Raw genomic sequence first — 1,153,433 nt, 5'->3', positions numbered from 1 at the left:
GGGCCTGTTGCTAACGACACTGGGAGCACCGGGCGCTGCAAAGTTGGGTTGGGCCCCTGGAGGTAGCTACAGTGGCAAACCGGTGCGTAAGGGGCCCTCGGCCTACTAAATCTGATTACTCCTATTTTCCAATAGGAGAGGAACCGAGCATGTCGGCGGTGTCCATGATAGTAGTGTTATTTTGTTTAGGTTGATGAGTTCTGGAAGATCACAAGACACATGTGTTTCGTCATAGGTCGTCGGCTGAGTGCGGAGTGAGCTCCGGGCTGACCATTAGAGGCGATGAGGGGGAACCGCGCCGGCTCCCCGGCAAATCTGAGTCTGTGGCTCTGGTGTCAGTGTGGTGTTTGCATGGTCGAAAACATATTGACCTCCTTCAGGGTTTGCGCCTGCTCATCTGCCGCTTGTGTCCTGGTCGGTAATGTCGTTGTCCCGGTACCCCCCCTCTTCCTTCGCCATGAGCGCTGGGCGAGCCATTCCTTCTGTTCAGCATCTTCCTCGAGTGGGTCTGCCAGACCTTTTGCATGGAGCCACGTCCACACATCCTCCGAAGTAGGGAAGATGAGAGTCCTGTCCCCATCCACCACGTGTAGCCTGACTGGAAACATGAGGGAGTAAGCAATGTTTTTGTCCCGTAGGACCTGTTTCGCTTTGGTGAATGTGGCTCGTCTGCGTTGGACCTCCATTGTGTAGTCTGGGTAGGCCGTGATCTTTGCATTGTCCAGTTTCACACAGCCCAGCGTCCGGAAGGTCTGCAGGATCAAGTCTCTGTCGTGGTAGTTCAGGAGTCTCGCTATCAGAGGTCGAGGAGGAGCACCTGGGCGTGGGGGGCCGCCCGGGATCCGGTGTGCTCATTCTATTGTCAATGATGGTGATGCTCCCTGTTCCAGCACGGTGTCCTTCAGCCATTGTACGAGAAATAATTCTGCGTTATGTAGTTCTGTGCATTCCGGTATCCCTAGGAATCTGACATTGTTCTGGCGTGATCGGCCTTCCGCATCTTCAGCCCGCCTTTGCAACTGCGTGACCTCTGTTTCCAGGTGTCGGAGTTTTGTTTTCATGTCTGCTATATCGAGGTGGACTGATTCTAGTGCTGATTCGGTAGTTGTTACTCTTTCCACTTGTTTACAATGTTCAACGCGGAGGATATTGACCTCCGAAGCTACGGAGTCTATTTTTCCTTCTAAGGATGTCCTGGTTTCAAGTACTGCGTGCATTAGTTTTTCGAACTGCGCGGTATGATAGGCCAAAGTGTCAGACATTTTATGAAGGGTGCCCGTTTGAGTGTCTATGGTCATCTCCGAAGATGGTGTCTCGGTCCTGGTTTCGTGGTGACCTCGTGGGGGCTTCGATTTGACCATGTTTATTCGTGTTTGCGTCTGTTGATTATGGGCTGAGATGCAAATTCACTGTGGACAGTTCGTTTTTCAAAAGATTTATTAATAAACTCCAATCATCTTCTGTTCTCTTTGGTCGAGATTGGTTTGAGTGTGGTGGTGCGCCTTCTAGTTGGGGCCACGTGTAGTGTCTGTGGTCTGAGGGTGTTTTGCGTGGTGCTCAAGGAGGAGCGATCACCGCTGGGCACCTGCGGAGGTGACGGAGTCCCGAACATCAGTAGGTCAGTTTCCACTGTTCCGGGGGAATTGCACAGATTGTTGCGTGGTTCCTTTATTTTTGTCTGCCCTCTTTTATTCCTCCCAGTAGACCGGTTGCGGCCCCGGTCGGGCCCCTCATATAGCGGCGAGATGTGGGAGTTCAAATTGTGGGCCGTTGTCTACAGGTGCCCCCCGGTCGATGAGGACCGTCATAGCTCCAAGGTCCCTGATATCAGGGAGAGGGTCCTCATTTTTTCCTTGACGCCATTCGCGGTCGCCCAGTTTTTTGGTGGTCGCAGTGCGCTACTGTGTGTGGATCACGGCTCGGCAGGACCCCCCCGGGGCGCTCTCATGGTGATCCCAGACCGCGGCGGCCACCTCACACCTCTTCCCATCCGGTCCCTGCAGGGACTTCACTCAAGGTACAGCGCCGCGTCCGGGGTCTGCCCACGTACCTTCACCAGCAGTCCGGCTCAGCTCTCCTCCAGCAGGGTCGCAGAGGATGGGCGTGATCTGCCGGTAACGCCCCTGCACCGCCTGCTAGGCCTGGGGCCACGCTGCCCCCGCTCCGATTCTTTCTCTGGGGCCGGGTTCCGGCCTCCTCCACTGCGAGATCAGCGTTGGGAAACCGCGTCCTCTCTTTGCTCCGCCTGCGCCTCGGTTCCCCCAGGGGGCACACCCTCGTGTCTTGACCGGGCCCGGCGACCCTGCTACGCTCCCCCCCCAACGGGGCCGCAGTGTGCCAGCGTGCTCCGCTTGGGTCGCCCTCACGCCGTCCGATGGACCCTATTCTGCGCCGTCTTCCCCTCCGATTTGCTCCTGGGCCGAGTCCCGGGCTCCTCTGCTGCGAGGGCGGCACCAAGTCAACGCGCCCTCTCCGTATTGTGCCTTCACCTCGTCTCTGTCATACTGCTCGTGCCATGTCTGCGGCTGGGGCCGCGGCTCACAAGCTCACAGGAGCATTTGGATGGTAGCTGCAACTTGTGCAGTGCTTAGGGGGTCCGGGTGCGGATGATGGTCAGGATATAAGCGGATCATGAACGGAGCTTACTTTTAGGCGTCTGCTCCCGACGCCATCTTGGCCATGCCCCCTGGCACAGAGACCTAACTCCTGGATGTCAGACAGAGGCCTACATGACATATGGCGGTTACAGCACCCACAGGAGTGGGAATACTCCTTCTATTCCCAAGTACACAGACTGAACACTGGGATAGATTTAATTCTAGGTTTGACACGCTTGGCGTAGGATACCACACAGGTAGAATATTTAGCTGGGACATTATTCGATCATTGTCCGTTAAGGATTGAACTTCAACTGGGCAGATCGCTTACGAGCATACCAGTGTCACGAATGCCACCTGTTATACTTACTGACCCACCCTTCCGCCAGGAACTAGCTGATTGTATCATTAGATACTTTGAGAATAACAACGAAACAGCTTCATCGCGAGCTGTGGAATGGGACGAGGATACCGCCTCTCAGCCACAGGGGGAGTCCAGTGCGTCTTGACACACAAATTGACCACATTAGAGACTGACCTGCACGCCTTAGAATGTGAGGCGGCGCGAGGCACTGCAGACCCAACACACTTTTACCGTACATTATACGCAGAGGGGCCGGCGCCCACCTCGGCTCAATTAGAGAACTTCTTTACTAATCTTCCTTTGAACCAGCTTACCCCTCTACAAACGAAGCTCGATGAGCCCTTCAACAAAGAGGAGATCGGGACTGCACTGCACCAACTAGCCCACAATAAAGCACCTGTAACTGATGGAAGTCAGCTGAATACTACTCCTCCTTCACTGCTCTCCTAGCTGGACCACTCTTGGAAGTGTTACAAGAAGGGGAACAGCAGGGTAGCCTCACAGACTCTCAACACAAGGGGCTCAGAGTGGTTCTGCCTAACCCTTATCACTGCTTAACTTACTTGACAAAGTGCTGGCCAATCGCTTACTCCCCATGATTGGCCACTTGATTCATGAAGACAAGTCGGGCTTCACCTCGGGACACAACACCTTCCTGACTACCAGAAGGCTACTGCGCCTACTGAACGGGACCCCTCATGAGGAACACGACAAAGTGTCAGTGTCACTAGACATTGAAAAGGCCTTCAACACTCTAGGGTGGCTCTTCTTGAAGGAGACACTGCGATACATGGGTTTTGGCGACAACTTAATGGACTGTATCACTATCATGTATTCTAAGCCCAAAGCCTGAGTGAAAATGGGTTGAGTAATTTCTGAGAGTTTCCCAATCTGCCGCAGTACATGACAGGGATGTCCACATGTTGCCACTCTTATTCGCGATAGCAATAGAACCTCTGACAGACCACCTTTGGCTAAGCGCACAGCAGTGGGGGATCTTGGAACTAGGTATCCCACACATCATTTCCCTTTAAACCAATGACGCATTATTATACCTGCGTAAGTGTACGTTGTAGGAAGTTGGCTCTGTATGTACCATTTCAAAGTAAGAAATAGCATGCACAGAGTCCAGGGGTTCCCCTTAGAGGTAAGATAGTGGCAAAAAGAGATAATTCTAATGCTCTATTTTGTGGTAGTGTGGTCGAGCAGTAGGCTTATCAGAAGGTAGTGTTAAGCATTTGTTGTACACACACAGGCAATAAATGAGGAACACACACTCAAAGACAATTCCAGGCCAATAGGTTTTTATATAGAAAAATATATTTTCTTAGTTTATTTTAAGAACCACAGGTTCAAGATTTACAAACAATACTTTAAATGAAAGGTATTTCACTCAGGTATTCTAGGAACTTTTAATTATCACAATAGCATGTACAGTTTTGGCACAAATGGCAATAAGCTATTTTAAAAGTGGACACAGTGCAAAAATCAACAGTTCCTGGGGTGAGGAAGTAAATATTAAGTTCACAGGTAAGTAAAACACTTACAGGGTTCAAAGTTGGGTCCAAGGTAGCCCACCACTGGGGGTTCAAGGCAACCCCAAAGATACCACACCAGCAGCTCAGGGCCGGTCAGGTGCAGAGGTCAAAGTGGTGTCCAAAACACATGGGTTCATTGGAAATAGGGGGTGCCCTGGTTCCAGTCTACCAGCAGGTAAGTACACGCAACTTCGGATGGCATACCAGGGGGGTTTTGTAGGGCACTGGGGGGGACACAAGCAGGCACAGAAAGTACACCCTCAACGGCACTGGGGCGGCCGGGTGCAGAGTGCAAACAGGCGTCGGGTTTTCAATGGGAATCAATGGGGAGACCCGGGGGTCTCTTTAACGATGCAGGCAGGCACGGGGGGTTCATCGGGGTAGCCACCACCTGGGCTAGGCAGAGGGTCACCTGGGGGTCGCTCCTGCACTGGAGTTCGGTTCCTTCAGGTCCTAGGGGCTGCGGGTGCAGTGTTGTTTCCAGGTGTCGGGTTCCTTGAGGCAGGCATTCGCGGTCAGGGGAAGCCTCTGGATTTCCTCTGCAGGCGTCAATGTGGGGGCTCAGGGAGGGTCAACTCTGGCTACTCACGGGCTCGCAGTCGTCGGGGAGTCCTCCCTGTAGTGTTGATTTTCCACAGGTCGAGCCGGGGGTGTCGGGTGCAGAGTGGAAAGTCTCACGCTTCCGGCGGGAAACGTGTGGTCTTTAAAAGTTGCTTCTTTGTTGCAAAGTTGCAGTTTTGTTGAACAGGGCCGCTGTTCTAGGGAGCTTCTTGTTCCTTTTAGATGCAGGGCAGTCCTCTGAGGCTTCAGAGGTCGCTGGTCCCTGTTGGATGCGTCGCTGTTGCAGTTTTTCTTGAAGTGGGGAGAGAGGCCGGTAGGGCTGGGGCCAAAGCAGTTGTTGTCTCCGTCTTCTCTGCAGGGCTTCAGGTCAGCAGTCCTTCTTCGTCTTCAAGTTGCAGGAATCTAGTTTCCTAGGTTCTGGGGTGCCCCTAAATACTGAATTTAGGGGTGTGTTTAGGTCTGGGAGGGCAGTAGCCAATGGCTACTGTCCTTGAGGGTGGCTACACCCTCTTTGTGCCTCCTCCCTGTGGGGAGGGGGGCACATCCCTATTCCTATTGGGGGAATCCTCCAAAATCAAGATGGAGGATTTCTAAAGGCAGGGGTCACCTCAGCTCAGGACACCTTAAGGGCTGTCCTGACTGGTGGGTGACTCCTCCTTGTTTTTCTCATTATTTCCCCTGGACTTGCCGCCAAAAGTGGGGGCTGTGTCCAGGGGGCGGGCATATCCACTAGCTAGAGTGCCGTGGGGCATTGTAACACGAAGCCTGAGCCTTTGAGGCTCACTGCTAGGTGTTACAGTTCCTGTTTCTGTCCTCAGAGAGCACAAAGGCCCTCACCACATGGGGTCAGAAACTCGTCTCTCAGAAGCAGGCTGGCACAGACAAGTCAGTCCTGCACTGAACAATTGGGTAAAATACAGGGGGCATCTCTAAGACGCCCTCTGTGTGCATTTTTAAATAAATCTAACACTGGCATCAGTGTGGGTTTATTATTCTGAGAAGTTTGATACCAAACTTCCCAGTATTCAGTGTAGCCATTATGGAGCTGTGGAGTTCGTTTTTGAGAAACTCCCAGACCATATACTTAATATGGCCACAACTGTACTTATAATGTCTAAGAATAGACTTAGACACTGTAGGGGCATATTGCTCATGCAGCTATGCCCTCACCTGTGGTATAGTGCACCCTGCCTTAGGGCTGTAAGGCCTGCTAGAGGGGTGAATTGCCTATGCCACAGGCAGTATTTTGTGTGCATGGCATCCGGAGGCTGATGCCATGTCACCTTTGCCTTTTTCTCCCCATCAACACACACAATCTGCAATGGCAGTGTGCATGTGTTAGGTGAGGGGTCCCTTAGGGTGGCACAACATACGCTGCAGCCCTTAGGGACCTTCCCTGGTCACACGGCCCTTGGTACCACTGGTACCTTTTACAAGGGACTTATCTGTGTGCCAGGGTTGTGCCAATTGTGGAAACAATGGTACATTTTAGATGAAAGAACACTGGTGCTGGGGCCTGGTTAGCAGGGTCCCAGCACACTTCTCAGTCAAGTCAGCATCAGTATCAGGCAAAAAGTGGGGGGTAACTGCAACAGGGAGCCATTTCCTTACATACTTCCACACTACTGTACTGGGAGTCATGCAAATACTAGATTTATTTGGGGATCTATCCGGCCTAAAGGTGAACTGGGCAAAGTCATATCTGCTCCCACTGGCCCCAATTCCAGAGCAATTGAGGCCTGCTCTCCCAAAGTACTGATTTTCATGGTGCCATGTCAGCTTCAAGTACCTAGGCATTCAAATATATCACACCACAGAGGATCTCTGGGAAGGCAACCTAGGACGTGTGGTGATGCGCTTGATTCATGGATCACTACCATTCTGGGGATCACTACTACTATCTCCCTTAGGGCGAGTGGCAATCACAAATATGATAATACTCCCCAGAGTATTACTTCACAGAGCTCCCCCTAGTGCTGCCCTGTTCATTCTTCTGACTACTCAATGGCCTAATGCTTGTATTACTATGGGGGAACACAAGACGTAGGGTCGCCCTAACTACCACTCATAAACTGCTTGAGGAGGGGGGACTAGGCATGCCTAACTATGAGTTATACTACCAGCGATGCAGCTACAATAGGCGTTACTCTGGCTTCGTGCAATTCCTACAGAGGAGAAAACAATGATACAGGGCAGACTAGGTCAGACGGACGTGTCAGCACGGCCGACAGACTACACTTGCCTTCCCCTGCACAGCAACAACCTGATGGACACAGCCCAAGCATGCTGGCGCATATTTACATGTAAAGTAACCCAAACACCACCCTACTCTCCCAGGATCCTGCTGCTGGGCGTACAGGGCGCTATGGCCTAGAATACACACCACACATTGGGGCCGTGGGATGCGGCCAGTCTAATCATGGTTGGGGACTTTTTCGGAGATGGCACACTCACAACATATGTGGAAACTGAAAATACACATAATATGGGCCCAGGGCAGTTCCTAACATACTGCGCTATGAGACAGCTCATACACAACACATGGCGAAACGGCGACACAGAGCCCCCACCATCACCTATACTACACTAACTATTATCTAATCCAGGACAGGCAAGGGTGGTATCCCTGCTGTACAACACCCTTCTGGGAAGCAGTGACACAGGCCATACGGGAGCCAGATGGGAGGGGGCTATATCCCATTCACTTTCTCAACCCGATTGACCAAAGCACTCCAACAAGTAAAAAGTGTGTCCTGCAAGCCCAGATTCTGCTTTACTCAATTTAATTATTTACATCAAGCGTATCTGTCCCTCATCGACTCAGCCACATTTTCCCGCACTCCGCCCACGTGTGACCACGCTGTGGAGAACAAGAAGCCGCCTTCTACCATATGGTATGGATGTACCCGCCCATACAAAGGGGCTGTCACGAAATAGTCACACTAACAGAGGAACTGACAGGTCACCAGTTGCACCCCACTCCAGAATCCTGCCTATAAGGCATTCACACCAAAAAAGGGTAATAAACAATTACATAGATTAATAGACCTCACCATTGTCCTATTTAAACATCTAACAGCAATGCAGTGGAAAGTGCCAGCTACACCAGATGTTAAAAAATGGCTGAGAGATGTATTTCAGTGGGCTGGAGCCGAGGCACATTCCTTCGCCCACTCAGCGATAGCGGTGTGATAGTAACGGGACATAGGCACTGGTACACTTACTTGTCCAGAACCGAAGCAAAAAATTACTTACACCCCCCCTGAACAATGCAAGCCGTTAAAACAGAGAGCACCTGACACCTCGGCAATATACCACAGGAGCACACCCAACCGTAAGTCGCACACACACTAGTCATGCATACCCCCATTGCCCAAACTCAGAAAATCATATCACGCACAGGGGCACGACATATCATGCAATATAACAATGATCGGAGTCCAGGCGGAACAGTGGGTTCGGCACAACATCAATACCCAGGCACCAGGGCAGAGACTGAGCAGCAATACACCATTGAACCCACATACGAGACCGCCGATACAGAAGATGAATACTATACACATACCAACCAGACCACCAACACTACCTATAAACAATACTAAGATAGCGGCAGAATATAAGCCGGTATATGTTGCCACAGAATGTTGAAAAAGAAATAACAACTGTGTTAGAAATGGGGTTTCGGGTTAGCCAGGGTATGCACCTCAGCCAGGCAGAACCAACCCACTCTAGTCAGGGCAAGGGAGTTACACGTTCAAGATAACCCCTGCTCACCCCCTTGGTAGCTTGGCACAAGCAGTCAGACCTATCCCAGAGGCAATGTGTAAAGCGTTTGCACAACACACACAACAGACGTGACGCAAAATGTACACCACAAAGTAAGCACAACACTGAGCTATGTAAAAATAATCTGTATTGCACAAAACATAATTGACCAACATTACACGTAAGTAATACCCTGACACCTTAATAGTTGTCAGAATGTTACACAAGTTACTAATACTCTGCAAGAATATGCAGTTGTCGCATTAGAACACGTGAGTACTCAGGATTCTGCAACATAAGCAATAGTCAGGTATTAGCATAAGAATTATATGCACTTGTCATGAGCAATTCCTAAATACCCATAAAAGGAACATTAGAGAATTTCTCACAAGCCATACAAATACATATCAGGTAGACATGCCCATAAAAGAAACATCAGCACATATGTAAAAACTTCAAACCCAGGTAGGTAATATATGAATCAATAATAGTCGGTAGAAAGAACTTTGGATTGCAACTATATTGGTCCTTTAAACAGTACCTGGTTGGATGAAGGCACTTCTATTGCCTAGAAGGTGAACAATGGGGCCCCCGGCGCTTCTATGCGCAAAACGGGGGCCTCAGATTTCCTTTGGAGGAGAAGAGGGCGGCACGCACCTCCTCTATCCCGTTAACTGGCCCCTCTGGGGACCGAGATTACTGGGGGCCTCCCTAGGCCTCCACCTGCCCTCACGAGGGGGGCCCGAGTCGGGGAAATCCTTTGAGGAAGGAGGGGGGCGCCTTGCATCCCCTTCGGTTTGAAAACGGGCCCCTCCAGGGACCCGCAAACTCCTGGGGTCTCCCCGGGCCTCCGCCGGCCCTCACACGGGGGGAAGACCTCCGGAAAAGGACACTGGCCCATGAGGGGGACCACAAAAGAAGTTGGCGGTACGACCGAGCCTCCGGTGAGGCTACCACCTCGCTGCCAAACACAGGAGAGTCCTCCGGGACTCCCACAGGCGAGGGAGAGGCGTCCTCCTCTTCCTCGGACTCCCGATGATGTCCTGGCCCAAGGCCTGCCGGTGCCCCGGGGGTGCTCCACGGAGCGGTCCTCGCCCCGGGGGCACCAATAGGAGCACGCTTGCTCCAGATACAAACAAGAGTATTTTCTTCGTGCCCTGGGGGCACCCGTAAGCGCGCTACTCGCGCTTTAACAAAATAACTTCCCCGGGCTGCGGCGGTGATCCGGGCAAAAGAGAGGGCTTACAAAGCGCAAGGGCCCTTCCCCAAGCCCGAACTGCGGCGGTGATTCCTGCAGACAAAGAAGGTGCCTTGAAGTGCACCTGGGCATCAAAAGGGCGCTCTCTCACCACTAAGAATTATGCTGAAGGGATCGTTGCAGGTGTCAGGGGCCACAGCACCCTGCCCCTGGGAACAGCAAGGCAAGAAGAAGCACAGGACTGGTGAGCCCAGCTACAGGCCAGCACAAGGGGTGCAGATGGTAGCAGTTCCTCTTAGTGACCAGGCAGGTCATAGGTCAGCACAGCAGCAGCAGTCCAAGGTGGTTTCCTGGTGGGCCCGTTCATCAGCGTTCTGTGTCCAGTTTCAAGTTCCAAGAATGTTCAAATTGTGGTGAAAATTCCCCTGTACTTATACTGGGTTTACAGTATGTTTTGCAATGATAGGGAGAGTTACAACTGGTTCTGGGAGTGCCCCCTCTCTCCTTTCAGCACAGGCTCCAAACATCTGTGGGGGTTAACGACCCTATTGTGTGAGGCCAGGGCGCAGCCTTTACAAATGCAGGTGTGACCCGCCTCTCCCTTCTTTCAGCCCCGGAAGGCTTTACAATATGTAGATGCGCCTCTGTGTCACCTCCACCCTCCCTGTGTTCAGGCTGTCTGAGAAGTATGCACAAAGCCCCAACTGTCAGTCTACCCAGACGTGGATTGGAGACAAGCTGCAAAACCCCAAAGTCATAAGTACAGATAAATGCACACTTTCTAGACGTGGCATTTCTGTGATAGTAATAAAAAATACACCTACACCAGTAAGCAGCATTTCTCACCACTATCACAACCATACCAAACATGCCGACGCTACCCCTCATAAATCAGACAATACCCCTTACATATAAGGCAGGGCATTTCCAATGCAATCCTATGAGGAGGCAGCACTCAAAGCAGTGAGACACCAAGTTAGGCCGTTTGTCACTACCAGGACAGACCACGCAACATGGCACATGTCCTGCTTTCTACATATATGGCACCCTGCCCAAAGGGCCAGCTAGTGCGTACCTTAGGGGTGACTTACAAGTAGTAAAAGGGGAGTTCTGGGCCTGGCAAGTAAATTTAGATGCCAGGTCCTGTGGCAGGAAACTGCGCACACAGGCTCTGCGCTAGCAGGCCTTAGATAGGTTTGACAGGCTACTTCAGTGGGTGGCGCAAGCAGCGCTGCAGGCCCACTAGTAACATTTAATTTACAGGCCCTGGGTATAGGGATACCACTTTACAAGGGACTTATAGGTAAATTAAATATGCCAATTAGGTATAATCCAATCATACCAAGTTTGTAAGGAAGACCACATGCACTTTAGCACTGGTTAGCAGTGAAAAAGTGCTCAGAGTCAAAACGTCAGCCAACAAAAGTCAGAAAAATAAGGAGGCAAAAAGCAAAGAGTCTGGGGAATGACCCTGTAAAAGGGCCAGGTCCAACAACCTGTCTTTACTAGACCCCCTAGAAACCCAAATTTTTCCCCTTCCCCAAGAATCCTTGTCAATAAGCACTTATACGAATAATGCGCATCCAATGTACTGCATCAGTTCGAAATGTTGCAATTTAAATTAAATAGATTTTTTTTTTAATGTATACTTCCAGCCACCTACTGCATGGGTGGCTGGCGGCATACATAAAAAAAATAAAAGAAATGCCCACTGCCCATGCCCTGTGCGCAGCAGACTCTAAAATAAATAAATGCCCCGCCTGTGGGCATCTCTTGTTTCATTAGGGCCTGCTTCGCACAAGGCACGGGCGGAGAGCCTGGGGGCATTTCTGTACTTTTTATACAGCCAGCTGCCCATTGCATGGGCAGTGGGATGCATACACTAAAAAAATGTATTTTTAGGTCGAGCGTTAGTGTTTGACGTGGTGTATACTTTTAGTATACTTAAACCGTGGGTTAAAGCAATTTCATTTGTTGATTGCCATGTCCTTTAAAAATCCTTGCTCGCTAGTGGTCAGTTCTGCCTTTTCCTCCCTCCTTTTTCTGTCTTAGAGAAGTGACGTAGTACTGTATCTTTCCACATTGGTTTCTTTATCTTTTGCTGTGAGGGACTATTTTTTACATTTCTTTGGTGCTCCATTTTAGGCTGGTAGCTGCCTGTGTTTTATTGTAGCATTCCGTTCCTCCCACTTCCTCCCACCTCCTCCCTTGTCCCTGGCATTTGTTTTGGTTTTATTCCAGTGCAGTCCTCCACCCTGCTTTTAAAATAAGCTTATTTTACTAATAAGCTTCTTTTACTAAATAAACACTCCTAAAATAAGCTTATTTTACTAAACAAAAATAGCATATGTCCTTGCATCTCATCGATGACAGTCTCTAAGTCTCTCTCTCTCTCCAGGGCGACTCCCTGCCAGCACTGAGGACATGGCACACAGGGCATTGCTTATCTTTCTTGGGGGCCATAAATCTTTTTAATTCTGCTCTGCTTACTTCATTAGAACTTTTTTTGTTTTTGCTTGTGGGTGCTTTTGCCAAAAGATGACAATTAACTTGTTTGAAATGTGAGAAACCTTTTGCATTGCAAATGCATGTTTTACTTCATGCCACCGATTCCATGCACAGGACAACACAACACAAAGCTGTGCAGGACGGAAATCCGAGCACAGAGCAGAGCAGCGGTGTAGCTGGCATCTCCTTTTAATAGGGGGGAATTTTACTCAATTTCCTCCAACGAGTTAAACCGCCGCACATTTGTAGAAAGTAAACTCTTAAAAAATGCAGGGATTGATGTATAGAGAGTCTGTCCGCAGCAGCGCTGATGGAGATACTGTAATTACCACATTCCTGCAGTGTGATAGCACACATTTAACCCCCACCAGTCATCCTCCTATGGTTTAGGTGGAAAGGGAGAGAGAAAGGCAGAGAGTGCGGGAGGTAGAAGTGAGAGGAGAGAGAGTAGAAAGAGACTAGGAATGTGTCAGAGAGAGTGAAAGAGAAGGATGTAGAGAAAGGGAAATCAAAGGGAGCTGAAGGAAGTGAAAAAAGTAGAGAGAAAACGAAACAGAGTGACCAATGGGAAAGAGGTAGTAAATGTCAACACCAGGGCAGTGCGCGCTCTACGGGCGACTAGAATGCAAAAACCCAGCACTCTCAAGACAGTGTAATTTATGCATTGTGCTGATATGTTGTTGTTTAACCTTTTGCATTGCAGAGTTCAATCCTGAAGACTTATTTTTAAGGTGCTTATAAATACTGTTCCTTTGCAATGTATTGCTGCAGGCTTTCAAAGTGTGTCAGGGTGTGGTCCCTTTCCAGGGCCTTCTAGAAGCTTTCCCTGCAGCATGCCTGAGTGTGGTGGTGGGCTAGGCCAAGACTCTATAAAAGGGAGCCAGCACAGCTCCACGTGCTCACTATTCAGAGGTCCCGGTGCAGAGCAGCAGCAACTTCCTGAGCTCCTGTTCCGGTGGCCTACCTTGACCTTCCAGGCCTCTGCCCTTCTTACTACAGTGGTGATCCTTAGTCAGGGCGGTAAGACGGAGGTTGGACTGGGCCCCCGACCCCGTAATCAAGGACGCTCGTATTCTTGGGCCTAATCTTTCATGCTAAACAATTTGCTCTTGCACGTGTGAATGTGTGTTTGGATTTTTTCATGGCATTTGTGTGCTGGCTTTCGAATCGGCAAGACGAGCGATTCTTTCATTGTGTGAAATTCGTGATATTCATTGTGCGCTACCATTCCTTGACAGTTACATGGTGGCCTTCGAATCGGCAAGACGCGCGATTCGTTTCCTAGTGATTTAACTCTTGATGTTCATTGTACGCTACCATTTCCTTGGCAATTTCATGTTGGCATTCGAATCGGCAAAACGTGTGATTCTTTCCTTGTGCGTAATTCATGATATTCATTGTACGCTACCATTTCCTTGGCAATTTCATGGTGGCATTCGAATCAGCAAAGCGCGCAATTCTTTCCTTGTGCGTAATTCATGATATTCATTGTGCGCTACCATTTCCTTGGCAGTTTCACGGTGGCGTTCGAATCGGCAAGACGCACGATTCGTTTTCTAGTGCCTTAACCTATGATATTCATTGTGCGCTACCATTTCTTGGCAGTTACATGTGGCATCCGAATCGGCAAGACGCGCGATTCCTTCCTTGTGTTTTATTTCATGTTATTCACTGTGCGCTACCATTTTTTGGCAGTTATATGGGGGCACTCGAATCGGCAAGACGCGCAATTCTTTCCTCGTGTCTAATTAATGTTATTTACTGTGCGCTACCTTTTTAAGGCATTTACTTGGTAGTATTCGAGTTGACAAGTCGCGTGATTTATTCCCTGAATCTACGTTGTGTTATTCATGGTGCATAACCCTTCTATGGTGTTTAATACTTATATAAAAACTTGCAATGTGCGCAATTCACTTTCCAGTGTTTTGGGAGAACACAAGAAGACCAGAGTTCTGGATGTGATGCTGTGTGTTCCTGATATGTATTCTTAAGTTAAGATTCATATGTTGGTTCAGAAATTACTCAGATTGTTTTCCTGAATCTCATGCTAAAGAAAGTACTTGAATCTGAAAGTTTTATCTAACCTCTCTTGCTTCCCTCACAGGTATTCAGTCATCTAAAAGCCTAGTCATTTAAAGACTATTCTTAGGTTGTTCATGTTTACAGAATGATGATGCTTAGAGCCATAGCATAGTACTGATTTAATCCCCTTTTCCCCACTTGGACTCTCTTAGACTCTGTGACAAATCTAATCAGAGTATTGGAGCTGTCTTGTGGTGGAAGTGTTGGGAACGTGCACAGGCCCCGAGGATCTGGTGACTCTGACAGTAAAATGGATAAACATTGAGCATTTGAGGGAGAGAGTAGGTGCAGCAGGTTGGGAGGAGAAAGCCAGATGAGAGGGAAACAGGTCACTTCAAAGAGAGCAAGAGAGGGCGGGATGGAGGGCACTTGTTGTTGGTCCTTTCAAAATTCCTGTTGGTCGATGCCCAGCAGAACTGGATTTTTTACTGTCTCCACCTGCCAGGCTCCCAAAAATACACTTGCCCTAAATATATCTAAAATGAAGTTAGAATAGTCAATTATCCTTTACACAAATATATGGACACATTCCTGTTTCTTCTTTTTTCAGAGGAAACACAAAAACAGCACCACTTTTGGGCGGCACAGCTGATAGGGACCTTTGTAAATTGAAATTCTGGCTTTGCTAGAAGTTCTCACAGAGGCAGGAAGTATTGCCTCCTTACTGGGATGCTCACCACTGCTCAATGCCCCCCTCAGCCTCATCCTTCTGCACCCAAGCACTTCCTTTGGCCGTTGTTGGCAACTGGGGGGGTCATCTGTGGATTGATGCCCATTGCCACTCCTAGTGCTGTTATCAACCTCACAGAATTGTGGTAATTCATGGCAACCTGTCACCTCCTTGGGATTATACCCATAGACCACCCCTAGGAAAATGCTGGCCTACGCATAATATTGATCATTCTTGGCAAGTTGTGGCCATCCATGGGATGTTATCAACTGCCCACACTGGCTCAATGGTGCCCACCCATGTCATACTGGTGGGTCTGGAAGTACAGTTATAATTATTGGCATATTGTGGGCATCCACGGCATAATGGCATCAGTTTTTGCTATATTGACAGCATCCATTGCCCACTGATGGTAATTATTGGCATGTTATGCCAATCGTGGCACCCACACTTGCTACTCTACTTCCCCCTGCATTATGAAGGTAATTCAAGACATTCTGTGGGCATGCATGACATGATGGTGCCCACCCTTGCATAACGCTAGCTGCTGGTTTAAGGTGGCATTTCCTGGCATATTATGGGCAAGCCATGGTGTTATGGTGCTAATACACAAATGTAAATGATTTTGAATAAGCGAGTGACTATAGGGGCTGTTCTGATGTTCGTAGTTGCCCAATGAAGGAAGCAAAGTAGAAGGGCCATGTCACGTTCTTCCGCCACACCTGCACGTGGGTGTTGGGTAGACTTGACTTGTGCGTCCAGTATACCTCTCCAGGGTAGTACCCCAGATTCCCAACAGTCTTTGTGTGGTGTCAGTGAGGTCCCTCCAGAGGTGCATCAGGGTGGGCTTGAGCTGGGATTAATGTCTGCCATCTACATAGCCTCTTGGCTGCCTCTTCTTCCATTCCTAAGATGTCCATGGAAAGAACGCAGGGAGCCATGTAGGAGGCATGTAGGTCATTTAGGGTTTGACAGGGGTCGCAGTTGTGACCCGTAGCTTGCCCCTTGCAACTCCTGGCCCTGCCTTTGCGACCCCTGGCCTCAGAGGAGGAAAATTCAGTGCCAGGAACACAGGGGCAGCTCGTGCTTATGGAGATAAGTTGGGCCTCCACTCTCCTTGTTTTCTGTCCATTTTTATTACACGAATAGTGAACAATAACATATCATTTACTATTAGTCTAATAAAAATGGGGTACAATTAGCTGGAATATGCCTTTCTATGGCAGCTGAGGTAAGTAAAATGCATTTAAATGTATGTTGTGTGTATGCTTGTGGGTGAAGAGTGTGTTTACGTGTGTGTACGTGTGAATTTGTGTTTATGTGTAAGTATGTGTTTGTGACTAAAAGTGGAGGGTCAAAGGGTGCTTGATGTTACTTCTGCTATCCCTGGCATTTTGCTTAACTGATGTCCATGGTAGGAGGGACCCTTCCTATCACCCTCAAAGCAGAACCTCTGTTTCCTTTGTTTCCACGGGCGCTAATAGGTCTCTGTTTACTCTTTCAACAGATGTTTGAGAGGTTCACAGAAAGATAAATTAACTCATTACAACTACCCCTTTGAAGTGAGTTGGAGGAGTGGACAAACAGGTTCTGCCTGGGCAGCAACAACACCTGCTACCAAGTGCTCTGCCCCTCCTTCCAGTTTGCACCTTCTTTCATGAGACATGTGCAATGCATACTCATTAACTTACACTGTTTCTGAAGTAGCTTTCCAACTATAAGACTTTTTTTGTCCTATACTGTATGTTTCTTTATATTTTCTCTCTGATTTTTACCTCCTGTGCATGTCAGGAGTCATGCTGATATTCCTTTAAATTTAGTGGAATCTTAAATATTGGTACCTTGTAATGTTTCAAGGTAAAACTTCTTAGATACAGTCTTTAGGTCGAGTGCACAAGCGCTCTGACCTGTTATAATCTATCTGTGGGCTTTTAACCACGCTCACCACACACCCATCACTATCACTTGTTCATGGGCTTGACTTTCAAAAATCCTTTGTTATCATTGGTAAATGGTTTACGTTTGCGCCTTCTTGGGGCGGTTTCGTTCCCACCTTGGCAATGGACCATGTTACTTGGATAATTGCACATTTGCTGATGCATTTGACTGCGAGCGTACTTCTTTTTCCTTTTGTGTTTCTCCTTTGTGCTCAGCTCATGGCGGCAATGGCGCTTTGAATCGGCTCGCTTATGGTAACTGTTTTACTTTTCATGTTCAATTTATGTTACAAGAAAAGTGCAGTTAGGAATTTACAAAGCTAATAGCTCTAAGATGAGCAAACGCAAGACCTATTGCATTGCAAATGCTTGCTTTTTTTATTGTTAGGGCCCATTGCCCACTGGACATTGGTGACGGGGCCCTGAGGGGAGTGTATTTTTTTTTTATATTTATGGCCTGCTGCTCACTAGGCAAGAGTAGCAGAGCCCTGGGGGCATGGTATTTTTTGAGGAATGTTAGGGGTTGCCGCCCACTTGTCATGGGTGTGGGGGACTGAGGTGCATGTATTTTTTTTTTATGTTTATGGCCTGCTGCTCACTGGGCAAGGGTAGCAGAGTGCTGGGGGGCATGTTTTGTTCTTGTAATGTTAGGGCCCGCCGCCCACTGGGCATGGGTGGGAGGGGCCATGAGGGGCATGTATGTTTTTTTAATGTATAGGGCCTGTCACCCACTGGGCAAGGGTAGCAGGGTTCTGGGGGGCATGTATTTTTTTTATTGTTAGGGCCCATCACCCACTGGGCATGGGTGGCGGACCCTTAGGGGCATTTTTTTTTCTTTTAATGTTTAGGATCTCACTCTTTTTGTAATTTTGTAGAGTCTTGGAGGAGAGAATCTGCTGGTTCTAGAGGCATTGAGTAGTCCGATTACTACAATATACACTTGCTGCTGCACAGCACAGGTAAGTCTTAGTTTCTGCATACTTCTGAGAATATAAATAATGCATATGCTGAAGCAAAGAGCCTTGAAGTCTCCGCCCAGATTTATGAATCCCTACTTGCAATAGGTGGCAGGACGCATTTTGCATCATGTCTCTACCAGATAATCCTTACAAGTGCAGGTCCACTTTTCACAGGAGTAGTCCAATGTCAGCCCATAGTTTTGTTGTGGAACTCTGTGTATTCCTGTGTCTTTTTTAAAATTTGTATTCATGTATTAATTTATTTATCTATGTCTTACAAATCAATACACTCTCTGGGAGTTTTGGATACACACGATTAATGGCATTTGGCCAAAAGGCATCACATATACCCTTGTTTTTTTTTCAAATTGCTTTGTGTTGGGTGGTTTGGAACAACTTTTGGATTTTCCTTACACATCCTTTATGCAATGTTGGCTGCTCGTATTCTATTCCCACCCACCCGAGTGGAAAAAGCCCAAGTTTAACTCATTGTTTTCCTGAGGAATTCTGTGTATTCCTGTGTTTTTTAAAATTGTATTTATGTGTTTATGTATGTTTTACAAATTAATACACTATAACATTTGGCGTATCGCAGCGAGACGCTTTAGTTACTAGAAAAGGGCTTGGAGCCCTGTCGATGTCACGTGAGTGTGTTTCATTGGTTTGTGGGCTTGCCTAGTAAAATCTGCTTGCTTTAATTAGTGGAAGGCATGCGCACGTCATGCCTTTTCCGTTGGTTAGCCCTCCTCGAGCGCAGCGACCAAGTACAGAAAACATGCGAGGCTCGCTGTTTTCTGTCAGATCGTGGACTACTTTTTCTCTATTTTCCTAGCGCGATTTCGCTTGGCAGAAGTCGAGCGCTTTACACAGTTAATTTCACTTTTTCAGGTTACGTACATAAAAGCACTTTTGCTGATAGATGAAAAGTCGGGTTAGGAGTTTACAACGCGATCAGCTCTAACATGAGCAAACGCGAGACCCGTTGCATTGCAAATGCTTGTTAAATTTCTTTGTTTGGAGGAGGTGAGGGGAGGTTTGTTAGGGAAGTTTAGAACAACTTTTGGATTTTCCTTACACATCCTTTATGCCCTATTGGCTGCTCTTATTCTTGCCCCCCCAGTGCAAAAAGCCACACTTATGAGCCCCTATATTCAAAGTATGTGGGTACAAATTTGTTTTGCATGATTTGAGGTTTCCCTTTCTGAAAAAAAAGGGAAACCTAAAATTGTGCAAAACTCCCTTTTCGGTCCTTTGTCAGCATCCATCCAACCTCTTTTGAAAAAATGTGGAGTTTTCCATTGTGGTTCCATTTCAGTTTCCTTTGTCATTTAATTTGTTAGTTGCTTTCCTGTACATATTAAAACTCCATTTATGCAACTTCTCTACAAAACGGTGCACGTTTCTTCCTTTGCAACTGGCCATGCTGTTTTAACACTGTGTTTGCTCAACTCCATATTGGGGCTTCTGATTTCCAGAGGGGGTGTGTTTCCCCAAGTGTGCATGTTTTCCCCTTATTTGAAAGTGCATAAGAGTTAAGTGCATTGTTTAATCACTGCTTCCTTACATAAATGCAGATCTTTCGGATTCCTAGGGAGCAACAAACCACCACACCAAAAGCAGGATGGAGAAGTTTATGTGGCCTGTGAAGGCCGTGAGGCATCGATCACATCTGGCTACCCAGATAACAGCAGCAGACCGAGCCAGACAGTACAGCAACATAATGCATGCTGATGACGGAGTGCTGTTTTGCAGTGTGTGCAATGTGACAGTCAACCACATCCGAAAACACACAGTGTATTTGCATGTGTGGTTCCAAAAACACTTGAAGTGCGGCGCAGATACTACAGACCCTCATTCATCACTGAAACGTGCCAGTGCAGATAACTGTGATCTCACTTTTCACAAAGAGCACAGCTGCCAGTGCCTCAAGCCAGGAAATAATAAGTGAGTAGGTCAATGTCTGCAAAGCACTGAACATTCTTTTGAGCAAAACTGACCACCCTGTGTTGCACAACTTTCCACGAGCAAGTATGGAATTATGGCGCAATACCTGAAAGTCACCAGCTTCAAGAATGTTATCTACCAGAGAGATATGTAAAAGCTAAGGACGATCTGAAAAAAAAAATCAAAATCAGAAGATCAGTGTTATATTTGATGAAACACCTAATGTCGAAGGAAGATGAGTATTAAGTGTTTTATTTGCAGAGGTCTCTTCAATGGATGGCCATCAAATCCACACCCACCTGGCAGACACAGTGTTCCTCTCACAGTGCAACCATGGAACTGTAGTGCAAGCAGTTGTGAGGGTGCTCACAGAGTACAATATAGCCTTTCAGGATGGTATTACTTTTAATACAGACAATGCAGCAGACATGCTCAAGGCATACAACACTGTGTTGAGAAATCTTTATAAAAACTCCATTCATATCACCTGCTTAGCACATATAATGAACTTCGTTAGTGATTCATTCTGGAAGCTTTTTGTGGAGCTAACTGCCTTCCTTCTGTACTTCTCATGAATCTTTTACTAAGGGTGGGCGGTGAGCTCTGCTCCGCTGGCGGAACCAACTGAGTTTTTGCCACTCTGCTCTCCACTTGGAGTGCTGAGTTCGGGCAAAAACTCAACTAGCTCCGGAGCGGAGCAGAGCTCACCGCACTAGTGTTGTGGGCCACACAATGCAAGCGCAGATATCACAGACCCGTTGACCAGATCGTTAAGAACTTTATATTTACAAGTCATTTAAATTATCTCCCTGGGAAAGTTTTGGAATTGGATGTGCCCTGAGAAAGGTTGTTCCCTTGGAAGGAGAGACACCGAAACGAGCGTCGGCGTATCCAATCTGCATGGATATAAGATCATGCTTTATCGGGTCGATATTTAGTCTCAAGTCTACTAATTATTTATATGACGCAATGGACTATTAAACTAATGATAACTGATCTGATTTATCAGTATATGATTAAAGACTACTAGGAGATTAGTAGTTTGAAATCCATAAATCAAATATAGGATTTAAAGGAAAAAATATGAATTGATTATTACATTGTGGTTGTGATGTTTGTATATATATTAAAATTTTTTACTAAGAATTGATGTTAATTGCATGTGGATGCCTGGGTCTGAATGAGGTATAAATGGAGGTATGTTGTGGTATATTTGTGGTGTTTTTTATGTGGGGCGGGCTTGCTTTAGTTTCTATTTATGGAGTATGATTTTGCTATAATGTACAGAAGAAATTATTGTTATATATAAAAACAAATTAATTTTTGGGATATTTCGATAAAGACGATACTGTAATATATACATACAGGTTCAAGAGGTATCTAATCTTATTTAATATAAAATTATATTTATCTAGTGCTTGTTTTGATTTAAACAAGGTGGCCCATTGTTGTATTAATATTGTCTTTGTCCCTGGAGAGGCCACTAGAGTGGACCAGGGACCCTCGTGATTAAATGGCTTGCACTGTGTGGCCCATAACTAGGCTGCACGTTATTTTGCCCAGCTGCTGTGTCAACTGGAGCTGCTGCTGAGGGGCTGCACTGGTGCCAGCTCTGGATACAGGCCTCCCTCTATTTACTGTCCTCAGCAGCTCAGGGGCAGAGGGAGGCAGAGCCAGGCAGCTGGCAAGAGGGACCCCAGACAGCATTTGATTTGAGGCAGGTAAGACCGGTCTTGTTTCACTTTCTCTTCTGTGTGCATATTGGAGCCAGCATTGGGCATGGACAGTATTTGCATATTGGGGGGGGTGGTCTATGCTTGGAAAAAAACTGCCTCCCCAGAGTTCCTGGGAAAGGAAGTGGTGTTATGGATTGTGGTCCTGAGGCAAGAAGGGAGAGCTGGAGACTGTGGGAGCATCAGCTGCTGAATGGTAGTCCAGCAGCCCCCACCAGATGTGTGTGGCCTGAGAGAGTACCTTAGAGCCAACTGGCAAGCAAGGCTAGGCACTTTGTGAAAAAACAGGCTGCTGGTGGTGAGTTGGTTTGCTGCTGACTAGTGCTGGGCCCTCAAGAAAGGGTGGTCTGAGGCTAAGTGCAGAGGAAGTGATTGCAAGGCTGGTGCAAGACAGGGGGTGTGCTTGGCCCTCTGTAGCAAGTTTGTGAAGGAGGGCAGTTGGTGAAAGAAAGTGTGCAGTGGAGACTTGTGCCTGTTAAGCAGGGTGGGGTCGCACGACTCTGCTTAGCGCTTCCGAGATCATTTGCAAATGCCAGGGTGGTAGCCAGGTGGCACTACACTGCACGTGGAACTCCACGGAATTCCACGTAGTTTTTCACCAACTCCGCAGAATTTTACTGAGTAGAACTCCATGAGCTCTGCCCTGGCCTAGCTGTTGCATGACTGGTAGCAGAAAGCAAAAGTACCTGCAAAACTTTGCTGAGAACCATGCGATGAAACCACAGATGGCACCTGACCCTTGCAATACCCACTGGAATTCTTGGTTTGCTGCTGTCCAGTACCACTGTAAGCAATATGATGCCTTTGCTGGGTTTGTTGAGTCTCCCCCAAATTTCCTTGAAATCTACAGAGAAATCTGAACAGTGACCAGAAAATCTGTATTAAAGTTCAATTGTACAAAAAACAGAGAGAGAGAAGGAGGTTGTGGGGCTGGGTATGTCTTCCTTATAGTCTATATAACACTACAACATGGGCCCATCTAAAAGAACTACCACAGGATGGATAGAAAAAAGGATTTTCCTGTTAGAAAAACCCTCACCCACCAGGGTTACCCCTTGGAGGCATGCTTCATCATTGGGTTCCTTCCCATTCTGCTACAGAGCAGGGATGCTATGACCTACGGAATATGTGGGAGCACTGATGTACTTTCTTCAATGTGAATCACAGGAACGATAGGAGTGGTGGGGTCTTGGGTGAGTTAAAAATACCTGTCTCCTAGTAATTCCATTGATTTAATAGAGTTAGTATGATTAAAAAGAGGCTGTGGAAGTGGGGGATGTAATGTACCTGACTTCCTAGTCTACATGTTTCAGAGCCTTACCCCTAGACTCCTCTTCAGGACCAAGGTTGACTCCCTGGTGCCAGTCCTTGTTTGACTACCTCTAATGAACGCGTCAATAATACATGCTCTGTGATATGGTGCAATTCACCTAACTAATGTGGTGTCATAAGATGATACCTATCATTTATGGAATCCATCATTGATACCTGTGCAAATACAACAGAGGCATGCTTATCATAGCCCACTTTTTTTAATGGGTCCCTGTATCTGTTGTCTGTGGGTGTTTTGCCACCTATTTGCCAACTGCACCCCACTCGTGGGAAACGGCACTTGGGGATATCAGGAATGAGAAACACGCAAAACACACCAACAGCATGACACGTGGTGCATGCGTAACCTACTAGTCGGATACACATCTCCTAAAATGAATGTTACACCAAGGCAGCACAAAAGGTCCTATGTCCATTTCATTCCATTACATTCCATAGTGTCACAAAGAGCAAACCCTCATCAATAAGTATTAGCCACTCACATATACGTCACCATCACTATAAGGAGGGAACAAGTAACCCTTCATTAAACACAAGAAAGAAACTCCCAAATACTTATCAAAACAATAAGAGACTCCCCAGTTTTGCCTCTATAAGCCCATGAAGCCCCTATGACCTCTGTGCAATTACAAGCACTCACAAGGGATACCTACTCTTAGGGTCCTCGTGGACCCCCCTTCATTCCACGGAAGGCCACCATCTTGGGGAAGTTAGCAGTCTAGTGCTGCACGCTCTAGCATGCTGAGATGCAAGGGCTGCTGAACATTTAAACTCAGCTCCCATGTGAGCTTTCAAGATTCAGACCCCGGGGAGGTGAGCAATAGGTACAGAGTGGAAGTGTCTCTTTGAGGAAGTAAGTGCCTTTTTGAACACTGTTTACATCACGCTACAGATACGGTAAGACAAATCGATTCTAAAACTTTGCTAAATCTTTAGAGTGTGACTACACACACACACCCCTCCCGGAGGAGCTATGATATGAGAGTCCAAATATTATCGAGTAGGTTACCCATGCACCACGTGTTTGCTGTTGGTGTGTTTCACGTGCTTACACGTTTAAAGGTTTTAAATGTAGAAGTGGGGAAGAGAGGGTCTATTTTAAAAAGAACAAGAAAAGACTCTATTTGCTAACCTCTAGAGAACCATCAGACTCAAGTAAACAAGTACCTTGTAAGCCAATTGTCCATGAGACGTGTCCCTTGCTTTTACTGTTCTCCAGAAGAAAAGTGGTGGAACAGCCTCGGCCGAAGGCACCAGGTTCAGTATGTGATGTTAAATTCTCACAGACACTAGTGGGCAATATTATAGGGAGTAAGGAATCTGGGAGATGATCGAGATCTTATTGACAGATTAGAGGAACAAAATGGGCTTTGACAGAGTCAGACATTTTCAGGTCACTGGTGTGGCATCAATCCTATTGTTTTTTCAGAGGCACAGGTCTCCTGTGAAGTCCCCTCTTTTCCCTTTGCACCTATCAACTTCCGATTCCGCAAAATGTGAATGACATGCACTGCAGGTCACATTGTAAGTCTGGTTGGACACAATGAGAATATACTTTTATGGCATTCTGGCCAATGACATGCACACCCTGTACCCCTCTGCATCAATTACACTCTGTTGCCATGTAGAATACTCACGTGTCACCATAATGATTAACAGTCCCACTGATCACCAACACTCTCCCGTCACTGAGGCTGCCGGAAATAACTTGGGTGAAGGGCACCGACTGCCAACAAAAGGAAAGTCTTAATGTTTTAGAAAACAAAATCAAACTGCTCTGTTGTATTTTATTCATTTTATACTGTGTTATGTTGCAGTACTCAATCATATGATGAATCTGCCAATACTATCAAACAGAAACCTAAGGCTGTCCCTAAATCAGGTGAGATTATTCAACCAGTCATTCTAGTTTTGTTTTTCCCTCTATACTTAAATGAGTATTTGCCCCATCATGTAAGCAGAAGTCACTACAAGTGAACTACCTACTCCTGAAAAAGGGCAGCCTGGGATCACAAAAGTATGTCACTGTTTATAAAATCATTGCAGTGCTACCACTTCAAGCTAGTGGATAGTTACTCATGACTTGTCATCGAGCAGGGGCTGTTTCCCATGCCGGGGGGTCAATAATGTTGTAACAAACTGCTAAAGCCTTGAGTTATCTGTAGTCAATGAGAATTCAGTATTGACCAATAGCCCAGTTCTAGACTGTTGTGGTCACCTGATTTACATAATTAGTGTAGAGATCCCCTGGTGTCTTTCTTTGCTCTTTACTGTGAGAAGGGAAAGAGAAGAAAGACAGTGGCTGCTACAGGATATGAACTGACCTACAATGCCCTTCCTGACTAACTTAAGCAACCCTTCCATTTCACAGATGACCAGAAACAAATGACCCCCTTATGTTTTTTACTCCTGGAAATTATCATATTCCAATGTCTATTTCAATCTGTAGTCTACATCTCTGTTTGTTGATGTTCATTCTCTGTTTTACACAATAATAGATCTCACTATCAAACAGCAAAAGAAAATTGCTAACCTTAAGTATAATTTAATTGCTTGACTAACTGGTGTGTAATATAAAGGCATTTTATTGGTCTAAGCCAGTGGTTTTCAAACTTTGTGGAAATGAGGAAAAAAAAATCAAACGGCCTCCCTCTCAGAATTTTTCAGAATTATTCTATTAAGTTGGCAATGTTTGGCGTGGCCAAGATGGCGGCGAGTGCGGTCGCTTGAATCAGAGCTCCGCACGCGGCCTACAATTATCCTGCAATCCCTCTGTCCCCAGGCGATAAAAACCCCTGGACCCGCATGCCTTATGTTCAATAATATCCCAAGACCCCGAAAATTCGACCCGACCGATGCTGCGGCTCGTTCGGGGCCCGGACGGAGACGAAGACGCCGACCCAGCACGGAGCCGAGCGGTCGTGGCAGCTGATCCCTGCATGCAGGTATGGAGGGATACCACTGCAGTGGGCGGAGACGGCGGAGTGCTGCGGGTGCACCCCCGTAGGTGCCGACCCTCGTGAAGGTGCATGTTATAGGCGCCCAACCTGACGGATGGTTTAAGACTCCGAGCAGTAAAAGGGCCCGATTGCTGGGCGCGCGTCTAGCGGCGCGGCTTGATTGCGATCCAGCTGCGGATGAGGAAGGGGCCGCTGCATGGGACAGACGAGGACCGGACTTATTGTTTGGAACTGCTGCTCAACGACGCCGAACACCTGCGTGCTGAAGAAGGATCCGGCGGTGTGGGACGGGGCCCCCTGTCCCCGCTGGGGAGCGCGGCTGGGCCGTCGGGCCTGAGATGAGGTATGGGGCACTGCAAAAATGAGGAGCGCTAGCTATTTCATACACAAAACATACATCGGAGTTCAGAGGGGAACTCAAACTACGCTGTGCCCTTTTGATGGAGTGACTTGGGGGAGCCCCTGGGCCCAGAAATCAAACAATCTGTGAGTTAACCACCACAACCACCAACGAAATCAGGTTCAATGACATTTCTTAATTTTGTGTAATGCCCGGGAGCAATGACGATTCTTTCCTAACATAAAACGCACAGATACGTGCGCTGCAACTCGCAATCGTCAACTGCAAATATCCGGCACATATCTCTCGCAGAGCGTATCAAACTCCCACGCTCCTGCCGACGGGCACACAACACTTCCGCTCTCCAGTGCTCGCCTGGGCTGGGTGCTCCCTCAGGGTGCACTCTTCATGCTAGATGTTATAAAATTCACCATACGGATGTAACAACGCAGCAAGGGAAGACGGAGAGAAAAAAAAAAAAAAGCCTGGCCTAATTGTGATATATAAAGACCCTCCCCCGAAATCTTGAAATCAAAGCACAACACTAATGTCGGAACCGTATAAACTGGCCACCTAAACCACAACGTAATACGGGGAGAGCTCAGGGGAGGCACCACGATGGTGAAACCGAAACCGCCGAAGGGCCAATTAGAGGCCAGACTCGGGGACCCGCTACCGATGGAGGGCTCAGATCCACTGCACAAAGTGACTGAAACACTAGCTGCTCACTCTATACAAATCGACAAGGTACTGCAGGCGATATTAGAAACTAAAACATCCCTGGAAGGAAAAATAGACGCGATGACAGTGGAAGTCACTATACTGCGCACTGAACACCGAAAGCTAGCGGACAGAGTAACCACAGTTGAATCAACTCTAGAAATATCTCAACCAAATATTGAGGTCATGAAAACTCGAATACAACAACATGAATCTGAGATAATACAGCTCCAAAGATGAGCTGAGGAAGCGGAGGGCCGCTCACGCTGTAATAACATTAGATTCCTGGGATTCCCGGAGCGAATCGAGCACCCTAACGCAGAGTCATTTCTGGAGTGCTGGCTAAAAGATCACATACTGAAACAGGAGGCCTCCCCTTTCCTGACGGTGGAGCGGGCACATCTGATCCCGGGCGGACCCGCACGCCCAGGGGCCCCCCATCGCACATTAATAGCCAGGCTATTGAATTACCGTGACAGAGATAAAATCCTAAAGGGCTTTCGCGCGCTGGGTCACGTTGAAACTGAAAACGTAAAAGTCACGGCCTACCCGGACTATACAGCGGAGGTCCAACGCAAACGCGCCACTTTCACTAAAGCAAAACAGGTACTACGCGACAAGAACTTTTCATACTCCCTCATGTACCCTGCCAGACTATGCGTAGTAGATGGCGACAAAACCCACGACTTCCCGTCCTCAGAAGATGTCTGAAGTTGGATCTACGCCAAGGGCTTAGCAGACCCCGCAGATGAACACACGGAGCAAAAGGAATGGCTAACACAAAAGAAGCGTAAGAAAAGGAAATCGAAACCCAGAACCGAATCACGTCCTACTGAAAAACAAGCAGCGGACGGGCAAGCCCAAGCGCTAAAGGACGTCAATAGGTTCTCGAACATTCAAATACAGCACAACCGCGAATCTTGCACCATGGACTCAGACTCGATGGGGACCCTGCAGAGCCCACCCGCATCCCCTCTGATCTTGGGGCCGGCGTTCACACCGCGCACCGCGGACATCCTTTAAAAATGACACATAAATGCAGTGATCAACCTACTCCGTGCACTCTCCAGCCTATGTAGGCACTCCCTGTCAACACCTGGGCAGACCCCACATCCCGGAATCAATCATCTCCCCCTTAACCTGCCTATGGGTGAAAGATGCACTGCCCTAATTCGAATCACACCAAGCAAATTGGAATCCCTCCGGAGACCATGTTGTGCCTGAACGGGAGATGATGTCATCCGATTAGGCCAGACCTTGCGGCCACCTGGGACCATATACTACAGCAGCCCCCTAACCCAGATTGGTTTCCGTATGGACACGAATCGGCTCAAAGACACTCTTGCACCTGTTGTGCCTGGTTTTTCACACTTCTTCCTTTTTCTTCCTTTCTTCCATACTCCTCTCACTCTTAACTCCTCAATGGTCCGAATCGGGGGGGTGGGAGTTGATGGGCGGGGGGATGCGTCGAACTCTACCCAAAAACGCGCACCGCTTGCGCTGTGCACACAAAACGCTTCAATGACATACAATATTGTAACCTGGAACGTAAGGGGCCTGGCTAATCCTACTAAAAGACGCAGAGTACATGCCTATCTCAGACGCCACAAGGCGCATATAGCTATACTACAGGAGACCCATGCCACTACACAAGAACTAGGGGAAATTAATAAGAGATGTCCGGGCACTGTCTATGGCACTAAAGTATCAAAATATGCGAAGGGAGTACTGATTTGGATGCTTCAGGGGTCCCTTACGCGGTCCAAAACACATATATAGACACAGATGGCAGATATGTCTGCCTCAGTGGAGAGCTGGATGGTAGACAATTAACCATAGCTGGTATATATGCTCCAAATTCGGGACAAGGGGAATTCCTGCGGGCCACATCTGCACGGATTTCATAAGACCCGTCCATACCAATGATCTAGGGTGGAGATTTTAACAGCGTAATGGACATCTTTATGGACAGATCACACCCGCCAATGGCAAGCGCCCCTAGTAGGCGGGTATCTGAGATGCTAAGGTCCTGGATAACAGAACGGAGGCTACATGATGCATGGAGAAGTCTTCATCCCATTGACAAAGAATACTCCTTTTCTTCACCGGTACACAACCTCCACACACGGATTGATTTACTTTTATGCTCCGCCACGATAACAAACTTAATGCACAGCGCCAACTATTTGGCCACAACCCTATCAGATCACTGCCCCCTAATCGTCACACTGAGATGGGGCACTCAGCTATCACAAATACCTACTTGGCGCTTACAACCCACCTTGCTGTGCGACCCGCCCTTCCGGTAACAACTAGCGTCCTACTTCACAATCAATAACCAAACAGCCACAACACGCGCAATCGAGTGGGACGGAGACAAGGTGGTAATTAGGGGCATGTGTATCGGGGCTGCAGGAGGTATTCGACGCACTTTACTCTCAGAACTACATGACACCGAGGAGAAATTACGTAAGGTGGAATGTGAAGCAGCTTCAAACAGTACTGCTAACAATAACATGATCACACTCAAAAAGCAATGGGGTGACATTGAAACCCGTTTATGAAAATTTGACTATTGACACTAGACGGCGCGACTACACGCCGAGGGTGATCGATCAAGCCGCATGTTGGCCTGGTTAGCAAAAAGGACTCAGCAGCATACTCCTATAAACGCCATTCGCCTAGATACTGGTGTGATTGTGAATACACAATCAGAAATAAATGACGCAACACAATTAAAAGATTTTTTCAGGACCTCCCATGTAAATCATCTAACGACTGCACAAGCACTAGAGCTAGACAAACCCATAGAAAGTGACGAAATAAAGCAAGCATTACAACAACTAGCCCACAATAAAGCCCCAGGGGGAGATGGACTACCGATCGAGTACTACCAGATTTTCTCATCACAAACGCTCACTCCGTATCTGACTATGTTACAGGAGGCATATGAAACAGGTCGTCTCTCAGATTCACAACGTGAAGCAACGATTGTAGTCCTCCATAAAAAGGGTTGTGACCCACTAGACGTATGCTCTTACCGACCCAAGCACTATTAAACACCTTATTAGGTAAGGTACTGTCAAACCGACTTCTCCCAATAATCTCCTCCCTGATACACCCAGATCAATCCAGATTCATACCTGGACGCAGCACTTCTATTAACATCAGGAACCTATTGCGTTTGATAGCTGAAACTCCTGACACAGACTACTCCAGAGTGGCGGTCTCACTAGATGTCGAAAAAGCTTTCGACACATTGGGTTGGCCATACTTGATGGCAACTCTGCAGTTAATGGGATTTGGCAAAGCGTTCACACGTTGGATATCTATCCTATACTCAGACCCCATAGCACGAGTTAAAACGGGCACCATCACCTCGAAAGAATTCAAGATCGGTAGAGGCACACACCAGGGATGCCCCCTATCACCACTTTTGTTCGCACTAGCCATTGAACCCCTCGCGGCTAAATTGCGCAATGAAGCCACAAGATGGGGCATACCGGATGGCATGGAACACTGCATAGTCTCCTTACACGCAGACGATGCATTAATATACCTACGTAACTACTCCGAATCCCTGCCAAACCTGCTACAATTATTGAATTCTTTTGGAGACATATCCGGCTTGCGCGTCAGTTGGGCTAAATCATGTCTATTCCCCATGCGCCGACTACCCGACACACAGACCCACATATCCGCCGAGCATAACTTACAATGGACTTATAGCACTTTTAAATATTGTTAGAAATGGGGTTTTTGGTTGGCAGTCAGGTATATAGCACCACAAAAATACCTCATACAGTGTTTAGAAAAATATATAATATTTATCAGGATAATTGTAGGTCAAAACGAATAAAGTTGCAATGTGAATTTGTAGAGATATCACTGAAAAGTGATAATAAGTGTCTTAAGTCTTTAAAAAGCAAACAAAGGTGGTCATTCTGACCCCGGCGGTAAAATGCACTTACCGCCGGTCAGAAGACCGCCATAACACCGCCGCGGCCGCGGAAACCCGCCACGGTCATTCTGACCCGCAGAAGGCAAACCTCCGAAAATCCGACAGCCACAACCGACCGCCAGACCAGCGGTCGGCGGAAAGGTGGAGGTGACCAAACCTCCACCGCCACGCCAACAGAAATACGCCCATGCCATTACGACCCACGAATCCACGCGGCGGTCATTCAAACGCGGTATTCCATTGGCGGGACACACCGCCGCGGTCAGAATACACACAAACGAACAAAACTCAGCCACATTGGACGATTTGAATCCCACACACCTGATACACATACACACACCACTCCCACACACACAATACAATATAAAACACCCACCCACATCACCCACAAACCCCTACGCAAAAAAATTCTGAAAGAAGGCCAGAACGAGACACCAGCATCCACAAACTAACAGCCACAGCCACTCAACACCATCACCCACACACTATCCACACACAAAACAACACACACCACCACACTCAACACACTTAACTACACATACTCCACCCCACACATCATACACACCACCCCATGGCACCCCAAAGACAACCCCGCTTCACAGACGAAGAACTCAGGGTCATGGTGGAGGAAATCGTTCGGGTAGAGCCCCAGCTGTTCGGCACACAGATACAATACACCAGCATTGCCCGGAGGACGGAGCTATGGCAGAGGATTGTCGACAGGGTCAACGCTGTGGGACAGCACCCCAGAAATCGGGAAGACATCAGGAAGCGATGGAACGACCTACGGGGGAAGGTGCGTTCCATGGTATCCAGGCACAACATCGCCGTGCAGAAGACTGGCGGAGGACCCCCACCTCAACCCCCACAATTCACATCATGGGAGGAGGAAGTCTTGAACATCCTGCATCCTGACGGCCTCGCAGGAGTCGGCGGAGGAATGGATACTGGTAAGTTGAAGCTTCAATACTGCTTCCCCCCCACCTGCATGCCAAATCATACCCCAACCCTCACCCCCATCCTCGAACCCCACCCTCACCCCCACCCCCACCACCATCCTCACCCCCACCACCATCCTCACCCCCACCCCCAGCACACCTATTCCCCGCCAATGTCTCACCATCACAACCCACACATCCCAAAACCTAGGCCTGCATGCGTCCACTAAGCATGGACACCCATCACCAAAGCATGCCCAATGCATATACACATCCCCCCCACAAGCCACCCTCACCAAAGCCCCCACAAACGAATGCCAGCACTTGGGGACACGAGAACCCATAGATACACCCATATGCCACACATTGAAACTATAACCATACCTCTATACCCCTGCAGGACCCGACCGTCAACACACCGCGGCGGAGGGGCCAGAATTCTCCACACCCCCCACCCAAGAGGCCGTCAGCGATGACAGCAGCTCTGTCGACCTGGACACCGATGACCAGCCCGGACCATCGGGGACCTCTGGACAGTCGGTTCCCCTCACACAGGCCCAGGCCACTACAGACCCAAACCCCTCTGGGAACACCAGCACAGCTCCCACCCAGCGGGCCCATGCCTCTGTCTCCAGGGCGCGTCAATCTGCGGTGTGTCTACCACTACAGGGCACCCAGGATAACCCACCACCCCAACAACAACAGGGACCTGGGGGCAGTGGTAGTGGGCACACCGGCCAGGGGGCAGAGGCCCAGGGAAACAGGGCAACTCGGAGGGCAGCTGTGCGACAGGGGGGGGACGGGCCCAGGGAACCCACTCTCCACGAGGTCCTCACCACCATCATGGGAGCATACAACCGCTCCCAGGAGACGATGGCGACGGTACTGGCCCGGTTCCAGGAGATCCAGGTACTGCAGGAGGAACACTATCGGGGGTACAGGGAGGACATCAGAGCCATCAACACCACCCTGGTTACCATGGTAGGGCTGCTGCAGGACCTCGTCAACACCAGGGCGGACACTCAACAACACCCAAGGGCCCCTGCCACTAGCCTGGACCAAGAACAGCCAACCACCTCCGCCGGCGCTAGTGGACAGGAGGCCCCCGCACAGCAGCAGCCCACCAGACCCCCACCTCCTGCAGGAGAAGAACCACCCCGCAAGAGGGCCCTGAGATCTCGCAAGAAGACAGAGTAGGATGTCAAGACCCCCGCCAGCAATGGATACCACCTGATGTCATCCCACTGTCCCACATTGTCACCCTGTCCATCCTTGAACTGCCCATGCTCCATCTCTCCACAGGCCTCTGGACAATGCACCTGTGTGACTGTTACTCTGGACTCTGCCATGGACATTCCTTCACCATAGCCCCCACCCACTTGAAACCACCCATCCCATTTTGAGCACTTAAATAAACACCTATTTTGCACAAAACTATCTGGAGTCTGGCTGTGATTTCAATATATTGTAATTGACATGACAGTGCAAATATGTCCTTGTACATGGTGAAGTCAACAAACAGCTGCCACAAAGCTGTAGTCCATGGGGAAACGAAGCACAGGACTCGTAGTGGGGACCCCAGATCTGAAATAGGGAGGGAAAAGCCAAAACTCAGTCATCATACACTGGGGCAAATAGACAGGCAGCAGAGATGCAGAGATGCAGGAGAGTAGTTCACATTTACTAAATTATCTTTGAAATGTTACCTGTGTCCTATTGGAAGTACTGTTCAATGATTCTGTCCCTGTTGTCTGTTTCAGCCCCGTCGTCTTCCTCCTCGTCACTCTCCTCAGGTTCCACCGCTGCCACAACACCACTGTCTCGACCATCCTCCTGCAGGAAAGGCACCTGGCGGCGCAAAGCCAGGTTGTGAAGCATGCAGCAGGCCACGATGATGTGACACACCTTCTTAGGTGAGTACATTAGGGATCCACCTGTCATATGCAGGCACCTAAACCTGGCCTTTAGGAGGCCAAAGGTGCGTTCGATCACCCTCCTAGTACGCCCATGGGCCTCATTGAACCGTTCCTCTGCCCTGGTCCGGGGATTCCTTACTGGGGTCAGTACCCACGACAGGTTGGGGTACCCAGAGTCCCCCACTAGCCATACACGGTGTCTCTGTAGCTGTTCCATCACGTAAGGGATGCTGCTATTCCTTAGGATGTAGGCGTCATGCACTGACCCTGGGAATTTGGCATTTACATGCGAGATGTACTGGTCAGCCAAACACACCACCTGGATGTTCATTGAATGGTAACCTTTTGCTGTTCCTGTACACCTGCTCCCTGTCTCTTGGGGGAACCAAAGCTACATGGGTCCCATCAATGGCACCAATGACGTTGGGAATATGTCCAAGGGCGTAGAAATCACCATTCACTGTAGCCAATTCACCCACCTCAGGGAAAATGATGTAGCTCCTCACGGATTTCATCAGGGCAGACAACACTCTGGATAACACCTTCGAAAACATGGGCTGAGACATCCCAGAAGCAATTCCCACTGTTGTCTGAAATGACCCACTTGCCAAGAAATGGAGTACTGACATGACCTGCACCAGAGGGGGAATCCCTGTGGGTTGGCGGATGGGGGACATCAGGTCGGGCTCCAGCTGGGCACACAGTTCATGGATAGTTGCACGGTTAAGACGGTAGGTCAGGATAATGTGGCATTCTTCCATTGTCGACAGGTCCACCAGCGGTCGGTACACGGGAGGATTCATCCGTCTCCTCGCCCAACCCAGCGGACGGTGCCTAGGAAGGACAACATGGAGCACACAGTCAAGCAACCCACAGGTACGTACTCACAGCTAGCACAGTAAACGATTCTCTATGCAGTGAATGGCGTGTCTGAGTGGCTATGCAAGGCCTAGGCCTGTGTGACGCAGTTGAAATTGAGCCATGTGGGCCTTGGAAATGGCGGCTGCCTGACCTGTGAAGTGTGACAATGGGATGTGAGGTCAATGCGCTGGCGTGGCACACCGCGGCGGGCGGCGGGCGAAGACCGCGGCGCGAAGCCGCATTGGTTAACATTGAAGCCTATGGGTTTCAGGAGCCAATGGCGAAGGGCGCCGGCGGTGGTAGCGGGACGCACCGCCGCGGTACGCACCGCCGCGGACGTGACCGCCATTTTCTATCTACTTATCCACTTGCGACTTGAACTTTCACAGGAGAGGACCTATACTGCAAGTGTTGCTGTGACCTCGGTCTGGAAGGGACAATGGCTGCTGCGCCTGGGGAAAGGGCCCCTGCCTTCACTGGAGAGGAGTTGGAGAAACTTGTGGATGGGGTCCTCCCCCAGTATGCGCTACTCTACGGTCCTCCAGACCAACAAGTGAGTTTAATTCAATCTGGATTTGGGGCCACTGGCTGGCTTGGGGGCCTGGCGGGGGGCCTGGCGGGGATGGGGGGCATGTTGGGCCTGGCGGGGGGCATGGCGGGGGGCCTGGCGGGGATGGGGGGCATGTTGGGCCTGGCGGGGGGCCTGGCGGGGATGGGGGGCATGTTGGGCATGGCGGGGGGCCTGGCGGGATGGGGGGCATGTTGGGCCTGGCGGGGGGCATGGCGGGGGGCCTGGCGGGGATGGGGGGCATGTTGGGCCTGGCGGGGGGCCTGGCGGGGATGGGGGGCATGTTGGGCATGGCGGGGGGCCTGGCGGGGATGGGGGGCATGTTGGGCCTGGCGGGGGGCATGGCGGGGGCCTGGCGGGGATGGGGTGCATGTTGGGCCTGGCGGGGGGCCTGGCGGGGATGGGGGGCATGTTGGGCATGGCGGGGGGCCTGGCGGGGATGGGGGGCATGTTGGGCCTGGCGGGGGGCATGGCGGGGGGCCTGGCGGGGATGGGGGGCATGTTGGGCCTGGCGGGGGGCATGGCGGGGGCATGGCGGGGATGGGGGGCATGTTGGGCCTGGCGGGGGGCATGGCGGGGATGGGGGGCATGTTGGGCCTGGCGGGGGGCCTGGCGGGGATGGGGGGCATGTTGGGCCTGGCGGGGGGCCTGGTGGGGATGGGGGGCATGTTGGGCATGGCAGGGGGCCTGGCGGGGATGGGGGGCGTTGGGCCACTGGCAAGGAAAATGCTGACAAACTTGAACGTGGTATTTCTCCCTCCCTGTACGTGTCACATAGGTCCGCGCCCATGAGAAGATCGGGATTTGGCATGCCATCGCCAAGGAAGTCCGGACCCTGGGGGTCCACCATCGACGGGGCACCCACTGCCGCAAGAGGTGGGAGGACATCCGCCGCGGGACCAAGAAGACCGCCGAGTCTCTGCTGGGGATGGCCTCCCAACGTAGGCGGGGTGCCTGCCGTCAACTGAGCCCCCTGATGTTCCGGATCCTGGCGGTGGCCTACCCTGATTTGGATGGGCGCGTGAGGGCAGCACAGCAGACACAAGGGGGTGAGTACAAGCATTATCTACTCTGTTGTCGCGCAGTGGAGGTGTCTGGGTGGGGGAGGAGGGCTGGGGGTCCCCCTAGGCCTGGGCGATATCTGTAGGCTGGGCACCCCCGTAAGCCCCTGTGTCCCCAGCCACCACCCTCAGTAGTTTGTCAGTACAGCCATCCCTGGGCCGTGTCATCCATGGGTGCAGTTGTCAACTCTAGGCGTGTAGGGCATGTTCCACGGAATGCGTAGCGGACCCCAAGTGCGCAACTTAGTGCAGGGGGCATCTGTGTCTGTCATGTCCGCTAACTGTACCGGAGATCCATGTACTCAATATCCCTTTATTTCTCTCTCCCCCCCCCTTTTTGTTTGTCTTTCTGTGCTTGTGTGCATCAGCATCATCAGGCGGAGGAGAAGTGGCATCGGGGCAGGAGGGAGCTGCATCTCACATGGCCCAGGAGGGCCATGCCACAGAGTCAGACTGGACCAGTGAGACGGAGGGCGAGGGGAGCTCCACGACGGGGACGACTGGACCCTGCAGCGACACGGACACGTCTTCGGAAGGGGGCTCCCTTGCGGGGGTGGCACCATCCGTGCCCCCCGCTATTACAGGTACAGCCGCCACCCAGCGCACCATCTCCGCCCTCCCAGCAGCCCCTCAGCGTTCGCCCCGTGCCCGCTCTGCCAGGAAGCCGGGCATCTCCTTCGCCCCAGGCACCTCAGGCCCTGCCCCTGTTACCCCCGCTGCCCTCAGTGAGGAGGTCATTGACCTCCTCCGAACGCTCATTGTTGGGCAGACTACCCTTTTGAATGCCATCCAGGGGGTGGAGAGGGAGGTTCATCGCAGCAATGCGTACCTGGAGGGCATTCATTCGGGTCAGGCTGCCCATCAGCGATCGTTCCAGGCTCTGGCCTCAGCACTGACGGCAGCCATTGTCCCTGTCTCCTGCCTCCCTCTACTAACTCCCTCCTCCCAGTCTCCTGTTCCTCTGCCTGTCCCACCCACACCATCAGACCAGCCTGCACACACCTCAACATCCAAGAGAAGCTCATCCAAACATAAGCACCACAGATCACGCAGACATTCACACACGCAACATTCCGATGCAGACATGCCAACAGTCACTACCACCTCTGTGACCCCCACCTCCTCGTCTCCCTCCTCCCTCCCTGTGACGTCTACACTCACACCTCCATTCACCTCACCATCAGCCAGTGTTTCCATCACCAGCACACCCTCCACTCCAGTCCGCACACGTGCAGTCACCACCCCCTCTGCCATTTACACGTCCCCTGTGTCCTCTCCCACTGTGTCTGTCACCCCCTCTTCCACACCACACAAACGCAGCCACCCACCCACCCAACAGCCATCCACCTCACGACAGCCTATCCCTCCTGCACCTGCACCCAAAGACAGCAAACGTGACTCACCTACAACCACATCCTCTCCCTCCACTCCCATTCCCACTGTACCTACCACTCTCCATTGTCCCAAGAAACTCTTCCTCGCCACTACTAACTTCTTTCCTGACCCTGAGCCCCCCCCTCCTTCTCGTCGGGGTAAGAAGAGCACCTCAGCCACCACCAGCCCTGCAGCCCCCTTGACAAGGGTGCAGGGGTATTGGAGCCCGCCAGCCCGCATGTCTGGATCTTCGCCCAGCAGCAAGGGGACAGCCAGCCCACCCCCTGGGAAGAGGAGCAGAAGGCGGAAGGGGCGCTGCAGGAGCCCGCCTTCTACATCCCCCCCGGACACCACCCAGAGACAGTCACCAGCCACAGCTCCAAAGGGAGGAAAGGGCCACAGGCCCACGACTAAGGAGGGCAAGGGCAGCAAGTCGGAGAGGTCAGGCAGCAGGCCTGCTGCCCAGGAGGAGCCCACAACCCCCATAGCCGCTGCCCCGGGAGGAACCGGCACAGCTGCCCCGGGAGAGCCCACCACCCCCATAGCCGCTGCCCAGGGAGGACCCAGCCCAGCTGGCCAGGAGGGCCCCACCACCCACAGCCCAGGTGGGCATTGAAGGAGCACCATCCCCGCTGCCCAGGAGGGCACCACCAGGCAATGAGCAGTTGGCCATAGACCGGCCGCCGTCTCCAGAACCGCTGAACTGGGCCCCGCCGTCTCAAGCACCGCTCCGCTGGGCCCCGCCGTCTCAAGAACCGCTGAACTGGGCCCTTCAAGGCAAGGAGCGCTGGACTGGGCCCCGCCGTCTCAAGAACCGCTGAACTGGGCCCTTCAAGGCAAGGAGCGCTGAACTGGGCCCCGCCGTCTCCAGAACCGCTGAACTGGGCCCCGCCGTCTCAAGCACCGCTCCGCTGGGCCCCGCCGTCTCAAGAACCGCTGAACTGGGCCCTTTAAGGCAAGGAGCGCTGAACTGGGCCCCGCCGTCTCAAGAACCGCTGAACTGGGCCCCGCCGTCTCAAGAACCGCTCCGCTGGGCCCCGCCGTCTCAAGAACCGCTGAACTGGGCCCTTCAAGGCAAGGAGCGCTGAACTGGGCCCCGCCGTCTCAAGAACCGCTGAACTGGGCCCTTCAAGGCAAGGAGCGCTGAACTGGGCCCCGCCGTCTCAAGAACCGCTGAACTGGGCCCCGCCGTCTCAAGAACCGCTCCGCTGGACCCCACCGTCTCAAGAACCGCTGAACTGGGCCCTTCAAGGCAAGGAGCGCTGAACTGGGCCCCGCCGTCTTAAGAACCGCTCCGCTGGGCCCCGCCGTCTCAAGAACCGCTGAACTGGGCCCTTCAAGGCAAGGAGCGCTGAACTGGGCCCCGCCGTCTCAAGAACCGCTGAACTGGGCCCTTCAAGGCAAGGAGCGCTGAACTGGGCCCCGCCGTCTCAAGAACCGCTGAACTGGGCCCTTCAAGGCAAGGAGCGCTGAACTGGGCCCCGCCGTCTCAAGAACCGCTGAACTGGGCCCTTCAAGGCAAGGAGCGCTGAACTGGGCCCCGCCGTCTCAAGAACCGCTGAACTGGGCCCCGCCGTCTCAAGCACCGCTCCGCTGGGCCCCGCCGTCTCAAGAACCGCTGAACTGGGCCCTTCAAGGCAAGGAGCGCTGAACTGGGCCCCGCCGTCTCAAGAACCGCTGAACTGGGCCCCGCCGTCTCAAGCACCGCTCCGCTGGGCCCCGCCGTCTCAAGAACCGCTGAACTGGGCCCTTCAAGGCAAGAACCGCTGGCCCTTTGGCAGACGTGGCAGGGCAGGATCTATCTCGGGCAGGGCTGCAGGATGTCCTCTGGCCAACTTGCCTCCTCCAGTGGCAGTGGGGTCTGTTATGGACTGTATGGACCGTGGCTTTGCACTCCCCAGGATGGCCCAGTGGGCAGGCCACCCACTGTATGGACTGTATGGACTGTGGCTTTGCTCTCCCCAGGATGGCCCAGTGGGCAGGCCACCCACTGTATGGACTGTATGGACTGTGGCTTTGCTCTCCCCAGGATGGCCCAGTGGGCAGGCCACCCACTGTATGGACTGTTTGGACTGTGGCTTTGCTCTCCCCAGGATGGCCCAGTGGGCAGGCCACCCACTGTATGGACTGTATGGACAGTGGCTTTGCACTCCCCAGGATGGCCCAGTGGGCAGGCCACCCACTGTATGGACTGTATGGACAGTGGCTTTGCACTCCCCAGGATGGCCCAGTGGGCAGGCCACCCACTGTATGGACTGTGGCTTTGCACTCCCCAGAATGGCCCAGTGGGCAGGCCACCCACTGTATGGACTGTTTGGACTGTGGCTTTGCTCTCCCCAGGATGGCCCAGTGGGCAGGCCACCCACTGTATGGACTGTATGGACTGTGGCTTAGCACTCCCCAGGATGGCCCAGTGGTCATGGAGTCCCCTCGTGGATCTGGCGTCGTGTACTCAAGTGGCTGAGGTGCCCCCCCTTCCCTTCCCCCTGAGGTGCCTGTCCTATTTTCTTTCTGATGCCCCTGCAGTGTTCTCTCCGTGGAGTTCTTGTCGTGGGACTGGGCCTTGCCCCTTTGCACAGGACCCCTGTGATCCACGGACAGTGGTTGGACTACATTTAGTAGCTGTGTATATTTTGTACATAGTTTATTTATTTATTGGGATTACTGGTGTACATATTTCAATATATCTGCCCGTTTATGATCTCTTATTTTGGTCTTTGCATTATTTCGTGGGGGGTGGTTTGTGGGTTGTGACAGTGATCTGTGGGAATGCATTGATGTGTGTGTTGTAGTGGGTGTGGGTGGGTGGGTGTGTGCCGGTAATCTTTTCCCTCCCCTGTGTCGTACGTGCAGTACTCACCGATGTCTTCCGCGCCGCCGGGCGTGCTCCTGGTATATGAGCAGGTATAGGAGTGCGGGGATGACCTGCAACTCTGGTTCCATACTGCCGGAATCTCGCGTGGAGTGCGTAGAGGTGAGCGTTTTCCCGTTCGTAGTCTGTTTCCGCCGTGTTCTTATCGGCGGTGCTCCCGCCCCGGAAAAGGTGGCGGATTGGTGGGTCGTGATAGGGTGGGCGGTACATTGTCTGCCGCCTGGCTGTTGGCGGGGACCGCCGCGCTGTTTGTTTGTACCGCCGTGGCGGGCGGAGTGTTAATACGGCGGGCTGTGTTGGCGGTTCCCGCCAGGGTCAGAATTGCATATTTTAGACCGCCGGCCTGTTGGCGGCTTGGCCGCCGCTTTATCACCGCCCGCCAGGGTCAGAATGAGGGCCAAAGTCTCTTTCAAGCACAAAGTACCTGGTTTGGAGTGGAAAATCTCCTCAGAGGGCCAAAGAAGAAGAGATACGTGGAAAAATGGTGTGTGCGTCAATTTCTCCCCAGCACACACGGACTTGCGTCGTTATTTTCCACGCGGGGAAGCGTGCGTCGTTTTCCGGCACGCGGACAGTCTCTTTCTGTGGATCGCCGGGATTACCAGATGTCCCGGGTCTGTGCGTGTATTTTCCTGCTTGTTTTCCGGCTGCGTGTCGTTCTGCGGGGCTGCGTGCCAAAATTTCGATCTCACGGCAGGCGTCGTGTCGATTTCTCCTCTGGAGGTCGGGCGGCGTTGTCCTTGCGAAGCCGTGCGTCGAAGCTCCGATCGTCCCGAAGGCTTCGCGTCGATCAGCGTCGGTGTGCAGTGTTTTTCTCACAGCGGAACAAGCTGTGCGTCGAAAATTTAGGCGCACGGAGCGTCCAAGTGAAAAAGAGAAGTCTTTTTGTTCCTGAGACTTCAGGGAACAGGAGGCAAGCTCTATCCAAGCCCTTGGAGAGCAACAGCCAGACAAGAGTTCAGCAAGGCAGCAGGCCAACAGCAAGGCAGCAGTCCTTTGTAGAAAGCAGACAGGTGAGTCCTTTGAGCAGCCAGGCAGTTCTTCTTGGCAGGGTGTAGTTTCTGGTTCAGTTTTCTTCTCCAGCAAGTGTCTGATGAGGTAGGGCAGAGGCCCTGTTTTATACCCAAATGTGCCTTTGAAGTGGGGGAGACTTCAAAGAGTGGCTAAGAAGTGCACCAGGTCCCCTTTCAGTTCAATCCTGTCTGCCAGGGTCCCAGTAGGGGGTGTGGCAGTCCTTTGTGTGAGAGCAGGCCCTCCACCCTTCCAACCCAGGAAGACCCATTCAAAATGCAGATGTATGCAAGTGAGGCTGAGTACCCTGTGTTTGGGGTGTGTCTGAGTGAATGCACAAGGAGCTGTCAACTAAGCCCAGCCAGACGTGGATTGTAAGGCACAGAAGATTTAAGTGCAAAGAAATGCTCACGTTCTAAAAGTGGCATTTCTAGAATAGTAATATTAAATCCAACTTCACCGGTCAGCAGGATTTTATATTACCATTCTGGCCATACTAAATATGACCTTCCTACTCCTTTCAGATGAGCAGCTACCACTTCAATACTGTATGAGGGCAGCCCCAATGTTAGCCTATGAAGGGGCAGGCCTCACAGTAGTGCAAAAACGAATTTAGGAGGTACATGTCCTGCCTTTCACCAACACAGCACCCTGCTCTAGGGGTTACCTAGGGCACATCTTAGAGGTGACTTATATGTGGAGAAAGGGGAGGTTTAGGCTTGGCAAGTACTTTTAAATGCCAAGTCGAGGTGACAGTGAAACTGCACACACAGGCCTTGCAGTGGCAGGCCTGAGACAAGGAAAAAGGGGCTACTTAAGGGGTTGGCACAACTAGTGCTGCAGGCCCACTAGTAGCATTTAATCTACAGGCCCTAGGCACATAGAGTGCACATTACTAGGGACTTATAAGTAAATTAAATAGTCCAATCAGGTATGACTCAAGGTTACCAAGTTTTAAGGGAGAGAGCATATGCACTTTAGCACTGGTTAGCAGTCTAAAAGTCAGCAAAAACAGTGTCCAAAAAGTGGAGGGAGGCATGCAAAAAGTTAGGGGTGACCACCCTAAGGCTGTCAGGGCTTACATGTGTCCCCCCCAGCTGAAAGTGGGGAGACCTCCTGGGAGCTATCATCGTTAAGGCGGAAGTATCTGGAGAGACCATCAGCATTGGCGTGGTCAACCCCGGGGCGATGTTCCACCGTAAAGTCCATCCCCTGTAGGGAAATGGACCACCTCAAGAGTTTTGGATTCTCACCCCTCATCTGCATGAGCCATCTGAGGGGCCTGTGGTCTGTCTGAACCCGGAAGTGAGTCCCAAACAGGTAGGGTCTTAGCTTCTTCAGTGCCCAGACCACAGCAAAAGCTTCTCTTTCAATAGCACTCCACCTCTGTTCCCGTGGTAATAGCCTTCTGCTAATAAAGACTACTGGTTGGTCTAAGCCCTCCTGATTTAACTGCTAGGACCGCCCCTATGCCATGCTCTTAAGCGTCTGTCTGCACGATAAATTCCTGGGAGTAGTCAGGGGCCTTGAGCACGGGGGCCGTGCACATGGCTTCCTTCAGGGAGTCAAAGGCTTTCTGACAATCCTCTGTCCAATTCACCAACCTAGGTTGTTTCTTGGAAGTGAGTTCTGTCAAGGGTGACACAATGGTACCGTAGCCCTTGACAAATCTGCGGTAGTATCCTGTGAGGCCTAAAAAGGCTCTCACCTCAGTCTGAGTTCTAGGTGGTTGCCAGGCCTTGATAGTTTCAATCTTGGCCTGGAGTGGCTGCACCTTGCCACCACCCACTAGGTGTCCCAAGTACACCACGGAACCCTGCCCAATCTGGCACTTACTAGCCTTGATGGTCAGGCCTGCCTGTTGCAGGGCCTGAAGCACCTCCTTGAGGTGGAGCAGATGTTCCTCCCAGCTGGAACTGTAGACAGCTATGTCATCCAGGTAGGCTGCATAGAAGGCATCCTTGACAGCTAGGACCCCGTTAACCAACCGTTGGAAGGTAGCGGGGCATTTTTCAATCCAAATGGCATCACCCGGAACTGGTAATGGCCATCAGGGGTTGAAAATGCGGATCTCTCTTTAGCCCCCTCAGTCAGGGCGATCTGCCAGTACCCTGAAGTAAGATCAAACGTACTCAGGAACTTGGCAGTGCCCAGCCTGTCAACGAGCTCATCAGCTCGGGGGATGGGGTGAGCATCAGTCCGGGTGACTGAGTTGAGACCCCGGTAGTCCACACAGAACCGGAGTTCTGGCTTTGCACCTGGGGCAGTAGCCTTAGGGACCAACACCACTGGGCTGGCCCAGGGACTACTGGATTTCTCGATAACCCTTAAAGCTAACATCTTGGAGACCTCCTCCTTGATGCTGGCTTTCACCTTATCCGATAACCTGTAAATTTTGTTCTTCACAGGGAGACTGTCACCGGTGTCAATGTCATGAACACAGAGGTCGGTCAGTCCAGGAGTAAGGGAGAACAGGGGGGAGAACTGCTCCACCAGCTCATAGCAGTCTCCTTTCTGGTTTAGAGTCAGGAAGTCAGAGAGGATGACCCCTTTCACTGACCCATCACCTTCTTGGGCAGAGAGGAGGTCGAGGAGAGGTTCACTCTCCTCTTCCATTCCTTCATCTGTGACCAGAAGCATGTTGACCTCAGACCTCTCAAAATGAGCCTTTAGCCGGTTGACATGGAGCACCCTTAGGGGGTTCCTAGGGGTTTGGAGGTCCACTAGGTAAGTGGCCTCCCCTTTCAGCTCCTTGACTTCAAATGGGCCAGACCAGTGGTCCTGGAGAGCTCTAGGCTCTACTGGCTCCATTACCCACACTTTGTCTCCAGGTTGAAACTCTACCAGGGTGGCCTTCTGGTCATACCAGCGTTTCATTACCTCTTGACTGGCCTCAAGGTTACTTTGGGCCTCTTTCCAGAAGCGGGTCATCTGGTTGCGGAGGGCCAACATGTAGCTGACCACATCCTGAGGGGGTGCCTTTGGAGCTCTCTCCAACCCCTCCTTGACAATGCTTGAGGGTCCCCTGACAGGGTACCCATAGAGAAGCTCAAAGGGACTGAACCCCACAGCCCTCTAGGGGACCTCTCGGTAAGCAAAGAGAAGGCATGGTAAGAGGACGTCCCACTTATGCCTCATGGCCTCAGGGAGGCCACCAATCATGCCTTTCAAGGTCTTGTTGAATCTCTCCACAAGACCATTAGATTGGGGGTGATAGGGTGTGGTGAACTTGTAGGTTACACCACACGCATCCCACAGAGACTTCATGTATGCAGACATGAAGTTAGTGCCTCTGTCAGACACTATCTCCTTTGGGAATACCACACGGGTAAATATCCCCATCAGAGTTCTGGTCACCACCGGTGCAGTTACGGTCCTCAGAGGGATTGCCTCTTGGTAACGGGCGGCAAGGTCCACCAAAACCAGGATGAACCTGTTGCCTAAGGCAGTTTTGGGGTCCAATGGACCAACAATGTCGATGCCCACCCTTTCAAAGGGGGTGCCAATGACAGGAAGTGGAATCAGGGGGGTTTGAACCCTTTTCCCTGCTTTACCACTGGCCTGGCAGGTAGGACAAGATCTACAGAACTTATCTGAGTTTGTCCTCATTCTGGGCCAATAAAAGTGGGTGACAAGCCTGTCAAAGGTCTTGCCTTGCCCCAAATGTCCTGCCAGGGGAATGTCGTGAGCCAGACCCAGTAGGAAGGTTCGGTAACACTGGGGGACCACCAGCGTACGCGCTGCCCCAAAGGCCGGAACCTTAGGCTCACTGTAGAGGCGCTCATTCTCCCAATATATGTGGTGATCGCCAGAGGCTTCACCTGCTCCCTGGTCTGTGGCTTGCTTCCTCAGACCCTCTAGAGTGGGACAATCTTTCTGCGCCTTGCAGAATTCTTCCCGGGTGGGTCCACCCTCAACTTGCCAGCCAGCAAGCTCCGGTAGGTCACCTAGGGTGGCAATGTCTTCCCCAGTTGGCTCGGGAGCCTCCGCCTCAGGAGCCCCGTCAACCACTGCGGGAACTTCTGGGACCGGTTTCCCGCGCCCCTTGCCCCTCCTCTTGGCAGCTCTCTGGGCCATAGTTCCAGGCTCCTGACGCCCTTGACTTCCCTCTCAGTCAGCCATGGACTGTGTGGTCATGCAGACCCACTCAGGTAACCCTAACATCTCCAGGTGAGATCTGAGCTCCACTTCTTTCCAAGCAGTATGCTCAAGATCATTGCCTAACAGACAATCTACAGGCATGGCAGGACTCACAGCTAATTTCAGAGTACCAGAGACCCCCCCCCACTCAAAGGGAACCAGAGCCACCGGTAGGTGACTCTCACGATTGTCAGCGACTATGACCTGGTGGAATGTATTAGGGACTATCTGCTCTGTTGACACCAGCTGACTCTTGATAGTAGTCATACTGGCTCCTGTGTCACACAGAACCTCCACCTTCTGCCCATCAATGGTGACCCACTGCCTGTACTTGGAAGTATTTTGGGGCATGTGGGCTTTGGGCACCATTTCTCCTTCTCCCAGGGACACTAGGGAAATCTCTACCTGTTCCCCAAAGCTATCTGGGTCCATCTCCCCCCGAGCGCTACACTAGTCAACCCTGGTGTATGTCCAGTAGTGGACGGTGCTCTCTTGGAGCACTGGGGGTCGCCTTTATAGTGACCATACTGGTAACACTCCATGCATTTGGGGTTGGATTTCCCTGACCTATCATATGTCCCTGGCTTTTTCCCAAATCTGGAAAAGGAATGGTTGCCACCCCCTCCCTGGGAATTCTTTTGGGGGCCTTTGGAGAGTTCCTTATCTGTAAGTTTATCTCCCCCCTCTTTCTTCTGTTGGGAACCCTGACCACCTTTGTGGGTGTCCCCCCCAGGTACCTTCTTGGACACTCTGGTGCTAACCCAGAGGTCCGCCTCCTCAGCAAGCTTCCTGGGATCAGTCAGCTTACTATCCACTAAGTGCTGGCGCAACTCTGTAAAAGTAGTATTAAGAATATGCTCTCTCAGAATCAAGTCATATAACACTTTATAATCATCTACTTTGTTGCCCCTCACCCATCCATTCAGTGCCTTCCTGGAAGAGTCAAAGAAATCTACCCATGTTTGTGTGGTTTGTTTGGTGCTGTCCCTGAACCTCTGACGGTATCCCTCAGGGGTCAGCCCAAACTTGGAAAGTAAAGTGGCTTTCTGAAGTGGGTATGTGTTTTGATCAGGTTGATCCAATGTGAGAAGTGTGTCCCTCCCCAATGGCGGCACATAACCCCACATAGCTACCCCCCATTGCCCTTCAGGAACCTCATGAGCCCTTAGTGCAACTTCATAAGCAGCTAACCATTTATCTATGTCATCTCCCACCACAAAACTGGGCACCCCATTTTTGGGTATACGAACCTTCTTTTCTCCAGCAGGTCCTGTCTGTATGCTGCCACCATTATTGCTGGATTCAGACTGTCTCGCCTTGATCTCCAGCTCCTTGAGACTCAGTTCATGAGCCAACAATAGTTTCTTTTCAGCCAAAGCTCTCTCAGCTTCCACCTGTTTGGCTGCTCTTTCAGCTTCAGCTTGTTTGGCTTCTCTTTCAGCTTCAATTTGTTTGGCTGCTCTTTCAGCCTCAGCTTGCTTGGCTTCTCTCTCAGCCCTTCTTTCCTCCTGTTGAGCGTCAATTTTCAGTTTTGCCATTTGCAATTGGAACTCCCTTTCCTGTCTCCTTTCCTCTGCGGTCAGGCTCTGCACAGAGACACTGCTCCCTGGTCTGGAAGGGGGCACAATTGCAGTGGTAACATCATCCACAGATAGCAACAAATCCTCTGAGGGACCATTTTCTGGCTCCTCTTCCTCATCATCCTCTTCTAAATGGGCTTCTGCCCAGGCCCTCAGCGCCACTTGAAAGTCCTCCTTTTTGGAGGCCCTTTGGGTGGGTACCCTCATTGCCCTGCAGAACCCGCTTAGCTGTTTGACCGTATATTTATCCAACAGAACTAGGTCAAAGTCTCCCATTTGAGACCCAGTCAGAGACATGTTGAGAGAGGATTTCGATTTTGAAAATTGTCAGGCAAAAAAAAAAAAAACGAAATTTTGCAAAAACAGATAAAAATCAAGTTGACATTCAGCTGTGGGTAGGTAGTGAAATACTTAGCTACAGTATGTCACTGCACAAACACAAGTCCTATCCTCACCGCTGATCATCAATGTTAGAAATGGGGTTTTTGGTTGGCAGTCAGGTTACCCCCTGTCCAAGCAAAAGCCCTCACTCTAGTCAGGGTAAGTCACACACAATCCAAGATTATCCTGTGCCCACCCTCTGGTAGCTTGGCACGAGCAGTCAGGCTTAACTTAGAAGGCAATGTGTAAAGTATTTGTGCAATAAATCATACAATACCACCATATAGTACCACAAAAATACACCACACAGTGTTTAGAGAAATATATAATATTTATGAGGATAATTGTAGGTCAAAACGAATAAAGTTGCAATGTGAATTTGTAGAGATATCACTGAAAAGTGATATGAAGTGTCTTAAGTCTTTAAAAAGAAAACAAAGTCTCTTTCAAGCACAAAGTACCTGGTTTGGAGTGGAAAATCTCCTCAGAGGGCCACAGAAGAAGAGATACGTGGAAAAATGGTGTGTGCGTCGATTTCTCCCCAGCACACACGGACTTGCGCCGTTATTTTCCATGCGGGGAAGTCGTGTTTCGTTTTCCGGTGCGGACAGTCTCTTTCTGTGGATCGCGGGGATTACACGATGTCCCGGGTCTGTGCGTGGATTTTCCTGCTTGTTTTCCGGCTGCGTGTCGTTCTGCGGGGCTGCGCATCGAAATTTCGATCTCACGGCAGGCGTCGCATCGATTTCTCCTCTGGAGGTTGGGTGGCGTTGTCCTTGCGAAGCCGTGCGTCGAAGTTCCGGTCGTCCCAAAGGCGTTGCGTCGATCAGCGTCGGTGTGCGGTGTTTTTCTCGCCGCGGAACAAGCTGTGCGTTGAAAATTTCAGCGCACGGAGCGTCCAAGTGAAAAAGATAAGTCTTTTTGGTCCTGAGACTTCAGGGAACAGGAGGCAAGCTCTATCCAAGCCCTTGGAGAGCACTTTCACAGCCAGACAAGAGTTCAGCAAGGCAGCAGGCCAAAAGCAAGGCAGCAGTCCTTTGTAGAAAGCAGGCAGGTGAGTCCTTTGAGCAGCCAGGCAGTTCTTGGCAGGGTGTAGTTTCTGGTTCAGGTTTCTTCTCCAGCAAGTGTCTGATGAGGTAGGGCAGAGGCGCTGTTTTATACCCAAATGTGCCTTTGAAGTGGGGGAGACTTCAAAGAGTGGCTAAGAAGTGCACCAGGTTCCCTTTCAGTTCAATCCTGTCTACCAGGGTCCCAGTAGGGGGTGTGGCAGTCCTTTGTGTGAGAGCAGGCCCTCCACCCTCCCAGCCCAGGAAGACCCATTCAAAATGCAGATGTATGCAAGTGAGGCTGAGTACCCTGTGTTTGGTGTGTGTCTGAGTGAATGCACAAGGAGCTGTCAACTAAGCCCAGCCAGACGTGGATTGTAAGGCACAGAAAATTTAAGTGCAAAGAAATGCTCACTTTCTAAAAGTGGCATTTCTAGAATAGTAATATTCAATCCAACTTCACCAGTCAGCAGGATTTTATATTACCATTCTGGCCATACTAAAAATGACCTTCCTACTCCTTTCAGATCAGCAGCTACCACTTCAATACTGTATGAGGGCAGCCCCAATGTTAGCCTATGAAGGGAGCAGGACTCACAGTAGTGTAAAAACGAATTTAGGAGTTTTACACTACCAGGACATGTAAACTACACAGGTACATGTCCTGCCTTTCACCCACACAGCACCCTGCTCTAGGGGTTACCTAGGGCACATCTTAGAGGTGACTTATATGTGGAGAAAGGGGAAGTTTAGGCTTGGCAAGTACTTTTAAATGTCAAGTCGAGGTGACAGTGAAACTGCACACACAGGCCTTGCAGTGGCAGGCCTGAGACAAGGAAAAAGGGGCTACTTAAGGGGTTGGCACAACCAGTGCTGCAGGCCCACTAGTAGCATTTAATCTACATGTCCTTAGCACATAGAGTGCACATTACTAGGGACTTATAAGTAAATTAAATAGTCCAATCAGGTATGATTCAAGGTTACCATGTTTTAAGGGAGAGAGCATATGCACTTTAGCACTGGTTAGCAGTGGTAAAGTGCGCAGAGTCTAAAAGCCAGCAAAAACAGTGTCCAGAAAGTGGAGGGAGGCAGGCAAAAAGTTAGGGGTGACCACCCTAAGGCTGTCAGGTCTAACAAATATCTAGGTGTGCACATATATCATGACGAATCTGACCTTAAGGAGGGCAACTTAGACCGGACGATTAGATCAATAAAAGGATTGTTGCCCTTCTGGTGTGCACTACCACTATCACCTATGGGCAGAGTGGCATTAATCAAAATGATTGTACTCCCTCGGCTACTATATTTTTTCGCTGCCCTACCATTATGGCTCCCCAGCACTTTTTTCGCACAGCTGAACAAGCTATTGATAGATTTGATATGGAGTACCAGACGCAGTCGTGTGGCCTTGGCTAAGATCTGTCTACCACTGGACAGAGGCGGGATGGGAGTACCACAATTCGAACTTTACTACGCAACAGCTCAGCTGCACAGGATCCTAATTTGGCTACAAGACCCCACTCATTCTGAAAGCCACACTGTGGACGTACACCTGGGTGGCTTAAATACACTGGAATGGCTTATAGGGCGCGTGGCCCTTCCGCGTCATGGCAATATCCTGTTAAAAGTGGCTGACCGGGTGTGGCGGCGCTACGTGAACAGGGGGTCTGGAAAACCACCATACTCACCCAAGATCCCATTACTCGCCATCCCAGGTATACACAAACTACATGGCCGTGCGTGTCTTACTGATTGGGCCACCAAAGGTCTCCGGTTAGTGGGAGAATTATTCGCAGAGGGCCAATTTATCTCCTATGACGTACTTGCGATGACGTATACTGTTGGCTCTGTTTTTCATTTCATGCCGCGTACGCGACCCAGCTCCAGGCCGCGCTAGGACACACAACAAATTGGTACTAAGCAGGAGGGTCGTTCCCGCCCATGCACCCGATCTGGCCTTTCAGCTTCCACACCATATGCCGCCTCCTGCTGGCGCTTCATGCCGACTGCGGAGAGCCTTCTTGACTACTCTATGGTCCTGCCGCACACCAAGGTCTGCAGCTGCTCGGGCCAATTGAGGGGAGTTGCATTGACTGTTCTCCAGACCTGTGGTGGGTATTTCTCCTGCTCCTGGTTGGTCCCACCTGCAGCATTTTCTGTGCATCCATCAACTTTGTGTCTCAGAGCATGTTACTGTAGGAGGCTGGCTTGGTGTGTGGTGGGTACCTATGGTACTTACACCTTATACCAGGTATCCCTTATTAGTGTAGAGTAGGCAGTGTCTAGAAGCCAGGCTCTCTAGGGGTAGCTGTGGATGAGTAGCCAAGGCTTATCTAGGAGACATGTAAAGCTCACACAATACCACTGTAGTCACATAGTACTCACACACATGTAAGAAAACACTTGTGTTACAAAACTAAAGGTACTTTATTTTGGTGTCACAAATACGAAAAATACCACAGAGGCTATACTCCCTTAGAAGGTAAGTAATACACAAATTATATACACTAGTATGCAGAAATAAGCATTAAACAGTGAGAAAACAGTGCAATATAGTGAAATCGCAATAGAGAATAATGGTCCTAGAGGGAGCACAAACAATATACTAAAAAAAATGGTATGCAAAAGTCGGTCCCCCACCTAGGTAAGTGGAAGTGTGTAGAGGGGAGCTGGGAGTACTAGAAAAGCCCAAAGGTAAGTACCAAAACTCCCCCCAGCGACCAGGAAAGCAAGAGTAAATCACTGTAAATTCCCCCAGAACACCCACTTAAGAGAAATGAAGAATACTGCAAAACCCAGAAGAGAATGCAAGACACCAACAGTGGATTCCTGGACAAGAGGACCTGTGGAAGAATGGGACCAAGTCCAAGAAGCACAGCAGAGACCAGGAAGGGCAGGAGCCCCTACCCAACAGACTGAAGGTGCAAGGGATGAGTCGACGGTGATGAAGGCGAGTCAGGACTGCACCCTAGAAGACAGAGTTGAGTTTCTGGAGGATGCAGGTGATGTCCCACGCCGGACGGAGGATTCTAGTCGGGTTTGCATCTTTTGATTCCACCAACAAGCCTTGGCACATGCAAAACTCATGGTTGGCGGAAAGTGGTGCTGCCGAGGACCAGGAGGGACCAGGTGGACTCTACCCAGGAGGGGGAGTCAGAGGGGACCCTCGGCGACACAGAGAGCCCCAGAATCACAAGCAGCAGCCAAAGGAATCCCACAGGACGGGGACACAGAAGTCGAAGAAGGAGCCCACGCAGCACTACGAAAAGGAGTCCCACGCTGAGGAGACCCACTCAGGAAGCTATGCGTTGAAGGCTAGGGGCTTGAGCTTCAAGATTCCTGAAGATTCCTTGGAGAGGATCCCAACAAGCCTTGGCAGCTGCAAATGACGAGGTGCACGGGAGTACTGTCCTGTGAGAGAAGGCAAAGGCTTACCTCCACCCAAGTTGGACAGCTGGAAGAGAGGACCGTTGGGACCACTTCAGTCCACATCTGTGTTGCAGGATCCACGCAGCTCAGCAGGATAGGGGATCCACGCAGCCAGTCATCATTGCAGTTGGGGCCTTCAGATGCAGGGGAGTGATTCCTTCACCCCAAGGGAGATTCCTTCTCCTTTCTTGTACAGGCTGAAGACGGGCTGTCTTCAGAGGATGCACAACTGTCGCAGTTGCAGTTGCTGGAAGGAGACGTGGATACAATGTTGCATGCAGAGTCTTGCTTCTTTGTTGCAGCTTGTCGGGTCCTGGAGCCTCCAAATGCAGTTTCTTTAGTTCTTGCAAGCTAAATATGAGGAACCATCCAAAAGACAGACTCTAAATTGCCCTGAAATGGGGATTGGACACCTAGCTGGGGTACCACCTATCAGGAGGGGGCTCTGACATCACCTGCCTGCACTGGACACCCAGATGCTCCCAGAGTTCACTGCCAATCCTGGATCCAAGAGGAGGACCCTACCCTCATCAGGGATCATGCCCTGCCCAGGGCAAGAGATGTACCCTCTGGAATAAATGAAATCATTTTGCCAAGGTGCAACGCTCCTCGGCCCCTCAAAAGGTGTGTACACCTAAATCAATCAATGTCATGCAGACCCCTGAAGCCCCAGATGACGAAGAAGACATGGATGATGATGATTATAATGATGTGGAGGGGGTGGTTTATGTCATACATGCCATGAAACCAGAAGTGTACCCTCAATGGACATTCCAAAGTGCACAGTCCTCCTATCAGGTCATCAGGTACACGCCTTGATTGACCCAGGGTCTTCAATAAACATTCTTGCACAGTCTCTACTAAAAACTCTCCCTCTACAGCCTGTCCTGTGCTCTCATCCAGGTGTTTGCCTATGGATCCTCAATGCCAAGCCACTGGCAGGAGTTTTCACCACAGAAACTTCTCATGAGTCGCATTTCACATGTGCCAAGGTATGTGTCACCAATGTTACTAAGTTGTCACATGGCAGAACGTCTTCACCTAGTCATGTTTGCTCTAAGTGTACACCTGGGGAATGTAGACGATCTGCTGAGTTCTCCCAGCTATTCAAAGGCATTGGTTGTCTCATACATACAATATAGTTGAGTCAATCCAGCCTGTAGCACTGAGACATCGCTGGGTGGCTTTTCATCTGCGCCCAAAGATAGAGGACAACCTAAGAAAACTGGAACAGCCGGACATCACTGAGAAAGTAGAGGGGCCTACACCCTTGGTGTTCCCAAATGTAGTCACCTACAAGCCTAAACAGCCTGCTGAAGTTAGGATTTGCATTCACCTGGAACTACCCAATGTGGCCATGCAGCGTGAATGCCACCTGACGCTCACTGTGGATGATATTCTAGCAGAAGTGAGTGGTTTGAGATGGTCCTTAAAGAGAGATCTCCAAGCAGGATCCCATCAACTGCTGCTGGCTCCAGAGTCAAGAGCCATCACTACTTTTTCCACACGAGTGGGACTAAGGAGATATAAATGCCTCAGAGTTGGGGTGCCAAGTGCAGCTGATGTTTTTCAAGACAGCATCAAGGGTGTTCTGGCTGGTCTTGATGAGGTCATCAATGTCAGAGATGACATCCGAGTGCATGCCTGTTGGACATGGCTTTGTAGGGAATAATCCTGAAATTGTTAGCTTTTTCCTCCCACTCTATGCTGTCTCTCAATCACAGACTTTAGGACTCTGGACACATCCCCATTGCCTGGCAGCAAAGAAGCAAGCCCTGTCCCACCGAAGATAGGCTAAGGGGGGAAATACGTGGCTGGAGCATCATCCCCAGCTGGCCCTGTGTGATAGGTGTACTAGATACCTAGGGGGTGTATGGCCCTGGTTGCCAAGGGGAATTCTGGTACATGTGCTACCCCAATTGGCAACCTCGTGGGCCATGTCTGAGGCCTGATTGAGTAGGCCTGTTGGGCCTGCAGGCAACTGCGATCAGGATAGGACTCCTGTGAGAGGGACGCGACCTGAGTGGGCTCTCCACCGTCCCCAGAGGGCCCTAGTAGAGGGGTCCATGATCGCAGTGGAGCCAGAGAGGCACCTTGGAAGGACTTGCCCAGGTAGGGGGGAACTCCTACCAAAAGGGAACCGGCCAGATCCCATGGTAGGGAGCTGGTTACCTGATATGTGCCCAAGGTACACAGCCATTGCCCCCGTGTAGGTTGGGGCCACTAGAAGTTCACAGGCACCAGATAGGGCGTCTCCAATCCAAAGACACAGACCTGGTAACTTGTGTGCAATCTGAAGTGTTGAGGGTGGATCGAGTCAACATGCCCCAACGGCACCTCTTTATTCTGGAGGTGATCAATTTGGCTACTATTTGGTAACATTGGATTGTCTGGCAGGGGTGGGGACCGCCGAGTCTAATGGTTGGCCCCAGTGACCATCCCCTTGTGTTTTGCAGACCTCTGAATGAACCTTCTATTGGGAGCCTGAACATCCCCTCCTTAATTTTTTACTGGCTGTTGTCTCTCCAGTCCCTCACCTTGACCCCGACACCTGGGGAGTTGTGATCTAGCCGTGAGCGGCTGGGTGCCCAAGGGAAAGTTATTATAATCCTTGGGATCACAGAAGGGCGAGGTCAACCGGAGGCTGGTTGGGAGGTGGAGGGCAGGTTGGGACCCAGACGGTGTCCAAGCGTATGGACATCCACTTGCCAGTTATCAGGGCACTGCATTAGGGTGCGGAAGCGAGTGCGTGCAAGAGTGTGTGCATGAGTACCAGAAATGGCTGATACCTTGGCCCCATTTCTAGGTGTGGGGTGGATGTGAGGGCGTGAGTCTGAGAGAGAAAGAATGAATGCTGGGGCAGCAATGTGGTGTTGCTGGGTACTCAGGCTCTACCGGGGAGTTCATAAGGCTGACATCACATTTTACTAGCGTGGATAAGGCCATGGATCTAGGTAGGAGTATGGCTTACTGTGTTGTAATTTAACAGTGATTAGATTAAGCATTAGCAGAAGACATCTTGTATTTAGTAACTATTGTGAACATTTTGCGGAATCCATTTTGTATTCATGGCAGCCATTTTCTCTGCTACATGCTGCCATGTGCTCACCATGTGCTCTGTCCTACCTTTCTGTTAACTGCTCTTGAAATCTGCCTAGTGACAAGTTATATTTAGCATCTCTTACTTTCGCACATGCTCAGTAAGGTCTGCAGCTGTTAGTCCTTGGAAACTGTTAGCTCCTCTTACCTGTCGACTGTGCATTTTCCACATGACCTTACATGTATACAAGTCTTGTTTCCATAATTGTACCACCTCCTTTTAGCCCCTGCGTGGGTATAAAAGGACCATGCTCTCTCAGTTCAGTGTGCTACTTCAGACATTACCCAAGGGTGCTGTCTGAACTGTAGTACCACCTCGTGAGGTTAATAAACTTTTGTCTTTTATTCCAGTTTCTGGGCCAACTTCTTCCTACATGGTCTGAGGACTTTGTGCAGAGAAAGGTGAACCCCTTGCACTAGTAGGCCTTGCTGAGGCTTACTTCAACAAATGTGATATACATTGTGCTGCTACTGTGATTCCAGGGGTGCACACTTGATTGCATGTGTTATACTGATCGTGTGTACTGTAAGGGTGGGCCTAGTACTGACAGCGGGTGGGCACCCTATGGGGGTGCGGGTAGGAAATAAGTGATTTCCTCAAATGTATATACAGTGATCAATGTTTCTCATGGAGGGGCTTGGGTCATTGAGATTCAAGTCCAAGTATACATTGAATATTATTGTGTGTTGTGTGCTCATTAACATTTACGCTGAGATGACATTGTAATCAAACTGCGTTATTCACATGTTTGTGTGGAATACAATTTTTCTATACATACAACCTGTGTGAAGTCTTTTTTTGGGGTCGTTCATCCGGGGTCTTGTGGTAACGTGCTGTGCTGTTGCTTTATACATTGCCTCCTAGATAAGCCTGACTGCTCCAAGCCAAGCTACCCAAGGGTGAGCACAGGTTATCTAGCAGGTGTACTTGACCTTCTCGGACAGGTCAAGAGTCATCACTACTTTTTCCACACATGTGGGCCTAAGGAGATACAAATGCCTCAGATTCAGAGTGTCAAGTGCAGCTGATGTTTTTCAAGACAGCATCAAGGGCGTGCTGGCTGGTCTTGATGGGGTCATCCATGTCAGAGATGACATCCGAGTGCATGCCTGTTGGACATGCATGGCATGTTCCGCCTGGCTGAGCTTACGGTTTAGCCAACTGGACCGAGTTGCCTCCAACATTTGGCGGTCAAGCAGTGGCATAGGATTTGCAATTGCACAGCACTACACAATCACCAGGTGAACGCCATAACTTTGCGTAGTGAAAGTGTTCCTATTTTCCTAAAAGCTAATAACAGGGCAGATTGATCCTGGTGCTAGGGAAGGTTGTTCCCCATAGATCTCTATATTGACTCCTGCTGTTTGCTATCATGACTGAACACCTACCTAATGGGGGCTCCTTGGAATTGGCTGATCTGGACCGGTATACAATGATGCAGCTTGAGGAGTACTACCTGGAGAGTGGAGTGCTTGAGGGGAGGGGGCCATGAAAGCAGACCTTCAACAGATCCTGAGTGCAAGGGCGGAAGCTCACTCAGTCAGTGACCAGTGGGAGAGATCCTAAGTGTGGGGAGGGAACGGAGCTAGTGCTAGGGTTCTCAGAAGGACCAACAGTTGGGAGAGAGGTATCCTCCACTGCCGGTGGCAGTTTGCCCTCTGGGGACCTGTACATGGCAAAACTTGAAGACAGGAGGAAGGAAAGGACACTGGCTGCCTTTGTCCAATTGGAAAAGGGAATTGGTCCTGGACAAATTTGCAGGTGATCAGGTCCTATTTGAAAGGAGACTGGCCATGGGGGAGAAAAGAATGGTGCCTGAGCTGAGTCTCTGAGAATTGGAATTGAGGGCCTTACAAATAGGGGCCTCCAAAAATACTGGTGGCAGACTACCTGCTGGGTCTATCAGGGCATGGGGCGGTCATGTTCCCAAAAAATCAATAAGGAAATTCCTAATGGGGGGGGGGACACACCAGGAAGTGACTGGCCAAGTACAAGGTGACGTTAGCAGCACTCGGGGTAACAGAGGAAGTCTGGGGGGATAACCTGAGGCAGTACTTCCCTGAGGGGGGAAGGCGTGACCTAGCAGGTTACCGGGCTAAGAAAGTCTTAATAATTTGTATGTTTGGGGGAGGACCCAGACATCTGTCCCACACAGGAGGGATCCCCTATTGGATGCAGGACAGGCACTGCTGTGGGGCAACCCTCAGAAGGATGAGCTGGTGACTCCACCACCATGGGTGGGGGAGGCGCTTATGGCGTGGGTAATTCCCAGTGGATTTGGGTAGGAAATGGAACTCATGCACCTCCTCGCATGGAATGATGAGACGGAGATGGGCTAACTCCCACGAAGTCTCATGTTCCCCCACAGAATGTGAAGGACACCATAGATGGGACAATGCCCATGGGTTTTCATACCCTCCCTCCCAGTGAGAGGACCACGAGAGCAAGGCTAAAGCCTATAAGGCCTTAAGCTCCCTCTAAGGTAGAATTTATTGGGAACCATGGGTGTTGAAGTGGAGGGGGTACCGCAGCAGTAGTGGGCCATTATCCAAACCTTATGGCCCTGTGCCAGGTAGTAGATCTCGTGGGTGATCCCGACAATCCTGGCTGTTGGCTGGATGAGGGTCAAGTTGGACATAGCTCTCTGTAGGGAGAAGTCCAGAAATATTTACTTTTTCCTCCCGGCCTCTGCTGTCTCCCCCGTGCGGACCTTAGGACTCTGGACACTTCTCAGTTTTTTGACAGTGGGGAAGTGAGCCCCTCATCCTACCGAAGATAGGGTAAGGGGGGGAAGGACATGGCTGGAGCACCACCCCCGGCTAGCTCCGTACGATAGGTGTACTAGATGCCTGGGGGAGGGGGTTGTGGTCCTCATTGCCAAGGGAAATTCTGGTGCATGTGCTACCCCTGTGAACAACCCCATAGGCCATGTATGAAGACTGATTGAGTAGGCCTGCTGGGCATGTCGGCACCTCTGCTCAGGACAGTACTCCGATGAGGGGGACTAGATCTGAGTGGGCTTGACACCGTCCCCGGATGGGTCCCAGTAGAGGGGTCAGTGGTCAGCGTGGAGCCTGCCAGGCACCTCCCAAGGAACATGCCCATGTAGGGGGTTACCCCCAAGAGGGTAGAACCCCTATTACAATGGAACTGTCTGGATCCAAAGGTGGGAAGCTAGTTCCCTGATAAGTGGCTATGGGCTATGGGCATCAGCCCCTGTGTGGGCAGGGTGGAGATGCAGGTGCGGGTACTTCTTCAATGTCGAGACCATGCTGGCCAGCTTGTGTGGGATCAGCAGTGGTTGGACCCCGGAGGGTGACTCAGGTCTGTAGGGCCGGGTAAAGTATGGGCCCTGCACAGCCAGCTTGTACTAGGATACCCATGTGCTGGAGACCCCATGTGGTGTGCTGACACAATAGCCCAGAAGGCACCTAACCACAGCTGGGTACCATATGACTGAAGAGCCTAGGAGTTCAGAGTGAAAGTGCCCACGCCATCCATATGAGTTAGAAACTGCAACCCAGGGGTCCATGTCTACGACCGGGTGGGGTGGTTCCTACATGGATGCGCACATGGCCGAAGTGACAACAGTGCATGTACTTCCGCACGAGTATTCATGATAGGAACGAAGTGTGAGGGCTCAGGTTGACCGAGGTGCACAAGCACGTGATGGTAGCTGTAACCGAAGTGTCACCTGCCTTGGCGGGTTGGTGGGTGCGCTAGGGCACAAGTGCCGGGGAGTGCCAAACACCCACAGGTGTACGCACTGCTGCTGAGAGATGTTCTAACAATACAGTAATATGAGACACCAAGGCTTAAGTCAAGTAGCAATAACGGATTGCAGTGGAGCAGCCTCATACTCTTTGGTATTGTTGGACTCAGGGTGACAAACCCAAGCCACTGGTAAAAATAGCTGTGTCACCCCTGGCCAGGAAGTGCCACTTCTAGGAAGTGGGCATTTCTAAGTGTTGGGACTGGTTCTGGTGTCCCGTAAATTAGGCTTCATCCCAGAGGTCCCAGGGGAGAGAACATCTGCACATTCCCCAGATGACAGCTATAAAGCTCAGGCACCCAGAATGACAGATCCCTGACATTTGAGGCCTGGTGAGATAGATGCGGGAGAGGTTGTGACACTTTGTCTCCTAGAAGCAATAACAGAGAACCCATGAAGACTAATAAAGAACGCTTTCCAGAGAAAGAGAACAAAATGTATTACAACACACATTGCTCCTGCAATTAATTTACCAACAGGTACACACTCAAAAGAGATACAAAGTTCTCACAAAATGTTAGGGTTGGAGCCAAACAATACAGATGCTAAATTAATTTTATTATTCTCACTATTTGCATCTTACAAAATCATGTACATATAGATTTTCTTTCTTTTATCGATCCATTATAACAAGAGTTTCACACCACCATATTCAAGCTTTCAATGTCATTCAAACAAAACAATCAGCCCACTACACTCACATGAAGCATCCTACATTCAACTAACTAAAAATGAAGACCTTCATTGGACAGTAGTTTTTAACATGCACAACTGCTTATATCAATAATCATCCAATTATACTTTATATATTCATTATAATAATCAAATTATATGACCCTGCCATCCTGTTTTAACGGATTGCAGTGGCATAGTTTGTCAATAGACAAATTTACATAAGTGTCCTCATTAGTGAATTAATTAGTTAATAACAAAAATGACACGCCCCATGTTTGCAAATTGAGGCAGGTTTCAACTTGTAAAGACACGCTCTGCAAGTGTTTTGCAAGGAATGGTAGTGTGTATGAATTTGAGCTTACTGCAATCAATGCTTGTTGTCATAAAAGAGAAATCCACAGTGAACACCGGCCCAGCAGACCACAAATTAGGCAGAAAAATAGCACACACAAAAAACAGCGCACACAGTGACCTGGCCTAATTGCTCTATAAGCCAATCCAACCTTGGCTCAAACACTCGTTTCAACTCCACCTGCTGTTGTATACCATGCCCACCTTGCTTAGCCTGGAAAAGAACGCACAGCTCAAGTGGCGAAGCGCTGTCCTCCTCCAACCGCTCTCCTCACCTCCTATCTTCTCCTGTTGTGATTCACATGTTAGGGTCCCTGGCACCACAGTAGCGGCGTCCCCTGGCTAGCAGGCCACTCATGGGGACATCTGTTCCGTATTATTTTTAAATGGTGGGACCAACTACACCAGTCCCGCTCCCTCTCGGGGGCCTGCAAACTCTTGGGTACAGGCAAGGACGCAAGCCCAGGAAGCAAGTCAGACTCACCTCCATGCAGGACATCGAAGTGACAGGGGTGGCACAAGCACCCACCATCCACTGGGGATCTCCACCCAGGACCGGATGCCATGGCACAGGAACGGCGGGTGGTGCTGGACAAGTTGGCTGGAGCCTCAGAGGGTTTGGGCTGCACCTGAACAATCAGAAGCTTGGGCTGACTTAAGCAAAGGCAAAATATGGGCTACTGATCTGCTATGTGGGCGATGGGGCCCAGCGGGGAGACGAAAAGGAGGGACACACCAGCACACAACTCCAGACTTCACTTCTACACTGGAAGGTGGGGGGCAGGGATTCAACTCCCCCCACCCGGGACACTGTTATGTTGAAAGTTCTTGTTCATGTTAGGGGTTACAAGGTATAGACACTCAATCACACAGGCTGGACTACACATTGGGTACCTAACTTAGCTATGAAGTACAGGGAGGGAAGGAAGATAGCTAAGGGCTACCTGGGTAGAATGCAGACTGGGGCGCTACCATGCAAACATCTACACCAATGACTACACTGTGCATACTTATGCTTAACGTAAAAAGCTTGAATAGCCCTGTCAAACTCAAGAACATACCTAGAACAAACAAAAGCAGATATATGCCTCTTACAGGAGACACATCTTCATGCTAAGGACTGGCACCAACTGAAATCTCGTGCTGTCCCACAACAATTGCACTTATCAGGGTGGGCAAGTCAGCGGGGGTAGCAATTCTAATCTCGAAATCATTCGAAGAGAGGGTGGAGACAAAATAGCAGAGAAACAAGGAATGCTCCTAGCATATTATGTGAGGGTGAGAGAGAAAGTCCTGGCCATAGGCTCAATATATGTCCCAAATATCAACCAAGAAACCTTAATTCGTAAAGCAGTCACTGACATGTTGTGTTCCAAAGAGCAGTTGGTTCTACTGGGGGGGCTTAAACTGGTGTACAACAATAGCATGGATAGCTCTACCCAACATCATGGGATGTCGAGGGAGATCTCAAAGGGGGGGACTGATTGGCTACAGGAAATGTGACTCCAAGACCGACCCCAACTTCCAGGTCTTTACTTCTTATTCCCATGCACATAAAACATATGCTAGACTGGATCACTTCTTGGGGATGAGAGCACTACCCCATATGACCACTGCTGTTGAAATAGAACCTTGTTCATTATCTGATCACAGCAAGTCGTGATTGACCTCTCATTCCCCCCGATGGGCCAGGTTAACAGAGTTTTGAGACAGAGAGACACTCTCCTGCGTCGGCCTGCGGTAGTCTCACAGGTCGAGCAAGCTATTGATAACTATCTAGAGACCAATGATAAGGAAGACACCTCAGCCACAGTGTTATGGGACACACTAAAAGCAGTGGTCAGAGTGGAATTTCTGGCAATTTCTGTGGCGGAGAACAAACTCTGCTAGGAAATGAGGGAACAGCTAGAGAGACAAGTTAAAGAGCTAGAGCACATACACCACCGCACAAGGACAACCAGGGTATGGAGACAACTAGAAAAATGCCAGAAACGACTGGCACAAATAGACCTAGATGTGGCAGAATACTCCATACTTCAGCTGAAACACTTCCTATCTTGGGGGCAACAAACCTGGGCAACTATTAGCCAATAGACTCCACGCACAGTGCCAAGCAATGACAGTGAAGGCACTGGCTCAGCCAGACGGCGCCCTGCTCTGGATTGACCCACAGATTGCATCCAACTTTGGAGATTTTTATAGGGACCTCTATACAGCGCAACACATCCTACCCAGCACAATAGATAGCTATCTGTGATTGGCCGACATCATATCTTTGCCCCAGGAGTGTTTGGAGGAGATAGACCGAGCCATCAGGGTTGAGGAGGTAATCTCAGCAATTGCCCGCATACAATCCAACAAGTCACCGGGCCCAATGGCTACCTACTGAGGTTCTATAAGACCTTCTGTCAGCGGCTAGAACCCACTATGACCAGAGTCTTTAACTCTATAAAAGGCCTACATGATCTCCCCCGACTATATGGGATGCTTCCATCATTGTTATCCCTAAACCCGGGAAAGACAGAGGTGTGAGTCCTACCGCCCGATTTCTCTCCTCAAAGTAGACGGTAAACTCCTGACAGGTATATTAGTGACAAGACTGAACCCACTAGTGGCAGGCTTGATAAGCCCAGATAAATCCAAGTTCATCCCTCAGCGACAATGCAGTGACGACACCAAGAGGATTCTCCAAATCATAGACAAAGCTAAAAGATCGGGATGGGAAATTTTGCTGCTGGCAGTGGACCCTAAAAGGCATTTGACCAAGTCCACTAGCCATATTTATTAGAGACACACACCTGTTTCGGCATAGGACCATGTGTCCAAAATTGGATCCTAAGCACTTCCAGTCATCCGAGAGCAACCGCCAGGGTCAACGGGCATACATCTGCATTTTTTCCTATAGGCAGAGGCACACGCCAGGGGTGCCCATTGTCACCATTGTTCTTTGCACTGTATATGAAGGCCTTTGCCCAGCACGTTAGAGACCACCTGGGTATCACAGGGGTTCAGTTCGGATGAGAAGACCACACCATATGCCTATACGCAGACAACCTTATAATGGCCCTCGACAACCCCGGCATAGCCTTGCCTGCTTTCCTGGAGGAGAAGGAGGAATTTGGCATAGCAGCTGGATCCCATATCAATATCCAGAAATCACAGGTTCTAGACATCTCAGTCCCCCTGCAAACTGCGACACGGTTCTCGGGTTGTACCCCAGTCCAATAGACTAACAACACTATCCCCTACTTGGGTATTCAACTCCCACAACAGTATCTACCACCGCGCAAGTGAATTACAGAGCTCTCATGCAGCAGGTCAAGAGCGACCATACTAGATGGCGCCAATACTCCCTTTCGTGGCTAGGACGTATTGCAGCAGTCAAGATGAACACACTACCGAAAATCCTTTTTCTATTCCAGACCCTACCCGTTGCTCCCCCTCCCAGTAAAATTGAAAAGCTACAGAAATAGATAGATTGCTTCATCTCGGCAGATAAGCGTTCCTGGATGTCCCGGGCCCTGAGTCACCAACACACGAGGGAAGGTGGGTTGGCATCCCGAATCTCCACACATATTATCAGGCGGCACAGCTCCGCTATCTAATTGAGTGGTTGAGGGCAGAGTCTGAGAAGCCATGGCTCTTCATGGACTGGGCAATAGCAGGCTTACATCTATGGAAGGTGCCTTTCCTCGGGAAGCCGCAGCAACCTTGGGGTCTTTATTCATCCCCGGTCACGGAACCCACACTCAGAGCCTGGGACAGGACAGCCTTAGAAGGGGGCCTGACCACTTTCCCGTTCCCTATACCAGACAACTCACATTTTATGTCAGGCCTAAATTGTTGGTCATTCAGTTGCTGGTAGAATAGCGGTTGCAGGTTTACAGATCATCTGTATGATGCGGACAAAGTGAGTCCTTCAAACAACTAAAAGCGGAGTTTGGCTGCCAGAATCAGAGAGGCACAGGTATTTTTAGGTCCACATTGGGTCACACACCCTGCTCTCTGACCTGAGGCCCAGAGACCGTTGACAACCTTCGAACAATGGCTTCTCTGGAAGCTCACACATTAAGGGATGGTGCCCGACTTGTACGCCATTCTACTGCGGGATCCTCCGACCCAGTGACCCTCAGGACAACGTCGCTGGGAACAGGAAATGGGTAGAGCATGACACCCACACAATGGGGGTAGATTTACTATAAAGCCTATCACACAGCCCGCCATTCAAAAAGCATAGAAACAGCAGTCAAAATCACTACGTACTGTTATCAAACACCCCCATGATTCCAACAATGCTACTCCACTAGATCAGATGAGTGTTGGAGATTGTGTGAAGTACAAGGCACTCTGCTTCATATTCTGTGGAAATGCCCTGAGATCATTCAGTTCTGGACCCATGTCCTACAGGATATAGATACTCTCCACATCACCCAGATACCAAGGTTCCCGGCGTACACTACACTGGATCTCCCCAACCCACTCAAGATCCTACTCAAAATGCAAAGGGGCGCCTGATAGGCCTGGCGCTAGGGGTGGCCCACCAAACCATACTCGCACACTGGGGTACCACTATGCTTCCTAGTCATCAAGAATGGCTCCACAGGCTCTGGTTACGTAGGAATGGAGAAACTCTCCTTGACATTGGCATCCCAAGGAGAATCCTATAGAGACCTCTGGAGCTCCTTTATTAAGATATTATCCCACGAGTTCAGAGAGCTGGCATGCCCCAAATATCTAAAGTTGCTGCACCTGTTGGAGCGTTCCTAGCGTGTCCCACATTATAGACTGCAACACACTCACTGTCAGCTCATCCCTTTCTTAACACTCTGCTTGAATCTCCACCAGAAGAAGGGGCTCAGACCGGGAGTGGGTCTGGGGTCGGAAAACTCATCCTGGCACTGGGGTTCCAAGGCACGCTCAATGGCGACCTTCAGAGCTCATCTAGTAAGTAATTACCCTACAAACTCAGGGAATTGACACGTCCACATAATACATTATTGCAACCATACTGGGTACGCTCATAGACAGCTATATCGCTTAGCAAATACCACACGTGCTATTGGTCCATGCTACTTCTATGATTAAACTTGAGTGCCCACCAAGGAGGGCGGGACGGGGAGGTGGTGCAGGTTAACATTTGTGGGAATGCTTAAGGATGTTACCTTTCATGTCCATGTCCATCACTGTTTTCTGTTGATATGTGGCTGATGTTTTGTTTCGACCACGACATGATAATAAAAAGATATAAACCATAAGTGCACTGAAACCATGACAATGTCACTCAAGCTACCTGAAAATTTGGCAGTTATGTTTTTTGTGAACTTTTAATCCATTTGAATATGCAGCAGATGATAGATTATGTGGCAAATCAATAATAGTGTGGGGAAAGCAGCAGCCGCAGAATCGCATAATTCCAGTGGCCCTGCGTGTGACTCCATGCAACAATGAGAGACATGAGGTTTCAAATACGGGAGTTTCTTTGGGAAATCATTGCTCCAGGTATGAAAATTCAAATCAGTCCCATCACTCTTGGCCCTCCTCACCCCCACCACCCTCCACTCTTCAGCAAAACATAACAGCATAACAGGACAAGCCCCAGAATGCAGTGACGAGGTAAATTACGGCCTGGGACTGTAAATCAAGTGTGTCGGGACACAGGCTACCAGTTAAATTTAAGAACCATCATTTTTCAAACCTCGCAGACCCATATTTCCATATAATGATACAGCCCCCCCAGTCCCCCGTCTCCCCCGCCCCCCCCCCCTCCCCCCTCCCCCCTCTAACGCGAACCCGGAATGTCGCATGCCATTTACCGGTCTGTAGAACTGATTCTGGGGGTGTCCGACCTGCATCTTGATTCCTGGATGCTCGGTGAGGTGCTGGGATGAGGTCCCCGGGCGCAGCACTGGTTCCCTTTTGTACACGGCGCTGACACTTCTGCTTTGTTCGGCTCCACCTCTAAGGCGGGTCTGAGAGTGAAGAAGTGAAAGGGAAGCGGGGGCACGGCCTGCCAGGAGAGGCTATCACCATGTACTGGTAGAGTACGACAGGGTCACCGGGCAGCGACTTCTCTCAGGAGGGCACGTGGGCAGGACTTTGGGTCAGGACACCAAATAACAGCGGGGTCGGGAGCACACTTACTTGGAAGTTTCCAGGACCCAGTCAGGAAATTGGTTTGATTACAAAGAGTACTTTCTGCATTTCATGCTCAACATTTTAAACCTACAGGGTAGTCTGTTTTGATGATGTGCCTGCTGCCCTGCTCTGCGCGCATGCTGAAGCTTACAGGATGGAATCCCCACTTGCGGACTCAGCATTTCATCGCTCCGAGGGTAACATCATGAGTACTAAGTAAGTCTTCAGCGCAATTGTTCGACGTCAGGGGACTCTTTACACATCTGTATTAAAATACATAATTTACAATTGGAAGTCTATAAAAATAATAAACAGGAAATCATCCTCAGTGACATTTGAATAGCAGGCTTTTTCGCCTAGTTTCTTCGAATTGTTGATACCTACAGGATGAAAGCAGGATCAAAGGGTGTTTTTTGTGTTAATCTTTCATTATTAGTGAATTAGTTGATAATTTGACTGCTCGAGCTTGAACTCGAGTTGTTCCTCGCTGAATCAAGCTACCTGTTTGACAGGAATTCTATGTCAGAACCGGAGGCTTCGGATTGTACTTTCTCTTTCTTTACTGTCAACACATACAGCAGCCAATAAAACAAGCATTTGCAATGCAACGGGTCTCGAATTTCACCGAGTTAGAGCTATTAGCAGTTGTAAACTCCCAACCCGGTCTTTTCTTGCCTCATTAAATGGAAAAAAGCGCGATCGCGCTGCTACAGTTCACTTGTAGTGAAACCTGTCAGCAAAAGTGCAATTATCTACGTAACCGGCAAAAGTGCAATTAACTATGTAACATGGTCGATGTCATGCAAAGCGCTCGACTTCTGCCAAGTGAGATCGCGCTCGAAAAAAGAGAAAAAGTAGTCCACAAACCGGATGGAAAACAGCGAGCCTCGTATGTTTTCAGTACTTGGCTGCTGCGCTCAAGGAGGGCTAACCCCTGGAAAAGGCATGATGTATGCATGCCTTCCACTAATGAAAGCAATCAGATTTTAAAAGGCAAGGCCATGAACCAATGAAAGACACTGACGTGACATGGACGGGGCTCCAAGCCCTTTTCTAACTACTATAGTGTCTCGCAAGCGCATGCTAGCGCAGACTCAACCCTAAAAACAACACTACATTTCTCAAGAACTCTGCAGTCTTGCTATAACCCCCAATCAGGGCCCACCATTTAGTATATAGATCCTAAACACTAAAGTCCATCCTCTTTCTTTGCTGCTTCACGCAGAGATACATTTTCACCGGCAGCCAGAGGCTTCCCTTTTTGCTCCGTGCGCCCCCTGCTCTACGTCCGAAGGAGCTGTAATAAATCTGTAGAGCCTGGCTCTAGGGGACTTCTGGTGCTTCCTCCTCTGCATTTTATAAATAAAAATACCGGCTGGGCCGTTTTCAGCCCCCTTTTATCACCTGGGTGTCCCCCCCATTGATATTTTCAGTGCAATAAACTTGGGACCTCTGATATATTATATTGTATATTGCACTTTGAAACAATGGCCCAACAATATCCAGATGATGATCAGTATTGGGATTATGATGCTGGACAATATGACTAGCACATGGAAGAGCACCTTGTGGAAGCTTTGGACTTCCATGTTCCGGATTCAGTAAATAAGGCTTTAGTGAAAGCCTTGCACCCATTTGGCAACCTATTTTCAACTTTGGAGTTAGGCGCTTTGGCGATGGCTCGGGGAACCCTGCCCCAGTAGAGGTCAATATAAATGAGCCTGGCCTGTCAAATATTGACCCCTTCGAGCAGACCATTAATTTGGTCCTGAATGATCATGAATATGATGCCTTCAGGAGCCATAAAGCTACTCCTTTCTTTCAGGCTTCTCAAAATATGACAGATGAGTCCAATTCTTCTGATTCGTATGACAATTCGACTCCGGACAAACACAAGGGCAAACGCAAGTGTAATATTCATCATACTGAGGAGCCTTCTATTCCCCCCTAATAAGAACCTACAATTTGATCCTGATAGTATTATACATCCCAGGTCACGGAATGGACCTCATGTCAAAAGGTGGCAGGGTATGTTCAATCAAGACTCCGAAAAAGTTTTGAGAAAGACATTCGCAACATACTGCGGTCCCAGGATCATTCCCATAAATTCATTCCTTAAATCTCCAAACCAAGATTCTAGCCTTGAGAATTCTTCACATTTTGTCTCCCAAATATTTATCTGTTTAAGGTCATTAAAGTCATTTGTCAAGCTTGTCAAATTAGATATGTATCTCATTATCTCCTTACTGTTGTCAGATATGTAAGTACAACAATGTTGCACCTTCAAAACACAACAGACTCTGCCTTCCTTTGCTAAAAAGATGTCTAACGCATGGCGATTTTGCAAAACCATTGATCTTAACGCAACTATTTCCGTGTCCTTTAGGAGCATTGCTCCTGCAAAATCAGTTGACATTTTATCTACAATGGTTGATAACTTCCTTATTTTAACGTCATTCAAAATCACTCCCACTGAAGGAATAAAAGCTCCAAATATATCTCCGGTAATCTCTGAAATACTTGCTCCTCTCTTAGTTCTTCTCTTAGGTCCTTCATTCCATAGTGGGTTGTCAAAATTGTCTACTTGGTAAATTTTTTGCCACTAAGTAGCATGTGCCATACCAACCTTTTGGTAACCTATAATAAGCATTCTTCTCACAAATACAATATACAGCAGGCACAGCAGGATCTTGTTAATTTAACATACAATCCCACACACTCTTAAATCACAAAACATGTCTGAATTCACTAGTCCCTACAAACGTATTGCCAGTTTTTGACTGTGGCCTATATATACAAAGCTTCCCTACATGTTGCCAATCTAACGCTAAGCATCCTTGTGTATCAGGTGTGTTGTGAGTGGATTCCTTTTTGTAATCATTTGAAACTATGCCCTTTATGTCTTTTCATTTATTGTTTTTCTCCTGCCATCAGCTTGATTAATGAACTCCTTTTCCACTTGTGTGAAGATAGATGTCAGGTTGTTTTTGTGTGCTTATGCTGAACCAAACGTTAGTGTAGGTTCACAGAATCCTCCTACTATATCTATGTTCTTAGCCTTAGCAATGCTGCTCAAATGCTGGTTTATGGGCACAAAAGAGAAAACAAGATCATAGTTAGAGTAAAAATACTGCATGTATTCCTGATTATTCAAGCACATCAATAATAAACTGCAGATAATACCATACATTAGTGGTAACCTGTGGTATGTGATCCCTTTTGTACTGATGAAGAATTCTGGGTGCACATATAACAATCACACACATTCATTGTATCCACATAATCATACAGCAGACTCAAACAAATATTGGAAGAAAAGTCTCCCTTTGCATCATCTAATTGAAGCAATCTTGCATCCTCTTGAAACGTATTTAGTTTAGATAGTATTATTCTCTTCACCGGAGTTTTTGTGGTTTGCATATTTTCTCTCACCGAAACTCTCAAACCTATAATTAATATAATACTCACAATAACACATACTATTGCTAAACCAGTGCATACATAATTGCACTTGCTACGTTTACCCTGTTCTAGGTTCATGACTTCTGTAAAATCAGAGAGAATAAAAAGGAAAAATTTAAAGCAAGCAAACAAAATCCAAAAAGTTTAAACAGTTTTTTAAAAGTCTCTTTGCACTTCTAGAAAGTTCCTCCAGTTTCAACTAAAAGTTCCCAATGTTTTAAAGGTTTGTTTTTAGTACATCACAGTCTGATGATCACCTATTATCACTTCCAGAGTATAGTGTCACTGTTTATCAATTGGTAAAGGTTCTTTCAAAACTCAGTTCAAATGCGATTTCAAGTTCCAGAATGTTTAACTGAGTTCTCACGGTCAAAAACCAAATACCATAAACTTGTTCTCCCATTCATTTGCAATACGGTAAGTCCACTCAGGTGCTGAGTATTTGTGGCTTGGCACCCTTTTTCTTTTGATTGCCCTTACACCACAGATCTCGCCTTCACTTTAAATAGATTCTTCAGCTGCTTCTGTAATAGTTGGGAGCATATTAGCAACTGGGTCAGGTGTGGTTGTGGGCCATTGATCTCCTCTTACAGTTCTCTTTTCGGGTTCAACTGGATTCTCAACCTTTTCTGTGTTGGCAGAAGTCAGCTGATTTTGACTTGAATTTCCTGCACCTTTAACTGCATTTGGAACTCTTACATTTTCACCAATTTGCACAAGCTCAGCTTCAGCCACTTATCCATGCTCATCAAGACAAGTGGAAATGCATAAGCCCATTTGAACATTGTAGGGGCACAAAACTTTTCCAATCGAGCTTTCACTGTTCCATTCATTTGCTCCACCAATCCAGATGCCTCAGGTCTGTAACTGCAGTGCAATTTTTGCTCAATGTTCAGTGCTGCACAGAAGTTTATGATCTTGTTGTTAAAATGACATCCTCTGTCTGATTCCAAGGAGGAACCTAGGGATCAGTTTCTACAATAAGGCTGTCTTTCCTGCATTTTGGGTATGCTTCTATCCAATGTGAAAAAACACACACACAATCACCAACACATACTTCAGTCCATTGCAGGCAGGCATTTCAAATTGTATCCTGTTAAATGGACCTCCTGATCTGCCTATGTGGCTCAAAGTAACCACAGTGCATTTTCTCACATTAATTTGCTGACATGTTACACATGTCTGACACACTGCTTCTGCAAGTAACCTGAATCTGGGTTGTACCATGTCTGTTTGAATGTGCGAATCATTGCATCTCTGTCAAGATTAACTTGGCCATGGTAATATCTAGCTTTAACTGTCAAAAAACAATGCAGCAACACTATTTTCCCTTCATTTGAAATCCAGACTTCTTCTTCCTTTCTCTGTACACAATCTGCTCTACTGCAACTTCTGTGTTCTTCCTCTGTCGCCTGCAATCTCTTCACTTCTTCCCAGGTATCAAATACTGACATTAGAAAACGTTGACTTGTCTCACCGGTGTCACTTCCACCACCCCACTCTTCTTTGAAGGTCACGCAATGGAGCGCACAGTGTCTGGCAATCAGCATAGGCATTGCCCAACAACATATAGGCCCTCATTATGACCCTGGAGGTCCAAAGACTGCAGAGCCATGGTGTCTCACAGCCGACAGGCCAGCAGTGAAGTCCGCCACATCCCTGCCTGTACCGCCAGGGGGGTTGGACAGCCGGGCCGGAGATTAGCATCTCTGACCCGGCGGTCCACTGAAGACTACGAACACCCTGCCGAAAAGGCTACTGGTGAAAGGAAATTTCTTTCCTGTCACCGGCAGACGACTCCTCCAACCACCCCTGCAATCCCTTACCCCTCTACCCCCTCCATACCTGAACCTCCCACCACCTCTTCCGAGACCAGTACCCCCTCCTTCATTACAGCGCCCCTATCCCCCATACACACCCACCCACACGCAGGGTGCATACAGTTTTTCACCAACCCTTACATACACACATTCACTCACATGCATCCATACACGCACATGTTGATGCAGATATGCTAATTAGAAAATATGAATACATGCTTATATGTTATGATTTATGAAGGTTCATAGAGAAATTAATCGTAGAGAAAAATAAATTTGAATGTTTGAAAATGTGCCCACGGGGTATGTCAGACACTTTTACAAACTTTTACTAAAAGAACTAAAAATGTGTGAAATAATGAAAATGTATAAGAATAATGTAGTAATATGTCATATTGAGATGTATAACCTATGTTTTGCATTATATTGTAGAATTAACTTAGCCAAAGTTGTGGCCTAGTCTTTCCAGGCCTCATACAGAAGCTGAATTTCTAGCGCACTACAGAGAAGCTGTTGCATTGAACTGTCCCTGAACTGCATACATTAATAAAATCTGCTTAGCTAGAATTTTCTGCAATGTACCAAAGAACAGGAGATGAGGGACTAGGAATTGTAACAAGTTTGATGTAAGACAGATTCGATGTACTTTCCCAGGACTCGAACAATAGAAGCACTGACTGGAGAAGAAGATGCAACATTTTTGATACCTGATGAGCCGGATGATGAGGGCATCGTACAGCAAACCAATCAACTAATTGGGGTTGGAGAAATATTTGAACTCATAGATTTGTAAAATTAATATTATAGGTTAGAGTCACATCTTGACTGACCAGTAAGGAATTAGGGGGATGGACTAAAAAACTGAAAAACTCTATAAAAAGTGATGACAAAGGGCTAAAACTCCAGATGCAAAATGCGAGGGCAGATGCGAGATGCAAGGGGAGAAATGCTGATGCCAGAAGACGCGATTCGAGATTATGTCATTGGGCTCATGCTCTTGAGAGCCTGATGCATTGCTGATCGATTGATGACCAGAGGATGAAGACTGACTTTGTTGCTGTTCCAAATCGTGGATAGGTAGCTATGACAATGTGACTGATTAACTTTTATGCCTTTCTTTCTAGGTACCAACTGCGCTGTTTTATAGTTTTTCTCTTAGCTAGATGTTTTCCAAGTTCACGTTTTCTAAATTATTTTTGCATGAAGTCCCAGAAGCTAAATGCTAATCTGGGTTAGATAAGGGTCCTTTGGGTGACGTTGACAAGTGATTGACGGATTGATTGCTGAACTCTGCTATTAATGCCGTTATATTCATCTTTGTTGGCTTATGCTGAAGCATTCAAGCATATGTTTTCTCAAGTTCTGATTAGATGATGTTATTGGTGGTCATTGATGAACTAACTCTGAGTTGATTGAATAAAGTTTGATCTAACCTGATGACTTGATATTGTAACAAAGAGGGAAATACAATTGCAAAAACATATAACTGAGTTTTGATTATTCATGAAATGTGGATATATTGTCTCATGCTTGGTGATTCTCTTAGTGGTTGTTGATTGATTACATCGATAATTGATGTTCATCGATTACTACATAGCTAGGATACTGCATGCGATCCAAAAGGTTTATCAGCCTATACACGTCCCTTTGTAAGTTTACTTACTAAGGACCAGGCGCACTAGCAGTTTTTGGTAGCAGCTTGATGGTTAGTTTCCTAGGAGAACTAGTTATGTGGTGACCAATGGTTATGGTGGTAGTTTAAGTTAGGGTTAGTTGTTCATTTTTATGAAGTTTTAATTTTGTTTTTCTGAAATGACAATTGTGGCAAAGATGATGTCCCCTTAAGCCCAGAAATGACTTTCCCAGATCCTGGATCCCGCTAGTAAAGATGGGTGTGTTCTCAGCGTCCTTATGATAGTGTGAAAGTGGTAGGTTGCGCTTGCAAAGGCTTCTGCAAATCGCAAGTGAATTGTGATGTTTGTGAGGAAAGAAGGGAGTTTGCGTACTCCAGTTGAAGTTTAGTAGGAATGCGCGTACTCCGCAGTATGAGAGTAGGGAAGTCTTTGAACTTCATATGTGTGTGGCGCTTCGTGCTCAAAAATTGTCCATGTGGCTGTTGGTGATGGGCCCTGCATGGTCTAAGACTCCGGAATATGTTGACAAGTGTAGTAGACACTTGGTTATATGTTGTAATCTGTCTGGTTTAGTAGGTTGGTCAGGCGTGGTCAACAAATCAGTGTGTGGGTTAAAGCGAGTCAAATAGATTTTTCGACTGAGATTTGGCGAGTCCTATGTGCACCAGGACACACCCATTGATCAGTTGAGAGTGAAATTCGCGGGTTGAATTTTGCTTGCGAATGTGGAGACCGAGAAAGAGAAGTAGCTGCATGAGCGAAAGGGCCATCAGTGGAAATCCGTAAGGTCTCTGAAGCGATTGTGTACCTTCCTGTAGTAAACCAGCAGGTTTCTTTTGGTTATTGGTTTTTGGTTAGTGCTTGCAATAATTTTGTATTAGTTCTGTGTGAGTTGAAGTTTATGAGGACAAGCAGCAATACTTTGTCAGCTGCAGTGTGTGAGAGTGACGTCAGCGTGAGCCACGCTGGTATAGGTTGGTTAGTGAGAAGAGTCACAAGCGGATTGGCAGCCATTTGGAAGAGACAATTGGTTGAGTAAGAGGGTGAAAAGAATCTTGGGAGTAAAAGTAATTTCCTTCTTTGAATCGAAATAAATACATCAGAGAAAATTACGTTTTTCAAAGCGTTCAGAAGTGCCATGAAGGGTGATTCTTGCATTAAGGTGACCGTTGGGGAGCCTACCCCACAGTAAAATTCTCCGGCATTTATTGGGATGGAGGAGCGTGGTGTTGCTCCATGTCTTTGGTTAAAGCAGTGGTGCAAATTGACAGAAAAACAGGGAGCTTTAGCGTTTCCAGAGCTTGGAACGTTTAATTTGAGAATTTTGGATTAGTTGCAAATGACATCATATAAGACAAAGCCACTTCCGAGACCAGCACAGTTTGAGGCTTTAGCAGTTTGGGAACTCGTAGCCAGACAGCAGCAAGAGATGAAGTTCTAGAGGAGAGTAGGGAAAGTAGAAAAGTTCTTGGCAGAAGCAAGGTGGGATTGGGAACAGAAGAAGTGTAGAATGACAACATTACAGGGGGTTAGGTTGTTTCCTGCTATTGCAGTGGAAGATGAGTCAGATGACAAAGAGGATAACAAGAGTGAAAATGGCTCAAGAGATAAGAAGAAGAAAAAGACTTAGGTGGACGAAGAAGATTCAGATGTTGAGGATCTTATTACACAGATATTGAGGGATCGTCCTCTGCCATATACAGTGCAAGTACCAAGCACAAGTGACAGGAACAGTGGGACCAGTGCAGACAGATAATGGACAGATACAAAGGGTAGTGCAGAGGACTCCTAATGTAGTGACTACTTTGGTCCCTGACTTATTGGGTAAGAGCTTGTATGCTCGCTTTCGATTTGGGTGTTTACCACTAATGCCCTTAACCAGTAGCTGGAGACCACTATCGATCCCCGATTTGTGCCCTGGCTGTAATGATGTTTCAGAATCTGTTGAACATTTTGGGGGTTATTCTAACTTTGGAGGAGGTGTTAATCCGTCCCAAAAGTGACGGAAAAGTGACGGATTTACCACCAGCCGTATTACGAGTCCATTATATCCTATGGAACTCGTAATACGGCTGGTGGTATATCCGTCACTTTACCGTCACTTTTGGGACGGATTAACACTCCTCCAAAGTTAGAATAACCCCCTTTATTTTATTTTGCCCAGCGTATGCCCTTTCCTGGCATAAATGGATTCATCCAGTTTGCCGGTATATGGGCATAAGACAATGTAGTATCGCCCTTAGGATCTTGAAGAGCGATACCTCATTTGCCTTAATTAGTGCTATTAGCAAGTTCCTTGTGGCCGCATGGCATACACGCACTCGTCTTTTAAAATATAGTAATTTGTAAATGTGTATGCTGCAGGATATGGAATGAGAGTTTAATCTTATTATAATTGTTGATTGATGTTTTTTTAACTTTTCTTATTTTTTTAAATTTTTATCAAGTATGTAATTTTTGGATTGTCGTGGTTTTATGCTTTGATGGTTATCTATGACCGAATAAAGCTTGTGTTGATTGATTGACTACTTCGGTGGTCCAAGCACAGATGCATCCACCATTGATAGAGAGGATTTATCCAGATGTACCAGTTCTTGAGACAACTTCGAACGTAGTGGTGCCATCGGAGCAAGTGGTTCCAAGGCCAATGCTAGTCCAGACTGAGCCGACTCCAATGTTGTTGCCTAAGGCACAGACACAGGATTTGCTGAAATTCACACCAATGACAGGGACTCAGTCAGATGTGACACCAGTGATGAAACAGAATAGGGGAGTAGTCCTTCCACAAAATGCAAGTGTCAGAGCAGCGCCAGATGCAATATCACTGACGATTACTGTTAATCCAGCGGTACCATTGTTTGTGCAAAAGAAAATGATTGCAGGAGAACAGTTATTAATGGATCTTAGTCCACTTGTTGCTCTTCCAGATGCGGTAAATGGTCCGAGTGCAAGCCAGAGCCTGAAGCTTTTGACAACGCAGACTCCAGGTGCAGTGGTACATCAGGTGCCATTGCTAAATACAAGTAACATGTCATTACAGGGATTGACAGCACAGCAATTGAATGAGTGGTTGGATAGTTTGAATACTCCTAGATACACTTCCAAGGGTGAACAGCAGATAAACCGTGTAAGGCTGGCTATAGAAATAACTGAGCTAGTTGAAGGGACGATGGGAGTGAATAGGTTAGAATACTATACAGAAGAAGAGCTGAGGTATTTGTGTCCGAGGATTACGACAGAAGTGGGCAATATACACCAGAAATTGGCAGACCTAGCAGATAAAAATGACTTAGAAATTGGGAAAACAAAGCATTTGAAACAAAGCTACAGGTTAGACTTCGTAGCAAAGGATTTTGAGCATATGAGGTCAGCAGGAATGAAGGCACACCTTAAAGAATTATTTCAGAGTGCTCAGATTTGGGGAGCATTAGAAAAGTGGGAAGGAAGATGAGCAAAGAAGAAGGATATACGGAAATGAGATTTACAAGAAGGGTCTGAAGGTGCTCAGAAAGAAAAGGATCTAGTAAAAAGTTTACATATGAGGGAAAATCCAGGAGGGCAGTTTGTTCATGTTCCATGGTACAGGAATGATATTCTGTCATTCACAAATGATTATCCAAAACTGAGAGAGAAACCGTTTGAGTGGTACCAGCAGACAGATAGATTTGTGAAGCTTTCTAAATGTTTGTGGGAAGACCTGAATACCTTGTTGGAAATAGTGGTTCCAGCGGATTTGTGGGTTGAATGTAAGAGAGCAGTGGATTGGCCAAAGAGTGAACCGGAAAGGGATAGAGTTACAGGTGCACCATCACCTGAAGTGATGAAACATTACTATAAGGTGATTCAGTTCCAGAAGACGAGACTCTTGCCTAAAAATATTGACTGGCAGAGGATTGATAGGACAGTGCAGGAGGCGAAAGAGTCAACACATACCTATTATGAAAGATTGTTGAAAGCGTTCAAGGAGTACAGTGGTAAAGAAGCAAGTGAGCTTAAAGACATGTTGCACTTTGTGCTCAGGTTCGTCGAAGGATTGAGACCAGAAATAGGGCAGATGATTAAAAGTCATTTGATTTGCTGGCAAGCAAAGCCGATTGATGAGGTTTTGCAGTATGCAAAATACTGTAGTGATGAGATTGAGTTGAAGCAGAAAAAGCTGAAGGAGAAGGCGATGGTGATGCAAATTAAGGCAGCTGAGACAGGAGTGCAGGGAGCTTTAGTACAAGAGATACCGCAGCAGCAGGGAACTGTCATGTTTCAACCCCAGATGAGAGGTAGGGGTCGTTCAGTCAATATGAATCACGGTCCGGATTTGAGTACTGTAGTGGTTCAGAATGATGTGCAAGGGATGAAAAAGTTGTTACTGTGTCATCTGTGCGGAAACGTGGGACACTGGAAGCGGGAGTGTCCGTTGATGGTGCAGGATGGTGTTGTTCAGCAAAGTGATGATGTCAGTACACTTCAAACTGTGAAAGTCTTCAGAATGAGAGGACTTAATTCGAACTTGCAGAACCAAGTGCAGAATTTTCAACCCATGCAGCAGGTGCAAGTGCTGCATGCACAAGTAACACAGTTACAACCAATGCAGAAGCAGGTTCCTATGGTACGTAGACAGCAAATGCAGATACCTCAAGCCCTGATGGAACAACAACAGATGATGCTTACTTCGCAGGTCACAGGTCAGAGACAAGATAGAAGTAATGACACAGTGCACCAATTTCCGTTACATAGTGAGAATGAAATAAACGATGAATGGATAAGTATTAGTCCAGATGTAGAGCCATGTATGCTTGCAGCATCCTTAGAAGTAGACCAGAGCGGACCTTTTGTAAAGGGTCACAGGTTTTAATTTTTAGTGGACACAGGAGCTACACGCTCTACAGTGAGAAGTGCAGAAGTTCTGAACTTACCTCTTTCAGGCAGAACAATTCAGGTTGTGGGAGTAGCAAACAGACAGTTGACAAATCCAATCACATATCCACTACAGGTTGAGATTGGCAACTTCCAGGGACTGCATCAGTTTGTAGTATGTGACTCAAGTCCAGTATCTCTATTGGGAAGGGATTTGTTGTGCAAGACCAGATGTTCAATTAGTTGTTCGACTGCAGGAATAGAGGTTCAGACAAATAGCGATGATAAAGAAAAACAGGCACCTGAAACCGAGACTGAAAGCGTTAATGAAGACTATTCATTGATTGAGTTTCTCCCGATGTTTACTGTGAAAGAATTCCATGCAGACTTGCAGGGAACAGTACAGGAAAACGTGTGGGATCTGAGAGGTAAAGAAGTGGGTTTAATCAACGGAATGGAACCGATTGAGATTACTTTGAAGATGTATGTAGTGTTTCCGCAGCTTCCACAGTATAACATAGCACAGGATGTTCCGATGAAGGTTGCACAAATAATTAGAGATTTTCTAAAAAAAGGGGTTTTAAAAGAAGTGTTGAGCAGTCCATGTAATTCACCGATAATGTGCTTAAAGAAGTTGTGTGGGCAAGTGTGTATTGTGCAGGACTTGTGAAAAGTAAATGACTTGGTGGTCAAGTGTTGTCCTGTTGTGAAGAACCCAGCAGTGATACTGTTTCAGATTCCATGAGATGCTGAGTGGTTCATGGTGGTTGACTTGTCACAAGCTTTATTTTCTGTGCCTCTTCATGAGGATAGTCAGTTTCTTTTTAGTTTCAAATTCCTAGACAGAGTCTTCAGCTGGTGCAGGCTTCCACAAGGGTATACGGAGTCACCGTCTCTGTTTAATCAGATCCTGAAAAAGAATTTGCAGTCATTGGAACTACCTTTCCAATCAACTCTAGTGCAGTACATTGATGAGTTGCTGATTGCATCCACGACAAGGAAACAAGTGCAAGTATAACTTGATTGCCCTGTTGAATCATTTGGGAAAAGTTGGACATAAAGTGTCACCTTTAAAATTGCAGTAGTCTGAAGTCATTGAAATACCAGATTGAGAAAGGGTCAAGGAGAATCTCCAGAGAGAGGATTACAATGATACTGCAGACAAGTCGTCCTACTTCACAGAGAAATGTCAGAATGTTTCTGGGAATAGTAGGTTATTGTCGACAGTGGATTCCAAGTTTTGCTGAGATTGCCAAACCATTGCAGCAGCAGACACACAAAGATGTTACAGATCCCATAACTTTAGATGAAGATCAGATGAAAGGATTTACTGAATTGAGAGAGAGTTTGTGCAGAGCTCCAGTAAGGGAATGCCATTCACATTGTTTTGTCATGAACGTGATGCTTGTTTTTTGTCTGTCTGTTTTGACACAGGTCCATGGAGGTGCTTATCGCCCAGTAGCCTATTTTTCAGCTAACTTGGACCCAGTCGCAGCAGCTTTACCAGGCTGTTTGCGGGCAGTTGCCGCAGTTGTTCAAAGCCTTTCTCAATGTGAGGGAGTAGTGATGGGATACCCTTTGATGGTAATGGTTCCTCATTCTGTTGAGATTTTACTGACAGGGACGAAAACACAGTATTTGACTGGTGCAAGATTGACAAGGTATACGATGAGCATACTAGCTGCTCCAAATGTAACATTGAAAAGATGTACAGTGTTGAACCCGGCAACATTACTTCCAAGTGATACTGTTGAAAATGAAAAGGAGGAAGACATCGAGCATGATTGTCTTGAGGTAACTGAACTGTGTACAAAAGCAAGGCCTGATATCAGAGATACTCGATTGGATGAAAATTATCAAATTTTCTTTTTTGATGGCTCATGTCTCAGAGATGGTACAAGGACATTGAGAGCAGGATATGCTGTATGCACAATCACAGGTACATTAGAAGCTTCCTGGCTTCGCGGTGTATATTTTGCACAAGTAGCATAATTGGTAGCTCTTACTAGAGCATGCCATGTTTCTGCAAGACTGAGAGTCACAATCTATACTGACAGCCAATATGGATTTGGAACTGTTTATGATTTTGGTTGATTGTGGTCGGAAAGAGGTTTCCTGACATCTACTAGTACACCAGTAAGAAATGACGACAATATAAAGGAGCTGTTGTATGCGATACAGTTACCTGAAGAAATTGCAGTGGTAAAATGCAGTGCACATCAAAAGGCACAGGATTACATCTCACTGGGAAATGGATATGCAGATCAAGTCACAAGGTTTTGCACATTGAACTGTATATCGTTCAAAGACAAGTGGGAACTGATGTCAGAAGAAGACAACACATGTACAAGTTTTGCATTAAAAGTGATCGATACTCTGGAAGAGTTAAAAACATTGCAAAGTAATGTTGACAAGGAAGAAAAACGTGTGGCCTAAATTTAAATATTTTCAATGACCTGATGAAATTTGGGTTTCTGAGGACGGTCCGATGGTCCTGCCAAATAGTTTATTGTCCCAAATAGCCAGATATTATGATGGCCAGGCACATATTGGGAGAGATGCCATGGTTAAATTGTTCAAGATCGATTGGTTTATCCCTAAGTGCAGGCAGGCAGCAGAGGCAGTGTGTCATCGCTGTATAATTTGTCAGCAGCTAAATGTGGAAAAAGGGACAGGGGTGAATTTGAGCCACATTTGAAGAGCAGGAGGTCCATTCATCAGAATTCAATTGGATTTCATTGAGATGCCTGCATGTGGAAATTTGAAATATGTGTTGGTGATTGTGTGTGTTTTTAGTCACTGGATTGAAGCATACCCTACAAGAAGAAATTACAGTCTCACAGTAGCAAAGCTATTACTTAGAGAGTTGAGACCACGTTTCGGGTTTCCAATCTCTTTATAATCAGATAGGGGAACTCACTTCAATAACGAGGTGATTAAACTCTTATGTGCAGCACTAAACATCGAGAAAAATTTGCATTGTAGTTACCGCCCTGAAGCATCAGGACTGGTGGAACAGATGAATGGTACGTTGAAATCAAGAATTGCAAAGATGTGTGCAGCTATGAATCTGAAATGGCCAGATACATTGCCTTTGGTGTTGATGTCAATGAGAAACACACCTGGCAGGAAGACAGGGATGTCACCCCATGAGATCCTCATGGGCAGAGTAATGACGTTACCAGCAGTTCCAGCCAATGCACTTGTAAATATTACAGATGATATGGTGGTGGACTACTGCAAGGGTCTGGCTGATGTGGTTCACACTTTCTCTCAACAGGTGCAGGCCACCACCCTGCCACCCATCCACGATCCAGGGCACAACCTGAGAGCCGGTGACTGGGTCGTTGTCAGAAAGCATGTTCGCAAGACTTGTTTGGAACCGTGTTGGAGGGGTCCTTATCAGGTGGTGTTAACAACTACGACAGCTGTGAAGTGTGCAGGACTTCCAAACTGGATGCATGCAAGCCTTACAAAGAGAGTGGTATGTCCACCAGATTATGAAGAAGCGTTGTTGAAAGCACCAACAAGAGTAAAACAGGTAGCCGCACCTGACCCAGAAAAGGAGGCAATAGATCCTGAAGTTGAACCAGAGCTCGTGGAAGATGGTTTTATTACCCCTGTAAGAAGGTGAAGAATTACAGGAGGGTGCGCAAGAACAAATCTCAACGGATATAGCAGGAGAGCCTAGCTCAGCAGAGGTTCTCCCAGAAGCAGACAGTGCTGAAAAGCAGACAGAGCAAGCGCCAGACCAAGAGGGTGAAAGAGTTGAGACGGATCAAAGTCAAAGTGATCCGACTCCTCCTGAGCCCTTTGCAGGTCCATCAAGAGAAAACACCATAGAAAAAGAGAAAGAGAAAAGTCCAATCTTGAGAAGAATATTAACAGAAGGAACAAGAAAAGGAGATAATTGGCCTGAATTGCAGATAGGGAAGAAAAAGGAACTGGTCATAAATGATACAATAGAGGAAGAAGGAGATACTACGAGAAAAGAAAAATTTAGTGAAGGAGAATTAAGTGGTGATCGAAAGTTGAAAAGAAAGAGAATAGCAAGTCAACGTTACACAGGTCCTGAATGGGCGTATGCAACTACCAATGAATGGCAACACAAGTTTATGTCTTTTTGTTTTGATAGAGAAGTTCAAAATCAGTACTTTGATGTAACCTGAAGGTGATCAAGGAAGCTGAATTGTTGAGCTAATCTAAAAAACCTAAATGAGACTGTTGAAAATAAACTGGAAGAGACATTGAAAACCTGATTTGACATGAACCCGGATGTGACAAGCTGCTAATCGATTTTGACAAAGGAAAAGGGTTCCTGGATGTGAACTGAACTGTGAGAGAGAATTTTGATTTTTGATTTTTACTGCACTTTACATAAAAGTTACTTCTGCTTTCTGATTCTTTACAGATCATGGCTGAGCTAAATAATCAAGATAGAGTTGCTAGGAACTGTAGATACATGAGTGTTGGATTGGCAGTTATGTGTGGAATCTTGTTTATAATAATGATTGTGGGAATGTCTGTTCATGATATAAAAATACCTACTTTGACTTCTTCTCCTGAAACTACTACACTAACAGCTTTAGAGAGGTTTAAGTTAGATGAAAAATACTTGCATGATTATACTAATGCACAAGGAAAGCTTTCTTCTAACATTTTTTATCGCTTGTTGACTGAGTATGTTGAGACAATGGATGTGAGGAACTGTCTTGTGTGTACGCAAATTCCTTCTTCAGTAGAAGTAGGGGTTACACACCATAGTCTTCTGCTAACATATGGAATAAGCTGTAACTTGCTACAAGATTTTATAACCAAGAGTATATACAGTATTTTTATTCCAACTATGACCTGGTGTTTTCATTCGTTCCTGTTATTAGATATCTGAGTAGAGTAGCTGTCTTATCCAGGTGTCTGGTTGACACCTGTTCGGTATAAGTCAATAAGGACGCTCAATGAAGGACCACACGCCAATTATAAATACAATTTAGCTTTACTAGAATTGCAGGTAAAATTTAAGCATTTAGCACATTAACAATAGTAGAATAAAAATAGCAATGAAAAGCATCTATTTATATATATATATATAGGCAAAGATTTAATTGACAGATATGTTTTGATTAACTGTATACTAAAATGCATTGCTCTACGATATTCAGGAAGCAGAATATAAATGAGTTGAATACTTCAGATAAGCTTTGATTTACTGCACACCAAAATGCATGTTTCAATTACTGCAGCAGGCTCTCACTACGATGTTCAGGAGGCAATATATAAACGAACTAAATACTTCTGATAAGCTTTGATTTACTGCACACCTAAATGCATGTTTCAGTTATTGCAGCAGTTCACACTAATAGGTTTAGAAAGCAAAATAAAAATGAGCTGAATACTTCAGGTTATAAACACAGTGCAGGCATAAATAATCAGTCATAATAATAGAGCAGAGAAACAAAGGTGTTTTATCCCTGTGTGGAAACTTAACTTAATCCACGACATGCTGGGGAGCCCTCTACCGCCTGCTTGGACCTCTCTCCCCCTCAAGCACCACGAGCAAACAGGGAGGCAGCGCTGGGCCATGGCAGCTTCCACAATTCCATCTGCGAGCTTCCAAATCCCTCACCCACAGTTCAGTGCTTAAATAACTCGAAGCTTGGATTCTATCTCATTCTGGCATTTTCTAGCTATGTTATCAGTACTTGGCTGCTCTGCTCTGCTCCAGCCTTTGTTTTCATTCCATCTTCTCCCTGTACTCTCGTTCTCAAGGTTGAGACGGAGTCTTCTACACAAACAAGCGTGAAAATAATATCATTAACTTTTCCACGATGTTTGGGAGGGGGTTTCAACAGGCATCACGCTCATCTACACTGCTCAAGCTAATTAACCCTTCGTGTTACAATGTCTTCCGCATCTTTCCCTAATACTGAACAGTAGCTAAAGAGCATCAGAGGATTCTTTGAGCCTACATTACCATTTGGGACAGCCTATGCGCATCGTAATAACCTTACATGCTTGCTTACACCTTTAGAAAAGAGCTTCATAGGGCATACTGATGATAGGAGAAAAGCATTAAAAGAGAAATTAGAAAAAGGTTTAGAGAAAAGGCTTATAAAAATGATTATGCTTACACTGCAATTAAAACGCAAGGGAAATTAGCATTAGATGCATTACATGTAGGGAAGCTTTGTATATATAGGCCAAAATCACACACTGATTCTTTATTTGTGGGAACAAGTGAATGTAGGCATGTGTTTTTGTTTCAGAGTAAGTGGACGTTTAGATGAATGGTCAGGACCGTCTTCCAAGAGGATGGTATGGGACATGTTATTTGGGGATAGTTTTCCGTTAAATTTACCAGATAGATGACTTAAAGAAGTCTCTGAAATTGACTGAATTACATCATAAGGGACAGAGGAGGGAAACCTTTTCTGCAATTATGGGAGATATCTTTGATGCAGTGATTCTTTCACTGGGAGTCATTCTGAATTTGATCAAGATACGAAAATTGTCTACTATTGTGGATAACATGCTAACAAATTTTACAGGGGCAATACCCCTGATAGATACTGAATTAGCTGCGGATTGAGCTATGACGCTTCAAAATAGGCTTGCTTTAGACATTCTTTTAGCGAATGACGGCGGAGTTTGTAAGATAATTAATGCTGGGCATTGTGGTTACTATATCCCAGATAATGATAGGGAGATAAGAGACTTAGGCCCTCATTATGAACACGGCGGTAAACACTGAACCACCTCCAGCAGAGGAGTGCCGACAACGTAGGCAGAGCCCGCCCACAGCCCGATGGAAAAACCATAACCGCCCATCAAATAATGAAGCACTAGACCGCCATCAGTTCCGGGTAGCCAGAATCACCTGAGAAAGGGGGCAAAACAGGACTGTCAATGACAACTCTCGGTGGCAGACAGCCTGGCTGTCTGCTATGTGCCAACAAGTGTCAGACACACCTAACTATGATCCATCCTGCATCATAGGTTACGCAGAGCCAGACGGAAAAGAACCAAATAAAAGGAAACAGTCACCAGAGGCACACACAACACGCTGAAGCAGACATGGATAGAAAGTTGCAGATAATGCCAGCCCTGCTCCTTGCCATATACCTCCACGACCGAGACCGCCGACGAAGACGACGACGGTAAGTACCGCAACCTACTAAACAAGGGAAGAAAGGGCAAAGTCACATACCCTCCCACTCCACCCACCCCGCAACGCACCCACAACCCCTCACAACAGCACAAGCCATACACCCGACAGCAAGAGGTACTTACCCGACACAAGGCAAATCCACACTGCCCAAAGTACACACTTGTGCCCAACACCCCCAAACTAAGAAACGATGAAACACGGATCCTGAGTGTGCCATAAACAACACTGGCCACACGTGACTTTTAATTCAGCTCAATGAGCAACATAAGTGCAACATAAGGTCAATGGCCAGTCCAGAGTACGTAGTCGGATGGGCCAAATTGGCCCCAACTTGACTCCCACAAGTGCAAAGGTACTCCACCTCATAGGGGCAACAATGAGGCATCTAGGCACCTCAGGGAACAGGGGAAGGGCGGGTGAGCTGTGACGTGGGAGGAGTGGAGAAGGCAAGGAAGTGGGCACATTTAGGGACGAGAGGGGGTGGGCCAGTGGGTTCGAATAGGTCAACACGGGATAGGAAAAGTTTTTTAGGGGTGATTGGGGTGGACCTGGAGGAAGGGGTGGGAGTGAAGGTAGAGGGAGTGGTTGTGACAGGTGTAGGTGTGCGTGACGTGGTTGCAGGTGACTGGACAGTATGCTGAGGTGCGGTGGATGTGTGTTGGGTGGGTGTTTTGGTGCATTTGAGTGTCTTGGGAGGGGGGGCAGACACAGTAGGACAAGACAGGCTGCAAGTGTAAATGTATGTTGCCTGTGTGTCTGCAAGTTTGGTGAGTGTGCTGCACGTGTCAACTAAAGTCATTGTGATGAGTGCAGGTGTGGTGTGGCATGAATGGATGTCAGATTTTTTGGTGACTACAAGAATAGGGTCAGCAACATTGAATGAGGGTGCAGTGCCTGTGGGTGTGCGTGTAGAGGGGACAGACAGGGAGGCAGAAGATGCAGACACACTGGGGGAAGTGGATGTTGGTGTGTTCCTGTGTATGTTGGCTGTGTGTATGCCTGTGGTGGGAGGTGTGGTGCTTGTGTTTTGAAGTGTGCTTCTTGTGTGTTGAGGTGTGTGCCTGCATGTCAGAATGTATGCTTTGGACAGGTAAAGGGAGTGGAGTGCTGGAAGGGGTAGAGGTGGTTGGAGGGGGGGGCGGAATGACCAGGGACACTGGCTGCTGTCAAGATCTCTGTAGGGCAGACACAGCACCGTGAATGCCATGCAGATAGGCATTGGTCTGCTGCTCCTCTGATGCTAGCCCTTGGATGGCATTGACAATGGTTGTCTGCCGCACAGCGATGGTTCTCAGGAGGTCAATAGCCTCCTCCTTGAGGACAGCAGGGCTGACTGGGGCAGGGGAGGAGGTGCCTGGGGTGAAGGAGACGCCCACCCTTCTGGGTGAGCGGGCAACTTGGTGGAGAGCAAATGGGAGGGCGGTGATGGTATGGGGGTGGAGGAAGATGACACAGAATGGGTGGGCCCACTAGGGTCTGCCAGGTAGCTCCCATCGTAGTTGCCTCCCCCATGGTACTCCCCTCGCCCTCCAACCCACTGGTCCTTTTGGCGTCGGATGACTCTGCCTCTGTGGCACCATGGGCCGCTGCATCCCCACTCGCTGGTGCCTCAGCTCCCTCGCCAGATGATGCTGATGTACGCAAACAACACAAGAGAACAGGGATGGGGAGAGACATTTGTAAATAGCTGAATGGACATACACCCATCCTGCAACGTTTAGACCATAAAGCACCTGCCTCTATACACATGGCTATGCCCCTGACTAGTGGCCACCACCCTGCTCTACAGCCATCCCCCACAGCACTAAAGGGCCTGAAGTACTGCAGACCTGACCCTTACAACCCGACACCCCACAGGGGCTATTATGTAGATGGACATCAGTCAGACCCCCTGCCACTAGACAGCATACATACCACCGCACACTCACACATTCATCAAGGAGCCATACTATGGTTTCTGTACTCACCCCCTTGTGACTGCTGTGCAGCCTTCAAGCACCCATCCAGGTCCGGGTATGCCACCACCAGAATGCGTCGCATAAGGGGGGTCGGTGCTCTACGGACACCCCTTCCTCGTTGGGAGGACTTCCCCAGCTGGGCCTCGCAGATCTTACTCGCCCAGCGCCGCAGGTTCTTCAACCTCTTCCTGCAATAGGTGCTCCGCCGGTAGTAGACCCCCAGGGTCCGCACCTCCCTGGCGATGGCCTGCTATAGTCCCCTCTTCTGATGGGTGCTGACCTATATGGGACACACAGAAAAAGGAACACAGAGGTCAGACAATGGCCATTACATACAGCTGGCTATACGTCCACTATGGAACAGACATTTATAACAACATTACAGCAAACACACACATGCAGCATGTCAGGAACTCTGGACTATACAGTGTTAAAAGTGCACACATGTTTACAGAGATCTACCACCATTACACACATCCATGCCCCCCGATCCTCCTACTCACCTGTACCTCTGGTCGACCGTAGAACTTGGCGTACAAGGGCAGGACCCTGTACACAAGCTTCTCCAATTCCTCGTTGGTGAAGGCCGAGGCCCTTTCCCCTGCCACACGTGCCATTTCCATGACCAGAGGCAGGACACAGCAGCACACTCAGTGGAGTACCTGCATGCATGAGATCTGGAAGTCAAGTGAAGTTGGGGTGACAAGTTAGCGTACGCACCGCAGCGGTGTGCACCGTCACCGCCGGTGGCGATTATGATATGCTAATAATCCCCATTGACAACCATGTTAACCAATGAATTGGCACATGGTTGTAAACACCGCCTTACGCTTTTACGTCAACCGCTAGCGGTATGAGGTCACTTCCCCCACAACATTTCTGGATTACAGGGGGCAGACATTTTGGCCCTAACTACGCAGTTGTAAAATCCTTATCTGCCCCATGCAGGCCCTATTGTCCCCAAATACCCATAGACATGTACAAATATACATTTACTCACCTGAACAGTCCTGATGTATCATTGAGGACATCTTACTACAGTGTCACACCTACTATGCATATGTGTCATCGACAATCATGCCAGCTGTGCTGAATAGGAAACATTGTGAGCAGACATATGTGTGTTCTTCACATGTGTTCTATACTTCTCCTAGGTACAGACCCTTGTGGCGAGGGAGGCCCCATCGGTGTACAGACGACTTGTTGATTTGCGGACCATGGTGTAACGTCACATCATTATCAATCACAGACTCACTCTTGCTACTATTCATAAACTTTGTGCACATTACTGGGTCCAGCACTGAGACCGGCTAATCATAATCAGTTGGTCATCCCTACTAAAGTGTAGGTGCTCTCTGCACTCCATTTCCCGGCCACGGGCTCATTTCAAGTGACACTGGGCATGGGTGCAGGTTTTTCACAACATTTAACATTATACTGTCCAGATTCCTGAATGCATTTGTATGACAACTGCAGTCCTATGTGAAGTTTCCCCAAAGTGCTGACCTCCCTGCCATCAAGTCGGACTTCTATGCCTTTACCAACATACCCCATGTGAAAGGTGCCATCGATGGAACCCACATTGCTCTCATCCGCCCAAGAGTCAGTGAACAGGTATGCAGAAACAGGAAGAAATTTCACTCCATGAACATTCAATTGGAGTGTACTGCAGACCAGTACATCTCACATGTGAATGCCATGTTATCTGGATCAGTCCATGATTCCTTTGTGCTGAGGAACAGTAGTGTGCCACACAAGATGGAACAACTACAAGGGGACAGAGGATGGATCATAGGTAGGTGTGTCTGACACTTGTTGGCACATAGCAGACAGCCAGGCTGTCTGCCACTGTTTTGCCCCCTTTCTCTGGTGATTCTGGCTACCCCAACATGTGTTGGCTCCTGACACCAGTGAGGAATCCTAGGACAGAGGCAGAGAGGAATTACAATGAGGCCCATGGACTGACTAGGAGGGTGATAGAGTGCATAATAGACCTCCTGAAGGCTAGATTCCGTTGCCTACATATCTCTGGTGGATCCCTGGCCTATGAGCCTGAAAAGATGTGTAGAATAGTGATGGCCTCCTGCTGCATGCTGCACAACGTGGCTGTGAGGAATTCTATCCCCCTCTTGGAGGAGGAGGGTGCTGTATGTCCAGACCAGCTTCCTCAGAGAGGGGATGAGAGTGATTCCAGGAACCAACTGATACAACGCTACTTCCAGTAACTATGTGGGACTATTCCATTAAATTGCTGTATGTGCAGCATACTGTCAGTGTGCCTTTTCACCTAGGGGGGTGTTGGGTCTATAGACATGTTCACTGTGACCAGGTTTGCATAGGACATGTAACATTATGGTATAATTGTTTGACAAATCTGTTGGCACAACCACATGTTATGCGTGGGGTGCAATTCCTGCTACTCATATAAGAATAAATGATTTATAAGACAATTGCATCCATACTTCCATTTGTTTCGACATAATGACAGGGGACATTGTAATTGGTAAACTGGTGTTTTATTTGGTGCAGGGATTACATTGTGCAGTTTACGGTGATGGGAGTGGGCTACTGGTGCTTGTCCAATATGCCTAAATGGTAGCAGCATTTGTTGGCAGTAGTGGTATCTCCATCGATCATTTCCAGTTTTGAGGGTTGTTTTTACATGGTGTGGCCGTTGGTTCAGTGGCACACTTGGAGGACAGTTCTTGCCAGAGTCACTTCGTTGAGGAGGCCTTGGTCTTGGCTGGTTTTCCTGTCCCATATCAGGGCCTGAGGGACCGTTTGGGTGGCTGGTGTTGGCCTGTACTGGTTGAGATGCAGGTCTCCTGTGTGTCCTGAGATGGTGGCATAAGTCAAGTTGGTGCAGCTGATGTTGTTGCCCAGTCTGTATCTTGGCTTGTAACTAGGGCTTCCTGGTCTGTGGGGGCCTCAGGCTGTGTTGGGACAAGGTGCAGCAGCGCACCTGCTATGGTGGCCATGGTGGCATTTTACAGTTTTCACTGCTCCATGGCCTCTTGGTGGTGTGCTACCTGCATTCTTTGACTCTGCTCCAGGGTGGAAAAAATCTGGGCCAATCTGTCCTGGGTATGGTGGTATGCTCCCAGGACCTCAGAGATCACGTCCTGGGATGCAGCATCCATCCTGTGGCCTCCCCCTTGGGCCACTGATGCCCTCCCACTGAGCCTAGCCCCCTGTGCCTGTGTCCTCTGCACAGGTCTGGTGGTACCACTTGTACTGGGGCCATCGTCTTCCTCCCTGTTGGTAGGGGGTGACTTTGGCCTCTGTCCATATGTTCCACCAGTCTGTGGCCTGGATACACAGGTGTTGGGATGGTTGCCCTGGGCTAATGTTGTTTGCTGGGTGGTAGGGGTGTCAGTGGTGTCCTGGGTGGGGCTGCTGGATGGTGACAGTCCAGGACTCTGTGAGGAGCCAGGGTGTTTGTCAATGTCCAAGGTTCCCTCTCCAGTGTCCTGGGTGGTGCCTCTGTCTCCATGCAGGGCACTGCCACTCCTTATCAGGTCCATCAGGGTGGCATGGGTGGTGGTACCTGTTGGGGGGAATGGACATGTCTGTTACAATTGCATGATCGGATGGGGTGCACAGGTCTGGGCTGTCTTATGCAGGTTTTTCCACTTTTGGGCCATGCAGGGTGCCTTTGTGAGGTTGCCATTGCATTTTGCTTAGGATGTGGAGGTGCATTGTGGGTGGTGTAGTGCCTTTGTGATTCCTTGCAGGGCTAGGTGGCTGTGCACAGGGGGAGGGATGTGGGCCTGTTAGTGGGTTTGTGGGCATTCACTGTGACTGGATGTTGTGAATGTGGGCTGGGTGGGGTAGTTGTCCTGGTGGCTGTTGGAGGGGTGGGGCGGTGCATGCATTACAGGTGTGATGGATATGGGATAATTGTAGACAATTTACCCAAGTCCATTCCTTAAGTGAGTCCAGTGAGTCCCTCATGATGCAGGATGGCCAGTATCTTTTCCTCCCAGTCAGTGTAGTCGGGTGGTGTTGGTGGAGGTCCTCCCCCAGTCTTCTGGATTGCAATGTTGCACCAGGATGCCATGGACCTCAACTTCCCGCACAGGTTGTACCATCTGTTGTGGATGTCATCCCTCGTGCGTGGATGGTGTCCCACTGCATTGACCTTGTTCACTATTGTCTGCCATAGCTCCATCTTCCTGGCGATGGGTGTGTGCTGGACTGTGCCCCGAATAATTGTGGCTCGACCTTCAGTATCTCGTCCACCATGGTCCTTAGCTCCCTTTCTGTGAAGCGTGGGTGTTTGGGGGTGCCATGATGTGTGTTGTGTGTTGTGTGGATCTTGGTGAGGGTGCTTTTGAGTGGTTGGGTGTATATATAGGGTATTGTGGCATTTAGTGTCTGCTTCTGGGATTCTCTGTATCAGTTGTCCTAATGTCATTGCAAAGGATTGTGGGGTATGTCTGTGAGTGTTTTATAGTGTTGTGGATGTGTGTCAGGTGTGTGGGTTTCAGACTTGCCAATGTTGTGCATTTCTTACTGTTGGGTCCACTTACTGGCTGAGGCGGTCTGTATTGCCAATGGTCGTTCGGCTTCCACTGACCGCCGCAGTGATTTGTGCATCATTATTTGGAGGGCGGGGAGTTTGTGTACTCGGCGGTGGCAGGTTGGGAGGTCCTGCACTTCCACCGACAAGGTCCTGGGGGTGAATGGTGGCTGGGAGTTTTTGGGCAGATTCAGATTTTTGCATCTTTATATGGTAGGTTTCTGTTCACCGCCAATGGCGGTCTTCTGTTCACCGTCGCCACGGCGGTCGATGGTGTTTCCCGCTGTGTTCATAATGACCCCCTTAATCACTAATCTGACTAATTCAATTAAAGATTTAAAAGAATTGAAAGAACCAGGTGTTTGGGAGAAGGTTGGAAAAGGATGTGCTTCAGTGGGAAATTTGCTTAGTCAAATGTGGAATGGGGTATTATTAAAAATCATACAAGGGATATTAATTGTGATTGCTTGCATATTAGGATTATGGGGTTCATGTAAATTATGTCAAAAGATTAAAATTGAAAAGATCTAAAAATAATCAGAGGAGGGAAGAACAAAACAGGAAAATCTTTTATAGGAAACATTTGAGAAGGAGACAAATACAGCCGTAAAAGAATTGTGAAATGATGGGGAAAGAAAGGTGTGATGACATATTTAGTCATCAGAGGAGAGACTGTTGACGCAGATATGCTAATTAGAAAATATTAATAAATGCTTATATATTATGATTTATAAAAGTTCGTAGAGAAATTAATCATAGAGAAAAATATTTGTGCATGTTTACATGTTTGAAAATGTGCCCACAGGGTATGCCAGCCACTTATACATACTTGTACTAAAAGAACTAAAAATGTGTGAAATAATGAAAATATATAAGAATAATGTAGTTATATGTCATATTGAGATGTATAACCTATGTTTTACATTATATTGTAGAATTAACTTAGCCAAAGTTGTGGCCTTCTCTTTCCAGGTCTCATACAGAAGACGAATTTCTAGCGCACTGCAGAGAAACTGGTGCATTGAACTGTCCCTAAACTGCATATGTTAATAAAATCTGCTTAGCTAGAATTTTCTGCAATGTACGGACGAACAGGAGATGAGGGACTAGGAAATGTAACAGGTTTGATATAAGACAGACTCGATGTACTTTCCCAGGACTCGAACAATAGAAGCACTGACTGGAGAAGAAGATGCAACATTTTTGATACCTGATGAGCCGGATGATGAGGGCATCGTACATCGAACAAATCAACTAATTGGGGCTGAAGAAATATTAGAACTCATAGATTTGTAAAATTAATATTTTAGGGTAGAGTCATATCTGCCGTTTGACTGACAAATTAGGAATTAGAGGGATGGACTGAAAAACTCTAATAAAAAGTCATGACAAGGGGCTAAAACTTCAGATGCGAGATGCGAGGGCAGATGCGGGATTCGAGGAAAGAAATTCTGATGCCAGAAGACGCGATTCAAGATTATGCAATTGGGCTTATGCTCTTGAGAGACTGATGCGTTGCTGATCGATTGATGACCTGAGGATGAAGTCTGACTTTGTTGCTGATCCATTTCGTGAATAGGTAGCTATGACAATGTGACTGAATAACTTTTATGCCTTTCTTTCTAGCTACCAACTGTGCTGTTTTATAGTTTTTCTCTTAGCTAGATGTTTTCCAAATTCATATTTTCTAAATTGTTTTTGCATAAAGTCCCACATGCTAAATGCTAATCTGGGTTAGGTAAGGGTCCTTTGGGTGACGTTGACAGTGACAAATGATTGACGAATGGATTGCTGAACTCTGCTATTAATGCTGTTATATTCATCTTTGTTGGCTTATGCTGAAGCAGTCGAGCATATGTTTTCTCAAGTTCTGATTAGATTATGTTATTGGTGGTCATTAATGAATTAACTCTGAGTTGTTTGAATAAAGTTTGATCTAACCTAATGACTTAGTATTGTAACTAATAGGGAAATAAAATTGATAAAACATATAAATGAGTGGTGATTATTCATTAAATGTTGATATATTGTCTCATGCTTAGTGATTCTCTTAGTGGTTGTTGATTGATTACATCGATAATTGATGTTCCTCGATTTCTACATAGCTAGGATAGTTCATGCAATCCAAAAGGTTTATCGGCCTATACGCTTCCCTTTGTAAGTTTACTTACTAAGGACCACACGCACTAGCACATACACACATGCATTCAAACATGCATACACACATGCATACACACACGCATACACATACGCAAACACACTTACATTCAAACACGCAGACAACACTCACTCACACACGTGCACACAACACCCTCCTACCCCTGTCCGACGATCGACCTACCTTGTCCGGCAAGGAGGTCGTCTGGCAGGGAACGGGAATAGGCGCTTCTACCGCCCGCAGCCAGGCCGAATTACAGGTCGTAATATGGCTGGTGGAGTCCTTTTGGCGGGCCGGCGGTGGAACCGCCCCTGCGCCTCTGACCGACAGCACGACTACTGAAGGATTTCCACCCAAATTGTGGCAGAAATCCTTAAGTACATGTACTATGGTGGTCGGAAAACTGCCGGCACTGGTGGTCTTCTGGCACCCATGGCTTCTGTGGTCTTGTGAAAAGAACGCCAAAGTCATAATGAGGGCCACAATCATTTGATTTCTGGTGTGCTGCACATCACACCAGCCTGGACGATGAACTGCCCACCACCTCCGCCAGCGCTAGTGGACAGGAGGCACCGCCACAGGACCACAACACCAGCACCCCACCCCCTGCATATAGAGAACCACCCCGCAAGCGTTCCCTGAGATCCAGGACAAAGACAGAGAACAATGCCAAGAGCCCCGCCAAGAAATGAGACAACCCTGATTGTCATCCTTCTGCCCCACTTTGTCACCCTGTCCATCCTTAAACTGCCCCAGCTCCACTTCCTATGCCCATTTGGACACACACCTGTGAGACAAATAGACTGGACTCTGCCATGGACATTCCTCCACCATCACCCCTGACCACTTTAATACCACCTCCACCATTTTGCACTTAAATAAACACCCTTGGATCACAAAACAATCTGGAGTCAGTCTGTGCTTTCACAAATGTGTATTTGCAATAACTGAGGAAAATATCAATGTCCATTCAATTTGTCAACATACCTATGTCACACAGGTCTAGACCATGAGGTAACATACCAGAGGTCACACAGTGGGACCCACATCTGTGAAATGGAAAGGCAAAGTGACAAGTCAGGACCCATACACTGGGTGAAAGTGACAGACAGATGATAGGTCTTGCAATTTTATCAGATGTAGGAGGCGGTGATGTCTTCTTACCTGTGTTTCACTGGAAGTATTGCTGGATCACGGTGTTTCTGTTGTCTATGTCCTCCTCTTCTGCCTCCTCTTCTTCACTGTCCACAGGCTCCACAGCTGGACCATCCTCCTGCAGAAAAGGCACCTGTTGTCTCAAAGCCAAGTTGTGCAGCATACAGCAGGCCACGATGATCTGGCACACCTTCTTTGGTGAGTAGTAGAGGGAACCACCTGTCATATGGAGGCACCAGAACCTGGCCTCCAGGAGGCCAAAGGTCCTCTCTATGACTCTCCTAGTTCGCCCATGTGCCTCATTGTAGCATTCCTCTGCCCTTGTCCTGGGATTTCTCACTGGGGTCAGTAGCCATGACAGGTTGGGGTACCCAGAGTCACCTGCAAATGTCGAGGGACAACTGTTAGACACACACTAACCCTTAGGGACAACCCCAGACCCAGACAACTATTCACATGGTATAGGGTCCTTGTCCTCACCTATTAGCCACACACGGTGCCTCTGGAGTTGCCCCATCACATAAGGGATGCTGCTATTCCTCAGAATGTAAGCGTCATGCACTGAGCCAGGAAACTTGGCGTTCACATGGGAGATGTACTGGTCTGCCAAACACACCATCTGCACATTCATAGAATGGTAGCTTTTCCGGTTTCTGTACACCTGTTCACTCCTGCGTGGGGGGACCAAGGCCACATGTGTCCCATCAATGGCACCTATGATGTTGGGGATATGTCCCAGGGCATAGAAGTCACCTTTCATTGTAGGCAAATCCTCTACCTGAGGGAACACGATGTAGCTGCGCATGTGTTTCAGCAGGGCAGACAACACTCTGGACAACACGTTTGAGAACATTGGCTGAGACATCCCTGATGCTATGGCCACTGTAGTTTGAAAAGACCCACTGGCCAGGAAATGGAGTACTGACAGGACCTGCACTAGAGGGGGGATTCCTGTGGGATGGCAGATAGCTGACATCAGGTCTGGCTCCAACTGGGCACACAGTTCCTGGATTGTGGCACGATCAAGTTTGTAGGTGACTATTACATGTCTCTCTTCCATTGTAGACAGTTCCACCAGCGGTCTGTACACCGGAGGATGCCGCCATCTCATCACCTGCCCCAGCGGATGTGCCCTATGGACGAGAACAGCGAGCACAGAGTCAGCCAACACTGAGGTAGGAAAAATAAAATTTTATTTCACACATTTGTCAATCCGCTATGTGCCTGTCTCTGTGTGTATGCAAGGCCTAGATATGTGTGACGCATTTAAAATTAATGCCATGTGGCCCCCTGAAATGGCGGCTGCCTGACCTGTAATGTGGGACAAGGGGAATTGAGGTAACTGCACTGGTGTGGTACACGGTTGCGGTAGGTGGTCGATGACCGCGGTGCAATCCTGCATTGGTTAACATTGGACCCTATGGGTCCCAGGAGCCAATGATGATGTACGCCGGCGGTGCCCATACGCACCGCCGCTGACGTGACTGCCATTTCCTGTGTTTTGCAAGTGCTGCTGTGACCTCAGTCTGGAAGTGATGATGGCTCATGTGTCTGGGGAAAGGGCCCCTGCCTTCACATCGGAGGAGTTGGACAAACTAGTGGATGGGGTCCTCCCCCAGTACACGCTACTCTACGGTCCTCCAGACAAACAGGTGAGTACACTGTGAGCATGCTGTATGGGCAATGTCTGTTTTGGAGTGGTGTGGATGGAAGATACGGGGGAGGGGGGAATGAGGCCTGCATGATCAGACGGTGAGTGTATGTGTGTCTGGGCAAGGGTGAGAACGTGGGCCAATGACTGTGACGGTCCGGACGGTTACAGTTTTTCCTTTTGCCCTGTACTATTCCTCTAGGTCAGCGCCCACCAGAAGAAGGATATTTGGCGTGCCATCGCCAAGGACGTCCGGACCCTGGGGGTCCACCACAGACGGAGCACCCACTGCCAGAAAAGATGTGAGGACATTCGCCGCTGGAGCAAGAAGACGGCGGAGGCCCAGCTGGGGATGGCCTCCCAACGTGGGAGGGGTGCCCGTCGCACCATGACACCCCTGATGTTCCGGATCCTGGCAGTGGCGTATCCGGAGTTGGATGGGCACTTGAGGGCATCACAGCAGTCACAAGGGGGTGAGTACCGTCACATCCATCTGACTCTGCGTGCATTGGAGGTGTCTGGGTGGGGGGGCTGGGCAGTGGGTTCCCCTAGACTAGGTCGAGCTTTGTAGGCAAGGACCCTTTGTGAGGCAGGCTAAGTGGCACCCCAACCCCCACCAGTGGTAAGAGCCATCAACACCTAGTCAGGCTCCTGTGTCTTTAAGGTGTGCAGCAATCGGGCATAGGCCATTTACCCCATGTCCCTGTGATTAATTAGGGAACTCTAAGTGCATGGCGTAGTCCAGAGGGCTGCTGTGTCTGTAGTGTCCGCCAACTGTAGCGGTATTGCATGCACTGAACATGTCTTTCTTCTTCCTCCCCCCCCCCTTTTTGTGGTCTCCCTGTTCTTGTGTGTATTAGCATCATCAGGCGGAGGAGCTGTGCCACCGGAGCAGGAGGGAGCTGTATCCCACATGGCCCTGGAGGCCGAGACAATGGAGTCAGAAGTCACCAGTGGGACGGAAGGCCAGGGGAGCTCCACAGCAGGGACAGGAGCAGAGACCAGCGACACCGACTCCTCCTCTGATGGGAGCCCCCTTGCGGTGGCAGGCCTCTCTGTGCCCCCGCATCAACAGGTACAGACGCCACCCCCACTACCAGCACCGCCCTCCCAGCAGCCCCTCAGCATGTGTCCCGTGGCCGCTCACCCAGGAGGGTGGGCATCTCCTTTGCCCAAAGCACCTCAGGCCCTGCCCCACTCAGCCCTGCTGCCCTCATGAGGAGGCTATTGACCTCCTGAGATCCCTCACTGTTGGGCAGTCTACCATTCTGAATGCCATCCAGGGTGTAGAGAGGCAGTTGCAACAGACCAATGCATACCCGGAGGGCATTCATTCTGGCCAGGCAGCCCAACAGAGAGCATTTCAGGCTCTGGCCTCTGCACTGATGGCAGCCATTGTCCCTGTGTCCAGCCTTCCCCCTCCAACTTCCTCCATTCAGACCCAATCACCAGTACTTCAGCCTTTCCCAAGCACACCATCAGACCAGCATGCACAGATCTCAACACACAAGGGTGGCTCTGGCAAACATAAGCACCACACATTCCACAGGCAATCACACAAGCATCATACCCATGCAGACATGCCAACACCCACTGCCTCCACTGTGTCCCCCCTCCTCCACGTCTCCCTCCCTGTCACACCTGCATGCACTACATCTTCAGCCACTACCTCCATCACCAGCACACCCATCACCACACACCGCTCACGTGCAGTCACCACCCCCACTACCATTCACACATCCCCTGTGTCCTCTCCCAGTGTGTCTGTGAGCCCTCCTCCCAAACTACACAAACGCAGCCACACACCCACCCAACAGCCATCCCCCTCACAACACCCTCCAGTCCATGCACCTTCACACAAAGTCAGCATACGAACACCTCCTACAACCACTACCTCTTCCTCCACTCCCAAACCCCCTCCATCTACCCATCCCAGTGTGTCAAAAAAGGTTTTCCTCTCAAATGTTGACCTCTTCCCTACACCTCCCCCCGTCCGTCCCCTAGGGCCTGCCTTTCCAGGTCCCAACCCAGCACCTCAGCCACCACATCACCGGGCACAGTGGTGCAAGAAATATCTGGATTCTGGAGTGCGCTAAGCAACAGGGCTGCCAGTGTCCCAAGGAGCGAGTCCAAGGACATTCCCCCACCTCCAAAACAGAAGAAGTTGCCCACATCCCGGAGGGAGAAGGCCAAAACACCTGCCACCAAGGGCTCAGCCAAAACAACAGTTTGGAGTGGCAAGACAGCTGCACCACCATCCAAGGTGGGGAAGGGCCTGAAAAGAAAGGCAAGTCAACGTCGCCGCCAACCTGCAGGGCGGACAAGACCGCCACCGGCACGGCCACATGCACTGCTGCCACGGGCACCGCCGCCAGCACCCAAGAAACTGAGCCCTTCACCAGCACCGCAGACACTGTGCCCTTCAGCAGCACCACGGTCAGTGAGCCCGCCACCAGCACTGCTGCTCATGACACCGCCGCCGGCACCGAGGTCAGTGAGCCCGCCACCAGCACCGCTGCCCAATGACCGCCACAAGTACCGCCACATCCTGAGCCAGTGGGACCACCGCAGACATGGCTGCCATCCCCAGTGGTCATTCGTACGAGGCTGGTGGTCAGTTCCAGGGGCCTGGGCAGCTTCCATGTTGCCCCACCGTCAGTGGACTTCCACATCCAATACCTCAGTCCTTGGTAGGATGAAGCACCCTGCAAATTCCTCCATCTTGGTTTGGAGGACAGGCACCAATAGAGATAGAAGTTTGCCCCCTCGCCAAAGGGAGTGACATAAGGAGGGTGTAGCCACCCTCAAGTACAGTAGCAATTGGTTACTGCCCTCTGACCCCTACATCTCGGATTTAAGGGCCTCTCTGAAACTAGCTCACCAGATTCCTGGTGACCTACAAGAAGAAGAAGGACTGCTAAGCTGAAACCCCCAGCAGAGAAGAAGGAAGAATGCAAATGCTTTGGCCCCAGCCCTACCGGCCTGTCTCTTGCTTCAAAGAACCTGCAAAAAGACCAGCGACACATCCAGTGGGACTAGCAACTTCTGGCAACTTCAGAGGACTGCCCTGCACCCAAAAGGTCCAAGAACTCCACACAGGATCGTATACAACAACAACCATGTGGGCGATTGTGAGCACAAAGTACTACATTCACTTTGAGTGTAGCGACTCCCCAAACTTCTCACGCATCACACTTCACCACAATTTAGCAAAAGCATTGCAAGCGCAAACCCTATTCAAAACACATAACGTACACTTGTAACACAATGCTAGAATTTCATCCAGCCCTACACTTCACCATGAACAGCTTACTATGTGGGCAAAATCTGGTTCCCCTCATGAGGCAAAGCCGTCACTCTGCTACCAGAACTGCTGGCACATGATTTCCTCCCAATTGGGATTCGGAAACCGTGCTTGGGTGAGACGCAAAAACGTATCCCACCCAAACTAGAGGTCGAAAGGATATTTTGATACAGCGAAGAATGAGGTGCATTCAACAAAAACCAGTAACATGAGAGATCTAAACAAATTTAAAAACCATGGCCAATTTGGCCAAAGAAACAAAGGTCCAAACTGAATCTAGTTTCAAAGCTTTATCACAGCCATAGAGACAAATAATGCAAATGGTACACAAAACTGAATGATAAAAATACATGAAAACCATTAGCTGAAATATCTAAAGAAATATGTATGAAAAGTTTTTGCACTCGCAAACGGTGCGAATCGCAAAAATCGACCGTTTGCGAGTGCAAAAACGTGGTCTGCGATGCATGAAAGGAATTTGCAGACCAAAAACAAGAAATCGCAAATTTAGCGATTTCTTGCGTTGCGACCTGGTTTTGCGAGTCTCATTTTGCGATTTGGTATTTCCAGTAGGAAATTGCGAGGAGAAACATGCTAATCGCAAAATCCGAATCGCAAAGAGATGCATCAAAAAATCGCAATTAGCAAATTTTCGCAGAATGGCATTTTGCACATGCAAACTACCACTAAGGGAAAGCAGGTGGTAGCCAGGTGCAACCTATATGAAGTGGCCCAGAATGCCTCAGACTCCCCACCACAACGGCTGCACTCATGGCGAGGAGGATGAGGATCCTGGCAGGTTTGAGGAGAGGGAGAAGGAGACAGGAGCGCATTTTTAGAGTGCGCATTACACTATTTGACCTGACAGAGGAGGACATATTTGAGAGGTATAGGGTGAACTCAGCCATGATTCTTGATCTCATAGCTGAGCTACAACCCATACTGCAGCGCAGAACACTAAGGACACATAGCATACCCACCCATGTGCAGGTATCATGCACCCTCCACCTACTTACCTCAGGGAACTATCAAGAGGTTATAGCAGCAGCTGGGGGGTCACACAGAGCACCCTCTCCTGATTTGTCAATGCATTTATCAACGCCATGCTAAGCAAACTCCAAAAGTACATCCGATTCCCCCACACCCCACAGGAAATACAGCAGAAAAAAATTGACTTCTATCAAATAGCACAGTTCCCCCACGTCCTAGGTGCCATAGATGGCACACATGTGGCAATATGTCCACCTACTGTCACAGAGTATGTGTACCAAAACCGTAAACACCACATTCCATGAATAAACAGGAGATATGCAATGCCACCTACATCATAACTGATCTCGTGGCCAGGTACCCAGGGAGTACACATGATTCATACATCTTTCGTCACAATGGCATTCACACAAGACTGCTAGCTGGGGAGTTTGGTGAAGGATATCTACTAGGTGTTGTCACTTCTTACACTGGCGCATAGGTAACAAACCCATGTCAGATGGCTGAGGTACTCAACAAACCTTCTGTTCCTTTCAGAAGACAGTGCCTATGCAGTGAGCACCTACATGATGACACCCTACCTCAACCCGACCACACCGTCAGAACGGAGATACAATGCAGCACACAGGGCAACCAGCAACATGGTGGAGCGCACAAATTGGCCTCCTGAAGAGTTGCTTCCGTTGCCACCACAAGAGTGGAGGGGCACTACAGTACAGTCCAGAAAACACATGTAGAATAGTGGCTACTTGTGCAATCTTGCACAATATAGCTACAACCAGGGGCATACCTATAGAAATCAGTGACACTGAATCAGTTGAGGATGACGATCCCATACCACCTCTACATCCAGCAGACAGGACCAGTGCAGCAGAGGGACGGCAAAGGCCTGCTGACTTCACACACAACCATTTCAGACGTGAGTATGTACAATCAAACTCTACTGACTACTGTAGCTATAGTGAGAATTTTGTTTTTTATTCCTTTACGGCAGGTTCAGAATTGTGATGTGTAAAATAAAAGGGGGATTGTCAAAACGAAAATGAACAAATGAACAGAGTCCCACACTATTACTCCATAGTGGGGACACCAGAGTCAATGAGGCAGAAGTCACTTCCTCCTCCCTCGCACACCACTGGGGTTCCCAGCTGCATCACTGGTACCCTGAATGTCAGGCTCTGTGGCAGTGCTGCGCCTGGCACTGCGGCGTCTGTGGTCTGAAGCTGGTAAGTGCACACTGCTGAGGCTTGAGGTGTCCTCTGTGTCCCCCAAGGCAACCTCATTCGGAGTGGACGACCTCTGTCTCATTACCTGTTCGATCACAGTGGTGATCTGGACAAGGGCCTGGACCACATCCCTACTGGTGTGTGAAGCCTCTACCTGGGCCGCCACAGCACGACGGGCGATGAGGGCGGTGGAGTTGGCCATGCGATTGGAGGACCGGCAGTATGTCGCAAACATGGTGCGGAAACGGTGCTCATGTCTGCGTCTACTCAGGCGTTCTTGTCGCAGCTCCTCGCACAGGTCACGCACAGCAGTGGTCAACTCCCTAGTGTCCTGGGAGGCCTGTACCTGTCCCTCACGCAGCTGGTTGATGTTATCATTGAGGGTGTCCAGTCTCCGATGCAGTCCGACCGTGTTCCTATTGTGGACTCTGAGGCTCCTGTCCAAACTTTGGATCCTTCTATTTTGCTGCCGCTGTTGCTGCAACATTGCAGCCTCCAGTCCACCGAACAGGGATGTACCCTCAGCTGCCTCCTGCAATTGCTGTAGTGACACTGGGGCACGTGGACGACGCCCTGCAGGACCCCTGTCCTCCGGTACCTGGCTGTGCATCCCGGATGCAGATGGTGTGCCGGAACTCTCCTGCTGCACATCAGAGTCACCACTGAGGTCTGGTAGTGGTAACGGCCTAGGCCTGCGGCGCACAGTAGGAAGATTGCTGGACCCACTGGTGTTATTGTCTGAGGGCAGCTGCGTGTCCGTGTCCGCTACACCTGTCACTGCTGTGGCTGCTGTGCCAGGCCCACCTGCAACAACAATATGCAGCATGTCAGTTCTGTATGTTATATTATCTGTCCAGAAATGGCAATAATACTATACATACTGCTGTACATGGTGTAGTGTGTGTTGTGTTACCTTGGGTGTCCCTATGCTTGCTAACATTATCATGCCACTGTCTGTTCTAGTTTGTGTACCACGACTCCCATAATGCATGTTTTTGCTGCTAATGAGATGTGGAGTGGACTACTTCACACACTACTTCACATTACATGCTAATTCCTAAGGGGCTTTTATGCATGCACATACAGTGTTCACACAACAGAATTTGCACTTACCTTGGCTGGTACTTGGTTGGGCTGAGGTTTCTATGTCAGTGACCCCTGTCACTGCTTCTGGTAGGAGGGTTGATTCCACCAGGTCCTCCAGTGGTGTGGCAGGCGGCTCCGTTGGTGGTTCACCTCCTGTGCTCCTGGCCTCTGCAAGTCGCCTTGCCACCCTCTCCTTTGCCCGGGACCGCAGGTCATACCAGCGCTTCTTGATTTCATCTATGGAGCGCTGGGCCAATCCAATGGCGCAAATCGTGGTTTGGATATCCAGCCAGAGTCTCCTCTTCTCACTCTCTGGCACCTGGAGGGATGATTTGCCAAACAGGCAGTCATGGCTCCTCACCACCTCCTCTGTTAGGATCTCCAGCTCCTGCTCACTGAACTTGAGCTTGCGCTTCCTCTCCTGCTTCTCTGCTCCTGGACCTTGGGGCTCCATGGTGGCTCAGATGCTGCTGCTCCTTAACAGTCCTCCTCACAGTGGCTGGGCTGCTCTCACTCTGGCTGCTGGCTTGGGTGTGGCTTTTGTACCTGCCTGGGATGACTCATTTCCTGCTGATGAGTCATCAATCACCTCCAGGTGTGCATTTTCGAACTTTCTCGCATTTTTCGATTTTTTACCGATTCGCAAAAAAATCGCAAATTGCAAGAATGCAGATTGCGATTCGGAAAATGGGCCTGGCAAACCACATAGAGCGATTTTTAAGAAATCGCTAATTCCGAATCGCAATTTTGTTACATGGCCAATTGCAACTCGGAAATTGCGATTTCTTAAAACTCGCATTTTGCGATTCGCAGACCCCAGTTTTCATACGTCTGGCCCTAAGCCTACTAAACATCAATACTATTAAACGCTCCAATTAAATGACACAAATTTACAGAACTATAATTTGCACAACAGAAAACAATTTTAAAGCAATGGATGGTGACTTTAGTTAACATCAAAATTCAACTAGGAACAATCAGTTATCGGGCAGGGCCATCCCTACTCCTATTGTGAATTTGGACTTGCATGTTTGGGGACCGGCTAGAACATGCGGACAAAACAAAAGAAGGAGAAGACAAAAATAATACGACTAGTACGATGGGAGTCCCTTAAATATATCCTCAGCTCTGTGAACGCTCAGTCTTCTGAAGGCTCACATGTGAATGAAGATATGATCTAAATAGACAAGTAAAAGGAGTGAAGAAGTCTGAGGATATATTTAAGGGACTCCCATCGTACTAGTCCTGAAGAAGACCCATTGTGGAGCTGGGACTTGGCCCAAGGTATAGAGGGGTCGAAACGTTGACGGATATATCATAGTCTGGATTGGTTTCTGTAGAGGATCTTTGGAGGATTAAAGGAATTGATTTAGACTCTCTGAGGATTTGGAATGGAGTTAATGCAGCAAACAGAAAAGAACCAACCAACTGTTTTTAATGTTTTTTGTATAGGTTTTTGATTTATTGGAATATGTATTATTCTTCTTTCTATCTATCACGAGCACTTTTTCCCACACTATCTGTTCTTTGGTGTGTTGTTTTACTAGATGGGTTGTCCATATAGGATGAATATATTAAATTGATATGTATGTATAAGTAACTAAATGAATATATATATTTATATGAATAAATAGTTTTTTTGTTTTCACCTATGTTGTTTTATGATATATAAATAATTTGTCGATCTTTCCCCGTCAGGGCATTGTTGTATGTAATGATTTAATACAATAAGGCATTCTCTAACACATAAGCTACCCAAAAAAATAATCCAGGTCACAGGGAACATGATGAGTTAGCACTTATCGCTACTGCTGTGAAAATGAATCTTCAGGCCTAGTCTGGCTAAGAAAGCCTAAATGCCTTATTCTAATTACAAAACACTTATGCTAATGCGTACCGTTTAATGAACACATATGCAAAATAAAATCACTTAATTGCGGTCTTTATTAATGCATCCCGATAGGAATTATTGAGACATGCATTTATTTTTCTGGACACACAACTCCACATTAATAAATTCATATACATCAAGATAAGTACTGTTAAATCATATTTGTTTATTATTCAAAATATTTTTCATGTCTACTATATCTCTAGGAATAACATTATTAATAAGAATTTATGTCAGTAGTTTACTAAAATATCCGCCATGGCAAAATGCGATGCCCACACAAGTGGAGGGCACAATGTCCACCATATTTCAAAAATGCACATTTTGACATTTCTTCTTAATGTTCTCCGTTAGGCTTTTAAATGAAGATTTAGAAATGTCCATGTGCTGACTTCTGTGCCACTAATGTATTAGTAAAATGTGATCTCTATCAATGGTCAGCATGTTTCATCCATATATTAAGCCCACACGGTTTAGTGGCATTCTTCAGGATGGAAAATCCCTACTGCTATACCTATCTTAATTTTGTTAACTTGGAATAAGATATGGAGCGAGAGAAAGCATATCATCAATTATAGATATACTCACTGTTATTAGTGTTGCTCAAATATTAATGCCTATAAAAGTAAACAAAACTAAAGAACACACAAAGCTTCTTATGTATTCTTAAATGCGTAACAAACCAAAAGATAGAGCATATTGTTCATACCTATACTGTGTTGCACTGCAAAACACACAGGTACAAATCACAGCTATGGTGAAAAGAAATAGAAAGTAGAGTAGGAATTTCTAAGTGCTATAGTAAATGATACCTGGCCCCATGGAGGGCAGTCAGTAGTACCTCCCTGTAGTCATACACCAATATCACTAGAAAGTAATTGATTATGGCAGATTATTAGGATTTAAGGGCTACATATTACCTCAGTTGGTAGCGAAAACATTTTAAAAGAATGAATCAGGAGAAGCAGGATGTATGCACTGAGGTATTTAAAGAAGGTACTATTCTGTGTACCTTATGTCCGGCACATCTCTGAATATTAGGATAATTCACTCATTGTATCAAATAAATATTTATGAAATTCCACGAACCCCTTCAATTTAGCAAAGAAATCACGTCTAAAGTCAGCACCGGCCTGGCACTACATCCCAGCTATATGTGGCATCCATGGCGTACAGTCAGCATTCAATAATGGTTGTAGCCATTCAGCATTATTAATGAAAACAGCTTGAGTAACACTGTCAAAGACAGTAGAGCAATCTCATATTCGAATGAATGTACCATGTAATGCAGCCATAATAAGAGCGAAGCTCCAATCAGCGAAATGTTTTTTTTTACATTATAGACTTATAGAATAAACATAGATGTATGAAAGGATGGTACTGAAAAACAGGTCCAATCAAAAGTCGAACTCATCCATCAGTAGAATGTGGATAATATGCAACATAGTTTCATCTGGAATATGAATTAAACCTAGCACCCGTATTTAATATTAATTGAACCTAGAGCCTCTCAGTAATTCAGACAAATTCATGTTCAGCCGTTGTTTATATGTATTTATCCAATACTCATTTGAGCCCCCAATATCTCACTGTGTGTTTTCCCAATCCATTCCATATTACAATTGCTATGACATTTTTCAAGGTAATGACCAGTCAAACTAGTTGAACAAACATTTGCATCTGAATGCACTCTGATGTTCCTTGACACATGTGTGAATATTTCTGGTTGTCACCTGCCATATTTAAGTTTTCAGGGACAAGTATTTTAATGGATCACCTTTTCTGAATTACAGTTAGTGTGTTTAGTGAAATGCCATGGGCGCTGGAGTCCAAGCTCACTACTGGTTGCAGCTTTTGTTAGCTGGCAGACAAAACAGTTACCACATGGTTGGTGCCTGCTGGAAGACAGTATAAAGTATGTGCTACTAGTTTAGTTCTTCTTACTTTAAGACACGTGACAACCAACATATCACAGAGGTTCCTGCCAATTGTGAAACAAAAGAAACTTTTTTTTAAATGTCATGATCCCTGTGTTTAGTAACCACAAATTATCTTTTTGACCTCATCACATATGGGCACATAGGTCTCAAAACAGGCCAGTCTGTCATGTACAGTCTATGGGTAAGCCATAAGAAGGAATTCATCATTATAGTTGAGGACTTTCTTGGGCCATCTTTATTTGGATGTTGTCTGTTCTCTAGTTTCTCAGATAGTTGGACAGCCTGTGCATCAAAATCTGTACTTCCTGAGCAGTTGCACCTCAATCATAAAAAATGTCCATAAACAATTTTTTTCCAAGAGCTTGATAGTTGTAGCTGTCAAAGCATAAAATATTATTGTTAACATTCAGCTTATGGTATACATTAGTAGTCAACTGCTCATTTTGTAGTGTGTTCAAAAGGTCCAAAAATGTACGTTCAGCATTACTTTTAGTATGTATAAATCAGAAAAAAACATTGTTTTAATGTTAATCCATTCAATGAACTGGTATGCCTGTTCAAGTCTCATATTCCAGGTGATAAACAGATCAGTGATATAGCTGCACCATGTCTGTAATTTTCAAAATGATACAGGCTAGGCTAGGGGCAAAAGTGCTACCCATTGATGTACCATGGATCTGGTGATACAGTGTCCCTTCAGATTCAAAGAAATGTTTTGTCAATGCCAATTGGGCACACAAGTGGAAAGGTTATCGGTGTCATGTAATCCCATTGCGAATTGTTTTATATGTCTTCTATCACCTGTAAAGTTTTTTCCTCAACAATAATGCTATATCGAAACGCAATGTCAAGACTTACTAAAAGGTCATTCTCAGTGACAAAGGGAAAATCCTGAAGCAAATTAAGCATATTTTTAGTATCCTCCACATAGGAAGTTATCTTTATTTATTTCTTTCTTAAAACTTCATTTCTGCCTCCAGGGCCATACAAGTACGACATAGAAACACATACAATAGAAATAAATACATAGATAAAATAGTTTGCAAATACAAGGATAAAATTATGCAATAAGGGGGCAGTATCAGGATGAGTAGGTAACATTTTTGATTTTTGATCTAAGGATCCATTTAGCTCCGAGGAATTTAGCAACAGAAACAGCTAAAACCTGACGAGAGCCTGATTTAAGATTGCAAAAAGCAGTGGAATGCCTTCAAACACCTAATTACCTACAAGCGGGAGCATGCCAATTCCTGCGAGGCACTGTATAAGCAGGACAAACAAATAGGACATGAGGGAGATTTTCAGTGGGGGTGTTACATGCTGGACAAGTCAAAGCCCCACCGGACGACCACTTATATGTAAACGATCTTAGTGGAAGAGCCCCCACACGAAATTGAAAGTAGAGCTTCCTATCTTTAGGGACCAAAATCTCATCCCAATAAGCTTCATATTTGTACACATCTTTAAAATCGATAAAATCACGTATCAGCATAGAATGGCCCACACCACACAACTCACCAGAGTCTATCGCCCTCCTATAATGCTTCTTTAAATCTCCTTTAGAAGGGAAAAGGGCGACGCTGGGAAAATCCCATAGCTCGTACAGCCCAAGCCGGTACAATGCTTCTTTGATGTTTCTAAGCCAGGGTACAGTAAACGAATGATCAGCTTTCAACACAACCTGGAGGGCGGCCACCTAAGGGCCTAGCTCCAGAGTAGTCCAAAGCTGCCTCCAGTAAAGGAGTGGGCACATGCGAGCTTTATGCACGATTCCCCTGACACCCAAGTTCTTGAAAAGATTGAGCAGCGGAGTAATCTAAGGGAGAGACACAAGATTCCTCATAAAATTGTTTTAAATTGAGGATAAGTCCTGAACATTGGTAAAGCACCATAATTCTGCACCATAAAGGGCATAGCCCGTAGCTTTAGCTTCATAAACCTGAAGTGACCGGCAAATAGGTTCACTGTAAGAGAATGCATCCTTAATAAGAACACCTGTCACCTACTTATGTTTTAGTGCCGCCTTGGCAATGTGAGCCTTCCAAGACAAGTTCTCTGAAACAGATATAGCTAAAGGATTTCACCATCTCAAGTGGGGTGCCTTTGAGGACAATGTTCCCTTTAAATGATTTACGCGGGTTATATGACTTCAGTTTGGTTTTAGAAGAGTTGATCTCCAGGCCCCTGGTGGAACAGAACTCATCAAAGTGCAATAGACGTTTCTGCAACCCACTCGGGGTCTTGGAGATCAAAAGGGTATCATCCATAAATAACAGAACGGGAATATTGGCTGCCCCCAAAGAAGGTGCATCTGTCTCTACCTGAGCCAAGAAAGAGGCAATATCGTTGACAAATCATGAAAACAAGGTCAGAGCCAGAGGCAACCTTGCCGTACACCCCTTAACACTGGAATTTTATTGGTTAGCTGACCTTGATCGCTCGACTGATACAAGCATAGTTATCCTCAATAAGGCGTATAAGAAGAGAGAGAATATAGGGGGCATTGCCATATCTAGGAGGACCTTCCACAACTTAACATGGGGTACTAAATCAAAAGGTGACGTCAGGTCTACAAAAGCAACGTAGAGATTTCCTCCACCAATTAAAACTGTTTTCCAATAGAGGAGCAGGAACCTGAAGACTTGGTCTATAGTAAAGAATTTTTCTATAAAAACCCGCTTGAAGTGGGCTGAGAATATTAAGGTCAGACATCCAGTCTTGGATCTTGCCCAACAGACAGTGACAAAAACCTTTTGTAGACAATCTAGGAGACCTATAGTTGGGCAACGACCTATCACCCTTTTTGTGGATCAGAACAACAACTGCTCCTTTCCACGAGCCCGGAATAGAAGCCCTGGCAGCAATTGTGTTGGATACAAGAAGAATGTAGCCAAACCAAAGATCAAAATTGGTCAGAAATAAGTCAGCTGGAATGCCATCAGGGCCAGGTGCCCTGCTGCACTTGACCGCACCAAGAGAGTGCACAACATCAGAGAGTGTAAACAACTGAGTGGGGGCAGAACTTGGCTATTGACCTATAAGGACCGGATAAACCCAATGGTACTCTCCAACCGGAGTGGAGAGGTCAACATGATACAGTTGTCTAAAATGTTCATCCCAATCTGCTGCAGCAATATTTGTTACAATCACCAACGCACGTGTGTTGGAACCACATGCAACCAAGGACCAGAACTTTAAACAGTCTTTCTCTAGCGAGGCATCTTTTAATAGTACCCACCGCCGTTCATCTAGTTCCCGTTTGGCTTTGCAAATGGGTACCTTATAGGATTTCCTAATCAAGCAAATAGAGACAATGTTCCCTGATTTCATGGCTTTAACCAATGATCTACTTAAAGCCCGGCTTTCCTTTTTAAACCAAGGTTGCTTGCCTTTGGGTCTGCCACTACCAGATTTGATACCTACAAAGAAGTGTGCAGCAATCCTCTCAAAACAAGCGACGTGGGATGATACCAACTGGTTATTGTTAACTACAGCTCCCACCTTGATGTCAGATAGCAGAGAATTGGAAATAGTAAATGGCGCGGAAAATGTCTGGGCGAGCTACTATTTGGTGCCATTTCAGGTGGCGTTTGTCATTAGTCATAGTAAGGTCCACCTGCAGAGTGGTAAACTTACTGGTCACACGTGAGTAGTTGCAAAAAGCGAGCATTTGGACTGAGAGCTGGCTGTGGTCACTTTCTGTCCTCTAAAGGACCATCATATTAAGAGCAAGAGGCCACAATCTCACATCAACAAGACAATAGTAAATTCTGCTTGTGTGATTGACTCTATTATACGTATGATGCCCATCAACATCTGATCTAGTCCTTCCATTGAGGGTCCTTAGCCCGAATTCGATGGTCAAGGCTTTTAGATGGACAGCTGCCTGTGACCTCTTGCTAACAGGAGAAATATTCAGAGAGGGACCACACCTGGTCTTCCTCATGAGTGATGCAGATGTCATCCCAATCAAAAGGCTCAAAGGTGGTGTTAAAATCACCTGCTATGATAAGGTTGTAATGCTGAGGACACTGCCTAAGAAGTGTTTCCAGTGTGAGAGGAGTGCGATATGGCAAGCCACCCCTACTTCCTCTTACATAAACATTAATAATGACTATTCCCTGGTTTGAACCAAAACACAGCTGAATGCCTAGCATATAAGGAGAATCAATAGAAAGCTGTTGAATTCTATAAATTAGAGATAATTTGACCCAGATGGCTAAGCCCCCAGAGGGTGTGCCCCTCTTGCTAGGGAGTGCTGGAATAAAAAAGTTTGAATAGCCAAAGTAGAAAATTAGATTCAGAGCCCAAGTCTCCTGGAAGAGGCAGATGTCAAAGTCATCAAAAAATTGAGTACAGGCAGGAAGGGAGATCTTGGGCAACAAGACACACCCCCTCAGAATGATGTGCTGATGGCATAACAAATAAATAAAGGGCCGGGGTAGCTTGGACATTTTGAATTTCCTGCAAAAGGGGTCTTTGCTCGATATACCAGTAGCATCACTATAAATAATAGTTGCAACACTAGAGCAAGCAGAACCGCTAGTTGAGTATGGTACAAAAACCACACCAGAATGCAAGCTAGAGGCCGGCAAAGTGTTAATGACATGGATGCTAGAACGTGTAAAAGAGTAATCTTGTTGGCTCCAGCTGAAGGAAGACAAGCACATGACAACTACAAAGAGGAAATGGGGCCAAACCAGGATCAAGACACTCGCTGTGTCAATCAGTGTTATTTAAACCTAAGGAGCTGCTCCCCAGACGAGAAGCTAGTTGACCCCTGGGGCAAGAAAGAACCCTGGGATATTTAAACTGGATGTTAAAAAACCTTGGAGTGTAACTTCTTGCATCTAGGGCCACCAATTCATTCACCAAACTCTTGTCTCTGAGAGTCAATTAAATCATGTCATACTGAGCATCATGATCAGTCCTCCTGGCTGCCCTGATTATATCATCTCGAATCACAGAATGGCAACCTCTCAGATGTCCTATGTAATGAGTCACCTTATTTATAACAGATTCACTTCCTTCTCAGCGTGCAGCAGGGTGTATCTTGGGAACATTAACCATCATTACAGTATTAGCAGCTGTAAGCCTTCTATCAGCTGGGTATGCAAAACAATTGGATGTATAGCCCGCCAAGTGCCTAGGGGGTTGAAAATGAGAAAACTCAGGGGCTGAACTCTGGCTTCCTTCCCCACCCAGAATTCCCCAAACGGGCCACAGCTGGCCGCAAATCAGGGCAGGAGGCGGGATTAAAGTTAGCAGAAAAGCAAGTAGAAGGTGGGTTTTTATTAAGAGTTGGCAAGTGAGTTCTAGGCGGTGCAACAGGCAAACCAAAGGAGTGAAAATCCGGAATATGAGCACTCTCCGGTACGGTCTTCCCTTCAGAGGGTGACAACTGGTTAACCCCTTAGCTGCTGCCCCCCCCCCCCCCCCCCCCCCAGTGCTGAGCCCTTTTGTGGCTATTTGGGTAGTTCGCGCTTAGGCCTTCATAACTTTTTGTCCACATAAGCTATCCATGCCAAATTTGCGTCCTTTTTTTCAAACATCCTAGGGATTCTAATAGTACCCAGAGTTTGTGGTTTCCCCTGGAGGAGACCAAGAAATTAGCCAAAATACAGTGAAAATTTCGCTTTTTCCAAAAAAATGGAAAAAAGGGCTGCCGAAGAAGGCTTGTGTTTTTTTCCCTGAAAATGGCATCAACAAAGGGTTTCTGGTGCTAAAATCACCATCTTCCCACCTTTCAGGAACGGGAAGACTTGAATCAGAAAACCACATTTTTTAACACAAATTTGGCATTTTACTGGGACATACCCCATTTTTACTATTTTTGGTGCTTTCAGCCTCCTTCCAGTTAGTGACAGGAATGGGTGTGAAACCAATGCTGGATCCCGGAAAGCTAAACATTTGTGAAAAGTAGACAAAATTCTGAATTCAGCAAGGGGTCATTTGTGTAGATCCTACAAGGTTTTCCTACAGAAAATAACAGCTGAAATAAAAAGATATTGAAATTGAGCGGAAAACAACAGCCATTTTTCTTTATGTTTTACTCTGTAACTTTTTCCTGCGATGTCAGATTTTTTAAAGCAATATACCGTTATGTCTGCTGGACTCTTCTGGTTGCGGTGATATATAGGGCTTGCAGGTTCATCAAGAACCCTAGGTACCCAGAGCCAATAAATGAGCTGCATCCTGCAGTTGGTTTTCATTCTATACTGGGTATACAGCAATTCCTTTGCTGAAATATGAAGAGTGAAAAATAGGTATCAAGAAAACCTTTGCATTTCCAAAATGCGCTCAAGATAAGATTTTGAGGAGCAGTGGTTATTTGCACATCTCTGAATTCCGGGGTGCCCATACTAGCATGTGAATTGCAGGGCATTTCTCAAATAGACGTCTTTTTTACACACTCTCTTATATTTGGAAGGAAAAAATGTAGAAAAAGATAAGGGGCAATAACACTTGTTTTGCTATTCTATGTTCCCCCAAGTCTCCCGATAAAAATGATACCTCACTTGTGTGGGTAGGCCTAGCGCCCGCGACAGGAAATTCCCCAAAACGCAACGTGGACACATCCCATTTTTTGACAGAAAACAGAGCTGTTTTTTGCAAAGTGCCTACCTGTAGATTTTGGCCTCTAGCTCAGTTGGCAACTAGGGAAACCTACCAAACCTGTGCATTTTTAAAAACTAGAGACCTAGGGGAATCCAAGATGGGGTGACTTGTGGGCCTCTGACCAGGTTCTGTTACCCAGAATCCATTGCAAACCTCAAAATGTGGCTAAAAAAACACGTTTTCCTCACATTTCGGTGACAGAAAGTTCTGGAATCTGAGAGGAGTCACAAATGTCCTTCCACCCAGCGTTCCCCCAAGTCTCCCGATAAAAATGATACCTCACTTGTGTGGGTAGGCCTAGCGCCCGCGACAGGAAATGCCCCAAAACACACCATGGACAAATCACATTTTTTCATAGAAAACAGGGCCTACCTGTGGATTTTGGCCTCTAGCTCAGCCAGCACCTGGGGAAACCTAGCAAACCAGCGCATTTTTGAAAACTAGAAACCCAGGGGAATCCAAGATGGGGTGACTTGTGGGTCTCTGACCAGCTTCTGTTACCCAGAATCCTTTGCAAACATCAAAATGTGGCCCAAAAAACACTTTTTCCTCTCATTTCGGTGACAGAAAGTTCTGGAATCTGAGAGGAGCCACAAATTTCCTTCCACCCAGCGTTCCCCCAAGTCTCCCGATAAAAATGGCACCTCACTTGTGTGGGTAGCCTGGTGCCCGTGACAGGAATAGATCACACAACGGTCAATGTTGGTCCTTACATGAGGCAGCTGTTGACCCTGGGGTGATCCATTCCTGACACAGGCACTAGGTGTAGGCACTCAAGTGGGATAGTGTTTTTATCAGGACAGGTGAGGAATCACTGGGTGGTAGGAATTTTGTGGATCCCAGCATATTACTGTAGTTTGTGTGACAGAAATGCGAGAAAAATAGAGTTTTTATTCAACATTTCAGCTTTGCAGGGTATTCTGGGTAAGAAAGCTTTGGGGAATCCACACAAGTCACACCTCTGTGGACTCCCCCGAATGTCTAGTTTCCAGAAATGTTTGGGTTTAGTGTGTTTCTCTATATGGCCGCCGAACCCAGGACCAAAAACACAGGTGCCTGCCTTACAAAACCTGTTTGTTTTGCGATAGATCATTTTGATGTCTCCACAATACGATTTGGGCGGTGGAATTTGGGGTTGAACTAAATTGGGGAGCTCCCAAGAGAGCACTCTCTTTCTCTCTGCTTGCCGCCGCATTCACCTGCTCTCTGGGTTGGGCTAACCCACTATTACCCAGTTGCACAGACTGCTTGCGAAGGGACAGCAGGACTGTCCTCATCACCTCCCTCATAATGTACTGGAAGAGGAGTTATCGAATGGGACTCCTCCGACTGAAAAATCACTCCCAGAGTCTGCTCCATTGTCCTATCCCTCCGATGCTGTCTCAGTATCTGATGTCTTAGTCTCTGATCCTATGTCAGAGCTGTCCTCTATAACCAGAGTGATGGCAGCAGTCATCCATCAAGATGCCGTCTCTGCTATTGGCTAAACTGTTGCTCTAAAACACTAGCCTATGTAGACAGTCACAAAATCGATAGTGTGTGTGAGATACGTGCAACAGTAGAGGCCACCTTACCTGCTCTTCTTCCCTCAATCAGCACGTTCTTTCAAGACACTCAAAAAACACCTTGTCACATACCATTTGTCACAGTCTTTAGCACCTCCTGCCCTAGTCCAACAATCATTGTTGGTGCTCCCACTCCCTCCTCCTCGGATTCCCTCATTACCACCCAGCAAAAGAGCCCTTCATCTCTCCATAGCCGCCCTCCACCCCTCACATACATTTCATTTGTATTATAGCGCAGGTAATGGCTGACTTTACTAATGTACTAAGCTATTTACATAAAATACAGATTTGCTCTTTGCAGTAGGCATATAAACCTTCTGCACTTCTTTATGGTACTAAAACTGCCACTAGACAAGTCTGACCCTTTTGTAACAGAAACATAATCACAATACTTACTTGACTTTTTTATTGCTGCCTAAAAGCTACAGTTGAAAAGCGTCAGTTGAAGTATGTGCATTGCTTTGAAGACGCAAGCTGCAACTGCAAGACAGCTGGTGGCAAATCTCTCTCTCTCTCTCTCTCTCTATATATATATATATATATATATATATATATATATATATATATATATATATAGATATATCACTTTTATATGTGGGTCTGGTTTTCCTGGGGGCCGATCGCAGCCCCCAGGGAAACCACACACATATTGGCAAAAGTGATATATATACTGTGCTGCGATCGGGGGCCAGGAAACACTTTCAGGAAGGCCTCGTAAGAAAGGGGAGAGTCTCCCCTTCCTTACGAGGCCTTCCCGAACGTGGGGAAGGCCGTTTGTGGCCGTTTTCCCCATCGGAGAAGGAAGCGCCCGCAAGGCCGCTTCCTGCTCCGAAGGGAAATCCACATAGTAACGTCAGGGCGCCTCACGCCGACGCCCGCACTTAAGAGGTTAACAATAGAGAGTAGAGTATTGACCAAGGACTTGAGCTCCACCACCTCATTTTTTAGATCTTGGATATGGGAGACACACTGTGACTGGGTTAGATTACAAGCAGCAGTAGCACCAATGACCTTCAAGACCTCTGTTACACGGTCATCGTGCAGATGTAAGGAGGCACTTGAAGGGATATAACGATTGGTGCTAAGCACAGCGTCACTATCAGCAGATAGCATCATATCGGACTGAAGCGACGCAATGCAAGCAGATGCCAGGCCCACAACAGTCAGCCATTCGGGTGCCACACCCTGCAACTCCTGCTTTTTAAACATATTCAGAATTTTCCTGCAGGTTGCACTCGTGTTTGGAGGACATGCACTCTGTGCACGTGAGGCAACAATGTCTGGAGGAGAATTCAATGTTTCCTCACATTCAACCAAAAGGTTATCAATCCTGCCCAACACACAATTATCCCCTGCATTCTTCATGTTCTTACGAGTTTTCCTTTGCACTAGGCCTGGCCCACCCTCGACCACCTTCCTTTTCCCCATGGGCAAATCATATGTGAGTAAACCCAAATTATGTCATCTATCCAATAGTGCTACTCCCCGCTAAAATAAACTACCACCACCAATGCCTATGTATACTTTTAGATAAAAATTTAGAGGGGTGGCCCAGCCCAGCCTCTTCTGGGCTCTGATGGGCGCAGAAGGGCCTGCCATTGGCAAGGGCTTTGGCGGTGATCTTGCTAGCACTATATAGTGCTTGTTAGTGGCACAAGTGTGAGAAGCTGGTCTGGAATATGGGTGCCTCCAGGGGCCAAGAGCAGTCTGGGAAATGGAGTCTCCCAAACAAAGTTCAGTGCGTCCCACGCAGTGGTGATCTTGCTAGCGCTATATAGCGCTCGTTAGTGGCACAAGTGTGAGCAGCTGGTCTGGAAAATGGCCGTCTGGAGGGGCCGAGAGCAGTCTGGGAAATGGAGTCCCCCAAAAAAGTTCAGACCGGCATTCTCTGACCGGCAGGAACCGGCGTACTGGGTAGACAGAGAGGTAATAGGTCGTAGAGGATACGGGTCGATCCGCATTATTAGCGGGCTGTAGTTCGGGCATGGAGGGACACAATAGCTTACCTGGGATTGAATGGCAAACTGACCTCCATAATACCGCTATTGGACAGTGACTTGCTTCGGGAGGTGGGGAACCTAATTGGGTTTTCAAGGTGGGAACTTATAGGAATTGAGCAGCTGGGCAACGTGTAGCAGGGCCAGGAGTTAGTTACATACGAGGCTCTCCAACAAGATATTGACTGGGCACCAACTGAACACTACAGATACAATTTAGTCACACCCTCCACAAGTGTGTCCCAAGAAGAACACAACTCCCAGACATTGCACCCCCAGAAGATCAACTGTTAACAGAACCCATAGGAAGGAAAGGGGTCTCCATGATATACCACAAGCTAGTCAACAACTTTCCTGATCCAATGAGATCCCTGAGAGCCTCCTGGTCCTTGGACCTGGGAGACCTTGACGACGATGACTGGGCAGAAGCACTACAAAGCCCCCAAGAGATAGTAATCAGGGTCTGGTTCTGCCTGGTAGAGCTCAGGATTTACATAAAGCCTATCACTGTAGGTCCTTTTTGCACAGAATAGAAAGAACTGACTCTTTGCATTGCCTGGGGGTTGTGGACAGGAGGGCACTTTCTTGCACATCCTATGGGACTGCCCACATATTCAGAACTGCTGGAGGAAGGTCACAATGACCATGTCCCAAGTGCTTGCAGTAGAGGTACCCATGAGAGCGAAATTACTTCTGTTAATGATTACAGGGGACAGTGCTTGGACAAGCGTCACAATTGTTGGCTCGCGTTGGCAGATGGGGTGGCGAACCAAAATATCATTAGGGCATGGGGAAAGGCAACTCCCCAACCCCCCATTTGCTGAGTGGGAAGCAGACTTAGGGCCTGATTACAACTTTGGCCGAGGCGATTACTCTATCCTAAATGTGACTGATATCCCGCCTGCTGTATTACGAGTTCCATAGTTCCATAGGATATAATGGACTATTTCGGCGGGCGGGATATCCATCACATTTGGGACAAAGTAATCCCCTCCGCCAAAGTCATAATCAGGCCCTTAGACTGGTGTCAGAGAGCAGAGAAGGTGGCATACTTAAGCAGGGGATGTCAAAGAAAGTGGGAAAAAATATGAGGTGCATGGAATGCCTATAGAGGACTCTGATGGGGCAATGACTGGGCGCGGGAGGGAATGCCTCTCACAACACCTGGCATGGATACATGGGTTTGCTTGATCGAACCACTGTGGCTGTAAAAAGCACCGCGTCCCGTGGGGATCCTTTTGTGCTGTAGCTTGCAACATGCACTCTGTATGATCTAATCACAAATTGTTACATCAGCTTACATCATTGGTTCTTGTGGTATGATGAGTATGTTTAATAAAAAAGAGTTTAAAAAAAAAGAAATTGAGTTGAAAAAAAGCCTGTTGTGACTAAGGCTCTCATCATGACATTGGCAGTAAGTGATAAAGTGGCAGAAATACTGCCAACAGGCCGGCGGTAATTACCGCCAAATTATGACCATAGCGGTGAGAACTCCCATAGACAGGCAACGTACCACACCATCTGCCAGGGTGTTAACACCACGCACGCCGGCTTTTGCCATCAACAGCCAGGCAGAAGACAAAGTACCGCCCACCATATCATGATACGATTTCTGGGGCGGAACCAATGCCATCAATAGCCTGGTGGAAACAGAACACAGAAGACGAAAGACTCACCTACAGAGACACAGAGAAGACGAATGCCGCCATGGAACCAGATGCTCTTCTATGCCATGCTTCACCTGGAACACCAACACCGAAGACGACAGTGAGTACAGCTGCCTAGCACACACAGGAGGGAGGAAAACAAGAGTGACACACACACGCACAACACACACCAGACACACACACACCATACACACAACCAGCTGCAGACGAAAAACAATGGCACATGACACACAGCAAAATAATGCAAGGACAACAAGAAGGCAGTAATGAGAATGTATTGAATGTGAAGAGCCACCAAATGAACCAATTGGATAAAAAAGAGATATGTACAAATGTCCACAAAGTGGCAATGCCCTGTCCAAAGTACAAAGGGCCCACATGGCCACAGGGCACAGTCCAGGGCCCAACCTGTCTCCTGACATCATCTGCACAGAACATAGCAAGGGCATCATTTTGCAAGTGGGCAGGCACCTCAGGGGGATGGGGATTGGGGGGGGGCACCTTAGCCGAAGTCAGGAACTTGCCCACTGGATCTAGAGGGGGCTGCATGTCCATTTCTCTGTGATGGGTAGTGCAAGGTCACAGTCTCTCAGGTGGGTGACTTGCCCACTGCTTCTGGAGGGGGCACCATGCCAATTTCTCTATGCTGGGGAGTGCCCGGTCACAGTCTCTCAGGTGGGTGATTTGCTCACTGGTTCTGGAGGGGGCTCCATGCCCATTTCTCTGCGCTGGGGAGTGCAAGGTCACAGTCTCTCAGGTGGGTGACGTGCCCACTGCTTCTGGAGAGGGTTCCATGCCCATTTCTCTGTGCTGGGAAGTGCAAGGTCACAGTCTCTCAGTGGGTGACTTGCCCACTGGTTGTGGAGGAGGCACCATGCCCATTTCTCTGTGCCGGGGAGTGCAAGGTCACAGTCTCTCAGGTGGGTGACTTGCCCACTGCTGCTGGAGGGGGCTCCTTGCACAGCAGGCCCAGGAGGGTGGCCTACATGCCCTCTGCTAGAGGTGAGTGCTGCACTGCCTCATCTGGAGGTGAGCACTGCACCATTTCAGCAGGCGAAGGTGCCTCCTGGGCAGCCTCTGCTGGAGGTGAGGGCTGCACTGTCTCAGCAGGTGAAGGTGCAGCCTCTGCAGGTGGAGTGGGCTGCACTGCCTCAGCTGGGGGTGAGGGCTCCATGACCACTGGTGGTGGTGCCATCCTGCCAGCCTATGTTGGAGTCAAGGGGTTCTTCCCCCTCATGGCAGAAGTCAAGGGCTTCTTCCCCGTCATGGCAGGAGATGCGGCCTCCTTCCCCTCATGGCAGGAGTAGCGGCCTCCTTTATGACAGGAGGTGCTGCTTCCTTCCCCTTCATGGCAGGTGTCAAGGGATTCTTCTCCTTCATGGCAGTGGCTGTGGGATCCTTACCCTTCCTGGCTGGTGGAGTGGGATCCATCACTGTCTTGCCTCCACGACTAGGAGGTATCTCCACTGTCCACATGGACTGTTTGGCTGAGGTGCTGTTGGATGAGTGCTTGTGTTTGTGAGCTTTAGGAGGGGGGACAGACAAGGTTGGAGAGGATACAGGGGACAAGAGCATGGATGTTGTGAAGGTGCCTGCTAGTGAGGTGTGTGTGTTGCTTGGTGTGGTGATGCTGGTGGTGGATGTTGAAGCAGTGCATGCAGGTGTAAGTGTGGACGTGACTGTGAGGGAGATGGAGGAGGAGGAGACAGTGGAGGTAGTGGATGTGGTTGTGTCTGCAACTGTGTGTTGTTTGTGTGAGTGTTTATGTGTTGAAGTGTGGTGCCTGTGTTTGACTGGGCCACTCTTGTGTGTTGTCTTGTGTGCATGCTCATCTGTATTTGTGCATGGGATGGTTTGGGGTGAGGAGACTGGGACTTGGAAGTGCTAGTTGGAGGGGGGATGGTAGGGACAGGGACAATGGCTGCCATCAGAGAGGAGTCAAGAGCCTGAATCAATCTCTGTTGTGCCACCAATCCACCATGGATGCCCTCCAGGAATGCATTGCATTGCTGCATCTGGGAAGCCAGCCCCTGGATGGCATTCACAATGGTTGACTTCCCTACAGAGAAAGACATAGGAGATCCATAGCCTCCTCACTCAGGGCAGCAGGGCTCACTGGGGCAGGGCCTGTGGTGCCTGGGGCGAAGGAGATGCCCACCCTTCTGGGTGAGCGGGCTAGGGTAACTCACTGAGGGGCTACTGGGAGGGCGATGCTGGTACAGGGGCTGTAGCTGTACCTGCAGCTGGGGTGGTCACAGAGATCTCCGCCACCACCAGGGAGCTTCCATGGGAGGAGGTATCTGAGTCAGTGTTGTCACCTCCTGTCTTCCCCGTGGTGCTCCCCTCGCCCTCTGTCCCACTAGTTCCCTCGGCGTCGGTGTACTCTGCCTCCTGGGTCCTGTGGGATTCAGCTCCCTCTGTCGCCGGTGCCCCTGCTCCTCCGCCAGATGGTGCAAGTGCACACATGGACAGGATGACAGAAGATAAAAGGGGGGAGAGAGAGAAAGGGAACACTGGGTCAATTATTGCACCAACACCACAGTTGGCATACACAGCACTGTCACACACAGGGATGAGGATTGAGCACTATCCACTGATTTGAGTAGATACTACAGCAAGATGAGGCCAAACACTGCAAACTGCACACCTCCTGGGACCCACTAAGCCCTGTCTGACATGGAATGAAACCTAGATAGGTTACCTTGTTTTCCCTTTCAATCATTACCCTGGAGCTAGATCATGCTGCAATGTCTGGCCTGGCATTAAGGCGCACCCACTAACTTACACCTACCACCCGGATCCCATGCCACCTACAAATTATTGTTGTAACGGCCACTGTACTCACCCCCTTGTAGCTGCTGTGATGCCCTCAAGCACCCATCTACCTCTGAGTAGGCCAGCACTAGTATTCGGGCCTTCTGGGGGGTCAGGTTCCGACTGGCACCCCTTCCTCGTTCGGAGGCCATCCCCAGCTGGGCCTCCGCTGTCTTCCATGCCCAGCGCCTCAGTTCCAACAGTGGGTGCTCTGCCTGCCATAGACCCCCAGGGTCTGCACATCCTGGACAATGCCATGCCATAATCCCTTCTTTTGATGGGCGCTGAACTGCAGAGGCGATACAGATGGGAGGACACCATTACACATCCAATCCAGCCTGTCACACATATGTCCCACCAATCCTGTTTCCTTCAACATTGCCAGACACATTGTCCGGCGCACACCATGTGCACCACCACATGATATCGCCCCCGATGACACGATGCTTGCACACACATCTCCATGCATCCTTTCCACATGCATTGTGCCCAAGGTGTACTCACCTGTTGGTCTGGAGGCCCATACAGCAGTCCATACTGAGGTAGGACCCGATCCACCAATCGCTCCAACTCCTCCGAAGTGAAGGCAGTGGCCCTTTCCCTGGTCACACGGGCCATAGTAGGTTCCCGACATAGCTCACAGCAGCACACGCATTGTAGGTGATCTCCTGTTGAAGGTCAGGAAACAAGTGATGAATCAGATAGAAAATGGCGGTCACGTCCACGGCGGTGTACACCATCACCGCCGGCACAGATCCCCATTGGCCACTGTACTCCACAGAGCCCATATTATCCAATGAGGAATCGCACAGCGGTGCAAGACCACCTTCCGCCACATCACCCAACGTCCACGGAGTCACCTCACTTCCACCTGTCCCTACATACAGGACAGGCGGTCGCCATGTCATGGTGATGGAATATGATCAGATTAACCTTACCGCTTCACTGCCTAGATTAGCACATACCTTGCCATTCCCACTGTCCCATCACATAAATTCAACATGTACGCTGAGGTTGTGGTTCCATTGTTCAAATTGTGACAGCCTACTCACTCTTGTGTCCCTTAGATACCTACCGCTGCGGATGAATGGGAGGAGAAGATGAACCCCCCTTTACAGACCCCTTGTGGATTTGGCTACAAGGCACAGGCACATTATATTGACTTATAGACTGGACAGGGCCCCAATCACAGAACTGTGTGCCCAATTGGTACCTGACCTGATATCAGCTATACGTCATTCCTCTGGGATTCCCCCCTCTTGTGCAAGTGCTATCAATGCTCCATTTCCTGGCAAATGGTTCTTTCCAAGTGACAATGGGCATGGCAGCTGGAATGTCGCAGCCAATGTTTTCTATTCTGCCTTGGTGAAACACATGTGCAGCTGCATTGCTTTCCCCCAGGTGGAAGATTTGGCCACTGTGAAGGCAGGATTCTATGCAATGGGCCATATCCCCAATATTATTGGGGCGATTGACGGTACACATATTGCGTTAGTCCCCCCTCGCCAGAATGAACAGGTGTTCAGGAATCGTAAGATGTTCCACTCACTGAATGTGCAAATTGTGTGCCTGGCGGACTAGTACATCTCCCACGTCACTGCCAAGTATCCTGGGTCGGTGCATTATGCCTTCACCCTGAGGAATAGCAGCATCCCAAATGTGATGGCCCAACTACAGAGGCACAGGGTATGGCTAATAGGTGAGCCAGAGCCCCCACCCACTGTATGTCTGTGTATGCCTTCAGGTGTTCTGTCCATAGAATTGTGTAAGGCTAAATGTTGTCCCTCAATACTTGCAGGTGACTCTGGCTACTCAAACCTATTGTGGCTGCTGACCCCCTGTGAGGAATGCCAGGACAGGGGCTGAGGACTGTTTAAATGATGCACATGGGCGAACCAGAAGAATGATCGAGCGGGCACTTGGCCTCCTGAAGGACAGGTTCAGGTGCCTCCATCTGATAGGTGGATCCCTGTGCTACTCACCCGGAAAGGTCTGCCAGATAGTGGTGGCATGCTGCATGTTGCACAACATGGCCCTCAGATGACATGTGCCTTTTCTGCAGGAGGAGGGGACTGGAGATGACCCTGTGGCAGCAGTGGACCCTGAGGACAGTGAGAATGAGGTGGCAGAGGATGAGGATGAGGACAACAGAACTCCAGTTATGCGACAATACTTCCAATGACACACAAGTGAGACAGTGAAACTGACTGTTACTCTGAATATTGATTCATCTGTGTGGCTGTAGCATGATTGCATTCACTTCCTTTACATCTCAACTTACTGTCACCTATGGCTTCTCATTTTCCAGATGTTGGTGATATGACGACAATGTCCTGATGTGATCACCAGAAACCGTTACAGATCATCATTTGTATGTTATCACAGTGTTGAGATCATTTGCACTCGATGTGAGTGTTCCCACAAATGCACATTTAAAAAACATAAAACAGTGTTACTCAAATTGTGTTCAAGGGTGTTTATTGTAGTGCTATAAAATTGAGGGTAAAGTGCAATGGAATGGGGTGATGGTGGAGGAAAGTCCAGGGTATTGTTCCAGTCTGTTTGTAGCACAGGTCCTGTGTCCAAGAGGCCATAGGAAGGGGAGCAAAGACAATTCAAAGTGGACAAGGTGATAGGGTGGGACACAAGGGGGACAATCAGGAGAGTCTCATTTCCTGGCAGTGGCCTTGGTCTTGGCAAGTGCCTCTGGCTTCTGTCTGGTTCACCTTCTGCAGGGGGAGGGGTGCTGGTGGCCTGTGGGTCCTGTGGCGGGGCCTCCTGTCCACTAGCTGCAGCGGATGTGATGAGCTGGTCAATAGACTGGCTAGTGGTAGGGGCCCGCTGCTGTGCAGTCCATTCACTCATGATGTTGGCCATGTCTGCCAGCACCCCTGCTATGGAGATCATGATGATGTTGAGAGCCTGCAAGTTTTCCCTGATCTCCTGATGGTGTTCCTCCTGCAGCTGCTTGTTCTCCTGCAGGTTGTTTAGGATCTGGACCATTGTGTCCTGGGGTTGTTGGTAGGCACCCAGGACATTAGTGAGTGCCTCCTAGAGAGTCAGTTCCCTGGGCCTGTCCTCCCCCTGGAGCATGGCGGTCCTACCAGTGTCCCTGTTGCCTTGTGCCCCTGTCCCCTGAACGGTGTGCCCACTGACCCCAGGTCTCTGATTGTCTTGGGTATGAGGTGTGGACTGGGGTCCCTGTACAAGTGGGCACACTGCTGATTGAGGTGTCCTTGGAACAGAGGTGTGGGGACGCTGGGTGAGTGATGTGGTGTTGGTAACTGATGGGGGAGGCTCTGTGGTAGACTGTGTGTGGGCTGGGGTGACCGACTGACCAGTGGTCCCTGATGGGCCAGGTTGTTTATCCAGATCCTGAAGCCCAGCGTTACTGTCATCACTGGGGGCATCTTCTGTTGCGGGACTGGATAGTCGCAGGACCTCCTCTCCACTGAGATTGGCTGGGGCACCTGTGGGGATATAAGTGATGTATTATGCTTCATGCCTGTGACATATTGTACATCCCTATCTTCTCCTCTATCGTTGTTGTTGCCCTGCCACCTTTGTTTGTGTGTGATGTATTGTGTGATTGTTAGTTCTCCATGCTGTGCATTCTTTGGTGATGGGTGTCCATGCAGGACTAGGAGGACTATCCATGCATTAGTATGGCATGCAGGGCTTGACAATGGGGTTAGTCATATGTGTAGGTGCAGTGTGTGGGATGGAGTGGAGTGATGGGAGTGAGGGTGAGGGTGTGAGATGGCATGCAGGTATGGAGGGTGATAAGTGGTAAATGTTGACTTACGAGTGCCCAGTCTTCTGGCTACTCCAGTGAGTCCCTCAGTATGCAGTAATGTCAAGACTTGCTCCTCCCATGCTGTGATCTGTGGGGGAGGAGGTGGGGGTCCACCGCCAGTCCTCTGTATTGCAAGCTGGTGCCTTGCTGCCACAGAACATACCTTCCCCCCTAGGTTGTTCCACCTCTTCCGTAAGTCATCCCTTGTTCTTGGATGCTGTACCACGGTATTCACCCTGTCCATGATTCTCCGCCAAAGCTCCATCTTCTTTGCAATGGATATCTACTGTACCTGTGCTCCAAACAGCTGTGGCTCTACCCTGACTATTTCCTCTACCATGCCCCTCAACTCCTCATCTGTGAAATGGGGGTGCCTTTGTGGGGCCATGGATGTTGTGTGGTGTAAGTGTTTAGGTGCTGGGAAGTGTAATTGGGTCTGCGTAGTGGAGTGCGTGAGGGATGTATGGGTGTGTGTGTAGTTGTCGCAGTGGTCTTACTGTCTGTCTGGTGGCAATGATTTGTATTCGTAAGGGGTTGTGGGTAAAGTGGGAGTTTGTTTCATAGTGGTATGGGTGGGTGTGTGTGGTGTGTGTATGGGTGTCAGTTGTGGGTTTTTTGAATTGGCCAATGTTGTGTAGTTTAGTATTTTGGTGTCCATTCTGAGCGCGGCGGTGTGTATCGCCAATGGTTTACTGCCGTTGAATGTCCACTGTGATGATTTGTGGGTTATGATGTGGTGGGCGCTGTTCTGTTGGTGTAACGGTATGGGTGTTAGTGCTGACAGTTTACCACTGACCTTTGGGCTGCTGGATTTGTGTATGTGGCTGTATTCTGTCGGTTTGGTGTGTGTGTGTCATGATATGGTGAACAGATAATCGCCACCGTGGCGGTATGTTGGCGGCCATCAGCGTGGCAGTAAGCATTTTTTACCACCAATGTCGAAATGACCACCTAAGTTTTCAGCCATTAGTTCTTCTAAGTAAGTCAGATTTTCAAAAGCAATATAACGTTATGTCTGCTGGACCCTTCTGGTTGCGGAGATATATAGGGTTTGTAGGTTCAACAAGAACTCGAGGTACCCAGAGCGAAACGCTGAGCTGCACCTTGCAATTATTTTTCATGTGTATCGGGTATACAGTAATTCATTTGGTAAAATATCAAGAGAAAAAAATAGGTATCAAGAAAACCTCCATATTTCTATTATGGGCACAAGATATGGAGTTTAGAAGCAGTGGTTATTTGTACATCTCTGAATTTGAGGGTACCCATACTAGCATGTGAATTAGAGGGCATTTCTCAAAATTACTTCTTTCTTACACACTGTCTTACATTTGTAAGTTGCAAATCCAGAAAAAGACAATTGGTAATAACATTTGTTCTGCTATTCTGTTTTCCCCCAAGTCTCCCGATATAAATGATACATCACGTGTGTGGGTAGTCCTAGTGCCTGTGACAGGAAATGGCTCAAAATGCAAAATTGACACGTTTTTTACAATGTGCCTTGATGTGAATTTGGTGCCCTAACACAACTGGCACCTAGGGAAACCTAGCAAACCTGTATATTTCTGAAAACTAGATACCTAGAGGACTCCAGGATGGGGTGACTTGTGCGGCTTTCACCAATTTCTGTTACCCAGAATCCCTTGAAAACCTCAAAATTTGTCTAAAAAACACATTTTCTTTACATTTATGTAATGGGAAGTTCTGGAATCTCCATAGAGCCATAAACCTCCTTCCACCCAGCATTCCCCTAAGTCTTTTGATAAAAATGGTACCTGAATTGTGTGGGTAGGCCTAGTGCCCGTGACAGGAAATTGCCCAAAATTCAATGTGGAAACATCACATTTTTCCACTGAAAACTGGTGTTTTTTTGCAACGTGCCTAGGTGTGGATTTTGGGACTTAGCACAGCCGGTATCTAGAGTATGTTAGCAAACCTATACATTTTTTAAAACTAGACACCTAGGGGAATCCAGGATGGGGTGACTTGTGTGGCTCTTACCACATTTTCCTGCATAGAATCCCTTGGAAACCTCAAAACTTGTCTAAAAATTACATTTTCCTCACATTTCTGTGATGGAAAGTTGTGGAATCTGAGAGGTGCGACAATTTTCTTTCTACCTAGCATTCCCCAAGTCTCACAATAAAAATGGTACCTCACTTGTGATAGTCATCCTGGTGCCCACGACTGGAAGCGGCCAAAATCACAACTTTAAAAATCAAATTTTTCCACTGGAAACTGACTCATTTTTTGCAATGTGCCTAGCTGTGGATTTTGGGCCTTACCTCAGCCGGCAGCTAGGAAAACCTAGCAAACCTGTATATTTTTACAAACTTGATACCTAGGGAAATCAGGTTAGGGGCTGACATGTGTGGCTCTTACTACATTTTTCTATGCAGAATCCCTTGCAAACCTCAAAATCTGTCTAAAAAACACAATTTCCTCACATTTCTGTGAAGGAAAATTCTGGAATCCGAGGAAAGCAACAATTTTCTTTCTACCCTGCAGTCCCCCAAGTCTTGTGATAAAAATGGTACTTCACTTGTGTGGGTAGGCCTAGTGCCCACCACAGGAAACAACCCAAAATGCAACGTGAACACATCACATTTTTCCACTGAAAACTGACTAGTTTTTTGTAATGTGCCTAGCTGTGAATTTTGGGCTCTAGCTCAGACAGCAGCTAGGGAAACCTAGCAAACCTGTACATTTTTTAAACTTGACACCTAGGGGAATCCAGGATGGGGTGACTTGTGTGGCCCTTACCCCATTTTTCTATCCAGAATCCCTTTTGAACCTTACATTTTGCCTAAAAACACTTTTTCGTCACATTTCTGTGAAGGAAAGTTCTGGAATCTGAGGGAAGCAACAATTTTCTTTCCACCCAGCAGTCCCCTTAGTGGTATGATAAAAATGGTACTTCACTTGTGTGGGTAGGACTAGGGCCTGCAACAGGAAACAGCTAAAAATGCAACGTGGACACATCACATTTTTCTACTGAAAACTGACTCATTTTTTGCAATGTACCTAGCTGTGGATTTTGGGCTCTTGCTCAGCCGGTACCTAGGGAAACCTAGCATACCTGTAGATTTGTGAAAACTAGACAACTAGGGTAATCCAGGATAGGGTGACTTGTGTGGTTCTTACCACATCTTTCTACTCAGAATCCTTTGCAAAACTCTAAATTTGTCTAAAAACAAACATTTTACACACATTTCTCTGATGCAAAGTTCTGGTATCTGAGTAAAGCAAAAACCTTCCTTCCACCTAGTGTTCCCCCAAGTCTTCCAATAAAAATGGTACCTCACTTATGTGGGTAAGCCTAGTGCCGCAGCAGGAAAAGGCCTAAAGTGCAATGTGGACACATAACATTTTTTTCACTGAAAACTGACTTGTTTTTGCAGTGTGCCTAACTGTAGATTTAGGGCCCTAGCACAGCCAGCACCTAGGGAAAGCTAGCAAACCTGTACATTTTTTAAAACTAGATCCCGAGGGAAATCCAGGATGGGTTGACTTGTGTTGTTCCCAGCAGGTTCTGTTATCCAGAATCCCTTGTAAACCTCAACATTTGTCTAAAAAAGCAAATGTTCCTCACATTTCTGTGATGGAAAGTTCTGGGGACTCCACAGAGCCACAAACATCCTTCTGACCAGCATTCCCCTCAGTCTCCCAATAAAAATGGTACCTCACTTGTGTGGGTAGGCCTAATTCCCGCGACATGAATTGGCACAAAACACAACATGGACGCATCAGATTTTATCCACTGAAAAGGGACTCGGTTTTTGGAATATGCCTAGCTGTGGATTTTGATCTTTAGCACAGCTGGCACCTAGGGAAACCTAGAAATCTAGACACCAAGAGGAATTCACAATGGGTTGACTTGTGTGGCTTTCACCATGTTTTGTTATGAAGAATCCCTTGCTAACCTCCAAATTCATCTAAAAAACACATTTTCCTCATTTATTCTAACTTTAGCATCAAGTTTATTGTGAGATTGTGTAACTGACATTTACATTTATTTGAAATTAAAATATGCTTAAATAACATGAAATTAAATGTGCATTAGTGATTTATGCTCTAAGTGGACCAAAGAAGGCCTGTATTTCTTTCAATGTGAGAAACTGTTTCCCATTTCTGTTTGCATGACTTTTCTGTGCAAGTGCATTTACATGAAAATGTTAGTTTGCAAGTAGATGTACTATTGTGTTAGTAATAGAGAGTCTGGGAAAAAGACTTTGACGGAGGAACATAGAGAGACCGAAAGTGAGCTGACAGTCCCTTACTCCGAAATTGTTATCAGCGATGTCCAAAAGACCATGGTGGATGTCGTTCTCAGGACGTGTCTGGGAGAAGTCATAGATGTTGCAACTTGCAACGCGAGACTGGAAAAGAAAATGGAGCTCCTGAGGGTGTGATAATGTGTGTTACATAATAGAATTTTGTGGTATTAACTATTGTTCCCAAAGGTTGATTTTGGACACTATCCCTTTACATTTTGAAAGGTAGAGACCTCTAACTCTTTCCCTTGTCCCTATGATTTGCTGGGTGTGGCTTAGACTAACACTTAACTCTTTCCTATATGCATGATCTTTTTTTTGTTTTTTAATTCCTAGCTTTCCCAACTTTTTGAGATTTTCCTTTAACTTAGAAATCCTGGTTAATTTAGGTTCTGAGCTAGATGATTTTAGACATTACTCTTGTCAAGGACGGGGAATTGAAGATTGTTCTCTGAACACCAAATTGTATTGCTTTCATTATGAATTCCTGTAACTGAACTCTTGAATTGTCTTATGCTAACTCACTAAAACTTCTTCAGGGGATTTGGTTATCCTGTTGTTATTCTGTATCTCTACAGCATGTGTTTGAGACTTGTTTATTTTAACCTGACAGTTAACTTAGTTGTAATAAAAAGCCCTAACTTTATTTCCGATTTGGGTCCTTGTTGTGTGGCTGTATTGGTTACACTGTAAATTAACATTTATCTGATTGAGAGCTAGCTCCTTACATCTTTCCCTTCGATGGTACAAGACCCACCTCTTAAAGATTTATGGAAGACGGGCCTAAACGCTCCATCAAACACATTGGCTATAAACATCTGAGCAGAGGAAAACATTGGGCACCTGCACTTATTCATTTACAAATTAAGCACTGACATTGATTCCTTTCACAGATAACAGTTCAGTATCAGGAGAGCAAACAAACAATTGACCTTTTAAAGAAACACAGAAGTCAGTTTGAATAGTTTTGTTGTGGTTTATGTTTGGACATTTTAAAGTGCCAACTCTCCTCTCAGAATAATACATTCTCAGTGATAGTCAGATGACTCTGGCTTTAACGTTTTTCTACTGATGCCTCACTCAAATCCTCAAACTGAAGCCTTTTCACATTTGGGCATTTCTGGATTAAAATCTTAACTTCTTTTTATAAAGCATAACTGCACACATTTAATTTAGTTTATTGGCATACTTTTTGTTGAACGGTAAAAATAATTTATTATGAAAACCTGTAAAAGCATATGTTAAAAATAGATATGGGTGATTTTAAGGTTTTCAGGTGGGTAGTGGTAAAGGGAGGTTTGGGTAAATAAAAACGTGATGTCGTTTCCCCTCCCCAAAATATGAACTGAATTAAAAAATAAATGAATAAATCTATATATATATATACATATTTACCTTACATGTACTTATCATGTGTCGTAATGTCATGTATGATAAAGTCATGCATTTGCCTCCCTTAGTATGTTCTAACAATTGGATTTTTTTAATGAATGCATCAGACAATGCATACACATTCATACTGTATATCCACAAACATCTCAAGAGAGTCAAGGTGAGTCATGGCCCATTCTAGCCTCAGAAACACCACAGTCAGGAAGCATATCCTAGAGATTCATAATAACCAGCTTTCTTCAAGGCCATAAAGGTTGGGGTTAAAATTAATGAACAAACTCTCACAATTTGCATTTTTGCTACAATGGCATTGAATGGCAAACAAGATGAAGATCCACTGCCAAGATTGATTTCCAACACATGAGATAATCCAAGAAAATCAGAATTTGAAACTTCTTCTCCGAGAAAGCATTGAAGCCATCATAGAATGTGAACCTGCGGCCAAGTGTGTTATGATGGGCCTTACATCTTGGGAATAGCTTTCAGGGAGAAACAGAGGTGGGAGTCGTGGATTTTGTACTTTTTTGTTTCAGAATCTTATGCCAGAAACTACAGAATTTTAACCAGTGCTCATTTTTGTGTAGAGGCCTAATTCTAATTCCACTTTGCATGATTAATCAGCTCCAGTTCATTCATCTCTTACAATATCTTGTACATGGATGATTAATGATGTTAGTTTTCTACCCTGTTAATTTAGCACCTCCTTGAGTTATACGCCTCTCCTCCTCCAGTCTTTTTTTGACAGTTCTTATTACACCCTGTATAATTGATGATATTTTTGCCAGGAAAGGTCAACAGCCACATCTTTAGCTAATGAGTTCAAACTCCTTTAAATTCTTATTCAGAAATAAGTCTTGTAGTGATAACATCCATCCATTCTAGGCCATGAAGCACTAAGTCCCACAAAGGTCTAGATTCAGATAGCTGAAGGATACAACTTTCCTTTATTAATTGCACGCCCGTTGCTTTTGAGGTCTGGCCTAAAGACAGCTTAAGCTACACTGCGACCCTCATGTTTTCAGAAACAGTGTTAATAAAAGTACATCAATCTTCTTTATAAATTGGCCTACTCAAATGTCTCTCATATTATGTTCCCACTCACCACAGCACACAGCATAGGACACTGGGTCTGCCCATGTCAGCAACTGAATACCTTCATTTTGATTAATTGCATTTTGCTTGTGCACATTTATACATCCACCTAAAAATAGTGCCCCAGTATAAGAAATTTGAAAGCACTTGTATTTATCTGTGACTGCTAGAATCTATGTATTGTAATCGGTCATAACGCCAGTAAAAATCAAGAAATTCATTTAAATCTGCAATATTTACTCATTGCCATAAACCATCCGATGTAAAGTCCCTAAGGTCTGACTCCATCTTATGTAGGCCCTATTTTAGTTGATGGAGGCAGCCATCTTCCTTAACTTAGATAATGAAAGTTGCCATATTCTCTAATTTATGCAGAATCATTGTCATGTCTGCCTTTAAACTTGACCCTTGACCCTGCTTTATGCAGGTCACTCTCCTGCACCGCATGCCCGTGCTGCCTCTGCTCCAGGTGCCCGTGATTTTGGATTTTTTTTCCCCGCTCCCCTCGGCCCCTGCTGCTGCGTCCCCGCATCCCTGCCCCCTCCCTCCACTTCAGGTTCTCTTTTCCCGCCACTGCGTCCCTTCGGTCCCGCCCCCTGCTCTCCTATTCGCAGTTCCCCTCCCTCCTCCCTGCTGCCACTCCCTCCCATCTCCCCTCATATGGCAGCCGCGGCGCGGTGAGGAGAGTGACCCTTGACCCTGCTTCAGGCAGGTCGCTCCCCTGCACCGCGTGCCGTTGCTGCCTCTGCTCCAGGTGCCCATGATTTTTTAATTTTTTTTCCCGCTCCCCTCGGCCCCGCCGCTGCGTCCGCGCAGCCCCACCCCCCTCCCTCCACTTCAGTTTCTCTTTTCCCGCCGCTGCGTCCCTGGGGTCCTGCCCCCCTGCTCTCCCATTCGCTGTTCCCCTCCCTCCTCCCTGCTGCCACTCCCGCCCACCTCCCCTCATATGACAGCCGCGGCGCGCCTAAGGCAAGCCCATCTGCGCCCATCCGTGGCCAGACCGCGCCCAGCGCCAGGACCCCTGGTCCCCAAGACCAGCACGGCCAGCAATGCCGTTACACTGCCAGCACCCTCCGCGCACTTAACACCGAACGAGCACACACCGGCTTCCTGGTCTCCCCTAAACACACCCAGGGACCCTTCACATGCCGGAACTGCAGCCTCACCAGCCTCAAAATCAACAAACCTCCTGCCGAGCCTGACAGCAACTACCTCCAATGCATCCTACTTAACACCCGCTCCGCACGCAAACACGCCGTTGAACTCTGGGACATGCTTGACACCTCCACCCCAGATTTCGCCTTCCTGACGGAGACCTGGATGAACGCCTCCTCGGCCCCAACATCACCATAGCCATTCCGGATGGCTACAAGATCACACCAACGGAGTCGGAGGCGGAATTGCCATCGTCCACAAGAACACCATCAGGGTCACGACCTATGCCAACGACACCCTCAGCGCCGCCGAACACCTGCACTTCCAGATCCACACCAACCCCAACACCACCCTCAGGGGAACCCTCATCTACAGACCCCCCCGGACCTCGGCCTCAGCTCTGCGACTCCATCGCTGACCTTGTCAGCAGGCACGCCCTAGCCTCCTCCGACTACGTCCTCCTCAGCGACCTGAACTTTCACCTGGAGAATAACAACGATCCCAACACCACCACCCTAATCGCCAACCTCGCCACTCTTGGACTCAGACAACTCGTCACTACCCCAACACACTCCGCTGGCCACACGCTGGACCCCGTCTTGTCCGCTAGCCCCCACGTCACCTTCAGCCACACCACTGAACTCCCATGGACTGACCACCGCTGCATCCATTTCACCTTCCAGAAACCCACCACGCACCACCGCACCCAACAGATCCCCCGCTGCCACTGGAGCAGAATCAGCCAAGACCAGCTGTTAGAAATGGGGTCTTTGGTTGGCAGTCAGCCCAAGCAAGGACCCTCACTCTAGTCAGGGTAAGGCACACACAATTCAAATTGTCCTGTGCCCACCCTCTGGCAGCTTGACACTGAGCAGTCAGGCTTAACTTAGAAGGCAATGTGTAAAGTATTTGTGCAATAAATCATACAATAACACAATACAGCACCACAAAAATATACCACACAGTGTTTATAAAAATATATAATATCTATCTGGATATTTGCAGGTGAAAACGATCAAAGATGCAATAAGTAAATGTAGAGATATCACTGAAAAGTGATATAAAGGCGGTCATTCTGACCCTGGCGGTTAAAACAGGCTGGCGGTGCTTCCGGGGGCATTCTGACCGCGGCGGTAAAGCCGCGGTCAGAAAAGGGAAGCCGGCGGTTTCCTGTCGGCTTCCCGCTGCCCCAGGGAATCCTCCACGACGGCGCTGCAAGCAGCGCCGCCATGGGGATTCCGACCCCCTTCCCGCCAGCCTGGTTCTGGCGGTTCTCACCGCCAGAACGTGGCTGGCGGGAACGGGTGTCGTGGGGCCCCCTAACAGGGCCCAACATTGATTTTCAGTGTCTGCGTGGCAGACACTGAAAATCGCGACGGGTGCAACTGCACCCGTCGCACACCAGCAACTCCGCCGGCTCCATTCGGAGCCGGCTTCCTCGTTGCTGGTGTTTTCCCACTGGGCGGGCGGGCGGCCTTTTGTCGGTCGCCCGCCAGCCCAGCGGGAAAGTCAGAATGACCGCCGCGGTCTTTTGACCGCAGTACGGTCTTCTGGCAGTTCCCGCCAGGCTGGCGGCTTCCGCCGCCGGGGGGGGTCAGAATGACCCCCAAAGTGTCTTAAGTCTTTTAAAAGCAAACAAAGTCTCTTTTTATCACAAAGTACCTGGTTCGCATGAAAAATCTCCGCAATGGGCCGCAGAGGAGAAGCGTGGAAACAAAGGGGGTGTGCGTCGATTTCTCGGGCTGCACACGGTGATGCGTTGTTTAGTTTCCACGCAGGGACGGCTGTGCGTCAATTTCTGGCGCTCGGTTGTGGATCCTCTTTGGGTTGCGGGGTTTTCAGACACCCCGGGGTCTGTGCGTGGAATACTGGGCTTGTGGAGCGGAGTCACAAGTGCTGCATCGTTCCGATGGGTGTTGCGTGGAAATTTCTTCCGCACGGCAGGCGCTGCGTCGATTTCTCCTCTGGAAGTCGGGCCGCGTCATCCCAGGTCGTCTGTGCGTCGATCCGGTGGGCCGTGCGTCAAAGTTCCGGTCACAATGCAGGCACTGCGTCGATCTTCTCCTTGCGAAGTCGGGCTGCGTCATTCCGGTTTGGCATGCAGTGAATTTCTCACCGCGGGGCAGGCTGTGTGTCGTTTTTAGCAAGCTGTGCGTTTAATTTTCGCCGTACAAGGAGTCCAGTTGCAAGAGAGAAGTCTTTTTGGTCCTGAGACTTCAGAGACCAGGAGGCAAGCTCTATCCAAGCCCTTGGAGAGCACTTCTTCACCACAGCCAGGGAGCAGCAAGGCAGCAGGGCAACAACAAGGCAGCAGTCCTTCACAGAAAGCAGTCAGGTGAGCCCTTTGGGCAGCCAGGCAGTTCTTCTTGGCAGGATGCAGGTTCTGGTTACAAGTTTCTTCTCCAGGAAGTGTCTGAGTTGAAAGGGGCAGAGGTCCTGTTTATATACCCAAAGGTGCGTTTGATGTGGGAGAGACTTCAAAGAGTGGTCCCCTTTCAGTTCAATCCTGTCTGCCAGGGTCCCAGTAGGGGGTGTGGCAGTCCTTTGTGTGAGAGCAGACCCTCCATCCTCCCAGCCCAGGAAGACCCGTTCAAAATGCAGATGTATGCAAGTGAAGCTGAGTATCCTGTGTTTGGGGTGTGTCTGAGTGAATGCACAAGGACCTGTCAACTAAACCCAGACAGACTTGGATTGTAAGGCACAGAAAGATTTAATTGCAGAGAAATGCTCACTTTCTAAAAGTGATATTTCTAAGATAGTAATATTAAATCCAACTTCACTAGTCAGCAGGATTTTATATCACCATTCTGGCCATACTAAATAGGACCTTCCTACTCCTTTCAGATCAGCAGCTACCACTCAAACACTATATGAGGACAGCCCCAATGTTAGCCTATGAAGGGAGCAGGCCTCACAACAGTGTAAAAACGGATTGGGGAGTTTTACACTACCAGGACATGTAAACTACATAGGTACATGTCCTGCCTTTTGCCTACACAGCACCCTGCCCTATGGGGTACCTAAGGCATACCTTAGGGGTGTCTTATATGTAGGAAAAGGGGAGTTTTTAGGCTTGGCAAGTACTTTTAAATGCCAAGTCGAAATGGCAGCGGAACTGCACACACAGGCCTTGCAATGGCAGACCTGAGACAAGGTTAAGGGGCTACTTAAGTGGGTGGCACAACCAGTGCTGCAGGCCCACTAGTAGCATTTAATCTACATGCTCTGGGCACATATGGTGCACAGTACTAGGGACCTATGAGTAAATTAAATAGTCCAATTGGGTATGATCCAATGTTACCATGTTTAAAGGGAGAGAGCATATGTACTTTAGAACTGGTTAGTAGTGGTAAAGTGAGCAGAGTCTAAGAACCAGTAAAAACAGTGTCCAAAACGTTGAGGGAGGCAGGCAAAATGTTAGGGGTGACCACCATAAGGCTGTCAGGTCTAACACCAGCTGAACACCAGCCTTGCCCAAAAACCACCCACCGAATCCACCAATCCCAACCTCGCCAGCTGCAACCTATGGCACTGGATCGACGACTGTGCCAACACCCTCACCACACTCAATAATCCTTCCAACAGAGGTGCCAACAAGAGAGCCAGCTGGTTCACCTCAGACCTTCAAGTCTCCAAGCAAACCTGATGGAAACTGGAGAGAAAGTGGCTCCTCGAACAGACTCCAGACAACCATGCCGCCTTCAAGAATCCCAATCCGCAATCACCATCACCTCATCAGATCTGCCAAGAAAACCTCCTTCAAAGACCGCCTGGAGAACAACGCACACAACAGCAGGGAACTCTTCAACATCGTGAATGACCTCTCCAACCCCAGCTCCAGCACAAACGACATCCCACTGTCACAAGACCTGTGCAACTCCCTCGCCACCTTCCCCCACCACAAGATCACAGACATCCATGACAGCTTCAACAGCCAGACCACCCCGCCAATCACCGACTCCTCAGACTCTCCTCCCACCTTCAACTACGACCCCCTGCTCCTCTGGGCCAACGTGAACGAAGACTACACAATCAAAACAATGGGCTCCATCCACTCTGGATCTCCGTCAGACCCATGCCCGCACCAGATCTTTAACAAAGCAAGCGCCACCATTGCACCCCACCTCCGCAAAGTCATCAACATCTCCTTCGAGACCGCGACCTACCCCGAGAGCTGGAAGCATGCTGAGATCAAACCCTACTCAAGAAACCCACGGCGGACCCGAGAGACATCAAGAATTTCCGCCCCATCTCCCTGCTCCCATTCCCGGCCAAGGTCATCGAGAAGATCGTCAACAGACAACTGACCCACTACCTCGAAGAAAACAACATCCTGGACCCATCCCAGTCAGGGTCCCGCAGCAACTACAGTGCGGAACCACCCTCATCGCCGCCACCGACAACATCAAGGGCCTGCTTGACAACGGCGAAAACGCGGCCCTCATCCTCCTGGACCTCTCGGCTGCCTTCAACACAACTGCCACCGCATCCTACGCAAAAGCCTTTGCAATGCAGGGATCGGGGACAAAGCTCTGGAGTGGACCACCTCCTTCCTCTCTGGCAGAAGCCAGAGCATCCGCCTCCCCCTTTCCGCTCCGAAGCCTCCAAGATCATCTGTGGCGTTCCCCAAGGTTCGTCCCTCAGCCCTACCCTTTTCAACATCTACATAGCCCCGCTCGCCCACGTCGCCCGACTGCACAACCTCAACATCATCTCCTGATCCTCTTCCTCACCATGGGCCCCCTCACCGCCAAATCCAACCTCAACGAAGGAATGAAGGCCGTCGCCGAATGGATGAGGAACAGCAAACTGAAGTTGAACTCAGATAAGATGGAGGTCCTCATCTTCGGCGCCAACCCCTCAGCCTGGGACGACTGCTGGTGGCCGACCGCTCTGGGAGCAACCCCAACACCCACCAACCACGCACACAACTTGGGCATCATGCTCGACTCAACACTCTCCATGACCAAGCAAGTCAGCGCTATCTCCTCAACCTGCTTCAACACCCTCTGCATGCTCCGCAAGATCTACAGATGGATCCCCACAGATACAAGAAGAACAGTCACCCAGGCCCTCGTCAGCAGCAAACTTGACTACGGAAACACCCTCTATGCAGGAGCCCCGGCCAAACTCCTCAAATGACTGCAACGCATACAAAACGCCTCCTAACGCCTGACCCTCGATGCCCACCGCCACAGCCACATCAGTCCCCTTCTGAGAGACCCACACTGGCTCCCCGTCAACAAAAGGATAACCTTCAAGCTCCTCACCCACGCACACAAGGCACTCCACAACACTAGCTCAGCCTACCTCAACAGACGACTCACCTTCTACACCCTGCATCCGAATAGCGACTACCGGAGGCAGATCCTTCTCCCACCTCGCCGCCAAGACCTGGAACACCCTTCCCGTGCCCCACGACAGACTGAAGACCTGCTGACTTTCAGGAAGTGGCTCACAACCTGGCTATTTGAGCAGTAGCAGCACCCTCCCCCCCTCAGCGCCTTGAGACCCTCACGGGTGGTAGTGTGCTCTACAAATACACAGATTGATTGATTAAACTGAGATGTCACCAGACGTTATCTTTCTCGGAACTGTGATACTGTCAAGTTCTTTGTTTAATGACATAGACATAACATCTAATGCAACATTTGTCTGGATCAAATGTCTACTCCTCACCATGTCAAGGTCAAATAAGAACACATACAGACATATTATCAAAATAATGTAGTCTGAATTGACATTGTTTTGACTTATATGTTCATAAGGAAACGTCTGAGACGCATACCTTGATGCACATAATCTATGTCAGACATTCTTAAACTTATGTCAGAAATTTCAATTTCTGATAAGAATGAGTATATTAGGACTGCCACTTGACCACTTGGCAGGAGAGGTAATTTGGCCAGATTATCACCTGAGATTCTGTCAGAGATGGTCTCACCTGCTGCCAGCACACTTCACACTTGACATATGATACATCTCGCCTGAAGACTGAAGCTGATAAAGCCAAGTTCCAGAGGAAGACCAACTGACAGCTTCTGTAGTGGGCATTTCCCCTTTGTGGTGGTCCCTGTTTTTGCACCGCTGCTGATAAAGACAACCTTTGTTGTCAATTAGGCATGTAGTTCATCTCTTCTCCCTAAGAAACTCTAGACTGCAAGTTGCTCTGCTTTCCAGGCTCTCATATTATAGCACATAGAAGTAGACATTAGGGTGTTAGGTTTTAGACTATCTTTTAAATGACATTTTAACAAAGCTGGTAACATTTTATTCTTGTTATGTATAAAATGTTTGTTTCTGTTTTTATAATATTCTGGGTAGTTGCTTTAGATATACTGAGAAACAGATTGTTCCTGAAGTAATAAATACTTTTAACTTAAAAGTGTTCATTCTTCTTAGTGTAGAGTGTGAGATAATGTGAGTAATGAAAAAGGTTTGTTGCTGTTTCCACAGTGCCCCTGATCCCTTCATGGGATTATTAGTAAGCCAAAAGCAATACTTCTATATCAATTACACATTGAATAGTGTCTTGCAGGGCTACAGTAACTTGCCTTTCACATTCATCACTGCTGCATTGAACAAAGTTCACCCATGTCACCCATGGTTGAGAAAACACACCTTGTAAAGTTACATCAAAGTTGTAACTTTCACAACACACCTTGCCATATTTATTTACCCTACTCATTTATTTATTTGTCCTGTGGAAAACAAGTGCAAGTCATGAAAATAGTAAAAGTGTGTATGCAAAATTATATTCTGAAGTCACATACCCTCAGCTCTGGGAGTGTCATTTGAAGCACTTTCATCTGACTCAAGATGGACACCTAGTAACCACTTGAGATACTGTGGGCCTACAGGAAGAAGTTCTATTTAACAGTGTCAAAAGTCTTGTCTATGTCAATGGAGACTACTGCTAATTCCTCCTCTCTACCTTCCACCTCATGTAAGACATGGCTTTGGCAAAGCAGGTTCATAGAGGTACTATGTCCAGGAATGAAAACTGCATTAGTCATCATGGATCAATTGTGTAATTACTGGTCCCAAACAAATGGCAGTCACTTTGCAGAGTACTTTAGTGCCCATATTAATCATTGTGAACAGTCTATAGGCAGATGGATCCGAGTCTGGCTTCATCATCACAGAAATGCAGCCCTCCCTCATAGACAGAGTAAGAATTCCACACTCCCTGGCCTCCAAGTAAACCTCCAGTAAATGTTGGGTAAGAATGGGAGCAAAAGTCTGGTGAAACTCAGCAGGAAAGCCATTGCAACCCAGAGCCTTGCCACCAGGTAACTGCCCCAGGGGTGCCTGGATCTCCTCCAGGGTGAGGTCAACATCCAGTTCACACACAGCTACTGCCCCCAGCCATGGGAGAAGTGAAGAGGTCAGAAAGGAATCAGTGTGCACCCATGCAGTGGGCCGGGTCCCTAAACACCTACTCCAGATGTGATTTAAAGGGTAACATATGTTAAAGAATGACCATTGCTTACACAGATTTATAGAAAAGTGACAGCAATTAATTCAGTACTGCTTGCAAATAGTGGCGGTCCTAAGGCATTAAAATGGAGTATTCCATACAGCCAACGAAGAGACTTAAGCATTTGCTCAGTTGAAAATAATTTTGAAAGTGAAGCAACATCAATGATTACTAGCTTTGCTGTGAGAGGTTATCCCTAAAAAAGTATTGCAAGATTTAAATCAAAGAGTAAAAGCAAACCAAAGGGAATATTAACTTGATACAACTGAGATGGGAAAGCAAAATATGCAAAAATGAAATAAGCAAGATGGTAAGAAAGAATCACAAACAAGGCTCTTTAAAGAATTTAGCAATGAACAACATGTTCAAATTGGATCATTGTGCAACATGATGCACACTTAAAAGGTTGGGTGGCCGCTCCATAATGTCACTTATCAAAAAAACAAGATCATTGAGAGATTTACTAGCTAGTAGCTGTTTACAACCAATTGAGTATATTACTAATTGGCTACCAAAGAACCCTTTGTTTTTGGAAATGTGGAACATGTATGGCTTGTGTGTACGGAATGAACAAAAAGTAATTTATATCATTTGAAGGGAAAACACAGATTATCAAAGAGAGGCATGCAATATGGAATGTATATATTTGGAAAGTACTTGTAACAAGAAATATATTGGCAGTACCACAAAAAATACATTAAGAAATTTGCAGCACCTGAGAGCAATCAGACATGAAACAAGAGTTACCCCATGACAAAACATTTTTTGAACCAACATAATGGAGAGAACAGTGGCTTCAAGTATTACAAAATCAAACCTATAAGATCATATGCTAATTGAAACTAAGGAGGAGTGAATCTTCCTTATACCTATAGTACTTTGCAGAGTAGAGTATTTTTAACACATGAACTTCACAACGGTTTCACTTTTTCACTTGCAGACAGGGAGTTTTCTCGGAATTAACAACTATGATGTTATTCTTATGCATACAACATTTTACCAACAAGAATTGTTTCTCTTCTTTTTGGTAGAATATATGTTATTTTTCTCATTTTCCTACAATGTACATTATATCTCTCACCCCATATGTGCAGTGACCAATAACCATGACATCACCATCACTTCACCCTTTCGCACAACACTTTAGCTATGAAAATTATTTCCTTCCTATCTGTTTGTTAGTTATTAATTCTGATATCTGTATTCAACTACAATGTCGCTTATGACCAGAAGTGTAATTATAATTTAAGAATAAGTTCACAGCTCTTTGTGCAGGTCACTTTAAAATTCAAAGATGTATGTGCCATGTTATTTATCTTCATCACACCGCTTTGCATTGGGCACCTCAGTTACAAATAGCATTTTGAACATGACACTTTAGTTGCCGAAATTCCCTTTTATTCACACATTTGTTGGACAAAGTCTATGATGCTTTTCTTTTTCATATCACATTGAACCCAAAAATATCAGCAACATTTTTGTTTAAAGCCACAGTCTAATTATAACTTAAAAATAAAGTTTTCAACTTTATGCGAAGGTCACCCTATTAATGATAGGATGTATGTTCCATTTTGATAGTCGTTCATTACATCCTTTTTGATACGGAGAGAAAAAGAAGAAGCTTAACAATTTATACCTCTGAGTTGATGTTTAAAATAGCATATGTTTTTGCCTTCTGGAAATTAAAATGTTACTGTCTAGTTTCTTTCATGAAGAGAGTAAAGAGTTGTATATAGAGAACTGTGTTATTAATGATTGTTAGCCCAGTGGAAGGTGTTGTGCTGAAATGCTTTGCCATTACTTTTTTTATCCATTATGTCAAAGCAGAATAACATATTTTTTAAATAACTGAACAAACTTGAATCTCTGCATCTGCTTTGAAGTTTTGTTGAGTTCTTGTTAAAATGAGCAAACATTTGCTAAATATATATATGAAAAAAGAACCAAGAACCTTTCAGCGAATATCTTTATGTATTGTTTTGCTCCACTGACATTGATATTTTGCTTCTTCAACCACAGCACAAACCACATGACCATGGGTGATATTATATGTAGTTGCTATTATTTGCACACACATATAGTGGCACTCTAAAACCAGTTTGCTAATAATAAGGTTGAAGGCATTTGAAATTATAAGTGACTGCTTATATGTATGTACCCTAGGATATCATCACAAGCATTCAATAGTAACAAAAAACTACTGAATGTTGCCAGGCTTATCTTTTATATAATACCTAACAGGTACCTGTGCAAGATAGTCCTCCTCTGCCATTGATGGGCTCTGGTGAAATCATAAACCAGAAGGCCAAAAGCTGAGTGCTTTCTTAATGTCATCAGAACCCTGAGATTGGAAGATAGGACCATAATATACATGGTGCACATTATGCATGTTTATATTATAAATTTATTTTGGGGTAGCTAGTTTGAAAAGCTGTTTCTTTCATAATGCACCTAACAATGGACACTGATTGTACTTAGAATGTTTAGGTTTAATTTACCTTTCTCAAATAAAATTATCATAAAACAATAGGCAATGGTGTTAAATTGGCTGTAGCGTATACTGCATAATTATGGCTTTACTAATTTTGCCACATCATATGTCACATAATTTGCAATATTTGAAGATTTCACGAAGATTGTTTCTAGCACAGAAATAATAGGGAATGAACAGCAGTGTATTTGGAGAGGCACAAGTTATAGTTAGCTAAGTAGACAATAGCTGATGAATTCCAGTGTTCATTTAGTTTAAAATTTTACCTTTTAACTGACATTTTCACATAAGTATAACATAATTTTAACCTTTTGTTTTTTCAGTGAATTTCTGTCTACTTTAATGTAAAGTTAAATATTACTACTGTATCCAACTGTAACATAACTTTAACCTTTAGTTTCTTTAGTGAGTTTCTAGGGCTTGATATAAAGTAAGATTTTAGTGGCATTCCTAACTATGTCAACCTCCCCTGCGCATAACTTTCAGCCATGCGCAGCATGCGCAGCACAGGGTTGGTGAGAGGGCCTCGGCCACAGCCCAAATCCACATTTGGGAGGAAAACCCTTGATAATATGATCAATTGAAAATAAAGGTCCAACAATCAAATATTGAAAAATACAGTAATCTCCCTGTATTTATATTCAGTGTTACAACAAAACAACTAATTTGTTTTGTTCCTTTTAACTATATAATTTCTTCAGGGCGAGAGAACTTATTGATACACCACATTCCATTAAACTGCTCATACAGTGAGTTTCTCGTCCAATTTCATTTTATATGGAGTCACATGGTGTTGAAGCTGCAACTGGTGATGTCCCAGTCCTTGCACTACATCTTTCTTCCCTACAGCCAGGCCCTGTGCCCAGTCACTCCCAGGCGGCCAACCCCAACGGACACCCACCCCACTTGTTTTAGTTGCTTTTCCAATCAAGCTGCAGTTGTTGTTCAGTCACTGCTCTTGCTTGTAGAAAAGAAAAGTACACTTATTACACACACAACTAAATACTACACATTAAATTGCACTTATGTACACCTGTGTTCGAAATTGGGTTACTGGTTGGCTAGGGTGTGGGACCTGGTCAAGCAGCAACCACAGTCCTAATCAGGGTTAGGCACAAGGCACATCTCAAATTAACCTGTGCTTACCGCCTGGTAGCTTTGCACATAGCAGCACTTCAAACAGTACAAACTGTTGTGCCCTCGTTACCAGCACGTTGGACTATGGGAACACACTTTACGCTGGGATCACCAAGCAGCTCACAAGAAAACCACAAACCATCCAGAACTTGACAGCCAGACCCATCCTCAACCTCTCACACAGAACTCACATCACAACACACTTCAGGAAACTACACTTGCTCCCTGTACACAAACTTCTCACACATGCATTCAAGGCACTACACAACTCAAGCCCCACCTACCTGAACAGTTGCATCACCTTCCACCCAGACACCTCCAGTCCATAGGACTCTTACTCGCACACATCCCACCCATAACCAGAACCAGATCAGGAGGATAGGCATTCTCTTTCACTGCTCCTAAAGTGGGAAACAACCTCCCACTCCACATCAAAGGCTACTCCTTGCTTCTTGATTTCCGCAAGAAGCTGAAGACCTGACTTTTCAATGAACCAGCCTACTATATGCAGGGATTGGCACACACATCTCCTCAGCATCGGTATACCCTCATGGGCTATTGTGTGCTTTACAGATACACATAACGTAACAAAGTCAAGCATCTCCAATATTCATGTATAAAAGTGAAGAGACAAGGTACCTGACATGTGTTCCGGTTTAGGATTCAGGGTTGCCTGCTACTTCGAACAGTGGATACCTTATGATTTGTGTCATAGTTATACCAGATCAATGGCTCCAAATCAACTTCTCTGCACAGATGGGGCGCAGACAGTGGTCTTACCTTCAGGCAAAATTATGTGTAATCACACAGAGACACCATTGGACCACACAGGTAATCCACAAGCTTTCTTGTTCTGACTAGTCAAAATGCTAGTTGGGTGATGGACCTCTAGTTAACAAGACATGGCCAGAGTACCACCTGGTGTGGTCAAGGGGTAGTTCCTAGGCTAGTGATGGGCCAATGCACACTCCTGTGCTCTTGCACAGGATATTGAGACCCAGAAAAAGGTCAATGTGTGGTTCCCCAAAGGTAAATTAAAAACAACCAAATATTGGAGCATGAAAGTAAGATGGATAGTCATTTCATTTGTAGTTTTTGTTGGCTAGTTATTGGACAGCCATTCTCTGGTGAAGATGTTTTTTGGTCTTCTGTGTCAGAGTATCTGGATTCCTTGAGGTGGCTGGAGCCTTTCATGCAGTCAAGGTCAGATGAAGGGCAGTACGTCACAGCTTAAGCAGGCAATTAGACTTAGGCCCTCATTACAACCCTGGTGGTAAATGGCACCAACCGCTGTGCCGACTGCCGCAAACATACCGTGACCGCAGCGGTATTCCGCTACGGGTATTATGACCCACACTAAAAAATCTGCCACTATACAGACACCCACACAAGTCCGCCAGACCAAAGGTCAGTGACAAACTGGCGGTACCAAAACCCACACAGTTACGCCAACAGGAATACGGCCACAGTATCACGACCCACGAATCAAAGCAGCGGTCTTTCAATCGCAGTAAACCACACCGCCCGCACTCAAAATACACACACACTTACAAGACACCACCACATTGGACAATTCAAAGTACACACACCTGACACACATACTCACACCACACCCACACACCCACATCGCTATAAAACACACACCCACATTACCTACAACCCCTTACAGCGAACAAAAAGATTGCAAGCAGAGAGAGACAAGCCAGGAGCACCCACTCAATAAGAGGCACAATACATCATCACCCATACACCATCCATGCACCTCACAACACAACACCCCACACATCACCCCACACATCCTCACACATACCAATCAGCCCACATCCATGACACCCCAAAGACACCCCAGGTTTTCAGAGGAGGAGCTAAGGGTCATGGTGGAGGAAATCATCCGGGTAGAGCCACAGCTATTCGGATCAAAGGTGCAGCACACGTCCATTGAAAGGAAGATGGAGCTGTGGCGGAGAATCGTGGACAGGGTCAACGCCTTGGGACAGCACTCCAGAACTAGTGATGACATCAGGAAGAGGTGGAACGACCTACGGAGGAAGGTACTTTCCGTGGTTGCAAGACACCAGGTTGCCGTACAGAGGACTGGTGGTGGACCCCAACCTCCTCCCCCACAACTAACAAAATGGAAGGAGCAAGTCTTGGTCATAATGCATCCTGACGGCCTCGCAGGAGTAGCAGGAGGACTGGACTCTGGTAAGTCAAATGTTTACTACTATATCCCCCTCACCCTACCTGCATGCCATCACAAACTCCTACCCCTACCCTCTATCACAACCCACCCATCCGAATACCAAGCCCTGCATCTAACACCAATGCATGGACCCCCATCACAGACCTGCATGGACACCCATCACCACAGCATGCCCAGTAAAGAGACTCACCCAGCCGACAAAATCACCACGCACACAAGGCAAGGCTGACAGTGAAATCACAATCATACAGGGAAACACACCCATACGCAAGATGGCACACGCAGATACAATAACACTGCTTTTGCATGCCCACAGGATCCTACTCAACGTCACCGGAGAGGATGTGCCAGCTACATCCTGTCCCCCCGCAGAAGAGGCTCACAGTGACGACAGCAGCTCCGCATGCCTGGATCAGGATGAGCATCCTGGCCCATCAGGGACCCCTGGACAGTCGGTTACCCTGCCACAGTCCCAACCCACCACAGAGCCTCCCCCCTCAGGAAACACCAGCACAGCACCCACCCAGCGGGCCCATGCCACTGTCCCCAGGACACGTCAATCAGCAGGGTGTCCACCGCTACAGGGACCCCAGGCAACCCCACTAACCCAGGAAGATCAGGGACCTGGGGTCAGTGGCAGTGGGCACACGGTTCAGGGGACAGAGGCACAGGACAACAGGGAAGCTGGGAGGACTGCTGTGCGACAGGTGGAGGACAGGCCCAGGGAACCCACTCTCCAGGAGACTCTCTCTAACATCATGGGAGCATACCACCATTCCCAGGAGACCATGGGCCAGATACTGTACAAGTTGCAGGAGACCCAGCGGCTGCAGGAGGGACAGTATCAGGGGATCAGGGAGGACCTCAAAAACATCTACTCCATCCTGTCACCATTGCAGGGGTGCTGGCTGACATGGGCAACACCATGAGGGAGGCAGTGGCACAACAACGTGCCCCTGACACTAGCCACACCGAAGAACAGCCCTACACCTCTGCCGGCGCTAGTGGACAGGAGGCCCCACCACAGGACCAACAGGCCACCAGCACTTCACCCCCTGCAGAAGGAGAACCACCCCGCAAATGGTTCCTGCGATCCAGGCAGAAGCCAGAGAACATTGCCAAGACCCCCGCAAGGAAATAAGACTCTATTGATTGTCACCCTTCTGTCCCATTCTGTCACCCTGTCCACCTTGAACTGCCATTACTCCCCTTCCTGTGCCCCATTGGACAATGCACCTGTGATACCAAGAGACTGGACTCTACCCTTGGCTTTCCTCCATTATCACCCCAGCCCATTGCACATCCCCCTCTACTTATGAGCACTTAAATAAACACCCTGGGAACAAATAAAAATTTGGAGTCTGTCAAATGATTGAAATATGTATTAGTTCAACATTATCAAAGCATTGCAAGTCATATGTACAGTTAAATATACTTTGGAATTACCTTTGGTGAGCAGCAGTGCACATAGAAGGAGCCAGAGTGGGACACAGAGATCTGAAAATAGAGATGCCAAAAGGTACAGTAAGTGGCCATACAATATGGAAAATCAGGCTGCCATGTACAATGTCCAACATAAAGCTGCAATGGAAAGTGAAGTTACAGTGTCTTACCTGTGTGTCACTGGAAGTACTGTTGTATGAGTGATCTTCTGTTGTCCACATCTTCTTCCTCTGCCTCCTCTTCCTCACTGTCCACAGGCTCCACCGCTGCCACAAGACCATCTCCAGGATCACCTTCCTGCAGAAAAGGCACCTAGCGTCTCAAGGCCAGGTTGTGCAACATGCAACATGCAAAGATGATCTGGCACACCTTCTTGGGTGAGTAGTACAGGGATCCACCTGTCAGATGGAGGCACCGGAACCTGGCCTTTAGGAGGCTGAAGGTCCTTTAAATAATCCTCCTTGTATGCCCATGTGCCTCATTGTAACGTTCCTCTGCTCTTGTCCTGGCATTCCTCACTAGGGTCAGTAGCCATGACAGGTTGGGGTAACCAGAGTCACCTGCAAATATCGAGGGATACCTGTTAGACACACACTAATCCTTAGGGACAACCCCATACCCAGACACCTACTTATACTGTGTGGGGACCTTGGGCTCACCAATTAGCCACACCCAGTGCCTCTGGAGTTGGCCCATCACATATGGGATGCTGCTATTCCTCAAGATAAAGGCATCATGCACAGAGCCAGGATATTTGGCATTCACATGGGAGATGTACTGGTCTGCCAAACACACCATCTGCACATTTATAGAGTGCTAGCTTTTTATATTCCTGTAAACTTGTTCATTTCTCCGGGGGGGGGGACAAATGCCACATGTGTACCATTGATGGCACCAATGATGTTGGGGATATGTCCCAGGGCATAAAAGTCAGCTTTCACTGTGGCCAAATCATCCACCTGGGGGAATACGATGTAGCTGTGCATGTGTTTCAGCAGGGCTGACAACACTCTGGTCAACACGTTGGAGAACATTGGCTGAGACATCCCTGATGCCGTGGCCTCTGTTGTTTGGATGGAATGACTTGCCAGGAAATAGAGCACTGACAGGACCTGCACTAGAGGGGTATACCTGTGGGCTGGTGGATAGCTGACATCAGGTCTGGCTCCAATTGGGCACAAGTTCTTGGATTGTGGCCCGATCAAGTCTGTAGGTTAGGATAATGTGTCTGTCCTCCATTGTCACAAGGTCCAGCAGTGGTCTGTATACCGTGGGATGTCGCCATCTCATATTCAGCCTCAGCGGTTGAAGTCTGTGGAAGAAAACGGTGAGCAGAGGGTTATATTCGCACATCTATTGCACTAATGATGATTTTTTTCCTTTACAGAACCAGTATGTGAATCCGACAGTCAGTTGCTGTGTCAGTGTCTGCTGTGACCCAGTTAGGTGCCATGCCTTGTGCTGACATGTGAGGAGGGGCAAGTGGAAATAAGGTAATTTCGCTGGCGTTGTGCGCCGTTGCAGTAGACGGTCAAAGACCGCCGCACAACTTCGCATTGGTTATCTCTAGGCCCTATGAGTTCCAGGAGCCAATGGCGATGTACGCCGGCAGTGTCGGTACGCAACACCGCAGACGTGACCGCCTTTTTCCATCTGTTCACTCACTTGCTACCTGACCTTCAACAGGAGAGGACTTACACTGCAAGTGCTGCTGTGACCTGTGTCTGGCAGCAACAATGGCTCATGTGTCTGGGGAAAGGGCTCCTGCCTTCACTGCAGAGGAGTTGAAGAAAGTGGTGGATGGGGTCCTACCCCAATACACGTTACTCTACTGTCCTCCAGAAAAACAGGTGAGTACACTGTGAGCATGATGCGTGGGCCATGAATGTATAGAGTGATGTATGTGTAAGCCACATGTGGGGGGGGGCTGAGGGGTCCCGGGCAGAGTGGAGCATGTATGATGGTTAATGTATGTGCGTAAGGGGATGGGAGGGATATGGTGGACCATGAGGATGACAGTCTAGACGGTGTGACTAATCCTTTTTCTGCTGTCTTTTCCCTGCAGGTGAGCGCCCACCAGAAAAAGGGTATTTGGCGTGCCATCACCAAGGAGGTGCGGACCCTGGGGGTCTTTAACAGGCAGAGCACCCACTGCCGTAAAAGGTGGGAGGATCTGCGCTGCTGGGCAAAGAAGACGGCGGAGGCCCAACTGGGGCTGGCCTCCCAACGAGGAAGGGGTGCTCATCACACCATGACCCCCCTGATGTTCCGCATCCTGGCGGTGGCCTATCCGGAGTTGGATGGGCGCATGAAGGCATCACAGCAGCCACAAGGGGGTGAGTACAGATTATGAATCATGACTTTACGCGTGTTAATAGTTACCTGGGTGGGGGATGTAGGCTAAGGGTGCCCCTAGGCCAGAGCGAAGATGGCAGGGTAGGTCTCTTGTTGGGCAGGCTCTGAAGTACTCCTACCCCAATAGTGTTAGTGGGCATCTACTATTGGGCAGGGTCCTGTGGGTTTCAGGTGTGCAGCTAATGGCGGTAGACATTGTACCCCATGGGCTGGTGACTATCTTAGTAACTGGTAGTGTACGGCCTAGTGCATAGCGCTGCTCCCTGTAGTTGTGTATGCCAATGGTATTGGTGTTGCTGGCATTGACCAAGTGTATCCTCTGTCTCTCCCCCCCTTTTTGTTCTGTCACCCTGTCCTTGTGTGCATTAGCATCATCTGGTGGAGGAGCAGTGGCACCAGTGACGGAGGGAGCTGCATCCCACATGGGCCCGGAGGCCGAATCCACCGAGGTTGAGGGCACCAGTGGGACGGAGGGAGAGGGAAGCACTATGACGGGGAAAGGAGGGGAGACCACAGGCAGCGACTCCTCCTCCGATGGAAGCTCCTTGGCGGTGGCGGACACCTCTGTGCCCACCCCAACAACAGGTACAGCCACCACCCCCCACCAGCACCGCCCTCCCAGCAGCCTCCCATCGTGTTTCCCGTGCCCGCTCACCCATGAGGGTGGGCATCTCCTTTGCCCCAGGCACCTCAGGCCCTGCCCCAGTCAGCCCTGCTGCTCTAAGTGAGGAGGCTATGGACCTCCTGCAATCCTTCAGTTTTGGGCAGTCAACCATACTGAATGCCATCCCGGGTGTCGAGAGGCATTTGCAACAAACAAATGCATACCTGGAGGGCATTCACTCTCGCGTGGCGGACCAACAGAGAGCATTTCTGGCTCTGGCCTCACCACTGATGGCAGCCCTTGTACCTGTCTCTAGCCTCCCCCCTCCAACTTCCTCTACCCAGACCCAATCCCCTCAACCCCAGCCTATCCCAAGCACACCTTCAGACCAACATTCACCCAAATCAACAAACAGATGTGGCTCAGGCAAACACAAGCACCACACTTCATCTCATAGACACTCACACAAGCACCATCCCCATGCAGACACACCAACATCCACTGCCTCTACTGTGTCCTCCTCCTCCTCATCGTCCACCTCCCTCCCAGTAGTGTCTCCACTCACACCTGCATGCACTACTTCCTCATCCACTACCTCCATCACCAGCACGCCCATCACAACACACCCCTTCACGGGCATTCACCACCCCCAAATCCATGCACACATCCCCTATGTCCTCTCCCAGTGTGTCTGTGACCCCTCCGACCAAAGTACACAAATGCAAGCACCCACCCACCCAACAGCCATCCACCTCACAACAGCATCCAGCCCATGCACTTGCACCCAAACTCAACAGACAGACACCTCGTACAACTACTCCCTCTTCCTCCACTCCCAAACCCTCTCCCTCTTCCCACCCCAGTGTCTCTAAGAAGCTTTTTCTGGCAAACATTTACCTCTTCCCTACCTCTCCCCACCCTGTCCTTCCCCTCGGGCCAGGGTGCCCAGAACCCAGGCCAGCACCTCAGCCACCAATTCGACGTCTGCTGTGGTACCTGCAACTCACAGAGGCTCAAGATAGGCACCAGTCAGCCCAGCCAGTGTGCCACCAACCCCTGCAAAGGACAAAACCATTCCACCACCTGCCAAGGTGAAGAGGGGGACAGCATGCAGCAAGGGCAAGAAGCACGAACCTCCCAGCAAGGCCTCCTCAAAAACTCCAGCTGTCACACCCAAGGACATACCACCATCTGCCAAGGTGAGGAAAGGGCCGAAAACACCAGGGAAGGCACTTCAGCCGTCGGAAGCTGCAGGTGAAGGCCTGGTGGCTAACAGCACAACCGCCAGCCCCGCCACCTGCACCATGGCCAGCACCGGCAGCAGCCCCGCCGCTAGCACCGCTACCTGCACCACCACCTGCACTGCCGCTATCACCACTACTGTCAGCAGCAGCAGTCCCAGTGGGCAGCCGTCTGAGGCTGCAGGAGAAGGGCTGGAGCCTCCCTCCACCACTGGCAGCACTGGCACCTGCACCACGGCCAGCACTGCCACCTGCACTGCCGCTAGCACTGCCACAGGCCCCGCCGCAAGCACCGTCACCTGCACCACTGACAGTAGGACCACTACCAGCAGCAGCAGCGCCATTGGGCAGCCGTCCGAGGCTGCTGGAGAAGGGCTGGAGCCTCCCACCACCACTGGCAGCACCCCCACCAGCACCGGCACTACAACCAGTTTGCAGCCTTAGCCGCCGCAGGATGGAGTCTTGCCCTGCCTGTATGGACTATCATGCAACCTGTTCCCTGCAAATCTCGTGCCTCAGACACCCAGGTGAGAGACTGTGACCTTGCACCATCCAGGATGAAGCACACTGGGCACAAAGACCACTCCAGAACCAGTGGATGAAGGCATCCACTCCCCCCCTTCTTGGCAGGATGAAGCACACTGGGCACAAAGCCCCTCCAGAACCAGTGGAGATATGCATCCACTCACCCTATCCTTGGCAGGATGAAGCACACTGGGCACAAAGCCCCCTCTAGAACCAGTGGAGATATGCATCCACTCACCCTATCCTTGGCAGGATGAAGCACTCTGGGCACAAAGCCCCCTCCAGAACCAGTGGAAGAAGGCATCCACTCACCTTCTCCTTGGCAGGATGAAGCACACTGGGCACAAGGCTCACTCCAAGACCAGTGGAAGAAGCCATCCACTTGGAAAACTGTGGCCTTGCACTCCCCAGGAGCAAGCAGTGGGCAAACCACCCACTTGAGAGACTTGTGAGACTGTGGCTTTGCATTCCCCAGGACCAGGCAGTGGGTAAACCACCCACTTGAGAGACTTGTGAGACTGTGGATGTGCACTCCCCATGACCAAGCAGTGGGCAAACCACCCACTTGAGAGACTGTGGCCTTGCACTCCCCAGGACCAAGCAGTGGGAAAACCACCCACTAGAGAGACTGTGGCCTTGCACTCCCCAGGACCAAGCAGTGGGCATGGAGCCCCCTCGAGGAGCAGTGGTGTTATTCCATCTTCCGGCTGAGGTGTCCCCCCTTCCACTTCCCCCTGGGGTGCCTGTGTGTTTTCGACCTGATGCCCCTGCAGTGTTCTCTCCATATTGAGGCAGGAGTCAAGTGTGGGTATGGCCCATGATATTTGGCCCAGTGGCCCACGGACATTTTGAATGGACAATGTACAGTCTTATGTACATATTGTATATTTTTGTAAATACTGTTTTTCTGTTTATTACATATATCTGCCTATTTCTAAAATATCACTGTTTAACTCAATTCCTTTTGTCCTTGCGTTCTTCCAGGGGGTTGCAGGGTGTAAATGTAATGTTGATGCATGTGTTTGTGTGTATGGTGTTGTGGGTGAGGGTCGGGATGGGGGTGTTGCGTGCGTGTGTCACTCTCTTTTTCTTCCCCTTATCCCCTGTGTACTAGGTGCAGTACTCACCGTGGTCGTCGCCGCCGCCTTTCGTATTCCTGGTAGATGAGGAGGTAGACCAGCATGGGCAGTGTAGGAAAGTACCATCTTGCCTGGCATGTTACCCCCATTTTACACTTATATGTATGTTTGTTTTTGCCTATGTCACTGGAATCCTGCTAGCCAGGACCCCAGTGCTCATATGTTGTGCTCTGTATGTGTTCCCTGTGTGGTGCCTAACTGTATCATTGAGGCTCTGCTAACCACAACCTTGGTGTTTATGCTCTCTCTGCTTTTAAAATTGTCACTTCAGGCTAGTGACTAAATTTACCAATTCTGATTGGCACACTGGAACACCCTTATAATCCCCTAGTATATGGTACCTAGGTACCCAGGGTATTGGGGTTCCAGGAGATCCCTATGGGTTGCAGCATTTCTGTTGCCACCATAGGGAGTTCAAACAATTCTTACACAGGACTGCGTACCTTTATTTTTATTTACTCTGAGTATTGTGTTTCTTATGATATGGTGCTATATGATATAAGTGGTATAGTAGGAGCTTTGCATGTCTCCTAGTTCAGCCTGAGCTGCTCTGCTATAGCAACCTCTATCAGCCTAAGCTGCTAGAACACTACTAATCTACTAATAAGGGATAACTGGACCTGGCACAAGGTGTAAGTTCCACAAGGTACCCACTATAAGCCAGGCCAGCCTCCTACAGGCAGGACCTGCAGCACGGGCTCCATGACGTCCTGGTTCTTCATTGAGTGTCGAGAGGTGAGTGGTTTCCCTTCCAAGTCCTGTTTTTGCCATGCTTTTGATGGCCTTGGTACCGCCCCGGAACAGCTGGCTGATGGGCGGTTTGTGATGGGGTGGGCGGTAGATTGTCTTCCACCTGGCTGTTGGCGGTTACTGCTGTGGTGTTTGTTGCTACTGCCGTGGCGGTCGGAGTGTTAAACTGGCTGGCTGTGTTGGCGGTTTCCACCGTGGTTGTGATCCCATTTCTTTTACCGCCGGCCTGTTGGCGGTATTACCGCCGCTTTAACACCGACCGCCAGGGTTGTAATGAGGGCCTTAGTCCTAGCTTTAAAAGTAACAAAGCTGAATCCACGCAGATCTGAGTCAATGTATGTTTCAAGACATATAGCTTTACCAGGGATCTATTTGATTTGCTCAGTTTTTGGAAGTGTTGCAGCAGCCCATGAATTCAATATAGTAAATTATTTTTTTGGGCCACATTAAAAATCTGTTCTGGACTTGGCACTCCTTGTCCTGCTTGTGACACTCCTAATATACACTGTCCTAGCACTGATGACGCAGAAAAGGAAGGTCCGACATATATTCATGTATACCGTGCAATCAATACATATAATGAAGTGTGATTTTAGTAAAGAAATAATGTACGAGGGAAATTGTGCCCTCGGGGTAGTTCGCCATCATTGTAAACAAGCTTTATTAATCATGAAGTATTGAAAATGTAGTAATCCGTCATAATCGCAAATGTATGCCATGATTTCTTGTTTGAAAAATGTTTTGCTTAGCTTAAATTTAGTACAGGCTTTGGCCTAGTTGCTTGGTTTCAAATTCTAACTGCGTGATTTTTTTTTTCCTTGAACTAATGAAACATATATTCTTGCTTGAAGTTGTATTTTTCCAGTGGAAACTGGCTGGTACACTTATCTCCAAGGTTTCGTGCTAGGCCGGTTACATCCCCTTTGATACAAGGTCAGTCTCTGCAGGTGCGGACAATGAAGGTACAGATACCAAAAATAATTGGCAAACCATGATACAACTTGTGTTCCAAGGCTCCAAGGCTAATGTATGCACAAATAAGTTCTAGTAAAAGACAATTTTTCATTGGACAATTTGAAGCCAACCTATGAACCCTCCAATGGAGGACCCTGCAGAATTTGGAATGTTTCTTACTTAAACCCACCGGACAAAGAGAAGTCAGCCATTTTCCTCGATGCCAGTTTGAAGCCTGAAGCCAGACTCCATTTTGGACGACACCCTGATGCCCTTTTCTCTATTCGAGAGAAAGAGACTTTGAGAATTCTCACCCTAGAGACTTTAACTTTGATTTGCCCCCGTCTTGCCCATGCAGTAACTTTGCCCCATTCTCCTTGCCGTTGCAAGGAAGTTTGCCCTTAACTTTTCCCCTTTGAAACTTGCCCCATGCTGATCGAACCGGTACCTGAAGGACGAAGACTTTTCTTGAATGCTGATTGTATTTGGTAAATATGAAAGGATAAATGTATTATGCATTGTGTTTTTCCTTTTAGGTACCAACTGCTATTTTGACAGGGCCCTAGCTAGAAGTTTTTTCCAAATTTGTGTCGACTAAATTTGTTTTGCATGAAGTCCCACATGCCGATGCTAATTAGAGGTTAGTCGAGGTATAAATCCAATGTACCACGCCGAATTGAAATCTTGTTATGCTGACCGAATGTATGCAATTAGTCAAATACAGTTAGTCACATTGGTGATTTGCATTGCTATAACCGAGTGTATCATCATTCAGATTTTGCGTAGATTGCGCTTCTTCCGCCGTTATGGACAGCTAGTAATGTTCATATACATATATCAATTGGTTTTGAGACATATATATATCGTGCTAGCTTTGTTAATATAGGGAAATAAATTCACTAACTTTTAATAAACTGGTGTGGTTATTCATGACTGAAAGGTCATGGTGCGCCGAAATACCAACTGTTATTGATTTCCGGTGTGTTATATTGATCTATCAATCGAGTACTAATTATTGATTACAACAGTTATTGATTATTGATCTGAGTGACTCGACTATTGAGGATGAGGAGAGCCCGACTCGGTTAAAAGATTCACCGACCTCCAACGTGTCCAAATACAGGTAATTTTATAAGGGCTGGACGCGTTATCAGTAGATGGTAGCAGAGATTGATGGTTTAGCCCTTTGGGACCCCATCCGAACAATAGACAGAGTCAGGTTAGAATTTTCTTTGATAAAACAAGTCGGAGAGATGATGATGCCCTAAGTCCCCAATGACTTTCCCGGGATCTCGGAGCTTGCGAATGGAGGACATGGAGGTGTGAGAATGGTCTCGGCGTTTCTAGTGACGGTATGAGTGAAGTTAGGGTTTTTGCGCTTGCATAGCTTATCGCCGCAGATTAATTGAGAAGTTTGTGAGGATTTTAGGGGGGTTAAAAGATATTAGAGGAGTGTTACTCCAAAGGTGTGAGAGTAGGGAAGTCGTCGAACTTCATGTGTGTGTAGCGCTTTGAGCAGAAAAAAATTGTCCACGTGGTTGTTGATGTTGAGACGGGCCCTGCGAGGTCAAGAGACTCCGGAGTATGTTGAAAAGTGTATGTGACACTTGTTTGATGTTGTGATCTGGTCAGGTTTAATAGGTTGATCGGGCGTGGTCAACAAGTCGGTATGAATGCTGCGGAGTGAAAGAAAACTTCGACTTTGAGATTTGACGAATTCTAAAGTGCACTAGAATAGTTCATTGATCAGTTGAGAGTAAAGTTTGCGGGTCAAATTTTGCTTGCGAAAGGGGGAAACCGAGAAAGATGGAATAACTGCTGAGGCTAGTGAAAAATCCCTAAGGTTTCTGAAGCGATTGTATTACCTTTCCTGTAGTAAACCGACAGATCTGTTTTATTCTTTTGGTTAAGTGCTCGCGTTATAGTGCAGAAATTAGTTTATGAGTGAAGCCGAATGAAAAAGAGGACAAGCCGCGGGACTTTGTCAGCCACAGTGTGTGAGTGTGACGTCACTAGGAGCCGCGCTGGGATAGGTCGGTTGGTGAGAAGGGTCGCTCACGGATTGGACGCCGTCCGTGAAGCGCCATTGAAAGGGGAAAGGCAAGCGAAGAGTATTCCGGGAATTAAAGTCACTTATTGATTACATATTTTAGAAAAAAAAAACAAAAGACGGAAAGATTACATTTTTTAAAGCATTTAAGAGTGCCATGAGGGGAGATGTTTATATTAAAGCAAATGTAGGAGAAGAAACACCGCCTGAGGGTACACCAGCTTACATCGTCATTGAAGAAAAGGGTGTAGCGCCATGTCTTTGGCTAAAGCAATGGTACAAATTAACAGAAAAACATGGAAGTGTAGCGTTCCCTATCCATGGGTCGTTTAACCTAAGGGTTTTAGAAAATCTGAGATTTGCGCTATACGACATGAAAGTACCTCCAAGGCCAGCACAGTTTGAGGCATTAGCGATTTGGGAGCTAATAGCTAGAAACCAACAACAAAAGAAATTTGAGACAAGAATAAGGAAAGTAGAAAAGACACTAGCGGATGCTAGATGGGACAGTACACAAAAGGTTTGGAGATCAGACGTATTGCAGGGAATTAAATTGTTTCCAGCGATTACTGATGAAGCGGAGACGGAAGGAAGGAAAGCCACCTGTAAGACAAACAGGAGTCAGTCCAGAGAGGGAGAGAGCAATAGAAACTCGAAAAGGGGAGACGAGTCAGATGATGAAGAGTTTATCATACAATTGCTGAGTGATCGCCCACCACCATACGTGGAAAGCGAAAAAGGCTCAAGCATTAGTACTGCTCCTCCAGAACCAATACAGGGTAATGTAACACCAAATTTGAGAATGTCTCAGAGTCCGAGCAGCTCTGACATGCCTTTCTCACCACGAATACCACGGATTCAGAGAATGTACCCAGACGTGCCAACATTGAAACCTGCTGATAACTATCAGCCACAGGTTCAAAGGCACTGTTGCGATGAGCATAATGTGGGAATGACTTCCGATTCAATGGCGCAGGGAGGACAAAACTATCAGAGATTGACATTGATTCAAGCTGAATCAACACAGTTTTCGATGCCCCAAAAGCAGACACAAGAAGTGCGAGTAGTAGAAAGCCAGTTAGGTACGTCAGCAATGATGAACCACAATGTGGGGATTAACATGCCACAGAATTCGGGGAACAGACAGAATCCAGACGCAATATCTCTACCTATCACTGTAGGTCCACCAGTACCATTGTATATACAGTCAAATTCAAGCACCAGCGACCAAGGATTAATGATACAAAATGGGACAGGGAGAAGGTGCATAGAAACCACTCCAGAGACAACTCCGATAGCGGCAATGCCAAATGGATCTGGGTCCTTGTCGGAATTTAGTCCAATTCCAATTTGCGTCAACCGTGGTAAGGTCACATCCACCACTATTAGTACCGCTAACTTCACAGACTGAAACATTACAGAAACCGTCAATGGCAGTTGATGTAACTGCTACATTGATGGGACTGAACGCGCAACAGTTAACACAATGGTTCAACAGCCTGAACTCCCCGCAGAGTACATCAAGCGGGAAGGGAGAAGAATACCTGAATAAAATAAGGTTGGGCATGGAGGCAGATGAACTGGTAGAGGGAACAATGGGTTTGAACAGATTAGAATCATATACAGAGGAAGAACTAAGATACATGTGCCCTAGGATTACAAGAGAAGTGAGCAACATACATAAGAAGTTACAAGAAATTGCAGACAGAAACGAGATTGATATAGGTAAGACTAAACACCTGAGCAGAAGTTACAGATTAGACTTTGAGACAAAAGATTTCGAACACATGAGATCCGCAGGGATGAAAACACACCTTAAAGAGATAGTGCAGAGTGCACAGGTCTGGAGATGTTTAGACAAGTGGGAAAGCAGGTGGGTTAAGAAAAAGGATAAAAAGAAGGAAAATACTTCGGAACGAAGTGAGAAAAAACAACAGAATGACGATCTGATAACCAAGTTACCAATGAGAGAGACAGCAGGGGGAAAACTTGTGCATGTACCATGGCACAGGTGCGATATTCAATCCTTTACGGATGACTTTCCCAAATTAAGAGAGAAACCGATTGAGTGGTATCAACAAACGGATAGATTTGTGAAACTCGCGAAGTGTCTCTGGGAAGACCTGAATACCTTATTTGAGATTGTGGTTCCGGCTGATTTGTGGGAAGATTGTAAGAGGGCTGTAGGTTGGCCGACGAGTGAACCAGAGAGAGATAGGGACACAGGTGCGCCATCACCTATGGTAATGAGTTTATACCATAAGGTGATCGAGCACTTGAAAACCAAGGTTGCGTCGAAAAATGTGGGTTGGCAAAGGATTGACAGGACTGCTCAAGAGGTTAAAGAATCTATACACGCGTATTATGAGAGGTTGTTGAAAGCGTTTAAAAATTACAGTGGCACGGAAACGATTGAGCCAAAAGACATGCTTCATTTTGTGTTCAGGTTTGTGGAAGGGCTGAGACCCGAAATTAGCCAGATGATTAAATCGCATTTGATTTGTTGGCAGTCAAAGTTGATCGATGAAGTGTTGAACTATGCAAAATACTGCAGTGATGAGATTGAGACTAAACAGAAAAGATTGAAGGAAAAGGTGATGGTGATGCAGCTCAGGGCAGCTCAGACAGGTTTACAAGGTTTGCAAGGTTTCCAACAACAGATGCCGCAGCAGCAGCAACAGGGAAATGCTATGTTTCAGCCCGCAGATGAGAGGCAGAGGCCGAGGAGGTTTTGTGAATAATGGTCCTGATTTGAATACCGTTATGATTCCAAATGGTATACAGGCAATGAAGAAGGTGATGCCATGTCACACGTGCGGAATCGTCGGGCATTGGAAACGGGAGTGCCCAATGATGGTGCAGGAAGGTGTAGGTCAGCAAAACAATGATGTCAATGCATTTCAGACTATGAGAGGACCGAAACTGAGAGGTCCGAACCCAAATTTTCAAAACAATATAAACCAGATGCAGGGTCTACAACCCATGCAACCACAACAGGTGAAAATGCCTCGTGTGTAAATGACACAATTGCAGCCAATGCAACAGCAGTTTCCTATGGTACCTAATCAGCAAATGCAAATACCCTTAGCACCAATGAATCAGCAGCAAGCAATGCTTCCTCGACAGGTCACGGGTCAGGGAATGAGTCAAAATGACACAGTACACCAATTCCCACTACACAGCAAGAACGGAATAAACGATGTATGGGAGAGTGGAAGTTCAGATGAGGAGGGAAATTGTGTGCTTGCAGCGTCTTTGGAAGTTGATCAAAAGGGTCCGTATGTGGAGGGAAGAGTTATGGGTCATCGCGTTTCATTCTTGGTTGACACAGGAGCCACACGTTCCACCGTTAGGAGCATTGAAGTGCCAAATTTGCCACTTTCAGGGAGAACAGTTCAAGTAGTGGGAGTAGCAAACAGGTACCTGACAAACCCAATCACAGATCCAGTACAAGTAAGAATTGGTAACTATCAAGGGTCACATAATTTTGTGGTATGTGACTCGAGCCCGATATCACTGTTAGGGAGAGACCTATTGTGCAAATTGGGATGTTCGATTATGTGTTCGAACGATGGAATTAGAATTCAGACGAGCAGTGATGGGGAAGAAGAGGACAGTGTAGAAGGGGATGAGATGGAGACTGTCGATGAAGAGTATCCTCTGATTACCCTTTTTCCGATGATCACTGAAGCAGATATTCCAGCTGAGTTACAGGAAACAGTCGGAAAAGAAGTGTGGGATATGACAGGAAAAGAGGTAGGATTGGTGAAAGGAGTGGAACCAGTGAAAGTGACTGTAAAACCTAATGTAACCTTTCCCCAGACCCCACAGTACCATATGGCACAAGACACCCTCATGAAAGTCGCCCAACTCATTGATGAGTTTGTAAAACAGGGAGTACTGAAAGAAGTGTTAAGCAGTCCATGTAATTCACCAATCACGGGACTAATAAAGCCAAGTGGAAAGGTCCGAATTGTGCAGGACTTGAGGAAAATAAATAACATAATAATAAAATGTTGCCCTGTAGTACCAAATCCAGCTGTGATAATGTTTCAAGTCCCTTGCGATGCCGAGTGGTTCTCAGTCATCGACTTGTCACAAGCATTCTTTTCGGTGCCTCTTCATGAGGACAGCCAATTTCTCTTTTGTTTCAAATTCTTAGACAGAGTTTACAGTTGGTGTCGAATTCCTCAAGGGTTTTCGGAGTCACCGTCAATTTTCAATCAGATTTTAAAGAAAGATTTGGAAGTGTTGGAATTGCCATTTGGGTCAACCCTAGTACAGTACATTGACGACTTACTGATTGCATCCAAGACAGAAAGTGACTGCACAGCCGACACCATTGCCCTATTGAACCATTTGGGAAGGAATGGACACAAGGTGTCTCCTTCAAAATTACAATTCTGCCAGAAGAAAGTGAAATATTTGGGTCACCAAATAGAGAAAGGGTCACGGAGAATAATGAAAGAAAGAATAACAAGTGTACTCCAAATGAGTCCCCCAAAGACGAGGAGGGAGGTGAGGAAGTTTTTGGGAATGGTGAGTTATTGTCGCCAATGGATTCCCAACTTCTCAACCCTAGCAAAACCTTTACTGAAACTGACCCAGAAGGATGCATTGGATGAAATTGAACTGAAAGGAGAGGAGATGGATGCTTTTATTGAATTGAAAGAATGCATGTGCAGGGCTCCAGCTTTAGGTATGCCTGACTACACAAAGCCTTTCACATTGTTTTGTCATGAACGTGATGCATGTTCCTTGTCTGTCTTGACCCAAGCCCATGGTGGCGTAAACAGACCAGTAGCATATTTTTCAGCTACTTTGGATCCGGTCGCAGCGGCACTGCCAGGGTGCTTGCGCGCCGTAGCCGCAGTTGGCATCAGCCTCACTCAGAGTGAGGGAATAGTGATGGGACACCCTTTAACAGTCATGGTCCCTCACTCAGTTGAGATACTTTTGACACGTTCCCGAACACAGCACATGACTGGTGCTAGACTCACAAGGTACGAAACAATAATTCTGGGATCACCTAATGTGCAGCTGAAAAGGTGCACTACGTTGAATCCAGCAACCTTGTTTCCCAGTGAAAATGCTGAAATTGAGAACGCTGAAGACATCGAGCACGACTGTCTTCAGGTGACTGAATTTTGCACCAAACCAAGACCTGATATCAAAGACACCCGATTGGAAGAGAATGATCAAATTATTTTGGTTGATGGTTCATGTTTAAGAGATGCACTGGGTGTATTGAAAGCAGGGTACGCTGTATGTACGGTAACAGGTGTCTTGGAAGCATCTTGGCTTCAAGGGGTTTACTCTGCACAGGTAGCAGAATTGGTAGCCCTTACTAGAGCTTGCCAACTTTCTGCATTAATGAAAGTTACCATTTACACTGACAGCCAGTACGGATTCGGAATAGTGCATGATTTTGGACAATTGTGGTCACAGAGAGGCTTTATGACCTCTTCAGGATCACCAGTGAAAAATGGTGAAAGAATAAGAGAATTGTTACATGCCATTCAGTTACCAGGGGAAGTAGCAGTGGTGAAATGCAGTGCACACTCGAAGGGACAAGACTATCGGGGTCATTCTGAGTCTGGCGGGCGGTGGAGGCCGCCCGCCAGACTTCCCCCCTCCAAAATACCGCTCCGCGGTCGAAAGACCGCTGAGGGTATTTTGGCTTTTGCACTGGGCTGGCGGGCGACCATCAAAAGGCCGCCCGCCAGCCCAGTGCAAAAGACCCTTCCCACGAGTACGCCGGCTCAGAATTGAGCCGGCGGAGTGGGAAGGTGCGACGGGTGCAGTGGCACCCGTCGCGTATTTCAGTGTCTGCAATGCAGACACTGAAATACAAAGTGGGGCCCTCTTACGGGGGCCCCTGCAGTGCCCATGCCATTGGCATGGGCACTGCAGGGGCCCCCAGGGGCCCCACGACAACCCATACCGCCATCCTGTTCCTGGCGGGAGAACCACCAGGAACAGGATGGCGGTATGGGCTGTCAGAATCCCCCATGGTGGCGCAGCAAGCTGCGCCGCCATGGGGGATTCCTAGGGCAGCGGAAAACCGGCGGGAGACCGCCGGTTTTCCACTTCTGACTGCGGCAAAACCACTGCGGTCAGAATGCCCTGCGGGGCACCGCCAGCCTGTTGGCGGTGCTCCCACCGACCCTGGCCCCGGCGGTAAGGAACCGCCGGGGTCAGAATCAGGCCCTATGTTTCCCTAGGAAATGGATATGCGGATCAAGTCGCAAAGTTTTGCGCATTGAACTGTATATTGCTCAGGGATGAATGGAATTTGATAAGTGAACCAGAACTTGAACAAAGCGAAATATTTGCTCTAAAGGTTATAGATACAATGCACGAATTGAAATCCCTACAGAATGGTTTCAGTGAGGACGAAAAACTCTCGTGGACTAAATCACAATGTGTAAAGAGACTAGATGAATTATGGGTTTCAAGTGAAGGGAAATTCGTTCTTCCAAATAGCCTTTTGACACAGATAGCCAGATTTTACCATGGACAAGCTCATCTTGGGAGGGATGCCATGATTAGGTTATTTAAAACTGATTGGTTTAACCCCAAATTCCGTCAAGTTGCTGAAGCAGTTTGTCACCGTTGCGTCATTTGCCAACAGATGAACGCAGGGAAGGGAACCGTAGTAAATTTGAGCCACATTGGAAGAGCAGGGGGTCCATTCAGCAGGATGCAAATGGATTTCATTGAGATGCCTGTGCATGGAGGCTTGAAGTATGTGTTGGTGGTTGTGTGCATTTTTAGTCACTGGATTGAAGCATACCCTACACGCAGAAATGACAGACTCACAGTTGCAAAACTACTCTTGAGAGAGTTAATACCACGCTTCGGATTCCCGATCTCTTTAGAATCAGATAGGGGAAGTCACTTCAATAACGAAGTAATAAAATTGCTTTGTTCAGCACTGAACATTGAGCAAAAGCTGCATTGTAGCTACCGCCCTGAAGCATCAGGTTTAGTGGAGCAAATGAATGGCACATTGAAATCAAGAATGGCGAAAATATGCGCATCAACAAACTTGAAATGGCCCGACGCATTGCCTTTGGTGCTAATGTCAATGAGAAACACCCCTGACCGAAAGACTGGACTGTCTCCATACGAGATTCTCATGGGCAGAGCTATGAGACTTCCAGCAGTTCCTGCAAATGCACTTTTGAATATTACAGATGATATGGTGTTAGACTACTGCAAAGGTCTAGCTGATGTGGTTCGCTCTTTCTCTCACCAGGTGGAGGCAACCACCTTGCCACCGATCCAAGGTCCAGGACACACCCTGAAAGCAGGTGACTGGGTCGTGATAAAGAAGCACGTGAGGAAGTCGTGTTTGGAACCCCGTTGGAAAGGACCTTTTCAAGTGATTTTGACGACTACCACCGCTGTGAAGTGTGCGGGAGTTCCCAATTGGATTCACGCCAGTCACACAAAGAGGGTATTGTGTCCCACAGACGAGGAAGTTGAAGCGCTGAAATTACCGGTACCTGATAACAAAGTGCCAAGCGCTGAGACAGAGCGAAAAAGAACTAGAAGCGAACAGGCAGAAATAGAGGAGGGAGAAATATTCTCTGAGGACGAAGCAACTGATTCACTTGGGGAAGACCAAGGAGGAGCCTCAGACAGCGACGAAGCAGCTGAAGGTAACAAAGAGCCTGAAGCAGCTGAAAGTGACAAAGAGCCTGAAGAGAGTAACGGTGACAAAGGGCTCGAAACAGGCGAAGAAGCAGGAAAGTCTGATCAGAGGAGGGCTTTCCCAGAAGCAGACGATACAGGAAGGGAACAGGAAAACCTGATTGATTTCCCAGAAGGAGAAGACGAAACCAGACAGAGTGAAACTGTCCAAACTCCTTCGGAAGAGGTTGCAGGTCCGTCAAGTGGACCCAATGCAAAACGTAGACAAAGCATATCACCAGTAAAACTAAGAACTAGAGAAACGTTGAATGACAGTGAAGGGCCAAGAGTGAAAGAGAAACGAAAGGAAGTGTCTGTTGTAGTACCAACACCAAGTGAAGAAAAGGACTTGGGCAAAGAGGAAAGTACCAGTGAGAAAGAATCAAAGAGAGATGCAAAATTGAAAAGAAAAAGGATACCGAGCAGGAGGTATTCTGGTCCGGAGTGGCCGTACGTAGCCAATAACGATTGGTCAGACAAATTCGTATCCCTCAGTCTTGAGAACGAAGAGACAGAACTTCATTTTGGAAATAAAAACTTTATGGACTCTGTTGATTGAAACCATTGATCGCCTGATTGACTTTTCAACCGGCTAAGACATTGCTAACTTGATTGACTTTGAAACCGATTTTGAGACAACGCTGCTAACCGATAAGAGACTAAGCTGCTAAAGAAAACTGTGTGAACATTGAACTCGTTCAGCTTTGTAAATATCTGCAAAACCGCTTTGATAGAGTGCCTTCAACTCTCTGATTCTATACAGATCATGACTAGTTTCACTACACAGGGGCGTAAAATGAAGTATTGTAAATACATGTGTATAGGCTTAATAACCGCATGCGTACTAATAATTGTAGCAATAGTTCTTGGAATGCATGGTAAAAGTGAGAGTGAGAAGAATGATGCTTCTACTTCTAAACCTATTATTGTTACTGAACTAACAGCTCTCAAGAGACTTGAGCAAGACGAGAGACACTTGCATGATAAGAAGGAACTTTCATCTAACGTTTTCTATCGCTTACTGAGTGAGTATGTTGAGACCATGGATGCGAAAGATTGTTATGTATGTACACAAATACCTACCTCAGTAGTGGAAGGGGTAACGTATCACAGCATGCCTCTTACGTATGGAATTACATGTAGTATAGTAGCTTCCAGATTTTATGCTCAAAAAGACATTCATTATTTCTATACTAATTACGATGTTACTTTTGCATATGTCCCCATAATAGGGCATTTAAGTAAGATAGCTCGAGATTATTATGCCAAATTGATGAGGGAATTCTTCGAACCGATGTCACCTTTTCACACAGCTCACGCACATAGAGAGAACCTTACATGCTTGCTTTCGCCAGTAGAAATAGAATTTTTAGACCGCACTGATGATAGGAAGAATGAAATGAAGGAGAAATTAGAGAGAGAATTACACGAAAGGACGTCTGTAGATAATTATGCTTTTGCTGCAATAAAGACACAAGGGAAAATAGCCTTAGATACATTGCATGTAGGAAGATTTTGTATACATAGATTTCCATCATATTATGACACAGTTTTTGTGGGAACGAGTGAATGTAAACATACGTATGCATTTCAGTCTAAGTGGACGTTCATGCTGAATGGACAAGACCCAGTTATTCCTGGAGTATATTATATTTGTGGACTCAACGCCTATTATCGTCTTCCTAAAGGATGGTATGGGAGGTGTTATTTGGGAATAGTGTTCCCAAAGGTTTACCAACTAGATGACTTAAAGAAATTTCCAAAGCTGTCTGAATCACATCGTGTTCAGAAAAGGGAGACAGCTTCTGGTGTGGTAGGAGACATATTTGGAGCATTGATTCCTTCAGTAGGAGTCATATTGAATTCAATCAAAATACGAAAGTTGTCTACTATTGTGGATAACATGCTGACAACGTTTTCAGGAGCTATAATACTGATGGATGCTGAACTTGCTGCAGAAAGAGCTATGACTCTTCAAAATCGGCCTGCCTTAGACATTCTTTTAGCAAAGGATGGCGGCGTTTGCAAAATGTTTGGTACACGTCACTGCTGTACCTATATACCAGACAGTAGTGGAAAAATTAGAACAATGCTTACGAACTTAACCAAAGAAAGCGTAGATTTGAAGGAATTGAAAGAGCCCGGAGTTTGGGAAAAGGTTGGAAAGGGATTTGCTTCTGTGGGAAATTGGCTCAGCAACGTTTGGAACGGATTGTTATTAAAGATAGTAAAGGGAATATTAATAGTATTAATTTGTTTATTAGGTCCTTGGGGAATATGGAAAGTTATTAAAATATTAAAAGCAAGGAACAAAAGGAAAAGAGAGGAGAAAATTGAGAACAAAATGGTGGAAATTTATAGAGAAAAATCAAAAGGGACTAAAAGAAAAAGGGAATTGACTGAAGTGCCAAATTACTATACAGAATTTTAATGGAATAAAATTTGTGGGTGGATTTGATGTGATGACATAATTAGTCATCAGAGGAGGGATTGATGACGCAGAAAAGGAAGGTCCGACATATATTCATGTATACCGTGTAATCAATACATATAATGAAGTGTGATTTTAGTAAAGAAATAATGTACGAGGGAAATTGTGCCCTCTGGGTAGTTCGCCATCATTGTAAACGAGCTTTATTAATCATGAAGTATTGAAAATGTAGTAATCCGTCATAATCGCAAATGTATGCCATGATTTCTTGTTTGAAAAATGTTTTGCTTAGCTTAAATTTAGTACAGGCTTTGGCCTAGTTGCTTGGTTTCAAATTCTAACTGCGTAATTTTTTTTTCCTTGAACTAATGAAACATATATTCTTGCTTGAAGTTGTATTTTTCCAGTAGAAACTGGCTGGTACACTTATCTCCAAGGTTTCGTTCTAGGCCGGTTACATCCCCTTTGATACAAGGTCAGTCTCTGCAGGTGCGGACAATGAAGGTACAGATACCAAAAATAATTGGCAAACCATGATACAACTTGTGTTCCAAGGCTCCAAGGCTAATGTATGCACAAATAAGTTCTAGTAAAAGACAATTTTTCATTGGACAATTTGAAGCCAACCTATGAACCCTCCAATGGAGGACCCTGCAGAATTTGGAATGTTTCTTACTTAAACCCACCGGACAAAGAGAAGTCAGCCATTTTCCTCGATGCCAGTTTGAAGCCCGATGCCAGACTCCATTTTGGACGACACCCTGATGCCCTTTTCTCTATTCGAGAGAAAGAGACTTTGAGAATTCTCACCCTAGAGACTTTAACTTTGATTTGCCCCCGTCTTGCCCATGCAGTAACATTGCCCCATTCTCCTTGCCGTTGCAAGGAAGCTTGCCCTTAACTTTTCCCCTTTGAAACTTGCCCCATGCTGATCGAACCGGTACCTGAAGGACGAAGACTTTTCTTGAAAGCTGATTGCATTTGGTAAATATGAAAGGATAAATGTATTATGCATTGTGTTTTTCCTTTTAGGTACCAACTGCTATTTTGACAGGGCCCTAGCTAGAAGTTTTTTCCAAATTTGTGTCGACTAAATTTGTTTTGCATGAAGTCCCACATGCCGATGCTAATTAGAGGTTAGTCGAGGTATACATCCAATGTACTATGCCGAATTGAAATCTTGTTATGCTGACCGAATGTATGCAATTAGTCAAATACAGTTAGTCACACTGGTGATTTGCATTGCTATAACCGAGTGTATCATCATTCAGATTTTGCGTAGATTGCGCTTCTTCCGCCGTTATGGACAGCTAGTAATGTTCATATACATATATCAATTGGTTTTGAGACCTATATATATCATGCTAGCTTTGTTAATATAGGGAAATAAATTCACTAACTTTTAATAAACTGGTGTGGTTATTCATGACTGAAAGGTCATGGTGCACTGAAATACCAACTGTTATTGATTTCCGGTGTGTTATATTGATCTATCAATCGAGTACTAATTATTGATTACAACAGTTATTGATTATTGATCTGAGTGACTCGACTATTGAGGATGAGGAGAGCCCGACTCGGTTAAAAGATTCACCGACCTCCAACGTGTCCAAATACAGGTAATTTTATAAGGGCTGGACGCGTTATCAGCACATTGTAATTGGATTTGTACCCAGCAATAACACAAGGCTGCACTCAGGGATCATAAAACATAACAGGTCAATGTGACACGACAAGCAATCCTATAATTGCATGATTAATGGCTAATGCACGGCTCTGTAAACTCTGTGGAAGCTGGTTTCCGACAGTTCAGCCCTATGTGCATCTGGCAGAGACATCTACATTTCCTCCATCCATCTGCCCTCACTCACGGCAAAAATGTTTTAACAAACTTGGGCCACTTTCAGCACTGTCTTGACCTAGCATCTAGGCTCTTGAGCGATGATACCATACTCGGTGGTAAAAACAGCCCCGTCTATGTCTAAAAACCCAATACTTGATCAGTTTGGTCAGAAGTCCGTGCATATGCCAGTTGCTCCTGCCACATATGGTGCTTCCTGCTTCGAGTTGAATTCCTAATGCATCGGGTGTCTGCTTTGCGACCTGGCAACACTGCGGGATTGTCGAAAGAAGCACTACATAGCTGACCAGTCCTGTGTGGTCCGGGGTCCACTTGCCCGTTCCAGTGTCACTGAAAACCCCTTCATTAAGTTGCTAAAGCACGAGAAAGGTATCATACAGAGGCAGCGTGGCAGGCAACCACACTCCAGACGTCTGAGGCTAAGCAGATACAAATGTGCCTAAGAACCCTCACACAAAACCAGGATTAAGACGTACATAACGAACCCCTACAAAAATCCAGGATTGAAACACACAAGGAACCCTCAAAATAATCGTAGATTGAGACATACCCAAGGGGTGATTTCATTGCTGTAGAAGAAACAAACACTCACCTCTTGCCAGCCATTCACAAGTTAAAATATTCGTGTACATTCCTACAACAAAATACAAATTATTCCTAGAAAGGCATTCAAACAATGTAACTTCTCCTGTAGACGTGGCTTTTCTGGTTGCCTTCTAATTATGCTGATCAGTGATCTGACAGGCCTCCGGCAGCGGGGGAGTGCACACATCAAGTAAGGGCAAAGTAGGCCCAAGGGCAAATACTGCTGAAGAGCGTTGCACTGGCGCAGCCTTTCATCCACCCTCTCAGGACATACACTTGAATTCAAGGGATTCCTCAAAGCAAAATCTGGTGCCAAGAAATGCACGGATGACTGACTGGCGGGGCCGATCATGCCAGCACGACCTGCTCACCCTCTCCCTGCGGACGCCTGAGCCGCCTCACCAGGAAGCACCACACCCGGGCAGAGCTGTTCGATTTCTATAATGAATATGAAACCGCTCGAGTTGTTGTGGTCCAGTAAGATGCTGGGCATATCTTTCTGCCTATTCCAGCTGCTCATTGTTGCCTACTTCGTGGGATATGTAAGTGTCAGCGTGCTCTAGCGTGAGAATGAGCTGCCTGCAGTCCTAGCAGACTCGGCATATGAGGAGGAGCTGAGGAGGGCGTTAATAGAGAGTTTATATTCTTGCTACCTCAAACCTCTCAGGGTTTGTATGCAGAATATAAATACCTGTTGATGATGTGACTAAAGCCACAAAGGTTTGATATGGAAAAATAATTTGCCACAGATTTATTGGAACGCCAGTTGGGTTTTTATGGCTATGCTGGGTGGTCATCAATGAGTTAACATTTTAGCCGACACTCATCCCGGGATAGTAAAATTAACCAGAAATTATTTTCATCCAGTTAGCTTCTACTGTTTGTTGTTGTGCTTATAACCGAGGAAGATACCACCATGTGGCTGGATTATAAAAGAATCACAGCCTTTCCCCACCTGTGATGTGATCCAGTCACAAGGGAAAAGGTAAGGAGTGAATACAACCCGGTAAAAGGGGTCGATGGACTCAAGTACCCTTCGCCGGGGAGCAGCACTTGGTGGCTCTCTCTTCCAGTCAGGCCTTATTCTAATCCGGTGCTTGCAGTTGGGGCCCAATGGCCCTCTTGTTTAGGGACGAGGACTTTTTTTCAACCATAATTCTTTGACCAACCTTCTCCATCTGGTCATCATTCCCAAGAACTCCTGCACCTAGTCATTTAAGTCCTGGGTATCCTGATTCAGACCCCTGATACTGGACCTTTTCATCCCCTAGCCATAATTGTCATCTAACAGTACTCCTGGCCCTGCTCCCCTGGTTTCTCCAGTCCCCTGGTGTGTCAGTTACTTCTGCTTCTAGTTCTCTTCGGCCATGTAGTTCTGGTCTTAGTTCTGATACTCCTGTGTCTTGGCCTCGTGTATCAGGTCTTCTGATGCCGGCCCCACTGGCCTTCATTTCCCAGCCCTTCTAGCCACGTGGTCCACCTGCTTCCTCCTAGTCTAACTAGTCCTCCTAGTCCCCTGATTTGCCTGTTCCACTTGTTCTTGTCTATCTGGGGCCACTCACAACATGGGACCAATATGCATCTATGCCTGAAATCCACTCTGCTGAGTGAATAGTACAAAAAGTTTGTTTATCATAGGCAGCTGAGGGAACTCTTCTTGTGAATTACCCAGAGGCATTATTTACGTGTCTTCTGCTTTCACACCCCCTTTCCACAGAAGCCTCATTACTGTGTTTCACCCAATTTACCACCTGCAAGTGTCTCAAAGCACTGTGCCCTCAAGCACCAGTTACCTGTTGTACGTGTCCCTCCCTCTTTGATGCAGATACAACCTGTCTCTCTGCATTCCCTGTTTGCTGCTGCTTGTTTGCTGCTGATGTGTTGCCAGGTCTGAAACACTAACTAAGCAAGCACAACCATACACAAATAGAAGCCTAAACTAGCACAAGGCCTCCCATAAGAAACCAAAAAATACCTCTGCCCTAAAAAATCATCAAAAGGAGGATCAGGAACATCAAAAGACACAAAGTATTCTCATGAGTATAACGCTTTTAAACCATAGTCATTAATTTTTGCAGACAACCAAATATTCCATGACTGCAATGCAAGGTATCTGTGCTATAGCTGATGCTCCCGAAGCAGAAGTTTGGTTCCTACATTCATTTGAATATTAAAATAACATACGTGTTTTTATTCAAAATAGTTTTTACTCTCTTTTAATCTTTTAATAGCTTAGCTTAATGTACACACTATTGTAGATTTGTATATGCAGTTACTTTCAAACGCTTCACACATGCTGTCACGTGCCAACACCATACCGTTGTCTGGAGTTCCTTTTTTCTTTATGGCTGGCTATATAAAGACCTCCTTCACACTATTTATCCATTTGCCAGTCAAAGTGTATGTAATCGTTACTATTTAGCCTGTGGCTGGCTAAACAGTCGAAATGATATACTATTTTGCGGCCATTTGGTAAATAGCAGACATAGGCCCTCATTCTGACCTTGGCGGGCGGCGGAGGCCGCCCGCCAAAGTCCCGCCGTCAGGTTACCGTTCCGCGGTCGAAAGACCGCAGCGGTAATTCTGACTTTCCCGCTGGGCTGGCGGGCGGTCTCCTTCAGACCGCCAGCCAGCCCAGCGGGAAAGAGGCTTCCACGATGAAGCCGGCTCGGAATCGAGCCGGCGGAGTGGAAGCTGTGCGACGGGTGCAGTTGCACCCGTCGCGTATTTCACTGTCTGCGCAGCAGACAGTGAAATACATTTAGGGGCCCTCTTACGGGGGCCCCTGCAATGCCCATGCCAGTGGCATGGGCACTGCAGGGGCCCCCAGGGGCCCCGCGACCCCCCCTACCGCCATCCGGATCTCGGCGGTCCGACCGCCGGGATCTGGATGGCGGTAGGGGGGGTCAGAATCCCCGCGGCGGTGCAGCAAGCTGCGCCGCCGCGGAGGATTCAATGGGGCCGCGGTACACTGGCGGGACCCCGCCAGTGGTGCCGGTCCGACCGCGGCTTTACCGCCGCGGTCGGAATCCCCATTGAAGCACCGCCGGCTTGTCGGCGGTGCTCCCGCGGTCCTCCGCCCTGGCGGTCAAAGACCGCCAGGGTCAGAATGAGGGCCATTATGTACTATTTCGCCGTCGGCTCTGTAAGTAGCTACTTCCTATTTATTCAGTCACAGACATAGCAGTATGGTCATTCATTTTGGCAGCCACAGAGCGCTTTTAGACACTACAATTGTCATGAAATACAGAAGGAACAGCAGAGCTCAATAAACTGGGTGCGCAGTACAGCGTTTGGCTACACTCCTTAAAAATGCACAGGTGTAAAGGGGAAGACTCATGCAGTGAGTGAAGCATTGTCAAGGTGTACACGTATTCAAGTGAAAATGAGTGATTAAGCAAAGCAAATGTGTAAGAGCATATGACACCTTATTTGTGGTAGTGCATGATTGTGAATATGTGATGGTGATTATTCTGAAAGAGCTGGCTTTGGTCCATAAAATCAGAGTGGGGCCATCCAAGAAGTTGGTGAAATCGGGCTCCACAAAATATTCTGACGCATGATTATGCATTGAGGAGTATTTGTGACATCTGGGTGTATGTTAGTATGGCAGTAAAGTTTGTAGTATAACGAATTCTCTGTTCAGAGAACGTGTGTGTGTGCACGCGCATATGCATGCATCCGTAGACGTGTATACTTATGTTAAAACAGTATGTGTAGAAATGCAAGCGAGAATATGTAAGAGGATAATCACGTCTGTAAAACTAAGGAGCAGATTTAAGGAAAGTGGGGCTGCACCCAGTGCAGTGCCAATTTCTTTGTACCCCTTAGTGCCCTCCTACCGCCACAATGTGTGCGCTGTAAATCTTTGGCACTAACCCTGAACAGTACATAGGGTTCCATTGTAAGCAATGGTTCACCCCCTTTTAATGCCTGCTCGGATCAGGCGTTAAAAGTGCTGAAAAAAAGGACGCAAAGAAACCTCTTAGATTTCTTTGCAACATTTTTCGACCCACCTAAAGTGGGAGCACTGCCTTTGCATACATTATGCATGGCGCATACATAATGTTTCTCAAAGGGTTGCAAAGTGGCACAATGCATGCATTGCACCACTTTGCAAATTTGCCATGGAGAAAAGGCCACTTTAGCGCTGCCTTATCGTAAAAAAAATGACGCTAAGACAGCGCTAAAGAAGCGCCAGGCCCTCTTAAACCTGTGCCTAAGTTTATGTCACATGGTGTGAATAATGGGATGGTATTGAAGAGCTTCTCAACCTTTACATTTGCATGACCCCTTTTATCTTCAGAAACCCGGGTTTGAGGGTGCCATAACCCCTTAGTCTTCATTTTGATATTATAACAATAATTACAGTTTCTTACAATTGACTAACGTGGTCGCTCCAGTTTAATTGCCTTTTGTCCATCCCAACTGGGGTCCTAAGCCTCACAGGCTTGGGAAACAATGTCTTACAAGAGGTAAAACTATGAGCTCAATTTAGACTCTCAGACAACTCTGCGGGTCTGAGTCAGAGGCGTTTTGTGCACTTAAATTCAGCTTTGGGTGTATTAAAATCAATTAGAAAGGATTAATTCACAATGGTTATTATCAAAATCAGGACTGTAGCATTATTCTCCTTGCCAACCTCAATTGTGATTGGATCATCTCCAAAGGGATTTTCCGGAATACCTATCATAAAATATCAGTCATGACAGAACACATATCTTCCGACCATCTCACAACCATAGAAGTGATGCCCAGGTGGGGCCAAAGGGTAAGGTACTAAAAGCGGCAGTGCTTAATTTGTGTCAGTGGTTGCAGGTAATGGGCACTGCCACTTATTTTGGGGACTAGGACAATTTTTTGATCATCAGACTTTTACCCCATAGGATCCCTGATGAACACAGAAATCAATATTAGGGAAAATTCTAGCGACCAGACTATTGCAGGTAATTGGGCACATGGTATAACACAATCAAAACGGGTTTATTCCTGGACAGAATACCCACATGAACCCTAGAAGTCTTTTCTATGTCACGAAATGTCACAGTCAGTTGTGGTCACCTCGTTCGTTTTTTAAAAGGCGTTCAGCACCATGCCCTGGCCCTACCTGTTGGCAATTTTTAGAAAAATGGTATTCGAAGACGAATTATTAGATGGATACAACTGCTGTATTCTCAGCCTCTGCCAAGGATGCGCCCGGGCAGAACAGTTTCAAAGAAATGGTCCATCTGCATGGGTACTAGGCAATGGCACCCCCCCCTTCTCCGATTTTGTTTTCACTAACCATAGAACCCTTGGCATGCCTATTATGAGACAGGGACCAAAGATTGGACCATACAGAACACATCTAGGTCACACATTATATCCCTCTCTGCGGATGGCACACTATTATTTCTAAGGGCTTCTAGGAGTAAAGACAGTGTTACCCGAATTTGCATGTATGTCAGGTTTGAAAATAAATTGGGATAAATGAAGTTTGCTTTCTCTGATACCCTGGGGGAGGGGGTGGATTTGGTCCTCTGGACCATCCCTGAACTCTTAATGCCCGATATTGTCCGACTCAAGTGGGAGAATGATACATTTAGATATTTCATATAATACCATGAGGATGATCAGCTAATCGCTGGCAATCTTGGAAAGGCAATTAAGCAGTTGCATAGCTGCCAAGTTTCCAGGTCCTTGTGTGATGTGCTGCTCCACTCCAGGTTTTTTCTTTGACTTCTGGGACTGGGAGTTGTAGTCCTGTTTTATAATTAGGGCTCTTGGATTTATGGTATTTATTTTATAAACATTTCTGTCTGTATTTATCAATATTTTTTTTTGCCATCTTATTGGTATTTATTCAAATTTATTTTATGTTATTGAGAATGAATGTAGTTGTAAAATAGCATTTTTCTACTTTGATTTAACAGATGAATATGCACCCATACTTAACCCCTTCGCTGCCAGGCCTTTTCCCCCTCCTGTGCCAGGCCTTTTTTTGCCTATTTGGGGCAGTTCGCGCTTAGGCCCTCATAACTTTTTGTCCACATAAGCTAACCAAGCCAAATTTGCGTCCTTTTTTTCCAACATCCTAGGGATTCTAGAGGTACCCAGACTTGGTGGGTTCCCTTGAAGGAGGCCAAGAAATTGGCCAAAATACAGTGAAAATTTAGTTTTTTTTAAAAAAAATGGAAAAAGTGGCTGCAGAAGAAGGCTTGTGGATTTCCCCCTGAAAATGGCATTAACAAAGGGTTTGCAGTGCTAAACTCAGCAGCTTCCTAGCTTTCAGGAACAGGCAGACTTGAATCAGAAAACCCAATTTTTCAACACAATTTTGGCATTTTACTGGGGCATACCCCATTTTTGCAATTTTTTGTGCTTTCAGCCTCCTTCCAGTCAGTGACAGGAATGGGCATGACACCAATGCTGGATCCCAGAAACATAACCATTTCTGAAAAGTAGACAACATTCTGAATTCAGCAAGGGGTCATTTGTGTAGATCCTACAAGGGTTTCCTACAGAAAATAACAGCTGAAAAAGAAAAATATTGAAATTGAGGTGAAAAAAACATCAATTTTTCTCTACGTTTTACTCTGTAACTTTTCCCTGCAATGTCAGATTATGGAAAGCAATATACTGTTACGTCTGCTGGACTCCTCTGGTTGCGGGGATATATAGGGCTTGTAGGTTCATCAAGAACCCAAGGAACCTAGAGCCAATAAATGAGCTGCACCCTGCAGTGCGTTTTCATTCTATACCGGGTATACAGCAATTCATTTGCTGAAATATAAAGAGTAAAAAATTGCTATCAAGAAAACATTTGCATTTCCAAAAAGGGCACAAGATAAGGTGCTGAGGAGCAGTGGTTATTTGCACATCTCTGAATTCCGGGGTGACCATACTAGCATGTGAATTATAGAGAATTTCTCAAATAGATGTCTTTTTTACACACTCTCCTATATTTGGAAGGAAAAAATGTAGAGAAAGACAAGGAGCAATAGCACTTGTTTTGCTAATCTATGTTCCCCCAAGTCTCCCGATAAAAATGATACCTCACTTGTGTGGGTTGGCCTAGCGCCCGCGACAGGAAACGCCCCAAAACGCAACGTGGACACATCCCATTTTTTTGAAAGAAAGCAGAGGTGTTTTTTGCGAAGAGTCTACCTGTAGATTTTGGCCTCTAGCTCAGCCGGCACCTAGGGAAACCTACCATACCTGTGCATTTCTGAAAATTAGAGACCTAGGGGAATCCAAGGAGGGGTGACTTGCGGGGCTCGGACCAGGTTCTGTTACCCAGAATCCTTTGCAAACCTCAAAATTTGGCTAAAAAAACACATGTTCCTCACATTTCTGTGGCAGAAAGTTCTGGAATCTGAGAGGAGCCACAAATTTCCTTCCACCCAGCGTTCCCCCAAGTCTCCCGATAAAAATGATACCTCACTTGTGTGGGTAGGCCTAGCGCCGGCGACAGGAAACACCCCAAAGCGCAACGTGGACACATCAAAAATTTTGGAAGAAAACAGAGGTGTTTTTTGCGAAGTGCCTACCTGTAGATTTTGGCCTCTAGCTCAGCCGGCACCTAGGGAAACCTACCAAACCTGTGCCTTTCTGAAAACTAGAGACCTAGGGGAATCCAAGGAGGGGTGACTTGCGGGGCTCGGACCAGGTTCTGTTACCCAGAATCCTTTGCAAACCTCAAAATTTGGCTAAAAAAACACATGTTCCTCACATTTCTGTGGCAGAAAGTTCTGGAATCTGAGAGGAGCCACAAATTTCTTTCCACTCCGCGTTCCCCCAAGTCTCCCGATAAAAATGATACCTCACTTGCGTGGGTAGGCCTAGCGCCCGCAACAGGAAACACCCCAAAGCGCAACGTGGACACATCCAAAATTTTGGAAGAAAACAGAGGTGTTTTTTGCAAAGTGCCTACCTGTAGATTTTGGCCTCTAGCTCAGCCGGCACCTAGGGAAACCTACCAAACCTGTGCATTTCTGAAAACTAGAGACCTAGGGGAATCCAAGATGGGGTGACTTGCGGGGCTCGGACCAGGTTCTGTTACCCAGAATCCTTTGCAAACCTCAAAATTTGGCTAAAAAAACACATGTTCCTCACATTTCTGTGGCAGAAAGTTCTGGAATCTGAGAGGAGCCACAAATTTCCTTCCACCCAGAGTTCCCCCAAGTCTCCCGATAAAAATGATACCTCACTTGCGTGGGTAGGCCTAGCGCCCGCGACAGGAAACACCCCAAAGCGCAACGTGGACACATCAAAAGTTTTGGAAGAAAACAGAGGTGTTTTTTGCGAAGTGCCTACCTGTAGATTTTGGCCTCTAGCTCAGCCGGCACCTAGGGAAACCTACCAAACCTGTGCATTTCTGAAAACTAGAGACCTAGGGGAATCCAAGGAGGGGTGACTTGCGGGGCTCGGACCAGGTTCTGTTACCCAGAATCCTTTGCAAACCTCAAAATTTGGCTAAAAAAACACATGTTCCTCACATTTCTGTGGCAGAAAGTTCTGGAATCTGAGAGGAGCCACAAATTTCCTTCCACCCAGCGTTCCCCCAAGTCTCCCGATAATAATGATACCTCACTTGTGTGGGTAGGCCTAGCGCCCGCGACAGGAACCACCCCAAAGCGCAACGTGGACACATCAAACATTTTGGAAGAAAACAGAGGTGTTTTTTGCGAAGTGCCTACCTGTAGATTTTGGCCTCTAGCTCAGCCGGCACCTAGGGAAACCTACCAAACCTGTGCATTTCTGAAACTAGAGACCTAGGGGAATCCAAGATGGGGTGACTTGCGGGGCTCGGACCAGGTTCTGTTACCCAGAATCCTTTGCAAACCTCAAAATTTGGCTAAAAAAACACATGTTCCTCACATTTCTGTGGCAGAAAGTTCTGGAATCTGGGAGGAGCTACGAATTTCCTGCCACCCAGCGTTCCCCCAAGTCTCCCGATAAAAATGATACCTCACTTGCGTGGGTAGGCCTAGCGCCCGCGACAGGAAACACCCCAAAGCGCAACGTGGACACATCCAAAATTTTGGAAGAAAACAGAGGTGTTTTTTGCAAAGTGCCTACCCGTAGATTTTGGCCTCTAGCTCAGCCGGCACCTAGGGAAACCTACCAAACCTGTGCATTTTTGAAAACTAGAGACCTAGGGGAATCCAAGGAGGGGTGACTTGCGGGGCTCGGACCAGGTTCTGTTACCCAGAATCCTTTGCAAACCTCAAAATTTGGCTAAAAAAACACATGTTCCTCACATTTCTGTGGCAGAAAGTTCTGGAATCTGAGAGGAGCCACAAATTTCCTTCCACTCAGCGTTCCCCCAAGCCTCCCGATAAAAATTATACCTCACTTGCGTGGGTAGGCCTAGCGCCCGCGACAGGAAACACCCCAAAGCACAATGTGGACACATCCAAAATTTTGGAAGAAAACAGAGGTGTTTTTTGCGAAGGGCCTACCTGTAGATTTTGGCCTCTAGCTCAGCCGGCACCTAGGGAAACGTACCAAACCTGTGCATTTCTGAAAACTAGAGACCTAGGGGAATCCAAGATGGGGTGACTTGCGGGGCTCGGACCAGGTTCTGTTACCCAGAATCCTTTGCAAACCTCAAAAAAATTTGGCTAAAAAAACACATGTTCCTCACATTTCTGTGGCAGAAAGTTCTGGAATCTGAGAGGAGCCACAAATTTCCTTCCACCCAGCGTTCCCCCAAGTCTCCCGATAAAAATGATACCTCAGTTGTGTGGGTAGGCCTAGCGCCCGCGACAGGAAACGCCCCAAAGCGCAACGTGGACACATCCAAAATTTTGGAAGAAAACAGAGGTGTTTTTTGCGAAGTGCCTACCTGTAGATTTTGGCCTCTAGCTCAGCCGGCACCTAGGGAAACCTACCAAACCTGTGCATTTTTGAAAACTAGAGACCTAGGGGAATCCAAGGAGGGGTGACTTGCGGGGCTCGGACCAGGTTCTGTTACCCAGAATCCTTTGCAAACCTCAAAATTTGGCTAAAAAAACACATGTTCCTCACATTTCTGTGGCAGAAAGTTCTGGAATCTGAGAGGAGCCACAAATTTCCTTCCACCCAGCGTTCCCCCAAGTCTCCCGATAATAATGATACCTCACTTGTGTGGGTAGGCCTAGCGCCTGCGACAGGAAACACCCCAAAGCGCAACGTGGACACATCAAACATTTTGGAAGAAAACAGAGGTGTTTTTTGCGAAGTGCCTACCTGTAGATTGTGGCCTCTAGCTCAGCCGGCACCTAGGGAAACCTACCAAACCTGTGCATTTCTGAAACTAGAGACCTAGGGGAATCCAAGATGGGGTGACTTGCGGGGCTCGGACCAGGTTCTGTTACCCAGAATCCTTTGCAAACCTCAAAATTTGGCTAAAAAAACACATGTTCCTCACATTTCTGTGGCAGAAAGTTCTGGAATCTGGGAGGAGCTACGAATTTCCTGCCACCCAGCGTTCCCCCAAGTCTCCCGATAAAAATGATACCTCACTTGTGTGGGTAGGCCTAGCGCCCGCGACAGGAAACACCCCAAAGCGCAACGTGGACACATCCAAAATTTTGGAAGACAACAGAGGTGTTTTTTGCAAAGTGCCTACCCGTAGATTTTGGCCTCTAGCTCAGCCGGCACCTGGGGAAACCTACCAAACCTGTGCATTTCTGAAAACTAGAGACCTAGGGGAATCCAAGGAGGGGTGACTTGCGGGGCTCGGACCAGGTTCTGTTACCCAGAATCCTTTGCAAACCTCAAAATTTGGCTAAAAAAACACATGTTCCTCACATTTCTGTGGCAGAAAGTTCTGGAATCTGAGAGGAGCCACAAATTTCCTTCCACCCAGCATTCCCCCAAGTCTCCCGATACAAATGATAACTCACTTGTGTGGGTAGGCCTAGCGCCCGCGACAGGAAACACCCCAAAGCGCAACGTGGACACATCAAACATTTTGGAAGAAAACAGAGGTGTTTTTTGCGAAGTGCCTACCTGTAGATTTTGGCCTCTAGCTCAGCCGGCACCTAGGGAAACCTACCAAACCTGTGCATTTCTGAAACTAGAGACCTAGGGGAATCCAAGATGGGGTGACTTGCGGGGCTCGGACCAGGTTCTGTTACCCAGAATCCTTTGCAAACCTCAAAATGTGGCTAAAAAAACACATGTTCCTCACATTTCTGTGGCAGAAAATTCTGGAATCTGGGAGGAGCTACGAATTTCCTGCCACCCAGCGTTCCCCCAAGTCTCCCGATAAAAATGATACCTCACTTGCGTGGGTAGGCCTAGCGCCCGCGACAGGAAACACCCCAAAGCGCAACGTGGACATATCCAAAATTTTGGAAGAAAACAGAGGTGTTTTTTGCAAAGTGCCTACCCGTAGATTTTGGCCTCTAGCTCAGCCGGCACCTGGGGAAACCTACCAAACCTGTGCATTTCTGAAAACTAGAGACCTAGGGGAATCCAAGGAGGGGTGACTTGCGGGGCTCGGACCAGGTTCTGTTACCCAGAATCCTTTGCAAACCTCAAAATTTGGCTAAAAAAACACATGTTCCTCACATTTCTGTGGCAGAAAGTTCTGGAATCTGAGAGGAGCCACAAATTTCCTTCCACTCAGCGTTCCCCCAAGCCTCCCGATAAAAATTATACCTCACTTGCGTGGGTAGGCCTAGCGCCCGCGACAGGAAACACCCCAAAGCACAATGTGGACACATCCAAAATTTTGGAAGAAAACAGAGGTGTTTTTTGCGAAGGGCCTACCTGTAGATTTTGGCCTCTAGCTCAGCCGGCACCTAGGGAAACCTACCAAACCTGTGCATTTCTGAAAACTAGAGACCTAGGGGAATCCAAGATGGGGTGACTTGCGGGGCTCGGACCAGGTTCTGTTACCCAGAATCCTTTGCAAACCTCAAAAAAATTTGGCTAAAAAAACACATGTTCCTCACATTTCTGTGGCAGAAAGTTCTGGAATCTGAGAGGAGCCACAAATTTCCTTCCACCCAGCGTTCCCCCAAGTCTCCCGATAAAAATGATACCTCAGTTGTGTGGGTAGGCCTAGCGCCCGCGACAGGAAACGCCCCAAAGCGCAACGTGGACACATCCAAAATTTTGGAAGAAAACAGAGGTGTTTTTTGCGAAGTGCCTACCTGTAGATTTTGGCCTCTAGCTCAGCAGGCACCTAGGGAAACCTACCAAACCTGTGCATTTTTGAAAACTAGAGACCTAGGGGAATCCAAGGAGGGGTGACTTGCGGGGCTCGGACCAGGTTCTGTTACCCAGAATCCTTTGCAAACCTCAAAATTTGGCTAAAAAAACACATGTTCCTCACATTTCTGTGGCAGAAAGTTCTGGAATCTGAGAGGAGCCACAAATTTCCTTCCACCCAGCGTTCCCCCAAGTCTCCCGATAATAATGATACCTCACTTGTGTGGGTAGGCCTAGCGCCTGCGACAGGAAACACCCCAAAGCGCAACGTGGACACATCAAACATTTTGGAAGAAAACAGAGGTGTTTTTTGCGAAGTGCCTACCTGTAGATTTTGGCCTCTAGCTCAGCCGGCACCTAGGGAAACCTACCAAACCTGTGCATTTCTGAAACTAGAGACCTAGGGGAATCCAAGATGGGGTGACTTGCGGGGCTCGGACCAGGTTCTGTTACCCAGAATCCTTTGCAAACCTCAAAATGTGGCTAAAAAAACACATGTTCCTCACATTTCTGTGGCAGAAAGTTCTGGAATCTGGGAGGAGCTACTAATTTCCTGCCACCCAGCGTTCCCCCAAGTCTCCCGATAAAAATGATACCTCACTTGCGTGGGTAGGCCTAGCGCCCGCGACAGGAAACACCCCAAAGCGCAACGTGGACACATCCAAAATTTTGGAAGACAACAGAGGTGTTTTTTGCAAAGTGCCTACCCGTAGATTTTGGCCTCTAGCTCAGCCGGCACCTGGGGAAACCTACCAAACCTGTGCATTTCTGAAAACTAGAGACCTAGGGGAATCCAAGGAGGGGTGACTTGCGGGGCTCGGACCAGGTTCTGTTACCCAGAATCCTTTGCAAACCTCAAAATTTGGCTAAAAAAACACATGTTCCTCACATTTCTGTGGCAGAAAGTTCTGGAATCTGAGAGGAGCCACAAATTTCCTTCCACCCAGCATTCCCCCAAGTCTCCCGATACAAATGATAACTCACTTGTGTGGGTAGGCCTAGCGCCCGCGACAGGAAACACCCCAAAGCGCAACGTGGACACTTCAAACATTTTGGAAGAAAACAGAGGTGTTTTTTGCAAAGTGCCTACCTGTAGATTTTGGCCTCTAGCTCAGCCGGCACCTAGGGAAACCTACCAAACCTGTGCATTTCTGAAACTAGAGACCTAGGGGAATCCAAGATGGGGTGACTTGCGGGGCTCGGACCAGGTTCTGTTACCAAGAATCCTTTGCAAACCTCAATATTTGGCTAAAAAAACACATGTTCCTCACATTTCTGTGGCAGAAAGTTCTGGAATCTGGGAGGAGCTACGAATTTCCTGCCACCCAGCGTTCCCCCAAGTCTCCCGATAAAAATGATACCTCACTTGCGTGGGTAGGCCTAGCGCCCACGACAGGAAACACCCCAAAGCGCAACGTGGACACATCCAAAATTTTGGAAGAAAACAGAGGTGTTTTTTGCAAAGTGCCTACCCGTAGATTTTGGCCTCTAGCTCAGCCGGCACCTAGGGAAACCTACCAAACCTGTGCATTTCTGAAAACTAGAGACCTAGGGGAATCCAAGGAGGGGTGACTTGCGGGGCTCGGACCAGGTTCTGTTACCCAGAATCCTTTGCAAACCTCAAAATTTGGCTAAAAAAACACATGTTCCTCACATTTCTGTGGCAGAAAGTTCTGGAATCTGAGAGGAGCCACAAATTTCCTTCCACTCAGCGTTCCCCCAAGTCTCCCGATAAAAATTATACCTCACTTGCGTGGGTAGGCCTAGCGCCCGCGACAGGAAACACCCCAAAGCACAACGTGGACACATCCAAAATTTTGGAAGAAAACAGAGGTGTTTTTTGCGAAGGGCCTACCTGTAGATTTTGGCCTCTAGCTCAGCCGGCACCTAGGGAAACCTACCAAACCTGTGCATTTCTGAAAACTAGAGACCTAGGGGAATCCAAGATGGGGTGACTTGCGGGGCTCGGACCAGGTTCTGTTACCCAGAATCCTTTGCAAACCTCAAAATTTGGCTAAAAAAACACATGTTCCTCACATTTCTGTGGCAGAAAGTTCTGGAATCTGAGAGGAGCCACAAATTTCCTTCCACCCAGCATTCCCCCAAGTCTCCCGATACAAATGATAACTCACTTGTGTGGGTAGGCCTAGCGCCCGCGACAGGAAACACCCCAAAGCGCAACGTGGACACATCAAACATTTTGGAAGAAAACAGAGGTGTTTTTTGCAAAGTGCCTACCTGTAGATTTTGGCCTCTAGCTCAGCCGGCACCTAGGGAAACCTACCAAACCTGTGCATTTCTGAAACTAGAGACCTAGGGGAATCCAAGATGGGGTGACTTGCGGGGCTCGGACCAGGTTCTGTTACCCAGAATCCTTTGCAAACCTCAAAATTTGGCTAAAAAAACACATGTTCCTCACATTTCTGTGGCAGAAAGTTCTGGAATCTGGGAGGAGCTACGAATTTCCTGCCACCCAGCGTTCCCCCAAGTCTCCCGATAAAAATGATACCTCACTTGCGTGGGTAGGCCTAGCGCCCGCGACAGGAAACACCCCAAAGCGCAACGTGGACACATCCAAAATTTTGGAAGAAAACAGAGGTGTTTTTTGCAAAGTGCCTACCCGTAGATTTTGGCCTCTAGCTCAGCCGGCACCTAGGGAAACCTACCAAACCTGTGCATTTCTGAAAACTAGAGACCTAGGGGAATCCAAGGAGGGGTGACTTGCGGGGCTCGGACCAGGTTCTGTTACCCAGAATCCTTTGCAAACCTCAAAATTTGGCTAAAAAAACACATGTTCCTCACATTTCTGTGGCAGAAAGTTCTGGAATCTGAGAGGAGCCACAAATTTCCTTCCACTCAGCGTTCCCCCAAGTCTCCCGATAAAAATTATACCTCACTTGCGTGGGTAGGCCTAGCGCCCGCGACAGGAAACACCCCAAAGCACAACGTGGACACATCCAAAATTTTGGAAGAAAACAGAGGTGTTTTTTGCGAAGGGCCTACCTGTAGATTTTGGCCTCTAGCTCAGCCGGCACCTAGGGAAACCTACCAAACCTGTGCATTTCTGAAAACTAGAGACCTAGGGGAATCCAAGATGGGGTGACTTGCGGGGCTCGGACCAGGTTCTGTTACCCAGAATCCTTTGCAAACCTCAAAATTTGGCTAAAAAAACACATGTTCCTCACATTTCTGTGGCAGAAAGTTCTGGAATCTGAGAGGAGCCACAAATTTCCTTCCACCCAGCGTTCCCCCAAGTCTCCCGATAAAAATGATACCTCACTTGTGTGGGTAGGCCTAGCGCCTGCGACAGGAAATACCCCAAAGCGCAACGTGGACACATCAAACATTTTGGAAGAAAACAGAGGTGTTTTTTGCGAAGTGCCTACCTGTAGATTTTGGCCTCTAGCTCAGCCGGCACCTAGGGAAACCTACCAAACCTGTGCATTTCTGAAACTAGAGACCTAGGGGAATCCAAGATGGGGTGACTTGCGGGGCTCGGACCAGGTTCTGTTACCCAGAATCCTTTGCAAACCTCAAAATTTGGCTAAAAAAACACATGTTCCTCACATTTCTGTGGCAGAAAGTTCTGGAATCTGGGAGGAGCTACGAATTTCCTGCCACCCAGCGTTCCCCCAAGTCTCCCGATAAAAATGATACCTCACTTGCGTGGGTAGGCCTAGCGCCCGCGACAGGAAACACCCCAAAGCGCAACGTGGACACATCCAAAATTTTGGAAGAAAACAGAGGTGTTTTTTGCAAAGTGCCTACCCGTAGATTTTGGCCTCTAGCTCAGCCGGCACCTAGGGAAACCTACCAAACCTGTGCATTTCTGAAAACTAGAGACCTAGGGGAATCCAAGGAGGGGTGACTTGCGGGGCTCGGACCAGGTTCTGTTACCCAGAATCCTTTGCAAACCTCAAAATTTGGCTAAAAAAACACATGTTCCTCACATTTCTGTGGCAGAAAGTTCTGGAATCTGAGAGGAGCCACAAATTTCCTTCCACCCAGCGTTCCCCCAAGTCTCCCGATAAAAATGATACCTCACTTGTGTGGGTAGGCCTAGCGCCCGCAACAGGAAACACCCCAAAGCGCAACGTGGAGACATCAAAAGTTTTGGAAGAAAACAGAGGTGTTTTTAGCGAAGTGCCTACCTGTAGATTTTGGCCTCTAGCTCAGCCGGCACCTAGGGAAACCTACCAAGCCTGTGCATTTCTGAAAACTAGAGACCTAGGGGAATCCAAGGAGGGGTGACTTGCGGGGCTCGGACCAGGTTCTGTTACCCAGAATCCTTTGCAAACCTCAAAATTTGGCTAAAAAAATACATGTTCCTCACATTTCTGTGGCAGAAAGTTCTGGAATCTGAGAGGAGCCACAAATTTCCTTCCACTCAGCGTTCCCCCAAGTCTCCCGATAAAAATTATACCTCACTTGCGTGGGTAGGCCTAGCGCCCGCGACAGGAAACACCCCAAAGCACAACGTGGACACATCCAAAATTTTGGAAGAAAACAGAGGTGTTTTTTGCGAAGGGCCTACCTGTAGATTTTGGCCTCTAGCTCAGCCGGCACCTAGGGAAACCTACCAAACCTGTGCATTTCTGAAAACTAGAGACCTAGGGGAATCCAAGATGGGGTGACTTGCGGTGCTCGGACCAGGATCTGTTACCCAGAATCCTTTGCAAACCTCAAAATTTGGCTAAAAAAACACATGTTCATCACATTTCTGTGGCAGAAAGTTCTGGAATCTGAGAGGAGCCACAAATTTCCTTCCACCCAGCGTTCCCCCAAGTCTCCCGATAAAAATGATACCTCACTTGTGTGGGTAGGCCTAGCGCCCGCGACAGGAAACACCCCAAAGCGCAACGTGGACACATCCAAAATTTTGGAAGAAAACAGAGGTGTTTTTTGCGAAGTGCCTACCTGTAGATTTTGACCTCTAGCTCAGCCGGCACCTAGGGAAACCTACCAAACCTGTGCATTTCTGAAAACTAGAGACCTAGGGGAATCCAAGATGGGGTGACTTGCGGGGCTCGGACCAGGTTCTGTTACCCAGAATCCTTTGCAAACCTCAAAATTTGGCTAAAAAAACACATGTTCCTCACATTTCTGTGGCAGAAAGTTCTGGAATCTGGGAGGAGCTACGAATTTCCTGCCACTCAGCGTTCCCCCAAGTCTCCCGATAAAAATGATACCTCACTTGCGTGGGTAGGCCTAGTGCCCGCGACAGGAAACACCCCAAAGCGCAACGTGGACACATCAAAAATTTTGGAAGAAAACAGAGGTGTTTTTTGCTAAGTGCCTACCTGTAGATTTTGGCCTCTAGCTCAGCCGGCACCTAGGGAAACCTACCAAACCTGTGCATTTCTGAAAACTAGAGACCTAGGGGATTCCAAGATGGGGTGACTTGCGGGGCTCGGTCCAGGTTCTGTTACCCAGAATCCTTTGCAAACCTCAAAATTTTGCTAAAAAAACACATGTTCCTCACATTTCTGTGGCAGAAAGTTCTGGAATCTGAGAGGAGCCACAAATTTCCTTCCACTCAGCGTTCCCCCAAGCCTCCCGATAAAAATTATACCTCACTTGCATGGGTAGGCCTAGCGCCCGCGACAGGAAACACCCCAAAGCACAATGTGGACACATCCAAAATTTTGGAAGAAAACAGAGGTGTTTTTTGCGAAGGGCCTACCTGTAGATTTTGGCCTCTAGCTCAGCCGGCACCTAGGGAAACCTACCAAACCTGTGCATTTCTGAAAACTAGAGACCTAGGGGAATCCAAGATGGGGTGACTTGCGGGGCTCGGACCAGGTTCTGTTACCCAGAATCCTTTGCAAACCTCAAAAAAATTTGGCTAAAAAAACACATGTTCCTCACATTTCTGTGGCAGAAAGTTCTGGAATCTGAGAGGAGCCACAAATTTCCTTCCACCCAGCGTTCCCCCAAGTCTCCCGATAAAAATGATACCTCAGTTGTGTGGGTAGGCCTAGCGCCCGCGACAGGAACCGCCCCAAAGCGCAACGTGGACACATCCAAAATTTTGGAAGAAAACAGAGGTGTTTTTTGCGAAGTGCCTACCTGTAGATTTTGGCCTCTAGCTCAGCCGGCACCTAGGGAAACCTACCAAACCTGTGCATTTTTGAAAACTAGAGACCTAGGGGAATCCAAGATGGGGTGACTTGCGGGGCTCGGACCAGGTTCTGTTACCCACAATCCTTTGCAAACCTCAAAATTTGGCTAAAAAAACACATGTTCCTCACATTTCTGTGGCAAAAAGTTCTGGAATCTGAGAGGAGCCACAAATTTCCTTCCACCCAGCGTTGCCCCAAGTCTCCCGATAAAAATGATACCTCACTTGCGTGGGTAGGCCTAGCGCCCGCGACAGGAAACACCCCAAAGCGCAACGTGGACACATCAAAAGTTTTGGAAGAAAACAGAGGTGTTTTTTGCGAAGTGCCTACCTGTAGATTTTGGCCTCTAGCTCAGCCGGCACCTAGGGAAACCTACCAAACCTGTGCATTTCTGAAAACTAGAGACCTAGGGGAATCCAAGAAGGGGTGACTTGCGGGGCTCGGACCAGGTTCTGTTACCCAGAATCCTTTGCAAACCTAAAAATTTGGCTAAAAAAACACATGTTCCTCACATTTCTGTGGCAGAAAGTTCTGGAATCTGAGAGGAGCCACAAATTTCCTTCCACCCAGCGTTCCCCCAAGTCTCCCGATAATAATGATACCTCACTTGTGTGGGTAGGCCTAGCGCCTGCGACAGGAAACACCCCAAAGCGCAACGTGGACACATCAAACATTTTGGAAGAAAACAGAGGTGTTTTTTGCGATGTGCCTACCTGTAGATTTTGGCCTCTAGCTCAGCCGGCACCTAGGGAAACCTACCAAACCTGTGCATTTCTGAAACTAGAGACCTAGGGGAATCCAAGATGGGGTGACTTGCGGGGCTCGGACCAGGTTCTGTTACCCAGAATCCTTTGCAAACCTCAAAATTTGGCTAAAAAAACACATGTTCCTCACATTTCTGTGGCAGAAAGTTCTGGAATCTGGGAGGAGCTACGAATTTCCTGCCACCCAGCGTTCCCCCAAGTCTCCCGATAAAAATGATACCTCACTTGCGTGGGTAGGCCTAGCGCCCGCGACAGGAAACACCCCAAAGCGCAACGTGGACACATCCAAAATTTTGGAAGACAACAGAGGTGTTTTTTGCAAAGTGCCTACCCGTAGATTTTGGCCTCTAGCTCAGCCGGCACCTGGGGAAACCTACCAAACCTGTGCATTTCTGAAAACTAGAGACCTAGGGGAATCCAAGGAGGGGTGACTTGCGGGGCTCGGACCAGGTTCTGTTACCCAGAATCCTTTGCAAACCTCAAAATTTGGCTAAAAAAACACATGTTCCTCACATTTCTGTGGCAGAAAGTTCTGGAATCTGAGAGGAGCCACAAATTTCCTTCCACCCAGCATTCCCCCAAGTCTCCCGATACAAATGATAACTCACTTGTGTGGGTAGGCCTAGCGCCCGCGACAGGAAACACCCCAAAGCGCAACGTGGACACATCAAACATTTTGGAAGAAAACAGAGGTGTTTTTTGCAAAGTGCCTACCTGTAGATTTTGGCCTCTAGCTCAGCCGGCACCTAGGGAAACCTACCAAACCTGTGCATTTCTGAAACTAGAGACCTAGGGGAATCCAAGATGGGGTGACTTGCGGGGCTCGGACCAGGTTCTGTTACCCAGAATCCTTTGCAAACCTCAAAATTTGGCTAAAAAAACACATGTTCCTCACATTTCTGTGGCAGAAAGTTCTGGAATCTGGGAGGAGCTACGAATTTCCTGCCACCCAGCGTTCCCCCAAGTCTCCCGATAAAAATGATACCTCACTTGCGTGGGTAGGCCTAGCGCCCGCGACAGGAAACACCCCAAAGCGCAACGTGGACACATCCAAAATTTTGGAAGAAAACAGAGGTGTTTTTTGCAAAGTGCCTACCCGTAGATTTTGGCCTCTAGCTCAGCCGGCACCTGGGGAAACCTACCAAACCTGTGCATTTCTGAAAACTAGAGACCTAGGGGAATCCAAGGAGGGGTGACTTGCGGGGCTCGGACCAGGTTCTGTTACCCAGAATCCTTTGCAAACCTCAAAATTTGGCTAAAAAAACACATGTTCCTCACATTTCTGTGGCAGAAAGTTCTGGAATCTGAGAGGAGCCACAAATTTCCTTCCACCCAGCATTCCCCCAAGTCTCCCGATACAAATGATAACTCACTTGTGTGGGTAGGCCTAGCGCCCGCGACAGGAAACACCCCAAAGCGCAACGTGGACACATCAAACATTTTGGAAGAAAACAGAGGTGTTTTTTGCAAAGTGCCTACCCGTAGATTTTGGCCTCTAGCTCAGCCGGCACCTGGGGAAACCTACCAAACCTGTGCATTTCTGAAAACTAGAGACCTAGGGGAATCCAAGGAGGGGTGACTTGCGGGGCTCGGACCAGGTTCTGTTACCCAGAATCCTTTGCAAACCTCAAAATTTGGCTAAAAAAACACATGTTCCTCACATTTCTGTGGCAGAAAGTTCTGGAATCTGAGAGGAGCCACAAATTTCCTTCCACCCAGCATTCCCCCAAGTCTCCCGATACAAATGATAACTCACTTGTGTGGGTAGGCCTAGCGCCCGCGACAGGAAACACCCCAAAGCGCAACGTGGACACATCAAACATTTTGGAAGAAAACAGAGGTGTTTTTTGCAAAGTGCCTACCTGTAGATTTTGGCCTCTAGCTCAGCCGGCACCTAGGGAAACCTACCAAACCTGTGCATTTCTGAAACTAGAGACCTAGGGGAATCCAAGATGGGGTGACTTGCGGGGCTCGGACCAGGTTCTGTTACCCAGAATCCTTTGCAAACCTCAAAATTTGGCTAAAAAAACACATGTTCCTCACATTTCTGTGGCAGAAAGTTCTGGAATCTGGGAGGAGCTACGAATTTCCTGCCACCCAGCGTTCCCCCAAGTCTCCCGATAAAAATGATACCTCACTTGCGTGGGTAGGCCTAGTGCCCGCGACAGGAAACACCCCAAAGCGCAACGTGGACACATCCAAAATTTTGGAAGAAAACAGAGGTGTTTTTTGCAAAGTGCCTACCCGTAGATTTTGGCCTCTAGCTCAGCCGGCACCTGGGGAAACCTACCAAACCTGTGCATTTCTGAAAACTAGAGACCTAGGGGAATCCAAGGAGGGGTGACTTGCGGGGCTCGGACCAGGTTCTGTTACCCAGAATCCTTTGCAAACCTCAAAATTTGGCTAAAAAAACACATGTTCCTCACATTTCTGTGGCAGAAAGTTCTGGAATCTGAGAGGAGCCACAAATTTCCTTCCACCCAGCATTCCCCCAAGTCTCCCGATACAAATGATAACTCACTTGTGTGGGTAGGCCTAGCGCCCGCGACAGGAAACACCCCAAAGCGCAACGTGGACACATCAAACATTTTGGAAGAAAACAGAGGTGTTTTTTGCAAAGTGCCTACCTGTAGATTTTGGCCTCTAGCTCAGCCGGCACCTAGGGAAACCTACCAAACCTGTGCATTTCTGAAACTAGAGACCTAGGGGAATCCAAGATGGGGTGACTTGCGGGGCTCGGACCAGGTTCTGTTACCCAGAATCCTTTGCAAACCTCAAAATTTGGCTAAAAAAACACATGTTCCTCACATTTCTGTGGCAGAAAGTTCTGGAATCTGGGAGGAGCTACGAATTTCCTGCCACCCAGCGTTCCCCCAAGTCTCCCGATAAAAATGATACCTCACTTGCGTGGGTAGGCCTAGCGCCCGCGACAGGAAACACCCCAAAGCGCAACGTGGACACATCCAAAATTTTGGAAGAAAACAGAGGTGTTTTTTGCAAAGTGCCTACCCGTAGATTTTGGCCTCTAGCTCAGCCGGCACCTGGGGAAACCTACCAAACCTGTGCATTTCTGAAAACTAGAGACCTAGGGGAATCCAAGGAGGGGTGACTTGCGGGGCTCGGACCAGGTTCTGTTACCCAGAATCCTTTGCAAACCTCAAAATTTGGCTAAAAAAACACATGTTCCTCACATTTCTGTGGCAGAAAGTTCTGGAATCTGAGAGGAGCCACAAATTTCCTTCCACCCAGCATTCCCCCAAGTCTCCCGATACAAATGATAACTCACTTGTGTGGGTAGGCCTAGCGCCCGCGACAGGAAACACCCCAAAGCGCAACGTGGACACATCAAAAGTTTTGGAAGAAAACAGAGGTGTTTTTAGCGAAGTGCCTACCTGTAGATTTTGGCCTCTAGCTCAGCCGGCACCTAGGGAAACCTACCAAACCTGTGCATTTCTGAAAACTAGAGACCTAGGGGAATCCAAGGAGGGGTGACTTGCGGGGCTCGGACCAGGTTCTGTTACCCAGAATCCTTTGCAAACCTCAAAATTTGGCTAAAAAAATACATGTTCCTCACATTTCTGTGGCAGAAAGTTCTGGAATCTGAGAGGAGCCACAAATTTCCTTCCACTCAGCGTTCCCCCAAGTCTCCCGATAAAAATTATACCTCACTTGCGTGGGTAGGCCTAGCGCCCGCGACAGGAAACACCCAAAAGCACAACGTGGACACATCCAAAATTTTGGAAGAAAACAGAGGTGTTTTTTGCGAATGGCCTACCTGTAGATTTTGGCCTCTAGCTCAGCCGGCACCTAGGGAAACCTACCAAACCTGTGCATTTCTGAAAACTAGAGACCTAGGGGAATCCAAGATGGGGTGACTTGCGGGGCTCGGACCAGGATCTGTTACCCAGAATCCTTTGCAAACCTCAAAATTTGGCTAAAAAAACACATGTTCATCACATTTCTGTGGCAGAAAGTTCTGGAATCTGAGAGGAGCCACAAATTTCCTTCCACCCAGCGTTCCCCCAAGTCTCCCGATAAAAATGATACCTCACTTGTGTGGGTAGGCCTAGCGCCCGCGACAGGAAACACCCCAAAGCGCAACGTGGACACATCAAACATTTTGGAAGAAAACAGAGGTGTTTTTTGCGAAGTGCCTACCTGTAGATTTTGGCCTCTAGCTCAGCCGGCACCTAGGGAAACCTACCAAACCTGTGCATTTCTGAAAACTAGAGACCTAGGGGAATCCAAGATGGGGTGACTTGCAGGGCTCGGACCAGGTTCTGTTACCCAGAATCCTTTGCAAACCTCAAAATTTGGCTAAAAAAACACATGTTCCTCACATTTCTGTGGCAGAAAGTTCTGGAATCTGGGAGGAGCTACGAATTTCCTGCCACTCAGCGTTCCCCCAAGTCTCCCGATAAAAATGATACCTCACTTGCGTGGGTAGGCCTAGCGCCCGCGACAGGAAACACCCCAAAGCGCAACGTGGACACATCCAAAATTTTGGAAGAAATCAGAGGTGTTTTTTGCAAAGTGCCTACCCGTAGATTTTGGCCTCTAGCTCAGCCGGCACCTAGGGAAACCTACCAAACCTGTGCATTTCTGAAAACTAGAGACCTAGGGGAATCCAAGGAGGGGTGACTTGCGGGGCTCGGACCAGGTTCTGTTACCCAGAATCCTTTGCAAACCTCAAAATTTGGCTAAAAAAACACATGTTCCTCACATTTCTGTGGCAGAAAGTTCTGGAATCTGAGAGGAGCCACAAATTTCCTTCCACCCAGCGTTCCCCCAAGTCTCCCGATAAAAATGATACCTCACTTGTGTGGGTAGGCCTAGCGCCCGCGACAGGAAACACCCCAAAGCGCAACGTGGACACATCAAAAGTTTTGGAAGAAAACAGAGGTGTTTTTAGCGAAGTGCCTACCTGTAGATTTTGGCCTCTAGCTCAGCCGGCACCTAGGGAAACCTACCAAACCTGTGCATTTCTGAAAACTAGAGACCTAGGGGAATCCAAGGAGGGGTGACTTGCGGGGCTCGGACCAGGTTCTGTTACCCAGAATCCTTTGCAAACCTCAAAATTTGGCTAAAAAAATACATGTTCCTCACATTTCTGTGGCAGAAAGTTCTGGAATCTGAGAGGAGCCACAAATTTCCTTCCACTCAGCGTTCCCCCAAGTCTCCCGATAAAAATTATACCTCACTTGCGTGGGTAGGCCTAGCGCCCGCGACAGGAAACACCCAAAAGCACAACGTGGACACATCCAAAATTTTGGAAGAAAACAGAGGTGTTTTTTGCGAAGGGCCTACCTGTAGATTTTGGCCTCTAGCTCAGCCGGCACCTAGGGAAACCTACCAAACCTGTGCATTTCTGAAAACTAGAGACCTAGGGGAATCCAAGGAGGGGTGACTTGCGGGGCTCGGACCAGGTTCTGTTACCCAGAATCCTTTGCAAACCTCAAAATTTGGCTAAAAAAACACATGTTCCTCACATTTCTGTGGCAGAAAGTTCTGGAATCTGAGAGGAGCCACAAATTTCCTTCCACCCAGCGTTCCCCCAAGTCTCCCGATAAAAATGATACCTCACTTGTGTGGGTAGGCCTAGCGCCCGCGACAGGAAACACCCCAAAGCGCAACGTGGACACATCAAAAGTTTTGGAAGAAAACAGAGGTGTTTTTAGCGAAGTGCCTACCTGTAGATTTTGGCCTCTAGCTCAGCCGGCACCTAGGGAAACCTACCAAACCTGTGCATTTCTGAAAACTAGAGACCTAGGGGAATCCAAGGAGGGGTGACTTGCGGGGCTCGGACCAGGTTCTGTTACCCAGAATCCTTTGCAAACCTCAAAATTTGGCTAAAAAAATACATGTTCCTCACATTTCTGTGGCAGAAAGTTCTGGAATCTGAGAGGAGCCACAAATTTCCTTCCACTCAGCGTTCCCCCAAGTCTCCCGATAAAAATTATACCTCACTTGCGTGGGTAGGCCTAGCGCCCGCGACAGGAAACACCCAAAAGCACAACGTGGACACATCCAAAATTTTGGAAGAAAACAGAGGTGTTTTTTGCGAAGGGCCTACCTGTAGATTTTGGCCTCTAGCTCAGCCGGCACCTAGGGAAACCTACCAAACCTGTGCATTTCTGAAAACTAGAGACCTAGGGGAATCCAAGATGGGGTGACTTGCGGGGCTCGGACCAGGATCTGTTACCCAGAATCCTTTGCAAACCTCAAAATTTGGCTAAAAAAACACATGTTCATCACATTTCTGTGGCAGAAAGTTCTGGAATCTGAGAGGAGCCACAAATTTCCTTCCACCCAGCGTTCCCCCAAGTCTCCCGATAAAAATGATACCTCACTTGTGTGGGTAGGCCTAGCGCCCGCGACAGGAAACACCCCAAAGCGCAACGTGGACACATCCAAAATTTTGGAAGAAAACAGAGGTGTTTTTTGCGAAGTGCCTACCTGTAGATTTTGACCTCTAGCTCAGCCGGCACCTAGGGAAACCTACCAAACCTGTGCATTTCTGAAAACTAGAGACCTAGGGGAATCCAAGATGGGGTGACTTGCAGGGCTCGGACCAGGTTCTGTTACCCAGAATCCTTTGCAAACCTCAAAATTTGGCTAAAAAAACACATGTTCCTCACATTTCTGTGGCAGAAAGTTCTGGAATCTGGGAGGAGCTACGAATTTCCTGCCACTCAGCGTTCCCCCAAGTCTCCCGATAAAAATGATACCTCACTTGCGTGGGTAGGCCTAGTGCCCGCGACAGGAAACACCCCAAAGCGCAACGTGGACACATCAAAAATTTTGGAAGAAAACAGAGGTGTTTTTTGCGAAGTGCCTACCTGTAGATTTTGGCCTCTAGCTCAGCCGGCACCTAGGGAAACCTACCAAACCTGTGCATTTCTGAAAACTAGAGACCTAGGGGATTCCAAGATGGGGTGACTTGCGGGGCTCGGACCAGGTTCTGTTACCCAGAATCCTTTGCAAACATCAAAATTTGGCTAAAAAAACACATGTTCCTCACATTTCTGTGGCAGAAAGTTCTGGAATCTGAGAGGAGCCACAAATTTCCTTCCACCCAGCATTCCCCTAAGTCTCTCGATAAAAATGGTACCTCACATCTGTGGGTAGGCCTAGCGCCCACAAAAGGAAATGGCCCAAAACACAACGTGGACAGAACATATTTTTTCACAGAAAACAGAGGTGTTTTTTGCAAAGTGCCTACCTGTGGAGTTTGGCCTCTAGCTCAGCCGGCCCCGGGAGGGGGGGGGGGCAGAAATGCCCTAAAATAAATTTGACCCCCCAAGTCACCCCTGCCCCTGCCCGGGAACAACCCCTGCCTACGGGGTCGCTCCCCCTGCATGACATTGGCGCCAAAAAACAAATCCCAGGTGCCTAGTGGTTTCTGCCCCCTTGGGGGCAGATTGACCTAAAATCGGCCAATCTGCCCCCAAGGGGGGCAGAAATGGCCTAAATACAATTTGCCCCCCAGGGGAGCGACCCTTGCCTGATGGGTCGCTCCCCATCTCGAAAAAAAAAAACAAACCAAAAAAAAAACACAACAAAAAAATTTGCCCTGGTGCCCTGAGGGTTCTGCCCCCCCCGGGGGCAGTTCAGCCTAATAATAGGCCGAACTGCCCCCAGGGGGGGCAGAAATGGCCTAAAATAAATTTGCCCCCCCAACACCCCCCCCCCCGGGAGCGACCCTTGCCTACGGGGTCGCTTCCCCTGCGTGACATTGGCGCCAAAAAACAAATCCCCGGTGCCTAGTGGTTTCTGCCCCCGGGGGGGGCAGAAATGGCCTAAATACAATTTGCCCCCCAAGGGGAGCGACCCTTGCCTGATGGGTCGCTCCCCATCTCTAAAATAACAAACAAACAAAAAAAAAAAATTGGCCCTTGCGCCTAGAGGTTTCTGCCCCCCCCCAGGGGGCAGATCGGCCTAATATTAGGCCGCGGGGGCAGAAATGGCCTAAAATAAATTTGCCCCCCAACCCAACCCCCCACCCCGGGAGTGACCTTTGCCTACGGGGTCGCTCCCCCTGCGTGACATTGGTGCCAAAAAACAAATCCCCAGTGCCTAGTGGTTTCTGCCCCCTTGGGGGCAGATTGACCTAAAATCGGCCAATATGCCCCCAGGGGGGCAGAAATGGCCTAAATACAATTTGCCCCCCAGGGGAGCGACCCTTGCCTGATGGGTCGCTCCCCATCTCTAAAAAAAGAAAGAACAAAAAAAAATAAAACACAAAAAAAAAATTTGCCCTGGCGCCTAGAGGTTTCTGCCCCCCCTGGGGGCAGATCGGCCTAATAATAGGGGGGGCAGATAAGGCCTTCTCAAAAAAATGCCCCCCCTGGGAGCGACCCTTGCCCAAGGGGTCGCTCCCTTTTGTCAGTTTCAATAAAAAAAAAAAAAATCCCTGGTGTCTAGTGGGGTTTCAAAAGCCGGATTGCAAGCAAACCGGCTTTTGAAACCCTCGGAGGGACTTCAAAGGGAAGGAAATACTTTTCCTTCCCTTTGAAGCCCCTCCGGGCCTCCCAAGTGATTGAAAAAGAAATGCTTTTGCATTTCTTTTTCAATCGCGCTGGAAGCAGAGCTTCCAGCGCGACTAGGGAGGCCCCTGTGACTAATCAGCACGCGCGCTGACGTCACAGGGGGGGGTGGGGGGGGTCGGGGGTGGAAGGGGAAGGTCTTCCCCTTCCATCCCGACTTGGGGGGGGGGAAGGGGGTTGCACGGGGTGCGCGATAGCGCGCCCCCAAGTTCCCCTGTGCCATGGACGAGATGATCTCGTCCAAGGCCCAGGGGAACTGTAGCCTTGGACGAGATCATCTCGTCCAAGGCACAGAACCGGTTAATTGCCTGTTGCGTTTTAGCAAATGAAGCAAATATAGGAAAACATTACACCCACAGGTAATTATCTGCCATTATAATATAAATATATATTAATATATGCTTGTAGTTAGGGAAATCTCAACCAGTTTTTCTAACTTCCCATGCTGTCCATCTGCTCAGCTGTTGTTTTGGAAATCATGAAAGACAGCATGGCGGGTCATGCAAAAGAAGCACAATGTTTCTATATTTTTCTGCTTTTAAAAATAAACAGAGACAGGAAATACACTGTTTCCTATATGTATTTATCTGTAAAAATCATTAAAAACTGAAGATTGGGAGCCCTATTTATAATTAAAAAACAAGACTACAAGGACCAGAATTTAAAGAAAAAACCTGGAATGGAGCAGAACATCACACGTGGACCTAAGAAACTTGGCAGGGCTGCAGTTGATTCCTTTTCGGTGTAGATTGCCACGGTCACCTGTGGACAGACTCACCATAGCAAAGGTGAAACTCCTTCTACACATGTTATATGTTAGACCTGACAGCCTTAGGGTAGTCACCCCTAACTTTTTGCCTGCCTCCCTCCACTTTTTGGACACTGTTTTTGCTGGTTTTTAGACTCTGCGCACTTTACCACTGCTAACCAGTGCTAAAGTGCATATGCTCTCTCCCTTAAAACATGGTAACCTTGAATCATACCTGATTGAACTATTAATTTACTTAAAAGTCCCTAGTAAGGTGCACTTCATGTGCATAGGGCTGGTAAATTAAATGCTACTAGTGGGCCTGCAGCACTGGTTGTGCCACCCACTTAAGTAGCCCCTTTTCCTTGTCTCAGGCCTGCCATTGCAAGGCCTGTGTGTGCAGTTTCACTGCCACCTCGACTTGGCTTTTAAAAGTACTTGCCAAGCCTAGAACTCCCCTTTTTCTACATATAAGTCACCCTTAATGTGTGCCCTAGGTAACCCCTAGAGCAGGGTGCTGTGTAGGTAAAAGGCAGGACATGTACCTGGGTAGTTATATGTCCTGGTAGTGTAAAACTCCTAAAATCGTTTTTACACTACTGTGAGGCCTGCTCCCTTCATAGGCTAACATTGGGGCTACCCTCATACACTGTTGAAGTGGCAGCTGCTGATCTGAAAGGAGCAGGAAGGTCATATTTAGTATGGCCAGAATGGTAATACAAAATCCTGCTGACTGATGAAGTCGGATTTAATATTACTATTCTAGAAATGCCACTTTTAGAAAGTGAGCATTTCTTTGCACTTAAATCTTTCTGTGCCTTACAATCCACGTCTGGCTGGGCTTGGTTGACAGCTCCTTGTGCATTCACTCAGACACACCCCAAACACAGGGTACTCAGCCTCACTTGCATACATCTGCATTTTGAATGGGTCTTCCTGGGCTGGGAGGGTGGAGGGCCTGCTCTCACACAAAGGACTGCCACACCCCCTACTGGGACCCTGGCAGACAGGATTGAACTGAAAGGGGACCTGGTGCACTTCTTAGCCACTCTTTGAAGTCTCCCCCACTTCAAAGGCACATTTGGGTATAAAACAGGGCCTCTGCCCTACCTCATCAGACACTTGCTGGAGAAGAAACCTGAACCAGAAACTACATCCTGCCAAGAAGAACTGCCTGGCTGCTCAAAGGACTCAACTGTCTGCTTTCTACAAAGGACTGCTGCCTTGCTGTTGGCCTGCTGCCTTGCTGAACTCTTGTCTGGCTGTGAAAGTGCTCCTCAAGGGCTTGGATAGAGCTTGCCTCCTGTTCCCTGAAGTCTCAGGACCAAAAAGACTTCTCTTTTTCACTTGGACGCTCCGTGCGCCGAAAATTTCGACGCACAGCTTGTTCCGCGGCGAGAAAAATGCCGCACACCGACGCTGCTCGACGCGACGCCTTCGGGACGACCGGAAATCCGACGCACGGCTTCGCAAGGACAACGCCGCCCGACCTCTAGAGGAGAAATCGACGCGACGCCTGCCGTGAGATCGTAATTTCGATGCGCAGCCCCGCAGAACGACGCGCAGCCGGAAAACAAGCAGGAAAATCCACGCACAGACCCGGGACATCTGGTAATCCCGGCGATCCACAGAAAGAGACTGTCCGCGTGCCGGAAAACGACGCCCGACTCCCCCGTGAAAAATAACGACGCAAGTCCGTGTGTGCTGGGGAGAAATCGACACACACACCCTTTTTTTTCCACGCCTCTCTTCTTTTGTGGCCCTCTGAGGAGATTTTCCACTCTAAACCAGGTACTTGTGCTTGAAAAAGACTTTGTTTACATTTTAAAGACTTAAGACACTTTGGGGGTTATTCTAACTTTGGAGGAGTGTTAATCCGTCCCAAAAGTGACGGTAAAGTGACGGATATACCACCAGCCGTATTACGAGTTCCATAGGATATACAGGACTCGTAATACGGCTGGTGGTAAATCCGTCACTTTTCCGTCACTTTTGGGACGGATTAACACCTCCTCCAAAGTTAGAATAACCCCCTTTATATCACTTTTCAGTGATATCTCTACAATTTCACATTGCAACTTTATTCTTTTTGACCTACAATTATCCTGATAAATATTATATATTTTTCTAAACACTGTGTGGTGTATTTTTGTGGTGCTATATGGTGGTATTGTATGATTTATTGCACAAATACTTTACACATTGCCTCCTAAGTTAAGCCTGACTGCTCGTGCCAAGCTACCAGAGGGTGGGCACAGGATAATCTTGGATTGTGTGTGACTTACCCTGACTAGAGTGAGGGCTTTTGCTTGGACAGGGGGTAACCTGACTGCCAACGAAAAACCCCATTTCTAACATTATGGGGGTCATTCTAAGTCTGGCGGGCGGCGGAGGCCGCCCGCCAGACTTCCCCCTCCGAAATACCGCTCCGCGGTCGAAAGACCGCGGAGGGTATTCTAAGTTTTTCCCTGGGCTGGCGGGCGGTCGCCAAAAGACCGCCCGCCAGCCCAGGGAAAAACTCCCTTCCCACAAGGATGCCGGCTCGTAATCGAGCCGGCGGAGTGGGAAGGTGCGACGGGTGCTGTTGCACCCGTCGCGTATTTCACTGTCTGCCAAGCAGACAGTGAAATACTTGTAGGGGCCCTCTTACGGGGGCCCCTGCAGTGCCCATGCCAGTGGCATGGGCACTGCAGGGGCCCCCAGGGGCCCGCGACCCCCCCTACCGCCATCCGGTTCCCGGCGGGCGGACCGCCGGGAACTGGATGGCGGTAGGGGGGGTCGGAATCCCCTCGGCGGCGCAGCTAGCTGCGCCGCCTTGGAGGATTCAATAGGGCAGCGGTACACTGGCGGGAGACCGCCAGTGTTGCCGGTCTGACCGCGGCTTTACCGCCGCGGTCAGAATGCCCTGCGGGGCACCGCCGGCCTGTCGGCGGTGCTCCCGCCGACCCTGGCCCCGGCGGTCTAAGACCGCCGGGGTCAGAATCACCCCCTATATCATTTAGCAACACTCTCAATTAAGATTACCGGACTGTTTTTCACAGATCTCAGTGTGCTGCTTTAATCTTTGATTTGGTGCAAAGATAGGTGTAGGGTGACTTTGGCGAAAGTTATTCAATCCCTTGAGGACGGTGGCATGAGAGCCCCGACCTAGGAAACTACTACCTAACAAGTCAACTGCAGTGGCAAGCAAGGTGGCTAGATAATGATGTAAATCTGGAAGGGGCTGAGTTACATGCTGCAGTGGCTTACAATGGCTCTATTTGGTGACTTAAAGCTAATGACCTTCCATTCTAGACCAGGACATATGGGGAAATTGTGCTGGCAACGGTACGTGAAATCTTTGGGTATATGGTTGGCTCATTCGCCAGAGATTGTCCTGTAATACCTCCCTAGACCAAGTGAGGTCACTGAAAAACATGACACACAGCCACGGACAGACTGTGGAGTTGAAAGACTGGGGGAGTTCTACTTAGATGGGAGGCTACATACATATGACTCAATTCGTGAAACCAACGGCTTGAATGCGTAACATTTTTATAATGTTGATTAGAGTGGCCAAGCAGACATGAGGCAAGGAAACTAGGGAGACAGCCACAGTTGATGAATTGACAGTGTTGTTGACAGTTTGACACATGGGACAGGAAGACATTGATAGCGGCTAAGATAAGGGTGATTTTAGCGCAGTCCTAGCTTGCCACAGTTCGGAACTCCGCTATGTCTAGAGGGGTTGGATCTTTGTCTCTAACTGAGGCTGAAATACACACATTTAATAACATTGCAATGGCAGTGAAGGAAATTTTGCCCCACAGGATTCACAGAGTGGAGAATTGGATAAGAATCAGTCAATAATCACCTGAATACTGCATGTATGATGATAATTCAGGCAGTTCAGATCAGTAAATACAACAAAAGGCTTGGCTGCTAGATTAGCTGGGACAACAACCAGGTCATAACACAGAGTGCTGGCTAAGAGTATTTCACATGATGATGTAGCTTAATTTTTAGTAGAGCCACTCGTGTCACAAAGGTCATGTTAATTGCAGTGTCAATAGATAAATGTAGAAGCTGCAGTGACACACAATTTAAATGTGCACTTGCTTGCATTTCAGAGTTCGATTTAGGTTATATTTAAACTAAATTACACGCTAGAGAAACAAAATTGATGTTAAAGTATAATTTAGATAATATATTAACAGTGCACATGGACACCATATTAGATTTCTAACAATTAATGAATTAAAAATACGAGCAAAAATGAGAGAAATGCATTTCTCTGTTGTATCTAATGAAACGCAGTAACAAAGCTTTTCTGTTGAAATGAAATTATTACTCATATTAATGAAATATTATTAATGTTGAATTTGATAAGTTTGAATATTACATGTGTTTTACTAAAATGTATTAATTAAGTGCATTATTATAATTTCTTGTGTTAGTATGAGGGTGGCCTGTTGAATTTTGTAATTTGTGACCATACTGGAAATGCTGATTCAATTTCCCAAAGCAAACTTTCGTTTAGGTTATGTTCTCATGAGAAGCTTAGCTAGTTGGTAATAGGCTTTATTGTTTAAGTATAGAGAGAATGTAGCATAGTATAGTTGACGGGAGAACATTGTGGAATATGGACTGACATTGTATACAATTGTTTCAAACTTAAGTGGAGTCACATGTATGGAAGATGTTCCCCTGACAGACCTGGGAAAGAATTGGACTGTTTCAATTTGGAGTCATGAGATCATTTTCTATTGGATAATGCCCATTCAACGTGACATGAACTGATACCTTTGACGAATCAGAATGCTTTAGTAATTCTGAAATATCAATGGACATTTGAACTTTGAGGACTCCCTAACAGATCCCTGCAGTCCCAGATGCTGTCCTGATGCTTGCTGATTCTGATGCTTTGCTGATGAAGAATTCCTGAATGCTGTATCCCTTGGAGAGGTATTTCCCTATCAAATTAGTGCCATTTTGAAATGTCTTTTTAAATTTCGAACTTCTTTTATGTTCCCATCAGAAGACTCTTGACCAAGCTTCTTATATGCTAGCGTTTGCCCTTTTTATTTATTTTTAGCCTGACTTAGTTAGTGACCTGCAGTCCAAGATCACCTTTTTCCAAATGTATTTTTGTTGACTGGAGTCAGTCTGATGATTCACAAATGTATTACTACAACATTAGCAAAAAATTTCAAGGTATATGTTCATTTACTCATACCAATGTATGACAGTTGTTGGGCAGCGGTACACATAGCAGAAGGCAGAATGGGGTACACAGATCTGAAAAAAGGAAATCCAAAGGGAACAGTCAGTGGCCGTAGACAGAGTTTAAGAGGCTGCCATGTACAATGTCCTAAAGTTAACTGATATGTGAAGAGAAGTTACAGTGCCTTCCCTGTGTGTCACTGGAAGTACTGCAGGATGATGTTTGTTCTGTTGTCACCATCTTCTTCCTCTGCCTCCTCTTCCTCACTGTCCACGGGCTCCACCGCTGCCACAAGACCATCACCAGGCCCATCCTCCAGCAGAAAAGGCACCTGGCGTCTCAATGCCAGGTTGTGCAACATACAGCATCCCACGATGATCTGGCACACCTTCTTCGGTCAGTAGTACAGGGAGCCACCTGTCAGATGGAGGTACCGGAATCTGGCCTTCAGGAGGCAAAAAGTCCTCCAAATAATACACCTAGTTCGCCCATGTGCCTCATTGTAACGTACCTCTGCCCTTGTCCTGGCATTCCTCACTGGGGTCAGTAGCCATGAGAGGTTGGGGTAACCAGAGTCACCTGCAAATTTCGAGGGATACCTGCTAGACACGCACTAACCCTTAGGGACTACCCCATACCCAAACACCTACTCATACTGTGTGGGGACCTTGGGCTCACGTATTAGCCACACCCGGTGCCTCTGTAGGTGGGCCATTACATAAGGGATGTTGCTATTCCTCAAGATATAGGCGTCATGCACAGAGCCAGGATACTTGGCATTCACATGGGAGATGTACTGGTCTGCCAAATACACCATTTGCACTTTCTTGGAATGGTAGCTTTTTCTATTTCTGTACACTTGTTCATTTCTGCAGGGGGGGGACAAATACCACATGTGTCCCATCAATGACACCAATGATGTTGGCGATATGTCCCAGGGCATAGAAGTCAGCTTTCACTGTGGCCAAATCCTCCACCTGGGGGAACACAATGTAGCTGCGCATGTGTTTCAGCAGGGCAGACAACACCCTGCTCAACATGTTTGAGAACATTGGCTGAGACATCCCAGATGCTATGGCCACTGTAGTCTGGAAGGAGCCACTTGCCAGAAAATGGAGCACTGACAGGACCTGCACAAGAGGGGGTATACCTGTGGGCTGGCGGATAGCTGACTGGCTCCAATTGGGCACACAGTTCCTGGATTGTGGCACAATCAAGTCTGTATGTGATTATGATGTGTCTGTCTTCCATTGTCGACAGGACCACCAGGGGTCTGTACACCAGAGGATGCCGTCATCTCATAGGCTGCCTCAGCGGTTGTAGCCTATGGAGGAGAATGGTGAGCAGAAGGTCATTTACCACATAGATAGCACAACTGTGCCTGAACTAATGTTACAGAATCCGTGTGTGAAATCCTGAGTCCGTATTTGTGCCAATATGTGCTGTGATGCAGTTAGGTGACATGCCATGTGCTGCCCTGAAATGGCAGCTGCCTGACTCGTGAGGAGGGACAAGGGGAAATGAGGTAAATGCGCTGGCGTTGTGCAGTGTCGCGGTAGGCGGTCGAAGACCGCCGCTCAACTCCGCATTGGTTATCATTGGGCCCTATGGGTCCTAGGAGCCAATGGAGATGCACGCCGGTGGTGACGATACGCACTGCCGTGGACGTCACCGCTATTTTCTCTCTCTACACTCACTTGATATCTGACCATCAGCAGGAGAGGGCCTACACTGCAAGTGCTGCTATGACCTGAGTCTGGAAGCAACAATGGCTAGAGTGTCTGGGGAAAGGGCCCGTGGCTTCACAGCAGAGGAGTTGGACAAACTGGTGGATGGGGTCCTCCCCCAGTACACGCTACTCTATGGTCCTCCACACAAACAGGTGAGTACAATGTGAGCAGATGCCTGGGCAATGCCTGTTTGGAGTGGTGTGTATGTAAGCCACATGTTGGGGGGGGCCCTGAGTGCTGCATGTGAGGTGGTCAGTGTATGTGCATCAGGGCATGGGTGGGAACTGGTGGGCAATGAGTATGATGGTCCAGACTGGTGAGTAAGTAAAGTTTTTCGCTCTGTTTACCCTCCAGGTCAGCGCCCACCAGAAGAAGGGTATTTGGCGTGCCATCGCCAAGGAGGTGTGGACCGTGGTGCTCTATCACAGACGGAGAACCCACTATCGCAAGAGATGGGAGGACCTGCGCCGCTGGAGCAAGAGGATGGCGGAGGCCCAGGTGGGTCTGGTCTCCCAACATGGAAGGGGTGCCCTTTGCACCATGACCCCCCTGATGTTCTGCATCCTGGCGGTGGCCTATCCGGAGTTGGATGGGCGCTTGAGGGCATCACAGCAGCCACAAGGGGGTGAGTAAAGTTTCAGAAAGCTGACTCTGCGCGGTTTAGGAACTAGTTGGGTGGGAGGTGTGGGCTGTGGGTGCCCCTCGGCCAGGGCGGTCATGCCAGGGTAAGTCCCTTGTTTGCAGGCTCTAAAGCACCCTTACCCCAATGGTACAATTGGGCAGCTACTAGTGTGCAGGGTCATGTGGGTGTCAGGTGTGCATGTGCTGGCATTAGTCATTGTACCCCATGGGCTGGTGACTACCATAGTGACTGGTTTGGCAAGGCCTAGTGCATAGGGCAGCTCAGTGTGTGTTATGTCCACCAATGGTTGTGGTGTTGCTGGCATTGACCATGTGTGTCCTCTGTCTTTCCCCCCTTCTTGTTTTGTCACCCTGTCCTTGGGTGCATTAGCATCATCTGGCGGAGGAGATGAGGCACCGGCGACCGAGGGATCTGCATCCCACATGGCCAATGAGGGTGAATCCACGGAGGGTAAAGGCACCAGTGGGACGGAGGGCGAGGGGAGCTCCACAACGGGGACAGGAGGGGATACCAGCGACAGCGACTCCTCCTCTGATGGAAGCTCCCTGGGGTGGCGGACACCTCTGTACCCACCCCAACAACAGGTACAGCCGCCACCACCCCTACCAGCCCTGCCCTCCCACTAGCCCCTCAGCGTGTTTCCCGTGCCCTCTCATCCAGGAGGGTGGGCATCTCCTTCACCCCAGGCACCTCAGGCCCTGCCCCAGTCAGCCCTGCTGCCCTCAGTGACGAGGCTACTGACCTCCTGAGATCCCTCACTGTTGGGCAGTCAACCATTTTGAATGCCATCCAGGGTGCCGAGAGGCATTTGCAACAAACAAATGCATACCTGGAGGGCATTCACTCTGGCGTGGCGGCCCAACAGAGAGCATTTCAGGCTCTGGCCTCAGCACTAATGGCAGCCATCATCCCTGTGTCCAACCTCCCCCCTCCAACTTCCACTACCCAGACCCAATCCCCTCTACCTCAGCCTATCCCAAGCACACATTCAGACCAGCATGCACACACATCAACACACAAAAGTGGCTCAGGAAAACATAGGCACCACACACATCACACAGGCACTCACACAATCACCATACTCATGCACACATACCAACATCCAATTCCTCCACTGTCTCCCCCTCCTCCACATGCTCTACCCCCTCCCAGTCTCGTCTCCACTCACACCTGCATGCACTACATCATCAGCCACTGCCTCCATCACCAGCACGCCCATCACAAAACACCACTCACAAGCAATCACCACCCCCACAACCATTCACACGTCCCCTGTGTCCTCTCCCAGTGAGTCTGTGAGCCCTCCTTCCAAAGTACACAAACGCAGGCACACACCCACTCAACAGCCACCCCCCTCACAACAGCCTCTAGCCCATGCACCTTCACCCAAACTCAGCAGACGTACACCTCCTACAACCACTACCTCTTCCTCCACTCCCACACCCCTCCATCTTCCAGTCCCAGTGTGTCTAAAAAACTTTTCCTAGCTAACATTGACCTCTTCCCTACTCCTTCCCCCCGTCCTTCCCCTAGGGCCAGGATGTCTAGATCCCAGACCAGCACCTCAGCCACCAAATCTGCGTCTGCTGTGGTCCCTGCAAGTCCAGGTGGATCGAAGGGGGCACCCATCAGAGCTGTCAGTGGCCATCTACAGATGTGAAGGACCACCGATTCCGCCAAGAAGGGGCCGGCATCCAGCAGGGGAAAGTCGCACCACCCACACAGCAAGGCCTCATCCAAACACAAAGAGGACAGTGCCAAGGTCCCAGCAGCGACTGCCAAGGTGGGGAAGGGACACAAGACAAAAGGCAAGTCACCTCAGGTCATGATGCTTCCTGGTGAGGGGCTGGTGACCACCATTTCCTCAGAGATGCCAGTGACCTGTACCACGGTCACCACCGCCGCAACGACCGCCACCTGCACCGCCACCTGCACCGCCGCTGCCACAATGTCAGTCTGCAGCATCCTCCCCAAGGATCAGCCATCTGAGGCTGCCGGAGACGGTCTGGTGTCTCCCTCCACCACTACAGACACCATCACCATGGGCAGCACCGGCAGCATCTCCGCCACAGCCACTGCCACCTCCGCAGCTACCACCACCTTCACCACCATTTGCACGCCACGTGCCCAGCTCGTGCCACTATATCGGATGTCAGCAGCATCCCCAGTGGGCAGCCGTCCGAGGCTGCAAGTGACGTCCTGGACCCTGGACATGCCACTTGAGGCACCAGCACTGGTACTACCAGCAGTTTGCAGCATAAGTCGCTGCAGGATGGAATATGCCTCTGCCTCCATGGAGTATCATGCTACCTGTTCCATATACAGCTCGTGGCTCAGACACCCAGGAGAGAGGATGTTACCTGCCACACCCCAGGTGCAGCATCACTGGGCACAAAGCCCCCTCCAGAACCAGTGGAGAAAGGCATCCTCTCACCCTATCCTTTGCAGGATGAAGCACTCTGGGCACAAAGCCCCCTCCAGAAACAGTGGAGAAAGGCATCCACTCACCCTATCCTTGGCAGGATGAAGCACTCTGGGCACAAAGCCCCCTCCAGAACCAGTGCAGAAAGGCATCCACTCACCCTATCCTTGGCAGGATGAAGCACTCTGGGCACAAAGCCCCCTCCAGAACTAGTGAAATACGGCATCCACTAGAGAGACTGTGGCTTTGCACTCCCCAGGACCAAGCAGTGGGCAAACCACCCACTTGAGAGACTTGAGAGAATGTGGCTTTGCACTTCCCAGGATCAAGCAGTGGGAAAACCACCCACTTGAGAGACTATGGCTTTGAGCTCCCCAGGACCAAGCAGTGGGGAAACCATCCACTTGAGAGACTGTGGCTTTGCACTCCCCAGGACAAAGCAGTGGGCAAACCACCCACTTGAGAGACTGTGGCTTTGCACTCCCTCAGGACCAAGCAGTGGGCAAACCACCCACTTGAGCGACTTGAGAGACTGTGGCTTTGCACTCCCCAGGACCAGCCAGTGGGCATGGAGCCCCCTCGAGGGAAAGTGGCTTCGTACCATCTTCCGGCTGAGATGCCCCCCTCCCCTTCCCCTTGAAGTGCCTGTGTGTTTTCGACCTGATGCCCCTGCAGTGTTCTCTCCGTTTTGATGCAAGTGTCATGTGTGGGCTTCACCCATGCTTTTTGGGACCACTGTTCCACGGACATTTACAAGGGACAGTGTACGGCCTTGCGATTATATAATGTAAAATTTTGTATGTACTGTTTATTTAAAATTCTACTGCTATATCTGAATGTTCCAATATAACACTGGTTAGACTAATTTACTTTTGTCCTTGAGTTCTTCCAGGTGGTGACGGGGTGTATCAGTAATGTTGTTGGATGTGTTAGTGTGTATGTTGTTGTGGGCGAGGGTGGGGGTGGGGGTGTTGCATGCCGCGTGTGTGTGTCACTCTCTTTTCCCTCCCCCCTCCCCTGTGTGCTAGGTGCAGTACTCACTGTTGTCGCCACCGCCGCCTTCTTTCTACTTCCTGGTGTATGAGAAGATACACCAACATGGGGAGGATCTGCAATTCGAGCTCCATGGAGTCCTGGATCTTCATGGAGTGTCAAAAGGTGAGTGGTTCCCCTTCCATGTACTGTTTCTGCCATGGTTTTAATGTCATTGGTACTGCCCCGGAAAAGCTGGCGGATTGGCCTCTCATAATAGGATGGGCGGTACATTGTCTTCCGCCTGTCTGTTGGCGGTGACTGCTGTGGTGTTTGTTGCTACCGCCGTGGCGGTCGGAGTGTTAAAGTGGCTGTCTCTGTTGGTGGTTTCTGCCGTAGTCGTTATCCCATTTTTTTTACCGCCGGCCTGTTGGTGGTGTTACCGCCGCTTTAACCCCGACCGCCAGGGTTGTAATGAGGGCCAAAGTGTCTCCAAAAGATATTGACCAGCAGAAAATTTACAGAATAGCCCAGGAGACAAAATAACTCATTCTTGCAGGTTTTCAAGCATCACAGTGGTACTGAGGCTATAGAAGCAAGGGATATGGGTCATTTTGTTTTCAGATTTGTACAGGGATTGAAGCCAGACATAAGGGAGAAGATTCAGCAGTACCTAATTTGTTGGCAGAATAAAGCGATTGATGAGTTTCTGCATTATGCAAGGTATTGTAGTGATGAGATAGAGTTGAAACAGTAAAAGCTAAAAGAAAACTCATGGTTTTGCAATTGAAAGCTGCACAGAAAGCAAATAAGAATCCACAGATGATGGTAAACACTAGTGACATGCAAGGAGCAGGTGACAAATGTTGTCCATCCTAGAGGTAGAGGACGTGGTTTTCAGATAGATCCGAGTGGAGGTTTGTTGATGTCCAGTCTTTGAAGAAGACTAATCTGTGTCATGTGTGCAGACATTTGGGTCATTGGCAATGGGACTGTCCATATAATAACTTGAATGTTCAAGTGCAGAATGCTGGAGTTGCTCAGACTCAAGATAATAATCAGGTTTAAATTCAAAGAGTTCAAAGACCCCAGGTTCAGAATGTATGTGTCCCCAGGACAAACAGATGCCGGTACCACATGCCCCGATGACACAGCAGCAGGTGATTGTTCCTCAGTAAACCATGAATCAAAAGGTCAAAGCAAATGTGAGTCAGATAGCATCAAAATTTCCCTTAATTGATTTGAGTGATGAGGAATTCACAGAAATATTTCATAGTGATAGCTCTGATGATGCGGATTGCATGTTAGAGGCATCCTTAGAGGTAGATCAATATGATCCCTATGTAAACGCAAATGCTATGTGCCATTATGTGTTATTCTTGGTTGACACTGGAGCTACACGTTCCACCATCAGAATAGTACCAAATTTGACCCTTTTAGGAAAAATAATTCAAGTGGTGGGAGTGGCCAATAAGCAACTGACAAATCCTGTAACAGAGTATGTCCCTGTTAAAATAGGTTTATTCGAAGATGAACAGCAATTTGTTGTCTTTGATTCAAGTCCTGTTAGCATGCTGATACTGATCTGTTGTGTAAGTTGAATTGTTCCATCAATTGCACAACTAAAGGAATAGAAATTCAGACAAATGAGAAAGATGTGCCCTTTAAAATTGTAGAACTGTACCCGAGTGTCACATTGCACCCAATAATGACATGTTACAATTTGCCCGAAGATTTAAATGAAACTGTGACACCTGAAGTTTGGGATATTTTCAGGAAAGGAAATAGGACTTATTAAAGGAGTTTGACCCATTAAAATAACAGTGAAACCAAATGCAGTGCATCCAAAAATCCCCCCCATATAACATGCCCCCAGCGACAATTGCTGGAATGACCCCTTTGATTAATTGTTTGATTGAGCAGGGTATCTTAAAAGAAAGTATGGGAAGTCTATGTAACTCTTCCATTTTAGGGTTGTGGAAGCCCAATGGAAAGTACCGAATAGTTCAAGATTGGAGAAAGGTGAACAGAGTGTTGTTCCAAAAGGTCCTGTGGTACAGAACCTTGCACTGGTTTTATTCCAAATTACTTGTGATGCTGAATGGTTTACAATCATTGACCTTTGCCAAGCATTCTTCTCTTTACCATTGCATGAGGAAAGCAAATATTTATTCACATGTAAATTCGGCAGTCGTGTTTTGGCATGGTGCCAAACTCCTTAGGGGTTTCCAGAGTCACCATCCATTTTCAACCAGATCCTGAAAAAGAATCTGGAATCCCTAAACATGCCCTATCATTCAGTTTTAGTGCAGTAGATTGACAACCTGCTGGTTGTGTGAAACACCAGAGAATCGTGCAGAAGAGATACCAAGAAAGAACTCCTGTATTTAGATCACCACATTGAGAAAGGCATGAGGAAGGCGTCACTGAGCTGAGAGAAAGTGTATGCTGAACCCCAGCCCTGGGAATACCTTATTATAACAAATGTTTTTCTCTTTTTTGTTGCAAGAGAGATGGATGTGCACTCTCAGTTCTGACACAGTTGTACAGAAATGGAAATAAGCCTGTGGCTTATTTTTCTGCTACACTTGATCCCATAGCTGCAGCATTGTCTTGTTGTTTAAAAGCTGTCGCTGCCCTCAGTTTCAGCATGGAGCAGTGCGAAAGCATTGTTATGGGACATCTACGTAATGTTTTTATCCCCTGCTCAGTGGAGATTTCGTTAACCCGTGCAAAGACACAATACTTAACAAGTGCCCTTTTAACCCATTACGAGCAAGAGATCCTTGCCTTTTCGAATGTGAATATTAAGAGATGCACAGTTTTAAACCCCACAACCCTGATGCCCACTTCTGTTGAAAATGCAAGTTACCGCAAAGATGAGGTTGAGCATGACTGTCTCTAAGTGACGAAATTGTGCACCAAACCAAGACCTGATATTCAAGATGTCACCTTAGAGAAAAATGACCAGGCCCTCATAATGACTGTGGCTGTCTTTTCCCAAGACCGCCGTAGCAGCGGCCACCGGAAGACCGCCAGACGAACAGTAATTCTGTATGACGATCTTTTTCTGGTGTGGCGGTGCAGGCTGTGGGAGCGCCGGGTCCCGTCCCCTCATGGAAGAGCACCTCTTCAGATGAGGTACGTGTTGTCCGCAATGGGAGAAGGGTGAGGATGTGTGTGTATGCATGTCATGAATGTGGGGGAAGGAGGGGAGTGATTTTGTCTGTGTGTAAATGTGGTGATGCGTGTGTGAATGCATGTGGACGAGGGTGGGAGTGTGCGCATCAGTGAATGTGTAAGATGTAAGGAGGGTGTGAGTGAGTGCGTGCAGGTGCGTGAATGTTTGTATCTGTATATGGTGTGTGTGTGTCCGTGTGGTGAGGAATGATTGGGGGAGGTGGGAGTGTCTGTATGTATGAAGGGAAGGGGTGGGGGATGGAGAGTGTATGCGTGCGTGTGTGTGATGTGTATGGGTATGTAAACATGTCTATGGGGTGAATGTTGTAAGTGCGTGTGTGAGTGGGGGTGTGTCTGTGTGTGATTGTGTTTATGTGGGTGCATGGGTGCATGTGTGTGGAGTGTTTTTGTGGGGGTATCCCAGCGACAGGAACGCAAGCTCATGTCATCGGGATACCTTTCAGCCAGCATTTTGTGGCGGTGAGACTGCCAGGAAAATCCTGGCGGTGTCCCTAGTCGGAATAACCTCAACTGTTATCCAACTCTCGCCAGGCTGCAGGTGGAAACCTCCAGCCCAGCGGGCTGCAGGAAAGAGGCAGAATGGGTGGGGATGTGGCGTGTGGCAGTGGCCAAACCGCTGCGTCGTATTATGGCAGTCTGCACCGCAGGTCCCATGGCAGTGAGATCGCCACAGCGGCCCTGGCAGTCCATGGACCGCCCGGGTCATAATAAGGGCCATATTCATGTTCGTTGATGGCTCCTGTTTTAGAGATAATAATGGTACCCTGAGGGGAGGTTATGCAGCTTGTACAGTCTCAGGCATGGTGGAAGACTCTTCAAGGTGTCTTTTTGCCCAAGTAGCCGAATTGGTTGCTCTTACTAGAGAATGCTGTGTTTCTGAACAGCCTAAATTGTCAATTTTCAATGATAGTTATTGGACTTTTTTGCGCATGCAGGGTCATCCCCCAATCTTTTTGCTTCTTGCCTCCTACTTTTTCGGACCTGTTGCTGTTGACTTTTGAACTCTGAGCACTTTACCACTGCTAACCAGTGCTAAAGTGCGTATGCTATCTGTGTAAAATTGTATGTAACTGGGTTATCCATGATTGGCATATTTAATTTACTAGTAAGTCCCTAGTAAAGTGCACTAGAGGTGCCAGGGCCTGTAAATCAAATGCTACTAGTGGTCCTGTAGCAATGGGTGTGCCACCCACATAAGTAGCTCTGTAATCATGTCTCATACCTGCCATTTCAGTGTCTGTGTGTACAGTTTTTACTGTAATTTAGACTTGGCATGTGTACGCACTTCCCAGGCCTAAACCTTTCCTTTTCTTACATGTAAGGCACCCCCCCCCTAAGGTAGGCCCGGGGTAGCCCCTAGGGCAACGTGCAGTGTATGGTTAAGGTAGGATATATAGTAATCTGTTTTATATGTCCTGACAGTGAAATATTGCTATGTTCGTTTTTCACTGTTGCAAGACCTGTTCCTCTCATAGGTTAACATGGGGGCTACCTTTAAATATGATTAAAGTGTAGATTCCCTTTGGCAGCGGATGGACATGTGGAGTTTGGGGTCTCTGAGCTCACAATTTAAAAATACATCTTTTAGTAAAGTTGATTTTAAGATTGTGTGTTTGAAAATGGCCCTTTTAGAAAGAGAGCTTTTTCTTGCTTATACCATTTCTGTGACTCTGCATGTTTGTGGATACCCTGTCTGGGTCAGTTTGACAGTTAAGCTGGTTGCACCTCACACTAGACGGTGATACAAAGGGAACTGGGGTGTAGTCTGCATTTCCTGATGAGCCATCTGTGCTAGGAGGGAGGGGAGGAGTGGTCACTTACACCTGAAAGGACTGTGCCTGTCCTCACACAATACAGTCTCCAAGCCCCTGGTGAGTGTCTGGGGCCTGGGCTGGGCAAGGCAGGAATTCACATTCAAAAGAGGCTTTATTTTGAAGTAGGCCTACTTCAAAGGAGAGATTGGCTATAAGAAGGGAACCCAAAACCACATACTTTAGAACACTTCTGGAAACAAGAGGAACCTCTGCCTGGAGAAGAGCTGAAGAGCTGATGAAGAAGAGCTGCCCTGCCTCTGACTGTGCTTTGTGGAGCTATGCTGCAGTTGCTGCTTCTGCCAGAGTAAGAGGTCAAAGACTGGACTTTGTGTGCCTTCCATCTTGAGAAGAAATCTCCAAGGGCTTGATTTAGAGCTTGCCTCCTGTTTTTTGACAGCAAAGTCTTCTCTCTGCCAGCACCTGGAGTCTTTGGACAGAATCCTACTCTGCCCTGTGGTGCCCATCCAGTTCCTGGGACCCTGAAAGGAAAAGCTGGCAGCCTAAGAGGAGGAAATCCACGCACAGAATGCTGTGCGGGGAAAAGATCGACTCAACTCCGATCTGCGGTTGAAGAAACGATGCGCCGCTGGCTCTGCAGGTGAAAATCGACACTCGCCAGAAACACGACCGAAGAATCGAAGCAGAGAGCTGGAGAAACGATGCGCAGCATCGCTGACTGAGACTCGGAGATTGAAACCCACGCTGCGTGGTTTTTGAATCATCGTGCAGCTGGATTTCCGACGCAAGTACCGCTGTGCGTGTAAAAACAACAAAAGGCCTGCCCGGACCTGAGAGTGCTGACCGGATTGATGAATCGCTATCCTGCGAAGAGAAGAAACTACACGTCCGACCTGCCGAAAGAAGTAACAACGTGAGATCTCGCTCATGAGTGAAATCGACGCATCGCAAGCCCTTTTTGACCCCCACTCGCCCGTGCAGGGTTATTTTTGATGTACCCAAGGTACTTTTTCACGTTAACAGTGTTAGTGTGTGTTTTAAACTACATAAAGACTCTTTTTGCCTTTTAATTGATAACTTGACTTGTGTATTGTGGATTATTGTCATTTTGGTCTTGTTTTGTTTAGATAAATATTTTCTATTGTTCTAAACCGGTGTTGTGTCATTTTGTATGTTTTCATTAAGTTACTGTGTGTGTTGGTACAAATACTTTACACCTAGCACTCTGAAGTAAGCCTACTGCTCTGCCAAGCTACCAAGGGGGTAAGCAGGGGTTAGCTGAGGGTAATTCTCTTTTACCCTGACTATAGTGAGGGTCCTTGCTTGAACAGGGGGTAACCTGACTGTCAACCAAAGACCCCATTTTTAACAATAGTCAATATGGGTTTGGTTTTGTTCATGATTTCAGACAGTTATGGTCTCAGAGAGGTTTTATGACCTCTTCTGTTTCCCCAATCTGAAACGGTGACAACATTTATCATTTATTGATTGCATTACAATTACCAGCAAAAAACTTCCATTGTTAAATGTCTAGCTCATAGGAAATCAACTGATCATGTTACCCTGGGTAATACCTATGCAGATGAAGTTGCTAGTTATTGCGCTCTTAGTTGTACCTCCTTTAATGGAGAGTGGAACAGTGAAACACAGGATGAGACAAGCCACAATTTCTTCATAACCGCTGTTGACACATGGGAGGAAGTGAAAAGATTACAGGAAGAAGTGTCAGAGGAAGAACAGCAAAGGTGGATTAGACAGATATGTCAAAAGGAATGACAATGATGTTTGGGTTTCAAGTGATGGAAGAGTAGTGTTGCCCAATAGCTTACTGTCCCCAATGGCAAGATATTAACATAGACAGGCACACATAGGGAGAGACGCAATGGTCAGAGCATTCAGGCAAACATGGTTCAATCCTAGGTTTAGAGAGATTACTGAAGCCACATGTCACCAATGTGTCACTTGTCAGTAAATGAATATAGGGAAACGCACAGTTGTTACACTGAGTCACATAGGTAGATCAGGAGGACATTTCAATTGAATGCAGCTGTATTTTATTGAGTTGCCAGTGTGAAATGGAATGAGATATGCTTTAGTTATAGCATGTATTTTCTCACACTGGTTTGAGGCTTACCCCACTAGGAGAAACAACAGTCTCATAGTAGTGAAGCTGTTACCTAAAGAGTTGATACATAGATTCAGATTCCCGACTTCTCTAGAATCAGAGAGAGGAAAGCATTTCATCAGTGAGGTCTTTAAAATGTTGTGTGCAGTGCTACAAGTTGAGCAAAGATTGCATTGCAGTTATCGTCCAAAAGCTTCAGGTCTGGTAGAACAGATAAATGGAACACTGAAGTCTCGACTGGTAAAAGTATGTGCATCCCCAACACTGAAATGGCCAGGTTCATTGCCTCTTGTTTTGATGAGTATGCGCATCACACCCACCAAGAAGATAGGATTGTCTCCTCATGAAATCATCCTGGGGCACATTAGAAGATTGCCAGAAGTGCCTTCAAATGCTCTTGTGACCATTACAGATGACTTGGTGCTGGATTATTGGAAAAGAGTAGCTGATGTGGTGCGTTCTCTGTCTCATCAGGTAGAGAGGCTACTGACAGCCGCAGCAGAAAAGGTGTCATGCTCTATGTCCTGGTGACTGAGTTATGCTCAAGAAGCATTTAAGGAAGACATGCTTGACGCTGCATTGGAAAGGCCCTTATCAAGTGGTCCTCGAGACACCAACAACTGTGAAGTGTGGTGGTCTCCCGAACTGAGTACATGCTAACCACACTATCAAAGTTCCAGGTCTCCTTGATGAAACAACGCCTGTTCCAGAAGGGTCGGTTACAGTGAATGCGAGGGATCAGGTTAGTCAAGCTGTTGGACTATTTTTTTAATTGTTTTGCTCACAAATAATAAGGACTGAAAAGAGGAAGTGATAGGCCAATGCTGCTTTGCATTTTTGATTTTTGATTTTGAATTCAGACTTTTTGGTCTGGAATTAGATAACTCATGGAGTCAGATTGTAATAGAAGTAGTTAGTGTAAATGTATATGCATGGGTTTAGCAGTAGTGACAGTTATCATGATTATATTATTGCTTATAGGTATGAGTTTACCCACAGCAAATGATTCAGATCAGGTTACACCCACACATGTTTCAAATTTAATAAAGTCCCTTGCAGATCAAAACTAATTTCACACAGATGAGAAGTATTTATACACTGATAGTTCTAAAGGTGATTAATCAGCAAATGTGTATTGTAGGTGTCAGGAATAAGGCTGTGCGCGGTCCAGGACCCGCCCTGACCTCTGCTTCGCGTCTTTGCGGCGCGTCATGCAGGCCACTTGTCATCCCCGCTTGCTCCAGAAGTGTTTATCAGCGTTGCCTGCCCTGTGGTAAAGCTCATGTAGCTGCGGGGTCAGGACATTGGTGGACATGATGCACTTATCAATGCCATTCTATGAATGGACTACAACTCCCAAGTTTTTAGAGGCAGCGGCCATCTTGGGGTGTGGCAGGCCTATAAAGCCCAGCCACACCCAAGAACATTGCTCACTATTTTGAAGACTTCGGTGCAGTCGTACCTCGTGGGCAGTTCCTCTGAAGAAAGCGGATTTCCTGCATGGCAGAGTGGCAGCATGTCAGAGTATCCTTGTTTCCATGGTGAATTCAAAAACGAGTAGGTCGTACTCATATCAGTAAGGTCTTGATGAGTCAAATCTTGAAGGGGGTTGTTTACGCCCAAAAGTAAAGCGCCCCTTAGCATAATGAGCAAAATGCTTTAGACCAAAAGTAAAGCGCTCCTGGCACGACGATCAAACCGCTTCAGGCCAAACGAGTAAAGTGTCCTTGGTACGACAATCAAATCGCTTCAGGCTAAACGAGTAAAGCGCCCTTGGCATGATAATCAAAGCGCTTCAGACCACACGAGGAAAACACCCTTGGCACAACAATCAAAGTGCTTCAGGCCACATGAGTAAAGAGCCCTTGGCACGACAATCAAAGCGCTTCAGGCCACATGAGTAAAGAGCCCTTGGCACGACAATCAAAGCGCTTCAGGCCACACAAGGAAAGCGCCCTTGGCATGACAATCAAAGCGCTTCAGGCCACACGAGTAAAGCGCCCTTGGCACGCCAATCAAAGCACGTCAGGCTATATGAGTAAAGCACCCTTTGCACGACGATCAAAGCGTTTCAGACAAAACGAGTAAAGCGCCCCTTGACACAACGAGCAAAGCACTTCAGGCAAAACAAGTAGAAGCACCCCTGGCATAATGAGTAAAGCCCTTCATGCATGATGATCAAAGCGCTTCAAGTTCAATTAATAAAACTTTTCAGGCCTCAGCTCCAAATGTGAAAGTGCTTGAGAAAAGCAAGCTGTAGTTTCATTGTTTTTTGGGAAGTACAATATGTGAGATACATATTTAAATCTTTGTGCATTTCTAGGCTGAGATCAAGCGTTTATGTTATGAAAGGATAATTGTTACACGGTTAATATTCAGAGTATGATCATAGACCAAAGCTCTTGCCATCTTTAGGTACAGAGATTGCAGTTCATTCTTGTTCCATGATTCAAAGAAGGGGCTACGCCCAGTTCACAAAGGGTCTCAATCCGATATCACGGAGAAGCCTTTGTTCCAGAGTCTATTGGTGAGTTTATACTGTTATGAAAAAATATATGCATATTTGTCCTAACCATTTTCTTTTCAGATCTCTCTCCCTGCAGTTCCCTACCCTAATTCCCTTCCCCCGCCTGGCTTCATCAATACTCTGCGCTCTGATAGCTTTTTGAGTTGGTGATGCCGGGAGGTGGGCCTTTTGGTCAGCAGCGTGCAGATCCCGAGGAAAGGGCACTGTGACAGAATAGTGAGCCCACAAGTTTATACTTTCCTCTTGTTCTGTACGTGAGCTGCGTAAAATGGCCACCTTAGACACCCTTATGCAAGTAGTCACTCAAATGCAAAGGGATTTAACAGACTCAAAAAATGTTACAGCCGATTTAGTTAACAAAGTAACCCAGCAACAGAGTAAGGTGGATGGGTCAGAATCTGAGTCTCGTCCTGCGCATCCACACCTACTAACATAGCCGTGAACGTGCCGACACAAATTCCTCTTGCTGCACAAGAAAGGTTTTCTGGGGATCCCAATAAGGTTCAAGTTTTTCTCACACAGGTGGAACTACACTTTACGTGCCGTCCCAGTGCCTTTCCTGATCCACAATCTAGAATTGCATTCCTTATATCCTATCTGAATGGTGATGCAGCTACTTGGGCAGTGCCATTAGTCCGATTAGATAGTCCCCTTTTGTACAATTGGCGTTGTTTTGTGCAGGAATTTGAAAAGGTATTTGTCTGCAGACAAAGAGTTACTAGAGTTACGCCAAGGAAACAAAGACTTGATAACGTATATGTCACACTTCAACCGGTTAGTAGTGGAAACCGCTTGTCCAGAGGAAAAAAGGTCAGCAGTGTTTTATCAAGGACTAAAAGACGAACTGAAAGACGTTTTGGCCCAAATTGAACCGCAACCGAAAACTTTTACTGATTTAATTAATCTAACACTGCGGCTAAACCATAGACTCACAGAAAGAAAAGGAGTAAGGAAAAAATGGGAAAGGCCCAACTGGCGAATGGAAAGGTTTAGACATCCTCAGTTGTCCTCAGACCCTAATATAGAACCAATGGATATCGGAACTATTTGTCCACCTTTGACCAAAGAGGAGAAAGACATACGACAAAGAAATGGACAGTGTCTGTACTGTGGAAAAAAGGGTCATTTCGTAAAGGAATGTCAAGTGAAACCCAAAGGTAAACTTGATCCAACACTTGTGGCATAGAAAAAGATAGCGATTGCTTTGGAAAATGCACAGGAAAACTAAAATGCCCAAGAAAAAACAAAGAGGACCTCTTGGGCAAATTGACGATCCCTTCAGTGTGTTCTTGTACAAATCATTATGTCAAACATTTCCGAATTCTACCACAACTATCTGTACATGGAAAACGTCATACTGTACAAGTTCTAATTGATTCAGGGGAAACAGGACATTTTGTGGACCAACAAACTGCACTAGACTTACAAATACCCAGTGTAAAGAAAAAGGTTCCTGAAGTTGTTTATGCAGTCGATGGTAGTGAATTGGCAGGAGGCTCCGTTACTATGCAAACCTCACGAATGCAAATGATTTGCAAAAATGGTGGGAATCTGAACCACTGTGAGATAATTCGCTTCAATATAATCCAAGCACCCCGATATGGTTTTATTTTAGGAATGCTGTGGTTAATTTTACACAATCCATGCATAGACTGGCGCAACCAGGTTTTGCGTTTTTCTTCTTCCTCTTGTTTAAACAAGTGTCTTCAACCAAGAAGAGACAAAGAAGGGAATCCTCAACACTCTATTGCTACGGCAGCGGAGTGATCTGCCACAACAGTATTCAGAATATACTGACGTTTTCTGTGAAAAGAAAGCAAGCTCATTACCACCTCACAGGTCATACGACTGCCAGATCGATCTTGTACCCGGTGCCAATATACCAAATTGTAGAATCTATGCATTATCAAAGAAAGAAAACCAAGTCCTATGAGAATACCTCGATCAATGCTTAGCCAACGAGCTAATTGGGCCATCACGATCTCCAGCGGCTTCTCCGCTGTTTTTCGTACCCAAAGCCAATGGCGAATTGAGACCGTGTATTAACTTTAGAGCGATAAACAAGATTACTGTTAAAAATAAATACCTACTACACCTCATACCAGTCTTATTAGATCAGGTAAAATCAGCAGTTATTTACACCAAACTTGATTTACGAGGTGCTTATCACCTTGTTCGAATTCGAGAGAGAGATGAGTGGAAAATGGCTTTTAAAACTCGTTATGGTCTCTTTGAGTATCTAGTGATGCCGTTTGGTCTATGTAATGCCCCAGCAGCTTTTCAATATTTCCTAAACGATGTCCTGAGAGAATACCTAGACATCTTTGTCATAATTTATATTGACGTTATATTGATCTATTCAAACTCCGAAGAAATTCATGAAGAACATATAACAAAGGTGTACAAACTCTACGAAACCATAATTTATTTTGCAAATTAAGTAAATGCGAATTTCATACCAAAGAAGTAGAATTTTTGGGAGTCATTTTAACACCTGATGGCATGCAAATGACTGAGAGAAAAATTCAGGCTGTTGCAGAATGGCCCACACCTAAATCAGTACGTGACATTCAATGTTTTTTGGGCTTTGCAAATTTTTACTGACGCTTCATTGATCACTTCTCCCAAAAAGTAGCACCAATCACCAAATTGCTAAGGAAAAAGGCCGTCTTCAACTGGTCCCAAGAGACAGAGAAGGCATTTCAATTGTTAAAAAAGGCTTTTACTTCAGTTCCCATTCTGGCTCATCCCAATGTGGAGGAACCATTCATTGTGGAAGCTGATGCGTCTGATGTCACTATTGGGGCCATCCTTTCCCAACGTCACCTAGAAATTGGACAATTGCATCCCAAAGCACATGTGTCACGAAAACTGAATGAAGCGGAACATAATTACACCATTGCGGAAAAAGAATTACTAGCAATCCACAATGCTTTCAAAGAATGGAGACATTGGCCCTCATTCTGACCCTGGCGGTCGGTGATAATGCGGCGGCCAAGCCGCCAACAGGCCGGCGGTCCAAAATATGCTATTCTGACCCTGGCGGGAACCACCAACACAGCCCGCCGCATTAACACTCCGACCGCCACGGCGGGACAGACAAACAGCGCGGCGGTCCCCGCCAACAGCCAGGCGGCAGACAATGTACCGCCCACCCTATTACGACCCACCAATCCGCCACCTTTTCCGGGGCGGGAGCACCGCCGATAAAAACACGGCGGAAACAGACTACGAACGGGAAAACGCTCACCTCTACGCACTCCACGCGAGATTCCGGCAGTATGGAACCCGAGTTGCAGGTCATCCCCGCACTCCTATACCTGCTCCTGTACCAGGAGCATGCCCGGCGGCGCGGAAGACATCGGTGAGTACTGCACCTACGACACAGGGGAGGGAAAAGATTACCGGCACACACCCACCCACCCATACCCACTACAACACACACATCAATGCATTCCCACAGATCACTGTCACAACCCACAAACACCCCCCTCCGAAATGATGCAAAGACCAAAAGAAGAGATCATAAACGGGCAGATATATTGAAATATGGACACCAGTAATCCCAATAAATAAATAAACTATGTACAAAATATATACAGCTACTAAATGTAGTCCAACCACTGTCCGTGGACCACAGGGGTCCTGTGCAAAGGGGCAAGGCCCAGTCCCACGACAAGAACTCCACGGAGAGAACACTGCAGGGGCATCAGAAAGAAAATAGGACAGGCACCTCAGGGGGAAGGGAAGGGGGGGCACCTCAGCCACTTGAGTACACGACGCCAGATCCACGAGGGGACTCCATGACCACTGGCCCATCCTGGGGAGAGCAAAGCCACAGTCCAAACAGTCCATACAGTGGGTGGCCTGCCCACTGGGCCATCCTGGGGAGTGCAAAGCCACAGTCCATACAGTCCATACAGTGGGTGGCCTGCCCACTGGGCCATCCTGGGGAGTGCAAAGCCACAGTCCATACAGTCCATACAGTGGGTGGCCTGCCCACTGGGCCATCCTGGGGAGTGCAAAGCCACAGTCCATACAGTCCATACAGTGGGTGGCCTGCCCACTGGGCCATCCTGGGGAGTGCAAAGCCACAGTCCATACAGTCCATAACAGACCCCACTGCCACTGGAGGAGGCATGTTGGCCAGAGGACATCCTGCAGCCCTGCCCGAGACAGATCCTGCCCTGCCACGTCTGCCAAAGGGCCAGCGCTTCTTGCCTTGAAGGGCCCAGTTCTGCGCTTCTTGCCTTGAAGGGCCCAGTTCAGCGGGTCTTGCCTTGAAGGGCCCAGTTCAGCAGTGCTTGAGACGGCGGGGCCCAGCGGAGCGGTGCTTGAGACGGCGGGGCCCAGTTCAGCGGTTCTTGAGACGGCGGGGCCCAGTTCAGCGGTTCTTGAGACGGCGGGGCCCAGTTCAGCGGTGCTGGAGACGGCGGGGCCCAGCGGAGCGGTGCTTGAGACGGCGGGGCCCAGTTCAGCGGTGCTTGAGACGGCGGGGCCCAGTTCAGCGGTTCTTGAGACGGCGGGGCACAGTGGAGCGGTGCTTGAGACGGCGGGGCCCAGTTCAGCGGTTCTTGAGACGGTGGGGCCCAGTTCAGCGGTTCTTGAGACGGCGGGGCCCAGTTCAGCGGTGCTTGAGACGGCGGGGCCCAGTTCAGCGGTGCTGGAGACGGCGGGGCCCAGCGGAGCGGTGCTTGAGACGGCGGGGCCCAGTTCAGCGGTGCTGGAGACGGCGGGGCCCAGTTCAGCGGTTCTTGAGACGGCGGGGCCCAGTTCAGCGGGGCTTGAGACGGCGGGGCCCAGTTCAGCGGTTCTTGAGACGGCGGGGCCCAGCGGAGCGGTGCTTGAGACGGCGGGGCCCAGTTCAGCGGTTCTTGAGACGGCGGGGCCCAGTTCAGCGGTTCTTGAGACGGCGGGGCCCAGTTCAGCGGTGCTGGAGACGGCGGGGCCCAGCGGAGCGGTGCTTGAGACGCCGGGGCCCAGTTCAGCGGTGCTGGAGACGGCGGGGCCCAGTTCAGCGGTTCTTGAGACGGCGGGGCCCAGTTCAGCGGGGCTTGAGACGGCGGGGCCCAGTTCAGCGGTTCTTGAGACGGCGGGGCCCAGCGGAGCGGTGCTTGAGATGGCGGGGCCCAGTTCAGCGGTTCTTGAGACGGCGGGGCCCAGCGGAGCGGTTCTTGAGACGGCGGGGCCCAGTTCAGCGGTGCTTGAGACGGCGGGGCCCAGTTCAGCGGTTCTTGAGACGGCGGGGCCCAGCGGAGCGGTGCTTGAGACAGTGGGGCCCAGTTCAGCGGTTCTTGAGACGGCGGGGCCCAGTTCAGCGGTTCTTGAGACGGCGGGGCCCAGTTCAGCGGTTCTTGAGACGGCGGGGCCCAGTTCAGCGGTGCTTGAGACGGCGGGGCCCAGTTCAGTGGTTCTTGAGACAGCGGGGCCCAGTTCAGCGGTTCTTGAGACGGCGGGGCCCAGTTCAGCGGTGCTTGAGACGGCGGGGCCCAGTTCAGCGGTGCTTGAGACGGCGGGCCCATTTCAGCGGTTCTTGAGACGGCGGGGCCCAGCGGAGCGGTTCTTGAGACGGCGGGGCCCAGTTCAGCGGTTCTTGAGACGGCGGGGCCCAGCGGAGCGGTTCTTGAGACGGCGGGGCCCAGTTCAGCGGTGCTTGAGACGGCGGGGCCCAGTTCAGCGGTTCTTGAGACGGCGGCCGGTCTATGGCTAACTGCTCATTGCCTGGTGGTGCCCTCCTGGGCAGCGGGGATGGTGCTCCTTCAATGCCCACCTGGGCTGTGGGTGGTGGGGCCCTCCTGGCCAGCTGGGCTGGGTCCTCCCTGGGCAGCGGCTATGGGGGTGGTGGGCTCCTCCTGGGCAGCAGGCCTGCAGCCTGACCTCTCCGACTTGCTGCCCTTGCCCTCCTTAGTCGGGAGTCTGTGGCCCTTTCCTCCCTTTGGAGCTGTGGCTGGTGATTGTGTCTGGGTGGTGTCCGGGGGGGATGTAGAAGCCGGGCTCCTGCGGCGCCCCTTCCGCCTTCTGCTCCTCTTCCCAGGGGGTGGGCTGGCTGTCCCCTTGCTGCTGGGCGAAGATCCAGACATGCGGGCTGGTGGGCTCCAATACCCCTGCACCCTTGTCAAGGGGGCTGCAGGGCTGGTGGTGGCTGAGGTGCTCTTCTTACCCCGACGAGAAGGAGGGGGGGGCTCAGGGTCAGGAAAGAAGTTAGCAGTGGCGAGGAAGAGTTTCTTGGGACAATGGAGAGTGGTAGGTACAGTGGGAATGGGAGTGGAGGGAGAGGATGTGGTTGTAGGTGAGTCACGTTTGCTGTCTTTGGGTGCAGGTGCAGGAGGGATAGGCTGTCGTGAGGTGGATGGCTGTTGGGTGGGTGGGTGGCTGCGTTTGTGTGGTGTGGAAGAGGGGGTGACAGACACAGTGGGAGAGGACACAGGGGACGTGTAAATGGCAGTGGGGGTGGTGACTGCACGTGTGCGGACTGGAGTGGAGGGTGTGCTGGTGATGGAAACACTGGCTGATGGTGAGGTGAATGGAGGTGTGAGTGTAGACGTCACAGGGAGGGAGGAGGGAGACGAGGAGGTGGGGGTCACAGAGGTGGTAGTGACTGTTGGCATGTCTGCATCGGAATGTTGCGTGTGTGAATGTCTGCGTGATCTGTGGTGCTTATGTTTGGATGAGCTTCTCTTGGGTGTTGAGGTGTGTGCAGGCTGGTCTGATGGTGTGGGTGGGACAGGCAGAGGAACAGGAGACTGGGAGGAGGGAGTTAGTAGAGGGAGGCAGGAGACAGGGACAATGGCTGCCGTCAGTGCTGAGGCCAGAGCCTGGAACGATCGCTGATGGGCAGCCTGACCCGAATGAATGCCCTCCAGGTACGCATTGCTGCGATGAACCTCCCTCTCCACCCCCTGGATGGCATTCAAAATGGTAGTCTGCCCAACAATGAGCGTTCGGAGGAGGTCAATGACCTCCTCACTGAGGGCAGCGGGGGTAACAGGGGCAGGGCCTGAGGTGCCTGGGGAGAAGGAGATGCCCGGCTTCCTGGCAGAGCGGGCACGGGGCGAACGCTGAGGGGCTGCTGGGAGGGCGGAGATGGTGCGCTGGGTGGCGGCTGTACCTGTAATGGCGGGGGGCACGGATGGTGCCACCCCCGTAAGGGAGCTCCCTTCCGAGGACGTGTCCGTGTCGCTGCAGGGTCCAGTCGTCCCCGTTGTGGAGCTCCCCTCGCCCTCCGTCTCACTGGTCCAGTCTGACTCTGTGGCATGGCCCTCCTGGGCCATGTGAGATGCAGCTCCCTCCTGCCCCGATGCCACTTCTCCTCCGCCTGATGATGCTGATGCACACAAGCACAGAAAGACAAACAAAAAAGGGGGGGGGAGAGAGACATAAAGGGATATTGAGTACATGGATCTCCGGTACAGTTAGCGGACATGACAGACACAGATGCCCCCTGCACTAAGTTGCGCACTTGGGGTCCGCTACGCATTCCGTGGAACATGCCCTACACGCCTAGAGTTGACAACTGCACCCATGGATGACACGGCCCAGGGATGGCTGTACTGACAAACTACTGAGGGTGGTGGCTGGGGACACAGGGGCTTACGGGGGTGCCCAGCCTACAGATATCGCCCTGGCCTAGGGGGACCCACAGCCCTCCTCCCCCACCCAGACACCTCCACTACGCGACAACAGAGTAGATAATGCTTGTACTCACCCCCTTGTGTCTGCTGTGCTGCCCTCACGCGCCCATCCAAATCAGGGTAGGCCACCGCCAGGATCCGGAACATCAGGGGGGTCAGTTGACGGCAGGCACCCCGCCTACGTTGGGAGGCCATCCCCAGCAGAGACTCGGCGGTCTTCTTGGTCCCGCGGCGGATGTCCTCCCACCTCTTGCGGCAGTGGGTGCCCCGTCGATGGTGGACCCCCAGGGTCCGGACTTCCTTGGCGATGGCACGCCAAATCCCGATCTTCTCATGGGCGCGGACCTATGTGACACGTACAGGGAGGGAGAAATACCACGTTCAAGTTTGTCTGCATTTTCGTTGCCAGTGGCCCAACGCCCCCCATCCCCGCCAGGCCCCCCGCCATGCCCCCCGCCAGCCCCAACATGCCCCCCCATCCCCGCCAGGCCCCCGCCATGCCCCAACATGCCCCCCCATCCCCGCCAGGCCCCCCGCCATGCCCCCCGCCAGCCCCAACATGCCCCCCCATCCCCGCCAGGCCCCCCGCCATGCCCCCCACCAGGCCCAACATGCCCCCCATCCCCGCCAGGCCCCCCGCCAGCCCCAACATGCCCCCCCATCCCCGCCAGGCCCCCCGCCATGCCCCCCGCCAGCCCCAACATGCCCCCCCATCCCCGCCAGGCCCCCCGCCATGCCCCCCACCAGGCCCAACATGCCCCCCATCCCCGCCAGGCCCCCCGCCAGCCCCAACATGCCCCCCCATCCCCGCCAGGCCCCCGCCATGCCCCCCACCAGGCCCAACATGCCCCATCCCCGCCAGGCCCCCCGCCAGCCCCAACATGCCCCCCCATCCCCGCCAGGCCCCCCGCCATGCCCCCCACCAGACCCAACATGCCCCCCCATCCCCGCCAGGCCCCCCGCCATGCCCCCCACCAGGCCCAACATGCCCCCCATCCCCGCCAGGCCCCCTGCCAGCCCCAACATGCCCCCCCATCCCCGCCAGGCCCCCCGCCATGCCCCCCGCCAGCCCCAACATGCCCCCCCATCCCCGCCAGGCCCCCCGCCATGCCCCCCACCAGGCCCAACATGCCCCCCATCCCCGCCAGGCCCCCCGCCAGCCCCAACATGCCCCCCCATCCCCGCCAGGCCCCCCGCCATGCCCCCCATCAGGCCCAACATGCCCCCCATCCCCGCCAGGCCCCCCGCCAGCCCCAACATGCCCCCCCATCCCCGCCAGGCCCCCCGCCATGCCCCCCACCAGGCCCAACATGCCCCCCATCCCCGCCAGGCCCCCCGCCAGCCCCAACATGCACCCCCATCCCCGCCAGGCCCCCCGCCATGCCCCCCGCCAGCCCCAACATGCCCCCCCATCCCCGCCAGGCCCCCCGCCAGGCCCCCAAGCCAGCCAGTGGCCCCAAATCCAGATTGAAGTAAACTCACTTGTTGGTCTGGAGGACCGTAGAGTAGCGCATACTGGGGGAGGACCCCATCCACAAGTTTCTCCAACTCCTCTCCAGTGAAGGCAGGGGCCCTTTCCCCAGGCGCAGCAGCCATTGTCCCTTCCAGACCGAGGTCACAGCAACACTTGCAGTATAGGTCCTCTCCTGTGAAAGTTCAAGTCGCAAGTGGATAAGTAGATAGAAAATGGCGGTCACGTCCGCGGCGGTGCGTACCGCGGCGGTGCGTACCGCCACCGCCGGCGCCCTTCGCCATTGGCTCCTCAAACCCATAGGCTTCAATGTTAACCAATGCGGCTTCGCGCCGCGGTCTTCGCCCGCCGCCCGCCGCGGTGTGCCACGCCAGCGCATTGACCTCACATCCCATTGTCACACTTCACAGGTCAGGCAGCCGCCATTTCGAGGGTCCACATGGCTCAATTTCAACTGCGTCACACAGGCCTAGGCCTTGCATAGCCACTCAGACACGCCATTCACTGCATAGAGAATCGTTTACTGTGCTAGCTGTGAGTACGTACCTGTGGGTTGCTTGACTGTGTGCTCCATGTTGTCCTTCCTAGGCACCGTCCGCTGGGTTTGGCGAGGAGACGGATGAATCCTCCCGTGTACCGACCGCTGGTGGACCTGTCGACAATGGAAGAACGCCACATTATCCTGACCTACCGTCTTAACCGTGCCACTATACATGAACTGTGTGCCCAGCTGGAGCCCGACCTGATGTCCCCCATCCGCCAACCCACAGGGATTCCCCCTCTGGTGCAGGTCCTGTCAGTACTCCATTTCTTGGCAAGTGGGTCATTTCAGACAACAGTGGGAATTGCTTCTGGGATGTCTCAGCCCATGTTTTCGAAGGTGTTATCCAGAGTGTTGTCTGCCCTGATGAAATACGTGAGGAGCTACATCATTTTCCCTGAGGCGGGCGAATTGGCTACAGTGAAGGGTGATTTCTACACCCTTGGACATATTCCCAACGTCATTGGTGCCATTGATGGGACCCATGTGGCTTTGGTTCCCCCAAGAGACAGGGAGCAGGTGTACAGGAACAGAAAAAGTTACCATTCAATGAACATCCAGGTGGTGTGTTTGGCTGACCAGTACATCTCGCATGTAAATGCCAAATTCCCAGGGTCAGTGCATGACGCCTACATCCTGAGGAATAGCAGCATCCCTTACGTGATGGAACAGCTAGAGAGACACCGTGTATGGCTATTGGGGGACTCTGGGTACCCCAACCTGTCGTGGCTACTGACCCCAGTAAGGAATCCCCGGACCAGGGCAGAGGAACGGTACAATGAGGCCCATGGGCGTACTAGGAGGGTGATCGAACGCACCTTTGGCCTCCTAAAGGCCAGGTTTCGGTGCCTGCATATGACAGGTGGATCCCTAATGTACTCACCTAAGAAGGTGTGTCACATCATCGTGGCCTGCTGCATGCTTCACAACCTGGCTTTGCGCCGCCAGGTGCCTTTCCTGCAGGAGGATGGTCGAGACGGTGGTGTTGTGGCAGCGGTGGAACCTGAGGAGAGTGACGAGGAGGAAGACGACGGGGCTGAAACAGACAACAGGGACAGAATCATTGAACAGTACTTCCAATAGGACACAGGTAACAATTCAAAGATAATTTAGTAAATGTGAACTACTCTCCTGCATCTCTGCTGCCTGTCTATTTGCCCCAGTGTATGATGACTGAGTTGTGGCTTTTCCCTCCCTATTTCAGATCTGGGGTCCCCACTACGAGTCCTGTGCTTCGTTTCCCCATGGACTACAGCTTTGTGGCAGCTGTTTGTTGACTTCACTATGTACAAGGACATATTTGCACTGTCATGTCAATTACAATATTTTGAAATCACAGCCAGACTCCAGATAGTTTTGTGCAAAATAGGTGTTTATTTAAGTGCTCAAAATGGGATGGGTGGTTTCAAGTGGGTGGGGGCTATGGTGAAGGAATGTCCATGGCAGAGTCCAGAGTAACAGTCACACAGGTGCATTGTCCAGAGGCCTGTGGAGAGATGGAGCATGGGCAGTTCAAGGATGGACAGGGTGACAATGTGGGACAGTGGGATGACATCAGGTGGTATCCTTTGCTGGCAGGGGTCTTGACATCCTACTCTGTCTTCTTGCGAGATCTCAGGGCCCTCTTGCGGGGTGGTTCTTCTCCTGCAGGAGGTGGGGGTCTGGTGGGCTGCTGCTGTGCGGGGGCCTCCTGTCCACTAGCGCCGGCGGAGGTGGTTGGCTGTTCTTGGTCCAGGCTAGTGGCAGGGGCCCTTGGGTGTTGTTGAGTGTCCGTCCTGGTGTTGACGAGGTCCTGCAGCAGCCCTACCATGGTAACCAGGGTGGAGGTGAGGGCTCTGATGTCCTCCCTGTACCCCCGATAGTGTTCCTCCTGCAGTACCTGGATCTCCTGGAACCGGGCCAGTACCGTCGCCATCGTCTCCTGGGAGCGGTTGTATGCTCCCATGATGGTGGTGAGGACCTCTTGGAGAGTGGGTTCCCTGGGCCCGTCCCCCCCCTGTCGCACAGCTGCCCTCCGAGTTGCCCTGTTTCCCTGGGCCTCTGCCCCCTGGCCGGTGTGCCCACTACCACTGCCCCCAGGTCCCTGTTGTTGTTGGGGTGGTGGGTTATCCTGGGTGCCCTGTAGTGGTAGACACACCGCAGATTGACGCGCCCTGGAGACAGAGGCATGGGCCCGCTGGGTGGGAGCTGTGCTGGTGTTCCCAGAGGGGTTTGGGTCTGTAGTGGCCTGGGCCTGTGTGAGGGGAACCGACTGTCCAGAGGTCCCCGATGGTCCGGGCTGGTCATCGGTGTCCAGGTCGACAGAGCTGTTGTCATCGCTGACGGCCTCTTGGGTGGGGGGTGTGGAGAATTCTGGGCCCTCCGCGGCGGTGTGTTGACGGTCGGGTCCTGCAGGGGTATAGAGGTATGGTTATAGTTTCAATGTGTGGCATCTGGGTGTATCTGTGGGTTCCCGTGTCCCCAAGTGCTGGCATTCGTGTGTGGGGTCTTTGGTGAGGGTGGCTTGTGGGGGGGATGTGTATATGCATTGGGCATGCTTTGGTGATGGGTGTCCATGCTTAGTGGACGCATGCAGGCCTAGGTTTTGGGATGTGTGGGTTGTGATGGTGAGACATTGGCAGGGAATAGGTGTGCTGGGGGTGGGGGTGAGGATGGTGGTGGGGGTGAGGGTGGGGGTGAGGATGGTGGTGGGGGTGAGGGTGGGGTTCGAGGATGGGGGTGAGGGTTGGGGTATGATTTGGCATGCAGGGGGGGGGAAGCAGTAGTGAAGCTTCAACTTACCAGTATCCATTCCTCCGCCGAATCCTGCGAGGCCGTCAGGATGCAGGATGTTCAAGACTTCCTCCTCCCATGTTGTAAATTGTGGGGGTTGAGGTGGGGGTCCTCCGCCAGTCTTCTGCACGGCTATGTTGTGCCTGGATACCATGGAACGCACCTTCCCCCGTAGGTCGTTCCATCGCTTCCTGATGTCTTCCCGATTTCTGGGGTGCTGTCACACAGCGTTGACCCTGTCGACAATCCTCTGCCATAGCTCCGTCCTCCGGGCAATGCTGGTGTATTGGACCTGTGTGCCGAAGAGCTGGGGCTCTACCCGAACGATTTCCTCCACCATGACCCTGAGTTCTTCGTCTGTGAAGCGGGGTGTCTTTGGGGTGCCATGGGGTGGTGTGTATGATGTGTGGGGTGGAGTATGTGTAGTTAAGTGTGTTGAGTGTGGTGGTGTGTGTTGTTTTGTGTGTGGATAGTGTGTGGGTGATGGTGTTGAGTGGCTGTGGCTGCTAGTTTGTGGATGGTGGTGTCTCGCTCTGGCCTTCTTTCAGAATTTTCTGTCGTAGGGGTTTGTGGGTGATGTGGGTGTGTGTTTTATATTGTATTGTGTGTGTGTGGGAGTGGTGTGTGTATGTGTATCAGGTGTGTGGTATTCAAATCGGCCAATGTGGCTGAGTTTTGTTCGTTTGTGTGTATTCTGACCGCGGCGGTGTGTCCCGCCAATGGAATACCGCGTTTGAAAGACCGCCGCGTGGATTCGTGGGTCGTAATGGCATGGGCGTATTTCTGTTGGCGTGACGGTGGAGGTTTTGTCACCTCCACTTTTCCGCCGACCGCTGGTCTGGCGGTCTGTTGTGGCTGTCGGATTTTCGGAGGTTTGCCTTCTGCGGGTCAGAATGACCGTGGCGGGTTTCCGCGGCCGCGGCGGGATTATGGAGGATTTCTGACCGGCGGTAGGCGCCTTTTACCGCCGAGGTCAGAATGACCACCATTATCTGTTGGGAGCAAAACACACCATAACTGTATACTCTGACCATAGAAATTTACAACTTATGAGTTCTGCCAGACTACTAACTCCCAGGCAACTGAGATGGATGTTATTCTTTGCAGAATTTGATTTCATAGTGATTTTTAGACCAGGAGTAGATAACCGCAAGGCGGATGCATTGTCTAGGCAAGATTCTTCAATCACACATACAGAACAAAAACCCATGCCTATTATAACACCTTCAAAAGTGTTGTGTTTAATAGCAGCCAGAAAATTCTTTGATCTCATTCGTAATCATTTTCATATCACCAAGTGGCAAGAATGGTTACAACGAGACACCAAAAGGTCCATTCAACAAGGCCTACCTCTACACGAATCTCAAGTGTTTCTGCCTACTGAAGAGTTAAGAGAGACAGCTTTTCATTGGTTGCATACTCATCGTCTGGCAGGTCATCCAGGTCCTTAAAAAACACTAGAATGAATGAAAAGGTATTTTTGGTGGGCTACATTTGTTTATGACTTAAAGCAAATGTTGCAATCATGCCAAGTATGTGCAAGATGCAAAAGTGAACATAGCAAGCCTAAGGGTCTATTGATACCTCTACCTGTTCCCAATCATCCGTGGGAACATATCTCTATGGATTTTATTACTGGTCTTCCCCAAGTAAGGCAACATTCAACCATTTTAGTGGTGGTAGATAGTCTTAACAAATATGCTAATTTCGTTGCATGTAAAGGTCTCCCAACATCCGACACTTTAGGACTGTCATCTTAGAAAACATTGTTCGCCTTCATGGACTTTCAAGAGTCATCCTCTCCGATAGAGGAAAACAATTTTCGGCATGTTTTTGGCAGCAATGGTGCAAGGCTTTATGAAATGATTCAACCTTATCCACTAGTTATCATCCACAAACAGATGGTCAAACAGAGAGACTGAACCAAACTCTAAAACAATATTTGCAATGTTATGCAACAAAGGCGGTCATTCTGCTTGGCAGACAGTGAAAATCGCGACGGGTGCCACTGCACCCGTCGCACCCCTGCAACTCCGCTTGCTCCATTCGGAGCCGGCATCCTCGTTGCAGGGGCTTTCCCGCTGGGCCGGCGGGCAGCCTTTTGGCGGTCGCCGCCTGCCATGCGGTTACCGCCGAATGACCGCTCCGCGGTCAGGAGACCGCAGCGGCCATTCTGGCTTTCCCGCTGGGCCGGCGGGCGACCGCCAAAAGGCTGCCCGCCGGCCCAGCGGGAAAGCCCCTGCAACGAGGATGCCGGCTCCGAATTGAGGCGGCGGAGTTGCAGGGGTGCGACGGGTGCAGTGGCACCCGTCGCGATTTTCACTGTCTGCCAAGCAGACAGTGAAAATCTGTATGGGGCCCCCAGGGGCCCCACGACACCCGTTCCCGCCATCCTGGTTCTGGCGGTGAAAACCGCCAGAAACAGGCTGGCGGGAAGGGGGTCGGAATCCCCATGGCGGCGCTGCAAGCAGCGCCGCCATGGAGGATTCCCTGGGCCAGGGGAAAACCGGCGGGAAACCGCCGGTTTCCCTTTTCTGACCGCGGCTTTACCGCTGCGGCCAGAATAGCCCTGGAAGCACCGCCAGCCTGTTGGCGGTGCTTCCGCGGTCCCCGGCCCTGGCGGTCATGGACCGCCAGGGTCGGAATGACCCCCAAAGTCTCCAAAAACCTGGCTGGATCGCCTGTGGCTTGAAGAACTGGCTTATAACAACTCTCACCACTCTTCAATAAACTCAACTCCCTTCTATGGTTTATATGGGCGTCATCCGCACATTTTTCCAGTTTCTCTACCTGCTTCTGCGCAAACCACTCCAGCAGTCATGGATATGTTAACACACATGAAAAGAATACATTCACAACTACAAGCAAATCTACACCAGGCAAAGACAAAATATAAAATGCAATATGACAAAAAACACCAGCCTGGCCCTCAGTATACAGACAAAGATAGAGTTTGGTTATCCACGAAAAAACTTTGTATTAAAAAATAAAAACATTTTTCATCCAAAATTCATAGGGCCCTATGAAGTTCTGTGACAAGTGAAACCTGAAACATATAAACTAAAATTGCCATTGTCTTTGAAAGTCCATCCAGTGTTTCACACTTCACTTCTTAAACCTGCTTTGCCCTCAAATGTCGCACAACCTGCTCCTCTACTAGACCAAGGTCATTGGGAGTATGAGGTGCGAGCTATTTTAGACTCCCGATATCGTGGGTCTTTCCTTTGGTATATAGGCCCTCATTACAACATTGGCGGTAAAAGCCGCTTACAGCCGTGCAGAAGACCGCCAACACACCGCCGCGGAATTCCGCCACAGCTATTATGACCCACATTTCAGTATCCCCCAAAATCCAGACACCCACACAAGTCCGCCACACCAAAGGTCAGTGATAAACTGGCGAAAACAAAATCTCCACCTTCACGCCAACAGAAAAACACCCACACTATCACGTCACACAAATCCACGCGGCGGTCTTTCAACCGCGGTATTCCTTTGGCGGTACACACCGCCGCGCTAAAAATACACACACTCTTACAAAACACAGACACATTGGACAATTCGAAATGCACACACCTGATACACATACACACACCACTCCCACACACCCATTACAATATAAAACACACACCCACATCACCCACAAACCCCTACGACAAAAAATTCCAAAAGAAGGCCAGAGAGAGACAGCACCAGCAAGAACAACAGCATCCACAGGCACACAACACCATCACCCACAGAACTTCCACGCACCTCACACAACACACCACTACATGTCAGCACACTTATCACCACACACTCCACCCCACACATCACCTACACCACCCCATGGCACGGTAAAGACACCCCAGGTTCTCGGAGGAGGAGCTCAAGGTCATGGTGGAGGAAATCGTCCGGGTAGAGCCACAGCTATTCGGATTACAGGTGCAGCACACCTCAATAGCAAGGAAGATGGAGCTATGGTGAAGAAGAGTGGACAGGGTCAACGCAGTGGGACAGCACCCAAGAAATCGGGAGGACATCAGGAAGAGGTGAAAAGACCTACGGGGGAATGTGCGTTCTGTGGTCTCAAGACACCACATGGCGGTTCAGCGGACTGGCGGCGGACCCCCACCTCCTCACCCACAACTAACAACATGGAAGGAGCAGGTCTTGGCGATTCTGCATCCCTAGGACCTCACAGGAGTAGGTGGAGGAATGGACTCTGGTAAGACAAATCTTAATTATTACATCCCCCACCCTACCTGCATGCCAGCTCATACCCCCACCCTCACCCTCACCCCCAGCACCCCAGCTCCTCACATATGTCCCAACATCACAAACCACCCATCCCAGCACCAAGCCCTGCATGCAACAACAAAACATGGACACCCATCACTAAAGCATGCCCACTGCACATACCCATAAAACCCCATAAACCATCATCACACAAGGTCCCACACAGGAATGCAAGCACTGCGGTACACGGTCACCCACCCATTGCGCACCATGACACACACAGATGTAATAAACATCCTTTTATACCCCTGCAGGACCCCTACCCAAAGTCACCGGACAGGAGGGTCCACACATGTCCACACCACCAACAGAAGAGGCCCACAGTGATGACAGCAGCTCTGTCCAACTGGATCTAGATGACCAGCCCGGCCCATCGGGGACCTCGGGACAGTCGGTTCCCCTCACCCAGTCACAGGCCACCACAGACCTTCCCCCCTCTGGAAACACCAGCACAACACCCATCCAGCGGGCCCATACCTCCATCCCCAGGACACGTCAATCAGCTGTGTGTCCACCACTACAGGGAACCCAAGCTAACCCACCCCTCCAACAGCAACAGGGACCTGGGGGCAGTGGCAGTGGGCACACAGTCCAGGGGACGGAGGCCCAGGAACACAGGGGAACTGGGAGGGCTGCTGTGCAACAGGGGCGGACAGGCCAAGGGAACTCACTCTCCACGAGGCCCTCTCCTCCATCATGGGAGCCTACCACCACTCCCAGGAGACGATGGCAACAGTACTGGCCAAGTTTCAGGAGACCCAGCACCTACAAGAGGAACAGTGTATGGGCTTCAGGGAGGAACTCAGAACCATCAGCTCCACCCTGGGCACCATCGACTGAAGGAAGTACTCAACACCAGGAGGGACACTGTGGCACTACAAGGGGCCCCTGACACTAGCATGGACGATGAACTGCCCACCACCTCCGCCAGCGCTAGTGGACAGGACGCCCCGCCACAGGACCACCACCCCAGCACCCCACCCCCTGCAGAGGGAGAACCACCCTGCAAACGGTCCCTGAGATCCAGGACAAAGACAGAACATGATGCCAAGACCCTCGCCAAGAAATGAGACCACCCTGATTGTCATCCTACTGTCCCACTTTGTCACCCTGTCCATAGTTAAACTGCCCCAGCTCCACTTCCTATGCCCCTATGGGCAATGCACCTGTGAGACTAATAGACTGGACTCTGCCATGGACATTCCTCCGCCATCACCCCTCACCATTTCACTACCCCCTCCAATATTGAGCACTTAAATAAACACAATTAAAGCACAAAACAATCTGGAGTCTGCCTGTGATTTTGAAATAGTGTATTAGCAATTACAGTGAAAAAATGCTCTTTCAATTGTAATGTCAACATACCTATGTCACACAGCTCTAGTCCATGAGGAATCTAAGCAGATGTCACACAGTGGGACCCACATCTGTGAAATCATATGGGAAAGTGACAACTCAGTGACCATACACTGGGTGAAAACGACAGACAGTAGAGAGGTAGTAGTGTTAAAGTACATGTAGTAGGCAGGTCTGTACTCTTACCTGTGTCTCACTGGAAATATTGCTGGATCACTGAGTCCCTGTTGTTCATGTCTTCTTCCTCTGCTTCCTCATCTTCACTGTCCACAGGCTCCACAGCTGCCACAACACCGCCATCTGGACCATCCTCCTGCAGAAAAGTCACCTGTCATCGCAATGCCATCACCTTCGCCCCAGGCACCTCAGGCCCTGCCCCAGTCACCCCTGCTGCCCTCAGTGAGGAGGCCATTGACCTCCTCAGGTCCCTCACTGTTGGGCAGTCTACCATTTTGAATGCCATCCAGGGTGTAGAGAGGCAGTTGCATCAAACAAATGCATTCCTGGAGGGCATTCATTCTGGTCAGGCGGCCCTTCACCGAGCTTTTCAGACTCTGGCCTCAGCACTGATGGCAGCCATTGTCCCCGTCTCTAGCCTCCCCCCTCCAACTTCCTCCACCCAGACCCAATCCCCTGTACCTCAGCCTATCCCAAGCACACCTACAGACCAGCATGCACACAAGTCAACACACAAGGGAAGCTCTGGCAAACATAAGCACCACACATCCCACAGGCACTCACGCAAGCATCACACACATGCAGACACACCAACATACACTGCCTCCACAGTGTCCCCCTCCTCCTCGTCTCCCTCCTCCCTCCCAGTCTTGTCTACACTCACACCTGCATGCACTACCTCTACAGTCACTACGTCCCTCTCCAGCACACCCACCACCACACCCGCTCACGTGCAGTCACCACCCCCACTACCATTCACACATCCCCTGTGTCCTCTCTCAGTGTGTCTGTGACGCCCCCTCCCAAGATACACAAACGCAGGCACACACCCACCCAACATCCATCCATCTCACGACAGCCTCCAGCGTATGCACCTTCACCCAAAGTCACCAAACGTACACCTCCTACAACCACCACCTCTTCCTCCACTCCCAAACCCCCTCCAGCTACCCGTCCCAGTGTGTCCCAAAAACTTTTCCTTTCCACCCTTGACCTCTTTCCCACACCTCCCCCACCCCATCCGTCTCCTAGGTCATGAACTAGCACCTCAGCCACAACATCTCCGGGACCAGTGGTGCCTGTAGTCACCGGAATCTGGAGTGCACTGGCCACCAGGGCAGCCAGTGTGGCACGGAGCCACAGCACAGACAGTCCCCCACCTGTGAAGCATCAGAAGTTGGCCAGTGCCCGGCGGGAGAGAGAGAAGACTCCAGCCACCAAAGCCGCTCCCAGGGGTCCCGGTGGGAGTGTGGAGTCAGCTGTGACACCTTCCAAGGTGTGGAAGGGCCACAAGAAACCGGGCAAGTCTGGGAAGAGCAGCACGGCGGAGAAGACCACCATCATACTCGATGCCCAGGAGCCCACCTCCAGCACAAGCCCAGCTGCCCAGGACAGGACCGCCAGCACTAGCCCACCTGCCCAGAAGGGGCCCGCCAGCACCAGCCCAGCTGCCCAGGACAGGACTGCCAGCACTAGCCCACCTGCCCAAGAGGGGCCCACCAGCACCAGCTCAGCTGCCCAGGAGGCCACCGCCAGCACCAGCCCACCTGCCCAGGAGGCCAGCACCAGCCCAGCTGCCCAGGAGGCCACCGCCAGCACCAGCCAACCTGCCCAGGAGGCCACTGCCAGCACCCGCCCACCTGCCCAGGAGGCCACCACCAGCACTAGCCCCGCTGGGCCATGAAGGACCGCCAGCAAAAGCCCTGCTGGGCCATGAAGGACCGCCATCACAAGCCCCGCTGGGCAATGAAGGACCGCCAGCAGCTGAGATCCTGCAATGGAGACCGCCTTCTCAAGCACCGCTGCACAGGGCACCGCCGTCTCAAGCACCACTGAGCAGGGCACCGCCAACTCAAGCACCGCTAAACAGGGCACCGCCGTCTCAAGCACCGCTGAACAGGGCACCTGGTAGAGGAGCAGGAAGACTATTGCAGGGAAAATTTGGAGTTCCGGGTCCATGGCGTCCTAGTTCCTCGTGGGGTGTGTAGAGGTGAGCGTTTTCCCTTCGGGATTCCTGTTTCCGCTGTGTTTTTATCCGCAGTGAATCTGCCCCGGAAAAGGTGGAGGATTGGCCTGTCATAATAGTGTGGGTGGTACATTGTCCTCCGCCTGTCTGTTGGCAGTGACCGCCGCGCTGTTTGTGTGTACTGCCGTGGCGATCGGAGTGTTAAAGTGGCTGTCTTGGTTGGCAGTTTCCTCCACGGTCGTAATTGTGAAAATCTTTCCGCCGGCCTGTTGGCGGTCTTACCGCCGCTTTAACACCGACTGCCAGGGTTGTGAAGACCACCTTAGTGTCCTGGAAGGGATACGGACCGGAAAACGACTCATGGGAACCTGCACGGCATGTCCATGCACCACGTTTGGTGCAACGCTTTCATCTCCTCCGCCCTGATAAGCTGGGTCCTGAACCGCGCTTGGGAGAGGGGTGTAATATCAGGAATAAGGCTGTGCGCGGTCCAGGACCTGCCTTGACCTCTGCTTTGTGCCTTTGCGGTGCATCAAGTGTGCCGCTTGTCATCCCCGCTTGCTCCAGAAGTGGTCATCAGCATCGCCTGCCCTGTGGTAAAGCTCATGTAGCTGCGGGGTCAGGACATTGGTGGACAAGGTGCACTTATCAATGCCATTCTATGAATGGACTACAACTCCCAAGTTTTTAGAGGCAGCGGCCATCTTGGGGTGCGGCAGGCCTATAAAGCCCAGCTACACCCAAGCACATTGCTCACTATTTTGAAGACTTCGGTGCAGTCGGACCTCGTGGGGAGTTCCTCTGAAGAAAGCAGATTTCCTGCATGGCAGAGTGGGAGCATGTCGGAGTATCCTTGTTTTCATGATGAATTCAAAAATGAGTAGGTTGTACTCGTATCGGTAAGGTCTTGATGAGTCAAATCTTGAAGGTGGTTGTTTACTCCCAAAAGTAAAGCGCCCCTTAGCAAAACGAGCAAAACGCTTTAGACCAAAAGTAAAGCGCTCCTGGCACGATGATCAAAGCGCCTCAGGACAAATGAGTAAAGCGTCCTTGGCACGACAATCAAAGCGCTTCAAGCTAAACGAGTAAAGTGCCCTTGGCACGATAATCAAAACGCTTCAGGCCACACGAGGAAAGCACCCTTGGCACGACAATCAAAGCGTTTCAGGCCACACGAGTAAAGCATCCTTGGCACGACAATCAAAGGGCTTCAGGCCACACGAGTAAAGCGCCCTTGGCACGACAATCAAAGCGCTTCATGCCACACGAGTAAAGTGCCCTTGGCACGACGATCAAAGCGTTTCAGACAAAACGAGTAAATCGCCCCTTGACACAACGAGCACAGCGCTTCAGGCAAAACAAGTAGAGGCGCCCCTGGCATAATGAGTAAAGCGCTTCATGCATGATGATCAAAGCGCTTCAAGTTCAATTAGTAAACCTTTTCAGGCCTCAGTTGCAAATGTGAAAGTGCTTGAGAAAAGCAAGCTGTAGTTTCATTGTTTTTTAGAAAGTACAATATACATACATAGATACATATATAAATCTTTGTGCATTTCTAGGCTGAGATCAAACGTTCATAATTGTTACATGGTTAATATTCAGAGTGTGATCATAGTCCAAAGCTCTTGCCATCTTTAGGTACAGAGATTGCAGTTCGTTCTTGTTCCATGATTCGAAGAAGGGGCTACGCCCAGTTCACAAAGGGTCTCAATCTGATTTCACGGGGCTACGCCCAGTTCACAAAGGGTCTCAATCTGATTTCACGGAGATGCCTTTGTTCCAGAGTATATTGGTGAGTTTATACTGTTATGAAAGAATATATGCATATTTGTCCTAACCATTTTCTTTTCAGATCTCTCTTCCTGCGGTTCCCTACCCTAATTTCCTTCCCCCCGTCTGGCTTCATCAATACTCTGCGCTCTGATAGCTTTCTGAATTGGTGACGCCGGGAGGTGGGCCTTTTGGTCAGCAGCGTGCAGATCCAGAGGAAAGGGCACTGTGACAGTGGGTTGTTGTACGAGTATGCTGATGCAATGGAAGTTAGACACTGTTATGTGTGAATTTCCTGTAGTCTGTTATTAACACTGTTTTATCAGCAATTTTTATTCAAATTATGATTTAGTGGTTTAATTATATTTGTCATGAAATATTTAAGTAGCATTGCAAAGGTGAAGAACATTGATAATGTGGGAGGTTTCTTTGAACCTACATTGACATTTGGAACAGTATATGCACACAGGAATAATTGAACTTGCACTCTTAGCCCTGTAGTAAAGGAATTCATTGGACACGTTAAGTAAAGAAGGAAAGCAATGAAAGCCAAAATAGAAAAATTGGATGGTTTACAGAATTTGGAGAACGATGTGACACATTCAGTTATTGGAAATCAAGGATTCCTGGCTATTGATTAGCAACATGTTGGGAAGCTATGTATATATAGGCTGAAATCAAAGACTGATACACATTTTGTAGGTACTAGTCAGTGTAGACATGTATTTTTGTTTAAAAGTGTTTGGACTTTTATGCTGATTGGTCAAGACTCCACCATTCCAGGTGTTTATTTCATATGTGGGAAAAATGCCTAATACAAGCTGCCGGAAGGCTGATATGGTATATGTTACCTGGGAGTAATTTTTCCAAAGATTTATCATGTGGAACCTTTCAATGATCCAGTTTGGAGTGAGATATCAAACTCCAGAGTCAATAGAAGAGCAAGTGATTCAGGGATTACAGGAGATATTTTTGGTGCCATAATTCCATCAGTAGGTGTGATCTTGAACGATATCAAGATAAGAAAGTTGTCAACAACAGTAGGTAAGTTATCTACAGACACTGCAGCTGTCATATTGTTAATGGACACAAAAATGGTAGCTATGAGATCAATGGTTTTGCAAAATTGTCTTGCTTTAGACATATTACTCTTGTAGGAAGGCGAAGTTTGCAACATGTTGCATGCACAACAAGGTTGCAGAAACATCCCTGACAATAGTAAGGAGGTAAGAAAGTACATTTCAAACATAACTGACTTGAACAGAGACCTGAATGGACTGATAGCAACAGGTGCATGGGAAGCTATAGGTAATGGTTTTACAGCCATTGGTAGATGGTTTGGAAATCTGTGAAAAGGTATTGTGGGAATCATTTTGATTGTAATCTTATCGGTCCTAGCTGCAGTTGGATTTTACAAACTATACAAGCTACTGAAGGAGAAAAGAGCTGACAGCACACCTTGAGAAGAAGAGATAAAAATGGAGAATAAGAGAAGCCTGTATTACAGTAATGTCAAGCATATAGAGGATTTCATGTGATCATACCTGAAATGAACCTCTGAGGTTTTGGCCTGTCTCATTGAAAATGAGAGTTGGAGTAATTTATGATGACTTAGTAGTCATCAAAAGAGGGACTGATGTAGTTTAAATGTTAGTAGAGCCCCTCTTGTCACAAAGGTCATCAGAATGTGACTGTTTATGTCTTATGTTATTCACAGTATTAATAGTTAAACGTAGAAGTTGCACTGACACGCAATTTAAATCTGCGCTTGTTAGTCTTTCAGACTTAGATTTAGGTGGTATTTGAATTAAATCACGTTAGGGGAGAAAATTGATTTTGAAGTGTAATTTAAATTATAGATTAACAGTGCATAGGGAAACAATATCAGATTTCTAATGATTGAGGAATTAAAAATACCTGCAAAAATGAGAGAAATGCACTTATCTTTTGTATCTAATAAAATGCAGTAACAAATCTTTTCTGTTGAAATGAAATGTATTACTCATATTGATGAATTATTATTAATGTTAAATTTCTATACGTTTGCATATTAGGAATGGGGCTAGCCAATATTGTGGACTAGACCTCCTTCACCGCAGCTCCCGCAGCTTACTTATAAATCCTGCCTAATCCTTTGTCAGGGACGGTATTCCTTTCCCTGCTACCACGGCGGGAACATTTGCTTGTGTCCTGGACCTGCAGGGATCCTTTGGGTCCCTGAAATAATGTGTGGCCCAACTGCATGGCTGCTAGACACGGCTGCCCAGCCCAGATGTTGAGAGTGAAGGTCCTCTGGTTTGAACATTGCCACGCGGCACAAGAGCCCTCCTGCAGGCCCTGTGAGGAGAGGCACTGGAGCTGTGGCCAACATTGGGGCCTAACTACGGCCCACCTGAGATGTCCTCGAAGGGTAAGAGTGGCTGGTGGGGCACCTGTGGCCTATCGGAGCCACGAAAAGGACACCTACCAGCTGGTGAAGCGTGCTGGCCCAAGCAGGAAGAGACCAATACGTAGGAGGGTGGCAGAGAGGAGCTGCAGGCCCCCCCCCCGGGGTGCTGCTGGAGGTGGGTATGGCCCGGGAGAGATCTGTGGCCTGCCAGTATTGTGACAAGATGAAACTGATGGCATGGATGGAGACTAGTGGACGTGCTCCTCCCCCCCTTGGAGAGCACATGAAACCCGGGTGAGTACTGTCTGCACAGCGGTCGAGGAACAGGCCACGCCGGAAGATCGCATGCCCGCGGCAGTAGGGTGCTGCCGAATGGGACCCTCTCCCTGGCAGTGATCCCTAGCATTGTCAGGGGCTTGAGGTAATTCCCTCCTACCCCTCTTCCTGGGGAATTTCCTGGCAGTGGTTATCCTATGGTCCCTGGGAACCAGCGATTGGTGGGCCATGCTGCTTGTTTGCTGCCCCGTGAAGGTGGGTGCTACACGATAACTGGCCCTGGGCCACAAGAAATGTTGTGGATTGTGGCTGAGGCAATTGGCAGCCCCTGGAGCTGAACAGGAGGCACTGGGCCACCCACACACAATAAATACAAAGGCCTGCACTGGTGCCCAGAGCTGAAAGTTGACAGGGACCAGGCCACTGCACTGGCTGAAGGGGTGATCCACCAGTGGATTCTGGCTGACCACTGGGCCATTCCCTCCAGATGCTCTTCTCAGGGGTCCGGGATGAAGAATCTGGGCGAAGAGGCCACTACATTGCAATGCATTATCGGCCATGGGGAAAGACAAGGGGTTGAAAGCAGCCCAGGCCAACCGGACAGAAAAGTACACAGTGACCCTCCTGTAGACAGTAGTGGTGGCGCCACTGACAGCGGAACTAATGGCTGCCATACAGGGCTCACGGGTCATGTTGGCGTTGAAAATGGATCCATGGCTATGGATATCAATCATCTATGACTGGACCTACAAAAAGTTGTGGACTGCACAGCTGTCCTGGAGGATGGGGTGACTACCCTCAAGGCAGAGGTTAAACAGCTGAGAGCCGCGTTGGATGGACTGAAATGCAGCGCCACTCCAATGGAAGAAAGTCTGGAAGACGCTGAGGGAAGATTGAGGCATAACAACCTCTGCTTCGTGATGACGGTCCCTCAGTGGAGCTGTTTCTGGAGCAATGGATCACCCAGATCCTCAAACTCCCAAGACTGTCCAACTTCTTCATGTGAGGGAGGGCCGACAGGGTGCTGGCACCGGAGCCGCAAACTCCATTGCACGCCTCTTTAATTCCTGTGACCGGGAAGCTATTCTGCAATGTGTGTGCACACGCAGCCCTCCATTCTCCTAGGACAAACAGATCTTCGTTTATTCCGAATATACCCAGAGGGTTCACATACTGTGCAATAACTTTCTGGTGACAAACATTAAGTATGGCCTATTGTAACCTGCTAAATTATGTATGCAGCATCAGGACCAAGTCAAATTCTATAAGTGACCACTTGCAGCCATGGACTGGTTAGAAACCCCGGAACTGAAAGGAAATTTTGGCACACTGGTACAACGAGAGCTACAATCGAGGGAGGTTCGCTAATCTGCCAGATATAGGAAAACTCCCTCGACCCACAGGCCTGAGGCAAGGGCCCCAAATATGGAACAAATCTGCCCGGATGGCACCCTGAGTACAAAACTGCTGGGGCCGTTGAATCGGGGTGCCTTATCACAAATGAGGCTGGTGCCAGACACACTGAGTGACAGTACTGATGCCGGCTAATTGATCTTTCTCCCCAACACTCGCTATTTTCCATGAGACACACAAAATGCATTTAACACTCGGATTTTGTATGACCCAGACAAGATGAAATGCTGGGGGGTACCTCAGGCATAGGGTAACTGAATTCACGCAAAACTGAATTTCTGAAGTTATGCAGAGGTGGGAGGTGGGGAAGTGCCTGTCATTTTCTAATCAGCTGAGCACCATCCAGCGGCTTACAGACTGAGGGTGACTCTGAGGGGTGCTCTCCTGTCTGAACAACATTCTAACACTTGTGTTAGTAATCTAATTGGAAGTAAGGTGAGGTGGGTGTGGGGCGGTGACTGTCACTCTTCTGGCTGTTAATAGAGTTGGGAGGGAATTCTGATATTCTGGAGAGGGGGTACTGGAAAGGGTGCTTGTAGGAGGCTGGACTGGCTTGTAGTGAGTACCAAGGGGTACTTGCACCTTGCACCAGGCCCAGTTATCCCTTATTAGTGTATAGGGTGTCTAGCAGCTTAGGCTGATAGATAATGGTAGCTTAGCAGAGCAGCTTAGGCTGAACTAGGAGACGTGTGAAGCTACTACGGTACCACTTAGTGTCATATGCACAATATCATAAGAAAACACAATACACAGTTATACTAAAAATAAAGGTACTTTATTTTTATGACAATATGCCAAAGTATCTTAGAGTGTACCCTCAGTGAGAGGATAGGAAATATACACAAGATATATATACACAATACCAAAATATGCAGTAATAGTCTTAGAAAACAGTGCAAACAATGTATAGTTACAATAGGATGCAATGGGGACACATAGGGATAGGGGCAACACAAACCATATACTCCAAAAGTGGAATGCGAACCACGAATGGACCCCAAACCTATGTGACCTTGTAGAGGGTCGCTGGGACTATTAGAAAATAGTGAGAGTTAGAAAAATAACCCTCCCCAAGACCCTGAAAAGTGAGTGCAAAGTGCACTAAAGTTCCCCTAAGGACAAAGAAGTCGTGTTAGAGGAATAATGCAGGAAAGACACAAACCAACAATGCAACAACGATGGATTTCCAATCTAGGGTACCTGTGGAACAAGGGGACCAAGTTCAAAAGTCACAAGCAAGTCGGAGATGGGCAGATGCCCAGGAAATGCCAGCTGTGTGTGCAAAGAAGCTTCTACTGGATAGAAGAAGCTGAGGTTTCTGCAGGAACGAAAAGGGCTAGAGACTTCCCCTTTGGTGGATGGATCCCTCTTGCTGTGGAGAGTCGTGCAGGAGTGTTTTCCCGCCGAAAGAATGCCAACAAGCCTTGCTAGCTGCAAATCGTGCAGTTAGCGTTTTTGGACGCTGCTGTGGCCCAGGAAGGACCAGGATGTCGCAAATTTCGCCAGGAGGTAGAGGGGACGTCGAGCAAGACAAGGAGCCCTCTCAGCAGCAGATAGCACCCGGAGAAGTGCCAGAAACAGGCACTACAAGGATGCGTGAAATGGTGCTCACCCGCAGTTACACAAAGGAGTCCCACGTCGCCGGAGACCAACTTAGAAAGTCGTGCAATGCAGGTTAGAGTGCTGTGGACCCAGGCTTGGCTGTGCACAAAGGATTTCCGCCGGAAGTGCACAGGGGCCGGAGTAGCTGCAAAAGTCGCGGTTCCCAGCAATGCAGTCTAGCGAGGTGAGGCAAGGACTTACCTCCACCAAACTTGGACTGAAGAGTCACTGGACTGTGGGGGTCACTTGGACAGAGTTGCTGGATTCGAGGGACCTCGCTCGTCGTGCTGAGAGGAGACCCAAGGGACCGTTAATGCAGCTTTTTGGTGCCTGCGGTTGCAGGGGGAAGATTCCGTCGACCCACGGGAGATTTCTTCGGAGCTTCTAGTGCAGAGAGGAGGCAGACTACCCCCACATCATGCACCACCAGGAAAACAGTCGAGAAGGCGGCAGGATCAGCGTTACAGAGTTGCAGTAGTCGTCTTTGCTACTATGTTGCAGTTTTGCAGGCTTCCAGCGCGGTCAGCAGTCGATTCCTTGGCAGAAGGTGAAGAGAGAGATGCAGAGGAACTCTGATGAGCTCTTGCATTCGTTATCTAAAGTTTCCCCAGAGACAGAGACCCTAAATAGCCAGAAAAGAGGGTTTGGCTACCTAGGAGAGAGGATAGGCTACTAACACCTGAAGGAGCCTATCAGAAGGAGTCTCTGACGTCACCTGGTGGCACTGGCCACTCAGAGCAGTCCAGTGTGCCAGCAGCACCTCTGTTTCCAAGATGGCAGAGGTCTAGAGCACACTGGAGGAGCTCTGGACACCTCCCAGGGGAGGTGCAGGTCAGGGGAGTGGTCACTCCCCTTTCCTTTGTCCAGTTTCGCGCCAGAGCAGGGCTAAGGGGTCCCTTGAACCGGTGTAGACTGGCTTATGCAGAATTGGGCACATCTGTGCCCAAGAAAGCATTTCCAGAGGCTGGGGGAGACTACTCCTCCCCTGCCTTCACACCATTTTCCAAAGGGAGAGGGTGTAACACCCTCTCTCAGAGGAAGTCCTTTGTTCTGCCATCCTGGGCCAGGCCTGGCTGGACCCCAGGAGGGCAGATGCCTGTCTGAGGGGTTGGCAGCAGCAGCAGCTGCAGTGAAACCCCAGGAAGGGCAGTTTGGCAGTACCAGGGTCTGTGCTAAAGACCACTGGGATCATGGGATTGTGCCAACTATGCCAGGATGGCATAGAGGGGGCAATTCCATGATCATAGACATGTTACATGGCCATATTCGGAGTTACCATTGTGAAGCTACATATAGGTAGTGACCTATATGTAGTGCACGCGTGTAATGGTGTCCCCGCACTCACAAAGTCCGGGGAATTGGCCCTGAACAATGTGGGGGCACCTTGGCTAGTGCCAGGGTGCCCTCACACTAAGTAACTTTGCACCTAACCTTTACCAGGCAAAGGTTAGACATATAGGTGACTTATAAGTTACTTAAGTGCAGTGAAAAATGGCTGTGAAATAACGTGGACGTTATTTCACTCAGGCTGCAGTGGCAGGCCTGTGTAAGAATTGTCAGAGCTCCCTATGGGTGGCAAAAGAAATGCTGCAGCCCATAGGGATCTCCTGGAACCCCAATACCCTGGGTATCTCAGTACCATATACTAGGGAATTATAAGGGTGTTCCAGTATGCCAATGTAAATTGGTGAAATTGGTCACTAGCCTGTTAGTGACAATTTGTACAGAGAGAGCATAACCACTGAGGTTCTGGTTAGCAGAGCCTCAGTGAGACAGTTAGGCATCACACAGGGAACACATACCTATAGGTCACAAACTTATGAGCACTGGGGTCCTGACTAGCAGGGTCCCAGTCACACATAACAAACATACTGAAAACATAGGGTTTTCACTATGAGCACTGGGCCCTGGCTAGCAGGATCCCAGTGAGACAGTGAAAACACCCTGACATACACTCACAAACAGGCCAAAAGTGGGAGTAACAAGGCTAGAAAGAGGCTACTTTCTCACAGTGCTGTTGATAGTTTTGTTGGTTATGGTTCTTGTTTGCAGTTTTGGGAACCATGCACTTGATGCTCTGTAGTCTGGGAATCCTCATATGTGATGAGAAGGCCCAGTGGGAGGGTGATGCAAACTATCCTGGATGAATATGCCTGGACAGGGGACTGACTACAAGTTCCTGACATGGAATGTGCTGGGTTAAATAGACCTGAGAAGTGCAGGGTTCATGCCTATCTCAGACATTACTAGGTTTCTATTGCATTACTCAAGAAACCCACATGTGGGGTGACAGTGTCACTGCACTATGCTGGCAATGTGTCCCCTACCTCACACCGCAGCGACTACACAAGATATACCCCAAAAAAGTGCAGAATACCCACGATTCCAGTCTACACCAGCAGATTTCATTCATATGATATGGACTTGTCCACCAATTATAGAATACTGGGACATGATATTAGCCCACTTATACAGTATAGAGAGAATGTAGCATAGTATCCTTGACGGAAGAGCATTGAAGCTTAGCTAGTTGGTAATAGACTATATTGTTTAAGTATAGAGAGAATGTAGCATAGTATCCTTGACGGAAGATCATTGTGGAACATCAGCATTGTATACAATTGTTTCAAACATGCATGGAGTCACACCAATGGAAGATGTTCCCATGACAGACCTGGGAAAGATTTGGACTATTTCAATTTGGAGTCGTACGATCCATTTGTATTGGATAATGCCTATTCAACGTGACATGGGCTGATACCTTTGACGAAACAGAATGCTTTGGAAATGCTGACATATCGATGGACAGGTCCTTGGGGTACCCAGATGCTGTCCTGATGCTTGCTGATTCTGATTCTTAGCTGATGAAGAATTCCTGAACGATGTATTCCTTGGAGAGGTATCTCCCTCTCAAATTAATGCCACTTTGAAATGCCTTTTTAGATTTAAAACTTCTTTTACGTTCCCATCAGAAGACTCTTGACCAGGCTTCTGATATGCTGATGCTTTACCTTTTTACTTATGTGGGAAAACAGGGCTGATTGCAGAGGCCCCCTAACTTTTTGCCCCCATTTTCCACTTTTTGCTGGTGTTTTCCTGACTCTGATGGTGCCCTGGGTACTGCTAACCAGTCCCAGGGCCTGTGCTCTGTGTAAAATGGATATGCAAATTAGGCTAATTATAATTGGCTAAGTTAACCTACCTATAAGTCCCTAGTATATGGTAGGGCATGTAGGTTTAGGGACCACAGCATAGGTAGTGCACCCATAGGTGCACTGCTGAGGTGCCCAGTGTCATTTTAAAGGCAGGCCTGCCTTGCTGGCTGCTTTTAAATTAAAGTTATATGCAAATTCGACTTTAGAATTCAAAGTAGTTCCAAAGTCTTAAACTACCTTATTTTTACATATAAGTCACCCCTAAGGTGTGCCCTATGTGCCCCTAGGGCTGGGTGCCATGTAACTATAAGCAGGGACTTTATACAAATAGTTTTATAAGCCCTGGTGAGGTAAAAACAGCCAAATTCGTTTTTCCCTCATTGTAGTAAATGGCCTTCATAGGCTAGAATGGGGAGACTTTATTTTAATTTTTAAAGTCTCCTTAAATGATGCATACCAAGAGTTTGGTATCAAATTAATTGTTGTAATAAATCCCACAACTTCCAGTTGTGGGATTTAATATAACTTGTTCAGGTAAAGAGTTTTAAACTTTACCTGAAAAGTTGCCAATTTCAGCCCTGCATTGCTTTTGCTGCTGTGCTCTGATTGGCCAGCCTCGAGCAGCTTGGCCAAGCTGCCTTGATGAGGTGTGAAGTGGCCTGGCTTCACACAAAGGAATGTGCCTGTGGGAAGGAATCTCCCCTCAGCAGATGGTGAGGCAGGAAGGGGGAGGGCTGCCAAACTGGTCTTCAAAGGCAGAGAAGGACATTTGGAGCAACCAGCAACACCCCACATCCTGCAACCCCAGACAACTAGGTGCCCCCTTGATTAGATTAGGAGAGGGCAGGAGAGGGGTGTGTTTATGATTTTTAGCCACACCAGTGGGTGGGCTCATCCAGATGTAACCTCCAAAAATCAGATTCAGCCATGATGGATTTTTGGAGAATGTTGCCTCCTGGGATTGATTTTTGCCACACTTCCCAGGAAGTGGTCATCACAGGGGGAAGGACCCTGCACCTGATTGGAGAACCAGGACCCCCCTGCTTTTCACCCAGGAGCAAGGATAAAACTGGCAGACCTGCACCCACACCTCAGTTCCCTACCACATCCAACAAGGAAGAACAACAGAAGAAGAAGGACTGCCCTGCTGGGACCCTGGCCTGCACCTGGAACCTGCACTCAAAAGGACTGCACCAGCTGCACCCTTGGGCTTCACCAAAAGAAGGACTTTGCCTGGCTTCAACTGGTTCAAGGAGGGACTCCCTGTTTGCTACAGGTGAACAATTGCTATCCAGAGTCCCCTGCACCAACTCCTGAAGAAAGCGACCAGCTGACCACAGTCCAGTGGCCAAAAAGGAGTTTGCGCCAGGTGCATTCTGGGAGTTGTAGTCCGCACCCCTAAGGACCATCTCAGAACTTCTGGACCCTTGGGTTGAGCAGTGGACCCCAAAAGAACCTCAAAAGGACATCTGGGAGAAGCCCCAGAAGTTTGGAGAAGTTTGGACAACTTTTGTAAAAAAGCTCCATAGAGGGACCGACCCGCCGTGGCAATTCTAGCCGGCTTGCCTCAACCGCGACCCGGCCTGATTTGCTGGTTTGTCCCGGTAAAGAAAATCTCTGAAAAAGAGACTAAGGGCCTGATTTTGACCCTGGCGGACGGCGGAGGCCGTCCGCCAAGGTACCGCCGCTGAATGACCGCACCGCGGTCAAAAGACCGCGGCGGCCATTTAGACATTTCCTCTGGGCCGGCGGGCATTCTCCAAAAGAGCGCCCGCAGGCCCAGAGAAAATGCCCCTGCAATGAGGACGCCGGCTCAGAATTGAGCCGGCGTAGTTGCAGGGGTGCGACGGGTGCAGTTTGCACCCGTCGCGTATTTCAGTGTCTGCTTAGCAGACACTGAAATACTTTGCGGGGCCCTCTTACGGGGGCCCCTGCCGTGCCCATGCCATTGGCATGGGCACGGCAGGGGCCCCCAGGGGCCCCGCGGCACCCCCTACCGCCATCCTGTTCCTGGCGGGCGAACCGCCAGGAACAAGATGGCGGTAGGGGGTGTCAGAATCCCCCATGCTGCGCCGCCATGGGGGATTCTAAGGGCAGCGGTAAACCGGCGGGAGACCGCCGGTTTGCCTCTTCTGACCGCGGCTGAACCGCTGCGGTCAGAATGCCCTGCAGGGCACCGCCGGCCTGTCGGCGGTGCTCCCGCCGACCCTGGACCCGGCGGTCTTGTACCGCCGGGGTCAGAATCACCCCCGAAGTCCGAAGGTAAAAAGTTGACCGGGACCTCCCAGCCAGCGTATCCGAGGAGGGCTCCATGGACGTCGGATCAAGATCCAGGTTTACCCCGGTCAAAGGATTTTCACCTCGAAAAAACGACTAAGTCCGAAGGTAAAAATCCCCACCGAGGATTCCAGCATCGCGTATCCGGAGAAGGGCTCCAGGAGGTCGGATTGGACTGGCAGGTTCGTCCCGCTGAAGAAAATCTTTGAAAAAAAGACTAAGGGGGTCATTCTGACCCTGGCGGTCGGTGACCGCCAGGGTCACCGACCACGGGAGCACCGCCAACAGGCTGGCGGTGCTCCGTCGAGCATTCTGACCGTGGCGGTTCAGCCGCGGTCAGAAACGGAAAGTCGGCGGTCTCCCGCCGACTTTCCGCTGCTCGGGAGAATCCTCCATGGCGGCGGAGCGCGCTCCGCCGCCATGGGGATTCTGACACCCCCTACCGCCATCCTGTTCCTGGCGGGTCTCCCGCCAGGAACAGGATGGCAGTAGGGGGTGCCGCGGGGCCCCTGGGGGCCCCTGCAGTGCCCATGCCAATGGCATGGGCACTGCAGGGGCCCCCGTAAGAGGGCCCCACAAAGTATTTCAGTGTCTGCAAAGCAGACACTGAAATACGCGACGGGTGCAACTGCACCCGTCGCACCTTCCCACTACGCCGGCTCCATTCGGAGCCGGCGTCCTCGTGGGAAGGTAGATTTGCCCTGGGCTGGCGGGCGGCCTTTTGGCGGCCGGCCGCCAGCCCAGGGCAAATCTCAAAATACCCTCAGCGGTCTTGCGACCGCGGAGCGGTATTTTGTCGGGGGAAGACTGTCGGGCGGCCTCCGCCGCCCGCCAGTCTCAGAATCACCCCCTAAGTGTGAAGGTAAACTTTTAACCGAGGCCTCCCGCGGCCTGTAGCCGAGCAGGGCTCCATCGCAGTCGGCCTGAAACTTTGACTTTGCCCCGGTCGAGGTGCAACCAGATGACCCGATTGGCGATTTTTGTTTCTAGGCGCTAAAAAAATAATAATTCTTTAAAAATTCATACCTCCGGTTCACCTTATCTGATTTTATTTGTTTTGGTGTCATTTTAAAGATACAAATATAATCAATTTTTATAAATTGGTTTTGGATTTTTAAACTGTTTCCTGTGTTTTATTTAATTACTGTTTTGTGATATTTGAATGCTTTACACTCTGTCTCCTAAGTTAAGCCTTGACACTCGTTGCCAAGCTACCAAGGGTTGAGCTGGGGTTAATTTACTGAGACCTAACTGGACCTTAGTGGAGGTTAATGGCCTACTGCTAAGTGTGGGTACCTACCTGCCCTTACCAATAACCCATTTTCCAACAACTTATCTTTTGCCTAACTTGGTTAGTGACTTGCAGTCAGAGATTATCTTTTTCCAAATTATTTCTGTCCTCTTTGTGCTTTTTGTTTTTTTGGCTGCATGTGTTTCTCCCCACACATGTATTCACCTGATTTGGTTGGTTGTTGGGTTGACCTGGGCTCAACTATAAGTTTATGGTCTCTACTAATTTGATTTTACTGATGAGTGTTAACTCTGAGTAACATATCATCTCTGTAACTTTGATATCCTTCTTGACTGTATGCATTAGTCTTCTTGAATGCTTAGTTTTATTAATCTTTGTTTACCTAAATCTATTTCGATGCCTTAGGCAACCCTTGGTGATTCTGTACCTTTATAATTTAGTGGTGCACATTGTCTTCATGACTTTGAGCTTATGTTTGTAATACATCCCTTAATTTTATTCGTGATTGGAGTTTTTCCTCCTTGGTCCCATTGGTCATGGTGTTTAAATTGTTTGGGATTGTATTGAAATTCTGTTGATGGTTATCCCACACTACTTACTGAGTCCAAAGATTCATCCACTCGAAGAGCATTGATTCTGCGAAGGATGAAAATGCTACAACATGAACAACGGGACATTATCCCATGAGCAATAGAGGACAAAATGGACAAAATAAATCCATAAATGTTATGCCTCGGAAGTTATCCATTGCTCAGAGCTGACTATTCATTGTGGACCAAATTCTGATGAGCTTCAGACCTTAGTGACTTGTGAGCTCGAAGACTACCTGGCTATCCTTATCTATGTCTTGCTGATGTTACTTAACATAACACATGCATGAGCTGGTGTGTTTTGGTCTGATTTCCCTATATTGTTTTGTAATTTTTTAGGGGTTCCAAAATGGTTCGACAATGCAAAGGTAATGTTCAGTGTATAACTGGATCCTGCCTTCCATGCATGAAGTAGTGAATGCAGCATAACTATACTTTAATACAAAGTAAGTGAAGAGCTATTTAAAAAAAAAAAAAAAACTGTCTTTTACCCACACCAAGAAAGAAAAAGGGATAAAAAAAGAGTGGTGTAAGGGTGCCTGAGATGTAAGCAGGATTGTTTTTGTGTAGGAAGAGGCACCTTTCTGCGCAAAAACAGTCCCTTGGGGCATTTTCTTCTTTTAATGTGTGAATTCAGCACATAAATATATTTCTCCTCCTTATGCCTCACCTAGAGAGGTGTAGCATTTTGAAGCATCCACAGGTTTACCACTTATGGTAAATCTGGGAATGCACCAAAATCTGTGTGTGGATGCATGTGAACACCCACGCTATACCCATGGAACGCCTCCCTGGGGCAGAGTAATGCAACGCAGCGATTTGCGTTACTCTGGATTTATCAAGCCATTGAAGGCTTGGTAAATCAAATTTAAGAGTTACATCACACTTGCACCCCATTGCGTTGCACAAGGGTGATACAACTCCTATAGAAATTTGACACCTAATTGTTTTTACAAATTAAGTACTGACCCCCCAACTCCTGGCACACCACAAGGACTACAATGAACACTTCCTCAGATGAACAGAACAACATGCTGCCAACATGCTGACTGTTCAATCAGTAATTCTCTGCAAGCCTGGGTCTACAATAAGGTTTATGACTGCTAAAGACAGCTTCAAGCCATGACCTAAAAGTGTTATCAAGCTAAGTAATTGGCTAGAGCTCCACTATACAAAAGCTGTAACATAACATATCACAACTTAACATTACATAACATAGACTATGGGGATAATCATAAGGTTGTCATTTTTATGCCACCTCAGACCCTGAAGGCAACCAAGTGCTTTCCACACAAAATTTACAAATACATGTATTTGGTGTTCGACAGTGCTGGTCAGGCCAGTCATTCCAAAGGTTGCTCACTTTGTGTTTAGGACATATGTCCCTCAATAAATATGTTTAAATATGTTTACATTTTGGGTAACAATCAGCTGCTGTTAACCACTAGAAAGTGGGTTCCTATCAGGGTTACAGACAGTAAAGCAGTGTTTAAGATAATCTGGGACATCTTCATAAATTGCTTTATTTGTTGTTGCAATGGTGTTAACGGGTGAATTAAATCACAAAAGATATCAAACCCCAGCTGATCATCAAAAACACCAATGTTCTGGAACGCCTATTGTTGCTGATTCTAAAGAGGAATGGCCAGTCATAGCCAACAGTAAATTTCTCTACACTGGCTGGTCTCGACCAGGAACATAACACTTTCAGGTGGTATTGAGATACTACTACTATGGCATTGATCTGGTTTCCACTAACAACAAATGCATGGCAGGAAACCAAGGGTCACCAAAAGTAACACAACCCAGATGCAAATCTTTAGTAAATCTGGACCATCCCCAGTTCTGTACCATCTGGAAATTCTAATTACTAAAATCTTGGTCTTTGAGGGGCAATATGATCTTTGTGTCATCCATGTACACCTGAAAAAAACAGATTGCACTGACACAATAGATCATGCAACAGTTGTATACAAACTTCACAGAAAAGGGGACCGGGAATGGCACCTGTGACCCCTATAAGTTAAAGACAAGCAGCAGGTCTGGAGTCACCTATTTTATTGCTACACAGCGTTCATAACATGTCACAGCATTATGTAAAATAGCCTAGCATAATAAGCTATATAACATAATGTATTATAGGATAGCATAGAACATTACTAGACCTGGGAGGAAAACTCCACTCTGCTCGTGGAGTTTTCAGAATTTGCTTTGTCACTCGCTTGCTCATGCCACGATATTCTCAGGCCACTCATACGCCTGAGAATAAGGCACACGATTTTCTGCCCACTTGTGCAGCTTCTGGTCACAGCGGCACCAATACAGTGCCGCTCGTCAGCATGAACACACCTTCAATAGATTTTCTTCTTGAGAAGCAGCTAAATGTACACAAAAAGAGGTTTTCAAGTGGATTTTCTTCTCCAACGGACCATTCAAGTTGTTTTTAGTGCAAGAACCTTTGTTTAGCTTTTTTTCTAACAGGAAGGAAGTGCCCCAGAGACTTCAACTTCCTGTTCCTGTCTAGCAGACTCCTCTCAGTGCTTTGTTCATTGCCTCGTCACTTTTCTCTTGGATTTAGATGGGGGAGGATCACTCTCTTTTTCTGCTGGATATATACCTTTGGATTTAAGGACTTTATTTTTGTGATATCACACAACTAAGGTCAAAAACTATTGTATAAAGTGTTGTTTGTTTGATAGGACATGCACCAGTATTTCTTTGTACTTTTATCTGATTTTTAAATTTCATTGTAGTGGGTGGCGTGTAGTTTAAGTAGGGTTCAAGTTATTTTTTTGCATTTCATTTTTCATCTTGTGCAAAGGAAAAATGTTGCCCTTGGGTTCTAGTTATTTTTTTGCATTTCATTTTTCATCTTTTGCAAAGGAAAAATGTTGCCCTTGGAAATGTACCCTTTCTCCATGTTTGTTACATTTGCAATATTAATTTATTTTACTTTGTGGCCTAGACGTCCAACATGCCACCTAGCCAGCAAGCCCAGTACTAGTAGTCATCAGTGCATGAAAGAAATGTTTCTGTGGTATATGTTTCTAAAACTTAATTTAGGGCATTTTGTTCTGCAAAACTTTTAAATGTGGGGTAATATCTAATGGAATAGGAGAATGTGTGTTATTTTAAAATGTATATAGCTCAGTTGATTTTTGTGTTTTGCATCGCTAAATTAATGGTAGTATTTTCTTCAGTGTAACCACCAGGCCTCCTTTTTCTGACCAGTGTGAGTGAGTACATGTGTGTATGTTTGTCCTCGACCACATTTGTCTTTCTTCTCCATGCCATGTGGTCCGGGGCCTTTTTGTGTAGTCTGTGTGCAGAGGCCTGAATGTGTTCTTTGTTCCCCATGTCTCCTTGCTCGCTGTTGTGTGACCATGTGTCTGGCAGCCATTTTGTACATTCAGCCAGTATGCCTTTGCCATAGGCTTGCATGTGGTCTTTGTTCCCCATGCCTCCTTACTCGCTGTTGTTGTTTGACCTTGTGGCTGCCAGCTATTTTGTGCAGCCAGCCAATGTGCCTTTGCCATGGGCTTGCATGTGTTCTTTGTTCCCCTTGCCTCCTTTCTCACTGTTGTTGTTTGACCATGTGGCTGGTGGCCATTTTGTGCATCCAGCCAGTGTGCCTTTGCCATAGGCTTGCATGTATTCTTTGTTTCCCATGTCTCCTTGCTCATTGTTGTTGTTTGACCATGTGGGTGGCAGCCATTTTGTGCATCCAGCTAGTGTGCCTTTGCCATGGGCTTGCATGTGTTTTGTATTCCCCATGCCTCCTTGCTCTCTGTTATTGTTTGACCATGTGACTGGTGGCCATTTTGTGCATCCAGCCAGTGTGTTTTTGCCATAGGCTTGTAAGTGGCCTTTGTTCCCCATCCCTCCTTGCTCGTTATTGTTGTTTGACCATGTGGTTGGTGGCCATTTTGTGCACTCAGCCAGTGTGCCATTGCCCTAGGCTTGCATGGATGGATGTGATATCAGTTTAATAAAATGTTTGAGGATCATTTATGAATATGATTTTGATGAACAGTGAATATTATAGATGCATTTTTTGCATTTTTTGATTTTGCACCCCCTTGCCTCACAAAAGGTTCCTTCTCATCCTCCCATACAAACATTAGAAATTATTTATCATTTTTTAATTTCATTTTTAGTTTTAATTTTTTGGGGATTTTTGATTTTTTTGCATTTTATTTTAATGTTCTTACTTTTATTTTATGTTTTTTACTTTTATATTAGATTTTTATGTTTTACATTTTAATTGTTACATTTGTTTTACATTAATTTATTTATTTTTTCCCTTTTTGTCTTGATCCATCTGTCCATCCATCAACCATAGGCACACATCCGCACTATAGCATTCAGTTTTTTCAGGAATAATTCAATTTTCCCACATGGGCTGCAGTGCACTGCAGACACATCAGCATCATTCATTTTTCAATGATTATTTATTTCATTTCCCCATGGACCACATTTTGCCATAGGTGCACACAAACCTTCAGTTTTTTAAACATTATTCAATTTACCCATCCACTTCCCTGACTGCTACAGGTGTCTCCTTTAGAATAGATTGACAAAAAGCAAAGAGCTATATCTCTATGTAGTGCTGTCCTGATTGGAAATTACATTTTATGGTATGGTGGTGTGGTTTGACTTTAAAGGGGTTGATTTATTATTACTTAAGTAACCTAACTCACTAATATTACTATTGTACTAATTCAAACTGAAACAATGCTACGTTTCACCAAATGTTTCTCTTCCTTGTTTGCTTTTAGGTGCACAAGAGAAGAAGTGAGATCACCCGCAGTACTGCCAAACAGAAGGCCTTCAATCTCTTCCACTTGTAGTGCCACTGCCAACTGAGAGCTTTAAGATGTCCGCAAAGAAAGTTGCACTTAAGAAGGTGGTCAGTGAGACAAGGCAGCTTTCCACCAGTGGCGTGCCGACCATAACCTTTTTCAGGGGATGTGTGCCTGCTGCACCTGCCTCCAGGGAGGAACCTGGGAGAAGTACACCTGCATCAACCGCATCCCCCCAGCCCACTCTGAGCCCAAGACCATGGATATCAGGGAGGCAGCAACTGCAATCATGGAGAAGCCAACAATCAGTGATGTTGAATTTGATTTGTCTCTTTCACAAAGTAGTACCCAATCATTTCTGGAAACAGAGCAAAGTGGACAGCAGCTGCAGCCAGCAATAGTAGACCTTACTCAAGTTGGAGCAGAACAGGAGGTCGATTTTCCTGCTGAACAAAAACCTCCCCTTTTAGAATCATTGGCTCCCAGATCTCCAGCAAATAAAAGGAAGAATATTACTACACCATCTTCTCCAAGCACCACTTCTGATGATGATGATGTTGTTTGGGGTATGAAGTGGACCCCAGCAGAGTCCCAGAGATGTCAGACAAGGCAAGGGAATAGACAAGTTCCTGTAAGACCCCAGCTGAGACGTGCACCAACCCTTACATCAGCAGAAGTATGTAATGGAGAGAGGATATTGACGGCACAACCACCTACCTCTCGTTCTTCACCAGGGATTGGCAATGTCCCACTAAGAAAGTACACCTCCCCAGTTTGGGACTTTTTTACGCTTAGCAAACAAGAGAACATTGTAATATGCTCCATTTGCCACTCAAGTGTTCATCAAGGTAAGACTGGTTCACATTATGGTATTGGAGGCCAAACTACCCATATGAAAATACATCAAACAGTCTGGTAAGAGGAGCACCTTAAAAGAATTGCTCGGCATGGTGGTAAAGATGAGGAGAGCTGGGAAACATCAGCTATGTGAGGAAGAAGGTGGTGTAATCCTCATGCAAAGCAGCCCTGTCCCAGGCAGAGCACCAGAACAATCCACTTCAGCGAACTCACAGTGGCACAAGAAGACTCCAAAGGAGACACCATGGCATACAGTGACTGCCCCACGATGCACATTGAGTCTACCACCACCTACTTCTTGAAAGTCTCCTGCATTAATGGGCCCAGAAAAGAAGAAAATCCAGGCTACTATTATGGCATGTTTAGGTAGGAGGGGCCCTATGGCCACAATGAACCATAGCAGTTTTGTACAATGGAAAGGTGGACATTCTCCCTTTTTCTTTTGTGGAAGGAGTGAGATTCTTGGAATTTGTGGCAGCTACCTGCCCGAAATGAAAGGTTCCAAGTCAGACCTATTTTGCCAGAGTCACTATTCAAGCACTGCATCATGATGTGCTGCAATTGGTTGGACAAGCTTTACAGCAAAGTGGTGTCCACACTATCTAGCTGATGACAGACATGTGTTGTCCAGTTGTCTGCCGACTGAATACATGTGCATCAGTGCACACTAGATCTCTTTTGTGGGGATAAAGAAAAAGCTATCTATAGGTCTTGGCCCCGAAGAAAGCTTTATCAGCATTTGGTGTCATGTAGCCATGTTCACCATGGAGAAATCGCATATAGCTGCAAGATTCTGCACAAATTTACCAGCAAGGTGTCTGAATGGCTGCAACCCAGAGGTCTCAGAACTGGATGTGTTGCCACAGACAATTGCAGTAGCATAGTCAAGGCCATGGCAGGTGGGGGCTATTTCAGGGCCCTGAGTTTGGTGCACTGCATCAACCTGGCTGTGCAAGATTTTCTCAAAAAAGAAGACATAGGCCCTCATTCCGACCCTGGCGGTCTAAGACCGCCAGGGCCGCGGGCAACGGAAGCACCGCCAACAGGCTGGCGGTGCTTCAGTGCCCATTCTGACCGCGGTGGTAAAGCCGCGGTCAGAAAAGGGGATCCGGCGGTTTTCCGCCGGATTTCCCCTGGCTGGGCTGAACCTCCATGGCGGCGCTGCTTCCGACCCCCTTCCCGCCAGCCTATTTCTGGCGGTTTTGACCGCCAGGAACAGGATGGCGGGAACGGGTGTCAGGGCCCCAGCATGATTTTCACTGTCTGCATAGCAGACAGTGAAAATCGCGACGGGTGCAACTGCACCCGTCGCACCCTTGCAACACCGCCGGCTCCATTCGGAGCCGGCCTCTGTGTTGCAGGGCCTTTCCCGCTGGGCCGGTGGGCGCTCCCCTGGCGGGCGCCCGCCGGCCCAGCAGGAAAGTCAGAATGGCCTCTGTGGTCTTCTGACCGCGGAGCGGCCATTTGGCGGTTCCCGCCAGGCGGGCGGCGTCCACCGCCCACCCGGGTCAGAATGACCTCCATAGTCAGCAACATACTGACTACTTGCAGACAAATCTGCACTCATTTCAGCCATTCTTTGAAAGCACAGAAGCAGCTGTGGATTATTCAGTGTGGTAATAGAGTACCAGTTAAATCCCTGACACAGGAGCTGCCAACACAGTGAACATTTTACATTTTGCAATGTCTGTTTGAACGGTACAGACAGATCAAAAACTGTGTCATTTAAAGAGGAGGTGATAAAATTGGCTATGTACATAGATGCAGACAAATGGGGCCTAGTCAAATGCCTGACACTGATGCTACTCAGTTTTGATGTTTTCACATGGGACGTTAGCAAGGAGGACAGTAGGATGGGCCAAGCTATCTCATTGTTGCATCTGCTACAGGACCAACTAAAGAAGGTGTTTGAAAGGTTTGCACTTGTAGGTGTGAACAAAAACCCAGAAGGGCATGCCTTGGTTGACAGCTTAATCTTTCACTTGGCTTGTGAAGCAAGGCTGCAAAATGACATAATCTCATCCAAAGAGTACATCTGTGCCACCCTACATGAATTGATCCCTGGTACAAAACATTTCGCCCACTTTCAGTCCTTCTTCTGAAGGGGATGTTGCAAAATGCAAGAGGTAGGTTGTTAAACAAACTGGACACCAGGAAGAATGGCTGGAACTTAGAGCCCCATACCACCATTCTGGGGTGCTGTCTTCAACTTCCAGAGAGGGCCGTCTTGTCTCATCACAGCAGCTAATACCAGCAACAAGAACACCAGCAACAACAACAGACGACCCAGACTCAACCTCTGCATTGGCTTGGTTTCAAGTGGCAGGTGTTAAGTCCTGTACAAAGGTTAAGGTAAAAGAGGTCGAGCAAGTGGGATAAAAACCCATTGATGTATTGGTATGGGAAGATCTGCCAATGGCCAGAGCTCAGCAGGCCAATAATAAAGTATCTTGCTAGTGGTTCTGCTGAGTACGTTTTCAGTGCAGCTGGCAAAGTTGTTACAGTGAGAAGGACAGGTCTCCCACCTCAAAATGTAGAGAGATTGACCATGCTCAAAATCAATCAATATTTCATACCACACAATTACACCATTCCTGAAACAGCACAGGAGGAAGAGGGGGGTGATTGATCAGAATCAAGTGTGTTAGCTGACCAACCTATGGGTGAGCCACCTGAGTTTGAAGACAAACTCTACTTCCCAGACTGAGTATTCCAGTGCCACCATAGAACTTTTCAATTATTTCTTGTTGAACTTCTTTCTTTGAAAACAAAAAAGTAGCTAGTGGAACACTATGGGGGTGATTCTGACCCCGGCGGTCACGGACCGCCGGGGCCAGGTTCGGCGGGAGCACCGCCAACAGGCTGGCGGTGCTCCACAGGACATTCTGACCGCGGCGGTATGGCCGCGGTCAGAACAGGAAAACCGGCGGTCTCCCGCCGGTTTTCCGCTGTCCTGCAGAATCCTCCAATGCGGCGCAGCTTGCTGCGCCGCCATGGGGATTCTGACACCCCATACCGCCATCCTGTTCCTGGCGGTTCGCCCGCCAGGAACAGGATAGCGGTATGGGGTGTCGAGGGGCCCCTGGGGGCCCCTGCAGTGCCCATGCTAATGGCATGGGCACTGCAGTGGCCCCCGTAAGAGGGCCCCACAAAGAATTTCAGTGTCTGCTGAGCAGACACTGAAATTCGCGACGGGTGCAACTGCACCCGTCGCACATCCTCCACTCAGCCGGCTCCATTCGGAGCCGGCATCCTCATGGAGGGGTGTTTCCCACTGGGCTGGCGGGCGGCCTTTTGGCGGTCGCCCGCCAGCCCAGTGGGAAACCCAGAATCACCGCGGCTGTCTTCTGACCGCGGAGCGGTGTTCTGGAGGGGGGAACTCTGGCGCGCGGCCTCTGCCGCCCGTCAGAGTTAGAATGACCCCCTATGTTTGTGTCACATTTATGCTGCCCCACCATTTATTTTTAGTCACATATATAGTTGGATTGTAGTGGACCAGTGTGCAGTGAAGACATCTCCAACAATTCCTTCATGACATTGGAGACAATGCCTGTCTCCCTCGCATGCCTATCCTTTTTTTGCTTCACTTAGCAGGGCTGCCTCAGAGGATCATTAATTTGCAAGCGTGCCAATACCAAATTCCAATTTGCTGCCTGCGTCAAAGATACAGTTGTGTACCAAACCTATCCATGCTTGGATTAGAAGAGGTAACTACAACTTTTGCAACAATTAATGTGTGATTGTGAGTGATGACTGATGATTTATGTGCTGGAAAACAGTGAGGGAGGGTGTTCAATTAATAGTAAACTTGATTTTGATGAATTGCAGTGTTTGATGCGTGATGGGTGATAATTTTTCCTGAAGATGATTAACCTTTACAAACGTACTTAGCGACAATTTCCATTTAGAGGCCACTCCTTTTTACTGGTTCTTCGGAGACCAGACCAGTCAATTTAGTTAACAAACACAATATATACAAAATACTGCAATTGTGTTTCCCTACTTGTTCTTTGACTACAGGTCTATCTCGCTTGGGTCGGGACTCACATTTAAACTCCTCACCCACGCTCACAAGGCACTGCACAATACCGGACCAGCATACCTCAACAGACGGCTCTCCTTCGACACCCAGACCCGACAGCTTCGCTCCGACGACCTTGCCCTCGCCACAGTCCCACGCATCAGCAGAACAACCACTGGTGGAAGATCATTCTCGCACCTCGCCGCCAAGACGTGGAACACTCTTCCCACCCACCTGCATCAGACCAAGGACCTCCTTACCTTCAGGAGACATCTCAAGACTTGGCTGTTCGACCAGTAGCAGCCCCCCCCCCAGCTCCTTGAGACCCTCACGGGCGAGTAGTGCACTTTACAAATTCCCTGATTGATTGATTGAATCCACCCTCTCCACCCACAACAGGCCCACCCCTATGCCACATCTTTCCCCATCCCCACCCAATGTCAAGAATAAATATAAGAATGTCCATGTCCAAATTGTACATAAAGAAGAAAAATGACCTGCTCAAATTCCCACCCTGTCCACCTATAGTGACATTTGTGTGTTGATCACTGATGTCGTGTCGCACCACTTTGCACCTGACTTAGCTGCCCACTGTCACTTTAGTGGTCACTGGTTATAGACTCCATTTTGTATTCAGCCTAGACTCTATTTTGTGTTCAGCTGAGCTTCACCGCCACGTTAAAGATGCTGTTTTCCTTCTCACTGAAGAGCTTGGACATATTATCACTTAGGACTGGTACATAATATGTAGGAGGTAAGCAGTCAGCATGATAAGAATGCACCAGACTGATGTTTACAGTACAAGCAGAGAACAGTTTGACTTTGGGAGGGATGCCTTGGGATTTTGGCCAATTTTCAACGCGTTTCTTTCAAAGCTTACCTAAACTAGATAGCATTTTTTTTAAATATTTCCTTCTTATGAGAGGGTTTTTTCTAGAAAGCCCTTTCTACAGTTCTTTAAGATTTAAAAGATGGCCCCGCTCAGTAGCGGTGAATTCTGAGACCTTGGTCAGGATTGGATGTCAAATGCCTGACATCTGTCACGTGAGGGTGGAGATCTCTTTCTCACAGTTGAGCAGGGTCATCTTCTTGCTGGCATGAGAAAGATAAAGCATCTGACAGGCCCTACGGTGATAAATATTTATTAATTATTTGCTTTGCGGTGCATATGAATATATATCTATATATCTATATAGCAATAAAAGTGTTTGTATGCTTGCATGTATATACTTGCTGTTCCTAGATTAAAGATTCTTTATACATGGTCTTATGTTGTTGTTGCACATTTTGAAAGTACACTTTTAACTGTTCAAACCTTCCTTCACGAACCTTGCAAAAAGCTATAATAAATGTCTTCTTCAGATTAAGAAATGTATTCCAAGGAATCTTATCGACTCCTTTCAGTGTGTATATCTTGGCTCAGTCAGAAGTAAAGCAAAAAACGTTGGCGTAGGTCGGCAAGGGAAGGGTTTGTAGGTCAAAAGTGTACATTTAAGAGTGAAAATATGTTTGGCAGGAAGACTAAAGCATCTGCTTCTAAAACCATGTGTGAAAAGAGTGTTTTTCAAATTCCTGGATGGTGCTGCACACCTTATGATGAGTTAGCTAGTGAATTTTAACATTCAGCTGGTTTATCAGAAAGCTGGGACGAATGTTTGAATGAAGCGAATCCAGCTGATGTTCTGTCTTCCTTAAGAAAAATACCATTTGAAGGGAATTATCTTTCAGTTCTTGGCAGACGAGGGTGGATACTTTTGTATACCTACAGAAAAATGTGTGACACATATAAACAGTTAGAAATGGTAAATGAGCAACTGGAAAAGCAGCTTGTGGCTTCAAAGAATAGTGTTACTATGTTGTCATTCCAAAATAAATTATTACAAGATAAGGCAGACACGTATCAAACCATTGCAGAGCGAGCTGCGATCAAAATAGCTTAAAACAGACACCTTAAACGTAGAGGAAGGATAAATCAGAAAAAGCTTCATTTAGTCATTGCTAATGCTGGTTTGGATTAGTGCCCAGATTCATCTTGGACTGATATTGTTTGGACAGGCAGTGAGCCGTCAAACTCTAGTGAAGAGGAGAGTGAAAAAGGTGAGGAACAGGGGGACCTACATGAGCACAATGTGGTGCGTGCTCAACCAATTTTCAGATGAAAACTGCAGCACTCACCACAAGATCCAGCAGGAGTTGCATTACATGCTTTAGAAGATTACACTCAGCAAGAAGTAAATGACATTATGGGTCATTTTATACAGAGAACAGGGGAGTCCCTTCTTGCCTGGATTGTGAGGTTGTCTGAAACTGGTACTTCTGGTGTAACGTTAGATATTGGGGACTCTCGCAAGTTGTGTACTCTAAGTTCTGATCCAGTAATACAGGAACAGTTCAAGGGTTTTCATGGAAACCACCAGACTACTTTGTTACAACTAGTTGTTGAGGGATGTAATTTGAAGTACCCCACTGATGCAGAGTGGCCTCCCAATGAGAAACCCTGGTATTCATTACGCAATGCAATGAGAATTAAGGAAGAGGCAATGAAATCTGCTATTTTCCTGGGCACTGCACACCAATTGTTAGATGGACAGCTTACCGTGCCAATAAGAAACAAAATAATTTTCCTTGCTCCTCCTGGCTATAAGCAAGTAATTATGAACTTATTAATCAACCAGACAGGGCAGGCTTTGAAAGATGTACTAGAAGCAGTCAGAGAGTTAGGTGAATTAGGACTTTGGGATAAACCTGAGAGATCTTCAAGGTCTGAGGGTCTCACAGATAACAACCGAGTGTCCAGAAAAGACATGTTTACGGAGCTACTAAAAGATGGTGGCAAAAAAGAACAGATTGATGGGATAGATATCAAAAGCTTGTGGGAAATGTACTGTAAAAGGGGTTTAGATCGAAAGGAAGGCAGCAAAAAGATAAACAAGCAAGAAAACAAGTGTGAAATGCAGAGCCAGTCATAGATATCAAGGGAAGGAAAGGAAAGGGAGAAAAACATTTCCTCACGAGAGAGTGAGGAAAACCTGGACTGTGACTGGTTAACTTTTGAGAACAGAGACGTGGGTGAGTCTGCTCGCAAATACGAAAGCATCTATCCAGATCTCACTTGGCCAAAAGTTGACAGGTTTAAATCAGACTAGGAAACTGGCCAAGCTCCAGTACAACGTTGGGTTCGTCGAGATAACAGACCTCATGTTGATTTAGAAATACATTGGAAACACAAAAATTTGCAAAATGTTCGTGCCTTAGTTGACACCAGGGCGGAGGCCTCTTGGATTTATGGGAACCCTAAGAAGTTTAACGGACCGCATTACACCATCACAGGCCTGGGGGGAATACAGACCCCTGCTGTACAAACAACAGTACAAATGAAAATAGGGAGGACAGCATAAAGAGAATATATTGTGTTGATTGTGCCTCTTTTAGAATAAATACTTGGAATTGACATTTTGAAAGGAATGACTTTGTATTTGGATGATGGTTGCTATCAGTTTGGAATAAAAAGATACATTTCAATGGCTGCCAAGAAAGTGGGTAGTTTAAAAATTCCCCCAGTGAAGGTGCCCTTGGCAACTAAGGTAATTCATTTGAAACAGTACCGCATTCCTGGAGGGCACGATAAAATAAGTGAAACTATAAGAGGCATGATTGAGGCCTGCGTAATAGCTCCAACTACTACTGGATGGAACCATCCTCTATGGCCTGTGCGTAAACCTGACAGATGGTACAGAATGACAATTGATTACCGCGATCTGAATAAATATACACCTCCTTTGATGGCCGCGGTCCCAGACACCATCACTTTAATTGAACAGATACAGAAACATACAGGGACATGGTACGCCACTATTGACATTGCCAATGCGTTTTTCTCTATACCATTTGTCGAGACAGGCCACTCACCTGGAAAGCAGGATGTCTGCAGGGGCGAAGGTATGCCCCCGACCTCCTGGAACACATCTCAGCACTTCCTGGTGGACACAGAAACCCCAGCAGGTGTCCCAAAAGGAAAGGGGGAGTGGAAGAGAAAGAGACAAAACACTGCCACGTCTTGCCGGTCCAGCTAGGCACCCTGTATCTTCGGGGGGCAGGTCCTTGTTGACAGAGTGATAGTAGAATTAGTGCTCTCAACTTCCTTGAAACTGAATCTCTCTTTCTGATATGGGTATGGGAGCGATAGAAGAACACCGGGATGCTCCAGCACTTTTCTTGGATATTAATAACTGTTGGCACAATTACTAACACTGCATTACCAAAAACCCAAACTGAGAACCATAACAATAAGTACTGCAACACTAGGGCTGGCTTCACAGAGATTCACTGTTGCACACTACAATTAGAACTGTGGTTGCACTTATCATGCACAAGAAAGACAAACAAGGGCATTTATTCTATCACATATAACTTTCCTGCATGCATAGGGTTAAACTGGAAGGAACAAAAACAATCCAAGAAATACAAATGTCCACTCTGGGTTTAAACAGTTAGGGTGGCACAGTTTGGTTTGGTTTCACTGTGTGTGTGACAAGCCCTTCCGAAGCAAATTCCTCAAAGCTGAAACACAGGCATGAATGACACAATTTAAATCCAAGAGTTATGCTATTAGAGACAGAAAAGTCATGTAAATGCTCTTTTAAAATTGCACTGTCACTTTTTGTAGTACTTGAGCTCGAGCAGATTTCCTGAAGCACCTTTAGACAAGTAACTACAATAATAATGTAGAATGTTCAGAAATGCATTAGTCTCTTCAAGATAAGCACTCTGCCAAAATATGAGGTCTGAAATACACCAGCTGTTCTAGGAAAGCGCAGCGCTCAAAGAACAAACCCCCTGGAGAATACTGGTCACTTAGCTGCAGTCTTTTCCGGAGTGCTGGAGGAATGCCTGGTGTCATCTGGTACAGGAACGAAGAAAATAATTGCCTCAAAAGTCCTGAATACCAGGATGACAGCAGGGGCTGGACTGCCAAATCAGATGCTGAGATCAGGAAGCAAAACAAAGCCAAGCAGGGAGGCATGCTTCACTCTGCTATTTATAGCCAATCAGGAAAGCAGTTGAGTTTCCACATGTGGATGAGTCACCACACCCAATTAGAAGCACATGTCTACACCACACCCAATTAGAAGCACATGTCTAAAGTTGCTCACATTAGCAAACAAGCATTGGTAAAACAAGCATTGATAAAACCAATTGTGTAACACAGCACATTATGTTTACTTAGAAACATGAAGGTTTAACCAAGGACAGAGATATGATTTATCCCTAATCCCTGGGGATGCTGACAGATAACGCAGACGGCACCTTGGGGATTCCTGACAGTCCTCCCCACCAAGGACCCTCTCAGAGGGTGGGCCTTGGAAGGGTACAGGAGATGGAATTTTTTTGTAAGACGTGGAGCATGAACTGTGGATACGGGTTCTCAGGAATTGTCCTCAGGGTCATAGCCTTTCCAAGCCAATAAATATTGTAGAACACCACGGACACGCCTGGAGTCAAACATTTTGGCCACTTCAAATTCCCATTGCCCGTGTACTTTTACCAGGGGAGGTGGTGAGGCATCGCGGGTATCTGGGAAAAAAGGACAGAGTAACGACACATGAAACATGGGTTGTACCTTGAAATCATCTGGCAATGTCAGTTCTACGATCACAGGATTGATGATTTTGGCAATAGGAAAGAGGCCTAGAAATCAGCGGTTTAATTTTCCAGATCCTGCAAGATGGAGATTTTTTTTTATGAGAGCCACACCTGATCTATCTGATAAGAGGGAGCAGATCTCCTTCTTTTGTCTGCTTGTTTTTTTACTTGAGCTTGGTAGATTTTTAAATGTTTTTCTACTTGTTTTTGAATCTCCTGTAACTCTGTATGGTTTTTCTATACTGATGGGACTCTTGTGGATGTTTGGGACCCAGTTATAGGTAGCATTCTTGGGTGCAGACCAAACAAACAGTAAAATGGGGATATTCCTGTAGCCATGTGGACACTGTTGTTATATACAAATTCAACAAGAGGTAAAGCCTTATCCCACTCAGTAGACCATGTGTCAATGTAACATCCCAGGATTTGCTCCAGCGATTGGTTGGCACGTTCCGTCTGCCCATCTGTTTGTGGATGATATGCAGAGGATAAGCGGACGTCGATACAGACAGAGGAACAGAAGCTACGCTAAAACCGTGATACAAATTGGGGGCCACGATTGGAAACAATTGTGGTGGGCAACCCATGAAGCCGTACAATGTGTTGGACAAACAAATCAGAGAGCTTGGAAGCCATAGGGAGGCATTTTAATGGAACAAAATGAGCCATTTTAGTTAGGTAGTCTACAACCACCCATATGACAGTGTGTCCATTGGAAGCTGGGAGATCAGAAATAAAATCCATACTTATGGTATGCCATGGGGCCACCGGAATTGGCATGGGAAGTAACAATCATGTGGCTGGAGTATGTGGGGTTTAGCCCGAACACAGGAGGAACAAGTTTGGACGTAGCTTCTGACATCTTGCACAAGTGTGGGCCACCGAAACCATCTTTGACAGAGATCTAACATCTTTTTCTCACCCGTCTGACCTGCGAGGACAGAATCATGTCCCCAATGTAACACTGTATCCTGTAATTCTTTGGTAGGGACGTACAACTGATCAGTAGGGTATAGTAAACCCTCTTTTTTACACACATCAGTTGAACAGGGAACCTTGTGTTGGGCTACCCGTATTTTCTCAAGGAACTATTGGGAAGTGCACACAGCCAAAATGTTTTCTGGGGGTATAATGCTTCTGACCTGTTCTAGCGCAACATCAGAAGAGAAACCCATCCTAGACAACATGTCTGCCTTTTGTTGTGTAGTACCGGGCCTATAGGTGATTATGAAGTCAAACTCGTTAAAGAATAGAAGCCAGCGTAATTGACGAGGTGTCAGGGCCTTGGTCGCTTGAAAAAACTGTAAATTACTGTGATCTGTGTAAATAGTTACGGTGTGCTTAGCTCCTACTAGGTGGTGACACCATTCCTGGAAGGCAAGCTTGATGGACAGAAGTTCCCGATCTGCCACCGTGTAATTTTGCTTTGCGGGTAGCAATTTCTATGAGAAGTAAGCTACTGGATGGAAATGCCAAGACTCAGGGTCTCGTTGGGATAAGACACCACCCACTGCCATTTGGGAAGCATCTGCTTCCATGAAAAATGGCTGAGCCGGGTCGGGATGATGGTGAATGGGTGCTTCAGTGAATGTGTTTTTAAGATGTTGAAAGGCTATCTCAGCTTCTGCATCCCAGAGGAACTTAACCCCCTTTAGTAGGAGACGAGTTATGGGAGATACCACAGTAGAAAAGTAGGGTATAAATCTCCGATAAAAATTTGCGAAGCCCAAAAACTGTTACACTTCCTTGATGGATCTTGGGGCTACCAAATCCAGGATGGCCTGTACCTTCGACCTATCCATGGACATTCCATCAGGAGTGATCACATATCCCAGGAATTCTACAGTTGCAGCATGAAAAACACATTTTTCCAGCTTGGCGAAGAGATGATGCTCACTAAGCCGTTGTAAAGCCGCTCTTACATACCCTATATGTTCCTCAGTGGAAGACGAATATATCAAAATGTCATCTATGTATACCAATACACAGATATCCAGAAACTCCTGCAGCACTTCAGTGATGAAAAATGTAAACACTGCAGGAGCGTTTAACAACCCGAAAGGCATCACTGTGTACTCGATGAGTCCGAATTTAGTTCGGAGTGCCGTCTTCCACTCATCCACCTTCATCACTTGGATCAAGTGGTAGGTGCACCGGAGGTCGAGTTTAATATAAATAGTCGACTGACATACCTGATCTAAAAGTAACGGGATCAATGGAAGAGGATACCAATTTTTTATGGTCACTTTGTTCACTGCGCAATAATCTATACAGGCCGCAGCTCGTGATTCTTCTAGGGCACGAAGAACAAAGACGACGATACTGGTGACGTTGAATGACAAATGAAACCCTTAGCCAAATAGATCATCCAGGTAGTCTAGCAGGTATCAATTCTCAGGCTCAGAAAGAGTGTACACCCTACTACATGGTAGCGTTGCCCCTGGAATTAAGTCTATACGATAATCGTATGACCTATGTGGCGGTCAGCTGGGTGGCTTTCTGTTCACTAAAGACATCATGGAAGTCTTTATATGTGCAGGAATGGCCAGTGTGTTGTCCGGCTTGATAGCTGTACTATGTGTGGACCCACAGTGCAAGGGTGTCACTAGTAATGGTTTGTCTTGGTAACAGGAGTACCAGCAATGTTTAGAGTCTAATGTCACTGTCCTTGCTGCCCAGTCAATTTTAGGATTGTGTAAATGAAGCCAGGGTATCCCCGAAATGGCTTCAAATACTGGGGAATCTATGAGGTCAAAGTTAATTTGTTCTGTATGGTTGTTTGCACAAAGCATGGACAAGGGTGTTGTTTGATAAACGATAAGCCCGGGGGACAATTCAGAGCCATCCACGGCACTGACTGGCTCAGGGATGTCTTTTCTGACAGTCGTAATATTTAGGTTTTTAGCCAAACCCAAGTCTAAAAAGTTTCAGGTAGCCCCAGAGTCAAGCAATATGAGAATGACCTTACGAACCTGGGGGGACAACACTAACGTCACAATAAGAGTTAGATGTCGAGGTACTGGACTGGTGGTATTAGCCAGAAGATGTGAGACCATATTGAAAGAAGCGCTCGATAAAATGGTCTCAGAAGTTATTGAGCCAGTTAGTTTTTCCGCCCGGTCAGGAAGAGAGAATTCAGGCCCTGTTACCGCTCCAATGGCTTTCTTTGGAGCAGTAGGTTTGTTAGGACATTCCCGAGCAAAATGCCCTGCCTTACCGCAGTATAAACACAGTTTCAATTTTTCCTACGTTCTTTCTCTTCCTTAGATAGTGGGCCCGCACACTGCCAATTTGCATGGGATCAGGTGTATCATGAGTGGGAATGGTGGACTCCTTTTTCTCAGTTTTGAGCACCACTAAGCATGTGTCACCCCAGAATTTTTCTCCCTTACGTTCACTCAAGCGGTGATCCAATCGTACCACCACCTCCGTAGGAGGTTCCATGTTTTGGGTAGAACATCCTTGAGATCGTCCTGAAGGCCACGATAGAACAGGGAGGTCCTCTTCTCCTCTGGCCAATGAGTCTCTGCCACCAACCGATTGAAAGAGGTGATGTAGGACAGTAGATGCTTGTTTCCCTGGCACAAATTCAGCAACTCATTGTCACTGGCTTGCACGAACAGATTTTTGGCGAACAGTTTCCGCAAGGCTTCCTTGAACCGGATTAAATCATACAGTATAGGGTCATTGCGCTCCACCAGCGGAATAGACCAATTAGCTGCATTGCCTCCCAAATGAGAGATAACAAAAGCTACCATTGCAGCATCATTGGGAAATGCAGCTGCCAGACACAAAAACTGTAGCTGGCTCTGGTAAGGAAAAATGTTGAACTTGACACTATCTCCAAAAAACCTTTCTGGAGGAGCTAAGGGCACAGGGGTTGTTGTTGTGAGCATTACCTGCATGGGTTGTGTGATGGAAGTTGTTGGGCCTGGATCGGGTCTACGAACATGATTAGACGGGTCAAACCGAGGGGCCTGTAGTACTGGAGATCATTGTTTTAGTTTGACTCCCCCCCAGGAGGTGTCTTCTGGTTTAAACACCTGTAGTTCAGTGTGCAACTCCAGGTTCTCTTGCTTTAAGGAAAGAACTTCCTTCTATAATCCCGCTAGGGCCCTAGTTAAATCTAATAAAGATGGAGCATCATGATCAGCTGGTAAAGCCTGTGCTAAACCTTTGAAAGCACCCATTGATGAATCCATCGCCCAGACAGCCCTGTATATTGTGGCTTGGCTTTATGTCGATACGGGACACTCACCTGGAAAGCAGGATTTCTGCAGGGGCAATGGTATGCCCCCTGACCTCCTAGAACACCTCTCGGCACTTCCTGGTGGACACAGAAACCCCAGCAGGTGTCCCAAAAGGAAAGGGGGAGTGGAAGAGAAAGAGCCAAAAACTGCCACGTTCTGCCGGTCCAGCCAGGTACCCTGTATCTTTGGGGGTTCAGGTCATTGTTGACAGAGTGATAGTAGCGTTAGTGCACTAGACTTCTTTGAAACTGAATCTCTCTTTCTGATATGGGCACAGGAGTGGTAGAAGAACACCGGGATGCTCCAGCACTTTTCTTGGATATTAATAACATTGGCGATCTGACCCCTGCTTTCCCAACTGCACGGGGCGTGAGGCAAGGCTGTGTCTTGGCACCCACTTTATTTCTCTTGTTTATCAATGCCTGTTTGCCATATCTTTTAGACTGTCAAAGTGATGCCCCTAGCCTGGGCGGGCAGAAGATCCCCTGTCTTCTGTTTGCAGATGATACCCTATTGCTATCACGTACTGCTATGGGCCTTTCTAAGCTGCTCTCCAGATTCCTGGAGTTTTGCACTGACCATGGGTTATCAATTAATTCAGCAAAAACAAAATACATGGTTTTTGGAGATAGTAGAAAAAAAATGAAGAGGCTTGTATACTTAGATGATGTCCCTTTGGAAAGGGTGGGTACCTTTCATTATCTAGGTATCAAAGTGGAAGATTCACATCTTTGGCATGCCCAGCGCCATAAATCTTTATTATGCCTGAAGCAGAGGGCGGGTGGAATTGTCAGATTTGCCTTTAGTTCCCCGAAATTTGCAATATCTCCTGCACTGGAAATATACAAGGCTCAAGCTAGGGGGGCCGCCTTATATGGTGCCGAACTTTGGGGCCATTGTAAACTGGCGAGTCATGCTAGGGCGGAAAACTAGTTTTTAAAAATTATGCTAAAGGTTCCATCGAGTACCCCATCCTTGCCCATTCACCTGGACCTAAATCTCTTTTCAATCTCACAGATTGCTGCCCTAAGGCCCCTGCTGTTTTGGATTCGGCTGTGGACAACTGATGCCCTAACCCCTTTTCGGTGTGGCCTCCTAAATGTGGTGGGCCGTGATTCTAGTATTAAACCTAAATGGTGTGTTTTTGTTGAACAATCTTTTTCCCGTCTGGGGTTAGGTTCCTATTGGCATGATCCTATTTCTATTCCTAAAAATGCTGCACAGCTGTTAAAGGATGCTTACTGGCATAATGTTCAGGTTGGACAATTTGCTGGTTCTATTCCATCATCTATGTCCGACAATTTCTTACTTGTTAAATGCCATTACGAATTTGAGCCCTTTTTGGATGCAAAGTTATCTCCATTTGCTCGTGCCCTCTTTATTAGGTTTAGGATTGGGTCTCTCCCTCTGTGCTGCCTTACATACAAATGGTCCAGTTCAACTAATAGATCTAAAGGTTGCCCGATGGGTTGCAAAAGTTAAGAAACTGTTCCACACATTTTCTTCCACTGTCAAGCACATCACAAACAAAGAGCACTTTGGCTCATCCCGCTCTTCAAACAATTAGAAGTTAGATCCTGTCTCCATGCTGAGAGAATTTTAAAATGCGACCCGTCTGTCCAGATAGCTCTACCAGTGGCAAGTTTTCTTGAGTCTATCTGGAGGTTGAGATTAGCAAGTTTCAGGGACAAAATGGTCTAGTTACTGTTTAGTTTTATCTATGTATATTTATTTGTCTTGGATGTATTATTGTAGCTTGCTTTTTCTTGTACAGGACATGGAACTTGATTTGGTTCCTTATGGATTACTCATAGACATACGGAACTGTTCCCTTATTTTATGTTGTGAGAATTTGAAAGCGAAAATCACCCACCCAGACAGTTTTTTAATGGGGGGAAAAAGGGTAAAATTCTTGCATTATTTGACATCTGAGATTAGCAATTTCAAGGCACAAGAGTGGGGAATTAATTTTTAGATTTATCTATTTATATTTATCAAATTGGATGTGTGATTGCTCCATAGTATACAGATATTGGTGTATTATATTTTTAACCAGTGCTGATTCATAGAATTATTCTCATTTTTGGGTATTGCTTTTTATTATATTAAGTGATGTTTATCTGACTGCTTATTTCTTGTTTGTTTTTAAAACTCGTCTTGTCCCTTTTAACTGTACTTTTATCTTATTTTTTTTTAGTATTTCCCTGTTTTTAGAAGTCCTCTCTTTCTTTGTTGTGTATTGTACTTTAATGGTTTGTTTTTACTCACCGAAATAAAGTAATTGATGATGAATAACTGTTGGCATAATTACTAACACTGCATTACCAAAAACCCAAACTGAGTACCATAACAATAAGTACTGCAACACTAGGGCTGGCTTCACAGAGATTCACTGTTGCACACTACAATTAGAACTGTGGTTGCACTTATCATGCACAAGAAAGACAAACAAGGGCATTAATTATATCACATATAACTTTCATGCATGCATAGGGTTAAACTAGAAGGAACAAAACAATCCAAGAAATACAAATGTCCACTCTGGGTTTAAACAGTTAGGGTGGCACAGTTTGGTTTGGTTTCACTGTGTGTGTGAAAAACCCTTCAAAAGCCAATTCCTCAAAGCTGAAACACAGGCATGAATGACACCATATAAATCCAAGAGTTATGCTATTAGAGAAAGAAAAGTCAAGTGAATGCTCTTTTAAAATTGCACTGTCACTTTTTGTAGTACTTGAGCTCGAGCAAATTTCCTGAAGCACATTTAGGCAAGTAACTACAATAATAATGTAGAATGTTCAGAAATGCATTAGTCTCTTCAAGATAAGCACTCTGCCAAAGTATGAGGTCTGAAATACACCAGCTGTTCTAGGAAAGCGCAGGGCTCAAAGAACAAACTCCCTGGAGAATACTGGTCACTTAGCTGTAGTCTTTTCCGGAGTGCTGGAGGAATGCCTGGTGTCAGCTGGTACAGGAACGAAGAAAAGAATTGCCTCAAAAGTCCTGAATACGAGGATGACAGCAGGGGCTGGACTGCCAAATCAGATGCTGAGATCAGGAAGCAAAACAAAGCCAAGAAGGGAAGCATGCTTCACTTTGCTATTTATAGCCAATCAGGAAAGCAGTTGAGTTTCCACATGTAGATGAGTCACCACACCCAATTAGAAGCACATGTCTACACCACACCCAATTAGAAGTACATGTCTACACCTGCTCGCACTAGCAAAACAGCATTGGTAAAGCAAGCATTGATAAAACCAATTTTGTAACACTGCACATTATGTTTACTTAGAAACATGAAGGTTTAACCAAGAACAGAGATATGATTTAACCCTAATCCCTGGGAATGCTGACAGATAACGCAGGAGGCACCTTGGGGATTCCTGACACCACTGGTGCCAGAATGCCAAGAGCAATTTTCGTTCTCTCATGGCAGCAGGCAATTTAAGATTTTATCTTTCCCCATGGGGTACATAAATAGTCCCACTATCTGTCACTGGTTGGTGGCAGAGCACCTGGGTGAAGTGTCTGTCATTCTGGGTGTGCAACTGACCCATTACATTGATGATGTGATGATTCAGGGAGAGACAGAAGAACAGGTGCAGATTCAGTTGGAGAGAGTAGTGGAACTCTTGCAGAGTAAGGGGTGGTTGATTAACACCAATAAGACACAAGGACCATCTCAAAATGTGAAGTTTCTAGGCATTTAATGGAATCAGGGGCACAGAGAGGTGTTACCACAAGCAAAGCAAACGATTCTTGAGTTTGCCACACCCCGTACTAAGCAGGAAACACCTAAATTAATTGGATTGTTTGGTTTTTAGAGAAAGCACATTCCTCATTTGAGTCAGATCTTGGCCCCTCTGTACAAAGTGACAAGGAAGAAACACAAGTTTGAATGCGGTGAAGAGCAGCAGCGTGCTTTTGATTTGGTAAAGGAAGCAATTCAACAGGCCTCAGACCTGTGGCCAGTGCAGGAGGGAGACAGTGAGTTACATGTAACCTTTCAGGGACAATATGCAAATTGGAGTATGTGGCAAAAACAGTGAAGGACGAGGGTGTCCCTGGGGTTTTGGGCCAGAAAATTACCTGACTCTGGGAGATTGCTATACTCCTTTTGAAAAACAGCTTTTGGCCTGTTATTGGGCTCTAGTGAATACTGAGCAAATAACACTAGGTCATGATGTAATTCCGAGACCTGAAATACCAATTATGCAATGGGTGATGAGTTCACCTAAATCTCACCTTTTTGGACATGCGCAAGAGGCTAGCATCATACGCTTGAAATGGTACATACAAGACAGGGTTCGAGTAGGACCGGCAGGTACTGCAGCCCTACATGAACAGGTGTCACAGACCCCTGTACAGGATGAGGAGAAGGTGCAGGGGGTACCGCAGGTAAAAGAGTCACCAGTGAAATGGGATGTGCCATTTGAATCCTTGTCCCCTGAGGATAGGAAACATGTATAGTTCACTAATGGTTCATTCAAATCCGTGGGTACCAAAAGACATTGTAAAGCAGTATCATACAATCTAGTTACCAAAAAATTTCTGACCACCACAGGAGAAGGAAAAAGTAGCCAATATGCAGAATTGTATGCTGTGTGTCAGGCTCTAAAGCAAGAGCTGCCTGGGACTTGTCACATTTACACTGATTCTTGGTCCACTGACAATGGGTTAGCCACAAGAGTTCCCACATGGCATGCACATAACTGGTTTATCCACTCAAAGGAGGTGTTGGGCAAAGAGTTTTGGCAGGGAATGGGGGAAATGTTAGAACAAAGTAAAGTCACAATCATGTGGATGCTCGTTTTCCCATTGACTCATTAGAGCAATGGTTCAATTCCCTTGCAGATGCTAAAGCAAAAATTTCAGAGACAGAAGTGGCAATACCGGATTCTGACTTGGTGGGGTGCCTAAATGGGCACACCAAAAATGTGGACACCTGGGAGAAACATCCACTTACAGGTGGGCAGAGATTAGAGGGATGCACATTCCCCTAGACTTGATAAAAACTGTAATTTTGCAATGTCCTATTTGTAAGCACACACAACAGAGATCTGTCCCGCAAACAGTTAAAGGTCAGTTGGGGAGAGGAAAGTTACCAGGACAGATATGTCAAATTGATTACATTGGACCACTACCGATTAGTCCGGGTGTCTCTACGCCTGCACCGTAGTTATCACTTATTCTGGATACTTGAATGCTGTCCCTTGTAAACGTACTACTCTGCACAATACTATCAGAAGTTTGGACTTGGTAATGTTATACTATGGAGTACCACTCCAGGTCCAGAGTGACAATGGGTCACACTTCAAAGGCAAACTGGTGCAGGACTACTGTTCTCAGCACAATATTGAGTGGATATATCATATTCCTTATTATCCGCAGGCCTCAGGACTGATTGAGAAAATGAATGGTTTACTGAAAGCTCAATTGAGAAAATTCTCTGATGGAACGTTGAAAAACCGGAGAGAGCATTTAAATGAAGCCCTCCAGATTCTGAACAATAGACCATTAACAAATGCTGAAACACCCTGATGCGAATGTTAATTCCAGCTTTGCAAATATAACCACATGTAGCCACCAATACCATCACATACTGGGAAATAAAACCTGGAGCCTTAGCTCCTTATAGAGCCACACCTCAATCTGCAGGTCTTGACTTACATGCTTTACAATTTACAGACTGAAACCCTGAGACATAGCATTGTGTGAAACGGGTGTTGGAGTACAGATTCCGCCAGAGCATTTCGGATTGATTGCTCCCAGATCTGGGTTGGCCCTCAAAGGTATTCAGATTTTAGGGGGATTGATTGATGCAGATTACCAAGGAGAAATCAAAGTTATTCTGTCAAATAGTGGAGAAGTTGATTTATTCATTCAAATTGGAGACAGAATCCCTCAATTTGTCATAATTCCAGTGTATGGAGGATTGATGAGGAAGGGAACTGCCCCAGGCCTTCTTACTGTACGTGGGGAGGGAGGCTCTGGTTCCACTGATAAAAACCCTGGTGCTAAAGTGTAGGTTGAATCCCCAAATGGCCCTCCAGAACCTGCAGAAATTATAGCACAGGGTCCCAATAATGTTCTGATGATCATGAAACCAGGAAAGGAAAAATGGGAACATATTCCAGCTGATAAATGTTATTTGCGAGAATGATCATACTTGTTTCATAGATCATACTGCAGCTTGTTTTTGCTGTGAGTGTTCCGTGTGGTCTCCTTTTGGGCTTGTGCATGTGGGGTCAGGAGAGACCTAACACCCCCAATTTCAACTTGATTGATCAACCATGTCGTGCAACACCTTTACTGCATCTGAATGACAACATTTGAATTCATTTGATGCAACCTGTGCTTAACCTATCTGATTTCTGCATGGGTGCGATGCGAAGCACTGTGGATGTTTTGTCAACATGTTTGATCGCCATACCAATGCCGACAAAAATCTTGTTAGAAATTTTCAATGCTACTAACCGTGATAAAGACGTGCAAGAACATGATGTTGAAACCCACTTCAGTCCCTATGAGTGTTGCAGGGACGGTCAGGAAACAACCAATGAAAAGTGGGACAATCTCACTCATATAATCACCTGCAACATTACTACCAGTGACGTGTGTTATACATGTCCTGTAATTCTCGTGACATTGGAAAACACATTCAATGGAGCTTAGAAAAGAAAACATTAACCTCTCAAAACTTACCATGGGAACACACAGATTTGTGCTTTTACCGAAAGGACAGACATTGCAAAAATATGGAGAATCATATGGTTTGTCGTCATCTAGTGACTGCTGCCAGTCACATTAAACATGTCAAGTTGCCAGTTGGCTGGCTGTTTTCGTGTGGAAACCTGACTTTCACTTACATTCCAGCTAACATAATGGGCGGGCCATGTACTTTTACACTCCTGGGACTCATGATGTTTCCATCTAACTCTATACATACTCGCTATCCGAGATACTATGCAACTAGATGAAAATTGTGATTCAGATATTCAACTATCATCCCAATCAGAGTATCTAAGCTTAAGTCTTTCCATTGTAGGCGTGCCTGGTTTAATTGTATACAACATAAGCTTGCTTGTCTAATAGTTAAAAATATTAACCATACTTCTATTGCTTTATCTGAATTTTTACTAGAAGTGCGTGGTACCCGGAAAGCTGCATTACAAAACAGAGCTGCTATAGACTATCTTTTGCTAAAACATATCTATGATTTTAATGAATTTGTAGGCATGTGTTATTTTAATCTTTCTGACCACTCTAAATCTATACAGGCCCACATTGATACCCTACATACATTAGTGAAAGGGGTAAAGCAGGATATAGATCAGGGATGGTGGGACTGGTTATTTCGATGATTACCTGATTTCAGACAATTAGGCAAAGCTTTTGGTGGAATGTTTGTAGCATTAGTTCTTATTATATCATTATGTTGCTGTGTACAATGTATTCCTAATTTGCTTGCAATGTTTAAACCGAAAAAAGTTGATTTTAAACCTACAGGCTACACGACTCACTGGTCAAAGGGTGGAATGTAGTGATATTTGTGTGTTGACCACTGATGTCATGTCACACCACTTTGCACCTTACTTAGCTGCCCACTGTCACTTTAGTGGTCACTGGTTATAGACTCGATTTTGTATTCAGTTTTGACTCCATTTTGTGTTCAGCTTAGCTTCACCGCCACGTTAAAGATGCAAGTATTTTTCCGTACAAACATGTTATGCAATGTGTTTTTCATTTCTGCGTGTTTTCCTTCTCACCGAAGAGCTAGGACATATTATCACCTAGGACTGGTACATAATATGTAGGAGGTAAGCAGTCAGCACAATAAGAATGTACCAGACTGATGTTTATAGTACAAGCAGAGAACGATTTGACTTTGGGAGGGATGCCTTGGGATATTGACCAATTCTCAACACGTTTCTTGCAAAGCTTACCTAAATTAGCCAGCATTTTTTAATATATCCTTCTTATGGAAGGGGTTTTTCTAGAAAGCCCTTTCCATGGTTCTTTATGATATAAAAAGATGGCCCTGCTCAGTAGCGGTGAATTCTGAGACCGCGGTCAGGATTGGACTTCAAATGCCTGACATCTATCCCGTGAGGGTGGAGATCTCTTTCTCGCAGTTGAATGGGGTCATCTTCTTGCTGGCATGAGAAAGATGAAGCATCTGACAGACCCTACGGTGATGAATTTTTATTAATTATTTGCTTTGTGTTGCGTATGAATATATATCTATATATCAATATAAGTGTTTGTATCCTTGCATGTATATATTTGCTGTTCCTAGATTGAAGATTCTTTATACATGGTCTTACGTCGTTGTTGCACGTTTTGAAAATACACTTTTTACTCTTCAAACCTTCCTTCACGAACCTTGAAAAAAGCTATAATAAATGTCTTCTTCAGATTAAGAAGTGCATTCCAGGGAATCTTTTCAACTCCTTTCAGTGTGTATATCTTGGCTCAGTCATAAGTAAAGCAAAACACCACCCCAAACACCTTCCTCCCACCAAAACAAAAAAATAAATAAGGGCTAATAGAGGGCATTTTCTATGAGAGTTTCCAGATGTTGAATCCAGACAATGAGGCTGGCCATCCTACGGCCCAAATGCACCAGCTGGCACAGCACATGACAATGGTAGAGCCAGTCTGAAAGGGGGGCTGCACAGGGATGGGCAGCTTCAAGCTTTTGACGGTGGTGATGTGGCCTGGAGGCACAGCCGGTTGACTGGTGGAACAGGGCCCAGGTGCCTCCAGCCTCTGCTGCCAGAGCTGGGCCACGATCTCCTGCTGAGTCAGAGGTGGTGGTGGAACAGCAGGAGTAGCTATCAAGAAAGAAAAAAAAGGAAAAAGACAAATTGTAAAGAATGTTCTGTGCAAACACTTGTTTTTTAAAACAATTACATAGTGGCATAGTCTAGGTGCATTGCTGGTCCCCTAGGGACTTTGGAATTTTTGATGTGATGCCTCACATAAAACCACTGACTGGCTGAAAGGAAGCAGCATAAGAATAAAAAAAAAAAACGGAGTGATTTTTTTTTCTGTTAAAGGATTTCCTAAAACAATTAAACCACACAGCCACTTTGGGCCTCAGTATGACTTTTGTAGTCTTAAAAGTGGACCGCCAAAGCCATGCGGCGGACGTCACCATCATATTGGTGACGTCCCCCTCAAGCGTATTACAATGTTCCCACCGGGCTGACCAACAGGAACCATGCTATGATATTGGCCTCGGCTCCTTTAAGGGAACCGAGACCAACACTGTAGCAAATCAGCACCATCAGAGTATGCACTGTCTACAGTGCAGACAGTGTGCATTCCGATGGTGCTGGGCCGGGGGGCCCCAGCACTGGCTTTCTGCCTACTTTTTCATGGCAGGGTCCCGCCATGAAAAGGCTGGAGGAAAGTGGGGTTTTAATCAGTCAGGTGGCACTAAGTTCAGCGCCACCCTGGCTGGTTATAACTTCGACCACTGTCATTATGTTGGGAACCATGTTCGGGGGGGCAGTGGTCACCTGGTAGGTCCACCCACCAGGGTCGTAATGTGGCAGTTAGACCACAACAGTTGTGTGTGTCCGACTATATGCAGGGCTTGATAGATCCAGACCAAACCGGTTTTGTCCCTGAGAGAACTTGTGCCGACAATACTAGGAGGCTTTGTCATTTTTAGACAAGGCGCAGCGGGCCCACATTCCATCGTTATTACTCTCCATTGACGCAGAGAAGGCCTTCGACTGGGACTTTCTGTTTGTGATCATTCCCCGCTATGGTTTGGGCCTGAGATTTTGCAAATGGCTACAGAGTAATTACTCTCTCCCTCAGGCTATAGTGAGCATTAATGGCAGCCTATCCGCATCCTTTCCTATTGCCAGGGGGACCAATCAGGGCTGCCCACTGTCGCCATTACTGTTTGCCCTCTATATGGAACCCTTCGCTGAGCGTATACGGCAAAATTTGAATATTAGTGGTATCCCAATGGGGGGGTCGATCCCACAAAATAGCACTATACACAGATGATGTTCTGCTCAAATTGACACAACCGAATAGATCGCTCTTAGCAGTGTTGGAAGAACTGCAGTCCTTTGGAAGTGTGGCCGGTTTCAAGGCCAAGCTGTCTAAATGTTCCATTCTCAGCTTGACAGTGCCGGAGACGGAGGTGGAGGCACTGAAGCCCACCCTGCTCTTTACGTGGGCCAAACAAGCAGTCCAATACTTAGGCTTACAAATTTGCACCACCCCAGCAACCACAGCTGAATGTAATTATGCCTCCCTGTTGAGTGAGGTGTGTGGGGGTTTGGCCAAGTGGAGAGGCTATGATCTCTCTTGGCTGGCCCGTGTGGCGGCTATAAAGATGACACTCCTGCCCAAAGTGCTGTTCATTATGCAAACCCTGCCATTACAACCCCCACCCAGGGCACTTGATACTATACAGAGGTTGATATGGGAATTCATCTGGGCTGGAAAAAGGTGAGAATGGCACGGGTGCAGGCTTACTTGCCACAGTCAGAGGGATGAGTGGGAGTCCCTCATTTGGTTGGTTACAACCAGGCTGCCCAACTGCGATACTTGGTGGAATGGTCCTGTGCAAGCACTGAGAAACACTGATGCCTTATTGATCAGGCAGAGGAGGGACAACATATTTGGAGGGTTCCCTGGCTCCCTCAGGCACATCGTCCCCCCGGGGTCTATGTCTCTCCCATCCTGCAAGACATGATGGACATCTGGGACAAGGTGCAGAAGTGTAAGGGTCTGTCTTTCCCTATATCTCCACAAACGCCGATTATCGGCAATCCAGGTTTCTACCAAGCACTTGCCAGGCCCTCATTTAAGATCTAGCAGGACTTCAACTGTAAAAGAATTGGAGATCTTTTTGATGCTCAAGGCATTATGGAATTTACCCAGCTCCAACTGGCTTATGACCTCCCACAAGCAGTCTATTGGCAATATCTGGCAGTCTGGCACTGGTTGTCCTCCCCAACAATTTGACCACATGCGGGTAGGCCCCTCCTTCCCTTTGAGAAGTGGTTATTAACATGCACAAATTATAAGAGGTTTATCTCTGACCTTTATGGCTTTTTGATTACACCGCCACTCCTGCCACAGACACCGCAAGGGGTAGATGGGTGTAGATGGGAAGCCGAATGTGGTCATTTCTTTACAGAGAGGGAATGGCGAGATGTGGTACCTAGTGTGAGAGTGACAGCCCACAATATGAACACCAAATAATTAATTCTGAAAATAGCACACTACTGGTACTTCACGCCAGCAAGGGTCGCCGGATGGCAGAAGGGCAGCACCGATCGATGTTGGCGACAACTGGGTGCACTATTTTGTGGCACTGTCCCATATAGCCCCTTTTGGGGCAACATCCTGAACACCATTGATGAGGTCTATGACACAACAATATCACGCTTGCCTAGTTACATCCTATTAGGGCTTCAGAATCTGCAGATATACTCCCTCAAAGCTCCAAAATGTAGAGCCATCACAATAGCAATCGGAGCAGCTAAACTGCTTCTTTTAACCCAATGGGGTTCGGAGGTGATCCCCACTCATGTACACTAGCTACATAACCTATAGGATATACTGGGAATGGAGAAACTGTTGGTGGTGGATACTGGATCCCTGCCAACTTTTGATAAAACATGGGGTCCCTGTATTTTCTATCTCACATGCAAATTTAGGGAACTGACGTGTCCACGTTACTTATACATTTTATGTTTGACTAGTTCAGACATATGCCCGACTGAGACAGCGGATACTGCATTGGGGCTATAGGTTTTCCCACAAGGGAGAGTCGATGAGCAGGCTCTGAGGCAATGATTATCTATAAGTGCGGGGGAATTTGTCTTGTTCCCCCTGTTTCCCTCCATCCTTTTGTTATATGTTCCCACTCTCCACTGGCCTGTGGTTGTAGGTGGAGCAGTTGTACAACTTTATAAAACTTTTCAATGAAGAGATTGAAGCCCTAAAATATTACTATGGGCATTTTGCTGGTTGACAATGTTACAAAAGCTAGTAGACAAGCCAACCGTAAAGAAGGGGCAGAGATATTATGATGACTGTGATTCATTTGAAGTGCAATGAAGGGGTGGAATAAATTGGTCAATGAAGGACATGTGGTTTTGGTTGGCAAATGCATCGGGACCGCTCTCATACTACCTTCCTGCCATGCTGCACCGTCATTGAAACTGCTAGGATACTGATTAATACAGACAGTAGACCATTGATGAGGGGTGGGGTCACCATAACCATGGCCACTCTCTTGCCATATGAGCACAAGCAAGAAATAGAAAGCCTTCTCAACAAACAAGCATAGAAGAGCTTGCTTGGGTCTGCAAACTCTCAATCTTCAGAGTAGACTACCTAATTGTGGTGGTCATTATGACCCTGGCGGTCACTAGACCGCCAGAGTCACGGTCGAACCGCCGCCAAAGTTGCAAATCTATATTATAATGCAAAGCAAATAATTTATTAAAAATGCATCATCGTAGGGCCTGTCAGGTGCTCCATCTTTCTCATGCCAGCAAGCCAATGACCCCGTTTGACTGAGAGGAAGAGAGGTCTCTGCCCTCACGGGAACTCTATATCAGGCATCCGACGTCTGAATCCTGATTGAGGCCACTCCATCTCTCACTGTTGCACTGGGTCTTTTTATATCTTAAAAATCTTTAAAAAACCAAAGGAGCTTTCTGGAAAAAACCCTCCCAAGAAATATTCAAACATGCTGGCTAGTTTAGGTATGCTTTGAAAATAACACATTGGGGTTTGGCTACAATCCCAAGATATCAAGTCAAAACAAGGCTGTTCCCTGCCGTCTGAGTACATCCTTATCAACCAAAGTCCTTGTTGAGAAAAAGCAAAAAAACAAGACAGAATGCACAGTTTACAATGTGGAAAATTAGGGCAGCCTTTAACATGGCAGTGTCTAATGCTACGATAATTTGACAAAGGGCAAAAGCCTTTATTAAAAAGAAAATACAAGAATGGGGAAAAGGTACACAGAGGCCCTCATTATGACATTGGCGGTAAGTTCCACTTACTGCCATGCCGACTGCCGCCAACATACCGCAACCACGGCGGTATACCGCTGCCCATATTATGACCCACACATACCAATCCGTCACTATACGGACACATACACAAGTTCGCCAGCCCAAAGGTCAGTGATAAACTGGCGGTAGCAAAACCCACACCAACAGAACTACGCCCACAGCATTATGACCCACGAATCACAGCGGCTGACATTCAACCGCGATAAACCATTGGCGGTATCTACAGTTGCGCTCAGAATACACATACACATACAAAACAACACCACATTGGACAATTAAAACTACACATACCTGACACTCAAACACCCACCACACCCACACACTCACACCACTATAAAACACACACCCACACTACCCACATCTCTTTACGACTCAAAGAAATTGACAACTGAGAGAAAGACACATTAAGAGCACCCAGAGAACAAGAGCCACAGAACACCATCACCCATGCACCATCCACGCACCTCACAGCACACACCCTAACACATCACCCCACACACCCTCACACACACCACACACACTACACCCATGGCACCTCAAAGACACCTCAGGTTCTCAGAGGAGGAGCTAAGGGTCATGGTGGAGGACATCATCCGGGTAGAGCCACAGTTATTCGTATCACAGGTGCAGCAGACATCCATTGCAAGGAAGACGGAGCTAAGGCGGAGGATCGTTGGCAGGGTCAACGCCGTGGGACAGCACCCCAGAACAAGGGATGACATCAGGAAGAGGTGGAACGACCTACGGGTGAAGGTGCTTTCCGTGGTTGCAAGACACCAGATTGCTGTACAGAGAACAGTAGGTGGACCCCCACCTCCTCCCCCACAACTAACAACATGGGAGGAGCAAGTCTTGGCAATACTGCATCCTGAGAGCCTGGCAGGAGTAGCATTAGGACTGGACTCTGGTAAGTCAAATCTTTACTACTTTCACCCCCCTATCTGCATGCCATCACAATGACGGGGGTTAGTGGCAGTGGGCACACAGTTCAGGGGACAGAGGCACAGGACAACAGGGAAGCTGGGAGGACTGCTGTGCGACAGGGGGAGGACAGGCCCAGGGAACCGACTCTCCAGGAGGCACTCACCAACATCCTGGGAGCATACCACCATTCCCAGGTGACGATGGGCCAGATAGTGGCCAAGTTGCAGGTGACCCAGCGGCTGCAGGAGGGACAGTACCTGGGGATCAAGGAGGACCTGAGGGACATCCACACCACCCTGGTCACCATTGTAGGGGTGATGGCAGACATGGCCAACACCATGAGGGAGGCAGTGGCACACCAACGGGCCTCTGACACTAGCCAAACCGATGAATAGCCGTCCAACTCCGCTGACGCTAGTGGACAGGAGACCCTGCCACAGGAACAACAGGCCACCCCCTCCCCTGCAGAAGGAAAACCACCCCGCAAACGGTCCCTGCAATCCAGGCAGAAGCCAGAGACAATTGCCAAGACCCCCGTGAGGAAATAAGACTCTCCTGAATGTCACTCTTGTGTCCCACTCTGTCACCCTGTCCACCAGGAACGGCCATTGCTCTACTTCCTATGCCCCCTTGGACAATGCACCTGTGATACAAAGAGACTGGACTCTATCCTGGACTCTCCTCCACCATCACTCAAGCCCACTGCACATCCCCATTAAAATTCAGCAATTAAATAAACACCCTTTTAAAATCAATCAATCAATCAATCAATCAATCAATGTATTTGTAGAGTGCACTACCCACCCATAAGGGTCTCAAGGTGCTGAGGGGATGGAGGTGCTGCTACTGCTCGAATAACCAGGTTTTGAGGCGCTTCCTTAAAGTCAGCAGGTCCTTAGTCTGTCGTAGGACCAAAGGAAGGGTATTCCTGGTCTTGGCGGCGAGGTGGGAAAAGGAACTGCCTCCGGTGGTCACTCTTCGGATGCGGGGGATGGTGGAGAGAGCAAGGTCGGCTGAGTGGAGTTGGCGGGATGGGGTGTAGAAGGTGAGTCATCTGTTAAGGTAGGCTGGACAGGTGTTGTGGAGCGCCTTGTGTGTGTGGATGAGGAGCTTGAAGGTTATCCTTTTGTTGATGGGGAGCCAGTATAGGTCTCTCAGATGGCGAGTGATGTGCCTGTGGCGGGTGCATCGAGGATCAGGCGTGCGGAGGCGTTTTGTATGCATTGCAGTCGTTTGAGGAGTTTGGCCGGGTCTCCTGCATAGAGGACGTTTCCGTAGTCAAGTTTGCTGCTGACGAGGGCCTGGGTGACTGTTCTTCTTGTATCTGTGGGGATCCATCTGTAGATCTTGTGGAGCATGCGGAGGGTGTTGAGGCAGGATGAGGAGACATCGCTGACTTACTTGGTCATGGAGAGTGTTGAGTCGAGGATGACGCCCAGGTTGCGTGCGTGGTCAGTGGGTGTCAGGGCTGCTCCCAGAGCGGTCGGCCACCAGGAGTCGTCCTAGGCTGAGGAGTTTGAGCCGAGGATGAGGACCTCCATCTTATCTGAGTTCAACTTCAGTTTGCTGTTCCTCATCCATTCGGCGATGGCCTTCATTCTTTCGTGGAGGTTGGATTTGGCATGAGGGGGTCGTTGGTGAGGGAGAGGATCAGTTGGGTGTTGTCGGAGTAGGAGATGATGTTGAGATTGTGTAGCCGGGTGACATGGGTGAGCGGGGCCATGTAGACGTGAATAGTGAAGGGCGGAGGGCCGATCCTTGGGGAATGCCACAGATGATCTTGGAAGCTACGGATCCGAAAGGGGGGAGGCGGATGCTCTGGGTTTTGCCAGAGAGGAAGGAGGTGGTCCACTCCAGAGCTTTGTCCAGGATCCCTGAGTTGTGGTGGCGTGTGCATAGGGTGCGGTGGCAGACGGTGTCGAAGGCGGCAGAGAGGTCCAGGAGGATGAGGGCTGCGGTTTCGCCATTGTCAAGCAGGGCCCTGATGTCATCGGTGGCGGCGATGAGGGCAGTTATGGTACTGTGGTTGCTGCGGAACCCTGACTGGTATGGGTTTGGGATGTTGTTTTCCTCGAGGTAGTGAGTCAGTTGTCTGTTGACGATCTTCTCAATGACCTTGGCCGGCAATGGGAGCAGGGAGATGGGACAGAAATTCTTGAGGTCTCTCAGGTCCGCCATGGGTTTCTTGAGTAGGTGATTGATCTCAGCATGCGTCCAGCTCTCTTGGGGTAGATTGCGGTCTTGAAGGAGATGTTGATGACTTTGCCGAGGTGGGGTGCGATGGTGGCGCTTGCTATGTTAAAGATGTGGTGCGGGCATGGATCTGACGGAGATCCAGAGTGGATAGTGCTCATGGTTTTGATTGTGTTGTCTACGTTCACGTTGGCCCAGATGAGCAGGGGGGTCGTAGTTGAAGATGGGTGGAGAGTCTGAGGAGTTGATGGTTGACGTGGTGGTCTGGCTGTTGAATCTGCCATGGATGTCTGTGATCTTGTGGTGGAAGAAGGTGGGGAGGGAGTTGCACAGGTCTTGTGATGGTGGGATGTCGTTTGTGCTGGTGTTGGAGAGTTCCTTCACGATGTTGAAAAGATCCTTGCTGTTGTGTGCGTTGTTGTCAAGGCGGTCTTTGAAGGAGGTTTTCTTGGCAGATCTGATGAGGTGATGGTGTTTGCGGATGGCGTTCTTGAGGGCAGCATGGTTGTCCGGTGTCTGTTCGTGGAGCCATTTTCTCTCCAGTTTCCGGCAGGTTTGCTTGGCGGCTTGAAAGGTCTGTGGAGAAACAGCTAGCTCTCTTGTTGGCACCTCTGTTGGGAGGTTTATTGAGCGGGTGAGAGTGTTGTCGCAGTCATCGATCCAGCGCCAGAGGTTGCAGGCTACGAGGTCGGGATTGGTGGGTTCAGTGGGTGGTTTTCAGGCGAGGCCGGTGTTCAGCTGGTCTTGTCTGACTTTGCTCCAGGTACGGCGGGGGATCTGTTGGATGCGGTGGTGCGCGGTGGGTTTCCGGAAGGTGAAGTCGATGCAGTGGTCATCGGTCCATGGGAGTTCGGTGGTGTGGCTGAAGGTGATGTGGGGGCTAGCGGAGAAGACGGGGGCCAGCGTGTGGCCGGCGAAGTGTGTTGGTGTAGTGATGAGTTGTCTGAGTCCGAGGGAGGTGAGGTTGTCGATTAGGGTGGTGGAGCTGGGGTCGTTGTTGTCCTCCAGGTGAAAGTTCAGGTCGTCGAGGAGGATGTAGTCGGCGGAGGCTCGGGCGTGCCTGCTGACGAGGTCGGCGATAGAGTCGCAGAACTGAGGCTGTGGTCAGGGGGGTCTGTAGATGAGAGTTTCTCTGAGGGTGGTGTTGGCGTTGGTGTGGATCTGGAAGTGCAGGTGTTCGGCGGTGCTGAGGGTGTCGTCGGTACAGGTTGTGACCCTGATGGTGTTCTTGTGGACAAAGGCGATTCCGCCTCCAACTCCGTTGGTGCGATCCCTGTGGGTGATCTTGTAGCCATCCGGAATAGCTATGGCGATGTCTTGCGCCGAGGAGGCGTTCATCCAGGTCTCCGTCAGGAAGGTGACGTCCAGGTTGGAGGTGTCGAGCAGGTCCCAGAGTTCGACGGCGTGTTTGCTTGCGGTGTGGGTGTTTAGTAGGATGCATCGGAGGTAGTTGCGGTCTGACTCGGCGGGTAGTTTGGCGATTTGGAGGCTGGTGAAGCTGCAGTTCCTGCAGGTGAAGGGTCCCTGGGTGTGCTTAGGGGAGGCCAGGAAGCAGGCGTGTGATCGTCCGGTGTTGAGTGCGTGGAGGGTGCTGGCGGTGTAGTGGCGTTGGTTGCCATGGCGGTCTTGGGGACCAGAGGTCCTGGCACTGGGCACGGTCTGGATGCAGACAGGTGCAGACGGGCTTGCCTTAGGTGCGCCTTCGGAGATCCAGTGGCGTGCCCGCTGTGCGGCCATGCATCGGCTGCCATATAAGGGGAGGTGGGAAGGAGGGGCAGCTGGGAGGTGGAAGCAGGGCCGCGAATGGGCAAGCGGGGGTGGGGCTGCAGAGATGCAGTGGCAGGAAGAGGAATCCAAGCAGAGGGAGGGTGGCGGGGCCGCAGGGACGCAGCAGCGGGGATAACGGAAAAAAGAGAAAACCTGGAGCAGTGGCAAGGTGCAGGGGAGCGACCTGCTTGAAAGCCTGGTCAAGGGTCGCTCCCTTCACCGTGCAGCGGCTGCCATATAAGGGGAGGTGGGAGGTAGGGGCAGCTGGGAAGTGGGAGCGGGGCAGCGAATGGGCGGGCGGGGGGTCGGGCCGCAGGGTACTAAAAAATACAAGTATGTAGTATGTCAAATGATTTAAGTATGTATTCCTTTAACAATCTGTAGACATTGCAAGTAGACTGTACAGTAATGTATACATAGGTATGACCTGTATTGTGCTGCAGTCAATACACCAGGAGCCAGAGTAGGGCACCAATATCTATGAATAGACATGTCAAAGGGTACAGTAAGTGGCCATAGTAGTGGGAACAGCAGCCTGCCAGTGAAAATTTACAACTAAAAACTGTAATGGAAGATGAAGTTACAGTGTCTTACCTGTGTGTCACTGGAAGTACTGTCGAATGATGGATGTTCTGTTGTCTACATCCTCATCCTCTGCCTCCTCTTCGTCACCGTCCACAGGCTCCACCGCTGCCACACGCCCATCCCCAGCCTCATCCTCCTGCAGAAAAGGCACCTTGCGTCTCAAGGCAAGGTTGTGCAACATGCAACATGCCATGATGATCTGGCACAACTTCTTGGGTGAGTAGCACAGGGATCCACCTGTTAGATGGAGGCACTGAAACCTGGCCTTCAGGAGGCCAAAGGTTCGCTCTATAATTCTTCTTGTTCGCCCATGTGCCTCATTGTCCTTGGATTCATCACTGGGGTCAGTAGCCATGAGAGGTTTGGGTCACCAGAGCCACCCGTAAATGTCAAGGGATACCAGTTAGCCAGACACTCACCCTTAGGGTGAACCCCACACTCATATACCAACATACACTGGGTGGGGACAATGGGCTCACCTATTAACACATCCTGTGCCTCTGGAGTTGAGCTATCACATATGGGATGTTGTTATTCCTCAGGATATAGGCATCATGCACAGACCCAGGATACTTTGCATTCACATGGGAGATATACTTGTCCGCCAGGCACACTATCTGCACATTCATCAAGTGAAAGCTCTTTCGATTTCTGAACATCTGTTCATTTTGTCCGGGGGGGCGGGAGGAAAAGCAGTATATGTACCATCAATTGCCCCAACAATGTTGGGGATATGTCCCATTGCATTTACTGTGGCCAAATCCTCCACCTGGGGGAAAACAATGTAGCTGCGCATGTGTTTCATCAGGGCAGACAACACTCTGGTCAGCACTATTGAGAACATTGGCTGGGACATTCCTGCTGCCATGTCCACTGTCACTTGGAACAAGCCACTTGCCAAGAAATGGAGCACAGACAGGACTTGCACAAGAGGGGGGGTCCCAGTGGGCTGATGGATAGCTGAGATCAGGTCTGGCTCCAATTGGGCACACAGCTCTTGGATTTTGGCCCTATCAAGTCTGTAGGTGAGGATAATGTGTCTGTCGTCCATTGTTGCCAAGTCCACTAGGGTCCTGTACACGGGGGAACGTCCCCATCTCCTATTCATCCCCAGCGGTTGTACTCTAGGGGGCAAAACGATGAGCATCTGGTCAGTTTTTAACATTTCCTCAATGTACAATGCATTGCAAGTTGTGACAGAAACAGTATGTTTATGTTTATTCTCAAAATTTGCTTATGTCGGCTGTGATGGAGTTAGGTGCCATGGCCTGCCCCCCCTGAAATGGTGGACGCCTGTCCTGTGTGGAGGGACAGGTGGAAATGAGGTAATGCCGCTGACGTTGTGCTGGGAGGTGGTCAAGTACCCACTTGCAACTCCTCACGCACCGCCGTGGATGTGACCGCCATTTTCTATCTGTTCACTCACTTGCTACCTGACCTTCAACAGGAGAGGACCTACACTGCAAGTGCTGCTGTGACCTGTTTCTGGAAGCGACCATGGCTCGAGTCACTGGGGAAAGGCCTCTGCCTTCACTGCTGCTGAGTTGGAGAAACTGGTGAATGGGGTCCTACCCCAGTACCCATTGCTGTATGGGCCTCCACACCTACAGGTGAGTACACTGTAGGCACAATGCATGGGGTATAAATGCATGGTGTGAAGTGTGTCAAGGCCTCGTGTAAGGGGGGGTGGTAGAGGGGTCCTGGGCCACGTGCAGCATGTATGGTGGGCAATGTATGTGCGTAAGGGGATGGGAGGGATGTGGTGGGCCGTGGGTGTAACAGGTCGGACGGTATGACCAATCCCTTTTTCCATTTTTATTTTTCTGCAGGTCAGCGCCCATCAGAAAAAGGGTATATGGCATGCCATCACCAAGGACTTGCGGACCCTGGGGGCTACGGCAGGCGGAGCACCTGCTGTCAGAAACGGTGGGAGGACCTGAGACGCTGGGCAAGGAAGACGGCGGAGGCCCAGCTGGGGATGGCCTCCCAACGAGGAAGGGGTGCCCGTCGAACCCTGATGTTCCGCATACTGGCGGTGGTCTATCCGGAGTTGGATGGGTGCTTGAGGGCATCACAGCAGCCACAAAGGGGTGAGTACAGTTTCAAAATCTGAAAATTGCACATGGTGGGGTGGTCTCTGGGTGGGGGATGTGGGCCAGTGGGTGCCCCTAGGCCAGGCCGGACATTGCAGGGTAGGTTCCATGTTGAGCAGGGGCTGATGAACTCCACCTCCAAACATGCTAGAGGGCATCTACTACTGGGCAGGGATCTGTGGGTCTCAGGTATGCTGCTATTGGCGTTCGGTATTACTGTCCATGGCCTGGTGACTAGCATTGTGAGTAGTAGTGCATTGCATAGTGTGTAGGGCTGTCCCATGTGTGTTGTGTACGCCAACGGTGGTGTTGTTGCTGGCATTGACCAATGTATCCTCTGTCTCTTCCCCCCCTTTTTGTTTTGTCACCCTGTCCTTATGTGTATTAGCATCATCTGGCGGAGGAGCGGGGCACCGGTGACGGAGGAAGCTGCAGCGCACATGGCCCTGGAGGTTGAAACCACCGACCGTGAGGGCACCAGTGGGACGGAAGGCGAGGGGAGCACCACGGTGGAGACAGGAGGGGACAGTTTTGACAGTGATACCTCCTCTGATGGAAGCTCCCTGCTGCTGGCAGACAGCTCTGTGGCCACCCCAACTAAAGGTACAGCCGCCAGCCCCCCATACCAGCACTGCCCTCCCAGCAGCCCCTCAGCGAGTTTCCCGTGCCTGCTCACCCAGGAGGGTGGGCATCTCCTTCACCCCAGGCACCTCAGGCCCTGCCCCAGTTAGCCCTGCTGCCCTGAGTGAGGAGGCTATTGACCTCCTGCGATCCATGTCTGTTGGGCAGTCAACCATAGTGATTGCCATCCAGGGGCTGGCAGGGCATTTGCAACATACAAATGCATTCCTGGAGGGCATTCACTCTGGTGTGGCGGGCCAACATAGATAATTGCAGGCTCTGGCCTCCTCCCTGATGGCAGCCATTATTCCTGCCTCTAGCCTCCCCCTCCAACTATCTCTACCCAGTCCCATTTCCCTAAACCCCAACCTATCCCAAGCACACAATCAGACAAGCATGCACCCAAGACAACACACAGGAGTGGCTCGGGCAAACACAAGCACCACACATCATCCCACAGGCACTCACACAAACACAATCCAAAAGCAGACAAACCAACATCCACTGCCTCCACTGTGTCCCCCTCCTCCTTGTCGGACACCTCCCTCCCAGCACCGTCTCCACTCACACCTGCATGCACTACATCCTCATCCACTACCTCCATCACCAGCATGCCTATCAGTACACACTCCCTCACTGGCAGTCACCACCCCCACATCCATGCCCACGTCCCCTGTGTCCTCTCCCACTGTGACCGTGCCCACTCATCCCAAAGTACACAAATGCTAGCACTCAGACACCCAACAGCCATTCACCTCACAACAGCATCCAGCCCATGCACCTGCACCCAAATACAGCAGACAGACACCTCCTACAACCACTCCCTCTTCCTCCACTCCCAAACCTTCACCCTCTTCCCGCACCAGTGTCCCTAAGAAACGTTTCCTCTCCACCCTTGACCTCTTCCCTCCCCCCGTCCTTCACTTCGGGCCAGGGTGGGCAGTACCCAGGCTAGCACCTCAGCCACCCAGTCCACGGCCACCGAAGTTTCAGCAGCTACTGCAGGTGTGAGAGGCTCCAAGGAGACACCCATCAGCACTGGCAATGTGCCTGCATCAGCTGCCAATGGCAAGGCCAAGGAACAACCAACAGCTGCCAAGGGCAAGAAGGGACCACCAGCTGCCAAGGGCAAGGAGGCACCACCAGCTGCCAAGGGCAAGGAGGCACCACCAGCTGGCAAGGGCAAGGGCAAAGGGCCTGCCCCTGCAGGCAGGAGGGACAGGAGGCCTGTTGCTGTGACAAGATCTGAGCCCCCACCACCAACCATGCCGCTTCAGCAGTCCAAGGTTGCAGGGGAAGGGATGGAGCCTCCCCCCACCACTGCCAGCACCGCCACCAGCACCGCCACCAGCAACACTGCCAGCAGCAGCAGCCCCAGTGGGCAGCCATCCGAGGCTGCAGGAGAAGGGCTGGAGCCTCCCCCCCCCACCACTGGCAGCACCGACACCAGCACTGCCACCACTGTACAGCTGTCGCCGCCGGCAGATGGACTGTAGTCCTGCCTCCATGGAGTGTCATGCATCCTGCACACAGCAAATCTCATGGATCTGACACCCAGGTGAGAGACTGTGACCTTGCACTCCCCAAGTGCTGCATCACAGGGCACAAAGCCCCCTCCAGAACCAGTGGGTGAAGGCATCCACTCACCCCCTCCCTGCCAGGATGAAGCACACTGGGCACAGGGCCCCCTCCAGAACCAGTGGAAGAAGGCATCCACTCACCCCTTCCCTGTCAGGATGAAGCACACTGGGCACAACGCCCCCTCCAGAACCAGTGGAAGAAGGCATTCACTCACCCCCTCCTTGCCAGGATGAAACACACTGGGCACAAAGCCCCCTCCAGAACCAGTGGAAGAAGGCAACCACTCACCCCCTCCCTGCCAGGATGAAGCACACTGGGAACAAGGCCCCCTCCAGAACCAGTGGAAGAAGGCATCCACTCATCCCCTCCCTGCCAGGATGAAGCACACTTGGCACAAGGTCCCCTCCAGAACCAGTGGGCAAACCACCCACTTGAGAGACTGTGGCTTTGCTCTCCCCAGGACCAAGCAGTGGGCAAATCACCCACTTGAGAGACAGTGGCTTTGCACTCTCCATGACCAAGCAGTGGGCAAACAAAACACTTGAGAGACTGTGGCTTTGCACTCCCCATGACCAAGCAGTGGTCAAACCACCCACTAGAGAGACTGTGGCCTTGCACTCCCCAGGACCAAGCAGTGGGCAAAATACCCACTTGAGAGACTGTGGCCTTGCACTCCCCAGGACATCGCAGAGGTCATGTAGCCCCCTCCAGGAGCAGTGGCGTTGTACCATATTCCGGCTGAGGTTCCCACTCCCCTTCCCCCTGAGGTGCCTGTGTATTTTCGACCTGATGCCCCAGCAGTGTTCTCCCCGGATTGAGGCAGGAGTCAAGTGGGGCCTTGGCCTATGTGATATGGCCCTGTGGCCCACGGGCATTATGGACTAGGCAGTGTCCCTTCATTTGTATATCTGTAAATACTGTTATGATTTTTGAGGACGTCTACTTATCTCATTACACTCACTTTCTTCAAATCATTTTGTCCTAGCATTATTCCTGAGGGGCAGGGGGTGAATATGTAATGTTGTTGAATCGGTTTGTGTGTATGGTGTTGGGGTGGGGGTGTTGTGTGTTGAGTGTGTGTGTCACTCTCTTTTTCCTCCCCCCTTCCCTGTGTGCTAGATGGCAGTACTCAACGTGTTCGTCGTCGCCGGCGTTGATATTCCTGGTGTAGGAGGAGGTAGACCAGCATGGTGAATACCTGCAGTTCTGGCTCCATGGCATCGTGGTTCTTCCTTGGGTCTTCAGAGGTGAGTCCTTTGCCTTCTGTGTACTGTTTCTGCCGTGCTTTTGATGGCATTGGTACTGCCCCGGAAAAGGTGGCGGATTGGCCAGTTGTAATATTGTGGGCGGTACATTGTCTTCCACCTGGCTGTTGGCCGTTACCGCAATGGTGCTTGATGCTACGGCCGTGGCGGTCGGTGTGTTAAAGTGGCTGTATGTGTTGGCAGTTTCCGCCGTGGTCCTTATTCTATTTTTTTTACCGCCGGCCTGTTGGTGGTATTAACACTGCTTTATCACCGACCGCCAGGGTTGTAATGAGGGCCTAAATAACTCTATTATTTGTCAGCCTTCACATCCAGCAGCACCTGTAACGTCTTCTGAGAAACACTTTGGGCACTACGACTTATTTTGCATATTAAGGGCTGATAAAAATCAAACTGTGTTGTTAAAGTCTGCAACTTAAGTTCACAGTGGTGCTACCTTTCATGTTCTCACTCTTGCTTTCACTTTGTTGCATATTAAACATTTACAAATTAGTTTTACAATGATTTGTGTGGACTCCTGTTGGCAATGCAAACCTGGTTTTCTCCTCTCAATGATTTAAGAGATCAGGAAGTCTTTCCCTGAGCCCCCGGCACCAAGATATTTTCTGGAAGAGTAATGGAGGCTTTTCAGGGTCAAAGGACAGTCTATTTGACTCCCATGGGCAACTGCTGGACCTGAAGGGAGAGGTCTTGAATTGAGGAACTAGCAAGATGTATGTGAGGACTGAATCAGTAGTAAGAACCAACCAATCAATCAATCAGTCAACATTTATAAAGCGCTGCTCATCACCCAAGGGGTATCAAGGTGCTAGCTGGGGGATGCGGGTCAGTTGAAGAGCCAGGTCTTGAGGTCCTTCCTGAACTGAGCCAGAGATGGAGACTGCCTGAGGTGGAGCGGCGTCATGTTCCAGGTCTACGTGCTGAGGTAGGTGAAGAATCTTCCTCAAGCTGTGCTCTTCCGGATCCTGGGGATGGTAGCGAGGGCCAGTTGGGCTGAGCGGTGGTGCCTGGAGGGGGTGTAGAAGGAGAGGCGGTAGTTGAAGTAGGCAGGTCCAGCATTGTGGAGGGCTTTGTATGCGTGGCTCAGGAGTTTGAAGGTGAAGTTTTTATTGATGGGGAGCCAATGTAGGTCTCTCAGGTGGGCGGAGATGTGGCAGGGGATTTCCAAGACCAGTCTGGCTGTGGCGTTCTGTATTCTCTGGAGTCTTAATAGGAGTTTTTTTGTTGATTCCGGCATAGAGTGCATTGCCGTAGTCAAGTTTACTGCTGACGAGTACCTGGGTGACTGCTCTTCTTGCATCAATAGGGATCCACTTGAAGATCTTCTGGAGCAGGCTAAGGGTGTGGAAGCATGATGTGGAGATGACGTTGACTTGGGGGGCCATGGACAGCAGCTGTCCCTCATCCAGCCAGTGACTGCCTTCATTCCGTTGTGAAAGTTCTTTCTGGCTGTTGATAGTCTGTTGGTGAGGGAGAGAATGAGCTGTGTGTCGTATGAGATGATGTTGAGCCTGTGGTGTCTGACGATCTCAGCAAGCGGGGTCATGTAGATGTCAGGTCAGCAGTACCACTGACCTGGTCAGTGCACTGTTCTGCCTCCAGTGGCTCCACCTGATAAGTAGAGCCCCTCACCCCTGGCCCCTCTGAACTCCTGACTCCTGTCAAGAGTTCGAGACCCTCCTCTACCTGCAGGCTTCTGCCTGAGCCTCATCCCTGATGTCTAGTGGGAGAGCTGTGCTTTTCCACTAGGCTGCCCTCAGCCTCTCTCCTCCTTTTTTCTCATTGCACTCCGTTATGCTGCACTTCTGTGTCTGTCCCTGCTGTGCTCCTTTTGCCATCTGCCTATCTCCTCCTATTGTCTACTCCCTCCAGTCTGCTTCAGTTCTGTGTCTGTCACTTGTTGTGCCCCTTTTGTCCTTCTGCCTCTCTCCTTCCATTTTCTGCTTTGCCCAACGTTCCGCTCTCACCTCTGTCTGTCTCTTTTTGTGCTCCTTTTCTTCGCGCTCATTGTTCCCCGTTTTTTCTCACTCTTCTCTCTCTCTCACTTTACTTTCCCCCTCTTCCTCTACCCCGCCACTGCTGTCCCTGTGGCCCGCCCCTTTTTTTTCACTGTTTTTCGCCCCCGCTCCCGCCTCCCAGCTGGCTCCCGCCTCCCAGCTGTTCTCTCCTCCCCCTACCTCCTTACTTAATGGCGGCTGCTGCTGGTAGGTTGAGCAATACCACTGACCTTGTCAGTGGACTGCTCAGCCTCCCGTGGCTCCACCTGGTAAGTAGAGCCCCTCATCCGAAGTGCCAAGAGAACCGCCTTCAAAGACCGAATCAACAACAATGCACACAGCCACAAGGAGCTCTTCAACATCGTGAAGGAACTCTCCAAACCCAGCTCCAACGACATCCCGCCATCTCAAGACCTCTGCGACTCCCTAGCCTCCTACTTCCACCACAAGATTGCAGACATCCATGACAGCTCCAGCACCCAGACCCCCCAGCAAACACCAACACCACAGATTCACCTCCGACCAACCTCCTGCTCTCCTGGATGCTCATCAACGACAATTACACCATTGAAATCATGAACACCATCCACTCCGGCTCACCATCTGACCCCTGCCCTCACAACATCCTCATCAAAGCAAGCTCCATCATCACACCCCAACTATGGAAGCTCATTAACAGCTCTGTTGAGTCCACCACCTTCCCAGAGAGCTGGAAACACGCTGAGATCAACGCCCTCATCAAAAATCCCAGGGCGGACCCAAAGGACCTCAAGAACTTCTGGCCTATCTCCCTGCTCCCCTTTACGGCAAAAGTAATCGAGGAGGCCATCAACAAACAACTAACCCACTTCCTCGAGGAGAACTGCACCCTTGACCCTTCACAATCCGGATTCCACAACAACCACAGGACCAAAGCTGCCCTCATCGCCGCCACCAACAACATCAGAACCATACTGGACAACTGCAAAACCACTGCCCTCATCCTCCTGGATCTCTCAGCCACGTTCAACACCGTCTGCCACCACACCCTATGTTCACGCCTCAGCAATGCAGGAATCAGCGACAGAGCCCTGGACTGGGTCACCTCCTTTCTTACCAGCAGAACCCAGAGAGTCCGCCTCCCTCCATTCTGCTCGGAGGCCACCGAAATCATCTGCGGCGTACTCCAGGATTCGTCCCTCAGCCCGACCCTCTTCGACATCTACATGGACCCGCTCACTAACACCGGTCGATCCCACAAACTCAACATCATCTCATACACTGTGAACACCCAGCTGATCCTCTCCCTCACCAAGGACTCCGCCAAGACCAACCTCCACGAAGGAATGAAGGCCATCACTGAATGGATGAAAAACAGCTTCCTCAAACTCAATTCCGACAAGACTGAAGTCCTCATCTTCGGCCCCACTCCCTCCACATGGGATGACTCCTCTCTCGGAACCTCTCTGACTCCCACCAACCACGCGTGCAACCTAGGACTCATCTTGGATTCCTCATTATCCATTACCCAGCAAGTCAACGTGATCTCCTCCTCCTGATTCAACACTCTCCACATGCTCCGAAAGATCTACAAATGGATCCCCACCAAAACTAGAAGAACAGTCACTCAAGCCCTCGTAAGCAGCAAATTGGACTACGGCAATGTCCTCTACGCAGGAACCACGGCCAAACTCCAGAAGAGGCTGCAACACATCCAGAATGCCTCAGCACGCCTCATCCTTGACATCCCCTGTCACTGCCACATCACAGGCCATCTGAGAGACCTGCACTGGCTTCCAGTCAACAATCAATCAATAAATTTGTTGAGCGTGCTACTTACCCAGTAGGGTCTCAAGGCGCTGGGGTGGGGGAGTGCTACTGCTCGGAAAGCCAGGTCTTGAGGCGCGTCCTGAAGGTCAGGAGGTCTTGGGTCTTGCGTAGGTTGGTGGGGATGGAGTTCCAGGTTTTGGCGGCGGATCTTCTGCCCCGTTGTGGTATGGTGAATGCGAGGGACTGTTGTGAGGGTGAGGTCGGCGGAGGAGAGCTGGCGTGTCAGGATGTGGAAGTTAAGTCGATCGTGGAGGTAGGCCGGTCCGGTGTTGTGGAGGGCTTTGTGAGCGTGGATTAGGATTTTGAAAACTATCCTTTTGTTGACGGGTAGCCAGTGTAGGGATCTGAGGTGTGCAGAGATATGTTCGTGGTGAGGGAGGTTGAGGATGAGACGTGCTGAGGCGTTGTGGATGCGCTGGAGTTTTTTATGGAGCTTGGCCGACGATCCTGCGTAAAGGGCGTTGCTGCAGTCCAGTCTGCTGCTAAGGAGGGCGTGGGTGACTGTTCTTCTGGTTTCCATGGGAATCCACCCGAAGCTCTTGCGGAGCATACAAACGGTGTTGAAGCATGAGGACGAGATGGTGTTGACTTGCTGGGTCATGGAAAGTGAAGAGTCTAGTAAGAAGCCGAGATTGCATGCGTGGGTGGTGGGGGCGGCCCCAGGGTGTCTGGCCACCAGGAGTCATCCCATGCTGACTTCTTGGGTCCGAAGATGATGATCTCAGTTTTTTCTGAGTTCAGCTTGAGGTGGCTTGCTGTCATCCAGCTGGCGATGGAGAGAAGTCTGGTGTGAGAGAATCATCTTTAAACTCCTCACCCACGCTCACAAAGCACTGCACAAAACCGGACTAGAATACCTCAACAGACGGCTCTCCTTCTACACCCTGACCCAGCACCTCCGCTCTGCCGACCCTGCCCTTGCAACCGTCCCACGCTTCCGTAGAACTACAACCGGCAGCACATCATTCTCGCACCTCGCCTCCAAGACGTGGAACACTCTTCCCACCCACCTGCATCATACCAAAGACCTCCTTACCTTCAGGAAGTGTCCCAAGACCTGGCTGTACGAGCAGTAGCAGCACACTCCCCCCCAACTTAACACCTTGATACCCTCACAGTGATTAGTGCGCTTTACAAATTTCTGATTGATTGATTGTAGAGGTTGGGGCTCAGGGAGGAGCCTTTGGTATTTTCGCATCTGGTTTTCATTGGCTTCAAGGTGAAAGGTGGGAGCCTGACTCTTTGGGTTCAGCCAGTGAGGAAGGAGCAGATCTATTCCAAGTCTTTGCCGCGGATTCCGGTGTCGTGTAGTCTGGTGCACAGGGTTGTGTGGGAGACGGTGTCGAAATCGGCAGAGAGGTCGAGGAGGATGAGAGTAGCAGCCTCGCCATGGTCCTTTAGGGTGCGGATGTCATCCGTGGCTGCTATAAGTGCAGCTTCGGCACTGTAGTTGCTCCTGAATCCGGATTGGGAGGGGTCGAGAATGTGGTTGGCTTCGATGAACCCTTGAGCTGTGCGGTGATCTCTTTTTCGATTACCTTGGCTGGAAAATGGAGCAGTGAGATTGGTCTGTAGTTTCAGCTCCGTTGGGTCTGCGAAAGGTTTGTTTAGGAGAGGGCCCATCTCATCCTCTCTCCAGGCATCCGGGAAGGTGGCAGTTTCAATGGTGGGGATTATGGTATGGCATAGCTCAGGAGAGATGATGGTGCTGGCTTGATTAAAGAGGTGGTGGAGCATGGATTCAAGGGTATCCCAGAGAGGGTGGTATTTATGAGCTTGAGGGTGTCTTCGGGTGTGAGGAAGGTCCAGTGCTCTATAATCGGTTGGTGATAAGGGTCCTTTATGGTGCTGGTGGGTGGGTCTTTGCTTGCAAATCCTTCATAGATGTCCTGAATTTTCCAGTGGAAGAAGGTGGGGAGGCTGTTGCAGAGCTCTTGGAAAGGTGCAAAGTCAATTTCGGGTTTTGTGAATTCCTTTCCTATGGTGAAAAGTTCCTTGCTGTTGTGCGTGTTGGAGTTGATTCTCTCCAGAATGGTTGATTTTCTAGTTGATCTGATTAGCCTGTGGTGCGATGTGATGGTGCCTTTGAAGGCTTTGTGGTCTGCTGAGCTCTTACTGCTTCTCCACCTTCTTTCAAGTCATCTGCATGCACTCTTGGATTCTTGGAGGTTGGGGGAGAACCAGCTGGGTCTCCTGTGGTGTTGATTGCCGGCAGGTTTCCTTTGGGGGCTAGGGTGTTAGCATAGTCGGTGATCCATTTGTGGAGGTTGTGGACCGAGACGTTGGCGTTCGTGGTGTCTGGTGATGAGGAGTGGTGGAGCGCAGTAGTGAGCTGGACTATGGTGACCTTGGTCCAGTTCCTGTGCGTGGGGGGTGGACATGGTGCTGTTCAACCGTCTTGGTGAAGGAGAGGTGGACACAGTGGTGGTCTGCCCAGTGTAGTTCAGAGATTTGTGAGAAGGAGATGCGGTTTCCGGCAGAGATGACAGGGTTGAGGGTGTACCCTGCTGAGTGCGTGGGGAGGTTGACCAATTGCTTGAGTCCGAGTGTGGCGAGGTTCTCCATGAGAGCAGAGGTGTTTGGGTCACTGTGGTTGTCGAAGTGAAAGTTGAAGTCAGCAATGAGTTTGTAGTCTGCTGAGGTGAGGACATGGGGAGCGATGAAGTCAGCCAGTGCTTTGCTGAAGGGTGGGCAGGGCTTGGGCGGTCTGTAGCACTTGCTGCACCTCCTAAGGTGAACAACTTTGGTTTACTTTATGGATAAAAAACAAACTTGTACTTGCACTTGCTGCACCTACTAGGGTGATTAACTTTATTTTACTTTATGGATAAAAAACAAACTTGTCCTGCACTTACCATGATGCGCTGGGGCTGACTGCATGCTGGAATGTGAAGCAGGGTGCTCCCTTTCTGTTTTTTCTGCTTAAGAAGGCTCCCTTGAGCCAACGAGCTGACGAGCTCTGGTTGAAGCACCTGCATGCCAGTGAGTGGTACAGAAAGATTTACAGCACTTGCTGCACCTACTAAGGTGAACAACTTTAGTTTACTTTATGGATAAAAAACAAACTTGTGCTGCATTTACCATGATGCATTGGGACTGACTGCATGCTGGAGTGTGAGGCAGGATGCTCCCTTTCTGTACTTTCTGTTTAAGAAGGCTCCCTTGAACAAACGAGCTGACGAGCTCTGGTTGAAGCACCTCCATGCCAATGAGTGGTACACCAACCCAAGAAGACTTTTGGCAGCATTTCCAGCAACCCCACAGACAAAACTGCTCTCTGCTGATGAAGGGCTTACCCAGAAACACATGTCCAGAGATTTACAGCACTTGCTGCACCTACTAAGGTGAACAACTTTAGTTTACTTTATGGATAAAAAACAAACTTGTACTGCATTTACCATTATTCACTGGGCTGACCGCATGCTGGAATGTGAGGCAGAGTGCTCCCTTTCTGGTTTTTCTGTTTAAGAAGGCTCCCTAGAGCCAACGAGCTGATGAGCTCTGGTTGAAGCACCTGCATGCCAGTGAGTGGTACACAAACCTGAGAGGACTTCTGGCAGCATTTCCAGCAACCCCACAGACAAAGCTGATCTCTGCTGATGAAGGGTTTACCCAGAAACATGTGTCCAGAGAATTAGAGCACTTGCTGCACCTACTAAGGTGAACAACTTTAGATTATTTTATGGATAAAAAACAAACCTGTACTGCATTTACCATGATGCACTGGGGCTGAATGCATGCTGGAGTGGGAGGCAGGGTGCTCTCTTTCTGGTTTTTCTGTTTAAGAAGTCTCCCTAGAACAAACGATCTGACGAGCTCTGGTTGAAGCACCTGCATGCCAGTGAGTGGTACACAAACCTGAGAGGACTTTTGGCAGCATTTTCAGCAACCCCACAGACAAAGCTGCTCTCTGCTGATGAAGGGCTCACCCAGAAACACATGTCCAGAGATTTACAGCACTTGCTGCACCAACTAAGGTGAACAACTTTACTTTACTTTATGGATGAAAAAGAAACTTGTACTGCATTTACCATGATGCACTGAGGCTGACTGCATGCTGGAGTGTGAGGCAGGGTGCTCCCTTTCTGGTTTTTCTGTTTAAGAAGGCTCCCTTGAGCCAACGAGCTGATGAGCTCTCGTTGAAGCACCTGCATGCCAGTGAGTGGTACACAAACCTGAGAGGAGTTTTGGCAGCATTTCCAGCAACCCCACACACAAAGCTGCTCTCTGCTGATAAAGGGCTGACCCAGAAACACGTGTCCAGAGATTTACAGCACTTGTTGCACCTACTATGTGCTGGAGTGTGAGGCAGAGTGCTCCCTTTCTGGTTTTTCTGTTTAAGAAGGCTCCCTTGAGCCAACGAGCTGACGAGCTCTGGTTGAAGCACCTGCATGCCATTATGTGGTACATAAACCTTAGAGGACTTTTGGCAGCTTTTCCAACAACCCCACAGACAAACCTGCTCTCTGCTGATGAAGGCCTTACCCAGAAACACGTGTCCAGAGATATACAGCACTTGCTGCTCCTGCTAAAGTGAACAACTTTAGTTTACTTTATGGATAAAAAACAAACTTATACTGCATTTGCCATGATGGACTGGGGCTGCCTGCATGCTGGAGTGTGAGGCAGGGTGCTCCCTTTCTGTTTTTTCTGTTTAAGAAGCCTCCCTTGAACCAACGAGCTGACAAGCTCTTGTTGAAGCACCTGCATGCCCGTGAGCGGTACACAAATCTGAGAGGACTTTTGGCAGCATTTCCAGCAACCCCACAGACAAAGCTGCTCTCCGCTGATGAAGGGCTTACACAGAAACACGTGTCCAGAGATTTACAGCACTTGCTGCAACTACTGAGGTGAACAACTTTAGTTTACTTTATGGATAAAAAACAAACTTCTCCTGCATTTACCATGATGCACTGGGGCTGACTGCATGTTGGAATGTGAGGCAGAGTGCTCCCTTTCTGGTTTTTCTGTTTAAGAAGGCTCCCTTTTGCCAACGAGCTGACGAGCTCTGGTTGAAGCACCTGCATGCCAGTGAGTGGTACACAAACCTGAGAGGACTTTTGGCAGCATTTCCAGCAACCCCACAGACAAAGCTGCTCTCTGCTGATGAAGGGCTTACCCAGAAACACATGTCCAGAGATTTACAGCACTTGCTGCACCTACTAAGGTGAACAACTTTAGTTTACCTTATGGATAAAAAACAAACTTGTACTGCATTTACCATGATGCAGTGGGGCTGACTGCATGCTGGAGTGCGAGGCAGGGTGCTCCCTTTCTGGTTTTTCTGTTTAAGAAGGCTCCCTTCAGCCAACGAGCTGATGAGCTCTGGTTGAAGCACCTGCATGCCAGTGAGTGGTAAACAAACCTTAGAGGACTTTTGGCAGCATTTCCAGCAACCCCACAGGCAAAGCTGCTCTCTGCTGATGAAGGGCTGACCCAGAAACAGGTGTCCAGAGATTTACAGCACTTGCTGCACCTACTAAGTGCTGGAGTGTGAGGCAGAGTGCTCCCTTTCTGGTTTTTCTGTTTAAGAAGGCTCTCTTGAGCCAACGAGCTGACGAGCTCTGCTTTAAGCACCTGCATGCCATTGTGTGGCTCATAAACCTTAGAGGACTTTTGGCAGCTTTAACAGCAACCCCACAGACAAAACTGCTCTCTGCTGATGAAGGGCTTACCCAGAAACACGTGTCCAGAGATATACAGCACTTGCTGCACCTTCTAAGGTGAACAACTTTAGTTTACTTTATGGATAAAAAACAAACTTATACTGCATTTACCATGATGCACTGGGGCTGCCTGCATGCTAGAGTGTGAGGCAGGATGCTCCCTTTCTGTACTTTCTGTTTAAGAAGGCTCCCTTGAACAAACGAGCTGACGAGCTCTGGTTGAAGCACCTCCATGCCAATGAGTGGTACACCAACCCAAGAAGACTTTTGGCAGCATTTCCAGCAACCCCACAGACAAAACTGCTCTCTGCTGATGAAGGGCTTACCCAGAAACACATGTCCAGAGATTTACAGCACTTGCTGCACCTACTAAGGTGAACAACTTTAGTTTACTTTATGGATAAAAAACAAACTTGTACTGCATTTACCATTATTCACTGGGCTGACCGCATGCTGGAATGTGAGGCAGAGTGCTCCCTTTCTGGTTTTTCTGTTTAAGAAGGCTCCCTAGAGCCAACGAGCTGATGAGCTCTGGTTGAAGAACCTGCATGCCAGTGAGTGGTACACAAACCTGAGAGGACTTCTGGCAGCATTTCCAGCAACCCCACAAACAAAGCTGATCTCTGCTGATGAAGGGTTTACCCAGAAACATGTGTCCAGAGAATTAGAGCACTTGCTGCACCTACTAAGGTGAACAACTTTAGATTATTTTATGGATAAAAAACAAACCTGTACTGCATTTACCATGATGCACTGGGGCTGAATGCATGCTGGAGTGGGAGGCAGGGTGCTCTCTTTCTGGTTTTTCTGTTTAAGAAGTCTCCCTTGAACAAACGATCTGACGAGCTCTGGTTGAAGCACCTGCATGCCAGTGAGTGGTACACAAACCTGAGAGGACTTTTGGCAGCATTTTCAGCAACCCCCACAGACAAAGCTGCTCTCTGCTGATGAAGGGCTCACCCAGAAACACATGTCCAGAGATTTACAGCACTTGCTGCACCAACTAAGGTGAACAACTTTACTTTACTTTATGGATGAAAAAGAAACTTGTACTGCATTTACCATGATGCACTGAGGCTGACTGCATGCTGGAGTGTGAGGCAGGGTGCTCCCTTTCTGGTTTTTCTGTTTAAGAAGGCTCCCTTGAGCCAACGAGCTGATGAGCTCTCGTTGAAGCACCTGCATGCCAGTGAGTGGTACACAAACCTGAGAGGAGTTTTGGCAGCATTTCCAGCAACCCCACACACAAAGCTGCTCTCTGCTGATAAAGGGCTGACCCAGAAACACGTGTCCAGAGATTTACAGCACTTGTTGCACCTACTATGTGCTGGAGTGTGAGGCAGAGTGCTCCCTTTCTGGTTTTTCTGTTTAAGAAGGCTCCCTTGAGCCAACGAGCTGACGAGCTCTGGTTGAAGCACCTGCATGCCATTATGTGGTACATAAACCTTAGAGGACTTTTGGCAGCTTTTCCAACAACCCCACAGACAAACCTGCTCTCTGCTGATGAAGGTCTTACCCAGAAACACGTGTCCAGAGATATACAGCACTTGCTGCTCCTGCTAAAGTGAACAACTTTAGTTTACTTTATGGATAAAAAACAAACTTATACTGCATTTGCCATGATGGACTGGGGCTGCCTGCATGCTGGAGTGTGAGGCAGGGTGCTCCCTTTCTGTTTTTTCTGTTTAAGAAGCCTCCCTTGAACCAACGAGCTGACAAGCTCTTGTTGAAGCACCTGCATGCCCGTGAGCGGTACACAAATCTGAGAGGACTTTTGGCAGCATTTCCAGCAACCCCACAGACAAAGCTGCTCTCCGCTGATGAAGGGCTTACACAGAAACACGTGTCCAGAGATTTACAGCACTTGCTGCAACTACTGAGGTGAACAACTTTAGTTTACTTTATGGATAAAAAACAAACTTCTCCTGCATTTACCATGATGCACTGGGGCTGACTGCATGTTGGAATGTGAGGCAGAGTGCTCCCTTTCTGGTTTTTCTGTTTAAGAAGGCTCCCTTTTGCCAACGAGCTGACGAGCTCTGGTTGAAGCACCTGCATGCCAGTGAGTGGTACACAAACCTGAGAGGACTTTTGGCAGCATTTCCAGCAACCCCACAGAGAAAGCTGCTCTCTGCTGATGTAGGGCTTACCCAGAAACACGTGTCTAGAGATTTACAGCACTTGTTGCACCTACTAAGGTGAACAACTTTAGTTTACTTTATGGATAAAAAACAAACTTATACTGCATTTGCCATGATGGACTGGGGCTGCCTGCATGCTGGAGTGTGAGGCAGGGTGCTCCCTTTCTGTTTTTTCTGTTTAAGAAGCCTCCCTTGAACCAACGAGCTGACGAGCTCTTGTTGAAGCACCTGCATGCCTGTGAGTGGTACACAAACCTGAGAGGACTTTTGGCAGCATTTCCAGCAACCCCACAGACAAAGCTGCTCTCCGCTGATGAAGGGCTTACACAGAAACACGTGTCCAGAGATTTACAGCACTTGCTGCAACTACTGAGGTGAACAACTTTAGTTTACTTTATGGATAAAAAACAAACTTCTCCTGCATTTACCATGATGCACTGGGGCTGACTGCATGCTGGAATGTGAGGCAGAGTGCTCCCTTTCTGTTTTTTCTGTTTAAGAAGGCTCCCTTTTGCCAACGAGCTGACGAGCTCTGGTTGAAGCACCTGCATGCCATTATGTGGTACATAAACCTTAGAGGACTTTTGGCAGCTTTTCCAACAACCCCACAGACAAACCTGCTCTCTGCTGATGAAGGGCTTACCCAGAAACACGTGTCCAGAGATATACAGCACTTGCTGCACCTACTAAAGTGAACAACTTTAGTTTACTTTATGGATAAAAAACAAACTTATACTGCATTTGCCATGATGGACTGGGGCTGCCTGCATGCTGGAGTGTGAGGCAGGGTGCTCCCTTTCTGTTTTTTCTGTTTAAGAAGCCTCCCTTGAACCAACGAGCTGACGAGCTCTTGTTGAAGCACCTGCATGCCCGTGAGCGGTACACAAACCTGTGAGGACTTTTGGCAGCTTTTCCAGCAACCCCACAGACAAAGCTGCTCTCCGCTGATAAAGGGCTTACACAGAAACACGTGTCCAGAGATTTACAGCACTTGCTGCAACTACTGAGGTGAACAACTTTAGTTTACTTTATGGATAAAAAACAAACTTCTCCTGCATTTACCATGATGCACTGGGGCTGACTGCATGCTGGAATGTGAGGCAGAGTGCTCCCTTTCTGGTTTTTCTGTTTAAGAAGCCTCCCTTTTGCCAACGAGCTGACGAGCTCTGGTTGAAGCACCTGCATGCCAGTGAGTGGTACACAAACCTGAGAGGACTTTTGGCAGCATTTCCAGCAACCCCACAGACAAAGCTGCTCTCTGCTGATGAAGGGCTTACCCAGAAACACATGTCCAGAGATTTACAGCACTTGCTGCACCTACTAAGGTGAACAACTTTAGTTTACCTTATGGATAAAAAACAAACTTGTACTGCATTTACCATGATGCAGTGGGGCTGACTGCATGCTGGAGTGTGAGGTAGGGCGCTCCCTTTCTGGTTTTTCTGTTTAAGAAGGCTCCCTTCAGCCAACGAGCTGATGAGCTCTGGTTGAAGCACCTGCATGCCAGTGAGTGGTACACAAACCTTAGAGGACTTTTGACAGCATTTCCAGCAACCCCACAGGCAAAGCTGCTCTCTGCTGATGAAGGGCTGACCCAGAAACAGGTGTCCAGAGATTTACAGCACTTGCTGCACCTACTAAGTGCTGGAGTGTGAGGCAGAGTGCTCCCTTTCTGGTTTTTCTGTTTAAGAAGGCTCCCTTGAGCCAACGAGCTGACGAGCTCTGCTTTAAGCACCTGCATGCCATTGTGTGGTTCATAAACCTTTGAGGACTTTTGGCAGCTTTTCCAGCAACCCCACAGACAAAGCTGCTCTCTGCTGATGAAGGGCTTACCCAGAAACACGTGTCCAGAGATATACAGCACTTGCTGCACCTTCTAAGGTGAACAACTTTAGTTTACTTTATGGATAAAAAACAAACTTATACTGCATTTACCATGATGCACTGGGGCTGCCTGCATGCTGGAGTGTGAGGCAGGGTGCTCCCTTTCTGTTTTTTCTGTTTAAGAAGGCTCCCTTGAACCAACGAGCTGACGACCTCTTTTTGAAGCACCTGCATGCCCGTGAGTGGTACACAAACCTGAGAGGACTTTTAGCAGCATTTCCAGCAACCCCACAGAGAAAGCTGCTCTCCGCTGATGAAGGGCTTACCCAGAAACACGTGTCCAGAAATTTACAGCACTTGTTGCACCTACTTATTGCTGAAGTGTGAGGCAGAGTGCTCTCTTTCTGGTTTTTCTGTTTAAGAAGGCTCCCTTGATCAAACAAGCTGACGAGCTCTGGTTGAAGCACCTGCATGCAGTGAGTGGTACACCAACCCGAGAGGACTTTTGGCAGCTTTTACAGCAACCCCACAGACAAACCTGCTTTCTGCTGATGAAGGGCTTACCCAGAAACATGTGTCCAGAGACATACAGCACTTGCGAAACCTACTAAGGTGAACAACTTTAGTTTACTTTAAGGATAAAAAACAAACTTGTACTGCATTTACCATGATGTACTCGGGCTTCCTGCATGCTGGAGTGTGAGGCAGGGTGCTCCCTTTCTGGTTTTTCTGTTTAAGAAAGCTCCCTTGAACCAATGAGCTGATGAGCTCTTGTTGAAGCAGCTGCATGCCCGTGAGCGGTACACAAACCTGAGAGGACTTTTGGCAGCATTTCCAGCAACCCCACAGACAAAGCTGCTCTCCGCTGATGAAGACCTAACGGAGGAAAACAAATTGTTTATATATCATAAAACAACATAGGTGAAAACAAACAAACTATTTATTCATACAAATATAATATTCATTTATTTACTTATACAGAAATATCAATTTAATATATTCATCCTATATGGACAGCCCATCTGATAAAACAACACTCCAAAGGACAGGTAGTGTGAGAAAAAGTGCTCGTGATAGATAAAAAGAAGAATAATACATATTCAAATGGATCAAAAACCTATGCAAGAAACATTAAAAAACAGTTGGTTGGTTCTTTTCTGTTTGCTGCATTAAATCCATTCCAAGTCCTCAGAGAGTCTAAATCAATTGTTTCAATCGGCCAAAGATACTATGCATAAACCAATCCAGACTATGATATATCCGTCAACGTTTCGACCCCCCTATATCTTGGGCCAAATCCCAGCTCCACAATGGGTCTTGTTCAGGACTAGTATGATGGGAGTCCCTTAAATATATCCTCAGACTTCTTCACCTATTTTACTTGTCTATTTATGAGGAGATCAAATCTAATTTTAAAATAAGATTCCTCCTCATATACCAGGTCACCAATCAATTCCATTGCACTATTCATTCACGTGTGAGCCTTCAGAAGACTGAGTGGTCTTTTGGCAGCATTTCCATCAACCCCACAAACAAAGCAGTTCTCCGCTGATGAAGGGTTTACCCAGGAACACGTATCCATTGATTTACAGCCCTTTCTGCACCTACTAAGGAGAACAACTTTGATTTACTTTATGGATAAAAAACAAACTTGTCCTGCATTTACGATGATGCGCTGGAGCTGACTGCATGCTGGAATGTGAGGCAGACCCCTCCCTTTCTGGTTTTTCTGTTTAAGAAGGCTCCGTTGAGCCAACAAGCTGATGAGCTCTGGTTGAAGCACCTGCATGCCAGTGAGTGGTACACAAACCGAAGAGGACTTTTGGTGGCATTTCCAGCAACCCCACAGAGAAAGCTGCTCTCTGCTGATGTAGGGCTTACCCAGAAACATGTGTCAAGAGATTTACAGCACTTGTGGCACCTACTAAGGTGAACAACTTTAGTTTACTTTATGGATAAAAAACAAACTTGTACTGAATTTACCATGATGCACTGGGGCTGACTGCATGATGGAGTGTGAGTCAGGGTGCTCCCTTTCTGGTTTTTTCTGTTTAAGAAGGCCCCCTTGAGCCAACAAGCTGAAGAGCTCTGGTTGAAGCATTTGCATGCCATTGTGTGGTACATAAAGCTGAGAGGACTTTTGGCAGCTTTTCCAGCACCCCCACAGACAAACCTGTTCTCTGCTGATGAAGGGCTTACCCAAAAACAAGTGTCTAGAGATTTACAGCACTTGCTGCACCTACTAAGGTGAAGAACTTTAGTTTACTTTATGGATAAAAAACAAACTTATACTGCATTTACCATGATGCACTGGGGCTGCCTGCATGCTGGAGTATGAGGCAGGGTGCTCCCTTTCTGGTTTTTCTGTTTAAGAAGGCTCCCTTGAACCAAAGAGCTGACGAGCTCTTGTTGAAGCACCTGCATGCCACTGAGTAGTACACAAACCTGAGAGGACTTTTGGCAGCATTTCCAGCAACCCCACAGACAAAGCAACTCTCTGCTGATGAAGGGCTTACCCAGAAAAATGTGTCCAGAGAATTACAGCACTTGCAGCACCTACTGAGGTGAACAACTTTAGTTTACTTTATGGATGAAAAACTAACCTGTACGACTTTTACCATGATGCACTGGGGCTGACTGCATGCTGGAGTGTGAGGCAGGGTGCTCCCTTTCTGGCTTTTCTGTTTAAGAAGGCTCCCTTGAACAAACAAGCTGACGAGCTCTGGTTGAAACACCTGCATGCCAGTGAGTGGTACACAAACCTGAGAAGACTTTTGGCAGCATTTCCAGGAATCCCATAGACAAAGCTGCTCTCCGCTGATGAAGGACTTACCCAGAAACATGTGTCCAGAGATTTACAGCACTTGCTGCACCAACTAAGGTGAACAACTTTAGTTTACTTTATGGCTAAAAAACAAACTTGTACTGCATTTACCATGATGCTCTCGAGCTGACTGCATGCTGGAGTGTGAGGCAGGGTGTTCTGTTTCTGGTTTTTCTGTTTAAGAAGGCTCCCTTGAACAAACGAGCTGACTAGCTCTGGTTGAAGCACCTGCATGCCAGTGAGTGGTACACCAACCCTAGAGGAACTTCGGTTGCATTTCCAGGAACCCAACAGACAAAGGTGCTCTCTGCTGATGAAGGGCTTAACCAGAAACACGTGTCCAGAGAATTACAGCACTTGCTGCACCTACTAAGGTGAACAACTTTAGTTTACTTTATGGAATAAAAACAAACTTGTACTGCATTTACCATGATGCACTGGGGCTGACTGCATGCTGGAGTATGAGGCAGGGTGCTCCGTTTCTGTTTTTCTGTTTAAGAAGGCTCCCTTGAGCCAAAGAGCTGACGAGCTCTGGTTGAAGCACATGCATGCCAGTGAGTGGTACACAAACCTAAGAGGACTTTTGGCAGCATTTCCAGCAACCCCACAGAGAAAGCTGCTCTCTGCTGATGTTGGGCTTACCCAGAAATACGTATCTAGAGATTTACAGCACTTGTTGCACCTACTAAGGTGAACAACTTTAGTTTACTTTATGGATAAAAAACAAACTTGTACTGAATTTACCATGATGCACTGGGGCTGACTGCATGATGGAGTGTGAGTCAGGGTGCTCCATTTCTGTTTTTTTCTGTTTAAGAAGGCCCCCTTGAGCCAACAAGCTGACGAGCTCTGGTTGAAGCATTTGCATGCCATTGTGTGGTACATAAAGCTGAGAGGACTTTTGGCAGCTTTTCCAGCACCCCCACAGACAAACCTGTTCTCTGCTGATGAAGGGCTTACCCAAAAACAAGTGTCTAGAGATTTACAGGACTTGCTGCACCTACTAAGGTGAAGAACTTTAGTTTACTTTATGGATAAAAAACAAACTTATACTGCATTTACCATGATGCACTGGGGCTGCCTGCATGCTGGAGTATGAGGCAGGGTGCTCCCTTTCTGGTTTTTCTGTTTAAGAAGGCTCCCTTGAACCAAAGAGCTGACGAGCTCTTGTTGAAGCACCTGCATGCCACTGAGTAGTACACAAACCTGAGAGGACTTTTGGCAGCATTTCCAGCAACCCCACAGACAAAGCAACTCTCTGCTGATGAAGGGCTTACCCAGAAAAATGTGTCCAGAGAATTACAGCACTTGCAGCACCTACTGAGGTGAACAACTTTAGTTTACTTTATGGATGAAAAACTAACCTGTACGACTTTTAGCATGATGCACTGGGGCTGACTGCATGCTGGAGTGTGAGGCAAGGTGCTCCCTTTCTGGTTTTTCTGTTTAAGAAGGCTCCCTTGAACAAACAAGCTGACGAGCTCTGGTTGAAACACCTGCATGCCAGTGAGTGGTACACAAACCTGAGAAGACTTTTGGCAGCATTTCCAGGAATCCCACAGACAAAGCTGCTCTCCGCTGATGAAGGACTTACCCAGAAACATGTGTCCAGAGATTTACAGCACTTGCTGCACCTACTAAGGTGAACAACTTTAGTTTACTTTATGGCTAAAAAACAAACTTGTACTGCATTTACCATGATGCTCTCAAGCTGACTGCATGCTGGAGTGTGAGGCAGGGTGTTCTGTTTCTGGTTTTTCTGTTTAAGAAGGCTCCCTTGAACAAACGAGCTGACTAGCTCTGGTTGAAGCACCTGCATGCCAGTGAGTGGTACACCAACCCTAGAGGAACTTCGGTTGCATTTCCAGGAACCCAACAGACAAAGGTGCTCTCTGCTGATGAAGGGCTTAACCAGAAACACGTGTCCAGAGATTTACAGCACTTGCTGCACCTACTAAGGTGAACAACTTTAGTTTACTTTATGGAATAAAAACAAACTTGTACTGCATTTACCATGATGCACTGGGGCTGACTGCATGCTGGAGTATGAGGCAGGGTGCTCCGTTTCTGTTTTTTCTGTTTAAGAAGGCTCCCTTGAGCCAAAGAGCTGACGACCTCTGGTTGAAGCACATGCATGCCAGTGAGTGGTACACAAACCTAAGAGGACTTTTGGCAGCATTTCCAGCAACCCCACAGAAAAAGCTGCTCTTTGCTGATGAAGGGCTTACCCAGAAACACATGTCCAGAGATTTACAGCACTTGTTGTACCTACTAAGGTGAACAACTTTAGTTTACTTTATGGATAAAAAACAAACTTGTACTGCATTTTCCATGATGCACTGGGGCTGACTGCATGCTGGAGTGTGAGGCAGGGCGCTCCCTTTCTGGTTTTTCTGTTTAAGAAAGCTCCCTTGAGCCAACGAGCTGATTAGCTCTAGTTGAAGCACCTGCATGCCAGTGAGTGGTACACAAACCTAAGAGGACTTTTGGCGGCATTTCCTGCAACCCCACAAAGAAAGCTGCTCTCTGCTGATGAAGGGCTTACCCAGAAACACGTGTCCAGAGATTTACAGCACTTGCTGCACATACTAAGGTGAACAACTTTAGTATACGTTATGGATAAAAAACGAACTTTTACTGCATTTACCATGATGCAGTGGGGTTGACTCCATGATGGAGTATTAGGCAGGGTGCTCCCTTTCTGTTTTTTCTGTTTAAGAAGGCTCCCTTGAGCCAACAAGCTGATGAGCTCTGATTGTAGCATCTGCATGCCGGTGTGTGGTACATAAACCTGAGTGGACTTTTGGCAGCTTTTCCAGCAGCCCCAGAGACAAACCTGCTCTCTGCTGATGAAGGGCTTAACCAGAAACACGTGTCCAGAGATTTACAGCACTTGCTGCACCTACTAAGGTGAACAACTTTAGTTTACTTTATGGAATAAAAACAAACTTGTACTGCATTTACCTTGATGCACTGGGGCTGACTGCATGCTGGAGTATGAGGCAGGGTGCTCCGTTTCTGTTTTTTCTGTTTCAGAAGGCTCCCTTGAGCCAAAGAGCTGACGACCTCTGGTTGAAGCACATGCATGCCAGTGAGTGGTACACAAACCTAAGAGGACTTTTGGCAGCATTTCCAGCAACCCCACAGACAAAGCTGCTCTCTGCTGATGAAGGGCTTACCCAGAAACACATGTCCAGAGATTTACAGCACTTGTTGTACCTACTAAGGTGAACAACTTTAGTTTACTTTATGGATAAAAAACAAACTTGTACTGCATTTTCCATGATGCACTGGGGCTGACTGCATGCTGGAGTGTGAGGCAGGGCGCTCCCTTTCTGGTTTTTCTGTTTAAGAAAGCTCCCTTGAGCCAACAAGCTGATTAGCTCTGGTTGAAGCACCTGCATGCCAGTGAGTGGTACACAAACCTAAGAGGACTTTTGGCGGCATTTCCTGCAACCCCACAGACAAAGCTGCTCTTGATGTAGGGCTTACCAAGAAACACATGTGCAGAGATTTACAGCACTTGCTGCACCTACTGAGGTGAACAACTTTTGTTTACTTTATGGATAAAAAACGAACTTGTACTGCATTTGCCATGATGCAGTGGGGCTGACTGCATGCTGGAGTGTGAGGCAGGGTGCTCCGTTTCCGTTTCTTCTGCTTAAGAAGGCTCCCTTGAGCCAACGAGCTGACGACCTCTGGTTGAATCACCTGCATTCCAGTGAGTGGTACACAAACCTAAGAGGACTTTTGGCAGCTTTTCCAGCAACCCCACAGACAAAGCTGCTCTCTGCTGATGAAGGGCTTACCCAGAAACATGTGTACAGAGATTTACAGCACTTGCTGCACCTACTAAGGTGAACAACTTTAGTTTACTTTATGGATAAAAAACTAACTTGTACTGCATTTACCATGATGCACTGGGGCTGACTGCATGCTGGAGTGTGAGGAAGGGTGCTCCCTTTATAGTTGTTCTGTTTAAGAAGGCTCCCTTGAACAAACGAGCTGATGAGCCCTGGTTGAAGCACCTCCATGCCATTGAGTGGTACACAAACCTGAGAGGACTTTTGGCAGCATTTCCAGCAACCCCATTGACCCATTTTTCTGTTTAAGAAGGCTCCCTTGAACAAACAAGCTGACGAGCTCTGGTTGAAACACCTGCATGCCAGTGAGTGGTACACAAACCTGAGAAGACTTTTGGCAGCATTTCCAGGAATCCCACAGACAAAGCTGCTCTCCGCTGATGAAGGACTTACCCAGAAACATGTGTCCAGAGATTTACAGCACTTGCTGCACCTACTAAGGTGAACAACTTTAGTTTACTTTATGGCTAAAAAACAAACTTGTACTGCATTTACCATGATGCTCTCGAGCTGACTGCATGCTGGAGTGTGAGGCAGGGTGTTCTGTTTCTGGTTTTTCTGTTTAAGAAGGCTCCCTTGAACAAACGAGCTGACGAGCTCTGGTTGAAGCACCTGCATGCCAGTGAGTGGTACACCAACCCTAGAGGAACTTCCGTTGCATTTCCAGGAACCCAACAGACAAAGGTGCTCTCTGCTGATGAAGGGCTTAACCAGAAACACGTGTCCAGAGATTTACAGCACTTGCTGCACCTACTAAGGTGAACAACTTTAGTTTACTTTATGGAATAAAAACAAACTTGTACTGCATTTACCATGATGCACTGGGGCTGACTGCATGCTGGAGTATGAGGCAGGGTGCTCCGTTTCTGTTTTTTCTGTTTAAGAAGGCTCCCTTGAGCCAAAGAGCTGACGACCTCTGGTTGAAGCACATGCATGCCAGTGAGTGGTACACAAACCTAAGAGGACTTTTGGCAGCATTTCCAGCAACCCCACAGACAAAGCTGCTCTCTGCTGATGAAGGGCTTACCCAGAAACACATGTCCAGAGATTTACAGCACTTGCTGCACCTACTGAGGTGAACAACTTTCGTTTACTTTATGGATAAAAAACGAACTTGTACTGCATTTACCATGATGCAGTGGGGCTGACTGCATGCTGGAGTGTGAGGCAGGGTGCTCAGTTTCCGTTTCTTCTGCTTAAGAAGGCTCCCTTGAGCCAACGAGCTGACGACCTCTGGTTGAATCACCTGCATTCCAGTGAGTGGTACACAAACCTAAGAGGACTTTTGGCAGCATTTCCCACAACCCCACAGACAAAGCTGCTCTCTGCTGATGAAGGGCTTACCCAGAAACATGTGTACAGAGATTTACAGCACTTGCTGCACCTACTAATGTGAACAACTTTCGTTTACTTTATGGATAAAAAACTAACTTGTACTGCATTTACCATGACGCACTGGGGCTGACTGCATGCTGGAGTGTGAGGCATGGTGCTCCCTTTATAGTTTTTCTGTTTAAGAAGGCTCCCTTGAACAAACGAGCAGATGAGCTCTGGTTGAAGCACCTGCATGCCATTGAGTGGTACACAAACCTAAGAGGACTTTTGGCGGCATTTCCAGCAACCCCACAGAGAAAGCTTCTCTCTGCTGATGAAGGGCTTACCCAAAAACACGTGTACAGAGATTTACAGCACCTGCTGCACCTACTAAGGTGAACAACTTAACTTTACTTTATGGATAAAAAACAAACTTTTCCTGCATTTACCATGATGCACTGGGGCTGACTGCATGCTGGAATGTGAGGCAGAGTGCTCCCTTTCTGGTTTTTCTGTTTAAGATGGCTCCCTTGAGCCAACGAGCTGACGAGCTCTGGTTGAAGCACCTGCAGGCCAGTGAGTGGTACACAAACCTGAGAGGACTTTTGGCAGCATTTCCAGCAACCCCATTGACAAACCTGCTCTCTGCTGATGAAGGGCTTACCCAGAAACATGGGTCCAAAGATTTACAGCACTTGCTGTACCTACTAAGGCGGACAAATTTAGGTTACTTTATGGATAAAAAACGAACTTGTACTGCATTTACCATGATCTACTGGAGCTGACTGCATGCTGGTGTGTGAGGCAGGGTGCTCCCTTTCTGGTGTTTCTGTTTAAGAAGGCTCCGTTGAGCCAACGATCTGACGAGCTTCGGTTGAAGCACCTAGATGCCAGTGAGTGGTACACAAACCTGAGAGGACTTTTGGCAGCATTTCCAGCAACCCCATAGACAAAGCTGCTCTCTGCTGATGAAGGGCTTACCCAAAAACACGTGTCCAGAGATTTACAGCACTTGCTGTGCCTACTAAGGTGAACAACTTGAATTTACTTTATGGATAAAAAACAAACTTGTACTGTATTTACCATGATTCACTGGGGCTGACTGCATGCTGGAATGTGAAGCAGAGTGCTCCCTTTCTGGTTTTTCTGTTTAAGAAGGATCCCTTGAGCCAACGAGCTGATGAGCTCTGGCTGAAGCACCTGCATGCCAGTGAGTGGTACACAAACCTGAGAGGACCTTTGGCAGCATTTCCAGCAACCCCGCAGACAAAGCTGCTCTCTGTTGATGAAGGGCTTACCCAGAAACACATGTCCAGAGATTTACAGCACTTGCTGCACCTACTAGGGTGCACAACCTTAGTTTACTTTATAGATAAAAAATCTAACTTGTACTGCATTTACCATGATGCACTGGGACTGACTGCATGCTGGAGTGTGAGGCAGGGTGCTCCGTTTCTGTTTTTTCTGTTTAAGAAGGCTCCCTTGAGCCAACGAGCTGACGACCTCGGGTTGAAGTGCCAGCATGCCAATGAGTGTTACACAAACCTAAGAGGACTTTTGGCAGCATTTCCAGTAACCCCAGAGACAAAGCTGCTCTCTGCTGATGAAGGGCTTACCCAAAAAAACGTGTCCAGAGATTTACAGCACTTGCTGCACCTACTAAGGTGAACAACTTTAGTTTACTTTATGGATAAGAAACTAACTTGTACTGCATTTACCATGATGCACTGGAGCTGACTGCATGCTGGAGTGTGAGGCAGGGTGCTCCCTTTCTAGTTTTTCTGTTTAAGAAGTCTCCCTTGAACCAACAAGCTTACGAGCTCTGTTTGAAGCACCTGCATGCCAGTGAGTGGTACACAATCCTGAGAGGACTTTTGGCAGCATTTCCAGCAACCCCACAGGCAAAGCTGCTCTCTGCTGATGAATGGCTTACACAAAACACGTGTCCAGAGATTTACAGCACTTGCTGCACCTACTAAGGTGAACAACTTTACTTTACTTTACTTTATGGATAAAAAACAAACTTTTTCTGCATTTACCATGATGCACTGGGGCTGACTGCATGCTAAAATGTGAGGCAGAGTGCTCCCTTTCTGTTTTTTCTGTTTAAGAAGGCTCCCTTGAGCCAACAAGCTGACGAGCTCTGGTTGAAGCACCTGCAGGCCAGTGAGTGGTACACAAACCTGAGAGGACTTTTGGCAGCATTTCCCGCAACCCCATAGACAAACCTGCTCTCTGCTGATGAAGGGCTTACCCAGAAACATGAGTCCAGAGATTTACAGCACTTGCTGTACCTACTAAGGTGAACAACTTTAGTTTACTTTATGGATAAAATACATACGTGTACTACATTTATCATGATGTACTGGAGCTGACTGCATGCTGGTGTGTGAGGCAGGGTGCTCCCTTTCTGGTTTTTCTGTTTAAGAAGGCTCCCTTGAGCCAACAAGCTTACGAGCTCTGGTTGAAGCACCTGCATGCCAGTGAGTGGTACACAATCCTGAGAGGACTTTTGGCAGCATTTCCAGCAACCCCACAGGCAAAGCTGCTCTCTGCTGATGAATGGCTTACACAAAACACGTGTCCAGAGATTTACAGCACTTGCTGCACCTACTAAGGTGAACAACTTTACTTTACTTTACTTTATGGATAAAAAACAAACTTTTTCTGCATTTACCATGATGCACTGGGGCTGACTGCATGCTAAAATGTGAGGCAGAGTGCTCCCTTTCTGTTTTTTCTGTTTAAGAAGGCTCCCTTGAGCCAACAAGCTGACGAGCTCTGGTTGAAGCACCTGCATGCCAGTGAGTGGTACACAAACCTGAGAGGACTTTTGGCATCATTTCCAGCAACCCCACAGACAAAGCTGCTCTCCGCTGATGAATGGCTTTCCCAGAAACACGTGTCCAGAGATTTACAGCACTTGCTGCACCTGCTAAGTGCTGGAGTGTGAGGCAGAGTGCTCCCTTTCTGGTTTTTCTGTTTAAGGAGGCTCCCTTGAGCCAACAAGCTGATGAGCTCTGGTTGACGCACCCTGCATGCCAGTGAGATGAACACAGAACGTCTAGGGTTATCACGTCATGGGAAAGAAGTAGGGAAAAGGGCAAACTCAGAAACGAAAGCTTTTTTAGACACACAAGGATGGCCATAGCAAATAGGGCTTGGGAGTGGAGGGAGAGGGAATGGTTGTTTGAGGCGTTGGTGTGGATGTAATGGGTGCATGTTTGTGTGAGGTATATTTGTGGGTGGTTGGTGTCTGTTGAATGGGTGAGAGTAGGCGTTTATGTGTCTTGAGATGAGGGGAGTGGAGGTGCTGGGGGGTGCCATGGAGCATAGGTGACTGTCTGTTGTGGTGGTGACTGCAGGTATGGTGGATGTGCTGCATATTGGTGTGTCAGTTGTTGTGGTGTCTGTGGGTGTGGTGACTTGGGTGGATGTCTCAGGGTCTGCTGTGGTGTTGTCTGTTGGCAGGGTTGGTGTGGTAGCTGGATCAGTGAATGTTGGGGTAGTGTCTGCAGCTGTGTCAGGTGTGCAGTCAGTGATGCTGGGGGTGGATGGGGGTGCTGGGTGTGTCAGAGCAGGTTGTGACGGTTGCTGCATGTGCACCTGAATGTTGCTTGTGTGCATACCAGTGCTGTGTCTTGTGGTGCTTGCGTTTGTCTGAGCTACCCTTTGATGTTGAGGTGGATGCATGCCTGACTGTCTGTGTGCTTCGTCTGGGTCAGGGAAGAGGGGTTTGGGATTCGGAAGAGGAAGTTGGAGGGGTGACAGAAGACAAAGGGTGGCTGGCTGCCATCAGTGTGGAGGCCAGTGCCTAATTGGATCTCTGTAGGCAAGCCAGTGCACCCTGAATGCCCTCCAGGAACGCATTACTCCATTGGATCTGAGTTGCTAGTCCCTGGATGGCATTCACGATAGTCGACTGACCCACAGAGATGGACCTCAGGAGGTCAATAGCCTCCTCCCTGACGGCAGCAGGGCTGACAGGGTAATGGGCAGAGGTGCACTGCAGCAAAGGAGACACCTACCCTCTTGGGTGAGCGGGCATGGCCAACTGGGTGGGGAGCTACAGGGAAGGCAGTGGTAGTAAGGGGGGTGGCAGAGATAGATGGTGCTGGGGCGGTCCCAGATGGGTCTGCCACCACAAGGGAGTGTCTACTGGAGGAAGATTCAGAAGATTAAGACGTGGATCCTGTCTCCCCTGTGGCACTCCTATCGCCCTCTGGGCCCCTGGGTCCCTTGGTATCATTGTTATCAGCACTTCGGGTCCCATGGCCAGCAGCTTCCCCTCTCGGCTGTGCCCTGTCTCCTTCCTCTGCCTATGCTGAGACACAGAGAGAGAGGTACAGTCATCACATTCTTTACATACTCATACATTACACTATACACAATAGTAACATCACATCTATCTGTAAAACACCCCCAGATAGGAACCATTTTGAGCCAACATCATTTCACAACAACATACTTCCTACAACAGTATATGACAACAATGTCACACTCAACATACGCCTACTAGCTGACCATTACATCGCCATCCTATCAGTACAGATAAAACACACACTATTCCTGTACAAGATGATTTGCCTACATACAAAGTGTGTCCCTATAAAGAGCATCACTGTGAAACAACAAACCATCAATGGAAATCAGTGTTCACTTTGATTTCAGATTCATACCTACTCCAAATCTAAACTTGCTCAGTCCATTGCCAGATGTCATGTTCTATGAAAGTTACCTCACCACATTCCAATTACAATTCAGCATGTTGCTCTAAACTGTAACTGTGTCTAAAACATTCACAATGGCAAATAACTCAGATGCATATACACCATTTGGCTTTTCCAATTCTGAAGTATAATAGACTCCGAAACCATTTCTCCAACACATGTATCAACAGTGTTTTTGCAAAGGATTGCACAGACAATCAGGACCTACTCATCTTAGTCATTCTCACATAGAAAACAAAGTCATGTACACCAATAGAGATCTACTTAGCACACAGGATACACCCTCAGACAACCACAGGGAGCATATCAACACCTTCATTACAATGGACACCTGTTGTGTGCATGAAGGCCACATACATTTCTACTAATCATGCTGAATAGCAACCTCTAGATGACAAGACCAAATGGCCAACATCACCATCAACACTTCAGGCATGAGCCCCCTTACATCTTTGGAGCACAGTTACACCGACACAAGCCACTTCTAAAGTAACCATGATTGTCGCATACACCTACAGTCCAGCAGTTTCACTAACAACATATACCATTCCACCAACATGTAGCTGTCAGCTACAGCACCTGCAACACTATGTAGTCATGGTTAAATGAGCTTATCCACATTAAAAAAAACTTCAAAACATATTTAGAATAGCAAACATACGTATGCCAGACCTAAATCTTAAAAACGGCAGGTAGCACCATTGTACACAAGGTGTTGGCACAAAACAGTGGATGTTGTACCTATATAGGAGATGTCCTGCCCTATGTTGCATGTGCAAAATAAATTGGCGAAGTGAATAGCAGGCTAGCCACTTACCTTCTAATAACACGTACATGCTACAGATAGTCTGAACTCACGTGTCTATGATATATCTTGTACTAGGAATATATAATTACCACCATGCTCATCACAATGTAGTATGTCCACCCTGATCAAATATCACATTTGCCAATGTGCAATCTACACTTAACAATGGGGACACCTCCTCACACCTCTGAGTTAGTGTAGCAAGTATGCCATTTGAAATATCTGAATAAGATAACACCCTCATATGTAGGTAGCATCTAGTTTGCAACTCGGTAATATTTGGCCTGTTTTTCACCTGTGAGACCCTATGTTGCACATAGAGCTGGATCCAGTGGAATAGGAATGGACTGAGACCAAAGAGCTGGACAACTTACCAACAGGATATCTGGACTATGGATCAGTTGGTGGGAAGGATAACACACAGGGGACACATGTAGAGGTACACTTATGACACAGTTACATGCTGTCATACAATAGGCTTCACATAGGTAACTTTTTATATTTCCCTATGCACGATACCATGTCCACACCTGTGTATCAATGGAACCAATGTTCCTTGGAGACCCTTTACCTTTAGCACTTACTACATTGTTACAGTTTAGATCCTTACACATCAGACACTGAACTGGCAGAGGGACTTAAATGTTTGGGTGGGGTGAGTAGCTTGAAAGTAATCCACTTCTCGACCGGTACCCAGTGGAGGGTCCTCAGGTGTTGGGAGAAGTGTTCTTGGTGAGTGAGGTCCAGAATGAGTCGGGCGGCGGTGTTCTGGATGAATTGTAGTTTTTTGATGTTTCTGGTTGAGGTGCCGGCATAGAAAGCATTGCCGTAGTCGAACTTGCTAGTGAGTAAGGCGTGTGTGACTATCATGTGACAGTCTGTTGGGATCCATCTGAAGATCTTCAGAAGTTTGTGGAGTGAGTGCCAGCAGGAGGAGGCGACTGAGGTTACCTGGCGGGTCATGGATAAGGAGTCATCGAGGATGATACCTAGGTTGTGGGTGTTCTGAGTCGGTGCAAGGTGGGCGATAAGGGATGTGGGCCACCAGGAGTCGTCCCAAGCTGAGGTGGCATTTCAGAAGATGATGAGCTCAGTCTTGTCGTAGTTGAGCTTGAGGCAGCTTTCTTTCACCCAGGTGGTGATGGCTTTCATTCATGAGTGGAGTTTGGCCATGTCTGGATCTTTGGTAAACAAAATGATGAGTTGTGTGTTCACACCGTGGCTTCTGACGATGATGAACAGTGTAGGACTCAGTTAGAATCCTTGGGGGAGTCTGTAGTTGACTCCTGTGGGTCTGGAAGTGTAGGGCGGGAGTCTGACCCTCTGCGTCCTCCCAGAGAGGAAGGAGTGGATCCATTCCAGGGCTCTTCTGCGGATTCCATTGTCGTGGAGTCTGGTGCGCAGAGTGCTGTGGGATACTGTGTTGAATGCTGCTGAGAGGTCGAGGAGTATGAGCACTGTGGTGTGGCCACAGTCTAGGAGTAATTGGATGTTGTCAGTGGCTGCCAAGAGGGCTGTCTCTGTGTTGTGGCTGTTGCGGAAGCCGGACTGGGTGCTGTCCAGGGAGTTGTTGGCCTCGATGAAATTCGGTAGCTGTACGTTGATTGCTTTCTCCAGTACTTTGGTGGTGTAGGGTAACAGCAAGATGAGCCAGAAATTCTTTAGTTCTGATTGGTCGGCCAAAGGTTTCTTCAGGAGAGGGTGTATTTCGGCATGTTTCCAGTCCTCTAGGAAGGTGCCAGAGTTGATGGAGCAGTTGATTATGTTCTGGAGCTCAGATGCGATGGATGCACTGGCTCTGATGTATATGTGGTGCCGGCAGGGGTCCGTGGGGGCTCTGGAGTAGGTGCTGTTCATGATGCTGACTGTTTCCTCTTTGGTGAGCATGGACCCACTGTGGATGGTTCAGGTGGGTTCTGTCGGGTGCGGGCGTTCACAGGTTCCGGTGCCAGGATTTTCCAGGAGGAAGCTGTCGTAGATGTCCTGGATTTTGTGGTGGAAAAAGGTGGCGAGTTTGTGACAATAAACTTCGGAGGGGAGATCTGTGAACTCGTTGATGACTAAGAAGAGTTCATTAGAGTTGTGTGCAGAGGAGTTGATACACTCCCGGAGTGCGTCCTTCCTTGAGTTCTTGATTTTTCATTGGTGGGCAGCAGGTGGTGCTCTGAATGAGGCAAGGTCTTCTCTGGTTTTGCTGTTCCTCCATTTTTTTCTCTAAACGTCTGTGGGTACGCTTTGATTCTTGGAGTTCGATGGTGAACCAGCTGACTTTCTTAGGTATGCATTTGGCCACTAACAAAATGCGGGCCATTAGTGGGGTCAAGGTCTGGTGGGCACCCCTCCCTCATTGGGAGGACATCCCCAGTCGAGCCTCTGCAGTCTTCTGGGCCCTGCGTCTCAGGTCCTCCCACCGTATCCTACAGTGGGTGCTTCGCCGGCTGTGGACCCCCAGGGTCAGCACTTGCTTGATGATGGCATGCCAAATTTCCTTTTTTTGATGTGCGTGGACGTGCGTGGATGACACAGCCAAAAGGAGATAGTCATGTCCACATGCACCATAGCAACACAAGTGGTCAAAACACTTCAGTCAGAGCAAGTAGGCAAACATTCCCATCCTCTAAGTTCAAACACCTTCACAATTTAGCATCTGCAGGCAGCCCCTGCGTGAAGTGGAGTGTCCCATACAACATGCATGATCATTACCTGGTATTGACTACACACATATTGCCAGGCCACATTATTGTCTATTACATGAAGTGTCTACCAAAACATTTCTCACACCATCATTGTTGTCCATGCTGCAATCTATGCTGTTCATGGAGGAAGTTACATTACACACTATCTACCATGTGACAGCACTGTATGTCTACCTATGCACATATACACATTTCCATACACCCAGACATGAATTGCAAATCCTTCACTAATTCACATTTCATGTGGACCATCATACACTCCAACTTTCACACATTTGTATACCATTGGAATCACCTGGTTCTCCATTTAGCTGTTTATACAGGGGTAGGACCTTCTCCACGAACCTTTCTAGCTCTTCTGAGGTGAAGGCTGGGGCCCTATCAGCTGCAGGACCTGGCATGATAGCTCCCAGAGGCAGACACAGCAGCTCAGGTAGTGGAGGTCTTGCTGGCATCAGTATCAGGAGTCAAGTGAGCAATACTGCAGAGAATGGTGGTCATGTCCGCCACATACAGGACCGTCACCGATGGCAGACATTGCCATTGGGACAAGTCCACAAAAGGCAGCAATGTGTTCCAATGGCAATGTCCACAACAGTTGTAACCTCCTACCGCCATGACGACATCCGCCGGCAGAGTGAGGTCACTTCCTCATGTCCGGTACAGTAGGTCAGGCAGCTGCCATTTTGATGCATTTATATGTATGGGAAAGTATGTGATCCTGCTTCATTAACAATTCCCTATATTGTGTGAAATATCAGTGAGTGCTGCCTTCATGTTTAATAGTCTAATTGTGCATGTGAGTAGTAAAAGCTGTGTGGTTGAGGGAATGGTGTAAATGGAAATGTACACCTATCCTCAACATCCTATGTGCGTCGGTACTGTAGCATAGGTGCAACAAATATGTTTCACATATACACTCAGGTGGTAATTTTGAACATCGCGGTGTGGCCCGCCATGCCAGCGGTGGCAAGTAAAACCGCCAGCCGGCATGGCGGGCCACACCGCCACATAAAGAACTTATTGAGGACTGCCATTGGCAGCCCTCACTCACCGCCAGGCTGCCTCCGTCAGGCAGCCTGATGGTGGTCGGAATCATTATCCGACAGGGCAGCGGTGCTGCCCCTCGGATAATGATCCCTAATCCTCCAGCCTTTCCCTGGCGGGGAAACCCACCAGGGAATGGCTGGTGGAGGGGGAGCCCCAGGGCACCCCTGGGGGCCCCTGCACTGCCCATGCACTTGGCATGGGCAGTACAGGGCCCCCTGTGCAGTGCCCCATCTCACAGGTCACTGCCCGAATTTCGGGCGGTGATCTGCGCAATGGGTGCACCTGCACCCGCCTCACAGAGGCATTGGCAGCGGCTCTATGTGGAGCCGCCGTCAATGTCCCAGCCAGGCATTTTTTCCGCCTACCGGCCCAGAGGAATGTTCCTAATACGGCCGGCGGGGATCCGGGGACACTGGTGGTCAGTGTTTTGACCGCCAGCATGAACACAGTAGTTTCGACCGCCGTGTTCATTATGAGGGCCTAAGTTGGAATATCAAACACTGACAGTCACAGAAAAGTATGCATGTACAGTAATTAGAGGATTCAGGGAATGTGAACCAAGGGGAGTGCCATAGGATGCAGAGCAAGATACTGTACTTCATATGTTGTCACTGACATCAACAGCAGATATGTCTGACTTGTATATGAACATATTCAGTATGTATACATTGTAAAAGTCAACTACAATCTAATTGTTTATCCACATAGTTACCCTGGCAAAAGGAGAGGAAGACAACCTCCAGTGTACCACCCTCTAGTATACCTGCACACCATGGAGGACAAACATATACAGATCTATTGCCTGAATAGGCAGACAATCATGGACCTTTGTGATCAGTTGGAGCCATATCTGATGTCTGCTATTCGCAATCTCAATAGCATACCTCTCATCGTTCAAGTCATATCAGTGCTACACTTGCTGGCCACTGGGTCCTTTCAGAATACAGTGTCTTTAACTGCAGGGATGTCTTAGCCAAAGTTCAGTCTAGTTTTGAAGGATGTACTGTGTGCATTGTTGAAACACCTACACAGCTACATCAGGTTTCCCCAACATGCTGGCTTAGCCTATGTGAATGCACAGTTTTATGGTATGGCACATGTGATTGGAGCCATATATGGCGCCCATGTTGCCTTGGTTACCCCCAGTGCCAATGAACAGGTATACAGGATCAGGAAGCACTACCACTCCATCAACATCCAAGAGCTGTGTTTAGTGGACCAGTACATTTCACAAGTCTGTGAGAAGTATCCAGGATCAGTCCATGATTCCTTCATCATGCGCAACAGCAGTATCCCACTGCTGATGGCACAACTCTACACAGAGCGGGCCTGGCTGGTTGGTAATTGACGTTTGACATGTGTGTTTGCTACGTTTTGCTCTTGCTCACAAATGTGCATGTCCAAGATATATGTTAGTGTTGTCATACCTATTTCTTAGAGAGACTCAGGCTATCCAAACCGTTGATGCCAGTGAGTTACCCAACCATGACAGGGGAAGTCCGCTATAATGAAGCCCACAGAAGGACAAGGCATGTAATTGAGCAGCCTTTTGGGCTCCTGAAGGCAAGATTTTGCTGCCTGGATATATCTGGAGGAGCACTCACCTACTCACCCAACAAGTTATGTCAAATAATTGTTGCCTGATGCATGCTCCACAACCTTGCCCTGAGACATCAAATACCATTCATACCAGATGAGGGGGATGCAGTAGAACCCGGGGATGGAAATGCTGATTTGTCAAGAGATGATGAGCCAGAGGAAGATGAAGCAGGAGACTCCAGGGCAGATCTCATCAATCAGTACTTCAACTGATTCAAGGTATGTGATGTCTTCCTAATGGTGAGATTTCATTTTGTAACCTACAATTGATGGCTGGCTTGTCACCTCCTACTTGCCATCACCCATGAGGTCTTAGATAGCTCCAAAGCCAATGAGTCAGTTGTGCATGCAGTTTGTAATTTGGTATTGTGTACAAAACAGAGTGGTATACGGTGTCCTGAATTGTTACTGCACATGCAAAGTCACACTTGTGAAAATGACTTGTCAGAATTGATGTATGTTTACAGCTATGGCTTATCCCTCATCTCTGTCAATCCCAGATTTGCTGAGTTTCTATTTGACTCTTCATCATTGGCAAGTCATTGACAATGTCAGGGGCAGATGGGAATTGCAGGCAGATATTAGAAGTGGACAAGGAGGAAACTAGGTACTGATTGGCACGAGTATGTGGAATGCAACCAATATGGCCAGACTGTCAGAACACTCGGGTCGAAGTGTATTTTTCCATCAAGAAGACTTTTTTGGTACTCGAGGTGGTCAAATGGCACATGTCCATATGTGTCTGACACGTGAAAATATTGAACCAGAACCTCTATCATCCTAATGGTTTCTGTTGTATGCCACCGCCGTACAGGTTGCTGGTCTGTCTTGCAGAAGGGGTGACACCAGTCCCTCACCCGGAGGCTCCGTGCCCTGAGCTGACTTCCCTTTGCCCTTGTGTCCCTTCTTCACCTTGGAAGTCGCTGCTGGGACCTTGCCACTCTCCTCTTTGGTCCTGGAAGAGGCCTTGCTGGGTGGTTGGTGCGGCTTCTCTCTTCGGCATGCGTGCCCCTTCTTTACCTTGGCAGGTGGCGGAATAGGGTGGTCCTTGGCCTCACTAGGTGGCACACTGGCAGCCCTGATGGGTGCCGCCTTCGATGTTTCCGGACTTGCAGGGACCACACTGGACGTGTTTTTTTTGGCTAAGGTGCTGGGCTGGGATCTGGACATCCTGGCCCTAGGGGAAGGACGGGGGAGGAGGTGTAGGGAAGAGGCAAAGTTTTTTAGACACACTGGGACGGGAAGATGGAGGGGGTTTGGGAGTGGAGGAAGAGGTAGTGGTTGTAGGAGGTGTACATCTGCTGAGTTTAGGTGAAGGTGCATGGGCTGGAGGCTGTGGTGTGGTGGATGGCTGTTGAGTGGTTGTGTGCCTGCGTTTGTGTACTTTGGGAGGAGGGCTCACAGACACACTGGGAGAGGGCACAGGGGATGTGTGCATGGTAGTGGGGGTGGTGATTGCACGTGAGCGGTGTGTGGTGATGGGCTTGCTGGTAATGGAGGTAGTGGCTAAGGATGTAGTGCATGCAGGTGTAAGTGGAGATGAGACTGGGAGGGAGGTGGAGGACGTGGAGGAGGGGGACACAGTGAAGGCAGTGGATGTTGGTGTGTCTGCATGGGTATGGTGCTTGTGTGAGTGCCTGTGGGATGTGTGGTGCTTATGTTTGCGTCAGCCACTTTTATGTGTTGATGTGTGTGCATGCTGGTCTGATGATGTTCTTGGGATAGGCTGAGGTAGAGGGGATTGGGTTGGGGTAGTGGAGGTTGGAGGGGGGAGGCTGGACACAGGGACAATGGCTGCCATCAGTGCTGAGGCCAGAGCCTGAAATGCTCTCTTTTGGGGCGCCACGCCATAGTGAATGCCTTCCAGGTATGCATTTGTTTATTGCAAATACCGCTCTACACCCTGGATGGCATTCAAAATGGTTGACTGCCCAACAGTGAGGGATCTCAGGAGGTCAATAGCCTCCTCACTGAGGGCAGCAGGGCTTACTGGGGCAGGGCCTGAGGTGCCTGGGGCGAAGGAGATGTCCACCCTCCTGGGTGAGCAGGCACGGGAAACACGCTGAGGGGCTGCTGGGAGGGCGGTGCTGGTAGGGGGTGTGGCGGCTGTACCTGTTTTTGCGGTGGGCACAGAGGTGCCTGCCACCGCAAGGGAGATCCATCAGAGGAGGAGTCGCTGTCGCTGGTGTCCCCTCCTGTCCCCGTCGTGGAGCTCCCCTCACCCTCCGTTCCACTGGTGCCTTCAGACTCCGTACATTCACCCTCCAGGGTCATGTGCGTTGCAGCTCCCATGTGCTCTGGTGCCACTGCTCCTCCGCCAGATGATGCTAATGCACACAAGGACAGGGTGACAAAACAAAAAGGGGGGGAAAGACAGAGGAGACACATGGTCAATGCCAACAACAACACCACCGTTGGCGGACACAACACACAGGGACCAGCCCTATGCACTAGGCCATGCACTAACCGCCCATGAGGGACTATGCCTAAGCCCATTTGCTGCACAACTGGAACCCACAGGAGGCTGACTAGTTGTAGATGGACACTACCACTATTGGGGTTTGAGTGCCACAGAGCCTGCCTAACAAGGGACCTACCCTACCAAGTTCGCCCTGGCCTAGGGAACCCACAGCCCACTTCCCCCACCCAGATACCTCGTAAAGAGCACAGAGTCAGCTGAATGAGACTTTACTCACCCCCTTGTGACTGCTGTTATGCCCTCAAGCACCCATCCAACTCCGGATATGCCACCGCCAGGATCCGGTACATCAGGGGGGTCATGGTGCGACGGGCACCCCTTCCACGTTGGGATGCTATCCCCAGCTGGGCCTCTGCCGTCTTCTTGCTCCAGCGGCGCAGGTCCTCCCATCTCTTGCAGCAGTGGGTACTCCGTCTATGATAGACCCCCAGGGTCTGCACTTCCTTGGCGATTACATGCCAAATACCCTTCTTCTGGTGGCCGCTGACCTACAGTAAAGGTAAAGTAAGAATGGATTTTACACCCGTCTAGTTATTCTTACTCATTGGCCAGAACTTCCCAACCATGCCATGAAACACATACACTGACCATCCTGACATGCAGGCCACAGCCACCCCACTACCCCCCATTTATCTTCCATCCACGCCACTCCATAGATTAATATCACATCCACCATGCACACAATGTACTCACCTGTTTGTCTGGAGGACCGTACAGTAGCGTGTACTGGGGGAGGACCCCATCCACCAGGTTGTCCAACTCCTCCGCGGTGAAGGCAGGGGCCTTTTCCCCAGACACTGTAGCCAATGTCGCTTCTAGACTCAGGTCAGAGCAGCACTTGCAGTATAGGTCCTCTCCTGTTGAAGGTCAGGTATCAAGTGAGTGAAGAGATAGAAAATGGCGGTCACGTCCACGGCGGTGCGTACCACCGGCGTAAATCGTCATTGGCTCCTCGAACCCATAGGGCCCAATGATAACCAATGCTGAATTGCGCAGCGGGCTTCGTCCGCCTACCGCGACGCTGCACAATGCCAGCGCAGTTACCTCATTTCCCCTTGTCCCTAATTACAGGTCAGGCAGCTGCCATTTCAGGGGGGCACATGGTAGGGCACCTAACTGCATCACAGCACCTTTGGGCAGCAATACGGACAGACAGCGCCACACACCGATTAAATCACAATAGTGCAAAACACCCTTGTGCTACCTATTTGGCATTTGACCCTCTACTCACCCTTCTCCTCCATAGGGCACATCCGCTGGGGCAGATGATGAGATGGTGCCATCCTCCGGTGTGCAGACCCCTGGTGGACCTGTCGACAATGGAAGACAGACACATCATTATAACCTACCGACTTGATCGTGCCACAATCCATGAACTGTGTGCCCAGTTGGAGCCAGTCATGATGTCAGCTATCCGCCATCCCACAGGAATCCCCCCTCTAGTGCAGGTCCTGTCAGTGCTCGATTTCCTGGCTAGTGGTTTGTTCTGCTTTCCTGGTCTTATCTCATAACCAAGCTTACAGAACCTCTCTGGAATGCACTTCTGAGTTTAAAGAAGACATTTATTGTTATTATTACTTCGCCTGGAAGCACACGTTCAAAAGTAGTTGCAGCAATGAAAGCAAAATATATCAAAGTACTTCTCAGTTGCAATGTACACAGCAAATACATGTGATTATATTATAGCATGACTTCAAAGCAAAGCATAAAAGTCAAAATTCATCACCGTAGGGCAAGGCTTTCAAAGTAGGGCCTATATTCAGCTTCATCTTTCTGGGGCTTCAAGCTGATGACTCCGTTCAACTGCAAGAAAGAGATTTTCTAACCAAATGGGAGACAGGCAACTGACGTCTCCGTTCCTGTCTGAAGTCAAGCCGATTCAATCTAACTAACTCTGCCGTTGTCCAGAGCCATCGTTCCAAAAACGTGCCCCCTCCTCTCAGACTCGGGAAAACTACGCAAGCCTTTGGAGACTGGCCAGATCTCCTAGACTTCTCCTCTTCCCAAGGCTGAGCAGAAAGGAAAACACCAAATGTACTCTCTCTTATCAGCTATAGTCTGGTGTGAAGAACACAGCTTGGTCTATCTTGTGGAAAAACACAGATTGGAAAAACACAGCTTATCTGCAATGTCTCAACTGCAATGTCTAACCCCATGTTAAAGCCAATAGGCAGCTAACCTAAATATCAAATGTAATGTCTAATGTAATGTCAAAGCCAATAGGCAGCTAAACTGAATACAGAATGTAATGTCTAATGCCATGTCAAATTCAATAGGCAGCTAACCTAAATACCAAATGTAATGTCTAATGCCATGTTAAAGCCAATTGCGACGCTGACCTGAATACAGAATGTAATGGCTAACGCCATGTCAAAGCCAATAGGCAGCTAAACCGAATACAGAATGTAATGGCTAACTCCATGTGAAAGCCAATAGGCAGCTAAACTGAACAAAACATATAGGGGGTCATTACGACCTCGCCGGTCTTTTTGCAAGACCGCCGAGATACCGCCGTGCTGAAGACCGCCAGTGGTGGCGGTCTTCCGCACAGCGTATTATGACCGCTGGCAGGCCGCCATCCTTTTTCGTACGGAAAGCTGCCAGCAGCCATACTGGCGGACGGCGGGAAAGTGGACGTTGCTCAACCTCCACCGCCACGTCAACAGAACACCGCCCACTGAATCACGTCCCATGATTCGGTGTGGTGGTGTTCTGGTGACGGTGTTCTGGTGGCGGAGCTGCCCCCATGGATCCCGTCCCCTCCCGGAGGATCAACGGACAAGGTAAGTTGATCATCCTTTAGGGAAGGGGGTGGGAGGGTGTTGTGTGTTGTGTGCGTGCATGGGGGTGTGCGTGTGAGAGTCTTGTGGGGGTGAGTGAGTGAGTGTATGCGTGCGGGGGGTGCTGTGTGTATGGGAAATGTGTGCGGGTCGGACGGTGTGCATGTCTGTTTGTATGTGTGCGGGTATGTGTTGTCGGGGTGTATGTGTGTGTGTAGGGGTGTGTATTTGTGCATGTTTGGGGTGGGGAGGGGGGTTGTGCCACCTTTGGGGGTGGCAGGGGGGTGGGGGTGTTGGGGGAGACCCCTATCAGTGCCAGGGAAGGAATTCCCTGGCACTGATAGTGCCTACCGCGATGGATCTCATGGCGGTTCCCAACCACCCGAGATCCATGGCGGTATGCAGGGTCCTGATACCGTCGGCAGTCTAGTGATGACCGCCGGGCTGGAGACCGCAATCTCCAGCCCAGCAGTTCTCACTGCCATGGCGTTCGGAATGGTGAAGTGGCGGATGACACCTCCGCGGTCATAATTCCATTTTTTTTCCACCAGCCTGTTTGCGGTCTTACCGCTGCTTTACCACCGACCGCCAAGGTTGTAATGAGGGCCATAATGTGCTCCTGGTGAACATTGAGCAACTAATATGCGCAGTGGTGAAACACAAAGTCATTGGTCAAACACAATTAATAGCATCACATGGTTCCTTTCAAACAACAGTGGCCATGGCTTCAGGGATATCTCAACCAATGTTCTCTAATGTATTGTCCAGAGTGTTGTCTGCCCTGCTGAAACACATGCACAGCTACATCGTTTTCCCCCAGGTGGAGGATTTGCCCACAGTGAAAGGTGACTTCTATGCCCTGGGACATATCCCCAACATCATTGGTGCCATTGATGGTACACATGTGGCATTTGTCCCACCCTGCAAGGATGAACAGGTGTACAGAAACCGCAAAAGCTACCATTCCATGAATGTGCAGATGGTGTGTTTGGCAGACCAGTACATCTCCATTGTGAATGCCAAGTATCCTGGCTCAGTGCATGACGCTTATATTTTGAGGAATAGCAGCATCCCTTATGTGATGGGCCAACTCCAGAGGCACCGGGTGCAGCTAATAGGTGAGGCCAAGGTCCCCACACAGTTTGAATAGGTGTCTGGGTATGGGGAAGTCCCTAAGGGTTTCTGTATGTCTAACAGATACCCCTCGATATTTGCAGGTGACTCTGGTTACCCCAACCTGTCATGGCTACTGACCCGACTGAGGAATCCCAGGACAAGGGCAGAGGAACACTACAATGAGGCACATGGGCGAACTAGGTGTATTATAGAGCGGACTTTCGGCCTCCTGAAGGCCCGATTCCGGTGCCTCCATCTAACAGGTGGCTCCCTATACTACTCACTGAAGAAAGTGTGCCAGATCATCGTGGCATGCTGTATGTTGCACAACCTGGCTTTGCGACGCCTGGTGCCTTTTCTGCAGGAGGATGGGCCTGATGTTGGTCTTGTTGCAGCTGTGGAGCTTGTGGACAGTGAAGAAGAGGAGGCAGAAGAAGAAGACATAGACAACCGAAACAACATCATCATGCAATACTTCCAGTGAGACACAGGTAAGAGACTGGCACTGCTCCTCTCATATCAGACTACTGTATGACATTGCATAAATCTGCCTTTTTACCTCTGTGTATGGACCCTGACAGTTCACTTTGGCTTTCCTTTTCACAGATCTGGGTACCACATTCTGCCTTCTGCTATGTTTACAGCTGCCCAACAACTGTCATACTTTGGTATGTGCAAATGAACATTGATATTTGTCAGAGAGGTTGTAATAACACATTTGTGAAAGTACAGACTGACTCCAGATTGTTTTGTGAGTCAAGGGTGTTTATTTAAGTGCTAATCAGTGGAGGGGTATGTGCAACGGGCTGGGGTGATGGTGGAGGAATGTCCAGGGTAGAGTCCAGTCTCTTTGTATCACAGGTGTATTGTCCAAGGGGGCATAAGAAGTGGAGTAATGGCAGTTCAATTAGGACAGGATGACATAGTGGGACAGAAGGGTGACAATCAGGAGAGTCTTATTTCCTGGCAAGGGTCTTGACAATGTTCTCTGTCTTGTTCCTGGATCGCAGGGACCATTTGCAGGGTGGTTCTCCTTCTGCAGGGGGTGGAGTGCTGGTGGCCTGTTGGTCCTGTGGCGGACCTCCTGTCCACTAGCACTGGCTGACGTGGAGGGCTATTCATCGTTCGGGCTAGTGTCAGGGGTCTGTTGGTGTGCCACTGTCTCCCTCATGGTGTTGGCCATGTTTGCCAGCACCCCTGCAATGGTGACCAGGGTGGTGTTAATGGACTTCAAGTCCTCCCTGGTCCCCAGGTACTGTTCCTCCTGCAGCCGCTGGGTTTCCTGAAACTAGGCCAGTACCGTGCCCATGGTCTCCTGGAAATGGTGGTATGCTCCCATGATGTTGGAGAGTGCCTCATGGAGAGTGGGTTCTCTGGGCCTGTCCTCCCCCTGTCGCACAGCAGTCCTCCCAGTTTCCCTGTTGTCCTGTGCCTCTGTCCCCTGAACCGTGTGCCCAATGCCACTGACCCCAGGTCCCTGATTGTCTTGGGTTAGTGGGTTTGCCTGGGGTCCCTGTAGTGGTGGACACACTGCTGATTGACGTGTCCTGGGGACAGTGGTATGGGCCTGCTGGGAGGGTGCTGTGATGGTGTTTACTGAGGGGGGAGGGTCAGTGGTGGTTTGGGACTGTGGCAGGGGAACCGACGGGCTGGTCATCTTGATCCAGGCGTGCAGAGCTGCTGTCGTCACTGTGGGCCTCTTCTGTGGGGGGACTGGATATGACTGGCACCTTCTGTCCCGTGACGTTGGGTAGGGGTCCTGTTTGGGTGTAAATGAATAGTTATTGTGTCTGTGTGTGCCATCTTGTGCAATGGGTGAGTTTCCCTCTACTCCTGTGCTAGCATTATTGCCTGGGCCCTTGTGTGATGGTGATTTTGTGGCCTGGGTGAGTCTCTCTACTGGACATGCTTTGGTGATGGGTGTCCTTGCAGGTCTGTAATGGGTATCCATGCATTGGTGTTACATGCAGGGCTTGGTATTTGGCTGTGTGGGTTGTGATAGTGGGGTATTTGTGAGGTGTTGGGGTGATGGGTGTGAGGTTAGGGGTAGGAGTTTGTGATGGCATGCAGGTAGGGTGGGGGATAAAGTAGTAAAGATTTGACTTACCAGAGTCCAGTCCTTCTGCTACTCCTGCCAGGCCCACAGGATGCATGATTGCCAAGACTTGCTCCTCCCATGTTGTCAGTTGTGGGAGAGGAGGTGGGGGTCCACCGCCAGTCCTCTGTACAGCTACCTGGTGTCTGCATACTACGGAATGCACCTTCCCCCGTAGGTCGTTCCACCTCTTCCTGATATCATCCTGTGTTCTGGGGTGCTGTCCCACTGCATTGACCCTGTCCACTATTCTCCGCCATAGCTCCATCTTCCTTGCAATGGAGGTCTGCTGCACCTGTGATCCGAATAGCTGTGGCTCTACCCGGATGATTTCCTCCACCATGACACTGAGCTCCTCCTCAGAAAACCTGGGGTGTCTTTGAGGTGCCATAATGTGGTGTGGGTGATGTGTGAGGGTGATGTTTGTTGTGCTGTGTGATGTGTTGTGTTGGGGTGTGTTCTTTGAGGTGCGTGGATGTTGTATGAATGATGGTGTTGTGTGCCTGTGGATGCTGGGGTTGTGTTTGCTATTCTCTCTCTCTCTGCTTCTTCCAAAAAAGTAGTTGTAAGGGGTTATGGGTGATGTGGGTGTGTATTTTATAGTGGCTGAGTGTGTGGGTGTGGTGTGTGTATGTGTATCAGGTGTGTGTATTTGGAATTGTCCAATGTGGTTTTGTTTTTTAAATGTGTGTGTATTTTGAGCACGGCGGTGTGTACCGCCATTGGATTACTGCGGTTGAATGACCGCCACATTGATTCATGGGTCGTGATAGTGTGAGCGTATTCCTGTTGGCGTAACGGTGTAGGTTTTGTTATCGCCAGTTTATCATTGACCTTTGGTGTGGCGGACTTGTGTGGGTGTCTGTATTGTGGCGGAGTACGAGATGTGGGTCTTAATACCTGTAGCGGATTTTTCACCGCGGCCACAGTATGTTGATGGCCGTCAGCACAACGGTAAGCGGGATTTACCGCCAGAGTTGTAATGAGGGACATAGTGTGGGCAGGGATGGTCAGGGCTCCTGAGTGGACGCTTCTCATGATGGAGAGGGTGTCATCCATCATGAAGGAGGTCCAGGTGTGCAGGCATTGAGTGGGTTCGGCTGGTCCTGGCAAGGGTGTATTAGGTGGGTCCAGAGTGTGTTGGGGTCCGAAACTGTCATAAATGTCCTTGATTTTCCTGTGGAAGAAAGTGGCCAGTCTGTCGCAGAGTTCCTGAGATGGCGGGATGTCGGCGGTCTTGGCCTGTGGTTTGGAAAATTCTTTGATTATGTTAAAAAGTTCTTTAGTGTTGTGAGAGGGGAGTTGATGCGTTCTTGTAGGGCATCCTTCCTGGTGATCCTGATCAGGTTGTGGTGGGATCTTGTAACGGTTTTCAAAGCTGCCAGGTCTTGTGGGGTCTTGCTGTTTCTCCATTTCTTCTCAAGCCTCCTGCAAATGCACTTGGTTTCCTGAAGTGCGGGGGAGAACCAGCTGGCGTGTTTGGAGGCATGCTTCACTGTGGTAGTTTGGAGACGGGCTAGGGTGTCGGGCAGTTCCCTATATAGAGGCAATGTGGGCACTCTACCGTTTAAGCAGTGATATTACTCTATATCTTTTTTGTCCGATGCCCAGGCCTCATACAATCCAGGATAATACTTTGTACTTGGTCATGGTTATCATAGATAGGTCCTTATCGATCGCCTCCCACCTCTGCACTCCCACCAGTCAGATAAATAGTGAATAAAATCATACAATTGTTAAACCAAATATACCACCCCTCACCCAGGGCAAGTAGTATCAACCAACAACACCACACTTGCCCAACCCCTTCAATATGTCAGGACGGACATTATCGTGTATCCCAACATATTTATGTGAACTTCCCCAGAAATAGGCATACCCATTCCCCCTCCAACCACCAACTGTGTTCCTGTCTTTGGCTTAACTTACTCATGTACACACAAGTGAGTTAGTAATCATCTGAAGGCTTCATCTCAACAAAGGACTTCCAAAGGGGCCCAATCCCTTGTATGTTAGCTGCTAATCCTTAACCAGTGTTCTCACCAGTGCTCCTCAGTGTATCTCACCTCATCCCTCACACTCCCATCCAGCCATCAGAGCCCCGCTCCCACCGGGAATCTGCATTCAAGCAGTGGATTTGAATGGTATATGATATTGTTGAAATAATATCATTTACGTAAATATAGTTGTAAAAAAGCGTTTTCTTTAATTTAATATAAATTAGTAAAAATAGTAATTTTAGGTGTTATTGTTACTGTTTTTATTATAGTTTGTAATTCAAAAAGCTTAATTTTACATTTTTTAATCAACTGAGGAATTAATAATATAGTAGAAGGTCGCTGGTTTTCAGTGGGAAGTAATTTAAATTAATTTCCTGTTTTTAACATTGTACAGTAAATTCAATTTTTTTAATTTATGTTGGTAATTTACATTTTAGTACTGGGTTGTTGGTTGTGTAGTGCAATAAGATGGAAAGTTATTAAAGTACAAATATTTTTATTTTAATGAAAATTTATTTTTAATTGTTAATTATGTAATTTGTGATAACTTATGTAAATTGTTCTATTTTGCAGTTACTATGTCAATGTTTTTTTTACAGTATATTTAAATGTTTAAATTTTCTTTATCAATGTATATTTGTGTCGCCGGCTGTTGGTCTTGTAGGCGAATAGGGTAGGAAGGTTTTGAAATTGTAGTATTTTAAAACTATTGTTTAATAGTATTCAATTGATTATTGATAATTATTTATCTATCTTTTTTAATGCTGGAAATATTACATTCATTATTTGTTTTCTGTAATTATTAAGGGGGTCATTCTGACTCCCGCCGGGCGCGGTCACCGCGCGCCCGGCGGGAGCCGCCAAAATACCGTACCGCGGTCGGAAGACCGCGGTGGGTATTTTGAGGTTTCCCCTGGGCTGGCGGGCGGCCTCCAAAAGGCCGCCCGCCAGCCCAGGGGAAAACGTCCTTCCCACGATGAAGCCGGCTCGTAATCGAGCCGGCGGAGTAGGAAGGTGCGACGGGTGCTACTGCACCCGTCGCATATTTCACTGTCTGCTAAGCAGACAGTGAAATACAAGCGGGGCCCTCTTACAGGGGCCCCTGCAGTGCCCATGCCATTGGCATGGGCACTGCAGGGGCCCCCAGGGGCCCCGCAACACCCCCTACCGCCATCCTGTTCCTGGCAGGCGAACCGCCAGGAACAGGATGGCGGTAGGGGGTGTCAGAATCCCCTCGGCGGCGCAGCAAGCTGCGCCGCCTTGGAGGATTCCAACGGGCAGCGGAAAACCGGCGGGAGACCGCCGGTTTTCCATTTCTGACCGCGGCCAAAGCGCCGCGGTCAGAATGCCCTGCGGGGCACCGCCAGTCTGTCGGCGGTGCTCCCGCCGACCCTGGCCCCGGCGGTCTGAGACCGCCGGGGTCAGAATGAGGGCCTAAGTGTTGACCATTTTTTGTTGTATTTATGATGTAAGTGATTCTTTTGGTGTTTTCTGTGTTTTGTTTTTTCTGGTACTGGAGTAAAGTTTATTTAATTATTTTAAATGTTACTACATTATTTTTTAGTACTATATGATATATAATGCTATATAATATTTTGTTTTTATTTATAATATGATTTAATTTTTGTTAAAGGTATTTACATATTTTGTACAAAGTGATTGGGAAGTGGAATGTTATTTGTAGTCACTCCAAAGTCCTCCATTTTCAGTACTGTTGCTTAGACTGACGTGAAACAGTAACTATAATTGCTCTGTAGTCCAATACTTCCGCTACTGTTTAGATTGGAATGAGAATAGTAAATCCAGTTCCTCCAGACTCCAACACTTTTCATATGGTTGCATAGATAGGAGTGGGAATAGTAAAATTAACCCCTCCTGGTCTTTGAAGGATCTTACTAGCTGATAATGAAATAGGGCAGAATTTGAATCCCTTCTGACAAATTACAGCCTAAATTTACACTTTTTGATGCAAAACTGCGTCATTTCCTGAAGCAAAACCATCCATGCCACATGACTCCTGTCTTTTAAAAGGCCTACCACCCCAATGGCCAGCATAGGGGACCAGTGTCCCCTGGGCATGGCCATAGCACCTAGCGCCTTGTAGGGGACCTATTTCAGGGCCCCCAATGTCATTAAAAAATATATTTTAAAATACTTACCTATACTTACCCTACTTACCTGGGATGGGGTCCCCCATTATCTGGTGTCCCTTTGATGTGGGTGGAGGTGTTCCTGGGGCTTGGGATGGGCACCGGTGGGCCCTTTCAATGGTTTTAACCATGGAAATGGGTCCACATGTCCCGTAGCGCCTGTTCTGACCCAGGTGTTATAAATAATGGCTTTTAGCAGGCTTAGCGCCATTATTTAGGCCCGCCTCCCACCCCTACACCTTTTTTGCACAGGAGGATAAATAAGGCACAAGAGGCTTTGAGTCATTTTTTTATGAGAATGCCTACCTTGCATCTCATTGACGCAAGGTGGATTCATGCATCCAAAAAATGACTTTAACTCCAATATTTTGATGCTAGATTGGTCTAGCATCAAAATATAAATATGAAGCTAAGCTTGCGCTGAGTTGGTAAAAAAAAAATGACGCAAATTCAGCGCAAACAGAATATAAATATGCCCCCACATTTATGAAGTCAAGATCTTTAGAAGACCATGTGGTAAGGAGTCATTATATAGCAAATGCCAAAAAGAAAGATGGAGTCCTGAAACAGGATTTTATCCTTGCATGAGTTTTAAAGCACACAAAATTAGCAAGAAGAACATTAAAAAGAAAAGAATAGAGTATATGATCCCAGGTCGTGGTAAACCTAAAGAAATAGATAAACTGTTGAATTGTAACTCAGATTATGTGGTTTACTGTCTGGAGTGCTCATGTGGGAAAGAGTATGCGGGCAACACTAGCCATTCTGCTAAGCGTAGAGTCATGAAGCATATGTGAGCGATTGCTAAGAATGACCAAACATACCTGGTGGCCAAAATATTTTCAGGCTGTACATGGGGGCACACGCAATTTACTGGATTCTTTTTCTTTAGATAGGTTTCTATCTAAATTCCATGCAAAGGAATTGAGGGCCTCATCATGTGTTTGGCGGTCCGACCGCCATGTTGGTGGTCCTAAAAAGGCCGCCATGCTGACAGTCTTTTCAATCACCCTATTACGAGTTACACAGGCAGGACCCCAAAAATGGCAGACCACCAGTGGTGCGGCGGCCTGGAAATAGGCGGTCCGACTACCAGCGCCATCAGCCCCGTGACCAACCATTAAGCATATTGCAAGCACACAGTCGCTGTGGTGGTCCCTTCATGGCGGTCAGGCAATGGTGGTCCGAACCATGATGATTAGTTATCATCAAAGTAACAGACAACTGTACATTGGTTGATTTAAATAACAACAAAGCTGACCCACATTGCCACAGTGGACACACATGGAAACAACACTATAAAACACATCCCTTCACATACCACAATCCTTTGCATTTCCACTGCATGACGAAGAACATTGACCACTGTTTTCCCATTTTTCCATAGTATAGGCAGTGTCGAAGGAACTGTTGATGACGGCACGGAGCTGGGGAGTGATGATTTGGCTGGCTTTGTTGAAAATGTGGTGGGGGCAAGGGTCTGCCGGGGAGCCTGAGTGGGTGAAGTTCATGGTTTTGACGATTTCTTCGTCGTTGGTGGGGTCTAGGTGTGTAGTTGGTTGGAGCATTGCGGTGAGGGTGTTGTGGTGTTGGTTGTGTCGGTGGTGGTGATGGTGGGTGCTGCTGCTGTGAAGCTGTTGTGTATGTCTGCGATTTTACGATGAAAGTAGTTGGAGTGGGAGTTGCAGAGATTTTGGGAGTGTGGAGGGTCGATGGTGCTGGATTTGGGTTTGGTGAGTTCTTTGATGATGGCAAAGAGTTCCTTGCTGTTGTGTGTGTTGTTGTCTATGCATTCTTTATAGAAGGACCGTTTGGTGGTCTGGATGAGTTGGTGGTGTTTGCACATGGCTGTTTTGAGGGCGGAGAAGTTGCTAATTGAGGGTTCTTGGCGCCAGGCTTTCTCAATTTTTCGGCATTCTCGTTTGGAGGCCTGGAGTTCTGTGGTGAACCAGGGGGGAGGTCTTGATGGTGCGGGTGTCTACTCACCTGGGAGAACACTACTTCTCAAGGGTGTGAAGTAGAGGGACTGACCAGACTACAACTCCCAGCAGGCTCAGTGTCTATTAATACAAACACCAGACCAGTGTTCTCCTCCTTAAGTACCCCTGTCCCTCAGCCCCCAACTGAATCTTACTCACCTGGAGGATACTGTTTGTCAAGGGTGTAAAGTAGAGGGACTGACCTGACTGCAACTCCCAGCAGGCTCTGTGTCTGTTACTACAAACACCAGACCAGTGTTCACTTGCCCAAATAACCTGTTATACTTAACTTTCAATTGAAGTGTATTCACCTGGGAGGATATGATTTGCTAGGTTTGGGGAAGAAGAAGGACTGACCTGACTGAAACTCCCAGGAGGCCCTTTTACTCTTACTCCAACTACCAGCATAGTGGCTACTTGTTCAAATACCCTTGTTTGTCAACTCTCAAAAGAAGTATACTCACCTGGGAGTGATCAAGCACAGATCATGCCCACATCAGAGACGCATTGTGAGAAAAGGCCTCTTTTTGACATGGTTAGCCACCCACTTTTTTTAGCCTAGGCGTTGTAATGCCCAGGGCCCTTGCTAACCACGTTCACTGGGCCAGGGCTCTTTCCCTAAAACTGTTGTGATGCATTGACACAAGTGGATACAACTGTAGCTACCACTATAAGTCCCTAGTAAAAGCAACTTAGGTACCCAGGGCACGGGGTACGAAGGGTAGGTCCCTGAGGGTAGCAGCACTAAATGTGCCACCCTCTAGGGCCATGCATCCAGATGCACCCAGCAATGTCATTGCAGGCTCGGTGTCCTGGTGCAAACCTAAAAACACAAACTTGACATGGCACACTGCCTGTGTCCCCTGTCCACCATACCCTAAGGCAAGGTGTACCATATTGTATGTGAGGGCATAGCTTCATGAGCAACATGCACCTACGGTTTCCCTGCCAAACCTGGGACATATTAAGTGTACAGAGCATCCATTTTTATTAAATGTGCTGGACACTGGTCAACAGAAGTTTCCAAGCTACATGATAACCACTCAGAACCCTGGGTTGTTTGGTATCAAACAACTCAGAATAATAAATCCAAACAGGTACAAATATTGGATTTATCCCTAAATGTACCCAGGGGTCGCCTTAAAGGCGCCCCCTGCAAAAGCTAACTACACTGGCATGGTTGCTGACTGGTCCTATCCAGCCTGCCACTTCCAGACACCCAAACTACAAATATCTGGTTTATAGAACAATGCCCTTCCTGGGTGGAGGTGCTAACACCCCCTTCTTCAGGAATGTGCAGTGCTCTGGTGGCAAGCTTCAAAAGGCCAACCACCTTTGAAACTCGACCACCAGCCCTGCTGCTAGCAGCAGGTGGTCACCCCCTTTGCAAATCCCCACTTTTGGCAGGGACAAAGGTGGGAAACTACACAAAGAGCAGGAGTGGTGGCCCCACCTGGCATGTACTATGCCTAAGGTGTTGCCTGCGAGGTGGGCACTCCATTTTATTTTCCTCCATTTTGGATGGAAGGAAAATAGCCAATCAGGGATAAGGAAGTGACCCTTCCCATAGGAAGTGGTCACTATAGTGGGTGTAGCCACCCAAAGGTAGGTGTCCCATTGGGCACTACAAGGTTCCCCCTAAAAATTTAGTATTTAGTTGGCACCCCTAGACCAGGTAATCCAAGTAATCAGATTTGATGGACAAAAGAAGACCAGCACCAAAAAGATCATAGGCACGAGAACTGTGAACCTGCTGCAATGAAGAAAAGGTGCCAAACCCTGCTAGCTGCACTCAGGACCCGGCAATCGCCGCTAAGAAGCTACTGGACAACAGGAAAAACTCTAAAGAACCCCAGAGGACCTCCAGGCTTTGAAAATCACCATAGAACACTCTCTAAAGTGGAGGTACCACTCTACAAGAGTAAGAAACCAGCAATCCAGTAAGGGTCCCTTCACTGACCAGTCGCTAACTCCCGAACCAGAAGCTGCAGCTTGACCCAACTACACCAATGATTGCAAGAACAAACCCTGCAAGTGTGCCACGCTTGGTGGCACTGCACCCTCCAGTGGTCAAATCGTAACAATACCCTGGGTATTAGACAGCTAACATCGGACACCAAGAAAACTGGCCCACCCGGGGCTGAAAATGGATCAGTCAATAAACTTCAGGAACACCCTTGACCTCCAACCAGAGTGCCCCCGTTGTCCTGCAAACGACTCTTGAACCAACATACCTCCTGCTCAAGAGGGAGTCCTTTGCATACAGCTCCTGGCTCACCAATTCGCCCTGCACCTGACCGTCCTGTGCCCTGCAATGAAGAAGCTGCTGTACCCTAAGGGTTCCCTACCCCATCCGACCTCGACACTCCAGGAGGACCCCAAGGAACCCTCTTTAAACTTCCCTGTTGTTAGAAATGGTATCTTTGGTTGGCAGTCAGGTTACCCCCTGTCCAAGCAAGGACCCTCACTCTGGTCAGGGTAAGTCACACACAATCCAAATTATCCTGTGCCCACCCTCTGGTAGCTTGGCACTCAGCAGTCAGGCTTAACTTAGAAGGCAATGTGTAGAGTATTTGTGCAACAATTCATTCAATACCATGATATAACACCACAAAAATACACAACACAGTGTTTAGAAAAATATATAATATTTATCTGAATAAATGCAAGTCAAAACGATTAAAGATGAAAAAAGCAAATGTAGGGATATCACTGAAAGAGATATCAAGTGTCTTTAGAGTTAAAAAGATTACTGTAAAAGCAAAAAAAGTGTCTTAGGTTCTCCTAGAAACAACAAGTGTCTCTTGCAGGGCAAAGTACCTGGTTTGCGTTGAAAAATCCTCTTAAGGGACCGCAGAGGAGGAGATGCGGTGGAAAACGGTGAGTGTGCGTCAGTTTTGCCCCTTCGCACACGGACTTGTGTCGCCATTCTCCTCGCGGGGAAGGCGTTGCGTCGATTTCCGGTGCACGGACATAGATCCTCTTCAGGTTGCAGCATTTATTAGACGCCCCGGGGGCGATGCGGGGAATCCTGGGCTTGCGGAGTGAAGTCACAGCGGCTGAGTCGATTCCGGTAGGCAATGTGTGGAATTTTCTTCCGCACGGCAGGCGCTGCGTCGATTCCTCTCAGGAAGTCAGGTTGCGTCGTTCTGAGTCGGCTTGCGTCAATCCAGTAGGGCTGTGCGCTGAAGTTCCGGTCGCTGGCGCTGCGTAAATCTTCAGTTTGCGAAGTCGAGCTGCGTCGTTCCGGACTCGGCGTGCGGTGAAATGTTCACCGCAAGCAGGCTAAGCGTCGTTCTTGGCAGGCGGTGCGTCACATTTTGGAGAGCACTTCTGCAGCAGGGCAAGAGGGCAGCAAGACATCAGGGCAACAGCAAGGCAGCAGTCCTCCTCAGAAAGCAGTCAGGTGAGTCCTTTAGGCAGCCATCAGTTCTTCTTGTCAGGGTGCAGGTTCTGGTTCAGGTTTCTTCTCCAGGAAGTGTCTGAGCTGGAAGGGGCAGAGGCACTGTTTATATACCCAAATGTGCCTTTGAAGTGGGGGAGACTTCAAAGAGTGGCTTAGAAGTGCACCAGGTCTCCTTTCAGTTAAATCCTGTCTGCCAGGTTCCCCGTAGGGGGTGTGGCAGTCCTTTGTGTGAGAGCAGGCCCTCCACCCTCCCAGCCCAGGATGACTCATTCAAAATGCAGATGTATGCAAGTGAGGCTGAGTGTCCTGTGTTTGGGGTGTGTCTGAGTGAATGCACAAGGAGCTGTCAACTAAACCCAGCCAGATGTGGATTGTAAGGCACATAAAGATTTAAATGCAGGGAAATGCTCACTTTCTAAAAGTGACATTTCTAAAATAGTAATATTAAATCCAACGTCACCAGTCAGCAGGATTTTATATCACCATTCTGGCCATACTGAATATGACCTTCCCACTCCTTTCAGATCAGCAGCTACCATTCAAACAATATACAAGGTCAGCCCCAATGTTAGCATATGAAATGAGCAGGCCTCACAGCAGTGTAAAGACGAAATTGGAAGTTTTACACTACCAGGACATGTAAACTACATAGGTACATGTCATGCCTTCTGCCTACACAGCACCCTGCCCCATGGGTTACCTAGAGCATACCTTAGTGGTGTCTTGTATGTAGAAACAGGGAGTTTTAGGCTTGGCAGGTACTTTTAAATGTCAAATCGAATTGGCAGTGAAACTGCACACACAGGCCTTGCAATGGCAGGCCTGAGACAAGGTTAAGGGGCTACTTAAGTGGGTGGCACAACCAGTGCTCCAGGCCCACTAGTAGCATTTAATATACAGGCCCTGGGCACATATAGTGCACAGTACTAGGGACCTATAAGTAAATTAAATAGTCCAACTGGGTATGATCCAATGTTACCATGTTTAAAGGGAGAGAGCATATGTACTTCAGCACTGGTTAGCAGTGGTAAAGTGCACAGAGTCTAAAAACCAGCAAAAATGAGGTCAGAAAAAGAGGAGGAGGAAGACAAAAAGTCTGGGGATGACCCTGCAGAAAGGCCATTTCCAACATATCCCCCTTCCAGCATAAAACCAGGGTAGACTAATCAACACTCTGATGGACTTCTCTGCTTAAGGCGATAGAACATGGACAATGGCCCACTACTGCAGGAGCACTTGCCAGTTCTACGCTGTTCTGAACTCAGTGAGGCTTCTTTGTCTATACTCTCTGGGGCCACTGAACTGGTACATGGGGAACCCTTCTCATCACCTGAGGACCCCATCTGTGAAGCTACTAACTTTAATATGCTCACAGATGCATCCCTGTATGCAGACAGTACCACCATGGCCAACAAAGTGATGTGGCCCGTTCCATTCCTTGGGTCTGACTTCTGTCCCCAACCCAGGGAAAACTCTGCCCACAAGGACATAAACCAACAGATGCCACTGACAACCGTCAGTGTCATGAGCCAGGCCCCAGACCATCCACTGCTAAGTGGAGACCCTGAGGGGGGCCGTTGGATGAGCTTCTCCTCCAGCTGGGGGGCTGGTAGGGAGCTCCCAAAGGGTTTCTGAAGCATTACAGAATGGGGGGCAGTAGCCCCAGGGGTCTTGCAACCCCTCTCCATTCTCACCAGTACAGTGATGGGTCCCTGATACTGGTAACTCAGCCCAGGGTCTGTACCCTGAGGCTGAACAGAGGACAGAGGTGAGTCCTTCCTCACTATGCCTCCACATCTGGGCTCACAAACCCTCCTCTGGGGAGTGGTACTGCCAGACATCTTAACTGTCAGGGCACCCCTAGGGGTCAACCCTCTCAGTTCTCCTGACGCTAGGGGAAATTAATTCCCCAGAATGCAGTCAATGGGAAGCTGGGGACTAACTATGACCCGCCTCTGGGTCACCTCCCCACCCCACTCTAGGGACACCAGGGCCATGAGGCGGAAGAAATCTTCCCCAATGGCTGGAGTCACTCTACACACCTGTCTGGTGTACTGCTATGGTGACACTAGTCTCTCCACCATCATGGTAAGAATAGCCCCTGTGTCTCTCAGAGCGGTGACTGGGACCCCATTCACTCCCACCTGGTAGAAGTGATGACTCCCACCCTCAGGGATCACCAGTTTACCCTCTGAGTCCACCTCCCAACTAAAGGAGATGAAGGCATGGTCTACGACCTGCCCCTGGGGACTACTTTCCCCTAAGGCCACATGGGCCACTGCGGTAGAGGTCCCAGTACTGGGTGATTTCTTTGGACAGACAGAGTCCCCTTTCCTGTGTCCTAGCTGGGAACACTCAAAACAGCAGGGTTGGGAATGGGATGCTTTGGGCCACTGCCCACTAGAACCACCACCCTGTTTCTCAGATGGGGCATGGGAACCCTTTCCTCCCCCCTTACTTGGGGACTTGTCTGCGTCATCTCTAACCTCCCCCTCACTCTGTCGGGGGAACCGGATCCACTCTTCCTGGGGTCACTCCCAGATACCTTTTTGGACACTCTGGTGCTAACCCACAGGTCCGCCTCCTCAGCAAACTTCCTCGGGTCAGTCAGCTTACTATCTACCAAGTGCTGGTGCAACTCTGTAAAAGAAATATTTAGTATATGCTCTCTCAGAATCAAGTCATATAACCCTTTGTAATCATCTACGTTGCTGCCCCGCACCCATCCATTCAGTGCCTTACTGGAAAAGTCAAAGAAATCTACCCATGCTTGTGTGGACTGTTTGGTGCTGTCCCTGAACCTCTGATGGTATTTCTCAGGGGTCAGACCAAACTTGGCAAGTTAAATGGCTTTCTGAAGTGGGTATGTGTTTTGATCCTTTGGGTCCAGTGTGAGAAGTGTGTCCCTCCCCAGTGCTGGCACATACCTCCACATAGCTGTACCCCATTGCCCTTCAGAGACCTCTTGCAACTTCATAAGCAGCCAGCCATTTATCTATGTCATCTCCCACCACAAAACTGGGCACCACATTATTGGGTATACAAACCTTCTTTTCTCCAGCAGGTCCTGCCTGTATGCTGCCACCAATACTGCTGGACTCAGACTGCTTCACTTAAAGATCCAGCTCCTTGAGACTCAGTTCATGAGCCAACAAAAGTTTATTTTCAGCCAACGCTCTCTCAGCTGCTTGCGCTTCTCTCTCTGCCCTCCTTTCCTCCAGTTGAGCCTCAATCTTCAGTCTTGCCATTTGTAATTGGAACTCCCTCTCCTCTCTCCTTTCCTCTGCTGTCAGGCCTTGATCAGAGACACTGCTCCCTCGTCTGGCAGGGGGCACAATTGCAGTGGTAACTTCATCCACTGATGGCAAGAAATCCTCTGAGGGGCCATCTTCTGGCTCTCATCCTCAGCATCAACCTCTAAATGGGCTTCTGCCCATGCCCTCAGCGCCACTTGAAAGTCCTCCTTTCTGGAGGCCCCTTGGGTGGGTACACTCATCTCCTTGCAGAATCCTTTTAGCTGTTTGACATAATATGTCTCCAACAAGGTTAGGTCAAAATCTCCTGCTTGAGACCCAGCCTGAGACATGTTGAGTGAGGATTTAAGTTTAGAAAATTGTCAGGAAAAATGAATTTACAAAAAGAGATAAAAATCAAGTTGACCTTCAACTATGGGTAGGTAGTGAAATACTTAGCTACTGTATGTCACTGCACAAATACAAGTCCTACCCTCACCGCTGATCACCAATGTTAGAAAATGGGTCTTTGGTTGGCAGCCAGGTTACCCCCTGTCCAAGCAAGGACCCTCACTCTAGTCAGGGTAAGTCATACACAATCCAAATTATCTTTTGCCCACCCTCTGGTAGCTTGGCACTCAGGCTTAACGTAGAAGGCAATGTGTAAAGTATTTGTGCAATAATTCATACAATACCACAATATAACACCACAAAAATACACCACACAGTGTTTAGAAAAATATATAATATTTATCTGAATAAATGCAGGTCAAAACGATTAAAGATGAAATAAGCAAATGTAGGGATATCACTGAAAGTGATATCAAGTGTCTTTAGAGTTAAAAGGATTACTGTAAAAGCAAAAAATGTGTCTTAAGTTCTCCTAGAAACAACAAGTGTCTCTTGCAGGGCAAAGTACCTTGTTTGCGTTGAAAAATCCTCGCCAGGGACCGAAGAGGAGGAGATGCGGTGGAAAACGGTGAGTGTGCGTCAGTTTCACCCCTTCGCACACGGACTTGTGTCGCTATTCTTCATGCGGGGAAGACGTTGCATCAATTTCCGGCGCACGGACATAGATCCTCTTCAGGTTGCAGGGTTTTCAGACGCCCCGGGGATGATGCGGGGAATCCTGGGCGTGCGGAGTGAAGTCACAGCGGCTGCATCAATTCCGGTAGGCAATGTGTGGAATTTTCTTCCGCACGGCAGGTGCTGCATCGATTCCTCTCAGGATGTCAGCTTGCGTCAATCCAGTAGGGCTGTGCGTTGAAGTTCCGGTCGCGTCGCTGGCGCTGCATAAATCTTCAGTTTGCAAAATCGAGCTCCGTCGTTCCGTACTTGGCGTGCAGTGAAATTTTCACCGCGAGCAGGCTGTGTGTCATTCTTGGCAGGAGGTGTGACGAATTTTCACCGCACGGGGATTTCACCTGCAGGAGAGAAGTCTTTTTGGTCCTGAGACTTCAGGGAACAGGAGGCAAGCTCTATCCAAGCCCTTGGGGAGCACTTCTGCAGCAGGGCAAGAGAGCAGCAAGACATCAGGGCAACAGCAAGGCAGCAGTCCTCCTCAGAAAGCAGTCAGGTGAGTCCTTTACGCAGCCAGCAGTTCTTCTTGTCAGGGTGCAGGTTCTGGTTCAGGTTTCTTCTCCAGGAAGTGTCTAAGTTGGAAGGGGCAGAGGCCCTGTTTATATACCCAAACATGCCTATGAAGTGGGGGAGACTTCAAAGAGTGGCTTTGAAGTGCACCAGGTCTCCTTTCAGTTCAATCCTGTCTGCCAGGGTCCCCGTAGGGGGTGTGGCAGTCCTTTGTGTGAGAGCAGGCCCTCCACCCTCCCAGCCCAGGATGACTCATTCAAAATGCAGATGTATGCAAGTGAGGCTGAGTGTCCTGTGTTTGGGGTGTGTCTGAGTGAATGCACAAGGAGCTGTCAACTAAACCCAGCCAGATGTGGATTGTAAGGCACAGAAAGATTTAAGTGCAGAGAAATGCTCACTTTCTAAAAGTGACATTTCTAAAATAGTAATATTAAATCCAACTTGACCAGTCAGCAGGATTTTATATCACCATTCTGGCCATACTGAATATGACCTTCCCACTCCTTTCAGATCAGCAGCTACCACTAAAACAATATATGAGGACGGCCCCAATGTCAGCCTATGAAATGAGCAGGCCTCACAGCAGTGTAAAGACGAATGTAGGAGTTTTACACTACCAGGACATGTAAACCACATAGGTACATGACATGCCTTTTGCCTACACAGCACCCTGCCCTATGGGTTACCTAGGGCATACCTTAGGGGTGTCTTATATGTAGAAACAGGGGAGTTTTAGGCTTGGCAGGTACTTTTAAATGCCAAGTCGAATTGGCAGTGAAACTACACACACAGGCCTTGCAACGGCAGGCCTGAGACAAGGTTAAGGGGCTACTTAAGTGGGTGGCACAACCAGTGCTCCAGGCCCACTAGTAGCATTTAATCTACAGTCCCTGGGCACATATAGTGCACAGTACCAGGGACTTATAATTAAATTAAATAGTCCAATTGGGTATGATCCAATGTTACCATGTTTAAAGGGGGAGAGCATATGTACTTTAGCACTGGTTAGTAGTGGTAAAGTGTGCAGAGTCTAAAAAACAGTAAAAATGAGGTCAGAAAAAGAGAGCATTTGTACTTTAGCACTGGTTAGTAGTGGTAAAGTGCGCAGAGTCTAAAAACCAGCAAAAATGAGGTCAGAAAAAGAGGAGGAGGAAGGCAAAAAGTCAGGGGATGACCCTGCAGAAAGGCCATTTCCAACATATCCCCCTTCCAGCCTAAAGCCAGGGTAGACTAATCAACATTCTGATGGACTTCTCTGCTTAAGGCGATAGAACATGGACAATGGCCCACTACTGCAGGAGCGCTTACCAGTTCTACGCCGTTCTGAACTCAGTGAGGCTTCTTTGTCTATACTCTCTGGGGCCACTGAACTGGCCCATGGGGAACCCTTCTCATCACCTGAGAACCCCATCTATGAAGCTACTAACTTTAATATGCTCACAGATGCATCCCAGTACGCAGACAGTACCACCATGGCCAACAAAGTGATGTGGCCTGTTCCATTCCTTCTGGCCAACTTTTGTTGGCTCATGAACTGAGTCTCAAGGAGCTGGATCTTAAGGCTAAGCAGTCTGAGTCCAGCAGTATTGGTGGCAGCATACAGGCAGGACCTACTGGAGAAAAGAAGGTTTGTATACCCAAAAATGTGGTGCCCAGTTTTGTGGTGGGAGATGACATAGATAAATGGCTGGCTGCTTATGAAGTTGCAAGAGGTTCCTGAAGGGCAATGGGGTACAGCTATGTGGAGTTATGTGCCAGCACTGGGGAGGGACACACTTCTCAAACTGGACCCAAAGGATCAAAACACATACCCACTTCAGAAAGCCATTTTACTTGCCAAGTTTGGGCTGACCCCTGAGAAATACCGTCAGAGGTTCAGGGACAGCACCAAACAGTCCACACAAACATTGGTAGATTTCTTTGACTTTTTCAGTAAAGCACTGAATGGATGGGTTCGGGCAGCAAAGTAGATGATTATAAAGGGTTATATGACTTGATTCTGAGAGAGCATATACTCAATATTTATTTTACAGAGATGCACCAGTACTTCGTAGATAGTAAGCTGGCTGACCCCAGGAAGCTTGCGGAGGAGGCGGACCTGGGGGTTAGCACCAGAGTGTCCAAAAAGGTATCTGGGAGTGACCCCAGGAAGGGTTCCGGTTCCCCCCGACAGTGTGAGGAGGAGGTTAGAGATGACCCAGACAAGTCCCCGAGTAAGGGGGGAGTAAAGGGTTCCCATGCCCCATCTGAGAAACAGGGTGGTGGTTCTGGTGGGCAGTGGCCCAAAGCATCCCATACCCAACCCTGCTGCTTTGAGTGTTCCCAGCTAGGACACAGGAAAGGGGACTCTGTCTGTCCAAAGAAATCACCCAGTACTGGGACCTCTACAGCGGTGGCCCATGTGGCCTTAGGGGAAAGTAGTCCCCAGGGGCAGGTCGTAGACCATGCCTTCATCTCCTTTAGTTGGGAGGTGGACTCAGAGGGTAAACTGGTGATCCCTGAGGGTGGGAGTCGTCACTTCTACCAGGTGGGAGTGAATGGGGTCCCAGTCACCGCTCTGAGAGATGCAGGGGCTAGTCTTACCATGATGGTGGAGAGACTAGTGTCACCAGAGCAGTACACCAGACAGGTGTGTAGAGTGACTCCAGCCATTGGGGAAGATTTCTTCCACCCCATGGCCCTGGTGTCCCTAGAGTGGGGTGGGGAGGTGACCCAGAGGCAGGTCATAGTTAGTCCCCAGCTGCCCATTGACTGCATTCTGGGTTATGAATTTCCCCTAGCGTCAGGAGAACTGAGAGGGTTGACCCCTGACAGTTAAATGTCTGGCAGTACCACTCCCCAGAGGAGGGTTTGTGAGCCCAGATGTGGAGGGATAGTGAGGAAGGACTCACCTCTGTCCTCTGTTCAGCATCAGTGGGCTGAGTGACCAGTATCAGGAACCCACCACTGTACTGGTGAGAATGGAGAATGGGTGCAAGACCCCTGAGGCTACTGCCCCCCATTCTGGAATGCTTCAGGAACCCTTTGGGAGCTCCATACCAGCCCCCCAGATGGAGGAGAACCTCATCCAACAGCCCCCCTCAGGGTCTCCACTTAGCAGTGGATGGTCTGAGGCCTGGCTCATGACCCTGACAGCTGTCAGTGGTATCTATTGGTTTCTGTCCTTGTGGAACCTCTTGCAACTTCATAAGCAGCCAGCTATTTTTCTATGTCATCTACCACCACAAAACTGGGCACCACATTTTTGGGTATACAAACCTTCTTTTCTCCAGCAGGTCCTGCCTGTATGCTGCCACCAATACTGCTGGACTCATACTGCTTCGCCTTAAGATCCAGTTCCTTGAGACTCAGTTCATGAGCCAACAAATGTTTCTTTTCAGCCAACGCTCTCTCAGCTGCTTCCGCTTCTCTCTCTGCCCTCCTTTCCTCCTGTTGGGCCTCAATTTTCAGTCTTGCCATTTGCAATTGGAACTCCCTCTCCTCTCTCCTTTCCTCTGCTGTCAGGCCTTGATCAGAGACACTGCTCCCTGGTCTGGCAGGGGGCACAATTGTAGTGGTAACTTCATCTACTGATGGCAAGAAATCCTCTGAGGGGCCATCTTCTGGCTCCTCATCCTCAGCATCAACCTCTAAATGGGCTTCTGCCCATGCCCTCAGCGCCACTTGAAAGTGCTCCTTTCTGGAGGCCCCTTGGGTGGGTACACTCATCTCCTTGCAGAATCCTTTTAGCTGTTTGACAGAATATGTCTCCAACAAGGTTAGGTCAAAATGTCCTGCTTGAGACCCAGCCTAAGACATGTTGAGTGAGGATTTAAGTTTCGACAATTGTCAGGAAAAACGAATTTGCAAAAAGAGATAAAAATCAAGTTGACCTTCAACTGTGGGTAGGTGGTGAAATACTTCGCTACTGTATGTCACTGCACAAATACAAGTCCTATCCTCACTGCTGATCACCAATGTTAGAAATTGGGTCTTTGGTTGGCAGTCGGGTTACGCCCTGTCCAAGCAAGGGCCCACACTCTAGTCAGGGTAAGTCACACACAATCCAAATTATCCTTTGCCCACCCTCTGGTAGCTTGGCACTCAGCAGTCAGGCTTAACTTAGAAGGCAATGTGTAAAGTATTTGTGCAATAATTCATACAATACCACAATATAACACCACAAAAATACACCACACAGTGTTTAGAAAAATATATAATATTTGTCTGAATAAATGCAGGTCAAAATGATTAAAGATGAAATAAGCAAGTGTAGGGATATCACTGAAAGTGACATCAAGTGTCTTTAGAGTTAAGATTACTGTAAAAGCAAAATAAATTGTCTTAAGTTCTCCTAGAAACAACAAGTGTCTCTTGCAGGAAGTACCTTGTTTGTGTTGAAAAATCCTCGCAAGGGACCGCAGAGGAGGTGATGTGGGGAAAACGGTGCGTGTGCGTCGGTTTCGCCCCTTCCCACACTGACTTAAGTCGTTATTCTCCACGCGGAGAAGATGTTGCATTGATTTCCGGTGCACGGACTTGGATCCTCTTCAGGTTGCGGGGTTTTCAGACGCCCCGGGGATGATGCGGGGAAACCTGGGCTTGCGGAGCGACGTCACAGCGGCTGCGTCGATTCCAGTATGCAATGCGTGGAATTTTCTTCTGCACAGCAGGTGCTGCGCCGATTTCTCTCAGGAAGTTGGGTGGCGTTGTTCTGAGTTGGCTTGCATCGATCCAGTAGGGCTGTGCTTTGAAGTTCCGCTTGCATCGCTGGCGCTGCGTCGATCTTCAGTTTGCGAAGTCGGGCTGCGTCGTTCTGGACTCGGCATGCGGTGAAATTTTCACCATGAGCAGGCTGTGCGTCGTTATTGGCAGGCGGTGCATCAAATTTTCGCTGCACGGGGATTTCAGCTGCAGGAGAGAAGTCTTTTTGGTCCTGAGACTTCGGGGATCAGGAGGCAGGCTCTATCCAAGCCCTTGGAGAGCACTTCTGCAGCAGGGCAAGAGAGCAGCAAGACAGCAGGGCAACAGCAAGGCAGCAGTCCTCTTCAGAAAGCAGTCAGGTGAGTCCTTTAGGCAGCCAGCAGTTCTTCTTGTCAGGATGCAGGTTCTTTTTCAGGTTTCTTCTCCAACAAGGTGTCTGAGTTGGAAGGAGAAGAGGCCCTGTTTATATACCCAAATTTGCCTTTGAAATGGGGGAGGCTTCAAAGAGTGGCTTAGACGTGCACCAGGTCCCCTTTCAGTTCAATCCTGTCTGCCAGGGTCCCCGTAGGGGATGTGGCAGTCTTTTGTGTGAGAGCAGGCCCTCTACCCTCCCAGCCCAGGAAGACCCATTCAAAATGCAGATGTATGCAAGTGAGGCTGAGTATCCTGTGTTTGGGGTGTGTCTGAGTGAATGCACAAAGAGCTGTCAACTAAACCCAGCCAGACGTGAATTGTAAGGCACAGAAAGATTTAAGTGCAGAGAAATGCTCACTTTTTAAAAGTGACATTTCTAAAATAGTAATATTAAATCCAACTTCACCAGTCAGCAGGATTTTATATCACCATTCTGGCCATACTAAATATGACCTTCCTACTCCTTTAAGATCAGCAGCCACCTCTCAAACAATATATGAGGACAGCCCCAATATTAGCCTATGAAGGGAGCTGGCCTCACAGCAGTGTAAAAACCAATTTGGGAGTTTTACACTACCAGGACATGTAAACTACATAGGTACATGTCATGCCTTTTGCCTACACATCACTCTACCCTATGGGTTACCTAGGGCATACCTTAGGGTTGTCTTATATGTAGGAAAAGGGGAGTTTTAGGCTTGGCAAGTAGTTTTAAATGCCAAGTCGTATTGGCAGTGAAACTGCACACACAGACCTTGCAATGGCAGGCCTGGGACAAGGTTAAGGGGCTATTTAAGTGGGTGGCACAACCAGTGCTGCAGGCCCACTAGTACTTATAAGTAAATTAAATAGTCCAATTGGGTATGATTCAATGTTACCATGCTTAAAGGGAGAGAGCATATGTACTTTAGCACTGGTTAGCAGTGATAAAAGGTGCAGAGTCTAAAATCCAGTAAAAATGAGGTCAGAAAAAGAGGAGGAGGAAGGCCTAAAGTCTGGGGATGACCCTGCAGAAAGTCCATTTCCAACACCTGTGTAGTACTTTTTCAAGTGGGCCCCTGCAGTGGCCCTGCACCAGCTCCAAAGACTCCTGAAACGGGAGCCACCCGAACCTCTCTAGCTGGCACAGCGTGCCCACCAATGACCTTGACCAACCTGCAAAAAAAGAACTTGGTAAAGCAACTGTACGATTTTATTTGTATTTTTAAAGGTCATCTTTCATTGATGCCTATGGTGCGCAAGTACACACAAAAAGACTATTTTTATTAAAATGTAAAAATTAATATCCGAAAAAAAAGTCCTTAACCCTTGTTGATAATCTTGGTCTTAAAATTACATTAAAAAAGTATTTTTATAAATTGATCTTGAGTGATTCCTTTGAGTATATGAGTTGCAAGATTGATACTGTGAGTACAACAAATGCTTTGCACTTCTCCAAGATTGGCCTAACTGGTCAACCACGCCACCTTAACAATTAGTGCATTAGGTGAACTAGCTTTTACCCGTATAAACCAATTCGTGTTTGTCTGGACCCTCTGCACAGTGTGTCTAGCTTTGCACACTACATAGAGGGCCAGTCTCCTACACCCATCTGTCAACATAGCTCCGTCTTGACCTGCTAACCCAAGATGAAATATTTGAGGATGGAAATGACACCTTACCCAGTGTGAATAGCAAGTATACATAAAGCCCCAAGACACCTCACCAGATTGGCATTGGCAGCAGACACATTCACACTGAACTGTGTACCTGATGACTCCAGTCACATATACAACAAAGTCTTGTGTTTGCCTGCATCACACTCAACTAGGCCTCCAAATGAGCAAAGCCATATCTCGTCTAGCCACTGTTTTGCCTGCACTGGTGACAAGATGTCATTTTCAGGCCATCCTCCAAAGTGCAAATGATCTGCACATTTCATCAGCTGCTTTATTCAAAATTAATTGGCAAGCTTCACACGTGTCATGCTAATACACCCAAAAACCATGGTTCCTTGGCACAATAGGTTTAACTTCAACTTAACTTTGTGCAAGGGCTCTGCTGACATGCAGGAACAGATCGAGGCCCACAGTACCAAAATGGCCTCCCTAACAGGAGTGCTGAGGGACATGCATCCCACCGTGAGCAGGGCTTTTCAACAACAGCCACCCCCCCCAAGCGGGGACGTCCAGCAAAGAATCCAGGAGGTGCGGATAGCAAGAGACCCACCATTTGCAGCAAGTGACCTCATCCTAAAGGATCTCCTTTGCGTACCACACATTCAATCTGTGGACTGATCCTGAGATACCTACCAATTCCAATTGGAGGAGTACTCTGGACTTTGGACTACCAATGGTGTGGCATCTACTCCAATGATTTCACTCACCATGACTGACCCCTTCACTTTACTATTTTGTTTATTTCTGTCCAAAATGCATGTTCTGTATTAGCATTGTAATAAATTCACCCATCACAAACTCATTGTCTGCTTTCCTAAATTTCTCATTTTGCTATGTAGAGATATAAGACCATGTGAACCATACGATGAAGATACAAGCTACTTGTGCAAGCAGGGATATGTTACAGGTGAAGTGTCCAGCTCAGGTTTACAACCATTATACATCAACACATTAGTACAAGTGTCTGGTCAAACCAGATATGTTATTACAGTGTTCAGCATATAGGCTGCCAATATATCTGGACTATTGGAAATCAAGAATGAATGACTCATACCGAGTAAATGAACATATTTACAGGTACATTAAGGCATTTGCCAGACATTGCCCTGTAGAATAGGCAAACAACAGAGTGATTGATGTCAGCATCTAGAGCCTTACCACATACCACACTAAAGTAATCCAACATCACATAATCCAAGATACATACAGATGGCAGTACAACAGTCCCTGATCACAGGGCCATCATAATCCAGTTACCATGCATCTACTTTTATGACACAAACATATGTCAGTGGTGTGGCACAGACACTGTGGCCTGCAGTGATGAAACACATCTGCAGCTATATACAGGTCATACAAAAAGAGTGGTTATCCATTATGAAGGAAAAATTACTTGGTCAAAAGCTAGGACTCAATATTTTATGGCGACCAGATGATGACACATGATGCATCAGGCCCACCACAAAACACTAAACAAGTGCAATGGCCACCTCTGTACCTCCATCCAAACACTGTGCAAACTGTCTTGGTACAGGTCTCATACATCCAAGCGCTGCGACCTACAATACCTGGAACAATCCATATCCACTTTGTATGTCAGAACAGCATCAGATGCCTGCCAATGTCACAACTCTGAAATGGCCATGTGAATATGTCAGGGTGAAGGTACCTGTACAAAGAACAAAACAAGAACTATAGGCTTGAAACCATAACTATAGCACTAGTCACTTAGCAAGCAACTTCAAGGGAACTTGCACAAACAAAGCAACAACAGCAAGGTAGGGATGTGTCAAAACCTACCTAATAAAGCAGCCTTTGGCTGAATATTGTAGAGAATCAGTTCCCTAGCTGTTTCCAAAACACACAACTCCACACATTCTCACAACTACCGTTCACTGTACAGTCACAGTCATTACATAACATGACATAACTACACTCATGAAAAGTAGCTGTTGATGAGATCTTCCTACATGTCAGGAGTCACACCCGGTGGCGCTGCAGGCTCCCCCTCCTCTGGGATGTACGGGATATTCCGTCACAGGGTGATGTTGTGGAGCATGCAGCATGCCACAGTGATCGAACACACTTTACCAGGTGAATAGAGAAGGGCTTCCCCGGTCCTGTCCATACAGCAGAATCTGGCCTTCAGGAGCCCAAAACTCTGCTCTACTGGCTGTCATGTGCTTCCATGGCTTCACTGAAGTGGACTTCCCCTGGCGTAGCTGGATTCCTCAGATCTCTCCTGTGAAGTAATGTGACATAAGTGCAATAATGAGTCACTCACTTCATGAGTGTTGCACCTGACATTGCATACACACAATCAGGACAGACGTGACTTACCAACCAGTCTCTGGTTGCAGTTGTGACATCTGGGTGCAGTTGTGACAACAGCTGGGGTATGGTGCTGTTCGGCATTATGAAGGAATCATGGGCTGATCCTAGGTAACGGGCACAGACATGTGAGATGTGGAGATGCACCAAACAGATAACCTGCACGTTGATGGAAAGGAAGTTGTTTCTGTTGCAACAGACTTGTTCAATGGCCTCTGGTGGCACCAAGCCAACATGTGTGCCATTAATGGCCTCCACCACATGTGGGATGTGGCTAAAACCACACAAGTCAGCCTTCACATTGGCTAAATCCTCACATCGGGGGGCCCTGGTATAGCTGTCAATGTGTTTCAACATTGCTGAGAGGAAATCCTTCGACACCAGACTGAAAATAGGTTGGGACATACCAGCAGATAGGGCCACTGTATGTTGGAAGGAACATGTGGCCAGGAAGTGCAAAACTGACATGACTTGTACAATGGATGGTATGCAGGTTGGATAACTAATAGCTGGCCTCAGATCTGTATCCAGCTGATGGCATAAGTCCACTACTGTTTGACTACCCAGATGGTACAACATAATTATATACCATTGCTCTATTGTCTAAAGGTCAGGCAGTGGACGGTAGACAGGAGGTTGTTGCATCCTCTCTCTCCATGTGACAAGACATGATTTGTAACATTAGTCATTGTGTCCACAGCAACATACATTATGCATGCCAATTACATCACATGACAAAGCATTTCCTACTGGATAGATATAATACCCAATACACATCACAGCTGGCAACCACACAAGGGTCACATGGACCTGGAGAGGATTGTGGATGACGTCCTACCCCTGTATGAACAGTTGTATTGCTTACCAGAGGAGCAGGTAAGATTCTCATAGGCACAATTGAATCCGTTCGACACCATCCTTTCCTTCCTCACAGGCTACAATGTGCCCCATATGCAAGTAAGACTTCTTGTGTGCATGTTGTTGCAGTCTGTATTGCATCAATGGGATGTACATTGTGCAGTATTGGTGGCCAGTACTATATGTTAAGTTCAATCACATTGTGTTGTGTGAGGTTTTTGAGGACCTAGACCCGCCTTGTGTTGGTTGAATATAACTAGGTAAGGAGACTTTACTGCCATCCAATGACATCTCCTTCTTCGTGATTGTTGTACATATTGGATAACATGTATGTGCATGATAGCATGAGCCATGTATGCATCTTGTATGAATCATTTGAGGATCTTGTAAGCAATGTGTATAGTATCACAGATCTTCAGACCACATCTGGCATTGTCAAACTGTTGTCACCAATCCACATCCTGAGTCACTCTGCCCTTCAGATTGCCAGACAAACCATATGTTAAATTGCTGATGGCCACATGATGTACTGTCATGCATGGAAGTGATGAACATGTGAGTGTCATGTAGGTTCTGTATGTTTGGCATGCAGAGACCGGGGCCTGTCAGTTGTATCTCCCAGTATGGGACCTAGCCCAGCTGTGGGAGAGTCACTGTGTTTATGCAACTGTGGCACTCTGCCCACTTCCTCTATACCAGCAGATCCTCTAATGTGGACAATATGATGTTCTAGTGACAAAACTTGCCCTGAATTCCTCAGTCCATAGATTAGATTAGGAATTGGTACTCAGGAACATTCCAGAAGTAGCCCATACGTGCATTTTGCCTCATGTCAATATGTCTTTGAATCATGCCAGGTTCCTTACTCCCACAACTCTGTTGTCACCTTCACAGAAGTCATATTTGTCCTGTACAGGCTTATTGCACTAATGACAGTCCCACAGTGCAGACAGTGTGTTGGTTGATGGGAGGCTGTGATATGTGACTCAGTACCTTGGCCATATAACAGAAATTGTACAATTAATACCTTTGTATGTTGGATGCCATCTCTGTAGGGTAGACACATATGTCCAAATGAGTGTTCTGTGGTACCAGTACATACCACAGAACCCACCCCATGACGTGGCACGAGTCTGCATTTGGTAGTCCACGTGTCAACACATGCACAAGGAATACACATTCTGTACCCCCCATGCCAGCCCCTTCATTGTCACTCAAGTGTAATGATGATGTCTTTACAATGGAAGTTGTCTGTAGAGACTGTATGCATTACATTCATCTAATAAAGTGTGAATGTAATGGTCCATTCAGGACTAAGGAGTTTACCCTTCAGATGCCACATATGTGTGTAGTGTTTTATTGTGGCTCGGATCACAGTACATGTTGCTGAAGCATGGGCTACCTGATGTCAGTAGGATTGTTTAGTTATTGTAGGCCCTGGGCAGGGTAGTGGGTTAGTCTGCCTATGATTATGAATGTCTGTAGTCATGCCCCTGTACTTATAAAACTTGTGATTGTAATCTCTTGATTTGTCTCTTGCATCCATTCAGGTCAATGCCCATCAGAAGAAGGGGATATGGAGAGCCATCACCCGAAGGTGCAGATCCTGGGGGTCCACAGCTGGCAGAGTGCTGACTGTTGCAAGAGGTGGGAGGACCTGAGATGCTGGGCCACACGATCGTGGATGTCCGGCTGGGGCTATCCTCCGAACGTGGACGGGCACACGATGGACCATGACCTTGCTAATGTCACTCATCCTGGCAGTGGTGTACCCAGACCTTGATCAGGCTCTGAGGGGAGCACAGCAGCCACAAGGGGTTGGGAACAGGGCATGTTCCTGCCTGTCACATTGCCAAGTTGATGTGTGAGGTTCTGATATCTTCCCCTGGCGATTATGAATGAGCCATGTGTGACACAGTAGATGAGAGACTGTTTGAGTAGATGTGTGATGTGGTGCATCCTGATGTCCCTTGACTATTAGCCCAGCGACCTAGAAGACAACTGGGTACAATCCACAAACAATGTGCTCTCCATGGAACAACACATGGCTGTGTACATTGATCAATCAAGTAATGTTTGTTGTTGTAGTGGGTGTAAATTCTATGCAACAGACCACTACTTCTCAGTGTTACAGGCCAAAGGTAAGAAAGTGATGGATCACTGTCCTAAGCCATGGGTCTGGTCAAATTAGCATATTGGCATCAGCCACCCAGAGTCTATTAGTCTTCAGCATATGAAGGGTGCTTGTACCTCACTACTGTCTGTAATGGGAAGATGGCCATCATACATGTGACAGTGCATACATTGTTCTTTGGGTCAGCTACGGATCAATACTTTCCCTTGGTAAGTGGGGAATGTCCATTGACATGATTTGTGTGCGCTTACTGTTGCCAACATTATTTGCACCTACGTGTTAGTATGTGTCCCGTTCTCTATTGGCAAAATGTTTTTGCTGCTGTTTCACGCATCGTCTACCTGTGTTTGTGGGATGATTCCTGTATTCCCTCACATATATGTGCATGCCAGCCTGTGTGTAGAATAGGACATTTGCAATAGAAGTTCATTTCATGTGGTGCCACAGACAGGAGTGTGTCACCATTGATTGTTGGCTGATACGTACCCTCAACCGTCATTGCATGCCATTTGGCATGTACAACTTCAGTAGCAATGAGGGACAAGACATGTATGACTAGATTTTTTAGCCACAATGCGCATTGCCAAGTCACTGAGGTGGCATCATGTAGCAAAGTGCACTGCACATGTATAATGGGGGAGGTTTGTAACCTGACTGTTGGCATACATCATGCAGTGACTTGCAGTTATGTTAAAATCACATGTGGTTTCGTACAACCATTCATCCACAGATAGCTGGGTTTGCAGGACCAAAATGGAGACAGTGATGTAGTTTCCCATTGGGCAATATGTTGAGGTCCTTCTATAGGTACTTGCAAATCTCTGTGCATCTCCAACATACAAAGGACTAATGGTGTCTACTGATGCAATCAGAGTATATCATTGTAAGGGGTGCCAGGCATCAATGGTGATTTCCCTAGGGCTTGCTGATTCATTGTGTTGTGGATTTTAGGGACATATACCTGTGTCAATTTGCACATGATTGCTACAGTGTCCATTTCCATGCCAAATGTGTGGCATTTCAGAGCAATATTAGTACTACCTTTGTGACTCTATTGGGACAAATTTCACTTGGTGAAGTGTGCATTGCTGAAGTGTTTCCAGTGTGACGTGAGTAAGTCCATGTCACCTTCTCCAGGCTACTGTACTGTTGTCAACAATATGGCATGTTCTGGGAGCATAATTTCTTATTGTTGTGTTATTGTGTATGTGACAAGAAATGTCTGCATGACCTTGTGTGGGGTATATGGGAATGAAGTTGGCATTGGGCTACTATTGTGTGACAACAGGTAGCTAAGGTATGCTCCATGAGACAAATCATTGAAGGTGATGAGGACTCCTACTTGTTCAATGGTTACTGTGATTGCACAACTTCATTCATGAAATTGTAGTTTTCTGAGATCCTGATTTTCCGGTGGGCAACTATTGACAGTTCAGATGGCATACTTGCATATGGTATGGTACATGTGAGGGCCACTTAGGTAAAGTTTGTTACTGGGGCCAATTTAACATCATGGTATTGTTTGTTAATCAGAGCTGTTGTTCAAGTGTTGTCAGGAACATATGGTGACTCTTTTTCTCTTTGTATTTTCAGCATCAGCCCAGGAAAGCGAAGGAGACAGGGCATAGTCAAGTGGGGAAGCATCTGGCCACGGTACCCAGTGGCCTGGGGGGGTGAGGGGAGTGAGTGCCATGGAGGAGACGGATCTACATTCTCATAAACGGATTCAACCTGCAGTGTGCACCTCCAGTGGTGGACCCATCTGGACATACTCCTGTACCACATTTGTCCGCCACCCCCAGTTATATTGCCACCCTCCCTGTTGCGAGAGGAGGCTATTGACCTCCTGAGGAACATCTATGTGGGTCACACTGCCATTGTGAATGACACCCAGGGGTTGCCCAGCCAACTTCAGCAGACCAATGCTTTCCTGGAAGGCATTCATAGTGCCATGTCTGGCCTACAGAGATCTTTTCAGGCTCTGACATCCTCATTGACGGCAGCCAGTCGCCACCACATTCTGCCCCCACTCCATCTCTCTCTTCCCAATCAAAATCCCCCATTCCCCCTGTGTGCTTTCCCAAGCACACTGAGAAAGCACACTGACTCATCCACTCGCACCCACCTCAACACACACAAGCAGCACACATAAAAACAAACACCACAAGACACAATGGCACATAGGTACTTAACATACAACAACACACATATCAGTCATCACATCAGCAGACACCCCCACCACTCCCACCAACCCACACATCACATCAAGCATACCCACAGGTATCACCACAACAGCCAGACACCACCCCAAAAGACACACAAACATCCACCACATCCACCATACCCACAGGCACCTCCCCAACAGACACACTAACATCCACCACTACCAGCATACCCACAGACACCACAACAACACACACACACACATCCACCACTCTATCACCCAGCACCTCCTCCTCCCAGCCTCCCAAGATATTCAAGTGCCCACACACAACGGACACCATCCAAACAGAAGCTTACTTAGCACTTGCACACACCCAAGACATCTGCACCCAAGACATCTACACCCACACACCAAATGACTAGTCCCTCAACCTCCAAGTCCCCAATGACTTCTGATGACTGTCCCCATGTTCCAAAGGACAGTTTCCTTTTTTACCTTGCCCTTTCCCCTGTTCCCTACACCTCCCATCCCAAACCCTAGGGGTGCCGACCACATCCCAACCCATCCCTTCCACATCAAAGTCCTCCCCTGTCACACCTGCCCCCCTGCAAGCACCCGTACCCCTTCCACAAGAAGAAGCCCATCCTTCCCAAGAAAGAGTCTACCCATCCCAAATCTGCCCCCCCCCCCACCATGGATGATCCCTGAGGTGTCTGTCTGCCCACTTGATGACTCTTGCTGTGGAGGTCCCTGGCAGTAATAGGAGTCAAGCGTGGGATCAGTACTGTGCAAAGACTTTAACATGGACTGGCCAATGGCTTTTGCTCATTATCATTTTGGTTAAAATAAATGCAAATAGTTTTTTTGGGGGGTGCACATTTGTCCTGCAATTCCTTTTCTACCTCCATGTTGTTCCAGAGTAATTTGTGTTGTCTACCTACAGTTGTGTGTGTTTTAGCCTGATTGCTGATCAATTTGCTATTGTTTGCAAAATCTGACTTTGTGGGCAGTGCTTCTGTCACCCACGACAAGGGTATATGTTGACTGTATGGATATGTTTTTTTAATGCAATTTTAGTGTCATTACATTGTGTTCTGTTTGGTGTAGTAAGTATTTCATTGTGTGTTGTTCAATGTCAGCATGTATGGCGTTAGACTTGTCCCCATCATATGGACTGTATATTGATCTCATGTGTGGCAGCTTGAGTTTTGTTTGTGAAGAGATGAAGGGTGTTCAATTGTGCTAGCTTCCTTTACATTTGACTGTGCATGTGTTATCTAGGTGTACGTCCCATGCTGTTGCTGTTGTATTTGCTTCCTTGACTTGCACTTCTACATTCTGCAGATAGGCATGCCGCTTGCCTTCAGTATTGTTTGTCCCTGAGATACTTAAGGGCCGGTTACTGTGCAAATGTTATTTTAGGAGTGTGTGAAAAGTGATATGTGTCCCTGTGCAGCATCCTTCCATGAGTGTTTCTGATGCCCCCATCCCTACTATAGAGGTATTGTTTACACAGTGAGCTTTGGATATTTGTTTCTCTGATTATTGTGCATCTCATAGTCCTTCAATTGTGTTGCAATGTGGGTGATGTGTGGGTTCATACCAGGGATGTTTAATGGGAATGGCATTTGTATTCCATGACACATCCATACTGTGTGTTGAATCTGACAACAGTCCATGGCATGTGTGCAATGTGAGTGTGCTAGCTGTATTGTTGGATGTTATGTTGCTGTGTTGTTGGTGTTGGGTGACACAATGCTGCATACATTTTGTTGTCCCTGTGCCTAAGATGTGCAGAAGTGTGTTTTTGTGTAGTGTTGCAGTGCAGTGTGAGTGATCTGCCCACAGGGAGTGTTTAATGGCTATGAATGTGTCCTTTCCTGTGTATGACTCCGACTATGTACACAATGACAAGTGTACTTGATGCACGTGCTGTGAGCCCAATTTCATGTGGATGACGACTCAAAGATCTGTTGTTAAGGTTAATGACACAGGTAGGTGTGTGTACTTACAGTCGGCTGCGGCCACGGCGGCATGGATTTTGTGCACCTCTGATGAGCAGCAGCAGCTGCAGGATGTGTGTGATGGACTTCATGGTGGCACCGGATGTGTAGTGCTGCCTATAGGTGAGTTGCTCCCTTCATACTCTCTGTTTCAGCCTACTGAGATGTGGTGATTGACTGCCATGGTCACACTGATGGTGTGCAACATCATAATGTGTCTGGCGGAAACACAGACTCTACCGGACGGTTTCTCCTGCCTTGTGACCGCAGCAGTCTATGCTGGCTGGCGATGCGGACAGGATCGTGGCGGTCTTTGCTCCATAGGCTCGCATGACTCAAAATATAGTGGTCAGAACTCCAAATCGATGGCATTAGGACCGCCACGGCCATCATGGCAGTCACGGACTGCCAAACTCGCAATAAGGCACTAGGTCCGGACACTCAGACTGTTAGAATCATACCCCATTATAGAACTAGAAACCAAGATCCCCAATGGATTGGATACAGATGAGGAGTAGGCTACTCACCTGGGGTGAAGCTTAAGCTCGCAATGGGAAGTTAGATACATTACATTTTCACAGAGACACACTAGCCTGTCAGTGCTGTTGCCATAATGAAATGTGCCCATTAGGGCATGATTGATCATTGTTTTCTATTTGTTCCCGGGTAAAATATTAAAAAAAGAGACTGTGATTGATTGTATTGATTGTGGGATCAATTACATTGGAAATATTTTCAATGAATTTTAAATTATGATTGGACATGATTTGACTATTTTTTTAAAATATGTCCTCAATGAATATAGAGAAAAGGCTGTAAATGATTGTTGGAAAGTGCAGGTAGTTAGTAAGGGCAGGTAGGTACCTGCACTTAGTAATAGGCCACAATCCCACATAAGGTCCAGTCAAAGACTCAATAAATTAATCCTTTGTTCAACCCTTAGTAGCTTGGCCCATGAGCAGTTAGGCTTAATTTAGGAGACAGATGTGTAAAGCAGTTAATATCAACAAAACACTAAATAAGTAAAGCACAACACACAATAAAAATCGAACAACAATTTATAAAAATAGGAAATATTCTTAGCTTTCTAATGACACCAAAACAACAAAACTCCAATATTGAGAACCGGAAATATACATTTTTGAAGATTAAATGTAAAAATGTGCTTTCTAGTGCCTAAAAGGCAAAAAGCACCAACCTTGGCCATCTGGTCGCGCTTGACCCTGGAAAAGTCAAAGTTTGAGGCCAACCGCGATGGAGCTCACGTCGGATACACTCAGTGGGAGGCCTCAGTAAAAAAGTTAGCTTCACACTTAGTCATTTTTCTGGAGCCTTCTCTCTCGTTGTTGAGCAAGGCTCCTCTCCAGGCCAGCTTGCAATGTGACGTTGTCAGGTTGACTCAGCGCGAGGTCCCAATCAACTCCTGGAAGCCTCGTTGACAGGGGAAAAGCTCTGCCGCTTCAATGGGATGAACCTGAAATTCAGGCCGGGTCACTTTTAGACGTCGCCGGCTTGACTCTCGTCGGCGGGTCGATCACCTTATGGAGCCACTGAATGCTGATCAGCTGGGCTCTTCTTGCAGTACTTGATGCAGGGGACTCTTGGTAGCTCCTTTGTACCTGTTGCTTACAGGGAGTCCACTCCTGGATCTTTAGAAGCTAGGCCAAGACCTTTTTGTGATGAATCCCAGAGTGTGCAGTCCTTGAGGGTGCAGTCCTTCTGGTTCAGATCAGGGGTTCAGCAAGGCAATCTTTTTCATTTTCTTCCAGCAGGGATCTAAGTTGCTGGGCAGCTCTTCCATATTTATCCATGTGGGTAGGTAAGCAGGGGGGCAACCCTGACCAATCGGGTGTATGTTGTCACCCTCTGGGGTGACCACTTCCTGTGAAGTGTGACAAAAATCAATTAACAAAAATGCAAAAATGAAGAAAATCTCTCATGGGATTTTAGATCCGGTTAAGCCCACCCACTGGTACGGCTAAGTTTCCCTAACACACCACTTCTAGCCCCTCTGGTAATTATATTACAGGGGCTCCCCTCTGGATGGGGCTGCAGGACATGGAGAAGTCTGGTTTCTGTTCCAAGTGTCTTTCCCTCCTTTGAAGACTTGTTTGGCCACCCTACCTGCTATGCCATCTGCTGTTGCAGATCTCCACCCACCATATATTTCCTTTGTTTCAGTCCAGGCCACTTTACACCTCTTTAAGGTAGCTTTGCTCAGCCTGCCAGAGGCTGCCCAATCAGGAAAGGCTACTACAGGGCTAATTTAGGTAACTTTTAGAAAAGGTCTAAAACGCTTTCCCTGCATTAGCAATAATAAATCTAACACTGGATTGAATAAAACATTGGATTCATTCTAACTATTTAACTAATATGTTTCTATCATACATGACCTATTTAGCTTTTTCCTATCAAGACTTTATTATTCTAAAATAAAGCCTTCCAATATTAGCCTATTGAGTTAATGCACTACAATGGAAACACGGAATTGCCAGTTTTTCCCTTACCAGGGATCATAAAACTTGTTTTACAATGTCCTTACTTATAGGTACATTTCACCCAATCCTTGGGGCACCTAGGGCAGACTTTAGGGGTGCCTTATATGTAAAGAAAGATAGTTTAAGACTTTGGAAGTACTTTGAATTCCAAAGTCCAATTTGGGTTTAATTTAATTTTAAAAGCAGCCAGCAAGGCAGGCCTGCCTCCTTTACAATGATACCAGACACCAAAGCAGTGCACCCGTGGGTGCCCAAACTCCACTGCAATCCCTAAACCCACATGCCCTACCATATACTAGGGGCTTACAGGTAGGTTGTCAGACCCAATTATAATTACGCCTAATTTGCATATACCTTTTAAACAGACCACTGGGCCTGGTTAGTCAGCAACCACCAGTATCAGTCACCAAATGGGGGTGATCAGGGCCAATAAAAAATGTAATTAAAATTGCAATTGAAATTGACATGAAATTATATGCTAATGGAAAATGAGGAAGAAGATTTTTGTTTTAATTGTAGTAACAAATGATAGAATTTGTATTAATTATATTAAAGGACATGGAAACTAGATAATGAATCGTTAGAGGTACAAAAAGTATGAATTTTACCAGTCCAAAATGGCTGCTAAGCACTGTTTAGAAAAAAGCTTTTGTTGAAACAGCATCTATTTCTTCTATGCTGATTTTAATTAATACTGAAAAGGCAGGAAGTAAAAGAGTTTTGATGACAGTGAGCAAGGCATAAGCTAAATGCATCTGTTTGTTTCACAACTTTCAATAAAAGGAGTTGGAGAGCTCCCTGGAGTGTGGGTGTCGACGGGTTCAAGCTTTGATATTTGAATATTGAATTTTGCAGGATCCCACTCCTGCACAAAAAGACACCAGTAGGGAGTTATAGTTAGGACCTAGTTTTCATAGGAAAAGCATTTTTTGTTTTGCCAAGAACTTTGGTGCCGTTGGACAAATCGTCACAAAGTTTTCAAAACTAATAGGATAGTCAGTTCATCTGCTGTCTTGAAAGTTTTGGAATGATCTTTCAATCGGGAAAATGATGGTTCCCAAAATTAATTTTCCCCATGCATTTTCCCATAGGGTCTTTAGACCCAAACTACTGGATGGAATCACACCAGAAGTGGCAGGAAGCTATATCTTGGTGCGCAGATTGTGCTTTTTGTGATTTGCTGTAAATCTGTTCAATAGTTTTAGAGATAATAAAGAAAAAAATATAGATATCTAGGGATGCGGATCCTTCATGGATCCAACAGTCCCCGTGCCCATATCTGATTGGCTGACAACAATTTAACCAGGAAGTGTTGGCAGCCATTTTGGGACTCTGCTTCAGCCGAGTCCTAAAAAAAAAATGCAAAGAAAGAAAAGGGGGAAGGGTATGAATACCCTAACACCCTAGCCTTGGTCCTAGGGTCCCCTTGGGATCTCACTAGAGCAAAAAGTTTTATTTAATTTTGGCAAACTTTTTTTAAAAAAAACAAGCACGCTTGTTATTAAATTAGCCCCTGGATGGGCCAGGTCCTGAGGGTATGAAAATTTCGGAAAATATTGCACTGGGGACAACCACCTCCCCAGGGCTACATATACCAAAACAACGGGGGAAGGGGTGTGAAGCCCCTCCCCCCCGGGAACCACCACCTCCCTGGGGCTTTTTCAAAGAAAGGAAGTGGGTATACAGACCCCCTTCTTGGAGCTTTCTAAGTCTCCAGGGACCACACCCTCCCTGGGGTCAATTACTATTTGGCAAAAGGAAGGGGTCAGTGGGGCCCTCCTCCAAGGCCCAGGGAACGCCCCCTCCCTGGGTCTGGCCCTTACAAAAGGTAGAATGGAGGGCACATGGCTCCCCGTGGAGCCATTAATGGCACTGGGGACTGCCACCCCCAGGCCAGTGCATGCTCTATCTCCCAAGGTGCCCACTCTTGGGGAATAGCTGTTTGCTTTTGCTTGACGGGAGCTGTGACAGCTCCCGCTTGACTAAAGCAAACACACTGCTTCCAGCAAGTGGGAGCTGTCAAAATGCTCCCGCTTGCTGGAAGCAGAGTTTTTATCTCTTTCCCTGCTCACAGACATGCAGGCAGGGAAAGAGATGAAAGTTTTGCTCCCGCGCACAGGGCTCTGCATTTCCAGCAGCTCCCTGTGTGCTGGAGCAAAGCTGGCTCCTGCAGGAGACCGGAAGGTGGCTGGGACTGCATGGGTCTTGAGGCTCCCTCCGCGGTCCCCGACATGTGGAAAAGAAAGTGTGCCAAAGTTAAAGCACCACTTCTGTAACATACTAATCATCCTAATTTCTTGCACATGTTGAAAGTAAAGCAAATGTTTTATCTCTGCATTTCCACCTTGAAAACCTAGCTGTAAACCTTGATGGAGGTGTTTGGATCCTTGCTTATTTCGCGTGCAATATCTCATGTAGTGACTGTGTCGAGTGGGTTCTTTCTTGTCATCTGCTGGGGAGATCAGAGATTGTGTTCTCCCTTTTAAAAACGGTGCCCAAGTTAAAACACCACTTCTGTAAAGTACTTATCATCCTAATTTCCTGCGCATGCTGAAGGCAAAGCAAATGTTTCTTCTATGCATTTCCACCTTAACAGGTTATCTGTGAACCTTGATGGAGGTGTTTGGATACTTGCTTATTACGAGTGCAATATCTCATGGAGTGACTGTGATGAGTGGTTTCTTACTTGTCATCTGCTACTGATACCAGAGATCGTGGTCTCCCTTTTAAAAGCTAAAAGTATGTAAAATGTCCTAGAATGTTTGCCCCCCATATACATTAGTAGTATGTAACGTCTTTCGCTCATTTTCCCAGGAAGATGGACAGCTTACTAAAAGGACCCCGGAGCATGTTTCCCACCGATTTTGGAGACAGGTTGTTGATGCACAGGAATAGGATCACATCTCCACCAAACAAAGAAGCATTTCATGAGTGGCTTGGCTTTGGGTGGTTATGGGGGTAGGCCAAAAGCCCTGGCTGCAGAATTAGCAGTGCATGACAAGGGCGCGAGTTATAGTTACTTGAAATAACTCTAACTACAACTGCTGAATTTCTATGGTTTTGTGCGAGTAAATTCAGAACTTAACTATAATGTCCCTGTTTTTTCAGTGAATTTTTATGTTTTTTAAATCTAATCGGGCCGTGCACCACGCTGGTTGACCACCATGCCTGCTTCCAAGCCCCTATAACCACCCAACCGCACACGGCCGGGAGTTGGCCATACGGCCTTGCCTGCAGCCACGCCCTACGGCCAACCCTCTATAATCATCTAACTCTGTGCCATGCATGGCCAGGCTCTGTGGCCAGCTCCCCATAAGCATACACCACTGCGCTGCGCATGGCCTTCTGCCATGCATGGTGGGTGGTGGCCACAGGGACTATCCGCCCTATAACCACTTAACCCTGCACCATGCACGGCCTTCGGCCATGTGTAGCGGGTGTTAGCCACAGGGCCTGGCCGCAGTCAGGCCCTGTGGCCAACCCCCATAACCACCCAACCCTGCACCGTGCAAGGCCATCCCTGCAGCTACACCCCTATAATCACCCAGAAAGTTTTTCTAGACTTTGATGAAAGATATGCTTAGAATTAGATAATTTATGACAAATTGAAAATAAAATGTATTTGTCAAGTAAAAATAGTGCAATTACCTTTTGATGAATAGCTTACATATTTTAATTTGAAAAGTAATTGAAGCAGGAATGTGACTACTGACACACCTAGACTGGACCACTCAGGTTAAGGACCTGAGAGCTTGGCCTCTAGGCCACAGGTGACTCGTTGCTATGCAGTTTCCAAACATACATATGACATTCAACCCAAAGATTTTTATGGCAAAAAGACATAAATGTTCCAACACTAGGAATGTTTAACAGTCAAAACACTAGTAAATAAACATACACACTGCATGAGATAACAGGATTTGAACCTACAACCTAATGAGTGACACTTGTTTTTTAATAATTTGTTTACATACATTACTTTACTCTCTTGTTCTAATATTATTATACTTTGTTTTTTTTTTTATACTGAAGTCATCTATGTATGGTACCGAGGTACTTGTACTTTTTCACTTTTTTCTTTTTGTTTTTCTTTCTCATTTTAATTTCTTCATATTTAAAAAAATACCCTTGGTATTGTTTTCTTATATGACGATATTTGATTGTTGATCACTGTTTATATAATTATTGAAGGCATTAACAAAGAGTTGATATACAAAACGTGACTGTAACGTTTGAACAAAACATCTTGATAATGTGACACTTTTAAGTTATTACTTCGAGAGACCATTGCAGTAACAATCTAACCCTCTCTTCCATCCCAATATGAAATGGAAGAGAGTGAGCGAGAGTGACAGGACTGCAGAGGGAGCCTGAAGGTCCCCGCGGTCCTAGCCAGCTCTCCACATCCTGCGGGAGCTGGCAATGCTCCCACAAGCAGGGTGAAATAGCAGCCCCCTGCTTGCGGGAGCAATGTTGTCACCTGTTTTCCTGCATGCATATTTGTGTGTGGGGAAACAGATACAAATTCAGCTTTCTGCAAGGAGGAGCTGTTTGAGACCTGCCGCTTGCAGAAACCGGAGTTATGTTTGCTTTTGCTTGGTAGGAGCTGTCAGCTCCCACCACCCAACCAAAGGAAACAGCTACCTCCCAAGGGTGAGCACCTCAGGAGGTAGCAGGAGCCGCCCCTGGGGCCATCTACGGCTCCACGAAGAGGGCTGAGTGGCCCCCTCCAATGTAGCACTTAGCCCCGGGGAGGTGGTGGTCCCAAAGGCCGGGGGTATGTGATGGACCCTTTCATTAATTTATTTCAGCCCTGGTGAGGTGGCAGTCCCCTTTGCACTGGGGGGCTGCGTGGGTTCCCTGCAATAATTTTATGTTTAGCCCCGGGTAGGTGGTGGTTCCCGGGGTTGTTGGAGAGCCACGTAGGTCCCCTGCATTATTTTTATGTTTAGCCCCAGGGCGGTGGTGGTCTCCAGGTCCCCCGCATTAATTTACCATGATTAGCCCCTGGGGGGTGGCTCTTCCCGGGACATGGGGGGTGCCACGTGGACACCCCATCATAATAAAAAAGCAGTGCCCCATGGAAGTGGCGGGCCTGAGCTTTCATAAACCCTTGGATGGGGCCCGAATGCCCCCATCCTGTTTTATGGCAATGCCCCTGGATTTGGCCCACCCAGGGGGACGAAAATAAAAACAAGCTCGGAGACTGAGCTGGATTTCAAAAAATAGAAAAAAATGTGGCAAAATGTGCAAATGTTTACAACTTTTGCTGCATTTTTTTATAAAATACGTTTTAGTCCTAGGGGGATCCCAGGGGACCCCTGCCCCAGGGCTAGTGGGGTAGGGCAAAGGTACCCTGCCTCCTTTTAATTGTTTTTACCTTTATTTTTGAGAATTGGCTGAAACAGAGTCACAAAATGGCTGCCAACACTTCTTGGTTGAAGTGTTAGCAGCCAATCAGATCTCGGAACAAGAGCGTTGGTATTTGTGAAGTCGTTGCGACCCTAGATATACAAATTTGGATTTCCTTTAATTTCTCAGAAACTTCTGAACAGATTTACACCAAATGAGAAAAAGACTCATTAGTGGACCAAGATCTACCTTTCTGCCAAATTTGGTGTAGTCCATCCAGCGGTCCAGGCTGCAGCCATGTCTAAAGAGTCTATGGAGATTATCATGGGAAATGCACTTTTTTACCCCCGCCCTTTTTTGTACTCAGGCCAGACCTTGTGGCAACCCCTGCCACACATGGCCAAAGGGGTTGGGTGATTATAGGACACCTGGCTGCAGCAGTGATTGGATTAACATATGGTAATTAAAATTACTTTACTTTACTTTACGTAAAAAAAAAAACAGAAATTCATTTAAATGAATCAAAGGTCACAGGGACGTAATAGGCTCACATTTAAAATGTACAAGGCCATAAAAATTCAGCTTTGATATTTAGAGTTATTTCAAGCAACAATAAGCTGCACCCTATAACTGCGCGCTCGCCATGCACTGCTAATTACCCCACATAATACAACACTCATTACTTCATTGATAATGTCAATGTAATATTTGCAATAAAATTATTGATGAGAAAACTGTGCAAGGAGGGGGTGCGAGTTATAGTTCCCTTTGGGGATGAGTGGAATGGGTAGATTGGTGTGAGAAAGATAGGAGCGGGGCAGTTTGGAGTGGGGTAGGTTGAAGTGGAATGGAGCTGATTGGAGTGGAGTGGGGTAGATTGGAGTGGTGTAGGTTAGAGTGGGTTCTGGTAGATTGGAGTGGGATAGATTTGAGTGGTGTGGCATGGTGTATCGCAGAATGTCTTAGGGTGGAGGGGCGTAGAGTGGAGTGCCATGTCGTTGAGTGGAGTGCCATAGAATGGAATGGAGTGGAGTGGCATAGAGTGCAAGGGCATAGAGTAGAGTGGCATAGCGCACTGCCCAATGGTGGCGGACAGGACAGAAAAGTGTTGGGGCAGTGTGGGGAAAATAAGAAATACATTTACATTTTTTTAATTCCCTGACATCTAGTAGGCTTTCTCCTCCCCCCCCCCGGGGAGTGAATTGGGGGTAATTGTCCACCGGTGGGCAGGAGAAGTTTGTTCCCACTTATTTGGGGTGGGGGTATGGCCATAACTCCTCAATCTTTTTTAGAAAAAAATACTTCCCTGGTGTCTGGTGGGCATTCTACCCCCCTTGAGTCAGATGGGCCTTACAAAAATGGGGCATAAACGGCCAACAGTAATGGGGAGCGACCCTTGCCCAAGGGGTCTGCCCCCAAACAAAACACACACACACACCAATCCCTGGTGCCTAAGTGGTTTCTGCCCCCCCTCCCCAGGGGCAGATCAGCCAAACAGAAATAGGCCGATCTGCCCCTAGGGGGCAGAAATGGCCTAAAATAAATTTGCCCCCCAGGGGAGTGACCATTGCCTAAAGAGTCGCTCCCCATCTGTAAAAAATAAAATAATACAAATAAAAACAAAACCCTGGTGCCTAGTGGTTTCTGCCACTTTGGGGGCAGATCAGCCTAATTAAAATAGGCCGATCTTCCCCCAAGGCGGCCAGAAATGCCCCAAAATAAATGTGTCCACCCTGGGGAGCCACCCTTGCCAAAGGTATCGCTCCCCTTGCTTGAAATTGGCACAAAAAAAATCCCTGATATCTAGTGGCTTCTGCCCCCCTTCCGGGCAGATTGGCCTATGAAAAATAGGCTGCTCTGCCCCCAAGGTGGGCAGAAATGGCCTAAAATAGAATAGGGGAGCGACCCTTGCCTACGAGGTCGCTCCCTATCTGAAATTAAAAAAAAAAAAAATCCCGGGGGCCTAGTGGTTTCTGCCCCCCTTGGGGGCAGATCGGCCTAATTAAAATAGGCTGATCTGCCCCCCACAGGAGGGTAGAAATGGCCTAAAATAAAATAGGGTCGCTCCCCATCTGTAAAAAAACAAATCGCTGGTGCCTAGTGGTTTATATGGCCTAAAAACAATTTGCCGTCCAAGGGGAGCAACCCTTGCCTAAGGGGTTGCTTCCTACATTTAAACAATAAAAAAACAAATAAGAAATTATCTCTGGCGCCTAGAGGTTTCTGCCCCCCCGGGGGCAGATCAGCCTAATTACAATAGGCCGATGTGCCTGCAGTGGGGCAGAATAGGACTTAAAAAAATGCCCCTCAGGGAAGCGACCGTTGCTCAAGGGGTCGCTCCCCTTCATTGTTTACATCATATAAATAAAGATCCCTGGTGTCTAGTGGTAATTTCTGCAGCCCAATAACTTCACGATCAGGCTGCAGCCTCTGATGAGGTCAGCACGTGATCGTCATCAGACGTCACTGGGGTGGAAGGGGAAGAGATTCACCTTCCATCTCTGCCCTTGGGGGGGGGTTTGTGGGCGGCTCATTGGGAGAGCACTAGCGCTCCCCCCATGAGCCGGTCGCAGGACTTAACGGTTATGTCTGGCGCCACAGCGCTGCATCCAAGGACGTAACCGTTACCTCCGTGGTGACCAAGGGGTTAATTGTGATGTCTCTGAGGAACAGCCAGTTGTGTTGAGGATGTACCAACATACTGTGCCTTAAACGTACAACCTTCATAGATAATGGGGAGGAAGTAACTGCTATGTTCAGCCTTCCTGGAACACCACAAGCTACTTAACGCAAATGGTGATGTGTTTCAGAAGAATGGCGAGTAAACATTCGGATTTTTGTATATCGGAAAGGGAACTCTGTTGAGCTGAGGCATTGACTGGTCCTCAGAGATGTTCGGAAGAAAGATTCACTCTTACAATGTTGTGAATGGATAGGAATGCCTTGCAGGGGTTGTGGGATGCTTGCAGCGGTCCTCACAGTGGGGCTCCACCAGCTCTCATCTTTGTACAGCGTGGGATTCTCTGAAGGCCTCCCACATGGGAGTCGGCTATTAAAAACGATTGCAAGGAACATATATGTTATGGAGCTCATTATTTGGCAAGTTTAAATCTCGTACATTTTTTCATTAACAAATAAAGTTGGCACTATGTTGGTAGTGTGACGATTTTGGACCCAAATTACTAAATTCAAAATAGACTTCCATGCGATAGGGTAAGGGTGTGAAAAGTATGTCGGTATGAAAACGGTACAAACAATTCAATAATGCATTTTGCCGAGCAAAACATATTGTGAACATTACCAATAAAAGTGTCACAATTATAATTGCAAGTAGTGTCCTTGCGCTTTGCTCACTCTGCTAGATACTTGAATTGTTCCTCCCGTTCTACAAACGTTTATTCCCATGTTTTCTTCATTAAGACTGTATTTTTTTTGCCGCTCCGTGAATGCATGTTAAACCAAAAAAACAATGCTGTGAAGTGAGCAGCAGGCAGGGGGAGTGAGTGGGGAGGGAGAGAAATAGTACCTCAATCATGTCAGAAGCAGCGGGCGGGCACAGATCAAGTTGAATCAAGCAGTACTTGATCCCTGCTCCATTGCAAGGAATGGATGTGATGTTTGCAGTGTGCTGGCCAGTTAGAAGGCTGCAAAGATGAAGGGTACTGATGCCAACAAATTGTAAGTAGCAGGCAGAAGCGCAACTAGACCTGAACTTCGGGGGAGGCTAGTAATTCAAGCCACAGTGGTGGGTTTCCAAAACATGCAATGTGGGTAGAAACATCCTCAGCGCCAATATGATAGCACACATTTCATGCGTTAGTACATTAAACCACGACATAGTGGCAAACATCATTTCTGTATGTCTGTATTTTCATGCTTCAGCATACTACAGCTAGATCTATTGACTGTGGCAATAATTTCCACTCAGACACTGAGCACTGCTGGAGCTTCAAGATTATTCACCACACCGGTGAGCATCGGATGTCTACAAGATGATTTGTACTGAGTGAGTCTTGTACATGTGTGCATATCAGAGGCACAAAAAAGAAAGCACTAAAGCCTTATTAGAACAGTGTCTTTTCTTACAAAAAGCAACTAAAGACACATAATAAACAAATGATTGCCTGGAACAAGAAGATGTGAAATGGGGATCTCCCAATAAACACAAGTAAGTGCTCCCACAGACATCAAGAAGTAGACTGCATGAATCCTAATCAAAGTGTGACACGTGTACTAGAATAAGAAAAATTATATGGGACTTCTATCTGAATGTCACAAAATGAGGGGGGGTCACAAAGTGCTCAATTGAAAGGCGCATTTACAAAGCGGAGTAAGCAGGATAACGTCACAATGTAAAAACATATATGTGTTCATATTACTGTAGCACAGACTTATGCAGAGCATTGTATTTTATGGGGAATGATGGAAGCAAGACTGCATACATCAGGTGAGGGCTTAAATCTTTGAATTCAACACAGTTACATACAGTTAAGGCATCATCAGAGATTAAGGGGGACATTATGATGCAGTCAGGTTGCCACCAGTGCGGCTCCCTTCCCGCTGGCCCCATTGTGTTCCCCGCTTGGTCAGCAGGCAGAAACAGTGTTTCCACCTGCTGGCTCAGCGGGGAACAGCCTACAATATTGACACCGGCTCATAATGGAGCTGGCGGCAATGCTGTTGTGCATAGGGTGCACCAGCACTACAATCCTTTCTAGATATAGCTATGCGCTGCCGTGAGAGAAAAGCACCAATATTGCAAATACAACTATAAAGCCAGTTTCTGTTTGAGAGTTGCAGGTTAAATATCTTTCCCAAAAATACAGGTACCTGCCAAGGCCAAATTCAGTCACACTTTCCTTTTCCCTGAAGGAAAGAGGGTTGGCTAAAGATACCAAAATTTAAATGTGTGTATGCTGCACCAGAAATTCATTATGGTAAACAATGTTGTCACCCATGCTTATGAAGGAGCCGAAACTGTAAAACTTAGATTAAATCTTGTTGTAGTGAGCATCAACAGCACAAGACTCACTGCTGCAGGATTACAGTGAGTGATATGAGAATAACCAGACTGAGACCTGGGCATAGGCCCATGTGTGGGGGAAGATGTGAACATGTCTGTGAACCCGCTACCCCCTCACACTGGGATGCTATTGCTCCAGCTGATGGACAACACCTGCACTCCCAGCCAGTGATGAGCTCATGTTCCTCCACCTGAACAGATGCCGATGATCTCTTGCAGGAAAATAGAAGGAATAGCTAGCAGGCTATGGGAGTGCTTTAACCTTTTGCCTGCTGAAGGAATCATGATTAGAGCCTGCGGGTGCTGAAGAAAATCCCTCCTCCTGTACCTTTCAGGTTGACCTACTCTGACAGGCTTTGTGCTTCACACATACATCCACTCAACCGCAGGGGTCACCTACTGCAATGTAGTCCAGAGAGGTGGTAGCAGAAGGACTGACAGCTAGATCACCAGTGAATGACAGCATTGTGCACGATGGCCTGAAGAAGCAGGGCACTGGCATGAGTTATACCCATTGACAGCAGTACTCAGAGTGAAAGCAGCAGATACTGATTAAATATGATATGTGCACAGCTTCACACCCACAGAGCTTAGTTTGATAAAACAAAACAAAAGTTCTGTAGCCAAAATGTGTCTTTGCACCTGCACCATCCACAACAAGCAGTGCCATTGGTTACAGTCAGTCCTTTGGCCAAGGAGGGAGCAAAAGTAATAGGTAAAATGTGTAGTAATGTTTGACTTAGCATAATTTCTTGCTGCTTGTTCACACATCACTCACTCTGCCAAATCTCATTTCACACATTTTCTCTCCTCTTCCCATCTCAGTCACATTCTCCTTTCATTTCTTTTTCCTCTCTTTCACCCTCCTTATTCTCTTATATTTTCCTTTTCCTTTTTGCCTCTATTTCAGTCTCGTCTTTCTGTTGTTCTTTTTTCACAATTTCTTTCCTCTCTCCCTTCTGTCTCACTCTCATCTTCCCTTCCACCTTTTTCTCCTGACTCCCTATCAGAGAGAGGCTATGTCATCAGCTAAGTACTCCGACAGATTAGGAGCTGGTGACTTGTATCTCAGTCCCCACAGAAGCTCAGCTTTTACTTTGCCAAAATTAATACTGAAATAGCTTGTGAACTGGCTCAACATAATCTATTAAGCAACTTAACATTTTGCATGTAGGGGCTCAGCTATATGTATACAGGGACTCTGCTCTGCTTCAGTTCAAGAAATGAACTGTCTGCAAAAAACTCAGAATTATATCTGGAGAAACTCAGGCTACAACTTTGCACAAACTCTACAGTATCTGTGCAGGGGTTCAGCACTATGTATGCAGCTAACTCTGGAACTGAGGAACCAGGTTCATGTCTCGACATCAGCCCAACACCCCCTGATTCTGGGCAAATTTCTTAATCTGCTGTGCCAAAAAAAATGAATGTGACCATGTGTAATGTCACTGGTTCTCCTGTAAAGCACTCCATTACCTTCAGGTTGAGCTTGTGCTACATAAAACTATGAAAAAAAGGTTAACTCTATCTATGAATGAGCACTATTCTCAAAGAGGATGGGATCTGTTTATGACAGAGTCCTACTCTCTCTGCATGTGCAGGAACTAATTTTATCTGTGCAGTAACTCATTCATATCGTCTAGCTATTCCGGCGCATCTCTAGAACTGCAACCGACTACAGTTTTGGGTCCTGGAAGCAGGAAAAAAGGAAGTGGTGTATGGAGAGTGTGACTACAGGGACAGAGAGTAGTATGAAAGTATGAACAGTGCTGAAACCCAGGTAAGTGCCTATAGACGATAGAAGTAAAAAAGCAGTACATGGGAAGGAAATATTGGACATGGGCAAAAAAGCAAAAGACAAAGAACTAATATGAACAAAAGGGCCTCCATGTTGGATCCATATGCATTTAGACAGGGGCCAGTTGGAGGAAGGAGGTGGTGCCCAATGGCAGTTCTTGCCATCATGTGTGAAAATTCAAACTTTCAGCAGAACCGGGAGAGAGGGAAACAAAGGCTGTGAAAAAGGTACCCCTGAAAGGTCAGAGGAATTTCAGATTTGGCTCTAATTATTATCCTATGGAGAAGTAGTGGAGCAGCGGTCTGCAGGTGGCTGCAGTTTGAATGCTGAAGTAACAATATTTTGACCAATAGGTGCTTTTTAACATGGTGACTGTTACTCCGGCCCCAGATGGCGCGGGGGTGACTTGAATTGGATGGCATAAACTCCTTTTTGTGCTCCTTCAGAACTGGCAGCAGTCCCTGGCTAAACACCCAAGAGCCTCCTGTTCCCCTGTCGCTGGTTTGGGCTTCCTCCTCCCCCAGTTGGCACTGCTGGGGCTCCCAATCTGCCCAGCTATTGGGGGTACCACCATTTGTCTCTGCCACCACGCACATTGGTGGGGAAGTGGGGGCCTTGTGCTTCAGTGGTGTTTGTCTATGCTGGGGTCCCGCTCTGTGACCACAGGGGTGACTGACAACTTGATATCACGACCCTCAAGATGACTGGCGGGAAGGGCTCTAGCGGCACACATCAAACTAAGATGGACCACTTTGCAAAGCCCGCAGGCCAGCGTCATCCATGGAAGACGGGACAACATGCCTCTCACCGAGCCAACCATCCACTCGTGGATAATATGGCCGCAATCCAAGGAGTTCACAGGAAAATAGAAACCGTTGCCATGGATGTCACCTTAGTCCGGGTAGATCTTCGGAACTTGGGGACCTGAGTAAAGGAAATGGAGGACACAATCCTTACCCTTACGAAGGACAATAAGACCCTGCAGAGTGAAGTAAAGGACCTATGGGTACTTATGGCCTTGATGTAAGACAAACTGAAAGACTTCGAAGGTTGTTCCAGACGGAACAACTCCGTATTGTCGGGGTCCCCGAGAAGACCGAAGGCCCAGCGGTGGCTATCTTTGTAGAGGACCTTATATTGCAACAGCTTCAACCTCATGGCCTACTGAACAATGTCTCGGTAGAACATGCTCACCACACCCTGGGAGCTCCGCGGAAACCGGGTGAGCCACAGAGACCAATAATAGCATGTATTTTTAACTATTGTGACCAAGATCCAACTTTACAGTTAAATGTGCCAATGCCACTGTAACATTCTGTACGGACTTTACCTGACGTGGGCAACTGTCACAGTTTGTTTGATTGGTTCTCAGGAGCACTACCCTCAAGAGGCTCACCTTCCAGCAGCTCTAACTTTGATTGTATATATATATATATATATATATATATATATATATACATTTATATATATATTTATATACAGAGTATCAGAATAGCCAGACAAGAGGAAGGGACTTAGGGAGGGCAGTGCAAGGAGGGAGATCTGAAAGAAGAATATAATAATTAAAATTCTGTCTGTTCTCTCTCAGTAAATATAATATCAAGGTTCCAAAACCATAGTCACTATTACCTGCGAATATTGTGACCTTCTTTTGTCTTAGGGATGATTAGAATGCACGTTATAATACTTGAAATCTCTCAGTATTTGTTTTACCGTGAATACTTAATTAAATCCTCTCAAACCACCATCAACCCATCAAAATGTGTTACATTTATTTCCTTCTTGTATTTTTGATTATTTCTCTTTTTCCTTTTACTTTCGGTTTCACTTCTGGCTTCTTGTGAAGACCATGAGTATTATAACGATCATTGATATAAAAGTATTGCTCATTATAACACTGTTTTTAATGTTTTAACACTTGACAAAAGATCACTTTCGGTTTTGTTTCATATTTTAGGTGAACATCATTAAAGATATAACAATCATCGGAATATAAATTACTGTTTGTTATGACATTGATTTCACTGGTTCAACATTTAACAAAATGTTGCTTTCAATTTTGTTTCTCGCTTTATGAGAACATCATGAAATTACAAAAATCATTGATTTGTTAATATTGTTCATTACGACTTTGATTTCACTGGTTCAACACTTGACAAAAGTTCTCTTTCGATTTTGTTTCTCGATTATGAGAACATCAAGAAATTACAAAAATCATTGATATGTTAATATTGTTCGCTACGACTTTGATTTCACTGGTTTAAATCATTACAAAAGTTCACAGGGCGATTTGCCCTGCCATGGACACTCAAAAACTCAAACCTTAGACACTTGAACTTGTTGCTGGATCAATCTCCTACCTGACGGTGCCTGAAAACATTTGGGGAATTCAGCTTTTGAAACACACGATGATTCACTGATTCTCTGGGGACTGGGAACGAAGAGCACGACCAAAGATACCAGACCTCTGTCTCTGCTGTGAAAAACCTGCACGAGTGAGTGGGGCGGGCTGCTTTTATAGCCTCAGTGAAGGCTGTGGAAACTACTATGAAAACTGAGAAAGGACAAGCGGAGTACTGCTAATTTCAACAAGACTTGGCAAATGCAACCGATTGCTACAGTCAAACTGGGAAAGGACATGATTAACAATGTAATAGTCAATGGCCCATGAACATGACCATGTTAAAAAAAGCCTGCTACACAGCCAACACTCACCACCTCTGTCCTGTAATGTACGCTCTCACTGATGTGCACAAGAATCAAATCATGGCTCTTAGCTCGCCTATACTCGAAGTGGAGGAATCGTGACAGTCCTCCCTACTGAAAATAGTCATACCCTAGTTAATGTGGGACACTAGGATGAAGTGCATGAAATTTTCCCACCTTTTTAGGGGCATGAATAGCATGACAAGGCTCCCAGGAATTTTCCTCTGGTCCATAGCCTTTCCAGGAAATTAGGTACCATAATTTACCTTGTTTTTATTTGCTGTTTTTGATACATTGGACTTCATATTCCAAGTGATTGACAATCAAGAGAGGGGGAGGTCTTCAGTGGATCTTGCCTTTTGCTGGTTTTAGCAGGGAAATATGAAAAACTGGATGAACTTTCATTGTTTCTGGAAGTTTTAATTTGAAGGAAACAGGGTTAATGCATTACATGATTCTAAATGGACCAATGAATCATGGATAACATTTGTAATGTTTTTTCAATGTTATATGTTTTTTTAGACAACCACACCCTATCTTCAGGTTGATAATTGGGCCCTGGTTGTCTTTTCTTCTCTGCAGATGTTTTGCACGTTGTTTTATCCTTCGGTACGTTTTTTCTTAATGGTTGTACTAAAGTGTTCATCTGTTGTAGTTTCTCTTTTAGGTGTGGAATCTGATCTGTTCTTTTTTGAGTTAATAGTGGCATAAATCGTGGATGACATTCATAATTAGCATAGAAGGGTGACATATTTATTGATGCATGATGTAGATTGTTGTAAGCGAATTCAGCTTCTCATAAAAGATCTACCCATGAACCTTGGGTCGAGGAAAGATAACATCGTAGATATTGTTTTAGTGTTTGGTTTACTCTCAGTTTGGCTGTCCATTTCTGGGTGGAAACTAGTGGAAAGATTATTTTTAATATGTAAAGAATCACACCATGCTCTCCATAATCTTGAGGTAAATTGGGACCTCCTATCAGACGTAATGTTTAGAGGTAGACCATGTAATCTTACTATGTTTTGGAATAAGAGGGTCACCAAGGTTGCTGTGGTTGGGATTTCTTTACAGGCTTCGAAATGAGTCATTTTGGATAGGCGGTCTACTATTACTAGGATAGTGTTATTTTCTTGATCCTTTGGCAAGTCAGTGACAAAATCCATTGAAATGTCTTCCCAAAGGTGTGTTGGTGTAGGCAAGGGGTATAGGGGCATAAGAGACTTTTCTTTTTTGAATGATCTAACTTAGCTCACGCACATATTTCACAATCTTGTATACATATGGCTACATCTATTTTCCAACTAAGCCACCAGAAATTTCTTTGTACTAGTTCCAACGTTTTCGACTTTCCAGGATGGCCCCCATTGAGTGGTTATGGCACCACTCACACACTTGTTTCCGTAATTGTTTGTTCTGAACATGTAATAGATCTCCTTGAAAAATAAGTTCTAACATGGAACGCTTAATATCTCTTTGTTTTCCAGGCTACGATTTTTCGTAGGGGCATGTTTTTTCTGTTCTTGTGAAGAAATTGATCAGATATCGTGGCTCCAACAATTTGTCCTTTGAAAATCAATTGTGGTGGTTTTATCTGTTCTTTGTCTTTTATTGGTTCTTCATATCTAGAGAGAGAGTCAGCCTTGTTATTTGCACAACCGGGTTGAAAAGTTATTACGAAGTCAAATTCGGCAAATAAGAGAGTCCATCTCAGTTTTCTGGGTATTAGTGCTCGGTCACATTGTAAAAATTGTAAATTACAAAGGTCGGTATACACAGTGATAGGAGATTTTTCTCCTAATAAGTAATGACGCCACTCTTTAAATGCTAGACGAATGGCTAACAACTCCTTTTCAGCTACTGCATACTGTTGTTGAGCAGGTAAGAATGTTTTTGATAAATAAGCCACAGGATGTCAGAGGCCAGACCTGGGATCTTTCTGGGATAATATGGCTCCTATGGCTGTGTCAGATGTGTCGGATTCTACTATGAAAGGCTGAGTAACATCAGGATGTCTAAGAACTGGAGCAGCCCATGTTTTTGTAGTGTAGATAAGATGGTTTTAACATGTTCATAATGTTCGTTCTCTGAATTTGAAAGATCAGTATATCATCGATGTAAATGATAAAGCGATCTAGATACTCCTTGAGGACATTGTTTACAAATAATTGTAGTGCCACTGCTGCATTACAAAAACCGAAATGGTATTACACAATATTCAAATAAACCATATTGAGTTCTAAACGCTGTCTTCCACTCATCTCCAGCTCTAACACAAGCCAAGGGATAAGCACCTCTTAGGTCTAGTTTTATGAATTTAGGGGCTGTTCTTTCCTGGTCCAGAAGAACAGGAATCAGTGGCAATGAATATCTAATTTTTTTATCATAATGGCGTTCAATGCTATGCAATCAATACATGCACGTAACTCTCCATTTGCTTTTGATAAAAAGAAGATCGCTGAGGCTGCTGGAGATTTAGAAGGTCGCATGAAACCATTTTTCAAATATTTGTATTCACATAAGTGTTAATTCTCTTGTTCTGTTAGTACATAAATACGGCTGCAGGGTATTTTTGCTACAGGAATCAAATCTATTTCACAATCATACGTGCAATGTGGGGTTAAGGTTTCAGCATTGTTTTCACTGAAGACATCTCTGAAGGTTTCATAAACTTTTGGTAATTCTACCTCTTGTTCTGCAGCTGTGGATATGTAATGATTTTTAGCAATCATCTCAGTGGGATGTTGGCATTTGCTCATGGTGTTTGTACTAGGTGAGAGACTCTCTTGTTTAAACCACTGTGAATCAAAAACAACGGTCCTTTCAGTCCAATTAATTGTGGGACTGGATTGTGTTATCCAAGGCATACCCAGGATAATCCCAAAATGTGGGGCATCAATTAAATCAGATGAGATTGTCTCATTATGAATGATTCCTTGAGAGTGGTATTCCATGTTTATGTCTACTGTAGACTCAGTAATTAGGCCTGAAGTAAGTAATGTCCCACCAACAGTTCACACCATCTCAGATTTCTCTTTAATTCTTGTAGCAATCTTTAATTTGGTGCAGAATTTTATATCAATAAGGTTTCCCATGGCTCCTGAATCTATCAAAACCACTATCATCCTTTCCAGTAGTTCTGGAAACTTAAGGTGCATATTAAGGATAAAATGCGGAACAGATACTTGTAATGTCTTAGCAACGGAATGCTCAGGAGTTATGATAGTTTTACTTGAGGAAGTGTCCTGTCCATTCCTCGAGCCTATTAGTTTCCCTGTTTCTTTGTCTCTTCCTTAAAGAAAGATCCATTAGGGCATGTTGGGCATTCCCTAATGAAATGTCTCTTCTTACCGCAATATAAGTGAGTGGTTTGCGTATGTCACCAACATCCATGGGTTCTCCAAGATCAGAGGAATTGTGGGTAGTTTTTTTCTTTTAATCGCACGTATGATTGATACTCTGGTTTATGTTTGTCCCCTTTACATTTGGCTAAACGATGATCTAACCTTAAAGTCAATGCTATGATATGTTCTGGGTTGGGCGTCAGTAGGTGCTATGAGGTCTTTTAGTTCGTCTTTTAATCCTTGGCAATATAGGGCCACCTTTTTATCTTCTGGCCAATTTGTTTCCAAGACCAAATGATTGAATTGGGTTAGATAATGTATCAAGTCTTTGTTTCCTTGTTTAGGTTCCAAAGGTTCTCTGTCAGCAGAACCTGTAATAGTTCTGCCAACAAATACTCTTTTAAATTCTATCTTAACTCTACTCCAATTATATAGTAAAGGATCATCAGAATTTACAAGGGGGACTTCCCACATTGCGGAATCTCCACTGAGACACAAAATGAGAAATGCTATTCTAGATTGTGCGTCTGGAAATGAGGCAGTCTTACCAAAAAATGTAATTGTACTTGAGTTAGGAATGTTTGGAACTTGACTGGATCATCTGCAAAGCGCTCAGGAGGAGCTAACGGAATCGTGTGGAGAACCACAACTTAGACAGCAGGTTCTGGGTTAATTCTCCCAGATGCGTTAGGAAGGGGTGGCATAGCATTTAGGTGTGATTGAAGGAGGTTTACTTTGGTAGCTAATGCTGTAGTTTCTTGTCTGGTTGCCATTAGTTCCCTTTGCATGTTTCCTAGCATTTTACCCGAATCATCCAAGGAAGACATCTTTGGTAGCACTGCTTGGGAGAACCTTAATTCGTAGACGGGTTATTCTGTCACGGTTCGTTTGATTGGTTCTCAGGACCAGTACCCTCAAGAGGCTACCTTCTGGCAGCTCCGACTCTCATTGCATATATATATATATATATATATATATATGTATATATACAGAGTATCAGAATGGCCAGACGAGGGGAAGGGAATTAGGGAGGGTACTGCGGGGAGTGTAGGAGGCTGGCCTTGTTTGTACTGCGTACCATAGGTACTTACACCAGGTCCAGTTATCCCTTATTAGTGAAATGTAGGCAGTCTCTAGAAGCCAGACTCTCTAGTGGTAGTGTGCATGAGCAGCCAAGGCCTAACTAGGAGACATGCAAAACACATGCAACATCACTGTAGTGACAGTACTCACACAAATGAAAGAATATACTCAGGGGTATAAAGTTAAAGGTACTTTATTTTGGTGACACACTTTCCAAAAATACCATAGAGACTATACTCACTTAGGAAGTACGTAAAATACACAATCTATACACTAGTATCCAAAAACAGGTAAGTAAACAGTTAGAAAACAGTGTAATTAGTGACAATCACAATAGTTAGAAATGGGCCTGGGGGAACACAAACCATATACTAAAAAAGTGGAATGTGAATGTTGGTTTCCCACCTAGGCAATTGCAGTGTGTAGAGGGGCGCTGGGAGTATTAGAAAACACCAAAGATAAGTAATAGAACCCATCACAGAGCACAGGAAATTAGGAGTAAATCACAGGATCTTTCCTAGAACATACAAGAAAACAAAAAAGAAGATATTGCAAGAACCAGAAGAGACTGCAAAACACAAACAGTGGATTCTTGGACCTGAAGACCTGTGGAAGAAGGGGACCAAGTCCAAGAAGCACAGAAGAGTCCAGGAAGAACTAACTGCTAACCGGATGAAGGTGCAGAAGTAGAACCGCTGGTCAAGAACAACAGACAGTACTGCACCCAAGAAGACGGATGCGGGTTCCTTGTTGTTGCAGATGAGTTCCCACCCCAGATGGATCATTGCAGTCTGGTTTGCGGCACTGGATTCTGCCAACAAGCCTTGGTAAATGCTTTTAGCGGTAAATGGTGCTGCCCGGGATCAGGAAGGACTAGGTCGACTCTACCCAGGATGGGGGAGTCAGAGGAGGCTCCCAGGAGTTCAGAGACCCCACAGAAGACCCTGCAGCACAACCAGGAGTCCTACAGGATGGGGACAAAGAAGGTGCAAAAGGAGACTCATGCAGCACTATAACAAAGGGTCCCACGCCGCTGGAGAACCACGCAGGAAGCTGTGCGTCACAGGAGGGAATGCCGTGGCCGGAGCTGCACGGTGCACAAAGTACTTCATGGAAGGATGCACACAAGCTATCCCCCCCCCCAAAATGTAACACCTATTTCCAAAGGAAGAGGGTGTAACACCCCATCACAAAGGAAATCCTTTATTTCTGCCTTCCTGAGCTCAAGCTCCACAAGCAGCAGGAGGGCAGAAACCTGTCTGAGGGGAGGCAGCAGCTGGAGCTGCCTGGGAAACCTCAGGCGACAGAAATGGCAATACTGGAGGTCCTTTGAGGAGCCTCAGAGTGCATGGAATCATACAACCAATGCTTGCAAAAGCCTTGGGGTGTGATTTCAACATGTTTGATTCCAAACATACCTATGTTCGGAGTTACCATTATGTAACTAGACCTAGGTCATGACCTAGGTCTAGTACACATAGAAAATGGTGTCCCTGCACTCACAAAGTCTGGGAAAATGGACCTGGAGGTCATTGGGGCGCCTCTGCTAGTGCAGGGGTGCCCTCATTCACAGGTACTCTGAACCCTGCCTTCAGGACTGGAAGGCCTGCCGTAGGAGTGACTTATGAGTGTCCTGGTGCAGTGTAAATGGCAGTGAAAGAGTGCATGCAGAGGCCTTTGCATGGGTTTCCTATGGGTGGCAAAAGATATGCTGCAGCCCATAGGAACTCCCTGGAACCCCAATGCCCTGGGTACCTAAGTACCATATACTAGGGACTTATAAGGGGCACCAGTATGCCAATTGTGGATGAAATACTGGGTTAACAGTATGCAGCAACCAAATTTGGAGGAGCAAGAGCATAATCACTGGGGTCCAGGTAAGCAGGATTCCAGTGAACACAGTCAAGCTCTCTGACATCAGGCAGAAAATGGGGGTAACCATGGCAAAAAGGAGGTGCTTTCCTGCAGGGAGGGAGACCTGAAACCAGAATATAAAAATTAAAATCCTGTCTGTTCTCTCTCAGTAAATATAATATCAAGGTTCCAAAACCATAGTCACTAATACCTGTGAATACCTTCTTTTGTCTTAGGGATGATTGGAATACACTTTATAATACCTGAAAGTTCTCAGTATTTGTTTTACCATGAATTATTCATTAAATACTCTCAAACCACCATCAAACTATAAAAATTGGTTAGATTTATTTCATTCTCATATTTTTGATTATTTCTCTTTTTCCTTTTACTTTTGGTTTCACTTCTGGATCATGAGTATTATAACAATCATTCATATAGAAATATTGTTCATTATAACGCTGTCTTTAATGTTTTAACACTTGACAAAAGTTCATTTTTCGGTTTCGTTTCATGTTTTAGGTGAATATCATTAAAGATATAACGATTATCGGAATCTAAAATATTGTTCGTTAATACATTGATTTCACTGTTCAACATTTAACAAAAGTTTGCTTTCGGTATTGTTTCTCGCTTTATGATAACATCATAAAATTACTTGTTAATATTGTTTATTACGACTTTGATTTTACTGGTTCAACACTTCACAAATGTTCACTTTTGATTTTGTTTCTCCCTTTATGAGAACATCATGAAATTACTAAAATCATCCATATGTTAATATTGTTTGCTACAATTTTGATTTCACTGGTTTAAACCTTTACAAAAGTTCACGAGGCAATTCACCCTACCATTGACACTCAAAAACTCAAACCTTAGACACTTGAACTTGTTGCTGGATTTCCGCTCTTTCGATCCTAAAAATAACCCTCGATCTCCTACCTGACGGTGACTGAAAACATTCAGGGAATTCAGCTTTTGAAACATGCGGTGACTCACTGACTCTCTGGGGACTGGGAACGAAGAGCATGACCAAAGATACTAGACCTCAGTCTCCGCCGTGAATAACCCACACGTGTGAGTGGGGTGGGGCTGCTTTTATAGCTTCAGAGAAGGCTGTTGAAGCTACTATGGAAACTGAGAAAGGACATGAGGCGTACTGCTAATTTCAACAAGACTTGGCAAATGCAACCGATTGCTTCAGTCAAACTGGGAAAGGACACGATCAACATTGTAATGGTTAATGGCCCATGAACATGGCCATGTTAAAATGAGCCTGAAAATCAGCCAACACTCACCACCACTGTCCTGTAATGTACACTCTTACTGATGTGCACAACAATCAAATCATGGCTGTTAGCTTGCCTGTACTCGAAGTGGAGGAATCGTGACAGCAATGGATGCACCGCACCTCCCTAGCAGTTAAAAAAAGCCCTCAGAGAACGTGAGGTGAAATACTCCATGAATATCCCTCCAAGCTTGATGTGGTCGCTGAGGGAAAGACCTGGTTCTTCAGCACTCCTGAGGCTGCATGGGAGTGGCTTGAGGGTTGGAGGCCGGCGAGGGGGCCAAGACCCGCTTGCAACACCTCGGGGTGAGCCTGACGCCCTGATCAGCGAAATGTTAAAAATTGGAAAATGTTATCGACGACAGCCAAGAATAAGTGGCCTTGCTTGTCAGCTATCCATCGACGAGGCGGACTATGGCTATGAGACATTGGGAAAGCTGCATACCATGAATTGCAGTGAATTGTAGCAATACTACGCTTCTCCCACAATGTTTTGCTGGGAATCTCCGGTGTGGAGTGGGGGATCTGCTGACCTCAATATAGCCCATGGAGATAATGTTTTTTTTTTTTTTTAATTGGGGGGTAAAGGGGTGGCCCGGAGGCACCAACACGCCCATAGTTGATATGTTTTGGGGCGACAGGCACTCTGCAAAGTTGGGGGGGTGGGCAGTTTTAAGTCTGCCATTCCGGAAGCAGGGAGGGAGTTTGGGAAGAAAATTGTATTTTTGCTTGCATTGTGTTCAATGGTTTTCTTTCTTGACTGTGCTTTTCATCTATTGAGACAACCCACACTCAGGGTTTTATACACCTGTCTAGCCTGAGATGGGCAGTTCCTGCTCACATTAGCCCCACAGACTCTCAAGATGTTTAAGTGTGACTGTTCGCTGTCATCCACTATAGAGTCCTCTCCCTGTCCTCTCCGGGTGTGACCCTAGGAGAATTATTACGTGCTACCTGCACCGATACCAGGCCCCCATGATCCATACACCTTCATCATCAGCTCTTAAAATCCTTTCCTGGAACGTCAATCAGTTGGGCGACAAGCTCAAGCAGGGAGGGGTACTGCATTACCTTAGGAGGCATGCCCCTGACTTGGTACTCCTTCAGGATACCCATTTGGTGGGCAATACTTGTCATGTCCTGGATAAGTGGGCATACACACTGGTTACACGAGGGGATCTAGAGGGGTCAGCAGTCTCCTCTGTAAAGCACAGCATTTTCTGTTAGCCACACTTGGACGGACACGCAGGGGAGATATGCAACCCTCTCAGGACAGTGAGAGGAAATCTCTCTCACTGTATTTTCATTGTATGTGTCGCCATAGCTCCATGACTCTACACTTGCTGACTTGGGCACACTGCTTCTCCGATTTCCTGACAGTGACCTGTTACTTGGGGGAGACCTTAACATGGCCCTTGACAACAGACAAGATAGACGGCCCCGAGACAACAGCCACTGCTCACCAACCACTAGCAGACTTTCTTGCAGCGATGGGCTTGATTGACACATGACGGGCACTACGTCCAACAAACCATCAATAGACATTCCACTCCGGCACCCATGGCAGCCTTTCCCGCATTGACTATGTTGGAAAACGGGTTATTGGTAAGGGCAGGTAAGTACTAAACTCCACTTAGGTTCAGTTAGGTCTCAGTAAATGAAACCCAGCTCAACCCTTGGTAGCTTGGCAATGAGCGACAAGGCTTAACTTAGGAGACAGAGTGTAAAGTATTCAAATATCAGAAAACAGTAATTAAATAAAACACAGGAAACAGTTTAAAAATCCAAAACCAATTTATAAAAATAGATTATATTTTTATCTTTAAAATTACACAAAAACGAATAAAATCAGATAAGGGGAACCGGAGATATGAATTTTTAAAGAATTATTGTTTTTTTAGTGCCTACAAACAAAAAGCGCCAATCGGGTCATCTGGCTGCACCTCGACCGGGGCAAAGTCAAAGTTTAAGGCCGACCGTGATGGAGCCTGGCTCGGCTACAGGCTGTGAGAGGCCTCGGTCAAAAGTTTATCTTCGCACTTATTCGTTTTTCTGAAGATTTTCTTCAGTGGGACGAACCTGCCATTCCAATCCGACCTCCTGGAACACTTCTCCAGACACGTGTCGCGGGAGCCCTCGGTGGAGATTTTTACCTTCGGACTTAGTCGTTTTTTTCAAGGTGAAAATCCTTCGACCGGGGCAAACCTGGATCTTGATCCAACATCCCTGGATCCCTCCTCGGATACGCTGGCTGGGAGATCCCGGTCAACTTTCTAAGTTCAGACTTAGGGGGTCATTCTGACCCTGGCGGTAAAAACCGCCAGGGCCAACGACCGCGGGAGCACCGCCAACAGGCTGGCGGTGCTCCCATGGGCATTCTGACCGCTGCGGTACAGCCGCGGTCAGAAACGGAAAACCGGCGGTGTACCGCCGGTTTTCCGCTGCCCTGGGGAATCCTCCATGGTGGCGCAGCTTGCTGCGCCGCCATGGGGATTCCGACCCCCATTACCACCATCCTGTTCCTGGCGGTTGTCACCGCCAGGAACAGGATGGCGGTAAGGGGTGTCGTGGGGCCCCTGGGGGACCCTGCAGTGCCCATGCCACTGGCATTGGCACTGCAGGGGCCCCCGTAACAGGGCCCCACTAAGATTTTCAGTGTCTGCCATGCAGACACTGAAAATCGCGACGGGTGCAACCATTCGGAGCCGGCTTCCTCGTGGGAAGGGGTTTCCCGCTGGGCTGGCGGGCGGCCTTCTGGCCCAGTGGGAAAGCCAGAATACCCGCGGCGGTCTTTTGACCGCGCAGCGGTATTCTGGCGGTCCCAGTCAGGCCGGCGGCTTCCGCCGCCGGCCGGGGTCAGAATGACCCCCTTAGTCTCTTTTTGGGAGATTTTCTTCACCGGGACGAACCCGCAAATCGGGCTGGGTTGCGGTTGAGGCAAGCCAACTAGAGTTGCCGCGGCGGGTCGGTCCCTCTATGGAGCTTTTTTTCAAAAGTTCTCCAAACTTCTCAAAACTTCTGGGTCTTGTCCCAGATGTTCTTTTAAGGTTCTTTTGGGGTCCACAGCTCACCCAAGGGTCCAGAAGCTCTGAGATGATCCTTGGGGGTGTGGACTACAACTCTTTTTGGCCACTGGGCAGTGGTCAGCTAGTTGATTTCTTCAGGAGTTGGTGCAGGGGACTCTGGTTAGCAATTTTTCACCTGTGGCAAACAGGGAGTCCCTCCTTGAACCAGTTGAAGTCAGGCAAAATCCTTCTTATGGTGAAGCCCAAGTGTGCAGCTGGTGCAGTCCTTCTGAGTACAGGTTCCAGGTGCAGGCCAGGGGTCCAGCAGGGTAGTCCTTCTTCTTCTGTAGTTCTTCCTGGTAGGGATCTGGTAGGGAACTGAGGTGTGGGTGCAGGTTTGCCAGTTTTATCCTTGCTCCTGGGTGAAAAACAGGGGGGTCCTGATTCTCCAATCAGGTGCGGGGTCCTTCCCCCTGTGATGACCACTTCCTGGGAAGTGTGGCAAAAATCAATCCCAGGAGGCAACATTCTTCAAAAATCCATCATGGCTGAAAAAGATTTTTGGAGGCTACATCTGGCTGAGCCCACCCACTGGTGTGGCTAAAAATCAAAAGCACACGCCTCTCCTGCCCTCTCCTAATCAAGGGGGCACCTAGTTGTCTGGGGTGGCAGGATGTGGGGGTGTTGCTGGGTTGCTCCAAATGTCTTTCTCTGCCTTTGAAGACCAGTTTGGCAGCCCTCCCCCTTCCTGCCTCACCATCTGCTGAGGGGAGATTCCCTCCCACAAGCACATCTCTTTGTGTGAAGCCAGGTCACTTCACACCTCATCAAGGCAGCATGGCCAGGCTGCCAGAGGCTGGCCAATCAGAGCAAAGCAGCAAAAACAATGCAGGGCTGAAATTGGCAACTTTTCAGGTAAAGTTTAAAACTCTTTACCTGAACAAGTTATATTAAATCCCACAACTGGAAGTTGTGGGATTTATTAAAACAATTAATTTGATACCAAACTCTTTGTATCTGTCATTTAAGGAGACTTTAAAAATTAAAATAAAGTCTCCCCATTCTAGCCTATGAAGGCCATTCACTACAATGAGGGAAAAACAAATTTGGCTGTTTTTACCTCACCAGGGCTTATAAAACTATTTTTATAAGGTCCCTGCTTATAGTTACATGGCACCCAGCCCTAGGGGCACATAGGGCACACCTTAGAGGTGTTTTATATGTAAAAATAAGGTAGTTTAAAACTTTGGAACTACTTTTCATTCCAAAGTCGAATTTGCATATAACTTTAATTTAAAAGCAGCCAGCAAGGCAGGCCTGCCATTAAAATGACACTGGGCACCTCAGCAGTGATGTGGGCCCTAAACCTACATTCCCTACCATATACTAGGGACGTAAAGGTAGGTTAACTTAGCCAATTATAATTAGCCTAATTTGCATATTGATTTTACACAGAGCACAGGCCCTGGGACTGGTTAGCAGTACCCAGGGCACCATCAGAGTCAGGAAAACACCAGCCAAAAGTGGAAAATGGGGGCAAGAAGTTAGGGGGCCTCTGCAACAGCCCTGTTTTCTCAGAGACTATCTCCTTGCTCTGCCACACCAACTCCTGTATTGTAAAGAAGTTTGACACCTCGCTAGTGGAAACTCAGACCACTCTCCAGTTTGGGCCTCCTATGGCTCCACTACCCACCTGGCACAGTGGAGGGTGGTCCTCAACCCCTGATACTTCTGTATTCCAGCCATCCGTACAGGCCTCCAGGAGAATACAGACACATATTTTAAAGAAAATGATGGCACGGTTGCGTCAGCCACAATTTTATGGAAGGCATATAAAACAGTAGTTAGAGGACAGGATATAACTCGAATAGTGGGACACAAAAAGGAAACCAGGGCCCACCTGGACAAGCTTGAATGTGAAATGTTAGTCTTAGAGTCTCAACTTCCACAGCACAACTCGGAAAACTGTTGCCACCGACCTAGCCTCAAACAGAAAGAGTATAGAGATGTGACACAGCCAGGGCGAAATACTGTGCTACCCAACATCACCTCTATGAAGTATGAGACAGTGCAGGCAGGCTTTTGGCCTGGCTAGGTAGAAAAGACCAGGCTGACAGATGGGATCCCATGATTACAGATGCAGAGGGATGCAAAATAACAGGGAAAACATAAGTTGCAGATGTTTTTGTAACCTATTATGCTAAGATATACTACTCTACACTTACTGTTGTGCCCGAGGAAATCCGTTCTCTACTTTCAGACATTCAATTGACTCACCAGTCGGAGATCAACAGAGATCTCCTGGAGCAAAAAATAACGGTGCGGGAGATCACTCAAGACATCAGGGCAATGCACACTAGCAAAGCACTGGGCCCCAATGGTTTGCCAATCGAGCTCTACAAACTTATGGCCCAGGTGGTTGCTCCTTACCTCTTGCAAATGTTTCTGGAGTGCTGGAATGCGGGAACCTTGACCCCAGACCAATGGCTGGACACAATAGTAGTCATCCCTAAACTAGACTAACCGCAAGATGAGTGAGCCTCCCATAGGCCGATTTCTCTGCTAAATGCAAAGGTCAAAATTCTTGCAAAGTTATTAGCCATGCAGCTTGTGAAGGTTGTGCCAGGGAGAAGCACGTCCCTGAACATTAGACGACTGCATGGAGTCCTGGGTAGAGCAGCTACATTACAAGACAACACCCTTGTGCTTTCATTTGATACACTGATGGCCTTTGATACTATTGAATGGCCATTTATCTTCGAAGTATTGCATAGAATGGGCTTTGGCCTGTGCTTTCTTTCTGGGTTTTGCTTCTATACTAAGAACCAATGGACCAGATCGTGATCAACGTGGTTTCCTCCCCCCCTTTTCGCTGGGCAAAGCCACGCAGCAGGGATGCCCCTCAGGAAGGGATTGAGACAGTCCACTGAATGGAAAGACAGGATCTCCCTATATGCAGATGATAGTCTGCTGTATGTGCCACTCCCCACGCCCACCCTAGCCTCGATAATGCATATACTGGATATTTTCCAGATTCACACAGGCTACAATTAATTGTGGTAAATTGTTCCTTTACCTCCTTCATGGCTCCACTCCACACTTGCCTAGGGGCTGTACGGCCTAAGTCACAACAACCAGATTTTGTTATCTGGCTATCTATGTGACTAGAGACTCGTGGTCTTTTTCCATGCACAATCTTGAACTCCCATTTACACGGTTCTGAAATGGCATACATCATTGGCGGACTTTGCCACTAACCCTTCTGGGCAGAGCAGCTCTTTACATAATGATAATGCTACCCCATTTTCTGTACATATTCCAAAACAAGCCATATCCTATCCCACACAGTTACTTCCAGATGATAGAGGTTGCCATGTGCTCCTTGCTTTGGGGCAGGGGTATCCCCCACACAGCCTACAAGAAAATGACGAGGGGTTATTACGAGGAGGATAGCTCTCCTGGATATACAAAAATAATACTGGGCACCACAGTTGATGATAATCAATTCTTGGAGCTACTTATCAGAAGAAGAGCAAGCTATTCAGGTGGATAGACATAATATCCTCACAGGGGGGTATTTTAGGACACTCTATAGTAACACCCGTGCAGTGTCCCTCCCTGACTCCACTGCCGTGACCCTTGTTCTTTGGCGCAGCACACAAAAGGCCTTGGGCTGGAAGGACAAGATCACGAAGGCTACTCCCCTATGGGACTCTGCACAACTAGGCACTCTTGAGATGCAGCCGAGGTTCCACAAATGGGACTTAATGTGATTGTATCGAGTGGGAGATCTCTGGACCCCAGATGGGGTGATCTTCTTTGCTGACTTACAGAGGGAATATCAATTAGTGCCCACCGAATACTATAGATATTTACAAATATGACGTACTCAAACAGCCGCTGCTCAGAGACAGAGCACCCCTGACTCTTCCCCACTTGAACACAGACTACTCGACGGCCACTTGTCCAAGAAAGCGATCTCAGTCACCTATTGTAAAATTCCCAATAACTCCCCAGATATACTAAATAGTCTTCGGGAACGGAGGGCGCAGGACATCCATAGTATTGAGGACGATGAATGGGCTTCCCTCTCCGAGGGAAGTGGCCATCAGATCAAGATTCCACTTTCTACAGATGAAAATTCTGCACAGAGTTTATTACTCCTGTACCGTTTTAGCTAAGATGGGCAGAGTGGGCACCCCAGTGTGCCCACAGGGATATGAGGGACAGGGATCCTTTTTTCATATCATCTGGAGCTACCCACTTTTACACATGTAATGGTAAACAGGTAGTAAACTGCCTAAATGAGGTGTGTGCAGGCAAGATGGAACTATCAGCTAAATGGTGTCTTCTTAACATGTGGGATATGACAGATCTGAATCAGATGGATCAGCTTTGGGTGACGCTGGTAGTAATGATCGCTAAACGTAATATCGTTTGAAAATGGAGAACAGAGCTGCTACTGGACTGGAAATGTGATATGGACTGGTGTATGATGGCAGAGAGGGATGTCTACAAAAGTAGGGGTTGCCCACATAAATTGTCTAAAATATGGGGCAAATGGAACACTCACCAATGTAACCTATGATCTCCCATAATAGGTACTATCGAAATTGATATTCAAGGGAGATATCCGGACATTGCTGCTCTCCCTTGACTGGTCGGTTGGGAACGGGAAGGGGGCTGATGGAGATATGAAGAGAGTGCTCGCTTATGTTATATGGATGCTACATGATGTCAAGTACAGTGTTATCTATAATTAAAACAATTTAAAAAATAAAAAACATAACAGGTCAAAGTGACATGACAAGCAATCCTGTAATTGCATGGTGCACCCCTAAAACACAGCTCTGTAAATTCTAAGGAAGCTGTACTCTGACATTGCAGGCCCTATGTGGATCTGGCAAGGACATCCACGTTTCCTCCATCTATTTGTCCTCACTCAAGGCAAAAAAAGGTATTTTGCAAACTAGGGCCAGTTTCAGCACTGTCTTGACCTATCATCTAGGCTCTTGAGCTATGATAGCATACTCTGTGTACAAAACAGCCCCATCCATGTCTACAAACCCAATACATGATCAGTTTGGTCAGGAGTACGTGCATTTGCCACAGTTGCTCCTGCTACATATGGTGCTTCCTGCTTTGAGTTGAATTCCTAATGCATCGAGTGTCTGCTTTGCGACCTGGCAACACTGAGGGATTGTCGAAAGAAGCACTACATAGCTGACCAGTTCTGTGTGGTCCGGTGTCCTGAGCACTCACTTGCCCGTTCCAGTGTCACTGAAAACCCATTCATTCAGTTGCTAAGCACGAGAAAGGTATCATACAGAGGCAGCGTGGCAGGCAACCACACTCCAGACGTCTGATGCTAAGCAGAAACAAATGTGCCTAAGAACCCTCACAAAAATCCAGGATTAAGACGTACAAAAAGAACCCCTACAAAAATCCAGGATTGAGACACACAAGGAACCCTCAAAATAATCCCGGATTGAGACATACATAAGGAACCCCCACAATAATCTGCTAGTCTTACACAGAGCCGAAGGGCGAGCAGGCGCGGCTACGATCGTTCATTAGCAGCCCACTTTCAACCCTATCAGATCTTCGCCAATTAACAGAGCCACGAGTGCCTCCGCTACGTCGGTTCTTCCAGCAGTGCTCCGCCGGTTGCTGCTGTCTGTCTCGGTTTCACCGCGAGGAAAACACTGAAGGAAGATGGCGGCGGCCACCGAGCAGGTATGCCGAGCGACTCAGCAGCGGGGACTTCAGGCGCAGAGTTAGCAATTAACGGGACTGTTGGTAGAGGGATAGGACCGTTGCAGTCCATCAGACTCCAGCGGTCTCGGACACCACAAGCTCGGACATTACCGGTCCCAGACACCACGTTACCTTCCATAAAGTTGGAATCCTCCTTCATTCCAGAAAAAGAGCCTGGAGCCCCTAGAGCGCATCATTGGCGAAGCCCCCGGATCCGCGAAGCATGCGAACAATGCAGCCCCCAGCACACAACCTGAGTGAACACAACACGGGGACCATGGTGCCTGACCCCAAAATGGCGGCGGAACGACGGCGACGGACTCTGGGCTGGGGGCTCCTTAACACGCCGACAATGTAGGTGGTGTACGGATCAGCGTGAATGTGGGTTGATGGTGCGAGGGGGGTTATCGTGCTGGTTATTGGAGCCAGGAGTTGCGCAGGCCGCAGATGCCTACTTTGCTGCACGGGCGCTTCGAGATATGCGCAATTGTGCTATCACAATATATATGAGGCTGCCTGTCTTTTAATTTTAGCTTTGTCAGACCCTCCGATCCTTGGGTATCAGTTTCTTCCTTTCAGCATAGAGACGCGCTGATAACAGAGGCTGCCTGTCTCTCCTTGCTGGTGATTTAAAGCCCAGGACTGGAAACTTAATATTACCTTTTAGAGTCACGTTTTTCGAACATTTATTCAGTGGGTTGTGTGCACTTCAAAGACTCGAGTTACATCACATGACGGAGGCAGACATATCCCTCTGAATGTAATGCACAAAAGGAATAATTCATACAGCAAAGTACTCAGCCTCGACATCATTTATATTTCCAATACCGGAAATGACTTCTATTTTGAGGGACTAAAGTCATCAATTATTTTTCTCTTGCCTGAGACATCAAGGTCACATCTTTCTTCTATACTTCCCTGAAGAAATTATCTGGACTATATACGGTACTGCACGAACCACGCTGGTTGCTTTTTATGCAACACCAGTAGAAATTGAAGATAAAGGACTATAAGAAATGTTAAAAGACTGAATAAGTTCTTTTTGTTCTAGTCCGCTGCTCTATATATAAAGTAAGCTGGAGACAATGGTGGGAACAGCTGCACAATAAGAGCAGATAAATCCTCTCCCAACGGGTGAACTGACGAAAGTTATCCTCCTCTAGACTCTTAGGGCATTTGGAGGCAGTTCTGTCTGAATTAGGAGTGAGATGCACTCCTTGCACCATTTCTTCACAGCTGTGCAGCACTTAGTGCCAGTTGCAACGTTTAGGTTTGCGCAAGTACGCACGCTGGTCTTTCGCTGCTTTGGCAGCAGCCCCGACATTCTGGAAACAGGGCATTTGAGCCCCTTTGAGTTGACCAGTTGACCAGGGGGTCCTGGTGGTTTGTAGGGCGCCAGGCCCCATTGTGTATTTGTGGTGCTAGGAAATGTATTTCTTGTAGTTTGATTGTCAGACCCTGTTCTGGCTACCTCTAAAGTGTGTTTTATAATTTTGAGGTTGTCTTGCATACTTTGGGTTATGCTAGTGAAATTATGTTCCACCCTGTGCTTTTTGCCCATAATGTTGGTGATACTTAGGAGGTAAGTGTCTAATATTAGACTGTTGAGATTTTGGGCGTACAATGCGTTTGATACCTATTGTGATGCTGTGCTTTATGTGGTTTATATCTCAGGATGATAAGTACAGTGATTTTCCTCTTACACCACTCCATCTTCAGTCCTATCTTGTTGAATCAGCCCTGTTCTGAAGTGACAACCTATCCCTAATCGCCTCACTTTCCTGTCTCCACAATAACTCAGGTTCCTTCACCCGACGTCTGGATTACGTGCCCCCTTCTTGCCCTCATACTTCTCCCCACCACCACCGTCCTAGTATCACCCTTCCCTTATCCCCACCACCCTCCTCCTCCACAATTTCCCAACATGGCCACCGCTCGAATTAAGTCTGGAATTAATTGCTACAAAATCATCTACCCTTCTAACCTGACTAAAGCTGCAGCAAAACGTTACAAGCATAACACCATTGAATGTTTCCCTGATTCCCTTTTTGTCGATCAGTTTTACAATGGTCGGTATGGGGGGCTCAAAAACGATCTAATTTTTTTCACGCACGACATACACTCTTGGTCTACCAGCTTTTACAATTCCTTTAACGTCACCTCCTCCTCCTCTATCCCTCATGGGAAACAGGTAAAAATGTCCCCCTCTGCGGGTTTTAATGGCTCCCTCACTATCTCACTCTATAACAACGGTACTGTTATGATCCAAGCCAAAGACACCGTTCTCTCTCTCTTTGACCGCCTCTTCCCTTCCCTACTCCCCTCCCCTGCGACCGGGCTATCCCTTGACTCTCCATCTAGCTCCACCAATTACTCCCTTTCTCCTCCCTTGACCCCCCCACTCTACAATAGGCTGCACCCTGGGGAGGCACAGGTCGACCCTCTTCTCTCCCCTCAGACCTCCCCTCCCATTCTTCCCCCCTCACAGTATGCCCCTCCCCTCTTCACTTCAGCCCTACCTCTAGCTAACACTCTCCTCGTCCACTCTGCACCGTCCCGGCACTCCATTCTCATCCCCTCCCCCCATCCCTTCCGGCCACCCCCCTCCTTAGACCACCTCTCCTCCAGCCCTCTCCCCTTGTCTATGTTCCCTACGTTCCCCTTGTTCCCTCCTCCTCTCTGCTTTTCCGCCCACTCCTCCCCTCACTATGTACCCCGATTTCCCCACAAATACATTCCATCTCTCTCCCTCCCCACTCTCCTCCAGCAATGCTGTGCTACCCCCTTCCCTCCCCTGGTAACCCCTTCCCTCCCTCGAACCGAGCAGAATCACTTCCTTTCTTCAACTTCCCTTTCTCCCAATCCCCCCCACTCTGCCTGATACCCACTCCCTCACAACCACCTCACTTAGCTACCAGGACCTATCCAACCCCCTCCCCTCCCTTCCTTCCAAACCTCCCTAATCCCTATGACTCCTCACTCTCCTCCCCTCTCCTACCGCCCCACCGCCCCACTCCCCTCCTATCGCCCCCTAATTTTGTCCTTAATTCCTATCCTTCTTGCAACGCCAACAACGACAACTCTCCTCTCACCCCTGGCGCACCAACTCCTGCTCTCATCCAAAACCTTTCCCCACCCCTGAACCCTATACCCCTACTCCCCTCCCGTTCCCCCACCTTTCCCTGCCGTACACTGCCTAGTGCACCCCCTCCTGTTTCCATCGAGCCACCCAACATGCTGTGCTCTTCCTTACTCTCTCTGGAAATTAAGCTAGGCTCTCTAATCACCGCCATCTCCCAACTTGAAGCTACCATTTTAGTTTTAAGATCCAAGATCTCGACTTTTCCACACACCTCAATTCCTTTGGCAAACACTCACCCTTCCATGAGATGCACCTCACCCCCACACCCCAGTATAGCTAAGCATAGCCTGTCGTCTGCAATTCCACACAAGCACTCGAACGCCACCCTTCCTTCACTTCCACTTCCCAGTAACCCTATTATCTACACTATTCCGACCATCTCCTCTGTCAGAACCACTCGCCCACCTAAACCCTCCCGAGCACCCTCATATAAGTACAATATCCCTATCACCCCTCATAGCCCAAGTGCCCCCGTCACCAAAACAGTTGCGTCAGAGCTGCGTTGTTTGCTCCACAACTGCAGATCTGCAATAAAACACAAACTTGAAATCCCCGATACCATCAACTTGCACAATATTGACATGCTCTTCCTCACAGAGACCTGGTTCAACGATACCACTCACTCTATGTTTGATCTCCTTGTACCCACAGGCTATTCTATACTTAGAAATGACAGAATTGACAAAGTTGGGGGAGGTGTTGCAGTCATCTTTAGAAACTCCCTTCAACTTAAGGCTCTTCCTAACAGCTCCTTCCACACTTTTGAATGCCTATCTCTTGAGCTTCAATTGCACCACCGCTCACCTCTCAGATTCCATGCTATTTACCACCCGCCTGGTAGCAGCCCTTCGTTTATGGAGGAACTCACGGACTGCATCAGCGACAAATACACGCAAAGTGACAATCAGATCTTCGTGGGTGACTTCAATGTCCACTGGGGCTCGCCTCAAGACACCTATGCGAATTTGCTGGCCACCTTCCTCTCTGCAAACGATCTTATCCAACACTGCACAGAAACAACACACTCTAAAGGCTCAATCCTGGACCTTGTTATTTCTAAAGCAGGCTTGCTGACTATCGCTACCCCTATTCATGTAGACTGGTCGGACCACCTCCTCATCCCATTCTCTCTTCACCTATCACACTCTATAACTCTTGGCCAGCCTAAGAGGGCTACTTCCTGGTTTCGTGACACTAAAAATATTGACCTCAGTACCCTCTGTGATTCTGCTTTGCTATCACTTCCAAGGCTAGACCTGGACCTAGATGTTAACGAACTCACCTCCCAATGCCTCACAGTCCTTGCAGTCGAAATCAATAATGTCGCTCCTCTCCAAAGCAAAAAGAAAAGGCCCACTCCCTCAGCACCTTGGTTCAACAAATCCCTCTATGAAGAAAGGAAGTTCCTAAGAGCCCTTGAGAAACAATGGAGACAAGCGCCCTCCACTGAAAATTTGGCCACGCTTCGTTCAGCAAGATCCAAGTACCACAAGCTCATCTTCCTTGGAAAAGCGTCACACTACAAATCCCTCCTTGACTCAGCCAAAAATAGACCCAAAAAACTATTCGACCTCATCAAGAACCCAAACAACTCTCCCCCAACTTTCAAATTGGAAGATTCCACAAAGAAAGCAGCGAAATTCGCTGTATTCTTTGACGAAAAGGTAAAATCACTTGTAGATCAGGTCATTCATCCTACCCCTACAGAGGAGCGCAAATCCTTAACCATTTGGCAAAACTTTGACCCCATCTCTGACGATGCTCTCCTTAAATGCATCCTCGATACAAAGCCCTCTAACCATTCTCTTGACCCCATCCCTAGTGCCATTGCCATTGACTTCTATACTAACTCTCTTTCCTATTGGACCACTTTGATCAACCTCTCCCTCAGTCAAGGCTCCCTTCCTGTTTCCTTCAAAACTGGGCAGGTCACCCCTCTGCTTAAAAAACCCACCGCTGATGCGAACGACCTCAACAACTACCGTCCCATCACTAACCTACCCTTTCTTGCGAAAATCACAGAAAAATGTGTAGCGAAACAACTTTCTCGCCATATCAAGGAAAATGATCTTCTTGACAATTTCCAGTCCGGCTTCATTCAAAACTGCAGCACTCAAACAGCCCTGCTGCTAGTGATTGATGATGCGCTGCGGATGCTCGATTCAGGGGAGTCTTGTCTTCTAATTCTTCTCGACCTTTCTGCAGCCTTTGACACTGTCAATCACAACACTCTCCTTAACACTCTTCAACAGAGAATGGGCATGGAGGGCACTGTGCTCAAATGGTTTGCATCCTTCTTCTCTGATAGATCCCAAATGATCAAAATAGCGAACAGTCTTTCAGCTCCTTTAGCGGTCAGTCAAGGTGTTCCTCAAGGCTCCATACTTGCACTCACACTGTTCAATCTCTATTTAGAACCGTTGGGAAATCTCCTGAGTAAATCCGGGATCCACTATCATCTATATGCGGATGACACTCAGATTTACCTTAAGGTGGCCTCCAATCACGATCTCTCCTTCCTTAGCTCTACTCTCAACTCCATTCAAAACTGGATCATCAACTGATCCTGAATCCCTCCAAAACAGAATTCCTCCTCCTCTCCTCCTCACTTTCTCATCCCCCAGTGCAATCATGGATGGATCAGATCAATCTAATGAACAATAAGCCCATCATTGTTGAGAGCGCAAAATCCCTTGATGTCATACTCGACAAAAAACTCAATCTACTCTCCCACATCGACTCCATTGCAAAGTCTGCTCGACACCAACTGCGCCTTCTTTGGGGAATTCGTCGCTTCTTCCCGGAGCACGACCTTAAAACCCTGGTCCAATCGCTGGTTCTCTCCAGATTGGACTACTGCAACTCTCTTCTTACTGGCCATCCCAAATCCCACCTTTCCCCCCTGAAGTCTATTCTCCATTCAGCAGCTCGTTTCATATATGGGGCCAAAAGAAGCGACCACATTACACCCATTTTATCCACCCTCCGTTGGCTTCCCATAGAGGCAAGATCTATCTACAAAACTGCATGTATCACCCACAAAGCCTTGCACTCCTCCTCCCCTCGCTACCTGGTGAATAAACTGAAACTCTCTGGGGGCTCCAGACCATCACGTAATACAGAAAAGTTATTGCTTGAACCTCCCATTTTCAAGAAGGAAAGATCGATGGCCCAATCCTTTTCAGGCAACGCGGTGAGAATCTGGAACTCACTTCCGCCTCAGCTTCGGACCACCACCTCTTCCCAGGCCTTCAAAACTGACCTCAAAGCTCTCCTCCTTCAAAGACACTTCCAAATTTAATTCAAGCCCTCTATTTTCTGAAGGAAGTCCTTCCATTATAGGAAATTCTGTTCTCCATGCCTATAGAAGTGCCTTTCCAGGGTGTTTTTGTGTTTTGAGTGTATGCCATTTAGTGCAGTTTTATACCTCTACCTGTATTTTGTACTCTTTTGTATCTTGCACACGGCACCTTTCCTTTTACAACGTATCATTTGCTACCTCTTATATCTTGTTTGCTTTTGATACATGCACAACGGCCACCACTGCCTCATGTAACGTAACTATTGTTTTAGTGTTTTGAGTGTCTTCCATTTATTGCAATTTTTTTTTGTTTACCTCTACTCGTACTTTATTTGCTCTTGTAACCTGCACACGTCACTTTTTCCTTTCGTATTGCCTCATGTAATGTAACGTTTGCGTTTGTAACAGGCTCAATTGTAATTCCTCTCCTCTTGTATCTTTACTTTGCCTATTGTGAAGCGCTCTGACACCTTCGGGTAAAGTCTGCGCTATATAAAAACGCATTAAATAAAAATAAAAAATAAAATAATCCAGGACTGAGACATACACAAGGGGTCATTTAACTGGTGCAACAGACCTAACAAACAATCACCTCTTGCCAGTCATTCCTAAATTCAAATATTTGCGTCAGACATTTCTACAGCAAAATGCAAATTCTTTCAGGAAAGGCATTCAAACAATGTAGCTTTCTTTTCGTGTAGGCGTGGTTTTTGCTGGTTGCCTTCTCATTATGCTGATCAGTGATCTAACAGGCCTGCGGCGGCGAGGGAGTGCACCCATCAAGCTCACACTCACCGGACGGTGTAAGGTCAAAGGAGACCAAAGGGCAAATACTGCTGAAGAGCGTTAACACTGGCGCAGCCTTTCATCCACCCTCTCGGGACACACACGTGAATTCAAGGGATTCCTCAAAGCAAAATCTGGTGCCAAGACATGTACGGATCACTGACTGACGAGCCCGATCATGCCAGCACGTCCTGCTCACCTTTTCCCTGCGGACCTCTGAGCCGCCTCACCACGAAGCACCACATCCGGGCAGAGATGTTCGATTTCTTCAGTGAATATGAAACCGAGCGAGTAGTTGTGGTCCAGAGTAAGATGCTCGGCATCTCTTACCGCCTCTTCCAGCTGGTCATTATTGCCTACTTCGTGGGGTAAGTAAGTGTCAGCCTGGTGTATCATGTGAATGAGCTGCCTGCAGGCCTAGCAGACTCGGATAAGGAGGGGCTGAGGAGGGCGTTAATAGAGAGTTTCTTGCTACCTCAAACCTCTCAGTGTTTGTATGCAGAATATAAATATCTGTTGATGATGAAAGACTGAAGCCACATAGCCTTGATAAGGAAAAATAATTTGCCTCAGACTTATTGGAACACCAGTTGGGTTTTTATGGCTGGGTAGTCAGCAATGAGGTACAATTTTATCCCACACTCATCCAGGAAAAGCAAATTTAACCAGGACTTGTTTTCATCCATTTAGCTTCTACTTTTTGTTGCCTTGCTTGTAAGAGAGGGAGACCCCACCACGTGGCTGCATTGTGTAAGAATCATAGTCCTATTCCAGTATGGGATGTAAACAAGCCAAAAGAAAGATAAAGAGTGGCTGCGACCCTTGAGAGAAAAAAGTGGTAGATAGACTCAAGTACGCTTGGCCGGGGAGCAGCACTTGTTGGCTGACCCCTTTCAGTCAGGGCTCATTTTGATCCTGTGCTTTCAGGTGGGGCCCACTGGCACCCTTGTTTAGGGACCAGGACTTATTTGTATCTATCAGGTTTTGACCAAGAGCAAAAGGGAAGAGAGGAAGAAAGAGGTAGACGGAGAAATAGCAAGGAATAGATAAAGCTGGAATAATAAAGAACCTATGAGGGAGAGAAATGTAAAGAGGCAGGGAGCAATATTATTGGATGAAACAGACATGGGTTGAAATCAAGGCTGTACACCCATGGTCTCAGCCCACCCCATCACTCAGAAGTGACAGCCTCAGACTTCTGAGAAAAATTGGGACCCAGTACTTATTATTTTACAAATTAAATACTGCCTCCAGTGTCAGCCTTCCTGCTATGTGACCAGCTGCAGTTAGCTTTTATTGCATTATTCTTCCATATAGAGTTTACAATTTTTCCTATATAGAAGTTCACAACGTACATTCCAATACCAATACGTATTTTGCAGAAAAGATAAGATGTAGCAAAACCTATAGTGTTGCCACCTAAAAAGTGTGAGAGTCAGTTATTTATTCGATAACGGCTATTTAGCTGGCCACCAGATCAATAGTGAGTTTTATCGGCTATATCCTTGGCTGCTGGCTAAACAGTAAAAATGTTTCACTATTTGGCCAAAGGCTTCGAAAATAGCAGACATACTTTGCCGTTTATCCGGCTGCATGGCTAAATAATTAGGATTCTTTACAGTTTGGCCGGCAGCCCTGCAACTAGGATAAAAATGTCATTGTTTACCTGGCCACTGGCTAAATAGTACAGATTCTACCCTGTCTGGCTAGCAGCCTTGCATATAACAACCATTTGTAATGCAATGGGTCTCGGGTTTGCTCCAGTTAGAGCTAATAGGGTTGTAAATTCCTAACTGGACTTTTCTTGCCACTTAAATTGAAAATGAAAGGTAAAACAGTTGACATGAGCGGCCGATTCAAAGTGACATGGCCGCCAGGAGCATGAACACGAAGGAGAGACATAAAAGAAAAAGAAGTTCACTCACAGTCAAACGTATCAGCAATCATGCAGTTATCCATGTAACAGGGTCAGTCTGCAAGGCGGTAACAAAACGTCCCCCAGGAGGGACAAACGTAAAGCATTTACCAATGATAGCAAAGGATTTTTGAAAGGCAAGCCCATGAATGAGTGAAAGTGATGGGCATGCGGTGGGCGTGGTTAAAGGCCTACAAGACTTGCGTGCTCAACCTGAAAACAAAGCATCACTATTCGCTTGGCCACTGGCTATATAGCAGAGGTTATGTACTATATGGCCAGCAGTCAAGAATTGCTACCCCTAGCATTTTCCTTGCATTACAGATCAACCAAGAAGATAGAACAAATACAGCTCTTTAAGAGCTGAGACTAGTTTTTGCCGTTCATGTTTCTCTCTCTACTAGGTACTAGCCCTCTCAAGAAGCCTCCTTTTCTGCTGAAGGGGCCTGAGAAGGCACAGGAAGGAACTCTGTGTCCATCACAAGAAGGAAAGGGCAGATTGGACAGGGGCACTTTAAACACTCATTTAGCTTTCAGTATTAACTGCAGTTTAAATACGAAAAAAAAAAAAAGTAGCAGAACTCCAGCAGCGACTATTGGGCTAGGAGAAACTCACCTCAGATTCTGGGTCCAGTGGTGAAGGGGCTGATGAGGAAGACCTTTCTTGGTCAGCCCATTCAGCACTGGACCCAAACTCTGGGCTGTACGTTTTGGGCCCACTAAGAAGCACTGTGAAATAGTAACCTACCTGTACCAGTGTGCAGTTTGAGATTGTGCTTAACCTAAACAAACATACGATCCACAGAACGAATTAGTTTCACTTTCTCTCCTTTTGTGAATACCTCCTGTTTTCGAGGTCTGACAGAGAATAAATCTGCTTCAGATCCTGGGAGAGTTGGCTGGTGAAGAGTGTCCTGGGAGAGTTGGCTGGTGAAGAGTGTCAGTGTTGCAGGTGCAGAAGCGTGGTGGCTTCAACATATGTATAAGGCAAGTAAATGGTGTGCCTTATGATAAGAACTTACCTGGAAGGATAGCTGGAGCAGCTCTCCTGTTCCCTTGTAAGTGTTGTCCTGTATTAAATCAGCAAAGCACTGCATGTTTATATCAAATAAAAAACAATTTAAATCAGGGTTTATAAAGCGCAACTACTCACCCTTAAGGGTCTCAAGGCGCTAAGGGGGTTTCTCCTCTAAGCTTCAGTTGAAGAGCCAGGTTTTATGGTCCTTCCTGAATTGGGGTAGAGATGAAAGTGCTGAGACCACTGCTGCTCAAAGGGTACACCCACACTTCCTCGTAGGTCTGATCACACCATGGTGCACCTTTTATTGGGCATTATTCAAATATTTGATTTTGTATGTTTCAATTATAGTTTTCATTCAGATGTTGATGAATGTGTAAGTCAATAATGAAATGCAGTGCATCCATTTTTCTGGAGGGCCACAGTAGCATAATAAGCTAGTATGTGATGCATTGGGAATTGCATCATACATTTGGATTTAGACAATGACCATGTTAAGAGGAATATCGTTGCAGCACTTTGGTCTGTTATGAAACAAACTATGTTGCCCAGTTTAAAATAACTGATCACTGAAATGTATCAAGCACACAACATACTGTATGGTATTGACTATCATGTTTTTTAGTGCATTGCAGTTTTTAAATCTAGACAATATACCAAGAACTTGCAGTATTGCCTTGTGCATTTTTATAAGCGGGCACAAAGAAGGTTCCTCTGATATTAAATTATTATTCCTATTCAAACTTAATACTGAAACGTATTGGACTGAGTGCTCACTATATGAGGGTCACAACTAGAAACCAATTTTTTATTATTAAAGTTTAGGGTAAAGTGTCAGCAAAATGAGGTCATACCTCTGAAATGAGTGTGACTTGAAAGTTAGTATAGCACTTCACCTCCTTTAGCGCCAGATGAGCACACAGTGACTCCACATACTAAGAACAAGCCTAAGGTTATGTGATATCACTTCCTGTGATGTCATAAGATCTATGATCATGTGATGTCACTTCCTGTGGTGTGATCCATAGTTCAAAGGTCGTGTTTTGGTGAATCGACATCCATGGAAATGTCACTCATTTCTCAGCTGCTGGCAAAAAAGTAGATATTATGTAAAAAAATTCCAGAAGACATGCGAATAGCAAATAAACTGAATTAACATGATACTTATTATTGTTATTATTTTCCTGACAGAATAGCAGAAAGTGTATATTATTTCGTCGGTATCCTGGAAAATAGCAAAATAGATTCTATATTTACCTGGCTGCTGGCTGAATTGCAGGCCACTGTACTGTTTGGCCAGTGGGCTTGCTATTGCTCATTATTCAACTGTTGGAACACTGAATAGCAGATGATATGCATAACTTGGCTAGTAGCTGTACAAATGGTCCTAGTCCTTCTGGCCACCACTGTTTGCTGCTGCTTGTCCAGTGCTGCTGTGTTGCTAAGGCTGAAATACTAAGCAAGCGCACTCCTCCTTAAAAAGAAGCATGAACCAGTACAAATCCATAAGAAGCTCCCAAAAAGGAGGATCATGAACATTAATAAACACTTAGGGGGTCATTACAACCCTGGCGGTCAAAGACCGCCAGGGCTGTTTTGGCGATTGCACCGCCAACAGGCTGGCGGTGCAATCCTGGGTATTTTGACCGCGGCGGAAGCGCCGCGGTCGCAACGCCGGGGCTGGCGGTTTCCCGCCACATGTGCCCCGGCGGTGATAATCTGCCTGGGCAGCGCTGCTTGCAGTGCTGCCCAGGGGATTACGAGTCCCCGACCCCCAGCCTTTTCCTGGTGGTTTGAACCACCAGGAAAAGGCTGGTGGTACGGGGAGTTGTGGGGCCCCCTGACAGGGCCCCATGCAGCTTTTCACTGTCTGCTATGCAGACAGTGAAAAGAACGACGGGTGCAACTGCACCCGTCGCATGGCCGCAACACCGTCAGCTCCATTTGGAGCCGGCTCCTGTGTTGCAGCCGAGATCCCCGCTGGGCTGGCGGGCGGAAACCCGGTTTCCGCCTGCCGGCCCAGCAGGAATCTCATAATGACCGCGGCGGGAGTGCGCCCATATTGGCGGCTGCCCGGCGGTCAGATCTTGGCGGGCGGCTACAGGTCATAATGAGGGCCATAGTATTCTCATGAGTGAATAATTTATTCATGTAACATGCTTTAAAACATAGTCATTTTAATTTGCACCCAGCCAAGTACTACTAGGCAGCAGCATACAATATCTGTGTGCTATATATCTGATGCTGCTGCAGCTGAAGTTGATTCCTACATTTCTTATTTGAATATTAAAATAACATAAATGTCTTTATTCGAGATTAGGTTTACTCTTTTCTCATCAATAAACAGATTAGCAGTGCCTGGCTTCCCATCAGGTGATATATTACACCATGGAAATTGACACAACACAACACCATGTAACATACCTTCATGTACTTTGTACAAACTATTATAGATTTGAATATATGCACTTACTTTCAAATGCTTCAGACATGCTGCATCTCCATTACAAGATGTCCACCCCCCTGCCATTGCCTGGAGTTCCTATTTTCTTTATGGCAGGCACAGTGGAGATTATGTACTATTTTGCTGCGCACTTGGTAAATAGCAGAAATGATGTACTATTTGGCTGGCAGCTCGGAAAGTAACTACTTTGGATGTATTCAGTCTTTTGACATAGCTCTATGATTATCCTTTTTGGCAGCCTCACGGCAACTTTAAGATACTATAATTATCATAAAATATAGAAGCAATAGCAGATCTCAGTGAACTGGTTGCACAGGACAGTGTTTGGCCAAAGTGTGTAAGAATGCACAGGTGTAAAGGGGAAGAAGTGTGCAGTGTGTGAAGCATTGTCAGGGTGTACACATATTCAAGTTAAATTGCATGATTAAGTAAAACAAGTGTGTAAGAGCATGACACCTTATTTGAGGTAGTGTGTGAATGTGGATATCTGATGGTGAATATATGGTGTGCCTTCTGTGCAAGCGTTTTTGTGCACAGTGCGGTCAGTGCAATAAACAATGTGATTTATTGTCCCACAGGATGTATGTTCTCTTTAGAGTTGGAGTATATGCACTTGTGTTGCAAGGGTTGAGGGGCAGACTGGTGGGCTATTTGCCCAACAGCCCTGTATACTTTAGAGGCCCCATCACTCAAAATTCACCTCAGCAGAGGGAGGGGTTTCATAGTGTGAAATTCCACTACATAATCATATGCACAATAAATACAATTAGAGTACATGGAACATGAGGGTGCTAGCCAGTCCAGTGAAAGATATACAATTTACTCTTTCCCAAAGCTTAGGAAAGGAAGCACAAATCATTTGGTTGCAAGAAACTAACTTTACAAGAGTTGAAATAGACAAATTACAACATCAATAGTGAGGTCCACGTGTGGACAGAACTTACTCAGCTTTCTCACAGGGGTCCCTGGTTTGGCTAGCTTCATGAATTCCTTATGAGACACACATAGATGATGAAGGCCGGTACACAATATTACACTGCACCCTAGAGAATGAGCCATGAACTACAGTCAATATATCTGTCCCCTACACAAATAAGATACAGGCCCTTGAGACATTGCCCCCCACTATTGATGAAATATTATGATAGGGTAAGTATCTGTGGAGGGGGCTACAACTTGGTCCTAACTTGGTCCTCCACTGTGTTGATGATAGATCTACGCCAATATTGTGCGGAACTCATTGCAGAACACTTCCACATAAATTTCAAACATGGGTCTGACTTTGGCAAACTGCATTCAGAGGATTGTGAGTACTCTTTTAGTTGATGGCGTATAGCTTGTGTACCAGATTGGACTTGTTCCTTGTGTGTGGAAGAATGGCGGTCATTGAAAGGAATGTTCCAAATGGGGAATGTCGGCTGCATGGAGTCAGACCAGAATCCACTTCTGCTGACACTAGAATGTGGTAGGGCACTTCGTTCAGTGCCTTTTATAGCAAACAAAGGTGAACGCACTACAGGACGTGTCATTTCAGTGGCACAGGCATGAGCTAGAGGCTAACATGTCTGCAGACCAGCAATGCCTAACTGAGCTCAAAGAGGTTAAAAAAGTACTTCACCATAGCAGATGGGCTGAAATTAGTTAACTACAGGAAATATGTAACCAGACAGCATAATGATGGGGGCAGAGAGACTACTGGCCTGGTTACTGAGGGCGGAAGAGCATAGGGGACCCATGTGTCCAATCTGCACCAATATGGGCGGAATATTGACATTTCAGGCAGAGGTAAATTCTGTACTAACCCAATGCCATCCAAGGTTATATTCTGCCCATCCTCCGATTGCCAAGAATATAGTTAAAGAGTATGCTGATACCATTCATGTGAAGAGGCTAACAGTCTGCAACACTGAATAGCTTGATTTCAGTGGAAGAAATAAAAGATCTTATAGATCAACTAGCAAACTGTAAAATACCTGTCTTAGATGGGTTGCCACATTCATTTTATGCCACTTTTGAAACAGATTGTTCTGAGGCTGCCACAGCTATACAGAGAAGCCTACGAGGATTATCTGCACTCACCAGAGAATCCCTGTTAGTGGTTTTGCAGAAAGCATACAAAGCCTCTCTAGATGTAAGATTCCACAAACACTATTTCCATTGAACACAGATAACATAATATTAGTGAACATTCTAGCCACCAGTCTATTTATACATTAATATTAACATTTCTGAGAACAGGATAACTCTTTTTCCTGAAACTGAGAAAGTGTTTTGCCAAGCAAGGTCAAATACAGCAATCATTTCATAATGGAGTGCATTTTGGCCCACTTATGCCGAATAGAGTAGCTTTAAAAATAGCAGTAGCACCAACCTTTTACGCTGATATTAGGGCAGCAAAGTTAAAATGAGAAAAGAGGCTCAATGATGATTTCTTAGAGAATGAACTATCTCTAATATTAGTATATACAAAAGCTGATCATAGGAATCAGAAATTAAAATTTACACAACGTCTCTATTTGCATTTGACTAATTTGTCACCTGCAAAGATCACTAAGATGTATGCATGGCTAAATATCTTAGATATCAAGGTTCCAAAGTCAAATGTTTATCATATGGTTTGGGAATATGCTTCAGTTAGACAGCTCTGGACGCAGGTGCAGGCAACCCTCCCTAAATTCATGGCAAAAGACAGGACCATAAGCCTGACGTCTATATGCTAGGCCAGGTGCATAAGTCGAAGGAGAATAGACAGCCCCTGTAAATTTACCGTTCTGGCACTGGTTCTTGCCAGGAGAAGAATAGTCATGCCACGGAAGGCGCTGATGCCTCACAGGTACAGGCATGGCTGGCTGCTGGATGCACTGAATGGGCCAGAGCTGAGATAACAACCAATGAGTCCCTACAGGGAGTGATAGCCATCAGTATTTCACGTGAACAATGCGACGTTATCCTATTAGCAATAGAGGCCAAAATGGACGAAAGGTCTCCATTAAGGTTATGCCTGGGGAGTTATCCATTGCTCAGACATGACTATTCATTGTGGACTGACTTCTGATTTACTTCAGACCTGAGTGGCTTGTGAGCTTGATGAATACCCAGTAATGCTCATGTATGTCTTGGTGATGCTATTTATTATGACGTGAGCTGGTGTGTTTACTTTGATTTCCTATATTGTTTGACAATTTATTTCAGCTTGCAAAAATGGTTTGACAAGGCAAAGGTTATGGCCATTGAATAACTAAATCATGCATTGCATGCATGAAGTTGTAAATGCGGCAAAACTTTACTTTTACCCAAAGTAAATAAAAAGTAATTGAAATAAAATCAGACTTCTACCCAGAGCAAGAAAGAGAAAGGGAGAAAAGAGGGAAAGGACGAGAAACAGAAATGTAGGGAACACTGACAAAGGGAGCGCACAGGGGTGCAAAAAACCCTGCGAAAGTGAGATAGAGAGACAAGGCGTTTAGGGAGGGGGAAGGAATGGCAAGAGGTGGCATGAAGGCCGGGTACCCTTGGTATCTGGCAATCTGGCATGTGGCAGCACCAACAGCGGGCTCTTAAGAAATCTTTGGAACCCTACACTAATTGTCTTACAAATTAAGTACTGACTTCACCTCCTGGCACACCACTAGGACTACACTCAACACATGCTCAGACTTACAGAAGAGCATGCTGCCAGCCTGCTGACAGTATAACCCTTTCAACCAGTAATGCTCGGCAAACCTGGCTCTATGATAAGGTATATGAAGGGCAAACACAGCTTCAAGCCATGAAAACTGTGTGATATTATCTATCACAGTTTTACATTACATAACATAACCTACGATAATAATCATAATGTTTTTATTTTTGTTGCATCTGAAACCGTGGAGACAACCAAGGACTGCTTGCAAAAATTTGAGAATGCACAGAAAATCCTGATCTTCTCTAGCTTGATTAATGCACGTATTTGCTTAGTTTAACCCAGTGCTTAATTTGTGCTTGTTGTTTCCGGTGCTGAGCACCGGCCCTTATATTTGAGGGCCGCCACTTAGTCGTCTGTCTCAACCATTTGCTGCGAGCAAAAGACACATTTGGGAAAGACGGATGAAGAGAAAACCGAAAAAGCGTCACAAAGAGAAAAAGTAGAAAAGTGCAAGAGTGAACTGAAGGGGCAGGGAGTGGCTGTAAATAGATTGATGTGGCCCGAGATGGGTTCAGGATTACGCTGCCTCAGTATTCCGTGTTCGCACATTTAATTGCAGCAGCCGCGTGTTTAAGATAAGGGCTTTGAGCACCGGCGCCTTTTTATTTACAAATTAAGTACTGGTTTAACCTGGCTGGTCAGGCCAGTCTTTCCAATAGTTGCTCGCGTTTTTGGGTCGGACACATGTCCCTCAAAACATATGTTTATATTTTTGGTAACAATCAACTGATGACCTCTAGAAAGTGGGTTCCTGTGAGGGTTCATGCAATAAACCTGTGTTGAAGAAAATCTCGGACATCTTCATAAATTGCTTAATCTGCTGCTGCAATGGTGTTAAAGAGACCATGTGGTGAATTAAATTACAACAGATCTCAACCCCCAGCTCACATCATCAAACAAAACAACGTTCTGGAACTTGTATTGTTGCTGATTCTAAAGAGGGAGGACCAGGCAAAGAAAACTGTTTATTTCTGTACACTGGTTGGCTCCTTTAAATTTCGTCCCGGTCTCCACTAGGAACATGACACTTTCGAGTGGTAATGAGATGCTACGACTATGGCATTGAGCTGGCATCCACTGACGCCATGTGCCTGACAGAACATCAAGGGTCACCAAGGTCCTTAACTTTATTTTTTAATGAGAATTTGGTGAAACCTACTGTAAGGGAAATAAATTACAAAAGCGCAGCAAGTGACGTTCTGTGCTACATAGCCTGAAAGGGGGAGAGAGCAGACCTGCATCATATTTTCAAGGACTGAAAGGGAGAGAGCAGACTTGCGCCATATTTTCAAAGATATTGTACAGTTCCACTCTTTCCTAGTGCTAGCACACTTGTGACTGCCGAGCACCAATGCAGGGAACCTTGTGTCATATTGTAATGGGGCCTGAGTTCTGGTCAGGGTAGTTTTGTTCAGAAAGGAAGCAGCACACATGTAAAAAAAAAAAAGAGGCAAAATAAAGATCTTTTCCTTATGCCAGCCTCAGGTAGGAGCATCAAACTTATGTTTACAATTCTTTGTAATTATGGGTTTGTGTCAAAATAATTTGGTGCACGCACAGCAACATCTAGGTACCACCCATGTAATAGTTGCGTGATGCAAGAGAATGCAAGGCAGAATCATGCACTACCTTGCATTACTTGTTTATAACAAAGCCCTGTAAATCAGGATTTGTGTTGCTTTGTAAATCCTAAAACAGACTTTGCGTCGGGCTGTGCCAAAAAAGTGATGCAACTTTTGTGCAAAATATTGGTATATCTGGGCTTCAGTCTTTGCTAAGATGAGACACAACCAGTTCTCAGGCATCCAGGGGCATATTTACTTCGAATTCACACAGTGCAATGCAGTTGGACAGGTTGCTGTGTTGTGTGACTGGGAGAGAGCTGACGAGCACCATATCTACTGTTCTCTTCAGCTGTCTCCCTGCTCTGGTACACTTGAGGCTGCCTAGCACCAACACAGGCAGCCTTGCACCATGGGCATGGATGCCTGCATTGTGGACAACATTGTTTTTGTGCAGGAAAGTATATCTTCATCCACAAAAACAATGCTTAGAGGTATAATCCTCTTCTATGTGTGCTGCAAAATCCAGCATGCATAGAAAGAGAAAATAATGAAGAGAAATACAGATATTTCTCCTCCTTACGTCTCAATGGGGAAGGCATAGCACTTTGATACATTCAATTCTTTGTAAATCTGGGAATGCACCAAAGTCCATGGGTGGATGCATGGGAACATCCATGCTCCATCCATGGACCTTCCCAACACAAGGTAACACAAGGCAGCAGTGTGTGCTGCCTTGTGTTATTTTATATTTACTAAATCACCCCAAGCTATCTAAAGTGACTTTGCAGGGCCCACGGCCCTCGGCACCGCACCGACCCCCGCAGACCACGCCCGCAACCTCGGCTTCATCTTAGACCCTCTTCTCACCATGACCAAGCAAGTCAACGCCGTGTCCTCCGCCTGCTTCCTCACTCTCCGCATGCTCCGTAAGATCTTCCGCTGGATCCCCGCCGACACCAGAAAAACCGTGACCCACGCCCTCGTCACGAGCCGCCTGGACTACGGCAACACCCTCTACGCCGGGACCACAGCCAAACTCCAAAACCGCCTGCAACGCATCCAAAACGCCTCGGCCCGCCTCATCCTCGACGTACCCCGCAACAGCCACATCTCCGCCCACCTGAGACACCTGCATTGGCTCCCAGTCAGCAAAAGGATCACCTTCCGTCTTCTCACCCACGCACACAAAGCCCTCCACAACAAGGGACCGGAATACCTCAACAGACGCCTCAGCTTCTACGTCCCCACCCGCCCCCTCCGCTCCGCTGGCCTCGCACTTGCTGCCGTCCCTCGCACCCGCCGCTCCACGGCGGGTGGGAGATCTTTCTCCTTCCTGGCGGCCAAGACCTGGAACTCCCTCCCCACCAGCCTCAGGACCACCCAGGACCACTCCGCTTTCCGGAGACTCCTAAAGACTTGGCTGTTCGAGCAGCGATAACCCCCCCTTTCCCCCCTAGCGCCTTGAGACCCGCACGGGTGAGTAGCGCGCTTTATAAATGTTAATGATTTGATTTGATTTGATTTGATGGCTTAGTAAATGGCAAAAAAGATTTTTTTGTTGCGGCTGTGCCACAAAAGTGATGCAACTCTGACGCACAACCTTAGTAAATATGCAACATCCTCCCACCCCTTAGTTTGGCTCCATCCGGAAACTCTAGTCAGCTAAATCTTGGTCTTAGACGAGAAATATGATGTTTGTGTCATTTGCGTTAATCTGACAAAATTGATCATGCAATAGCTATATATGAACTTTACTGAAAAGGGGGGCAGAAATGATGCTTGTGAACCCTATATATCATCAGATAAGCAGCTGGCCTTTAGTGACTAATTTCTATCTCTACATAGCGTTCAGAAAGAATAGAAAGAAATCAAGTATAGGTTTTTCAAAAAAAAACTCCCCCACATTTTGTGGAATCTAGTGGTAGAAGGATAGTATGGCGGAGGTTGTCAGAGGCTACAGCATATCTCAATCATCAGCAGCACTGGGACTCCTTTTTCTATGATGTTGAATAGCGTTATTTTCACATCAGGAAGCTTGATCTGCACCCTGCCTGCCAATCACTCAGTGTATGTTTTTTAGGGTCGAGCCTGTGAGTGCATGCGCTAGCGCATGCATCTCGTATGTGAGATTCTGTTGGGTACAGTAGAGGGTTTGGTGCCCTCCTGTTGTTTACCAATTCGTTGGTTTGCGCAGCAATCTTCTTTACAGCCAAGTAATTCATCAAGGCCCGACTGGCATTATTTCAGTTTTTCTGTGTGGAGCAGGGATCAAGCACTAATTGATGCAACTTAATTAGTGCCCGTCCGCTGCTCCCGACATGATTGAGTGCCTCACAAACAGAAGGCTTGTGACTGGCAAAAGCGTGCCCAGCAGGCACAAAGTTTTATTTTGTAAAGCTATTTTATTTTGCCGGTTTTTTCTCATTATTTCTTTTGATTTTGCTTGTGGGCACTGTTGTCAAATGAGGACAATAACTTGTTTGAAGTATGCAAGACCTATTGCATTGCAAATGCTTGTTCTCTACATGTACCTGATGCTGAATGGTCACTGATTTCCCAATCATTTTCAAAAGAAAAAGGGTGTTTGAGATTAGTCTGTTTTGGTTCCAAAGGATTCAAAATCGAAATCGATCTGTGATTAAGAGTGTCACCAGTGCTTTTTTTAAACACCTAGAGATTTCATAAGAACATAGATTCCTTCACAATCTGAGCTAGGAGATATCACCAAACTACATGCTTTGCGTAGCATGCCACATCATAGTGTAACATTGCCAAACCCATTATGCCATATAACTTAACTTATATAGCATATAGCATAACTTTGCAGAGTATAACATCACAGAACATTGTGTAGGATAACACAGCATGCCACAGCATAGTGTCACATAACCTAGCATGATATACCATATAACATAACTTATCATAGCATAACATCACAGAACATTACATACCACGGCCTAGGCTAACATAGCACGCCACAGCATAGCGCAACATAAAGTAGCATAATATGGCATATAACATAAGGTAGCATAACATAACATCACAGAAAATGACATAGCTCTGCTTATCATAACTGAGCATACCACAGTAGATTGTAACTAGGGCTTCCGGTTTTATGTTATTGATTTTTTTTAACATTTCCATCTGTATTTATCCATATTTTTTTTGGGCCATTTTATTGGTATTTATCCATATTTATTTTGTGGTTTGAGACTACATGGAGTCACAAAATGGTACATTTCCATACTTATTTAACCAATAAACATGCACTCATGCTTTGATATGCTTATTGCGCTTTAGCAAATTAAGCAAAATGCTACACCCACAGGTACATTTTAGCATTATACGCTAATGGGTGTTAACAAATGCCTGTATTTTGGGAATCTCATCCTGTTTTTAACATCGAATGGAGTCTATCTATTGAGCAGCTGTTCTGAAATTTGTGTGGGACAGTGTGGGGAGTCACTTAGAAGAAGAACAAATGTCTGTATTTTTCCGCTTTCAAAAATAAATACAAAGAGGAAACAGATCGTTTTCTGTATGTAATTATCTGTAAAAATCAGTAAAAAGGGAAAAAAGGAGCCTTAATTGGAACATAGTGTAGCATGATATGCCAGAGAACCTAACATAAGATAGTGCAGTTTAGCATAACATAAAATGGTACAGAAAACTGTAACATAATGTAGAATAAAATGCCATATAGCATAACTTAGCATAGTATAACATCACAGAACAATACATAACACAGCCTAAGATGCCATAGTATGGCATATCATAACAGCAAAGGATTTTTTACTCAAAGTCCTTCCCACCAAGAATTTGGAAGGGTAGCCCCTTCTCTCGAAGAGTAAGTGAACACGCCCCTGCTCCTCGAACTGGTGTAAATATGTGCTTTTCATGGCTGCGTGCAGAAAGATCAGTGAAAATACATTTATCCTAAATGTGTGTATCTTGACTCCAGTGAAATTCATAGTAGTGGTGCAATTAATCCATAACATAATGTTGTTCTCTACGGATTTTATGTTAAAAAACAATGACAGGATTCCAAAGACTTTTATTGGTCTTTTCGAAAAGGATTAAAGTACTAAACTGCACACACCACCTTCATAACTGAAACATGCACTGCAATCTGCCCTTAAATGTTCCAAAAATGGACTTATAAAGCAGTATTTAACAAATAGTTAATCACTCACCAAGTGTATATTGCGGGATATCTAGGATGGGTGGAGAAGGAGGGATGGGAAGGTGTAAGCTAGGATATAGGAAAGGAGGGCAGTACCAAATGAGGGACTCTACCAGTCCACATGTGGTCCCCAATCTGAACTTCCAGCGTCGCAGTGCACAACCAGTTTGGCTTTTCCACTCTCATCTCTGCAGGCAGCTTTAACAAGCTCTAAACAAGCATTTCCACTAATGTGTAACTTAGTCTTACATTTTCAAAATTTAAATATTGTCAATTTGAATTAGTCATAACAAAATTAAACTGCCCAAATTAGGCATAATTGTATAAAGTACCCACATTCAAATGCTCTTTATGTGCCATTTGTACAGAGGCAACCTGCACAAATAATAAATATTAAAGGTACCCTTTTGTGCATGTAAGTGCAACAAGAACACTCTAAAGATAGCAGAATGTCTATGTCATGCACACCAAGAAAATCTGGATCCTATTAATTTATTTTACCCCAGCTCCGCCCCCTAGCCACTTCCCCGGACCTGCCTCTAGCCAGCAGCCTAATTTGGTGAGTACCTGTACTTATTTTTCCATTTAAAGCACTGCTCCTGAGTGCACCGAGGGAACAAGCTACTTCATCAAGTACTCCTGCATCACCTCTTCTAGGCTCTCTCTGCCTATTCAGGAAGCCAATTACCCTGATGAGGGCCTTGAGTTGCAAGTTCGCCAGACGCTAGACTCTTTCATCTAAGGAGAGTAATTCACGATGCAATCTGCAATGAACACTTCCCTGGGAAGCCACCCTCTCACATCTCCTTCTTTATCATTTTACAGTTGCCAACTCTCATGGTGCCACCTTGAGTCACAGTATGTTGTCTTTCTTTACACGGTCACCCTGTGAAGAGTTGATATCACACTGTGGCAGGGAAGGCGAGCTGGAAACCCCTGAACGGAGTGGATTTCAAGCACATTTTTGGAGGCCGTCAGGACGTTAGGTTCATTAAGGTGTATGAAAACACCCCAGAATGTCCGTGGCAGCCTAAGCAAGCTTTTATTTATTTTTAATTAGGGGCAGGGTGGTAGGGGCATGCCCTCAAGTACCTCTCATGCAATTCTTAGGTTGGTAGGTACATTAGCCCTTTCTTTTCAAGTTGGACTGAAATAGTCCCTGCCCCTCCGTGACCATTTCTTTACCATGATGCGATCCACTCATCGAAGCCCTCCTGCCACTCCATGGCTGGATCAAGCCACTACACAGCCTGGAGGGCACCTCCAGATACATACCTTCCCCCGGCACCAGTGAGCTTCCAGGATTTTGCAGACACACACCTTCCCCAAATAGGATAGTGTCCACTGGGTTAGCACTGACCATCTGAATATTCCAATGGAACGCAGGAGTTGTGGTTAAAAAGGCCCCACCACCACCATTTTTGCTCTAGCATTGCTCTCTAGGAGACCTTCTGTCACTGCAGATATCTTCATCCTCCCAGGCTCTAATGATATCATTGTGGGATACCATTTTGTTACCTCTTCTACAATTCCTCTACCATGACATAACATAATAGTGTAACTGGCGATGGATGAGGTGTTCGCCTAGTACTACTTAGAGCCTGTTTGCACAAGCACCACTTAGACTGTCAGCTCGGCCCCCCAATGCCTGTTCATTCCACCCATTTCACCTGTTCCAGTGTCAGTGATTGTGCTTTCATTCATTTCCTAAAGGAGAAGCCCCGTGTTGATAAACCATCCACTCATATTGCAAACATCTGACACTAAACACAAGAAGCATTGGCAAAGCCAGCTGGTCTCACCTTTATCATAGCAATGCTGAGCTATTGGCTTTGGTAATGTTTGATTGTAAAGAATTATTTTTAAAAAGTAAAGGGAAAATATTTCAAAATACTGGAGGAAAAGCAAAAACGTATCTCAAAACTGTATGTTTAGTTCGGTGGTTCACTCATCATAAATGGCATGGTTTATTTTAAAATACCTTTCACTCAGAAAACTCTAAACATAATTTAAAAAAAAACCAAGATATGCCAGATAGTAAAGGGATATGCTTGCCAAGGACTAATTTACTTTTCACAGGATTCAGCCACTTAGTTCTCTATAATAGCCCATGACACAGATTTATGGGCCTCCAGCAGAACTGTGATGCTAAATACACCCCAGGCAGCCAGCTGCGTGAGTGCAGCAGAAGGCCCTTTCCCTAGTGTTACAAAAGCCTTCGGGGTACAAAACTTGTGTTTTCATGCAACATGTCGTATTCAGGAGATAAAACAAAAAAAAACTTAAAGATTGCTCGTCAGCCATATCCCAGCAAAAATGTCCCTGTTGCTGTGTTTTTACAGCCAGCTGGTGGTTGGGGGTGGGGTTGGGTAAGGTAGCCTAGGAGCGCGTATTGCCAAGAAAACACATACACTCTCATAGAGTGCTGAATGAAAAAAAAGTTCCCTAAATGTGAGCAGAGGACGAATACAAGTCAGCAAATGAAAAGGATCGTGAAGTTGCCATGCTCCAATAGAAAGACAAATGTAAGAAGAGGAAAGTAAGCAAGTAAAAAGGAAACAAGCAAATGATTGGAACAATAAAGCAAACCATTAGTAAGCAATGGCTAGGCTGAAAATCCACTGTACGTTCAGTGAAAGCCCACTTTAAATTTACATTTGGTCTTTCTGGTAGGTGAGACCTAAAAGGGGTGTTTCCACATTAATGCTGAAAAGGGACGCCAACACCAGTGCTAATAGGAGCATGGGAGAGGGATGAGTGTTATGATTGGTTCCAGAGTCTCCCAGTGCCCTTTGATCACACCCACCACACCACGCTTACCCAGATGAGGCCACAGCTTCCTATTGCCAGGATACCAACATCAATGCTAAAAGGGGCACAGGAGAAGGCCTGCATTTGAGAGGGGCGGTTCCAAAGTCCTCCACGCCCACTGTAGATGCCATTTACTGTTTGCTAGGCCAAAAGAGGGCCCAGCTTGCCTCTGTACAAGATGCCAACATCTGTGCTGACCTGCTCTAGGCCAAAGGAGGCCATAGCTTTCCTCTTCATTGAATGCCAACCCCAATGCAGACGAGGGCCCCGGAGAAGGCTTCCATCTGAAAGGTTCACAGATGTTTAAGGCAGAGGTAAAATGGGGAATTGTCCAGGGCCCCCACCTTTTAAGGGACCCCCTTAGAAAGTGAACTATCTGTCTATTTGACCTCAGTCTACTATGTCTATTTCACTATCTAAACCAGCCTCCCTTAAGGATTTTGTGGCTCAGAGCAAGACATTTTTCAATTATTTTTGAGCTACAAAGTTTCTGAAAGTTTAATGTAAAATTCGGCATGGTTTGGAAGTTTGTAGGCTTAAATTAGTAGGAAATGCAGAATAAATTTCAATGTTATTCCAATCCGGGCCCCCCAAAATGTGTCTTGCCCAGACCCCCAAAAATTCTTAAGATGACACTGGAAGGGATTACAGGCCATTAATGCCCTCTGGAGCTGCTCACTGCCTTGCAATAGATCAAAAGAGGCTGTAGCTTTCCGCTGGTCATGGCGCTCACGGGACACCAGTATTGCCGAGGGCACGGAGAAAGCTTGCATTGGAGAAAGGCCACTGGTTCTAGAGTACCCAGCACCCTCTGGACATCCCTTAGCCAGGCCAGAGAAGACTGTGGCTTCCCGCTACACTGTACGTGACGCTATTGCAATATTACACAAATCGAATGGCTTGCATCTAAGATAGGGTGACCATATTTTGAGCAGCAAAACCTGGGACAGGTCAGACATAAAAGAAGGACTAAAGAATTTACTCTCACTTTTATATCTGGCCTGTCCCGTTTTTTGCGTAGCTTTGTGAATGTGTGCCTGTACATGTCTTTTTTTTTATATATGAATATACACACACACACACACATTAACAAGACTACATATATAAAATTATCTATGGCTTGACCTGCACTCCTAACCTGCCCCCACCCACCTCTCTCTGCTTCCTACGCCGTCTCTCTGCTGGGAACAGAAAGGGGACTTGTTGCCTGACAGCAACAGATCAATTAATTTAATTATTACACGGGAGAAGGCATGCTCCTGACAGGAACTACCGGTGCTGCAGACCCTGAAGACGTCGTGACACGCCCCTGCATCACACCTGCTCAAAGGAAGCCGGAACTTCGTGTTTTACGTGACACTAACACCAGTGCTGACAGTGGCACGCGAGAAGGCCTGCTCGTGGGAGGAACTACCGGTTCTGCAGTCTCTGGAGACGGCTTGACACGCCCCTGCATCAAACCTGGTCAAAGGAAGAAGGAACTTCGTACTTTATCATGGGACGCTAACACCAGTGCTGACAGTGGCACAGGTGAAGGCCTGCACCTGAGAGGGACTTCGGTTCGAGAGAGAACCCTGTGCCCTATCGAAATCCCCTCTACTATGTGTCACACCTCAGTCATGCCCAGGCAAAGTCAAGGAATAGTGCAGGACCACCTGTGGCCTGTCACAGGCAGGAGGAAGCTGGCAGTGCCACTCATTTTCGTTTTTCACTTTAAATTAATTGCGGTTAACGTTTTAAAACGCAAGGCCGCAGGTACAGTGCAAGCTGGTCCGGGAAAAAACGTAAGCCTCTCGCCCTTATGCATAGATGGTTACGAAGTTGGCTTCCAAAATGTGAGCTTGCCAACAGGGATTAGTTGTTAAGATGTCGCCTTTGAGTTCAATCAGTTTGCCTGGTTTACCTCTCAAGCTTTTGCTGTCACCCATTTACCCCGTTGACCCTCAAGAGGGAAGTTATGTGACACTTTGAGTACAGACAGTGACTTCTCCCATAACATTGGAAGGCAGTGCTTAATTTGAGCTGGTGGGTGCAGGTGGGGCCCATCCACCAACCTTTTTGGAGACCAGGACTTATTGTTTCCTCAGTAGACTTAGATCCAGTTTGGTTCCCACACAACTGGTAAAAAGGTGAAGAGAAAGATGGAAAAACCGTGGCAAAGGGAGAAAGGCAAGGATGAAAAGAACCTGCAAGCATGAGATAAAGAAACAGGAAGTGTCTGGTGGTGGATGAAAGAGGCATCAAGACTACACAACCTAGCCACGGACTTCTGAACAAAACTTTGGGGCATATTTACAAGCCCCTTACGCCACCGGAGTATCACTTTTTGTGACACTTTGGGGACGCTGTGCACTGCTCCTTATTTACATGGCAGCTCTAAGCCACTGGCAGCTCTAAGCCACTTTTTGTGGCTTAATGCCGCCTTGTAAATATGGGCCCCTTTGACGCAGTTTTCTGCGGCAGAGGGGCGTGCAATGGGTGTTGCTGTGGGTGTTCCACCACAACACCCATTGCTTTTGACGCTGCCCCAGAGTTATAAGGAAGCATAAATCTGAGGCAGTGCCAAAAACGTTGCCACCACAGGGGTGGCACAAACATGGCACAATGAGGAGAAATACTTTTATTTCTTCTTGTTTTTGCTTTTTCAATGTGTGCTGCTTTCTGCAGCACACATAGAAAGAGCAAAACACCATGAATGATTGTGCATGTGCAGGAAGGTATCCCTTCCTACACATAAACAATCATTCAATAATGATGATTCGCTACTTCTATGAAGTGCCAAATAGCCATTGTAGATTGTCTAGGTACAGGAAAGGACACCTTCCTGCACGTAAACAATCATTCCCTTCAACGCAGACACCCTTGCACTTTGGTGCAAGGATGCCTGCTCTGGCAGCTAAATTTAGCACCAGTGCTAGGGGAAACACAGAGGTGCACCGTATTTTTGTAAATACCCCAGTTCCTTGTAAATCTGTCCCTTTGTGCATTAGCATTTATTCTCATATAAATCAAGCACTTTTCAAAGGGATCACATTTTTTTTCACCCTCAGGAGGAGAAGCCACAATAAGCTATGAGTGCCCCCTCTAAAGCAGATAATTACCTCCAGTTTGCAAGCACAAGCATTTACCATGGGTTTTATCCTTGTGCAAGGAATTACCTGGAAAGTCCCAGCACCAGCCTTGTAAAAATGGGCCCTTTTGGTGGCGTTTTCTGCAGCAAAGGGGCGTGCAAAGGGTGTTGCTCTGGGTGTTCTACCGAAACACCCATGGCGTTTGACGCTGAGAATCATACATCTGAGGCAGTGCAAAAACCTAATGCCACCTCAGGGACACCTTCCTGCACATAAACAATCATTCCCTTCAACGCAGACACCCTTGCACTTTGGCGCAAGAATGCCTGCATTGGCAGTTAAATTTAGCGCCAGCACTACGGGAAACACAGGGGTGCACTGTATTTTTGTAAATACGCGAGTTCCTTGTAAATCTGTCCCTTTGTGCCTTAGCATATATTCGTATATAAATTAAACACCATTTAAAGAGACCGCATTTTCTTTCCACCGACAGTAGGAGAAGCCACAATAAGCCATGAGTGCCCTCTCTAAGGCAAAATATTACCACCAGTATGCAAACACCATCATTTACCATGGTTTTTCTATCCTTGTGCCAGGAATTACCCCCAAAGTCCCATCACCAGTACTTTACCTAGGTGCCCCAGTGACAATAATTTTCTCCAGAAAGCAAGTGCCAGCATTTTTTCTAAAGGAGTCCCTATGCCATGAGTTATTTCCAGTATGTCAGGGCCTGTATTTTGCCATGAGTGTCCATATGCCAAGAATAATCTCCAATATGTTATTGCCAGCATGTTAACATGGCAGCCGCAATTAGCCCAGAATTATATTGAGTATGCCATTATTTTGAGTAGGCCGCAATACACTCACAATAATAAAATACACTAACATAAACACTTTTACTCATAATTTCTCACTATCACTCATACTCAAACCCTCTCACATTCACTCTTATTCTCCTCACTCACTCTAATTCACACTAACTTACTCATTCTCACTCATACTCATTCCCACTCACTGTTACACACCTTCAACTCTTCTCGTACTTACTGGTTCTCACTCTCACAAACACATTCACCCTTTCACTCTCACTGACACTGGGCCTGGTACAACTGTACTTGCTGCACTATTCATAGTTACACCACTGACTCACTTCTACTCCCTCTCACAGTCTCCATTCACTTACTCCTTCTAATACCTCACACTCCTTCACACACTTTCACTTATTCAAACACTTGCTCAAACTCAGAAGCTCACTTACTTTCACTCCTTAAAGCTCAGTCACAAATACATGCACAGTCTTACTCAATCTCATTTACTCTCAATCACCAACAAAAACATAAATACACACAGAAACAGCATTTTATTACTTACCTTGCTTCCTTTGCTGGCAACCTGGAGGCTCCATGGCAGTAGCAAAGCTGAAATCTGGTGCTGGACAATGGATCCAGCAATCCAGGATTCTTAATGAGGGGCCAGCCAGAGCACCAAAGCCATACTGAAAAAGGAAAAGATCCACCTCACTACCTTTCACAGCTTCTTAATGTGGCTGAACGCAGATCCCTATAAGAAGCTGGGGCAGTTCTGGGAATCCTTCCCTTACTGCTCTATGTGGCCTCTAGAATGCACTGCTTTTAACAGATATGCTGTGGTGCCTGAGGCATGCACAGTATGTCTGCTAAATAAAATGGATTGTGTGTGTGTGTGAAGGGATCGTAGTTGAACTATGCCCCTCAGACATCCACCCACAGTTTAAACAGTACGTTGAAACTGGATCGCGCCTCAGCCAACTCCTCCTAGCATCACAAGCCTAGAGTTGAGCAAAGAGGACTGACCTGACAGTGCTCACGGAGACAGAAAGTTGTGTTTTCATGAACATTTTGGTTAAATAATTAGAAGTTGTGGTGCCTTAAAGGAGGCAGGGCTGTGTCTGAAGCCCCTGTAAAGGAGCCATCAATGCTACTTTGAGAAGAACATTGGCCTGTGAACCCGATATGCAGCCAGTGGTGAACTCTACAAGTGATAGAGTGCAACCTGCAGAAAAGATTGTTGACCCACACCCCAGAGGGCCACTGATACTCAGGATATCCTGAAGACTATAGAAACAGAACCAGAGAAGCACACTGAAAAAATGTAAACCATCCTAAAAGCCAACCAGAACACAAAACTCTGCTTGGGAATAAAATATTCTCTGTTGCAATAGACATGAACTTACTAAATGCTGATCACAAGAAGCTTGCAGGCAGAATGAACTAGAATGAATCCACTTTGGCAGCGCTTCACCCCATAGTGCGGGCTACAGACACAAGTCAAAGAGCTAACATAGGCAGTGCAGCTTTTAAATCAGAGAGCAGGGGGGCACTCTCAGTAGAACAGTATCTGCCTGACAGGTACCCCCAAAAAGGGCAGTGCAGGATTATTTCTGAAACAATAACTACTCCCCAATATCTATGAAGGTATCCCATCAATGCATATTCTCCCTGAGTACGCTACTCAAGTACAGTGTCAGAAGTGAGCCTGTATGGACATCAAGCAAGTGCCACACAAATATCAAGTTTGCGATGGTCTTCTCTACCCAGCAGACATTTAGGTCATTGTGGATGCACTTTGCATGCTTTCACTTAACCTGATGAATTATGGACTTGGCTGGGGAACATGCAGATTCCTAAAACAGTCATGGTGGGAATCCACAGCCAGGATACAAACCCAGCCGATAAAAGGAAGAAAGGTAAATGCCAATGACCAAAGGGCAAGTAGCTAAAAAATAGCTCAATAGGTGCAGTGTTGTGAGACTAGGTGCGCAACCTGCTGGGAGGTCTTAAGGTGTGCTTATTAACAGCTGTGGTGTAATCAGTGAGTTGGTGTTTGATTGTATGCAGAGGAATAAAGACGTTTAATCAAGAGCTCCGTGTGTGGCATGGTCTTTGCATGCTCCTGAGGAGGACTCTACAATAGGTGAAAGACATCATAAAATAAAGAGATGGTCAGGAAGCGGCATCTGACTTTGAACACAACTTCAAGGGTGAAGAGAAACATTCAGAAGAGGCATGTGCACTGGAGATAATAGGTGCTAGAAATTGGTATATTGGTTGATGGTAGTTAAAGCCCTACTCAGGAAACAACCACAATCCGTGCCAGGATGAATGACAAAAGTCAATAAAATAGCCTATGCTTAACATTCTGGTAGCTTTACGCAAAAGCAGTCAGGCTTAACTTAGAAGCACTGTGTAAAGTATTTATGCAGCACACAAACACTATTAAAATGTAAACAAAACACAAGAAAAATCCTAAACCAAGTTAGAAAAATAGACTAAATTGTAATAAATGAAATCAGACCAAAACAACTAAAAGTAGAACTGGAGATATTGAATTCCAAAGTTTTTGGTAAAGAATAGAACCTAAAAGCACAATGGACCACTATCGGTCATCTGGCCTTGCTAAGCTGGGTGAAAGTCACAAGTTTGACCCCGAGGGAGCATGGGCCGGACACAGGGAACAGGTAAGTCACTCTAGAAAAGTTACCTTCTCAAACTCTGGTGTGCAGTGTCCAGTTTGCGGTGGAGGAGGCTGCAAGGAACAGGGAGAGCGTAGCAGACGGTCACCACTGTAGCACGACAAGCAAGTCAGTTGGCGAAGGCTGTTGTTGCCGTATCGCGAAGAGCCAGTCAAGTGTCACAGACATTCATTGCTGGAACTTCACGTTGGCGGTCACTGCTGGCTGTCCCTGTAGGATAAAGGGCAGATCTTGTATTGCTGGTCACTGCTGGCATTTGCTGTAGCACAGGAGCTTCGCATTGGTGGGTGGCAGGATCTAGGCTTGAACAGGTCCTTTTGCAGATGCTAAGGGCCCAAACTGCAGGATTTCTCCTTTCTTCAGAGGAGGAGCTCTACTGATGCTAGCCAAGGGCCCAGGACCTGGAGGTGCACCTCTTGGTAATCAGGAACTCACGCCAGCAGAGGCCAGCAGGTCCAGTTGCAGCAGGTCAGCTGGGCAGTTGCAGGGAGTCCTCTGGAGCTTGTTGTTTCCTTCTAGCTCATAACAGGAGGTCAGTTAATGCCCATTGGAGACATGCAGGTAGCCTGGGTTGAAGGGAGCAGGTCCAGTCTTTTTTATCAGAGAGCAGGGCAGGCCTCAAGCGGTAGGGCAGTCCTCTGTGGAACAAGGCAAGTCTTAAGCAGCAGGGACGTTCTATGGGGAAGAAGGCAAACCTCAATCAGCAGGACAGTCTTCTGGTAGCAGCAAGTCAGTCCTCTGGGTAACAAGGCAGGCCCCAAGCAGCAGGGCAACCTCTGGGGGAACAAGGCAGCCCTTATTTTGTAATGTCTGCTGTTCCAGGAGTTACTGAAGGGGTGGTCTTAGGGTCAAATATCTATACCTGGTGCTAGCCTTGAAAGTGGGGTAATTTCCTATGCTACCACCACATCTGTTTCCCTGTCAAGTCTCCAAAAAGTCTAGTATGACCAAAGGCTAGTGTAAGGTTCCTTTGTGTGTGTTGGAGGCAAGCCCTTTGAAGTGTAAGAGGGACAGGGATGAGCTCCCCCCCAGCCATCTTGGCAGAATGACCCATCCTGCCTATACCCAGTCCTCTTTGCCTCACTGTCTGGCAGGAATACACAAATCCAACAGCAAATCCATTCAGCCATTCAGAGTCATGTGTCTCAGGATACTGACTGAAGGCACACATGTTTAAGACAAAAAAATGCCAACTTTTCAAAAGTGGCATTTTCAGAACTGTGATTGAAATTTTGACTTTACCGCTAGAGAGACTTTGAAATTACAATTCATTTAATTCTAAACATAACGTTTCTACCTGTTCCCAATCAAATATTAGCACTTATAAAATGTAATGATACAACCCAATGTAAGTCTATGGTAGAGGCAGGCGTTACAGTAGTGAAAAACAAGTTTAGTAATGTTTCACTAATAGGGCATTTATAACATAAACCCGGATGTCTTACTATTTAAACACAAAGCACCCTGCCCTTTGGGCTTTAGAGTCTGCCTTAGAGGTAACCTATGTGTATCAAAAAGGAAGGTTTAGTCCTGGCAAATTGTTTATTGTGCTAGATAGAAATGGCAGTATAAAACTGCACTACAGGCTACAGGGGCGGGCCTGAGATGTGTTTTAAAAGGCTACTTTGGTGGATGGAACAATGAGAGCTGCAGGCCCACTAGTAAAAAGAACTAGGGTGGAATGCTGAACAATGCAGACATTCAACCCACTCACAAAGATCTGTGTTTAATCTATTGTTTCTTTACCCACAACACCACCCCAGTTTGGGCCCAACCATATGCAAATCAGTCTTGACCCTTCCCCCCATAGGAACAGTCCATCTCAAACTGCCAGGCCAGGTCGTCAATGGACCGGAAACAAGCATCCTGGGAATGGTTTTGGGGTATCACCCCTCATCAGCAAGGCTAGCTTGAATCCAGTGGTGCAGTGAGCACAGGTCCCACGTCTGGGCATACACTTCCCACTTAGGGCGACAAAAGCTATAAGGACAGATGATGGAAAGAATGCTGAAAAATGCAAACATTCATCCCCAGTGACAAAGATCTGGGTTTAATCCATGTTTTTTTTGCCCACCATGCCACCCCAATTTGGACCAGGCCATATGCAAATCAGTCTTGATTCTGTCCCCCCCAAGGGAACAGTACAGCACGAACTGCCAAGCCAGGTCCTCACTGGACTGGAAATAAGCATACTGGGACCAGTTTCGGGGCATCACCCCTCATCAGCCAGGCTAGCTTGAATCCAATGGAGTAGTGAGCATGGGATGCACGTCTGGGCATACCCTTCCCGTTCATTCAGCATCTGTTCTTTTTGCACAGGCCCACTAGTAGCATTTATTTTACAGGCCCTAGGTACAGTGTGTACCATTTTACTAGGGACTTACATGTAAGTTAAATATGCCAATTAGGTGTAAGCCAATCTTACCATGTTTAAAGGAAAGAGCTCAAGCACTTTAGTACAGGTTAGCAGTGGTAAAGTGCAGAAAGTCCTAATGCCTACAAAAATAGGTTCAGCAACAGAAAGGTAAAAATCTGGGGGAGAGGAGTCTGCAAAAAATGCCAGGTCCAGCAATGGGTTTACTCAAATGAATGGTTACTCAAATGAGTTCGGAACATACTCGATGATACCGTAGCTAGTAAGGCAGTACCAATGGTTAGAATGAACAGTACTGATTTTCTCCTCCTCCCAAGCCACCACTGACTGGACATGACAAACAAATGTTATAAAGGGGAATTAGGTAATATAGGAAATGCTAGGTTTAGTTAGATTAACTCTGGGGGGTGATGCACGCAGTAGTCATTTTAAAGCAGTATCTTCATGAATCACACCCCACTCAATTTCCAAGCAGAAATTGATACTATTTTTCACATGTTTGGGGGTTATTATTGTGAGGCAGTTACTCAAGCCTTAGCCTTGGGTGAGGCCAACACATTAGCTAGACTACACACTACAAGTCGCATCAGCTAGAGTACACACTACAAGTGGTGGCGGGGCACTGAAAGGAGGCAGGATCTGTGGCTCATAGATACAAATAAATAAACATGTGCAGCACTTTTAATTTCATAACACAGAATGTGAGGGGCCTGGCGACCTCGTTCAAATGCCAAAAAGCAAACGTCAAAAAGTGCTCTCATACCTGAAACGTAAAAAGCAGTGCTCAATTTCAGCCTGTGGTTTCCGTCGCTCGACACCTGCACATAATTGTCAACACCGGCAAGGTGGCCCTGTCTGGCTAATTTAAAGCTGACCACAACAACAGTTATCTTTTAAATTAATATTCATTGAAATTACGTTTACCTGTTGCCCAAGCCATTTTTATAGCTTTGGGGACCTTGAATAACCCGAATTGTCATACTTGTAGGAGTGTGATGTTAGTAGTTGTGTTGTTACTATCATTTGCAGCATGGCAGGAGCAGTGTGTGATGCAAGCTACAGTGGCCTCCTGACAAGAGCCCTATCACTTTTTGTTTTACCAATTCAGTACTGCAAGAAAGATCCACACAGCACAACTCCAGGAGACCAATCTCACCAGGGTTGAAATGAAGAAGCTGCACAGGAGAGATGGAGTGGACAATTAGTAGGTTCCACATGTTCAGCATATTGCCAGGACACACTAGTGTGGATTTCCCCAGGGATACTATATGTCATACATGAAACACACACAGATGAAGAGGGGAGTGTCACCGTATTAGAGGGATCATTAGATGGTCAAGGTCTCACCCTTGCAATTATCCCTGCCCAACATAGCAATCAAGGTCACTTCGTAGATTCACTTTGTACCAGGTTACCAAAGACGCACGAAGTAACAAATTTGTGTGGGCAGGAGGGTGTGGCTACAATACATTTCTAGATAGTCACAGAGATAAGCTGGTAGCTCTGCTGCAAGGGTCCCCCTGTAGAACCTAATCACAAAGATCCAGAAGTTGGGTGCAGCAGTGGCATTTCCTCGAGGCCTGAAGGGAAACTCATTGTGATATGAGAGAATATTTATTTCACTCGCATGTACATGGGATACATACAACACTGGATATGTTTCTGGTAATGTTGGGGAGAGGAATTTAGCTCATTGACTTCCTCAGTCGAACAAAGTTGGATGACAATCTGCTGCAGATGGCATGAGGTAGAATTTGCTCTGCTTTGTCTATTTGGCATCTACAAGCAGAGGCTCTATAGGCCACATATCCTTTAGAGTGGGGAAACATAAATATCATTACTTCTGTGAAAATGGGAAAACAGAAGGGTACACAGCAACTAAATGGGACACCTTCAAAGCATTGACAAGGAGAATTGTTTAAAGATAGGCTATTGTACTACTCTGGTTATCACTAGGCAAATACACACTAGTAGAGGAGTTACGTGACATGGGTGTGAAAGCAGCAGCAGACTCCAGTGCATTGGCAAAGACAATATGTCTCGCATATACAAGCGATATTGGCTTTGACAATGTGTTTTTACCATGTTGTACATCAGCGTGGCTGCTCTTCAGCATGGATATAAGTTAGTGGCATGGAGTGTTGTAGAGTGAAGTGGGGGAGTAAAGTGTTGTGGAGTGGAGCGGGGGAGTAGAGTGTCGTAGAGTTGAGTGGAGGAGAGCAGAGTTCAATGGTTCAGGAGCAGAGAGTGGCGTGGCATGGAGTGGCATGGGATGGAATAGGGTGGAGTGGATTGGAGTGGATTGAGGTAATGGGGTGGATTGTAGTAGAGTGGGATCAATTGGACTGGAGTAGAGTAGGGTGGATTGGAGTGGGGTGGATTGAAATTGGGTGAGGTGGATTGGAGAGGGGTGGATTGGAGTGGGATGATTAGACTAGATTGGGTGGGTGGATTTGACTAAAGTGATAGGACTAGGGTGGGGTAGATTGAATTGGGGTTGTTTTGAGCAAGATGAACTAGAGTGGGTGGATTAGACTGACTGGAGTGGGGTGGATTGTACTAGAGTGGGGTGGATTGAACTGGAGTGGATTGGACTGGAATGAAGTGGATGGATTGGAGTGGGGTAGGGTGGGGTGGATTGGATTAGAGTGGGTTGGGGTGGATGAATTGGAGTAGGGTGGACTAAACTGGGGTGGGGTAAATTGGACTGGGTAGAGCGAGGTGGCTTGGACTAGATTGGAGTGGTTGAATTGGAGTGGAGTGGATTGTAGTGGGGTTGGCTTGACTGAATGTGGGTGGGATTGGCTGGAGTGGGGTGGATTGGAGTGGGGTGGAATGGACTTGGGTGGATTGGATTAGAGTGGAGTGGATTGGCATGGGTGGATTGGATTGAGGTCAGGTGGGGTTGATTGGTTTGTGGTGGTGTGGGGTGGTGTGGATTTGATTGGGGTGGGGTGGATTGGGGTGAGGTGGATTTGGGTGAGGTTGATTGCACTGAGGTGGGATGGATTGGAGGGGATTGCACGAAGGTGGGGTGAATTGGAGTGGGGTGTATTGGACAGAAGTGTGGTGGATTGGGCAAGAGTGGTAGATTGGACTGAAGTGGACTGGATTGGGATGGAATGGAGTGGGGTGGAATGGATTGAGTAGGGTGGACTGGATTGGGGTGGATTGTATTGAGGTGGATTTGATTGGGGTGGGAGGATTGGAGTGGGGGTTTATTGGAGTGGGGTGGGGTGGATTGGAGTTGTGTGGAGTGGATTGGAGTGAAATCTATTTTTTTGTAGTGGGGAGGAGTGGGGTGGATTGGATTGGAGGGAATTGGAAGTGAGTGGGAAGGGTGGATTGTGGTGGATTGGACTGAAGTGGGGTGGGTTGGATTGGTTTGGATTGGATTTGAGTGAGGTCGATTGGAATGGAGTGGAATGGATTGGATTTAGGGGTGGATTTGATTAGTGTGGGGTGGACTGGATTGGTGTGCATCCAATTGCTATGAGTAGGAGTGGGTTGGACTAAGGTGGTTTGGAGTGGGATGGATTAGGGTCAATTGAAGAGGAGTGGGTGGATTAAGGTGGACTGTATTGGACTGGAGTGGGGTGGGTTAAAGTGAATTGCCTAGGAGTGGGATGGACTGGAATGGGGTGGACTGAACTGGGGTGGTACGGATTGGATTGGGGTGGATTGGCACAGATTGGGGTGGATTAGAGTAGAGTGGAATGGGGTGGATTGGAGTAGAGTGGGGTGGATTGAAGTTGAAAGGGTGGGATTGTATTCGAGTGAGTGGATTAGAGTAGAGTGGGATGCATTGGAGTACAGTAGGGTGAGGTGGATTGCCATGGGGTGAAGTGGATGGGGTGGATTGTATTGGAGTGGGGTGGATTGAAATGGGGTGGGGACGACTGCCTTGGGTCGATTAGAATGGAGTGGATTGGATTGGGGTTGGGTGGGTTGGATTGGATTGAGGTGTGGTAGGGTGGATTGGAGTTGGGGGGAATGCTTTGAGGTGGGATGGATGGTATTGGAGTGGGGTGAGTTGGATTGAGTGGGGTGAATTGGATTGAAGTGAGGTGGACAGGAATGGAGTGGTGTGGACTCGATTGAATGGGGTGGATTGGAGTGGGGTGGGGATGATTGTGGTGGGTGGATTGGATTGGAGTGAGGTGGATTGGACTGAAGGAGGATGAACTGGATAGGAGTGGGGCGGATTAGATTATTGTGGATTGTGGTGGATTTGATTGGTGTGGAGCGGGGTTAATTGGATTGGAGCAGTGTGGATTTAAGGTCATGTGGGGTGTATTGGATTGGAGTGGGGTTGATTAAGGTGAAGCGGATTGGACTGGGGTGTTCTGGATTGGAGTAGGATGGACTGGAGTGAGGCAGTGGGTTTGATTGGGGTGGGGTGGATTGGAGTGGGGTGGATGGGATTGGAATGGGTTGTATTGGAGTGGGGTGGGTTGATTTGGAGTGGGGTGTATTGGAGTGTGATGGGTTGATTTGGAGTGGGGTGGGTTGGCCCGGAGAGGGGTGAGTTGGACTGTGGTGGGGTGGGATGGGCTGGAGTGGGTTGGAGTGTGGTGAATTGGAGTGGGGTAGATTGGACTGGGTTGGGTTAGATTGGATTGGGCTGGATTGGTCTGGACTGGGGTAGATTGGATTGGGGTAGGTTGTATTGGAGTGGGGTGGGTTGTATTGAAATGGGTTGTATTGGAGTGGGGTGGGTATTGAAATATTGTGCATTGGAGTGAGGCGGGTTGAATTAGAGTGGGGTGGGTTGGACTTGAGTGGGTTAAATTTGGTGCATTGGAGTGGGTAGATTGGAGTGAGGTAGATTGCATTGGGCTGGATTGGGATGTACTGGAGTGGTCTGGACTATGGTGGATTGTGGTGGATCGGAGTGGAGTAAATTGGGATGGAGTAGGTTGAATTGGGATGAAGTGGGTGGATTGGATTGGGGTGAGGTGGACTAGATTGGAGCAGGGCGGACTGGAGTGGGGCAAATTGTTTTGGATTGGAGTGGGGCAGATTAGAGTGGGCAGATTAGAGTGGAGCAGATTGGGGGCAGATTGGAGTGGAGCAGATTGTTTTGGATATGAATGGGGCAGATTGTTTTGTATTGGAGTTGGGCAGATTGTTTTGAATTCAAGCAGGGCAGACTGGAGTGTCGTAGTTCATCATGGATTAGAGTGGGACAGATTGTTTGGGATTAGAATAGAGCAGGCTGTTTTGGACTGGATTGGGACAGATTGTTTTGGTTTGGAGTGAGGTGGATGGTTTTGGATTGGAGTGAGGCAGATTGGAGTGGAGTACATTGTTTTGGATTGGAGTGGGGTGGATTGTTTTGGATTGGAGTGGGACAGATTGTTTTAGATTGGAGTGGTGCAGATTGGAGTGGAGGGGGTCAGGAGGATTGGAGTGTGGTGCAATGGAGAGGATTGAGGTGATTATTTTGGATTGGTATGGAGCAGATTGATTTGGAGTGGGGTGGGATCGGGTCTACTGCATTGTTATGTGTTAAAGCATAATTTAAAAAATTGCACATAAGAAAGAATCAATGTTGCTTTGCAATATTTAGGACAAGATAATGGTCATCTTTTGAGAACAGCCCCCATGAGCAAAAACAAACAAGCATTTGACAGATTTCTATGTGCCGTTTTTTTCTGGCATTTTTAACACCTGCTAAGAGCAGGCGTTCAAAGGAGGCGTCTGTTGGTTACAATGGGCCTCTGGGTGCTTTGCAGGATTAGCATCAAAATTTTTAACACTAATCCTGCAAAGCGCCGGACTAGCATAAACAATTCTGACACTAGTCCCCTAACTACCGCCATGTTGCGCCATATTTTAAATACAGCGCACACATGGTGGCGTTAGGGGAGTGCTAAGGGCCGCAAGAAAAGTGGTGCAGCACTGTGTGCAGTGCCACTTTTTTCAGATATGTCCCATGGGGACATATTTAAGAGCCCCCAGTGCCATTCTAACGCGACATTAGTGTAATTGTTTTTAAGCTAATGTGGCGTTATAAGGCTAAAAACGCTGCACCATATTTACAAAGTGGCGCAATGCATGCATTGCGGCAACTTGTAACCTTTTGGGCTACATTATGCCTGCGCCAGGCATAATGTATGCAAAGGGGGCATCCCTCCATTAGGAGGGGGGGGGGCAAAAAAATGTCGCAAAGAAATCTGACAGATTTATTTGCGTCATTTTTTTCCAGCACTTTTAATGCCTGCTCAAAGCAGGCATTAAAAGGAGGCTTACATTGGCTACAATGGGCCTCTGGGTGTTTTGCAGGATTAGTGTCAACATTTTTGATGCTAATACTGCAAAGCGCCGGACTAGCATAAACAATTCTGACTCTAGTGCCCAAACTACCGCCATGGTGCGCCATATTTTAAATATGACGCACACATGGTGGTGTTGGGGGGGTGCTAAAGGGCGCAAGAAAAGTGGCGAAGACCTGTGTGCAGTGCCACTTTTTTCAAATATGCCCCATAGGGCAGTGCTTAATTTGTAAATAACAAGGTGCCGGTGCCCAAAGCGCTCCTCTTAAACATGCGGCTGCTGCAATTAAATGTGTGAACATGGAATACAGAGGCAGCGTAATCCTGAAGCCATCCTGGGCCTCTTCAATCCATTTACCAGCACTCCCTGCCCCTTCAGCTCACTCTTGCGGGTTCCCTGCTTTTTCCCATTGTGGCGCTTTTTCATTTTTCTCTTCCTCCATCTTTCCCATATGTGTCTTTTTCTCTCAGTAAATGCTTGAGGCAGAAAAATAAACACTGGCCCTCAAAAATAAGTGCTGGTGCTTCGCACCGGAAATAACAAGCACAAATTAAGCACTGCCATAGGGGTATATTTAAGAGCCCCTAATGCAACTCTAACACCACATTAGTGTCATTTTTTTACACCAATGGGGCGTTAGAAGGTCAAAAACGGTGCGCCACATATACAAACTTTGTAACCCTTTGCACTACATTATGCCTGCATCAGGCATAATGAATGCAAAGGGGGCATCCCCCAGTTCGGGGGGTCAAAAAATAACGCAAATAAATCTGTTAGATTTCTTTGCGTCATTTTTTTTCCGGCACTTTTAACACCTGCTCAGTGCAGGAATTAAAAGGAGGCTTCCATTGGTTACAATGGGCCTCTGGGTGCTTTGCAAGATTAACATCGAAATTGATGCTAATCATGCAAAGCGCCGGACTAGCGTAAAAAATTCTGATGCTAGTCCCCTAAATACCGCCCTGGTGCACCGTATTTTAAATATGACGCACACATGGTGGTGTTAGGGGGGAACTAAGGGGTGCAAGAAAAGTGGCACCACTTTTCTTAAATATGCCACATAGTTCTATTTTTTGCAGCAGGCATATTAACCCTCTATGCTACTTTATGTTGAGTCACAGCTGCCACTAGGCAAAACTCCATCTCTCTCTCTAGCAGGGACATTAATCACAAGAGGTATCTTGACATTTTAATTGTTTCTTGAAGGCTAAACGTGCAAGGAGCTTTTCAGCAGGTGCTTTTAAAACGCAAGTTTGGGAAGATATTGATAAACACAGCGCCCCCCTGAGGTCGGCGCTCGGTGCGGTCGCACCGCTCGCACCGCCCAAAAGCCTGCCCTGGTTTTAACCTCTTCATGACCACCCTGAGCACCTCTCTAAATGGAAATTTCTAAAAAACAGCTGAACAGATTTACAACAAATAATAAAAAGTATGTTGTTGGACTAAATTTCTAACCTTTGATACTGTTCAGTTGTATCAAATCAAATCATTAACATTTATAAAGCGCGCTACTCACCCGTGCGGGTCTCAAGGCGCTAGGGGAAAGGGGTTACTGCTGCTCGAAGAGCCAGGGCTTGAGAAGTCTCCGGAATGCGGAGTGGTCCGGGGTGGTCCTGAGGATGGTGGGGAGGGTGTTCCAAGTCTTGGCCGCCAGGTAGGAGAAGGACCTCCCACTCGCCGTGGAGCGGCGGATGCGAGGGACGGCGGCGAGAGCGAGGCTGGTGGAGCGGAGAAGACGGGTGGGAGCGTAGAAGCTGAGGCGACGGTTGAGGTATTCTGGTCCCTTGTTGTGGAGGGCTTTGTGTGCGTGGGTGAGGAGACGGAAGGTGATCCTTTTGCTGACGGGAAGCCAGTGCAGGTGTCTCAGGTGTGCGGAGATGTGGTTGTTGCGGGGTATGTTGAGGATGAGGCGGGCGGAGGCGTTTTGAATTCGTTGCAGACGTTTCTGGAGTTTATCAGTGGTTCCAGCGTAAAGGGTGTTGCCATAGTCCAGGCGGCTCGTGACGAGGGTGTGGGTCACGGTCTTTCTGGTGTCGGTGGGGATCCAGCGGAAGATCTTTCGGAGCATGCGGAGGGTGAGGAAGCAGGAGGATGATACGGCGTTGACTTGTTTGGTCATGGTGAGAAGAGGGTCCAAGATGAAGCTGAGGTTGCGTGCGTGGTCTGAGGGGGTCGGTGCAGTGCCCAGGGCCGTGGGCCACCAGGAGTCGTCCCAGGCGGTCGGGGTGTTACCGAGGATGAGGACTTCAGTTTTGTCAGAGTTCAGTTTCAGACGGCTGAGTTTCATCCAATCTGCAACATCCTTCATTCCATCTTGCAGGTTGGTCTTGGCGCTGGTGGGGTCCTTGGTGAGGGAAAGTATCAGTTGAGTGTCGTCGGCGTAGGAGGTGATGATGATGCTGTGTTTACGTACGATGTCGGCGAGGGGGCTCATGTAGACATTGAAGAGTGTCGGGCTGAGCGAGGAGCCTTGTGGGACGCCGCAAATGATCTCGGTGGGGTCTGAGCGAAAAGGTGGAAGGTAGACTCTTTGGGAGCGGTTGGAGAGGAAGGAGGCGATCCAGTCCAGGGCCTGGCCTTGGATCCCGGTGGAGCGGAGGCGGGTTATTAGGGTGCGGTGACAGACGGTGTCGAAGGCAGCCGAGAGGTCGAGGAGGATGAGGGCGACTGTTTCTCTGTTGTCCATCAGGGTTCTGATGTCGTCTGTGACTGAGATGAGGGCGGTTTCTGTGCTGTGGTTGGCTCGGAATCCGGACTGAGAGGGGTCGAGAAGGTTGTTGTCTTCAAGGAAGTTGGTAAGCTGCTTGTTGACGGTCTTCTCTATGACTTTGGCAGGGAAGGGGAGGAGCGAGATGGGGCGGAAGTTCTTCAGGTCGCTTGGGTCAGCCGTAGGTTTCTTCAGTAGGGCGTTGACTTCAGCGTGTTTCCAGCTCTCAGGGAAGGTAGCAGATGAAAACGAGGTGTTGATGATGGTCTGGAGGTGCGGGGCGATGATGTTGTCGGCTTTATTGAAGATGTAGTGTGGGCAGGGGTCCGAGGGGGCACCGGAGTGGATGGAGTTCATGGTGGCTTTGGTCTCTTCTGTGTTGATGTGGGTCCAGGCGTTGAGGGTGATGGCTGGGGGTGTGGGTTCTGTGGTGGTCGGCTGGTCTGGTGTCCGAAGCTGTAGTGTAGGTCGGTAATCTTACGATGGAAGAAGGTGGCGAGGGAGTTCCAAAGGGCGTGATGGCGTTGGCGTTGGGGTTGGAGAGCTCTTTTACGATGTTGAAGAGTTCTCTGCTGTTGTGGCTGTTTTTGTCCAGTCTGTCTGTGAAGAAATTCCTTTTGGCTGCGCGGATCAGGTGATGGTGTTCGCGGGTAGCGTTCTTGAGGGCAGTCATGTCGTCTGCGGTGTGGTCCTTACGCCAGGCTTTCTCGGGGGTGCGACAAGTTTTCTTTGATTCCTTAAGGGTGTCAGAGAACCAGAGAGGTTTTTTGGTGTTGGATTGTCTTGGAGGGCGCCTGAGGGGAGCGAGGTTGTCTGCGCAGTTGGTGATCCAGTTCGGGAGGCTGAGGGCTGCGTCGTTGGGGTTGGCGGAGAAGGTGGGTTGGTTGTCGATGAGAGTGGAGAGAAGCTGTTCTTAGGGGATTTTGTTCCACTGTCGACGTGGGAGGGGTTGTGTGCGGAGGTGGCTAGTCTCGCGTCGGAAGGTGAAGTGGACACATCTGTGGTCGGTCCAGTGTAGAGCGGAGGCATGGCTGAAGGATACGTGTTTGCTGGCGGAGAAGATGGGGTCGAGCGTGTGTCCGGCGATGTGGGTGGGGGTGTTCACCAGTTGCTTGAGGCCAAGGTTGGCGAGGTTGTCGAGCAGGGCGGTGGTGTTGGGGTCGTTGTTCTGTTCCAGATGGAAGTTGAGGTCGCCGAGGAGGATGTAGTCCGGCGAGGCGAGGGCGTGCGGGGAGATGAAGTTGGTGATGGAGTCGCTGAAGAGGGCGTGCGGTCCGGGGGGGCGGTAGATGAGGGATCCTCTGAGGGTGGTCCTGGGGACTGTGTGGATCTGGAAGTGCAGGTGTTCAGCGGCGAGGGGGGTGTCTTCGGTGGAGGTGGTGACGTTGATGGAGTCTTTGAAGACGATGGCGATTCCTGCATCACTTCTTCAAAATTTCCTACAAAAGTTGACATGGAAAAAAGTTATATTTTTGAACACCACATCTTCTCAGCCCCGGCTTGACAGTTCAGCTAAAACTGTCCAGGAAGTAGATGAGATGTATTACCTCTTTTTTGGAAAGTTTTGTGAAGATTCGTCAGATGGCGTCAAAGTTATTATCAAAACAAAAACTTCTGCCCCTATGGAAACTCTGACGTAACTATACCTACTCAGTGGCCCCCGCAACTGTGTAATACACTAGATTTGGTACCCACATCTATGGGTTAATCATCATATATTAATGACCTGATTTAATAACATAAACTCAAATGAATGGGAAGGTGGCTAAAAATGTAAGATACTTCGAGATCCAGGTCACTCATGACCCCGCAGCTCAATTTCTCAACATAGGGGTAGTATTTTGGGTGCTTGAGCACTCTGCAGAATTTTTTAAGACACTGCCTTTGTCAATTATGGGCAGAATATCATTGAAAAAGATGTTATTTTTCCCATGATACCTTTATGTATTGCAGAACTCTATGTGCCCTATACCATTTGGCTTGTTCTTCTATCTGGATAGACTAGTCCCTAATTTGGTCTATGCAGGTAAAGGCATCTGGGTCAAACTAGAAACAGAACCTCCATTGTTAAAGGATAGAAGGGACTTGTCTGACCTTTCTAGTCATTATGCAGCAACATTACTGCAGAACACAGTGCACTGGTTTATTACAGGGGTAATGGGTAGAGGAATCTCTTGGAGGGTACCATATGCAACACACACTACCCAAGACCCTCATGATGGGGAATATTATCCCCAGACACATTTCCTACTTGACCCGACTAGTAGGGAAAGACTGGCAACATGTAGTAATGTGGGTACTTAAAAAACTACATTCACATCAGATATCTCTCTATGGCGTAGTCAACCTTTCAAAGGCATGACTGAGGACATGTGGCTAGCATAATGGAGAGAGGGTGTCTGCCAAACGTTGGGTGCCCTATTCCTAAATAATAGATTCCGGTGATTTGATTTGAGCGAGCGCAAGAAGCCTTCTCAGTGGGCTCTTTTCTTCAGCAGTTTCTACGGTAAGCAAGACTGGCATGTATGACCAGAGAGATATGGACCATATTTCCAGAAGCATCCCCAAAAAACAATGTTGTCACAACTAGTAATGTTTGCTGGTAGTAGGATATTAATCACACACCTCCTCTACTATGTATTAGTTCAGGATAGAAAGGGAGACACAGGAAAAGCTAATGAGAGACATTGGTCAGCCACATCACCCCTGAGACTGGGACAGCAGCAGGAATGACAGATCTAGGCAGCCTGTGAAGGGGGTGAGGCCTGTGGTGTGTGTGGGCTGGATGGGGTAGCAACTCCTGGATTGCCCTGCAAAGCAGACAGTGGTGCCTGGAGGCACTATGGGCTCCCCTCACAGAAAAAGGCCACAGGAAAGGCACAAGGCTAAGTGAGACTATTGACTGCATTGTTGCAGAGGGGGGAGAAATACACCCCCACACAATCATCAGAGAGGTGTCCCCTGGTGGGACAGAGTTACTTTTAGGACACCCTTCTACTATGACAGTGCAAGAATCTGTGGGCTCCCCACCTGATATATTGGGTCTGGACTGGTAGCTTTGACTCCCCAGGCCCCTGGAGACAAACGACAGCCAGTTCTTGACATTAAGAAGTCCAGAATGGGCATCCAAAATAGTGGAGCACCAGGGCCCGGGGAAGTCACACTGGTGCACCATCGTTGAGGAGCTCAGATTGTGAAAGTTAAGCTCACCAAGCCCATGCATGACAAAATAAATTTACAAGGAGGGTGCTGTGGGGGAGCAAAGCAAGCAGTCCCCTCCCACGGAGTCCAGAGCCCCTATAATGGCTGAAATAAAGGGTTCACGGGAGGCCATGCTAGTTAAAATCGATACAGTGGCTATTGAGGTGGGTATACTCCATATGGACTTTCATCGGAGAGGGTCTCTGTGGCTGAAGGGCATGTAACAGAACTCCAGCTAGGAGTGGCGGCCCTAAAAAAGATGGTGACCGCGCTCCAATCGCTCTCAATATAAGTAGTGAAAAGGATTGAGGATGTAGAGGGCCACTCAAGAAGGAGAACCTTTGATTTGTGGACTTCTCCAAGCATGCAGAGGGACAATTCATAGAGTAGTTCCTAGAGGAATGGATCACAACTTTCATGAAACCACAGAGACTCTCAAAGTTCTTCACTGTGGAGCTTGGCCACCAAGAACTGGCGCCTGTGTCTAAACCCAGAGCTCCACTCTGCACCATCTTTGCTTGGCTCTTCAACTTTAGAGATTGTTGCAAGCTGTTTCAGCATGGCCGAGTACACAGGGCGCCTTAGTTTGAGGGGAGGAATATCTTCTCTGACTACACATGTAAGGTGCAGGAACTTCACAGGGACTTTCTGCGGACCAAGAAAAGACTGCGGAACTACAACCTCAGATACAGCCTTATGTTTCCTGCAAAACCTAGTGTACAATATGATGGGAACTTCCTTTTCTTTGTTACCCTGGAGAAAGCTAATTATGGGCTAGACACACTAGGAGGAGTGAAACGGAAGCCACCATCGAACTGCAGGACAGGTGGTAGCGGTGCCAGCCTCCGGTCGGCACTCTCCCACACACTATCAGCAGACTCAGAGGCTCGGCAAATGGGGAAGATCCTGGTCTGCCCGGATGGAACGTTAGAGGACTCCAACTGTGTGCCGGGTTCTCGTGAATCAGGGCCCACGGGGGACCATGATTACTTGAGTGGCAGCACTGATCTGGGATAGTGTGTCCAGTGGCAGAGACGGGTATAAAGATACTGGCTTTCTGTATCCCTGTGTGCCTTAATGTATCATTTTCTTTGCACCTCTTTTTATTGTACTAATGTTGGCTGGGTCGGGAATTGTTCCTTGGACTTTCATTTTGATCTGTGTGTAGGGGAGGGGGATATGGGGTGCAACTATGTGATTTGATTTATTATTTCATTTGTTATGTGGTCCTTACGATTTGTGCTGGTGGGAGACCACAAAGGGCTACAGTCCCATGCAGGTGCTTAGAGTGCCGGGTGGAATGCTAGGCCCTCAGGTTGGTGCAGCTGAAAAGGCTGAGGCTTCAGCCTCCGGGAAAGGGGCAGTGGGTGCTCAGTGTTGGCCTGGATGTTTGGGGCCAGAGTTGTTTGGATTTACTGCCTTTGGATGGTGGGTTCTTGGGGAGTTCCTGTTGTGGGATGTTGGGAATGTTGTCGGTATGAGATTGCTCTACAATGCACAGACAGGGCGAACAGTACAATACATGTGTGGGGCTGCAAGAGTGCGGAGTGTGTGTAGTGCACTGTGGGACGTGAGAGTGCAGCCTTATTTTGAGGGATGGACACTGTTTAGAAGTTTCTAAGGTGGAAAGTTTGCGGTTTGGGACAACCTACTAAGAGACATTGGGTATATTGCTATCTGAGGTTCTACGGAATTTCAGTGGCATTCTTGCAGGATACACACACCTGGGGGAAATGTATTGGACAGCTGAGATGGAGATGGAGAGGCCAGATCTTTGTGACGTACTTTCGCTATGCTAGAGGGGCATCAATCTGGGTGGTACCTGGGACTCCATTTGTGGCTAAAAGTGTGAGGCTAGATTCTGAAGGGAGATAGGTGATTGTGTCAGGTGCAATAGACGCAAGGGACAGATGCTTGTGGAACATTTACACTCCTACCATAGATGATGGTAGTTTCTTTGGGATGGTATTGAGTGCAAGTGTGGAGCAAGTGGGTCCAGGTGTGCTACTGGCTGGTGATTTAAATTGCGTGTTGGATGGTAATTTGAATCCCTTTCCCTTAAAGTCCAATTTCAAACCTACATTGACAAGTGCCCAAAGGGAGGTTATTGGTTGACTGGAGCTTCAAGATGTATGGATGATTTGCCACCCTCTGGGCCGTATCTATTTCTTCTTTGTACCTGCAATGGGAACCCATAGCCATCTGGATATTTGCTTGCTGTCTGGTAGTATGGTTCATAATGTGATCGATGTTTCCTATTTAGTGCAATATCTGTCCAATTATGTCCTCTTGTTTATCACGTATTGAGTGGCAGAAGATCCCCAGGGAACAGTTGTGGAGGCTGAGAGTTGAGGCATTGACTTATCCGGTTGGTGCAAATGCTGTGCTGAGGTACTGGATCATTATTGTGAGGAGAATTGGAGAAGTACGAATGCAAGGGCCACGGAATGGAATGCTATGAAGGCATTCCTGCGCTGGAGTGTATGAAGGTGATGTATGGAGTGGAACAGCAGCTCTCTCAGTCACTGGATGACTTGGAGAAAAAACTTGGTGACCTTGAGGAGAGTTTGATTGTGCAACCGCAGCAGTTGGTTCAGTGGAAGGAGTGTAGGTGGGATTTGTGGAAATGTGGATTGCTTGCACATGTTTGTCTGCACCAGCTATAGACAATGACCTCATGTAGAGGGAGATAAGGCTAACAGAATGCTTGCCATGCTTCTCTGTAATGAAAGATGTCCCCCTGTGATAGGGGTCCGAAATGCACAGGGGAAGACAGTGCACTCCAAATAGGGAATTACTGAGGTCTTTGCTGCACATCTACAAAAGGTATACACAACACCTCCATTGCCCCTTCGTACGGTGGGAGATGCACATCTCTCTGATTTGCAGATGGCCTCCCTTTTGAGTAAAGGCAGGCATTGTTTAAATGAGGTTGTAACCAGGGAAGTGATAGTGTTCACGATTTGGGGTCTGAAGACGTCTAAAGCTCCAGGGGGAGACTGCCAGATGAGCTGTACCAACATAGGGCGTGAACTTTTGCAGACCGCCTGCTGGAGGTCTATACTAAGGCTTACAAGAGGGGTCAGTTACCGGAAGGGTCTCATTGTTGCCTCAACCGGACATGTATGCTACGGAGGTGACTTCGTATCGTCCCCTCTCCATGCTAAATGTGGATATAAATATCCCCAGCACAATGTTGGGGTCCAGGTTACTGGAGCACCTGCCACAACTGTTACATGAGGACCAGTGTGACTTTATCCCGTGCAGGAACACTTTATGTAATCTGTGGAAGCTGTCTCTGGTTATGCACACCCTCATCTTGGAAGACGAGCACTATGCTCTGGCGTTGCTTAATGTAGAACAAGAGTCTGATTTACGGTTGTGGGAATTTCTTTGGCAGGTCCTACGGAAAGTGGCATTAGAGAGCGGTACATAAAATGGGTGCAGTTGTTATACAGTGCCCTGATAGCACAAGTGGGCAGGACGGTATCACGTCACTTCTTGTATTGGAGGACTGGGCAGGGCTGCCCATTGTTGCCACTGCTCTTCACGCTGGCGATGGAGCCCCTACTGTGCCATCTCCACTCAGTGATTCAGGAGTGGGGAATTCCAATTGGGGAGACCACATATGTGGTCTCCTTATACATTGATGATGCCTTGGTGCAATTGCACCCACTGATGTACTTGGTTCCTATTATGTTGGATGTCCTGTCAGAGTTTGGTGAAGTCACAGGGTTGAATGTGAACAATAACAAATCTAAACTGTTCCCACTGGAAGAACTGGGTGGGAGACAGGTGCAGGATCTTCCTGCGAGAGGACCAGCATTTGATATCTTAGGATCAGGATTGTGCGTGAGGCAGCAGTGTTTGAGACATAGAATATAGGTAGGGTGGTGGATTAGATGAAACCCATAATGAAATTCTAGAACACTCTTCAATTATCCCTGATGAGCAAGCTGGCATTGGTGAAAATAATTGTTCTGTCGTACTGCCTTTATGTTTTTCAGTGGGCCATGTTTGATTTCCCTAGGAAATATTTTGTAGAACTGGACAAATTGGTTGTCAAAATAATTTTTTCAGAAAAACCAAGGCACACCAAAGTCATCTACGGTATTAGTAGTATGTGAGATGATTCACAGAAAGTCCCCAACATGTCTTGTTGTAAATATAATTTATTCATCACACAGTACATTGATTCCAATAATAACGGCCAACAGCTGACACGTGTTTCGTCATCAAGACTTTTAAAAGGCTGTGGAAAGTTAATGCAAGAGAAAAAAAACTATTCACAGTCATTTTTTAAGGACGATAACATTTTATTCAAATGTTAAAAATCACCATATCGGAAAATCAACCCACCATCTGTGATGAATGATCCACCAAACCCACGGTGAAAAGAATAAAATAACCCGAAAAAAAGTAATATAGGTACCTTTGCATATTCATGATGCTCAGTTACAATAAAGTGTGCTGATACCTAAACAACATGGCTAGCCCAAACACCCTGTGGATTTTACAACTGTGGTCTCTCAAATGTCTGCTGCTACGCCAGGGATAAGATGGTCACTTTTCAGTACAAGACCAAAGCCTCACATAAAATCACTAAACTTATCAACTGCAATACCAGGTATGTGGTCTATTGTGTTTTGTGTGTGTGCGGACATATCTACATCTGTTGCGCAATTAGGCCACTCAAACAAAGGATGTAAGAATATATAAGGGCGATCAGAAACAATCAGGACTATCCCTTTGCCACACATTATAATACCGTACATGCCTCAAGAGACGTGTTAGGCATTTCTTTCCATGGTATAGACAGAATAGGCTTTTTACCACGGGGAGGAGATAAACTTTGATGTTGAGACACATTGAAAGCAAATGGACTATTAGACTCAGAGCAGTGAAGTAGGTCTTAATACGCAGAAGGATCACTGGGCCAGATGCAGGAAACTATTTGCGAGTCGCAAACGGCAAAAAATGCTGTTTGCGAGTCGCAAATTCCAGTTTCCAATGCAGAAATGCAGTTTGCGAGTCGGGACCGACTCGCAAAATGCATTTCAGAATCGCAAATAGGAAGGGGTGTTCCCTTCCTATTTGCGATTCGGAGTGGTATGCAATACCATTTGCGACCGCATATGCGGTCACAAATGGTGTCGCAGTTACCATCCACTTCAAGTGGATGGTAACCCACTCGCAAATTGGAAGGGGTCCCCATGGGACCCCTTCCCCTTTGTGAATGGACCACAAATAATTTGTTAAGGGTAGGTAGTGGTCCAAGGGACCACTACCTACCCTGAAAAAATACCGAAACTAAAGGTTTCGTTTTTTTTTTTAAGTGCAGCTCGTTTTCCTTTAAGGAAAACGGGCTACACTTAAAAAAAAAGAAAAAAACTGCTTTATTTACAAGCAGTCACGGACATGGAGGTCTGCTGACTACAGCAGGCCTCCATATCAGTGAGTGCCCATAGTCGGTATGGGGCCGCAATTTGCGACCCACCTCATTAATATTAATGAGGTGGGTCTTTGCGACCCCATACCGACTCGCAGACGGTGTCTGAGACACCGTTCTGCATTGGAAATTGCGACTTGCAATTTGCGAGTCGCTCCGACTCGCAAATTGCAAGTCGCAATTTCCAAGTTTGCTACATCTGGCCCTATATGTTTTCCCAGAAGAGTGAATTATTAATGATATATGATCATGATGTTTATATATCTGTGCAATCATATGAGCCTTTATTTAGTGCAATATAGCAGTTTCAAGATGTATATTTGACTGTATTGAGTGATCACTCTGATTGCAGACCACGCACTATTTTGTTTTACCAAATTGTATTGTTCTCTGTATCGTTATACAAATCATTGTTTATCGTATTGTTTTTTTAATACAAATTTCCTAAAGAAATTTATTACCGTAGGATGGTGCGTCCACACACTGGTTATGAATTGTTAAAACATTAGCTGGTGGTGCAACCTGCATGCTATTATGCTGTAGATTACATTGATGTTTATGTTCTGTGTAATTTTAGGAGCCTTGTACATGGATGACAGTCTTTCTCTATGTACATGTAATGATTTTGAGTGACCACCTATACTGTTTAGGCCTCTTCTTGTTAACAATTTGAATGCTCTCTGTATAGTTATATGAATTATCTGTCCACTACTAATGCAGTATATCATATTGTAGATACATTTGTGCAATGACATGACTTCCCAAACATATTCTCTCCAAGATGGCATCATTATTTTACTCCCACCATTGAGATGCATTTTGGGAATTCCTAGTCCTCTTTCCATTACTATTAACTTCCTACAATCATGTGTGCTCACCGGTGTCTTTATGCACTACAATCTGAGACTTACTCTGCACTACCAGCGATCTATGCTCTGGTAAGCATATGTTTTGATACTGTAGCATACTTACAATTTGGGTATCTACTATTCACTTTGTGTATCGATTGTCTTTGGAGCCCGCCGCTCTACGTATCGCGGGGAGCACTTGCCCTGGATTTTACTCTTGGGCGATTACTATTTTTATTACTTCAAGTATGTTGACGACATGGATGGTTTGTAGTCTAGACTATTTACAGCATATTATGTAAACACACTTTACCTCTGGTGTTTTGTATGTAAACTCCCATTCAAGGGTGGTACTACTTTGGCGATACTGTGTTTTTTTCTTTTTACGACTTTCCCGCTAAGAGAGTTCAATTTAGTTAAACCTTTGCCAATAATTTTGAATGGTAATCTTCATGATTTTCTCTCCTCCAAGCTTTTCCTACTCATAGGATTGAAACTTATATATGGAGGCAATATATGCGTTTTTGCTCATGTTAACAAATCTACCAATATTATTTTTTAGCTCTATACCAATGGGGGCTTTTCAGTTTTCCCTGACAATATTTTTTTTTCGTTTTGTCTATGTGTCCTAGGCTTACCATGGCCTTTGTTATCGGGTACTACTGAGAAAACTCTTTCTCTACACAGAAGTCAGCATCACATGGAATATTGTACTCTATGTGTATTATAATTTCCTTACCGATACATTGATACTGAATTTGGTATGCTTTTATTTGATGGTTCTTCTAAGTTAATGCTTGTTGGCTATTTTAGATTGGACCAATATTCACCATGGAACCTGCAGTTGACTATCCTTTTCTCACATTGCTTATTCACTGACTGGCACTGTTTTTTTTTATACTAATAGTCTAGAAATCACATTTTGCCACATGGGTTCCATCTCCCTTTCTTTTTATCACACTTTACTGTAATTGAGCATCATGAATATGAGAAGATACCTATATTACTTTTTTTCTGGTTATTTGATTCTTTTCACCGTTGGTTCGGGGATCATTCACCATAGATGGTGGGTTGTTACACAACTCCCATAGGTAACACTTGATTTTCCAATATGGTGATTTTTAACATTTAAAACATTTTGTTTTTGTTATTGTCCTTAAAAAATGACTATGAATTGTTTTGTTTTTCTCTTGTATTAACTTTCCACAGCCTTGAAAAAGTCTTGATGTCGAAATACATGTTGGCTGTTATTATTAAAATCAACATAGCAAGGGATGAATACATTATATTTACCACAAGACATTTTTTGGACTTTCTTTGAATCATCTCACATACTACTAATACCGTAGATGACTTTAGTGTGCCTTGGTTTTTCTGAAAAAAGCTTGTTCAGTACTAACTGGTGCGCTAGTTGGGACAGCCACACCCTTGGTGTTTGGGTGTGTACACAAGTACGGCACCCTATGGACATTGTGTATAAGTATGAGATGCCTTTCCCCTTACTTCTTGATTTGAGTGCTTAGGATGTGCAGACATGAAAGCATAGCCACCTTTTTCTTGTATTTCTGGATGTCGAAATATTATGGGCCTCAGGGAGGAAAGGGGTCACCTTGGCCACTCTCAAGCACTCTTGGAGGAAGTGGGGACTTGACCCGCCATGCCTGGACCTATACTATCTAGCATCCCAAATGCAGCATGCAGTGGATTGGCTTAGAGATGGGGAGAATTGGGAGCAGAGATTGTTGTGTGGTAGATATGGTTTTCCCTTGCCAGAGCTCTTTATGTTAGGGGCTGGGGTCCCGGTTTGGTGCCGTTCGTGGTCAGACAGGTGTGCAGAGCCTTGGAGAGAGAAGTCAGACAGGTATTGTGTAGGCTCCATATACTCTGGATATGTATTTGGACACCTATTCGTTTGAGCTTATAGCGCGGTCGATATCAGTTGATAGATGGCGAATTGGGGTTGTGACTCCTTTCTCAACTGATACCCTAATGTTTGGTTCATTACTCTGGCTGGCGGAATGGAATCATTTGACTTGGGAACTGAGCAGTTTTACATTATGCTAAATTGTGGAGATGGCCGTAGGATAGGGCCTTCCTTCTCTGATGTCCCCCGGGACTTTCAGACATTGGGGATACTGCTGAGCTTGGCTAGGGGTCAGAGACTGATATTGCATTCGGGAGGATTTACTTTTGTGTGAATTTCCAGTGCACGCTAGGTTGCATTAGATTCTCAGTGCTTCTCTTTCTGATAAACAATGGAAGGGCATCCATCAGGGGCTGAAGGGGACCTCCATTAATGTGAGATTCAAACTGCTTCAGACTGCTTCAGTATAATGTAGCTCACCAGATATACTTCTCCCTGACCATGCTGCTTTCAATTTAGCTGGGACATTTGTCCTCCTGTCCCCGCTGTGCCAGGCAAGGGGCAGATGTTTTACATATGTTCTGGGAGTATACTTCCTAAGTTGTTTTCTGGCAGGCCATATTGGAGACCTTAAACACGGCTACTGAATGGGTCGTTCCCAGGGATAGCTCACAGGACCAGTTTGGGATGATCCCGACTCAAAAAAAAGCTTAATAGAAAGTTTCTCCTATTGAGTTTGGTGCTCACTAAGTGGACAGTTGCTAATAGTTGGTTGTCTCCTGTCGCTTTGAGAGTGACTGACTGGCTATGAGATACGGCTGAGTAGGTGGTGGGTGAGGAGGGCCGTATGTGAAAGGCACGCAGAGATAACAGGCTTGCAGATGATCTGCAGACCTGGGCTGCAATGCTTGCTGAGCTTCTGGAGCCCCCTTATGCACTACCCCTGTGAGTTGTTAGACGGAAGAGAGGGTGGGAGGGATATGTTGTTGGTCGGGGGGTCTGTGTTTGGTAATAGCCATTACTATGTGTAGTAATGTGGTGTCATTTCTTTGAACCACCTCTTGCAAACAGTCATTTTCTGGCATTTTCTTTGTTCACCATGCGGCCCTTTTGTTTATTATGTTAGAGCATGTTAGGGTGGGAGGTTAAGTTTTTTTTCAGTGAAAATGTTATTCTGATGTTATAAGCTTGTCATATTTTAAATGCCAATTGAAATGTACACAAAGAAATGGAGTAGAGTGAGGCACTGGACATACCACTGTGCCCCAGAATTTGATCAATGGAAAAAAGACTTGATTGAATGGGCCATTGGGTATGGACAGTACCTGAAGTCTTTGAGAGAGGATGATAAATTCACAGAAGGCTAGGCCGAATAGTCAGAGATCTTAACAAATGTGATTGACCCTGTAAATAAGAGGTCACCTTAAAGAAAGATTTCACTAAATAGAATTGTTTTGAATTGCCTTGAACTCATTAAATTGTAACATGAATGGGGAGTATAACATAGAAGATGTAGGCAAGATAAAAACAAAATACATCTATGGTGCTGTATAAGGGGTGCACTGTGGACTGCATTGTATTAGAATTGTTATATACTGTTGTTGAAAATCAATCAAATGAATAAATAAAAAATAATATAAACTTGAAAAATTCTCCTTCAAGACTTGGACTAAGTCTGAGATGAGCCTGTGAAGCCACCTTGCTACTTTCTCTGTGGAGGTAACAAACACTACCTGACTAGAAGGGGTGCTCAACAACCAATCTGGGGTCCTATGCCTTTGGCTGGAGGAGATCTCCCTGGTGCAATTCTCTTCCTAGCACTTTTGTTACGGAAATGTTGCCAGATGAATCAGTGGTTGAGTGCCTTTTCCTGGTCAGTAACACAGTGGTTTATGGACTTCCTGGGGGCTGTTGTGGGTCCCCCAGACCTATAGGTTCTCCCCATCGCTGGCAAGTTACTTCTGCGATCCTGAAAATACATGTCCTCTACACCCTGACACGTGTGTGACACCTATGGTGACCTTGTACTAAAAAATAGCTACTGTACCTCCCATAAGTGTGCCCACCACCAACCAGGCACCATAGGCTGGACAGTGCTCATGCATCTACCCTTGACCTCATCAGAGACCCCTAGAAGAAATACTGTGCTTACATAAAAGGGTATGCACTTAATTTATTTTGGGTTTTGTAGTAGGTGCATAGGGGGCATTCCTGAGTACATTCCACTTTCCAGAACCAAACAGTGATTTCATCATTGATGCCATTTGAGATGTCATCAATGATGTCATGAATAATGTCATAGAACAAGTCATGAGTGATGTCATATGTAAGGTCATCAGCAGTGCATGACAGGGGCGCAAGTTATAGTCAGTGCTGCTAACTATAACTGGTGAATGTCTGTGTATTTCTTTAGTTTAAAACATTACCATTGTCACTGAGAAATTCACCTATAATGTTACTTTAACCACTGGTTTTCCCAGGGAATTTCTAAAGTGTTTTTAAATTGAAACTCATATTTTTACTACACCTTACTATAACTTTACTTTAACCTTTGTTTTGTTTCATTGAATTTCTAGGGTTATTTTAAAGAAACAAAAATATATTTAAAAACCATAGACACTAAGTACTCCAACAATGTTTGCACTGAGAATGTTCAACTTCTTAGTTTTTGTAAATCACACATACAGAAATATTCCCAGCTTAGTTTTCATACTCTTTGTATGTATCCTTACATTAACTTCGTATTTATATTTCAAAAAGGCAATGATCAGTTTTCCTTATACTGTAAACTGTGTGTTTTCACTATGTACATCTATTTTTAAGGTGTGCAATTGCTCTCGCAAGAGGTTCGTGAGATCGCAAAGTTACACATTTTGTTCTAATCTGTTGTACAGAGTTCTTTTTCACCTGGTCAGTTATTATTGAATGTTAAAGTTTAATAATAGATCAGTACAGTAGGTATATTGTATTAATTATTTTGTTTACAGACTTACGGCCCCTTATGAGATGATCACAAGTGCCAATCACACAATCCCCTGCGTGCACTATGAGGGGGCTGGTCTTCTTGTCCTGCTCTTGCGATCCGCTTGTGAGATTCTAAATTTGGACTTAAGTTCATAACAGTGTATTTTCATTGTTTTGAAAAAAGTAAGGCATGAGAATTGTTGTTTAAAGTAGATGTAATATATTGTTGCAGCCAAGTTATCAAGAATATTCTCTGCATTTTACGATCTCTCCACCCTCTTGCAAGACACCTACGAGACACCCAGGAGAGAAGGACATCCCAAGAAAGGATTGTGATTGGTTCATATGGATATCTTTTTGGCAAATAAAAATTCATCCTTGTTGCATTGTTTTCCTACAGAGTTTTCCCTTTTTGGCTACCACTCTGGCTTTGCTGATCTTCTGTGATCAGAATGTCATCGTCAGCTTGAGATGAGAACCCTACTCCTGTTACTGCAGATCAGCTACCTCAGTCACCCAGGGAGTCCTTGGCCTGACAATTTTGTCAGATGAGGATTGGTGGGAAAAAGTGTCTGACAAATATATAATTTGTAACATATGCCAAAAAGAGTTCAGCAGGGACAGCCGTAACAACCAATATTTCAAAAGTACCACTGGGATGTGGCGACACTTGAGAGCTATGCACCCCGAATGCCTTGCTCAGTCTGAGTTAGCCCACGCTGCAGATCTTAATAACTCCACAGGAGTATCCACATCTTTCCAAGCTGGTGACAGTGTGCCTGCAGAGGTACTCTCTGTGCAAGCAGAATAACAACCCGGCATATATGAACAAAGCTTTTTTGTTGTTTATGCAAGTAGATTATTTTTTCTTGAGACAAACAGAGAAGCATGTGACAGGCTTGTCCTGGATCATAAATGCCCAACTAGGCAGTAGTTGTTTTTTCACTTTTTTTTCTATATTTTTCACCTCTTTGTTTTGAAGAATATGTTTTTTTTTTTTTTTAAAGACAAAATAGTTTAAAATGTTAAAAGCACAAAAATAGGCTGTTAAAAAATATGCAAAAAAGAGTTCAGCCAGTGTGTTACATCCTTTACAGGAATGTAGATGTACTGTGGGCGCAGTCATCCTAAAAGGATAGCTAAGACGAACTACAAAGTTCTTCAGCTACCTACACATTCTTTCAACTGGCAGATACAACCTCTCCACAGGTACTCACTGCTCAAGCAGATAACAACCCTTCTTATATAAAACACTTTTTTTTGCTGCTTAAGTCCGTAGATCATTTTGTCATTCATCAAAAACAAGTATACCTACACAGAACATGTTTCTCCAAGGGTATAAATGTTGCCAAAGGCAGGAATACCAACTTCATTTGTGAAATTACATTTTTACTGACTTTCCACACACTCTTCTATCTTTCTCCCAAAGTAAACAGTTTTTGTTTTACTCCTCCATATTTTGTGTGACATGGTACTTCTGTTTTTCAAAGATTCTGTTTTCCATTTTCTCCCTAAAAAAGACAACAACAAAAATAATAAAGTTACATACTGATCAATAATTGATAACAGTAATACATCACTACATTCTCTGAAGATGTCTACATTTGTCAACCACAATCACATATCTATATGTACTGCACAACTACCTTCATGTTCCTTTCTGCTAAATAAAATCCACATCCTCAAACACTGCATTTTTTATCCACAGTTAAATTATAAAATGCCTTCCAACATGCTTCCATAACAATTTGCAAAGTAACACATTCCTATTTTTACACCGTTCTTAACAGTGAACGCAGTGTTTTCTCTACAAATGGCAATATCTCCTCTCAAACATCTCATAGGGGTAAAATATGTGCACAGTAAGGTTCACAACAACACTAGGCCTTGTATTAACAGATTGCAGATACTTTGTTTTCTAATTTCAGAAACACTGCCTCTTTTACTTACAACTACATTCAGATTGAACATTGTATTTTTTAACACAACATCCAGTACTTGGTGATATCTCTCCAAATTCTAAATTCTACCTCTCGAAACATATATTAATAAAAATGCACCTTTACAAGCAGCTTTTGACTGACTAAACCTTGTATAGAATGAATTTACCAACAGTAGTGCATTTACTGACACTTCTGAGCAGAACTCCAGCAGGCTTCCTTCTCCTCCAAATCACCAAGAACTTTCTGAGCTATCCCAGGTTCTGCACTCAATCATATTACAGCATTTCTTCAAACTTCAATCATGCAATAAGAATGATAACTATAGGTTGAGCCTTGGCCATTTTTTTTCACTTTCTCCCATATGATCTCACCAGTGGTGGCTAGTGACTTTTCAAAGTGGTGGAGGGTAAATGTTAGGGGCAAGTTTGACTTAGTGACCGAGCATAGTGAGCAAGGGTGATGGACATTAGGGAGAGTTGGAGAGTTCTCCACCACAAAATATTTGAAAATAATAAGAGTAAATAGTATACTACAAAACCAGAATTGTCACAGTTGCATCTCCACTGGACCACCATCCCTAGAATTCCCATCTTGGTTGCTCATTAAGATATTCAGTGGACCATCACCCACAGAATACCTTTTTAGCTTATACTCTCTGGTCTGATTCGGACGAACATCCTACATGCCTTATGGCATGTCATTTCAGTTAGCATTGGACATTCAGCAATACAATGCCACTCCTGTGTGCCCTCTGGTCTGCACTTAAACATCACTTGTATGCCCATATGGTGCGAGGCCTCCCCGGACTAGACTGGACAATCACCTTTGGGAGCCCTGTCTAGTACGTCCTCTCTGGTCTGCACTCAACCATCACTCACTGTAGGTCCCTTTTTTGTGCAGTACTAGCTCTGCACTCAACAATCTCTAAATAAATACCCCTCTGGTGTTGCCTCCAATCCACATACCTCTGCTGTCAGCGAAGATGAGGTAGAATAGGGCTCTGTTTCTTGAGAACCCTGAAGCAGGCAAAAGTGGAAATGCATAATCTTGTTTCTCTTTTTGAGGATGGAGTAAGGGTGCATGTCCAGCTATAGATAAAGAGAAAGGCATTTTATTGTGAGGATTTACAAGTTCCAATGTATAAAGAATGAATTCAAACTATTTCAATAGAGTCTGCATTTGTTTTGGAGACTGGGTTTCGGTGCACTTCCCATATTCCAGAAAAAATCAGGAGAGAAAGGTCATGAATAATAACAGTCCTTAACGTACCCAACACTGAATTGGCTTTTGAAGGTAATAACAGATGGTATCACACTGTCATGCTCCCTCTAATACTGCAGAAATGCTCTCCAAAGCAAAGCAAGGAACGTGGTACACCACAACATCAGTGCTGACACATAGCGAATATATCTCAATCAGGTTTTCACAGTCAGGATGATAATTTAAATAGCAGTTTAATTGCTCTGCAGGACCTGGACATTCCGATATTCAGTTTGTTTAGCGTTTTCACATTTACACATCTGGGGAGAGGATGTGGCATTACGACAAGGTCTGATTGCTTTGGAAGTGGGGCACGGACCCAGCATCGAGTCCCGGCGTCGGCTCAACATCTTGTAATTCTGGGCACATCACTTATTTTCCCCATACCTAAATAATGAATCTAACCATGTGTAATGTACTGACGGTCGTGCTATAAATCACCCCAAGCCTTTGGGTGGCATTCATGCTACAAAGACTGTACAAAAGAAAAAGAAAATGGCCTTTTACTGTGTTTGCAACTAAACTGCACCTGTTGTTTTATATGTCAGCATAAATAGCTTTCAAATGCCCCCTAAGACCTCATGGTGAATATGTGGGTACATCCATCTGGCTGGTTAAGGGGCAGACAGGAAGAGGGAGAGCGCAGTGGAGAAAGCCTAGCCATAAATATCTTAATTCACTTACCAAGCTAATGGACTTTGTTGAGTTGCTGACAGTCAGTCACAGTGGTGGCGATGGCAAAAAAAGGCCAAGACCAGAGACTACCACTAAGCCCTATAATCATGCTCTCTGTGGCCTGCTGGAGGATGCCACTGTGGTCATCCTCTCTCATGCATAATGCTGTCTCTGGCACTACGCATGAGGGGGAAATGATCACCATTGCCATCATCATTAAAGAAACATAACCAATCATTGTGTGGCTCCAAAATAAAGCCACCCAGTGACTGATCATGTTCTATAATAATCCCGTTGCAGCACTGCCTTCAAGTGCCTCCTGTGGGAAGAAGCCAATCTGAACACAACCAATCGGGACTTTGCTCTCATGCGTTCTTTTTACTTGAAACTGCATGAGAGCAATTCAGGGATTGTTTTGGCAGGTGATCCCAGCACTCTAATGGACTCCAACGGGCTGTGCTGTATTTCCCCTTGTTTCCTAATAGAGCATGGGTTTGAGAGGCACAAAGTGCACATGTCAGATTGGACATAGCCAGTAACCTGTCTAAACAGACATGCGCAATGAACTTAAGGCAGCTGCCAAACACCAACATAGGCCACACCCTGGCCCCACTTCCGATGTACACACTCAGCAGAAAAGCCAAGGCACAGTCATTTCCGCTCAGGTCTTGTGAGCTTCTCACGAGATCGCATGTGTCCATGCAGCAAGCTTCACTCTCTGAAGCTTGTGAGCTACTCTTTAGAGAGGCTTGTGGAATTGCAACAAAACTGTAGGGAACAGTGGAATTTACAAGGCCTGTTGTGTAGGGCGGAGCAGCAAGTGCTTTGCTGCGCCACCCTGCACCACCGGGAAAGAGCAGAAATGCGCTGTATCTAGAAGATACAGTGCATTTATGTCTTCTCCCCCTGAGCCGTCACACAAATTGTTGCCCTGCGCCAACGCAGGCACCCTTGCACGTGGATAAAACAGGGAGAAATAAAGATATTTCTCCACGTTGCATCATTCTTTCCTCACCCCTGAGGTGGCATAGGAATTGGACGCATTCCTAGACTTGTAAATCTGGGAATGAGTCAGATTCCTTACGGTTCCCTTGGTCTTCTGAGAGAACACTCAAAGCAACACCCATGCAACGCCCCTTTCATGCAATATTATGCGTGAAAAGGATCCATATTTACAAGGCCATGAAAAGACATGCAAGGTGGCTTTGCATGGCCTTGTAAATATGGGCTGGCACACTGCGCCATCGCAGTGTAAAAATGACGCTTTGGTGGTGCGGTCTGCGGCTGGGGCATCATAAATGAGACCCAGAGTATTCTCTCCACTGAGGCCTATCTCTTACATGACAGGTGTTTGTAGTAGGGTGTGTGGAGAGACTGGCCTCTCCACACAGACCTCTGTCTAAAATGACAGGTGAAGTTAGTTATATACTAAGTAAAGTAGTTCACTTTACCCAATAGTTTTCTTACCTGAATACATGAAGTGATGGCTGGCAGCTGCTCCCTCTGCCAATCTTCCAAGTTCCAACACCTTACTGGAGGGTTTCCCAAGGTGCCCATTTTATGGTAATGTGCTAACAGGGAAGGCATCTTGGTAAGGTCCCACTCCCACCTAGGGGATTGTCAACTGTAGGAATAATCAAAAGAATCACAGGCAACTAAATTGAAAGAAAAATTGAGAGTTGGTAGCTTATACATATAACTTTATAGTATAGCTTTAGAAAGACTGAGGGCAGACTGCTACCACCATGACATATTAAATGAATACCCCATAACAAAAACTAGCAATAGTAAATTATTCTGAGCAGTGGTGAGCGTGGACTTTGAAAACCAAAGTTTTAAAATCCGCAAGTCAGGAAAAATGTACTCAACGTCTGTACTCTGTAGTCGGCAAGGTTAGTATTTTTTTATTTTTATTTATGCATAACAAAGACCTGAAAGATGATGTTGATGATAAGGAATGATGTTCTCACTTATGTGTGGTTGATAAGTGGGGCTGGTGTGGGCTATTGCTCAGGTAATAGAAGATCCCACAGTGAGTTGGTAACCACATCGGCCCCACCAAGTGCGTGATCTATTTGGTGTAAATTCAGTCACACCTCAATCAATCACACAGCCTGAGGGAAGAGGGTTAGGGGTTTGATGAATGGATGGGAAAGGGTACTTGAGGAAATGTGTGACAAGTACAAACACAACACAACAACAATATTCATCAGAGTAATGAGCAGCACATCATCATCAATCTGTTGTGGAAGGAAATGAAGGAATGAGGATAATACAGCAAATGAGATAACAATCAGAATAACAACGTTCAGTTAAATGCATTGCAAACAGCACTTCTATCCCAGAGACCCAAGTTATAGATTTCTAAATGCTCTGTCATCTATATTTAAAAAAATCTACTTATGGAGAAGTAAATTGAGCCCACCCAGTTCTCAAAAATATGATTGTTAAACAAAAAAAAGATACAGAATTGCCAAATTGGGTGGTGTAGCTGCATTCTCCTCAAAATGTCCGTCACTCTTGGGTGCCTGTCTGAACCAGTCCAGTGTATAAGCAGGGGTGTTGAGCTCAGCCTTCACCTTTCTTTCATGCAGGAGAGGAGAAGGCCTGCAAAGTGTAAAACAGAAACTGTATTGTAAAGTCAAGGAGAAGGACAAAAGGAAGTTAAGCTTCACGAGGAGTGTACCAAGAAGGAAGAGCAAAAGAGAACTTGGAGTGGAACACACACACTCATCAGCATTTCCTAAATCAACACACCTCACTCCATTCCACATAGCTGAAACTCATGGTTTCTATTTGAAGCCAATAACTCCCTTCTTTTAGCTGTTGATAAGGCAGTCCCACCCTTAGTCCTTCCATCCTCCTTCTGACTCTGAGTAACTCCATCCCAGTCCTGAGCCGAGCAAGATAGATGTGTAGCGACCTGCTGTTGAAGATCAAGTAGAGAAACAGAATTTTATTAAGATTTATGTTTGTCAACTAATGTGACTGGTCTGGACATTGAAGAACCTGAAAAAAATGAAGGAGTGGACCATACATGTAAATTTTACGTAAGTAAGTCTGTAAAGGCCAGTCACATTCAGGAAAAATGAGCACCCATGAGGCACCAAACATTGATCAAAATCAAGTTTACGTTTAATTTAACACCCTCCCTTACTGTCTGCCACCACATAAATCATCAATCATCACTCACAATCACTCACTCATTGTTGCAGTAGTTGCAGTTAGTTATAGTTACCTCTTCCAATCCAAGCGTGGGTAGGTTAGGCACACAATTGTATCTTTGATGCAGGCAACACATTGGAATTTGGTAGTGGCACTCTTGGCACTAAAAGAAGGATCTTCTGGGGCAGCCCTGCTAAGTGATGCACAAAAAGGATAGGCATGGGAGTGAGGCAGGCATTGTCTCCAATGTCATGAAGGAATTGTGGAGGCTTCTTCACTGTCCACTGGGCCAACTCTAATCTGGCCATATATGTGACTGAAAAATGGTGGGGTAGCATAAATCTGACACAAGTAATGTTCCACCAGCTACCTCTTTTTTGTTTTTTGTAAAGACAGAAGTTCAACAAGAAATAAAAAATTAAAAGGTTCTATGGTGGCACTGGCATACTCAGTCTGGGAGGTACAGTATGTCCTCAAACTCAGGGGGTTCACCAGAAATTGGTCAGGTAACACACTTGATTCTGACCAATCATTTTCCTCCTTCTATGCTGTTCAGGAACAATGTAATCAGGTGGTATGAAATGTTGGTTCATTTTTATCATGGTCAATCTCTCCATGTTTTGAGGCAACATACAGGTCCTTATCACTGTAATAATTGTGCCAGCTGCACTGAACACACACTCAGCAGACACACTGGCTACAGGGCAAGCCAGATACTTTATTGCCTGCCTACTGAACTCTGGCCTTTGGTGGATGTTCCCATACCAGTACATCAATGGGTTGTAATCCACATAGACCTTTTGGGTCATCCAAAAACTCCTGAAACATCCTCTGGAAGGTCATTGGTGCTGCTACTTGTTCGAACTCCTTTGTGTTCGCCTCTGCACTGGACTTAAGAACTGCCACATGCTCCTAAGCCAGTGCAGAAGTTGGGCCTGATTCTTCTGTTGCTGTTGTTGTCAGTGTTCTTGTTGCTGGTATTGGCTGCTGTGAGACAACACTGTTCTCTCTGAAAGTTAAATGTGGCTCCCTAGAACTGCAGAGTGGGACTCAAAGATCCAGCTATTCTCCTTGCTTCCAGGTCTCTGGCTTGCTTAACAATCCATCACTTGTATTTTTAAACATCCCCTTCGGAATAAGGAATGAAAGTGGGCAGAATTTGTTTGTACCATGGATCAAGTAGTGTGGCACAAATGTATTCTTTTGATGGGATGATGTAATTTTGCAGCCTTGTATTACAAGCCCAGCGAAAGATTAAGCTCTCAACCAAGGCATGCACTTTTGTGTTTTTGTTCACACCTCTGAGTATGAACCATTTAGATACCTTCTTTCGCTGGTCCTGTACCAGATTAAACAACAGGATAGCTTGGCCCATCGTATTGTCTTCCTTGCTAATTTCCCATGTGAAAATCTCAAAAGGGAGTAGCAGCATCTGTCAGGCATTTGACTAGGCCCCATTTGTCCACATCCATGGTCATAGCTTTCCCAGTTGCACCTCTTACTCTTAGAATGACATAGTCATTGATCTGTCTGTACTGTTCAAACAGACGTTCCAATGAGTTGGCATCTCCTTTATCAGTGCTTTAACTGGTACTCTATTAACATGCTGCATAATCGGCAACTGCTTCCGGGCATGGCTGAAATGAGTGCAGATTCTTCTGCAGTTGGTCAGTATGTTGCTGACTATGTCTTCTTTTTGAGAAAGTCTTGTACAACCAGGTTCATGCAATGCACCAAACAAAGGACCCTGAAATAGCCACCATCTGCCATGGCCTTGACTATGTTACTGCTATTGCTGTGGCAACAAATCTAATTCTGAGACCTCTGGGTTGCAGCCATTAAGTTGTTAAATTCATCCAAGATATTTGCATCTGTATGCGATTTCTCCACAGCGAACATGGCTACTGTTGCATACTGCTGAACACTCTTAAAACTATTTGTAGTAGCTTTTGCTTTACCACAGCAAAAGAGACCCAGTGTGCAGTAATCCACATGTAATCAGTCGCCTGACAACTTGTCCACCTGTCTACCACCAGGTCGAGAGTGTAAACAACATTTTGCTGCAAATCTTGTCCAACCAATTGCACCACATTCTGATGCAATGCTGGAACAGCAGCTCTGGCAAAATAGGTTGGACTTGGACCCTTCCATTTTGGGCAGGTGGCTGCCACAAATTCTAAGAAGTCCACTACTTCCACAAAAAAAAGGGAGGAGGATCAGCGCTAACATTTTTGCCAGCTTCCCATTGTACAAATGTGCCATTGAGTGGTTGCGGTCAAAGCGCCCCTCCTGCGTAAACATGCCTAACTATGCCCATAATAGTAGTCTGGATTTTCCTGGGCCACTGATGCAGGCCACTTTCAAGAAGTAGGTCATGGTAGACTGTGGTGTCTCCATTTGACTCTGAGTCTTCGTGTGGCATTGTGAGATCGCTGAGGTGGGTGATTCTGGTGCACTACTGGGGACATGGCTGCTTTACATGAGGTTTTCACCATCTTCTTTCTCATCACCTCCCACCATGGTTGGACTGTTCTTTCCTGGCTCTCCTCACCTTCACTACCATGACATTGATGAGCAAATTTCTTTAAGGTGCTCCTCCTACCAGATTGCCTTAAGTTCTTTTTTCATATAGGTCGTTTGGCCTCCAGTACCATAATGTGAACCAGGCTTACCTCAATTAACACTTGAGAAGCAAATGGAGCATATTGCAATGCTCCCCTCCTGTTTGCTAAGCATAAAAAAGTCCCAAACTGCGGAGGTGTACGTTCTTAGTGGGCCATTGCCAATGCCTGAAAAAGAACTGGATGGTGGGTGGGTGATTGCCTCTCTGCTGTGAATACTTTTACTGAGGTAGGGGTTCATACATATTATTACAAATATGGGAACTGGTGGTGCTACCTGTGCCACATCCCTCAGCAAAGGTTGAATAGTAATGTCGGACTCTGTGCCAGTTTCCACAATGACAGGCTCACTGTTGTCATCCTCCTCATCATCCCTTTCCATAATTTTAAGGTTTTCAGGGGCTTTTCATTTCCCATGCCTCTTCTGGCATCTCCCAGACTCTGCCTGTATCCACTCCATGTACCTATCATCATCATCATCATCAGAAGTGGTGCTTGGAGAAGATGGTGGAGTAGTACCCTTTTTTCCCTTGCTGGACATCTGGGAGCCAATGATTGTAAAAGAGGAGGCTTGTGCTCTGAAGGAAACTCGACCTCTTGTTCTGCTCCATCTTCAGGAAGATCCACTATTGCTGGCTGTGCCTGCTGTCCGCTTTGCTCAGTTTCCTGAAAAGATTGGGTACTACTTTGTGAAAGGGAAAAATCCAATTCAGTGTAACTGCTTGTCGACGTTGCTATGATTACAGTGGCTGCCTCACTGACAGACGTGGTCTTGGACTTAGCTTGGGTGGTGCTGTTGACGCGAGATTGAAGCTCCCAGGTTCCTTCTCTGGAGGCAGTGTGGCAGGAACATGTCTCCTGAAAAATGTCAGCACGCCACTGGTGGAAAGCTGCTTCTTAACACTCGCCACTCTCTTGAGTGCAATTTTCTTTGGGGCCATCTTAAAGCTCTCAGTTAGCAGTGGCACTAAGCTGTACAAATGGAGCACTGAAGTCAGTGTGTATGCCTTCTGTTTGGCAGTACTGCAGGTGATGTATCTTTTTCTCTTGTGCACCTAAAAGCAATCAAGGAAGAAAAACATGTAGTTAATGAAACTTGGCATTGTTGCAGGTTGCAAAAAGTACAGACAAAGGCAATATTAGCATGGATGGTTACTTACATGATCAATTACAACTTATCCAAACATTGTAAAGTCAAACCACACCACCATATCATACAATTTCATTTCAGATCAGGCAACATAGCATACAGATGTAGGTCTTTGCTTTATGTCCATCTATTCTAAAGGAGACACCTCTGGTAGTCAGAGAGGTGCATGGGTAAATGGAATACCCCTTACAAAACCTGCATGGTCAAACAACAATAGCAAACAAGGAGGCATGGGGAACAAAGGACACATGCAAGCCTATGGCAAAGGCACACTCGCTGGATGCACATAATTTCTGTCAGCCACATGGTCAAACAACAACAGCAAGCAAGGAAACATGGGAAACAAGAACACATGCAAGCCTCTGGCAAAGGCACACTTGCTGGATACACAAAATGGCTGCCAGCCACATAGTCAAACAACAACAGCGAGCAAAGAGGCATGGGGAAGAAAGAACACATTCAGGCGTATGGACACAGACTACACAAAATGGCCCCTTGCCACATGGCATGGAGAACAAAGACAAATGGTGGCCAATGACAAACACACACAAACACACAGACACACTGTCCAGAAAAAGGAGACATGGTGGTAACAGGGAAGAAAATACTACCATTAGTTCAGCGATGCAAAGCACAGAAATTAACTGCGCTATAAACATATTCACAACAACACAATCCTTCTATGGCACCAAATATCACCCCACATATACACTTTTCGCAGAAACAAATTAGATGCAAACAATTGCCAAAATGTTAATTTAATCCAATGCCTTCCTTGCCCTAAATTAAGTTTTAATAACATATACCACAGAAACATTTCTTTTATGCACTGATGACTACTGGTAGTGGGCATACTGGCTAGATGGCATTAGAAGTGTAGGCTATATAGTACAATAAATGAGTTTTGCAAATGTAACAAACATGGAGAAAGGGTACTGAACTGGGAAATATTTTTCCATTACTAAAGATGAAAAATGGAATGCAAAACAAAATATCTGGGCCTCTACTTCAACTACAGGCCACCCAACTCAATGAAATTTAAAAATCAAATAAAAGTACAAAGAAATACTGGTGTATGACCTATCAAACAAACAACACCTTTATACAATAGTTTTGAACTTACTTCTTACTTGTGTACTATCACAAAAACAAAGTCCTTAAATCCAAAGGTGTATAACCAGCAAACAAAGAGAGAGATCCTTCCATCTTGAAATCCAAATGAAAAGTGACTAGGAGATGTACAAAGCACTGAGAGGAGCCTGCTGGACAGGATAAGGAAGTTGGAGGCACTTCCTTCCTGTTGAAATGAAAACAAGTTTAGAAAAGGCTTCATGCACTGTTGGAGAAGAAAATCCACTCAAAAACCTTCTAGAGTAGAAAATCTACTCCAGGTGCATTTGAGCTTGTGATCAGCACTGTATTGGTGCTATCGCAGCCAGAAGCATGAAGGCATGAAATTTTGTGTGCTCTTGCTAGCAGCCTGAGAATATAGTGCCACTCGTGAGCACCAAAAACAAATTCTTCATATGCAAATGGAAAAAAAAACTCCACTGTGCCCCGGCTGATGGAATGCAGTAACTGTGCACTACTCTGAATTGCGCATTGCGCATGGTGCCAGAATTCCCAAAACTCCATCAGTGGAGCAGAGTTTACCTCTCAAGTCTAACTTACACCAAATGACAAAAAGCGATCTTTCTGGACCAAGACCTAGCTTTCTGCCAAATTTTATGTAATTCCATATAGCGGTTTGGGCTGTAGTCATGTCTAAAATCACCATGGCAAATTGCATTTGGAAAACGCGTTTTGCGACCCCCCACCTTTTTCTTGGCCCCCGCTTGATGAATCACCCCAAAACTTTCCAGATAGCAGCTGAAGAGAGTGGCAAACTAGTTTAGAAAGTTTGTGAAGATTCTCATCAAATGGCACAAAAGTTCTTAGCAAAACAAAAAAAGCTTTTCCAATTAAAACTAGGTGCTAACTATAATTAACTAATAATGACCATCAGTAGGTGATATCTATCTATCTATCTATCTATCTATCTATCTATCTATCTATCTATCTATCTATCTATCTATCTATCTATCTATCTGTCTATCTATCTATCTATCTATCTAGATAGACGGTCACCACTAGATAGTTATAGCTATGACCTAGTTTCTATAGAAAAAGCTTTTTTGTTTTGATGAATCATCACAAAAGGTTCGAAAAAAATATGCCGCTCACTTCAGCTTCTGTCTAGAGAGTTTTGGGCTGATTTGTTACGCAGGGGCCGAGAAAAAAAGGGGGGTCCCAAAATGCTTTTTCCCCATGCATCTTTCCATAGGGATTTTGAAAAGGAATAGCGCCCCAGCCACTGGATGGAATTACACTGAATTTGACAGAAAGGGAGCTCTTGGTCCAGAAAGTGACCTTTTTGTTATTTGATGTAAATCCATTCAGTAGTAATTAAAGAAATACCAAATGTGTATACCAAATGCCAAATGTGTATATATAGGGATGCAAAGGTTCCGCAAACCCTCCCAGTCTCTTGCTGAGATTTGGTTGGCTGCCAACACTTCAACAAGAAAGTGTTAGCAGCCATGCTGGGACTTGGCTTCAGCCGAGTCACAGAAAAAGAGATTAAAAAAAAGAAAAGGGGCCACTGTAGGGACATCCTGACCTCTGAGCTCTGGTGTTGGGTTCTAAGAGGGATCCCACCCCCAAGCAAAAAAGCATTTTTTAAAACATTTTCGGTAGGAGATGCAACAGTTCTGTGGATCTGCTAAAAGGTTTTTTAAAAACCAAGCGTGATCTACTGCACTTGTTTAAGTGCCCCTCCTGGGGGTGCTGGGTTCTGGGGACAATGAAATTCTGAAATTGGAGGGGGGGAGGGTTGTGCTTCTAATTATCTCAAGTAACTGTGACTCCTGCACTAAGGCCTAAGGTAACTAAAACTCACGCCCCTGTCATTCCAAGTTTTTTCATCAAAGATTTTAATGCAAATATTACATTGATACTATCAATGATGTTATGAAAGATGTCATGGGTGCCGTAATTTGGGTGGTAATTAGCAGTGCATGACAATGGCACGAGTTATAGTTACCTTAGGGCAGTGAATTTCTATGGTTTCGTACATTTAAAATGTGAACCTAACTTTCTTAGCATATAGTAATTTTCATTACTATACGTTAAACCAGCCACTATGCATGGCAGCGATTGCCCACAGGGCCTGACCTCCGGCCCGGCCCTAAGGCCAACCCCCTATATGCACCGAACCTTGCACGTTGCACTGCTTTCACCTGTGCGCAGGGGGGTTGCCTGCAAGGCCTGGCCTGCAGCCAGACCCTGTGGCTAATCCCACTAAACTGCACAACCCCATGCTGTGCACGGCCCTTTGGCTGCACACAGCAGGAGTTGGCTGTGACCTCTCTGGGTGAGAGAAGAGGGTGTATCTGGGGGTAGATCTGGGGGTGAAAGTGACTGCCAGACTGTCTGTCTGGATGTGAGAGTGCATACATCAGTGTTTAGAGTGCATACATCAGTGTTTTAGCAGGTGCATCAGTGTGTGCGTGGGTCTGTGAATGGGTGCATGAGGTTGTCGGTGGGTCCGTGAGGGTCTGGCTGGGGCTGTCAGTGGGTGCACGAGGGTCTGAGTGGGTCTGTGAGTGGTTGCATGAGTGTCCGAGTGGGTCTTTGAGTGGGAGAAAGATTGAAAAAGAGAGAGAAAGAGAGAGAGAGAGAGAGAGAGAGAGAGAGAGGGAGAGAAAGAGAGTGACAAGAAAAGAGAGTTTTTTAGGCTTTGATATATGACATACTTAGAATAAGATATTTCTGGACAAATTAAAAAGAAAAATGTTTTTATCATTTAAAAAGCGTAAGATTACCTTTCAGTATGAGCCTTAAACATTTGTAATTAAAAATAGAGAGGAAAACGAGTCCTCTGGACTCAAACCCTCAACGCGAAGGTCTGTGTCAACATGAGGACAGTGCGCGCTCTACGGGAGACTAAAATGCAAAAACCCAGTCTTTATGCAAAGGCATAATTCATGCATTATGTTTATATGCAGTTTGTTAACCTTTTGCATTGCAGATTTTAATCTTGAAAACCACTATTAATGATGTTTGTAGTAACTGTTCATTTGCAAGGTATTGCTGCAGGCTTACCGAGTGTGTCAGGGTGTGGTCCCTTTCTAGGACCTTCTAGAAGCTTTCCCTGCCCCATGACTGGGTGTGGTCTGTGGGCTGGGCTTGACTCTATATAAGGGAGTTAGCCCTGCTTCACGTGCTTACTATTCAGAGGTCCCGGTGCAGAGCAGCAGCAACTTCCTGAGCTCCGGTCCCGGAGGCCTACAATGATATTTCCAGGCCTGCCCTCATTATATTGACTATCCTTTAGCAGGGCGGTAAGGCAGAGGTTGGGCTGTGCCCCCGACCCCCGTTTTCAAAGACATTCGAGTTTTTGGGCCTAGTTGTGAAACTCCTTGTGTGCGTGATTGTGTTTTCATGACATTTACATATTCTTGATTGAATCGGCAAGGTGCGCAATTCAATTCTGAGATATGATTCTTGACATTCAGACCGGCAACAGTGTGTATTTCGAATCGGCAAGGTGCACAATTCATTTCCTGGCATTTAACTTTGACATTCAGATCAGCAACAGTGTGCGCGATCATTTCATGATATTTGCATTGTGTATTTCGAATCTGCAAGGTGTGCGATTAATTTCCTGGCATTTAACTTTGACATTCAGATCGGCAACAGTGTGCGCGATCATTCCATGATATTTGCATTGTGTATTTCGAATCGGCAAGGTGCACGATTCATTTCCTGGCATTTAATTTTGACATTCAGATCGGCAACAGTGTGCGCGATCATTTCATGATATTTGCATTGTGTATTTCAAATCGGTAAGGTGCGCGATTCATTTCCTGGCATTTAACTTTGACATTCAGATTGGCAACAGTGTGCACGATCATTTCATCATATTTGCATTGTGTATTTCGAATCAGCAAGGTGCGCGATTCATTTCCTGACATAAAAACTCTTGACATTCAGATCGGCAGTGTGCGCGATCATTTCATGACATTAGCATTGTGAAACTTCGAATCGGCAGCAAGGTGCGCAATTCATTTCTGGCAGTAAACTCTTGATTTTCAGATCGGCTGGGCGCGCGATCTTTTCATGGTATTGAATACTTTGGTGTGCAGGTGTTTGTTGAGGTGCACACATTTATCCTGAGCTTTTAGTTTTCTCGAAACGTTTAATTCAAAGTGCAGCATTCTTTGTGCTAATTAAGCTCCTAGTACATTTCCTGTTGTTTTTTTCATGGAATGTTCAGATAGCCTTTGTCCTCCTGTAAAAATGCAATGTTTATCCTGAAACTATTTTGAAGAAGGTTCTTGTATTCTAGACAGTATATGATATTTCCTGAAAAGCTCAAATGAAACATTGAATTAACCCATTCTTGATTTTTCCAGGTACCTAGATTTCTTGAGGCCTAGTTATAGTCATGATTACAGTATAATAATTCTTAGAACCATAGTCTACTGAAAGTCAATCTGATTATATCTTGACATTGTGTTGTTTAACCTCTTGCTTCCTACAGGTCTTCTTCCCAGCTGTTCCCTACCTAATCCCCTTTTACCCCACTTGGACTCTCTCAGGCTCTGTGGTATATCTATTGGAGTTTTGGAGCTGTCTAGTGGTGGACATGTTGGTTACATGCGCAGTCCCCGGAGATCTGGTCTCCCTGACAGTCTGTGACCTTCACACTGAGCTATTCATTTGCATTTTTTTTACTCTTATTTTGAGCCCTTTATGAGCTTTTAGAGACTGCAGGGTGGGGCCCTCAAGGGTTCCCCCTTTGTCCCAACTTTCTTGTTGTTATTAGTTTTATTTTTAAACAAGTCCTTTACTGGCTATCTGGGTCCCATTGCTTCAGCAACCAAAGAGCTGCTTTCAGCAGCATCTCCGTGGTTGCTGAAGCAAACCTTTCATCTCTGTCCCCTGCATGCATGCAAAAATGATGCTAGCCAGGTGGGGGTGGCGGTATGGGGTTAGGAGGTTGTGCGTCAACAATTTACTTTAGGCTGGTTAGCGGCAAAAAAAATGCCGCTAACCAACCTTGCATCATTTCCATGCGCACAACCATCCTAAAATATGACTCCTGTCTTAGAAAAGATAGGAGTCATGCCCACCACCCCAATGGCCAGCACACTGGACCAGTGTCCCCATGGCATGGCCACTGCATCCTGTGTCATGGAGGGGTCTCCGTATTAGGGCCCCCAATGGCACTTCAAAATAAAATACTTATCTGGGATGGGCTCCCCCATCCTCTAGAGTCCCTCTGGTGTGTATGGGGGTCTTCCTGTGGGTTGGGGTGGGCACCTGTGGGCCCATTCCATGGTGTTTGATCATGGAAATGGGTCCACAGGTCCCCTAATGCCTGGTCTGACCAGGAGTTAAATAATGGCGCTAAGCAAGCTTAGCACCACTATTTGGGGCCATGTCCCACCCGTGCATCATTTTTGCACGGGGATAAATATGGTGCTATGCGGATAGCGCCATTTTTTGAATGGGAATGCCTACCTTGCATCTTATTGACTCAAGGTAGGCTAACACATCCAAGAAATGGTGCAAACTCCAATATTTTGACACTAGACGTGTCTAGCCTCAAAATATAAATATGGAGTTAAGTTTGTGCCGCATTTGCGTAAAACAAATGACACAAATGCAGCACAAACAGAGTATAAATATGCCCCTTAGAGACCACAAAGATGTAGCGTAATAAGACTGAGTAACGGTCTTCTCAGAGAACATTCACAAAAGTTTTGTTCCACGTTTGACACTGTGCCTGCCCCTAGCACATATTTTTTATGCAAGCAGAATTGCAGCGCCAGAGTTAGTGACTTTAGCTGCAGCCGAGGACCTGACGCCAAATCAGCGTCTGAGTCCTCCGATCATGTGACAGCACTTCTCTTCCGGTTGGAGCGGCTTTCAGCTTTGTTAATATCTTGCTGCTAGGATTAGGGATCAGGCAACGCCTTGTGCAGTATTTGCAAGGCACCAGCTGGCAACTATTCAAGTAATATATATGTTTTTATTTCTTATTGTTAATTTTAGACTGTGCACATCACTACTTTCACTGATAAAGTGGTCTTGCCAGGTGGAACAGAGCTTGAGGTCTCTTGGCTTTGCTCATAGGCACCGGTGAACTCCGCTTTGTGGATGGAGGTTTTGCAAAACTCCACACTGCAAGTGGAGTGCGGAGTTACAAAAACCTTTCAAACTCTGCCGGCGAAGCAGAGTTTACCGCACACCCATATAGCCAATACCCTTGATGCAGGCAATCCAGGAGGGAGGTGCAGCCCCCCCCCCTAGGGCGATTATGGCCTGAGATTACATCCCCCAGGGCCCATCCATAAAGTAAATGGGGAGGGGTCATGCAGCCTCCCCTGCCCGGGTCAATTTTGACCCAGATGAGCCCAACTCCAGAGTCCCGGCCATTGAAAAGTAGGGGGAAGGGGAGATATGGCTCCCCTCAACAAGCCAATTTTGCCCAGGGACCCCATCACCTGGGGCTCTCTACATTTATTATTTAGGACGGGGCACACAGCCCACCTCCTTGGGCCAATATCGGCCCTGGTACCCCTTCCCTCAGGACTATCCATATTTATAATTTAGGAAGGGGACATGTAGCACCCAAGGGTGAAGACAGCCCAGGGAGAGGGGCTGTGCGGACCCCATCCCCATGCCAATTTGAGCCCTGGGGACCTTTTTCCCCAGGGCCCAGCCAATTACTGCAAGGGGAGGGGGTCCGCACAGCCTCTCTCCATGGGCTGTCTTCAACCGCCACCACCAGGGTCCTGGTTGAGTTCCTAAATGGGGAGGAGGGCTGTGTGGCCCCACCTCTCAGGCTGATTTTGGCCCCAGAGACCACCACCTCCTCTGGTCCAGGCCGATAAATAAAAGGATGAGGGGGGCTGTGCAGCTGCCATCCTGGACCAGCTTTGGCCCTGGGAACCCCATCCTTGGTGGCTAAGCCTTTGTTGAAAAGGGAGAAGGGGGGCCATGTGGCCTCCCTCCCTGGGCAGTTTGTGGCACCTGGGACCGTCTGCTCCCAGAGCCCTGCTGAGTTCCAAAATGGGGAGGCAGAGCTACACAGCCCCTCTCCTGGGCAGATTTTGGCCCAGGGGATCACTGCCTCCACAGGGCATGGCCATTACGAAACATGGGGAAGGGAGGGCCACGTGGCCCTTCTCACTGGGCCACATTTGGTGCCAGGGACATCATCCCTGGGGCCTGGCTGTGCAGTGCAAAGGGTGGGGCAGGTCTCTCGTTCCCAGAGACATTATTTGCCCTGGGGACTCCAAGACCCAGGGCCGGGCTCCTGGTATGTCCCAGGGTGCCCACCCATGGGACACAGCAGTTTTCCTGCCCATACTGGTGTAGGGAGGTAAACTTATTTTAATATTGGCCCAGCGAGGGGGGCTGTGTGCCCCCTCCCCCTTCAGATACTGGTCAAGCCCCTTGGGATGTGGTCTTACGAGCCAATTTTGGCACTGGTAGGGGGGCTCCGTGCCACACACCCCTTTAATGTCTGGCCAGGGCCCAGAGGATGGGGTCCCCAGGGCCAATATTGGCCTGGGGTGGGGTGCTACATGCCCCTTCACCCTTTAGCTACTGGTTAGGCCCCAGAGGATGGGGTTCCCGAGGCCAGGATGAGGAACTATTTGTACATATAGGCTAATGAAGTCGCCTTTAAGAAAGTTGTGGATTGCAGTATGAAGGGGTTCTTTTATGAGTATCCTTTACAATTTGATTTGACTGTTGTTGTGATAGGTGATTTACAAAGGCTGAATCATCCTCTGTGTTTAATATGATTTTTGTGTCTATGTGTATTGGGTTGATATGTTTTTTTCTCTAAATTTATTCTGAATGGGGAATGCTCAGATATAGAGAAAGGTTCGAGCAGTATAGTCTGTTTGTTTGACAAAAGTATTTGAGTGTGTAAAATCAGAGCCTATATGGGCCACTGGACTCATAAGCAGTTAGACATCATTGGGGTAGAATGATTGTTGAATGAGCCACTTGGCCGATTATATTAATGTAGCAGATATTGTATCTATTCAAATATTTCACAATTTTGAGTTGTTTATTTGGATTAATTATTTTATGTTTTCTAGAAAAATCTTTTTGTTAATTGAAATTTGCCCATATGTTGTGACACATGGAATGTTAGTTACGATGATCTGAAATTCATCTGATATAGTCTGTCTTCTATACGTGTGAAACTAAAGCTTTTTATTTTCATGGGAAGTAGGGCACGAAAATTGTAAGTTTGTCTAAGACTGTTGTTGTTGAAATGCGTCAGACGAATTAAAGCTTGGTGATATCTTTATTAATTTATCAGGAACTGTAACACCTTATTGAAGTGCTTCGTTGGTTCACTCATTGGTTACCAAAGGTCAAAACGTCAGTTAATTGTCTTGAAACAGCAATTAAATCCTGCCGAGGTTTCAGTAAATGATTTCCTGGTGCCAGTATATTTGTGAAGTTAAAATGTTGAGTTAATAATGATATTTTAATTATTCACTTGCCAGAAACTATGACACTTCGTTAGCATGCTTCATTGTCGATTGCCAGAATGTAAATGTGGTTTATGGTACATTGGCAGCACCATTTGTCAACTTAAGAAAATAATATTGGAACATGTAAGAGCTATACATGACAGAGATTAAAATAATGCAGTTGCAAAACATCTGATAACGGATCATACTAATGACTAGAAGAGCATTAGATTCTTTGGTTTAGTGATGGTGAAACAAGATGAACTAGGCGGAGACAGAACTTTGAGTTTAAGACAGCTGGAGAGTAAACTTATTATTCAATTGCAGACTAAGATCCCAGGAGGTTTGAATGCTGATGAAGAGCTTTTTGTTCATTTAATTGATTCATAATGAAAAATAATTGAACATGACAGTAATTGGAATGAGTTAACGATTGTTTCATTTTTGATTGATAACTATAGATAACTAAGCTTTGTTTTATTTTATTGATTTACAATGCAAATTGATCAAAACTGGTATGAGTTTTAATTTTCATGGGAATGATCTGTAACAATTATAAATATACAGAAGGATGAGAAAAGAATAAAAAAAATATATATGGTGAAAAGATTTAAATAAATGTATATATGGAATGTCATGTTAAATAATTGTATAGATTGATCAAAATGACATAAATTAGGATTGTCATTGATTTATCCATTGAAAACTTCATCAACAGCCTTATCCTACTGAATCTCTAAAGTATAGACAGCATTAGGATGTATTTAATTGCTATCTTTGCATTTAATTATATAGGAAGGCTTTCTAATTTAATATTATCAGGGTAATTCAGTTTATATGATATATTTTGGTGACTCTGTTCATTGTATATATTAATATCTTTATTTTTTAACCTTAGAGATCATTATAATGTTTACTCGAAAACTACGTTATCCAGAATGCATCATTACAGGAGAAATAATTGGACTTGTGGAGTGCTGTGAGAATTCTTTGTTTTCTATATATTAACATGGGTGGTCCCCATCGTCACAAGCACCGGCAGATGAGTGCACCACTCGAACAACAGACTACCTTTGTTTTTAGATATATGTGTGTATATATATATATATGTATATATATACATATATATACATATTGTGCTGCAAGGTAACTATAACCTGCACCCCTGCCATGCACAGTTTTCTCATTAATAATTTCACAGCAGATGTTGCAGTGATATTATCAGTGATGTCATAGAAGATGTAATTACTGATATAACATGTGTAATATTTAGCAGTACATAGTGACGGCGCAAGTTATAGTTACCTTACAGCACAAGTTATAATGTCTTGAGATAAGTACAATTATAACTGTTGAATTTGTATAATTTTGTGTGTATAAAATCTGAACTTAACTATAACGGCCCTCTAACCTTTTTTTAATGAATTTCTAAGGTTTTTTAATTCTATTTCCTAACTATAACATCGCTGTAACCTTTGCTTTTTCAGTGAATTTCTAAGGGTTTTTTTTAACATTAAGTAATATTTATGGCCCATTTAGAGGTTGGCGGAGGGGTTACTCAGTTTGCCATATTACGATCTCCATAAGCTATTATGGGATCATAATACAGCAGACAGGATATTCGCCATGTTTGTGACAGAGTAACCTCCTCCGCCAAACTCTAAATCAGACCCTAAATTAACATATGTTAATCCAACCCCTGTTGCACACAGCCTTTGTCGGTGCCTGTTGGGGCTCGGCGGCAGGGCCTGGTGGCCAGGCCCTGTGGCAAACCCCGTGGCATCCAACCCATGCCATGCGCAGGCTTTGGCCATGTGTGGCAGGGTTTGGCAGTGGCAGAGGTTGGTCACAGGCATTTTTCAATGTGGAATTGCAGAATAAACACCCTTGCTTTGCGGTGGATAAGTTCAGTAAGTTGAGAGCATTTGTCCTTTACTGAAGCAGCACTTTTACTGGAGTAACTGCTATGTTTATATTTGTAAGTGCTTTGTCTTGATGTTTAACTTCTGTGAAATGAGCATCGGTTCCAGAATGGATCCTCGTCTGCTTATTTGTCCAAGAAAAGTCTACATTTTTGCAAAAAATGTCTAACCAACTGGAGTACTTTCTTACTTGCTAATTAGTAAGTGCTACTCCTTGGATACATGTATAGCGCACATTCTAAGCTACCACTGCATAAAGGACAAAGAGGGAATACCTCCACTGACCATGCCTGGTGTAATTTTGGCAATGTGACTGTTCCTCAAGCGCTTTCCTAATAAAATGTCTGCTAACATGAATTCTTATAAAGAGAAGACAGTGAGACTACAAGGAGGTCAATCTCCACCAAACAAGGGTACTTCCTTTTAATTATATGAAGTAAGTGCTTCTTTTTGTGGTGATGTGCTCATATTCCTCTCTATCAAGAACACTTGGGGAGCTTATTGGTAAGCTGTCCATCAAACTAGAAAAAGATGGGAAGACAGATGCACACTACTAATGAATAGGGGGTAGGGCAAAATGGACGGAGCTTTGAGGTAATTTTGCACATTTGCATACTCATAGTAATGAAAAGGATGAAGGATGGACTCTGCTCTCACCAGGAGAGCACTGGAAAGATCCCCCTCGTCACAGTCATCACAGAAGAGATTGTGACCCAATCCAGCAATGATGCATAAGCATCGGTGCCAGATTGCATCTAGACTGCAGGATGAACCTCAATTTTCCCAATGTCCTATTGCTCCAGCACACAGTGAGCAGCAAGAAATGCTTCTCCCTGTGTGCAGGAGCAATTGTTTCATCTGTAGTGAGCGGGAGCAGTTTTCCTGCTTATGCCCGCTGCGAGCGGACATACAGTAAAAAATATTTTCTCCGGGGAGAAAAAAATACTTCTTCACAAGGGATCCTATTCCCCCTTTTCAGAGTTATCCACTATTGAGAACTCGTCACAGTCATCACAGAAGAGATTGTGACCCAATCTAGCAATGATGCATAAGCATTGGTGCCAGATTGCATCTAGACTGCAGGATGAACCTCAATTCCCCCAATGTCTTATTGCTCCAGCACACAGGGAGCAGCAACAAAGGCTTCTCCCTGTGTGCAGGAGCAATTGTTGCATCTGTAGTGAGTGGGAGCAGTGTTCCTAATCATGCCCGCTGCGTGTGGACATACAGTAAAAAATATATTTTTTCACAAGGGATCCTGTTCCCCCTTTTCAGAGTTATCCACTATTGAGAACTCTGCACTGCAGGAATAAGAACCTGATGTAAAAGTCACCTGACCTTCCTAGAAGAGCGTCTGGATCCCACCACATGAAGTAGCTTCTGGACTGTTGCTAAATAGCAAAAAGTAGGAAACGTTTGTTCAGGCAAAGAAGATCTCCACCCCTATTTTTCTTACTATTTTTGTGACGAGACCCCCTGCCTGTTAACGTGTATGTAGTTGTTGTAGTTGTTGAATACACCCCACTATGTGTGATAGTTTGTTTAAGAATATTTGTAACAGTTTGTTAGAGTTGTGTGTAGGTTAGTTTAACAGTAATATTTAAGTTTGTGGTGTAGTGCATCTATGTTCATTCGAAAGAATCTGAAAGTTTTTGTGCGAGTATGTTGGTATGACAGTAAAGTTTGTGCTAAGGTGTAGCCCTGTTGATTTGAAAGTATGTGTGTCTGTGTGTGTGTAAAAGCAGTTCCCACCATGTGTGATAGCATGTTTATGAACATTTGTGAACGTCCATTGGAGTTCTGTGTATGATGATTTAACAGTAACATTTCTGGTGTGGCACACCTATTTATTAGAGTGTGTATATGGGTGTGTGAGTGTGTGTGGGCGAAAGCATATGCTTGCATGGATACTTTGATGTAGAGTGGGTGTAGGTATGCAGTAAGAATACCTAAGGAGTAATTGTGTTTCTGAAAAATGGTGTCTGTGTTAGATGGTGAATTGGAGGAGGATAGATGATCTTCATATACATTTAATTCATATGAACCCATTCATCTGTGGTTACGGATGTTCAACAGTGCCATATATCACACTGCCTTTATTTTAACATTATTGTCATGCCCTCCAGGTGACATAGTAACAGCCCTCTGTTGATGCATACTGTTTCTCCAGGCAACAAGACTTAAGAACCCCTGCATTAGAATAGGTGGGAGTGTGAGGGCTGTTAATCTCTAATGTAAATTATTGGGATTAAGCTACAGATGCTTTTTTGGAACCCATATTGAACTTAAATTCACCCAACAGTCCACCCAGATGCATTCCAAATCCTGAATCAGATAATAAGGACTGGAACAATATCACCTTTGGCAAATGGTGTCCATGAACACGGAAATTCTGCTAGTGTAGTGGCGTTCCTCAGTCACAGATGTAGTGATAACTTTCAATTTGTGGTAGTCCTGTGTGGTTGGACCTGCAACCGTAGATGAACAAATATAAAACTGTATGTTTCAGTATACACGTACCTCATGGATATAGTTCCCCACCATGGAAATATGTTTTCAAATACTGTTGTAACTTTCCCAGGGTATTCCTGGGATCTTTTTTAAATGCCTAAAAAAGACATTTAAATTCGCTCCAAATGTAAGCGGAATCTTAAAGGCACAAAGTACAGACTTTCTCTACTGGCTCATGTTGAACCAGGACAAACCTGTTGTGCTTCTAAATATCTTAAGAACACAATACAAACGAAAGTCTTCATTATAGTGAAAAGTAGCAAAATCATTAAATAATGAACTTTATACATCACCAGTGCTCGAATGGAATTTGCAAGAATAAACATGTGAAAATCAGTAGTGCTTCAGATAATAAACGGTTGGTGTCAGGGAGTTGTGCACCTCCTAGGCACCAACAGGCTGAGACACTCTTTTAACTGCTTGATCTCTGCCAGTGGTAGGTCATATGAGATCGGAGTTTACATATCTGAATCATAAAATCGGCAGACTCAGAATCCTACCCTTCTGAGGTCAATACAACGAATACCATTGAGTTCGTCCATTTAACTACATTAATTTATTGGGTCAAATGGCAAATGTACTTTTTGTTTTCAATCATTTGTGATGTGCTTATTTAATGGCTCTTGTTGCATTGCTCCACCTGCAACATCCTGCAACATCACATATTTCCTACCAAGAAAGATATTTTAAAAAAAAGTATAAATACTGGAGTTCTGATGAGTCTTTTTTCAAATAATCGATCAATTCCATAGGTCATTGATTTTTCAAAGTTCCAAGAGGGGATCATATCACCTTCTTGCCATCTCAGGTGTCAGCTCACAGAAGGAATTGTAGATAGGCCAGGGGCGGTTTCTCTTTTAGGGCTGCGGGGCTGCGCCCCTCTGAAATTCCTACACATTCATATAAACTATTAAATAAATTGATTTGTTTAGAGACACAATCGTATCTCAAAACAAATCAATGTATTTAAGTCTGGACTGTCCCGCCTCGCTTTGAAGCACGAGATGGAAGTCAGGCAGTAAAGGAACTTTCTACACTGCAATGCGCAATACAGAACTGACTCCTCTAAAGCCTTTCATTTCCATTGTGGACTGTAGGACAGTGACGCTTTTAGCGTCATGATCTTGGGCGTCAGAGTCTTCATCCCTGTGTGAGGGCAGCCATCTGTCATTAACAGGCATAGATCCCACCCTTTTCCCATTCGTCACACAATAGCGGTGGATGGAAGCACGTGTTATTTAGTGCCTTGTCTTCGGTAAAAGTAAGTGTTATAATGCTATTGTTATGTTACTTTTATTGTACTGAGACCCCTTGTTATGCTAACCTCCCCTATGTGACACACCAGACACTCGAAGCAGATCGCTGTCTCCTTTCGAAGTGGAGCTGCTGTATTTTTTCCTTTGAAACTGTTCCACAAGACTAGCAGCATTCTTGTTCCCTTGTAAAATTGATCCAAATATTCGAGTTAAGCACAAGTGGAGAAATAGTGCTTACAGTAAAAGCAGATATCCACTGTATGACATTAAAACTGGCCCTCTCTTCATGTCCTTAACATTAATGCTACAAACACTAATTGATATGTGCACAATGAATGTTAAAATATATGTAATATGTCAGCCATTTAGTTCCTCTCATTTCACATGTTTTTCTTAATCCTGCATTCCCCCAAAGAGTTAGCTGTTTCACCATTCTGTGTTTCTGTGCATTGTATTACTATTGCATAGTGCATACTTTGACTTATGCCAGGTGTTTATGAGGGTCTTTGAGAGCGCTGGTGCTGAGACTGAAGGCAAAGCAAAGTGCCTGACAGTGGGTTGGTTTCTCTGCAGAGCACACAGAACAATGGTCAGTATTCCAGTTGCAAATGAAATTCAGTGTAAATGTGTATGAACGGGTGCGTAGAGATCAAAATGTTTAGAAGGCAAAAGCAAAATGAAATAAAGTGCTTGAATGTGAATGAGTGCAGTAAATGTTTTGGGTGGTGAAATGAAGGATATGCAAGAGAGAACATTAAGGGAAGAGGAAAAAGAGTGTGCTGAAGAAGAAAAATAGGAGGGTGAAAGTGTGCAGATGAATGAGATGTGAAGAGAAAAAGGGCATACATATCTAATGTAAAGCACACATAACTGAAGTCTAAGCTTCTTCCATGGGCCTCAATAATATTTAATTCACTGTCTCACCCAGAATTGAAGCATTTCCAATGTTATTTATAACTAATCATTGTTATTCATTTATCTTAAACAGCTAACAAGCATTAACAAAGCCAACACTTTAGGTGTATGTCAGTTGTGTTATATTTCTGGATGCAATAACATCTCAGAGAGAACCCAAAATATGGGCTGGATGGCACACTATGGGAATTACAGAAAATTATTTGACATGTTACCTTTTAGAGAGCCCCCCCTTTTTCATTCCACTTAAAGATCTGTTTCCACATATTTCTGTATGATTGATTGCAGACAGCAGCTATGATTGCTTCCTGATGCCCGGCTAGAGCATTTTCTTTCAAAGTTGATGCTGCATACAATGCAAGACACTGGGCAAGCACACAGTTTAAAGTGCCTGAAGTTGTCGCACAGCACAATTTGCACATTAATGTGACTGTTGAAAGTATTAATGCAGTAAAATATGGGGCAATTTTCAATGTATTTCAAGACTACACATTGCCACTGCTTTATAAACCTTGCTTTCTCTCTAAATTAATTTGCTTTCAAATGCACCATTTGTCAATCTTTTTTTTTTTTCTTGGGAGGAGGACTCACCTTGGACTCCAAGTTTGTCCATTAAGCTTGCTCGCTTCATGCGACATAAAAGTTATACCCAACTTTTATGCCCCACCACTTTCAAATGTCACCAGCGTCCTCTGATACAGGCCAGAGCTGTAGGACTAACACATATCAAAATCAATATGCTATAGACGCAACAACATAAAAAAACAAAATTGAAAACTACAATGTCAGTGCAACACCAAAAAGTAGCAGCACGTGGAATCAAAGCAATTAAGCCCCCTTTGCGGAAAATATAATCTATTTGTTTGGATTTATTGCAAGTGACTCGAAAATGCTTGTTTGTCACAAACCATAAGCATCTGAGCCACAAGCAAGGTACATGTAGCATGCTTTCTTACATAACCAGTTTATGCTATGGATATTTGTATTTGTAAGTTTCTCCTCTTGATTCTCTTTTTTGTGGGCATGAAAGCTTTGGTCGCAGTTAGTTATCCCCTTTGCCTGGCAAGCTTAAAAGTAACGTTTTGATGGTTAGTGAATCATAAATATACCTAAAGCAAAGCTCAAGCTAGGTAGAGTGCCCCTTATTTTGACTTACTTCTATTGGAACTATCATGGCAATGGCAACTTTTTTTCTTTGTGTTATATTGCAGCATTTATATAGCACGTATTACTTCTGTATGGGGGACTGAAGCACTGGCCTACATGAGTAGCATGCTGTACCTTGAAGGGTGTGCTGTTGGAAGAATGTTGTCTGTGTTTTACTATCTAATTAACACTTAGGGTGCATTTTCATTGCTTGCACTGGGTTCCATGGCACCCTAGTTACACCACTGGTTTTGAATTCTTTGTGGGAAGTGCTTCCAATGTTGTGCCTGATAACCACTGAAGTATGGTTATAGTGTTATGGGATGCAGCGTGTAGCAGTGTGTTGAACAATGAAGTGTGTGAGATAGATGTGCAGTTTTATGGTTTCTAGCATACTGATAGCTTTGGACAGCTCTACAGGTCCCTTTTTGATGAATTATATGATGTAGTCTGCTTAGCTGGTTACTGCACTGGGTTGTACAGTCTGAGATTTTGTGTACAGTTGCGGTCCTGAGGTGGCATGTTTGGAGGCAGAGAGAAGTTAAGAGCTCTGTAGGAATGGGCATTTTTATTATTATCATATATCTGCGTGTCTATGTGAAATACAAAGTAGCAGTCAAATTGTATAGATATTGGGAACCTGCAGTGGTGGATTATCTTAAAGTTGTCCAAATTGTTCAGCAAGGTGTGACAGATCTCTTCAGTTATTCCATTCCTGTTCCTTTGGTTGATGTCTGTTTCTTTGGCTGTGCAGTGCTGGTGATGGACAACCCTCATAGCAGATATGTCTTATATACGTTTAGGAGGTATACATTACAATTTGTTGCTTACAGCTGCATAGTATGGTTTTAGTATTATTCTGGGCCATAATAGTTATAAATAGCGGTACATAACTGTATACTACCACAGTGAACCATGAGTCACTCCTTCTTAGCTTATCTGCATATCAAAAGCAGTTTGCTGGTTGAGTTGCCTGCACATTTGTGGGTTGTAAGCTAAGGATTACACTTTATGGTGCAACAGTTTTGCTACTGGAATATGGGTGGGGCATTATCTAGAAATAGCTATGTTTTCAACTTTGTATAGTAAAAAGGTTTCCAGCAAGCTTCACTAAAGCAACACAGATACAATATGGTGTTGAGCAATTCAAGGAAAGCATACAACAATAATGGTAAGTGACAGCAATGCAGTGTTCCCTCACAAAGAACAGCAAAAACACAGCCAGCAGTTATGCATGTTACCACACACACACACACACACAGAGTACATTAACAGCATGAGTAGCAGTGGTGCAATCTTCCCTTACATGCACAGACCCATAGCAAGTACAGGCAGACTTAAAGTATGCTTCACTTACATATATACATAAGAAAGGCTCCCTCAGTTCCCGCTGTGTGGTGGGCCTCCAAGCTTCAGGGGGGCCCCTTAGCACAGTACCCTAGCCTGAGAGCTCCTGAGTGAGTTTGGAGGGGGCCCCTCAATGTACTTTGCAGGGGGTTCCCTCAGGTTTCAATACACCACTAATATGAAGCATTTCTGCAGAAGAAGCAGCCGTGCAAGCTTCTCTTACATAAACAGAACCATTCCAACAAAGGCAGCAGCAGCAGTTCATGCTTCTTCACGCACACAGAACATTTACAACATGCGTAGCAGTAGTGCAAGTCTTCTCTACATACCCAGAACAACTCCATCAAAGATAGCACATACCTCCTCATATACTCTAGACACTTTCACTGCTGCAGCAGTGAAGTTTCTTTCATGGTACCTGTATAATAGTGTGTGAATGTGTGGTTTGGTATGTCAATGTGTGATATGAGTGTGTGAGGAGGTGTGTTTATGTGAGGGAATAGTGAGGATGGAAGTGAGATGGAGAGAGGAAGGGTGGGAGAAGACGAGGCCAAGATGCAGAGGCAATTCCACCACATTTAACTTCAGACCTAGTGATACAAGGACTTATGATGGATCAATTTCTACAGAGACCTCAATATATTGCCATTGTGGCACTTTGGCACCACAAAGTAAAAAAAATGGGGCTACGTGAGTGTGGCATCTTATTACAAAACATAGATTGTCACTCCTGACATTTTGGCCTCTTCCTGTCTTCCCCCACTCAGTTGCTGGTGAACAGGGCACCTGGTCACTGCAGAATGCTAGAATGCTCTACTAGCTATTCTCGGAAAGTGACCTCTATCAACTTCTCATCTTTACCTTTCTTCACCATTATGTTAACTGGCATTTACCACAGTAAATGGGTTGATTATCAATTCCTTTGGAATTCATAAGGGAATTACCTGTTCATCCAGAAGTAAAACATCCATTTGCTCCTAAACGACAATTCTTCTTCCAGACTTTTTATTGTTTCATGTATGTTCAATATATCTGTTAGTAGTACATTACACTAGATAGCCAAAGCATAAACAATCACTCTATCCAGTATATCAGGTGTAAACCATTAACCAGCAACAATGTATACTCTATAATATTGGTTACAATTACACTGCTAAGGTAAGGATATATAGGGGAGTGCAGATTTACTATTCTTTATTCTACGTCTACTTACCATGATTATATACTTATCGTCAAGGTAAGTAGATATGGAATGAACAATACTAATTTATCTATATATATATACTTACCTTGATGATATTGTTGTGTAGCCATTTTAGTTATAGCTCCATGCACATTATTTTAGCATACTTAGCCTGTCGCTGTGCGCTTTAACCTAGATATATTTTATTCAGCTTTGTTTTATTATTCTTACAATAGCCACTTTTGCAGTCTTGTTTTATTTCTCTCTACCTAGCCTAGGCCAGCACTACGTTCTCAAACAAGACATTCTTGCTCACTCTGTGCTTCTTTCAAGGCTGCAGTAAGATAGGTTGCCGGTGAACGTGGTACAAGTTTTGTCTCTGACATTCATAGAAAAACACACATCCTTACGTAGGGACATTTTCTCAGAACATCAGCTGTTTTATTATAAAACCACTTCTCTGTCCCTTACATGTTAGAGGGAGATTCCAGCCAGAGAACCACAACTGTATGCTGATTGCTGAACACTTCACCACAGCTGCTTATGCAGACTTCAGGCCTTTGCTCAGGTATGGGGGAATGATGTCTTCCCAGGGGAACCTGAAGGGCGGAATTAGAGCTTAACACGCTGTGCTCTATTATAGCCTAGGTAGGAATTAGTCTATTGACTCTAATGACAACATGGTAGCATTATTCCTATGCTTTACTCTCCTTGTCACAATTGCAATCTTGTCATAAGCAGCAAACATAAGATAACTAAAGATAACTAAAGATAACTAAATCAATGACAAGTCTCCAAATAAAAATAGCATGAAGCACACCAAAACCTCAGCTAATCAAGATTTGCTATCCTGAGAAAGGTATACGTATGCCTCCATATAAAGGTCACCATTTTTAAACTCATGCACGTCTTGGATAATGCTATAACAGACCTGACAAAGAGAGAGCTGCCATCTTCAAACTTCTGAACTTCCTACAGGCTGCAATAGGGCTGTCAGTGGATTTGTAAAGCTTTTACCTGTCTGCCTGGTAGTATAAGGGGTAAGGAGTAAGCTAAACAGTCTGTGTTATTGTGTGTGAGCTGATAGACGTAAACCCCAGGGCTTCCTACTTCAAGCTGTAGCAGTTATGATAGTGGTCTGTGCCCTCACATAGGCAGTGCCACCCTCAAAGATTTTGGGGGGGAGAGTTCAGGTAACGATGTAATGTGCTTCACGTTTGTGAGCATGCCTCTGGTAATCCCATTCCTCATATCAGATATAATCAGATGCTGGGCTTCAAAATGTAAGTTTGGTCACTCCCAGGGACCTGCGATGGTAACACTCACAGAAAGAAGTACTTTGGCAACTGTCAGTGAAAACTCTTGAAATAAAATAGTGCTGGAGGTACCAGGAAAGTGCAATGCTTGGAATAATGTTTGGACCATATCTCTAATACTTGACCTTCTGAAACTTGGTAAACACCAAGATCTAGTTCTTAATATTTAGCCTCCTAAGTGTTTGTAAAGTATATTGAATTATTGAAATATGCTCTCTTTAGGTAGCACAAACAGGAAAATGAGAGAGGGCTGCTAATCAGATATGGGACTGAAAATTGTACATTGAACAATACAGCGATAGAGAGCAGCACAGAGAAAAGGAGGCTGTGACACTGCATGTGAGAGATGTGAGTTTCCATGACTCTTAAATACAGTAGCTCATGTACATTTTCTGTTTTCTGTTTATATGTTCTGTTTAACAGTACAGCACTGCTCATTACCCAACCATATCCGCTAAGATTACATGGAGAGTTAGAACTGTACAGTGACATTCACTTCCTATATAAAATCTGCAATTACAATCCCTTGGGTGTTCAGATATAAGTGACTGGGTGGTTTTTAGTACAATGTTCACAATTAATTGCCCTCTTCGTGTTTTATGCAGACACCTGTCTTTTGTTGTGTGTGTTTTGAGTGGAGGTTTCCACAGAGAGATTTTGTTGCTGAACCACATTGGTACCATTGGGTGGTTTGGAGAGTGTGAGTTATCCTCATCGATGTGTTCCACAAGATGTGTATGAGTTCTCATGATCTTCCGGCCTAAAGTATGTTAATGTCAAGTGTGTAGTGAGTAATCTTCCTGCGGTCATTGGAAGTGGGGGGTGGGAGGGTTGAGTTTTGATGCCTTCCATCTAATCCGATTTAGGTTTGGCAGTGCTGTCATATACGATCAGGACTTAATTTGTAAAAGAATAAGTGTCAGACATAAAGATTTGGAAAGTAGCCCACCTACCACTGGCGCTATCGAAGGCCAGGGTGCTGAATACCAAGAATGCGTAGTCTTGATTCCATCTCATGTCTCTTTCATCCACCACCAAAAACGTTCTGCTTCTTAATCTCACTCTTGCAGGTTATTTTTCATCCCTGCTTTCTCCCTTTTTTATTGTGTTTCGATCATTGTTTTCCCCCTTCTTTCCCCGTTTTGTATTTTTCTCTCCCTTGAGTAAGGTCAAAGTCTGTTGAGGAAAAATTAGTGCAGGTCTGCAAAATGATTGCTGATGGGTCCCACCTGCAACCTCCAGCTCAAATTAAGCACCTCATAGGTTCAATGGCTCCTTGTCAGAGTTTTTCTACTGCAATGTTTGTGGAGCTTCATCTGGGATGTACTGTTAGTTAAGTTCTAAGAGAAACAAGCATCCAACGTTTCATGTTTCTTAGTCTACTTGTAGTTTGAGCTGGTTTGTTCCTTTCTTGAACCTTCTCAATTGGGTCTGTATGCATCATCCCTGTATTGTTGTGTCTGATGTATCCCATCTCAGTGTCACTCAGCTGTGATATTCCTTCGATCCCCGTATCCCTGTACCTGCATCCATCTGTCCTTTTGCTTTCTCTGTCCCACCAAAGTCATCTTCGACGATTGTTTTGTCTACTAGAGTTGTTTTTGGGATTCCTTTTCCACAAGATACCTAACCCACTTCATGGTTCCCTGTCCCCTAATAGACAGATAATAACATAGAATCACCTACCTAGGGGTATCACAGTAGAACAAGAGTAAGCTCTGCTGCTAACCAAAATGGGAGTGTTGTGTTGATTATGGCACGTAAGCAGTACTCATACTATCTGTGAAAGAAGAGCTGTTCTGTCTGTGCTGAAGGGTGAGTAAGTCAGCCAAATGTAGTGCTATATGAAACACAAGTTTCAGTCATTGAGTGTGCCCGGGTCTTCTAGCTCACTCTTTGAGACTTTGTAGCACGATGCCATAGTTCACGGTATCATAGGCTACTGAGAGTTTGAGAAGTAGCAGTTAATCTGTCAAAAAAAGTGCAGCAGAGCAGGCTTTTTCGTAGGAGCCCACTGCTAGTGCTGCCCAGTGCTGTGGTTGCTGAATGCTGAGGTTGTCTAGTCTTGATTCTAACTCAAGCTTCCTTTGTTCACCACCCTACCGTTGCTGTCTCTATACCTCACTCTTGTAGATTCTTTTTCTTAACTTCTTTTTAAGGTTGAGCTTTGAGACCATTTGTATATACTTTGTGGGCTTCAGGTTTTTATAATAAAACAGCTGATGTTCTAAGAAAGATCCCCAGGTAAAAGTGTGTATGTTTCTGTGAATATTAGAGACAAAGAGTACCATGTTTGCCGGCAATCCTATCTTACTGCAGCCTTGAAGAAAGCACAGAGTAAAAGAAATGTCTCGCTTAGAACATAATGCTGTTCTAGGCGAAGAACAACTAGATAGAGGAAAATAAAACAATCACCGCAAATGCCACTTGATAAATAAAATAGAACTGGGCTACGGTGCACAGCTCCAGGCCTAGTTAGCTAAAATAACGTGTAAACAACTATGGCTTAAATAGCTATACAACACCCCCACTCTGCTTTTCCCATTTTCTTAGTAAGCGCTCGAGTTTCTGGTCATCACTGTGATAAACACTCCTCTCTCAGAAAGATTGTCAGAATCATTGCAAACTCATTCCCTCTTAACTTTATCCTAGTTCTTGTTCAGAGCACTGCCTTTAAAAAAAAAAAAATCTTAAATGGCTTTGTCACAGATGCTTCAAATCTGAGCGCTGCGTCGACCCCTTTCAATAAGGATAATTCCACCTGGTGTCCTACCAGCCCACTACTCCGATTAGCTGGTGCCTGCACCTTTAAATCTTGGCTTCAGTGCGCCACCCGCTTTCCACACAGCTCCTTTAATTTCTAATTTACTGATCCGCAGTCCATTGGAACCCATCCCTTGCTGAGCTCAACACCAGAAAGTAATGTCATCCACACACCTTTCTTTTTTCATCAATGAGGCTCCGCGTCTCATTGTCTGCCACCACAGACTCCCACATGGCTTTGTTCATTTGCTCCACATGGCCCTGCCTGTCTGCAAGAGGCTGTGGTAGCTTGACTTGCTCCGGGCTCCAATGAAGTTTACAGCCATGCAGAGCTCTAGTTATTGGCATGGCAGCCATGTAGAGCTGTAATAACATGGGGAGAAGGGTAATATGACAACTGTTGTTTCAGGAAAGTAGAACTCAAGTGAACTAAGGGGCAAATTTAAGAGCCCCTAGTGCCACCGGAGCGTCACTTTTTGTGACGCTATGCCCTGAGCCGTATTTACAAGGTGGCGTTAAGCCACTTTTTGTGGCTTTAGGCCACCATGTAAATATGGCCCCTTCACACGCAGCACTTTGCATGGAAGGGGCGTGCAATGGGTGTTGATGTGGGCGTGCCACAGCAACACCCATTGCATTTTGACGTTGCCTCAGATTTATGAGTTTTCATAAACCTGAGGCAGCGCCAACATTTAACACCACTCCAGGGGTGGCATTAGAGTGGCACAACGAGCAGAAATGCTTTCATTTCTCCTCATTGTTTGCCCTTTCTATGTGTGCTGCATTTTGCAGCACACATAGAAAGAGCAAATCGCCATTTAAGACTGTTTTTGTGCAGGAAGGTGTTCCTTCCTGCACCACAACAATCTCCCCCTCAACGCAGCCATTCTTGCACTACGATGCAAGGGTGCCTACATTGGTGCACAGCAGCAAATTTAGCGCCGGGGCAGGGGCGAACACAGAGGTGCGCTTTATTCTTGTAAATATGGCACATCCCTGCGTTTTGAAAATGACAGTGCACGAAGCTGCCAAATTTGGCGCAGTGCCGTGCACCATAATTTTCCATTAAATCTGGCCCTAAATGTTTTCCGAACTGTCAAGGTGATTTTGTCTTACCATATGTGAGTCACAAACCATGCATTTCCCCAAGTGTGGCAAGTCACTGTGTACATTCTGGAATATGGATTTATTTAATAATTTTTATTACTTTTAAATATGTCATATTTAGCAAGAGGTTTGTGTGTTATTAAATTGCACTATGTCTAAGCAGGGGAGCATTGGGGACGAAGAGCTGGTAGAGCAGGGATGGGAGACTGCAGCTGGTGAGTACTTTGCTGAGGCCATAGTGAGAAGGGGAACAGCATTTTTAACAAAAGTCGAACAACAGGAGGCCCTTAAAACGAAGGCATTATAATGAAAATGCCTTTACAACGAAAGAGTTTTACAACAAATTTTTTTACCAGTATGCCTTTACAACAGATGCCTTTTATAACGAAAATCATGGTAAATGTAAGCATATTGCAGGTATGTAAAAAACCTTTTAAATATATATATATATATATATATGTGTGTGTGTGTATATATATATATATATATATATATGTGTATATATATATATATATATATATATGTGTGTGTTTGTGTGTACATACATATATAAATATATATATATTTAAAAAAGGTGTATACATAAATATATATAGGTTTTGGGGAAATATATATATATATATAGTTACAGGGACATTATATTTAGGCTCACATTTTAAACATACAAAACCATAGAAATTCAGCAGTTATAATTAGAGTTATTTCAAGTAACTATAACTCGAGCACCTGCCATGCGTGGGTTTTTCTTCAATAATTTGACTGCTAAAGTTTCATTTATATTTTTAATGATGTTATAGAAGTTGTCATGCGTGCTGTAATATCTGGGGTAATTATAACTGCTTAATTTCTATGATTTTGTAAATTTAAAATGTGAGACCAACTATATTGTTCCTACAACCTTTGCTTTTCTACGTGAATTTTTATGGTTGTTTATATATCCTGTGACCTACTCTTCCTTTGCGAGGGGCGTTCTGATGTGGATCTGACTGGGGGTCCCATTTCAGAAGACTTATGAACTGATAGACCAAAATAGGAGACCTCCTCATTTCAGGCAGGCTTGCTGGTCAGTATCTGACCATTGTTGGTTTTCACATGCCTAACACTGATTAAGGGGGGTTCTTCACCATGCTGTCCCGCACACTGGCACTATACCTGGCTCAACTGATCATTCTGAGGGGAGATTATAACAGTGTCCCTGACCCTACCCTTGACCGTTCACACTCGCCGTTGAGTTATTCTCCTGTGATATGGCTGGCACAAACATTCTGAACCTGGCCATTGAGATGGGATCTCATAGATTTCTGGAGGACACTACACCCTGAGACCAGGGAGTACTCCTTCTTTTTTAGCATGCACAATTTACATGTAAGATTAGATGCCTTCCTTTGCTCACTGGAGGTGCACCAAACATTACGACGCGCAGAATACCTCTGTTGCTCGGTATCGGATAATCTGATACTTATGGTACTGGACTGGCACAGGGAACAATCAAAACTCCAGATTGATGACTTCGCGTAGAGGCTTTAAATGACCCAGCGTTCCAATAGACCGTGGTGAGGTCGTCCAAAACTACTTTGAGGAGAATGACAGGGTGGGATGCCTTCAAAACAGTGATAAGAGGCAGGTGCATCCCTGAAATAGTGAGAGTCCAACAAACTCTCATCTGGGAAGTTGAGACTTGAGAGGAGGCATTGAGAGCCCTGGAGAAAGCTTGTCCCGGTAACCTAGGATTACAACAACAACTTCTTGAAGCTAAAGAACAACTGGCAGTATTCCTAGAAAAAGTCATGTGTTTCGACAATTGTGAATATTTGATCGAGGTGCATGCAGAGCATGATAAGGCGGGGACCTTCCTGGCATGTCTCACCAACCGCACCTCCAGGTGCTCCAAAATGCTGGAAGTGGAATCGTATATGGATGTGTGCCTCTATGGCCAGGATGATATAAACCGAAAATTCGAAGGCTACTGTGCAAACCTTTATGCACCTCCTCTTAAGACAACATAAGACACCCTAGAGGCATTCTTAGGACCTACAGTATTGCCACGCATAGATGCGGAAGATACTGAGGAGCTGGGAAACCCTATAACGATAAAAGAGGTGCGATCTGCCATTAAGAACATGGCTTGGGGGAAAGTACCAGGAACCAATGGCTTTCCCGTCAAGTTCTTCACAGCATATGCAGACAAACTGGCTCCTAAACTGGTTGACTTATATGCTGCTGTGTGTGATGTTGGCCGACTACCCACCACAACAGGGGAGGCACTAATGATTCCCTTGCTGAAACCAGGGCGACTCTCCCAAGATGTCAAATCAGACCGACCGCTATCAATGTTTAATGTGGATTAGAAAATCCTGCATAGTATATTGGCATCCTGCCTTCTCCCACACATGACAAAGCTCATGCACCCTGATCAGAGCAGATTCATCTTGGGACGGAACACAGCCTTAAACATTCTCATTGCTCTCTGTTTTGGAAACTACCTACCCAGAGGAGGAGAGGGCAGTGGTTGTATCAATAGACGTAGAAAAGGCCTTTGATAGTCTGCGGTGTGACTACCTGTATCAGGTTTTGGAAGCGATGGGACTGGAGGCGGGATCTGGCCACTGGACTAAACTACCCCACACCTGGCTCCGTGCTCCGTGCGTGGGTGTGGACTGGTAGAGTAATATCTGATTCTTACGTGGTTGGTAGAGGAACCAGGCAGGGCTGCCCCTCTCACCCCTCTTATTTACCTTTGCAGTTGAACCATTGGCCAGAAAAGCACAGACGGGGCCCTCATACCAGGGGCTGACCTGCTGATGTGCCTCCCAAAGGATTACATTACTGTATACATGGATGACATGCACCTATTCCTAGCTAATGCGGAGAGGGACATTCCTGGACCTATAACGTCACTGGACCACTTCAGCATCATCTTTGGCCTTTGCATAAACTGGTGTTCCCTCTGAGCCGCCACATGCCAAGGCCACAAGTGCTTTCTGGGCTCATGTGGGAGTGTTTGCTGCATGACATAGGTAGGAGTTAGGGTATACCACCATCCCAAAGATATCCTAGAGGGCAATATAGGAATGGCCATTAGAGCCTTCCGCTTGAGTGTGGACTTTTGGAAAACACTTCCCCTATCGGTGGAGGGATGTATAGCGGTGGAAAAGATGGAGGCACTCCCCCATCTGCTTTACTTCTTTGCTACATTATCAATAGTGAGCCCCTGCAAATTGTTTGCAGAACTAAACTCACACATTACAGAATGTACGTGGGGTCAGGCAGGCGTCAAGTGGCTATGACTAAATTGTGCATGCCCACCACTGTTGGGGAACCAGTTATCTCTGACCGAAAGCTGTACTATCTGGTAGGCCAAATCCAATGGTTCAATCAATGGCTTCACATATGATTGAACCCTGAGAGAAAGATCACTAGGGACAACCTGACCCTTGACACACTGTCTCAAATCTTTATTACACATAAAAAACCTCCAACTGACAATACGGGAAAACTCTGGGTGATCCCAAACTGCTGGCTGCATTGCCTATAGCACACCTGAACCCTCAACCCATACTCTCTGGCTTTGCGGTTACAAGTTCTGGGGTCTATAAAGAAGACAGGAATGCTACAGGGGGTAACAGAATAGACAACATATGGCATTACCTGAGTGGGCGATCTTTCTAGGTATGGTGAACTGCTGCCTTTTCAAGCAATAATGGAGAGATATAAGTTGTCCCAGGGCAGTTCCTATTGCATCGTACAGTGGCAATGACAGTGCAAAACCATTGGGGTCGAGGATAACTGGAACCTTCAGCCCACCAGAGTAGTAGCATACTCTGCACTACAGCTAGCAAAAGGCAGGCAATCACACTCTTGACCATGCACTTAGAGCAGATGTTAATGCACCACAGGCAAAACTACGACAAAAATTTGAGGATTATTTCGGTCTTCCGATTATAGGCACCCAATGGGCAATAATCCTTACTAAAATATACACAGTGTCCTGCTACACCAGATTCAGATTGATTAACTACTACTATTTACACAGAGCTTATCTAATCCTGGGTAAAATTATGCAAACTTATGGGTTGCAAGATACGCAGTGCCCACGTTGTGGAGAACAAGGAGTCAAAATGGCCCATGTGGTGTGAGTCTGCACCTATCCGAGAGACTATTCGAAAGGGGTGGTGGACTGCATTAATGATGTAATGAACAGAACACTTTCCAGTTCTGCACTAACTTTTCTACTGGGAGGGTTCCCTCGTCCAGCCAAACACAAGATAGCAACTAAATGTGCAGACTTAGCTCTAATCTTGACAAACCAAGAGATCACAATGAAATGAAAAGCAGCCACGAGCCCTCTCGTACATATATGGAAGAAACCCTCACGAAATGGGCGAGATACGAGGGAGCGGTACTGTTTCAGGAGGTGAAAAGAGTGCGCAGCACCATAGGTGAGAGCCTGGGACATCCTAGTAGAATGCTTAAAAGACCAAGATCCTGATTCCCCTGCATAAGACCACGGCATACCATGATCATAACCATGGGTGGAGGGGATAGACTGCAACACTGTTTAGGCGAGTCACACTGTATTCAATTTCTGTGTGTAACTTGGAATGGAGGGGCTGAGGAAAGGGGAAAGATTCTAAAAGTTGATACAGTTGTTTTAAGTCCATTAGGTGATTTAGTCAAAATAAATAGCACTGTAAAGATTTTCATACTCTTAACAACAATGTCCAAGTGTAATATATGCACACAGAAGTGTAAAGCCTGATTGTGCTCTGGCCATGACTCATATTGCACTGTATGTTCATATGTAAAAGCAACAAAAAAAATCTGTTTAAAAAAAAAAATTGGACAGAGCAGATCAAGGAGAAATCCTAACTCTGCAATGGTATGCATACTATCCACCTCGGTGTTTACCCATCTGAAGCAGACTGTAGGCATAAATGCCATGGCAGGTGCAGCCCGGACACCATAACACAGTGGCAGACAAAAGTGGGTGCCTTGAGGGCACCCCAATTAACATTAAAAAAAAGGCAGGGGCACCTCTGAACAGTGCATATAATCAAATAATAAGGTGACTCGAGGGGACAACTCCCTGATTTAAAAAATAAAACAAGGGAATGGGGAAATCATTCAAATGAACACTGGTGTCTGGAATTCTGAGTGATGTCTAACAGGTTCCGATGTCAGTTAATCCCACTTTCCAGTATGTAGTACTGCCTGGACTAAAGAAAATGTTCCAGGCAGAACTAAACACCAGAGGGAAAGGGGGACAGTATGCAGAGAGGGAGACACACAAATAATGCATTCCAGTAGTGGCTGGGGTACCTAATTTTAATTTATTTAATTGGGACCTGTTTTAATTTCCTTGTATTCTAGGAGGTGCCAGGCTTCCATTGGGGATCTGAGACTTATTAGAGTCTTTCTTTTGTCTTTATGGTTTCTATCTCACACTATTATTTTAATTATCTTTGTTTTCCTAGTTAGTGTGTGAGTCAAGGGAGTTTGACCTCACACACACGATCTGCTGTGATCTGGTTAGCGTTTTAATTTGGCCCACACCCCATTTTACCCTCTGGTCCACTTCCTGGCTTCCAGACTAGTGCAGACAGCACTTTAATCTTTCTGCTTTGTGGGACCACACCCCATTGCCAGGAGTGCGGGGTGGAGGGTTAGACCTGACAACCTTCTCCCAAACTTTTTGCCTGACTTGCCTCACTTTTGCTGATCTGTTTTGCTGGCCCTAGGACTCTGGGCCCTTTACCACTGCTAACCAGTGCAAAAGTGCATGTGCTCACTCCCCTAAAACATGGTAACAATGGTGTATCCACAATTGGCATGTTTAATTTACTTATAAGTCCCTGGTAAAGTGCACTATATATGCCCAGGGCCTGTAGGTTAAATGCTACTAGTGAGCCAGGAGCACTCATTGTGCCACCCACTTAAGTAGCCCTTTAACCAAATCTCAGGCCTGCCACTGCAGAGCTTGTATGTGCAGTTTCACTGCCATGTGAACTCGGTATTTAAAACCCTTGCCAAGCCTTAAACTCTCCTTTTATTACACTTAAGACACCATTTACATAGGCCCTAGGTAGCCCATAGCACACGGTGCTGTGTAAGTAAAAGGCAGGGCATATACTCCTTAGTTTTACATGTGCTGGTAATGAAAAACTCCCAAATTCATTTTTGCGGCCTACCTCTCTCCTAGGATAACATTAGGAATTCCTTAATACACCTAGTAAGTGTAATTCCTAAATTGAGAAGGAGTAGGACTGTTGTGTTTGGTACCTTTAGACTTGTAATAACAAATCTCCCTTAATGGTAAAGATAGATTTAAGATTACAACTTTTAGAAAGTAGGCATTTTTCTGCTCTTAAGCCATGTGTGTTTGCTGCCTGTCTCAAATATACGTCTGGGTTAGGTGACAGCTGGACTTTGTGTATTCCCTCTAGACAGTCACACACAAAGGGAGATGAGGTGTGTCTGATGGGCCATTCACATCCTGATAATGCCAATCAAAGACCTGGGCCCTTGGAAGTGGGTTCTACAGCTGTCCTCTAAAGAAATCCATGCACTCGCTGATCTAAACTTCTGTATCTCTCCTTGATGCCGATGGATCGCTGCTGCCACTGAGGATAAAGATATTGCAGCACCAACTGCATGGCTTGGAACCAGAGCATCACCTCAGTCTTGACGCCGCTCTTCTGCATCACCGGCTGGACGACTCTATGTCAATGCATCGCCTTCATTGTAAAGTGTTAGGCATTGGATCTCAAGGCATCACACCAACATCCACGTGGCTCGATGACAAATGCATGCATTGGAACCAACGCATCTCTCTGGTATGGGATCTTTGACGCAACCTTCCACACAAGGTACTGTTTCAGCGGGACAAGGTTGGTCCCTGTAGCTGGCCCGTGCTCCATCATGGTTGGCCTGAACTTTTGGATTTACCCCGGTCTTGCGCGACTAGCTACCCCCAGTTGGCGGTTTAAGTTTCTAAGCACTACAATTTCAGATATTCTTTACAAATTCATATCTCAACTTCTACTTATTGGATTTTTGTCATTTTGGTCTCTTTTGTTCTTTAAATTAAGGTATATTTTTATAACCTGATGTTATGTTTTCACTGTTTTGCTGTTTTCAGTGTTGCACAAATACTTCACACATTGCCTCCATAGCTAAGCCTGCCTGCTCAGTGCCAAGCTACCAGACGGTGAGCACAGGTTAATTTAGGGTGTTTATCTGACTTACCCTTACTAGGACTGTGGTCCCTACGTAGACAAGGTGCATACTGTTGGATCTGGTTGGTGGCATGTTGACGTAGACACCGATGAGCGTTGAAGATGTTTATTGAACAAAAGGCAAGCTCCATACAAAGCCCTTTGCCAACCACGACTCTTCCGCCTCAAACCTCCTCGTCCGTCCCAACGTCTCTCCTCACCGCGTTCCACCATCCACGTCACTTCACATTCTCTCACCACGTTCTATTCATTCCTCGAATGCCCTCACGAGGATACCACACCACCACCCTCATAACGAACTTTAAGCTGAAACATAACTCTACAACCTATTGTCCTACATAGACTTAACACACAATTTTGTATGAGCATGACTTTACATAGTTACCAAAAATTGCCCAGCATAGAACCAAGCCCAACATTTTGCAGTAATCACTTCACATAGTCTCTGAGCCAGGACGGTCTTATTATATTTCTTTTTAACCGAGTCTCCGCTGGATCTCGCAACTTAGAAGCACATGGAATGGTGCGAGTATCTTGTGTAACTATTTTTGGCGAGGTGATATGAGAGTCTTGTGCAACCACCTGAGGTCCAACACTCTTGGCAATCCTATTCCGATTACAAATCCGGTGATCGTCCGTTTTCACAGCTTTATGGCCTTGAAATGTCCCTTGAATTTGGACGGTTTCCCGTCCTTTCTTGGAGATTTGATTTTGACATAATCCCCTTCATGCAGCATTTTTTTTTACAGCCTTACGTACATCATATCTTACCTTCCTTCTTTTTTTCTTCCCTCTCTCTCTCTCTCTCCAACCATCAATATCATCTACCCGATCATCAAACTCTTTCCGTCTCTCAATTACCCACCTGGGTTCAATCTCACTGCATGGTACCCTCCCTTTGAACAATTGGAACGGAGTCACCTCTGTGGTGGAATGAGGTGTTAAACGATACTCACGAACTTTCTTCCTCACTTCACCTTCCCACTCAACCTCATTAACATGTGCCAACTGCATACACTCTTTTAGTACTTTTATGAAGCTTTCAACAACTCCATTAGATTCTGGATGATAGAGAGACGTTCTTTTATGTCTAATGATCCTTTCCTTTAAAAACGACTCTGTTGATTCAGAGATAAATTGTACCCCATTATCTGTCAGTAGCATGGAGGGAAAACCCTCTCTTTCAAACAAGACATCCAGAAAGTCAATTATGTCTTTCGACTCAACTGAGTTCACAAATTTAATTTCAGGCCAACGCGAGTACATATCAATGCAGACCAAGATGTATCGATCAACGGACTTACGTCTGATTGGGCCAAAGCTATATCGATCCAGGGACCAGCAGCCTCCTCTCTTATGACCATAGGTTGAGTTCTATTCTTTAACACTTTATCAGAGCGCGCACACATATTGCAATTCCCCACTTCTCTCTCCACCATCATATCTATGGCAGGCCACCAGTAGGCATTCCTTAGTCTCTCCTTTGTTTTAGAGATGCCCATGTGACTTGCGTGGGCTTGATCAACCAGAATCTTTCATAAGGTTGCTTGCAGTATTAGCTTGCTGCCCCTCATCAGCAGCCCCTCCTCCACAGACAACTCTTTCCTGATTTGCCAATAACCCACCAATTCTTCAACTAGACCTTCTCTCACACGCCAGCCACCTTTTACCTTGTTAATTACTTCCTGCAAGATATTGTCTTTTGACAATTCTTCCTCCCACACAGACTCTGAGATCAACCCTCCAGTAACAACACACACCCTTGTATCTTCATCAGTCGCAATGTCTGCAAAACAACCACCTTCAATAGCCTCCTCATCCTTTCCTGTGTCTACACATAGGGGGTCATTCTGACCCCCGCCGGCGGCGGGAGCCGCCGGCCTGGCGGGAACCGCCAGAAGACCGTACAGCGGTCAAAAGACCGCAGCGGTCATTCTGACTTTCCAGCTGGGCTGGCGGGCGACCGCCAAAAGGCCGCCCGCCCGCCCAGCGGGAAAGCACCAGCAACGAGGATGCCGGATCCGAATGGAGCCGGCGGAGTTGCTGGTGTGCGACGGGTGCAGTTGCACCCGTCGCGATTTTTTGTGTCTGCCAAGCAGACACTGAAAATCTCAATGGGGCCCTGTTAGGGGGCCCCTGCAGTGCCCATGCCAGTGGCCCCACGACACCCGTTCCTGCCATCCTGTTTCTGGCGGTGAAAACCGCCAGAAACAGGATGGCGGGAAGGGGGCCGGAATCCCCATGGCGGCGCTGCTTGCAGTGCCGCCGTGGAGGATTCCCTGGGGCAGCGGTTTCCCGCCGGCTTCCCTTTTCTGACCGCGGCTTTACCGCGGCGGTCAGAATGCCCCCGGAAGCACCGCCAGCCTGTTGCGGTTTACAACCGCCAGGGTCAGAATGACCGCCATAGTCTTGAGAGACAATCAGCTTGAACATTTAGGGGGTCATTACGACCCTGGCGGTCGGCGGAGAAGCGGCGGTCTTACCGCCAACAGGCTGGCGGTAAACATTTTGAAATTATGACCATGGCGGTTACCGCCATGGTCATCCGCCACTTCTCCGTTCCGCCCGCCAGGGTGGAGACGACCGCTGGGCTGGAGACCTGGGTCTCCAGCCCGGCGGTCGTCACAATACCGCCGGCGGTATTATGACCCGGCTGACCGCCATGGATTTCATGGGGTTTGGAACCGCCATGAAATCCATGGCGGTAAGCACTATCAGTGCCAGGGAATTCCTTCCCTGGCACTGATAGGGGTCTCCCCCACCCCCCACCCCCACCCCGAGTCCTTCCCCTACACCCCCCACCACCCCTGCCACCCCCCAAAGGTGGCAGGAACCCCCTCCCCACCCCTACCCCCAACATTACCTTACACATACACACCCGACACGCACACAGGCACCACCAACACACATACCCGCACACACATCAACATACATGCCAACAGCCACACACACAGTCATACACGCACACCCACATTCAGACATACACGGCCACATCCATACAGACCTACATACAGACATACACGCACTCATTTCCAAACACACAACACCCCCGCATGCATACATGCACTCACACACCCCCTCTACATACACACACGCACACCCCCATGCACCCACACAACACCCCCTCACCCCCCTCCCTTAACGGACGATCAACTTACCTGGTCCGTTGATCCTCCGGGAGGGGACGGGATCCATGGGGGCTGCTCCGCCGCCACCACACCATCAACAGAACACCGCCACGCCGAATCACAGGACGTGATTCGGTGGGCGGTGTTCTGTTGACATGGCGGTGGAGGTGGAGCAACCTCCACTTCCCCGCCGCCCGCCAGTATGGCTGCTGGCGGCTCTCCGTCCGAAAAAGGACAGAGGGCTGCCAGCAGTCATGATACGCCGAGTGGAAAACCGCCACCACTGGCGGTCTTCATCACGGCGGTCCCTCAGTGGTCTTGGCAAAAGACCGCTGAGGTCAAAATTACCCCCAATATGTCCCAGGCATATAGGAAATTACATACTCAAATTCTTGTAGGGCCACTACCCACTTCTTGATCCTATGTGAGATCATGTCAATTCCCTTTTTCGTAAATACCTCTACGAGAGGTTTGTGATCAGTTATTATCGGAAACTTGTGACCCCACAAAAACTTTCTCAACTTTCTCACTGCCCAGAATACACCAAGAGCCTCTTTTTCGACAACAGAGTAGTTAAATTCTGCCCCTTTTAAACACCTTGAGGCGAAAAGTATTGTCCTAGTTTGACCTTGTCTCTTTTGAGAAAGGACCGCTCCTTGCCCTTTGGAGCTGGCGTCTGTCATCAGTATTATTTCATTGCGTGCATCAAAACTTCCTAAATCTGCTGCCTCATTCAGACTGATCTTGATATCCTGATACTCCTTCTCGCATGCCTGATCCCACTTGAACTCCGCCCCTTTCTTTAATAACTGTCTCATACTATATGTCCTTACTGCAAATCGTGGGACAAATTTATTGTAGAACTCCGCCATCCCGAAAAACTTTACAAGTTCCTCTTTATTATGTGGACTAGGCAGGTTTTTTATTGTGACAACTAAACTAGTCTTGGGGCGAATTCATGACCCAAATATTAAATACTGGGAATGCTGATCCTACATTTCTCAGCTTTTAGTGTTAGACCATTGATACTTAATCTTTCTAAGACCAGCCTTAGTCTTTCGTTATGTTCCACTAAGCTGGTCCCCGTGACTAAGAGATCGTCTTGGTACACTTTCACCCCTTCCACGCCTTTTAAAATTCTTTCCACGGCCCTCTGGAACACCGACGCCGCCGAAATTAATCCAAACGGCATCCTAAGGAACTTAAAGGTGCCAAACGGCGTTATGAAGGTGGTCAAGTCCTGGGAAGAACTATGTAGCTTTATCTGATGGTAGGCAGAAGTCAAATTTAAAGTTGAGAAATGCTTTGCCCCACCAAGAGAGCACAACAACCACGTTATATTTGGGAGTGGATAGTGATCAATTATGACAGATTTATTTAAATCTCTAAGGTCCACACACAGCCTCGCCTCCCATTGGCTTTCTTTGCCATGACCACTGGCCATACCCACTCCGATGCTTCAACTTCTTGAATGATTCCATTCATGACCAGTTTATCAATTTCATCTTTCATCTTCTCTCTCACCAACAATGGAACGTTCCTCACTTTCGCTGACCTGGGTAACGCTCCAGGCTTAAGTCTAATCTGATGTACATAATTCTTGAGACAGCCTAATTTCTCACGGAACACATCTGGAAACGCGTTCATCCACTCACACACATCCTCAGAGACGGATTGAACTACTGGGTTGTCTCCATTAGGATCTAGCAAAATTCATAAATCACATTGGTGAAACCAACTGATTAAGGAATCCCCTTTTATGGAGATGTACACCTTTGCTAGAATGAGATGTCCCTTAAATTCTATACTTCCCCAAAAGTACCCTAGCAATTTGATTGGTTCCCCTCCATAACCTTTGGGTCTCACATCTGATTTGAATAAGTTAACCGTTCCCTTTAAATACTGGTCGTAGAATTTTTTTGGTATTAGAGTTATCTTTGCCCCGGAATCAAAGATAATTTTGATCGGTTTACCATTGACTAAAATGGACTCCACGGGACCATCAGAGAGACCTGCACAACATTTACGACATCAGCATCACTTGCGTCACTTTCACACCACACCTCCCTTATCTTCCCTTTGTTATTTTTTAACCTGCAACACTTAGCAAGATGCCCGGTCTTACCACAGTTTCTACAGACCACTCTTCAAGCAGGACACTCTTTGTTATTGGCCATGTGGCCTATGCCCCCACACCTAAAACATTTCTCAGAAAATGTTTTCTTTGGCTTTACAGAATCAGTGCCATATCTATTGTCACCATGGGTACATTGTATAGATTTCACGGTGGCTCCTTCTTCCTTTGTTGTGTCAGATACAGTAGTGTCTTTGCAAAGAACTTCCACACATTTCCTAGAGTGCTCACAGGTTTTAGCTATAACTAAGACTTCATCCAGGGATGGCTTGTTCTTTAGCCACATGCACTCTTTTGCTTTCTCTAGAGAACAGCCGAGCATGAATTGATCCCTTAACCGTTCCTCATAGGAGTTAGCAAACGCACAAGTAGAAGCAAGTCTTCTGAGTTCTGTGACATATTGTTCCGCCGTTTCTCCTTGATGTTGCATCCTCTTCCCAAACTGATACCGTTCAAGAACCGTGCTTACTTTCGGTAAGTAATGCAAGTCTAATTTCTTCACGCAAATATCAAATTCATTGCGGCCGAAGCAGTCAGTATCCAACAGATCTGGGAGATTTTCAAAGATTTCCTGGCCCTCATTGCCCAAGCAGTGCATTAATAAAGATGTCTTCCTCTCCGCACTCAACGAAGTTCCACACACCCTAGCATAGTTGTTGAAAACCTTTTTCCATTTTTGCCATGGAATGGGGGAATCACCAGGAGAGGAGAGGAAGAACGGTGCAGCTGGTACATTCCTCATGATGTCACAGTGAACTGTACCACCGCTTTGCAAACAACTAAATGTATTAATTAATTTGGAAGAGGTGTGCGATCTTTGAAGAGTCTCCTTTTTTTTTTTTTAACGGACCAACCCTGTTAAACTATCCCTTGTGCACCCACAAAGAGGAAAGAAGAATTTTCCTGGGCCTTCAAATGTGTTCCTGTTAAACCTTCCCTTGCGCACACACAAAGAGAAAGAAAAAAAGAAAAAATATATGTTTCTGGGCCTTTAAACATGTTTCATGGCACCACCATCGCCAAGGAAACACCTGATGAATAAACACTGAAACAGTTACTAGACGCGCGTTGACCAAGCGCTGAAAGCGTGTTGCTGAATGTCCCTGTTGCCAGGAGACACTCGAGAGAAGGACGTGTGCCGTTGCCTGGAAACCCAAGTGAGGAACGTGTGGCAACTGTTGCCGGGCGCGCGCAGAAACACTCCAGAGAGGGACGCATGGTAACTGTTGCCAAGCGCGCGAGTGTTCCTTTCCGCGATCAATGCCAGTAGCTAACAAGTTCTTTGATCGCGCTTTACAGCTTCTTTACCTGCGCCCTCTGTAAACAGTGCAAAAATACCATGGCCCGATCGCGTTGTTAGGGCTCAACAAACCAAGTCCAACGGTGCCGGTTCAGAAGACTGTTGTCCTACGGTGCGGCCTCCGCCACCCGCACGTCGCTCGTTGCCAGTGTTGGATCCGGTCGGTGGGGAGTTGATGTAGACACCAAGGACACACCGATGAGCGTTAAAGATGTTTATTGAACAAAAGGCAAGCTCCATACAAAGCCCTTTGCCAACCACGACTCTTCCGCCTCAAACTTCCTCGTCCGTCCCAACGTCTCTCCTCACCGCGTTCCACCATCCACGTCACTTCACATTCTCTCACCGCGTTCTATTCATTCCTCGAATGCCCTCACGAGGATACCACACATACCTTCTGGCAACTAGAGTCCCAATTGCTAACAGAGAGCTTAAAAACAGTGCTTTGTGCGTCTACATTCATCCCAACCTTCACCACAGCATTCCAGCAGTGGCTAGAGTGCCTAATTTTAACTCATTTAAATGGGTCCTGTTTTTATTTCCATGTATTCCTGTAGGTGCCCAGCTTCCATTGGGGATCTGAGACTCATTAGAGTCTTTCTTTTCTGTTTATGGTTTCTATTTCACACTATTATTTAATCATCTTTGTTTTCCTATGTAGTGTGTGAGGTAAGGAAGCATGACCTCACACAGGGAATCTGCAGGGATCTGGTTAGCATTTTAACCCCCCCCCCATTTTACTCTCTGATCCACTTCCTGGTTTCCAGACGAGCACAGGGAAGGCTCTAGTTTTTCTGCCTTACCGAACCACATGCCCTTGCCAGGACAGAGGACTGGTGCAGTGCTGGTGCATGACCACACCACATGTGAACTAAAGGCATGTCAGAGGCAAGCCTGTATGTGCCTGTCCATGCCGGGACCACGCTAGCACCACTGTCACTCCTCCCCCACCCTGTTGATTAATAGAAGCAGCTATTATTTATCGTTGCTAAGAACTTTTGGACTTGAGAGGTAAGGTTAAGGACTCCATGGTGGGAGTAAATGTGCCCCAGTGTTCGAATATTTCCACCTTGCCTTATTTTTAGGCCCTTCTTTGGCTGTGCTCAGGGCTCCCAAGGAGAATTCACTGCCTAAACCATTGTTGTTTAATATTTATTTATTGAACTGCGCTTCCTACCTAAACATAAACTTGATATTTGTGACTTCCTCGTTGATTAGAATCCGGATGCCTTTTTTCTCACTGACAAATGGTTGCAAGATTCTTTGTTAATAGACATGGCTGAGACCATTCCTGATCACTTCTACATTGTACAGCACAATAGGTCAGTTGGAGTTGGCGGGGTGGTTGTGATAATTTGTAAACACATATATCCTTGCTCTGCTGTTTCCATAGCTACTCTTGATAATGTAGAAGGCATTATCTTGTCATTGTTCCTATCCTCTAATTTAACTTTATCAGGTGCATTAATTAATAGAGCCCCTGGACATGGCACCAGCTTTCTGCATTCTTTAATGGACCTATTAACAGCCTATATGGTGAAGGTGGCTGATTTTACAATTTTAGTTGATTTTAAATACCATATAGATGAAAATCTGGATGCAGTAGCTGGTTTAATTTAGGAAGAGCTCCTTTTTTTTCAACTTGCTCAATTCGTAGCTAGTGCTACTCATGAAGCAGGCAGTCATTTGAATTTGATATTTGCAAACCTGGCCACACTCTCCATTCACACACCCAAACCAATAGAAGGGTCTGATCATGTGTTATTCCCATTTTCCTATAAAACTATCATCGAATGTCAAGATGAGGCCTGCTCCCTTGTTAACATGCCCTTGGCATCTACTTAAGAACAGGATTTCACCACCCTTCTTACTGAAGCTCGGCCTGAGCTTTCCTGAAATCCTGTGGAACACTGGACCAGGTTCCACGATTGGATGTCTTCTGCACTCTAGCTGCCCTCAAATCTATGAAAACTGCAGACAGGGCTAAACAGTTTCTGTGGTTCACTCATAATCTTTTAATTCTGAAGCAATGCTGTTGACAATTGAAGATAAAAATTGTGTCTCTACCTGACTCAGTCTCACAAATCAAAGTATGTGGAAACTTTAAAGATCTATCACAAAGCAATCAAACTAATAAAAATGTGTTTCTATACCAATAAAATTGAGAATGCTAAATCTTCATCCAAGACCATTTGTAAAATTGTGAAAATGATGTCTTTCTCCAAAGCAGATGCACCATAGTTAAGTCATTGCAATCATGTTGTGATGCACTAGCTCATCCCTCTAAGGGAACAATTCTGTCAATTCAAACTGCGTTTCAGCCTGCAGAGTCCCCTGTCTCTATGTTGACAACTTCTTCCATGGGTCCCAAGCTTAAGGAATTTGTTCCAGTTTCTTGCTTCGTTATGGCTTCCCTGCTAAATAGTTGCTCATCTGCTTCGCCTAATGATCCTTGTGCCCCTTCTGTTCTAAAATTAGGTACTTCTTCGCTTATTCCAGTGATGCGATCTCTATTAGATTATTTCATTGCCACATCCAGATTACCTGATTCCTGGAAAGCAGCAGTTGTGATTCCCATTTTCTAAAAGGCTAATGCCGATCCTTCTGTCTCAGCAAATTTTGGACTTATTTCTCTTTTACCTGTGCCAGTTAGAATGCTAGAGTCTCTCATTAATTCTTTACGCACTAAATTTCTTGAAGGACATGATATCATAGACATTTCCTAATATGTTTTCCCAGCTGCACACAGCACAGAATTTCTTTTGCTGACTGTTCACGAGAGTCTACACAACCTTCTAGAAAGAAATAGCTCTGCAGCCCTTATTCTGTTGGATCTATTGCCAGCTATCAACACCATCTCCTCCAATATTTTGATCCATGATTTGAGGAAGAGTTATGTCAAAGACCAGGCGTTATAGTGGTTTGTAAACTTTCTTCGAAAATAACTTTCCTTGTTTGACTTCCTCCTGCAGAGTGCCCCAGGGCTGTGTCCAGCCATACGTTATTTAATATCTATCTTGTTTCTCTGGCCAAAATTATTCCGGGCCTCGGGCTCCCTATGCAAACGACACTCAATTAATTATCTCCTTGGTTGAGGAATATGGATGAACCAAATCTACTTTCAGATAGTGCCTGCTGAATTAAGTGCCTCCTGGATGAAGCAAAACCACCTTGTGCTCTATTTTGATAAAACTGAGCTGCTTACCTTTGGACCTAATCCACAGATTTGGACTAGTGCCTTCTGGCCACAGGAGCGTGGGTCTTCTCCAAAACCAGTTCAGATTAATTATAGTTTAGGGATAAAGTTTGACTCTCAGCTGTCTTTTGGTCCACAATTTAAAAATGTGCCAGCCTCTGTTTTGGACTGTTGAAAATGATATATAGGATCCTTCCTTACTTACCCCTGACAGCTAGGAAAACTGTTATACATGTGCTGATTACCTCCAGAGTTGGAGTTTATTACTCCAATGAACTGTACCTGGGGAATGCAAAAAAGCATGTTTGTAGGCTACAGATTATACAAGATGTTCCAACCAGGCTTCTATTGAATATTCCCAGACATTGCTCTGCAGGCCACAGGCTAAAGGATTTGCAGTGGTTACCTTTAGAAAAGAGGAATCAACTTAAAATTATATTGCATTTTCACAAAGCAGTTTTTAAGCATGACCCTGTGAGTTTGCAGGGGATATTTTCCCTCTATGTTCCTAGGGAAAATGTGCACTCTGCATCGTCTGGTCTCATATAAACCACTATGTTCCAACCCAAGAGATGGGATAGTTCATCTACAGAGTTCACAGAGGACAAGTTGGTCTCTAAGGACTTCCTCTGATCGAGTTTATTTCTGAAACAGTTGTAAACCTGGCTTTTTCGGAATGACCTCAGTTTTGCTTTCCTCTAGTATGTTATCTTTACTCTGTTGAAGGTTTTGGTATCCAAAGGTTAGAATTTGCTAACACTTTGAGGCTTTTTTTTCTGTGCACTCTATAAATCCATCTTTTCCTTTCATTTAATCTCCTGCTAAGGAAAGGAACTTGCTAAGATGTTAGAATGCTATGACCATTTACATGCTTTAAGATGGTGACCAATGGTGTGCTTAAGCTGTACTCGAGAAAGTTGGTAAGACCACAGCTAAGCAAGCCAAGAAAACTGCGCAAGGGGAAGGGAAGAGGACGAAGAGAACACAGGAAGGCAACAAAGTTAAATTGAAGTCCAAGAGCCAAAGTCACGTAAACAGGCAAATGTCAGGAAAAGCAAGGGAACCAAGTAGGGGGAAAATAACAGAGGTAAGGAACAAGGCATGGAATGAACTGTAGGGCACACACAGAGCTAATGCAACGCGGACGGTTGATGGGCAGAGTCCATTTGCCTAGCTTGTGTTTAAATTGTACTGTTGCCTGTCTTGACCTGGAAGTCCTGCATCTTAAGATTAGTGCCTCTCAATATCCCTGTGCCCAGCCTCCAAAGGCTGGTCCGGAACAGTCTGAAAGAACACTGCCTCCATCATCTTCTTACTACAGGCCTCAAACTCCCCTTTCACTGCTGATTTCTGACAATCGGGTAGGGAAGACTAAAAATTAATTGGGCAAAACCGTGGTGATGGCCTAATGAGCCAACCTAATCTTCATTTCTGGCATACTGCCTGCATCAATGGATCCTCCATTTCCCACGGCAAGATGGATCAGGGGTACAGTAGTAAAAAGTCACAAATAAAGAATTATTGGCATACCCAAAGGTTTGCCTTTTACGTGCTAATACCTGAAAAAGGCATACACAAAAGCTGTTTACATGCATTATTTACAAAAACGTTGTGTAATGCATTAAAGTCAGACCTATGAGCTTAGTCAATGCTGGGGAAAAGTAGCAAGGATAGATTGTGTTCTGTGTCAAATCTATGTACTAGATAATTGATTTTGACAAATAATATGATAAAGTGTACTTTTCCAGAGTGAAATAGTCACTCATATTCACAGGGAAGCACTTCCTAAAAGGTGGAACGATACACCTACCAATCAGTAGTATAAAGTAAGAGGGAAATATTCCTATAAACTGAGACAAAGCCCACTTGATGTATACTTTAAAGAATTTGTAGCAAGAGGTCTTAAAGACAGCTGCATTGTCAATAGAGATCTAAAAAAAAGAAAAAGGTACACCTAGGGAAGACAGACCAAAGCGGCAAAATGTGACAAAGATGAGCAGGAAAGGTTCTAGTTATTGCGTGCAGTGTGTGACCTTCCCAAGATCCTTGGAAATATATACTGACATCCTGTGGTAAAGCAGGCCCATTGAAAGATTACTTGTGTAATACAGTAGGCTCTCTGGTTTAATAGCACTTTGTATCTAAAACATTTAATTACACACCACTAGTTGGCCATGAACTCACCTCTAGATCTAAAGGTCTGTGAATGGTTCTATGGTTCAACAGATCTACTTTGGACCAAGGGTCACTCGGTGTAGCAAAAGCTCAGTTTTTGATTGACCACTGAATCTGAAATCAAAAGAGCACTTCCTGTCATTTCGGGAAAATAATAGAACCATATTACCTTTTCTCATTCTGTTGCACTTTGGGTACTGGTGGCATGCAGAGGCCAGGTAGTGGATAACATTATACATTTTTAGCGAGTTTATAAATAATGAAATAGAATCAAATAGGACCTGTTTCAGGTCCTGAGCTCGCCCCCCACGACCGCAGCACCAACCTGCTGCCTCCTGCCTCTGTCCCCCGACCACGCTGCTGTTTGCGTGTTCGAGGCCCTCCTCCACCCGCAGGCATCCTCCTGCGCCTCATCCCTGGTGTCTAGTGGGCTCTGCCTAGCTCCACTTGACCCGTGTGCCGCTTCCGACGTCCTGTAAGTTGTTTTTCTGATTGTTTTTCCGATTTTTCTGCGCCTCGCCGCCGGCGCTTCTGCCCCCGTTGTGCCCCCCTGATTGCTGTCTCCCCGATCGTGTACTGTGCCATTACTGTATTTCATACTGTGTGTTTTTCTATTGTGATTGCCTTTAATTTTGCTCGTTTTTTGTGCTTTTGCCCCTTGTTCGCTCCCCCAAGCGTTCCGATCCCTGCCGCTGCCTCCCTGCAGCCCCGCCCCCCTCGCGCCCCCATTCGCCGCTCCCTCCCGCCTCCCAGCTGCTCCTCCCTCCCCCCTCCCTTCTTAATGGCTGGCGCTGCGCGTCCGCGCGCAGCGGGCGCGCCGCTGGCACGCCGGAGGCACGCCAGAGGCAAGCCCGTCTGCGCCCGTCCGCGCCTGGACCGCGCCCAGCGCCACCCCCCCTGGCCCTCACACCCCCCGCATCACCCGTGTCCGCTACTCAACCAACGAACTCCGCGCACTCAACCCCGGCCCCTCCGCAGAGTGCTTCCTTGCAACCCCGAAGCACACAAAAGGACCTTTCTCCTGCCGCACCTGCAACTTCTCCTGCGACAGAACGGCGAAGCCAACAACAACAACTCCCAACACCAACCACCTGAACTGCATCCTCATCAACACACGCTCCGCACGAAAACACGCCATCGAACTCTGGGACTTACTCGACACCACCGCCCCTGACGTGGCCTTCCTGACCGAAACCTGGTAGAACGATTCCTCGGCCCCAGACATCGCAATCGCCATACCGGAGGGATACAAAATCACCAGAAGAGATCGAACCAACGGAATCGGCGGCGGAATAGCCATCGCCCACAAATCTACCCTCAAAATCCACACCCACACGGACGACACCCTCAAGACAGCCGAACACCTCCACTTCCAGATCCACACGGACCCCAACACGACCCTCAGAGGAACCCTCATATACCGCCCTCCAGGACCAAGAGCCCCCTTCAGCGACACCGTCGCCGACCTCACGAGCACCCACGCCCTCGCTTCCCCAGACTACATCCTCCTGGGAGATCTAAACTACCACCTGGAAAATAACAACGACGTCAACACCGCATCTCTGACCTCCAACCTCCTCAACCTCGGACTCCGTCAACTGGTCAACACTCCCACCCACATCGCCGGACACACTCTTGACCCCCTCTTCACCTCAAGCAACCACATCTCTTTCAGCCACACCTCCGAACTCCACTGGACCGACCATCACTGCGTCCACTTCTCTTATACGAAAATCACCGAAGACCACCGCATCCCTCGACCTCCTCACCGCCGCTGGGGAAAAATCACCCAAGACCAACTAACCAGCACCCTCGTCAAAAACCCTCCACCCGGCTCAACCGACCCAAGCACTGCCGCCATCAACCTCCATCAATGGATCCTCGACTGCGCCAACACCTTAGCCCCACTCAAGAAACCCACCGCCAGCCAAGGAAAGAAAAAACCAGCCTGGTTCACAGACGAACTGACAGCCTCCAAAAGCCTCTGCCAGAAGCTCAAGAAGAAGTGGATCTTAGAGCGCACACCCGACAACCTCGCCTCCCTCAAAAACGCCAACCGTGAACACCACCAACGGATCCGAGTCGCCAAGCGCGCCCACTTCACTGAACGCATCAACAACAACGCCCACGACTGCAAAGAACTCTTCGGCATCGTGAAGGAACTCTCAAACCCCAACGCCAACTCCAACGACATCCCGCCCTCCCAGAAACTCTGCGACGACCTCTCCACCTTCTTCCACCAGAAAATCACAACCATCCACAACAGCTTCAACGCCACTCCGCCGCCAGACCCCACCCCTGACATCTCCACAGACGCCTGCCGCCTCACCGCCTGGACCCACGTGGACGACACCGAAACAATAACAACCATGAACACCATCCACTCAGGCTCCCCCACGGACCCATGCCCTCATCACGTGTTCAACAAAGCCAACGCCATCATCGCCCCCAAACTCCGCGAGATCATCAACCTCTCCTTCGACTCCGCCACCTTCCCAGACAGCTGGAAACACGCAGAAATCCAACCCCTCCTCAAGAAACCCAAGGCTGACCCCAACGACCTCAAAAACTTCCGACCGATCTCTCTCCTCCCTTTTCCAGCAAAAGTCATCGAGAAGATCGTCAACACACAGCTCGCCCACTTCCTCGAAGACAACTCCATCCTAGACCCCTCTCAATCCGGTTTCAGACGAAACCACAGCACCGAGACTGCTCTCCTCGCCGCCACAGATGACATCAGAACCCAAATGGACAACGGCGAAACCTCGGCCCTCATCCTCCTCGACCTATCAGCCGCTTTTGACACAGTCTGCCACCGCACCCTACTGACCCGCCTCCATGGAGCCGGCATCCAGGATAAAGCCCTCAACTGGATCTCATCCTTCCTCACCGACAGAACCCAGAGAGTCCGACTCTCCTCTTTCCGCTCCAAAGCCACCAACCTCATCTGCGGCGTCCCCCAAGGATCCTCCCTCAGCCCTACGTTGTTCAACGTCTACATGACCCCCCTCGCCAAACTGGCCCGCCAACATCACCTCAGCATCATCTCCTACGCCGACGACACCCAGCTCGTCCTCTCCCTGACCAAAGACCCACTCACCGCCAAAACCAACCTCCACGAGGGACTAAAAGCCATCGCCGAGTGGATGAACGACAGCCGCCTGAAGCTCAACTCCGACAAGACGTAAGTCCTCATCCTCGGGCGCACCCCTTCGGCCTGGAACAACTCCTGGTGGCCCACCGGTTTCGGACCCCCACCCACCCCAGCCAGCCACGCAAGAAACCTCGGCTTCATCCTGGACTCAGCCCTCACCATGTCCAAACAGGTCAGCGCCGTCTCCTCTTCCTGCTTCAACACCCTTCGAATGCTCCGCAGAATTTTCAAGTGGATCCCAACAGGAACCAGAAAGACGGTGACCCAAGCCCTCGTCAGTAGCAGACTTGACTACGGCAACGCACTCTACACAGGCATCCCAACAAAAGACATCAAACGACTCCAGCGTATCCAAAATGCATCCGCCCGCCTGATCCTTGACATACCCCGCCGATGCCACATCTCCCCTCACCTGAAGGACCTCCACTGGCTCCCCGTGGACAAAAGGATCACCTTTAAACTCCTCACCCACGCTCACAAGGCTCTACACAACACCGGACCTACCTACCTCATCTCCAGACTCAACTTTTACGCCCCCACTCGTCAACTCCGCTCTGCCAATCTCGCCCTCGCCATCGTCCCCAGGATCCAGCGCAAGACCGCCGGTGGCAGATCCTTCTCCTTCCTCGCCGCCAAGATCTGGAACTCTCTCCCCACCTCACTGCGCCAGACCTAGGACCTCCTCGCCTTCAGGAGACTCCTCAAGACCTGGCTCTTCGACCGCTAACATCCCCCCCCCCCCAGCGCCTCGAAACCCTGACGGGTACATAGTGCGCTTTACAAATGTTATGATTGATTGATTGATTGAAATACATTAGAATTCACAGTTGGAGTTGTCTGTTGCCTACGGAGGCTCCCAGTGACGTGATGCTCTATATAGATGTATGTGGTCTATCGGGCAAATGGGTGCAGTACCAAAATATTGCCTTGCATAAATATTGTGTCCTAAATGTAGCCTACAAAATATTGTCCCATTTGAGTTGATAATAGGAAGTCTACATCCAATGTGAATATATTTTTGTTAATATTTAAGACAAAATCTTTATTTCAGGCAATAGACTTGTATATGACAGAGAACCATCAAATGTGCTGTTTTCCTTTAAACGTGTTTCATTTTCTTTTATGTAGCATGTGACAAGCTATGTTGCAGTCCATAGATCTACAAAGCTAAGATAAGTCTCTCAACTCTCAGGCCAGGTGTCATTCATAGTTCCGGACCTCAGATGTATTTCCGTTTCTTTTCTGAGCTCACAGCAGAGTATGTGCAAACATTAGCTTTTTCTTCATGTAAGAAAATGAGGCTCAAGGATGCAATGAATCCTCTAGAGAATTATTTCACTAGTCTGAAGAAGGTGTCTGCAGGATTGCAAATGTTTATGTGTAGTACTACATTTGTACTTTATTTTTTTAATTTCATTCAATCATATAAAAGGTATCAAGAACTGTGGTGTTTGGATTTTTAGGGCCTGATTACCAGTTCCTTCTAATCCCTGATTTGGGTGGAAATGAGTTTCTAGTAGTTTTTTAGTAGTGTTGTGATACGACCTCCGAGAACTGTAGAGTAGATTGGCACAGGTGTAATCCATTCTTGGAAGATAATGAGAAGAGAAAGCCATTGAATCCATTATGATTCATAGAAATGATCTTGTGGAATGTCAAAGAAATTAGACGTGTTAGATGGTACCATTCTCTTGAATGTTATGCTTTCGTAAATGCTAGATTACCAGCATTTGTATAGCAATACTTTGAAAATGGAAATGCAAAATAGTGCTTTGACTTGAAACATGGTTTTGGAGTATGCGCACTACAAATGCCGAGAAAGTTAACAGCAGTCCATTGAAATACAAAGGGATGCACTCAATAAAAGTAACGAAGCAGGAATTCTAATAAAAATGGTGATGTCTCCTTCAAAGTGAAGACAATGGACAGATATAATTTCACTAAAATCATAGGGTAGCAGTGACCTCACGTTTTGAATGCCCAGTGTAACATAAAATCACCTTTGACGATAATAGCAGGTGATTTGATAATCACACCTACTCTGTCAGTTTACTTTATTTACACTTGTTGACTTGAAGACTAGGCTTGATGGCTTCAGTTAGGACCCATGACATCTGTTGACACCTTTATTAGCAGACTCAGCCATGTTACACCCAAACCCTTGACTGCAGATCTACCCAGCTCTTTGTAAAACCCAATAAATCAGTTCTCAAACTGAAACCTATAGCACATGTTTTTCGGCTCATTTGAGCTCTAAAGTTTGATAATGTATATCGGATAAAGTACCTCTTCCGTACATTATAAGGATATTGAAAGTCACTTCAGACTTCCATGACCATATAGAGGAACAAAGCCAAATGCTGAGTTCCTTTAGGAGGTAATGGAACTCTGAGCTGACTTGCAATATCATTATATTTTACAGCAAGGTGTGCTTTACTCCTTATAATCCTTATAATAAATATTTTTATCATACCCCTTCCCACAAACCACTTATATCCTTGGTGTGGTGCTGTTTCATATGAAAGAGATAGGGTGTAAGTATGAAGAATAAAGTTAGAATCTTTATTGCAGAATGAAACACGTCAAAAAGTAGTTAGATATTTGTGCAAGAAGTTATTAGAACCAGTTAAATACAAGTCACGTAAAACACTTTTGTTCAGCATGTATAGAAACCTGCAGAGAGATGCTGTCTTTCCTATAATTACCTAAAGTTTGGAAAAACATAAACACGTTGCTATAGATCTCCCCTTTCTGCTTATCATGGTTCACAGGGAAAAACAGAGCAGAAGAAGGAAAGGCCAGGTTTCAGGTGTTTAAGATATAGCTTTGATAATATTCTGTGACCTGCTTTTCTTCTCAATTGCTGGCTCTGGCAGCAGGCATTGTGATGTCAGAACTTAACTGTCATCACAAATCAAAGTTGAGTGACTACAACATTTTTTTATTACAGGTAACCATGCACGTCACAGGCCACCTGTAATAAGAAAAGGAAAGACTGGCTTTTATAAAAGGATTGCAAGCTCCCATGTATTATACTTGTATTCAGATGAGGATGTTATTATTATGCATGGTTGTTTGAACTTAAATTTGGGTTCTTAGACTTGTGACAGAAGTAATATTTTTTGTAAGATTTTTTGATGGACAAAAAATATTTTGACATTTCCTTCTTGGTGACTTAGGGGGTCATTATGAGCTTGGCGGACGGAAAACTCTGCCCACCATACTCTCAACACGGTGGCAGTCGCCTACGCGGTGACCTCCCCGCCAGAGTTATTAAGTGTTTCCGACTAGGTCGGCAGGCGGAAACATTTTTCTGCCTGCCAGCCTAGCGGTAAATAGACCACTTCTCCACTCATACCGACATGGCGGTATGAGCCGCTGGGCCAGAGATGTCAGTCTCTGACCCGGCGGCCCACAGTGTACCGCCGGCAGCATCATGAGCCGGCCTACCGCCATGGTTTTCGTGGTGTTAGCAACGCCACGAAAACCATGGTGGTAGGGCATACCGGTGATAGGGAATTCTTTCCATATCACTGGTATGCTGCTCCTCCACCGCCAACACTCACCTGACACCACCACCCCCCACCATCCAAAACTCCACCTCCATTCAAACACCCCCCACACCCCTCCATTCAAACACCCCCCATTCAAAAACCACCCCTCTCTGATACACGCATACACCCCCCTGCTCGCAATAAAGGCACACAGACACACACCATGCATACACGCATACACTCATTCACTGCATACAAGCGTTCACATATGCATTCGTCCAGACATACTCACACACATTCTTACACATAGACACACGGAGATGCAGACACACACTCACTTCACCATTCTGACATGCATTCACCCACTCGCATACAACCACGCATACAACACAACACACACAGACGCATTAACACACGCACTCGCACACGCACTCACACACTCAGACACACACAACACCCCTCCCACCCCCATCCCTGTTGGATGCCCGACTTACCTTGGGCGAGGAGGTCATCCAGCAGGGAACGGGAAAGGGCGCTGCTACGGCCAGCAGCACCCCGCCAGCAGAACACCGCCAGCCCTTATTTCAGCTCAAAATAGGGCTGGCTGCATTCTACTGGCAGGGTGGTGCAGGTGGTAGCAGCGCCAGGTCACCACCGTCCTCCAGTATGAACACTGCCGGATATCTGCCCTTATAGTGGCGGAAGTCAGGCAGTGCTCATAATCTGGCAGACGGATGGACGCCCCCGCAGTGGTAGGGTGGAGGCAGTCACCGCGGTGAAAGGTGGTTATTACTGCCAATGTTAAAATGAGGGCCTTACCTGCTTCTTCAGAACTCTATCTATAGCATGTAAGGTTTGCTAACAACAAAAGAAATAACTAGTTAATTCTATTAGCTTTTTATTTGCGTTTAATATTCTTGTGATACATCAGACATTTCTTTGCTGCCTATGGCACTGCAGTTGTTGCTTGCAAAGTAATAGCACATCTGCTCATCTGCATGTAATTCACAGTATCACTCACGCATCTTTGTAACCTTGCAGAGTTCCTTAATATTAACAGTGTTTGAGATACACTCTTTTACACTAACATTGTTATGGTAAGTTATCAATCTTGCCAAATTTACTTTCATTCTTTTCCTATGGAGGTATGCAAGGGTCTGTTTTTCCAGCTTAAGTCTACACTTGACTTCTGACATGTTTTCGCCTTCTGTTGCAAATACAACCATTCACTCTTTATCCGCTACAATGTGTCCTGCAAATTCACTTTCAATTCAAACTTCTCAAAGTACAAAAAACTCTTGACACATGCAGCCTTGCTCATAAAGTCAATATGCCTGTGCTAGTATGGTGTCAGATGCAGAAAGACAGGGAAGATCCCGTTCTGCCGTATGATAGTACAATAAGATTTATAAACCTAAAAATAGTGACTTTAAAAAAAAGCAATATGTATGTTTAGGGTTGAGCACGCAAGCGCTCCGGTCTGTTGTAATCTCTCTGTTGGCTTTTAACCATGCTCACTCTTGCTATTCATTCTTTGTTATGTTTGTCTTAAATACTTCATTTTTATTGGTGCATTTTGTGAAACGTCCCTCCTTTGTGTGCTGAGTTCTCTCCCAGGCAATTTCACTAAGTGAACATTTTTGTTGGCCATCACACTACATCACACTTCCTCCTGTTACAGGGTGTGATGGCCCCTCCTATGATTTCAGTTTGCCTAACATCCCAGCCGCAATCCTTTCTAGACATTCACACAGTGAGCCAATAACTCTCGCGCTCATGGGTGCCATTGCGCTTTGAATTGACTTTCTTCTGTCAACTGTTTTACTTTTCATTCTTTATTCATGTGGCAAGAAAAGTCCAGTTAGGAATTTGCAACTCTAATAGCTCTAACTCGAGCAAACGCGAGACCCATGGCATTGCAAATGCTTGTTTTGTGAAAGGTACCACGTTACAGAGGCATTCCTTTGCCAAATGACATCATGCCATGCTCAACAGACAATGGTCATACAATCTGATAAACAAAAGCATGAAATAAGTGTGACAAAGCATGTATGAGAGGATTTAAAGATGCCAGTCAGTATTTGGGAGTTGCAGGAACGGTTGAGCTAGTTTCTAGAAAAATATCAGGAAGAAAATCTTTTTTTGTATGTATCATGAGCTTGAAGAAAGTCCTCCCACCAGATGCTCATCATGGGAAAAGGTTACAGTCATGTGGCCGTTTAGGTGGGGGCTGGATCCTTCTGTCTAATTTTTTTTTTTTTTGGTTAGTGTTAGGTGTTGGGGCTACTATTGCGCTCTTAAGGAAACCATGTCATGCATTTACTCCAGTTTGCACGTGGTAGAATTAACAAACAGGAGTTCTGTCTGATATTTAGTGAGAAAGGGGAGTATGTGAATTCTTGCACTGGCTGGCGGTATTAATAGATGACATAAATTAGGTATTGTTAGATTGCAAGGGTATGACCAGTGCAGTGTTTCAAATTGAAATGCTTCCAAAGATAGCGTCAGTGTCAGAAGAAGGACCTGTTCAATTGTGTTCTAATATTTATTGCTGTAAGAACATATACATTATTCTAAACTCACTGTAGGAGGTATTTTATAAAAGGAAAGCTTAAATGCTACTAACATAAAATCTTCCTTTTCTTTGTCCTTTGTGAACATTTTCTGGAACTCTGTGCTTTCAAATAATGGCAAGGTTTCCTTTTCACAAAATAGGAGGTTATGAGGGATGCAAGTTTTCAGTGCTAAATTTGTAAAAGAATGAGTGTTGGTGCCCAAAGTTCTGGTGGGGCAGTGCTATCACAAATCAGCAACCAATACCAGATCTGAGTAACCTTAATATTTTGCCTTACTTCCTGGGACTGGCAGGGAGGAAAAAAAAAACGAATGGTATCGTGGACACCAAGAAAGATGCTATAAAGTTTGAAGAACAGTAGGCCAGTGAAATATACCCATGTTTTTAACAGGAATTATTAGCTGTAGCTTTGTAACCAATCTTCAGGGAAGCTGAGTTTTAAAGGAATCGTTTTCCCCAAGTGTGCTGCTAGAAAGTTGTGATTGGGAAGGTGACTGGTGTAGTGAGAGAGACTTTGGGAACAGGATGTCACAGTCAATGAGACAGGTGTATCAGGTGGAATGGGGTTCTGTCAGCCTGTTACGTGGCAAGCAAAATTGTTCCTATGCAATCTTCGAGACCTGGAGAATTGATCACAGACAGATTCCTAATGGTTATAAATAATGATGGGCTTGCCAGAAGACTCAGTTGGCCCCTAAATGCCTAATTAGCTATCTCCTGAGTGTTTAACAAAGATGGACATTTTCTGCACCATCTACTTTCATCAGTTCCACAGGAACATGCAGGGATCTCCTGACTAAGCATTCTTTAGCATTGTATCTGATGGCAGAAGAATCATTTAGGGTCGCCAGGACAGGTGCTAAACTCCCCAGATCCATGTGTAACCAGCTGCTACAGTCCAAATTTGTCCTTACATTTTGGACTTGCACTACTTGTTTTATATTGGGATAAATGAACAGCAAATTCCAGAATACAGACAAAAACACATGGATTGGTAAACTTAGCACAGCTGCAGAAGGTTGTTTAAGATGGACCCATATACTCCATCTTTAGGAGTCTGATGCATGACATTTTTTTTGCTTTGTGTTGCTTTGAGCTCTATTTATTGTAGGATATTTGTACGCTTTTCTTGTGGCTTTATTCTAGGCAAAGGCTGCAAAAAGGCACTTTAGTTGATGTCAAAAGACTTTATATCATTGTCATATGAACAAGAAGGTCAAAGTGCGTGTGATTTGAATGGATGCCGGTGTTGCTTGGGATGATGACTACAGGTGTCAATTGATACAAGTACTTACTAAATGTTTTCTCTTCTTCTCTTCCCAAATCCCAGTCTTTTATGCCTTGCAAAATCTCCATTATAGAAATAAAAAAAATCTCTACAAGTACAATTCAAGTTACACAGTACAGAAATGTTAGGCTTGTCCATGGCAAACATATTTGCCACTGATGCCCTCTGCATGCTGACAGTCTTCAAAACAACTATTTTTAAAAAGGCAAAGGTCTAGCAATGAAAATGTGCCATAGAAATTCAATATGCCTGGCGCCTGTTTTGATTGCTAATTGAGGTAAAAAATATGCTGTGGTGAGAAACAAATTAAAATGAATGCTTTCTGTATATAAAGCATTTCTGCTATAAAGAATTTGATGTTTGATGATTCAGCATACGTTTAGATGTATGATAATCCTTCAGGCATTGCAATGAAAGCCCTCCTTAAGAGAAGGAATCATATACTAAACAACCAATGTAATGAGGTAAGAGGATAATACTCGTCTGAGTGGAGCCAAAGCATACTAAGTATTTGTTAAAAATCATTAACAGTAAGTCCTATAGACAGCTGTGCTGTCAAGCCTGACCTAATAAAAAGTTCCCATTTAAAACAAACCACCGATCATATAGCTAGCATGCCTCCCATACTTGAGACTGAGAGTACTTCTTCTCAGCAGTAAGTGGCTTATCTTGAAGGGGTGCATATGGAAGAGGTTGGTGGTCTCAATACAATGAACCTTCCAGTTTCCTGGGAGGTAAGGGAGTTAGCAGCAACTTTACATGTTTTATCGTGCAGCCACTTTGGCCAAACAAAAAAGACCAGGAATCAATATTGAAGTTTAGTAGATTTATTCCTAATTAGTAATCACTCTAAAATATGAGCATATCAAAATTAGGTTGTAAAGATACGGGATCAGAATCAGCAGGCTGAAATGCCAGAAAATGTTCAATCTCCTAGCATAAGACGTATAGAAATTACAGTCACAGCAATACAGAAACTAAGAAAGAGGAATTGATATTCCTCAAACAAATTTGGATTTCTCCTCAACAAGAACAAAATTAAAGACATCTAGTTAGGTCTAAGCTAAACAGGATAGGGTCTCAAGGATTTGGGGGTAGAGCAAGTAAGGTGTCAGCATCACAAAGACTGCAGTAGAAGTCTCCAGAAAGTCTCCAGAAATAAAGAATCCAGTGCTACCATGAAGCTATGACCTGTAAGGGCTAAAGGTCTGAGAGGTCTGTACTTTTCAAAGTCTTAAGGAATATGCCGCAAGTCTAACAATGTGAACAGTAACTTAAAGTGAAAAGTTCCAGGAGCATCTGTATCTTCTGAACAAGCCATCAGAAACCCAATTATTTCTTCTTCTTACTGAGCACACTCTCAACATGGAGTGATTGTCCCATCCCACGGCACAATAACAACTAGGTTAGCCTTGAGTTTCTTTTCTTTAGGTAGGCAAAGAATAGGAGACTTCTTCTGCTCGTCAAAACATCTACTCTGGGCCAAGATCTTTTTTTTCAAGATTTTCTATCTCTAATACACAATACTCCTTACACCAACTAGGAAAATAAGCATGTGCAACTGCTAAAGAAAAACATGCAAAGAACAGAAAATACAAAAATGAAGTCCTACTCATACTAACTTAGTAAAGCATGGTTAATTTACACTTTTAAAAGCTCAATTATAATTACAAGCATAATATCAGAATAAATGTGATGGACTTTTCAATAAATGCAGCATTTCAAAGTACGTGTAAATTTGAATGAGATCTGCAATTTTCATGTTAAAGCTAAACATTAAAACTCATACATTTCAATGAAAACTCTAATTTCAACAGTGAATGCACCTTCAATTATAGATTTTTATGTTTCACCTTACATTGATAAGGTTAAGGCACACAGAGTATATGATATCAATTGCATTGTCATGTTACTTCTATAATGTGTAGAGGGGCAACCAAACGTATGGTATTCAAATCTCAATTTTCAAGAGTGCCCCTGGTCAATGAGATTTCTCACAGGACAGCACCAAACATTATAAATAATATCTGGAACTACAGTGGAAGATTCTGTTGCTGGCTGAACCCTTGCTTTAAGAAGTCAATGTCAGTGAGACTGCCCCTTTTCAGGATTTTGCTATTAATGTAGGCTGGGGGAAGAGCAAGATCCATACTATGACATTATTGGAAGCGGAGGAAGCATATTGTTTATTAGCTCAACATTTTGAGTTTGGCTTTACTGAATTAGGCTAAGCTGTTGTATTAGAAAAGTCATTCTGTCTGTTATGTGCGGGAATCTGTTCAGTCCCACTCTGCAGGTATTTGCTCTTGGCGGTTGAAAATCCCTGCTGAATGTGGCCCTGGGTCATATTTCCTACTGCTAGCGTTGGCTCAAGTGAAGTACTTTATGAAACCTATTTTAAAGTCATTAATGGAACGTAAACATACAGCAAGGATAATCACCTATGCATAAGACCAGCTCTATACACAGCAGAGCCACTTGACTACAGCAAAGCATAGAAATGGCCTCTCTGTGCAGGAATACTACACATGCCAGCTGTCTAATATAACCAGATGTTAGCCAATCTTTAGCCAGCGCTGGATATGTACTCTGTAGCATGCAGATAATAAATGTGGAGTGATGGTTCTATTGTTGATTCATGGTCAATCTAGACTATCCTCTCCATTTTTACCATTTAAAGTGAAAACATCTTTACTTTGATGTAAACCTAATCAATGACAAGCATTAGCAAAGTGAAAAAACAAAGCATTGATTTCTGTCTACACTGCATCTAATAGATAAAGAATTCTATGTGTGATGATTCACTATACTTTTCAGATGTAAAATAGTCATTTGTAAAGATTGCAATGCAAGCACTCCATAGGAGGTCGAATGATACACCAAACAATCAATAGTCTGAGGAAGAGAGGTTCTCTCCTCATACTGTTGGTATTTGCTGGGTGGAGCAAACGCCCACTCATTCAGTTTAAAATAATTTATAATAGGTCTAGCAAACAACTACTCCATCAATCAAGAAGTAAAAACCATGGGTCAATGTAATTTGCTATCCATGTGAGGCTATATGGGGGCATCGACCTCTGTGTGCTGCAGATGTACAGATTTTGCCAAGTACCATGTAGTATTGCAGTGGGGAAATCAAACAATGACCTAGCAATCCATGATGTCCATCTAAGGGCAGCATGAGAAGTAAAATCTCATTCATCCTTTCCTTCTCTCTGCAGCACGCTTAGGAAGGCAGACAGTCCATAGGAGGACACAGCTGCCATACCACGCCACACTACACCATAACACAAAACACTGCTTCTTACTGTACCAAAAGCCTAGCTCTTGAGCCAGTAGAGAAATACATATCATTGTCAAGTGACCAGGCAATTAAGAAAAACCCACTTATGACTTTGCTATTAAGGAGATGGCAGGCACCTTCCTAGTGACTGCAGGGACAATCAATGCTGTTGATGATTATCGCTCAGGATGTTAAGAGAAAAATGTATTTCAATCCATTTTATGTAACATCTATGCTCAATTTTTAAATTGTTTTTTTGATATCTATAAGAAGAAAATGTGTTTTAACTGGTTAACACTGTTTTTTGTAACCTGGATTTAGGCTCAATCATCATCAGACATATGGCCTGTGTGGCACAGGAAGTAAAGCTTGGCTTTTGCTAGTACATCACGAATGTGAATGCATGCAGAGAGAGCATGTGTATTCAAGGAGAACATTAGAGGATGTATGATGATGTACTGGGCAGAAATGACAAAGTCTAAGGTCATAATTTAGCTCCTTCTGTTTGTTTCTAATTCTATGGCATAAATGGACCCATGACAGCTCATCTGTGCTTTCTTTGCCCTCGGAGCAGATTTCAGCCTTTCTCAAGTCTATTTGACCTATCAATGCAACCAACACGGTCTGCCGATTTCTCTGAAACTTTCCCAGTGTACCTATATGGTTCACGCAAGTTGAATAACATGATACTAGATTGACTCAGCAAGCAACCCAGACTCTTCAATTGGATGCCTTCTGTCTGGGATGTTTCAGAATGGGCTAAAATCTGACTCATAATAAATAGTAATCATTTAATGTAATCTCCTCAAATTGTACTTCTTATATAATGCCTCTGTTAGCTATTGCAAGATAGTTTATAGGGCCTGATGTATTGTGCATTTACAAACCCAGTTATGAAGGCAGGATGAACGTGTCTGGAGAAGAAGGAAAAAGGGGACGAAATGATTAAAAAATCAAGAACACTGTGGAAGGGTGGAATCTCACTGGGGAAGTCATGGGGTTCTCAGTCTAATTTTCTAGTGACCAGGCCACAGTCAACATTTTGTTGCTAGCAATGATGGAGGGGAGGTGATCCTGGAATGGTTTATAGCACCTTTATAAATTGAAATAGAGATGCAAAGAGTGTGATGTTGATATTTATCAGCTTAAACATATAGATTGAGAATACGTTATCTTTATTTGAATTTTGAAGGTAGTCTGTTGTCAAGACAACCAAACTTTATTTGGACTTCAATAGGACCATAAATGTACACAGTATAAACAACACATTGTACAATAAAATACAATCATAAAAAATTTAAAGAAAGAGTATTTCACACAATCAATAAAAAATGTAAAAATATATTTCACACAGTTCATTAACCATCAAATGTCATACTTCGATTCTCCCACACCCCATGATCCATGCCCCTTAAAACTAATATTATATTAGTGGTCAATGCACCATTCAAGTGTTTGACATATTAAAGAGAATAGTTCAATCAAATAAAATGCAACTCACAATGTATCCACAATGGAGAAATGACAGATCAGAACAAAATCCTCATAAAGCAGATTCACTATGCTATGTTGGCCCTCCATCTGTAGAACGCATTTCCAGAGGGACACTAGAGAGATGAGCCCTAGGTCTACAAATTCCCATCCATTCCCCTCCTAATACTTCTTTCTCAGCTTCAGAGATGCTGCTAAAAAAACAGGAAACAGCAAAGGTTACTCGGGTGTCTGGAAGTAACTAAGGAAATCGAAGGACAGGCTTAACCTGACCAAAATTTAAGGATTTCAACAGAGGCAACAGAACAATCTTGCAGGGAACATCATAAAAAACACAAAAAAAATAAAGTTGGGCAAGATCCTGGGCAGAGAAATTGTAACAAGCACAAGCACTAATCTGTCTACTCCCCTTAGTAAGCCAGGGTAGGGCCAATAACAAAATCTAGTGAAAAGAAATTGATGGTGCCCATTATGTATGCTAAGCAGACAGGGTTCAATGGTATGCGCTGTTAATGTCTGTGCATGGGCACGCACCGAAGTTTTCTTGAGTTCCCGACCCTCTCTCATTGCCTCCCTCCATAGTAAAAAGATCTTCTATGTCCAGGAAATGTCAGCCTTCATAATATTCATTGTGAGTCAAACAAAGTCTCTCTTCCCAATCTAGCAAAAGTATCCCTTATGTGCAATAGTCATTTAATTGGCCTGCTCCAATGGACCATCATACAGTCTACAATTATCTCCCTGTTAAAGTGGCTGTCAGGACATGTCCAAATAGAGAGCCATTTGAGCAGGGGATGCAATGCAATAGAGTCCGAGCGGTAGGACAGACCCAACTCCTTATGAACCATAAATGCAAGGGTGGACGCGGAGCCGCCAGGAAACATCTCCTGAAGCTTTCTTCTCCACTTGGAGCTGAGAGGTATCTGTATAGCCCAAATATCACTGCCACTACGGTGACAGATTTAGCTCTGTATATTTTTATCAGAGCAACCACAGGGCTTACTGTTAATTCTTGAGGAAAATTAGAAAATGGCCCGTATGGAACAAGACAAAGGCTGACGTTTTGACTTTCTTAGCGGGTCCCATGAGGAGCGGTTATCAAAATCCACCCCTAAATAGCTGAAAGTTTTAATCTTGGATAGCTTGTGGTCCTGTACCAGAAAGGATCTAGATTTGATCCCCCTTGTGCCCAGAACCATTACAGGGTACTTACCATGATTAGTGGACAAGTCAAGGTTGTCCACATAGTTAGTAAAGCCTTCAAGCAATGTTTGGAGGCCCAAGGTGGTTTTCGTGAGCATGAATGTATCATCCGCATATAACAATGCAGGAATCAAAAGATTACCAACTCATGGGCAATTCACCTGCTTGTCTAATAACCTGGCCCCAATGTTGTTCACATACAAAGTAAATAAAATTGGAGCTAGTATGCATCCCTGTCTTACTCTTCACTTCAGGAAAAAAGCTCTGATACAAGACCCATCCACATTACACCTGACAACTGCAAACGTACCTATGCAGCTCACCAAGGAAAGAGACAATTTCTCTGTCCATCCCAAGGTCCAATAGAATAGGCCATAGTTTAAATCTGTCCACCCTGTAAAATGCCAAGGACTGGTCCATAAATGTGATAAACAGTGTACTTGTTAATCAACAAGAAAAGATGTAGATACTGATCACAAGGGCATAGGACCAGGCGAAACCCAAACTGCAAATCTGAGAGAATAGAACACTCCTCTGTCCATGAGATTACTCTCTCTAGGATTACCCTGCTTATGATCTTGGCAACTGAATTTATCAGAGAGATAGGCCTATCACAACTGGGTAAATCTATGAAGCCCTTTTTATAAATAGGGATGATGAAGGACTGACACCATGAACCTGGAACATGAAAAGTTAAGTTACATTGGGAGGTGGACAATGGAGCAGACTCACATTGACCCCCACTGAGTGGGGCATTATAAACGTCTTCAGAATGGTCTATCCATTTTTCAGGGAGGATATGACATAAAATAGTAAGGTCCTCTTCATCATTAAATAGAGAGTGATTTACCACCTCCAAGAATAAGCAGATGTTAGCCCCAGATGCTTCCTCAATCAGCTCATCCCAATCTTCCTCTCTCACTATTGTTTTCCTCATTCGTAGCGCCTTCTTATTCCCAGTTCATCTGCGTGCAATTAGGTGGCAATCCTTGGGCACAGCTTTAACGGCATTTACTAACCATTTATTGGCTCTCAAACAGTCTTCATTGAACCAACATAGGGCGCTACTCTTTGTTGGTTTGTAGGAGAGCGATAACTTTGCTTCAATTTGCTTCCCTATCTCCGTGAATGCATTTAAAAAGGTGGTGTCTGTGCAGAAACCCTCCAAACAAGTTATAAAGTCTGCCCTTTTGGTCACCACGAGGGATAACCTTAGCCCACTTTAATCTTCTGCCCAGATCAGCCACAATTTCACCTGCATGAAATGACCTACCCCTGTCTGGGACCCATTCAAATATATCAGTAGTGTTAATATCAATGCTTTTATGGTCCCTAAAACCAGAGGCGTTTACTCAAAAGTGTTCCAAAAAAATCTGCTCGAAGGCTGATGCAAAGATGTAGTCTATTGTATAAAATTGCCCTCTGCCAGAAAATGTAGAAGGGAAACTGCCCTCATGCCATTACGATTGCCGGTCATAACACACTTCAAATTGAATTCCACAAGGAGGTAATTTAGAAAGGAGCAGCTTGTGTGTGTTCCATGTGAATAACGTTGCCACAGCTCTCATGGTTGCATAAAGTATGATATTGTAGGCAGCTTAGGCGCACATGTATATTGAAATCCCCATTTAGAATAAATGCAGCTCCTATATTATTACAGGTTTCAATATGAGACAACTGATCCCTGAGAGTGGAAAGAGTGTACCAGATTGTGGGGCATGAGGTGGGGTTGTAAACATTTATTAGAACAATGTTACCTACTACAGGGAAATTGATAAGGATTGCCAGTATGTTTGGGGAGCTTGTTACCCATTCCTTGATGCTACAATTCAAGGACAGAGAAACAAAAATCAACAGTGGTCCCCTTGGATGGCCCCTTAGTGATGGCATAGTGGGGATGAAGTATGATTTGCAACCCTCCAGAAAAAAGGATTCTTCTACTTCCCATGTCTCCTGTAGACTTATTGTAAATGTTCTCAAGTTTGATAACCGGTACGGTCATTTCTTATGTTAATTGTGCCTGCACATTCCAGGAAGCTCACTTGAGCTGACCAGCGTTAGGGTCCCTTGTGTTCATGGGATCATCAAGGATATTAGGCAAAGTGAGGGTGTCACCCTCCATTATGATGGGAAGTGCTCCAATCTGCATAGCCCCCATGTCTTTTGACTGGTCTGAGTCCCTGTTGACATTAACTTGTTCCCTGCCCCTATTGTCATGTACCCATACATGATTACAATTATACAGTCAGTCTAGCAAATCTGCTCCCAAAGCCTCAAATCGATTGTAAGTGGGTATAACAAAATCTCCGCCATCGGCCTCCTTCAGGTCACCACATCCAGTGCCCACATTGCAGTCACTGCCACGTGGGTAACATTGGGCTGCCAGTGGATGGTAAAAGTAACCCAGAGGATAAGGCTTAATGTAGGTTTATAGATAGACCTTCCTGATAAATTCAGGACCATTTGAGCAGCCCTGGAACAATTAAACTTTACAACAATGCAAATCCCCCTGGATGGTCTCTGGAGTTGGTCCAACCCAATCCACCCTCCAAGCCATAATGATCCCATTTGTCAGGACTCTTCCTTCATCGCCTAGTTGTGTTAATCAGTGGCTGACCTTATTTCTCAAACTTGGATAGCCCTCTTTACCTCATGTTCCAATGTGGGGACCCCAGTCAAAACCACCACATAAGGGGCTGTAGTAGGAGGGAGGCACAGAACAACTCATGGGTGTGCTAAACCATCTTTAGGGCTCATAACGCCTGTTCCCCCCATTATTGACTCCTGTGCAGTGAAAGCCCTGGAACCACTCAAACGTCTGTGGGTGCAACTGGCCTTGACAGGATTAGTGGGTTAAGCCGGTGGGTCTCTCGCCTTTCTGACCTGGGTATATGATTAGATGGTGGTGGTAATCCATCGTTAGGCAAACTGGGGGGGTGTCTCTGAACAGGTTCTCCTTGTGCCTCAGTTTACAACCGCACTGGCCCCACCCCAGTGACAACAGTGCTCACAGAACCCATGAAAGGGATGTTCTCCTTACAGAGCAAAAGTTATTTAAGCTGCATTTAATAGCCTCCAACTTTGTCATACATTTGTCAAACATGGCCTCTATCATTGGTTGGACCTTGGAGACAATCTTGTCAAAATGATCACCATGAATACATTGTTTTAAAACTTTAGGCCCAGAGCCCTTTACACTAGGAGATAATTCTATGTCTCCCATTGATACAGCTCTTGAAAAAGCAGGGCCATATCAGGCTTTCTCTTGCTCTTACATGCAGGGTACTGCTTTCGAGGGGCGAGTTCTTACTTAAAGTCTCTGGCTGATGGACGTCTGCGAATGTGATCACTTTAGTGGTCTCTCCTGGCTGAGTCTCAGCATCCTTTCCCTTATTAATGGTGCTTGTAATAGCAAGACAGTTCAGAGACACAACATCAGGATGAAGGGCGGTAGGATGGATGTCCAGTATTTCTTCGACTGTGCATATTTCATCATTAATTACCCCCACTGCTGTTGTCAAAAAAGAAAGAATCAGGTTTTTGGAGGCACCATTTGAGACCTTGTCCTTTGGAGGAGGGGCTAACACTAATGGCCATATTTACAAGAAAGTGGTGCATCAGCTTTGATGCGCTACTTTTCTTGCACCCACCCTGTGCCCCACTGACGACACCATGTGTGCGCCATTTTTACAATACTGTGCACCATGGCACATGTTAGGACAATAGCTTCAAAGATTTTTTATGCTACTGTGGTACTTTGAAGGATTAGCACCACAAATTGTAGGACTAATCCTGCAAAGTAAAGGGAGGCCCATTGAAAGTAAGGTGCATGTCATTTTAACGTCCGCCCTAGGAAGGCGTTAAATATGACAGTAAAAATGGTGCAGTAAAATGTTGTAAATTTCACTGCATCCATTTTTCCTTCTTGCGTGGAAATGCCCCCCTTGCATACATTATGCCTGGTGCATGCGTGATGTGGTGCAAGGGGTTACAAAGTGGTGCAATACATGCATTGCTCCACTTTGTAAATATGGTGAAGCAGAAATGCCTCCTTAATGCCACATTAGCGTAAACAAAATGATGCTAGTGTGGCGCTAGGGCCTTGTAAATTTGGCTCTAAGAGTCCAGGATCTAATGAGATGTGTTTACGCATACCCATTTCTTGGCGGAAGACAAATGACAGCTATCCAATGAAAGAGGGATGACCTAGCCTGTCCTCTTCCGGGCTACGATGGGCATGGATGGGCCCATCCTTGGCTCAGGCTTTTCCAGGACGTCGCCTGCATGCATCCCGCGCAGTGGGAGATGTCAATGCACTTTATAGAGGGGAGGCTCCTCCTCCCTAACTATAGTTCACTCTTGGTGCGGTGATCTCTGGAGCTTAGATTTCCCTCAGCACAGTGGCAGTGGCCCACGCCACGGGGGATGTCAGTGCACATTAGAGTGCTGAAGTTAGTAAGGCTCTTTCGCCCTGAGATTAATACACTCTTGGTGCGGTGATATGTGGGGTTCAGAGTCCCCCAGCACAGCGGCGGGGTTTAGTCTGGTGCAAGTTCGGCATTAGGGACAGATGTAGCAAGCAGTTTGGCCCATTCTGCGTCTATGGGAAAATGTGTTCGTACATATGGCCCTTAGTGTTGTGTTGAATGTCTAAGAACTTATCTGCAGAGTTCACAAGATCAAGATTAACACAGAGATATAGCACTCTATGACATTAAATGTTTGCTCCAAAGAAGTGCAGTGATAAGTAAAAAAGGTGACACTTATATGCACATGAAAGGTGAAATTTGATTAGTAAATCTTGTAGATATTGGATATCGCAGTGTTAAAACTGACCATCAGTGTAGAAGACTCAAAGTAAATAACTAACTACACAAAACTGCACATACTTTAAAACGTGACTATAACAGCTTTCTGCAGGGTACTTAAGTGAGTTTGTCATCAGGGTTTGTAGGTGAAGGGTTAAAGCTGATCGCAAAACTGTGACAGTACGTTAAGGTACATTTAGAGTGATGCCTCCTTTATTAATTTCCTCAGTGGTAAGTTGTACATATTTGAATGCCGACTCACAAAGCAGTTTACACACCCAAGGTCAACAGAGATGCAGTGCACAAAATGTTCACTTTGCACATGCGAATTGCCAAATGTGACCTCCAAATCAGGATTTGTAGGATTCTAAATGTGGAATGTCCACTTGTGAAAGCTGAATTCCACTCACCAATATGGCATTTACAAATGTGTTTGTGAGATTTTGTGGGTCCATCCTATTCTGGAAATACACATACAGTTACTCCTCACAGGGGCAGTTTTATGTGTGCTTTCACTGGAGAACCAGCAATTCACATATTTAAGAAGGATGGGTAGAGGGAGAGCCCTTCCTGGTGAAAATACCTTTTCTGTGGAGTAACAACGCAAGTTCACAGGGTAATTTGACAGGGCAGATTGGCAAGTCCCTAGCTCGTCTTACCACCACATTAGCGTCATTTTTTAAAGCTAATGTGGAGTTAAGGAGGCCATTCTCCTTTGCCATATTTACGAAGTGGTGCAATGCATGCATTGAACCACTTTGTAATCCTTTGCAACACATTATGCCTGGCCAGGCGTAATGTATGCAAGGTGGGGTGTTCCCACGCAGAGAGGCCTGTAAAAATGGCACAGTGAAATCATTTTTAGCGTCATTTTTAACGCCTGCCTAAGGCAGGTGTTAAAAAGATATGGCCATTACTTTCAACGGGCCTTCCTCTACTTTGCAGGACTAGCGCCAAAATTTGTGGTGGTAATCCTGCAAAGTACCACAATAGCGTCACAAATCTTTGATGCTATTATCCTAACATGCGCCATAGTGCACCATATTGCAATTACAAAGCACACATGGGGGGTCATTCTGACCCTGGCGGCCGGTGACCGCCAGGGTCACCGACCACGGGAGCACCGCCAACAGGCTGGCGGTGCTCCCAAGGGCATTCTGACCGCGGCGGTTCAGCCGCGGTCAGAAAGGGTAAACCGGCGGTCTCCAGCCGGTTTACCGCTGCCCCATTGAATCCTCCATGGCGGCGGAGCGCGCTCCGCCGCCATGGGGATTCAGACACCCCCTACCGCCATCCTGTTCATGGCGGGAAACCCGCCTTGAACAGGATGGCGGTAGGGGGTGCCGCGGGGCCCCTGGGGGCCCCTGCAGTGCCCATGCCAATGGCATGGGCACTGCAGGGGCCCCCGTAAGAGGGCCCCACAAAGTATTTCAGTGTCTGCTTTGCAGACACTGAAATACGCGACGGGTGCAACTGCACCCGTCGCACCCCTGCAACTACGCCGGCTCAATTCTGAGCCGGCGTCCTCGTTGCAGGGGCATTTCCGCTGGGCCGGCGGGCGCTCTTTTGGAGAGCGCCCGCCGGCCCAGCGGAAATGTTTGAATGGCCGCCGCGGTCTTTTGACCGCGGTGCAGTCATTTGTCGGCGGTACCTTTGCGGACGGCCTCCGCCGTCCGCCAAGTTCTGAATGACCCCCATGGTGTTGTTGGGGGGGGGGGCACAAGAAAAGTGGTGCATCAAAGCTGAGGCACCACTTTCTTGTAAATATGGCTCTATATATTCCAATGCACATTTGTGGGATATTTGCATGTGGATTTCTAAATGTGGAAGTTGAATGCATCTGAGTATTCAGGGAAATCTATTACTCCTGTCTTTGTGAAGTCGGTCCTACGTGAAATCTAGTTCATTGCCATTCATAATCTACCAGTTAAGCCCATATAAATGTATTAGGCAGAATCCGACTTCTGAAATGGGTTCTAGGTTTTTGGTCACAAATAACCTTGCACAAAAAATGCTCGTGGAGTATACAGCATCCTATATGTGTGGGCAGGTAATGTGATAACACGTGTTTGTGTTTTTGTTCTAGATGGGTGTTCATTTATGAAAAAGGTTACCAATGTAAATCTGACCTCATCAGTTCGGTGAATATAAAGCTGAAAGGTATAGCACTTATCGATGTCCACAATCTGGGTCCACAGCTCCTGGATGATGCTGACTATGTGTTCCCCACTCAGGTAAGAAGAACAGAGGCTAAAGCACCCAGCGCTGTCTAAGACATTGCTTGTATTTCTTTTCTGTCTAATTAACAGAGCCAATGATGTTATGCTTATAACATGGAGTATACATTTCTCACATTCTAATTCGAGTTCTGTTGATTTTGTTGGTGGTCTATGCCAGCTGGCAGAAACAAAGTGAAGTTTGGTGGGAGACACCAACAGGCACTTTTTGTGATGCCTGTGTGATCCAAGTTTATGGCCACTGGTAACATCCTCCTTCAAAGTATGGTTCTGTGTGTTACATCCCTGCTCCTTTACAATCATTTAGTGTCTGGGAGTGGTTGGGAGTTATTGTTTGGAAGGAAAAATAAATAACTCCTGAATGCCGAATACAATACTTTAAGCTCATTTAACTTGTTTAAAACCAGAAATATGGAATTAAGATATAACCAGCGAATTTAAGTTTAGCACAGTCAAGAAATCCAAGGTTATGTGTGTAGAGTCTGATGTTTTTTTTCAGTCTTGTTGCCAAATACAAGACACAAATAGTTTGTTTGAAAGCAGTAACACAAAAATACGTCAGTTTGTTGTTCCTTTGCTCCAATTACACGAACACCCTGTTTTTGACGCTGGGCCTAAAGTGATAAATCAATATGTTCTGGAATTTGTAGTCTTCAATTGCTTCAATTGAACCAATACACTTTACAAAGGTGATTTTTAAAGAGGAGGTCTAAGCCTGGACATGTGAAGCTAAGTGTACTTGGCTTGATCTGGTAAACACCAACAAGTATTAAGTATTGTTAAAGCAAAGAAGGCACCAAACGCAGTGATGGACCTGCCATTACAAAAAGAGGCCAAGAACGGGTTAATTTGCAGAGTGAGGCATTGCCTCGTAACCTATGTAATAGTGAGTCTCCGTCTAGGTCCCTCAACACCTCTACACGCATCAGCCATTGTAGATGTGCTTCAGGATAATATAGCTTATAATTAGGGCCACCCAGACCCTTTCTTGCTGATGGGGCATAGAACCTGTCAAGTGCAACACGGGTTCTACCATCGCCTCACACTAGTGCAGAGACTATCTTTGCAGGTCTTTAACGAAAGACCTCTTCCGCGTCATTGGATGGCTGCAAAGAAATAAAGGAGTCGAGGAAGTATTAAGATTTTGGATATAGCCACCCTTTCCATTGGAGACAGCGATAGACAAATCCAACATGGTAGCATGCGACGAATCGCCTGACCTACATTGCCATCTACTAAATCGGTCTAGGTGTGATAGATTTGGGCCCCCAGGTATTTAATAGTGCCCAGTTTCCATGGGTGTCCCATGATAGGGAGGGCCTCTCTGAGTATTGGACGCTTAGGTCATTGGGAATAGAAAGGATTTGTCCCAGTTTATCCAAAGCCTAGACAGCCACCCAAATTCTTAAAAAAGTGATTATCACATGTGGCAACACCACAGGGTCAGCCCTGAGATAAATTAAAGCAATATCAACATATAGTGACACAGTGTGAGGGGTCTCCTGTTTCACAATGCCCCATTGCAGGGCCCGTCTGTGCAATAAGCATGCCAACGGTTCCAGCACAAATAAGAAGAGGGATAAGGGACATCCCTGTCTGGTTCCATTGCTGATCAGAAACAGGTCTAATATAACCCTTCCTGTGCACAGACATGGCACTTGTTGAGCATATAACAATGTCAACTCAGCGTATAAAGTTCGGGTCCATGGACAGTCTCCACAGAACGGCCATAAGTTATGTCCACCCTAGCATATGAAATGCCTTCTTGATGTCTAAAGAGGCAACCCAACAAGACATCTCCATACCCTCATCCAATCCACTACCCTGAACAGCATGCGCAAGTTAAAGAGAGTGGTGCACCCTGGAATAAAACCATTCTCGTCTGGATGCACCACCTTGCCAATAAATGAGGACAGCCTGTTAGCAAACACCTTATAATCTCAATTAAATAACGATAATGGTTGATAGAATGTCACCTGCAGGGGCTCCCATCCCTGATTTCAGGAGTTACCACAACTAAGGCTTCTCTCATGGAGTCTGATAGGAGGCCCTTTCTCGCAGCTGTCTCGTAAACTTTCAGTATCCGGGGTGCCAATTGTTCCTCATACATAGAATAAAACTCAATTGAAAATCCACCAGTTCCTGGAGTTTTCCCCCTTGCGATCTGGTGATTACCAGCTTTATCTCTTCCAGTTTGAGGGCAGCCTCCAGTTCTTGCTTCTGCAAAGGCTCAATTGAAGGGATATCTATCTGTTCAATGAATGCCAGAGCTTCCACCTGAGTTATCCCTATATTGTCCCAATACAACCCCCTGTAGTACGTTTAAGACCTCATTAAGTTCTTGTTGACAATTCACTATTTCATTCCACAACGGATAGCTGTTATGGGAATGTGGGGAGTTTTTGTCCTCAACAAGCAGACCAGCAAACTACCAGACTTGTTACCTAGCTCATTGTGCAGCTTCAGGTGCTCCCTCTAGTCCATACTTGAAAGGCTGAACAAAGCTCCCTAAACTTTTCCTTAGTTGAACCAAAAGTCAGTTGTCCAACACATACCTCTACCAGGGTCTTAATGCAATTTTCCATTCCCAGGGCCTCACCTTGTAGTGCTTTTGTGGCCCAGTGTGCTGTATTCATATCAATTACCTTGCCTATCTGTGTGCAGAACACCTCGTCTATCAGTGGCAATGTTGCCAGCCTCCATGTAGGGATGTTTGAGCAAGGCCTCTCCATTCCAAGGTGACGATCAATGGGTTGTGATCAGATAAGTTATGTCCCAGATATTCCGCATGTGTGAATCTCTGTGCCAAGTCAGTTGTGTAGTACACCTAGTCCAAATGAGTATGTGATGCATGCACCACAGAGTAGTGGGAGTATTCCCTCCCAGCATGCAACAGACGCCACATATCCTCTACCTGCATCGTTTAAACTGATTGTCTGAGGCGCTGTGTGGCAAGACTAGTCTGCCCCCCCCCCAGTGGAGGGGTGTACTGATCCAGTGTCAAATCTAGGACCTTGTTAGACCTGGCATTCTTGGTGTGGTTCCCCTAACTTTTTTGCCCTCTGACCTCATGTTTTTCTAACTTCATTTTTGCTGACATTTATGACACTGGGCACTTTGCCACTGTTGAAAAGTGATAAAGTGCAGGTGTTCTGTACTCTAAAGATGGTAACCTTGGCTTATCCACAATTAGTATAATTAATTTACTTGTAAGCCCCCAGTAAAGTGCACTACATGATTCCAGGACCTGTAAATTAAATGCTTCTAGTAGGCCTGCAGCACTGGTTGTGCCACCCACTACATTAGCCTTTCAAACATGTCTCAGACCTGCCACTGCAGAACCTGTGTGTGCAGTTTAAACTGCCGTTTTGACCTGGCTAGTGTCCCCACTTGTAAGGCCCAAACCTTCCTTTTTATTACACGTCCCCCCTAAGGTGAGCCCTGGTTAACCTCCACAGCAGGATGCAGTGTAGTTAAAAAGTTGGAAATGTACTGTCAAGTTTAACATGTCCAAGCTGCTAAATTTATTTTTCACTACTGCAAGGCCTATTTCTCCCAGAGGTTAACATTTAGGTTACTTTAAGGCATCCTTTAAGTGTAACTTTGAATTGGAAATAGATAGATATATGGAGTTTGGTGTCTGTGGAATCACAATCCAAAATCGCAACTTATGGTAAAGTTGGATTTAAAATTGTAAGTCTGAAATGCCACTTTTAGGAAGTTGGTATTTTCTTACTTTCACCATTCTGTGCTTCTGCCTGTCTCTGACTATAGATCTGGGGTAAATGACAGCTGGACTCTGTGCATTCCCTTTTGACAGTTGCACACAAAGGGAGCTTGGGTGTGACATGTGCATCCTGATGGCCCATCACCAGACTGATGGGTTTTCCTGGGCTAGATGGGTGGGAGGAGCTAACACACATGAGTAGGGATGTGCCTCTCCTAATACAAAGGGCAGCATACCCTCCTATAGAGTGTCTGGAGCCAGGGAAGGTTCTCCCACTTTGTTGTCAAATTTGGGTATAAGTATAGGACCCCTAAACTCATAACAAATCAGACCTCTGCTGGAACAAAGGACATTCTGCCAGAAAGAAGGACTGCTGTCCTGCCAGGAGGGACTACCACTCTGCAACTGCATTGCCATGTTGACCTACTGCTTGCTGTGTGCTGTGCTGTAGGAGAGACTGCCACTTTGCTACTTTCTTTGCTGTGTTGGCATTCTGCCAGCTGCTTCTTGCCTGGAGTGAGAAGGACTAAGCCTATTTCTACATTCTGGAACTAAGATTCCCTAAGGGCTTGTCGGCTTGCCCCCTGCTCCCCGAATTCTCAGGGCCATACACCAATCAGGCCATTCTGACTGCCCTTGCTGTGTGATCAGCATGTGCACAGCTGCTTCGGTTTCATCAAGCGCGTCTCCTTTCATGGTGCATCGATCTGGCAGTCATGTCTGATCTTGTTGTGAGATCCTGGTGTGCTCAGTGCCCTTCCACCCAACACTCCCACCTTCGCAGTGCAATACTAGCGCATTCTGTGTCACCTGCAAGACACTCGGGCAACTCAGTACAGAAGGAGAACCAACCCTGCGCGGTTTCCAGTGAAGAGAGACCGCAGCACCCACTCTGCTCTTCTACTCAGGCGGTACTGTGAATGTTAACACCTGCAAGGCTGCGGGAGCCGCTGTACATAACCTACCTAAGCTTGGGTTTACCAGCCTAGAGGGCAAGGCCACAAGTTTGTCTGCCACAGACTGTGGAAGCATTTCTGAATTGTTGATTTCTTATTGAACCCCAGTGCAACTGTAGGCCTCACAATAGAAGCACAAGGGCTCCCATAACAAGCGATTTCAACCTGCGTCACTTTAATGAAAGATGCGCTTCGTCCCGTTATGATCTTGCCTACTTCATGATAAAACATACTAACTTTAAACCTGTATAACTCTAGGGGCCAGATGTATCAAGCTCCTGATTTGAATTTCTTAAATAGCGAATTTTAGAAAAATCGCTATCTGAGAAATGCAAAATGGGATGTATGAAAATTGCGATTCGGTAATAGCGATTTCTGAAAAATCGCAATCGTTATAAGCAAATCGCAATTAGGGAATGGGGCTTTATTCATCCCGATGGGCCTGTAGGCCCATAGGTGCGAATGGTTTTGCATTTCCGAATTTGCGAATTCCTGTCCCCCCACTTTCAGCTGGAGTGACACGTTTTAGACCTGGCATCCTTGGTGTTTTCCCTAACTTTTATGCCCTGTGACCTCCTGCTTTTCTGACTTCATTTTTGCTGGCTTTTAGGATTCTAGGCACTATACCAGTGCTACAATTGCTCTGTACTCTAAAGAAGGTAACCTTGGCCTATGCACAATTGACTTATTTAATTCACTTGTAAGTCCCTAGTAAAGTGCACTGTATGTGCCCAGGGCCTGTAAATTAAATACTACTGATGGACCTGCAGCACTAATTGTGCCGCTCACTACAGTAGGCTTTCATTCATGTCTAAGACCTGTGTGCAGTTTTAAACTGCCACTTTGTCCTGGCAAGGGCACCTACTTGCCAGGCCCCAACCTTCCTTTTTATTACATGTAAGGTCACCCCTAAGGTAAGGGCTGGTTAGCTTCAATGGCAGTGTCCAGTGTATTTAAAAAGTTGGACATATACTTTCAAGTTTAACGTGTCCAGGTAGTAAAAAGTTGCTAAATTCATTTTTCAATACTGCAAGGCCCATCTAACTCACAGGTTAACATTGGGGTTACCTTGAAGCATCCTTTAAGTGTAACTTTCAGTTGGGGAAAATAGAAATATGGAGTTTGGTTTCTGTGGACTCACAATTTAAAATCACAACTGAGGGTAAAGTCAGATTTTAGATTGTAAGTCTAAAAATGCCACTTTTAGGAAGTTGCCATTTTCTTACTTTAACCATTCTGTGCCTCTGCCTATCTCTGAATAGATGTCTGTGGTGGGTGACAGCTGGGTTCTGTGAATTCCCTCTAGGCAGTCACACACAAAGGGAGGTTGGGTATAGCATTTGAATCCTCATGGGCCCATCACCAGCCTGACGGGTCTTCCTGGGCTAGGTGGTTGGAAGGAGCTGACACACCTGAGTAGGGCTGTGCTTCTCCTCACTCAAAGGACTGCATACACCCCTGTTGAGTGTCTGAAGCCAAGGAAGGAAGGGCAGGGACCTTGTGATCTTCAAAGGCCTCTTTGAAGTTTCCTTTACCTCAAAGGCACATTCCGGGCAAATCAGAACTCTGCTGAAACCAAGTGCTGCCAAGGGGGCTGCCACTGTTCAGCTGCATTGCTGCATTGGTTTACTGGTTGTTATGTGCTGTAGGAGGGATTGCCGCTTTCTTACTTGCTGTGCTGTGTTGGCCTATTGTCTGCTGCTTGTTGTCCAGAGTGAGAAGGACTACGCCTGTCTCTACATCCTGTAAACAAGATTCTCCAAGAGCTTGTTGGCTTGCCCCCTGTTCCCCGAAGTCTCTGGCCCATGTTAATACTTCTTTTGCAACAATCAGGCTATTGTGACTGCCTTTACCATGTGATTAGTGTGTGCACAGCTGCTTTGGTTTCATCAAATGCATCTGCCTTTGTGGTGCGCCGATCAGGCAGTCGTGTCTGCCCTTGCTGTGGGGTCCTTTTGTGCGGCAGTGCCTTTCCATCCGACACACCTGCTCTTGCGACGCACTGCTGGAGCGTGCGTGTCACCTGCAAGACATCTGTCAACTCAACATTGGCTGTGATGCTGAGTGGAGGACAACTAACCCTACATGGTTCCTGGCACGCAGAGACCACCGCACCTACTTTTCTACCTAGGCGGCATTGTGCAAGGCTTCAGGTGCTGCTTTACATACCCTATCTAATCTTGAGCTCATGGGCCTAGAGGGCCCAGTCGTAAGTTCCCTGGCTGGGGCACAAAAGTGACCGGTACAACCAAAACACAGAACACTTAAATAACTCACTAAAAGCCAATCAGAGGTTTTTTGGGATGGTGTTGCACACATTCAGTGAGGCACAATATTGTAGTTAAACAAGAGACATGCTCTCTCACGCATTCCTCAGGTGAAAAACCTCCTCCCCTGCTAATCCAGCCCATCAGCCTACTTATTTGCAGTTTAGGGTTGGTTCAGGTGTCAGTACAATGAATAGAGTAAAGGATACAATAAGGAACCCATTAGATCAAGAGGGCCACAGTGAAGTTCCTCTAGGATATCGTACAGATATCTCTCCTACAAATCTGGTGCTACTGTGTCTGAGCTTTTAGAGTCTGATCCTGGCATACTCACTCATTCAATTTCAGAGACTATTTGTGCCCTTTCCTTTGCTGCCTGCTCTTTAGAGGAGCAACTGCCACTGCCCACTCCAACCTGCATCTGAGTTCCCAACACCTATAGGTGTGCGTTCACCCTTGATTTCCAACCAAGTCCAGATTTCCTTTGGGGCGAAGAAGAATTGTGTTTTATCCCATCAATCACTGTACATTTTGCAGGAAACAAGAGAGCGTAGTTGAGGTGCATGATCCTCAGTCATTGCTTAACAGAGTAGTATGATTCCTGTTGTTTATGCACCTCTGGCATATACTCAGGATAAAGTGTGACACTACTGTTCTACACCTGCCACTGGCCCCTGGTGCTGGCGATTTGCAATATGTTGTCTCTGTCACAATACTTGAGAAGTCTTGCCACCACTGGTCTAGGAGGTGCCCCAGGAGGAGTTGGCCTGCTGGGCAACAGATGGGTGCACTCCACTGAGAAGGCAGTTTGCCCCCCAGGACTGTGTTTGACAGCCACTTCTCCATGAATAAGTCCATGCTCAGGCCCTTTATTTTTTCAGGCAGTTCCACCTCTCTAATGTTATTCCCTGTGGAGTGGCCTTCTGCATCATCTGCCCAGCATCAAAATGTTTGCATTTTCTGCAGCAAGGCTTCAGTCTGTGTCTGGGTAGTGGTCATAATTTCTTGGATCAACGTCAGAGGAGTTTCATATGTAGTCACCATCTCCTCAGTTTTTTTGTTGTCCTCTCGCAGGAGCCAAATGTCAGTTGTTAGTGCATCCAACTTCAATTCTAGTGATGTCTACAGATTTCAGTTTACTGTTAGGAGCTAGGTAAACTTCTTGCTGTGGTCTTGAAACATGTTTGCTAATGTGTGTGCTGTGGTAACAGATTCCATAGCGGCAGTTGAGGGCCCCCCGCCCAGTCGACTTCCTTTTTGCTTCACCCTGGCAAGGTAAAGACTTGCCTATTTGGGACTGTGGTCCAAGGCGTGGAGCTGCACCGTCTGCTGTTCCCCAGTGCCGTATCTCCGGGGGAGAAGGTGGGGTCGGGAACAATAGTAGTGCTGGCTAATAACCCTCCCTAGTTAAATCTCAGTGAGCTAGTATCAGCAGAGCTGTGGTCCAACTTCCCTCTGCAGATCACCTTCCTGTCTCCTTCAGACTCCTGTAGCCCACTACACCACTCAGCAGATGTCAGCTGGACTCCCTGGCCTGTGCTCCTTGTTAATGCCTGGTTATAAAGAGCAGGGCAGCCAAAACCCCATTACTGTGGGGAAGTTGAACAGGTTGCCGCTACATTGCCCAGTCATCAGTGCTGCTCCCTTCTTTTCTGACCTCAACAGATAGCACTGATGTGGCTGTGGCCTCCAGCCCATTCACACTACAGTGCTTCCCCAGCACCAGGGCCGGACAAAAAGGCATATACCTTGCAGCGTACCTTCTTCGGCATGTCCAGGCAGCCGTGCCTCCTCCCCCATGTTCCACAGATGTAATCGGGCCCCCACAGAGGTGCACTGTGCCCCTATCCTCGGATTTGCATACAATCCTAACTATGCAACACACCTTCCCTCAGGTGCTGAAGAATTGACCCCAGTCTGGCCTGCACCTAGAAGCTCTCTGAAGGTCTTCGATGTCTCACCCTTTTGGGAGGGGGTCCAGCAAGCATGCGTTCTCTCCTTAGGTCTCCATATCAACATGCCATCCTTGCCGTCCTCAGACGCCCACTCACCGACCATATGTTTGAAACCCTGGCCCCAACAGTGAGCCTGTTTCAGACAACCTGTGCCTCCCTGCTAGGCAGCCCCAGCATTGAGGACGCAACACACTTGCGGCTCAGAGGCTGCACACAGCAGCTGTATGCCCTCTGGTCTCATCAGCCTGCAGGCCGAAGTGGTATCTGCCTCAAACCTATTAGTCTGGGCTCACCTGGGACAGTTTGCACTGTCTTGTCTGTGTGTGTGCATAGTCTCCTTACTTTTCTCATGCACAGGAGGGAGTATTTAGGCTAGCAGTTTCCAGGATTAAACAGCGTGAAGAAGGAGCTCGCTATTATATGACTTGCCTGGTCCATCTTGGACACGCCTCCATGCTCTATAAAGAAGTTGACTCTCTTAGGTTTGTGAATGGTTGTTTATATAACTGTTGTAAATTTGGTGCTTATGTATTTCCGTATGCTCACAATCTAAAAATCTCAGGTAAACGAAGCACTGTCATATTTGACCAGATAACACAATTTGGTCAAACGGTTAACCTGCGGTGACTCTACAGCAAACCTAATGCTTAACCATTCAGTCGTATCGCCAGGTAAGTTGAGCATTGAATTCATGGCTTGGCAGCTTCCTTGAGGCACCTGGCGGGCCTGACCAAGCTATGCTGGTGTTTGTTTCTTCCAACCTCCACCAAGACCCTGTCAGCAGGCAGAGTCCGATGCCTGATGAAAATTCGGTCCACTTGACAAAGGCATCTAAGAGTACGTAAAATAATACTTTTGTTCTACTCTTTTATGTACCCATACATGGTCCCTCCCAAAAAAAATGAATTAAATGGGAACCTTCCTCGTCATATTTGCATATATTTAGTGCAAATAGAAGGACTTTTCAGGACCGATTCACAGCAGCATGTAGAAGCATGTAAAAAGGTGCTTCCTTACTATTATGACCCATACAGGCGTGTAAAAGTGCAGAAAAGAGTAACCCTTTACTAGTTCACATGCTTTTAAATGCTTTTGTGAATTGGCCACTGTTCAACTGGACTGCATAAAAGTCAGCATAATGAGTAAAACAATGCAGGGAGAATGTGTATGCATTAGAGAGAAGTTGGTCCTTTCAGTTTAATAGAGCAGCATTTTTTGGCCTAGAATTCAACCGTTTGGGTATGTTGGCATTTCAGTTGTCCATTCTATGTTAAGTAACAGAACCTGGGAACTTCGGAGACTTGCATACTCCTCAAAGGACTAGCTCAGATCACTCATGACCAGGGAAAGTAAGGAGCGAAGGGAGGTGGCCATAGTTGGAGGTATCAAGTAGCAAACATTGTTACAACACACGTATCTGCCTATTTATGAGCAACTTTCATGGGCAGGTATGTGAGTGTGGTATTCTTGTGTCTGGGTGCTGTAAAATTGTGTGCATGAAATGTATGCTCGTGTGGTGTAGAACAGAGTTTTAACTCCTGCCTCCATACATGGTTTAAATCCCAGTTTCCATGTTTGACCACACTGTTTGATCCGGGCAAACAGGTTTGTGTGCTTTTGTTCCCGTATATGGTAAAATTTCCTGTGTACAGAAGTAGGCTGGGATGATGAATTTTCACTGACGTAGTTGATCATTTACATTGCATGTTGGCAGCTGGAGAGGGCATACATTTTAACTTTGTGACAACACCACACCCCCTTTACATTCCTGAACATGAATGAAGCACACTAAGGGGTAGTGGGTATTGGGGAAAGCTAGGAGTCATACTTCACAGCATGGCAGCTATAACGTCTTACAGGGGCATTACTAGTACTTTCTCGTTGATCGGTTACAATTTTAGTGAGGCAGTAAAAGTACATCTCTGTAGCTCTGCTGTAGCAAAGCCCCAGTACTTAGCCGATAGATATCTGTAACATTCTCAAAAGGGCACTAATACTTTTAATGTCACAGTATATCATCTGTCGATAAGGCTGTCATATTTGTTTTATAGGAGACTACCACCACCACCACCTCTTAGCTGAGTGTCAGTATTGATAATGTGATAGTAACAACATTTCTCACTTTAAATGATCCAGCACTGGTACACATTGACAGTCATAACTGATCTTCCAAACACTGAATGGGCAGAATCTTAACTATCCTCTCAATTTTCACATCATGGATGATGCACACTGGTCTACAGTAGCAAAAGCCTGTACTGCTGTGTGGAGCATCCATTCATAATGTTTTCACTTTACCATACCCAATAAATATTTTTCTGACACTTTTCAAACCCTAGTGATCTTCCAGAAAGGAACTCTGAAGATTTTCATCCAACATATACTTCATTACATTTCATTGCAAAAGCTTGAATCTTTTCAATGAAGTAGTCAGATAGTATGTCACAAAACCTTTGGAGGTAGTGAGATAAATGGTAAGACAAGGTGGTTAGGCAGAGCCTTAATGACTTTAAAAAGAGTTCTATTTGAAAAAGAAGGATTAGAAATACATGAGTCATAGTATGAGCATTTTGCTTTCCTTAAGTAAGCTTTATAATGCCCAAGTGTCCCTTACAGAGATACAAGAGGGCTGATTATGAGTTTGGCAGACGGTTTACATTGTCCGACGAACTTTCGACGGGGAGGTTGCACCATAGTGGCTATCTCCCCACCAGCCCCGTTAAGAGTTTCCCTCTAGGTCAGCGGGCAGAAACCTGAGTTTCAGCCCGCTGGCCTAGTGGAAAACAGACTACAGCATTGTCACAGGCTCATAACTGAGCCGGCGCCAATGCTGTAGAGCACAAGGTGCACCAGCACCCTCGCAATGTTCACTGTCTGCAAAGCTGACAGTGAACATTGCGATGGTGCTGGCCAGGGGGACCCCTGCTCTGCCCATGCCAAGTGCATGGACAGTGCAGGGGTCCCCCTGGGGCACCCTGCACCCATTCTCTGCCAGAATTTTTATGGCGGTGCTACCGCCATTAAACCGCTGGCAGAGAAGGGGGTCGTAACCCCTAGGTCAGCGCTGCTTGCAGCACTGCCCTAGTGAATTCGGACTGCTGCAACCGCCAGATCGCTGGGATCTCCGATCCTGGTGGAGCTGGTGTTCCTCTGCATCCTGACCGCCAGGGTGGTAATGTGACGGTCGGACCACTGCATTGGCGGTGCTCTGACCACCATCCGCGACTCTGGCGGTCTAGTGACCCCCAGACTTGTAATGAGAGGTAATGTGTCTTCTTTATCAGAACATTGCCATGCTCTCTCTAACTGTCGAAATTTAAGTTTCTCAATTTTTAGATCATGAGAGAACCAGGGCTGGGATAGGTGAATTTTCATATGAGCTGTTTCCAAAAGAAGAGTTGCTGTTTAAGGATGCTAAAGTGCAGCTATCCTACTTAACTCGACATAGATTCCAGCCAGGCTGTTCGGATTTAATACAGACGGACACAGTTGGCTTTGCTTTGTCCATGACTTCAGTGTCACAACTAATGGTACATTCCTTTCCAAATTGCATTTAGGATGGGGGCAATCCTTCCTATACTCCATCCTGTTTGTAAATTGTAAAAGAGCATAAAAGCCCTTTTATGACTGGGAATGACTTTCACTTAAAAAAAAAACTAAAAACATTTCTTTTTTCCGTTCCATACCTTATGGTTTTGCAAATAGCAGGCTTTGAGACATCAAAGTACCTTAGAGTCCATTCATAAAAAGTGGTTGCAAACTATACAGCACACTTTTACGAATGGACGGTTCACAAAATCTCCATCTCAGGAGGTACCACAACAGCCTGCTTACTGAATGTATTTATTAGATAGGCCGTAATTTACAATCCCCTAGGATTGCCTACAAACACAAAAAAGGTGGTCTGCAAGAGAAGGCAGCACACCATTCCTATGTGTGAATTCCCAAAATAAAAATCTTTTATAATAACGAAAAGATCATCTTGAGTTCTTTAAAGGAACCTGTGCTGCTTTAAAAATGAAAAGCTGCCCACTTGTGAAAACATCAGGGAGAGCAGGCTGTAGTCCCTTGGGTCACTACTTACTTCCCCTGGGGCTGTCAACAATACTCTCAATCTCCCCTTCGGAGTTGGTAACTAGTCAATAATTTGTGACCAGAACTGTGGTTGCACAATTTGGAATAAATGTCCCTTTCAAATTCTTTCCTAATTGCAATTTGGTGTAGGTCAGAAAACCAATTTTACAAGCTGGAAAAACGTTTGCATTTTGGATGTTAGAAGTAGCTGTTTTCTAGTCACAAAGCAACTGATTTTGTGAATTCCACGGTTTTCCACTGCAAAGCAGCTTAGTTTCTAGCCCACAATCTTTCATTGAGAAGAAGCAGTGAGATAACATAAGGAGCTGCTAAGGCTGAGTAATATTTCTAGTAAAAGCAAACTTGTACATAACAAAAAGGAATTTTGCAGTTGCAGGATTGTGATCACAATATAATTGAGTATATCTGGTCCATTGTTTGGTAGTTCAGTGTGCCTTCTCAAAAACATTTCACACATTCTGGTCTTCAGTACTGGGAACGTCAGCTGACCTGACTTAGCCTTCCAGTTTTCAGCAGGGATGACATAGTTTAATTAGAACAATACAACTACATCTCACCAAAACTGCAATACATTTAATGCTATAGTACCAACACTTCTTCGCAGGGAGGCTGTACTTGTAATGGAACACAACTTATAACAAATAACAAGTTTACTGATATTTTAATGTTGAGATTAGCAGGTCTGGCATACGTTTTCTGAATCAGTGGTGCACTTGGATTCAAAGCTCTTATGCTTTTATCAGGGATTTTACTGCCACAACTCAGCTTGACTATTGTGCTTCAGCAAACCAATCACAACACATTAGATCTGTTGTTTAATAGGAAGCCATAGGAATTTTGTATATCAGAAGATTGTCACACTTTCAATGAAAGAATACTGGTAATTCGCTGAAGCAAAGATCACACAGGAGAGCGATGGAAGTGAAATGATAAGTTTAATAATTCAGCACCCCAGCCACGGCACATCACAGTACTGGCCACCCTCCGATGCTCTCCCAGCCTGTCAGAGTGTCCCTCCTTGAATCTTGGTGTGAGAGACCATTATTATAATGGTCAGAGGGGGGCATATGGGCCAGTGATGAACCAACACAGAAAATACAAGATACTACACATCCCCCTTTCATTACTCAAAAAGGTTAGTTACATATGATCACAGAGTAAGGGAAAGGGACTACGAGGGAAAAGAAACAGGAACTTAATTAAGTGTATAAAGAACATATGAAGTATATTTCCCATATATGTAATCATTGTTCCCTGTACGGTGCGTGCACAGGTGCACCTTTCCTTACCCCACCGTGCAGGCCTCTTTGCCAAGCGCGCACTTTTCTGCCACTTCACTGCCTGCATTATGTGAGAGAGTGAAGCCATACGTGAGCGCTTAAAAAGAAACAGCGCGAAAACACGGTCACTCTCTTCGCAGCAGATCAAGACAAGGTGGCACCAGGCACTTCTCGAAGGCAAGGAGGAGGCAAGGTGTGTAGAGTATTGGCGTCTAATTTTCTAAGTATGTTATATTTTTCGCGTGTTTAGAACCTCTAGTGCCGTGCTCTTCGTTTTTTGCATTTTGAGTGCTGTGATCTTCGTTTTTTTGCATTTTGACACTATATCCATAGCGTGTCCCCTGAATGCAGATTGCACTACAGTAAAGGCTTTCTACATGCCAGATACTAAGCAGCGTTTTTCTCCATTAGAAAATTCCAATTTCAGTGTTAATAACGGGCAGCGTCAAGAAATCGCAGATAGTGATAATGTTTTAACTGTGGTTCACTTTCTCTCAGCAGCATTTTCTTGACATTACAGCTTAGCAAACAGGGGTTAGCTTCTCAGGCATTCCCACTGATTGAAACTGGGCTTCTAAAGGTGGAGTTGTGTCACATTAACCGATTTCCTCAAATCCCCACACTTCCATTCCATATACGATTCCTCGGTTACCGATGTGTCACTGATTTTGTGTTTATCGGAAGCGCAACATGACACATTGGCCCAGAGTGTGAACAGGCCAATACGATGCAATTCAAATATCGGCGATTCATGCGAGATCGGTTTATTGAGAAGTATAGATTATATATTTAGCGCACATTTGTGGAATCATTAAACTCAATAGAATCCCGTTTGATAAAGGCAAGTGCCTGTTCACAGTGTGGTGCAACTGAGCAACATGTACCCTAAATTTGACCTTGAGGCTCCTGAGATCAATGTCAGATCTTCTGGTGTAGGCATCCTTTGCCCATAAAACAATATTAAGTTTATACATTCATTAAATATGTTGCTTTTTATATATTAGATTACATGAACATTTTATCTTTTCGTTTATCTCTCCAGACAAAGGGTTACTGTTTTTAGGCTGGTAAAACTGCCCACGCCCGCTCTAATACAGCAATATCAGCACATGACTTGTGTTTCGCTCTCACTAGGGATCTTTAGAGGAGTAAAGCTGGATCTAGACAGAAGAAAGGCAGCCGGTGTTCGTGAATCTAAGCTTTTTGGAGACCTAGAGTGATACTTCCAGTATATGCAACATACCGAGGAGCTCTGGCAAGCTCATGAGTTAGGTTGGGGCATCCCAAGTGAACTGCACCACCGACAATCTCTTTTATTCACTTCAAACCCTCTCTTGTAGTTAATTTTCAATATTTATCGTCATCGGGGCAGCGAAATTCCAGCCAAGCTTTAAAACTACATAAGTATCTATCGTTGCATATTTTCAGTTACATATATGTAACCGAAGCCGATGTGAAATAGAGGAAATGCTTCTCAAGCACATGATGGGATCTGATTAGAGTTTTTTCTAACTTGTTAAGTGAACCAAGTATGTCTTAAAACAGTAGGTACCACATATTTATTTTACATTTTATCCACATTAGCACTTAAAATACTTTAAGTTGACGTATGAATTACAATTATTATCTCTCTCTACATATCAAAGGTTATTTTGTCCAGGCTCTACATTTGGCCTTAACTACGCTTTTACAATGTTTGGTAGAGAATGGCACTGAGTCTCAGAGCAAGAACGGAATTTAACCACAATCACATAATGTAGACTAACGAGAGAGCCAGGATTCAACCGCTTGTCCCCATCTGCAAATTAGTCACTGAAGTGACATTCCTGCCAGTAAATGTATTTTTGTTAGTGTCAGCCTAGTTGCCTGCAGCAGGTTGTCCTTTAGCTTTGTTTGTCAGTGAAATCCTTATCGGATGTGGATAAGCACCGGTACACCGGAAGCCAGGCGCTGGCCGCCACAGGAGCCCACATCTGCACTCTGAGTTCAGTTGAGGCACAAGTGTTCGGTATCTCACAGCACAATGTACTTGCTCTCTGGGCCTTTTTTTTGTCACACCTGAAATGCAAATATTTTATTAATCATTCTGTTTAAACAGAAGGTTGGAATAGTATATTCTAGCAATATTGCACGGGCGATATCGTCTGCCTTAAACCTTTTACAGTCTGCAAAAACACCCACAAACAGATAGAGAACACAGCTGGCATGCAGTACACAGGCTGAATAATGGATTGCTTTAGCTGGGGAATTTTCACACTGCTGCCTCGTGATGACATTGACATAATAATCCCTATTGACTGGCAGCTCGTGCTTCCAAAATGCCAGGTTAAGTAGTTAAAATATAAAGTGGCCTGTAGAAACAAGTTTTAACCATGTGCAGTATGGTGGCCCATTCTTTATGGAGTTTTATATTGGAAATCGCCCTTGACCAACTATTCTCAACTTTAGTAAATTAGAATCAATGTTATTATGTATTTTACTCCATTTCATACCCTGGTTTTCTATGCATCGAGCGTCAATATAAATAACCCAATGTGCAGTGCATTCACAGGCACAAATTCAACACACCACTCAAAGCCAACAAACTATGAAGATACCTTAATTCATGGTCATTAATATATTCATACAACTCCATTACATATTCAGAGAAACCCTTCTCCTAGATATATTCTCGACGGCAAGGACATATGAGTTCTAAGAACATATCTAGATATAATTAGATGCATACACATAAATGTTTATATACAGTATTTATGTGCTGAGCGGGGATATGGTCACGCTTTGTTTTCTAACAGCAGATGACCTTGCGTGAATAGCTTACTCTAAAAGGCTGGTGGGAACGAGTTCCGCTGCGCAGGTCCTAGGAGGTTGAAGAACCAGCCCTAAATGAAGCTCAGGGTGGTTTGAGTGAAACTCGTAAATTTTCCTTTGTTGATCTTAGGCTCTTGTTGGGATGTAGTGGAACAGGATATCAGGGAGGTACTCAGTGACTATCCCAACAACTGCTTTATACACAAATGTCAAGTTTTCATAGGGCTCTGAGTTGTGCAAATATACAGGCCAAGTGGTTATACTAGAAGCCTGCCTAACAGGTTTGTTTGTTCACATTATCTTTTTCGTGGCCTAACAGCATAACCTTCTGTAAGGTACCCCACACTGAATTAAAATTATGTGCACTGACAGTGGGCATTAAGGATGAGCTGCAAAATTCAGGACGATAAGCATGGGTCTACTACTCTTGGTGAAAGCATAACAAAATGCTACTAGTATGAAAGTCCTCAACTAAAAGTAAATACATCTGAGGAAGAAAGTGACCTTAAAACTGCATACCAGCTGCTAACACTTTTCTAAACACCTTAACCCTTTAAAAATATTAGCGTACATCAGAGCAAATGTAGAACGTAGACAGAAAACAGAATCCAAACTTAGGAACAGTATCGCTTGAGGCCTCGATTATTAGAGGTCAGCATCACTTTGCATAAGACAACCACTATAATCAGGCAAGACGTACAATACTGAATATATACTGGATAATACTGAGCATACATATTGTCATTAGGGTCATATTGCATATTTGATCTACCTTTAAGTCCCTAGTAAAGTGCACTCCATGTACCCAGGGCCTGTAAATTAAATGCTACAGGTGGACCTGCAGCACTGATTGCGCCACCCACATAAGTAGCCCCTTATCCACTTCTCAGGCCTGCCACATGCCAAGCCTTAAACTCCCCTTTTTCTTCACAGGTCACCCCTAAGGTAAGCCCTAGGTATCCCATAGGCTAGCGTGCTGTGAAGGTAAAAGGCAGGACTCTGTTTGTGGCGAACTAGTGTCTTATTTTTTTTTACGTTAATGTAACTCCATATTTATACTTTGGCGCTAGACCCATCTAGCTCCAAAGTTTTGAAGTTAGCGTCATTTTTTGCTTGCGGAAAACTACCTTGCATCAATGAGATGCAATGTAGGCATTCCTGGCAACAAATCATGCAAAGCACCTTGCACCATACTTACCAGACAAAAACAGGATTTAAAGGCACCTTCATTGCTCATTCACTGTCTGAATGACCAGAACACTTTTTTGTCAACTGGCCAGAACGAGCCAGTAGGTCTAAAAGTTATTATAAAATCCGATTAGTCATAGCGAGTGGGCGAGCAGATAACTTTAGGCCTGCAAAGGCTGCATCATAGAAGGTATAACGCATGATGTAGGTTTCTAAACGGATGATAATATGGAACCAGAGTTCGTCTAAACTGAAACCCCAGGTAACTATTCAATTACTATGGCACTGTCATGCATATTGTTTTTGTAACTCCTATAACCTATGCTAAATATCTTCTTTCCAATTACAGACCATCACCATTTGGATTTGAACGGCCAAGCGTGAGTACCAAGGAAGACGAGATAATTCTGTAGATGTTCCAGGTGGGATTAAGGGTCTCTACATAAATCACGTTCATGATCCACACCTTTGCTTCTATTACAGTTTTGTCGGACCGAGCAAGTTATAGATTTGAATGGACCGACATGTGTAGAAGCATAAGGACCAGGTAATTATTTGGTAGGTACCCCATCTGGGCCACCTGGCACATTATAGTATGACAACATGCTGTAACCAACTGTTAACCATCTTTTATTTTGCTGCAGGCATCTCAGACAGTACGGGTCATAGATGAGGACGGGCAGACCGGAGTAGCAGCAGAAAGAGCATGTTATTATTTGCTAGTTTTTCCTTATGGTGCAACTGAGACTTGGAAACGATCCGGTGTTTTAATAATTTTTTCCTCTTGTACAGGCATCTTAGACCCTGCTACACACATTTGAACAGGCACACATGAGTAGAAGCAGAAAGACAAGGTAATAATGTAGCAGATTTTCATTGTGGTGCACCTAGTACAGTGAAATATGACAACCTACTTTAACCACCTTACCCACCTTTTCTTCTGTTGCAGGCATCGCCGACAGCACTACTCATATATTACAAAAAGGCACATGTGAGTAGAAGCAGCAAGACAAGGTAATTATTTGATAGATTTCACTTGTGATTAACCTAGTTCATTATAAAATGAAAACATTCTTCAACCCTTTTTTGTTCTTTTGCAGGTTTCTTAGACAGTGCTAACATTGGTTAGAAAAGGCAGACGTGACTACAAGCAGAAAGACCAGGTAATTATTTAGTAGCTTTTCCTTGTAGCACATCTTGAACACAAGCATGTGCTGTAACCATTTTTTTTCTTCTATTGCAGACATCTTGGACAGTGTTACATCGACAGGCAGGTGTGAGATCAAACAGAAAGGCCCAGGTAATTACTAGCTACATTTTCCAAGAGATAGCTTAGTCTTGTCTGGTAAATTGCATTCAATAGCATAAAAACCTACTTTAAATAATGTTCCTCACTTTAAATAATGTCCTTTTTTTTTGCAGGCTTTGCGGCACAGTAGGCTCAGACTGATTGCCACCAAAATGTTCAAGCGCAAAGATGTGACTTCTGCAGAGAGCAGTGCTTCACCACAAAGGAAGAAATGCTGTCTTGTGTTCAAAGAAGAATGGCTGAAAGAAATTGTGGAGACTGAGACACAGAAGTCCAGGAGCAAGGTTCGCGTACAACTGGGAGAGCTATTTCTATGCAATCCAGAAGTAAGCCTGATTTGCAAAGCATGTGCAGAAGCAAAGATCGCAGGGGATTTTTCTACTGGGAAGAAATGGAGTGATGGCTGGAAGCTGGACTACTTGAAACGCCATCTATGTAGCAAAGTTCATGAATCTGCTTTGGTGACACTGAGAAATAAAAGTGCTGCTGCCAGACTGGGTTTTGGAGTGCACACCATGCTAACGGAAACTGCCAGTGACAGAGCAAACAAACTAGAAGTGGTTGAACGGCAAAGATCCCAGCCTGAGGAGATCAAGATTCTCATCAACAATGTGTTGCTGGCAGTCAAAATGAACACATCAATGTTATCTGTTCAAGACATCCATGACCACGCCACATTGTATGTGAAGATATCAGACAGCTGGAGGAGCAAGAACTATGTCTTTGAGTTTTTGGGGGCCATCAACAGCGTGATACTCTCTGACTTCATGGCAGAACTTCGCAGTGCTCGGTATCACACATTGATAATTGATGAGAGCACAGATATCTCAGTTACAAAAATGTTCATCCTCTACTTCAAGTTCTGATCTGTAACATCAACAGAGCACAAAACAGTGTTTGGGGGAATTGTAACTCTGAGTGTATGCAATGCAGAGGCTATCACTATAGCTGTAAAAGACTTCTACACTGCCAATAAACTGGATCTTATGAAAATAGTCATGTTCACATCAGATGGTGCATCAGTGATGCTGGGAAAGAACAATGGTGTTGCTACCCGCCTCAAACAATCCATTCCCCATCTAGTTGAGCAGCACTGTGTTGCGCACAGAGAAGATTTGGGAGTTGATGATGCCTGGAAAAAAGTGCAGATGATCAGGGAAATGGAAACATTACTGAGGACTGTCTACACTGTGTTCTCCCGCTCACCTTTAAGGAAGTCCAAGCTGGATGAAATTGCTTTGGTCACTGAATGTGAAGCGGTCTCCTTTCGCCCACTCAATGAGGTGGGTTGGCTTTCAAGGCATTTTGCTGTTTGTGCACTCTTGTGTAATTAAGAGGTTGCTCTCAAATACTTTGATCATGAAAGAGTTGAAGAGAATGACCCAATTGCTAATTATTGCTACAAAAAAGATCTGACTCAAACTACCATATTTCCTTTGCAGCACTAAATGACATTCTGGGTGAACTTGCATCTTTGTGTAAGTTGTTTCAGAAAAGCTCTTTGACCACCGTTGAAGCTGTACAGTATGCAAGAGCAAAAGTTACCCAAATAAAGGAGCAATACTTGGGCAACACTGTCTTTTGGAGCAACACAGTAAGAGATCTGATGGCTTTGTGCAGAGAGGACCGAGAGTATGATAGTGAGCCGATGTCATCTTTCATTAAACTTCTTTGTGAGCACATGAAAAGAAGGTTCCCAGAAGATGAATTGAAGGAATGGACAAGCTTTGATTTCCATACAGTAACACAATCACAGTTTGATTATGGGACTGAGAATGTACAAAGACTTGTTGAAAAGTATAAGAAGGTCTTGGTCCCGGGTGAGTGTGACACCCCTGATGATGTTGTTCGGCAGTGCAGAGATTATAAATATGTGGTGACAGCGCATATAAAAAACGGATTGTTTAGGACCTTTCAAGACATGGTGAATTTCACTCTGCGGGATGCTGCACAGTATAGTGCGATATCTCAAATTGTTGATATCTGTGCAACTTTCCAGGCTTCAAGTGCAGACTGCGAACGAGGATTCAGCCTCATGAACTCAATCAAGTCCAAATTAAGAAACAGACTAGAGGAGAGTTACCTAGATATGCTGATGAGGGCAAAGGCTTACCTCTCAAATGGGAAAGTTGACTTAGACCGAGTTTATCAGCACTGGAAAGAATGGCAAGGACCGGCGAGGAAAACAAACATGTCACACATCTAATGTTGGCACCTGACTTGTCTAAACTCAGATGCGGCTCCTCCCACAGTCCATGTGTGGGTGGGGTAAGAACATTTCTCAGCCGGTATCTTGGCAGGGGCATCATGGCATTTATCAGCAGTGTGTTTATCAAATTGTAAATGTTAACTAATTGTACAACTGGCTGTATTTGATGTGCAGGGCCCTCTTCAGCACTCTGAGAGTATTCATTAAAGTTTCATAATGGTTCAACCTCCTGATTTCTGTTTTCTCTAACTGGGGTGTAGGTGGCACTTAACAGGTCATGTCCTTGGGGTGTGCAACCAGGTCACTAAACTGCCTTAATGCCCTATTGCGTGGAGCAATGTTTATACAAGTATCCCTTTTTTGCTTCAGTGGTATGGAGAGGCTAATGCCAAAGATCTTGGTAGTTATGCGCTGTGCTCACGTGAATGGTCAATTTCTTGGTGCACGTATCCTTGGCTGCAGCGCACAGAGACCTCACACTGGCGCACACAGTAGAAAAAAAATAGAGGGAACATTGTGTGTAATACACTTTATACCCACGTCTGTTAACATAAAATGGTAAATGAAGGAAAACATACAACAGCCACCATGAACATTTCAGAGAACAATCTGTAGTTATTTTTAGTAGGAGGACTGGACTGTGGTAAGTCAAATCTTTACTACTATATCCCCCACCCTACCTGCATGCCATCGCAAACAACAGCCCCTACCGTCACCAAATCAATCCACTACCTCATGTATACACAACTATCACAACCCACCAATCCCAAAACCAAGCCCTGCAAGCAACACCAATGCATGGACACCCATCACAGACCTGTATGGACACCCATCACCACAGCATCAACACTAGTGACAATCACCTAGCCAAACCAAGCACAACTCACACAAGCCAAAGATGCCTTGGGAATAACAACCATAGTGAGGAACATACCCATGCACAAGATAGCACACACAAAAAAAATAACACTGCATTTGCATCCCCACAGGACCCCTACTCAACGTCACCGGAGAGGAGTTAACAGCAGCATCCAGTCCCCCTCCCAGAAGAGGCCCACAGTGATGACAGCAGCTCTGCACGCCTTGATCAGGATGACCAACCTGGCCCTTCAGGGGGCTCCAGACAGTCAGTTATCCTGCCACAGTCCCAACCCACCACAGAGCCTGCCCCCTCAGAAAACACCAACACAGCACCCACCCAGCGGGCCCATGCCACTGTCCCCAGGACACGTCAATCAGCAGAGTGTCCACCACTACAGGGACCCCAGGCAACCCCACAAACCGGGACTATCAGGGACTTGGGGTCAGTGGCAGTGGGCACACGGTTCAGGGGACAGAGGCACAGGACAACAGGGAAGCTGGGAGGACTGCTGTGAGACAGGGGGAGGACAGGCCCAGGGACCCGACTCTCCAGGAAGCAATCACCAACATCCTGGGAGCATACCACCATTCCCAGGAGACCATGGGCCAGATACTGTACAAGTTGCAGGAGACCCATTGGCTGCAGGTGGGACAATACCTGAGGATCAGGGATGACCTAAAAAACATCTACACCATCCTGGTCACCATTGCAGGGGTGCTGGCTGACATGGGCAACACCATGAGGGAGGCAGTGGCACAGCAATGGGCCCCTGACACTAGCCACACCAAAGAACAACCCTCCACCTCCTCCGGCGCTAGTGGACAGGTGTCCCCGCCACAGGACCAACAGGCCACCAGCACCCCACCCCCTGCACCACCCCCCAAACGGTCCCTGTGATCCAGGCAGAAGACAGAGAACATTGCCAAGACCCCTGCCAGGAAATAAGACTTTCCTGATTGTCACCTTTGTGTCCCACTCTGTCACCCTGGCCACCTTGAACTGACATTGCTGCACTTCCTATGGCCCCTTTGACAATGCACCTGTGATACCAATAGACTGGACTCTACCCTGGACTTTCCTCCACCATCACCCCAGCCCATTGCATATCCCCCTCTACTAATGAGCACTTAAATAAACACCCTTGGAACAAATACAAATCTGGAGTCTGTCAAATGATTCAAATATGTATTAGTACAACATTATCAAAGCATTGCAAGTCATATGTACAGTTACATCTTCATTGGAATGACCTTTAGTGGGCAGCAGTAAACACATGAGGAGCTAGAGTGGGCCTCAGAGATCTGAAAAGAGAGATGCCAAAGGGTATAGTAAGTGACCATAGACTTAGGGAAATCAGGCTGCCATGTACAATGTCCAACAGAAAACTGAAATGTAAAGTGAAGTTACAGTGTCTTATCTGTGTATCACTGGAAGTACTGCTGTATTATTTTACCTCTGTTGGCCACATCTTCTTCCTCTGCCTCCTCTTCCTCACTGTCCACTGGCTCCACTGCTGCCACAAGACCATCTCCAGGCTCATCCCCCTGCAGAAAAGGCACCTGGCATCTCAAGGCCAGGTTGTGCAACAATGATCTGGCACACCTTCTTGGCTGAGTAGTACAGGGATCCACCTGTCAGATGGAGGCACCTGAACCTGGTCTTCAGGAGGCTGAAGGTTCTTTCAATTATCCACCTTGATCGCCCATGTGCCTCATTGTAATGTTCCTCTGCCCTTGTCCTGGCATTCCTCACTGGGGTCAGTAGCCTTGAGAGGTTGGGGTAACCAGAGTCACCTGCAAATATGGAGGGACAACTGTTAGACAACACTAACCCTTAGGGACAACCCCATACCCAGACAACCTACTTATACTGGGTGGGGACCTTGGGCTCACCTATTAGCCACACCAGGTGCCTCTGGAGTTGAGCCATCACATATATGGAATGCTGCTATTCCTCAAGATAAAGGTGTCATGCACAGAGCCAGGATACTTGGCATTCACATGGGAGATGTAGTGGTCCACCAAACACACCATCTGCACATTCATAGAGTGGTAGCTTTTTCTATTCCTGAAAACTTGTTCATTTTTCCAGGGGAGGGGGGGAACAAATGACACATGTGTACCATCAATGGCACCAATGATGTTGGGGATCTGTCCCAGGGCATAAAAGTCAACTTTCACTGTGGCCAAATCCTCCACCTGGGGGAATACGATGTAGCTGTGCATGTGTTGCAGCAGGGCTGACAACACTCTGGTCAACACGTTGGAGAACATTGGCTGAGACATCCCTGATGCCATGGCCACTGTAGTTTGGAAGGGACCACTTGCTAGGAAATGGAGCACTGACAGTACCTGCACTAGAGGGGGGATATCTGTGGGCTGACAGATAGCTGACATCAGGTCTGTCTCCAATTGGGCACACAGTTCTTGGATTGTGGCCTGATCAAGTCTGTATGTTATGATAATGTGTCTGTCCTCCATTGTCGCAAGGTCCACCAGGGGTATGTACACCAGAGGATGTCGCCATCTCATATTCAGCCTCAGCAGTTGAAGCTTATGGAAGAAAACGGTGATCAGTGGGTCATATTCACACATCTATTGCACTAATGATGCATTTTGTAATTTACAGAACCAGTATGTGAATCCAAAAATCAGTAGCTGTGCCAATGTCTGCTGTGTTACAGTTAGGTGCCATGCCTTGTGCCCCCCTGAAATGGTGGCTGCCTGACCTCTGAGGAGGGACAAGTGGAAATTAAATAATTCCGCTGGCGTCGTGCGCCATTGCGGTAGGCGGTCAAAGACTGCCACACAACTTCGCATTGGTTATCATATGGGTTCCAGGAGCCAATGGCAATGTATGCCGGTGGTGACAGTATGCACCGCCGCAGATGTGACCGCCATTTTCTATCTGTTCACTCACTTGCTACCTGACCTTCAACAGGAGAAGACCTACACTGCAAGTGTTGCTGTGACCTGTGTCTGGAAGCGACAATGGCGCATGTATCTGGGGATAGGGCCCCTGCCTTCCCTACGGAGGAGTTGGAGAAGCTGGTGGATGGGGTCCTACCCCAGTACACGTTACTCTACGGTCCTCCAGACAAACAGGTGAGTACACTGTGAGCATGATGCATGGGCCATGAATGTAGGGATTGCTGTGTGTGTAAGCCACATGTAGGGGGGGCAGTGAGGTCCTGGCCAGAGTGCTGCATGTATGTGGTCAATGTATGTGTGTCAGGGGATGGGAGGGATCTGGTGGGCCATGAGTGTGACGGTCTGGACGATTGACTAATTCCCCTTTCTGCTGTATTTTCTATGCAGATCAGCGCCTATCAGAAAAAGGGTATTTGATGTGCCTTCGCCAAGGACGTGCGGACCCTGGGGGTCTTTGACAGGCGGAGCACCCACTGCTGCAAATGGTAGGAGGACCTGCGCCGCTAGGCAAAGAAGACGGTGGAGGCCCAGCCGGGGCTGGCCTCCCAACAAGGAAGGGTTGCCCGTCGCACCATGACCCCCCTGATGTTCCGTATCCTGGCGGTGGCCTATCCGGAGTTGGATGAGTGCTTGAAGGCATCACAGCAGCCACAAGGGGGTGAGTACAGATTCTGAATCCTGACTTTATGCACATTAAGGGTTACCTGGGTAGGGGACGTGGGCTGTGGATGCCTCTAGGCCAGGATGAAGAAGGCAGGGTAGGTCCCTTGTTGGGCAGGCTCTGAAGCATTCCTACCCCAATGGTGTTAGTGGGCATCTACTACTGGGCAGGGTCCTGTGGGTTTCAGGTGTGCAGCTGATTGGCGGTAGACATTGTACCCCATGGGCCGATGACTATCTTAGTAACTGGTAGTGCATGGCCTAGTGCATAGGGCTGCTCCCTGTGTGTTGTGTACGCCAATGGTGGTGGTGTTGCTGGCATTGACCAAGTGTATCCCCTGTCTCTCCCCCCTTTTTGTTTTGTCACCCTGTCCTTGTGTGCATTAGCATCATCTGGCGGAGGAGCAGAGGCACCGGCGATGGAGGAAGCTGCATCCCACAAGGGCCTGGAGGCCGAATCCACCGACGGTGCGGGCATCAGTGGGACGGAGGGCGAGAGGAGCACCACGACAGGGACTGGAGGGGATACCACAGATAGTGGCTCCTCCTCCAATGGAAGCTCCCTGGCGGTGGTAGACACCTCTGTGCCCACACCAACAACAGGTACAGATGCCACGTCCCCTACCAGCACTGCCCTTCCAGCAGCCCCTCAGCGTGTTTCCCATGCCTGCTCTCCCAGGAGGGTGGGCATCTCCTTCACCCCAGGCACCTCAGGCCCTGCCCAAGTCAGCCCTGCTGCCCTCAGTGAGGTGGCTATTGACCTCCTGAGATCCCTTACTGTTGGGCAGTCAGCCATTCTGAATGCAACCAGGGTGTTGAGAGGCATTTGCAACAAACAAATGCACACCTGGAGGGCATTCACTCTGGTCTGGAGGCCCAACAGAGAGCATTTCAGGCTCTGGCCTCCTCCCCGATGGCAGCCCTTGTCCCTGTCTCTAGCCTCCCCCCTCTAACTTCCTCTACCCAGTCCCAAACCCCTCAACGACAGCCTATCCCAAGCACACCTTCAGACCAGCATTCCCCCAAATCACCACACAAAAGTGGTTCAGGCAAACACAAGCACCACACTTCATCTCACAGGCACTCACACAAGCACCATCCCCATGCAGACACACCAACATCCACTGCCTCCATTTTGTCCCCCTCCTCCTCGTCATCCACCTCCCTCCCAGTATCGTATCCACTGACACCTGCATGCACTACATCCTCATCACTACCTCCATCACCAGCACGGCCATCACAACACACCCCTCACTGGCAGTCACACCCCCACATCTATGCACACGTCCCCTGTGTCCTCTCCCAGTGTGTCTGTGACCCCTCCTCCCAAAGTACACAAACGCAAGCACCCACCCACCCAACAGCCATCCACCTCACAACAGCATCCAGCCCATGCACCTGCACCCAAACACAGCAGACAGACACCTCCTACAACCACTCCCTCTTCCTCCACTCCCAAACCCTCTCCCTCTTCCCACCCCAGTGTCTTTAATAAGCTTTTCCTGGCAAACATTGACCTCTTACCTACCCCTCCCCCCTGTCCTTCCTCTCGGGCCAGGGTGTCCAGAACCCAGCTTTCTATCGGTCACTATGTCTCCCCACGTTGTGAGTCCTGCTTCATGCCAGTTATCGACATGGTACATTCCCTTCAGTCGTCTGCGTTGTGGGAGAGCCCAGAGGGGGGTATACAGCACCACTCCTTTACCATGTAAAATATATTCCAAACAACACCACGTCACCATCCTCAGCAGAGAGCTGCGGATTGTGCAAGGAGAAGGAGAATCCCACCAGAGACCAGGGAAGATTTATTTTCCAAAAAATAGATGGTGGTGGCTACCAACCAGTATGGGCATGGTTATGCCCCCACACCGACTGAAGGGGGTAACAGTCTTTCAGCTCTCCCCCAGCACACTAAAACATCTTATCCCACAGCAAGTAAGAGGACATTTGATTATTTGGGATTTGGTTTTAGATTTGGGCCATGAGATCTTGGCTAACTCTCAAAATCATCCCACTTGGAATGGTGAGGACTGCAGTTTTTGGACTTTGTGAGGCTGCCATGTAGAAACATCTACGAGACCTAGACACATCTCAAAACTAAACATTGAGGTGAGTTCAGGGTGGTATGCTTCACATGCACCCTGCACCATTTTCTTACCCACAATGCCCTGCAAACGTTCAACTTTGATTGAAATCACACATTTTCCCACATTTTTGTGATGGAACCTTCCGGAATCTGAAAGAATCCACAACATTCCTACCACCCAGCATTGTCACATCCATACCAATAAAAATTCTGCCCCACTTGTCACCCTAAAATGTTTTTTTCCAAACCGACCTTTTGGACTCGCTTTGGCACCCCCTAATTTTCGGCATGTTTTTGGCTGTTTCCTGTCACAGGCACTTGGCCCACCTACACAAGTGAGGTATCATTTTTACCAGGAGACTGAGGGGACCATTGAGTGGTAGGAAATTCGTCCCGGTGCAGTGATCCCACACAGAAATGTGGGAAAATGTTATTTTTTTGCTAAATTCGAGTTTTGCTGATGATTCTGGGTAAGAAAACACTGGGGGATCCACACAATTCACAACTCCCTGGACTCTCCTGGGTGTCTAGTTTTCAGAAATGTTTGAGTTTGGTGGGTTTCCGTAGATGGCTGCTGAGCTCAGGACCAAAAACGCAGATGCCCCTCCTGCAAAAACAGGTAGTTTTGTATTTGATAATTTTGATGTGTCCACTTTGCAAAAAACAGGTCAGTTGTCTTTGGGAAAATGTGATATATCCACGTTGTGTTTTGGGGCATTTCCTGCCGTGGGTACTAGGCCTATCCACACAAGTGAGGTCCCATTTTTATCAAGAGTCTTGGTGGAATGCTGGGTAGAAAGAAATTTGTGGCTCCTCTCAGATTCCAGAACTTTCTGTCACCGAAATGTGAGGAAAAAGTGTTTTTTTTTGCCAAATGTTGAGGTTTGCAGAGGATTCTGGGTAACAGAACCTGGTGAGAGCCCCACAAGTCACCCAATCCTGGATTTCCCTAGCTGTCTAGTTTACAAAAATGCACAGGTTTGGTAGGTTTCCCTATGTGCCCGCTGAGCTAGAGGCCAAAATCCACAGCTAGACACTTTGCAAAAAACATGTCAGATTTCAGTGTAAAAATGTGATGTGTCCATGTTGCCTCTCCTGTTGCGGGCACCAGGCCTACCCATACAAGTGAGGTACCATTTTTATTGGAAGACTTGGGGAACACAGAATAGCAGAACAAGTGTTATTGCCCCTTGTATTTCTCTACATTTTTTCCTTCCAAATGTGAGACAGTGTGTAAAAAAGACATCTGTTTGAGAAATGCCCTGTAATTCACATGCTAATATGGGGACCCCAGAATTCAGAGCTGTGCAAATAACCACTGCTTCTCAACACCTTATCTTGTGCCCATTTTAAAAATACAAAGGTTTCCTTGAGCTCTATTATTCACTTTTTATATTTCACCAAATGAATTGCTGTATTCCCGGTATTCAATGAAAACCCATTTCAAGGTGCAGCTCATTTAGTGGCTCTGGGAACCTAGGGTTCTTGATGAACCTACAAGCCCTATATATCCCCGGAACCAGAAGAGTCCAGCAGACATAACGGTATATTGCTTTTGAAAATCTAACATGGCAGGAAAAAGTGACAAAGTACAATGTGGAACAAATGGCAGTTTTTTTCACCTCAATTTCAATATTTAATTTATTTCAGCTGTTATTTTCTGTAGGAAAACCTTATAGGATCTATACAAATGACCTCTTCCTGAATTCAAAATGTTGTCTACTTTTTAGAAATGTTTAGTTTTCTGGCATGCAGTATTGAATTTACACCCATTTCTGTCACTAACTGGAAGGAGGCTAAAAGCACAAAAAATAGTAAAAATGGGAAATGTCTCAGTAAAATGCCAAACTTGTGCTGAAAACTGTGGCTTTCTGATTCAAGTCTGCCTGTTCCTGAAAGCTGGGAATATTGTGATTTTAGCACCACAAACCGTTTTTTGATGCCAAAAAAACACAAGCTTTCTTCTGCAGCTCTTTTTTCCAATTTGTTTGAAAAAAAATATTCTGCTGTATTTTGGCTAATTTCTTGGTCTCCTCCAGGGGAACCCACAAACTCTGGGTACCTCTGGAATCCCTAGGATGTTGGAAAAAAGGACAGAAATTTGGCGTGGGTAGCTTATGTGGACAAAAAGTTATGAGGGCCTAAGCACAAACTGCCCCAAATAGCCCAAAAAAGTCCAGAGGGGGAAAAGGCCTGGCAGTGAAGGGGTTAAAGAAGGTGAATATCAGGAAGGAATGAAGTATGTTTTCTATGTTTATGACAAAGGGTTATTCACTTGTTACATATAAAATGATCACAAAGTTGGTGTTCTGCTTGTGTATAGAAGGCTGATAGATAGCTATGTTAGAAATGGGGTCTGTAGTTGGCAGAGGTAAACAACCCTGTCAAATAGGGACCACAATCTTAGTCAGGGTAAGTCACACACAATCCCAATTATCCTGTGCCCACCCTCTGGTAGCTTGGCACTGAGCAATCAGGCTTAACTTAGAAGGCAATGTGTAAAGCATTTGTGCAATAAATCATGCAATAACACAGTGAGAACACTACAGAACACCACAAAGGTTTAGAAAAAAATATAAGATATTTATCTGATTAAATTAAGGTCGAAACGATTAAGATTTGATCATCACAAGTTGAAATATCACTTTTGTAATGATAAGAAGAGTCTTTAGTTCTTAAATGCAACAATTGTCACTTGCTAGCACAAATTACCTGGTTTGCATCAAAATGACACGCACAAAGACCACAGAGGAGGAAATGCGTGGAAAAGGGTAGGTATGCGTCGGTTTTCTGAGCGCGCACAGACGATGAGTTGATTCTTTTCCATGCGGTATGTGCTTTGCATCAAATTCCAGCACGCAGGCTTGAACCCTCTTTTCGATGCAGGGACTTTTGACGCCCAGGGATGATGTGTGGAAATCATGGGCGTGCGTGACGAAGTCACAGCTGTTGCATCGATCCTGTGGTGATACAGTGGAATTTCTGCTGCACGGCTGGCGTGTCATTGATTTATATATATATATATATATATATATATATATATATATATATATATATATATATATATATTTCCTGATAAAAACAAAGGTTGCTGGGATGTTGTAGTTAGGCTCACATTTCACTAGTACAGAACCAGTGTAATTCAGTAGTTATAATTATCTGAGCTAACTATAACTTACGGCCCAGCAAAGCACTGCTTATGAGCTCACATATTACATCACTCATGACATGGTCAGTGGCATCACTGATGACATCTCAAGTGACATCACTAATTACGTCATTCAGTGAGGAAACATATATACGAAGGTACTACAAAAGTTAAAATAGTATACTTTCTGTACTACTGTGAGTGATACTGTTTCAAACTTATATTATGTGATTGGCTGTGTGGCTGTATGTATCCGTGTGTGAGTGGGTGTCTGAGTGCCTGTAGGGGTGTGTGAGTGCATGTTGGGGTGTATAAGTAGGTATGTGAGCAGCTGTGTGGGTGAGTGGCTATGTGAGTGACTTTATTGGTGAGTGAGTGGGTGTGTCAGTGGCTGCATGGGAGAGTGATTGGCTGTGTGAATGGCTGTATGAGTGGATGAGTGGGTGTGTAAGTGACTGTATGGGTGAGTGAGTGGGTGTCTGAATGACTGTATGAGTGAATGACTGGCTGTGAAAGTGGCTGTATGGGTGAGTGAGAGGCTGTTTGGTTAAGTGAATTGCTGTGTGAGTGGCAGTATTGCACAGTAATTCTTTTTATTCTGTTTCCTAACTATAACATCCCTGTAACCTTTGCTTTTTCAGTGAATTTCTAAGTTTTTCTGATGCTGTTTCCTAACTATAATGTCCCCATAACCTTTGGTATTTTAAGTGAATTTCTAAGTTTAAAAAAAGTATATTTCCTAACTGTAGCCACTAACCTTTGACAGTGAGTGTGTGAGTGAGTGTCTCAGTAGGTTTGTGAGTGGGTGTGAAAGTATCTGAGTGGGTCTGTTAGAAGTGTGTGAGTGTCTGAGTAGGTCTGTGAGTGGATACATGAGTCTCTGAGTGTGTCTGTGAGTGAGTGCATGTGTTTCTGAGTAGGTCTGTGAGAGAGTGCATAAGTCTCTAAGTGGGTCTTTGAGTGGGTATGTGAGCCTGAACGGGTCTGTGAGTGAGTGCAAGAATGTCTGACAGGGTCTGTGAGTGAGTGCTTGAATATCTGAGTGGGTCTGTGAGTGGGTGCATGAGTGTCTAAGTGGGTTTATGAGTAGGCAGTGAGTGTCTGAGTGGGTCTGTGAGGGAGTAACTGGGTCTCTGAGTGGGTCTGTGAGTGGGTGCAAGAGTGTCTGAGTGCATCTGTGAATCGGTGTGTGAGTATCTATGTGGATGTATCAGTAGCTGCTGGAGTGACTCTGCCACAAAGGAACCGCACCTGCCATTTATTCAACAAGAGTACACAATTTTGCACAAAATGTCTACTGAACTAAAGTACTTTCTACTTGTCGGTTTGCAAGTGTTACCTCGTTGGGTAAATGTCCAATGTGTTTTATTCACTACAGCTGCGTAATGGACCATGAGGAAATGTCGTCAATAACCTTGTGTTCGTTTGGCAATGTGAATGTTCCTTGTGCGTCTTTCTCAAGAATTCTGTGATAACATCTATCCTCCTAAAGAGAGGCTGATGAGACAACAAAGACGTAAATCTGCACCAAACCAGGGTCTTTCCTCTTAGCAATATGACGTAAGTGCTTCTTTATTTGGTGGAGATATCCTCACTTTCCTCTGCATCAAGGACGCACCACCAAAATCGGCAGGAAACACACTGGGGGACCCTTTGGTAAGCTCTCCCTCATCCTGGCAAAAGGCAGGAAGGCCTTTGCATACTACTAAGGTAGGTGGAGCGGGACCAAGTGGGTGGAGCTTCCAGGTGATATGCACATTTGTATACTCGTAGCAATTTAAAGGGAGAACCATGGACTCTGCTCTCACCAGGAAAGGACAAGAAAGAACCCACTCATCAGTTACATACAGATTGCGTTCCAATAGATCAAAGATGTATTCACCTCCAGAAAGGATTTCAGATCGGTTTTTAATATGGAATCGAAGAGTACACACTTTTTCTTTGCATTTGCCAAGACCAGGAGTTAGGATCATTTGTTAATTCTAGAAGGTGAGATTCAACTTGGGCACCTGTTACATTTATGTTCGTAAGTGCTTCCAGTTGAGGTTTAATTTTTGTGAAATAAGCATCATGGCCAGAACGGAAGCTCACCTGCTTGCTTAACAAGAGTCCACAGTTTTGCACAAAATGTCTACCCAACTGGAGTACATTTTACTGGTTAGTTAGTAAGTGCTACCTCATTGGGTAAATGTCCAGTGTGTTTTATACACTACAGCTGCCTAATGGACCTTGAGGAAATGACTCCAGCGCCTTAGTGGGCGTTTGGCAATGTGATTGTTCCCTGTGCATCTTTCTCCAGAATTCTGTGATAACATGAATCCTCTTATAGAGAGGCCAACATGCGCCCCCATCCCTTGGCTGACTTTGGGCCCCGGGACCCCATCCCCCAGGGACCACCGCAATTCAATCGCACGGCCCCTTCCTGCAGCCAATTTTAGCCCCAGGAACTCCATTCCCCTGGGCCCGGCCATAAACAAATGGAGGAGGAAACCCCAGGACATAGGAGGAGCAATCCCCAGGGCTATTATTGACTCCAGGAGAGGCTCCATGCGGCCCCCTACAGCATTTACAATTTGCCCCAGGGAGGTGGTGATCCCCAGGGAGGTGGCAGTCCCCAGGGCAGGGGTGGTCCACAGGAACCCCCCTTTTTATAAATATAGTATTTTGCCCCGGGGAGGTGGTGGTGCCCAGGGCACAGGGGCAGTGCAGCCCCTTCTATCCTATTATCTTTAAGCCCAGTGGAGGTGGTGGTCCCTTAGGGGCAAGGGGCTGCATAGCCCCCCTCAATCCCCTCAATTTTTTTTAATAGCACTGCATGCCCCTGGTGTCTGTCCCACCTGGTGGCTTGATTAAAAACAAACGCAAGAGACCGCTCTTGTTTTTTTTAAAACATTTTGCTGCAAATTTTGAAAATTTGCAGCAAATTATTTTTTTTAAAAAACGTTTTTTGTCCTGGTGGGGTCCCTCAGGCACCCCTAGACCAAGGCTAGAGTGTCAGGGTATACGTACCCTGCCCCCTTTTCTTTTTTAGTGTTTTTTTTTTTTGGGACTCAGCTATAGTAGTTATAGTTAGGACCTAATTTCTATAGAAAAAGTGTTTTTTACTTGATTATATCTTTGGAGTCGTTTGACGAATCAACATGACATTTTCAAAAACAAAAATGCCAAGTTGGATTTTGTTGAGCATGAAAGGTTTGGGGTGATCTTTCAAGCAGGATTCACGAAAAGGGCTCCAAAATTGTGTCTTTCATGTAAATTCCCATAGGGATTGTAGGAATGACTGCAGCCCGAACCGCTAGAAGGAATCACACCAAATTAGGCAGAAAGGTCGCTGTTGGGCCAGAAAGCACTCTTTTTCTTATTTGGTGTAAAGCTGTTCAGTAGTTTTTGAGATATTCAAAAATCAAAACATTTGTATACCTAGAGGCGCGAAGACTTCTCGAATCCTCTCGATCTTTTTAAAAAATTTGATTGGCTGCCAACACTTCAACCAGGAAGTGATGGCTTCAGCTGAGTCCAGAAAAGAAATGCAACAAAAAAGAAAAGGGGCACCGGACGAATGTCCTAAACCCTTTGCCCTAGTTCTGATGTCCCCCTGGGATTCCACTACTACAAGAAGGCATTTTTGAAAATGTACAGCGTAATTTGTGAATATATATATTTTTTTATGTGAATAAAAAAAAAAAAAACACAAGCTCAGGCTTCTGCGCTTGTTATAATTGTAAGCCCCTGGTGGGCCAGGGCAAAAAGGAATTTTTTTAATCCACAGAATAACTTGCGACTATTCGCAATTAAATGGTATCATTATCTTGCGCCCTCGCCATGCACTGCTAATTGCCCCAGATATTACAACACTCACAAGTCTTTTGAACATCATTGATTATATCACTGTAACATTTGCAGTAACATTATTGATGAGAAAACTGTGCATGGCGGGAGTGCGAGCTATAGTTACCTTAGGGAACGAGTTATAGTTACTTGAAATAACTCTAACTATAATAGCTGAATTTCTATGGTTTTGTACATTTAAAATGTGAGCCTCACTATGACGTCCCAGTAATCTTTGCATTTTTAAGTGAATTTTATATTCATATTTCTAGTTAGTACCAGCCTTTCCTATAGACTGAGCATTTCATGTTTTGCTAAGAGCTTTGGCACTATTTGAAGAATCTTCATGAATTTTTCTCCTTTTAGTTGTTGAATTGGAAGTTTCAGGGTGATTCATCAAGCAGGGGCCGAGAAAAAGAGGGGGGTCCAAAAAGCTTTTTCCCCATTCTGTGTCTACGGGGATTTTGCATTCTTTAGACATAGGTCCAGCCCGAACCACTGAAAGGAATTACACCAAATCTGGCAAGAAGCTAGATGGTGGTTTGCAGATTCTGAATTTTGTGATTTGGTGTGAATCTATTTAGTAGTTTCAGAGTTGTTAAGGGGAGAAAATATATATATCTAGAGACACTCATACATCACAGATCCACTCATGAAGGATCCGCTGATCCTGGGGAAAAGCAACTCCATGATTGGATGGCCACAATCTGCCAGAAAAGATGTGGGCACCATTTTGTTTCTCGAATCGGCCCCAAGGGAGGTAAAAATAAAGTGTAAAAACACATAAGGAGTCAAGATGATACAGGTATCTTGAACCCATAGGACACATGGAGGAGTCCCTTAGGAGTCCCTTAGTTTCTTAACATAAGTGTAGCTGTAAGTGTTACTATAATTGCAGAATTGCTATGGTTTTGTATGGGTAAAACGTCAACCTAACTATAATGTCCATGTAACCTTTGGTTTTCTCAGTGAATAAGTATATACATATATATGTGTGTATATATATATATATATATATATATATATATATATATATATATATATATATATATATATATATTGCACACTTCTCTTCAGTGGATATAGGAAAAAGGCAGCACTCCACAGCCATAACGAATTCAATCATGTTTATTCACATATATATGAAAAAAGTAGAAAATATATATATCTATATATATATATATATAGATATATATATATAGATATATATATTTATGCAAAAAAGAATAGAGAACTCTGGGTAGTTCCCAAGTTTAGGTGGAGAGCAGCTCTAGTAAGGAGCACCAGCGACACTCTAGATTTGCTCACCTCAAATGTCTGTTTATTTAGCAAAGTCTTTAAACACTGGATCAGCACAGTGCTATCCACGCCGAGCTAGATAATGACAATGTCTTTTGCCATTTGTACAGCAAAGTCTTTAAACATAGGTTTGACACAGTGTCATCCTTGCCGAGCTGTAAAATGACAAAAGCCATTTACCACTCCAGGCACAGTATTACAGCTTTGGACTTGTAAAGTACAGTCCAAGCCAACCTGGAATGAGTAAAAGCAACCCCTGACATGTGTTTCGCTCTCATTAGAGATCATCAGAGAAGTTTAGCTTTGTCCAGACACAAGGGAGCACCCAGTATAAGTCAAAACAAATCCCTTTCAGGGTTGGAGTGACGCATAAATTATGCAAAAAAAGAATAGAGAGCTCTGGGTAGTTCCCAAGTTTAGGTGGAGAGCAGCTCTAGTAAGGAGCACCCTGCAACACCAGCGACACTCTAGATTTGCTCACCTCAAATGTCTGTTTATCTAGCAAAGTCTTTAAGCATTGGATCAGCACAGTGCTATCCACGCCGAGCTAGATAGTGACACATGTTTATATTTTATATATTTATATATCTTTACTTATAGTTAGGACCAACTTTGCCAATAGACAAAGCATTTTTTTCTTGGCTTATAATTTTAGCACATTTTCAAAACTAGCATGCCAGTTAGTTCAGCTGTTATTCTGGAAAGTTTTGGGGTGATTTGTGAAGTGGAGGTAGAGAAAAAGGGGGTCACAATTTTTTTTTTCCCCATGCAATGTCTATGGAGATTTTGGAGTTTTTAGACAGGACTGGAGCCTGAACAGCTGATCGGAATTATGCCACATTTGGCAGAAAACTAGATCTTAGTCCAGAAAGAGTTCTTTCTTTTATCTGGTGTAAATCTGTTCAGTAGTTTCAGAGTTACTAAAAGAAAAAGAAAATTGTATATCTAGGGATGCAAATCCTCAGCAGATCCATTTGCAGAGAATTTGCTGATCCAAACCCGAAAGCAAGGTCCTGATTGGCTGGCCACAACCTAAAAGGAGCATTGCCACTGCTATTTTGTTACTCTGCTGGGCCCTGGGGAGAAAATATGATTATAAACTCAGATAAGGGGGCACGATAGAGGTATCCTGTTCCCATACGACACATGAGGGTTCTCTTAGGGACCCATCATGGGTAAAACATTTCACAAATTATTGTTTTTTGGGGGCGATCTGCGGTTCCACCGCAGCCCTCATTGCAACCTCCAGGGTAAATCTGCAATGGATCTGCAGATCCAAAGCCCAATCAAAAAAAATATGCCAACTCACACCCCCACTACGTACGGCTGAAGGCACAATAGATTTCTTTAGTTTTTTCTTCTGCTCCACCTCTTCTTGCAACAGCGCAGGATCATCTATTGCCAATGCAGGTCTTCAAAAGTTACAAGGTGAATTTTGAAGAAAAGATACTCACTCTTCCAAACAGCACGAGCTTTCTTTTGTAAGACTCAAATTAAATCAACTTTAATGGGGATAAGTTGAATATGCTTCCTGTACTTTCGATGAAATGCTAATGTACATAAAAAGATGATTCAGGCTACGCTGATGATCATAATTAACTTTTGCCTTCCTCAATAGTACTGCAGTACCTATTACTATTATTCTTGTTTAGTTTGTTACTTCCTTTGCTTTGTTATATATTTACAATAACAGTCACGTAGCCAAGCTAGATGGCCCTGCTATCTCAAACAGCTGCAAGATTTGATGATATTATTGCATGCAGGCTGTCTATTTATATTTTATTGCATTTTTGTAAAAACCCAAGAAAGAGTTTTGGAAAAAAGTACTATGTTACCAAAATAAATAAATAAATAAAACAATTAGTACCATAATAGACAAACTATATGATTGACCCAAAGTTTGAGGATATGTTATAGTCAGGAAAACGTAATTTATTATTTGTATACAATACCAACTTAAACTACACACACCTGGAAAATTCTAAAGTAATAGTTTCTAAATTAAAATTATAATTCAAGCCCCTCCCAAAACTTATTATGACTCGTGCACCGCTGTACACAGTGTTGTCAACCCTCTAGCCACACTACATTAACTTTTCCTCTCCACAATACGTATCTCCAGTAATTAGGTTCTCCCACCTTGGCTTCTTCATGGAAAATTTTGGGTTGATCTGTCAAGTAATTGCAAACAAAAAAGAGGAATCTCAAAAGTGTGATTTCCATGTACATTGAATTCCAATACGAAGTTTTGCTTTCCTATACCAAAAAAATACAGTTCAACAGAATTTCATAAAATTTGATATAGACCTTTGCTTGGTTGAAGTCAATGTAGCAGGTCTCAAGAAATTTACATTTGAAAAGGTGCTCTGAGTGGAAATGAAGGGATTAAAAAGACAGATATCTGGACTGTTAAATCCTTTGAGGATCTGTGTATTTAAAAGTCTTAAAAATAAAGAAATCCTTTTGGCCAAGAGAACTCTTGCTCCTGTCAACTATCTCAGATCCGGCTGGCCACAACTCTAGAAGACAATGACAAGCCTCCATTTCTGTACTAGGGGAGTCTGTACCTGAGTCCTGAAAACTAAAATGAAAGGGCACATAATTGAGCAGGGTGAGCACACTATTCCCACAATGCCCATGTGGTGGTGACCCAAAGAGACAATCCCTATGTTTAATTTTTGTTTTTAATTTCAAAATCCACAGATCCCAGCAAGACACGCACGACACTTATGTGTGGATCCTCCCCAAATCGTCGAATAGTAGGCGGATCTAAGGATCATTCCGGGATTTAAGCATCTGGAAAGATCCTAAAATAAATGTAATTACAAAAATTACTAAACCCTGCAGACAACTGCATTGCACACATCATGGGCAGCGGAGTTGTTTGCACATGGATAGTTGGCAACATGGCCTGGATGGACGTTATGCACAGTAGGGTTGGCAGCCCTAGGAGGATCGGCAGCGAGCCCTGGGGCCAGCTCCTGCTGTGCAGTTGACAGTATCTAGCAGATGTTGGCTGCCCATGGGGGGTTGGGTACAAAGCCTGGATGGATGTTTACCATAAACAGAGGTTAGCTCAGAAAAAACACTCAATTTAGAATATGTTAAAAAAAACAGAAATCAACAGAAAAAACAAAGCTTTAGTGATGTTATAGTTAGGTTAGCTGATAATACGACCTTAAAATACATTAACAAAACCACTGAAAAAACACAGCTATGGTTACAAAAACAAACCTTAAAAACACCGAAATACACTACTTATGGCCTCACGCATGGTTTAATTGAAAGTATTGATGACATCACTAATGGCTTCTCAAATGATGACCATAACGCATTCCTCCGCGGTGCACTACTTGTAACCTCACAGATGACATTACTAATGACATAATCAATGACATCGATAATGACATCACTGGTGACATCACTCATGACATAGCCAAAGACATCATCAATACCACCACTGTACTCAGAGGCACATGTGCTAAACAGCATGCATGAGTTAAAGGCACATGAAGACAAACTGTGTGACACCATAGAATTGAATTACATTTAATATTCCCTACAATCAATACTAGCTAAGGGAAATGAGAACTCTGAGTGTGATTGTAGAATATATACTGCTTACATAACATGTATTAGACACAAATGTACTCAGCATGTTCAACATACAAGTGAGCACACCTAGACATTTTCAATAGGTAACATTTGTGTGGAAGATTCAGAGAGAGATGGAAGGGTATGCTAGTAGAGTACTACATATTACAAAAATGTGCTCTGTTTGCACAAGATGCAGGGGCATAATCAACATGCCTAGCTTGTGTTTGAAATGGATATGCACAGCACAAGCGGGGACACAATTAAAGTGCTGTTTCCCATCGCTGAAAGTGTCAAATGTGTTGTGCAGGTTGTGGTAATGTAATGTTTTTATTTACTACTAAAGTAGAGCAGAGAGTTTAATTCATGTAAAAGGTCTAATAATAAAGGTAAAAATAAAATGTTTTACAGGAAATCATTAATCTGAGTGCATAACCAATAAAATATCATATAATTTGGTTTGGGTCATATTAGTGTCATACTAATGTCGTTATAGATGCATTTTCAGATGTCATAAGTGTACATAGAAGTGATAGCATCAAAAACTGATGAATTTCTATGGTTTAAGGTATATAAAACCAAAACCCATATACATACATATATTGACACACAGACACACATATATGCAAACAAACGAATACATGCAGGAGCGTGTAGTCAAGAACCAGCACGAAAAATTACACTTATAACAACTCCTTTTGAAAACTATTTGAAGTACCATTCTCTGTTTGTCATCCTGTACCTTTTGCATATAATTTATCAGTGCATTGGCCACATCGATATATTAATCACGTCTAATAACCCATTAATTTACAGAATATCAGAAATGCCGAAAAACATCAGTAAGATAAACAGCGTAAACGTGTTAAATCGAAAATTAAGAACATTTGTCAAGTATCTGCAAATAACTCAACATAGTTTGAGACCAGTGCAAAAATCGCAGATATACTGAAGAGCAAATCGGATAACAAAGTCTGCAGTAGAAACTCATCGCAAAAGCAGTGGAATTAGCACAAAGTGATCTGAATAGTGACGGTCACTTGTCAACGGCGGTGGCAATGGGGGTTATAAAAAAACAACTTAGCTTTGATATTGAGAGAGCTTCTGCCTCTGACTCCCAGAAGCACATGGGCTTCGAGGCTCCCATCCAATCAAGACGCTGCTGCAAACAGCATGACAGCAGCATCGTGATTGGTCTGAGCACCCTGCTTCGGCACTCAGACAGGGAGTTGGGATTTGTGCACTTTCTCCTTCCGGCTGTTCAATACAGCCGGGTGGAGAAATGCAAAGTGAGCATGACTGTTTAGCCAGCCCAACACAGCCGACCAACGCATCATGTGCACTTAGGTGCACTCACCACTCTGCCTCCAGCACTCCTCCTCCTCCGGCCCAGCCCTGCCCCGCCCTAACCTGGCTCCCGAGGAAAAATAAAATGATAATGACATTGCATTATTATGGTTTTACTTTTCCCTTTCCTTCACTGCATAAAGCAGTGGGGTGACATCCCTCCACCTTAGCGGAGGAGCCGCAGCTGGAAATCAATTGTGAAGTTTGTACCTCTTAAAATCAGGTGGTAGACTCCTTGAGAAATAGATGTGCATTGCCTCCCAGCACCATTGAATGAAGCTAATCAGAAGTTACTTTACCATGGAAACTGCTTCAGAACACGTTCTTGCCCTTCAGGAAATAGTCCTATTGCTGGAACTGGCAAGCAGCAGGAATAATCGAGGAGCAGCAGCTACTACATGCCGACAGTAACAGGAGGACAAAGCCTGTGAGGATGTACCACACAAAGGTGTACTCCCGAATAGTGAATCAATAGCATTGATAGGACAGAATATCAAGGACAGAATTTCGAAATTAAAATATTGACAAGAAAGCATGACAGGATTTTCTATACCTAGCTCCATATATATGTACCAAAGCGGTACATATATCTTCAAGGTACATGGATATGGAGTTAGGATTAGGATATCCTTACTTCTCTATATGCACTTACCTTTCAATATTTTGTCCCTCTGTATTCTCTCCTCAATATTAGTATGCCACACTATTGTACAATCTCGCCCAAGAATCCACCCATGCGGCAAGAGTGCATCACATTTTGTGATGGCACAAATATTTTACTTTGGACAGTTTCATGTGAATACAGGACCTAGAACGTAACATAGGTGCAAAGGAAACCATACTGCCACTTGTTAGTATATAAGTGATCCTACACTTCTCTGCTGCATGTGCCTTTTTAGGAAACTATTGCCCTAAGCGTTTCACAAGGAGTATTTTCAAGCGGTAGGTCATAGAGCCGTTCCAAAGGCTAGTGATGACGTGAATGCTATAAATATCTCACTTTAATGCCTTCGCTAACCTTTTTAGTGGCACCCATAAATATACTGGAGGGTTACCAAAATCAAAATATGACCTTGTCAAATAATGTCCAGATGATCTACAATACCAATGTCACATTCACCACAACTTTGAGTCTTGAATTTTAGGTTCAGCTGTTTGTCTGTCAGAATTGGATCATTGGTGTATTCTCCAGGAAAAGAGTGCTGCACTGTGGTCCTCTGTTGCATCCTGCATAACACTGCTATTAGATGTAATGTACCATTAGTAGATGAGGAAGACAGCAGAATGACAGTGAGGATGCTGAGGAGTGTTCTCTGACCTACCAAGTCAATATGAAATGGCACAATGAACATTGACACAAGATTATGCCATTTGTATATTATTTTGACATTTGTGAATAAAAACCTATTCACTCTAAAACCCCAATGGGTCCCATGATTATAATCGTCCTTTTGTCCCTCCCTAACCCAAATTGATTCTATGAACATGCACATTCTCCTACTTGCTCTATATCGCCAGTGGAGCCCATTAATATCCTACCCGCTCCCAAAGCCCTGTTAGTCAAGTTGAAAGCGCCATGATATACCTCAGATAAGGTATTTGGCAGCTCTCTGTGTCACTACTGTCCAGGTGGAGAGTACTCTGTTCCCATTTGGAGTCTGTCAATTAGTACAAGGCTATCACTGCTGCTAGATTGTTTGAAGCTACTTGTGCCAATTCCCCAGTTCTGCCTATTAGTTCTAGGCACAGGTGATGTGGTGGAATCTATAACATTTTGGTTTGACTGTGAGGATGTCCAGCTACTGGTGCGTTGTCTAGCCTCTTGAACAATTTCAGGTCAGTCATACTTAACTTTCTGCATAACAGTAGCTGTGGTCATTGGTAGCTATTTCTCTTTCACATTCCTCAAAGGGGTAGCTGGGGTGGAATCTCTTTGACATTTACATTTGTGGCTAAAAACATGGTGTATGGATGCTATTTGAGTGTTGGGTGCCCTTTGTTTATCAATTACTATAAGTCAACCTTCAAACCTGAAAATGGCATTGATGCTGCTGCTAGCATTGCAACCAACTAGAGGTTTGTCACATGTGACTTTTTCGGGATGGTTAGCTAAGATCAGTCCCACAATGTATTTAGAATGTGATTGAACCTGCCTCAACTATAGTGTTCTTTTTTCCCATTTCTAAGACAGTGCAGCCCATCACTTATGCTTTTTCTAGTACTTCATAATCTCCATCCACTCTATGCGTGCCATCTCTAGCCACATGTTAGGATTACATTTTAGGTCTAAGGTTTGTGTTATGCTCTGCTCATCTGTCTGTCTAGTCTTATGTGAAAGAGTGATGATCTGCATACATAACCTCTTTAACTTGTGACATCTGTTACTGTGCTGTTAACATGAATTGCCACTATTGAAGCAATGTCTACCACAGTCTGGACTATCTCCTGCCTTGGGTTCAGTGTCAGAACAGGCTGTGGTCCTCCATCTATTGTCCTACATTCGTGCTGTATGTCTGCCATAAGTCTACAGGCAAACCTATTAAGCTTACCCCACCCATTCTTGCAGATCTCTACGTTCTTGGCGTTGTAGCAACGGCATTGATCATGTCCATTCGGCTGCCTAATGTGCTGTTGATTATTCCAATGAATGTGTTCTCCAGCAGGCCTCCAACAAGATGGTCATATCCATTTATGGCCCTATTGGTCAGGGATTCTTGTTCTGGTTCCAAGATCATGAATTTTCATAGCCTTGCATATATACTCCTGGCAGCAATTGGGAGCACTGTGAATTTCTTCCTGATGCTTTAGTTGGCAGAGATGTTAGATCCATTGCACCCTTAATGCATAAATTCCAGAAACATCTAGAACCACCTGTAATAATTTTACTAGCACTTTCTGTCAATTTTCCACACTGGTACAGTTATTTTCATGCTGACTCAAATGTTTATCCACCTGTATTTTTGTTAGAGTTCATGCAAACATAATAAAAACTATGAAAAAACATTCTCAACACACACTTTTGCTGCCTCATAGGCGACTGGATAGGTGCTGGCTAACAAAATCCTGTGCGCAAGCAGGTAAATCCATGCAGTGGAAGAATTCTGTACGCATATGCTTACAGCCTCTTTATTTAATGTCCTCATTCAACCTACGCATGCAGGTAGTGCAGAAATGAAAAATCTTCATATATGCAACATGCGCCCCACTAATTATACAAATTAATTATATATTTTTAAATGTCTAATACAGTAGCATGGCCAATTATTGAAGTCTGCTCCATCAGCTGAATAAAGGATAAACAAGCCGCAATACCCCTTACAACTAGACTGATATGATGCCCCAAACACAATCAACATCATTTTAAAAGCTACATGGATAAAGCTTGTTTAATGATCTCTTTACCTACACAAAGGTGTATTAATGTCCCAGTAACTGAGATTTTGCACACATAAGTATCATGCAAGTGTGCAAAGAAAGTCATTTGTAATACGAAAATTCGTTTCTAAGAGACAATTCCACGTAAGATAGTGGAAAATCTGTTTATATCTACCAGTAGGGTTGATTTTTTACAGTTGAAAGCTTGGGGTTTGAATCAGGAAATATTGGGCCTCATTATGCCCTTTAATAGGACCGCCGAAGCCACTGCAGGCAAAAGACTGCCAGTCATGGAGGTCTTTTGCCCACCATATTAGGAGTATTACGCTGGGCCAGTGGGCGAAGACAGCATTTTTGCCCGCTGGCCCAGCAGAACACTCACCACAACATTGACGCTGGCTCATAAATGAGCCGGTGGCAATGTTGTGGTGCATCTGGTGCGAGAGCACCCGTTCCGCATTTCACTGCCCGTAATTCGGGCTGTGAAATGCTTGATGGGGCTGTGCAAGGGGGCTGCTGCATTGCTCATGCCAAGTGCATGGGCAGTGCAGGGGTCCACAGGGGCCCCTGATGCCCCCATTTTGCCAGCCTTTCCATGGTGATGTTTACCGCCATGGAACAGCCGGCGGATGGGGACTCGTAATCCCCAGGACAGCACTGCTTGCAGAGCTGCCCTGGCGGATTACGACCACCAGGACCGCCAGGCTGCAGACTGGCTGCAGACTGGAGGTGTCAGCAGTTTGACTGTGGCGGCTCCGCTATGATCATAATGGGGTGGTCGGACCGCCCTGTCTGCGGAGGTCCGACTGCCATCACCACACTTGTAATGAGGGCCACTGTATGAAAATCCCAGAAACACATGTATTTGTGGCCATCTGCAAACATTTTGCCGGTAGTTCCAAACTTGAAAATACACATGAACCTAATCTTGTTCATACATCAATGAATGTCTTTCCCAGAGTGTCAAGAAAAGAATACACATTGATGTCTCCTGAGGGTTCTATGGGAAGAAGTTTTTCTTCTGAAAAATATTTTCTATTGGTAGGAAAGAAAGCTAAATGTGTATGTACTCTTGTGGAGATGCTGTGTGACTAAATGTTGGGAAGAAGGAGTGACCCTAGCAAGCTACAACCATTCGAGATTTTCAGAATTGGTTCAGGGATTCTTTGCAAATCTCCAATTGGTGAGACTTCTAATCCACATGAAGAAGAAACCCTAATGGAATAGATTTCCAACTTTTTGGATCAGAGCTTTGTGGAAAAGGCCACAGAGATGAACAAACGTGCCATGTAAATACGGGCTGAATTCAGCTGATTGTATCACATAAACAAATTCTGTCTGGCTGATATGTGCTTGTGTGCAGTAAAGGTAAGAGATCAGCAATGGAATATTAGATGGAAAGATATGTGGAGGTAACCAAATGTGAAGGTGAAGAAGCACAGTCAACCCTCCACCTCAAGCTGCCTAAATTGAACCATATCACTTTTTGATATCTTGCAGTCTCATTGTACATTGCTGTAATCTAAACGTAACAAAAAGCAAGCACAGATATCACAGACACTATTTACGTGGTATTTCCTCAAATATTTTGGGTAAGACCCAACAAAAGCTCAGATGTCATTTTTGTATTTATTTTTATTCTTGGAGATGATGATTCAATTTGTTGTTCTAAACTGGTTCAATCTTTGCTTCTGGGTCTGTAGTGTTACATACACATTTCTCATGGATAAATGTATCTTGCTGACAGTCTTTCAGAGACATAAAATATACACAACATAAAGTCCTGAAGGAAGACTGTGGAAGAGATGCAATAGCGGTGTATAGGAATGCAACCTAAAGGCGTGAACCTTTAATTCTCAAAATATTTCAAGTAAATGTTTTTGGATAAAATGGTTAGGTAGGATGGAATAAGACGAAATAAACCTAAAACGTCTGAAAAAAGGCTATTAAGGCCTCAATTACAAGTTTTGCAAAATTCCAGGAGTAGATTCTGGGCATCTGGCATTACTGGTACATGCGTATAATTGTGATTAAATATATTTGGGCTCTTACATTTTTGCTTTTCTGTGCAGGGAGACAGCTCTTTTGTTGTGATGACTAACTTCATCGTTACACCCAATCAGATGCAGGGGACATGTGCAGAAGTGAGTACAATACTTGTTTATCATATGTTAATAGAGTACAAGAAGCTGTTTGTAGTTGGTTCCATGATTTGTCTTGCATTTTCTCACTTCCTTGTACCCATGTTCTTCTTGGTTTATTTAATTGTAACCTTGGTGTCATATACACAAAAAGCACAGAAATACCCTCATGCAAATGCCTGCTACTTGCAGTTGTTTAATACTCCATACCTTCAACGGTTATTCATTCACAATTATTTTAAACTCAGTAATTCTAAATCTCTTATCAGGATCCATGCAGTTAGACCTCCCAGTGCATTTCAGGAAATAAATCTCTTATCACTAACATAACCTAAATCTAAAGAGAGCAAAACAAAATAGAATTCCATCAATCAAGAATGAGTTTTAGGGCCCCATTCGGAGTTTGACGGTCCCACAGACGATGTCACCACCATGGCGGTGGTGTGCCCCCGCCCTATTACAACGTTTCCACCGGCCTGACCGGGCTGACCGGTGGAAACCTTGAACTAGAGCATTCCCGCCAGATTATGACAGTGCTACAAGATAGCACTCGGCTCCCTTAAAGGAGCCAAGTGCAATCTCGTGGCACAGAGGGGGCGGACCAGCACTCTCTGAACGTGCACGTGTCTTCAAAGCAGAGAGTGCGCATTCCAATGGTGCTGGGTAGGGGCCCATTGTGGCCCTCAGCACTTGTTCTCCACCAGCATTTTCATGGATGGGTCTCCGCCATGAAAAGGCTGGCAGAGAGCAAGGTTATAATCAGCCAGGCGGTGCTGAGCTCTGCGCCACCTGGCTGACTACAACCAAGATCGCCATCACCCCATTAGAAGCTGTGATCCTGGCGGGGACGGCAGTCTTTAAGCAAGACCACCACTCGTAATGTGGCAGTCGGACCGGCACAGCCACGGCGGACCGACTGCCACCGCGAGGCTGACGGTCCTAGAACCACCAGCCTCGTAATGAGGCTGTTAGTCTTTATCAATTTGTTTTCTTCTGCACCATACAAAACCCTTTGATTGGTAAAATGTTCTTACATTGTTTTCAGAAACATTGGTCTGTAAATAATTACTGGAGCTTCTCCTCTGTCTGCATTAGATATAATTTGTCTGATTTAAATTTCTGAATAGTTGATCGTTTTTTATTGGTTACTTTGCTTGTTCATCGCCTTATGTGATTATTACTGATGTACAAGTTACCTTCAAACTAGAACAAAAGTGAAATATGAATGAGCAATACACATAGAATATAATGTGCATTCTATGTACCAATACCGAACACAGCGGCCAGACACACTTCCCAGGCACAGCCACTTCACTCCCCACCTCAGAAACCTCCACTGGCTCCCCATCTCAAAAAGATGTCCTTTCAAGCTCCTCATGCTCGCCTGTAAAGCCCTGCATGATCAAGGACCAGACTACATCAACCACCGGCTGCACTTCCACAAACCCACCACCCACCTGCACTCTTCCTCTCTGGCCCTCGCGCACACACCTAGAATCTGGCACAGCGGCAACCGCTCTTTTTCCTACATCACCACCAAGGCCTGGAACTGCCTACCCACCCACACCCCATCCCCCTCCAAACTGCATCCTCACTGGCAGACTTCAGAAAGAGACCCCAGACCTGGGTCTTTGATGGAGACTTCTCACCCCAGCACCCAGATACCCCCAGGGGTGACAATGACACAATCTACAAATAACTGATTGATTGATTAATTGATTGATTGATAAAATGCAAAGTGAAACTGCTTGACACAGGAACAATCTTGGGATCTGCTTCCTCATAAATCCAGGATGTGTTTAAAATTGAATAATATGTGAGGGAATAGTTTTTGAAAATCTACTTCTATAGTAGAGAATATTTTCTTTAAAATGTCATTCATTTTCAATGTTTTTGTGCCCGCACTCAATTGGCAGTGTTTATTGAATTCTGGCAGATGTCTGTGGCAACATCTCCTCCATAGTGTAACAAAGCCGGACATGCTTCTACAAACCAAACACATTTAAAACAAACCAGAAAGTTCAGCAGGCTGTTCCAACCTTTTGAAAATGTATACATTCATTTTAGGGTATTGTATTAAATACTGTTTCTTAACACTCATTTGGAAGTGATCGAGCATTTTATATGTTCTATTTCTGAGGTGGATGATCTTTGGGTCTATGATAAGGGGTTAACTAGGGAGTTGGGCAACAATCCATTACCTATAATTTACAGTGAAACCAATTTGTCCACACAATGAAAACCCAAATCGGAAATAAAGTTAAGGGTTAATTTTTTGATAAGTTAGTGCTCAAGTTAATCTAAACAAATCTCCAAAATATACTGTAAAGAGACAAGATGACCATAGGGTAGCTAAATCGCCTGAAGAAATTTAGACAAGTTAACAGTTCAGTAACAGCAATACAAAATATCAGCAATAGTATCTGGAACTCTGAAAACAGATCGCAGTCAGTGGTCTTACACAGTAGTTCAAGTTAAAATCATCCAACTAAGTTAAACTATGGGCAATTAGGAAATTCTTCTTGAACAGTCTAGACTATGCAAAAATGAAATCTAACTAAAAGACATAAGGACAAAAGGTGAAGCGTAAAATTAGAACAAAAAGGATTTGGAAAAATGAAAGGGAAGGTGTCAGCATTTCAGAAGCTCGGTCAAGAGTCTTCTTAAAGAGAGTCAAGTGTAAGCCTAAGCCACACTCAGCAAAACATGGGGGACAAGGGGGAAGTCAGAGGTCTGCCCCTCTCAAAATACAAGGGAATCTGCTCTCTTGTCTATCACTGTAAGCTCTAATTAATACCACAACTTCAGAATCTAGTAACATCTGTGGTCACACCATCACATGTTCCATTGTATTCTTCTGTCTCAAGGTGTAACTTGCAAGCTCACTCTGTGCTCCCAGGGCAGTACTAAGAATGCTTCTGTCCTTGGTCTCCTGTACATCATTTGCAACATGTATGAATAAGGGACATTCACCTCTCTTTAGGTCTCTCGATGTTCCTTCTTATCAAAATTCTTCTCTCAGATTCTCCATGTGTAAAATAGCATATCTATTTCAAAACTAAAATTCTATGTGAATGCACCTGCAATGAAATGACACTTAAGCAGATATGGAAAACAGTTTCTCATGTTAAAGAAATTCAGACCTAGGCAAGTCAAGCTAATAATAATATTTACGAATGCACATTTAATTAATGTTATACTGTACACATGTTATGTCTTCATTCGTATAATGTTAACTACACTTTCTCATTTTAAACTTCATGTTACAGTTAATATGTACAAAATGCAATTGTTAATACATGTATTTGAATATGATGGAGAACTACATTTTCAATGTTAACTCGACATTAATGCACACATTACATAAATGTCATTGTTTCTAGTACAAATACACTCCACCAACATGAGGATAATTGTAAGATTATTCTCAATGATTCTTTTCATTTAATAAAGTTAGGGCCCACTTTGCATGATTTCCTAACACTACAGTGAATGCACTCTAATATGGGAGTCAAAGGTGCATTTTATATTAGTATAATATTAATGCACATGTTATGCTGTGTTTCATGGTCACATATAGATCAACATTGTGACGTCAAGGATGGCAGCAAAACTATGCTAATCCAGCAGTGTGAAAAAGTTGGTGTTAGGATCTAAAAGTTTAGAATACATTTTTAAGAGATGAAATTTTGGAGTTTCATTACTGAAAATGTATGATGCTTATTATGGATTGATTATCATGTTTGGTAGCCCCAAAGTTCTGTACAACTTTTCCTTCAAATTGTTTGAATAGAAAATCAAATTCTTTAACTTCATCAAGTATCGATCCTCAACTTTGGGCAGTTGGGAGAAGGGAAGGTGTTATAATTAATAGTATCTCTAGTTGACATCTCCCTCTGTCGTGGATAAAGTGATCATAGGGGAGTGTTTTTAAGCATCCCAGATGGATATTGCACGTCCATGAGGCAGACATAGTGCAATGGACATACGGATTTGTTGCTGGGGCACTTTGTAAAGTCAAAATCAATAGATCTCTGTTTTTTGCTTCTGGTGTATCAGGATAAATATCAGCCTTTCAGCTCTCTTTTGCATTCAGTCTAATTTAACTTTAAAAAACTTTGGCAGAATCAGATATGAACCAATTCTATGATTTGGATGACATACAATTTTAGCATTCACCAGTGGGCTCAGCTGTCGAGACAAACAGCCCTGATATGATTACAGCATTACACTTCAACTACGTGACATTGGCCTGTCGGATAGCAAAAATAGTCCTGAAGAAGTAACATCTGGACAATTTTGATACATAAAGCTTGAAGATGTGCTTCCATTTAACATGCCTACTGTTGCAAGTACCTCTTGTAAATCTAACAGACCATGGTTTCCATATGCATGAGTTGTATAATTCCTTAGGGGGTATCTTATAAATATAACAAGTTGTACCACATCTGTCAGCGCAACTAAAATCAGTCTACCTTTCTGTCTGGTTACAGAACAACTAAGATCTCATAGCATGCTCTTACATTTTTTGTTTATGGGACCATTCCTTTATAAAACGTTCTGACTGTGCACCAGTTTTTTTTCCTTTGCAAGCCGTGGCCTGTGCCTTCAAGGTTGGTGGAGCACCAAACATAACACAACAACACATTCAGTGCTGACAGGTGCCAGGGAAGAAAGCACAAGGTTCTTTACAGAAGTAGCTGAACATAGTCAAAGTGTTGGAAAAGGCCAAAAGAATGCAGAGTGTGAAGCTGTAATGCCTTTTACTTAGATTTGGGGCATATGTTCCTAAAAATATACACCAAATACAGAAAGATTAGGTTCTTGTTTTAAAAAATATAGAAATATACAGTAAAATTATGGAATTGCTACATTTTATAGGTCTGGTTTGGCAGTACAGCTTTTGCCAAACGTAATGGGATCAACCTAAAAAAGAGGTTTCAGAAGTGCTATAGAGAGAGGCTTTGGCTCCGCTCACATCTTAGTAACCATGGAGTTGAGGTTTAGATTGGGCAGATGTTGTTTCCTGCTACAGAAAAAATAGTTTGCCCTCCACAGAACTGTGATTATTTTGTTTTTTTCCAGGTGCCAGAACTTAAACTTTCAGGGCACACACATGATATTGCAATGATGATAAGGTATCCTAGATAACTACATATTTTATATTGTTTTGTTTTCCTCAGACGTAGCACAGGCGGGAGGAGTGCAATCATGAGAAATGTATTGCAGTTCCAGCACCCTTCCGTCCATCAATAACTTTAAACTTCAGATTGAAGTTTTGTGTTTGAGAACAGCATGGGATGCCCTGGTCTACACTAATCTACATGGAATTTCAGGTCTGGCTTGACAGTACAATTGGCGCCTGACCTTATGTAATCAATACAAAAGAGTTCTGCTTGGGGAGGAACATGGCATCCACCGACATATTGGTTACCCTCAGTACAGGATATGATTGGGAAAATCTGTGCCCTTCTACTAAAAACAATGCTTGCAATATATTTTATGGCTTGTGGAAGAGCTCATGCTTTAACAGCAGGACTGAGGTAGTTATGATGGCTATAAACCTAAACTGACATGTTTGTTGTATGAAGAATATGTCAAAGTCAAGAGGCATACTATGTATGAAGTTTTATTGCTCCATAATAAAGCCTATAGATGGGTATTTCGTTACACAGGATCCCACAGATTATGCTAAAAGGCAATGGTTTTGGTGTTTTTTACTTCACGTGACCTTGCTTAAAACTGTAGGCCTGAGTTAGTCATGGTAACAAGCTAAAGGTCTGATTGAAGCACTTGAGAAACGTTATGTTTCATGTCATAGGTCTGGTCTGCTGACTATAAAACATTATGTCAAAGCAGTTGGTCTAGCTTATTGATTATGGAAAGCATTTGTTAAAGCCAGAAAGCCTTTCTGGATATCAAATTGTGTTACATGCTACAGACAGATATTTTTTATGTGTAATCTCCCAGATTACATTAGAAGTTAAGGAGCAAAAATAATTTTAACAGGTAAAGGCTTCATCAGTTCGTTAAGAAAAGTCATGCCAGATTTCATAGGTTTGACCTCTTTATTATAAAACATTATGGCAAAGCTGGTAGGCCTGACCTAATTAATACGAAAACCATGTGTTAAAGACAATAGTGTCTTTAAGTATAGCTAGTTATTACACTATGCTACAGCCTCTCGGCAGGTATTTTGTCACATGAAATTTCACAGATTACCATAGTGGACAAGGGTGTTGGTGATCCACACAAACAAATTGTGGAGATAGAAGGTATGCTTTACAATACTTCTTGTAAGGATCTCTTAAGAGATAGTATTTAGCTTTACCAACTGTAAGTTTGATTACACTTGCAATTTTTAGGTCTGGACATAACTCGTGGAGTTCTGTTCTGCAGAATTTCGCAGACCTAAAAAAACACTCAGTCCAACAATGCAGAACTCCATGACCGGGTGGAACTGCTCTTGTCTGTGTCCCCTGTTGATGCTGCTTTTTTACATGTTAGTAAGGCAATGTATGCTTCCACACTGCAAAAGCAGTATGAATGGCACCACGCGGACCGCATGGGCTTGGCCATTTTGTTTTAACTGCTTTCCTGTTCTGTGCAGGTACTGGGTCTGATTTTCTAATCCGAATTCCATCTGTGCAATCCTCCCCCTATCCCACTCACCCACCCCTCATTTACCTTTTTTTCTTTTTTGTGACTTTTTTAATACTTCTTCGTTTCTCTTTACGTTCTTATTTCTTCCTTTGTTCTTCTCATTCCTTCCTTTTTCTATTTATTTTTTTCCCCACTATGGCAGAGCAGGGCTTGGGTGAGCTGGGCGGGGTTGGCAAATCAGGGAGGTGGGTTATAGGAGATCCATGGGTGGGTGAAATGATGGATGAAATGGTGTATGGGAAAAAGGATGCCTGGGTGGGTGAAGGGTGGATGGGTATAAGGATGCTTGGGTGCGTTAAAGGATGAGTGGATAAGTAAAAGGATGTGTGGGTAAATGGATGGATGACTGAAAGGATGGATGAAAGGGTGGATAGGTGAATGGATGGATGGATGGGTAGATGTATGGATGGATAGAGTGGATTGACTAAGCCAAAGCTTAGGCCGATGATGATGATTAGTGACACTCCACTATTCTATAGCAAAACCTCTATCTACCACTGCAGGACAGTAAGTTAGGTTTCCTTTCCTTACTGTCCCCTTCCCAGGCAAAGTCATTGAGAAGGCCATCAACGCCAAACTCACCATCTTCATCAAAACCAACCTCTCCCTGGACCCCTCCCAATCAGGCTTCAGAAGCAACCATAGCACCGAGACTGCACTACCCGCAGCAACAGATGACATCTGCACTCTCCTCAACCAAGGCAAAACCACAGCCCTCATCCTCCTGGACCTCTCCGCCGTCTTCAACACCATCTCCCACCACACCCTATGCACTAGACTCCACAACACCTCCATCCATGACAAAGCCTTAGAATGGATTTGCTCCTTTCTCACTGCCTACCTACGGCAGAGTCACAGGATAGCCGCATTTTTATATGTGATGTGTATGATATATTATCATTATTATTCATCTGCCTCTTTGTAGTGATGATAGAACTGAAAGGCATTTGCAGAAGAGCAGCGCCATTGTGATTAAAGTACAATAATAATTGTCCATTACTGCTGCCTCAGCTGCAAACTGCAGAGAGTAGCAAAGTACCCGATGCATTAGCTAGCATGCCTTCATTAATTTATCATAACAAGAATGCTTGTACTCTATAGTGCATAATACCTTACTCAATGAAAGGTAATTTATTTGTATTTCCACATGAAATGTTGTTAATTTTTTTTTTTATTAGGAGATCCTTTAAAAGAGAAAACAAAGGGGGCGTATTGAGGCCCCCCAGGGACTCCGAAAGCTGCCGTGGTCCGCGCGCTGCCACCTGAGGGCTTCGGTGCGCATCGAGTGGCTTCCGACGGGAGGGTCCCGGCGGTGAGCCGACGTGCGGCCTGGAACGCTGCGCAGCGCGGCCGGAGCGGCCGCCTATGCTAGTGAGCGGATTCTCCTTCCCCGGAGCTCACCTGCCCTCGCGCTTGAGGGTGGGGGCCGAGGAGCCCCGGCTCCCTTTCTATTTTTGCCTTTTTTGGCATTCTGGTGCCCTAAACCTGCCGGGGGCGCGGAGGACCCGGGCCCAGGGCTTGTTGAGCCGGGAGTGTGGAGGGATTCTCCTCCGTGCTGGAGCCGCCTGGGGCTGGAGGTGGGCTCCTTCATATTGAAGTGCCTCGCAGCAGGAAGTGGAGAGGCCTGAGATCTTGAGTGAGGACAGGGGAGATCATTGCACCGCCGTGGAGTTATCCTGCGCCCCCCTATGACAGCAAGTGAGTGTGGGCCTGGAACGTAGCAGCGGAAGATAAATGGGGGCTGCACAGGAGTAGAGGCCCCGATCAGGAGACGCCCCCGAGTTCGCCAGGGAGAGTGGGCTTGGCATACGAGGGCAGAGGATCTGAGAGCCACGAGTGGCAGGAAGCGCTTTCTGGGCGCAAACCTCAAGCATAGGTGTTATTGTGCATTCCTGAGCCCGTTGTTGCTGGTGGAGGTGGTGTGGACACGTGGAAGGCTGATCCGGCGACCCGCACCTGGGCCTGCGAAACATGGCGGCGGCCAAGACTAAGCGAGAGCGGTCAGTGAAAGACATGCTGGCAGGCGCTCGTTTGCCTACGAGTGGCATGGTTGAAGACCCACCGGCGACAAGACTTCCTGAAACTCGCCTGGAAGTGGACTCTGATGGTAATTCGCCGGTCACAAAGGTTTTTTTTACATCCCTTTTTGATTCACTCCGTAGCGACATACAGGATCTGCGACGGGACATATCCCAGGAGGTGAAGGAGTTGAGAGGAGAGGTGACCTCCTTGGGAGAGCGTGTCTCGCAGTTGGAGGAGGGAGAGATTCCTTGTGGTGAAGAACTAGCGGGCCTGCAGCAGGAGGTTGTCCGCCTTCGAGAGCAGCAAGACCATCTCCAGCTAACAGTCGAGGATCTGGAAAATCGCTCGAGGAGACAAAACATCCGCATCAGGGGGGTCCCGGTGGGGGCGGAGAAGGAGGACATTGGGGACTATGTGAAGGGCCTATTTCATTCTCTGCTGGGCCCGGATGAGACGCAGGAGATAGCCCTGGATAGGGTGCATCGAGTCAGCCGTGCTGGTGGCCCTGGGGACCGCCCCCCGGACATTCTGGCCTGCCTTCATGACTTTGTCCTCAAGGAACGGATTTTGCAGCGAGCCCGCACTCTTCAGAAGGGCCTCTTTAGAGGACATGAACTTCAACTATTCCATGACCTCTCTGTGCGCATGTTGCAGAGGAGAAGAGAATTTAGACTGATCACAGAACACCTGCGGGCGCACAATGTTTCTTATTTTTGGGGTCACCCATTCCGCCTGGTCTTTCGCTGGGAGGAGCAGCTCCGGCAGGTGACATCCATTGCGGAGGCGGCCCAGATCCTGAGCTTGGAGGATGAGTCCCAAGGGTCCAGTGAGAGGTCGGCCTTGTCAGGGGTGACCAGCCCCGGTGGCGACGAAAGGAGAAGAGGCGGAGGCCGCGGCGTCCGTCCACCTCGGAGCTGAGATCGGAGAGGGAATCTGCTCTGAGTAGTGGAACTTCGGCGTAGAGAAGAGTGCCCGGAAGTGTCCTGATTGGTGGCTGACCTTGCTGTGAATGGCATGTCGGCCGTTGGAAGGGGTCGGGGCGGCGGGGGTGATGGACGTGGATTATCACATATGACTGGTTCTACTGCCCTTTGGAGACCTTTCCTCGTGAAGAAGGAAGTGCGAGGACTCATATATTTTGTGCACCTGTTGTGCGTGATGGTTAATTGTTGTTGGGTTTCCCGGCGGGTTTGGCACTTATATGGAGTTTCTCCCAGGGCTTGTGGATACAGGTGGGGTAGATCTGGCACCGGGGCTTTCCTCTTGCACTTTATCCTCCTCTTTGCTTGTAACTTTTAATTTAGCCCATGCTTCTTAAATGTATGAGCTTGAATGTCCGTGAGCTCAATAATCCCACTAAGAGGTTGGCCGTTCTGTCCACCCTAGAGAGGTCAGGCTGTCACATATGTTTGCTTCAGGAGACACACCTTGTCCCGAAAGATATCTATTGTATGCGCTCTAGGTGGTTCCCTAGGCAGTTCTGGTCCTCGGTTACAACAAAGCACGCGGGGTGGCGATCCTTCTGGTGCGCTCATTCCCGGGCGAGGTGGTGTCCAAGTTCCATGAGATACCAGGGAGGCTCCTGGCCATGCGACTGAGATTGGGGGGCTTTTCCTTCACCATTGCCTCTTTGTATGCGCCTAACTCTCAGCAGGAAGCTTTTCTAAAACAAGCCTTGTCTCCGCTGTTGCAGTCCCCAGATGGTGCTATTCTGGTTGGGGGCGATTTCAACCTGGTGATGGATGGGGGGCTGGATCGTTCGGGCCACAGGTGGGGGCAGACAGGGTCCATAACTGAGGCTGGCAGTCATTGGCTGAATGAATGTGGCTTGGTGGACGTGTGGCGTAGGGCTCATCCCACATTAAGAGATTATTCTTTTTACTTGGCAGCGACTAAGACATATGCTCGCCTTGACCTCTTCTTGGCCTCGCAGGAATTTCTACCCCGGATTGGGGACTCTTTGATCGAGCCTCGGTCTCTTTCAGACCACGCCCCGGTTACTGTGGTCGTTCACACGAACACGGAGCGAGTGAGTGCAGCGGGCTGGCGGTTTAGGGACTCAATGCTCCAGAACGATGCAACAGTGCAAGAGATCCGCAAGGTTATAATAGACTACCTCAACCGGAATGACAATGGGTCCACTTGCGAGGCGATGCAGTGGGAGGCACTGAAGGCTGTCGTTAGGGGGGAGGTGATGTCTCTCTCGGCTAGAGATAATAGGGCAAGGAGACTCCTAAGAGTGGACCTGGAACGTCGGGTGGGCGAGCTGGAGCGTTCACATAAACGCACTGGGGCCCGAGGGTTTGGCGCGAGTTGGAGAAAGAAAGGAAACAGCTGAGAGCGCTGGACTGGGACAAGGCAGAATATGCAGTGGCGCGCCTCAAACACAAGTACTATGTGGGTAGTAATAAATGTGGGAAGCTGCTGGCGCACAGGCTGCGAGCACAGCGAATGGCGTCAATGATACAAATGGTCCGCTCCTCCTCGGGGGCTGAGGCATGCAGAAGTGACCAAATAGCGGACACCTTTGCAGAGTTCTATAAGGCTTTATATCAGGCGGTGGAGCCCGATTCTTCTTCTCCAGAGAGCTTTCTGGAGGGTGTCGCAATTGCGCTATGTCAGAGGGGGATTCGGCCTCTCTGGAGCAACCTATAAGGGTGGAAGAGGTTATATCAGCAATCTCGCACTTGCAGTCCGGGAAGTCGCCTGGGCCGGACGGCTTCTCTGCACTTTTTTATAAGACCTTCTGCATGGAACTCGTTCCAGTCTTGGTGCGACTTTTTAATTCCTTTCGACGCACGGGGACCCTCACGCCTAGCATGCTTGATGCCAGCATTGTAGTAATCCCGAAGCCGCGGAAGGACCCCATAGATTGTGCTTCATACAGGCCGATCTCGCTCCTAAATATTGACGCTAAGCTGTTTACAGGCGTATTGGCGCACCGTCTAAACTACTATATGCCTGGCTTGGTTGATCCGGATCAGGCGGGATTCATACTACGTAGACAGTGTAGCGATAATACCAAATGACTGCTCCATCTATTAGACAAAACAGAACGCTCTAGAAGGGAGGCACTTTTCCTGTCTGTTGACACTGAAAAGGTGTTTGACAGGGTTCATTGGCCATATCTGTTTAAGGCGCTAGAGCGTTTCGGGTTGGGCCCTGGGTTCATGGCTTGGATTCGATGCATCTACCAAGCACCCTGTGCGGCGGTACGGGTTAACAGGGCGCTTTCTTTGCCTTTTTCGGTTCAAAGAGGAATACAGCAGGGGTGCCCCCTCTCGCCCCTTTTGTTTGCTTTATATATGGAACCGTTGGCTCAGAGGCTCCGTGATGACCCTCGGATTGTGGGCCTCAAATTCGGGGGAGATAAGCATCTCATCTCATTGTACGCGGATGAAGTGATCCTTACCATGGCCGACCCTGCGACCTCGCTCCCTGCGCTAATGCATGTACTTGAGGATTTTGGACTGGTCTCGGGTTTCCGAATCAATATGCTAAAGTCACAGGCTATGAGCAGGTTTATTAACGCTGAACATGAAAAGGATCTGAGGGACCGCTTCCCCTTTATCTGGTCTTCCTCAAAGCTTCCATACCTGGGAGTGGAGTTGGATCTGACAGTTGCCCGTACGGCGTCGTTGAATTATTAGAAGCTGACGCAGGAGGTACAGCGTGATTTGGAGAGCTGGGGAGACTTAAATTGTCCTGGTTGGGCCGGGTGGCGGCCGTCAAGATGACCATCTTGCCGAGAGTGTTGTACGTTTTTCAGGCACTCCCAGTGGAACCCCCGCCGCAAACAATTGCAGTCCTTCAGACGGCGGTTCTAAGATTCATATGGGAGGGGATGGAGAAGAGGTTACCACGAAGACTGATGTATCGCCCTAAGCGGGAGGGGGGACTGGCGATTCTTTCAGGCCGCACAACTGCGTTTTCTACTGGAGTGGAGCCGCCCGTCCTCCGAGAAGCACTGGTGTTTCATGGACCAGGCGGTGGTGGGCTTACACATTTGGAAAGAACCCTGGTTAAGGCGCCGTCACAGAGCCTGTGGGCTGTATGTGTCCCCGGTCACGGACGACCTTTCCGTCCCAAATGACCCCTCTCGGGGCGAACCCTGACTTCGGACCGGGTCTTCAGGTCGAGGCGCTTCGTTGTTGGTACGCGGTGGGTTGTAAAAGGGTGGGCTGTTTCTTTGATGAACAGGGTGTGATCCCCTTTGACCAGATGAGGGAGACATATGGCCTGTTGGAGGCAGACAGGATGATGTATTATCAGATACGACACTGGGCCCTGTCGCCTGCCAATAGACCGTCAACAGATAGGCCCTTAACACCATTTGAAAAATGGATTATAATAAAAAAAGATGACAAGCGATTGATCTCCGAGCTTTATGCTTTCCTGCGAGGGGGGGCTCGACCGCCCAAAACTAAGGGTCAGCTGAGATGGGAGAGGGAGCTGGAAAGAGAACTCTCAGAGGAGGAGTGGGAGAGCATCTTTTACAGAACACATCAAACTGCTTACAACGCGGCAGGAACAGAGTCAGCTTATAAGGTAGCGTCCTACTGGTACTATACCCTGGCAAGGATCCATGTCTGGGATCCTGTTAAGTCAGACTTGTGCTGGAGAGGGTTTGGAATGTCCGGTTCACTTGCACATCTTCTATGGCATTGCCCTAAGCTCCATCGGTATTGGGAAAGTATTTTAGACCCTCTTGACTCAGCCTTCAACACTCATATACCTAGATTTCCTGCGTACATCTTGCTGGGTATTCCCAATGAGCTTACCTTCCCTTTGAGGTCAATGAAAGGTAGAAAGATGGCCTTAGCGTTAAATGCAGCTACACAGTTGTTGTTGAGTATGTGGGGGTCTGACCAGATTCCGTCGCTAACATTATGGCTCCATAAGCTATGGTTCATTCTCGCCATGGAAAAGCTTACTCTGTCCTCTTTGCAGAATGGTGAAGAGTTTAAGGAATTGTGGCATCCATTCTTGCAGATACTGTCGACGGAGTTTACGGCTATGACATGTCCAACTTATTTGAGGGTTCTGAAGTTGATCTAGAGTGGGAGGGGGTGGGTTAAGCTTACTCGTGTCCGGAGCCATGACTATGCAGATACAAGTCCTGGGGATGTAAGATATCGATGCGATCATGTACGCCAACAGAGGGGAAACTATGTTTGATGTTTTGTTTTTTTACTTCTGTCACTATTTAGTTTTTCCTTGCTTTACCAATTTGCATAGAACACATTGTATGTTATGGCATCGGTCTCATCATGTAGTGTTACATATGCATTGTTTACATTGAAATATTAATAAACAGATTTGATCCATAAAAGAGAAAACAAAATCTGTTTTTAAATCGGGTGTGCTGTTATTCTGCCTTCATTCCTTTCAGGCAGTCAGTGCTTTTATGTGAGGCACATGTGGGTAAAAAATGGCCCTGTGACTCATAATCAGTCACATCAACTTCCAATGACCCTATGTGACCAGCAATGTACTGCTACTGTGTCACTATAATTTTAAGTAAGTGTTTACATAGAGTACTGTTTGCAATTTGTCTTTTTTGTTTCTTGATATAGCTACTCCTGCTGGTCCACCTACATGTCAGGAGATAAAAGCCCAGATGCAGCAGCAGAGGTTGGAGTTTGTCCATCTAGGGTATTAGCAGCTGGTGACTCTGCAGGAGGAGGAGGCAGCTGCCTTTACACTGGAGCCCAATTCCTCCAGCTAGCCGCCAGTGCCTCCAGCCTCCCTGCAGCAAAAACATCACCAGTGATGCTGCCAGTTGGCAGCCGCCCATCTACGTCAGACCACTGCTGCCCACCTCCTGCTCAGACAGCATTTTCCAGCACCAGGAACTTTTTTTTCACTCAGCCTGTTTTTAAATCTGCTTTTTTATCAAAGTGTATGCATAGTCATACCATTTAATTATAGTTAGCTTAGTTATACCCATGTGAAAACTACCCTCTATAACTATATTATTAACCATTATGGGGGTAGGATATGCTGCCATTGCCTGTATTGCCTACAGCAACCTCGATAAACAAGGAAGGAAAGTCAAATCTGCAACATACGTTACTTACTTACTAACTAAACTAGTTAACTTCACTACATAGTTCTTCTCTTACCAGAATGGATAAAGTGATGGGTGCTACCTCTCTCTGTATTACAAAACTCACAGCAAGGTTCCCTAAGGTTCCTTCTTAATGGTGATGGCAGTAGTAGCAGGCCAATACAGAAGAGGAAAGGCATCACAACAAGCGAGGTCCCACTCCCACCCAGTGAGCTCCAACTCTAGGATAAATCAAAGGGATTTTCCATCACAGGCAACTAAATTGAAAGAAAAACACAGGGTTAGTTTGTTATATATTTAGATCATACCTTTAAAAAGACTCAGACCAGACTAACACCACAATGACACAACATAGAAAAGAATTCCTAATATTATAACAAAACTAGCAATAGTAACATTGTCTGAGCAATGGGGAGCTTTTTAATTAAAACTGAAGTTATGAAATCCTCAAGTCAGGAGAAGTGGATTCAGATTCAGGAGTCAACAAAGTTAGGCTTTTACACAACACAAGGCTTAAATAATGATGTTAACAAACAATGTCCAAGATCTAAATCCCTTTTATGCATGGGTGGGTACAAGGAGCTGGTGTGGGCTATTGCTCAGGTAATAGAAGATTCTGCAGTGAGTTGGTGAGTCCGCCCCACCAAGTGTGTGATTCAGGTATAGTGTAATTTAAGTCACCTCAATAAATCACACAGCCTGGGCGAATCGCGTTATGGGTTAGATGAATGGATTGGAAAGGAGATTTGAGGAAAGGTGTGACAAAGACAAACACTACATAACACAGCAATATTTAACAGGGTGATAATGAGCAGAACATCAACATCAATCTGTTGCGGAAGGAAATGAAGGAATTAGTATGACACATTTCCTTCAAATTGGAAACAGATCTTCAATCCCAGAGACCCAAGTTATTATTAGATATTTTAATGTTCTGTCATCTAGGATTTAAAAATACAAATTATGGGGGAATGAAGCTAACCCACCCATACAACCATTTCTAAAAATTATGGCGGTCATTCTGACCCTGGCGGTCAAAGACCGCCAGGGCGGAGGACCGCGGGAGCACCGCCGACAGGCCGGCGGTGCTCCAATGGGGATTCCGACCGCGGCGGTAAAGCCGCGGTCGGACCGGCAACACTGGCGGGCTCCCGCCAGTGTACCGCCGCCCCATTGAATCCTCCAAGGCGGCGCAGCTTGCTGCGCCGCCGAGGGGATTCCGACCCCCCCTACCGCCATCCAGATCCCGGCGGTCCGACCGCCGGGATCCGGATGGCGGTAGGGGGGGTCGTGGGGCCCCTGGGGGCCCCTGCAGTGCCCATGCCACTGGCATGGGCATTGCAGGGGCCCCCGTAAGAGGGCTCCTAAATGTATTTCACTGTCTGCTGCGCAGACAGTGAAATACGCGACGGGTGCAACTGCACCCGTCGCACAGCTTCCACTCCGCCGGCTCGATTCCGAGCCAGCTTCATCGTGGAAGCCTCTTTCCCGCTGGGCTGGCCGCCCGCCAGCCCAGCGGGAAAGTCAGAATTACCGCCGCGGTCTTTCGACCGCGGAACGGTAACCTGACGGCGGAACTTTGGCGGGCGGCCTCCGCCGCCCGCCAAGGTCAGAATGAGGGCCTATGATTGTTAAAATAGAAATGATACTTTGTTTTCAAAGTGGTGAGTGCATCTGCATTCGTCTATGAATTTAGGGTGCCTGGCTGAACTGGTCCCATAGATCAGCAGGAGTGTTGAGCTTTTGCCTTTTGTTTATGCAGGAGAGGAGAAGGCAGGCAGATTGTAAAATGGAAACCTTATTGTAGAGTCAAGGAGAAGGACATAAGGAAGGTAGCTCCATGAGGAGTGTACAAAAAAGACTCAGAGGCAGAGTAAGAACATAAGAGAGTTTCACATTTGACCCAGCAGTGCAGCAAATGTATTCAGCAGCAGTTCCCAAATCAATGCACTTCTCTCCATTCCACAGAGTTGAGTACTAAGCCTTAGAGTCATCATCATCAAGAACCAGAAAACATTAGAGGACCATGTAGGTAAATTTCACTAAGTTTGAAAGGGCCAATCACCTTCAGGAAAAATGATCTCCTATCAGGCCCCAAAAATTGCAAGTCATCAAAATCAAGTTTACTAATTAGTTGAACACACTCCCACACTGTCTGCCACCCCATAAATAATCAATTACAACTCACAATCACTCAATGATATATAATCACTCATTGGTGCAATAGTTACCTCTTCCAATCCAAGCATAGTAATAGGTACACAATTTAATCTCCTCTTTTATGCAAGCAACACAATGGAATTTAGCAGTCTTGTAAATCAATGATCTTCTAGACAGTCCTGCTAGGTGATGAAAAAACGATAGGCATGGGAGGGAGGCAGGCATTGTCTCCAATGTCCTGAATAGAATGTGGAAGCTTCTTCACTGCACACTGGTCCAACTCCAATCTGGCCATACTTGTGCCTACAAATGATGCAACAGCATAAGTCAGACACAAACAGAGTGTTCCACTAGCTATATTCTTTTTTTTGGCATTTTGATCATGGTCAATCTCTCCACGTTTTGAGGCAGGAGACCGGTCTTTCTCACTGTGACAACTCAGCCCACTGAGCACTTGCCATTGGCACATCTTCCCATAGCACTGCACCATTAGGTTTTCATCTACATAGACCTCTTTTGGGTCATCCACATACACCTGGAATGTCCTCTCAATGACCACTGGTGCTGCCACCTGCTCGATCTCTTTTGCCTTCGCTTCTGCACTTGACTTAAGACTTGCCATTTGAAACCAATCCAATGCAGAAGTTAAAGCCTCTGTTTCTGTAGTTGTGTTTGTTGCTGGTGATCTTGTTGCTGGTGTTGGCTTCAGTGAGACAAGACTGCCCTCTCTGGAAGGTAAAGGTGGCACCCCAGAACTTCTGCCCAGGAGTGGAATTTTAGTGATTTCCAGGTCTCCAGCTTGCTGAACAATCCGCCTCTTGCATTTTGAAACATCCCCTTCAGAAAAAGAAATGAAAGTGGCTAGAATTGTACTGTGGATCAAGTAGTGTGATGCAGATATACTCTTTGGGCAACATGATGTATTTTGCGGCTTTGTATTAACAGGCAAGCGAAGGATTCAGGAATAAGATTTCAAGCAGCATCAAACTATCATGGCACCTGCCCAGCATTCTCCAAAACAAGTCCTGCATGCCTTCACAAAAAATAAATTATCTCACAAACCAGGTAGCAGAATTTATCAGAAACTCCACGTTACATTTGCAGAGTTCCCGAAATCCGCAAACTCCACAAGTGGAGTGATTTATTTCCACCCATCCCTAGCAATTTTATGGCTGTATGCCTGATGGTTGACTTGTGGGAAAGTGTACGCTATGTCCAGAAGGCCTGCATTTGTTATGTGACAAGCCAATGACAAGAGCTATAGCACTGACTACTGTTCAGGTAAATATTATGCCAGATGCCATCAGTCTGGCTTGAATTTTATGAAAAGGTATTACACAGGCAGAAGAAGAGGCTTATTTATTGTGAAAAACTGTTAGATTTTGTTGCTAGTTACCCCCTCTGACAAACCTTTGGGGGAGAAGATTTGCCCTGTAGCAATTCTTGCCAGAACCTCTTCTTCATTGTCTGCTAGGGTCTTGTAATAAAAAAATCATTAAGCAATGTCTACTCCATATTTATCAATATATATCTTTATAGACATTAAGGCCTTTGGCTCAACTACATCCTGCTATTGGTCTGCCTGAGTATCATTTACTCTCTGCTTCCATCCACTCCAGTATAATGAATGGGGCAATGGTTCAGTCCACATAAGTAATTTGTTCTCTTGCCCTGTGAATGGTGACATCTTCTGAGCATGTGTGTACATCTACCTGAAAATGAGTGCCCTTCAGTGTCAGTGCTAGTTGGACAGTTCTTTACTTTTTAAGGTTCTTCCTTTATAGGCCCTTTTTTATTTCTTTGTTTCTTCTTTTTGTTTTAATATTTCTTAAGAGGATTCTCTAACTCTTTAGGCAGAGTTAATGGGTTGCTTGCTTTCCACTCGTTTCATCTGTAGTGTGCAGCATCCCTCAAGGCCACTTCCTCTAAAAGAGGAGATCAATATGGAGTGCTTTTGTCCATATTGTGTCTTTGGTTTACCATTCCAAGGTGACCAGCGCGTTGGTTCTAAATGTGGCAGCCAAACTGGAACTTTAATACAATGATAGACTTTTTACAATACCTATGCAAGAGGGACTCCTATGTTTAATTTCATTATTGAAAGCTTATGACCACTATGTGTTTATATGCAGTATGTTTTCTTTTTTATACTTTTATTTTTTAATTTTATTGTTTTTGAGTTCATGTGTGTATTATTGCAGGTGTTTTAGAGGGTGAATGTAAGAATAAGTCAGTGGTTTGATGTATGATGCATGAGTGCAAAGATGAGTGGTATGATCACTTCTTGAGTTAATGACACAGAAGGCACTTTCATTCATATGTAAGACCTATTGGCATAGCCAATGCTTGTTGTTGTTTGAAAGAAAACAACCTATTCCAAGAATTACAAGAAGTAAGATGCCGCATCAGATGCCAAAAGCGAAGAAGGGAAGTGCATGGTGTAAGGACCTTTAGCATCCGGGTTGGACACCCTTGTTTAGCTTAAGTTTTATGGCTTGATCCTTTTACACTCATACACATTTTTACTAATGTTTATTCACATTTTTTTAGCGAGCCTGCTTTTAGCTATTGTTTATATATTAGCAGCTGCCTCTTCTAGGAAGGCAGAGTTTGTGCTGCACATTGTATCAGCAGTTCTACAACATGCTTTCTGTGCCTTGGTCCAAGGCTGCAATGTACAGTACATGCACATGTTCATCTTGTACACAGCCTAATTTATTTTTTGTTATTAAATATGGTCTTCCTCACCCCAAGGTGGCAGTCTAAAGTGACAGTCAAAGGGAAATTAGGAGGCACCGTAAGGGTGGATAAGTCATGAGAAAAACTTTCAAAAAAATGTCTGCTGAAAAATAGCTTTACGTATACCATTCATATACGATAAGCAGAACTAAAGATGACGGTTGAGAGTGGCAACTTTTATTGCTAGTCTAGGAGAAAGTTTCTGTCCTTGAGGCACATCAACACATCAGGCCTGTTTTCTGAAGTCTGCATGGGTTACTACACAAACAAAACATAGGCATAAGGAAGGTGGATGGCATTCCAGTCATGGCCGTCCTGGGATGCGTACCACACAACAGACAGCTTTGCTGATCCTGGTGCTGATGCTTCAGCTTTCCAAGAGGATTGCCATCCAGACAACAGACAGGCCCCTGCTATTCTATGCAGGTATGGGGTTGGGGCTATTCCGTTAGGTCAGAACAGGCAGAAGAGTTACAACCACTATGCTCTCAGATCTAGACATGAGGTTTGGTAGGATTCTCTAGAATCTCTAGACTTTCTAGAATTATACATAAAATGGTGGGGTTCTTCATCTCCTTCACTTTGGTTGTGATGATGATTACCGTGTTATGTTTCATCTGCCTTATTATCGCAGCACGTGCTTTTTACTCTAGGATGCAATTTTTTCAATACATGCATTCAAATCTAGTTTGCATCTTGTGTCCTGCCTTGGCATGCCTAAGTAACTGAATGAAAGGGGTATGAACTGTTTCCATGACTTCCCTGAGGAGTCAGTGTCAGTTGCCATGAATCACGTCTCTCCTTATCAGGGTATGTGAGGCACTACAAGCTAGCCAGGACTTTGGCTGACAGCTACCAAATGGTGTGAGATTGACTCAGTCTCCCACATTTGGGGGTGCTATCACCATAAACACACAGTCCTATTACCAAATTAGGAACAGCACGACAAGCAAGCCTAGTATTAGTACCAGGAGATGAACTGGGAAAATTAGAGATTTAAGTTTAGAAGTAAAGGTTTTTAAGAAGGTGCCTTCCTTAGCTGGTGGAGGGAGGGTTATTTAAGACAGGCAGGTGAAAGAGATGGCTTTAACAGTAAACGTATTGCATGCCGGAGAGTGTGTGACCCTTTCTTGAAAGACAAAATGCTGCTTCAGTGGCTTCTGGTTAAAGGCCATGTGAATTTTAAATGGCATGCCTGGTTAATAAGTTCTTCTGTCGATGAAATCAAATCATTAACATTTATAAAGCGCGCTACTCACCCGTGCGGGTCTCAAGGCGCTAGGGGAAAAGGGGGGGGTTATCGCTGCTCGAACAGCCAGGTCTTTAGGAGTCTCCGGAAGGCGGAGTGGTCCTGGGTGGTCCTGAGGCTGGTGGGGAGGGAGTTCAAGGTCTTGGCCGCCAGGAAGGAGAAAGATCTCCCACCCGCCGTGGAGCGGCGGATGCGAGGGACAGCAGCCAGTGCGAGGCCAGAGGAGCGGAGGAGGCGGGTGAGGACGTAGAAGCTGAGGCGTCTGTTGAGGTATTCCTGTCCCTTGTCGTGGAGGGCTTTGTGTGCGTGGGTGAGAAGTCGGAAGGTGATCCTTTTGCTGACTGGGAGCCAATGCAGGTGTCTCAGGTGTGCGGAGATGTGGCTGCTGCGGGGTACGTCGAGGATGAGGCGGGCCGAGGCGTTTTGAATGCGTTGCAGGCAATTTTGGAGTTTGGCTGTGGTCCCGGCGTAGAGGGTGTTACCGTAGTCCAGGCGGCTCGTGACGAGGGCGTGGGTCACGGTTTTTCTGGTCTCGGCAGGGATCCAGCGGAAGATCTTGCGGAGCATGCGGAGAGTGAGGAAGCAGGCGGAGGACACGGCGTTGACTTGCTTGGTCATGGTGAGAAGAGGGTCCAAGATGAAGCCGAGGTTGTGGGCGTGGTCTGTGGGGGTCGGTGCGGTGCCGAGGGCCGTGGGCCACCAGGAGTCGTCCCAGGCGGACTGGGTGTTGCTGAGGATGAGGTCTTCCGTTTTTTCAGAGTTCAGCTTTAGGCGGCTGAGCCTCATCCAATCTGCGACGTCCTTCATACCCTCTTGTAGGTTGGTCTTGGCGCTGGCGGGGTCCTTGGTGAGGGAGAGTATAAGTTGGGTGTCGTCGGCGTAGGAGGTGATGATGATGTCGTGCTTGCGTACGATGTTGGCGAGGGGGCTCATGTAGACATTGAAGAGTGTTGGGCTGAGTGATGAGCCTTGAGGTACGCCGCAGATGATCTCGGTGGGTTCTGAGTGAAACGGAGGGAGGTAAACTCTTTGGGAACGGTTTGCGAGGAAGGAGGCGATCCAGTCCAGGGCCTGGCCTTGGATCCCGGTGGAGTGGAGGCGGGTGATTAGGGTGCGGTGACAGACGGTGTCAAAGGCTGCCGAGAGGTCGAGGAGAATGAGGGCGACTGTTTCACCGTTGTCCATCAGGGTTCTGATGTCGTCTGTGACTGAGATGAGGGCGGTTTCAGTGCTGTGGTTGGTTTGGAATCCGGTTTGTGAAGGGTCGAGCAGGTTGTTGTCTTCCAGGAAGGTGGTCAGCTGTTTGTTGACGGTCTTCTCTATTACCTTGGCTGGGAAAGGCAGAAGAGAGATGGGGCGGAAGTTTTTCAGATCGCTCGGGTCAGCCGTAGGTTTCTTTAGTAGGGCGTTGACTTCGGCGTGTTTCCAGCATTCGGGGAAGGTAGCAGAAGAAAAAGAAGAGTTGATGACGGTCTGGAGGTGCGGGGCGATGATGTCGTCGGCTTTGTTAAAGATGAAGTGCGGGCAGGGGTCCGAAGGGGATCCGGAGTGGATAGAGTTCATGATGGATTTGGTTTCTTCCGTGTTGATGTGGGTCCAGTTGTTGAGGGTGATGGCCGTTCGGTGGTGCTTGGTTGGGTCTGGTGTCTGAAGCTGTCGTGGAGGTCGCTGATTTTGCGATGGAAGAAAGTGGCGAGGGATTCACACAAATCCTGTGAGGGCGTGACGGCGTTGGCGTTGGCGCTGGGGTTGGAGAACTCCTTGACGATGCTGAAGAGTTCTCTGCTGTTGTGGCTGTTTTTGTCCAGTCTGTCGGTGAAAAAGTTCCTTTTGGCACCGCGGATCAGGTGGTGGCGTTCTTGAGGGCGGTCATGTTGTCAGCGGTGTGGTCCTTGCGCCAGGCTTTCTCAAGGGTGGAACAAGTTTTCTTTGATTCTTTGAGGGTGTCAAAGAACCAGAGAGGTTTTTTGGTGTTGGTCTGTCGATGCGTGCGTTTGAAGGGAGCAAGGTTGTCTGCGCAGTTGGAGATCCAGTTTGTGAGGTTGAGGGCTGCGTCGTTGGGGTCGGTGGTGAGGGTGGGTTGGTTGGCGGCAAGTGCGGAGAAGAGTTGCTCTTCAGGGATCTTGTTCCACTGTCGACGAGGGATGGGTTGAGTGTGGAGGTGGCGGGTCTCGCGTCGGAATGTGAAGTGGACGCAGCTGTGGTCGGTCCAGTGTAGGGCGGAGGTGTGGCTGAAGAAGACGTGTTTGCTGGCGGACAAGATATGGTCGAGCGTGTGTCCGGCGATGTGGGTGGCGGTGTTCACCAGTTGTTTGAGGCCGAGGTTGGCGAGGTTGTCGAGCAGGGTGGTGGTGTTGGGGTCGTTGTTGATGAACACAGCATTGTACCCTTTAGCAGAACAAAATGGCCAGAAGAGGCAGAATTGCCTGTAATCTAATGTGCTACTTTCATCTGTAGAAGGAGCCTGCAGCTCTCTGTGTTTAGATTTCCAACCTAGACCTAGTTGCCACTTAATGACTGAGATGTAATACTTAATCTGACCTTATTTGCCAAATGGAGGCATAAATACCTTGATAAATGTAACATGCCCAGCTGTGTGGGTAAAGAAGCTCAGTGGTTAGACTATTGCAGTCACTGCAGGGGTCTGTGTTTGATTCCACAAGCCCTTGGAAGCTGGTTTTGTATCTATAAGCTAGTGGTTGCATGTGCATAAAAGAAAGCAAAGGTTTTGAATGAGAGATTCTCAATAAAAGGGTCTTGGACAATGGTGGCTGGTGACATTTGAAACTACCCCACATCTTCCTGCATTAAATATGTTCAACAGTTACTGTACTGTGCAATTTTTACAACTGGCGATAAGTACAATTAAACTATGGAAATGTCGCACATAAGCAATTTGAATACTTAGCAGCTATAAATAAACAGTTTGACTCTCAGATTTGCTGGTGCATTATATTTTATGTTGTTGTTCTTACATTAAAGGAACAAACACGGAGCCTCTTATAGTTAAAATATACTTAAGCACTTGGGTTGCAAACCATTTAGGGACAGATGTAGGAAAAGTGGCGCTGCACCCAGTGCAGCGCCATTTTTCTTGCACCTCTTAGCTCCCCCCTAAAACCACCATGTGTGTGCCGTATTTAAGATACGGCGCACCATGGCGGAAGTTAGGGAATTACCGTCAACATTTTTGATGCCAGTATGGAGCATTGCAGGATTAGCACCAAAATGTTGACGCTAATCCTGCAAAGCCCATTGAGGCCCATTGTAAAGAATAGTGTGCCTCCTTGTAATGCCTTCTCTGAGCAGGCGTTAAAAGTGCCGAGTGGAGTTTCCCAAAAAGTCTGCGAAGTGACACGGAGTGGAGATTATTCTCGAGCATTGGGGAGCGCGAGCAAGAGAAATTGCTAAATTGGCGTGCATGAGTGAGATTTTTGAATGGGAGCGGTCGCAGTAGGCCGCAACCGCTCGTGATGAGAAAGCTGCCGCTCACATTGAGAAAGCTGGCACTCAAGTAGAAAATCTACTTGAGTGGCAAAAGGAAGTTAGAGACCTCAGTGCTCCATGTGATGCCGTTCACCCTGATTTTACAGCGCCTGAGAAACTCCAGCACTGAAAATCAGTGCAAACAGCGCGCCTTACCCAAACTCCACAACTCGTGGAACTCCGCGTAGCGCGGCACAGTTTTTTCGGCACTTCTCCGAGTTCTGTGTAACGGGACTCCGCAAATTCTGCAAAGGCCTAGTTTACACATAAACTTGAGAATTTCCTATTGGGCATCAAAAAGTCAATAGCAATAAAAAAAGACATGGCATCCATCAAACTAGGGTCTCAAAAATTAAGAAATGTGTTCTGTGTGTGAGTATTGTGTGTGTTTGACCTGTTTCGATTTCGGAGGGTGTATGAACATATTTACCTGCACTTCTATCTGTGTTGTTATGTGTGAGTGTTATGTGCCTGTGTGAATTTGTTGTTGCTCATGTGTACCTATGCGTTTGCATCTATTCGTTCATGTGTATATAACTCTTTGTGTCACTGTTTCTGTGTCCGCCTAATACTTATGTGTGCTTTTTGAAAGATTCCATAAATATACGCACATTTTTACTTTAATAACGTATAATTATGGAAAGCATAGATATTGTGTGATCAATTTACTTTTTACTACTGCTGTGAACTTGGCCAACAATTTCCTAATCCAAACCTTGGTGTGTGTGACCTTGAGAAGGGGCCCAAATTAATGCAGTTATATGGAACATAAAAGCACACGGTTACATGGATTTCCATGTCCAAGTGTCACGATTCACCGTGAGCACGTACATTCGGTTGTCTATCACAGAAAGCAAACTGAACGTCTGCCGTGCTGGGAAGACTGTGAAGGTGCCCATTGCTAGTGCCTTTCCTTACACACCTACATTCTGTTAACACACCCGGCTTCTTGTAACCCGGAACAACTTGAAAAACACATACTTCAGCAAAAGCAAAAACACGCTCTCCTCGATAATCGCAGCTCAAAGGCAACATGGGTACAGCTGGTTTAGGGCGGTGTGGCCGCACTGGGTGCTGACTTGGACTGGAGGGTGCTGACCTCAGGGGGGCGCTGTGTTTACCAATGACTTACGAAACTTGCCATTTAAAAGCACTTGCTGAAAAATTCCTTGTGCTCCAGCCTTCAGGAATCAATTAAAATGTCAAGTTACCCCTTGTGATTAATGTTCCTGATATGGAGAGAGACGGAGTTTTGTCTAGCGGTAGTTTTGACTCATCATAAAGTAACATGGAGGGTTAAGGTGCCTGCTGCAGATCACATATCTGTATTTTATGTGGATAGATGAGTGGATTAGTAAAGCCAGCCTTTACAAGTGCTTTAAAACAACTGAATGTATGTGAAACGGGGGCTATGGTGAGATAAGGGACACATTTGCCTGATGGTAGTGAGGGAATCCGAAGAGGTGGTCATGGGGTGGAGGGGCACCACCAGCGATAAAGCCAGCCATGAACTTGGGTGCCAACCTATGTTCTTTTCTTGGGCCTGTGCTGCAACAAACAGGATGAGAAAGGTGCCCTCTTAAGAGAAAGGGCTGAGGATCAGCTCCAGCTACATAACATTTTCAAAAGTGAAAGCTCAGGAGATGAAGATGAGAGCAGCTAGCTGCACCCCTACTACAGGCCGCCCCCCCTCTGGTGAAGAGTGTTACATTTCTTCCACCCAATACTTTGTTCACCCTTCAGCCTGCCCCGCCCGTTTCCATTGAAATGAATAAAGTTCTGATGCAACCTTATCCAGTGCATTGTTATTTAGTGCACCCTCTGTGCCAACAGGTCGAAGAAGATCTCGCCCAGCTGGCACATGTGCAGCAGGATGCCTGCAAAGTACATCACATCTGCCCCATTACCTATAAGAGAGCAGCAAGCAGTGATTTATTTTAAGCTGCTTGGCGTTATTTCCTGTTCTTCTTGCCTGCCCCCTCAGGGTGGTAGGGCAATGCCCCTTTTGCCCATTAACACCACACGCCCCTGGTCTTGAAAGTATTATAAAAAAAAGCTAACACAGGATCTGCTGAATAAAGAAAGACTCGGTACGTGCCTCCACCTAAATTGTTGCCCCTCTGACTGGGGAGGCGGTGCAAAGGATCACTTTGACCATGGCATCAAAAATCCTTCTACCCTTACTTTTGACCTAATTATTTTCTTTCTTGTTTCAGCTTCCAGACAAACACTCATGTAACAACGATACAGACTGTATACGAGGGGAGACCAGTCCACCAAGACACGGTAAACTAGCCTTCTTATAAAACTTGCATTTCTAAACCTTACACATATAAATATATCCCCAGTACACTAGGTTGTCTACCTCCCACCTTCCTGCCATACAAAGAGATCCCCTCTTTTAGCATACATCATGAGTTAGCACAATTTAATACTGTTTAGCAAAAAAAAAACGAACAGATTTGTGGTTTCTACAATAAGGAGCGTCCTAAAATTGGCTCCATGGGAAAATATAGGACCAAATATACTAATTTTTCTTGCAGAGCAGCACAGCAACCAAAGCTATTTCTCTCACCCCTGCACTGGCTCAATTTTCACTGCTTATTCACTCAGACACACCTTTGTACCAATCTGCACGGGGAGGTGTGATATCTAACATAGGTTTAATACTGGAGGTGTACCATTTTAGTGCAGAATATATTTCTACACATAGTTAAAAACTTTTCCAGTTGTGTATGTGTTCTGTACAACAGCACAAATGTAAAGTTGGAAAGGTTTGGAGAAATTATAATTTTTCTCCCAAATTACACCTGCCTTGAGGAGGTGTTAAGTTTTGGCCCACAGCCCTGTCTATCTTTTTTAGTAGACAAGGCATTGTGTCAAAAACAATGGGTGGCTGCATGGGAATGCCCATGTGCCTCTAATGGGATACCTCTTTGATGCAGAAAAGCACAACGTACACATAGTTCTAGTAAAACAAGTTTTAAGTTGGAAAGTAAGTCCCAATTCTGTGTTATGCACCAGTTTCAGTCACTTTTGAGCTACAAATTCTAGGCAATGTGTTAGTAAATCTGGGCCTAGACTGTAAAAACGTTTTGTAATAACATAGACACCAAAATGTAGACTACTAGAAAAAAGCAAAGGTCGGCACATCAGGGTCCTTGTAGCACTGCTTTGAAACCGCTAGAGTCAATACGTTTTGATGCACGACTCCAGCAGGGATCCACAATCTGATAGGGTCTGGCTATGGTGGGATCTTACCACATTGTGCATCGAACCACGACAGATGCAGCATATTTAATAGGCTGGTACTAGTTTCATTGGTTGCGATAATCTACCTGGAAAGCTGGATAAATTATGTGTGTAAATTGCAAATGTTTTTCTAGATAGGACGAGAACAAGCTAAGTAGGAGCATTAACTGTAAATTTTAAGCTGATGTTGATCGAATAAAGTGGATTAAAAAGTAGGAGGTTGATATTGGTTAGACTGCATGCTGTTTGGCAGCTCGGGCATACACGGGAGGTATTAATTGAACTAGGGTACTGTGGCTCCCATGTGGTAGTTCTGCCCACTAATAAAACCCTTTGGGAGTGCCATCACTAATCACAGGAGTGACACTACTCTTGGACCAAATACTAATCCTCCTAGTGTGTAGGAAAGTACCATCTTGCCTGGCATGTTACCTCCATTTTTCACTGTATATATGTTGTTTTAGTTGTATGTGTCACTGGGACCCTGTCACCCAGGGCCCCAGTGCTCATAAGTGTGCCTGAATGTGTTACCTGTGTAGTGACTGACTGTCTCACTGAGGCTCTGCTAATCAGAACCTCAGTGGTTATGCTCTCTCATTTCTTTCAAATTGTCACTAACAGGCTAGTGACCAATTTTACCAATTTACATTGGCTTACTGGAACACCCTTATAATTCCCTAGTATATGGTACTGAGGTACACAGGGTATTGGGGTTCCAGGAGATCCCTATGGGCTGCAGCATTTCTTTTGCCACCCATAGGGAGCTCTGACAATTCTTACACAGGCCTGCCACTGCAGCCTGAGTGAAATAACGTCCACGTTATTTCACAGCCATTTTACACTGCACTTAAGTAACTTATAAGTCACCTATATGTCTGACCTTTACCTGGTAAAGGTTGGGTGCTAAGTTACTTAGTGTGAGGGTACCCTGGCACTAGCCAAGGTGCCCCCACATTGTTCAGGGCCACCATTACACATGTGCACTACATATAGGTCACTACCTATATGTAGCTTCACAATGGTAACTCCGAATATGGCCATGTAATATGTCTATGATCATGGAATTGCCCCCTCTATACCATCCTGGCATAGTTGGCACAATCCCATGATCCCAGTGGTCTGTAGCACAGACCCTGGTACTGCCAAACTGCCTCTCCCGGGGTTTCACTGCTGCTGCTGCCAACCCCTCAGACAGGCATCTGCCCTCCTGGGGTCCAGCCAGGCCTGGCCCAGGATGGCAGAACAAAGGACTTCCTCTGAGAGAGGGTGTTACACCCTCTCCCTTTGGAAAATGGTGTGAAGGCAGGGGAGGAGTAGCCTCCCCCAGCCTCTGGAAATGCTTTCATGGGCACATTTGGTCCCCATTTCTGCATAAGCCAGTCTACACCGGTTCAGGGACCCCTTAGCCCTGCTCTGGCGCGAAACTGGACAAAGGAAAGGGGAGTGACCACTCCCCTGACCTGTACCTCCCCTGGGAGGTGCCCAGAGCTCCTCCAGTGTGCTCCAGACCTCTGCCATCTTGGAAACAGAGGTGCTGCTGGCACACTGGACTGCTCTGAGTGGCCAGTGCCACCAGGTGACGTCAGAGACTCCTTGTGATAGGCTCCTTCAGGTGTTGCTAGCCTATCCTCTCTCCTAGGTAGCCTAGGTAGCCAGTAAATTTTCTGGCTATTTAGGGTCTCTGTCTCTTGGGATTCCTTAGATAACGAATGCAAGAGCTCATCCGAGTTCCTCTGCATCTCTCTCTTCACCTTCTGCCAAGGAATCGACTGCTGACCGCGCTGGAGGCCTGCAAAACTGCAACATAGTAGCAAAGATGACTACTGCAACTCTGTAACGCTGATCCTGCCGCCTTCTCGACTGTTTTCCTGGTGGTGCATGCTGTGGGGGTAGTCTGCCTCCTCTCTGCACTAGAAGCTCCGAAGAAATCTCCCGTGGGTCGACGGAATCGTCCCCCTGCAACCGCAGGCACCAAAAAGCTGCATTACCGGTCCCTTGGGTCTCCTCTCAGCACGACGAGCGAGGTCCCTCGAATCCAGCAACTCTGTCCAAGTGACTCCCACAGTCCAGTGACTCTTCAGTCCAAGTTTGGTGGAGGTAAGTCCTTGCCTCCCCACGCCAGACTGCATTGCTGGGAACCGCGACTTTTGCAGCTACTCCGGCCTCCGTGCACTTCCGGCAGAAATCCTTTGTGCACAGTCCAGCCTGGGTCCACGGCACTCTAACCTGCATTGCACGACCTCCTAAGTTGTTCTCCGGCGACGTGGGACTTCTTTGTGCGACTTCGGGTGAGCACCGTTTCACGCAACCTCGTAGTGCCTGTTTCTGGCACTTCTCCAGGTGCTACCTGCTGCTGAGAGGGCTCCTTGTTTTGCTCGACGTCCCCTCTCTCTCCTGACGCAATTTGCAACATCCTGGTCCTTCCTGGGCCACAGCAGCATCCAAAAACGCTTACTGCACGATTTGCAGCTAGCAAGGCTTGTTGGCATTCTTTCGGCGGGAAAACACTTCTGCACAACCCTCCAAGGCGAGAGGAATCCGTCCTCCAAAGGGAAAGTCTCTAGCCCTTTGTGTTCCTGCAGAAACCTCAGCTTCTTCTGTCCAGTAGAAGCTTCTTTGCACCCACAGCTGGCATTTCCTGGGCATCTGCCCATCTCCGACTTGCTTGTGACTTTTGGACTTGGTCCCCTTGTTCCACAGGTACCCTAGATTGGAAATCCATCGTTGTTGCATTGTTGGTTTGTGTCTTTCCTGCATTATTCCCCTATCACGACTTCTTTGTCCTTTGGGGAACTTTAGTGCACTTTGCACTCACTTTTCAGGGTCTTGGGGTGGGCTATTTTTCTAACCCTCACTATTTTCTAATAGTCCCAGCGACCCTCTACAAGGTCACATAGGTTTGGGGTCCATTCGTGGTTCACATTCCACTTTTGGAGTATATGGTTTGTGTTGTCCCTATCCCTATGTGTCCCCATTGCATCCTATTGTAACTATACATTGTTTGCACTGTTTTCTAAGACTATACTGCATATTTCTGGTATTGTGTACATATATCTTGTGTATATTTGCTATCCTCATACTGAGGGTACTCACTGAGATACTTTTGGCATATTGTCATAAAAATAAGTACCTTTATTTTTAGTATAACTGTGTATTGTGTTTTCTTATGATATTGTGCATATGACACTAAGTGGTACTGTAGGAGCTTCACTCGTCTCCTAGTTCAGCCTAAGCTGCTCTGCTAAGCTACCATTATCTATCAGCCTATGCTGCTAGACACCCTATACACTAATAAGGGATAACTGGGCCTGGTGCAAGGTGCAAGTACCCCTTGGTACTCACTACAAGCCAGTCCAGCCTCCTACATAGTGCACCCAGGAAAGGGGAGTATATACCCTCCACACAGTCCTTTAGGTAAACTCATCCCATATCTATTAACAGCAATTCGTCTGATATTGCCTCCCCCACTCTCTAATAGGCATATGATGGACCAAGGTCTGGGCCCACTTACACCATGTAAAAATGTACAGCTCTCTTTCCTGACAGTGTGTAAATTTGCTCACACATGGAAACCATTCCAAAAGTCCATAAAGACGCAGTAAGTGGCTGACGGATGTCACAACAGATAGCTGAGTTGATTCAAAAGGGGAATGTGCGTTGAATGTCACGATAGTGGGGAGATAGCGGAGGATAGAGAAGGCAGTCACCATCTCCCCTTTCAATCATCCAACCACCGAAAGGAGCCCCACTTTTTAATGGCAAGAAATGAAACAGATACGACAGAGGGGGACACCTTGAGCGTTTGTCTTCTCATTTGACTAGATCCAAATTTTCCTTCCCTGAACATAATATGACCTCAGCTATACATACAGAGATCAAAGATGGACACCTCCCCTACTTAGGCTGGCATACCTTCCCTGAACAATCCGGTCCCTTTCCTGGTTCCCATGGGCCCTGTTCCCCTTTTCTCTGGTCGTTGCCTAACACGTTTTCAAGCCTATTAGGTAACAATGAAAAATTATAATATGTTTATGTTACGAGTATCATGCTGTACCATTTCAGCCTCGCAGTTTCTTCATTCTGTAAATCAAATATAGTTATGCCTTAATGTCAGTAAACACTGGATTTTTAAAAGTAGGGACATTAAACTATTTGAAAATATAGTTATAAATAGTGATATCTGTTATGAGGTTAAATAAGCACACAGATCTGAGTCAGAAATGTATGAGCAAAAATCGTAAAATTTGTGTATCACATTCTTCCTCCTATAACGTGAGAAGATTTCGGTCCGTTTTGGATTCACACAATTGTCCATAGTACTCAAGGAAAGCAAAGCAACTTGTACAGCGCCTTTAGTACTCCGGCTGTCCTAAAGTATTTCCACATGGCATTACCATATTTATTTTTTCTTGATCAGGAAAATGTTTTTCTGGGTGTGGAAATCCCTCTTGAAATATAAGGGTTTTTGGGCGTTTTTCAAATCTATTTTGAATGTTTTAGTAACCTTTTTTTAGTTAATTAGGAGTGCCCTAATTATAAATGGCAGAATTCTGAATACCCACAAACATATGACTTTGTGGGTGTTTCTACATTCCCAAGGGCCTGCTCCTGTGCTTGTCACTCCCCCATAACCACTATTGTTCTGCGTTCCAGCTACTTTCCCGAATTTAGAATTGCAGAAAATCTGTGGTACTGGTGGATCTTCTGTAACCTCTTTCAGATGCCAAGTTGATCTTATAATTGTGTGAATCAGGCCCAAAGTATGCTCTGCTGCTGAGTATTCGTAAATTAAATTTTTTACTAAGTACTCGGCTTCTAGTCTTGCACAAAATCCAGCTAAATCCTCATTTGAAGGATGCAGGTGTTGTGTTTCCCTGCCAACTATTTGTGGTTCAGAGTAGAGTGGCTTGCTGAAGATGGCACTTGGTGCGAGCTGCTGAAGCTGCTGAGGCAGCGGCCCTCATGGTGATACACATTTCTAGCACCCGGGGACCGTGAGACCAAGAGAACAGTGTCCTGAGACCCTGGACCAGCCCACAGACCATTGAGACGACATGAATGGCCCTGGGGGACTCAGATCTGGACGCAAACACGTTCGGCTGCATTCAAGAGAAATGGCACAAGAAGTGGCCAGCATGCTACCTGGCCTGAGCCTCGAGTATAAAGGGCCCACCTGGCCACGGTGATAAGGGTCGGAGGAGCAGTGATCAGACCCGAAGCCTCAAGTGACACAAGAGGTGGGAAACAAGGGTTCCTGCTGTGAACAACCAAGTTCTGTTGCGGCGGGTCCTGCCCATGGGGAGCTGTAGTCCAGCCTTCCAGAGAAGCCAGCGCAGCTGGTAGGTGCCGCTGGAGGAGGTCCAAATTTAGGAGTGGCAGTGACGATTGGCAGCTGGGCCAAAAACAGGCAATTACTTACAACGGGGAGCCCAGGGCTGAGTGGACGATGGCGAACCCCCACCCACATATAGGAGGCCTGGCACAGCAGCAGATTGTGGGCTATGGCAGGCTTCGGAGCAGAGGCACTGGGGAGTACGGTACCTACGGAGGCGACAGAAGTGCGGTGAAGGTGGCTCTCCCCTTGTACTGAAGTGGACTAAAGTGAGCCGGGAGGCGCTCGTGCCGGCTGGGGGAAGTGGCTGGCCATGGGGCGACTGGTTTGCACTTCGCCTGGTCGGACCTAGTCAGGTAGACCGAGAAGTCAGCCCTGCTGGGAGTCGGGTGGCTGGGGTGGCACATGGCTGGCCTCTCTGAGAGGTGGTGCTGGGCCTCGGCTTCAGGCTGTCCCCGAGACCCTAATAGTGGTGACTTTGCCAGCTAAAAAGGCTGCACAGGCAATGGTGTACACTAAACAGGCATGGCCGAGCCCACCACCTGAGCTGAACGAGGCCAGGCAACTGAACTGAAGGCAGATCAACCCCCATCGGGCACAGGGCTGGAGGAGTACATGGCAGTGATACTTACTTGCGGCCACTAGAGAAACTAAGATGGCATTGGATGGCAAGATTTTGCGGTTGTCTTAGATCTGAGTCTCTTTTGCACTGATCACCGCAAACTGGTGGGCAGAGTGGGGGAAATGAAGACTGTGGTGGTACAACTGCAGCCCATTACAACGGACCATGAAAGACAACTGAAATTCCTGAGGCAAAAAATAGGGCAGCCACAAGAGTGGAAAACTTGGCGGGTCAACATTGAGGGCCCATAGGTTTGCGGATGGCCCCCCGAGGGTGGTAATAGTTAGACTTCTTAACTACCATGATAGGGATGACATCCTCCACTAGGACCCTGGCAAGTAGAAGGGGGGTCAGCAAACATCTATCCTGCGTCACTGAAGCAGCCCAGTGCCAGAGAGAAACAGGCAGCTGCAGGCCCTAGATGTAAAATGCGCACTACTTTTCCCTACCAAATGGTGGACCAAGAGCGATCCAGCTTTTTCATTTCGGCAGCAGATCCTGGACTTGGCTGAAGAGCAAGGGCTGAATTCAACCGAGTGATCAGGAGACTCCGGGACAGGATGACTGGCATGAACCCAAGCCAAGCACAAAAAATGCCACAGCTCCAAGGCACCTCCAACGAAGGATCAGGTGGAAATGGAGAGGGCATAGATAGTAACAGAACTGCAGCAGACCCTCTTGATACCCACTAGCAACAGATGGGCCAAACTGATACACTTGTGGGAGGGTTCTGCAGACACCTCGAGGGCTCCCTGCAGAAGGAAGAGAATAGGGACAGACCAGAGGTGACCCCCCTGATGACTGACTGAAACAGATGCAGGAATTGATTGGACAGTTCATCCAGTCCCACAAGGTCAATCACATGGGGACATATAAGCAGAGGGTCAGAGGGCCCCACCCCCTGTGGTAGAAGGCACTTTCGACTTTTGTCTAGAAACACGCTTTGCTTCAAGTTTTAGTTGTAATGTTGGGGCAACAGGCATCTCTGGTATTGGGGAAGTGAGTAGTTTTGAGCCTGCAGCAAGAGGTGATTGGGAGAGGGGGGGTTTGGTCGGGGCCATAGTTGTTCGAGGGCATGAGGGCTGCAGTCTGGGTCCCGAAATGATGAGACTAGAGATCATCACGGTCAGTCAGGTGACAAACTGGAAGTAAGACAGAAATAGGGACTGACTCTGAAGATTCTCTCCTGAAACGTAAATGGCATGGGTGCTAAGCTAGAGAGAGAGGCGGTGTGGAGATATCTGCTTTAACATGACCTTGACATAGTCATGCTGCAGGAGACCCACTTGCTGGGGAATAACTATACATTTCTGGGTAGAGACAGAAACTTATTGTTGGTGCATGCAGGTTTTATAGGTTGATCCTGAGAGGTGAGAATCCTGTTCCGTAGATCCCTACCACTGGATGTCATCAATACATGGGTCAACAAGAATGGGTGCCAGGCTACAATACACAGTGGTGCTATGGTGAGAACATGGTGCTGGGGTCATGGTACTTCCCTCTAGGCTTACAGTCCTTAGGCATGGAGCGTTTCGGGTCCTGACTGGTGGAGACCCTGGATGCACTGACCATTATTAGGGGTGACCTTAACCTAACTCTACAGGGAGCTCTGGATAGAATGGTGAGGACAGGCAAAAGGCCAAAACTTAATGCACGACAGGCCATCTTCATGGAGGCCATGGGAATGTTTGACCTACAGCAGCAGCACACCCAGGACCAATACTTATTTGCAACTAATTCTCTGGGCACCTTGTCCCGACTGGAGTACCTTTTGGTGCCTAAACTCCATATGGACAGATTCTCCGGCACATATTTTCTCCCCTGGGGCATATCTGACCATTCTCCCTTGACCACAGTGGTCCATACGGGAGTGCAGGGTTGGGCAGTGACGTGAGGCTTGACGCCTGGGAAGTGAGGGACAGGGACACCACAGAGCTAATGATTATGGCCACAGATCAGTATTTTGCAGAGAATGAGGGCTCTGTTCAATCAGTAGCGACCTGTGGAAGGCTTATAAGACTGTCATGAGAGGCCATTTAATTGCACCGGTTGCAGGCAAGAGAAAGAATAGGTAGGCAGAATGCAGACAGCTTGAGGAGAAACTAATGCAGCAGAAAACTGAATACTGTTCCCACTCCATCTAGATACCTGGTCCATAGAATAGATGAGTTGAGGTGGGATTACACAGCTCTGGTGCTTCAGGAGGTGCAAGCCCAATCCTGAGCCACACAGGGTGGATTATACGAGATGGATTAAAGGCCAGCAAACTTCTAGCATGATTGGCCAAGAAAGAAGGACAGAGATGGGTTTGAGGGATCAGAATGGAGGAGCCAGGGTTGAGAGAGATCCCTTGGGAAATTGTGAAGGCGTTTGCCACATATCTAGAAAAGCTGTACAGGTTCCACACTACGACCAACCGGGGAGATCTAGAGATCTTTATTAAGGATCTCCCTGCCCCTCAACTCGACCCCAACCAGGGGGAGTTGCTGGACAGAGAAATTACCTAGGGAGAAGTGGCTGAAGCTATCTCCCTGCCGAACAGTGGCAAGAATCCGAGCCCCAATGTCTTTCCCATAGAATGTTTTAAAAGTGCAACATTTGAAGTAGTGAAACCGATGCTGGCTCTGTTTACCAAGGCCAGAAAGATGGGTACTCTGCCATGGGATCTTAGAGAAGCAATGATCATTTTGATCCACAAGGATGGGAAACCTATGGAAGACTGTGCCTCTTATAAGCCAATCTTTCTGATCAATGATGAAACGAAAGTTCTAGCTAAGATACTGGTGAACCATCCCATGTGGGTGATAGATTCCCTGGTCACCCCTGACCAAACTGGGTTTATGCCTTATAGTGCACAAGGTACAATCTGAGGAGGCAGATGAGTTGTTTAGCACGCAGTGAGGTACATTGTGAATCAGGATTCCTCCTGGCATTGGATGGAAAAAGGCCATTGACTCACCGGTTCGGCCATATATGATGGTGATACTTGGCAGGGTGGGCTTTCAACCATATCTTTTATCTTGGGTTAACCTACTGTACGAAGACCCTGTGGCAAGAGTCTGGGTTAATTGGGCACTCTCCGATAGCTTTGGATTATCCAGGGGCACCAGACAAGGCTGCTCGGTATCACCCTTAGTTTTTGCGGTGGCACTTGAACTGCTGGCATCATGGATCCGATTGGATGCACAAATACAAGGCCTTTGATGGGATCCAAAGTGGGAGGATGTCAACTCGTTATAAGCTAATAATATCCTCCTGTATCTGACAGACTCCTAAATTCAGTATCAGGAATCCTGCATATCCTAGAGATTTTTGGGACCTATGCAGGGCTCTGCATTAATTGGCACAAGTCGGTGTCCTTCCCAGTGGGAGTGCGAACTGGACTGGGATCGAGACTGCTCTTTTCAGTAGGTGATTCGAGGGTACAGATAATTAGGTATCTTCATGACCCTGGATCAAGACTTGTGTCTCTGGGAAAACCTAACAAGAGTCCTGGAAGCCTACTGCTGAGGTGTGAAGAGGTGGAGGAAACTGTCAGGGAGACCAGATCCTCGGGGTCTGCGCACGTTCCCAACATGTCCACCACAAGACAGCTCCAAAACTCTGGTTGAAATATCACAGAGCCTAAGAGAGTCCAAGTGGGGAAAAGGGATTAGGTAGGAAACAGCTGGGAAGGAGACCTGTAGGAAGCAAAAGGTTAAACAACACAACATCAGAATATAAACACATTGACTTTCATTAGACTATAGTTCTAAGCATTATCTTACTGTAACCATGGATTGTCTACGAAGTGACTTTAACTAGATCTCAAGAGCTCTAGGTTCCTGGAACAAATCAAGAAGGATTAATGCAATGTTTTCATATTATCTATTCATAAAATGTCACATAATGTCTAGAAATACAAGAACTTTCTAGAATACTGTTTTAGAACAAACACTGCTTTTTTAACACGAGGACAAAGCAATCTGAAACATTCTCTGGAAAACAATTGCAATTGTACTAGGGACTTAGGGGGTTATTGCAACTTTGGAGGAGGTGTTAATCCGTCCCAAATGTGACGGATATACCACCAGCCGTATTATGAGTTCCATAGGATATAATGGACTCGTAATACAGCTGGTGGTATATCCGTCACTTTACCGTCACTTTTGGGACGGATTAGCACCTCCTCCAAAGTTGTAATAACCCCCTTAATGTGCACAAAAACGGTCACACTCTGAATTTATCATCTTCACAGGAAACCCATAGGCTCAGGATAAATGTGTGTACTTCAACAAACATTACACATCAAAGTATTTACCTGTCATGAAATGATCGGGCCAACTGTTGCCGATCTAAACACCAAGTTTTACATGCAGGAAATGAATCGCTTACACAGCCGATTCTAACAAGAATATGTAATTGCCATGAAATGATCGCGCAAGCCTTTGATCAAATGCTACGAAATGATCGCACAAGCCTTTGCCGATCTGAACACCAAGTTTTACTTGCAGGAAATGAATCATGCACACTGCCGATTCTAACAAGAATATGTAAATGCCAAGAAATGATCGCGCAAGCCTTTGCCGATCTGAACACCAAGATTTACATGCGGTAAATGAATCGCACTCACTGCCGATTCTGACAAGAATATGCAAATGAATAGTGTGCACGTGGAGCTGGGCTGGCTTCCTTAAATAGAGTCTGGCCCAGCCCACAAACCACACCCAGTCATACTGCAGAGAAAGCTTCTAGAAGGTGTTAGAAAGGAACCACGCCCTAACACACTCTGTAAGTCTGCAGCAATACCTTGCAAATGAACAGTTATTGCAAACATCATTAATAGTGTTTTTAAAAGTTAAAGTCTGCAATGCAAAAGTTTAATATACTGCATATAAACACAATGCATGAATTATGCTCTTGCATAAAGGCTGGGTTTTTGCATTTTTGTAACCCGTAGAGCGCGCACTATCCTGATTTTGACAGAAACTCCCATTATCCCTCCTGGGTCACGCTGCCCTATACAAAATGATCTACTTGTATAATTTCTTAGATATCTTGCAGAACACCCCCTTTCTGGTTCCAGACGAATTCTTCCACACAGTAGACGAAACCACAAGGGTGCTACTATGGGATGGTGCCACTATGGGGTAGTATTATGGCTCCGGAGGGTTACCTTTGATGACTCTTCGGAGGAAGAGGGCTACCCCCTCCCACTACCACACAAGATTTGTGGTCAATATATATGGTGGCGCAGAGATTAGGGTGGTGGGGCAGATTGACACTGGAGACCCTGCACTAGGACTTGAACCTCTTGAGTGTTTTGAGCGAGGTAGAGGAACCTAAGAAGTGAAATCTCTTGGGGGTGTTAAAATTGGGCAACATGTGGAAGGAGGGAACAGTGATCTTGTTTACTGACTGACAAGTTGAATATGAGCTGACAGAGAGCCAGATCTTAAGATACTAGCAGATGCTATATACATTGGGAAAGTGTGAGTCGATCTAATTAAAGACTCTGCACAGGGAATACTACACACAAACTTGTCTGTTCTGCATGGGGAGAGTGACCAATGATGACTGTTTACAGGGATGTCAGACACTGCTAAATACTCTATGGGAATGCCTGATTATTGTGGCCTACTGGGATCAGATAGGCAAAAGAATATTTGAGGTCCTGTGTTATAGGGTGCAACTCACCTCCCATCTAATCTCATTGAGCTTTTGGAGTGAGCAGTCCTTGGGCTGATATACCTGCTCTTTAGTACCCTCGCCCTGATGGTAACACATAAGAATTTACTGAAATACTGGGGGGCACAGACTTTGCCTGCCATGTGGGAGTGGGAAGAATGCATGGACATGGGGGCAGAGAAAATAGTGTACCAACCGAGAGGATACCCATGCAGATTTGAGAAGTTTTGGGATCCCTGGGAGGAGGTGAGGGGTGAGAAAGTGTCAGAATCTAGGGGAGGTGAGGAACGTCAGGCATTGAGTCTGGCTTGGGCCATAAGACAGAGTGAAGGGATTAAGTGATGGAGTGAAGAGCTCTGGGCCATTGCGACCTGATGGTAACCAATCCATATCATGGGAAGCTTTGCATGATGATTGATATATGCTTGCTCTCATGCCTTCCACAGCAGGGGAAAATGTTATGTCATTTGTTTTCTCTGAAAAATTTGAATAAAAGTGGTTCTACTACATATTCTAATCAAAACCAGGATGTGGCATTTCCTGGTGACAATACTGTGTCCAGTACAGAGATGGTTTTCATCCTAGAACCATGAGTTGTTGATTTCCACATTCTAAATTCATGTTATCAGTGTCTTGGAGGAGATGTCCTACTGCAGTGCATCCTATGACTTTATCCCTGGTCCATGTATTACCTTGTCCCGGGGGTGTTTTTTCACTTAGTCTCTCACTGTGTGAAGTCTGATGAAGAATGGATGTGCGGGTTGTCAGGTCTTGACCAATACATGTCTTGAGTTTCCTTTCAGTTTGACATGGGAGGGTGAGTTAGAACTGTTACATGACCCATCACCACTATAGAGAAAGAAGTGGATGTTATTGTTGTCAGTGTAGAGGATTCAATTTTTCTTTAACTCGTGTCCATGTGGCAGTCTATTAGGGCACTGGTGGGCAAAGGCTAATTTTGTTGATGTTTAGATTTGTACTTAGTGCAGCAGATTTACCAATATCTCATGCAAAGCAGCAAGACAACTTGCTGCAATGCATTGCATGAAAGAAAGAGAACAGAAATGCTCCATATCAGCTAAGATGTGGCACATTCCTTTTTTGTCTCCTAGCACTGGTGCACTAGTAGCTACCTAACGGCAATGCAGGCACCTTAGCGCCATGGTGCAAGGGAGCATGCATTACGAGCAAGATAGTTTCTGTGCCAGAAGCTAAACCTTCCTGCACAAAAACAAACCTGAAAGGTATTTTCCTCTGTATTTGTGCTGCTGAATGCAGCACCCATACAAAAGAACTATCAAGGAGAAATTGAGATATTTCTCCTCGTTGCTCCAAGATCAGGGAGGTGCACCATTTTAGTGCAAACTGGGATGGTGTCAAAAACTATGGATGGAGGCGTGGAACGCCCAAACTTCACCCATGGAATGCCTCTATGTCGGAAGGTAACACAAGGCTGTGAAATTCTCTGCCTTGCATTAGTTGAGATTTACTAAACCAACCAGGGCCACGCAAAGTGGCTTTACACGCCAAATCCAACTAAAAATCTTTCATTGCTCTGCAACTACCTGCGTCACGCAAGAGTAACTCAAGCTCTTTTGTAAATCTGCCCTGTTGTGTGCATTCAGGTGCATGTGAGTACATGCATGTGTGTGTGTGTGTGTCTATGATCAGTTGTGTTGCTGAAAGGTGGTGGAGTGTGGGGTGGAACACGTGGTGTATCAGAAGACTTTTCAGTTTAGTTAAATAGCGCGGCCACTGTATATAGACATTGGACATAAAGAGGAACAGAACAGAACAGGAAATATTTTCTGGTAGGTGTGCTTTGAAAAATGGGGGTATTTTTGCAGAATGACGAGCTCAGGGGCAATATGTAGCTCTTCAAAAGGGTAGTTCCACAGTTTCAGGGCACAGCTAGAGAAGGCTTTTTTTGTCTGGTTTGTTGTATTTGAGGATTTTGGAGTGTGAGGTGGTTATAGATGGAAATGTTGGTGCGTATCACAGTCTTTTGTTTGATAGTGTTGTGTTGCAGGGAGGCATGCCCTGCAGGTACGCACTCGCTGTAGTCTAGCACATAAATAATTACACTTGAGGCTCTATTAATTATACAAGTACTGGTACTGCTGTTACGTATCCATTACCACCACTCCCGGACCGCGCACAGCAGACCCCCTTTTATTAACATCTTTACATCACACACTGGTGTTCCATCCATAGTCTGAAACACTGGGAGTGTCCCACCACTCCCACGGGCACAAGTTCTGAATGGTAGGGTCCGCACCTCAGTTACGTCACTGAGGTCACGACTCCACATTCATCCTAAAGTTTCAACAGAATCAGAAACTGAGAGAAACATTGTCACGCCACCAAGCCCCAGGATGTTCAATGTAGGTCCAATAATTCTCCCGAGGAGATCTTACCTGGTTCACACTTTGTAGTCTCTCAGCCGGGTGGATGGCACTGGGTTGTGACAAAGATTATATTGGGTGCGGGTCGTTCGGTCGGTAGAGACTGAGAAGGAGTTGCCAGTGTTTCCACTGTGGTTTCACCCTCCAGAGATATGACGGGCTCATCGTGGTCATTGTTAGGCAGGTTATTGGGTGGTCTGATACCCACTCCTGGGCATATCAATTCACTGGGGTAGTAGTCTCCTTGGGGTGGTGGAGTCTCCGATGATCGTGCAGAGTAATAGCGCTTGAACGTAGAGATGTTTCTGGTGACTTCCTCAGTTCCACATTGGGCAACAATTAAGGGGCCTTGACGTCTCACAATGGTCCAGGGTGGGGGGTCATTTGGCAGTCTTAACTTACTCCATAGATTACGATCTTTCATGAGTACTTAGTCCCCCACTTGGAGATCAGATGCCTTGGCTCTTCATTTCCTGCTGGCTTTGTCATTGGCTGCTCGGCGTCTTTCATAGGTTTTTGTTTCATCCATGGGGTAAGGCCTCTAACTAGAGTGATGTGGGATGGAGTCTCTGTCAACCCTCTCCATTAGAAGATATCCAAGGGCACACCCAGTGATGACGTGAGGGGTGAGCCGGTAATTCTGAAGAAATTAGTAGATCGCTAACTCTAAACTGTGTTGGCAGGCAGCCGCAATTTGAATAGTTTTATTTAGAGTTCTCATGAATCTTTCGACTTCCCCATTGGCCTGAGGCCAGAAAGGTGTTATCCACTTGTGGAGGACCCCCATCGATGTCAGGTACTAGGCCATTTCTTGTCTCAGAAAAGGAGGCCCATTATCGGTCTTGATTTCTTTCATGATGCCATGGACGGCTACAATTTTTTTGAGTTTGTGAATCACTTCAAGGGCAGTCAGTGCTGGGATTATTTTGACCTCAAGATATTTAGAATAGTCATCAATGAGTACTAATGTCTGTTGACCATCCAGGAGGCTCCCGAAATCCAAATTGGTCAATCCCCACGGTTGTTTGGGTCCCATCTCATTTTCCACAGGGGCTGGAGGGCTGGGACTCCCAGCAGCTTGACACCACTTGCACGATCTCCCGAGGGCCTCCACATTCTCATCCATCAAGGTAAACCACACCTTGGTCCATAATCTGTCTTTGGTCTTTGCCATTCCTTGGTGGCCAGCGTGGGCCAATTTGACAGCTTTATTAGCGAGGCTGTAAGGGATGACCAAACGGTGTCCTTGGAGAAGGCACCCCTCCGGGTCGACAGTCAGCTCCCCCGGGATATGGTACATGCTTTCCATGATGCGTCGTGCTTCTGGGTCGAGTAATGGTCATTGATTCTTTACAACATGCTATTGGTTGGTCCAGATTGCACTCAGCACTTTCTGCAGACAGTCATCTTGTGCAGTGGCATGGCGCATTTGTGCAACTGAAGAAATGGAGGGGCTGGGATTTTTCCATGATATATCTCACATAATACTCTACCTCTTTAACCGCTTCTTCCTCTTCCGTGGCTGCCCTGGGGTGTTGAGACAGGTAATCTGCAGAATTGTGAGACCCTAGTCGGTATTCAGTCTGGCAGTTATACTCCTGCAGTTAGAGCATCAACTTCTCAATCCTCGGGGGAGACAGTCCCTCTAAAGTGTGGGATCAGATGCTTATGGTCAGTCATGACCATGAAAGGGTGTCCATAAACATACAGATGGAAGTGTTTGCACCCTCAATGGATTGCGATCACTTCTTTTTCTATTTACGAATATCTCTGCTCTGTTGGGGTGGGAGACCTGCCAGCATAGGCAACAGGAGCCCATTCTTTTTCATCCTTTTGTTGGAGCAGCACCGCTCCAAGTCTTTTAGGGCCTGCATCAACAGCGATAGTGGTGTCTTTATGCCGGTCAAAGTACCGGAGAGTGGTGTCGGCCGACAGTGCTTTCTTTGTGGCTTGAAACGCAGTTTCCTGCTCAGGGCCCCATACCTACGGGGCAGTCACTTTGGTGAGGTCCCTCAGCGGTTGAGTCAGCAGCATGAGGTCTTTGATGAACCTGCCACAGTAGTTTATAATTCCCAGGAAACTGCGGACTTTCATTGCAGTTGTTGGTGGTGGCGCGTCCTTGATGTTCTGGACTTTGGCAGGGTCAGGGGCGACACCTGCTGCAGAGAAGACATATCCAAAGATGTTAAATTTCTCCTTCAAGAATTTGTACTTGCTGCAATGCAAGGTCAGGCCTGACTCTTGTATCCATTGAAGAACTCTTCAACCAAGCATGGTGTTCTGGCACGGTGCGGGCATAAACAAGGATATCATCACTGACGTTTATAACGCCTGGGAGGTCAACAAGGAGTTCGTGGATGTCATTCTGAAATACTTCTGCACCACTGGATATTCCAAAACTCAGCCTGCTGTAGCGTTGCAGCCCCACGTGTGTCGAGAACATGGTGATATATCTTGATTGCTTGTGAAGTACCAGCTGATTGTACCCAGACTGGGGATCTAACTTGGAAAAGCAACACGCTCCACTTAACCCGCCAATTAGGTCGTCTATGGTGAGGGTGAGGTGTCTTTCCCTCTTGATGGCAGCGTTGAGCAGCCTCATGTCAACACAGATTCTCAACTCTCTGAGTTGCTTTGGTTTCTTTGTGACCACAATTGGGGAGACCCACAGTGTGGGCCCCGTTACCTTCTTGATACTGCCGGAGGCCTCCAGTTTGTCAAGCTCTCGCTCCACCTGTGGTCTCAAATGTAATGTGATGTGACAATGGCGGAGTGCCACTGGTTACCTCTTGGTCCTTTAGGCAGCCAATGCCGTTGAACACTCCGGTAAACCTTTTCAGCGGTTCTGTAATGGATTCTTCATGTGCCCCAAAGGCAAAAGTCACTATGCCCAGAGATTCAGCTGCTTTGCACCCCAATTACATTCCGTGGCTGTCTTCTGTGATGTATACTTGATATTCAAGGGATCGTGGTTTATATGTGATCTTTGTTTTAAACTTGCCTCTCATGTTTAATGGGGTTGACTGTCCATAGGCAAATACTTCGACAGACGTGGGTTTTAAGGTTGGCCGTGGCTCCATCTTCTGGTAGATGTCAGAGGACATAATGTTAATGGAGGCACCGGTGTCCACTACTGCAGGGGTGGAGTGGTTCCCAATCAGTAGAATGCATTTAGGTAGCTGACGTGTCAGGCGGGCAACAGTGCCTACCATGAAGGTCGAGTGTATGGAGTGTTCTCTCTCTTCGTCATCCTCCATGTCGCTGGTTGGGATTTGCGCCTCGCTGACCGTGTTGACCGTTGACCTTGAGATGTGCCCTTTTGTCAATCTGCATACCTTCAGGAAATGATTGAACTTCCCACATCCTGCACATTTCTTTCCCTTCACAGGGCAGTCGGTAGGACAGTGCGCCAGCCCTCCACAGTAGCCACAGGCTCTGGATGCGGTAACATTTCTCTTCAGTTTGGGTTTGCTAGGTGCTGGTTGGACAGTATTCACCAGCTCTACCTTCACTGAGCCCTGCAGCCCCGCCTCCATATGGGACTCTGGCTTTGGACAGCTCTTTTGTCCTCCCCATTGTCAATATGTCGGCTAGCGACCGTCCTGACTCCTCCAGGATTCTTTTCACAACTTTGCCGATGCACACCCCTCTTTTAATCTCATGTAGAAAGGGTCAATTGATTCTTTGGCTTGCTGCTGCGCCTGGCGAAACACGAAACTTTCATAGTCCGTGTTTATCATGCGCTCAAAATGGGCATTTGAACATGCTGGCTTTGACGTTGGCAGGGACAGCCAGCAACACAGTGTGAAGATCACCTGCCAATAACTGGTGAATGTCGTTGACTGGATTGGGCCCCAGGGGGTTAATCCCTGCTGCAAACTGTCTCTTCAGACACAGAGCAAAGAGTGCTCTGCCTTTGTCGATGCTACACGGTCGGCGGGCAGGCCACACCTTCTCCTGCCACCTTTGAGAGCAGACGCTCAATGTATATGGGCGGGGCTGCGGGAACAACGGATGCAGCACCACTGCGAACGGAGCAGAGACAAGAGTGCTGTGGTCTATGCTGTTGGGGCACTGCGGGGGTCCCCCATCGCCAATGTTGTGTTGCAGGGAGGCATGCCCTGCAAGTACGTGCTCACTGTATTCTAGCATGAATATAATTACACTTGAGACTCTATTAATTATACAAGTGCGGGTGCAGCTGTTATGCGCCTGTTACCTCCACTCCCGGACCGCACACAGCAGACCCCCTTTTATTAACATCTTTACATCACACAGGGGTGTTCCATCCATAGTCCGAAACACGGGGAGTGTCCCACCACCCCCCACGACTACAAGTTCTGAATGGTAGGGTCCGTGCCTCAGTTACGTCACTGAGGTTGTGACTCTACAGATAGATTGACACTCAGGTTGCTAGTGTATTGATCACTGGGGTAATGTGGGTCAGGTGATCAGTTATTGTGCACATCAGTGGGGTTTTGGTGTGCGAAGGCATAGGTATGCCAAAGTACTATGAAAAATGAAACACAATCATATAAATACACCCCAGATGTTTTTTCTCAAAAACAACAAATTAAAAAGTGCATGCTGTAATTTAAATATCTGTAGCATGAACCTCATTAGATTTTCCTTAAATCTCAGTTTCAGACACTATGGCTCACCAGTTGTACTTCTTTTCCAGTAAATTTAAACAAAAAACACAAACCCAGAATGCAGGGCAAAGGTCAAGTGGTTCAGTTTGCACTATTAGTAGGCATGGTTGGCAGACACCAGTGAGCCCTTTTAGGTGGCACAGAGCAGTGCAGCAGGGAACGGTAAACTGAGGTCAGCACCTGCAGACCCACCTACCAGTGCTAGGTTACTTTGTCGCAGTGGACTCCAACAGGAAAATACTAAAGCCTGTGGGTGTGATGGAAAGAGGCACTGAAGAAGCTGCATGCTAAACTATGCCTTTTCACGTTTTGCTGGAGAGAAGCATTGTTTGAAGTGCTTATTGGGCAAGCAAGCATAAAGCCACAAATATGTGATGCCAACCATGTCTGTAGAGCATTGCTTCCCAAAATGTTTAGAACCATGATCTAATTTTTACAGCCACCAATTTCCGTGATCCACCTAGATTTAATGTACATGAGGCAGATGATTAATTGAGACAACTAAAGAACCATGTGGTAGCTCACTACAGTACATTTTTTATTGAAATGGCCACTGAATTTGCACATAATTTACTGATAAAACTATACTGCACATAAATTATAATATGTGGAAGTCGGGTTTTAGTGAATACTTATCATTGGTGGATCACCTAGTAAAATATCTTGATTTGTTTGGATCCTACTAAAATCTTTGTTTCCGTCACACTACAGCATTACAAAAAAGGGGTTCATTTTTGCTTTTCTAGCAGCTGAATATGTAGAGTTCATTTAAAGGTATTTACATTTTGTTGTGTGTTACAAAAAGATATCTCACAGCCTTTTCCTTTCATACTCCCTGTACCTCGCCAAGATTGTCACATGATTTGCTTTTCTCTTTTTCTGGCTGAAAAGTGAGAGGAGTTTGTAAACACCAATCCCAATGTTAAGAAATAGACAGCAATTTGTCAGAAGACATAGGCCCCCATTACGACACTGGCGGACTGCGGTATTTTGGAGAAAAGTACTGCCAACAAGCTGGCGGTACCCCTCGCCAAAATATGACATTGGCGGTTTGGCTCAAGCCAATCCGCCAATGTACCACTCTGTCCACTAGGGTGGTAAACGCCGTTGGGCTGGAGACTTTGGTCTCCAGCCAGACGGGCGTCACTGTCCCTCCCGCAGCAATATGACCCCGCCTACCGCCATGGTTTTCGTGGATTCCTTACTGCCACAAAAACCATGGCTGTGGGCACTATCAGTGACAGGGAATCTCTTCCCTGTCACTGATAGGGATCTACCCCAACCCCCCTCCCCAAACCTCTCGCCCTTTCCCCTCCCACTCCAGACCACCCCACCCCACGACAGACAAGCACATTCACGCACCATCATACACACACATACACACACTCATACCCACATTCACCCACGCATGCATACATCCATTCACACACACATCCACACACACTTACATACATACAAGCACCCACGCATTCACACAACGCAACATACACACACACTCACAACCATGCATGTACACACGTATTCCACAGGCCACACACCTGCATGCACACACACACAAACATACACCCATGCCCACACACACACACACACACACATTACCTCCCTCCCCTGTCGGAGCACCTGACTTACCTGATTGCAGATGGTCCTCCGGCAGGCGACAGGACGGGGCGTTGCTGCAAGCAGCAGCATCCACCAGGAGAACACCGCCAGGTTTGCAGCGGTCTACTGGTGTGGCGCTGCTGCTGGCAGCAGCGCCACCCTTCCGCCATCTGCGCCGTGGCCGCAGCCGGAATTCCACCATCCCTCTGGTGGAATTCCGGCTATGAACATAATATAACGGATGGCAGGTAGCCACGGCGACCGTATTTTGGCAGCCGTCGCTGCAGTGGTAGGTGGTCAATACTGCCATTGTCATAATAAGATATTCAACCTCTGTCCTCAAAGTGCAGCAATTGTGTCAAGATAAATACAGAATTTAAAGGCATCTCTTTTTTTACTGTTTGAACTTTAGTGTCCCACCAAAAATCGGCTCACGACCCACTATTTGGGAAACATTGCTATAGAGGCTTTGGAGGAGTCTGCAGCATCTCCATCCTAGTAGAGAACATGGACATCAATTAGAGGTAGGCAGTAGGAAAAGAAGCTTCTGCTCTTGGTTTGCCCCTTTTTGTATTAGTGGTACTGCATTTCTTTGATCTCTAGGTCCATGAAGACAGTGGATTGAAAGAGGTTTTAAAAATCCCTATTTATTTTGGTTTGTTTCCACTATTTACCATCAATCAACAAGTCTTTGTGCAAAGTAAAGTACAGAGCAGGGCTCTGGTAAGTACTCTGTGCTCTGCCCTTCTAAGAACCTAATATAAGCTTTGGGATTGAAACCAAAATTATGCTGTGGACTCTGCTTCTCCTGCTATGCCTCTTGACTGGCGGTGGATCATCAGGCTTGGTGTCGGAGCCCGTCTAGGGATTAGGAGCCGGGTCTGGAGTAGGCTCAGGCCATGTCACTGGTCACGATTGCAGGATTGACGGGGACCACCCCATTATGGAGGCATTGGTGGAGGAGGTCCTCAAAGAGCTCAAAGTGCCACCACATTGGTTCCCCTACAGATGGTTGTATTTTGTGCCCTAAGGTAGGCCTGCAGGGCAGACCCAGCAGAGTTGTGGGCCTCCCATGACTTACTGTATCATCTCCAAGAAGGTTCCACTAGCTGTGCGGACACGGATTGGAGTTTAGTCTGAATATCACCATATTGGGGATCCCCATAGCCAAGTTCTGTGTTCTGGGGGAGCCTTGTCTTTCTTTGTGTATACTCTCCTCTTCTCCACTATCTCCTCTTTCACCTAAGACATACTGGTTCCTGAGCTCCAATGTCCCCTCCAAATGAGCTTATCCACTATCATGATCTGGACAGTGAGTTGTACATGGGGCCACTGAGACCATAAACTTATCTCTCTATTTTACCTGACCAAATTAGCCACTGTTATTCTACTAGTTTGGGCTTTCATTGTCTTCTAGACGCTGTTGGGCAAGGAGGCTAGGGGCCACTCCCAGATTACCTGAATCCTCACCATATCTGGGCCGATAGCTGAGGTGCTTGGGTTGTGGATTTTCGAATCGGAGTCCCCAGCTCATTTGAAGAGATATCCACATTGACTGGAGAGGACTACTTGTGCCCCCTTTGATCCCAAGCGGAGGAATGGGGTCCACAGGCAGGCACATCCAGGGTGATCTATTTACCAAAGATCTTCACATTCCCAGCAACACAGATCATTGTTGTAATGTGAATCGCATTCACGTTGTACACGAGTCAGCAAGTCCCTTGGCATTCCACTGTGCATGGGGTAAATGTAGAATTGTTGCATTGTCGAGGGATGACAGTTGGGGAGAGATGCAAAGTGGATTTAGCTGGTACAACGTGTCTGTTCATAAAGAACCTAATCTAAGCTTTCCTGACTCGATTACTACAGAAATTGGCGACGAGTTGGCACAGCTCTGGATAGACAAAGCAGCAGGTGGAGATTCGTTCAGCAGCTGTGAGGAAACAACAGAACTTTGCTACCTGTTACGTAAATTAAGACATGTCATGGCTAAATTCCCAATAATTAATGGGTATTGGCCTTCTTTGATACCGCACTATACTTTTAAGCACAAGGGGTGAGTTTAAAATTACTGCAGAAAGTACATTCTATGTAACCTGTAAAGTAATGTAAGTTCAAGCTTCATAACAATCTGTGAAGCATGTGTGCATTAAATACATTAAATTTAACAAATCCACACCATTTTTACCTGCGAAAGATGAACCCACTGTGACTTGGAAGGAATGGATTTTGCAATTAAATTGACACTTTTGAGGAAGATGATTTCTACCCGAGGAAAAAAAGAAGGTATTACTGTATTGTTTAGGTTCAGGAGGGCTCAAAATGTACAACCAAATAGAAAAGAAACCAAGAGAGGGAGGAGATGTATTCATGCATGCATTGGAAGACCTTGACACACATTTTTCACCTATTGTGTGTGTTGCTGTCGATAGGTACAAGTTTTTCCAGAGAAAGCAAGGTAAAGCTGAAAGCGTTGCTGACTACGTGACTGCACTTTGTAATCTAGCATTAACTTGTTGTTTTGGATCTCTTCATGAAGAACTAATTTGTGACCAAATCATTATGCTTGCAAGCAATCCAAATATTCAGGATAAACTGGGTCAATGGTGAAGCACCCCTGAAGGAGGTAATGGCTCTGGTAAAGAAAGTGGAACACAGTTATGGACGAGACACAAGAAGTAAAAGAAGTTAGCAAAGGTTTGAGTACAAAATACAGGAAAGTTAATGAAAATAAGAAAGGACTACAAGAAGACATGAATAACAAATTTAAAATTGTTGGCGATCTTAAAACTATGGATGTGGGTCAAAAAAGTGTTACAGGTGTGGGAGCGCTGACCATTAAGCATTCTTCAAGAAATGTCCTGCAAGAAATCAAAAGTGTTCCCATTCTAGTGTGGTAGGTCACTATGCAAAGGTTTGCAGGAGGAAAAATAGCAACAACAAAATAATTGTTGAATGTATTAGAGAGGACAGTGACTCTAATTCTGATGATTCTGAGAACACCAATGTACACCATGTTTTTTGCATTGAGTATGACATCTTGGATGTAGACCAAGTTAAGAGGAAGAAACCAATGTACAAACTGAATGTTGGGAGGTGATGATTAATGTAATTTCAGATTCTGGATCACCCTTAACCATAGTGAATGAGGATGTGTGGAAAAACAAATTTGCGGGAAAATTTGGCATACATCTTAACAAATCTGATGTAGTAGCCAAGAGTTATACAGGAAATAGAATTGAAGTTTGGTGCTTCCCTGAGCTAGAGTTTCAATTTAAAGATAGAAAGGCCAAGTACAAATTGTACATATCCAAAAAGGGACCTTCAGTTTTATGTTGGGCTGACCAAGGTGAACTAGGAATAATATTAAATCCAAACAACCCAGAACCAGTGTTGTCTATTCAGAATATTATTATAAATATAAAGAAAGAAGAATGGATTGAGGCATATCCGATAGTACTTTCTGGTAAAATAGTGAGGCTTAAGCATTTTATACACAAAATAGAATAAAAGTCTTCAGCGTTTCCCTGTGTTTATAAAGTCAGGCACATACCTATGTCCTTTAAAGAGGAGGTTCGCCAAGCATTGGGGAAACTGGAGGAGGATGGCATTATTGAGCAAGTTGAGTCAGCAGAATGGGTGTCTCCATTAGCAGTAGTAGGGCGACCCAATGGGAAGGTAAGATTGTGTGTGGACCTTAGGAAATTGAATAAAAACATCCTAGTTGATCAGTATCCATTACCATGCATTAATGAAAAGTTTGCTGCAACAAAAGACGTGTGCTGATTTTCAACTATTGATTTAAAATCCACTTATTATCAGGTGCACTTACACCAGGATAGTAAGAAATACACAGCTTTCATAACACCTTTTGGATGTTACCAAATTTCTAGGGTACCATTTGGTTTGGCATCAGCTGATGCGATGTTCCAGAGGATTATGAATAACCTCTTTAGTGGAATCGCTGAGGTGATGTTTTTTCAAGATGACATCCTGATTATGGGGAAAAATAAAAGGGGTCATGACAATAAGTTGAAACAAGTCTTAGAAATGATCAAGGAAAAAGAGTTGACAATAGAATATAGTAAGTGCAAATTTGCTAAAAACAAAGTGGTATACTTGGGTCATAGTATGAGCAAAAATGGCATTAAACCTAAACAAGCTCTAGTGGTAGCCATCAAAGATATCCCATGTACGACTGGGAAAGATGATGTATAAGCTTTTCTGGGTTTAATCAAATGTTATTCTAAGTTAAATATGATTTTTTTTTTAAACCATATACAAAAGCTACTCAAAAACAAAACAAAACAACATTTATTTGGTGAAAAGATTGTCAAAATGCATTTCAAAATTTGAAAAGGGATATTTGTAATGCATCGTTTCTAAAGGGGTTTGATCCAAAATGCAAAACCATTGTTACAACTGATGCAAGTAATAAATAGTCGGGTGCTATATTGACCCAGTGTAACAATGAGAACAATGAATGGGTTGTTGCCTTTGCATCACGCTCGTTGACTCCAGCTGAAGAAAGATATTCGGTTACAAAACAAGAAACATTAGCATGTGTATGGCCGTTTAATCATTTTCGTCAATTTGTGTGGGGACTCCATGTATTGTTAAGATCGGACCATAAACCTTTGACAAAAGTGTTAACAACAGCAGGTTTACTAAATGCCTCCCCAAGATTGAGCAAAATGTCAGTAAAATTGTTGGACTTTACTTATGATGTTCAGTATTGGCCGGGAGTCAAGAACAGAGTAGCATATTTTTTAAGTAGAATATCATTACCTGTAACTGATACAGATGAACTGATTGATAATGAAACCAATGTGGCTGGACCTTTTGATGAAGACATGGAAAGCATTGACATTACAGAATGGAAGAAGGGCTGGAATAAGGATGAGAAGTAAAAAAAAATGGCAAATTACTAAAATGACGGTTGGCCTCACAAAAAAATCTAGGGACAGATAAAAGAGCATTTTGGGAAACAAGAAATTAACTTGGTTTAGAGAATGACATAATGCTCAGATGTGGGAGAGCAGTACCTCCAGTGTCTCTTAGGAGAAAGACACTAGATTTATGTCATGGAATATCTAAAACTAAACAAAGAGTCAAAAACAAGTATTGGTGGCCAGGAATTGATATACAAATTGAAAAAAAGAAAAGACTGCATGGAATGTAATAAGTCTGATAAGTGCCACAAGACGTTTAAACCACCTCTATCACCCATTGCATGCCCTGACATGTCATGTCAAATGGTTTAGACGTGGTAGGTCCGATGGAATCTAATGAGGGTGAATACAAATATATTCTGGTTGCAGTGGACCATGCATGGCCATAGATTGAAGATTGATATAAGGCAGAATATGTAAGGATCATTACATTTTAAGATTACATTTTTATGAAAGAAGGCCTACCTAAGATTTTAATTACTGATGATGGACCTCAATTTATCACTGAGAAATTTAAGACATTTTTTAAAAGAAATGGTATAATTCACAAAACAACCTCTTTGTATCATCCAGAGGTAAATGGCTTAGTGGAACGCTTCAATAGGGTCATCAAAGGTAGTATCCAATTGGCTAAGAGTAATGGTCTGAACTGGGAAAGTGAATTATATAAATTAATTTGGGCTTATAGAATTACTCCCAGTAGTGTCACTGAAGAAAGACCATTTTCTATGATGAGAGGTCGGGAAGCAATTGGCAAAGATCTTGGTTGGTTATCTTCATTAAAAAAGCTGAATGGTCACCAGGTCAAGTGAGAAAGAAAATCAATATGGCCGAACAAGCCTATAAGGAATGGTATGACAAGAAAATCTGAGCCAGAGAGTCTAATGTGAAATGTGGAGATTGGGTTAGAGTAAGAAAAGAAAAGAATGTTCGGAAGGGAGAAATGCAGATTTTCTGAGCCACTCAGAGTGTGGGAAGTGTTCTGTAACTCAGTTAAATTAAGCGATGGGAAACTGTGGCATTTGGCCAGAATTTCAAAGTGCAGGAATGACATACAAGCTGGGAGAGAGATGGTCAAGAATAACGATTGGATAGAAACAGATGAAGAAGTGAATAGGCAAGAGGCTAATTCAGATTCACAAACTGATAAGAGAGCTCAGACTACACAACAGGACGGTCAAACTTCTGCTACTCAAACTTGCAGAATAATATAAACAAGAACAGCCAAATCAATACTGCAGGATTTGGTAGAATTATCTCCAAACTAAAAAGCTTTGATGATTTTGTATGTGTTCATACTGCTTAACACCACACAGGCTAGATGGTTTTGTTAGTTTGATGAGCTAAGTATTTATTCATCCATTGTTGTACATTTATAAGAATGTATTTTTTATGAGTTTTGTATGTAATAAGGTATAAGTTATTAAGTTTATGTTTAGTTCAATTGAACATGTAAAAGGGGAAGATGTGTTGTAGACGAGTCAGCACATCCCTTGGCATTCCACTACTCATAGGGTAAACGTAGAATGTTGTAGGATGAGGATTCGAGGGATGACAGTTGGGGAGAGATGCGAAGTGGATTCAGCCTGTACAACGTGTCTAGGGCTGTTAATAAAGAGCCTAATCTAAGCTTTCCTGGCTCGATTACTGCAATCATGTGAGACTGTGAGCGAGTGAACGCACCTTCTACATAACATCCCTTGGGACGTCACAACGGCTTCACAATGATCCAGGATATGCTCACTGAGCCTTCCTGCCAGGGCACCCTGGACAAATTTGCCAGAACATATTGCTCTCAACCTGTGGCCCATATGGGGATGAGCCATGGGAGCAGTGGACCCCAGGGGAAGAAACGTTAGGGACTTCACATTCTGTTGATTTAATGTTGGAAGCCATCCAATCATCCAAGGACTCACTGGGGACCAAGATAGGATGGGTGAGATAAGACGTGCCCCAACTTCACCAATATCTCAGACAAGCTGTGTAAAGGATCACAGTGAATGAAACCATACTGCCAGAAACTGAAGGTTCACTTAAAGTTATGAAACAACCAATTGCCAAGCTGACTGAACTGATAAAACCCTTGGAACTTAGCACTGAAGAAGCAGAAAGGCAAGCAATATGGAACATCCTTCCTTTCTTCTGAATCAAGCATTAATTAATATATTGGACAACAAATTAAAGTAGGCTACTTTGTGTTACTTTGTGTTATTTCCTAAATTAGTTCTTAACCACTTCAGGAAATGTAACCAAGAATATACATAAATATATGATATGCAAAAATAAGGCACAAAATGAATCCCCAAAAAATCACACACAATTTACGTCACACCTTTAATGCGATCTCCTTAGGGCAACACATGAATCTTCCTATTAGCAACCTTGAACAATCCTTTAATAGCCTTACTTATGTGGATGTTTGGAACACATGGGTTTAGGTCACATTTTATGGCATTCAGTTGCACACTATACACAGGACTATGCGCTTAGCCTACAGCGGGTAGAACTTTACTGTCCCCCTTCAAACCAGAAAAAAAGGTCAGGGAGCGATATCCTTTTCTCCCTCCTATTGTTCAAAAAGCAATTGAGTCTCTGGCCTGCATGATCAGGCAGTCTGAGGAAGGCATTGGGGTTTTATGGCAAGAGAATCAGGTGGATAAAATATACCTATATGCAGATGACCTTCTTCCATCCCTCAGTAACCCAGACAACTCAGGCCCAGTAGCAATGCAGATACTGGATGCACACAGCCAACTCTCGGTACAGAAGGTTAACTGGTCCAGAAATCTCTCTATCCTCTAGGCCAGGCAGTATGACTCGGTGCCTGGATGAAACAACGTGGGACCCAAACCACCACACATAGTATTAGGTATCTCGGAATGCAACTCACCCAGTGAAGAAGTGTATCCATGAGAACACACAAACATGGATGAGGACACACAAACATTGATGAGCCATTCTCTTTCAGTGATAGACCGCATCACATTGCTGAAAAAGGTCACCCTTCCTGAAAACTATATATACTACAAAACTTTCAGTTCACCTTCCCCGGAAGATGCATGCATACTTTGACGTCGCTTCTGAGATAATGTTTGTGGGCTAAAGGTTACTCTCGTTTCTCCTTCACCAATTGTTGCTAATCAACATATGATGGCAGCCTAGCAATGATAGACCTTGTGTCTTATTCCAGATCTGCACACCTGATTGTGGTGAGTGGTTAAATGTACTCCTTATACACTGAGATAGTGCAAGACATGGTGTACGTGTCCAAACTCTGGGCCTTCAGAGTGAGACTCCAAATTCATTTTCTGTGTGGCAGAAATCTTCCACATATAAAGGTAGTTACAGTGACATAGAAAAAGCTACTGGGCTAACAAACTGACTAATCAAACTTCTTTGAGGCTAGGTGCCATCTTTCCGGAGATAACCGTCCTTGAGGACTTTAGGTGATGGGACTGTCTAGAGATTTCAGTGTTGGGAGACGTGCCACCGGGAGTAAGGGGAGAGATAAAATCCTTTTAATAAATTAGGGAAGAGTTTGGCCTACCTCAAACCCAACTTTATAGATACGTTTAAATGCGGAGCAAGACCTGTTTTGAGGCCAAATTGACTATGGCCCTCATTACAACCCTGGTGGTCGGTGATAAAGTGACGGTAATACCGCCAACAGGGTGGCGGTAAATACTGCCAAATTATGACCATGACGGAAAGAGCTCAGACAGACAGCCACTTTAACACACCAACCGCCAGGGCGGAATCAACAGGCATCATGGCGGTAGCCGCCTACAGCCAGGCAGAAGTCAATGTTCCACCCAGCATATTAAGACAACCCAATCCGCCACCTTTTCCGGGGCGGCACCAATGACATCAAAAGACTGGCGGAAACACTGCACAGAAGGGAAACGACTCACCTTTGGAGACTCAGGGAAGAACCACGCCGCTGTGGAGCCTCAACTGCATATCTTCCCAATGCTATTTCTACGTCCTGCTCCACTACGAACACCAACGACGGCAAAGGCGAACACAGTACATACAGCTGCCTAGCACACAGGGGAGGGGGGAGAAAAAAGAGAGTGACACACACACTCAACATGCAACACCCCCACCCCCAACACCATACACACAAGCAGATGCAGTAATATAACATACACACACCGTACCCCTCAGGAATAATTCAAGGACAACACGAATAGATAAAAGTGAATGTAGTAAGATAAATAAAGTAGTAATACGTGCATACAATCTAAAAGTATATACATATTTACAAATCAAGGGACAATGCCCAGTCCTCAATATTTGTGGGCCACAGGGCCACATCACAAAGTCCAAGGCCCCACTTGTCTCCTGCACCAACACGGAGAGAACACTGCAGGGGCATCAGTTTGAAAATAGGCATGCACCTCAAAGGGACGGGCAAGGGGGGAACCTCAGCTGGAAGATGGAACAACACCACTGGTCCTGGAGGGGCCAACATGCCCTGTGCTCTGTCCTGGGGAGTGCAAGGCCACAGTCTCTCAAGTGTGTGATTTGCCCACTTGATCTGGAGAGGGCAACATGCCCTGTGCCCTGTGCCCTGTCCTGGGGAGTGGAAGGCCACAGTCTCTCAAGTGGGTGACTTGCACACTGGCTCTGGAGGGGGGCAAAATGCCCTGTGTTTGGTCCTAGGGAGGCTGAGGTAGGTGGGTTTCTTACCCACTGGTTATGGAGGGGGCACCCTGCCCTGTGATCTTCATCCTTGGGAAGTTGGGTTGAGTGGATGGCTTCTCCACTGGTTCTGGAGGGGGCATCGTGCCCTGTGCTTCTGATCCTGGCGAGGATGGGGTGAGTGGATGGCTTCTCTACTGGTTCTGGAAGGGACATTGTGGCGTGAGCTTCTGATCCTGGGGAGGATGGGGTGAGTGGATGGCTTCTCCATTGGTTCTGTAGGGGACATCGTGCCCTGTGCTTCTGATCCTCGGTAGGATGGGGTGAGTGGATGGCTTCTCCACTGGTTCTGGAGGGGGCAGCATGCCCTGTGCTTCTGATCCTGGGGAGGCTGGGGTGAGTGGATGGCTTCTCCACTGGTTCTGGAGGGGGCATCGTGCCATGTTCTTCTGATCCTGGGGAGGCTTGGGTGAGTGGATGGCTTCTCCACTGGTTCTGGAGGGGGCATTGTGCCATGTGCTTCTGATCCTGGGGAGGATGGAGTGAATGGATGGCATCTCCACTGGTTCTGGAGGGGGCATTGCGCCCTGTGATTCAGATCTTGGGGAGTGCAAGGTCACAGTCTCTTAGGTGGGTGTCAATCCCACAGGATTTGCAGGAGCAGCCTGCACAACAGCCCATTGACGCAGGACTACACACTGTCTGCCGGCAGTGATGGCTGCTCAGTGGTGGTGATGGTGATGTTGCTGCTGGTTGTGGGGGGAAGCTCCTGCCCATTCCCTACAGCCTCGGACGGCTGCCAACTGGTGGTGCTGCAGCCACTGGTGGTGTTTGCGGGGGGAGGCTCCTGGTTATCCCCTGAGGCCTCAGACAGCTGGCCACTGCTGGTGGTGGTAATGGTGCTGCTGATGGTGGTTGTGGGGGCAAGCTCCTGCCCATCCCCTGCAGCCTCGGACAGCTGCCCACTGCTGGTGGTGGTGCTGGTGCTGCTGCTGGTTATAGGGGGAAGCTCCTGCCCATCCCCAGCAGCCTCAGACGGCTGCCCACTGCTGGTGGTGGTGCTTGTGCTGCTGCTGGTGTTTGTAGGGGGAAGCTCCTGCCCATCCCCTGCAGCCTCGGATGGCTGTGCCACCATGGTTGTTGGTGGGGGCTCCGACTGAGTCCCAGCACCAGGCTCCTTGTCCTTTCTGCCTGCGGGTGCAGGCCCGTTGCCCGTCCTAGCAGCAGCTCCTTGTTCCTCTTGGCAACAGCTGGGGTGGCTCCTTGCTCCTCTTGGCAGCAGCTGGGGGTGGCTCCTTGCTCCTCTTGGCAGCAGCTGGGGGTGGCACCTTTATCTTCATGGTAGCAGATGGGGGTGGCACCTTTACCTTCCTTGCAGCACTTGGGGCAGACACTCTTTCCGTGTGCCTGCCTGGTTCTCTGGATCCCTTCCCACCACGATTTGCTGTGGACACTACTGGGCCCGTGGACAGGGTGGCTGAGGTGCTTGCCTGGGTTTACACACCCTGGCCAGGTGTGAAGGACGGGGGGAGGGGGAGGGAAGAGGTCAATGATGGAGAGGACCACTTCTTAGGGACATTGGAAGGGGAGGGAGAAGGTCTGGGAGTGGAGGAAGAGGGAGTGATTGTAGGAGGTATCTGTCTGCTGTGTTTGGGTGCAGGTGCATGGGCTGGATGCTGTTGTGAGGTGGATGGCTGTTGGGTGTCTGAGTGCTTGCATTTGTATACCTTGAGAGGGGGGCACAGACACAGTGGGAGAGGACACGGGACGTGTGCATGGATGTTGGGGTGGTGACTGCCAGTGAGGTGTGTGTTCTGATAGGTGTGCTGGTGATGGGGGTAGTGGATGAGGTTGTAGTGTATGGAGGTGTGAGTGTAGACGCAACTGGAAGGGAGGTGGATTACGAGGGGGGCACAGTGGAGTCAGTGGATGTTGGTATGTCTACATCTGGATGGTGTATGTGTGAGTGCCTGTGGGATGAAGTGTGATTCTTGTGTTTGCCTGTGCCACTCTTGTGTGTTGTCCTGTGTGCATGGTCGTCTGCCTGTGTGCTTGGGATAGGTTGGGTTTGAGGGGAATGGGATTGGGTAGAGGGTGGAAACAGGGACAATGGCTGCCATCAGAGAGGAGGCCAGTGCCTGGATTGATCTCTGTTGGGCCTCCAAGCCAGTGTGAATGCCCTCCATAAATGCATTGGACTGTTGCATTTGGGCTGCCAGCCCCTCAATGGCATTCACAATGGTTGACTGCCCAACAGAGATGAATCGCAGGAGGTCAATAGCCTCCTCACTCAGGGCAGCGGGGCTAACTGGGGCAGGGCCTGAGGTACCTGGGGTGAAGGAGAGGCCCACCCTCCTGGCAGGGCAGGCACAGGCTACTCTCTGAGGGGCTGCTGGGAGGGTGGTTGTGGTACAGGGGGCGGCAGCTGTATCTGTAGATGGGGGGGGCACAGAGGTGTCCTCCACCAGCAGGGAGCTTCCATCAGAGGGGGTATCCGTGTCTGAACTGTCCCCTCTAGTCTTCGCCGTGGTGCTCCCCTTGCCCTCCGTCCCACTGGTGCCCTAACCGTCGGTGGACTCTGCCTCCTGAGTCCTGTGGAATGCAGCTCCCTCCGTAGTCGGTGCCTGTGCTCCTCTGCCAGATGATGCTAATGCACATAAGGAAAGGATGACAAAACAAGAAAGGGGGGAGAGAGACAAAGGATAAACTTGGTCAATAGATGCACCAACACTACCGTTGGCGTACACAGCACCCTCACACACAGGGAACAGCCCTATGCACTATGCATGGCACTACCAGTAACAATGCTAGTCACCAGGGCATGGGGAGGGACACATAACACCCACTGCAGCATACCTGTGACCCACACATCCCTGCCCAGTAGTGGATGTCTACTAGCTAGGTTGGAGGACCATCACATCAGAACCCTGCCCAACATGGGACTTACACTGCAATGTCAGCCCTGGGGCACCCACAGGCACACATCCTCCACCCGGATACCACCCCACCAGACGTAAGTAGTAATGATGGGCACTGAACTCACCCCCTTGTTGCTGCTGTGATGCCCCCAAGCGTCCATCCAGCTCCGGATAGGCCACCGTCAGTATGCGGGCCATCAGGGGGGTTTGGGTTCGACAGGCATCCCTTCCTCGTTGGGAGGCCATCCCCAGCTGGGCCTCCGCCGTCTTCCGTACCCAGCATTTCAGGTCCTCCCACCAATTTTGACAGTGGGTGCTCCACCTGCTGTAGACCCCTATGGTCCACACGTCTATGGAGATGGCACACCATATGCCAGTTTTTGATGGGCGCTGACCTGCAGAGGAAATATACACAGGGAAAGTTATTAGTTAGAACGTCCTGCCTGTTACACTCATGGCCCCCATAGCCCTCCCATCCCCTTACGCATAGACATGGCCCAGCATACATGCTGCACGCTTGCCAAGACCCATCCACCAACCACCCCTACACGAGGTCTTCACACACACCACTCCACGCATTCATGCCCCATGCATCGTGCTCACAGTGTACTCAACTGTTGCTCTGGAGGCCCATACAGCAGTCGTAACTGGGGTAGGACCCCATCCGCCAGTCACTCCAACTCTGCCGAATTGAAGGCAGGGGCCCTTTCCCCAATCACACTAGCCATGGTAGGTTCCAGACACAGGTCACAGCAGCACATGCAATGTAGGTCCTCTCCTGTTGAAGTTCAGGCAGCAAGTGAGTGAACAGATAGAAAATGGCGGTCATGTCCATGGCGGTGCATACCGTCACCGCCGGGGTACATCACCATTGGCCACTGTAACCCATAGGGCCCAATTATAACCAATGAGGAGGTGCATGGCGGTTCCCGACCACCTCCCGCAACGGCGCACAACGTCAGCGGAATTACCTCACTTCCACCTGTCCTTCCATACAGGACAGGTGGACGCCATTTCAAGGGGGGGAGGTAGACCATGGATCCTAACTGTGTCACAGATTACAATTACACATTCAAGACATATGCCACTAATACATTAATAAATCACATCATGCATTGAACTGTAGTGGCTACAATGTACAGATTGTGACTGGCTCGTCATTCTTTTGCACCATAGATTGCAACTGCTGCGGACGAATAGGATATGGATACATCCCCCGTGTACAGACCCCTGGTGGACTTAGCAACAATGGAGGACAGGCACATTATACTCACCTACAGACTTGACAGGGCCACAATCACAGAGCTGTGTGCCCAATTGGAGCCTGACCTGATTTCTGCTATCTGTCACCCCACTAGGATCCCCCCTCTTGTGCACGTGCTATCGGTGCTCTGTTTCTTGGCAACTGGTTCTTTCCAAGTGACAGTGGGCTTGGCAGCAGGAATGTCACAGCCAATGTTCTCAATAGTGGTGACCAGAGTGTAGTCTGCCCTGATTAAACACATGTGCAGCTACATTGTTTTCCACCAAGTGGAGGATTTGGCCACAGTGAAGGCCGACTTCTATGCAATGGGACATATCCCCAACATCATTGGGGAAATTGATGGAACACATATTGCATTTGTCCCCCCCGCCCGAATGAACAGGTCTTCAGAAATCGTAAACGCTTTCACTTGATGAATGTGCAGATGGTGTGTTTGGCGGACCAGTACACCTCTCATGTCAATGTTAAGTATCCAGGCTCAGTGCATGATGCTTTTATCCTGAGGAACGCAAGCATTCCAAATGTAATGGCCCAACTCCAGAGGCACAGGGTGTGGTTAATAGGTGAGCACTGGTTCCTACCAGGTGGATGTTGGTGTATGGGTATGGTGTGGGACATATGGCATAGTGTATGGCTAACAGTTGTCCCTCGCAATTTGCAGGTGACTCTGGTTACCCCAACCTCTCTTGGCTACTGAGCCCTCTGAGGAATCCCAGGACAAGGGCAGAGGAACGTTACAATGAGGCACATGGGCGAACAAGAAGGATAATAGAACGAACCTTCGGCCTCCTGAAGGACAGGTTTCGGTGCCTCCATCTAACAGGTGGATCCCTGTGCTATTCACCCAAGAAGGTCTGCCAGATAATCGTGGCATGCTGCATGTTGCACAACCTTGTCTTGAGACGCCATGTGCCTTTTCTGTAGGAGGAGTAGGCTGGAGATGGCCGTGTGGCAGCAGTGGACCCTGTGGACAGAGAAGATGAGGAGGCAGAGGATGAGGATGAGGACAACAGAACTGCAGTGACATGTCAATACTTCCAATGACACACAGGTAAGACAGTGTAACTTCACATTTCATTGACAGTTTTGTGTTTGACATTGTCACTGGCAGGCTGTGAATTCCCACTTCTATGCACACTCACTGTACCCTTTGGCAACTCTTTTTGCAGATGTTGGCGCCCCACTATCGCTCCTGGTGTGTTCACTGCAGCCAACTACAGGTCTTTCCCATGTATACATTACTGTACAGTTGAATTGCAATGTTTAAACCTTGTTAAACAAATACATACTTAAAACATTTGACATACTCCATACTTGTATATTTTCAAAGGGTGTTTATTTAAGTGCTATGAAGAAAAGGGGGTAATGCAATGGGCTGGGGTGATGATGGAGGAAAGTCCAGGGTAGAGTCCCGTCTATTAGTAGCAGAGGTGCATTGTCAAAGGGGGCATAGGAAGGGGAGCAATGGCAGTTCATGGTGGACAGGGTGACAGAGTGAGACACAAGGGTGACATTCAGGAGAGTCTTAATTCCTGGCGGGGGCTTGGCAATAGTCTCTGGCTTCTACCTGGATCACAGGGAATGTATGCAGGTGGTTCTCCTTCTGCAGGGGAAGGGGTGCTGGTGGCCTGCTGGTCCTGTGTAGGGTCCTCCTGTCCACTAGCAGTAGCGGAGGTGGAGGGCTGTTCAGATGTTTGGCTAGTGGCAGGGGCCCGATGGTGTAACACTGTCTCCCTCATAATGGTAGCCATGTCTACCAGCATCCCTGCAATGGAGACCAGGGTGGTGTTAATGGCCTTCAAGTCTTCCCTGATCCCCTGGTACTGTCCCTCCTGCAGCCGCATATTCTCCTGCAACTTGTCTATGATCTGGCCCAGCATATCCTGGGAATGTTGGTATGCTCCCAGGATCACAGTGAGTGCCTCCTGGAGAGTCGGTTCCCTGGGCTTGTCCTCCCCCTGGCGCACAGCAGTCCTCTCAGCTTCCGTGTTGTCCTGTGCCTCTGTTCCCTGAACCATGTGCCCACTGACCCCAGTTTGTCTTGGGTATGGGGGGGTGCCCTAGCGTCCCTGTAGTGGTGGACACACTGCTGATTGACATGTCCTGGGGACAGAGGTATGGGCACGCTGGGTTGGTGCTGTGGTGGTGTTTTCAGAGGGGGGAGGCTCTGTGGTGGTGTGTGACTGTGCCTGGGTAACCGACTGTCGGAGGTCCCTGATGGGCCAAGTTGGTCATCCAGATCCAGGGGGGCAGAGTCGCTGTCATCACTGTGGGCCTCTTCTTTGGAGGGACTGGATGTTGCTGGCACCTCTTCCCTGGTGACATTGGCTGTGATACCTGTGGAGATGTATATGCAGGGTTATTATTTCTGTGTGTGACATATTGTGCATGGGTGGGTTGCCCTCTATGATTGTTATTGCCCTGTCAGCTTTTCCTTGTGTGAGTTTTTATGTGGTGTGCTAGGTGATTCTCCGGTGTACATGCTTTAGTGATAGGTGTCCATGCAGGTCTGTGGGTGGTGTCCATGCATTGGTGGTGCATGCTGGGCTTGGCATTGGGATGAGAGGGTTGTGATGTTGGGGTGTGTGAGAGGTGGTGGACTAATGGGAGTGGGGTGGGGGCATGTGGTATCATGCAGGTATGGGGTGGTAGTAGTAGTATAGAGTTGACTTACCACACTCCAGTCCTCCTCCTACTCCTGCCAGGCCCTCAGGATGCATGATTGCAAAGACTTGCGCCTCCCATGTTGTTAGTTGTGGGGGAGGAGGTGGGCGTCCACCACCAGTCCTCTGTACTATGAGCTTGTGCCTTGCAGCAATGGAACATACCTTCCCCGTAGGTCTTTCCACCTCTTCCTGATGTCATCCCTGGTTCTTGGCTACTGTCCCACTGTGTTGACCCTGTCCACAATCCTCCGCCATAGCTCCATCTTCCTAGCAATGGATATCTGCTGCACCCTGTGCTCCAAATAGCTGTGGTTCCTCCACCATGACTCTTAGCTCCTCCTCAGACAATCTGGGGTGTCGTTATGGTGCCATGTGTGTAGTGTGAGTGGTGTGTGTGAGCGTGTGTAGGGTGATGTGTTGGGGTGTGTGTTGTGAGGTGCGTGGGTGATGTATAGGTGATGGTATAGGTGATGGTGGTATGTGGCTCTGGTTGTGTGTGTGGTCTTTCTGTCTCTCTCTGTTGGCAATTAATTGTAGTTGTAAAGGGTTGTGGGTAATGTGGGTGTGTGTTTTATAGTGATGTGGGTGTGGTGTGTGTATGGGTGTCAGGTGTGTGCAGTTTGAATTGTCCAATGTGGTGTTGTTTTGTTTGTGTGTGTGTATTTTGAGCGCAGCGGTATCTACCGCCAATGGTTTACTGTGGTTGAATGTCCGCCGTGGTGATTCGTGGGTCATAATGTGATGGGCGTAGTTCTGTTGGCGTAACAGTGTGGGTTTTGATATTCCCAGCAATCAGCATGGCAGTAATTTTGATTTACCGCCAATGTCATAATGAGGGCCTATATGTTTTTCTCCCTCTAGTGCTGAAAATCTCCTGCTTGAACAGGACTTTGATCATCAGTTCAGCTGACATTTTTAGCAAGGTCAGAGAAAAATGAAAGTCAGACATTGGTCACTTAGAGGACAAGGAGTGAATGTTTAGACTCATGGCCCTGCGGGAAGCCACAATCACAAATAGGTTACATCTCATAAAATACAAATACCTGAGTAGAATTTATATGATCCTCAAGAGGCTGTGGCGATTCCAGCACAATCCTGGGACTTGAATGCCTTCGATGCTAGGTTGAAGTGGGAAATTGTCTGCATTGACATTTTCAGTGATAGGATCATTTTGGGGTGCATTTTGTGCTACATTTTAATGCCCAGTACCATCTAATCCAAACGTAGCATTACTAAACGTACTTGACAATTTTTACGAGTGCTGTGAAAATTCTCCATAGTCTAGGATTAACATGGGGGAAAAGGGATAATGCACATAAAAAGTGTAAGTGCATCCCCCCAAGCATCGCACAATGGAGTTGTAGCATGGACAGACTCTGTATCTTCGAGATCCCGATATTTGAGCCTAAGTGTCCCCGCAAGCATTACATGAGCTGCAGTGGTTTGGAGGAAAACGTTCAAAATACAATAGCTCTTGTGTTATTTATGTGCAAATGTAAAGCAGAGAACCACTCAGATTTGTATAAAAACTGCCACTATTGAGTTCTGTAGTTGCATGATGACACCCTGTGGTATTTGCTGGTGTTCATGCAAAAAAAAGTAAAGGCATTCATAAAAAAGAAAGAAAAGTGACACACCTGTTTGGAGAGATACCTCCTTGAAAATCTCTCCTTGAGGTCAAATTCTGTCTAAGCCATCACAGTGGTGTGGCTTATTTCCCTAAACACTACCTCTCCATTCCTTTTGCTAATCTTTTTACTGGGGCTCTAATATGGCTGGGTTGACAGGACGCCGGGGTGAACCTGTGTCTTGTCCTGAGTTTGATTGTCCCTTTGAAGAACAGTTTGACTACCCAGGCCCTTTCATGACTGTTGCTCTGCAGCGTGCAGATCTCCACCCACCAGGTGCCCCATAGGCTCAAAGCAGGCCACTTCACACCTCATTAAGGTGCCTGGCCAATCATAGAAGAGCAGCTAGAGAGCTGGATTTTGGCTTTCAGAAAAGAAAGTTCTGTAGCTTATTTCCTGTGATAGTTATAATAAAACTAACAGTAGCAAATTGTTGGATTTATTCTAACTATCGTCTTGAGTCCAAGAATGGAAATTGTAGCTCATTTCTAGTGAAAGTTATACTTTAATAAAGTTTCCTAATGCTAGCCTATAGAGGTACTGCAAGACTGGGGAAAAAGGAAATTTGCAGTTTTTGCCTCACCGGGGCATACAAAACATAATTTATCATGTCCCTGCTTATAGTTAAAAGGTACCCTATCCCTGGGGCACTTATGGTAGACCTTAAGGGTGACTTATATGTAACAATAGGGTAGTTTGAGACTTTGGAAGTACTGTTAATTCCAAACTCAAATGTGCATAAAATGTACGTTTAAAAACAGTCTGCAAATCAGGGCAGCCTTTAAAATGACAGCAGACACTGCAGCAGTGTACAATAGAGTGCATTAAATCCACTGGGCCTCTTATCCTCCCTGCTCCATTATATACTAGGACTTTATAGGTGGGATGTCAAAGCCAATTATAATGTATGCCTAATTTGCATATTCCTTTTACACAGAACACTGAGTCAGTAACCTCGAGTATTATTCAAAAAGTTGGGGTGATCAGAGCAAAAGGATGACTTTCTCACACTGCCCCACCCGACGAAAGGAGGTGGGTCACTAACCTACACCCTGGTAGTCTTCATCAGCTAGGTGGAAAAACCTGGAAAGTACCTTTTCATTGTTATGGACAATCCTAGGTTTGTGCTCTACTGTAAAGTCCATCACCCTAGGGAAATGGGCTACCTCAAGAGCTTAAGATTCTCCCCCTCATCTACATGAGACATCTGAGAGGTTTCTGCTCAGTTTTAAACACTGAAGTGAGTACCAAACAGGTATGGTGTCAACTTCTTTAGGGACCAGACCAAATCAAAGGCTTCCCTCTCAATTACACTCCATCTTTGCTCTCTGGAGAGTAGTCACCTGCTAATGAAGGCAACTGGCTGATCTGGGCCCTCTCAATTCACTACTGCCAAAAATGCCCCAATGCCATGGCCTGAATCTTCTGTCTGAACCACAAATTCTTCTGTGTAGTCATGGGTCAGTAAAACTGGTTCAGAGTAGCAAAGGCCTTCTGACACTCTGGAGTCCAAATTACTTTCTGGGGCTGCTTTGCTTCTTTGATGTGAGTTCTATGAGGGGACCCACAATGGCCCCATATTCTTTACAAATCTTCTGTGATACCCAGCCAGGCCAATAAAGCCCCTGATCCATGTCTGGGTTTTAGGAGCCTCCCAATACAGAATGGTCTGGATTTGGGCTTGGAGAGGTTGTATATAGCCTCCATCTACAAGGTGGCCCATGTACACCACTGAACTCTGTCCTATTTGGCATTTGCTGGTCTTAATAGTCAGGCCTGCCTGTTGCAAGGCATGAAGCACTTCTTTCAGGTGGGCAAAGTCCTCCCAGGTAGAACTGTACACAGCTGTATCATCTAGATAAGCTGCACTGAACTGTTCCATCCCACACAGAACACTGTTCACCAACATTCGGAAAGTGGCAGGTTCAGTATTTAAACCGAAGGGCATTACTTTGAGCTGGTAGCACTCCTCTGGTGTGGAGAACGCTGACCCCTCCATTGCATCTTCAGTGAGGGCAATCTGCCAGTAGTCTGAGGTCAAGTCAAATGTACTCAGGTACTTTGCAACCCCTAACCTGTCAGTGAGATCATCAGCTCTAGGTATAGGGTGAGCATCAGCCTTTGTGACTGCATCCAATTGTCTGTAGTCCACACAGAACCTTAACTTCTTCTTCCACCACAGGGAATTATGTTTGGGTACCAGGATATGGACTGTCAGAGGGCTCGGTTCCCCCCAATTCCAGCATCATAGCTACCTCAGCCTTGATGCTTGCTCTCACTGGTCAGGCAAACTGTACAACTTGTTTTTGACAGGTAGGGCATCACCATTATCGGTGATACCTGGGGTCAAGGAGAACAAACCAGCAAACTGCCTCAGCACCTACTTGCAGTCTCTGTGCTGCTGGTACATCAACTTGGGAGAGAGTACAACTCCTTCCAATAACCCATCTTGCACATTTCTGGAGAGGAGGTCTGGCAGTGGCGCAGTTTCCTCTTCCTTCACCTGTGAGCATTATCATGGTCATGTCTACCCTCTCTTGGTGGGGTTTCAACCTATTGACATGCAGGGCCCTGCTAAGGTTTCTGGGGGTATTAAAGTCTCCCAGATAGGTCACTTCATCCTTCTTCTCTTGGAATGGATAGGGCCTAGCCGACTCGTCCAGGAGGGCCCTACGAGCCACAGGCTCCAATATCCACACCAATTATCCTGGTTTGTACTCAGGCATGGTAGCCTCCTGGTCATACCAGAGCTTCATGAGCTCTTGACTGGCCTCCAGGATCCTGCTTGCTTTGTACATGTTTTCTTCTATGCAAGATCTCAGGCCTAGTACATAGTTCAGCACATTGTCCTTGTCTTCATTGAGAAGCTTTTCCCAAGACTCTTTCACCAGGCACAATGGGTCTCTTACAGGGTGCCCAAACAACAATTTAAAAGGGCAAAAGCCAACCCCTTTCTGACGGACCTCCCTGTATGCAAATAGCAGGCATGGGAAGAGAACATCCCATCTCCCCCTGAGTTTGTCAGAGAAACCCCAATCATGCCTTATAAGGTCTTATTGAACCTTTCCACCAGACCATTAGCCTGGGGATGATATTGGGGGGGGGGGGGGGGGTGAATTTGTAAGAAACACCACATTCTTCACACAAAGCCTTCTGATAGCTCGACATGAAATTTATGCATCTATCTGAAACCACCTCCTTTGGGAAACCCACTCTGCTGACACACCAAGTAGGGCCCTAGCCACTGAAGGAGCAGTCACTGTCCTGGGGGGAATTGCTTCAGTATCTCTTGTGGCATGGTCCACTACCACCAAGATATACCTGTTCCCTGATGCAGTTGGTGGGCCTAGGGGACCAACAATGTGTATCCCCACCCTCTCAAAGGGAGCCCCAACCACCTACACTGGTATCAAGGGAGCCTTTGGTTTATCCCCTGTCTTGCCACTGCCCTAACAAGTTGCACAGGATCTACAGAACTCTTGCACTTTGCCAGACATTTTGGGCCAATAGAAATGGTTAACCAACTGGTTCCAAATCTTATTCTGACCCAAATAACCTGCCAAGGGGTTGTTGTGGCTCAATGTGAGGAGGAATTCTCTATACTTTTGGGGGGCCACCAACCTCCTGGTAGCTCCCTTCTTGAGGTCTCTGGCCTCAGTGTATAGGACTCCCTCCTCCCAGTAGGCTTTGTGGGACCCAGTAACATTATCCTCCTTCTGATTAAAGGCGCTCTGCCTCAGGTTCTCAAGAGTGGGACATACTCTCTGTCCTTGACAAAACTACTCTCTGGCGAGTCTACCAGCTACTGTCAATTCTGCAGAGTTGGGCAGATCTTGCAGAGGTGGAATCCCACCCTCAGGGATCAGATCCTCCCCGCCAGTGTTAGATTTCTCATGTACCTCTGGAGTTTTCTGGGTTGGCTTACCAGACCCAGTGCCCTTTTTGACTTATCATTGGACGCTTGGCCCGTTATTCTAGAGTCCTAGGTGCTCATTCTGAGTTTGGCGGGCGGCAGAGGCCGCCCACCAAACTCAACCCACCAGCTGACTGCTGGCGCCGTCAGGACACCACTGGCCATATTCCGACTTCACCACACGGCCGGTGGGCAGAAACAGTGTTTCCACCAGCTGGCCCTGCGGTGAAGAGGGCCTTAACATTGAGAGCCGGCGCCAATGTGGCGGTGCAGCGGGTGCAGCAACACCTGTCGCGCATTTCACGGCCCGTAATGTAGGCAGTGAAATGCGTGACAGGGCTGTGCATGGGGGCCCCTGCACTGCCTATGCCAAGTGCATGGGCTGTGCAAGGGCCCCCAGGGGGCTCCCAGCACCCCCATTCGACCAGCTTTTCCACAGCAGTGTGAACCGCCATGGAAAGGCTGGTGGAATGGAACTCGTAATCCGGCGGGCAGCACTGCTTGCAGCGCCGCTCTGGTGGATTACAACCGCCGGGACCGCCAGGCTGGAGGCTGTCTCTGGTGTGGCGGTGTCGGTGGTATTATCGCTGTGTTTCGGCCACAGTCGGAATCTGGCGGATAGGCCCACCACTACTGTGGCGGCCGAATAGCCACCCCGAGTCTAGGGGTCTCAAGACCGCCAGACTCGGAATGAGCACCCAAGTGTCCAGCATTTCCCTGATGAGCAGCCAGTGACCTCTTCATAGCACATACCCACTCAGGGAGATCGAGCATTCTTCTCTCCACCTATCCAGAACCATTATCCCCACCTCTGACCAGTTAGATGTTTCAATATCATTTCCCAGTAGGCAAATCCACTGGGAGTGCAGGATACACAACTACCTTCCCATTTCAAACTCGCCATTTCGATGGGATGGAGTTTGATTCTGCTGTCTGCATAGGTTACCTGGTGATACACACCATGGGTGATCTGCTCTGAAGAAACTAGTTTCTATGTGAACATTGTCACACTGGCTCCTGTATTTCTCAGAGCCTCAGCCTTAGTTCCATGGATTTTAGGCCTCTGCCTGTGCCTCTCAATGCTGGGAGGCAAAGCATTGAGGGTTGCAATCTCCACCCTACCCAAGGACACCACGGTTGCCCCTGGTAACCCCTTTTCCATCTCTGGGACAATCTCCACCCCCACAGCTACACTAGCAAACCCTGTGGACTGCCCATCAATGGGGGGCTTCTTTGAGCAGACAGCATCTCCTCTCTTCTATCCTAACTGATTTCTTAAGCGCACTACTCACCCGGTAGCGTCTCAAGGCTGAAGACAGTCATAACACTTCCCTGCTTTCAAGAGCTCAAGGCGCATTTGTAGGATCAAAGTTCTTCCCCTTGTATTCTTTCCCCTTGAACGTGGATTGGCTCAGAGTCCCTCCCTCGTGCACAGGTTTTTGTTGATCTTGTGAGGACTCTTCTGTTCTATTATCTTTTCCCTGGGCTTTCCGGTGGGAGTTAACCTGTCCTTTCTTTTGATCACCTACATGGTGTGATTAGTAACTCAGGTTCTCACCCACTCATCATCTGTCTCCCCCAATGCCCTGGGACCAGACAACTTTGAATCCACTAGATACTGGCATAACTTCTCTTGTACACAGTGAATCAGGATGTGCTCTTTCAGAATTAAATCATACAGCCCTTCATAAGTACTCACTTAGTTACCTTTATTCCAGCCCCGTTAGTGCCTTTACTGACTCCAATGTCCACCCAGTACTGTGTGTGTACCCTCTGGGTGTCCCTGAACTTCACCCTGTACTGTTCGGGAGTGAGACCAAATTTTCCTACTAGGAATTTTCTCATGTGTAAGTGGGATTATGCTGCATCCCCCTCTAGGGTCAGGAGTCTACCCCTCTCAGCTACAGGAATCAAATCCCACAGGAGTGAACACCAATACTTAGAGTGGACCCTTCTACTCTTAAAGACACTTTCAAATGCAATTAGCCATTTGTCAATGTCATCCCCCTCTACATACATGGGAACTATTCCCTTGGGAAGCATGGGATCAAACCCACCACCCCTGGACATCTCCGTGCCCTCCTCTTCATTGCTGCCACTATTTCTTCTCTCCTCTTCCCTTGCCCATTGCTTCTTCTCTAGTTCTAGCTTCTTCTCTATAGCTAGGGCTTCCAATTGAGCCTGAAACTTTCTCTCTTCAAGGGACAGTTCTGTGCCCCTGTGGGGGAGCCATCCCTTTCTCCCCTATGTGGAAGTACAAATCTAGCAATGGAAGTAATAGACCTGTTGTCATCATCCTACTTCTCCCGGTGGAGGTCATTGGAGGTGTTCTCCTCTCTCTCCCCTTCACTCTTTGGAGCTGTCTGTGCCCAGGCTTTAAAGGACCTAATTAGTTCTGCCTTCCTAATCCTATTACCAGCACGTAGCCCACCTCCCCCCCAGCCTTACACTGTACCCTAAACTAAGCCACTGAGAGTTTGGATAAGTAGGCCAAACCCAGCTCCATGGTGTCCCGAATTGTAAGCCACAACAGAAACCTTTGCAAATCAGAGAGCTAGAACAATTGAGAAACAAATACAAATGAATTAAAAACAGTTTAGGCCAAATTTAAAAATGTCTAAAATCATTTTTTGTTCTAAGTCATTTAAGAGGATTTTTAAAGTTATAACTTAATTACTGTATGGTGCAGTCAAACACAAGTATGTATCTTCACTGCTGAACACTTATGCCCTTATTAAGAGTTTGGTGGGCAGCAGAGGCTAGTAATTAGGCCACATTCACAATGTAAGGTTCAGTTAGGGTCTCAATCATTTAGGGCCAGATGTACCAAAGGATTTTACCCATTCTGTGTCTATGGGAAAATGCTTTAGTACATATGGCCCTTAATCCCTTGCTCGGCCCCTGGTAACTGGCAATGAGCAGGCCGGCTTAACTTAGGAAACAGGTGTGTGAATCATTTAAAAAAGCCAATACATTAAATAAGTAAGACACAACAAACAATAAAAATCGAACACTTATTTATAGAAATAGGAAATATTTTTATCTTTAAAATGACACCAAAACAAATCAAATTCAACGAAGAGAACCGAAGATATGATTTTTTAAAATATAAATAAATAAATGTGCTTTCTAGTGCCTAAAAAGCGATAGCACCAGCCAGAGACATTTGTCGCACTTGACCAAGCCTAAGTCTCAATTTGAGGCTGACCGCGATGGAGCCCTGTTCAGAAACACTGAGTGTGAGGGCTCGGTCAAAGTTTTACCTTCGGACTTGGTCATTTTTCTGAAGCTTTTTCTCTCGTTGTTGGTCAAGGGTCCTCGTCAGGCCAGGATTTGATGCAATGTCATTGGCTTGGCTAAGCATGGGCTACCGGTTGACTCCTGGGAGACTCCTCAATGGGAAAAAGCGCCGGAGCTTCAGCTGGATGAACCTAAAATTCAGGCTGGGTCATGATTCAACGTCAGCGGCTTGACTCTCGTCAACTGGTCTGTCACCTTATGTAGCTTTTTTCCAGAAGTTCTCTAATCTTCTCCAAGCTTCTGGATCGCCTTCCAGAAGCCCTTCTTTTTGTGTCACCAGTGGTCCACAACACCAATCCAGAGTCCTTGAGATGTTGGAACTAAGTTTCCCAGAATGCACCTGGCAAATTCTTAAAAGTCCAGGTGAAGGTTGTCAGCTGGGTTCTCCTTGGTGGAGATGTTATAGGTGAAGCTCTTTTAACATGTTGTTTTCAGGAAGTCCACTCCTTCCCTCTCTTGAAATCAGGCTAAGTCCTTAGAGCTGTAGTTCCTGTAGGAAACTGGCACCTTGTTGCAGTACCCCCACCCACACTTTTTGTCTGGTTTCTGAATGCAACTTGGGCTGGAGTGCACTGGGATCCTGCTAACCGGGTTCCCAGTGCTAGTATTATTTTCCCTAAAACATTGTAAAGGTAATTGGATACACCTTTAGCTACCACTATAAGTCCCTAGCAAAAGGTACTTAGGTATCTGGGGCATAGGGTACTAAGGGTAGGCACCTGAGGGCAGCAGCACTGATTGCGCCACCCTCTAGGGCTATGCATTCGGATGCACCCAGCCATGTCATTGTAGGCTGGGTGTCCTGGTGCAAACCTAAAACACAAACTAGACATGGCACACTATCTGTGTGCCCTGGCCACCATACACTGTAGTTACTATGGGTAAGACACCCCTCTAGCAGGCCTTACAGCCCTAAGGCAGCGTGCTCCATATTATATGTGAGGGCATAGGTGCATGAGCAATATGCCCCACTGTGTCACTAGTTTCCCAGCTACTTAATGGCTACGCTGAACCCTGGGTTGTTTGGTATCAAACAACTCAGAATGATAAATCCAAACTGGTGCCAGGAAAATGTACCCCCTGCAAAAGCTAACTAACCTGGCATGGTTGCTGACCGGTTCCAGCCAGCCTGCCACCTCCAGACAGCCAATATACAAACCTTGGGGGAGAGCCCTGTCTCTTTGGTTTGTAAAATAATACCCTTCCTGGGTGGAGGAGCTAACACCCCCTCCCTCAGGAATGTGCCCTGCCATGGCAGTGAGCTTCAAAGGGCTACCGCCCTTGAAACTCGACCCCCCAGGCCTGCTGCTAGCAGCAGATGGCCTCCCCCTTTGCAAACCCTCACTTTTGGGGGGAGCAAAGGTGGGACCCCTAACAAAGGATAGGAGGAGTGGCCTCACCTGGCATGCACCACTCCTAAGGTGTTGCCTGTGTGGTGGACCCTCTTTTTCTGTTTCCTCCATCTTGAATGGAGGGAAAGTAGCCAATTAGGTTTAGGGTAGTGACGCTTCCCACAGGAAGTGGTCACTATAGTGGGTGTAGTCACCAAAAGGTAAGTGCCCCATTGGACACATCAAGGTTCCCCCTAAAACACCCACTAAAGTAAGTATTTAGTGGGCACCCCTAGACCAAGAAGTCCGATTGGAAAGAACATTGAAGACCAGCATCAAAGAAGATCCAAAACAAGAAGAACAGTGGACCTGCTGCATCAAGTAAAGGTGCCAAACCCTGCCTGCTGCACCCAGTACCTGAAAATCACTGCTGCGGAGGAGCTGGACACTGGACTGACCCCAGGAGACTTCCAGGCTTCACAATTCGCCCCAGATCTCCCTCCTGAGTGGAGGGACCACAACAAAGACCAACAAGCCAGTGAGGGTCACTTCACTGACTGGCCAATATCTCCAGAACCGGAATTCGCAGCCAGACCTGACGAAACACCAACAACCACCAGGACGAACCCCACAAGTATGCTAAGTTTTGTGACAATGCGGCCTCCAATGGGCAAGTTGTGCCAATACCCTGAGTACTGGTCAGTGGACTTTGGAAACCAAGTAAAACAGCTCCTCCTGAGCTGCACCTGGACCAGAAGGAAGCCCCAGTCAAGGGACTTCAGAAACACCCTAGACCTCCCACCAGAGTGCCCCTGTGGTCCTGCAAGCGATCCTGACCTGCATCTGGACCAGAGAGGCATCTTTGCGCAAAGCCCTTGGATAAACAACTCGCCCAGCACCTGACCGCCTTGTGCCTTGCAAAGAGGACCCTGCTGTGCCCCAAGGGTCCCTCACCCCTTGCGACCCGGACACCACAAAGGTACCCCAAGGCACCACCTTTAAACCTGCCCCTGCAGACCTTTTTCGTGTGGTCCCTCGAAGTGGCCCTGCACCAGCTCCAAGAGACTTTCCAATGCTGCTCCCGCCAGAACCAGGAGCCGTCCGAACTTCTCCTGCTGGCACAGAATGCCCACCAAAGACTGCAACCAACCTGCCAAAGCTGAACTTGGTAAAGCAACTGTATGATTTTATATGCATTTTTACAAGTGGCTTTCCATTGATTGCTATGGTGCCTAATTACTCACAGAAAGACTGCATTTATTAAAACTAGAAAAAATCATAACTTAAAAAGTACTTAACCAATCATAACAATCTTGGTCTTAAACTATATCTAAAGATCTGAAGAAGTTTTATAAATTGGTCTTGGGTTATTCCTTTGAGTGTGTGAGTCGCATGATTTATACTGCAAGTACAACAAATGCTATGCACTTCTCCAAAATTAGCTTAATTGCTCGACCAAGCTCCCTCAAAAATTAGAGCATTAGGTGATTTAGTTTTTGCCCTGCAAACCAACGTGTGGTTGCCTGGACCTCCTACACAGTGTGCCTAGTTTGTACACTACATAGAAGGCCAGCCTCCAACAGTTCCTTAGTGTACAGCTGGTGCAGTCATGCAGAGTGTAGTCCTTTAGGGTGCAGACCTGTGTTCCAGGAGGGCAATCCCTCTTCTCCTTGTAGTTCAGGCAGTTCCCAGGAAGCACTATTCTTTCAAAATCCAAGATGGAGAAAATCTCTCCTTGAGGTCAGGATCTGGCCAAGCCATTTCACTGGTGTGGCTTATTTCCCTAAACACTCTCTCTCTCCTGTCCTAGGTGTCATTTCCCTTTGAAGACCACTATGTCTACCCAGGCCCTTCCTGCCTGTTGCTCTGCAGCTTGCTGATCTCCACCCACCAGATGTCTCAATGCAGGCCACTTCACACCTCATTAAGGCAGCTTGGGTCAGTCTGGCAGAGGCTGGGCAATCAGAGAAGAGCAGCTGGACAGGTGGATTTTGGCTTACAGGAAAGAAAATTCTATAACCAGGCCATATAAGACATCTTTTATCATGTCCCTGATTATAGTTGAAAGGCTCCCTGCCCGTTGGGCACTTAGAGGAGACCTTGAGGATGACATATGTAAAAATAAGATAGTTTGAGACTTTGGAAGTACTTTTAATTACAAAGTCGAATATGCATATAATTTACTTTTAAAAGCAGCCTGCAGAGCAGGACTTCATTTAAAATGACAGCAGGCACTGTAGCAGTGTACACTAGAGTGCATTAAATCCACTCGGCTGCTTATCCTCCCTGCCTTATTATATACTAGGGATTTATAGGTAGGCTGTCGTAGCCAATCATAATTTATGTCTAATTTGCATATTCCTTTTACAGAGAGTGCTGGTCCTGGGTCTGGTTAGCAGAGCCCAGGGCACACTCACGGTCAGTAACCACTAGTATCAGTTAGAAAGTGGGGGTGATCTGGGCAAAAGAATTACTTTCTCACAGTATATCAGCATTTCCTTCTGTTGCCTGAGTGGTCTGAAGTCAGCCTTGGAAGCATACATGCAATCCAATTAGAACTCAGTGAGACTAAAATACTCCTGGGTTGGACAAACATGAGAATAGAGAGGAATGTCATTGAATCTGGAGCATGTAAAGCAGATACACAAGAAATTCATCCAGTCTGTAAGAAGTTGACTCAAGGCTCACTCTCTCATCCCTCAGTATAAGATAAGAGCTACGTTGCCACTGTTGTGTAAACATATGTTTGCACAGGGATCAGAATTACGAGTTTTATTGCAGCTTTACTATGATAAAATCTAGCAGGTCAAACCTGCCAAACTTATCATGGAAAAAGGCCAAGATAAAGACAAAATATTCAGAATTCTGCATGCTGGGCCTCACTTTCCTAAAGAAAACTATTTTACAGTGTGTAGTAAATACTCCTCCATATTCGGCAGACATGTAATGAGGGCCTATGTATTATATTGTTCACAATAGCTCTTCGACAAAGACAAGTAAAGCCTTTTTTAGGTGTTCAGTTCACTGCAATGTTATTTCACCACTGGAAGGGGCTGGGCACTAAATCTGACCTGAAAAGAAAATGCACTCTGCTGAGAAGAGCACCCCTGCAGACATAAAGAATATTAACCAAAGCAGAAGGGGCAGAGAGAAGGAACACACACATGCCTCGATGTCTGGATATCTTTAATGGGCTACTCTTAACCCAATCCTATATAGTGGTTTATGGAAGCACTGGGTGAAAAGAATAAATTAGCTTTTTATAGCACATTAAAAGTGATTGCACTTGAGGCTGTTGATAACTAGTGTTAATATTATAAAAGTTAAGGATACTAATTTGATTGATTTCAGAGTTCAGAAGGGTGAATGGTTGAGTATGCCCCTCTGGAATTCAACGTTCTGACTTCAGGATAGGCTTATTTCCTATACTATGCCACCAACAAGAAGTACTTCCTTCACTTCCTCAAGCAGTCCCTGTAGCAATTTATTGAGCCAATTTAATTTTTAAGAGCACTGCCTGAATATCATATTCCAGCACACTCTGTAAGTTAAAACAGAGTTGCTTCGCGAGCACTGTATGAAGATGTCAGCATGGGTTTACACTGCATCCTGTAAATCTGGATTGATGTGCATTTTGAGAGCTCAGAAGATTTATCAGTACTAATAGATTCTGGCCCAAATCATAATAGAGATGCATTTATGGTGCACTGGGACTTAGATTAGAGATGCCTTGTGAGAACTGTTGGACGTGTCGATTATTGGGGTTACAAAGAAACACTGCTGGTCAAGATGGAAGTGCTCGGTAAGAACTTTTTGGAACTCAGAACTTGGAACCCTTCATGCAACTCAGGAATCATGTTCAGGGGTGTGGCTTTTAATAAAATATCTACTTGTCAATGGGACAGGTTGCTTCATAAATCTACTTGTCCCGTAAAAAAATCTACTTGTCCCTTTGGTGCCATGTTGTGCGGTGACAGATTATTGCAGTAATCTCATTATATAAGATGTCTGGTAATAGATTCTCTGAATATGCCAGGGCTCATACTATATAGTAGGGCTTAGATACTAGAAATTTCCTTATTTTGCCACCTTCTTGAAGATCTACACTATGAGGATGAAGGTAGTAGTAAACATCAGCGCCAGAGTTAGAGTGCCCTTTTGAGTCTGTGCAAACCTACTAACTTGCATGTTTTATTGCTTTTCACCAGCTCTTTTCTAATCTTTTTCCATACTTAGAAAGTTTGGAAATTTACACCAGACCAGGGTCAGAAGTAAAACTTCTTCCATGGTTTGGGAGGGGAAAAAAGTGGTTGGAGGAAAAGTGAACTTGTAAACGCTCTACAGAGTTTCACATGTGCAAATATACACATGCTTATTTGCTTGTATTAAAACACAGTTCACAAATATTTTCTAGGAGTACACTTTCCTGGTCTACTTCTGTAAATTCTAGTGAATTCTTGAAATGTGTAAATCTGAACTAATGCAGAGACTTATACCATGGGTGCGCTTTTGTCACTTTCTTTAAGAACTGGGTCTCTAATTAGGTCTGTAGTTAACCAAGACTTTTGTTTTTGTTAAAATTCTCTACCCATCTATCGGCTGGCTTCACAGAATGATTGCAATCTGCGCTTTCACCAAGAGCATATCAGCACACAAAGTAGTTTTGTTCAGTGCCAGGAACTACTGTAGCAATGTGTGCTTTTTGAGACCCAAAAATATTTTTGCCTTTGTCAATGTTTATTACAATAGTGAGGGCCCAGCAGCTCCCGCAGCAATAACGTTTTACAAAAGCCATGTCAAAAGAAGACATGCATTGACAAAACTAAAAGACTGACCACAAATGTCGGACCTATTGGCTTTTCCAAAGCTTGTTTATTTTCATGTTTCTCATAATCTTGTTGACACAGGTAATACTGACATTGTTTTGGGAAATACTAGCATATTTCAACAACATTGTACTAAATGATACTTCAAAGAAATGGTACCTAAAGTTTCACAGTTGCTTAGCAAAACGTTTTTTTCCCAGTTGTAGTTTTTATGAACATTTTATTTTGAAAGCAAAATAAAGCTTCTGCAAATATGTGCATCTAATAGGAGCGCATTCTGGGAGTATTATACATAGCCTCATATAGTTAAACTTTACAAACGTGTGCACATATTTTTTTTTTACTGGAACCACTGCCAGTAGTGCAGTCCAAGCTTACAACATTTATTTAGAGCGCTCACCCTAATAGTAAAAGCTTTGCATTAATGAACCAAATATACGATTTCGAACAGCGTTAACATGTAGACACAAATAACATATGGACACAAATATTACCTCAACTGCAGACAATTCCCCTCCCTGCTCCATAATGATACTGTAAATTGGCAGCCAAAGGGTTTGTGCTGCAGGGGGTTGGGCCTACTTGTTCCAAGGACAAAATAAACTTGAAAATGTATTATCCTTGAGCTCAGACAATATGTCTGACTTATTGTCTAGGATCTGGATATGTCTCAGTACTGGCTTAGTAGCGCATGATGCAGGTCAGGATTGAAATATGTTTTGTGAATTCTCTTAATGTCCTAGGGGTGGGATGGTTGTATTTGTGTAAGTGAGTTTAGATGTGCATTATTAGAGCTCTCCAAAACAACACAAAACTGATATATCAGTGCAAGATGAAGCCACATCAAAAGTGCAGTGTGAGAGTTGGTAGGATGTCTTATTAGTGGGGCTGAGCGCAGGTCAGGATTGACATGCATTGTGGCAACTCTGCAAGTGGGATTGCTGTGATTGGTTTAAGTTGGTCTAATTGTGAAATGTCAGAGCTCTCCCAAAGACTCAAATGTGACATGATAGTGTGTGGGGAACGCTGAAAGAAAAATTGAGAGGGAAATGTGGCTGTTATATGAGAGAGACAGTGGTCCAGGATGAAGATTAGTACAAGGCCTGCTGCAGTTCCAGCCATACCTCTGCAAGTGTAGCCAAGGGGGTGAATAAGGTAATGGCCTAGATTTTCAGAGACTTTGCGCCTTCGAAAGTTACACAAATTGACTCAAAGTCTTGCAAAGATAATTACTTGCTTTTTCTAAGCACAGTGCTTTGCTTTGTTCCACTTTGAGTCAAGGGAGGTTTACTTGGTAAGATCTGCGCAAGAACCTTAGTATAACACACAGTATAACATTAGCAAGGCATGGTTTATAGGACGCCAGTGCAGGGAATGGCAGCAGCAGGTCCTTTTTAATAAATATGGCTCTGGGCTGCTTTCTCTTCTTGTATAATGTAAGGAGTCTGAAAAGAACTACTTTGTGAGTGGTTGTGCTCCTTGTGAAAGAGTAGTGAAGTTAGCCAGTGGGTGAAGTGGGCTGACCACTGCCACGTGCTTTATGCTTTTGTGGTTATAATTGAAATTTGTATGACTCAATAACAGACTAATGATTGAAGAGGATTGGCTGAAAGCTCAGATTTAATGTTTGCAAAATCCAAAGGTCTTGGCTGACGCAGACATAAAAAAGGGCTATGACAGGAAAATACCTTGAGACGGCCTTTGTCATTTTGAGCTTTCCACTACCAAGTCTGACTCTAAACCAATCTTCAGAGTGATTATCTGGGTTTAAATATGTGGCTTTCACTAGGCAGTGGGCCTGGGCATGGTAGGCATAGACAGATAAAAGCCATTTGACACTATGACGTTAATGGAGAGAGCATTGTTGTGATCTCTCTCAGTGGAGTTTCAAACCTATGTCAACATTGACCACCAACTGACCACACATGGGGAATTCTTTGCTGCAGGACAACATTTTACGTCTGATCTGTTCATCATTGCTTGACTCATTCAGGTAATGTACAGCTTGGTATTCGGTACATCTCAAACCAAGGTCCCATAAAACCTGTAGCTTTTCCACCCAGTAATCTACAGTGCTGACATCCAATATAAACAACAACCTGTACCTTAACTTAGCACTTTGGCCCTTAAGGGTATGCTCCTCCACCCCAACGAGTATGGCTGCAGTGACAAAACAAAACTTTACAGGGCTCCCTGCACAGTACATGGAGGGCCCCCCTCTCCGGACTCATTTAGGAGCTCTCTGGCCAGGATACGGTGTTGTGGGGTCCCCTGGAGCTAGGCCCACAATCTCCCTGCACCGCAGGGTCCTTTGTTACACCACTGTATGGCTGGTAACATGCTAAATTAGTTAAACCCTCGCTGCTGGTATGTGCTGGGTTCTGAAGGCCATAAGTTCAAACTCTGACAAAGCCAAATTAAATTTCTATCCTTTCAAGGCCTGATACTTTGAGGATCAATGCGCTGAAAATTTGTTACAACGCTATATATGCGTCATTATATGGCAAGTTTACTGAAATATTTATAATTCTGCATTGCACACTCTGCAAAACGATGTCAAATAATACATTTATACCTTCTGTTATGTATGGATAAATCAAGAGTCATAAGATCTTTTCGATAGAACTATATATACAACTATTATATACTTGATTCAGACATCATATTGTACCTTTTTTAGGGGTACAGTGAGTATGAAGATCATGATTTCAAGTATTAAGTGATTTATGATTTTTCTGTTTCATGGTAGGCCACCAAAAGGACTTTGTGTAGTTTAAGTGCTATGCATATCAGTCATGTTTCAGAAAGGGATGCCCCTTGTGGATAAAACTTGGTAGTCATTGCATTTTCATGATCACACTTTGTTTGGAGCTTAAAAAAACACCCCGTGTAACACCAGGAAAGTATAAAATTGGCTTAAGATAATCCACTAATTGATCTTTAGAGGAAAATTACAGGATAAGTATTACACTATTAACAATATTAGAGCTGACAATGAAGTGCAGAGATCTTAACTGGTCACAGGCAGTACACAATTGAGATGTGAGTTCCCCAAAAACCTAGGGGAGTAGCTTAGTTAGTGAGATTTTGGGTGAATCTCAAATCTGGCAACTAAAAAAGCAGTGGGCCGCAGGTCAGAGGGGTGAGATAACAAAGGTTCATGATGGACTGTTTCATTATGGAACATGGTCAGCACTCATTTGCACTAGGTGGGCCTCTGTCTACAGTGGTGCAGTGGGCGCAAAACGATGTTTTGGAATGCTACTCCAAACAACTGTCAGTGGTTAGAATATTTACAAGCATTTATCCCAACATCCTTTGGGTGTTTAACTAGCAGTAGTATGCTTGGAAAATTAAGAACTAACACAGTTTTCCAAGTCTACTACTGACCATGTTTGTGAATTCCATAAGTTGTAAATTTGCACCCATTTAAGGAGTACTTCTGTGGGTGCAGATTTACTACTTTTTTGGTAAACTGGTCAATTTATATATTTGAGATCCTGATCCAAAAAATTACTACGTTAAAACCTCTTAATGAAATGAGAATGATGAGAAATACTAAAAAAGGCATATCAGACCTGGTTCGGGGCCACCAGAACCAGCTACCAAACCAAGATTGTGTTTGAGGGGTGTCACAACCTCAATGCCCCAGCTGAAGCTATGCCTCTGCCTGTCCCACCTGGGCCTGGTAGTTCTTCCTGGGAACTCATGACTACGGTCATATACTACACAACAGTCTGAAGTTCATGCCATGGGATCACTTATTGTAAATATATTTTCACTGCATGCACTCCTCTTCATCTCTATTAGAAATTTGATGGTGCTAGCGCAGGCGTTTTAATAAAAATTATTAATAGGTGTCCATGTATTAGGAGTAATGGGTTTGTGTAGAAAAAATAATAACGTAGCATAATAATGCACGCATTGGAAAATGTGACCACGATGAGTGGCTGCCAATGTTCCTGAAGTGTACTTACTAATAGTTATTAATATGAAATGCTGAGCATATGTTTGACTAATGTAGTAATATAAGGGTAATGTATTATGTATTAGCTTTATTAATTGCAGGCCTTAATTTAGTGAGGGTCTTGGCCTAGTTTCCAGGCCTCATGTCAAGCTGTATTTTTTAACGTTTAATAAATGGCTGTCCTAGAGGGTTAACTGTGATTTTCCATTGTATTATGTAAATGTGCTTGTAGCTGGAAAGTTTTCTCATGAGAACCGACAGCTAGAAGATGCTGTTCTTGCTAAATGTAACATTATGTGTGTAATGTGTGTAAGACTGACTTTCTCAGGAGGAGAACAATGGGTCACTGACTGGAGTAGAATCTGAAACAATATTGTTACCTGACGAGCCGGATGATTAGGACATTGCAGGAAAAAACAATCAGTGACATGTAAACGGATTAGTGGTAGAATTCATAGATTTGAAGTTTTAGTTTTATTGGACAAAGTGTGAACATGCGATCCCTTGACCAACAGGGACTTGGGAAATAGTTTTAGGGAATTTAACTTAACAAGACTGCACCGAGAGAAGACAGCCATTCCCCATTTTCTTGCTGGCCGAAAGGTCAATATTTTCTTGTGCGTCTTGACAAGAGACATGCCTAACTTTAATGCTTAAAGACTTTGAATTAATTTTTTACTTTGATGCTGAATCCTGATGCCTTGCTGACCGAACTGATGTCCTGATGACGAAGACTATTTTAGCTTGCCGATCCAATTGAGGAGAGGTATTATTGTACCCATGTTTTTGTTATGCCTATTTGCTTTTTCTTTCTAGGTACCAACCACACTGTTTTGATAGAGCCATAGTTAGATGTGTTCCAAATTTGTGTTACAAAATCGTTTTGCATAAAGCCCAACATGATGAAGCTAATCTGATGTTAGATAAGGATTCTCACTAATGAAAGTCTGCCAATAGGGAATAATGCTTGCTGAATTTCTCTGCTGAATCTAGATGTATGTGATATTGTTTGTTCTTGTTATTAATTTGCACTGTAACCTTAGAATATGTAATAGTTCAAGCTATGATTAGTTTGCAGTTCGTCTGTCGATTTAGACAGCCAGTGTTGTTTCTGTATGTGTATCATTTGATTTTGAGATTAATTTACATGACATTGGCACTGTTGATACAGGGAAATAAATATTCTAACTTTTACTAAAAGGTGTGGTTCTTCATGACTGAAAGGTCATGGTGTGTGACAATTACTGACTCCAATGATTATTAATGTCATTAATTATTATTGATTATTGATGTTATTGATTAATTATTGATGATTGATTTGCATGTACGGAAGTTATGGTGGGATCATCTTAATTGCGAGTCCAAAGGTTCATCGACCTATTCGAGTCCCCTGTAAAGTTTACTTATTAAGGTCAGACGCGCTAACAATTTTAGAGTTGTCAAATTGGTGCATGCTGGTAGGGCTCCATGTTTCTAGTCCTCGCCCTTTACAAATTATTTTAACAAGTGACTGAGCGAAATCATTGGTCCGGTTTGGCTCTAAAAGTCGGTCTATGATCAGAGCCAGAAAACGTTTGGCATGTATATCATGCCCCAATGTAATGTAAAAATATGACACAATCTCTTCAACATTAAAAAAGTGTTTTTCTTTAGCCTGTGGAAGTGTTTCAACTTAGTACATCACATTATAATACTGCATACAAAGACATTTATTAAAATTAAAATGTTATTGGTGAACTAAGAGGCAAGTCAGTAGTCATATAAACCCTAAACATGGCCTAGATTCTTTTCATTGATGAAGCAACATCACAGACTAATAAATCAAATATAAGAGGTGTTTGTACAACACACATCCTGAACTCTCAAGTATGTAAAAGTGTGCTCATATGTGATAATAAGGAAGAAGGCTATGTGAAAATATTTGTCTAGGATCACACAATTTGGACAAGTAGGGAAGTATATATTGATTCCAGGTTATCTGATTTCACATTTTGAAATTAAGCCTCAAGGTGGGTATCCCTGGCTCCCGCTCCCATGTTTGACATGATAGGTTACTGTTTTGTCTTTTCTCTCTCGACAAGAAAAAATGAGAAAGGGATAGTACCCTCCCCAAAGACCCAAACATCAAGTCAAGAATGGATCTATTAGAGGGATTTAACACCCAAAATACCCCAGTGAAGTTTCACCCCTGCACAAAGTTCACAAAACCCAAAGAATGATGCTTGGTTACAGGGGCGGCTGCCATTAATGAGAGTGATAGGCATTGCCCTACTGCTCTGTCACAAACCTGTTTGATCCCGTGTTTTATTTTGTTAGGTGGGAGGGGTTGGAAGATTGGCCTGGGGCCTTCCACGCATGTGCTGGCTGGTCGAGGTCTTTCTCGCCTCAGAGGCATAAGCCAGGGCTGTGACAACTCCTGGTGAGCGTGGTTAGTGTTTCTTTGCAAGTAGGGGTTTCACTTTTGGTCGTTATTGTAATAGCCCAGGACATGTTTAGGGAAGTGCCATTAACCTAAATGGCAGGAGGCGGCACAGACTTATCCATGCAATGATAGAGGGGGTGTGTCACTGACCTCTGTATTCATCCCAGCAACTGCTGTTGGTGATCACAACTGCCAGGCAGGGGCCTAAGGTTAGAGTTCATAGAGAGTGTTGAGTGCTTTACTTTTCAGGGTCGAGCCTGCGTCGCATGTGCTTGCACATGCGTTTTGCTTGCAAGACGCTTTAGTAATTAGAAAAGGTCTCGGAGCCCCGTCCATGTCACGTCAGTGTCTTTCATTGGTTCGTGGGCTTGCCTTTCAAAATCTGCTTGCTTTCATTAGTGGAAGGCACGCATACGTCATGCCTTTTCTGGTGGTTAGCCCTCCTCGAGCGCAGCGACCAAGTACTAAAAACATGCGAGGCTTGCTGTTTCCCGTCAGGTTTCTGGACTACTTTTTATCTTTTTTTCACAACGCGATCTCACTTGGCAGAAGCAGAGGGCTTTGCATGACATCAACCCTGTTACATAGTTAATTGCACTTTTGCTGGTTACGTAGATAATTGCACTTTTGCCGATAGGTTTCACTACAAGTGAACTGTAGCAGGGCGATTGCCCTTTTTTTTCCATTTAATGTGCTGTTTTTTGGCTCATTTACTTTTCTAATAGGGACTCTCCTTTTAATCCACGAGATGAGCGCTCTTTCACAGACATTCCTATTGTGGAGCTGAATTCATAGTTTTTAACTCTTTATTTACAGTCTCCCTTCACGACAGATTTGGGTGCCTTCGCTTTGCTTTTATTTCACTTTTTACTCTCTTTCAGTTTTTCGCCCTTCTCTCCCTCTCTCTTCCTCCTTTCTCTCTCTTACTCTCCCTCCTCTCCTTCTCTCTCTCACCCCCAACTTTCTCTCTCTCCCTCTCTGTCTAGCTTTCTCTTCCTCCGTTTTTTCTCTCTCTCCTCTGTCTATCTTTCTCTCACTTTCTTTTTTTCTCTCTCTCATTTTGTCTCTCTATCTCTATTTCTCAGTCTCTCATTCCTCTCTTTCTCTCCCCTCTCTTTCTTCTCTCTATTTGTCATTCTTTATTTCTCTCTCTTTTTTTCTTTATATCTCTCTATCTCTATATTTCACTATAACTCACCCTTTCTCTCTGACTTTCTCTTTTTTCTCTTTGTCTTTCTCCCTCCTCTCTTTCTCTCTCTTCCCTGTCCCCTTCTTTCTCTTTCTTCCTCTTACTATCTTCTCTATCTTTCTGATACCTCTCTAATGCTATCTCTCTCACTCCCTCTCTTTATCTCTCTCTCTCTGATTTCTCTCTCTCTTTCCTTCACTTTCTTCTCTCTCTCTCTCTCTCTCTCTCTGTCTTTCTCTCCAACTCTATCTCTCCCTCTCTTTATTTCTCTCTATCTCTCTCCCTCCTTTCTCTCTCTATCCCCTGTCTCTCCCACCCTCTCTCTTGCTCTCTTCCTCACTCTTTCTCTGTTCCTCTTTCTTCTCTATTTTTCTTTCTCTTTTTATCTATTTCTTTCACTCTGTCTTAATCTCTCTCACACTCTGCTTCTCTCTCATTCTGTCTCTCTCTTCTCTCTTTCTTTATCTAACTTTCTTCTCTCTCTCCCTCTCTGTATGACTCTTTAACTATGTCTCTCTCTCTTCTCTTACTACATTTCTCTTTTTCTTTCTCTCTCCCCCACTTGATCTCTTTATGTCTTATTTCTAAATGTATGTCTCTCTCCTTCCTCCCTCTTCTGTGTCTTTCTTTCTCTTTTTATCGCTCTCTTTTTTTTTCTCTCTCCTCTCTCTTTCTATCTCTCTTTCTATATTTGTCTCCAACTCTTTCTCTTGCTCTCTATTTCTCCCTCTATCTGTCTATCTGTCTTTCTAACCTTCTCTTCCCTCCCTCTCTTCCTCTCTCTTTCTATCTCGCCCTCATTTCTTTCTCTCCATTCTCTCTTTCCTTCCCACTCTCTTGCTCTCGCTCTCTCTCTTTCTTTCTTTTTTTCTTTCTCTCTCTCTTTTTATCTATTTCTTTCTGATCTCACACTCTCTCTGTCTCCTGTACCAACTGGGAGTAGTTTCTGTTTTAAGGGCCTTGTTCAAAAATATATTCCAGTAAACCTACTAGCCCTGTAGTTAACTGCAGGGCCACTGGAATTATGTGGCAGAAAGGACCAAAATATGGGGCAGGGTTAACCATTTAATGTGGCAAAAAAGTCCAGTTATGCATTTACAATGCCAGTAGCTCCAACTCAATTAAATGCGAGACCTATTGCATTGCAAATGCTTATGTTATTCTAGCCCTGCTGGAGCCTAACCCCCACTGTTTTTCCCAAGGTGAAAGCGACAGTGTTCGCTGTGTGGTATTGTGCACACAGAAGGAGAGAAACCTGCAGGAGTTTACTCGAGTCAGAACAACAGCAAGTCATCTCGGTTTTACCTGAGCTGTGATTAATCTTTTACATTGGCGCATAGGCAGCCCTGCTTTCCCTCCTTCCAGGAGAAGAAAAACACATCATACTTTCTCGTGTGCTGCTACAGTGGACTCCGGGTTTGCAGAAGTTAGGAGCTGAGCCCACATAAATGTGCTTGCCGGCCCGGAACAGAAGGCAAGTCAGCTAGATTTGAATGTAGATAATTTGTGCTCTGCTGCCCCGGCCTACCCCGCTCTTTCATGCCAGTGTCCAACTAAAGTGCCAGCCTGGGCCAGCACTTCCACTGCAGTCACTATAATGGACCGCAGAGTAACCAATCTTCTGACACTAACCAAGGTGAGATATTCAGTGAAGCGACACCACACATTTAACCAATCTCCTTCTATCATTCAGCACTTGAAAGTAAGTTTTAAATAGAATAATTGCTGATATATATGAGTATGCAGAGTTTTGAATGTATGTTATTTTCAGGGTCTGCCCAGCTCTGCTAGGACAGTGCTGAAAAAAACATGCACCACTGCACCAGTCTCTCCAGGGAACTTAAAACACTAAACAAAGGCAAGGCCCACCATACATAAAATAGCATTCTTGAACAGTAATAATTGTGCAGGTTTAAAGTGAGCGATATAGGCATGAAAATCTGTACAAAAGCCAGTGACGGATGGGACATTTTCAAAGTGGTGGGGCATACATTTTATACCCAAATATAATGTGCGGGTGAGCGCAGTCCAAACTGGAAAAGGGGGATGAGGCATTTTCATATTTTCAAGATGCCCAAAACATGGTCATGACATGGTTGACACACCCCATTCTTTCATCTTTCCCATCAATATGGTGGTTACCCATCTGCAGGCCGACGGAGGTGTTTCTCTGCCACTCCCGTCATTTGATGGTCTGTTTACTAAACTCTACATAGTGCCTTTGTGTACATACACATCCTAGTGTATACTAGGAAGTATCATGGGCAAAGAAATTACACCTGCTCTCATGGGAATTCACTAATAACTGGCCGCTTCACCTGGAATTGGAAACTGATCAAATACCAAGAGTATCTGCTTCATTGATCCATTTTACGTTATTAAAAGTGCAGAAGTTATACTTCTAGGTACAGGCACTGGAGGGTGGAGATAGCAGCAATAGGGAGACACTCAGGAAAGGTGATTTCTATCCTTGGCATGGTGAACAAGAGGGTGTTGACAATCGGTGGTGAGCCTTCAGTTCCCCAGAGTAAACTGGCCTCTAACTTGAAACACAAGTGCACCTCTTAAATTATGCACATCTCTTTGATGGTCTTCAGTTTTTGGTTCACACTTTGTTTACAATGGTTGTTTACTTTGTTTACAGTATATTGGAACAAGTTAAAAAACAGCTCAGCAGAACCGTATTGTACATTACATATTTAGTATGTTTCCCACCTCGCTAGTATTCCAGATATCATGCTTTAAAAATAAGTAGAATGGCCAAGAATCCTACAGCCACAGTGAGTATAGATTTGCATGAATAGCAAAACAAAACAGCTTCAATATTAAATATTGCAGAAAGTGGGCTGGGTAAATCAAACTGGGCTTGAAAGAAAGCAGGACAGCTCGGAATGCCAGCCGGCCTACCCCCTCTTCCTGTACCCCTCAGACAGATGGCAGGCCCGGGAAAGGAATTTGCATAGGATCTGGAGGGAAGTGTTAATGGAGATGAGCCACACTAGTAGGTTGGTTAAGCCAGGTCTTACTCTGCAGGAGATAAATCACCCATCTTGGATTTTAAAGTACAATGTTTTGTGGGACAATAAAATGCTGCACTTTGGAGAAACCTCTCATGCTTTTGGGTGGCACCCTGCATCTCACTGGGCAGAGGTGTCCCCCTGCTTGTTCTCCAAGATGTTTGAATAAATATGTCTGTGCTGCATTGCAACTCAGATCTACCACCTGAAACTACAAAGAGAAGGAGGACTGCCCTACTGGAACCCAGGTCTTCAACCCAAAGGACTACACTCTGAAGGACTGCTCTTGTTGCACACTGGGACAATAACTCTAAGGACTTTGTCTTGCTTCTAAAAGGACTAAGGAGTGGACTCCCTGAAACCAAAAGGTTAACAAAGGTTGCCTGCACCAACTTCCACAAGAAGTCGCCAGCCTGGAGTGCATCCAGTGGACTTTTAAGGAGCCAGGTGCATTGTGGGAATTGAAGTCTCAAACTTCTAAGGACCATCTCAGCCTTTCTAGACCCTTGGATTTGTGTTTTGAACACTTTGAGACTCAACTTCTGGAAGGATATTCAGAAGTTGGAGAACGTTTGTGAAAAAGCTCCATAACAAGACCAACCATTGACAAGACTCAAGCCACTGCCAAACCACAAGCTGACCTAAATTTCAAATTCGTCCTGCTGAAGCTCCGGAGCCCTTCCCCATCAGCAACACTTCCAGGATTTGACCGTGGCTTCGCAGAAACTCAAGCCGACGATGTTGCGTTGGATCCCAGCCTGAAGAGTAGCATCGCTCACCGACAAAAGAAAAAGTTCCAGAAAAACAACTAAGTCCAAAGTAAGGTTTTGACCAAGGCCTCCCGCTCGGTGTATCCAAGCAAGTCTCCATGCCATCAGCTTCACAATGTGACTTGTTCCTGGTCTAGTGCAACCAGATGTCCCCAGTTGGTGCTATTGATTTCTAAGCACTAGACAGCACACTTTTTTATTTAATCTTTTACAATTCATATTGGATTTTTGACATTTTGGTGTCATTTTAAAGATAAAAATATTTCCTATTATTATAAAGTGGTGTGGGAATTTTATTGTGTGTTGTGTTTACTTATTTACTGTATTGGTCTCCTAAGTTAAGTCTGCCTGCTCCTTGCCAAGCTACCAGACTTGAGATCTTGACTGCACCTAACTTTGGGTTGGTGGCCTTATTGCTAGAGGTAGGTGTGTACTTGCCCATACTAATAATCCACCTTGCAACATGTGTGCTTCAAAATTATGGGAGATCAGGAAATGTATGTGGCTATTCAGCCTTTTTACCAGGCTTAACTCAGATTCCTGCTTGCTAGCAGTGATACATGTGTTCTCAAACCATACACAACCTATGCTACGCCAGTTGTGCAAAGATTTTCAGAACTCCAAGCTCTAAGCAGAGCACAGAGTGGGAAAAACTTCAAGAGCAGAGTGGAGTTTACTGCCCATCCCTAGCTGCCTGCAGGTGAGGGTGGTGTGTGTTGGTGTTTGTGTTGTGGTGGGTGTGCTGGTGGTGTATGGATATTTTTTCTGTGGTGGGTGTGCTGACTGTGGGTGTGCTGGTAATAAGTGTGGATGCCTGTGTCGTGGTGGGTGTAGTGGGTGTGGTGACTGCGAGTATGCTTGTAGTTGTGGTGGAGGGGTGTGTGTTGTCAGCGTGTGTGTGTGTGGTTTTTTTGCCATCCTTGTGTGTATGTGAGGATGTGCTGCTTGTGTGTGTTGGTGTGTGTGAGCATGTAAAGGTGTGAGTGTGCTCTGGATAGGGCTGGGTAGAGGGAATTTGGATTTGGGAAGAAGTGGGAGTTGGGGCCCTTGATGGCTGTTGGTGGGAGGCTGTGTTCAGTTAGGAGGCCAGACCCTGGAGTGACTGTTATAGGCCAGACAGACACTGTGAATGCCTTCCAGGTAAGCCAGCATCTGGGTGTTCTGATCACTCAGTTCCTGGGTGGCATTCAGTGGTGCGGTCTGGCTTGCAGCGATAGTCCACAAAAGAGCCACAGACTTCTCATTGAGCACAGCCTGGGACACTGGGACGGGGCGGGGGAAGTGCCTGCAGCAAAGGTGACACCATTTTGGGGGTCAGCTGCGGCCAAGGGGGGAGAAAGAGGGAGGGTGGAGATCGAAACATGGGTGGGATACGACGATGCAGGTGTAACAGTTGCTCCAGGCTCCACCACCACCAGGGACTGGTCTTCGTTGGAGGACACCGAAGAACATGTTGAGTCACTGGTGCCCTCTGTGCCAGTTCCCTCACCCTCCAAGTCACTGGGTCTCAGTGTCTGTAGTGTCTACCTCCAAGCCACAGTAGCCAGCTTCCTCCCTGCCGAAATGGCCACTATCACCTTTGCCTAGCCCAGATGATGTTGAAAACACAGATACAACAGTTTGAGTGTATCTGTGTAAATACAATCGAACATGAATTTTGATCACACAACATTTGCCCAAAGTCTAGAAATTCCCCATTCTAGCTACAATATCATGTATGCCTTTGTCTCGTATCCACTTGTAGTTCTCTCCATGGCAAATGGCTTCAACAGCATGAGTCAACCCATAGGCCTTGAGACATTTTTAACCCACTGCAGTACAGAACTAAAATATATTCTCTTTTCGAAAAGAGTCATGTTTTGGGCCAGATATTGACTTCTCAATAGGGGATACCACAACATCTTTGTGATGTAACCTTCCGTCTACAAATGTTCCTTTAAGTGTCATATTTCTCCCCGTCATTGATTTCCTATCTGGACAGTACTAAGGACACCAAAATGCTGTTTGGTGTGCGTGTAACTCTGTCACCAATATGGACACATTCCTGTTTGTTGCAATCAATACAGTTTGGCATACAAATTCATTTTGTGTGACACAGATTGGTTTGCATGCACATTTGTGAAGGAATAAGGATGAAAATCATGACAATTTGCTACTGTCCACATGAACTGACTAGAACTTTGCTGTGAAAATAGGTTTCAAACATGTTTTAGATAAGTGATGATGCCATTGTACACGTTACCATTCTGTTTGGTGCAGATGCTCATTATCATGTTGTCATAGCACCAACATACCAATGTTAAGTTTGATACATCAACTGTAACATAAGTACACATTTTGCCATGTTACCAGTAATAGGGCCTACATTACCTATTCACATTTGTGATGGAGCATCACACCTGGCCCAATTCACAAATGGAGCACGCTTGTTCCATCTGTCCCTTATTACATAGAGATATTGCATTTACCTATTTGTTCGCATGCAGCCATTTGTCTGCTCAGAACAGTACTTGGCTTGTGATGACGAATCAAGTGGCAACCTTCAGCACAAAACAATACACCAAACATAGCATCAGACACTGTCTGATGAACTTACACCTCAAGGAATCCTCATGTGGGCTGGATGTGTGTAACTTGTCATGTTGCTACCATACAACATTGCTGGAAATAAAAAAGGTTAAACAACAAAAATACCTGCAGAGAATAACTTACTTCCTTGATGCTGCTGTTGTGCCCTCAACAGCCCATCACGCTCTGGGTATGCCACTGCAAGGATGTGGGCCATTAGGGTGGACAGGGTACAACTCACCCGATTGGATAATTTGGAGGACTGGCCGAGCTGGCCTGTTGCTTACTTACTGCTCAAGTGTCAGAGGTCCTCCTACCTCTTCCGGCAATGCAGACTGCACCACTTATGGACCCCCAGGGTCCACACCTTCTTAACAATGGCCTTCCAGATATCCCACGTTTGATGAGCATTAACCAGCATGGATACCAGTAAAAAAACAAGAAAAGAAGTTTCGAGTAATTTTCTTTGACTGTAGTGCTGTGACACAATTTTGTTGCATCACTCACAAGCATTGACCAAACATTAAGTAATATTTTTGGGAAAACATTTAGGGGTTCCTAGGAAATACTGTTTTGCAGTGATCTGTTGAGTACCCTCAACACTTTCTATCTCCTCGTGTTACCAATCCAGGCCACAAATCATTTGGGCCAGGGCCATGAAACCTTTTCTGTTGTGAGACCCACTCTTGATTAGTCATAATCATTGTTAGCTATAAAAGGCTAAACAACATGTTCATTCTTTGCACATAACCCCACGCACAGAAACATTGGCTTCATGCCTAGAAGTCTAAGTGTCAGAAACCATGGTGTGCATCACATGCAGTGAGTAAGGGCAGTATTGAAGGCCTGCTATGTGTCAGCGAGAGCATGGATTTGGGAGATGTTTGAACAAGTGTGTGTAAGAATGGGCCGTACTTGTATGGATGATTGAGAGCCTGTGTCATTTGAACTTTGAGCACAGGGAATAACTTTCCTCATGTGTGGCACCCTGAGACGTTAATCCCATTCCACAATATGGACTGTAATACCACTTGACAGGACAGCATCAGACGACTCCATAATTTTAGAGAATCTTCTTGCTCTTAATATTTCTCTCACATTGACATGGGCTGTATGTTTTCACTTTTACTACTGGTACACTGTCCACTGGCCACTGGTAGTAAGGGGCCTGCAGTTTGATGAAATCTGGAATTGTGAGTTACATAGACAGATATTTCTGCTTCTCTTTTCAAACTGGGCTGCATGTTTTCACTTTTACTACTGGTACACTGTCTACTGACCACTGGTAGTAAGGATCTGCAGTGTGTTTGATGAAATCTGGAATTGTGAGTTACATGGACAGATATTTTTGCTTGTCATTTCAGATAATTTTAATTTTCATGTACAGACATCTTGACTTTGCCAAACAACATTCTGCCCTCAGCTGAATCATTCAGTTCACTATACTCAAATCACAACACTTCACCAATGCACAAAACGGAGGTAATTAGCCTGTACAGGGACAGGACATCCACCTCCTCTGTGCTGAAGGCAGGGGACCTGTCACCTGCTTTGCCCAGCATCCTGTCTCACATAGGTTGGTAACAGCAGCAAAAAACGAGGATGTCTTGTTGGCTGCAGTGTTAGAAGGCAAGTGAGTTTTTTTTCAATACGCCGCGTAAAAGTACATGATGGATGTGATTCTTGATGGAGAACGCATATCCATTGGCTTTTGTGCGTAGCCGTCAGAGACGTTAGCCTATGGCAGGGTCCGTCATGGACTGTTCCACCTACTACACAGACCTTTGAACTCAGGTATGGGTAGGAGACGACGGCCTCAGGTCTTCCTGCCATTTCCAGAACTTGCCACTGTGGAAGAAAGGGATGTCATTGGGAAGGCCAGGTTAAAAAGGCAAACTATCCTAACCTGATCTTCTGCCTTACATTAGGAATACAGCAGCAATAACAAAAATAGTGAAACTCACAGCAGTCCTTCATTTTGTGGCCACTGGCTCTTTTCAATACACTGTGGCAGTATCTGGGGGCATGTATCAACCAACTTTCAGTGGTACGGTACAAGAAGTCTTTTCATCAATGATGAGACACATCAACAGCTACATCCATTTCCCACAACAACAGGATTTGGCCACTATGAAGGAAGAATTTGATTCTTTGGGTAAAATACCACATTTGGTTGGAGCAATAGATGGCACCCATACAGAACAGCATCATACCCCTGCAAATGTCACAACTTGGGCTGGAGAGGGCCTTGCTTGTTGGTAAGTACAATATAACTTGAGGATCATTTACTTGCATACTAGTTTAGGAAGGCACAATGGCGTGATGTGATATTAATCTATTGATATGTTGCTTCCATGTAGGAGAGTCAGCTTATTATAACAGACCATGGTTGTTAGCGCCGCGGAGGAATCCAACAATACCAAAGGAAGGCAGCTTCAATGAGGCCCAATGAAGAACATGGAGTCCAGTGGAGTGGACTTTTTGGCTCCTCAAGGCCAGGTTTAGGTGCCTGGACAAGACCAGTAGAGAATTTGTCTACTCACCTGATAAAGTGTACCATATCATGGTTGCTTGCTGCATGCTCCACACCAGTGCCCTGTGACGGACCATTCTAATCATCCCAGACGAGAGAGACCATGAAGAGCCACCGGGTGTGGAAGTTGAAATGTCAATGAACATGAAAGTGGTGAAGAAGAAGGAATTGATCTACGTCAAGATGATATTGACCACTTATTCACCTGAGTATAAGTTTACCTTTACATATTGTTACCTTCAATGTCAGAGCAAACTGTGACATAGGGAACATCACAGTCTGCAATGGTAATTTGGTAGGAATGGTCAGTTCAGGAAGTCCATGGCAAATATGTTAGTGGATCAGAGTTTCCCTACATTGAACACTGTGTTATTGGCATAGATTAATTTTGCTTGTGCTAAGTATATGTGTCCTCCTAACTTGTCATTTGAGTCAAATGTAACAGGTGAAATCATTATTTATGCCTTTTTATTCAGTTTCAGGGTCCTTCACCATGTCATCTTCATTTCGACATTTCGTATCTGTGACATTTGCAGTGATATGTTGCTGTTGGAAAGTACAAAGTGAGCATGTGTTGATCCTGGGACAAAAACCCACGTGAGATGGGCAGCTCTTGTACAGAGACAGCTTGCACTGTGATTGAATGAAAGTTCATGAGATTGTATCAGACCTATTTTCTGTGTGATGTTGCCATCAATGCAATATGTGACAAATAAGTTGCTCAAAACACATGTGTAAGTCAAGCCATAGCATACTGTTCTTCCTTCACATTCACTAAATCTTCAATTTGTGTTCAGTGGAGGTAACTGTTGATGTATGTCCTAATAGTTGATAGAACTATGTTTTAGCACACCACTGAATGGTAGCTATGTCATTGAACCAGATACTGCCACAGTGTCCTGTAACGGTCATGTGGCCTCAAATTGTGTAACTGCCATGATGTAGACTATTGGTGTTATTGATGTAGGATTCCTATTGATAAGGCAGGATGCATGGCTCCGACTGAGGTAATGCATCAATGATAGTTTGCCTGTTTAATGTGATCTTATGCAATATTCTATTTCTTCTATGGTGTTAAGGTCATGGAACGTCCACACCTAAATGGCACAGACTATTTGGGTAATTTATAGCTTGTGAAACTCAGCTCTGATTTTCTATAAGACTTGTTACCTACATATGTATGTTACCAATACATTGGGATTTTGATTTGCTTCGTTTGAATGAAATTGGTGACCCATTACCCTTTTGCAATTTTCCTTTGCAAATAATTGTTTTGATTTGACAAAATGATGGTGGAAGACAGACGTGACAAATGAAATGCCACAATAAATGCAAAAACAGTCATGCAGTTTGTGTCCAAACCATTTATTTGCATGACAAAAGGGAACAGAAAATGATCTAAAAAAAGTATATCATGGTGGATGAAAGTATAGTAGTAGAGGCTAAAAGAGTTTGGAGTCCAAGGTACAAAATACAACAGTCGTCAAGAAAGGTACATGTTTCCCTGAAATAGTCCACAGAGTGAATGCTAGACACCCACTGGAGGAAATTAGGAGCTCCGTCTCTTGGAGGTGGTGGGGGAGGTCTTCCCATCCTCTCCTGGTGGTCCGCATGACCGTCTCCTCTAAGGAGCAGGGGGGCACAGGTGCAGGGATGGAAGAAGCAGGCTCGTCCTGTGGCAGGGCCTCCCTGTCTGTGGCTGGCAGTAGTTGGTCCAGATGTAGAAGGACCACAGACAGGGGCAGATGGTATGGGAAAAGCCCTGCACATGTGGTGATAGATGTCAAAAATCACCCCAGTCAGGGAGCCCATTTTCTCATTGTGGTTGAGTTCCATCTGCAACTCCTTGATCTCCCTAAGTTCAGTAACAACCTAGCTCATCCCATCTTGGGACTTTTGTACTGCTCCCAAGACTCGGTCTATGGTGGTCTGGCTGACTTGATACCAATGGCCTCATTCTCCTGGCCCACTGATTCCCTCCCACAAAACCTACCCCCACTGCCCCATACCCTGCAGCTAGTGTGCCCCATCCCACTGGGTTCTGGCACAAGTGGAGGCTTTATTGTCTGAACAGCAGCCAGGACTGGGGGGCACAAGTCTGGGGTAATGCTCCTCTGGACACAGGAAGTGGAAGTGTCCATTGGCTGAGGTGTTTTTGCAGCTGGGGTGGGAGGTGAAGTGTTGGCAAAGTGTGACTCACTAGAGCTGTCTAACTGGACAGACGTGATGGACCAAGCTGCTCCTGATCATCTGGCCATGCAAAAGTGGAGTCCTCAATGAAAGCTTGATCTTGGTCTGGAGTAGAGATGTTTTGTGTGTCAGATGGTGATACACTGGTGCGGGGGGTTGGACCTGGGAAGAAAGCATACAATATTAAATTATAATCTGGTTTGGGATTCATATGTGTACTTAGCTACAAATGGGCCATCCTAAAAAATATAAAAGCAAACTGATAGAATTATTAGGCCTATATGTGATTTTCAGCATTTTGCACACGCAGGCTGATTTAGACAGATGCAAGCTCCAATGATGATGTTGTAGAGATGTCCTGAAATACAGAATATTTTAGTAAATGAACTTTACATTACTTGTACCAGACATTCAACCCAACATAGTGGTGGGTAGATTAGAGTACTGGACTGATTTCCAAGGCTAGCAGGCTACAAAACATTATACAAACTGTGGTTCAATTTAATAGTAAAACTGACATTTGTCCCCATATGGGCAGCGCAAATAAAATTGTGTAGTGATACAGCTTCCTTTCAACATGGCACATCACATGGTAGGTATATTGAATTCAACAGCCTATGCATTATGTGAGCATTTATATCACCTCAATGTGGCTATGAGAAGGTGTCAACATGCTTGACACAGCAACTGACATTTCATCCATAGCATGAAATGGCCACTGTCAAATGCACAATTTTTGGAGATGTGTGCACATATGGAACTGAAGGAAGGTAGAGCAACATTACATTGCACTGTTGTTTTGCAGATACAAAAACAGGGCATCATGGTAGTTGTAGTCATCTGTTGACATCATAGAGAATAGTGATTAAAAAGCGGGTTACACATATCTATTTCAATAACTATAGTGGAGATGAACACACATTTACATTTACACACACACATGGGTATGATGTGAATAGTTGACAATACCACTTACAAGCATTGACCTAGCTGTGCAAATGAATAGAGTTTAGGACCTGTTTTTGGGAGAATAACAACATACATTGATATAAAGCAAGGGACTAAGCAAATACAAGGGATGATCCATTGGGAACAACACACAATCTGTCTAAACATATTGCACATTGTTTCAAATTTAAAAGAGCGATACAACCATGATGCAAGTAATTGGTGTGAAACAAGATATTTTGTAGAGTCAAGTATAGGTATGTTTGTGTTCATACGGGTGTTGGACCATTTTAAACATTCAACTTAAGGGCATTACTCCATTTGGGATTGTTGAGATATTGTAAAGTGAAATTTACCAGTTTCCACTCCACCAGGGATTCCTGTCATGCCTTCAAGATGTAGGATCTGCAAGACCTTCTCAGTCCGGGGAAGAGTTGTAATGGGGGGATGGGAGAACCACTGCCAGTCCTCTGCACCTCCAGGTGAGGCTTGGAAGCCGGGGAACACACAGTCCCCACAGGTCATTCCACATCTTCCTAATCTCCTCCTGTGTGCGCATGTTGTTAGTTACAGCATTCACTCTGTCCACTATTCTGGTCCACATTTGCCTTTTTTTTTTAGATATGGTTGTATTTTGTACTTGCGCTCCAAACAATTGTGACTGTACTCTAATTATTGCATCCACTATGACAGACAACTCTCCCTCTGTGAACTGTGAAATTCTCCTCCCTTCCATAGTGAACAATTGTGAATAAAACTAGATCCTAAAAAGATGAAAGATAATCCCAAAAAATAATATTAACAAAAATCACAGAGGGAGGATCATAGTCTGAAATGGAGTGTGTTTTATAGTGTGTATTGCAGGTGTTCACAATTATCCAATAAACAACAGGTGTGGGCACTAATATCCAACCAATGGCCACAAACATAGTACTATACTGAACAGTTTTGCGCGGTCTCCTGCCGTCACCAGAGCACAACTTTGTTATCTAAATAGGCTATGGGGGATCCCGCCATCAAGATGGCGACAGTGGCATATTCCTCATCATTGAAGTCTTCCGTGTCAGCTGAGGGATGCAGCTGGCGCAACGGAGCACACTCCGCCATGGCAGTCTTTGCCTCAGCCGCAATACATCTAAATACGGCGGGCGGAACACTGTTGACTTGATGGTTTTTAGAGTCCGGTAACACCATCAAGATCTAAATCAGGCCCCTACTATAGCTATGGCTATGGTTGTGTAATGGTTTTGAAACTGCATTTTGAGGTCACTGGTGAGGCTCTGCATTTCCAACTGCCTTTGTGGTTTTGGAAACTTCATTGAACTCTTTTAAGAACGTATAAAAGTATTTATACTAGGAAAAGCCCAAGGCCAAGTTCAGCTGTGTATCGCTTAAATGTAGTATTGTGCAAGAAGACTTTTAGGTTCAAAATTACACCGGCTGCTTATCAGGTACTCGTTTGGGGTCATCCTTTGATTAAAGAGAGAAGCAAGTAGTTATTTTCCTTGCTTGAGAAAATATTTTGAAAACTCATCTTTCATGTGGCCACACAGTGCGACCAGAAGAAAGAAGCCAAGGCTCTAGTTTTCAATCATTTTTTGTTTATGACAGCAATGTACTCATGATGGGCAGTATCCATAATTATGATTTTATCCCTTTGATTAAGCCCTTCTTATGACAGTGGTAAGAGTGAAGAATGGTTACGATTTGCAAAAGGTATTGGCTTTAGAAGGTCTTAAACAATTTTGCACCTGTTCTTACTGTTTTCAGACTGTAGGATGCCTTACTCCAGAAAAAAGATTTAGTAAATGCTTCTCTATGAAATTTAAATACATTAATTCACACATTCTATTTTCTTTTGCTTTAGGTGTTATGACTGGGAGATGCATACCTTACAATAACAAAATCAAGACATGCGAGGTTGATGCGTGGTGCCCTGTTGAAAATGATACCAACACTCCCAAGTAAGGTTTAACATTGTTTGTACTCAAACATTTCTGTTTACTATATAGTAAAAACAAAATCTTTTCTATAAAGGCCCTCTGCACCTTGTTACTTATTGTAGGAAGGGGAATGTCCAACCCTTAAGCTTGGAAACTAGCCTCTGATGAAACATTTTTGAAACATCAACTGTTTTTCATTGTCCCATTCAAAATGAATTGCTTACATTTTAGCATATATGCCAACAGCAACATTCAGAAATAATAATGCTGCTAGATTCAAGGGTGTGTCAGTGCCACTAGCTGTGTCTAATAAATGTATAGGCAAACAGAATTTACAAAAGATTGTTGAGATCAGATATTGATACTTTCAGATTTTGAATGTGCAAAATTTAATAATACTCTTCCAATATTTAGTTACATTATAAGTTTGATGTTATGCTACCCTGTTCAACGAAGATCACCTTGAGCTATCCACAAGGTTCTGTAGTCTGGATTCAACCTAATAGTCAAATATTGAGGGCTACTCACAAAGGTAAACGTACATGAGAGTAAATCTACCTGTTTGTGTTTACGTTTACACCTTATAGTAAAACCATTAACGAGTGGTTAAAATATGTTTATTTAATGTTAGTTCTTTTGGACTTTTATTTAAGTCCCTGTCTCCATTATGTTCAATGGGAAGTTGTTGCAGTACTGAGTGTTGGTCATGAGTGGTGCTGGACTTGCTCCAGCTCTGAGCTGGTGGGCATTTTTGACTATGTTGGGTCCTTTTTTTACTTTAACAATTATACAAGTGGAGTTGTGAATAGCAATGGACTTACTTTGTGATTGGTCACATGGCCCTCCTAAGCCACTCAATACTCATCCCTTAACCCCACTCATTTAGTAGTCAGTATTATCTCATTTCCAGCCACTCTCCCAATCCTCACACATTTACTACTAAAATGTATCCCTATATATGCAGAGATCTCTACAGTTGGAATGGAAATACGTTAGTTATATTATTACATACTACAAAATGCAGTTTTTGAATAGGCCCCATTGTCTTTACTGCCTCTTTTAACAACCTTCCCTTCCCTTATTCTCTCACAGTTCCACTTTTAGCAAAATGCACAACTAATTATACTTCCACTCAGAAATGACTTACAAGCACTCAATAAAATAAAGGGATCTGGTATGAAGCCAGAATGGATCTTCAAATTAGAGCACAATTCCTATTGTAGAGATATTACAAAGATTAAGTTCCGGTCCTGCAAAGGTACAGAGTTGGGTATTAAACTCAGTTTATGGGGATCATAATTCATCCAGAATCAAGCTCATTCAAGCTTCTTTCTGGTCCATCTGAGGCCAAAAAAGAAATCCTTGGGTTTTTATTGATCAAAGGATTACAAATCCTTCCAAAGTGATCTACCCACACTTGTATAGGAATGTGTAGTGCTAGTCCAGGACAAGAATCACTTTTTAAAAAAGGGTTGTTTATCGTATTCCAAAATAAAATAATGTCATTAGCTGCCTGTACCAAATTCAATCAGGCCTTTTCCCTTAGCTCTTTTTTCCTAGCAGCTAACACCTCATTGTAACGTTTCCTTCGAAGTTTGATAGTAGAGTGATCTCTTGGGACATGATGTAAAGCAGCCCTTTGCTTTTTTAGAAGCCTGTGTACACATATGATTAAACCAACCCTCTCTTTCAGGCAACCGTACAGTAGCAGGGTGCACCAAGAAAGAATTAATGGCCCCGGTAATAAGCCCAAAGGCAGAAACCAAGCGACATATTTAAGAAAAATGTCATTGCACACATTGTAGAGCCACTTTTCTTAGGCCCTTTACCACCACCCATACCGCCACCATGTGTGTGCCGTATTTAAAATATGGCACACCATGGCGCAGGGTAGGGGGCAATACCATCATTTATTATGATGCTATTGATGTACTCTGCAGGAGTAGTGCCAACATTTTGGCCCTACTCCTGCAGAGTACATAGGGGCCCATTCTAAACAATAGTTTCTTGGTGGGGGCTAGAGAACAATTGGCATAAAAAGTCATAGATAGCACTATTGGGTTGTGGTCACTTACTGCAGTTTGTTTGACCCTGATATTGGAAACTAAATGATTAATTGTAGAGATAACCAAAAGATGTCAATTGTAGAATGTGCACCCCTCCCCACAAACGTATGGTTCTGTAAATTGTCTGTACTATTATGTTCTTCCAATAGCAATAAATCATATTTGTGAATCAAAATATTTAAGCCCTTGCCATTCCCACTGTGTTGGGAATGAAGGGTACCAACCCCTGCCCAATTTGTGAAACCACACACCCATCTTGCGGATGACCACACCTCTGGATTTTAAAATCTCCAGCCCATACAATTAGGCAAGAATGCTTAAATTGCAATAGAAACACATCTAGGTCAGTTTCCAGAGCACAAATGACCTCACAGCAAGCAGAATCACACACATTATTATAGTAATTAATTATAATCAAATCCGTCCCCACTTAAAGGTCAGTAACGCAAATTGATAGTAAGGAGAGGATGTGACAGATCATCTAATGAGAATTGGTAGTATATTGGAAATCTGCATCTGTAACACTCCCTTAGCACGACCAGCAGGGGAAGGTGTTGAAAGAGGGAAAATCCTCTACGTGCGAAGATGCCTCCTGTCAGGATTTCTGGATGCCGATTATGTGAATGGTGAGGATAATATTAAGCCAGTCCTGAGAGGTTAGCTTATTCTCGTGCCCCGAGATGTTCATTGAAACAATATCATATACCCTATTATAATGTGATTGAACTGTAGAGGTGGCTAAAACATCCTGACTTGGTCTCCTGTCCAATGCCCGATTGCCAGACAGAGAATAGTTAGATAAAACGGGAGCATCACAAGCTGCTAAAGGCAACTTTACATGACAATGAGGTGGGCTAGTAAAATCAGAAAGGTCATTTAAACCACCAGTATGGGGAGTAACCTCTGCAGCCGAAAGTCATCCTACTGCCTGCAAATCATTCAGGGCGTCCTAGCCATTTGAAAGTGTGAGAGGAAAAGACTGATTGCCTATTGGAGAAGGATCAGTAGGATGAAAAACAGAGCTCGTCGGAGCCTGAGATAGATGCCTGTAAAAGAAGATTAGGGGAAGGAGCAAAATATTTCCCCCTTCAAAGGAACAAATGAAGCATTGTCTAAAATCCCCCATGCACACCTAGGGTGTCTGAAGTTTATGACGACACAGTCTCCATCAAATATTGTTTTAGATGGACCTATCCAACCCACTCTCCATGTCAGCGGAATTTGATCTGCACCAGTGGGTGGGAATATAGACGTGGACTGTAACCAATGCAAAACTTTGGGCCAGACTTACAAGAAACAGGTGCATCACGGTGCTGCGCCAAAATCAGCAGCGCTGCACCAGTTTTGAAACACAACTTTACAAGAATATAGCACAGCCCTGCGTTTCCCCCTACACCAGTGCTAAATGAAGCTGCCTGCACCAACGCAGGCATCCTTGCACCATAGTGCAAGGGTGTCTGCATTGAGGAGAGTGATTATTTATGTGCAGGAAGATGTCCCTTCCTGCACATAAACAATCTACAGTGGCGTTTTGGCACTTCTATGTGTGCTGCAGAAGTACCAAAGAGTCATTTTTGAATAATTGTTTATGTGCGCATAAGCAATCATCCGTGACATTATGCTTCTTCTATGTGTGCTGCAGAATGTGGCACACATGGAAAAAGCAAAAAACAAGGAGGAATAAAAGTTTTGCCATGCTAAAACCACCCCTGGGGTGGCGTTAGTCATTTGCGCTGCCACAGATTTACGATTTCTTGTAAATCCGGGGCAGCGTCAAATGCAATGAGTGTTGCGATGGATCGCCCACTGCCCACTGCAAACCTCCATTGCACGCCCCTCTGATGTAGAAAATTGCATCGGAGGGGCCCACCAAAAGTGGCATTACACCTCTTTGTAAATATGGAGAAGTGGTGAGCTCCACCGGTGCATCACAAAAAGTGACGCTCCGGTGGCGAGAGGGCCTTGTAAATCTGGCCCTTTGTTCCTTAGTTGGGCAGATGACTCAACTAAGCCCCAAGATAGACGTGGCGTGTTTGTCATTATTACCATATAAGGCCAACAAGCAGGAGGTAGGTTAATCACTTCCAAGTTGGGACATTCAGCCCCTCTTTTATGTAGTCCATAACAAATTTTTGGTGGGAGTCCCCTCAGATGGCTGACTATCTAAGGGGCCAGCTGAATTAGTAATCACAGCTGGGCATGAAATTCACCTACCGCACGTGGACTTAGGGAGTCTGCCCGCACTGTGGCTTCCCCTCAGGATGTTCGAATCACCCTCCCTCCTTATCCCACACACCCAATCATGTGCATAGGGTTGTGATGGAATATGAAGCGAAACTGGGGGGGTATCAAGCAGCTGACTTTTCTGGGGATGGAGTGTAATAGGACCAGGGTCAGAGAGAGGCATTATACGATGTGATGATGACCCTCCGACCACCACACCTAACACTGCAGAGTTGAACAGGGTAGGGTCCATGGTGTGGTTAGGTTGAGGGTCGCCTGATGCCTTTTCTGCTTTCCGGGAGGGCCATTGTTGTTTGGTGGAGTGATGTCTATTCCTGATATCAAACCAGGATCAACAGAAGGAATGTCATTAGTGGAGGATAGCACTGAAGCTGACTCGTGACCTTGGTCCTGTGCAGGCACAAAGCCTCAAAAGCTGATTCCCTTGAAGGCGTGAGCCCGGGCCCAGCTCATGCTTCCAAAAAGCCAAAAAGACAGCGTTCCACCTGATCTATTTACTTATTTAATGTGCCCATAGCACGCTTGATATATCCATCCAAAGAAGAAGAAGATGAATTAGGCTTCGCAGGGATTTTGCGTTTCACATTTGTTTATTTTGGATTCAGATAAGGCCAATATGTCCTGCAGTGCTGTTAAAATACGCCAGTTTTATTTTTAATGGTGTCTAGGTGGATTGTTTCTTGGAAGAAATTAAAGATCTCTCTTGTTAACGTTGTGTCCGGTCTAACATGTTTGCTATGTAGAACTTTTGGGTTCTTTTGTTAGAGGCTTTTTTGTTTCACCTAGGAGGCAATAACAGGACACAGGGGGTCATTCTGACCCTGGCGGCCGGTGACCGCCAGGGTCACCGACCACGGGAGCACCGCCAACAGGCTGGCGGTGCTCCCGAGGGCATTCTGACCGCGGCGGTTCAGCCGCGGTCAGAAAGGGTAAACCGGCGGTCTCCCGCCGGTTTACCACTGCCCTACAGAATCCTCCATGGCTGCGGAGCGTGCTCCGCAGCCATGGGGATTCTGACACCCCCTACCGCCATCCTGTTCCTGGCGGGTCTCCCGCCAGGAACAGGATGGCGGTAGGGGGTGCTGTGGGGCCCCTGGGCATGGGCACTGCAGGGGCCCCCGTAAGAGGGCCCCGCAAAGTATTTCAGTGTCTGCAAAGCAGACACTGAAATACGCGACGGGTGCAACTGCACCCGTCGCACCCCTGCAACTACGCCGGCTCAATTCTGAGCCGGCGTCCTCGTTGCAGGGGCATTTCCTCTGGGCCGGCGGGCGCTCTTTTGCGGTGCGGTCATTTGGCGGCAGTACCTTGGCGGACGGCCTCCGCCGTCCGCCAAGGTCATAATCAGGGCCACAGTGTATGAAATAAACATCATATGGCGTTTGCATATGACAAGTGCATACATGGTATTTAAGAAAAAAAAACTCTCGGCCCCACCGCCCCCCAAAAAGAGAAATATACAAAATTACTCAAACGTGGCATTACACCTCATAATAGATGAGGCAGCACTATTCATAATAGTCATTATAACTCTCCCATTTGTAGAAAGCCTTTTCCATACTAGCCAGTCATGTTAGATCATTCAACCAGGTTTCAGTATTTCGTTTTGACTGATTTTCCAAAGAATTTTTAAAGGCAAAGAATTGCCTTTTTAGCGGTGCTCAGTGCTCAGAAAACTAATTTGTGTTCATGCGAATTTAGCAGTATTTATTAAAGACTAAGGCCCTCATCTAGAGTTTAGACAGAGGGGTTTTTCTCCGCCGCCCTGGTGGACTATCGCCCATAAGGCATCTTTGTTCATCTGTAGGTTGGCCATTGTATTCAGAATAATAACCTATTGATATTATTGAAGTCCATTTTCATGGTAATGAAACAAACATAGCTTATTCTTTTCTGATTGAGGGCATACCAAATAAACACATTTAAAAAGGTGAAAAGCCTGATCCACTCTTTCGACCTCTTTGCAGACTCCTGCTTGGAGGTAAAATATGCTGTTGATATCCTCAAACCAATCTGATTCCCTTTAAATCAAGGCTCTGAAAAAGAGTTTTGGCTGAAGCATCTATATAAGAAATTGGTGTTTAGTTGTTGTTGGCTTCCTGAGAGTTTTTCTTAAAAATGGGGATGGTTTCTGATTCCTTCCATGTCATCCTTCCCTCTTCCAGGATTGCATCTGCTGTTCTTGTGATATAGGGGAACCGAATCCCTAATTCACCTTAGCAGAATTATCTATGGAATCTATAAAGGTCAGGTGCTTATCCTTTGATTGTAATAGGATGTACCTTGCTAATGTAAAATGATTATCGCATGGAAATCACCACAGTGTCTTTACATGATGTGGGGACTCTAAAATTCGCATCACAATATAAAGTAGGAAAGTAATTGCACTAGAGATATTCAACAATATTTCCTAGTAATGCAACCCTGAAACCAGTCTTCCAAATATTGTTTAGCCTTTACCTCGATTGCTCTATTAAATGCCAATTTTTTGCTACGCCCTCCTTTTTCATGCTCTTAAGAGCTTGTATTTTGTTTGTATTTAGTAACATAGGCTTATGCGTGGGGTATCTAGTTTCAATGTGTTTAAAAGTTCCTTATTTACCCTACTGCAGGTACAATTATATTAGTGGTTCATACGATTGGTCCATTTCATCATGATAGGTTGTTAGGTCTAGTTAGAAACAGGGTGACGTTTCCCATTAGGACAGATACTTTTCATTGTATCTGCCTGGTCAGCAATCTCCATGCTTATGAATGTTAAGGATTGGCACAATGTCTGTGCAAACAGAAGGGGAGAAATTGGCTAAATCAATGTGGTTCTACTTGACTGACAGCTGATTAGCAATAGATGCTGGGTCAGATGCAATGATGCTATTCTTTTGGGCACCACCTACTTCACTGACCTCTAAATGACCATATTAAGGGGTCACTCACGGTCATTTTCTGCATCCCTTTTGACCTCGAAATCAATTGTATGCCCTCAATGGTTAAGCACCACTAAAGCGCAATCAGTCACACAATCGGTACCTTGAGGGTGACGGTTGCCCCTAGAAAGATCCAGGAGGAGCCAAAAATGCCATATTTGCTAATTTATTTAAACTAGGTCAATTGTTTCCTTTTAAGTATCAACCTGTGAATACACAATGACAATGTGAAGTAGACTGTATTGTTGCATACAGAATCACTTGCACTGTGGGTGACTGAGTCTGAACCAACTACAGGTGACACCTGTCGGCCTAGTCTGGGTTTCATTCTGGCTAACTATCAGTGGCTCATCTCCACCCAAGAGCAGGGATGATTGGGCAACTGAGCGCATGACACAGCTGACTCCTCAGGGAAATCGTGGGCACTCAGATCTCATCCGTTTCTCTCAGTTACATTAGTCTCACATATGCAAGGACAATCAGAGGCAGACGCAAAGTATAGTTCAATAAGAGTTTATTAAAGTAACTGCATCTTAGTTAATAAAGCATGAATTGCAATAACTAAGACGATGAAGCATGACAGGATTAAAATTGTGACAAGGAGAGAGAAACATAAAAATAACGCTACCATATTGTCACTAAAATCATTAAGAATAGCTCCTACCTAGGCAATGTTATAGCACGGCATGTTAAGCCGTTCAGCTTCCTCTGGGAAGACATCATCCCTCATACCTGAGCAAGAGGCCTGTAGTCTACATAAGCAGCTGGAGCGAAGAACTCAGCAATCAGAAATCAGCATACAGTTGTGGTCATGTGGCTAGAATCTCCCTCTAATGTGCATGTGTCAAAGTAGTGTTTTTATAATAAAACAGCTGATGTTCCGAGAAAGGATCCCCACGTAAGAGTGTGTATGTTTCTGTGAACATTAGAGACAAAGTGTACCACTTTTTCCGGCAACCTATCTTACTGCAGCCTTGAGAAAAGCACAGAGTGAAAGAAATGTCTTGTTTAAGAACGCAGTGCTGGCCTAGGCAAAGAACAGCTAGATAGAGAAAATAAAACAAGACCGCAAATGTGGCTATTGTTAAAATAATAAAAACAAAGCTGAATAAAATATGTCTAGGTTAAAGTACTCAGCAGCAGGCCTAGTTTGCTAAAATAATGTGAATGAAGCTACAACTATAATGGCTACACAACAGTGACACCAGACAATCAGGAAGAAAATGCTCTAGCAGTGCCTCTTCCCGGCCTGCGATAGCTCACACTCGCACATTGTGAACCTACCCCCACACACTCATTAAATAACAGAGGTGTACGCCCCTGTCGTCGCATTTCCAGATGAGCACTAATTAGGCCAACCACAAAATGGTGTCTTTTCCCTTCTGTAATATATATTCATCTCAGTGATCAATAGTTATGGCATTGATACAATGTGTCGCCCATCAGACTGGTAAATGTGATTAAACTAGTGGATATGCTGTACAGTACATTCTATTTTATTCACTCATTTTAGGAGGTATTTTACTACAACATAGTACCTTCATGTTTTTTCTACCAACCTATGTTCTGCCACTGGGAAAAGGCCTACCGGGAATTGATAGGAGGAAGATGAAATCTTCGAAAGTGAATTGTTCATTGCCAGTGATTACCTCAATCACTCAGCAGTATTTTGGCATTGGTGACATTTCTAAGTAAACCCTCGGCACCACAAAGTGCACATTTGCTCGCACTATAGCAATATGTTATTTATGTAGCATTGATACATAGTTGATTACTTGCAGCCAATCAAAGCTGACCCATCTCACGTGCACCCAATCAACATACACAGAGTCTATAATCAATTAATTTTGGGGATTTTACCATGAACACCCCCTAAGTGAGATTTGACATACCCTTGGACGTCTTAAGACAGTAAACACTTCTCATTATTAGCTACATCTTTTCATGTCTGTCATTCGTTGGATGTTTTTCATTAAAGAATATCTGTGCTTGAAGATTTTATTATCTCTATTGGGCAGTGCAAATTTCAGTGCAAGTTTAGTGTCCGGTTGTTAAAGGCCCTCTATCTGGTGGAAAGTGCCAATAGTACTCAAGTAAAAACACGTCAACAGTATTATAAAATTTCAGCAACTTCGGGTAGACCGTTGTAAATTAATAGGGAAGAAAAAGAAAGATAAACCCTAGAACGCCGGAGTAGAAGGTCTAATCTAGACATTATTGGCTCTCTGGCACTCTCTTGTTTTTAGTGAGGATCCCAGCATTTCAGTGTTCACAGAAATTACAGAGTGAGCACATCACGTTGCTTCCTTAACTGCCCTGAAGTTCTGCACTAATGTTTTAAAGGAGAGTTTTACAAAAGACCAGATTACCATTTACAGTTCACGATATTACATGCAACCTTGGGAAGAGGCTGGCAACACAAATATATGAAAGCATTCAAAACATGTTTTCCTGTTTGTACTCCTTTAATACCCCTGTAATGACCATCTCTGGAGAGTAAGTTATGCCTGCACCACTTGCTTTGGCATAATCCAAAATATTTACAGACAATATTTGCAGATTGCTTGGCAGATAATATACACGTGTGCATGGTATGACTCCATAGTAACTGCACTGATTAGCAATGTTGGAAATGGCTCTCTCTACATGGTCACCCCCAAACATTTTGCCTTTCTCCTCCTACATTATGTTGGATTTTTGCTGATTGGCCTTAGGACTCTGTGCACTTTACCATTGCTAACCAGTGCTAAGGTGCTTGTGCTCTCTCTCCAAAACATGACCTTATGGGCATATTTAATTTACATGTAAGTCTTTTGTAGAGTGGTATACCATATACCCAGGGCCTGTGAATTCAATGCCACCAATGGCCATGCAGCCATTATTGTGCCACCCTCTTTTAAGCAGCACTTTCAAACATGTCAAATGCCATTGCAGCCTGAAGGCAGTGTTCCACTGCCATGTTGACTTGGCAATTAAAACCCTCTTTCAAGCCCTAACCTCCTCTTTTATTTCATATAAGTCACCTTTAAGGAAGGCCCTAGGTAGCCCATAGAGCAGGGTGCTGTGTAATTAAAAGGCAGGATATCTACTGTTTAGTTTTACATGTCCTAGTAGTGAAAAACTCCCAAATTTGTTTTCTCACTACTGAGAGTCCCACCCCTCCCATAGGGTAAAATTGGGGATTCCTTTTTAAAATGAATAAATTGTAATTCCTAAACCCGAGGTGCTAGATATGACATGTTTGGTATCTATGAACTTGTAGTGATAAACGTTCTTTAATGGTAAGGTTGGATTTATTTTTACAAGTTTGAAAATGCCACTTTTAGAAAATTGCCATTTTTCTGCCCTTACCCCTCTGTGCCTGTAGCCTGCCTTAGGTCACATTACTGGGTGTAACTGATAGTTGAAACTTTGTGAATTCACCCCAGACACTCACGCTATAGGGGGATAAGCAGAACCTGAATGGGCCATTGACTGACTCGATGAGGGGTGGAGCTAAGCACAGCACCACCTGCAACTGAATAGGCTGGGCTCTGCCACCACACAATAGGCCTAACAACCCTGTATTGTCAGTGCAGCCAGCTAGGAGCCAGGGAAGGCAGGAAACTCCTGGAACTTTAGAGAACTCTTTTAGAAACGCCTCCCAACTTCTAGGAGCAGGGCACCAGAGTATAAAAATAGGACTCTCAGACCCACTCTTCAGTTCACTACTAGACCTGCGGAAAGACTCTCAGAGGACTGCTTGCTGGTGTGTTCTTTGCTATCGGGAGCCTGCTTGGAACTTTCAGAGGCCAGCCCTGCAGTAGAGCCCTAAATTAGTTTGGAATTTTATTTGTGTTGTGTTTTCACTGTGTTGCTGTTTGTGTACTGCACAAATACTTAACACATTGCCTCTAAGTTTAGCCTGACTGCTTTTTGTGCCAAGCTACCCAGGTTTAAACACAGGTTAAATTTGTGACTTTTGTGGTTCACCCTCCAAGGGATTGTGGCTGTTGCTTGACCAGAGCTCCTACCTCAGTCAACCAACAACCCAATTTCTCACAAGCAAGAACCAATTATTATGAACTGTACTCATTTTTGTTTTTGTGTAAAAACATTTTATTATTTTGTTTTTGAATACAAACATGACAATGTGTCGCTCATGCAAAAGAAGCAATACGTATCCCCCACGAGAGTCTCCCATGTCATGCAGGATACCCAGTAGGGCAATCTTAGGTTGCATTTCAATGTATGTGCCGATCATGAGGGTTAGGGTTGTAATGATTGTCTCCCAATTCTTGTAAATAAGAGGGCAGGACTATACCATATGGTAGAAACACGCTTGTGGGTCCTGGAATCTGGCACAGGTCGGGTAGGCCCGCAGTCGAGCCCTCCAGAGACAGAGGTGCGTAAGATATGCCTGGTGTATGTATTTGAATTGTATAAGCTGGAGTTGCGCCGAATTGGCCAGCACTCAGGGCACCATACATACCTTCCTCCACTTGGCCTCATCTAATTCTCCCAGCCATAGCTCATATTTCAATTTTAAGTTGACTCATCAGGTCTGGAGAGTGCAATATCAAGGATTTATAGATCAGTGAAATCCCTCTCCGTTCCAGAGGATCCATGAGTAAGTGTCCCTTCAGTGGGCTGTACTCAAGAGTCAGTCAGGGTGCATGCATATACTTGTAGTGCATGTCTAAGTTGTAGGTAGTGGAAGAACTGAGAGGTAAGCATGTGAAATTCCTCGTGGAGGCCCTGAAAGGATTTCATAGACATCTGGACACAGACATCCACAAGGCCTGAGATCCCAATATGGTCCTAGCCCCTGAAGCCCTCCAGTGCCGCCACTTGCGCCAACCGCCTGCCCTCCTGCAGAGGAGACCTCAGGGTGATTTTTTAATCCTATCTTATCCAGTGCAGTGCTGCTTTCCATACTCAGAACACCACCTGGGTTAATTCCAGGTCATATACTGTGTGAGTGCATTTGCCAAAGTCTACCTTTGGGGGTTTGCATGCCCATATGCACCGTCTTCGCATAGCTGCTAGAGACATGAACCAGGATTGTGGAATTTGGAGTGGATAATTCTGTAGGGCGTACAAGAATTGTGGAGGTGCTATAATTTTTGGCGATTCTTCCCATAAGATTTATGGGCAGTTTATTCCAATGGGCCAGGTCTTCTCTGGCCCTTTGCATAAACAGACATAGGTTGAGCTCCAGGTGAGACCTGGTTCCCAGGAGAAATGACACCAAGGTATTGAAAACTCAGTCTGTGATTGGGCATCCAAGGGTGCAGGTCTGTTCCCGGTGATTCCTCCTTATGGGGACAGAAGGAATTTGTCCCAGTTGACTTTCTGGCCAAACACCTCTCCAGAGGTCTCAAGTATAGGAAGTAGGCAAAATCCTGTCTCAGCCAGGTGTGAAAGGAACAGTAAGATGTTGCCTGCATATAAAGCTATCTGATCTTCCATCTCTATGCCCCAATTGAAGCCCCACACTTGGGTGTTTCAGCTGACCCAGACCACCGGAGGCTCAATTGTCACTGGAAACAGTAAGGGGGTCGAGGGCAACCCTGCCTTGTCCCTGGCCAAAGGGGAATTTAGGGGACAGATCCCCATTTATGTGTACCCGATTCTGTGGAGAAGCTTAGAGGACCTGTCTGTAAGACCAGAATTTAGCCCCAAATCCATACTGGTGAGGGTTTCTTCGAGGAAGTCCCAGTGTACCAAATCAAACGCCTTTTCAAAGTCTATCAACAACATCGCTGCTGCTCCCCTGCCACTGAGCGATCTGATTCATGCCAATTCTAGGTGCACCCTTTGGAATGCAGGACCTTATACTCTGAAGAAGTATAAACCCACATTGATCTGGGTAGACCAGTTGGCTTATGATCCATTTAGGATGGTTAGCTAGGAGTTTGGGATAGAGTTTGACCTCTGTATTAATGAGAGAGATGGGCCTGTATGATGCACAATGTGTGGGGGTCTCCTGGGTTTGGGCAGGATGACCAGAGCGGCCAGGTCAATATCAGATGGGAAGTGTCCTCTCTCCATTGTTTCTGTAAATAAATGTTCGATGGGGCAGGATCTCCAGACAGAGTTGCTGATAGTATTCCACAGAAAACCCATCTGGGCCGGGTGTTTAGCTGGAATGGAGGTGGTAGAGAGCCTTGCCTACCTCCTAAAGTGTGGAAGCATGCTCCCATGCTGACCTCTCCACTGTAGTCAGACAGGGCATTGGGAGGCCCGCAAACAAGGAGGCGGTGGATTTGGTGTCAGGGCATGTCAATTCTGCATATAACTTCTCCTAATATTAAGCAAAGACCGTGGTTACCCCCTTGGAGTCCTCGACCATATGCCCTGCCTGTCCAGTATGCAAGAGACAACCCTCGACTTGGCTTCCCTAGTTGTTAGCCAGCACAAGAGTTTACCAGACTTAACCCCCATTCATACACCCTCTGGACAGATGCTAGCCAGCATTTGCCTGGTTCCTCTGGGCACAGCTGTCAGAGGGACGCCGTATCAATTGCTAATTAGCTTTGCATCAGGACCATGCGGGTGGTCGGGTCTTCGTTCTTCCATGCCAGACCCGAGGCTTCTAGGTCCAGAACATGCACTCATGGCCTTTCCCCGTGGCACTGGATTGGTCTAAGTAATACTTTCAGTTTTGTAGCAAAATATTCTGAGAAGTGTTTGTCAATAAGGAGCTAGGCATTATGACAGCACAGCAGGTGTTCCCTGGTGTCTGGTGTGCATCACCGGGGTGCAGTCCAGGACTCTCCAAGGCAGGATCTGTGAACCCTACAGCGTACGGAAAATCCGAGGCAGGTAATCTATGCGGGACAGCAACTCGTGAGCCACAGAGGCATGGGTATCTTCATAATGTTCAGGGTTCCAGATGCACCATGAGTCACTGTGTCCTAATCCTTTTGCCCAGTCCGCTAACCCCTTTCCCAGTCATGAGGGTCTCCTGATGATCTGCACCATTCCTGGCTGTCCAGGATATTATTGAAGTCAACCCCACCACTATTACCCTGGGTGGCAAGGTGCTGATCAACTCTTTAAGGGTCTGCAGTGTAAATTGATGCATGGCCTGGAACATATTCATACACTCATTATGTTGTGAGGGGGTGCCTTCTATTGAGCCCTCTATAATCATGTATCTGCCTTGGACATCTCTGGTAGTGACTTGGTCACAACCAGTGATAGGGTTCTATGCAACAGAATAGCCACCCCTGGGAGCCCAGAGTGTAACCCACGTGAAGCACTCTGTAATACGCCCTGCAGGCTAGGAATTCACAATTGTGCCCTCGCAGATGGGATTCCTGGAGCAACAAGATGGTCGGCCAGTGCCTACGTGCGAATTGGAGTATGACCCCCTCTTAATCCAATCTAGGAGCCCATTGATATTTCATGTCATGATCAACAGTGCCCCCAAAGGGATTAGTGTGGTTTGTACAAGTGAGTCTGGTGGTGTGGTGGCCTCCGTGCCTGCATAGAAAGCCACTGTAAAGAGTTGATGAGCGTGACTGTATATCATATTGTATGAGCACAGGACCTATCAGTACATTCAAGCTATTGAGCAACAGTATGAATCAAACAACCAAAAGGAATCAAAACAAAAAACATTACCCTCACACCTCAACACCTCCCTGACTGTACTTCCCACCCAAAGAAGCATCTGTCATCCAGTCCCAACATAAACAGTGCATTAACTAGGGGACTGTGTGCCTATATGAGCCAAGCCTGTCCCCCAACACTCTCCCCCGTAGACCTGGCCTAGTACATGTTTAGCAAGGGTATTGTGCTGCTGGCATGGTCTGGTCCCAGTAATTGGTGACTGATCAGTCATCATTCAGGTTCAGCCTTGATGCCCTGTCCCTGGCTTTCAGCCAATCCGTGTTGAGTCCCCTCACAATCCTCTGGTCCCTTGGCCACCCAATGGTCCTTCTGTTCTCCATCGAAGTCCGTTGATACGTATGCATCTGTGTGACCTTTGATTCAATTGTTTCCATGATGCTTGTCTTTTGTCCCCACCATCTCCTGGCCTTTAGATTTTTAAGGAGTTGCCGAATGCCACTGTGGGGGATGATTTGGAACCAGGGGCCAATTTCAGTGGGCCAAGTCCATACCTCCAATGGTGAGTCAAAGAACACAGATTTGGATTGTGGATCAAACGCATCCTTGTCGGATAGAAAACCATAGATGACATATACATGGCCCATAGATTTTGCTTCATTTGGTCATATGATTTACATCTTGTTTGGACAAGGTGGGTATAGTCAGAGAAGATCAGTACGTGGACCAATTGAAACTACAGTTGTCACTCTGGCACCCCTCGAGACAGCGTCATGGTCCCTATAGTTAAAAAATAACACAATCCTCTGAAGGGAAAGGGCCCCCAAAGGGGGGCTCAGCCTATCAATCGATGGCCCTGCTCAAGAATGAAGCAGAGCAAGAGGTCCTTAGTGTCCATTCATGAATGTAACCATTGCTCCAGAAATACCTCTGAGGCGGATCCCTCAATCCCCTCTGGAAATCCGATAAAGCGAAGGTTGTTGCAGCTGGCCCTGTTTTCTGCATCTTCTGCATGTTCCTGCAAAGATTTGGTGGACTGAGAGAGACTGGCAACTTCCAAGGCCAGATCACGCACAGTATCTTCCATCTCTGATACCATGCTTTCTGCCTTGGTCACATGAGCTACTATTTGGCATAGATCCTGGTGCAGCAGGCCCAGGTATATGTCCACCTCCCCTATTTTGGTCTCTAGCACTGACTTAGAGTCCTGGATGGCTTGTAGTATTACAGCTGTGTTGTCAATGGTAGCTGGGGACGTGGCTTCCTGCTAAGCTCAGTGGGCTTTCTTTGCTCCCCTGATCGGTGCTGTGCACTTAGTTTGAGCCTGGAAGGCCCTGTCGCACCCCATTCTGCTGAGTCTTTGGAGCCGTCTGTTCACAGATGGATACCAGTGATCGACGCCCGGCCAGAGTAGTCCCCAGGTTTGTTGTACTTTGTGAATGGATACTAGTGTCGGGATGGGGGAGGTGGTCCAACATGCTTGCTCCAGGGGGGCCAAAATGGGCAGCATAAGTAGTTAGACCCATGTACTGCAAGCGAGGTGTCACAGTCCACAGGGGACGATCAGGCCAACCTTCGCCCTAGGGCTGAACTGAGATGACAGTTTGAGAGGTGTAGGGGATGTGGAGGGGGGAATAGGGGAGGTTGTCCTCCCCTTCGATCTGAAGATCGCCCCAGTCCCTGAAGACCTTGCTCGATGTTGTCCCCTCGGTGTCACTGCAGTGGCTGTACCTGCGTCGTGGGCCAGGGACGCCTTCTTACTCGATGGGTTTCAGACCCATAGTCTCTTCCCCTTTGCACCATGCATGCTCAGGGATTGTTATCACCTCTTCCTGGGCTCCCCCCAACTTGCTGGGGGGGGGGTCCTGGATACATGCATCTCAGTGACCACAAGTATTGCAGGCCTTCAACTGGAGGCCTGGTGCTTCACCCCAGGGGCCTGACTCCTTCAACTGCTGTCCTCTGAGCTTCTCGCTCTCTGCAGAAGACACACACAGATGTCTCCTGAGATCCTCACCAGTGTTTCCTGGATCTGCGCTAGGTCACAGCGGCGAGGCGCAGTCACAGTTGTTATGTAGTGGTTGCGGGTCGGGGATTCCTTTTACTCCAGAGCTGCTATTTTTAAACCCCACAGCATCATGCGCCACCATTGAAACCCTCGTTCCTCAGCAGCCTGTGACTCTTCAGGCTCGTTGGAGATTTCTTTGGGGCCCGGGAAGGACCAAAAAGCTAAAAAGCTATTAAATAACACAGCTAAGGTCTTTATTCATTCTATGGTGATATATTAACTCAACAATATATTGTAGATTCTAGTATCCTAATTTTTTTAAAGGAAAATGGCATAGCTGCATGTAAGCTATAGCAACCAACCCAGTATTGTTCAAATGTTTCCATCAGTGAAAAAGAATGTTTAAAAATGATGCTGTGCAACGTGGAGTAAGCTGTTGCCATCACCATCAAAGTTTAGACCTTTTGAAAGTTCATACCTTGATTTGTTATGTATTACTGAAACGTGGCTTTTTACTCGCCATCATTCCTTAATCGCTGAATTCGCATTTTATGATTGTAATATGCATAGGGAAAACCACACATCTAAGCACAATGGAGCAGGAATTATTGCCTGTCAGATTTTATAACTAGCTACCGACACCATCCTTCTGGATCTCATTCTTGATATCTTATATTTGACTCTTAAAACTCACCATAAAACGTTTGCTTTCCTGCTGGTTTATTACCCTCCCTGAGCATCCCATTGACCAAACAGAAAGACGAAACTAAAACATTTGCCTTGTAAAACAAAGTTTTGATTATTCTGGGCAACCTAAATTTCTGGCTAGAACACTCTGGAGGGATTGCATGCTAATGTAAAACCGCACAGAAATTCGATATTTAATTAGTTCAATCAAATGCTACATCAAACAAGCATTTACAATGCATCGGGTCTCGCGTTTGCTCGTGTTAGAGCCGATCGCGTTGTAAACTCCTAACCCGACTTTTCACCTATCGGGCAAAAGTGCATTTATGCACGTAACCCGAAAAAGTGAAATCAAGTAGGTAAAGCGCTCGACTTCTGCCAAGCGAGATCGGGGTCGTAAATTAGTTTTAAAAAAAGTCCACCAGCCGGATGGAAAACAGCGAGCCTCGCATGTTTTCTGTACTTGGTCGCTGCGCTCGAGGAGGGCTAGCCACCGGAAAAGGCATGACCTATGCGTGCCTTCGACTAATGAAAGCAAGCCGATTTAATTAGGGAAGCCCACGAACCAATAAAAAGCACTGACGTGAAGTTGACAGGGCTCGGAGCCCTTTTCTAAATACTAAAGAGTCTCACTGCTATACCATGCGTGAGCGCATGCAAAGCAGGCTCGACCCTTAAAAGCAGGTCATTTACTTGACTCATTTTCTTCCGCAGTCAAATCAATGATTTTAGAAGATCCATTCGAACTGGCCACTGATCGATTTTTGTAAAGACAATAGTGACAATAATTCTGTAGGACAAACGAATTGAAACAAGAATTTTTTTTTTCAAAAGGACTGCAAAATTGCCCAACATTACAAAATGACTTTTCTGAATTATTACGAATTACAACATCCTCAGACACAACTACCTGATTTTATGCCATCCCAAGAACTCAAATTCAGAACACAAATATTCAGAGTGAAATAGAAAGGAAGAGAATTGAAAAGCCCCTAATACATTTATAGAAGAACGTTCAATTAAAGAAAAGATCTGGAATTGTTCGATCAAACTAGAACAGTTTGACATGATTACTGCCTCATCAATTTTAGAATTATTAGAACATATTTCTCCATAGGGTAGCCCAAATGATCCTGCCCCTGAAAAGTGGTTGATTACTCTTATTTTATTATTACCCAACTATCCTAAATATTTCACAAAGGAACGGCATTGTTCCCGGCCCCTGGAAGCATGCTTTGATAATGTCACTACTGAAAAAAGTCAGCATTGAAATCTACAGAACACAGCAACTTCAAGCTGAGCTCCCTACTTTTGTTTTTATGCAGGTGTCAAGAAATGTTTGCCACAATACTGGCCTTGCAGCCTTTCCGAAGCACTGAGCTTTTGGCACGGTCAGCTCTAGATGACTTAAGAAGAGCAGTTGATAAGGGAGAGACCAGACCTGTGGCTTACGATACCAGACATGTGGCTTACAATATCTTTTCCTAAAGACGGATACCAATCTGTGTAACTGTCTCCCCACCCCCTCCATTCAAAACAGCTCCTTGGATGCTCAGGGCAATCCTTTAGGATTTACCAGGGGTCTGCTTCACCTCTATTTAACATTTCTATGTTCACCAACATGTTTCAATCTGGGGATACACCAGCTGTGGCCACTAAGGCTGTTTTGGGGTTGGAGGAACTGAAGGAGTACACAGTGGCTCAACTTAAGCAGTTTTGTATGGATCTTGCCTGCCCAATCAAGAGCTCTGCCAGGAAGGAGGAGCTGAAAAAGGCACTGAGGGTGTGAGTGGCAGCCAAGGAGGCTGGGGGGCACACAGAGGAGGAGGATGAGGGTGTGGGCGTGCATAGTGTTCATGAAGTAGTGTTAGGTAACCCTATTCTGCCTGGGGGGAGGGTTTCCAGGGCAGGTAGCAGTGTGTCATCCAAAGGTCAAACTCCTGAGGAGTTGCAGGACAGACAAGCAGAGAGGGTGCACCAGTTTGAAACTTAAAATGGAAATGGAGGAGAGAAGGTTGGTCATGGAGGAGAAAAAGATGCTGTTGGCTAATGAGCTGAGTTTAAGAGAGCTGGATCGAAGGAACCAGTCCAGCAGAGATGGTAGCAGCAGTACCTCAAGGCAGCCTGAGAGGAGGGTGCACATTCCAAAAGACCTCGTGAATGATTATAAGAGGGAGGATGACATTTATCTATGGTTTAAGGGGTATAAGTCTGCTCTCCACATGAACATGGTACCTGAAGCATTTTGGGGGGCTGGTCTGTGGAAGCACTTTGAGGTAGAGGGGAGGGACACTCTGACATCCTTAGGGGATCCTCAAGGACTCACCCACTCTATCATGAAGGACCCCTGTTGGACCTGGCTTTTTGACAGGGTCATCCCCAAACTTTTTGCCTCCTTCATCCTATTTTTTCTGACCTGCTGTTGTTGGCTTTTGAACTCTGGGCACTTTACCACTGCTAACCAGTGCTAAAGTGCATATGCTCTCTGTGTAAATGTTACTGTTGATTGGTTTATTCATGATTGGCTATTTGATTTACTTGTAAGACCCTAGTAGGGTGCACTATATGTGCCTAGGGCCTGTAGATTAAATGCTACTAGTGGGCCTGCAGCACTGGTTGTGCCACCCACTTAAGTAGCCACTTCACCTTGTCTCAGGCCTGCCATTGCAAGGCCTGTGTGTGCAGTTTCACTGCCACTTCGACTTGGCATTTAAACGTACTTGCCAAGCCTACAACTCCCCTTTCTCTACATATAAGTCACCCCTAATGTGTGCCCTAGGTAACCCCTAGAGCAGGGTGCCGTGTGGGTAAAAGGCAGGACATGTACCTGTGTAGGTTATATGTCCTGGTAGTATAAAACCCCTAAATTCGTTTTTACACTACTGTGAGGCCTGCTCCCTTCACAGGCTAACATTGGGGCTGCCCTCATACATTGTTGAAGTGGCAGCTGCTGATCTGAAAGGAGCAGGAAGGTCATATTTAGTATGGCCAGAATGGCAATACAAAATCTTGCTGACTGGTGAAGTCGGATTTAATATTACTATTCTAGAAATGCCACTTTTAGAAAGTAAGCATTTCTTTGCACTTAAATCTTTCTGTGCCTTACAATCCACGTCTGGCTAGGTTTAGTTGACAGCTCCTTGTGCATTCACTCATACACACCCCAAACACAGGGTACTCAGCCTCACTTGCATACATCTGCATTTTGAATGGGTCTTCCTGGGCTGGGAGGGTGGAGGGCCTGCCCTCACACAAAGGACTGCCACACCCCCTACTGGGACCCTGGCAGACAGGATTGAACTGAAACAGGACCTGGTGCACTTCTTACCCACTCTTTGAAGTCACCCCCACTTCAAAGGCACAATTTAGTATAAAACAGGGCCTCTGCCCTACCTCATCAGACACTTGCTGGAGAAGAAACCTGAACCAGAACCTACATCCTGCCAAGAAGAACTGCCTGGCTGCTCAAAGGACTCACCTGTCTGCTTTCTACAAAGGACTGCTGCCTTGCTGTTGGCCTGCTGCCTTGCTGAACTCTTGTCTGGCTGTAAAAGTGCTCTCCAAGGGCTAGGATAGAGCTTCCCTCCTGTTCCCTGAAGTCTCAGGACCAAAAAGACTTCTCTTTTACATTTGGACTCCTCGTGCGCCGAACATTTCGACGCACAGCTTGTTCTGCGGTGAAAAATTCACTGCACGGCGATCCAGAAAGACGGCGCTTGACGCGACACCTGCAGTGCAACCGGAACTTCAACGCACGGCCTCGCATGGACAACGCCGCCCGACTTCCAGAGAGGAAATCGACGCGACGCCTGCCGTGAGAAAGAAAATTCCACGCATAGCCTCCCGGAACGACGCACAGCCGAATAACAAGCCGAGGAATCCACGCACAGACCCTGGGACATCTGGTAATCCCGCGATCCATAGAAGGAGACGGTCCGCGTGCCGGAAAACAACGCACCTCTTCCCTGAGTGAAAAATAACGACACAAGTCCGTGTGTGAAGGGGCGAAACCGACGCACACACCATTTTTCCACGCATCTCCTCTTCTGCGGCCCTCTGCAGAGATTTTCCACTCCAAACCATGTACTTTGTGCTTGAGACATTGTTTACTTTTTAAAGACTTAAGACACTTCATATCACTTTTTAGTGATATCTTTACAAATTCATATTGCATCTTTGATCGTTTTGACCTGCAAGTACCCAGATAAATATGATATATTTTTCTAAACACTGTGTTGTGTATTTTTGTGCTGCTATATTGTGTTATTGTATGATTTATTGCACAAACGCTTTACACATTGCCTTCTAAGTTAAGCCTGACTGCTCAGTGCCAAGCTACCAGAGGGTGGGCACAGGATAATTTGGATTGTGTGTGACTTACCCTGACTAGAGTGAGGGTTCTTGCTTGGACAGAGGGTAACCTGACTGCCAACCAAAAACCCCATTTCTAACATTGGTGATCAGCGGTGAGGATAGGACTTGTATTTGTGCAGTAACATACAGTAGCTAAGTATTTCACTACCTACCCACAGTTGAGGGTCAATTTGTTTTTTTATCTTTTTGCTTTTGGTTCTCTGATGTCCTCCTGGATATATTATTGATATTTTGGACTTTGGATTTTGTTTTTTTCCTGTGATACCTTGTCAGATTGGGAATGGGTACCTACTGTGTGTCATTCTTTGTGCCTACTGAATCCCTCACTAAGGCTGACCTAAGGAGGCTTTGCAGAAAATGAGGACTTCCTATGTTAAGGAGATCCACTAAGATGGAACTGCTAGATATCTACATAACCTGGGGGGAAGAAAGAGGGGCAGAGGAAGAGGCAGCAAAAAAATCAAATGACTGAGGACTCCTCAGATGAGGAGGAGGACTGCTCAGATGAGGAGGAGAACTACTCATATGAGGAAAGAGAACCAGTGAGAGATGAATGGCTCCTAGAGGCAGAGCGGTGGAGAGAGGAGCTAGATGACGTTATTGTAAGGGCTGAGGCAGCAAGAGCCTTAGACCCTAGAAAAAGAAAGGATTGCAGCTCAGGAGCTGAGCTGTGAAGAGCTGAAACTGGAAGCCGGAAGGACTGAGTCCAGTTCAGATGGTGGCAGCAAAAATCTTGCATCCAGTACTGCTGCAGAAGGGCACAAGCCCAGAGATGTGGTGCCAACTTGAAGAAGGGAGTTGACACACCCCAGGTGGTTCAAGAGTATGAGGTAGTTCCCGTTATGCACAGGGTCCCTGAGAAGGAGAGGGGAACTGGCACAGGGAGTCATATTCCTACTGGGGGGAGGGACACTTTACTGGCTCTAGAAGAGAGTGACAGGGAAAAGGGTTCCCCCCTGGTGGACGTCCTGGATATAGAGTGTGGAGACCTCCCAGAAGAGTATGGGTTGAGTGTCAGGGACAGTCAGATACTGTCTCACCAGTCTCAGGAGGGTGATGTAGAGTGCTTTTTCAAGGCTGAGTCACTGCATGGTTGGGTGAAGGGTACTATGGTTAATACATGTGAAGGGCAGAGTGATGTAATTGCTGGAGAGCATATGCCTGGTCCTTATTTTCCAGAGCTACGCCAACACCAGGTGGAGTGTGAGTTCTCTGACCCCAGGGAGCTTACAATGGAGGCAGACTTCTGGGTGAGTACCAGAGAGTCTGAAGAGGCATTTGGGGGTGATCCTGAAGGGAGTGGTCTAGGTGTTTCCCAACCAATTGAGGTGGGAGAGGATTGTAGTGTCCCAGGTAGGTCCCAGGTCCTAGAGGGTTCCATGAGGGAACGCCAGGAGGGAAGCCTAGCCTGTACCGTAGGGCCACCTGTTGAGGGAGGTCCCGCAGTGTCAGAAGAACTTGGGGGGGGGGTGACTGTAGCCAGCATCCCACCAGTTCTGGTGTCTGGCAGTACCACTCCTAGTGAGGGGGTGCAGAAGTCCAGACAGAGGGTTGAGAGGGGGTTGCAGACCCCAGTGGAGGTGTTGGAGAGTCAGGGGTCGGCTCTGAGAGCAGAGCCCCCCAGAAATGACCCAGATGAAACCGTTTCTGGTTTGGGGGAGATCCAGACTCTGCCAGATGGGCAGAGGTCAGGAGACCTCGCCAACCAGACTCTTGTGTAGCCCTTGGGGACGGTGTGTCCCTTGTGGGGAGTGAGTGTGCCCCCCAAAAAGTCCTGGCGTGCCAGGCAATTGTTCAACCTCAGGGGTGTGACTCTGGGTTGGATGACCAGGTTCATGGGTTAAACTCTGGCCTGGTGGGGGGTCAGTGTGCCCCCAAGAAGTCCTGGTGTGCCAGGCAATTGTTCAACCTCAGGGTGGTGACTCTGGTTTGGATGGCCAGGTTCAGAGGTTAAACTCTGACCTGGTGGGGGTAGGTGTACCCCCAAGAAAGTCCTGGTTTACCAGGCAGTGATCCAGTCTGAGGGTACAGACCCTGGGCTGGAAGACTAGGTTCAGGGGGTCCCCCCGGACCTGGAGGGAGGGGCTACTGATAACAGTGCCCCTACCAGGTTCTCTTCTGAGGAGGCCACTCCTAGTTGGAGGGTGCTGGACCCCAGAAGGGAGGGCAGGGGGAGGGAAGCCTCACCCGGGCCCTAGTCTAACCTGAAGGTACAGATCCCAGGTTGGAGGGCCAGTGGCAGGTTAACAGCCCTGCACTGGTGGAGGAATGGTGCAGGGCGGCTTCTATAAGCACCCTGACCATGTTGGACTCTGGGGGTACCGCTCCAGGAGGGAGGGTACAGAGCCCCAGAGGGGAGGACCAGGTTCAGGCTGTCATCCCTGACCTGGTGGAAGGGAGAGTGGTTAAAGGGTGCCCAGCACCTGGGGCTGCCATCCCCCACTCTCCACAGCCACAGTGGTTGGAGAGCTTTGAGAGGCCTGGGGCCTGGCTCTCATCCCTGACAGCTGTCAGTAAGCACTGTGGCTTGCTGTCCGGGTGGACAGAGTTATCCCTGGGGAGGGGACAAGTGTCACACCCCGGGGGTAGAGTGAGCAACACCGCCGTGTTGGTCCTGGTGGTACTATCCTGCTCCTGGGATACATTTGTGAGCAAAGTAAGGTTAGGTGCTGCACAGATGGCATCCGCAGGTAAGGAGAAAGGTTCCCCATGCGTTGGCTTAGTGGGCCCTGAGAGTATGGACAGAGGGATCCAATTGGAGTCAGGAAGGCGAAGAACTGGAGCATGCCCCTGTTGTTGTGGGCCTGGGTCCTTGTTCTATCGCCTCAAACAGGGAAGTACATCAGGATATTGATTGTTCTCCCCTGGCTTTAGGCTGGTGAGGGGTCATGTTGGACCTGGCTTTTTAACAGGGTCATCCCCAAACTTTTTGCCTCCTTCCTCCTATTTTTCTGACCTGCTGTTGTTGGCTTTTGAACTCTGGGCACTTTACCACTGCTAACCAGTACTAAAGTGCATATGCTCTCTGTGTAAATTGTACTGTTGATTGGTTTATCCATGATTGGCTACTTGATTTACTTGTAAGACCCTAGTAGAGTGCACTATATGTGCCTAGGGCCTGTAGATTAAATGCTACTAGTGGGCCTGCAGCACTGGTTGTGCCACCCACTTAAGTAGCCACTTCACCTTGTCTCAGGCCTGCCATTGCAAGGCCTGTGTGTGCAGTTTCACTGCCACTTCGACTTGGCATTTAAAAGTACTTGCCAACCCTAAAACTCCCCTTTCTCTACATATAAGTCACCCCTAATGTGTGCCCTAGGTAACCCCTAGAGCAGGGTGCTGTGTGGGTAAAAGGCAGGACATGTACCTGTGTAGGTTATATGTCCTGGTAGTGTAAAACTCCTAAATTAGTTTTTACACTACTGTGAGGCCTGCTCCCTTCATAGGCTAACATTGGGGCTGCCCTCATACATTGTTGAAGTGGCAGCTGCTGATCTGAAAGGAGCAGGAAGGTCATATTTAGTATGGCCAGAATGGTAATACAAAATCCTGCTGACTGGTGAAGTCGGATTTAATATTACTATTCTAGAAACGCTACTTTTAGAAAGTGAGCATTTCTTTGCACTTAAATCTTTCTGTGTCTTACAATCCACGTCTGGCTTGGTTTCGTTGACAGCTCCGTGTGCATTCACTCAGACACACCCCAAACATAGGGTACTCAGCCTCACTTGCATACATCTGCATTTTTAATGTGTCTTCCTGGGCTGGGAGGGTGGAGGGCCTGCCCTCACACAAAAGACTGCCACACACCCTACTGGGACCCTGGCAGACAGGATTGAACTGAAAGGGGACCTGGTGCACTTCTTAGCCACTCTTTGAAGTCACCCTCACTTCAAAGGCACAATTTAGTATAAAACAGGGCCTCTGCCCTACCTCATCAGACACTTGCTGGAGAAGAAACCTGAACCAGAACCTACATCCTGCCAAGAAGAACTGCCTGGCTGCTCAAAGGACTCTCCTGTCTGCTTTCTACAAAGGACTGCTGCCTTGCTGTTGGCCTACTGCCTTGCTGAACTCTTGTCTGGCTGTAAACGTGCTCTGCAAGGGCATGGATAGAGCTTGCCTCCTGTTCCCTGAAGTCTCAGGACCAAAAAGACTTCTCTTTTTCATTTGGACTCCTTGTGCGCCGAAAATTTTGACGCACAGCTTGTTCCGTGGTGAAAAATTAATTGCCGATTCAGAAAGACGCCGCTCGCTGCGGTGCAACCGGAAGTTCGACGCACGGCCTCGCATGGACAACGCCGCCCGACTTCCAGAGAGGAAATCGACGCGACCCCTGCCATGAGAAAGAAAATTCCACGCACAGCCTCCCGGAACGACGCGCAGCCGGATAACAAGCCGAGGAATCCACGCACAGACCCTGGGACATCTGGTAATCCCGCGATCCATAGAAGGAGACGGTCCGCGTGCCGGAAAACGATGCACGTCTTCCCCGAGTGAAAAATAACGACACAAGTCCGTGTGTGAAGGGGCGAAACCGACGCACACACCATTTTTCAACGCATCTCCACTTCTGCGGCCCTCTGCAGAGATTTTCCACACCAAACCAGGTACTTTGTGCTTGAAAGAGACATTGTTTACTTTTTAAAGACTTAAGACACTTCATATCACTTTTTAGTGATATCTTTACAAATTCATATTGCATCTTTGATCGTTTTGACCTGCAAGTACCCAGATAAATATTATATATTTTTCTAAACACTGTGTGGTGTATTTTTGTGCTGCTATATTGTGTTATTGTATGATTTATTGCACAAACGCTTCACACATTGCCTTCTAAGTTAAGCCTGACTGCTCAGTGCCAAGCTACCAGAGGGTGGGCACAGGATAATTTGGATTGTGTGTGACTTACCCTGACTAGAGTGAGGGTTCTTGCTTGGACAGAGGGTAACCTGACTGCCAACCAAAAACCCCATTTCTAACATTGGTGATCAGCGATGAGGCTAGGACTTGTATTTGTGCAGTAACATACAGTAGCTAAGTATTTCACTACCTACCCACAGTTGAGGGTCAATTCGTTTTTTTATCTTTTTGCTTTTGGTTCTCTGATGTCCTCCTGGATATATTATTGATATTTTGGACTTTGGATTTTGGTTTTTGCCTGTAATACCTTGTCAGATTGGGAATGGGTACCTACCGTGTGTCATTCTTTGTGCCTACTGAATCCCTCACTAAGGCTGACCTAAGGAGGCTTTGCAGAAAATGAGGACTTCATATGTCAAGGAGATCCACTAAGATGGAACTGCTAGATATCTACATAACCTGGGGGGAAGAAAGAGGGGCAGAGGAAGAGGCAGCAAAAAAAATCAAATGAATGAGGACTCCTCAGATGAGGAGGAGAACTACTCATATGAGGAAAGAGAACCAGTGAGAGATGAATGGCTCCTAGAGGCAGAGCGGTGGAGAGAGGAGCTAGATGACTTTATTGAAAGGGCTGAGGCAGCAAGAGCCTTAGACCCTAGAAAAAGAAAGGATTGCAGCTCAGGAGCTGAGCTGTGAAGAGCTGAAACTGGAAGCCGGAAGGGCTGAGTCCAGTTCAGATGGTGGCAGCAAAAATCTTGCATCCAGTACTGCTGAAGAAGGGCACAAGCCCAGAGATGTGGTGCCCAACTTGAAGAAGGGAGTTGACACACCCCAGGCGGTTCAAGAGTATGAGGTAGTTCCCGTTATGCACAGGGTCCCTGAGAAGGAGAGGGGAACTGGCACAGGGAGTCATATTCCTACTGGGCGGAGGGACACTTTACTGGCTCTAGAAGAGAGTGATAGGGAAAAGGGTTCCCCCCTGGTGGACGTCCTGGATATAGAGTGTGGAGACATCCCAGAAGAGTATGGGTTGAGTGTCAGGGACAGTCAGATACTGTCTCACCAGTCTCAGGAGGGTGATGTAGAGTGCTTTTTCAAGGCTGAGTCACTGGATGGTTGGGTGAAGGGTACTGTGGTTAATACATGTGTAGGGCAGAGTGATGTAATTGCTGGAGAGCATATGCCTGGTCCTTATTTTTCAGAGCTATGCCAACACCAGGTGGAGTGTGAGTTCTCTGACCCCAGGGAGCTTACAATGGAGGCAGACGTCTGGGTGAGTACCAGAGAGTCTGAAGAGGCATTTGGGGGTGATCCTGAAGGGAGTGGTCTAGGTGTTTCCCAACCAATTGAGGTGGGAGAGGATTGTAGTGTCCCAGGTAGGTCCCAGGTCCTAGAGGGTTCCATGAGGGAACGCCAGGAGGGAAGCCTAGCCTGTACCGTAGGGCCACCTGTTGAGGGAGGCTCGCAGTGTCAGAAGAACTTGGGGGTGGTGACTGTAGCCAGCATCCCACCAGTTCTGGTGTCTGGCAGTACCACTCCTAGTGAGGGGGTGCAAAAGTCCAGACAGAGGGATGAGAGGTGGTTGCAGACCCCAGTGGAGGTGTTGGAGAGTCAGGGGTCAGCTCTGAGAGCAGAGCCCCCCAGAAATGACCCAGGTGAAACCGTTTCTGGTTTGGGGGAGATCCAGACTCTGCCAGATGGGCAGAGGTCAGGAGACCTCGCCAACCAGACTCTTGTGTAGCCCTTGGGGATGGTGTGCCCCTTGTGGGGGGTGAGTTTGCCCCCCAGGAAGTCCTGGCGTGCCAGGCAATTGTTCAACCTCAGGGGTGTGACTCTGGGTTGGATGACCAGGTTCATGGGTTAAACTCTGGCCTGGTGGGGGTAGGTGTGCCCCCCAGAAAGTCCTGGTTTACCAGGCAGTGATCTAGTCTGAGGGCACAGACCCTGGGCTGGAAGACTAGGTTCAGGGGGTCCCCCCGTACCTGGAGGGAGGGGCTACTGATAACAGTGCCCCTACCAGGTTGTCTTCTGAGGAGGCCACTCCTAGTTGGAGGGTGCTGGATCCCAGAAGGGAGGGCAGGGGGAGGGAAGCCTCACCCCGGGCCCTAGTCCAACCTGAAGGTACAGATCCCAGGTTGGAGGGCCAGTGGCAGGTTAACAGCCCTGCACTGGTGGAGGAATGGTGCAGGGCGGCTTCTAGAAGCACCCTGACCATGTTGGACTCTGGGGGTACCGCTCCAGGAGGGAGGGTACAGAGCCCCAGAGGGGAGGACCAGGTTCAGGCTGTCATCCCTGACCTGGTGGAAGGGAGAGTGGTTAAAGGGTGCCCAGCACCTGGGGCTACCATCCCCCACTCTCCACAGCCACAGTGGTTGGAGAGCTTTGAGAGGCCTGGGGCCTGGCTCTCATCCCTGACAGCTGTCAGTAAGCACTGTGGCTTGCTGTCCGGGTGGACAGAGTTATCCCTGGGGAGGGGACAAGTGTCACACCCCGGGGGTAGAGTGGGCAACACCACCGTGTTGGTCCTGGTGGTACTATCCTGCTCCTGGGATACATCTGTGAGCAAAGTAAGGTTAGGTGCTGCACAGATGGCATCCGCAGGTAAGGAGAAAGGTTCCCCATGCGTTGGCTTAGTGGGCCCTGAGAGTATGGACAGAGGGATCCAATTGGAGTCAGGAAGGCGAAGAACTGGAGCATGCCCCTGTTGTTGTGGGCCTGGGTCCTTGTTCTATCGCCTCAAACAGGGAAGTACATCAGGATAGTGATTGTTCTCCCCTGGCTTTAGGCTTGTGGGGGGTCATGTTGGACCTGGCTTTTTGACAGGGTCATCCCCAAACTTTTTGCCTCCTTCCTCCTATTTTTTCTGACCTGCTGTTGTTGGCTTTTGAACTCTGGGCACTTTACCACTGCTAACCAGTGCTAAAGTGCATATGCTCTCTGTGTAAATTGTACTGTTGATTGGTTTATCCATGATTGGCTATTTGATTTACTTGTAAGACCCTAGTAGAGTGCACTATATGTGCCTAGGGCCTGTAGATTAAATGCTACTAGTGGGCCTGCAGCACTGGTTGTGCCACCCACTTAAGAAGCCACTTCACCTTGTCTCAGGCCTGCCATTGCAAGGCAGGCCTGTGTGTGCAGTTTCACTGCCACTTCGACTTGGCATTTAAAAGAACTTGCCAAGCCTAAAACTTCCCTTTCTCTACAGATAAGTCACCCCTAATGTGTGCCCTAGGTAACCCCTAGAGCAGGGTGCTGTGTGGGTAAAAGGCAGGACATGTACCTGTGTAGGTTATATGTCCTGATAGTGTAAAACTCCTAAATTCGTTTTTACACTACTGTGAGGCCTGCTCCCTTCATAGGCTAACATTGGGGCTGCCCTCATATATTGTTGAAGTGGCAGCTGCTGATCTGAAAGGAGCAGGAAGGTCATATTTAGTATGGCCAGAATGGTGATACAAAATCCTGCTGACTGGTGAAGTCGGATTTAATATTACTATTCTAGAAATGCCACTTTTAGAAAGTGAGCATTTCTTTGCACTTAATACTTTCTCTGCCTTACAATCCACGTCTGGCTAGGTTTAGTTGACAGCTCCTTGTGCATTCACTCAGACACACCCCAAACATAGGGTACTCAGCCTAACTTGCATACATCTGCATTTTGAATGGGTCTTCCTGGGCTGGGAGGGTGGAGGGCCTGCCCTCACACAAAGGACTGCCACACACCCTACTGGGACCCTGGCAGACAGGATTGAACTGAAAGGGGACCTGGTGCACTTCTTAGCCACTCTTTGAAGTCACCCTCACTTCAAAGGCATAATTTAGTATAAAACAGGGCCTCTGCCCTACCTCATCAGACACTTGCTGGAGAAGAAACCTGAATCAGAACCTACATCCTGCCAAGAAGAACTGCCTGGCTGCTCAAAGGACTCTCCTGTCTGCTTTCTACAAAGGACTGCTGCCTTGCTGTTGGCCTGCTGCCTTACTGAACTCTTGTCTGGCTGTAAAAGTGCTCTCCAAGGGCTTGGATAGAGCTTGCCTCCTGTTCCCTGAAGTCTCAGGACCAAAAAGACTTCTCTTTTTCATTTGGACTCTTCGTGCGCCGAAAATTTTGATGCACAGCTTGTTCCGCGGTGCAAAATTCACTGCACGCCGATCCAGAAAGACGCCGCTCGACGCGATGCCTGCGGTGCAACCGGAACTTCGACGCACGACCTCGCATGGACAACGCCGCCCGACTTCCAGAGAGGAAATCGACGCGACCCCTGCCGTGAGAAAGAAAATTCCACGCACAGCCTCCCGGAACGACGCGCAACCGGATAACAAGCCGAGGAATCCACGCAGAGACCCTGGGACATCTGGTAATCCCGCGATCCATAGAAGGAGACGGTCCGCGTGCCAGAAAACGACGCACGTCTTCCAAGAGTGAAAAATAATGACACAAGTCCATGTGTGAAGGGGCGAAACCGACGCACACACCATTTTTCCACGCATCTCCTCTTCTGCGGCCCTCGCAGAGATTTTCCGCTCCAAACCAGGTACTTTGTGCTTGAAAGAGACTTTGTTTACTTTTTAAAGACTTAAGACACTTCATATCACTCTTTCGTAATATCTTTACAAATTCATATTGCATCTTTGATCGTTTTGACCTGCAAGTACCCAGATAAATATTATATATTTTTCTAAACACTGTGTGGTGTTTTTTTGTGGTGCTATATTGTGTTATTGTATGATTTATTGCACAAACGCTTTACACATTGCCTTCTAAGTTAAGCCTGACTGCTCAGTGCCAAGCTACCAGAGGGTGGGCACAGGATAATTTGGATTGTGTGTGACTTACCCTGACTAGAGTGAGGGTTCTTGCTTGGACAGAGGGTAACCTGACTGCCAACCAAAAACCCCATTTCTAACATTGGTGATCAGCGGTGAGGATAGGACTTGTATTTGTGCAGTAACATACAGTAGCTAAGTATTTCACTACATACCCACAATTAAGGGTCAACTTGATTTTTCATCTTTTTGCTTTTGGTTCTCTGATGTCCTCCTGGATATATTATTGATATTTTGGACTTTGGATTTTGGTTTTTGCCTGTGATACCTTGTCAGATTGGGAAAGGGTACCTACAGTGTGTCATTCTTTGTGCCTACTGAATCCCTCACTAAGGCTGACTTAAGGAGGCTTTGCAGAAAATGGGGACTTCCTATGTCAAGGAGATCCACTAAGATGGAACTGCTAGATATCTACATAACCTGGGGGGACGAAATATGGGCAGAGGAAGAGGCAGCAAAAAAAAACAAATGAATGGGGACTCCTCAGATGAGGAGGAGGACTGCTCAGATGAGGAGGAGGACTACTCATATGAGGAAAGAGAACCAGTGAGAGATGAATGGCTCCTAGAGGCAGAGCGGTGGAGAGAGGAGCTAGATGACTTTATTGAAAGGGCTGAGGCAGGAAGAGCCTTAGACCCTAGAAAAAGAAAGGATTGCAGCTCAGGAGCTGAGCTGTGAAGAGCTGAAACTGGAAGCCGGAAGGGCTGAGTCCAGTTCAGATGGTGGCAGCAAAAATCTTGCATCCAGTACTGCTGAAGAAGGGCACAAGGCCAGAGATGTGGTGCCTAACTTGAAGAAGGGAGTTGACACACCCCAGGCGGTTCAAGAGTAGGAGGTAGTTCCCGTTATGCACAGGGTCCCTGAGAAGGAGAGGGTAACTGGCACAGGGAGTCTTATTCCTACTGGGGGGAGGGACACTTTACTGGCTCTAGACGAGAGTGACAGGGAAAAGGGTTCCCCCCTGGTGGACGTCCTGGATATAGAGTTTGGAGACATCCCAGAAGAGTATGGGTTGAGTGTCAGGGACAGTCAGATACTGTCTCACCAGTCTCAGGAGGGTGATGTAGAGTGCTTTTTCAAGGCTGAGTCACTGGATGGTTGGGTGAAGGGTACTGTGTTAATACATGTGAAGGGCAGAGTGATGTAATTGCTGGAGAGCATGTGCCTGGTCCTTATTTTCCAGAGCTACGCCAACACCAGGTGGAGTGTGAGTTCTCTGAACCCAGGGAGCTTACAATGGAGGCAGACTTCTGGGTGAGTACCAGAGAGTCTGAAGAGGCATTTGGGGGTGATCCTGAAGGGAGTGGTCTAGGTGTTTCCCAACCAATTGAGGTGGGAGAGGATTGTAGTGTCCCAGGTAGGTCCCAGGTCCTAGAGGGTTCCATGAGGGAACGCCAGGAGGGAAGCCTAGCCTGTACCGTAGGGCCACCTGTTGAGGGAGGTCCCGCAGTGTCAGAAGAACTTGGGGGGGGGGTGACTGTAGCCAGCATCCCACCAGTTCTGGTGTCTGGCAGTACCACTCCTAGTGAGGGGGTGCAGAAGTCCAGACAGAGGGTTGAGAGGGGGTTGCAGACCCCAGTGGAGGTGTTGGAGAGTCAGGGGTCGGCTCTGAGAGCAGAGCCCCCCAGAAATGACCCAGATGAAACCGTTTCTGGTTTGGGGGAGATCCAGACTCTGCCAGATGGGCAGAGGTCAGGAGACCTCGCCAACCAGACTCTTGTGTAGCCCTTGGGGACGGTGTGTCCCTTGTGGGGAGTGAGTGTGCCCCCCAAAAAGTCCTGGCGTGCCAGGCAATTGTTCAACCTCAGGGGTGTGACTCTGGGTTGGATGACCAGGTTCATGGGTTAAACTCTGGCCTGGTGGGGGGTCAGTGTGCCCCCAAGAAGTCCTGGTGTGCCAGGCAATTGTTCAACCTCAGGGTGGTGACTCTGGTTTGGATGGCCAGGTTCAGAGGTTAAACTCTGACCTGGTGGGGGTAGGTGTACCCCCAAGAAAGTCCTGGTTTACCAGGCAGTGATCCAGTCTGAGGGTACAGACCCTGGGCTGGAAGACTAGGTTCAGGGGGTCCCCCCGGACCTGGAGGGAGGGGCTACTGATAACAGTGCCCCTACCAGGTTCTCTTCTGAGGAGGCCACTCCTAGTTGGAGGGTGCTGGACCCCAGAAGGGAGGGCAGGGGGAGGGAAGCCTCACCCGGGCCCTAGTCTAACCTGAAGGTACAGATCCCAGGTTGGAGGGCCAGTGGCAGGTTAACAGCCCTGCACTGGTGGAGGAATGGTGCAGGGCGGCTTCTATAAGCACCCTGACCATGTTGGACTCTGGGGGTACCGCTCCAGGAGGGAGGGTACAGAGCCCCAGAGGGGAGGACCAGGTTCAGGCTGTCATCCCTGACCTGGTGGAAGGGAGAGTGGTTAAAGGGTGCCCAGCACCTGGGGCTGCCATCCCCCACTCTCCACAGCCACAGTGGTTGGAGAGCTTTGAGAGGCCTGGGGCCTGGCTCTCATCCCTGACAGCTGTCAGTAAGCACTGTGGCTTGCTGTCCGGGTGGACAGAGTTATCCCTGGGGAGGGGACAAGTGTCACACCCCGGGGGTAGAGTGGGCAACACCACCGTGTTGGTCCTGGTGGTACTATCCTGCTCCTGGGATACATCTGTGAGCAAAGTAAGGTTAGGTGCTGCACAGATGGCATCCGCAGGTAAGGAGAAAGGTTCCCCATGCGTTGGCTTAGTGGGCCCTGAGAGTATGGACAGAGGGATCCAATTGGAGTCAGGAAGGCGAAGAACTGGAGCATGCCCCTGTTGTTGTGGGCCTGGGTCCTTGTTCTATCGCCTCAAACAGGGAAGTACATCAGGATAGTGATTGTTCTCCCCTGGCTTTAGGCTTGTGGGGGGTCATGTTGGACCTGGCTTTTTGACAGGGTCATCCCCAAACTTTTTGCCTCCTTCCTCCTATTTTTTCTGACCTGCTGTTGTTGGCTTTTGAACTCTGGGCACTTTACCACTGCTAACCAGTGCTAAAGTGCATATGCTCTCTGTGTAAATTGTACTGTTGATTGGTTTATCCATGATTGGCTATTTGATTTACTTGTAAGACCCTAGTAGAGTGCACTATATGTGCCTAGGGCCTGTAGATTAAATGCTACTAGTGGGCCTGCAGCACTGGTTGTGCCACCCACTTAAGAAGCCACTTCACCTTGTCTCAGGCCTGCCATTGCAAGGCAGGCCTGTGTGTGCAGTTTCACTGCCACTTCGACTTGGCATTTAAAAGAACTTGCCAAGCCTAAGACTCCCCTATCTCTACATATAAGTCACCCCTAATGTGTCCCCTAGGTAACCCCTAGAGCAGGGTGCTGTGTGGGTAAAAGGCAGGACATGTACCTGTGTAGGTTAAATGTCCTGGTAATGTAAAACTCCTAAATTCGTTTTTACACTACTGTAAGGCCTGCTCCCTTCATAGGCTAACATTGGGGCTGCCCTCATACATTGTTGAAGTGGCAGCTGCTGATCTGAAAGGAGCAGGAAGGTCATATTTAGTATGGCCAAAATGGTAATACAAACTCCTGCTGACTGATGAAGTCGGATTTAATATTACTATTCTAGAAATGCCACTTTTAGAATGTGAGCATTTCTTTGCAATTAAATCTTTCTGTGCCTTACAATCCACGTCTGGCTAGGTTTAGTCGACAGCTCCTTGTGCATTCACTCAGACACACCCCAAACACAGGGTACTCAGCTTCACTTGCATACATCTGCATTTTGAATGGGTCTTCCTGGGCTGGGAGGGAGGAGGGCCTGCCCTCCCACAAAGCACTGCCACACCCCCTACTGGGACCCTGGCAGACAGGATTGAACTGAAAGGGGACCTGGTGCACTTCTTAGCCACTCTTTGAAGTCACCCTCACTTCAAAGGCACAATTTAGTATAAAACAGGGCCTCTGCCCTACCTCATCAGACACTTGCTGGAGAAGAAACCTGAACCAGAACCTACATCCTGCCAAGAAGAACTGCCTGGCTGCTCAAAGGACTCACTTGTCTGCTTTCTACAAAGGACTGCTGCCTTGCTGTTGGCCTGCTGCCTTGCTGAACTCTTGTCTGGCTGTAAAAGTGCTCTCCAAGGGCTTGGATAGAGCTTGCCTCCTGTTCCCTGAAGTCTCAGGACCAAAAAGACTTCTCTTTTTCATTTGGACTCCTCGTGCGCCGAAAATTTCAACGCACAGCTTGTTCTGCGGTGAAAAATTCACTGCACGCCGATCCAGAAAGACGCAGCTCGACGCGACGCCTGCAGTGCGACCGGAACTTCGCCGCACGTCCTCGCATGGACAACGCCGCCCGACTTCCAGAGAGGAAATCGATGCAACGCCTGCTGTGAGAAAGAAAATTCCACGCACAGCCTCCCGGAATGACACGCAACCAGATAACAAGCCGAGGAATCCACGCACAGACCCTGGGACATCTGGTAATCCCGCAATCCATAGAAGGAGACGGTCCGCGTGCCGGAAAACGACGCACGCCTTCCCCGAGTGAAAAATAACGATGCAAGACCGTGTGCGAATGGGCGAAACCGACGCACGCACCATTTTTCCATGCATCTCCTCTTCTGCGGCCCTCTGAGGAGATTTTCCACTCCAAACCAGGTACTTTGTGCTTGAAAGAGACTTTGGGGGTGATTCTGAGACTGGCGGGCGGCGGAGGCCGCCCGCCAGTCTTCCCCCGACAAAATACCGCTCCGCGGTCGCAAGACCGCTGAGGGTATTTTGAGATTTGCCCTGGGCTGGCGGGCGGCCGCCAAAAGGCCGCCCGCCAGCCCAGGGCAAATCTACCTTCCCACGAGGACGCCGGCTCCGAATGGAGCCGGCGTAGTGGGAAGGTGCAACGGGTGCAGTTGCACCCGTCGCGTATTTCAGTGTCTGCTTTGCAGACACTGAAATACTTTGTGGGGCCCTCTTACGGGGGCCCCTGCAGTGCCCATGCCATTGGCATGGGCACTGCAGGGGCCCGCAGGGGCCCCGCGGCACCCCCTACCGCCATCCTGTTCCTGGCGGGAGACCCGCCAGGAACAGGATGGCGGTAGGGGGTGTCAGAATCCCCATGGCGGCGGAGCGCGCTCCGCCGCCATGGAGGATTCTCCCGAGCAGCGGAAAGTCGGTGGGAGACCGCCGACTTTCCGTTTCTGACCGCGGCTGAACCGCCGCGGTCAGAGTGCTCGACGGAGCACCGCCAGCCTGTTGGCGGTGCTCCCGTGGTCGGTCCGCCAGGGTCAGAATGACCCCCTTTGTTTACTTTTTAAAGACTTAAGACACTTCATATCACTTTTTAGTGATATCTTTACAAATTCATATTGCATATTTGATCGTTTTGACCTGAAAATACCCAGATAAATATTATATATTTTTCTAAGCACAGTGGTGTATTTTTGTGGTGCTATATTATGTTATTGTATGATTTATTGCATAAACGCTTTACACATTGCCTTCTAAGTTAAGCCTGACTGCTCAGTGCCAAGCTACCAGAGGGTGGGCACAGGATAATTTGGATTGTGTGTGACTTACCCTGACTAGAGTGAGGGTTCTTGCTTGGACAGGAGGTAACCTGACTGGCAACCAAAAACCCCATTTCTAACAACACTCTACTCACCAGATATGGTCTTACTCCTGGGCAGTATAAGGAAAAATGTAGGACCTACAAAAAGAAAGAATCCCAAACATGGTTAGAGTGTGTTGACTCTTTTTGCATGTCACTGGGTGGTTGGGTGAAGGATAGTAAGGTCACAACTTATGAGGGGCTGCACAATTGAATTGCTTGGGAGCATTTGTATAGTCTTTGCGCCAGCACTTAATTGACAGCAACCTGACTGACCCCAGAAAGCTTGCTCACGAGGCGAACTGGTGGGAGAGCTCCTGGGTCTAGAGGCGGTATGAAGGAGAATCCATGAAGGTTGGGCAGGGTCTCCATCAGAGGAAGTGGGGGGGGGGCGGGTAAGGGTAAATAGGGGGAATTTTCTAAAGGTACCCAACCTAGTTCCCAGGGTAAGGATTCCCAGCCCGCCAGTGAAAAGAAACCATTGGTCTCTACAGGGAAACCTGCAGAGAGGGGTTCCCGCAAGTGCTCTGTATATGATCAGGTGGGTCAAATGTCCCAAGAGGACACAGGCATCCACAGGTGCTCAGTCACAGGGTTTGGCCAGTGTAGCTCTTGGGGAGGAATTGGTTCCAGGTGGGTGGGAGCCAGCTGACATGACCCTTGTCTCACTGGGGGACAGTGAGATGGTCCAGAGGACCCTCGTGCCTGAGAACACTAAGAAGTACAGGCAGTGGGTGACCATCAATGGACAGAGGGTGGAGGTTCTAAGAGACACAGGAGCCAGTGTGACTACTGTGAAAAGTCAACTGGTGTCTGAAGAGCAGGTAGTTCCCAATGTACTTTACCAACTCTGCGCGCCTGTGTAAAGTGTTGCAGGTTCCCTTTGAATGGGGGGGTCTCAGGTTCCTTGAGGGTAGCTGTGGGTCAGATTGTCTGCTTGGCATTGACCTGGAGAATTCCTCTTGGAAGGAGGTGGAACATAGGTCTCACTTGGAGATGTTGGGTCTGCCTGGGTGGGTATGCGTATCTATCAGGACCATGGCAACCCGTCAGGGTAGTCAGGAGCCCCTGGAGCATGTAACTGTGGCCCAGGGGACCGCCAAAAAGAGAAAGAGCAAGGGGCCTAGGAAACCGGACCCAGAAGTTCCCATGTTCTGGGAGGAGGCTGAGAACGAGGGTGACACCCTGAGCCTACAGGGGAGCAGGTGGCTGAGCTGGGGGAGGTCCCTGAGCTGTCACAGTGGCAGCAGGAAGGGGACCCACAGGGAGGCATTCTGTGAGGAAAACATACCCTACTCTAGTGGGTTTGCGGCCGCAGGCTGCAGATCATGCAGCTGGCAAGCAGCCAGGATCTCACCTGATTTATTGGGAGGATGGCCTCCTGTATAGTGAGCCTAATGTTGCTGAGCCTAGGTCAACCAGTGCACTGGTGGTACCCCAGTGCTTCAGAGCCTTTCTACTGGGTCTGGCTCATGATGTGCCTTTAACTGGACATTTGGGGCAGGTCAAGACCTTTGAACGGCTTGTCATCCACTTTTACTGGCCCCTAATGCGCAGGCACTCAGATGTTCATTGCAGGTTTTGCCAGACTTCACAGGCAAGTGGAAAGAGTGGTTTGAAATGTAAGGCGCTTCTCCAACTTTTTCCACTGGTTAGTACCCCCTTTGAAAGGATTGGTATTGACATTGTTGGGCCTCTGGATCCCAAGACAGCCATGGGCAACAGATTCATCCCGGTCTTGGCGGACCATGCCATCCGGTACCCAGAAGCCATTCCTCTGAGGTCAATCACTTCCTCTGTGGTGGGTCGTGCGTTGATGGGGGTTTTTACCCACATGGGGTTTCCCAAGGAAGTGGTATCTGATAGGGGTACCAACTTCATATCTACTTATATGAAGTCTCTTTGGCAGGAGTGTGGGTTAATGTATAAGTTCACCACTCCTTACCACCCCCAAATCAATGGTCTGGTTGAAAGATTCAACCGCACCTTAAAAGGCATGATCATGGGCCTGTCAGAGCCCTTGAGGCGGAAGTGGGACGTCCTCTTGACATGCCTTCTGTTCGCCTACAGGGAGGTGCCTCAAAAAGGGCCTGGATTTAGTTTTTTTTAGTTACTATATGGCCACCCTGTCAGGGGACCTCTGAGTCTGGTGAAGGAGGGTTTAGAGAAAGCCCCCAGTAAAATCTCCAGGATGTGTTTAGCTACATGATGGACTTCAGAAACCAGACCGCTCACTTCAGAGCTCTCACACAAGAGAACCTGGAAGCAAGCCATGCAGATTTGAAACAGTGGTATGGCCAGAATGCCATTCTGATTGAGTTGCAGCCTGTGCAAAAGGTGTGGGTAATGGCGCTGGTGGAGCCTAGGGCACTCCAGGACAAGTGGACTAGGCCATTTGAAGTGGTGGAGCGCAAGAGCAAAGTCTCCTACCCGGTGGACTTGCGGACTCTTAAGGGTCCTGCATGTGAACCTCCTCAAGTCACACTTTGAGGGGACTGAATTGTCCATGCTCCTAGCAACAGATGATGGGGTGGAAGAACAGAGTGAGCCTCCTCCTGACCTCCTGTCTGCTGGAGAGAAAGATGGGTCTGTGGAGGGAGTGAACTTCTCCCCCTCCCTGACCTCGTAACAACAGAGGGACTCTCGGCAGGTATTGGGTCAGTTTGCCTCCCTGTTCTCCTTGATCCCAGGGGTCACACACTTGTGCACACATGATGTGGACACTGGGGATAGTTCACCCATTAAACAGAAGGTTTACAGGGTGACTGATAAGGTCAGGGCTAGTATCAAGGATGAGATGTCTAAGATGTTATCCCTAGGGGTCATTGAGTTTTCTAGCAGCCCTTGGGCCGACCCTGTGGTCTTGGTCCAAAAGGCTGCTGCTTCTGGTGCCACCCCAGAACTCCATTTCTGTGTGGACTACCAGGGTCTCAATTCGGTCACTAAAACTGACACGCACCCCGTCCCCAACCTGATGAGCTCATCGATTGGTTGGTAGCTGCCAACTACCTCAGGATATTTGATCTGATGTCTGGGTATTGGCAGATTGTCCTAACTGAGGGGGGGAAGGAGAGGTCAGCATTTTCTACCCCAGATGGACACTTCCAGTTCAAGGTAATGCCATTTGGGATGAAAACTCCCTGGTACAAAACACAGCAATGCTGATGGTCTCTCCAGATTCTTCCGCCTCACTGATGAGAACTCCCATGAGGTTGGGTAGTTGCTCCCCACTTTCACCTGGCGGGGACACTTGTTAGACTTGGCATCCTTGGTGTGGTCTCCCCTAATTTTTTGCCTCTGTTTCCCAGGTTGTTCATGCGTGATGGACTCTGTTTTTGCTGTTTTTGTTACTTTGGGTACTTTATCACTGTGCTAAAGTGCAAGTGCTCCTATGTAAAATGTATGTGTAATTGGCTTTCCATGATTGGCATATTTGATTTACTAGTAAGTCCCTAGTACAGTGCACTAGAGGTGCCCAGGGCCTGTAAATCAAATGCTACTAGTGGGCCCGCAGCACTGGTTGTGCCACCCACATTAGTAGCCCTGTAAACAGGGCTCAGACCTGCCACTGCAGTGTCTGTGGGCGCGGTTTTAAACTGCCAAGTCGACTTGGCAAGTGTACCCACTTGCCAGGCCAAAACCTTCCCTTTTCTTACATGTATGGCACTCCTAAGGTAGGCCCTAGGTAGCCCCATGGGCAGGGTGCAGTGTATGTTTAAGATAGGACATATACTAATGTGTTTTATATGTCCGGACAATTAAATATTGCAAAATTCTGTTTTCACTGTGCAAGGCCTATCTCTCTCATAGGTTAACATGGGGGCTGCCTTTTAATATTATTAAAGTGCAGATTCCCTTTGGAAGCCGATAGAAATATGGAGTTTAGGGTCTCTGAACTCACAATTTAAAAATACATATTTTAGTAAAGTTTGTTTTAGATTGTGTGTTTGAAAATGACACTTTTAGATAGTAGGCATTTTCTTGCTAAAACCATTTTGTGACTCTGCCTGTTTGTGAATTCCCTGTCAGGGTCAGTTTGACAGTTGGGCTGTTTGCACATCGTCTCTAGACAGTGACACAAAGTGAGCTTGGGTGTAGCCTACATATCCTGATGAGCCATCTGTGCTCGGAGGGAGGGGAGGAGCGGTCAGTCACACTTGAAAGGGCTGTGCCTACCCTCACACAATGCAGTCTCCATCCCCTTGGCGTGTGTCTCTGGGGCCTGGCCTGGGCAAGGCAGGATCTTACAAACAAGAGAGACTTTCCTTTGGAGTTTGCCTACTTCAAAGGCAGAAAGGAGTATAAGTAATGGACCCAAAACCCCTGAAAATTAAATCACTTCTGGAATCAAGAGGAACCTCTGCCAAGGAGAAGAGCTGAAGAACTGAGAAGAAGTGCTTCCCCTGCCTGTGACTGTGCTTTGTTGGGCTATCCTGCAGTTGCTTCTTCTGCCTGTGAAAGGGGACAAAGACTGGACTTTGTTGTGCATTCCTGCTTGAGAAGAATCGCCAAGGGCTTGAACTGAACTTGCCTCCTGTTGTTGAAATCTCAGGGCCATCAAGGACTTCCCCTGCCAGGACCTGGACATTCTGCTGAGACTCCTGCCCTGCCAGGGGTGTCTTTTCCAGTCCCTGAGCCTTTGAGAGGGGAAGCTGGCAGACAAGAGCTGACATTTTTTGACACACCTTCCGCATCGCTGCTGATAAGTGACGTGCCACTAGCTTCGCAGCTGAAATTGATGCTCCACCTGCATCGCGGCTGGGAGATCGACGCATCCTGGCTGGAGAAACGATGCACAACACCTGATTACTGAGGCTGATTACGACGCAAACCCCATGCAGCATGGTTTTCTGCTACCGTGCAACAGGAATTTCCACACATCGTCCCTGGGCATCTAAGTCAACCGACTCTGCGTGGATCCGAGGTGACCCGTCCATAAATCGATCCATCGCTCTCTTGCGAGGGAGAAAAGTTACAAATCGTCGACCGGAGAAGGAAACAACGCACAGCCTCACTTGCGAGTAAGGAATCGAAGCATCACTGACTTTTCCGACATAAGCTCACCCGTGTGGCTTTATTTTTGATGCTAAAAACTGCATTCTCACTGTTTTCTAAGGATTAAGACTAGTAGGTCCTCATTACGATCCTGGCGGTTGGTGATAAAGTGGCAGTAATACCGCCAACAGGCTGGCGGTAAGTACTGCCAAATTATGACCATTGCGATGATATCTCCTATAGACAGCCAATGTACCACACCGATCGCCAGGGCCGAAACAACAGCCACCACGGCGGTAGCCGCCTACAGCCAGGCAAAAGACAAAGTTCCACCCACCATATTATGACAACACAATCCGCCACCTTTTCCCGGGCGGTACCAATGCCATGAAAAGCCTGGCGGAAGCACAGCACAGAAGTCAAAGGACTCACCATTGGAGACACAGGGAAGAACCACGGCGCCATGGAACCAGAATTGCAAGTCTTTCTGATGATCTTATATGTCATGCTCCACCACGAACACCAATGCCGGCGAAGACAACAACGGTGAGTACAGCCGCCTGGCACACAAGGGAGAGTGGGAGGAAAACGAGAGCGACACACACACACACGCACATAACACACCCCACACACACACATGCCATACACACAACCAGCTGCACAAGAAAACAATTTGTCCCCGATAATTGGCTGAATAATGCAAGGACAACAGGAATTGACGAAAGTGATTGTAAAAAGATCAGCATCAAAAATAATAAGTCGAAGTGGCAATGCAACAGATATGTACAAATGTACAAAAAAGGGACACTGCCCAGTCCATAGTTCACAGGGGCCACATGGCCACAGGGCAAAGTCCAAGGCCCCACTCGATCCCTGCACCAATACGGAGAGAACACTGCTGGGGCATCAGTTGGCAAATAGGCAGGCACCTCAAGTGGGGGGCAACTCAGCCGGATGTGGAGACAAGACCACTGGTTCTGGAGGGGCCAACATGTCATGTGCTTGGTCCTTGGGAGTGCAAGGCCACAGTCTCACGAGTGGGTGTCTTGACCACTGGTTCTGGAGGGGGCAACATGCCCTGTGCTGGGTCCTGGGGCGTGAAAGGCCACAGTCTCTCGGGTGGATGACTTGCCCACTTGATCTGTAGGAGGCAACATGCCCTGTGCTTGGTCCTGGGAAGTGACAAGCCACAGTCTCTCAGGTGGGTGACTTGCCCACTGGTTCTGGAGGGGGCAACATGCCCTGTGCTTGGTCCTGGGGAGTGAAAGGCCACAGTCTCTCAGGTGGGTGACTTGCCCACTGGTTCTGGAGGGGGCAACATGCCCTGTGCTTGGTCCTGGGGAGTGCAAGGCCACAGTCTCTCAAGTGGGCTCCTTTCCCACTGGTTCTGGATGGGGCAATATGCCCTGTGCTTGGTCCTGGGGAGTGCAAGGTCACAGTCTCTCAGGTGGGTGAATACCCCACTGGTTCTGGTGGGGGCAGGCCGCACAGCAGCCAATGGAGGCTGGATCATATGGCATCCTCCAGCGGTGACGGCTGCACTGTGGTGGTGGTCGTGGGAGGCTCCTGCTCTGCCCCTGCACCCTCTGATGGCTGCACTGTGGTGGTGGTCGTGGGAGGCTCCTGCTCAGCCCCTGCACCCTCCAATGGCTGCACTGTGGTGGTGGTTGGAGGAGGCTCCTGCTCAGCCCCTGCATTCTCTGACAGCTGCACAACCACGGCGGTCAGTGGGGACTCTGTGACAGCTGCTGGTGCAGGCTCCTTCCCCTACTTGGCGGCTGGTGCAGGTTCCTTCCCCTTTTGGTGGCTGGTGCAGGCTCCTTCCCCTACTTGGTGGCTGGTGCAGGCTTCTTCCCCTTCTTGGTGGCTGGTGCAGGTTCCTTCCCCTTCTTGGTGGCTGGCGCAGGCTCCTTCCCCTTCTTGGTGGCTGGTGCAGGCTCCTTTCCCTTCTTGGTAGCTGGTGCAGGCTCCTTCCCCTTCAGTATTTGTGGCCCAGAATCCTTTCCACCACGAGTAGGTGCTGTTGAAACTGGGCTCGTGGACTGTTTGGCTGAGGTGCTTGGCTGGGTCCTTGATACCCTGTCCATATGTGAAGGATGGGGGGAGGGGTAGGGAAGAGGTCAATTATGGGAAAGGAAAAGCTTTTTACTGACATTAGGGTGGGAAAAGGGAGAAGTAATGGGTGGGGAGGATGAGGGAGTGGTTGTTGGAGGTGTTTGTCTGCTGGATTTGGGTACAGGTGCATGGGTTGTATGCTGTTGTGAGGTGGATGGCTGTTGGGTGTCTGAATGCTTGCGTTTGTGTACTTTAGGGGGGACGGACACGGTGGGAGAGGACACAGGGGACGTGTGCATGGATGTTGTGGAGGTGTCTGTCAGTGAGGTGTGTGTTCTGCTTGGTGTGGTGATGATTCAGGTAGTGGATGATGATGTATTGCATGAAGGTGTGAGTGTGGACGTGACTGGGTGGGAGGATGAGGAGGAGGAGGAGGGGGAGAATTTGTGTGAGTGCCTGTGGGATGAAGTGTGGTGCTTGTGTTTGCCTGTGACACTCTTGGGTGTTGACTTGTGTGCATGCTCGTCTGGCTGTGTGCTTGGGATGGTTTCTGGTTGAGGAGAATGGGACTGGGACATGGAATTTGGAGAGGGGATGGTAGAAACAGGGACAATGGCTGCCATCAGAGAGGAGGCCAGAGCCTGGATTGATCTCTGTTGGGCCGCCAATCCACTGTGGATGCCCTCCAGGAATGCATTAGATTGCTGCATCTGGGCTGCCAGCCCCTGGATGGAATTCACAATGGTTGACTGCCCTACAGAGATGGATCTCAGGAGGTTAATAGCCTCCTCACTCCAGACAGCAGGGCTCACAGGGGCAGGGCCTGAGGTGTCTGGGGCGAAGGAGAAGCCAGATGATGCTATTGCACATAAGGACAGGATGACAAAACAAGAAAGGGGTGGAGAGAGACAAAAGGATACACTGGGTCAATGACTGCACCAACACCACCATTGGTGTACAAAGCACCCTCACACACAGGGAACAGGCCTCTATACATTGCATTACCAGTGATATTGCTAGCCATCAAGGCATGAGGAGGAGCATATACCCCCAACTGTAGCACACCTGGGACCCACGCAGCCCTGACCAGTAGGTGATGCTAACTATCTAGGTAGGTAGTATTTCCCCTTCAGACCCTTAGCCACCAGAGGACCTATGCTGCTATTTCTGGCATGGCCTAGGGGAACCCACTGACACACAACCACCAACTGGATACCACCCCTCCAGCCATGACCTTCAACAATGGCCACTGTACCCACCCCCTTGTGGCTACTGTGATGCCCTCAAGTGCCCATCCAGCTCTGGATAGGCCACCGCCAGTATGCGGTCCATCAGGGGGGTCAGGGTCCGATGGGCACCCCTTCCTCATTGGGAGGCCATCCCCAGCTGGGCCTCCGCGGTCTTCCATGCCCAGTGTCTCAGGTCCTCCCACTGTTTCTGACAGTGGGTGCTCTGCCTGCCATAGACGCCCAGGGTCCGCACATCCTTGACGATGGCACGCCATATACCCTTCTTTTGATGGGAGCTGACCTGCAGAGGCAATACAGACAGGAGAACACCATTAGACAAACAGTCCAGCCAGTAATACGAATGGCCCACCAAACCCGTTTCCATCATTATTGACACATGCATAGCCCAGCACACAACGTGTACCCAGCCATGAGGATATCCCTCCCCCTTACACGATGTCTTCACACACAACTCCATGAATTCATGCCACATGTATCGTGCCCACAGTGCACTCACCTGTTGGTCTGGAGGCCCATACAGCAGTCTGAACTGGGGTATGACCCCATGCACCAGTCTCTCCAATTCCTCTGAAATGAAGGCTGGGGCCTTTCCCCGGTCACACGGGCCATGGTAGGTTCCAGACAAAGGTCACAGCAGCACATGCAGTGTAGGTCCTCTCCTATGGAAGGTCAGGATCAAGTGAGGAATGTGAATTAAACTGGCGGTCACGTCTGCGGCAGAGCATACCATCACCTTCGGCATAGATCACCATTGGCCACTGTACCCCGTAGGGCCCAATTATAACCAATGAGGAGTTGCACTGCGGTTCATGACCGCCTACCGCCACAGCGCAAAACGTCAGCAGCATTACCTCACTTCCACCTTTCCCTCCACACAGGACAGGTGGATGCCATTTCAAGGGGGGACAGGCCTATGGAATAATGCTGCGTTACAGGATAAATAGTCACATACTTGACAAGTTACACTGTCCCATAACATCATTACAGATTGCGAACTACTGTTGTGGCTCCATTGTTCAGATTGTGACAGCCTTCTCACTCTTTTGTCCCTTAGATACCTACCGCTGTGGATGAATAGAAGACTGAGACATACCCCTGTGTACAGGCCAATGGTGGACTTGGCTACACTGGAGGACAGGCACATTATCCTCACCTATAGACTGGACAGGGCCACAATCACAGATCTGTGTGCACAATTGGAGCCTGACCTGATATCTGATATACGTCAGCCCACTGGGATCCCCCCTCTTGTGCAAGTGCTATCAGTTCTCCATTCCCTGGCAACTGGTTTTATCCAAGTGACAGTGGGCTTGGCAGCAGGAATGTCACAGTCAATGTTCTCAATAGTGCTGACAAGAGTGTTGTCTGCCCTGATAAAACACATGTGCAGCTACATTGCATTCCCCAAGGTTGAGGATTTGGCCACTGTGAAGGCTGGGTTTTATGCAATGGGACATATCCCCAATATAATTGATGCGATTGATGGAACACATATTGCATTTGTCCCCTCCCCCACCGACATAATGTACAGGTGTTCAGGAATCATGAGAGTTTCCACTCTATGAATGTGCATATGGTGTGCTTGGCAGACCAGTACATCTCCCACGTCAATGCTAAATATCCAATGTCGGTGCATGATGCCTTTGTCCTGAGGAATAACAGCACCCCAAATGTGATGTCCCAACTACAAAGGCACAGGGTGTGGCTAATAGGTGAGCCCTGGTTCCCACCCAGTATATGTTGGTGTATGCCTATGGTGTTGGCCATATAGGATAGCGTGTGGCTAAATGTTGTCCCTCAATATTTGCAAGTGACTCTGGTTACCCAAACCTATCATGGCTGTTGACCTCTGTGAGAACAGAACATCTGTAATCCGTCAGTACTTCCAATGACACACAGGTGAGACAGTGCAACTTTACATTTCAATGACTTTGGTTGTATTCTGTGTGGAATTGGCATGCTATTATTTCCCACTTATATGCCCACTTACTGTCACCTCTAGCTATTCATTTTGCAGATGTTGGTGATTTGACAAATACTCCTGGTGTGATCACAACAGCCAGCTACAGGTCATTGATTCTATGCTCATTCTATGTACAGTTCATTTGCAATGGTTGTACCTGTTTCAATCAATACATATTTGAAATACATGACATACTCGAAATCGATTTATATCAAAGGGTGTTTATTGTAGTGCTAAAATATAGAGGGTGAAGTGCAATGGGATGGGGTGATGATGGAGGAAAGTCCAGGGTATTGTCCCAGTCTGTTCGTAGCACAGGTGTATTGTCAAAGGGGACATAGGAAGGGGCACAATGGCAGTTCAAGGTGGATAGGATGACTGAGTGGGACACAAGGGGGACAACCAAGAGAGTCTAATTTCCTAGCAGGGGTCTTGGCAAGTGTCTCTGGCTTCTGTCTGGATCACAGGAAGCGTTTGTGGGGTGGTTCACTTTCTGCAGGGGGAGGGGTGCTGGTAGCCTGTGAGTCCTGTGGTGGGGCCTCCTGGCCACTAGCAGAAGTGGAAGGCTGTTCAGATGACTGGCTAGTGGCAGAGGCCTGCTAGTGTTCTGTAGCCCCCTCATAATGTTGGCCATGTCTGCCAGCACCCCTGCTATGGAGATCAGGGTGTTGTTGATGGCCTGCAAGTCCTCCCTGATACCCTGATACTGTCCCTTCTGCAGCCACCTGTTCTCCTGCACGTTGTCTAGGATCTGGCCCATCATGTCCTGGGAATGTTGATAGGCTCCCAGGATCCCAGAGAGCGCCTCCTGGAGAGTCGGTTCCATGGTCCTATCCTCCCCCTGGTGCACAGCAGTCCTCCCAGTGTCCCTGTTAGCCTGTGCCTCTGTCCCCTGAACCGTGTGCCCACTGCCACTGACCCCAGGTCCCTGATTGTCTTGTGTGTGAGGTGTTGCCTGGGGTCCCTGTACAGGTGGGCACACTGCTGATTGACGTGTCCTGAGGAAAGAGGTTTGGGTACGCTGGGTGGGTGCTGTGGTGTTGTTTCCTAATGGGGAAGGCTCTGTAGTGGTCTGTGGCTGGGCTTGGGTAACCGGCTGGGCCAGGTAGATCGTCCAGATCCTGAAGACCAGAGTTACTGTCATCACTGTGGGCCTCTTCTGTTGGGGGGCTGGATAGTGGTGGCTCCTCCTCTCCAGCGACATTGGCTGGGGTACCTGTGGGGATGTAAATGATGTATTATGCTTCATGTGTATGACATACTGTACATCCCTGGCTTCCCCTCTATGGTTGGTGTTGCCCTGCCAGCTTTTACTTGTGTATGTTGGTGTATGGTGGGATTGTTAGTTTCCCTATGCTATGCTACAGAAAAGTAGTGCAAACACTGTAGAATACAATAGGATGCAATAGGCCTAGGGGCAACACAAACCATATACTAAGAAAGTGGAATGCAAACCACTTAGGGGCCCCTGGCTTAGTGTAGTATGTATAGGGTTGCTGGAAGTGTAAGAAAACACTAAGGGTGTCCAAGATACCCCACCCCAAGACCTTGAAAAGTAGGAGTAAAGTGACCCTACTTCCCCAGAAACACACTAAAGTTGTGATAGGAGATTCTGCAAAGACCACAACTGACTGCAAAGCACTGAAGATGGATTCCTGGACCTGAGGACCTGCAAAGGAAGGGGACCAAGCCCAAGAGTCACAAAAGTGTCCAGGGGGGGGGGGGGCAGGAGCCCACTAAACCCCGGATGAAGATGCAAAATGGCTGACTCTGTGTGGAAGAAGCTGAAGATTCTGCAACAACAGAAGGTGCCAGGAACTTCTCCTTCGCGCATAAGATGTCCCATGGCGTGCTGGAGGATGCAGAGTTGTTTTCACACAGAAAGACCGCATACAAGCCTTGCTAGCTGCAAAGGTCGCGGTTGAAGAGAATGGATGTGCCCGGGCCCAGGAAGGACCAGGAGGTCGCCACTTGGATGAGGAGACAGAGGGGGCACTCAGTAACACAGAGAGCCCAGGCAGAAGCAGGCAGCACCTGCAGAAGTACTTGAACATGGGTTCAAGAAAACTGAGCACGGCAGTTGTCTCAACACTACAAAGGAGGGTCCCACGAAGCCGGCGGTCAACTCAGCGAGTTGAGCAATGCAGGACGGAGTGCCGGGGACCTGGGCTGTGCTGTGCACGAAGGATTCCGTGCAAAAGTGCCCAGAAGCCCTAGCAGCTGTAGTACACAGGATTACTGTCTGGTGTGGGGAGGCAAGGACTTACCTTCAAATAATTTGGACAGATGGACCACTGGAATATCGGGGTCACTTGGATCCAGCTCCTGTGTTCTAGGGGTCTCGTTAGTCACGATGAGAGGGGACCCAGAGGACTGATGAAGCAGAAGTTTGGTGCCTGAGGTAGCAGGGGGAAGATTCCGTCGACCCACAGGAGATTTCTTCTTGGCTTCCAGTGCAGGGTGAAGGCAGAGAGCCCCCAGAGCATGCACCACCAGGAAACAGTTGAGAAAGCTGGTAGGATTGTCTTCTTGCTACTTTGTTGCAGTTTTGCAGGCGTCCTGGTGCAGTCAGCGGTCTATCCTTGGTAGAAGTCGAAGAGGGAGATGCAGAGGAACTCTGGTGAGCTCTTGCATTCATTATCTGCAGAGAAACCCACAGGAGAGACCCTAACTAGCCCTCAGAGGAGGATTGGCCACCTAGTCAGGTAAGCACCTATCAGAAGGGGTCTCTGATGTCACCTGCTGGCACTGGCCACTCAGAGGCCTCCATTGTGCCCTCACACCTCTGCATTCAAGATGGCAGAGGTCTGGGACACACTGGAGGAGCTCTGGGCACCATCCCTGGGGTGGTGATGGACAGGGGAGTGGTCACTCCCCTTTCCTTTGTCCAGTTTCGCGCCAGAGCAGGGGCTGGGGAATCCCTAAACCAGTGTAGACTGGTTAATGCAAGGAGGGCACCATATTTGCCCTTCAAAGCATTTCAAGAGGCAAGGAGAGGCTACTCCTCTCAGGCCCTTAACACCTATTTCCAAAGAGGGAGGGTGTAATCCTTTGTTCTGCCTTCCTGGGACTGGGCTGCCCAGACCCCAGGAGGGCAGAAGCCTGTCTGTGGGTTGGCAGCAGCAGTAGCTGCAGTGAAAACCCCAGAGAGCTGGTTTGGCAGTACCCAGGGTCCATGCTGGAGCCCCGGAGATGCATGGGATTGGCACCCCAATACCAGATTTGGCATGGGGGACAATTCCATGATCTTAGACATGTTACATGGCCATAATCGGAGTTACCATTGTGAAGCTACATATAGGTATTGACCTATATGTATTGCACACGTGTAATGATGTCCCCGCACTCACAAAGTCTGGGGCAATTGCCCTGAACTATGTGGGGGAACCTTGGCTAGTGCCAGGGTGCCCTCACACTTAGTAACTTTGCACCTAACCTTCACTAAGTGAGGGTTAAACATATAGGTGACTTATAAGTTACTTAAGTGCAGTGTAAAATGGCTGTGTAATAACATGGACGTTATTTCACTCAGGCTGCAGTGGCAGTCCTGTGTAATATTGGTCTGAGGTCCCTATGGGTGGCAGAATAAATGCTGCAGCCCATAGGGATCTCCTGGAACCCCAATACCCTGGGTACCTATGTACCATATACTAGGGGATTATAAGGGTGTTCCAGTGTGCCAATCAGAATTGGTAAAAATGGTCACTAGCCTGCAGTGACAATTTTAAAGGCAGAGAGAGCATAAGCACTGAGGTTCTGATTAGCAGAGCCTCAGTAACACAGTTAGGCACCAAACAGGGAACACATTCAGGCCACAACTATGAGCACTGGGGTCCTGGCTAGCAGGATCCCAGTGAGACAGGCAAAAACAAACTGACACACAAGTAAAAATGGGGGTAACATGCCAGGCAAGATGGTACTTTCCTACAGATGGCATGCAGGTATAGGGGTGATAATTGTTGAAAGTTGGCTTACCAGAGTCCAGTCCTCCTCCGACTCCGGCCAGGCCCTCAGGATGCAGTATTGCCAAGACTTGCGAGTTGTGGGGGAGGAGTTGGGGGTCCACCACCAGTCCTCTGGATTGTGAGCTGGTGTCTCGCTGCTATGGAACATACCTTCCCCCATAGGTCGTTCCATCTCTTCCTGGTGTCGTCCCTTGTTCTGGGGTGCTGTCCCACGGCGTTGACTCTGTCCACAATTCTCCACCATAGCTCCATCTTCCTGGCTATTGATATCTGCTGCACCTGTGCTCCAAACAGCTGTGGCTCTACCCTGACAATTTCCTCCACCATGACCTTAACTCCTCCTCAGTGAAACGGGGGTACCTTTGTGGTGCCATGTGTGTTATGTGATGTGTGTTGGTGAGGGTGTGTTGGGTATTGTGTTGGGGTGTGTGAAGTGGGGTGCGTGAGGGATGTATGGGCGTATGTGGTGTGTGTATGCAGTTGTGGCAGTGGTCTTGGTGTCAGTCTTGTGCCAATGATTTGTAATCGCAAAGGGTTGTGGGTAATGTGGGTATGTGTTTTATAGTGGTGTGGGTGTGGTGCGTGTATGGGTGTCCATTGAATGTCCACCGTAGTGATTCGTGGGACATAATGTGGTGGGTGTTGTTCTGTTGGCGTAACGGTGTGGGTTTTGATACCGCCAGTTTTTTACTGACCTTTGGGCTTTCAGATTTGTGTCTGTGGAAGTATTCTGTCAGATTGGTGTGTGTGTCATAATATGGTGGACAGATATCCGTCGTCGCCGCGGTAAGTTGGCGGCCCTCAGCATGGCGTGGGATTTACCGCCAGGCTCATAATGAGGCCCTTATTCTTTTGAAATTCATATCTTGACTTGTGTATGTTGGATTTTTGTCGTTTTGGTCTTGTTTTGTTTAGATAAATATTACCTATTTCTCTATACTTGTATTATGTCATTTTTTTGTGGTTCCCTGTAATAGTGTGTGTGTTGGTACAAATACTTTACACATTGCTTCTGAAGTTAAGCCTCTCTGCTCATGCCAAGCTACCAAGGGAGTATGCAGGGGTTAACTTAGTGCGATTTTACTTTACCCTCACTAAAGTGAGGGTTTTTGCTTGGACAGGGCTGACTGCCAACCAAAGACCCCATTTCTAACATCATTTCAGAATGAATAGTTTCCAGTCATGGTGGAGCGAGAAGGAGCAGTGGTTTGTAGAGCTGGAAGAGGCCTGATAGAAAGGAGCTTGTGTTTGTTATTTTCCAATTTATTAAGCAGACTTTAAATTGTATCTGGTATTGTATGGTTAGCTAGGTGAACTGGAATCTGAAAACTGATACCCGTGCTTGTGTTTTCCTTGGGGCACTTCTAAAGATGCTTGCTTTAGAGTGTTCATTGCACGTGATGTTCATGGTAAACAGCATGAAATTATACTGATATACTAGTGATGCATTAGTCACAGCATGTGAGTTTATAGGCGTGTATAATTTTGAAATATGTAACATTGTATTAGAATAGTTAAAAAGGGCAGCGCTTTTTTCATAGATGAGTATGAGCACATAGTCTTCTAAAGGTTTTTTATGCCAGCAATAGTTGTGATATCATGGCCTTTCTTAAACGAGAAATTCCATCCAAACCGTTCTAATGACTGCATGGCCCACTATACAAAATCCAAAATCAACCACAATTTTTATCCTTTCCGTTTAAATTTCAGTCACATGTTCCAACTTTAGCAGCTAAAAGTAAACTTGCAGCAACCTTCATTATTTGTCCTTCTTGCTATTCTCTGACACATTAACCTGAGTCACAAATTTGAGATTGTAGCTTTATTCTGGAGCAGCACGAATGTGGCTTCACCCCTATGCGTTACAGAAGTAATACAAATATGTGATCAAAATGATCTATTCTGTGTGCCTAAACAGGTAAGGCATCAAAACATATATTCGAAGGTGTATTCACTGTAGGAATTAGAGCTTTATATATGCGTGTGTTCTAATGTTTAACTTTAACATGAAGATTTGTAGTTCTCATTCACATTTATACTTGTATTTTGATGTGTTGCATTTATTGAAAGCACATTGCATATGTAATCATTAATTCATTTATTCATATTTGTATTTATTCTGACATTATGCTTGCACCTATAATTGAATTCCACATTAACAATGATGTGCAAAAGTTACCTCAATTAGACCTTTATTTTAACATGAGATGTATTTTTTTGTGCAACTCATGTTTTTCTTTTGCATGTGTGCATTCGTGATTTCTTAGTTAAAGCAAAGATTATTGTGTATTAGAGACAGAGAGGCCTGACAAAAGAAATATTGGCAAGAACAGGACGATTTTATGAGCAGAAGAAGCCTCCTATTCATTGCGTATAAAGAACAAAGGTGTGCAAGGTTAACTTGATCATTTAAGTTCTATGAGATAGGAAAGTCAACCAGTATTGCAGTTGCTCCTTGTAGGAAAGAACATTTATTGGGTTTTTGGTGACATATTTAGAGATATTGATAATAATGGAACTTTCCACTTAAAGTTACTGTTCACACTCTTAGAACTTTCCCTTGCCCTTTAAATATGTAGCTTTATGCTAACACTGAATCCCTTTTTAGAAACTTCTACTGGAGTCTTTATGATGCTGACACCTACCTTGCTTCATTGCCTTATTCTCTACATTCCAGGTAACTTAAACTTGAATTAGATGTCCTTAGATTCATTCATGTTTAGGAGGAGTAATCTAAATTCCTTTAAGGAATGTCAGTTTCTTATTTTTAGTATCTGTATTGCTGTGACTTTAATCTGTTTGCCTTTTACTGTTGAAATGTAATTTATTCCGGCATTTCAGCTTGCCGGTTCTGATTTTGTACCTTTATAACTTGATATTGATGTGCAACTATATTGTACTGATTACTAATTTATAATAAATCTACTAAACTTCCAGATTGATTCCTAGTCCTCTTTGTGAGGTCAAATGGACTTCACGAATTGTACATTGTAATATGTGGCTAACTTTCTTGTTTCCAGTCACCTACAAAAATCCATTGGATGGAGATTATCTTCCGCTTCCATGCACATTCTATCAATTCTAACAAACAGATGCATGTTTTTCTAACTTTGCAAACTCACAAACCTTCCCAGTAGTAGTCCTAGAAAGGAGGCCCAGGTGCACAACTGGGGATGCCATGTCACATGTCTCCCTTTTACCAGAATCCTGGTCTAAAAATGCAAATTTTTTCTCCATGGTGAAAACATTTTCCCGCTGGAGAAACGTTCAAGTTTTGGGGTAAACTGTTCTTCTTTCCACCCTGGAAGGAGAATTAATCTAGCTCTTTGCTGGAGTTACACTCTGACCATATCCAGGGTTAGATTGCACTTTGTGAATGCCTACATAATCAGAAGTTTGTGGGCAGTCACAGATTTTGACAGCAAGCCCCACCTTGACCTACCCATTCCCCACTCTATGCCTGGCAGAGACATCCACAGCAGTAATACCATTTATGCATGTCTCAAATCCTTCCAAGAGAGAAAGTATGAACATATAATAGAAGAAACTTTCTTGGAGGTAGAGCCTTGAAGTGATGGCAAATATATTCTACATTGGACACATCTGGAGTAAAGGAAGTAAGTTGTTATATATTTTCACTTCAACGAAATCCTTTGGACTCAAGTTTCATTTAGAAGCAGGTTTTCTTGAAACTTGTATTTCCTTGTTACAACATTGCACACGTAAAATGATTCAGCAAAAGAAGTGTCAATATAAAAGGTTTCGAAAACATTTTTTCCCATTTTTGCCCAGGTGCAGAAATATTTATGTTAAACAGACTGGGCTGAGATTCTTAGCCTAACTCCCTATTACACAAGCAGAAAAAAAGTGAAAAACAATGTTATAATCTGGCCATAGAGGTTTTCAAGCAAGCCAAGGAAGTTTGCATTTGTATTGGTGTGTCATCGCTGTGAAGTAATCTATAGTATTGTTAATTTCTTTCAGCCCTGCAATGCTACTGAAAGCTGAAAATTTCACCTTATTAATTAAGAACAGCATCAGTTTTCCAGAATTCAATGTCACAAGGTTAGTGAAAACGTTTATTCTTCAAACCTTGTTGTCTGAGTCACCATACTGTTTGATTTTGGCAGAAGATGGTTGAAACAATGCTCTATTTCCTGAGACAGTAGACCATGACCTCCGTTGATGAGTTGCCTGATAAATGGGTGGGTATTACTATGGTCTTGATTACCAGGATGCCAGATGTTCTTGCCAACACAGAATGATTAATTTACCTTGTAAGTCGCCAGACACTTCTGCATCAGCTGGCCCAGCAGCGGACACTATAGTTATGCCCACAAAGCAACAGCTAAGTAATTGTATGCCCGGTCAAGCCCATCTCCAACAAACTGTCAACCATTCTCTCACTACAGTTTGGAACGGATAGTGAGTTCCGCAAAGAAAATGTAGTGAATCGATGCATACAGTAATGGGCCCACACCCTCTAAGCAGATGCAAAACGTAACGGTGTTTGCATGGAAGATAAAAATATTAAGCTTGGTTGACAAAGGCAGTTTTTTTTAGTTAAAAAAAGTAAATAGATCACATGTTGACGTTCACAAAGCACATTTGTCATTGTGAAAATTGTATGCAGAAAACCAAGCAGGGGCAGAGGCAGAGGCATATCACAGAGTCTTAAAGTCATGCCCAATTTCTGTGTTCTCCCTGGCCTGGTGGTGCATCCAACACAGAAATGGTGATGGGAGAAATGCTTGCAATAAGTCCAAACACTGGCAATCAGTTGGAGTAGCATTCCAACCTAAGCTCTAAAAATACCAGTGCAAACATACATAGGCAATTAAGCGGGAATGTTAAAGGAGACTCTGCTGAGAAAGGTAAATGTCCCTATTCCTGACAACAGATGCATCCTCCACATCCTCAGGTAAGATCTTAAAGAAGGCCTCAAAAAAGAGATCAGCAAGGGTATTCAATTTCTAAAAACAACTCCAGGTACCAGAATTGATGACCTGTGCCAAGATATGGATGCCCTGTGGGCCAGGATTCTAGAGATGGAGCCATGAATGGAAACTCTCGAATCATTCATTATAAGAGCTGAGTACAGACTGAAAATGACAAAAGAGAATCTTGACATAGCTTTACTGACTATGGAAGAGTGAGAAAAACAGATCAAGAAGAGAAAACCTTTGCATCAGAGGCCTGGAAGAAGGGGTTGAAGCCACTGATGTGCTGTATTTTATGAAACGTCTATTCTGTATGATACTGGGGGAAGACTATATTAAAGTGATTCTGGAAGGAGCACAGCATGTGGGGTCAAAGAAATCACAGCAAAATATGTGGTCCACGGACTCCTAATGAAAGATCACTATTGCAGTGAAGAAGAGGAGGTATTGCGGGCAGCCAGAAACTGTGCAGAAGTCACCTTGCACGGCCACACTTGCTCTGTCTTTCAAGACTTATCACACTTCAACCTACTTCTATAAAAATGGGAACTGAAAAGATTTTCTAGAAGTTGTCACATTCATTCCGAATTATCATCTATTGCGCAGAAATCACACACCACAGGAAAAATAAACATGAAGCCACAAAGATCTTGAATATGGATCTGGAGGCAAAATATGTAGGGAAGGTATATTCTGAAATGACATGCAATCAGGACACCCCTTAAGGAAATCTAAATGCATAATGGCAGAGACAGAGATCAGAGGAAGAGAAGCTATTAAGGCGACAAGGAGGGGCTGATGGTGACAAACGTTCATCTTCAACTTCAGACGGAGTGAGGGGGTGATATACGCTGCTGTGACTGAGTACCTTGCCTGAAATGTTTATACCTTTGTAATGTTTGAAAATCATTGGACTTTGTCACAGTTTCTAAGACAGGGTGAGGCTAAGAAAGGTGATCAGGGAACCTAAATAGAAGACATGCTCACTTGCTTAGGCTGATTCATATCAGTTGTCCCGACCATTACAGAATTCTGGTTCTGATGGGGGTGACCCCTAGAGAGGGAGGCCCTGTGTGTAGTGCGGTCTAACAGTTTATACCCCTGAAACTGTGAACAACCTTAACAGACCTTTTTTGATTCACAGACCACATTCTGCAACATTCTGGCCCTGGCCCCTATGGGTGTTCCATATACCATCTTGCTCAGCTATACGAATGATCGCTCATATTGACAATGCTCACATAAAATGTTAAGGAACTTAGGGGGTCATTCCGACCCTGGCGGTCCATGACCGCCAGGGCCGGGGACCGCGGAAGCACCGCCAACAGGCTGGCGGTGCTTCCTGGGCCATTCTGACCACGGCGGTAAAGCCGCGGTCAGAAAAGGGCAACCGGCGGTTTCCCGCAGGTTTACCCCTGGCCCAGGGAATCCGCCATGGCGGCGCTGCTTGCAGCGCCGCCATGGGGATTCCGACCCCCTTCCCACCAGCCTGTTCCTGGCGGTAATTACCGCCAGGAACAGGATGGCGGGAACGGGTGTCGTGGGGCCCCTGGGGGCCCCTGCACTGCCCATGCTGCTGGCATGGGCAGTGCAGGGGCCCCCTAAGAGGGCCCCATAAAGATTTTCAGTGTCTGCAAAGCAGACACTGAAAATCGCGACGGGTGCCACTGCACCCGTCGCACCCCTTCAACTCCGCCGGCTCCATTCGGAGCCGGCTTCATTGGTGAAGGGGCTTTCCCGCTGGGCCGGCGGGCGGCATTCTGGCGGTCGCCTGCCGGCCCAGCGGGAAAGCCGGAATGGCCGCCACGGTCTTTTGACCGCGGAGTGGTCATTCGGCGGGAACCGCTTGGCGGGCGGCGACCGCCACCTGCCGCGGTCAGAATGACCGCCTTAATGCCTTGGTAAAAAGAAAAGAAAACTAGAGAACTATTACGCCTCGCTAACCAGACATATTGTGCCTGCAGGAAACCCACCTGCATAGGAAACCCACCTGCGTAGGAATGATCAGGGAAGAATGAAACTTCCTCCGCCATGAAGAAACATAATGGGATGGCCATTTTCTTCCACACAAGCTTCCCTCTGACAATCACCGATATGAAGACAGACAATTAAGACTGACTGTTAATAGCCTGAATCCTTTTGGATGGCCACCATCACTGTAGCAGCAGTATGCTCCTGAAATGCAGCACAAAATCCATTCCTATTGAATTTTGCGTCCACTCTAATGGAATTTGCAACTGGGGATTTCATTTTAATGTGGTCTTTGGTGGTCAGTTGGTTACATCCAAATGCAGAGGGCTTTGGAAGATGAGCTTGCCCTACGAGATGTCTGGTGGGAGCAACATTCACCACACTTACTCATGCATCAATACAATACAGGATAATAAGTCCTTAGCACCTCTCACTGAGAAAGCAAACATCCAGCTAATAGCAGCCTGAGACCACGCCCCTCTCATGGCTGAAATACATTTGAGGTTGAAACAATGGATGGCTTCTCTCTTGCAAATGTACTCCTCATTGCTTGGAAATCCCATTCTTAGAGTTAAGACAGCTAATAAGAAAGAGGAATATTTCTATTTCTCAATCGCATTGCAGAGGCTAACCCCCCTTATCCCGCACCCCCACCCCTCAGAGCAGCATCATGATTGGCCGCAGAGCAGGCTGGGAGCCTGTGCCTGCACTCCGACGGACAGCAGCGTTGCAGACCTGCACTTAAGGTAAGTTTTTTTATTTTATTTTTTATTTTATTCCCCCTGCCCCGCCACTATGCCCAGTTGCCAGCTGCGACTGGTTTTAACTAACAAATGTTAGGGGAGAGGTAGCCACCATTCATACTAATAAAGCAGAACTGTCCCTGCCTTACCTAAAATGGCATTCTTATATACCCCGAATAAAGTAGGCATCCACAGAGAACCAACTACGGGGGAAAAGGGAGAAGGCATACATCAAAGCAGTCAATCAAATCATACAAAGGGGGATGCTTCTGAAAGACAATGTCAAATTAATGGAATTTAGGACATTTTAGAAGCTACTCTGCTGCACAGAAGACTGCCCCCACATCTAATAAACCCATCATCTTAACACATTACCCTACTCATGCTATCTAATGAATATGCAAATGCACAACTATAAAGAATATATAGCAACTCCTGAGGCCCTAGTGATGAAATCTAGCAAACAATAAAGTTCTTAAAAAGATCAAATCCCTGTGACAGCATGGCTTCACAAGCAACTCTCATTAAACCTATGTGACCTCATTTACACTCAGACTCGATAATCTCTCAAATCATACAGCCAAGCGTGGCAGAGTCACTCCCTCCAATGGGGAAGTTTATTATAACAGTTTTAAAACCACACAAGGCTAGGACACCCAACTGCGCTCCTCGTATATGCTTGTTTCCCTCCTTAATGTTGATGCCAAGATCTTCTCTAAGATCTTGACCAGGAGGCTAGACAACACTCTGCCTAGCCTGATCTACACTGATCAGTCCAGCCCTTCGCCTCCAGGAAAACCATGATTGCATTAGATGAATGAGCCACTGTGTTGAAAACGTGCAAAAACAACATGCAATATTTGTGTCCCTGGATGTTCAAAATCTGGGTGGAATGGACCTTCTTGACAGAGGTAAGAGAATAATGAGTTTCGGACCACGCTTCATATCTGTGGTCATGGCTATTAACAAGCAGCCAACAGCTGAAAGGTCACTAAATAAACTGATGTCTAGGTCCTTTTCTTTAGCAAGAGGTGCCCACTAAGTATGCCCAATGTCTCCTCTGTTATTCATTCTCGGCATAAAACCACTTGACGAACACATGTACACCTCTGAAGGCAATACCTTTCAGCTCTGTTGAATAAAAAATATTCCTCTGTGCTAATGATGGGCTGTTGACATTGATATACCCAATCATCCCCGACCAAATTAGTAAGCCAATTGCAAAGACACAAGGTAGTTTCTGGATACAAAATGAATATGGACAAATCTGAAATATTCAGTTTTATACTCCTGCTCCAAATAATGCAACACCTAAAAGATACATTTCCCGTATAATGGGCCCATGTTAATAGTTATTATTTAGGAATTAAAATTACTGAACAGACACCAGCTATGCAATGCAAATTTTCCCCGTCTCTTGGAGGAGATTAAAAAAGACCTTATCACCTGGAACCGCTGCTCCTATGTTGGACAGGCCGTATGAATATGATTCCAACGAATATACTCCTGAGAACCTTATTTCTATTTCAAGACTCCCAGTCGTTGTAGAGGGTAAGGCTAGGCCCAGTGTCCCCTACAACTTGTAGAGCAAATTAAGCCGAGGGAGGCCTAACTCAGATATAAAACGGAGGGTGGACATAGTATTAGAGAAACTCGGCCTCCCCACACTTCCGTCCCCATTTCTAGCTGTAGACTTTAATAGGAACTTTACCTCCCTGCTACACACCAGGTCCCTATAACACTGGAGGAGGTTAGAATACGCGTGATGTTTTCCGACCTCTTTCAAGACTCCAGCATAAAATCCATTGATCAATGCAAAAATGAATTCCATCTCGAAAGATAATGAAAGACTATTCTGCCTAACCCGGGTGGCGGCCCTTGCACCTGAGGGAAGGGGCAATCAAAGCTCCATTGTTGTTTGTTCAATTCAAAATATTTCATCAAATCTACTTCAATAGAAGCAAGTTATTCAAAACGAGAAGGGCTGCGAATCCCAGCTGTCTGTGATGCACACAGAGGTGGGCAAGTTCCTCCACACCACTGGGGTATGCTCCAGGGCTATCTCATATTGGGAGAAGGTGATACATGAACTGGAGGTAGTCATGGAACTGGACATCGTCGAGACACCCCAAATAGTAACCCTTGGGATCCCGAACAACGTGGATGTTCCTAGAGTACCTCCGGGGTTTTGTATGTTAGGTTTTATTGTTGTAAAAGGAGACATAGTTAAAATGTGGGGCCAGAAACAAACTCCCACGAAAGCAAAGTGGCAAGGGGGCATGAAACATTGGATGGAAGTGGAAAGAGTGGTATACAAGGGCAGGACCTACCCAGAGAAGTTCGACTGCATTTGGGGAAAATGAAGAGCGTATGTTGAACTTGATGTATGACAGCGTAACCTAACTGGCAGCAATGTCTCCATTTAGAGTTCTCTGGCAGGGAAGATGCTGAGGGAGTAGCTCGAGAGGAGAGACAAGTTTGAGTCTCTCCATCATCTAGGTAAGGGTAGTCATGGGAGGAGGGGGGAATTTCTGTTAGACAAAAAAAGTCCTGTTATCAGGCTACATTGTTGTCTGACAGTTTAAATTAATAAAATAATGTCCTAAAAAGACTGGGTTTCATTAAAAGAGCTATTCAAAAAAGCTTTAATAAAAAAAAAGAGAAAAATTAGAAAACAATCAATGACTGGCATAATTCCCCAGTTAAAATTAATTGCTGGTTTCCTGTAGCTTTGCTGGTTTGCTGACGGGGCTGTGTGGGGTTTGGGGCCACCTTGAATAGTTGATGAAGTTGTCCTAAGATCCTTTCATTTAGTAACACACCTCGGAAGGTACTGGGATTCACTCGGCCATTTAGCTCAGGGCCATTTCTGGTAGAGCTAAAGCAGGAAAGATGCCAACATATCTCCAGGATAGACTGGTATATGCCCTTACAGAGACTGGGGTTGGCGAAGCTTACTCTCTCATTTGAGTGGACGAAAGCAGACATCCATTCAGATTCCCAGTGATTTCACAGACAGTGACCAATGCTCATCATGAAAACACGTGTTAGTAATGTGGAGGGGGCACACCTCTCCCTTGGGGACCTCTGTTGGCCCATCTCTCCATGGGCACTTGGCTTATGGTGACACAAACCCCTCCTGTGATTAAATAAAAAAAGAAATCTATAATAAACCTGTTTTTTTTCCTTTTTCAGGCGCAATCTGGTTGAGTCAGTCACAAACGATTACCTGGAAAACTGTAACTACCACACAGAGACAGACCCCCTGTGCCCTATATTTCGCCTGGGATATATCGTATCAGAATCCAGACAACAGTTTGCAAGCTTGGCGCTTGAGGTACTGTATGGTGTTCAGTGGCCCATCCAAGCCCCTACTGTGAAGAGAGTTCATTTGTTTAAAATGGTAACCTTTTTATTATAATATGTTGTCTCTTGGTCTTTGACCTGCATAGTATCAAAGTACTGAGAGCGTTGCTAGACAACGCCATACTGTTTAGTATGCTGCCATTGGGTATAAGATACTCTTCCTTCTGTTCCTTTTCTACCTGCATTATGTTTTACTTTTTTGTTTTTTTACTACTGTTTTATATAGTATAAACAAAATCCACAGGAGTAGTAGAGTGCACTACAAATTAACTGATTTCTAGTAGAATTACAATGACAAGAGCACCGACAACTAGAAGAATAGCTTGGGTCCTAGCATCCTTTATCCACAGGTCCCAAGCAAGCCCCTAATTGTGTTAATTGGGAGTTTCATGATGTCTACGTAGTCTCAGACAAATGCTCCAGCGATTTTACCAGTGCTACAAATAGCCACTTGGTCAACCCTGACTGTGATAACTCTCATACTGGAGGGTGCATTACAAAAGACAGGGAGCACAAGAATTAAAAACAAAACTTAAATGCAAAGTGTATCTGAGCAGCTGAAAAGGCTGTAGACACACGGATGCCCCACCAGAAGATGCTCATACCTGCCAGAGATCAGATGAGCCATGAGCAGATGGTCTCACAAACTACAAAGAAGATATGGTAACACTACACCTGCCTTTCAGATTAGTAGACATCAATACTTAAATGGAAATATTCATAATACCTGATTAGGACGCATACCTGCAGTGCCTAATTTGAGCCGGTTGGGGCTGGTGGGCCCCAGCAGCACTTCATTTGTGGGACAGCGCTTATTTTTCCTTATCATACTTCATATCATACTTAAATGCAGAAAAAGATAAATAAAAACACAAAACGGGTAAAGAAGGAGGAAGAGAAAGACGGTAACACAGCGTCTAAGGGAACAGGCATTTTCAAAGCCAATAGGTCTTGCCTTTGCAATAGTTATTGGCTTTGCAAATATGCTTTAGCCATGTTATACACCAGCGTGGCTGCTATTCAGCATGGCTAAATATTAGCAGCGGAGAGGAGACTGGTGTGGAGTGTCGCAGAGTGGAATGGTGAAAAGTGGAGTGGTTTGTAGAGTAGAGTGGCATAGAGTGTCGTGTATTGGAGTGGAATAGAATGGAGTTACGTAGAGTGGCATACAGTATTGTGGCATAGAGTAGAATGAACTGGTGTAGAGTGTATTGGCTTAGAGGGTTGCATAGATCAGAGTGTTACATAGTAGAGTGCAGTGGTGTAGATTGCAGTGGCATAGAGTGCAGTAAAGTAGAGTGGTGAAGAATAGAGTAGAACGGAGTGGCGTAGAGTGGACTGATGTAGAGTGCATTGGCATAGAGTGTTGCAGAGTATAGAGAGATAGAGAATTCAGCAGTGTACAATGCAGCATCATATAATGCACTGTCATAGATTAGATTGGTGCATAGTAGAGTACGGTGGTATAGAGTGCAGTGATGTAGAATAGGGTGGCACAGAATAGAGTGCAATAGAGTACAGTGGCGTAAAGTGGTGTGGCGAAGAGTGGTATAGAGTACATTGGTGTAGAATTTTGAAGAGGAGATTATAGTGGCCTAGAATGGACAGGCACCAAATGCAGGGTCATACAGTGAAGTGCTGCAGAGTAAAATGGCGTAGATGGTAGTAGTGCAGAGAAGAGTGGCATAGAGTTCAGTGGCGGAGAATGTAGTGCTGGAGAGCAGAGTGTTGTAGAGTGCAGAGCTGTAGAGGGGCATAGAGAGAGTGGCATAGAATGCATTGGCATAGAGTGCAGTGGCATACAGTGGCATAGAGAGTAGTGGCATAGGGTATAGTGGCATAGAGTGCAGGGTCATAGACTGAATTAGCATAGAGTGCAGTGGTTTAGAGCAAAGTGGCATATAGAGCAGTGGCATAGAGTGAAGTAGCGTAGAATGCAGTGACTGAGAGTAGATTGTTTCAGAGGAGAGTGAAGTAGCGCAGAGTAGAGTGGTGCAGGGTAGAGTGCAGAGGCATAGGGTGCAGTGATACAGAGTAGATTAGAGTGGCTTACAGTGGATTGGCATAGAGTACAGGGGTGTAGAGTAGAGTAATACAGAGAAGAGTGCATTGGTGTAGTGGGTAGTTGCATAGAGTACAGTGGCGTACAGTGGAACGGAGTAGAGCAGAGTTGTGCAGAGTAGAGTGGAGGGGCCTAGACTGGAGTGGTGTAGAGTAAATTGGCATATAATCAAGTGGTGCAGAGTAGAGTAGAGAGGCATAGAGGGACGTGGCGTGAAGTACATTGGTGCAGAGTGGAGTAGAAAACAGTGGCATGGTGCAAAGTGGAGTGGTGCAGAGTAGAATGCAGTGGCATGGAGTGAAGCAGAGTAGAGTGAAGTGGCATAGAGTGGAGTAGTACATTGCCAGTGCAGACAGCACATTTTCATTTGATATGACCATGACATTTGCACAGACATCCAGTTTTACTGATAAATCTATAAAGCGCACAAATGATAATGTGTGGAAATGGTATTTCCCAGTGTATTGATTTGTTTTGATCATAATAAAGTATTTGTTTTCAACACACTTCAGAATTAACAAAAATGTGCTTCATTTGAGCTTTGATACTGTTGTTGTGCCCTAGGAAAAAAACCTTTTCCTCTACGTCGAATATCCAGCAAGATTGTTATATAAATACTCTCACTTTGAATCGGAGAAAGAAAAGTAAACACCAAGCTCCCGTGCAAGACAGAGGGGGTCATTCTGACTTTGGCGGGCGGCGGAGGCCGCCCGCCAAAGTCCCGCCGTCAGAATACCGCTGCGCGGTCAAAAGACCGCCGCAGTAATTCTGAGTTTCCCGCTGGGCTGGCGGGCGACCGCCAGAAGGCCGCCCGCCAGCCCAGCGGGAAACCCCCTTCCATGAGGATGCAGTTGCACCCGTCGCGATTTTCAGTGTCTGCTTGGCAGACACTGAAAATCTTGGTGGGGCCCTGTTAGGGGGCCCCACGACACCCGTTACCGCCAGCCAGGTTCTGGCGGTCAAAACCGCCAGAACCAGGCTGGCGGTAAGGGGGTCGGAATCCCCATGGGGGTGCTGCCTGCAGCGCCGCCATGGAGGATTCCCTAGGGCACCGGGAAACCGGCGGGACACCGCCGTTTTTCAGTTTCTGACCGCGGCTGTACCGCCGCGGTCAGAATGCCCCTGAAGCACCGCCAGCCTGTTGGCGGTGCTTCCTCCGTCCCCGGCCCTGGCGGTCCATGACCGCCAGGGTCAGAATGACCCCCAGAGTCTGACATTTGACCTCCATCTTTGAATGAACAGCATATGTGACAAGATAAGAGCAAGATTTACAGAAAGGAGCATCATGGAAGAATACAAGGAGAGGTAGTGTGAAAAGGCTTTGCTCCTTGGAAGGCAGTAACAGAATCTGGGCAGCCTAAAACAAATAAAGGCAGCAAATAAACAGCCACAAAATGTTAGTTGCAAACCACAAAGCCGATAGTAAGCAACAAGTGGAATGCATTCCCAGGGACCTTTTCTGAATGTCCCCAAGATGTCTTTAGCAACCCAAACTGCTGCGCTGTCTGCAAGGCTTAGACCTTAAAAGTAGGAACCTGGCAGACTGAGACAAAGAGGCAGGAAGTGTCTAATGGTGGATTAAAGAGGCTTGAGGTGGAATAAAAGACTACTCATCTTTGTCATTCATCAGCGCCCACACATTTGTCCACTGGCTTCTGAGCAAAACCTAGAGCACTTGCATTTATTGCCTTACAAATAAAGCAATGAAAATATGCCTTGAGAAAGCATGCATGGCTTTGTGGCTTGTAGTAAGCAGATGTGGGCTGGTCTGAATATTCCAGGACATGTACATGTAAAGTCAGGCATTACATTCAACCTAAGATAAAGAAAAAGTATGTGGAATACAACAGATACAAGAAAGATGTATATTTTATTCACATGCAATTAGCAGGTACAGTGAAAGGGCAGTGCAGTTGCTTATAGCACTTGTTGGACCTGGCTTTTTGACGGGGACACCCCCAAACTTTTTGCCTCCTTCCTCCTATTTTTTCTGACCTGTTGTTGTTGGCTTTTGACCTCTGAGCACTTTACCACTGCTAACCAGTGCTAAAGTGCATATGCTCTCTGTGTAAATTGTACTATTGATTGGTTTATCCATGATTGACTATTTAATTTACCTGTAAGTCCCTATTAGAGTGCACTACATGTGCCTAGGGCCTGTAGATTAAATGCTACTAGTGGGCCTGCAGCACTGGTTGTGCCACCCACCTCAGTAGCCCCTTAACCTTGTCTCAGGCCTGCCATTGCAAGGCCTGTGTGTGCAGTTTCACTGCCACTTCGACTTGGCATTTAAAAGTACTTGCCAAGCCTAGAACTCCCCTTTTTCTACATATAAGTCATCCCTAATGTGTGCCCTAGGTATCCCCTAGAGCAGGGTGCTGTGTAGGTAAAAGGCAGGACATGTACCTGTGTAGTTATGTGTCCTGGTAGTGTAAAACTCCTAAATTCGTTTTTACACTACTGTGAGGCCTGCTCCCTTCATAGGCTAACATTGGGGCTGCCCTCATACACTGTTGAAGTGGCAGCTGCTGATCTGAAAGGAGCAGGAAGGTCATATTTAGTATGGCCAGAATGGTAATACAAAATCCTGCTGACTGGTGAAGTCGGATTTAATATTACTATTCTAGAAATGCCACTTTTAGAAAGTGAGCATTTCTTTGCACTAAAATCTTGTTGTGCCCTTCAATCCACGTCTGGCTAGGTTTAGTTGACAGCTCCTTGTGCATTCACTCAGACACACCCCAAACACAGGGTACTCAGCCTCACTTGCATACATCTGCATTTTGAATGGGTCTTCCTGGGCTGGGAGGGTGGAGGGCCTGCCCTCACACAAAGGACTGCCACACCCCCTACTGGGACTCTGGCAGACAGGATTGAGCTGAAAGGGAACTTGGTGCATTTCTTAGAGACTCTTTGAAGTCACCCCCACTTCAAAGGCACAACTTAGTATAAAACAGGGCCTCTGCCCTACCTCATCAGACACTTGCTGGAGAAGAAACCTGAACCAGAAACTACATCCTGCCAAGAAGAACTGCCTGGCTGCTCAAAGGACTCACCTGTCTGCTTTCTCCAAAGGACTGCTGTCTTGCTGTTGCCCTGCTGCCTTGCTGAACTCTTGTCTGGCTGTGAAAGTGCTCTCCAAGGGCTTGGATAGAGCTTGCCTCCTGTTCCTTGAAGTCTCAGGACCAAAAAGACTTCTTCCTTTCACGTGGACGCTCCGTGCGCCGAAAATTTCGACGCACAGCTTGTTTCGCGGCGAGAAAAACGCCGCACACCGACGCTGATCAACGCGACGCCCTCGGGACGATCGAGACTTCGACGCACAACCTCGCAAGGACAAAGCCGCCCGACTTCCAAGGAGAAATCGACGCGACGCCTACCGTGAGTGCGAAACTTTGACGCACGGCCTCGCAAGGACAACGCCGCCCGACTTCCAAGGAGAAATCGACGCGACGCCTGCCGTGAGACCAAAATTTCGACGCACGGCCTCGCAAGGACAACGCCGCCCGACTTCCAAGGAGAAATCGACGCGACGCCTACCGTGAGATCGAAACTTCGACGCGCAGCCCCGCAGAACGACGCACAGCCGGAAAATAAGCAGGAGAATCCACGCACAGACCCGGGACATCTGGTAATCCCCGCGATCCACAAAAAGAGACTGTCTGCGCGCCGGAAAACGACGCCCGACTTCCCCGCGTGGAAAAGAACGACGCAAGTCTGTGTGTGCTGAGGAGAAATCGACGCACACACCCCTTTTTCCACGCATCTCTTCTCCTGTGGCCCTCTGAGGAGATTTCCCACCAGAAACCAGGTACTCTGTGCTTGAAAGACACTTTATTGCTTTTTAAAGACTTAAAGACTCTTAATATCACTTTTCAGTGATATCTTTACAAATTCGTATTGCAACTTTGATCGTTTTGACCTACAAGTACCCAGATAAATATTCTATATTTTTCTAAACACTGTGTGGTGTATTTTTGTGGTGTTATACTATGGTGTTGTATGATTTATTGCACAAATGCTTTACACATTGCCTTCTAAGTTAAGCCTGACTGCTCGTGCCAAGCTACCGGAGGGTGAGCACAGGCTGATTTTGGATTGTGTGTGACTTACCCTGACTAGAGTGAGGGTTCTTGCTTGGACAGAGGGCAACCTAACTGCCAACCAAAAACCCCATTTCTAACATTGGTGGCAGCGGTGGGATAGGACTTGTGTTTGTGCAGTGACATACAGTAGCTAAGTATTTCACTACCTACCCACAGTTGAAGGTCAACTTGATTTTTTATCTCTTTTTTGACTTTTGGTCTCTGATGTCCTCCTGGATATACTATTGATATTTTGGACTTTGGATTTTGGTTTTTGCTGGTAAGATCCTATCAGAATGGGATCGCTTACCTACTTATTCTTTTTGCCTACTGACCACCTCACTAAGGCTGACCTAAGGAAGCTTTGCAGAGAATGTGGCCAGCACTGAAGGTGCTGTGGGGGTAATGGACTTTGCTTTGACCGTTGTCAGACAGACCTATTATCCAGAGACTCAATACTTGCTGAGATTTGCGCTGACCAGTAATCTGTTAGGGTTTCACATATAGTCCTTGATAACAATTCAAAATATCTGAGGTTGGTAACTAGGTGAGATGTGTGAATTTGCTACAGAAAGTCAACTTATAGTGCTTGCAGCATATCTAACAATTATCTGAAAAGTGGACTAAAAGATGTCAGTGGATGAGTTGTAGGCCTTAGCATCATAAACCAATGTAAGTGGGTAACCACATCAAATTCACTTTGTCTCTGGGATCCCTGCCTCATTTTGACTTTTGGCAGAGATTTATTAGAGCAATCATTGCATTTGTATGTATCCCCCAAGACGAGGATTAATTTGACTGTTAATATCGATCGAGTGTTTCTCTGAAGGAGTATGCAACAGTAGTGTCCACTGTCACCTTCACTGTTTGCTGTGGAGCCCTCAGCTGAAACAGTTTGCAGAGATCCTCCCTTTTCACGACAAACGAATTTACTTTATTTTCTGGAAATCTATGTAGCATATTCCATAGCCTCAGTGTAAAAATCAATTATCCAAATTAAGGGCCTCATTGCGAGTTTGGCGGGCGGCAACCGCCATGCAAAAGCTGGCTGACACAGGAGTCGTAATCCCCAGGGCAGCGCTGCTTGCAGCTCTGCCCTGGTGTATTAAGACCACCGGCACTGCCAAACTGTCTATGCAAAAATGTAGCAGTGCAGGTGGTCGGACCGTGGCACTTTCACCACAGTCGTAATGTGGCGGTCCGACCACCGCATTGGTGCCGGTCAAACGCCACCGCCACTCTGGCAGTCCTAGGACTACCAGACTGGAAATGAGGGCCTTATTCTTAATCATTCCAGGGAGTAAGAGTTATGCAAGTTATCTTGGGCATGGCCTCTTTTAAAATAAATACAATAGCTTTACATATTTGAGGTTTGAAATATTTATGATGTATACATTTTGAACTTTTGGAAGTGTATACCTTACCTGCGGCTAAGGTTGACCACATTTCCCTTCTCCTTTTCTCTGGTACATAACCACACTCATTTTATTCTTGCCTTAAGCACCTAGAATTTACAAAGCGGAGAAAGGTGGCAGATTAGGTAATTTCACGTTTGTCTCAGAAATAAGGAGAAAGTTGTTTGGTCAATGTATTCAGTTTAGCGAAGGTGGAGGGTGTGCTGCTTTTCACCCTTCACCACTGATGACTGACATCTACCTGGAGGAATGTGCTACCATGTGACATTCCAGAATCTAATTCTGTCAGCCAGGAGTCAAAGCAAATGACCCAAACATTTACTGATGGGTATGTCCCTAAGAAGCCTCAACCCACTCTGCCTATCCTATTTCTTACCACGAGGATGGATGCAGGGAAAAGGACTTTACTACCTGGAAAAGAAGGGCAAGCTTGTTCTCAATATGCATTCAGATTAGGGATCAAACAGGTTAATCACTTTATCAATGATACCTGATCTCTGATAGAATCAGAAGGTACTAAATGTGAACGTCAGAATTATGATGCAGTGGGTGCTATAGAGCAAGCACCTTTCTCCGTATGTGGTGGTCTTGCCCAAAACAGGTAAAAACAGGTAGCTTTAGCTTACCATCCTGAGTTTATACTCTGGGCAGCTGCTATCCATGAGCTCTTTTCACTGTCCCAGTCGGTGGAGAATCCATCTCCTAACTATCATAGGCTGTGACGCGAACAGTGGTTGGAGTAGGTGATAAATAATCTTGTTTCACATCCAGTAGTTTGGAAAGACTTTACATACTGAAATGTGACCTATGCCATCCAAGATTGACACATGATTGGCAATATAAATAGAATTGCGAGGAAGTCACCCTTTTATCATGTTCACCCCAGTGTGTCTGACTGAAACTGATGGTAACTGACCCTGACTGTGCCCTGGTGTTAGAAATGGGGTCTTTGATTGGCAGTCAGGTTACCACCTGTCCAAGCAAGGGCCCGCACTCTAGTCAGGGTAAGTCACACACAATCCAAATGATCCTGTGCCCACCCTCTGGTAGCTTGGCACTGAGAAGTCAGGCTTAACTTAGAAGGTAATGTCTAAAGTATTTGTACAATAAGTCATACAATAACACCATAAAGCACCACAAAAATACACCACACAGTGCTTAGAAATATATATAATAATATTTATCGTGATAAATGCAGGTCAAAATGATTAAAATGCAATAAGTATACATTGAGATATCACTGTAAAAGTGATATAAAGTGTCTTAAGTCTTTTGAAAGCAAACAAATTCTCTCTCAAGCTCAAAATACCTGGTTTGCGTGCAAAAAAACGCAGAGGAGGAGATGCCTGGAAACAAAGGGGATGTGCGTCGATTTCTTGGGCTGCACACGGCGATGCATCATTTAGTTTTCATGAAGGACGGCTGTGTGTCGATTTCCGGAGCTCGGTCATGGATCCTCTTCGGGTTATGGGGTTTTCTGACGCCCCGGGGACGATGCGTGGATTTCCTGCACTGGCAGGATGAAGTCACAGGAGCTGCGTTGATTCAGTGGGCATTGCGTCAAATTTTCTACCGCAGGGCAGGCGCTGCATCGATTTCTCTCGGGAAGTCGGGCTGAGTTGTTCCAGATTGGCTGTGCGTCATTCCAGTCGGCCGTGCGTTGAATTTCTCGATGCGAAGTCGGGCTGCGTCGTTCTGGTTTGGCGTGAGGTGAAGTTTTCACGGCGGTGCAGGCTGTGCGTCGTTTCTGGCAGGCTGTGCATCGAAGTTCACCACACAAGGAGTCCTTCTTGTAGAGATGAAGTCTTTGTGGTCCTGAGACTTCAGGGAACAGGAGGCAAGCTCTATCCAAGCCCTTTGAGAGCACTTCTTCACCACAGCCAGAGAGCAGCAAGGCAGCAGGGCAACAGCAAGGTAGCAGTCCTTCACAGAAAGCAGACTGGTGAGTCCTTTGGGCAGCCAGGCAGTTCTTTTTGGCAGGATGCAGGTTCTGGTTCCAGTTTCTTCTCCAGGAAGTGTCTGAGTTGGTAGGGGCAGAGTACCTGTTTAAATGCCCAAATGCGTCTTTGAAGTGGGGGAGACTTCAAAGAGTGGCTTAGAAGTGCACAAGGTCCCCTTTCAGTTCAATCCTGTCTGCCAGGGTCCCAATAGGGGGTGTGGCAGTCCTTTGTGTGAGGGCAGGCTACTGTCCTTTGACATGCAAGTGTCAGGCCATCCACCCTCCCAGCCCAGAAAGACCCATTCAAAATGCAGATGTATGCAAGTGAGCCTGAGTATCCTGTGTTTGGGGTGTGTCTGAGTGAACACACAAGGGAGCTGTCAACTAAGCCCAGCCAGACGTGGATTGTAAGGCACAGAAAGATTTAAGTGCAGAGAAATGTTCACTTTCTAAAAGTGGCATTTCAAAAATAGTAATATTAAAACAAACTTTACCAGTCAGGAGGATTGTATATCACCATTCTGGCCATACTAAATATGACCTTCCTACTCCTTTCAGATCAGCAGCTACCACTCAAAGGATGTATGCAGGCAGCCCCAATGTTAGCCTAAGAAAGGAGCAGGCCTCACAGAAGTGTAAAAACGAATTAAGGAGTTTTACACTACCAGGATACGTAAACTACACAGGTACATGTCCTGACTTTCGCTTACACAGCACCCTGCCCTATGGGTTACCTAGGGCATACCTTAGGGGTGTCTTATATGTAGAAAAAGGGGAGTTCTAGGCTTGGCAAGTTAGTTTAAATGCCAAGTCGAATTGACAGTGAAACTGCACACACAGGCCTTGCAATGCAGGCCTGAGACAAGGTTAAGGGACTACTTAAGTGGGTTGCACAATCAATGCTGCAAGCCCACTAGTAGCATTTAATCTACAGGCCCTGGGCACATATAGTGCACTCTACTAGGGGTTTATAAGTAAATTAAGTAGTCCAACTGGGTATGATCCAATGTTACCATGTTTAAAGGGAGAAAGCATATGCACTTCGGCACTGGATAGCAGTGGTAAAGTGTGCAGAGTCTAAAAACCAGCAAAAACAGTATCTAAAAAGTGGAGTGAGGCAGGCAAAAGGTTAGGGGTGACCACCCTAAGGCTGTCAGGTCTAACACCAAGGGTCTGCTTAACAGTCCTGGGACCAGTGCTCGAAATGAAAGGTATATGGTGAAATGGCCCAATGTTATAAATCCAATTAATAATGACAGACCCTGTAAGTCCCTAGTAGATGATAGGGCAAGGTGGAGATTCAAACTACCTATAAGTCCCTAGTATATAATAGGTCAGGGAAGTTTAGTGATCCAAGAGATTTCCTGCATTAGAGTGTGCACTGCTGTGTGCATTCAATCATTTTTAAAGGTAACCCTGCCTTGCAGACTGTCTTTAAAATTAAACAAATGTATGCAAATTCTATGTTGGAATTAAAGGTACTTCCAAAGTAACAATCTACCTTATATTTACATATCAGTCAGCCCCAAGGTCTCCCCTAGATGCCCGAGGGGTAGGGTGCCATGTAACTATTAGCAGGGGCATTGTAAAATATGTTTTATATGTCCTCGTGGGGCAAAAACTGCACCTTTCATTTTCCCCCATTTTAGAAAGTTGGCTTCATAGGCTATAATGGAAATTGTTTTCATAAGCCTGAATATTGCTAGGAAAAAGATAAAATACCATGAAATTACCCAATTGAATGGCAATGATAAATGCAACAATTTGCAATTGTTGAATTTAGCATAACTTATACAAAATCTTTACTGTAAGGCAAACTCAAGCTTGCTAGTGGTCTCTCCTGATTAGTCAGCCCCAACAGGATTAGCCAGGCTGCTTTGATGACCTGCACTGAGCAGAGGTTATCTGATGGGGGAGGTAGGCAGATGGTGAAGCTGGGCCAGGAAGGGAGCTGGGTGAATCAAGCTGAGGCTTCAAAAGCATACCAGACAGAAAGAAATGCGGGCATGCCTGCCCTCTCACCCATGTACCCTCCTGCTAGATAGTGGGCTTAGGAAAGGAATTTGCAGATGTCCAGAGGGGAAGTTAATAGAAATGAGCTACACCAGGGGGTTGGTTTAGCCAGATCTCACTCCTCAGGAGGAAAACTATCCATCTTGGAATGTTAAAGTGCAGTGCTTTATGGGACAAGAAGATGCCACACTTTTGAGGAAGTTGTGATACTTCTGGGTCGCACCGTGCAGCTCATTGGACAAGAATGCCCACTGACTGTCCCCCAAGATGATTGAATAAAAGTGGCTGATCTGCATCGGAATTCAGATCTGCTGCCTGAAACCACAAGAAGAAGGACTGTCCTGCTGAAACCCTGGTTTGTAACCCAGAATCTTGCAAACTTGAAGAGTGTGGCCCATATTCATACTTTTTTTGCGCCTCATTTGCATCATTTTCTGAGGCAAATGCAGCGCAAACTTACAAAATATAATTGTATATTGTAAGTTTGTGCCGCTTTTGCATTAAAAAGTGATGCAAATGCAGCACAAAAAAAGTATAAATATGGGCCTGTGTTTGTTGCACACTGGAACCACAGACCAAAGGACTTTGCCTTGTTTTAAAAAGGACTCATGAGTGGATTTCCCAAAGCAACAGGTTAAAAGAGCTTCCCTGCACCAACTTCCACAGAGGTCTCCAGCCTGGAGTGCGTCCAGTGGACTTGCAGGGATTTGGACAGATGCATTGTGGGAACTGTAGTCCTAATGGCCCAAGGAGCAACTCAGAGATTCCGGAATCTTGGATTGGGGTTGTGGATCACTTTCCTGCATCAAGAAACATTTCTGGAAGTAAGTGTAAAAGTGTTACATTGCAGACGGCTGGACTTCTTGACTGTGTCCCAATCCAGTGCAACCTTCCCTTTGAGCCCTATTTGCTTCTTAGTGCCAGTTTTACTTTTAATCTATAAACATTCATATCTCTGGTTCCCTATATTGGATTTATGTCATGTTGGTGTCATTTTAGCGATAAAAATGTTTACTATTTCTATAAATTGGTGTGGGATTTGTATTGTGTGTTTTGTCTTACTTATTTATTGTAGTGGTGTATGTAAATGCTTTATATAACCTGTGGCCTGAGTTAAGCATGCCAAGCAACCAGGGATTGAGCCACAGGCTACTTAGTGGGACCTTGACTGGGCACAACCCTGTTTTGGGGATGTATTGCTAGTGGTAGGTGTGTACTTACCTCTACCAGTACCCAGCCTCCAACACAAATTTTCAGTAAAATATGCCTAATCACATCACAACATAGTTTAAATGTGACCACAAGGTAGCAATCATCAGAGAGGGCCTGCTAAAAGCCTAAAATAGCAACATAATTAGCACAGGGTTATCCCTCAAAAGAAAACAGGCAAAATCTAAACCACCAACAAAGCTCCTCAACCTGGGAACAAATGTAAATTTAAATCACCTTTACAACTCTTAGTGAGGAAAGACGCAGTGCACATTAAACATGAGGCAATACTATAGAGTAGTCAAAAGGGTAAAAGGGATGTGCTATGACAATTGACTCAATGAAGGGCAACCCAGACAAGGGACATATTTTATATTTTCTGTGACTTACTACTGTTGCAGCTCTGCGTAGTAACCTTTTATTATTCAACAACAATTCAACAACCTGCAAACAACATTCTATTATAAATAACAAAGACCCCCAAACACCACCTGCCCCATTGCCCTTCAACAAGCCTTATTTAAACCTCACTAAGGCTGATATAACATTTCTGACACTCGTGCTTCTGTTCCATGGGCAATCCTTTCCCTCTCATACATATCATACTAGTTATTGAATGAGACCTAACAGAGTAACTAAGCTCATTCTATATCAACACCCAATGTATATACAGGTGCACGTAGTAAATGTCTCTGGTGCCTGTACACCTTCCTGCTACATTTATAGCAGGCTGGAAATAATTTATTTTTGCTTTCATATGCCATCCAATTTCTGTCATTGTGCTGGACCTTGTTATTGCAAGGGCATACTGTGGACTACAGGCTGATGCATCTGATGGCCTCCAATAATTAACTATAGATTAATCTCGTCGTCTTCATGCCACTCTGAAAAGGCTTTGCTTGACCTGGCCTAGCCAGGCAATACAAATACTAATGAGCTTGTCTAGGAAAGGCCTAGTTGTTATGTCACACCAAACATTATCTTGCTAAAGTACTAGGGCTAATGTGTTGCAAGGGCTTACAGTAGCCGGATGATTCCAAGGTCATCAGAAAGGGATAGCTCCCTAATATGCATTATAAATAACCTATCATTTGAAGAACTACCTATAAGGGGAAATGAAGAAAAGAAGGTCTTACTGAAAACAAGGTTAGGCAACCTACAAACAAATAGCTCAATATTTGCTTTGTACACTGTAGTAAGTGTGGATCTAAGCCAGCATAAGGACAGTTTAGGACTTGCATTTTAAAGCTAGACAAATTGCAACAGTAGGAGAAGGGTGTTTCTTGGTTTGTGCCAAGAGGCACACTGATCTCATAGTAGGTTTGGATTTGGAAGGACTTCTTAATGCTCCAGAAAAAAAAAGATACACTCCGTTTCCTTGCACTAGTGTTCTCCCGCTGTAGTGAACCTGTCGCCGAGAGCAGAGAAGCAAACTTTTCAACCCCCCCCTCCCAGGAACCAATGGGATTTTCTCTCTTTTGTTGGTGCCATATCAGCCTTGTGTTTAAAACCCAAAGTACCTGAGCAGCATACGGTCAAGTAACTATGATGCCCAGTCAGAAAACCCATGATAGCTGATATCGTCTCTGTTTGAAAGCTCTTTGCTTGGGTGTGTAAGGGAACAATGAAGAGAAAAAGTTGCCTAAGAATGATGAGGGATTTGGAAACATGAAAGCTTACAAAACCTTAACTGCTGCATTTTTTTAAATGACACTCAAAACTACTTTAAAACCTGGAACATTTCTGAGAACATTGGAAAAAAAGTGATAACATCGATCCAGAGCCTAGGGTTTCTTCAGCACCTGCACCCAGATGAAGCTTCCAACAAGCATTGGCAAACGTCATCTAAGGCTTTGAGACCTTGTTCAGCATCAGCCTGTCTGTTTTCCTTTTGGATAGAAAAAAGCTCTGTAACACTCGCAAAGGAAGAGCAAACCAATTGACATGCAGCATATCCTACGACTTTGCATCGCATTTTCATGGAGCTTTTGAATCCTATTTGTCGTCCCCACAGCGACAATACTTCCTTGTCCAGCTTTTGTGACACCCTTGTTGGGACCCTACCCACTGGTGAAGTTTGAGCTTTATTAAAATGATGAATGTGGCCCTACTGCAGCATACAGCCCGTGTGCCTTATGCATTACACCCTATCATGTAGCCATGTTCATATATGCTGTGTGACATATATCGTCAGCAGGCTGGTTCACACTGACAGCTGCACTCCTTCCGGTGCATCACGTTGACCCACTTCCTTGATGTTTAAGGGATCAAGGCTCATTGGGCCACTGAATTGTACCATGCAAGATTATTGGTTGTGATGTAGAACCCCCTTCTTACACTCTTCACCTCTCACTGTAGATCAAGTAGTTATTGCTGTAATGTAAAGTACCCACATACTTCACAGTACATAACCGTTATATAAAAGTGTTAAAACAAGTTTGTTTAACAAATATATATATATATATTTTTTACAGAAGTGGATCACCTGCTAAAATTGGCAGATCATTTCACAGTTCCCTCACCTCATTAATAAGTGTTGCATCCCTCATGTAATGGACAAGAACAGACACACGTCGGCTTTAGACAGCGGAGCTAGGCATCAATTGACACAGAACAGACAGGTTAAGCTTTTAGACAGTAAAGATATGCCCCCAAACTATTAAGCACTCACTCAGGTTCTAGAGCCCCACCATTGTCTCACTCTTATTTTCTCTCCTAGTTCTCGTTCTTCTGGCGCTGGCACTCCTCTACTCTGGTTCTCATTGACTGTCTCACTAATCCCACAATGTACTCTAAGTGGTGGAAAGGTGGTCTTTCACCTGGATCCCCAAGTAAATATGCATCCACCAGTGGCTGCAGGTCATGTCTCCCACACTCAGTCAGCCCTTTCTTTTTACAGCACCATTCATACTATGATTCACAAACCAAAACATTTTATGCTAAATGCAGATATACAACACCCCTTCTGTTGCCCTTAAACTCCAGAACTAAAAGAAGGTGTCACAACTGACACGCCCTCTTAACATCTGTGGAAAAGACTGCATACAAATCACCATGGGGGTTCTTTGTTTTAAGGATTCATTTTTTACAAACAACCAAAACACAGTTATTTTGGGCTGCGTGTCTAGTATAAACTGAAACACTACAATTAGTTATTGGTACTAATAAGCACAAAAACATTATTTTGTTCCTAAAATTCTGAACATGTTGTCATAACACTGCACTAGTAGGAGAAGCAGGTCAAATTTACTTGTGGCACAATACAACTTTGTGAGTGCCTTATCCTGAGTGTGAGTGAAAGTAACCTAAGACATATAAATGGCCTGAGCATACAAACATGCACAGGGTTAGTGGGAGGGTATAGGGTTGGAAGAAACTTGAAAAGTATAGGCTTTAGTTCAGTAATGGCATCAGCTGTACGCCCCGGAGGTCATACTGAATCATTTCCTCAGGAGTAGCAAATCAGTCCCTGAAAAGTCATCATCTTTACAGTTCTACCAGCACCTGGGGAAGGTCCAAAGACAGTGCAGGCTTTACTGCAGAGTACTGTTGATGGTGATATCCTTAGAGAGGCTCATTAGCCCACTCATTAGTGGCCGAGGAAAGATATCATCAATTTCTATTATTTTTTGTGTGTAAGAGTTTTATTTAGTGGTCATGAACTGTGAAGTATGCAGGCAGAGAGGATTACAACATGTTATGACAGTTCAACGATTCAATGGTTAGTTCAACATCAGTTGGAGATTCTTGATCTCTCATTTCTTGTCATTCTTGATCTGCACAACGATCTTGATCTTGAATATGTTTGTATTGCTTGGAGCCCAGGGTGCAGGCATGTTTCAGCCCATCATTAGTGATTCTGAGTCTGTTGCGTCGGAACAGCAAAAAAGTTGCATGGAAACAAATTAACTTGCAGTTAGCACCACACAACCCAGTAGTGTGTATAACCTGTTTCATAGTTATAGAAGCTAGTATTCCCTCTAGGCACTGCTGGTTATCAACACAAAAGGTGCCTACATTTGTAGTATGAATGTATACGCAAATTTGAGATTCTTAATTGAAGTTCCATTCGCCTTCTTTGGACACTTCTACCTAAATATCTATGCACTACTAGCCCATTCTGCTTAATCTGCTTTTTTCAAAGAATGTTAAACTTCATTTAAAAACTCCTTGATGAAGGACCCTTCTTGGGTCCAAATTGCATTGGGGTAGTGTGTGGGTTTGGAATTTGAAGGGCTAGCATAATATATACAAGATGATACAGGAACACACATTCGGTGTTCATCAATAAACAAATTTCATTTCAATTAGGAGTGTAGAATTTGTCTCTCTATTAGTCTAGAAATGTATTCTCTCTTTGTGCCAGGACCCAGCACTGCCCATCCTAGCGAGCCACCTGAACTCTACGATACGTTGTAGCAAGCACGCATCCAGAAGGCCGGGCATGGCCCAACGGTATAAATAAAAGGTGCTTCTACCACTTGTGGTAGAGCACGCCATGGGCAGCCTCCAGTCTACTGTGTCATTCCTTGGGCCATGCTGTGAGGCCTAGTGTGGGTCTGTACTCCCCCAAAGCCCCGGCATAACACTAGTGAGACCCCAGTTGCGTGCTGTCGCCGCCTCCCATTAATGGCCACCTGGTCGGTGTCAGTGCCTTGATCGCAGCCGTGTGAGGCATCAGAGAGTGGTGCACCCATCCGCTTTGGTGTCCCACCGCATGTGGAGAGGCCTCCATGAGGTGAGTGGTGTGCAAGGTGGGCCCCTTGCGGTGTGTGGTGATGCCTTGGCTGTGTCTGAATAGGGGTCCGGGCGCTGCCTCCTTCCGAGACACCACATCTGAGTGGTCGCGGTGAAGGAATGGATACTTGAGCTCTAGATCGGGAGCTGGAGTGCACGTTCATATATGCTGTGTGACTTGTACGTTCAGCAGGCTGGTTCACCATGACTGCTGTACTTCTTCCGGTGCCTCACCTTGACCCCATTCCTCAATGTTTAAGGGATCAAGGCTCATTGGGCCAGTGAATTGTTCATGCAAAACATTTGGTTGTTATGTAGAACCCCCTTACGGGGGTGAAGTGCTCCCTGCTGCAGGCCACATGGTGCAATCTGCAGCAGTTGGCTGAGGCCTAGTGAGAGGCCGATGGAGCCCTGTGAAGCTCATGTGAAGAGCAGGCCATGTCTGCAGCTCCAGCCTGGGTTGGGAGATGCCCCAGGTCCAGAGTCCACAGCAGAGTGGGCCAGGCGGGTGTGACCCCTAGAAGAACTGTCAGAAAGGTCCGCAGGAAAGTGGAGTGCCACTGAAATGGTGCATTTGTGGGTAGTGAAATGCCAAAAAGGAGAGAAAGCGGGCGCACACCGACTGCAGCCTACAGGCAAGCCAGCGCCTAAAGTTGCAGGAGTCAGGGGCTGAGAGTAAGTGAGAAGGAGTGCTATGTCCATGCCGCCTCGAGCTGCGATGCCCCTTGAACAGCAACAATGGTCGTGCCCCCCATCACAGCATTGCCACCATTCAGTCAGCTGGCAGACCCAGCATGGCTGCACCACAGTGGAGGCAGTGGGTCGGACGATTGCAATATTACTTTTCGTGCCACCCCAGAGACGGACGGGGCAGTAAGGAGATCAATGATATTACAGATGAGGGGTGATGAGCTGTATGACCTCTTTGAGAGCTTACCTGACACTGGGGTCAACCATGACTTTGATGCCACAGTTGCAGCCTTCAATAGATATCTTGACCACCAACTGAATCCTGACTATGAGAGGTTTAAACTCCGGCAGGCATGACAGGCTGAAGGTGAATCAGTGGACGTTTTTTTTCTCAAGGCTGGGCAAGTTGGCAAGCACATGTTCTGGCACTGATAAGATGGATGAAATAAGGACGTAGCTGATTCAAGGATGCCCTTCATCGAACCTCCGCAGGCTCACTCTGCAGCAGCTAGGGATCACACTGAATGACATCTTGATACTCGCCCACTCCCACAAATTGGCGGACAGCAGAGCAGGGGAAATGGAGTTGGCCCTGGCCCGCCACTCCATAGGTACCCAAACAATGCTGGCTGTGAAAATCAAGGAGGAGCAGGGAAGGCCATACAATGGCGGCCAGCAAAACAGCAAGGGGCAATTGCCACGAAGTCCAGCAACAACAGTTGCGGAAACTGTAGAACTGTACACCATACACCGAGGGGATGTCCCGCACAAGACAAGTCATGCCTCAAGTGCGGTCGAATCTACCACTTTGCAAAAGTTTGGAAAAGCATGAATGTGCTGCAACTTTCATTGGAGGGAGAAGAGGATGGTCAGACAAGGACGAACAGTGAGAGACCCGGCCCAAGGGAAGAGAATGAGGATGAAAAAGAAGTGTTCACCTTTTCTTTCATGGGGAGAAACAATAAGAGGAAAAGGCGACTGCCCATGTGCCAGGTAGACATTAGTGGTGCCAAAATTATGGCTCTTATTGATACAGAGGCCTCTGTGAATGTCATTGATGCAACAATTCAGAAAGCTAGATACTCTGCTGGTTATCACCCCCACCAAGGCCAAAATATACACCTGTGGGGACACCAGCCCCATCCCGCTGCAAGGAGTCATCAAAGTTGAAGTGGCCATGGAGACACTAAATTGTGCGCCAAATTCCACGTGACCACAGACAAAACAAGCACGCTGCTGGGCTGCAATATGGCGGAGGATCTCTTGTCTTCTTTGGAAAACAGATCCACCAATCACATGCAACGAGCATTATGTCCGATTTTCCAGATTTTTTTGAGGGGCTGAGGTGCCTGAAAGGAGTCCAAGTCAAACTTCATATTGATGAGACAGTCTGTCCCATGGTGTTATGTGATAGAAGAGTGCCATTTCATCTAAGACCTCTGGTTGAGAAAGAACTTGACTCGCTGGAACAGGCTGGGAAATTGAAAAAGTGACTGGACCTACTGCATTAGTTATGGCCCCCACACACAAACAGCTGGAGGTGATAAGACTGTGCATAGATAAGCGGCTACCCAATCAGGCAATTCGAAGAGAGAGGCACATTACACCGACAATTGACGAAATCGTGGCCGACCTGAATGGGGCCCAATGGTTTTCCAAAATTGACCTGAACTCGGGGTACCATCAGTTAATGTTGGAGGAGTCCTGCCTCTATATAACAACCTCCTCTACTCACGTAGGTCTGTGCCAGTTCAAAAGGCTCAGGTTTGGCATCTCCTCCGCGGCAGATTTCTTCCAAGAGGCGATACATTAAGCCCTGCCAGGACAAGTAGGCTTCATCAGTGTAAGCAATGATATCCTCTTATTTTCCAGCACTGTAGAGGATCATCATTCCCAGCTGTGAGCTGCCCTGAAATGGCTGGTGGAGCGAGGACTAACCTTACACAGGCAAAAATGTCAGTTCTACACCAATGAAATTTAGTTTTTTAGGTATAAGTTCTCCCAAGCAGGGCTACCCTAAAGGTGGAAGCGATTAGGTCTGCAGCAGTGTCAAGAAACCAGTCAGAGGCAGCTTCCTGGGTATGGCCAACTACTGCAGCTGTTTTATTCCCAGTTTGGCCACCCTGTCTGACCCTCTATGAGCACTGACCAGTAAAGACGTGCAGGCTTTCCAAGAGATCAATAAGATCTTGCTTCATGATGCCACCATGGCCTACTCCAGTGCAACGCAGCCTGCCAAACTCATAGTTGACGCAAGCCCGGTGGGGTTAGGAGCAGTGCTCTTGCAGAAGACCAAGAGAGGAGACTGGGTGACTATAGCAAACACAAGCAGAGCGCTCACAACACTAGAGACCCGGTATGCTCATATAGAGAGAAAAACATTGGCCATTCGATGGGCGTGCAAACACTTTCACCTTTAACTTTGCGGCAAAAAGTTTCAAGTGTTCACTGATCACAAGCTCCTGGTACCAATGTTTGCAGCCACTGCTCGCAATGGACCCTTGAGGTTTGAACACAGGCCCGTCCAGCTCCAACAGATTGTCTTTGAGGTATCGTACTGGCCAGGGGTGAACAATCCGGCCAATTACTTGTGCTGTCATCTTCTGGCATCGGACCCCAGTGTCCTGCGTGGGAGATAGACCCGAGAGCTCATCATGCCCTAGGGCTCTCTCACCTGAGGAAATTGTGGAAGCACCTTGATCAGATGCAGGATTTGGGAGGGTCAAGGAGGCATTGAAAGGCTATTATCGGAAGAACTTCCTGGACGGCAGTTGTGGGCAGATGGAAGCAGAGCAAGAAGCCTGGGCACAGTTATGGAAGTGTCAGGATGAGTTGAGTGAGAGGGAGAGGGGTTAATTCTAAGACATCGCCAGTGGGGAACCCTCAAGGCCTGTGAGCCCGTACTGTGGAGCTAGCCTATCAGGGCCAACAGGGCATCGCCAAAATGAAAGCCCACCTGCGGAGCAAAGTCTGGTTCCAAGGGATGGACCGGCTTGTGGAAGAACAAGTGCTGAACTGTTGATTTTGCCTCCTCACCAGTGGGGAACCACCGGTGGCCCCAGTGATCACTGAACCTCCCAGCACCACGCCGTGGGCAATTGTGAGCATGGACTTTTGAAGTTTTCCAGACCATCGGCTCATGCTGGTACTCATGGACAGACACTCCAAGTTTCCTGTAGGGCAACTTGTCAGGTCAACCTTGTTCGATTGCGTGAAACCCGTTTTGGATTGGATGTTTGCTTTTTTGGGACTGCCCGATGAGATCAAGATGGACAATGGGCCCCCTTTTCAAGGACAAGATTTCAAGGACTGCCACCATAGCCTCAACATCCAACATATGAGGATCACTACGCAGTGGCCACAGGCCAACGACATAGTAGAGAAGTTTATGAGGACCCTCAATAAAGCACTCAGGATATGAGTGGAAAAAGGAGCAGACCTGAAAGACTGCTTTCAACAGTTCCTAGGGGCCTGCCACCAAATTCTGCACTGCGCAATAGGATGTGCACCCAGTGATCTGCTGATGAAGAGGTCAGGATGTGATGTACTGCCAGCAGGGCCGTCATGGAACCTCGGAGGTTGTAGGTGTGACAGCTAAACAAGAATGGAGAACCAGCAACAAAAAGGCCAGCTGCTATCGCTAGGCTGTTGAACCAGTATCCAAGTCGGAGACAGAGTCATTCTTAAAGATTGACACCCAGGATGGAAGTATCATACCTCATTTGAGCAGGAAACATGGGAAGTTGTATGAGTGTGAGGCACCATGATTATGGCTGTGAAGGGGAACATGGAAGTGTTGAGAAGTGTTTCCTGGTTCAAGAAAATCTCAGACCTAGAGGCGGAGGCTGCTGAGGAGTTGGAGATGGATGTGAATGGCCCTGCAGACAGTCTGGTGAATAGGAGTGAAAGTGCCCCCAAGGAGGAAGTGAGGATTGACGCTGGAAACACAGCACTGTCATCTGGGGAACACAATGTCACCAGCTCAGCATTCCATGGAACACCCTCAAAGTCATCCCAACCGACTAAAGGCCAACCCTCAGCTCAGCCAGAGACTGAGAGACTTTGGGGGTGATTCTGACCCCGGCAGTCAAGGACCGCCGGGGTAGGCGGGAGCACCGCCAACAGGCTGGCGGTGCTCCGCAGGCCATTCTGACCACGGCGATATGGCCGCGGTCAGAACAGGAAAACCGGCGGGACGCTGCCCTGCTGAATCCTCCATGGCGGTGCAGCTTGCTGCGCCGCCATGGGGATTCCGACCCCCTCACCGCCATCCTGTTCCTGGCGGGTTCGACCGCCAGGAACAGGATGGCGGTGAGGGGTGTTGTGGGGCCCCTGGGGGCCCCTGCAGTGCCCATGCCAATGGCATGGGCACTGCAGGGGCCCCCATAAGAGGGCCCCACTTTGAATTTCAGTGTCTGCTCAGCAGACACTGAAATTTGCGACGGGTGCCACCCATCGCACACCTTCCACTCCGCCGGCTCCATTCGGAGCCGGCTTCATCGTGGAAGGCCGTTTCCCACTGGGCTGGCGGGCGGCCTTTTGGTGGTCGCCCGCCAGCCCAGTGGGAAACCCAGAATGACGATGCGGTCTTTTGACCGCGGTACGGTCTTCTGGCGGTCCCAGCCAGGCCGGCGGCTACCGCCGCCGGCCGGGGTCAGAATGACCCCCTTTGTGTGTTGAGCACCCAGCATGGAGTTATACTTGACTTCAAATCAGTTTCTTTTATTTGTTTTTTCTTTCTTTCGCTTTTTTCCTTTATTAAAGGTTATAAGGGATATAGAAAACCACCTGGCCGCTACCATACATTCTAGAAAGCATGTATCCTGAGGGCTGGGTGTGGCCCGCAGGTATATATATCTACTGCTCATGGTAGAGCACGCCACGGCCAGCATCTAGAGTCCTGTGTCGTCCCTTGGGCTGTGCTGTGAGGGCTATTGAGGGTCTGTACTACCCAAGGCCTCAGCATAACACCCATGGCTAGCTTCTATCACTGAGTTTTCTGTATCTGGGATCACAATGTATGCCTCAGGAGCACACTTAGAATGATTAAACTTGAGTAACCCTAACCACAAACAATCTCTACGTTAGGTGTGCAGTTAGTGGGGGAAATTTCTATAGTTTTCTGCCCTGTTTTGTAACCCTTGCCAAAGATCACGAATTGTCAGGAAAAGCCTCAGACATCATGTCAGTGTCAGCTGTACAAACTTGCAAACATGGATTCACTACTTTGTCATTTTACCCTTGATTCTGCTTATTTCGCACATTTCGGATAGTCAAAATCACAATATTGTTCATAACACAAAGATTTAAAGAGCAGTCAAAAACAGTGTTTCCAGGAGGATCTTTTTTCACATGAGCAGTAAGGTAAATCAACAAAAAGCAATATGGTGGTTGGTGCTCAGCTGAGAGTGAACTTCAGTGAAACTATACTGGGTGCTGTGCACAATGACCTATACACAAGGGATAAAAAAACACAGTAGGGCAATAGGTTTCACATGCTGTCGGAAACCATGTCTTAAACTCCCTGAATTAAGCCTATAGTAGATGCAAATATGCCCTAAGGAAGTATGATTCCAGGTACAGGCCATCGGCTATACCTGTACAATGGTTGAGGGTTTATCTTAGACTACAACATACTTCATCAGTGCGGATTTGTTTAATTCAGGATAGGGATTTTTGATGCTAAGGTGGCCTTTTCCCCGTTCCATATTTACAAAGTGGCGCAATGCACTTTGTAACCATGTATGCCTGCACCAGGTATGAAAGGGGCCGTTCCCCGGTTGGGGGGGTGTTAGAAATGGGGCTTTTGGTTGGCAGTCAGGTTACCCTCTGTCCAAGTAGGAACCCTCACTCTAGTCAGGGTAATTCACACACAATCCAAATTATCCTGTGCCCACCCTCTGGTAGCTTGGCATGAGCAGTCAGGCTTAACTTAGAAGGCAATGTGTAAAGTATTTGTGCAATAAATCATACAATAACAATATAGCACCACAGAAATACACCACACAGTGTTTAGAAAAATATAGAATATTTATCTGGATATTTGTCGATCAACACAATCAAAGATGCAATAAGAATTTGTAGAAATATCACTGAAGGGTGATATTAAGTGTCTTAAGTCTTTAAAAAGCAAACAAAGTCTCTTTCAAGCACAAAGTACCTGGTTTGGAGTGGAAAATCTCCGCAGAGGGCGGCAGAGGAGGAGATGCGAAGAAAAATGGTGTGTGCGTCGGTTTCGCCCCTTCACACACGGACTTGCGTCGTTATTTTTCAAGCGGGGAAACGTGCGTCGTTCTGCGGGAAGAAAAATGGTGTGAGCGTCGGTTTTACCCCTTCACACACGGACTTGTGTCGTTATTTTTCACTCGGGGAACATGTGCGTCGTTTTCCGGCACGTAGGCCAACTCCTTCTGTGGGTCGTGGGATTAACAGATGTCCCAGGGTCTGTGCGTCGAATCCTAGACTTGTTAACCGGCTGCGCGTCGTTCCGGGGAGCTGTGCGTGGAATTTTCTTCCTCACGGCAGGCGTCGCGTCGATTTCTTCTCTGGAAGTCGGGTGGCGTTGTCCAGACGAGGCCGTGCGTCGAAGTTCCGGTCGCACCGTAGGCGTCGCGTCGAGCGGCGTCTTTCCGGATCGGCGTGCGGCGAATTTCTCACCACGGAACAAGCTGTGCGGCTAATTTTTCGGTGCACCCGGCGTCCAGTTGAAAGAAAGAAGTCTTTTTGGTCCTGAGAATTCAGAAAACAGGAGGCAAGCTCTATCCAAGCCCTTGGAGAGCACTTTTACAGCCAGACAAGAGTTCAGCAAGGCAGCAGGCCAACAACAAGGCAGCAGTCCTTTGTAGAAAGCAGACAGGTGAGTCCTTTGAGTAGCCAGGCAGTTCTTCTTGGCAGGATGTAGGTTCTGGTTCAGGTTTCTTCTCCAGCAAATGTCTGAGGTGGTAGGGCAGAGGCCCTGTTTTATACCCAAATGTGCCTTTGAAGTGCGGGAGACTTCAAAGAGTGGCTTAGAAGTGTACCAGGTCCCCTTTCAGTTCAATCCTGTCTGCCAGGGTCCCAGAAGGGTGTGTGGCAGTCCTTTGTGTCAGAGCAGGCCCTCCACCCTCCCAGCCCAGAAAGACCCATTCAAAATGCAGATGTATGCAAGTGAGGCTGAGTACCCTGTGTTTGGGGTGTGTCTGAGTGAATGCACAAGGAGCTGTCAACTAAACCTAGCCAGACGTGGATTGTAAGGCACAGAAAGATTTAAGTGCAGAGAAATGCTCACTTTCTAAAAGTGGCATTTCTAAAATAGTAATATTAAACCAACTTCACCAGTCAGCAGGATTTTGTATTACCATTCTGGCCATTCTAAATATGACCTTCCTACTCCCTTCAGATCAGCAGCTGCCACTTCAACAATGTATGAGGGCAGCCCCAATGTTAGCCTATGAAGGGAGCAGGCCTCACAGTAGTGTAAAAACGAATTTAAGAGTTTTACACTACCAGGACATGTAAACTACACAGGTACATGTCCTGCCTTTTACCTACATAGCACCCTGCTCTAGGGGTTACCTAGGGCACAAATTAGAGGTGACTTATGTGTAGAAAAAGGGGAGCTTTAGGCTTGGCAAGTACTTTTAAATGCCAAGTCGAAGTGGCAGTGAAACTGCACACACAGGCCTTGCAATGGCAGACCTGGGACAAGGTAAAGGGGCTAGTTGAGTGGGTGGCACAACCAGTGCTGCAGGCCCACTAGTAGCATTTAATCTACAGGCCCTAGGCACATACAGTGCACATTACTAGGGACTTATAAGTATATTAAATAGTCCAATTGGGTATGATCCAAAGTTACCATGTTTAAAGGGAGAGAGCATATGCACTTTAGCACTGGTTAGCAGTGGTAAAGTGTGCAGAGTCTAAAAGCTAGCAAAAACAGAGTCCAAAAAGTGGAGGGAACCAGGCAAAAAGTTAGGGGTGACCACCCTAAGGCATGTCAGGTCTAACAGGGGGCAACAAAATAATGCAAAGAAATCTAAAAGATTTCTTTGCAACATTTTTTGCAGCATTTTTAACGCCTGCACAGAGCAGGCATTAAAAGGAGGCACACCATTATTTATATTAATGGGCCTCAATGTGCTTTGCAGGATTAGCATCAACATTTGTTACGCTAATGCTGCGAAGTATCAAACTAGCATAAAAAATGTTGATGCTATTTCCCTAACTACCACCATGGTGGGCCATATTTTAAATATGACGCACACATGGCGGCCTAAGGGGGCCGCTGTATTGGATACAGCACCACTTTTACTAAATCAGGCCCTAAGACTTGTAACCTTATAGCTCCAAAAACAAGGACCACTTCCTGCTCTCCCCAGTGTGTTCCTAAATGGGAAACATTTTCATTTTAAAATATCACTGGTTACTTTAAAGATCACATGCTGCATGTGTTACTTGCAGGCCACCATCCCTTTTGTGACCCCAGCAAAGGTAAGCTAATGAATGATTCATCACAGATGCACCTCTTTATTGTGGGACGGTGAGGGCACAGGGGCTGTCAACAGTAACTACATATTTTCCTTATCCCAGACCCCAAGTAGAGCCCCCACATGGGCATCCATACATTGTTGAGCAACTGTTTGAGTGCCTCAAAACATGCTCGTTCAGGAAATACCTCAAGGGGCTAAAATAAGTTGCTTCAAATTACATATCTTTTGTAGAATATGCTTCGGGCAATTGAGGTAGTAATAATAGTAATGAGACACCTAGGTGTTGATGGGAGACTATAGAATATTGTAAACAGGTTGAGGTTGGGAAATCTACAAATCAATGTTAAAAATATACTATTAGGAAAATACCCCTTCCTGTTGAGGGATTTGCAAACCGAACCTGCACCTGTTTGTGTTTCAGAGGCAAACTCCTCCTGCTTTGGGAGTTTGGTTCTGAAAAACCAAAAAATTGAAAACCTTTTATGGACGGTCATCAAAACCAGTGACTGTTGTGCACCAAACATTTTATACCTTGAAAGGAACTGCTACAGCCAATATACAGAGATGACCACTGGACCAGCAGTCATCTCTAAATTAGGCAGATGGTAGTCGATCAGGGTGGCAGAGGAAATGTGCTCGCCCACCCTGATGGACTGTACTATGACCACCAAACCTTAAATCAGTCCCTCATGGTAAAGACGACCTCTTGGAAGGCCAGTTGCTATTCCAATACGTACATAATACAACACATTGTTGCTAACAATGCAACAAGTGATAAGGTTGAAATGGACACTTGGGGCTTTGCAAATCATGGTTGCAGACTAAAGATGCCATTTCCACACGACCATGCAGATTAGATATTCCCCAGCTGAACACACCAAAAGAAGCAAAGAGGCACATATACATATGGGGCACGATTTTTGTCATCAGCATTGAACTCTCTCAGTGCTAGATTGCACATGCTACAGTACACTAGGGGTGGTAAGAAAAGGGCCATTAAAGGAATATGTGATGGAACAATTAGGTCCTAAACAACTACTTGCCTAAACTACTACTGTTAAACAACTAAAAAGTCTGTAGTACTGAACAACTACTGTCTAAACAACGATTTTGCCTGAATTACAAGTGCCTGAACAATGAATTTTAAGGTAAGTTTATTTTAAAAAAATGTATGGTTTATTAGTTTATAATATATATAAAGGTTTATTAGTTGTTTAGAATTTATATATATATATATATATATATATATATATATAAATTCTAAACAAGTTTATATATATATATATATATATATATATATATATATATATATACTAAACAAACTAATAAACCATAATAAAAAATAAAAAAAACTTACCTTAAAATTCGTTGTTCAGGCAATCGTTATTCAGGCAAAATCATTGTTTAGACAGTAGTTGTTCAATACTGGAATTCTCTTCCGCTGGAGCTGAGGAAAGAGCATAACTATCTGATCTTTAGGAAACGGGTCAAGACTTGGCTGTTTCCTCGATAATTGTCTGATTTCTTTCTCTGACATTGCCACTCTCCCTTAGTCAGTGCTTCGATGCCCCCGGGCCGGAATGCGCTCTACAAATACCTCCATACATACATACATGCATACTTCGTTGTAGAGACTTTTTAGTTGTTTAGCAGTAGTGGTTTAGGCAAGTAGTTGTTCAGGATGTTTCCCCCATTAAACTGGTAGCTGGTGACTTTAACACTGCTTTTAAGCCAACTAATGATTACAAGGCTGCCACTAAAGAAGGATGACATATATAGGGTAGTCCATTATTAGTAATTAGATTCGTATGTGTGGGTGATCCAGTAATTTCCTTTGGAGAAATTACAGACAATGCGTGGACAATTATACAAAATTACATTTTTTCTGCAAAATGCGGGTCAAGCATTTTGAGCCATTGTTTTACCTCGATATACAGCCTCATGTCTATTTTGGGTGTGAGGAAGCATTTTGCACAAAAAATAGAGCAAAATCATATCTGGCACAAAGAACAACCACGCATGTTTTATTCATGGTGCTCCCTTGCTCTTGCAATAGGATTTTTACATGAATGAAATTTCAGTTATGCAGTGTGACATCTCACACATTTCACATAACAAGCGTATTCCGAAATGCCGGAAGTTATGCAAGATTGTGATGGTGTAAAATAAATTCTTCCCAGGGCTGGTATTGATATTAAAATTGCTCCTGCAGATGCTACCAACTAGCTCATTTAACTTTAATGTATGATTTGGGTGCCTGCAATGGCAGGGCCCAATCAGACTTACTGAGGCACCTTGCTTTTATAAATGGCTTACTTACAGGTCTAATCACCTACGTATATGTTGGCTCAGTCTTGCTGGAACATTATGGCAATTGAGGAACCTTCCAAAAAGTGGTCATGATCTCCTAATGCTTCATTTATCATTGTGCCCCCTAATGCCATAATCTACTTGTACTTAAAGCTTTAACAACATGTTTGTATCAAATAAGTGAAGAAGACTGAAGTAGGACAAGACAGGTTTGGTTGTTTTTTTAGAGATTGTAAATAAGCAAAGGCCTCACTTTTAGGAGCGTTAAAAAGTAATATTTGAAGTGATATGAGAACAAAAACTTTTATAAAGCCCTACAGAGAAGTCTGAAGGGATCATCGCAGAAGGCAAAACCTACACAGCAGATTGAGAGATGTCCGCACCTTCTGCCTACTGTTGTGAATGGTAGCAACACGTACGTCCCAAACAAAGACACACATTATTGAAGATTGCTGGTTCACACTCAACGCTGTGTTGTGATGCTGGAGTTCAGTCAAGGAATTAATTTAACAGCAAAATGACACAATAAAATTGCGCAGATGGAACAATGTAATCTAAAATAAAGAGGGGCTAGGCTTCTGGGCTCAATAAAATACCAGCTAATTGATAGAAGATAGAACCTATTGTTTGTGGCACATATTTATCTTTTGTGAGCAGTGCCATTCTAAGTGAAGCATCTTTACTACCATCATGGCTTGGAGCAGATTTTGTCCTCTTGTATAAGACGGGTTACAGAAATGATCCAGCAATTTACCACGCAGTGGGGTTGTAAGATAACACACAAAAGAAAATTGTGTGCATGTTATTAGTCAGTCTAGTCAGTCTGGACAGTGGGAATGGCAATGTATGTGCAATTTACAGCAATTATGCTGTTATGGAAGATCTGTATGTAGTCCACCACAAAGAAATGGCGACCGCCTGTTCTGTATCTAGGGACAGGTGGAAGTGAGGTAAGTCCGCTGACGTCGGGCGGTTGTGGAGGAAGGCGGTCTTGCACCGCCGTGCAATTCCTCATTGGCTAATATGGGTCTCTATGGAGTACAGTGGCCAATGGGGATCAGTTGGCGGTGACGGTGTACACCGCCGTGGACGTGACCGCCATTTTCTGTCTATAACCTCACTTGATTCCTGACTTTCCACAGGACAACAACTACACTGCGTGCGCTGCTGTGAACCTGGCATCACCGTGTGACCGGGTAAAGGGCCCCTGCCTTCACTTCAATGGAGTTGGAGCGCTTGGTGGATGGGGTCCTGCCCCAGTATGGACAGCTGTATGGGCCTCCAGACCAACAGGTGAGTACACCTTGGCCACAATGCATGTGGGAGGGTTGCATGAAGATGTGTGTGCAGGCATCATGTCATATGTGGGGTGGTATGTCTGGTGGTAGTGTACATGGTGTGCGCCGGGCGATTTGTTGGAGTTGGAAATGGGATTTGTGGGCCCTATGTGTGACAGGCTGGATTGTATGTGTAATACTGTCCTCCTGTCTGTATTCCCTCTGGGGGTCAGCGCTCATCAAAAGAAGGGATTGTGGCGTGCCATCGCCAAGGACGTGCAGACCCTGGGGGTCTACAGCAGGCGGAGCACCCACTACAGGAAACGGTGGGAGGACCTGAGACTCTGGGCACGGAAGATCGCGGAGGCCCAGCTGGGGATGGCCTTCCAACGAGGAAGGGGTGCCCATCGGAACCTGACTCCCCTGATGGCCCGCATACTGGCTGTGGCCTACCCAGAGCTGGATGGGCACTTGAGGGCATCACAACAGCCACAAGGGGGTGAGTAAAGTGGGCCTTACTACAATATATGTTAGGTGGCATGGGATCAGGGTGGTGGTTGTGAGTTAATGGGTGCCCCTTAATGCCTGGACAGACATTGCAGCGTGATCCAGCTCAAGGGTAATCGGTGTATGGCAATTGCAGGTAACCTAGCTCATTTTCATTCCATGTCAGTCAGGGTTTGAGCATACTCGTGACCGGCTCATTTCTACCGATGCAGACGCCGATACGGCATGATTGATCTTGACTTCAACGATAGATCTGGATCCATTGATAGCACGCCTTAGCGCAGACGTAACTGGCATATGATCTGGATTTGACGGCAGATACAACAACGTTGATTAGTATTTTAGTATCAGATTTCAACCTACTATTACTACATTGTCAAGATTAAATCGTGTTGGAGACTGTTGCGCCTTCTTGATTCTGGACTTTAAAGAGATGCCATCAGAGGACATCCAGGCTTAATACCTTCTTTCTTTCCCTTTTTATTGGGAAACCATAAAGACTTTTTACTACACCAATTTACTTTACGATTACCATTGAGTGCCTCCTTTGGGTACAATTGTTTACTGTTTATCTTACAGTATTGGGGGGTTAGGGGTGTAGACCCCCAGGAGTGCACCGTGGGTAACAATAATTAGCATTTTACTGATTTAATCTCTTAATATTCTCAGAGCGCCAATTTTCTCCCTAGAACCAACACCCTATGTGACCAGTTTATGTCAGTCAGGGCTTTGTGGGTCCCAGGATGTGTGCAGTTGGCGGTGTTTGGTCCTCATCTTGCTGTGGCATCTAGCCAATTCAATGGCAGTGCAATGCATAGTGCTCAATCCTGATCCCTGTATGTGATAGTGCTGTGTATGCTAACTGTGGTGTTGGTGCTGTAATTGACCCAGTGCTCCCTTTCTCTCCCCTCTTCTCCTTCTGTCATCCTGTCCATGTGTGCATTAGAATCATCTGGCGGAGGAGAAATGGCACCAGCGACAGAGGGAGCTGCATCCCACAGGACCCAGGAGGCAGAGTCCACCGACACCGAGGGAACCAGTGGGACGAAGGGTGAGGGGAGCACCACGGCAGAGACAGGAGGTGACAACACTGACTCAGATACCTCCTCCGATGGAAGCTCCCTGGTGGTGGTGGACACCTCTGTGACCACCCCAGCTGCAGGTACAGCTGCCACCCCCGTACCAGCACTACACTCCCAGTAGCCCCTCAATGAGCTGCCCGTGCCCGCTCACCCAGGAGGGTGGGCATCTCCTTTGCACCAGGCACCTTAGGCCCTGCCCCAGTGAGCACTGTTGCCCTGAGTGAGGCCGCTATTGACCTCCTGAGATCCATCTCTGTAGGGCAGTCAACCATTGTGAATGCCATCCAGGGGCTGGCATTCCTGATGCAGCAATTTAATGCATTCCTGGAGGGCACCCACAGTGGATTGGCAGCCCAACAGAGATCGCTTCAGGCTCTGGCCGCCTCTCTGATGGCAGCCATTGTCCCTGTTCCTACCGTCCCTCCTCCAACTACCACTTCCCAGTCCCATTCTCCTTAACACCAACCCATCCCATGCACACATACAGACGAGCATGCACCCAAGACAACATACAAGAGTGGCACAGTCAAACACAGGCACCACACTTCAGTCCAGAGGCACACACACAAACAACAGACAGTTGCACACACATCTACATCCACTGCCTCCACTGTCTCCCCCTTCTTCTCCACCTCCCTCACAGTCATGTTCACACTCACACCTGCATGCACTGCTTCAACAGGCACCACCAGCATCACCACAACAAGCAGAACACACACCTCACTAGCAGACACCTCCACAAAATCCATCCACATGTCGCCTGTGCCCTCTCCCACCCTGTCTGTCTCCCCTCTAAAGGACACAAACGCAGGCACTCACACACCTAACAGCCATCCACCTCACATCAGCACATTGCCCATCCACCTCCACACAAGTCCAGCAGATATACTCCTCCAACAACCATTCCCTCAACCTCCAATCCCATCCCTTCTCCCTCATCCCTCCCCACCGTCCCTAAGAAGCTTTTCCTTGCCCAACTTGACCTCTTCCCACCCCTCCCCCGTCATGCCCGTAAGAGCAAGGTCCGAACGACCCAGCCCAGCACCTCAGCCAAACAGTCCACAGGGACAGTGGAGGCACCTTCCGGTCGAGGAGGCAACACAGTGCATCCTTCTCCACCAGCCAGGAAAGGGAAGGATCCCACTCCACCAGCCAGGAAAGGGAAGGATCACACTCAACCACCAATGTCAGAAAAGGTTCCCACTCAACCACCAATGTCAGAAGAGGTTCCCACTCAACCACCAACTTCAGAAGAGGTTCCCACCCAACCACCAATGTCAGAAGAGATTCCCACTCAACCACCAATGTCAGAAGAGGTTCCCACTCAACCACCAAGGACAGGCAAGAAGCCCTCACCTCCAGCAGAGGATGCCCAGGAGATACTTCCCCAGCAGAGACAATGCAACCCTCACCTCCAGCAGAGGATGCCCAGGAGACACCTCCCCCAGCAGAGACAATGCAGCCCTCACCTCCAGCAGAGGCTGCCCAGGAGACACATCCCCCAGCAGAGACAATGCAGCCCTCACCTCCAGCAGAGGGCATGTAGGCCAACCTCCAGGGACTGTTGTACATGGAGCCCCCTCCAGGAGCAGTGGGCATGTTCCCACTTCAGAGACTGTGACTTTTCACTCCCCAGCATTGGGAAATGGGCATGGAGCCCTCTCCAGGAGCAGTGGGCAAGTTCCCCACCTCAGAGACTGTGACCTTCCACTCCCCAGCATTGGGAAATGGGCTTGGAGCCCCCTCCAGAACCAGTGGGCAAGTTCCCGTCCTCAGAGACTGTGACCTTGCACTCACCAGCATTGCGAAATGGGCATGGAGCTTCCTCCAGGACCAGTGGGCAAGTTCCCCACCTCAGAGACTGTGACCTTGCACTCCCCAAATTGGGAAATGGGCATGGATCCCCCTCCAGGAGCATTAGGCAAGTTCTCAACTTCAGCTGAGGTGAACCCCAACCCCCTTCCCCTTGAGGTGCCTGTCCACTTCCGAGATATTACCCCTGCACATTGTTGTGCAGAACTCGTCAGGATCAAGTTGGAGCTTGCACTGTGTCCTCTGGCCATGTTGACCTTAGGTACTTTGGACTGGGCATTGGCCCTTTCTGGACAATTGTTCATGTATCTTTGTTCTAAAATTGGTTCATATGGTGGGTGTTGCCTTGCTATTACAAGTACTGCCGAACTGTAGTCCTTGTATTATTATGCCGTGCTTCGTGTGCCATTGATTTATGTCTGCAGCTGGTTGTGTTTATGGTGTGTGTCTGGTGTGTGTCATATGTGTGTGTGTCACTCTCCTTTTCCCCTCTCTCTTGTGTGCTAGGCGGCGGCACTCACCATCGCCGTCTTCGTCTGCGTTGGTGTTCCAGGTGGAGCATGGCGTAGAAGAGCATTGGGAAGACTTGCAGTTCCGGTTCCATGGCGGTGTTGGTCTTCTCTATGTCTCTGTAGGTGACTCTTTGGTCTTCTGAGATGTGTTTCCATCAGGCTTTTGATAGCGTTCGTACCGCCCCGGAAATCGTGGCGGTTTGCAGTGTTATAATATGATGGGTGTTAGAAATGGGGTTTCTGGTTGGCTAAGGTATGCACCTCAGCCAGGCAGAACTTACCCACTCTAGTCAGGGCAAGGGAGTTACACGTCCAAGATAACCCCTGCTCACCCCCTTGGTAGCTTGGCACAAGCAGTCAGGTTTAACCCGGAGGCAATGTGTAAAGTGTTTGCACAACACACACAACACACGTGACGCAATATCCCCACCACAAAGGAAACACAGCACCAGATTATATGAAAATATACTGTATTGTACACAACGTAATTATCAGACCAAACATCACATATCAGTACTATCCTGCTACCTTAGCAGTTGTCAGAACGTTACACATTAGTTACTCTGCAAATTAGCAGTAGTCACACATAACACATAGGTTACTCAGTATTCTGCAACTTAAGCAGTAGTCAGGAAACACGTTATCACATTAGTACACTTGTCATAAGAACATCATAAAATGCCCATAGTAGGAACATTAGAAAACATATGGCAAGTTAGGGAAACATATTAGCAAGTCATGCCCATAAAAGGAACATTTGCACACATGTATAAAAACATCATAGAACAGGTAGGCAATATATAATGCAATAAAGTCTCTAGTAAGAACTTGTGGTATATATATTGCCACTTAGACGTACCTGACTTGATGAAGGCACCTCCAGTGCCTATTGAATGAAAAGAAATGGCCCCCCCGGCGCTCCTCTGTGCAAAACGGGGGCCTCCTGGCAATTCTGGGTGAGAGGGAGGTGGCACACACCCCCTCTGTACTCCTAATGGGCCCCTCCTGGGGCCGCGATCCCTGGGAGCCCCCCTGGACCTCCACTGGCCCTCCTGAGGGGGGTCACCATCCAGGGAGAATGCCAAAAGGAGGGGGGAACCAGCACCCCCTCCATGTCAGGGGCGGGTCCCTCCTGGGACTCGCAACCGTTTTAGGGCCCCCCCGGGCCTTGACTGGCCCTCCACGATAGGGGGGAGCCCAAAGAAATCAGTACTGGCCCACACAAGGGCAAAGCCAGGGACCGGTGGTGCGGTGCGAGCCTCCGGCGAGGCTTCGGCCGCCCACGATCCCACAGAAAGCCCCTCTGGGCTCGGCAGGGCAGGGAGAGGCTTCCTCCTCTTCTGACCGTCTCCGGCTTCACTCCGGCCCAAGGCAGGGCCTTCCGGTGCCCCGGGGGAGCTCCAACGCTTGCTCCTCAGAACAGAAAGGAGGTTTCCTTTGTGCCCTGGGGGTACTGGGATGAGCGCGAACCTGGCGCTCGGGAATACTTCAAAAGCCCAGCCGCGGCGGTGAACCTTTCAGCAGGGGAGAGCTCCAGGAAGTGCGAGGGATTGTTTTTCAGCCCGGGTTGCGGCGGTGATTTGGGCAGGAATAAACGCTTTTCCCAAAGCGCTCAGGCAAATCTGCAGCCTGGGCTGCGGTAGTGATCTCTTGCAGCACTTTTTATAGAGAGTGCTTTTTCCAGGCACTGCAGGCAAGTTGTATAGATCGTGGCAGGGGTCAGGGGCCACAGCACCCTGCCCCTGGTAACAACAAAACAAGAAGAAGCACAGGTCTGGTGGGCCCAGGTAAAGGCCAGCACAAGGGGTGCATATGGTGGCAATTCCTCCTAGTGACCAGGCAGGTCACAGGTCAGCACAGCAGCAGCAGTCCATGGTGGTTTCCTGGTGAGTCCATTCATCAGCATTCTGTGTCCAGTTTCAAGTTCCAAGAATGTTCAAATTGTGGGGCAAATTCCCCTGTACTTATAGTCAGTTCTTACAGTGTTTTACAATGGTAGGGAGAGGAGGTTCCAGCCAGTTACAACTGGTTCTGGGAGTGCCCCCTCTCTCCTTTCAGCACAGGCTCCAAACATCAGTGGGAGGTTAACGACCCTATTGTGTGAGGCCAGGGCACAACCTTTACAAATGTAGGTGTGCGCCGCCTCTCCCTTCTCTCAGCCCAGGAAGACTATTCAGTATGCAGATGCACCTCTGTGACACCTCCACCCTCCCTGTGTACAGGCTGTCTGAAAAGTATGCACAAAGCCCCAACTGTCACTCTGCCCAGACGTGGATTGGAGTCAAGCTGCAAAACACCAGAGTCATAAGTACAGATAAATGCGCACTTTCTAGAAGTGGCATTTCTGTGATAGTAATAAAAAATATACCCACACCAGTAAGCAGTATTTATTATCACCATCACAACCATACCAAACACGCCTACGCTACTCCTCATAAATCAGACAATACTCCTTACACATAAGGCAGGGCATTTCTAATGCAATCCTATGAGAAGGCAGCACTCACAGCAGTGAGACACCAAGTTAGGCTGCTTGTCACTACCAGGACAGGCCATGCAATATGGCACATGTCCTGCCTTTCTACATCCATGGCACCCTGCCCATAGGGCTAGCTAGGGCGTACCTTAGGGGTGACTTACATGTAGTAAAAGGGGAGTTCTGGGCCTGGCAAGTAAATTTAGATGCCAGGTCCCTGTGGCAGAAAACTGTGCACACAGGCCCTGCGCTAGCAGGCCTGAGACAGGTTTGAAAGGCTACTTCAGTGGGTGGCACAAGCAGCGCTGCAGGCCCACTAGTAGCATTTAAGTTACAGGCCCTGGGTATAGAGATACCACTGTACAAGGGACTTATAGGTAAATGAAATATGCCAATTAGGTATACGCCAATCATACCAACTTTAGATGGGAGAGCACTTGCACTTTAGCACTGGTCAGCAGTGATAAAGTGCTCAGAGTCCTAGAGCCAACAGCGAGAGGTCAGAAAAACCAGGAGGAAGGAGGAGAAAAGACTGGGGATGACCCTGCGTAAGGCAAAAAGTCCAACAGTGGGCAGTACCTTGTCTTCCGCCTGGCTGTTGATGGCTACCGCTGTGGTCAGTAGTGTTAACGCCCTGGCGGATGGTGTGCTACATTGGCTGTCTATGGGAGTTATCACCGCCATGGTCATAATTTGGCGGTAAATCCCGCCAACTTGTTGGCAGTATTACCGCCACTTTAAGAGTCACCGCCAATGTCATAATGAATGCCTACATGTGTTTTTCGTAGCTTTATGGTGTGCTGGCCTGCATATGATAATGTCTCAAGGCATCTTTTATGGAGCTCCCTGCATTCTCCAGTTATTCAACCCGGATTTCTGAATATTTTGATAAGGCTCCAAGAAGGAAACTTTGTTATGGTCCACTGTGGACTTGGTGTGGAAACCACAAAGATTTTACAAGTCCATAGAAGCTTTTATCAAGTCTGTTCTTTCATATGATGCCCCATTAGCAGGTTATCCAGGGCAACAAAAGATGCATGACCTTGTGAGTCAGCAGGTGTTGTGGCCCATACTCAACCAGTCAACAACTATATACAAAGATGTTCTGTATGTGTGCAAGCCAAGGCATCCCATAATAAACCAGCTGGACTTCGTATACTTCTTTCCAAACTGGAGTGCCCCTAGTCAAATATTCCAATGGGATATGTCGGTATGCTCACTAATTTTCAATGATTCTCTATTCTTTTAGTAGTCATAGGCTACTTCTTGGACATTTCATTCCAATACCAAACTCCTTTTAGCGTTGATTTTGCTTTAGTTTTTCTAGACCATATAGTTAGTGTTTATTCTCTACCACTCTGTATATTGACTGACAGAGATTACCAACTTGCTGCCCACTTTGTGGCTGAATTTATGAGAAGATAAGGATAGTCTATTCCAAGCCTCTAGCTACCACCCTCAAACTGATGTGCAGACCGAGAGTAAACCAATCAATAGAAGAGTGCCTAACATGTTTTTCAATGAATCATCAGTCTGATCGAATGAAATGATTATCACTTGCTCAATTTGCCTGCAATAACTCTTTGTATTGTTCACTGGGTTAATCTCGGTTTTATTCCAAGAATGATTCTTTCCATGTTGACATTCTTTAAGGTTTCCTCTGTCTTCTGTTTACTACCTGATGTCAGAAAAATTCACAACAGCACCTTCTGAAATTCAAAGCTGATTATAAAGGACAGGCTCAGCGCACCTCTTACAACACAGGGCAAAGAGTATGATTTTCCACCAAGTACCTCTTTATTCCATGGTCTCATCCTAAATTCACCATTAAGTTTATAGGCACATTTGAGACAGTAGACATGGTGGGGAACACAGTAAACAGCAGTAAGCAGGCTTGAATTACCATCAAGATAGCAAATACATCCAGTTGTGCATGTTTCTATGGTAAAATTTGCTTTTTCAGAGTCAGAACGCCTTCAGTGGCAACAGTAATAGATGGGACATCGGAATATGAGGCAAAGCGTATGTTGGACTGAACAATCCTCTGTAGATTGTTGCAAAATTGGGTATGACATTTCGAGGCGTACTGGAATCACCTACATGTGTACATGAACTCTTGCTACTCAGTTTCATAAACAGATCCAGAGAAAGCAACATTCGCTGTCAGTATTCTATCACGAAATAAAGCAAAGAAGGGAGTGCATGGTGCCAGGCACAATTATATCTTATGCAAGTAGAGGCACTCCATCATGATTCTCCGAAGGAATTTCAGAAAGGGCCGAGGTTGGCGATAGTGGAAGAGAAGACTGTGGCGTGTGAGAACAACTAGACAGCTAATCTCCTCAGGTGCTGGACTTCCTAGTGTCTGGGTGACCTCCGGGCTAGCAACGGCGGACCCCACTTATCAATACTGTAAGCATGATTGTGCCTGGGAACATTACCTGCTCTTTGGTATTCCAGGTATCACCTTTGGTATTCGGGTCGACGTTTGGTTTTAACACAGCTCCCTCCATCAGGGAGCAGGATAAGGTGTTTTCATCTGCTATCGCAAAATCATCCTCTACAGCTACCTGGTTCCAATGCTGTGATAGGTACCATTCTGACTCAGAACACACCATCGTTCACCTCATATGGAAGATAGCTTATCAATCTGGAAGCCAGCACCAACCCATCTGAGTTTGACCATTCACCATCCTGATGCTGCAAGCACTTTTGTGTTTCTCTGTCCTTTCTCCATTTTCTCCTGCTTTCTCTTTTGAGGTGGATGAACTCTCAGGATCTCTGTAGAGACTCTGGAAATGCTAGAATTCACTGCAGGTCCATATTTCAAATCGACACTTAACACTTATTTAAAAAAAATAATATTGATTTTATTAACGGGGTAAAAAAGAAAGCAATAAATAATAGGAAGCACATACAGAGTGCATCAAAAATCAAACCAAACTTGCCCCAATCCAAAAATAAAGGTTTGCGATCTAGGATTCATCCGAAAGTCATTTGTGCAAGGGTTAATATGCCAGAAGGCAGTCACATGCATCCACCAAGTTGTTCAAGGATCACAAAGTGAAGAATGTCTTTACCAGATGTTGTGGAAAATAATGTAAGGGTCCCTGAGCAAAACAGCTGTGCAGAGAGACAGCACATTCTACGTTAAAGCCAACCAGACATTAAGTTCATGCCTGTGCATTGGATAACAATTACTTCAGTGGTGTCCCATCATCTCTAGGCCTAGATGCAGTGGGGAGAAGTTCTGCATGTAGTTCAAATTGGGTATTGTAATATAAGCAACTCCAGCCATGCTTTAAATTTAGGAGCTGTGCCCCTGTGGCACACAAGCAGTATTTTCGGTAGCAACAGGGAGAGAGACACATGTTTTTATGTGCAATAGGGAGTCCCGTGACTCAGCCCAATACAGCAATCTTAGGGTCCATAAGGAATATGCAGCCGATCAGTCAAGGCAGAAATGATCTCCTTCCAATAATCCTGAGTAGGGCTGCGTGACCAAGCTAGGCGCATATAGCATCTAGCACAGTTTGAGGTTAAGCTGAGGCCAAACATCCAGAGTTCCAGAGTGTTAATGGGGGTATATTACACTCCATGGAAGAATTTAAAGTGGATGGAATAAAACCTGCTACTTGGAGAAAGTAGGCTGGTCTGCGTGTAACAGAACCTCCAAATCTCATCAGACAGTGGCTCCCCCATTTTCGTATCCAACCAACTCTGGCCAGGCATGCTGTGCCAGGTCCCTCATCTAGGATATGACGATGTAGCAGAGGGATCAGTTGCTTTGTGGATGACTTCGCTATGAATTTACCCAGGGTTTTAAAAATAGCTGTTTCCAAAGTGTCAAGAAAGGAGCAGGGCAAATATTCTTCTGTGTTCGACAGGGTCCTAAAACTACCATCTTTGTATAGACTACCCTGATTCAATTGTGTGTGCTCAGTGTACGCCTCCTACACACCCCTGCCAATAATAGACTCACAGCTAAACAATTTGAAAATGTAAGTTTGGGTTTGCGAGACACCGGCACATCTTGAGATGTGCCTCAGTATACTTAAGTGCATATAACTAGTTGTTTCTTAACTACATCGTTGCATTTTGATATTGATTTGATATGGTTTGGCGTGTTCAGTGACTATACTCTATATTGGTTTATTGAAGAGCCCGATTAAGTCAATTGTCATGAAACACGTGTTGGCTAGACTGGGTGAAAAATAAAGGAACACCTATGGCCGTACAATGATTTACGATGTTTCTTTGAATGACTGAAGAGGAGTGCTCAAGGGATCAAATGTTAACCTAATGTCAGCAAAGCAAATGTTAAGATTATCACTTTATATGTAGATTTGTTTTGAAATCTAGACATTTCTCTGAAATTACTAAGCTGAGAGTAGAAGATCCACATAATTAATGTTCCCATTTGTTCCACAGAGCTGGTGCACACAAAAGAGCCAGTAGGTATTTGGGCATTCGAGAGTCAGTGGAAATGAGGGCCTAAGACTGTGACCAGGAATGAAGCTTGCAGTGGTGTACTAGTCCTACATAAGCGGGGATCACAGCATGGCTTCCTTGAGAAAGCACTGTTGTGGCATCCCATCTTCTGTCCTAGAGAGGGGTGGGATGTTGGGAGTCATGGGGAATGTGTGATGTCAGTGTGAGCATTCTGTCCCTTTGTATTTATATGGTGTTCTTGAAAAAGAACCGGCACCTGTACATGCCTGTATCCTGAGTCTCCTTACCAATGTGCAACCCGAAAAGAAAGAACTGTTTTCCCAACAGCAAAGCATCACTATCTCTGTTGTCAGGAGTACTTCCTCTACCTCAACCACCAGTGAGGACCCCTCGGATGCCATTCTTGCTGTTTTTGTTTTTGCCAGGGACCCCCATGCACAGTATGGCAAACATAGAAACAACAAGTGCTGTTTTCCTAAAGACAAATCCCAGACTGACACATGGTTTAATGTCTATTTTTATCTTGAAGTGTGTCACTGCTAACTACAGCAAGAGCTCTTCACATGCTGCTTTGAGGCAGTCTGAGGCACCTCTGCGCCCATTCTGAAATGCAAAATATTTCAACCAGTGCTAAGTCCAGCTTATGAGCCAGGTCTATGGCTGCAATGTTATAAGTAAATTCAACCAAGCACATGGTTATTGTTAACTGTGTTAAGTACATAGTAATATATAATATAAGGGAAAAGAAATGTTTCACCCTCACAAGGTGACCATGCCTTAAGGTGGATTTTTGGAAGTGACACATGAACAATCTGCCAAGCTCATTTATGAAACTGGCTACACACCCAGCTATTCTGACTCTTCCCTTAGAGGAAAGCCTCTTCACCAGCATCATCCATCAGCAGAATCACCACCACTCCACTCTTGATGCCTTAATCCTACCTCAAGCTGAACCCCTGAAAACAAAATTCACATTGATCACCAATAAAAGTAGACACACCTATTTGTAAAAATAGTTCATAGCAATTAGCCTTTCAAAACTTTCATACTTTTTTGGTGTTTCAATTTTATAATTTTGAATAATTTATTTTATGCACAAATGTCTCACAATAATTAAACCTTCCTCTAACAAATAAAATACTTTAACACCCATATGAATTAAACGTCAACAGAATAACAAAGTATTTACATATTCTTTCGAAACCTAGACTGTTCCCCGAACCCTCACACCGTGTCTTTAATGTGGTTTAGAAAGGGTATTTGATATAAGCCTGTCCAGGTACCAGGCACACGTTTACCACTAGACTAAATAGTTTAGCCTAAAATGTGGATGGGTGCAAGGCAACATAGGATTCTACTCTGACGGGAACTGAGAGAGGAATAGTCATTTTGGCAGATACAGAAGTAGCATGCTGAGGTGAGAGAGTTGTACATTGACATTGGTGACAGCGAGGCACACCCTGGCTGCCTAACAGTCTCTTAATGGGGGCAATAAGTCACACATTTTGGGGGTCATTCTGACCCCGCCGGGCGGCGGTCGCCGCCCGCCTGGAGGAAACCGCCATTCGGCCGCCCCGCGGTCAAAAGACCACTGGGGCCATTCTAACTTTCGCGCTGGGCGGGCGGGAAAGGGGCCTGCAACACAGAAGCCAGCTCCGAATGGAGCCGGCGGTGTTGCAGGTGTGCGACGGGTGCATTTGCACCCGTCGCGCTTTTCACTGTCTGCTAGGCAGACAGTGAAAAGCATACTGGGGCCCTGTTAGGGGGCCCCTGCACTGCCCATGCCAGTGGCATGGGCAGTGCAGGGGCCCCCAGGGGCCCCAGGACACCCGTTCCCGCCAGCCTGTTCCTGGCGGTAAAAACCACCAGAAACAGGCTGGCGGGAAACAGCGCCGCCATGGAGGATTCGCCCAGCCGGGGGAAATCCGGCGGGAAACCGCCAGACCCGGTTTTCCGACCGTGGCTTTACAGCCGCGGTCGGAATGGGCAATGAAGCACCGCCAGCCTGTTGGCGGTGCTTCAGTCATCCGTGGCCCTGGCGGTCTTGGACCGCCAGGGTCAGAATGACCCCCTTTGTCTTTATAGGTTGAGGGTGATGCCATGGCAATGTGCGCTATAAAACTCGAGAGTCTGGCAATTCATGTCATTTATCAAAAATGAACTAAATCACTCCTATCTTCAAGCTTTCGAAGCAAGATTCATATTTAAAGATTCACATTTAAAATTGGCTGTATTGCGTATTACCTACTATCAAATGCTCTTACAATTTCAGGAGGTCAGTAACAATTTAAAAGCAGGAACTAAATTTTTCACAGCAACTGCTACCGCTTTCTGGAACTCATTCCCTGCTGATCTCAGGGCTGACTCATCTCTCCTGTCCTATGGACTACAATTAAAAACACATTGTTAGAAATGAGGTTTTTGGTTGGCAGTCAGGTTACCCTCTGTCCAAACAAGAACCCTCACTCTAGTCAGGGTAAGTCACACACAATCCAAAATTATCCTGTGCCCACCCTCTGGTAGCTTGGCATGAGCAGTCAGGCTTAACTTAGAAGGCAATGTGTAAAGTATTTGTGCAATAAATCATACAATAACACAATATAGCACCACAAAAATACACCACACAGTGTTTAGAAAAATATATAATATTTATCTGGATAATTGAAGGTCAAAACGAATAAAGGTGCAATGTGAAGTTGTAGAGATATCACTGAAAAGTGATATAAAGTGGCTTAAGTCTTTAAAAAGCAAACAAAGGGGGTTATTACAACTTTGGAGAAGTGAAAGGTCGGAGTCGTGGACGTAAGGTAAATCTTTTATTTCTAAGTAAATGCGTATAACAGCTCCTTGACCCGTTCCTCCCGCACCAATCTTTCTCGACAACTGCCAACCCTCCCGCATTCCACATTCTCCCCGGTGCTCGTTCCATTGCACGGAACCCATGACAACGGCACGAGCCATCTACACGACCCAACACATCTTTTCCCTTTACAACAAAATTAACAAAACGATAATTGGAATGCGAAATATAACATACACATGAATTGCAAGATTGCAAGAATTATATTGCAGTACAGAATTATCTACAACTATATACGTGACAAAAAATTCATATAATGCACTTCGCCCACATTTACATCTATAAATTTACTCCAAAACATAGTCATTAAATCTTCTAGGTGGGATGATTACCCTAGCAGGACGTTGGCTGGGTGGATTGATTATTCTAGCAGGACATTGGCTGATAGAACCCTTGCAAGAGTTCAGTTCATCTTTTCCACCCGACATACCTAACAAGCCTCTGTGTTTACTAGTATTGGTCAAGGAAATGTTGTCCTTGTTCCACCATTTGCCGTCTTCCAACTTTACGGCACTATCGCCAACTTGTACAATTTTCCTCCAACCACTAAACCTTGATTGGCCCTTAACCCCTATTCTCGGAGATTTCCCCCTCACCCAATCTCCTTCCTTCCAAACAAATCTACGGTGTTGAGATTGTTGCACACTCTGAACATTTCTCTGTTGAATGTACTTCTGTTGGGCTTCCCTCCGTTTCGCCATCACTTTGTCCACTCTATACCAAGGTGCTTCGAAACACCCCATCCAACCTCTGGTTAATTTGGATGATGGAATGCGACCACGCAACAAAACAAAAGGAGACACTAGTGTATCAGCATTGTTAGTGGTGCGTATAGCCCACAACAACTTTGCCAGTTCAGATTTACAATGCAAACCACTAGCCTTAGATAATTGAATATTGTCTTTGAGAACTCTGTTAAATCTCTCTACAAGTCCGTTACTCCTAGGATGATACAAGGAAGTCTTTGAATGTTTAATACCCCAAAAATTCACAAATGCTCCAAATTGACCAGAAGTAAATTGGCTTCCATTATCAGTTAAAATTTTGTCTGGAATTCCCTCCCCTGCAAAAACACCTTCCAACCACTGGATCACGCTACTAGAATCTGGAATTTTTACAAACTTGACTTCTGGCCATCTACTATAATAATCAATGAGTACCAAACCGTACTCTTGAGATCCATACGATAAATTGACAGGTCCAATTATATCAACAGCTATCTTACTCCATGGCTTGTCTGGTACTCTTACAGCTTCAATCGGGCTAGGTGCTGTGATTTGAGATTTGTCACTGACAGCACAACACATACAATCCCTTACAAACAGAATAGAAACATGCACAATGTTAAAACAAATGTGTTGCCGCTTGTATATTGCAAAGTGTACGTATAATCATACACATTGAATTGTCTCCAAAACAAAATTAAATACTTTAAGATGGCCGCTTAAACTAACATTGATGTAGCGTCACAAAGGTATGCGTATTACCATACGCATTAAATTGTCCTCTAATATAAGTTGAACCAACTTAAGATGGCCGCTAAAGGTGTGCGTGTCACCGTGACACGCAGATCAGTTATGCGCGACCAACTTAAAATGGCCGCCAACGTTGAACAGCGTTGAACCGCCAACCACAAAATGGCGTCCGGCGTTGAATAGCCAACCACCATTGACGATAAGAGCCTGCCTCCACGGTTGGTTCTTACTTGACAAATGAGTGTCCCGGAACTTCTTCTGTAATTTCCTGCGCCGACAATGTGTAGCCGAAGTAATCCGCAGTGACAGGAAAAACGAAGAATTCTTGCGAAGGGGAGAAGAAGCTGGTTATAACGTGGGAGGGCTGTCCTCAGGTACCCTCGTCGCCACTGAAAGGTCGGAGTTGTGGACGTAAGGTAAATCTTTTATTTCCAAGTAAATGCGTATAACAGCTCCTTGACCCGTTCCTCCCGCACCAACCTTTCTCGACAACTGCCAACCCTAACGCATTCCACATTCTCCCCGGTGCTCGTTCCATTGCACGGAACCCATGACAACGGCACGAGCCATCTACACGACCCAACAAGGAGGTGTTAATCTGTCCCAAAAGTGACGGTAAAGTGACGGATATACCACCAGCCGTATTACGAGTCCATTATATCCTATGGAACTCGTAATACGGCTGGTGGTATATCCGTCACTTTTGGGACGGATTAACACCTCCTCCAAAGTTGTAATAACCCCCAAAGTCTCTTTCAAGCACAAAGTACCTGGTTTAAAGTGGAAAATCTCCGCAAAGGGCCGCAGAAGAAGAGATACGTGGAAAAATGGTGTGTGCGTCGATTTCTCCCCTGCACACACGGACTTGCGTCGTTATTTTTCACGAAGGAAAGTCGTGCGTCGTTTTCCGGCACGTGGACAGTCTCTTTCTGTGGTTCGTGGGATTACCAGATGTCCGGGGTCTGTGCGTGGATTCTTTGGCTTGTTTTCCAGCTGCGCGTCGTTCCAGGAGGCTGTGCGTCGAAGTTTCATTCTCACCGCAGGCATCGCGTCGATTTCCCCTCTGGAAGTCGGGCGGCGTTGTCCTTGCGAGGCCGTGCGTTGAAGTTCCGGTAGCCCCGAAGGCGTCGCGTCGGTGTGCGGTGATTTTCTCGCCACGGAGCAAGCTGTGCGTCGAAATTTTCGGCGCACGAAGAGTCCAAATGAAAAAGAGAAGTCTTTTTGGTCCTGAGACTTTAGGGAACAGGAGGCAAGCTCTATCCAAGCCCTTGGAGAGCACTTTTACAGCCAGACAAGAGTTCAGCAAGGCAGCAAGCCAACAGCAAGGCAGCAGTCCTTTGTAGAAAGCAGACAGGTGAGTCCTTTGAGCAGCCAGGCAGTTCTTCTTGGCAGGATGTAGTTTCTGGTTCAGGTTTCTTCTCCAGCAAGTGTCTGAGGTGGTAGGGCAGAGGCCCTGTTTTATACCTAAATGTGCCTTTGAAGTGGAGGAGACTTCAAAGAGTGGCTTAGAAGTGCACAAGGTCCCCTTTCAGTTCAATCCTGTCTGCCAGGGTCCCAGTAGGGTGTGTGGCAGTCCTTTATGTCAGAGCAGGCCCTCCACCCTCCCAGCCCAGGAAGACCCATTCAAAATGCAGATGTATGCAAGTGAGGCTGAGTACCCTGTGTTTGGGGTGTGTCTGAGTGAATGCACAAGGAGCTGTCAACTAAACCTAGCCAGACGTGGATTGTGAGGCACAGAAAGATTTAAGTGCAGAGAAATGCTCACTTTCTAAAAGTGGCATTTCTAAAATAGTAATATTAAATCCAACTTCACCAGTCAGCAGGATTTTGTATTACCATTCTGGCCATACTAAATATGACCTTCCTACTCCCTTCAGATCAGCAGCTGCCTCTTCAACAATGTATGAGGGCAGCCCCAATGTTAGCCTATGAAGGGAGCAGGCCTCACAGTAGTGTAAAAACGAATTTAGGAGTTTTACACTACCAGGACATGTAAACTGCACAGGTACATGTCCTGCCTTTTACCCACACAGCACCCTGCTCTAGGGGTTACATAGGGCACACATTAGAGGTAACTTATGAGTAGAAAAAGGGGAGCTTTAGGCTTGGCAAGTACTTTTAAATGCCAAGTCGAAGTGGCAGTGAAACTGCACACACAGGCCGTGCCATGGTAGAGGCTACTTGAGTGGGTGGCACAACCAGTGCTGCAGGCCCACTAGTAGCATTTAATCTACAGGCCCTAGGCACATACAGTGCACATTACTAGGGACTTATAAGTATATTAAATAGTCCAATTGGGTATGATCCAAAGTTACCATGTTTAAAGGGAGAGAGCATATGCACTTTAGCACTGGTTAGCAGTGGTAAAGTGTGCAGAGTCTAAAAGCCAGCAAAAAACAGAGTCCAAAAAGTGGAGGGAGGCAGGCAAAAAGTTAGGGGTGACCACCCTAAGGCATGTCAGGTCTGACACACATATTCCATCTGTTCCTGAAATAGGAATGCACTATTGCTGTTTCTACTTTATGTTTATGTTGTAACGGTTGTATGATGGAACCACGCATGCTGGAACCACGCATGCCTTAACAAAGCGGTCAGAAAAACAACCATGTTATTTTCAGGCATTCCTTTACAATTAATTTTCATTGTAAAAGCATGCCTAGTAAAGGCGCTTGTGGAAACAGCTTGTAAAACGGCATGGGTGGTTCTATCATACAATGAGGCCCAAAACTACCCGCGCCCCTAATACCTAAACTAACCCAACCCTCCCATGCCCCTTAACCAAAAAAAAACTATCCTGACCCCCACTCCATAAAAGTAAACTACACCAACACTCCCCACGCACCCTGAGCCCTAAAAAAAGTAAAAAACATATCCCGATTCCCCCACCACTAAAAATAAACTACCTCGACCTCCACCCTCAAAAACTAAACTACCACAACATCCCCCACCCACCCTGAGCCCTAAACAATGCCCCCTAATAAGTAAACTACCCCGAGCCCCCCATCCACCCTAAGCCCTAAAAAAAATGAACTAATAAACTATCCCGACCCCCCCACCTCAGCCCCTAAGAACTAAATTACCCTGAATGAGCCATAAAAAAATACCCCCACCCCTAAAAACTAAAGCTACACCCCCACCCACCCTAAGCCCTAAATCTGCCCCACCGCTAAAAGCTACCCACCAACCCTGCCCCAACCCCACTTACCTCACTGCATCCTCTCCCAATCTTTCCTCCTCTTCTCTCCTCCCTCCTTCCTCCCTTCTTTAAACCTTCCCCCACCCCTTTAAAAATAAACGACCCCACCGCCCACCCTAAATTAAAAAATATCCAAACCCCCACTCCCTCCCCTAAAAAAAATAAACCAACTCCCTAACCTAAGCCCTTAAAAAAATACCCAAACCCCCACCCCACCCCTCAAAAAAATAGCCCACACCAGCCCCCTCCCACCCCAATCCCGCAATCCATCCCACCTCTGCCCCACCCCCACTTACCTCACCTCATCACTCCCACCCTTAGCCCAACCCCTCACCCTAATTCCTTAAAACAAATACCCAAATGCCCCACTCCCGCCCCTAAACAAAATTAGCCCGCCCTCATTCCCACACCCACCCCAGACCCTTAATCCATCCGCCAACCCTGCCCCAGCCCCACTTACCTCACCGCGTCCTCTCGCAAACAAAGCATGGCTGTTTCTTTTCCTTAACTTCACATATGCGTAGTTCAGCACATACTTGGTTAAGGCACAGAAACAGCCATGCGTTGTTTAGGCAAGCGTGGTCATGCTTGCGTGGGAAACGTCCGCATTGTTTACAACACGTGGTTGAGGACGTTTCCCTATTGTAACTGTCCTTCCTTCGATGTACTTATTTATTCAATTGTATTGTTATCAAGTGCCGTTCAGTTGCTTTAGAACCAAGAAGACATATTCAACAATATTAAGTCAGCAAGGAAGTGATAGAGGGCGAGAAAGCATCCTATTAGTGATGGTGGGTTGCGGTAGTGGAGTTTCTGTGATTACTATCTCTTATAGATCAGGGTTCAATTAGAACAAGAATCTGAAGAGTGCTGTTTTCAAGAGTTTCCTAATTCTCAAATGGTTGGCTTCAAATCTCCATATTCCACCTTCTGGAAGGTACATTAGTGGATCCTGTCAGCAGGTGAAGAGTGGAGGTTTCTAACTGAAAAAGTATTTTAGGCTTTTTTTCCAGAATGCTTTATGGACGATGCAGAGGACCTTGAATTTCATCCTGGCTTCAACTTGTACCCAGAGGAGAACCCTCAGACCGGGCTTGAAGTAGTCTTGTTTGTTTGAAAGCTGAGCGATTTGGGAGGCAAGCTAATAAAATGTTACAGTGGTCCAAGAGCAACATGACATTGGCTTGTGTTAGTTACACTTGATGGTTGATTTGCACAGGAGAGGTTATTTAAAGTATAGGAAGTGCAGGAGATTGATGTTGGGGATTGACAAAACCAGGGTACTCAAGGTTAGTTTTAACGAATTTCCACAAATGTCCACTCTGTGAGGTCAGGTAAGTGAACAACCAAAAGACAGTTCACCACTGTGACCTCCCCATTGGGAAGTGGGAATAAAGGATGGAGAGAGAAGACAAAGCACAGCTGCTGCACCCTGTTTATAGGAGTCAGTAAGATATGCAATATGGTTGGCTCTCAATGTGGGTGTAGTGACTTTAGGAAAAATATGCAACAGTTATCTAAACAGAACGTGCTAGCCTGAGATATCAGCAGAATTTCAGGCCTAACCCATGCTCTAGAAAAAACGTAATGTGATAAAACCCAGATAGTACCAGCAGAGTCTCTGGGTTTGGAGCATGAAATAATGGCAGTATGACAGGTGAATTGGTTAACATTAGGCGTGCACTTGAAAATATCAAACATGGATAATCCTACAAGAGGAAAGACAAAGAGGTACAGAGGAAACACAAAAAGGTGAGGGAATGTTAACCTTTTGGTGAACTGACAACAGTGAGAACCTTATCACAAAGCACGTTGTAAGACTGTTTCCCACTACCGCTACTTAAAGTTCCTCAGAAAGAAGTTCCTAGCCTACCTTATCTATGGAGAAAAAGTTTTGAATTTGGATCTTTTCTAGGTTGTATTATATCTTTCATTCTCGGCACCAGCCTCCACATACCTGTTTGTCACCTTCTCTAACCCAACCCAAGCATAACTATGTGCCTGCCTATTCTGTGGTTGCAGAACGAATGGCTGATCATTTTCCTTCATTGCTGACCTGAACTATCTTCTGAACTCTCAAAACATGTTTCCTGGCAATTGATACCTCTGACCGCTGGGCTGACTTGTAGGATGGATAACATTTAAGAGTATAACATTATCTCCAGATTTTAGAGCTTTTCGGATTGTAGAGGGAGGTGTTCTATACTTTGAGTCCATTCAAAGAGTAGGTAGGAAGGTTGCCTTTCTCTCATAATAATAATAATAATGTTTTGTTCCATTTATACAGAGGAAGCTTCTCTACATCCAGAGGGTGGCATGATTGAGAGAGGAGGAGATTTTTTTCCTACAGTTGTTTGTGTTATTGCTTTGCCAAAAATACATTTGTGTATTATATGCATAGATTAGGCAGTTTATGTGATAATGCTCTGCACATAAATATAGAACACGAGTGAGAAAAGGGATGAACCTTGTTGGACGTTACACTATATGTAGCATTTGGATGATAGGGCTGTCTGATTGTAAGGCTGAGATTGGAAAGGAAGGGTTGGACCCAAAGAGATGTGGAGCCTGCTATTCCCATGCATTTCTCTAGTCTGTTCGGTCTCATTGTGTGATCAGCAACGTGATATGCCGTGGACTGGATGATAAGTTTAAGAGTTGATTTGTTGCTCTCATCCAGTGGGAAGAGAATCTCCGCCTTTATATTTGTTGTGGCAGTGTGTTGCTCCTCGCAGGTTTAAAAGTGGACTAGTAGTTGCAAAGGTGGCATCTTAGTTCCCCATCTTCTTAAAACTATTTTTTTATCTCCTTTCCCATGGTTTAGCAGAAAAAAGGGAAGTTCACCATGGGCCTGTAGTTTGCCAGGACCTTTGGGTGAGTTTTTGGCTGTTTGAGACTTGGTGTATGATTTAAAAGGATAAGTATGGTTTCTCATTGGAAGGAGGCTGTTTAGCATGTGTGTCACTTTCAGGGCAAAAACGGTTGTCACCCAATAATTGAGGTGGTGAGAAAGGATGTTGGCATGATGGTTGTAGTGCACTGGAGATCGCATTACAGATCTGGAAAATTTCGGATTTGAAAAACCCCAGAAGGTCTTCGCAGTGGTGTTGAGACGCACAGCGGTTTCTTTTTAGGGTATTGGGGTTAGCCAGTTTGTGAAATGTGTTAAATAGCTATTAAATAACTCCTTCAGTGTGTTGTGGTCCCCATTAACATGTCATGGGGTGCTAGCATGAATTTTCTTCCTCTAGGGTGGCTGTGACTGATGCATTTCATTTTAGTCAATCTTTGTTGAACCATTTGTTACGACAGACGTTAGTTCATCTGAATCATGCAATAGTTACAAACTGTGTGTGAACTTGAATTCCTCGGTTTCAGTTTAGTCAAAGAGTTGTAACTATGTTAAATAACATTTAAGCTACTAAAACAGTTTAGAGGATTAGCGTACCCTCTACAGAGCTCTGTGGGGGATCTTAGGACGTCGATTCTATTTCTCAAAGCACCAAACTGGAACTGCTCATATTGCCTCATTTGCCATAATATATATTGTGTGGCCCAACTATAGTACAGAGCGAGATCTGGGTGTAACCTGAAAGCCATGATATAGAACCCCAATGGGCTGACTCAATCATTCCTTCATATAAAGCTGATATAGTTACTACCATTATTTATTAATAGCACCTCTTCTTTAAATTGCTACGATATGGTATGTGGTGAGAAGCAAAGGTCAATAAAACAAAACGTTAGGATTTTTTAAAAAAATCATTAGTACCTTGAAATGACCAAAAGTGCAATCCATGTAATTTTACAATTTTGTATTGGTTATTTTGATATGTGAGTTCTAGAAAAACTAACAAATTATGCTCACTGACGTTTTCTTCTATGGTTTGTTATCAGGGTGGGACTCTTGGCATCATTATTGAGTGGCAGTGTGATCTGGATTGGGACATAAAATTTTGCAAACCAATTTACCGGTTCGTTCGACTTGACAACCCACAATATCGTGTATCAAAGGGCTTCAACTTCAGGTAAGGGGATCTTTCGTTCTGCAATCTAATCTGGAACAGGTGAAATTATAACACTGAGATTTCCATACAAAGAGGTAGAATAGAACAAGAACGTCACATAATTTTTCTTTGGTTTTGTATGGTGCATACGATACCCAGGATGAGTAGAACACACTTCACACAAATATATAGGTAACTGTGACATCAGGTGCAAATATCTGCAAATAACGCATAAACAGAGCAACAATGTCTACGGTGTAATATTGATCAGAACATAAAAAAGAAAGTAAATACACATAATAAGAGCTGATTCCGAGGGGCCAGTAGACTAATGCATCCAGTTATAGAATTTGTTTTTGAACCATGGCCACAGTTTTGAATCCCAGGGAGTTGACTTAGCTTTTCAAACTTCCGTGATTGACAAATGAGTATCATTGAGTTGGTTAACAATAACCATCCATTATATGCCAATAACACAAATAGACGTCCTAAGGGCTGATCAACCACTTGTTATTTTATATATTATCAGCAAATACATATACAGGTAGTAGTAGTATAACTATTGCACCTCCGATTCTCTGAGAAACAATAGTAGTAGGTGAAGTAATGCCCAACAAAACATTAGTCAATATGGTGCTTGTCGGTATTCGTGCCCTACTACCCAAGGCATGGAAATCAGTGGCCCACTCGGGATCCATTGAGACTTGTTAATAAGAAAGGTACCTTCTGATCCAAGTAGTAAGGATGCGTAAAGACCAGATGGAGTCTAAATCTTTAATTGGCATGTGGCGAAATCAACTCTTCCAAATATAAACATTCTTTCCTCAACAGCCACACCTGTGACTTTTTCAAGGCTGTGAGAGTACACAAAAAACCATACAATGTAATATCTCCTAGATGACAGGGGTACACAAAAAGGATTATGTCCATAAAGTCCCTATGAAAAAAATTGCATTTGCCAAAGAACCAAGTGATCCCATCAAGATCAACAAAGTGATGCCCAAAAATCTTACCAAAAAGGCTCAAACACCATCATGCAAGGTTGTGAGAATCTTACCAGCTTCTATGATGAATGAAGTCAGTTCAGGTACCAAGAAGAAAGTCCTTTTCCGCCAAAAAAAGCAAACAGGGCGAAAAAAAAAGAAAGAAGGAGTACAGGAGAGAGTAAAGTGACCTAATGGGATTTCAACATCAGTCCTTTTCCGAATCTTATAGTGGCCTCATAAGATGATGCGTATGCATCTGGAACCACAACAGTGTAACATAATCGTTATGTAAGAAACGTAGAATGACTCAATTCCTTTAAATTCTCATTGACAACCTACCAAGAAGCCAGTCGTAAAACATGGTGGTGACGTGTTGAACCTCACGAGAACTGTTGTAAAGACGTCTGTTTCTAAAATCTGCTCAGTTCTGTCAAATTTAAACCCTTGGCTGCAATTATATTGACAGTAAAGTCAGTAATCCTAGACATGCACTGTATTCAGTAACTGTAAACAATTTAATAAAAGACCAACCAAAGAGGTTATCAGAATTTTGAGAGATTTGTGCATACAGCCCAGTAATAGAAATAATGTATGGCTGTGAAAACAGTCTAAGTAAAAAGTGTAAATGTATACTATGCTGGAAAAGAGGTAGCACCAAAGAAGTAGGGGTACCTCATGAAATCTAAAGGTATAAAATAGAACCTATCCTAAAACCGTTGGTTAGTAGAGTACGTTCCAAGAAAGTGATGGCTCAATCAACATGTAGACCATGATAAGTCCCCATCTAAGTAACAATGAAGAAATCATGAATAAACTAAAGGGTAACAATTGCTAAACAAACTAGTCACTCCATACAGCAGGCCAAAACTCTCAGAAATCCATGTTGTCATCTACCCAGGAGCAGCTTGCGGTGCTTAATAGGGGTGGGGCAGCGTGCACGTTGGGGGGCCAGCAGAACTTTTTTTTTTTTAACTTACCTGCATTGTCACCACTGTGCCGCTCCTCTGCTGCAGACACAGGCTCCCAGCCTGCCCTTCAGCCAATCGTGATGCTGCTCAGAGCAGTGTTAGGATTGGGAGCGTCCAGCCAGGGCATTCCCAGGCAGACTGAGAGCCTGTGCCTGCTCTCTCCAGACCAGCAACACAGTTACCACCAAGCTACATAGGAACAAAGAGGCATCTTTAAAAGCCCATAGCGCCATCTACCGACACAGTAGCATAGTTTGTTTTACATTATTATTTCGTTAGATGGCCAATATCCCCCGCACCATATTTAAAAAGTGGCACAATGCATGCAATGCGCCACTTTGTAACCCTTTGTGCTACATTATTTCTGTGCCAGGCATAATGTATGCATAGGGGGCGTCCCCCCGTTAGGGAGGCCAAAAAATGGCACAAGAAAATCAAACAGATTTCCTGGCATCTTTTTTTTCGGCACTTTTAACACCTGCTCAGAGCAGGCATTAAAAGAGGGCACACCATTGTTTACAATGTGCCCCTATGTACTATGTAAAAACCCATACTCACCCAACAACCTAAAAAACCCTTGGCACCCAAAAACCCATACACACCCTACAACCTAAAAATGCCCTTACTACCAAAAATCGTAGCCACCCTAAAACCTAAAAATACTCTTACGACCCCAAAACCCATAATCACTCTAAACCCTAAACCCCCTTACCACCCAAAACCCCATACCCACCCTGACACCTAAAAATGCCCCTACTTCCCAAAACCCATACCCACCCTAAAGCCTAAAAATGCCCTTACCACCCAAAAACTAACCCTAAAACCTGAAAATGCCTTTACTACCCAAAAACCCATACCTGCCCTAAAACCTAAAAACTCCTTACCACCCCAAAACCCCTACCCACCCTAAAACCTAAAAAAAACTTATTGTCCCAAAACCCATACCCACCCTAAAACCTAAAAATCCCATACCACTTAAAAACCCATAACTGCCCTAAACCCTAACAATGCCCTAAAACCCTGTCCACCCTAAAACCTAAAAATCCCTTTACCATCGAAAAACTCATACACACCCTAAAACCTGAAAATGCCTTTACTACCCAAAAACCCATACCAACCCTAAAACCTAAAAACCCCTTAGCACCCAAAAACCCCTACCCACCCTAAAACCTAAAAAAATCCTTACCGGCCTAAAACCCATACCCATCCTAAAACCTAAAAACCCCTTACTACCCAAAAACCCATACCCACCCTAAAACCTAAAAATGCCCTTACTACCAAAAAAGCTTACCCACCCTAAAACCTAAAAACACCCTTCCAACCCAAAAACCCATGCCCACCCTAAGTCTTAAACACCCTTTACCACACTAAAACCCATACCCACCCTAAAACCCAAAAAATACCCTTACCACCCCAATCCCATAGCCACTGTAAACCCTAAAAACCCCTTACCACCCAAAGACCCATGCCTACCCTAACACCTAAAAATACCCCTATCACCCAAATACCCATACCTACCCTAAAACCTAAAAATGCCCATACCACCCAAAAACCCATATCCACCCTAAAAACTAACAATGCCCTTGCCACCCAAAAACTGATACCAACCATACAAACTAAAAATGTCCTTGCTACCTTAAAACCCATACCCACCCTAAAACCTGAAAATGCCTTTAGTACCCAAAAACCTATACCAACCCTAAAACCTAAAAACCCCTTACCACCCAAAAACTACTACCCATCCTAAAACCTTAAAAATCCTTACAACCCTAAAACCCATACCCACCCTAAAACCTAAAAACCCCTTACTACCCAAAAACCCATATCCACCCTAAAACCTAAAAATGCCCTTACTATTAAAAAAGCTTACCCACCCTAAAACCTAAAAACACCCTTCCAACCCAAAAACCCATGCCCACCCTTAGTCTTAAACACACTTTACCATACTAAAATCCATACCTACCCTAAAACCAAAAAATACCCTAACCACCCCAATCCCATAGCCACCGTAAACCCTAAAAACCCCTTACCACCCAAACACCTATGCCTACCCTAACACCTAAAAATACCCCTACCACCCAAATACCCATACCTACCCTAAAACCTAAAAATGCCCATATCACCCAAAAACCCATTTCCACCCTAAAAACTAACAATGCCCTTACCACCCAAAAACTGATACCAACCATAAAAACTAAAAATGTCCTTGCTACCTTAAAACCCATACCCACCCTAAAAACTAAAAATGCCCTTACCACCCTAACACCCATACCCACCCTAAAAATTAAAAATGCCCTTACCACTCAAAAGCCATACCCACCCTAAAATTTAAAATGCCCTTACCACCCAAAAACCCATACCCACCCTAAAACATAAAAATACCCTTACCGCCCAAAACAAAAACCCATGCCCACCCTAAATCTTAAACACCCCTTACCACTCAAAAACCCATACCCACCCTAAAGCCAAAAAATGCCCTTACCACCCTAAAACCCATACATACCCTTAAACCTAAAAAGGTTCCTACCACCCAAAAACCCATACACACCCTAAACCCTAAAAATGCCTTTGCTACCCAAAAACCCATACCCACCCTAAACCTAATAACCCCTACCCATCCTAAAACCTAAATACCCCTTACCACCCAAAGCACATACCCACCCTAAAACCTAAAAATGCCCTTACCACCCAAAAACCCATACCCACCCTAAAACCTAAAAATGCCCTTACCGCCCAAAAACCCATATACACCCTAAAACTTAAAAATGCCTTTAGTACTCAAAACCTCATACCCACCCTAAAACATAAACCCCCCCTTACCACCCAAAAACCCCTACCTCCCCTAAAACCTAAAAATCGCTTGCCACCCCAAAGCCAATACCCACTTTAAAACCTAAAAAAACCTTACCACCCTAAAACCCATACCCACCCAAAAACCTAAAAATGCCCTTACTACCGAAAAACCCTACCCACCTCAAAATCTAAAAAAATACCCTTATGACCCAAAAACCCATACCCACCCTAAAACTAAAAAATACCCTTACCACCCCAAAACCCATGCCCACCCTAAACCCTCAAAAACCCTTACCACCCAGAAACCCATACCTACCCTGAAACCTAAAAATGCCCTTACCACCCGGAAAGCCATACCCATCCTAAAAACTAAAATGCCCTTACCACCCTAAAACCCATACCCACCCTAAAACCTACAAATGCCTTTACTACCTTAAAAACCATACCAACCCTAAAACCTAAAAATGTCCTTACTACCCAAAAACCTATACCCCCCAAAACCTAAAAAACACTTACCACCCAAAAACCTCTACCCACCCTAAAACATAAAAATCCTTTACAACCCAAAAACCTCTACCCACCCTAGAATCTAAAAACCCCTTACCACCCAAAAACCCATATTCACTCTAAAACCTAAAAATGCCCTTATCACCCAAAAACCCATTCCCACTCTAAAACCTAAAGATGCACTTACCACCCAAAAACCTATACCTACCCTAAACCCTAAAAATGCTCTTGCCACCCAAAAACCAGTACCCACTTCAAACCCGAAAAACCCCATATCTATCTATCTATCTATCTATCTATCTATCTATCTATCTATCTATCTATCTATCTAGCTATCTCTCTCTCTCTCTCTCTCCCTCTCTACATATGTATATATTTATGTTCACTTGAAAAGCAAAGGTTACAGGGACGTTATATTTAGGCTCACATTTTAAATGCACATAACCATAGAAATTCACCAGTTATAGTTAGTTAGCTCAAGTAACTATAACTCATGCCCTAAGGTAACTATAACTCGCACCCCGCCATGCACAGTTTTTTTGTCTAATAATTTACTGCAGATATTACATTGATATTATCAATTATGCTATGAAAGATGGCATGATTGCCGTAATTTGTCAGGTAATTTGCAGAGCATGGTGTGAGAGTGAGTTATAGTTACCTTAGGGCACAAGTTATAGTTACTAGAGGTAACTCTAACTATAACTGTTGAATTTCTATGGTTTTGTACGTTTAAAATGTGAGCCTAAACTCTATAACTTCCATGTAACCTTTGGTTTCTTAAGTGAATTTCTATGCTTTTTTTAAAAATTCGACTTTGTAACTATAACATCCCTGTAACCTTTGTTTTTTTAGTGGATTTCTCTGTTTTTTTTTAACTTGTAGTAATTTTTATTACTATACGTTAATTCAACCGCGTCACACACAGGTGGTTGTCCTTCAGCCAGGCCCTGTGACCAACCCCCAACAAGCACCCAACCGTGCACATCCACCCATGCTTAGGAGAGGTTGCCTGCAAGACCTGGCCTGCCACCCAAACCCACTTTGTGCACAACCCTTTCGCCGTGCACAGTAGCAGTTAGCCTCAGCTTCTCTGTGTGTGAGTATAGGTGTGAGAGGGTGTATCTGGGGGTGTGAGTAGCTATCAGGTTGTCTGTCTGGGTGTGAGAGTGCATACATCAGTGTTTTAGTGAGTGTGCCAGTCTGTGCACGGATCTGTGAGTGTCTACATGAGGGTGTCAGTGGGTTTGTGAGTGGGTGCATGAGTGTCTGAGGGGCTCTTTGAGTGGGTGTGTAAATGTCTGAGTGAATATGAGAGTGGGAGAAATTGATTGAAAGAGAGACAGTAAGGAAGAAAGAAAGTGAGAGAGAGAGAGTTTTTTAGTCTTCAATATCTCATATACTTAGAATGGTGGAATTAACAAAAAAAAGTATTTAATTTATTTAAACAAGTATACATTTGTCTATTAAAAAAAGGAAAGGAAAGGAGTCCAGCTGGACTTGAACTCCCATAGCCCAGTGTGAAAGTCAACAACCTTCACACTGTGCTGTGGGGGTTTTCTTTTTTTTTTGTTTTAAGCCTTTGTGAGCTTTGTAGTAAAAATCAACCAAAAAAAGTAGGGACCGTGGGGGGGGGGATCCCTCAAGGGCCCTCCTGTGGTCCCTATTTTTTTTATTTTTTTTATTGTATAATAAAGCCCTTTACGGGCTCTGTGGGATCGCAAGGAAGCTCTCAAGGGCTCCTCCCGCGGTCCCTACTTTCTTTTTTAAACAATGCCCTTACCGGCTACTTGGCATTGCGGGGGAAGTCTTTAGGATTCCCCCACAGTGCCAATGCTTCAGCAAGCACGGAGCTGCTTTGACAGCAGCTCTCTGCTTGCTGAAGCATTTCATCTCTTTCCTCTGCGTGTGTGTAGAGGACAGAGATGAAACTTCAGATTTTGACAGCGGACCTGCTTTAAAGGTCCCGTTGTCAAAGCCCTAAGTGTTTGCTGAGGCTTGGCTGCAGCGTTGCAGCCAAGCCACAGCAAACATCTATGTCCTAGGGTGGGCACCTCGGGACATAGCAGGAGCCAGCCCTGGGGGTTGGCGGTCCCCAGGTCTATGAGTGGCTCCAAGAGAGGGGCCATATGGCCCTCCTCCAGTTTTTACATAGCCCTAGAAAGGTGATGGTCCCTGGGACGCGAAGGTCCCCTGTTTCTTTTTCTAAACGTTTTCCCCTGGGGGTGGTGGTCTTCGAGACAACGGGGGACCACAGGGCCCCCCTGTATTAATTAAAAGATCGCCCTGGGGAGGTGACATTCCTCTGGGCAGCAGAATGTGGCCAGGAGGCCCACCTACTTTTTTTTTTAAAGCCTCTGAGACTTGGTCCACCCGGGGGCATTACACTAATGAAACACAGGAGCCCACTCTTCATTTTTTTTTTAGATTTTACAAACGGATTTGCGGATCCATCGCATCTCCGCTAGTAAAATTTAAAAAAAAGCTTTTTTGCCCTGGGTGGAGGGTCCCTTTGAGACCCCACCACCAAAATTAAGGGGTCAGGGTGTTCGTACCCTGGCCCCTTTTGTTTCTTTTTTTTTTGGGGCTCGTCTGAAGCTGAGCCGCAAGATGGCTGACAACACTTCAACAGCCTCTGTTGTAGAAGTGTTGTCAGCCAAACAGATCTCAGCACAATATTGTTAGGGGTCGGGAATCCTTCGCTTTCCTGGATATACAAATTTGTTTTCCCCTGAATTTCTCAAAAACTACTGAACGGTATCACACCAACACAAAGAAAGCACTCTTTTTGGACCAGGAACTACATTCCTGCTAAATTTGGTGTGATTCCATATAGTAGCTTTTGCGCTATCGCTGTTCAATCAATCGTTCAATCAATCAATCAAAGCATTTGTAAAGCGCACTACCCATGTGAGGGTCTCAAGGCACTGATGGGGGGGGACTGCTACTGATCAAACAGCCAGGTCTTGAGTTGTCTCCTGTAGGTAATCAGGTCCTGTGTATGTCGTAGGTGGGCGGGAAGAGTGTTCCATGTCTTGGCGGCGAGTTGGGAGAACGATCTGCCGCCAGCGGTCATTCTGAGGATGCGTGGGATGGTGGCGAGGGCAAGGTCAGTGGAAGGAAAATGTCGGGTCAGGGTGTAGAAAGAGGGCCTTCTGTTGAGGTATTCTGGTCCGGTGTTGTGTAGTCTAGTGTTCAAAATCCCTATGAATAAATTAATGGGGAAAATCTGCTTTGGGATCCCACTTTTTTCTCAGCCCCACCTGGACAGATCACCCCAAAACTTTCCAGGCAGCAGCTGACGGAACTGACAATTGTTTTGGGAAAGTTTTGTGAAGATTCGCCAAGCGGTGCCAAAGGTATAGGCAAGTAAAAAAATGCTTTTTATATAGAAACTAGGTTGTAACTATAACTACTTAGTGGCAACCGCCACTAGGTTTTAAATACATATATATATATATATATTTATATATATATATGAATATTACCTTGTGGCAGTTACCACTAGGCAGTTATAGTTAGGATCATGTTTCCATAAGAAAAGCTTTTGTTTGACTTGCCTATATCTTTAGCACCGTTTGACAAATCTTCACTAAATTTTCACAAAAAAGTGTTGTGGTGATTATTGTTGGGCATGGAAAGTTTTGGGGTGATCTGTTAAGCGGAGGCCGGGAAAAAGGGGGCTCATAAAATGTTGCGTTGCCCATGTTAGTTTCTATAGGATTCTTTAGACACGACTACAGGCCGAACCACTGGACGTAATTACACTAGATTTTGCAGAAAGCTAGCTGTTAGTACGCAGATTACGCTTTCACTTATTTGGTGTAAGTCTGTTCAGTAATTCTTTAGATTTTAAAGGGAAAATACATTTGAATATATCTCTGTTGTGAATAATTTGCAAAATTCGCAAATTTTTCACAAATACGCCTGCAAAAAGAAGTGTTGCAATTGGCTGACTGCAACCTGACTACAAAGTTGTGGCTGCCATTTTATTCCACGGGACACGGTCCCTGCGGGTCAAAATCCAAATTGAAAGTGGCATAAGGGGGCAGCGTGAATACAGGGGTGTGATACAGGTGTGTTTTAGGTGCAGATCATGGGTTTAAAATATTTTTGTGTCACCATGCGCGATATTCATAAAAATTCCTGAATTTTCACAAATTATTCGCGAATATTGAAAAATGTGAAGGAAAAAACGCAGATTCATTCATACACTCATTCATTCACTCATACATGCACTCAGAAACTCATGCGTCCACTCACACACACACTCAGACACTCATGCACCCCCTCACACCCATTCAGACTCACACACCCATTTTCAGACCCTCTCAAACACTCACGCACCCACTCACAGATCCACTGACAGAGACAGGCCCTCTGGCCAACCTGCGCTGCACACAGCACACAGCCAAAGGATGTGCATGGTGTGGGGTTGGGTGGTTATAAGGGCTTTGCTGCAAGGCCTGGCTGCAGGCCAGGCCTTGTGACCAACCCTTGCTGTGACCTGCCGAAGGTCATGAGTAGTAGGGTTGGATTAACATATAGGTGGTCATTATGACCCTGGCGGTATTACAACCGCAGGGCCAAAACGACGGGAGCACCGCCAACAGGCTGGTGGTGCCTCCCGGCGTATTATGACCGCGGCGGTAGCGCTGCGGTCGCACCGCCGGGGCTGGCGGTTTACTGCCACAATGGCCCCGGCGGATGTAATCCGCCAGGGCAGCGCTGCTTGCAGCGCTGCCCAGGGGATTACGACTCCCCGACCGCCAGCCTTTTTCTGGCGGTCTGAACCACCAGGAAAAGGCTTGGCGGTACGGGGAGTCATGGGGCCCCTGGGGGCCCCTTCACTGCCCATGCCACTGGCATGGGCCCCCTGACAGGGCCCCATGCTGCTTTTCACTGTCTGCTGTGCAGACAGTGAAAAGCGCGACCGTAACACCGCCGGCTCCATTTGGAGCCGGCTCCCATGTTGCGGCCCACATCCCCGCTGGGCCGGCGGGCGGAAACCAAGTTTATGACCGCGACGGTAGCGCCGCGGTCGCACCGCCGGGGCCGGCAGTTTACTGCTACAATGGCCCCGGCGGATGTAATCCGCCAGGGCAGCGCTGCTTGCAGCGCTGCCCAGGGGATTACGACTCCCCGACCGCCAGCCTTTTTCTGGCGGTCTGAACCGCCAGGAAAAGGCTAGCGGTACGGGGAGTCGTGGGGCCCCTGGGGGGGGGACAGGGCCCCATGCTGCTTTTCACTATCTGCTGTGCAGACAGTGAAAAGCGCGACGGGTGCAACTGCACCCGTCGCACGGCCGCAACACCGCCGGCTCCATTTGGAGCCGGCTCCCATGTTGCGGCCCACATCCCCGATAGCCACCCGCCAATGTTGTAATGAGGCCCATAGTAATTACAATTGCTTTACGTTAAAAAACATAGAAATTCACTGGAAAAAACAAAGGTTGCAGGGACGTTATAGTTAGGTTCTGAATTTACTCGCACAAAACCATAGAAATTCAGCAGTTATAGTTCTTTTAAGTAACTATAACTTGCACCCTGATGTAACTATAATTTGTGCCTTCGCCATGCGCAGCTAATTACCAAACATATTATATCACATTATTATATCATTGATGAGATCTTGTATGGCATCTTTGATATTATCACTGCAGCATTTCAAATGAAGTATTGATAAGAGAACTGTGCATGGCAAGGGCGCAAGTTATAGCTACCTTAGGCTGAATTTCGATGGTTTTGTATGAGTAAATACAGAACCTAACTATAACGGCCCTGTAACCTTTGGTTCTTTCAGTGTATGTGTGTGTGGTTATAAGAAGGGGACAGAGATGATAGGTTTGCTTCAGCAAGCACAGAGATGCTGTTAAAGCAGCTCCTTGCTTGCTGAAGCAATGTCACTGTGGGACAAGCCTTGAGACTTACCCCGTGGTGCCAAATAGCCTGAAAAAAGGACATTTTGTAAAATAACAATATTTTAAAGGAAAAAAACATGTAGGGACCGGGTCCCAGGCAGCCCCTAAGGGGCTAAAAAGAAAACAGAAAAAAAGCTCAAGCTCAGTGTTACGGTCATGAACCTTCACACTGAGAACCAAGGGTTTGAGTCCAGCTGGACATGTTTCCTTCTTCTTTTTAAACTTCAAATGTTTAAAGATAAAATAAAAGGTGATTTTATTTTTTAAAATAACAAATACATTTATGTTTTTAAATTGAACAGGAATATCTAATTTTAAGTTTATCATATATCAAAGCCTTAAAAAGCCTCTATCTCTTTCCCTCTCCTTCTCTCTCTCTCTTTCTCTATCTTTCTTTCAAACCTTATCTCACACATACACCCACTCAAACCCTCATGTACCCACTCACAGACCCACTCAGACACTCACGCACCCACTCACAGACCCACTCAGACTCTCACACACCTACTCACAGACCCACTGACATCCTTATGCACCCACTTATGCACCCACACACACACACTGAGGCACCAACTAAAAACTCTGATGTACGCACTTTCACACCCAGACAGACACTCTCACAGCCACTCTCATCCCCAGATACACCCTCTTGCACCTATTCTGACACCCAGAGAGGCTGCAGGCAACTTTCGCTGTGCACGGCAAAAGGGTCATTCACAGCATGAAGATGGGTGGTTAGGGGGGTTGGCCGTAGGGATTGGATGCAGGCCAGCCATTGTGGGCAACCCCTACTGCGCACAGGTGAAGGCCGTACACGGTGAAAGGTTGGGTTCTTATAGGGGGCGCAAAGGCCATGCGCAGAGGCCATGGTTGGAGTAACGTATAGTAATGAAAATTAATAAATGTTTAAAAAAACATAGAAATTCACTGAAAAAATACAAAAGTGACAGGAATGTTATAATTAGGAAAAAGAATTTAAAAAATCATAGAAATTCACTTCGAAAACCAAAGGTTACAGGGACGTTATATTTAGGCTCACATTTTAAATGTACAAAACCATAGAAATTCACCAGTTATAGTTAGAGTTACCTCAAGTAACTATAACTTGTGCAGTAAGGTAACTATAATTCGTGCCCCCACCATGCATTGCTAATTAGCCCACAAATGACAGCACTCATAACGTCTTTGTTAACATCATTGCTAATATTAATGTAATATTTGCAGTAACATTTTTAACAAAAAAACTGTGCATGGCAGGTTTATGGGCAGTGATGCGTCCTCTCTTCTTTCAGAGGGCCAGGGGTTCTTGTGCTTACCTGCTGGGACAGTGACAGATCTTGTTACCTCTGAGGAAGGCACCGGGTCGCAGGTCACTGTCCTTTCCAGGATAGAAGAATCCTCTCACAGCAGACGCATGGTGTGAACTTGAGCAGTTCATGTGTACACTTCTAGGCACAGTGTCATACACAGGCACAGTATCGTAACCTGCACCTTCACAATAACCACAAATCGAGCTGTAAGGTACGCCTTCTACTACCTCCATCTGTGCGTCTGTGGTGGAGGGGGGTCGGGTGCAGGGCCGGCAGGGGAGGGGACTGCAGTGACACCTGCAAGGTTCATTGAACAGGTGTTACCAACTAATGGGAGCTCTGCTGCGCACACGGCTAATAAACCGCGCTTGAAGGGGTCACTGCAACAGGCGGCAGCAGGGTCGAGACATGTTGCCTGCAGGGCATCAGGATATGGGGGCTGCAAATCCACTTAATGTATGCACACTGTCAGTTGTAGCAGTGAGGGTGCGCAGACCTCCCCCTCCGTTCACCGGGTAGAGAGGATGGTGAAGAATTACTAAGAAATGAGAGAGAAAAGTATATAGGCCAAAGTGTGTATCTAGGCCATACTGTAGGGGCTTGCTGTGGGTCACTCTGTGTGTGGTATAACTGTGTCACCATGTACAAGTGATTGGTCCTCCATCTGGCATGTGTTATAACCGGAAATATTCAGAGATCGGAGTTTAAAAGGAAACATTCTAATATAGATCGCAATGCACTTTAGCAGTCGCAACATCTCGTGTGCGTGGTAAAACGAATACAGCGCAGTACTTGATGGGGTTTCGCGCAGCGTGTATTTAATTGCTGCAGTGCGCCTTCATGTCTGCCTGGCGGCGCCCTTTGAGTCCCTGCCTGTAAATTGTTTCTGAAGACAGAGGCCAGCTGCGTGATGTCACAACTTTGGACATAAGTGGTAAGTAACACTAGCCTCAGATCCAAAACATTTGATGATGACCAATATTGAATGGACTATTGGGAACCGAAGTGAAAATGATTAAATGCGACTTTTTAAATCTATTCCAGAGAAATCGTCGGTTCGTTACACATTACTGCGAATTTAAGTTTTGCATTCCTATAATATTCACACATTCTGACCCAAAGTTCTAATTTACGGCTCGTTTCCCAGTCTTCGTTTGCTGGGAAGCATTTTTTTGTTTAAAAAAGAAAAATAATCTTGTTGCTTTTGCTTTGTAAAGTGAGATTGCACATATTTGATGGCCAAGAAATAACCAAATTCACCTACCATATTTTTATTTCATCGCCTGGCACTCATGGGCAGCCCATGAATTTCAGGTAGAAGTTTAGGGCAAAGGACTTGCTGACAACTTGCGCTAAAATATTTTTTCAGACTTTCTGTATTTTTCAGTCCGTTATGGGTGCAGTCTTAAAGTACAAACCAAACGATTCAAAGGAGGCGCCTTCATGATGTTTACAGCTTGGTACTAATACCGCACCTAAAGTATGTGAGGTCTGAGATCACTAAAATGCAAGAATGTTCATTATTTACTTAAAAAACCGTGGACAATTCGTAATAGGGTAACCTCGTATGGCGTGATGGCCACATACGTGCATTTCAGGAATATGTCAAAGAGAGAAGCGCCCTATAAGCATCCCATAGACTTAAACAAGCAGTTTCTGTGGCACACGCATGTACACACACACAGGCAAAACATATGCTCACCTCTACACAAGCACACATACAGAAAACGCACAAACACATCCACCAACCATGCGCAACTCAGTACAATCCAAAAGTCATGCATGCACACACACTACCACACATCCACAAAACGCACACACACAAACACAAAATGCAGTCGCGGCTCGCAGGGGTTCGAGGGGGGGGGGGGCGGCGCTGGGGGGATTAATAAAATGAATAAATACATTTTTTTTAAACTTAACTGCACACTGTGCCTCGTCACAGCTCCTCCGTCTCCTCGGCTGCAGGCAGGCACAGACTACCAGCCTGCCTGCCCTGCGGCCAACCTGACGCTGCTCAGAGCACTGTTAGGGGGTCACTCCCAGGCAGACTACTAGCCTGTGACTGCTCTCTCCAACCAGGCAACAGTGCCAGAGGGCCGACCAAACATACATGCACACTGAGGGGGAGTGTTGTGCACTCCCCCTCAAGTGCTCATCACAGCCCATGAACCTGCCCCTTTTACTACTTAGTTTATTATAATGTTGTAGTAAAAGGTTTGCAGCTGCTGCTGCTGGCTGAGGAGCCGTGCCTGGCAAAATGTGAACTCTTTTGTGCGGCAGCTCCACAGCATTTCATTTAGTCACAGATTGCGTTCGCCACACAGGACGGCAAGGCTCCCACGCATATTCCACCTGCTTCTAGGGGAATGAAATACATGGTTTTCAGGGTACATGAGTGTATGGTGACTAACATTTTAAAGTGAAAAAGAGCAAAAATAAAATGCAGATTTTGAAGCCAGTATCATGCCTGTTAATTACATTGCTTTTATTTAACAGCACCTGTTTTGTAAAACATAAAAAGGCAGCTCCCACTGTTTTCAGAGACCCTCTCTAAAAACCAGTACATCAACTAAATTTCCTGAAATCTGCCAGGATAGCTGGTGAAAAACAGGGACTGTCCCGGTAAATCTGGGACCCCTGTTCACCCTACATAAGTGAGATTGTGCTGCGTACACTTGAGGACATGCTTTAGAAAGGCGCTTGTAAGGTGATGAGGAGGATACATCTGTAGTCCTGGAGTAGTGTGCCTGTTGTACGGTGGTTGCAATGTGTTGTTCAGTGGCGGCCGGCAGATTTAGGAGGGAGGGGGGCGGGCGGGAAGCACACTCACACTCATTCTTTCACACACACACGCTCATCCATTAACAACATTCATCAACATTCAGATATACATGCACACACCAAACATTCATTTAAAAAGATCACACACACTTATCTTCAGCCTAGGAGGTCCCAGGAGGGCTGGGACTGCTGCCTTCCCTCATTGGCTGGCCTTAGGTCAGCCAATGAGGGAAGGCAGCAGTCCCAACTTCGTCACAGAGTGGAATGGGGTCAGTGAGACTGCTGATCCCACCCCACTCTGTGACGAGCTGTCACTGATTGACACTTGCCCTGGGCGCTTCAGGCCTTAAACCTGAAGCGTCCAGGTCATAGTAAATGGGTAACGCTTGCCTCGTCACCCGGGGGAGGGCCTCGAGGCACCTTTGCTGAGCCGAGGAGGTCATACCTACAGGAGCTGTGACCTCTTCAGCCAAGCAAAGTTCAGCTCAGACACCGATGAGTCTGCGCATATCAAGCATGTCTCGCTCCTGGCTGCCTGACCTGAACATGAAGCATGTCTTTGAGGCTGACCTTTGTTCAGCCTGACCGGCACTCTTCATGAGGGGCAAAAGGTGGGGGTGCGTGGCCCCTCCGCCTTAAAGGACAGGCCGCGCCTGGTGTTGTTCCAAGCATAAATCAGTATCACAGAAAAATAATATATTTTGAGAGCTTCGCATGCACCTAGCTGTAAATGCCAGGTATGCTTTTCTCTGTCACACAACCACAATGCTGGTGATTTTAAAAACAGTGAAGACCATCAACCATCCCTTTACCACTGTGACTCTGAAGGCAGCAATTGGCAAGAGCGCGCTTGGGTGAAGCAATTGAAGCATTCACTGGACAGTCTCAAACTTATGGCTGATCTAAGACGTGAGATTTTTTTTAAATTTTTTTATTTTACCAACTTTTCATTGTTTTTTAAAAAATTTAAACATACAGAGCAAGAAATAACATAGGCAAGTCATAGCATCCAGGTAATAAGGCAGTTGACATTGATATGAGGTATGAGTCATTGTTGAGTGGACAGACCCCAGGGTGTCTCCTTAGGACACCGGTGGCTCCTTCTTTAGTTCCCTGACTTTTGTTTTTAAATGTGATGAAAAAGCTGAACAATCAGCATTGGGGCACAGAAGGTGCCACTTCAGGCGACCTACATGAAGCTATTGTTGGGTATCTAATGCAAGGGTGGATGGAGGCCTGTTTTCCTTTAAGAGTGCGGGATCTCTCACTGACAAAGTGCAGGAAGCATGCCCCAGTGTCCCATAACATGTCCGTGCCAATGCGGTGAAACGTCCTATCAAGCTGTTCCTGTTAATCACTGCTGGAACTGCATGGGGCAGGATGTTGGGATAGTAACCCCCTGGACTGGGGTGTGTGTGTGCCTGTGATGTCCAGATAATGCATTCTAATTTTACCACCATATGTCACCCGTCTCAGTGGCTTTCCCTCCCTTCTCTGTCTCAGACCATTTCTTCACTCCCTCCTCTCTCACTGGGGAGGAGGCTTGCTAATACACATGCTAATACACACCGTCCAGTAGACCAAACGGTGTGGTCCTGCGCACAGTTCATTTAGCTGCTGAATTCGGAACATATCTATCTATCTATCTCTCTATCTATCTATCTGTCTATCTGTCTATTTATCTATTTTACTATCTATCTATCTATCTATCTATCTATCTATCTATCTATCTATCTATCTATCCTTCCCCCATTCTACGGTTCTTCTCCTGAATCAATCAATCCATCCAACCGTTTGTCCCCTACCAACCCCTGTAATTCATCCATGTTTAATGACTGTGTAACACAGGCATTTTACATTTTCTTTTCTTTTCTTAAATTTGTATCTGCTGTGAAATTAAATTCCGTAACTGTGAAACTGACAATCAGAGCTGCATTTTTATGTTCATTAGCTATTGGGTGTGCAGTGTTCTTTCATTAGGGTGAGTTTCCTGTTTTCCTTAACCCCCAATGTCAGGCGCCTGAGCTGTTATTGACTGTATTGGTGTTTTTACCAACGTTAAAAACGTTGGCCTCCCTTCTTTGTAGGTTTGGTCTTTAAGCAGACCAGTACACATTAACAGTACATTTTTAGTGAGGACATTTTGCTGGTGAAGAATGGCCTGTAAATTCTAAGTTATTTGTACACGTTATCATAAGAGGAACACACAGATGGGCTGTTGGAAAATGGGTTATTGGCAAGGGCAGGTAAGAACCTACACTTAGCAATAGGCCACTAACCTCCACTTAGGTCCTGTTAGGTCTCAGTAAATTAAACCTAGCTCAACCCTTGGTAGCTTGGCAACGAGCGACAAGGCTTAACTTAGGAGACAAAGCGTTAAGCATTCAAATATCACAAAACAGTAATGAAATAAAACACAGGAAACAGTTTACAAATCCAAAATCAATTAATAAAAATAGATGGTGTTTTTACCTTTAAAATGACACCAAAATGAATAAAATCGGATAAGGGGAACCGGAGATATGAATTTTTTAAGAATTAATGCTTTCTAGCGCATAGAAGCAACTAGCGCTCAAATGGTTAAAAAAGGTCGCACTGGAAAGGAACAAAGTTCAGAGTTCAGGCCACCCACGAGGTAACACTGTCACACTTACTTTCAGAAGTGTTTGATTCAGGAAAGTGGTCCACAGCACCAGCCAGGGGTTCAGAGGCTCTGGTATGCCTCTTGGGGTCTGGGACTACAACTTCCACAATGCACCTCTTCAATTTATGGAGTTGCTCCAAACATCTCCAAACTTCTGGATCTTCTTCCAGAGGTCCTTTTTGTGCCCTTAAAGTGTCCACAACTTGATCCAAGGTTCCAGAAGCTCTGAGTTGCTCCTCGGGAGTTGGGACGACAATTCCCATAATGCACCTGGTCAGAATCCACAAATGGCCACTGGACGCTGGTCAGCTGGGCTCTGCTTGCAGGACTTGATGCAGGGGACACTGGGCAGCTCCTTTGTACCTGTAGCAAACAGGGAGTCCCTTCTTGAAGCAGTAGAAGACAGGTAAAGTCCTTTTAGTGGTGAAGCCCAAGTGTGCAGCTGATGCAGTCCTCCAGAGTGCAGTGTCCAGGTGCAGGTCAGGGGTCCAGCAGGGCAGTCCTTCTTCTCCTGTAGTTCTTCCTTGTTGGAATCTGATAGGGATCTGAGGTGTGGGTGCTGGTCTGCCAGTTGTATCCCTGCTCCTGGGTGAAAAACAGGGGAGTCCTGGTTCTCCAATCAGGTACAGGGTCCTTCCCCCTGTGATGACCACTTCCTGGGAAGTGTGGCAAAAATCAATCCCATGGAGCAATATTCCTCAAAAATTCATCATGGCTGAAAGTGATTTTTAGAGGTTACATCTGGCTGAGCCCACCCACTGGTGTGGCTAGAAATCCTAAACACACCCCTCTCCTGCCCTTTCCTAATCTAATCAAGGGGGGACCTAATTGTCTGGGTTTGCAGGATGTGAGGGTGTTGCTGGGTTGCTCCAAATGTCCTTCCCTGTCTTTGAAGACCAGTTTGGCAGCCCTCCCCCTTCCTGCTTCACCATCTGCTAAGGGGAGATCTCCTCTCCCAGGCACATCTCTTTGTGTGGGACCAGGCCACTTTACAACTCATCAAGTCAGTCTGGCCAGGCTGCCAGAGGCTGGCCAATCAGAGTACAGCAGCAAAAATACTGCAGGGCTGAAGTTGGCAACTTTTCTGGTAAAGTTTAAAACTCTTTACCTGAACAAGTTATATTAAATCCCACAACTGGATGTTGTGGGATTTATTATAACAATTAATTTGATACCAAACCTCTGGTATTTGTTACTTAAGGGGACTTTAAAAATTAAAATAAAGTCTCCCCATGTTAGCCTATGGAGGCCATTCAGTACAATGAGGGAAAAACAAACTTGGCTGTTTTACCTCACCAGGGCTTATAAAACTATTTTTATAAGGTCCCTGCTTATAGGTACATGGCACCCAGCTCTAGGCCTGGACCTATATGTAAAATGTAAAAATAAGGTAGTTTAAGGCTTTGGAACTACTTTTAATTCCAAAGTCGAATTTGCATGTAACTTTAATTTAAAAGCAGCCAGCAAGGCAGGCCTGCCTTTAGAATGACACTGGGCACATCAGCAGTGCACCTATGGGTGCACTACCTATGCTGGGGTCCCAAAACCTACATGCCCTACCATATACTAGGGACTTATAGGTAGGTCGATTAGCCAATGATAATTAGCCTAATTTGCATACTGTGTTTACACAGAGTGCAGGCCCTGGGACTGGTTGGCAGTACCCAGGGCACCATCAGAGTCAGGAAAACACCAGCAAAAAGTGGAAAATGGGGGCAAAAAGTTAGGGGGCCTCTGCAATCAGCCCTGTTCTCTCACATGGGGTCATTCGGAGTCCTGTTGTAATTCAGATTTTTGACGGTTCCACCCACATCATGATTACAAGTTTATGGTAAAACCCAAAACATCAAATCATTCTCCTACTTCACAATTCACTTATAAAATCCGTGGAGATGTAAACGAGGATAATTGGTCAATTGGGAATTGGTGCACCTCGATGAAAACCTGAACCAGGCATCTCCAACTAGTAGCTCGTTAGTTACTGGTAGCTCTTGAGCTACCTGTAAGTGGCTCTCCTGTGTACAGCCCAGCCTATTAACTTAGAAGTTTGTGCGTGGTTAAATTAATATATGTATACCAAATTTGAAAGTGAGGTGAAAATGTGTTCGTAAGTTGATGTTTGGAGAAAAATGGTTGAATTTCAAAATATATTTGCATCTAATACTTGAGTGATATATTGCGCAGTGTTTGGGAGATTTAATACTAATATTTTGAACTTTATGTTGTGGGCATTGCAGCTATGACTGTTATGTGCTACCCATGTAGAGGTATTTTACATTGACAAAACATTTTTTGCATTACTGTTATCAACCCTGCCTGATGCCCCAAGATGACCATGGCTGGGATTCTTGCATATGATCTCTATGTTATCCTATCTGATGTGGTCACTATTAAACTGAAATATTATGAGTAGCTCTGGATGATTTTCATTGAACATAAGCAACACTTATTACTAGAAAAAGTTTGACACAACTGACCTGAACTCTGCAGCTCAAGGTATTCTGGGTGCAGTGGGACCACCTGATTTCTTTTATTGGGGTACTTTCTTCTGAATTAGGGTACTTAGGTTGTAAATAATGGACATCTCTCCCAGGTATGCTGCAGATTCTCACTGAGGGAGATTGATGTGGCTACCACATGAATTATGCAGCAGTGGAGAACCAAATTACGCTGCAAATTATGCAGCATTATGAGACACATTTTGTGATAGTATTGTCTCATTATTTTGTCTTTTTTTTTTTTACATTTGTCAGCACTGTATGGGCAAAGGTTTCACTTCAAAAGAAGAAGTCTGTCACCAAAATACAGCAAGAAGCACCAGAAAGACGACCAGTAAACCTTTGAAAGGTCTTTTACTACACAGCAACACTGTTACTGTGTATCCAGTAACTTTTAATCAGTTTGAATTAGATTTTTCTTTCTTAGAATCTGCAGATTATGCAGCTGATGATGGAGATGTGTAAATGTGTCAAATCCACTATTATGTGGTAAATCCGTTATTATGTGGAAAACGTTGTAACCTAAAAATTGCATAATGCCAGTGGCTCTACCCATACTTTCTGTGTGGGTTTGGACATTGCAAGTAAAATCTAGCTGAGAAAATGCTTTGATTTAAAGTGTAAATTCAAGATTTTCTATAGTATCGAAGTGTGAATTTCCACCTAGAAAGTGGTTTACTCACATATAAATTGGCACAGTATGGCGCAGCTTTAGGTATGAGAAAATCTACTCCGAGGGCAGCAGGTGGGCGTTCTGGCATAGGAATGACTTGAAAAGTAAGTAAAAACCCACAATGCTTGAGTTTGTGGAAATTCTTAAACCTTTGCCTAGCACATCCCAACTCAGGATATGATTGGAGATTTCCTTTTCTCAAATACAGATACAAATCTGAAATCTGCTACCAGGCTTGGAAAGGGAAAGGGACAGCACTAAGGGGGTGGTGAACTAGAGAAAATTATATCCTTGAAAAAAATCCTGTGGAGGAAAAAGTTTTAAATTACTAATGTGCATTTGCACATTCTGTATGCATATGTAAATGTTCACATGTTATTTTTGTGCATATGATTCTGCTTTCACACGAGGAGGCTTGGACTTCAGAAGAGGATTTGAACTATATTACATTTTAACTATTCTCAAAAAATCAAATGTTACAGGGGTGTTAGAGTTAGTAAATAGAATTGAAAAAAACCTTAGAAATTCACTGACAGAAACAAAGATTACACGAATGTTATAGTTAGGCTCACATTTCACTAGTATTAAACCAGTTAAATTAATCAATTATAGTTATCTGAGCTAACCATAACTTACGCTCCTGCAATGCACTGCCTATGACCTCACGTATTACATCACTCATGACATGGTCAGTGACATCACTGATGACATCTCAAATGACATCACTGATGACATCATCCACAGAAGCACTCACACATCCACTTGCATGCCTATACAACCTCTCATACACCCACTCACACACCCACACAACCACTCACATACCCATTCACAGCCTCATATAAGTACTCACACAACAACTCATCCATAGAGCCACTGACACACCTACTCACTCACTCATACAGCTACTCATACAACCATTCACTTATCCATACAGCCACTCACAGAGCCACACACTGACCCATACAGCTACTTACACACCCACTTACCCACACAGCCTCTCTCAACACAGCCACTCACTCACCCATACAGCCTCTTAACACAGCCACTCACTCACCCATACATGCACTCATACATCCGCTCACTCACCTAAACATCCATTCACAAAGGCACTAATTCTACAATACAGCCACTCACACACTGACTCACTTAACCAAACAGCCAGCCACTGACAAATACAGCCACTTACACAGCCAGTCATTCACTCATACAGCCATTCAGACACCCACTCACTCACCCAAGTCACTTACACACCCACTCAACCACCCATACAGCCACTCATACAGCCCCTCACTCTCCCTAACAGCCACTGACACAACCACTCACTCACCAATATAGTAGCACACACAGCCACTCACTCCACCACACAGCTACTCACATACCCACGTATACACTGCTATAGGCACTCACACACCCATACAGGCACTCAGGTACCCACTCACACATGGATACACACAGTCACACAGCCACTCACATAATATATGTTAGAAATAGTATCACTCATTAGTAGTATAGAAAGTATACTATTTTAACTTTTGTAGTACCTTTGTATATATGCTTAACACTCAGACATTTAGAAAACCCTCAAACTTACTGGATGGTGTCACCAGTGATGTAATCAGTGATGTCATTTCAGATGTCATCAGTGACGTCACTGACCATGTCGTGAGTGTTGTAATATGTGAGGTCATAAGCAGTGCATTGCGGGGCGTAAGTTATAGTTACCTCAGGTAACTATAACTGCTGAATTTCCCTGGTTTTATACCAGTGAATTGTGAGTCAAACTAAAACGTCCCTGTAACCTTTGTTTTTTTTCAGTGTGTGTGTGTGTGTGTGTGTATATATATATATATGTGTGTGTGTGTATATATATATATATATATATATATATATATATATAACACGCTTAATACTTACATGTACTTACCTGCAAAACCTTTACCACGCATATACCTTTGCAATTCATGCCTTTACAAAATTAAAAAAATAATACTTACCTTTAAACCTTTCCCATGCATATGCCTTTACCATGCATGCCTTTACAATGTAATTCGTTGTAAAGGCATGCATGGTAGAGGTATATTCATCGTAAAGGCATGTTTGGTAAGGGCATGCGTAGTAAAGGCACATGGGTGGTGATTGCTCCGTTGTAACTGTCATGCGTGGTAATGACTGTGTTGTAATGGCTGCTTCCCACTCAAAATTGCAACACCAGAATGTAAATTGTAAAGTAAAGAAAACAGGAAACAAAAAGAGAATAAAGGGAAAATGGAAAAAAAATCTCTAAAAGAAATGATTAGGAGACCATACATCCTGTAGTTTCAACAGGGAAACCAAAGGGGAAAAAGGCAAGCCAGTATATGTAAGTCGCAAAATAGTCAATTACTTTTAAAATAAAAGATAATGCCTGGACATTGAGCTAATAAGCAAAAGGCAGACAACAGCACTTGGATATAATATGTTAAAAAAAATCTAATTAATGTTCAAAACATTGTCAAAGTCACACTATACTTATCTACATAGAAATATTGACAAATGATGCCTCTACAGTTTCTGCACAACAAAGTGTACTGGTATGAAGTAATGCAATTAAGAAGAGATAATAAATTTGTCATATCAGCAGATCACTCATGTTTGAATTTTATAGGAGAATCTGAGGAGGAAGGGCCATCACTCTGAAAATAGTTATTAAAACAACGTTCTCAGTGCCCACAAATTTTTGAACACATTTTCCACTCTGTACTCGGTCATACAAAGTCCAATACTCAAGACTTGATCATTATTCCGTTAGGAACACGTGGAGCACTTCATCCACATTAAGTCCTGCTTCAACTGCAAGTAATCTTATTATTGGCACTCTAGCTTTCTTATATTTTTGATCCTGTTACCACCTCTCGGGTTGGCATCTATCAGTGCTATTCCATGAAACCTAATATTCAGCACCTCCATACCCTTGTTAACTCTATTAATATGTACAGCCAATGGGTAGTTAAGGTTACTGTTCTTGATCGCTCTAATGTGCTCCTAGAGTCTTTCTTTTAGAGGTTGTATTGTACTTCCAATATAAATATGTTAACAGACGCAGATAATGCAGTAAACAACACATTTGGAGATATAATTTATAAGGTTTTGTATAGCATATACTTTCTTAGTGTTATAGTTAAAAGCTGAATTTTATCAACCACAAAATGTTACGTATTACAATGTGCACATTTAAAAGAACCCTTAAGTTTGTCTGGTAACCAAGCATTAACTGTGTATCCCTTCTTTCGCTGCAATTCTTATGGATGAGAAGAGAAATGCCTGGCCAGCTTTAGGGCGGTATGAGCAGGATGGCCGCACCAGGTGCTGACCTGGATGGGGCACTGACCTCAGGGGGGGGCGCTGTGTTTAGCAATAAACTAACAAAACTTGCAATTTAAAAGCACCTGCTGAAAAGTTCCTTGTGTGTCCAGTCTTCATGAAGCAATTAAAATGTCAAGATAACTCTTGTGATTAATGTTCTTGCTAGCGAGAAAGGTCAGCACTTTGTCCAGTGGCAGTTTTGATTCACATAAAGTAGTGCAGAGGGTTAATGTGCCTGATACAAAAGAACATAGCTATATTTTGTGTGGCTAGCTGAGTGGATTAGTAAAGCCAGCCTTTACCAGTGCTTTAAAACAAATGAAATGTATATGAGAGAGGGACTATGCCGGGTGGTAGTGAGGGAATCCGAGGAGGTGGTCATGGAGTGGGGGGCACCAAAAAAGATAGTCACACAAGGCTCCACCAGCGCTAAAGCTGGCCCTACATGGTATATTGGAAATTTGTCCCTAGCTTTACAAAGTACATTTTCAGAGTAGTCCCTCTGTCTAAACCGATTCTTCAATAAACTCAGTTCATAGTAAAATACCTGATTGTCACTACCATTGAGTCTTAATCGTATCATCTCCCCTAGATGTATAGCATATCTGTGCAATGGGGTGTGTGCTCTCAGCAAGTAGTACTGAATTGCAAGCAGTTGGCTTTCTATAAGTTCTGCACAAAATTTTGGAACATTTCACATATATGATTACATCCAAAAAATATTTAGTTTTGCGTCGATGTGGTTAGTAGAGCTGACATTATACATGTTGTTGGTTAAATGAGTCAAATTAATCTCCAATTCTGGCTGACTCCCTGCCCAGATGAAAAAAATATCATCACTGTACCACCCCCATTATATAATATTGTTTGAGATTTCTGGTGGGCAGCTAGCCAAAGATGTTTACTCTTAAATTGCCCCATGTAAAGGTTAGCGTACGAGGGAAAACATTTTGCTCCCATAGCAACTCCCTGTGGTTATCTATACCAGTTGGCATTGTGTAAAAACACATTGTTCTCTAGTACCAGCCTAGTAAGATCCACTAGCATTTATTTGTGTTCAAACAGTGTAGTATCTTGAGATTAGAGGGTTGAAGCAAGAACCTCTAGGCATTTTTCTAGTGGAATGCATGTGTACGAGGAGTTGACATCAAGAGTAACAAATGTTCAAGTCTCCATCCATTGAACACCATCCAGTTTGATCAACAAGTGTTTTGTGTCCTGTATGTAAGACAGCAGATTTTGTACCAAGGATTGTAAAAATCAAATCAAATCATTAACATTTATAAAGCGCGCTACTCACCTGTGCGGGTCTCAAGGCGCTAGGGGTAAGGGGGGGGTTACTGCTGCTCGAAAAGCCAGGTTTTGAGGAGTTTCCGGTATGCGGAGTGGTCCTGGGTGGTCCTGAGGCTGGCGGGGAGGGTGTTCCAGGTCTTGGCTGCCAGGAAGGAGAAGGACCTCCCACCCGCCGTGGAGCGGCGGATGCGAGGGACGGCAGCGAGCGCGAGGCCAGAGGAACGGAGGAGACGGGTGGGGGCGTAGAAGCTGAGGCAACGGTTGAGGTATTCCGGTCCCTTGTTGTGGAGGGCTTTGTGTGCGTGGGTGAGAAGTCGGAAGGTGATCCTTTTGCTGACTGGGAGCCAATGCAGGTGTCTCAGGTGTGCGGAGATGCGGCTGTTGCGGGGTACGTCGAGGATGAGGTGGGCCGAGGCGTTTTGAATACGTTGCAGGTGTTTTTGGAGTTTGGCGGTGGTCCCAGCATAGAGGGTGTTGCCGTAGTCCAGGCGGCTCGTGACGAGGGTGTGGGTCACGGTTTTTCTAGTGTCGGCGGGGATCCAGCGGAAGATCTTGCGGATCATGCGGAGGGTGAGGAAGCAGGCGGAGGACACGGCGTTGACTTGCTTGGTCATGGTGAGAAGAGGGTCCAAGATGAAGCCGAGGTTGCGGGCGTGGTCTGTGGGGGTCGGTGCGGTGCCGAGGGCCGTTGGCCACCAGGAGTCGTCCCAAGCGGACGGGGTGTTGCCGAGGATGAGGACTTCCGTTTTGTCAGAGTTCAGCTTTAGGCGTCTGAGCCTCATCCAATCTGCGATGTCCTTCATGCCCTCTTGTAGGTTGGTCTTGGCGCTGGCGGGGTCCTTGGTGAGGGAGAGTATAAGTTGGGTGTCGTCGGCGTAGGAGGTGATGATGATGTCGTGCTTGCGTACGATGTCGGCGAGGGGGCTCATGTAGACATTGAAGAGTGTCGGGCTGAGCGATGAGCCTTGAGGTACGCCACAGATGATCTCGGTGGGGTCTGAGCGAAACGGTGGGAGGTAAACTCTTTGAGATCGGTTTGAGAGGAAGGAGACGATCCAGTCCAGGGCCTGGCCTTGGATCCCGGTGGAGTGGAGGCGGGTAATTAGGGTGCGGTGACGGACGGTGTCGAAGGCAGCCGAGAGGTCGATGAGGATGAGGGCGACTGTTTCACCGTTGTCCATCAGGGTTCTGATGTCGTCTGTGACTGAGATGAGGGCGGTTTCAGTGCTGTGGTTGGTTCGGAATCCGGTTTGTGAAGGGTCGAGCAGGTTGTTGTCTTCCAGGAAGGTGGTCAGCTGTTTGTTGACGGTCTTCTATATTACCTTGGCGGGGAAGGGGAGGAGCGAGATGGGGCGGAAGTTTTTCAGGTCGCTCGGGTCAGCCGTAGGTTTCTTTAGTAGGGCGTTGACTTCGGCGTGTTTCCAGCATTCGGGGAAGGTAGCAGAAGAAAACGAAGAGTTGATGACGGCCTGGAGGTGCGGGGCGATGATGTCGTCGGCTTTATTGAAGATGAAGTGAGGGCAGGGGTCCGATGGGGCGCCGGAGTGGATAGAGTTCATGGTGGTTTTGGTTTCTTCGGTGTTGATGTGGGTCCAGTCGTTGAGGGTGATGGTCGGGGGTGTGGGTTCGGTGATGCTTGGTTGGGTCTGGTGTCCGAAGCTGTCGTGGAGGTCGCAGATCTTGCGATGGAAGAAAGTGGCGAGGGAGTTGCACAAGTCTTGTGAGGGCGTGACGGCGTTGGCGTTGGGGTTGGAGTACTCTTTGACGATGCTAAAAAGTTCTCTGCTGTTGTGGCTGTTTTTGTCCAGTCTGTCGGTGAAAAAGTTCCTTTTGGCAGCGCGGATCAGGTGGTGGTGTTCGCGGGTTGCGTTTTTGAGGGCGGTCATGTTGTCGGCGGTGTGGTCCTTGCGCCAGGCCTTCTCGAGGGCGCAACAAGTTTTCTTCGATTCTTTGAGGGTGTCAGAGAACCAGAGAGGTTTTTTGGTGATGGCCTGTTGATGCGTGCGTCTGAGGGGAGCAAGGTTGTCTGCGCAGTTGGAGATCCATTTCGAGAGGCTGAGGGCTGCGTCGTTGGGGTCGGTGGTGAGGGTGGGTTGGTTGACGGCGAGTGCGGAGAAGAGTTGCTCTTCGGGGATTTTGTTCCACTGTCGACGAGGGATGGGTTGGGTGCGGAGGTGGCGAGTCTCGCGTCGGAATGTGAAATGGACCCAGCTGTGGTCGGTCCAGTGTAGAGCGGAGGTGTGGCTAAAGAAGACGTGTTTGCTGGCGGAGAAGATAGGGTCAAGCGTGTGTCCGGCGATGTGGGTGGCGGTGTTCACCAGTTGCTTTAGGCCGAGGTTGGCGAGGTTGTCGAGCAGGGCGGTGGTGTTGGGGTCGTTGTTTTGTTCCAGATGGAAGTTGAGGTCGCCTAGGAGGATGTAGTCCGGCGAGGCAACGGCGTGCGGGGAGATGAAGTCGGCGATGGAGTCGCTGAAAGGGGCGCGCGGTCCGGTGGGACGGTAGACGAGGGATCCTCTGAGGGTGGTCCTGGGGTCAGTGCGAATCTGAAAATGCAGATGTTCAGCGGCGAGAGGGGTGTCTTCGGTGGAAGTGGTGACGCTGATGGAGTCTTTGAAGACGATGGTGATACCTCCTCCTACTTGGACCAGTGATGTACTCAGAGATGTGTTTTGGAGGGGAACCAATTGCTAACACAATTGGTCCAGCTGATGGGAAGGCACCTGCCTTATGTATTTGGGGAACATTTTGAAGAGAAACACACATATACAGTCCCTTCTGTGCTTTCCCCGGTGAGTGACAACAAACCATTAGAGATATAGAGGATATTCAACTCCTTCTCTCTTTAGCGCAAACAGACGCACCTTCACCCTCTATGTTATGTGTGTTATCTGACTTGGATATCACGTCTAAGCTATGTCTGGACAGTGGGCTCAAACTGAGATCCACATTTGTCCTGAACTTGCCATCAGACTACAACACTGATGTCTTTTACAGGGCTGTCATATGGGATCTACATGCAATCAAAGAGCAGCTAAACGTTAGTCACAAACATGAGACACAACCTATCTAAAGAGGAACACATTGCACTCCATAAGCTAACTAAAACACCAAACGTTGTGTTCAGAGAAGCTGACAAAAAGGGTAATATTGTGATCATGAGAAAAGTAAAATACATTGGAGAAATAGATAGAGAATTGTTTGATAAGATGGCCTATTGTCGACTCACTGGCAACCCACTAGCAGAGATGGCGAAGAAAATTTAACAGAGATTGACTCACTGACGGGATCTTTGCTTAGTTACAGACAGGGAGTACAAATATATGTTCAATCCAACATCACGAGCTCCATGTTTGTACATACTTCCCAAAAGTATGTACAAAGTGCAGGTGTCTTCCCCCTAGGTAGACCATTTGTGTCTAGAATTGGCTCCCCTACAGAACACATTTCTGAGTAAATCGATGTTTTTTACAACCCTTGGTACAAAATACGCTGTCTTATATCCAAGACAATCAATCAATCATAGCATTTGTAAAGTGCAGCACTATCATCCCTAAGGGTATCTGGGCACTGAGGGTGCTGTGTTTCAGTCGAAAAGCCACGTCTTGAGTCTCCTTCTGAAGTCCGCCAGGTAGGGAGCTGTTCGGAGTTTGAGGGGCAGGCTGTTCCAGGACTTGGCTGCTGTGTAGGAGAAGTAGCGGCCTCCCCTGTGGCTGCAATGGATGTGGTGTGCCTATGCGAGGTTTAGCAAGGCAGAGCGTAGTTGTCTTGCTGAAACGTAGAACCTCAGTTGATGGTTGATCTAGGACAGCTCTTGGTTGAGGAGAGCCTTGTATTCGAGTATGAGGAGTTTTAATTGGCGTCTCCTTTGGATGGGGAGCCATTGGATGTTCCTGAGGTGTGGGGTGATACTTGAGCTCTTGGGGAGGTTGAGGAGGAGGAGTCTGGCTGCAGTGTTCTTTAGAGTCTGGAGCAATTTATGTAGCCAGGAGGACACTCTGGCATAGAGTTGCCATAGTCATGATGGCTGATGACCAGGGTGTGGGTAACTGTCTTTCTGGTGTTGTTAGGGATCTATTTGAAGATTCAGTGGAGCATACGGATGATGAAGAATCAGGAGGAGGCAACTGAGTTTACTTGTTGATTCATGGTTAGTTGGCAGTTGAGGATGATGCTGAGGTTTCATGCATGGCTTGAGGGAGACCGTGTGCTGCTGGCCACCAGCTGTGGTCCCATCCAGAGGTGTTCTTCCCGAAGATCAGGACTTCTGTTTTGTCAGTGTTTAGTTTGAGGCAGCTGTTTTTCATCCATGTTGTTGCATTGGTCATGGCATTGCAGAAGTTGGCTTTGGCATTGGGGGGGGGGTCTTCGGTAAGTGATAGGTTTGGTTGAGTGTTGTCAGCATAGAAGACTATATTGAGTCCGTAGGATCTAACGATGTCTGAGAGGGGGTCATGTAGATGTTGAACAGGGCTGGCGGGAGGGAGGATCCTTAGGGTAGGCCGCAGGTGATGTTCCTGGGTGGAGAAGTGCTTTGCGTGCAGCCTGAGAGGAAAGAGGCGACCCACTTAAGGGCGTTTTGTTGAATGCCTATGTTGTGGATTCTGTTGAGGACAGTGTGGTGGGAGACTGTATCGAACACTGCGGAGAGGTCCAGAAGGATCAGAGATGCTGACTGTCCTCGGTTGAGGAGGGTCCTGATGTTATCCGTGGCGGCGATCAGTGCAGCCTCCATGCTGTGGTGGACCCAGAATCCTGATTGTGAAGTGTCAAGTAGGTGGTTTCATTCGAGGTAGTCGGTGAGCTGTTGGTTGATGGCTTCCACAAGCACTTTGACCGGGAAGGGGAGCAGGGAGATCGGTCTGTAGTTTTTGAGGTCACTGGGGTCGGCAGAGGGTTTCTTTAGGAAGGGTCTGACCCCTGTGTGCTTTCATTCCTCCGTGAAGCTCATGTGGAGATGGAGTTGTTGAATGTGGGTTAGTTTTGTGCTAACAGTGTTGGCTCCAAGTTTGAAATGTTGGTGGTGGCAGGGTCAGTGGGCACCCTGGTATGGATGGATGACATGATTCCTGTGGTAGGCAGTGTGGTAATCGGGGACCAGGAAGTTATTGTGTGGCTGGTGTTCACTGCTTGAGAGATGTCATCTAGACCGGAGGGTTGGGGGTCGAAATTGTTGTGTTTGGTGGTGATCTTGCTGTGAAAATAGTCTGAGAGTGTTTCGCAGAGTTCCTGGGATGGGGGATGGTGGTATCTGTGGCCAATGGGTTAGAGAATTCCTAGATGATTCTGATGAGTTCTTTTGTGTGGTTGTCTGCGGTGTCGATGCGTGCAGTGATTGCTAGACTTGTTGCTGCCTTGACACAAAAAAGTGACACAAAAGACTTGTTGAACAACTGGATGATGTTGAGTGGACGGAGTCTTGTACATTTGTTACTTTTGACGTCAACTCCTTGTATTTGGTTTAAACACATTTTATTGGGTATTGCCACAACATATTCCAAACATACTGCGCATTTATTATCATCATCATCATCATCTGATAATCACTTTCTTACTAGACACTGTAGTTGCATGGATTCAACTCCCCTCCCCCAAACAACTTCCAACCCAATTCCCCCATCCTGAGAGTTGTCATCTTTTTGTCATCCCCTGTGCTATGTATGCAAACACTCCTGGTTCTCTAATGTGGCCAAATTATTAATTATGGTTATAACTAGTGCCTGGGGGGGATCAGGGGTGAAGGGAGAGCAGGGACTCTGGGGAGGGAGGGGACGGTAAAGTGTTAGCCGACATGTGATCATCGTCATGAGATGCCTCCACTGGTGAATTTTCTAGGTCCTTGAGGGAATCCACCAGGGCCTCCCAGGCACAAGCCATACCCATGGTCTCTAATCCTCAAGCAGCCTCATGTAGCAACAACCTTCTCTCACATCCCACCCATTTGTATATTTCTCTGACACCATGTTATTATCTGAAGGCCTCTAGGGGACTTCCAGTTCCTCGTGTTTTCGCGCTTTGCCAGAACAAAAGCCAAACCCTGCAATTTACTAAAGGCCTTTTTTTTGGAAGTGCAGGGGAACCAACTCTGTAGGTAGTGACCTGGGGTGCAGTGTATCTCTTTTTCTTGCATTGTTGATAAAATCTCAGTAATCCCATCCCAATACTACCACAGCCGTGGACTTGCCAAGAGCATGTGAAGTAGCTCCACTTTCATTTCTACGCATCGAGGGCAGGTTGCATTAGCCAACTGGAAGTATTTATGGATATGTGCTAAGGTAAGCCCTATGAATGATATAAAAATGAATACGGTTAAAGCGAGTGTTTCTTGATAACTTAGGAATTCGACTCACTAGTATCTCCCAGTCTTTTATACTAATCAGGGTCCCGAGGTCTTCCTCCCACCTTCCTTGCAAGCACTCCACTGGATGTTGTGTATCTTCCCCCATGGCCCTGTATAAGCATGTTACAGTTTTAAAGGAGTAGGACGAGAGGGCTATGTATCAGCAGTTTGTGTGGGGCAAAGGTTCAATCGTGCCAGACCACCAGTGCCTTTGGATTGCTGCCGTGATCACCTCATGGGGTAAGAAATGTCCCTATGAGAGGTTGATTTCTGGGCAGAGTTCTACAAAAGAGAGCAGCTCGGCTTCTCTGTATAAATCTCTGACGGACTGTGGTTACCCCCAGAAGCCTCCCACTCTCCCAGTCCTCTCCACCCCCCTCATGCGGAAGTTCCGTTAGTATGTTTAGGGGTAAGTCTGGAGCGTAGGGGATCTTAGTGTGTGTCTTCTGAAACCACTAGCCCATCACCTGGTTATGAAACAAAATCTGCAGTTGTAGGCTTATTTACCCACAGTAACACTCGTCAGAGCAGCTAGCTCTGAAACAGGGGGCTTAGGTCCCTACCTGGAGTCCGTCTGCCCACTAATCAGATCACAAGCCACTGGAGCTTGGCTGCAAGACAGTATGCCTATAAATTGGGTGCCACTAGACCCTCCCTTCCAGTGTTGGGCGTTTCAAGGTGGAGAGGCCTACTTTCTGTTGGGTCAATTCCCAGAGAAATGCTGAAATTAATGAATCCAGGGCTCTGTAACTTCTCAAGATGGTTCTGCTCATTCTGACTCGTGCTTTTAATATTTTTGACATCTGGGCAGGGAGTGAGTCAGGAATGGAGATTTTTTTGACTCATTTAAACAACAACCTGTATAATGCCAGGTTTGCTCACCACATTGACCCAAATCTAATAGAAATTTTGGATGAAATCATATATGTGGAAGGTTCCAAAATTGTGTCCAGACGTTATAGAAAGCCAACTGCTTGCAGCTCAGTACTACATGCAGAGAGCACACACCCCAATGCACAGATTAATGCTATACCTCTAAGGGAGATGTTACGACTAAGACGCAATTGTAGTGACTATTAGGTCTTTGAATATGAACTGGGTTTATTGGAGAAACAGTTTATATAGAAGGTCTACTCTGAAAATATACTTTGTAAAGCTCGGGACAACATTTCTAATATACCACGTATTTCTCTTCTTGCCCATAAGAATTGCAGAAAGAGAAGGGATAAACGGTTAACGTTATTACCAGGTACAGTTGAAAAAGTCATATGCTTTACTGTATTCTCAACAAACATTGGCATCTGCTCAGACTGGGTAATACATTGTCCAAAGTGATTACAAACAAGCCTGGTATTACTTACAGTAGGATTACGACTTTGAGAAACATGATATGTGCAAGCTATTTTCCACCTGATCCACCAAAGAATGCTAATGCTTGGTTACCAGGCAAACTTAAGGGTTCTTATAAATGTGCACGTTGTGATATGTGCCGTTATGCGTTTGATAAAAAAACAGATTTTAAATATAACACTGAGAAAGTATATGCTATGCAACACTTCACAAATCGTAACTCCAAATTTGTTGTTTACTACATCACCTGAATCTGTGAGTATATTTATATTGGAAGTGCAATACAACCTCTAAAAGAAAGAAACCAGGAGCACATTAGAGCGATCAAGAACAGTCACCCTAACTACCCGTTAGCTGTACATTTTAATACAGCTCACAAAGGTATGGAGTGCTCAATATTAGGTTACATGGAATGGCACAGGTAGATGCAAACCTGAGGGGTGGTAACAGGATCTAAAAACTCTAGTGCAAAATGAAAAATAAGATTACAAGCAGTTGAAGCAGGACTTAATGTGGATAAGGAGCTCCACATACTCCTGGCGGACTACTGATATTGTCTTGAGTATTGGACTCAGTATGACCCAGTACAGAGGGGAAAATGTGTTCAAAACTTTGTGGGCCCCCAGAACGTTGCTTTGCTAACTATCTTCAGCATGATGGCCCTTTCTCCTCAGATTCTCCTATAAAATTCAAACAGGAGGATTGACCAGCCGATATGACAAATGTATTATGTCTTCTTAATCGCATTACACCATCCCAATACACTGTAAAGGCATCATTTGTCAATATGTCTGTACACAGAAGTAGCGTCTGACTTTGACAATGTTTTGAAAATTAATTAGTGTCTTTTGTAACATATTATATAGTGATGTTGTCTGCTTTTTGCTTATTAGCTTAATGTCCAGGCATTATCTTTTCTTTTACAAGTAATTGCTTTGCCACTTACATATACTGGCCTGCCTTTTTCCGCTTCAGCTTCATTATTGAAACTTCAGGAGGCATAGGGGGTGATTCTGAGACTGGCGGGCGGCGGAGGCCGCCCGCCAGTCTTCCCCCGACAAAATACCGCTCCGCGGTCGCAAGACCGCTGAGGGTATTTTGAGATTTGCCCTGGGCTGGTGGGCGGCCGCCAAAAGGCCGCCCGCCAGCCCAGGGCAAATCTACCTTCCCACGAGGACGCCGGCTCAGAATTGAGCCGGCGTAGTGGGAAGGTGCGACGGGTGCAGTTGCACCCGTCGCGTATTTCAGTGTCTGCTTTGCAGACACTGAAATACTTTGTGGGGCCCTCTTACGGGGGCCCCTGCAGTGCCCATGCCATTGGCATGGGCACTGCAGGGGCCCCCAGGGGCCCCGCGGCACCCCCTACCGCCATCCTGTTCCTGGTGGGAGACCCGCCAGGAACAGGATGGCGGTAGGGGGTGTCAGAATCCCCATGGCGGCGGAGCGCGCTCCGCCGCCATGGAGGATTCTCCCGAGCATCGGAAAGTCGGCGGGAGACCGCAGACTTTCCGTTTCTGACCGCGGCTGAACCGCCGCGGTCAGAATGCTCGAGGGAGCACCGCCAGCCTGTTGGCGGTGCTCCCGTGGTCGGTGACCCTGGCGGTCACCGACCGCCAGGGTCAGAATGACCCCCATAGTCTTTTAGATCATTCTTTTTTCGCTTTCCTTTTTTTTTTACTTTCAATTTACAATCTGGTGTTGCAATGTTGAGTATTTAAGTGCACCTGTTTGTTTGGAAAGAATTCGGGATCAATAGGGAACATGTATTTTGCGGGGACCTGGCATGAATTTCGTAACATATTCTTGACCAGCAGTTCACATCACAACATTCACTCAGATGGCCGCATGCATATGCGTTGCCTTACGGACCTGTATATTATATGTTCGTTGTTGATATTGTATTTTTTCCATTATTTACATGCCCAGGACATTCAGATGGTGCCACATTTTCTGAGCAGATGAGCTTATCTTGTTTTCAATACAATTGTGTGGAGGAAAAATAGTCAATTTACTCATTTTCATATGACATTTTCACAAGCACAGTAATTTCACTTTGGTACTACATACATTTGTAACACGTTATTAGCAACCACTTACTAAGTGCATCAGTGGGGATAATACACTTTTAGAGTACAGTATTCTTGTACAATACTTCCCTAAGGTACTAGCAGGGACAGTACACATTAAGATGCCAGCACTTTGCAGCTTTTTACCAGGCCCCTTGAATGAGTCTGTGTTGGAAATGGCCTTTTGCCTTCCTCCTCTTTTTCTTTTTTCTGACCTCATGTTTGCTGGCTTTAGGACTCTGCGCCCTTTACCACTGCTAATCAGTGCTAAAGTGCATATGCTCTCTCCTTAAAACATGGCTCATACCCAATTGGCTTATTTAATTTACTTGTAAGTCCCTAGTCAAGTGTACTACATGTGCCCATGGCCTGTAAATTAAATGCTACTAATGGGCTGCAACACTGAATGTGCCACCCACATAAGTAACCCCCTAACCATGTATCAGGCCTGCCTCTGCAGTGGCTGTGTGTGCAGGTTCACTGCCACTTCGACTTGGCATTTAAAAGTACTTGCCAAGCCTTAATCTCCCCTTTTTCTACATATACGTCACCCCCAAGGTAGGCCCTAGGTAGCCCATAGGGCAGGGTGCTATGTAGGTAAAAGGCAGGACATGAGCATGTGTGTTCTATATGTCCTGTAGTGTAAAACTCCTAAATTCGTTTTACACGGCTGTGAGGCCTGCTCCTTTCATAGGATAGCATTAGGGCTACCCTCATATGCTGTTTGAGTGGTAGATCCTGGTCTAAAAGGAGTAGACAGGTCATATTTAGTATGGCAGAATGGTGATACAAAATCCTGCTTAATGGTAAAGCTGGATTTTATATTACTATTTTAGAAATGCTACTTTTAGAAATTGAGCATTTCTCAAATCCTTTCTTAATTTTTTTTAAATTTTTTAATTGAAAAAAAAAAAAAATTTAAAACATTTTTAAAATTTACATTTTTTTAAAATTCAATTTAAGTTAAATTAAAGAGTTCTTAAATCCTTCTGTGCCTTCAAATTCACGTCTGGCTAGGTTTAGTTGACAGCTCCCTTGTGCATTACCTCAAACAAACCCCAAACACAGGATGCTCAGTCACACTTGCACACATCTGCTTACTGAATGGGTCTTCCTGAGCTGGGAGGGTGGAGGGCCTGACACTTACGTATCAAAGGACAGTAGCCTGCCCTCACACAAAGGACTGCCACACCCCCTATTGGGACCCTGGCAGACAGGATGGAACTGAAAGGGGACCTTGTGCACTTTTAAGCCACTCTTTGAAGTCTCCCCCACTTCAAAGACACATTTGGGTATTTAAGCAGAGTCTCTGACCCTACCAACTTAGAAACTTCTTAACAAGACACTCTTGTCACAGACACCTCCTGGAGAAGAAACCCTGAACTAGGACCTGCAACCTGCCAAGAAGAACTGCCTGGCTGCCCAAAGGACTCACCTGGACTGCTTTTCTGAAAAGGACTGCTGCCTTGCTGTTGCCCTGCTGCCTTGCTGCTCTCTGGCTGTGCTGATAAGTGCTCTCCAAGGGCTTGGATAGAGCTTGCCTCCTGTTCCCTGAAGTCTCAGGACCAAAAAGACTTCATTCCTGCAAGAAGAACTCCCTGTGCTGCAGAAATCGATGCACAGCCTGCAAGAAATGCCGCACAGCCTGCATTGCAGTGAACAAAATCACTGCATGCCGAATCGGAATTATGCAGCCTGACTTCGCAAGGAGAAGATCAACGCAGCACCAGCGTAGTGACAGGATGTTTGATGCACGGCCCACTGGATCGACGCAAAGCAGAGCCGGAACGACACAGCCTGACTTCCTTAGAGAAATCGACGCAGCAGCCGTCGTGCAGTAGAAATTTCCACGCAACGTCCACCGGATCGACGCAGCCCCTGTGACTTTGTCCTGCAAGCGCCGGATTTCATCGTCCCCGGGGCATCCCAAAACCCGGCAACCTAAAGAGGATCCCAGTCTACATGCCAGAAATCGACGCAAAGCCTGCTCTGCGTGAAAACTCGACACGCATCACCTGTGTGTGCCGTAAAAATTGACGCACACCTCCCCATTTTCCTCCTCTGCGTCCCTTGCGGAGAATTTGAACGCAAACCAGGTACTTTGTGCCCCACCGCATGGGTATTTTCCAGAATAGATTACATGTTCCTACACCCAAGACAGTTTGTGGATAAAGAATATCTTGATCGCACACCGTTGGTTCACGCATCACTAGCGACAGAGCTGCTGAGTCAGGGAAGATATTCAAGAGGCAATACGAGAATTTTTCCATATTAACACGGGTACTGTCCAATCTGCAGGAATCTTATGGGATGCCTTTAAAGTAACTATTAGGGGGAAATGCATGGCTGCCACATATGGTGCACGACGATCTTTAAGTGACACAGTCACAAGGCTGGAGCAACAGACAGCAGACATAGACAGACAGGACCCATATACTGATAAGATATAGGAAAAGAGGCATGAACTAAGCACTGCACTAGATGAGGCCTGTGACATGCTAGGAAAACACGATTACCGCACATATACAGAGAAGCAACATGAACAGGGGGACACAGCCGGTAGGTTGTTAGCATGGCTGATCAACAGAAAGAGAGGGGGGTAATGCAGTGGTAGCCCTCAGGGGAGTAAATAGAGAACTGCTGACATCCCAAGAAGAAATACTGGAGTGCTTTGCTGAGTTCTACTCAGCATTATACATGCAACAGGCTCGGGGTTCTCTAGCAGACATAGAGACTGTATTAGATGAGGCACAGTTACCCCAGGTAGATGAGGAATTGAGAGCTCACTTAAATGCCTCCCTAGAGGAATCTGACATTAGTTGGGCCATCACAAATATGAATATTGGGAAGGCGCCAGGCAATGATGGGTTGAAGGTAGAATTTTACCAAGCATATGTGGATTCACTCTGTAAGTCATTGCTCACCATTTATAGGGAGGCATTTGATGAGGGAGTGCTGCCTGCATCGCTGAGAGAGGCACATATAGGGACCCGGCCTCAGGGGGAAGGGGGGACCCGACCGATTGCGAATTATATCTCCCACTAATGATGATTACAGTCAATGCCAAGATACTGGGGAAAAGTTTGGCCCACAGATTAGCGAAAGTGGAAGAAAATATCATACACACAGACCAAGCAAACTTTTTAGGGGGGACGGAATAACATCACTAATATACAAAAGGCATTTATTATCACTGAACAAGGTGTGAAGTGGGAGTCCTGTGCCCTGGTGAGTCAGGATGAACATAAAGCATTCAATATAGTAGAATGCCTAACTTTGGCCAAGACCCTCTGCAGATATGAGCTAGGGGTAGACTATCTCAGATGGGTGATGCTCTTATATACTGACACCAAAGCCGTAGGCCTGGTAGATAGAGAGGGGGACACGACATATGTGCCCCCCTCTCCTTTGATATTGTCATGGTTATAGAACCGCTGGTGCATATAATATGCCATAGACAACGGGATATGGGGATACTGACAGGGAGCAAGAGGGAAATAGTGTCTTTATCTGCAGATGACATTCTGCTGACGCTAAAGGACGGGTGATTAATTGGCCAGCACTCAATAACACCATCAAAGAGCTGCTCCGGGTTTGCTCTGAATGCTGACAAATCAATGTTATACCCTATATCATTGGACCCAGGAGAGATCCAAGACACACATACAACTAAAGTATAAATGACACCCGTCAAATACTTAGGGATATGTTTGAGTTTTGATATGGCAGAAACCCACGAGGCGAATGTTGGCAAGTTACTGCTTAGATTGGAGCAAACTGTCCATAGGAGAGCTATGTGAGGATGGCCGGATGATCAGCTATGCACGCATTTGTACTAAATGGGGATTGGGGGCGGCGGCTTTCTAGCATATTCTGGCATAGGAGCAACGATCTGCAAGCCCTGGGAGGGGTTCCCTCAAGAGCCGGAGACACATATATAATCAGGTGCTCCCAATGCTCGGAGACGAGGGTAAACTTATCACACAACTCTATGGCTTGCTTTTGCCCACTATGACTCCCCGTATGGAAAAACTCAAGATCCAATGGAAGGATTACCTAGGGACAAAGTTGGTGGAGCATGAATGGTTGACAGTGATTGGTTATTGTCGGAGAGTTACATGCAATGCCCGGCTAAAACTGATCCACTATAAATGTGTACATGTGACACCACAATAGCTGCATAGGCTTGATCCCTCCAGATTGGAGCTCTGTCCTAAGTGTAAGATTGTGAAAAGTTCATACTTACGTATGTGATGGCCATGCCCTGGGGTGGGTACTTTCTGGAGGGAGGTGGTCGAAAAATTGAGGGACTTGACAGACCTGGTAATACAACCATCAGTGAAGCTGTGTTTACTGGGGCTTGTGCCACCGTCAAAACATGCCAAACGCACAGTGAAGGTATTGGAGCTGGGATTAGTAATGGCCAAGAAATATGTCGCTATGAGGTGGATGTTGAATAAGATAGCTACCAAAAAACATTGGCTGTGGGAGTTTGCCAAAAGGACACGGGCGGTATGTGATGTTCGGCACAGATTACTAAATAGGGGACTATCCCTGGGTGGCCTAGCTAAGCGGGATGTGGTGGAGGTGCGATTGCAGGAAGAACAGGAAGAGTGCACAGAGACGGGAATACCAGATTGGGTGAGAGATTAAGGAATTGATCCGAGAAGGACAACAAAGAAAGTAACTTAACTATGTATAGAGTGGGAACAGTGAAACTGTGTTGATTGAGAGCCAATACCCAAGCTATTATATCTGTATTGCAAGTGACTGCTATATTTGCTTCTGTTTGGGGAGGAGGTGGGATAAGACACTATGGGGGTCATTCTGATCTTGGCGGGCGGCGGGAGCCGCCCGCCAAGCGGGAACCGCCAGAAGACCGTGCCGCGGTCAAAAGACCGCGGCGGTCATTCTGAGTTTCCCGCTGGGCTGGCGGGCGACCGCCAGAAGGCCGCCCGCCCGCCCAGCAGGAAACCCCCTTCCACTGGGATGCCGGCTCCGAATGGAGCCGGCGGAGCGGAAAGGGTGCGACGGGTGCAGTTGCACCCGTCGCGATTTTCAGTGTCTGCTATGCAGACACTGAAAATCTTTGTGGGGCCCTGTTAGGGGGCCCCACGACACCCGTTCCCGCCAGCCAGGTTCTGGCGGTGAAAACCGCCAGAACCAGGCTGGCGGGAAGGGGGTCGGAATCCCCATGGCGGCGCCGCCATGGAGGATTCTTCAGGCCAGGGGAAAACCGTCGGGAAACCGCCGGCTTCCCTTTTCTGACCGCAGCTTTACCGCCGTGGTCAGAATTGGCCTGGATGCACCGCCAGCCTGTTGGCGGTGCATCCGCGGTCCCCGACCGCCAGGGTCGGAATGACCGCCTATTTGGTGATGTGTATTCAAGTGTTTTTGAAAACAATAAAATAATAAAATAAATATATTTTAAAAAAGAAATGTGTCCATCTCTTTCTGTAGGCAAACCCACTCACTAATGCTCATGCCATGGTGTGCGGGAATGTAAGGAATGTCATTCATACTCTATTCGGTTAGGAATTAATTGCCCATACTTCAGTGGTCATGTTCTCTGTAATCCGTCTGCAGAAATATGCACCCATGCTCAAGTGGTGAGAGACATCTGAGGGGAGAGGCAGCTGTCCTTAACCGAACATTGATCCGAGTCTAGGTCAACCTCACATTTTTGTTTCAATATTTATTGGTGTTTCGGATATATACAAAAATAGGGTAGCAACTCACCTACATACCTTTTTAAACCAATTTTTATTGTTTTTATTCATGAATGATACTGGCCATATTACAGACATGAGAATATCCTTACTACTTCATCTACATCAGTGCATCTAGTCCTACAGGTGTCGAGTTCCTTGGCAGCTTCTCTTTACCAGGACAAGAGACATTGTTTTTTTTTCTTTCAGTAACAACAAAATGTAATTTGCACATGTAGTTTAGCGGGGCACTACTTATACAATCAAATAGAGTCTATACATATGGGGCAGAATTAAGAGCCCCTTAGCATCACATTTTTACGCTAATGTGGCTCAACAAGGCCAAAATTGCACACCAAATTTACAAAGTGGCACAGTGCATGCATTGCGCCACTTTGTAACTCTTTGCGTTACATTATGCCTACGCCAGGAATAATGTATGCAAAGGGGGCTTTCAACGTTAGGCGGGGGCAAAAAATAGCGCAAAGATATTTGTGTTGCTTGCATATTTCCAAATATCACTACAGCCAGCATATTAACCATTTCTAAACTTAACACCAACCTACCCTTGCCCTCCCTTCCCTGCCACCTGGGGAGTCTATCACTGAAGCGATTTCACTAGGGCCGGAGGTTCGTCACCTTAATAGCAGCTAATATATAAAAGGATTTTAGAAAATTGAGCACCTTATGAGGAGAGGGGGCAGGAAAGTACAACACCTCTCGGACGAGGGAGCAGTGGGTAGGAGGAAGGATCACCCAGATTAGCTCGGCGGCTAAGGGGGCCTTTCAACATCCTCTCTATAGCGCTTCAAGTCTAGTATCAGAGTGTCCAGCTTTGGGCATATTGCTGCTTCCTTAATCCCCATCTCTCTTCCCTATACAGGGCTTTACACTCTTCTTTGGGCCAGTGGAGCACCGTCACCCTACAGGCCTGTCCCGTCGGGGGACCCGCCAACTTTCAACTCATCGTTATACAATGTTTGGTTAGTAGTAGCAGAAGATCTTTGAATCTCGTTGTCACTTTGACTCTGGTAGGTCTGGAGTAAGTGCCTAGAATGCAGTCCTCCATGGTAGTCAATGGCAGCTCAGACGACTGGGCAGCTCCGCATGATGTGGCATAAATCTGCAGAGGGCATCTAGCTCAGTCTAAGCCAGCCTCGGACATAGTCGTCCTATCTTTTGAGGTGTGAGATATGCTTTATGGAGAATGTTTAGTTGGATATATCTGAATCCTGCATTTCTGAAGACCTTTCAGTGGTATTCCAGTGTTCTCTGCCATTCCTTAACGTTAAATATATGTCCCAAAACATCTTCCTATGACTCGCTGAGAGTTGGCAAAGTTACAATGGTGTGTTCCTGGATAGCCCTATAGGTTGAGGTGATTTGCTTCCAGTCCTGCTCTTTAGTGTGAATTGTTTGTAACAATATGTTAGTAGGGGGAGCACTTGAGGCTTCTTTCCACAGCTGCTGGAGAGTCCCTTGAATTCTACCATATAGAAGGAATTGGCTAGGCAGCAAATTATATCTTTCAATTAGAGTGAGCAGGTTGAGTAGAGATCTCTCTGCTTAAAGATCCCCCTGGGTACTGAGGGCAGCTTCCTTTATCGTATCATACCTTGGGCTGTCAAGCATCTGGAATTCACAGGGAGACCGCTTAGGGGTATATGTGGAACATAAAGTCAGTCACACCAGTGTACAGGGAGCCTCTCCTCAAAAGCTGAAGAGCCCGGTGCAGCAATAATGGCTCAGGGCCGGTCCTAGGATTTGTGGGGCCCTGGGCAGAATAGGAACATGTGAGGCCCCTATTAGATGTGGTATTACAGGAAGTGACATCACCAGAAGGGACATCAATTGAACATTAATTTTCTGGAATTACTGAAGCAGCTTTGCAAGAAACTACTTACCTAGTGGGGATATCACTAAAATGGCTAAAAATATAAATAATAATCCCGATAAAATAAGCTTATATTTTTAAAGCTGTGTTACGTGGAAATACATAACATTAATTAAACGCTAGGCCTAGGTCTCTCCAAAACTGATATGATTGCCACAGCGTTCACTAATTGTTTCCAGACTAGGACATGATTAATATTCCAGGTAAAATTGTCCTAGAACCATGCAGCAAGACTTCAAGTGACTTCCCAGTCCTCCCTTTATGCTAGAGAAGTTCAGGATAAGGCATTTCGCTTTCAGCAGGCATAGGGGATCTTCACAAACAGATACCTGCTAAGAGGGGTAAGCGACCGGCAAGAGCTTTAGCAAACAACAGAGAGCACAGTTTCCAAAATGTAAGAGGAGACAGCACAAATGTCATACACAGGAGGGGTGGCTAGTATAGCGGCGGGCAGATGCACCATAAGCTGGCCCACACCTGCTCACAAAGCACCTAAACATAGCAATTATTTTCAAACACCATTTTCAAGAGATGTAAAGAACTGAAATAACTTAAAGATGTACATAATAGTTGACTTAAAAGGAAAACAGTTAGTGGCCAGAGAAAAAACTCTGTCAAAGCTATAGAGGTAGCCAGTCAGAAAAGAGAGTCATTAAAGCATCAAAACAAAAAGTAGACTTTATACAGTTTACAGCTAAATGGAAAGGAAATGTAGCAATGTGGAACAGGTAGGCTGTGGGAGGTGGTGCGTGACTTGCAGAATAACACTAAAGTAATACCAGAGACTTAAAGGCTAAAAATAATTAAATCATATGTCCTCAATATCTAAGAAGACACTTGCCAAATCCAAAGGGACCAGAATCATGCCACTCAACTCATATATAGCTTTAGAAATATTAACAAAATTGTGCCTGCCCTCCTGTAAATCCATGGAATCTTGATTAGAGAGATAATTTTATGCAAGACCATTTCCATTATCTACAAGTCAATTCAGCCACTCCCCAGGTACCTAACCAAACACTTTTATTCTTCCTACCTAAAATGCAAGATCTCTCTTCCTGAACCTACTGGCTACCTACTTGCATAGGTTAATTGTTTGGCAGATCTCTCAGTGTGCAGTAATGCATTCTATGGCATGCCCTCTTGCCTCTCAGCTGATCCCCTCCCTGCAGTCCCCATCTCCTCTGCACTGCTCCTTCTTCCCCTCACATACCACAGGAGGCCAGTTCTAACTGTGTTCCTAAAAAGCAGTAATTTCCCCAGGCATCGCTATTGCTCCCTGAGGTTTGGAATTATTTGTTGTGGGAAGAGGCACACATCATCCTGTGCTTGCCTAGGCCAGCCCATTGTCATTTTGCACACGACACTGAGCCAGGTGTCTTTGTTAGCACAGTCAGACTGACTTTATGCACACCAAGTGAGCACAAGCAAGGAGTTTATCCACAGTGATAAAAGAGTCATCTCACCAAGTGGCCCGGTCATAGGCCTATCAGTCAGCTGTGGATTCTCTGCCTTTCCTACGTGAATCTAGCCCTTTCTTTGGGGCGTCACAGCACATAGGTTTTGCAGGGTGACTTCTGTCCGTTATCACTTTTTAGAGCACTTTGCACACAGATAAACTGTAAGGGGCTTGTTGGGTATTGGGGGACTGTTAGTCACAGAACACATTTTTTGTTGTCTCTTTCCATTACCACCTGCTCTAAATTAGCCCCTTTTAAGAGACATAGCTAGCCTGGTTGAATACAGTGCCAATCTAGTATGATAAATGTGGCATACAGGGTCTGAGTTCCAAAACTTTTAGCACCTCCTAGATTAAGCTCTGACTGCTCACTATTGTCGACCTTGGAGATAGAAATTCGCAAACGAAATAACTCTTAAACATATGGATTAAATAATCATAAATTCTGAAACATTATCTACCACAGATGCTGCCAGTTAATCACATATTGCCTCTGACCTAAAGAAAAGGTCTCAAAATATACTTCAGCTTTTTTCTTTTTTTTGGTAGGAGCATGTGACAAGGAAAGCACGATATTTCACAGGAAGTGCTGGCAGGAATTATGATCGTGTGTAGGAAAGGGTGACACTCGGAGTGAGATTTAATTCAAAGTTCAAGAGGAGAATTAGAGTAGACAGAGAGGAGGCTGAAATTCAGCAGACACATTGATGCTGGTTCAAGATCATAATCCTTCGTGAAGGATAACACATGCATCTTAGAACTAAGACACTTGTTTACCTTTTGTACAGGAAAATACAGTGATTTTGACCTCTTCTCCAGCCTCTTACTTTTTTTGCTGACTCTGCCTACTTACATCAATGTCATTCCTCCATGTTCTACTTTTCACCTCACCTCTTGCCCAGCCTATTGCGTATTCTTGCTTCTTCAGTCCCCTCTTCTATCCAATTCACCCCTGCATTGTCTCCTGTGTACTTATCTCTCCCCAAGCATCTTACATTATCTATTTTATTCTACCACTCGTGCATCCATCTTTCCCGTCAATGTTTTAATGCTTTCCTCTCACCTTTCCAAACAACCTCTCACCTTGTCTTGCCTAAATCTTTTTGCTGGTTCTGCATCTTTAGATCAAGAGCTCTCTTTTCCCCAGTCTCTTTTCGATGGTTGTGCCCCTCGTACATCCACATCTTCTCTCCATTTGCTGCCATTTACCACTCTTCTCCCCCAGCCTCTTACCTTATTTCAGCTGTTCTCTTCCTTTACATCAATCTGACCCCTTACATCCTCACACTCTCCAAACGTATTTTACATTTTTGTATGGATTCTGCCCCTATAATTATTACTCTCTTTTGCCTGCAATTAGAAGTGGACAAGCCACTGAAAACTATAGCCAAAGGCCTGGCTCTGCTCAGCTCCAGGTGCTCTTGGAACCCGAACCCGAACCAAAAATAAGCTGAGCTTTCACAGAAAGCGATGTGTCCTAGTGTCTACTGCTGTACACCATGCATCAAGAAGGGAGCTAGGCTTCAGTCACTGCCTCGGCTCAGCATTTTGTGAAACCAGGCAAATCTCTGTGCTGGGAAAATATTACTGTAGTCTGTGTCTATTGTGAAGCACTCTTATGTCCATGGGCAACATTTGTGTAAAACTGGCAAAAATACATAGTGGACCCTGCCTATCAGCTGACTCTAGTCTCGTCCCCCAACAATTAAAGATGAAACATTAAGCTTTAATTCCATGAAGAGATACCCATGCAGTGGCTGACTTCACTGGAAATTTTTGGATCAGTCCAGGTCTCCCTGCATGACCAAATTTTGTGATCCTATGCAAATGCTTTATTTTACCAGTCACTATTTTGTTCACTATAACACATCAGAACACGTTCAAATATGTGCAGTCTGGTAGTGTGCTGTAGAAGTCACCTTCTGTCGGATGTAATCGATTGTAATTTTGCTGCCTATTTAGTAAGAATGTAGCCCACGTATGGGCTATGCATGAACCTTGACATGCCTTTTAGTCAGGGCCACTGAACTATTTGATTTTACAGTTTCTGCATAATTATGGATTTGTCGAATTTGCCGCTTAAACTATATGTTCCATAATCTGTAGCTTTTAACAAAAAATACCTTTGTTCCTTGTTCAAACGAATCAAATGTTACTATAAATGCAGCAACAATTCTTGCTACACAGTGGAAAGCCTATTGCAAATGTTAAATTGTCACCTTTATGTTGCTTATTGCTGTATTTAGATGAATGACAAATTGATGAGGTAACACTATCACAGAATGTGCCACATAATAGGCCTTTACTTGCTCCACAAGTTAGTAAACTCAGACACATAATGTGGACCTTTCTTGTCACATAATTCCAGTAGCCTTGCTCTTAGTTCACTAATACCATTATTATCAGGGGCAGCATTGTTTGTCAGTTCATGTTTAAAAACTCTTACTTTTACTAAATACACCTCAATGCAGTGATATAATCCCATGCACCAAGGTAAAGCACTTATGTGTGTTAAAGAAATGTGCTTTTTTATGTTGCCTGTCTCCCTTTGCTCATTCCTAGGTGATTGGACATGATTCATTCTTTTGACGTGAGTCCTACATTACACCCTGCTTTCATTCATGCATGCAGGGGTTGGGCTCACTTAACATCTAAGAGCACTTCACATACCCATCTAATAGCTGTTATCAAGCAGGTGCAGCAATTAGATTTCTGAAGCCCTTTTAACCCATGGCTCTGAGACCCAGCAGAGGGGGGCCCCTATGACCCATAAAACGCTGCACCACTGCTGCTCCCTGGGCCTCCTAACACTTACGTTTTTAAAAGGTTGTGCGAGGCCCTTTAGTGGTGAGCAGGCACAGGACCCTAGGCAGCTGCCCACAGTGCCCATGCCTAGCGCTGGCCCTGAAATGGTGCATCCTCTCAGTCTTGAACCCAGAAATAAAGGATAGTCCAGTCCGACATCCCGTAACCGGAGGGCCATGAGTCCAATTTCCTGTATATGAGAACCAGCCTGCCAATGGATCAGCCACTGCAGTTGGGTGGCTAAATAATAAGCATAGAAATCAGGGGCTGCCCATCCTCACTTGTCTGGCAGCAGTCTTAGTTTCGACAGACTGATCCTTCATCAATCCGAACCCCATACGCGGGTTATAAATAACTCTTGGGCACTATGTGAACAAAAGGCCAGGCCAAACTCCATGTGGTTGATCCAAGTGGTCATTCAAGAAAAGTTGAAGTCCAAAGAGCAGGTGAAACTGGACATTTATTGGCAGATGAAAAGGTGTGGTCAATATTCCGGTCAACGACAATACAATTGCCGTCTCAGTAGTTCATTATTTTTTAGATGATTGGTATAGGTGGGCCCTCGCTGGCCTGCTAGAGAAAGTCGAAGGCCCCAATATCACACAATATATTGAAACATCTCTGGACAGGGCAGCCCATTCCCACCATGCTTGTTGCCCCTGGAGAAGGATACATTGCTGGTTGCACTTCGTGAAAGAATACCCCAATCTTTGAGTCAGGCAGCGGATGTGTACCCACCAGATGCTTGGTTTTCAGACCCCTCTGCAATGATTAACTGTGTCAGTTAGCATAGTATACTTCCTACAGGCACCACGAAAGCAGGTGCTCAGCCTAATACACTATAATCCCATTTGGGTAACCTCAAGCAGGACCTCACAATCGATGATGCAGTCACATCAATTGAGTAGGAAGGGGAATCACTAATGCATATTCTTCCAAAGTTATATTTTGTTTTTTAAACAACAAAAAACTTACCTTAGCCTTAGGTAACCCTTAGACAGAAACGAAAAAACATAAACTGGGTATGTGTGGCTTTGTCTTTCATTGAATAATGAGAAGAGTGATAATAAAGAAGGAAGCCATTTTGAAAGGGTTGAAGGTGTTTTAATCTTGCTTGGGAAAAACATTTGTGAATGCCCAGTATATGAGGACTGGGATGTGGAATACGTACATGGAGGCAATGGAGTGCCAGTCTTCACAAGGTTGCGCAATTCATTTGCAATTAAAGTCTCCCTCTGGCTACCCCACCAAACCATGTTTTTTTCCTACTCAAGCTTCCCTATCTTCCCCTCCTGATGTAAAGCTTGTCCTGTGCCCTACTGGCTCCTGCCACCCTGACATATATACCCACTGCATATCCAAGATCCACAAATACACTTAATAGCACTTCTTTTCAAACGCTACAGTTTTATTGATTGAACCAGGCATTTGCCATGTTTTCATAACAAAACAAGAAAATTAATGTAATGCCCAATTCATGATTAGGAGTTCACAGACATTAGAAACATGGTTATTTTCCCCAGGCCTTTTACCAAGACATCACATTGACAAACTTACCTCAGCTGTGTAAGTATCAGCAAAGCTGCCTAATAGGCCCATCTCACGTATGGCACAGCCAGCTTATTCTGGATTTATAACCGATTGAACATTGCGATCTGGGACTTAAAGCTCTGCTTTAAACTTTTCAGGAACTCAAAAACATAAGCTTGAAAAGTAGAGTTGGCTAAAAAGATAGGACTGAGTGAATAAGTCACACGCAACATGTTGCCACTTGTTGGACATGAATAGTGTGGTAGTAATCTTCCTCAGGATTCTAAGTGGTGCTGTGTGGCAAAAATCATAATGCATCACCAAGGCATATTATGTGTGTGATTCCGCCGCACGCACTCTGGGTTCCTTGGCCTCAAAGAATGACCATGCCTGCAATCACAAAACCTTAACCATTCATAATGAGTAAACATCAGAGACAGTCCTTCTATCCTTCTAGAGTGGGAGTAGAGTGGGACCCGAGATTGGGTCTTCTTCTTGCACATCCAGGAGAAGGTTTACTCAAGAGCTGCAAGTGGTACACTTTATAGCCTTTTCATGATGCCAGACAAATACTTACCTGTGTGATTGACCGGGGCCTGGAGTTGTGGGCACAATGAATAGAAACAGATCTGTTCCTTCTATATTTACTGGCAGATGTATTACCTATGAATCAACATCTGGATAAAATGGGCAGCCCTATGCATTGTTTCACTCCGAGTCTCGATGAAGGGAGATGTACTCTTATCTGAGTCACATGATGTGTGATGACGTTCCTCAGGTCAAATGCTATATGATGTAATTTCTGATGGTGTCATCATTATGCTCATCAATAGTATTGAAATTCGAAGAATACTACCTGTTTTTGGTTGCAGAATGCTGGCCCTGTTTCTTTACTCACTTCCCATTAGTGATTTGGGACCTGGTCAATGCGGACCCAAATCAAATGAGCTACTTTAGATAGAATAATTTACATTGCGCATGGCTGCCTGACTAGGACATCCCAGCACTAATGAAGAGCAACAAGAAAGAAACCTGCAACTAGATCCAATTCTTCAAATGTTTTCTGAAAGCTACCTCGTTTGAGCAATGAGGAAGCCAATGTCGAGAGAGATTCAGAGTTTTCAAACAAGACTTTGAAAAGACCGACCCCCCCGTCTGGCTCACCTGAATCTGGGCAGAAGGCTTAGGGGGTCATTACAACCTCGGCGGTCTTTTAAAAAGACCGCCGAGGCTGCGGGAGTCAGAATACCGCCATTGACGGTGGTATTCCTGGCTCCCTATTATGACTTTTCCGCTGGCCCAGCGGACGGTAACAGTGTTACCGTCCGCTGGCCCAGCGGAAAAGTCACATCAACATTGCTGCCGGCTCGTAATAGAGCCAGCGGCAATGCTGATGTGCAGCGGGTGCAGTAGCACCCGTCGCGCATTTCACTGCCCGAAATTCGGGCAGTGAAATGCACGACGGGGCTATGCCTGGGGGCTCCTGCACTGCCCATGCCAAGTGCATGGGCAGTGCATGGGCCCCCAGGGGCACCCTAAGTCCCCTTTCCGCCAGCCTTTCAATGGCGGTGTTTACCGCCACGGACATGCTGGCGGTCGGGGACTCATAATCCCCAGGGCAGCGGTGCTTGCACCTCTGCCCTGGGGATTATGTCCGCCTGGCGGAAGCCTGGCGGTATAGTGGAGGGGCCGGCGGTATGGCCGTGGCTATTGCGCAACGGTCATAATAGCTGGCAGAACACCGCCAGCCTGTTGGCGGTGTTACCGCCAACTTACCGCCGGCCGCCAGGGTCGTAATGACCCCCTAAGTCTTTAGTCAGAATATGCCAGTGCCCTGACAGGAATATAGGGCCGATCAGGTGTCTGAGCAGTAGGGGGCAGGAGTTGGTAAAGGCCCAAAATCCAAACATAGGGCCTTGAAATTGATTCGTTTTTCTTCTATAAGCCAGTGAAGGTTTTCTAGATGAGCAGAGGTGAACTCCAGATTTCATTATGTGTAGCACCAAGCGGGCAGCTGTGTTCTGAATAATTTCCTGGCATTTTCTTGAGGTCCCAAATACAGACCATTCCCATAGTCCATGTGACACAATCACGTTTTTTAGGGTGTGGTCAAGCAGGGTCTGGAGGATATTTTTGAGGCTCATGGGGAGTCCAAAGAGGCAGTTCCACAACTTTTTGATCTGGAACTCAAAAGCCATTTATCATCTATACAGATACTCATTTTTTTCACTGCAGGCTTCGAAAAATGGAAAGGGCCAACGTAGCCAGGCCACCATCATTGGTCTAAAGATGGGTCAGATTCCCTACTACCAGCACTTCTGCTTTTCTGCCATTGAACGTCAGGCAGTTCTATCCCATTAAACTTGCCACTGCCAAAATGCAGTCCCTTAATTGCATCTAAGATTTGCCCTGCTCTGGATGTCATCAGCGAATGAGAATAGAGTGAAGCCAAAAGATTCCATGAAATCTGCCAAAGGCCGAACATAAATGTTAAAAAGTGTCCAACCTGTGGAGGAACCCTGAGGCATCCCACACGACAGACAGGTTGGCAGAGAGGTTGGCAGGGCAGAAAAGAATGGCTAGTCATAGACTTGAAAACTTTTCAGGGACCCCAGCAGTCTTCGAAGAAGCACATAATGGGGCTCTTTATAGAACACTGTGCTCAAACTGAGCAAAATAATGTCCGCTGAGCCGTCGCGGTTGAAGGTCAATCTGAGTTCTTCTGAGAATGCAAGTGAGGTGGGCTTTATGCTGTGGTGCAGATAGAAGCCCCACTGAGACAAATGGCGCAAGTTTTCAGCTTCTAGTTATGCAGATGTTTTTCCAGCAACTTTGGTGACAAAAAAAATAGAGATATGGGACAATGTAAGAAATCGTGTTACTGGCTGAGGGCTGTGTAACCCTACTCAAGCAGCAATTACAGCCCTTGTCAGAGTGAAGTCATAAACAAACCACAAATTAACCTGTGCTTGCCCCTCTGGTAACATGCCACAAAAGCAGTCAGGCTTAACTTAGAGGCAATGTGTAAGGTATTTATGCAGCACTTCAAACAGTAACAACGTGAAAACACAACACAAGAAAAATTCCACACCCATTTAGAAAAATAGAGTAAAATGTATTAAAATTAACCACAACTATACAATCAGTAGGACCAAAATGTGCAATTTTAAAGTTTTAAGTACAATATTGCGTCAGAAAGCACAAAGTGTACGCCAGGCACAAACAGGCTGGCAGTTGAGTACTACGCCACCTTCTCTGCATACACTGCTCAACACCTGCTGGATATGCTTGTGGAGGTCAGAGATAGAACAGCTTCCGGCCTCAATGTGGGAGGCCTTGTTGGTAGTCCTTCCCAAACCTGTCAGGGACCTGCTGGATGTCCGCTCCTATCTCCCCTATTTCTTTTGAACTTCAACTATAAAATCCTAGGGTGGGTGCTAGCGAACTGCTTGCTTTCTATAATCACTAAAATCATTCATGTTGACCAGTCAGGGTTCATTCCTGGGCGCAGCACATTTACTTACATCCACCCCTTACTTTGCCTCATACACGGCACCCCCTGCCCTCCTCCCTGCAGCTCGCTATTGAGCGGCAGTGGCATTAGACACTGAAAAGGCCTTTGATACCGTGAGCTGGAACTTCCTGTTACTGACCCTTAAACACATGGTGTTTGGCCCTGCATATCTGCATTAGATCTGCACACTGTACAGCAACCCAATAGCATGGGTCACAAAAGGCCAGCTAATTTCCGACAGCTTAGCTGTCCAAAGAGGCACCAAACAAGGCTGCCCTCTCTACCCGATCTTTGTTCTTGCAATGGAACAGTTGGCTTGTCACCTGCGGCAATGCACACAGCAATTGGGGATCCCTGAGTTAGATGCACATCACATACCTCCTTATAAACAGACAATGCCTTTGTCTTCCTTCAGGACTTGGGGGCCTCCCTACCCTGCTTAATGCTGCTACTGGACTAGTATGGGGATCTATCAGGGCTGAAAGTGAATTGGGCCAAATTATGTCTATTCACTCTGGTGCCAACCCCTGATTTACACAGGACTGCCCCCCGGGACTTCACTTGCTGTGGTGCTATGACCCTTTAGAATACCTGGGTATCCAGATACACCACTCTGAAGAGGACGTGAGAGAGGCCAACACGGACACGGTGATGGGATCCATTTGCAACTCCCTCACCTTTTAGCGCTCACTTCCCTTGTCCCCATTGGGCTGGGTGGCGGTTTCCAAGTTGCTGATCTTTCCCTGCTGGCTGTTTTTCTTCATGGCACTCACAATAGTCCTACCCAAGAGCATTCTTTCATGAGCTACATGGCCTCGTACTCTGATTAATATGGAGTGACAGTCATTGATTGGTGGCACTCCCAACCCTGCAAAGCCTCTTAACTGAAGGGGGTCTCAGCGCGCACAGCTTTGAGTTGTAGTACACAGCAGCACAATTGCAGTGGCAAATGTCCTGGCTACATATGCCTGCAAGCCCCAAAAACGCATTTGTTTGCGGGATCCTGGGTGACAAGAGTATTTACTCAAGGCCAAAAACACTTAACACCCGCGTCCGCAGCATAACCTATAGATGACTGTAGCACGCACATGCTGGCGCATATTTGTACAAAGTATAGATCACCACATCACATACTGCCCATCAATTGTGATTGGGAACCTGCTGCACCTCAGCACATTGATGCAACACCGTAACTGTGGCCCCCAGAGGGAGGCAGGAGTTGAACAGTTGGGTGAGCTCTATCACAAGGGCATCCTCTTGTCCTTACAGGACATCATGGCATTGGTAGCAGTCATTTCCTGACACTCCACACCATACAATCTGCACACATGGAATATGGGGGATGAATAGCCACCCCAGTCATCTCCATGCGGTTTCCTGTCCAAGACACCATGCAGCATGCAATCACTACAGTCTACACAACCCTTAATTCCATGCCACCAGGGTACGCAGAGGCAGCGTGCGTCAGCTGGAAAGGCATACTACCACTCTCAGTCAGAACTTGGGCCAACGTGCTCCAGCAGGTGAAAGATGTATCTTGCCACCCGAGATTCAGATTTGCCCAGTTCAACTACCTGCACCATGCTTACCTCTCACCGTAGCGCATCCAACATATGTTCCCGACCCTGACCCCTGAGTGTCCCCGGTGCAATCTAGCTAATGCTTATTTTTACCACATGGTATGGGACTGCTCACCCCTACAAGCAGTCTGATGGGATGTTGTGGGCGTTGTTGCTGAGCTAACAATCTGCCCCCACTCCCCACACCGAGTCTTGCCTGCTGGAACTCTGCACCAGGGCCCAGGGCGACAAACACCTTCACAGGTTTGTAGATCTCGTTTTTGTCCTATTTAAGAGGCAGACAGACATATAATTGATGGTGCCCACCTCTCCGGATCTGTAGCACTGGCCAGCCGCATTGTCAACATAAACACGGCGCAGAAGGGAATGCACTCAAGATGCACTGCACAAGGGAGGGATTGAACACCGGTGGGGAATGCTGGGACCCCACCTCTCAAAATTAAGGTGAAAATAACACCCACCCACCATGAAACACATTCTGGTACCCAAAAAACACACACAGAACTGCAAAGTATACTGCCACGGAACTGAGATCACTTGAGGGTCTGGGGACTGCAGAGCAAAAGCTCCACTATACCCCCCAACAAGACCATGGGCAATCACCTTGTATACTTGATCCCGCCTTGGCTGCAATGGTGCACTCCCCTCCATGAGTGTCCGCCCTCCACGCTCTCCACGCTCACAGATTGCCAACCCCACACCCCGAAACCCAAGACTGAGGGGGTCATTATGACCCCGGCGGTCAGTGTTATAGTAGCGGTAGTACTGCCAACAGCCTAGTGGTACATACCACCAAATTTTTACATTGTCGGTATGGCAAAAGACAAACCGCCAATGTGCCACACCGACCGCCACAGCGGTAATGACCCCCGGGCTAGATACTACAGTCTCTAGCTCAACAGCCGTCACTAGGCCGCCCACTGGAATATGACGTCGCCCACTGCCATGGTTTTTGTGGCCTTCTCACCACTACGAAAACCTTGGCGGTAGGCACTATCAGTGCCAGGGAATTCATTCCCTGGCACTGATAGTGGTCTCCCCCGCCCTCCTCCCCCTCCCCAGAGTCCTCCCTCACCCTGCCCCTCCATACCCCCGACATACACACACCTACACGCAGAGACATACACACGCATAAACACACATACCAACATTCACCCACACATGCATACATCCATACACTCACACATCCAGATCCACTGACATACATACAAGCACACACGCATTCACACAACATACATGCACACTCACATCCATTCATGCACACACGCATTTCACATGCCACACACCCGCATGCACGCACACACAAACATACACACACCCCCACACAACACCCCCTGCCCCCCTGTCAGAGTCCCCGACTTACCTGCTTGCAGGGGGTCCTCTAGCAGGCGACAGGATGTGGCGCTGCTGCCAGCTGCAGCGCCTGCCAGCAGAACACCACCAGGCCTATCATGGATCATGATATGGTCTGTGGCGGTCTACTGGCGTGACACTGCTGCTGGCAGCAGCACCACCTTACCGACATCCGCCACCATGACCGTAGCCGGAATTCCACCAGAAGTGTGGTCATAATATGGCGGTCAGCTGGAAGCCACAGCGATGGTCTTTTGGCGGCAGTTGCTGTGGCTGTAGGCGGCATTTACCGCCAATGTATCAAGCGAAGGAGGTGGAAAATGCCAGTAGGTGCTTGCACATCAGCAACAAATCGAACGGATGTATGATCAGAAAATAGTCATATGTGAGCAACAAAGTAATGGGTGCCAGGCTAGCCAAAACACCTGCCACCACAAGTGTCAGAGGGCCACACACTGAGGAGTGGGTGGTTGCCTATATAACAAGAAAAGAGTGGCCAGGGCACACCCGTGCCGTAGATCCAGATAACGTTCAGGAATCAAGCAGATGTCCGGTCTAGAAAGATGATGTGTAGGAGTTTATTATAGATGCAAGTGGGTAGTCAAAGTCTCAATCGCAAAGACTACGTTGTACAATAAGTCCAAATATGCAGAACAGCCAGATGATAATAAATGGTCAGAGTTACAGTCAGATGACCATATGTAGCAACAAGTCCATACAGCAAAACAGCCAACACGTGTTTCGTCTTCAAGACTTTGTCAAGGCTTTGGATATGCGAATTGTGAATAAAAGCGCGGTTGAGGCATAAACGTACTGAAGATGGTCATGGATCTCTAGGTGCTGTCAGTGCATGCTGGAGAGATCAGTAGGTGGTCATGATAAGCCTTATATGACGGAAAAAAGCCCGTGCCGGTCGCGTCGGGTTAGAACAGTGTATTAATGAGGGCCTGAGTGTCTAACACTAGCCTGCTCACACAACATGATTCACTTGTACCAGCAGTGATCACCACAGTTACACTAGTCCTTGATTTGTCAAGCAGTGGCGGCTCTGGAGAGTTGCACGTCTCCAGTATAAAGCTTTCTTTTTTCAGGGTCAGATCAGAGAGGCTCAAAAGATCCCCAAAGACATATTTAAAGTTGTCAACCAGCTCTGTTCTCCAGCATGCATGTCCACTTCTGAATGTCATCCCAATTCTCCTGTGACAAAATGTCAATATTTTTCCAGGAGAAGATAGAATAAAATAATCAATATCCACTCTAACTCCTTTCCTGACCAAACTGTTTAGTCTTTCCTTGGATGCAGGTTCGACTTCCTTGGATTGGAAAGAAATCTAGTTCTTCCACTGCTAAAATAATTTGCCAATTGAAGGCTTATTTTCTTAGTACCTGCTCCATCAAAGATTCTTGAAGCTTACGTGAGTGATGTCTTGTACTCCCATCTTGTGGAGAAGAATCTTTTAGACACCCACCAGTCACGTTTATGATGGGGTTTTAGCACAGAATCGATTCTTTTGGACATAATTGAAGAATTACATACATCTCTAGATGCAGGCAACTCACCCATCTTAATACTTTTAGACTTCTCAGCAGCATTTGATACAGTTTTCCAAGGAATCCTACTTCTCCGCCTCTGCTAGACTGGGGTGAGAGGATGTGCCCTTAATTGGTGCACTTCATTTCTAGCTGACCAATCACAAGTTATCTTCTCTCCAACATTTCAGTCATATTTCCAAAACAATACTCATGTTGTTACTCAGGGCTCAGTGTTGAGACCCAAACGTTTTAATATTTGCTTGGAACCATTGGTTACTCTGATCCAAGACTTTGGTTTTACATTCTTTGCGTATGTACATTATTCCCAAATTATCTTGAAATTAGACAGCAGTGCTAACATCCAGAAAGAAAGATTAAACATGTGTATGAGACAAATCTCATTGAATGACAGCGCACTAAGGGTGAATGCTTCCAAGAAAGTGATTCTATTTTGTGGCAATATTTCTATCTGGTCCACAGACTGCTGACCAGAAGAATTAGCTCCTCTTCCCACTCCAATTCAACAGCTAAAACCCAAGGTGTAACACTGGCCACTAGACTGTCATTCCAGGATCAAATTCGCAGAATTATCTTTATGTGCTTTTTATCAACTAAATATAGTTTGTAAGATTCAACTCCTATCACCTAAGGAAAACAGCCATTCATTTCACCTTTATGGCCAGACTATTACTACAATTGATCGTACTGGGATTATCTAAGAAACAAATGTTTCATCTGCAAACCATTCAAAACTCAGCAGCTTTTCCCTTACTCAGCCTAAAAAAATATTGCCACATTTCCCATCACTTAGTCAATTGGTAGTGGTTTAACAAATCTCTCTAATCTATATTTAATCTGTAAATATGGCAGATTCTATTCTACTGTGTTTTACCAGTTTTACCATCAGTAATAATTAAGTGCAGCTCTAGAGCTAACAATCAGTCTCTGAATTTACAACCGCATCCAGAATCCAGCTAATTATTTGATAATTGGCCTAAAATATTATTTGCAAACGATAGGAGCAGATATGTATTAAAGTTTCCATTAATGCTATTCTAAACATTTGCCCAAAATATAAAACATGACAATGAAATAGTATATGACATAAAGGCCCATATTTATACTTTTTTAGCCCCGCATTTGCGTCATTTGTTTACGCTAAAGCGGGGCAAATTAACAATCAAAAAGCGGCGCACATGCGGTGCTAAAAAAGTATAAATATGGGCTAAAATTCCGTCTAAAACGTAGCAAGATCAGCAGTAACTATAATGCAATAATTTCATTTACTCAGTTTGGCTGAGGGTAAACATAAACTAATACATGTAAAACTAGAGTCTGGGTGATGTACACTTCCGTAGGAGTAGACAATGTTGCCTTTACCTCCACTTTTTCCAAGGAAGACTCTGTTATTAATGCCAACCTATTATTGTAGAAAATAGTAGAATTAGATAACATCTGTAACTAGCAATGCATGTGATAAAGATTTTAAATTTATCAAACAACATGACTAAGCATTTTTAGGACATAATTGACAATTACAGTCGTACAATTTAATAGCATCTTTTTGAACTTTAATCATCTTTATGAAACAGAAAAAAAAATTCTGACAAACACAACCATTCTTGCTGAATAGAAAAAGCTGACTCCAAATTAATTAGTCATTTTAATCTAGTACCCAAACTTCCAAAGAATTTTCATTAACTTACTATCCAATTTCCTGAACGAGAAACCAATAATTTTAAAAGGAAGAATAAATAATTTTAAAAGGACGCATTAATAATAAGAACGATCATCATCTTGATTGAGTTGTCTCCCCAACCAGGATTAAAATGAGGGGGCCACTGGTCAATTACATATCTACCCTTCATAATAGTATGACATAAGTTAAATGTAGGAGTATTTTCAATACAATCTGGACCTAAATATTTTATTTTCAAAGGGTTCCATCCCACCTGAAAGGATCAAATACATGTTTAGTGCAGCATTTATTCAAGAGTAAGACTTCTGATTTGTCAATGGTTGATTGATTCTGAGACAGCAGAAAACTAATCGAATTCCATTTAAAAAACTGACATTGTACTCTCTGGACTGGAAACATATAATAACATTTCAGCTGCATATGCAGAAAAATTAACCGCCCCTCTTAAATAATATATCAAAATAGCAGAGCAAGTGATTTTCTCGATTTGTCTCTCATTGACTCAGGCAGGTGAAATGGCTTTGATGAAAATTGTGGCATCACCAAAACCTCTCTTTAGTATCTATTTCTCCATGTCTCCTGCTAACTGAGCGAACAATGTTTTGCTAACTTCAAATACCTCATGGTTGAAACAGCATGGGCAGGCAAACAGCTGTGCATTAAGTGGGACAACTGGACACTACCATACCAAGTTTCACATGTCCTAATTTTGAGCTATACTAGCTAGGCCGCAAGCTAATTTGCTCACTAATGTGCCATTCTATGCCATTTCTTCAGCATTTTGTAGTAGAACAAGATGAGCCATACCCAGTCTCAATGAACACAATAAAAGAGCACCTGGTAAACAGCACTGGGGAGATTTGACTCAGTTGTTTGCACCAGTTGGGTATGCCATAAACTAAGGAAAATGAAGCTTAGGACCATGCTATAAGATCCTCGCCTACCCCTGCTAGATAACCCTCTCATACCACTTACTCTAGAATCATAAACAAAACCCTGACTGTTTAATTTAGATCTTAATATGTGGAGCTTATTTCTTGCTGGTAAGTTCCTACCATTAGAGACAATAACTCACAATTCCCAGTGCAAACCACTGGGTATCTTCCTCTATTATTTGCCTGTGTTATAGCTGTCAAACTATGTTTGGACTGTTTCTTCAAGAAGTGCCCTCATTTCTTACCCTTGATCATGTAATATCAACTCCAAATAACACTTACATACGATATTCAGCACATAATATTGTCCTTATTTGATGCATATAATTATTGGCACTCTATTGTCTTATTTCAGTATCCAAATCCAAAGCACTCCAGCAATCCAATCATATTCCAAATCTATAAGTCTTTATTTCTTTATCTTGATCATTCTTATCCATTTAAAAACAGCCACTAGCCAACGTGTTTCGTCCTCATGGACTTCATCAGGGCTTTAAAGGCTACTATTTCCTTATCGCACTCATGTTGCGATGCTCCAACCAGCTATCAAAAAACGTTTTTGATTAAGTCCATGAGGACGAAACGCATTGGCTAGTGGCTGCTTTTAAATGCGTCTCACACCCATACTCATCAGGGGCCTGCACAAGATTAGAATCTAAGGACCCACTGTCTACTGGATTGGCTCTTTTTTAACAGATAGAACACAATAGGGATGTGGATTGCTATCGCCCGGGTCATATTGTTTGGGGTCAAGGGCAACAAGTTTTCATGTTTATTTTGACATTGGGACAAGTAGGCCCAACCTTTTGCAGGCACAAACTCTTCGGCTGCCAATTTACAGTGAAGGGAACTGTCTGCAGTTGAGATAATATGTGTGTCCATATGTTAAGACTGTTCGAACTTGTATTTATGGTATTAATAAAAAGCCTTCATTATTAGGGTGAGCGCTTTAAATACAAGTTTTAAGGTCACACCACATTTGTGACAGTTGTTTCAGTAAAAAAAAGATAAAAAATATAAATGTACACACTTTGAAAAAATTAACAATATGTTCTCTGATTAGATGCAAATGTTTGCAGAAGCTTGTAAACAAGAGCGATAATTCTTTGCTTTCAAAATAAAATGTTCAGATAAAAATGCAAGTAGGAAAAAAAAAGTTTTGCTACTATGAAATTGTAAGTGCTATTTCTTTTGAGGATCATTTAGTAAAATGTGTTGATGCATTCCAGTATTTTGTATAAATATTCCTAGTGGAAAATGAGTGTAAGCATTTTCAACAAGAATATGGGAAGCATGAAAATAAACAAGCACTGGCAAAGCCAACCGATCTAATATTTTTTGTGAGTCTTTTAGTTTTGTCAATACGTGTCTTGATATGGCATGGCTTTTGTAACATTTTATTGTTATGGGAGCTGCCAGGCCCTCACCATTGCAACAAACACTGGCAAAAAGAAAAAAAAAAGTTTTTGGTCTCAAAAAGCACACAATGCCACCAGAGGCGTAACAAAGGCCCCACTCCAGCGGGCCCTCTTAACACAGCACCTGCCCTGAGTGAGTCTGGAGGGGTCCATGTTCTTTGCAGGGGGCCCCCTTCAGTTTCGTTACACCACTGATTGCCACAGTAGTTCCTGGCACTGACCAAAACTACTTTGTGTGCCAATATGCTCCTTGTGGAAGAGCAGAAAGCGATCACTCACAGTAAAGTCAGTCGACAGAGAAATAGAAGTTTAATAAAAACAAAATGTCTTTGTTAATGCCAGACCTAATTAGGGACCCAATTCCTAAATAAAGTCACAAAAGTGCATTCATGGTATATGTTTTTGAATTAATGGCTTTCATGAATTCACAAGAGCTGGCAGAAGTAGACCAGAAAATCGTACTCCTAGAAAATATTTGTGAACTGTATTTTAGCAGAAGCAAATTTGCATGTGTAGATTTCCTCTTATGAAAATCTATTGAGCGTTTACAACTTCAATTTCCCTCCAACCACTTTTTACCCCAACCCTGGAAGAACTTCTACTTCTGCCATTGTCAAAAGTAAATTTCTAACCTTTCTCATTTAGGGAAAAGATTAGAGAAGAGCTGGTGAAAATCCTTGAAATATGCAGGTTAGTAGGATTGCAGACTCAGACATTCCAGCCCTGAAACTATTAATTACTGCTTCCCCCAGCCCCAGTGTGTTGATCTACGGAAAGGTGACAAAATAAGGAAATTGCTATATCAGGGACTGGAATTGCAAGCATTCCAGACCTACTATAGTAGCAGCCCTGGCATAACCAGAGAAGCTGTTATCAGAGCTCTTACATAATTATATTGCTGCCAATATTCGTTGGCGCACTACATGGCACCAAAGGGACAAGTAGATTTTTTCACCCGACAAGTAGATTCAAGAAGCAAACTGTCCCATGGACAACTAGATATTATAATAAATTCCACACCCCTTACACAAGTTGTCATCCTGACATCTTACTCCTCGGAAGCCTCCAAAAGCATTTGGGGAGTGCTTCAAGGTCCATTGCTCAGCCTCACCCTCTACAATGCATATATGATCCCTGGGGCCAAAGTCATCCGCACACATGACATAACATCCTCTCCTACGCTGTTGTCAAGTAACTCATACGCTCCCTTTTGGACATGTATCCCAACACAAATAACAAGTTCCCCACCACCATGACCGATGTCAGTAACTGGTTGAAAACTGTCTGAAGCTCAACATAGACAAGACAGAATTAGTGATCTTTCAGCATGAACAAATGGTGGCTGGCCAAAATCAGACCCACAACTAGCACCCATGCCAGGAACCTTGGAATAATCAATAACAGCAAACTAGACACGACCCCACAAGTCAACACCATCACTGCATCCTGCTTTCCCACCCTGAAGATGCTAAGAAAGATATTAAATTGGCTCCCAAGGAACACTAGAAAACTATCACTCATGCCTTAGTCACCAGCATGCTGGACTATGGGAACACCAAGTAACTCATTAGAAAGCTGCAAGCCATCAAGAACTCAGCAGCCAGACAAATGCTCAACCTCCCACACAGAACTCACATCACACCACACCTCAGGAAGCTCCATGGGATCCCGATACACATACACACTCATTTCAACCACCTCACACATACATGCAATGCACTACACAACTTAGACCTCACCTACCTGAACAGTTGCATTTCCTTCCACCAACCAACAAGACACCTCCACTCCACAGAACTCCTACTCACACACACCCCATGCATATACAGAAACAGATCAGAGGGACAGGCATTCTCTTACATCTCTCCTAAAGCATGGAACAGCCTCTCACTACACATCAAATCCTAAGCCTCTCTTTTTGAACTACACAAGAAGCTGAAGACCTGGCTTTTCAATTAACTAATCTACCACAGACAAGGCTAGGCACACACACCTGCTCAGCACTAGGATTCTCTTGTGGATGATAGTGCTCTTTACAAATATATATAACCTTACATAACATAACGTGATATGTATCAGTTCATTGCATGTGAGTGCTACATATAAGATATACTGTATGTACTACATACAGATTGTACCTATCCCAAAAAAGTTCATCTGTACGTATGAGATGTACTTTTCTTTTTTCTCTATTTGTATGAAACAAAATAATTTAAAAAATAAATAAACAATAAACAATAAAGAAAAGTGGCCTATGTATATGCTATTTATGAAAAGGTTCAGAACCACCCAGTTAGGTTGCTTAGCACCTAACTGAGATATGAACAATTGTAAAACAGATATGGGGTGAAGGGACTACTACAAAGGGACAGAAGCTGTGCACTATTATTACTTTGTTTAGCCATAGAACTTTGAAATGTGTGCTTATAAATCTTTAGGTTGGATACACATGCAGATGGCTCAGTGCATGAAGATGTGTGTGTGAGTGCGCATGTGTGGTATGTGTCTGTGTGTGTGTGCACATGCGGGTACATGTGCATGTGGTGTTTCTTGGTTGTGAGTGATGTTTGTTAGATGCTATTATACATAGTTCAGTAATCTACACAGTAAGGGATCTATTAAAAAAGGTAGAGTTACATGTGAGGAAATCTAGCCAGTTAGTTAGTCACCATTTAAGAGTGCAAATTTAATACGAAATATAGTTTTGCATACCTTCACCCCCTGAGTTCAGGGGGTAGAGTCAAAATTGTGACTCTAAAGTTATTCCTCATAACTTTTAACATGCAAGCAGAGATCTCCACCACTGGGGGGAAATCTTCCAATGGTAAAGTATAGAAAAAGTAGAAAAGTTTATTAAAAGTAAAAAAAAGTAAAAATAGTTTGATGTGGAATATTAATTTAAATATGTTATATATTCCTTTTTAATGTAAAACAAAGTAAAAAATGCTGGAACTGGACGCTACCTTCGACCACATGGTATGGACTTGCCCACCTATACAATGGACATGGCATGACACTACCTCCTTGACTGGTGAATTGGTTGGTCACACATTACTTCCTACAGCAGAAGCCTGCCTGCTAGGTATACATACCAGGTTGAAGAAAGATAGACAAATACATTGGTGTGTAGATCTGGCTTTTGAGTTATTCAAACACCTCATAGCAATGGTATGGAAAGCACCAGGGGCACCAGACACGCGCTGCTGGCTGGGTGATTTGTTAAGGTGGGCGAGGGTAGAAGCACATACACTTCACTCTGTCAATGACAGGGTCGTGATGATTAAAGGACTGGGGCTCTGGGGCAATTTTATAATCCAAATCGAGGCTAAAAATGAAATTTGCCTCCCTGATCTAGTTATGGTGGTTCTGCAAGCGTCAGGAATTATAATCAAGTACCATTACCTCAGTTAAAATCACTAACAGTAGGCAGGCGTGTGGTACTTTGGTTGTGAGACGGTACACTGGGCGCTGTAAAGCACTGTAGAATCATGGTACCATATACCTAAGGGTGAGTGCTTACCACCTGAACATACAAATAGAAAATAATGCATTAAGTGCAGCAATAATTTCACTGTACATGATGTAGGTGACATGATGTCTAACACACATACTAGGTATAAAATAGGTATTGTCCACAGGATGATTGCGTCTTCTGTTATTGTATCATGTGGGGGATGAGATGACGGGATTGTTCTTCTTGTTTTGAATTTTTCTCTTTGTATGTGGTTGTTACACATTGCATTATTAATTACTGCTGGGGCACTTGGGTCTCCTCTTGCTGGTGGCCCTACCCTCTCCATATCGTACTTTTGTTATGTGAATGATGATATGCTCATGGTGGCTCAAGTCAGATGCCAGTTGTAAGTGTTGCATATGAAAAAACTAATAAAGAGATTTACAAAAAAAAAGTTATGTATAGAATTAATATAAATTAACCACATTTCGTTTTTAGAACATGTCAAGTTACATTCATTTTTAATTTGAAAAACTATTAGAACCTTTTAAAATAAAATAATATTATTTTTAATTTTATATACGCTGTTACTAAATTAAGTTGGAATAAAATTAAGGTGGAATAAAATAACTAAAGTCACTTATTTTAACATTAATTCCTGTGAGGTGTTATTTTATGCCCGCCTTCATTATTTTCTATGGGAGGGTGTTGCAGTACTAGTGGTTGGCAATGTGTGGTGCTAGACGTACTACAGGTCTGAACTGGGGTACATTTACAACTGTTTTGCATGATTTTGACTGCAATAACATTAGAAGTGCATTTTTTAATAGGAATCATCTTACTCTTTTGCGGATTGGTGCATGTCCTCTCCGAATCCCTTCTGTAAACTCCTCCTTCCTCAACCCGAAACCCTTTCCATTTAGTAGTATGCAGTCCCTATTTTCCAACCACTCCTCCATCCCTCTCTCATTTGCTACCAAAGTGAATTAACACATGTGTGGAGATCTTTGCAGTCCAGTAGAGATTTCTGCATAGAAAAGATAGGAACAGCAAAGATGTAGTCCTCCACATATGAGTTAGTGAATAACGTTTTCTAGTTTGTGAGTAAAAATATTGTACTAAAAAAAAATGCAGATTGTGACTATCCCCCAAAATATTTACACATTGTCTATGTGATTCGGAATGAGGAGTGTGCATCCTTTGGAGATAACACACTGCTCTCAAGTGGCTGAAAGATGGTAAACTATACAATAGGCACTGAAGGGTTTTTCCCGGCTTTATGTAATTGCATGATTACGTATAATATATTTCAGTCTGAAAAGCCTCTCCATGTGCCTTTATCATATAACATGACTCATGTCTCTCCTAAAAGGTACGCCAGATATTATACTGAAAACAATGTCACCAGGCGGAATTTATACAAGATTTTTGGAATTCGCTTTGATGTGATGGTGAGCGGAGAGGTAAGCACGGACTGTTCTTTCTGGCTTCTCTAGTTTTAACAGTTGAGAAAAATGGTTGAAGTACTTTAAAAACAACTTAGAGCCTAGTTAGATTACTGTGGTAAGATCCATTTACAAATGGGATATGTGGTTATTAGGTTAATGTACATTTGTACCCCTCTGCAGATGTAAATTAGTGATATTATTAACACTTACCTTAAGGTTTTTATCTGTTGATACATATTGCCAGCAAAAGGCTGGTGGTAAAAACATTAACAACGTGCAGAACAAACCAGCAGTAACCTAGTTATTCCCATTTTTTCTGCCTCGTACACAAATCTGATAATATCATGCAGTAACTTAATGACCACATATGGTAATTAGCACTAGATTTACTGCTTTGTTTTGAATTAAAGCACAGTGGTATCATTTAGGCTTTGTGGGGTTGGTGAACCATCAAAAGGGCCTGATTTACATCTTGACAGGAGTTCCATCGTCCCGCCATGACAGTGGTTGCAAGTACTCCATCAAGCTGACGGAGTTCTGGCTGCTGTGCTATGGCAGCTGAACCTCTGACCGCATCAACAGAGTGAAGTCTGCCATGTAAGCGGTCTACTGCTTTTGATGCAGCGGACTCAAGTACTGGCTAACAGTTTTCCATCACTGCCAGGGCAGTGGGATTGTGCCAAGCATTATTAGGTTTCACAGCTGTGCTGGCATTGTTCTGTCAGTGGATTCCTCATAGCAGGAGTCTGTTGTGGGACCCGCTCAACATTGTACAATGGCTATTGAATGGAAGCTAGCAGCACACACCTGATGCATATTGGCCAATTGTGAACACCTGCAAACCACACTATAAAACAACATTTTAGACCATTATCCTTTGCCATTCCACTGCAGAACACCATTTTGCTGCTGAACTTGCCAATCAGGAGTCAGGTTCATTTTCTTTATTTTCTTTTTTTTATCTCTCTTTTCATTTGTTTCATTTTAAAGTTTTTGTATCATCTTGAGGGCCACTATCTAATTTATTTCTAGTTTCTCATTATGGCAGGGAGGAGGACGAATGCACGTTTTACAGATGCACAAATGTCAGTCATAATGGATGAAATCATCAGAGTAGAGCCACAATTATTTGGAGCCCAGGTACAAAATACAACCATATCTCAGTAAAGGCAAATGTGGGGCAGAATAGTTGACAGAGTGAATGCTGTAGCAAACAACCTGCACACACAGGAGGTAATTAGGAAGAAGTGAAATGACCTGCAGGGGAAAGTGCATTTCCTGGCCTCCAATCATCACCTGGAGGCCCAGAGGACTGGTTGTAGTTCTCCCAGCCCCCCATTACAACTTTTTCCCTGGGAGGAGAAGGACTTGCAGATCCTACATCCTGAAGGCTTGACAGGAATCCCTGGTGGAGTGGAGACTGTTATGTTACACTTGTGAATGTCTTCCTAATTAGAAATATAGCTTTTGCCCTTAAGTAAGCTGTTGATAATGTTTTTAGACCTTCCTTAAAACATATAACTAAAATCTTAAAGTATCAAAATGTATTGTTATCAACAAATTAGTAGCATTATGGTTGTATTTCTCTTTTTAACAATGATCAATATGTGTTGTCAGAATGTGTGTTGTTCTCCATGGATCATTCCTTGCATTTGTCTACTTTGTAGGTATGTTTCAATGCATGGTGATGTGACCAAGAAAACAGGTTCTAAACTCCATCTATTTCCACATGAAGTAATAGTGCACCTAAATGTCCTTTTCACCTATTTATCATCTACATATAGGTCTAAATATTGTAAACGTTTGTTCATTTTCACTGCAGGTACTTTACTAAGTATGTTTAACTCACATTTTTACAAGTATTTGTTAATGGTGAATAGAAATTACTACAACTACCATGATGCCCTGTTTTTGTCTCTAAAAAATAATATTGCATTGTGATGTTTGGTCATTCTCTCTTTTCTTCCATATATGCACATATGTCAAAATGTCATGCATTTGACAATTTTATGCTATCAATGAAAATGTCATTTTTGTCACCTTTTGTCATTTGACAGAATTGATGGTATTGATTTTACAAATTGTAGTATGCTGACTTAAAAATTGTCAATCATGTCCAGTTGTACGCTAAATATAAGTAGTATTGAAAAACAATTTACTTTGCAATGTTCATATGATGACTAATGCCATTAATTCTTCTACGTTGTATAATAGTCTGGTTTTCAGCCTGCCTGGTTTTGTTCTCAATTCTCCTCTCTACTGTGTTAGGTTGGATATTTGGTACATGTATTGTACAGTTAATAAAAAACCTTTTTCTTATCAGGACATCTCTTCACCAGTATTTCTGTAATTTGCATATGTGGAAATTAACGTGTATTTGTAATGCACAAAAAATCACAGAAAGGTCAAATCATTCCATTAATCATTTTTTAACTGTCAGGTTGTTTTAATGTAGCGGAACACACATTTGATGTACAAACCAGACTTTTAATTTCTGGTTGTTTGTAATCCATATTAGGACCCACACCGAGAGCCAGTGGTCCACTGTCTGCCACTGGGCCACTGAGGACATCTCCACTCCAGACCAGGATTCAGCCTTCAGTGAGGACACCACTCCTGCTAGTCTGGATGATGATGACCTGGCTGGTCCATCTGGTCTGTCAGGGCAGACAGCTCCAGTAAGTCACAATCATCTGATACCAACACCTCCTACCTCAGCTGCAACAACACCTCAGCCTCAGGATACCTCCACTTCCTGTGTTAAAAGGAATATAACACCAGTCTTGTGCCCCCGAGGTCCTGGCTGCTGTTGCGCCAACACCACCACTACCTCCAATCAGCCTAGCCCCAGTGGGATGGGGCATGCTGCCCCAAAGGCACAGGGTAGTGGGGGTAGGGGTCGTGGGAGGGAATCTTTGGTCCAAGAAAGTGAGGCTACTAGGTACACTGTCATCCAGGCCACCATCTACTACGTCTTGGGAGGCTTACATCAGTCTCAAGACATGATGGGCCAGGTCCTAACAGAGCTCCAGGACATTAGGCAGGTGCAGAGGGAGCACAAGGTAGATTTGCAGAATCTCAACTCAAAATTGTACTCCCTGACTGGGGTGAAGTTTGACATTTATCACCATATGTGCAGGGCTGTACCATCTTCATCTGACTGTGGTTCTTCATCCTCTGGGCAAAATGAATCAGTCTCAGACACAGACAGGGAGACCCTGCTACAACAGGAAATAGCTCCACTCACCACAGTCCCTGCAACTGTGGATCCCCTTCCCCTCTCCCAGAGGGGACGTTCATCCGGACCACCGGGAGAAGATGGCAAGACCTCAACCACCACTAGCAAGAGACCTAGTTTCCTCCAGTGTGTGACTACCATTCACTCTATGGACATTTTCTGGACACATTTACCTTTTTTGATGACAGTTGTATATTGTACATTGGACTTCAAACAATTTAGCCTCTACATGAGTAGTTTTCTCCACCATGATGTACTGCTTTGTTTGGATTTTTCATTTCTTGTTTGGTTTTCAACATCAACATGTTTAAGTTTATTTCTGTTTGAATAATAAATTCATATAACACAAAGGCAAATACTAGTGTTGTATTTCTTGTGGTATTTCCTTTCTTTATTTCTTTCCACCGTCATTATGGAAAAAAAAAGCTAACAATAAATAAATATCATGTTTTAAAAATGTTGCAGTTATGCATTGTGTATCCCATTTCTTAATAAGGAATACAATACCAAACTCAGATCTCTGTGTATTGATTACAAACATCTCTTAAAAGGAATTGTTAAAAAATAAAATCTGAAAATATTCACAACCAATGCATAACCCATATAGTCTGTTTCAGTTGTATTTTTACTGATCCAAACCCTGACACCATGGAAGAACGAGATACGATCCTAGGTTCAGTAGACAAAATATTTTTGATTCATGTCTTCAGCTGGACCCAGACATCCTGCCTCACAATAGGAAACCACATCAATAACAGCAAAAGTGAAAATCATGGTACTACTACAGTTTGTGGCCACAGGACCATTTCAGTACACTGTGGCAGTATATGGTGGAATGGAAGTGTTGTGCTAAAAAAAAATCTTTCTACTATGATGAGACACATTCACAGATTCATACACTTAAGCCAAAGCAGGATTTTGTCAATGTGAAGGGAGATAAGTATATTTTGGTTTGACTAACATATGGGGTTAGAGCAAGTTGAGCAGCACATATTGCCTTGATTGCAACATTCAACAGAAAACAGGTCTATCGCAATCTCAGGAACATCGTTTCAATCACTGTGCAAGTTGCCTTTGTGCAAGATACGCACATCTAAAGTGTGTGTCTTCGGGAGGATCAACCCATGTTCCCTTGTACCTTGCAACTGCAGCATATAACTTCAAATGTCACAACTTTGAAATGTCCAAATGAAGATGACAAGTGAAGGATCCTAAAAAAGAAAAACAAGAATAGTATATTTATTATACATGCCAAAACAGACTCAAATGATAAGTTATGAGGACACATTCACTTAGAACATTCAGAGATAATCAATGTCAATGAACATAGTAGTAAATGTGTAAAATCTTTTAACAACAAACATCTTTGCTCTGGATTTTCCTCAGCTAACCATTCCTAAAAAATCTCCAGTACAGACTGATATGCTCATTATGTCACAAGTTGTTTTGACATGTAATTTAACAATATGTAAAGGTAAACTCACACTCATGTGAAGTCAATCACATTTTGGTGTATGCCAGTTCCTTCCTCTTCACCATTATCATCTTCATTAGACATTTCAACATCCTCACCAGCTGACTCTTCATGGTCTCCATTCTTTGCAATATTTTGGATGTACCATTGCAGGGCTATGCTGTGCAACATGCAGCAGTCTACAGTGATTTGGCACACCTTGTTGAGTCAGTAGATGAGGGCTCCATCTATCTTATCCAGACGGCAAAATCTGGCCTTCAGGAGCACCAAATTGGGGTAGACTTCCCCCTGCATTGCTGGATTCCTCAGCAGTGCTAACAAACATTGTAGGTTAGGATAAGCTGAGTCTTCTATATGAAAGTAAAAAATGTATTGGGCTATAGCATCTCATCCCATTGTACATTCCTAAACTATGAATAAAGCAAATGGTCCTATTGTCATATTGTACTTACCAGAAAGCCAAGGCCTCTCAGGCCCAAGTTGTGACATTTGCAGGGGTATGCTGCTGTTCTATAGTACAGAGGAATCATGCGTTAACCCTGGGAAATGGGCAAACATGCTTGAGATGTACAAATCCGGTAAGCAGACAACTTGCACATTGATTGAATAGAAGTTCTTTCAATTGTGGTAGGTCTGTTCCCTGGCATGTGGTGGCACTAAGGGAATATGTGTCCCGTCAATTGCTCCAACCACATGTGGTATGCCACCCAAAGCATAAAAATCTCCTTTCACATTTGCAAAATCCCCATGTCATGGAAACTGGATGAAGCTGTTGATATGTCTCCTCATTGAAAAAAAGGTCTTCTTGTTGCACACAACTGTAAGTTGATTGCGACATGACTCTAGATTCTGCCACAGTGTATTGGAAGGATCCTGTGGCCACAAAATGGAGTGCTGCCATGATTTTCACTATTGGTGTTATTGATGTGGGATTCCTGTTGTGAGGCAGGACATCTGGCTCCAGCTGATGTCATAAATCCAGAAAAGTTTGCCTATTCAATCTGAATTGTTTTGTAATATCCCTTTCTTCCATGGTGACAAGGTCTGGAAAAGGTCCGAGGCTGTCATCTTCTATGGGTTTACATGTCTGCATTTAAGAAAAATAAATTATCACTTAAAATGGTCAAACAATACTTTGATAATCAACACACATCTCATGTCTTTGTAAAATTACATATGGTTTTGTGACAAATATGTACACATCATTTTGTATTTGCATTGCAACTTAGAATAACAATTTTTACAAGTCTGATATTGTTCAAAAATAATGTGTAAATATAACATTTGAAATCTATTATTTACACATTATTTTTTTATTTTTTTTCTAAAATTCTGTCAATAGAAGTATAAAATACAAAGCGTCACTATCGATTTTAAACACACTAAAGCATAACATTATAATATTTCAAATTTATCAATAAACAGTGTTGTATGTATTTTACATTGGTAAACAAACTAGCCACCATTTTGGGTAATGATGACACACTTAACATTTAAAAATACACATGTTCACATATTAAAATGGTGGCTGCCTGACCTTGCCTTCAGGACATTGGCTATCCAACCACCGTTGGTGGACGTTTACAGCGTAGTAAGTGTAACACTCCACAATGGACACAACCATAGGCTAACCCGTATGATGGCTATACACAAGAAACAATGGCTGTGTCCGTCTCCATCATGGATTGCGCTCAGTGTGCACATGTATGCAGCATTAGGAATAAAGCTCACTTGCCTACTAACACTGCAGCCAACAACACCTTCTCCACTTTTTCTGCTGTTATCAACCTCTTGGAGCCATGACGTCGGGCAAAGCATGTGACAGGGCCACTAACTTCAATGCTGAGGAGTTGGAACTGCTCGCCACAGAGATCCTGTCCCTGTACGGCCAGCTGTATGGGTAAATACAGAGGAACAGGTACATGTTTGAAAGGAAAATGTATTTCTAAATAACTTTTTTTCTTTTTAATATACAGGCTAATTTCTCCCGTTTAGTTCCTGAGTGAAGTGTTGTGATTAGAGTGTACTCAACCTAATGATTTAGCAGGGGACATAATGATGTTTAACAATGTTTGAGCTGTCTGTACATTTAAATGTTATCTGAATGAATAAGGTGACTTTTCATTTCAATTTACTCACACATCAAGATTTAAATTTATAAACTGCATGCCCCTTACTTCCGGTGGGCAGTAGACACAGTACCTTTAGTTATAAGTGAAACATACAGCCATATGTCAAAATAAGAGAAATGTAAAGTGCAAGAAAAAACTTTCAAGTAATGGATCTGTCTGAATTGTTTCCACTTTAAATATATCCAATTTTCTGATAAATGAGTACCTGTAATGTTGCCACGCATGGGGAAATGTATATCCTGTGCTGCAAGTACCTATGACACAAACTTTCTATCACCCATACAAGTATGTCTCATTCCTACACACACCCTTGTTCATACATCACCATAAACCATGCTCTCACTGACACATGGTAACCCTCCCATACAACCCTTAGTCATTGTATGTGTTTCAAACCATAGTATCTTGCTCTAAAACATTAGGCTTTAAGCCAATGTAGCTGTGCGTAGGGGTGTCTGCTAATAATGTGCAAGTTATTTAGCCTTTAGTAGCTCGCAATGATTTGTATTGCTCAGAAGTGGCTCTCACTACAGGAAATGTTTCAGGCCCCTTACCTGATTGATGTTTGTGGCCTGGCACTGAAAGTGTTGAGGGCACTCACGGGTACTAACAGGTCATTACAAATTAGCATTTCCTAGTTAAAAAAAAATGTTGGTAAATAATCTATACTAACATTTTATAAATGCATGTGAGAGAGGTTACTAAATTGTGTCTCAGCAATACAGGCAAACAAAACCTCACAAAACATATTTTCCTTTTTTTTTTCTTTCCCATACAGGGCAACACCCATTGAAGAAGGCAATATGGAAGGCCATCGCCAAGAAGGTGCAGACCCTGGGGGGTATATAAGCGGTGCATCATCCATTGCCAGAAAAGGTGGGAGGACATATATGGCACTGGACCTGCAAGTCATCCGAAGTCCAGCTCGGCCAGTCCTCCCAACATGAAAAGCATGTGTGCCGCACCCTCACCCCCCTAATGGCCTACATTCTTGCAGTGGCCTATCCACCCTTAATGGGCAGTTGAGATCCCAACAGCATCATTAAGGGGGAAGTTATTTTTTGAGTTCCTATTGTTAGTAACTATTTTTTGTTACAGCAATGATTTATGGCATCAACATATAGGTCGACACACATGCAACACACAGGAGGATTTCTGGAAGGTGTAAATTTTGCACAAGGTGTATGATGATGTGTTTTGTGTAATGATTTTTGTTATAGGCTGTCACTAGATTCATGTGTTTTGAGCAAACACATGCCTGCGTAAGAAAAAAGAGGTACTTGGATTTTGTCTATTTTATGAGGGACGGTTGTACCAAACAGGCCCCAGTTGTGGATTCTGTCAGGTGTGATGCTCCATCACTAACTTGAGGAGGTAATGTTGGTCCTTTTACAGGTGACATGGCATACCATTCACTTATGATACAGTGGATGTTTCTGACTTCACATTGGTAAGTTGTTATAATGACCAAACAACTTTGAGCATTTTGTGCAAAATGACTAGGAACATGGGTAGAATGGCAACATTTCCTAGAAAAAACATTTGATAATCATCTTTTTACTGCAAGATTCAAGTCAGTTCATGTTGACAGTAGCAGATGGGTATGAAGACTTACTCCTACACAAATGTGATGTAAGCCAGTCTGTTTCAACAAACATGAAATTACTAGGCAAACGTTCTTAATTGAACCATAAACTCACTATTCAAAACACCCAATCTGTAGCATTCAAAGGTGTTAAAACATTCCATGAGGAATGTATAATGTTTAAGTGAAAATATCTCAAATGAAATGGGACTAATAATGGTAATTTCCTAAACTGTGAGAAAATGGGTCCATAATATGTTCCCTTCGCGCATGAAAGCATACCTGAGTTTTATAGCCTTTGAGCAGGTGTTTTGTTAGGTAACCTTGTGACCATTTTGAATTGCACAGATATAACTGTTGTATATGTTTTTTCAGCATCTGCAGCAGCAGTCGAAGGCGACATTGGCCATGAAGGCGGGGAAGCAGCTGGATACTGTGTGTCTGGTAGAGAAACATCAGACCCTGACAAACACAGTAGCATGAGAGTGAGGGTACTGGCACGGAGGCCACCAGCTCTACATCTTCTCCAGAGGCCTCCACAGAAGACCAGTCCCTTGTGGTGGCAACCCCGAAAGATCCTGTCCCATCTTCATCCTTGTCCACTTCCCAGTTTCCGATCTCAACCCTCTCTCTTGCTACTCCCCCAACTAGTCAAACCCACACGCCCTCCCGCCCTGCTGTTTCCCCCCCCCCGGCTGCACTCAGTGAAGAGGCTATTGACCTCTTACCCAGCATCTTTGTAAGCCAGACAGCAACTGTGAATGACATGCAGGGGCCTAGTTCTCGAATCTAACATACGGTTGCATTCCTGGATGCAATTCATAGTTCAGTGTCCCGCACAGAGAGATCACTTAAAAAATTAGCCTCTGCACTGACCACACCCCCCAACCAGCCCCACTTTGTGCCACAACTCCTGTATCTTCCTCATCCCAAATCCCACCCCAATCCCAAGCACACTCACTTCCTAGCACATACCCACTCCAACAAACAAAAGCAGCACACATAAACACAAAAACACAAAGGAACACAAACATACACTCACCCAACAGACATGCACTACTGATACTCCACCCATAGGCACCACAACAACCACCACACCCACAACACCCTCCACCACAGACACAACCATCACGCCCACAACCCCCACCACCACAGACACAACCAACATGTTGGAAAGTGGATTATTGGTAAGGGCAGGTAGGTACCTACACTTAGCAATAGGCCACTAACCCCCACTAGGTCCAGTCATTTCTCAATAAATTAATCCCCGCTCAACTGTTGGTAGCCTGGCAACGAACGACAAGACTTAACTTAGCAGACAGGTGTGTAAAGTATTTAAAAATCACAAAACAGTAAATAAGTAAAACAGAAAACACAATACAAGTCCAACACCAATTTATAAACATAGAGTATATTTTTATCTTTAACATGACACCAAAATGATTAAAATCAGATAGGGGGAACCGGAGATATGATTTTTCAAAGATTTAATGTTTTCTAGCGCATAACAACTAAAAGCGCCAATCTGGTTATCTGGTCGATTGGCAAAGTTAAGGTTTGAGGCCGACCGTGATTGAGCCGTACTCAGCTACAGCAAGCGGTAGACCTCGTCGAAAGTTTACCTTCGGACTAAGTCTTTTTCTTGAAGATTTTCTTCAGCGGGACGAAGTTACGAAGCCAATCCGACCTCCCTGGAGCCCTCTTCAGATGCGTGTCGCAGGAGATCTCGGTGAAGAATTCTACTTTCAGACTTAGACTATTTCTCAGGACGGAAATGTTCATTCGGGCCAAAGTCGAATCTTGATCCAACATCTCTTTTTTCTTCTGACAGGGGTCACCCTTCCACAGCAAGCCGATTTTGATGCAAGGTCATCGGATCACCTTTTCAGGAGCCCCCGGTGAATTCCAGGAAGTCTGGGGCTGCAGGGCTTTTCAGCGGGACAAACCTGCAGGTCAGACCTGGTTGCGGTTGAGGTAAGCTGGCTTGACTCCCCATGGGGGGTCAGTCCCTTTATGAATCTTTTTTCCAAAACTTCTCCAAACATCTCCAAACTTCTGGATCTTCTTCCAGAAGGTCTTTGAAGGTCCTTTATGAGTCCACAGCTCACCCCAAGGTTCCAACAGCACTGTGTTGCTCCTCGAGGGTTAGGACTCCAGCTCCCAGAATGCACCTGGTTCAAATCCAAAAATGACCACTAGCCACTGGTCAGCTGGTCAGTTGCTTCAGTTTTTGATGCAGGGGACTCTGGTTGGCTATTTCTCACCTGTAGCAAGCAGGGAGTCCCTTCTTGAACCAGCTGAAGACAGGCAAATTACTTTTAGTGGTGAAGCCCAAGTGTGCAGCTGGTGCAGTCCTTCAGAGTGCAGTGTCCAGGTGCAGGTCAAAGAGCCAGCAGGGCAGTCATTCTTTGTCTGTTGTTGTTCCTTGTAGGAATCTGAGGTGTGGGTTCAGCTCTGCCATATTAATCCTTGCTCCTGGGGTGGAAAGCGGGGGGCAACTGTTCAATCACAGGCAGGCCGCTACCCCCTTGGATGACCACTTCTTGGGAAGTGTGGCAAAAATCAATCCCAGGGAGCAACATTCCTTATGAATCTAATATGGCAGAAACTGAATTTTGGAGGCTAGGTCTAGCTGAGCCTACCCACTGTTGTGGCTAAAAATCCTTAACACACCCCTCTCCTAATCTAATCAAGAGGGTACCTGGTTGTCTGGGTTTGCAGGAAATGGGGAGGTCCTGAGTTGCTCCAAATGTCCTTCCCTCCTTTAAAGACCAGTTTGGCTGCTCTCCCCCCATCCTGTTTCACCATCTGTTGAGGCAGATCTCCTCCCCCAGGCATTTCTTTTGTATTCAGCCCAGGCCACTTCACACATCATCAAGGCAGCCTGACCAGGCTGCTAGTGGCTGGCCAATCAGAGAAGGGCACTACAGAGCTGAAACTGGTAACTTTTAGGAAGATGTCTAAAACTCTTTCCCTGAACTAGTTATATTAGATCCAACAATTACAATTTGTTGCATTTATTATCACAATCAGTTTGAGACCACACTTGCTATATCGAGCTCTTTTGGAGACGTTATTATTTAAAATAAAGTCTCCACATTTTAGCCTATAGAGTCTATACACTACAATGAGGGAAAAACAAATGTGGCTATTTTTCCTCATCAAGGCTTATAAAACATATTTTATGAGGTACCTGCTTATAGTTACACTGCACCCAACCCTAGGGGCAGCTAGGGCACACACTAGGGGTGACGTATATGTAAAAAATAAGGTAGCTTAAGACTTTGGAAGTACTCTTCATTCCAAAGTCGAATTTGCATGTAACTTGAATTTAAAAGCAGCCAGCAAGGCAGGCCTGCCTTTAAAATGCCCCTGGGCACCTCAGCAGTGCACCTATGGGGGCTTTTAGGTAGGTTGACATAGCCAATTATAATTAGCCTAATTTGCATACTAATTTATCACAAAGCACAGGCCCTGGGACTGGTTAGCAGTACCCAGGGCACCATCAGAGTCAGGAAACACCAGCAAAAAGTGAAAATGGAGGCAAAACGTTAGCCCTGTTTTCTCACACAACACAACCACAACACCCACCACCACAATCCCAACCATCACCAGACCCACAAGTACCAGCACACCCGCAAGCACCACAACATCCACCTTTACATCACACTCATCCAAACACACACAGTCTCTCACACATACCTTCACGCAAGACATCATCCACCAGATGCACACCTCGCAATCACCTGAGTTAGGAACACCTACAAAACCACTCACATCCAAACATATACACTCACAGAAAAGCACATACACCCCAAAACCCACCAAACACAAAAACACTTACTTACCTGAACACCACATACAGTACCAAGATACATACAGCCAAACATGCACCACATACAGCAGACCTACATGCACCTGCACAAAAGACAGACACAAACACACAATAAACACTCCAGCTCCTGCTACCTCCCAAACCCCATCCTCTCCCACCCCTTCTACCCCTTCTCCTTCACCCTTCTTTACTAATTACCTGCCCTGACCCCATGGAAATCCAATCCCACCCCTCCCAAGAAACATCATTGAGGTGCCTGCTCTGCCCACTAGGTGCCCCTTACTGAAGAGGTTGTCCTTGGCAGTGTAATTAGGATGCAAGTTCTGGGCCTGAAGTCCACATTTTCCCACCAGGACTCTATGGACAGATATAATTTTTTTCAAACGTTTCATTCTTTGATTAAGTTTTCATTTATTTTCACTGAGTTTTTCCTATCATTAGATTTAAATTATTGGTACTTGATAGATGACAATGTTATTAATGCAAATGTGTGTAACATGAACTTATTTTCATTTCTGACAGTGACAAATACAAGTTATATTTTTATCATGTTTATATAGTGCATACGTTAGTGTTGGCCATTTGTGATGGACAAGTTAATTTTGGTGCAAGCATTCATCTTGATACTGGACACTTACACCAAAATTAAACATGTTTATATGTTTATAATGTGTGAATGCAGGTGTGTTTATTTAAAAATGATAAGTTTTAATAGTAAACGCATATTCATTACACAAGGAAATAACACTTCTGAGTTCAATTAAATCTAATGATTAACAGAAATTACACAAGACAAGGGGAAATGTGACATTAATACATATGTGACATGTTTAAAGTTTAGAGGTGACATTGGATGTACATTTCATGTAAACCCACTTGTTGCATTATGTAGTGCAATCACTACATTATATTGGATTTATGTAGTTACAATAATGTGTAATTATTATGTATTTGATATGGTAGTCGGAAAAGATTAAACAAACCTGTAATGAACACATTTCGAATTACGGATTAATGTGACTTTTTGCGTAGGTGTCCATTGGCATAAAGGCAAGTTAGTACCAAATTGGTCAGTGTAAATAGTATGTAAAGGAGTATTTCTTTATGTTTTTTAAACTACAACATTACACACGTGCATTGCACTATTGTACTATTGCTTGCAATTTTTCTTTATGCACAAGTCCAGAGCTAATGTACACAGACAATTCCAATGGTAATAGGTAAAACAGTCAATTTTTGGTTCTGGTGACGACGGGGTTGATTTGCATCATGGTCCAGTATCAGCAGCAAAAGCAGGACTTGTGCAGTCAGGTCCATGGCAGCAAGGGAAGTGAAACGAAGAGAAAAGGGTAAATTCTGTGCTGTTATCCTTTTCAATCCTCCAATTCAGGTGAGGAGGTTTACCCTTAGCCGTTTAGGGAAAGCACATCTTGATTAGCCTGACGGTAAAACTGGATGTTGCCCTGCTGCCAGACGCTTTTTGCCTATGACACCGTCGACGTGGGTGTAAAACTCTGGCGGTGACTGTGCTTCGCCAACAGACTTTCGTCTATGGGCCTGCAAGTGGACCGCCTAGTCAAAGGACAGATTATCTGACAGAAAACCAATGGCAAGACTGATTTCATGCTCCTCCAACAAGGCAGTTCCACCACTGTAACTAGAGTTGTTGGAGGGCTCTGTTTACATCATTGGACTCACAGTGGGCACTGCTGATTTAAATTCTTCACCTGGAAGCACATCACAGGTTTGACAGTCCAGAGTGCTGTTCGTTGTGTATTTAGGGCAGGTAACTACCCTTGTACTCTCTACCAGGGATTCACATCCATTGCAATGTAGCAGTCCCCAGTAGCAAAAATATAATCTAGCTCCGATGTTCAGGAAGAAAACTCCCTTAGCTTCAGGCCCATTGTTTTTTTAAAAACAAACTTCCACCTGGGAGTTTGTTATGGAAAACAAAATACTTTATTGAGCGGATGCACCAAACGTGGTGCCTGACTGGCATAGGATAAGTGCCCTTCATAGAGCTGCCAAACTGGCAGATCCACTCAAAGCATGTAAGATCCTTATTTGTTTGGTTGGGATCTAGATATCCTTGGTTGACCCTGCAGCCCAATACCGCCGACCCGGCTCTAACTAGGCCTTTTGATGATTCGGCCACACAAGTAATTTTTTTAAGTATTTTGTATAGAGATGCATGCTGTTAGGGTTAGTCCAGGTTTTTAGAGTACATGCTAATCATTCAAATAAAGCTGACGTTTCCATAAGATGAGATAAGGTAGCAACCTTAGAGCATCATCAAAAAGGCCCCACCACACTGCAGCAGAAAGACCTCAAAAATAGCTCTAAACTAGAGAGCGGTCCACAGTTCAAGCTAAAAGATACTTTTTAAGGTCGAGCCCGCAAGCGCTATGGCCCCCATTGTAATGTCCCTGTGGGCTATTAACCACACTCACTGCACGCCCATCAGTTTCATTGGGCCATGGGTTTGCCTTTTAAAATTAGCTTGATTTTTATTTGTGAAAGGCATGCAGACGTCATGCTTTTTCCGGTGTTTAGCCCTCCTCGAGGCTCCATGTTTTCCGCATGACTTCTGGACTACTTTTTATTTCCTACGCAGCGCAATCTCGCTGGGCAGTATCCGAGTGCTTTGCATGATATCGACCCTGTTACATGGATAGTTGCATAACTGCCAAAACATTTGACTGCGAGCGTTTGACTGCGAGCTAAAATCCACGACTCCTTACGATTGTTTAGGATCATTTCCTGAAATAAAAGAAAATATAAGAACCCTCTCGACTCTCACAGACTCAATAAATGGAGGCAAACTTTAAACAAACTCATGCAAAATATTCATTTACAAAAGATAACGTCTCCCAGAGGGTGGGATAATCCTCGCCTCCGTGTCCTTAATAGAATCTAAAATTCTTGTTGCAAAGCTAGAAAATTTTGTATTCTGTGTAAGGACTGGAGGCTCCGATTATGCTGGTTCAAAGCTGATCAACAACTAAAGACGAAACATGTACCACTGGTTTATAATAAAACATTTAAAACATGGAATCACTTGACCAATCTGCTGCGCGTAAGCTATCTTCTAATCTATAACCCAACAGTAAAGCCTTCAAAGCCATGGCCCCTCTGGTGGAATGAGCACCATAAACAGAAACATCTATGCCTGCCTCAGACATAATCCAACAAACCCAACGCACCAGCATGGCAGCCGAGACTGAACAAAAAGGTTTTTGAATAGCAATGAAAAGAAGACCTTGCGGATCAGATCTACGACTTCACATACCTTTAAACACTTGACAACACAAAGCTTTTGATTACGAGGGAAAGCAGGATAATCTGTTGAAGTAAACATACATTTTTTGCACCTAGATATAAGAAATGAAACTCCTGTAGGAGAAAATAACCTACCTGCTAAATCTAGAGCTCTCACATCAGAGACTCTTTGACAGGAAACTAAACATAATAACATGGTCAACTTTGCAGATAACTGTTTCATAGACAACACATAATTATCTGGCCATGCATCCAAAAAAGATAATCCAACAATTACATCCCACAATTGTTCGTAACGTGATTTAGGAGGATTAGCCATCCTAATGCCTTTAATTAGCTTGCATATTAAGGGACGTTGACCTATAAGTTTATTATTTATCCATTCATGACCAGCAGATATAGCTGACCTGGAGTTATTTACTGATCTGTAACATAACCCATTTTCAGCACACTCTGACAGGAAATTTATAATGTCTTTGATTTCGGATCCACCTCCCTTCGAAGGCACCAAACCACCCACTTCTTCCATGCCAAAGAATATCGTTTACGGGTGGAAGGAGCCCAAGCCTGTTGTATAAAAGAGGCAGCTGAATACGAAATGCCTTGCATCTGGCCATGAGAGTCAGTTGACCCGCTAACAGAAGAGGATGGAGGGATCCCACTGGATCCAGAAGGAGCTGCAGGAAGCTCGGGAGCAGGAGAGGAAGAGAAATGGATAATTCCTGATGGGATGGAAACCATGGTTGACTCTTCCACACTGGAGTCATAAGAACCAACAAAGCTGAGTGACGTAGGAAAGGCATAATTCATGTCATTCGACCAGTCCTGCAGAAACGCATCCGTCGCCAGAGCTAACGGATCTGGGGCCAGATGTATCAAAGGATTTTACCCATTCTGTGTCTATGGGAAAAAGCTTTCGTACATATGGCCCCTGGTCTCCAACTGTAAAATCTGGGCAGTTGAAAATTGAGACAAGACGCAAGCAGGTCCGTATGACAGGGGCCGAGAATAAGCATGATCTTCTGGAAGAGAAAAGGATGGAGCTTCCAATCGCTGAAATCCATCAGAAAATGTGAGTTCCAATCTGCAACCAGATTGCCCTTCCCCAGAAGATACTCTGCTATCACAAACATTTTCTGTGAAAGGCAAAAATGCCAAAACTCTCTGGCAATGATCGCCAAAATACGAGATCTGGTCCCCCCCCAGATGGTTGATGTAAACGCACAGCGGACACCATCCTCAGAAGAATGCAACAGATGGTCTTTAGAGGAGACAGGGACTTAATAGCTAAGGAACCTGACAACAATTCTAAGCAATTTATATGTAACCAAAGTTCCTCGGAAGACCAACGACTCCCTGTCGAGAAGTGGCTGCATCTTGCTCCCCAGCCCCAGCGACTTCCATCTGACTCTACTGCTATGTCCGGGAAGGTCCCGAAAATGGCTCTTCCATTCCAGGTTTCCATGTGTGAAAGCCACCACTGGATCTCCTCTCGGGCTTAGAGGGACAAGGGAATCAAATGATGATATGGAAGACCCTGTTGTAGGTAATAAATCTTTAATCTTTGTAAGGCTCTGTAATGTAGAGGACCCGTAAAAATCGCCTGCATCGACGAAGCCAGAAGTCCCACAATCCGAGCTAGGGATCTCAAAAAAACCATCTGCCTCAACAATGTGCCCTTCAACTCTCTCTTGATTGATTTCATTTTCTGTGGAGGCAGCAACAAAAGGGCCTTGACAGAATCCTTTAGAAACCCCAAAACATTTGTTGAGCAGGAATCATTGCAGACTTTTTGATATTGATCACGAAACCCAGAATTTGTACCAGAGACACTGTCCACGACAGATATTTTAGCAGAAGAACTTGTTCCAGTGCTAAAACAATCATGTTGTCGAGGTAAATGATCATGTGCACTCCCCTCCCGCGCAGACTTTCCAACACTGGCTTCAACAGTTTTGTGAAAATCCAAGGGGCTGAAGAAAGACCGAACGGGACGGATAGATACTCATACCATCTCCCCCTCCAACGAAATTGGAGGAATTTTTTGTGGGAGGGCACCATGGGGATTGTTAAGTAAGCATCCTTGAGGTCGAGGGGGACCATCCAGTCTCCTTCTTGGAGAAGATCTCACAAAAGATGGATTCCCTCCATCTTGAAGTGTCTGTAAACCACAAAGGATTGAAATTGCTGAGGTTGAGAACCAAACTCTGACCACCCCCTTTGTGTTGGACTAAGAAAACATTGCTGCAAAAGCCTTCTGGATGTTGAGAAGTTAGGGCAATAGCCCGTTTTGCCGATAAAGGAACTGTCAAGTTGGGAAAAAAGGAGAAGGGGAGGTAGAACAAGTTGGAGAGGAATCGAGGAAAGTTCTATGGCGTATCCCTGAACTGTGTTTAACACCCGTACATCTGAAGAGATGTTACCTCAATTGTGCCTGAAAGGTTTTAGTCTGCCCCCCCAACGGAATAGAAAGAAGAGAAAGATACGTTACCTGTGGGGGAATTTTTAATGGCTCTGAAACCTCTGTTGGCACCTCGAAGGCTGCGCCCTCTTGCAGACCTGTTTCTGGGGGATACAAACGTGCCTGACATGATTCCTGAGTATATCCTCTGCGTCGGGGATAGTATCCTCTTGAAGGACTTTGTTGATAGCCCTGGCTGGTCAGCCATCCCCGAAAACAATGGGCCCTTGCAAAAAGGGGGTTAAACATATGTTTGAGGGAAGTCTGCGATTTTTCCAGCAAAGTGAAAGTGTTTACACATTCTCCAATGCCCTTAAAGTGGTCACCGAACAATTGACTCCCAGCAAGAGGTCCCGCCTCTGCAGATGCCAGGTCTACCAATTGTTGATCAATGCGAAGAAGAAGAAATTTTCTTCTTTCTGAAGCTATTGCACAATTCGCATTGCCCAAAAAACAGATGGCTCTTTAAGTCCAACCAGCCAGCTCCTGATTCCTATGCTTGTAGAGCTAACTCTAAAACCTTGGCTAATGGCCCTGTCCCATCCAATAGCTTGTCCTGACACACCTTTAGTGCTCTGTCAATTCCCTTCTTAGAGTCCTTGTTATGTTTTTTGAGGAACGTCACCATAGTGGAATCAATTTTAGGGATGACAGCAGTCTTGTGTGGAAAGTCAGGTCTCAGACACTCCGATTTTATCCTAAATCTCACTTCCTTCTCAAACCCTTTCCTGATATCCTGATGCATATACCCACTGCGGGGGCTGGCGTCCAATCAGAAGATCTGGGATGGACAGTGTCGGTGGGTTCAAAAGTGAAAGGGGAAGGAACTCGGGGGGAGAATATTTGCATTTCTTGGAGCGTTTGTGAGCTTTGAGAGATTCTTGTGAGGATGATAAAGAAGCAGAATCCGAATCGGAATGCAGGGATGCTACAGGTGAAGGGGAAGAGTTAGGAATCGCAGAATAAGAGTGTTCCTGAGGGGAAGAATTAGATAATTTGGCCAGGGGGATAGCATGGGGCCAAGATTGGTCAGAAGAAGGATCGACCTGAGGGGAAGGATCCACAGGGAGAAGGGGCATGGATGCAGAAAGTGACATCTCATCAAGGCATTTGGATAACGGTTGCAAAGCAGAGGAAAGCGCCTTATCCACAGATTTGTGAATGGAGGAATCAATAACTTGTTCAATACCAGGTTCAAAATAGTAATCTTCATAAGGGCCACAAATCTCAAGGCCCTGATCGTAAGTCTCATAGTCTGACATGATAGAATTATCAATATTATCCCAGAGGGAATCAGGAGTCTTCTAAGAACAGAAGAGTCTTAACAGGGTTAACTATGAAATAGAGGAACCCAATCAACAAATTTTTACCACCCCTGCCTGCCTAGGTCTGGGACGTCGAATCTGCCAAGCAGTTATAATTTCCCAAAATTACCCTCGTAGCATGAGGAATTTAAATAATCATACTCGGTGAGGAAAATTGTGTTGTTTATGTTCTTGTGTCAGTGAAAATATATGCCCTAATTATTTCATCCGGGGCCGGCATCCGTATTAGTGGTGGAGAGGTCAGCCGATTGAAAGCATGTCAGCTGCCTTTCCCAGAAAGCACGCGCGCATACGTAGCCAAATTGAAATCACAGGCTGAGAGCCCGCGGGGGTCAGGAAAGAAAGCCTGACGAACCGCAGGCCAAAGGAGACGGGGAACGGGGCGGTAAAAAGAATCGGAGCGGGGATTCGTAAGTGGCAATTTATTAAAATGCAAATAAATATATAAACAAAACAACGGGCATACGTTAATGTGGTGCAACACGCACCATAACTCTGCGCGAACAGACTGAAAGGTCAAAGAAGCGCAGCGTGCCGCACCAGCAATCAAAACTGCAGAATGCACCACAATAAAAAACTTGGCTGCGGAACAGCAAAGAAAGAGGGAGTGATATGTTATCTTGCTGATTTTTAGACTGTATTGGACTGCTATTGGTGGATTATACGAGAGGCATGGTTCAAAGCCTCATTGTAGTGTGTTTTCTGTTTTTACTGTTTTTTTAGTGGCTGCTGTTTTTGGGAGTAGTAAAGATTGAGAAGCAAAATCGGAGCCTCTGGTCCTGACATAGAATTAGCTTTAGTGCAGATACTTTTTAATTGTATTAACTGGAGTTGCCATGTGGCTGCCTTGGATTCTCAGTAGGTTTTCCCACCGTTCAAAAACCGAAAACAATGACTATTCCGGCGAGTATGTGAAGACTACAGGCATGTGCAGTGCGTCCTCTTGGTCAGACGCTAAAGCAGACCCTTTCACCCAAGCAATGTCTTCCTTGCTACAGATGGTAACCTTCAGAAGAAAAAGGAATTTACCCATGCTCCTGGTAACCTCAAAAGCAAATTACTTGTATTTGTTTAGTTTGATCTGACGCACCAAGGAGGAAATGTGTTAAAAACTAAATAAACTTCATAGTATCGTAAGATACCATACCTACATTTGGCATACTGGAACATCATTTTTCAGGGTCTGCTCCCACCTACCTGGTGCCCTTAAACTTGTCACACAGTGTAGGACTAGCTTGTAGACTGGGCCACTGGAATTATGCCATTGCGTGGCCGCTGTGTTTTTCTCCTAGTTATAGGTTTGCCGTATTTGCCACAGAATCCATCATCTGCTGCAGAATCTGCAGATTTTAACAAAAAAAATGTTTTTTAACTCAAATGGTTCAGAAATGACAAAAAATGCAGTGACACAAGTTGTTGTGAAATGGAAGGCCTATAGTGGTGGTTGCTGTATTTGAGTATTAAACAGGTACCAATGAGTTGCAACCAATAACCAGACAGTGTAAACATGACTTAATAATGAAGTAATACCGTAACAAAATGTGCCACATTATGCTGCAAATCTTGCCTTTTCTTGCGGCATAATTTACCCAACCCTGCCACTTAATTTGACCCTCCCTGCTGCATAATTCCAGTGGCCCTGCATATAGGGCAACCAGGCAGTGCCCGATTGACTGGTATGACAGGTTAGTGTGTGGACTGCTTTTTTGGCTGTTTGGCAGCTTGTTTTATGGTCTGGTGAGTTGGGTTTTAGGTCGAGCACACAAGCGCTTTGACCTGTTGTGAGTATTGGGGGCTTTTAACCACATCCACCTCACGCCCATTACTTTCACTTGTTCGTGGGCTTGACCTTCCAAAAATTACTTGATGTCATTGGTAAATGCTTAATGTTTGTCCCTCCTTGGGGAGGTTTTGTTAGCGCCTTGGCCATCGACCCTGTTACATGGATAATCACATGACTGCTGATAAATTTGACTGCGAGCGAACTTCTTTTTGGGTCTCTCCTTTACGCTCATGCTCATTGGAGGCGTGGCGCTTTTAATGGACTCGCTTATGTCAACTGTTTTACTTTTTAATTTATGTTACAAGAAAAGTCCAGTTAGGAATTTACAACGTTAACAGCTCTAACTCGAGCAAACGCGAGACCCATTGCATTGCAAATGCTTGTTTTACTAGTGACCTCTCCACAGGAGCATCAAACCTCTCCGTATAGTTCATGATAAAGGGTACGTTTTATTTGGGAGCGCTCCACAGAAGCACTAACCACGCTCTCATTGTTACATTATAAACACTGCATACCGATCAGAGGCAGCCTCTGAGAGCTTAATGAAGGGTTGAGCCACCTTCCTATGCAAGCTTGTTCTTATATTCTATGGACGGATTTACAAGTTATACTGTTATGAAATTTGCAGAGAGTATATTTTTCCTGCCCTGTGATATTCATGCAGCTTTGCAGTCATATGTTTTTGATTTCTTGGTAAATAATAATTTTGTTTCTGTAAATGCTGTGACGTTTGTCTACACAGAAGAGATAATTCTGTTTTAGCTGTTCTTTAGTAGTGATGCTTTGACTAAATTCAATATGTGCTAGTTCATTTAATATGTAGCTCGCCTGTGGGGAGGTATCCCGACATAGTACTGCCCACCATATTTAGAGCTGTCCGCCATGTCAATAAAGTACTCCCGAGGACCCTTTCATAAAAACTGTTAACGAACTATGCACAGGCCACTAGCCAGCATGTTTTCTCCCCAGAGCAGGGTTTATTTCCACAAAAGAAAAAAGCAATGATGCGCAAGGTGTTTTCTCCATGTCCATGAGGACAAGTGTTCATTTTCCTGCCAGATCCACCTTATACTGCACCTTATATAGGTGGGGCCTTCTGACGTACAGAGAGGACCAGCACTATAGTAGGTGGGCTGCTGGTCAAAGGTTTCTGAAGGTCAGAGCCAGCTGAGGCTCCTGCACCTAAAAGCTAGCTGTTCTGGCCCAGTTATGACGGGTCTTGAGAACCACCAAGCTATTAGTGACTCTCTTGATATTATTGATTATGCTCTGAGATATAAAGGCCCATATTTATACTTTTTTAGCGCCTCATTTGCGTCATTTTGTGACGGAAAAGCGGCGCAAATTTACAAAATATAATGTAACTTTGCGCCGGTTTTAGGTTAAAAAACGGCGCAAATGCGGCGCTAAAACAGTATAACTATGGGCCAAAGTATTTTCCTACCACTATACCACTGTAGATAGTTTCCATAATTTCTCTGTCAGTGGCAATCATTCCATCAAGAGGTGGATCAGGACAATTGATTTCCCTGCAGAACGTTTACATTGTGACATTGCTTGCTTGGATTTTGTTCCCTTTTTTATAATGTGTTTTTTACTCTTTGTCTTCAGGCAGGTAAATTTGATATCATTCCGACAATGACGACAATTGGGTCTGGAATAGGCATCTTTGGAGTGGTGAGAGCAAAAACAGAATTAATTATGATGCTAACCTCAAACTTAACGTGGATTCCTTTAAAAAGAAGTATTTCATGTGTTGTATTAGGTTTGGTGTGCAAATGGTTGGATGGAGGATCGAATATTGTAAAATGTATGCAATCTGAAGGATACCAAAAATGTATTTCTTATGTATTGTAGCTCTGGTGTAATAGAAACTTTGAAGGCTTTTTCCTATCGGGGTGTGACACTTGTGACAAGGTGTCCTGCACCACAGGCCATCATATTAGAGTCCATAACTATGAACTAAGCTCTATCAAATTGCTTTGGAAACCACATTTCTATGCAAATGTATAGCCCTAGTTCGGCCAGGTAGGGGCTCTCATGATATAGTTTTGAAAAACTCCTGAATTGTGTTTATTACCATACCACGAGCATGTGAGTTACTTTTCTTATTCCTATGATAAGTTCTCTAAAATAAGAGACATATATGTTACATCAATGGTCTGCTACATTTTATTTACAATCTTTCTTCTCTTTTTGCTTTTGCCCAGGCCACTCTTGTTTGCGATTTAATGTTGCTGCACGTTATCCCAAAAAGAAAGTATTACAAGCAAAAGAAATTCAAATGTGCTCAGCAAACGGTAAAAGCAAGCAAAATATTGTGCTGTTAATTTAACATTTTTTGGGCATGCCCTATCTTTAGTCCGTGGAGAGGGTCTGATGGCTTGGAATGTTGGGCACATTGTTGCCTGTGATTACATGTAGTGGTTCACCATGACCAAAATATCTATTGCATAATTGAGAAATTCAAATCTGCACAGCAAGGCACAAAATCGAGGAAACCATTTGTTGATTTTTATTTAACATTTAAAAAAATGCCTTAATTTTAGGAGTGTATGTTGTGCTTAATTTGTTTTAAAAAAAGCAAATAAACAAAATAAATATATAAGTAAGGACTAGGGTCAATGCTTTCCTTAGAAACCCGCTGTCGGCACTACCAAATGTCAAGGTTGGCAAAAAATAAGGCTACCTAACTATGATAGCACCTTATGCCCTCTTTCTTCCACCAGTTGTACTTCGTGTCTTTTTATGTTACTCTTGCTTGTTGTTTCTCATCCCTGACTTCTTCCTTTGTCACTATTTTCCTATCTCTCTCTTCCCCCTTCTTTCTCCCTTTCTCTGTCTTGCTTTGAATCAATGTCTCGTAATGGAAAAGTAAGTCCCCAGACCTGCCAACTCACACTGTGCCACCGTGTGACACACAATATTGGCTCCCCTCACACGGGCTCTCGGTGAGGAGCCAATATCACACAGTGGCAGGGAAAACAAGCTGAAAGGTTTTTAACTGCTGATGTTCATTAACGGGGGTGAAAACACCCCAGGTCATCAACCTCAACAAACTTGTTTTTTTAAGGAAGGCGTTTGGGGCCAAGGTGGGGGCAAAGGTGCCTCTTAGGTGCTTCTCGGCACGAGGACCCGTCCCCTCCAAGGCCCCGTCCCCTCCTCACACTTTGAGGCTTTTGGTGAAGTTGGAATGTCTGAGTCCCACTCCAGAGAAATCAGTGTCCATTCCCTGCAACCCCTTGCACAAATTAAGCCCTGGCAGCGCTTGGATTGGGCAAGTTATGGAGGTTTTCTTCTCTATTATTGTCAAGGTAATATAAATTCAGAAGTAACCTAAGTACTTAGCACATAGCAGCTGTTTAGTTGAATTTTGGAAAGTTGTAAACGCGCAGGAAAATAATTGGTGGATGCATTACAAGGTTCACCCAAGTGAGAAGCACATGCCAACACTCAACACCGAACCAACACACAAACCACTATTATATTTCAACTGTAACTAGCACTCTATGTATTTTTCTCCCAGTGTATGGATGAATATGAAGAATAATGTGCCCTGAGCCTGTCTTCTGACTACTATGTGTGTTGCTTCCTCAGAGCCACAAGTTGCTAAAAGGAGGACATCCTTTGAGCTGGGCCAGCAGAAAACTCACCACAACATTGAAGCCGGCTCATAATCGAGCATGGGAGCCCCTTCAGTGCCCATGCCAAGTGCATTGGCACTGCAGGCCCCCCCCAGGGCCCCCGAGTCTCCAATACCACCAGCCTTTCTATGGCGGTGTTTACCGCCATGGACAGGCTGGCAAATGGGGACTTTTAATCCCTAGGGCAGCGCTGCTTGCAGTGCTGCCCTGGCAGATTACAACCGCCGGGACAGCCAGGCTGCAGGCTGGCGGCAGCCTGGCGGTATCAGCGGTATTACCATTGCGGCTCCGCTATGGACATAATGTGGCGGTAAGTACCGCCAACCTGTTGGCGGTACTACCGCCACATAATCACCTCCCGCCGGAGTCATAATGACCCCCATAGTCCTTTCAAAGCATTTCCATTGAATTCAAAATACAAACTCCTTCTGAAAACCATTTAAAGGCCTGTGAAAACTGTTGTACATGTTGTGGAGGTATCCGATAAAATTGTTGGGTCCATGTTATCTGCTGTCTTGATGTAATGGTGTTTGAATGGTGAACGGTGAAAATGCAACTATGATTGTTTGTCTTACTTCAGAAAAGTTGCAATTAAACTATTTCTCTTTGTCTGGTATTTCAATCTCAGCATTTGTCAGCGTTTTTGCTATCTTCTTAGCACTTCATTGATATGATGTAATTATTCTATATAAGGAATATTAATTTGCAAATAAATGTGGTGTGGTTCAGGACAAAAATTTCATTAGCTCATTTAATTCAAGAAATCTATTTAGAGAGGCGTTGCCATACTTCCTTGAAGCTCCCAGGACTAAGCCCCTGCTCTCTCTGAGGGACAGGGCCCCAGAGTGTGCAAACCCAGCAGTTAGCCAGACCATAGTTGAATACCTGGCAGCAGACACTGAGAAACACCGACATGGGCCAATCTGTATTTTCACATGGACTTTAGTTCTAATCTGCAGCAGCGCTGCAAAGCAGCTTCTATCACAATCTCTGATGTTAGAAAACGTGTAAAAAAATATATAATTTCAGATAAAGATTAATCATGTAAGTTAAGGAAACATGAGTTCTATGTATCCCTAATAGTTTCCTCTCATGGGCTTTTCTGCCTCAGCCTAATGCATTCTGGGTGTTGTAGTATTGCTTTGATCTCATACCCCCAAATAGACTAATACAGCTAATGGCAATGACTGCTTGTCAAAAGTTCAGGCCTGAAAAGAGTGTCTGTGATGACATCGAGTGAGGTGGGCATCGTAATATCTCTATTCTACTGCATTTTGGGGCAGACACAGTTTATTGTTCTCTTACCAAGTTCCAAGTAGGGTCACTACTGCTAAAATGGCAGTATGAAATGACAGCGCAAACACTCCTTCACACCTTTCTCAGGTTGCAAAATAGACTTGTTTGGATAATGTGTGCTTTGTTTTTTAATGTAAATGAAGATGGATTATTGAAATCTGTAACCATGTATTATTATTGTTTTCACGGACGTCACAGGATAAAGACGACTCTAATCTGGCCTGTAACAATTTCCAGAAGGATAATGAAGAGAACGTGAAATCTGAAAGCAGTGCAGCTAAATGAGGAGGGCGGCTTCGCAAGTGGTGAGAAGGAGAACTTATCTTAAGACATAAGCAAAGTAGTGCCTTCACAGCATTTTCTTACAACACCCCTCTCCGCCCCCCCGTTGAGTGTTGCATAGTGCAAAGAGGTGATTTACTCACTGTTTGAGATACGAGATAGGAGATTATAAGGTTTCAAATTGTTTGGTGGGTGCTAGATTTTTTGAACGAATGAATAATTGCTTTTATAATGCACTCTAACAACCATCTCTCAGCTTCAAAAGTGGCATGGCTTGTCTTGCACAAACAGTGCGACCTGTTAGGGGGGCGGCTAATCCATAAGGGCGGAGGAGCGTTGCTCCCCGGCAGCTGCAAAACCTTTTCAAGAGAAAGATCATAAACTGTGGGCCACGGGGGTGACAGAGCCCTCTCCTAAACACACATGCGCACAGGGCTCTCTTCAGCCCGGCAACACAGTTGCCAGGCTGGAGAGAGCCTGCACAGGCTCCCACTCTGCCTGGGAGCACACTGGCTGGGCCTGCAGCATGCTGAGGAGATGGTGAGCGGCGGCAGACACAGCACAGAGTTCAGGTAAGTTTATTTTTTTAATTGCCACCCTCTATGCTTCCCCCGCGCACGGCGGCCACCCCCTTTAACACCCGCGAGCCGCAACTGGCATCTGTGCTCATGGCATGCGTTGAGATTCGATAATTCAGAAAGATGTTTTACTGCCTATCTGTAATACCAAATAATTGTCTACTGTTCCAGCAGCTTCCAGTTCCCTAGAGGACTAACCTGCTTTTCATTGGATGCATGGCCAATGCAATACATGGGATTCCCGCTTCATCTGGTGCATGCAAGGCCAGATTGTCTGTTATTATGTTTCTCTGGCATTTCCCCAGCAGGTTGTAGGCTCAGGGGCTGCTTTCAGAGCAGGGTGGCCTACCAAGACCAACCATGCCCCTTTGGCCCCATCAGTGCTTAATGTGTAAATAAAAAGGCGCCGGTGCCCAAAGCCCTCCTCTTAAACACGCAGCTGCTGCAATTATATGTGCGAGCACGGAATACTGAGGCAGAGTAATCCTGAAGCCATCTCGGGCCTCTTCAATCCCTATAATGCCACTCCCTGCCACGTAAGCTCACTCTTGCAGCTTTCTACTTTCTCTCTTTGTGACGCTTTTTTGTTTTTCCATTCCTCCGTCTTTCCCATATGTCTTTTGCTCTCAGCGAATGCTTGAGGCAGAACAATAAGCCCCGGCCCTCAAAAATAAGCGCCGGTGCTCAGCACCGGCAACAACAAGCACAAATTAAGCACTGGGCCCCATGCAGGTTGAGGCTGGTTTGAAACATTTTCCCAGGGCGACTTTGCTTTTCAGTCTGGCTCTTGATATATGTTCTCATTAATGAACATGCAGCGGGATAGGCCAATACATGAGGGAAGAGGACAGGGCAGCCGAACCAGCACGTGTTCTATATTTTATCCTTCCCACTGATGGCCCCTTTGGAAGGGGAATGAAGGACCCATTGACCCTGTATTACGCCCCCCATGATTGTTTTTACCCACAGCTTCCGCCATGAGCTGGTCCTGACCCACTCTCAAAGTGTTAACAGGAGTTCTCTAGCAACGAGCCACAAGGTTCACGATGGTATGGGACAGCTCTACAGGCCCCCACTAGGATGGGGGCACCTATAAACTACTGCCACTGTATTGCATAGCCTCACACCCCATCCGCTTGCTGGAAGGGCTTTTTTTCACACCTTAAATAACAGTGAGTAGCGCTGCTGCTATATAAAGGTACTCTAATCACTTGTTGCCCCCCACAACTGCCTAACACACTTTTTATTTTTTCATCTCAAGTGAGTAATTCAATTTGCATGGTGTAAATCTGCCTCTTTCTGCCACTGTCATTTGTGCAACCTCGTTTTTTGTAATATGACCCAATTGGTCTTTTTGAGCTGCGCAATATGTGATGAAAATACTGAGGCCATTATTATGAGAGGTCGATGTAATAGGCTAGTATTTTGCCACCCCGGGTGTTACAGATATTGAGTGTATATTGCCCAACGTGAGCTGGACCCTAACAGTACACTAAGAAATGAGGAATTATCAGGAGCATCAGAATTTCACCTCCTTTTAGCAGTCAGAATCTCTGGATGAAAGTAAACAGATCTACAGTGTTTCTGTGGATGCCCTAATACTAAGGGTGGGCTGTAAACCTCGCTCTGCCAGCAGTGTTTGCAGAATTTTGCCCACTCTGCTCTTCGCTTGGAGCACAGAGTTTGGCAAAAACTCACCCCTTCGCCATGTGGTGGATTTTACTGCACCCATCTTTAATAAAGATAGATAACATCCTGATCAAGACAGCAACAATGTACCTATTTTGTATAAAGTTCCTCAAAGAGGATAAATGTTCATAAAATACATTCGGGAAGCCTGTCTGTTAATGCCTGACCCCAGCTTAGTTGCCTCAGGGGATGTTGTCACTTGCACAGATATAGAGTGATGCGCAGTTTAAACATCAACGTTACTTGAAGTTTAAACTCAACTCCGCTCTTTTCTTATTGGCTGATCTGGCTGTCGGTGGTGGGTGCATAGTCCTTTACATCAATGTTCCTGTCATGGGGGCGGAAGCAGTACCTGTCTTCCCGCAGTCAGTGAGCTGAGGGGAAAGGGACCCGGACTTAGGAAGTAGAGGTGTCAGCTGCTGGAGTCAGAGAAGAGAGCACAGGGTATTTGCAGCACGAGTGCAGGAGGGCCTTAGGTGCAGTGAGTCAGAAGGACAGTGGGCACCAGTGTCAGGAGTAGTAAGATGGTGAAAGGGCAACCGTGACTGAATGATTCTGGGTCACATCCGCGCGGCCATGACTGGGAAATGTGTGCGGAACGTGAAATGTGGCTGGCCACGTCGCACGTAGGGCGACAATAAGGGGGACAGCTTCTTAGCGTCGCTCCCCTTTTAGAGGGAAAAATGGCCAGGAGGGGCCTCCGTACCTAGGGAGGGTGGTCCACCCCCTGTTTATGGCCCCTAAAGGTGCGAGTAGGGAGGAGTGAGACCAGGAGGTCCATTTAAGGGGTGACCTTGCAGGGCTGGGCCTCTTTTTGCGAAAGGCGAGCAACCGCCCACCCGCCCCTACGACATGGAAACAAGCTCATGCATTCAGAGATGAAGAGATGGTCACATATGTAAAAGAGGTGTTTACAACATGAATTTCTCTACAGGAACCTCAAGAAGCGTTGCAAAGCGGAGTTACAGGGCGATCCTAAAGCTTTATAAATTATTAAAAGGCCTCCAGATGGTGATTCCTGGAGCCAAAAGCTATTCCTCAGGCTACTTGGAGCCTTTACGGCGGGGCCTGGGATGACGTGACGGCGCTCCTTAATCCCGCAAGGGACAGTTGGAATTATGAGCAACTGTGGAGACTGGCCGGGGTCTCGCTCTGACTTGTCAGGAGCATGACAAATTTATAAAGTGGTAAACCACAATAAAGGAACGAGCTGTAAGATGCTAAGAGTGTGGGTGCAGAGAACACCAGACGGAACAGCTCTAGCTTTCTCAGGATGGGTGTCGGCCAATGTTTAAGAAACACATCTCCGACACCGGGATTGCCCGTAAGCTAACCCAACCTGTGTAAATAATAAACTTGCGACATATTATACCCACAAACGTTTTCCTAGCATTTATTATGTCGCATGCATGATATTGTGATAAACGCCAATTGCACACCCACTAAGGGACTAGGGGTAGCAGCGCTATGGTATCAGGCTCTTCTTAGCGCCCGGGTAATTGGACGTGTGCCAGCTGCGGAGTAAGAGGTAGGTTTATGGTCTACAGCAACCACACTTTACAGTCCGGATCCCTCATTTTCACATTCGCATGCTCGCAGTAAACAATTTGCACAATATGGTTCAAACATACAAGAGCTGATGTGAAACTTTTAAGTAGATGGAATTCTAGCCAGAGCAGTGTTGATGTTCCCAGGGGAACATAGGAAAAACCTGTATGAGTGTGTGAAATGCAGTGCATGCATCGATGCACGAGTGGATCAAGAAGCACGAGAAAGAGCTATGATGAAGCCTTTGAACAGCTCCAATGATAGGGCACACATGCACCCCGGATGTGACTGCACTCAGAGGCTCACTTGTGAATGTGTGCGTGGGGATTGGATTCCTCACACACAAACCAGCGGCAGAAGGTGCACGCAGGGACTTGTCTGCGAGGGGCACTTCACACTTGCATCCAAGATCGAGCATGCACACAGAGGCTAGTGGGTTGGAGCAAAGGGGGGTAGAGGAGGTTGAGAGGTGTTCACACGTGTAGTATCTTCTCTCCGAGGGTTTGTACTTTGTAGCCACCACAGAGAGGAGGGGCGAGGCTGCCCGAGTGCCCCTTGGAACGGAGCACAATGAACTAAAACTAGAACAAATGCTGCCAAACTCAGCAGAGAGCTGTGAGGCTTTGAACACAGTACAATGCCCAGGCCGTGCCAGGGGTCTTTGCAGCAGATGTCACAGGACAGTGATACTTCTGTTGCTTGGCAGAGCATAAAATACATACTGAGTTTACGTCGCATTGCTTCCAAACACCCTCAAAGCACACACTTATAGTGTGCCTACACAGGGGTGGAACTCAGCGAAATCTCATAGAGTTTTTATGTAACTGCAATTTCCGCCCACCCTTACCTAATGCCAATAGGGGTGGGATCTGCTGTTACCGGCCCCATCTGAGTTAAGTGGCCACTGGTAATGAGAGCCTAATTAACAAAGGCACTATCTGCATGAGCTTAAGTCAGAAAGGAAGAGGGTACTTGGATATAATGAGCTAGAAGAAATCGAAGGAAAACATATAGGGCAATCAAGTGATATGAGAGTTTAGAGGGGGGTGATGAGGAGGGGAAGGCAGAGAGAAACAGAGAAGATAAGGTAGATAGATATAGAACAATAAATGGCACAGAGGGGAGGAGGAGAGAGAAGATATAGACAATACCACCAGCAAGCTGTAGCTCCTAGATGTGATGCACTTTTCATAGATTGCGCTACACAAGAACTTAAACTTCATGAATATTACGTGTCTGAGTTGACTATTGTGCACTTTTCAGACTGAACCTGCAGTGGGCTCACCAAAGAGGGACAGGCATGTTGAGCTCCCATCCCTGTTTTGTTCATATTACTCTATTGCAAACTTTAAAAAAATGTATAAACTTTATTTATGGATTTTTCGGTACAAAACAAGCACCACATTTAACAACTACCACCTATAGCCTGGTGACTGGCGCATGCCAGATCAAACACAATATCACAGTGCCCATAGTTGTAGCTCCCACACAGTGGCCCCCACTAGTTTCCCAGCCCTTGTGACATATTTATCAACTTCTGGTCTCCCTCCAGGGTGACCCCCCCTCACCTTCTCCCGGGCATTACCCCCGTCCTGATCTCAAGCTCTGGGGTCCATATACTCTGTGGCACTGCTAGAGCCCCATGCCTTTTCAAACTTCTGTGGACACCACTGTGCCTGGTATACCATTTTTTTGGCCCTCATGCACCGATCCAAATTTGCTGCCCAGGTCCTCACTGATGAGATCCTGTCTCGCCCACAAAATCTGATCACATCTCTATGGGCAACCATTAGAGCGACATTACAGAATAAAAGTGTGTAACAGTCCAGTGTTTGTTCCCCCAGATGCCCATGGCCACCAGCTGCAGTGTAAGTTCTATGGTAAAGTTCAAGACTTCCAATATCACACGGCCCACTCCCCCAAAAACCCTGAATCTTGGGGTACCCCCATATCATATGGATCAGAGTACCTCGCTGTTGGCAGCCTCCTTGGCAGAGATCATTGTCAGACTTTCCCAAACAGTACAGCCGGGTCCTTGGCATCTATACCCTATGTACCAGCTTTAGGTGAATTAGCTTGAACCCTGCCCGCATAGCCACCTCCTTTCGGTAACAGCATGCCCCACCCCAGTCATCATCCTCCAGTCTGCCTTGATCCTGTTCCCACTTTTTTCTAGGGCCATCCAGCGGAAGAAGCTGTTGTGCAGAAGTGTAGAGTAAATCTGGGACATGGCATGTTGAGTCAATGGGGACCCTAGCACCCTGTATTCCAGTGGTGTCTCATCTAGAGCCTCAAGCAGGAGGTCTGTGTGTTTTTGCAGCAATTGTGTTAGTTGTTGGTATTGGAGATACTGACTCCCTGTCACTTTGTACTGATCTTGCTGCTCCGTAAACAGTATCATCCTCTCATCCCGCCACACACCCCCCACCTTGGAAGTGTCCAGCAAGTTCCATTTTTTGTGGCCTTCTATATTTCACAACCTTTGCAGGATGTTTGACTCCTATAAGGGGATTTCTAAAGTCAACATCCCTGTCCAGCCCATTGTACAGCCAGCCCGGTGCCATGCAGCAATCACTGTTGTTGTAGGTCTGGGCAGTGGTTTAGGCCCCTCCTCCCATACAGACATCGGATATAGCATTCTGGCTGTATCACTTGCCCGTCAGCCAGCAAGGAGGGCTCCTGCTGCAATGAGAAGACCCAGTTGTTTATCACTTGTAGTCGTGTTGCCCAGCAGTAGAGCTTTAGGTTTGGGAGGGCGATTCTACCCTCTAAAGGCTTCTGGATTCAGAGTGGCCATAGCTATCCTCAGTGCCCCTCCTTGCCACAGGAGCCCCCTCCTCACCTCATCTACTGAGCAAAATAAAGCTTCTAGGATAAGCGTACAGAAATTTTCGGGAGGTAAATCATTTTGTAGAGGGCTGCTCTACCCATCAGAGAGAGCAAAAGACTCCTCCAAAGCACTGTATCCACTCGATATGTCTCAAGGAGTCTGGTCAAGGTTTCTGGCAAGAAGACAGTGGGTATTTTGTTACAAATATCCCTAAATTCATGAAACCCCTTTGCTCCCATATGAATGGATAGTCGTGTACCCATCTGTGAGCCTGGTCGGACAGCGGGAATGCCACTGATTTATGTCAGTTGATACACAGTCCCAAATATCACCCAAATATATCCAAGACCTCCAGTACTATGGGAACAGAATGGTCTGGCTCCCTCAAATACAGTAGGATGCCATCCGTGTAAATTGAAACAACATCTTCCCACCCCGGATCCCATCTTAAACCCCTCAACAATGCATCTTTATGCACCCATGCTGCTAAGGGTTCACTTGCCAGTGCGAAAAGTAGGGGAATAATGGGCATCCCTGTCGGGTGCCTCTGCCCAGCCTACATTCACCAGCGAACACCCCGTTCACCAACCATGGCAGTGTAAAGCAGTTTCACCCATAATAGGAAGGTCGGGCCGAATCCCATCCTACCCAGTATGGCCATGAAGTCAGGTCACTTCAGGGAGACAAATGCCTTCTCTGCATCAAGCAGGAGTAGGATTCCTGGTTCCATTTTCTGTCTGGTCCTTGCTGGGCATCTGACCAGTCGCCATAGGGTGTGTCTCATTGCCCTCTAAGGCATAAAGCTGATTGAATGGGTGCCACCAGAGTGTCCACTATTTGCTGGACTCAATTGGCAAGCATGTTTGCTAAGACCTTCGTCTCTACGTTCATAGAAGAGATTGGTCTGTCCTTCACCGGCTTACCCTTCTTGTGGATCATCACTTTGGTTACCTGTTGTGGGAGCCAGCCATCCCCTCTTGCCCTGCGGAACAATGCATGGAGTGGGCCCACCACCCTTGACGCATTTGAAAATTTTGGTATGCAGGCCATTCTGGCCTGGAGATGTTCTACCTTTCATCTGTCTCATTGCCTCCACTATTTCTCTCTCGGTAATCTCCTTCTCCAGAGCCTGATTTGCCTCTGATGCCACTTGAGGGACTGGAACATCAGCTACAAATCGCTACAGTTCTGTCCCCCCACCCCCAGCTGCCTCCTATAAAGCTCCTTCAGGTGCTTAGCGAACTCAGACGTGATGGAGTGCATGATCTCTGCAAGCTCTCCTGTCTCAGTCCTAATAGCTGGAATCCACTTTTGCCTCTCCTCTCTTTTGGTTTGCCAGGCCACGCACTTCCCTGCCTTATTGCCCACCTCATGTAATCTACCCTGTTTGACCCTGAAGTGTGCTCTCACCTCTTGATAGAGAATGCTCCTCCCTGATCCCCTCCAGTCTATGTCCAGTCTATGGGCCAGGTCCGGTGAGGGGGAATTCATGTACTCCCCTTCTAGGCAGGCCAGTTTTGCTTCAAACACTCTGTGTTCCCTTGCCCTCCTCTTCCCAATTACATGTGCAATCAGGTGACCTTGTATGGACATTTTATATGCCCCACAGAGATCTGCCTTTGAGTCCACTGTGCCTACATTTTCCTTAAAATAAAGCTCTGTGGCCTCTGTTACCGCTTTCCTGGAATTCCAGTCAGTCAACTCTCAGGGGTCAAGTTTCAGTTTGCCTCATGTCCCCGGTATTTGCGTCAGTACCCTCATGACCATTGACGAATGGTCTGAAATATCATATGGCAAAAGGCCTCTGTCCTCAGATCGACCCACCTGGTGCCGTGGCACCAACAGATAGTCCAGCCTGGACTGTGAGCATATAACATTAGAAGCATAGGAGTACTGTCTTGTCCCAGGGTGCGTTTTCCTCCACAAGTCCGCCCTCCCCATAGAGTCAAGGAAGGAGGCCAAGCAGGAGTCTGCCCTGGGCCTTTTTCCAGATGCTGTGACCCTGTCTAAGTCCCCATCTGCCGTTAGGTGGAGTTCTCCTCCCTGATAAGCAATAAAGCCTCCAGGTCCTCTACAGTCCATCCCCCGAATTTCCACAATGTCTCAGTCTGACTTACGGTGGGGGTGGAGTACCGTGATGCAAGCAAACAAGTCTCTCTGCTCCAGCTACCATTCACTGCCACCTGACTTCCCAGATCATCCACCCATATCCAGTAGACCTGCAGCGGAAGGGACCTGTTGACTATGATCCTCACCCCGGGAGCCCCTGAAGAACCCTGCATGCAGTGTCGTTTGGTATGCCTCTCAACCACCCACCTCCCTACAGCCCTTCCAAACACCTTGTGCCACAGAACTAAAACTGCTATCCCCCCCAATGCTCGAGGAGTCTGTTTCCCTACCAAACAATCTGTAAGACAGTTCTCACAATCAAATGCTACAGCAACAACCAGACAAAAGAGGGGGGCACTGCCCCACAGAGATGTCGTCATTTGCTGCTTGCATGGCTATCCATATTACAATTCACCTTCACAACATGTGTCGGGGGCGTTCCCCGGTATACACTTGGGGTTATCACTGGTAATGCCATCTCCTCCAGATCATCTTGTGATGTGGTAGAGTCACCTACCATGTCCTCTGAGTCTCCCTGCAATGCTGCCCACCTACTGTCACTAGTCAGGGATCAATTTTGCGACTCCGTCATGCCTTATGTCTCTTTCGGGTCTGCCAGTCCTCAAGTTGGTCATTCTCCGGGACATTAGAGAGAGGGTGCCCTCTCACCTCAAGCCAGTTCTGTACTTCCCCTGCCGACTCAAAGAAGTGAGTCCCTGCTTCATTGAGAACTCATAGCCGCGCAGGGGAAAAAGCACATATCTGAGGTTCAGTTTATGCAGTCGACACTTGACTGCTAAAAAGGTTTCCCTTTGGCCCTGGACCACCATGGCATAGTCACAGTAGATGTTCACCTTTCTTTCTTCCATTTCCCAGGGACCATGGGCACATGCCACCTGCAGGAGGAGGTTGTGTTCCCTGAAATGTAGCAGCCTGGCCACTATTGGTCACAGGGTGCTCCATGGTCAGGGGGTCTAACTGGCACCTTATGCGACCTCTCCACAGTGAAGACCTTTGAGGCTTTCCCTTCTAATACAGTAGATAGCAGCTAGTCTCCAAGAAATGTTCCATGCTTGGGCACTCCACACGCTCCGGACTCCACCCAACTGCACATCACACCTGGAGCATCAGTCTGCACCCTCCATTCTTTCCAACAGTGAATCAACAGTTTTTTCCATGGCTGTAATCCAAGTGTCACTGTCGACCACCTGGGGTTCTATATGGGCAAATGCTGATTCAGTGTCACACATCCTATTCCCCAGTTTATGGTGATCGATTCAATGAAGTCCCAGGTCGATCGCCACTGTTTGACCTTTTTTTCTAGTTCCTCTTTGGTGTTCCTTATTGCTGCTAAGATTGCTGCAGTGTGGTCCTCCAATCCTTGCTGCGTCTCTAAAGCTCCCTGACTGCAGACTTCATAGCCTTGGCAGGAGAGGTCCAGAGTGGCCCCTATCTTCAGGAGTTTTGGATGCACTATTGCCCCGCTTTAGAGGTGTTCCAGTAGTTGCCCCTCTCAGTGTGCCGCAGGGGCTCACTCCAGATTCCCTACTTCCAGGATGGTCTCCTCAATTATTCCTCTGGACACATCTGGTTGGTGTCCACTTCCCCGGGGGCTGCCTTGGTCGAGGGCAAGCTGCCTCCCACCTTCCCCAAAAAGTCTCCCTATGCCCCAGCCTCGACCCAGGGGAACAACTGCCTAGCCCCCATGGCCTAAAACCGGAGGAACCTACCAAGGGCAGAGAGCTGTGACCTCCCCACAGGTACATGTGCCCCTCACTCCCTGCTTATGTCTTCGCACCGGTCGGGTCCACACCTCCGAAGTCAGACTCTTGGCCACAGACGCAACAAAGCCTCTGAAGCCAAGCCGGTTGCCTCCTGTGTCATGGCCCCCATGCACCATTCGCCCTCGAGCGGGACCGGAGCATTATTATGACCTAATCGTCGGCGTGTTCTTGGGGTGGGATGCAGCGTTTCCCAGGCTTTCTCACCGAGCAGTGGCTGCCATCTTGCCAAGCCCACAGGTTACCGCTGGTGAGCCACTGCAGGTCTGTGTTGCCCCCTGCATCCTGCAAATGCCTGCCGCCCCTCCCGAAGAGAGCAAGCCCCTCCTGCAATTAGTGTTTTTTGTTAAATTTTACATTGCTGCATTTTTGACGGAACTATTTCTGTTACTGAGAGTATCACCATATTCATTTATACACATTTCACATGGATTCCTGATAAACAAGTTAATGGACTGGAGTAGAAAAGATAGATAGTTGGACAAACCATTGGTAGTTGAGGCCGCTAGCTGAATATGTGGATGGACGGATGGATCACCCAAGGAACGGACGTATGGACAGACTGGCAGATGGATGGTTTAAAAAAGCTAGCTGGCAAAAAATACTAAAGATAGAGTCATTTATAGTTTGATAAACTGCAGCATTTTAGCTTTATTGAGAATCATGATTTTGTATAGGGTGTATCCACTGGTGGAGAGAAAAACATTTGCTAATAGCTTCTGTCCTTTCTCTTTCAGGTTCTACAAAAATAGAAGAATTTCTCCTGTGTCCCAATGTTAAAGTTACCGACCTCAGAAAAAAAACAGTTTTTTTAACTCTTTTTTGTACAAGGATGTGAAAGTTTACATTTTTCAATATTGTGAGGACTACAGAGTAAATTCGGCCCGTTCTCTCGAAGGCGCTCTACACATTTTGAAGAACTGTGCAAACCCTTGGCCAGTACTCCGGGCAACTATGGCTTATACACTCCCTCTAATGTAGTCAGTAGGAGAAACCCTGTTCTTACTTGTGCGATAACTTCTGAATAATGCCCAGTGACTGGGCTGCCAACAGGTCCCACACTGTGACTACAATATTTTTTTGCGCTTCCAACATTAAGTAGCAACAAATGTTGCTATTTTTAGAAGGTGTATTTTTATAATTAAAAATGTACTTTTTGTATTACCATTTTATCTGTCTCTGAGTCATTCAATTTTCCTTGTATGCTGTGTTGTAATTATTTACTGAGCTTTTGGTCTTCCCGGTACTTTGTATGTGCTTATGTCCTCTTCAGTGGTTCTTCTATAATGCAAACCATATTGCGCACAACGGGACACTGAAACTGATGTAAACCCAGAGATAAGATTCAAGATATTTTAGAAAAAGGAAGGCAATAAGTAGGTTCTTCTCTTGCAGTGAGATCGTGCTCTCGGAAGGATGTGTCTTCAAACCCTTTCTAACTTGCTCGAAAGTAGAAGCCATTTGGATTTTGATAGGGGTGTTGTGCCAGATCCTGGGAACATACCCAGAGAAGTCTGCATTTTGGTGGTTTCCTTTTTGCACTTCATCCTCAGTGTGGTGATGTCCTGACTCCTGGTCCTGTGTTGTCCCTCATAAATGGTTAAAGTACTGGCTAATCAATTTATCAAAACTCCTTCTTAAAACCGGATTTTTTCTTTGGGTTGGTTTGTTTTGAGATGTTCCGTGAATATTTCAACGCCATGTGAATGGATTGTGCTATGTATTAGCTTTGTAGAATACTGTTTTATGAATGTGTGGTGCTAGTTTGTTAATTTATGTGATTTTAGTATGATTTGTGTTGTAATATGTTGGTATGCTGTGTGAATTTTACACTGTGGTAGGACAGTGCTGTGCTCTTTTAGAGTGCGTTTGTATAAAGTGTTTTGTATTCTATTATGTTTGTGTGCTGTGTTAGTGTGTTCTGTAATTGTTTGGTATTTTGTTATACTTGCTGGACCTAGACAACTCTCATCTGTCAGGTCTACCAATCGGAGCAAAAGCTGACCCTAGTTTCCTTTAGATTTCTGCCAATGAAGGTGATCTCAACTTTGTCTGTCACATCACCCAGCTGGTGTGCAAGTGGGTGAAAATGACCAGAAGGCAAAATTTAACATTCAACAAACCACCTAAGCATATATATATATATATATATATATATATATATATATTGTGTGTTGTATAATGTTATGTTCTTTTGTGTTTGGTTGTGTTTTATTACACGCTATGTGATTTTGGGTTAGGCTTTTGTGTTATGGAGTTGTGGTGAGTTATTCTATTGGATTTTTGCAACACTCAACAATGAAGAACACTTCGATGCTTCAACACTCGTTCCCCACCCTGACAAAACAAGCACCAACCAAGAGAGGATTCACAGTGGGCCAGAGGAAGATTCAAACTTCCATTGTTACATCTTCGACTTTACAGACTAATGTTCTGGAGTGGCCACAGTTTGACGTAGACTATTTGTGTTATATTATGCAATGCTATGTTATAGCATTTGATATATTAGTGAGTAGATGTGTCTTCTTCATCTCATTGTTGAGAGGTTCGGGTACGAGGCACAAATGAAGATGGAAGAAATTGATGCCACGCAGTCTGTTTGGCACCAAAGATGTTTTGAAGTAAATGCTATAGAATATGATGACCCTTATTCTTTAGTACATGACCAGGGCATCAGGTTTTACGGTTCCTACTTCAAAGATAAATCAAATATGTGATTTATAAATGTATTTTTTATTTAGGTAGTGATGCTTGTTTTACACAGTAAAGTATCTCAGTTATGGAATCAAACATACTCTATGTTACTTGCACATACAAGGAACGTGAGATTCTCAGATGCCAGTTACTTGCAATTATTTGCTTTTGTACAGCACTATTGCACTGTTAGTGACAATCCAGTCTATGATCCTTGCCAGGTATTGCTAGCATATCCCCAGGTACTCATGCCATGTTCCAAATTGTGCCATCAAATGTACATGTACAGCACATGCCAGATAGAGTTATTATATGATGCAAATTCTTCTGTAATGGCAGATTATCATAATAAGTGCATGCCAGGTATTGCGATTATATGTCCTTGTTCTCACACCATATGCCAAGTAGTTTGAACATATTCCCATATGCTTTCCTGTGATGACATTTATTCCATGATATATTCAGATACTGCCATTATATGTTCAGACACTCCACCCACTCTCTGAAGTATATATAATTAGGATCTGTAATCACCCCATATCTCAGACAGTGGCATCTTATGGCCAGGTGCCCTCATCTGATACAAGTACTCCATACACCAGCAAGTACATGCACATACTAACACATACACACTCACAAACACTCATACAGAGTCATATGCATGCACACAATACCGCCACATGCCACGCAGGGAAGATGGCCACACTTACTGGGGTGGACTGTATTATGGCAGCCAAGGGAATGCTGTGGTATAAAACACTTGCCAGGAAACTCTAATTGAGGCTGCAGGTGTATAATATATATGTTTATGTTTTGTAGAGTGCAATCTATGAGCCCACTGTGGTATCATGACACTACAACAGGTCATTTAGAAATTTCCTAATCCACTTGCCAGTTGCCACCATTAGACGCAAGGAGAAAAACAGGTCTTAAGTATTTTTCCAAGTATTAGAAAGATCTGATTCATCCTTGAGTGAATTTGGAAGAACATTCCAATTCTGGGCAGCCGTGACAGAAAAGGCATGTTTGCTGACTGACTCACAGCAAAACTTTGGGATCATTAAGTTACAGTGTGTAGTTGATCTCAAAATGTGAGTGGGGAAAATGGCTCTAAGGGGAGAGCTAATAGGTTAGTAGATCACCTTATAGATGTATCTAAGAGATTTAAACACAATTATCTCTTTCACTGGCAGCCAGTGCAGTCGGGCCAAAATTTGAGAAATATGAAAAGTTGAGAAGGGCATCGTTGGCTAGCCTAGCTACCGAATTTTAAATCAGTGAAACTTGCTTAATAAGCAGTACTGCAGAGCCCAAGTCAGAGGCATTCCAGTATTCTAACACGAAGAAACAAATACTTTCAGAACTGTAAATTTGTGTCAGGAGTAAATAAGTAATTTGTTTAAGGCAGTGTAGCTAGAATAGACAAGACTTAACCACCATCACTACCTGCTCAGTCAAGGCTAACAAGGCATCAATTAGTATGCGAAGATTCTTGACCACCAATGGGGCATGGTCAAGATGGCGGCCGAGACGGATGCTTGGAATACAGCTCCGCCTCAGGCCCTGGCAAAATCCTGATGCATCTTGCCCATCCGACCGCTGCATTTGGATAAACAGCCGCCAGACGTGGGCATAATATTAACCCACAGGATGCCCTCCCATCTCGGAACTTGAGCCCTAGATGATTTGTGAAGGCGCGGGGAGCATGCTGCGGGCTAGGTGGCGCAGCATGTCCTGCTGTGCTGGGGTCGGGCCCAGACTTGCAGCACCTGCAATCACTCCTGCCTTGTCCCTCCTGTAGAGCAGACCCTTGCTGGCAGATTGAGCAGCCTTGGAGGACCCTGGCACCCGGCATCCCGGACCTGTGGGGTGTGCCCTGGGCTGCGACCGAGGCCGAGCGCGTGGTGCGGCCTACTTCGTGGCTCAGCACTCGTGCCTGATTCTGATAGACCCTTGCTTGCCCTTAGTAAAAGCCCACCCGAGGTGGATACAAAACCCAGCGGGTCCAAAGGTGAAAAGATGGGGCCGTTCATGATGGGAGCTGTGTAATCACCAGCCGGTGCCTAAGTGGAGTGCGGCGCGGCCTGGCCCACCTCATGATGCGTAGCAGTAGGGGACACCGGCGGCCCTAACTTTATCCAGGGAGTAACTCTTGGAGTGAGCGACAGGTGCATGGGGGCAGCCCCCAGATGCCAAGGGCATCTGTAGGGATGTAAGACTACTGCCGGTTTATAGACAACCCACTGGACCACGCTGCATGGTGTGCACCCTCCAGCGACGTCTTAGGCTCGCAGCATTACGGACCGGGTATCAGCGGCAGACTGGTGCACCCACATATGGGCCTACTCATCCGGATCTGTGCAGACCACAGGCAAGGTAATCCATGCTACAGGCCATCCTTTTTACAATGCGCAAAGTATGGTGCACAGCACTTCGGCAAGGTGGATCTTCACCTAACATCACAGTCACTCTGAGTATTTATTTGCCAGTTTATGTGCACCCCCCTCCGTGATTGCCCCATGGGGGGCAAGTGATGAAAATTTCAGTCTGACTGACATTAACTTTATGTTTCTGCTTTTAGATGTACCTGTTTTAAGGGGCCATGTGCTCTTCTACTTCAACCACGTCCCATAGAGACAACACCTGGAGGCGCATATTGGCATTTGGGGGTGTCGCTTGGTGAGGAGATCCTCGTAGGTAACGGTTGATGGTCATTGCTCATCCTGCCTTGCACAAAGACATTAAGTGAGGGGCATAATTGATATTGCTTTAGGACTCATGGGAACTACCTGAGGCGGACTCCTCTTTACCGTAGTGTGGGTGCTTCAATCTATTTGGCACACAAGTTTGGAGGGCATCAGTGATTTTCCGCATCACCACCTAGGGAGTGATGAGACACCGCAGCATGATGGTGAAACCCGCAGCACCTTGAGACCCTGGCGGGTGAGTAGCGTGCTTTACAAATATTTGATTGATTGATTGAAAGCCACCAGACCCTCACCACAGGATAATCAGGGAGGGACCCCCATCCCGATGACAGTAACAGAGGCCCCAATGACACTGCAGCACTTGGAAACTACATTCAGGCGTACTCTACTCAGTTCAGGAAAATATTGCAGGCTACTTTGGACCCAAAAACATATTTGGAAAATAAGATAGACTCTGTCTCCCAGGTTGTCAATCTCGTCCGAGCTGACCACCGTAAATTGTCCGACAGGACACAGAAACAGAGTCATCCCTGAGTAACATGGGGCCCACTATCCCAGAGTTGCTGGAACAAATGAAGCGCCTTGACGCAGAAGTGGCAACCTTACATCTTAGGGCAGAGGGTGCAGTAGGACGCACTCGTCAAAATAATGTGCGTTTCATGAGGTTTCCTGAAAAAGTGGAAGGTCAAAGCGCAGAGTTCTTTCTAGAACACTGGCTAACGGGAAACATACTGAAGAGGAAGGTACCGAAATTCTTCTCCATAGAACGGGCTAAAGGGATTCCTGGTGGGCCGCTGACGCTCCTACACAAAAATCAAGCAGCGTCTTTTTGAAAACAATATTAAGTATGCCTAGATGTTCCCAGCCAGGCTCTGAGTGATAGACGGCAAGAGGACCCATAACTTCTCCATGCCAGTAGATGTTTCGACATGGATGCATACCAAAGGCCTTGCTCAATCCTTGACAGAGAGACATGATCATGGGGAATGGTTGATTCCCCTTTTGCCTATCGCCGTCGCCAGAATAGACCTCAGGCCAAACCCACCAAAACCCAAGCAACGGCAGAGAAAGTTAAGGTTCTACGGAAGACAGCACTTTATACTGAGAATGCCTATGCAACACTACAGGATAGTCCCCGGATGTACTCTGACTCGGATACGGGAGCTCCCGTTCCACTCTTCTTGACATGTTTAAAGGCCCTGAAGTCACCCCCCAGACAGCAGATGACCTCTGACTGCTGCTTATGGTTTGGTTAGCACTAACTTCATCCATGGTGTACAGCACCCAGATGTTTTCCGAATTGTGCGTTTAGACATACTGGGGGTACTTGTCTTTATGCTCTTCAAATACATGAGGCATGAGATGATAGCTCTTGCCAACAAGTCTTATGTGTCCACTTGCAGTGTTACAGCATCGTCGCCGGCTGCATATGGTGTAACCTGCTGGTGTTAAAGCTGGATGCCCATGTCTGGACTGCACACTCCTCTACTGGTAAAGGTTTTGGATGTGGATTTTGTCCTACCATTATTCCTTTTCAGGGCCAAGGTTGAGATACATAACAGATAAGCTCATGACGCCTCACTCGCAGATTTACATATGGGCAGTTCTTATCTCCGAATGTTGTTTATTTTCTCTCCGTATGCAACCAGGGGTAAATGGCGGTGTGCCCATGTGCCACCAGCTTTGGGGTTTGATGTTAATGGTTATTATACTGGCTCTGTTTGAGTTGACTTTGCAGAATGGGGAGGGAGGGGTGGTTATGGTTGGGTGGTTCGCAGCACAGGGAATTGTATTGTTAACACACACACGGTACACAGTCATTAGCACTTATAATCTCACTCGTACAGGTAGGCCACGATGCACATGTCCAAAAACATCTCCCTATCATGGGTACCTACACTGATAATGTTGCCCCGCAGTACAATGTAGTGTCATGGAAGTATGCGGTATGGCCACGCCGGCTAAAAGGTACCAAATTTCTTAAACGTGTGCGCTTTGCTATATTACAGGAGACGCATCTCATTGAAAGTGAGCTGCAGAAACTTAGGAAACGGTGGCGAGGTCAAATATACGACGCCTCGTCATCCGCGTTTGCCAGATTGGTACTGATATGGATAGCGCTGAGGGTACCATACATTAAGCAGTATCATAGGGTGGATATAGGGGGCCGCTATGTTATTTTGGAGGGACTGTTAGATGGAATACCACTGTCGCCTATAGGTGTTTATGCACAATGATCAATACTATATCCTCAATACTAACTATTACGCCTGCCCTCTTTAGTGACCTGCTGGCTCCTTGTTTGTGGGGAGGTGATTTTAATTGTGTGCCAGATGTGGAACTTGATCGCTCATTTCTCAATTGTGAGGCACGCTCAGTAGAAAACCCTCCAACTGTTTGAGATCCTCGGCTGAGGACAGAGGGCTTCACGACTTATGGTGCAATGTATTGTATTGTAATGTATTGTAATCGTATTTATATAGCGCTTACTACCCCTGACGAGGCGTCGAAGCGCTTTTTGGTGAGTAGCACGCTACTCTGGAACCCAACAAGAATTAGTGATGGATTAGTATCTGGAAATAATGAGTACAGTTTTAGTATTACTATGAGTTAATTTAAGCTGCGGATATGAGAATTTGTTAGTTAGATTGACTGGAGTAATGGAGGGGTGGAGGAGGAAAGAAATCCAGAAGTGTTAATTGGGAGTATATCCTTCATTTACTCAATCCAAAGGCTTGGGATGAGTAAAGGGGGATGGAGGATGGAAGAGTATGTGGAAGGGTTAGGGAGAGCATAGTAGCAGGGTGAGATAAATGCGGGAGAATTTAGTAGGGTTGTGTGGGAGGTCACAGTAGTAGAGTGAGGTTTGGTGAGTTAGATGTGGAAGCGGAGAGCTTAGGCAGAGTTATTTAGGAGATGAAAGTAGTAGAAAGGATTTGGGATGAGTCAGATGAGAATAGAGGATAGTTTGATGGAGACATGACATATGATGATGGGTAGATAAGTGTGATAAGATGGGAAACATCCTTTTTTATGACTTTTTTATTACGAAAGTCGTGGTTAAAGAAAGCGTAACAACGCTTTTTTTATCCACGACTTCGTATTTTTGTGCCTTAACTACGTATGTTCTGAACAAAGAACATGCATGGTTAAGGTACAAAGAAGGGAGTTGGCGAAGGTAAGTGGTGGGTTTTGGATTTGGGGTGAGGTTGGGGGGGTGGGGCGTTTTTGGTTTTGGGGAGGGGGTGGGGGGTCAGGTGGTTTTAGGTTTTGGGGTGGGGTTGGGGGGGTGGGGCGTTTTTGGTTTTGGGGAGGGGGTGGGGGGTTAGGGGGTTTTAGGTTTTGGGGTGGGGTTGGGGGGGTGGGGCATTTTTGGTTTTGGGGAGTGGGTGGGGGGTCAGGGGGTTTTAGGTTTTGGGGTGGGGTTGGGGGGTGGGGCGTTTTTGGTTTTGGGGAGTGGGTGGGGGGTCAGGGGGTTTTAGGTTTTAGGGTGGGGTTGGGGGGGTGGGGCATTTTTGGTTTTGGGGAGTGGGTGGGTGGTCAGGGGGTTTTAGGTTTTAGGGTGGGGTTGGGGGGTGGGGCGTTTTTGGTTTTGGGGAGTGGGTGGAGGGTCAGCGGGTTTTAGGTTTTGGGGTGGGGTTGGGGGGTGGGGTGAGGGATGTAGGGTGAATGGTGCCTATTGCTAATGATTTTATCAGGAATGCCTTTACAACGAAATATCGTGGTAAAATCATTAGTAGTAAGGACGAGGTCGGTGTTCCGAACAGCCATTTCCCAGATAGCTCGTAATAAGACACCTGGCATGGATGGCCTTCGATAGAGTATTATGCCATGTACTCAGCACATCTTACCCAACCCATGCTAGAGGCGTTCACAGAAGCATGGACACAAGGAGAGCTCCCCGGCTCACAGCGCAAGATATTGATCGTAGTGCTACCCAAGCCGGTTCGTGACCCGACAGACGTGGGCTCTAATAGACCGTTATCTCTCCTTAATCTTGACTGTAAAATACTGGGCAAGATCCTTGCAAACAGACTTCTCCCCCTAGTTAGGAGCTTAGTTCATGAAGACCAGGCTGGATTCATACCGGGCTATAGCACGTTCCTAAACATACAGAGACTACTATTTATCCTACATGACACCCCACCTACAGCACACAGCAGCTTAGCTGTATGGCTAGATATCAAAAAAGTATTTGAGACTCTTAGCTCGGAATTTCTATTTGCTACACTACGCTGCATGGGTTTCTATCATGGTTTCTTGAGATGGGTCCATACCCTATACACTAACCTGATGGTCAGGGTGAAAACAGGTCGATTGATCTCTGGGAGTTTCTCAATTGATAGGGACACCAGGCAGGGTTGCCTGCTATCATCTTTATTATTTGTGCTTGCAATGGAACCTTTGGCCAGTCACTTTTGCTTGCGGGCACAGTGATGGGGGATCCAGGAACTGGACACTCATAACATTGTATCACTCTATGCCGATGGTGCACTGATCTATCTTAGAGATAGCAGGGCCTCATTGCCTGACGTGAAGTCTCTGCTGAACACCTTCAGGACGATCTCGGGCCTTCCGGTCAATAGGTCTTTTTCCTCTAGTCCAATTGTCTGCTCCCCTCCGGGTTGCGCTCCCAGCCAACCATTTACCATGGTGTTTCGAGTCCTTCAAATATTTGGGCATTCAAGTATATCACTCTGTGGATGCTCTCAGGGATGGTAAACTGGGCTGCACACTTCTCTCCACTTCTGGGGTTCCCTCCAGCTGTCGCCACTGGGCTGAGTGGCAGTAGCTAAAATGTTGATCCTCCCCAGATTTCTGTATGTTTTTGCAGCTTTGCCCACAATTGTCCCCAAGAGTTTCTTTTAAGAACTGAATGGTTTAATATTGAAGTTAATATGGGGCAAAAATGGACGTCATGTGGCACTGCCAATTTTACAATGCCCGCACCTAGAGGGGGGCCTAGGTGCCCCAAATTTTGAACTCTACCATTCTGCAGCATAGTTGAAATGGCCCCTCTGACAGTTGGGCACCTCTGCTAATGCGGAAGCTGAACAGATGCGTGTGAGATTAGGGGCGACTCCCATATACTTCTGGCTTTTGGAGCACACACGATCACTGGTCGAGAGCTCCATCTTAATGAAGATTGCCTTTGCTTGCTGGCACCGTTATGTTCGGGGTAGGTCTTGTCCCCATCCATACTTCTCCCTGATCCCCATTAATCAATTGCCAGATGGCACACACTTGACCAGGTCTCATGATCTTGCTCCCTGGATAGAAATGGGAACGGAGACGGTGAGAGACTACTTTGATAATGGAGCCCTTATGCCGTATGATTCCATTTGGGCCATTTCCTGACCTAGCAAGCTATTCGTCGATTACTCAGAGTGGCCTGAGGTGCCAGCGATATGGAGCCTTCGCATCTCCAATCCTTCACACATTATTATCAAACACTGGCTCAAGGAAGGTAATAACAATCTTGCATGGTGGCCTTTTGGCAACTGCAACCACACACCTGGAGGTGGCACTCCAAAGATTGAATTTGGTTCTCCCACAACCAATGACACCCAAATCCAAGGAGGGTGTCTCGAAATCCTAGATTCCACCACACACAATTCAACTTCATTCATCAGGCATACCTTTCTCCACAACACATTAAACACTTGTTCCCTGCCTCGACCCCCAGATGCCCACGATGAGGGCTCGACGAGGCAGGTTTCTATCACATGGTATGGGAATGTCCCCCATTGTTGAATGTGTGGCCTGATGTCGCTGCTGAAGTACAGACCACTTATTCATCCCTACTCCAGAATCCTGCCTGTTGAATATCCGTCCCAGAACCAAACAGGACAAAAACTTCCACAGATTTGTTGACCCAGCCTTTTTTTTTTTATAAAAGACAAATTGCTATGCAGTGGACGGCACACCTGTCACCGGAGGTTCACAGATGGTGCCAGTTGACCCTGAAATGGGCACGAGCAGAGGCACATGTGCTGGGATCCCTCCGCAATAGTGGCCAGCTGCACACAGGATACAATACATGGGACATGCTTGTGATGAAACTTGAAGCTGAGAATGATATTCATCCACCCTGAAGAGGTTAATGTCTAGCATGTACCCATATTACACCTACTTAACCTTATTTCTGGACCAAAGTGTTTACCATACTGATCATTCCCATTCATGTACATTAACAGTGCAAACACAGGGATATCTGGGATGGACTCCTACCCGAGGGCAAGTATGGGTGCCTGTTTTAATTGAAGGTGGGCTTTGATGGCTCCGCACTCCCATGGTTTGGCTTTGGGTGTCCCTGGGCGCCCAATCATGTAGCGCAACCACACCTGTATTGATCACTATCAATTTTGCATTAATGTCCATGCCTGGGTATCATGATAATGAGTGATATTTGTTCTTTTTCAGATTGCATTATGGACTGTGATACAACTATGTATTCTATTATATTGTGAGTGCTTCCCCTTGACTATGTATTTGTGAACGTATTGTGAAGCCATTCCTGAGTCTCAGATTGTTACAGTTAAACATTTATAAACCAATGAAACAGATTTTTTTTAAAAATTCTTGATCAGCACAACAACTAAGGTGGTGGAGTCCAAACTGGGAGGCAAAAAACTGGTTGGTACAGCAGCAACAGGCTTAGAGTGACAGATAATCTCCGTTTTAGAGCCATTTCATTTTAGATGGCTGAAATTCATCTAGTGATGTACACTCAAATAGTCATATAAATTTGAGGAAGCCTTTGTGCTATGATCTTTGTACATGACAATTATTTGGATGTTGTCAGCGTACAGAAAGAAACTTAGGCAAAACGATTTGATCAAGTGGGCCAAAGGGCTTACATACAAGTTAATAAGAAGTGGCAAAAAAGAAACTTGGGGAATTCTGCTAGAACATTTCCTAGCAGAAGATTTAAACACAGTCAACCTGACTCTAGTTGGTAGGAAGTCTCTGAGCCAACCTATGGCCCAGCCCTGAATACCGAATTCAGCAAGTTTAGTAAGCAAGATTGAATGGTTTATGGTGTTAAAAGTTGCCATTCAGTCCAACAAAATTAAGCCCATATTAACAAAAAAAATGGCGTACCATGTTGCTGCAAGCCAGCTTGATGCACCACACTGCGTCATTAGGAAAGTGCAGGGAAGCATTGTATTTACAGCAATACAATGCTTCCCTGTACTTTCCTCTGCGCTGGCGCACAATTGGCTGCCTAGTGCCAATGCAGGTAACTTTGCACCATAGTGCAAGGGTGCCTGCGTTTCAGGGATGATTGTCTGCATGCAGGAAGGGGCACATTCCTGCACATAAACAATCACCAATGATGTGTTCCTCCTTCTCCAGACTGCACCACACATAGAAAGAGCAAAAAACTAGAAGAAATAAAGTTATTTGTCCTTGTTGTGCCCTGGGGTGGCGTAGGAATCTGACGCATTCCCAGCCTTGTAAATCTAGGAATGCTTCAGATTCCATGGGTTTTACGTGGGATCACACACAGCAACACCCATGGGATGCAGAGTTATGCGTTAAACGAGGCCCTATTTTACAAGGTCATGAAAAGCCACACAAGGTGGCTTTACGCAGCCTTGCAAATCTGTGCAGGCACACTGCGCCACCGGAGCATCACAAAATTGACTCTCTGGTGTTATTATTGTGCCACAGGGGCATTGTAAATATGCCCCTTAGTGTGTTAGGAGTGTTCAAATCTGCAATTTCAGATCATAACGTTGAAACTGTTGTGAGCTCTCTGCTCTGTGACCGACATGAAAACCCATTTGTGCTGCATGAAAATTATTGCTGTTAAAACACCTCTTTCTCCAGTACTTTCCAGAGAAAGGGTAATTGAGAGACCAGTCTACGGTAGACTGCACTTCAGGGTCCAAACCTTTTTTTTCCAATAAAGAAAAAACAACACCCTATTTAAAGATTCAGGAAATTACACCTTCTATGAGGAGGAATTATCCCAACTTCAGTCTGCCAGCAGTCATTCTCTGTATAGACTAACATGTAAAGGGTCTGCCAGATATCCAGAGGCTCTACATTACATCCACAAAGACAACTCTTCTTTTTTGAGAGGAGAAAAAATTCTAGTACATTGTTAGAATGGGAAACCGTATTGGGACTTACCACGGGCACCAAAAAAGATTGAGGGGGTCATCCGCCGCCCGCCAAAGTAACCCCGTCGAAAGACCGCTCTGCGGTCAAAAGACCGCGGGGGTCATTTCGACTTTCCCGCTGGGCCGGCGGGTGACCACCAAAAGGGCGCCCGCCGGCCCAGCGGGAAAGACCCTGCAACAATGAAGCTGGCTCCGAATGGAGCCGGCGGAGTTGCAGGGGTGCGACGGGTGCAGTTGCACCCGTCACGGTTTCACTGTCTGCAAAGCAGACAGTGAAAATCTTTATGGGGCACTGTTAGGGGGCCCCTGCACTGCCCATGCCACTGGCATGGGCAGTGCAGGGGCCTCCAGGGGCCCCACGACACCCGTTCCCGCCATCCTGTTTCTGGCGGTGTAAACCGCCAGAAACAGGCTGGCGGGAAGGGGGTCGGAATCCCCATGGCGGCGCTGCAAGCAGCGCCGCCATGGAGGATTCTCCGGGCCAGGGGAAATCCGGCGGGAAACCGCCGGATCCCCTTTTCTGACCGCGGCTTTACCGCTGCGGTCAGAATGGCCCTGGAAGCACCGCCAGCCTGTTGGCGGTGCTTCCGTGTCCCTCCACCCTGGCGGTCCATGACCGCCAGGGTTGGAATGAGGGCCTGAATGTCTTCAATTTTATGAATGAAAGTCAAGGATCTGATTACATGTCTCACCAGACTAGGAAATTTCCCATTAAGGGGAGTATTTGGAAGAGACCGTATTACTGAGAACAGAGTCTGTGAATGATTTGATGCTTTCAGAATTTTATCTGAAAAAATAAGTAATACATTAGAATTAGATGTATCTTCTTTAATTGCACATATGTAAACTGTATTTAACTTAAGCCATTCCGCCCTTTGTTCCAGGATCATAATTGCAAGGCCACCAGCATACTGGAGCTCTTAGTGCAAGTTTCATAGCTTTTAGTTCTGGAGAATACCACTTGTTGGAACTTTTACCTCTCTTACTAGTTGATCTGGCTGGGGCCAGATAATGTAGTGCTGTTTGGAGGAGAGGAAAGTGCTTATAGATCAGATTAAAAGAATCCTTGCCTGAAGGACCCAAAGTTGGAATAATATTACATAGTTATTTTGGAGAACCATTCCTCCAGTTCCTGATTGAGATGTTTTGTGTCTATGAAGTCAAAACATATTGGTGGTCATTACAACCCTGGCAGACGGTGTTAAAGCTGCGGAAATACCGCAAACAGGCCGGGGGACAAAAAAAGGGAATTATGACCCTGGCGGAAACCGCCAACAAAGACAGCCACTTTAACACACCGCCCGCCACGGCAGTACAGACAAACAGCGCAGCGGTCACCGCCAACAGACAGGCGGGAGACAATGTACCGCCCATAGTATCACAACACACCAATCCGCCACCTTTTCCGGGGCAGATTCTCCGTGGATAAAAACACAGCGGAAACAGCTTTTGCTATGGGAAAACGCTCACCTGAACACACTCCACGAGGAACGACGACTCCATGGAGCCGGAACTCCAAATCCTACCTGCCCTTGTGTTTCTGCTCCTCTACGACCAACAGCGACGTAGGCGCAGAAGATACCGGTGAGTACTGCATCTACGACACAGGGAGGGGGGAGGCAAAAGTTAGGGGGACAACCACCAAACACCCCCACCCCCACCCTCGCATATCACAACATACACACCAATGCAGTAAAAAAATTCACATGAACAACCCACAATCCCCCCGGAAGAATACAAAGACAAAGCGAATTGCGGTCAAACATTGTAATGTGCCAATATACATGTCATACAAAAATATACTGATATATATCTCGAAATCTGTCATAATTATATATACAATACAAGAAGTAGTGCAGATATGTACACAACAATGTCCGTGCACCAACAGTCCAAAAATGCATGGGCGAGGCCCACAATAGATACCTGACCAAAATCGGGAAGAACACTGCCGGGGCATCAGATAGAAACACTACGGGCACCTCAGGGGGAAGGGGAGGGGGGGCACCTCAGCCACATGAATGCGAAGCCAGATCCACAACGGGGCTCCATGCCCACTGTGCCATCCTGGGGAGTGCAAAGCCACAGTCTAACAAGTCTCTACAGTGGGTGGTTTGCCCACTGTGCCATCCTGGGGAGTGCAAAGCCACAGTCTCAAAAGTCTTTACAGTGGGTGGGTTGCCCACTAGACCATCCTGGGGAATGCAAAGCCACAGTCTCACAAGTCTCTACAATGGGTGGGTTGCCCACTGTGCCATCCTGGGGAGTGCAAAGCCACAGTCTCAAAAGTCTTTACAGTGGGTGGGTTGCCCACTAGACCATCCTGGGGAATGCAAAGCCACATTTTCGCAAGTAGATGCAGTTCTCTACTGGTACTGGGTGGGACTGGTGCCCAGACTGGATGAGTCTCCCCGTGAAAGTTCCTGTCCTCTCACTGTCCCAGCTGCACATGGGATAAGGATGCCTGATGTGGCGGCCTATTCATACCCACACGGTGTTTGCCTTGTTCAGCGGTCTTCACCATGGCTGTCTTTGCCTTGTTCAGCGGTCATCACCATGGCGGTCTTTGCCCTGTTCAGCGGTCTTCACCATGGCGGTCTTTGCCCTGTTCAGCGGTCTTCACCATGGCGGTCTTTGCCCTGTTCAGCGGTGCTTAGCCATGCCGGTCTATGGACTATTCAGAGGTGCTCTGACATGGCGGTTCGGATACTGACATTGGTGTGTGGCATGACGATCTCTATACTGGACATTGGTGTGTGGCATGACGAACTCCACACTGGACATTGGTGTGTGGCATGACGAACTCCACACTGGACATTGGTGTGTGGCATGACGATCTCCACACTGGACATTGGTGTGTGGCATGACGAACTCCACACTGGACATTGGTGTGTGGCTTGACGTTCCATCATTGCCCAGCGGGGCTGTGGGATCCTGGTCCCTCCTGGGCTGTGACTCCGGTGGTGGTCTCCTGACCAATAACGATACTTGGGCCCTCCTGGGCTGTGACTCTGGCGGTGGTCTCCTGACCAGTAATGACGGTGCTGGCGGTTGTGTCTGGACCGCCGGAAATGATGGCGCACTTCTCCGCCGTGACACTCACAACAGGCTGGGGAGACTTCCTCAGGACATTCCCCACCTTCTTTGGAGTTACAGCTGACTCACCAATCGCCTTCGATCCCATTTCAGTTGTAGTCCCACCAGGAGTCTTGACATGGTCCCGTCGTCCACTCTCCAATTTCAGAGCCTTTACAGGGGGTGGGCTGACAGTGCCTTGGCTCCGGGTCCTACTGCCTGCCCTGGTGGACAGTGCACTCCAAAAACGTGGAACACGCACCACTGGTACTGGAGGCTTTTTGGCTGAGGCGCTATGACGGGACTGATGAATTGGAGGGGGGGTGGGGGCAAAAAGGTCAATTTGACATAGGGACAGTTTCTGACGGACACTGGGATGGGTAGCTGGAGGGGGTCTGGGAGTAGAGGAAGAGGAGGTGGTTGTAGGAGGTGTCACTTTAGGTGTTTTGGGTGCAGGTACTGGAGGATGTCGTGAGGTGGATGGATGTTGGGTGAGTGATTGCAGGCGTTTGTGTACTTTGGGATGGGGCGTCACAGACACACTGGGAGAGGACACAGGGGACGTGTAAATGGCAGTGGAGGTGGTGAGTGCAGGTGAGCGGCTTGTGGAGCTGGGTGTCCTGGTGCGAGTCCTAGTGCCTGTAGATGTGGTGCATGCAGGTGTGTGTGTAGACGACACTGGGAGGGAGGAGGGAGAAGAGGAGGAGGGGGACACAGTGGAGACAGTGGATGTTGCTGTGTCTGTATGGGTGTGATGCTTGTGTGAGTGCCTGTGGTGTGTGTGGTGCCTTTGCTTGAGCTACTTTTGGGTGTTGACTTGTGTGCATGCTGGTCTGTAGGTGTGCTTGGGATGGGCTGGGGTACAGGGGATTGGGTCTGGGTGGAGGAACTTGGAGGGGGGAAGCTGGACACAGGGACAATGGCTGCCATCAGTGCTGAGGCCAGAGATTGCAGGGTTCTACACCCTGGATGGCATTCACAATGGTAGACTGCCCAACAGTGAGTGACCTGAGGAGGTCAATGGCCTCCTCACTGAGGGCAGCTGGGGTGACTGGGGCAGGGCCTGAGGTGCCTGGGGCGAAGGTGATGCCCACCCTCCTGGGTGAGCAGGCACAGGGCGAACGCTGAGGGGCTGCTGGGAGGGCGGTGCTGGTAGGGGAGGTGGCGGCTGTACCTGTAGAAGTGGGGCGCACAGATGGTGCTGCCACCACAGGGGAGCTCCCATCGGCGGACGAGTCAGTGTCGCTGGTTGGTGATCCTGTGGCCGACGTGAAGCTCCCCTCGCCCTCCGTCCCACTGGTGCATTCAGAGTCTGTGGTGTGGCCCTCCATGGCCATGTGGGATGCAGCTCCCTCGTGCTCCGGTGCCACTGTACCTCTGCCTGATGATGCTGATGTACAAAAGGACAGGGAGAGCAGGAAAAGGGGGGAGACAGAAGAAAGAGAGTTTTAGTGCATGGCATACCGCTACCGTTGGCGGACAAGACAGACGCAGCAGCCCCATGCATTACGCCGTGCTCCTGCCCTCTGCACATGCAATTTCCTGGATATGGCCTACATGGCAATGGTAGAAATCTGTGCACATGGATGGCAAAGGGGCAACTATACATCAACTTGCCACTGTTCTGAGCTGGGGTAGAGTCCCACATGGCCTACATTACGGAGGGGCCTTGCCTACCTAACTCGCCCTGGCCTAGGGACACCACAGCCCACCTCCCCCACCCAGACCCCTCCACTGCACGCAAAGTCCACAGAATGAGGTTGTACTCACCCCCTTGTGTCTGCTGTGATGTCCTTAAGTGCCCATCCAACTCCGGGTAGGCCACCGCCAGGTTCCGGAACATCAGGGGGGTCATGGTGCGACGGGCACCCCTCCCACGTTGGGAGGCCATCCCCAGCTGAGCCTCCGCCGTCTTCTTGCTGCAGCGGCGAATGTCCTCCCATCTCTTATGGCAGTGGGTGCCCCGTCTCTGGTGGGCCCCCTGGGTCCGGACTTCCTTGGCGATGGCACGCCAAATGTCCCTCTTCTGGTGGGCGCTGACCTACATGACATGCACAAGGAAAGAGAAACAGTCATTACCTACTGCACCGTCAATGTGAGTGGCCCCCTCCCAACTCTGGCCATGTGGCCCATTCATCCCCATGCATTTCTGTTCTTAGAACTCTGCCCCCTTCCCTCTCCCACCCAGCCCTGTCCACCCAGGCCTAGCCCATCCAATGTGCTCCCTGTGTACTGACCTGTTGGTCTGGAGGACCGTAGAGTAGCATGTACTGGGGGAGGACCCCATCCACAAGTTTCTCCAACTCCTGAGCAGTGAAGGCAGGGGCCCTTTCCCCAGACGCAGCAGCCATCGTCGCTTCCAGACCGAGGTCACAGCAGCACTAGCAGTGTAGGTCCTCTCCTGTTGAAGGTCAGGTATCTAGTGATTGAAGAGATAGAAAATGGCGGTGACGTCCGCGGCGGTGACGTTCGCGGCGGGGCGCATCATCACTGCCGGCGCACCTGTTCCCTGATATGATGGGTGAACTCCAGAGGCACCGTGTATGGCTATTGGGGGACTCTGGTTACCCCAACCTTTCCTGGCTATTGACCCCAATGAGGAATCCCAGGACCAGGGCAGAGGAACGGTACAATGAGGCCCATGGGCGGACTACGAGGGTGATCGAACGCACCTTCGGCCTGCTGAAGGCCAGGTTCAGGTGCCTCCATATGACAGGTGGGTCCCTATTCTACTCACCGAAGAAGGTGTGCGACATCATCATCGCCTGCTCCATGCTCCATAATTTGGCATTGCAACGCCAGGTGCCTTTTCTGCAGGAGGATGATCCAGATGACGGTGTTGTGGCATCTGTGGAGCCTGTGGAGCCTGTGGACAGTGATGAGGATGAAGCTGAGGAAGAAGAAAACGACAACAGGGAGTCAGTCATACAGCAATATTTCCAGTGAGACACAGGTGAGTACATTTTCAGGTTTAACATAACATTAACTTTCACACGTCTACCTCTATCCTGAACCTACATTTCACTCACTATTTGTTAACTGAGTTGTCCCCTTCCATTTCAGTTTCACAAATGTGGTAACCTACGTGTCAACAGCTTGCACCCTTGAAAGGCTTGTGATGTGTGACATTGGTATGTTCCAATGGGTAACCCTTTTTGACACTGTAATTGATAATACAAAGTTCAAAATCATAGACTGACTCCAGTTTTATTTGTGCTTCAAGGGTGTTTATTTAAGTGCATAAAAATTAAGGGGGGTTGTAAAATGGTGATGGGTGATGGTGGAGGAATGTCCATGGCAGAGTCCAGTATATTAGTCTCACAGGTACATTGCACATCTGGGCATTGGAAGTGGAGCTGGGGCAGTTCCGATTTGGGCAGGGTAACAAAGTGGGACAGTGGGGGGACAATCAGGGTATTCTTATTTCCTGGCGGGGGTCTTGCCATCTTGCTCTGTCCTGTTCCTGGATCTCAGGGACCGCTTTCGTGGTGGTTGTCCGTCTGCAGGGGGTGGGGTGCTGGTGTGGTGGTCCTGTGGCGGGGCGCCCTGTCCACTAGCGCCGGCGGAGGTGGTGGGCATTTCATCGTCCTGGCTAGTGTCAGGGGCCCCTTGGAGTGCCACGGTGTCCCTCAAGGTCTTTTGAATGTCCGTCAGCACCCCTACAATGGTGCCCAGGGCGGAGCCGATGGTCCTGAGTTCCTCCCTGAACCCCAAATACTGCTCCTCCTGCAGACGCAGGGTCTCCTGCAACTTGTCCAGGACCGTTGCCATCGTCTCCTGGGAGTGGTGGTATGCTCCCATTATGGAGGAGAGGGCCTCGTTGAGAGTAGGTTCCCTTGGCCTGTCCTCCCTCTGTCGCACAGCAGCCCTCCCAGTTCCCCTGTGTTCCTGTGCCTCCATCCCCTGGACCGTGTGCCCACTACCACTGCCCCCAGGTCCCTGTTGTTGTTGGGGTGGTGGGTTACCCTGGGTGCCCTGTAGTGGTGGACACACCGCTGATTGACCTGTCCTGGGTAGGGAGGTATGGGCCCGCTGGGTGGGTGCTGTTCTGGTGTTACCAGAGGGTGTAAGCTCGGTGTTGGGCTGTGGCTGGGCAAGGGGAACCGACTGTCCTGAGGCCCACGATGGTCCGGGCTGGTCATCAAGATCCAGTAGGGCAGAGCTGCTGTCGTCACTGTGGGCCTCTTCTGGGGGTGGAGTGGTGTTGTCTGGACCCTCTGGTGTGGTGACGTTCCTTCGGGTTCCTGCGGGTTCCTGCGGGGGTATAAGTACATGATTATTGCATGTGTGTGTTTCATGGTGTGCAATGGTTGGGTGTGCGTGTACACCAGTGCAGGCATTCCTGTGTGGGGGCTTGTGTGCTGATGGTTGGGGGGTGTTCTGGGTATGTGCAGTGGGCATGCTTTAGTGATGGGTATCTATGCTTAGTTGTGTCATGCAGGTCTTGGGGTTGGGATGGGTGGTTGGTGTTATGGGTACATTAGTGAGGAGTTAGGGTGATAGGGGAGGGTGTGAGGGTGGGGGTGTGTGATAGCATGCAGGTAAGGTGGGGGAAATGATAGTTAAGATTTGACATACCAGTGTCCGTTCCTCCAACGACTCCTGCGAGGCCCTCAGGATGCAAGATGGACAAGACTTGCTCCTCCCATGTTGTTAGTTGTGGGGGAGGAGGTGGGGGTCCGCCACCAGTCCGCTGTACCGCGATTTGGTGCCTGGATTCCGTGGAACGCACCTTCCCCCGTAGGTCGTTCCACCTCTTCCTGATGTCCTCCCTATTTCTTGGGTGCTGTCCCACAGCGTTGACCCTGTCCACTATTCTTTGCCATAGCTCCATCTTCCTGGCTATGGATGTGTGCTGTACCTGTGAGCCAAATAGCTGTGGCTCTACCCGGAGGATTTCCTCCACCATGACCCTGAGCTCCTCCTCAGAGAAGCGGGGATTTCTTTGGCGTGACATGGGGTGGTGTGTGTGAGGTGTGGGGTGGTGTATGTGTTGATGAGTATGGTGAGTGTAGTGGTATGTGGTGTTTTGTGCGTGGATGTTGTGTGGGTAATGGTGTAGTGTGCCTCTGTGTGATGGGGTTCTCTATTCTGTGCTGTCTCTCTATGGCCTTCTCTCTAATTTTGGGTCGTAGGGGTTTGTGGGTGATGTGGGTGTGTGTTTTATATTGTGTTGGATGTGTGGGAGTGTTGTTTTGTATGTGTATCAGGTGTGTGTATTTGGAATTGTCCAATATGGCGGTGTTTTGGAGCTGTGTGTGTATTTTGAGCGCGGCGGTGTGTACCGCCAATGGAATACCGCGGTTGAAAGACCGCCGCGTGGATTCGTGGGTCGTAATGGCATGGGCGTGTTTCTGTTGGCTTGGAGGTGGAGGATTTGTTTCCGCATGTTTATCGCTGACCTTTGGTGTGGCGGTGTTGTGTGGGTGTCTGAATTTTGGCGGATTCCGTGATGTGTGTCATAATAGCTGTGGCGGGCTCCCGCCGCGGTGTGTTGGCGGTCTTCTGCACGGCGGTAAGCGCCTTTTACCGCCAATGTTGTAATGACCCCCATTGTCTATGATGATGGCCTTCGAAAAAAATGAACACCAGAATGTTCAGACCAAGGTAGTGGATAAAGAAGACAAGGCTGCTGGTATAGAGAATTTCATCAAACATTGTCTAGACGGTGACTGTGGATATAAGTACTTAAAGAAAGACCAAGTCTGAGATATAACATGTTAAAAAGAATCAAGTTTTTGTCCACGACTGGCAAGGAAGGTTGATCAAACAGGATATTTAGGTCACTTAATTAAGATGTGTACTTACACCTGCAGTAATCGCATAACAAAGGCCCCCACAATCCCGTGGTGCAGGAGACGAGCTCCAGGGGGCCCCCTAAGCACAGCACCTGGACTGAATGAGTCTGGAGGAGGGGCCCTCATTGTTCTGCGCAGAGGGGCCCACTCCAGTTTTGTTACGCCACTGACCTTCAGCTTTCGTCAACACCGAGGATAAATAATCCAAGGCTTCTATGGACACATTAGGTGGACGGGGAAGAAGAGCACAAGCCCATTGAGTACCTGAGAAATTTGTGAACTTCACTGTTTCCAACTCAAGCTGATGACGTAACATGAAGAAATCTTTGAAGCCTTCCAACTCCTGATGATCACAGCAAGCCCTTTGCATCTTTTAATGGGGCGGTGGGCCTCAACAATTGAATTGTCTTCTGGAATTATATTGTTTAGGACTTCATGTGTGACATCAGAGAGCCAGCTTTAAGTAACAGCCAATAAATTCAAATTCAATTCCACAAATAAGTTTCTAAAAGAAACAACATTCTTAATAACAGTCCAAGCACTCACCAGAGCCCAATAAAAGAGGTTTTCTGGTTGAAGTAGGCTGAAGGCAGGAAAGGGTTCCATTCCTCTCAGAATATATATTTGAACCTTGGAGGTTGGTCTTATAGCCAGCATACAGAAGGGAGAGCGGGGATTTAATAAAGTCTCACGATCTAGTCTCAAAATAGAGTTTGACTCACTTTGCTTAGGAACAACTGGACAGCATAACTTGCGGGCAGAAATTGGGGCAGATGGGCTTGCTTATAGCACAGCATTGGTGCTCCAGTTGCGTGTCCACTGTGTAGACGAACTGTTGGAGTTATTAATTACCTGTCTTGTGACAAAAAACTAGACCAGCACCCAAGATGGTGCCTGGTCAGCAGCACAATTTGAAAAAATGGCAGCTTAATCGACTAATTGCACAACACACTTCGTACACCTCCAACAATTAATAAATATCATTTATAAATGCTGTTTTACAAATTCATGAAAACATTTTACAGTTTGCAAAATGGAATATGCAAATTCAAGAATTGTGGCAGAGAAGGCAACAAAGACTGAATCCAACTCGAAATTAAAACGGATTAAAACTCAATAAAGTGTTTTAATTATGCGCAAACTGCAATGAGCAAAATCAAGGATTGTGGCAAAGATGGCAACGAAAAATTCGGAAATAAACTTGGTTAGAATACGAACGCACTGCCCGCCTTGAGTTTAAAGACCAGACCACCACCCAATAAGGCCCTCGGTCAGCAACACAACTTGCATCTACTTACCTAGAACTCTGGCCAGCTATCATGCCACAGAATGGTACAGGCAAAAAAGGCACGCCAGGAAGGTAACTAAATACTTGAGCAGAGGTTGCTGACACTTACCAAATGTTCACCTCTACTACAAATTCGGGCCTTCACGTACCAAGGTGTGGCTTAGGGGGATCAAATGATGCATGTTGTACCAGTCTAGAATTCAGAAGTGGGAAAGGAGTTCCAGGGATGCTGTGTCTAAGGGGGGAGTGATGTGCCCACTATGTCAGTGAGCTGCATAGGAGTACCATGGGTCACTGCACTACTGGCACCACCACCTGTCCTCTCCAGTGTGGGAACCATGCTGAGTCAGAGATGTTTTTTGCCAAGTGCCTACCTGTAGATTTTGGCCCCTAGCTCAGCCGGCACCTAGGGAAACCTACCAAACCTGTGCATTTTTGAAAACTAGAGACCTAGGGGAATCCAAGATAGGGTGACTTGTGGGGCTCTGAGCAGGTTCTGTTACCCAGAATCCTTTGCAAACCTCAAAATGTGGCTAAAAAAACTCATTTTCCTCACATTTCGGTGACAGAAAGTTCTGGAATCTGAGAGGAGCCACAAATTTCCTTCCACCCAGCGTTCCCCCAAGTCTCCCGATAAAAATGGTACCTCACTTGTGTGGGTAGGCCTAGCGCCCGCAACAGGAAATGCACCAAAACGCAACGTGGACACATCACGTTTTTTGAAAGAAAACAGAGGTGTTTTTTGCAAAGTGCCCACCTGTAGATTTTGGCCCCTAGCTCAGCCGGCACCTAGGGAAACCTACCAAACCTGCGCATTTTTGAAAACTAGAGACCTAGGGGAATCCAAGATGGAGTGACTTGTGGGGCTCTGACCAGGTTCTGTTACCCAGAATCCTTTGCAAACCTCAAAATTTGGCTAAAAAAAACACATTTTCCTCACATTTCGGTGACAGAAAGTTCTGGAATCTGAGAGGAGCCACAAATTTCCTTCCATCCAGCGTTTCCCCAAGTCTCCCGATAAAAATGATACCTCACTTGTGTGGGTAGGCCTAGCGCCCACAATAGGAAATGCCCCAAAACGCAAAGTGGACACATCACATTTTTTGAAAGAAAACAGAAGTGTTTTTTGCAAAGTGCCTACCTGTAGATTTTGGTCTCTAACTCAGCCGGCACCTAGGGAAACCTACCAAACCTGTGCATTTCTGAAAACTAGAGACCTAGGGGAATCCAAGATGGGGTGACTTGTGGGGCTCTGACCAGGTTCTGTTACCCAGAATCCTTTGCAAACCTCAAAATGTGGCTAAAAAAAAACACATTTTCCTCACATTTCGGTGACAGAAAGTTCTGGAATCTAAGAGGAGCCACAAGTTTCCTTCCACCCAGCGTTCCCCCAAGTCTCCTGATAAAAATGGTACCTCACTTGTGCGGGTAGGCCTAGTGCCTACGAAAGGAAATGGCCCAAAACACAACATGGACACATCAATTTTTTTCACAGAAAACAGTGCCTACCTGTGGATTTTGCCCTCTAGCTCAGCCGGCACCTGGGGAAACCTAGCAAACCAGCACATTTCTGAAAACTAGACACCTAGGGGAATCCAAGATTGGGTGACTTGTGGGGCTCTGACCAGGTTCTGTTACCCAGAATCCTTTGCAAACCTAGAAATTTGGCCAAAAAAACACTTTTACCTCTCATTTCGGTGACAGAAAGTTCTGGAATCTGAGAGAAGCCACAAATGTCCTTCCACCCAGTGTTCCCCCAAGTCTCCCAATAAAAATGGTACCTCACTAGTGTGGGTGGGCCTAGCGCCCACGAAAGGAAAGGGCCCAAAACACAACGTGGACACATCACATTTTTTCACAGAAAACAGAGGTGTTTATTGCAAAGTGCCTACCTGTGGATTTTGGCCTCTAGCTCAGCCAGCCCCAGGGGGGGCAGAAATGGCCTAAAATAAATTTGCCCCCCCCACCCCCCGCTTAGGGGCAGATTGACCTAAAATCTGCCAATCTCCCCCCAAAGCGGGCAGAAATGAGCTAAATACAAATTGCCCTTCCAGGGGAGCGACCCTTGCCTAAGGGGTCGCTCCCCATCTCTAAAAAAACAAACAAACAAAACAAAAAAAATAATTAGCCCTGGTGCCTAAAGGTTTCTGCCCCCCCTGGGGGCAGATCGGCCTAATAACAATAGGCCGATCTAAATGGCCTAAAATAAATTTCCGCCCCCACCCCCTCCAGGGAGCAACCATTGCCCCCCCGGGGAGCGACCCTTGCCTACAAGGTCGCTCCCCTTGCGTGACGGCGCAAAAAAAAGATCCCTGGTGCCTAGTGGTTTTTGCCCCCCTTGGGGGCAGGTTGACCTAAAATCGGCCGATCTGCCCCCAAAGTGGGCAGAAATGGCCTAAATACAATTTGCCCCTCCAGGGGAGTGACCCTTGCCTACGGGGTCGCTCCCCATCTCTAAAAAAAAATAAACAAACAAAAAACTAAATAAAATAGCCCTGGCGCCTAAATGTTTCTGCCCACCCTGGGGGCAGATCGGCCTAATAACAATAGGCCGATCTGCCCCCAGGGGGGGAAGAAATGGCCTAAAATGAATTTGCCCCCCCACCCACCCCCCCCGGGGAGCGACCCTTGCCTACAAGGTTGCTCCCCTTGCGTGACAGCGCAAAAAAAAGATCCCTGGTGCCGAGTGGTCCCTGCCCCCCTTGGGGGCAGATTGACCTAAAATTGGCCGATCTGCCCCCAAAGCGGGCAGAAATGGCCTAAATACAATTTGCCCCTCCAGGGGAGCGACCCTTGCCTAAGGGGACGCTCCCCATCTGTAAAACAACAACAACAACAAAAAATCCCCGGTGCCTAGTGGTTTCTGCCCCCCTTGGGGGCAGATCGGCCTAATTAAAATAGGCTGATCTGCCCCCATGGGGGGCAGAAATGGCCTAAAATAAATTTGCCCCCCAGGGGAACGACCCTTGCCTAAGGGGTCGCTCCCCTTACCTGAAAAACAAACAACAACAAAAAACTCCCTGGTGTCTAGTGGTTTCTGCCCCCCTTGGGGGCAGATTAGCCTCATAAAAATAGGCCAATCTGCCCCCAAGGGGGGCAGAAATGGCCTAAATATAATTTCCCTCCTAGGGGAGCGACCCTTGCCTAAGGGGTCGCTCCCCACACCTAAAACAAAAAAACAAAACAAAACAAAAAAAATGTATCCCTGGTGCCTAGAGGTTTCTGCCCCCCCTTGGGGCAGATTGGCCTAATAATAGGCTGATCTGCCCCCGGGGGGAGGCAGAAAAGGCCTTAAAAAAAAATGCCCCCCCTGGGAGCGACCCTTGCCCAAGGGGTCACTCCCTTATGTCCATTTCCACACAAAAAAGACATCCCTGGTGTCTAGTGGGGGTTTTAGAAAGCCGGATTGCAAGCAATCCGGCTTTTGACATGCTTGGAGAGACTTCAAAGGGAAGGAAATACATTTCCTTCCCTTTGAAGCGTCTCCGGGCCTCCCCACGTGATCGAAAGAGAAATGCAAAGCATTTCTCTTTCGATCGCGCTGGAAGCTCAGCTTCCAGTGCGACGGGGGAGGCTCTGTGACAAACAGCGCGCGCTCGTCTGCTGATGTCACGGGGGGTGGGGGTCGAGGGTGGCAGGGGAAGGGCTTCCCCTTCCATCCCTGCCTTTGGGGGGTGGGGGGAAGCACACAGAGGGAGTGAGAGCGCTCCTTCTGGGCTGTGTGCCGAGGACGTAATGATTACGTCCTCGGCACAGCAGCACTGTGCCGAAGGACGTAACCACTACGTCCTCGGCACAGAACCGGTTAAGCAACTAAGAGAATGTGAACACTACATGAAGATGTGGCGTGTCGGACGGTGCAAGATCTGCCCCCCAGTAATGTACTAAGACAATGCATTAGGGAAGAACGTGCGAGTGCGCATGAAGCATATTTTCAATCTCTCACTGGACAAATGTTTTTACATTGATAGGGACGACAAGGGAATCAATAAAATGAAACAATTTAGATTTCTGTAAAGCCCATTTGGCCACACAATAAGGTCCAAGAATCAGAAATTATGTTAAAATGATTTATTTCCAATAAATAATCAATCCAATATACACACTGCATGAAAATATTGAAAAGATACAGAATCACAACTGGCAAGTTGAAATATCACAATTGGTCTGGTCTCATCAATTTAAGATGCAAAGCAATAACAACCACAGCCATACAGAAACTGAGAATTAGAAATAGGTGTTCCGTAAAGGAACTCCTGTTCGCTCTTCTAAGCATGAAAAATTCTAAAATCATCTGTTTAGATTTCTAGGTCAAGAATAAGGATGGTTGAAATGGAGTTTATGGAACAAATCAGAAATGCAAGAAGGTATCAGCATAGCGAAGGCTTCAGTTGAAGTTCTCTAAGGAAAAGGACTAAGGGGGTTATTCTAACTTTGGAGGAGTGTTAATCCGTCCCAAAAGTGACGGTAAAGTGACGGATATACCACCAGCCGTATTACGAGTTCCATAGGATATAATGGACTCGTAATACGGCTGGTGGTAAATCCGTCACTTTTCCGTCACTTTTGGGACGGATTAACACCTCCTCCAAAGTTAGAATAACCCCCTAAGTGTTCAGCCTAAAGCTTGACACATGCAAGAAGAAGGGAACAACTTCCATCTAGTAGCTTCCAGATGTTTCAGGTCATTATAAAATCAACACTGACTCTTCCATTTCCATATCCCTTCTGGTTCTTTTAAATCCCTTTCATTATTGTTTTTCCTTCCTTGCAATTACTTATTCATACCCCTTAAAGATGATGAACAGACATAGGGGGTCATTCTGACCTCGGCGGTAAAAGGCCCTTACCGCCGGTCAGAAGACCGCCATAACACCGCCGCGGCCGCGGATAACCGCCACGGTCATTCTGACCCACAACGGCCAAACCTCCAAAAATCCGTCCTCCACTGCAGCCCGCCACTTCAGCGGGCAGCGATAAACTGGAGATGACCAAACCTCCACCGTCACGCCAACAGAAATACGCCCATGCCATTACGACCCACGAATCCACACAGCAGTCATTCAAACGCGGTATTCCATTGGCGCTACACACCGCCGCGGTCAGAATACACACACAGCACCAAAACACAGCCACATTGGACAATTTGAAATACACACACCTGATACACATACACACACCACTCCCACACAATCAACCAACTATAAAACACACACCCACATCACCCACAAACCCCTGCGACCATAATTACTGAGAGAAGGAGAGAGAGACACAGCAGACAATCCATAGCAAGACACACTGAGGCACACTACACCATCACACACACCACATAGTAGCACAAAGCACCACTCACCAACATACTTATCATCACATACACCACCCCACACCTCACCCACACCACCCCATGGCACCCAAAAGGCACCCACGCTTTTCGGACCAAGAACTCCGGGTCATGGTGGAGGAAATCCTAAGAGTGGAACCCCAGCTCTTCGGCTCGCAGGTGCAGCACACCAGTATAGCTAGGAAGGCGGAGCTATGGCAGCGGATCGTGGACAGGGTCAACGCGGTGGGACAGCATCCCAGGAATAGGGAGGACATCCGCAAAAGATGGAACGACCTACGGGGGAAGGTCCGATCAATGGTCTCCAGGCACAACATCGCGGTCCAGAAGACTGGCGGCGGACCCCCACCCACCCCTCCCGAATTCACATCGTGGGAGCAAGACGTCTTGAACATCCTGCATCCTCAGGGCCTCGCAGGAGTAGCCGGAGGAATGGACTCTGGTAAGTCCAATATCAACTACTATATCCCCCCCACCCCACCAGCATGCCAACCCACACCCCCACCCTCACCCCCAACCCCCCAGCACACATCCTCCCTGACAATGTCTCACCAGCACAACCCACCCATCCCAACACCAACTCCTGCATGCCAACACAAATCATGGGCACCCATCACCTAAGCATGACCACTGCACTAACCCCCCCCCCACTAACTACCCTCACAACACCTCCCTCAAGGGAATGCCTGCACTGGGGGACAAGGGCACCCATAACACGCACGCTATTGCACACACAGAAACAATAACCAAACTCTCTTACCCCATGCAGGACCCGAACGACAACACACCAGCCAGGAGGGTCCAGAAGTGTCCATCCCACCACCGGAACAGGCCCACACTGAGGATAGCAGCTCTGTCGACAGTGAACCTGATGACCAGCCCGGACCATCGGGGACCTCTGGGCAGTCGGTTCCCCTCAGGCAGCCACAGGCCACACCAGACCCGACCCCCTCTGCCAACACCAGCACAGCTCCCACCCAGCGGGCCCATGCCTCTGTCTCTAGGACAGCTCAATCAGCGGTGTGTCTGCCACTACAGGGCACCCAGGCTAACCCAACACCCCAACAACAACAGGGACCTGGGGGCAGTGGTAGCGGGCACACCGTCCAGGGGACAGAGGCCGGGGGAAACCGGGCAGCACGGAGGGCTGCTGTGCGACAGGGGGGGGAGGAGAGGCCCAGGGAACCCACTCTCCAAGAGGCCCTCACCACCATCATGGGGGCCTACCACCACTCCCAAGAAACGATGGCGACGGTACTGGCCAGGTTCACTGAGATCCAGGCACAGCAGGAGGAACGCTACATGGGGTTCAGGGAGGAGCTGAGAATCATCGGGACCGCAATGGGGACCATCGTCCTGGCCCTCCACAGGATAGAGGACGCGTTGCGGGACCATGGTGCACCACACAGGGCCCCTGTCACTAGCCCGGACCAGGAACAGCCTACCACCTCTGCCGGCGCTAGTGGACAGGAGGTCCCAACACCTCGACAGCCCCCCAGAACCCCACCTCCTGCTGAAGAACAACCACCCCGTAAGAGGAGCCTGAGACCAAAAAAAAAGACAGAGTAGGATGTCAAGACCCCCGCCAGCAGGACATACCCCCTCAAGTCTTCCCACTGTCCCACATTGCCACCCTGTCCAACCATGAACTGCCTATGCTCCATCCTTCCACAGGCAAAAGGACAATGCACCTGTGAGACTGAGAACTGGACTCTGCCATGGATATTCCTCCACCCCCACCCATCACCCTTAGAATCACATGTACCGATATCTAGCACTGTAAATAAATCACATTTTGCACACAAATCTGTTTTGAGTCATGCTGTATTATTAACAAATGTATTACATATTACTGTTCAATTTCTGTTCTGTCAATTAGTCATGACAACATACCAATGTCAATACGCTGTATTTCATGGGCGAACCAAGCAGAAGTCAGGTACTGAGTCAGACAGCACTGAGAAGGGAAGGGAAAGGCAAAAATTAATGAAAAACATCTGTGGGGAACTACAGAAAGTACAGATGCAGGAGGCTATAAGCAATTGTGAAATGGCGTGGGTGATTCTTACCTGTGTGTTACTGGAAATACTGTTGTATCACTCTGTCCCTATTGTCTGTGTCGTCCTCAGAGTCTTCCTCTTCTTCACTCTCCACAGGCTCCACGGCTTCTACGACACCACCATCTGGACCATCCTCCTGCAGGAAAGGCACCTGGCATCGCAAAGCCAGGTTGTGGAGCATACAGCACGCCACGATGATATGGCACACCTTCTTTGGTGAGTACATTAGGGATCCACCTGTAATATGCAGGCACCTAAACCTGGCCTTCAGGAGCCCAAAGGTTCGCTCAATCACCCTCCTAGTACGCCCATGGGCTTCATTGTACCGTTCCTCTGCCCTGGTCCTGGGATTCCTCACTGGGGTCAATAGCCACGGCAGGTTGGGGTAACCAGAGTCACCTATTAGCCACACACGCTGTCTCTGTAGCTGTTCCATCACATAGGGAATGCTGCTATTTCGCATAACATACGCGTCATGCACTGACCCTGGGAACTTGGCATTTACATGGGAGATGTACTGGTCAGCCAAACAGACCACCTGGATATTCATTGAATGGTAATTCTTCCTGTTCCTGTACACCTGTTCATCGTCATTTGGGGGGACTAAAGCCACATGGGTCCCATCAATTGCACCAATGATGTTGGGGATGTGTCCAAGGGCATAGAAATCAGCTTTCACTGTAGGCAAATCACCCTCCTCTGGGAAAATGATGTAGCTCCGCATGAGTTTCATCAGGGCAGACAACACTCTGGATAAGATCTTGGAAAACATAGGCTGAGACATCCCAGATGACATGGCCACTGTTGTCTGGAATGAGCCAGTTGCAAAGAAATGGAGGACAGACAGAACCTGCACTAGAGGGGGAATTCCTGTGGGTTGGCGGATGGGGGACATCAGGGCTGGCTCCAGCTGGGCACACAGTTCATGGATGGAGGCTCGGTCAAGTCGGTATCGTAGTATTATGTTGCGTTCTTCCATTGTGGACAGGTCCACCAGCGGCCGGTACACGCGAGGATTCCTCCTTCTCATCGCTAGTCCCAGCGGACGGTGCCTAGGAAGGAGAATATGGAGTACAGAGTCAATCCACTCACAGGTACGTACAACACAGCTTGCACAGTACAGGTAAATGTATGGTTTGATATGTTTGTATGTGTGCCATTGCAAGGCCTAGGCCTGTGTGACGCATTAGAAATTAAGCCATGTGGGCCCTTGAAATGGCCGATGCCTGACCTGTGAAGTGGGACAATGGGATGTGAGGTCACTGCGCTGGCGGGGCACACCGTGGCGGTAGGCGGTCGAAGACCGCTGTGCGAAGCCGCATTGGTTAACATTGAAGCCTATGGGTTTCAGAAGCCAATGACGATGTGCGCCGGCGGTCGCGGGACGCACCGCCGCGGTACGCACCGCCGCGGGCGTGACCGCCATTTTCTATCTGCACAATCATTCGAGACCTGATCATCCACAGGAGAGGACCTATACTGCAAGTGCTGCTGTGAACTCGGTCTGGAAGTGACAATGGCTGCTGCTACTGGTGAAAGGGCCCCCGCCTTCAGTTCAGAAGAGTTGGAGAAGCTCGTGGACGGGGTCCTCCCCCAGTATGCGCTACTCTACGGTCCTCCAGACCAACAGGTGAGTACACTCAGTGCACATTGAATGGGTTATGCCTGTGTGGAGGGGGGGGGATGTAAGTTGGTGGGGTGTGGAGGGAATGAGGAGTGCAACGCACGACAGATGAGAGAATGGGAACCATGACAAGGTTGGGGAGGGGGGGGCATGTACTCCAAACATGCAGATATGTGACGGTTTCTCTTTCCCACCCTGTACATGTCAAACAGGTGAGCGCCCACCAGAAAATCGATATTTGGCGTGCCATCGCCGAGGAAGTCCGGAACTTGGGGGTCCACAACAGACGGGGCACCCACTGCCGCAAGAGGTGGGAGGACATCCGCCGCGGAACGAGGAAGACCGCAGAAACACTGCTGGGGATGGCCTCCCGACCTAGGAGGGGTGCCAGTCGCACCATGACCCCCCTGATGTCCCGGATCCTGGCGGTGGCCTACCCTAATTTGGATGGGCGCTTGAGGACAGCACAGCAGACACAAGGGGGTGAGTATCCGCACATTCTCCTATCTGTATGCGCATTGGAGGCGTCTGGGTGGGGGAGGAGGGCTGTGGGTGACATTAGGCCAGGGCGCTCTCTGTAGTGTAGTCCGCTCCCTTAGGCATGGCCCTGTGCCCCCGCCCCCAACCTCTGTAGGTTGCCAAGTGCAGCTACCCATGCTCCAGCATCACACATGTGCGCGTGTGTTGTCCCTAGACCTGTTTGCCTAGTCAGAAGTACTGAGTAGTGTACCCCAAGTTCGCGACTTAGTGCACGAGGCACCTGTGTCTGTCCTCTCCGCAAAGGGTATTGCTAAGGCATGCACTCAACTTTGTTTCATTTCTCCCCCCACCCTAAATCTTTGTCTTCTTGTGTTTTAGCATCATCAGGCGGAGGAGATTTGGCGTCGGAGCAGGAGGGAGCTGCAGGTCACCAGGCCCCGGTGGGCACTGACACAGACACCGAGGGCACCAGTGATCCGGAGGGCGAGGGGAGCACCACAACGGGGGCCGGTGGAGACACCAGCGACACGGACACGTCCTCGTTTGGGAGCTCCCTAGCGGTGGCGGCACCATCTGTGCCCCCCGCAACAACAGGTACAGCCGCCACCCAGCGCACCAGCACCGCCCTCCCAGCAGCCCCTCAGTCTTCGCTCCGTGGCCGCTCGGCCAGGAAGGCGCGCGTCTCCTTCGCCCCAGGCACCTCAGCCTCTGCCTCTGTTACCCCTGCTGCCCTCAGTGCGGAGCTCATTGACCTGGTGAGGACGGTCATTGTTGGGCAGACTACCCTTCTGAATGCCATCCAGGGGGTGGAAAGGGAGGTGCATCGGAGCAATGCCTACCTGGAGGGCATTCATTCGGGTCAGGCTGCCCATCAACGAGCGTTCACTGCTCTGGCCTCAGCACTGACGGCAGCCATTGTCCCAGTCTCCAGTCTCCCTCTTCTATCTGCCTCCACCCTTTCTCTGTCTCCTGTACCTCAACCTATCCCATCCACACCATCAGACCAGCCTGCACACACCTCAACACCCAAGGCCAGCTCATCCAAACATAAGCACCACAGAAAACACAAGCATTCACCCAAGCAACACACAGATGCAGACATATCAACAGTCACTACCACCTCTGTGTCCCCGTCCTCCTCGTCTCCCTCCTCCCTCCCTGTGACGTCTACACTCACACCTGCATGCACCCCAACATCAGCCAGTTCTTCCACCACCAGCAAAGCCTCCACTACAGTCCGCACACCTGCAGTCACCACCCCCACTGGCATTTACACGTCCCCTGTGTCCTCTCCCACTGTGTCTGTCACCCCCTCTTCCAAGACACATAAACGCAGGCAGACACCCAAACAACAGCCAACCACCTCACCACAGCCTGCGTCCCAGTCACCTGCACCCAAGGACAGCACACCTGGCTCTCATACAACCACATCCTCTTCCTCCACTTCTCTCACCACTACTCCTACCCCTTACCTTGGTCCCAAGAAAAATTACCTCTCCAGTTTTGACCTCTTTCCCTCCCCCGACCCACCCCCTCCAACTGGGAAAAGTCCCAAGGGCACCTCAGCCACCACCAGCCCAACTTCTACAGTGCAAGTGGTGCATGGCATGTGTAGTCCACCCTTTGGCGGCAGTAACACTTCGGTGAGCAGCAAGGGGACAGCCAGCCCCCCCCCAGGCAAGAGGACCCGGAAATTGAAGGGCCGCCGTGAGCGGACAGAGACGGCTGCCCCCAAGGAGGTGACTCCGGCCACTTCACCGGCCACAGCAGCCAGGGGAGGCAAGGGCCCGAGAGCCCCATCTAAGGAGCGGAAGGACAGCAGGGCGGAGAGGACAACCACCAGGAGCGCGGAGCAGGAGGGCCCCACAAGCCCTATCCCGGCTGCAAGGGACGACACCAAATGGCCCAGGACTCACTCCCCGAAGGGGCCTGACACAGCACGGTCGGAGGGCGACTGAGCAGGGTGTCCAGGCCAGGTATGACTCCCTTGACATACTGCAAGAGCACCGCTGAACAGGGCCCCGCCGTGAAGACAGGTACCGCTGAACAGGGCCCCGCCGTGCAGAAGAGCACCGCTGAACAGGGCCCCGCCGTGAAGACAGGTACCGCTGAACAGGGCCCCGCCGTGAAGTCAGGTACCGCTGAACAGGGCCCCGCCGTGAAGACAGGTACCGCTGAACAGGGCCCCGCCGTGAAGACAGGTACCGCTGAACAGGGCCCCGCCGTGAAGACAGGTACCGCTGAACAGGGCCCCGCCGTGAAGACAGGTACCGCTGAACAGGGCCCCGCCGTGCAGAAGAGCACCGCTGAACAGGGCCCCGCCGTGAAGACAGGTACCGCTGAACAGGGCCCCGCCGTGAAGTGAGGTACCGCTGAACAGGGCCCCGCCGTGAAGACAGGTACCGCTGAACAGGGCCCTGCCGTGAAGTCAGGTACCGCTGAACAGGGCCCCGCCGTGAAGACAGGTACCGCTGAACAGGGCCCCGCCGTGAAGACAGGTACCGCTGAACAGGGCCCCACCGTGAAGACAGGTACCGCTGAACAGGGCCCTGCCGTGAAGACAGGTACCGCTGAACAGGGCCCGCCGTGAAGACAGGTACCGCTGAACAGGGCCCCGCCGTGCAGAAGAGCACCGCTGAACAGGGCCCCGCCGTGAAGACAGGTACCGCTGAACAGGGCCCCGCCGTGAAGTCAGGTACCGCTGAACAGGGCCCCGCCGTGAAGACAGGTACCGCTGAACAGGGCCCCGCCGTGAAGACAGGTACCGCTGAACAGGGCCCCGCCGTGAAGACAGGTACCGCTGAACAGGACCCCGCCGTGAAGACAGGTACCGCTGAACAGGGCCCCGCCGTGAAGACAGGTACCGCTGAACAGGGCCCCGCCGTGAAGACAGGTACCGCTGAACAGGGCCCCGCCGTGAAGACAGGTACCGCTGAACAGGGCCCCGCCGTCTCAAGCACCGCTCCGCTGGGCCCTTCCTGTCAAGCACTGCTCCGCTGGGCCCTTCCTGTCAAGCACCGCTCCGCTGGGCCCTTCCTGTCAAGCACCGCTCCGCTGGACTCTTCCTGTCAAGCACCGCTCCGCTGGACATCGCCATGTCATGCACCGCTGCGCTGGGTACCGCCGTCTCAGGCACTGTTTATGGTTCACTGTGCCCACCATGCCTCCTCCTTGACCAGTGGACTCTGTAATCCACCTGAGAGACTGTGGCTTTGCACTCCCCAGGATGGCACAGTGGGCAATCCACCCACTGTAGAGACTTGAGAGACTGTGGCTTTGCACTCCCCAGGATGGCACAGTGGGCAATCCACCCACTGTAGAGACTTGAGAGACTGTGGCTTTGCACTCCCCAGGATGGTCCAGTGGGCAATCCACCCACTGTAGAGACATTGAAAGACTGTGGCTTTGCACTCCCCAGGATGGTACAGTGGGCAACCCACCCACTGTAGAGACATTGAGAGACTGTGGCTTTGCACTCCCCAGGATGGCACAGTGGGCAATCCACCCACTGTAGAGACTTGAGAGACTGTGGCTTTGCACTCCCCAGGATGGTCCAGTGGGCAATCCACCCACTGTAGAGACATTGAGAGACTGTGGCTTTGCACTCCCCAGGATGGTACAGTGGGCCACCCACCCACTGTAGAGACATTGAGAGACTGTGGCTTTGCACTCCCCAGGATGGTACAGTGGGCATGGTGGCTCCTCGTGGATCTGGCGTCGTGGACTCATGTGGCTGTGGTGGCCCCCCCTTCCCTTCCCCCTGAGGTGCCTGTAGTTTTGACATCAGATGCCCCTGCAGTGTTCTCTCCAAAGGACTCAGGTCTCGTGTGTGGGCTTTGCCCTTGTTTCGCAGAACCTTGGCCCACGGACATGTTAGATTTGTAGGATGTGCAGGACTTGTTACTTCAGTGATACACTGATGTGTATATCTTTTTGTTTTTTGTAAGTATTTTTCACGGTTGCTCAATTATTTCCAGGTGCTTTTTTTGTACATGAAAATTTATTCCAAATTTGGTTGTGTCATTGTATTTTTAAAGGGTCTTTGTGTGGTGTCACTGTGACTTCCTGCTCTGCATTGGTGTGTACATATTGGGGGGGTGGGGGGGTCGCATCTGTGTATGCCCATAACCTTTCTTCCTCCCCCCTCCCGTGTGTTGTAGGTGCAGTACTCACCGTTGACGTCTGCGCCGGAGTTCGTACTCGTGGTAGATGAGCAGGTAGACGAGAGCAGGTATGATGTTCAATTCGGGTTCCATGCTGTCCGGATTCCGCGTGGAGTGTCTCGAGGTGAGCGTTTTCCATTGGAAATGTCTGTTTCCGCCGTGTTTTTATCGGCGGGGCTCCCGCCCCGGAAAAGGTGGCGGATTGGTGGGTCGTGATAGGGTGGGCGGTACATTGTCTGCCGCCTGGCTGTTGGCGGTGACCGCCGCGCTGTTTGTTTGTTCCGCCGTGGCGGTCGGAGTGTTAATGCGGCGGGCTGTGTTGGCGGTTCCCGCCAGGGTCAGAATTGCATTTTTTTGTCCGCCGGCCTGTTGGCGGGTTGGCCGCCGCTTTATCACCGACCGCCAGGGTCAGAATGACCCCCATAATGCACAGTGTTACCTCATGGGTGGCCTGAACTCTGGACTTTGTCCCTGTCCACTGTGAACTATTTTAACCCTTTCAGCGCTAGTTGCTTCTATGCACTAGAAAACATTAATTTGGTGTAATGTTAAAGATAAAATTATAATTTATTTTTATAAATTGGTGGTGGCTTTTTATTGTGTTTTGTGCTTTACTTATTTACTGTTTTGTGATTTTTAAATACTTTACACACTTGTCTCCAAGTTAAGCCTTTTCGCTCGTTGCCAAGCTACTAAGACTTGAGCTGGGTTTAATTTATTGAGACCTATCTGGACTTAAGTGGAGGTTAGTGGCCTGCTGCTAAGTGTAGGTACTTACCTGCCTTTACCAATAATCCAATTTCCCACAACTTTGAAGTGACACTTACCTCCCTCCAGTCCTCAGCAGCCTTCCCTTTACAGTGGCAGTCCTCTCTTCACAGCGGCATTCATACTTTCACAGCAACAGGCTTCTTCTCGCAGCAACTCACTTCCTGAATTCCTACCTAGTATTTCCAATCTTCTCTGCAGTTACCACAGTACCTGTAAAAGGCAGGCAGCTTGCAATTCATCTCTTGCATTGTACTTTCTTGCACTGTCAAAAGACACAAGTCACCCCTGTTAGAAATGGGGTCTTTGGTTGACAGTCAGGTTACCCCCTGTTCAGGCAAGGACCCTCACTCTAGTCAGGGTAAAAGAGAATCACCCTGAGCTAACCCCTGCTTACCCCCTTGGTAGCTTGGCAGAGCAGTAGGCTTAACTTCAGAGTGCTAGGTGTAAAGTATTTGTACCAACACACACAGTAACTTAATGAAAACACTACAAAATGACACAACACCAGTTTAGAAAAATAGGAAATATTTATCTAAACAAAACAAGACCACAATGACAAAAATCCACAATACACATGTCAAGTTATCAATAAAGATGCAAAAAGAGTCTTTAAGTAGTTTTAAACACACACTAGTGCTGCTAGCGTGAAAATGTACCTAGTGGGCGTCAAAAATAACCCCGCACGGGTGGGTGTGTGGATTTTCTTGTCTTTAGGCTGCCAGCTTCTCCTTTCAGGGTCCCAGGAACTGGATGGGCACTACAGGGCAGAGTCTCCAGAGACTCCAGGTGCTCGCAGAGAGAAGTCTTTGCTGTCCCTGAGACTTCAAACAACAGGAGGCAAGTTCTAGATCAAGCCCTTGGAGATTTCTTCTCAAGATGGAAGGCACACAAAGTCCAGACTTTGCCCTCTTACTCTGGCAGAAGCAGCAACTGCAGGATAGCTCCACAAAGCACAGTTACAGGCAGGACAGCTCTTCTTCCTCAGCTATTCAGCTCTTCTCCAGGCAGAGGTTCCTCTTGGTTCCAGAAGTGTTTCTAAAGTCTGTGGTTTTGGGTACCCTTTTTATTCCCAATTTCTCCTTTGAAGTAGGCTTACTTCAATGTAAAGTCTCTTTGGAATGTGAAATCCTGCCTTGCCCAGCCCAGACCCCAGACACTCACCAGGGGGTTGGAGACTGCATTGTGTGAGGGCAGGCACAGCCCTTTCAGGTGTGAGTGACCACTCCTCCCCTCCCTCCTAGCACAGATTGCTCATTAGGATATGCAGGCTACAACCCAGCTCCCTTTGTGTCACTGTCTAGTGTGAGGTGCAACCAGCCCAACTGTCAAACTGACCCAGAAAGGGAATCCACAAACAGGCAGAGTCACAGAAATGGTATAAGCAAGAAAATGCTCACTTTCTAAAAGTGGCATTTTCAAACACACAGGCCCTCATTCTAACATACCGCCGCCCGCCAGGCGGGAACCGCCATTTGGCCGCCCCGCGGTCAAAAGACCGCTGGGGCCATTCTAACTTTCCCGCTGGGCCGCCGGGCGCTAGCCAATATAGCGCCCGCCGGCCCAGCGGGAAAGGGGCCTGCAACACAGAAGCCGGCTCCGAATGGAGCCGGCGGTGTTTCAGGTGTGCGACGGGTGCAGTTGCACCCGTCGCGCTTTTCACTGTCTGCTAAGCAGACAGTGAAAAGCTCCATGGGGCCCTGTTAGGGGGCCCCTGCACTGCCCATGCCAGTGGCATGGGCAGTGCAGGGGCCCCCAGGGGCCCCAGGACACCCGTTCCCGCCATCCTGTTCCTGGCGGTGAAAACCGCCAGAAACAGGCTGGCGGGAAGGGGGTCAGAATCCCCATGGCGGCGGCACTGGAGGATTCTCCCAGCCGGGGTTAATCCGGCGGGAAACCGCCGGACCCGGCTGGGCGACCGCGGCTGTACCGCTGCGGTCGGAATGACGAATGAAGCACCGCCAGCCTGTTGGCGGTGCTTCCGTCATCAGCCACCCTGGCAGTCTATGACCGCCAGGGTTGGAATGAGGGCCACAGTCTTAAAATCAACTTTACTAAAAGATGTATTTTTAAATTGTGAGCTCATAGACCCCAAACTCCACATGTCCATCCGCTCCCAAAGGGAATCTACACTTTAATCAGATTTAAAGGTAGCCCGATGTTAACCTATGAGAGGGACAGGCCTTGCAACAGTGAAAAACGAACTTAGCAATATTTCACTGTCAGGACATATAAAACAGATTACTATGGGGGTGATTCTAACTTCGGCCGGCGTAGTGGGAAGGTGCTACGGGTGCAGTGGCACCCGTCGCATATTTCAGTGTCTGCATAGCAGACACTGAAATACTTTGTGGGGCCCTCTTACGGGGGCCCCTGCGGCACCCCCTACCGCCATCCTGTTCCTGGCGGGAGACCCGCCAGGAACAGGATGGCGGTAGGGGGTGTCAGAATCCCCATGGCGGCGGAGCGCGCTCCGCCGCCATGGAGGATTCTGCAGGGCAGCGGGAAACCGGCGGGAGACCGCCGGTTTCCCGCATCTGACCGCGGCCGAACCGCCGCGGTCAGAATGCCCTGCGGGGCACCGCCGGTCTGTCGGCGGTGCTCCCGCCGACCCTGGCCCGCCGGGGTCAGAATGACCCCCTATATGTCCTACCTTAACCATACACTGCACACTGCCCTTGGGGCTACCTAGGGCCTACCTTAGGGGTGTCTGACATGTAAGAAAAGGGAAGGTTTTGGCCTGGCAAGTGTGTACACTTGCCAAGTCGAATTTACAGTTAAAACTGCACACACAGACATTGCAGTGGCAGGTCTGAGACATGATTACAGAGCTACTTATGTGGGTGGCACACCCAATGCTGCAGGCCCACTAGTAGCATTTGATTTACAGGCCCTGGGCACCTCTAGCGCACTGTACTAGGGACTTACTAATAAATCAAATATGCCAATCATGGATAAACCAATTACATTCACATTTTGTAAAGGAGCTCTTGCACTTTAGCACTGGTTAGCAGTTGTAAAGTGCCCAGAGTAACAAAAACAGTAAAATCAGAGTCCAGCACACATCAACAACATGGGGAACAAAGGCAAAAAGTTAAGGGAGACCACGCCAAGGATGGAAAGTCTAACAACCCCAAATAAGGTAACACACGCTTTTCTGTTTAATTTGTGATCTTGATCAGCCCTGATTAATCAAACTTATCTAAAGCCAGCAATGATATTCGGATCAATCTCATGACTGAGAAGGTACTAGAGAAAAGCTGTGCTGTCTTGATCAGAATCCGATGTTGGTATTCTAAAGACTTTTGAGACAATTGAGAACTATAATCGGATTGTCATTGCATATTTGCGTATGAACCTTGAACACTTGAGACTCTTGAACCACAGAAGAATTTGAAGTAGTTTTGTTGTGATTAACCCAGTTATTTTCTCTCAGTGAAATCCTTCTGCATTATAATTCCAGTTCATGATAATTCCTGGGTAATTCTTGAATCACACTGTGGAATGTTTCTAGTGTGAATTATTGGTATGTTGAATTGATGTTAATTAATGCCAAATATTTATTTTGTTTATCCTGTTTTAAAGTGTGGTTTCATCACAGGGAAATCTGAGTCCAGATCCTTGTATTTGAATAATCCTGATTGCCAGTATCCTGAATCCAGAATCAGAATCCAGAGATCCTTGAGCCCAGCAGTGGTGGAGTACAGAAATCCATACACACAGAAGTCCTCGTATTTCTCTCTTTCTCTCTCATCCCAACCCTCCTTCTCCTTGGAAACTCCTAGGATTGCAGTATGGCCTTCATTGCTGCCCTGTCCTTCATAAACTAGTATTTGTGTTGATCCGCTGGCAGAATTAATCAGCAGCACAAATTGTAACGCTACCTGTTCTAAGTTGACTATTTCTTTGAAAGTACCCCTTCTAAGATGAGTGATGACCCTTTTTAAACAACTGGCTGCTGGTGAAAAACTCCCTCTTCAAGCCTGCCTCTCAAATGATCATGAATCATGATCACCCATCTGAACTCCATGGCTTGAAAGGTCTGCTGGGAATTATAGTCATACCGGGCCATGCCTCCAAAATCTGCACATGGTATGCGTTCGTAAAAAACTACAATCTCTATGAGCTCTCTCCTATTCACTCCTACAGGACTAAAGAGATGGATACGTCGCTGCTCCCTCAGCTGTGAGTGCCACCCTCCTGCTCCTCAGCCTGGACAGAGACCAAGAGAACAACACGTAGAGGAGGAGCAGTTTTTTGCAGAAGGACCTGCTGCATGGTTGGCTGTGGGGGAATGGAGTGGGTAGGGAGCGCATTGACCTCTCATGGTGTCTGCAAGGTACTAATGCAGCTTCATCAGTATCCAAATGTGAGGTGGAGGTAAGGTGCCACAAACACAATTATGTTATCTCACTATTGAAAGCAAAGCGGTTCAAGCAAGTGCTTTGTTTACATTTCAATGGGCGGAACTCCAGGGAATCTGGTGGAGTTTTTATGCAACTCTGTAAAATTCTGTGGAATAAACTCTGCAAGTTCTGTCTATTCTTAATTTTGTGTCAGTCTCTGTAATGGCTTGGCCAGTAGGGAAAATCTGGGGATCCACTGGCAACAGTAGCCCACCATTAAAAAAAAAACATCTTGACTTCTCTCTGGGTGCTTGGCAATTCAGTTTGAGAACTGCCATGATTCTGTCCTGTGACAACTTCCTCACTCCATTCTCAATGTGATGTTAAGATACAGAACGTCTCTCTGGCAATACTAACACTTATGCATGACACTTTGGCCCTCATTCCGCCGCCCGCCAAGCGGAAACCGCCATTTGGCCGCTCCGCGGTCAAAAGACCGCGGAGGCCATTCTGGCTTTCCCGCTGGGCCAGTGGGCGCCCGCCAAAGGAGCGCCGGCCGGCCCAGCGGGAAAGGCCCTGCAACAATGAAGCCGGCTTCGAATGGAGCCGGCAGAGTTGCAGGGGTGCGACGGGTGCAGTTGCACCCGTCGCGATTTTCACTGTCTGCAATGCAGACAGTGAAAATATTTATGGGGCCCTGTTAGGGGGCCCCTGCACTGCCCATGCCAGTGGCATGGACAGTGCAGGGGCCCCCAGGGGCCCCACGACACCCGTTCCCGCCATCCTGTTCCTGGCGGTAAAAACCGCCAGGAACAGGATGGCGGGAAGGGGGTCGGAATCTCCATGGCGGCGCTGCTTGCAGCGCCGCCATGGAGATTCAGCCCATGCAGGGGAAATCCGGCGGGAAACCGCCGGATTCCCTTTTCTGACCGCGGCGTCAGAATGGGCTGGGAAGCACCGCCAGCCTGTTGGCGGTGCTTCCGTGGTCCTCCACCCTGGCGGTCGATGACCGCCAGGGTCAGAATGACCCCCTTTATGTCCATTCTCAGCCAAGTGGTTCAGTAATACAATGGTGTCTCATTTGCAAGCTTCTTGAGTATGAGACACCACCAACAGGTCGTCGATATACTGAATTATTTCTGAATCACAGGGCATGATCAGGGCCCTAAGATTCTTTTTGAAGAGCTGATGAAAAACAGTGGGGCTCTCTGTATACCCTTGTGGGACTCGGCACCATGCCAAAACATGTTTCTGGAACCAAAAGGAGAAAAGGTACTTGCTGTCCTCATTCAAGACACAAGAAAAAAATGTCTGACACAAAGTGATAACAGCGAACCGCTCAGCCTCACATGGAATCTGAAACAAAATCACAGCTGGATTCGATACCCTGGGACAGCAGGGAATAACAATGTTATTGATCCTTCTTAGGACCTGCACTGTGGGGTACTTACCGCTAGGCTTCTGTAAGCCCATGATGGGTGAATTACATTGACTCATCATTATCTCCTTCAAAATGCCTTGCTGCATCATTGACTCAATCACAGGAGTAATTCCAGCAATTAAGTTTGGGGTCAGATTGTACTGTGGGAGTCTTGGATACTCTACATTGGGCTTTACCTTTATGCGAACAGGCTCAACTCATTTTATGAGACCAATGTCCTTTCCTGAATAGCCCCAGACCTCAGGCTTCACTGTATCTCTAAGACCCATAGTAAATCCTCAAAAGTTATAACAGGATACAACTCAATCTCTGGTCTTTGATTAATCAATTTAAACTCTACGTCCTCATCATGAGTCTGGAACTCGACTTCCTTCAGTGTGTAGTAGTAGTGATCAATCAGGAACGATGTAGGGTGGCCATTCACCTCACCTTCTACGAATGGACCACTCCGATCTACCTCTAAGACTGAGCAACGTATGTACTCTTCCTCCCCCCTGAGGCACTGTCATTGTGAATGATCAGAAGTTTAGCCTTCAGAGGTATCAAACACAGGGAACTGCTGAAAGGAATTGTGATTTTGGAAGGAGTTTTGGTTTAAATTTGGGACTGGATTTGAGCTAAATCGAAGCCCATTTGTACTTGGCTGTGTTTGGGACACATTAGAATTTTGCATTCCCAGTACGTTCTCTGGCTGTACGAGGTTATCACTTTGGGGCTGTACAATTCTGAACCTAGTACTCATTTCAATTTCCAATGGCCAGACTTGTTGCAATAATGAGAAGGATTTGATCTCTTCAAAGTTGTCACATAAATCCCAATACTCAGGTCAACTGGAACACCATAACATGTACCTTGCTGTGGGAACCCATTTCTACCTTGCATCACACACCAGAACTCCCTGCTGATATACTCCTTGCATAGAACCAACATCCCCCACAATGGACTGACTTTTACTTTTCCCTTGTGACGCTTACATATGTGCCACTATCAACATCTCCTTCAACCACTTCTGCTTCATTTCCAATTCATCGCTACAATATTTTGCGTATCTCAGTATCTCATTGACAGATATATTCTACAAACAGATCAAATGTTGCTGAATCATAAAGCTAGTCTCAGGTCTCAATCCTGTCACAAACCAGAACACACAATTTCCCATGTCTATAGTTTTAAGAGTCTCCACTCCACTGTGCTGCTAAAACAACTGCAACAATCTCTCATAATAGGCATGCAGTGATCCTTTGGGCTCTTGGGTCATCCTCTCAGTATTAACCCAATCAATGGCCCTCATTATGAACTTGGCGGTAATCACCACCGACCGCCGTGCCAACGGTGAACAGAAGACCGCCAGTGGCGGTGGACTGCACATCACCGAATAATGATGCCAAAAAGACAAACCTCAAAAACTCCTGCAACCTCCACCAACCGCCAGGGCCAACAATGGCGGAAAAGGAAGTACACCCACCCCACCACCGCCATACACACAAATCCTCCTCCCACCAAATAATGATGCACAAATCAGCTTGGCGGACAGTGAATGCCGAACGACCATTGGTGGTACGTACCGCCACAGCAAGCAATGGAACCCACCAACAACAAATGCACACATTGGCAAATTTGAAACCCACACACCTGACACGCATCTACAACACTATAAAATATTCACATGCACACCCCACAATCCTTTGCAATGCCATTAGCACAACAGATATTGACAACACAACACCCATACACTGAACTCGACATCACACAAGTCACACACAAATGGACCACCAAAACCCATACATACCCCAAACACCATCACAAGCCACACACCCAACCACACAACAGCATCCTCACCAATACACCTACAACACCCACAACACACACCATGGCACCCCCTAAGCATCCCCGCTTCACAGACAGGGAGCTAAGGGCCAGATGTAGGTAGGAAAAAATTTGTGAGTCGGAAATTGCGATTCAATGCAAATCGCAATTTCCGACTCGCAAAATGGGATCCAGGAAAAAAAAGCGACACCAATTTGTGACTTGCAAATGATGTTGTACCGCAGTTTGCGAGTTCACTTTTAGCGAGGTATCTTTTTGCGACCTCGCTAAAAGCTAACACGTAATTTGCGAGTCGGGTGTCGCAAATTGCGACTGGCCCGCAAATTGCATGCAGGTGCAGCATAACAGTTGGAAAAACACTTCCTGGCTCTTGCTGATGACATCAGAACCAGGAAGTCATCAAATACACCTGGGAGGAGGGAGGACCACACCCTTTTCAAACTGCTGTGCAACAACCAGGAGAGATCAGCTGCTGCTACCATGGAGGACACAGGCAGTGCAGGGAGGAAAAGAAAACTCAAGTTTTCTGAGAAATAACTTGAGGTGCTAACTGAAGAATGCTGCCAGCACCATGCCCAACTTTTTGGCAAGGCAGCCCTGAGTGTCCCAGACACTGAGAAGAAGAAGATCTGGCTGCAAATTCAGGACCGAATCAATGCCATTGGGGTGAGCCACCGAACCCTGGATGAAATTTAAAAAAGGTGGTACGACCTGCGCTCCAGAACAAAGGAGAGGGTGGCAGAGCGGCTCAGGGAAATGAGGATCACAGGAGGAGGCCCATCCACCATCCCACCACCCACAGCCATGGAAGAATTGGTGGAGCAGACCCTGGAGCCTGAGGCCGTGTCAGGAATTGGAGCATTGGACACTTCTGCGCAAGGGACATCCAAAAGTGATTACCATGAACTATGCATTCGCACCTACAAATGCAGTATCCACACTCTCCCAAGTACACAGCAGCAGGCACAACCAGACTAGCTCCATTCCAGACTAGCAACCACCAGAATGGTGCATTATGGGCAATGTAGTACAGTAGTCAGCATATAGGCAAATTTTTATTATGAGGCATACAACAGATGTGAGAGACTGACAGTGTGTTCCCTATGTCCCACAGGTCTCCCACACGACACCCCCAGCAGCCACACCATCCAGGGAGGAAACAACAGGCCACAGGCAATGCAGGAGGCTGCAGCAGATATTCCAGGGCCCAGCACGACACCACCACAGTCCCCTCCAGAACAAGTGCAGGACATGGAGGAAGAACACACGACCCCGGGCCCCAGCCCCACAGTAAGACGTCCAGAGCCAGCAGCACAACCACGTCGCAGACGCAGATGCCAAGTTCAGGCGGTGCCCCAGGAGGAGATAGAGGAGGCAGCAATGTCTGCAGTCGAGGCATCCCTCCTTACCGGTCAGCGCCTGCAAACAAGACAATTGCGGTTGATATCAGGTGCTTTGCACAGACTTGAAAATAACATGACCCATGGCCTGGTTAATGTGAACTCGCAGTTCACAAGACTCAATGACAATGTGAGCGAACTCACCCAGTCCATCCGCCAACTAGTAACAGAACTGGTGGCTGACAGATGCAGCGCAACACGCAGGGAGCGCCACCTAGTCACACGCTTTGACCGCATGGCAGGGTCCATTGGGCGCCTTGCTGTGAACACTACTGGCCTGTCAAGACGGACCGTGAGTCTGCAGGTCGAACTTGGCCACTTTGCTGGGGATGTGGCACAGGGACTAGGCCGCATCAGCCACGCAGTGGACATGTTGGAAGCCAGGCAGGTGGCAAGGGGCACAGGTGAGACCCCTCAGGACAGTGAGGAGGGGTCCACTATCAGCAGTGTGTCTGCAAGTGACTCACGTGTACTGAGGAGTGGAAGTGCACGGCAGGGGTCAGCAGACCCACCTGGGATGAGCCATGCTGGGCGAACAAGGAGGAGGGTGTAGGCCATAAGACAGCATGACTCATGAGGCACATGAAGGCAATGTGTCCTCATAAAAATTGGACATGTGCAGCCCCTTACGGACAGAATTATTCTTTCAACATTTGGTTCACAAATAAAAAGGTTTAGTTTGTTCCACTACACAACTGGGCTCTGTTTGTGTGACATCAGTGAGTGTGGTGACAGTTGCCACGTACCTGCCAAAGTATTGGGTTGCAATGTGTTCCCGTCTCTGTCTGCCTTGATTTGCAATGCTTCTATCCCCAGGCTGTCGATGTAGTCGCTCTTGCTCCTCATCCTCCAAATCTGTGTCTTCAGGGGTGAGATGTAGCCCACGTCTGGTGGCAATGTTGTGAAGGATTGCGCATGCGCCAACGATCTTGAATGCTGTTACTGGGGCATAATCGAGCGCACGTCCACCTCTGTGGAAGCATCGGAATCTTGCCTTTAACAGTCCAAAGGTCCTCTCAATGACATTTCTGGTCTGCCGATGTGCACTGTTATATCGCCTCTCATTCTCATTGCCAGGTGTTAGGTACGGGGTAAGTATCCATGGTCTTAGCGCATATGCACTGTCACCTGTTTGGCAAAAAATAGCAATGTTAGCAGAGCATGGATGGTTTCTACAGTGACCTGTGTGTATGGCTTCAGGGTGTAGTCAGCAATACCTAATAGATATCCGTCTCCAAACTCCCCATGTTCTAGGCGTTGGTGTATCCCACTGTGCCTGAATATGTATGAGTCATGTGTACTCCCTGGAAATTTGGCTACAATGTCAGTGATGACATTATGGGCGTCACATACCACCTGGAGGTTCAGTGAGTGGGTACATTTCCTATTGCAGAACACATATTCCAGATTTGCAGGAGGGCAGATTTGTATATGTGTCCCGTCCACACACCCTATTACATGAGGGAAGTTGGCAATTCTGTAGAAGTCCAACTTGGTGCTGTTAATTTCTGCCTCATTCCTGGGTAGGTATATGTATCTGGACATGTGTGCGAATATGGCATCTAGGAAACATCTGAAGAACCGTGAGAGTGCACTTTGGAATACCGCACCTGCCACTGCAATCACCCCCGTATAGCTACCCGAGGCCAAGAGGTGTAGTGAGCATAGCACTTGCACATGTGTGGGGATGGCGCTACCACGCATAGTCTGGCGTTGAAGCTGCGGATTGAGTAGTTCAATTAATTCTAATATTGCTGCACTGCTGAGTCTGTATTTGTCATAAATCTCCTCCTCAGTTTGTTGGAAAAGTGTCTGCCTGGTTCTGTATATCCTCTCCTGTCTCTGGCTCCTCCTCCTCCTCTGCTGGGAGGCGTGGACTCTCCTCCTCCTTGCTATCACATATAGTTCAGCCATTTTGAGTAACCCAGATGCCTTCTGGGTCTCCTTTTATACTTTGGTTCTGGTTACCACCTGCTCTGACTTAGTGGTAATTTGGGTGTGCAAAATGGGCTTTTTGCGCCTAGTCGCAATTTGCGACTGGCTTTTTCATATGGTTTGCGACTCGCAAATTGCGACTTCCTATTTGCGGGTCGCAAAATCAGGTCGCTATTTTTGCGAGTCGGTAATGACTCACATAGCAATTTGCACTTCGGAAATGGGATTTTTGCATCAAATTTACGAGTTTGCGGTGTCGCAAATTGCGAATCGGGCCATTTGCAACTCGCAAAAGTTTGCTACATCTGGCCCTAAGAACCATGGTGGACGAAATACTCAGGGTCTCTTCTGGGTCTCCTTTTATACTTTGGTTCTGGTTACCACCTGCTCTGACTTAGTGGTAATTTGAGTGTGCAAAATGGGCTTTTTGCGACTGGCTTTTTCATATGGTTTGTGACTCGCAAATTGCGACTTCCTATTTGCGGGTCGCAAAATCAGGTCGCTATTTTTGCGAGTCGGTAATGGGTCGCATCGCAATTTGCACTTCGGAAATGGGATTTTTGCATACAATTTCCGATTTTGCGCTGTCGCAAATTGCGAATCGGGGCATTTGCGACTCGCAAAAGTATGCTACATCTGGCCCTAAGAACCATGGTGGATGAAATACTCAGGGTCAATCCACAACTATTCGGGGCACAGGTACAGCAGACACCCGGGGCCAGGAAGATGGAGGTATGGCAGAGGATAGTTAATAAGGTCAACGCAGTGGGAAACCATCCATGCACAAGGGACGACATCTGGAAGAGATGGAACAACCGGCACAGGAAGGTTTGGTACCCCATCTACTCTCCAAAATACACCGACTGGGAGGAGAAGGTCCTGGCTATTCTGCACCCTAGGACCTCACGGGACTCACCGGAGGACTGGAATCAGGTAAGTCAACTACAATTTCTTCATATCCACCACACCTGTAATGCATGTACCACCCCATCCCCTCACTACCACCAGGACCCCATCTGCTACCCAGTCCATAACACCCACATTCAAGTTCCCTGCATGCCCACAATCAAATCTCCATCCAGCCCCCTGTGCACAGTCACCTACCTCTGCATGGAATCCCAGTGTCACTACAGCACCCACAATGTACCTCCACCCCCCACATAAAATGCAACAAAATGTACACGAAGGGACCTTGCATGCCACTACAGGGGAATATAAGCATCAAATAGTGCAAACCAGTGCAGTAATGCCCAAAAAAGTCCCTGACATCCACATGTCTATTCCCCCACACACAGGCACCACCACCCATGCCACCCGGACGGAGATGGCAAGGAGTGCCAGTCCTCCACCTGAAGATGGATGCCCCACTCAGGTAAGTTGAGAGGGATGTCTGGACACAGAGGAACTCCCTGGCCCATCACACAGTCCTGGACTGTCACCCTCCAGAAGCCCCACCCAGGATACCACTGAGCCTCCTACCAATCAGCCACCATCATCAGCTGTGGCCAAACGACCCCACACCAGTGTCTCCCGGCCACAGATTGGCTGCCCACATGTACAGAGGCCAGAGTCTCCACCCACCAACAGGAAGGATGATGAAGGGCCAACTGCAAGTGGGACTGCCAGACCTGTGCAGGGGATACAGGCATTTGGGGGCTAGGGCCAGTGGGAGGGCATCAGTGGCCCAGGGGGGTAGCCAAAGGAGGGATGCAGCAGCCTAGGAGGTGATATCTGAGGTCCTGGGAGCATACTACCATACCCAGGACAGGATGGGCCAGATCCTGGCCACTTCGGAGCAGAACCAGAGGCTGCAGACAGCACACAACCAGGAGGCCATGGAGCAAAGGAAACAGCTCAATGCCACCATGGCCTCCATTGCAGGGGTGCTCAGCCTGCCTGAGTCCTCCACCCACCTGCAAGCCCCTACCACTAGTCAGGACACTGCCCTGCCTTCTACATCAGTAGCAACCACTGGCCTGGTGGCACTGACAGAGGACACACAGGAAACCAGCACCCCTACCCCTGCAGCGCAGCTGCACCTTCGCAAACATGCCCTCAGACACAGATATGCCACTGAAACACCAGCCAAGATGAAGCCCAGTGCCAGGAAGTGACTCTGCCCTGAACTGTCTCCCTTGTGTGCCACTGAGCTACATTGTTGACATGCCACTGCCATCACACCATCTTCCAATGGCCACATGGACCAAAACTGAGTGCTACCAACAGCTGAGCATATTTACCTCAGTATGTTTTTTCACCATGTGCCCACTCCCTTTCACTGTCCCAACACTTATGTATATATTGCTATTGAATAAATACACCTATGCACTCAAATCATATGTCCCTCATCAATATGAGATAGCAATTGTGATTGTGTATGCATTAGCCAGTTACTATCATAATCACACTTTTATTGCAGGAGGGGATCCTGAAGTGTCTGAAGTATGACACACTGTACCTAATATTGGGTTCCCTGGCACATGCCACTTCAGTCATCAGTTAGCATTGCCATTGACAAAAGACACCACAGTTCTTATTACATGAGACAGACTGTAACTATCAGTGAAGACGGCAGCATCATTGAACAGTACCTTAGAGTCACTGGAAGTATAGCTGGATTAGCTGGGTCCTGGAGTTGAGATCTTCCCCCTCTTCTTCCTCACAATCACTCTCATCCCCTCTCTGAGGTTGCAGGGCTGGTTGAACAGCACCCTCCTCTTCCGGAAGTGGGGTAGCTTTCATCACAGCCAAGTTTTGCAGCATGCAGCAAGCCACCACTATTGTACACGCCTTGCCAGGGACATAGCACAGGGATCCTCCAGAGAGATGGAGACAACAAAATCTTGCCTTCAGGAGTCCTGTAGTGCACTCTATCACCCTCCTAGCATCTCCATGGGCCTCATTATAATTCCTCTCTGCATCTGTCCTGGGATTCCTCACAGGTGTCAGGAGCCATTGCAAGTTGGGGTAGCCAGAATCCCCAGAAAAAGTTGGTGAAAGAGGACTTGAACAAACTGCCTGTAGTTGCATAAAGCCTGGCTGTCAGCGATGTAACTGATCCAGTGTCATACACACTCACCTCTGAGCCAACCTTTGACCCCTTGTAGTTATCCCATCTTGTGTGGCACATTGCTGTTTCTCAGGACAAATGAATCATGGACTGATCCTGGGAACCTGACATTGACATGTGATATGTACTGATCAGCAGTATACACCAATTGTACATTCATGGAGTGATAGTTCTTACGATTTCTATACACCTGTTCATTCACTCTTGGGGGTATGAGAGCTATATGGGTTCCATCAATGGCACCTATCACATGGGGGATATTAGCGACGGCATAGAATCCAGATTTGATGGCGGAGAGTTCAGCCATTTGGGGAAACTGGACATTAGTTTGCAAGTGTTGAACAAAGGAATCCGGGAATTTGGACAGGATGTGGCTGAACATTGGCTTTGAGACCCCTGCAGCCATGCCCGCTGTCACCTGAAATGATCCCGTAGCCAAGAAATAGAGCACAGATAGCACTTGCGCAGTTGTAGGGATGGCATGCTGATTTCAATTTGCCAGCTTCAGAACAGGATTCATTAATGCACAGAGGTCATGGATTGTAGCTCCATTGAGTCGGTAGGTGATAATGATGTGATGTTCCTCCATAGTGTCCAGATCTACCAGGGGTCTCTATACAGATGGGGCCCTCCCTCGCCACATGGGTCTGTACCTACAGGGGAAGAAAGAACACATTCTCAGTGTTAACATACACTTGCATCACATGACGTCACTGTACTTTTCAAAATGCGTCACATAGGTAACGCACACAAACGGAAATAATGAGGTACACTGTCAGGCTAATGTGTGCTGAGGTTTCTCTGTCATAATGGCATCACAGTGCGGACACACTCCCAAAGATGGGTACACGTGGGGATCATAGAAACATGTCAGCAAGCGACGAAGGGGAGAGAGAATGAGGCTCTGGATGAGGTCCCCGGCCAGGCTATATAGACGTGGTGGTAGCAAAATGGCAGCCTCCTGCCATCTAGGTATGATAGAGTGGAAGTGACTCCATTATGCTGGCGTTAGTCGTCATGGTGGAAGGCGGTGTTCACCGCCGTGCACCTGATCAGTGGATTACATGGTTGTCAAAGGGGAACCTTGGCCATTCATGATCGCCGCCGGTGGTGACGGAGCACACCGCCGCGGTACTGACGCCATTTTGTCACACCACTGACACTTGACTCCTGATTCACGTGAAGGGTAGTACTCCACTGTGTGTGCTGCTGTGTCCTGACTCTGGTCCCTGAGATGGCGCGTGTTACAGGTGAACGGGCCCCGGCCTTCACCGCAGAGGAGCTGGAGAAGCTGTTGGACTGGTCTTACCCCTGTATGCAAAGTTGTGTGGGCGACCAGAGGAGCAGGTGAGTTGCCATCTGTCATCCGTAGATGTGTGTGATTGTGGCGGATGCCTGTGTGCATGTGCATTCGATGTGTGACTGCTCAGCCGTAGTTTGTCTGGCACATTCTGCCTGTAATTTATTCAAATACATGTCAACAATGGCCATTCCACATGGAACGGCATGGCATTTGTATACGGTGCACCCATACTGACGTCTGTTTCTTTGCTCTGTGTGTCCCATGCAGGTCACCGCCCATCAAAAGAAAGGCCTATAGAAAGCCATTGCCAAGGAAGTGCGGATCCTGGGGGTCTACAATCGGCAGAGCACCCACTGCAGGAAGCAGTGGGAGGCCCTGAGGCTCTGGGCCTGGAAGACCGGAGAGGCCCAGCTGAGGAAGGCCTCCAAACGAGGAAGGGGTGCCCATCGGACTCTGACCCCCCCCCTAATGGCCCGCATACTGGCGGTGGCCTTAGCCAGATTTGGATGGGCACTTGAAGGCAGCACAGCAACCACAAGGGGGTGAGTAGCAACACTGTTGTGATATCACTTTGATGTTTGAATTTGAGTGATGTATGCATTATAGTGCCATGCACTTAGACAGGTGTGTCCCTGTAGTCCTGCCACCTCCAAGTCCTTGGGATGGTGTAAGAGTTAGTTTTGGCAGGCTCTATAGGCCTATGAGGGGTCCCCTTTCTGTCATCTAGTATTCATTGTGGCCTTATGGACTTGTAAGTGCATTGGCTGGGCATGATCTCTCATGGGTGTACTTCACACAGTGTATCAGGGTTGTGTTTCATGAGGGTTATTTGGTGTATTCTGGGTTCATGCCCACTAGTCAGGGGCACATTCATTACATATGTTGTTTCTGCTGAGGGTACATACTTGACCTGGGTGGGAGTGTGTGTGAGCCAAAATTTACATATATTCAGCATTTGACATAGTTCTTTCTTGTTTTGTTTCCCCACCCCTGTGCTTTTGTGTCCTTTGTGTACATTAGCATCATCTGATGAGGGAGCTGAGGCTCCGGCGAGTGGGGATGCAGCAGCCCATGGTTCCAAGGAGGCAGAGACGACCAACGCCAAGGGGACCAGTGGGTTGGAGGGTGAGGGGAGTACCACGGGGGAGGCAACTCCCAAGGAGGTAGTGACTCTGATACCTCCTATGATGGGAGCTCCTTGGTGGTGGCGGACCCTACTGGGCCCACCCATTCTTTGTCATCTTCCACCACCCCCCATACCATCACTGCCCTCCCAGTTGCTCCCCACCAAGTCGCCCGTGCCCGCTCACCCAGGATGGTGGGCATCTCCTTTGCCCCAGGCACCTCATCCCCTGCCCCAGTCAGTGCTGCTGCCCTCACGGAGGAGGCTATTGACCTCCTGAGAACCATCTCTGTAAGGCATACAACCATCATGAATGCCATCCAGGGTCTAGCATCCCGGATGCAGCAATGCAATGCATACCTGGAAGGCCTCACGGTGCCATGTCTGGCCCACAGAGATCTTTTCGGGTTCTGGCATCCTTTTTGACAGCAGCCAGTGTCCCTGGTCTTTCCGTCCCCCCTCCCACCACCTCTACCCCTTCCAGCACCCCACTCCCTTCACCCATCCCAAGCACAGACAGCCATGCACACAGATCAACAAACAAGAAGCACACAGACAAGCACAAGCACCACGCTTCCCACCACAGGCAGGCACACACCCAACATACCAAAGCACACACAACAACATCCACTTCCCCCAGTGTGTCAAACTCCCCCGCCAACCTGTCTGTCACCTCACCATGCACACCCACACGTACTGCACCCTCAGTCACTGCTGCTTCCTCCATTCATGCAGTCACCACAACATCTGACATCCAGACATGGACCCCTGACACCACACCTGCACTCACCACGACTACATTTACAGACACTTGCAGCACAATCACCAGACCTGCAGACACCCAGACAACATCCATCTACACTGGCAGCCTGTCTTCTCCCACTGTGTCCACACCTCCTCCCAAAACATTCAAACATTCACACACATCCACACCACACACATCCACCACACATAAACATACTGTACAGGCACCTGCATCCACATCCGGCACACCTACACCTGATACAAGCACTCCCTCAACCTCCACTCCCAGACCTACCTTTAAATCCCCTCCAACTGCACCTAAGAAGCTTTTCCTATCCCGTGTTGACCTGTTTGAACCTACTTGCCCACCCCGTCTTGCCCCTAAATGTGCCCATGTCCTTGCCCAGTCCACTCCTTCCTCATCCAAGTCCGCCCCAGTCTGCCCTTCCCATTCCTGTGCCCCTTCCCCATGGAGGAAGAGGCCCATGTTGCCCCAGGTCCCTCTGCCACCCCCCCGGTCTAGGCCCACTCCCCCTCCTTGCAAGGGCAAGCCCAAACCCCCTCCACCTCCCAAAACTAAGGGCAAGACCCCCCCCTTCCAGACCTAAGTCCCCATACCCTCCACCCCGTCCCTGTTCCCTGAGGTACCTGGCTGCGCCATTAATGCCCCTTTCCAGTGGAGTACCCGTTGCACATGTGGGAGTCAAGTTAGGGCTATATTGGCCCTTGAGGGACTTTGAAAGTGCCCAGTAGTGCTGTTGGCACAATATTGTGACATTGTTCAGCGTTTCACTGTGGGGGTGTGGTGTGAACAAGTGTGTACATTGGTGCAGGTCTTTGTTGCCTTGTGTCTGGTAAGTACATCTTGTTATGGTATGTATGGCTTGGGATGTGGGAGGGGTTGGGAGTGTGTTGTGCTGTGTTACTGTGCCCTTTTTTCCCATGTGTACTAGGCTGCTGTACTTACCGTGTCGTCTTCGTCGTCGGTCACGGTCCTGGAGGAATATGGCAAGGAGTAGCAGTGGCATTATTTCCAACTCTCGCTCCATGTCTGTGTCGGTGTGTTCTATGTACCTCTGGTGAGTGTTTCCATTGATGTTGTTTGTTTCTGCCACGCTTTGCCTGGCGGTGGTGCCTGCCCTGGAACTGCTGGCGGTCTGGTGTTTCATTATTTGGTGGACGGGTAGGGCCTTTCGGCTGCCTGATGGAGGCCTCCTCCATCCTCGCCGGGACTACAAAGATGGCGGCGCGGTGTTTACTGCCATGTTCATAATGACCACCAATATCTTTAGCTGGTATATTCCCTTTTAAAATGGTTATCACCTGCTGATACCTTTTCATCACCAGTGGCAAAGGGGTTTTTGTCTTCGCATGTCCTATCTGCATTTCCTGTCCTTTCCTCCTGCTTCTCCTTCTCTTTCTTTTTTCAGATTCCTCACTCGTCAATGCAGTCCCTCTATCATAACAATCTTCCATTGCTTCTATTCTGTATCCCATGTAGCATCGCCACAACTACGCACTACATTTCTAACTCTTCCTTGATATTTTTCTCTTCCCCTAACATGAGCTCTGTGCTCCCAAACATTGAATGCTTCAAACTGTGCAGGTCTAGGAGGTGGCTTTATTTCGTGTAATACCCTTCTCACATTTTCAGTGATTCTCAAATTATAAGTGCCATAACATGGAACTATCAATGCACCTTCCTTCTCTGTGATCTTATGCCATTGACTCAGCCAAATACATGTGTGAAGCCCTACATTTATAGCCATATAATGACCTTGTGTATCTTTAGGTGGTGCTTTTTTGTATCTTGAACAGGTATTCTCTCCTAATCAAATTTTAAATAGCCCTAAAGAATGTAATTATTCCTATATTAATGTCAACGAATCACAGATAGATTTTCAATTTTCAACCTGGAAATAAATTATTTTCATCCACAATTTTTTGTTCAATGTTAACAACCAATAGAAGCATGACACTCTATGACATAGTCACCCAGTAACAGAGCAGCACCACACCAGCTGTTCAATCTCAGCGCGGCACATTGTGACGTCTTTCTCACTCCTTGCAGTGGCTAACTATCCTTTACAATTCTTTGCGAATGTTGCAATACAAGCACAATAAAGAATCAATAGTATTCAATCACACAAAAAATGGTCCGAAGCAACACTTTCCGGACGACTCTGACTCACACTCAAGTGAAACCTCAACCAATGGGTAATCACCTGGATTAGTGTAGCTTCACCCCTGCACAAAAATATCTACCACACCAACCACACCTTATTCTCTCACAAAGAATTTTGTCCCTATCTCAATTGTGTAACGGACGGTGCTCCACGAAAAACACCACCAAACTCAGCAGAAAATTACAACACAGTGTACATACATAGTACAATCTACTCTGATAATGTAGGAATGCCCTCGCCTCTTAGGCTACGTCGAGCCCAATGACCACTTTAACTTCTTACAATAAGCAGCTCTCATGCACTCAACAACTTAAAACATCACAACATCACACCACACAATCTCAGCAAAACACTGCAAGCTAGAAAAAAGCGATTGCAATGCACAACCCTATTGATAATCACTTATCCGCTGCTGAAACTCCATTCCAAATTGTTGAAATACTGCTGCTTCTCCAAATCGGGACATGGGCCTTTGAATCAGCAATGGGATTGGAAAAAACACTGGTCTCTCATACAAAAAAAATGACTCTCTCGATCTCAATAAAAGAACCGTTCTCTGCTACCATTGCGAGCACAGATGAAGCATGTTTTCAATCTCTCAGCGGATGAATCTTTTTACATTGGAAGAGACAACGAGGAAATCAACAACATTAAACAATTTCGATTTCTGTGAAGCCCATTTAGCCACACAATAAGGTCCAAGAATCGGAAATGTAAGTTAAATGATTATTTCCAATCAATAATCAATCCAATATATGTAGGTCGTGAAAATATTGAAAAGGTACCGAATCAAAGCTGGCAAGCTGAAATATCACATTTGGTTTAGTCTCATCAAATTAAGATACAAAGCAATAACTCACAGCAGTACAAAAACTGACAATTAGAAATAGGTATTCCATTAACGAACCACTGTTCTCTCTTATAAACATGAAATGATTCTAAAATCATCAAGTCAGAATTCTAGACAAGAATAAGGATTGTCGAAGTGGAATTTAGGGAAATTCGTAAATGCAAGAAGGTGTCAGCTTAGCGAAGACTTGAGTAGTAGTCCTCCAAAGAAAAGGAATAAGTGTTCGGCCTAAAGCTTTACACTTGCAATAAGTGAAGCAGAGAGGTCTGTACCTCTCTAAGTTCAATGGAAGTCAGTATTAACTTCTAACAGCATATGCATTGTTGGAAATGGCCCTTTCTGGAGGGTTTCCCCTGTCTTTTTGGCTTCTGACCTGTTTTTGATTCTGTACTGAATTTCGTTTTTGCTGGCTTTAGGATTCTGGGCACTATACCACTGCTGATGAATGCTAAAGTGCAAGTGGCCCCTGTCTAACTTGTATTGGTAATTTGTTTACCCATGATTGGCGTACTTGATTTACAAGTATGTCCCCAGTAAAGGTCCAGGACCTGTAAATCAAATGCTTCTAATGGGCCTGAAGCACTGATTGTGCCACCCACACGAGTAGCCCTTTAAACATGTCTCAGACCTGCCACTGCAGTGTCTGTGTGTGCAGTTTTAACTGCCAATTGGACCTGGCAAGTGCACCCACTTGCCAGGCACAGACCTTCCCTTTTATTACATGTAAGTCACCCCTAAGGTAGGACCAATGCAGCTCGTAGGTAAGGTGCAGTGTATTTAAAAGATGGGACATGTACTGGTGTGGTTTACATGTCCTGATAGTGAAACTTGGTTTTCACTATTGCAAGGTCTATCGTTCCAATAGGGTAACATGAGGATTGCCTTGAATTACCTTTTAAGTGTAATTTCCCATTGGAAGCAGATAGGGATATGGAGTTTTGGGTCTCTGAGCTCACAATTTAAAAATACAACTTTTGGTGCAATTGTAAGTTTGAAAATGCACCTTTTTGAAAATGGGCATTTTCTTGCTTAACCATTCTGTGCCTCTGGGGCCAGGACAGGAAAGGAAAGGAAGGGTGTTGTGCACTGCAAGACTTTCCTTTGAGGTTTGCCTACTTCAAAGGCAGAAATTAGTATTAGACCTCTGAGACCACAAATTTAGAATCCTTCTAGACTGAGCACATTCTGCCAGGAAGAAGAGCTAGATGCTGTAGGAGGGACTGCCACTCTCCCTGTTGCTTTGCTGTGCTGGCCGACTGCTTGCTGCTTCTGTCTTGGGAGTGAAAGGCTTTCTACATCCTTCTTCCAAAGGTTCTCCAAGAGCTTCGACTGAGCTTGCCTCCTGTTAGAAGTCTCAGGAGCATTACAGACATAGTCTGCCAGCACCTGGGCTCTCTTGCTGAGAGTTCTGACTTGCCAAGAGGTGACAAATCCAATTCATGGGCCCTTGGGAGTTAGTTCCGGTGTAACCAAGAAGAAACCAGGCACATTGACTCCAGAGCGACATCAGAACTGGCACTGCTGTCTTACTCCATGCCGCTGCTTGCACTGGAGCAGTGCAAAGACTGAGACCGAAGCTGCAGGCCAGAATCTGCTGCAGCACCTCCGAAATCCAGCCATAGCATGAGTCCCGACTTCTATGTCACTGACGTCTATGACTCCGAAATCCGACTCTGCGGCAGCACCTGCTTGCAACACCACGATGTCAGCACCTCGTGTCTTGACCTGCTGGATTCATCAACTCCACCAATGCCCATCACCTCTCATGCAACCGTGATGAACTGATGTCTCACCTCCCGTGCATCATAGTAAAGAACCAACGCCTCACCTTCCCGGTCACAGTAAGGAACATAGGTCGCACTGGCTCCAGCAACACCTTACTTCCCCAACCCCGTGCATCGTCTTTGTTTCCTCATTTTTCAAAGGTACTGTACCTGTGGCCCGTGCAACTCTGTGACCGGCCCACACTCCCTCGTGAGGGGTGTCGGACTGTTGGAAACAACACTGTCAACAACGTCGTAATAGCCCTACTTGGAGCTATTGTGTTTCTAAGCGCCTTACTGAGATTTAATCTTTAGAAATGTGTATGTTTGCTTGTGTATGTTGGATTTATGTCGGTTTGGGTTTTACTCAGATCAGTACTTAATTTGTAAAAAACATAAGTGCCGGGGCCTATGTAAGCACACCACTACCGTTGGCACCACCCATTGCCTCTCTCAGCACTACTAATGACAATTCAGAATTTGTATACATTAAAAATGACTAATACCAGCTAGCCAAGATATTCTTATGGCTTTGGTTGGCATGTATTAGTCATTTTAATGTATATAGCATTATTAAATAACTGTTGTTGTGTTCATTACAAAATTAGACATGCAGCACCATGTGACTGGCTGTCATATGTCCTATTGTTGATGAATAAGTGCTGGTGCTGAGCACCGGAAACCACCAGCTCAATGTAAGCCCTGTCTCAAATAAATATTGACTATTTTTCTAAACTGGTGTGGAGTACTTTTGCAGTGTTTTCACTGTTACTGTGTGTGTGTACAAATACTTTACACATTGCCTCTGTGATAAGCCTAACTGCTTGTGCCAAGCTACCAGGCGGGTGAGCAGGGGTTATCTTAGCAGTGTGGCTCCCTTACCCTGACTAGTAGAGTGAGGGTCCCTACTTGGACAGGGTGCAAACTTTAACTAAAACAAACAGAAGCTTCAACATGAAAGTTATCAGTTTCCTCCCATCCAAGGACTAGTCGGCTTCAGGTCTATCTTCTGCATTTGTAGCACCACCTGAATTTCTCATCCCACAGATCCCAGACAGTTACTATAACCTTAAGCATCATACATTCCTAATATATGATTAATAGGAGGCTTCAGCTACTCATTAAATCTTCATGTCTCTTGCCAAGATTTATTCCCTCAGACCTTGCAATCACCACACTAATATATAAGACAATACTCCTTTTCACTAGCTAACAAAGCCTTGAAACACACCTGCAAAGTAAAAGAATACAATTCAAGCAAAACACATTTTAGAATTAAGGCCTTCAATCAGTGAAGTTAACCTGACTTTAACTAAACATTTAGGGGCATATTTAATAACCCCTAGGGCCACCTTAGCGCCGCCATAGAGTCATTTTTTTGGCGATAAGTCGGTGCAAAAGTGGCATTTTCCCTGTGCCATATTTACAAAGTGGCGCAATGCATGCATTGTGCCACTTTGTAAACCCTTGCACCACATTATGCTAGTGACAGGCATGATGTATGCAAGGGGGGGCATTCCCCAGTTTAGGGGGGCCGACAAAATGACACAAGAAAATTTGAGGGATTTCCTTGGGCCATTTTATTTGGCACTTTTAATGCCTGCTCAGAGTAGGCGTTAAAGGGGGGCATGTCATTATTTATAATGGGCCCCCATGTATTCTGCAGGAGTAGAGTTAGAATTTTGGTGCTAATCCTGCAGAGTACCGCAATACCGTAAAAATAACTGATAGTATTGCCCCCTTCTCTGCACCATGGTGCGCCGTATTTTAAATACAGCGCACAAATGGTAGCAGTAGGGGGACGCTTAGAGGCGCACAGAAAGTGGCACTGTACTGGGTGCAGCGCCACTTTTCTTTAATCTGCCCCTTAATGTGTATTTCAAATACGTGGTTATATATGCACACGTTAACTTTCAAATAACATAAACCTGAAGAAGAGGAGTACATGTTACTTCAATAAATGTGACTCAAAGAATAAATGTAAACATGAATAATGAATGCATGTGAGCACTTTATATGAACATTACTATGCACCTTCATAAAGCTTCAGTTTTTCATTTGTTACATTGCAGTAATACGTCTAGGTAAACACATATATTAATTTTTATTAAGGCACACAGTAAACAAAGTCAAATGTAAATGCGTATTTTGCACAATGATGACGTGTACATGATGGAGTCTAAAGTGTGCTACTCTACAGGCATCAGAGAACACGTGGCACTATGATGCTCAACTATGACATTATAAGGGAGATCTAATCTGCAAGTAAATAGAGAAATAGAGAAGGAGATAAGCTACGGAGGAGAAGACAGAGACTGTGGCAATAGCAAGCGATAGAGAGCCGGAAACCGGCATAAAAAGGTAGACTAAGAGAGGTATGTAGAGAAGTAGTTAGGAAGATACAGAGAAAGAGATGAGAGAGTGGGCGAGATACAGCCCTGCCAAGTTTCCAAGGTCCATTTGTGATGTGCTGCTCCAGTCCATGATTTTTCTTTGAAATCTGGGACTTGTAGTCGTCTTTATTCCATTATAGAAGAAGACAAGAAATCCCAGAATTCAACGTAAAAAACCTGGACTGGAGCAGCACATCACTCATGAACCTGGGAAACGTGGAAGCTACGTAGATATGAGATACGAGGGAGTATGGAAAGACGAGGGAATGAGGAAGCATTGGCAGGCAGGGAGACATGGTGCTAGGAAGAGGTAAAGAAGGCTGGTAAGCAGCAAACAGAAGAGATCAAGATGGAGAGTACTCACCTGAGAGCGTAGATCAGAATGTGCATGTGAGGCAGTCAAATGTGAGACAGCCTGAAGCCCTCACAGTTACAGTGATGCTACTTTAATGTGCATTTTAAACCCGCATGGGAAAAGGCCAGAACATGCCAGACTTCGTTTTGCATGCCTGCAATATCAAAAGTGGACATATGGTGGCAGCAGAATGCAATGCAAGTGAAGGTTTAAAGCTGACGGTTATCGAGCCTTTTCAGTGACGACATTATGGCAAGGAAATAACAGTATATGTTTCTACGAAATGCAGGGTCCTGTAATTTATAGAACCCATTAATTTCTGCGTCTGTATCCATATCTAAAAATATGATATTGAGGTGGTTTGTATCGCATAGCAGAATAATTCATCCTGAGCGTACACACTCCATCCACTGGGAAAACAGGCGTCGTATCTCCATGTGCAGTTCTCAAAAATGTAGTGCTTAATTTGTAAATAAAAAAGTGTCGGTTCCCAAAACTTTCCTTTAAAACATGTGGGTACTGCATTTAAATGTGCGAGCGTAATCCTAAAGCCATCTCGGGCCTCTTTAATCAATTTACAGTCACTCCCTGACCCTTCAGCTCACTCTTGCCACATTCTGCTTTCTCCCTTTGTGAAACTTTTTCGTTCCTCTCTTCCTCCACCTTTCCCATGTGTGTCTTTTACTCGCAGTAAATGCTTGATTTAGAAAACTAAGTGCCGGCCCTCAAAAATAGGACCCGATGCCCTGCACTAAAAACCACCAGCTCAAATTAAGCCCTCCAAAAATGCTTTTAGTTTATTAGACCCCATAATGCCACAGCACATTTTATGAATGGACAAAGTGATGTGGATATTACTGTAAAAGCCAATACCCGGATGTGTTTACCCCCACCCCTGTGGGAGCTCCTCCAGCCCTGCTGCTAACACATGCAAACTGTTAGACCTGCCAGGCTTCGGGTGGTCTTTCCCCAAACGATTTGCCTTCACTTCTGTTTTGAAGAATTTTTTTGGGCCTAATGACTCTGCACAATTTACTACTGCTAACCAGTGCTAAAGGGCTTGTGCTCTCTCCTATAAACATGGTAAAGGTGGCTTACCATGACACCTTTAATTTACTTGTAAGTCCCTAGTGAAACTACCAGTACCCAGGGCCTGTAAATTAAATGGTATGAGTGGGCCTGCAGCATTTACTGTGGCACCTGCTTAAGTAGCCTATGGGTTTCAGACCTGCCATTGCAGCCTTTGTGTGGAGTTTTAAACTGCCATTGCGACCTGGCAAAAGAAGCCTTTTGCCAGGCTTAAACCTTTCATTTTGATACAAAGTTGGACATATACTTTTAAGTTTTACATGTCTTGGTATTGAAAAACTCTCCATTTTTTTTCAATATTGCAAGACCTACCTCTCCCATAGGAAAATATTAGGTTAATTTATTGCATTTATTAAGTGACAACTTTTGATCAGTAGGAAAGTCATGTTCAGTGTTTGAGGAATTTACTTTACTGGTAAAGTCAGATTTTAAGCCATAATCCTGAAAATTCCACTTTTAAGAAAGTATCCATTTTCTTTCCTTTACCATTTGATGCATGCAACCTGTTTCTGGATCACATGATTTGGGGGTGCTCATTACAACTTTGGCAGGCGGCGGAGACTGCCTGCCAAAGTCCTGAGTCGGGATGACCGCCTATGCGGCCGTCCCTCCTTGGACTGTTCCCACCCGCTGGCACAATGGCAAACTCACCACAAAATTGTAATTGAGTCGGCTGCAAAGTTGCGGTGCATCGGGTGCAACAGCACCTGTTGCACTTTTCACTGCCTGTAATTCAGGCAGTGAAAAGCGTAACGGGCTGTCCATGATTGCCCCTGCCCTGCCAAGTGCATGGGCAGTGCAATGGTCCCCATGGGGCCCCCAACGCCACCTTTCTGCCAGCCTTCGCATGGCGGTGTGACTGCTGTGCAAAGGCTGGCGGAAAGGGGATTTATAATCCAGATGGCAGCGCTGCTTGCATCGCTGCCAGGCAGATTACAACCGTTGAGACCACCAGGCTATCGACCGGCAGCAACCTGGCACCATCGGCGGTCGGACATTGGAGGCTCCGCCACAGCTATAACATGGGGGCCAGACCACTGCTTTGGCGGCTGTCCTATCGCCATTATGAGTCTGGCTGTCTAAAGACCACCAGACTCGTAATGAGCCCCTAAGTGTAGTTGGCAGTTGGCCTTTGTGTATTCCTCCCAGAGAGAATCACAATAGATGGGCTGGGAGTTGGCAGGATGGGCCATCTCTGTCAGAATGGGAGGTGGAGCTGTCACCTACCACACTTGCCCTCTCAATCCTGACTGCGTTTGTGCCAAGCTACCAGAGGTTAAAGCAAGGTTAACATATTGACTTTTGTGGTTCATCATGACAGGGCGTGTGGCTGTTGGTTGAGAAGCTTACAATGTCATTTATACAAGAATTTGTGAGTGTGAGCTTCCTCTTGCAGCACTGTGGCAAGACTACAGGACTATGTCAGTGTGAGCTTCTTCCTGCTGTACTATGTCAATGCAGTTGTCTGACAGAATATCATGGTAAAAAATATTGAGAGGCACAAATATTGTGTCAAACATATTGTTTAACATAATATGTCCCTATATTTATAATGAGAACAACCAAATTATTGTGTCACTAATATCGTGAAAGAGAATATCAAAAAGAAACAGGCAAGAATATATGGTTTTTAAAATAGATATCACATTTAAACTAATTTATTTTAATTAATTAGGTGAAAATAATATAATGTTACATTTATATTTTAATTATTTACTTATATGTCTCTGTAGATGAATACATAAATATATATTTTAAAGCCTTTGTGCTTATGTGTATATATCTACCTAGAAAATATAACAATAATAAACAACTTTTCACAACACATTTTATTGATTTTAAATGAAATATGTCACTACAGTAAAACATGGCAACAATAGTAACAAAAACAATGGCACATGTGTCTTTTGCAGTCTTACAGTTATTCCCTCCTGAGGGTTCCCTCCCTCGAGAGCACCCACACCAGGCTAGCCAACAGGAGTTCATATTAGTCAACCTCTGAATGTTCGTGTTTCCCATACCATACTGGTAGTCTATGAAGTTGAGGAGCTAATGGAGACCCCTCTATAAGCTACCCTTTTCCTCCAGATCTTAGTGTGTTTCTGGGTGTATCCACTAGCTTTGTTCTCTACTCATAAACCAATCAAGGAGAATTGATGGCTTTCCAGGTATGTGCAATGCCTCACTCGGCTACCGTAAGGCCTAGATGTAACAGTGATAAACTATATTGGTCCTCATCAAAGTCCATGATGATGTTCAGTAGGACTAACTTTGGATTACATGTGATACTCCTCCTGAGTACTACCCCCATACAAGATAGAACCCTCTCCCAGAATATCACCACCCTCCCAAATGACCATGTAATATCTAGAAAGTCCTCCTTCTGGGATCCACACCAAGGGCAAGTAGAAGTTGCCGCCCCCATACACCAAAGTTTCTGCCTAGTAAGGTAGGTTCTATGAAGATATTTCACCTGTATAAGGTGGCATTGAGTTGCAATTTCTAAGTGTCGCAGAGACGCAAAAGCATCTGCCCGTTCCTCATCTGTGAGGGCTCCCAAGTTGTGCTCCCGTGTATTTTGCAACTCAGTGAACGTGTCAGGCATGTGGTGTATGAGTGAACTGTATGTTTGTGTCACCTTTTGCTCCCCAAGACTCACTATGAGTAATTTCGGCTTTAGGGGGTAATACTCCAGAAGGATCTGGAGCATCCCTGATATATAGCCCACCATGTATCGTACCTGGAGATATCTAAACAATTGTTTGTGATGTAGATCATGTTTGGTCTGTAACGTTTGGTATGATTTAAGGGTCGTTCTATCCATCAAGTCTCCCAGAACAGTGGTGTCTGTCCTGTCAGTTTGTCTCTCCACCCCATACATCTCAAGGAGGTCCTCCATAAATGGATCACTGTGGTAGTCCCAGGGGGGACCGATAATCCATTTTTACCACAATATAAGAGGCGATGGAAGGAGTTTTCCTGGAGTGCTCATTTCTACATCGTAACACCACTCATTAATAATCATGAGATGTGAGGCTGTGTAGTACAATTAAATGTCTGCTACTTCAATGCCCCATCATAAGTAGATTTAAAGTGCTTTACGAGGACTATATGTGGAATTACATAATTCCACAGGAATCTGCGGTGCCTGGATTGTTGAAGGGGTACGTTTGCAGTTGATACAGAAATCGGGGAAGAATCACCATCTTAAAAATTTTCCGATCTGCCAATGAGAGACAGTGGGAGTGCTGGCCATGTACTATGGTCTAATTGCAACAAGTCTATCAAGGTCTGTGTGAGAAAATAGGGCTGATTGCAGAGGCCACCTAATTTGTTGCCCCCATTTTTCACTTTTTGCTGGTGTTTTCCTGACTCTGATGGTGCCCTGGGTTCTGCTAACCAGTCCCAGGGCCTGTGCTCTGTATAAAAGGAGTATGCAAATTAGGTTAATTATAATTGGCTAAGTCAACCTACCTATAAGTCCCTAGTATATGGTAGGGCATGTAGGTAGAGGGACCCCAGCATAGGTGGTGCACCCATAGGTGTACTGCTGAGGTGCCCAGTGTCATTTTAAAGGCAGGCCTTGCTTTCTGGCAAATTCGACTTTGGAATTAAAAGTAGTTCCAAAGTCTTAAACTACCTTATTTTTACAAATACGTCACCCCTAAGGTGTACCCTATGTGCCCCTAGGGCTGGGTGCCATGTAGCTATAAGCAGGGACCTTTTAAAAATAGTTTTATAGGCCCTCCTGAGGTAAAACAGCCAAATTTGTTTTTCCGTCATTTTAGTGAATGGCCTCCATAGGCTAGAATGGGGAGACTTTGTTTTAATTTATAAAGTCCCCTTAAATGTAATATACCTTGTTTGGTATCAAATTAATTGTTATAATAAATCCCACAACTTACAATTGTTGGATTTAATATAACTTGTTCAGGTAAAGAGTTTTAAACTTTACCTAAAAAGTTGCCAACTTCAGCCCTGTAGTGCTTTGCTCTGAGTTGCCAGGCCAGGCTACCTTGATGAGGTGTGAAGTAGCCTGGGCTGAACAACACAGAGGAATATGCCTGTGGGAGGAGATCTTCCCTCAGCAGATGGAAAGGCAGGAAGGGGGGGAGGACTGCCAAACTGGTCTTAAAAGGCAGGAAAGGACATTTGGGTCAACCCAGCACCTCCCTCACATCCTGCAAACCCAGACAATTAGGAGCCCCCCTGATTAGATTAGGATAGGGCAGGAGAGGGGTGTGTTTAGGATGTTTAGCCACACCAGTGGGTGGGCTCAGCCAGATGTAAGCTCCAAAAATCTTTTTCAGCCATGATGGATTTGTGAGGAATGTTGCTCCCTGGGGTTGATTTTTGCCAAACTTCCTAGGAAGTGGTCATCACAGGGGGGAAGGGCCCTGCACCCAGTGCTTAATTTGTAAATAAAAAGGTCCTGGTGCCCAGAGCCCTCCTCTTAAACACGTGGCTGCTGCAATTAAATGTGCAAACACGGAATACTGAGGCAGCGTAATCCTGAAGCCATCTCTGACCTCTTCAATCCATTTAAGCAACTCCCTGCCCGTTCAATTTACACCTGCAGCTTTGTGCTTTCTCTCATTGTGACGCTTTTTCATTTTTTTCTTCCTCTGTCTTTCCCAAATGTGGCTTTTGCTTGCAGCAAATGCTTGAGGCAGAAGACTAGGCGCCAGCCCTCAAATATAAGTGCCAGTGCTCAACACCAGAAACACCAAGCACAAATTAAGCACTGCCTGCACCTGGACCCCCTTGTTTTTCACCCAGGAGTAAGGATAAAAACTGGCAGATCTGCACCCAGACAACAGATCCCTACCAGATTCCAACAATGAAGAACTACAGAAGAAGAAGGACTGCCCTGCTGGACCCCTGACCTGCACCTGAACACTGCTCTCTGTAGAACTGCACCAGCTGCACACTTGGGCTTCACCACAAGAAGGACTTTGCCTGGCTTCAACTTGTTCAAGGAGGGACTCCCTGTTACTTACAGGTGAAAACGTGCTAACCAGAGACCCCTGCACTAACTCCTGAAGAAACTGACCAGCTGACCACTGTCCAGTGGCTGCTTTGGAGTTTGCACCAGGTGCATTCTGGGAGTTGTAGTCCGCAACCTCAAGGAGCATCTCAGAGCTTCTGGATCCTTAGGTTGAGCTGTGGACCTCAAAAGAACATCTGGAAGAAGATCCAGAGGTTTGGAGAAGTTTGGAGAACTTTGGAGCTCCATAAGGGACTGACCCGCCGCACCAACTCTAGCCAGCTTGCCTCAACCGCGACCCAGCCTGACTTGCAGGTTTGTCCCGGTGAAGAAAATCTCAGAAAAAGTGACTATGGGCCCGATGAAGGTAGGTATGAAATTGCGAGTTGCAATTTGCGAGTCCTTCCGACTCGCAAATTGCAACTCGCAATTTGCCATGCAGACACCGTCTGCGAGTCGCTATGGTCACCCCTTTCTATTTACATGAACACCCCTTCCTATTTGAGAGTCGGAAATGCATTTTGCGAGTCGGTTCCGACTCGCAAAATGCATTTCTGCATAGCAAACACACGTTTGCGACTCGCAAACGGCGATTTTTGCCGTTTGCGACTCGCAAACTGTTTGCTACATCTGGCCCTAAGTCCGAACGTAGAAAGTTGACCGGGACCTGCCAGGCAGTGTATCCGAAGAGGGCTCCAGGGACATCAGATCAAGATTCAGCTTTGCCCCGGTCAAAGGATTTTCATCTCAAAAAAACTACTAGGTCCGAAGGTGAAAATCTCCACGAGGGCTCCTGCGAGGTGTATCCAAGCAAGTTCCAGGAGGTCGGATTGGACTGGCGACTTGGTCCCCGCTGAAGAAAATCTCCAGAAAAACGACTAAGTCCTAAGGTAAACTTTTTACCGGGGCCTCTCGCGGGCTGTAGCTGAGCAGGGCTCCAATGCGGTCTGCCTCACACTTTAATTTTGTCCTGGTCGAGGTGTGATCAGATGACCAGATTGGCACTTTTCGTTTCTATCTGCTTGAAAACAGTAATTCTTTAAAAATTAAAATGTCCGGTTCCCCTCATCCGAATGTAATACTTTTGGTGTCATTTTAAAGATAAAAATATAATCTATTGTCATAAATTGGTGTTGGATTTTTATTATGTTTTGTGTTTTACATATTCACTATTTTGTGATTTTTAAATGCTTTAAACATTTGTCTCCTAAATTGAGCCTTGTCGCTCATTGCCAAGCTACCAAGGATTGAGCTGGGTTTAATTTATTGAGACCTAATTGGACCTTAGTGGAGGTTAGTCGGCTATTGCTAAGTTTAGGTACTTACCTGCCCTTACCAATAACCCATTTTACAACATTTTTGGTGCGCAGTGGTGGGATCCAGTACTTGTGTTTAAAGTCAGACTACAGTTGTAAGTGAAATACGTAAAAAATCCTCTAAATTGACCTGCATCAAAAGTATTTTTGATTTTTCAACTTTGGACTAATTTTTTTATTACTTTATTTTTGATTTTTCTAAATTGGTCTGATCATTTGGTGCCAACGTTTTTTTAAGTGATACAAAACTTAAGGGAGACCATGGAGCTTGATCTGGCTAGCCTACCCACACTTACTGCAGCTTAGCTTAGGGTGTTGTGTAGAAAGAAGAGATTACCTGCTACTAACAACCTTAGGAAGGCTGTGATGGTCAAGTCCCTTGAAGCCTGTGTAGCGCAGAAAGAGACAGAGGAAGCTTCAGAGGTAGGAAGGGAGAGGGAAAATGTCCTCTCCAACCTCCAGGAGGAGGAGAATGATTTCCTCAGTGTGATCTCTGCAGCTAAGGCCCCACCCAAAGCTAGTGGGAGGGGAGGGTCTGTGGTATCAGACCAGGAGGAAGCAGAGCTGGACCTCAGGAAAAGGGAACTTGAGGCCCAGGTAGCCCTCATAGCATTGGAGGCCAATAAGTTGGCCCTAGAGAAGGAGAAGTGGGCAAGAATTGAACAGAGAGATGGTGGCAGCAACAGAGAAGTTGAGGTGTCCATGGGTGGGGGGTTTTGTCCCAGAATACCCAAGGGCGTGGTTCCTGCTTATGTAGAAGGGGATGACATAGACAAGTGTCTGGGGGCCTTTGAGAGGGCCCTCCAAATGAGAAGGGTTAAGCCTCAATACTGGGGTTCACTTCTATTGGAGTTGGTCCCCAACTCAGGGAGGGACAGGTTTTTAACCTTAAGTGGGGAGGAGGCAGATTCATACCCTATGAAGAGATGCTTAACCACAAAGTTTGGTCTGACCCCAGAGCAGTACAGGATGAAGTTCAGGGACACCCAAAAGGTCACCACCCAGTCTTGGGTTGATTTTGTAGACACCTCACTTAAGGTACCAGAGGGCTGGATACATGGTAACAAAGTAACTACGTATGATGGGTCATACAATTTGATCATGAGAGAGCACATCTTGAAATTTTTTATCCAAGAGAGGTTACGCCAGCCTCTAGTGGACTTTAGGCTGACCAATCCCAGAGAGCTGGGGGAGGCAGCTGATGAGTGGTTGAGAACCAGGGTGGTTGTCAAGCCCCAGGGGGGAGACTCCAAGAAGGGGGGTCAGGTCCCCAAAAACCTAAGGAGGGAGGTGGTAAGCCCACCACAGAGACTCCCTCTTTAACCCAGAACCCTAAGAAGGAGGGGAGTAAATCCCACTCCCACTCTGACAAGCAGAGGCAGGGAGACCCAGGGTTGAAAAAGCTCTTGGACAGTAAGGTTTGCTTTGACTGTCAGCAGACTGGTCACCTCAAGGGAGATGCAGCCTGTCCAAAGAAGGTGGTTAGCAATGGGCTGTCCAGTGTAGCCATGGAGGAGGACTCCTCAGATGATGAGGTCCTCATAGCATTGGGTTGGGAGAGAGGACCAGATGGTAAGCTGGTGATCCCTGAGGGTGGGAGTAGGTACTTTCACCCCATTCAGGTGAACGGGATCCCTACCACTGGCCTGAGAGACACCTGTGCCAGTCACACCATAGTGAGTGACCGGTTGGTGAGCCCAGACATGTATGTCCCAGGAGAGACAAGGAGAGTCAGGATAGCCACAGGTGAGGTCACCTCCAAACCTACAGCCATAGTGCCCCTAGAGAGGGAGGGTATCCTTTACTGGTTTAGGGTGGTAGTCAGCGCTGACCTCCCCCTAGATTGTATCCTGGGCAATGACTTCCCAGAGGTGAGTCTAGTCCCAGATGGGGTGGTCGCCCAGGGCGCCCCCCAACCCAAAGTCCTGGGGAGCTAGTTCCTACAGTTAGCAGACAGGGGGCCCCAAGAAAAGGAAAGAAGAAAACTAAGGGTAGGCCACTCTTAAAGAAAGCGGCAGTGACTGATGCTTAGACACTGCCCTGAGGTCTGTGCAGTTTCTGCAGCCTGGCTGTTAAACACAGCCGGGCTTGAGAAACCTAAGTGCGCATGTGTGTTTGGTCAGCCTCAGACAGCTGGCCAAACACACATGCACACTTAGGTGCACTCTCCCACCTCCCGAGGCCCAACCCCACCTCCCTACACTGCTGGCAGTGCCAGAAGCAGAAAAATAAAACAATAGTGAACTATTGTTTCATTTTTCTGCTTCTGGCACTACCAGTTGGGTGACGCTCCTTCCCCATAGTGAAGGAGCCGCCCCTGATTTTGGTATTACAGAAAGGGCTGCAACATTTGTGCAACACTTTCTGCAATACAGATTGCGCTGGCGCACATATAGCACCAGCGCTGTCACCAGAGGGTGTTACCTCATTTGAATGGGACCCCTTTGCCTTTGTGCCTCTGTACCTGTGCCCTATTATAGGTGCAGGTGCAGAGGCAAAGAAGCTGTCAGGAGACGCACTGACAGTGTGCCACCTAAATGGGAGCCCTCTGGAGGGATAAAAGGGGGTCCTCTGGACCCCCAGACATCCCCTTGCAGGCGGGTGCTGTCACTCACTACACCCACCTGCAAGGGAATCTGCAATCCCCCTTAAAAGTGCAGACCAGTTGCCATCTGTGTAGTGAAACACTCAGTTTTTCACTTGAATGTGCTGACATGAGGGCAACACAAGTTTGCGGCTGCCCTGGGAGCAACACATTGATGCTATTATGGTGCATTCTCCTTGCTTGCACCATGCATATCTTTTGAAAGGTGCACCCTGCGCAAACAAGGAAAATGTGCTTTGTGTGTGATACTGCCCCAGCCGTCTAAGTTTGCTACTGCAGTAAGACATGAGTACTACAACTCTCTATCAGTGTGAGCTTCCTTCTGATGTACCATGTCAATCAGCATAAACTTCCTCCACCATTCAGCACTACTGAACTATGTAAGTGTGAACTTTCTGCTGCAGTACCTTGTCAGTTCTATAGGACTCCATCAGTGCGAGCTTCCTCCTGTAGTGCTAAGTCACTAGTACAGGACTTTGTCAGTGTGAGCTTCCCCCTGCAATACCCTGTCAGTACTACAGGACTTTGTCAGTGTGAGCTTCCTCCTGTAGTACCATGGCAGTACTATAGGATTCCTTTGTTGTGAGCTTTATCCTACAGTACCATGCCAGTACTATAGGACTCCATCAGTGTGAGCCTCCTTGTGGAGTACCATGAAAATGCTACAGGATTTCATCAGTGCGTGCATCCTCTTGCAGCACCATGTCGGCACTACAGGACTCCATCAGTGTGAGCTTCCTCCCGATGTATTATGTCAGTGCTATAGGACTCCAGCAGTCCATGCCTCCTGCTGCAGCATGACATGAGTGCAATAGGACTCCAGCAGTGCATGCTTCCTCCTGCAGCACCATGTCAGCAATACAGGACTTCATCAGTGTGAGCTTCCTCTTGCTGTACTATGTCAGTGCCAGAGGACTCCAGCAGTCCGAGCATCCTGCTGCAGGAAGACACTCCATCAGTGCCAGCTTCCTCCTGCAGTATTGGGTCAGATATATTTGTATTGCTTAGTTAATGAAACCCTTTGCAAAACGATACACTTAAAATATAAAGTTTAGGAGCATGCCATACAATACAATTCATTATGATGCTCATGTCAGTTAAAAAGCGCCATTCTTTCAATAAAGTGGCTAAGTGGCAATACATAATTAATTAACGTGTACCTTTCAGGTAAAATAAACATTACTTTCATTAAAATGCCAAAGTGCCAAAACATGGAATAATAGAGAGTGTAAGTCTGGATTGTGGCCTGTCTTAATGGGCTTAATGAGCAGCTCGAATGCGGACTGAAAGTATTTTCAAAACAATGGCCAAAAATGTAATGTTCTGAATACTGAGGCGGATGCTGTGCCCATCATAGCACTCAATGACAGCTTGCCTTCAACTCCCCACTCCCAGGTAATTAAAAACAGGAGGCGCAGCAGGAACATATGCTTGTCAGGTAGTGCGGGGCGAATGCAGAAGTATTGATTCCTGTTTTTGATGACAACATCTGCATGTTTTGTCGGAAGTCTTGTTCACCCATCTAGGCTGATGGTCTGGCATGGGCAGAGAGCACAAGCATTGGTTCATGAACTGAATTTTAATAAATCTAAAATAACAACTGTCCAGGTAGGAATTCCTGCCAAAATGGCAGGAACTGTTTATCATGACCCAAGCATTCAATCAGCTGACCCATGCATCTGTTTATGTTATTTTCAATTCAGCAAATGAAACTGACAGTTAATTAGTGAAAGGCATGCATACGTCACGCCTTTTCTGGTGTTTAGCCCGCCTCGAGTGCACCAGCCAACTACTGAAAACATACGAGGCTCTGTGTTTTCCGTATGGTTTCTGGACTACTTTTTCTCTTTATTTCGTAGGCAGCGTGATCTTGCTGGGGAGTATTCGAGCGCTTTGCATGACATCGACCCTATTACATGGATATTTGCACTTTTGCCAGTTACATGGAGAATTGCACCTTTGCCGGTTACATAGATAATTGCACTTTTGCTGATACGTTTCACTGCGAGCAAACTTTTGTGTGTCTGCTTTGCGCTCATGGTGCCCATCGGCTTGCTTATGTGAAACTGTTTTACTTTTCATTTTCACTTTATGTGGCAAGAAAAGTCCAGTTAGTTATGCGAAACTGTTTTAATTTTCATTTTCAGTTTATGTGGCAAGAAAAGTCCGGTTAGGAGTTTACAACGCTAATAGCTTTAACTCGAGCAAACACGACACCCATTCTATTGCAAATGCTTGTTTTAAGTTGATTTCTAGATGCATGTTAGCTGTATACTCGACTAGAGAATTTAACAGTCTTTGCAGCCAACTTTAGTCTGACTCAGCAATACTTTATTGTCAGCATAAAGAATACCTGCTAAGGGCATCCTCTCTAGTTTTGAAGCATGCGCATTGCATGCATCCAAATAAGATGAGAGATCTCATTTGATCAGCATTATGTCAGTGCTATATGACTCAATAAGTACAAGCATTTCTGCAGTAAGACATCAGTTTTAAAGGATTCCGATGTGTAATGTCCCTCCTACAGCACCAAGTCAGTGCTATTCAGTGCTCAGGACTTCAGCTATCTCAGTGTCCTCTGGCAGTGTTCTTTCAGTTAGCTCAACTGTGTGGGATTCACCTTGAACAGTTAACATATTCTGGATAATGATTTTGATAGTAAGTCATTTCGGAAAGCTTTGCAATTACATAGAATTGATGATACTTGAAGAATGTTTTCCTCCATATAATTGATGTACGCAGAATTTTAAATGTCTCCTGGAACACTGCGTTAAATATATATTGCTATGTAGAGAGATTTTAACTATGTTTGTAAAACTGGTATCCATTTTTTTTTTTTTTATAATGGATCAATCTATGTAAATGTCTATTGCTAACTGCCTACCACTCAGATCGCCCTCAAAGTGTGTTGGGGTGAGTCCGCACCAATATACTTAATCGGTCACTTTGATATACAGCTGCTTACCACAGAACCTTGGCATCTCTTATATCAATGAAGCGCAACAGAATAGTGGGATGATCATGTTTACATTTTGTATTAACTGCATTAGGAGTTTTGTGGATTCAAATTCTCTCGGAGTGTGTCCTATAGTTCTCAGGGTCAGTAGTGTCACCTGACCCCTTGAAATAAGGATGGCTTTCAGCCAGTCCAGTTTTTTAGTCAGCAGGAGTCAGCCTTCTGAGACATACTGCAAATTGGTATGATGGCTGAACTCAGTCTGTAGCTGAAAACTGTAAGCACGTCTTCAGGTAGGCCAGAGCATCATTTGGGCAATGATCGCAGGACTTAGCTTCCAGGACACATTTTACAGCACAACAGCTTAGCAGAGCTCCTTGTATGCACAACTTTGCTGTGCATTGTGCAGTTGCAAGGTATTTTTCATGAAAAAGTGACTGCTGCTAGACAACAATGCTAATTTAGAGACACACACATTTAAAAAATAGGTCTCACACAGCAAAGGGGCAGTAGCATCACGGGCACAAGATACCTTTCATAGGCCTCTTCACATCCTCAGAAATGTGGAGACACTGGTTTGCCTACCATTGGTTAACGTCAGCCCAGGTGAGCCATGCCATTTCTTTGCACCCATCGCATCTCCGGCTGAACCATTCTGAAATTTAGTATTGACTGGACAGACTCTGGTGTGGAGAGATGTAGATTTAGGTTTAGAACCTAAGCCAAAAAATTTAGAGCTGTCAATTTGACTCATGGTCTGCAAATAACCTCTCTTGTTTTATCTTTGAATTTTGTTCATTTTAGTTTGTTTTGTGATATAAATTCTGAACAAAATTTAGAATATTAATGGCTGTCATAGTTTACTGTTTTCAGCATATGTCATAACAATCACATTTAAAAAAACAATTAATGCCATCAATCGAACGTTTGCAACATACAATAAAAAATAAGGGTGGGCAGAATTTGCGGAGCTTGATTGATAAAAATTTGCTAGGATCCATGGAATCCTGCAACAGGGCAGGCTGGGCATTTTGCACTATTTTCTTAGTTTAATCTAGAGTGTTTTTTAATCTTCGAGGGACTGCTACCTCTTCCCATCCTGTTTAGAAACCAAACCAATGCAGATTAATTCCTCTGGCAGAGCGTCAGAATTTATCAGTAATTCTGCGTTACAAGAGTAACTCAGAATTACCAAATTCCTCTGATTCTGCCTGCGGAATTGAATATTCTGCTGAGGCTTAATTTTTACATGCAATACGAAAGAGAAATGTGTAATGTTCCTATCATGAAGTACCCTATTTAAAATGTAAGTAGCATAATAAATGGACATTTATCTTTGTTAATAACTTATTTCATTACATCACTTCCTCACATTTTTCAGTGTCAAAGATCATATAATGTCACTGCCTGTGATGTCATTGAGTCAAAACTTCGTTGTGTAATGCTCCTTGCGCTACCCCTAGTATTTTGGAGAATTGACATCCATGGTGTGGCCTGACTTTCATGCCTCGACCTTCAAAATGAATTAAAACACAGTTTCCTTGGGTAAACAATCAGATAAGCCTTGTGCTTGATTTGTACAAAACTAACGGCGTTATTGGCGGTCGGAAGGCTGCTGTCATACCAGTGGCCTCCACGCAGTCGTATTATGACATTTCCACCTAGCTGACAGGCGGAAGCATCATATTACGAATGTTCCACTGGTCAGACTGGCGGAAACAGTACCACGGCATTGGCCTCGGCTCCCTTAAGGAGGCCGAAGCCAATGCCGTAGTACAAAAGCATCCTTAGAATCTTAGAATGCACAGTCTGCTGTGCAGACAGTGCGCATTCCGAGGGTGCTGGCAAGGGGCCCCCAGCTCTGCCTTTCTGCCAGCTTTTTCATGGCAGGACCCTGCCTTGAAATGGCTAGTGGGAAGAGGATTCACGATCAGAACGGCAGTGGTGAACTTAGCGCCCCTGTGGCTGACCATGATTCCAACCGCCAACACTCTGGGGGTGATTCTAACTTCGGCGGGCGGCGGAGGCCGCCCGCCGAAGTTCCCCCACCAAAATACCGCTCTGCGGTCGAAAGACCGCTGAGGGTATTTTGGGATTTGCCCTGGGCTGGCGGGCGGCCGCCAAAAGGCCGCCCGCCAGCCCAGGGCAAATCAACCTTCCCACTAAGATGCCGGCTCAGAATTGAGCCGGCGGAGTGGGAAGGTGCGACGGGTGCAGTTGCACCCGTCGCGTATTTCAGTGTCTGCTAGGCAGACACTGAAATACTTTGTGGGGCCCTCTTACGGGGGCCCCTGCCGTGCCCATGCCAATGGCATGGGCACGGCAGGGGCCCCCAGGGGCCCCGCGGCACCCCCTACCGCCATCCTGTTCCTGGCGGGCGAACCGCCAGGAACAGGATGGCGGTAGGGGGTGTCAGAATCCCCCATGGCGGCGCAGCAAGCTGCGCCGCCATGGGGGATTCTAAGGGCAGCGGTAAACCGGCGGGAGACCGCCGGTTTACCCTTTCTGACCGCGGCCAAACCGCCGCGGTCAGAATGCCCTGCGGGGCACCGCCGGTCTGTCGGCGGTGCTCCCGCCGACCCTGGCCCCGGCGGTCTGAGACCGCCGGGGTTAGAATGAGGGCCTCTGTCTTGATCCATGATCACAGTTCAGTTGTCAGTCAATTTATTGACTATAATGAAAATCTGCAACACTTTGTTTACAAATGTGTACTTTTTGTATTTCAATGTTTTATTATAATCAGGAAGAATATACATCTCACTGTTGTTTTTAGAAAGCTAAGAGTGCAATGCCTTAGGTTACAGCTGGGGCTGCAGAAAGTAAATTGTGCATATCGCAGCACTTATCTTCTGTTCTTGGCATTGCCTTTGCCAGCCCTGAGACCGGGGGTCGCAGATGCGACCTCTGGTGAAGCCTAACTGAGGTCCATAGACCACATCTGTCTCTGATGTGGAATGAGATTTTAAAAAATGTTAAAGTTAAAACAAAAGACCCACAGGAGTCTTTGGTAAAAAGCAGTGGTGGCTAGCTCATATTTACAATAGGGGGGGGGGGGGGGGGCGAGAAGGGATACAATAAAAAATTAAGTAAAAAAAAGGCGCTTACCTGTCGACAATCTTCTCTCCTCGCGTTGTCTCTCCCAGCTCCGTCACGTAAAGGGACCCAGGAAATTGAACAAGACAATCCTGACGCTGGTTACCAGCATGAAACCAGCGTCAGAATTGGTGGGAGCGGGCTCTCTCAGTGCTCACAAGAGCGCTGGAGGCCTGTGCTTTCTCTAACCCAGCTGTCTTTAGACAGCTGGGTTAGAGATTTTTAAAGTGAGCATGTCAGGCTGTCCGTCGCAAGACGGCTGGCCAAAGGGACACGTGCACTTTACACAAGTGCACAGCTCCCCGCTGCCATTCGGCAGCAATTGCCACACCCCGTCCTGACACTTGGTTCAGGAAGGGGCGCTGAAAAATAAAATGGTAATAAACAAAGTTTATTACCATTTAATTTTTCTGTTATGGGGGCATTTTTTGGGCGGGATGACACTCCTACGCCCACGTGGAGGGGCCGCCCCTGTTAAAAAGTAGCCCAAAATATTAAAAGAATGAGCTTGCAAAAGGAAACCCCACAGGAAGAAGGACTAATTCAGTAACTAACGAGGTTAAACTTCGAGTAGCTTACTAAATCATATGGGAAGAAGACTAAACCTGCTGAAGCCTCTGATCAGGTTAAAACTGCTCCAAAAATATTTTTTTTATCACAGCTTTGAATGCATTCTCCTCTGGTGACCTGACTCTAGTTAGCTTTATTAGGACTTTATGTATGACGTTTCCAAATTCATTTTACTCAACATTTGTAAAAGAAGATGTCTTTCCTGTTGGTCTTTATCTGAAGGAGCATAGTGTACAACTGGTTAATTTCTCACTCATCATCCTTGTCCCTTACTGAATGGGGTTTTCTCCAAAATTCAGAATGTACATGTCTATCCTAAGCCTTTCAAAAAGGATAACCACAAAGATGGTTGCTCTCTGCGTCCAGGGTATTGATACAAAAGAGAGCATCAGCACCAGCACCGTTTAGTGTCTATCCAGCTGGTAAGTGAGTTAAAAAAAAAAAAACTCGGCACCAGTGGTAGGTAGAATCTGTGCTCTGGTGAGATCTGTTTTTCCTTTTCTTGATTAATGGCTGATTGCCTTTGCTTCTTGATAAAGGGGTTAGAAGATGCTCTGAAAGTAATCAACGTTCTGTAGGTGCATGCATTTCTCATAAACTCTGCCAAATCACCTCAGGTTCCAATTGAGACACTTCAGTTTATTGGAACTTTGTTTAAGACAGACGTGGGAGACGTTTATCTTCCAGATCAGAGAAAGTTGAAATTAATCATACACCTGCAGTTATCCCTGTCCAAAACAGAGGCTACAGTACAGGAATGGTTAAGAGTTTAGGGTGATATGGCTTCCGCATAATCACTGGATCCTTGCTCCCATCTTCATCTTTACCCTTTAATTCTATATCTTTTGAGGTTCTAGAGCCCATCATCACAGAGGTACGAGGAGGTGGTGCCAGTAACACATCAGACTGCCTGCTGTCTCCAACGGTGTCTTCAGCCAGACAGCCTGAGCAAGCGGTGTCCTTTTCAGCTTCTCTTTAGCAATATAGTTACTACAGGTACAAGTGGTCTTGTCTGCGGAACAACTAAGGGCACAAACATGTTCGGGTGTTGATAGATAGTACTCTGTTGGTTCCACCACAAATGGCCCTGTCTGATTCATAAACTTTCATTTAGGGGGTCATTACGAACATGGTGATCTGGACTGCCATGCCAGCGGTGGCAGTAATTGCTGCCATATTACGAACGTGGCAAAACCGCCACGGATGAAACGCCGCCACCGCTAGGCTCCCGCACCAGGCAGCAGCGCTGCCCTCCGGATAATGAGCCTTATTCCACCAGCCTTTCCGTCAGGGAAAGGCTGGCGGAATGAGTGACTCGGTCCCCCCCTGGGGGCCCCTGCACTTCCCATGCACTTGGCATTTATTGGCAATGCAGGGGAGCCAATGCACAGCCCCGTCGTGCATTTCACTGCCCGAATTACGGGCAGTGAACTTCGTGACGGGTGCTGCTGCTCCCACCACACTGCCACAGAGCCGCTGGCTCCATTTGGAGCCGGCGCCAATGTTCAAGCCCTGTCTCCAGCTGAACCGGGGGCGGAAACACTGCTTCCATCCACCAGCCCAACTGGATGTTCTTTATGTGGCCGGCGGGGTTCTGCACGCTGGCGGTCTTCTGTCGACTGTCAGCGCCGATCTCTGCGGGAAAACCCGCGAGATTGTAATGAGAGCCTTAGTCTTCTCTCGGTGCTTTCTTTTATAAGTTACATTCGTGGACCAACCAATATTATTGCAGGTGGCTGTATCATCTTAAGAATTTTGGGGCCAAAACATATTTTGGGGCCCCTATTCAGAACAGGGCCCGAATAATGCCAAAAAATAGTGCATAATAGTAGCAGAAACAGGATCATACAAAAAAGTTGAAATGTGTCTGGCCTGAGGGCCTGAACTCCTTAAGATAACACTGATAGAGAGAGTGTCAGAGCCAGGAGTATAGGTAGACAGAAAAGAGGAAGAGGACGAGAGTTTGAGATAGAAGAATATATAGAGGTGAAACAGTGAGAAATTTCACTTTCCTAAGGGACCCCTAGGGAAGGTAGGGGCCCTGGGCAATCACCCACTTTCCCCTTGCCTTAAAACATCTCTGGTAGATGCCTCTAGAGGTTTTGAACTTAAGAGGCTAAATGTAAGATCTCAGGTGGTCATTACAAGTGTGGTCGTCTGTGGACAGCCACGGTGGGGGTGCTGATCGCACCATCACGGTCCCGGTGGAGCGGACCACCATATCATGAGCACAGTGATAGAACCAATAGAACACAGCCAAGTCGCCGCCCGAATCACTCAAAAGGGAACACTCACCTTCAGGAACACAGGCACATCCGCAGGCACCATGGCATGCAAATTGCAAGTCTTCCCAATGCTGCTGCTGACTATTGAACTCCAGGACCAGCGATGGCAACGTAGACACCAACAGTAGCACACACTGGAGGGAAGGATATTAGTACACACACACGGCACGGAAATCCATGCCCACACACACGCAAACACCTGTACCAACACACACAAACATACACAGACTCACACACGCCAAATCACATATTCACCACACATACATGTGGAAGGAAAGACAGGACAAGGTTGTTACCATCTACACCAACGGTGCACTGCTGCATATATATATATTAAAAATAGAAAAACATAATAAAAAACTATGTACAAAGGGGCCCAAGGCCCAGTCCATAATGTCCATAGTGCCCCTTGCACACTGGGCACAGAATGAGGGCCCAAAATGACTCCTGACTGCAAACTGCTGGCCTCCACTGGGCAGGGGCATCAATGGGGCATGCAGGCACCTCAGGGGTGAGGGGGGAAGCCATCGGTGGTAGTTTGGGTTTGGAGGGGGGGTCCATAGGTTTTGGTTTTGAGAGGGGGTCCTTAGGCTTGGACGGGGGAGGTTTGGGCTTAGATTTAGATTTTGGGGGAGTGGGTTTGGGCTTGGGAGGGGTGACTGTTGACTTAGTGGGGGTGGAAGTCATAGGTAGGGGAGGGTCAGGGCGACGACCAGGGGAGGACTGGGAGGTGGAAGGCAGGGGTGTGGGGAGGGTAACAGAGTGCTTGGAGGGGACAGGGACAAGTTCACTGGTGGGGAACAGGAACAACTCACGGAGGAAATGTTTTTTGGGGGCACGGGGACGGTCATGGCAGAAAGGTATACCAGTGGAGGTAAAGGGAGTGGTTGAAAGGTGTGTACGTGGAGGTGATTTGGTTGCAGGTGCGTGCTTGGATGCCATGTGTGTGCTGCGTGTCTGTTGGGTGGGTGACTGTGGGCGTTTAGAAGTAGTTGGAGGAGGGAGAGGAGATGTAGGGAGATGGCATGGGGGATGTGTGAGTGAATGTTGTGGTGGTGAATGCAGGTAGGCTGAGTGTGCTGCATGTGGGGTGTTGACAGTCATGCTGAGTGCACCTGTGGTGTATGGGGTGCATGTATGCGGGTCTGATGTGACGGTTGCAGTGAGTGCGCTGTTGGCAGGATCTGGGACTGATGAGGTGGAGATTGCAGGTGTGAGTGGTATAGTGGCAGTGAGGGGGGTGGTGGTGGGAGAGTCGGTGTAGGAAGTGGATGTTGACATGTCTGCATCTGAATGTTATGTGTGTGCATGATGGTGGTGGCGTTTGTGGTGCTTATGTCTGTCCTTGCGTACCGTCTCTGTTGATGTGGATGCATTGGGTCAGAACATGTGCTTTGGATAGGTGAGGGAAAAGGGATTTGGGATTGGGAACAGGTAGCTGGAGGGAGGGACAGAAGATGTGGGAGCACTGGCTGCTGTCAATGAGGAGGCCAGAGCCTGAAACTATATCTGCAGGCCAGCCAGGGCACAGTGAATGCCTTCCTGGAACACATTGGTCTGCTGCATCTGCGATACCATCCCTGGATGGCATTCGCGATGGTTGACTGTCCCACCGAGATGGACCTCAGGAGGTCAATAGCCTCCTCATTGAGGACAGCAGGGCTGACTGGGGTGGAGGCAGAGGTGCCTGCAGTGAAGGAGATGCCCACCCTCCTGGGTGAGCGGGCATGGGCAACTGGGTGGGAAGCTACAGGAAGGTCAGTGCTGAAAAGGGGGGTGGCAGACAAGGATGTAACTGGAGTGCTCCCAGTTGGGTCTGCCACCGCAAGGGAGCCACCATCGGAGGAGGAATCTGAAGATGTGTGGTCGATCCTGTCTCCCCCATGGCACTTTCCTCTCCTTCATTCCCACTGGTCCCCTTGGCTCCGCTGGATTCAGCCTCCTGGGCCCCATGGGTTGCAGCTTCCCCATTTGGAACACTGACATCTTGCCCCACTCTGTCTCACTACACATACAGTACAAGGCAGCAGAATGAGGACTCAGTGGGTGCCCGGGGGAGCACCCACTGCAGAAAGAGGTGGGAGAATCTGAGATGCTGGACCCCAAGACCGCAGAGGCCCAGCTGGGGATGTCCTATGAACCTGGGACAGGAGTGGACCGCACACATCTCACACATCTCAAGACACATTCACATCTCTACACGCCACTGACGTCAGACTCCTCACCCATCTCCATGCATCCACTCTGTCACGTCCCAATGCCTTACATTCACAAACACATCGCTATCAGACAAGACGTTGATTAGACTCACCTGCTGCTCTGGTGCCCCATACAACTGTCCATACAGGGCTAGGACCCCATCCACAAGCTTCTAGAGTTCCTCCTGCGAGAAGTCTGGGGCCCTATCACCTGCAGGATGTGGCATATTGGCTACCAGAGTGTCACCGGGTATGTCAGTGACGACACAAAGGCAGTGAGATAGGAGTTCAGGTGAATTTTATTTATCCGGTTACTTCTGGCGTGACATGATCTTTACATAAGTTATACTGTTCACTCTTTGTCTGTTCTTCGCTGGATTTCAAGTCTCCTTTTCTTTTTCTCTTTCTTCCAGGGCTCCCAGGAGGAGCATGTGGGGAAGAACAAGATAAAGTAACGGTAAGTTCCTTTCCTTTATTTCTTATTCTTTGTTTTACTACTTCTTCCTATGTTCTGTCTTGGTTGTCTGACGTGTTTTCCTCTCTTTTCTTTTCTCTATTCCTTTCCTATTTTCTATCAACTATGTAATCCTTATCGGACGTTCGTCATTGTCTCCTGTGTTGTCTTTTCTCCTGTTTACAGTTTCCTGTTGTACTGTTTTCTTTTCCTTTTCTTAGCCTTCCTTTGGGGTTTCCTTTCTCTTTCTTCCTTTAGCTTCTTCTCTCCCGTTGTCTCTTGTCTCTTATAGAGATTCTCTTGTATTTTCTCTCCTACTCCCCCTCTTTGTCCTTCCTGCTCCCCTTCTTGTTTTCGTCCCGCTCCTCCTCTCTGTCCCTCCCGCTCCCCTTCTTGTCTTTGTCCCACTCCCCCTTCTAGCCACCCCCCCTTTTGTTTTCCCTTAATCCTCTTAAGAACGCACCTGGCGATGCCACGCTTCTCCTGAAGCATGGCTGGAGTCTTCGCTGTGCGCCTCCTGCGCCGCTGTCAGGGCTCCGGACGCGTCCTCGCCTTCCCTTGTTTCTTGGCTCTGCTCCGGGGGCCTTTTTGGCCGTCCGTCGTCTCGCTCCCAAACTCCGGCATCCTCCGCGTTCTCCTCCTCATCCACTGTCCGTCGTCCTTCCTCGTCAGCATTCTCCCCTTCCCGAGCTCCTCTCCGCGCCCCCTTTAATCCCAGAAACCAAAAAGGACTGGTTACTCCGTCCTTCAGTTCCAGGTCACACGCGTCAGCACATGCTGCCTCCACGGACGGGTCGGGCAGCGCCGGCCCGTCACAGACACTCCCCCTAGCGAGCGACTGATAGAGAGGCTCTGAACCTGGATACCGAGACAGGTAATCGGCATTCGTCACGAGGGCACCAGGGGAATGAAGAATCTGGAAGGAAAAAGGCTGGAGTGAGAGAAACCATTGGAGCACTCGGGCGTTGGTGTCTTTGTGTTGGGCAAGCCAGGTTAATGGAGCATGGTCTGTCAATAGTGTGAAAGTTCGTCCTGCCAAATAGTATCATAGGGACCACTGCCCATTTGATCGCTAAACATTCTTTTTCCAGGGTGGGGTAGTGCTGTTCCCGAGGAAGGAGCTTACGACTAATGTAAACAATGGGATGCAAGGCCCCATCCCCTTTTTCTTGTGAGAGCACCGCCCCCAGTCCCACATCCAAGGCATCGGTCTGTACTACAAAAGATTTGGTGAAGTCGGGACAACATAAAATCGGTCCGGAAGTCAGGTAGTGTTTCAACGTTTCAAAACTCTTAATTGCAGCAGCAGATAGGGTAGGTAATTTATGAGGACATGTGTTCTTCAATAAGTCCGTAAGGGGTCCTGCTATGGTGGAAAATTGTGGTATGACCTACGATAATGTCCTACTAGGCCTAAAAAGGCCCGCACATCCTTCTTTGTATGGGGATGGGGTATTTGGGTGATCGTTTGGATTTTTTCTATCTGCGGTTTTACTTGTCCCTCTCCTAGTACATAGCCCAAGTACTTAATTACGGTGTGGCCTAGTTTACATTTCTCGGGATTAGCTGTGAGATTAGCTTCCCTCAGGGCTTGTAATATGTGACGTAGGTGTTCTAAATGTTCCTCCCAAGTAGTGCTATAGACCACTATATCATCCAGATATGCTGCAGCATACTGGTGATGTGGTCTGAGTATCTTATCGATCAGTCGCTGGAAAGTGGCAGGAGCTCCATGGAGCCCAAACGGAAGAACCGTGAAGTGGTAGAGGCCAGAGGGTGTAGCAAACTTGTTTTTTTCCTTATCTTCTGGGCGTAACGGAATCTGCCAATACCCCTTTGTTAAGTCCAGGGTGGACATATATCGGGCTTGGCCTAACCGATCTAGGAGTTCGTCTATGTGTGGCATTGGGTAAGAGTCAAATTGTGATAAGGCGTTGACTCGTCTGAAGTCAACACAGAATCTGGTGCTTCCATCGGGCTTTGGTACCAATACTACCGGGGAACTCCAAGGACTGGTAGATGGTTCAATTATACCAGCTTTTAACATAGCTTCGACTTCTTGTTCTATGACCTGTTTTCTGGCCTCGGGGATGCGTTAAGGTCGTTGTCTGGATACCGTGTTTGAGTTGGTGCGAATGGAGTGTTGGACCAATAAAGTCCGTCCTGGTGTTTTTGAAAATACGTCTAGATTATCACTGACAAGGGTTTTAAGCTGGGTAACTTTGGACTCAGAGAGAGCGGTATTTAACTGAGGGTTAGGACTGTTAGTTTGTAACATAGTTGGGAGGGGGTGGAGGGGTATGTCTTCTTCAGACTCTTTTCCAATGTATAACGCAGGGTGTTCGTCTGATGACTCACACCTCTTTTTCAGAAGATTAATATGATATATTTGTTCTCGGCCGGTACCCGGGGGTATTGCGAGTTTATATGTTGTGGGATTGATTTGTTCTATTACTTCATAGGGTCCTTGCCATCGGGTAAGTAATTTGTTATCACAAGTCGGCAACAATACCAACGCTTTTTCACCCACCCTCAGACTACGTACAGAGCTTTTGGAGTCATATAATCTTTTCTGTTTGTGTTGGGCCTCTCTTAAAGCGGTGTGGGTTTCCTCCCATACCGTCTGTAGGTTTTCCCTCAACTCTCTTGTGTATGTAAGGATATCTTTGACCTCTTCCTCCGATTCCTCCCACTGTTCTGCCAACATTTCTAACAGTGTACGGGGTTGTCTCCCAAACAACAACTCAAACGGACTATGTCCTGTGGAGGCCTGGACATGTGTGCGTATGGCATAAAGAACCAGCGGTAGCTTCCTCTCCCAGTCTTTGCCCGCTTCAGAAATGTTTTTTCAGAGTAGTGTTTTGATAGTCTTATTATATTGTTCCACTAAACCGTCTGTTTGAGGATGGTATACCGAGGTTCTTATTTTTTGACCCCCAGGGAGTGGCATATTTCGGCCATAAGTCGTGACATAAATGGAGTTCCCTGGTCTGTAAGTATCTCCTTTGGAAAACCTACACGGGAAAAAAACTTGATCATGGCTTGTGATATGTTTTTTGTATGCATACTGGAGAGGGGTATAGCCTCGGGATACCGGGTCGCGTAGTCGACCAGGACTAGGAGGTACTGGTGTCCTTTGACCAACGGGGTTAAAGGTCCTACAATGTCTAGTCTGACCCGAGAAAAAGGGGTTTCAATAATAGGGAGGGGTTGTAGAGGGGCTGGTCCATGAGGGGACGGGTTAATCAGTTGACACATCGGGCATTCATGACAGTGTCTCCTAATATCCCCATATACCCCCGGCCAATAAAACCGTCGTAATATTGCTGCCTCAGTCTTTTCTCTCCCCATATGTCCTTCCCCATTATCCCCATGTGCTAAATGTAGGACCTGTTGTCGGTATGTTTGGGGAACTACCAGTTGAGAGACTCTCTTGCTGTGTTGTGTGTACATCTGTACAATAAGTTATTTTCTATGGTGAAGGTAGGATCTACTGATCGCCCGTCCGGGTGTAAGGCCTGCTGCCAGGCGTTTTTCAGGGTTGGGGTCCTCTCGTTGTGCTTGTCTAAAAGTCGCTGCGATGGTTAGAACCATGCCCGTCTGTGGGACAGATTCAGGGATTTCAGGAGGTAGGTGCTCTCGGTATTCCTGTCGTTGTTCCCTCTTTTCCTTCCGGCTGAGTTTCTTCCTCATTGGTCTTACGTCTATCTCGGTTGTCCAAAAGGTGCTTCGTCCCACCAGGCATTGGCTATATTTTCTTGGCAGGCCTTTTCTAAGAGAGGGGTGAAGTTCTCGTAGTCAGTGCTGAGGATTAGATCCTCCCCCAGGTGTGGGATCATCCCCACGGCAATCGTTTCCTCGATCCCTCTCCAATTGAGAAGGACCATAGCCACCGGATACTGCCGTTGGTCTCCATGGACGCATGTGATCAGGACTTGAGTTTGAGGAGTCCAATTTTCGGGTGTTACCATGTCCTGTCTAACTACACTTTGGCTACACCCTGAATCTACTAGAGCTTTCCTTTCTATTCCATTAAGATAAACTGTTATTGTATATTTGCGTTTCTTATTGCCAGACCATAGTACTCGACCCTTCATCATTACGATTTCCATGGGCTCCTCCGTTTCCTTCTTTAAGGGACAAATCCGAGCGATGTGTCCCCACTCTGAACAGTGGAAACACTGGGGTTCAGTTGTGGGATGGCTTGGAGCCGAGGAAGGGGTAGGGATTGCCCGGTCTGAGCCGTGCAGGGTCATGGGTCATGGATGTATGGGTTTCCCTGGCCCTGCACGGGGGTTGGTGTTGGACGTTGGTTTGGAGGGAACACTGCGAAAATCCAGGGCCTGATGAAAGGCACAAGCGAGGTCTATTGCGGTGTGGTTGGTTAGACCAGGGTGTTGTCGGACCCAATTTCGAGTGCTGGGAGGGAGGGCTTCCAAGTACTGTTCGAGTATGATAGCGTCAAACATCTCCTCTTTTGTGGTCTCTGTAGGATGTAACCATTTTCCCCCAGCGTGGTGTGCACGGTAATACAAAGTGCGTGGATTTTCCTGGTGTATCCACTTAGTCTGTCTAAACTCAGCCCTGTAACTTTCTTTATCCAATCCTATACGCTCTAGGATTGCCTTCTTTATTTCAGTGTAGGGGGTGATCCCAACGGGATTTACCGCTTGATAGGCGGCTTGCAGTTGACCGGTTCCAAAGGGTGCTATATATTGTCCCCATTTATCCTCAGGCCAATTGGCAGTGCTTGCTAACCTCTTTCGAAATTCGTAAAAAACTAATCGGGGTCCTCCTGTTCTTGGTACTTCTGAAGGACACTGCTAGGCACGCTGGGATGAATTTGGTGTGCGCAATGGTATCGGTCAATTTTCCCAAGGCAGTCTCATGGACCAATTGGTTGTTGGCCATGATGGTAGCCTGGCTTTTCAGCGCTGTTTGTAGTGCCTCGCGCTCTTCTTTGGCTTCCTTGAGTTGTTCTTCCCAGACCAATTGTAAGTGGCGCAGTCCCTCGGCCAATTGGGCTATCATGTCTGCCCTCCTGGGTTTCTCCTCCATGGCGTCGGGCTTCATATGACAATATCCCACTTCTGACACCACTTGACACAGGGTATGTCCGTGACGACACGAAGGCAGTGGGATAGGAGTTCAGGTGAATTTTATTTATCCGGTTACTTCTGGCGTGACATGATCTTTACATAAGTTATACTGTTCACTCTTTGTCTGTCCTTCGCTGGATTTCAAGTCTCCTTTTCTTTTTCTCTTTCTTCCAGGGCTCCCAGGAGGCGCATGTGGGGAAGAACAAGATAAAGTAACAGTAAGTTCCTTTCCTTTATTTCTTATTCTTTGTTTTACTACTCCTTCCTATGTTCTGTCTTGGTTGTCTGACGTGTTTTCCTCTCTTTTCTTTTCTCTATTCCTTTCCTATTTTCTATCAACTATGTAATCCTTATCGGACGTTCGTCATTGTTTCCTGTGTTGTCTTTTCTCCTGTTAACAATTTCCTGTTGTACTGTTTTCTTTTCCTTTTCTTAGCCTTCTTTTGGGGTTTCCTTTCTCTTTCTTCCTTTAGCTTCTTGTCTCTCTCTCTCTCTCTCTCTCCTCTATCTCTCTCTCTCTCTCTCTCTCTGCCCCTTTTCTTGTGGCTTTCTTTCTCTCCTGTGTCTATTTCCTGTTTATTGGCTCTTCTTTCTTCTCTTCCGTTGTCTCTTGTCTCTTATATAGATTCGCTCGTATTTTCTCTCCTACTCCCCCTCTCTGTCCTTCCCGCTCCCCTTCTTGTTTTCGTCCCGCTCCTCCTCTCTGTCCTTCCCGCTCCCCTTCTTGTCTTCATGCCACTCCCCCTCCCAGCCACCCCCCCTTTTGTTTTCCCTTAGTCCTCTTAAGAACGCACCTGGCGATGCCACGCTTCTCCTGAAGCATGGCTGGAGTCTTTAGTTGTGCACCTCCTGTGCCGCTGTCAGGGCTCCGGAAACATCCTTGCCTTCCCTTGTTTCTTGGCTCTGCACCGGGGGCCTTTTCGGTCGTCCGTCCTCTCTCTCCCAAACTCCGGCGTCCTCTGCGTTCTCCTCCTCATCCGCTGTCTGTCGTCCTTCCTCGTCGGCGTTCTCCCCTTCCCGAGCTCTTCTCCTCGCGCCCCCTTTAATCCCGGAAACCAAAAAGGACTGGTTACTCCGTCCTTCAGTTCCGGGTCACACGCGGCAGCGCCTCCACGGACGAGTCGGGCAGCGCCGGCCCGTCACAAAGAGTCAGAACGCAGCAGCACACGCAGTGGAGGTCTTGTCTGCAGGAGTGTCCGGAGTCAAGTGAGCATTGCCACATGAAATGGAAGTCACATCCGCCACAGACATCATCATCACTGCTGGTGGCAATTACCATTGGCTCCAGTCTCCCATAGACAACCATGTTATCCAATGAGGAGTTGCATTGCAGTTGCGACCGCCTACCGCCATGACGTCTAACGCCGGCAATATGAGGTCACTTCCATCTGTCCTGTGCACGCAGGACAGGCGACTGCCATTTTACGTCTGCGTCATGGGTGAAATTTCATACCTATTGCACAGCTTTGCTGCATCCACACAGTCAATGCAGTTTATTCTGACTTCTCCCACTCCTATTCCCAGATACGGTGCAATGATGAGGATGAGACATGCTCCTGTGTACCTTGCCACCCTGGAAGAGGAACAAGTAATTCAGACGTATCGCCCAATTCGTCAGACCATAATGGAGCTGGTGACCCAGTTGGAGCCTGATCTGTTGCCTGCCATCTGTCATTACAATGCCATCCCTCCCACAGTACAGGTGTTGTCGGTCCTCCACTTTCTTGCCACAGGGTAATTCCAGATGACAGTGCGCTTGGCAACAGGGATGTCCCAGCCAATGTTCAGTAACGTTTTGAGGGATGTACTGTGTGCCCTGCTAAGACATCTGCCCTGCTACATCAGGTTCTCCCAATGTGCTGATTTAACCACTGTCAAAGGTGCCTTCTATGATTTGGCACATGTCACTCATGCAATAAGGGCCATAGATGGCACACACATTGCCTTGGTGCCACCCAGGAGAAACAAGCAAGTGTTCAGGAACCGTAAAAATGTTCACTCTATCAATGTGCAATTGGTGTGTCTCGCTGACCAAAGTATCTGACAAGTGACAGACAAGTTCCCTAGTTCTGTGCATGACTCCTACATTCTGTGGAACAGCAACGTCCCACACATGATGGCACCACTACAGTCGGACCGGGCCTTGCTCATCGGTATGTATCCATTTGTATGTGTGCCCCTGTACACTCCAACTCTCTTCACACTCTCCCTATCTCCCTCCCAGTCTTGACATGGGTCCTACTTCTGTGCACACAGGTGACTCTGGGTATCTTAACCTTCCCTGGCTACTGACACCAGTGAGACATCCGACTACAGATGCTGAGAACCGTTTCAATGAGGCCCATGGGAGGACAAGGCGGGTGATCGAAAGATTCTTTGGCCTACTGAAGGCCAGATTCCGGTGTCTACACATCTCTGGAGGTGCCCTACTCAACAAACCACTGAAAGTGTGCCAGATCGTGGTTGCCTGCTGAATGCTACACAATCTAGCCCTGATACGTCACATCCCATTGCTGGATGCAGAGGAGGTGGCAGCTGGACCAGTGGATGATCAAGGGGATATGGAGAGTGAAGAGGATGAAGGTGATTAGGATGCAGCTGACTCCAGAGCAGAGTTGATACGACAATACTTCCACTGAGCTACAAGTCTGTGTCAGATGGATGTTATGTGACCTGTACTCCTGGCTGCCTTGTTATATGGATCCTCCTGGTGTCTGTTAGCACTGGTGGAATTAGGTGCAGCTCTGCCTCTGGGTGGGTTTGGGGTGGTCATATTTCCCCCTCTGCGGAGTTGTTAATTTGCACATTTCAGTTCAATCATCTCCTTGCTGTTGTGTTCCTTCACATGTGACATGTTTGAGCTTTTCCATTGTTCCCTGTACTGCCACATCAACTGCAATATGTGTGCCATACATTGTGATCCCAACAGTATTGCTACCTCTCCTAATAGTCCACATTGGGAGGCAGTGCAACATTACTGTATTGTCTGTGGAACATGCCTCAAGTTTAGCTTTGTCTGCTGTGATGGAGGGACCAATGGGGATGATTTTCTTGGTTGTCTTGGGAATATGTGTCTGACATGGGCATATGGCTAGAGCTGACACTTGCCAACTCACCCTTGGGACTTTGTAATTGTGGTGCATGTGTGTTGTGTGGGTATTTTGTACTCCTCTAGTTATTGTTGTCCCTATCTTCTACTTGCAGGACATGTGTGTGGTGCACTCTGGTTCCTGCATCACCTGTTGCTTCCCTTGACACATGCATCAAGCCTTTGCCTGCTCCACTACCATCCATGCTGCATATAGCTCCCCCTTCTGTCACTCTCATGCACTTTGGCAGGACAATGGGTTGACAGTTCAACAGTAATGGAACAGTAAATGGTACTTCTTGCAATAAAGCACGTAGACAGTAGCTGTGCTCGATAGTGTTCATTTGTGACTGTCACATGCAAGGGGTGATGGTTGGGGTCATGGTGGGGGAACCCATCATTGTAGTCTGGCCAGCTTTGTGTAGTCCGGGTCCAGTCTAGGGGGCCATGGGAGAACGGAGAGATGACAGTGGACAGTCAACAGGGTGTGTCAATGGCACACAAGGAAGAATGTTCAGGAGAGTCTCACTTCCTGGCGGTGGTGTTGATCTTGGAATCAGTTCCTGCAGGATAACTGGTTGGACATCCTCGCTTGTGTGGGGGTCCCTCAGCTACAGGGAGGGGTACTGGTGGTCTGCCGGTCCTCAGGCAGGGCCTCCATTCCACTAGCTGCTGCTGTAGTGGAGGGCTCTGTTGGGATGTGGCTAGTGGAAGGGGTTTGCTGGTGGGCGTAGGACTCATGCAAGGTGGTGCAATGGAGGCCATGGTGGCATTGAGGTCCTGCCACTGCTGCATGGTCTCCTGATGGTATTCCTCCTGCAGCCTCTAGTTCTCCTGCACAGTGGTGAGTATCTGGCCCATCACTCCTGGGTTTGCTGGTATGCACCCAGGACTTGAGAGAGGGCCACCTGGCCAGTTTGTTGTTGTGCCTGCCCCGTCCCTTGGACCACAGGTCCCCTCGCACTACCCCGGCCCCCTGTGCCTGTGCCCCTGGCACAATGTGCCCACTCCCAGTAGCACCGGGACCTTCATTGTCTTGAGTGTGTGCCCTTGACTCGGGCCTCTGTACTGTGGAGCACATTTCTGATTGACCCGTTCCTGGGGCACTGGTTTGGGGAAGAAAGGCTGGCTGCGGTGTGGTTGCCACATGGGAGGAGGAGTCCGGTGTGTCCAGTGTGGGGCTGCTGGGTATGGACTGACCAGTCGTTCCTGATGGGCCAGGTAAATCGTTACTGTCCAGACATCCACTGGGGCCTTCATCCTGGGGAGGGCTGCCTGACCCTGGCATCTGCTGGCGGGTGGCAGTGGCAGCGGGACCTGATGGAATGAGAGTGAGTACCATTTTGGCTATGTCTTTGTAGGCCACATTGTGTGATGCATGGTGTAGCCTTACTTGCTTCCCAGTGATGGCAATGACAGCTGCAGTAATGAAACATTTTTTGGGGATGCGGTTTATGCCATTGTTCCATGTGTCATTGAGGGTTGAGGATAATGGATAACATTGCTGTCATTGCCATATGTTGGAACGCAGTCGAGGATGCCAGTTGCTGTGGCATGTGGTTTGGTTTTCCATGCAGGTATTCCACTGTGAAGTGGGACTGTGATCCTCTGATGTGTACGGAGTGTTGCAATGTAGGTGTTGTGGTGCTTGGCATTGTGCTTGTTAGCCGTGCATTAGTTGGTGACTGTGTGGGGATGGTGGCAGTGGGGTGGTGTGGCTTGCAGGGGAGAGGCGTGGGGTGCCTGGGAGCTCTCCATTGATCCCAGTCAGGCTCTCTGGATGCATGATGTCCAAGACTTTCTCCTACCAGGATGTTAACTAAAGGGGTGGAGGTGGGGCCCCACTGCCAGTCTTGTTCAGGGCAATCTGGTACCTGGATGCCTGGAAGGCACCTTCCCCCGTAGGTCATTCCACCTCTTCCTGATGTCCTACCTTGCGTGTGGATGTGTTCCCACTGAGTTGACCCTGTCAACGATACTCTGCCATAACTCAGTTTTCCTTGCCATCGATGTTTGCTGGACGTGTGCTCCGAGAAGGTGTGGCTCTACCCTGACAATTTCATCTACCATGACCCTCAGCTCCTTGTAAGTGAAATGTGGGTGCTTTTGACGTGCCATGTTGGTGGGGTGGTGGTGTTTGGATGTTGGTGTAGGTGGGTTATGGTGTTAGTGTGTGAGTGTGATGTGTGCCTAGTGCAAAACATGCAGTTGTGTGGTGTGTGCTGAGTGTGCAGTGTGGAAATGCCTGTGGTGTATGTGATCTGTATGAATGGGTTGTCACTATGGGTGCTGTTTGTAGGATTCACAAGAGATTGTGTATGGGGGGGAGCAGATGTGTGTGATTTGTGTATGTGTCTCAGGTGTGGGGTATTTAAACTGTCCAATGTGGTGTTGCTTACTATTGGCGGTTCCTTTTGGAAGTGCAGTGGTGCGCATCGCCAATCATGCTCCGCTGTGCATGGACCACTGGGCAGGGAACTGATAGGGTGGATGGAATGGTGTCAGTGTGGCAGGGTTGGTGGTCTGACAGTCATTCTTCCACCGTCTGTTGGCCTGGTGGTGTTGCATTTTGGGCTGGTTTTGGTAGGTTTTCACTTTGGGCAGTCACTGTACTGCCAGTACTGATGGTATGGTGGAGGTATTCTGCATGGCGGTCTTGGCTGGAAACCGCCAAAGTCGTAATTAGGGCCTCAGTGTTGTTCGGCAAATGTGGCAGCAGACACTCAAAAGTCCAGACACCCAGCAACCCTGAAAGTTTACACAAGACAGTGTGCTTCAAGAAATCAAGTTCACCCACACAATGGAGCTCACATGGACCGACCACCACCTGGTACATTTCACCATATCCAACAGACCTGAACCGTTCACCGCACCTCCACCTCGCTGCAAATGGGGTAAGGTCACAGAGGCACAATGGACCCCCGCCCTCCAGCCCACAAACCCTGCAGGGCACCAGCAATGCCACCAACAAAGTAGCCCCCGCAAGGAGCTTTGCCTCCAGAAGATCCAGCAGGCCCACCAGATGGTTCACTCCCAAACTATGCACAGACAAGAGAGAATGCAAAAGGCTGGAAAGACAATGGCATCACATGAGGGATTCTGTGGACGCACCACCTTCAAAAATGCACTAAACCAATACCATCACTGTCTCAGAACAGCAAAGAAGGCTGCATTACTCAGTTGCATTGAGGAAAGCACCAACCTCCCAAAGGAACTCTTCAAGATTGTCAAAGAGTTTGCCCACCAAACAGCCACAGAGAACACAATACAACCTTCCCAAACCCTCTGCAATGTTCTTGCTGACTACTTCCACAACAAGATCACTGCCATCTACAGCAATTTCCCGCTGCAACCCATCAACATAGATCACCTTCAAACTCCGCCCAGGGACTCCACCAGCCACCTCATCACAGACTTGATGCCACTTTCCACACAAAAAACAGCCACCCTCATGATCTCAACCCACTCGGGTTCACACAATGACCCCTGTCCACACTACATCTTCAACCTGGGTCAGAAGGAGATATGTAGTGTCCTCACACACACACATCAGCAACACCTCCAACACGACCGCCACTATCCCAGAAACATGGAAACAAGCAGAGGTCAAACCGCTCCTAAAGAAAACCTTAACTGACCCCAGAGAGCTCAAAAATTACCTCCCCAACTCTCTGCTCCCTTTCCCAACCAAGATCCTGGAAAAAGACATCAACAAGCAATCATCCGAACACTTTGAAAGACACAACCTGCTTGACCTCTCCCAATGTGGTTTCTGCTCCAACTACAGCACTGAGACCACCCTCATCGCAGCAACACACAACACCAGGACCCTCCTGGACCACAGAGAGAAAGCAGCCCTCATCCTCCTATACCTCTCCACTGCATTTCATCATAGGCCTCACCCAGAGGGTCTGCCTCCCACCATTCACATCTGAACCGAAGAACAACATATGTGGCATCCCGCAGGGAACATCCCTTAGCCCCACTCTCTTCAATGTCTACATAACACTGTTAGCCAAACTCGTCCCCTCTCATGGACTCAACATCATCTCATACGCCAATGACATGCAGTTGGTGCTCTCCCTCTCTGAAGACCTTGAAGACCCAGAAATAACATCAGCAAAACCATGACACACGTCGCCGAATGGATGAGATCAAACTGCTTGAAACTAAACACCGACAAAACAAAGGTAATTCCCTTCAGAAGCAACCCCTCCCCATGGGATGCATCATGGTGACCATCCTCGCTTTGAAATCGTCTAATCCCTTCAGACCACGCGTGCAACTTAGGCGTCATCATAGACAGCAGACGTACCTTCAAACAGCAGATAAACACAGTGGCCTCATCTATTTTCCATAACCTCCGCATGCAATGTAAGATTTTTAAATGGATCCCCTTCTAAACCAGAAAGACGGTCACCAATGCCATCATCACCAGTAAACTGGACTACGAAAATGCCCTATATGGCAGACTCCCCGTCCAGCTCCCCCACCGCCTCCAGACCATTCAGAACATTGCCGCAAGACTCATTCTAGACCTCCCAAGAAAAGTACACATCACCTCCCACCTCAGAGAACTACACTGGCTACAGATGCACACATGAAGCAAATTCAAGGATCTCACCATCTCATACAAAGCCCTCAACAACAGCGGACCCAGGCTGATAAACCACAGACTCTCCTTCCACCAACTAACCATAACTCTAGCCCTTGCGCAGGTCCCAAGAATCCTACAATGCTGCAACAGAGATTGCTCATTCTCCTACTTCCCCTAAAAGGCCTGGAACAACCTCCCTCTTCACCTGCAAACATTGTACACCCTCCTCGACTTCAGGAAAAAGCTCAAGACATAGCTGTTTGAGGAGTAGACAACGACACCCGGTGATCCTCCTAGAGCTCCTGGATACTTCCCGGGGTCATCAGTTGCGAATTATAAATCCACTGATTGATTGATTGATGCTAGAGGTTTGCAGTTAGCTTCCTGTGACCTAGATAGGGTTTGGATTTCTTCAGGGCCGGTTTTGTGCTGGGCTTAACAGTGTCAACTTTCAGAAGTCAGTGGGCAGCGGTTAGAGGCTTTCAGGGTTCTGACTACTCGTCCGTTGACTTATTAGTTTTTAGGTTATTGAAATGCTTTGTTAAAGATGCCCAGTTGCACATTCTTCCATTCTGACTTGGAATCTATGTGTAGTACTGAGGGTTCTGCATTCTTGACCCATTGAGCCTCTTGACTCTCTAGACATAAAGTTGCTTTCTTTCAAAGTTCTTGTCTTGGTGGGAACTTTTTCAAGGCAAAGGACTGGGAAGCTAGGTGTTTTGTTGTATAATGATAATTTTTATGTTTCTTTTCAGATAATTTTTTAAGAATTGTCCCATCAGCTTTGCCTAAAATGCCGTAATGCCATTGTCTTTTAAAGTGGCTCAGGATTTGCTTTTGCCCATTTTTCAACCACCTTCGAGCTCTCCAGGAGAAGCAACATTGCATTTTTTAGACTTTAATCCTGCTCTCTCTCCATTCATGTTGACAGTACTGCATCCTAAAGTTAGATGTTTCAGTGCTGATTCACAAAGGCATGTAAGAGTACCTAAAAGAGGACTCCTGTTGTAGTACTACTTCCCGTACTCATAAATTCCTATGCGAGTTGACCCCTATAAAAGGAAGAGATGGAGATCTGTATTCACAAAAACTGAGCCATGTATTTGGAATTGGCAAAATGTGCTGCAAAAATATGTGACAGAATGGTCAATGCGAAGGCCAGAGAGCGACCGCAGTGCAAGCTCAGAAGATCTCTTACAAACCTCATGTGACCCGTCATGAATAACAAAGCAGCTAGCTTGGGGACATTGCATGGTTGTGCATTTGCTCTGATGAGCCACATGGGTCTGGTGGCAGGACCTGTTTATGTCAGCAGACCCCCACCCTCATATCAATGTAAGAGCAGTGCTGACATGTATCGACCACAAATGACCTTTCCTTCCCATTCCTAAGATAGGAGTGACAATATAAATCAATACTCTACTGCTCATGTAGCATATGAGACACTGCTCATATGCTACAGGAATGATGGATAAGCTGTCTGCAAAGCAGATAAGATATGTCTGTCCCCTGCTGGTCACTGCCCTTTCTCCTGCAGCAGCCCATCACTTTGCCACGTTTGCAAAGGACTGGTGGGCTTGATTTCCAGTGCATCTCTTTGTGAACTCATGATATGCTAGAATTTGCTCATGCCACACTCATGGCAAAATACGTCTTTTTCAATAATCTGTACTAGTGCTGATTGGGGAAATGGTTTGTGAATCTGGCACTTAGAGTTATAATCCAAGGAGAAAGCGATTGGAAATCCTAGTAAGAGAGCTCTATAGAAGTCTCCCCATTTGAGAGTTTTGTTCACACTTGTACACAATAGCAAAGAACGTCCTCAACGGGCTTTGTTTAGCAAGGCGATAGCCAGCAAAGGGGTTCGAGGCTCTCCTCTTCTGCTTTGGGATCAATTGATATACTCGTTTGATTAAACTAGATTTTATAGAATACCTGGAGACATTTTTGATTGTCAAGTTTCAGGAGACATGGATTTTGGAGGCCCCTACAATTTCATCTCTTACATCATTTACAGTATACGCAATGAAGATTCTGAAATTTAACAGAGGCCATTGTTGATGGGCTTGCTAATGCTTGTTTCATTGGAAATGAGGTGGCGTCAACTGAATACCAGTTGACAAGGTATGATTGAACCAGTAGATATGCAGGTGAGCATTCTGAGGTTGATTTCATCCTGATGGGTGACTTGCAGAGATAGTTGTAGTATCATACATGTTTTATGATAGAATAATTTTGGCTCCAAACAGACTCTACAGCAGTGTGATGTAAGTGCTGAAATAGAATGTAATGAAAGCTTGGTTTAGAATGTTGGAGTTCACTGGTACATGCAGAAGAATACAGATGTGTGATTTACAGCTTCATATGTGGCATCATTATGGGCAGATTCCCAGGCTCAGAGGATGCTACAACTGGCAACGAGAAAAAGGATAAGTAACCCGAAGAAAGACTTTGCTCTCCTGGATAGTTTGCATTGATCCAAGCAAACTGCTCGCGCATGCCACATTTGCCTTGGTCAAAGTGCTCAGTTTACGGTAGGCATATGTGGAGTCAAAGTACAACTCAAGCTGGTGTGAAGCATTTGAAGATAGAGAAACCTTCACTGAGTCTATGCATCATTGGTGAAGAAACTATGGCCAAGGACACACTAAAAGGTGCTACACTGCCAAGCAACAAAAAATTATACATAGTATGGAGCATTAATGCTGAAGGCTGATAGAACCAGGTTTACAAAGAGTAGTCAAAGATAATCATAACTTGCAAAGGAGTGCTGAACAGAAGCGCTGCAAGGCGAAGATCAACCAGGTGTCGGAAAATGCAAACTGAAGTGTAGAAAGGAGGAAATAACTGACTTTCTGAGTCCACTACAGAGAGTCATTGTACCAAAGCATTCAATGAAGTGCCTCAAGAAGGGGTGCTGAGGGTTATGCTTACAGAGCTGTCCATACCCGAAGCCATTTGCCCACAAGGCTATGGAGTGGGGTTCAGAACAACTTCATTTGTCTTCAAAGAATAAATAGTTGAAGACGACAGTTGAATTTGTGAAATTTGACAATGGCAGCTAAGAGAGAAGACACAGTTCCAGTAAATGTTAAAGATGATCCTGAGGCCCCCAAGTCAAAGGACCTTAGAGAGAACTTGCAGAATCGATCATGAAACAGCATCAGAGAATACGCTACTTTCAACATCAGTGAGTTACGCACTAGTTTATCATGCTGCTGCCTTCCTCAAACCACCACCACTGTTCGATTCAGCCAAAAAGCAAAATATTAGAGATAGATGGACTGTTTGAATAGAGGCTTTTGAGGATTTCATTGATGCAATTGAAGAGACTGATAACAGAAAGATTATCAAGTATCTCAAAAATCTTGCTGGTGATGGTGTGAAAGAAGTTATCAATAAAATACAGAGAGCTGACAAAGAAACCAGGTACCATCAGATTAAAGATGCTTTGAATCTCAAGTTCAATCCAGTACCAAACGTTGATTACGAACTATACATTTTTAAGTCAAGAACATCAGAGTTGGGGAAACTATTGATGAGTTTGGGGAAAGACTAGATGCAGTCATCAAACACTGTAAGTTCAATGAATTTAATGACAAAGTAGCTATGTGTGTTAGAGGTATTGATGGATGTTTGTCAGATTTATTCAGATGACGAATGCGGAGAGAAACTCTTAGGTTGGAGCGAGTGTTGATGGCTGCCAGAGCTGAGGAGCATGCTGAAAGACAAGCTGCTAACATGGATGCCGAAGGTGCCCAGGCCAAAACAGTCATGAGTGTGAAAAATAAGCCAGAACAAAAGACTGAAGGACACAAAGTGATGTTTACACATAAAAAGAAGTTATGTTTTAGATGTAGATTTTTATTTCCATATGAAGGAAATGTTCCACCACTGGACAGATATGTAAAGGCTGTGGTAAAGAGAACCATTTTGTGACTGTGTGTTAAGTGAAGAAATAAATAAGTGTGTCACAGCGTGAAGATAAAATGACTGTCAGAACGTTCCAGAAGCAAAGCTCATTGCACTCCCACAAGGCCAAGCGGCAACATTTGTTGAGACAAAGTGATACTGAACTAAGTTGATCGTCATCCAAATCATTGTCAAATAGTTATTCCACCTCAATATCAAGTGAAAGTGAGTGCACCATGTCGATGTGTGCCTCAGAAAACTGGTGCACATGTTGGACTAGTCACATTTTAGTAAAAATGAAGAAAAAGTTGACATGCTAAAGCAGCAAAATCATACAAACACTGTCCAAAGAATACATTGGAAAAAATGGTTGTTCAATACCTTTTATTATCGACAGTAATGGTCCATCAACGAATATAATGCTTGAGGAGAAATACAATTAACTATCTGAATTACCACAGCTCACGCCATCGAAAACCAAAGTGTATACAGGGGCTGCATCAATGCCCATAAAGAGTCAAGGCACATTTGTGGTGACAGTGAAACATAGGAAAATAAAAGTACAAAGCACCAATCAATGTGCTTCATGGTGCAGTGTCAAGTGCCTGCTTACTCAGCTTCAAAATAGCTGCTAATATGGGATTGATTTCTGTAATTTACAACATGAATGCCCATCACAAAATAGTAAGTCAATTCCCTTCATTGTTTCATGCTTTAGGAAAGCTTAAGACTATGAAAGTAAGACTGCATACTAATGAAGGTGTCTGCTTGTTGCTCAGAGATATAGACAAATTGCTTTTCATTGACAAGAAGCTGTTGAAAAATAACAAAATAGCAAAAGGACAACAAAGGAGCTGTACACATCTGCGCTAAGATGCGTCAGGGAAACAAGGCAATTGAATGAGAATGACATCGAGGTCCACACATTGCTGACATGATAATGCAATTAAATGGTGCAAAGGTCTTTTCTTGCCTTGACTTAAATAAAGGTTACCATCAGTTGAAACTCAAAGGAAGTTGCATGTACATTACAACCTTTTCTACACATGATGGTTTGTTTCAATACAAAAAACTTAGGTTTGGTGTGTCACCAACTGCAGAACTTTTCCAAGACATAATTTGACATATCATACATCCTGTTGTGAATGCATTAAATTATAGTGATAACATTAGTTTTGGGAGCTGCACAGGAAGAGTATGATAGAGCTCTCACACAAGTATGTCCTCTAATCAGGGATGCAGGTTTGACTTTGAATTTCAACAAGTGTGATTTCAACGGGACAAAACTAAAATTATTTGCTCATACCTTTTCTGATGGGGGTATGACATCTGATCTTGCAAAGGTACAAGCTCTGTCAAATTCTGATCTCCCATAAGATATTTCAATCATGCGTTCCTTTCTTGCATGGCCAGTTACTGTTCAAGGTACATAAAAGACTTTACCACTGTTAGTGCTCCATTACAAGTTTTGGCGAAGAAAAATGTTTCCTTTCAATAGTCACAAGATAGTGAGAGAAGCTTCGAGAGAATCAAACACGCCATTGAAAATGCTACTGATATGGCATACTTCAATCCAAAGCTTAACCCAGAGGTTGTCATTGACCCAGCCCTGTCAGGTTAGAAGCTATCCTTGCACAGCACAATGGATGTCAAAATGCTCAATGGGATATTGTGGCCTATGCTAGTAGAGATTTTTCCCAAACAGAACTTGCTCACTCAACCTGAGAAAGAACGTTTATCCATGGTATGGGCTTGTAAACATTTCCAGTATTCCTGAATGGAATGCCTTTTACACTGGTAACTGATCATCAAGCTTTACTGACCATCTTTGGCAAGTCAAAAGCCAAGATGCCTCCTCCCATTGAATGATGGGAATTCCAATTGCAGGAATACATTTATACAATTGTGCATCATCCAGAAAGGAATCAGAATCCTGTTGACTACTTTTCAAGAGTGCCTACAGAAGGTCACAGTACTCCATCCAAGACGGCTGAAGCCTACATTAATTTGATCGTCAAGTCAAATACACCAGCTGCTATCTCTTTAGCCCAGATTATCACTGCCACAAGTCATGATAGTGACATGCTGAAGTTAAAAGGCATAATTACGCATGTCATGGAACCAATACACTCGACCTCTTACCATTGAAGGTGAGTATCAAAAATACAGAAATGTCAAAGATAAATTGTCCATAACTCAGGAAAAAGTTATTCTATGTGGGTTAAGAACTCTGATTGTGGAGAGTCTGTGACAGAAAGTAATCACTCACAAAGGACATTTTGGGATCTTTGACACAAAAGGAGCTCTCCGAAACCAATTTTGGTTTCCATACTTAGACAAAAGAGTTAAAAAGGAAATAAAGGCCTGTCATATATGCGACTGCCTTTCTACCATTGTTACTCAACATATTCTAAACATGTCAGAACTCCCTAAGCATACATGTGAGAGAATAGCCACTAACTTCTTCGGTCCGATAATGGATATCACCTGATGATAATTGTGGATGCGTACTCACGTTTCTCTTTGGTTGAAGATCTCTCATCTATGACCAATGAATAAGTCATTGAAAAACTTGCTGCCATCTTTGCAACTCGGGGCATTCCAGCCATTGTGAAGTCTGAGAGACAAAAAGGAGAACATAATTCATACGAGGGACTTGGTTAACAAGAAACAAGAAAATGAAAGCTTATGCAGACAAAAGGTGACATGCAAAGGACATCTCGTTTAGAAGAGGAGATGTGGTGATTGCCCGACAGATGCACAAAAGAAATCCAGATGATCCATACGATGCTGAACCTTTCCAAATGGTGTCTACCAAGGGATAAATGGTGATTGGCCAGTGCCCTGGGAAGTCTGTTACCAGAGACTCTTCTCAGTTTAGGCCTGTGATTCATTGGTCTTCAACTCGAAATGGTGAAAGAGTGACTGACCCTGAAAACTCAGTGACTGCAGCTACCTCTTTACCATCTCTCACCGTCTCTGACACTGAAGATGACAGCTTACAGTAACCAGATTGAGCCGAATGATCAAAGCATCAAGAAGATTGATCCAAGAGACATGTATGTCCATGTTTCTATATGCGTACATGTGTATGTCTACTGGCTAAAAAAAAAAAAAATCATTCAACAAGGAAATGTAGTGTCTTGCAAGTTTTATGAGAGAACTTTTTGGCTCCAAATGGATTCCGTAGCAGTGTGACTTAATGGCTAGAATAGAATGTGATGAAAGCTTGGTTTAGAATGTTGGAGTTCACCGTACAGAACAAAGACGTGATTTACAGCTCCATGTGTGGCATAGTCATTGGCAAGTACCCAGGCTAGGAAGGACACCACAATGAAGTTAATAGCACTAAACAGTGCCCTTTAGCTTTTGCCTGATGTGAAGTCAGTAAACTGAAGAAGAGGTTCACAAAAATCAGTGTGGAGTTAGGGGCAGGGATACCTGGAAAATGGTCGGAAATCTACTCCAAATGGGAGCTGGAGCATCTCCTTTTTCAAGATGAGAAAGGGAATGGATCATCACCATGTCTGGTGAAGGTATAGAAGGAGGACTTTCTCCACGTGAAAAAAAGATTTTACTGCAAAGAAAAAATATGCTTTTGTATAATCGGCTGCCCTTCCTACTGTGCGGAATCATCCGATATGCACAATTCTGCAAAGGGTAAATAGGCAGCCTTGAAAAAGTCACATGAAGAATACTACACCTGCAGACATGCACCTTCGAATGGCTTTCCAGGCTACTTTCACACCTTTTTGTAGACCTTGAATAAGTGTAAAAGTACTTTCAAGCTGCCCTCCTGGCCGCAACAGACGACATACGCTCCCTGCTGGAAAAGGGAGAGATGGCGGCACTCATCTTACTAGACCTCTTGGCGGCCTTCGACACAGTCTCCCATCACACCCTGATAAGAAGACTCCACAAAGCCAGCATCAGAGACAAGGCCCTCGACTGGATCCAACCCTTCCTCTGTGGCAGAACTCAACAAGTGAGATTCGCCCTCTTCCTCGCAGACCCCACACCCACCACCTGCGGAGTGCCCCAGGGATCCTCCCTCAGCCCTACATTGTTTAACATCTACATGGCCCCGCTATCCACCCTCGTCAGAAGCTTTGAAATCAACATCATCTCCTACGCCGACGACACCCAACTCATCCTCTCCTTCTCCAACAAACCCGACAAACCAAGACACAACTTCCACGAAGGCATGGAAGCAGCCACCAACTGGATGAGATACAGCTGCCTTCAACTCATTGCAAACAAGACAAAAGTACTCATCATGGGCCCGCAAGGAACGACTCCTAGTGGCCACCCGCCCTCGAAATCCACCCACCCCAACCAGCCAAGCCCGCAACCTCAGAATCATCCTGCACTCCAACCTCAGCATGAACCAGCAAATCAACTCAGTCACCTCCACCTGCTTCCGCACCCTCCGCCTCACACGCAAGTCCTTCAAGTGGATCCCCCTCGAACATAGAAAGACCGTCACACACGCCCTGATCACTAGCAGACTGGACTACGGCAACGCACTCTACGCCGAAATCAACAAGAAGCTCACCCGCAAACTACAAAACATCCAGAACGCTGCCGCCAGACTGGTCCTTGACCTACCTCGACACCGCCGCATCTCGCAACACCTGCGTATATTGCACTGGCTTCCCATCGAAAAAAGAATCACCTTCAAGATCCTCATCCACGCACACAAAGCCCTCCACCACACCGGACCAGCCTACCTGAACCAGCGACTCAATCTCCACGTACCCCACAGGGCCCTACGCTCAGACCAGCTCTCTCTCGCAGAAGTATCCCACAACAGGAAAACCAGAACAGGAGGACGTGCCTTTTCCTACCTCGCAGCCACAGCCCGGAACGCCCTTCCTCTCACATCAGACAAACCACCTCCCTCCTCAGCCTAATGAAGGATCTGAAGACATGGCTTTTTTAATAACCACCTCACTGGTATATGCTACTCTTTTCCCCTCCCACCTCCCCCCACGCCTTGAGACCCTAACGGGTGAGTAGTTGCGCTTTACAAGCACTGATTGATTGATTGACCTTTTTGAAGACCTTGAATAAGTGTAAAAGTACTTTCAAGCTGAGTCGTAGAACTCCACCCACACTTTTAAACTCAAATTTGTCAAATGGACCCCCAATCATGAGGTGCCCCCTCTAATTAGAGCGTAAATCAAGATTTATAAGAATTAACTTGTCAAAGAATACAGTTCACTTATTTAAGGGGCGATGCTGTGAGCGTATTATTCAACTTGGTTATTTAAGGACCCAACGTGGAAATAAACTTATTTTCATAAACAACAGTATTGCTGAAACGCCCACGCCGACATCTGACAACGAAAGTTGACTTTACTGGAAACTAATAATAAATTTGAGATGAATGCCCAAAAAGTGATCGTCAACACAATTTCAACTGTTTTGCTGGTAGGTTTTTCAAAGGCCACGCGCAAAGCACATAGCGATTTGCAACTGGATGAAGGTGTTTGGGTATTTTCCATGTGCTTCACCACGTACGCCCTACAAAGCTACAAGATAGGTCTAACGAAAGCATCACTGATCTTGATTAGTGTACCTGACGTTGACCTCACTTCTAGTTTCAAGACAAGTTATATAGTTGAGTCATATCTTTACAGGTGGCCGTACTGACCACTAGAGCGCGATAAAGCTCCACAGAAATAAAACTGATCGCTATTGACATCTAGGTAACAATGGGCTACATGTACGAAATTTCGGATTTGCGACTCGCAAATCTGAATGTAGGATAGTATCCTTGACACTATTTGCGACTCGCAAAGGGATCGCAAATGCCCACGTCATGATTATTCATGAGGTAGGTCGCAATTTGCGACCCCCTTTGGAATGGCGGCCCTCACAGGGATGGTGGCCTGCTGGAAACAGCAGACCACCATGGGCCAGATGTATGAAGAAACCACTTTGCGATTCTGTAATAGCGATTTTTAAGAAATCGCTATTTCTGATTCGCAAAATGGTATGTATCATATTTGCGATTCGGTAATAGCGATTTCTTAAAGATCGCAAATGCTATTACCGAATCGCAAATAGCGATTCTGAGCCCATTCGCACTTATGGGCCTGTAGGCCCATATTTGCGAATTGTTTGCATTTCCCAAATTGAGAATTCCTAACTGGAATTCGCAATTTAGGAAATGCTAAACCCCAGGGTGCTGGGGGCCTAGGGCCCCCTCTGCTGCACCCCAAAAAATATTTAATGACATGTGAGGTGCACACATGACAAAGGGGCATGTGTGCGTTACATGTCAATTTAAAAAATGCATTTTTAATGCATTTTTAAAAATTGCACATGGTTACCACCAAGTTTTACTTGGTGGTAATTGCGATTCCCTAATGCCCAATTTGCATTAAGGAAAAGCTTGATACATGCGCTTAAGAAATCGCAAATAAGGATTCCTTATTTGTGATTATTTGTGATTTCTTATTTAGAGAAGCGCAATTTGCGATTCTCTAAACGGGCTCGCAATTTTAAGAAATCGCTATTTTAGCGATTCCTTAAAATTGCATAGCGAATGCCTTTCATACATAATGAAAGGCATTTTTCATCCGCAAATGGCCACTCGCACCGTTTGCAAATGCAAAAACGCTTGATACATGTGGCCCCATGTCTGTGACTGCTTTTCAATAAAGCAGTTTCTTTTTTTTTGTAATGCAGCCCGTTTTCCTTAAAGGAAAACGAGATGCATTACAAAAACAAAAAATGAAATGTTTTTGTTTCATTTTTTCAGAGCAGGCAGTGGTCCTTAGGACCACTGCCTGCTCTGAAAAAATGCTATCAGTGACATTCACAAAGGGGAAGGGGTCCCATGGGGACCCCTTCCCATTTGCGAATGTGTTAGCACCAATGTGACACTGGTGCTAACTGAGATTGTTTTGCGACCGTGTTCGCGGTCACAAAACAATCATACATGGGACTGCGAGTCGCAATTAGGAAGGGAACACCCCTTCCTAATTGTGAGTCGCAATCCCGTTTTGCGATTTGGTAAAAAGTTTACTGAATCGCAAAACTGGCTTTGTAAAGGGGAAGTGCTTTTTGCACGTCGCAAACTGCATTCGCTGTTTGTAACGTGCAAAAAGCATCGTACATGTGGCCCATAGTGAGTTAAAGAGATGTTTCAGGGAGATATATAAATTGGTTGGAAAAAAGACACCATGTGCAGGGCCGTAGGAGACAAGAAAATTCTGGAGTGGACAGGGACAGCCTTGGGGACTTTTCAATCGACCCTATACAAATCGCTCATTGTTTCCGAACTGCATGCACCGATAAATGATCAGAATCATATTTATTGGTAGTGAAATACGGTAAAAGAAAGGCATGTTTTCACTGTCTGAAAGTATCTTTTATTGTTGTTTACATTCACAAACTAATTAACTCAAATGTAAAAATAACATGTTGATTAACCTTGCATCTTCATGCACCAAGTAAATAAAGGAAGGAGGGTAAAAAGGAAGAACATACCCTTTGCGCCCCACACCCATCATGCCCCTCGCCTCGTGCCAATTGGAACTGCACTGGAGATATCAAAAGCGATTAGGTACAACAGTTGTAAAACTGTGCTCAGAAACAATAGTTCTAATAACACTTCTCCTGTGTGTGATCTTGGGCAGCTCAGCTCCACATCAGTCATAATTAGAAGCATTTCAACTGAATAAACTCTTGGAGTTACAGGCTATATGAACATGGAGTCTTTAATCCCTGTATAAACTGCAGTCACTAATTTCTTTAGAATGGGCTATTTGTGATGCACCAAGTCACTAAGCATAAAGAAAAGACATTCACTGATTATAAAGAAAATACATCAGAAAATGACTATGATAGGTTTATTACAGTCCAGTTCTGACATCACAATGCCTTCTGCCAGAGCTAGCAGCCAAGGTCAACGGGAGATCAGGTCACAGAGCATAATTAATGCAGCTGTTTAAAGCAAAAAATAGAATGTTGCTTTTCTTTCTTCTGCTCTATTTTAAGAGCTTTCTATGACAGAACCTATGCACTAAGGTTTTAAGTGGTTTGTGGGAAAGTAGGTGGTGTGACCATGTATTATATGGAGTAAAGTACCCCCTGCGTACATAAGGATATTGCAAGTCACCTTGAAGTTCATACCTTATAAACAATCATTGGCAAAGCCAATAGGTCTCGCCTATGCAAGTTCTATTGCCTTTGCCAATGTGTTTTGCTGTACACTAGCAAGACTACTATTCAGCATGGCTAAAAGTTAATGGCGTAAAGAAGAATGGTGTGTCATCGACTGGTGTGGCATAGTGTCGCGGAGTAAGTAAAGTGTCCTAGAATGGAGCAGTGAACTAACTCTAAAGGAACAGGGATCCCTTGAATAAAATGCAACACCACTCCAATAAACTATGAGATTAAAGTAGTATCCTAATGGAAGGTTTCGTGCATTTATTCAATCAAATTATAAAAGATCAAATGTAGTGGGAAAACATCAACAGGGGAAATAGAGGACGACTTTGGTATTTGGGCATTACACAAGTTATCTGGATGACCCAATGTCACCAATTACAAGAAAAATGTAAAAAGTAACCCGTGTAGTACAGTGGTTTGTAGGAGGCTGGCCAGGTTTGTAGTGGGTCCAGTTATCCCTTATTAGTGAAATGTAGGCTGTGTCTAGCAGCCAGGCTCTCTAGGGGTAGCTGTAGCTGAGCAGCCAAGGCTTATCTAGGAGACATTCAAAGCTCATGCAATACCACTGTAGTCACAGAGTATTCACACACATGAAAGAAAATATTCAGTGTTACAAAAATAAAGGTACTTTATTTTAGTGACACAAATGCCAAAAATACCATGGAGACTATACTCCTTTAGGAGGTAAGTAATACACCAATAATATACACTAGCATGCACAAAACAATGCAATTAGTGAAAATCACATTAGTTAGAAATGGGGCTGGGGGAACACAAACCATATACTAAGAAAGTGGAATGCGAATGTTGGTTTCCCACCTAGGCAAGTGTAGTATGTAGAGGGGTACTGGGAGTATTAGAAAACACCAAAGGTAAGTAATAGAATCCACCCCAGATCCCAGGAAAGCAGGAGTTAATCACAGTAACTTTCATAGAACACACAATAACATGAGAAAGAAGATAATGCAAGAACCAGAAAGAGACTTCAAGACACCAATAGTGGATTCCTGGACCTGAAGACATGTGGAAGAAGGGGACCAAGTCCAAGAAGCACAGAAGAGTCCAGGGAGGACAGGAGCCTCTGATAACCCGAATGAAGGTGCAAAAGTGCCAAAAGTGCCACCACCGGTGAAGAACAACAGTCAATACTGCGAAGATGGATGCGGGTTCCTGGTTGGTGCAGATGATATCCCATGTTGGATGGATGATTGCAGTCTGGTTTGTGTCACTCGATTCTGTCAACAAGCCTTGGCACACGCAAAGTTTGCGGTTAGAAGAAAATGGCACTGACTGGGACCAGGAAGGACCTGGTGGACTCTACTCAGGAGGGGGAATCAGAGGGGGCTCTCAGCAACTCAGAGAGTCCACAGAAGACCAGGCAGCACACACAGGAGTTCCACAGCACGTGGACAAAGGAGGTGCAAAAGGAGGCCCAGGCAGCACAACAACAAAGGATCCTACGCCGCCTGAGAACCACTTAGGAAGCTGTGCATCACAGGAAGGAGTGCTGCGGGCTGGAGCTACACAGTGCATGAAATATTTTGTGGAAGGAAGACAACAAGCCTTGGCAACTGAAAAACATGTGGAGCATGGGGGTACTGTTTTGTGTTGGAAGGCAAGCTCTTACCTCCACTAAAGATGGACAGTAGGATGTCAGGACCGTCGGGACCACTTCAGTCCACCACCTGTGATGCAGGATCCATGCAACTCATCAGGAAAAGGGACCCACGTATCTGGTTGATGTTGAAGAGAGGTGCCTGCTTAAGCAGGGGAGTGACTCCTTCGCTCCAAGGGAGATTCCTTCATTCTTCTGGTGCAGGCTGAAGACTGGCTGTCATCTGAGGATGCACGACTGGGAAACAGTTGCAGTTGCTGGCAGGAGCTGAAGATACAATGTTGCAGAAGTCGTCTTTGCTTCTTTGTTGCAGTTTGTGGAGTTCCTGGAGGGTCCAGATGCAGTTTCCTCGGTGAAAAGGTGAAGTAAAGGATGCAGAGGATTCCTGCAGGAGTCTTGCAATCCGAATCTTAAGAACCTCCCAAAGAAGAGACCCTAAATAGCCCTGAAAGGGGGATTGGTTAGCTAAACAGGTAAGCACCTATCAGGGGATAGCTCTGATGTCACCTGTTGGCACTGGCCACTCAGATACTCTCAGAGTTCCCTGCCAACTTGGAATCCAAGATGGCAAAACCCAGGGACCCTCTGGAGGCGCTCTGAGCAACATCCCTGGGGTGGTGATGGATAGGGGAGTAGTCACTCCCCCTTCCTTTGTCCAGTTTTGCGCCAGAGCAGGGACTGGGGGTCCCTGAACCGGTATAGACTGGATTATGCAAGGAGGGCCTTCAAAGCATTTCCAGTGGCCTGGGGAAGCTACCCCTTCCAAGCCTGTAACACCTATTTACAAAGAGAGAGGGTGTAACACCCCTCTCCCAAAGGAAATCCTTTGTTCTGCCTTCCTGGGCTTGAGCTTCTCAAGCAACAGGAGGGCAGAAACCTGTCTGAGAGGTGGCAGCAGCTGGGGCTGCCTGGAACACCTCACAAGGCTGGAAGGGCAATACTGGGGGTCCTCTAAGGAGCCCCAGAGTCCATGGAATCATACAACCAATGCTTGCAAAAGCCTTCGGATATGATTCCAACATGTTTGATACCAAACATGCCTATGTTCGGAGTTACCATTATGTAGCTAGACATAGGTAGTGACCTATGTCCAGTACACCCGTAGAATGGCGTCCCTGCACTCACTAAGTCTGGGAAAATGGTCATGGGGGCATCTGTGCTAGTGCAGGGGTGCCCTCACACACAGGTACTCTGCACCCTGCCCTCAGGGCTGGAGTGCCTGCTATAGGGGTGACTTATAAGTGACCTGGTGCAGTGAAAATGGCCTTCGCATGGGCTCCCTATGGGTGGCAAAAGAAATGCTGCAGCCCAAAGGAATCCCCTGGAACACCAATGCCCTAGGTACCTAAGTACCATATACTAGGGACTTATAAGGGGGCACCAGTATGCCAATTTTGGGTGAAATACTGGGCTACAAGTATGCAACAGCCATAATTCAAGCGAGAGAGCATAACTACTGGGGTCCTGATTAGCAGGATCCCAGTAGACACTGTCAAACACACTGACAAACAGGCAAAAAGTGGGGGTAACCAAGCTAGAAAGAGACTACTTTCCTACATGGTTAGCATCCACAATAATGATTTACCATCTTTTATACACCAACTTTTACATGAATGACGCAAATAGTGAATCAAGAAGTCATTAGCTCACAGTACCTTTGCTTATGCCAGCTTACATACAATATCACAAATTCAAGTCAAGGTACTTTGGCCGACGATGTTTCGATCCCCTAGACAAGTATCAGGATCATCCTAAGTCTTAGTTAAGCTTGAGATAAAAGGGTTACAGAGTGCTTGTAATCAAAAAGGCTGAGATAAATCTGACGCACGTCTCATATGAGTGAGAAGGCAATCAATGGAGATCTGAATCTCTAATCAAGCACCAATGCCATAAAGTAGTACTAGAGTGGAGTAGTGTCAGAGTGTAGTAGAATGTCTTGGAGTGGAGTGGCAGTGTCGTAGAGTGGAAAGCCATAAAGAAGAGTGAAGTGGCATAGAGTGAAGTAAAGTAACATGATGGGCATAGAGAAAGTTGGGTAGAGTGTTGTTGAGCATAGTACATTGTTGTATAGTGGAGTGGAATAGAGGGTCGTGCAGTGGCATAGAGTATCGTAGATTGAAGTGGCATAGAGTGACGGGGAGTGGCATAGAGTGGAATAAAGTGGAATGGAGTGGCATATAGGCAGTTGTGTAGGGAGTTACAGAGTGGAAAGAGTGTTAGAGTTTAATGGGATAGAGTGTCAGAGTCTAGTATCATGGAGTATAATGTCAGAGTGAAGTGTCATAGAGTGGAGTTGGGTGGTCTAGAGTGAAGTGGCATAGAGTACAATGGTGCAAAGCAGATCGGCGTAGAGTGAAGTAATATAGAGTGCATTGGTTTTGAGTAAAGTGTTGTAGAGTGCATTGGCGTAGAGTGAACTGGTTTAGCGTACAGTGCAGTAGCGTAGAGTGGGAGCAGAGTGGAGTGGCACAGCATAGATTGCAGTGGTGCAGAGTGCTGTGCCATAGAGTGATGCAGTGCATGGTAGAGTGGAGTGGTTCAAGGTAGAGTAGATTGGTGTAGAGTGCAGTGGTGAAGTGCAATGATACGGAGTAGAGTAGTGTAGAGTGTAGTGGCATAGAGTACATTGGTGTAGAGTGCAGTAGAGTGACATAAAGTTGGGTGGTGCAGAGTAGAGTGCCGTGGTACAGAGTAGAGAGGAGTATAGTTCAATGGCAGAGTGCAGTGTTGCACAGTAGAGTGTCATAAAGGGCAGTGGTGTAGACTAGAGTGGCATAGAATGCATTGGTGTAGAGTGCAGTAACGTAAAATGATGCAGAGTAGAGAAGAGTGGAGTAGAGTACAGTGGTGCAGAGTAGAATAGAGTTACTTAGAGTGCAGTGGCATAGAGTAGATTGCTGCAGAGTAGAGTATAGTGGTGAAAAGTAGAGTGTTGCAGAGTAGAGCATAGTGATGTAGACTGCAGTAGCACATAGTGGTGCAGAGCAGATTGGAGTGGCACAGGGTACATTGAAGTGGTGCAGGGTAGATTGGACTGGTATAGCTTAGAGTGGAGTTACGTAGATTGCAGTGGCATAGAGGAGATGGTTTCAAAGTAGAGTGAAGTGCCCTAGAGTGAAGTGGTGTAGAGTAGATTAGAGTGCAGTGTGCAGAAAAGAGTGCAGTAGGGCAGAGTACAGTGGCATTGAGAGCAGTGGTGCAGAGTACAGTGGCGTGGACTTCAGTGATGGAGAGTGCAGTGTTACAGATTAGACGGTCATAGAGTACAGTGGTGTATTGTAGAGTGGCATAGAGTGCAGTGGCATAGAGTGCTGTGGTACAGAGTAGATTGGCCTAGAGTGCATTCATTTTGAGCGAGGTGGTTAAGAGTGCACTGGCAGAGTGCAGGGGTGTAGTGTACACTGGTTAGAGTAGATTAGCATAGATTGCAGTGGCGTAGTGTAGAGTGCTGCAGAGTAGAGTGGTGTAGAATGGAGTGGTACAGCATAGATTGCAGTGACATAGAGTAGCACAGAGTGGAGAAAAGTGGTGTACGGTGCAGTGGCATAGGGTAGATTGCTTCAGAGTAGATTGAAGAAAAGGTAAAGAAAAGATAATATATTTTGATATGCTTAAGTATGTACCAATAACAACAACATAAATAATAACGCTAGGCATAACAGCCCAAAATGAAACATGGCTTCTCCCGGTTAGCCACGCTGTAATGAAGCCCTTCATTACCTTGATAAAAAAAACATTAAGCATCTGGGCTCAATCTCAACTTCATTGTTTCACCAACTGGTGTGATCTTAGGCAAATACAGATATTGTGTTTCACAGAGTCTCCTTTCTAGCCTGCAGGCGTTAGGCTGAGTGGGACTCTGTTTCCTATTTAGATCTTCCTCATTGTCCTGTAGCTCCTCTTCAAGGTGTCCTGCAGTGCTCCTCTTCAAGGTGGCAGGTGATGCAGACAGCAGTCATCAAAAACTATTTTCTCCTCCTCATGCCCTTTGTTCTTATGAGCACCCTTAATACCCACAGCTGTAAACAGGACAAACAAAAGGGCAGAGGGTGCAGAGGGCCTCCTGACTCATTCTGTGACCATCAGATTGGAAGATGGTCAGTACAGGGCTATTATAAGTAGCGCTTTTGTGCGCTAATGGCCCGCTGAATAATAGGAGTGAGAGAGGAAATTATTTTGTCTCCTTGTCCTCCCCCACCCTCGTCCCCCATGTCTCCAAATTCAAATCAAATCATTAACATTTATAAAGCGCGCTACTCACCCGTGCGGGTCTCAAGGCGCTAGGGGAAAGGGGGGGGTTACTGCTGCTCGAAAAGCCAGGTTTTTAGGAGTCTCCGGAAAGCGGAGTGGTCCTGGGTGATCCTGAGGCTGGTGGGGAGGGAGTTCCAGGTCTTGGCCGCTAGGAAGGAGAAAGATCTCCCGCCCGCCGTGGAGCAGCGAATGCGAGGGACGGCAGCGAGCGCGAGGCCAGAGGAACGGAGGAGGCGGGTGGGGACGTAGAAGCTGAGGCGTCGGTTGAGGTATTCCGGACCCTTGTTGTGGAGGGCTTTGTGTGCGTGGGTGAGAAGTCGAAAGGTGATCCTTTTGCTGACTGGGAGCCAATGCAGGTGTCTCAGGTGTGCGGAGTTGTGGCTGTTGCGGGGTACGTCGAGGATGAGGCGGGCCGAGGCGTTTTAAATGCGTTGCAGGCCATTTTGGAGTTTGGCTGTGGTCCCAGCGTAGAGGGTGTTGCCGTAGTCCAGGCGGCTCGTGACGAGGGCGTGGGTCACGGTTTTTCTAGTGTCGGCGGGGATCCAGCGGAAGATCTTGCGGAGCATGCGGAGGGTGAGGAAGCAGGCGGAGGACACGGCGTTGACTTGCTTGGTCATGGTGAGAAGAGGGTCCAAGATGAAGCCGAGGTTGCGGGCGTGGTCTGTGGGGGTCGGCGCGGTGCCTAGGGCCGTGGGCCACCAGGAGTCGTCCCAGGCGGACGGGGTGTTGCCGAGGATGAGGACTTCAGTTTTTTCAGAGTTCAGCTTTAGGCGGCTGAGCCTCATCCAATCTGCGACGTCCTTCATACCCTCTTGTAGGTTGGTCTTGGCGCTGGCGGGGTCCTTGATGAGGGAGAGTATAAGTTGGGTGTCGTCGGCGTTGGCGAGGGGGCTTATGTAGACATTGAAGAGTGTTGGGCTGAGCGATGAGCTTTGAGGTACGCCGCAGATGATCTCGGTGGGTTCTGAGCGAAACGGAGGGAGGTAAACTCTTTGGGAACGGTTTGAGAGGAAGGAGGCGATCCAGTCCAGGGCCTGGCCTTGGATCCCGGTGGAGCGGAGGCGGGTGATTAGGGTGGGGTGACAGACGGTGTCGAAGGCAGCCGAGAGGTCGAGGAGGATGAGGACGACTGTTTCACCGTTGTCCATCAGGGTTCTGATGTCGTCTGTGACTGAGATGAGGGCGGTTTCCGTGCTGTGGTTGGTTCGGAATCCGGTTTGTGAAGGGTCGAGCAGGTTGTTGTTTTCCAGGAAGGTGGTCAGCTGTTTGTTGACCGTCTTCTCTATTACCTTGGCTGGGTAGGCAGGAGAGAGATGGGGCGGAAGTTTTTCAGGTCGCTCGGGTCAGCCGTAGGTTTCTTTAGTAGGGCATTGACTTCGGCGTGTTTCCAGCATTCGGGGAAGGTAGCAGAAGAAAAAGAAGAGTTGATGACGGCCTGGAGGTGCGGGGCGATGATGTCGTCAGCTTTATTAAAGATGAAGTGAGGGCAGGGGTCCGAAGGGGCGCCGGAGTGGATAGAGTTCATGATGGATTTGGTTTCTTCAGTGTTGATGTTGGTCCAGTTGTTGAGGGTGATGGCCGGGGGTGCGGGTTCGGTGGTGTTTGGTTGGGTCTGGTGTCCGAAGCTGTCGTGGAGGTCGCTGATCTTGCGATGGAAGAAGGTGGCGAGGGATTCGCACAAATCCTGTGAGGGCGTGACGGCGTTGGCGTTGGGGTTGGAGAACTCCTTGACGATGCTGAAGAGTTCTCTGCTGTTGTGGCTGTTTTTGTCCAGTCTGTCGGTGAAAAAGTTCCTTTTAGCAGCACGGATCAGGTGGTGGTGTTCGCGGGTAGCGTTCTTTGAGGGCGGTCATGTTGTCAGCGGTGTGGTCCTTGCGCCAGGCCTTCTCGAGGGCGCGACCTCCAAAATCTGGGGGATACATCCCCCACATCCACCACACTCCCTACGTCCATGACCATGTGTCTGACACGGTTGTAATTTGCCCCTTATATGTTCACACTAGGTATACCTCAAAGGTCTAAAGAACACTGTAAGTACAGTTGGTGGTGTTACAACAGACATGAGAACTACCAGACAAAATCAGCGTAACAGTGAAGAGTCAGCAGTGCCAATGTATCTCACTTACGCCTTCATCGTTCTCTTGAGTATGTCGGCAAGGGCCAGTCTGATACCAGCATTCACGGGGGCGATGTATTTAAAAGTTTTTTTTCCCCGGTGGTGCTGGGAATAACCAGGGGTGGGCGGTGAACACCGCTCCGCTCATGGAGTTTTCCCCAATCCACGCTCTGCGTAGAGTGCGGAGTTCCAAAAAACTCTGCATAGTGGAGTGGAGTTTCTTCCTCGCTCGAGCTCGTCAACTGTGAGTTGGCGAGTGTGAGCAAGGAAAATCTTTTTCAAGACCACCTCCCGGTGAGATTTCTCAGTGTGAGCGGTTGCAGTATGGTCCTGACCCCCTCGTATTCAGAAACCTTCCATTCGCATTGAGGTAGCTGCCACTGGAGTAGAAAATCAACTTGAGCTGCAGAAAAGAAGCAGGGCCCTCTTGCGCTGTGCAGGGAGCCATTCATGCTGATTTTTCAGTGTGGGACAAACACCTGGTGCTAAAAATCAGTGCAAACAGCACCCACTCCGGAGCCCCCTCCGATCCCTGCCAGCCCCACATATACATCAGAGCCAGCGCATCCATCGCCACCGAGCTTCGTAACAATCAACTGCCCCATCAGCAGAGGCGCCTTCCCCGAGGACTAGAAATATGCCTAAATACACCCTTTCCTGAAGAATCCTTCAGCCGACCCAACGGAACTAAAGAATTTCCAGCCCATCTCGCTGCTATCCTACCCTACCAAAGTACTGGAGAAAGCAATCAACACACAACTACGGAATTTCATCGAGGCCAACAACTCCCTGGACAGCTCCCAGTCTGGCTTCAGCAGCAATCACAGAACAGAGACAGCACTCCTGGCAGCCACCGACAACATCCGATTACTCTTGGACCACGGCCACACCTCAGCACTCATACTCCTCAACATCTCAGCAGCATTCGACAAGGTCTCCCACAGCACTCTGCGCACAAGACTCACGACATAGGAATCCACGGAAGAGCCCTGGAATGGATCCACTCATTCCTCTCTGGGAGGATGCAGAGGGTCAGACTCCTGCCCTACACTTCCAGACCCACAGGAGTCAACTGCGGAGTCCCCCAAGGATCCTCACTGAGCCACACACTGTTCAGCGTATACATGACCTCTCTTGCTGCCATCGTCAGAAGCCACAGTATGTACATAGTGTCATATGCCGATGACACACAACTCATCATTTCCCTCACCGAAGACCCAGACACGATCCAAAGAAACTTTCACTCAGGAATGGAAGCTGTCGCCCCCTGGATGAGAGAAAGCTGCCTCAAGCTCAACTCCAACAAGACGGAACTCATCATCTTCCGAAATGCCACCTCAGCTTGGGATGACTCCTGGTGGCCCACATCCCTCTGCGCCCCCCTGCACCGACCGAGCACACCTGCAACTTAGGAATCATCCTCGACTCCTCCCTATTGATGACCCAGCAGGTAAACTCTGTTGGCTGCTGGCACACACTCAGCAAACTTTGGAAGATCTTCACCCACGCCTTAGTCACTAGCGAGCTCGACTACGGCAACGCCCTCTACGCTGGCACCTCAACTAGGAACATCAAAAAACTTCAACTCATCCAGACCGCCGCCACCAGACTCATTCTGGAACTCCCTCACCGAGAACACATCTCCCAACACCAGAGGACCCTCCACTAGCTCCGATCGAGAAGCGAATCACCTTCAAGCTTCTCACCAACATGTACAAGGCCATACACAACGCAGGACCAGCCTACCTGAGCCACTGCATCTCCTTCCGCAACCCCGGCAGATCCCTCCGCTCCACCCACATGGCCCTGGCCACCGTCCCTCGCATCTGCAAAACCACCACTGGACGAGGATCTTTCACCTACACTGCAGCAAAGAGCTGGAACAACCTCCCCCTGCATTTCAGACAAAGCCCGTCGCTCACCATCTTCAGAGGAACCTCAAGACGTGGCTCTTCGGATGAGGCCCCTCTCCTCCTCCCCAGCACCTTGAGACCCTCACGGGTGAGTAGCAGCGCTTTACAAATATTGATTGATTGATTGATTGACCTAACGCACTTCGCTGCCTGTGGAACTCCACGTAGCACAGAAGAGATTTTTGGGCACTTCACAGAGCTCTGTGTAGTGCAACTCCCCAAACTTCGCCCAGGCATAGGAATAACCAGAATTTCTGTTTCAAACATTAGCAGATTTTTCACTGAAATGTGTAGAAACATAATAACATTCAAAAAGAGGCTTGCATCTGTTTTTGGTGCAATTTTCCCCTTTTTCAGTTGAGCCTACCAAACAGTGCAAGTTGTCTGGTAGTGAAAGACCTTTTACGACTTTACAGTATGCTTGCAGCCCATCCATTGCATAGTATTCGCTGGCTTTGTTGTCATTCTCATTTACTTGCTTTTTATTAAATGGTTTGGTTTCCTCTTCTTGTGTTTGTCCCTTCTCAGGATCACGCCCTCTTTACGACCCTTTAGTTTGGCTGACTTGTATGTTTCCATTGTTCACATTTAGGCCCCCCATCTTCTTTTTCATTCAGCACTCCATGAGAGTGCATGTGTTATCTTTTTAAGTTTAAACGCTTCACTAATAAATAACATGATACACAAAGCTACAAGACAAGATGTACTCTGCATATGAAAAGGAGTAACTCATTTAATTATTGGGGAAAAATGTAGTATTATGTATATAAAATGCCAAAAGCAATGGGAACCAAATTTGCATGAAATCTTTTTTAATAGTAATTTAAAACATCACATACATTAAAAGTGTTTTAAAAAGTTCACTTTATGGGAAAAGAAGTGGGGCGACGAACACAGGTGGGGAATGGAAAAAGTCCTGAAAACTAAACAATGAGAGCATAAGGTGTATAATTTGAATAATGAAATCCTTGAACAGCAGAGGTAAGATTGATAACAAATGGCACCACATAATAAGAAAAAAAAAATTGTCGATGAAAATCAAAAATGAATATAGACAGAAACATTATTGTTCAAGGTGGCTTACATTTTTCTGAAAAACAATATGTTTATCTGAAACTTTCTTACTAATATTATCAAGAAGGTTTGTTAGTGGCAACCAAAATACATCTATCTTTATTAACAATTAGAGCAAAGGAGTCCACATATTTTTCTGTCCAGTTTGCCATGATAACAAACCACATGTCAATGAGCAATTCCAGTTGATAGTTATTAGTTGGAAAGAAGTAGCCAACAAAGGTCCAACAGTTTCATATTAGATAGGTTTCTCTTGCTAGTGATGGAGCATTTCAGGTATGCTCTAAACAAGGTCGACAAATCTTTTCAACCTAAGCAGGGGGTAAGAGTGGTTAACATTACAATCAATCAACATTTAATTTACAGTATGACCTATTTGCCCACACAATGAAAACCCAAATCAGAAATAAGGTTTAATGGTTTTCTTACAAATATTCAGGTTAATGAAAAGAATTCTTAAAACAAGCTATAGAGGTGTAATACCATTGGGTGTCCAAACCGCTGAAAGAAACACAATCTAATTAACATCAGGCATACTAAACATTCAAACACTGCTACACAAAACAGTAATAACAAAACTTAATGCTCAGTAAATAGTGTTGTCCTATTCATCTAAGCATTAGTGCAAACTAAAATCATCTAAATAGCTAGCTAAACACTGGGGATCTCTCAAGGACAGTGAGTCACTAATTGACATGTGCTGGGTTGCAAGACATGGGTACAAAAAGTAAAAAGGAAATAAAGGACAAAAAGAGGTTAGAAGATGACATCTAGGGCAAATTGAAGCTAACCAAGAAAGTAAGTAAAAAGGGAAGGTATCAGCATCTCATAAGCTTGGTCAAGAGTCTTCTCATGGATCAAAGAAAATCTAAGTGCTCTCAGCAAGTGCCGGGCAAGGGCAAAGAGGTCTGTACCTCTCAAAGTCCAAGGGATCTCTCCTATTCCAGCTAAATTAAAATGATAAATTAAAATTCAAAGTGAATGATGATTTGTCCATTGGTAACACCATATAGATCAGAAGATTTTATTGTCTACACCCTTCATATCATATGACAGGCATCTGTAGCATAGTTGGAAGTTCCCAAGGCTGTCCTGGGAAGGTCTTTGTCCGTGGTGTCCTGTACATCCTGAATAGAACTAGTCTTCACATTCTTCTCCACGTACCAACTTCAAGGTTAATGTCTCAGGATCTCTATGGCTAAAACAATAGCACGTCTATTTCCAAACTAACATTCCATGTGAACGCCATCTAGAAAGAAATGACAGGTTAGCAAAAAGAAGACAACTTTCTCACATTCTCCAAAGCTGGGGCCTAGCAGGATTTTATATGACAAAAGTAAAGTAGAATTAAAATAGCACAAATTATTCATGCGAGGCAAACACATGTAAAAGTTTCATTTATAAATCGTCATTATTAAGGGGGTCATTCTGACCCTGGCGGCCGTGACCGCCAGGGTCACCGACCACGGGAGCACCTCCGACAGGCTGGCGGTGCTCCCTCGAGCATTCTGACCGCGGCGGTTCAGCCGCGGTCAGAAGCGGAAAGTCGGCGGTCTCCCGCCGACTTTCCGCAGCTTGGGGGAATCCTCCATGGCGGCGGAGCGCGCTCCGCCGCCATGGGGATTCAGACACCCCCTACCGCCATCCTGTTCATGGCGGGAAACCCGCCATGAACAGGATGGCGGTAGGGGGTGCCGCGGGGCCCCCGTAAGAGGGCCCCGCAAAGTATTTCAGTGTCTGCTATGCAGACACTGAAATACGCGACGGGTGCCACTGCACCCGTCGCACCTTCCCACTACGCCAGCTCAATTCTGAGCCGGCGTCCTCGTGGGAAGGTTGATTTGCCCTGGGCTGGCGGGCGGCCTTTTGGCGGCCGCCCGCCAGCCCAGGGCAAATCTCAGAATCACCGCAGCGGTCTTTCGACCGCAGTGCGGTGTTCTGACGGGGTTACTTTGGCGGGCGGCCTCCGCCGCCCGCCAAAGTAAGAATGAGCCCCTAAGTCTTGTATGACTCCATATTGTAGAAAATTGCAAAAGTGAAATAACTTGTCAATGTATGTCAGTAAATATGGTGGGGAGCTACAATTTTCAACATTAGTCTACACCATTTAATGCACATTTATGATGAAAATCATTATTGTTTCAATAATAACTATTCTCTAACATCATAAGGGAACATATGAAATCAAAATAAATCTGCTGCCTGGGCTACAAATGACCAAATGGCTGAATCCTGTTGTAAGTTAATTAGGCCTTAGCAAGCATTTGACTCTCCATTGTGTCACTACCTTATCCATTTTTAATTTTGGTCCTGAATGAAAAGTATTTGAACAATAAAAAATGTCTATAAAGGTTGAAAACATTGAATTCATTTTTGAGAAACCATAAAATATGTGTTTTGTTTTCTTCCAGTATTTTTAAATGTTTTTTATTTTACTTTTTCAAACAATTCATTACAGACAAACATTGGCAAAGCCAACAGATCAGCAGTCGCGTTGTAAATGCAAGCCCTATTGGCTTTGCCAATGCCTGCTACATTATGCATTGGAAAAAATAGATGATAAGGGCCTGGGCTTCATTAGATGAAGTGTTTCCTTTCCCATCTGACCTAGGCACCGCTTCCTGAGCACATTCGAGCTTCACACCTACAATGGAGGTGAGATGCGAAGGTGGGAAGGTGAGCAGAGGTGCAAGAGTTCTTCAAGGAACCAGGGAGAAGAAGAACAAGTGCTGCACAGAATATTCTTTTACCATCCCCTGCAATGATTTGTATCAGGGGTCTTGAGCAGAGGTTTTTGGGACACTTTCAACCTGTCTCGAGTGCTATCAAAGATCACCATCACTACCCTAGCAAAGAGCCGCCTTTCGACCCACACATCCTGTCTGAGCCTTCTTCACATCTTGTGTCTACTGTACCTGTATCTGGAGCTATGCCAGCCTCGAAAGATGAGAAACTCAATATGAAATTTGAATTAAGTGCCACTAGTGTTTGCCCTGCAGCTCCACCTGCACATGCTTCCGTCGGTGCACCCCCATTCTTCAGTCTCTCTGATAAAATCTGGGCCCCCAGATGTGTTGGTTGGTGAAAAAGTTAATTATGCTTATAGGAGCGCTTGGAACGGAAAGTATAAAACATTTGCTCTCTCTGCTTATGCACTGTAAGGGCTCTGACAGATATATTTTCTTTCATTTTCAAGACGGCAAGAGGGATTCTTATAACAAACTGACTGGAATACTAATTGCATATTTTCTACAAAATTAAATCATCGACTATGAAATGTACATATTTCATTCGATGATGCAGAAGTCTGACAAAAAATATACTTCTTTATAACATGCTTAAAAGTGCATGTTCATCACTGTGACTTGAAAAACTAAAACTGCGAAGAAATCCTTGGTTTTAAGATTGATGCAGGATATGAATCAGTATCCTGTGATCGAAGACTACTGCAAAAACCTCTCAAGCTAGAAGATATACTAGACATGACTCGAGCATCACGCAGAGCCAAATACCAAGTTGAAATCAGGAATCATCATAAACTTCACCATGTGATTGATGAATGTGAATACAATTAAAGACATACACCACAAGGAAAATAAATCCAAATGTATAAATGTAAATTCCATCCTTATCACTTAGGTCCCTATCCTGCTGCTCAAAACATATGCCATGGCTTTGGGAAACAGTATAATTTCCAGGATATGTGTGCAAGCCACACTCACTCTAAAGCTTGGGGAAAACCCTCATCATCCCCAAAATCTATAAAACAACTCAAAGACGTACTCACACACACTGGTGATATACTATCAAGTTGGTCAGTTCATTGTCAGAATTTTCGCTTTGCCAAGATTTTAACCATCTGAGGATGTGGACATCGATGATGAAGAATGGCTGCCTGAATTGTTCCCAAGCATCGCTATAGAAGGGGTAGCAATTCCTTGTAAACACTGGCACCAATATCAACATCATGATGGATGATACCTTTGCAAGTTTATTTAATAAACCTCTTGCTGCCTGTTGAAATTCTCATCCTTGTGTATGGCACAAATAAGCCTCCCAAATGTCTTGGACTAATCCATACAAAGTTCAATCATCAACTTTACCCCATTTACAGCAACTTTTATGTTTTAAATGTAGCAGCCATCACAAGATATCTTTTAAGTTTCTTGTTCATAGTCAAAATGGGCTTTTTGCAGATCCTTGGCCATCGTGATTCCAAAGAAACCAAGCCAAAAAATAACAGAGACAGTGCGAGAATGTCCCCTGACCTCTTCAAGGGCACTGGAAAACTAAAAGACAGGCTGATCCATCTGGGCATCAATAAAAAATGATTGAAACAGTTGCTCAGCATTTCCGCAGGATACATTTAAATTTTCAGAAAAGAAGAAATAAAAAATCCACTTAATCAAGACATTATTGAACCCACACCACAGTTTTAAGGTCAAGCTTTTCCAATACAGCATGATGAACAACTTTCCTTAATGTAGTCATGAAACATTAAACAAAGCCATTAGCCTGTGGCCAAAGAGTTGTCATTTTCTGAGATCAATAGGAAAGTCTCTGAATTCTCAACTATTGAAAGGTGAGCCACTGTCGGATTTTAACATCACAGAAATAGCCCACGTAGCAAAGATGCCGTCTAACCTCTCAGTGACTCTCTTGAGTGATTGATGAGAGATTTTCAACCAATGGAAAACAGGAGTTTTCATCAACAATCACCATCACATCCTGACCAGTGTCAAAAGGACAGAAAAAGACAACAGCAATTCTTTCCCATGCATGCTTTGGCAACTCTGACATGCTTAAGGGGTGTTGAGTGGTTTTCGATGATAGGCAGTTGTGTAGATAAAAGGCCTTCATTCCTCTTTCACCTCTATCATTGAGATGAGGAAACCAAACTCGGCCTCAGAGAGCTCGCTTTGTAGCAACTATTCCAAAATGTCCTTCATGGGACACTTCAATTATCTGTTGTTGCAGACTCTCTGGAATAATAATTCTCAAACCTCTCAGAATAATGCCTTCTTGAGGCACGAAGCATTAATCTTTGACATTCTTGAACTTCTGGTATTCTCTGTCACTGGCAAGAGGTTGAATGTGCTGGTTCTAAGACTGATGTGTAATAATGTCTTTCAGTTTTAACATGGCACTGTCTTGACTTATGGCAGTGCTAATTTGCACCAACGATATGGCAGCTGGTGTGTTTGGTTTCACAATGAAGTTTATGTAGGCTTCAGTTGTTTTGGAAGAGGTACACTGACACTGTATAGGCACTGTGGAGAAGTAGTCGGCAGGGTTTTGATCTTTCCCTGGACGATGCACAATTGTGTAGTTGTACTCTTGTGATCATACACACCAACATTCACTGCGAGGAGGCATCTTGGCTTTTTTGATTGACAAAGATGGTCAACAATGCTTGATGATCCGTCACAAACGTAAAAGGCTTTGTGTATAAGAAAACATGGAAATGCTCACAAGCCAACACCACTGCTAAACTTTCTTTCTCAGGTTGTGAATGAACACGTTCAGTTTGGGACAAACGTTTGCTCGCATATGCAACAATATGTCTTCGAGCATTTGGGTGCCAGCTGTGCTCTGCAAAGATTACACTCAACCTGACTGGGCTAGTGTCAACAGCAACTTTTGTATGGAGCTTGGATAAAAATTGTGTTCTTGATAGCTTGTTCGAGTCACTTAAAGCTTTGCTTGCACTCACATGACCAATGAAATGAAACATTCTTTTCATCAAGTCTCTCAATGAGGCCCTCACAGTGGCAAAGTCTAGTATGCACCTGGAATAGTAACTGGCCATGCCAAGGTATGAACATAACATGGAAACGTTTTGTGGGGGACTTGCAGTTGACAACAATTGCACTTTAGTGAGATCAGTTGTCATTCCCCCATCAGAAGCATTATGGCCAAAGAATTTTAGCTTTGTCTTATTGAATTCACATTTCTCAGCATTCAAAGCTAAACCTGCATCAACCTGTAAATGACACACTTGCTTCAGAGCTTCATCGTGCTACTTCTGTGTAGCTCTGAAGACTAATATGTCATCATTATAGTTAAATAACCACAGCACTGAGACAGTCCTGATGACAGCAACAGACGACATCCGAGCCCTGCTTGACAGAGGAGAATCAGCTGCCCTCATCCTCCTTGATCTCTTCTCAGCTTTCAACACTGTCTCCCACTACACACTCACAGACCGACTATCTCAGATTGGAATCACAGACAGTTCCCTCAGATGGATGGTATCCTTCCTCATGGGATGCACCCAGAGAGTCTGCCCCCCCTCCCTTCATCTGGCAAACCAAGCACACAATCTGCAGAGTACCCCCAGGCTCATCCCACAGCCCTATCCTCTTCAACATCTACATGACACCACTATGAGACATGGTCAGTTCGCACAACATCAAAATCATCTTCTACGCCGATGACACTCAGCTTGTCCTATGACTCTCAGCGAACCACAGCCTAACAAAGACCAACTTCCTCAACTGCATGAAGAACATTGTCACATGGATGAACAAAAAGTGCTTCAAACTCAACACTGACAAAATGGAAGTTCTGATTTTCGGCAGACACACCGCCCTTTGGAATGACTCCTGGTGGCCACCGGAGCTCGGACCTATCCCCATGCCAAAAGACCACACCAGCAACCTGGGCATCATACTGGACGGGGAACTCTTCATGAAACGTCAGGTCAATGTTCTCACCTCGGCCTGCTTCCACACGATCCGCATGCTCCGCAAACTCTTCAGATGGCTGCCCATCAACACAAGGAAAACTGTGAGGCAGGCCCTCATCACCAGCCAGCTCGACTGCGGCAACACATACTTTGCCGGCACCTTCACTGAACTCATCAAAGACTCTAGACAATCCAGAACGCAGCAGCCAGACTGCAGCCAGCCAGACTGATCCTCAACCTGCCAAAGAGAACACACATCACCCAGCATCTAAAAGACCTCCACTGGCTCCCTGTCCAGAAGAGATGCCAGTTCAAGCTTCTGATCCATGCCTACAAAGCTCTCCACAACCATAGATCACACTACATGAACCATTGCTTGATCTTCCACTGGCCAACCAGAAACCTCTACTCCGCACACCTTGCAGAGATTTTTCAAGATATCAATTGACGTATCATACAGCTTGTCATGAATGCTCTCAATCAATCAATCAATCAAGTAGTATTTGTATAGCGCGGCTAATCACCCCGCGGGGTATCTAGGTGCTGTGTTGCAGGTATCAGTTAAAGAGCCAAGTGCATTGACTCTGCACTTCGACTGAGGCACATGTGGCACACACAAGCAGTTTTCTTGGACCACGGCAAACTCCCTGGGAGAGCACTGTCGATGTTCGGATAACTTATCCCCTATCTCGTCACCAGATGTACATCTTCATCAGTTGGGGTATCTCCAGCTGAGGTATCTGCCAATAACTATGCCACACATTATTCCTCTACGTGTAACTACAAACTCAACATTCTAAACCTGCATTCACTTCACCAGATTCCAACACTTATGTCACAGTTCTAAGGAATCCTTCCTTCAGAAGCCAAGAGGGTGCTGTCATTCATAACTCACACGATACTACACTTCCCTCCCTACAAAATCATGTGGCAGACCTGGTTCATGAAGGTCACAGAGGTATTGTCTCCACCAAGCACCTGCTTCTCCAGAAGCACTGGTTTCCTTCACTTGTTCACCTCATGTCAGGCACTGAGAGAAGAAGCAGCTTCTAAACGTCTGGAGCAATCAACGCTGCCTTCAAGTGATTATGATGGAGTTGCCATTTACCTCTTTTGACCTTTTGCCACAGGGCAACATCTGTTAGTTATGACTGAGAAGTGTTCCTGCTTTCCCAAGTAGATTGTCCCTCTTGGTGATGTGACTGAACAGATTAATTTAAAGGTATGTAATACTTCCAACATGATGTTTTGAGTGTTATTTGGAGTCGGTGCCACTACAATAAGACCTAGAATAATTTGTATTAAATTCATACAGCATTATTTTACTCCTGATTGTCTGTCCCAGGACCTTTTGTATTTAATTATTGAGTTTAGCCAACCCTCCCCTATTAAAGTGAGGCATTTATCACACATTTTTTGATTGTCAAAGAGCAACACGTCCTTGTTAGTTACAAGCCTCTCATGACAATTATTAGTTCATGATGTCCAGCCTTATTGTGTTCCAATTGAAATAGTTTATTCTGAAAATATGGGGTGTATGTATTGGTATTTATATAGTACAAACCTGGCTGAGGAGCAACAAAGTGCTATACAATATGCTAGGGGTGTTTGGAGGTGATGCAAGAACACCACATGGAGATTTGCACCTTTGAACTGTGCACTTACATTACATTTGTATAACTGCATTTCATATGTGTATATTTTTGATACAGGTAGATTACAAGTGATATGACCAGAATCATATGAGGCTTTGATCAAAACTCATGTTCACGAGTAGTAGCAAGGTAGTAGCTTAGCCACTAGATCACATATCCATATCTCCTGGCCTGGCTTCAACCCTCGGTTTGTAGTGCAATAAGATCTCAGCTAATGTATGCTACACACAACTTCCATTGTACCCTTTACCATGGGGTATTTAAAAATCTCTGTTATATTTCCAACACGATTATTTGTTTTTATACTATAAGTTCTTCAGACAATACATCTATCTTTAGAAGCTCTTAGCCTTAATCCACTGGCTAGTCTCTACACTGTCTATAATCTGCCTTTACTTCTCTCCAAGGTGACATTCAGGCCTAGATACAGAAAGGCTATTCACAAAGGTCAATTACACTTTTGAGTAACTAACACATGTAATTTACTCCTACACTTGTGAGTAACATTATTGCTATTCACAAATTCCAGGTGCAAAGTTATGCAAATGTGTACACTTGAATGTCTCCACATCCTGAAAAGGGGAGTGGAACCAAACCAATGAGTGTGGGTTACTATTGAAAAAAACAGTAGTAAGTCCAACACCACATAACCACTGGTACTGCAACACCCTCCAAAAGGAAATATTGGCGGCAGAGACCTATATGTAAGCCCTATAAGAAACAATAATAAATTTAAATACATTATTTAAAATAGTGAAACATTTAAATAACTATAATTTATTGCCAAATATATAAAATAGTACATATTTATTATTTCATTAGAACAAGTTAATATACTTTTATGAATGTAAAAATAATGTCGCAATAAATGTTATTATAATGGAATTTAATTACTTTCAAATAATTATATATATATCCCTTTTTAATAATTAATAATGCATAATCTTTTTTAATTTAGGTTGGAATTTGTTTTTTTTAATTTAAACTTTAGAAAAAAATTAAATTTAAAATGTTTACATTACTTAAAAATTAAATTCTTAAATTAAGTGAATAGTGTAGCAGATTTTCCCATTAGTTTTACATTTAAAATAAATATATACAAATACTGTACATTATTTTTTAACATAAAAATACTTTTACAAACATTTTTTGCAAGTTTAATAAATGTTTTTAATTTTCCATACTTTACTATTCGGAGATCTCAGCCCGACTGCAAAGTCTCACTAAGTAAAAAAATGTTTTAAATATATATATTTAACTTTAAAAAAAAAGTTACAATATAGTCATATCAAATATGAAAAAGTCCTTTTTTCATGGTGTTTATTCTCCCCACTGCAAAAGACCTTCTTCTGGCACTTCACACTTCTCTCATTGTTTTAAAGTGTGTATACCATGATTACATGACCATAACACTTCCCTCGTCACCTGTGTTATAGCCCAGGCCTCTGGAGTCTGACAAAACCTGAAACAGAAGCACACTGCTTGACATAACCCTTTGTTTGGTTTGGTGGAAGTAGTTTCAGAGAAATCTGAAAAACAAATATTTAGACTACTTTGGGTGGATGGTAATGTTTGCTCCAGTAGCCTCTTTAAAATTGACCTAAAATATATTAGTATTATAGCCTCAGCAGCCATTTTTCAGTTGAACAACTTTCAACTTGTTGACAAATGCCGTATTACCAAGCATTGGCAAAGCCAATAGGTCTGGCTTTTAAAATGCCCACAAACACATGCAAACACGAACATTCATGAATGTTCTCTACATGTCTTACATGTACAAATGGTACTTACCACATTAAAGCCTCCCACTTTGGCTTTGCCAGTTCTGCAGAATAAAGTAGCTAACCAGAATTGCCTTCTGGAAGGCGGAATGGTACAGCAAAAAGCTAATAGTGTGAGATGAGATAGTAATACATTCTGGGTAAGCCAAAGACCACTCAATAAATATCTTAACTGGTAACAACATATCTGCAGTGAGAATTCTGTCAAGCCAGACCAAAAAATACATTTTGTAGGACCCTGTGAGGGTAAAGTGAGTGTACCTCATCCAAGGGCAGTTTTACTACAGCCTTATACATATATTTGATGGCAACTGTTGCTTATGAGCCTAACTGGAGCTTCCCTGGAGCCCCACAATTTCTGTGAGGACATCTAGTTGTGGTGGCAGTGGTATCATCTAAGGCAGTGGTTCCCATCCTTCTGACCTCTGTGGACCCTGACTTTATCATTACTGGAAGTCGGGGACCCCCACTGAATCATTATTGGAATCCGGGGACCCCCCCACTGAGTCATTACTGAAAGCTGGGAGCCTAATCTGTTAATATTATTTAATTTTCTAAGCAGTCGCGGACCCCATGAGGAGGCTTTGTGGACCCCTAGCGGTCCCCGGATCACAGGGTGGGAACCAATGAGCTAGGGAAAAATTAAGGTTAGGAATATGGGAGCTCTTCAAAGTGTTTTTCGTTTCTAACCTCTCTTTTTCTCAATACAAATCTGTGGTAAGAGAAATCAAGATGCAGCTCTGCATTCTGAAGGACATGATTTCACTCCTACATAGATGCTATCAGTTGGTGCTGAAAGCCTTGGTCATGACATGTTTTGACTTCTGTAATTGTATTCTTTTGAACTTCTTCACAAGAGCACTGTTGAGTTAAAAGAACAACAACATTAGACAGCCAGAAAGTACCTCAATCTCTCAATCACAAAATATTTCCTCACAATCTAGTTATTGATGGTAAAACTACATTATATTTTCTCTATCACGTTCAATACTGCTATTCCCAATATTCATTATAATGTTAATATGTTTTTTTGATGGTCCTGTGCAATTTGATGTGGACTTCACCTTACCAAAGACAAATATTCCATTTATTTCATACTTGCTTCAATGGGGTTCCATTTCTATTACATCACATCAGACTCAGGGGGTCATTACAACCCTGGCGGTCGGCGGAGAAGCGGCGGTAAGACCGCAAACAGCCCGGCGGTTAAACAAATGGAATTTGGACCACGGCGGTTACCGCCGCGGTCAACCGCCACTTCACCACTCCGACTGCCATGGCGGTAATGACCGCTGGGCTGGAGGTTGCGGTCTCCGGCGGTCGTCACTAGACCACCAACGGTATCAGGACCCTGCATACCGCCGTGGTTTCTGGCGGTTGGGAACCGCCATGAGAACCATGGCGGTAGGCACTATCGGTGCCAGGGAATTCCTTCCCTGGCACTGATAGGGGTCTACCCCACCCCCCACTACCCCCCATGAGTCCTCCCTCCCACCCCCCTGCCACCCTCCAAAGGGGGTACACACCCCCTCCCCACCCCCACCCCAACATGCACATACACGCACCCCTACACGCACACACCCCCAACATGCACATACACGCTCCCCTACACACACACATACACCACGAGAACACATACCCGCACACATACATTCAGACATGCACACTGACCGACCCGCACACATATCCCATACACACAGCACCCCCCCTGCACGCATATACGCACTCACACACCCCCTCTACACACTCACACGCACACGCACACCCCCATGCACGCACACAACACACATCACCCCCCACCCCCTCCCCTAACGGACGATCAACTTACCTTGTGCATTGGTCCTCCGGGAGGGGACGGGATCCATGGGGACATCACCGCCACCAGAACACCGCCACACCGAATCATGGGATGTGATGCTGTGGGCGGTGTTGTGTTGGCGTGGCGGTGGAGGTTGAGCAGCCTCCACTTTACCGCCGACCGCCAGTATGGCTGCTGGCAGCTTTCCGTACGGAAAACGTCGGAAGGCTGCCAGCGGTCATAATATGCGGTGCGGAAGACCGCCACGGCTGGCGGTGTTCACCGCGGCGGTAACTTGGCGGTCTTGCGAAAAGACCGCTAATGTTGTAATGAGGGCCTCAGTCAGTCCAGATATTCTCACTGTCATGGCAACACTTACTTTATTCATATTCCTTACCTACCTCTTCCCACTCTAATCTTTACAGACATCCCCTTCAAGCTCTTGAAGACAATAACTTCACAGACACAATCGAAGACCAAGGGCCAGATGTACAACGCGTTTTGCATGGCGCAAACTGCGAAATTTGCAGCTTGCGCCATGCAAAACGTGCATTGCAATGCACATTCCCATTTTGCAAGTCTTTACCGACTCGCAAAATGGGAATGCGACTCGCAAATAGTAAGGGGTGTTCCCCTTCCTATTTGCGATTTGCACCGCGATGCAGAATTGCTTTGAGACCGCGAACGCGGTGGCAAAGCAATTCGCAGTTAGCACCTATGTGAAGTGGGTGCTAACTCATGTCGCCAAAAATATTTTTTCAGAGCAGGCAGTGGTCCAATGGACCACTGCCTACTCTGAAAAAATTAAACCAAATGGTTTCATTTTCCCGAGTGTATTGCAACTGGTTTTCCTTTAAGGAAAACGGGCTGCAATACAAAAAAAAAAATAACTGCTTAATTAAAAAAGCAGTCACAGACATGGTGGTCTGCTGTCTCCAGCAGGCCACCATCCCTGTGAGTGCAGGGAATCGCAAGGGGGTCGCAAATTGCGACCCACCTCATTAATATTAATGAGGTGGGTCTTTGCGACCCCCTTGCGATTCGCAGATGGTGTCAGGGACACCATTCTGCATATGGTTTTGCGAGTCGCAAATTGCGAGTCGCTCTGACTCGCAATTTGCGAGTCGCAAAACCATTACTACCGACATCTGGCCCCAAATCACCTCAGTCTCCATTCATTACTCCTCACTCACATTCTTTGGAAACTTCAACCTCCCCATCGACTTGAGCATGAAGACAATGAAAGAGCCTGATGATCGGTGGATGAGGCGACATTGATGATAACACACTCCTCAACACTCTTGACGCCAAGCAGCACATAACTGAACCAAGCACTCCAGGGACAACACCATCAACTGCATCCTGACAGCCTTTCCTCAATTCAGTGCAAGGCCCCAGTACCCTAGGACTGGATGGACCACTTCACCATCTACGTCACCACCCTCCACATCACACCACTGCCTCGAGAGCAACAATAAAGAGGAAATCAGACATTCTTCAAAGACTTTCCTATGGACACTTTCCCATAAGAGCTCATCTACTTCTACAGTTTCCTCCTGCCCACATCTGATGTAAACATTCTTTTCAATGTGTATAAAACATGTACCTTTGCGGAATGAAATGCAATGCACCCCTAAAACCACGATCCTCCAAGTACCAGAATACACTCAAGAGCTCTCAAAAGCGCATGCACAGACAAGACACAAGGAGATATACAGATGCCTTCAATGAGCTCACTCAACTTAAAAAACTTTGCTTGACACACAGACTAGATCTGTCGGTGGTTTCTGACACGGTCTCACTAACTTTTGCTCGAAAGCCTGCATGGAATTAGGTTGCATTCTCGCACTCTGCCGTGGTTTTGCTGATTTCTAAGCAATAGATCTCACTCAGTACAGCTACCTTTTACAGCTAGCCCTCAAAATGTGCACTGTGGAGTCCCTTAGGGTTCCACCAACATTGTTTAATATTTATTTGGCACACTTGGCAAGCATTGTTAGGGCATGGGGCTTGAAACCATTATGTATGCTGATGACACCCAGTTGATAATTTCTGTTGATGACAAACACACTGAGACGCAGGGGAATTTGCTTGGCTGTCTGTCAGGAGTGGCAGGATGCCTGCAGTCACTGAACGCAGATAAAACATAAATGTTGCTTTTTGGAGGAGCCTGTAAGATATGGAATGATTCTTGGTGGTCGGTGTTGCTAGATCCTGCATCAAAACCTGAAAAGGTGGTAAAGAGCCTGAGCTTCTTAATTGATGATGGGTTTCATTGCAACAACAAGTTGACATGGTGTTCGGGATCTGTTTTGGTCTTTTGCGGACCCTTCGTAGTTCATTGGATCGCAGTGATGTGAGAAGGAATATTGTTCCAGCTTTGATTATGAGTAAGTTGAACTTTGGGAACATGCTTTATGTGGGCATAGCAGAGACTTTGCTCACATGACTACAGACTATTCAGAATGTGTCAGCAAGATAGGTTTGCAAAAAGATAAGCAGAAGTTCAGCATCAGCTTGTCTCAATCATCTTCACTGGCTTCTGGTCTAGAAAAAAACAATTTCTAAGCCAATGTACAATGTGCATTCCAGAAAAGAGCAATTTCTAAGCCAATGTACAATGTGCACAGAGGACTTTATGATAAGGGTCCAGCATTTCTACAGAATAGAGTTACATTTTACAAGCCTATACGAAACCTTCCATCAGTCAATCAGACTTTAATACTCTGTAGGAGAATGAAGACATCCAGAATGGGTGGCCAATCCTTCACTTTTTTGGCAGCGGTCAACTGGAATAACCTTCTCCAGAATCTATGTGTATTACCAAACTTGTTAGCATTCCAGAGAAAGTTGAAGACCGGGTGCTAACCATTTTAGTGTATTGATTGAAACTGGCAAAGATGAGGTCTAGCACCAGTATTTCTCTTAGGGGATGAGGGTGGACTTTAAAAATACTTTAATGTAATTAATTAATTCCTCATAATCACCACCAAGCCTCCTTCTACAAGGCTACCATCAAATAAACATTTAATACAAGTAAAGCACCATTAAAGCTTAGCAAATACTTTTTTAACCCACATATCATCACGTTTTGCAGAAGTAGAAGTGCAGGTGCGAACAATATATCTATACATACCAATATTTAGTTACCTTCACCTTATAATGGTAGTTGAAAGCCTAAAATCAATATTCTAGCCAGCTGATATTACTTACCTTGATACTGTTGACTAACATCGTTTCACAAGTTCATCTAACTAGAATCCTTATCTTTTTCAAGGACATCGACTATAAAGACAACGCTACTGTCATCAATACTGAACTCTCCTCACAGTGATGCCCTCATCAGCATCGTCAATGTCTCCCTCAGACAAGGAATGGTGCTGAACAACCTCACCATACTGAAAAATAATCCCTTTACCCCGGGCAATCCCACCTATTATCACATCACTCACTTTCATTTAATCAGAAAAATCATCAGGAAAGTAGTCTCCACCTAACCTCAAGATAGGGGTACCAAAACCATCCTTCGACAGGATAAAGACATTTTAGACCACATTGCTGCCACAATATTGGGGCAACATGATATCCTTTTGGGAATCTAGATAGAAACAAAACAATTCCACAGAGTCATTATTTCAAAACAATGTATTGTTTCAATACGTTTTGTAAATACATACAAATGTCCCTGTCCAGTACTATATAGTCACCTTTATACATAGAGGTTTACTTAGAATGTGGAAGCTTCAAATTATGTATTCCTTTTTTTTGTTATAAATAGATAAAGCAATTCAATTGAATGAGGAAACCAGATGGAGGAAGAGCTGTGCAGAACAGAAAGTGTTGTTGTGCAAAACAGGGCAGCAGAGAAGATTTAAAAACAGTAGCTTTACAGATATGGCAAAACATTGAATACAATATATTGGCATATATTAATAATTCCTTCATTTTTCTGACTTTTGTGTTGATGGTGTTCCGGTCCCTGCATGTGTAAAGTTATGGGCCATCACCAGGGCAAAAAACACTTGCTTGCATCATCTAGAAAGTCTTCAGACTTGGCATACATGGCCGCGAAACAACCACCTAAATCAAATAGAGCCACGTCAGGTGCCAAGGCATCACCAGACTGCAGAAGAAGAAATGAGAGAAGGAAAAAGCAATATCAGAAGAACTCTACGCACCATCCTGCAATTCAGAAAGAAACTGAAGACATTGGGCCTGATTCAGACCTTGGCGGACGGCAGAGGCCGTCCGCCAATGTCCCGCCGACAAATGACCGCACCGCGGTCAAAAGACCGCGGCGGCCATTCAAACATTTCCGCTGGGCCGGCGGGCGCTCTCCAAAAGAGCGCCCGCCGGCCCAGCGGAAATGCCCCTGCAACGTGGACGCCGGCTCAGAATTGAGCCGGTGTAGTTGCAGGGGTGCGACGGGTGCAGTTGCACCCGTCGCGTATTTCAGTGTCTGCAAAGCAGACACTGAAATACTTTGTGGGGCCCTCTTACGGGGGCCCCGCGGCACCCCCTACCGCCATCCTGTTCATGGCGGGTTTCCCGCCATGAACAGGATGGCGGTAGGGGGTGTCTGAATCCCCATGGCGGCGGAGCGCGCTCCGCCGCCATGAAGGATTCAATCGGGCAGCGGTAAACCGGCGGGAGACCGCCGGTTTACCCTTTCTGACCGCGGCGGTCAGAATGCCCTTGGGAGCACCGCCAGCCTGTTGGCGGTGCTCCCGTGGTCGGTGACCCTGGCGGTCACCGGCCGCCAGGGTCAGAATGACCCCCATAATTCTTTGAAGAATACTAACAACCCCTTAATAACCTTTTATTACCTTCCAACTGAATCTTACTCCCGGGATTTGCCGTTGTTCAGTGATACACCATTCCCTTACTAGTTAACAATGTATACAAACCTCTACAAAGATACATCATTAGTTTGACCAGATGCACTTCAGCAGGCATCCTGCCCACCACATAAAGTGCAGCTACTTAAGTGTGGTTCAAGTCAGTCAGGCTCATGCTAAATAGAATCATTACTAGCTTTGGGGAACTGCTTTAAAGCATATTATTCAGGGAGCTGAAATGTAACAGCTGTTCATGATGGCCAGTGAGGGGCACACTGCGTATCAGTGGCACCCACTAGAATATTGGATACTCACTAGGGACATCAGGAAATATTAGATCCTTGTTTAGAACGACGGTAAAACCTGACACTCCAATATCAATATTTCCATCAGGTACATACGTTGAAAGTAAAGCCATAAACATCTTGGCTCGTACATATTCACAGTTAGGGTTTAGCAATCATTTTCAGGATATGCTTGTGGCTACTAGAAGGTGGTGGATCCAGGAGCTCACATACAAGTGAAAGGGAATTGAGACCCAGGGGGAGCTAAGGGGAAAGTTTTGACTCATTAGAACGTGGAATCAATAGGTATCTCTATGGCCATCCTATCAAGTAGATGTCTCAGAGATGCTCTAAAGTTGGACCAGGAAAGCTTTGCCTACTCCTAGGTAGGGTCATGAAACCTTAAGATGACAGAGAAGAGAGGGTGGCCATGATGGTCGATTGGTCCAAAGTGCAGTGAAAGAGCGTTGTGAGTCTCGCCAGCCCAACAGCATACTGCACCATTAGAGAACCCCCTAGGTCACTCGCAGGGGTTTCCCTGTCCTCCTGCCAGGTGGTAGAGACCGGACTTTGACGGCAAGATGAAGTGTTTTTCTGCGGTTGCAGCAATGTCCTTTGATGCTCCAGAGCTGGAGCCAAGATTGAATCTGAGTCCTGAGAGTGCTCTGGAAGGGGTCGACTCTCCCCCTTGGCCCAGAGGCCTTAACCACAGGTGATTCCCCCTGGTGCAGGGACATTGGTTCTGGAGTCCCCTTCCCTAGGGTATCAGTCACCTGGCTTACCTGCAGCCCTGGTTGCAGTGGCCAATGAGGATGGGTCTTGGCCGTTGGCACTGCCAGCCGCAGGATTGATGTCTCCCTCTCATTGATGTAAGGGGTCATCTTTCTGGCCTGGAGAATGGTGAGGACCAGGCTGTAGCGATGTAGGAGTGTAAGTCCCGTCCCCCCCGGGGGTGCGTAAGTGCCACTGACTGTGCTGGGGCCAGGGCCCCATGTGGACCTGTGATCCTGGTGTGCTGGAGATGAGATTGGCCCCCCAGCCTGGAGGCAGCTGGACATCACTAAGCTGTGTGGGTGAGGTGCAGTGACAGTGGACTGAGCTTCCTGCACCTGGCCACTGGTCCTGAGGGCCCCTCTGAGACTTTGTTGACCCGCACTGACTCTTGGACAGGCTGGATACGGCCCATGTGGACGGGCCTGGAACATTGGGTCTTGTGGTTTGTGAAATCATTTGTCTGAAGTGTGTTGCCCCAATCCCTGGATGTTGGTTCCTTGTGGATGGTGCCTCCTAAACTCCATGGGGGCGTACCTGTTGTTGTTTTGCCTTTGGGGCCCCTCCCTGAAAGGAAAGGAAAGTCAAGCATTTTTTGGGGGGTCCTGCCTGGTCATGTCTTGGTTGTGTAGCTGGAACTGCATCATTGGGCCCCCTGCAAAGTCTGACAGCTGGGTGCCTACCAGCAGTTCTCCTGCAGCACTACCTGATATTTGCCATATCACACGATTGGATGGTATACTTGTAAAGTGGAGATTGTAGAGCTGATTCCCCTGGCATTGTGGTTGGCAACCAGGCTGGGGGTCTCGCCTTCTGGTTTGAGTGGTGCCGATTGATCTGGTGTGATGGTGAATGCGGAACCTGTGCCGGTCCTCGTGCCAATCCTGCGCTGTCACCTTCTACTGAGTCAAGCTTACTGGTTGGAGAATATGTGAGTACTGCATGTGTCGCTGCAGAGAAGGTCGCAGAGGGCCTGGCCCTGGGGGTGTGACCAGGATGCTTTGCCTAATTGCCCTGCATGCTAGTGTCTCGTCCTACCATCATGGTCAAGCAGGGTGGTCTGAAAGGGAGACCAGAGGCTGGAGGGGGAATCTCACACCTGCTGCAGGGCGCCATGCTGCCGGGAGCCAGGGGGCCCATGAACTGACTGACAGACCTGCCATGGAAAGTTTCATGAGCTCCACAGGGCCATTAGGGATATTAAAGCTATGTTGGATTCCAAGCTGGATGCAGTGTCGATCGAGAAGAGTTAACTCAGGGCTGACCAAGTGAAGTAACAAGATAGGGTGGAAATCCAATGAGTTCGCACTGGCTGGGATATACCACTAGATGATGGACATGCAATCTCAATTGAAGACCCTCCAGGCAGCAGTGACTTTGCAGTGCAACTGGGCGAATTATGTTGAGGGTAAATGAAGGAGCAATAATGTTCACATAGTCGGGATCTTGGAGGGGGAGACAGGCCCCAACATGGACCTTTTCCTTGAAGACTGGCTGTTCAACACAGTGCTTGATGGACAGCGGCCCACTTTCTTTCTCAGTGGAGTGTGCACACAGAGGGGGTCATTCTGACCCTGGCGGTCCAAGACCGCCAGGGCCACGAATGACGGAAGCACCGCCAACAGGCTGGCGGTGCTTCCAAGCCCATTCTGACCGCGGCGGTAAAGCCGCGGTCAGAAAACCGGGGCCGGCGGTTTCCCACCGTTTTTGCCCCGGCTGGGCGAATCCGCCAGGGCAGCGCTGCAAGCAGCGCTGCCCTGGGGATTCTGACCCCCTTACCGCCAGCCTGTTTCTGGCGGTTTTCACCGCCAGGAAGAGGCTGGCGGTAAGGGGTGTCCTGGGGCCCCTGGGGGCCCTTGCACTGCCCATGCCACTGGCATGGGCAGTGCAGGGGCCCCCTAACAGGGCCCCATGAAGCTTTTCACTGTCTGCCTAGCAGACAGTGAAAAGCGCGACGGGTGCAACTGCACCCATCGCACCGCCGCAACACCGCCGGCTCCATTCGGAGCCGGCTCCTGTGTTGCGGCCCCCATTCCCGCTGGGCCGGCCAGCGCTAACTTGGTTAGCGCCCGCCGGCCCAGCGGGAATGTCAGAATGGGGAAGCGGTATTTTGGCCGCATGGCGGCCAAATGCCGGTTCCCGTCTGGCGGACGGCTACCGCCGCCCGGCAGGGTTGGAATCAGGCCCAGAGTGCCCAGTAGGCAGCCCCCGCACTCACAGTCCTCCACTCGACTGGTGGTGGCACAGCTCTTCAACTATCGTGACTGTGAGCACTTATTACAGGTTGTGTGTATGAATGTCCCCTGACAGGTGGAAAACAGTTCGGTGAATAGTACCAGCACAGCTCCTTCATGCCAATTAAGCGCCAGCTTCACCAAATGGGCCTGCATTACTTTTTGATGTTCCCACCCAAGCTGCGTGTCTTGGACTGTGGCACCACTTGTTTGTTCATGTCCACATCCGAGGCCTGGGACTGGCTAGAATCAAAAGGGGTGTTGCAGGGCATGGCAGACATTGGTAGAATAGCTTAACCAGGGGCAGGCCTATGGAGGAAGAGACTGCGAGCGACCAAGATCGGGGTGAACCAGAATCCTGCCGTAGCTACACCATGGGCTCACCTGCTCAGTCCCTATCCTCATTGGAAGGAGAGCAGACACACGTCCTGGTTGACATTCCTCCTGAATTATGAGCTGGCCTGGGTCTTGCCCTGACAACCGTAGACCTAGTGACCTGAGCAAAGATATTACATCCTTTCATTGCTAACTGTTGAGGTCATGGTTGGGTGTGCCCTGTGTAAACTGTAGTCTCACTTAACTCCAGTATGGCGGGCAGGCCAGGCTCCACACACTTCTCTACAGCTAGAATTTATGCCACCTCTGTCTTGGTGGACTTTGTTAGACTTGTTTGGCTTGCTATTGGTCTGGGGCTTGTTTTTGCTTTGACCTGGAGAGGGGGTTTGGGGTTGATGGTTCTGTACTTCTATCTGTTTTATTTCACTTTCATGTCTGTGACCAACTGCAAGTGTATTGCTGAAGGGGGATGGGTCGGAGAGATGTGGGTGGCCTAAGGGGGGATGTGTTGAGGGGAGGGGAGCATTTTGGGGATCCATCAATGGTAGTAAGAGTTACTGATTCTCCCTAGTCTACAACTGTCAACACCAGGACAGTGCGCGCTCTACAGGCATCTAGAATGCAAAAACCCAACACTTGCAAGATAATGTAATTTATGCATTGTGATGATATGTTATTGTTTAACCTTTTGCATTGCAGAATTCCATCCAAAAGATTCATTTTTAAGGTGCTTATAAATAATGTACATTTGCAATGTATTGCTGCAGACATTCAGAGTGAGTTAGGGTGTGGCAGGGTGTGGTCCCTTTCCAGGGCCTTTCAGAGACTTTCCCTGCAACATGCCTGGGCGTGGTTCTAGGCGGGGCCAAGACTCTATAAAAGAGAGTCAGCCCAAATCCCAGTGCTCACTATTCTCCCGGTGCAGAGCAGCAGCTTCTTCCTGAGCTCCTGTCCCGGCAGCCTATTTGGATTTTCCAGTCTTCTGCACTCATCTCTCATTGGTGATCACTGTTTCCAGGCGGTAAGACGGTGTTTGGACATTTCCCAACACCGTAATTGAGAATTTTCGTATTCTTGATTTTAATTCTTAAATGAATAACAGATTACTTGTGCGCTGCCATTTTTTGACATTTGTATGGTGGTTTGCAAATAGGGAGGACGCGCAATTTATTCCATAAAGATTTGACTTCGTTATTACATGGTTGTTTATTGCGCGCTGATATTTCTTGACATTTACATGATGTTTTAGGAGTTGGCAAGACGTGCAACTCGTTTCATGAGCATTTAACTTTGTTGTTCATTGCGCGCTACCTTTTCTTGACATTTACATGGTGGCATTCGAATCTGCGAAACGCGCAATTCACTTCTCGTGTGTAATTCATGCTGTTCATTGTGCGCTACCATTTTCTGGCATTTACATGGTGGCATTCGAATCGGCAACACGTGCGATTCTTTCCTTGAGTGTTTTTTCATGTTATTCATTGTGCGCTACCATTTCTTGGCATTTGCATGGTGGCATTTGAATCGAAAAGACCCGCGATTCTTTCCCTGAGTGCTTTTCATGTTGTTCATTGTGCGCTACCATTTCTTGATATTTGTATGGTGGCATTTGAATCGGCAAGACGCCCAATTCTTTCCTCGTGTATAAATAATGTAAATTACTGTGCGCTACTATTCTAAGACATTTTCTTGGTAGCATTTCAAGTTGACACGTTGCGTGATTTATTCCTTGAATCTACGTTGTGTGATTTCATGGTGCACAATCCTTTATGGTGTTTAATACTCATATAAAAATCTGCAATGTGCGCAATTCACTTCCCAATGTTTTTTATGAGATGAACACAACAATACCAGCATTCTAGATGTAATGCTTTGTGTTCCTGATATGTATTCTTAAAAGGAGATTCATATGGTTGTTTAGAAATTGCTCAGAGTGTTTCCTGATTCTCATGCTAAAGAAAGTACTCGAATCTGAAAGTCCTATTTAACTTTTCCTGTTTCCTCCTCAGGTATTCGGTCATCTAAAGCCTAGTCAGTTTTAGGACTATTCTAGGGTTGTTCATGTTTTTTGGAAAAGACGAAGCTTAGAGTTGTAGCATGGTACTGAATTCATGAGATGTAATTTTGATGTTGTGTTTTAACCTTTTGCTTCCTACAGGTCTCCTTCCCAGCTGTTCCCGTCCTAATCCCCTTTTCCCCACTTGGACTCTCTTAGACTCTGTGATAAATCTAATCAGAGTATTGGAGCTGTCTTGTGGTGGAAGTGTTGGGAACGTGCACAGACCCCGAGGATCTGGTGACTCTGACAACAACTTTCTATCCTGGATTGTGCGGGAGATGTGGACCCCTACGCAATATAATCAAGGGCATTTTTACCTGAGGTGTAGACACAGTTATATACCTCCAGAAAATGTATATGACATCAGTGGAGTTGCTGCACTTGCAGCGCCACTGGAGAGGTCAGGTGGTAGGTATTGTTTATTCAGTGTACTCTGAGGGGGGTCTTCATCTGAGTAGCACCCAAGGTACCATTTCAGAGGGTAGACACTGAGGGGCAACATGTGGTCATTGAGGGACAGTTGGGCAGTGTGGTCATCGCTCTTGTCGCACTCTATGAAACCAACATGGGTCAATCTAATTTCCTGTAGACCCTCTCACCAGTGATGATTGATGAGCCCACACAATCAGCATACTTGGATAGTTTGCAAATTTCCTGCTTTGACCGCCTCCACTGCTGTCCCCTAGGCGTTCTGTTGTCACTTGTTGAGGTTCGACTAACCATCAAACTAAATCAAACCCACCTTCAAAACTTGGTTCCTAAGAGATGGAATCCCCAACTTTAAAAAGGGTAATACTTCAAGCTAACAGATTCAAAATACTTATATGTATCTCTAATATCCAAAGCAATATTTTTTTAAATTTTTATTCAATGATATATATATTCATTGGTTTAATTATTGAAATAAATTGTATAATACAGAAAGTCCTATACCCTCTGGGAAACAAAAAACAAATAAAAAACACGCAATCACACCAACTCAATCATACAGCTTAAAATAGCAAAAAGGACATAACATATGCATAGGTAGCACTTTAGAATACAAACATAGTGTACTCTCCCAATTAGTCTAACTGGTCTCCTTATACTAGTCCAACATAATTACAACTCTGCAATATACAAAACTTCAAAATCCAAGAGTTGCATAGTTTAGAAAAATCCTCTATTCCTGTTGTGATACTTGTACTTCATAGAGATTTCTTATTTGTTGATGAAAATGCTTTCTATAAGCCATAATTCACCCAAAATGTGATGGAAGGGAGAGAAAAGTCCTGTGCAGAGTCTTTGTCCTAAGTGATAGTGCTGACGTACGTTTCGGTGACAAGTGGCCACAAAGGGTCACTCACCTTCTTCAGGGCACACAACATTCATATATATAAGGGCATCCCAGGAGAGGCTATAATAATCATGAACTATATTCCTCCAATATAAAATAATTCCATGTAACTGATAGCTTGAAAAAAGAAAACTAAAATTCACAAACTGAGGAAAGAAAAGAAGAAAGAAAGAAAAAAGAAAAGATAATAGTACCAATTACCATCGGTGGTTGTAATTCTCATGCACGAAAAGCCTACACTTTGAAAATGTATCCACAAGATGTATATGTATACACCAGGTCATGCCGGATTTATTGTTTGGTGTCATCTCTTAGCCCAATCCTTATTGCTCCTATACAAACCATTAGAGAGTGTTAGAAGGTGACTTAAACTTATCAATAGCTCCAGTGACAAATTCCTTCAGAAGAGTGACGATCCTGAACTATTCCCAACTAGCTCCATTCAAGTCTCTCACCATCTGTCTAAAAAAGAAGTGTGTGATATACATCTCTTACTTCTCAGAGGGAGACTCATAGGATTCCACAGACCCTCTTACGTTGGTAGGTTCACTTCCTCAGACAACGTCTTATGACAGAAATCCTTATATGGAATTAAAAAGCATATTGAAATAGATCAATGCCCCAAGACACAGTCTGAAACAACAACCCTAGTTACTTTTAGCAACAGCCTCGATGTGTGGACCGCAGTTCCTACATTTTACTTACCTTATAGGTCTTGAGACATGATTCCGGCGATCACGGAGACTATCTGATGCCCATCTTATCAATCCTTTCTTAGGAGGTGTACACAAGCTGAAAGCAAAATGTGCCGCTTGAAATGTAGCAGCAGGAAGACACCAGAAATGGAAGTGCTCGCGATATGTAGCGAGACAGTAGTGCATTCGACGACAGACAAGGAAATATCTAATTTCCACAGGGATACACAGTCACCTTCTTAATGTGTTAGCAAAGTGGAAATGAACTAATAGGAAAACTGAAGTGTTGCAATAATAACACTGTCTAGACAATTGTTTACGTGGCAGCTACATATCTCCGGGAGGAAATGATTGTTTGTTTATCAATCTCCATATGGAGATATTGATTCCAAAGCATAGTGGATAAAAGACAGCCCCACTGATAAGAATTGAATGTTGTATAGTTGAAATCTCCCAAGATGACCAAATAAGCCCAAGTTGTAAAGTAAGGCTGCTGAAATAGTGGTGATATTAATGCACAGATTCAACTGTACTGAAACAACCACTCAACAATACTAAGCAACATGCGCCATATTGGAGGAGTTCCTCGATATGGAAAACCTCTTGTCATGCTGCAAGTAAATCCTACAAAAGTCTTCTTCCAACAGACAAAATAGATGTGAGATGAAAAAAATCCAAAACTATATCAACAAATGATAGCAAAGTCCCGAGACAAATAGAAACTTACGACTGTCATTTAATATAGATCTCCGCCAACAGGACGAGAAAAATATAGATCAAACAAAAGGTGAAACCCACACATTGCAGTTTTCTCTTGATGGAATAAGCATGAAAGGGAGCAGCTGGCCTATCAAAGGAAGGCATTCTCCCACGGTATTTCATCATTGAGTCCTTGGTGTACTGTGTCTAAAAAATAGATCCAAAAGACCTCTCTTTTCCTTCTATACTTCTCAGTGTCTCCTTGAGGTACTGCAATCTTCTCAAGGATGGTCCATTTCAATTCCCCTTCCTGATGTCCCTTCTCTATACAGTGATCAACTAGAAGAGCTTGAAGTCGCCGATTCCTGATTGTTGACTTATGCTCACTGAAACAAACTCTAAATTGGCTTCCTCACTCCCCCACATATCCTAGATAGACACATGCAATATATGACATTAGAGCTTTGACAGTTGGTCATAGTTTTTAAATATATTGTTTTGCTATTGTACTGAAAAGTGTCAGATACCATGGCTTGGGCACAGGCATGGCAAACTCCACACTGGTGATTGCCCAAGACGAGATTGGTTCCTGTAATGCTTTTCTGAGTAAATATATTCTCTCTCATAAGTCTAGCTTGATGCAATTTGTCCCGCAAATTGGAGCTTTTCTTAAAAGCAAACATAGGTCTAGGGAGAGGAGCATAATCGTTATTGGTGTTCAGTATATTCCAATGTGTATTAATGATTCCTTGTATCTTATTGTCAATATTGGAATGTCTGGCGAAACATACTATTCTAGATTGTTCATTTTTTCGGTGTGGTTCAGGTAAGGTGTCACGATCATAATATTTTGCCCTTTTATAGGCTTCCCGAATTACCCTATAGGTTATCCTCTATGAAGAAAGTTCTCCTTCATTGTCTTGGCATTCTTATCGTATTCATTTATACTACTGCACTTCCTCCAGATCCTGAGGAACTGACTAAATGGGATACTCTGTCGTTGGCAGCTGGGATAATAGCTATCAAAATGTAGTAACGTGTTCCTAGCTGTAGGTTTCGTACATAGAGTCACTTGAAGATTACCCTTTTCCTCAAAGATGAGAATATCTAAAAAAAATCTACTTTTTGATTGTTGAAATTAGGGGTAAATTTGTGGTTGTTGTCACATAGATTAAGCCACTCAACAAATTTCTGAAGATGTTCCCTATAATCTTCCCAGATAAAGGAAATATCATCAATGTAACGCCCCCCAATGAGTGATATTCTCAAAGAATGGAGCAATTTCATTTCATATGTACTTCCTTTCAAAAAGACCCATGTAGATATTTGCCACACCTGGAGCACATGCAGCTCCCATACTTACTCCTTTGATTTGTCTAAATATGTCTCCATCAAATTAAAGAAAATTGTCCCCCAACACTATTTCAAGACAACTCATCACGAAATCAACAGGGACATCGATAGTCTCTTCCATCAGCAACTGCTGAACCGCATTATAGGCTTCCTCTTGGGGAATGTTGGTATATAACGCCTCGATATCCAATGTGATCAAAAATGCCCCTATCAGGGTTAAATGTGAGTCCCTTTTTTTTACTATCATTTGTCCCATATCCTTAATATAGGAGGAAAATTTAGCAATCAAGTGTTTAAGAAAGGAATCAATGTATTTAGACAATGGTTCCATAGCCTAACCAATGGTAGAAACTATAAGTCTAAGGGGAGGATTATTGATCTGTTTTTGTGTCTTAGGTACCTCATATATTGCAGGTAGTTTCGGATTACTGACCCTAAGAAAGTCAGTCTCTGATTTAGATATGCTACCATTCTGAATGCCCCTTTCGCAAATTGTCTGAATCTTAAAGCAAAGAAGTACATTTGGATTGCCTCTCACCCTTTGATAATGTTCTGGAACTGAGAGCATAGATATAATTTTTTGTTTACATGATTCAGTGTCCAGCAAAACAATGCCTCCGCCTTTATCACACGGTTTTACTGTGATATTTTTATTTTGGTGAAGATCTTTCATAGTTTCTCTCTGCTTTAATGTAAGATTAGGAGCAGGGGCTGAGACGTATCTGAGTACATGATTGATTTTATTAGAAACTATCTTTTCGAAGACACCTACTTCAGGGCCTAATAAGTGTAAATTCTGAGTAATCGTAGACTGGGGTTTGAAAACCTCAGTGTTCCGTTCTAAAATAGTCTCCCTATTTTGAAAGAATTTTTTAAGCCTAACTTTACGGAAAAAAGGCCTGTATGTCTTTCATAATTTCAAGCTTGTTTATCCTTTGACTAGGGACAAAAGTGAGTCCTTTGCCTAGGAGCTCCAGAGTGTCCTGTTCCAGTGGAAAGTTGGTCAAATTAAAAATAGGGAGAGCCCTGCCCGTGTTTATGTTTTCCAATATTGTTGTCTCCTTGTTTGTAGAAACTGATGGGATTGGTCCATCTGATGATAAAATCTTCGTCTCCTTTTTTTCTGGGATAGTCCCCGGCGGCTGTTCCAGCTCCCTCAATTGTCTAAAAAAGCATTCGTTTTTATTGCTTTATTGTTTGTAAGGTCATGCCTGTTGGATCCTCCCTCCCCATTAGATTCAGAAGTGTCTGAGAATGTAACTCTCTGTTTTTTGTGTAAGGTATTATTAGTATTAGGTCCTGAGCTAACCTCTTCTGAATAAAAAATTTCTCTCAAGTAGGGATAAACTCTATCTTGCGAAAAGAATCGTAGATCCTTTCTGAGTTTTTCTGTCTTTCTTTTTATCAAATATTCATTCTATGTTTCTATCTCTGCATCTATCGTCTCTAATGCTTTCTCAGCTTCCTCAAGTGTTCCTTTTTGTTTAATCTTTGTTTTAAGGACAGTGATTTCATTCGCAAGGACACTGATCATTTCTTTTGCTGTCTCTATAATCAAAATCATCTAGTCCCTTGAGCATCGATTAGCTATCAGAGACCATTTTTCAAACAAATTGCAGATTTCTGCAAAAAGCCCAGGGATATTTCTGACCCTGAGGCCCATAGGGATAACTCCGACCTTTAGGTATTCTAAGATAAAATTGGCATGTGCCTCAGTTCTCTTCATTTTCTTTTTTAGATTGATCAACGTCAGTCCATCTTCTTCATGTTCCTTGAATACAGTGCTTCTATCCCCACCATCTGTATCCTTGCCTACCAAAGCTAAGAACTGATCTTCAGAAAACCCAAATGTTTTCAAAGAATCCATGATGGATATAAAAAAACAAAAATAGCCACTAGAAGGCAGTGTTACTCCTCAAATGGAGCAAATTGGATAAACAAGGAGAGATTACCCCTGAAGTCCAAGGAAGCCAACTAGAACAAGGTCTCACTAACATGTACCCTGCCCCTTGGAAGAATGAACCACTCATCTCTGTTCACCATCTGAGTTGTGACGGAGGTGGTCTTGGATTGCTTGTGTTCTGGTTCAGAAAGTGCACAAGAAAGCTTGTCAGTGGAGTTCTGAGGGTGGCAAAAAACAAAGTGGTGAAATGCTACCCAGTGGTTAGACAAATTGCAAGCATTCCCCCCCATCACCTTGCTCACTATGGCACAAGTACCAAGCAACACCCGAGTCTTGTGTTGCTTGTGTTCCAGTTTAGAGGGGATCTTGTTTGGCAGTTTATGCTGGGCGGTTCCTATTGGAGCAGGAGCAAGACTGATTTGCAAATGGCTGGGTCTAAACTGAGATGATATGGTGAGCAAAAGAAAGATGGTTTGGAATGCTTCCTCAATCATTCCTCCCAACAATATTTGTGTGTTTGATGGTACCTTCCAGAGCTGAATTGGTGTCAATCGATAGTTCTCTGGCCATTGACGGGAGGCCGGGGAAAAATGTGTGAGGGCTGTCAACATCAGGCTTCCTTGCCATTGTGACAGCAGCCCTAGCTAATAAGCCTGTAGAGTTCTCATGAATCATGTAAGCCATGGCACCAGGCATGCTGGATGCCCAAAAGTTGGAGGACTAGATCACTAACATAAGTCATCACTATCCACGCCATATCTGCCACACACCAACTTGCCACTCACTTTTGACTGTAGGAGCCATGGACAGCTAGTATGGATTTCTATCATCGATGAGGGAGGAAAATAAGACCTGCAGTGCAACACAGGCTGATTAATGGATAGCCTGTGATATTTATTCAGGTTTCTCACTGATGTATATTTTTACTTGCAATTTTCCAGATTTAATCTGCAATGTGTTTTATTGTTATGTGTTGTTTCCCTTTAGTCAGATGTTTTTAATTAGCTTCAAAATATATTGCAAATGTAAAGTGTAATATGTAACTGTTAGAAATTGGGTCTTTTGTTGACAGTCAGGTTACCCCTGTTCAAGCAAGGACCCTCTCTCTAGTCAGGGTAAAAGAGAATCACCCTCAGCTAACCCCTGCTTACCCCCTTGGTAGCTTGGCAGAGCAGTAGGCTAAAGTTCAGAGTGCTAGGTGTAAAGTAATTGTACCAGCACACACAGTCACTTAATGAAATCACTACAAAATGACACAACATAGGTTTAGAAAAACAGGAAATATTTATCTAAACAAAACCAGACCAAAACGACAAAACCCCTCAATACACAAGTCATGTTATCAATTAAAAAGCAAAAAGAGTCTTCATGTAGTTTTGAACACACACTAACACTGTTAGTGTGAAAATGTACCTTGGGTATGTCAAAAATAACCCCGCACGGGCGAGTGTGTGTCAAAAAGGGCTTGCGATGCGTCTATTTCACTCACGAGCGAGACCTACACAGGTTTTCTCCCAGAGTCATCTTTCATGCAGTTTTAAGTCAGCTGGCCTTTGGACTTGTATATGATATTCAAGGACTTTCCTCTCCATTCATGGAGATACACCTTCTTGTCTTCTAGGTGGCTTTTTTGAGGATGCTCTCATTAAACACAGCATGCTGGCTTGTCAGAAGATATGAATAGAGAATTTCTTAACTCATTCATGTCGCAAAAACCACGGGTCCTTTTTGCAGCACACATTTGTATCAAAGCAAATGTCTGTCCAACTCGCAATTTCCGAGTCGCAATCTCGGATGCAGAACGGTGTCTCAGACACCGTCTGCGACTCGCTATGGGGTCGCAAAGACCCACCTCATCAATATTAATGAGGTGGGTCGCATTTTGTGACCCCATAGCGAGTCCATGCACTCACAGGGATGGTGGCCTGCTGAAGTCAGCAGACCTCCATGTCTGTGACTGCTTTTTAAATAAAGCAGTTTTTTGTTTTCCTTTTGCAGCCCGTTTTCCTTAAAGGAAAACGAGTTGCAAAATGAAAAAAATACCGAAACCATTTGGTTTCGTTTTTTCAGTGTAGGCAGTGGTCCATTGGACCACTGCCTGCTCTGAAAAAACATTCTGGGCAACATTCACAAAGGGGAAGGGGTCCCATGGGGACCCCTTCCCTTTTGCGAATGAGTTACCACCAGTGTGACACTGGTGGTAACTGCGAGTTGCTTTGCGACCGCATTCGCGGTCACAAAGCAATTCTGAATTGCGATGCGAGTCGCAAATAGGAAGGGAACACCCCTTCCTATTTGCGAGTCGCATTCACAAATTGCGAGTCGGTACCGACTCGCAATTTGTGAATGTGCATCGCGTTAGGCCGTTTGCATTGCGCAAACTGTGATTTTCGCAGTTTGCACCATGCAAACGGCTTCCTACATCTGGCCCCTAGTTCCCTCAATTAAAGCTCATGCATGTTCATTGCACTGAAAAAAATAAAGATAAATATTGATGGGGTCAACACTGGCTACGACACAAAATCGACAAAGGTGTGAAATTCACAGGTTAAGGTACTAACTTAACCTTTTTTTACTACCTCGTCCATCATTTCAAAGATGGAAATCAGGTGTGAAACAGAGACTGAGGCACTCGTTAGGAGTTATGCAGACTGTGGTGTGGGAATTCCGAAGGGTAGGAATTCCCAATTGTGACTGGTATTCCTGCATCAAAATCTTCTGATGGATCTGGAGAAACCTGGGGCCATATGTACGAACACTTTTTCCCATAGACACAGAATGGGTAAAAACCTTTGCTACATCTGGCCCCTGGTTGTTTACTCTGTGGTTTTCCCTGATTTCATGAAAAAAATTATGTTTTCTATCTGTTTTGAACAAGCAAAAAGTGTTAGGTGTGGCAGTTAATACATGACTGTAATGCAAGTCCCTGTAGCACAGAGGGCTCCCTAACCATTAAAAGGCCCCCATTTATGGGAGTCTTGGGGACCCCTCACTACATTTTATAGAGGGCCCCTCTTTTGGCTATGCATCATGATTTGTATGTCTTGGCTGCAGCTGGTCCTTGCTATAAAGCATGTTATTGCATGAAGCTCTGGCTTGTGCATTTGTCAGAACATGACCATGGGAATATAGTGCTCCATGTAGGCATATCACAGCTCTTTTATGGCTCCAGGTATGTGTATAGCATTTGGTTTGTGTATCAATGTAGCACCTTGTTAACCATGTAGTGTCTTAATGTACAAGTTCACCAATCCCATATTCCATGAAATAATGTAATTGTGTATTTTTTTCTCTTACTGTTTTGTTTTTGTAATGTTTACTACTATGAGATATAAGTAAAAACCATAAAAACAAAAATAAAACAAGACACAATTCACTGGCTCGACCCCTACCTCTTGAGAAAACTATAAATACAATTTAGCTTGCTAGGAAAAAAATGGAGAAGGGACAGAAACAAAAATGTCTCCTAATGGAATGTAGTAAACAGGTCATTCACATATATGAATAATCTTACAATAAACACATTAGCACTGTCTCTGGTGGGCATTAATCAAACACTGCACCCGGGATGCACAGGACGCATTCCGGCTATCCCCAGTGTCACATAGGCAGTACAAAGGGCACGATTTAGAGTTTGGTAGACAGTCCATCTTTTTTAAGTGAATTATATCATATGTCAGCTGTTATAAGACAGGTGGGGGGGTTTATCTGTCATGTTTGTGATGGAGTAACCCATACACCAAACTCTAAATCAGGCCCATAGTCTAACATTTATTGACCATCACTGTGGTAGTAAAGTTAATAGGATGTTAGGCGAGGTGGTGCTATTATAAAGTCCAAAACATCTATTTACAGACCTAGAGCATGAATCATTGCAATAAATTGACCTGGGAGTTGAGCATATACCACAGAAGCTGCCACACATGCACATTACTGGCACCATTTACAATGAGATATCTCTGAAGGAGGAGTATTTGCTCCAGGGATCGAAATGTAGCATTTAATATTTTACTGGCCTAAATATTTTTGTTTTAGCCACAGGAACTTCAGCTGTATTTCTTACCTTACTTCGAGCTGCCAGACAGGCCTTGGCCAGAATCACTGCTTTTTGGGCCTGGTTAGTTACTAATCTATCTTGAGTAACAGCAAAAGTGGGCACTGGTCTGGTTTTACAATAGTGCTTCAAAGGCAACATTGTCACAGAATTAGTCAAAGTAAAGGGGTGTTTGAGATTCTGATTTTAAAAGCGGGAAGTTAGGTTTGTATGGGTATAAGATGGGAAGTTAATAAAGTTACAATTAACATTTAATTAATAATTTTTAAATTATTATTTAAATGCTTTTTTGGACTACCTAAATATTTTGCTTATATTTTAGTTGTGAGCTGCAAGGTTTGTAGAGGTTTAGGGTGGGAAGTTAATTAGATAATAATTAACAATTTAATATTAATTGTTAATTAATTATTTAATTCGTTTTTGATATAATATGTAGAATACTGATTTATTTTACTTATATTTTACTTGGGGGATGTTAGGTTTGTAGGGGTATAGGAGCGTAAGTTAACTAATTAATATTTGAATACTTAAATTGTTACTTAGATATGTAATGTGATTGAAGTGAAGTACATTCCCTACTCTTGTTTAGACTGTAGTAGGACTACAACACTTTCCATACATGTGTGCTGTTTGGAGTGGGAATAATAAATGTATCCCTCCAAAATCCAATGCTTGCCCTCCTGTTGCACAGACTAGAGTGATCCCTCCGAAGTCCAACACTTTTCCTACTGTTGCACTGTTTGGAGTGAGAATAGTAAATTTAACCTCTCCAAAGTCCAACGCTTTCCCTACTGTTGTTTAAACTGGAGAGGGAGTAGTATATTTCACCCCTCCGAAGCCCAACACTTTCCCTACTGTTGCATTGACTGGAGTAGGAACAGTAAATCTAAGCCCTCCGAAGTCCAACATTTTCTTAACTATTGTGATGAATGGAGTAGGAACAGTAAATTTAACTACTCTGAAGTACAACACTTTCCCTAATGTTGCTTAACCAGAGCAGGAACAGTATATTTATTATTATTAGGCTCCAATAGTTTTCATAATATTGGTTAAATAGATTGTATAGCATTAATAGTTTTTTTATATTTTATACTATCTCTTTTTATTTGTAAAGTTATTTTAATGTTAATAGTTGTTTAGTACATGTGTTTTGGGAATTTGAAATTTTGAATATTTTATGCATTGCCTAAATGAATATATTTTTTGTATTGACTTGTTTATATTTTGTTATTGTATATGAATTATATATAATACACACATAATATATATATATATATATATATATATATATATATATATATATATATATATACACATATATATGTTCTCATAGTATTATATGTCAAACATTAAATAATTTACATACTGTACAATAAATATATTAATTATGTTAAACTATATATTTATATAAACACAAACACATGTTTTTGTGTGTTCATATAAATACATATTTATATATATTATTACATATTAGTGGACTTTATGTATTTTATATCATATCAAATTTGCATATTTAATATTTAGGCAATATTAGTGTCAACAATATTTTTCATTTGTTATTTTTGTACTTACCGTTATAGGTTTATGGGCACAATATTGTGGTAAATTATATTTTTGTCAAGAATATTGTTTTCTACGATATTGTGTCAATGAGTCAGAGTTTGGCAGACAGACTGTCATTCCCCATCATTGCGGACCTGATCTGTCCTTCAAGCCTTTGGTTATCCGTCCTCGGTATTTAGAGTTTGGCCTGATATACCTCCATTGGTGATGATGGAGGGCATTCCATTGGTTGATTGTCAGTACTCCATTGCTACCCCTCCCGGTCCAGTGTCGTTGGACACTACTCTATCAACATTGGTATGGCAGACATTCATCTGCCATATTTAGAACTGTCTTTCATTAGAGTGGAATTAAAAAACCTTTACAATGGAGGACAGCAGGGGTGGACATTGTTTCGAATGGCCTGCACATGTGATCAAAATCTACTCAAAAACAACATCTGTAGCTCCTGCTAAAATGACTCTCCTCTAACAACACAAACTATTGAACACTCACAATATGAACCACCAGCATATCTGATAATATTCTGCTGGAAATCTAAAGACATTGTGGCCCTTCCTTCGAACAGATGTTATGTAAACTCCTGACAAATGACCTATTCATTCATGTTATCAGATCTGGTCTGATATTATGTTTCCTTATCAAGGCCTAGGTGGATTAAATTCATTGTAAACTGTATTAATTGCTAGAGCATTGTAATTACACTTTATTGTGTGGCCTTTCGCATCGCCTTATTGGTTTTCACCTTCTCCTTCCCCACACCCTCCTCCTCCCAGGACGATGGTGCTGTTTAAACAGAATTGGTATGTAAGATGGAGGGAGAAAAAGGACGCCAAGGTGGGTGCCTGTTTAAGATGCTCCTTTAGCCATAGAAAAAAAATAAACTGTGAACATTTTTTACCTTTTAGAGCCATTCATCTGATTTCCCAGGGGATCCAAACCTTCTTATTCTTGGTGACCTTACCTGCGCCTCTCTTTCTGCCTCTCTGCCACCCTTGGCCAGCACCAGCTGGACTTGTATTGGGGTGATGGATGCGCTGCTGATGAGGTGCTCCCATGATGCCTGCAACCACTGGGACCCTCTGCCCTTCATAGATTGACTGCTGAACCCAGAAACACTTGTGCATGCACTGGTAGGTACAGCTTGGTACACTGAGGACTTGGGACAGATAACGACATGCTGAGTGGCCCTCCGTCGTCACAATTATGGGAATCTGCACAACATAGCTAAGACTCAGGTGGAATCAGCTCTGAGTCTTCTGAGCCCTCTCTGGCCGGCTTCTTCCTTTACCCTCTCTTGTGTGTGTATATTTCTCCTCCTTATCTTTACCACTTGTTTTCATCCTTAGTGTTTGACTATAAGGGGACACTCCCCCTCCTGGGTACCAGAGGCTAGTAGTCTCTAGGGATAGGGTAAGAATTCCTCCTCGTTGTTAGTGGAAGAATTGTCTTCCACTTATATACTGTGCATGAGTAATTTTCTCCTTCTCACGTGTTTGTGTGGTTTGCTATGCAGTGTTGTGTTTCACCTTTGTTTTAATTACCTCTCTGTTTTACATTCTTTAGGCCTCCTCAAGGTAATTCCTTGGGTAAGGTAGGCCCATTATCTTATTACTTTCACTCTCCATTATTTTGGAGTAGGCTCTTTCACTCCAGTGTGAGTCTTAGGGATCTGAGGCCCCAATGAATGCCCCGAGACCTTCCTTGGCCCATTATTAAGGGCAGAAACATGTTGGCAACCAAATTTTAGATAGGTGACCCTGTGAGTCCCTGTTCTCACGGAGGTGTCCCACATTTTGTTTTTAACCACACCAAACAGACACCATTATTAAATTGTAACTTTGCACTGGTGACTGGTTAGGTGTTTTTATTTTCCCTAGGTTAGCTGGATCCCAAATTTTTCCAGACCAAGAATTAATTTTCGCACTTCTTCCTGTTCTTTCAACCGTGAGGTTGAGACCGCCCAGGTGGCACTGCCCTACCTGGGTGGGACTAGGTGGTCAAATGATGAAGCATGACACTATATGGTGTGTGAGACCACCTAGTCCGTAAAGGAAATTCCCGCTGTTTTTTCAACACTCCACAGCGTCGCACTGACCTCATTTTCGAGCAGCGGGGAGCATAAGCATGCCCCTTACTCACGCTCTTTGATTTATTAGTGAACCCCGTACTTCTTTGTGTTATTTCTGCTTCTTCCTCCTCCATGGTCTTCTTGATTTTTAAAGTTTGCTGAGGAACACAGGATGGCCCATGAGCAAACTTTGCCCCCTTTTCAGTTCACTGAGGTTCAGCCATCTTGGCCTACTTCTCATCATAGTCATAGAAACATGACATTTCTGTCAGGAGAACAAGAATCTCTGCCTAGTGATACTCTCCCCCCTCAGTTTTTAATTGCCAAACAATATGACTGTAGCCAGAGGCGCTTTTTAAAACCATTCATACTCTTTTTTCAGTGGTTTAACATCCTACACAGACATACACTTCATCTTCAAATGAGTCCTCATTCTGCAAAGAAGAACCCCTGGGCTGATACCCAACAGAATAAATCCCACTTTGGGTGACAATGAGCTTAGGGATCTTGTTGAAAGTTATGGTAAATTAAATATAGTAAACAAACGCCCCCCCTTTCATGTCCAAAGTATCTGCTCCATTCACACCATCCACAATCACAGTCCTCCTATCTACACCCTCTACCTTTGAATAAGACATCTTCTAGCCTCATTCATGTCCCCACTATATACACTTATTGCCCTGTCTTTCACCTCACACACTATACTCTACAGTGTCTTCTCCATAATTACCAATCTGCAGTCAAATACTGCATGGAACTTTCAAACACAGTTCTTCACGTCAAACTTGATATCCTAGTCCTTAATAAAACCTATCTCAATGATGTTTCCTCATGTATCACATTCAAGACTTTCTTCACATTCCACATTATTCTATCCCCCAGTGTGATCAATAATCCAGACATGGGCTGAGGAAGCTATCATTTACAGGAGCACACTTGGTTGTAGACTTCTTCCTCCTGTAAAATTCTGTTCATTCTAATACCTATCTCTTCTAACGTATCCTCACAGGTCCTCCAGTCATAGGCTAAACATCATTTACTATTGTACAGGCAAAATCAACACATTTATTGGAAAATTTGTGGAATTTAATCTATTCTAGCTGATACTCTCAGGGCCCCTCATCTTCCTTGGAACCTTCAAACTTCACTAATGAGAACACCAATAAACTGGTCAAATTGCACTTTTCTTTTTTCCATGACAATGGCCTCCTTCAGCACTACCAGAGGATAGCTCACTGCAAAGGCTCTATTCTAGTTCTCATTATCTCCAAGGACAAACACCTAAGTGTTGAGGATCTTATTCCAGTAGATTGATTGGACCACCCTCAAATTCTGTTCCAAGTAACTATTTGTCCACCAGAAAATATGAGTCAACTCAAGTTTCCAGGATACCAAAAATATTGACATCAACAGTCTTGCTATCAATCCCCAGAGTAACTTCCTGACCCCTGGTCCCCAGTATATTAATGGTCTTACTAAGAAATACACTAAGTGCATCAAAAATCTGATTAATGATTATGCCCCACTGAAGAGCAATAAGAAAAGCATAAACCTTCTCTTCCTTATTTCTCAAAGGATTTATATTAAAAAAAAAACATCTGAGACATTTTGAGAAATATTGGGGGCAAGCACCTTCTCCCTTTAGTCTTTCTATTCTCATGGCTGCCAGAAGAACCAATAAAGGGACCGCCTGCAAAACAAAATCTTGCCACATTAAATCTATGCTTAATGCTGCCAAAAACAATCCAAAGATTCTTTTGTATTTCATAAAACAATGGAACTACCAGTCCTCCACTAGTACACCCTCTAGACTGGTAACAGAATGTGATGAATTTGCAACCTTCTTTGCAGACAAAGTAAAGACTATTGAACAAGTTGTTTTACCAAGTTCCTTTATCTCTAATGACTGCACACAAACCCGCAGGGTTTAATGCTCACACTTTGACACGATGTCTGAGACAAAGTTGCTTGAAACTATAAATAAAGTCAAGCCATCCAACCAATTCTCCGAAGCATTTCCTAATATCATGAGAAAGGAGGAAAAGGCCAAACTGCTACTGCCACATTGAACCTCGCTGATTAATTCTTCATGGAAGGTCTCCCCAGTGCGTAATTTGTGCCTGTGGTTTCCAGTGTGGGGCATGTCACTTATTTTTGTGCATCAGGCATTTACTGCGAGCAAAAGACACAGATGGGAAATACGGAAGAACAGAAAAGTGAGAAAGCGTCACAAAAGGAAAAAGCAGAAAGCTGCAAAAGTCAGCTGAAGGGGCAGGGAATGGCTGTAAATGGATTAATGAGGCCAGAGGAGATGGCTTCAGGATTACACTGCCTCAGTATTCGGCGCAGCCGTGAGTTTCAAAGGAGAGCTTTGGACACTGGCTTTTTTTTATTTATAAATTAAGCACTAGTCTCCCCCGGCCTTGAAAAAAGCAATGATGAGTTAATTGACCTAAACAACGTCTACCTGATTTGAATACTTCCTTTCTTAGAGAAGGTGATAGAAAGGAACATAGCCTCTCAGTTGTCTCTACCTATCCAAGCAAATGATCTCCTTCATGTGTTCCAGTCTTGATTCACATAGGGATGTGGCACGAAAACAGCTCTCCTGCAAATTGTGAATGATTCCCTTCAACTTCTTGACTTCAATAACTCCTGTGTACTTGCGCTTCGGGACCTCACCTCAGAATTTGATATAGCCAATCGCTGCTCTCTCTTATTAGCATCCAGAAAGATCGGATGGGTATCGAGGTGGTAGTCATACAGTTGTTAGGTTCCTATTTACCCTTGACAACATGGACAGTCTATCACTTGAAACTCAAGACACCCAGAAAAAAACAACCTCCCTATTAATGAGTGGCTGGAATAATCCTCTCCCACGAACTGCAATCTATGCATTATTGACAATGCCTAATCGCTCTGCTTTATCTTGGACAACCAGCTGGATTTTCACAAGGAGCAGGTTGTGGTTATGGCCAAAAGCGCATGCCTCCAACTAACACAGTTCCGGGGTTACCAGGCACTTTGTTACAGGACTTGAAGTCTGTGGTTCAGGCGTTGGATCTTTCCAGACTGGACTGTGGGTATTTACTCCTCTCCGGTTTTCCTAAACCGTATCTAGCACCCCTGAAGCAGCTTCCCACTTCCTTACCGGGCACAAGAAAACAGAGATCATGTTCCGCATTCTTCGTTCCCTGCACTGGCTTCCCGTTAAAGCAGGAGGCCAGTTCAAGAACCCATCAAGTCAGCCACGACTCCACTCTCTTCTACACGGCTGCAAAGCTGAAACTCTCTGGCGCTCGTTGAGGATCAAGGAGTATTAAAAACCCTTCTACTCGAGCCTTCGACTTTCAGATAAAAGCCCTGTTTGAAGCAGGCATTCTCGGGTTGCGGAAGAAGGCTTTGAAACTCCCACACTGTCCCTTTGCCCAATCTAATAGCTGAGCACCTAGGAAAGGAAACCCAAACTCCACTTATTCGAGAGGCACTTGGGTTAGAAGGAGAACAGCTCCTTCACATCTCCTCTGTTGACCTGGTTTACTTACCCTAAAGCGAAATGTCTGTTCCTCTGGGTTTCTTGATACATAGCGCTGTTCTATTATGAGTGACAGCCAAGTGCCTTCTGGCATGGACAGTCTACGCTGCAACACATCTTTTGTTACTTTCTCTTCTGCGATGCTTATCTTTGACTCTGTGGTGTGTGTTATAAAAAGGGTACTTCTTACCTTGCGGCGAAATGATCCACCGTTAGGTCGAGTCTGTAATATCGCACAAATAAAATAAATAAGATAAAATAATAGGATGAGACGTGACTCCTGGGCGAGATAGTACATTATGGTGGCTATTCTAAATTGATGATATTTGCATTAGGTGGATGCTACTCAAACTGCCTGTTGATTCTTTATGTTCATTACAATTGACTTTAGACGGGAGGAAAATAATAGGTACAAAGATAGACGAGGAGATAGAGAAAGAAAGGCAAGGTTTTCACTGCCTGAAGTCTCTAACGAGAAACCTGCACTGGTAAACCACCTCTAGTTGGTCTTGTGGCTTAAAAACATGTTAGTTGCAAAAATGGTCCCTCGCCTTAAGTCAATATTGAAGCTTTAGGAGCCAACATCAACAAAATAACTTTCTTTACAATCATTCCTGGCTTTAAGTTTGCTTGCACGACTAGACCGCATGGTTCCTGGAATGTTATCTCTAATGCAGTCCACCTGCCTTGTTTATTTCTTCGGAAATATATTAATCATCAGGTTGAGTTTCACTTCTGCCTCATTTTTAGCAGCCCTGCTTAAAGTAATGAAAATGCTTGTCTCACTTGCTTTTAGTCACCAAAGGGGTGACCTTTCAGTCAGTGGCATAAGGAAACTTGAGCATTCTCCGCCCCCCCCCCCCCCCCCGCCCTTCCCTCCCTCCCCGCCCCCGCATTGCGGAGGCTGCAGGGGCTTTGTTACACCAGTGCTTTCAGTTATACCTGTTTCAACGTGACTCAAAAATTCCCTCGAAGTAACCCTGCACAGCCGGCTAAACCAGTGCTTAAATTTAAAAGAATAGGTGACGGACCCAAAGTCTTGCTCAGCACCCTGTTTAGGGGCTTTCGAAGTCCGGTGCCGAATATCAAGGCTGCATACTCTTAATTACACCTGAAGCCTCTAGACACTTCTTGCCTCTTTATCTCACCCTTGCAGGTCATTTTTCATCCCTGATTTCTTTAATTGTTACCATTTACCCGCCCTTTTCTTGCTTCTTCTTTCCCCCTCGTGGTGTTCTCTCTCTTGCCGATTAGAAAGAAATAAGGACAGGTCCCCAAAAAGGAAGACCGATGGACCACACCTGCAACCACCAGCTCAATATAAGCTCTGGGTTAAAGTGATGCAGGACTGACTCACTACACTGAATATGAAGTTCATGAGAAATTGTTCACAATCATTTAAGTTTTTGCAGGGTCTACTGTAGGGTACAGAATGATAGGCTGTAGGTGGGAGAGGACAAACTCTTGATGTGAGCTGTGACCGAGCTCCCACAAGGCCTGAAGAGAAGCACAGAAGCTGACCTGCAGAGTTGCCTGATTTCAACAGGGAATCCTTCACTCCAGTGTTTAATTTACAGTGTGGGGCAGGTTTGAACATTTTGCCATTGCTGATTTTGGTGTCCAGTCTGGCCCTGCACATGATGCAGACTGCAGTGCTGATGCAATGGCTCCAAGACATCAAAAGGCTGGCTCCAAAGTGTTAATACATCAGGCCAGATATGTAGGGACAAAGGAAGTCTCATAGGTCATGAGTTTCTGGTTTAAAGTCTCTGCAAAGTGGTAGAGCTCTGGCAAGGCCTTGGTATTTCAAAGGGTGAATGCACCTGCTGCTGAGAACTGCGCAAAACGGAATGCCTCAGTTTCTCCTCCTAACGGACCTTTGAGCTGTCTAATTAAACTGAGAGGTTTTAAGATATGGGCAATGTGGGCAATTGTCCAGGACCTCCACCTATCTAAGTGCCCCTGGGAATGTGAACTCTCTCTTTGGCCTCTGTCTATTCTATTTTTCTGCCTACACCTCTCTCACTTTCTGCGTACTTCTACCCCATGTAATCTTGAGGTTTTTTTGGGCCCCGGATAACACATTTTTCAAAGATTTTTGTGTGTCCCTATTAACATTTAACATGTAATTTAGAAGTTTGACATGATGCCGGCTTGAAGTAGCAGGAAATGGGTAATACAATTCAGAATTTGTTCCATACAGACAAATATGTCTTGCCCGAGATCCTTATGACGACATTCATCTAATAACAATCCGAATAATCATTTCAGCACCAAGATAATGCAATTTATAGTGTCTGCTCTACAAACAGACAATATGTTCTAATTAGTAGTGGGGGACACAAGGTCTAGTGAAAGTGAGCAGTAAAGAGTGGAGAAAGCAAATGAGCGTGTCCGGGTGGGTGCACACCGTTTGTACCAAAATAAAACAACATGGTGTTTCATAAGGTTGAGCCTAAACCTTAGCAGGGTTTATAGCTTTTGACAGCTTACATTATACACTGTAATTTCATATTGAAAATTAAATTACATTTCTTAATAAGCTGAATCATTATCAGAAAAATAGTTGCATATATTATGTTTATAAAGTCTCAAATGACCATGGACAGAAGCAAACAATAATTAGGGGCTTTATTTAGATTTGGGCGGATGCAGGACGTTTGCCAAAAGAGTCTTTTGATGTCAATAGTATTCTAGATACAGCAGATCCTCCACTTTTTTTAAAGATGTTCTTCTCCGCAAAACTATAAACAATGCCCTTACTTATTACTACAATTCAAAACGTTGGCAAGCAATTTGTGTAATGAGTTAATCAAAGGTATGTATAAGAGTTTAATGAAAATATGCAGAAGTGTAGGAAGCCTATTACTTTAAATGTGGATTAATATAAACGATACATGAATAAGTTTTGTCGTTTTCCAGTGCTTTGAAACACTAAAAGTAGTAGTGGTTAATGTGAGCTACTGTTTGCTGATGCTGAGAAAATGGCTTTTAGGAGGACCATGACCTCGGGATGCTTGACTTCCCCTACAGGACTGGTTGGTACCAACTACCTGCCAAGTGCCTTTGCACTAATAAGGATCATTCTTGGCGGAGACGTGGCTCAGAGTGGAAAGAACTTACATAGTCTATTTAATTCAGCATGGTTGCAGGGTTTAGCAATGACCTTTGCTGACACAGCACAATTCCGATATGTGGCATGAAGGCTGGGTTGTTTGGATCGCCTGAGCAGGCCCAGCAAAGCTCCCGCCCTCCCATGTGATTGATCTGGCATATTGGGAACTATGGCCACATATCATTAATTGATTTGGGCCAGGGCAGGTGAGGCAGCTCGACTTTCACCTTCCATTTCGACTCAAGACTGAGGCCCTCATTGAGAGGGTGGCAGTCATCAGACCACCAGCCTCGCTGTGGCGGTCTTACCACCGCGGACCCGCAAGGTAAAGACCATTACATTGCAAGTTGTGGGGTTTGGCAGAAGTCAATCAGCCACAACACTGCCTGACCCGCCGGTGTGGTCGCACCGACGCGGCCGGCGGTGAGCACCTCCAGCTCGGTGGCAAGCCTCAGCCTGCCGGCCGGATTACAAGGTTGCTGACCACCAGGCCACGAAAACCCTAGCGGTAATGCACCCTGCGAGAAGAATCCTCATTCCTGTCACCAGCACACACTTGCACACGTCCCCACACTACAATGCACCCCCCATCCATCCACACACTTCCAAACAACCCCCCCACCCATCCACACACTTCCACCCCCAGCTGTACTCATCAATCCAAACACCCCACCCACTCTCACACTGACATACACACGCCCCCACTCACACATATGCACCCCCTCTGCAAACATTCACACCCCCACACCCCTTTCCCCTGCACCGCATACGTACACTCACCTGCTCTCCCCATTGACTCACACAAACACATGCACACACACACACCCACAAGTACCCCCTCACCCCATCCACAAACACTCACTCACCCCACCCCATCCACAAACAATCACTCACACACGCACCCCATCCACAATCATTCACCCCATCATCTCCACGCATACATACGTTAACATACTCCCCCCTCAGCATACGCACACTTGCCCACATGCACAACCACTCACTCGCAGACTTGCACACAGACAGCCCCACTCACTCGCTCACAAACACGCACTCAGACACCCACATTCGCACACACATACACGCACTCAGACTCCCCCATTCGCACACACATACATGCACACTCCACGCACATGCACCCAACACTCCCTACCCATCTCCTTTTGGATGATCACCTTACCTTTTCCGGTGGGCTGGTTGTCCAGGAGGGAATGAGTTTGCACCGCCAGCACCACCGCGCCAGCAAGACTCCACCAAGCCATATTATGGCTTGTAATATGGCAGGCGGAGTCTTGCTGGCGTGGCGGTGCTGGCGATGCACCCACCTCTTCGGACTTCTGCCCATAAATGGGCAGAAGTCCTCCAACGACTCCAAATATGGCGGTCTGTTGGCTGAGGCAACTTCAGCGCTCTTCGAAAAAGACTGCCGAAGCTGTAATGAGGGCCTGAGTCTTCCTAGGTGTTTTTCACACCTCAAATGTTTTGCATAGAGGAAAGATAGTCAAGCTGCAGGTGGCAGGCATGCTGGCAGTGCTAACGGTGTAGGTCAGTGATGCCAACAAGGGCGGCCGTTGGTGCCTTTCTAGGAAAGGCTCTGAGCTCTGACAATCAGGGGCTAATTTATAGGTTTGCAGATGCAGACTACCCACCAAAATAACTCAGAGGCAGGCTCCTAAGTGGATGAAATACCAAGAGAGAAACTGATTGTTTTTAAAGGAAATTAGATTGTTTGACATGACTACCAGACAACAAGAAAGGAAAGGCAATGTGACCAGGGGAACACAATAGCTAAGACCAGGCAGAGAAAGAGAGGAACAAGACCAGTCAGACAGGCCATACATGATAATATGTAATAAATGGAAATAGAAACCATAGAAAGACTAAATTCTATAGTATTACTATATCCAAGAAAATGACTGGCAAACAGGAAAAAATATCAGATAAAAGGACTCATCTTCTGCCCTCCGGGTAAAACTGAGTATGTCAATTTAATGACTGAATTATATAAGTTCAGAAAAATCAAATTACATAAGTACTATGCCATCTACCCTACCAAACTAGAACAGGAGAAATGTCAATCAATTTTGTTTGCACTTACAAGGCTGGTACTGCCAAGACTCTGGTGAGCCTGCAAGCTCTAACTCATGAAAGTGATGGTGTGGTGATTACTGAAAAATCCATGGCAGAAGAGGAGAAGCAAATGGGTTTGGATATAGTTGTCCCTTGCAAAAGTAAAATGAAGCCCAAAGGCAAATTTTGGCGCAAATGCCACAAACAAACAAAGTTTATGTCTTTCATGACATCATGGTGAAGGAAATTACCAAACTGAGAAAAACAAGGATGAACAGCAGAATAGGCATCTTGATCAGAAAGCAATGACAGGAATTAGACCAACTAATACATGACAAACAGGCAAATTACTTATTATCAAAGCTTTGACCAAAGTGGGAAATATGGTTATTATGGACAAGGTGTTATATGTCAATGAAACTATGCAGCAAATGGGGATGAGTGATCACTACAAAAAAATGGATTGAACTCAACGACAAAATGAGAACAGAATATCATTCTATGTTCCAACAACAAAAATGGGTATCTCAAGGGCTATTGGAATGGGAAGAGTTTAGCGCTCCTAATACAGAATATCCCATAACACGGATCATATTCATTGCCAAAGTGCACACAACTGTAAAAAATCCCCCTGGCAGATTCACTGTGAGCTCAGTTGAGTCTCTATTGGAGAACACTTCACATTACCTGGACCTCTTCAAGGTTGAATATGTCACAGCATTATCTTCATATTTGTGAGACTAATCACATTTCCTCCCAAAAAAATATACTATCCCATGGAAAAACTCTGACACCATGGTCTCCTTGTACCCATCAATACATCAGCAGCAGAGATTGGCACATGCAGACATTTCTAATGAGCAAGATCAATCAGCCATTTACAATGCTCTAACAAGATTTTGAAAATGTTGAAGCACTGCTTAGCACACAATATCTTCCAACTCAAAGAATCTGCATAGAACGTACCTGCAGAAACAGGAGATTGCAATGGAACATCTTTTGGGTTGACACAAACAAGCCCCTTCATGGGATTGTGGCAAAAGGAGGTTGCTTGGTCAGACACTACTCAAGAAATACTAAGTCATGTCATTGTATGGAGAAGATTCATTGATTACTTTTATTGCTATTGGATGGGGATCAATCAACTCTTGAAATCATCAGTGAATTACATCAAAACACATCAGTCTATTTAGCACCACTGACAGCAGTAAAGATGACTATCTACTTGTTAGTTTCTGCCTGAAAGATGGGGAACCTTACAGCAGAATTCACAGGGAACCTACTTCCAGTAACAGTATCCGACATGTGAACAGTGGTTACCCTATATCCCTAAAATGAAACATTCAAGTGGATTCACATGGGGGTCAAAGTTCCACTGTAATATACTTCTTTATTGAAGATGAAGTATTGAATATAATACATGAAAGTATAAAGCCTAGGAGAATACAGTTGGCCCCAATGACTCTCCAGTGTCACCTGCCTAGCATTCGAGCCAGCATGAGCCATATGTCATACTTCCTTTCGGACACACAAGACAACAGACTATACCACAAGACACCGGACAAGACAACAGATTATACCCTTTACAATACATACACTTTCAACCACGAAATCTTTTGGGTAATCTCCTAGTGCGAGAACTCCTTCTTGAAATTTCAATTACATTTCTATTTTGGGTAGAATCACTTTTGGATAGTCCATCTTTTTTCAAACCTGTGTTCGTGTCAATTACTTTCTCAACATCTCAACAGCCCCATTCACTTTGGCTGCACGGGATAATTTCCAATATTGACCATTAGAAATCCGTATAGAATTTCCACACACTCTTTTCACTTGAAAGGGTTCTCTGAATTTTGATAAACCTTTTCTCTAAAGCAAAGGACCCTTGTTGCAAACCCAATCACCAACTCACAGCACAACAGTATCCTTGTGTTTTCTCTTCACTTCTAAGGCCTCTTCAACCTTAAGCCTGCTGGCCTGATCACCTACCACTCTAGCATTTTCAGTTAGAAACTGCACATCAACACCCACTTTAACCACAATCAATATCCAGTCAGGACACAGGCAAGATCTAACACTCCTCCTCCTTAATTCAAAAGGTATATGTCCTGTAATCAAGTGTGGAATGGTGCAGTATGCACAAATGGTGTCCCTGATAGCCTCAACACAACCCACATTGGATTTAAGTGCACTCTGTTCACATTCCACCAATACTTTGTTGAATATTTTAACTTTTCCATTAAACTTTGTACAATACAAAAGAGTACCTACATGCTTAGTTTCATGTTTTAGAAAAATTCTTACATAGGTGCAAAAATAAACTGAACGCCATTGTCAGATAAATCTTCAGCTGAAATAACTTCTCTTAAAAATACTTCTTTGAAAAGTTTAAAAACACTTCCAATATTAGGCTCCCCCACGCCTTTCATCCCCACCCATACAATGAAATATCTCATTTGCATAGGTAAGACATGATTTGGTCCCAAAAAGTCAATAAACACGTTTTGCCAAACATTCCCCAGGCTCAAAACAACCTTAGGTTCAGGAACAGAAGTGACTAGATGTTTATTGCTAATACAACATTGACCACACTCCCATAGTAACTCATCTACCTCTCTGTTCATGAATGGCCATCAATATTTCATTCTTATTCTTTTCTTAGTGGCCGTCATGCCTAAATGACCGGCACGTCCAGTTTCAATAATCCTTTTTCTATAACACATAGGTGGAACCAATTTTTCTCCTCTGACCAAGACACCACTTTGAAAGTTACCTCATCTGCAATCTTCCAATAAGGTTGCGAAGATGATTTCAAGCTTCTTTTCTTAGGCCAACCCTCCAAGAAAAATGTAATCTCTTCCTATAGTTCAACATCCTTATTCACAGCATTACATCATTCACATACACTCTTATACACTACATGATCCTCAACCATTGCAATCATGCATTCTTCACTTACTTCCTTTTCGCTGGATTCACCTTAATTGATAACAGGCAGTCTTGACAAACAGTCTGCTTTACAATTCTTGCCCCCAGGTATGTACATTACTTCCAAACTGAATTCCAGTAGCTTTACGGACAATCTAGCAAGCCTGGCATGTGGCACATGTGCACTTTAGGATTCGAGTGTCCGCCTGACAGTGCTCTTACTTCAAATAGGATTGTGCGTTAGCCATGTTTTTTTTAGCACTGGGGCAGGTGGTACACACTGCACTTTAGGAACTGAAGATCTGCCTTCGGGCAATATTTTTAAATGTGAAATGCGTGTTGCATTCACATTTTAGTGTAATGGTTTTAATTATCGGAGCACTTCAATAAATTACTTACTATTTATCTTGGATCCTTTGAGAATTTTTACCAACGGTTGATGGTCCGTTTAAAGGTAAAACGATCTTCCCCATAAGTACGGTTTAACTTTCTCCACCCACCACAGAATATAAAAAGAGACAGAGAAAGAAAACCCAAAGGGGTAAGAGAGGAAAATGTACGGGAACAAAGATTGGGTTTGAAAACCAAGTCTTGGGACAGGAAGGTATTGGAGTAACAGGACATTGTGATCAACTTATCTAACGACACCTTAACACCAGAAATGGTAACACTTCTTAATGAAGGATTAGGATATTGTCCAACAAGCATGGGAGACGTTTGCCAATGTAAGATTGACTTATTCAAGTATATTAGAAGATTTAAACTGAAGAAATATTTCAAACAGAGAGATGTACTAGAAAGGAATAAGGACCGACCAATGAACAGAATTATGCAGAGTGAACTATCAATTCAGGATATACACAACATGGGTTCCCTTTTGTCAATAACTAATTTTGAGGATTCACCATTCACAGTGTTCAATGTATTGAATGATCTCAACATTACATCAGATTTACAGACCACCAGTGGTCTCAGGATTAAATCAAGATGGACTCCTAAACTGGCGACAGACAATAGCATAGAAGTGTTTTACAAATTGGTGTGTACTGATTTAGATAAATATTCCATTAAAATGCATAAACATAAGAAGAGACTCAAAATGAATCTGAACCAGGGTGAACAATTGGCATTGAGAACTCTAAGAGCGAAGGCAAATATAATGATCAGACAAGCTGACAAAGGAGGGAATACTGTAGTGATGAATCGCACTGATTGCGACAAGGAGGTTAAATGCAGTTAGAGGACACCAATTGCTATGAGAAAATAGGATATAATTCCATGAGTCAGTTGACTAGCAAGATTAACAATCGATTGAGACAATGGCATGAGCAAGGCCTATTGAATGATGATGAATACATGTATTTAATGGTAGATCGGCCAAGAATCCCTTGTCTATACACTCTCCCCAAGGTACACAAAAAATCCTCCTTTCCCCCAGGGAGTCCGATAGTATCTGGACTAGGAGGGCCAACTGAGAAAATATCACTATATGTGGACTTATTTTTACAGCCTTTTGTAACTAATCTCCAGTCATATATTAGGGACACAAAGCACATCTTGAGTCTGCTGAGTGATATACAATAGGAACCAGATATGTTGATGGTAACATTGGATGTGGTGGCTTTGTACACCAGTACAAAACATGATTTTGGTATGCAATCACTACAGCACTTTTTACACACCAGATCAACCAGTTTTTTGGAACATACGGCAATGTTACTTGAAATGATAGATTTGATTCTAAATTACAATTACTTTCTATTTAACAACAAATGGTTCAGGCAAAAGCAGGGAGTAGCTATGGGATCGAGATTTTCCCCTTCATATGCTAACCTCTTCATGGTTGGTTCGAACAGAAATGGGTTTGGGGGATTGGAGAAGCAGAATGGCAGCTATACATCTTATTTTGGGGACGATATATAGATGATTGTTTCATGATCTGGAGAGCAATGTAGAGAATCTAAAGGAGTTTTGTGGATACTTGAACAAGAACAATGTTAATATCAAATTTACATATCAATGAACACATTGAGTTTTTGGATGTTGATCCATATGTAGAGGGCAATAGAATTGAAAGCAGATTACATTGCAAGCCCACATCATGTAATTTGATCCTACATGCTACTAGTGCACCCTTTACACCAGATAGGTGCAATACCTTATGGGGAGATGATTAGGGCAATACGGAATTGTAGCAGGGATATAGAGTTTCAGAAATGTATTCATGATCCTATTCCTTTCAAGAGGATATCATAAATGTAACATCATTAAAGCTCAACAGAGGGCAACCAAATTACCCAGACATCAAATGCTGGAACCTCCGGCTATCTCCAATCGGAATAATGACAGGGACAAGACAAGAATAATATTGGATTGGATTTTACTGAGTATTCGAACATTCTGCTCAAGATTTTGAGAAAACATTGGGGTGTTCAAGACCCAACACTAAGAACATTAGGCTCGGGACGCGGCCGCAGTGCGCGGTGGTGGGACGCACCGCACCCCTGCACTTTCTTATTTTTCTTGAGGCCCCAAATTGGGCATGGGGCTTCGCTACAGTTACGGTGCGACGCGCCCCCTCTAGTTCTTTGCCTCTCCCCACTCACTATTTTTTACCACTTACCTTCTGCTTCTTTTTCTTTCTACTTTTCTGTCTTCCTCGTTTCTTCTTGACTTTATGCCTTTCTTTCATGTCCATGCTTCTTTTCTTTCCCAGCATGCCTTCCTTCTCCTGGCATGCCTTTGGAACCTTACTTAACATGGTGACTTTACTATGGAATTCTATATTATGTTCCCAATCCAATATGGTGTCTTTTTACTTCCTGCCGGTCACTTCCTGTTCTTTGGGTATATAAGGTGTGTGATTCCTGTGCTCTTTGCGCTGCAACATTTCCTTTGACTGGCGATCTTCGCTCCTGTTCTTCTGCGTCAGATATTTGATTTATAAGCCTGTTCCAGCTTTTTTCCTTGTCATTTTTGCTTTTTGTTCAGATTTCTTTTTACCTTTTGTTTTTGTTCCAGGAGTTCCTATTTGAGATTTTTTCCCCTTTGGGTTTGTTTCCCTCGGGACTCCTTCTGGAGGGCACAGACTGCCTTTGGCGTTCCCTCTGTCAGCAGCACCGTGGCTACCAGAAAGGGTCGCCCCTACTTGGGCCAAGGCAGAACCTATAAGAACAAAGAGCTCGCCACATTTCCAGTGGGCCACAGACAACGAGTAGGTCGTGACAAAGAGATTGTATTACGGGTAGACCAATGGTGGCTTTTCGCAAGGGTACATCTTTGAATAACCTGCTATGCCAAAGTCACCCAACTAATCACACTAAGGAGAACTGGCTGAGATTGCATAATAAGGGCTTTTATAAATGTGGGGGATGTGGCGTCTGTAGACGGACTTGGCATGCTAAAAAAGACTTAAGTGTGGACAATGGACAAAAGTATACCATACAAACTTACATTAATTGTAACACTAGTTTTGTGGTATACATTATAACATGTAAATGTAACAACATTTATGTTGAAAGCACCATTCACCCTCTGAAAACAAAAATTGCAGATCATTGGAGGGCCATAAGACAGAACGACGAACGTTACCACATCTCACAACACATGGAGACATGTGCCTTCCAAAATATGCATAAGGAATTCAAATTCTTTGAAATCGAACATGCTATTAAAAATCCCAGAGGTGGGAATAGAGAATTACATCTCAGGAGAAGAGAATCTATGGGGATCATGCGCTTAAATGCGGTAGAGAAAGGATTGAATACTGATTATGAATTGGAATATTTTCTGGGTGGTGATTAATTTCTTTTGGGTAGTGAATGCAACAGTTACAATGACAGATGCGGTTTGAGAATTCTAAGAATCACAAAATATGTCATTATTGTGCTATGTGATATGTATACACACACATGTGAATTTGAATCACATTTATATAGGGCTTGAATTTCTCTTCTTTGGAAATACTTAGATAATTTTGGCTCACAATACACAACCAATTAGTTAGTGTTGAGGGTTGTTGGAATATATAGTACCATACTTCCTATCTTCAAAAAAGATCTAATATCATCTACTCGCCCCCCTTCTGGTCCAAACCCTACCTCACAAAAGCAAGGGTCCCCCAAGGATCAATCATCTCACCTTTGCTTTTCAACATCTACATGATATCATTACCAGAACTAATCAATGATTTTCATCTCATATGCTACAACTATGCAGATGAAACACAAATACTACTTAAATTAGAATGCCCCAAAAACACTGAAAACTCAGAAATCTTCAGTTGCCTCAGAGCCATTGATCAGTGGATGACCTGGAGCCATCTCAAACTAAATACCTCCACAACAGAAATACTCATATGTGGTGACTGGAAAAGTTATGACCCTCGGTGCGTCTGGCCTGACGATCTCGGACCACCTCCTCAATTATCCAAGGAAGTTTAACACCATGGAATCACCATGGACTCCAAGTTAACTATGGATGCCCAAGTGGACAAATTAACACAAACAAGCTTCATCACCTCGAAGACTCTAGGACGCATCTTCCCCCCACCTCAGATTTCCACCCAAGGTGCAAGCTACTATCTCGCTTGTACTATCCAAACTGGATTATGCCAATGGCCTCTACCATGGATCATCTCTATCTATTATGAAAAAACTACAATGGATTCAGAACTCCGCAGCCAGGCTACTATTACATGTAAAACCGCAAGCCCACATCTCCCCTGCCTTGAGAGCACTACACTGGTTACCCCTTGCCAGAAGATGCACTTTCAAGCTGCTTTGTATCACCCACAAAGCTAACATGGAACAGGACCACTTTTTATCAGAAACAAAATAACCAAATACTTCCAACAAACAAACCTCCGCTCAAGATTGGCACCCCGCCTTAGAACACCACCATACAAGACTATAGGTGGTACATCCTTCTCTGTTCAAGCAGCCAAACTATGGAATTCATTACCCCCAACTATAAGAGCCACAGATAACTTTCTTGTCGTCAGAAAACTACTCAAGAGTTGGTTCTTTCCTTCATAACCACCATATTCAAACAACTATGGACTGCATACGCCTATGTTGATAAATATTCTTTTTCTGATTATGTGTATATTTCTAGTTATGTATAGTTCTTTAGAAAATATGTATTGTATGTACATATATGTGTGCATATGTGTGTGTGTGTATATATATATATATATATATATGAATGTATGTTGTTCTGTGCTTGGCATGTTCGTGGGTCATTGCATGGCTCCTGGGTGGGTTGTTATACTAGATATCTATGTCTCCCTGTTCTCATCTTATATCACACTTATCTACCCATCATCAGATGTCATGTCTCTATCAATCTATCCTCCATTCCCACTCTGAGTCATCCCAAATCCATTCTACTACTTTCATCTCCTGAATAACTCTGCCTAAGCTCTTCCCTCCACTTCAACATTTAACTCACCAAACCTCACTTTACTACCATGATCTCCCAAACAACCCTACTAAATTCGCCCTAATTTATCTCACCCTGCTTCTATGATCTCCCTAACCCCTTCCACAGACTCTTCCTTCCTCCATCCCCCTTTACTCATCCCAAGCCTAAATCCTATTACCATATACTCCTAATTAACACTTCTGGATTAACAAACTCTCATATCTGCGGCTCAAATTAACTCATAATAATACTAAAACTGTACTCATATTTCCCGATACTAATCCATCACTAATTCTTGTGGGGTTCGAAGTAGCGTGCTACTCGCCGAAAATCGCTTCAACGCCTCGTCAGGGGTAGTAAGCGCTATATAAATATTATTACAATACAACAGCCCGCTTTATAGATTTTTAACTCACCAGATCCTAACCAATACTTAACATGGTGCTTTTATACCGACAGGACGAAACTCAATGTACACGCAGGTTAGGAATACGCAATATTGACTTCTTATGATCTGTATTAGTTTTCTCATTTCGTTTAAGATTCCAATACAATTTTATCCTCTGATGCGGTTTTGGAGTGGACTAAATACATTTATCTTTATATTGGCACACGTGTGTGTGCACTGCATCAACATGTCTCACTAAATATTTCATCTCGATAAGATGAAACAGATTTTGAAAGATGGCGCCACAATATTGTTAGGACGGTCTTGCACTCTCTTTTCTAGTCCGTTGTCATTTTTTTGTAACAATAGTCCCTTTTCGATACAATGGATTTAGTAGACTCAACAGGCGGAGTCAGCTATGGCACAATGGCGTACTCGCTATGTTGAGGATTAATGGCGTGCTAGCGTACTTGCGAAAAGAAAATTCAAAAACAATTAAGAGGCCGGTGAGTGGTTTATTAAAGTTAAATTATAGATGGAGCTCCAACTTAGATAACTATTTGAACCAACAATTTACACAGCGTCTGATATTTGCAGGACGTTTTCTGATTCTCGTACAAGACATTCTTGTCTGGATCCTCCTAACAAAAGGGAACTCAATTGGGTAAGTGGTTACGACATGTTCACCACACGGGCATTTGGGATGAAAATCTTTTTTGTTTAAAAACTTTTTTTAAACTTTTACATTTCTTTCCTATATAGAAGCTTCAGCACCTTATCTGACTTTACTCTACGAGAATAAATAATTGAAGGAAACGAATATAGAAGGTACAGGGCAGTATTTTCCTGTTGGTCACAGGGTTATAAGGTATAGACTGGACTTTTCACATGTGTGTGCACGCATACTATCATATCCACTTTGTATTTATCATTACAAATAAAAAAAGAATTGGGGGTATTCACATTATCATGTACTTATGATTTACATTTATGGTGACTCACATATGAAGCATGATATGGTTGAATGTCTGAATATCTAATATGGATATATAACGGGAACATAATCTTGGCGGGTTTCCATGTTGGAATTGAAAGGCACTAACTGATATAGTGTAACTTACTGACTGAACAAATATGGAATTATTTAGAAATGTCATGCTATTTATGATTATTGTTCACAGCCTTGACAAGCCTTGGAAAAAGTCATTGGGTGAATGTCCCGGACGAAACACGTGTTGGCCAGGCTGCATATGGAGTCACAAAGAAATTTCAAGTGGATTAAAGAAACTCATTACACTAATTGGATTAAACGAAGGACGTGTGCCTGGTTTCTAAGTATTACTGTAATGACCATTGGTTGTTATGTTTAGGTTTCTGGGTGGTTTCGTTTCAGAGCACCGTCCAATACCTGGAAGCTAAATTCATAATATGTCAACTTATATTACAATATGTCCGAAATTGTGAGCGCCAAATTCCCATTAAACCACCTTTTAAACTACATTCGCCACCCACTAAGTACACCAGCATCTCTTTTTCAGTCACAGAATACCCTGTTTCCACCTCAGATAGTCTTCAGGAGGTAAAAGCAATAGTTGTCTCTCTGACTCTATCCTTTTGCAAAAGTACAGCTACAATCCCGTACACACTTGCATGCACTGTCACAAACGTTTTGCAGCCTGTCAAATCAATCAAATCAAATAGTAACTTTATTTTGGTTAGAAGCCATAAAAGTAGACAATACAACAGCATAACATAATTGTGCAACATATCAGTTATAAAAAAAGAGAAAATGGCAAAAAAATATAAAGCATTATTCTTAAAATCTTAAAATCACAGAATATAAAATATAAAATTATAAGGTCCTTGTATCTTGACTCCAAAAACTTGTTAAGCTGGATAAATATAACCTAAGACCAATATGTTAAAAACACACGATTATAACAATTCTCTAGTTCTTATAGCCCATATATTCTGCAAATATCTCGCAGCTGGGGGAACTATTTTGTCATTTGAATCAGTTGTTGAGTATAAGAGAGAGGAATTAGGCAAAGCATACCACAGTTTACTTTAAGAGCCCTAGATAAATGATAGGATCACAAAGTTGTTGGAAACTGAGCAAACAATCAGTGTTCTCAAAATCTTAGGATCCAGAAATAAAAATATAAAATATTAGGCCATTATATCTTAACTCCAACCAGTTAAGACTTGTTATATTAAATAGGTATGATCTAAGACCAATGTGTTAAAAACACACTATCATAGCAATTCTCTGGTTCTTATGACCCATGCACTTTGCAAGTATCTCGCAACTGGAAAAACTATTTTGTCATTTGTGTCAGTTGTTAGAAGGCGTAATGCTGTATTCCAACCCCTTATGCCAACTGACCTACATAACGGAGCAATCCACTTCTTCCTAGGTGCCAGATATCTAGGACAAAAAAACAAAGTGCGCGAGTGACTCTTTTGTCTTTTGACAATAATGGCAGTATATTAAGTTACAGTCCTCCAATCTCCATTGCGCTGTAAATGTCTTGAGTGGGAGGGTCCCTAATCTGAACTTGATAAATAGTGTTTTAGTATAGGGAGGATTTACATTGTCCATATAGGCCTGAAATTTGGGGCTACATTTATGGTCTAGGAACTGTAGGGTCCGACTGCCATGATTTATTGACCAAATTTGAGCCAAAATGTTCTCCCAGCAGCACCTTTTTACACGCTCCTTTACTTCCTTGGTCAAATTATGAGGAGCACTCCACACCTCCTCCATCTTGAGAAATTTACACGTATCTCTAATATGTCTGAACCAAGGGATCTTTAGTGCACTGTCACTTACGAGAAACTCATCTAATGCTACATGGAGGGTGGACAAATACTCCGAAGTCCAAAAATGAATCCAATACATTAGTGGTCTTAATGCAATTTCGTTGTGGATCTCGTTTAGGGCTAGGTCAAATCTAAGGGGGGTGAGAGGGGTGCTCATCGGCAGCCTCAAAAAATTTCATATAAAACGGCTTTCTACCGTGGTCAAACACCTAGAGTTAGTGTATCCCCAAAGCTCAGCGCCATAAGTTGAAGCTGCAACTGCCGCTGCTTTGTAAACAGTGATGGCAGGTGATATCTCCCCTTCCAAAGTATTGTCAATTTTCCTCCCTATCACTGTTGACCTCTGCCTGAGTGCAGTCAGACTCTTCCCGATCTGTGCCGACCAATGTTGGTCATCGCTTAGCCTAATCCCCAAATAATCAAATTGGCCGTCTCTCTCCACTGGTTGGCCTGCTATGGTCATTTTCCCCCTAAACAGTTTATGTGGGTTAAAAGCCATGAACTTCGATTTTGTTGGATTTATTTCAAGTCCTCTATTAAAACAAAAATGATAAAAAGCATTCAATTCATTTTGTAAGCCCATGGGTGTTCTTGAGATTAATAAAGTATCATTGGCGAACATTAAAATGGGGACGGGGGATCCAGCTAGCCTTGGGGCATCATGGTTGCAATGTAACAGTTGGTCCGCGGCACTATTGATGTAAAGGTTAAACAGGGTTGGTGCCAAAATGCACCCCTGCCTAGCCCCCCTATTGACAGATATAGCTTCCGTTAGATAGCCACTTTCTGACCAGCGTACGTGAGCATAAGTCCCTTCATGTAGATATCTAATCAATCTTGGTAGTTCTCCATCAAGTTGATAACTCTCCATAACTTTCCATAATATATCCCGAGGTACCATGTCAAAGGCAGCTTTTAAATCAATAAAGGCTACATACAAATGGCTCTTATTGAGTGACAAGTATTTCCAACAAAGAAGGTTAAACCTAAATACCTGATCTATTGTACTCATTCCTTTTCTAAAACCTGCCTGGGAATCAGAGAGAATTTGAGAATCCTCTATCATTGTCTGTAGTCTATACAGTACCTGCTTGCTGAATATCTTTTGACTAACATCAATTAGACTAATAGGCCTATAGTTGGTAGGTTGTTCCCTTGGCCCTTTCTTATAAATGGGGACTATGATTGCTCCTTGCCACGTAGTGGGAAGTCCTCCCCCCTCAATATCTCATTACTGAGCGCATTTAGATACAGAGACCAGGTTGTCGGTCGAGACAAATATAAATCACCTGGGATGCCATCAAGACCAGGGGCCTTCCCTTTACGTATTGATTGGAGAGCCAATGTTGTTTCTTTTAGGGAGAAAAGGTCCAGGTCAAATTTGGGTGGTATTGCTCTCCCACCCGTTAAGGTGTTGGCAAAAAGGTCATTAGGTTTTAGGGGAGGAATAGTAGTACTACTAATTTGAGGTTTTCTGTATACATTTGAAAAATGCGTCACCCAAGTTTCTGGCTGAATTACAGGGTAGTTCTCCACACCTTGGGGACTACTTTCGTCTGCCACTAATTTCCAGAATAAATTAAAATCCTTCTCATGAAGTGCATCAACCATCCTATTCCAATATCTGGTTACCCACTCTTTTTTTGCGTTTTTAAGTACAACTTTGTATACAGCCCTGAATTTTCTTATCTCTCGGCAGTTCCCTTCCTTAAGTGCTCCCAATAGCTGTATTTTGGCCTGACGGCAGGAGTTAGAGAACAACCTCGATACTCTAGTCCCAATCTCTGTCCGCCTCCTTACTATCTGGAAATGTGGTTTTAACCGGGTGATCAGGATACAATGCAGATTGATCAAATCCACCAATATCATATTTATATGCTTCAATGGGGAAAGCGTTGTTGCAACTATTCTATAGATTGATAGCTGGAAGTTTACATCATCTTCCACCCATTCCCATTTCACATTTTTACAATCATTGGTCCTAGTTAGGACACTGTTTTGGGCCCATGTTGTCAATGTCTTACAGCTGAATAAAATAGTAGAAAAGGAGGTACTCAAAGCTTGATGGTCACTATCAATACGAGGGAAAACAACCATGTCAATAAAAGATTTCCAGAGAGCGTTATCTACTAGAACGTAGACCAGGTGGCTAGAATATAGGCCTCTCCTATATGAAGGTGACGCCGGGGTATCTGATCTGGTGTTTCCGTTTACTATTCTTAGTCCCTTCGTTTTTATTAGATCTTCGAGTAGTTCTAATGCTCCTCCTTCTTTCTTAGATGTGACTTTCACCGGCCCAGATCTATCCCATGAATCTGCAAACTGGATTCCTCCTTGCTGGTTGTCGTCTCTGCAATTCAATTGCATATTGAAATCTCCTGCGGCAATTAAACCCCGCCCTCCAGGAAGGCAGTTAAGAAAATCTGATAGCGTACTTATATGAACAGTCTGAGTCCTTTGGGTGCCAGGTCCAACATATATATTTACAATTATTATACTAACAGGACCCCTAGCAGTACTAATTTCAACCACAACGGCTAATAGGTCCCTCGTAGGGGTTGCTATCTCCTTTACCTTTGGAAACAAATCATGTTTTAGCCAAATTATCAGACTACCTGAAGCCCTGCCTGATGGTGATGGAAGCGCAGTCTTCTGGAAGGTCCAGTAACCTTCTCTATTTATTGCAGATGGAACCCATGTCTCCTGTAGTAAATTAATATGGTGTTGATCTATAAAACTACACCAGTCAGGGTTAGCTGTCTTCTGAATAAGCCCTGCCACATTCCAAGATAAAATCCTGATTGGTAGATCATGACCATCCCCATTATCTGGCGGCTTCTCTCTAGTCTCATTTAAACAAGGTATTACTCCCTGGACCTTCTCCTTTAGTGAGTCACTACAATGCACTTTTGGCTCCGCTCCCAGGGTATATAGTATGTGGTTGCTTGGCATATAAGGATCGAGACTGGGTATGCCATCTCTCCCAACCTTCACCACAGGGGCTTCACGTCAGTCTATGGCTGAAGTTGGGCTGTGCTTTTGATCCCTTCTATAGGTACATGTATGCTGGGCCATTGTGGTATTATTTCTCTCTTGGAAAAACAAATTTATCAGTGATTGGGGGAGTTTATGGGCAAGTGCCACTTGGGATAAGGCACCGGGTCTCACTCTTTCATCAAGTGCCATAAGGCCCTTAACTAGACTCTGGCTGGTCAATTTTAGCCCTATAAGATCTGTTGTTGATCCTACTCTTGTGTGTCTCTGTGCAGTAACTCTATCGTCCCTTATAATGGACCTACACTTCTTTGTCCCCCTTATCCAATGGATTACTTTATTTTTAAGAGATTCCCCTTGCTCTAGTTGACCATTACTTAGCTTGGGGACATTTATCATGTATATATCGTAGTCACTATGTCTAATCTGACTTTGGGGGGTATTTCTTGAGAAGCATATAGACCTTTTATCTAGGAGTCCATCCCTGTGCATCTCACAGTTGGTTCCCTTGTCCAAAATTGTATCGCATTTATTAGAGACGCCCGCTACAGGAGGTACACTATCACCCCCATGAGTAATCTGGGTTACCATTTCAGCCCTTTGACCCCTAAACCTCTTTGTCATGGTTGTCTCAGGTATTAAGATTGGCTTTGCCAAGGAGTTAGGGTCAGAATTTAATGATGACTTCCTTATGTCCCCGATTACCACGGATATACCATCCAACTTCTCGTATATCATATGGGTAAAGGATGTAAGGTGCTCTCTAAGACTCAGAATTTCAGCTCTTATCTGTACTAGCTGTGAATCAGCAGGATGTTCCTTCTGAGTGGTTGAAACTGGTATTGACTCCTCAATTCCGCTTGGCATAGTTCTCTCTGATTCAGATGGCGCTAATAGGGCAAGGGGTAAGAAGCGATTATTACAATTTATAAGGGGGGACACACCATCTTGCTGTCTAAGCGGGCTTGGTTTGGGGCTCTCTATTGGATTATTTGAATTTTCTGTCTTATTAGATTCTAAATTAGAACCCTGAGATATAGGTATCTGTAAATCTCTATTCACAGGGGCGAAAAAGAAGTGGCAAAAGCATCTTTCCTACGGGGTTTTGAGGGCTTAGTGGCTAACAAACTCTCCACTTCCTCTATAAGATCATCAATTTGAGTAAGTGTGCAATTTTCGGCTGCATGTTGCAGTACTTTTTTTGCCCCTCCCTGCTCGGTGGGATTGCTGGTAGCTTTCCTTTTCCCCATCCTGGTAAATTGTTATCTTCAGGCAGGTTGTTACAGAAGGAAAAAGGGGAGAATATAGGTACCTCAACAGATATGTTTCAAAAGCTAACCAGCCCTTGTTGTGATAGCAAAACGGTGGTGATTTTAGTTTTACTTTGTTTAGGATCCAATCACAGGTGGTAAAGAAAGTTTTAAAAAAACGAAACACCAACACAGTACCTTCAGGCAGCCATGCACTTATGAGCTGCCTAATCCAGAAGTCTTTAGAGGGATGTCAGGGGGGTGGCCCTGCCCTGCCTCTTCCTGGCAATGACGGGCAAGGACGGGCCCGCCCTTGGCCGGGGCTTCGCCCGGGCTTTGCCCGGGTGCGTCCCGCGACGGCGGGAACGCAAAGTAAATTTAAAGGGCTCCTGCGCCTGTAATCAGGCTCCCGGCACCACCAGCGTGCTTCCCGCGACGGCGGGAGCGCGAAGTAAATTTAAAGGGCTCCTGCCCCTGTAATCAGGCTCCCGGCACCACCAGCGCGCTTCCCGCGACGGCAGGAGAGCGAAGTAAATTTAAAGGGCTCCTGCCCCTGTAATCAGGCTCCCGGCACCACCAGCGCTTTGCAGCCTGTAAATTATGGTTGCAGTCCAGGAGCAGATACCATATGCGTCTTAATAAGATCAAAACTTTGCTGACATAAAGGCGACCAAATGAAGTCTGGATTTCTTTAAGCAATTTACTGAAACATTCTGTCATATCAGAATAATTCTGAACAAATTTGGAATAAAACTCACACATCCCCAAGAAAGATCTAAGCTGATCTTTTACTTTTAGATGTGGAGCTTTTACAAATACCTCCACCAAGCCAGGTTTAGGTTTGGCATCCTTGGATGAAAGAATGTGTCCAAGATATTCCACCTCCTTAACAACAAAAACACATTTATATTTTCTTAAAGTTCCACCATTTTCACAAAAAGCATCCAGCACAAGTCTTAATGTACAATTGTGCTACTCTATATTGTTTGAGAACACCAAATTATCACTTTAAAACAGCACAATATTTTTTATCCCCTGCAAAATCTCAGTCATGACCTTCTGAAAAACCAATGCAGCAGAGGCCAGACCCAATGCCATTCTACAAAATGGAAAGTACCATCAGGTGTCACAAAATCAGATAGATGGCGTGATTCAGCTACCAACACCACCTGATGGTATGCTGTTTTCAAATCCAATTTCTCATACCATTTGGCCTGACCCACTACGGTGATTAAATCTTCTATACGGGGCAGTGGAAGATTTTCCACCCAAATTACATTGTTCACAGTTCTCAAACCAATACAAAGTTATAACTCTCCAGAAGTCTTCTTTTCCAAAACTACTAGAGATAACCATAACATATCCTCTTGCTCAATTATTCCATCTTTCTGCATTTTGGAAAAAAAAATTGTTATATCAGCTCTTACACTGAAAGGAACATTATATAGTTTGTGCTTAACATGCACACATACATTTTGTACATTAATGACATGCTTGACATTTTTTATTTCACCCACCTCATCACTGAATACTCTAGGAAACTCAGAAATCCAATGAGGATTTTCATTTGAAGCCACACCCCCAATGTCAAAACAATCTTGTACAGAAAAAGGTGGCTCTTTTCCAGGTGGTATGATAATGCCAAAATCAGTCTCGTGCAATCAACCAAGTACATTTGTACCTTTGCTTGTACATAAACTTTTCCATTGACTGTCTCATTTGAAAACCCAATGGTAGCCTAAACATAATCCTGCAAATGGATTCTGCTTTCTTCAAAAGCTGTGGTGACCATATCTGGAGGTAGGAAAACTTGATCAGACCACTTTTCATTAAATTTAGTGATGTCAATACTGATTACCCTAGCACCAGAATCAACAAGCAAGGGAAGAATGATGGCATTAATGATAAATTCCACCAACAGGTCTCTGTAACCTTTAGTGTCACTTTCACCTTTTGCCTCTACAACATTCACGCCTAATTCTCATTTTCCCAATGGATTTGTTGTACCTTCCATGTCATCACCTTTCCAAAATGCCCTAATCTGTTGCATTTCGAGCATTCTTGTGAAACTGCAGGACTATTTTCAAATGAGCATACATGATACAATGAACCACACCTGAAGCACTGAGAGCTAGTACTTCCTTGACCTTGTGTTGATAATGTGAAACCAAGCTGCACATGACCTGACTGTTGCCCTCTATTAGTTTAACTTGTACTAATACTCTGGTTTACACTAGCTACCTGTTGAGTATTAGAGTCCAACTGTTTCAGATCTTCTCTAGAAGACGCAATTCTTTTTGCAACATCAATTGCTTCATCCAGGGTCTGATTTTTACATGCTAATAGTCTTTCTTGGATTTCTTTGGAGCTGCACCTCACCAGTAACTGATCCCTAATAAGCTGTGAGATAAAATTGTCAAAAGGAAGCTAACCTGTTTAGAGATGTTATTTATTTGTCAATAGGCTCAAATAATGCTTGTACTCTGGTGAAAAAGTCATGTCTATGTACTACCAGACTAACTCTGCCCTCAAAATGAACTTCTAATTGTTTGACTGCACTCTGATATTCAACTACCTCTTCAACCTCTGCTAAATTTATATCAGGTAAATGAACACAAATATTTTAGCATTTTGGGACTCCTCTTTTGTCTTGACCCCGTTTGACAGATCACACCAAAACTTTCCATGCACAAACTAGTAAAAAAATTACACCTTTCTGGAATGTTTTGTGGAGATTCATCAAACAAGACTAAAGTTATTAACAAAGCAAAAAAATGTTTTCCTTTGAAACAGCTGACCTAAATAACTAGCCAGTGGCATCCCCACACTGGGTAATAATATATATATTATATATATATTTAATTTTTTTCACTGACAAAAACAGAGGTTACATGGATGTTATATTCTAGTTAGGTTCACATTTTAAATGTATGTATTACCATAACTTGTACCATGGCCCCTTTTCTATTTTTTGTGGTACTCGCCTGCCAAGTCCCAAGATGGCTCCCACTACTTCCTGGTTGAAGTGTGGACAGCCAATCAGATTTCAGTGCAAGATCAGGAGGGGTAGCGAATCCTTCACGTCCCTAAATGTACACACATTTGTTTTCCCCTTAATGTCTCAAAAGCTACTAAACGGATTTACACCAAAACAAAAAGGTCACTTTCTGGACCAGGACCTATCTTTCTACCAAATATGGTGTAATTTCTATGGTTTTCTATGAGTAAATTATGTTTTTTTCAGTGAATTTCTATGTTTTTTAAATTATATTTCCTAACTATAACGCCCTGTAACAGTTGTTATTTTTCAGTTTATATATACATATAAACACCAGTAGGTAGTTATAGTTAGGACCATGTTTCCATAGGAAAAACATTTTTTGACTTGCCTATATCTTTGGCGTTGTTTGCCGAATCTTCATGAAATTTTCCCAAAAAAGTGTGTTGGTAATTTTTGTTGTGCACAGGAAGTTTTAGGGTGATCTGTTAAGTGGGGGCAGAGAAAAAGGGGGGTAAAAAAAATGTGCATTTCACATGATAACTCCCATAGGAATTTTGAACACGAGCACAGCCCGAATTGCTGTACAGAATTGCATCAAATTTGGCAGAAAGCTTTTTATTATTTAGTGTAAATCTGTTCAGTATTTTTCGAGACATTAAAGAGGAAACACATTTGTATTTCTAGGAACGCGGATCCGCCGTTTTGTTTTACGGCGATCGCAACATATTGGCGAAGGCATGCACTAACAGGAATGCTGTAATTGGCTGGCCACAGCCTGACCAGAAAGTTGTGTCTGCCATTTGAGGTAACAGGACACTTATGAAGAATTCTTTTCACAACGCTATTCACAAATACGTCGCAATGTTCAGCGCAGCCCTGTGTAACATTGTGATGAGTTTGCAAATATGGGCAAAAAGTTTTTATTTTTTAAAAACATTCACAAACTCATTCATACACTGATTCATTTAGTCACAGACACTGATGCAACCACTCCCAGACCCACTCAGGCCCTCATGCTCCCACTCACAGACCTATACAGACACTCATCCACCCACTCACAGACCTACTCAGAAACTGATGCACCCATTCACAGACGCACTAAGACACTGATGCACCCACTCAGACACTCATGCACCTGCTCACAGACTCACTGAGTCACTCACACATCCATTCACAGATCTACTCAGACACTCATGCACCCACTCATAGACCCACTCAGACCCTAATGCATCCACTCACAGACCTACTCATACACAGATGCACTCACTGATAGTCCCACTCAGAGACTCACGCACCCACTCACAGACCTACTCAGACACTTATCCATCCACTTAGGGAGCAACTCAGTCACTCGTTGTTCAGTATTAGGGAAAGATGCGGAAGACATTGTAACGCGAAGGGTTAATTAGCTTGAGCAGTGTAGATGAGCGTAATGCCTGTTGAAACCCCCTCCCAAACATCGTGGAAAAGTTCATGATATTATTTTCACGCTTGTTTGTGTAGAAGACTCCGTCTCAACCTTGAGAACGAGAGTATAGGGAGAAGATGGAATGAAAACAAAGGCTGGAGCAGAGCAGAGCAGCCAAGTACTGATAACATAGCTAGAAAATGCCAGAATGAGATAGAATCCAAGCTTCGAGTGAATTAAGCACTGAAGTGTGGGTGAGGGATTTGGAAGCTCGCAGATGGAATTGTGGAAGCTGCCATGGCCCAGCGCTGCCTCCCTGTTTGCTCGTGGTGCTTGAGGGGGAGAGAGGTCCAAGCAGGCGGTAGAGGGCTCCCCAGCATGTCGTGGATTAAGTTAAGTTTCCACACAGGGATAAAATACCTTTGTTTCTCTGCTCTATTATTATGACTGATTATTTATGCCTGCACTGTGTTTATAACCTGAAGTATTCAGCTCGTTTACATTTGCTTTCTAAACCTATTAGTGTGAACTGCTACAATAACTGAAACATGCATTTTGGTGTACAGTAAATCAAAGCTTATCTGAAGTATTCAACTCATTTATATTCTGCTTCCTAAATATCGTAGTGCAATGCATTTTAGTATACAGTTAATTAAAACTTATATCTGTCAATGAATTCTTTGCTTATATATATAAATAGATGCTTTTCATTGCTATTCGTATTCTACTATTGTTAATGTGCTAAATGCCTACATTTTACCTGCAATTCTAGTAAAGCTAAATTGTATTTATAATTGGCGTGTGGTCCTTCATTGAGCGTCCTTATTGACTTATACCGAACAGGTGTCAACCAGACACCTGGATAAGACACTCGTACAACCACTCACAGACCCACTCCGACCCTAACGCAACCAGTCACAGATCCTGTCAGACACTGACACACCCAATCACAGACCCACTCAGACCCTTATGCACCTACTTACTGACCCAACCAGAACCTCATGCATGCACTCACACACCAAGTCAGACCTTGATACACCCACTCACAGACCCACTCAGTCCCTCATGCAGCCACACATAGACTCACTCATGTAGTGATAGGCCACTTCACAGACACAGTCTAACTTTTAATTACGGAGTCTTAGACACACTTAGAGATTCATAGTGTTTATAGAGCTATTTAGAAAGTGATGCTCATAGCGTGATGTAAAATAATTCTTATATATATATATATATATATATATATATATATATATATATATATATATAGTTATAAATATCAACTTGGCAGGTGTCTATTGAATGCCTGCTTTTGTTTTGCGAAGAACACAACGTTGTAGCAAATATTTTAAAAAATTTAAAACAAAAATGTTACAATGAAAAAAAGTAACAAAATGTTGGGCAATAGTGTGGCCCTGAGAAGAGTCTTGTGTTCATTGCGAGTATGTGACAGCTACGTGTAAGAACAGATGCATAGTTTCAGGTCGGAAAGAAACACCCTGTTGACTTAGTCTGTGAAGTGTACACCTTCACTTCTATAGATACCATCCATGTCAAAGAGTAGGTTGTTGTAGATACAGAAAATGTAATGGTCTCTGCAGAATGCAGAAAGAGTGTTATTAACACGTTTCCTGGCTTTGTCAATCTGTGGACAGAACTGATTTGACCACTTCCATTTCTGCCTTTGGCATATGTTAGAGTTCACCAAGATAGTATGAGGGAAAAGTAACATAATTTGTGCAAAGGTATCCTTCATTAGGATTTCCAGTCCTATCCCAGTCATTGTACCTGGGTCATTTCCAGCACGGTGCACAATGATGAAGTTATGGGGTAGGCAATACCTTGTGCTTGAAACCAAAGGTAGCAATTGATGCCACTTTAACCCCCTCTGGCCAATCCAATTAATGTCTATATCAGCCAAACCCTAATATCACTGTTTCCAGCAGCCTCCCTAGCCCAAAAGACATAGCTGTGGCCCAAAATTCACACTCTAACCATTTTGAAGTGAAGCAGCAGTTGCAAACAGGATAAGGCTGGGGTTGAATGAGGCATTTCTGAAAATGGAAGGCAGTTAAAATGGAGATGCACTTCAGGTTTGAAAAAACATATTTGAATGGATGCTGTGAATGTCCTAGTGAATAAAATTAGGTAGTGTCTTGAAATCATTAGTAAGCTGGTCTATGATTGGGTCTGGTAAAAATAAAAAATTGTAATACAGTCTTGGATATGCTCTTTAATCTTTACAGTATCACACCTGCTGCACCTCGTTTTATAGCTAATATGCCCCTTCTAGAATGTTCTGCAAACGTGTGACCTATTGGTTCTAGTGGGTTGCTACAGAGACTGTGCTCGGAGTGTATTGGAGGAAGGGTGTTAAAGAGAGAGCTCTGATTTTTTAAACATTAAAGGTGTTTGTACTCATTAACTAATAAGTGTTTAATTTCCTAGTGATGGACTTCTAATAAATTGTACTGTAGAGGCTAAGTCATAACAAAATCAAGCTATATATGTTTTTGACACCTGTTTTTTTAACAATTTGCTGCAATATGAAAAAAAAAGTCCATCATGTTGGGCTTCTTTGGAAAAGTGTATGAAAGGGTTAACACATGCTAACCATTCAGAACTGGACTTTCAAAAGTAAAATATGAAAGGTAAGTTTTTATTTGCTGACTTCCACAGTATCAGACAGTGCAAAGTTGAAAAGGTTGCCATTCATGGTTCCTTTGCATGAGAGTGGTGTGTCATTCTTATACTTAGTTTTCACAATTCCAGAGACTTTTGAATCTATCTAATAAGAGGGAAAAAACTATTTCACCAACGATCTCAATCCTCTGGTATGTGAATTACAACTAATAATGAGAAAACAATGCATATGTCTATGTGAGATTGTTAAAGGAGAGTATGAAATATATACAAAATTAGGTCTCTGTACTGGGAGCGAATGCTGAGCTACCTTTTCTGAAGCGCTGTTCTGCTGCCGGGAGGTGTGTCACAGGGGCAGGAGCCCTTTAAAACTATCTTTGCGCTCCCTCCGTCGCGGGAAGCGCTGTTCTGCTGCCGGGAGGTGTGTCACAGGGGCAGGAGCCCTTTAAAACTATCTTCGCGCTCCCGCCGTCGCGGGAACCGCTGTTCTGCTGCCGGGAGGTGTGTCACAGGGGCATTAGCCCTTTAAAACTATCTTCGCGCTCCCGCCGTCGCGGGAAGCGCTGTTCTGCTGCCGGGAGGTGTGTCACAGGGGCAGGAGCCCTTTAAAACTATCTTCGCGCTCCCGGCATGCGGGACGCGCGCGGGCGGTGCCCGGGCAAAGCCCGGGCCAAGGGCGGGCCCATCCTTGCCCGTCATTGCCAGGAAGAGGCAGGGCAGGGCCACCCCCCTGACATCTACCCAAAGACGTGGACCATACAGCAAACTTGTCTATGGAGATCTCAAGTTCCTCTGCTCGGGGCGTGGGCAGTCCTCCCATAGAGCCCCAGGCCCCATCAAGCACGTGGAAAACTATTAACCTAAACCGGATACTTGCAGGTTTTTCCGTGTACTCAGCTGAATTTATCTCAGTTCATCATATAACTGCTTATTGAATCACGTTTCTTGGAGGGTGGAAGGAGGCGGCACCATTCTTCTTCTCCCAAGGGCAGGAGCCCATAATTCATTACCCGCTCTGCGCCTGTCTGTGCCCGATAAGTGGTTGGGCCAGGCTTTATATATATACGCTTGGGCGTCTTACTGTGGTCTTGTTTTTGGGATTTGTTAACAGTAGGGTCTGAGAAGCTTATTAATCACACTATAGTGTCAGTGGCTGGGTCCCAAAGGCCTACACACCCCTATAAGCCGGGGGCTCACTAAAGGCCCCTGATTTAAAGAATAATGGGCCGTCGACGTGGGGGTGGGTTGGAAGGAAAGCAGCACTCTAACAGAACCTTAGATGGTTTTCTGCAAAAGGCTGTTGGAGAACTTGAAAAAGAAATAGAGTTAGTGCAGCGACGCTTAGCTGCCCCCCCTTCTTCAACCAACAGCCTAGTTCATGATAGCTCAGCCCCACAGCCCTCCACGCGACCAGAATTACAGTCTGTACTGACTACCCCTTTCCCTTCCCCCTCTAAAACTCCCAGGAGAATCAGGACGAACCCCCAATTGTAATTACCACCCGTGCTGCACCTATTCCGCTGGCCCAGAGTCCCCCAAACGAAGGCCCCCTCACCTTAGCAGATTCCAATACCAAAGGAAAAAGGAAACGAAGGGAACCCGCTTTTAAAAACAAATGATCTAGGACTTTGAGCCCCTCTAACATGGCCCAACCTTCTAATAAGGATACGGTATCAATCCCCTTACACAACACAAACGAGTGTCATACAAATGAGTACACCAGGGATTTCATAAGAGATGAGCTTTCCAAACTATTTATTCCAATTTTAACCCGCCTCCAATCGATTGAGGACAAATTGGAAAGCCTTATCAATAGCCAGCCACCAAAAATTGCTCCACCCGTAGAAATTCAATCCCATCCCCTTGCCAACCATGACCTCATCACTGCCAACAGACCCACTGGCCAAATAGAAAAAATCCCTTTTTCCTCTTTAAACCAAGATTGGTCCAGCTCCGTCAAAACAGCTAGTATTTTAATGAATAAGCCCCATATGGTTTCAGTTCCCCTTTTAAAAGGAACCGCCCCATGGAATAACCCAGTAACTAATCCGGGAGATGCCAACCCCACTTGGGAGCACCTGCAAACAGAACACCAGAAGAGCGACAAGATCAGGGGTCTGACAGATCCAAAAGTGCTCCATTTGCCACCAGAATCATGTCATTATGTACTCATTATATCGAATGTTCCTGAACTCAAACCTCATTCCACTGAATCTTTTACCGAACTTAAAAACAAGGTTATTCATTGGTTGCACGTGAATGCAGGTTTTGCTTTTTCCATGACACCCTCAATACTGATGGTGAGAAGGGTAGGGTGGGTGGGTTCCCTAGCGAAGATCGGTTCAGGGGACTGCATAGTTATCAACTTCAGTTCTCCAGACCTTGTCCAACGGCTCTTTTTAAACGCTAATAGACCTTATCCTATAACTGGAAAAGCCTCCCTTTGCAGGTTACAAGTGTTTTATCCACCTCCCACGCCAGCTTGGAGTAGACAACTGCCAACGTTATACGGGGCTCCCCCGGCTACCCACACACAGTCTATCCCTCTACTTGGCCCCAGATGCCCTTCGTCATCTCTTTCTGAGACAGACTGACTAGGAGATAACCTTTCGGAAGTGGCTCCGAGCAATGGTGAGGCTGAGGACATTCACCCTACTGCCCTCAGCATCTCTAACTCTGTTGCCCCTTCGACCTTGGCAGATCCTGTTAACCAGGGATCACCCACAAGCATCACGAGCCAAGTCAGCGAGGAATGTATTCCGTCCCTGTCAATTGTTCCATACATTCTGGGGTCCACCCGTATGCCCAACCTACCTAATTCATATATAGCTGGGGTCACATCCAGCGAGGATCACATGGCACATAGCGAGAAAGCCACTGGTCCTAATATACCTGAGGGAATTAGTATGGTTCCTAGCAGTTCCTCCCCCTGTAGGAAATATCCTCAGAATAAAGCAGGGTCCATAAAAACAGAGGATCTCGATAAGGTACTCAGCTGGAATATAGCAGGGTTGGAAAGCAAATTACAAAGTCCAGGATGGGGCAGTCTTATTGATGATCACCTGATCTGCCTCTTCCAAGAAACGTGGGCATTAGAACCCAAATATAGACTAGGCTTTAAAAGCTATTGGGTTCCAGCACGCAAGTCATCTTCTAGGAGACCATCGGGAGGGCTGCTTGTGTGGATCAACACTTCTCTTAGGTGCAAGATAGAAGAAATAGATACGGGTTGCCCTGACTTGCAAGTCCTATTAATAATGATTTCTGAAGAGAGACCTTTACTTTTAATTAATATCTATAACAGGAATGTGAGCTCCCACGCTGATTCTGATGTCCTGTCCATTTTGGACAGTTTTCTTAAAAACAATCCCTCCTTCTTTGTTTTGATTGGAGGGGATTTTAATGTCACTTTTGAACCTAATCCTCTAGTCCAAGGAATATGTAAAGAAGAGGATGCCTATTGGGGCATCCCTCAGCTAGTCTCCAACAAAAGACCAAGGCTGAATAAATCTGCGCGCTTACTGGCCAACATCACACTAGCCCATGGCCTCCGAGCCTGCAACGGTTGCTCGCGCTCGGATGTAAATTTACAAGCTACCTTTAGGCGCGGAGGGCTCAGCAGTCGTATTGATTATATACTTCTTGACATCCGACTGTGGAGCCACATGTTTGATATGAGTGTCCAAAAGCAAATTGAGAGCGATCATGACCCGTTGATTTTATCGACCAGAGGACTTTTTCCTTCGTTTACTGTGCCCTACTCCAAAAGCCATGCCTCCCAGCTGGCTCTAACTAATAACAGACGCAACCTAAAATGGGAATCTGTTAATTCTTCCCCTAAACACCTGGCATCTATTTACAACCTGCTTGCCAACCAGATGGAGTGTATGATCCGGCTAAATGAGAATGGGGAGGGTGACAGAGTCTTAGCAGCCCACACTGACTTGTTCCAATCTTTAAAGCATCTTTTTACAAAAAAGTTTCTTAATAATCCTAACAAAAAGCACTGCGCTCCTTGGTTTGACAATTGTTGCAGAGAAGCACAACTGTCTCTCCTGGAAGCAATAAAAGATGGCCATGTTGGGCTGTTAAGAACAGCCAGAAAAGTTTATAAGAAGGAATGTTCTAAGGCACGCAGAAGTTGGGAAGAGGCCAGATGGGTTATTATTTTGGAGACTGCTAAATCTAATGACACATCTAGGTTCTGGAAACTAATGACTGATGACTGTAGCAATTCCCCTGCCGCACCTGGCTCCTCAATTCTCTCAGCATCATGGGTAGAGCACTTTGGGCAACTATACGAAGGGCCTTCTGAAGCATCTTTGTGGGCCCCTGATGCCCCAATAAACCATGAGACCACCCCGATCACATTCTCTCTAACCGAAACAAGAGCAGCAATAGACTCATTGAAATGGGGAAAGGCCCCTGGCCCAGATAAGATTCCAGGCGATCTATACAAATCAAGACCAGATATATGGGCACCATATCTCAACCTTATCTGCAATGCTATTGCAGCAGGGGCCCCCGCTCCACCCACTTGGAAAGGGGCCGAAATAGTACCCATTTTTAAAAAAGGAAATCCGAACATCCCTGCCAATTATCGTCCGATTAGTCTCCTTGATAACTAAAAAAAAATCTATGCAAAGCATCTTTTGCTCCATCTTGAGGAATGGATTATGGAGTCCGAAGCTCTTTCTGACCTACAAGCAGGATTTAGACCTGCAGTGAGTACAGTTGACCAAGCCCTAAGATTCATGTCAATAAAATGGAAGAATGTTGACCTGGGGAGGGGTAATCTCTATGTGGTCTTCATAGACCTCAGAGCCGCATTTGATTTGATCCCCAGGAACCTGCTGTGGTCAACATTATCAAACATGGGAGTGCCATATGGTCTCCTGAAACTCATTGCTCAACTGCATGAAAATACTTTCGCTCAAATTAGATGTGGCCAGGGGGGCGAGTTGACTGACCCCGTAGCTATTAAAAAAGGAGTTAGACAGGGATGTGTTCTGGCACCCACTCTTTTTTTGCTATATATCAATAATTGCATCCACTACTTAGAGACAGAGAACTGTATAAATGATTCACCTAAATTGGTTGGGAAAAAAAACCTGTGTCTGCTATATGCAGATGACACAATTTTGATATCTAAATCGCCAATGGGAATCCAAAACCTGATCAACCAATTCTGTGTTTTTTGTAGTGACTATGGTCTGGACGTAAACATTAAGAAAACAAAACTCATGATATATAGTACCTCCAAGAAACGCTTGCGCGTTAGCATAGAAATGAACTCGATTCCATTGGAGAAAGTAGAAGAGTTCGACTACTTGGGTTTCAGACTATCGACCACAGGCAAATGGATGGCAGCCATTGACAAAGGGGCTCTCATTATAAGCCAGAGAGGTGGGGCCCTTGTCCGTAGATCGAGAAAGGCTCCGAGTCCCCCCTTAAACATACTTGCAGAGATTTACAATGTCCAAATCAGAGCAGCGGCCCTCTATGGAGCGGAACTTTGGGGGTCCCACAAAAACCTCGATACTCTGCAAACCAAGGAAAACCATTTCCTAAGACAGATTGCCCGGCTAGGTATGGGCTCACCAATGACCCCTCTAAGGCTAGACCTTGGTCTAAACAGTATTAAAACCACAGCAGCCCTAAGGCCTCTCTCCTATTGGATTCGTTTATGGAAATCTGTTGAACTCGAACCATATAGGCTGGCTATAAGAGAGCTCATAGCCACCCCCCAGGCACTGGAGAAAATCCCATGGCTGAAGGAAATGAAATCTGCCTGGGTCAAAATAGGTTTTCCTTCCTACTGGAAATATCCGGATCAAATCCCCGATAATGCAAGGAAACTTGTCACAAAAAGATATTGGGAGAAAGTTAATGAAGACTCCTTGCACCAAAAAGGGGCGGGCAGGCTAACAATGGAATTTCTCCAACTCAAGCACGAGCCCTGGCCTGAGAACTTCTTGAACCTTCCCATGCCTCCGTACGCCCGTGCTTTATATCTCCAACTAAGATATGGTACACTGCCTATTAATGGTTTTACGGCTCACTGGTCATCTAACATCGCTTCAAATGATAGATGTATCTCTTGCCAAAATTGCAAAGAAACAATAGAGCATATACTATTTTTCTGCCCTCTGTATAAAAGTCCCAGAGGGAGGTGGATCATTCCCCTCTGCAAAAATATGTCATTACATGATAGAGCAAAGGCCACCAGAATCTGTACATACGACTCATCCTCCGTGGTAGCTATTACAGTTACCAAATTTTTAGCGGAGGCCTGGTACATCCGGCGTAGGCTTATTGTTTCAAAGGGCATGTGAGCCATCCTGACATTAGTCGACAGAAGGAGTCTCAACTGTTATTTTTTTTTTTTTTTAGTAGTATCAGTCGGAATTTTTTTAGCTGGAACTTGTTGCCCTCTATATGAGGATTGACGAGGGCCAGGTCTTACGGGAAAACAATTGCACACATTGGTATGTTAGATAGAATTTTATATCCTAGCTTTTATCTTTTTTATTCTTAACATTTTAGCCATGTCTTATTTATTGTACTTTTTATCTACAATCAAATACTTAGTCTTGTTGATCTTATTGTTATACTGTCCTTATTATTACTGTTTTTATATTGTTATCTTGTTTTTTTTAACAAATACTATTTATCATGTATGATTGTTATCTTTGTTACTCAAAATGGTCTAGATCTCTAGACCGAATGAACTCAATAAATAAAAATACAAAATTATTGAAAGTAAATGAGATGATCTATAAGTGGTAGTGTGAGTGCTTTTATATATTTATTGATAGGGGACTAAACAAAATGTTGCCATGGAACTGCATATTTTACATGTGCTGCTTTACTGCATGGTGTAATTTGTAGAAAAAAACTGCACACTAAGGTTTAAAGTTACACTTTTTTTTTATTTTTTTAATCTGTTTATTAAGCATAACATTCACATACCAGTACATTAACTGTTTACAATTTATCGAATTATTTGCTTGCATATATAATCTTGCATGGTCTCGTTGCATATTAACTGGTATGAAAGAGAGAGAGAAAAATCAAATTATAAACAAACATAAGATATTGCCAACAGAGCAGAAAGAAAGGAAACATACAGCTTAAATACTGTGCGACAACTACTTGCCGAACTACAATGCAGCTAAGCACGACTAATGTCATTGATAATATTTGCTACCTCAAGCCGAGGTAGGGAGGGGTTAGAGGAAGGAATGCAGCTGATATATGTAAGTGTGTGTAGAGCGAAAGACAGAGGTGGGGGCAAAGAATATGTTTTGCGGGGTTCAGCGAGATGCTGAGCCTAACTGGCATTGATCGAACTGGATTTGACCTGCGTAAAGTCTTGTACGCGGTGGAAACAGCCTGATTTGCTATGTTAATACTTTGAGGATAAGAATGAGAATGTCAGCAATGTCTATAATTGAGATTGAGGCAGTTCAAGTATCTTGCTGATCGTATCCTCCTTTCTGTAAGATTTGTGCATGGTGCACTATTCACGGGGGGTGCAAGTCATCACGCGCTTCTATTGCCACCACAAAGGTATTCCAGACTTCAGGGCCCACTTCAATGAGACCCTTGCGTTGCAATAGGTTGAGTGTCTGCGCCTCGGCCTGTGAGCGACTATGTAGGTCGCGCAGCCAAACCGAGTGGGATGGAACATGTGGAGCCTTCCAATGTGTTGCAATCAGACGTTTGAAGACAACAAACGCTAAGTCTATAAATCTGTGTGTCTGTTTATCTCCCTTAGTACGGTGACGTATGCCCAATAAGCAGGACTCTGGTGTGGAGGATAATGCGAGGGATGAGATGTCTGCTGTAACGTTTGTAACTCGGCGCCAGGCTGAGTTTATTGAGTGACAACTCCAAACCATGTGGTAAAAGTCGGCTGCCGGGGTAGCACATCTTGGGCACGACGGAGTTGTGTTCGGGTATATTCTTAGAATGCGGGCTGGGGATAAATAATCATGGTGAATATAATTGAATTGGGTGTAGCGTAAGCGAGGATTTCGAGATATTGATTTGATCGTTGCAAGAGCTGCGATCCAGGTTTTTTGTGGTAATGGCGTAGGAAGGACCATGTCTCAGCGTGCTTTAGCGTGCGGCAGGGTAGTGCAAACTGCTGCTAATAGTATTTTGTATATTTTAGTTATGGTACCTTTTGCGCTACCTATTGTAAGGATAGTGGTGAGCAATGGGGACTCAGGGGGTTCATTATTGCCGAGGCCCCAAATCTTGTTTAGCAGCCGTTTAATGGCGCTGTATGTCAAAAAGGCCCCATTGTGCATCACCCCGGCAGACACCAGTTCCGTAAAGGAGTACAGCACGGAATGGGAGTATAGATCGCCTACCTTTAGTGTATTTACGTCCCGTGTGTTATGATGTATTGAAATAATTTGGGTGCCCGGCAATTGAAACAGCGGTAGCAAGGGTGAGTAAGGGGGGGAGCGGGACTTGCCATGAACATATCTATAGCAGCAAAAGCGAGCTGCTTCCATCAGTATGTGTTTCGAGGGTAGGGAGTGAGGGGTGGATAACAATGTGAGCAGCAGCCCCTTGGGGGCCATACATGACTGCAGCAGTACGCCCTCAGCGGAAGGGGCATCATGCAGCCATCCAGTCAGCCACGACAATTGAGCGGCCGCGTAGTATCTTTCGAGGTTAGGCATGCCCAGCCCGCCCATTTCCTGCGGATGCTGTGTTATGGTCAACGCTACTCTACGTCTATCTTTGCCCCAGAGTAGGTCGGTTAATATTGAATGTAATTTACTAAAGAAGGAGCGTGGCAGGCACACTGGAAGGGCAGTAAAATAATATAGGAACCTCGGGAGGATAAGCATCTTGGCTATTGCTACCCGGCCCAACAGGGATAATGGGAGTGAGCTCCAGAATGGTATCGAGCTGCGAGTGGATCTCACTACTCTGTCAATGTTGCCCTCTTTTAGATCTATAACAGAGTGGTAAATCTGCACCCCGAGGTACTTAATGGTTGTATATGACCACAGCAGTTTATATTGCGGTAGTGTTGTATGTGCATCAGCCGGGATGGAAATAAGAGGGAAGATACTGGATTTGGACCAGTTGACGTGAAGTCCAGAGGCGAGGGCAAAGGAGTCCAGCAATTTCAGCACCTCTGACATGGAGGTAGAATGATTACGCAGATAAATCAGGGCATCATCTGCATATACAGTAGAGATATGATATGATAGGTGTTAGATTCCGGGATGCCCCACATATGCGCGAAGCTACGTAGTTTGATTGCCAGTGGCTCCATAGCAATGGCAAACAGCAAGGGGGACAATGGGCAACCCTGTCTGGTGCCTCTGTTTATGGAAAATGCTTCGGAGATAATGCGACCATTTTTTACACGTGCTGTGGGCTTAGAGTACAGCGTTTTGATCCAGTTTATGAAGCCAGGTCCGAAGCCGAACGCCCTGAGTGTGCTAATAAGATAATTCCAGCTTAGTGTGTCAAACGCTTTTTCAATATCTAGGGAGAGGGCGACTGCTTCGGTGTTTGTGTTGTTATGCATTATATGAAGCAGTCTCCTAATATTTAGGAAGGTGTTCCTACCGGGAATAAAGCCGGACTGGTCTTGATGTATCAGACTCGGTAGGTAGGGGAGGAGCCTATTCGCCAATATTTTCCCTAGTAATTTGCAGTCTGTATTTAGGAGGGAGAGCGGTCTGTATGATTTAACATCAAGGGGGTCACGACCAGGTTTTGGAAGGACCACTATTAAAGCTTCGCGCATAGAGTCTGGCATTTGCAAATTATGGTACGCCTCATTGAACACTTCTACGAGCGGAGACAGAAGATGACTCGCATGAGAGTTAAAATATTCCACCGGAAGTCCATCCGAACCGGGGGTTTTACTGCGCGCCATTTGTGCCAAAGCTGAGCGCAGTTCTTCAATGGTAATGGGGCCATCCAGAATAGGGGTGTTATCGAGGATAAGTTGGTTCTGAGAGACAAGTTGTAGTATATCAGTTAGGTGTGATTCCGGCGGAGGGGGAGGAGACGTATAAAGTGTACGATAATATATGAAAAAGGCTTCATTGATGCCTGACTGAGTGTTAACGATATCGTCGGGGTTTAAGCGTATCGCGCCGATAGGCGTTAGCTGTGAGGGCTGTCGAGTCAGCCAGGCTAATAGTCTACCGGATCTATCTCCTTCAGCGTGCTGTCTTGTTATATAATGTCTGTAGTCATGTTTGCCTAGCCTAGTATCTGCTTCGTTATGGGCGGCCCTGAGCGAATTCAGTGTTGTTAGTATGGACTCGTCTCTGACAACCGCAGCCTCTGCATTGCGGATTTTTACCTCCAATGTTTGTAGCTCTTTAGTAAGTACTTTTCTCACCCCTATCGTGGCTGCAAGGCAGTGTCCCCGTATCACCACTTTATGGGCATCCCACTCTATAGAGCGGGATGATGACGAGTTTTTATTTAGCAGGAAATAATCAGCTAATTTTTTAGCTATATCTGTTTGAAAGGGGGGATCTAAAAGGGCTTCCGGCTGTAAACGCCACGTTGGTATGCGAGTGTGCATGTGACCCCAGGCTATCGTTACACATAAAGGATTATGATCTGATATAGTGCGCGCTAAGTATTCAGATCCGCACACCTTCTGAATTACTGTTGCAGATACAAAAACCATATCTATTCTGGTATACAACTTATGTACAGGGGAATAATAAGAGTATTCCCGTTGGATGGGGTGGGTCGTCCTCCATACTTCACTCAGGCCGTTGTTCAAAGCCCAACTTTCTAGTGCTTGAGAGGCACGATTGGAAGGAGCTGAGGTAAGCGGGGGGAACGAGCGGTCTATTTGAGTGTCTAAGACACTGTTAAAGTCGCCTCCCCAAATGCATTCCAACGCAGGGTCGTTAAGGTTGCCGGATGAAAGTGTAGATAGGAAATCACGCTGGTCTGCATTTGGGTAGTACAGTGCAACTAGGGCTAAAGGGGATCCATCTAGTATGCCCTCAACTATCACGTGACGACCATTTGAGTCACATTGTGTGCGGGACACGGTGAATGGAACCCCGGGGGCGATCCAAATCGCTACCCCACGAGCAAATGATGAAGAAGTTGTGCCATGCAATTGCCCCTTCCATTTTGAGCGTGTGTTTTCTAGTGTAGTTTTAGAGAGATGTGTTTCTTGCAATAGAGCTATATGTATCTGATGTCTCTTGAGAAAGGCATAAACCCTCTGTCGCTTCCGTGCAGTTGCCATGCCTCTAATATTCCATGTGAGCACCTTGTATTTCGCTATACTCTGATGAGTTTGAGTGGCCATGATATTTTTGTGGTTTTCGTATGTCCAAGGGAATGAGTGGCTGCTGACCATGGCATAAAAACATTGTGACGTGCGCTCCCTGAGATTGGGTAACGTGTACCTGCGATATTGCGAGCTGTAGTCCTATTACTATAATAATTATGACATGTACATTTGCTGCTGCGTTTGCAATTAACTAACATGTGATAAAACCAACGATTAAATAAAAGGGTGCACTCTAAAACAACACACAATAACAACTGAATTGTAAGATAGAAATCAATTCCAGCAAGTGCTGGCATGAGAGAATGGTCCATATGGATCAGGGGGGTGTCGGGAAGCATTGATACAGAGTCTAGGGTTTACCTTGCCCTATTCACTTGTGGTGAAGAGTGTGCCACCCAGGGGCACAATCGAATCATGCGGCGTAGCAGGTAGATGCCGATGGCGCTTAAAAGGAGGTGTAATAGTATTGTGATGCTGTCCACGATTTGCAAGAACCAGTAGGGCCCAACTGCTTAGCAGATATCATCTGCTGTGCGTGGTGTGAGGGTAGGGCCACGTGTGGATTCAGCTGAATCAGAGTTTGCATCTTGTTCCTGCTCAGCGTCCGCTTGTGTAGAGGAGGCAGTTGGTGACGCGTTAACAAATCTGGATGTGGCCCGCAGGAGTCGGGAGCGTTCAGTTTGCGCTTGTTCAGGCGAGGGCTTCGCGCCTTGTTTTTTACGCTGTCTACGACCCGACGTGGAGAAGGGTCTATCGGCTCCCAGAGTATTTGTGTCTAACGGATCGGCTAGACCCTTGGCATGTAGCCAGGTCCAGGCGTCCTTCGGAGAAGTAAAAAAGAGTGTACGGGTGTCATCTTGTACCCGGAGTCTGGCAGGGAACAACAACGCATACTTAATGTTGTGTTTTCGGAGACACGCCTTAACATGGTAGAAAGAGTTGCGTTTCTTCTGTACTTCTGTTGTGAAGTCTGGGTAGGCTGTAATCGCACCATCTTCAAAGCTTACCGGGCCAGATTTGCGGAATAGCTGTAGGATAAGATCTCTGTCACGGTAATTGAGGAGTCTTACTATAAGCAGACGTGGTTGTAAGCCAGGAGGGGGAGGCCTGGCGGGGATCCTGTGTGCCCTTTCGACAGAGAAGAACTTCGGGATGTTATCCTTCAGAATAGTATCGGTAAGCCATTTCTCTATAAATAGTTCAGCACTGAGGCCCTCGGCGCGCTCGGGAAATCCCACCATACTGATATTGTTGCGACGGGATCTACCCTCTGCATCCTCAGCTCTGCGTTTTAAAGAGTCCACCTCTGTCGATAAGTGAACTACTTGCGATTGGAGATCTTTCACCGAGCGGGGGAGGGTCACAGTATCTCTTTCAAGTTCCGATACCCTATCAGCTAGCGCGTGTTGGTCAGTGCGGAGTAAGTTAAGATCTTCTGTTACCGAACCTATTTTAGCTTCTAGAGTAGTTTTGGTGCCTAGAATGGCCTGTAGTATCTTTTCAAATTGTGATGTGTGTGATTGTAGGGTCAATTCTAGCTTCTGAAGTGCCACTTGTGTGGTGGCATAGGGCTCTGAGGAGGATGAGGTGGCGTGTTCCATCTTGCCCAGCGGTGCTCGTGGGGTTTTTGGTTTGACCATTTGGCTAGTACAGGAGCTCTTAGACGTTAGCGTGCTGAGAAAACGCGAAGCAGTATGTACGACCTAGTCAAGTGTCCTGGCAGTTCGACCTAGGCGTTGAGGAGGAGTAAGGCAAGGATCAAGCGAGACTGTAGATAGATAAAAGCCTGGTACTTTTGCTATCACTTGTAACATTTAATGATGACAGTGCTGGTATGAATTTATAAGACTGGTGGGATAGGGAGCAGCCCGCTGTGCATTGTGACGGAAGTTGCAGCAGCACATGGTAACTAGTGTCCCAAGAGGGATGATTCATGCGTGTGCGCCCTACCCCACGATAACTGTCATCAATAGGCACTGCACTTATAGACGGCCAGGTCCTTTATGTGTTTTCCCCTCTCCCAGATAGCTGACTTCCTGATACCTCGATCTTCTAGAGGTGGAGCACGGGCCAGTGCAGGACAAGGATCCGTACAGTAGGGGCTGCGGCTGTGGCCCCCTGTGCTGGTGTAGCAATCCGCATTGAACCAGTGCGTTTAGTTGGCCACAATTAATAATCCTGCGACACTGGAGCCGGTTAATTTGTGAGCCTGTTTCCGCGGGCTGCTCCGTGCAGGGAGTAGGGATGCCACAGGTCGATGCCGCCACACAGCAACGTCGCAGAGTGAGTTTTCAGGGTGTGCGCCCTGATGTGATGCACTATTGCGCAACGCCACCCACGCACCAGCGGGCCTTTTATGGCAGAGTTAGGCGCTATTGTTTGCAAAGGCTGCAGTGGTGTTGAGTATTGGCCGCCACTTGTTGGGCCTGTTGATGCGTAGCTTACGTGGACTAATCAGTAGCCGGAGCGCGGGGCGCCATGTAGCTTTGGGTAAGCGGAGGAAGCCAGGACACGGTCACCCACACCGGCTGCTCACCTCGGTAATTATGGTGCGGAGGGGGCCCACCACGACAGGTCTCGGCACGCGAGGGGTTTCGTCGCAGTGAATAGATTCCAGCCGGCGCCGCCCTTGCAAGCTGTCCCTCACGGGCCGGCGCGCCACATCGGCGCACAGTTCTGTGTGAAGTTCTCGATGGTGCCTTTCATGCATGCGGCGCGATCCCCGGGCCACACCAACAGGAGGCGTGTCCCGTGCGGTCCGACCTCCAGGTCGGCCGCGGAGCGGTGTGTTGGCACAGATCAACAAGAGAGCCACAGTACAGGGAGCCCCATTCACTGGGTATGAAGCAGGTAAGCCTGCTTCGGCAAGGCTTATCCCGATAAAATGGCGCTGTATCGGAGGTGGCCTGGATGGCACCGCCCCTCCAGAGTACTCGTGGCCAGACGGCGCACCCCAACGCCCCTCACCTCCGGGTAAAATCGATGGTGTTGTGTCGCCTCAGCAGAACGCAAGCCCGTGTTCTGGGAACGGGTCGCGAGTGGTTCCGTGCAGCGCTCGCCGCGAGCGTGTTGTCCGCAGCACGATCACAGCCTCAATCCAGCCGACCGCCAGCCGTGCGTCGGTACCGCGTCTCCGGTCGCGATCATCGATGCCGCCCCCGGGCAGCCCTCTTAACGGCAGTCGGACCCACTCTAGGGGGGGCCCGGGTGCCTCTAGCAGGATGTTTTACCGGGCCAGGGATCGGAGCTGCAGTTTATGCTGCCGCTCCGGTCGCCATCTTGGCCACGCCCCCTAAAGTTACACTTAACAATGTATTTGTAGATCTGACATTTTTTACATGTCTATACAAGATGTGCTATTAGAAAGAATGTTTTTCTTTGATTCTGGGACTAGTAGTCCAATTTATTCAATGTTAAAAGAATGTTGGAAAGCGAGTCACTAGGTGTATGGCCTGCACAATTAATGGGTCCGCACTCAACCATCACTGGGAACCAAACACCCCATTGTAGCGCTTGACTCCCATAGGGTAGCATTGCAGAGCATTCCAAGGATTACTCAAGGGAGGGGGTGTGGGCTAGTAATCACCATTCACAAGTACACAAACATAACACTCAAGAAATGATTGTCAAGTCTGTGATTTTTCTTTTGAAAATGGAAAAGGACATTTATTACACACACACTACTCAATACTATGCAACAATTTACAAATATATACAAGCTGATGGAATTACTCTTTGGTGACATTGCATTAACATTCTTGTCTCTCCCAAAGGGAGAGGTAGACAAACAACCCACAAGGCAAAACATTCACCTGTATTCCAGTGCAATATCTGACTGTAACATGGAGTGAGAGCACCTTTAACTGGCAATAAAGTACAACAACTTTGATCACTAGTGGCAGTCTCATTACTCAAACAAAGCATTAAAAAGAAACATGTATGGGCATGTTGGAATGATTTGTGTTGTTACGATTATGCTCAGCATGACCTATGCAGTCTAATCACATCCCTGAAGGTTGTTGGCAAAGCTTCATCATATTCCACGTTGAAGCATTCAGCATACAAATGATGTACAGTTGGCATAGTCCGTAATGGACATCACTTGGTAATTCACAGTAGCGTAATACCATCTCTCACCCCTAGGGGGTGCCTTTTCATATGACCATACAAATGACCCATTATTGGCCACAATTCTGCAGCCATACATTGTTAAGCACATTCAGCATGACATACTGCACTTTAGTCATAGTTTCTAAAGGACTCCATTTCTGTAAAAAAACACCTGTAATTACAACTATTGACCCCTAGAGGGCACAGTTTCATCACCTTGAACACAAGTTCTAGCTGGGACGGAGCTTGCAAACACCATGGTACACTTGGGGGCGTTCATTTTTAATTCCCCTGAAACTTAAGGTAGGTTCATTTGGATACATCTTGGGGGGAGGCTGCACTCCTTCTGCAGCTTCCCCGCACTCTGTGACTATTTTGGGTGGTGACCCCGCTCTTCTGGGGCCACCATAATGGCAACACAAATGTCTCCTTTCCACTCCTTTCCAAACCTGTGGGCAGGCCCCACAGGCCATTATGGGGTGCTCCTCCTGGAGCGTACATACACAATGAATGGCTCTCCTGCTGTGCCGGGAAGGGACGCTCTGATGCCTCCTTTGCTGGTGGCCTCACACCACGGTGGAGCCTACTCCTTCGAGGTCTCCGGTCCCACCCGGACACCCCATGTAAGATAGATGATATTGGGGAACAGTGCAGGGTGCCTATCCCCAGCCCCTCCCGCCGGCTCCCAGCACAGCCAGCAACTGGTGGTGCTGCTGTGGGAGCCGGCTCCAATATTTGGGGTCTGCCCTCTCTGGGTGACAGACATTAATGAGGCGGCCTGGGTGAAGGCTGCAAGGGGGAGGCACACTGACACTCCCCCAGCCTTTCCTTCTGTATCTGCCATCTCCTGCAGGCAGACGGGGTGCTGGCTGTGGTCTTTTCAGCTGAGCGTTTCCAACAGGGCCCCGGGATGGTGTTCTGGGGCAATTAGCAGCATCTTCTTGGGGAGTATGACAGCGCTCCCCAGCTTTTCCTTCAGCCACGGGACCCAGGGATGGGGTACTGGGCCCCTTCCTTCTCTTCATGGGGAGTGCAACGGCCCTCCCCAGCTTTGGCTTCGGCCTCGGGGGCATCTGCACAGGGAGTATGATGGCACACCCGACTTAAATTTCTTGGTCAGGCCCAGGGATGGGGTCCTGGGACCCTCCCCTCCGCCATCGAGGGGGTGCGATGGCACTCCCTTGCAATGGATGGCCCACCCCGGCCCATGCATCTTCTAGGGGGCAGCCTCCGGGCTTTGGGCCATCATGGGGGCATGTGGAAATTAGTGGCAGAGCCACCTTGTTGCTGGTCCAATTTACGGGTCAAAGGTCATGTACCTTCCTATAGGCAAATCTCGGGCCCCCATGGGCCAATCTCGATGATCTTGGTCTCTTTTTTCTCTGGGTGATGTGCCCTTGCCACCTTTCCTCAGGCCTCCTGGCCTCCAAGGTCCCAAACTTGGTAGAGAGCCAGTCTCACTGACCCCACTGTGCCAGCTTTTCATTTGGGTGACTTTCTCTATCTGGGCAGTGCGCCCTCATTGTGTCAAAGCCCAGTCTTTTCCCCAACTGGTCCTCAGGGGGAGCAAAGGGAGTTCCTCCTTCCAGTTGTCCCTGGCGCCAATCTTCAGTCCCTCTCTGCTGCAAAAAAGCACATCCAGAAGAGAGGCCACTCCTCTGTGCAAGGCCTTTTAAAAGGGGGCAGAAGGGTCCAGCAGGGCTGCACCTCAGGCCTATTCTGATGTGCCTTCTCACCTCTATGCCCCTGTTCCAACCTTCCTGCACAGTCTTCTGGATGGCGTCGCCCAGGAGTCTCTGAGGGTCTCAGCTGGCCTCCTCCCTAACACTTGTGCCATTCAGTGGTCTGGGGCAGCCCCGGTCCCTGGTATGAGAGGACAGCTGGCTTATTGATGCAGGGCCCTGTTTCTGCAGCTGGAGAGAACAGTAATTAATCCAGCCCACAGGATCACAAAGGCCTAGGCAATGACCTGGAGCTGAGTCAGAGAAACATGACCCTCCTGCATGACTTATAAGATGCACAGATATGCATTTGTAACCTACCTCATTGTTCCTTTCATACAGGTTACAGTGAACACTGGTGCGACTCCGGAGTCTGTGGCCCCTGGGGAACTGGAGTTGCGCCTTTCCCATTGGAATATGATGGCGTGTCACTACAGTCAGGACAGTAAAGCACACTGACTAACTCTCACATGTGCACACCCACATCTAAAGGCCTATTCTAGGTCACCACCCACTCTGCATTATCCCTTCTGCACCAGTCTACCTGGGCGCAGTTCTTGGGCTGCACACAACAGCCCTCCCTGCACAGCCCTCACACAGGTGTACACGCATCTGCACACGTGATCACGTGTAACCAGCCCTGGACCTCCTACCCTTGCTGCATCACAGCAGCCTTACATTAACAAAGTGGCGCTGGTGGTAAACCCACCAGCCCCAGACTATGAGGCTCCCTCACAGTAAAAGGTCAAAAACTGGGTGATCCAAAAGCAAAATATCTGGGTGGACCACAGAGTCAGAATCGCCGACTCACAAAGAAAATTACAAGACTCAAAATTGAAAGGGAAAAACATGCACTGTAGGTGTATCTGAACCTTGAACCTGTTGAAGTTGAGAGCAATGTACTAGATATTAATTAGGGTAGGTGTTGGTAAATTATAAAGCAGGTTTGTAGGTGCATAGATGCTAAGATTTGTTTTTTAAACTAATACTGAGTCAGATGTGTAGTACAAGACTGGCAAGCATACTTAAACATGCAGTGTTTAAATATGGGTCAATCATAGTAGTGCAGACCCTGAGCATGGAGACAGGTTCTCATGGCATATACTAGGTGTTTGCTAGCTGTGAAACCCATGTTTTAGTACCAATTACTCATTTTTTAAGTGTGCTGTCGATATGTCATAAACTATAGTGCTTTTTGTTTAAAACTAGGGAGATTTGTTTTTGAGATGACGAAGTGACACATGTACTTGCAGGCCTGTATTCCAAGTACTATATAGAGTGTAGCAGTCATGAAGGAATAACTAACTCATGCACTCATCACCAAGTACTACATACAGTACACTACCCATAAAGCAAGTGACATACATATTCATGAAAGCATAGAGCTTCTTTCAGTTCAAGTGACAGAGGCACTAGTGTATTTGTTCAGTCACTTACATACCCATTTAGAGATCATGGAGGTATTAAAACAGTCACACACCGGCAGAATTACTGTAACATCTCATCACACTTCTGTGGGTGCTCTCCTACATTCAGTGAGAAATATAGGAAAGTAGTAACATAGGGCCTCATTATGACCCTGGCGGGCGGCGGAGGCCGGCCGCCAGGATGCCGCCCTCCAAATTACAAGTTTTCCCCTGGGCTGGCGGGCGGTTGCTGAAAAACCGCCCGCCAGCCCAGGGGAAAACGACCTTCCCACGAGGATGCCGGCTCGTAATCGAGCTGGCGGAGTGGGAAGGTGCGACGGGTGCAGTGGCACCCGTCATGTATTTCAGTGTCTGCAAGGCAGACACTGAAATACTTTGCGGGGCCCTCTTACGGGGGCCCCTGCCGTGCCCATGCCATTGGCATGGGCACGGCAGGGGCCCCCAGGGGCCCCGCGACCCCCCCTACCGGCGGCTTTCCCGCCATGAACAGGATGGCGGTAGGGGGGGTCAGAATCCTCATGGCTGCGGAGCGCGCTCCGCAGCCATGGAGGATTCACACGAGCAGCGGAAAGTCAGCGGGAGACCGCTGACTTTCCGCTTCTGACCGCGGCTGAATCGCCGCGGTCAGAATGCTCGTTGGAGCACCGCCAGCCTGTTGGCGGTGCTCCCGTGGTCGGTGGCCCTGGCGGCCACCGGCCGCCAGGGTCAGAATGACCCCTCATAGTCCTTTTATGTAAGCAGACAAGTACTGCTTTAATCATGGGTGTGGCCTATTGCTGCAGAGCCTCTGTGTTCACCCTCACTGTCCAGTCGAGTTGGTCTCTAAAAGCCCTTTGCGAAGTCTTAAACCCACGTTTTAGTTGAAATATCTGATATTTGAGATATGTTGGAGGTTTAACATCAAGCATGGTGGTTTGTACTTCAGTGATTGCGAGATGTGCTTTTTAGATTTATAAACTTGCTCATGCACTTGCAGAACCCTTATGCAAGCACTATATAGGATATACCACTCATAAAGGAACTAGCATACATGTTTCCAAAGCTTTAATGTTCTATCACCCACTCGGAGAGTGACATACAGACTTCAAAATTCACTTACATACTCTGAAACTACTTATGTATGCAGCAGTATCAAAGGCAGTTCAAGACACACCCACATACCCATCTATTCCATAAAACAGATACTAAGATATTTGTTGAGCCACTTACATACCCATTTAGAAAGCCATATAGGTACTAAAATAGTGTTGAGTATGAGGAGAAAAAATCTAAAGAAAAGATTAGTCAATATAACTAACTTTTTCAAAGGTTTCAATAGTGAATGGAGATGTGCTTCTAGTACTGAGCCTTTCTTTAATGAAGGGAGCTACTTGCAAGAGAGCACATTAGGGCATGCAGTAGATGAATCTGGATGATGTTATGAGATGAATGACGGGTCTCATATTGAAAAAGAGGTAGTGGTCCTGAAATGGTTTAATAAGTTGTTGGAGACGCCATCGTCGTTCGACTGTAAAATGGCAGAAATCTGGTTTGGAAAAAAAGGAGATATCCCTGACTGTTCTCTTGGCATCAGCTCTTGCTTTCTCATAGACTGCTTGTCTTAACAAGAAGTTGCCAGCATAGACCACTATAGCCCAAGGGTTTTCTCTGCTTGATTAAAAGTGTTTCAATGCCAGGGGGACTCAATGGGCTTGTTGAATCTTTGTGAAACAGTTCCAATCTCCTAGCTCGGAAAAGGCAGTTTGAAACAGTTTCACAATGAAGAATCTGGCATAGAACCCTTCTCTACCTTCAGGTACACCTAGGATCCGGAGGTTATTGCGGCGCTATTGATGTCCATAAGTTGGGCCTTGTGTGCCTCCACCTGACCCTTAGCCCCTGCCAGGTCTGTCTGTAGTGCTGTCGTCCGAGTCTCCAAGTCCAATAGACGTTCACCTATGGCAGCACATGACTGCAATTTTGCATACTCCCCGTTGCAGCTTTCGGGTGACTGTCTGGGCCCTGAGGCTACTGAGTCTTGTTTCCTCTCTGTGGCACATGAAACATGCATAGATTGCCTCCAAAGTAGGGGGTTGGAGCTATGAGGCTCACTGCGTCCTCACGGTAGATCGGCTACGAAGTGGTCTGTTGTGGAATAGTCTCATTTTAAATCTTTGCCATTGACAGCCATCCGTGTGCTGTTTTTTCCCGACTTATGAGGGGATATTCTTTTATCTTTTATCCCGCCCTCCTCCCCTAAGGACTGATGACTAGAGTCAGAAGCTGCTACAGACCCTCAGACCAATCGGTATCAACTGATAAGGAAAAGAAATGCTCATTGGCGTCAAGATCAGACCAAACTTTCTTCCCCTTGCTAATATGGGGCCTCGTATTGGTGCTAGTATGAGGACAAGGTTGGTTGTTGCCACCCACAAAATCCATAACTTCTCCTCCACTCCACAAAATTGTGCCAGATTGTCAACCGCAACATTACCCTCAGACTCCATTTGTAGAGGTTTCATAGTGTTGAGGCCTCTGAGTCACTCTGCTGCTGTCCAGAGCATAACTCCTTGCTGATAGTCTCCTCTGCCGTAGATGTCGTTAGTGCTGCACTTTCCAAATCTGCCACTGATTGCGAAACACCCTGTGAGCTAGAGGAGAGAGAGAGAGAGAGAGAGGTAGAGTTGATGCTCCCCGCTGGCATTCCGCCAGGAATCAATCTTTCTTTCTTGTCAGCCAGGCGGGGGGACCATGGTGCAAGTCCATGATGGTGACTCGAGGCACTGACTGCAGATGGGGGGTAGACCTCCCCTCCCTTTCTTATCCATAACTTCAATTTTACTCCCAAAGGGAGGGCGGTATCCACTTTGGTGTTCTGCTCGCACTCCTGGTGCCACTTGTTCAATGCCCCCAGCCCATGCGGATAACAGCACGGGCGGGTGTGTCAGTATTCTCTTTGCAGCCCCCCACTGGCTGCTTTATGACCCATCCGTGCAGTCTGTCGGGGTCCAATAAAACTGCAGTTGAGTCTCTTGGCTCCCAGGAGTTTGAAGGTGGTGGGGGAGCAGACCCTTCCAAAGCGCCTCTCCTGTAGTGCACATAAAAGCCCGATCACCACATCAGGGTGCATAGTAGGCTGGGCTGCCACACTACTACAACGATTCAGCCGGTGTGTTCCATCTGGTAGGAGCCTGGGCGAGCTGCGTTACAGCCAGATCAGCCAGCGACCATCTTGCTTTCCCTCCGAACTCAGAATGTTTGAAGGTGGTTTAGAATAAAAGTATGCAGTTGTATGCATCTGAAGTTAACGCAAAGTAATTTCTAGAGGACATACGATGGCATAGACCCAAGTGATTTATTTGTATAGCTATTTTTATCTGTTGTAGGGTAGTGCTCTTGCTAGGGTTAGTTTTGGTGTTCACTCTGGGTGGAAAGGCTGCACACATCTTATCAGACCTATAGTTGGTCTGTTTGCTTCTCGTGAGGGGGTGGGGTACAGGGATGAAGGGGGCATGGGATGTTTTGAAAAATAGGAGCAGGGGGAGTTTGAGTGGCAAAGGTGGGGCTAAAGGGGAGGAGGGCTGTGGGTATTGTGTCGTTGAGAACATGTATACCCCAATCTGGAATCAGGATGCCTGACACAGCGAATCGAAGTAACATACTGGAAGTTGTTAAGACACCCACAACGGTCATGTGGAGCAGGGGATTGATTAAATCTGAAGATGTGAGATATACTGCCTATCAAGTCATTACTACTACTATTTGTTGTTGGGTTTATCACTGTTTGAATGAGAATACTGTCTCTTTGTTTAACCAATGTAGCTGGCCTAAATGGCAGATCAAAACAACAGAGAGTGCTAGAGATACTTAGATCATAGCTGCGGATTTCATCTGTTTGCAAGACACACATATCCCCGGGGCAAGCAAGACCTCATTTCCATACCGGATATTTCTTGCTGGCAAGTACAATGCAGACCTCCATGATAAGGGGGTGGCTACATTGGTGAAAAATTATATTGGGTCTGTGAAAAGCAAGTCAGCTGACAAATGGGGGAAGTGAGTTGTGGAAGAGTGCTCTATTCTTGGTGCTTCACGGTCTGCTCGATTTATGGATAGAATCAGGATGACCTGGGGCTCTTCGTAGAGCTCCAGGTTGAATTGGCCTCATCGCCTGCTCGATTTATTATATGTGGGGATTCGAATCGACGTCTGGATGAGGGCTGCAAAATGAAAGCTAAGTATCGGGGGGAAAAAACCTGGCTTTGACCTCTCTTATGGTTAACCATGGGCTGCTTGATGTATGGGGAGATAGGTAACCTAAGAACCCAGGCTATACTTCATTTTCATGTCCTCATAAGAAATATGTCAGGTTTGACTACTTTTTAGTTTCAGCTTACCTTCGGATCACAACTGATATCTGTAAGCTTCCAATGCTCTTTTCTGACCACAATCCCTTAGTGTTTGAGATATTAGGACTAGGTGGCTTTAAACTGCAGGTTAAATCTTCCACAAACCCTCCAGACACATGCGCTCCTCTTCACTCACCCTTGCACACTCACCCCGCATCCGTCTCAGCTGCAGCCTTGGCCACTCCTTCTCATACATCGCTGCCAGGACATGGAACAAACATACCCTTCAGCTCCGAACAGCCCCCTCGCTGGCAGACTTCTGTGAGAGACTCAAGACCTGGCTCTTCGACGGAGACACAGCACCCAGATACCCCTTTGATTGAAATGGACATTTGATAGAAAGTTGTTGGTTAACCCCCAATACATTGAATTTATGATGAAATGGGTAAAGGAATTATTTGAATTAAATAGATATAGCTCCTCACAGGAGATAGTCTGGGACACTTTTAAAGCTGGAATAAGGGGTCAAACTATCAGTTATGTAGTGCAGGCAAGGAAGCACCAGGAGGCAAGACCTAGAGCACTTCATGAACAGCTGGCTATATTGGAAAGCAAGCACAATGAGGGAATTATGTGAGAACTTGTTACGGCTCAAGTTCAACGTGAAGTGGTGATAGCTAAAGCCAAGATTAACAGCTACTGTATTAATGTATTAAAGTAATCGCTGAAAGATATCAAGCATATAAAATGGAGTGTGACAAGCATGGTGAAGCAGTGGGCAGGTTATTAGCCCTGCGTGCTATGCAAAAACAGGCTCGGAAAGTTGTTGACGCTATATAAAGAGATGATGGATCAGTCGCTACAGAATTAACCAATATCCTAAATATTTTCAAGCAATACTACCAGAAATTTTACCACGAAGATTGGCAATGGCTCTCAGATAAGACCAAATCACAAGGGGGGGCAACATCTTATTGCAGAGCTTTCTAGAGATCTGGAAGTTGATATCACTTCTGAAGAAATTTCCAGTGCATTAAAATTCCTGGCCTCAGGGAAAGCGCAGGCTCAGATAGAATTCCTCTTAAATTTTATAAGGTATTTTAGGCAAAGATAACCCCATTTGTTCTGGATTTGTTCTTAGAGGTCCAAATAACTGGGGTACCGCCCCCTTCTTGGCAGGGTACAGACATCATGATTTTTCTTAAAGAAAACAAACTCCCAGATAACCTCAGCTCTTATTGCCCAATCTCCTTGATCAATTCCAACTCTAAATTATATGCCAAAATTCTTGTGGCCCAGATGGGGAGGATCGTAGCCCACCTGGTTTCCCTGTGGAAACAGAGGCTTATCCCAAGCAGAGGAACATTGGATCATGTCAGACATGCCATCGTTCTTTTTGATATTGCTGAAGTTATTGGGGACTGGATGGCCATGAGCCTCCTTGATGCCGAAAAGGCATTTGATCGAGTATCATGGAGGTTTTTATGGTCGACACTGGAACGAAAGGGATTAAGCCCACGGCTGATTAAGGCAATTAGGGCATTATACCATATCCCATTTGCTAATCTTCAAATCATTGGCATTTAATTGGGAGCTATTACAATCTACACAAGACAGGGTTTCCCCTGCGCCCCAATTCTTTTTGAACTCTACATTTATTTATTCATACAACATTTACAACATTCAAAGCTAGGTCATTAAACCAGTTTGTGTAAGAGAATTTGATACCAATTTGTTGTTCTACGCTGACAATATCGCAGTAATAACTTCAGACCCTCAGGGTGCACTCTCTGAGATTGACAAGATGGCTATTTGTAGAGTAACCCTTTCTTTGTTTCACATGTCAAAGTATATGCAAGTATTATTATAATAACTTAGAGGATAATAAAATGACAGCTAGAACAGTGCATGACAAATCAGAGCTGGTTTAAATTCCACAGGAGCTTCAAGATTTGAATGTTTATGAATCGATGCTTATACAATGTGTACCTCAATTTCAAGCTATAGTCTGTTTGGGGCCAAAGACTCGAAAAGTACTTTCAAATAAGCTCCAGAAAAGTCTTAAATGTAGAATTGTATACTTGCCATTAGATTTCAAGCTGAATAATCAAACTGTAGGGGTGCAGAAAGAAGTGGAAGAAAAACTTGTAATTCTAATCAATGGTGTCCTTACCAAGAACAAAATGCTCTGGCAGGAGTTAGTAGATGTTAGTAAAGTAAACAAAACATCATTATCTCTGGTACAAAATACAATTTACTATAAAAACGTGGATGGTCTTCAAGATGTTACACATATGGAGGATGACAGTTTCATCAAGAGGTCAAATTGAAAAGAAATATCAATCCAGATCAGAGGAAATTTATGAACACTACAGTATTCATCCTCTACATTCCAAGGAGATTATTGGAGGTGCTATTGATCTTTTTTCAGATGAAAGAAGTGCAAGGTGCACCCTTAAAGTTGTGGGAGAAAAGCTTGGAAGCTTGCTGTTTTCCACATCTGTTTCCTATTGAAGTAGGTATGATGATCGTCCTATCCAAATACCAGAAGCAGAGTGCAGATCAACTACACTTTACTCTGAAGATCCAAAATGTTACCAGTATATTCCCTATATATTTTACCTGCTATTTGAGAGTGGCTTGTATGGCTTATCGTATGTGGTAAATCACATTATCAAAACAGGGGTGAATATGCAGAATGTGTCAGCAAAGGAGTTTGTTGAAAAAGTTCATGGAAGAGACGAAAATCTGAAATAGACCTTGATTAATTTGATGGCATGTCAACATGGTACCAATGAACATTGGAATCATCATCATGGCGAGTTGAAGCCTAGGAACACCTACCTGGTTTCTGACACTCAGTTGTGCTGAGTATGCATGGGATGATCTTCTTGATTTCTTACAAGAAGTAAATTCAAACATAAAAGACATCAATTTGAAGACATTAGGAGAATTTTGCTCATTGGGCCCAGCAAACATTTGCAGATATTTTAACCACAGATTTCAAGCAATAATGGTTTTATCTGCAACAAAACTAATCCTACTCTAGGTGAAGTAGCTGATTTCTTTTGGCGCAAAGAGTACCAAGCTAGAGATGGTCCACATATTCACATGCTGTTATAAGTAAATGATGTCACAATGTTTGGAACAGTCACGTGTGTCTTGTCTTTCACAGAACAGTCTCTAGCATGCGCAATCTCAAAAGAAACTGCTAACAAAGGATTGAGATAGCAAGTTCTCTGTCTTCAAAATCATAGGTGAAGTAAATACTATTGTCAAATATATAGATCAAAAGCAAAATACTACACGAGATGTTGTTTTGGATTCCCGCGACCTGTCATCTCAGAAGAAATAGTGAACAGCTTTTTTGTCAGTAGTAAGGCACACCCTAACATGGAAATCACCAAAAAATACACACAACCTCATAAGAACAGAAGCATCAAGATATATAAATTACTACAGCCCTGTTATTCTAAACATGTGGAATGCAAATATAGATGTACAATTTGTTGCAGATAACTCCATTGCTGTTGCTCACTATGTGACTTCTTATATAACAAAGTCATGGAAGACAGAGTTGAAAGAGGTGTGGGAGGAGATTTCTGCAGAAGACTCATACATGGAAATTCTACCGTTTCAGATTGAAAGTGCTTTTTCCACAGGGAAAGTGGATCTTATAAATGTGCAGACAGGTTGAGCTTGGCACGTTTGTTCTCCAAGAATAGAGGAATCATGTGGGTAAGCCTAGGCCTTACAAGCAGTCATAATAGAGTATTGAAGTCTTTCCAAGAAATACAACACCTTTCAGAATTTTATCCAAACAGTACAGACATTCTAAAGACTAACATTCTGGATACATGCTGGATACATACTACCCAAGAAGGAGTCCCCATCTTGAAAACATGTGTCTCTATGAAAATTTCAGCAGTACACATAGAGAACTAATGTAACTGAAAACATCGAAGAAGGAAAATTTGCAGTCATTTGTTGTGAAGACTGTTTGGTGAGACACAAAAAATGAAATCTAATTAACCACAGAAAGCTCAGTTGCCAAACTCCAGAGAGAAGAGAGTTTTTTTCTGTATGGCACTTTTGCAAATCTTCAAGCCATGTCGTAAGGGATCATATTTACTAGGTTACTATGACTGTTATGAAGACTCATTCACTGCTGTTAAAGACAGTATTCAGTGTTTCCAATGTACTTGCCGATGCTGATAGATGAGATTGAACAAGAAGAAACCATTGCTGCTGAAATATCCAGGGAGAGTTCACACAGCAGCCAAAGTTCTACACCAGCAAGTCAAGATCCTCTTGGAGAACCAGTAATTCAAAATGAAGCAGTTACTGCTATCACTGAGGGGGCAATTGCAATGCAACAAGCAAGAGAGGAAACTGGATTTCAAAGTGGGACAGCTAAACGATGAACAAAGATAAATTTACAATGAAGTTAAAGATAAAACAGAGCATAGATTTCTCCATGAGAAGAAACAATGTGATTGTTCTTCATATAAATCAATATTATTATACATCAGTGGGCAAGCTAGCACTGGCAAAAGCTTTCTAATCAAAGTTCTCACTGGTTATTTACACAAGGCTACACATTCAAATTTGTCATGTGTAGTAACAGCACCAACGGGATTAGCTGCACATAACATTCAAGGAATTACTCTACATCAGCTACTAACGCTACCTTTTGAACATGACAATAAATTGGAGTACCAGAAATTATCTGGTGATGCTTCCCATGAGGTATTAAGAGTATTGAAAAAACTGAGTATACTAATCATTGATGAAGTGAGCATGGTATCGAACATAATGCTTGCCTTCTTACACTTGATGTAGCAGATTATAAGAACAAACTATGATGTAGTCATTTGAGGAAGGCATTTAGGGGGTCATTCTGACCCCCGCCGGCGGCGGATGCCGCCGGCCTGGCGGGAACCGCCAGAAGACCGTACCGCGGTCAAAAGACAGCAGCGGTCATTCTGAGTTTCCCGCTGGGCTGGCGGGCGACCGCCAGAAGGCCGCCCACCCGCCCAGCGGTAAACCCCCTTCCACGAGGATGCCGGCTCCAAATGGAGCCGGCGGAGTGGAAGGGGTGCGACGGGTGCAGTTGCACCCGTCATGATTTTCAGTGTCTGCCACGCAGACACTGAAAATCTATGTGGGGCCCTGTTAGGGGGCCCCACGACACCCGTTCCCACCAGCCAGGTTCTGGCGGTGAAAACCGCCAGAACCAGGCTGGCGGGAAGGGGGTCGGAATCCCCATGGCGGCGCTGCTTGCAGCGCCGCCGTGGAGGATTCCCTGGGGCAGCGGGAAGCCGGCGGGAAACCGCCGGCTTCCCTTTTCTGACCGCGGCTTTACCGCCGCGGTCAGAATGCCCCCAGAAGCACCGCCAGCCTGTTGGCGGTGCTTCCGCAGTCGTTGGCCCTGGTGGTCCATGACCGCCAGGGTCAGAATGACCCCCTTAATTGTGTTTGGTAACCTACTCCAACTTATCCCTGTAAAAGGACAACCTGTTTTCAAAACACTTTTGCATAACGAAACAAGAAATTCCCTTGGGAGTATTGGGAATGTGAATATTTGGTTAAACTTTAAATACAAAGAATTAGTGAAAAATATGTGCCAAAAGTGTTTAAGTGTCTGTAAAACTTGTCAAGTAATTTTGCGACATCATTTAAATGTTGAGGAAGGCTTAATAAATGGTGCAATGGGTAAAGTTATTGATTTCATTAATATTCCAAATAGAGAGGAGGTAGAATATGTAGCTATAAAATTTGATCAGATAGATAATGTGAAGAAGATTGGCTGATGTACTGTATGGGTTTTACTTGTAAAAGACATATATCCGGCAGCAACAGTTCCCACTCTCTCTTACTTATGCTGTAACCATACAAATATCACAAGGTTTAAGTGCAGCTGCAGCTTTAGTTAATGTTGGAAGTTCTGTATTCAAAGAAGGAATGTTATATGTAGCATTGTTGTAAATTAGAACATTGTCCAGTTTGTTTTTGATTGACTTTGATGAGATGGGAGAACGCGCGCTTTAAGATGGCCGCCTGATAACAATGCTCCTGATCGGCAGAGGTGATTTCTTCGTGGAGGAGCTGCATTTTGACAGCTACAGATTTATTACCCTCTGGAAATGGTGTGTGAATGATTAGAGAGCAGCATGGTGAGTTTTTAACAGAGTTTAACATCATTTTAGGTTTTTTTCTCAATTCCTCAGATTTCGATTACTAGTCTAATAGTACAATTAAATGGAGAACCTTATATTATATATATATATATATATATATATATATATATACATATGTATATATATATATATATGTGAATTTGACAAATGCTATTACTTATGGATTTAATTGATAAGCAATAACCTGGCTATTTTACCGCAACCCTGATTACGTTGGACGTAATTTCTTGAGAATCCTACTGTCTATGAAGGCACATTTATATTCATTTTTCTTTTATCTTGGAGAATTGGAATATCCACTTTATTACTATTATCAACGTTAACTGTACTATTAATATGGAAGTCCCACATACTCCAAGAACCTCTCTCTCCTCTACCTCCACTACTAATGGTCATGAGGATTCTGGAGGCAAGAAAAGAGCTAAACAAGACCCATCCTCCCCCACCAAATCTCCTTTGCCCCTTACCTTAGAGGACATTATGGATGAGTTAAAGTTAATTAAAGCTTTTGTATTGGAGACACATGTAGCTTTGCAACGAACTGAGGAGAAATGGTCACGTTTGGACTCTAGACTTGCTGAAGTGGAGCAGTAGGTTAGCAATGTAAAGCAATGTAAAGGACACCACCGCCAAAGTCGACAATCTGTCTGAAAGAACTCATGCTACTTAAAAAACAGACAGAAGATTTGGAAATCATAACAGACGAAATAACATTTGTATTTATGGCATTACTGAAGGAGCAGAGGACCAGGACATAGTTAAATTTCTGCAAATACATAGTCCAAAGATTGTTGATCTACAGTGCGCCACCATTCTTAATAAACCACACGCCCATCATATTGGATCATCTCAACCACCTACTTCATCCAAGCCAAGAGCAATTATTGCCCTTTTTCTACAATATTCAGACTTAATGGCAGTCTCAACAGCTGCTAAACAACGTAAACAAATGATATGGTCTGGCAAAAAAAAAAATCCTCAGTCAAGACGTAGGTAGGGGGACTGCTGCCAGAAGAAAGGAATTTTTGGATCTCAGACCAGCCTTGAAGTTCACGAATGCGAGATATGGCCTTATTCACCCATGTCTTTTTAAAGTTACATTTAAAGATGAAACAACTACCATGATAATCCATCTAATTTGGAACAATTTATATATAATCACAAGGGAGAAGCTATGGAACTCAGCAAGACTTGATCATTCAATGTGGGACCTTTATCAGTTTATTTTTCCTTCACAGGTACCAAATTTGCTGATCTGTCAAGTCGAGAAGTTTCTTTCTGCGAGTGTGTCTATGTTCTTGTGTACATGTAATGTCAACAATACAATGTCACTTCCCTCGTTGGTAAGTCCAGTTCTTAGCTGTTAATTTATTCCTTAAAACACATATCTCTGTTCTCAACTTTCTCCTCCCATGTGTTACTCAATACTTTATTTTCCTCGGGGGATCGTTGTTGGCTGGCCTCCACTTTTCGTGCTCCACCCTTTTCCATTACAATATCCTTCTTTACAAGACAACTATGATTAAAGCTTTTTGACTTTTCGTCATCTTCTTCTGTCTTTATTTTTGTGGGGCATGTGCCGCCACTTCAATCACTTTCTCTCTGTATATTTTCTGTTTTTTCTTCTGTTTATCTCTCTTCTTTCACTCTCTTTTTTATTCTCTAATGCAATATTGGCAAGAACAAGCAACCACCTATAGATGTATGTTCATTAACCTTCATTCCCTCTTATTTTATGATTCATGTGTTGTCTGCATTTTAAGTTTACTTATGATCAGAGTGTCTAAATGTTTCCTATTGTTTCACCAATGACCAGTCTTCGTATTATTTCATGGAATGTTAAGGGGTTACATAATTTGGTTAAGAAACAAAGAGTGCTTCAACATGTCTCTAAACTAAATTGTCAAGTTGCTCTTATACAAGAAACACATCTTAAGGAACAAGACTTTATATGTCTGAATAAGAATTGGGTAGGCCATGTGTTTGGTTCCTCTGCAGTTAACAACAAAAATGGTATAGTAATTCTGATCCATAAATCCTTGCAAATACAGGATATACAAGAGGTCAAGGATGATGGAGGCAGATGGGTTTTATTGACAGCCAGGATTAATGGTATGCAATTTTCTATATGCAATATTTATGGTCCTACTGGAGTAGAACCTCAATTTTGGGCTAATGTTTCTTCTTTGTTACTCCCTTGCAAATCAGACAATTTTGTGGTGGGGGGGATTGCAACCAATTACTGGACGCCTTTGTAGACCGTCATTCCCAAATCCGATATATCTCCAATAAACTGCAGAAAGCATTCCATCAGGTAATTTCACCTAGAGGTCTACATAATGTATGGAGAATTGCTCACCCAGATGTATTAGAGTTTACAATGTATTCTCTAGTTTATTACTTACACTCTAGAATAGATTATATATTTGTTACACAAAATATTTTTCAATGGATTTTACATACTGAAATTGGGTCTATCCTTATATCTGATCATGCCCCGGTTATTATTGATTTGGATTTCCCAAGTAATTCCCCCTTTTCTAATCGCTAGAGATTTAATAATTCTTTATTGCAGGGCAAACTATTTATTGAACAATTTACGGTGTTTGCAGATGATTTTTTTTAGGAACAATCTACTCTCAGATACTCAGATAGATGAATGTTATGTGGGATGCTTTTAAAGCTACAACAAGAGGTTTTATTATTGAATACGTTGCAACCAAAAAAAATAATAAATCACAAAGTATCATCTCAATTACTTGAACAAATCAAACATCTTGAACATGAATATTTCTCTTCTAATAATCCAGATACTTTATCCAGGTTAATTGAAGCTAAATTACTATATAATAATAAATCCTGGGAAAGTGCATGTGGTACCCTACTTAAAATGTATTCTAAAGTTTATGGAGGAAAGAATACATTGGGTAAATTATTGGCTAACTATCTAAAAATTAAGAAACAAAAATGTAAAATTTGTGTTATTATAGATAAACAAGGAAACAGACACACCAGTGACTCAGCAATTTTGGAATGTTTTACGGACTATTACTCCAAATTATATACCCCAGAAACCACTTCTAACATGAAAGACGTAGATTAATTCTTCCAATCTATTCCTAAATCAATGGCAAAGTTAGTGGATTTATCTCCCTTAGATTCTGAGATGTCTGAGGTTGAAATTAAACATGCCATTACCAAACTCCCAAAAGATAAAGCTCCTGGTCCTGATGGCTTCTCAGTTGAGTTCTATTCTAAATTTGCATCTATTCTAGTCCCTAAACTATTATTACTTAGTCAACTTTTCCTAGCACAAGATCAAACAAAAGGTACATTTGTCGAAGCCATGCTGTGTCTAATTCCGAAAAAAGATAAAGATTAATCAAACTGTGGAAATTATGGACCCATATCCCTTGTAAACACTGTTTGTAAAATTTTTGCAAAAATTCTTGCTCTCCACATAATCAGTTCATTCCAGATTTAGTTGATATACATCAATCAGGTTTTGTTAAGGTGCAGTATATTTCCGATAACTCTAGAGTTTTTCTAACATTATCCATTTAGCCTCTGAGGCTAAAGAACCTAACGCTGCTATAACTTTAGATCCAGAAAAAGACTTTGATCGAGTATGCTGGAATTTCATGTTTGGGGCTTAAAAATGGCATGGGTTTAGTCCACACACTTTTAAGCTTATTCGACTTTTATGTTCCTCACCTTCTACATCTATTTTTGTTAATGGTAAACAATCTCAATACTTTCCGTTATATAGAGGTACTAGACAGGGCTGTCAACTATCACCCCTTTTATTCATATTAGCCCTAGAACCTTTTCTAGAGAAAATCCACAGAGCATCTGATTTTTATGGCTTTAAACATATTGATTTGGAAATTAAATTCACAGCATATGCTGATGATATTTTGCTTTTGTTAGAAATTGGGTCTGTGGTTGGCAGTCAGGTTAGCCCCGTCCAAGCAAGGACCCTCACTCTAGTCAGGGTAAGTCACACACAATCCAAATTATCCTGTGCCCACCCTCTGGTACCTTGGCACTGAGCAGTAAGGCTTAACTCAGAAGGCAATGTGTAAAGTATTTGTGCAATAAATCAGACAATAACACAATATAGCACCACAAAAATACACCACATGGTGTTTAGAAAAATATATAACATTTATCTGATAAGATGCAGGTCAAAACGATAAAACCGCAATAAGTATATGTTCAGATATCACTGCAAAAGTGATATAAAGTGTCAAGTCTTTTAAAAGCAAAGAAACTCTCTTTCAAGCACAAAGTACCTGGTTCATGTGCAAAATCTCCGCAAACAACCGCAGAGGAGGAGATGCGTGGAAACAAAGGGGGTGCGCGTCGATTTCTCGGGCCGCACACAATGATGCGTCGTTTAGTTTTCACGCAGGGACGGCTGTGTGTCGATTTCCGGTGATTGGTCGAGGATCCTCTTCGGGTTGGGGGGTTTGAGATGCCCAGAGGACGATGCATGGATCTCCTGCCCTGGCAGGACGAAGTCACAGGAGCTGCATCAATTCGGTGGGCATTGCGTTGAATTTTCTACCGCACTGCAGACGCTGCGTAGATTTCTCTCTGGAAGTCGGGCTGCGTCGTTCCGGCTCAGCTGTGCATCAATTCGGTAGGTCGTGCGTCAAATTTCCAGTCGCTACGCTGGTACTTCGTCGATCTTCTCGTTGCGAAGTTGGGCTGTGTCATTCCGGTTCGGTGTGCAGTGAAATTTTCACTGCAGTGCAGGCCGTGCGTCATTTTTGGCAGGCTGTGCGTCGAATTTTGCTGCACAAGGAGTCCTTCTTGTAGGGATGAAGTCTTTTCAGTCCTGAGACTCCAGGGAACAGGAGGCAAGCTGTAGCCAAGCCCTTAGAGAGCACTTCTTCACCTCAGCCGGAGAGCAGCAAGGCAGCAGGGCAACAGCAAGGCAGCAGTCCTTCACAGAAAGCAGACAGGTGAGTCCTTTGGGCAGCCAGGCAGTTATTCTTGGCAGGATGCAGGTTCTGGTTCAAGTTTCTTCTCCAGAAAGTGTCTGAGTTGGTAGGGGCAGAGGCCCTGTTTAAATACCCAAATGTGCCTTTGAAGTGGGGGAGACTTCAAAGAGTGGCTTAGAAGTGCACAAGGTCCCCTTTCAGTTCAATCCGGTCTGCCAGGGTCCCAGTAGGGTGTGTGGCAGTCTTTTGTGTGACGGCAGGCTACTGTCCTTTGACATGCAAGTGTCAGGCCCTCCACCCTCCCAGCCCAGGAAGACCCATTCAAAATGCAGATGTGTGCAGGTGTGACTGAGCATCCTCTGTTTGGGGTTGTCTGAGTGAAATATCCAAGGGAGCTGTCAACTAACCCTAGCCATATGTGGATTGTAAGGAACAGAAGGATTTAAGTGCAGAGAAATGATCACTTTCTAAAATAGGCATTTCTAAAATAGTAATATTAAATCCAACTCCACCAGTCAGCAGGAATTTGTATTAACATTCGGGCCATACTAAATATGACCTTGTTACTCCTTTCTGATCAGAATCTACCACTCAAGCAGTATATGAGGGTAGCCCTAATGTTAGCTTATGAAAGGAGCAGGCCTGACAGCACTGTAAAACGAATTTAGGAGTTTTACACTACCAGGACATGTAAACTACACAGATACATGTCCTGCTTTTTGCCTACACAGCACCCTGCCATATGGGTTACCTAGAGCATACTTTAGGGGTGTATTATATGTAGAAAAAGGGGAGTTTTAGGCTTGTACTTCTAAAGTCTAAAATAGATCTAGCTTGGGAATCAATAGTTTCTTTGACACGTGTGGAAGAAAATATGGTTAAAACTCCATAAAACATCTCCTTTAGTGTCTACAACTCAAACATTATGTTATTTTTACAATAGAGTTTATTATACTCCCATGAACCTTTATAAATTTAAATTCACTGCAGACAACAAGTGTTGGTCGTGTTCTCTAGAAAATAGTCGTTATTTGCACATGTTTTTTGAATGCCCTTTAGTTAAAATGTTTTGGGTACAAGTATGGGATAGATTTAATCAGATTCTGTCTAGCCATACACCATTTAATATCCTACACATTTTTTGTGGGTAGTGCTTCTTCCATGAGGCAATCTCAGCTTATGCTTGGTAATTTTGTTGATCTTCTTATTGCTAGCGCACTACAAATTATAGCCTCCAATTGGAAAGATACCTCAAAAATATCTGTATTTGTTTGTTGGAAGTTGATTTGTTATAATCACAGAATGGATTGTGCAAATGCTAATAATACTCAATTGCTAATTGTTAGAAATGGGGTCTCTAGTTGGCAGTCGGTTTGCACCCTGTCCAAGTAGGGACCCTCACTCTAGTCAGGATAAGGGAGATACCCGCTGTCAAACTGACCCAGACAGGGAATCCACAAACAGGCAGAGTCACAGAATGGATTAAGCAAGAAAATGCTTACTTTCTAAAAGTGGCATTTTCAAACGCACAATTTTAAAATCAACTTTACTAAAAGATGTATTTTTAAATTGTGAGCTCAGAGACCCCAAACTCCACATGTCCATCCGCTACCAAAGGGAATCTACACTTTAATCAGATTTAAGGTAGCCCCATTGTTAACCTATGAGAGGGACAGGCCTTGCAACAGTGAAAAACGAACTTAGCAATATTTCACTGTCAGGACATATAAAACACATTACTATATGTCCTACCTTAACCATACACTGCACCCTGCCCTTGGGGCTACCTAAGGCCTACCTTAGGGGTGCCTTACATGTAAGAAAAGGGAAGGTTTGGGCCTGGCAAGTGGGTACTCTTGCCAAGTCAAAGTTACAGTCAAAACTGCACACACAGATACTGCAGTGGCAGGTCTGAGACATGATTACAGAGCTACTTATGTGGGTGGCACAACCAGTGCTGCAGCCCCACTAGTAGCATTTGATTTACTGGCCCTGGGCACCTCTAGTGCACTTTACTAGGGACTTACCAGTAAATCAAATATGCCAATCATGGAAAAATCAATCAACAGTACAATTTCTATAGGGAGCAGTTGCACTTTAGCACTGATTAGCAGTGGTAAAGTGCACAGAGACAATAAACCAGCAAAACAGACCTGAAAAAATAGGAGGAAGAAGGCAAAACGTTTGGGGATAACCCTGCAAAAAGGGCCATTTCCAACACTAATCAAAAGAGACAAGCTATGGCGTCCTCTTACCTCTTTTCTTTTGAAGCAAAAGATACTACTACCAATACTATTTTTGAACCTCCTTAATTTTCTATATAGAATTAATGGTTGCCATATTCAAATATGTGTTTTACAATTTGCACTGTTTAGTTTCTTTTCTTTTTTCTCTTCCTCTTCTCTTTTATTCCGTTATTAAGCTTCTTTAATAAAAATGCTAGTATTATATAGTACAATATATATTTTGTTGCCTATATAAAATGTTTTCTCACAGATGTTTATCTCTGTATTTCTCTAGTTTAACATACTTGTCCGATTTTGTTTGGAAGTATATATTGTAACCATTTATATTTCCTATTGTACTACTGTTTACTATTATTAAACTGACTTTGATGAGAAAGTTAGTGCTGATGCAAGCTGTGTATGAGTGTACAATCGGTTAAGAGGACTATACGCTCCACATTTAGACCAGTATCCTATTTATGAGAAACGGAAAATCTGCCCAAAGCGGAAGATTATAAACAGTCTATGGACTTCCAAGAAAAGAAAGGACAGAAGGACAACAGAGGGTGCTAAGAAAAGAAAACTGGAAAATGACTGTAAAAGTTTAGGTTACCAGTTAGAAAACAGTTCAGGTGTCAACTGCTATGCGAATGTTGTTCTTAATGTACTGTTCCATTTACCACATGTAGTAAATCAAACAGAACAAAATTCAGATTAGAGAATATGTTCTGCACTATATAATATGCTGCAACATTTGATGGGTGACAGAATTGTAATATATTCTGCTTCAGAACTCCAACATCTTTTGGATACATGTACAGAATCAATAACATGTAGTCAAAAAGTCAACAAGATGCACAAGCATTTATTATGTTCATCCTTGGAGTCTTAGAACAAGAATAAGTTAATGTTTGTGATTTATTTGGGGTCAGTTACAAATGGAACCATGACTGTGAAGATTTCTCTTTCACATCTAGCACTGTACACTACTGGATTCTAAAACTGTGCCTTCTGGCAAATTGTACAGAAATGTCAACCAAAACATGACATGCCCAAACTGCAGATCATATGTTGTATCAACAATGTTTGTACAAACAACTGGAAAATACCTTATAGAAGTGGTACAACAATGCAGAGCAGATTGTTAAAATTGGAATCTCAGATTATAAATGTCAAAGCTGGACAAATATCACTCTCAGGAAGAAAGTTTTCTACTTTGGCTATCATCTTTCATGAAGAAGTTAATACAACCTCCGGACACTAAACTGTCTATTTTAAGGAGCGAAAAGGGATGGACATAATGTAATGGCATCATCCTAAAATATAAAACTTCCATTCAAACTACCAAACTCATATCTCTTCTTTCTTCATCCACAGTTCTAAGGATGAATTCTGGTTAGAGACGTGGCGTACGTTTTTTCGTCTATGTGGTCACCTCTTTTTTTTAGAGATTATTCGGCCTATTAAGGTTAATGTTATTTTTTTTAACAGAGTCCTTTTTATGTACCAAAAATAAGTTAATACAGCAATGCAATACAAGACTCTCTAATTAAAGTATGAAACTGGAGGACATACTCCAATCACAGCAGTCTTCACTTGAAACGAAAAACTGCCTTGAAAACTGCAAAACTATCCCCTTTGGTATCTCCAACCAAACTTCAGTGTCCTAATTGTGGAAAACATAGTACTGCGTGGGATTTTCTGTACATGGATCATTACAAGTTTAAACATCATTTGGCCTACCAGGGATGATGTTTTCAAAAGGATCTCTAAAATTGCAGAGTGATTCATATTTATTTCTGATACTGTACCAGATAAAATAATATAATATATACCTTTAGGATATGATTGTTTAGATTACTGTAGTAAGTTCAGAAAAACACTTATTAATGAATTGTAGTGAGTGCAATGCGTTCTTATTGTACTGGTCTACTGCACAGGTTTGGGTTTTATTTTTTTAAATCCATTGTTTCTTTTTCCCCAGTGATTGAAGATGATGCTTTATACAAACCATCATTTATGGTGAAGAAGTAGAAAAGCTGAGAACAGTAAACCATGAAAATTATATTTTTACTACATTGTAAAATAGTCTTTCAGTATATACAGTGTATTGTTATGTTTGTGTAATTCTGAAGATTAAATACTAACATATCTTTACCTTCTTTTTGTTTTTCAAAAGTGGCTGCAGATCAACATTGTTAGATGTCTCAACACACTCCTTGAGCCACATACATATTGCTTAGCGATATCCACTGTCAGTGTTTTTAAACACCGAATGGTACATCAGATTATAGTAATCTTTATTATGTGACTAGAACCTTAGATGAGGACTACACAATGCCAGGCCAGGCCCTGCCTTCAAGTCTTCCCTTCCCCCAACATCTAGTGCACACATTTTATATAATGTTAAAAAACAATTACAATTCACTGACAAAAATGAAGGTTACAGACGTTATAGTTAGGAAATAGTCACTCACTCACCTAATCAGGCACTCGGTTAATCTCCCACACTCCACTCATTCAGTCACCCATACACCACGCATGCAGTCACTCACCCATACCTACACTCATGCACTCAGTCACTCGCACATTGAGCCCTTCATGCACTAACTCACTCACCCATACATGCACTCATGCACTCACCCATACATGCACTCATACACTCAGTCAATCACCCATACACCACTCATGCACTCAGACATGTATGCAGTCATACATTCAGTCAATTACCCATTCATGCACTCATGTACCCACTCACTCACCCACAGAGCCATTCATGTACCCACTAACTCCTCCATATATGTACTCATGCATCGACTCACTCAGTCACCCATACAACCCCTTACACACTTACTAACTCACCCAAACATCCACTCACACTAGCATTGACTGTCCCATACAGCCACTCACACAGCCACTCACTCAAACAGCTACTCGTACAGTCACTATCTAACCCATACAGCCACTCATGCACACCCTCACTTACTCATTCCAGCACTTGCAGAGTCACTTACTACCTCATACAGCCATTCACACACCCACTCAGTCACCCATACACTTACTGACACTAGAACTCATTCACCCATACAGCCAGTCAGGCATGCACTCGCTGTCCCATACAGGCACTCACATAATAATTCTCTCACCCATACAGCTTCTGTCACAACCATTCACTCACCAACACAGCCAATTACACGGCCACTCACTCAACCAAGCAGCTCCTCGAGCACCCTCTCACTCATTCACACAATCACTCACTCACTAATACAGCCATTCACAACCCACTCACTGACACAGTTATTTACACTAACATTCACTCACCCATACAACCACTCTCACTAGCACTCACTCACCCATAGAGCCAGTAACACATTGGCTCACTGTCCTGATGAGCCACTCGCACAACCATTCATTCACTCATACAGCCCCTCACACACCCACTCACACATACACTCGCTCACACACCTACTTACTCAACCATACAGCCACTGACACACCCATTCACTCACCAACACAGCTACTCACCTACTCACTCCATACACGCACTGATGCACTCACTCATTCATACATGCAATCATACACACTTTCAGTCACGCATGCACCATTCAAGCGTTCACTCACTCTCCCATACATGCACTTGTGTACCCACTCACTGACCCATAGAGCCATTCATGCACCCACTCACTCCCCATACATGCACTCAGCTACTCACCCATACACACATTCATACTATTTCAGTCACCCATACACAGTGTCGCACTCAATCACTCACTCATACACACTCATGCACTTATTTAGTCACCCATACATGCAGTCTGTCTTACATACATGCAAGCATACAGCTTTTTTTAACTGTGAAAGATGGTTCTAAAAAGAATCCTTTTTTTCTTTTTTCTAGAACTGTGTTTTTATTTTATTTTTTATTTTTTAACTTCATTTATTTTTGGGTATTTTTGGTGAAATAAAATAGCAACAAGGGCAACAAAAATGGTACCGGCAAAAAGCAAAACAGTCCAAAAATTAACAGGTGTGTAGGCTTGCTGCATCCACAATAACATCTACACACTGCTCACCATCTGTAAGGGTGGTGTTACAGTCAAGGCAATAAGTACCAACTCTCCTTAACTCCGGTGACATTACTGGCCTCTGTTTCTCCACTTCACCTGGCACTTTCTCTCCAGCGACAGGTGGTGCAGCCCTGGAGGGGGACAGTTGGTTTCCATCTCTCTCTTTCTGTGCCCTTCTAAAATTATTTTTATGATAACTTTTCAAGTGGTAGAGCATAGCTGTTGTGCCACATGAATATTTCTTGGCACTGCCCCTCAATAGAGTTTTATTGCACAATATGCTCTTCACCAATTTTGCCACTGTTTATTAATTCATCTGATGGTATGTTGAAAAAAGTCCATGCTATGCTTTGTTTTTTAGCTAGTGGCAGGAGAGTCTTCTGCTCTAGCTGGTAACTTGTGCTCCTCAGCCTCATAATGGACTTCCTCTGCCTCTTCAATTTTCCCCAATGCCATTTCTTTTTTTTTGTTAAAGAACAAAAAAAGAATCCAACACAGTTCTGCACTTGGAAGTACAGGACAGCACCAAGAATGATTTTAACAGTAAGTGGAATCTTCAAGAAGGAAGAAACTGTGGGAACTTCCTTTGAAGGTGAATGAAAAGTGCCTCCTGCAATAACATCTCTGTTTCCAGGTCACATGATCGTCATGAAAATCGATGTCATCACGAATACCGATGTCATCGCGAAAACTGAAATATACTTTGAGAGTGATTTATAATACAGAAAGTTGAGTTTCCACAATATATTAATAAACTACTGATGTCAAGTGGTAATTAAAATATGTTTATATATGTGTATTACACTTTTAAAAAACTATGTATTACCAGAAACTGTGTATTGCAATGTCCGTCATCGTCGTGAACAATGGCATTGTTGCAAACAACAGCATCATCGTGAAAATGGCCATTATATTTTAAAAATTGTGTTGGTAATATGCAACTGGAACTCTGTACCGGCAATAGCTACTTACCCCACCTGGCCGTCCCCATACTTATAAAGCTGGCCCCTCTCTGTGATAGAGGAACATTTCACAACAGAAGCTTACCTTTTTTTTTTTTAAATATGTTTTTATTGTTTTATCAGCCAGGTGGCAACTTTCAAATAAAATAACAGAGATTACAGTATGTTTCGACACGTGTTGTTCACAACTATCGTTATTTGCACATACTACATGTCTCAGTTCCACCGCAGCCCAAGTTGGGCATTACAGATTATATTTTCGAGTTATACTGTACAGTAGTTTAGTATGTGCAAAGTTATTAAATAAACAGAGAAATATAGCAGAAGAAATTAAACAGAGAAATAGAGTGGGCACGGCGGGCACAGTCAGAGAGGTGGGAGAGGGGGCAGACGGAGGGGGGGAGGCAGCAGCGGGGTGAGCTAGATGTCGGGGGGGAGAGGTAGCGCCGCTCATTTTCCAATTCTCCAGCGAACCCACTGGGGGTTCATTTGCGGGTTATTGCGGTTTCTAAATTGGTGTATCACTTTCCCCAAGCGTGTCGATCAACCAGTGTGGTAATGATTCCATTTGCTGCAGAAGTAGCAGGGGTTGTCTTATTGTGTTGTTTTAGGGAGGACGGACGTCATCTTTGTTTTCTGCAGCTATCACGAATGTGTTCCATACCTCTAGGCCTTTAACTAGAATACCTTTATCTAACATATTTTGTAGGGTCTGTGTTTCTGCTTTGGCCCAGCGTATTACCTCTTCTCACCATTGGGTCACCGTAGGGGGCGCCCGGAGCCTTCCAGTGCATGGCGATAAGGCGTCTATATAGCACCAAGGCCAGGGCAATACATTTATATGATCATTTGTGTTTCTTGGAGAGGGGTGTTATACCCAGTAAGCATACTTCAGGAGTGGGGGGTAGTGTGATGTTCGTCCATTCAGTCAATAACGATGTTATGGCTATCCATGTATTCCTAACCGGGAGACATTCCCAGGTCATGTGATAGAAGGTGTCTTCTTCTGTATTGCATCTGGGACATGTCTGGGGGGAGCGGGGGAACATGCGTGTTATACCGTGTGGTGCTAAATAAGTCTGATGTACATAGTTAAACTGTGTATATCGAAAGCGGGGATTACGCGAAACCTCGCGGGTCATTCTCATCACCTGTTCCCACGAGTTAAGTGTTAAGGGCTCCGGCAACACACAATCCCATCTGTTTTTTGCTTGTTCCTGTTTGTGTTCGGTTTGGGTGGTGAGGATGCAATATATATTCGATATGCTTGATGAAACGTTGACGCTCCCCAGTAGCTCGTGGAGCAAGGGGGAGACATCTGGTTCAGAGTTGCCGTTTCTCCAGAACTCTCGCATTACCTGTCTGATTGCGCCGTAGGCTATGAAACCCCCCTGACCCAATTCGTGTTTGTTGGCTAATGTTTCGTATGGTTGAAGTTGCCCGTCTTGGTAGATATCTCCAAGTGTGCGTATACCTCTCCTGACCCAGGCGTTCAGACCCAGCGTGACCGCAATATTTGCCAGCGTGGGGTGAGCCAATAGTGGTATCCTGGGGGAGTACTGTGGGTCTTTACTGCTTCGCAGTGCATAACGTCCCCAGGCCCAGTGTGCAGTGGTCAATAGCATATGACTTGTGTGTCTAGGGTTTGTCCGATTCATAAGGTATTGCAGTACTTCCGTACCGTCGAGATCCGCCAGCACCTTCTGTGCCTCCACGCCGGTGGGATTTCCAATCCAGGTGGTTAGCCATTGTATCTGGGAGGCTGCATAGTACGCTTCAAACTTGGGGGTGCCCAGCCCCCCTAGTTTAAGTGGTTGGGTTATTTTTGCTAATGCGACGCGTCTGCGTCCCTTGCCCCATATTATATCTGTTAATAGGCTATTCAATAGTTTGAAAAAGGTGCTCGGCAGTGTAAGGGGCAATGCCATGAAATAGTAGAGGAGGCGTGGCAGCACTATCATCTTTGCGATGGCAATTCTGCCCATGGGAGACAATGGGAGTGAGCACCAGAAGGGCAAGGAGCCCCTCGTTGATCTGATCACTTGACCAAGGTTGCCATCTCTTAGATCTTGATTGTCGTGAAATATATTTACACCTAGGTATTTGAATGTGGTGTAACACCATTCCAAGCCACCTAGGCTCTCGGGGACCGGGCGCAAGGGGAATATACAGGATTTTGCCCAGTTCACTGTTAGACCGGCAACCGCGCTGTATTTTTTTAGAAGTTCCAACAGACCCGGGATGGCCATAACATGGTCACGTAGAAAAATCAGCGCATCATCTGCATATAAGGAAACTATCTGGTGCGACTGGCCATCTAAGATGCCCCATATTGGGGCCATTACACGGAGACGGGCAGCCAGGGGCTCGATGGCTAGTGCGAATAAAAGTGGGGATAGCGGGCATCCTTGTCTGGTGCCTCTTCCGATGTTAAATTTTTCGGAGATCGTGTCCCCTGTCCTAACCCTAGCCACTGGGCCAGCGTATAGTGTTTCCACCCAGCCGATGTATGTTTGCCCAAAGCCCATACGATTAAGTGTTTCTATTAGGAAGGGCCATCCCAGTGTATCGAACGCCTTTTCGATGTCCAGTGAGACTGCAACTTGCAGCTCACCGTTTGCTGTAGAGTTTCCCATCAGGCGTAACAGATTCCTGATGTTGCTGAAGGTGCTACGCCCGGGTATAAAGCCTGCCTGATCTTGATGGACCAGTTCTGATATACATGGTAGCAGGCGGTTGGCTAAAATCTTGCCGAGTAATTTACAATCAGTATTTAGCAATGATAATGGCCTATATGAGCGAATATCTAGTGGATTGCGTCCCGCCTTCAGTAGTACTGCTATCAGCGCTTCACGGCATGTGTCAGGGAGCTGGTTTCGCTCTAGAACCTCCCTTAACATTGCTAAGTATGGAGTCAAAATCTGGGGTTGAAACGTGGTGTAGTATTCGATGGGAATGTCATCACTGCCAGGTGCTTTGCCATGCGTTAACTGTTGTAGTGCACGTTGAATTTCAGCTATCTCTATCGGACTGTCTAACTCTGTCACTTGGGCGGCAGATAGACGAGTCAGGGTAATACCACTGAAGAAGTCTTTTAGTTGAGTGTTAGTAGGAGGTGATCGTGGTTGATACAGTGAGCTATAGTACTCTCTGAAAGCATTATTGTTCTCTGCCTGCGTATTAACTATCCGCCCTGATTCCAGACGAATAGCCCCTATGGGGAGATTCCGGCGTTCATTGTTTATAAGCCATGCTAATAATTTGCCGGATCTGTCGCCTTCAGCGTGTGTACGAGCTAAATAGTAACGATAGTCGTAATGTCTGAGGCGGCTATCTGTGTCAGTCCATTTAGAGCGCATATCAGTGATTTTCGCCAAGGTTGTGGTACCTTTGGCAAGTTCGCATTCAGAAGTTTGGATTTCTTGTGCCAATGCTTGGAGATCGCGCACTAAAGTCTGACGTACTCCGACTGTGGTTGAGATACATACCCCCCTTATGACTGTCTTATGTGCGTCCCACTCAATAGCTCTAGAGCTAGTTGTCCCAGCGTTCGATCTGAAATATGCTGATATATGCATAGCTATATCCTTCCTGAATGGCGGGTCTTGTAATAATTGCGTTTGCAGTCGCCAGGTTGGGATACATGAGCGGGGCTTGCCCCATCGGATTTGTGCTTTGAGTGGACAGTGATCCGAGAGTACCCTGGCAGAGTACTCTGCATTCATTATTTTATGTGTTACGTTCTGTGAGGTAAGGATGAGGTCTATCCGGGTATACAATTGGTGTAATGGGGAGTAATAAGAATATTCTCTTTTATGTGGATGCAAGTGCCTCCATATATCAGTCAGTCATCGCTCTTCTATCCATGTGCCTAATGCTAGGGAGTTTTTCATTGGCAGAGTGGCCACTAATGGGGGATGAGACCTGTCTTTATCGACGTGTGGAACGCAGTTCATGTCCCCTCCCCAAATGCATGATGTAGTTAAGTCGTTGGTTAGTTGTGATATCGTTGTTTGTAAAAATTCACCTTGCTTGATATTCGGGACATATAATCCATTTATCACGAGCTCCTCCCCATCCAACAGCCCTTTTAGTTGTATAAACCTGCCTTCCTTGTCTTTTATGTTGTGTTGTACTGTAAAGGGGACCCCCGGGGCTATCCAGACCAGCACCCCTCTGGCATAGGTGCTGGTCTGGTGCTATATATCGAACCCGACCAGCATTTTTCCAACCGGGCAGCCTCTGCAGTTGTAATGTGTGTTTCCTGTAATATTGCTATGTGAGTATGGTGGCGCTTTAAATATGCATGTATTCAATGACGTTTGCTAGCACCTGCCATGCCCTTCACATTCCAGGTTATTAAGTTATATATAGGTTCCTTGTTCATTGTGATGTGTGGAAGCTGGTGGGGGCTATCTGATCATTGTTTGCTCAAGCTGCCCCATCCCCCAAGGCCCCCCCGTCTCGCCTGCGCCCACCCGCCCCGAATAACCCCATCCAACGCCCAACCGTCTCCCGCGCGCCGAAGAGAAAGAAGAATCCCATAGTGGGTTAAGAGTGAAAGAAAGAGGAGAGAATATTCCAACCAAAAGGATATTGCGGACAGTGTCCGTTTGTTAAACAAAGTGGCACAACCGGTGCCTAAGGTGGCTTCCAGGGAAGTCAGGTCCATTCGGAAACCGTTCAGGTATAGGGGGTCGTGGATTGGACGAGGTCAGGCCCTTGGGAGGCCCACCTTCAGGATATGCCTTTGCCTCTGCTGTACCAAGCGCATTTGTTCGGTTTATCAAAGATTCAGTCATTGCTTCTTATGTTGAGGACTGTTGTCCACTGAAGATTTCAAGGAGAAAGCCCCGATGACGAGGGCGGGCCACACCTCTGTTGTCACCGCCACCTGAGGAGGACCGCGGACGCCGATCCTTTTCATTTAGAGTTCGTCAGCCAATCGTGGGGTAAGGTCTGGGCCCACCAGCAGTGGGAGGGGGTCGGGCTTGTGTCTCCCCCATGTGAGGTAGTGTCGTTGGTGTCCAATTCGCTCCTAGGATCCATCATCGCATGAGCAAAAGAGTTAGTGTCTTTTAGTATTTGTGCTTGGTCCAACGCCATTTGCGCTTTTGTGGGGCGAGAGGACGTTTTAGGTTTTTTCTTTTTCTTTCTGGGGCGAGCAGTAGTCCATTCTTCGGTTGGTGTGTCTTCTTTGGTTGGATCAACCAATCCCTTTGCGTGGATCCATGTCCATGCGTCCTCGGGTGTGGGGAACATTAGTATTGTCTCGTCCATTACTATGGGTAGTCGTGCTGGGAACATGAGGGAGTAAGTGATGCCTTTTTCACACAACAGCTGCTTGATCTTGTTATGCGCCCCTCTTCTGCGCTGTATCTCCATTGTATAGTCTGGGTAAGCTGTGACCCTGCTATTTTCCAGCTGGATCTGGTCTGACGTTCTGAAGCATTGGAGCACCAGGTCTCTGTCCCTATAATTTAGGATGCGTGCTATTAGTGGTCGAGGCGGAGCCCCAGGGCGGGGCGGATTGCTCGGGATTCTGTGCGCCCTTTCGATCACTGGTGTTGTACCGGGGGATTGTTCTGTGAGTATGTTTTTCAGCCAGGACTCCAAGAACACCTCTGCCTTAGGGGATTCCATATGCTCCGGGATTCCAAGGAATCTGATGTTATTCCGTCTGGAGTGTCCTTCAGCTTCTTCCACTTTGCGTTGTAGTTGAGCTATGTCCAGTTCCATTTGTTGCATTTTAGTTTTCATATCCATTACTTCTGGTTGGACGGTTTTCAGAGGCGTTTCAGTGTCGTGGACCCTTTCTGTTAATTTGCGGTGGTCAGCGCGTAGCAGTGAGACTTCCAGTACTGCGGCATCAATTTTCCCTTCCAACGAGGATTTAGTGTCCATTATTGCTTGCATTATTTTATCAAATTGGAGAGAATGCGTGCGCAGTGTTTCAGTGAGTTGTAGGGAAGTGGTCAATTGCATGTCTGGGTGGCCGGTTGGCGGGGGAGGATCGCCATCTCCTAACGACCCTGTCTTGGGGTGTTTTGGTTTGACCATGTTTCCTTGATGTCCTGCACTGAGTCGTTCCACTGGGGTTGATGGTCGGGTATTTGCTGGGAGGGTCCACTTATACCTCCGATTTTCTACCTAACACGTCCTCCGCTTCAGTCGTTTTCCAATTTAATAAGGGGTTCCATGGCTCATGCTGTTATTGGTGTCCATATTGTTGTTCTTGAGTTTATTCCGCCTCCGTAGGCTGGGGCCCAGTTTGTTTCATAGAAGCCCCTGGCGGTGCGGCAGCGGGCCCCCCGGCTAGTAAAAGGGCTCAGCTGGATCCGGCACACCGTGTGGTGCCCTGCGCCAGGGGGGGGGCTGTTCGTGAACCGAGGCTACGGGGGATCCCACAGCTGTAAATACTGAGGGCTCCAACGGTGAAATCTGTAGGCTGTGAGAGGCTGTGCATTAGGTTTTCATCATTTGGGATATTTGGTCCTTGCGCGCTGGGTCTAGGGCTCTCATGTGGCGCTGTGGTGGGAACGATGTTTCTCCCCACGTAGGCAGCAGGATAGGCCCCGGGGATTCAGCGCAGGCACCAACTACTCCCGATCGTCCCGCAGGGTCGTACAGCCAGGTCTAGCCCGGGTGGGGCGCCCTCTCCGGGACGAGGGGTGTCTCCCGCTCCCCAATCCGGGTGTTGGGTCGGGGGACGCTCGTCAAGAGACGAGGAGGCCGGGCGCTCTCCCTACCTCCTCTTAGTTCAATGCGCAATTCGCTCGAGCGACGGTCCCGCGTAGGCAGCAGGATAGGCCCCGAGCATTTGGCGCAGGCATCTACTGCTCCCTATCGTTCCACGGGGACATGCAGCCGGGCCCAGCCTGGGTGGAGCGCCCTCTCTGGAACGAGGGGCGCTTCCCGCTCCTTGGTCCAGGTGTTGGGACGGGGATGCCCGTCGAGGGACGAGGAGGCCGGGTGCTCTCCCTACCTCCCCTTGGTTCAGCGCGGAACGCGCTCGAGCGACGGTCGCGGTCCTCAGCAATGGCGGCCGCTTCGTCCCGAGATCACCGGGTCCTCCGTGTTGGCCGCGCCTTTCGGGGCGCCGTTCTCCCGGAGCTTCTAATTATGCCAGGCAGTGATTGCGCTGTGATCCCAGGCGCTTTGGGTCACAGTAGGGCACAGGATTTTGGTGTGACGGTGGGCCGAGAGCGGAGCTCTACGATTAAGCTGCCGCTCCGGCCGCCATCTTGGCCACGCCCCACAACAGAAGCTTACATAACGCTGTTATATGGAACAGCCTTGCTAACTTCAAAAAAGTCAAAAAGTCCATGACTAAAGTTACATTAGTTACATCCACTCTCACACATGTACACTCAATCACAAACTCACTCAGGTAGGCAGTAAACAACCTATACACTCAATCAGACACCAACTAAGAGACTCATGCACCCATTCATAGACCCACTGACACAATCATACACCCACACACACACCCATTCAGACACTCACATACCCATTTATAAACCTACTCAGACTCATGTCTAGTCACAGACCCACTGAGACTCACACACTCACTTAGAGACCCACTCATAGACTTGTGCACCCACTCAAGACCTACTCAAACATTCCCGTGCCCACTCACAGACCCACTCAGACTCTCATGCACCCACTAACACACCTACTCAGATACTCACGCACCCACTCACAGACACAATCAGAGACTCACACACCCATTTCCAGGTCCACTCAGACACTTACGCACCCACTCACAGACCCACTTGGACCCTAACAATTCCACTCACAGACCTACTCAGACACTGATGCACCCACTGACAGACCCACAGAGAGACTCGCGCACACACCCACTCACACACCCACTCAGACCTTCCCACACCTGCTTAGGGACCCACACTCATACACTGACGCACCCGCTGACAGCCATTGAGACAATGATGCACCCCTTCACAGACCTACTCAGACACTAGTGCACACATTCACAGACCCACAAAACATCTCACACAGTCACTGACAAACCCATAAATGTATTCATAAATCCACTTGCTAACCTATACAAGCAGTCAGACGTCCATTTTAAAACCACAGAGATTATAGTTACAAAATACAATTTAAATATACTTAAACAAACAAAAGTTACAGGTGTGTTATAGTTACGAACCAGAATTTAAAAAACAGCAATTCAGTGAAAAAACAAAGGTTACAGAGATGGCATCGTTAGGAAATAGAAAGTAAAAAAGCTTAGAAATTCACAGAAAAAAAAACAAAAGTTACAAGGACGTTATAGTTAGGAAATAGAATTAAAAAAAGAAAATTAGAAATTCACTGAAAAAAACAAAGGTTACAGGGATGTTATAGTTAGGCCCACATTTCACTTATACAAAACCAATGAAATTCAAACGTTTTAGTAACCTTACCTACGTATAACTTGTTCCCCCATAATGCACTGCTTTTGACCTCACATATTATAACATGGTCAGTGACATGGTCATTGCTCAGTGGCCGGTCAGTGAACTGGACTTCACTGGTTACTTACCTGCAGGGTACAGGAGAGTATTACTGTCACTCCGAGGGAGGTTCTTGGCACTTTCAAAAGGCTGAAGGTGCTCCAGGACTTTGTAATGTCCTTCAGGTTTCCAGGCGACACCTCAGCTGTGATTGTACAAAGAGCAGCAGGCATGGTTTGGCACCTTTTTCTTTGTGCAGCAGGACTTCTGTTCTCGTGCCTTAGGTCTTCTTTGTTCCTGGTCTTCTTGTGCCCATCAAATCTGATCTGTTGGTCTAGGGATGCCCACTAAATACTGCATTTAGAGGGCATTAGGGGGAGTACTTGGTAGTGGCCAATGGGCCACCTACCTTAGGGTGGCTACACATACTAAGTGACCAATTCCTGTGGGAAAGGGTCACATCCCTAACCCTGATTTGCAATTTACCTGCCATTCAAGATTGAGGAAAATGATAAGGAAGGGGTTGTCTAGCCTCGCCTGCCACACCATTGGGATGGTGCAGGCAGGGGCTGACCACTCCTCCTATCCTTGCTAGTTTTCCAGTGTGAAGTAGGAGCAAAAGCATTGGGGGGCCACCTGCTGCTAGCTGCAGAGGCAGAGGTCAGATTTCAAAGGCAGGAAAAGCCTTTGAAGCTGACTGCTGGTGCAGGGTGCCAGCCTGGGGTAGGAGGTGTAACACCTTCACCCAGAAAAGGCTTTGTGTTCTGGTTCCTGAGAGCAAATGGCTCTCATCCCAGGAGTCCAGAATCGTGTCTGGTTGTGGCAGGCTTGTTAGGACTAGTAAGCATCCATGCCTGGGCTGTTCCGTTTTGCAGGGTGCCCTCTAGGTACATTTTATAATAAATCCAACACTGGCATCAGAGTGGGTTTATTATTCTGAGTTGTTTGATACCAAATAGCCCAGTGTTCAGGGAGGCAATCATGTAGCTTGGGAACTTGCAAGGACCAGTGTCCAGCACATGCATTTGCTATGGCTTTCCTGTACACTCACTATGTCTGAGAATGTAGCAAAGACACAATAGGGGCATAGTTGCTTACGCACACACATGCCCTCTCATGCATTATAGTGCACCCTTCCTTAGGGATGGTAGGCCTGCCAGAGGGGTGACTTATCTATATTGCATGAGGTTTTAGTGGAGAGGGTACTCTTGGCTTGTGATTTTGTCCCGGGGGGTCCTGGATTGGCAGTCTAGGCTTGACTGTTCCTATTGGAGCAGGACCCAGATGGATTTCAATATTGCTGGTCTTTCTGCAGTAGCTTGGAGGGCTTAAACAATGGACTGCAATGTGCCACAGGCCTCACGTTAAACTTCAATGACAATGGCTAAGTAGACTGAAATTAGTCTAGAGTTATTTGTGTTCCTCTCCAGTGGAGACTTGGTTCACCTGGACTGTTCCCCTGGGAGCAGGACCACGACTGATTTGCGTATGGCTGGAGTGGAATAGTGGGCGAAAAACAATGGACTGGAATGTATCCCGCACAATCGCCAGTGCCTTAGATTAATTCAAGCATTGCTTTCATTGCTGTATTGTTTGTTGCAGCCTAGAACATCATCAGTGCAAGACTCTATAAATATGGGGCTGCATATTTTGGTACCATTTGTGCAATGCACTGCTGCATATTTCTATGCAGCGCTTGATGTCCCAATGCGCGGAAATGTGTACCTAGAAGTTTAGAATCATGATGATGGAATACATTCATGTGCCTTATTTTTTCAATTATGATAGATGTATTATCATATTGATAGTGCGTTGGAATGATATCACATAAAATATGCATATTGTTGCTTCCTGTCTGCAAAGGTACACCATAGCTAACAAGTAATGAAATTAAATGGGCAAGGAGTAGTTACCAGTGTTCTGATTATTTCAAGCATTTCACTCTATCACATTGTTACTGTATAGAACCTAGTTGCATTCAATGACCCATTTATTGAGACAGAAAGAAAAATAAGATATTGTCATGCAAAAAGAAGTGAGATATTATGACAATAAATTAGATTTAACTAGCAAAAACAGGCAGACATTTTAAAAGATATGATTAGAAATGAGAAACAGAAGCTATTTGTGGTAGCTAGCGTTGACACATTAAAAGACTGTTTTAGAGGTTGTTTTGGAAGCATTCTATTTGGATGACTAGGTGTGTGTTTTGTAAGTCTTTCGTTCATAGTTTGCAAAGGAATACTTCGTTGTACGAGAATCAGAAGAATCGACGTTTCATTTCAAAGCAGCATTATTCAAGATTGGCCAAATGTTTACTGAGCAGGAAAATTAGCTCATTTAATTATTAATCCCGGACCTGAGTTTTGAGTCACCTGAATGTGAGCTGTGCAGTACTAGAGGTAGAGGATGCTTTGCGCCACTGATTGTGAGTGAGCGCAAACAACAATACAAAGCAACTCCTTTATCAAAAATATTACAAAAACTGATCATACTAGTGTGAGATTACTATGAGAAATGTTTGATTTTGCATAGTTACTACTTTGTGTATAATTAGTGGTTGTGTATAATAACTAACGGTGGGTCAGGCTGTTCTCACGTTCCGTTTGGATAAAGGAAATTCATTCTATGTACGACTCCCTAAACATTTGTTAAATAAACTCCAGACTATTCAGAATATTCTAAGCAGCATCAGAAAAGAGTCAATAGCCACCATCTCCCAAGCTGCATTGCCTTTCAATTCACAAAGTAATGATCTTCAAATGCTTTTGTCTGACTCACCATCCTGATAACAGTGACGCGCCTGTTTTTATTGTAAAATAAATTCGAAAAATATATCCCTTCTCCAATTTGAGATCTACGATGATGCTGCTCTTATAAATCTCTAGCACCCAAAAACTTTGTTTTAGTGACAAGATTGTATTTCTGTCTGCAAAACTCTGAAACCGTCTTCATCTACATATTTAAAGAAGCGGTTTTTAATGTCACTTGGTTACTTGGTCAATCTTCATAATGCTACCTTTTGCAGGCTCTGCCTGATTGGGTCCCTTTCTTCCTTCTTTTCCTTATCTTGCTCTATGCTGTGCCTCGTGTACACCTTGATGCTCCTCAGAATCGCTGTTGCATTTAATACATTTGATTTCATTTTATTATCATTTTATTATCAATTTTAATTAAATATGTGAATAAGGAATTTTCATTTTTGAGAACCTACTTTGTGTTATAGGATGAGTTTTGTACTCTAGTCACTTATTTACTATATGTCATGCGCAAAGAAGCTAGCAGTGGCTGTGTAGTGAAAAAATACTGTGTCGAGGGGTTTCTCAGCTTTCACTCTTCACTGCATGAGTTATATGATTATATCTATAATGGCATGCAGTATGAACTCCATCGTTCATTAAACAATGTGTAATTGTAGTGCATTGCATTGCAGCATTTGTCTAAAGGTTACAAGGCCCCAAAGCACTTTATTCATAGTCAATTGTGTGGCAGTTCAGATTGGTAAATATGACTGGTACAATATAATGTGTTACCCTCAGCCAACCCCAAATGAGCTAGCAACTACCGACCCATCTCGCTGCTCCCCTTGCCTGCCAAAGTCACAGAGAAGACTGTAAACAGACAATTCTCTGTCCGCCTAGAAAGCCACAAACTTCTTGATGACTTGCAATCAGGATTCCCAAACAACCACAGTGCTCAAACAGCTTGTATTGCTGCCAAAGACAACATACACATCATCCTTGACAGTGGACAGACTGCTGCAGCCTCTCTGCCGCCTTTGACATGGTCTCCCACCACACACTCATTTTCAGACTACACACAGTGTGAATACAAGGACCAGCTCTCAAATGGATAGCCTCATTCCTCTCTAGAAGAACTCAATGAGTCAGGCCCATGCTGGTCACATTAGAACAGTGATCTCATCTGCAGAGTCTCTGAGGGATCATCACTTTTCAACATGTACATGACTCCTCTAGCTAACATCATCAGACAAATTTCAAACAATGCATGGCCAACATGTCCAATTGGATTAAAGAAAACTGCCTCAAGCTCAACACCTGTTTCAAAACACAAGGGAAACCCAAGGATAACTAGGGACCATGGGTATTGCTATATTATAAAGAACAGTGCCCAGGTTATGTTCATTTGACTGTTCAAATCCCATTTATTGCTGGATGCAGTAGAAATAGACATGTAGAGGTACCAACCTCTACGGGGCACACTATGCAATGTTATGACACATGCAGACAGAGTTCGATGACACATCAAAAACTCAAGTAATCAAATTCATAACTTAAGATTTTGAGACACTTCTACACCTATACTAGAATCACATATAATCAGTGGTGTTAGAGTGTTATAAGTCAACAATGTTTCAATCCCATAGAAATTATGGGATCATCAGGACAAAACAATGCTTGTCTGGGATGAGTATATACAAATTAAATTAAAGAACCATGAAGTGAATGCTCCGTAACATTCAGGCAATATAGGAATCTAGAGGTAAATAATCCTCAGTATCAATGCACGAGTAGGTATTACCAAATTCTAAGGTGCTGTTTCAGGACTTATAACTAGAGCTGTGCGATGAATTCCAATCCGCTGGCAGAGTTCACAGAATACACTGCCTGAGAGAAGCTATCTCCAGGAAACCCTCTCCAACACAGAGCTGCATCTGGCCTGGGACATTCCAGCCAGCCACACAGCCTTTAAAAAACTGGTCAAAAACCTCTCATTGCTGGAAGATAAAGTGACATTTGCAGCCGAAGCCACAGCTGGATGATGATCAATGTCTATCACACACTTGCCCCTCAAAAATATTTCGGCCTAGGGTACCCCAGACTCTTAAAGAAAATATTCTTGAAACACCATTTGGGGATACTACCATCTGCGTCACACCTTTCACCCTGGCAGAGGGAGCAAACCCCAACCTGCTGCCACTTGTGTGGCAGAGGGACAGATGAACGGTCACACTTACTCTGCATTTGCATTGAACTGAAAGGAGATAGGATATGTCTACTCAAAACACAATTCAACTTACGAGGGTTCCACATGCGGAGACAGGCACTTCTGGCCTGCTTTCAGCCAGAGTACCCGCTACTCAATTGTAGGCTGGTAACATTTCTTGAGTTGGTACAGAGGAAAATGCCAAAAGCCAGCCGACCTATACCTTCTGCATCAGTAGTCGCCACGGAAGCAGGAGGCTCTAGACCTGTAACATCCGAAATGGACCCATACCCAGTGTCCCTTTAAACATGTCTCCCCAATAGGCACATAGCAAGGAAGTCCTCACTTTTTATGGTTATATTGCACTTTCCTAAGTCTATCATACAGGGAATATGGAATATGGGCGCTCGTGGTGAACATGAATACACTGTAACATTCCGTTCATACACAGGCTCGCTGACTGACTGATCATGCAATTTTTAACAGCCAGGACATAGTTTCCCAAATATGCATTTTGTTTTTTTAATTGAAGTTTTATAACCTATTTTTTTTCTTTTATGTATAGGTTGTTTTGTACTGATTTTAATTAACTATGCAAATAAATACAGTTTACTTATTAATTACTTACACTTTGACTTCATACCACCCAAAACGCCGCCGACAAACTTGTTGTCAACCTCCCACCCTGAACCCACACCACTCCTCAGGGAGCTCCACTGGCTCCCCATCCAGAAGTACTGTCAGTTCAAACTTCTCACACATGCATTCAGGTCACTACACAACACAGGATCTGCATACCTGAATTACCAGCTTCCCTTCCCCCAAACCATCAAGCAGCTTTGCTCAACATCACACTCACTTGCACATACACCCTGCATCCACAGACACAGAATGGGAGGTTGATCATTCTCCTACCAAGCCGCCAAATATTGGAACGATCTCCCCAAACACCTCAAGTCCTCCTCCTCCTCACTTCTTGAATTCTGCAAGAAGGTAAAGAACAGGCGTTTCCATTAGTCTTCTTGCTGGACCATCAAGACTGCTGGTACACAGTCCAAGCCTCATCAAACACCTATACTCATCTACTTAGCGCCAGGATATCCTCACAGGTGACAAGCAGCACTCTACAAATCTACCTTACATTATATTAGAGTAAGGGATGTTCTCCAACTCTTCTAACAGGCATTCGGATGGGCACATATCTTTGTCATCATAAATGCTCCTTGCGGATGTGGGGCATCTCTCTAAAGTTTTTCCATGCAAATTCGGAAAAGAAAGCCCTTTAACAGCACTATGAATTATTTCTTCTTTATACAGATGTGGACATGGAAACATCAGTAAGGCATGCACGTTCAATTCAATTTAAATAAATCTAATTTAAAATAATTAAGTGATGCAGGTTATTTAAAAACAATGTATTTATTAATAGTATGATCAATACTACTATGAATATTATTAATACAATTATTAATAGCAATAAGTGTTACAAAATGAAGGGTTATGATTCACTTTAGAAACATACAAACAATATAATCCAAATTATTCTGTGCCCACCCTCTGGTAGCTTGGCACTGAGCAGTCAGCCGTAACTTAGAAGGCAATGTGTAAAGTATTTGTGCAATAAATCATGCAATAACACAGTATAATACTACAAAAATACACCACACAGTGTTTAGAAAAATATAGAATATTTATCTGGATAAATGCAGGTCAAAACGATCAAGATTTGATAAGTACACGTTGAAATATCACCAGAGAATGATAAGAAGAGTCTTTAGTCTTTAAAAAGCAACAAGTGTCTCTTGCAAGCACAAGGTACCTGGTTTGCGTTCAAATTTTCTGCAAGGGACTGCAGAGGAGGAGATGCGTGAAAAGCGGGGAGGTGTGTGTCGGGTTCCCCGGTCGCGCACAGACGATGCGTCGATAATTTTCCACACAGTAAAGGCTTTGCGGCGATTTCCGATGTGTTGACTTGGATCCTCTTCGCGACGATCTCCACTCGGGGAGCCGGGCTGCGTCGTTCCAGTTCCGCGTGTGGTGATTTTCTCACCACAATTCAGGCTGTGCATCGTTTCTGGCAGACTGTGTGTCGAATGTCAGGAGGCAAGCTCCATCCAAGCTCTTGGAGAGCACTTCTCAGCAGAGCCATAGGGCAACAAGGCAGCAGTCCTTTGCAGAAAAGCAGTCAGGCGAGTCCTTTGGGCAGCCAGGCAGTTCCTCTTGGCCGGTTGCAGGGTCTGGTTCAGAGTTTCTTCACCAGTGGTATCTTGTCCAGAAGTGTCTCAGTTGGTAGGGTCAGAGGCCCTGTTTAAATACCCAAATGTGCCTTTGAAGTGGGGGAGACTTTAAAGGGTGGCTTAGAAGTGCACAGGGTCCCCTTTCAGTTCCATCCTGTCTGCCAGCGTCCCAGTAGGGGGTTTGGCAGTCCATTGTGTGAGGTGTGAGGGCAGGGCACTGTCCTTTCAAATGTAAGTGTCAGGCCCTCCATGCTGCCAGCCCAGGAAGACCCATTCAATATCCATATGTGTGCAGGTGTGACTGAGCATCCAATGTTTGGGGTTTGTCTGAATGAAATGGCAAAGGGAGCAGTCAACTAACCTAGCCAGACATGGATTGCAAGGCACAGAAGGATTTAAGGGCAGAGAAATGCTCACTTTCTAAAAGGGGCATTTCTAAAATAGTAATATTAAATCCAACTTCACCAGTCAGCAGGATTTTGTATTACCATTCTGGCCAAACTAAATATGACCTTGTTACTCTTACAGATCAGAATCCACCATTCAAACAGTAAATGAGTGTAGTCCTAATGTTAGCCTATGAAAGGAGAAGGCCTCACAGCAGTGTTAAATTAATTTAGGAGTTCTACACTACCAGGTCATATAAACTATACAGGTATATGTCCTGCCTTTACCTCCATAGCACCCTGCCCTTTGGGTTACCTAGGGCCTACCTTAGGGGTGACATATGTAGAAAAATGGGAGTTTAAGACTTGGCAAGTACTTTTAAATGCCAAGTCAAAGTGGGAGTGAAAGTGCACACACAGGCTTTGCAATGGCAGGCCTGAGGCTTGGTTAAGAGGCCATTTATGTGGGTGGCACAATCAGTGCTGCAGGCCCACTAGTAGCATTTAATATACAGGCCCTGATCACATGTAGTGCACTTTGCTGGGGACTTACAAGTAGATTAAATAAGGTATGAACCAATGTCACCATGTTTTAAGAGAGAGAGCATATGCACTTTAGCACCGGTTAGCAGTGGTAAAGTGAACAAAGTCCTGAAAACAGCAAAAACAGTGTCCAAAAAGTGGAGGGAGGCAGGCAAAATGTAAGGGGTGACCACCCAAAGGCAGTCAGGTCTAACATAAATGAACTAAAACACTATGGGGGTCCTTCTGACCGTGGCGGTCATCGACCGCCAGGGTCAACGACCACGACAGCCGCGGTCGCCCAGCCGGGTCCGGCGGTTTCCCGCCGGATTACCCCCGGCTGGAAGAATCCTCCATGGCGGCGCTATGGGGATTCCGACCCCCTTCCCGCCAGCCTGTTTCTGGCGGTTTTCACCGCCAGAAACAGGATGGCGGGAACGGGTGTCGTGGGGCCCTGGCATGGGCAGTGCAGGGGCCCCCTAACAGGGCCCCAGAAAGATTTTCACTGTCTGCATTGCAGACAGTGAAAATCCCGACGGGTGAAACTGCACCCGTCGCACCCCTGCAACTCTGCCGGCTCCATTCGGAGCCGGCTTCATTGTTGCAGGGCCTTTCCTGCTGGGCCGGCGGGCGCTCCTTTGGCAGAATGGCCTCCGCGGTCTTTTGACCGCGGAGCGGCGGTTCCCATTTGGCTGGCGGCTACTGCCGCCAGCCAAACTCGGAATCAGGCCCTATATATCTAGCCTTCAAAATTTGCTTTACGAATTCCACATTCTTCATTTTATCACATGTACACATATCGGTCATTTAAATATCTATTTAAAATCAGTTTAGCTTACTTATTTCCCTTCCACAGGTTCTCAATTCACTCGATGTTTTTTACTTTGTTAGATATTTACTGACTATAAAAATGGTATTCTTATGTGTAAGGTCTAGTGGTCTTGTTTTTCACTGACCTTCAATTTCATTGTGTTTATTTCCACTATATAGTTGCCTTATATTAGTTAATGTGAATGAATAAAAGCTTTATTTGTTCAATTGATAAAACTCATTACACATTTCATTGCAGTTTTCTATACATCTCAATACTTACTTCAAAGTTCACAATTCACTCGCTCATGACAAAATGGATTCATTATTAGCATGTGTCTATGTAACAATTCCCTCTTACCTATTACAATTTACAGTTCCACATGGAATTAAGAAAACAAAATGATGGAATTCACTATTTTCAATATTTGATTTCAATATTTGCATACTCATAACTACCTGACTGATTTAACTTTATTTACTGTGTGTCACATTGTTCACAATCACATGCCACACTGAAACAACTACAGCTGATATTGCTTAGACTGGCACACCATTTGTCATACGATTTCAATCATTCATCCAATAAAAAGCCAGAAAGGTTGCTAAGTCTAATCATACCACTTAATAGACTGTGGTAGCATGTACTAACTAATAACTCACCAAAATGCAGCATTAAGCGCTGTGCATAGCAAGAAAAAGTCCTGCATTTAAAAAACTGGATTGCAGTTTATAAACGCATTGCAGGCTAATGTCAATTTGATTGGCTATTGGCCTCATTGTGCATCCTATATTCACTCCATCATCCAACGAGTTATGCTAAGACAGCACAATGAGCAGCACATTTTCTACAAAAAACACAAATGGCTAGTAAATGAAAATAGTTAACCAACATTCCGTATTTAAAAAGACTGAATAAATTTAAAAATGTATAAACAGCAAGGGTAATGAGGAGGGAGATTTAACAGCCCATGGAAGATTTGCTATTTTTAATTATTTCCAGGCAGAGTGTGAAGTGGTGGTTACCCTTACAGTTGTTGAACTCTGTTTTTGCCAGGTCTTTGTATTTTACCAACCTGCAGATCAGTTGATGATCTGTCCCTTGAAAACAAGAAGTTATGGCTTTATCCACTGTACCGACTCCAATTCTGATGAGTAGGGGACACAAAAGTTTATTTTGAAGATACAACAGGTAAGGTACTTATTAAAATGGCATTCCTCAGTGACTCGAGTCGATATCCATCACTCCTACAACATTTACAGGCTGTTACACTGTGTGGGCGTCTTCTGTTGTTTAAGGAATGAAGTGAAATCAAAAGGAATCTAAGTGCCTGATTACAAGTATGGCAGTCCATGGAATGCCATGCCCACGGTGGCGGTCAGACTGCCGTAACATTGGCAGTCTGACCGCCACATTACGATTCTGGCAATCGGACTGCCAGTACACTGAAGCCATGCCAGGATCAGAGATCCCTACGGATTGGCGGAGGTGAAAGTCGTGGTTTTCCTTGAGGGGCTACCACTTCTGGGTAATCTCTTTTTTTTTTTACTCGATTCAGCACTTCTTTTTAAATACACCTTGGGTACCAAGAATTAAATTCAGGGGTGTGGAATTTATTAAAATATCTACTTGTCCACGGGACAGGTTGCTTTTCAAATCTACTTGTCCTGTAAAAAGATCTACTTGTCCCTTTGGTGCCATGTAGTGTGGCGACAAATTATGGCAGCACTCTCATTATGTAAGTGCTCTGATAATAACCTCTCTGATTATGCCAGGGCTACTACCATAGTAGGGCTTGAATACTTGCAGTTTCAATCCCTACTGTAGCAATTTCCTTATTTTGCCACCTTTCTGCAGATCTGAATACTGGGGCTGAAGGAAGCAGTAAGCAATAGTTCCAGGGTTGGAATGCCTTTGAGTCTGCAAACCTACTAACCTGCATGTTTTAAAGATTTGTACCAGCTTCTCTCTAATATTTTCCCATAATAAGAAAGGTTGGACATTTACTCCTGACAATGGCAGAATTAAAACTTCTTCCAGGGTTGGGAAGAAAGTGGCTGGAGGGAAAATGAACTTGCAAATGCTCAATAGATTTTCACATGAGCAAATCTACACATCGTATTTACCCATGCTAAAATACAGTTCACAAATATTTTATAGGGGTACGACATATACCATGGGTGCACTTTTGTGACTTTCTTTAAGAATTTGGGGCCACATGTAGGTAGGTTCAGATTTGCGACCTGCAAATTGCGAGTCGCAAATCCGAATGTAGGATTGTGTCCCCGACACCATCTGTGATTCGCAAGGGCTTCGCAAATGCCCACCTCATGAATAATCATGAGGTGGGTCGCAATTTGCGATCCCCTC

The 1,153,433-nt window shown here is 46.2% G+C and overlaps 1 protein-coding gene across 2 annotated transcripts; it reads left to right on the top strand.

The window, feature by feature from the left end:
• Positions 1 to 410,362: 410,362 nt before the first annotated feature.
• On the top strand, positions 410,363 to 905,605 carry LOC138286427 (P2X purinoceptor 1-like). Of its 2 annotated transcripts, XM_069226684.1 has the most exons (13): positions 410,363 to 410,755; positions 538,675 to 538,822; positions 585,824 to 585,895; positions 612,498 to 612,567; positions 686,724 to 686,820; positions 742,143 to 742,223; positions 749,008 to 749,149; positions 801,653 to 801,783; positions 867,488 to 867,578; positions 890,290 to 890,355; positions 890,889 to 890,978; positions 893,817 to 893,923; positions 905,173 to 905,605. In XM_069226684.1, the coding sequence occupies exons 1-12, from the start codon at positions 410,535 to 410,537 to the stop codon at positions 893,901 to 893,903; spliced, it is 1,296 nt and encodes a 431-aa protein (XP_069082785.1). In that variant the 5' UTR covers positions 410,363 to 410,534; the 3' UTR covers positions 893,904 to 893,923; positions 905,173 to 905,605. The 2 variants fall into 2 exon arrangements, with proteins under 2 accessions (XP_069082785.1, XP_069082786.1); XM_069226685.1 differs by lacking the exons at positions 890,290 to 890,355; positions 890,889 to 890,978; positions 893,817 to 893,923; positions 905,173 to 905,605 and adding an exon at positions 869,231 to 869,953.
• The last annotated feature ends 247,828 nt before the right edge of the window (positions 905,606 to 1,153,433 follow it).

This window comes from Pleurodeles waltl, chromosome 3_2, assembly GCF_031143425.1.
Source record: "Pleurodeles waltl isolate 20211129_DDA chromosome 3_2, aPleWal1.hap1.20221129, whole genome shotgun sequence".
NCBI classification, from domain to species: Eukaryota; Metazoa; Chordata; class Amphibia; order Caudata; family Salamandridae; genus Pleurodeles; species Pleurodeles waltl.
Note: the sequence above shows the minus strand (reverse complement) of the source record. Positions and strands in the feature narration are given on the sequence as shown.

What these genes read in the sequence shown, in the direction of transcription:
- LOC138286427 (XM_069226684.1), top strand. Translation starts at nt 410,535, where the DNA reads ATGTACGGATCACTGACTGACGAGCCCGATCATGCCAGCACGTCCTGC. An exon ending in CCAGAATTCAATGTCACAAG is followed by an intron (nt 742,224 to 749,007) that starts GTTAGTGAAAAC and finishes TTCCTTTTTCAG; the next exon opens with GCGCAATCTGGTTGAGTCAG. An exon ending in TTGCAAGCTTGGCGCTTGAG is followed by an intron (nt 749,150 to 801,652) that starts GTACTGTATGGT and finishes GTTTGTTATCAG; the next exon opens with GGTGGGACTCTTGGCATCAT.